Raw genomic sequence first — 1,153,433 nt, 5'->3', positions numbered from 1 at the left:
GTAGATGTGTGTGGTGTGAGTGCATGTGTTGGAGAGAGAGAGAGGTCGCACAGGGATGCGTGCGGGAGACGCTTTGAGAAATGGGAATCCGTGGTCGAGATCCGTCCTCGTGTATGGATCGTCCCGGCTGCAGTCAATAACGTTGACGACCACGACAACTGGACTGGAGGGTCGGCCGTGAGAGAGGGGGTGGACAGCGAATCATCCAGCCTAAGGGAGAGGAGAGGGTGTGGGATGAGATAGGCTCGTCTCCCTCGGAAGGGATGAGGTGGGGGGGGGGGGGGTTAGGAACGGCGACACATGTGGGGGAGGATGGAATCGCCTGGGGTCGGATGTGTTTTGTATGAGGGAGTGTTGGGGGGGGGGGGGGGGGAGGAAGGAATTATATAGGTTGGGAGAGGAGGGTGAGAGGTACACGTTGTGTGAGGGATGGGAGGGTTGAAAGAGGACCCTCTCTGGACGCTTTATAAGGTGGGGGTGCGGATACGTATTGGAGGGGGGGGGGGAGGGGGGGCGGTGGAGGTGGGAGCACGAATATGGATGGTGGGTGGGTTGGACAACATGGCCGACTCTCGCACCCAATAACCTACGGTCCCATTAGCGATACACAGAGAGAGAGAGAGCCGGCTCCCTGTTTCCGGGAAGCGCGGAATTGATTGGCATTTGAAGGAAGCCGATCGGATGGGCTTCGGAATGACTCTGATGTCCATTGCGAGAGTGAGCGGGCGGGTGTGTGGGCGACCCTTAATGTTTCCGCGGCGTCGTCACGTATAGCCGGGACTTTTTTTTTTCATTTTATTTTTCTCTCTTCAATCTCCCCTCGCTTTCTCTCTTTCCCCCCTCTCAATGTCACCCAAAACTCTAGAGGTAGTAGGAATAAAATTGTCACGGAGGCTAAGTATTAATGAAAAGTAAAGAAAACTATATAATTCCGCATAAATATTCCACATACAAGTGCATGAGGAGAATAGGGTTAAGGGGTGAACCGTTGTGTTTTTGAAATAATATTGTGTGTGACAATTTATGCTCCGCTTCTATGCATTTTTGCTAGACGATAGCATACCACGTACCAAGCTAGGTCATTCATTACATATTTATGTGGAATTTCATAGTATTCTTTACTTTTATTGTGCCAAGTAGATTCCATGAATTCACGCCTGAAACAACTAGTCATAGTTTACTATTAAGTTTATAGTTAGTGATAATTAGTTTAGTGTTTGTTAAGTAGTAATATTTAGTTTATGGGGTGCGTCGGCGACTAAGGCCAGTTTGCACTTACTGATTGATATTGGAAAAATAATAATGCCTACAAAAACAAGTCAGGTCATGCAATATGTCTCATTCCTCACTCTAGCAGTACTTAGTAGCAATTAGGTTATGGAGTGCCTCTGCGGCTAGGGCCATTTTGCACATGTTACTGATTGGAATAGGAAAAAAATAATGATACTTACAAAAAAAACAGGTCCAGTCTATCAATTACGAAAAAAATAAAGAGTATGAATTATATTTAATTAAGGAGGTTAGTTAAGCGCCAAAATCTAATGAGTCGAGTGATATGTTCTAGGCCCCTACTCCAATTTTTCTGAACATCAAGTTAGTCGACTATATTTTACCCTGATTTTCTCAATGTGGTTATTCTGTTTTTTCCTTTTTTTTTTCTAAAAATGCTATTTCAAATGAGAAAATACTCAATATTTTGCATACGAGGAGTGTTAACTTTGCTTGATTGAGACCAGCCGAGTATCGTTTAAAACTACTACCATTCATTTGCGTTTCAAACAATGCAAAATACTATTGCAAGTATTACCCATTGTGCACAGAGCTCAATAATTTTTCTCGTCAAATTTATTCCATCTTGCGATCATGAAGAGGAAAATTTAATTTAGCTACGGGAGATTAACTTTAAAATACAAATTTGATGTCGATATGACGTGTGCCAAAGTCAGGATTTTCTTCAGAGGTTACTTTTCATAAAGTATAATGCTTTATGAAAATGCTATATTATGGAGGATAGAGTATTAAATAGTAATTGAAACTTTGCCTACATTCAGCGCTAAAACTTTATCCTGGATCCATGTGTCGACATTTCCATGGCGTTCTCATAACGCAATCATATACAGGTTGAGGTGATTAGAAGAATTTCTATCTTCTAGACATTTTTGGTAAAATCGCGGAAATACTGGGATTTTTATGGACCAGAGTTAGATGAAATTTCCAGCTAAAATGAATTCACTGGGCCAAAATTCGATAATGAAACTCCTATTTTTCTTCTATTTTGAGGACAAATGCATAATTAAAATGATGAAAATCTTAACGCTTTGAACCCGTCATCCTGATTCTTTTCCTTTTTTATTGACACTTCATGGTTTGATAGACCCTAAGCAATGTTTTATTACTGAGCTTAGCATCTCTGCACCGGGGTTCAGAAAAAATTCAAGAACGAGAGATTAAGTTGGGCAAGCTTGTTCATTCACTAACCTATTTGTGCTGCGTTAATACCGTGAAAGCACCTAATTATTTTACAGCCCACAAATGGCAGTATCCATCATCTGCATAGCTTTGGAAAAATCTCAGTCACCACGAATGCCGTTCCCATGTTTTTAAGCGAATGATAAGCCTTTCGTGTGAGGTGTAGAGAGACGTAATTAGGCGATTGCCGCCGCCCGAGGGACGGGTAGCGGTAACGAATGTGCAGCTGCGCAGTAAAGCCATGTAGCAGTCACAACCCGCAATCGTTCTTGGCGAGATATGCTGTGGGGATTCGAAAACAGCTAATCGGTTAATGCGATGCAGATGCTTGATTCCTCGATGGTTTTAAATCACGCCATCTCTCTCTTTTATACGTATGCGGGAGGTTAAGCGAGAGAAACTCCCACTTTCTACGCCACTCCACCTCCTTTTGACTGTAATAGAGGTCGGCAGTTGGGTGCAATTTCAATATTCTTTCACCTTTTCCTCCTCCAATTTTCCCTCGGGAAGGAAGTGGGCATTAAATGCCGAACGATCGTCCGTAATTGGCCGCGCTTTTGTCGTTTTTGTGCCCGGGAGGTTGAGTTTGAGAGCTTTGGGGGGAAACCAACTGCTTGGGGATGGCGTGGAAATGATTGTGGAAGGAAGTGTTGGTCCCCATTCCTCCTTCCTGTTGGAAACGGAATCACGGACGGGACTTAGTCGCGGCCAACTGGCGCGATATCAAAAGAAGAATCTTCGAGACAATCCGCAATTTGGCCTCAGTCACTGCAAGGGATTGCTGCCGAAGGGTATTGTAACATGAAGGCCTGGTTTTATAATGTCGGCCTTAATATGCCGGCGGGGTTAAGTCCTCGCCAGGCAAGCATTGATGGTGAATCATCAGAAAATTAATAAAATACAAATTTAAGTATTCCACTCTCTAACTTTCTCCATTTCTCATATAAAAGCAGAATTTGGCTTCTGTGGCGGCGGGGAAAAGAATTCGCTTGCCAAACAAAAGCCGCGGGTTCGAGTCCCACCTGGATACGTAGCCCCTATCAAGGGCATGGTTGTTCGTAATTTTTATATTTTTGAACACATCTATGTAAAAGGCCAATATGTGACGCAAGTTTTTCCTGGATGTACACAATTACTTATACCAGGTATAAGTAATTTTTAAGTAAGTTTTTCCTGGATTTACACAGTTACTTAAACCAGGTATAAGTAATTGTGTACATCCAGGAAAAACTTATAATTGAATGCCACAAGGTTAACCAAGAATTAGTGAATTTTGTTCAATATGTGACGTTTTCGGTGGTATGGGAATAAATAAATAAAAATATTAAAAATTAAAAATCTCTTGTTGTACCTCACGTTAACTAATGCGAATATCACGTTGATATGTAGTTTAACTAGAGGTTGAGTTTTATAAAGCAAATACCCACCGCCGGATGGTCGACGGGAACTTTTACAAGAGGAAATAGCAACAAAAGTAATTTTCGTGCCAGAAATGAATGCGAAAAGTGATACAAACGAAATTCGATACTTAACATTCGAGTCTGGGAGATGGTGAAATATTTGTTTACGAGTCTCCATAAATGATGTTGGCTTGTAAATAAAAAATTATTGCCGGCCTCGGTGGCGGCGGGGTAACGTCCTTTCCTGCCAAACAAGAGGTCGCGGGTTCGAGTCCCGCCTGGGTAGATTTCACCTGTCCAGAGCATAGTTGTTCGTGTGCGTTTAGTTGTTATATTTGTTGAATACCCCGATGTAAAATGGCCAATATGAGCTGTATTCGGTGGTTTGAGAATAAAAAAAATAATAAAAAAAATAATATCACTTTCAATCCTTGAAGATTTTAAGTTTAAACATCAGAGCGTTAGAAAAATAGAAATACTCGCGGCGATGCTGGAATGTTTTGTATGCACAAGTTCAGGACATCACGCCATCGGATTTATTTTGACTAATCTATGAGTCATCTAAGTCTATACACTAAGCTACAGGTCACCCCTAGCCGATATTTGTCTTTCGTGTGGTCATATCCGCGGCAATGGCCCACAAAAGCTAAAGGTCGCAAAAATAAGTCTAATTCCTCTCTCCCCATTGTTAGCGCTTTATCTCTCTGCCGTCGCAGATAAAGGCTTAACAAAGATAATATCATCGCTTGAGTGAAAGCATAGAAATTGGCTCGTTCAAACAAGCCTTCGGGGTGTAATCATTTGAGTGAGTGCTACAGTTACTTGGTCGTAGGAGTGTTCTACTTATCTCTACTGATACATGGAGTTCGTCTTTCCTTCCTCCTAAAGTCTGTCGTTCGTTTTTTTACTTCAGCAAGAAAAAATACTTTTAGTAAACTTCAAATTTAAGATGTCCATGAAACGGTGCCACACATGGTACACTGTAATCTTGCGTCCATACCATTGGCTATAAAAAATTAATTGGGAAGAGGAAAAAAGTGTTGAGTTGTATTTTTTCATTTTTATGATCATTACTTTTCGGTAAGGTTTCAGGGCACACATTACAGAATAATTTACCCCAAAGCTTTCATCTTAAACTCAAGGAAATAAATTGGCCATCAATTATATTGAGTTATTCTCTGTGTCATAGGGTTTTTAAGCTATCGGTATCCATTACTTACGACCTAGGATAGTTTCACTTCCCGCTGAAGAGTTTAGTTCCTTACCTCTCTGAAAATATCGATGGCGAATTTATGGTAAAAAATTGAAAAGAATATATCGGCTACTCTTGGAAGATCAATTGTTTTGTTTCTTCGACGATGCCCTATTATGATCCGTTTGACTCTGGGTGCGTTAGCATCAGGGTCACATAAGTACTTATTCATGCCTATATGGCCCGAAGAAGAGACGTACAGCCATCTCTATCCTTCTCTCTCTGCTCCACCGACTCCACATGTCGCCTTCAACTACCCATGTATTTGTCTCACGCCACGCAAACGCAGAAAATGAGTGATTGCAAGCTGTTCGTGTAAGGAAAAAGCCGTTATTTCAACTATCTAAAACAGTTCTCATTCTCGACGTAACCGATAGATTTTTATCCTTCAAACGATCAGGCCGTTTCTATCACGGGTTAACAAAGAATGCACTTTCATTTCCAAACAATACACATGTTTCTATTTTCACTGAAGACGAAGGCAGACTCAGCCGTGGAAACGTTGGGAGTGACTACCGAAAACCACACCCGAAAAATTTTCCTTCGTGCTTCTATTTACTTTCAGTCTGGAGAAAAAAATTGAGAGCAATAGAACTTGAATCCACCTCGAATGCACCTGGGGAACTTTTCCTTACCTTTGTGAAAAAAATATTGCCTCGGCATTACAATGATGAATTTATGATCGAAAATTGAAAAGACTGTATGGTCTACTCTTGGAAGCTCAATTACTGCAGACTATTTTGTTTCTTTAACGATGCCCTAGTATGATATGTTTGGCTCTGCGTGCGTTTGCGTCAGGGACACATATCTATTTATTCATACCTATATGGTCCGAGGAAGAGATGTATATCCGTCTCTATCCATCTCTCACTACGCTCCTCTCTCCTCCATCACCACATCGTAGTCCTGCGTGCTATCGACCTAAATCACGGCCTCGGGGCTTCTCTATGCCGCTGACAAATACCTTCCCCCCTTCCGGCCTACTCCCCCGTTCGCACCAGAATGCATTTTAGCATCCCTCCCCCAACTGCCCATCCAATACCATAATATCATACCGCCTCCACCACCCCCACCCCCACCCCGTGTCTCAAACCCACCCCCTTCCCCCTCTAACTTGCCTGCTATATTTCCTTCCCCTCCTCCATTCTCCTCATTCCCATCCCCCCGGCCGATTCCACGACCCTTCTCGTTCATCCAGTTGCCCACCCCCCCTGAGGCTCTAGTAGGGCGGCCTTCCACAAGCTATTGACGCTCCTCACATGATTTTGTTCGGTGGCTCGTTATTCCGGATGCTAGTTCCGAAAGATTTCCTTCACCTCCATTCAATATCTTTTTTGATCTCTCACGCACCCCATGTTCCCTTCATTTTTTTTGGCAGGCGCCACTGGTAAATTTAGGAAAATGGTAAAAAGAAGGAAACAGATGCACTCGGGGGAAAAAGGGAAGAAGAAATATCAATCGTTTCCGGTGTTTCTTTTTCCGTATTGCCTTCATATCAAACCTCAATTACACGCGAAGGCCTTGGCAACTGATATACTTACGGTTATCGCTCCCTTACAGATTTTTATGAGAATTTATTATTTTATTTTTTTTACTAAACCGTTAATCCGGAGTTCGTGCTTTCCTCAAAGAAATCGAATCAATGCAAAATTTACTAACAACGAGTTTCGTAAAGTCCTACATGCTGGTAAATACACAATTACAATTAAGTATTGCAATATCTGTTCACATCAGCTCCTGAAATTTATAATCAGTCAAATCATCACCAAGTGTGAAAGAGCAATCTACTTTGATATTCACATTCACCTCATGTTGATTACGTATCTCATCCATTCAATGACTTCTTTAATTTCAGATGATGTGCTTCACAATTACAGGACCTGAAAACGTCAGAAAGAGACTTTTCTTTCATCTATTCTGGCTCAAAACTGGTGAGTATTCTTGCCATTTGCTCAAATTTACTCATAGAATATTAATTTTTCTCCAATCGTGTAAAAAATCGTTCATCATATAAGTTAATTTTATTATTTTCTATCATCAAACTTTTTAGAGCTATAATTCTGACTTATGATGACCGTAATAAATAAGAATTTCAGCTTTAAATATGAAAAAACATGATGAACGTGCTTGTCGCCTACGAACCTCTACGTTTAAACCTTTTACTTTGCAAACCAATATGGTTAAATTGGAAAAATATCCAATAATTTGGCTTTTTATTCTGTTAATATGTCAGGTGAGATACAGTGGAAATTTTCCAGTATAAATTGACATTTTTTCCGTATTCCACTGGAAAATTTGTTTAACGCACGAAGGAGTTCGAAATTCTCGCATCATTCTCCAGTGAGACACTTGACCGTGTTGTGAAAACGTCGACTTTCGTCGTGCGTTGAATAAAGTTTCTAAATGTAATCTGTAAAGGACATTTTAAATATTTTAACAGAATATTAGCAAATCAAAATTCACGATAATCCGTTTGAGGGAGGTGAATAATTAGATACCCTTCCTTGAATTACTGAATTAATTAGTTTTATAGAATGCGGACGGAACTGATTCCCAAACGGTTGAGAGAGTTGATCTTTCATCACCCTCCATTAAAAGCTTTTGCGTTAGCTTGATCCGGCCATATTTTCATAAAACAACAGGAAAGAATATACGGTTTTGTTGACCCGAAAGTTTTTTTTTGTAAGGGAAAAAGCCGCAGTTATTTCGCCATTCCCAACATTCCGCTTGAAATGACTTTTTTTTCCATGAGAGTCAGAGAGGCAGTATTCATGCGCCTCTCTCTGTGTGTGCTCGGCGCCTTAATGCACTGGGGGAATTTCCATTGAGCGGCGATGAAGAATCTATTTTCTGTTTTTCGAACTTGATGTTCGGGCGGTGTTCCTTGCTCTGCTATTTGTCCCACTTACTAGATACGCTTCCCAGAAAATAAAAAAGAAATAGGACGGAAAAAAATATAATTCCTCCTTCTCCGCGCGGCTCGGTCCTGTCCAAATTAACCGAGACAGAAGAGTCAAAAAACGCCCTTTCCCGTTTAGCTCCATTAAAGCCGAACGAAAAACATGCGAGGGCTCGAAGAGCAAACACAATCAGCTTGCTTTTCAAACCCCGCCATCATTTGATTTTTCCCCTTATTTATATAAAATAGAAGAGGCTCTTCTCCGATGTAGAAGTTGAGTGAATCCATCGCCAACCAACCAAAGTTCTCACTCCACGTTTGGAAGAGGTATTTTGATATTTTTTCCACATTCCCATTCTTACTTTTTTTTAACCTTTCTTTTCATTTTTTGTATTTTTTTGCCAATCAAATCCTTTCGTAATAGTCCTAATAAAAAAAAGAAACGGGATAAAATGAAGTCTTCATTGAAAAAAAGATAGAAGAAAATCTTCCTTTATCTCTCTCTTTCGGTCGGACTCCCAACTCGAGGCCATCTAGCTATATTTTTTTTATCTGCACACAGTCACCCTCGGCTTTTTTTATTATTCCTCCGAATATGCATCCTCCTATTGCCAATCTATCTCTCGAAATCCCACCCTTCTCGGTGGCCTTTATGGTGCATCTATCCCACTAACAGATCATTTCGTTTGCTCCCCTCCTGCAGCACGCCTCCTCCCGGCTAAAATTCTGCTCCCTCAGTATTCCACTAACAACGCCACCCTGTGCCCAGCCCGCTCTTCAAACTCCCTCCAACCCCACCCCCGCACACCCTAAACTAGCCGCGGAGAACCGTCCATCATCCTGGGCATCCCCAGCATTGGCTCCCTCTCTCGTCTATCTACCCACCCCACCCTATTCCTCCCTCACTCACCGCCGCCACCCTCCCTGCATCATCAAAAGGGAGCAGTCATCCAGGCAGACTCACACTCGACCCACGATTCCCCCCCCTCAACCCTCCTACAAATCCATCCCAAAGCACCCTCCTCTCCCCCTTTCCCTATGGAACCTTATGGAAGCACACTACCGAGGTGGAAAGCTTTGAAACAATCGAAAGTATTAGTAGTGATTTGTCCACTATTTTTGCTCTTTGTAAAATTTGTAAAACACTGTACTCATGAAAACATTAGACTCAGTTTTTTTATTATGTGGAATTTTTCAATCATTAAGGTGAAAGAAATACGCCTCTGCTGTAATTTTCCACACTTAAATAAGAGATGTACCTACCGATTTTTCTACGGGTAATTATCGTAATTCTCACGGTTATCCGTTTAAACTTTGGCCGGTCAATTGTTTTATTAATGTGTGAAAAATTGCCAATAAATAGTGTGATTATCAGCGATTAGTAAACTATTTCTGTACTTTGTAAAATCTATGAAACGCTGTACTCATAATAACAATTGACTCAGTTTTTTTCATGTGGAATTTTTCAGTTATCATGATGAAAGAAATATTCCTCTTTCGTAATTTTCCACACTTAAATAAGTCATACACCTAACCACGTTTCAACGGGTTATACCCGTTATACTCATGGTTAACCGTTGAAACCTGGGTCGGTGCATGTTTAAATAAAGAGTGGAAAATTAACAATGAATATTAGGATTCGTGGCGGTTTGTCCACTATTTTTCTACTTTATAAAATCTATGAAACACTGTTCTAAAAAACAACTGAATCAGTTTTTTTTCACGTGGAATTTGGCATGGAATCATCATGAAGAAGAAATACCCATCTTCAGTAATTTTCGGCAGTTGTATAAAACATGCACCTACTTAGTTTTCTATGGGTATTTTACCTCTCGTGGTTGTCCGTTGAAACTTGGGTCGGTGCATGTTTTATTAAAGCATGGAAAATAACGAATGATGCGTATTTATGATTTTCTTCCATCATCATGACTGTATTCATAATACAAATATAAAACATAGAATTTACTTTTATTACGGCATATTTTTGGTTCTTATGACAACGTCAACGTCAATAAGTGAAAAGCAAAATTAAGTGAAAATTTTCTTAATAAATATGCAACCCGACTATTGCCACATCTTTTGAGCCCTTAGTATATTTAGGAATGATAGTTTAATGGTTGAAGCCGGTTATTGTGTTTTTTTAGATGAAGTATGTAAAGTTTCGAATTGTAATGAGTTAACTAGGACTAAATTAAGCATTCATATGCATTATATGAGCTCAATGCCGCGTTGCAAAGCGTAAACCTTGAAATGCATTAGTAGCGATTGGTCCTCTATTTACATGTGATAACGTCATACAATAATATATTCATGATACAAATATATAATATAGGATTTACTAAAGCATAATTTTAGCTTTGTCGATATTGTCGCGCAAATTCCAATGAAAACTTAAGACTCATCTACAAGGAATTTCAATTATGAGGCATTTTAATAAATATATGAAGCAATAGGTGCCTAGATGCTGTTTACATGCTATGATACAGGAACTAGCTATTACGTGATATGTTCAATTTTAGGGTAGGAAATGCATGCTACATATTGGAAAACTTGGGAAAAGCGTTAAGTAACTATATGTCTATTTTTCCTAAATGTGAACGCTAAAATGGATAATATTTCATAATAATTGCTCAAAAATATTCGCAACTTGGACTGAAAAGCTAGTACATCATGGGCAATGCTTGGGCTGTGGCCTGCGCTCGTAGCCGAATTAGTTTGTCAACTAATATTACAGTACATAATTGAAAATTTTGATATCCATACCATTATCCATAAATAAGTGTCCAAATTGTACCAATACAATTAGTGGTGGCAGAGATAAAAATTCAAAAGACTTGGCGAAGGAGAAATGTTTTTATTTCCACTTCATTTTGAGATAATAAATTTAAATATTGGCTTGAAATTGATACGTCTTAAGTGATGAATCGGAAAAAGAGGGAAGCTGTATATATAATGCAAAGTCAAATCAACATTACGGTTTGAAAAACATCCATGATCATTGTTTTCCTCTGCATTCGAAAAGAAAGAAAGAAAAAATGACCGGTAAAATAATGGTTTTATACTGGCGTTGTTCGCGGTGAGGTAAAAATCCTCGCCGTTCTGAGGTTCGAGTCCGGCCTAGGTAGGCGAGCTTAGTTTTTTGCGCTGTGTATTTCTGGTGTTGATTTTTTTAAAGGCCGTAATGTGCTATTTGCGAGGTGGGTAGAAATAAATGAATACAAAAAAGATAAACTTTCTCTTAAATTAAATGGAGCAGGAAAATAACCTTTTTTAACCCTCAATTTTACCTATCGAGAGATTTAAAAACTGTCTTGAATACTTCGAAATCGATTTTAACGATTGATTTGCGGTTTTCTTTCTGTAATTCAAGAAAATGTTAGTAATTGCTCTGGCGAGTAAAGTTATGCCATGATAAGCTGCTGTGTGACCGAGGTCTTAAGTATCTTCCCCACACTCCATTCAGCCCACATGGCCACAATCTTTTCCCCTATCCTCTAACTTTGACATACCCTTTCTCCCAGCCTTTTGATTCCCTTTTCCCCTTCCCAAAACCCCCTCCGTCTCTTGACTCCATGTTCGCTTGCGCTCGTCCGCGACTCAAAAACCCTCCTGCTCGCTTAATCCGCGCTAACGTTTTTCATACCGCCAATACCCAAGGTTCACTGCGCTGCTTCATCCGGCCTAGCGGAGTCCGAGGGGGTGGGGAGATAGGTTTTAGTGGTGGGAAATGGACAGGGTACGGCTTCCGGGGAGGCATTTGGGAAGGGTTTTAAAGCTTTGCGTGAGTGGGGGCAGACCCTGAGTCAACAAGTAAGGCAACTTAGGGGTCCAGGTTGGAACGATTAATCAGACAGTCGATCGGCGAAACAATCGGCCAATTAGATAGTCCCATTTTATTACCTTTCTCCTCACTCCACCCTTAATTCCGCAACCGGCGTGTTCATCGCGGACTTCCACGGATTGCGCTGGTGCCGGGATGTGGTTCGTTTGATCTCATCGCCGGGAAGCGTTGGATTAAACGTGGGGACGGACTAACCGTTGCTTTTTTTCGGAGGGACGGACCCTGTTCTCAATAATTCCTTCCTCGGGAATTTAACAGTGGAATTCATTCCCATCCACTGGGTTTTTAGGTTATTTCTTTCATCTTGAAAGGAGTAAAAGCAGTGAAAACATTTTTGTAAATGCTCCATGTAACCATATGGTATGCAGTCCATGTTAAATATTACTGGAAATGAAATTCGTAGGACATTTTATTCATAACTAAACTACGTTACATAAAATATGTGAGAGCGATGTTATTTCCAGTATTTACGGACCGGTTAATACGTTAAATATAAAGGAACATCCGTGCATTAATTTTGCTGATAACTTACTTTCGGTTACATCCTAATAACAGTCGCGTTTTCAATGTACATAAAAGGAATTGTAACCAATCTCTTTTTTAGAGTTGATGGTTACACCTGGTGATGTTATTTTAGTGTTTTTTTTTACACATTACGCATTGAAGTCAGGCGTATTTTTCGTTGAGACTAATTTAATTGAAGATTTATGAATGTATGAGAGTCGGACCCTGATTCAATAATTCCTTCCGCGGAAATTTTATTGTGGAATTCATTCTCATTAAAAGCGTTTTAAGTTATTTTCATAACATTAACCCATTTCAATAATTGCCTGCCGAATAAAACTCTAAATATATAGAATTATCTATGCATTAAATTTACCGCAAACTTACTTTCGGGAATATCCTTATAATAATCGGACTTTTAATGTAGCTATAATGAATTATAAATGATCTCTCTTTTGGAATTGATGGTTATACCTACTGAGGTTATTTTATTGGTTTTGTGACACATTACGCATTGAAGTTAGGCTAATTTTGAATTTAAACTAATTTGATTGAAGCTTAATGAATCCAAAATTTTGAAGGCCTTACCTCGCGGATTTTTTTCCTGAAAAGTTGAATATGCTTTTGTGTGATATAACAATAACATATCTAATGACTCAATTGAAATGTATTTAACAAAAATTTCCTACTTGTTGATGTATGTTCATTTTTTTAGTAATTCGCGCTAAGTTGGCAATAAGGACTGCTTTTTACTCAAACTAAATATATAAAAGATTGACCGTTAATTTCCGGTTGTTATATTATGATTATGACTGGATTATAAATACTGAATTTTGAGATCTGTAGGAAACATTGCTGAGGTATATTCATTTCAATTTCTGCGTCGAAACCTCTTTGCTCGAATTAAATTTGGGTGAGAGTGATTGAACATACTATGTTATGGATAATCGCCGACAGTAATGATGATCCTTCTTTTTTTATGCCTGAATATGATACCAAATTTTCTCACTTTCATATGTACGCCGCGGTCATGGATTTTACTTCAATTCTAAATAATTCAGGAATATAGTAATACGGTGGGGAAATGTGGAATACATAAAGGGATAATATTTGAGAACGCTTTGAATAATTCAGGGAACTTGAAGTAACAGCTGATAAAACAGGGTTATGTTTTGATCATGAATAGAAAGAGCGTGGTAAACGCTTTGTTGACAATGAGGTGATTTTTTTAAATTTTTGTGTACTCTTTTGATCATTTATTAGTTTTTAGTGTATTTTGGGATCCTTTCTACGAAAAACTTTGTTCACAAACGTTGGCACAGCCAAAGTTAAAGGCGGCTGGAGGCATTAATATCGCATTCTACCAAGGTGTGGACTTGGCGTCACCATCACTCTGCAATATCGCGACGTTTCTTCGTATTTTATTGCCAAAAATACCTTCTTCTCTCCCTTTTCTCACTGCCTTAAACTGTCGCCATTTTCCCGAGGTTTCCATGGAAACAGGTTTAACCCATGCGTCGCCATTCGGGTGGGAAGGGAGGGGGTCCCCCTGCGCCGTTACTACGTGATCTGCTCAATAAAAACGGTGCCCAACTTCTTCGTCCTGCCATACGCTCCCTACATACGAACTTTGGCAGGACCACCACCGTCGTCGCAGACTCTTTCTCCGAGTGCGCCCTCTCCTGGTCGCCTCCTAAACTTAATCTCTCCCTTCCACCTCTTGGCGCCCTCTTTCCCAAACGTACGAAGGAAAGTGTAGCTCCCCTCCGCTCTTTTCCTGGAAATACTTCCTATATTCGCGTCTCTCCTCACATACGAGTGCACATCAGGTTGTCGCCTACCTTTTTTACTCCTTTTTTTCACCTATTTTTAAGGCCTTGTCATACGATGCATTCACCTGTACGAGTTAATGTCTAAATGTATGAGCGTGTGAATGTACACGAAAATGCACCGTGTAACCACCCAATTTTTATTCAACAACGTATTCATGAACAGAGAATAGGACCTGTTCTAATGTGGTTCATGCATTCGTACATATTCCGTTCCACAAAAATCGTTCTCGCAAACAGACATAAACTCGTAGGGGTTAATGTACCGCTTGACCAGGCCTTTGGGCAATGGGTTTCTTAGTGATATCAATTATTTCATCGAAGTTTTATCTTATCATCCTTGTTTCACCCCAAATCGCCCCCTTGTACGGGTTCCATTTCGTTCCCCTGTTGATAATACCTTGTGCCTGCCGCGGGTCAGTTTCTCCAGCTTGATGAATGACCTTCCCGTCTAGGTCGGGTATCATCTTGATATGGTTGGCGGCGACTCGACTACCTTGGCTACCGTTATCAAAAATGTCAGTGGGGATCAAAATAATGTTACTATTTCAACACAAAGTATACAGATTTTAAAATGCGTGCGAGTACTGAATTCATCACGTTTTAATATCCGTTTACGGTTCTGGTCCTTTTCGCTATAAGATATCTTCGCAAAAATGATACGGCTTCGGTGGCGGCAGGGTAATATCCGTGACTGCAAAACCGAGGGGCGCGGGCTGAGTTCCGTCTGGGTAACTTGTCCCAATCCAGCGCATGGGTGTTTTTTTAGTCCATTGTTAATTGTTATAGCCCTCCTCCACGCGATGCAAAGGCCTAGAAGTGCTGCTTTCGGGGTGATAAATATAAATAAATAAATAATATCAAAACTGATACCCGTTGCTTTAGTATTTAGTGGAAAAGTCGATTTTTCGGGAATCACATTCTTGTTAAGCGACCCCGGGAACCTATTCATACCAAATGTTTTCGAAAGATGTGCAAATTTTCTTCCCATTTTCTAGGAACGCATGGCCGGAGGATCGTTTTTCCCCTATGAAAATTGTTCTCCCCTTCTCTCCCTCTCTCTGCTACGTTCCTGGAATTACTTTCTACATTCGCATCTCTTCTTACATACGCGCGCACACCACGCCTAGCTTTTTAAATCCCTTTTTCGCCTTTTTTTAGACATTGAGTTTTCCAGTCTTCAATGATGTAATTAGTGGAATGAAAATAATAATATAATTTTACTAGAAAAATATGTTTTAAAAGGCGTTCGAGTACTGAATTTATCACATTTTTAGCTCTGTTCTCGGCTCCGGTCCTATTTGCCATTTAAATCTCTTCGCACATCGGTGGCGGTGGTGTACAATCGTTTGCTTGCGAAACCAAGGGCCACGGGTTCAAATCCCGCCTGTGTAACCTACCCCGATCCAGGCCATGGGTATGATAGTTTATTGTTATTTGTCATAGCCCCCCCCCCCCAAGCAAATGCCTATAGATATTGTTGTCTGGGTAATGAACATAAATAAATAATACAAAGAAAGACCTGTAAGTTTTAGTGCTTAACGGAAATGTTCATTTTTCGGGCATTATATTCGTATTCAGCGACTCCGGAAACCTATACACGCAGAATTTTATCATGATCTGAGAATATTTTCTTCCCATGTCCCAGAAACACACGGACAGAGGACCAATGTGCATCGCAGGATGGTATTTTCCTCTTCTCTCTCTGCTCTTTTCCTAGAAATACTTCCTTCATTCCAATCTCTTCTTGCATTCGCGGAAATATCAGTCTCTTGCCCCTCTTTTTTTTCACACCCTCCTCCCCCGAGTACTTCCTGCGCCGCATTCGCTCATCCTTAAGTCCAGTTTTCCCTTAGCGTCGCATCTTCGATTTTACACCTGCTTGTGCCACGATATTGAGTTTTCTAACCGTTATTGTGCCCACCGCACGGGTTGGTGATGAAATTATCCAAGGGGACAACAAAGAGTATGTCTTAGTCCGTCCCGTTGAAGATTTATTTCTGGTGCCACATATAGAACATATTATAATAAGTTTTCAAAATTATCCAGATCGCGTTGATGAGTGCTAAGCGATATTCTCAATATTTGTAATAGAGTAATTGCACATAAGAAGAAATTGTAAAAGTTGAAGAGTTATGAATTTTATTATAACCATACATCGGCAATATAAATATGAACCATTGGCGATATTTGAACACTCACTAAAATTAATCATTATTAAAGGCGCGATTTTAAAAGTCATTGGTGATATAAATATGAACCATATTCATATTTATATCACCAATTACTTACACCTTTAATAATGATTAATTTTAGTGAGTGTTCAAATCATATTTTTATCAAGTTTTATCAGAGAAGAGTCTATACTGTTATGGGGAAATCAGTCACATCAAAAAACATAATTAAAAAACCATTTTAGAGAGAAAAATGTGTGCACCTACATTATAAGGTATCTTTGGACGTAATTTTCACCCTTGAGATTATAGAAAATGGCTCTAAATCGCTATGGAGTTGAGGGATTATTCTTTCGGGCACACTGAGTACATTGTTCAGAAGGTATGGTGCAAGAGGTGTGTATTCTAGGTGTCATTAAAATTCCTGCTAGCATATTTCATTCAACAGTGTGGCAATTGATCACAATTACCTGGCTCTATAATTCTGCACTGACTCAACTTACTCAAAATGCGGCTTTTACAGACAAGGGTTTCGTTTATATACCAAAATTTAAATTCATTTTTACCCGCGTTTGCATCCAAGGTTATCCGGGGATATGCACTGTTGTTATTGGATTAAAATAAAGAGAATTAAAAATTAAGCGACTATGCACTAAGAAATATTATCGTACTTGCGATTTCAGTGAAATACGTCCCTGAAAAATAAAACAAATCTAATTTGTTGTCAATTTGAAAAATATCAGTTTGCCTTCCACCAATTTTCCGGTGCCAGAGAAATAGGGTCAGTTTCTTTATTTTTTCTACCGTGAATACTCCAATTATTTTTATTTGGCTTGTTCAAATTTTTTTCTGAAAATTCTAGTGTATCCCAGTTGGTGATGGCTTTTTGCACTGTACGTGGCAGTCATCGGCAGCCATCTCTCGGTCGTCACACAATATTTGACTAATTTTCCTATCTTAAGTTTTTCTTCTGAGAACAATCCTTTGATTTAATTTTAATTTTTGTTTCCAAAATGCAGTTCATTTTCAAATTAACTCCTGAAAATTTACATTTTTGCTTGAAATAGCTGATCTATTCCCTTATTTTAGCAGATATGGAGGATAGTAATAATTGAAACAGGTGTAGTAATTTTCCACACTTTTCTAATTTTCTCGACAGGTTTCAATGCTTACGTATCATTTTCAAGAGAGACAGCTCTTGAAAATGATGCGTAAGCATTGAAACCGGTGTAGAAAGATTACAAAAGTGTGTAAAATTACTGCAACTTTTTCAATTATTACTATACATCGACTTGTAAAAAGTCAAATTGTCGACAATCAGTCAGATATGGAGAGTTTAATGAATCATCAGATTGAAAAATTATAGGTACTTAAACTATACAACATACCTGGTACTTCTAACTTTGCATCCCACTCCTTCGTGGTATAAATTTGTATGCATTACCAGAGAGGAGTATTACTAAACAACTTGATTTTTTTTACGAATAAACATCTATGACAACCATTCAATATTTAAGGAGTAAAACAGCCAGTAAAATCACAAGAAACGTGTTTTCCTGAATGAATTTTAGTTTCCTGCGACGGTATGCCATCCCGAGTTTTGTATCCATCAATCATTGATGGCTTTTCAACGCTAAATGATACATCTCTTTGCGGAAAGAACTTTTTCTTATTTAACTGTCGTTGAATTTGAGGAGTGACGCCATGGATATTTGCTGTTCGCAAATTCGAAGACAGAAATGAGAGGAAAAACATAGAAAATGGAACGGGCGCAAAAGAAATGACGAGAATGCTGAGTAATGCGGTGAGTCGCAGAGGAGGAGAAGGGACTGAGAACTACTGTGCTCTCATAAAGGGAAGTGAGACATGGGACCGAAAAAAAGAAGCCCCCGAATGAGCCAGTGGGTGGAGGGGGGATGGGTAGGGGCGACATTACCACAAAAATGGACGCGCTAAAAGAGAGGAGGGAGAGAAGAAAAAAGCGAAGGAGAGAAGAATTGAAATGAAAGATACTGCACAACGGTCGGGAAGATAGATGCGGAGGAGTAGTAAGTGGGGGCGTGAGGCAGGTGGCAGGGGTGAGCAGTATTTCAATTAAGTATTTTAAAATACGTATTTGAAATAAATTTGTAATTTTTAATTGGTATTTCAAATACACGACCTGAATGTATCTCGTATTTCGTATTTCAGATGCAGATTTTTGGTATTTTCCCTATTGTAAAATAAAATAAAAATTTGTAAAATACTTTTGAAGTAGCTCTGATAACACATTTGTAACATTATACTTCAGAGATTACTTCGTTTTCGTTAGAATCGTTTTCTTCGCCTATCCATAACGTGCAAGTCTGCAGCTATCCATTGCGTGCCAAGCCAGGCTATATGCTTTTCAAAGATCTCTTAGTTTCCATAAATTGTATTTTGTATTTTGAAAGGTATTTGAAATACTAAGTTTGCCTGGATATCAGACAATTACTTATAACACTTATTTTTTATCAGAGCGCGACCTGGGTATAAATGAATTACCATCATCTTCATTAATTCATTGAAACCCGGGTCGCGCTCTGATAAAAAATAAGTGGTGTATGTAATTTTGTGATATATAGGAAAACGTATAATGGAATACCACAAAGTAAAGCAAGAGTTAGTGAATTTTATTTAAAATACTATTTTTTAGTTCGTTTGTCAAATACCCAAGTGACAGGCATTATGTATTTTGCATTAAAATACATTTGGAGGGATATCTTGTATTTCAAATATTTCTCGGCCTGTATTTTTCCCAGCCCTTTTACGTGGTCGTTACTGGGGTGGGATTCTGTTCATTCTCTGTTGGTGGTAATGGACTGAGATGTGTGGGCTGGTGGAAGGAGAGGGAAGCGTGGACGGGAGAACGTTTTGGGGTGAAGGAGAATGATAATACGAAATCAAAAAGCCCTGTAAAAGGGTCGCAAAGCTTCCTCGAGAAGGAAGAGCCCGAGGAGAGAGGGGTGGAAAGGTAGCGAAAAGGATTCGCGCAGCTGTAATACACAAAGGGGAGTACGAAAGTGGGGAGGAGATTCACGGGCATGGAGATGGAATGCTTGAATAGTTTAAAAAGAAGGAAGAGGAGTGGGGACATTACAGGGGGAGAGTTTTGCGCGGTGAGTAGCAGGGTCAACGCTTAGTCATCTCCAAAGACGTTAGGAGTCCTTAACAAATTAAAATTTACAATTACCAAAATGGGTTATTCGGGTAATTCCTTGTCTCGGGCGTGACTTCATAGTATCTACTTCATAATGAAATGTAAAACGCTTTGTGATTCCACATAAAGGGTCGAGTAGTTTAACAAATAAATATATATTTCGAATAAAATACAAAGGAAGGCTGCGCGTTTCGTCAAAAACTGCTAAGGGCGTACAGACAGCGTTACCCAGATGTTAAGCGAATTAGGCTGGGAGCCATTGGAGACTCGGAGCAAACATAATATTAGAGCCACACTATATTTCCAGGTCCGATATAAGCGATAAATTAAGAGAGATGTTTTGCCGAACGGATAGATATGGGATTTCGTTTTTCCCCCGAACCATAAAAGACTTTAATAAACGCTAGTACCAACCTCGTTAGAGTACTTCATTTTTTTTTCTTTTTTTTTTTTAGCTGTAAACGGCTGCTGTCCTAACACCCCCTGCCACTTGCCTTTTAGGCGGCTTGCAGGGTATTATATAGATGTAGATGAACATGGTGAAAAGTGCCACCAGATATTTTGAAAAATAAAAAAATTTCACTTAGAAGTACATCAAACTTTATGTTTCCCCGAATTGTTTGGTTTGGATGAATAATCATCAACATCTGGCGTAAATTATTAGCTATTTTTGAAAAAAGAAGGGGTACAAGTATTAGACATTCATCCAAGAAAAAAATCCCTTAAAATGCTTAAAGATATCGCGGATAAATTGCCTTTTGGTCTCCCAGTAATACCTCTTTTGATTAATTAGCATTGTGAGGACATATTTGCGATGAGATCAAAACTATCGCAACATATTGAAATCATAGTGATAGCGATTAATATTTACACTTAGCCCACCATGGTAATGCGTTTAAAACGGAGCACGAGAATCGGAAAAAATGGTTAAAGATGCCATGGATAAATTGCGTTTTCGGTCTCTAGAAATACCTCTTTTGATTAATTAGCATTGTTGAGGAGAAAAAAAAGGAATCGAGGATTTGTATGCCTATAGAGTCAAAATATGATGGGGTCAAATCCGTCCTTTTGAATCGATTTGAGTGGAGTGGAATGAGAGGGGTTGGGGGTGGGGGGGGGAGAAGAAGGCCTTTCTCTCTTCCTCGTCTTTAATTCCCTCTTATTTTGGGAGCCTCGCCAGATCCCAGCGCCGCTCCCTCATTTCCCTCGATTTCATCGTCCGCATACCCCGTTCCTCGGATCCTCCCACCCCTCCCTCCACCTCCCGCTCCTCTCTCTCTCGGGTTTCATACAAAAGGGACAAAACGATTTCCTTTAATCGACAAAGCTTAGTAACTGCCTGCGCTTAAAGTGGAAGCATTCCTTATCTCTTTTCATGTTACGGAAACGAGGAAATACTTTTTAAACGTACAGGGAAAATTGGCGAAGTATGTTTCTCGATTCGCATTAATTTCCGTGGAATTAAAAAACAAATTATCCTCTGGAATGGCTGGACCTTTCGTGCAAATATTTTCAGCAATTAAGACACCTAAATAGTGTAGTGGTCTGGAAAGCCAAAGGTCTGTCGTTCGATTCATGGCTCTAGGATTTTTTAAAATATGTCAATGAATAATAGTTTCGCTGCCGTTCACGCCTTAGTTTTGAAATGTATCACGTATATCGATATGGAAAGTGATTAGCTTTTGCTGATATTTACACCCCAAGGTATTCACACATTTGAATACAGATTAGTTGATACTTCATCTTCCATGGAAAGAGACAGTTCTGGACAGTTTTTTGTGAGTTGGCAGGAAGGACGAAGAATGAAAGCGTTATCATTTTATCATAGCAACGTTAATGTTTGGCTTACATTACCACTATTTATTATTATTAATATTCTATTTATTAATATTATTATTATTTATTACCACTTCGCATTTACTACTATGTATTATTATTATTTATCTCCACTATACTACCACTATTACCGATAATATTACCACTATTTTTCTGGTACATAACCTCTGCACATTTTGCACATTTTATTACCACGATGGAATTTGGAATTCCCTATGACTACACTTCAATATTAATGTGAGATTTATTTTTAAAATTCGAATGAAATGGTAATTATGGAGCACCCCTATGTAGAGGGATTATCTGGGAAAAATATCAGTGCTATCATCGCGTTTTATATGCAGGTCCTATCTTCATTTCTATAGTGAACTAGTCTACCTTTGGTAAAATTTTCTTGGAAGTAATCCTATTCAATGAAATTTTCGTCTTAGTTATTTTAATGAAATTATTATTTTATAAACCTTATCTTTTATTAGTGACTAATTTTGTGCTTCTTTTCAATCTGAGCATATTTACTCAAGTATGTATTGAATGTATGCTCCTACTATGTATGACACTGAGAAGACATTTCCTCAAGGGAATGATGAAATTTGGGCATGAACTCCATTATATACATCACATCAGAGCATCCTGAAAAAAATTAGGTCAGAAAAAATCCGTTTGTCCTCACGTTTTCGCCGTGTAGGTGCGTGCAATACTTTTAAATCTTATATTCCGATAAGCTGCTCTCGAAAGCATCGGATGAAAACTCGTACCGCCAGTTTGTAAGTAACTTCCCTCTTACTCCTCCGTAAGTGCCTCTTGCACCGAGATTATTACAATGTCGGAAAGGCTCAGGAAACAAAAGCATCAGGAGCACGCCTCTATCGCTGACATCATCCTCGCATTTAACGCTCGACGCGTACCTAATATCCTCTTTTTCGACGAGGGATAATCTTAATGCGAAGCTTGCGGCACGTTTTATATATAAATATTTTTTAAAATTCTGTTTTGATCATTTTTTAATATTTTTTTGAGCAAGAGGAGTAGGAGCCGAGCATACTTCCTTCTTTTTTGTATATATATTCCTCGTCGCCCTGTGACCATCTCAGAGAGGCCCGCGGCTTCGATCGTCGCCCAAGCTAACGCGCGCATTTAAGAGGAGTTTAATTAACGAAGTCCTACAGCGCCTGGAGATAAGGTTAAATTGCCGGCCGAAGAGAGGAAGGAGGGGAGGTGGACTCCGATGATGAAGGAAGGGATGGGAAGGAGGGGAAGGGGGAGAGAGGGGGTTTTTGTAAAGGAAAGGAATAGGAGGGAGAGAGAGGGGGAATTGTCTTACTTAGCTGGGAGGTAGCCTGAGTGTGGAGTGAGGGCAGGGGCGGTTGGCGAAGAGATCTTTTGGGGAAGAGAAGATTTTCCCAGCGGCTATATTCTCGCCGCTGGAAAATAAAAAAAAGGATGTGGATCTCCCTTAGCCTCTTTGTAGTAGCTTCGCATCGCCCGCTCCCCCCTCTCTCTCTCTTTCTCTACATATATATATCCCCCCCTGCCTACTTGCTCCTTCCTATTCCTCACCCTCGCGCTGTGCAACCCTCCCACGCCACCGAACCCCTTATTTCTTTCCCATTCCTCTCTTCTTCTGGCCGATTCATCTTCCCATTCTGTTCCCGTCCACCACCTCCTTCTCTAACCCACCCCACCCCTTCAAACTCACCCTCTGCAACCTCTCTTACATCCCCATCCAAAAAGTTTTCCCCGCGGGTCTCTCTCTCTCTCTCTCTCCAAGCCTCACTCTTTTTCATCCGTGAGAGCCTTCCCTACGTCTCTTATCCAATCCGAAACCCCCTCTACTTCTTCTTTTTTCCCTTCTTCTCTGACGGCCCCCCTTCTTCACCTCCTTCTCCTCCCCCCAGAAATCTTCCCACCGCCACACCCCTCATCTCTTTCTCCTCGTTCCTCATTTTCTCGCTCCGTAACTCGTGCTGAGGATCGGTTAAAGGGATGAGGAGGGGGTGGAGGGACAAGAGAGATAGAAGACATGGAGGCGGAATCAATAGCGTTTCACTTTGAGTACGAATTCGTCGGCTGGTAGGTTATTGGAGCACACGCTTTTCGTCTTCTCGACAATGATTTCCTCGTATTTTTGTGCCCCTCTCGTTTGTCCCCGAGGGATGTTCTCGCTGGGTAGTTGACGTGATCGATTGAGTTGTTCTTCGCCGAAGTTCGTTTTGCACGCCCATTTCTCATTTTAATCATCTCATAGGTGATTTCATCATCATCATCATTGGTCAACAATCTTAAGATCTGTTTGATGCAGCTCTCCTTTTCTCTCTCCTATCCACTAACCTTTTCATAGCTACATATTTCTTCTCTTTTACAATAACCTGTCCCATGTAACTCATTTGGGGCCATCCCTTGCCCTTTTTCCCTTCCACCTTCCCGTCCAGGATTGTTTTCATCTGGCCATCATGTCTCATAATGTGGCCAACTAAGTTGTCCCGTCTTCTGCATAATGTTTTTAGGAGGCTTCTCTTTTCTCTCACTCTTCTTAGCTCTTCCTCGTTACTTAAAGGGTCAATCCATTTTAATTTCATTGTTCTTTGGTAATGCCATCTTTATGGGATATTTTCAGGGCCTTAAAACGTTCGCGGATGCTATAATTTTTATTTGGGGTTTGGTTTAGTAGGTTTGGTTTTAGTTTGAAGTGACCTGAAGACGCTTCCTGCAACGCAGGCGAAACACTCGTATGAGGATGAATCGACGTGGAAGAGAACCCGAAAGGCAAGCTACGTCTCTCTTCTTTTCAGTTGCACCTCATTTTATCCGCTTTAGGCACTCCATTCTCTCTGCTGTGTGAAAGCCTATATCCACCCCACCAAGATATGCCTCCTTTTCCCACCGCAGACATTTGAGAGAGGGATTTTGAAAGGAAAATGCCAGTTGGTTCTCTTTTTCTTCCCCTTTCCATAGTCTCGGATATTTCACGAAACCAGGCGTTGCTTCGTTTCTCATTTCTATTCACCATCTATTTCCCCCCATTTTTTTATGTTCTCATCCCTCCTTTTTGAAAGGCAATATTTTATGACCTGAAACATGTGCGTGCATGTGCTTACTCGTGCAAACCCTTTCACTATGAGTTACGTGCAATATCTCGCTATCGAAAATGATGCCAAATACCGATATATATTTTTAAGGTAATTTGGAATTTGTGCGATGGACCAAAGACATGATGCATGAATATATTGGTGAACAGCGTGAAAGTATGTGGTGACATAAAAGTGGATGTTCGGGACTCCAATTCCGAATAAAAATGCTGAAGAGAGATCTTACTTCTTCTTTGAAGCATTCACGGATCGTTAAAGCTGTTGATGATGTTTTTCGGGCGTGCCCCACGTACTTGTTGGGTTTGTTGCCCAAAGTCTCGTGGCCATTTCTGGTCAATTTTTATGTGGGAATGCTGGTGACTTTTTCCCTCCGAAAAGTGACCAGAAAAAGCCACGAAACATCGGGCAACAAACACAATAAGTACGCGGGGCACATCCTAAAAATATCATCAACGGATCTTACTTCCTCCGCGAAGCAATAACTGAGCCAGTAAGTCACCTCTTGAGCTCTGTGTTAAATCAACGTCATCTCCACTCTGATTGTGGGAGCGAGATTAATTAGTCAAAACCCTGTAAGCTGATCGATTAGTTAATGTAAAATAAAAACGCTTTGTACTTTCCACACTTATTTTAATATTCTTCAACCGGTTTCAACGTGTTCTACGTCATTTTCAAGCTAGAGGCTAAAGGCAGTCTTTCTTGAAAGTGACGTAGAACACGTCGAAACCGGTTGCAGAATATTAAAATAAGCGTGGAAAGTGCAACGTTCCTTTTTTTTATTCCACTTTGTGGAAGTTATGCTTGATATATCAAGCATAACTTCCACAAAGTGGATTCACCCACCATTAACTTGATCGATTAGTATTGATGTTGGATAAATTGCTTAAGTATTCTCTTTTGACGATGAAAATCTGGCCACTAATCCAAAAATCTAACATTCAGTCACTTCGAGAATATTATTATTCTAACCTTGTATTTCTCCTTCAAGACAGACAAATAAAATAGGAATAAGGTTAGTTTCATTTCTTTTCAGCCGAAACTGACGTTAGGCCATAGTTGAAATTGGTTAGATTTAAGCGTGTTACATTTATTCTACATTTGTTCTATCGGCTCTTACGACAAATGGATTGTGATTTTTTGGAATTGCTTTCCAATTTTGATCCTAATTAACAACATGGACGAGAAATACCAGAATATTTTATACAAATTAGCTGCTTGGACAAGCATTACCCGGATTAAATATTTCTATCAAGTAGAGAATAAAAATAAATAAAAATTAAATAAAAAAGCATTCTTTTTCCAAAATCAGTACAGAATGCACAAATGCATTTATTTATGTTTAATTATCCATGTTAGGATACTTTTATGCAATTGTCTCCTAGTAAATTCCTTTGCCATTACTTTCGAGTTAGTGTAAAAATTTGCGATCCCTGTTTGCAGTTCCCGTGCTTAAGGAGAAAGTTTGTGATGAGTGGAATCGCATGGAATCATTTAATTGTAGGGATATTTTTATGTTTTTGTGATTTAAAATACATATTGTTCCTTTACTGATACCAAACTCTGTAATTATTTCGATCAAAAAACTAACATTAAATCATTTAAGAAATGTTTACTTTGTAAACAGCGCGCCCGCCGCGGCGGCGCGTTAACTTTCTTAACATGAGCTAGTCGTGGCGCGCCGGAAGGATAATCACGACTTATTCTATCTATAATGATGAAAAGCTTATTTTTTACCAATTTAATTCAAGCTTTTAATTGTTACTCTTTGGCTCATTTTATACTGTTTTTGGAAATGGCACGTTTTTTAAACTTTTTTTATTCTATATTTGTTCCCATATTCTTGCTCCAGATCTCCTCTATCATGTGACCCATCGCGTCGATGGAGAAACGGTAGGGAAGTTCGTTTACCATGTTTTCGTCCCTTTTTGTGGAATTGAAAGGGAAGAATGGAGCGTAAATGGAGGAGCAGAAAAGGGAAAGAGCAACGTGGAGTGGTGATGGTTGGTCTGCAATGGGTGGGTGTGGGGGAGGCAATACATATAAAAACACCAACTCAAAGGCGGAGAGGCGGATAATCTTGAAGCGAAATCTTGCAGGCGGAGCATTGGATGAGCTCACAGATGTAGTCACTTCGGAGAGGAGGATCTGTGGGGAAGGGAAGAAATGGGAAAACAGATGGAGACTAATGGGGTGAAAGAGACTGAGGACTTAGCAAGTCGCCGCGCGTTGTTGCTACGCGTCTGTCTAATCACGGGTGTGACTGAAGTCGTCAGCATTGCGGTAAACATACGATGGGGTGAGAAGCGAAGGGGCATAAATAATTTTGTTTTTTTAACAGAGTCAGGTACAGAGTTTAGGTAAAGAAAACGAACGGGATCAACTAGATATTTAGTAAAATTGGACACTGTAATATTTCCACTGGGTTTTATTTTGACACTACGCGTTTCGTTGTTACAAACAGCATTATCAAGTGGTGTAAAAATAAAACTCAGGGAAAATATTGCGATGTTCAATTTTACTTATATTAAGAACTGCCACTACATTGTGCCTCACATCATACAAGATTTATAAATATTTATTATTGCATCTGATACTCCACTCGAGTAGTATACGACCACTCCAGTGTAGAACAGAGATCACTCGTATCCCTAGGCCACCGATCTTTTTTACATTTCTACTAGCAATTTCTGCAGACTCAGTTTAGAATAAAAACCACTTGTAATCCTTAGTTTCTCGCCTCCTCATATGTATTCAGACGCTTTTACTTCTTTGAGACTTTGAGCACTTTTTGTATCTTGAGGAGAAGGCTGGGATGCTGGTTAACTTTTATTAGCATTTTTATAGATAATATATTAATATTAATTAATAAAATGTTATCGCATCTTTTTGGAAAACCCTCCATTTTATGGTAGTAATTATAATACTAACCTTGGAAGAGAAGAGAAGCCTCATGAAAATGCTAATGAGAATCATTTTTATGCGGCTTACGGTACAACCTTATAGACCATATGTTGAGACGTGATGGCCTGATGAAGACAATCGTCGAGGGACAAGTCGATGGCGAGAACGGAAAAGGAATACCTCGAATGAAATATATAGAGATTTTAACCTATTTTATTGCACGAAAAAAACTTTCTCACTTAAAAATAAACTTTTGCTTACATAAATTCACTCCTTCTCCACTGGTTAGAGTAGTGGTGGGTCAGTCATCGATTAAAAGCATGCATTGAACGGATGTGAGTTTAATGAACGAATGTAAAAAGTTCTGACATGAATTAAATCGATCCTGACTAGCCTATGAAAATATTCAGCGAAGAAATGAGAATGGAGTACAATTGGCAAAATCCATATTTCTGTTTCAACTCATATCCTGTCAAGTACGGATTTAATCAAATATAAAAATATCAGAAGAATTAAATGACTTACCTGTGTAGTGCCAAAGTTCGATCGGCAAGCCTCCAAATTGCGTTTTCAAGTTGTCGGTCTACCTGCTCCTGCTTTGAGGATCATGTCAGAAATGATAACCCTGCGACCAAGCATTGCCGCCTTCGTCATAACCTCTATAACTGCAGATCATTACGGCTCAATAAAGACATCCGGAAAGTCTCGGACCAATGAGACCTTTCCCGCTTAAAACGGCTGGGACGTCGCACCCCAAAAAACTACAAGAATCGTTGCCACGTTGGACGGCCGCTCGATTTAGCCAGATAAATGCTTCGAAAGCGTGTGGGGATTACCTCCCTCGCTGAAGCGTTGCGCGGGTCCTTAAGCCTGCTTTGGTGATGGTGTTTCCCTCTCTTGTGATAGGACCCACATCTTCGAGAAGGAAAGGGAGGGGCACCGCGCAACTCACGGCGGCGTATGAATCACAAAACTCCCGGCGGACAAATTGGTCGTGGTTTTCGCTCAGTAAATGGAAAGATTACGAGCCCTCCCTCTCCCCTATCTCGTGTCCTCCTCTTCGCCTTCATCCCCCTACGCCCTCACTCCTTCCCTGCGTCGACTACCGGAAATATATGGTCTGAGGGAAGAGGACGGAGTAAGTGGGTGTCGAGATGAAGAGATGTGTTTGTGTGCGCTTCCACTCTTCTCGTTTTCCTTCGCACTCCCTCGCCCCCACGCCCATTTCCTTTCTGTCTCTCCGATGTGCGAGGGACAGCAGTAGCGGGAGAGATTTCAAGTTCAAGAACTGTTATTTTACGTAAAAAATCGTTTCAGGATTCACTTGGTGGATATATCCAACATAAAAACTACAAACGGTAATTTCCACACATTAATACTCAACTAACGGCCATGGTTTCGATATTTTATGTAATTTTAAGGTAAATACAAGGTAAATATTATGTAATTTTAAGATAAATACAAGGTAAATATTATGTCATTTTCAAGGTAAATACTTGGTAACATTTATGCCATTTTCAATGTAAATCCTTGAAGACGGCATAAAATGTGGAAAGCAGGGTCGGTAGTAGAGTATTATAGTAAGGAAATTACCATTGGTATTTTCACTATGGATAAATTTTCTTGGATGGTCTTTAATGCGTGGCCAGTGGAGTAGAGGCAAGTGGAGGAAGATAGATTCAAAAACTTCCCTAGCCCCCTTGTCCATTTCCTTTCTGTCTCTCCGATGCACTAAGGACAGTAGTAGCGGGAGAGATTTCAAATTCAAGAACTATTTATTTACGCATAAAATTTCAGGTTTCAGGTTTCACTCGGTGGAAGTACGATATATCCATGATAAAAACTACAAATGGTAATTTCCACACATTAATACTCAACTACCGACCAAGGTTTCGATATTTCATGTCATTTTAAGGTAAATCCTTGGTAAAATTTCGGTTCTTCTTGGTAAAAATTCCTTGCTAAAAATGTCGAAACCAGGATCGGTATTTGAGCATTAGAGCGAGGAAATTACCATTGGTATTTCGACTTTCCATATTCCGCACATTACCCCTAAACCAAACTCGAGCGTCCAAACGTCGCATATTGCGGCCGTGCCAACGGCAATAGGTCATAGCTCGGATCTAATGTAGGTATAGAGTTATATGTCTGATACCTTTAAAAAGTTGTTTGTTAGCTGTTTAACAGAACAAGCTAACAACAAAATGAAATTTCACTTTCAAGTTTCAGCGATGTTTTAATCATTAGAACAGCAATACCATAAACCACCAAATTTTGCAAGCGAGTTTACTCATAAACTAAGCGTACCTGAACATGAATCTCATTGGTTTTACCACCCTCTACCCCCTCACACGCCACCACATGACATTACACCTAGCAGAAGTATCCCACGCGAAGTAGCCCCCACACCTGCTCGGAACAATTACCGATTGGTCATTTGCGGTATGTGGAAGTACAGATTAGTGGACTTTTTTCGACTATTTCTAACGGTGATAAAATATGCGGAATTCGGACGCGTCCGAGGAGAGAGACCAGCGAGCGACTCCAGGTAATCCCTCGTTCAGATTACGATTGTTCCAGCAATTGTTGGAACTATCGTGCATTCACACAACGATGGTTAAAACCTGTGCTGCCCTCAAGTGCTGAAATCTAAAGTGAACGAGAAATTGGCGGTTAGCAAAGCTGTTGAGGCATATTGGGTCAAGATACAGGGTTTGTCCGGAAAGTAATAGGACTGATTTTCTTCCACCGCGACTGTACTTCGGAGCGTGTTTGCACCGACTGAATTTGGTAGAGGGTGTTTCTAGCTAACGAACGAGCGGCTGGTCAGTTGTCTGTGAGCACATGGAGAGTCAGGACAGACTTTTTTGCGCGACGTGTTTCTGTGAGTGGTGCAAACAGAAAATGCAGCGTTCGTTACAGCAGAGGTACGCGATTGAATTCTGAGTGAAACTCGGTAAAAATGCGACAGAGACGTTTGTTATGATCAAGTAGGCTTACCCTGATGTCGCTATAGCAAGAAGTGGTGCGTTTCGGTGGCACTAGGCCTTTTTGGAGGGCCGGGAAGAGGTCGCTGATGAAGACGGTGCTGGAAGACCTGTGACTTCAGCAAACACCGACATTTTGACTCGTGTGCACAACGTTTTGAACTCAGACCGTCGACTAAGCATTCGTTTAATTGCCCAAATGTTACATTTATCAAAATCTGTGGTTCATGGCATTGTGACGGAGCATTTGAACATGCGCAAGATGTGTGCGCGAAGATGGTCCCAAAAGTGCTCACTGACGACTAGAAATTGCGGCTCACATCGCCTTTCATGTGAACAGCTAATTAACCAATGCCGGCATCCCAACGCTTCCGCAGCCGCCCTACAGCCCAGATGTGCCCCCCCAGACTTTATTTTCGTTTCCTTGTGTAAAATGGCCGATGAAAGGCAAGCATTTTGAGACGACATAGGGGATCCAAGCAGCATGCACCTCTGCTCTCGAGGCTATTTCGGAGAATGTCTTCTGTGACGCCTTCAATGCTTGGAAATCGCGCTGGCAGCGCTGCATTGACGCAGAAGGAGCCTATTTTGAAAATTTTTAAAGAATTGTAACGATTGGCTCAATAATTTTTTTTAAATCGACTCAGTCCTATTACTTTCCGGACAAACCCTGTATATCTGTGTTCAACGTGTATTTAACGAATAATTTTTCTTCCGCCCGTACTCTTCCTTGCTTGTACAAATTCATGAGAAGAAAATAGAGCGATAGGGGCTTCACAAACTTTTCGTCTTTCTCTTGTCCAATGACCAATGGGTAATTGTTCTCTTCTGGTGTCGCAGCGCCTAACCATCGTAAAGTGGCAGCGTACGTAGGAACTACGAGAACTATTGTCCGAACATGCATTCACACAGCTAATTCTGCCAGCTATCGTTAGGGCGATCGCTGGGACAATCGTAATGTGAACGGTGCATTGGGGTTGCAGATTAGCGACACTTCCCAGGGTGTAATTTCAATTCCTTATGCATTTGTAGAAATTCTTTTAGAAAATCGCCTGTGGATCGGTTAAAATGAGACACAAAATAAATACTTTTCCCTTGAGAACTGATACTGTCACCAGTTAATTGCCAGCCAATGGTCTGGTGTTTGCTTGCTTCCGGCTTATTGGATGATGGCATCCATACGCATGTCGCTCTCACGTGAGTGTGATAGGGAGACGCAGTAAATGGTGCGGAAGGGTAAGGAAATAGCGCGGAAGTCGGATACGGGAGGTGTAGACAAGCGAACTGAATGGAATGGATTATGTGAACCCCGGCTGTAACACCGGTGATTTAGACCTCCTTCCCTTCCCTCGTGGGAACAGTGCACCAATCATGTCATTTTACTTCAGTCAAGGTCCCATGCATTCATTTTAAGTGTTTATTGAAGGGAAATATTTATGTCGATGAAATCGTATTAACTGTTCAAAAGCTAATTCAGCGTTTGCGAAACGTATTACATTTCATCTACATACTACCCCTTATTTTCTTATCTTTCTTTTATTACTACTGTATAATAAGTATCGAGGTATTTATGTGAAATTGGCAGAAAGGTTTTCTTGGTTGGGTGCAAGTTATGAAAAAAAGATAGAGAGGCTATACCCATAATAAAAACACAAATGGAAATTTAACACTTAACGATCGACCATGGTTTCGGCACTTGTCATAAATTAAATAGTGTGGAAATTACCATTTGCGTTTTTATCATGGATATAGCAATATTCCACAAAATCAAGCCTGAAACGATTTTATACATTGAGAGGCTATATTTTAAAAATCTCTGGAGATAAAGAGTACCTGATTTAACGTAAAAAAAAACGAGTTGTGCTGAACAACGTCGAAAGGAAGTGTAGTCCAGAGTGGAAATCCCTTTTGAGAGCGCAGATTGAATTGGAGCATAGAGGGTAAAAGGCGAGGCGAAAGTGTTTGCGAGCTTGAAGGGGGTCGAGAAAGGGAACGTGACATTTTCCCCGAGACAGAATGAGGTAAGTGATCAATCCGAGGAGACTGAAGGGGTTTGGTTTCCTGAGGATTCGCGGGCCGAGTGCGAAAGAGGGGAAAGGAGGAGGGAACGCTCCGAATTTCGAAGCCGAGGAACAGGAGAGAGAGTCCTTTGGGAAATGGTTCGAAGCTGCCTTTCACCCTCGGGACGATGGATAACTCGATGGATTCGTAGCGTCGCGACTCTACGGATGAAAGAGTTATCCATCCATGTAAGTTTCCCGAGTTACATATTTCGTAAACGAAAGACAGTGTCTATTTTATTTCAAATATCGTGAGAAAAATGAGTACGCCATTTTGTATACACAACCCATGCAGATGTGAACCAAAATCTTCAAAAATCATAGATAACACAGCCAAGGCATCCGGTCAAAGGAATATTGTGTTTTTTATTCTATAAAAATCATACTACCGCAACACCACCTGCTCAAGTTCAAAGATTTTCGGAGAAAAACGAGATCGCGCTCGTTTTTGGAAAGTGTTAAGCTATTAAGTATGAATTGAGTGTTACAGAGGAATCTGCTCTCAAAGTTTTTTGTATTGAATTGAATAATATAGAGACTCTGTCTGACTCGGAGAAATTTATTTTATCCTCTTAAGTCCCTCAGGAAAACGTTTCTCTTCTATTATAATTTATTTTCATATTGTAACCTACGTACCATACGTTCGTTGTACTTGAAAGTGGAAATAGTGCTTGTATCTAATCTAGCCAACTGAAAAGTAAACGATCCTCAAGTAACAAATGGCAGACAAAAAGTATATGACCTTCCATAGTCACCATAACAGGCCGGAGGCCTTTTTAGAGAGGGTCTGGGAGGGCAGAGCCCCCAGTGAGCAAAATCGAGTAAATTTATGTACAATGGCATATAAATACATAATTGGCAAGCTGCTGGCAACTTTTTGTCTGCCATTTTTTACTTTAGGATCGTTTACTTTTCAGTTGGCTAGATAAGATATAAGCAATATTTCCACTTTCAAAGAGTATTTACGCTAAATTTAAAGTCTCTATCTCATATAAAGCCATTTTGGACTTTTGTCCGGCTTTTTCCCATTTCGGACTACTGTGCGTCGCCGGTTCAGGAAGTGGAATGTGTGTGAATGGCGTTCATGAACAGCAAGGAGCTTCTAAGAGGATCGTTGTGTAAGACTTTAAAGAAAAGGTTAGTGACGAGTTTGATCTGGAGTGTTGCGCTTTACGGTGCATAAACGTGGAAAATTAGGAAGGAGGACGAGAGAAGATTAGAGGCATTCGAGATGTAGGTATGGAGAAGAATGGAGAAGGTGAAATGGACAGAAAGGAGGAGGAACAACGAAGTTCTGGACATGGTGGATGAGGAGAAGCAGCTGTTAGATGAGATACGGAGGAGACGGAAGGTATGGATGGAGGGGATACTTAGCGGGGAAGGGAAGTTGAAAACAGCGTTAGAGGGTAGAATGTTAGGGAAACGAGGAATGAAGAGAATAGGATTTTTAGATATATTGAAAGGGAGTTACAGTGGCCTTAAGGCCTGGCTACACAATACATTAACAGGTACGGGTTAATGTCTAAATGTATGAACGCGACAATGAACGCCAAAATGCACCGTGTAACCACCCAACTTGTGCGAGTGCATGCACAGCAAATAGAACCTGTTCTAATTTTGTTCATACATTCGTAAATGTTCCGTTCCGGTCCACAAAAATCATTCATGCAAACTCGCTAGGCATTAATGCAAAGACATTAACTCGTATGTGTTCCTTTACATTGTATTGAAAAAGTTAGTGTTGGAAGGAAAGGGAGGCTCCCGGATTACTTCTACAGTACACCATGGAAACCTACCTTAATCGGTAGAATACTATAATAAAATGCTGATCATTCCACATAAATACCCTGGACTGCACCCCACTAATTAAAACTTCTATTAGTATATTACTTAGTTTAACTTCAGTCTTCCTTTGCTTGGCCGTATTCTCACCACTTTGATGTATCTACGCTGACATTTTCAACTACACTGAAGGATGAATCTACTGAGCGGCGAGCGGCAGTGGAAAAGAAATCGGACTGGACTTGGAATCATGAGCGGCACTGGGCGGCGCCGCTCACTGTCGCTCGCCGCTCAAACATATCGTACCCACCCTCAATAGATTCACACGCAACTAAATGAGGTCCGATATCAGAGCGGCGCCGCTCACGCCGCTTGCCGCTCGCCGCCCGCCGCTCGCCGCTCGTATCGTACCCGAGGCCTATGGAGAATATAGGCGAGAGTGAACGCATTGCACTGCAGTCTTCCTTGATGTCTAGTATCAGCGTCCATCTTCAGGGCAAATGTCGCGTCGGTTGACTTTTCGTGACAACATTTTCGTCCCCTTTCCTGGAGACGTCCTCAGATCGAGTCGATCTTAGTTCCAATCTCACAGAATTGCAACGCTAAAGGCGCGAAGCATTGGCTGTACCGGTTGGTCAAAACTTAACCCAACCAGCAAGCTCACACAAGGAAATTAAAAAAATGGCGCATGTATGATAGTATATTAAGGTGATCGTGTGAAATAGGATACCTAAAAAAAGGAGAAATTTTGCACAAGTTATAAACAATGGAATAATTTTTATGAATAATGCATTAATATTATTTTGGAAATAGTTTTTCCATTTATTTTCGACTAATCTAGTTGCATTTTGTGTCTTTTTTATTATTGATTTTTATTTTTCTTTTTTTTTTGTGAATTCGACAATCCATATGAATGCGCTGCTGCGAAGCGTCCCGGCCAGTATATATATATACTGGTGACCGGCTGAAGTATTTTCTACTCTTGGCTCTGATTGGCTGGTGACTTCAGTGCACTTTTATACACTGAGGGAAGGTTATATCCGTCTTCCCTGTTGACATTATGACGGTTTTTGTTTATCTCTATTGCATCAGTTATCAACCTCAGGAAGCAGCGCTCGTTTGATTATGGGAACGAAATAGTTGTCAAGAAAAGTCTACCGACGCGACGTACCCCCGGAAGATGGACGCTGAATGAATCTGTCGTCTCCGAGAATGCCAAAACCTTGATATTTTCACTTCACTTCCTAAGAAGGTGAAATGTGTAGGTATGCCTTTTCTTCAATATCAGCCGACTTCACCTGATTTCGACTTTTTCCTGGGATGAATTGGAGCCCTCATCCACCACCAATATGGCTCATATACTATAAAGTAGAGCGTTTTAATAAATGAAACATATGAAATGGCTTACGTTTATATATTTCTACAATATTAACGAATTTATTACGTGTTTTCCAACCCATTTTCCCCCAATTTACTTTTCGCTTCTTCCCATTTTTCGTTCTTTATTAATTATTCATCTCTCCCCTCGAGAATATTCTTATCTATACGCAAGTAAAATGCTTTTTTTTAATCGCTAAAGGCACAAGTAAACATGCCCTGTCAATACGGCGGAGTTAAAGCATCGTATTTGTTTAGGTCTATGAAAGAGGTAGCTCTAAATCGAAATATATTTTGTTACTTAGATCCTAGGGAGTTACAAAAGAAAGATAAAAGGAGAGGTAGTGAGAATATTGGAATGAAATGATCTATCCATCATAATGATTAGCCTGCGGTTATATGAAAACTCATGGACAGTTATTTCTAGTATTTAGAAAATGAATTCGTTTTACAGTTTCTATTGCTGCTTCGAGCTCAATTAATTGATATAATTATGTCCTTGACTTGAATGAGTCGCCTTACTGATCATCTGTAATCACTCCCACCTCAACCAGCAACTGCGTAGGCTGGCGTCAGACCTTATAAACCATGTTGAGGTGGTGAATGTGATTTAGTAATAGTAAAATGTCATTTTATGACATGATCGTGAATGACCCAACGAAATGGAAATCTTTTTTCCGTGACTGTTTCTTTAATAATTACTAGTGAGAAAAATTAAGCTGCTTATATTATGCTAAATAAATGATTATTAATTGTTTATTAATGATTATTAATTACTATTGTTCAAAAATGAAAGACATTTTTGAACAATAGTAAACCCAAATCATCATCCATATTCACGTTGCAATTTTGAAAAAAAAATTTAGCTTTGGTGCCATAGTAATTATTCATTTAATTTTAATCTTTCCTCCGAGAACAAAACAAAAATAGCTCCGAGCTATACTCATGAAAATATCCAGGAAATAATGGTCAACAAATTTAATTTTTTTGTGCTGGCGGAATGCTGACTTTCACGGCAGTTAAAATTTTGGCAAGGCAAAACAACAAACGATTGATGGAATTGACCTCCACGCACATTTTCGATCCAATGTGCCCTAATTTGAGTTCTAAAAGGTTAACTATAACGAATATGATCTCTTGACTATGCTCACTTGTAAAGGAAATGATATTTTTTTTGCTTGCGTTTGAATAAAAATTTGATGAAAAAAAGTCGTGGCGAGTATGAAAATAGAAAATGTTTCACCCCATAGCTGTGAGTCCTGTGGCTCAAAAGTTTCCTCAAATCACGGGAGGTATTAATTAACCTGTAAATCAGCGCTTCAATTCTTCATATTACGTATTCCACGATATCTACTACAACTGACTTTGAAACCATATGGGTGTGGTATGTCAAGTTTTCAAGACCAGCTTCTGGCGCGAGAATAATTAGAATGTCAGGATCATATTGTATTTTTCTGTTTTTTTTAGCGTGCTTGAATGTAGGCGCTGTGTTGCAGCATATTCATGCGGAGATAAATACTACACTGCACAAAAGAGTTCGTACACGTGCGGACAAAATTTCCCCTTTCGGCAAAAAAGCAAACTTACAGGCGTGCGAATTGCAAGACTTTTGTAGGTAAAATCGCTGCAGACAAACCAATTTTTGGATGACATCGTCTATGGCGTACCAAGAGAAAATTCTCATTTCAGGCGTTACGGTCATTACTTGAATTCGCTCTCGGAGAAAGCTAACCCAATGCGAGAGAAAATAATTCTAGAATGAAAGAGGCGAATTGTAACTCTGTAAGAGGCATTCCCTAATTAACTCTGTTGCAATCGCAATTTACGCCGGGGGAAAGGGAGACATTGTAACGGACTTTGGATTGTAATGAGATCCATCATCTTTGGAAATAATATTTTGATACATAAAATGAAAAGACTCTAATCTGTAATGCGTTGATGTCTCCCGTTGTATCACGCACAGAGGAAAACTTACATTCTGCAGATGTCTGTAACATTTAAGCGCCGAGGTATACTTTTCAATCGCAAAGGTTTGCGAATAATTCTCTCTGCAATTCCTATGTTATTTCTTGATTAATAAAATTCCGCCCCGGGGTTCTACGTTTGTTACGTTGCCAGCTCCATTATAGTGAAGTCCTGGAAAATGACGCGTTGTAAAAGTGCCTTTGAAGAAATGTAGGTCGTTCGCAAATCATATCAGGCAGATACAAATAATTTCTTCCTTACAAAAGTCTTTTTGCAGAGTTTTCTGTCAGAATCAGTTGCAGGGTCGTAGAGATGACATTGGAGCGTTGGAAAAGTAACACGTGTATGTACCTTGAATTTTTTCGAAGCTATGATTTCCAGTTAAATTGAATTCCATGAGATTTTCCTCGGTGATATTTGTGATACTCTCGTGGTTAAACCCAATGCTGACTTTGTGAAGCTCGTAACTGTTAATTAATTCCTTTGAATATAATGAGATCTAGTGAAAAAAATATTGATAACATATTTTTTAATTAGAAGAGTGCTCATGTGGACTATAATTTGGGCGGAGAATGACGAGAAAATACGTTATTGATGTTGACAATGATATCCATGGCAATTCTTATCAGTATTGTTTCTTTTCTTACATGACGTGATGTGAGCGCCGAAGGCGCTTTTCCGCTGTCCATGCTTACCACAAAACGCCAGTTTACAATGATAGATTTAGACATGTGTGCATTTGTTCGTGTTATACGTGTTACGTGTTGCTTTGATAACATTATCTAAATATTTGTGACACTGAGAACATTAGCTCTTTAACACATAATAATATTTGCAACGGATAATCTTCAAAAATTATTTTTTCTTTTCATGTGATTTTTAAAATTGAAAGTAGGACCTTTTATCATTAATTTGTCATAAAAATGTTTTTTCTTATAACTTTTTCATTGCATTGACGTTTTATTTTTTGGACATATGTCAATAGTTACACAATTTAAATTTATTTTAATTACATATTTACGTTAACATTTATAATATAATTCTTTTTGTAATCCAGCACATGTGAATTCATGATTGATTCCTTCGTGGGGTCGTACTTATGCGGAATATGCGAAAGAAGTTGAAAAGAAAGAGTGGAATGGTAATTGGGAAAGAAATCTACATCGGTGAATATATAAAGAAATGGGATAGGAGGAGCGAAAGATGTGGGAATGAGATGAAGGTGCTTGCAAAACCAGAACGCGTGCAGAGAGGGTGTGATATAGGAGACAAACTGAAGAAGAGGGATCCCTTACCTAACCACGCCTCAGGGTACAAAGCGGAAAGAAGGGTGCGAGGTAACGTTCAGTGGGTGATAGGGGGGATAAGGGTGTTCGTGGATGGTTGGGAAGAGGCCGGAGAAGTTGGGTGGAGTGTGGCAGTGGTTGTAGGGGTAGGATCGAAACGAGGAAGAATGGAAGGCGAAGGAGTTCAATCTAATCTTCTGGGTCCCGTTGTGATGTGGAGGGAGGGAGAAGCCAGACGTTAATCCCGAGGCTTTGGATGGGCAAATGGGGAGTTGATATGTATACATGCGTGCCCAGGAAACGTGAGAAAATATTGCAAGGGATGATGATGAAACTGCGGGAAGGATGCTGAACTGTCGGCAGGGTGGATTTGGAATTGTGGAGTTGCAGCACGGAATGTTTGATGGAGCACTCAGAAATTTTTGGATACGGCCTTCCCCTCTTATTTTTATGAATTTTTTATTATCATGCTGTATTGTGGCTTTACTTAAATGCTTGCTTGCGCTAGGTGTCGATGAGGGAAGTTTGGTAGCCAAGTGTGTAGTAGGAAGTTTGGCTTCTGACGTGTGAGTTTCGGGCTCAAATCCCGGGTGAAGCACAACCACCGCCACACGTAAGTCCTAGAAGTGCGGGGTGGTACAGAAAACGGAACTGACCCCGGCAATCCTGATTGCGTGAACAATAACGCGCACGCCGCTCAGTCTGAGGTGAGCTCTACGGTGTAGTCTACACCCTCACTTATTCCAGACACCGCTATACTGAAACGCGTTAGAGTGGAATCACTGAGTAAGTTTTTCGTAATGGAAATTCGGTGATATTAGTTAGAAATTTATCATATATATTATATTTTAATTATTTTTGAAGCTTTTCCTGAGGAGGTAGGCATGCATTTCGTTCGGTAATACTATTTTCATGCTAAGTTAGACATTTCTTTAGTCACAGTTATTGGTTTCTTTTTTAATTGCCACCACTCTACATTTGGTTGTATTTCTCGTTTCTTGAAATGGTTCATCCTCTTACATTTGCTTATAACAGTTTTGGTGACAATTGCGCTAAAAGACAATTTTATTCCTTGTATTTAGGCTAAGAAAGTATTAAAATATTTTCGTCAGTAGCAAAATAAAAAAAATCCCATTGCATTGATTTCCTCATTATTTTGCATTACAATCTCCGTTACATCCGTATCTGTATCTCATATCACGCCAAGTGCGTAGTTAAGAATGAGTTACACCTGCATGAAATGAGAAGGGCATGAACAAGTACAGTACAGCAAACGTTATAAAAATACGAGGATTTATCTGTGATTTAACAGCGTTAAGTACTGCCTTTTATCATTCGATGAATGGCAAGTTAGAGGTTGATTACTGAGACGGCTAAATCTCTGCTTTTTGGCGTGTGAAACGCTATGAACTGGAAACAATTTAATGCTGATATTCCTCGCAGAGTAAAATCAAGGAATATCGCATCTTAAGAAGGACCTTCAGGTTAGCGGGCTTCATTTATTACGCAAATTTAAATTCATATTTATATCTATTTAAATTTGAGCGGTTTAAATACAGCTACGGCTACATGTACCTACAATTGTCGTGCAACTTGGAACCTTTTTCCTAAGGTCATATATTTCGGAAGAGCAAGTAAATTAGTTTCAGGCTTGACTTGGTGGAAATACGATATATCCATTATAAAATATTAACATCATCATCACTGGTCAACAATCCTAGGATTGGTTTGACGCAGCTCTCCACTCAGTTCTCCGATCAGCTAATCTTTTCACACCTACGTATTTCTTCTCTTTCACATCCTTCTATACTTGTTTCATATATTTTGTTCGAGGTCTTCCTTTCCCGTTCTTGCCTTCCACTTGTCCCTCGACGATTGTCTTCATCAGGCCATCATGTCTCAAGATGTGGCCTATAAGGAATTTCTGTATTCTTGTTAAGGTTTTCATGAGGCTTCTTTTCTCTCCTACTCTTCTTAGGACCTCTTCGTTACTAACTTGGTCGATCCATTTGATCTTCATAATTCGTCTGTAGCACCACATTTCGAAGGCCTCTATCTTTGCTTTCTCCGCTTCGGTCATTGTCCATGCCACACTTTCGTATAGGAGCTTACTCCAAATGTAGGTTCTTATAAATTGTTTCTGTATATTTAAGTTTCCCGCTGTAAGCAGGGCTTTCTTTTGGTGGAATGCCCTCTTCGCCTGGGCTATTCTGCTGATGATTTATTTCTTGCTTCTCCCGTCACTTGTTATCTTGCTTCCAAAATAACTGCATTCATCCACCTCTATCAGTTTTTGCTTCCCTATTTTAATGTTAGTCTTGACTTCTTCTCTTCTGCTGCATACTAATATCTTGGTTTTCTTCGTGCTTATTTTCAGTTGATATTTACCCATTACCCTACCCAAAAAATATTAACATAAAACAATAATATTCAAACTTTAATTCATAACCTCGCAACCGACCATAGAGGAAGATGTCTTAATTGGCTCGCATCACTTCTTTGGCCAGATCTTGACTCTCATGATCGATTATGCCCCTGGTGCGTTGGTGGGATCCCAATTCCTTTTCAGGTATTATGAGGCGGCCGGAAGACTAGAGAACGGAATCACTAAATTACCTCTGGAGTTATTGCCATGAGGGACACTCGATAACCAGACGGTACCTACCTGATTTCTCCGCCTACTTGGTCCCGAATGTGCGGAAGGTGATCATCTACACGTCGGATTAAGTATTAACGATAATTTATTGAATGAAATAATGAAAAGTACCTACCTATCGTGGAACCATATCACAGTGATTGGGAAATGAAACTGAAATGTACCTACGCATCCGCTTGAATCGACTAATGTCACAATTCCTTGACAACGAGTCATCGGAACGGGCAATGTCAGTGTCTGAGAGAGGTGAATTAAAGCTCGATTTTTCTGAAGAATGTAATTTAAATTTGCTTTTATGCAAAGGCGTACTCAGGATGAAAACTAGGGGGGGGGAGGGCAAGCCATGGTTGTTCAAGTTGTAGGTAAGATGGAAAAATGGAAAAGGTGAATGAAATCAAAATTTTCAGGAAACTGTATCAAGCTCTTTATTAGTTTTTAAAATTATTTGCTTGAAAAAATATCATTATCCTTAAAGAATTTTGCGATTTTTGCTCCTGCCCCTCGCTGGGTACGCCCATGGTTTTATGATTAAGTGCACGACGATTCACGCCACGGTTTTTAAATCTAAAGGCTGCAACGGAAAAATTAATTATAACCTCATATGATTGAGACATGATAAGTCAACCAACGTTCTTCCACCAATGATTGTGTTCTTATTCAGATTTCCCAACACTAACGGTCAATCAAAAGTCACAGAACGCGACGATGGAAAGCGGCAAATTTTGAAACCTTATTGTAAAAAGACCGCCGAAGTTGGCTGAACAAGTTAAAATAGACGTTATCGGGGGAATACAAATAAAAAGCATCATGCAGTTGAAAAGTCAACCAATGGAAACTTTATATACTTCATCTCAAAAGAAGTATTTAGTTTGTGTAACGTAGCAATTAGATTTTGAATTTATATTAAAGTGAAACTACTTGATTTAATTCACACAAAACATGTTGTAATCTACGAACGAGGTATTCACTCACATTAGGAAACCATAAATATGATTTATTCAATTGAAAATAGTTGTTTTGAGACGATCATCTATTCTAATCGGTAGTCTAATTCACGAAAAAGGCAAAAAAATAGTCTAAAGAAATCTCTTTTATCACTTTTTTTCTTCAGCGATCACTGTCCTTTGCTAACTCTGATCATGGACATCCTCGTGATATTCTTCAAAAGACTTGATAGTTTTTTTTATCCACACTTTGAACAAAGTGTTTTTAGAATTACTCCACAAGTAACTTCTGGAAAAACGGAAATGGAAATTTTTACTTTAGTTTACTTCATGGGAAATCCAGCATTTTTAAAAAAACCGTAAAAAGTTAAAGTGGTTTTGAGGTCATAACAGCTCACAATTTGAACGAATCGGATCATTTTAAAGCTGAAGCTGATAGTTTGAGGATATAAGTTATAAAACTCATTGAGAACAACATAATTTAAGTAATCTCACTTCCAGTATGAAGACAGGATAGGATTTAATGCACCGTTCCGCGCGTTGGGTAATTCTCAGTAACGGCGATCGAGAAAATAATTCGAATACAGCGAAAAATGGCATTAAATGGTTTTATTATGACGATAGGAAAAAAATCATAAAGTAAACCAACCATAGCGAACTTTAAAAATTAACAAAAAAAAATTTGACCCCGACGTGATTTGAACACGCAACCTTCTGATCTGGAGTCAGACGCGCTACCGTTGCGCCACGGAGTCCGTTGGGGAGGAGGGGAAAAATAACTGTATATATAGTCGCTCTAACAAAACTTTGACCTGAATTTAATTTGCTATTTATTGCACTGAATTTACTATGCTTTTTTCCCGCAATTAAATTCTCGTGAGAGTTGATATCACTCTCGAACTATCATTTACGGCTATTACTCAATTCTCATAGGTTCACGTTGCCGTTATTTCATATTCTCATGTTTTCATGAAGCCTCTAATTTCAAAAGTGCATGCCAAAGACTTATCACGAAGAACACTAAGCATATGTAAGCTCGGGCAGTCATCCAATCTCAACGATATTATCAACGTCATGGTTTTTTGTACAAAGATTACTTCATACAATAATATGCTAATTGATTTTCTGATCCCTCTAGAGCCAAGAAACCGCAGTGAGACGTACTACAGCTGTGCGTGATGTAGGAAAGACTGATGGAACGAAATATGCCCGCGATTTTGAAAGACTATTTTGACACATCTTGACTACAACCATGTATACTCCACGAGAAAAACTCCATGACTGCTACCTTTGATTTCTTTCCTACTTCATGCTTCATGTTTTTATGCGCAAGACACAAAATCTCTTATACGAAGTATAGCGTGCCTGCAAAATTGAAATAGGTTATTTTTTTCCCGCAATTATTGATTTATGCATTCGCGTCATACCAATATCCAAAAATTATATAACTCCAGTCAGGCACACTGTTAATTGTGTCAAACCATTTTTTGTGAAGACGAGCTATTTTTCAAACTCGTGTAGACTACCATTTCTATACTGTATCATTAAATAATATTGAGGTAAGCTCTCCTTAATTTTTAGTTAAAATGATTGATTTTTAGCAGGGGCGGATCCAGAATTTTTTTCTGGGAGGGGCACAAGCAAGGCCGTATCCAGGATTTTGTTCTGGGTGGGGCACAATTGGATACCTCGTAATACAAAACGAACGCAATGATGATGGGACCGTATAAAAAATCTTGCATATTTTTGAGGGTCTAGGGGGGGCACGTGCCCCCGTGCCCCCCCTGGATCCGCCTATGATTTTTAGCTTTTATCATTAATGTGTTCGCGGTATGTATACGTCTTTGCCTAATTTAAGATATCTTTAACTTATAACGGCAATTTTTTTACAAAAATCATTTACGAACGTCGTACTTTGGGTTGTTTGCGTATTTGAGTGAGATTATCATGTTGAATTTTAGATAGAATAGATTGAAATATATTTGTACTGTTTCTTTCCAGTTATTGCCTTTTTGTTAATTCAGTTTATTGTTAGTTTGTCCCGATCAGTATTTTCCACGGGTACCTAAACAGAAATTAATTACTTTGTCTCCCAATATCTCCGCAGTCATCTCTGTTGTGCATAATAATGTTCACCTTTCCTTCACGAGGTAAATTTGCAGTAACTATCGTTGTGGCTCCAGAAATTTAATTATCCAGTCGTTCGCTCATTACCTCACCCTTCGAGAGGATCGTTATTATAGTAGAAAATCGTCAATGAAAATAATTAAGTAATAGATATTTATATGCTGAAGCAAAAAGTAAGTAACGTAAAATCGGAGAAAAAAGTAAGTATTTCGGAAAAATTTCCAGTGTAATTGATATGAGTAGATGAGCCAAAAGCATATTTCACAATAAAATTGAATAATCTGAATCTTTAAAAAATTAAGCTTCCGTACAGTAATTTGGTAACGTATACAAATCATATCCTTTGCGGAACCATCATTATTGTAATGTTAGATTGAATACCTACTATTGAATAATGGTACCCAATCATATTATATTTTAAACACATATTATATAAATATATTCAAAACAATATGAGAAATAATAGGAAATGGATAGCGAATACATATGTTCTCCCAGCATTAGAGGAGAGTAGGGTATTATGGAATACCATTTACATGTATACATATATCTTGGTTGATAATTGATGAAAATACCTCAAATAATAATCAGCACACTATATAGCTATTAGCGATGAACTGCCTTTGGTTAAGACGATATTAATCTCTTAGATGCTAAAAAAAATAAATGTATATGAAAAAAATTACAAATCGAGTCTAATATGGAATTGTCGGGTAATATGGAATAGGTGGCTTTTTTATTGAAAATTTTACTAAACCTCAAAAAACACTATTTATTTTATACTAATTAAACATAGACGTTTTAGGTATCTTACTGATCTATTTACAAAAGTCACAGACGTAGTCATCTTTTTCTGCGTCTGTGCAGTCAAGATGAGCCCAAAGTGAGCAACTGATGCACCGGATCCAAATCTCTCCTCGTCGATCTTCAGAAAATTTTAAATTACAGAAGATACACTCAGCGTCCGTGTTCTTTGGTTGTTTTGCTGATGGCAAGAAATCCAAATCAGATGACAAATCAGAATGAAACGATACATCGCTGTCAGCACTTTCGTCACCTCCAGTTAGTTTACCTCCAGATGAGTTGTCTAACAAACGTTTCTTCACATGCCGTCTATTAATTATGGGTTTCTTCGGTTGTTTTTTTGAAGTTTTCCGTTTATTAGTTTTTCCTTTATCATTCATCTGGAGCTCTAACTCATTCTTGTATGGGGAGTTGGTAATTATGGAAGAAGATTCCACTTTCTTTCCCCTATTTGATTTCTGCTTTTTGGGAGGTGGTGGTGAAATCTCCATCGGTAGCACAAGATCTTTTAGAGATCTACATTTATGCCTTCGCAACTGTCTTTTTTTTGTTTTTCCATAGTCTAATTCTCATTCATCAGGTCATTTATACGGTTGATTGCGTCTTTTACCTTCACATATTATATGTGCGCTGACATTGTGCTTATGCAAATGCGAATGTTTGTAAAAAGTGAAGTATTTTGCAATAATAGTTACGTGGTTCATGATTAGAGATCTACTATCTTCGAATAACGCCTCGTTGAATGCACGCCCCCAGGTTATTTATTCTTCTATTTATTTTGTGCAGTTATGTATAGAGCAGAAAAATTCTGCCAAGCTTCACTACCATTTGATGAAGGTACTTCCGTGGTATTTAAATTAATGGCATCAATCGAAAATGATGTTACACTTTAAGAAATTTCTTTGGAGCGAGTTTTATTTATTTTTTTCGTTTATCTCTTGCGAAAAAATCTGCGTGGAATCGCATTGCATTCTCAATAGGGTGGTTTCCTATTATTTTTTTATTGCCTAAATCGAAAGATTATTACTCCTGGAGTACGTATTTCACGCTTTTAGATTTTTAAATGACAACATCTATTTATCGCGATTAAATGAAAAGTGAAAAATTTCAAGCGCGCGAAAACGCGACGCGTAAGTAGGAATGATGGGAAAAAGTCCATGCGACGCATTTCTGGTTCCCCCTCCCGCATTGTGAGGTGACCTTGATCGAGGCTCTGAGCGCTGATAGGACGCAGGATGCTAGCGGGTAGCTGAGTACCTTGCTGGCTGGTAGCGCTTGGCTTAAAAAAGGTTTATTAATACCTTATCAAACGAAGAAAACTTTCCGACCTTATCCAGTTTTAATAGGTGATTATTAAGACATGTTTCCCTGAGCTCTGTGCCTCATGCATGCATTGGTAACCTCAGACGATGTATAACTCCTATCCTCTCGTGTAGAAACTAGGTCCCTGTGACGTCACGTGCAGTGGAATCGCATGGGCGCCAATCTGGCCTTTTTCAAATGAGGATAAAAATTGACCGTTGCCATTCGTCTAAACTGGTATTTCAAAAACCAAATAATTTGTGTATTATGAATACACTAATGGTGGGTAACGAATCGCAATCAATGCCTTTCGTTTTCTTTGATGAAGGAAACTACCCTATTTAAGGATTTTTTACATTAAGCCATTAATAATTCCTCCTGATAAAAAGCTTAAGATATCTCCTCGGGGCATTCTTGAGAATCGCTGATTGCTTGAATCTGCCTTGAAAACTTAATTATTACGACGCTGTTGGGCGTTGGACGTTTGTTTTTCAAGCCTATTGACCTACTGATCGTTTATCTCCCTTGCCTGACAGGTCAATTACATTGACTTGAGCCGACTCTCGACTCTATGTCATGAGCATGATCATATTTTTTGAGATGATATCTATTTTTGTTAATCGCTAAAACTAATTAGCCGGTGATTAATGTGGGGCTTGATGTAGTGCTGAAAAAAATTGCTTCACGTAGATGTTAAATAATGTCTGGGGGCGAATAGCAAACCCAATGTTAAATACTCTGATAGTATTATTTAGCTCGGTCAAATTGAAGGAACTCACACGATGAATTGGTGCAATTAGTAAAATATGTTTGTCCATTTTATGCAAAGACATGTATTCTAGCAAATAGAGTGGCAGTCTGCAAACCTGTATTCGTAGAGGAAATTGTACAAATTCTGAATATAGCGGTTCCTGAAATAATGTCTGGGAGTGATTCAGTTTGATTTGTTGTGGGTAGCTTCACCTAATTTGTTTGCGTAATGTTATATTTATTCACTAAAAACGTGCACTTGTTAATGCTCACGAAAACGGCTGGTGGCGATTCGTAGATAATGGTAAAGGCCAATTTGATATTGTTTTTATTTTTAAATTTTTTGGGAGACTGCCAAAAAAATGAAAGTAAAAAAAACTTTGTGTGACAGCTCCTACTCTGTTAAACTTTATTTCGCACTCATGGTACTTCTAGGATACAATGAATTGCCAGTGAAAAGAGTGAAAATACTATAATTATTGAGATGCATTAGCTAAACTGCCTATTTCACAATGGAGATTGAGGTGAGACGAAAATGATCGAATATATAACTTATCACTTGAAACGCGATACCCTTTTTATATATGCCCTTGTAAATAACTGGGGCCCAGGACAAATTTTATGTTCCTTAGGAATATGCCTTGCGTTTCATAATGAACTTGTATACATTTACGAAAACCATTATCTATATGCCTTTGCGCCGAGGGGTGTGATGTTTCATTTTTCAAGGTTAAACCTGCAGTTGTGACCAATGAATCAAGTCAAATGAAATGAATAAAATCCGAAGATTAAAGCGTGGTGGAGTGGAATGTTCCCATATTGAAAAAAAACACTTGCAATTTTTCACGATTTTAAAACTTTCAAAACTGAAGTACAATTTTTAATCGTGGAAATTTTAAAGTATTTCTTTTAATAATAAATGAATAGTTGACATCGGTCAAGTAAATTTGAGAAATAGCGTATCATCACGAATTGTAACTGTGGAAGTCAATTAGATAATTGCATTGAAGTCGTAGACGTATCTTTATTGTGAAATTGCTTAAATCAAACAGGACCTTTCATTGGATTTTCTTTTTCAAAAGTTTTTTCTTTGGAACATAATGAAATGAGGAACTTAATAAATATCCAGTGATGATCTGCAAGGAATATTACGTATACAATGCAGAGGGTGTAAACACATTTCCCAGTAATATGTATGTGTAAATGAGGGCAGAAAGTTCTAAACCGACCTAAGTATCAAATCTTTTGGTAATTTGATAATGACTAGTGAGAATTGAAACCTATATATCGGTTAATAAATTTAATTGTGGAACATGACAGACAAATTGGAAATAAAGAAATAAAAACTTAGTAAGGTTCACTGTTGTTTAATTATGGATACACCTGACGATGTAACCAAGTTACGAAACCCTGGTCGTGCCCATAATTAAACAACAGTGAACCTTACAAAGATTTTATTTCTTTATTTCCAATATGGAGAGGTTTCACAAAATAAAGCCTGAAGTTATCAGTTATATCACAGACAAAATTTAATTCCAGTTATCGGATTCGTTTCCTGTTAACTATGGAAAATAATTACATTCTCAACAGAACAACTTAGTTTTACAACCTCAATTTTAAATTTTAAACGAATTTAGCTTCACTATGAATGCAACCAACTTCTACAAAGTCAAGGCTTGAGTAATTACTTATGTGAAAACAGCTATAACACCACCGTGGCGGAGTTGGCTTGGAATCAATGGCCGGAATTGATTTTAATAGCGACCGATCCCACTCGCAGTCATGTACACATCAACAGATAAATGAGCCACGCATGATAATTGCGAGTGGATATCACCATAGATACATCACTCTGGTATAACGCTGTTATTATTATTAGGGCGTTTTTTGCCGTGCCTTGGGACATAATTTACATTGCTCAACCTGCATGACGATGAAAACAGCACGGATATCATCAATCAAAAGTGCCTCCTTCATATTTTTTCACCCCTTTTTGATCCAAGAACTCCTTTCAACTTTCTGTTTGGAGCGCATGCAGGATTTTGTCTTGTGGTCGCGTTAGAATGAATCCCGTCTTTATGTGTCCTTCTAGATTCTCCGATTTCTCATCCGGCGAAGTTGACTTCCATCTCGTTCTCCCTGCCCTCCATCTTCACGCCCCTTCATCTGCGCCAGCATTAATCCCTCATAGCCCCTTCCCTGTGAGAAGGATGCTTCAAAATTTCCCACTACGAAGATAGCTGACGCCGCTCGTGTGGAGTTTGATTGGTAGCGGCACAAAGAATTCCGTTCACACTCGAGATGAGAAATGGGGGTTGTTCAAATGGTCGTTGTGGAGTCAAAGGTTGTTGCTTTTGAGTACTTCATTGAATAGATTTTAAATGGTCTTTAATAGCAATATTTCATACCTTAACCTCATTTTATCAGAAAAATAATTCACTTTATTCGCTCCACTGGGACAATTCATCATCGGCGATGGTTTTGAACACAATATTCAAACACACTCAGTTGCTAATTTTTAGCAACGCACAAGAAATATGAGTAATTAGTCGCATTAAAATCATTCGTTGACTCTTAATGGATAGATTTTAAACGGTCTCATATATATTTCTGCCCTAATGCTCACAATAGCGGATAAGAAAATTCACCATGTATGTGCCACGGTGACAATTAATCACCGGCGATGACTTTTTCACTTATGACGTATGTTTCAAAACCATGGGCGGTAGTTGACGTGCAGTGTGAATTTTTTTCCTACGCTCTTTTTATCATTCACATCCATGTAGTTAGTTTATTCATTTTCTTCACCGGCTTTGTCTCTTATAACCACACCCTAATCCCATGCTCCATTGTATAGCAAAACTAATATTTCTGGTACAATGCTATTGCAATGTTGCGATCTCCCCATTACTGCACCGAAGGCGCGTTCAGAATCTGTACCGATAAACCAATGCTCACTACAGCCAGCCAGTTTACAATAAAATAGTTATTTTTCGCTTCGTCTGCGTTTTGCGCTGTTTGCGTTAGAGCATTAATAATATTAATAAAATTAAGCGTTAATAATATGATAAAAACATTTTTATTTTTTAATAATGGCATGCCGAATATTATTCATAAACTAATTGAAGCGTTGGCATTGGAAATATAGTAAGTCAGAAAACACCGAAATTTGGCTTTTTCATGGAGAAGGTAAGTAATACATGCACGTACCAATGGCATGGACTAGGTAGAAAGTCAATAGGTGCAATATAACATTTTCTACGATTGACGAAATTTGTACACTAATATAAGCTCCACAATGTTAGCATACCTCCCTCTTTCGTCTCCTGTAAAATTCACATTCGGTGACATACTACCTTTTTCATGTCAACGCTTCAATTCACTTTTTAGAATTTTCATTATTAAATATATTTTTCCATTATTTGCAATTGTCTCTTGTTTTTTTCTGCAAGATTAATATTTTCTTATTTCATTTTATTTTTTCTTTTCTTCTTTTTATTTCAAATGAAATAAACATATTCAGCAAATGAAATTATTAAAACTAGAAGAAGTAGAAAGACATACACTCGTGGAAATGTTACCTGATAAGACAGTACGCATGTAGTTGGAACTGTAGGATAATAGATCCAAATGTCTGTGAGTAATGATTCATAAGTTGCTCCGAGCCTGGACTTAAAATTATTGTGTATTTTGTTTGTGAATCGGTCGACCAGTGGCGTAGCCAGGAATTTCGTTCGGAGGGGGGAGGGATCCAAAACCAGGGGCGAACATTTTTGAAAAACAGGGCACTGTAGAGGGTTTTAAACTAATTTTAACACTTTTCATAATCGAAATAACTTCATCTTTTGAAGAAATGTATTGTAAATTCATGATTTTTCAATATTTTGTTTTCTTTTATGAAGGAAAATAATGGCGTTTTTATATTTCGGGGGGGTCTGGACTACGCCACTGCGATCGACTATGGTGAGTTTATGGGCGGAAAGTAAATCGGATATACGGGTAAATTTTGAAAGACTAAATTGCATGCAGAGGGAAATATTTTGAAAGATTTATAGTTTTTTGCGGATTGATCTACTATAATGGGCAAACGCCTCACGGAGAATGTCGGTCTCATTAAACAAGACTATAGTTTTACTCTGGAACTGTGGGCAAGTGGAGTGACGGGCGAGGAGAGTGAATGTACCGCATGTCTTACTGCTAATTAGGGTTGCAGCATTTGAGATCATTAATTGAACGTTTACTGTCTAAATAGACGCTGAGAAATTAGTGAGAGGTTGCTCTCGGTATTCGTTGTTTGTTCATCACTGGTGTCGTTTGTGATTCGAATCGTCGTCTCCGTGAAAAGTGAACGCATACGCTTTTGACTGTTTTTTTAATATATTTCATTTTCATGTTCAAGCCTGAATGAGTTTTAAGTGAGCGTTGAGTTTGCTCACGTTCGTCTTGAACCTAATGCTTGTATAGGAAATTTTGTCGGACTAATTTGAGCCCCATAGGTATGGGGTGTCTCGACTAGTATTTCCGAGACGTGCAACGTCGAGTATGAAATTCTATACGGCATGGTGTAATATTCTCTTCGTGAGAGTTGAAACCATAGTCGATAATAAACGGAGAAAACGAAGAAAGTGAATTTTATTTTTCTCTCCTCATTGTATCGTTTATCTCTTTTCAATTGATATAATTCCTGTACCACTGTCTCTTATGTAGAATAATTAAGGAATTAGAAGAATAATTATTAGAAGAATTGAAATGAAAATACAAAACCTTGGTAACTTTTCACTGGAAAATTATTTATTGGTACGACGCGTTTCGACGTACTCGTTTCAAGTACTTGAGAATGACGCCTCAGCGTCGAAACGCGTCGTACCAATAAATAATTTTCCAATGAAAACTTACCAAGGTTGTGTATTTTCATTTCAACATGGATTTTTACATAGTAAAAGCCGAATCAATTGAATTAGAAGAATTATTATTATTTACTCATATAATTTACTAATTATTCTTCCCTGTTGGATCTTTGATATCACCTTAACTCCCGAATTGATCCCGACGTATCTATTTAAATAAATTTGTGTTGCTTTTTTGGGATTCCGCAGCTATCACGGTAGAAATGGCAGAGCCTCTCTGACCACCTCCATTTTTCCACTTTGTCCTCAACCCATAAGTCTTTTTCACTCACCCTTGCGCTGTACGTATGCGTAACTTCCCAGTAGTTAAACTTTTTTTTCAATGAGCGTAACCGGTTGTAGTATATGAAAAGGCACAATTTTTTGACTATTGATGTATTCCATATCGAATAACATAATGTGGAGAATAGATTGGCCGTGTGAACATATCATTGATTCTCTGTTGAGGAATTATATAATGCCTGCCCTACTTTCTAATAATCTTAAATAGCTTCCATCAACTCATACCCAATGTCGTTTAATTTGCAAAGAACCAATAAAAGTTCTTATAAAATGGATTAAGTCTGGTCTATCTTGTTGGAAGCGCGTGATATCCATGGCGAATTAAAACAACTTTGTTGTTTTCACAGAACTTTCGCAAGGCTTTTCACCCTCTTAAAGCTAATAATTTGAAAACTTTGATGCCACGGAGAGGTGAAAATCTCTTGGAGGTGAAGAATCGTGTACTGTCATAAAAACAATATAGTTTTTTTTTCAAAGGCGATGTGTTTTATCTCGACCACTTTTATTAGTAGTAATTTTTTGTTGGTCACCTGCCAACCTCCGAGAAGTAACGAGGCATCACATTAAAGTTATTGCCATTTACCATCTCTCTGCGCGCTAATGCACCGTAAAATGGACGTGATGACTACATATGAAATGAAACACACGAATTGAGGGCTCTAGAAGCGAAGGGGTACAAATGCATTTTTTTATAATTTTTTTAGATAATGCAGGTTATGTTTCGTGGGGTACGCAATATTGCCGAGGCAAAGGGATACAAGAGAATCAGTGAATCTATATATATACTTATCAGTGGTTCACTTGTATTCCTACACCACAGCAATATTTATTTCGTACCACAATTTACATGAAATTATCTGCACTCATCTCCAAAATTATATAATTGCACATTTAACCCTTGACATCTAGAATCCTCAATTGACGGCGGTAAATTCATATATATATTACATTGACAGCAGTAAATGTTGTTCGGATGTTGACGGCACAGTTTACGATTGTATGAATACATGCCTTAGTATGAATATTTCGATGAAAACTAACCATGAGTGATTTAAAATAGCTCTAAGTGATACAGAAATTATTTCAATTTCCTCTTTAATAATACTTTTATAAATTATTTGTATACTATTGCACCGATATGTACCCTTAAACCTTTCTAACCCAGAGCTGCTTCTGGGGGAAGGTAAATTTCAACTCTTCTCATTTGAAAAATGTGAAAAATTTCTGCTCATCCATAATTATTGTGGCAGCTACCTATTTCGTCATTATACTTTACTGCACAGAAGAACGCGTAGTTTAAATATTCCTTGAATAGAGCTGAAAATGTACACATATTTGATGCAACTCAAAGCAACATTGGGCTATCATGGGTTGAGGGGATATCGGATTGTTATTGAAATTTAAACGTTGGACGATGAAGTTTTTTTCTTCCATTCTCTCGTTCCATTCCCTCTGTTCGAGTCCCCCCACTGAACCCTCACCCCCAACCCCTTCACTTCAACCATTCTACCCCCTCCTCTTCCCCCCCCCCAACATTCTCCCTCCCCCCACCCGAGTGCTCGCCCTCTCCAGTCGGCATCAATCAACTCGGAGTCTCCGGCAAACGACGCCCCGAGGGATTAATGCGCTACTGCCGATCACACCCTATACAGCGCCTCCTGTCTCCACTCCATCCCCTCATCCTCCTCCTCCATATGTACACACAAGTTCCTCTCTCTCTCTCTCACTACCCTATACGTCCCGAGCCAGCACGATCCATCCCCTCCCTCGAACGTCTGCCGCCACCTAGGCCACATCCCACACACATGCTGGGAAATGAAAAGAGATGATCATAAGTAATTGTGATCACTGCGAAGGAATAGGTACTCGCCGTTACAGATGTAACTTGATACTTCAAAAAAAAGGTAGAACAATATGATAAAATAGTATTTGCATGGTCCACATATTTTTATTACCATATAGGTATTTTTATTTATTTATAAACGAGTTTTTACATTTATTTGAAATCTTTATTAACCCATTTGTTGGCGGCGGGTTCTCGCCTGCTACTTAAGAGGTCGCGGGTTCAAGTCCCGCCTGGGTAGATTTGTTCCAAAGAAGTTTACTTAACCGACCCAGGTTTCGACATTACACTATGTCATTTCAACCTTTGAAAATGACATATTGTAATGCCGAAATCTGGGACGGTCAAGTAAACTTCTGTGGAGCATACAACAGTGCATCTTTTATTATGTTTCCTGTCACCAAGTTCCACTAATTATCGCCATTCAGTCTTAAGTTGATCTGGGTAGGTTTCCCCACTCTAGGGCATGCATGTTGGTGTACATTTAATATTTTGGTTAAAAACCCCGGTGTAAAAAATCGTGCTCTTTTCGGAGGTATGGTAATATGTAAATAAATGTCTTATTTTTAGTTTAGAGGACATGGTTTTTGCTGGAACCTGGGTCGGAAAATCAAAAACTGTGAGCCATACTAACGATTTTCTGCCATTATGAAACCTCTTAAATAGGTCCTATAAAAACCCCATCTATTTTTAAATTATCCAAAACTAAAGTATTTAATACAGAGTGATCACGATCGTTGCCATAATCCTGCGTGTAATTGGATGCTGCCAGGAATTGGCATTACGAGGATACGTCGGTTTAATTGGGTATAGCTATATTGAGTTCAAGGAATCTTCGGTGTAGGTTGATACAATAGGAATCACGAATACGAGGAGTCATCAGCGGAAGAGGATATATCTAAAAATAGCTTGTACAAACAAGGTAATCGCTTCACTGATAACGAAATATACAAGCATCGGTTATAATCAATACCGGAAAGTAATCGTCTAGGCGACCTCTTGCCTCAAGCCAGAACAATTTTCCCTCCCGCCCCATTGACGCCACCTAGCTCACATCACACATACTGGGAAATAAACACGATCTCGCCCCTTCCATAACCCCACTTCATAGTCTCACTCCATCCCTCCCTCCCTCTCTTTACCTTATACCCTTCCCCAATCCCCCTCAGTGCAGCCAAGCACCGCACGGCGCGTTTACGAATACATTACCATCGAACTGTCGTAAATTTCACGTCGCGTCACAATCGTCCGACCACACAACAATGCTGCGGTTCTCAAGGAGGAGGTGGTACCCCCGTTGTTGGGAGGGGGGTGACGAAGAGTGGTTGGCGGTACGCGCAGGAATCCTTCTCCACATATATACACACACACACGACGTCGAAAAGGACTTGGAGTGAGGTTATTTATGCTTTTATTCCATCGATCTGCTTACTTTTTTCCCTCCTGAATATATCCCTCCACGTTCTTTTCATTAATTCAAGTTTTATCGTATTCATCGAGCGTTTTTTTTTCTGTTTGTCGCTGTTTTTTATGTTTGTATCCGTTCGTGCTTGGATGATTATTGTGTGGATATGTCTCCCGTGATCTCACTCGTCTTGGCCGTGCTAGTGGTGCGCTGCCTGAAGTCTCCATCGAGGCGATGTGAATTCGCTCTGCTTACTCTTATCTCGTTGTTACCAATGCTTTGCAATGTGTGTGGCGAGTTCACGACGTGAGTAGTGACGTTTTCTCCGCGCGATGGCGCTTCATAGTCTGCCGTCAATCTTTGTGTTATGATGGTAATTCATGCAGATCGTGATGAAATGGTCTTGATTGAAATTCGTGCTAAGTGCGTTCGCATCTGAACTACCTACCCACGGAGCGATGTAATCATAAGGCTGGGTGTTGATATATGAGAAGTGTGGGAAAAATCTTGGAGCTGGAAAGGCTTTCCACAGCCACACAATGGGGTCTTACACTCGATATCGCATTTCAATAAAATAATTCGGGGATGAATGAGAAAGACAAGTTATGACGAAAGAAATACTCTTCCTCATTCACTCATATTCTTAAAACTCGAAAAACCCAACGGGGTCGACCCAATGGGGTCTTTCAGTCCAAATCCCAATTTTATAAAATAATTCCGCGATGCGCAAGACAAGTTATTACGGAAGAATGTTCTTCCTGATTCACCCATGTTGTCAAAACTCGAGAAAGAAAAAAAAATTCAAAAGTTGCCGCCTTATTGTCACGAGGTAGTGACGTCATTAAAGATATGTTTCATTTAGTCGTTCAGAGAGACCAAACTTTTGACAGACTGTGCTGGATACTTTCACTTAGCGTTGTCGATTGTCACCCCGGAAGGCAGTGTTTGGGGCTCTGTCAAGGCCGTATATTTTGTAGTCTTCATTTTGATCATACGGCGACAAGTTAATAATTAATTTTCATTGCAGTAAGCATAGTAATCAGAGAATTTTTGTATCATGATAATGGCGTATAGGTATTTAGCAGTGCATTTGCAAATAGCAGTGTTTAAGTAGTGTTATATTTTACATATTGTAAGTGTATAGACATATGAATAAGTAAAAGAGTGAAACTAATTTAATTGTCTTCCCGCGGAAAGAGAACAGGTGTAATAAAAATATTCCTATCAGGTACTCCTCACGATCTCCCCGCTTATAAGTTTTCTCACTCCGATTACTGTCTTTTTCGGCGGATTATTTCTTTGCCTCTAGTTTCAAATTCTGTAGCTATCATTGAAAACGTAATGTGAAAATGATTTTGGAACAAGTTTTCAACTTTACCACAGAGTGATAATTTTTCCCTCGTTCCTTTTTTCAACTGCCATATCGCGAAGGACATCAGAAAAATCTGTATACCCGCTGTTAACTAAATACCCGCTGTATGACGAAAAAATTGGTATGAGTGTTCATCAACTAATCAGATGATTTCTTGCAAAAAATACTTATTCCACTTTTATTTATATGAAAAATGTCTAACTAATCGATGTACTCAATACTGACCAATAATTTTACCAACCTAACAAAAACAGCACGCTAATCAAAATCACAAGCAAACTCGCCCCAAAATAGTTGCATTGTTAACTGGCTGGTTGAGGTAAAAATGGTTTTCTGTTATAGCACACGACCGCCTGCGGCGAGCAAAATAATGCGACTCCATCAGATTATTTCTCTGTAAGGAAATAAGGGGGCATCCATTAAATACGTTAGGTGTTTTGAAGGTTTTTTACCCTCCCCTACCCCTTAGTGAGATATCGCGAGATTTGGCTCGAACCCCTCCCTCTAATCTCACGCGAGATTGTTCAAAATGCGTATTTTAAGTGTAACTGCGTTAATCTATGCTTTATTGCGTTGGATGCATTTAAAAAAGAATTTATTTAGTTGATTTTTAGATGTCTTCGAAGCGCAATAAAAGCAATTGAAATAATGAAAGATCATATTCGCCCACTAATGCGAAAATATCAAAATAGACTATTTTGAGTGAAATTATATAAAAAGCACTAGCTTAATTGCCTCCCTGTTATTATTTAAGATTAGTGAATTCAGCCCAGTTTTCTCGCATTTTTCAAAGTTTCTCGAGGAAAAAATGTACGTGATACCTACCCACGTCAGATTGTGTGAGAATCGGCTTGACCCCCTCCCTCCCCTAAACTCCTCACGTAATTAATGGATGCTCCCCTTATTTCAAGCTCATAACTGCACTTATGGCCTAATGTAGGCTAAACTATCCGCTTAAATCTTTTCAATTGCCTCATCTCTTCTACTTTTTTCAAGCATTCTGAGGTTTCCTTTCTAAACTTGATGAAAACAATTCTGCGGGGTAGGAATGAAAAATTACGCGTTACCTCTTCATTTTTATAATAGCCTGGAAATTGAGTGCGGAGGGACGGATGGACGTAGAGATTTTAAAAAAAAATCCTCCTGGCCCTACTTAGTTGCCCGAGTCGAGTGGCCCTGAATTCGTCCCCGAAAAAAGAGAGAGGCTTTACATCGAGGGATCGGACCTCCTTCTTTTTTTTGTAGAGGCGCCACCGTCGTCGTCGACTGCCGAACAATAAAATAAAACGGGCGGACGTTGGTAGATGTGGATAAGGACTCCTCACTTTTCTCCCTCTACTACTGTGACTCTTTCCTTTCCTCACTCGACCGTTCTTCGCTCGAGTCTTGTGACATGAATTATGAATCGACTCTCTCTCTTTCTCCCTTGCCCCATCGTATCTCTATTTTCCGTTCTCCTCCTGCTCTCTCGTTTCGGGGGTGTGCGGGGCCCGATGGGCTGATTTTTTTCTCTCCATCCCTGCCCTTCCTAAAGGGTTTGGGCACCGGAGGTCACCCCCGATGGGTTACGGACTGGGGAAAGGATAGAAAGGAAGAGTATTTGGCTGAGGAGATGGTTGGGAAAGAGATTTTTAAGGGGGCTGAAGACTGAGGCGAAAAGCGTTCCTGCTGACATGACAATTTCTCGTTTTTTTACTTAACCTACACCATGGCGCACTTTAAATTTTAAGGATATTCCTAGGTAACGATCAATTGGTAGTGTAATTATGAGATAGTGCTCATTTTAGCGTCATAATAATAATTAGACTGGTGGTCGCAAGGTGGTCCATTCGTGTTAAGGATTAAGTTCAGGGTGGCAATTTTATCTAGTGATTTTTTAAATAATTTCACTCAAAATTGACTATTGAGACATTTTAGGTTATCTGAGTGAATAGGATTTTTCATTAATCCAATTTTTTTGCGCTTCAAATAAATCTAAAAATGATTCCCCAATGTTTTTCGGCCCCACAGAGGCGATGAAATAGGAGAGATATTTTTCCGAACGCATACGTATCGGAACAAGCTTATTTTTTATAAAATAATGGACTTAAATAAATGCTAAGTAAGACTCGGTATTCACATATCACCAAAGCGCATCTCCTTGTCTTTTCTTTCCACTAGTTCACGGCTGGTGCCCAAACTCCCCGCTCCCCTCCCCCCGGCCACGCGACTATCGAGACATCTTACGGGGTAGTACGTGGATGTAGATGTAATTATGCAGGATGCGTTCCGAAAGTAGTGCAATTATTTTTTAAAAGAAATTTATTAAAATATTTGCTTAATCACTTTAAATTCTTCAAAGTACTACCCTTGGGCTTCTACGTATTTTTTTCCAGCGACTCTGCCATGGCCAATACGCGCCCATGAAGGGCTTTTCGGGAACCTCTCGATCGGTCCTCGTCACTACAGTTTGTGTCTCTTCTAAGGATGAAAAATCGGTTCATTTCCGGTCATCATCGGTTCATCGGTTCAAATCGGCTACCTTAATCTTAGGTAACAGAAAAAGGTCTTCCGGGGCGAATTCAGGACTATACTTAGGGTGTTGGGGCAGCATTTAAACCTTGTGTTTTTCCAGGAACTCGCGGACTCGTTGAGCGTTGTGGCAAGGCGCTTTGTCGAGATTGATTTGCCAAGTAGCGGAGATGTCTTTTCTCGTCCTGATAAACCTCTTTCGGGGTCTTTCCAGCTCGTACATGTAATAATCAGAATTAACTGTCTGTATTGAGGAAAAAATTCCTTATAGACCACTCCTTTTCTGTCTAAAAAGACAATGAGCACTTTTTTTATGTGCTCATTCCTGCCTTTTTTGGGATTTCTCGTTTTTTTTAATTAACCTTCTCCATGGCGAACTTCAAATTTTTAGGATATTCCAAGATCAATTGGTGTAGTACTTGTGAGTAGGACAGAGTAGAGTCCCCGTAAGCCTCACAAATCATTTTGCTTGTCTCTTAAAGAGATTTTTTTCAGTTTTGAACAAAACTTAAACTTTGCTGATTGTCGATTCCATTTTTTTCATGGCATAGGTTACGTGCAGAGGTATACATTAACTGTCCTACTGCTTCCACAGCTTGGAGAACAGTGAAACTAATTTCTTTGTAAAGCTTAGCGTTGACTCCACTTATTCCAAGAGGTAGGATCCCTGGTAGAAATTCCTGGAATTGATGTACTGGTGTTATAGCGCATAATTCCTCATCTTAGCACTCGCTTCACCAAGAGTCGGAACAGCTATTTATCGCAAGTAGTTCAGAAGCGAAAATCTTCCGCTCGCAAATTAGCTCTGATAAGACTAATCCGTTCTTTTAAGCACATCTATAGTCTAGATACTAGGGGACAGAAGAAATGGCTTGACTGGACGAAGAAGGAAGCGAGGGGAAGGCAGAGATGGTGCTCAAGTGAAAGAGAAAGGAAGGGAGTGAGCGGATGGCTACCTTCAATTTTTTTTTCACGGGCGAGCTTGAGAGAGGAGGTGGAAGTTTCAGGGTGGCGGCAACCTCGTTAGGGTAGAATCCTTTCCGAAATGGGGTAAGTTGTGCACGCTGTCAAGGGGAGGAGGAGGAGGAGGATGAAGGTTGAGGTCGTGGGTGTGTGGCAGTGTCTCTCGGAGAAAAAGTTCGTGGAGGAGTGCGAGTGGTGGGACTTCCCTTTATAGAGAGGGTCGCAGGAAAGAGATGCCGGGAATACGGGACAGGAATGACTGAGGAGCTCGAGGGGTCGTCGGTCCTTCAAGAGGGCGTGAGTCGGAGGCGCTAAAGGATAAAAGAGGAGTAAGCAAAGGAGCTGAGGATGCCTTTATCGTTCCAAAGATGTATGTGTCTTGAGGGAGAGGAGAGAGAAAGTAGAGGGTAGTCTTTGGTAGTCTTCGTCGGGGTAGAGGGTTGACCAGAGGGGCGACAAGGCGTTTGAGAGGGACTTCAGGAGTACGTGGGTTGAGTGAAGGATATGAAGCAGTGGTGTCGGCGAATATACTAGGGGTTAGAAGACCTAATCATCAACGAAGATATCGTATTGCCCACAAATTTTATCATAACAGCTTACTACACGTGTTTCGATTGTTACACATTAATCATCAGGTACTAAATATAATCAAATAATAGTATAATAAAATAATAATAAAATGCTAACTAATATAATAATAAAATTTGTGGGAAATACGATATCTTCGTTCCACATTAGATACAAGGCCGGATCCAGGATATTTTTCTGGGGGGGGGGGGGGGGGACGGGGGTGAGCACAAAGGTCTAACACGCAAACGGTCTTCTCATTTATGAGGTTAAAAACGACATGCAACAATTACTGTTCAAAATATTCTCTTAATTTTGATATGAAAGTTATTAGTAAGAAATTAAAGATCGAGGCTCCGTAATGCACAAAACAAAAAGAACGTAATAATAATCGTGTTGAAAATCTTGTATATTTTTAAGTGTCTGGGAAGACACGTGCCTCTATGCCCTCCTTCATCCGCCTATGATTAGATATATTGTTCCACGATGTCTCCCCTCATTAAGTTGACATTGCCAGAGGACCTTTGCGCTGGCACAAAAATTTGGTGGTGGCGGTTTCCAATGGTGATATCTATGGCGGAATGTCGCATATCTGCAAAACACATCTCCTTTCTTTTCACTTGCCATTCATTCAAGCACTTCTTTGCGGAGTGGCGGAAGCTTTAATTTGGAGGAGGCTTCAATGCCGACGGTCTCCAAATCGCGTTCAGTGAATGTCTTACCCGAAACCTCAATTGATTCATTCAGTAAATGTAACGGAGAGATAATTTGGGACGAAAATAATCTTCTTCATTCAGCTCTTCTCTCATTAAATCCTTGTGTTGGCTTTCGCGATGTGGAAGAGATTCAGCGGAGAGGTTCGCGGGATGTACACCGCGTGTGTCCATTTTCGTAGACGACAGTTTCGCCGGCATTGCATCTGGCTTCTTCTGGTCGATGAAGTGACCTGAAGAAACCAGCTGAATCTTTCCCACACTACGAAAGCCAACACAAGGATTTAATGAGAGAAAAGCTGAACGAAGAAAATTATTTTCGTCGCAACTTATCCCTCCGTTACATTTACTGTATGAATCAATTGCGATTTTGGGTAAGACAGAGAATGAACGCGATTTGGAGACCGTCGGCATGAAAGCCACCGCCATCTCTCCGCTGAATATTCTCTGATTAGTTTGACGAAAAACCATGCGTAAGATTTTCCCACTTTTCATGATCTGGTGGCGACATCATTCGTTCGTTGACTCGTTTATTGAAGGAAGAAAACGCCCAGAAAATGATGTAAACAGCTGAGAACCGCACAACGATTATGCGAGGAAGGGATTAGTAGCTGAGAAGTGATAACCCCTTAGGCAGGAGCGCTTAACGTCATCAATATTGGAGCGCTGAGGATGTCGATTTCTCGTCGGGAGAGGCTCGAGAAAAAGGTGATAGATCGAAAAACGGAAAAGTAAAGGTCTCTTTTTATTCAATAACTGTGAAAATCGACAGCTCAAACAAGTGGTTAACGTGCCCTTCGATCTCAATGACGTCTGCGGTTAAAAACGAATGATTTTCTTTTTAATTGGGCGTGGTCGTAGCCGCAAGTGAGCCAATAGGCTAGCTCTTTACGGCTCTGAACAAAGGAAGATTACGTGTTCATTCAGTTATTTATCGCGAGAAATCGCTCCTATCTTTATTGCGGATTCAGTGAAGTTATCAGAGCATCTTAGTAATTTAGCGTATCGTTTTACTGTTGATAACGATCCGTGATTAAGCTGCGACTGTCAGTTATCCAACGGTTTCACATGGAAGTTCTCAAAGCCTCTTCCTTTATCTTTCTGAATTCACGGCAGCTCTTGGAAATGCAATTACCCGCGAACGAGAACTGGCGAGGAAAGGAAAGTGAGGGATTGGTCGGGTCAGGAATCTGTGAGTTGTACGAGGAGCTGGGGAGAATAATTCATCCTTTGGGACTAGTACTATGGGCGCGTTGGCAGCACGGAGAAGTTCATCCTTCCGGGTTTTGTGTCAAGCGGAAAAGTTGAAAAGCGATTTACTGGCGGAAGATTTTCCCACTCCTGAATAAACGACTTACCAAGATTTCAAGTGAATGAAGATGGAATTCTGAATCTTACATCTAAAACTCATTGACCAATAACGTGAGCCATCTTCATAAATGGGAATCAGGGGGTACGATGATTTTCTGAAAGGCTAAGCTTGGATGAGTACAGCGCTATTTCAAGATTTATAATCCTGGTACTGACAGTTTGACGCGAAGCTCAAATTGGCTGCGAGTGATTACTTCCAAAGAAAGGGCGATCCAACAAGTTTTTTTTAAGATTTAAAAGTTAAGGTGGTGTTTAGACCAAATATTGCCTTGATGGATTGTATTCTTTATTGTTCATTTCCAATCGGCAGTATAAATCTTTTAGATGCACAAAGGTTAAGAAAAGACTTCGCTGTTTCACAAAATAAAATATATTTGCGACCGGTTTCGATGCAGCGTATCATCATCTGGCAAAAATATTGACAGTTTGGTAAATGGAGTAATTCAAGCAAGTTTTTATGAAAGGTAGGAGTTGAGAGTTAAACATGTCATTAGCTTCACGTCGGATACGACGGTGTTGTAAAATTTGCTTTACTTGCTGCCAAATGATGATACGCTGTATCGAAACCGGTCGCAAATATATTTTATTTTGTGAAACAGCGAAGTATTTTCTTAACCTTTGTGCATCATGAAGGAGTTTCACCATGTTACGCCAACCACCATCGCATCTATCTTTTAGATTTAAGTTTTTTCCCTGTCCGTGAGATTATAAGTAATTAGGACGGATAACCAATGACTCGGGTTTTTTCCCTCAAAAATATAGACAGTTTGGTAAATGGAGTAATTCAAGCAAGTTTTTATGAAAGGATGGAGTTTAGAGGTAAACATGTCATTAGCTTCACGTCGGATACGACGATCTTGTAAAATTTGCTTCACTTGCTGTCTTTTCCCAACTTTAAGTTCTTATTCTCCGTATCTTATTCCATAAAGACCTCATTTTAGAATGTAAAATCCGTTTTCATCATCCAAATATAATTACGTCGACTATGTTAATGCTAATAATTATTGAAGGCTGTTTTCATGATTGTAACGCAATTTTGATGGTTGGTGCTATTTTTTGCCCTCTTTAACCTCTACATAAGTATATATAATGCTCCCTCGAGAAATCTATATAATATGTATAATTTTTAGGCTGCAACCGGCTGAGGAAGAGGTCCCACATTTAATCCTCATGTAGAAATTAATGAGGATTTTCATAGTGATAAAAAAATGTATGCTAATGAAACTTCAGAAAAACTCCAGACTCCTTTGAAGTTTCATTACAAATGGAATGACATGAAGATTGAGTTTTTTCATATTTTTCAAGCTTATAATTAGACCAAATACGAAATTTAATTGACAACTTGAAAAATAGGTACGCCTTTTCTGCTAAACTAAAATAATATGAACTGCATAAAACTGCATAAAGCAGCATAAACTGCATAAAGTAACATAAACTGCATAAAATAAAATAAATTACTTTGTTCGAAATTCACTAATAAATATTGAATTTTATTTCGGTCCTTTATCTAGTAGTTTTTCACTACAAGCTTCAATGAGCCGGCCCTCTAACCCTCATTGAGTGAAATTTAACCCTTTATAACCCAGACCTGATTCTGAGAGAAATCAAATTTCAAGATTTTTCATTTTGAAAACTTGAAAATTTTATACTCAATGATAATTATCGTGGCAGCTAATCTTTTCATCATTAAAATTTACACTAAAAAAATAATGGGTAGTTAAGATATTTCATGAATAGAGCTGAAAGTTTAAACATTTTTGATGTTGCTTTGAAGCAACATTGGGTTATAAAGGGTTTAATGCCTGTTACCCATACAGATTTTAGTTCCATGCCAACCTTTTCTTATCCTACATGATCAGGGCATGACTTATAAAAAATATTGGGGGGGCCCATATCGGGGGTCTTACCCCGGGAAGAGGTTAAATTCAAAGTGTGTCTCAGCACCGTAACACTATCATAATTCACACCACTTGTTTTCAGTTAACCTGCTTACTACCTTAAAATTATTTGTTTTAACACATTATTGAATGCATTTTAAAAGGTATCTATCGTCAAACATGGGAAAATACCAATATATTTTTGTGATTTTCCCAAAGCATAATATGACTTAATTATTTTCTTGAATTATTGAGGGGGCTCAGCCCCCCCTAACGAATCTTTGAGGGGGCTCGGGCCCCCTCAGGCCCCATGGAGTCGGCGCCACTGTTAACATGATTCCTAGATCACTTCCGTCAATTTTTGTCCACATTTAACTAATTAGGAGAAATTTGAAGGCTTTCACAGTTCGCATTTCATGCTGATTATTGGTCGAGCAAAGATTGCAGTAGAAGCGGAGGGTTTTACGAGTGAGAGGGCGTGAATTTGAGGGCGAACGCAGACATGATTCTCTGGCGGGGAGTCGAGCAGGAAGGGGGAAGTGGTCCTCGGGGAGGGGAAGATGCTTGAGAGCTTGGAATCGTCACCCTTTCAGCGGGAGAGACATCTCGGTAGGGTGTGATAGTGGGAGAGTCGTCGGCGACCGGAGAAACGTGAAAGCAAGCAACCAACTTCCTCCCCCACTTGATAAACGACCGCTGCAAATGTCTCCTCTAATGTGTGGACTCTTCCCGAACATCAGATAAACTTTTCTGGTCCACGATGTTCGGAAGCCCCACCCTTGCGTGCGTTCCTCCCGTCTCCCCCTCCTCTCATTTCCTAACCCATTGAACCATTCTCTCTCTCTCTCTCTCTATATGGAGGTCCTCACTTCAACGCGAACAAAAAATATCGCCACCTTCCCCGCCTCTCGCTCTACACTCACTTTTTCAAAGTTCTCGTTCTGCGATAATATCCCATGCTTTTCGTGCGGAAGTACCAGCTGAATTCTGGCTTCTAGTCTAAATGCGTTTGTTTTTTTTCTTCAGTCATCCTAGTTTACAATTTTATAATTCTTCTATACCCATGTGACATTCAGTCTGAAATATTTAAATAAATAAGATATTGTAGCAGTTTTACACAATTTATTTTTACCGCTTACAACGCGTTTCGGCCCACTGAGCCATCATCTGGTACAACACCACCAAGACCAAGAGGTCTTGTACCAGACGATGGCTCAGTGAGCGGAAACGCGTTGCACGCAGTAAACAATTTTGTGGAAAAGTGCTACGATATTTTATTTATTTCAATATGTCTAACTTCCACCAATTGAAGCCTGAATCAGTTGGACTTATTCAGTCTGATATTTTGGATTGTCATTTTATGTCAGTGTTTTTATGAATGTCATATCAGTGTTCTCATGAATGTCATGTCAGCTTATCGTGCTGAAGCACCTCCTGAATTTTGGCTCCTAGCCTACATGCGTTTGTTTTTATTCCAGTCCAACCCTATTTGCAATTTATTTATTTTTCTATACTCATGTAACATTCAGTCTGAAATTAAGGAAGGTCATTTTTAGTCAGCATCTTTATGAATGTCAGCGTGCGAAAGTACCTTCTGTCTTCTGGCTCCAGGCCTACGAGCGTTTTTCATTCCATTCAACCTAACTTTCAATTTATTAATTTTTCCATACACATGTGACATTCATAGTTATATTTTTAAAAAATATTTTTTGAAGTGAGGAAATTTGCTTCCTTCTTGCTTAAATTCATGTTTTAGTTTAACGAATTCTTTGTCGCTTGAAGGGACGCATCACTCCCGTTCGTTAGGATATATTTTTTATTTATTTACGTAATAATCATTTCAAACTAACGCCAAATTTTTAGAAAATAGTTTTCTTTTTCTTTTTAATGAAGGTAAATTATTCATATTTAAGGTGGGATGGATTCTTGAACCACCCATATGAAGGTTCAAGTAAAATTTATGATTTTTCATTAAATGAAAACACTATGAATGAAAATTTTCACGAATTGTAAGAAGAATAGTTTAATGTACCATCCTTTTCGTATTTGTTTGGGCATGTTGGGATGAAAATACCAGGAATACCATTATTTATTCATGTCTCGTGAGACAGTCTTATACATTTTATCCCATAGTTTGAGGGCTACGATATTTCAGTCAAAATTTGTGAAGACTAAAATAGTTGTTCGATGTTAAACTTGATTCGCGTTACCGTAATTCCACGTATATTCCACGTTTAAATGATATAATACACATAATGCTTAAAAATATATATTATACATGGCAAACAAATTTATGTTATCAGTGATTCCTTTACGGTTCTTTGGAAGAGAATGAATTTCATACCAAATTAGTCCAATTGTATAGAGGATATTTATGGCGTATAGTCTGAGAAAAATATCAATTAAAAGTGAATAATTTTAATACACCATGATGAATATCGACTTTTAATAAAGTTGAGTGCCTTTAAAATTTCTGCTTCTGTAAATATCACAGGAATCACAGGAATATCGTTGGGCTTATCTGTGTCCTACGTTTCCTTTTTCGATGCACAAGCGGTAGCATTTCCCTGGAATGCCAAATGAATTTTAAAAACATTTTAGAATCACGTAACATGACCCGCTCAAGGCCTTTTTAGTGGAAAAGGAGCGCTTTTAGATAAGGAAATACACTCTTTGGCTTTTGAGAAGGGATTCAGCCTTACCTCTTTCTTTTATGTAGTCATTAAACTTCCTTGCGTTCAATTTAGACAGTCCGTTTGCTTAATCAAGTATCGACAGCTAATGGTTTAAATTTTTTTCCACTCACTTAATGGATGAAGTTAGCATTTGAGAAATGGAACCATTTCTCTCTCTTTTCTTTTTTTATCTCGAACCTTGGCTTCCTTTGTTTTCGTGCTGACCACTAAGCTGGCCTATCGGCCGCACCCACTTAAGTCCCTAATCTCAAAATTTATTCTTCCCCTTCCTCGGATACCGGTCGTTGTCACGTCTGAGTTAATATTTTCTCTCTCCGAACAGGACCGGTCGATTTTAAAGTTATCTCGGTTACAATTAATGCCGTCGCCCCTCTGAATTCCGGTGGCTGATTCTAATTATTACTACCCATGGTCTTTAACGATCTCTTTCTTCGATTGCTCGAGTTACACTTAATCTTCGCTCTTGAATCAACTGTTCAGCAATTCGTGGCTCCACCGGCTTTTAACTTAGTTTATTTCTTCTTGTTCCGAATACAATTTAGGAAAATGTGATATAATTCTTATGGTTTTACGAGGCAGAAGGAATAGTTTTGTCCTCATATCACGCCAAAAAAAGGAGACATTACTATCTTCTTATCCTCTTTTTTTCTCTAAAACATCCCAAAAATTGTTAGATTAGCAGATTCTATGGAAATAATTTTAATGAAAGCAGGCAAAGTAATGTTGAATTCTGTAAAAATATTTTTCGTGACATCGATTACTAGATTATGTTTTATATATTTGCTGGAGCATCCTGTGATGTGGTTGTACCTTAAATAGATTATAGTTAGCTATACAATTTAGAGTTTAATATAGTGTTTGTCAATTTTTATTACAGATCACTATTTTTTTATTTTAAAACTAATTTTTACGTAGCTCGGTGATTGATTGGGTGCTACCGTGCCAAAAAATGTCAAAATACTTATACTAAAACGTTGAAGCGCAGTAGTTTTGCCTCATGCGTATTTTTTTAAAATTTTGTGACATTAACCACAATCATACAAACTATGGTTTCCATGGGATAGGTTGTGTGGTAGTCAAATGTATATAATCCATTTTGAATTGTAGTGCATTACAATCGTGCACGTGAAATTGGCGCGCGTACGTGCGGAAGTGCCGACGGAAAATTCTTTGTCGTGTGCATCATTAGATTTTTTTCTATTACCATCACTCCAACGTTAATTATTTCATACGAATCGATCTTATGCATTAAACTCACGTAATTGGATCTAATTAATTTTAGGAAACAACACTCTTGTCAACGCTCTTTCGCCTCATTTCTTTTGTTCCTGTCAATCGAGAGGTGAATCACTCGTTATATTGAGTTTTTCTTCGCTCATTGGAAAGAATTTCAACTCCTAATTTGAGACTTGGCATTTGGCGCTGCGATTATTATCTATTTATAATTTTACTGCAGATATTTCCAATTATTAGAATTATTAAATAACTAATCAGAAAGGTGCAAATGAATATAAAATATACTCCTAACAGTTTGGTTCATACCTCACAGAGCTGTTAGCGTCATGTATTGACAATGCATTATTTCACATTCTTTAAACATGTCAGGGCAATGATTAACTTTTAACTCCTCACTCTTAAGTATGAAGATGATAAGTATTTTCTTGGTTCCATTCACGTTTGAAACCTCTAAGAGGAAAACCACCAATATGATCTGATCGAGCCAGATAGAAAAGCGCAGATAGTACCAATTGATAGAATGATTACATAGCCAACCAAAAAGGTGCACAAAAACATAAAATATATTGAGAAAAGTCAGATTCGTACCTCATAGAGCTGTTTGCATCATGTATGATTTCACATTCTTTGAACATTTGTAGGCAATGGTTAACTTTTGCTCCCCTACTGTTAAGGTGATAAATACTTTGATGGTTCTTTTTTCGTGCCACATCTCTCAATTTGCTGTGATTGAGCCAGTTAAAAAAGATTAGCATTTAATTTTCCACTCTCGTAGATATCAGATACACATAAAGGAGAGAAATTTACTGCAGATAGTACCAATCGTTAGAATTCTTACATAGCCAATCAGAAAGGTGCACGAAAACACAAAATATACTCAGCAAAGTCAGGTTCGTACCTCACAGAGCTGTTTGCACCATGCATTATTTCACATTCTTTAAACATGTCTAGGAAATGATACTCTTTTATCTGCTTACTCCAAAGGTGTGCGGTATTTCGATGGTTCAATTTTCGTGTCAAATCTCCCTCAGAGGAAAACCACCAATTTGCTGTGATGGAGCCAGTTAGAAAGGCCCAGCAGTCAATTTTCCACTCACGTAGATATCAGAAAAGACTAAAAACAATAAGAGCCTTTACGAGGGGGAAACGGGGAAAGGAAGGTTGAGGGCGTGCTAGGGGAATAGATTTCTAAGTAGCTGAGAACATTTCCTGGAAAGACCAAGCCTTTCATGCTCAGGAAAAGAAAGCTTTGTGTTTTGGGAAAAGGGAAAGGTTTTTTTATTAATTCCCAAGTAAAAGGAAGAAGTCGAAAAGAAAAAACAGTGCCGAATGTTAAGGGGTCGGAAATAACGAGCGAGAAGTGTTTTGAATTCGATGGGGAGTAAAAACGGAGACGTTCATGGAACAGGAGTTATGATTTTGGAGGGCAATTTTTGAAGTATGGGGACAGAAGTGATAGAATGTGGATAAAACGTGAGCAAATGGTTGCGAAGAGAAAAATTTATGGACTCAAACTCTTGGAAATCAATCTGCATCATATATAATAGGCGTTAAACACCTAATATGATGTACGCATAGTGTCGCACTCTGTATAAATATTTTAAATATAGAATTTTAATCGCCAGTCCTTCAGTATTTGAGCGAAGGTTGTTTTAAAACTTAGGAAATGGAATGGGACTAATTATTTTTAACACATTGAGCTATTTTTATTATTTTTCCTGGCTAGATGATGTGAGCCTGTCTTCTTTTATCATTCCCATAGAGATGAGACAATTCCTAAGTCGTAGGTAGAATGTTATTCTCCCAGTTCTAATACTATACTCTTAAGTATAAGCAGGAATCGCAATTTTATCATCCTATACCGTTAGTGAATCGCTGCACATATTCATTACCTCTGGTGTTGATGTGAATTGAAATCGTATAAAATATTTATTATGTCAATACTCATCACTTAAGATAGTTAAGAGGGCTTTCGAAAATTTGAGTTTGCATAAAATAAAGCATTGTATGGACAGATAAATTAGATCGACTGATTTGTGAACGAAAAACTTTGCTGTTTCTACAATTTGGAACTTTATTTTCTCGACTAGTTTCGATACACTGTATCATACTCATAGGACTGGCCAAGGACTAGCATAGAACTAACCTAATATGATACAGTGTATCGAAACTAGTCAGGAAAATAGAGTTTCAAATTTTAGAAACAGCAAAGTTTTTCATTCACAAATCAGTAAGATGGATTTCTACAACGTGAAGGCCTCTACTATTCAGTGTATCAAATTAGATCGAGTTCGTCCGTTCAAAAAGTTTTAGTTTTGAAGGTGTATCGAAGGTACCACGAGAATAAGACATGTTGTATTACTTACTTTTAATGCGTCTCTGTTTGCCTAACTATTATAATTTCTGTTTCTTTGAATTTTATACCATATAATTCGTCGACATTTTCGAAGTCAAACTGTTTTAAATCCCTTTGTCCAATTACAATTGATATTTCTCCTCTCGTGAATGCCAAAGAAGTGAGTATAGAAATCTAACTTTATACAAATTAGAGGAAATTTCGGCAACTCTTCATACTTTAGTTGCTGCCGTTGTCGAGTTTAAAGATGAATTACGTGATCGTAATTAGTCTTAAAACTGTTTCTTTCTAAGACGATATCTCATTGTTAAAAAATTTAATCACTGATGGCATAAAAGTTTTTAACTCCCAAAAAACTGCCGATAAACTTTCATTTTTTCCACCTTTCAAAGGTGAATATGCTCTAATACACCTCTTTCTTCTCTTCACGCTTAACCGATTCTCAGACATAGCGGGAGGCTTTACTTCCACTCTATCCGGAACGTGCTGAATTCTAATCCTTTCCGTAGCTTCCGACCCGAATAATTCATCGCTCTAACGGTTCGAGATCCATTAACAAGGGAGAACATGTCTATTGGTTAGACGTGAGACAGTAAGTCGCAGGCGCTGTGAGATCGAGGGGAATTGCTGGGCAGCGAATAAATGTTATCGATCTCCGCGGAGGAGTTTGAATTGAGTAGCGTGACTTCGCCTTTAGAGAGCTGCTGCGAGTTATAACCGAGCCGACCGCCTTCCGAGAACGCCGAGTGACGTTTAAGATGTCTCAGTTTGCGCAAAGGATTCTTGCGTTGCGATATTACAGGCGTCACTACATCACAGATTGGATGTTGAAGACACGGCTTTTTCAGCATTTTTATTTAATTCCTGCACACGAGTGTATCTACATCTGCCTTCGCTAACTTCAAACATACTGTGGGAACTTATACAAGGTGTTTCAGAAATAATCTGCAATGCTTCATGAGGTGGTATGGGAGGCTATTGTGAGCGTTTCTTTGTCCATAAACATGGGCTCGCAACTCCTTAATAAGTGAGCTATTGCAACGCGAACATTTTTTGAGATGCACTTTGCAGATACCATGGTTTTTCCAGAGTACCCAGCCTTTTCGACATTATGTTTAATACTCTGGATTTTTAAGGAAATTCTTGGTGCCGGAAAGCCGGCACTGATTAACAAAAGACATAATAGTCAACTAACATTTTTATCATTTTTTGCCACAAAATCTTATATATGTATATACATTTGTAACCAAAACTAAAATTTTTTTAATAAAATGTAAATAATAACTTGTGATAAAAACATACAGAGTAATATTTCACTTCTAAAAAAAGTTGAGGAAAGTGCGTTCCAGCACTGCTAATTTTGCCATGACGTCACTCAGTTGGACGAAAATGAGTGATTATAATTGCCTGAAAAAATTAATCTCAAAATGGGTGAGATTGCGCAATCGTATTGCTGATACTCACTCAAAGCTCTCGTTTAATTAAGCTCAAATCTTACTGGATGTGATTCACTTGTCTAGTAATTAAGATCAGATATCTTTCAGAGCGACGCGGAGAATGTTACATTAGGAACGCACTTCATTTCAATGATAAAATTAGAGAGCTATTTCGCCAAACGATTAGAGATATGACCTCTCTTCAAATGAGAGTATGAAGAGGAAAAACTGTTTTGACACGTTTACGGAGACAATTTTTTCTAATTTTTGGTTTGACCAGCAGTATTGCTGATCCGAACAAAATTACCATTTTATCTAATGTAAATTGGATGTTCAAGGGGGGCTATACCCCCCTTAGCCCCCCCGCAGATCCGCCACTGCTCAGGGGACTCTGGTTTCATGCATAATTAGACGGAGCACAACTAAATCTCTACGGGTGAGGAAGGCCTCATTTTCACTGCGGTAAAACCGGTCAAATGCACCCTCATTATCATCGCTCCGCGGATGCCTTCGCGTCTATTACACGTGATAAATTGTACTTTTTGATCATCATCATCGGTACTGAGATCCCTAAGATTGGACTAATTTCTCAACTTACCTGTTGGTTCTCCTATCACCCAACCTTGCCAAATTTATGTTAGTCTACACATTTTTCCATGGTTGATTACGTGTTCTATATCGCTCATTCGACGACTGTTTTTATCATACCAACATGTCTCATAATGATGTCAATTAAAACTTCCCTTCTTCTTCTTGAGGTGTTAATAAGATTTCTCTTTGCTCCCATATTTCTTAGAATTCGATCTTTACTCACTCTACCCATCCATTTTATCTTCACTTTATTAATCTTCCTTGGCACCTTATTTTGCTAGCTAGTGTTTTTGCCGATTAATCGAAGCAATGAACTTTGTAATCTAAATTAAATTATTATCTTAATTTTTAAGACCATAATTCATAGGTCGTTTATATTAAACAAATTAAAAGATGCTATGTAGGGCAGTAAGTTTCAAGAAAAAGATAGAAAAAAGTCCCGTAAAGATTGATATGCTAAGTTAAGTAATTGTACAATTTTATAAGTATGGATTACTACTCGTCACTACCCTTTCGTGAATTTATGCATATATATGTGTAGTGGCCGATCGATGCTATTGAGAACGGATGGTTATTTGCTTAAACAAAAAAATAAAGGATGGCAATTTCCCTCCATGAAGCGAGCCTCAAGGGAGAGCTTGAATTACTGTCTCCAATGTCAAAACAAGTTAACTTATCATAATTTTCCCTATAAACTCCATTATGATTCCGTTTATTGATCTCTTTCGAAATCTTTCATCCTTTTCCAATTGAATCTTTAGATGTCCAATACCAAAGAATCATATTCTACCTTTTTTGGCTAGTGTGCGTAAATTAAAATTATGTGTGCGGGTACGTACGCTTTGACTCTTGAGCTTCCCGTTTCTTTACGTATTTCGATTTCCTCGGAAACAGCGAGATGTACATATAAGCATTAGGCCATCTCTATTTATTCGAGATTCCCCATCAAAAAGTTGAAAGGAGATAAGGAAAAATAAAATGAATGGAAACCCAATAATTCCGATGATGAATCTCTCTCCTTGATCTTTCTCTTCCCTTTATCCGTGGACTGCTTTTCGGCTTTTCATCCCGAGTCTGTCCCACGCACTTTTTCATCTTCAATCGAGAAAAGAACGTTTTCTCGCTCGGGGATTTCTCCCGGGGAGTCACTTGGTTAAAAACTTCCTCATTGTAAAAGAATTGGTTGTTTTTTTCTCTCTCTCTCGATGAAATCGAAAACAATTTGCCAATTGCCAATTCCTCCCGTTCCCCCTTATCTTCGGCTTTCTTTCGCTGGATGGGGAAGTTTCCGATCCCAGATGTCTCTCCAATCGTTGCGTATTTATTTTATTCTTCGTTCCTCTCCATCCGGCATTGCCCATCTTTTGTGCTCCTTTTTAAAGTCCCCTCCCTATCGAAGACAAAATCTCTTGTTTCTCCCCCCCCGTCCAATATCTCACAAGCCCTGCTTCCCGACCTGTGTCGCCTCCCATCGGACCACCCGTCGAAGCTTTACTTGAGACCTCTATCCGCTCTTTCTCTCTCTCAATCTTTCGGAACAAGGAAATTAACTTTACAAATACCCACCGAAAGACCTATATCTCATCCCCACCCCTTATATTCCCGTCTCGTTTCCTCCCTCCTCATGCCATTTCTCCTATCCCTAGCCTCTTCTACAAGGTCTCATGACCTCTTTCTATCCATGATAGAATATAAACTACAAATGGTAATTTCTACACCATAATATAAAACTCCACTACCGACCATTGTTTCAATATTTCCACCAAATCAAGCCTGAACCGATTGCATACGCTCTTTCAATCCGTTTACATCGAGGGTTTTCAAACTTTTTTTAAATTCAAAGACCAAAAATCGATTTCACATCGTTCGGAGGGCCACAATGGCCTACATTACTTAACCACCACATCAATAAAATAAAGAAAAATATATAATTTCAAAGTTCAATAATCTTTACCGGCTAAAAAGTTAAATCAATTGCTGCGATTTTTGACATTGTTTATTTTTGACGAGTGTGAAGAAATATATTTTACATTGTGTTGTGCGAGGAAAATATTGTCTTTAGCCTCTAGGGACCGCAAGAAATTAGCCGGCGGGCTGCATGGGGCAGGTTGAAGACCCTTGGTTTGCATCCATTACATTCTCAGTGCCCGTTTACTACCATAGAATCGTCTCTTCTCCCTATTATGTATTAGCCGGGGGTAGCTATTCCACATTATAGCTCCAGCAGAGCTCGACTTTGTCTCATTGCGTGGTAATCACTGTACTCAGTGGACTTTCAATTGTCTCTATTTAACTATGAAATCATTTTTTTGAATCCCGCATGGGTGAAAAAATTACTTTGAGCTAATAACTGCCTCTGAGAAAATAATGACTTGAGCAGATAATTTTCTCAAATGAGTACATCTGATAAAAGGGACATCAACATGCCAATTAAAGCCGGAATCAATTCCGTATTATTCGTAGGTTTGTCGATTGACTTGACAATCAAGGAACGGTGTACAACATGCAATACCTGAAAAGAAAAGTATGGATATAATTTGATTGAAAACGAAGACAAAGTAAAGAGATGGAAATAATACCTGAAGGAGTTATTCAATGAAAGTAAACTCATCAAAAACCATATCGAAGTTTAATGTGAATTAGAAAAGGATGACATGGGAGCCAGCATATTAAAATTGAAAATTGATGCTGCTTTCAAAGAGAGACCCCCGAAAGACTCTAGGAATAGATAATATGTCAGCAGAGCTTATCAAAAAAAGCTGAAGAGAAGACTCAACTGACCAAAGCTTCTGCGAAATATACTCAACAGGAGATATACCTAGGGACCACTTTTAGGGCCATTATCCTAACGACACATGCGTCAGAGGTACTGACGAGAGTCATCAACAGGGGAATAGAACGAAGAACAAAGGATTCTTTAGACTAGGATCCATTCAGATATAGGAAAAGCTAGGGCACATGAGATACAAGTTTGGCCCTTTGACTGCTCATAGAGAAGATAATGGAGAAGAACAAACCGACTTTCCTAGCTCTTGCCGACTTGGAGAAGGCATCTGATTACGTGGAATGGAATTCAATGGTTAGGATTCAGTAAGAAATTAAAGTGCTCGCAATGATCGCAAAATTGTGCATGTATAAAAACCAAGTAGCTGTGATAATTCCGGACTCAACAGCGGAGAAGCAAGAATCTGAACATCACTGACATAAGGGTATGCAATGTCTCCCTCATTTTTAATGCTTGCATCTAAAAAGCCATGAATGAAGTAAAAGATAAGGATTTAATTTAATTTAAGAAAAGATGAGGTGTCAATATTTACCGAGAAAGAGTTAGTATGCTGCGATTTTCTGACAAAGTAGTAGTAATTGCCGAAAAAGAAAGTGATAAGAGAAAAGACTTTGATTAGTAAGAGAAGGATGATGGTAAGATTTAAGCTGGAAATCAAAAAAAATAAGGCTAAAATAGTAGCATGAAGCAAAGGAGAAGAAGCTAGGACAAACATTAAACCAGGAGAACATAAGAGTGACGAGGTGAAAGAGTTTAATTAACTAGGTAACCGAACTTACAGCTGAAAATGGCCTCGGTGACGGCGGGGTAAAGTCCTCGCTTGCCAAAAAGGAAGTCGCGGGTTCGAATCCCACCTGGATAAGGTACCCCTATCCAGGGAATTGTTGTTTGTGTGCGTTAAACTGTTAACATGTTTATGATACCCTTATAAAAGACCGTATTGAGCTGTTTTCGGTGGTATGGAAATAAATATACAAATACGAGTATAGAAGTGAGGAAAAAATTATCAGATGCAGCATATGGAGCATTTATCTACATAGGAATGAGGTATGGACGCTTAGAGGTGCAGAGAAGTCAAGAGTTGAAGCATTCGAAATGTGGTGCTACCGAATAGTGGGGAAGATTAAATGGATCGACGGAGTAAGTAATGAGGAAGTGCTGAGAAGAGTGGGAGAAAAGAGAAATATTCGAAGAAACTTAAGGAGTATGTGGGAAAACTCAGATGGCCGCGTTATGAGGCATGATTCCCCTAATGAAAACGATCGTAGAAGGATAGTCGGAAGGAAAGATGAGTAAGATACGGCCCCAAATGAGTTACAAAGTGCAGGTTATAAAGGATGTAATAGAGAAGAAATACGTCGCTATGAAAAGGTTAGCGGATAGGAGAGAGGAATGGAGAGCTGCGTCAAACCAATCTTAGGATTGTTGACTAATGATGATTGAAAATCATCTTTATGGAGGAGAATGTATGTTAAACATACTATTATTATTATTCTCTGTCCTATAGAAGATTGCCATATCAGTAGAAAAATCGGTTGCAGAGATATTTTTTCGTATGGTCGGGTTGAATCTCAACTCCTGCACGTAAATGAGGTATTTTTTCGTCTTGCAGGGCGAAGAGATTATTATTCATTTAAACTTATTGTCTAGGAAATATTTAGGTGTAGTATTATAATAATTTTTTGTACTTTCTTTTGGGTCTAAGGAGAAAGGGCACAATGGACACTAAGTAAATCTTTTATTATATTCTTTAATTATTTTTGTGGTAATTATGGGTAGGTTTAAGAAGTTGAGATTTCTTGATTTACCTATATTTTATGGTTTATTTTGTTCCTAAAGTTCTGAATTTTTTGTGATAAAATTTTCATGCACTGAGTCACAATTTGAGGGAAAGCTTAGACAAAAAATGCAGATGAAGTTAAATGGGCACACAACGAAATGCCAATGCACCTGAAAAGCAAATTGCGTTCCGCTCAATTTGGCGGTTATCGGTACTGCATTTCCTTTCTGAAAGCCTGCATCCCAATTACAACTTTGTTGGATGTTATTCAGCGCAATTCCGATGTCAATTGGGACGTCTTCCGCGAGAGAGTTCATCAATTACAGAATTACGTTCATTGCATGGGGATTTCCGTTACCAACCAACTCTCAGCATCAGGTACCTGCGTGATTTGTGGCTTGATGAATACAAACTGTTTACTTCACTTCCACATTACACCTGCACCTTTCCCGTCCTCAGGGCCGTTAACCACCGTTTTGATAATCTCTTCGCTACTTAACCATTCGGTTTATCGCTACCGCTCACAACCTCCAAGGCATTTTCTTTGACGCAATTTTTTTCCCCGATTTCCGGCATCATTCCATTCATCTCTCCCTCCTCTCCTCAGCCAGCCTTCCCCTTGCAATTCCATTTTCCGGGCACCGGCTCCTGAAAGATATTCAAGAGATTCAAGATATATCTTCCCTGGGTGGCTGCCTGCTCCGAATTCGTTAGCACTTTCATTTTGAGGAAATATTTTATTATTACCAGGCGAATGGTGGCTGTGAATCTCTCTCGGGCTTCCCACCGGGTTAGAAACTCCATTTTTACCGACGCGTCGGTACGTTTCGATGAAATACTTTTTCATCGTCCTCAGGGCTGATCGATGCCGGGTGTTTAGAGCGCGGACTTACATACAGTCTGGGTCAATTGAGGCTAGTTATGATTGGAGGAGCCGCAGTTAGTTTTTCCCGCCGTTTTATGATGGGATTCCAGGTTTTGCTGGTTGCTGCAGGAGTGGCTGCACAGCCTCTCTCATTTTGTCTGTGCTACCGAAATCCTTATCCCCTCATCCCTCCCGACTAGTGATGTCAAATACCCTTTAATCTTTTAAACTTGGGTAAATACCCAGGCAATTTATTAGGAAATTCTTTTACATGTTCGTATGAATATCGTCAATTTTAACGGACTACAAATGGATGTAAACACTTATGATTGATGGCGTGCATTCAAATAGGGGTGCTACGTATTTAAGTATTCTCAGGGGTGCAAAAGTTATCCATTTAATGTTTTATGACAGTAATATATTTATTTAAAGTTCTATTGCGGTATATCCAAAACTCTAGATTGTTTATTCATTTAGGTTTTTATACTCATTACGTAGTAATACTTGGAGTACTTGCATGGGCCTGGAGTAAGTGCCTTAGATGCTCTACCTTTTGATTATTTTTATGCCTCATGTGCTACCAAGTGCTATTTCCTCCGGTGATTCTTCTTGTCAAATTATCTCTGAATGAATCCGCCGTGATTATTTAATTTTCGCGTTAATGAGTTCCGGACGTTCGGGTCGGCTATCATAATCTATTATTTATAATTAATGGCTTAGCGGTTTATGCTTCCGAGAGTCGCGTGCCATATTATGATATCTTTTTCTCTGCTCTAGTTTTTCGAGTTACTGATTATTTTATTACTTATGCTTATCAGTGGAGTTTGGTTCTCGAAATTTCTGTATAAAATATCCTTAATAGTTCCTTCTAGATATTATTTACGTTCATAATCGTTCTTGGTTTTTTCGTAGATGAAGTGATAGTTTTCGTGATTTTTCTCTGTTTTAATTATTAATTTAACAACGGTAAAAGGTCATCTCTGGGATCTAAAGTATGTATTTAGTTACATTTATGGTACCTATTGGCAGAAAAAAACTTGATTTGTCGCGAAAAGAGTTCTAGCTGATAGAGGCCTTTAAGAGACATAACTGACCAAACCAAAAGCCAAAATTAAAATTCAATTTAAAGTTCCAGTGAAGTTTTAATCGGTGGAACGGCAGTGCTACTTGAAATCACAACTTCGCACCACCAAGCATGCATTGCACCAAGCAGGAATGTCACACGCACAGTCGCCAAACACGCTCGGAACAACCAGCTACTGGTCATTAGCAGAATGCAAACGTACTGATTGGTGGTCCGGTGAATGATGCATTGAAAAATTTTCCACTTAATTTGGAAACGCACGTGTCTGTTTATATGTAGGTGCTCCGTAATTTCGCTGTAATACAGTGCAGGTTAAAACGTCGTATTATGTAACTAAATGCGTCGCGCCATTTAGGAAGAGGAAATATAAGCCATTTGTTAACTAAACAAAGATTCATTTTGTCTGTTTAGCTATTTTATTTTCAATAAAAAAATTCATGGATTATTTTTCAACGTATTTAATTTCTTAAACTTTCTATTATGCACAGGATTCGGCAAACGAGGAGTGGTCCGGTGGCTGAAATGCTTTGATCTTACCGCGAAGGTGTCCACTCTGACGGTTATAACACTAGATTGACCTGAAAATATTCAAGTGGCACAAACAAAGAGGTAAGTAACGTTAGACCATCGTCCTGAAAATATTCTATCCCGATCCTTTTCGTAGAAATATTATTTTTTGTCCTCTCCTCTATTCTCTGAACTCTTTTTATTTCACACGTTTATCGCATTGCACCGCAATTCAATCTGATGTTCCTCGCAACTCATTCCGGTGGCACCTAAAATGCGGAGTATCTCCTCAAACGTCAGTTTGACCTCTTTCGCCCACCATTCCACTTTCCGACGCGGGAAAATAAGTGACTTCTTCCTGCATTCGTTATCTCCCGTCTCGGACCCAACCCTCTACTTACATAACTTCCCCTTAACGTTCTACCGTCTCCTTTGGTTTTCCTCCTGTCCGCCCTATACCAGAAGTTCGTATACATTTTTTTTTGCTGCTGCGAAAGAAGCCACTCCCTGACACATGGTAATTGTAGCGCATGTTTGGTGGTAAAAATGTCCTATGGGCTGCTTTTCATTGCAAATCTTCCTTTTTATTACATTTCTCATTCAGCGTTTGCTAGTAAAAAATATGGGGACAAATTGAAGGATGAGAATACAGGTAGAAGAATGCAATGGAATGTTAGCGTCTCTTAGAGAATTCCAGGAAAATGTAAGCGAAATCTTTCTAATGGGATTACTCCCTGGTAAAATAAAAGATTTGTACATTTTATTGATGTGATTTTGGCATCAATTCTTAAGAATCCCTAAATTCCACATTTCCAAAAAAAGTATTTGTATAATCAACATTCCTAAAATTTTTTTACCGAATCCCTCCACCCACTTATTTATTCATGTAATCCTTTTGCTCTTATAAGTGTTAGTTTTGATAAACTTTTGCCAATCATCTTAGCTTGGGGTCAAATCCGTAATCGGAAGCTCAGTATTCAAATAAGAGCCTTGAGCAAATCTAATCATCCAAGGTGATACTAAACATATGGCTATTTAATGGAAAATTAACCTTTCTATATGAATATTTTTACTTGATTCATGTACGCACAAGATTGAATCAGTCATTAAAATTGTAAAATTTACCAAAGCGTCTGATAGCTCAAAAAAATAAGAGTGCAATTTTATGGACATTATCTTTCTGCTATATGGCGAGTTATTCGAGTGATTGAGGTTTTTTTGTGAAACATCTTTTTGCCTCTTAAAATAGAGACATAAAAATAATCGATACCAACAAATATTCTACCGTTGGTTCGTTGGTGAGAACGCAGGTCAACTTTTATCCACTTTTTAGAATTAACTTTGACTATGATTTCACTATCTCTGACCTTGAACGTCATTGACACAGACTCTTATGTATTAAACTTAATAGATTATGGAAGATGTTCCGTTTTATACACGAATAATACTAACTACTTCCTCCCCAGCTCAAGATCACCTCAAAACACGACTTTTCGGAGAGGAATATTAATCCACAATAAGGGTTATTGTACAACCAAACATACACCCTGAAGTGCTCAATTACCTCATTTAAGTCGTGCTTTCCCGAACAGGATAGTCTATATTAATTGTTAAAACGAATATCCAATGGACATCCTGTACAAGAGGAAAGAGAAAATGAAATAAAAAGCATGCAGCGGGAATATGCATCTGTCAAAAGAAGTTGGGGGAAGAAAGGGACGGGCAGATATTAAAGGTTCTTAATCTTGTAGCGTTGAAGTTTGGGGGAGGGGATCCGCATTGAATTGGGGTTGTGTACGCCAAGGAGCATTTGAGGGCTCTGGCTCTTGGGCGCTGATGTGGAAAACGGAGGGGTGGAAGGTTGCGTCTTATGAGAGACATCGCGACTAATAGTCGGTGAGAAGGGTGGAGCGTAAGGGCAGGGAAGGCGGTGCTGGGGGAATGAGCGATGGGCAGTATAAAAACGGGTTGAGGATGACGAATTACGCCCGTGTGTCACTTGGATTATATAAATGATGTGGCGTTGGTGCGGCCAAACAATAAATCTGCATTCTCTTAGATAGTCAGTGAATTGGATGATATCTAATGTTAATTCGTTTTTTACTGCGTTCCTTCTCGTTTTTGCAATAGCTTATCCCTCTCGGATAAAATGAAACTTCAGTAATTCGTTCAAACGATTCTTGTGTTGGTAATGCGATCTGCGTTGCAAGATTTTGCATGGTGTATTATGCCTGGTAAGCTTGCTTTTTTAAATTCCAGTCCAAATGTCCTTCTTCTTTATATCATTAATGCATGAGCTTCACTAAGCATGCATGGTCGTGAGACAACGGCTGGAAGTGCTTAGATGCTGTAACGTACACCATATAGGTGCCGGAAGTGTGAATAATTTTCAACCATTCATATTTAAAAAAAACTATTTCGTGAAAAATAAGAAATCTGTCGAAGCCGCTCGGGTTCTGCAGAAGCATTTGATTTCTTCGCTGGACAAAAATGGAGATGTTTTTCATTTTCACAATGAGCATAATTGCTATTTGAAGAGTATAAAAAATGTATAAAAATATGTCAAAAGATTGGGTTTCAATCAGGCCCTCTTCACTCGTAAGAAAATCAACTGTACATTTTGAGATTTTTGCAGAGGCATTGATGCCTCCTAGATTTGCAAACTGGCACTAAAATGACTTGGATATATTTTCCACACTCTTCATTTATTTTAGATTCATTTATAATTTTGCCTCTTATACTCAGTAGACTGTCACGATGCTTTACGCAATTTTATCATGTTGTTCTCGATGGGAATGGAATTTAGGAAGAGGAGCAGTTCTAGAGGCATGAAATTCTGATAGCATGGAGTGTTTCATCCTCAGCAGATAGGCTACAGTAGCAGTAATAATGCATAAAATAACAGTATCGCTGCGTCGTTTGTTGAACTATAAATTTTATCGTTTATGATTAACCTCGTGAATGAAACGGAAGCGATTTCCTATCGGAATTAATCCTTCGTGTTTCAAACGCATCTTCTCCTCCTAGCTCCCAGATGCCTTTTAGGCGCAAACCTTACGACGCGTCCCTCAGTCAACTCGGAACGATGAACCCCCAACAAACCTTTCTCGCGTGAGAGCTTCATTTGTGTCGCATTTAATATTCTGGAACTTTTGAAGGCGGCGAGAATTCGCCTCGGAATCAAGTTGAAGGGAGCGAGAAGAGATGGAGGGAAGAATCGTAATGGGACGATGGAGCACACGGTCTTCTTTCGATAGAAAGGAATTGAGGAGCGAGGGTGGAATTGTTGAGGGAGATGGAGGAGCAGAAAATGAAAGAGAGGGATGATTCACCAGTTTCCTTCTCTGAGAAGTTCGGAAATCCTTTTGTGATGAATGGACAGCGGGAGAGAGGAATGGAGAGAAGGGTAGTGATCTTGAAAGGTGAGGGTTGAAAGTGAGACTGGGCAGTATTTCATATTCGAGCATTTAAAATACGTTTTTGAAATACGTTTGTAATTTGTTTTTGGCATTTCAAATACACAACTAGAACGTAGCTTTGATGACACTTTTCTAACATTATGCTCCAGAGATTACTTCCTTCTCGTTGGAATCGTTTCTTCATGTTTGCAGCTATCCATAACGTGCCAAGGCAGGTTATATATTTAAAAGATCTCAATGTTTCCATAGAAATGTATTTTGCATTTTAAAAGGTATTTAAAATATTATTTTGTATTTTGCATTTCAATTACATTTGGAGCGGTATGTTGTATATCAAATACTCATCCGCCTGTATTTTCCCCAGCCTTGATTGGAAGCAGAGGAATGAATAAATGAGAAGATAGGACCACGGTGCCATGAGTGGAGCTGAAACTTTGGGAAACGTATCCTTGTTGAGTTCAGCGTTTTGAGTTTGAATTAATCGTAGCGATATAAGTCGGAATTTTAAGTCCTTGGGATTCGATTAAAAATAAGCTTAACGTCAATATTTGCGGTTGTGGTAGTATATTCATTCTTTAAAGTAATCTTCCAAATCAGGTAGATTTACATGTAGTGCTTAAGAAGCATTCTGGGAGTCTCCCCTTCCTATAAGCACTTGCCTCTTCAGATTAATTCACTATAAGATAATACTCCCTTTCATTCCATCTAAAAATCCTCATCCTTCTTTGAAAATGGAGAAACTACTTAAAAATAGCTAGCTGCTCGACTATGTCCTCAATTTTCTTTTTTTACCGATATCTCTTTCTGCGTGGGATTGCCAAGGTGTTTTTATAACTTTTTCAAACTCGGTACAGCATCGAATTGATAAGTAAGCTTACTAGTTGTACTGCAACCGTGAATTTTGAGTGAGAAAAGACGAAAATAGATATATTCATAAGATTGAAGGCCGTAAGTAATCCATAGCACTTACTGAACGTTCTACGCTGACAATGACAGCAAGCCTAGATATCACGCTCTGACTTGGAAATAATGTCATCTTATCTTTTGCGGCCAATGGGCTTGTTTTACTTAAATATTTGATGGTTCGCCTAGATTCAATATTGTTTTTTTCTTTATTTATTTAATTTCGTAACTTGCTAAGATGGAAGCTTTGGTGGCTGTTGCAGGATTGCATCTTCAGGAATCTGCTGATCTGAAAATATGAAACGCTCTTTTGTGCAGCTCACCAAAGCTTATCTCATTCAAGTCACAGCGAAAAACTCAAGGTCCGAACGTTACTACCAAAGTATATCACATGAAAATATTTGCACTATATTTTCTCATTATCTTCTACATTCACATAATTTTTTAATTTTACCAGGAATCATCATTTACTTTGCTCTAGCTCCCTCTACTAGTAATTATTAGTAGAATATCCTACTCGTCGGGTTATCTAGAGAAGTTAGAACGAATCTAGGCGAAAAGCTTTCCTACATAAAACTTATCCGGGCATAGGTAACTACGTTCCCTATATCGATGGTCAAGTTCTAACAACACGTATCTTAAAATTTGGCCGGTCTGAGTGAATACTACTAATACTGTGGGTAAACTGTTGATGAGCCCTTCAGTCCTGGTGATGAGCTCCGAGATGGAGCTTGAAACGTTGGCCGTTATGAAAGAATTAACCCGGTTGGAATCCCGAGAACAGTTTACCCACATAATTCGCCGGGAAAGCATAAAATCATATTTCACTGCTAATACTGTAAATGAAAAATAACATTTACGAAAAAAAACAACTCTTTGATTGCAAATGTGCGCTTCTTTTTCTGATCTACGTATTTTTGGTTTTTAATTTCAATTAAAACTATATACAATAAAAAAAATAAATCGTTTTTTTTTGCTCTCCTGAAAAGTTGCCATTTTTGAGATACGTCTTGTTAGAACTTAGCCATCGATATGTTGCCTTCATTCTTCCGCTCTATCCTTCTCATCATTTCTAAAATATGGAAAATTTTTCTTTTCAACAGCTCCCAAATGTATGTAAAGTCTATCTTATCAAATATTGAAGCCTTTCCAACCATGCTTTGCCATCCTAACGTTAGATGAAGTATGCTTGTGTCGTCGTCGCTCTGGATAAGGTTTCATAGTCACCTTAGATACTATTGTCTTTGTTTCAGTTTCAACGATAGTCTAAACATTTTGGTGACATTTAGTACTTATTTTATTTCCTGTCCATCAAAGAGTCACCGTTGCTTGGTCCTTAAATTTCTCGTAACATTTATGTGAGGAGCTTCATCGCCAAATGTGGATTCCAACGATTGAAGATCTAAGGTATGGACGAAACAGCTGCAGTTTGAGAGCAATGGCTTCTCTAAACGCCTCAAATTTTGTGAAAGTTATTTCCACACTGTTCGTGACCTATTTAAATTCGATGTCAGCATGAGAATTTTAAAGCGAGAGTAGAGGATTACTATTTGATGGTAAAAAAATATTGGTGAATGTGAATGACAGATCTAGTATCGCAACCTTAGTGATCACCGTGACATCCGTCTCGGAAGAGCAGGTATTCTATTGAATTGGAGTCGTTCCCCTTCTAAAAACCCCTCTGCTCCACTCTTCGGATAAAAGTGGAATGATGACGACCTCTCGTCTTTCTTGAGTTCCGCTTTTGTATGATGAATGTCCTCTCACTTTTACCATTCCCCCCACGACTGTTTGATGCGGATCCATATAACCCTCGGGCCAATGAATGAAACTCATCCCTCTGAAGTGGAATGGCTTTGCCGAGTGGTAATGGGGCTGGGGATGGTATTATGGTCGGAGTCTGTCCCCAGGGGCTTTGCCTGAGATGGGGCGACGGAAGAGGATTGGTTAGGATAGGGGTGAAGCGGGTTTCCTCATGAGGAATAGGCGAGTGTTTGGAACTTAATGGTCATAGTCTTCGAGGGAGACGTTCCTACGTAGGAGCTGGTATGATTTGGAAATTAATGCATAAATTGATACATTTTTTGGATTGATTTAATTATCCGGACGAGAGAATACTGGAGGCATTCGAGATGTGGGTGTGGAGAAGAATGGAGAAGGTGAAGTGGACGGAGAGGAAGAGGAACGAGGAAGTGCTGGGCATGGTGGGTGAGGAGAGGCAGCTTGTAGATGAGATACGGACGAGACAGAAGGTATGGATGGAGCGAGTACTTAGCGGGGAGGGGATGTTGAAAACAGTATTAGAGGGAAGAATGTTAGGTAAGCAAAGGAGAGGAAGGAAAAGACTAGGATTTTTAGATAGAATGAAAGGGGGTATTCCTTACTGTGAATCGAAGACGGAAGTTCTTGAAGGAAGGGGATTTTCTCAGAATGCTTCTCGAGAACTCTATGGAAACTTACCTTAATCTGTAGAATACCATAATAAGTAAATATAAGTACTGAGTAGATCATGGTGGCTCAGTAAGTGAAGCGACTGATCGAAAGATCCCGGTTTCAAGTTCCGGGGTGTGCCTTCGGATACTCACAAACTATAATCCTCGAAGAGTAGGAAAGGAGTTAAATTTTGACTATGAATGAAACTCATCCACCTGAATAGGAATGTCTTTGCCATGAAAGAATGGCCGAGGATGGTATAATGGTCTGAGTCTGTCCCTGAGGTCTTTGCTGGAGACGGATTGACCGGGGTGTGTGAAATTTTATACACCTGTGGCTTACTCTGGGGTGAGCTCTACTCTCACATCTAACCTTCATTCTGGATCACTGTCTGCGTGATAATAATTTTAATTCATGCTGAGAGAGGTAGAAATATTTCAAATGTAAATCTTAACAGTCGTTTTAATGCTTACTCATGCGCAAAGAAGCCAATATTACTGAACATTGTAACGTGTTGAGCCTAAAATATATGTTCATTTAGAATCAATAAATTTCGTTCGTGATGGAAATTTTTCATCATTTATCATGGTACGCAAATAAGTTTTCTATAATTGAACCAATATAAAATTGTACTGTTATTCGATAATCAGTTAATTGTGTTACAATTGGAACTCCGGCGAACGAGTGCAATAGTAGATAGCATGTTAAATGTTGATCGAATATTGAGGGACTATGAAACATGCATGATTTCGCCTATTGCACCTAGAGCACAGAAGAACATTTTCTGAATCTAGTGATAAAGTTCATTTATAAATAAAGTTCTTAGAAAATTAATTAAAAATACAATATGATGAAACTGATAATGTAAAAATTCGATCTTCTGTAGAATACTAATTTGAAATTTATTCCGATTGCTTGATCTTGCGCAAAATGTAAAATAAGCATCTTTTAAATTGCTAATCTTGAATATAATATAGTTTACGGAAAAATATGGTATGAGACGGCAGTCATTCAGATACCCTACAATACCATTGTTATTTGCTTGCATTCTTGCACGCTCTCTCCTCTATCACCACTATCTTATCCCTTATCGCATCTCAATCTATGCGAACTCCCTTTGTTCCTCCGTGACATCGTGATTGTATACCACACACGGAGAAGTACTACATCTCTCACGCCGTGGTATACCGTATGGACTCGAATGTCGTTGGCATGGTCAATGAATTATCCACATAAGTGTCAAAATCACCATTTAAACTAATGAACATTTCGCATTTGGTAACACAAGCGCAATTGATGACATATTAGAATATTCCAGACTAAAAGTAATTGGCTAAATAAATATATTTGTACCTATATAATTAATGGGTTATTTCCCAATTTTCATGTTCGTAGTATAGTTTCCATAGCTTCCTTAAATTTTAATTTAAACTAGAATTTTGAAGCCAGGTCATCCCACAGAAGATTCGTATGAGCGCGTTACAATTAAATTACCACGTATATTCTGTACAGAAATGTTTCCATGGGATAGGAATAACACAATTTGGCGTGTATCACCAAATGACAAGTTTCCGTATCTAGTATTTATAAGTGTAATGCCCATGAAGTACTTAAAAAGATAGTTTTTTGGGCGCAACATATGGCTTCAAAATTTATCGAAATCAAATGCAATCGTTTCTCAAGGGATGGAGCTTGGAAGAGTGAAAGAGAAGAATAAGAAGAAGAAAAGGTATGTGTTCTTTAGCTTCCCCCCTCCCGTGGTTTTCCAGCGTCACTTCGGATTCTGTCTGTCGCTTTTTAACTCGAGGGCTGCGCTGTCAAGACTCCGGTGCGAGAATGAGAAGGGAGTCTACCCGAGCTTTTCCTTTGGGGTGATGGGTACATTTTGAGCGGATGGTGGTCTGGGCTTGTAAGGTGAACGAGGTGAAGTTTGAAAAGGAACACATTGAGGGTGCTGGTGGCGCGCTGGAAGAGGAGATGATCAGGGGACGACTGGTGTCGGTGAATCCAAGCACATTGTGGGGTGGGAATGGATTGATTTTCTCGCCTTTGAAGCGAAGTGTTTTTTCTCTCGTCCACTATGGGTCTATTATTACTCTCACGAATTCCTTCTTCCCAACGGCGGTCCTGTCACCTGCACAAGCTGACTGAGGTTTCTGTCATCTCAAAAAGTTTTTCAAAAATTTCTTCGGGGGTATTATGAATTTGAATAAATCATAGCGACATCGAAGTTCGAATTTAAATTCCTTTGGGCTCGATTAAATATAAGCTTAATGTCAATATTTACGGTTGTGGTAGTATATAAATTGAGCCAAAGTCTTAAGAGAAACACTTATGAATTTATTGAAGAGTAACGCTCTTAATAGCAGTACTTGAAACAAGTCAGAGCATCATTCATGCTATTTACTCATAATTATAAAAAAAACTTTGACACTTCTACTAAGCGTTTTCTCTCTGTTACTGGTTGCTTCCCTGATCACATTATCGTGTTGCCTACCATATAATGGCTGACTGCATACCCTTTAAGTACACATTTAGAAAATGTGAAGCTTCGATATGGAATAATTTTTATCTTGAATTGCTTTCCTTCTCAAGTTACAAAAGCTTAAAAATTGATTACTATCTGGAAGATAACGGAGAAAAATTTATTTGAATTATATAGAATACATTCTATAGATTCCGATTCGGACCAGAAAAGACAAGCAGTATTTTAATGAAACTCCTTGGAGTGAAGTCACGGTAGATAGCTGTTCACATGAAATTTTTCCGTCGGGTCAGTAAATATTTCCGTAAAACATGAGTATTGATACTAATCCATTTACCACCTTCAAATGTTTAGTGGTTCAAGATATTGATGTGAATATAATAGTCTGAGAAATTCAATAGTTGTCCTTGATTCCTAAAACCATTACTTAACATTATAAGTGACTGGCGCGTAGCAAACTATACCTGACGGTTATTGTAACTTCACCAAGGTGCGGGAATTTCTTAGGCGACAAAGAGGAAGATCTTAAAATATGCAGTAGGGGTGATCATCAAACCACTTTTTTCGAAATTCAAAGTTCGACATATGTCAAAATGAATAGAGAAAAAAATTTTGTTCCTGTAGGTTGACATCCTACGGTGGCGCCAGGACCATTTATGTTGAGCGTAGACAACTCGCAACACATACTCTCTTTTTACGTTATTTTGGTGATAAATATCGTGATTTAAATGTTTTTTTCAGCCGATTATGCACCAGTCATGTGTGAAATTGTCGAGGTAAGCAACATAAATTGAACACTCATGTTTTTTCTCAATCACTGGTATTAAAATGCAAAGAAACGTAAAAAAACTTCGAAAATTTATTAATAGCATATATTTTAATTTGGAGTACTCGTATGGGCATGATCGCACTAATATAACCCTACCGTTTATATAGAACAACACTTTTCCCCTCTCCCATCCTAAAGTAGGGGTCTCCTCATCTCCCTTTGGCCCGCATATGAACTAATGCCAACGCACTGCTCAGGGATGTGAAAAGCCCAGATTTTCCCTAATTTGTTTCCATATTCTTGAAACCTTGAATATTAGTTTTATGAGGTTAACGATTGAGTCATCTACTTAGAAAATTTGCGCAACGCTTCATTTCACTCGGTTCTTCTCTATCCAGAACAACAATACCCACGGACGCTTTCCTTTAGAGCATTTATCTTGGAGACTAGGGGGAGGAGAGTTGCCCAAAGTGGTGTTCTAAAGGGTATCTGGATAAGGGGGAGAGATAGGGCGCTTTGGGGAGGAGGAGCAGCGAAGAGGCAAGGGCGGAAGTAGGGAAGAGATTGTGAAGGGCTGTGAGGCTAAGAGGGGAAGGTTATAGGTTTGAGGAGGCCTGTGAGCTAAACGGAGTTGATGGGCCTCGCGCTTTTCCCGTCTGCTGGCGGAAGGCATAATGGCATGGAGTTAAAGCAAGAGAGATATTTGTGTTGGAGAACGTGTTACTTGCGGGCAGGCCTGGAACCTGGGCAGTGGCGTAGCCAGGGGACCCCCCACGATATATAAAAATACAATTATCATCCTTCATTAAAAGAAAACAAAATTTTGATAATTGATGAATTTACCAAATATTTCTTTAGCAAATGAAGTTTTTTCGATTGTGAAAAGTGTTAAAATTAGTTTAAAACCCTCTACTTTGCACCCTATTTTTCCAATTTTTTTTCTACCTGCTTTTAATATTTCTAATTAAATTATTTTTCAATAATTGAGGACCTGAGAAGCCAAGGGGATAAGCGCAATTTTTAAAAAGATAATTGCAGATAATGGTTGGTGAGGTGCACAATATTGCTGTAACAGAGATAATTGTAAATCATTGAATGTATATGTGTATGCTTATCAGTAATTCACTTGTATCCCTTTGCAACAACAGAATTGTGTACCACACCAAGTACCACAGCCGCAGCCATACACAAACCATATGTACTTGTTTCCTAAATAAAAAAAATGCACTTAATCTCCTTGCCTTCTAATGTCTTCAATTATTAATTTATAAATTATTAAACAATAATATTTATTAAACTTCTTAACAGTAAACATACGGTGTGTAATTTCAACTACCGCAATTCTAAAAAAAAAGCTTACGGATGTGCATGTTACTTTTAGTGGAAGAAGGAGTAGGGAGGGAGCAAGGAGGATCAAGGGAAGGGAGGCGGTGAATCGATCTTGGCCCTCCCGACCAAACTCCAAGTTCCGTCCCTGCTTGTGGAAGTAGTAGTTCTGCTCGACCTTGGGCCATTAGTTTCAAGCTAAGGAGACGGTAGATAAAATGAGATTGGTTCGAAATTCTGCAATCTAAGAGAAATGATTTTCATTTCATCATCATCATGAGTCAATAATCCAAAGATTGGTTTGAAACACCTTCTCCCTCATAATTCCACAGGCTAATCTTTTAGCATTAGCATGATTCTTCTGTTTTTAATCTTTCTCATCTGCTCCACGTATCTTATTCCGGGCCACCAATAGCCGTTCTTCTTTTCAACTTCTTTTCACGGTTGGTTTTCATCAGGTCATCATGTTGTAAATCAGGATATCCCGTCGCTTTACCCTAGTTTTCAAGACACCTTTCTCCTACTCTTCTTGGAACTTCCTCATGACTAAAACGTTCCATCTATTAGGTCATCATCATTTTTCTGCAACGAAACATTTCAACTGCTTCCAATCTTTACTCCTCTGCTTCTGTCATAGTTCGTGGCTTAATGACCATAAGAGAAGAATGTGCTAAATCAGGGGTGTTCAACTTTTTTTATTGCAAGGGCCAAAAAACGATTTCACATCGTCCAGAGTGCCACGCCACTTTACCACCACATCAATAAATTTAAAAAATATATATGAAATCGCAGTGCAATAATGTTTATTGGTTTAAATTTTCAATCAATCAATGCGATTTTTGTCATTGTTTATGTTTGACGAGCAACTCGATATTTAGTTCGCGACACATTATTTTCTTTGGCCTCTAGGGGCCGCAAGAAATTAGCCGGCGGGCCGCGGGTTGAAGGCCCCTGCACTAAATGAATTGCTATCGTACCTCAACGCTTATATTTCTAGCTGTCGTCTATTTTGGGAATGCTCTCTTCGCTTGGGCGCTGATTATTTAAACTGATTATTTGCACGAGGTAAGACGGATTCCGTGTGGGTTGGGTTTAATTCCATATTAGGCAAAATGGTCTTCCTCTCCATAGATATGCCCATCTTTATCATGCGATAAATAAAATATCAATCGAAAAAGTATTATCTGCATTGAATTTTCATTTTGCCCCCTCGACCTTATTTCACTGAGGTTGCTACATATCAGTTTATGAACTCCAGAAGGCGCATTCTATATAACATATCTATATTCTACCAGAGGCCACGTTAACAGGTGATTAGAGGGGGATGCTTGGACATTAGCCGTTTACCTAGAAGAGAATACAAACAATAATAAATTTAGGTGTGCTACTTGACAGCTTTGACTATCCCAGTCGTACTTATTCTCTATATACACGGGGAAAATGATTTCCTTTACCCATTCGTTTGGTAAAATACCTCTCTAATATAATCGTTTCTATCTGACATGGAAACGTAGTACAGTTCTAGGAGGAGTTCAGGTTGGGTGGTGGCTCGAGTGTTGGCTTCCCATACCGTGGACTCGTGTTCAAATCCCGACAGAGGCAGATAATTTTCAGAGACTGCCCGATCCCTGCTTGAATGTTGTGTGAAGAACATTTCAAGCGCAACACTATATCCGTCGGATGGGACGTTAAGCCATGGTCCCCTTGGCGCCTTTCCTTAATAGCAGGCTAATGCCGACGCCGGGTTTCTCTCCACCCTTCCTTACCTACCCCTCCCTCATGGCGCAAATGACCTAAGCTGTCAGTCGCCTCCTCCAAATACCATACCATACCACCATTCCATGCAGTTCTAACAATGATGTAGCAATGCAGTAAGATGATTTTCTCCATGTCTCTCTGAAAGATATCTTTTATTGCTGGCTCAAGCAAACTAATCCTAAATGGTTCTTGGTAATTTTACGTGGTAATCGATTCCGATGTTGAATTTCACTCTCACAAATACTTGGAGGAGTGAATACTATCTGAACCTAACGAATGAAATGGTTTGGTGGGAGGGAGGGACGAGATGGAAAGGAGGTGGTGGGGAGATGGCGGGGGGAAGAATTCTGGAAGGGGTTGACGGGGGAGGAGGAAGGTGTCAAGGCATTGGAATGGAATGTGTCCCCGACTCGCTTTTTAAGTGCAAGGAGAGACGAGAGAGGTTTGGTTAGGGAGGGTCGAAAGGTAGAGTGGAGGGCGGAAAGTAGACAGGTGAGTGTAGGCGGCAGGACAAGGGATTTGGACGATGGGAAGGAAATTCGGTGGAGGGTAATCGAGAGTAGAAGACGAGGAAGATACGTGATATTCTCATTGCGTAACATACGATTCGTCTTTTAAAAAATGTTTGGGAATTTATCTTTTATTTATTTATTTTAAGCAAAAAAATAGCACTAAGGCCTTTACATTGGGTTATATAAAAAGCAATAAATTAAGTAAATATGATAGAAACAAGTATAAACGTAATCTCATAGGTAAAAATGATGATTCACACGTACAATACATACAAAGAGGTGCGTATCAGAGTGAAAGTCTTAGCAGTTGGCTGTTGACACTGGCGCGGGAGGCAAATAAGTCAAGAGAAGTATTGGAGAGGGAATCGATGGAGAAGGTAAACGGTAGAAAAGGAATCTATGGGAAATTGGCAGTCAGAATTTGGGATGGTGAAGAGTTTCAGCATTGCGGGTCGTGCGGACTGGATTCTTATCATCATCACTGGTCAACAATCCTAAGATTTGTTTGACGAAGCTCCCCACTCAATTTTCCTATCAGCTAAGATTTTATTACCTACGTATTCCTTCTCTTTCACATCCTTCTTTACTTGTCCCATGTATTTTGTTCGATGTCTTCCTTTTCTGTTCTTGCCATCAACTTGTCCCTCGACGATTGCCTTCATCAGGCCATCATGTCTGAAGGTATGGCCTATTAAGTTCCGCCTTCTTGTCAATGATTTTATGAGGCTTCTCTTCTCTCCTACTCTTCATAGGACTTCCTCATTACTAACTCGATAGAATGACGAGAATCAATTTGATTCTCGTCATTATTATATATCCTGTCTAGTCATAATAAGGTCATTAATTCAAGCAAAAAATTTCAATTATTTCAATAATCCGGTAGATGAAAATAAACTATATGTTTTGACAAAGCAAATATTCTTTGTTGAAGCATTCTCTTAGCAATGAAAATTCAATAAATACATATTGCACAGAATGTGTGAGAACTGAAGGCGGTAAAGATATTGAAACCTCTTAGTTTCCATTTCTGAGATTGATATGGCATTTATGTGGCTCCCAGCAGTCACAAATATTACAGCAGATACTCATTGAGTGAGGATGGTGAACGCATGATGATTTAATATCACTTTTATTCTTTGCTCTCGTTATTCTAGCAATTATGTGATTGCTAGATTAGATCCGAAAGATTAATTCATTAAGAGAAATCGGTATATGGATGTGAAAGATTTATTAGAAAGCGTCGGTAGCAAAGGTGGCAACTAGTGAACAGAAAGCTTTTTCTATTTTACAGTTTGCGAAGACCTATGCAATATGCGTTCCGTATTAAGTTCAGCTGTTATCCTTCAGGTGATAATAACATCCGTGCTTTCTCAACCGGCAGACCTTTTCGAATTAAGAAACAAGATTGAAGTAGCTAACAATTATTCCAAAGCAATTAATGAAGAGCGATCGGAAAGTACACGCATATTGTCTTTACGTGTTCAGTGTGACGAATGGTGCTTGCATTGTACACTTGCAGGCTCTTATGTAAAACTATTGGAGTATCTCCTTCATTTGATGTATGATTCATAGCTGTAATTTTAATGCGATAAATATTAGAAATCAATAAAAACTCGTTATTCATTTTGAAATACCTGGTATTGAGAAAAATTATATTGTTTTTTATAATTTTTATTAAAAATCGGCTCATCAAACCCTTTTTTTACGAAATCATTATGGAAATGACATGGTTTTTGTTCATTCCTTCTCATTTTTTCTCCTTCTCCTATCACGTGCATTAATTCAAGTAAGTCGTGCTCTTTGACGTATTTCTATCTCGAGCATAGTTTTGTTAGCCAATGTTGTCTTTCCTTCTTTTTCTTCCTGGTTTCCTGCTTCAAATTTTCCTCTCGCCGTCATCCATTCTTCTCCTATATTTCAACTGAGGAGATATCGAGAGTTAATAAGGATTAATTAATCACATTCACCCATCCTAACTTTTTCCCTGCAACTTTTCCTTCCAGAAAGACTCAACCTTCGTTTTCTCTGGTTATTTTTGCATGACGCATCTGGGATGTGAGATTTTTTTAAATAGCCTCCTCAGGAAGTGGGTCGGATGAAGTGAAACTAAGGGGAGCGCTCTAATGAACGGCGTAAGCAGTCTATTTCAAATTTAGCCCTCTTAAAAAATGCGCCTAAACTGCCCGTAATTGAGCCTGCGGGAGAGTTTTCCTCACAGATACATTCCCTTTGACTGCCGTAATCAAGGGAATCGGGAGGAGTAAACTGCCATACGGTTCCTTCTTCCGTATGGCGTACCAAATTAATTCTGAGAAAATCAATTGTATTTTTTCTGCTATTCACGGAAAATATTCTCAGCCCTAAGTCCCTGAATTATGCTGAACCATGTGCCTATTTCAAATGATATTAAGAATATACCATATTTGGTCATAAATTTTCAATCCAAACCTCACCATTATTCTGAGTTGTGATTTAGTGCATAACAAATAGTGGTCAGATCTCCAAATACTGGGTTCAAATATTAGTGGCAATAATGACCCCATAAAAAGGACATATTTATATTATTATTATTATCTGAGATTGTAACACAAAACCACAGGATAATCTGATTAAAAGTGACAACACAACTTTTACAACGCATTAAGATTAAAAATTAACAAAAATTCACAAAAGCAGTATTACCAATTTGTTAAAACCAAATAATGAAAATTTAAACAAAATACATCGCTCCATCCTTTTTTATAATTAAATCATACAATTATTGTCAACAAAGATATATTTGAGGAACCGTTTATCACTGAAAGAAATCTCGCCAAGCAGCACAATAAATTTTGCACAATTTTATCTCTCAATACAACATTTCACGCCTTGTGCATGTTCTGACACATTCGTGAAATCTGAATCATGCATTCGGGAAATGCGAAAAAAAATGGTATCCAACGACCAAAAGTGGAACCCGTCCGTGTGCAACGTTTAATGAGGGGAGGAAATTTAAAATGGAAAATAAAAGAAAGAGGTGGAGGAACGGAGCGAGCAGCAGTGTTTCCCTTGCTCGCAAATCCCTCGCGAGGAAGAATGGGGAGCTTTAGCTGCGGAGGGAGGAAGAGATCGGGAGTGATATGAGGAGGAGAAGGTGGTGGTGGTGCAGCGAGAGAAGTCTAATAAGCCTCGCCCGTGTCGGGGAGGCGGAGAATAGCTGGAGGAGTGTGGTGGAGGAGGGATGTAGGGGGGGGGGGGAGGAGGGGATGGCTTTGCGAAAACCGTGCGAGGGAGTCGGAGGGGAAGGAGCGATAACTAATTAAGCGGAGGCAGCCAGCTTTCGTAGCCTAACCCGCCGCTCGCACCCTCCCAGCCCTCTGGATTCCCTCCCACTTTGCTATTCCTCCTCCCGCTACTCTCTGGAGAAAGACCCCTCAAGGCTTTTCTTCCCTCTAACCCCTCCACAATTTCTCAGGCACCCTCTTCGTGATACAATGTGCCTTTGGGGTCTTTCGGGGGGGGAAGGGGTGGAGGAAAAAGGGGGTATCGAGGCGAGAACGGATGGAGCAGCGAGGGTGGCTTTTTAGAAGAAGGAAGCGATGCAGGGTGATGACGTGCGAGTAAAATAGGAGGATGGGCAGGAGACTTGAGTCAAATCCCAATGGACTCGGATTACTACTTGGGTTGGTGTGCGAATCGTCCGTTGATATGTGCGGAAAGAATTGGTTTGCGTGCGCTTCGGGAGGGTGAGGGAGGGAGAGGAGGTGGTAGAGTCGCAGTCGGATGATACCCTGTAGCTTTCCTTCCTTCCCCTCCTGCCTCTCATCCGAGCCTTAATGATAGCTCGTAAGGGAGGCAGATCCGTCTCCTTGGCAATAGTGAGACTAGTAGAATGGCGTCTCTCTTGCCTACATTCGTCCTTCGGTACACGACAGAATGAGATGGGGTTTAACTATGAATTATGGGAGAACTGACTGACGAGTCTGCGATCGGCACTTTGACAAACGATGCGGGATTTGACAAAAGACGCGGATTATGGGTGCAGGCACAAATGTATTTATCGGCCTCGTTAGTGACTTCTCAGTGAGAGTATTCCCTCCAAAATATGACTTTGGAGTTTTGAAACCGGTTGAGTTGCACCAAATTAAGTGTGCGGAATGGAAAAATGTGATAAAAATGTTTAATTAAAAATGATAAAAGGTTTTAAATGTTCAACTCTCAAACAACGTTCTGTGTTTTTTATTTTCTATAGAAAATGATGATAGAGGGTTGGAACTGGTCGAGGCGTAGCAAATTAAGTGTGCTGAAGGAAAAAAGGATTAACTTATTTGATAAACCATGAGAAAATTCCTCAAAGTTTACTTGCATACAATTTAAGGATAAGATTTTCCTGTAGAAAATGACAAGAAAGTGTACCAAATAAAGTCTGCGAAATAGATGAAGTGATTAATTTATTTGATTAACCAAGAGGAAAAATTGCACGAAGTCAGCTCGCATGCAATTTAAGACTTAGATCATCCTCACATAGTGTTCCTTGCAAATTTTAAGGATGGTTCCTGTGCATGGGTAGCAGCGAGGTCTGTCTAAAACGAAGACAGTAAACCGTGGACCCATGGTTTTAGTCAATTTTATGGACTTTCGAATACTTAAATTATTTGGGAAATATGCGATCTTCATCACCATCTTATTACGTTATCCCAGGAATGAATGTAGTTGTCTCAGTTTGGTTTCGTATAATGTGCTAATTGCTCTAAAGGAAAGGCTTAGCGCTTCCGCATAATTTAGTTATAACACCATCGTTTCCACATCAAAACTTCATAATCAGGCTCTAATCAGTGCAGTGGCAAAGACAGAGGTACGTGGAAGTACCGTGATGTTTTGCAACTAATGATGTTAGTGTAAGTAAATGATGTGGAAGCTTTTGCTTTTCGTCAATCACAGTAATTACGGGAATTAAGTCAAATTGAAATGGTCTTGAGGCATCCCTTCAAAATGTAATATTGATTTAATCCTCATGTTTACGGATGAAATAGCATCTCATATTATCTATTTCGTTTGGTGACACTTGGTGGACTGATTTTTTGTGCGTAATATGCGGTAGCAAATGCAGAAATCATTCTTCGAGTCATCATTTTTTTTCAAGGTTTTAGAACCATTGATGCTGAGTATGGATGATTAATGGACAGGGATGATGGATATTAATAGCTTTGATCCCATGAATCATCGCTAAAAGATGACGCCTTGTCAAATGAGTGTTATGCCCCTGATCTTTTACAGCTGAACATATTTTACTGAATTAATGGAAAATATGCCTCCATCAGAATTCCAACCTTCTGTTTTTCAGAAGAATGCTGGTAAATAATCAATAACAAATATTAGTCTCTTGGCCTTTAGAGGTGATTTCAAGGAAACTCCTAACTAGGGGTATACTTTATTTATTGAAAAATATCATCAGATCATTAACGTTAGCTCTTGTCAAGACGAACACATTATGCATGAACATTTGCAAAATTTACTGATTGGAAATTTTCACATTCATTAACGTATTTCTATATTGAATTCGAACCCCAAAAAAATCTACGATAATTTATGCTCTCAAATATGCTAAAAATTACAATTACCTAAGCTGAACACAATTGAATGGTTCATAATATTTTGTTTCTACTAAGTTAAAGTGTCGCAACTTAAATGAGAATTGCGTTCGCTCTTAAAATGATAATGATGTTACATCGATACATTACTTAATCATTTCATACACCACCGAAATCAGCACTGTTCGACGTTTACATCGGGATTGATAACATTTAAGAATCAAGCGTTCACAAACATCTATTCCTTGGATAAGGGTAACTTACCCAGGCGGGGCTCGAACCCGCGACCTTTGGTTTGGCAGGCGAGGAATTTACCCCGCCGCCACCGAGGCCGGCAATGTAGTTTTAAAAATGCAGTCGAACAAATTCCATCAAAGTAAAAATTGATGACCATGGAATGCATTACGCCACTTCAAACTTTGCTAATATTTGAGTCATTGGTAACTATATTCAGTTCCAAATGTTTTGAGTTGAGAACCCGACTGTTGATCGGAAGCCTCATTTCGGTTTCCTCTCCAAATGAAGAGAACAATGATGCTCCGGCGGAATCCTTCTTCTCCTAAGGCATATATTTCCATCAACTTCCTCGACCCTCCTTACATAATATATTCCTTTCGTCTTGCCTTAAAATTATTTTCCGTTTCCTCATCTCTTAACTTCTACCCTTCACGTCTTTTCTAGATTATTTATGACTCTGTTATTTCTGGTACTTGGATTGATCATTACCTTTCTGTCCTATTTTAAAAAGTTATTTCGTAAATATTTTTTGATGAGCCTTATTAGACCAAACTGTCTTACCTTTTTAGCCTTTTATTTTACCTATAGGAAATATTTTTGCTCATTTAGACCCTTTGGCATATGGTTGTAAAGGACACCTCACATGTATGCAGTAACTACCTGTTTCTATCACGGCTTTGCTGGTGACTCCTGACTTACTTATCTCTGTATCTATCAATCTATATCTGCACCATTCCCATATTCTATCTGGTTTTGAACGCTTTATGGTCCCACATTGATAATCTAAATAGCTTATCTCATAAAGGGAACGATATTAATAATTTTACTGCGGGAAGAGAGTTGAAATATGAGGTTTTAGCTATTCTCCTGCTTCATTGCTAGAAGATTAAACCTTTTCTTGGCAAATGCTCCTCCCTTTCTAATTAAAAGAGAACCCGCCTATCATTCATATGTCGCTTAATTCAAAAGTACTGTGAAATTTTTTAATCCTACCATTTAACACAAATATCGCAATGTGGAGGGGTATAAAGAGAAGACTTGATGCAGAAAAATACAAGATCGTTTGGGAGAGAATGTTAATTTAAAGAAATAGGGCATCTGTTTACAATGGAAGGAAAGTACGTTGGTATGGGATCTCCAGGGGAGATCTAGAGGGATGATGGGTGGAGAAAAAGGGTGATGGGAAGGGGGCGAAATAGGGCTTGTACCAGGAGAAAGAGAGGGATCTCATAATTATTCACGTTCTGTACACGAGAGAAGGGGTTTTCTCCTTCTTCTTCTTCTTCTGGGAGGAGAGATCCGAGCAGAATTCAGAGGATTGGTTTCACCACGGTGGATTGGGCTTTAAGGGAAAAGTACGTCAGGGGGGAGGGAAGACATTAAAAGCTTGGAAGACGAGCGGTGGGGAAAGAGACGTCCGGGAAGGGTGTAATGTTGGCGAGTTAGAAGGGGTTGGGTGAGGCAGAGGATGGGGCGGATAGAGAATGGGTTGGAAAGGTGGGAGTATATAGGACTGCTACGGTTTCTTTGGGGGGGGCTGGGTGTTGGCTGGAATATGGTGGAATGACGACGGCAGCGGAGGTTAAAATGGGGCGAGGAAGGAAGAAAGGAGATTTTAAAGAGGTCCCGTTCGCCACTGAGCGACTCAGAAGAAGCACTTGCCATACTTTGTTGAAACTGTTTGGCTTTAATTCGTAAATGATAAATAGGAAAATGAGGGTACTGAAGAGTGCTGAAAATTCAACGTGTTTTTTAAATCGATATCTTTTCCTGCTTAATTATACGACCGTAGTGTCATTTTTGTATAACTGCCTGGGATACGGCACTAATTTGCTAATAACACAAAAGGTAGTCCAGTGAGCTACCTATTTTTTATCTTATCGAGATTCGTATGGTACAACGAACCTAAAATTGTCTTATTATTATTGACTATTTTGCGATAGTTAGACCAGCACTGCCTTAAGAGCCAATCCCAAAATTTGTATATAATCTGAGGTTTCAGGCGAGATGGAGTGGAAACGTGACATAATGAAGAAGCAGGGCAATTTCCACAATTTTAAATTTATTGCTACTACCGGTTTCGCTTTACCTAAAGGTGGCTACTAGCTAGCTTTTATACTAAAGGTAGAACCAATAAATTTAAAATTGTGGAAATTGCTCCTGCTTCCCAAAATTTGTTTTTCAAATAGCCTTTTGAGAAAATATAGCCGTTAATTGTTATCGATGGTCATTCAAGCAGAACTAGGTGGGCATATTTTTCGGAATATTCATTAAAACGGCTCATTTTTCGTTACTCTTCGGTGGTTCAACTAGCAGATGAGGAATGGGATGGATGGGTGGGAGTGTAGAACAATTTCTCAAGCTTCGGAAGGAGTTGGGGGTTGGGATGCAAGGAAGGATATGACGACGCGGCAGCGGGGGTTAAAATGGGACGAAGGAAGAAAAGCGTTTTTTTAAGAACGCGGGGATTCTGTAAGAGACGGAGAAGGAGTATCTTTGTGCGCGAGAGGGGCGAGATGGCTTGGGGTATAAGAAAAGGGTTTGAGAGACTAAGAGAAGGAGAAGAGAAGGCATTTTTGGCGTCGCGAGCAGTCGGTATGGTTGGTGGGAGGAGGAAAAGACCGAGACTGGCAAGGGTGGATGGGTGGAGGAGGTAAGATGAGAGTCAGGGGGGGTTTGGGGGCTTATAATGAAGGGGGGGGGAGAGGGATTCACCGAGGGGGGAGGGAGAGTTTGGCGGTGTTGAAGGGGTGCTTTTGGAATGGAAACCGGCTACGCTTCCCTATGCTAATTAATCATGACGTCAGTAGTGAGGAAGAGATGAGCGAGGTGGTGGTGTGAGGCAATGTGGAGGGTAGTATATAGGGAGACGGTGAGGAGTGAGCTTTATAGGAAGAGATCCCCAAGCCTTGCGTTGGGTAGTGGTGGTGCCTGGCTGGGTGGGGCTGGGGTTTTGAGTTTTAGACGCGAATCCGCATCCGCAGCCTCTTAGCCTCCTCCCACCCTCTCCCCTCCCTTCATCCCCGCCCTCTTCTGTGGTGCTACTCTATAAAACTCATCCCTTCCAATGCTTCATCCCTAAATTCTCTCCGCTCCCTTCTCAACTCCAACCCTCTCCTTAGACAAATCTCGCCCAGACCCTTCGTCGTTTCCTCCTTATCCCTCATCTCCCTTTCTCTTCTGCCTGTCACTGCTTCTCCCTTCATCATCCCCTCACTAATATTCAACGCGTCGAATCTCTCTTCTTGTCTCCCAATGTTTCTCTACATCCCTCCCTTCTCCCTCAGATTTCTATTTTCCGACGCCCTTACTTGTCTTATTATTTTTTTTAATACAGTAGCTCTTTCTGTAATGAGAGGATAATATAATCTCTCGCCTCTCCCGAGGTCGTTTTAACTGAGCCAATTTCTCCTCTCAAATCGCCCTCGATATCTCTTTACCAACACCTTTTAACTTGCCCTCTCGTCTTCGTTCAAATACTCCATGGAGCCTTTGTTTATCGATTCTCTTTATTTTATGATTATTATTTTTGGGTGTGGGTAATAATTAGTGATTAGAGGATATCCTAATAGTGATACCCAAGGTAATTAACGATTCTTTTTTTATGTTGCGAGAAGTTCCTACACTTATCCGCCATCGTCGCAATTTTTGAACTAATTACATAATGGTATCGTGCAAGAAATACATTTTATCGGGAATAACCTGACATAGAATTCTTTGCTAGAATAAATGAGCTTTCCACTCATCCCGCATTGTTTTTTTTAAATCAGGCTGTGTGGGTGTGCTTACACGTGTTTTTGCATTTATCTCCTCCCTCTAAGTCACTTCCCCTGCAGCGGTTTGTAATTTATTTCCTACCGTTTGATCATGATATTTCGCTAATTTCGTTTACTATTTGTATAAATAGCGCAGAAAGCATTTATTTTTGGGGTTGAGAACGTACACATGGGATACGCATTGACGGTAATCAGAAGATGTTTTTGATCTAAAAGATTAATCAAATTTATATCATGTTTGCCACTTTTTTCCACATTCCCCACGCCCAGATTTTTTCTCGCGTTCATATCCGTATCGATATTGTTTCAGCCTTTCGCAGCGAGGGAACTTTGAATGCAATCACTTATCCAACATCGGTTTTAACCGATGTACGTATAGTTACGTAGATAAACGATTAAAACGAATGCGCATACAGTTGAGCTCTCCTCTATTCTTACTACCCGGGCACCTAAGAAAGCAGCAAAACCAGTGGCAGAGAGGAGAGTGAGGTAATTGCGAAAGCATTGAGATGGGTGGGACGTTGGGAATGCGGGACCCAAGGAGAGTTGAAGGGGAGGTTGCGGTGGCTCAATATAATTGCCGGCCCTGAAAAAGATCGTTTGGGGTCGGAGAAATACCTCTCCCATGAGAGACAGGGCCCTTTGGTGAGAGGGGTAGGCTTTTCGCTCAGATGGTGGAGGGAGTCGAGCTGGAAGGACGAAAGAGGGATAGCGTGTCTTGAAAAGGGCGTTAAAGACTCCGAGTGGCGATTGCAAAGGAAATTCCCCATCGTGTTAGGCTATCGCGTTTTCTTGAGTAATGTACAAGATGTACGGTAAACCACCCAGTTATTCGCACTTTAGTGACCTCTATGAGGCACAAAATGAGCTTTAATGAGGCACAAAAACACAGTCATTGAGGTATTAAATTCATTGCGAATAGCTAAGATTCATAAAAATTATGGGTTGTTATTGATAAAAGGGCATCCAAACTAAGTGATGTTATTGACTTACCACAAGGTAACCTCCAATTTCTCCAGAGAAAATGCAGCAAGTGGTGATATGGTCCGCAGTAACGTCTCAAAAGGTGAAAGATGGACGGAACAGCGGACACATGTAAACAGTAGCGGATACAGAAAAAACTCAAGGGGGGCGCAAAAGATACCTTGAGTTACTTTTATCGTAATAAAAAAATCAAGTCAAATGCAAAGTTTACGAAGTTTTGAATCAAAGTCATAATGTAAAAATACAAGATAATTCCATCGTATGGTATAAAAAAGTTTTAATTGTGGTTCTCCAGTGTTTGGCAACACGGGCGGCCCCACAAAGGAGGGGCGCGCGCCCCCTCCGCCCCCCATCTGTATCCGCCACTGCATGTAAAGTAAAACTCGATTGCTCTGCTAAAGAAAGATGCAAAAACGTTGCGATGCCCCTCTGACACTTAATATCCCACGGTTTATTACAAAGAGCCGAGAACTGGAAGAGGGGTGTGAACCATAGCCCTACCTATGTTGTTGAATCAGTTAGAATCTACTAAAGGGATTTCGGTTCGAAAAATTGGAAAAACTGATCATAAGAGGACGGTAGCCTTCGAGACCCCCTGCCACACGCCTTTTAGGCGGCCGGCAGTGTGGCCGGAATGGGGGTGCTTGGGTAGGAAAAGCCACGCCCATTTTGACCAAAACATTGACAATCCAATAAGGGCCAAAGCCTACTATTTGGTGAAATTTTTGGTCATTAATCGTTAATACATAAAAATAAATTATGGAACGTACAATTTAAACCTTTTTTTCTTACTTCATAGGTATTCCTCGCGACGTTATGACTCAAACATCTTTCCCGAGGGAAAAATTATTACCAATCACCACGGTACCGTTCTACAACCAGCTCAGCTGAAATTAAAATTTTACGAGAGTAAACTAGTCGTTTACCTGCAGTTATATTGGTATTTGATTTTATTACAGCCAACGGAAATCTAAAAATTACAGTAATAAAGTATATTTTCAAGGATATCCCCACCATTAAAGTGGCTAACAGACACATAGTTCATAAATTAATAGAAGCATCGCGAATGATGGGAAAAACTGACTACAATCACTGGCAAAATACTAATGATTATGGTATCATTTTTTACTTAATGTAGCTCATTTTCAGAACAAAACGTAGCCACCTCAAAATATTAGTCAGAGACTGATAAACTGTCTCGTAAACTAGTCTAAAAATTGCCAAACCAAGATGGTGGAACTTAGACCACGCTAAAAACTCGGAAACACCGCCTCCGGATATTTACAACCTCCTTGGTTGGATTCCAGGCAGGTTATGAGAGCTTATATTTGCGTGGTGAAATGTTAGTATTGTAAAAGTGACAGGAGGGAGAAGGGGAATAGGAATGTATGTATAATGGGAGACCCAAACGAGGTAGATGGAGGACGTTGTGGTATTGAGATCAAGGGAAAGAAAAGGTTTGGGTTAGGCGCTGCGGGTTGGGAGAGGAGGGCGCTTTCGTGGAGTTGGGAGTAGAGGCCGATAAAGGAAGGAATTCGGGGCGTCAACCGTTGCCGTAATAACCCCAATTATGCAAATGGCGGATCGATTAATCATGTGACGAATAACAAACCCATCGTTTAAACGGAAATCGATACATCGGCGTGAGGATAGCCTCCCCCTCTCACCCAGCCCCCTCCACGCGCCGCCGTTTTGCCTCTTCCGAATCGTTGGACGCTATTTACGACTTTTGAATCGGTCCGCTCACACATCGAGTCTCGCCGTACTAAATCTCGCGCGCATTAGACGCTTAATGTCTCTATCATAATCTACTTTTCGAATTCAACCTTCCGAGTCTTCCCGATCCCTGCTTTGAATGTCATGTGCATGACGGAGTTTCAGGGGGGGTCCTCCCACTTTAAATGGTTATTTGTCTGAAAAAGTACTCAACCTATACATTCAAGTAGAACGAAAAAAATATCAAAAGTTTAAATAAATTTAAGTCTAAGAAAGTACATAAAATGTTGTTTTCAGAGGCTAATTTAAACTAATTTTCAAGGAACACTCAGGGGCTATGGATTACCTCCTGTTTCGTAGTCTCTAAACCCCCGGCAGAATTAATTGCTGCCCCCCACCCAACATAAAACACTAAACTTCCCCCATGATTGTGTGGAGTACATTTCAAGCGCAACACTCCGTCCGTTTCAACGCTTCAACGTTTCGGGCTATCCTCGAAAAATCTTCTCAGTATTGGTAGATGTCGTTTGAAATGAAATTCTTATTTTCGGGGTTGAAAATTACTCAAAAGCTTATTTCTCTTTGAATTCAGAAGGAGGTGGAAGAACTAATGACTTATCATACGTAGATAATAGTTCGGGACTTGGCAGGATTCCGTTGTATTACACTTTACTATATTTTTCGCACTGTTGTAATACGCATCACCAGTGGCGCAGCGAGGGGGGGTTTGGGGGATAATAACCCCCCAGAGCTCAGAGAAAATTTTAAATTGTTTTGATATTACTAATAGAATAGTGTAAGGTTTAATAAAATATCCCTCAGAAAGCCGTAAAAAATCACCATTTTGGACCATTTTATCTTAAAATTCCGAAATTTATCAATCTCGCACCTACTGCTTACCCTGGTGGGTATTCCATACTCCCACACACCCCGGTATTAGATGTACCTAAAACACCCCCAGCCTTAATACCTAGCTGCGCCCCTGGACATCACATTCAGATAATATTCTCAGTCACAACTAAATTATGTTCCGCGGTGGATTGTGAAATACATCATCGTGTTCAGAGGAGCGAGGAATGCATAATTTTGCGGGAACTTTTGGAAACTGTTCTCGTCAATCACTAGTTCTTCATCGTTACACCCTTCGACCAGTCGCTCCTCTTGAACTTCCAATTTCGTCCTCCACACTCATTATTTTCCTCCTCGCCCTCTCAATCTGTTTTGATTCCGCCCGTTTGTTTACTCCTTTATCTCCTAATACCCCCTCGCTCGCACGACCTCATTAACTTCCCCCATTCTTTTTTTTTCCACCATCCTTTCACTCCCTTGTTTTCTCGCGCCGTTACCTCGAGCTGCCAAAAATTCTTCTCGGCCAGCACCGCCGTTATACTGAGGGAGTTCTCTTTCTTTTCTCTCTCCCTCTAACACCCTGTCTCTTTCCCTTCTGCTTCTCGACGGGGGAATTTTCTTCGCGCGCACTTAATGCGCTCGCTGCCCCTGGTTCATGGGTGGTGAGGAAAGCGAGAGCTTTTTCGTCCTTGGCAGTCATTCATCAAGTCGACCAGTAATTGCCACCGCCCCTCCCATTCTTCCCCATCCCAGTCGTTCTATACTATATGCCTCCTTTCCTCTCCCTCCCCTGCGTGGGCTCCTGTTTTCATGGGTGCTGGAAGAGAGATGTTGATAGGATGATGGCCAGAAGCAGATCTCTCTCCCCTGCCGTCCTTCCTCTTTCCCGTTTAAGGAATTATATTCGCGACTGAGTGATTAAAACTAGAACTCATTGCCGAAATATAACTGATAACTTTAGGCTTTACTTTGTGAAACCTCTCCATATTGGAAATAAAGAAATAAAACTTTGTAAGGTTCGCTATTATTTTAATATGGGAACGACCCGGGCTTCGTAACGTGGTTACACCGAGGCTAGTATTTCGTTTATTTTTCGTACGAAATCCATGGAAAGTATTTAGCAAATTAACACTGAGTGCCAGTCGCTAATTTTACAGCCTTTCTACAAAACAGTGGCGTAGCCAGGAATTTGGTCCGGGGGTTGGGGGGGGGGGTCCAAAATCGTGGGGAAAAATAAAAAAAGAGTATTAAGTAGAGGGTTTGAAACTAATTTTAACACTTTCCATTATCGAAAAAAACTTCATTTTTCAAAGAAATCTTTTGTGAATTCATGATTTTTCAATATTTATTTTTCTTTTTTGATGCAAAGTAAGTGTGATTTTATCTTTCGGGGGGATCCGGACCACCCCCAAGCTACGTCACTGCCACAAAAATCAGGCTTTCTTCTATATTATTTCTACTGTATAGATACCTTTTTCTCAACTTATACGCAACAAACTCTACAAATGAGGTACCAAAATGCACAGAGTTTATCAGAGAACATATATTGCTATTGTTTCCTAAAATTGGTTTTTAAATAATTAAAAAAAAACCGGTAAATATTCCTGATGTTTGCGGCGCACAAACTGATACATTTGTTCATTTGCAACAATATTTCGCATTCTTTAAATAACTTTTATCAAAATGCGGCTCATTCCACATTCAAATCTCCTTTTGATACGTAAGTATGAGTCATCATGTGCGTTTAACCAAGGATAGTGTAATTACTTCCAATGTTGTGTTTAAAGAGGTCCTCTGACCTCAATTTGTACATGAACATTCCAATTAAATTTGTACATAAGACCCTGCCTTTTTTCTACATTTTAAAATTAGAAACGCGCCTATCCCTCTGTGGACCTGCATTGAAAAAAGCGGGTGAAGCCCGCTGGTAGCGGGCGCAGCACGCTCGTTTGACTAATTTCATATAATTTTTTCAGACATCAGCAGAAAATTCATATTTATTGCGAAGAGTATTTCAGTAAAAATGAACTTTCGTTTCAATTCAGGAATGAGTTATGAATAAAATAATTGGCTGATTTTTAAATATATCATGTAACTATGAAAAAATACTATTTTTGAAAAATGAAAGAAGTTGAAACAATCCATCTACAGCCATTAAATGCAATATAATTTTTTAATGTGTTCAATATGAACTATTTTATTCAAGGAAATCACGAAAAATGCTATTTCACGTGCAGTATTACGTAATAGGCAATTTTCGGAGATATTAATAAGACATAATATTACGTCCGTGGCACGCAAAGTGTTAATTTCGGAAACTTATGCTTGAGATCATAGGTAGATGAGACGATGTTGGTATTCTGCTGAAATTCAGGGGAGTTTTATGGTATCGTTATCATCAATATGCTCTACGATATACATTCTTAATGGGGAATCTATGGAATTATTAAGTAAACCGCGTTACTAAACCATGACACGTATAGCCAATATATTTTTTCCCTGCTTCTCAATAATTCGAGGAGTTTTATTTATCAAATACTTATGCAGCTTTTACTATGGAGGACATTTTGTCTTATCCCTTGATTACCATGTGGTTGATTGACACGGACTGTTCCGAAGTTTAATCTAAAAACACACATACAAATATTATGGCCTCCGTTGATTTATTAAATTAAGTCTATCATTTATATTTTATTTTTCCTGTTAAGCTGAAGGCACCATCAGATTAATCTGATTACGATCGTATACCGGCCACGGTCGAAATGTGTTCAATTTCCTGTTCAGCTCCGCCCTACACTACTGAGTAAACAAAGGTTTGGGATCCTCTTTGTCGGACCCCGGCCCGAAAACTTTACATCAAGATCCCCGAGTGAGATTTGGCTAGCGGCGTCATATCTCTCGCTTTTTTTTTACCTTGGCGTCTCAATTTAACATCGCTATGCACATTCGTCTACTTGCAGCGTATTGATGGAAGGTTTTCGGATGAGAAAGTACAAGAAAATAAACTAAAATGGTAACCTTCCACACAATTTTATTTACTGAAGTACCGACCCGGTTTCGAGCCTTGATGATGACACTACCTGTCGAAACCGGGTCGGTACTTTAGTAAATAAAATTGTGTGGAAGGTTACCATTATAGTTTATTCTCATGGAAATAAAACATTTCCACCAGATATCGCCGGACACTGTGAATTAAGTACAAGAAAAGTGCTATTTCGCACTCGTCCGACCACACCTTTAATGTGAAGAGAGCATATTCGTCAAAAAATGCTACGGACGTACAGACAGCGTTACTCAGATGTTTAGCGAATTAGGCTGGGAGCCGCTAGAGACTCGGGAGCTCCGCGCTAGGGTTAGATTGCTTGAACAATTCAGAATAGATATCTTTAGGAGCGACACGGAGAAAATCATCTTAGAGCCCCACTATATCCAGGCCCGACAGAATCGACAAATTAAGATATTTTACAGTACGGACAGATGTAGGAATTCGTTTTTTCCCCAAACATAAAGTACTTTGATAAATGCTAGTCGTAATTTTGTTCGAGTATTTAAAAAAAGCAAAGCCTCAGAGAAATAAAAAAGTTATTTAAAACTATTGCCCAGTTTTGAAATATAATAATAGCATCGGCTTAAAGTTAAATTTTTGTTAAAAATTATGTAATATGTATATCCTGGCATGCCGTTTTTTTTTAAATTTCCCCCGACATGCCTATGCCTGGGGGGGGGGGACTCCTTATCACCGCCAGCATCATATTCCTAATTACGCCACTGATGTAGATGGCTGGAGTCCTAACACCCCCTGCCACACGCCTTTTTAGGCGGCTTTCGGGGTAGTATGTAGATGTAAATCCCGCCTACCTACCGAGCACCTTTACTGAAACTACTATATACCCACGTGCTGCGGTCGTCCACATGGACACTGAGGTGACTCAAACCCCTTTGTCGCCACCGCACTCCTTGTGCCATTCTGTGTTTTTCTCGCCGTTTGGTAAGCAGGGACTACCCTCCACCCTTTCCCGTAATCGCATTAACCCACTGGACCACTTCCCCCTCTCCTTCCATTCACCCTATCCTGGCGCATCCCATTCGGGTGCTACACCTCTTGTCTTCCACCCTGGAGTTCCATCCCATGGGTTCCTTTCCTCCCTCTCAGCGAAGGAACATATTCGGATCCCTTTTCATTTTGTCTGTCGAAGAGGTGCCTACCTCTCTTTAACTCTTCCGTCAACCGCGCTAACCCCTCGCGTTCTTCCCTCTCCACATAGTCACCCTACAACCCTTCTCTTACTCTCTTTTAGGGGGCAGACTGCCTTAGTAGAAAGCGTCAAACAGCTCGAAAGTGATTGCAGCGATTGTTTTTCCTATTTTTGTAAAAGTTCAATGAAAAAGGTGCTTATAATAAAAGTGTAGGTTTCATAAAATACCGAAAACATAATTTGATTTAGGTAAAAAACAACGTTCAAATATCAGTGGTAATGTAATGTCAGCAATGTAATGTACGTATGAATTTTCAATAATAATTAAGCCTCCTTTCCATATTTAATAGTAGTAATGGATACTGTTTACATCCGACCAATATTTGTAGCTATCACGTGATACTTTCAGTTTTGGGGTCAAAAATGAAAACATATATTCAATCCAATTCATTTACTGCCGTGGTCCTTTCTTGCCCATGATATATTTCACAATAACACTACAATTCAGGAAAATCAATTAATAGAGGTACAAAAAACCACGGCAGCAAGGCTCAATAAGTGCAAGTACAAAGGGAAAATATGTAATGGTATATGCTGTGAAACTGAATGAAATGTTAGTACATATTCAGTTTATTTTTCCTCGATGTCTACGATGAAACGAACAGTGTGTTTGTTATAATGACTTCACGAATTGATTCTTACCTCAGAAGATTCTGAAAATTTTTAACGCCCTATTGGCAAGGTTAAGTGACAAAATGGGAGGTCGTATTAGGACGCAGCGATATTTTTCACCGAGGTAGCGAGTTCCCTTAAACCAAAACCCCTCCGCATCTCCACTCCCCTTCCTCTCCGAATACATGCAGACAAAGACACCCTTACTTAACGATTGTCTTCAAGCGCTGAGACTCCTTTCCACCCCGTACACTGTCCTCCGTCTCATCCATCCCCTTCCTTGCCCTTTTTGCCTCCCGAGCATTTGCATATTCAAACCTTGAGGCGTGAAATGACCCTCCCGTTCCCTTACATAGACCCCTCGCGTATCTTACCCCGCTACTGCTCCAACCCCTTCTCTTCCTTCGACCTCAAAACCCTTTCCCTTCTACGTTCCCGTCAGGGAGAAGAACCATTTCAAAAGCTTTCGCTCCGCCCGCCGCACAATATCCTCCACCTCCAAACTCCCCCCTCACTTGCGTTAAGCACTTTATTTCCTCTCTCTTCCCAGCCCTCACAGAGCTACACCTTGCTCTCCTCTTAACTCTCAGTTTACGTCCTTGTTGTACCCCCGTGTCGCGAATCCATTCCGCCGTTAAATGCCGTTAGCCAAGGCATAATAATCCAAGTCGTTAAACTCCTTACTTTCTCTTCCTTCTCTCCGTGGCCGCGATTATCTATTCCGACCGTTCAATCTCACCTGTCTGACGAAACTATGGTGGCTAAACTTTACTTCGTAATTTATCGCAATCGTTAAACGTCTTTCCTCTTGCGGAAACTTATGGTGGTGTAGGGTTCGTTCTATTTTGATGATGAAGGCACTTTTACCCAAATATAAAGCGAAAGCTTTCTTGAAAAATGTTCAAGGGGAGATTATCGGAATTATCGACTTCCTATGATAAAGGAACGGAAACAATTACAATTAGTTGTTTTTTACTTTCTCACTTGCTTTATAAGTTATTGAGGGATCCTTTAGTCAGGAAATCAGGTCTGAAAGCCTCCACTATTTGAACTAAGGAGAAAAACTGACGTTATTTTGGCCACGAATGACAGTGATATTATTCATGCGTTTCGTAGTTTTTATGCTATTCTAAGGCTAGGTTATTCTTCAGTAACCATGATATATTGTATGAGATATTCTCTAGCTGGTCTAAATCATTTTTTTATCTATATATACTCGTCAATTTGTCATTGCCACATTTTAAAATAAAACGTTGCTTTTCGCAGATTTTAATGCCTAATCAAATGTTTTTTTTTATCTTGGACATGAGAAAAATGACTGCCTTTTTATAACTATTCTAAGTGTGATTCTAATATTATGTAATCTAAATGAAATGTGATATGATATTCATTATTTTCCATTGATGAACTCGATGAAATTCACGCTAAACTATTTTTCTCAACTAAATCGCGTGCAAAGCGTTGAATGGATTCTTTGGAATTGTATGTATACTAATGCATGTTTTCACTAAATTTTTTCTCACCCCAGGCCATCCCAACCCCCCCCCCCAAAGATTCCAAGTTATACCACTACGCTCATCTATTCTCTTCTCGCTTCATACCCTGGGATTTCTCACACACCATTCCATTTAACTCTTCTAGGTTAATTTCAATCGCTTCTTCAACAATGCGATCCCGGTAACTATTCGCGCTACGTAGAACATTCGTATTTTAAAAAAATAAACAAAATACCGTAAAGTATTTACCTCCAGATTCTACCCCGTAGGGCGATGACAGACTCGGACGTTGAAATGTTGGGAGCAATTAATTAGCCAAAACCAAACCCGGTGGGGAACTCGAGAATTATTCCTTCAGAGTCGAAGTTTACAGAAGCTAAACTTGGCGTAACTTCACGTATTATGAAATAGACTCCAGGGTGCGTTCTGAAAGCAATGCAATTATTAAAAAAGTAATTTATTGAACAGATTTGAACAAACACCCGAGAATAATTCCTTCGAACGCTACGCTGGAAAATTCTAAAATTCTCGACTCCGAAGTCACGCCAAGTTAAGCCAAAGTGTTGTGAAAAAGGCTTAACCTTGTCTCTTTATTCTTCATTCTCATCTCGCTTCGTACCCTAGGCTCTCTTCTCACTCACCATTCCACGCGCACAATCCCATAATGCAGTGCTTGCCTCCCTTTCACCTCCATCCCGACGTCCCCGATCTCCCACATCCTTCTCCGAGGGATGCTCCTCGATTCAACTCTCTTCTTCCCCAGAATTTCTTACCCTCCTCCCTCTCTTCCCTTTCAGTCCTCTCAGACACAATATTAATTAAAGGACAGCGGGGACCCATCTCGGTTCGTTTTGGGAGGATGGAGGAAGTCGTCATCTGCCCCTTTGGACTCTCCTCCTCCTTCGCCCTCTTCTTATCCCTTTTGTCTTCTCGAGAAGGGACTGAAAGAATCTTATCCCTCTCCTCGAGGGAGAGAGGAGACTCAAGAGAAAGTGAGGATGGGGAAATCCTGGTGTGGAAGGAAAGGGCCCATTTCGGAGAGTTGGAAGGATTCGGGAAACTCTTGAGGAAGATGGTGGCCAAATGTTTGGCGTTGTGGCTTCGGACAACGCCGTCCTTGATAGGGCGGGAAGAGAGTGCTGTAAAATACTTGGGTACGAATGACTCCGAGTGAACATCCAAGAGTTGTAAATGCCGGGACATTTTTTACTTACTCAGTAACTATGGCTAGTAATTGAATTGACCATAAAGGGGACGTAACACTCCCTTAATTGTTTCTTACATCTAATGCTAACAACTTGAAAGTTTCAGGTTATATAAAATAGACCCAAATCAATATTTTATCTGATATTTGAAAATTTACCTCAGTAGTTTGAAATTTTAAGCGCAAGAAAGCATTTACTTTATGAGAAAGGAGGATGAGAGAAGGCTGGAGGTGTTCGAGATATGATTGCGGATAACAATGGGTGCTTTCCATTCATTGACACACGTCGACACAAGTCGACTTGCGTCGCGGTTTTCGTGTTCCATTCCGCGTGTGTCGCTGACTGTTGTGGCACAAGTCAACAAACGGTAACGCACAGGAATTGGAGAGTTATAAACAGTTTCCGTGAGTCGACACTAGTCGACGCGTGAGTCGCATGAATGGAAAGCACCCAATGGAGAAGGTGAAGTGATGGAAATGAGGAGGAGCGATGAAGTGCTGGACATGGTAGAAAAGGCGAGACAGCTTCTAAATGAGATACGGAGGAGACAGAAAGTATGAATGGAGCGAGTTCTGAGCGAGAAAAGGATTTTAAAAGCTGTGTTGGAGGGTAGAATATTGGGTAAATGAGGGAAGGTAAGGATAAGAATCGTTTTTTTTATAGATAGAATTAAAGGGAGTAGGCCTTGTTATGAATTGACGTGGGAAATCCATGAAGGGAGGGGAGACTGCAAGAATACTTTTTAAATACTCCATGGAAACCTACTTTAATTGGTAGAATACGTTCATATTGATAATTTCCTAATGACGATAAGGTAATTGCGTACGTTACATTTGTTACCAAAACGTTTTGTACGTGAAGTAGCACTTTGAATCTCCCAAAATTGTATCTCTTATTATTAAATTAGTAAAACTCAGAAGAACTCTGCAAAAATTAATGTCTTTAGCTTCATATCCGCCTGATACCATTTCAGTTTACCTACACATGGATAAATTATTTGACTTGAACGTTTTAATATGTTTCGAATCACTCTCTAACTTGCTAGATTTAAATTCTTGTTCTATAATTTATTTATTTGTGAATAAAAGTTGCTTATTTTAGTGATTTTGAAGTTAATTTTTGAAACAAGAGTTTTACTACCATTTCTATATGCCAAATTTTGTACTATCGTACTTATATCCGTAGCACAAAATTATGTATTAAAATATGTATCTAGCATAACTTCGCAATTAAGTGTAAATTATGATGAATGTCCTCCTTATTTAGGGTAACTTGACAATTAAGTATAAAGTACGTCAAACAGGTTTTTGATAATGGCTGTGTTAATATGCATACATTTTAGTGATGGAGAATGTTTTGCTTCCCAAGATAGATATAAACTATCACTATACAAGGTGATATTTTTACCTTTAGCTTCTATTATAACTCCTACCTGATTTTGAGCAGTTTATCTTAGTCGTGGAAATAGAGTCAATTTTTCAGGGAGCAATTTTGAAGTGCCAAATTAGTTTCTTTCTGCCCCTTGCCATTTTCCGCTGGTAATTACTCTTCATATTGCAACAAGTATGTGTCGTAATCAGTCATTCGGTCTTTCAAGCTTCCGTTGGCATTAGTGATTACTAGTCAGTGATGGAACATGGAAATGTGACCGTGCCGTGGAGCAATCTTCATTCTTGTGTCCTCAAGGTCCTCATTAATTGTGTTTTGATTGCAAGGTTTTCCGTTTCGTAAATTCCCTACGTGAAACGAGTCTTAATATCATCATTGAATTCTTATGTAACCAAGTAACGCCAATACTCTTTTTATTTCAGAAAGTTTTTAAATTGCCTACATTATCATACTTAAAACTTTTCTACTAAAGGTATTATTGTTTGGCAGTTTATTAGGCAATTTATCACGTGGTTTCATCAAGATCCATGCAAGTTAATACGCATTTCTCATCGACAACAATTACATTTCTCTTATTTTTAGAACCCTGCTTCCATTTACAACTGAGAATTGAATTTATTACAAGAGTAAGGTACACACCATTAATTTAAATAGTTATATTTATATCTGCTACCATGATTATTAGGGCTGTTTTATTATTCAATTTTTATAATTATTTTTTTCCAAATGCGGGAGTAGGTGACATCACCATTTTTAAGTTTTTTATTTGTTAACGATTTGGCCGTTAGATAGAAATCGATGAATATATTCTTTTATTCCACTTGTTAAATCTTGTGCATATACTTTGCGATTGTAGATACAGCTGTATACCTTCAGCTTCTAAGCCGATGCCTTCCTTATTGTTTTCTCCAGCAATTTGTGAGACTATGCATTTATAATCAATCGGAATTCGTTCACTCATTGTATGAGATTTGAAAAAGTATTAGTTTAATTTGTCGTAATTATTTGTGGAATCAACTCGAAAAATTATATGAACTATGTATTTTCTTAAACTGAGCTCGATGCTGCAGGTTTTCTCCAGCATGGATGTTACATTCCATGGCTAAGTTATGCTTACGTTACCAGCCTTGGGTCATCCTGCGGGCGTTTGATTATTAAAAGGATAATGCATCGCCCATTCTTGGTCCACAACAAACGGGAACTCTTTCAAAACGGGAGGGTCGACGTGCCTACGGGCGATTTTAAACTGGAGTGCGCCCATATGTCATGTTTCCAACCATGCAAATGAGGATTGAAAATCGGTCGCGTCATGTGTTTGCACGGGTGGTCATTGGCTCCAGAAATACAGGAAGGGGAGGGTTGATACCAATTTTTTTACAATTATTTTTTTTTTCGCATGATTCTTTTTACACCCCCCTCCGTGCATGCGTCATTTATTTTTTACCCTCCTCTGACCATTCGGAAATTTGACACCGGTCTCGCTAAGCGGTTCGTGCGTGGAGGCTGGACAAAAGGAGGCGGAATGGTTCAAGGTGGGAGGGATGGTGCTTGTACATATGCGAATGTAAGACGATACTCCCTCGGGCGCTTTTGAATCCCTACGTGCGCAAGACAACACGCGCCGCACGGCCCGTTCGCTTCCCCCCCAGGGAGGGCTCCCGGTAACGCTACGTCACGCATCTCCACCGTCAACTCTTTTCCCCAGTCGTCCCTCGTCTTTTATTCTGCTCCGTTCCCAATACCACGAACACAGAAACTGCATAGAGAAGGCCCAATTCCATCCCATAGAAGGCTGACTTCTGTTGCCACTTAGGTCGCATTTTCATTGATTTTCAAAAATGTCCGCGGCGCGCTGATGAGTGCAATTCGATCCAATTTTTTTCCAATATTTTACATTATTATGTTTGTCATTGCGAGGAATAGGACTGAAAAGTAATGAATTTGAAAGACCACATTATCATGTGTATAAATTTCGGTTAATAGCCCTAATTACACCTTATTTCCAGTGGTGTTATGGCAAAAGTAGCAGTGCCGGAACGCTTTTTTCTTAACTTTTTTACGAGTGAAATATTATTCTATTTTTTTATATTATTGGTTTTTATTTGCATTTTCTTACTCAAGTTTTGTTTTGGTTAAAAGTTTTGGTTTGGTATACATTAGAAATGTTGAGGAACCATGATTGATAAAAGTGTTATTTGACTACTATGCTTCTTCTTAAACAGTGCCGGAACGACGTTCCGGCGCGTTCTGGCACCATGACAACATTGCTTATTTCCCCGTAAAACTCGGATCATTTTGTCCGTCAGCGACGCAGGTATGGACTTTTGTAAACCCATTTTAATTCGCGGTGGGTGACATAACATTTAGAGAGCGTCTTGTGGATCCTCTTATGTAATATTAGAGACCACGAATATTACAAAAGAGGATCCTCAAGTCGTCTTCTAAATATCTGCGGCGCATTTAAATGGGTTTTCAAAAGTCGCCACTCGCGTCGCTGACCGACACATTGATCCGATTTTCACGGGAAATGGGGTATAATTATGTATAATAATGCCACTCATGGTAGAATAGCACAAATACTAGAAACTGTCGTAATTAACCACTCTTGATATTCAAGAGAGATGGAAAATTACAAAAAATACAGCTGTGAGTTCAAACGCAGGATATATAGAATACGGCTCTGACCAGGTCCATCATCCGCCCTGATGGCAGAGAAGGCTATCGAAACATTGGAAGCAATGCCCATTCTAACCCGGCTGATTTTTTTCGAGAAGAGTTCATCAGCAGGATTTGCCAAGGAAGCACCAAATCCCTCATATTGAATGCGATACAAGCAGCGCTCAGCACTTGGAGACAATCTTAGATGAGGAAATGATAATAAAACCATACGTATAAAACCACTGATTGAAGAAGTTATAATAGGTAGATACTGGAGAACCATTGATTTTAACAATTTATTTATTTTTTATACATTTATTTTATCTAAATTACCCACGAAAACAGCACAGTGATGCCTTTACCGACACCGACATCAAGCCCTTGGGGGTAGCACTTATTTTATCATCGTAGTGTGAATATATTCATGATTTGTACGATTGTGCTGACGGCATTAATGAGAACGGAATATTCCCCCGTCATCCTCCTACCATATCGACAGAGGTAGCCGGCGAAATTAATCGAAATCGTAAGCGAAAAACGTTGCTTACATGCATGAAGAAACAGTCGCAAGACGTAGTCGAGAATTAGCCACTTCACGATTGTAAGGCCCTGCGACATCGGAAGTGGAAGTGGCAAGAGGAATCTTAAAAGCCGCCGATGCGCCTAATTTTATGAATAGTGTCATTTGTTCCAGTTCTATAACTATAAACACAATAACCCGTTTACAGGGCTACTGACTATGTCATGACTCTTGCTACTGTTGGTAATGTTTTTCGGCGTATTTGTTCGGTTTTTGCCCGACGTTTCGTAGTCGTGGCTACTAATTCCCTTCGAAAAAGTGACCAGCAATGCACACGAAACTGCGAAAAACATGACTAACAGCTACAATGACCTTCAAGAGGTTCAACGAAGAAAAAATTGCTACTGTTCATTAAACAGTATACACCGGAGAGCCTCAGAGTTCAGCATTCATGCGCTTGAGTGTGTATTTTATCATCGTAGTGTGAATGTATTCATGATTTGTACGATTGTGCTAACGACAGTAATGATAACGGAATATTCCCCCGTCATCCCCCTACCATATCTCTTCTGCCTCATGCTTCACCGGATGCTCCTATAACCCTTCCCCCTGAAACTGCTGCTCCGCACTGACCAAGAGAGAGAGAGAGTGAGAGAGTCCGAGCAAATGGCTTTAGAATGAGTCGGATCCGGAGGGATAATGGATTCATGGGGTCGTCCCTTTTTAAGTGCCTCTTGATGCCCCGCTCCGACTGGAGAGATGAAAACGCCGCTCTCAAATTCCGGGCAAAATGTTTTTTAAAGGGATCGACGGTTTTTGTTTCTTTCCGTCGCGATGCTCATGTTCCACTCCGGGACAATCACTTTGCCCCCTCATGAAATGTTTATTTGAGCGTAATGGGCTGTTTAGTACTGATTGAATTTTATCGATACCGTTGTTCATCGAAGTGAACGCGTTATTTTATTTGCGTTGAGACTTGCATTTGAGGTGCTCCGAGGGACATCTCTGATATCATAATCACATTTATTCAATTAGGTAACCGAAAGAATTGAACATGCGTCTGTATTTTTCTGTGGTAAATAATTACCAAATGTGAAGTTTTCGAGGTGTATTTGTTTTTATTTCTTTTTGATATTATAATTTTTTTTGTATGAACAGAAATATAACCCTAGAAATGGTTTCGTGCTATATACCCAACGAAAATTTAGATATGTTACAAGCTTATGAGTTTTAATTATGGAGGTAATAGCCATTTAAAGCGAGAACCTTGGAGCCCTTAGCGATTGATGAATTGTGTTCTCGGGAAATTCCATATCCGCTGGAAAATATCTTTCAGCGATTCATGCAAATATCTTCATGGATCCACTGATGCGTAGGTTAATAAATAAGAGGTATTTCTGTTTGCTTGCTGGAGCTATTAAAAATACCATATATATTTAATAAGGACAAGTTATGAATGATCGCGAAAAAATATACATACTAATGAAGTATAGAAGGAAAGTATCCCTTTTTAGGTGTTAGACTATTTTACACGGTTTTTAAACGCTATGGTTTATAAAATATGAGTCCACCCAATGTCCGCAATACGCTTTGAATTGACTTAGAGATATGACTTAAGTGGCTGCCTTCGATGCATGTGTATTTATTCATAGGATTGGCTGCTGCACAGAATACTCAGTGAGTCCGCCGCTGACAGATGCCGTATGCATTATTTATTATTGATGCTATAAAGTCTTGCGGTAGAAAAGGCAGCGATGGCAAAGGCGTCATGTATTGATCAAGAGCCAGCACATGTTTGAATCAAGACAGGTGAAAGGAGGGGAGAAAGAAAAGGTCTGAATATCAAGGGTAATAACGGTACTGAAATAAATAGGCAGTGCTCATCAGAGATCGCCGGCTAGCATACGGGATGATATGCTAAAGGGGATCGGGAGGAAGGAGATGTCAAGGATTAAGCCGGGGAGGGTGGTCGCTCAGAGAAAGGGGAAGGCAGATGAAGATGAATCAGGCAGAATTGGAAGGGCCCTCGCTGGTGTAGGAGACTGCTACTTATAATGTGGAACGAAGTCACATTGACGGGGGTCGTCGGGGGATTATGACGTTTCGGAAGGGAGGTTGGTGCGTGCTCTCCTCCTGGGCCATGCGTTTGTGCTGCATATGATTTGGGGAGGGAAGCCACGCTAGGGTGATGCCTTGTTCAGACTACGATTGTTCCAGTCAAGGGAGCTGCATAAAGGAGGCTCAATTCAATCCCAGAAAAGGCTGATTTCTGTTGCCATTTCGGTCGCATTTTAATCGGTTTTCAAAAATGTCCGCGGGGCTGTGATGAGTGCAATGCGATCCATATTTATCCAATATGTAGCATTATAATTGGTACATATTGTCGTAGTTATAATTTTTCATTGCTAGGAATAGCATTGAATACTAATGAATTTGATGTATCACATCATCATGTGAATTACTTTATGTCAATACCCATAATTGTACCTTATTTCCCCGTGAAACTCGGATCAATTTGCCCGTCAGCGACGCGAGTGGCGACTTTTGTAAACCCTTTTAAATGCGTGGTGGGTGACGACACTTATTGAGGCCGACTTGAGGATCCTATTTTGTGATATTCGTGGTTCCAGCGATCGGCGTAATGATATTAGGAATATGAGACATTTCAATATTTCCACTGGTTTTATTTTAATACGACGGTAGTGGAGTAGCCAGGAATTTCGTTCTGGGGGGTCCCATAATCTAGAGGGGAAATTTTTGAAAAACTGGGTACCATTATCGGGCTTTAAACCAATTTACACATTTCATAATCGAAAAAACTTCATTTATCAACGAAATCTTTTGTAAATTCATGATTTATCATTATTTTGCTTTCCTCTATGAAGCAAAGTATTTTTTTTTATTTCGGAGGGGGGGGGGGGGTTAGGACCCCCCACAAGCCTATCTAACCCAGAGCTGCTTCTGAGAGGAAACATATTTAAAGATTTTTCATTTTGAAAACTTGAAAATTTTGCACTCAATCATAATTATCGTGGCAAATAAATATTTCGACATTAAAATTTACATCACAGAATAATAAATAGTGTAGATATTTCTTAAATAGAGCTGAAATTTTAAACATTTTTGATGTTGCGTAGAAGCAACATTTGGTTATAATGGGTTAAAGACACGTTGAAAACAGTAATATCTTAACACTACTTACCCTAATTGCTTCGCTAACCGTCGATTTCTCGTTCACTTAAGATTTCAGCACAGGTTTCACCGTCGGTAGTGCGAATTCACGCTAGTTCCTACGATCGCTAGCACCATCGCAGTCTGAACGAGGCATGAGCGATGCAGTACAAGACCCCACGATAGGGTTGTGTGGACGGAGGCAATGAAAGGGGCAGGGATGGAAGAGGAACATTAAAGCGTTTGGGTGGAAGGGTTACTCTCGGGGAAGAGTGAGGTGGTAGTGAACGGTTGGCCGGGAAGGATTGAAGGGGAAGAGGTTGAATAGATTAGGAAGAAGAGGAGAGAAAGGACTGCGGTGGGGAGTAGGTGGTTTTTTTGTGCGATGGAAGCTTTGAAAACGGTCTTTCATAAAGGATAGTTGGATAGTTAGTGGAGTGAGACGGGAGGGGAGGTTTTTTACGGAGGGGGGGGATGAGGGAGACTGGGAGGAGGAGTGCAGACGGGCTGCGGGCTGTTTGATGATGCAGTGATATCAGAGGCATGCAGCTGACAGGGTTCACACCGATCGTGAAGATAGGGCGGGGCTTTGGAGAGAGAGTCGGAGGTTTTAGGAAAGGCTCGGTGGTTTCATTGGGCCGCGTGTATGCGTGGTTTGGAAGTGAGATTCCTCATCCACTTTGTCGGGCATCGGTGCCGCCGCCGCTGCGGAGTCATTAAATGGCCCTTACGAGATCACGCATCCGTGTTATTTTGTCCATCGGAAAACCGGTCGTGGGAAAGAAAAGGTCGATTACGCGGTGCGGTGGTCAATCGTTCCCTCCTTGCCGTTGAACGTTACTGTTTCTTTTTTGTCCGCTCGAAATCGCGAAGGCTATAATACCCGTAGGCCGCTGTTGTTAAGTGGGAGAAGTGGGCGCAGGACTTGTTGGTTCCCATCGTCGGACCTTCAGGCCAATTTTATGATAGTGGTTGGGTCAATATTTACTATCATTCAAGGAAATAACGGCGTGCCAGTCTTCATCCGCACCCCGATTGAGGGAAACGATCTTGGTCCCGATGAATTCTCAAATGATATTGGCAGAGGTTAGGAAATTGTTTGTAAGTGGCAGGGAAAAGGAAAATCTGCCTTTTCAAGTCCGCTAATTCTTGGTTTTTGTTACCATCATCTAGAGGGATTATTTCACACCAGTGTCACGATGAGTTATGATTGCATAATCCTCACGATGTATACGACCTATACTCCAAGAATTATATAATCATTAATTAAACGAGGTCAATATGAGAAGAAAAATAAAATCCTATTATGATGAGTTATAGTTTGATAGATATCACATTCAGATTAATACCTATCGCAATGACCTATTGCTGTGGTAAATATTATATTTATCTTTTGCATAATGAACGGAGTAATTAAAGCCGTTGAATAGCGATATTCCAACTCTACTTTCAATGTCAATTTATTTTTCATGCTCTGTATATGACGGCTATGCCTGCAATCATCATTTCCTGAGCAATGGCCGTTGTGAATAGCCAAGTATCGATATTGCGTCAGCTACAGAACGTAGTGTGTCCAAATATCTTCATCGCATCAGATAAGTAACTTCGTTCCAAGTATTTATAATATGTGGACCTAGTTTCTTAAAGTTTCTCCAATATTAATTTTTATCATCACGTTAGAAGTTAATTACTTCGGGACAAATTTTCTTTTCTCTAACTATCTCGTTTGCACCTGTTCTCTATGGGATTGGCCTCACTTAACCGCTTTAGGCACCTAATTGCTTGTGATTTTTTTCTTCGGCGTGTGCAGCTTATGATTTATGATTTCACCGCTCGGTAATGGACTTTGGAAGGACAAGTGAGTGCATGGGCGCCAATCTCAACCGTGTTTTTGAGTGAACGGGGTAGGAGGCAAGAGTGTTTTAAATCCGCTGCAGCCCGGCGTCCGGCTTTTGCATTTTTCCGGAAATAGTCGGATAAGCAGCTTTAGAGTGAATGAGATTCGGGGGGGAGGAGGGGTGGATGAGCTCTCTCATTGCGTGGTGATGGGTAGTTACGCCTTTAATGGCCTCATAAATTTTCGCCGCTTCGTGACGGCAGATTGATGGCTTTTTTTTATCCACGGAATATCGGCCCCCGTGTGTTGGGGAAAATTGAAGGGGGAAGGGAAACAACGGCTGAGAATGACCCCGTTGGTTATTAAGGGTGTCGTGATTTTTAAGTATTTCGTATATATCTATATATATATATAGAAGAGGATGTCTGTTTGTTTGTCCGCTATGCGTTTGCATGCGGCTGCACGCATTGCGACCATAGTTAGTAGGTGGGTGTATTTCATGCTCCAAAACTCCGTAGTACTTCTTTCGGTTGCGTCTCACGTGTCCTTTGCGCCGAATTTCTCATTACTGCTTGTTACGTCACGTCATACAACTTCTGCGGTTGGCCATCCTGCCAGGAAGGCACAAATTTTGACACGCTCAAAGAGAAAACATAAAAATAACCATGAATTCCAAGTTCCAAGTGTGCCACTTTTCTGGGTACTATGCAATATCTTACTTTAAAGCCCCTAGGTCGCAGCACTTACTGATAGTTTCAAGTGTTCCTAGGTACACTACGCCCTAGGTACAACACCCTCCCCTACTTATTAATCTTCACGATACTAACAATATTCCTGGGGTATGAATAGGGTGGTTTCCTATTATTTTTTTATTGCCTATATCGGAAGATTATTACTCCTGGAGTACGTATTTCACGCTTTTAGATTTTTAAATGACGATATCTATTTTTCGCGATTAAATGAAAAGTGAAAATTTTCAAGCGCGCGAAAACGCGACGGGTAAGGAAATCTCTCCGAGTGACGTATTTCTGGTTCCCCCTCCCGCCTTGTGAGGTGACCTTGATCGAGGCTCTGAGCGCTGATAGGACGCAGGATGCTAGCGGGTAGCTGAGTACCTTGCTGGATGGTAGCGCTTGGCTTAAAAAAGGTTAATTAATACCTTATCAAACGAAGAAAACTTTCCGACCTTAGCCAGTTTTAATGTGTGATTATTATGAGATGTTTCCCTGAGCTCTGTGCCTCATGCATGCATTGGTAACCTCAGACGATGTATAACTCCTATCCTCTCGTGTAGAAACTAGGTCCCTGTGACGTCACGTGGAGTGGCATCGCATGGGCGCCAATCTGGCCCTTTTCAAATGAGGATAAAAATGGACCATTGCCATTCGTCTAAACCGGTATTTCTAAAACCAAATAATTTGTATATTATGAATACAGTAATGGTGGGTAACAAATCGCAATCAATGCCTTTCGGTTTCTTTGATGAAGGAAACTACCCTATTTACAAGACGTTTTTGGTTGACACGTGTACGGACACACTTAGTCATTAATATTGTGGAGTGGGGTAAAAATTAAAGCCTGATCCCGCGCCCATTATTCGGAAATCATTTTTCCAGTGTTTCAGCGTGCCAAAAAACCCTGCTACGTGACCATAATATTATATGTTGCTCATGATATTAGTTTTAATTACTTAGTTACCTCAACAAAAAATTGAAACACTTTCTTTGTTAAATTTTGTAAAAACAATATTGTTCATTGTAATTTTGTCACCAGGGCAATGAGGTTATTTGACAGTGCATCACATGTGACTGATGCTGGCATATTTGATGATTCTCTTGACTCATTTAAATGAAATATGTTTACATATTTGCTGTCAATACACTACCTATCGACTTGATGTAAATTGTATATGATATTCTACCTTTATTGCACAATAATTGCAACTTCAAATGTATTACATTTCTTGTAATTTTCCTTACAATTAATATTTGTAAATTGTGTTTACTCCCGTAAAAGAAATATTATTATTATTGCCAAGTTTCCCTCTTCTAAGGGTTCTATCTTTCCCGGTCTGCAAGTACATATATAAGGAGTAGTGTATCGGCCGTATTGGCTTATTTCTCTTTGGATCAGCGTGCCCCGAAGCTATGTTCCTGTCTATTTCTGCTAACGTTTGAGTGTGTATCTTTCCTTTCATTCTTGTGTCCTCGTCCATTTCTTCTGAGTGGTGAGCTGCCCCAGTGCCATCTATTGGTTACTCTTGTGGGCCAAAGCAAAAGGAGTTTTCTGTGCATATACCCCCGCCGAAAATCATGGTAAAACTGAGCGTCCTGGTGGCGCAACTACAAGAGCACTTAGCCGACAACCAGGAGGTTCTGGGTACGAGTCTCCGATAGGCCGCATTTTTACCCTCTGTTTCTGGCTTTATCCATCTACCACAGCACCGTTGTGCTGATCCTTTACCTATTATATGTTTCTATAACTTTCTTTCCTTGCCTGTGAATTTATTTGTATTTTTGCACCTAAGGCGTCGTATGAATGAATAAAGTAGTATTAAGAGTCCTTTTCGAAAGAAGTCCTCATCGAATTTAACAATGGTGAGTAAGGTGGGGAGGGTAGGTTCATTGCGCGAAATAATTTCGCGGTTTTTCCAATTAGAGCCCATCGTTTCGCGGTCGGAATTGTTCACGACGAAATTGTCGGCAGAACCTCGCTATCCGCTGTGAATAGGGAATTAAGGGTGAGAGCGGGAGGGTGGGGGGGAGATATAATGGGAAAATTGTTCCGTATCGGTCGTTCCGAACACACGCAGCTGGAGCCGAAAGTATTTAGCTTTCTGATCCAATTTTATCGGCAAATAAATATTGGCCTTGACTCAATCGACGCGCAACACTTCAGGGAAAATGCTTGCGTCCTCGCTGCATACTATTTTTGGTAACACAATTTTGCATTTTATCCTTGTGATGTATGATGATTTTCTGATAACGCTATTTAAGCCCACGTTCACTGTGAATTAAGTGGGGGCAACTTGACTTATCATGACCCAGACTGATGGGTATAATTTCCACTTATGAAGGGTGACATCGATTTTAAGCGATTCTCGCTAGTTTACATTGATTTTGCTGGACAATTTCCGGAGAAAATTTGAGCTACGCAGTTCAAAATTGTTGCGAACCTGCTGGTAGTCATAGTCCATCGTTATTCCAAATTCCGAAAACTGTATAGCAAAACGTATTCATTTCGGCTGAGCGTAGTATACTCATGATGAATATTCTATTCATGACCAGAGACGTTATGACAAAATTAGCAGTGCCGGAACGCACTTTACTTAACTTTTTTTAGTAGTGAAATATTACTATGTGTATTTTTTTTATCACAAGTTAATATTTACCTTTTATTACAACTTTTTTAAATTATGGTTACAAATGTTTGTTGGAATTTTGAGGCAGCAAAATTGATAAAAGTGTTATTTGACAATTATGTCTTCTGTTAACCATTGCCGGAACGGGGTTCCGGCACCATGACGCCACTGTTCATTACTGCGTAATTCTTTCAGCCCAAAGAAAATAAAATGTTTAAAGCAAGATTTTGACGCCTTAGTTATTTTTATTGGGGTAAGTATTAACTTTTGTGCTAAGTATGTTCAAATTATTGTATTCGAGGTATCCGAATCCTAGTGGAAATGGTGATCGAATTTCCAAACATTTCCTTCATTCCGGCGTCGTATGGTGCCGGCTACGTCAAGGGATGAGCAGCTTAAACTTAGCTGTTATGTGAAACCAGTGAAAGTCTAAAGTAGTGGAGTGGAGGAATCCAAACGCTAGACCTTATCTCATAAAGGCAGTTCCCTTTGTTTAAATCAAAGGTCTAAAAACTGTGGCCCGCGGGCCAAAGTCGGGCCAATACATAATTTAATCCGGCCCGCCAAACAAATCCCTGTGTGTTGGCTTTCAATTCTTAAAATGGCTCGAATAATCTGGGCCCTGATTATAATGACACTTTGAAAACAAAACGACTGTCTTTATTCGCACTAATTTGGTTACAGAAAACTACAGGCAGGAATCTATTTAGTTTACCCTGCTTTTTACCAAGAGATAATTTTTTATTTTTCCAAGTTTATGTTCTAATTTTTGAGTCCCTTAGTCCAGAAGCATAGCTAAAGCTGAAAATGTTCGATGACTGAAGTGCATCTGAAAAGTTTTAAGATAATGAATGTATCGCTATCGTTAAATGTCTATGGACCTAAAATAAAAAAAATTAAAGGGTGCAGTTTGAGAGAGCATCTTTTAAACTTCAAACTAAACTTTTTGAGAAAATCGTTACTGGGTGTGCCACAAAACTGATGCAATTTTTTGGAAGTGTAATTTGTTAGTTATATGTAGTTTCTTCGAGTCGGAAACTTTCAAATTAGTGGGAAAATGTGCAAGTGTATGTCTTTTTTTTCTCAAACATGTAAAGTAGACAGTTGAAACAATCTGGTTTCAAATCGCCGTATGACGTAGGTTAGGTCAATTTTGTACCAACAGTAAGTATGAAAAGTTTGCCGTTGTCAACATTTATATGTGTCTCAAATTTGTAAATTTTAACTCAACTTCTCCTCATATTTACACCTTTTACATTAAGAAACATATTCATTATGGAAAAGCTCTAGTCTATGCACTCTTAAAATTTGCAAATGATTACGAAAAGAGTAAATGATTCGTCTCGACTAAGACAATGCACCATACTACGAGAAAGAGTAAATTTTATTAAGGAAATTATATTTTATCTTTAGGTCTCAATAATCTTTCCTCCTTTGACTCAAGTTTCACTTTTGCAATTTCCACGCGCGTAGCTGAGAGATCTTCCCTTCACCCATCCCATCACAACTTTCTCCGTCGTCGTTATTCTTAGCGTTACGCGCATTCCCTCCGTGAGCTTAGAGTCGTTAAAAATGACGTAACCTTGCAGAGCTTCCACGAAGGCGTTTAGACTTTAGTAGCTACGAGCATGTCATAATGTCTTCGCTCTGTGAGTGAATGTTATGCGCAGCCATTGGAAACGCCGTCGGGAGGTGGGCAGGCTTTTGAAGGATGAGCGGCTCGCAATTGTCGCCCTTAACGACACGAGTAATTAATCCTGCATGTTTATGCGACCAGAGTTGTGACGCCGCTCGCAAATTGGCGGTGGGAAGGAGAGACGTAAAATCTTCCCCTCTTCAAATTCCCTTTCCTCACTGAGGCTGTCTTTCTTGCGGGGAAGAGTTTGACGAGCCTCTCTCAATTCTTGAAGGAAGATTACTCAAGGAAAACTGTACCTTACGCCATTTGTCCCATTGCGTATTTTCAACCTACCTTTCTAACCACATATTCGAAATGGATACATTTGATAAATGAATCAAGCAATAATGATTGCGCTTCTGCTGTTAAGTTTGTTTTTTTCAGAAGGTGGTATGCATCTTAAGAATTTTTTTTATAGATGGATTGAGATAGAATCAAGTTGATCTAAGGTTTCCGTGGTGTTACTCCCTATGAGTAACGGCTTTCGGGCGCTCCTCCGCGTTGAGTGGTCCATAGGTGACGACAGTTTCTCCAGCCATCCTTCTGGCGTCTTCAGGTCAGAAGTAGCGATGCGTAAAATTTGGCTTTGTTATATAGGTACTTTGGGGATAGGAGGTCGGTTATGATGATTGGTTCTCCGGTGGGCTCTGATTGGTCATTGATTTTGAAAACCCTTTTACATTTGCTGGCTAATGTGTAGACGTCTTCTCTGTTTCAGTCCTCAGGATGCTTACTTATCTCTGTTGCTTTTCGGATTAGCCTAGGATAGTAGCGGCTTTCATCCATTCAGATCCATCAAAACCAGAATAAGGGAACATGAACGTGCCACGGAGAAGAAGCAGTTCCGCCTTTCAGCAGTTTCGGAGCACCTGTGGTCGGAACCTGGCCACACTGTGAACTTCGATAAGCTTAAATTCCTGTGTAATGAATCAACGTGTAATGGATCAAATTGTCTACGAAAGCATTTAGACCTTCGATTTTCCGCGGTGAACAGCTCAAAAAGTAGGCGGCAGATCGAAATACGGAAACTTATGGGTCTTTATTCATCAATCGATTTTAAAATAGATATTTTTTTAATTGCTAAACTAGTCCATTATTCCTTAGTGTTAAGTTCGTGCTTCCTATACAGTATATACTGAAAAATATAAATGGGAGAAAAATATTTTGGAAAAATATATCCAACTTTTATAAGATGTTCAGCCCTGTTCCGGCGCAAATAATTCTGATGACGATAGTCTATGGATTTTTCCACATTATGAGGGTGAGCTAGAGGCCTCCGAACATTTTAGTCTGATATATCCCTCACAGTAGACGATTTATTTCGATGTAGAATTTTCCGAAACTTTTGGCACCTTATTTTTTCCAAAAGATGGTATTGAAGAATATTATTTTGATGAGACTTAATTAAATACCTCAGGTGAAGGGAATATGTTTTTAATATGAATTTGAAACAATTTTAAAACTTTGAAAAATCCAGAGAATAATTTCTTGTTTGACCTACATGTGGGGCTTTTAAGTTCATACTCACATTACCTGAAGATGCCTAAACGTGTGAAATCGCTCGTGCTAATAAAAAATCGTCCTACGGATTAAAAATTTATTTGCATTTTCCATTTTAAGATGTTGATAATTTATTGGTAAAGTGGTCAAAATACTTTCCCATGATCTATTGCTACCATCTGCAATTCTCATGAAGTATACCCGCGTTTAAAATTAAATATGTTCATGGCACTAAAGGGAAAATTTTGTCGAGGGAAGAAGATTTTAAGAGAGCCACAAAACGGATTTCCTGGGAGGCCTAAATGAGGAGAGAACATAAGCTTTTGGTGCAAGACCGGAGCTGACAAATTCCGGAGTTTAGAGGAGATAACGAGGTTTTGAAGGTCATAGTCACATTACGTGATGATACCTCAACGTGCGAAACCGTTTGTGCTAATGAAAAAAAGTCACCCTGTAAATTTAAAAAAATATTAGCTTTTTGAATTTTATGTCGTCTATAATTTTTGAGTGAAATGGTTCTGGTCAAAATATTTTCCCCTGATCTATTTCTATTACCTGCTATTGTAATTATTCACACCAGCATTTCAAATTGAATAATTTAAAAGCAGGAAGGGGAAAACTTGTCGGAGGGAAGAAGATTTTAAGAGAGCCACAAAGCGGACTTCCAGCAAAGACTAAAGACTGAGGAGATAGAACAGATTATGGTGCAAAGAACGTAGCTGACGAATTCCGGAGTTTAAAGGAGATGAAAAGGTTTTGAAGTTCATACTCACACTACGTGAAAATGCCTCAACGTGTGAAACCGTTCGTGCCACTGAAAAAATCATCCTAAGAATTTTACACAATGATAAACTTTTCCAATTTTAAGTTGTTGATAATTTTAGGGTATAATGGTCCGCGTCAAAACATTTTCCTCTTATCTATTGCACTGCTTACTATAAAACAATTTCAAATTGAGTAAGTTCGCAGTAGAAAATGGAAAACTTATGAGGAGTACCACGAAACGGACTTCCATAGAAGCCTAAGCAAGGAAAGAACAGAAGCTTTTTGCGGAAGAACGGAGTTAAAAGGAGATGATGAAACTTTGACGTTCATACTAACATTACCTGAAGATACCTCAACTTCTAAAGCCGTCCGTGTTAATGAAAGAGTCGCCCTATGGATATTGCAAAAGGATTAGCTTTTTGAATTTTATAGTTTTGATAATTTTTGGGTAAAAAGCTCCGTTTTAAAACATTTCCTCCATATAAATTCGTACAACCACCTACGATTATCATTAATCATCACTAGCGTTTCCAATTGAATAAGTTCAAAGTATAAAAGGGAAAGCTAACGAGGGAAGATGTTTTTAAGAGGACCACGAAACGGACTTCCAGGGATGCCTAAAGGAGGAGAGAACAGAAGCTTTTTGAGGAAGAACGGAGTTAAAAGGAGATGATGAAATGTTGGCGTTTATACTCGCATTACCTGAAGATACCTCAACTTGTAAAACCGCCTTGTGGATATTGCGAAATGATTAGCTTTTTGAATTTTATGGCGCTGATAATTTTTGGTAAAATGCTCCGTTTGAAAACATTTCCTCCTTATCAACTCGTACCACCACCTACGATTACCATTAATTATACGAGCGTTTCGAATTAAATAAGTTCACAGTAGAAAAGGGAAAACTGACGAGGGAAGATGTTTTTAAGAGGACCACGAAACGGACTTCCAGCGAAGCCTAAATGAGGAGAGAACAGAAGCTTTTGGCGCAGGAGTGGAGCTGACGAATTCCGGAGTTTAAAGGAGATAAGGAGGTGGAGTAGGGTGTGGGACGGAGGAGGGGGGGGATGGAACTCGAGAGAGTTTCATCCTCTCTCGCTGCTGACCCAACTTCTTCACCTTCCTCCCCTCTCCCCCACTCCACCACCCCACTGCGGACATAAGGCTCCAAATTACTCCTCGCCCTGAAACAAGAGTCCCTTTTGCGGAGGTCTTGAGGTCTTCTTACTCCGTTTCACTGCACACTGCATGTAGACCACTCTAAAGGCGGGCGGAGGAGAGGCGGAGGTGGCTCCGGGAGTTTTCTGTGTTTTTAAAGAGAGTTCAAGGCGCTGAAGCTAGAGGGAACTGCGTTTGTAAGAATAGGGGCAGTGGAGAATGGGGGATATGAAAGAGGAGGCATACGGAGTGGTCTCCGCTAGGGCTTAGGGGAGGGATGGGGTCTTAAAAACCAGTCCAAGATTGTTAGTTTGTCTCTGTTTGTGTGCGTGGGTGAGTATACAGGAGCCACAAAACACCATCTTATCACATCTCCTCTCCCCATATCATGCAATTCCTTTTATCCTCGGCAGACCTGAAAGTGTATTTCTCGAAGAAAATTTTTGCCTAATTTTTTTGCAGAAATAGAACTGAAAGATATTAATCCGCTTAAAAAAATTCTATGGTTGCGATTATGACCCTTACATCACCTATGGTGCGTAAAAATAATGCAACAATTACAGGGAAAGGGTTTTATACAAAAAGAAAAAAATGCATACTTACATAGGCCATGTTAATTAGATCAAGTAATATAGTATCAATAAATGCTACTCACCTTGTTTAATGCCACTCATTGCAGAATAACAGTAAAAATGGAATATTTTGTATATGATCACGTTTGTATTTCAAGAGAGAGATGGAAAACAGCCGAGTATGTTCAAGAATGTATAGAATACAATGCAAGCGGCGCTCAGCACTTGGAGACACTTTAAGATGAGGATATGATAAAATACCAGATGTATCATATATGATACACTGGACATGAAGAGGCTATCCAAGGGGGCCTTAGTTCTTCCTTCCACATCTCCCTCGGCTATCTTGCATTTTCACACTTCCGACACGAGGACGTTTAAATCTCACGGGAACACCGGGAAGGACATACACCTATTCCTCAGACCCATCTTGTTCGAAATAGGAACGCAGAGAGCGTCTCTGTCCTTCGAGATTTCTTTGGTGCTCTTGGTGAGGGTAGCCAGCTAGTCGAGGATCCTTGAGGAAAAGTTAGACAAGCTCTCAAGGATACTGGGCTAGGAAAAGGCCGGAAGTGAAGGGAAGGAAACCAGAGGAAGAATTTTGCAGTGGTAAGCCAGGTCTAAAAGACTGCAGTGCAACGGAGTCATGCATAGTTTCAGTTCTTGCACCAGAGGTGTAAGCCATGACCCTAATCAAGAAATCAGACGATGGTTATGTAAAGCCTTGATATGAGGTTAAGAAGTGTTGCGCATCAGCAAATTACACTCTAGTTGAACTTGTTTTCATTACAAAGAGTTTCTTCACTGGAATTTTACTGGATTATTGTCTTGTGTCAAAAAATCTTTCAGTTTAAAATTAAATTTTATTGTTGATAAGATCTCGTAGTTTACACAATTTTTCAAATCATCAGTTTTCCACATGCTTTTTGGTTCTGACAAATGGTTTCTCAGGAATTAATTTATTGATTGTTATTATTATTATTATTGCGTTCGAAAAAGAAAGTTTTGTTAAACAAATGTTTGAATTATAGAATAGTTGAAATTAGTGAAATTTTGTTTCCTAAGGTTACAAAATCAGTGTCTAAAGTTGAATGCTTGCTTGTCTTTCCTCTTTTGCCAAAATTATACTACATGTAGAAAAATGAACAATTTACTCTGTTGATAATGACCAAGGTTCTTAGACTGTAAGAACCTTGGATAATGACTTAATTTAGCCCAGTAAACTGGAAAAGATTTTCTGTTGACATGATATAAGATGCTTTATGTAATCCGCTTGAGTGTGATAATATTCTCAGCAGTATATTCGATTTTTTTTTCACGTGCGTTTGAATGAAATCTGGCTGTGAGGGAATTCGAACTAAGTTACCTTATGTGCAAAATTCGATATTTCTCAAAGGAATAATCATTTCCCCAAAATAACCGGCGTGAATATTAGGGATATCCACGGTCTAATTCCGGTCAAGGCAAATGATTTTTTCCACTTTTCTTTTTCTTTACGTACTTTTCGCTTTCTGCATGCATTTGCGGGTGACTCCGTAAATATACGCTGCTGGCTTTTCCACGATTATTTTCTTGAATAATTATCTAAAAAACTCAATTGGTATGGCTAATAATAGTTTATTTTTATCCCATTTATCTTTCACCGATTTCAATCGCATCACCTTTAAGCGATTAGCTTTGCCCTTGGTCGATGTCTCACTGTCTCCGGTTTTAGTTACCTCATAGCTGGCTAAGGCACGCTTCATTTCTCGCAGCCAATCCCTTTCCGAGGTTAATGACTCTCTTTTTTTTACCTGCACTTGCAGTCGCGCTCTGTCCTCCGAATCGTTCAACGTAGTGATGGCCCGGATTGGCGGAGCTCACGTCACGGCTCATGAGCCCCGTGGAAAGAGAAGATTGCGTTGGAACTTGATATGGCAGAGCTGCTATTGTTTCCAAACGATGCGCTACTCAGATCATCATCATTTCTTTTGCTCCTTTATAGTAATTAGCAGCTGTTTCTCCCAATTCTGTGGCTGCGTCATATAACGGTGTACATCTACATAATATCCCGCAAGCCGCCTAAAAGGCGTGTGGCAGGGGATGTTAGGACACCAGCCGTCTACTCATAAAAAATGAAGTGCTCTAATGAAGTTGGGACTAGCGTTTATTAAAGTCCTTTATGGTTCGGGGGTGTATGCGGAGCCTGAAGTATATCAGTCATTGTGTTTCGCATTTTGGAATCAAACGCATTCTAGTTCTTAGTTTGAAAGTCAATTTTTATGAATGCAATCATTATATTAAAGAGAGGTATACCAGTGTATGCATCTCTTTAATCACCATGAGCCACTACAGCTTTAATAAGAAACATTCTTAATATTATCGATGCCAGTTTACGACAAAGAATACATTTTTAAAACTTTTTTCCACCGGCTGCCGTTCAGAATTCATTTGTGGCTCTAAAATTTTATTGGTGTTGTAGAATATCACGTAGAAACTCTATTTAAATAGATTAAAGAAATCAATTTCATATATCCTCAACGGTTCACGACTTGGATCATATTGGAATCTCGAGTTCATAGTTAAATAGAATAAACTTTGCAACATTTATTCTCTTTTTTTGGCGTATCCTGATTGATTTAAACATTTGAGGGACATGTTTAATTGATAATTCATGGGAGAGCATGTAGAATAATGAAGTTCATTCAATTTATTTCGTCATGGAAACAAAGTTTTGACCACACTTATGTGATAGGTCAAGGTTGATTAATATAATGGTCCATACAAATTGACTTCTCTCTTACTGAGATCTTCAATCTTACGGAGTTACGTTATTCTGGGCCTATAGTGTCGTCAGCGTCTAGTTTTTATAATTTTACTGCGTAAGTACGTAGTGCATTTTCTATCAATGCACTCATGTTTAATCATAGGATGAAATTATGATTAATTTTTCTACTATTCAAGCACTTCGGTTCTAGTCTGTTTAGTGTACCTTGTTAAGTTCAATGACACTCAGTAACATCTTTTAGAGGTTAATTACGTCATAAAATTATTCGTTACCTGTCAGGTATAGAGCGCGAAAAAATAAATAATATCTTTTACGGGTGTCTTTTCATGATAATGCCGCACAGTGTTAGTCGCATTGCTCCACTCGAGTTCTTACACCACGCCCTATATCCGAGTTGTAACCTTTTTGTACAAAGAGTACTCCTTTCTTGTTGTGGGAATATTAATGCATCCCCGTTATTCCCCCTTACCCCTACAGCGGCGCCACATTGCCTTACTTATTACCCCATCAGACATAATTCATATCAACTTTACCGCAAGATGCTTCACCGGAAGAGATTCTCTACATGGACGTCTTTCTCTCTACCAACTCGAGAACTTCGACTACTCCCTGCACAGTCCCTTCACTGCCCTCTCCTCTCAGAAGACCCCGACCTCTTTTACCCCCTCCACAACGCATACACTCAGCTCCCTTCTCTTTCCATTCCTTGGCCCTCAAACCCATCCTCCTCGTAACCCCGAGAGAGTGTAGAAGGTGTTGGGTGGGGGGAGATAGGACTTCTGTAGGGAGGAGGTCTCAGGGATAGACCCTCGGCGTTTCCTACACTGCCCAACCCCAACATCCCACCCCCTCCCTCCCTCTCTCTCTCGTCTTTTCTCTCTTCTCTTCTCGCCGTCGAGTTTATGAACAGTAGCGCGCCAGCCAGTGGTTGCGAGTAATTAAGGAAATAGCGCGCGGGGCGCGGTCGGGAAGGGAGGAGGGGGTGATGTCGGAAGACGGTGGTAGTGGGGAGGAAAAACTCAAGCGGCGGCACTAAAGAGAAAGGGACAGGGAGAATATAGAGAGAGGGCTTCTGGAGGAGCGTTGGGAGGAGACGGGAAGGGTCAGAGGTTGTAGGAAGGGATGGATAGATGGAGGTATGAGGCCACGGAGTCGGAGGAGTGAGATGTTTGGATGGCTCCAAGACAGAGAGAAAGATCATATTCGAGAGATCGTGTGACTCACGAGTTTGTCTGCAATGTGGGTATTATGTTTGTGATGAAAAGGGAATAGTCCACATTCTGTGGAGCTTAATATCAATGTGAGGTTAGGTTCAGGAATTTGAAATTGTGACACTCCATGATATTTCATAATTAAAATTAATTAGAAATGAAAAACTAATTTTGAAAGTGGGAGATTATAAGAAGATAATTAGGAAATACGCGAACAGACTCTTTTCGGCCACACATGAAATTACAGGTTAGTAATGAACTTTTATGTAAGGCAAATATCTTTGATATAAGTTCTATTTTCTCCCTAAAATAACACCGACTGTTTATTGAGCTTTCACTCGGGTTATAAACTCCATCGTCGTCAAAGTTTCGAAGAGCGCGTTGCTCATCGTCTTCAGAGCAGTCTGATTCACGGATCGAACAACAACGGGCCTGCATTCGGCGGTGCATTTGCCCTGGGGTCAAGCTGAATGTGATTGATGGGTTGCGCTCAATGATTAGGTTCCATGATTGTCTGACAATGAGATGGCACCCTTGGTCTCCGTTGAAATTTTATCTTTTTATCAGTCGATTTTTAATTTCTTCTTTCACCACCATTTCCCGAAATCACTGGGTATGGCAGAGCAGTTTCGTATTATTCCATTTGACGGCAGAGTCATTATTGATGGCGTTCTCTGCGACCACCGACTTATCAGGTTGTGCCTTCTAAGGTGACGTTGATGGTCAATCATCCTGGTCCCTCACGTTTCCCCAATATATGCTCGACTATACTCAAACGGGATTCTATACACTCACAGAACCTTGAGACCTTCGAGATCGTTGGCATGAAATAGTCGGGCCGAATCTTTGGTGGTGGAACATGGACGGTTGATGATGGACAAACCAATCGGCTTATAAGGACTTCATCGATTGACTGAATAGGGTAGTTTCCTTCATCAAAGAAAACGATAGGCATTGATTGCGATTCGTTGCCCACCATTAGTGTATTCATAATACACAAATTATTTGGTTTTTGAAATACCGGTTTAGACGAATGGCAAGGGTCAAATTTTATCCTCATTTGAAAAAGGCCAGATTGGCGCCCATGCGATTCCGCTCCGCGTGACGTCACAGGGACCTAGTTTCTACACGAGAGGATAGGAGTTATACATCGTCTGAGGTCTAAGGTCGGAAAGTTTTCTTCGCTTGATAAGGTATTAATAAACCTTTTTTAAGCCATGCGCTACCAGACAGGAAGGTACTCAGCTATCCGCTAGCATCCTGCGTCCTATCAGCGCTCAGAGCCTCGATCAAGGTCGTTTCACAAGGAGAGAGGGGGAACCAGAAATGCGGCGCACGGACTTTCCTACTTACGCGTCGCGTTTTTGCGCGCTTGAAATTTTTCACTTTTCATTTAATCGCGAAAAATAGATATCGTCATTTAAAAATCTAAAAGCGCGAAATACGTACTCCAGGAGTAATAATCTTTCGATTTAGGCAATAAAAAAATAATAGGAAACCACCCTATTTTCAATAGCAGAATCATGTTACTGCTTGGTCACCACTGTATTAGTAGAAGAAATTTGCTCTATAATATATGTTCCAAATAAGGCTCAATTACCATCTTATGAGATAAATAGTACCATTACTATGAGATCTAGGATTCTATAAATTGCTTCTGATATGATACGGCAGGGTAAGGTTATTGGTTGAATGTGGATTTCAGAATTTGTATGCATTTTTTCAGTAAAACTCTATGAATCGACTGCGGAAATGAAAGTGCATTACGTATTACTTTTACTGCGAATGATTTGTCAAATCAAGGGCGTACCCAGGGTCAAAACTAGAGGGGGGAAAGCCGCTGTCGTTCAAATTGTATCACAGAAAGGTTATCAAACCAAAATTTCAATAGAATTCTAACCGCGCTTTATTGGTTTTTAAAATTATTTTATCGGAAAAATATTTTTATTTTTATTAAATTTTTAATACTACTATCACCTTTGTAGAATTTAAAGTTTTTTTTTTTAATTTCGTTTTGAACTAAATTTACTATTGCTTCTAGGGGACTGCTTGCCCCCATGCCCCCGTTTGGTAAGCCCACGTTGAGTTTAATCTCCATTTCCTAGGAAATTAACTGTCAAAGAATTAATTTTCTCCGTAAATGCATCCAAGAGAGATCTTTGCCGGGGGGGCATATAATTCACGATTCTTTTCGAGAATGTGGAGTGGTGTGCGTGTCAAGTGATTTAGTCTCTTCTGAGATGGGAAATTCTTCGGATTTCCAAAGATGAAATCATACAGGAGCCGTGTTTCAATACCAGTTGACGGTTTCCCGTCCCAAAGGACCATTTTCATATAATTAGGATTGAAATTTTTTATTGCATTCCGAAGTCATTCGTGAGTGCAGCATTGGTCTCTAATTATTTATATCTGTTTTGTTCCTGTCCTTTTCTCTCAATAGGGTGGTTTCCTATTATTTTTTTATTGCCTAAATCGAAAGATTATTACTTCTGGAGTACATATATCACGCCTTTAGATTTTTACATGACGATATCTATTTTTCGCGATTAAATGAAAAGTGAAAATTTTCAAGCGCGCGAAAACGCGACGCGTAAGTAGGAATGATGGGAAAAAGTCCATGTGACGTATTTCTGGTTCCCGCTACCGCCCTGTGAGGTGACCTTGAGGCGAGTTGAGCGCTGATACGACGCAGGCTGCTAGCGGGTAGCTGAGTACCCTGCTGGCTGGTAGCGCTTGGCTTAAATAAGGATTATTAATACCTTATCAAATGAAGAAAACTTTCCGACCTTAGCCAGTTTTAATAAGTGATTATTAAGACATGTTTCCCTGAGCTCTGCGCCTCATGCATGCATTGGTAACCTCAGACGATGTATAACTCCTATCTTCTCGTGTAGAAACTAGGTCCCTCTGACGTCACGTGGAGTGGGATCGCATGGGCGCCAATCTTGCCCTTTTCAAATGAGGATAAAAATGGACCATTGCCATTCGTCTAAACCGGTATTTCTAAAACGAAATAATTTGTATATTATGAATACAGTAATGGTAGGTAACGAATCGCAATCAATACCTTTCGTTTTCTTTGATGAAGGAAACTACACTATTGTTACCTCTTTTCATTTCATCTAATTAACGCATCAGATTTATTTTATACCACTTTATTGCTAGAGTTATATGGCTAAAACGTTTTACAAAAAAATGCAAGGCATTATAATTACAACGTTTTCATTCTCAATTCAGAATCAGAATTAGGTCGATTGTCATTCAGTGGATCGAATAAGATATCACTTGAATGATTTCTTTCACGTTTTAATTTAATTTACATGGTAAAATTCCTTGGCATAAAACATTTTTTTTTAATTCTGTTGAAATGCTAACTAATGTTAAACTTACCTAGGCAATAAAAAGTTTGAAGTCTTAAAGAGTTTGCCTTGAAAATGAATTAAACGAAAGCCTAAATTATACATTCACATAATAATGATAACAACATCCGGCGTTAAAGCGCAAATTACTTGATTCGTCGGTCTCTTCCAGCGATCACCATGCGTAGATAGGAGAGTGTGACGTTCGGGTAAGACAGAGAAAGAGAATGGGAGTGGGAACAATCGATAGGTAAGATCGATAGGTAATGCAATTTTAAAAGTGCCCGTTTGGTGGGAGGCGCACAGTGGCTGAAATAGAAAAAAAAAGCTGCACAAAACCCCCAAAATGTTTTTTTTTTTTAGAGAATGGAATCCGAAACGATGCACAGTTGTTGACAGTACATTAGTGTATGTTTGGACTCAAACTGCTCTTCATAGGTTACTTTTTACACAAATTACATGAACTTAAAGTTGAACAAGTTTCGCAAAAAAGGCCCGTATTGAATTTTTTGAAACACACCTTTTTTAGTTTTTCAATGGCAGCAAAAATGTTCAATATTATTAATAGATTTGTAATTGTTGATTCGCATCAGCCTTCACGACTTAGTTGCAGCATTTTTGGCCAATACGGTACAAAATGGCGGACCCTGTTTTTCGTCCAACATGCAATAACGTATTATCAACAACTGTACAAAGGTTTGGATTCCACACTCAAAAAAATCATTTTGGGGGTTTTGTGGAGCTCTTTTCGATTTCAGCCCTCTGTGCGACGGGCCGGTCTCTAGGAGAATGGATTTGCAGCGAAGGTAGAGTTCAATTCGCAGTTTAGTGAAGACGGTGGACGGAGAGCAAGGCGGTAGAAGGAATGGGATAGCAGTCATGTCCGTGAGGGTCCGTGTGTGTGGGGTGGATTGGGGGAGGTCAAAGAGTTGCAGGTTTTCGAGGACTTAGCGGAGAGGAAGCGGGCCCGGCTGGCGAATCCGACCGTGGTCTCGGCGGCAGGATAGGGACGAGTAACACGAGGCGGAGAGGAATGAGGAAGTTGATGATATTGAAGTTCTTGGAAGTCCGTGTTTAATGCGGGGCAGAGCGGCGATGAGCGGCGGAGCTAGCCCAGTGGGTGGGGTGGGCAAGAAGGGGAGGAGGGGGAAGGGAGGGGTGAATTCCGAGGCAAGGAGTTAGAATGAGGGAGAGAGATAGGGATGGTGTTTGTTCAAGGCACTTAAAACTCGATAAACGTCCCCCGCACTACCACGACGACCGCTCATTGGAGTTAGCCCGATTGCGTTCCCTCGCCTAGGGGGAGTGGAAAAAAAAGAGATACCCTTGCAGTGCTGCTGATGTTGTTGGTGTGTCACTGCGGCGATTGAGTTGGTTTAATTTGATAAGAGAATCTTGCGTCTTAGTATTTGAAGTGTGTATCGAACTAATTAGTGCTTAATTTAGGCTAGAACGGTGTTCCGGCACCTCTCAGGGATAATAGGGTCGTGTAAATAATAGTGATTTTGGACATTGCAATATTTTCAACAATGTCCAATTTTACTTATATTAAGAAATTCTGCCACATTGTCCTCACATCATACAAGATATCGTGTAAATAAATTTCATCGTGCTTTTTCATATTTGGTGAACCATTATTCCTCATTGTAATTTCATTTACAAGTTTAAAAAAATGGAAGTTGTCTGGTTGGGTCGGCGTAAGAGGGGATTATATATGAAAATCGTGTGGCTAAATGTGTTCTTATGCGTTCCGGTACAATTTTATGAATTAGGCACTGAGTGGGCTATTAAATAAGCATAAATTCGTGGGACCCTTAGATTTTTGCGAAAGTGATTCATCACAATTTCATCTTCGTTTGAATATTGTAGATGATGCAGATATTCTGAAATAAAAAATTCTAAATCATAGCAAAATTTCGTAGCTAACACAGAAAAGGTAATGATGGAGGAAATTTGCAAACAATATCAAGTCAGGATAATTTTTATTAGCGAATATCATTGAAAGTCAATCTGCCAATAGGATATCTGTATATTTTTAAAATGAAATAAGTCCAATTTTTGGAGGCTTTGTACAACTTTTCACTATAAAGAGAGGAAGAATTTTTTGGAACATATCTATTTTTATTCGCCACTGCTAAGGTAGTCAGCCTGATATTTTTAGAGCCTTTAATAGTTCCCATATGCTCTAGCTGTAACTGTCTGAGGCCATTTTCCCCTCATTGTTAGACCCTCCAAGTAGGACCATTTATTGTTCACAATCTCAAACATTCAATTCTAGTTTTCCAAGTCTGAAACCGATTCTTATCAACAATCCTATTTTTGTTGAGATTTTTATGCATTTTATATGCATGAATTGCAGTTCCACTCAGCTTATTCCCATTTATACCTTGAACAAATTTTCATTTTATCCTATTACATTATTTTTACTTCATCTCTGAGACCGAGAGTTTACTAGAAATGCTTTTTTTGCGTTCATGAAATCCAAAAATAAAGTTCTTTCGCAAGGATACACTCTTTTAATTGGGATGAAAGTGGTTGGAAAAATCTTTTGATAGCAATTAATGGAATGCAATTTTCTGATTCAAAATGACGCGTAAGTGTCTCTTAAATGGAGAGATGTGAAAAGCCTCTTTTGAAGATCATATTGCATGAAATAATATCCACCTTCTTTTATCTGAAAACCGAGAATAATAAAGAACATAGCATATTTCAAGACTTAGTATGAAAGGTTGATGAAACTAGTTAACGCTAACGAGTCGAAAATATAGAAATGACGATAAGTTTCATAATTTTGAGTTACACGAGAATTCACGCCGGGGTAAAATGCTTTTTAAAGGATGCCACCTGCTCTTGAAGGTAGATTGAAAATGTCTGGCATGTGGATAAGGATACAAATTAAAACTGGTGTAGGGGTTTTCTGTGTGGGAGATTTGAGAACAAAGCCCAATGAGGCACTCAAAGGCTTTGGAAGATACGCTAAAGATTTTACATACGTGCGATGAGTATTGAAGAGCTGTGTTTTTAGAAAATGTAAAGCAGCTAAGATGCATGCCTATAAGGAGGGGACTAAAGTCAGCGAGGTAATAAATTAAAGTGGTTCGGTAAAGATGAAAATATCATCGCGGCATAATTAAGGTGAAATTTGTCATTCTCCCTTCTTCGGGGCTATTGAAAGTGAATTGAAAATAAAGGCATTAAGAAGATGAAATCGTTGTGAGGCAATTTGAATTCGATAAATATATTTTTTTTAGAAGTAGGATTACCTACTACTATTACTGGATTTCCTCAACCAAACAACCGACACAGTAGCAAGAGTGGGTATACCTTTCAAAAACTGTGATTGAAACTGAATATGGGAAAAAATAGAATAGCAATTCTAGCCCTCGGAATGGGAAGGCGGTAGTCTCACCTTACAGACCAGCTCCGTCGACCAAAAGGTTATTTTAAGTTTCATTTTAATGAGTGATATTTCAATCCTGCCGCGTGAACATGAGCGTTAAATTTCCATAAGAAAAACTATCCGTGCCAGGTACATTTGCCATAAGAGTTAAGGAACCTGGATAGCGTAGTGGCTTGCGCAGTGGTCCGGAAAGTTAAAGGTCCGTGGTTCGATTCCCTATGCAGGGTGATTTCTTCTCGCGGCAATTTATGTGAATTTCTTGCTCCGTCATGGCCCGTGTCCACCAAAGAGAACTTGTCTCTAAAAACTAATATTTTGATATTGCTTGAAGGAATTGGCTGCTGACTGAAGGATCGCAGGTTAAAAACGCCGTTGAGGGCTTTGGACATCCCCAAAAATTCTCCAAGTGTGAGGCGGCCCAGGGAATGGAACTGCCCACCATGTCTTGGGTGAATGACATCAGTCACACCCTGGCTTAGTCCAGGCTGAGCTTTACCCACACCAAGCCAAATAAACCTTCAGAACCTAGAAGTCTCAAAGTTTTCAGACCTTATTTTTTATCAGTCCCACTACTTTTTTTTCATTGGGCCAGATGGATTTGAAAATTTGATTTTTCCGATCCCCCCTGTACAACCCAGTTTAGATAAAAAATCAGAGATTTAGATCACGTGTGGGAATCATTGCTACATTAGTGGCAAATTTACTTGAGACGACAAAAAAAGAAGTGAAAGAGAAGAGACTATTTTATGTCGGGGTAGGATACTTTGAGTGGAGGGAATGAGTGAGATCGTGGATTGTAGTGGGGGGAGGTGGAGTTGAACGCGGCCTTTATATAGGATAAGGGATTGAGTGACGTGAAAAAGAGGCATTTTGGATGCGAGGCATCTTTTCTGAAGTGGAAGTTTGATCTTTCGTGCCGAGCCTCCCGCGGTCGATGGTTACATAAGTATATGTATATTAGAGGAGAGAGATCTTATCAAAGATTTGGAAGAGGAGGAGAGTCAGATCGTGAAGAATGCGTTGGTAGGACGAGTAGAAAGGAGGAACGAACAGTGGATGAGATGGGGAAATGGAGAACGTTTTCAAAGATGGATAACGGTCAAGTAGGCGCCGCAAAGCTCAATTAGTCGAAAATAAGCGTCAATTAAAAGAGATTATGCCATGTACATAGATGCCAAATTTATATTTTCTACATCTTCAATCGACTGCCACAATAGGGTAATGTAGCTGAGCTTATTTTAATTGCTTGGTTTCAATTTTATTTCTCTTTCATTCTTGCGAAAGGCCGTGAATGATCCTCAATGTTTTAAGCTTCCTTCGTTTTGAGCACCATGGTTTTACTGAAGGTAATTTAACGTTTAAGGGCACTCAACTTCCAAAGCCACGCCGTAATTATTTTTCAAGGTATCGTAAATTCCTCAAAGCATACCTGTAACGTATTTTTTATGTAATTGAATGGATATAACTGATGCCAATTCTACTTATAATAAAATTGAAGTCGTATTTCAATATTAATATAATTAAAATCATGTTTTATAGGATACAGTTATTGATTTAGGCTAACGTTTAAACTTAAGTGGAATTCATACGCAAAGGCATAGTATAATTTTTTTGTACTTGGTCTTGTAACAATTTGGTCTTATATCCTATGAAAAACTATTTTGAAGACCAATAGATTAAAAGTTTATTATTATGTTGTAATTGTATTTATGCTGTAAATTGGTCTAAATTATTGTAATTAATTTTTTATGATATGATAATCCTGTACGCCCTACAGATTTTGGGATAGCGTTGATTGTCTTAATGGAAGGTTAGCCGTGATGAGAGGCTTGTAAGTGCATTGCTTTATCCATCAGAGGGGACCAAGAGCTGTTAGGTTCTTGGTAGCCTCAAATAGAATTGTATCAAAATTTTGTCTTCTCCATTCTTACATATTCTGCGTCTGGTTTTCCCATATTACTTTATGGTGCTTAATGGATCATTTAATGATGAATTTGCGCATATTTGTCGTAAAATACTCAGTACTCGTATTTTAGTCGATATTTGTCGATAAAAATGTAGTCCAAATTCTAGGAGGGCAGCAATTTTATTCACACCAACCACAGGTCCTCATTTGTGGCTATCAAGTATAGTGTTCTTATTGTTAAATACCCAGTGAATTTGATATCGTTCTTCATAAAAGCATCCAAAGTCCACCCACGAGCTGAGTGTAACTGTGAATATCCCTCTGTTATTAGTTATTAGCGATTAAGGAAAATGATCAACAATGGCAGTCTAATTCATCATGTTCTAGTGCGTAATAAATTTTGGCTATTTTTCTATTCTTTCAAAATCCAATAACACATTTTGTCTTGCTGGTCTCAATGAAATAAAAATGCTTGCACACTGATAAAAATAATGGGAGCTTCGTAAGAGGCTTCACTTTTGATTCATTAGGACCGTTTGAAGTCCAGTACGTCCTATTTCTTTTGTTTGGAGCTCTTTTTCCCCACCAACAGTTTTATACCCGCGCTATTCACCGCAAATATTTTCACCAATTCGGCAGCATTGCCTTATATTGCGCCCTCATCCCTTTAATCATCGCTCCAACTCCACCTAAAATTCATTCTCTCAACCCCCTCCCACTCTATTTCTCCCGGCACTATTTGCCGTGAAAGTTAAAGAAAAGGCCCGCGCTTCGTTCCCATCCTTTTATCATTCGGGGGGAAAAAATGATGATTCTTTATTATGCTCGTCGAGAGGGGAGGGGGAACTCGACACAAAACTCTCCGGCCGCGGACCTAATTCGGATTTTAGTGGAGGAATTGTTTGAGACGAGAGAGGAAGAGAAGTTGTGGAGGAATATATATATGGAGAGATGAGTGAGGGACGCCATGGAGGCAGGAAGGGAGTCAGTAGAGGCTGGAGCACTTCTTGAGCTTGCCAAACAAGGAGCTCATCTGAATTTCATCCCTCACAATTCGCGGAAAGGCCCGCGTCTTCCGCTGCCACCTCCTCCCTTCCTTTCCCATCTCCTCGGCTCGACGATGCTTTCCATATGCCTGCCGCCCTTGTATCTCCCCCGCCACGGCCGCTATGCCCTTTCCCCCCAACCAATTCCTCCGTCTTCGGCCCCACCCACCCACTCTCGGCCGCCTTTCTCCAACTCTCTCATCTCTTCAGACCACCTCTGTCTGTAATTTTCTCTCCTGCCTCTCAACCTCACTCCCCCACAGTGTCCTCCGCCAATCCTCTAAACAATCCCGGAGTTCCGTCCGTAATTTCGCGCCGCGTTCCGTCCACTCCGTTATTCTCTGTTATCTGCTCCTTTACTCGGGCACACTTCATCGATGACTAGATTTCTCTGATCTGATGTGCTCTCTATTCACTGTTTTATATCTCATCTTTTGAGCAATAGAGCGTTCCGCATTAAGTTGACGGTATGGGCTCTTATAGAGATTCGTTTACCATGTTAATCTCCATAAATCAGGGTCAATAAAAAAATTAAAGCCAATAGCAGCATGAAAACTACTGTTACGCTATGCACTGTTTAGCAATGAATTCTAACGTAGATAGAGACGCTGCATTCATTGGTGTCAATAGTAATTCAATTAAAGTAATAGCAAAGGCTATACAAGCACACTTCCTTAAATTTCCGTAACAAACATGCATTTTTTTACTTTTAAATTCTTCTCTTATTTTTTATACCATTCATCGATATCAGGGTCTCAATCGACACGCGACTCACCCCTTTCTTTTCTTTTTTTCCACCCCTACCTCTTCGCTCTTCATCGATGCTTAGTTTTCACTGATAGTAGCTTTACAACACGTCTCATGAGCGAATTTTCCACTTATGCTTTCATTTTTTCTCTCCTGGACCTCCCTGTTCTCCGCCAATCCTCAAAAGAAGCCTTTAATTTCATGGCGCGTGACATCCCACCCGTTATTCTCTGTTCTACTCCCTCCCACATCATCATTCTTCATCTAAACTTAATTTTGCTAACGGCTTATAATCTCTTCTTTCGAGATAGATTTTTTTGCGGTCACTCACACCTTAAGTCTTATTTTCCCCTATGTAATCTTGTTTTTATATACTCTTTCTAATAGTCATTAGAAGTGATGTGATAAAATTCCTTTATTCTTTGCTTTCCGCACTTAATTTCTAAGCCTAGTCCCTAGTACTTATTGCAATGATCTCTTTTTTGTCCTCCTGTTTCTCGCCACTCCGGGAGAGAATTTCTGAGTAACTTAATGCGCTTGATTTCAAACCTTGCTCCATCCATTCAGCTCTTTCTCTGTCATCCGCTCTCTCACATCGTTGCTGTAGACATGTACAATGAATTTAATACTAAATACTGTCCTCAGTTATTGGGCTCTTTGCTATTCGTCACTGTCCTGCATTTTCTCTGGTTCTACATTTGATCTTTCCACATCTTTCTACGCTTGTTCTCCTAAATTAACGACTGTAATTATAATATGCATACAGATAATTTTATTTGGAAATTTTGTGACATCACTCAATGGCCTAATATTTCATGCATGCGAAATATTGTTGATGGCTGCGAGAATAAATCTTCTGACAAAGATTACAATCGGAAATGGAGGATTTTAAAATTTCAAATGCGTTAACGATAAATCAGCCTTAGAAGTATGTGATCCATTCAGTATTTAATTAAAACCATAAAGTTATCAACCCCAGGATACTAATTAAGCTGATGTTTGCTCGTTATTAATCCTCTTAACATTTAATAAATATCAATGCTTATTCCAGTGCGTCAGCACGGAACTATTTTGTTAATTCACGGGATAAAAACTAGCTGTCCACGGTGCAACACCCACGTTTGACGTGCCTCATGTCGTAATGACTCCCTTTGATGTTCAATCACAAGTCACTTTTGTGCAATGCTTTTTACGAATACACTGATCATCCAAAAACAACATAATTAAACGAATTTAATTCATCCGAATTGATCTAAATGGAGTATGCTTGTTTATCCGTTCGTTCTGGAAATTCATCACAACCTTTCTTGAAATTCACATTCAGGAATCACAAATGAATTTTAATCCTTGTCCCTCACAGGATATTCATCGGAAAAATTACGGTTATTTTTTCAGAGGCGTTGCGCGGTAGATTTCCTCGAAAAAGAGGCAAATTCACCGGTGGGTAGGCAAGGTAAATAGATCAGTTCGCTGCTGCTTCTTTTTTTTTATCAATACGATTCAATCCAGTATTGATGGAATGAATTTGAGAGGCTTCCTGGGTAGGAGTGGGTAGCATCGCTTCTTCTTTTATCTCCATTTGCTTGGCCAAACAACCTATTGAAACGGTCGAGAGAGAAAGAGATAGAGAGAGAAAGAAAGAAATCTCTCATCCGAAAGATTTATATCTACCCCCCCCTTCCCCCGACATATTTCCCGGCAGATATTTATGAAAGAGCCCGTGGGTGGTTTTTTGGAGAAAAAAAATCAAATAAATTTTGTACCAACCTTTCGTGGGCCTTCCGTTTCCAGCCTTCCCCTCCCTCCCAATAGTCCTCACACCACTGCCTAAATACCCATACCTTCTCTCCCATTCCACCTACACTCCCTCCCCTTAATCTCCTCTACCTTCTCCTTTTTTTATCCCCTCCCCACCCTCACCCGACTCTCCGCTCCAACTAGACCCTAAACCGATTCCAATCTGAAAGCATTCCATCGTTGCCAGACGCGTATCCTGGTAGCTCTTTCAAGAGTTATTTATTTTTTTTGTTCCATCTTTCCCGCTCTCTCAATCCCTCTTTCTCGACTTCATCTCATTCCTTTTAGACCTTTAAGAAAAAAAAATAGGTTTTTCCTCATCGGCAACCTTCTCCGGCTCCTTAAAAGGCGGTATCATTTCCATAACCCGTCTTATTTGTCCAGAAGTGAGTGGACGCCGTGGAATTAATCGCCATTTTCAAACCCATGTGGCTAAACACACGTTCCTTCTCTTCTTTCCTCTCTCGAGTGTACCTCCTTCCCATTACCCGTTTCTCCTTGAGGCTACTCTACGTCCACTCTTCGGTGCTGGCAACGTTATGCGATTTATCGACCCAAATTGAAACAGATGAGGTCGTTTATTTCCCGGCCTTTCCTTTAGTCCGGTTCAAACGTCTCGCAGGTGCTATTGAGTGGTCTTTTTGCGTAGTGATGACTTGCTGATAGGATTCGTATCTTTATCCGTTGTTCGCGAGTGGGCAAAATATCGGAATGAAAATTTCAGTGCCAGTTCTCTCTGCTGAGATTCTACTGCGGCAACGTTGAAGCAATAATTTTATTGTATCTATCGGTATCGGGATATGTGTTCTTTTGGGTCATAAAAAGCCTAAGGAAATTGTGAATAGTCGACTCCAAATAGTTCGATGCAAAGGCTTTTAGGCCGACTTGCTTCAAGGTCTATAAATGTGTCTGCTTATTCAAGCCATTATGCATTCTAGAGCCTCAGAGGGCCTTCCTTTTTACGGTAAAAATTTGTTGCGCAATATTTTTCACTCCTGACTTTACTATGGACTGCAGTTCAGCTTGCTTCTTGGCAATTAATATTGGCATTAAATTAAATCCATATGCGGAAATTATTTACGAAAATAATATGAATCATTTTTTGATCGATTTCCATTGATTGTATTTTGTTAGTAGTCTCCTCATAAAGATTATTATTTTAATTTCATACATTTTTGTTAGTATATAAGTTTATTTATAAAATATTATTTATTATTTTAATAATGTGGTAATTTATTAAGCAGCTAATAACACATTTTAGACTATTCACTCTTGGCGATGGGGTCGCGGGTTCGTGTACCGCCTGGTTGGTTGGTCCCAATCCAACGTATGGGTGTTTGTGATGTGTATTGTTAGTGTTGGAGACTCCGTTGTAAAAGGCTGATATGTGCTGTTTATGGGGATATTGGAAATAAATAAATAAACAAATTATGGCCATTTGAAAATTTTGAATACTAATTGCGAAACATTAACGACTCATGATAACAAAATAAAACACACTCAATGGTATCAAATAGCCTTCTCTTCTACATCGCCATTTGATATGATTTTTTTCAATCCACTTCTGGGAATGGATTTGTATCGAATTACGGTGAAATCGATCCGAGGTACGTGTACGTGTTCCTATTCGGTCGTGATCGATGAGCACACACTTTGGGGAGTCCCGTAACCCTCGGGGCAGAAAGAACTTCGAACATCCTCGATCGTTTTCGGGTGGTCGCCGACTGTGCCAGCGGTTATTCCATTACTGATTGATGGTGATTTAATGCAGAAACCTTCCCGATCCCTCTCTTTTCCTCTCGCGCCGTTGAAGAAGGAGGGTGCTGGGCAATCGAGTGGCACATTGGAGGAGGATTTTTTATTTTATTTCCGACGAAGGGTGGAGTTTACGAGGAATATAGAAACGCTGTCCCGGTGCCCGTAAACAGAAGAGGAGGAATCCTTGCCGCCGATCCATGTATAAACCATCGCCCTGCCCTTTCCATTCCTCCCCCCACGCGAGTGCCGGCTACTTTAATTTTAAAAGCCCTCGGGAGCTGGTCGAGCAAGAGAAGGGGGATCGGTTAGGCCTACTCTACGTATCGTCAAATATCACGAAGGCGGTATTGAATTTTGATATCCCCGCAGACACGATACATTGTGTTATCATCACGATTATCGCAGTTTATCGAGAATCATAGGATTATTTTCGGGTTTATCGTATTTACCGTGATTATAATATTGATTTATATTTATTGCTATGGTAGCTGCACGATATTATTATAATAACACGATGTCCATTCAAGATGTCGTCAATAAGCCTCGATAATTTCTTCCCCAATCATCACGGTTTATCGATGCGTATTGGATAGTTTTTACGTTTATCAAATTTAACTTAATTTTAATGTTAATATATCGTTATCGTTATGGTGGTTTTACTCTATTATTACCGTATTACGATGAAGTCCATTCAAGATAACGTCAATGAGTTTCTTGCAACCATAGTTTCAATTTCTTCCTCCTATTATGTTTGATGGAGCGCTGAATCTGGATCTGAAGTTTGAAAATAAGATTTCGTTAATAAAAATTGTAGGAAATAGTGAGGAGAATCTCATACTAGGCTTTTACGTTCCAAAAAAGTTTGTGAGGTGAATGCGACACTGAATGACCGGAGACGGTCATTCTAGTGTTTAATAGTATTTATCAATATAGTATCAATATAGTAGTATTTATTAATAATATTTATCAATATAATAGTATCAATTGACCGTTTGCGTTTCTCCTTCGTTCAATACTTCATTTTTTTGATTTATGAGACAGAGTTTTATTGACTCTTAATATTTTGAACAAATTATGTGAAAATGAAGTTTTTTTGGAGGGAGCAAATTCAGGTCAAGAGCAATGTCAGCTTTTACCTGCAATGACCGCGAGCCGTCTATCTAAGTAAAGCTACCCCAACACTATTTTGGAAAGACTACATTTTGACTGCACTGATATCCATTTCAACCCAATGTTGCTTTTAAGTAACATCAAAAATGTATACATCTGTAGTTCTATTTAGGTAAGATTTAAACTGCGTGTTCTTTGTGCTGTTAAGTTTAATGGCGAAATATGTAACTGACGCAATAATTATAATTGAGTAGAACATTTTCACATTCTAAGAGCGAGAAGTTTTGAATTTTGATTTTCGAGTAGCTATGTGCTAGAAAGGGTTAAGATATCGCCCCGGCCTGGGATCTGTGGGTGGAATTGCTCGATTTTCGCATCCTCCTGCGGGTGGGAGTGGAGGTAAAGCATTCGGAAAGAAAAGGAAAAGTCTTGTCGATCCCTTCTCCCTCTCTCTCATACAAGGAAGACATTTAGGAATCCGGTAGCAAGGTTTTTGCCCGACTTCTTTTTCTATTTCAGCGAGAGCACGGTAACAGCGGGATGTGAATGGAATGGCCGGTCCCGCAGAGTTTGCTGAAAAAAAAGAGGAGGCTCGGTTTCTGCCAGTTACAGTGTCCCGCTGTGATTAATGCCCTGGCCTCGTGCCTAATTAGTTGTGGTATACGAACGAATACACTGAATTCCAAGCGATAAATACAAGTAGGGTGCTTTGAATTGAGATTTCTTCGACGCTGGGAGTTGCACCTGGATTTCTCTCAGTTTTTACCGATCAAAGGATTCACTTTTGGAACTGAATTTGTGTTTATAGCATTACTCTCACAACAAGTTTTCCTCTCTTTGATCCAAGCTTTGAAATTAGTCTCGAAATTTACAATGTATGATGTGAATTTATGATAGACAAGACATATGTGGTATTATTTTGAGAAATTTCCTTTTCCATTCATAATTGGGCAATTCCATTCGTGACGGAATTACTTTTAGAGAAAACTAGGCATTAGATTATTTGGATAATATTGTAAAATACAAAATAATTGCAAAGCTTCTAACTGAGCATGATCAAAAACATTTATGAAGGTGATGTTCATTTGCAGAATAAAATTAATTATCGAAATGCCTTCTAAATATTCCCAAAATTAACATTTGACGGAATTACTCCTAGGTCAATCTCTTAAATGATTTCAAACATCTTCAAAACTCTGTGAATCGAAGTATACTTTGAAAACTTTTAATTAGGCTCTGAATAATGTTTCAAATACCGATTTCATAAAATTTAATCATTTAGCTGTTGATTTATCGAGATAAAATATTTCCAGCCTAAATTTTAATTTGAGAGAAAAAGTTGACATTTTCATGGAAATATACACACTGAATAAATACGCTGAATTCCAAACGATAAATACAAGTAGGGTGCTTTGAATTGAGTTTTCGTCTTCGCTATGAGTTGCACCTGGATGTCTCTCGGTTTTTATTGGCCTAAGGATTTGCTTTAGGATATGAATTGAGTTTATGGCATTACTTATGCCTCACAAATTTTCATTCCTCTGATGATAGTTCTGAATTTGATGTCGGAATTGCCATGCATGATGTGAGCTTACGATTGGTAAGATATGAACCGTTTAATTTTGAGGAATTACTTTCTCCATTCATAATTACCGCATTAAAAAAACTGTTGAATACAGTTTTAAAGCGCTAAATACATTCACCAAATTACCTATTAACTATGGGAAAATTATGCAAATGCAATTAACGCATTGCAAGCCAAACCCACTGGAAAAAAATAAGTAAAATATGAAGAATTAGGGTGTTTATACCAATAAATCTACAGATAATCTGCTCCCTTGGAATAATCCTCATACAATATCATCTTTAATACATTTTTAAATTGTCAATTGTGATTAAGTTTCAAAAATGAAGAGACCAGTATTTTTCTGTTTCTAAATACCACATCTAATTATCAAGCTACTCGGGGAGAAAAAACCACGACCTCCACCTTTTAACAGATAAGTTGATGACGTCACGAACTCATCCCGAGTGCTTTAACGCTTCTCCGATACTCCTTGTCCTCTCATAGCCATCTTACGTGTTTGATTGTTATAAACACTGTAGCGAACGATTTTTCATCAAGGATTGGATCTAATAGAAGTGGATGACGATAAAAACTCATGAAATTTAGGTGGAAACTTTCCCATTATTTCCATTCCAAACTCACGACTAAAATAGCTGGTTGAGGAAGACTTCTTTTGTAGTAACTTATTTTTTCCGTGCAAATCAAATTATTTCAATAAATATTGATGACGTTTTTCGGGTGCACCCCGCGTACTTATAAGAAAGGAGGTTGAAAGGGGATAGGGTGAAGGAGTTTTCATTTTTAATTTCATATTTTTATATAAATTCAGAGCAGGATCCTAATTGCGACTGATTTTTAAGCCACAGTCCATATGAAGTCCATGAACCCTCCACGAAAAACTATCCTTGCAACCCTCCGAAAAAGTGACCAGCAGTGGCCACAAAACAAACCTAGTAAGTGTGCAAGCACACCCGAAAAACATCATGACTCCGTTGTCTATCATATTAGTAAAAATAACAATATATTTCTTCTTTTTTTAAATGATGATAATAATAATAAAATAATGATACATTTATTTTTGTTTGCATACATTCAAATAAATAAAGTCACAAAATATAAAATATTACAATATATAAAATGTTACAAAATGCAAAATAATATCCGAAAAATATTATATAGTCATATTATAAAATTGTTCACTAAAGTATATCTTCATATGAAATATATATATTCACTATTTTTCCTGTTAATACTGTATTGTAAATAATAAATTGTTTACATTGTATAGTTCCTGATAAGCATTATGATTATCAGCAGGTTCCATGATTGACTCTACCCTTAAAATATACTCATAATGATAACAGTAATAATGATAATTTAGCTTACTGTTCTTGGAAATTGTCCACAAGAAACTATTAAGATACTAAAATACAAAAGAGCTCATAACATGCAAATTACAAAATTTATAATTAGAGCGATATCACCCGCTCTTCGAAGCTTTCCTGTAGCATGCAAGCGGAGACCAAAGCACCTCTCTATTTCACCATCTCTCTCACGAGTGGCGGATCCAGGAATAGGACAAGGGGAGGATGGCAACTTTGGACGTCTGAGGGGTAAATTACCAGCAGAAGTGAGGGTCAGAGGGATATCAAAAGTTAGGAGAATGCCGAGGCTTGTAGCAACACCAAAAGGTTGTCTCATAACTAATTTCCCAAAGAATTAGTTTTTAAAACAAACATTTATGCATTTTTTATAATTTTGGCTCGTAGAAAGTTTCTATAATGCATTAAATTTATATATTCGGAAACTGGAAATATTACCATTTCATCTAGTATAAACTGTATAACCCACACTTAACAGGATAGCCCCCTTAGGCCCTCTCTGGATCCGCTACTGTCCCTCACTTCCCTCGTTCGCTTTTTACATCCTCTTGCACTTTAAAGCACTACAAGTTAGCCCCCTCACTAAATTTCCAAAGAATTGATTTTTAAAACTAACATTTATGTACATTTTTTTAGTAATTAGTAATTTTTTTAGTAATTTTACCTCATATTAAGTTTCTATGATACAGTAGATTTTTATATTCAACAACTGAAAAAATACCACTTCATCTAGTATTAATTGGATCGATCGATGGTAGGTAGGGATAAATTCCCAGTAGTAGCTGGGGTCGCGGATGTATAAAATGTTTTGCGAATTCCAAGGCTTGTAAAAACATTACGAGGCCGTCTCAATTCTAACTTTCTATAAAATTAGTTTATAAAACAAATATTTCGGGACGTTTTTAGTAATTTTACCTCATGGTAAGTCCCTAAAATGGATTACATTTTTACATTCGACAACAGAAAAAATAACCATTAATACTGAAAATTGGAAATATAACCATTTCATCTAGTGTAAATTGGATACCTAAGGAGGGGGGGGGGCTAAAGTCCCCCCCTTGTCCGTCTCTGGATTCGCCACTGTCTCTTACTTCCCTCCTTCGCTTTTCACTTCCTCCCGCACTTCTTTTTATCCATCCCGGGCTCGTCCTTACAAATTGAGGGACCAGCAAAGCAAGTATGTGTACACGGGACCGAGAGGGGCTCGCACATAGCCGCTCCATGACATCCTGCAACACCTCCTCTACCCTCTTTGCCGACTGTGGCGGCCTGCCCCTCTGCACTCCACCTCCCTCCCTCATGCGTGGAATTAATATTTATTGTTCCACTTGCGACGGACCCTCCACGTCTCCCCAGCGCCCTCTTCTACCTATTACCGTCCTTCCTCGACCATTCGCCATCTTCCCTCCGAACTAACTTTGCCGCCAGGGGCCCACACATCCATCCAACGTATACACTTGTTCACGCAAACCCTCGCACGCATGTGTGTGTATATGTATATGCGAGGAGTGGACCAGTCATCCGGACCTTCTATCAATCTTGCATAGGCATCGCTGGCGTGGGACTAACCCATTAATTCAAGAGGAGAAAAGGGATGAGATGTCCTGGGTTCATTTGTTTATTTTTTCTCTCTTTCTCTTTTTTCATCCTTATTTTTCCCCTTTTTCTCGCTCCCTATTTCAATTTTTATTTTTGCCGTAGTCTGGGCGGGTGGTGGGGATTTTCAGGGCAAAGATATGAATGGAATGAGTGAGTTTTGAGGCCTGGATCGAGATACGGATTGCCGGCATGGAAGTTTTTATGAAAGACACTTTTTATTATGAGATTTGTTGGCTTGGGTGGCGGCGGCGTAAAGTCCTCGCCTGCCAAACTGAAGGTCACGGGTTCGAGTCCCGCCCCGGCAGGTAGTTCCTATCCAGTACATGAATTTTCATGTACTTATACTTGTTAAATGTCGGGAAAACCCCGTTATGTATCGGTCAAATAGTGCTGTTTTCGGTGGTGTGGCAATAAATACATTAATAAGGCGGTTGATGGTTCACGACGGCGCGATAAAAAGTGAGCAATTTTCGCATGTGTCATCAAAAAAGATATCCCAATATAGAAAACATACGATGACAATATTATAAGAGAAAATAATTTTTCGGAAAATGTAAATAATTCTATCTTGAAATTAATAGATTTACTCTTTTCCAGCAATTTGACACAACCGTAACGCCATTTCCATATGACTATAATTTGATGTTACTTCGATTTCAGCATTCACTTGCCAACAACTCAAAATGTACTAAGGTAACGGGACTAATTTTTATTTTCATAATGATGATAAATGTATACTGATCAATATCCCAGTTTTGTTTGAAAATGATATAAACATTCTGGCCTGTATCAGTATTTCACGTGCATTATCAGCTCGTTTCGTATGCTTAGAAAAGAATCGCTAATGGCCTTCATAAAGATGTGGACTTACTAATGCAAATTCCTGAAATATGAATCGCACGGAAAGCCTATTTTTTGACCGTTAGTCGATGAAGAATAAAAGGTTAGAGCAAATTTGTACATTTTCATAAAAATGTAGAACATGTCGTCCTTCGGACCAGTGTCGTTAGGACGTTTTGATTTAGAAGGTCCACGACACATTTCGGCTCACAGGGTAATCGTCTTCATGAGTCAAGACATATTTAATAATAGGGTGGTTTCCTATTTTTTTATAGCCTAAATCGAAAGATACTCTTGCAGTACGTATTTCACGCTTTTAAATTTTTAAATGGTGACATCAGTTTATCGCGATTACATGAAGAGTTAAAATGTTCAAGCGCGCGAAAACGCGACGGCTAAGTATGAATGCTAGTAAAAGCCTGTGTGACGTCATTCCGGTTCCAGCTGCCGCTGTGTGGCCACCTTTGTGCGAGGCTTATGAGCGCCGCCTCGATGCAGGCTGCCAGCAGATAGCGCTTGGCTCAAATTGGGATTTTTAATACGCTATCAAAGGAAGGGAACTTTACGACCATAGGCAATTTTAATAAGTGATTATTAAGAGATTTTCCCCTGAGCTCTGTGCCACATGCATGCATTGGTAATCTCAGACAAAGTAAAACTCCTGACTACTCGTATTGTATCTGGGTCCCTGTGAAGTCACGTGGAATGGCATCGAGTGGGCGCCAATCTGGCATTTTTCAACTGAGGTTAAAATTGACCTTTAACATTCGTCTAAACTGGGATTTTTAAAACCAAATAATTTGCATATTATGAATACTCTAATGGTGGGTAACAAATTGCAATCAATGCCTTTCGTTTTCCTTGATGAAAGAAGCTACCCTATTGTGGAAATGTGCATCTGCATTTCATTTAAATACTTCGAACTTCCGCTATATCAAGCCTGAATTGGTGGAACTTACTCCTTAGGACGACTGCTACTCTCTCGGCGAATATCATATGTTAAGAGAGAGTTGAGAGAAGCGCGGGAGGTCCTGAGAACCATAGGATCGGGGGCATAAGACGACGAAGGGGGCGGAGGGGTTGGAAGGAAAGGAATTGGGAGTGGGGAGGAATGAGAAGGTTAATGGGGGTTGTGGAGCGTGGGGTCGAGACTCTTTCCTCGTCCCCAAAGTTCTTGGAATGCCCATTTACCCATTCCCTCTGAACCCCATTCTCTTCGTCCCCCTTAACGAAAACCGCCTTTTAAAACTATTAACTCGACCGAGGGGACTGCATAGTGGAGGTCCAATTCCATTGAATAGAAGGCTGATTTTTGTTACCACTTCGGTCGCATTTTAATCAGTTTTCAAAAATGTCCGCAACATGGTAATGATTACAAAGCGATCCACTATAGTTTTCAATATTTTGCAGTACAGAGTTTGAAATTGCGAGGAATAGCATGGGAAAGTTATGAATTTGATAGACCACATTCATCATGCTCATAAATATCGGTTAATACCAGGGATGGCAAGTAAAACGAAACGAAAATATTTCGTTTCGACCCGGAGGGAAGCGAAAATACGAGGCCTAGGTATAGTTTCGTTCCGGCACGAAATTAAAATCACCAAGGAGTTCAGTTTCGATCTGGGACGAAGTTTTACTTCCGGGAACGAAGCGAAGTTAATCGAAACTCCGTTGCTCATAGTTAAGTTTCAATCCCAGAAGTTGAATGGAGGGGGATAAGAGAAAATTGTTTTGACCCATTTCGTATGACATACGTGTAGAGAGGTTAAAACATTGAGCTTAAAAATCGAATGACCAGTTTGCGTTCACCGTTCTCTTGTAAGTGGGAAAAATATGAGTGCTCTATGCGTCTAAGGGCGAACCTCTACTTCATTCAGCCATACTTCGCACTCGGTGTGTGGATCGAAACTAAACCGTTTGAAGGTGATGCACGTGGTCCCTCCGGTACGAAACATTATCTGCGTTTCGTTTTGTCTCAGAGTTTTAGTTTATTTTCAACCCGAAGTAGTTTTGACTCCGAGTAGAGATGCGTTTTTTTGGGGTGCGTCGACAGCAAGGTCATTTGCACCGCTCATAGTTCCTCTACATCTACATCTACATAATACCCTGCGAGCCACCTCTAGGGTGTTTGGCAGGGGGTGATCAATCACCAGCATGCAGCATGCATTTGGACTCCCACATGCACACCACACCGTCCAAAAAACGTCTCGTATAATAACAAACTATACTACTATATACTGTTAGAAATAGAATATAGAATAGAAATTCAGAAACATGCATTAAGTTTTACATAGGTTAGTAGGCTACAATACAAGTCATGCAATCTATTTACGAGTTCTATTGCTGCCGTTATAATCTCTTATTGATCGTGGAAAAAATGACATTCGGAATCTGTCTGTTCTGCAATCTATCTCTCTTATTTTATTTATATGATCTGATCTTCCGTAGTACGTTGGCGTCCGCAAGATATGGTTAACTTCGTCAGAAAAGACACTGCTCTTGAATTTATCTAAAAGGTTTAGCCTATTTTTCAATCTACGGTCCGACAGAGATTCCCATCCGAGTTCCCTTACATTAAGGAAGCTTATTTGGTTCTATTAAGCGCTTTCAACAAAAAAAGGGTATCCCATTGTATGAGGTAACAAGAGTTGAATTATTCCTGTGCTGACGATATATTGCATTACATTATTAATATTATCCAGATTATTACCCAGAATGGTTCGTATATCTTGGTTTCGAACTAGTTCCCTGCGTTCAAGAGAGTATTTTGCACATTCCTCCAGAACGTGTCTCACGGTAAGGATGCAATCACAGCTATCACAGCGGGGAGGCTGTTTGTCTTCGGTGAAGAGGTATGCATGTGTGAGCGCGGTATGACCAATTCTAAGCCTGGCGACCTCTTCCCTGCGACTACTCCTGGCTGAGGTGGACCAAGCGTACTTTGATGTTTCATTTTTGACTCCGATTTCGTATCGACCGTGAGTTTAGCTTCCCGAGTTTAAATCCATTTCGTTTCGTTTATACATTTCGCTCCTGGGAACTAAACTATTGAAAATTTACTGGTTTTTACTTTCGCTTAGTTTCGATTACCATCCCTCATTAATACCCCTAATTATACCTTATTTCCCCGCGAAATTCGGATCACTTAGTCCGTCAGCGACGCGAGTGGCGACTTTTGTAAACCCATGTAAATGCGCGGCGTGTGACAACACATTTAGGATCTAAGTAACACTTAAAGATCCTCTTTTGTAATATTCGGGAGCTTGACTCTTTCGATCGCTTTTTAATCTCTTTCTCTCTCTCCTCGGTCTATTTATTCAATTCTGTTTTAATGTCCAACTTCTCGTCCTTGGAAGTTTGCATGATTCGGGTTGAGCCTTATCTCTTCTCCGGGGGGGGAGGTGGGGAGGGGGTCGGGCTTCTCTCTGCGGGTCAAGTGTTCGGAAGAAAGGTCTATCAAGGAGACTTTCAAGTGGTCATTCGAATGTCTGTCTCAGTCTTATTTGAATATCTTTGTTTCTTCTTAGTTTCCTCCTCCGGTTCAGTCAGTCGTCTCTTTTTTTCAGATGCAATATTCCCAACTCTCGCTATCGTATTCCTCCTAATGCGTGCCCACTCATATTGTCTTCTACGTTGAAACTTAAGACATTGCTGAACTATGATTGGATCTAAATAATTGGTCTTTGATAAATATTTGGATGGACTATGAAATACATATAAAGAGTAATTTTTAATTTATTATTTAAAAAAATACTGTTTTCGTCTTGCCCCTATATATTAGCCTTTATCGGGGTAAACATCAGCTTGTTAGCTGCACGTATATCCGGACAGATACATCCATTAAGAGCATGGAAAAACGTATTTTGACACTTTTCTCCAGCGGGTTCGGATGTAATGCGTTTGTTGCATTTGCTTAATTTTTCCATTACAAATTGGTAATTTGGTGACTGTATTGAGCGATTTAAAACTTGAATTCGTCAGTTCTTTAATATTGAATTTAATAATTATGGAGAAAGGAAGTAATTTCTGAAAATAATACCATGCATGTCTTATCCTTAATAAGTTCACACCAGTCTTAAGCGTTTTAGATAAATATTTTGAGGTAGTATTAAATGGTATATATTTATATTTTTAAAATTCTCTTTATATCTCACTTTATGCTTTATTTTAACACCTGCTACATGAATGATGAAAATAGGTTAAACCCACGATAATGTAATGTCTATCGCTAAAAGGATTATTGACATATTCCTTTCCCTACAACAGAAGCCAAATGGAACTTAAAAGTCTTTGAAGACATTATAAAAACAATATTTTTAGCGTTGCGTTTCCTTGAATTCTTTTGGCAATGATGAGGTAAGATAGAAAGTTAGGAACTAAGAGCTAAGATAGTGAACTCTGGGTCTGTGGTGAGGCTCCTTGGCAATCGGTGGATTGTGAATGATTTCGTAAAATTATTTCATCTTAATTTGAGATTAATTGGAATTGGTGTCCCCTCGCATTGCACTCGTGATCCCCTAGTTTTCAGCGATTGCGAACCCGTACTCAGAAGAAAGCTATTTTTATTTGAGTTTACGTCTTAAAATGGAGCCAAAATGGAGTGAAACTTTTTTTATTAACGTTCCGTTGCTGTTATCATATTGAAAACCAAGTTTCGGTGATTCTAAAGGTCATCTGTTTTTTTCTACATATGAAGAGATTATTTTCCTTCCCGAGTGTAACCAAGAAACAAAAATTATTTAAATATAGAAAACCACTCACAACGAATTTTTATGACTGTGATAGGGAATGGCGGGTATATGTGTTGGGGTTTCGTAAATAACGTATGTTTTCGATACCGGTGGAACCGTCATAGCATTATAAATGTCTCAATGAGTGAAATAAATGAATGATCCATCCAAGTTGTGTATAGAAACCTAGCTACTTTGCCATTGTCTTTGGTTTACGGCATTTCATTTTCATGTATTCGTTGGAAATGGCGCTGGCTAGACATTTATAGCAATTGAAATCAGTGGGAGCATAGGTGAAGAATATATAAATTTGATGTGGAAATATTGCTTGACGGTATTGACTGGTGACCATTGAATATTTTTATGAAAGCTTACAAACTGTTCCGAGCCCTTCGCAACGGAAATAAAAAATACTTGATGTGGCCACTGCTACGTTGCCAAGTTTGGATCGTTTTACCTAGATAAAGTTACACGACGGTAAACGTCCAATTATCACTACTATTCGAGCCAGAATTCACAGTACGCAAAACCATCTATTTACCTATTGTATCAGACTTTATCATGCCTATTACTTATGTTAAGGTGAATTTTAACCTTTAAAATTTTTTTGTGAACCACCACCGCTGATTATACAAAAACAGTTTCTCTGTGAAAGAAATTTGGCCGTGATCGTACAGCTGCCGTGCTGTTGGAATTAATTCCCCTGGGGTCACGAGATTCAAGCTAATTAATTAATTAAATTTACTTTTGGTTCAGGCACCAGGGTGTATGATCTTTCCTCTTTGGTGTGGAGACCAGCATCACCCCTCCACCTATTCAGTCGTAACTGCACCGCTCTCCATATTTCGCAAAACCCATTCCACAGATTCAATTCGTTTATTCCGAGTGTCCTTCGGCGTTTCTATGGGATTGTTACAAAAAAAAGAAGATTTTTCGGGTTGGACGGCCACGTTACGTAACCGAGTTTTCCGACGCTCGCTTGTTTGATTTGGAATGCGTCGAAAATTGATGGGGAGGTCGAAGTAAATAAAAAAATATAGTCGATGAGCCGCGAGGACTTCCGAAATATCCCATTCGCGCGGCATCTTTTTCTTTCCCTCCTTTGACTAGTCTCTCTTTCTCAGCGCTTTTGATTTCATTCCACCTCATGCACAAGACTCCATTATAGTTTAAATGCCCTCAGGCGTCCATGTTTTCAGTTTCCATTCCCTCAATCTCATAAGCCTCCACGGAAAGTAGCTCTGATTGATGTTTAAGGTAAACTTCTTTACTGTGATTTTTTACATTTGAGAGAGAGAGAGAGAGGAAATTGCTCTCCAGGAGGTGTATTGAGGATTTGCTGTCAAGCAGGTGAAATAGCCTCGGTATCTGTGCCCGAATTCTAGCCTTGGATATTATTTGATAGGAGGCAGTCGAACATCCTACCAATTGCGCAGAAAATCATTCGGGTACTTCCGACGTGTTGTGACGCGGCAGTAAGAGCCCCATTACAATATCTGCATATTATTTTTCTCAATCATATTCCGCTTTAAAGTATCTTTTGCGGTTATATATATAATAAAAATTATTATATTTAATTAAAGTCATAAAGGCTTTTATAATGAAATAGTCTACGATTATTTATTTGCCAGACCTATCAATACATTGAGAGTTTTTACTCGAGAAGGGGTTTTTGCTTAATTGGAGCAAGGGAGACGAGGCATTAATTCTTTTCCAAATTATTTGTTATAGTATCATGATTATAGCTGGGGCGTTTTGTGATCACTCATATACATAGCTAATAAGCTTTTGCCGACTTGTATTCAACAAAACTTACTACGAGTGCGAATAATGCTATTTGTAAATAAACCCGTCGTATTGTAATAAGTATAAAGTAAATTGATATTAGGAAATTGAAATAAGTTCGTTAAAATCAAGCTTATTATTTGGTAAATCAATATGGTAAATATTGTGGAAATGTGTTTCCACAATATTTACCAGATGGTGCTATTTTCTGCTTCAAAGGTGACAAAAATTTCCATTCATTTGTCAATAGATTAACTATCTTCCATAAAACGTTCCATAGTTTGTCTTAGTGTACTATAAGAATGCCATTTACTGTGCTGGTTAAAAAAAAAGAAGTAAGAAAAAAGTGAGAAATTAGTAAGTCGCGATGCAAAATATGCTTTTGGGGAATGCATTATAAACATATTTCTCAATCATAGACGAGTTACATTGAAATTGAAAATAATATTTGGGCATATACAATGTAAATCATTCAATTCTGATAATTAGCGAGTAAATCTTTTTTCCCATCAATTTGAGCAGACCGTTGCAGCATTTTCATGAAACTACCGAGATTTGACTCCTATCACTGCATTCATACTCTGAAAGCTCAAAAAGTAGGCTGATATGGTGCTTGTATTCCATTTATACCTTTATGTTATAACGAAAAACATCTCGGTTATCTGTCTATATGGCATATTTATTTAAGTACTATCAATCAGCATAATCATATTCTCAGATAATTGCTTCCATAATAGCGTGAGGAAAAGTGCGAGTTTTAACATGTAATTTACTGAAATTAGGCTACGAAAAGCCTACTATCTGTTAATGAACCTTAGTTGAAAAAGTATATTTTGAAAGTTTCATGAAATTTACGTACTTTTATTATATTTCCGTATTTTGCACCAGCCTACCTACGTAAGTATTTGTTTAGAAGCGGTTGTAGAGATGGAACCTCCCGAGGTCTTTGCCAGCCATAAAGGTCTTCTTACAAGGGGCACGGAATTGCGTAGGTAAGAACTCCATTAATTTCTAAAATGGCGTGGAATTGCGCAAATGCATGAACGAAATTAGAACAAGGGCTATTTTTCCATCTCGCTTCCACGCATTCTCGCATGTGTTCTGGCAATTCACCGCTTTACACGACGCAATTTTGACTGCGCCTTCCTACACACGTCGGATCGTGCAAGAACGTGCCTCGTGTAAAACGGCCTTAAGACTTGCCTTGTATTCTCCCTCTCTTTATCAATCTCCTTCGTATCATCCATCCTCTCATAACAAAAGGTTTTCCCCCTCCCTCCCTTTCTTACTCCCTCCCTCCACCATCCCCCTCCCTTGAGGATTCTCCGCCCTTCGCCGTTACGCCTCAGCTGAGCTGTAATGGCATCCTAAGGGCATATATTATCTTCCTTGACGTCGCTCACTTGTTTATCGTTTCAAACTCCCTCTCTCGCTCGCCCGACGAAAGCACGCGTTTAACCCCAGCGCCGTGTGAACGCGACCGTCGATAATCGCTTTAATAGTGGCATGATGAAAATTACTCCTTTTTTTATTGCTTCATTGCGCGGCGTTTCGGAAGGGTATTTGTTTTTGAATTGGGTCTTAGTTCCGTCTAGACCATTACCGAAATCTGAGTGCGAAGAAGGGTAGGAGAATGTTAAAGATTTTTCATTTGTTTTCCTCCAGTTGAGCCATGAGATCTCGAAACGAAAAAAAAACTTTAGCTGTCGAAAGAAATTCGGCAGTTAATGTTTTTTTCGTGATAACTGTTGTACTTCTATACTGTAATCCATTTTCTCTGCACTTTTTTCAGGCTAAGTTGATTTTCCCATTGGTACTTCATGGGAACTTGTTTGGAAATTTTTGTCTGAAGAATTGCCACTGTTAGAAGCGAGACAATGTGCTGCTTACGTTTCATTTTGGCCCCCGAAATTTCTCGGTAGCAATGGATTTAAAATCGGACATGAGTAGTGCCATATTATGAATGTTGTATGTGAAAGCATTTAGCTGTTTTTGATGAAAATATGTGATGCATGTCACCTAGGTGTTTGGAGGAACATAATCAATTCATTATCTATGCTTTTGTTTCTTGAAACGATAAAAATCCAATTCAACATAATTTTCCAGGATTTATTAGACGATAAAATTTATTAACCATTACAAGAAGCTTGCTTTGAGGACTGTGCGGGTTGATTTCCAGTCTCTGTTATTTGCCATGCCACGACTCTCGCTAAACCTTAGGTTAGCGCATGGTCATTGCATTTTTTTCATCGTACCAAATTCCCTGCTATGTTTTACTCGAGAGACGCATTTGGTGCTGAAAGACCCATCAAGTAACAGTCCAAAGAGATGACAATACAGGGAGGCGAAATCGGCTTATTAAGTGGAGGTTACATAAACCAGGCTCTCGTTTAAGTGCGTTTATATTATGTACTTTCGTTTCTGTCTTTGCATTGCCTATTTTAATAATATATCGTGGGCATTAATATTTTAATGATAGTTAAATATGTCAATTTAATCATTTTAAGTAGGATTTAACATAACATTCTCAGGCCTGTCGCGAAGTTTCAGAGAATTGCTTTAAGTATCTTTTAGATAACTGAACGCTCTTAATAATTTTCATTTTCAGTTTCAACTAAGCACTAAGAATGAACTGTGTGCGACTGATTGCTTTATTTGGAGTTCCATCTCTAACTTACCATTTCTACATTTCATTACTCAATTTCACCAAAGGGATCAAAGTAATACTTGCCTTGTACGGTTCACCACGGTTGAGTCCACTTCTTCTTGTCTGCTATTGCACGCGATTAATGGTGCTTGATTCTTACGATCATGTCCATATAGAATTCCCACGCCTTACGTGCAAAAGATATTCATCACAAATTTGAACAAAATTTTTCCGTTGAAAACAGATTGTTTTCAGGTTTTATCTTAAGGAAATAGTGAGACAAATGGATAAGACTTTAAATTTTCCTAACTGCATCATAAATTTCGCATTTAATCTTTTTTATAAGTTTCAACGTTTAATGGCGTGAGACTTTGACCTCCAAGAAGAAAATAAGTAAATTGGTGGAACGGCCATTAAAATACTGGGATGACTGCTATCAAACACAGGACTTTGTCACTTTATTAAATGATGAGCTTGGGTTTATGTGTTTTATCAATAGCAAGTTAATTTTGACACATATTTTGCGATGAAAATGGTTATCTACTCGTAAAAGATATTTCAATTACATCTGTAATACGACATTACATCTACATGCGACCGAATTTGGCGTCGCTTCGTGAATGTTTCAGCGGCTCAAAATGCGGAATTGAAAATATCAATTTATTTTCATTTAACAAATTTGATGCTCAGAGACTTGCATTTTGGGGATTTAAATTTTTAAAGTAGCGCAGTATTTTATATATTATACCCCCGAATCAGATCTTTAGGGTCTTTTACACTTGTATTTCCAACTTTATAATAATATTTCTTGCTTTTTACTTACCAAGATGACTTATATAGTGAAATTTAATATTTATAGGTATTTGAAAGACCTAGACGTCTATAAACACCACAATAAAAGTATACTTAATTAGTTTTTCGACAAAACATTTAGTTATTAGGAATGATACGAATGGATCGATTGCCCTTCTTTGTGGAATTAAAAGAGTTTAAGGAGATGAAAAATTTAGGCCATAAAATATGGAATCACATTATTAATTGCCCATGAATGTTTAGGTTGGCATATTAGAAATAAACGGAAGGCATTGAAAGGATTATGTTCCATCATAAAACCTTTCGTGTTCATCTTGACATAGCTGCATGTATTCTTACATTGCTGGAATGCCATCCCGCCTAGAAATGAAAGAGGGATTCAGTTCAGGAACTCGACGGAGCCATACTTAACTCCACAGGTGTGTCACAGCACAAACAGACCCACTCTATTTCGTTCATTATCCGCGAGCAACGCTCGAGAATCACCCCATTAAGATATCGCGGAACTCCCTACTTACCTCCCCGAAGCTTTTTTTTTATCCCCAGTCGCTTCTCGCATCAGCTAACATCGGTGTGGCTCATATTATTAATACGTCTTGGCTTCTGATACTTACATTATTCAACACAGCTTCTCCCTGCTCCAAATTACTCGATACAATTATCAAAGAAATTGCCTTTCATCTCTGTCTCATCATTGCCTCAAGTCTATATGTATAAAAGAGGGTGTCTGTTTGTCTGTCCGCTATGCATTTCCAAACGGCTGCACGGATTGCCACTAAAGTTAGTACATGGCTGCATCTCTTTCTCCCAAAGGCCTTACTGCTACTTTATGTTGTATCCGATACGTCCTTTGCGTCGTTATCTCATTACCGTTCGTTACATCACGTCATAAAAACGTCCGTGGTTGTATATCCTTCCGGATGTACAACCACACTTTACACGCACGAAGGGAAAACGGAAACTCTAAGTATTCTGCACTTAACTATTAGTCATCTAGGTGCAACTCTTTCTGCTGGAGTATGCGTTCATGAGTTCATGCGTTCATGCGGCGAGTTTGCTCTATGCTCGAACGGACACAACATAACGATCAATGCTGTGAAGCAGGGTATAAGCTGATACTTCCAAGTTCCAAGGTTTTCCAATTCTCTGGGTACTATCCTTTCCGAGGAACAAGGGGTGGTCTTCTTATGTATGATAAAATTTAAATGACCACAGGTAAAGGAAATTCAATCTGGCATCGTACTTCCAGATAAATAGCTGTGGGAGAGAGTCAAAAGTCATTTCCATAACCAAAACCAGAGCATAAGAAAGATCAAAGAAGATTGAGGAAGAGCATTCCTTGCATATTCTCCTTATGTTTTCATTTCTTTCACTGCCCAGTATAATTTTATATATACCAAACGATGAATGTCGCCGTGGAAAATCGTTTTACATAACCGGGATTTGAACCCGGATCACCCAATTACCGGTCAGGTGTGTTAGCCATTTACACCACCAATATATTTTCTGAGGGCGAACTTCGGGATGGGTTTTACCGAACGAGGTGTTGACGTTACAAGTCCAAACTATGGTGCATGTGGCCATTAGAATTTTACCTGTCATTAATTCTAGCGCCTTAGTCTCACTTTTCAGTTTTCACTTGTAAAGTGTTATTTTATTAACCTCGGTGAAATGCATAGACCTAGGTATCTATTCTCAACTAACCCCAACGTTGTGAGCCAAAAATGTAACAAATAAGATGAACGTACGAGTATTATTCACTTAATTAAATTTATACCTACGCACTCTTGTACGCTTCAAAATGAAACGTGAATTATTACTTATTACTTGCCCGTTGTAATTTGCACCAGCTACTCAGCGGTAAAAGAAAACTCGTTACACAGAAATTTCAATGGATACGAAAAAAAAACTATTTAATTCATTAAATAGAGCAAATTTGCCAAATTATTCAGATATGCATTACAATAAATGAGCTCTTTATCTTTTGTTAATGATGACCCATTAACAAACCAATTTTGGACATTTATAAAATATATGTACGACAACTCTGAATTTATAAAATTTAATTATGAAAAACCTTCACAAAATTTAACCACACCTCGTTTTGTTTTGATCTTAATTCCTCCAATGGGGAATCTCTACACAAAGGTTGTCCTTGGATCCATTTATCAGATTACACACATGTGTGGCATATACATAAAATAAATAGGTGGTTTATAATTACGGACAGATGACCATACAGGTTGGTTGGTTCTATGGGCACTCTGGTTTCTCCAATCACTGCACTCGCACTCCTTGGGTATCTGGGTTTCCTAATTCCTGGACAGCACTCCCCTTTTTTCCAGGTCAACGCAGGACAATCCTAAAAAAGGCTGCTTCCTTTTCCGGGCTAACTTGCAATACCCCTCCAGGAAATCTCAGAGCACCTCAGGGACACGTCTCTCTCGTAGCGTTACTATTGTCGGAGTCACCTCGGCTTCGCTTCCCTCCGCCTTCTCTCCCTCCCTCTCCTATTGTCGACTGGCACTCCCCCAACTATACTCTTATTATCGTTCGCTTTCGTAACCCAATATGGTGGAGATCCTATTGTTTACTGCCGACCACGTGGCGAGGAGGAAAATGGTGGCATGCGTTGTGTTACACACTTATCTCGATAATCAGCCGACAACAAAAGTACTCTAGATAGCTATCTGTGCATTAGAACATCTATCAATTTTTTGTACAAATCGTCTACATCCGTTTTTTAATCAAAGCCTTGCATCGGTTTACGAATAATATTTCTTCTAGTCGTGCTTATGCTCTGCTTGTGCTCTCTCGTCCGTCACTCCGAGAACTTGAATCGTTATTCATTTTACTCGTTTGATCTTCACTTGCTTCTTCTTCTCCTTATCCACCTTCCTTATCCGCTCCTCAAAGACCCACTTCTCATCGTCTGAAATTTTAAAGACTACAACATTAATATGCACCCCTGCTCCTTCATAGATGTAATTGAGATGGCATTTCATTTCTTGCGGTGATATTCATCCTGTTTCTCACCCTCTGATACATTGAGACGTCCCTCACTTACTTAGAGGGTATAGGTGGAGCAGCTTAGCGGGGTGGTGTAATCCTCCGCCACAGTGCCGGGAAAGACACCTGTAAACAGGGGCCTACGGTACCTGGGGCAAATGGGGCCCAAGATATATGTATAGACAAAACCAATAAGTTTGTTCACTAAATTTCTCGATTGTTCTTGAAAGATATAGGCACCTGCACTTTTCTGTTTCTACCTCCATCTCCTACTTCTCGAGCTATTAACGAAGAAAAATCGACGACCTTAACCATTTCGAAGATAAGTTGATGACTTCACCAACTTATGCCTAGCGGGTCACCGCTTCTCAGCTAATCATAGACCTTGGTGATTGTATTTCGAGTTCATTCCGCGTTGACTCATAATGGAATAAACCCGAAAAACATTCACCATTAACTCACCGCGGAAGCCTCCATAATAATCATAGACCTTGTATAGGCCTAGTATGGTTCATTGTTGTTTCAATCTCGTGAGCGATTCCTTGTCTCGATGGAAGGTTCTCCCATTTTTACGTATGTAATGTGGTTCAATTTTGGATAAAAGTGGGAGAACAACTTATTATGACTCCCCATGAGAAAAATGATGTTCTCATATTCTGATAACTTAACCTGCCTTGTGTAAAAACAAGTGTATTAAATACAGGTAAAATCAATTTTCCTTTACAATTATTTGTTGGTTACACCTTTGACCCGCAGATAAGTGAACCTTTACGCTACGCACCTTAAGCTCTAGAACTTGCACGCTCAAAGGTCCACTGGTCGATAGTATTTCTAACAGCTTTTTTTGGTATTTGCACCAGCTCATTAGTAATTATGTCATAAAGCGATTGACCATAAATGAGATTTTTGGATTAGCTGAGTTTATTTTGAAACAACAATTATTATTCATGGCAATTCATCATTTCTAGGAGCGTGTTGAGGCTATTAATTAAGGCATAGGTGCTGAAAACATGGCCGGTTCTGTTATTTCAATATTTTGAGTACATAATTAGTTACCAGTTGGTTTACGTTTTGTCCCGCGTATATAAAATTAAGTCTGATACCTTTCTGAACGAGTTTTTTTAAGTATTGGGTTAACCATTTTCAGGCAATTTTAAATCTCAAAGTCAAAATAAAAATTTATGTTGTTCACGAAAATAAAAATATATTCCTCAAGCCTATTAAGGGCGAATTGTTTGCTTCATTAAGTGCTTTCGGTCAGTTCAAGGGCCAGAGCCGAAAAGAGCTCTTTGGATGTGGTGCCAGGTGGGCGTTCTGCCAGGTCTTCGACGTTTATGCTCGCCAAGCACTAATCATTGAGGCCGGTGGCTTACCCACGAAGATAAATAATGAATTCGAGTGCTGTACAGACAGCGGGATGATTTGAGTTTATTTACTTTGAAGACGGACGGACAGAAGGTCTGTTGACACTTCAAAGGTGTGATAATTGCTGATTCTCTAAGAATATGATAGGGTCATCAACTTCGTCATGAAAAGAAGTACCACTCTGGGAGCTTCTATCTTTTTAGACGTTCGGAAATTTATACTAACAAATATTCTTTTCACCTCAATATTTCGACTGGCTTTACGGCTGAGTTGCAAACTCGATCATTCAGTGTTTCAACCCCACAGTTGGTGTATATGGATGAGGGTAGAGTTAACAGGGGTGTGAATTTAAAACATTTCAGTATGGGGTCGTCTTTTTCATTTCAGTATAGCAGATCACTTCCATAGGCTACCTAGCATTTTTAGGATATCTTGGATGTTGTGTCTCGGGGTGTGCTAATGGCCGTTTTACGCGGTGCACGGAATTGCGCAATCTAACGTACGTGCGACGGCGCAATCAAAATTGCGTCGTATAAAGCGGTGAATTGCTAGAACACATGCGAGAATGCGTGGATGTGAGACGGCAAAATAGCCCCTGTTCTAATTTCGTTCATGCATTCGCGCAATTCCACGCCATTTTAGAAATGAATGCAGCTCTAACCTGTGCAATTCCGTGCCCCGTGTAAAATGGCCTTAAGACTTCACGCGGGACTTGCACCTGGAACCCTTTAGTCAAACGTTAAGTGTTCTACTCGTTAAGCCTAAACAAGCACCCTACCCCGGGAATACCGTCAGGAAGGAATTTTACATTAACCTCAACTACCTTGGATTCTGGTTTATAATTTTCTTTCCATAAAATCTTTTGAAACAAATACATTTTACGAATTGAATTTTGATGTGTGGGTAATATCGGGTTGGCTTAAATGGAAAATTGCGCTGATTGACTGTTTTAACATTTAGCTAAAATTAAAATTTAGCAATGATGCGGCGTAGCCCTGAGTTAGAGACGGGAAAGGAGCTCTCAGTGTGTGAATTTCACTCAGAGTATAATGTGAGTCAATCGAAGGTGAGTCATCCTTACATATCCAAGCCAAACATTGGGTTGAAACACTAAGTTAGTGCTTTTCTCATAAATTTTCATTAATTTTTAATTCATTTGTTGCATGCATGGAACTGGATCAACAGTTTCCTAATCCTTTTTAAAAACATTTGTGCTAATAGTGCTTAAACTGTAAGCATTGAATGAAATCCTCCTTTTTACATGCGGCAGTTGATGGAAAAGATTTTGAAATCTATTTGTTGAAAGTTTGTATAATATCTTCGAAAGGATATTGCTGGCTATATTTTGATTAATAAGTTTAAAATCTAGAGATAATGATTTCTGCTCCTTATGATACGTTAGTGTATTGGCTTAATTAAGCACTAATGCTGTAGAATTACTTATAGATCGTCGCCCTTGACTACTAGTAATCGGCCATCCTAGAATTATGACCACACTTGACACCTTCATTGAGCAATTTTACAAATCCTTATTATTGTACTTCTAGGGTTATATTTTGTTTAGAAATATTCGTTTCCTCACTATTTTTTATAAAGCAGTAGCAAAATAAGTAACTTTGATGTCAAGCATGAGCGCTTCGCCTAATTCAAGGGTGAATTTTACATACCTCTTTCAAAATTAAGTACTGTTTCTAATAGGAGCGTGTTGGCTGCGACACGATTTTGGGAGCTTAACGGGTGCAAAAGCAGGCCTTATTGTTAGATGAACAATTTAAAACCATTCTCAAGCTCTCGAGGGAAAACGCATTCTCACGAGAAGTACATTTGCTCGCAATGCGATAAGAGCGGGGCACTCATGGACAGGGAATGAAATGCGACTTAGCGAGAAGTGATGAACTTTAGAAAAAAAATTCGCTTTAACTACTCAATCTGAGGTTCGTGGAGTGAATTTATTTGCCGCGTCGCCCACAAAGATTCCGACGATCTTCGAACTTTTTGGAAATTAAGCTGCCCTTGCTTTGCGTCGCACGTCGCCATGTTCATTCCTGTCTTGTCGGCGGATTTCTTTACGTGCCATCCACTCTTTTTGCCAATGATGGGTGCCACGATAATGGGAGACGGACTGTTGGAAAACGATTCACATTTCCGTTTACGGATCGGCCATTAAAGCAGTCTTTTACGACCTCCCTCGCCCATTCGGCGTTCTTGAAAGGAAGAGCAAAGAGTGAGGGAAGAGGCAACATAGGCATAGCGCTCGAATAGCTGGAACTGCGATAGGCATGAAGTAAGACATAGTAGAAGATGACTCCCGTCCCTCCCTCCAACGCCGAGATTCGTCATCTGCTGCTGCACCGGTGCTGAATTCCCATCGAGATAATTTTACCCCTTTATAGTTTACGTATTTAATGAAAAATAAAGGTAGCACTTATTCCATACCAGCGAAGTAGAAGAGACACTATTCATCTATTTATTATTGCCAGTGCAGCAGGAGAAAGACTAATCATTTATATATTTATTCACGTATTTATAACTTGTCAGTATATTAACATAATTTATTGATGAAAAATTTCTCGGGATTCCCACCGGGTGTGGTATTGGGTTAATTCTCCCAACGTTTCAATGGCTGAGTCTGCCATCGTCTTCAGGGGTGTACTCTTAAAAAAACCCTGAAAGAGATGTAGTTTAAGAGTAAACCCCTGAAGACGATGGCAGACTCAGCTATCGAAACGTTGGGAGAATTAACCCAATACCACACCCGGTGGGAATCCCGAGAAATTTTTCATCAATCTGTACGCCGGGAAAACCTAAAATTTTACAACATCATTTTTATTTGACATGTTAATATTTAAAATTTTATTGTTCCCTGGTGGCCTGACGGTGCTTTTACGGGTTTCCCGCCGTCCTTAGGGTGAATGCCGGTTACGATGCCACTCCCGTACCAGTGTTTATCCCCAGTATTGCTAAAGAGGCGTAAGACTAAACATCTCCACGAGGTGTTATGTTATTTTATTGTTGTTACCCTGTTAAAGTTTTATATTTTAACTCGTGGAAATAAATTCTTATACAATTGAAATCTTTCTGGAAGTTATTCTTTAGAGGAAATTCGGAGAGAATATTAAATATAAAGGACTCTAAAACGTGAAATCATACGAATACCATTTCCAATGCCTGATTTTCATTTCCAATGGAGCAATACTGACTGAATGTCACGAATGGGCGGTAGTGTTATTTTTTATTTCAAACTCTTCAGAACGGTCTTTAGCCGCTTTCTCGATCGCAGAGTTTCTAGGTTCCCAAGCGATATTTGAAAGTATATTGTTGATGCATATGCCAATTGGGTGAAAGAAATGTGAACATTGGCGTTGGTAGGAAGTAAGCGCTGAAAAGAGTTGGGATTAACATCGTTTGTATGAGAAAGACGTGCTTCAGTTTTAGGGAAAAGTGGCCGCTTATTGAGGTAGATGTCATCATTTGGGCGAGGTTGAGACTAAAAAGTCCTCTCTTCCACCTAACCCCTTATAAGCGTCATTGCATTCATACATATGTAAATGTAAATATCTACAATGAAAATAATTACTTTCAGTGAAATTTCATGCCGGATTATCAAGATATTACGGATGAAAGGTTAAAATTTCACTTGTACGACGGCTGTCCAGAAAGTAACACAAGTTCCGTCTTGGAGCAGCACTGGGCAGGACTACTGTCTGTAAAAATAAGGAAGACACCTGAGTTTGAGTAGCTCTAGCGTCTAAACGAATAAATGAATTTCAATGAAACAGAAATAATACAAAAGATAATTTATTTTTACGTTGGATCATATACTTCTAAAACTCTTCGGCTCCATAATATTTCTTGTACTTAATTTTTTCTCAAAAATGTACCCGATTTTTGCGCGTAAAATCGAGATCCCCAATTTTAAGCGCTTGATATTGCCTTAATTTTCGTTCCAGTAACTTGCAATTTTTATATATGAAAGCAAATCTAGTATTAACGGTTTTAAGAAAACAAATCGCTCATACCACTGAAATTGATTGGTTTGTTATGAACAACACAAATATCTGCTAACTTCGAAACCAATGTGTCAATTCGATACCTCTGCTGCATAAACGCTCAACAATTGCCCATAGAATCAAATCCGCCCATCTAGATAGCCCTTCTAGTACTAGATGAGCGGATTTGATTCAGTGGGCGATTGTTGAGCGTTTATTCAGTGGAGGTATCGAATTGAAAATTAACTGGTACTGCTGTGTGCCGTAGAATATAAGGAATGCTTGTACGTAGATCACACACGTTAAATGTCAGACAAAAATATTAGCACCGCTATCTTGGTGTCAAAGTGTTTCTACACTCCGTACGCGACCAGCCGGGGGTATCTTCAATCGCGTCGTGCAAATCGAACTTTGTACACGGTCGAGTTTTAAAATGAGCGCTGCAGTTGAAAATCCCGACAGTTTTCAAGTGTGAGTTATAATAAGTTTATTTTATTGGCGAAAAATCACAAACCAATTGGAATTTATCGTAAGGTTTTCCATGTGAAAGGTCAAGGAATAATCATTCAGAAAATTGGCATGCGCGACACAAAACAAGAATCGGGGAAAAGGCAGGAAGAAAGTTTTGTTTCTTCACAGTAACGCTCGTCCACACATGGCAATTTGAACCCCAGAGCTATTGGATGCTTTAGGATTGGAAGTTTTCAATAACCCGCCATACAGCCCGGATTTAGCGCTGAGGGACTACTGGGATTACCACCTGATCCCACCGATGAAGAAGAGGTTGGCGACGCCACGATTTGACTGACAATAAACTGCTAGCTGGAGTGCCCCATTGATAGAGCTCGCAGGCGGCAGATTTCTACTGAGGGACTATTGAAAAGTTTGCATCGCGTCATGTTACAAACCTAAATTAAAATGGCGAACATGGATAAAATAGCCAAACTTCAAAGTGTAAGTATATGATAAAAATTGTTATTTTCGCTATGTTTATTTTTTATTTCAAAACTTCTGTTACTTTCTGGATAGCCTCGTATACGTCGAAATTTTGTGTAAAAAATATTTGGAGGTGGTCGTTCCGGAAATTTTCTACTGTATTTAAGGAGCCACAATTCTCCAAAAGTAAATTTTACTTCTCGTGCTTTATGAGGGCTTTTATGAAAATAATTGTGGAACATTAAACCTTAAAATTCCCTGAAAGTTGACGGAGTACTGCACCACGTTTGCCTAGGAACTCGGGATGTCTCCGAACGACCCGAAATTGGTGATGTTCGGAGTTGAAATGCGAATTGACCGTTCCCTATTCCCCGTGCCCACGACTTTTTATCGCTTCTCTTCGCTATGCGAATGGGAGCCTTTAAAGACTTCGTCTTCCCTTAACGTCTTCATTTTTTCCGTCCTTCGTAGCGTCTTGTGCACACATTTTTCTTTCGCGGGAGCGAGAAATAGAGCAATTATCGCTTTCCGAGAAAAATGCCGGACGCGCCCCAGCGTGACACCCCACACTCCTGTTCCACGCACTCGCATGCTCCTTTCCTTTCTTATTCGATTCAGATTACGATTGTCCCAGCGATCGTGCGAACGATAGTTGGCAGAACTACTTGTGTGAATGCATATCCGGACAATAGTTCACGTAGTTCCGAACGTTGCCACTTTACGATGGTTAAGCGCTGCGACACCGGAAGAGGAAGCGCCATGAAAAGGACGAAAACTTCGTGAAAATTCCATTGCTATATTTTTTCATGGATTTGTCCAAGCAAGGACGAATATGGGCGGAAGAAATATTATTCGTTAAATACACTTGGAACAAAGTAATACCGAGACCCTGCATACCTCAACAGCTTTGCTAACCGTGTATTTCTTGTTCTCTTAAGATGTCAGCACTAGATAGCAGCACAGGTTTTAACCATCGTAGTGTGAATGCACGATAGTACCAACGACCGCTGGAACAATCGTAATCCGAACGAGGCATTACGGATTAGTCGATTCCAAGTGTCTATTCTCGATTCCGCCGATTCTCGGGCAAGGAATCGGAATCTAGAATCGATCGCCTACATTTGATTCCGATTCCAGGAAGGTAAATATTTTGAAAATATACAATAAACCTTGGGGGAAAAAGGCCGCCACACATCTGATCGTAGTGCACTGTACATTATTAAGCTAAAATTATTGCCTGAAACAGCAAAACGCGTTTATTGCTTTATCAAAACTGAGGATATGTCACTGAAATACTTTTCTTAATAAACATACTTCTTTGGGCCTCTTGATTATCTTTTTCATTTGATTTCATTCAATTATTCACATATATTTAATAATAGCAATACTATTGACAAATAAATTTCCCACCTGCTTGTACGAATAAAAATCGATAGAACTGGAATCCAGAATTGGGAATCGATTTGAAAGAATTGGAATCAAAAAAAGTGGAATCAATTCTTAAATTTTAATGACAGCAATGCCAATGACAAATCAATGACCCACCTCTTTGTATGAATAACCATCGATGGAATTGAAATCGAAAATAAGGAATCAATTTGAAATAATCGGAATTGGAATCGAAATCGAAAAAAAGTGGAATCAATTCTTAGAATTTTATGACAGCAATGCTACTGACAAATCAATATCCCACCAATTAGTATGTATGAGAATCGATGGAGTCGAGAATCGAGAGACGGGAATCGATTTGAAAGAATCGGAATCGAAAAAAAGTGCGATCGACTCATCCCTACTTCCTTTTTATTCATTTCCCTCTCTCCGAAGTCTCGGTTACATATTGGAAGTGCCTGTATCTTCATAGCTCAGTGGATGGGAGAAAGCGAGCCAAGGCACGGAGGAGCTTGAAAGCGCTCTCTCAGATTACCCCCCTCCTCCCCCACAACACTGGCAAAAAGGGCCAAAAAACCATTCCCGACTCCCACTATAGGATACTGCTGCTCCGCTTGTGTGCGTGCGGTAGGCGGAGGTCCCGCCGATGGTTTTGCTCGGTCTGAAGGATCCGAAGATAATGGCTTTTTCCGAAGGAGGGCTTGTTTGGTTTTCAGTGGGTGCCAGTCTATCCTTCCTTTTATATATTTTTTTTATAAGTATCAGTCCAAGCTGGGTGACCTGGCGTGCGTCGTCTTCTTCCTCTTCTGTTTTATTTTTCCCATTCCCCATTTCTCTCTTCCCCTCAGCTCACTTTGATTGCCGCCTGAGAGTCGACCGTATCCTGAATTTTATTGCTACCCCCACACTATTGGCCGGTTGAGACATGGAGTTTATTGATGGGCAAAAAAACGAGCAGGGTTCTGCTTGTCTATATGGTTGGTGTAATTACTCGCATTTTCACTCGCACGCAGTAGTCTGTTTCAGCGGTATTTGAGGACTGGGAATGGCTTGATTACTCGAGCATTGCTTTCCTTTAGTGTGATGCGTGTGAGTATTCCTTCCTTGTACCCGACAGTCAAATAGTAGAATCATGAATTGTCATCTGGATCGGGATATATTACAACTGCTTGTCTGAAATTGCTAGGAAATGCTCCAAATATTATCACTTTGGAATTATTCTCCGCTCGGTACACCCACGAATATTAACAAAGAGGATCCTCAAAATTTCCTCAAAATCTGTTTTCAAGGACCGAGCATTTAGATTGGTTCACTAAAGTCGCCATTCGCGTCGCTGACGGATACGTTGATCCGAGTTTCACGGGTAAATAAGGCATAATTAGGGGTCCCAACCGAAATTTACGCACATGATGAAGTAATTTATTAAATTGATAAGTTTTCAATGCTATTCCTCGCAATTGCAAATACTATACTGCAAAATTTTGGAATAAAAAAAGATGATCAAACTGCAATCATCACCCTGTCGCGGACATTTTTTAAAACCGATTAAAATGCGAGCGAAGTGGCAACAGAAATCAGCCTTCTATGGGCGAGAATTGGGCCTCTTCTTTGCAGTCCCCTTGGGTACACCTTAAATGATTTAAAAATTTAAATGGTGCTATTAAAAACTATTGGGAGAGAGAGAGAGTTCAAGCAGTAGGATGCTCTAATTCCATGCCTAAAGATGCATTTTTTCAATGATAAGATTTTGCTACTATTTATATGAAAACACGTATAATTAGTGCGAGTAATGAATTATGGCTGCTGAAATATTTATTAAAATATTTGCACATAAATTTTGACGTAAACTCCCAGGCTGGACATTTTACTCTCCAAATATTCATGTAAGAGATTTATGAATTTCCTGCTCGAACTTTCAAACTAACTGAGATGCAATGTAATCATTATAATGCTGAAATGAACTTATTTCCTCGTATTTTATTTTAGTGTGAGCAACATTATATCTCTACGGTGATGCACTACGAAATTTGGTCCTTTGGTGATATTCTTATTTGGTATAAATCACTGCCATAATTGCACAATAAATTAGTGATTGAATAATGTCCGATTAAAAATATTATATCCTAAATAATTGCTTCAATAACCATAACGTTGTCATTAGTCGACCATTTTCCGGTTTCATGAGGAAAATTGAATATCTTTGGTGCAAATTAATGAATTAAATATTACTGCGGGAAAAGAAGTTGTATCCCTACCGACATGTGTAGCTTTCCTTATATTATTCCTAATATTTCCTTAGCACGACTTTGATGATATATCGGCAGTTAATATTTTATATCCATATTGAATCCAGGCGCATTAATTAATAAATTTATACTTGCTCACCCCATTTTATCCATAATTATATATTCTAAGAGGCGTCGGAGTGTGCTATTTTATTTTCAATTCCCACACCAATAGTTGATGCCGCTTCTTCTACGGTAATTAACATTGTCCTCTTTCGAAATACCTTTATATCTTCCCGCATGTGCCTAAAGTGCTTAAATGTGACTAAGTGGCCATGCCGGCATTCCATTATCTTCTTTTGGCAGCTTGACAAAAACACGTGGATGCATAAAAAAGTCCTAGTTTTTTTCCTCCAAAACTCTTTTTAGATTCCGGCGCGTTTCAAGAAGTGAATTCGCGTCAAAATAACTGAGGAGATGTGTATGATTTTATTATTTTTTCTTGTGTTTCTCCTGAGGAAAGCGTCGATCACGGGGTAGGCATGAATAACCTTCTCGCCTGTAATCTTCCCTTTAGCGATTTTTTCCTGAATCAATATTATGCTTAAGAAACATTTTGCATTAAGCACCGTACTCTCTTGAAGTAAGTTCCTGATTATTTTAGTGGTTATTATTATGGTTCATCAAGATAAACTTCCAAATACTAACAATCTATTGATCTAGAAATATCATTTCAGTTTCACACAAGTGCGGTGAATGAAGATATCTTCATTATATTACGTATAACACGTTTTCCATAGGCGTGTGCATCTTTACATTCAGGGTAAGGAGTTAGTTCCATTACTTAGGCTATTTCACTCTTCGAGGATTTTGATCTATAGTGTCCTAAGGTTACAAACAAATGGGCCATCACGCCACTCGTATACCCTCGTAATGTATATAAATCCGAATATTTTAGCGGAGCTGGGTAGAATTTGTCAACATTATAATAAAAAAGTTCAATTTCCACAAAAGAAAATCTAAACAAATCCAGATGTCAATGAAACCCTGAACATAACGTTACTAAATCGAAAACCAGGTCGGGTTAAAATTTAGTTTATGAAAAATTGCACCTTATCATTTCGCAACGCCTCCCAGAGTGTTTTTTATAAGTGACCCATGTATTCCGACCTGGCTCGCTTTAGCTATGTTTCTTCAACGCTTCAAAGTAGCCGTCGATACATCACAAAAGCTGCTTTTCCACCTGTTCTACGTGTTTGTACTACGTGCCTGTATAAGCTATTAATTGAGATCTTTAAATCCATATTCCTGGTTAATTGAATATTATTGAGACTTAGGCCTCAATGATATCGATATAATTCGTCATTGAGCTTGAGCAGGCTCTATTTCTGGTCATTTTGGGGAAAACCCTTTTTTTCCCGATTATTCAAGTTACTTTTGGCCACATCGCCACCAAATGCCAGCGTATGGTGCTCATCACATTTTTTTCTCTTTTTAATGGTGAAATAGCGGCAAAATCATGGCTTATTTTGAGCCGTAAAATGGTCCTAGCATAACAGTTCGCGGTTGACTCAAACCCTAGACTATTAAGTTATCCGCGAGGCAGCCTGCCAACCGATTCATCTTGCCAGCATGAAAGGTCTTGTTAACTGGCGGACACATCAACCATTCTCTTACTTCTTTTCTCTCTCGGACCCTTTGTTTTCTTTTCTCGATGAGCTCCGCTCCTCTTATCTTCTTGTTTTCCTTTTTAAAATATATTTAGAGCCCTTTCCCTTTTCTCTCTGTCGGTGTTAGTGGCCGGAGCACATTTCACTTGTACATCACCACGCCGTGGCTCATTTTGATTTTCGATTGTAAAAAAATTTAAGATTGATGACAGAAGATCAACAATGGTGGAGAGCATTGGCGGATTTAGGCGGGGGGGGGGGGGCACGAGGCCACGGGCCCTCCTCAAAAATCGGAAATACATATGCGCTGACAGCTAAACCCTGAGCTCTGCGTTCTTTTTCCACCTTACGCCAATTAAAAAAAAATATCTTCTCAGAAGAATGAGAGAAAATCGTTTGAATGGACTAGCATTAATGCATTTTAATGAAGATATTGTGTAAAAAATAAACATTAATAAAGCATCGAACATCTTCAGTTAGAAATATAAAAGAAAAATGTCGTTATTGCCAATACATGTAACTTATTAATATTATCATATTTATAACTGCTATATTAAAATAAAGAGTATATTCCGTGCATTAATTGTTATACGTCACTTTTAATCCCATATATGAGAAGATAATTTGCTTGTCTGTCCCTTGTGCCTCCCCCAAAAATTCCTGGTGGAGAGATGATAATAATCATGTACTAACCCATGCAAAAATTTCGCACTCTCGTACTTCACATATAAATTCATAATATTCTCTAATTCTTATAATGATTTCATAATAGACTTTTACACTTATTCATGACAATTTTATCGCGTTCAACCATGCACAATCACTATGTGCGTTTCGTGTTATTTTCATTTTTCTTTTAATTTTTTCCTGAAAATAGTCCCGATTCATTAAACGCTGCAAGGGCGGATTCAGGATTTTTTCTGCGGGGGCACAAGTGTATGACAGGCAAACGGCCTTCTCATATTAGGGATTAAAAAAAGACGCAACAAATACATTACGAAATATAATTTTATTTAATATAAAGGTTATTAATATGAAAATATTAATATATTACATATATAATAACGACAGTTTTATTTTCCGTTTCCTTTAGAAAGATTATATTTGTTTATTATAAACTCGTGATCAATAGCGGATAAATCAGTACGGCTTATTTTCATCTTAAATTATTTTCGCTTTGTTGCCTTTATGGTTTTTTTAATATCGCCTCATACCATCTCGGTTTGCTACCCTCATTTTTTATTTTACTAAGGATATAACTTTTGATACCTGACTATACGTGTGAAAGACAATCTCTATAAGTACCCTCTACATTTGGCTCCATTGCTGATTATAAAAAAATAAGAAGTACCTAATGATAACAGGACCGTAATAAAAATCTATTCTATATTGTAAGCGTATTGGGGGGGGGGGGGGACGTGCCCCCCGCCCCTAAATCTTTCTATGAAACGATGTCATTCGCTTTATAATATATCATCTGGGATAGATTACTATGGCTAAGCAAGGGTCTACTGTACTCATGTAGTAGTATGCAAAATCGCGGTATCCTACCTGAAATCATGAATCAATTTTCATCTTCGTTTTCAAGGTTATTCGTCCTCCTCCTCCTCCTCGGTGGAGGGAGAAGCAACTGCCCTGCTGCAACACTTGGCCGGAGCGTAGAAGTGTTCGGATGAGGTATTGGAGGAAATTTGAAGGACAGTCACGAAAAAGTGAGTGGGTTTTTGAGTCTTATTTTTCCAGTAAGGATGCAGAGGAGTGATCGGGTGAGTTGAGGGGGGACGGGAGGGAGTTGTTTGAGATGGGATCTCCCGGTGTGAGTGGAGATCTTCGGAATGTTTGTGAATTGGGCGTCACCGGCCAGGAGTCAACCCGGTGCGTGTGCACGTGCGCTAGATGTATGAGGAATGTGGAAAACAGGGGAAGAGGCGAACTGAGACCGCTGGAAGCCATCGGCACTGCTAGGCCGTTTATACTCAATGCTTGTCCATAACAACCTTACTAGACTTAAACTAAGGGTAATTACGGAGTTGAAAAATCTAAATGAGCTTATGTTTTTCCATAACAATTAAAATTATGTAACTCGAGTGAGGATAGTTATTCATTGAGAAATGCTCAAAGTGCTCTTGAAATTAAGGGAAGAAGTTTTGCCCGTTAAGAGCCGTGAAAAATTTTGCCCCGTTCCGATTACGATTGTCCGAGAGATCGTCTTAACGATAGTTGGCCGAACTAGCTGAGTGAATGCATGTTCGGACAACAGTCCATGTAGTTCCTAACGTTGCCACTTTACGATGGTTAGGCGCTGGGAGACCGGAAGGGGAAGCGACAAGAGAAAGACGAAAAGTTCGTGAAAATCCCATTGCTCTATTTTTTTTCATGGATTTGTCCAAGCAAGTAAGAATATGGGCGGAAGAAAAAATAGTCGATAAATACACGTTGAACACGGTAATATCTTAACCTTCCATACCTCATCAGATTCGCTAACCGTCAGGTCCTCCTTCACTTTAGATTTCAGCACTGGAGGGCAGCACAGGTTTTAACCATCGTTGTGTGAATGCACGATGAACGATGTTTTAGGGTAACTACGGAGTTGAAAACTCTGAAAGAGCTTATGTTTTTTCATAGTATGTTAAAATGATGTAACTCGAGTTAGGATAGTTATTCGTTGAGAAATGCTAGAAGTGCTCTTGAAATTGAGGTAAGCAGTTTTGTCCATTAAGAGACGTAAAAAATATCGTAAATCCTCAAAAATCGATTTCTTTGATTGAAGGAATCTTTCCTTAATTGATATAGTTCACAAAAAAAACTTTATGCCAAGTTTGGTTACTTTGAACGGGGCCTTAGTTTTTCCCTTAGTTCATTAAGTATTGAAATCATATTGAGAGAGGTGGAAAACAGGTAACCATTTTCGGGTATTATGTCGCAATCAATCCTCGGAAAGTTTTATTATAAGGTGCCAATTTCAATTACCTTATGTCCATTCGCTCAACCATGCCACGTTATTAAACTCAAAATGGTGTTTTAACGCAGCTTATTGAAGCCATTCCAAGGATTCGCAGAGTTTTTAGTGTAGTAGTAATGGTACCAGGGAATGGTAGATTATATTAGTATTATGTATTTTAGTTACCCTTCAGCACAGAGCCTCTTCAAGAGCCGTGCTGCTTTAGCACTTCTGCTTTCCTGCTTAAGAGTGGTCCTGCCCTGTTACCCGTAAATAGGGAGTTGAAAACTTAAGAAAGAGGGACCGCCATGCCGGGTCTTTAGCCATTAGTTAGAAAAACAGAACTTGAGAATAATGTAAACAAATGAAATCTTCTTAGTGTCATTTGACGAATGGCGAACATTTGAACTAATCATGAGGTAAATTTTAGAGGATTCCCATGATTTGAATTTTTTCCGTGGTGAGATGTTTTCAACCGCGGTTTCATGATTTGAGAAATTTCTAGAATCGCTAAATGAGCTAACTGATTGCTCAGTTAACCTCTGGGAAAGAATATTGCGGTATATATCTCATAAGTAACTGATGACTATATTTTTTTCAAATAATTGTTTCATTTTATGGTACTTTAGGATTATAATTTCACGTTGAATTTTATTTATCTCTAAATTCCCACGGCACCAGAAATACTTTTAAATTGATTTCGAAGCAATAACTGCATATTGGGTCTGCAATTATGCTTAGCAGCAGAAATTAAAAAAAATAAATGAACCTTCTTTTTTGCGTCAGTGATATTTTTATGAATGCATATCCTAATAGTGAAATCTGGTACAGGAATTTCAAATTTTAATCAGCTTTTTTTAAAAATATGAATGGCTGTTTTTCATTCGGCGTAAAATTCACCACATAGAATTTTTAATTCTTCTCTAGATTAAATGAAAAGAAGTGAAAAAAAATTCTTCCTTACATTTCAAAGCTGGATTCCCTCAAGCACTCCGGTAATTCACTCTGCAGCTTTCTCGCGCAAAGATTTTTGCTTTGTGGTGCGATGCTATCGATGCTCGTTTTCTAACAGATTGCTCTGAGGCTCCAAGCAGTTTCGTCGCAGCCGTTGCAATTCCAGCGAACGTAGAGCTTCGAGTGCGGTGTAGTTTTATTGGTGTTCGTATCAAGGGAGGACGAGGAGGGGGGATGGAGTTGCGCCCCAAAGGCGAGTGGAGAGGTGCGGAACTAGTGAGATTCCTCGGGGCTAAAGAGACGTGGAAATGCCGGCTTTGGAGAAAAGAGCTACTACTCTCGTCACCTTTCCGCCAAATAAGGTTTGATTTGACTCCATAAAGGAGTGTATCACCAAGCCGGTGAATTTCACTGATGTGCAGATAGTCGAAATTGACCGGAAACCGCTTCGGAAATATTTCGCTCGACTAATATGACTTACTTTTCCTTTTTATTTTCAGGCATTCTTATTTAGCATACTCTTCGTGCTTCAGTGGACTCCCCGATTTTTTTCTGTTATTAATACGATGTGAACAGTGGCGTAGCCAGTGAGGGCTTCGGACCCCCCACCTCCGAAATGTGAAAACGCAATCATTTTCCTTCATAAAAGAAAAAACAAAATATTGAAAAAAATATGAATTTACAATATATTTCTTCAACAAATGAAGTTATTTCGATTATGAAAAGTGTCAAAATCAGTTTAAAACCCTATACATAGTACCCTGTTTTTAAAAAATTTTCACCCCTGGTTTGGGAACTCCCCCCCCCGCCCCCCGAACGAAATTCACTGGATGTGAATATTCTTAGGGCGGCGGAATAAGGGTGAAAATCAAAAAAATCCTGTTCATTAGTTCATTTTGGTTATTCGATACCCTAGACTATGATTTATTGTCCAATTTTAGTCCCCACTTAATCTTTGAACACGCTCCAGGTTCTGGACGTTACGTTTTTAGGTAGACTGCGAAACTTTTTGGAGGAAACCAGTTTATTCCCTTCCTGGGCATAGGAATATATGCAATGAATATATCCATCCAGTATGCGCTGCATCTATAGGCACTCATTAGAATGTCACATATTATATTGGGGTTTTGCACGAAATGTATTACAAATTATCCAAGTCCAAGTAGATAAAACTGTTCTACGAGTAAATGCCGCAGCTCCCAGCTGCTTTAGCTGTCTCCTGGGATTACAAATTGTGTTTTGCGAAACATCCAGTAGTACGTGGAGCTGTTAAGGTCAGGAATCTTATAGTATATGTGGATAAAAATATATGTATGAACTGAAAATTTAAATGCTGTCTCAAAAAGTATTTATATGTGTGCATGACCTTTTCGTAAATTATGGTAGCCATAAAACAGGTTGGCTAATACGTAAAGTTACTCGAGTATGTACTTAGTTACTATACTGCAGTTTTTTTTCTTTTTTATGGAGTAATAACAAAATTTGTTATTATTAAAAAATGGTGCCTTTAATTGCAGTGGATACTCGCATCGGCATGGCAGCTATTGATAAATGCTGCGTTTACACGTTTAGTTGCCTTTGAGAGGGATACTGCTCTCACTCTGAAAGTAGGCACATGCATGCATTCTGGAGCAGTTCGCACCAAATAGAAAGTTGCGCGGACCGTGGTTCCACAAATGCCGGACTACACGAGAAGAATAGTTCACGGGCCAAATGTCCCGTATGACGCTGGGGCTCAAACAAGTTAAGCCGTTGGCCGGCACATTACAATGGAGCCATGGCGATAAACACGTAAGTAAAATGAGAAGTTGGAGTAGGGACAGTGTTGGTAGAAGTATTGAGAAAAAGTAACTTGGCACAATTACAGTTACTTCGTAAAAAAGTATTCAATTACGAAAACACATTACTGACATAAAAAAGTAATCAGTAAAAATACAGCTACAATTCCTAATAATTCTTGTAAGATTGTCCACTACAGAGAACACCTGGTCACTGTCGAATATCGCAGTAAAAATGTGGAATAACTGAGTCATATAAATTACTAAATTTTCGCAATTTCACTTGCGATACATACAAAAGCAACTGCTGCACAACACAAGGGGTGTCATATTTTGTACCCATCATAAGAAGGCTACAGTATATAAGTGGCTCAACCTAAACAAGCAAATGACGTAGGACGGAGTAAAGCTAACATCGATCTCGAGCAAGTAACGATAACATAGAAAGTAAAGTTTACAATAAGAGTAACTCTTACAATGAAAGTAACGGTTACCATGAATGTAACGCTTACAATGAAAGTAAATGTTCCACTTTCAACGTAAAGAGTACATTACAAATAGTACAACATTTCGCAAAAAGTGATCGTCACAAGTACAAATTACTTCAAAAGTAATCGTTACAAGCAGTCCAATGAATTCTACTCGATTACTTACCTACACTGGAAAAGGGAGAGCTGTTGGATGGGGTAGAGTTATAAAGGGCGCGGTTCTGGGTGGAGTTTTTTTATGGGGGGGGGGGGGGAAGGGTAAAGGCGACGGAAAAGAAAAATGGAGTTATAATGCGCGCGGTTAAGAGTGGAGACGAGAAAAAGTGGGAACCAGGTGTAAGTGAATTAAAGCGTTTAGGAACGAAGGGGGCTGGCAACTGGGAGGGACACGGGCCGCGGCGAAAGGGGGAAGGTTGAAAGGGAATAAATAGAGGCGTGGAGAATTTGGGCCAGTGAAATGTTAAGGAGAAACAGAAAGGAAGCACGTTAAAAACGGAAGGGAAAGAAGATGAAAAGAAAACGACGGAAAAATTTCAGAAAAGAATATAATGACCGAGAGAATTATATTTTGAAAATATCGAGCGATAAAGGGGCTCTGAGATGAAGTTTCGCGCTGAGTTTAAGGGTTTTATGTGAGCTATTTTGGGTTTCTTTCATAGGAAGCATGTGTTTTGGGTAGAAAAACCCTCTGTCGTCAATAAAATCTTCGTGATGTGGGAAAAAAGGGCATGCATTTTCAGCTGTCAAGTTTGCACGATGGCGCAGAGGGTTGAGCGTGACTGATGAGTCATGGGTTTAAATCCTGGGTAATAAGCTATTAGAGAATTCCCAACAGCAATAGCTGAGCGAGGTGGCATTTGAAAACTTACTGGCATCCCGAACGTAGATTTGCGACTTGTACAAGCCTATTGCTTATTTCGGAGATAGCTTTACTGACATCTAAACAAGGCAAAAGTCGGTGGGTGAATTTTAACTGCTCTCGGAGTGAGCGAGTTTAATTCAGTTCGACTTGTACAATGTACAAGCCTGTGGCTTATTGTTGAGAGCTTTACGCTCACCACGAATATTACAAGAGAGGATCCTCAAGTTGGCCTCTAAAATGTATTGCCATCCACTGCGAATTTAAATGTATTTACAAAAGTCGCCACACGTGTCGCTGGCGGACGAATTGATCCAAGTTTCGCGGGGAAATAAGGTATAATCGAGGGTATTAACATAAATTTATTCACATGATGATGCAATCTATCAAATTCATAACTTTTCAATGATATGCACCGCGATTCATGACATTATACTGCAAAATATTGTAAAAAAAGTGGATCGCATTGCACTCATCACCGTGCCGCGGACATTTTTGAAAACCGATTTAAATGCGACCGAAGTGGCAACAGAAATCAGCCTTCTATAGGATGGAATTGGGCCCCCTCGATGCAGTCTCCTTGAACCTCTCGTACCCAAGTCAACCATCGGGTTCAATTTTACATGCTCACTGAGTGAGCGAGACTCATTCAGTGATGATGCTGTTGCTAGTCACCCGCGTTCTAAGCTTTTGACCGGTCAACAGAATACGGGGTTGAGCTTACCAGATGGAAAACCAGAAGGACTTGGAAAGATCGTCAGCCATTGCAGTTAAATCAGCGATCTCCAATTTTTTTCATTCCTACCACCGTATATTAAGACTTTTACGCAGCTCCTTACGGCTTTTTCAAATTGTCAGGTCCTCGTGGGTCGCAAACTCTAATATTCCTCGATGTATTTCTTGAAAATAATATCCATGTGAGCTCATAATTTTAAAGTAACACTCTGAAAACGTCATATTGTTTTTGTGTGAGCAAAATTATTGTTGTCTTGTTTTAGGAATGAGTTTATGAGCGCAGTGACGAAAAATTGCAATCCTTTGATAATTATGCGATGGTGAGTTAAATGAGATATTGCAATATTTCCACAGGGTTTCTTTCAGACCAGAGTTAATCTTATACCACGTCGTGTCACGTATCGTATAAGAGATGCGATGATTGTTTTCTGACTTACAGCTCCCGTCAGTTGCGCGATAGGAGTAGATTGCATCGTATATCAACAGATTATTTCTTGGGGGCAAGATCAATGTAAAGCTGGATTAGGAAATTTTATGTAAGGTCAAAGCATCATAGTTCATATTTACAATGAATGTAAAATGATGAAACACTATTATTGCCGGCCTCGGTGGCGTAGGGGTAACGTTCTCGCCTGCCAAACAAGAGGTCGCGGGTTCGAGTCCCGCCTGGGTAGGTTTCCCCGGTCTAGGGCATGGTCGTTTGTGTACGTTTACTTACATTTGATTTACGTACGTTACATTTGTTGAACACCCCGGTGTAAAATGGCCAATAAGAGCTGTATCCGGTGGTTTGAGAATAAAAAAAAAAAAAAAAAAAAATATTGGTAGATAATTTAGCGGTAAGCAGTTGACAGCATTAACGCTTACGCTAAATTTCTTCGTGTCGGGCGGCAGAGGGTATACGCCCCTGTTGAGTATGAAGTAATAACTTGTTATCCATTGGGCCCAAGAAAGCTGAATATGGAGTGAATTCATGCTTACTTGCTAATTTATTTCGAGAAATGAATCCTAAATGGTCGAAGCGATTAATTTTCTCGGAAGATAAAAGGGTACATAATTTCGAAGGGTAAGCCGAGCCCTGAAGAAAGCGTTTTTATGAAAATTAATTCGCTTAGGGTAATAGGTTGGGATGGAAGAAGAGAGCGACTACTGTTCGCAGGATTTAGGACTCGCGAAGAGGGTTTGAAGTCGGCCTGATGTTCGGTGGTAATCTTGGAGTGCTGGTGAATGGGGTTGGTAATCGCCTGTTGAGACGCGCTCGATTTACTGGAGAGAGGAAAGTGGTTCTTGAGTAGAGGAAGGCTCAACTTCATTGATGAACGGTAGAAGTTCCCTTTTACACATTTTCCTGTAGTCCTCGCCTGCTATGAACATGCCATTGCTTACCGTTGGTTTTTGAATCCAAAACCATCTTTATACATCTATCTATTTATATGAAAGTGCATTTCTTTTCACTTGGCATATTGATTCATAGATTACAAAATTGCGATTCGTACGGTTCTCATATGAGTGATAGATTGGGAAAGGAGGTAAATTAACCATTGTATAGAAAAAATGGCCCATGGTTTCCGGAAAGAGGTCGAAGATTAAATTTATTTTACAATTATTACATTTTATTATCCAAGTTCAAACATGAAGTATAAAAAGTGAAGCCTCACGTTTGATTTTTAAAATACTTTTGTCTGTTATTCAATGAGACTGAAATCATTGGCAAATAAAATATTTCTAGCTGTCTTTCCTAGATATCCCATAATAAATTCGTGGGAAACGGAAGAAGGTTCAATGTAAAAATGGATTTGATAGAGTCGATGACAGTGAGACAAATCAGCTGCTGCATCAGTTACAATCTTTGCGTTAGAAAAGGTATGATGGCTTTTTGATTTCTCTGGCGGTGAGTCTCGAAAAATGATAATTAAATTTCCGTTACACGCAACGCTTGGCCTGCAGAAGAAAATCCAATTATTTAAAAGTTACCATTGCATAAAGAGGGCCGATTGAAACTAATTACGCAACCGAGCATTTCATCACAGAAGTGTGTAATTGCAACTTGCTACATTCTCAAGGCATGACGTATTTCATTCGTCCAGAAAAAGTCATTTTCTTTTTGGAATCTCATAACCAGCTGTAGGAAATGTGTAATTATTTTATCGGCGTAACAATACCCGTTGTAAATTAGATGAAGTGTAGAGATCATAAGCAGATTTTTTTGACGATTCTAAATACCATTCCACATTGTAATTTCATAGAAGCTTACATAAATTGCTTGCAAAAAATGAAAAGGATTAGAAATGTCGAGCTCAGTGGACCCCAAAAAAAGACGATGGTATTCCGAGTGCCTGAATTACTTTTTAGCCTCCTTCTTACTTAGGCATTACCTCAGTGTAGTGTCGGCAGCAAAGAGCCAATATTCTCTTTTCGGCTCCCGCAGAAAGAAAATAGAAGTTTCACATTATTAACTGGGAGTATCTTTAAATTTTAGCGACTATAAATGTGATACCAAAGTCTTCTGATTGCCTTTTTCGGTATTATTTTTTTGATTTCTGATAAACACACGACAAAGACGTGAAATCTATAGCAATAAAAAAATAAATATTGAAGGATATGGCGTAAAATATATTTAACGCTTAAACATGGCTGAATATTGGCATATTATTGACCACAACCAATGCCAAATAATTGGCTTGGCTGCAATCTTCTTTTCCCGGGGAATGAAATTTGATCTCGCTACTTAGTAAAATGAATCACATTTTTCCAACGATCACCAGATTCATCCCCCAAATAAGTTGACAATTGTTTCGAAAAAACTGGAATAATTCAGTCTCCAAATATCACGAAAAATAGTGTTTTTTTCAGCTCGAATGAAAAGGAGCTTTTCTTCCAACGTTTTAAACGTTCCGTTTTTTCCCATTTCTAAGACTTCATGGCAAGGAAGGACCTGATGAGAGGATAGTTTTGTATAAGATTGAAAAGAAAAGGCTACTGAAGAGCCTCATTTGGAATTTAGCGCCATATGGTGCGGAAACTCGTGCGCTAAGGAAAGAGGACGATAAAAGACTGGGAGTGCTCTAATGAAGAGAAAATTGTCGAAGAAGAAAGGGATGAAAAGGTTAAGAAACGTGAAGTTGCTAATTATGGTGGACGAGGAGTGAAAACTTTTGGGGGAGATTCGAAGGAGACAGAGTGTTTGCTTGGAGCGATTACTGAGCGGGGATGTAAGTCAATCCCACACTTGAAATAAGTGCCAAGAAGGGAGAATGTTAGGCAAGTGGGGAGGGAGGAAGAAAATAATAGGTTTTACAGGCAGCATGGAAGCGAAAACCAACAACTTGTTATGAATTGCAGAGGGAAGGTCAATGCTGGAGGAGGAAAGGCCAGGGTGATTAGCTAAAATTACACAATAATACCTACCATAAACGAGACAATATCGTTAATAAAAGTTCATATCTCACGATTAAGTGGGTTGAAAATTACATGTAAACATAAGGTCAGTGTTGAAACATCCACGCTACAGGACACGAACTCCCTTCCTCTCGCTCACAAAGCACAGAATTCATCCCGCCCTCGTCGAGGCCGACTGACAAGCTACCTTTTATTTAGGTTCAATGAAAGGTGAACTATGACTTTAATTACCTATCCAAAAATTGGTCCCTGGGCCCCGTAAGGTGGGAGTAAAGGGATACAAATGGAATTAATAGATGCGCAGACTTTAATTAAGCTACTGACGAATATTTCTCGGGTTTGCAGCGAGGTTAATGCTTTTATACAAGCCGACGTTTCTGGAGACGACTTGTCTCCCATCCTCAAGGCTGTGTTACTTTATGGAAGTCCAATTTCACACTTTAACGTCGGCTTGTATAAAAGCATTAACCTGGCTGCAAACCCGAGAAATATTCGTCAGAAGTATTCACCGGGAAAAATTAAAGTCGTTTAATTAAGCTAGATTATCTACTTCGTCGATACAGCGAAGAGAGAAATGGTAGAGTTAAAGGAATTAGGATAGGATTACGGTTTTTATTGCTCTACGTGGTAAGGAAAACAGCGGGCATGCTAATGGATGGGACATGAAGCTGAAGTGATATGTAGGACTAAGTTCGAGATAGGAAATGAGGAGAAATTCAACATTTTCAAATCATATTTCATATACTTACCTGTTTTAGTACCAGCACAGCTAGCGAAAAAACACTGATTGAGATTCGTTCGACAGCAAAGTAAGGTTGCAGTGGCGTAGCGAGAGGGGTCCATGGGGTCCGAACCCCCCCTATTCATGAAAATACATTTACTTTGCTTCATAAAAGGAAACAAAACATTTGAAAAATCATGAATGTACAAAATATATCCTTGAAAAATGAAGCTTTTTCGATAATTAAAAGTGTTAAGATTAGTTTAAAACCCTAAACTTGGCACCCAGTTTTTAAAAACTTTTCCCTCCTGGTTTTGGACCCCCCAACCCCCAAGCGAAATTCCTAGCTACGCCACTGCAAGCTTGATAGCGAAGTGAAAGTGGAAAATTACAAAATTTATATTGAGTTTTTTATTTTTTCTGTTGATCTCAAATTTTTAAGTCGATTAGTGTATTGGAGAGTAGGTCTTTAAGAAATAAATGAAATACGTTACCCAAAAATTTAAAAGTTAATTTATAAAGACACACTCATCAACGTTAAAATTTGTATTCAATGACGTATTCTCGATAACTTAATGCGGCGCATTTTTTGAAAATTCGCTTTATTTTATTTTATTTATTTTTACATATTTTTTTTACATTTTACGATTTTACGATTTATTTTTACATATTTTTTTAGAGCGCATATTTTTTTATTTGAATTTGATAATACGTCTCGATAACTTAATGCGGCGCATTTTTTGAAAATTCCGCTTATTTTAATTTATTTATTTTTACATTTTATATTATTTTATTTAGAGCACATATATTGAAATTTGAATTTGATAATATGCCTCGATAACTTACCGCCTATTTGGAAATTTCGATGTGTAGCTAATTGAGTGTGTGGAACCTAAGTGAAGAAATAAGTTCAAAGGTATAAAACCGTAGGAATCATGTTGCATGGGTGTACGATACTAAATGCCTAACGTGAGTTACCGGCGTTGAATGTAAGCGGAAGGGAGCGGAGCGTGACCCACTCAATCCTTGCCTCGTCTCGCCGCACGCGCAGAGGGCTTCAAAATCGTCCGCTCTTTATACAAAACCACCCCCACAATCTCACCCGAGTCCATCTGTGCCTCCTCTACACCTCCCTCATCCCACAAAACCCCTCTCCCCCTATTCCTCGCCACCTCTAACGAAAAGGTTCATCTCTGCGCCTCACTTTACCGCTTTTCCTCACTCCGCGGAGGGAGAAAAAAGGTATTTGGGAAGGGAGTAAGAGAGCGCACACTTCGTTCCCTACTTAAAGGCCTCCCTTCCCGAAAAAAAAAAAGCAGCGCCACTCCCTCATCCCACTCTCCCATTTCATTCGCTAAATGCGCCCACCTCCTCTTTTACCCTGCCCATCCCAATCTATGGTTCCCCATCAGTGTCATCCCCACTCCATTAACTCGCTACCCCTATCTCTTAACTGGTGTGGGTCCCCTCTCCCCCTATCTTACCCTTTCCAACGTTATATATCCTCCCTCCTCTCCGCCCTCTCTCTCTCTCTCATGCTATAGCACGCTCCCGCTCTTCGACTGTTTTTCCACCAATCGCCTGCCGCTTCCCCTATCTTCCCCTACCACCGCCTCCTCCCTCGCTGTCGCTTCAACCCGCCTCCCGCCCGGCTGGCCGCCTCTGACTCCGCCGCCACAGCCGGTTCGGAGAGATCGTTCGCAGCAGGCCGGGCCCGCGTTCGTCTCGTTGCCGGATACCGAGGCAGCGTGTTCCCACCACATGTTTGCCGTGTGCGCCTCAAGAGCGCGTGCCCAACGCAGCCATGTGATCGCTTCGAATTTCTGGACTCTTACCCCGCAGTCAAATCGGGGTCTTCTCGTGCCCGTTTTGAACGCGGGATTTGGCCGCTGTGAGTGTGTACATCGGTTGGCGGCGTTTTATCGCCACGACTTCTTGCGATTTGTTTGGATTATGGAGCTCAGTGTGTGATAAGTGAGAAGAAAAATTCGGCCGCTGGCGAAACGACGCATTGTGATTTTGGATTCACTCTCTGTGTTTTGTTTTGCTCGTGTCATTCCGTCGGAGGACTCCATAGGATGTTTTAGTGAACGTTTAACCGAATATATTTGTATCGTAGAGTCAAACGCAGTGTTTAGTGGTCAACGCTGTCTCGATATTCTCAGTGGTGTTTTTATGCGTGTGGATTATTGCAGGAGTTGATCGACTGACGGATTATCTGTGCCCCGAATTTTAGTGTGTGTTGATGTTTTATCTGATTGTTGACAATCGATCGAATTGATTGGTTACGCGGCCGATTTAGGATTGAAAGTTGCTTACTTTTTTTTAGTGTCATTGACCAGAGTTTTCGTTACACGAAAAAAAATTGAGGGATTGAAGACAATTTTCGGCTACTAAATATTTCAGTGGGCTCCTGTGTTCCTGATTGTGCTGAACTCAAAACACAGTGACGACCGTGTGAAATACATCAAAGGCACTTGTCAGGCTCTGCTTTCCAAAGGAATCGATAACTGTAAGGATTAAATGATTCTGCGATACCCACCTCGAGGATTGTTACAGTGAAGAAAATCTTATTTATATTTTTGAGGCTGCGATAAGCCCATCTACCGCAAGGACCGTTTGCACGATAGCCGAGATAGCGGCGACTTAGTAGCGTAATTCCCCAGGAGTAACCTGCGCGAATCGCGGCCGCGAGGGAGAGCGCTTTCGGCCGCATCGGATCCACTCCTCCGCCGCTCAAGGATTACACCAAAGAACGACGAAACGCACCATTTTCCGCTAAACGAGGAATAATGATACTTCAAGAGGGACGATTTTGAACTTTTACAACTCCATGAATTTGGAAATCGAGGAATTTTGTGTCCATTAGTAAAACGAAAGGAAGTGTCTCGTCCAACGTCTCAACCTTTATCAATTACAATATTGTGTCAATAGGCAAATTTTTAGTGCTAATCTGCTTTCCTTTATTTCCCTTGTTCGTACCGCTACTCTTTGGCTGTAACGGCAGCATTACCGACCCTACTGTGTGGTTCTTTGATCCTCTTAGCTGCTTGGAAGTGAGGAATTCTCTTTTTATTTGATCGTTTGTTTTGAACCGCATCTAACCTGTCTATTCATCGTTGATAATCCGTAAGCTACAATTTAGGTTCAAAAATGTTCGAGAGATAAAAAAGATAAGACATTTTCAACGGAAAGAAGCAGTCATCTCATAATGCTAATGTGCTTGATGTGATTATTTTTTCGTGATAGCGTGGTCGTGATAAATATATCTCTGTGATTTTAGAAGAAGATACGCATCATTCCCTTATCGTAACATATTATTTGTCCGCTGAATGTGTTGTTAGGGATACGAGAAAGTTCCTACGGTGTTCAAACTCTTGGGAGGTATAAAAAGAGAAGAAATTAGTGTTGCAATGTGCGAAAAGCTGCATGGATTCTAACAGGTTTTTCTGCAACTCTATAAAAGTTATCCTCGATCGTTCCTTGCGATTCTCGTGGTGTTCGGCTTGTCGGAGAGGGAGTTTACGTAGTTATCGTCAATGGTAATTACGTCGTTGATAGTCCCGCCACTAATGCCTCCATCCCTCGCTCCATATCCATCCCACCCCCTCCTCCTCCTCCTGCGTCGCTAGCGCTCCCGCAACAAACAAGACCGCCCAAACTGCGGCGGGAATTGCGGCAATGACTTAAACGAAGAGGCTGGCGCAGAAATGCAGCTGTTAGAGTGAGCCGTTCAGACCATCAGAGTCCACCCTTTTATTTTCCCTCTCGTGCCACCGAGGTAAACGATCTAAACGCCTCAATCAACTCGAAAATTCCCGCGATAAAGAATTAATAACTTTTGTTTACCTTCCTCCGAAGATATTCATTGGCCCTCCTCCTCAGTGAAGCTGAAGAAGAGAACTTTTTATTGTTTTCACCTTTTCGCTTTATAGTTTATTTGTTTTCCAGCCGCCTGTCTCCAAAGATTTCAGTGAAGAGATTTCAGTTTTTTTTTAAGTGGGAGGAAGAATTCTTTCTTAAGTGTGAAAAGTCGTTGAGGGTGTTTTTGGGAAAGAACGGTTCAAGGGGTCGAGGTAGGAAGAAGTGTTTCCCCGGATTTTGTGAATAAAGTGCTCCGTTAATGGAATGCGACTCGTTAGGAGGGCTCGCCGCCGCCGTGGACGCCGGCGTCGTCGGTTGCCTGGAGACGCCCCATCGACGCCGCCTCCCTGTATTCCACGCCCACACTTCGCACCTCTTCCCTCACGGCAATCATCGTTAATATCGCACCCCTCGGCCGCCTCCCCGCCTCCCACCACCGCTCCCTGCTCCCTGCATTAATATTAATACGAGTTTTGTCCTCTTTCGGGGGACAGGGGAGTAAAAGGAAGAAGAAAAGGGAACGGACGACAGCGGAATAATACCCTTAAAAAAAGACTGAATGGGATATTGAGTCCGACTCGAGTGCAAAGAATATTATTGGCGGAAAACAGTCACAGTGTGCTGGTAAAATATAATTTTTGACGGCATCATTGCTTCAATCCGTAAAACAGGGTAGTTAAAATAACGGATTAATTCAATGTCGGACGTGTTTTGACGGTGCTTCAACATTTCTAAGTGTACTCAAGGTTTAACGAGCGGAGTGTTATTGTGGGCTATTCTGAGTGTGGATTTCGTGAGTTCACGAATTAATGTAAGAAGAAACGGATCTAATCTCAAATTTGAGTGCGATATTATCTTGTCAACTCGCACGATCTTTAATTTTTTAACCGTAATCTCGTGTCTGTCCTTATCGAGCCATCTAGAGGATTACTCGAAGTGAATACAAGCGTGGAAGAATCGAGTGTGGGAGAGAGGAAGGACGTCCTAGTCTTTGTGACAAACTCAAGAAGCGCGGGGGACGAGGAGATTTTTGGCGCCATTGATGAGGAGAGCTGCACGGACCGCATCACGGGTGAGGTCCCCGTGATTTATGTGCGTGCGCGACCTCTCCGGGGGAGGAGAGGAGGACGAGAGGGCGGCGCGAGAGGCGGGAGGCGGAGCGGCAATCGCCGCGGACGGCTCGCTCGCTGCGACGGACTCAGCCAGGATGCATCAGCCGGCCCAGCAGCAGGTCCACGCCCCCGGCTCGGCCAGCCCCCAGGCCACGCAGATCCCCTATCACCCTCACCACCTCCCAATACACCCGCACCACCACCACAACCACCTACCCATGCACCACCACCACCCCGCGGCGGCCAGGCTGCACCACCCTGGCCTCCACCACCATCACCACTTGTTCTACCCGCACCACCACCCCAACAGCGGAGGGAACAACAACAATAGCAACGGCAACGCCAACGGAGGCGCGGGAGGGGTGCCGGACCACTCCACGCCCCCGCTCAACCACGTGCCGCACCTCCATTCACCCGCCGCAATGGTCATCCCATCGATACCCAGCCCTCTGGACAGCGGCAAGAGGAACGGGAATGGCTTCACCGGACTCGGAGGGAGCCTAGGCATCGGGTGCGGCCCCCACGGTGTCGGCAGCCGGAGCAACAGCCCCAGCATGGGCGGAGGCGGCGGGGTGACGGCTGGCGAGGAGGCCCGTGCCCCCGGGGTGGTCAGCGGGGGCAGAATGACCCCTCCCTTTGCGAACGGCAGCGTGGGGGAGGCGTCGAACCACGCCGAAGACTCCGTTACCGCCCCGGAGGACGTACGCCCGGGTTCGACGTCCAGCACGGCGGCCGTAGACGCGCCGCAACCGGCGGCTGTGGTACCCCAGTTTGTCCCACCCATGCACCACCAGCACCAACCCTCCTGCTCGCCTCCGGCTCCGCCCCCGATGTCCTTCCACCGGCACCACCCTCCCGCTCCGCCCCCGGTCCCCTTGGCCCCACCGCCGCCACCGACGCCGCCTCCGTCGCTATCCCCATCGGCGTCGAGGTCTCCTCAACCGCCCCCGCCACCGCCTCCGCCGCCCCCGCCGATACCCCAGCTGCCACCGCCGCGGACGCCTCCGGTGAGCTCGTGGCACAAGCACGTATACGCAAAACCCCCCACCACGCCAACCCCGCACTTCATAGCAGACATTCTGGGGTGGCAATCTGGTAATGGGGTGAAGAAGGAGTCTCACCCAGGGCACCACCATCCGCACCACGTGTTGGAACCCGAAATACCATCCCCAACGAGGACCGCGACTGTGAAGAGGCCAATATCGGCCGCAACCCCCACATCGCACGTCCCCCGGGCGAGGAGTATCTCCCGGGGAGACGATTCTGCGCCTCCGATTGTTGTGGTGCCGCGAGTGAAAAAGGCCAAGACGGAGCCGATTGGTGAGGACTACGAGGAATCCTCCGAGGACTCAAGGAGGAGGAAAGAGGTCGTGGATGAAGACGGAAGCAGAAAAGGTGGTGGTAGCGTCGCCGAAGAGGACGATGATGACTACAACACTTCGGACGGCGAGGGACGGATGGTGGTGGACGTGGGTGAGGACGAGGAAGAGAGTATGGAGCCGCTGAATCTGACCACAAAAGGGAGCAGGGACTCTTCACCAGGGTCCACTGGTAACAGGAGCACGCCGACCCTCTCCACTTCCCCAACGTCCCAGCTTCAGCACCCGTACGCTGCGCACATGTACCATCAACACCCCTTGCTCCATCCCCTGCACCGCATAAGAGTCGGGGCACCACATACTCCCCCGCTGCCCCCTCCGCCCCCACCGCCGTTCAGGGAACCGTCGGTGAACGGGAGCCCTGGGATCGCCGCGCCTAGGAGGCCTCTGGGAACGCCGACGACGCCGCCGGTCAACGGACGGGACGCGACGCCGTCACCGAAGGCGACCATTCCGGGGGTGATCCCATCGCGGCCGCCGGTGGTGGGACACGTAATCAAAGGTAAGCACTAAGGCTACTATATTTTATTTCAATCCTTCTCTTCCTTATCAGTCCATTCCGTCACCATTTAATCCTTTATTGTGTTGTGACAGTGATAACTATTATTCTTTTCGCTACCCCAAGTTTACAGTATGATTCGGATAGTTAATTCGACGCGTGAATCCTTTCATCTGTCAGAATCTCAATCAGTACCTAGTGTGAAATTTTATGTATAAATTCTACACGAGATTGACAGGTTGGAATGTCGCGTCAATGGTGATGACCATGTGGTATAGAAAAAAAATAGGAAGTTATTCAACTGATGCTGATAATATCAGCGTGTGGCGTATTTCTATCCTGTTATGCCACACAGAAAATCCATACCTAGTTTCTTTCCCACGGTCGTGCTTTCTGACTTGGGAGTTGAATATCTGAGACTTTTTTCCGAATATTTAGAATAACCCAATGTATTAAAACCATACTTACTGTTTATGGGTAGATAGTGACAATTTATCATTACATGTTCAATCCAGATTTTGTGAGACTTACAAAATTAAAAATTACTCCTATTTACATAGGCTTATGGTTGTAAAATCCGGTACGGGAATCAAAACAATTGAAGAAGAAAATTTATTGTTTTGCTGCTTTCAAAAATTATTAACGAATTTTATTGACATTATTTGATCCTTAGAAATGTCCCTAATTTTTTAGTTTATTGTTTTTATTTTATGACTTTTTCAGAAATTCATGTGACTTATATTTCACCAAAATGCATGAATTTCTGCGATTTATTTCCTTAATTATATAATAACACCATAGGTGAGTTCTTGGGGAAATGATGTCTGGAATAAAAAAAAATCACCTTACGATTGATTTATGATGTGACTTCCGTAGGTACCGCATGAGACCATCAGATATGAGAGCAAATGAAACCTGATCGAAATCGTTTTTTTTACACAATAAATTGACTTCAAATTAACTGTAAAAATAATATTCATACGACCAATTATGATTATTTTGTGTGTGATGCGTTATCGGCCAAAAACCTTTGCGACTTAAGTTCATTCAGCCATACATGAAATTTCATTGGAATGAAAGTCGAAGGGAATATATTTCTAGAAATTCAGCATTTGTCGTGAATTCCGACGTGGTCAGGTTTTTTTTTTTTGAAAGCTAACAATTGGAAACTTAGCGTCATTATTTCGTATCATAATACTTTGTTATGTATATTTCTTTCTTATTGTATTTCCACTGTGATTTTGATCCAATAACCCACGTTAATATGGTTACAAAATTCGTATAATAGTTGCAGTTAGTTTAGTGAAGAGGCGTGAATTTACCATTTTTAATAAATTTCTTTTTCAGTCTTCAGCACCTCATTGTAATGCATGATATATTCATCTTCACCGTCTAAATCAATGATATCAAATTCTAGATAAACTGAACACCTGATTAATCTGTTGGAATGTCGCGTTAATGGAGGTATGCGGTACTGAGAAAAGATAGGAAGTTTTTCGACGATGATAACAGGAGTCTGTGATGTACGTTAATCGCTCAGTCGGCGGTGAGTGTGAAATATGTCATTATGAAAATCCTTTATTTAGAGGGAAGGATTAACAAGATTTTGTTCTGTGTCTATTTGGTATCGTGATTCGGACGATTTTTTCTTCATCGGAAAGAATAAATGGGAAAGTAATTGTTACAAATACATTTCTGTTTATTTTCTCCGTCTTACTCTGAACATGATAACTAATAACCTTAGTTGTCCTGAATGCTATCTTAAATCATCATCATCATCATCATCATCATCAATGGTCAACAATCCTAGGATTGGTTTGACGCAGCTCTCCACTCAGTTCTCCTATCAGCTAATCTTTTCACTCCTACGTATTTCTTCTCTTTCACATCTCTCTTTACTTGTTCCATATATTTTGTTCGAGGTCTTCCTTTTCCATTCTTGCCTTCCACCTGTCCTTCGACGATTGTCTTCATCACGCCATCATGTCTCAAGATGTGGCCTATAAGGTTGTTCCGTCTTCTTATTAAGGTTTTCATGAGGCTTCTCTTCTCTCCTACCCTTCTTGGGACTTCCTCGTTACTAACTCGGTCGATCCATTTGATTTTCATCATTCTTCTGTAGCACCACATTTCAAAGGCCTCTATCCTAGCTTTCTCCGCTGCGGTCATTGTCCATGCCTCACTTCCGTATAGGAGCATACTCCGCTATCTTAAAGTGTATGATACATTCGCAATATCCTAAGCCCTGATTCGAAGCTTTCAAGAAGAAAAACATACATAGTATTTGTGATATTCTTCTACGCGCAGTTTGGAAGTTAAAATTTATTTCGAAGCCTTGAAAAGTGTATTTTTTCCAAAAATTGTTAATGAAACAGAATTTTAGCTATCGTTAGGTAATAGGCAATTTCATACTGTGGTTCTTTATCAGCGTTGATGTTGCAGTATTTCTTCCTGGCAATCACCCGGATAATTCCTTAGGTTTTCTTTGGTATCTTTCAAAGAGCCATATGCCGCAATGTCTTTTGAGTGTGAGAATAAAAAAATATTTTTCTGCTACTAATCCAGATGATAAAGTAAAATATAGGTACTTTTCTGTTCAGAGTTTTTGAATATTTTGAGCAAAGATTTTGCTCGACAAATGTCGTCGTTTGTTTCGCGATCAGGAATACTTCGTAACTGGCGTTAAGTCTATGCTTTTTTGTAAGTATTCATTTTTATATTCTAATATGGACATTTTGATGTTAAATGTGCTCAGTGTGGCTTCATTAAATGATGGTAACGTTTTGTATTTTCTTAAAAACTTGAAAAAGGGTGAAGCCAAATTAGTGTTGTGGTTTTTGATTATTAGTATGTCCTTTGTGGATGAAACTAATGTAAAGTTCGAAGTTAAAAATCCGTAGGAAAGAAAGTCTATAAAATTTAGGGTAATTGAACTTCCCTCATGGAGATTTGGACGGATTAGGGGTGATATCGCGAGGTGTATACATTTAATTGCATGTATCACATAGCTATTTTCGTTGGTTAAAAAACAGTTTTATTTGAACCATCTTCATTGCAGCTTTGTTCAATTGAAAACTCTTAGTGTCGTAAATAGTATGAAACATTACTCGCTGAGATACTTCTCTTCACTGTTTTTATACGAAAACGAGCGTATTGGGGGATCATGTGTCTTGGTTAAAAATGTTGGAATGTGTGTGTCAGAACGCTAGAATGTACTAATCAAGGAGAATAAACTAAAATGGTAAACTTCCACTCAATTTTATTTACTTAAGTACCGACCCGGTTTCGACACGTAGTGCCATTATCAAGGTCTACAACCACCACCTTGATAATGACACTACGTGCCGAAACCGGGTCGGTACTTAAGTTAATAAAATTGAGTGGAAGTTAACCATTTTAGTTTATTCTCATGGATATAAAACATTTCCACCAGATATCGCCGGACACTGTGAATTATGAAGTAATCGAGATTTTTTCTCTCTATTCTTCGATTCACCCCGAGCTCTCCTCCTTCTCCTGCGACGTTCTTTTCATTTCTCTCGCCGCCCATTTCACTTCGTGGACGTGTTCCCTCTGGGCATCGCAGCGGCTGAGACTGCGCCTCCCCACTGCACATCAATTCTCTTCCTCGCTCACTCGCTAACCCCTCACCAAACCTCAACATTCGACGCTTGAATAGCAACAGTCCCCCCCGACCAACCAACCAACCCTCTTTCGTCTCTTTCCCTAATTTGTTTTTCCCTCCCCTCGTGAACCCTCGCGAGAGGTCCTGTCGGAGAATGGGAGACACTTTTCATCGACCTGTATGTTGCCGTGGTGAGAAAACCCCTTGTTACTTTTCCTTGTCCTCTTTTTTTCCCCAAATTACTCTCCAATCTCCCTCCCTTGCGGTTATATTATGGTTCCTTATCGATGTTTTAATTTTTTCTTTGCTATGACGGGTAGCAATTGTTTTTTTTTTACTAGTATAGCCAATGCGATGTTTTTAATAGTGTGGCCAAATTCTCCCTCACGAGAATATTTTCTCGAGGTTATATGCCTTTCTTATGTGGTCGCGTCTCTTTTTACCGTTTTTAAAGAAAATTCTCCTCCGTGTTACCTCTAAGGTAGGATCAGGCCTGAAATCACAATTTCAAATGGTAATTCGGTGGTATTCGATCGGTGATTCAGTAAAATTAGTATGATGAAAAAAGTCTTCCTCATTAGCCGTTTTCTCCTAACTTGAAAATGAAAAAAATGTAAATGTTGCCGCCCACTTAACATGAGTCAGTGGCGTCATTAATGTTGTGGTTCATTAAGTCGTTCAGAGAAACCCAATATTTGATGGTAAGAATCGCTTATTTGAGTGTTTACGATAGCGAATCCCGTGAGGCTTATTCGAGAGGAAGAGAAGTATCGGAGAGGCGGGCCCGTAGATATTGCGGTGCTTATCGCTGGAGAAGTAGGCGGCGGATCCAATAATAGATAAATACTCTATTTTGATATTATAAAAATACTCTATAATACAAAAATGTTGAACGGGCCAATTCTAAAAATAATTGTGTGTACCTACTCGAAGATGCCTGTAGGGATCCTATTAATTACCTGGGTTAGAAGTCATTTTCTACTACCCTTTCTCTCCTAATTGTGAGATTCTTTGTACGCTAGTAGCTTTATTTATTTCATCCATGTCTTAGTTTTTGTTTCAGGGTAATTTCGTAGCCTTTTTCTCTAGTCGAGTCATTGTATTCTTATCGTTCAAAATGTTTTCTTTTATCTCCTAGATAATTTCACGCCTTCATTGTTGTTACCGTTTCTATCAGCTATTTTGTCTTCTCCATTGAGATTTAAATTACTCTGAAATTTTCGATTTTTATCTTTTTATAGGTTACTTTACTATAGAGCATAAATGTCCCTACTATAAGCTCACGGAATTAACTACGTGTTAATAATGACATACTCATACAAATGCCAGGGTGTCAGTAGATGTGCTTCACTTAAAAATGGCTTTTCAATATGCATAGCTTAGTCGCATTTATTTTTTATTGAAATTTACCGTATTTTATTATTAATTTAACGATTCATATTTGATAACTCATATCTATCGGTATCCCAGTTGACTATCATTCAATTCAACATATTTTCAAGCGTTGCGTCAGCGTCCGATTTCACAAACTGCATGTTTTCTCATATTTCTTTTGTGGAGGGATGCCTCCATTTTGGAACTAGTTAAGAAGTCTACCGTGAACGTAAAAATAAATCAACTTCAAGACGAGGCGAAGCTTATCATGCCCCAACAATCCTGTTGATGTATTTCCTCAACCGAAATTTTATTTACACTAGATAACGTGGTCAGATTCCTATTCTGAAGAAATTCATTAGAAAGTTTATCTGGTAGCCATGAGTTTCACACTTTAGCTTTCACATTATCACAGTGGAAATTGTTTCATTTGTTCCTTTTAGCCTACTTTTTGAAATATATTAAGTTAGCAAAAATGTGGGAGGCCTATAGGAATGAAAGAGATTATAAAGGATTTATCACGTTTCATTTTGCGTGTTTTGCAAACTTGCCTTCCATGGACTAATCTCGGAGCTGAACTTAATTAACCCATCACTATATTTGATTCTTAGTTAGATTAATGATTTAGATACAAAATAGGTCTTAACATTTGGTGTCATCTGGTGTTGATGAATTACTTAACCTTTACCTTCCTTTAGCCTCATCTGGTCGTTTACAGTATCGCCGTTTTCTTCGCTTTTATCAAATTGCAATGTGGTAAATGTGACGAAAGTTAATGAGGAAATGATGGATGAATCGGATAGGAAAAAGAAAAATCGTCAGTCTAGTAGTCCGCGCTAGTATAATTTCTTAGCCATAGAAAGCGAAAGACCTTATATTTTATATCTTTGGGCATAATTTGTTGCCTGATTGCTCCGAATAACGCTCCTGGAGAAATTTATTGAAGCGATTTCGCTGTGAAACAGTAATAATTAGCTATTTATTTGGCAAGGCCTTTTCCGCGGATTGTCGATTTTCGATTAATCATCAGTCTTCCAATTTTATCATTATCATAATGGTAACAGTATTTAAATATGGGAGCAAATCATATTCCCCAAGGCTTTCCTTCTAGCGTAGATATTTCAAATATATATTGGGTAAATATTTTCTATTCGTTATTTCGTCTTCGTACTAGATGTTTATAAACATTTATTGTTTTAGTTTTTGGTGCTAGATGATTCTTGCTTTAATTACCCCGTTTAAGCAATAAATAGCGGCACAGTCTGTGCTGAGATACACCGCGAAGAAATCGGAGAAGCACTTTGTTCCGGCGTTACTGCGGCAGCTGTCTTCACATCTAAAAAGGCTAAGAGGAAAAATGTTGACACTTTAATGTTTACCCTCATATTAGAGTAACTTCCCGAGAGGCCTGAGGGGCAATCATGCCTTGTTTGGCATTCGCCTTATCATTTTAAGTTTGCAGTGGAAACGGATAGTATATATTTTCGGGTGTCGGCAAGCAGCGCTCGAAGTCTTCCTTGCCGTACCAAATCCCTGGCTCTTCGACAAGCGCTTCAGGTGTTATCTCATCTATTCTATGCTGTCATTACGAATATAAGTCAACTTATTCCATGTTTCAATAAATGAAAATTGATGTGAAGTCGGCATAATCTTTGTGATTTTAATGGAAGAAATACTTAACGGTTTGGCTAGTTACGAATTTTAAGCCAAAAATGATATTGTTGCGTATCAATCGCTGCCATCGCCTGACAATGATTTTGCAAAAAATAGGGTAGTATATGCATGAAATTTTTTTTTTTTCAAAATAGAATGAAAAATATGAATACGTTTGACCACTTATTGGCATAGGCTACCATCGTATATATCCGTAACGGTTTGGCTAGTTACGAATTTTAAGCCGAAAATGATATCGTTGCGTATCAATCGATGCCATCGGCTGATAATGATTTTGCGAAAAATAGGGAAGTATATGCATGAATATTTTTCATTTTTTTTCAAAATAGAATGAAAAATATGAATACGTCAGACCACTTAATGACTTAGGCTTTCAATCGTATTTCAGTGGAACCAATGGAATAGATAAATTGTTCTTACTACCGGCATTTTGAATAAGTTTCAATTGTAAAATCTTCTTTTTCTTATTATTTACGCAAAAGAGAGGCAGGTTTTATAGAAATAAGAGAAGTGAGAATATTTTGCAATTATATTAGATTTTTTTAAAGATATATGAATAAATGAATTTTAAATTACTTTAATAATTACTTAGTGATTTAATCAGACAAGTTTTCTGACCTATTGAAAATTTTCTCCTCATTTGGAACCGATGAAACCGAAACAGGTGCCTGAAAAATTGCGGCCTCCTGTGCAGCTGTGAGTTTCGTATGGGCAATACTTTGGGAAGAATGCCATTGGGACAGTCCCTGTTTCACGGCGGAATTTGTAACCAACTCCTTGGCTTCACGTATTTCTGAAATTCTCGCAGAAAGCCATATTTTCTTGGGGCGGAGGAACACAAAGACATCCCTGTTCGCAGGCCGAGAAATCCCGAGCGAGCAAGTGTGTAGTATATTTGTTTGTTCATTTACGCCCTTGGCTGGGTCTCCTCTCTCTCTCTCTCTCCGAAATATCGCACCACATTTGATAACCTACAAGTGTTTCTGTTTTTTCGCCCGGCAGTCCTTTCACTGCACTCAGATTATTAGGGAAAAGGCGAAGTAGAAGCCATAATATTCGCCCGGGCTCGCATGCGAAATTCCATCTCACCGACTCTTGCTTTAACACCTCGTTCTCCAAAACCGTGACTTATATCAGTGAGTGTTTCATGAAGCCGATGCGGGTGAGACAATTATCATTTTTGACCCAAATTTAAATCCTCATCTCGTTCCTAATGGAGGTATTGAGAGAATTTTGTTTTGCTCTCAGATTGGAAACTTTCATTCATCTTTTTCTCACTGATGCGCTTATTGACGTCAACATAGTACGACATTTTGGAGGAATAGCCTTGTCCATTCTTTGAAATACTTTTTATTTCCGAAATATAGATATTCCGAGTATTTTCACTGTAAAAAAATGATTTTTGATGTCAATTTTCTATACTCAATGGAATTACTGAAATAAAAAAAATGAAAATAAAATCAACTCAAAACTAAACTAAAAACCTGATAAAGTTAAAATAACTAAGTCAAAACTAAGCTTAAAACTTGCCAAATTAAACAAAAAACTGACTCAAAAATAAAATAAAAGTCGCTAAAATAAAAAACTGACTCATGTGATCTTACGATAGATTGGAGATGCAGTTGGTATTTGAGTAACACGTTATTTCTTGTCTCGTTTGTCATCCTCTGACGTCAAAGGCTCGGGTTTCAAGTAAATACGCTATCTCTGAGGAGTGTGTTTTTATGCTGCTTGTGCGGGCTATATTGTGAAACGAAAAGAATATTTGGCTTTCTCACTCTTTTTATCGCTTTGTATGTAAGAATCATTGGGTAGAAGCTGCTGATGGATAGTGGATCTAAAATGATGTGATGAATATTGGGTGGTTAAATATTTTTCACTGTCTACCAAACGTTAAAATATAATATTTGGCATATTTATATGTCTTCAAATATCTATTGGTCACATTAATTATGCTTGCTTTTGGCGGGCTTGTCTTGATGAAATTCGATTATTCGTTTTCTCAATAACGAATTTCATAAAAATCAGGGATTGCAAAGCCTCCTGACTTTATTATTTGATTTTCCGACTACATTGTTTTACTACCCGTGTTTAAATAGGAGTTGTTTGTCTCACAATTTAATTTGAAAAAAAAAGCTTCAGCACCTTGCTGTGAATACTTAGAGCGCCATACATTGCGTTATTCTGCCTGTTTTCTAGTGGAGAATGGTTTTACACTTATTTTGAACTAGTGATTGGTTTATTGCTATATTTTTTATGGAAATTATACGGTAGAAATCTACCGTAGTGTGAATATTATTTAAGTTTAACATTTCTAGGAGTGACAGTCTAATAGGGAAATTAGGGATTAGCAGGCAAATGTTTTATTATCCACTGATGATGAAGCCATATAAATATAGTGTGAATAGTGGAAATAAGTTCGAAAACGTTTCCTCTCATCCAAATTCAGCTATGATTGTGGTTTCAATATTTTTATAACATTTGCACATCCACGCTTAGTATATGGAATGGATGTATGCACCAAGGGTAAAATTCTCCATAAAAATCATTTAGTTCAGCCGATTTTTGAAACCGAAAACTGACAGTTACTAGCCTGATGTACTGCCAGTGAAACCAACGAGACATACTCTTCCGTCATGGATTTCTGAATCGGTTTTTCGAGCAAATAGGGCGAATTTCGCATTAGGGGAAGATAATTTTGTACTGTAACTGGAAGCATAGGTACCCGACTTACAGACTGTTTGGCAATTATTATTTGCACATGGTCTAAAATTCACTTTGGACGAGGAGGAGTTTTTGAACTAGCTAGTAGCATGCCTGACCGAACTGGGGCCATATATTGGGCGACCCGGGTTCGAGTTCCAGCTAAGCCAAATTATATTTTTTCGTGGAGAATTTAACTCTAGGTGTAAATAACTCTGTCTCCGAGACTGCGTACAAACCCACTTGTTTCATGCGGAGCTACGGTAAGGATAGTTGTGATTGAGATGTTCCCTTATGTATGTGGACGTAACAGCGGTGTCCGCCTTTTGTTCTTGGCGGCCGGTCGGTCGGTCGGCGTTTCTGGCGGCGGAGATTGGTTTGCGCATCGCCGCGACGGCCTCTCGTATGCGTCGTCGTTCATTTGAAAATTCAACCTCTGGTGCTTTTTGGCATTTATTTGATATTTCTCAATGCTTAAGTCGTTGTTTACTCACTCAAATATACATCTTAACTTATATCTTTGCTAAAGAAGGTGAGAATATTATGCGTTTCATAAATTTTTCGGCTACCTGTGCCAACAGTCAGTGGCGGGTCCAGGATAGAGACAAGGTAGGGCTAAGTGGGGGTTAAAATTCCAGTAGTAGTGGGGTTATGAAAAAGATGACCAATCTATCTATTCTAATTGGATACCCAAGAGGATACCCTTTATCCCCTTATATATCCGCCACTGACAACAGTGTAATCGAGTATTTCGAGGGTTTTAAACATCATGCTGAACGAATTCGATAATATTAGTTGGCCATGGAAATTAGGCGATTAATAGGTAAATGGCTTTTTAGAAATGAGTTGAAGGAGACATTAGGTCCAATAAAGATTGTTCAAGTATAAAGCATTGTGAATATAATTTTTTTTATGAAAGGTGCTCTGATACCAGCATATCTCATTTGATAGAGTTGTATTTAAATTCGATAATTTATTTATAGATTCAAATTATTTTGCCATGTTACTTACCCACAGCTGTAGTATACAATACCTACTATCTATAGCATACAATGAAGAGAGTAGTATTAGCCATTGCGAAATAATAAAATGTGAAATTAGGATGTTTACCGTGTTCTATTGGCAACATGATTAAGCCTGTTTCTTGTCACTTACTGTTACGCAATTGGGCCGCATTGTTCCATATATGTTTTCGGCCATAACCTTTTAAAATATACGACTTTCATCATTTGCACCTTTGTTCCAAACTAATGGCGGATTTTATTTCATTATGAAAAATATTTCGAGAGTGGATCGTCAATGTCCGATGCAGATCAGGCCAAAATCGTGCTTTCCTATTGACCCCAAGGATATGCTGTCTACCACTCGCTTTCACTAATTCTTCGCTACTTCTGCCAATAACGTGACTTTAAGGCTCACATTTTCCGCAGCCATTCCGATGAGCACGATCTTTGGCTCAAGAATCACTCTGACACGGTTAGAACAAGGACTCCCTTCTCGCGTATTTTGATTAATCAGTCGGCATGTTGTGAAAGCTCGGTGGTGAGACCTCGGATTTATTGCTCGTTTTGGGTATAAATTTTCAACCACTCTGTTGAGAGCTGAGCTCTAACCATTGTGAATTATGAAGAATTGAAATGGAAGGATGCTTATGTGAAATCAGTTTGCGAGAACATTTTTTGCAGTCACTTGCAACTTGCGTAATATTCCGGTGGAGTAAATTTCAACGAATGAAGGTATATTCACATAATTATATTAGTCTTAGTATATTCTATGGTACTTCTATTAAGTGAAATTTATCGGCCGAAAGGTATTTAACGAGAAATTTAAGTTTTATGTTGACTGGAAAGGCTTCTGTAACGAGCAATAAGTAGAATCGCCATTCCTATCGTGTTGTCTTGTTTTTTCCGACAGCGAAAATTTTTAATGGTAAAAAAATTTGCTTTGATTTTTTAAGCCAAATTGAGATCTTTATCAAATCGAATTTTTACAATTGACAGGTATTTTCCGGGTTTAATATTTGTAACTTAATTTTTCCTTTATGTTATTAATTAAATGCACCGATAAAAATGGGTGGGTATATTTGAACCGTTAAATAGCTATTCCCCAATTGTATATACTTGATATTCATAATTAACGTATTTTTTTAAATCGTTGACCCCTGGAAACATTTGAAGAAAAGAGTTGGGTTGTCTAACTTTTTACTGCAGTAAACCAATTTTCCTCCAAGTAAAATCTTTGAAAATAATTGAAAACAATTGTGAAGTGGCTGAGTAATTAACATATGATGATTTAAATTTTGATACCTCCCATTTCACTTGTTTTTAGATTTTCTCTGTATAAACTTTTCATTGTGCATCATTGTTAGTGACTTATGCCTTTATTATGCCATATTCATTGCATCATTTCATCATTGATTGCCTTTCAGCACATATTTTATTTACACATTTAGCTATGTTTAATACTCGCACGAGTGTCACTAGGTATTGCTAGAATTAATATTCGACACCTCCTTAGACCGGCACCGTATGACGTAATAGATTATAACGCACATCCATGAAATACACCACGGCACACGCGCCATGTGTTTGAATGTACTTAGTGTCAAAAGCACATTAAATGGTGAGTCGTGTCCATTCATCGAGCGATAAATAGCTAAGAGAATTTTCTGAAGGTAAAATATGTCGTTGATCTAATTCCCATTGTTTGCGAAAGCTGGAGGCCATCCATTTCTGTCTTGGTATCAAATTGAGTGGGCCGAGAGGGGTTATGAATCACTGCTTCCAGCAGTGCGGTCTCCGCGCAGCCAGCCCCAGCGGCGAAAGCCAATGATGTACTCCGCAGATGATCTACGTCACGTCTCCGAGTCGGAATATGGACGCTGGGAAGGAGGAGGCTGTCGTTTGTTATCGTCTTTTTTCGATTACGACGTGTTACTTCAATTAGTCGCTTGAGATTAAGTAGTTTTGGATAAATGAGCTACCAATTTGCCTTATTGACGGGGTTTTCTACTATATTACTACAGCGGTTCCCAGCCTTTTTTTCCTCACGTACCGCCCTCTGTTTGTACATAACTAATATTGTACCACCAAAAATGTAACATGCAAATTTTATTACATAAGTTCACTCCGGGCAAGTGATACTTTATGCGATAAATAACGGTATTAATGGAAACTTTGTTTTAAATACCCTATATAATATGTACACATATTTAGTGGTAAAAAGATACATTGTTATTGGCGTCCTCCATTACCGATATTTTTCTCCCCCAAGGGATATGCGTATCAGCGTTTGGGAACCGCTGTGCTACTATTAAGTGAACAATCGCGGCCGAAAGGGATTTTAACGAGAAATTTAATTTTTATGTTGACAAGAATGATTCATGTAACGGGCAATAAGTGGAATCGCCATTCTATTAAGGCGCTTTCATTTTTTTTATCCGATAATTTTAATGTCATTTAGCATTTATTTTTATGTTTTAGCGGAATTAGGATCTTTAATAGATTGAACATTTCCTCGATTTGATTGAAATTGTTTTTATTAATTTTTTGTAGCTTAAATTTTCCTTTATATTATGATTTTTTTTATCGTTACTCTTCTTTTGTTTCTTCTTTTCCCGATTACGACGAGTGACTTCAATTAGTCGCGCCAGATTAAGTAGTTTTGGATAAATGATCTTTTAATTTGCCTGATTGGCGGGATTTTCTCATTTCGTATACATTTTCCATCGTTTTGTCACGATAATTGTTCACTCAATTGGCATTTTATGGTTGCTATACCCAATATGTGGACCGCTCCCTTTATTAATACTTCTTGGTAGTTTCTTTGATGAAGCGCTCTCCTCCGTCATAAAGAATTTTTCGAACTATATATTACTTCGTTCGAGGAAAGTTTATTTTAATAGTCTTAATTAACGATTCTTTTAGAATTCCAATGGCAACTGAGAAGCGCTAGTTACCAAACAACAAAGATTAACAAACAAATTCCTAAGAGCAAACTCCATGTTGCCTTTCCTTTGGGCGTAAGATTTGAAATTTGCTATTTTTGGATAGTGCAGATTTTTTTGGGGAGAGGTTGGTGGTACAGTGGGTAGGGAACTTGGGCTGGTGATCTGTGGGACTTGGGTTCACAATCGTGTGAAGTCCTCGGATAGACCAACTCAAAATCCTCAAAGTGGGAGTAGGCCCAGGGTAAGGAAATGTTCCCCCATCCTGAATGTATGAAATTCACAAGCCTGAGACCTGTCTTCGAGGACTATTCCGCACTTTGAGGTTTTTGATTTGGAGTGCCCGATGGCTTCACACGGGATATGAACCCAGGTCCCTTCGATCAGCAGCCAAGTGCACTACCCCCTTGGCAACCTTACCAGCCAACTGCTCTTTGTTTATTTTTATCGTTTAGTTACTAGCAATTCTCGTTTCTCTTTGCAATTTTCAAAGAATGGTAAATTTAGACTATTCGGTTATTCCTTCCGAAGCATCGAAGAAATATATAATTAGCTCGAAAAATTCCTTGTAATGGAATAAAGTACTTCACTAAAGGAACTACCACGCAGAAGGCAAGACAAGGATAAAAAGTATGAAGGACTCGGGGTGAGTTATATCCTTACCTTACCAAACCAACTTTCGGGTTGCATCTCGGACATATTTTTAAAGCAGTTTCCCTAAAGTGAGCGATAACCCCTAGGGGACTGCATAGAGGAGGTCCAGTACCATCCCATAGAAGGCTGATTTATGTCTCCTCTTCTATCGCATTTTAGTCGGTTTCCAAAAATATCCGCGGCGCGGTAATGAGTGCAATACGATACACTTCTTTAAATATTTTGCAGTATAATGCTCGCAATTGCATTGAAAAGTTATTAATTTGATAGATCACATCAACATCTATATTAATTTCAGTCAACACCCCTAATTATATCTTATTTCCCCGTGAAACTATGTATATATTTTCCCATCAGCGACACGAATGGATACTTGTGTAAACCCATTTAAATGGGTGGCGGGTGACAACATATTTACTATAAGATATTAAAAAAAACTAACAAACTAACATAAATTTTTAGTAGGGGCCTTGCGCAGAGGTGCAGCTAGGAATTAAGGCTAGGAGGTTGTTTTAGACGCAACTAATACTGGGGGTGAGGGGGGGGGGGTTTGGAATACCCGCCATAGAGTAAGCGGGTGGTGCGGGGGCTTTCCACCAGAAAATCTATATGATAAATGGTTAAAAATGGTGAGTTTACGGCTTTCTGAGTGGCATTTTATTAATCGTTACACTATTCTATTAGTGATATTAATACAATTGAGAAAAATTGATAAAAATTAAAAATTTCCCTGAGCTCTGGGGAGGAAGGTTATCCCTCCAAACCCCCCCTTCGCTGCGCCACTTGTCTTGAGGATCCTCTTTTGTAATATTCGCGGATAAACCCATCGAGTCGTTGAGTGCAATAAAAGAAGGAATTCGGTGAGTGAGGATGGTGGGGGAAGAATCATGTCTGGGCGTCTGGCGTAAAAAGGGAAGAATTGTGTGGGTCCCTTATCAGCCGCAGGAACTCTTCTCCCACCTCTATCCTTGGTGGGCAGGTGGATGTCGTGAGGGATCGGAGTGTGTGTCTGTGTGATAGCTCTCGTCTGGGCCCTCTCGAAGACGATTACGGTCTCTCTCTTCCTCCAACAGAGACAAGAAATCGATAAGACTAAAAGAAAGTCGGAACTAGGTTTAGAAAAAATTATCCCGGCGATACAATGCTGCCGAGTTATCGTTGTTATCTTTCGAATGAATCAGTGATTTATCTAGACTAGAATCCTCTTTCTTAGAGTAATTCTCAACCGTTTGCCTAAGGTTTTGCTCAGGGGTGGATCCAGGATATTTTCTTGGGGGGCGGGGGTTTGCCAAGTCTTCTCATATTTAAGATTAGAACAAAAAACAACGTTTACTGTAGAAAATATTCTCTTTATATTGATATGAGAGTCATTAATATCGAATTTAATGATTCAGGCTCCGTAATACACAAAATAAAACGAACGCAATGACTACTGTATCAAAAATCTTGTCTAGTTTTTAAGCGTCTGGGAGGGACCCGTGCCCCCCATCCCTTAAATCCGCCTATGGTTTTGATTCTTGATAGCTAAGTAGGTATTTATAGCTCCTATTTTGCATCTCAATATTTTAGTTGGTTATGCGTTCAAAATTTTGTTCCGGATTTATTGCTCTTTTTATGTAAATCACGAAGTTATTAGCGTATGCTGTTTTTTCAGTTAGTACCTACTCGTTATGTGGGGTCTGTAAAGATTGTAAATTGCCTTCATAACTCCATTCTTTGGGCGATCGATGAAGACAGAGATTTTGAGAGCTTAAAGGTCAATACGGTCACACCTGAGAACAGGCATTTAAGACTCTTGTCCCGTTTGCAGCCGATCGCATCGTGGTTAGGTACTATTACAATCCGGCAAGTAAGCACGTTAGGTTGCGCAGATTAGAGGCCCGCAATCCTCGATCAATATAAGGTTTCGGATGCTTTTTTTTGTCAATTTTTTTATTTTAAGCAAAAAGTAACACTCGGCTCTCAATTTACAGTAATAGTTTAATATTTCATGTAATTAATATTGCCCCTTTTTTGTTAATCTACACCGCATCGTAAATAGCTCTTTTATAAGGTCTTCATAGCAGAATAATTTAATATAAAACGTAAAAGCTCATAAATACCCATGCCCAAGTGGGAAACAAACCCGGGACCTTCAGCAGGCAAAGACTACTCTGCCGCCAACGAGGCTGGCAATTTTTCCTCCTAAGTATAGAGACTGTTTTCACATTCTCCTCACATTTTTCCTATCGAACCATTTCTTTTTTCAATTTTTCTTCCAGTTCCTTAAAAAATTCCCCTCCCACCATTTTTCCATCTGCCGCTCCAACTCATTCCAATTTCCCTTTCATTTCCCCAGAATGAAAGCTTTCCCACTCACCTGCGAATATCCCAATACTTTATATCCGCCCTCCTCTTTTGTTTTTTTTTTATTCGGGAGTTCATTTCGAATTTAGCTCACCTACCCTCTCTTCCTTTCCGTTCGCTTCTTTTGTGATTCCGTTAAACCTTAAAACGCTCGGGAGGAGCCCATCCCCCCTCCCTCCACGCAAATGGCTTTTATTCGTCCCCTCCGTCTTCTCTCTCTCCCTCTGAGCTGCGTGCGCGACTTGGGGAAGTTTGTTGTGACACACCTATAATGGATTCGCTTTTCGGAAAGACGTTTTCTTTTCCCCGTTATCGAGATGCGGGAAACCCTCAGAACGTTGATTTTGAAGCATATTTATTACCGTTCTGGCTCAAGTGGAAGGTATATCTCATTGGCTTCGCGGATATAAAATGAGTGTTTATTTAATTTCACGTCTGATGAATTTATGCCCTCTTTCCGGGATCGATATATATTTTCTTTAATGCAGTGAGGGAACTTGAGGTTAAAACTTTGAGGATATTAAAAACTATTAGTGAGGTAAAGTGCTCATTGTCTACTTGTAATTATTTTCGTGTTTCTTCACTTTTTTTACGTTTCTGTATCATGAATGCACCCATCGAAATGCTCTGTTTTTTGTTTTTGCGGAGGATTTTTTTCACACCAAGCAGTATAGAAGCATTCGAAAAATGTGAAATGTTTTGATTATTCTTATAAATTTGATTGATCGTACATTTCTATTTTTGGTTTCTTCATATATTGCCTTTGCAAGTAAACGAAAAGTTTTAAAAATTACTTACTATCTTATAAATGTCTTAAATCCGTTTAATATGACAAGAAAGTATTTCCATAGTTTTTATAATGTTGATGAGCTTTGGTTTTCCTAATGGTTGGAGAATGTAGGCATATTGTTTTTACTTTCCTCGAACATACAAAGAATCCATGGTTTTCCTAAATCCACATTTTTCCCAGTTATGAATAAATCCAACGAACTACTCTGTAATTTGTTTTTGCGAAGGATTTTTTTTCAAACCAAGTAGTTTAGATGCATTCGAAAAATGTGGAATGGCTTGATTATTCTTGTGAATTTGGTTTATCATACCTATCTACTTGTGGTTTCTTCACATATTGCTTTTTCCTGTGAACCAAAAGCTTTAAAAATTACTGACTATCTTAAAATTTTCTTAAATTCGTTTAAAATGACAAGAAATGATTGGCGTGGTTTTTCAATTTCAAATTGTTTGATTTTCCTAAAGGTTGGAGAATGTAGGTATATAATTTTTTACTTTCCCCGAACATACAAGAAATCCATGGTTTTCCTATGCTTCATCTTCTTCAGTGAACGAAAAACTGCCAAAATCACAAACTTCGGCTCTCCCACGAGTCCTCTATCCTTTCTTCGCTGAAATTACCAAATTTATTCTTTTTATATGGTCTTCCTAACCCTTCATTTTTCTCGAGGCACACGTATTCCCCTCATCGTGATGGAGGCCTCTTACGGCTCCTGCTTCCTCCCTCTCCTCCATACTTACGGCCCAGTTTATCGTCCCCTCAGAATATTTCCCAATCCCTGTTCTCATTCCTCCCCCACTCTTGATCCACCCTTTCTCTCCTCTACTCTCTCTCTCCCCTCCCATCAAAACCCTTTAGTTAGTACCCATTGGCACCTCCACCTACCTCTCTTCCCCACACCCGCCGTTTTTCGACAGTCAACCATTATATTCCCATTTCCTGCACGCGAAAAAGTCGATATTTGATTGCATTATTTCACCAACTCACTCCCCACTCGCCTTATTAACTGATTTTCTTTACCTCTCTCTAAATATTTATTTCTTTTCATTTGTATCATTTAAGCTCCCTCATTTTTTCCCTCACTAAGTTCGTCACTTCAGTTGATGTTAGATGGCGCAGATTTGAACAGGCTTGAATACATAATGTGTTCTAAAAGTCAGCCTGGAGTCAAGTGGTAGGCTAGTGGGAAGAAATGGTTGGAAATGATATAAAATACAGTGGGAATGAAGATGTTACCGTGTGCCTGATGTGATTTTTCACCCAGATATTGCTATTTTAAAGTATTTATTTTCACCTTCAATCAAATTAAGGAAAATTTTATGCATATTTATTGATTAAAAAGGTAAAAATCTTCTCATACGTATAGTGCGCGCATTGAAATTCAACTATTTGCCTCGTGTAATGAGAACTTGAATCTATGGTCTCAGTTTTTTCAATCACTGCACATAATTCAAGTTGACTATTTGATATGCTGTCGCCTTTTTTACTTCTAAAACGGAGTCCTGAAAAATAAATTTCAATGTTATTTACACAATCTATGGAAAATAAATGGCAAATAAAACCAGATTCATTTTCTGAGGCATCTTGCAAGAAATTATAAGTAACATAACTTTTGCAATAACATACCTTACTGAAACTTTTACAACTATCAGAAATAATCAGGAGTAGCTGTCATGAAGGCACTAAACATATTAGGGTAATGTTTTTCAATAGAATAAAAAAATATCTTTCACCAGCAGTATTTTATCTTGGTATTTACTAATGGCAATGAAGATATTTTGTGACTTCCACAGTTTATTACCATAGAACGATCGGCTTCGGATGTCAAGTTTTCAAGTACAGTCATTCAATAAATTGTTTGACAACCGAAACCGATCGCTATATGTTAATAAACTGAGGAAGTCACAAAGTCACTTCATTTCCATTGTGGAGCCCTTCCACAGCGTCGTAGCTTCTTCCAATTTCGATTTAACTGGTACCTACTAGTTTTTTTGCCGTCTTCAGTATTGTGTCAATTGGTTTCATAACTCCATTCTTCGAGCGATCGCTAACAATTTATGTCAAGATTTAGAGAGCTTAAAGGTCAATATGGAGAGACCATTTTCTTGAGAACAGACATTAATGACGCTTGTCCCATTTGTAGCCGATCGCATAGTGGTTAAACCTGCAATCCGGCAAGTAAGCACCTTAGGTTACGCAGCTAATAAGCTCGACCTCGTGAACTAAAGAATGACGACTTGATGGTTGAGCTATAGACTCACTTGATGGGTTGAAGTTTCGAGACGAGTAGTTAGTTGGTTTTTACGGCAGGCGGGAAGCTGAAAGGAAGAAGGGGATTACGGGATACGACGGCGGTTGAAAATCAATGGATGGGATGGGGGAGGGACAGGCGTGAGAATGCGAAAAGGTAAGACGTCTGAATAAGAGGGTGAAAAGTCCCCCCTCCGCGATTTTTCCAGTAATACTCAGGGTATACCATTTGGGATCAAATAGGACTAACCTTCCCACACTTCCAGCCCGCAATGGGCCCACCAGGCTAGTTCGAAAATACGATTTTCACTATTTTGAGATATTTCAGACTAGAAAGAATATTTTTAATGCGGTTTTCGGCATATGAAAGCTTTTTAGCAGAGCACATGTCCATTTTTTTCAAGAAATTTCAGCGTGAAAATTAGAAATAGCGTTGATTTGAAAATTTGTAACTAGTGTTTTTATAAAATATTTTTGAGAGGGCTACAAAGAAAAAATGTTTTTCGGTGGCATTTTTAAATTCCTTTCGGCTAGTAAATTGGAAAAAAATTAGGTGGTGGAACATTGCGAAAAAATTAGGAAATGAGATTTTGGCCATTTTTTGCCGTTTTTTCTGCCCTGGTCCTACATAACACCCGTTAAATGCCATCTTACTTTGTGGGCCTCTAGCGGGCTGGAAGTGTGAGGAGGTTAGTCCTATTTGACCCCAAATCGTAGGCCCTAAGTACGGAAAAAATCACGGAGGGGGAATTTTCACCATCTTATTCAGCTATGCCCTTTAGACATTAACTCTTAATGGTGTACGGGATGATGTGTCGTGTAACCAAGCCGTAAGGAATAAATAAGGAGCTGGTTGCGCGTAGAGAGTGAATGTCAGAGGTGCGTAATCGGAGATGGCCATTAGAGACGGGGATAGAACCATTGAGTCTTATCCTTTATTGCCACTGAACACCTGATCTTTTTTTATATTCGTTCCCATCGTGCCATCCCCAACTATTCTTCTCTCATCGCTTCCTCTGAGAAATCTCTTCTTTCCTTCCAACTTTCAGTCTCATATTTTCCGATCTTTATTGTAGGGAAAGCTTGCCACTCCAGATGATAAAGTTGAATTTTATTACTTCCTCTCCAATTTAATGGTAACTTTTAATCTTAATTTCAGCTCCGAAACGGAATTTCCATTTTCACATAGTTCCGCCCTGTGGATTAAGTGACACTGAAATTACTTGAGAATTTAATCATAGATAGTATATACCTAGTTATTGTCCATTTATTGTAATTACCCAGGGTTGCTTCTCTCAAAGGTTGCTTCTCTCAAAGATTAAAATAGATAAAAATAATCGTATTCATCGTAATCAGACATAGTTTCCAGCCGTTTTTTTTCGTGTTTGCTATGTGCGGTTCATTATCTTGGGGAATGAAATACGTTAGTCTGGTAGTGAAATGATGGAATATATTTCAAGAATAGTTACGATTGATAGATAGCTCTAGATTTGGGTTAAGTTACAGAGAAATTTTTAGTCTGAGTTTTGTTTTGGTAATTTAGTTTTTTAAAAGAAAATGATAGTGCATGATAGACAGCTTACCATGTTATAAAATCGACATCAACAACAGCTACGAGTCCTCATTTTATCCATTTCTGACTCCCTTGGAGGGAATATCTATTTTCTCAACACATGTTTAATTCTGACTCGTTTCATGCTGATAATCGCATATTTGTATATTTGAACTGAGATAGTCGATATCCAGCGCAAATGCAATTTTATACACATTCTTCAACTCTTTTGCCTAAGAATATATTTTTAATTGAGAAGAAAAGTATGTATAGCGCGTCATTCAGTTTATTCTCGGTAAATTTGGCTTAAAAAAAAACATTTGCTTCAAAACGTCATCGTTGGAATACCGCGACATAATCGCCAATCGATCATTACTTTCTTGCGGCCCAAATTTGGTGGTCGTGAATAAGTGCTGCTTTTAGGGAAATTGATGAGCTTACTTATCAATGCATTGCTCGTAAGGTTCGCACATTGGCTCAGAATTATTAACACCAAATACAGTTAACTCGTTGACGCAATGCAATCAAAATGAAAACCAATTGGTTCGTTTGAAGAAATTCATAGACTTTTTTTTGCCTATGCTGGGTAAATTATCTCCATGAAAAGGGTCATTCTTATCCAATTTGCATAATTAAATTGCTTGCGATGGATGGAGTTAGTCATTTGCCATGCATCAACCCCTATTTACAAATTCCATTGATACTTAGCTTCATGAGATTTGAATAAAGAGGCTGCTTTTAGCTCCTCTCCGAACGAGCCAACATTGGATTTTAAGCCTTAGTATTCACTTAATTCGATGGAACAATATATATTTGGCCTTCCTTACTCACATTAAAATAATATGCATGCGGCAAGAAAACTCCAATAATGTCGAATATTTTCTACCAGGCTTTGGTTATTCTTAATTCCAAGAACCATCTTCTCATCATATTGCTCGTTTAAACCATGTGAATTGTAAATTCATGAATGTTTTGCTCAAAAATTTGAACTGAGCGAAAATTATCACTGCGTAATTCTCTTTATTACTGCTTCGAGGCATTTTCATTAGACCAATTAAAGTACGATAAGAGTTTAAGAGATAACGCATTTATTTCTTGAATTTCGTTTTTCAAAGTGTATACATTTCTAAAATGTACAGGTACGATGGATATATATGTTTTGATTAGTTTATATCCTTCAAGTTGCAATTTGAAGTCCCAAAGTTGTTGATCCTCTTGAGAGAATGAATATTTATGATAATATAAGCGCTTATTTAAGATTTAACACATTTATTTCCTGAATTTCGTTTTTCAAAGTGTCTGATTTTTTTCAATATAAAGTACTAAGGAAATATGCTTCTATGAGGTTATATCCTTCAAGTTACTATTTGAAATCTCAAAGTTGTATATTCTCTTAACACCTTCCACCTCAGTTTATTTTCTGGATATCGTGCTCCTATTCTCTATTTAGTTTTTCTGTGATTCTTTTTAAATGGAATGGTGGATAATAAAATGATATTTTCTAGCATGTATTCAGCGTAGGACTGTGAAAGAAAAACTTATTATTATTTCATATTGTTCACGCACAATAACGTGAAAACATCGAGAACACAGCTATCGCTATTCGTATAAAATTATTTTATTTCTTCCAGTGCATCATGCTTCATGAATTATTAGTTTCTTATACACATAATGGATATTTTAGCATCGTTAAATTTTTAAAATATTTACACTCTTCCCCTTAACCCTTTAAAGACCGAACTGTCTCACCAACAGATTTTTGTTATTTTTTTGCATATCCTATTTATTTAACTACTAATTAAGAGGTTCTCTATTATAAAAGAAAACCCGATTTAAATTTTTAAAATGCTTTTTCAAGCATGTTCCCAAATTTGAACATGTCACAAAATTTTGCAATTGGTTGAAAAATAAGTATAATATACACTTCTACACTTATAATACTAATACTTATAATAATATACACTACTCTTATAATATACATAAAATAAGTAAAATATACACTTCACCAAAAACTAAGTTCAATAGCGTAATATGTATTGATCTTTTGAATAAATGAGCAAATTTATCACTGGAGAGCTAGTGTAGGGGAAAATATCGAATAAACCGCATACTCACTAAGAAGGTGATGAAAATAATCAATTTTGAGAAGGCATAATTAACGACCAATGTGTACACAAGTCACGCGATTCACTTAAAAAAATACTTCCATACCTTATTTACATAACAAAAGCTATAAAAGTAATCACAGATGCTAAATATAATTTTCATGAATTTGGCAGTGAAGCGTAATTAGTACTTAAATTGTAAAAATCTGATTGCGAGATTCACTTGTTATTTCAGCTCAAGGGATTACAAGAATAAGCAGTTATTTACATAAAATCACCTTTTTTAGTCGAAGATCATCGTAATATGTATCATTACATGGCAATTTCCACAGAAATACCATTCAATCTAATTTTTCTGGTTTTTTATTTTTTCTTACCATTTCGTCAAATATGATTGCTGTGGATAGCCGTGGTATTAGCTCCCGTTCCGGAGCAATCAAACTGGAATCGTAATGAAGCATTTCCGAGTTGCGCTCGTCCGCTCTGCCGTGACACCATTTAAGCATCTCGTTAATAAGTTGGTCCATTAAATTACTCGAATTGGAAATTAAAATCCGGGTCACCGCGCCCCGCCACCTTCCAATGTAATTTTGACTGCGCAACGCAAGACCTTTAGCTCGTTCCGGCCTGTATCTGCAGTTGATGTTGGCGGCCGTTTCGCTAAATGCTCTTGCCCGTCCCAATGCGGCGACAGTGGTCGCAGCTGCAAATGTGTGCGCGCGCCCTCTCTGCTGGGATGGATACATCTGCTTACCCACATCTATTTGCATTTGTGATGATGCCGTTGTCGTTGTCCATCGATTCCACTCTTCTTTTTTTTGCCCCACTTTCGTCCGTCCTCTCCTTTGGGAATTAAACACCGATGCCACGAATTCCTTTGTCCACCGCAATGTTTGTTTTTCGTTCGCAATGCCTGCTTCACCGTGTACTGCCACTGCCAACATTCTTTCTTTTTTTCCTTTTCTCCTTATCTTTGAGGTTGTTGAAGTAGATCATATTGTTTTGTATCGGTATCTTTTTGAATATTGTTCGCTACAACGTGTTTCGACGCATTGCGTTTTCCTTAGGTCAATAACTATTTATTATTTGATTGGAAAGTCAGTTGAACAATTTAAAACAATATTTTATTGGCGCAATGATGATACTACCGTGGAAACACGCTGTAGCTAACAAATTTTCACCATTATAAAAGTGGACTGTAAAGTACAGTTTCAGCTACTTTTTTTTTAATTCATCATGTTGTTCGACCCTATTTCTCTTAATGCAGTTGAATTTGAGGTTTAAGTTTAATGCTACATTTTCCCATATTTTTCTGTCTCTCATACGTATTTTGATGGATTTTTTTATGTGTGACACAAAGTATGGGCCCACAGTTCCACAGTTTTGTTGTCTCCGATTCCGTATCCCCTCTTGACATTGGATCTCGGTTCCGGTTCTTAATCGTTTATTAAACATTATGGATAGATCGCGTAAGTGATGAGGAAATTTAAGATGAGAAGGAAGTAAGAGGAAAAACGTTTAAAACCTTAGGAAGAAAATGATATAGTTTAATCGGCCACCACACCATACACGTTGACCTGATGCAAACAATCAACGAAGAACAATTTGAAGGATATAACGGCAAAGAGAGGTTTAAATGGAGTTGTAAATTGTTGAATTGTTGTTAAATATGTTGAAAACCTATCAATAGTTTTTATAGGCAACTATATATACCTCCCAACCTTTTCTTACGAGCAGTAAGTAAGTTCAACAAATGCTATGTTGAACTTTGGCAGTCAGATCTCCACGTCACGCATCAAATTCTTTTTGAATTCAGTTTTTTTTTACGGCTGATGTCTTAAAACCTTCTACCACACGACTATGCAGGCGACTTGCGGGGTAGTACGTAAAAGTTGACGTGTAAAACTACAGCTCTTATCTTCAGCGTGAGGAAACGTCCTGTCAAGTTTGACACCCGTTCTTGTATTTTAATACTTCCATTACAGCATTATTTTTGCTGAAATACCTTAAAGATACTCTCTCCAGCTCTCCCCTTCACCAAGCCACCCACAACCAATACCTTATCCGAGGTAAATTGAATATCCCCCCTCTTTCCTCTTCGTACCCTGTGCTGAGTGTATTGCAAAATACTGCGACCGAAAATTCACCATGCCCCGGGTGCGGGTAATGAAAGAGCAAAAAAGAGAGAGAGAGAGGAAGAGATAGGAGGATGGTAGAGACAATGGTGAATTTTGGAGAGAGTTTTAATGGAATGCGCTGAGAGGGGATGAATAGGTGGGGGAGAGGGCAGGCAGTTTGACGGCCGTGCGGATGGGGTTTGGGTGGCCAATTCGTGCGCGGACTGTGGGACATAACGCGCGGGGGCTCTGATGTGTAGGGGTGAGGAGTGGGAGAGGCAGATGAAGGGACAAAGGGGGAGGAGGAGGAGGAGGAATGATGGGAGGGTGGTGGTTGCGGAGAGTGGGGGAAGCACGGAGATCGGCTTGTTGCATCGGTAGCCTCTCTCGTTAAGCATGCTGATTGCCCGTTAATGATCGAACGTTGTAATTCGAATGCATTAAGCAATGAAATCGCTTTCGGCGGCGACCGCCGCTAAGCACTCTCCCGATTCGAAACGTATTTCCGTGAGGATGCAGTTTGTCCCATCCCACCCTTACCCCTCCTCCCCCCGCTACACCCCCACCCGCTGTAGCATCGACCTTTCCCCCCCCCCCCCCAATATTATACGGAGCTAGTATTGAGAGAGCTAAAGGGAGGGTTATGTGAACGAAGGTAAGGGGTTTTAATCCAGTCAGATGAATTTTAATTTAAGTATTCCGGGTCTAGCCACGGTGATAACTTTACGGAGTCACCAGCAATGGACAAATTGCTTAAAATATTAACTGGCTGAAGCACTCGACCGGAAAACGGGGATCCGGGTTCGTATCGCGGTGAGATGAAGTTTACACGGCAAAATTTTAACCTGGTGTTGGTTTTTATGTTCTAGATGTAATTATTTTGAGCTTATTGATCGAAATATGAGGTTTGAGAACAAAATTTCGTGATCAAAAAATAAAAAATGGCAAAAAAGGCCAAAAATTGTTTAGCTTTTATAGCTTTAATTTATTTAAAAAGAATTTTTAGCTTTTTTTGCTTGTAATTTGGAGTCTATCAACTTTTCAGGAATAAGTATTCAAAGGCTTCTTGGTTGAATAACTTTTAATAATGCCACTTCTATTTTTACATTAAGCGACCCAGGTTTTGATGAATAATCGTCATCAAAAGGCGTTAATTGTGATTCTTTTATCCTATTATTGTAACTTTACCAAAAGGAGGAAGAGATGAATTTTGAAACGGACGCCAGAATAGGGGATAAGGGTGGGTAAAGAGATTAGTTTTTAGAGACTGTTGTCTTGATTTAAATATTTCAAAGCTGTATTAAAATTATATTAAATTAATTTAAAAAGAAATGGTATAAGTAAAACATTTCCAACCAACAAACCATTTAATGCAAAACCACACAGTTAAAAATAAATAAAAAAATATAAGCTATTAAAAATCCCCTTGTAATGGATTGCCTACCGTTTCGCAAACGTATATTCCCATAGGAGATCGTTTTTTTCTCTCTCTATTCCCCACCCCTTTCCAGTGGTGTAGCCAGAGGTATCGGGGGAGGGGGGGTGTTCTAAAACTGGGGGAGAAAATTAAAAAAACAGGCTAGTAAGTAGAGGGTTTTAATCTAAATTTAGCACTTTTTATGATCGTATAAAGTTTATTTTTAAAAAATCTTACGTAAATTCATGAGTTTTCAATATTTGTTTTCTGTAATGAATCAAAGTAATTGTGTTTTTATATTTTGGGGAAAGGGGGCCGGCCATGCCATGCCATGCCATATAGTGAAGTTTATAAGTATTTAGTTCAAAATAAAGTACGTAAAATTTCCCACAAATCTGAAAGGGTTCCGGTAAGAAAGGTATGGGTTTTCAGAGGCGTTGAGGCGGGGACATGAGTGTCGTGCACTTGGTTGATGAGAGGCATCAGTGGGGGATGGGATCCATGAGGGTGATGGGAACACGGGAAAGGCCGATAGAGGGAGGAGGTCGCATCGCTGTCGGGAGGGGCGTGGTGGTGGGGAGAAATTGATACGGGGTGGAAATGACGTCATTTGTGCATAATGGGTTAGTCTGCCATCAACGCTGAATGGAACGGAAAATGTGTTGGGGTGGGGGAAGGGGTGGGGGTGGGGGGTGGGACAATTTGAATGCGCTTCTCTCTTCGGAATAACTTCCGAGAATTAGCGCTCTAATATTTAATCCATTGCGAGTTGGTTTCGATTGGAAGTAGATTGGAAATTAAATTTCAGGAAATTACCTTTTAAAAGGTCGCCCGCTTTTGCGATAAATGACTGTGATGATTTTTTTTTCTGGCCCTTTTCCCCTTTTTCATCCGCGTCCGTGAGAACGTCGCTTCTCATTTAAAAAAGAAGAGTCTTAATTTAACTGGAGGCCGGGATCTCTTGTTTGTGTCATCCATATATAGTCGGACGTTGTCGGAATCCATAACTTCACTTCGACGGACGAATGAATTGCATATTTACCACTCTTGTTGCTGGATCCACTGGCATCCTCGAATACTGATGGACACCACTCTTTTTCGGCGGAAAAACATGAATGCATACGTATGCAATCACCCACTAATTTAAAAATGTTCTTATGAAACGTGAAGTTTCTTCCTTGAAAAATGTTTTTTTAATTTTAAGTTGTTTTTTTCTTTTTAAATTTGCTGAATTAACACGTTCCTTATGTTTAAAATTACGTTATTTATTTAACTGATCTGCGTGCCTTGACGGGGAAATACAAGCATCTTTTAGCCGTCTAATTTGTCGAACCCAACTTATTTTTCAAGTTCTATTACGAATAATTTGGCCAAATCCATAACTACCAGTTTGTGACTCACTGCTTTTTCCCTGCTAATTTTCTGCCCACTGACGAGTGATATGTTGTTTCTATTGACGTTGAAAAAGAATCCTGACGCTCTTTGGCGTCAGGGTCCTTTTTAAACGTTAATAGAATTCTCTTGTGCATGAGTAAATTTAAGATGTTATCATTACAGTTGTAATGTTTGTGCATATTTATATTCTAAACATTACAGTTATAATGTTTATAATATAAATATGTAATGTTTTGTAATGTATCAGCTGTAATGTTTAGAATATAAATATGCACAAAATCACGCTAATTTTTGTTGAATTTTCCAAGAATTCATCGGGACATATTGAATGCACTTCGCTAGATGATTTATCTAATGATTTTTGATGATTTATCTATCTGATGATAACGAACTGCCCTAGAATCCACCGGTGTTTATTGGTTACACTAAGTTAGATAATCCCTTTAAGCAGACTAATTTTCTCCTTTTTTTCCATCGATGTTGAGAAAACGAATCGTCAGTGCGGCTAATATTTTAGAATTTGTGATTATCAACGCCTGTGAGGAGCGAGTATCTCGTTAAATTCATTTTTGGACGGTACACGGAGAGGAAAAGTGGATGAGTAAAGAGTGTCGGTATTTTCCTCCTCGCTCGCACGGGATAGTTTTTGTTTTCGGCCCAAAAACTCACTCATTGGAGGTGAATCGCCCCACGCACCACTTTGCAACGGGCAAAAATGCTTATTCATTATGGAAATGAGCGGCAAGAGAGAGAGAGAGAGAGAAAGAGAGAGGGAAAACGTTTTGATGGAGAAAAACCGTTACGGTCGCATGAAGCCTCCCATTCACCTCCCCCACCACCTATCCCATTAAAAATGCCCTTCGTAATTGACTACCTACCGTTTCGCATACGTATATTCCCGTCGGAGATCGTTTCTCTCTATTTCCCCTACCTCTCTCTCCCTCTCTCTAAGTCCATTACCATACCATTTACGTATTAACCTCTTCGGTTTCCTTTTGCTCGCCATTTAACGTGCACATCCCTCCCTCCTTTATCCTCAGTAGTTTTCTACTCTTCTCCATCCCCCTTCCCTTTCAATCATCCCCTACCCTCTCCTAAGCTCCCTTCTCTTTCGCCGGCCAACTTTCGTGATCTCTACGTAAGATACGCGGATCCAGAAAGAGGGGCGAGCACATCCCAGGGAAGCATACTGTTCAGACGGACCGACACAATCGCACCGAGCGGGCTCTGCTTAAGGGAGTACATTGGGTAGCTCGGCGGGAAGCGTGATAATCTTCATATTGTTAACGTTGCTATAAAATTTATGTTCAAATACTACGGGCCGATTTATAATATATGGTTAACGCAGATCATAGGATGATGCCAGTGGCTAAGTCGCGGGTGAGGGGTTCCGGGTTACAATCCCCTCTTGAGCCAATTTATATATTTTATTTTAAATAATACTTGTGAAAAATTACTGTTTTCAGTCCTAAAATTAAGTTTTCAACATCAAAATCCCAAAATTTTCCCCGGACCCCCTTCGCCCTAGGGTGTTTCCCATACACCCCGGAAGGGACCAGAAGTCTCCGGTAAACTCCCCTCCAAAATCAAAATCCTGGCTACAGTACTGGATAATGTAGCCATTCACTATATCTGGAGGTGATTATTCTTCCTATAACTTCCTATAGCTTCAGTATAAGACCAGACATCAAGTTAAATAGAACTCTCAGCCACCGCCACATTAAATGGAAGGCTGTATCATCTTGTAGTTAGCGCTAACCAGGCAGCATACAAACGGCTGTAAATGTTGTTCAATGAATACCCACGAATTAAAAAGCTATGTACCTTCAAGGAGTCACCCGATAGTGGGCATAAAGAGCGAGAATTTCGCTGAGAAAAAATCCCTTATCCTCAACCGGGATAGGAAAGCCAGAAAAACACCACAGAGAAAGATGATGGCTCGGTAATTAAAGAAGAACAACTGGCGGAAATGCGGGAGGCTCTGGTTCGATTCCCGGTCAAAGAAAATGATTTTTCCTGTATGGAATTTTCTCGCCTCAATACTACTACAAAGTCCCCATGTTTCAGAATGACGGTAAAGTTTTCGAAAGGTTGGTGACGAATAAATGTACTCTTTTACTGACTAGCCTACAGAAATGAAAGAAATGTCAAGGTATGTTTACATGGTACTTTTGCTCGGACTAATTAATTCTAAATGTATGAACGCAAGAATGAACGCCAAAATGCACCGTGTAATCATCTAACTTCTTCAAATGCATGAACATAAAATAGAACCTGTTCTAATGCGATTCATACATTGGTACATGTTCCTTTCCGGTGCACAAAAATCTTTCATACAATCGTTCATTAACTCGTAAGTGTTAGTGTATCGTGTAAACAGGCCCTTATACTTAGTGGTCGAGAAATTCTTTTAAAGAATCTGGGAAAACGTTTCCAAGCTTTTATAAACGAATCGGAAATCCTTATGGTCTGTCTTTTGATGCGGTAGTGAGCCTCTTCATCTCGCACCGCTTGCCATAGGTACTTACTCACTTAGCCCCAGCAGCGCGGTGCGGAGATGCTTCCATGTACGCAAGCATTCGCAACCATCCGAAAAAGGATTACGTGACCGATCGCCTATCTCTCCAATACTTCTCCGTGAATGACCCAAGGGTGAATAGTCCTTATGCAAGGGAGGAGGAGAGGGATTCCACACGATCCGACGGCGCACACCAAGACCCTAGCCGTTTCCCTCCCCCCTGGATTAATGACCCGTGAGTGATCGAGGGGCTTAAGTCCTTATGCATGGTGTACCTCTCTACTTCGCTCACCCCTATCTCTCTCTCTCCATATCTCTCTCGCTCGCACAAGCGTGTGTGTCTGTGTGTGCTATGCTGCAATCGGGATCCCTTTCCCGTGTGGGGCTGCTCAGGGAAGAGCTATAACGGAGGAGTGGAAACTCCGGGATTCTAGTATTAAGTGGCGAGGAGGTGGTTGGGGGGAGAAGGGATAGCACGAGTCGGCTGCCGCGGTAAGGGAGCAGAAGGAACCAGCACGACGGTATCCTCGTTACAAAGACGAGCCGACGCACACATAATTCTGTCTCTGTAATGCGGAGGGCATCGTCTCTTTTATAGAGGCTCCTTGGCTACTTCATTTCTGCCGAGGCAAAGGAATGGAGTCACCGTTTGCTTTTCCCCCGGGAGTAATTTTGAGAGGGGATCTATTGCTATTGAGGAAATGATTGATGGTCGTCGCTAGCATTAAATCGTGACTGTATGAGCCCTCGTGTGGAAATTGTGTTTTTTTTTTTTTTTTAAGTCGCCAAGCCACATGAAAGTTACCCAAACTTGGAGCCGGGAGATAAGTGGACTCAAATAATGAAGTTTTGAAGAACATTTTTAGGGATCTTATATCCTTTTTTGCCTTTTATTATTCTGTAAATGAGGAATGATGCCATTGAGCTTTTGTATTAGTAGTAATATTACCGTTATCCATGCCTCTCAGCTTTAGAAAATGGACAAATAAAAGCCAAATGGACGATTTCGGCTGTATAGGTCACTTTGATCAGTTTTAAGCGGACGAATAATTTTATATCTTTAATTTTGTTTCACTAATCCTTATAATTGTATGAATTCGATTACGATAATTCAGAACTTTAGAACTATCATTACTCTCGCTTAAGTCTGTCATGGATTGTATGCAGTAGAAAGTGTTCATCAATATGTGCCAATTTAACATTGAGTTATTTAGTATTGTGTTTATCAGTGTAATTCATGTCATTGTACAAATCCTGGCATACCCTAGTGCATGCTAATTCATTTGCAGTTCAGTTTCCAGGGCACATCTTATAAGAACAAGTCTCTTTGTGTCTCTGGTGAACTTTGATAAATATTGTACGATGAGAGAATCCGATTGCCATTCAGCCTGATCAAAATTCTGTAGTCGAGGAATATATAGGCATCTGCTTGATGCTGGGGAATCGTATGCGACGCGACGGCTTCACTCAACGTCTTAACCAGCTGTCCTCCGCGATCCTCCTCCCTCCTTACCTCCCTGCCATTTTCTTCTCATGAGAGATCAGGAAACGATTTAAAACTCTGCGCGTGATCTCCCATACACTAAATATTGCCAGCATTTTGCCCTCTTACAGTTAGACCGGTCATCTTCTCTTCGCTAAAATAGAATTTGCGTAACTACCATGTGTTGCTCTAGCCATGTAACACACGTTCATAATCTTTATAAAGCATGTTGAATAAAAAGTCTTATAATTTTCACGTAAGTGATTTTAATAAGGACCAGTTTCGTCGCTGTGCGACATAGTCAGGTGCAAATAAAAGATACGGGGAGAGTATGAGGTGAACTCTGGATTGATAAGAATTTGAAATCAGGTGAACCTGAAATAGTGACATTGGGTAATGTTCTTCCTATGTTATTTCATTATATACTGATCCATTCATTCTAATTCCAATGGAGTACTTCGATTAAAATATAAGGTATATTTTCTGTTAGTTTACGACTGGAGATTATATTTTTGAGGTAATTTTTATTGTTCTAAGGAAATAAGAAATCTAGCAATATATACCAAATAGAATTCGCTCACGAATAATGTATTAGAAATCATATCCGGTCACGATATTTCCCTGTTTAATTGGCATTCTTTGGTCAGAAGAGTCCTTAGCTATTCCTATAGCAGGTTCATAGAATTCCAAAGGTAGTGATTACTTCCTCATGAGAGTTGTAGATGACGTTGTTTGTTGAGGATTTAATTCCTTCGTGAATGAACCATCTTCTTTTGCTTGTAAATATCTGCGCATTCACATGCATATATGTGCGTCCATTGATTCGAAAAGGTGGCTTTTAAATTTTTTTCGCGGGACTTGTATTTTTTTCACATTTTTTTCCTGCGATCTAATTCATGCCGTGTGGCATATTGTAATGAAGCAGCGAGCAATATGCCTACTTGAGAATTCAATTCGTTTAACTCAAATCGTCCGGGGTCTCCTGAAACGTTTACCCTCCCTCCATGGGACGACATCATTCGATGAGACAGCTTTTTCTTATTCCATCCCTCTTCCGCCCCACCGGAGTGTTTTCCGTCTGCATCCTCTCCATTTCTCCTGCTATTGTCACGTCCCACCACAGCCTTCCAGTGTATGTTTCCCCTTAACACGTAAGGGCTCAGAATAAAAAAAGCCCCCCTTTTGCCCACCATTCCATTTTCGCGAGGATAGCATCGAGTATTTGGCAAATGATATTAATTGCTGACATTTCTGTCATTATCGGAATACCTCAAACCAGTGGCGTAACTATGGAGGAGATATATCCCTCCCCCCAAAGCCTCAGAGAAATAAATAAAAATATTTATAACTCTTGGGCAGTTTTTACATTTCATAACTGCATCTACTTTAAGTAATTTTTTTTTGCTAAAATCATGTAAAATATATTTCCAGGCATGTCATTTTTCAAAAATTTTTCCGGACCTCCCCGTTGCCTGGGGGGGAGGATCGCCACCCCAGGTCATCCCGTCCCCTCCCTCCCCCCAAAGCATATTCCTAGTTACGCCACTGCCTCAATCAATCAGTACCTCTCCAAGACTAGATTTTTGATTAGATCTGAATCTTGTTTACTAAAATCATTTCTATACCGGAGATGTTATCTTACTACATTTCTAATCTTTTAATTATTCTTCCCCTATACTTCTGAGCTCTGATGCTTTCATGGTTCTGGAGATATTTCAAACATGTTCATGTATTTTATTATTCTCGAAGCTTGAAGTGTTATTTGATGTAAAATTCTCTTCTTTTTCATTCATTTCCGCAAAAATAAATCACTTAAGAGATGTTACGACCTCGTATTCTTCCCAAAGTTTAGTCTCGTATGTTGCCTTATTCACAATGGAAGCATCAACTCTAGTACTTGTAGTCCATTTCGAAAACTCCCCTTATTCTTTAAATGCCTCGAGAAGGTTAGCGGAATATATACGAGGCCACAGAAACCCCGCTCGTGCTTGACAAATTCCTTCCGGTCGATTGGTGGAATACGGAGACAGGAGTGAGTCGGTTTGCTTCGGCTGGATTTTAAATCAGGAGCCGAAGCGTCTGCGTGGTGTTTACTGGTGTGGTAGATAAAGAGAGAAGGTTGGGTTTAGAGGGTGGTATTTACTTTGGCGGGTTTTGTGTTTGTAAATGTACTGCTTGGGGTCGTTGAGTACGTATCTCCTGCTGAAAGACCCTATTGTAATGTGAATTGCTTAGCGCGGTGTGTTAGAGCTAATATGTAAAAATGAATGACAGAGTAGTTATGCTTGATTGATTTTCTTTGTAAATTTTGAATATTCTTATTACATAATAATGCTTATAGCCACTTCTCTACCATTCCTGCTCCTTTGACTTTTGGGTAGCTTTACTACCGTAATTAATACCTTTTTATATTGATTTTGCTCACTTAACATTCCGAAAATGTATTTTGGAGATTGTTTTATGATTTATTGCTTAATGTTCTCAATCATTCATTAGCAGCTCAGGATATCTAGCCCGAAATTATGTGCGTGTTGATTGTGCTACGTAAAATTTTTAATCGCTAATTTCGGTAAACCGTAAATTCTCTGTTAGTGGCCGCATTAGCACTTAAAAATGTATTTGTGCTAAAAGTAGAAACATTTTTCTTTCGTCAGATCATCAATTGGTGTCAACTACTTGCGCAAAAATCTTAACTGTAATGCTTTAGCTACCTGCAACGCTCCATAGTTTTTTTTAAATAGGTTCAATTGGTTCCCACAAAAGTAAAAAGACATGGATGGTTAAGCAGAAGGTAGAAACTGAATCCGGTCAGTAGTGAAATGAAGTCTGAAGACTCTTAAATAAGAAGGCAAGGCTTCTGCCTGCATTTTCCGAGATCTGACGAGCAGTGCTCCATGCGAGCGCTTAGGTCAGCATCGGGAGAAGGTCGGTTGGAGGGAGATATAGAAAGCGTGGGTTGGATACCACACCGGAGAAGACGAGATTCAGTGGGAAAGCCGAGGATCGTGCAGGCAGGGGTAGGGAAGCGTACGTTCTCCCTCCCCAGAGCGTGATACTCCCGCGGCGGTTTCCGATGCGTAGTGAAACCCTATGTCGGAGTATCTCGGCCGAGTCTTGAGATGGGAGTCACTCCATCCTCGCCCTTTGGCTCTTGAGTGCGAATCTATGCGCGTGGCGGTGGATTGGAAGGAGAAGGAAGCGATGGAGAAGGTGGGTGGTGGAGACTGGAGCCAAGAGTGGGCACTGCAATCAGGGTTGGGCAAAATACCGCCCGAGTTGCATTTGAAATACAAATATCGCTCCAAATGTATTTTAAATACAAAATAACTTTGATTTGGGTTTTGAAAAGCAAACTAAAAAATAGTATTTTATGGTTTGCTTTAGTAATATTAAAAAAACTTAAAAAAATACATTGGTTTGGAAACTAAGAGATCTTTAAAAAAATATAACCTACCTAGGCACAATATTTGCCGGCCTCGGTTGCGGGGGGGTTAAATCCTCGCCTCCTAGACAGGAAGTCGCGGGTTCCATTCCCGCCTGGGTAAGTTACCCCTATCCAGGGGATGGTTGTTTGTGTTCGCTAAATTGTTAACATGTTAATAACCCCGATGTAAAAGGCCGTATGGAGCTGTTTTCGGTAGTATGGAAATAGAGAAAAAGAAATAAATGAATAAAATATGGATGCAAACATGAAGATGGCCAGGCATGGTTGTTCTTGTGCGCTTACTTGTTAAATTTGTTGGATACCCCAATGTAAAATGGCCTATATGAGCTGTAATTGGTGGTTTGAGAATAAAACAAGAATAAAAAATAAAGATTCTAACGAAAATGAAGTAATTTCTGAAGCATAATGTGACATAAGTGTTGTCATGGCCGATTCGAAAGTGTTTTACAAATGTATTTTTTTATTTTATGATGGGAAAAATTCCAAAAACCTGTGTATGGAATAAAAAATACAAGAAGCATTAAGGTCGTGTATTTGAAAGACCCAATACGTATTACAGATGTATTTCGAAAACGTACTTTAAAATACTTGTATTTGAAATACTGTCCAGCCCTGGCTGCAGTGCAGTCCAAGGTGGAGAAGAAATAGGTTTTTTGAATGCGAGGGGTTGAATGGGACCTCGGGCAGGAAAGGGAGAGGAGGAAGGATATTTTCCAGCTAGAGTTCTGGGGAGGGTTGGAAGTAAGTAGGGTGGGGGGAGGTTCCGGTTTTTGGATTGGAGGGATGGAAATTCAATTTGTTCCGCTTGTAAGAAGTTCCGTAAGGATCTCCTCCCTCACAGCACCAATCTCTTTCCCTTCCACCACCTTCTCCATCTTCTCTCAACCTCTCGAGGCTTGCAATGCGTGTTTCTATATAGGTATACGCACATAAGAATTGCATATATATGTGTATAAATTTATTTATTTATTCGCTTATTTTCTTCCTATCCCCTCCTACCTTTCCCTCTTTAAGGGAGAAGAGATTTATACATGCACCGTGTGGGATTGCTTCGATCCGAGCTCTATATATTATCCCTGCCGAGCGAAGCGTCTTCTGTTTTGACTGCCACCGAGGCTCTTAGAGGTGGTCGGATTTCTTAGCTGCTTTCACGTCCCGTAGTGATAACTATTTCTACATGTTTAGCTAGCAAATTAGTCAATATAAGAAACTGAAAAATCAGTGAGTTTTATATTTTTAATTCCCATGCCCTGCGGTGCTAAGCATATTTTGTGGTGATAATTTTAATCCGGCGTTTTCATATAAATTTTTGCAGACATTACTAATCATAAGTGAAATAGTTATTCACAGTATGGATACTAATTTTTCAAACTTTTTCCATTGCAAATTGGTAATACCCATCCGACGGGTTGACCACCGTGAAATATGCTTTGTTACGCGTAGTAGTAAGCCTAAAGAAGTGGAGACAGTTGTATTTTCTTTCATTATCAAGGCATGGCATGTTGGAATATTTGGGTTCATTAATGCGAATCGATGATATTTTCCCACATTTTATTTATTCACTGTATATTACACGATCTATTTAACACGTTCTATAATAAACTCAAGTACAAGCAAATTGATTATTTATTTTATTTTCATCCTGCTTAGAGGGCTGAAGCAAGATTTATTATATTTAGCAAGCACAGTGTTCACAAGTAATTGAATATGGTATACTGGTACATAGCATGTTGAAAATTTCGTGTTCAATTATTAAAAATCATCGTTAAACATTCCAAAAATTTATATGCTGGTCTTGGGGGAATATTAGTAAAAACAGCAGAATTTGCGGATTTCCTTCGTAGCGTACTAAATTTGGAGGGAAAAATACTAATGGCCAATTTTCATGAACTGCCAAGAGAGAATACAGTATGTGAAAGAGAATGTCCAAACTCGTGTAAACATTGGCTTTTGTAAGAGTAGCATTAGTCTTATGCTGTGCCTCCGTCATTGAAAAAGGATAAGGCTCTCTTCCTTTTTCTCACCATCCTCTCGGGGTAAAATAATACGTTTTTGTACGACAGACTGCTTGAAGATTCCCTGTCGAGGCTCGCAAAGGAGACATGCTCCTCACGTCTAGCGTCATCACTCCTAGATTTGCTTTCTTTCTTCTCCCGACGCCTACTCTCTCACAACGCTGAATCTGGCTCTTTTTCCATGCATTAATTCTTTTTCCGAATCAATCCCTCTGATCTCTCGTATATGTTTAAATTTTATTCCTTGAGTTCTCTTTCAAGATTGCTTTACGCACGCAAATTTCCATGTGGCATCACAATCTTAGAATGTCTTTGAATTATTTAAATTTTTGATGCTTCGCTATTGATCGAATGAAACGCATTGAGTTGTTATGCCTTATATCTTATGCCTTACTTTATGCATTTCCCCAATTGATAGATATTACCACGAATCGAATTGAGTTAATTCACTATGTATATTATGCTAAATCTCTCATGAGTCATTGCATGTATTTTTTAAATGATGGGCCATAAAACTTCTCCAATTCATCATATGGAGTCGATTTTGAGTCCCAAGACCTCCCTGATTACGTTCATTCCTTCAAAGATATAATTCACACAAAAAAGAAGGCTCAGAGAGGATTAATGAGGAAAAACTAGGTACTTGAAAATTAAAAGATTCTTTTACAGATCACATTTAAGAGGACTTATACCTCCTGATGGAACGTTCCTTTTTGGTGACGGATTACTCGCTTAAAACATGCTATCATCTTGAAAATACTCTGTAAGCAAGGCCGGATATAGAATTTTTTCTCGGGGGGTAGGGTGTTGGAGGGGGGGGGGGTGTGCCTAACAGGAAAACAATCTGAGATTAAAAACAACATACAACAATGACTATGCGAAATATTCTCTTTATTTTATTTTGAATGTTATTAATGTGAAATTAAATGATTTATGCTGCATTATAAATAAAACAAAACGAACATAATGATTGCTGTATTTAAAATCTTGTCTATTTTTTTGAGCGTCAGGTTGGGGCACATGCTTCTATGCCCCCCCGTACATCCAGAATCCGCCAATGTCTGATACCATCACATCCTTTGGCTATGTAAAGTAGACCGTTATTCACGTTAAGTGACAGTGAATTAATGATACAATATTTTTCATATTAAAAGATGAAGATTTTTAATGATTCACTATGGTGAAAATGCAATAACTGCAATTTACACATGGTGATCTGTAGTCAAGGGTCATCAGTGTTTAACTTCAGCAGGAAGAAGCCCAAACGGCGTTCCGGCACCCCTCAGGGAAAATTGGATAGTATTATAAATGGGCGCTGCTCTGCTGCAAGTAAATTTGATACGGTTTGTCTTCATTTGTGAGTATCTACCGTATATAAATAAAAAAATTTAAGTATGTCATTGTTTTTTTTTTTAGATTTGGTCAAACTTGATTAAAGATTGTAACTTTTTTTTGCAAGTTAAAAAAATCGGAAGTTGTAGGGGGTGGAGGCTTATACATAAAATACAAGTGTGGATAAAATGTGTTGGTATGCTTTCCGATACCTAAAATTGTAGAAATTAAGCAATACGGGTCACTGACAATTGTTTTTTTTTTGGTGAATGCCGGGTTGGCTTATTTTGGTGGACGACAGTTTCGGTCGCATTCCAGCTCCCGTCTTCGGGTCCAAAAGAAAACCGATAAATAAATAAAAAAGAAGAAATATAGCAAGGAAAAATGCACCCGGAACTGTCGTCCGCCTTAATGAGTCAACGCTGAATTTATTCGAAAACAATATCAATTTAATCACCGCGGAAGCCTCCGCATCAATGAGTGTCACTATAGAAATACTCGTGATCTTCAATGCGTGGAAAACTCAAAGCGGTGTTTCAAAACACCGCCTCCCTCTCATTTTGACCTGATCATTGCGACCCTTCTCAACCGCCGCCTTTCGGGACCGAGCGGTGTAATCTCGTGAATGTTTGCTCTGCAGTTTCGTCTCTCACTTACGACCTGCATCCCCACTCTCAACCACGCTCCCCTCTCCCTTTTTTTTTCATTTTTCGTCTGTTTCCTCCGCATGAATAAGTGCGGGGCGGCTTCTTCTCACTCCTCACAGCACACTCGCCTCTGCGAGGAAGGAATTGCGGGGAAGGAGCCGAAGGACTCTGAGGTGGTGGAGTGGAGGAGGAATGGAGGAGTGTGGTGTGAGAGGTCTGGTGTGGAGGAGGGCGCGGGTTGATGGGAGGGAATGGAGTTAAGGGGGCTCACTACCTCAAAGTAAAGTGTCGCATCACACCAGTCACGGTTCCCCATTTGGTAACGTGGTCGCGGTGCACCCGAAATGGGGTCGTTTACTCGGACTAGCGATCGCTATTCACTATAATAATTTTGTAGGTTGAAGGTAAAAATATGTTACGGTGAACAATAATGTCTCCATTCGACTATTCTCTCTTAAGCTCATTATAAGAAAATACCTAAGTTTCCCCACTTTCCATGAGTTGGTCACGTCATTAGAGTTCTGGCTCCTTTTTCTAGTTCAAGTAAATCCTTTAATTTGGGGGTAGAAATCGCTCGCTAGATTGCCGACTAAAATGAACCGCACAGGGACGAGGAGTTTCCCAAGAGTGGCGACCCGATCGACATGAGTTCATGACATCATCAACTTAATGCGTGAAATTTAAGGCTGCCGAGTTTTTGTCGCGAATATATCGGGAAGCAGTCGACGAATGAAACAATATAAAACTATAGATCACGTTATTTTTCAAACTACACAGTAGACAATCAAATTAAACTGGTGAACTAGCCCTTTTTGCAGCATATTGTTAAGCTGGAAAGAATTTGTGCTGCAATTTCGAGGAATTGTTCACTGGACATTATCATTCAGTAAAAATAAACCCAAAACTGAATTGTTTCTCCACTTTGTCTACAAACCTTTCATTTCTGACACAAAACATAAATAATAATAATTATAAATAAAATAGCTGCTGATCAATGATCTTAAACAGTATGCATTAATACTTTTCCTATAATGAGCAATATCTCGTAATGACCTTACAAATTAATTCTTTCCTAGAAAAGTTAGTACACTATTGTCAAGTAAGGAAATCGGAAATCGTGTCGGTTTTCCGGCGACGATTTTCGCTGAGTTAGTGAGCCCCCTCAAAAATACAAATGGAAGAGATTGGTGGCGAAGAAGAGCTGAACGAAGAAGGAAGCTTTCGAGTTGGAGGGTGGGTTTTTAAGGGGTGAGGGGTGTGGGGGTGAGGAGGGTTGAGAGCAGAGGGAGAGGCGTCACCAGGCGTGGCACGCTTTGACTTCACCCGCCCATCCATTCCCTCTTGAAAGGAGCCCTCTCTCTTCCTCCGCATCTCCATGCTTTTTATCTTTTAGTATTTCCATCCCTCCCTTTTTCACACTCTCTCTCTCTCTCTCCACCCTTCTCTCTGCTGTTTTCCTTCTCTTTTTTATCCTTGCTTCCCCCCTTTGAGGAGATAGAGGTGTGGGATGGGTTAGAAACAAAAAAAAGAAGACACACTTCTCTTGCCTCCATCATCTCCCTCAGAGACACCATATTCTTTTCCGCATCGATTTCTCCACGCCAACCATCCTTCATATTCTTTCCTTCATTTTTGCTGCCTTCAAACGTTCTCTTCATTCTGCCTTCTACCCTCACGTACTTTTTATTTTAAGATTGCCCTATTTTTTATTTTGCAACTCCCATTATATTCGGTAAGATTATTTTCTCTTAGGCTGCACCCATCAAATTCTTTCCACATTGCGTTATTTTATTATCCTGTTTGATGTTTATCTCATTTGAATCGTGAGGCATTGCTGAATTTTGCGAGTCTTTACGTCCAGTAATTTTTGCGCCCGTATATTTATTGTTAAGTTCTTCATTACCAATCATTGAAATTTTTTCTCATAATAAATGCATGATCGCTTGAGTATTCATTGTAACGCCTTAAGCACCTTACCCACCGTTTACAGTGATAAACTCTAGTTTATTTTGGTATGGGAAAGTCAAAGAATGAAATTGCAGAGCAATTTTCACTCGTAATTTCACTTAACGTTAACCCTTCCTTCCCGATCAGGTCGAGAATCGATAGTGATAATCGTTAATAAAACCTTATTAATGTGAAACAAAATTATGCGTGCTTTTTGCGATTTCGGTTATCATGTCAACTTTTCTAGTATTTTAAACATTGACATTGTTAGCTAAAAAGTTAACGTTGTATTTTCTCTAATTTTTTAATATACATTTTGTTTTTAAGATTTGTTAACTATCCCTAACATTATTTCTTTTGGTCAATCCATTTTTCTAAACGTTTATGACCCTAAATTTGCTTTCTTAACACCTTGTTCTTATCAAGTGTCATATTTTAGTATTTGTTCCCGATATTGAGTCACTCAATTTCTCCTCGCGTCTTTCGTAATATGCGTCCATCTTTGTGATACGGTTGAATAGCAATTGAAAATGATGAGCCACCCATTTATTCTATTTACGTGTTCACAATTGTACGTTTGAGGCCGATCTTCACTTTTAAAATTTTCATACCCTTTCGATCCACTCCATTATTCATAAACTTATTGTACAGGGAGGTTTAAGTTCCTTTGCTTTTCCACTGCTACTCTCTGCTTGGGTCATTTATCATTGCTGTCTCTCCTCCGTGCCACATTCGTATTAATAAATTCGAGGCTCTTCTTTCCTTCCTACCGTGTCGTCGTCGTCTCCTTAAAAAGCTGTTTTCGTCCTCTTGGTGTGTGCTTTTCTTTCCTCGCCTTGCCACACATCATTCACTCTTGCTTTCGGCGGCCTTCTTTCATCCCAAATCTTTCTGTATCTCCCTTTCTCTCCTTATTCTTCTCTTTGAGCGTTTTTCCTCACGTAATTCATTCTTATTCTCTGACGCCTCAGCACTCTTTCTTCGTCTCCGCCTTTCTACTCGAAATCCTTCATCCGTGGATCGCGCAGACTTAAAATCCTCCCAAAACCCTTCTTTCGACGTGTTCAACTTTTCCTCCCTTTAGCATTTTCCCTCCTATTTTGTTACTTTTTCCCCTTTCGCGGCATTTATCGTAACGCTCAATATTGAATTTATTTTCGTATGCGTGTGTTTTTTTTAGCTTGGATGCCGACGAGTGGTTCCTGTCTCATAATAAACATAATCACAGATAAACAAATTTTGAATGTTCCAAAAATGGTTTGATAGTTTGACCCAGATTTTGACACTATACACAGTGTCATTCTCACATAATTCATTCTTACACAGAGAATGATATAGTATGTCGTGTCAAAGGTGGGTCAGACCATTAAAAAAAATGTGGGACATCACATGTTTCTGTTGTATCTGTGATTAAGTTCCCTGTTACACAGATCCATCAAATATCGCCATCCACCCTTAAGTTACATTCCTGAAGCATATAAATTTTGCACCTTTGCCTTTGGTTGCCACCCTTTGAGTATTGTCTAGATATGATAAGCTCATTTTTCGCATCTTGATTTTCCGGATGGGCTTTAAAATTAACCATGGAGCTGCTTCAGCTTTTCCAGTTTCATAAGTTGTTTTGCTCTGAGCTCTTTGTTGTATTAACTTCTGAGATTTTCTATTTACATATTTAATAGGTGTTTTTACAGTTGTACTTTTTGGTGTACTGGTGCTACTTTCCGTTTTGATAATTTTTCCCACTTCCGTTGTCGAAGGAATACTTTTTATCTTCATCTTCACTTTCTAGTCGTGCATTTGGAAACATTAATTTGAATGGCATACGATACTTTGATATGATTCTCGTTAATCGTATGTCACTTCATGTCGTCATTTGATTACCCCCTTCAGCTCATGGGACGTTCCGGTTCTTTTTAAGGTGATGCGATCATCATCCTCTATAATTTCGTTGGAGTAACAATGATACTGCAGAAAACGATTAAATGGTTGTAGTAGCATCGTTTAGAAGTAGCTTTTTGAAGTTAGCCCTAGCTATTAACTAGTCACCAATTAATCATTTGCCAAAGGTATTCGTTTGCAGACCTCACCTTGACGCCCTTTCGTACCCACAATTCATATCACGCCACTGGTTCTCCTAAAATATTTTCGAGGCCTCCCACGTTATCCACCTTTCACACGTTTTCATCGCGAAACGTGTCTTTACGTACGGGCAAAGAATTCGATCACGGAATACCAGTTGTCCTATTTTTCCGTTTGTGACGGAGAAAACATTTTGTAAAGCTTTTTTTTTTCCTTGGCATGTTTTCGCTGAAGCTGTCTTCCTCTCTAACAAACTCTTTTAAAAGGAAAACGCGACCTATCTTCCGATTCCTCGTCCTCCTCCTTTTTGGGTTGTGTGCACTCATCTTTTTCGGATGAGAGGATGGTAGGGAGTAGTGAGAGAGAGAATTTTTCCTTCGCCGCGAAAATGGTCCATGATTTATAGTGGCAGGTGTCTGGGTAAAAATTGCGGGCGAACCCCTTCTCCTCTTTCCAACCCCGGAAGGCGTATCCTATGTATGTACTCGGAGCGCTGTGGGGGTTCGCCTTCTTCGGGGCTTCTTCTTCTCGTCTTGGAGGAGAGGGGTGAAATGCGGGGGAAAGGAGGGTTAGAGTGCCCTCTGGCGTCGAGACACCCTTCTCACGTCCTCGTGCCGTTGCTCGTTTTTTTTGGAGTATTGTTGTTTGAGCAATAACTGGGCGAAATCGACCGTGTCTTGTTCTGAAATGCATTTTTGATGGAAGTGTAACCTGGTATTGTCAATCTTCGAAAGAAATTAGCGTCCACCAAAGCATCCATAAGCGCAAATTATGAAACAGTTTTGTCTCCAGCAGCTCGATTCTATAAATGTGATACCTGTGCTTCGCGTGCTTCGAACCACAGTGGAGTTCTCACGCCTCTCTCCGTGAAAGACGTTCAAGCGATCCTGCAAGCCTGTGTCGTGAGATGTTTGACGAATTGCAAACTATCACTATAGTTTCTTATGTTGGTAGCTGTGCGGATGCGAGGAACGAATCAGAATCTCCGACACAAAGTTAATTCGGCGGCCAACTGCAACTTCAATTACCATAGAGAAACATATACAATGCCGTGGAATATTCACTCCCAAAGTAAATAATACTTCTTTACTCAATTTTGAGTGAGGTCTTTTCTTTTAAAAGTACCTATTAATGATAAGTTACGGTTGCTTAATTAGTTTATAGCTATTAACTGTATATTACCTCTTTTATATGTTGTCAAGTGCTGCATATCAAAGTCAGTTATCACGTAGCGGGCTCGTAATTGCACAATTAGCTCTAATTTCCTCATAATATGGAGCTAATGCTTACGCGGAATGAGAGCAAGTGTTATTTTATTATTTAATAATGGTTCATTCTCGTATGCGTTTGAGCTGTTCTCATCATTTCAGTACATAATTTTAAATGCGCTGTGGTGCGTATACATATGTGTCTGATTGTGCAAGCACATGCCACTATTCACGATTTATACTGATGAAAATTTTTCCGGCGTGAATACGAGTAGATTATTAACAGTTTCTGCTAGAGGGCGAGATGTTTACATGTTTTAGTATTTCTATTATGTCAACAGAAAAACGAATCATGTTGGTCGTGTTGCTGAACAGCAGCAATAATGCATGCAAGAGATGGAATAGATGATCAATGTTTATCTTAACGTACTAAAGTATGCCCCGGCAAGCCATCTAAACGTCTACGAATTAATCGTGGTGTGAACTCAGTGATCCATCGCCAATCTTGCGTCTTGAAGGGATTGATATCGCGTATCTGCCGTCGAAGTATGTGCATCTATTGCCTCTGTCGACATTGGTGCTCATGCAACAGTAGCGGAGGTATGTAAAGAGCCTCCATTCTCACTAATAAAAACAAATTGAAGGCTTGAACTTACGAAACAAATATTAATTAAATCTGTTAACATTCAATACTGCACAATACTTTTACCGTTGGTTCTACTCCAAATTATTATGAACATTAAGTGTGAGTATTTTACTTGTACATTCTAGAAGATGCACAAATATAAGATAATTGTCAAACCCTCAGCGCAAGGTTTAACTTCCCACCAACTTCAATCGCAATGAAGGCCAATCAATTTAAATAGGACGCGAATGTAAATTTAACTTTACGCATTTCTTTTATTTGTTTTCAACACATATTACTTATGGCAAGTGACAATATGAAATAGCCACCATCGTAATTAATGAATAATGTGCTATTAATTATCAATCACAGCGTAAATTCATAATGAAAAATTAGAGCGCATTGCCGCGACGAAGCTACCACGGGCCCTCTTGGGCGTGAATACTTTCACGGACGCGGCTGTGAGAGTGATGTCACTAAAAAGTTTCAGAATCACTCCAGCGTCAAAGCCGTGAATACATTGACGAAATCCGCTTAAGACGGCCGTATGACATTTACAGAATCGAGCTGCAGGACGGGGGAGGAAACTGCCACGAAAAGTCATCTGACGCGACGTATGCCCGGATAAAGGACGCTAATACTAGACGTCGCGGATGACTACAATCTAATTTAAAACATCGTTTACTTCCTTAAGATGCATAATTATTTTGTGGATACTTTCGCTTCTTCAATCAAAAACTACTGCTGTGTCGTATGAATAACACAATATCTCATTTCCTCAATATTGTGTCGTATTAAATTCTGTGTTGGCCCTGAATTCCTCGATAGTTATAAAAAAGCTTGCGCTTTTGGCTTGTTATGAACAATATTATTTTATTTTCTTTTATACGAAAATAATTATAAAGTATATTAACCAATCCAAATCCCGGCTGTTGCTCTCCTCTTGGAATTTTATTTGTGATATCTATTATGGTATAAATAGGGATTGATTTCATTTCTATTTAAATGATTTTGAACGATTTGTTCTCGAAAAACTGGAGCGGTGAGGACCTCGGAGAAATCCTGACATGCATCATAAAGCATACCGCACGAACACAATCGCTTGCGTGTTTGAAAACAGTGGGAAAAGATAAATGAATCCCAGATGGGAAATTTATTGAAAACTCCTGAAAAATTGAGTGTCAAGGTGGCGGGTTTTTCGCGTCTCGAGAGGCTTTGGAAGGAAAGGGAAAAGGTGGAGAATTCTTTTTTTTCGTTTCTTCGCAGCAAAATACGAGGACGAGAAGGTTAGGTTAAAGGCCTAAGAGAGTGTATCGCGGAGAAGAAGTGAAGGGAAGATTGAGAGAGAGAGAGAAGAAGAGTGAGCAAGCTATATGCACATGCATGAACCTGTGGGGTAATGTATGTTTTAAAGTATCCATTTACCACGTTAACGCCCTCTTCCGCAGCGAAGTGGTGAATGCGATACGCTTTACTTACTCGTGAAGGCGTAACCATGAGGGGAATATTATTTTCCCTATTTTTATCGCGATGCCCTGAGTACACTATTTGAGCATTTGAACGGTTCTCTCTCGCTGTGGAATGTTGAGTCGTGATTAAACGCGATGAGACTCCGCGTGCTCGCGAAGAAGTGGCTGAGTGTATGTACGTACCTTTTAACCGTCGTGCGAATGGATTGATTTTAAGTGAAGTGAAAACTTTTGTTTTATCAAGTGATGCGTTTTCTACGCCTATTGTTTCTTATGTTTCCTGCGTTTACTCTTCTATGATTGGTGCATGGGTAGTTAAGTGCTTAATGCCGATTCGTGATCTGAAAAAAGTATAAAGTAAAAAAAGGTATTTGGTTGCTGGTGTTCACTTCACTTGAAAATTTTCTAACTAGTGAAATTATCCTTTTTGTATTCATCGCACGTCTGTTACTGAATGAACACCCGTATCTTTTAACTTTTATTTTTCATAATGCTTAAAATACGAACGATTCCGATTCACAGGCGTTTTGATAACGCGATGTATTTTCAGCTATTGTTGGTCATGGTTATATTTCTTTACTCTTGTATATTGGTGCATACCAATAACTATTTCTTTGGGCTAAATACCAACTTTTTATAGCATTGATGGTTCTCAACTCTTTAATTTTATCAATTGCCCACTAGTTCAGTCTCCGAGTATTATAACTTTATCATATGTTGTAGCTTCTTCCGTTGTTATTACTAATCTTCTATTATTCTTGATTTGTAACAAATAATTATAATCATCTGATTTACGTTTTCCATCCCACTTTCATGACGAGCACTTAAAATGTACGTATTTTGGAAGGGATTTGCAGTATATCGAAGAATATACGAAAGGAAGAAAAGAAAGGGTATATTCTTAAAACTATCTAATCCGAGGTCATGTGGAAAGTTCTTCGCATGATGCGGTAAAATTTCCGAGGAATATTTATTCTTCAATTATATATTTAATGTTATCAATACATACGGAAAATGAGATCTCTAGGAAGCGTTAAGCATCACGGCCTGCATCTTCTAGCTGGAGAGAGTCAAATTAACTTCTTCCGCTGTGACGACGGGTGATTGCAGTTGCTCCTTCTCTTCGCAGTACCGTTTCGATCGATTTCATTCTCCTTCGATGTCTTAATATTCTCCAACAGAAAGGAAGACTATCGCGTAAAACATAAGGGAAATCACATCCTTAGCTCGGATGCTCAAGCCAAGGACGTGACGGTTTGATATTTCTTGCATTCCATCCCTACTCCCCCGTCATATCGTCCTTCCAATGAGAAAATCATATGTATAACGGTTTCTAATTTTCTTCTTTAGTGACTTCTGAAATTGCTATAAATCTACGGATCGCTATGAGTTATTATAAACGAGTTTGATGGCCTCATTTCATTCTTTCATGGTTATCCATTATTCTTTCACCTTTTTTTTGAAGTACTTACTCAAAAGCGGCGTGTTTTTTTTTTAATTTTCCAGTGGGGATCGAATGATTAAAGTTCAGAGGAAAATATATTCTTTAATAAGATTTGAAAATGATCGTAAGTGATTAATTCTTCATTGGATTCCGCTATTGCTATAAATCTACGATTTCTCTTGAGTTATTACAAAAAAGTGTCGTCATTTTGTTCTTGAATGGTTATTCATTCTTCTTTAATTTATTCGAAGTACCTCCTCGAAAGTGAAGTATGCTCTTTTTTAAGTTTCCATTGGGAAACGAGTATTGAAATTTCTGAGGAAAATATATTCTTCAATATGGTTAGAAATTATCAATAGTGATTATATACATGACATTTCTGGAATTCATAATGTAATATAAGCTGCATGTTCCAGCTCAAATCGTGCGAAATTAACGCCTTTCGTAGTAGCAACCGGGTGATTTCAGTTGCTCTTTTTCTTCGCAGCACGGTTTAGATCGATTTTCTTCTCCTCCGTAGCCTTCATTTTGCCCAGCAGAAGGGAGACACTATTGCGGAGAACATAAGGGAAATCAAATCCTTGGCTCGGATGCTCAGCGAGCCTTAGGATACGATGCCTCGATATTCCTCTTATGCGAAAACCTCCCACTTATTCCCCTCTATGGACCAGTCATCCGATGAGAACATCATAGTCACGGACGTCCGATTTGTCTCCTTATTCCTATCCTTACGTGCTGCCCTCTCGCATGCGAATAAAGGGGCCCCATACTCTCTCGAGCGAATCCACGTCACGACTCATGACTCACTGAATCCTTTATAGAAAAAAATAAAAGAAGAGCGCTCCCTCTCCCTCGCGCGCACACGATATTCGGCCATGACGTCCTCCTCCTCCTCCTGCTACAGTAGCGGACCCATGCGGACGGTCACAAGGGTTACGACTCCGTAATGGGTGGGGGTAGAGCGTGCAGCATCTCGCAAGAGCTGCTGCTGCATCAAGGGGATGGGCGGTGCGGTGCGGTAGGAAGGCGAGGCAAGTGGAGAAGGAGGAGAGGTCCGCTGCCGCCGCCGCCGCTTGGAATTAACATTTTACGTGGGGCGCGGAGCGCATATCCGATCTTCAAAGGGGCGGACTCGGTTGAAGTAGAGGGAAACGAGACTTGAAGAGCAGAGAGGAGGGAACTAGAGAGTGAGTGAGTGGAGACGTAGAGCTCATTATGAACGAGTCATTGTCAAGATCCGAATGAATTGAATCATGTTGCTTCAGTGGTGTAGGCAGGAATTTCGTTTGGGGGGGAGGGTCCAAAACAAGGGGTGAAATTAAAAAAAAACAAGATACCAAGTAATGGGTTTTAAAATAAATTGAACACTTTTCATAATCAAAAAAAGTTCATTTGTTAAAAATATATTTTTTAAATTCATGATTTTTCAATATATTGTCTTCTTTTATGAATTGTGTTTTTATATTTAGGGGGGGGGGGTCCGGACCCCCCGGACCTCCCCCCTGGCTACGCCACTGTGTTGCTTGTTTGAAATGGTTAATAATAAATGAAATGGTTCATTTAGATCATGTAGTACATGTCGATCACGAGGTTTGTCGACATAGTGGTTCATGTCGGTCGTGTTGTTCATGTCGATCATGTAGTATATGTCGACATTTTGGTTCATTTCAATATTGTGGTTCATCTCGATTCAAGCGTCACCTAGCTTTTCCAGGAATTCGGTTTAGAGCCGCAGACAAAAGTTTTTTTGAACAACATTTATTTGATATGAAATATCATAACAGTTTAATACAAGTAAATAAAATTAAAATCAATATTTTTTTCAGCATATAATTTTAAAAACTAATAAAGCGCAGTTATAATCTTCCTAAAGTTTTGGTGTTATTAACCTTTACTGTGCTATAATGTTACAACTAAAATGACCGTAGCATGACCCCCTTAGTTTTGATCCTGGGTACGCCTTTCGGCATGAACGATGTATCTTGACTCGGATCACGGAAATGAATCGGTGAGGAGAAGATCGGTTTCAAGGAGGCGGGGATGGGCGAATCGGAGAGTGGAAGGGAGGCATAGACTGAGGCTTGCGATGCTTGTGGAGAGAGTTAGGGGGTCGAATGGGATCCACAAAGATTATGGGGAAGAGATTCAAGGCGCGGGATGGTGGGTGAAGCAGTGCAAACTGGAATAAAAAACATAAGGATGGAGAGAATGGCAATATCCGCTGACTCATCGAGATACTGCCACTGCAAACAATTAAGAGGCTGAACACGATGTGACGTCGCTTTTATTACGCGAGTGGGTCAGAATTGTTTAAATTGCCGCGAATTTTTGTCCTCATCTTTTTTCACACGCTTAGGAAATTTTTGTGATATTCATGGTTTTATTAGCGTGATAAAAATGGACAATATAAGGCGATCGGAAAAGTTAATATTCAGATGATGTGAATTTTTCGCTGGCCACAATTAAAATACTTCTGAGGAAAAGTAAAAACTGAATGGCTTTTATTTTTGATGAAACTCCCAGGAGTGCGCCTTAGTTTGAGATTCTTTTGGGTGAGCTCTAACGCTGTCCCTACGATCCTTCGATCAGAATCGCTGATTGTAAGTTAGTGAGGGAGTTAATTAATGTGTAAGTCCTAAGGTGATAATTCCACAATTCATGTCGAAATGTGTTCGTTCTCCAATTATCTTTTATTTTTTATTATGACGAAAGAATATCGCTGTGATAGATATTGAAATATAAACAGACCTGTATTTTTCCTCTCGATCCGACGCCAACTTTTGAAGCTGGTCGCCTTGAAAAATCAGCAGCGTTGATCAGATAAGTTGATCGAGTCAGACGCCGAGAAAATCATCTTGGAACCTCACAGTATTTCCAGGTCCGACAGAGGACGAAGAGAGATATTATGTCGAGGGTATAGGTGTGGGAATTTGCTGACTTGCGTTTCTCCGCGTCTCAGCTTCTCCTTGATCTTCTTCATTCTTCGTGTGGTTTTTTGTAACTTGAACTCTTACTAGTGATTCCTTCCCTTCGGTGAAACGTTCTTCCTGATCGAGCAAATGAACCAAAACTATCATGACGTCACCAACTCATGTAAAGTAGGTGTAAACTATGAAGAGAAAAAAACTCCAAAACTCCAAGCTTTCGCAGTATTTTTGTTTAAACTTGTGCGAGGATGACGAACGATTAAGATTATTTTTTCCATTTGAAATTATCATTCTCTCCCATTTACCGAATTAAAAAAAAATGATTTGCGATAATAATGAATTGCAATTTCGATTCGGAGTGGAGGATGCCGTTTTTAAACCAATATAAAGTCAAGTATGATCTCTTAGTTTCCCGGCGAATGTTTTATCGTAGTTGAGCTAGGGCTGTCTGCCGGGCGAAAGTCTCCGTTGATGCCGACGTTTCGAAACCCGAGTCGGTTTTCATAATAAAAAGTCATCGCAATCGACTCCATCATACCTCACAAGCTTTGATACAGCATAGTGTTATGGCGCATAAAAGCTCCTTCTCCTAGAAATAATGGTAGGGGGAAGGGAGGAATGAAATTTCACGATAGAAGAAACAGAAACCCTTTCTCGCAAAAGCTCACGGCCGAAATGGTCCGAGGGGGGGCGCAGGATATTGCCGGCAGTCGAGCAGGAGATGACGGAGAGAGAGGAGAGCCATCGTATCGAGGCAGGAATTCAAGAAGACGGTCGGGGGATAAAGATGGGGATATCTTTCTGGTGGTGTACAAAAAGATGAAGGAAGTTGAAGGGGAAGAAGGCCTTCCCCTTCTTGGATGCGGTAGCAGCCGCCTCTGTGTCTCGACCTGCTTTCCCCCGTAGCGAACCACCGTGAGCCCCCTCTTCGGTGATCCCCAGAAGTCACGTCCGTTGCCTTCCACACGACAGACGACATAAATCGCATTCCACTTGGCGATGGCGGTGGTGGTGCGCGGGGCCCGAAAAGCATGATGGGGCGGCGGTAGGCGTGGGAGAAAGGGGGGAGCTATGAGACCCACATCTGTTCTGTTGGGAAGGACCCGATAAGAAGGAGAAGGGGAACGTTCGTAAGAGACGGAGATGTGATGGTCTTGAGTCGGAGGTGAGTGGGGGGGGACATCCTCAGGATATTACGGCGATGTAATGGCCGAGCGATGTTGTAACGACTTTATAGGTCATTTGCGTCGCAAATGTGGTGGTGCTTGATGAAAAACTGTATGGAGAGGTTTTTGAACCTATTTTTTTTAATCTTGATAAATTCTCTTCAGGAGGGGCGTGAATTATGTGAAATAAATAGCTATGGCATAGGTTTTGTGATATTTTTAAGAATATCTTCGATATTTTCCTTAATCGGTCATCAATTTGATTGGGCCTCGATTGGAAATCATTTTGGCTTTGGGAAGGATTTTAACCTTCGATCGTTAGATGCGTTGCTCGGAGAGGATATTGGTCCTATTGGTCATTATTTTTTTATCAATTTGTAACATATCCCATAAAAAATTAATAGAGAAATGTAGTTCTCCAATCTGATTTTTTTATCTTGAAAACTGCTCTTCAGGATGTGCTTGAATTATGTGAACTGAATAGCTAAAGCATAGGTTTTTTGTTATCTTTAAAGACTACCATGGATATATGATCTTAGGTTTTCCCGGCGTATCAGCTGCAGAAAAGTTTCTTGGGTTTTCCACCGATTGATGTCATCCTCAGGGGATCTTTCGAATCCCCTGAGGATGAACAGCAAGTCGCTGCTTGAAACGTCGGGAGACATGGAAGACATCAACCGGTGGCAACCCGGAGAAAACTTTTTTAACTATCATCGATATTTTCCTTGATCGAAACTCAATTTGATTATGCCTCGATTGGAAACCCATTTTGGCGTTGGGGAGGATTTTTAACTTATTGTTAGATCACGTGAAGAGTAGATGCGTTGCTAGGGGAAAATATTGGTCCCTTTGGTCATAATTTTTCATGAATTTTTAATGCATCCCATAAATATTGCTAGTGCTTCAAGAGAAATTTAGAAGTACAAGACACTCTGTATTCCTTTGTGGGGAAAAGTTTGTTTGTTAACTTTTTGGATCCTGACATTCCTATCCACTTATAACGCCTACCTTAATATTTCTAAATCCGCTCCCGGCTCTTCTTTTGTAAGCTTCGTTAATGAGTCCTCTCATTTATCCCCGCTGAACGGTTCTTACAAAGACATCATTTTTCCCTGCATGATATAGAGTGTAAAAGAAATTTATCTGTGGAGAGGTGTACGACCTGAAGTTGTTGGACGATGAAGTTGAAAGTCTTTTCATGATGTCTGTCAGAAAGAGGGAAATGGAGTTCTTCATTTAAATATCCTTGACCTTAGAGTATGCTTTTTATATCCGTCTATTAACTCTTAAGACATTGAGGGGATAGATTAGTTTGATTGATGATTTCAAGGAGTAAGAAAGTGTGACTGGATTTATATTTCAAGTTGCACGAGTAAAAAGAGACAAGACAGCTTGTTAAATGAAGTCAATAAATCGGAAAAAAATAGAACACAAATTGATTCTAAAGCATGCTCCGATGAATTTTTGGAATAAAATTGGTTGTATGTTTATTTACAAATGACTAAGAAAAAATCAAATCTTTTGCTTACCGCGAATTATGATGTCACTGCATATTCAGAGTTTAATTTGCGGGAGAAATCGTTACTCCCTTTACTTAATTTGGTAATATTTTCCCCACATTAATGTTTACTACACTATAAGGTTTACAGTTGATAAATGTTCATAATGCGTGCTCTGTGGGACATTCCTGATGTAGGAACCTATCGTTTTTCGAAATAACTTTCGAAATTTGTGTGCGATTGTCTTTTCTTTTGTTCTCTGATACCCACCGCTTTTTCCGTAGCCAATTTCGTGGCACCTGGCTACTGCTTCGTTAATGATTCACCGATCGCGGGGAGTCAGTTGCCGATTCAAGTTGAGAATTGCGAAAACAGAATATGTATGTGATGAAAGACGTGAGGATAAGAGGAGAAAAAGGATGGAACGTAAAAAAGGGAAGTGAGACGAAACGAAGTGTGCGTTGAAAGGAAGTAGTGCCTTGGAAATATCCGGGCAAGGGAGGATTTTTCCCTGCCTCTCTCTCTCCCAGGGATGTTGGGAGGGAATGAGGTATGTCCCAGTCGTGATGTCATTTTGGGATAGATGGTGTTTTTTCCCGAAGATTTCTTCCCTGTGTGTGCCGGCTCCTTATCCACCCCGAAAAAATAAAAAAAAGACCCGATTCTCCGCTTCTTGCGACGGGGCAACTGTGGGTTAGGTGAGGGTGGGGTGAGGGTGGGTTGGGATTGTAGAAGTATTCTCTCGCTGGCTTGGATTCCTCTCAGCACTTCCTCCCCCCCTCTCCCCTCGTGTGAGGTGAATTTCATTGCTGAAGGAGCAGCTCTCTCCATCGGGCTTTTATATTTTATTTTTATCTCAGAATCGGAAATCGACGGGATAGCGTCGTTTCAGTCGCTTTCTGGAGATGGCGCTGTTACGATAGCCGCAAGCAAGCAACTGGCGTCTGTATTTTGGAATTTCGAATCACACGCAGGGATGAACTTTTCATGGGCGTATTTCTCTCACGAGAATGGAGCAAGGATGAGAATCATTGTTTGATCTTTTCAAGAATCCGTTTATTTTAATCGCATTTCTTGGTTACCTCCTCCGATCAGAGCTGAAGGAATATATCGGTAAATTCGTGTTAAATAGTTTAAAAATAGGTAAATATTGAGGTCCTTCAGAGGGCTCCAATTTTTAAGCTCAGCGTTGTAATCTATCTTATTTTTATGTCTTTTCATAGGTGTAGTCCATGTTTGTCTTTGGATTTCTCCAAAGTGAATAGTTAGGCTTGAGAGAGATTTTGGGAATGGTCTGTCACACAAAGCTCTTGTGCAGTGTGATCCTTTGTGTGTTGTTCTCATTCATTATTATCATTTTGTCGCATGAAATATTTTTTGCTTAGTTCCTTTATGACATTTTATGCCAAGAGGATTGGGCTGGGATGGTTCCTTTCATGTCGCATCCAAAAAAGCATGCCGAACTCGCGAACGGAGACTTGCCGCATGTTGTAAATTGCAATTGATTTGATTTTGAGAAAAGTAAGAATCTAACTAAAGAAATTCGTTCGCGGCAGCTTTGATCTACCATGTCGCTTGTTAATTCTCGCTCCCTGATTCCCCAAAGGTTTTATGTAAATATTACCCATTTATCTCTCATTGCCATTGGTGAAACTTAAATCGTGATAGCAGAACTTTCTCGGGGCATAAAACTGCTGAGATTCCATCAAAATGTTTTCATCACTTTTTAGACTAAGTTTCTTCATTTTCACGAAAAAACTTGTTTGCTTTCGTAATTTGATTTTGGCATACCCAGTCACTTCCTGAGGTATGATAAACTAACGAACATAAAGTGTTCATGGTTTCACTTCCTGAACTCTTCCGCGTCTTTAAATCTCTTGCTCACCGCGTCAGTCATCATCCGCTATGCTTACTATCGCTCGGCGGCCCTTCTTACAACTCTCCTCCTTCAATCCGTACTTCCTGCTCACTGCATTCATCTCTAGCTTCCATGACGGAAGACTTAGGTCTTTAACATCCACAACAACGACAGCTGGGATTCTACGATCTTTCAATCCTGCTTCACCTCTCTTAATTCTGCTACCAATCTTTTAGTACCAAGAAATCCCATAGCACAGATTTTTTCCCCCGAGCCATAAAGGACTTAAATGAATTATTTTAATAAATGTAAATAAAAAGGACTTTAATTTGACTTTAAGGACTCGCGAGTTCTAATAGTAATTTCGCATTTCCTTTTATGTGTAAAAGACTGGTGTCCTAACACCCCCTGCCAATCGCCTTTTAGGCGGGTTTGCGGGTTAGTAGTAGTATGTAGATGTGACTGACTATCGTCCCAGTCAGCCAATCAGACCCACCTTACCTATCACGTGATCTCTGCTTAAGCCATTGTAATCGTAATTCCGTGTGTAGTTACCAAAAATCGACCTTGTAATATACTTACTCGTAGATTGCCATTCCCACTTTCCGTATCCTCTTGCCTCTTCCCGCCATCATGCATCCCTCCCTTTGCGGAGACACCGCCGCCTTTCTTGCGCGGCAGCGGGCGAGGCCAGCGGTCCGTGCGATTGTTTGCATAGCGAAGGAGGATGAGAGCGGTGCGGCGGCGCCCGCCAGGGGGCAGAAGAGGTCTCGGCCCGCGCGGACGCCGTAGGGATGGGGGGCGAAGCACATAATACAAGGGTCGGGAACGTGCGGAGAAATTACTGGATACAGTAGTCACTCGAGGGAGGAGGGGAGTGAGGGGGGAGACATTTATGTGCTCCTCTCGCGCGCTAAATGTGGTACATAAAAGGGGGTCTTTGGAGGGCATGGGAGACAGGGAGAGAGAGAAAGGGAACGAGTTAAAAGGATCGATGTGCACGGAGCGTATGTGTTATTCGTTTAGCGCCCGTCAACGTGGCGCTACTTACGGTACGGCCATTCAGCGTGGTCGTTAACGAGGTCGCATTACTCTACGTTCGCCAATCGTATTCCGTCTTCTTTTCGTGACGAATTAATCGTTTAAATTCAACTGAACCAGGTGAGATGTGGTAGAACAACGTGATGAATGAATTAAATATATTTAAATGAAAAAAATGAATTGAACATTCATTGAGATGTGGTAGAACAACGTGATGAATGAATTAAATATATTTAAATGAAAAAAATGAATTGAACATTCATTGATTATTCAATTCATTATTTCATTCAATTGAATATTATACATGATGATGTCACTATGCGGTGAAATGCAGTGTAAATAACACTTCTCGTAATTAAGAAGTATGAAAGTTTTATTTACTTCAGTATATGGAGTAGAAATTTATTGCCATGGAATGTATCATATCTCAAGTATAATAAGTTTTCATATGAGACAATGAAGAGGTAAAATTTTCAAATTTGAGATGCAGGCGCCTTGAAAGGTTCATGGTATATAAATCCCCTTTTCAAAAAATACCCGTGGATAGCTAAATTTTAAATGATCAAATTTAATAAAATATCGAGGTAAAATTTTCAAATTCGAGGTAAAGGAAAATATTGAAACTAGTGTTCTGTATATACCATGAATATTTCTAAGTGATTGCGTTAAAAATTTAAACAAGTTATAGGCCGCAAAAAAACGCTTTTTTTCAGCGGGAGTGATGACTTAACTTTCGGAAATGGATTTGGTCCCTCGGATGCTCATTTCTGTGGTTCGGATGCCGCCTGCGGGATGATCATTGCTTCTCCGTGCATCGTTGACTCCCGCGTCAGTGCCAGCCGCACAAGTTACGGCGCGGTTTCATCCACATCGTACTTCGCTCCCTTCACTTCACGCCCCGTTCGTTTCCTCACATGCACATATACTTACTTGTGCTACATGTGTTGGTACACATACGCGCGAATGGCTTTTCTTGCCTCCTGCTTCTCCGCTTTCGCGTCAACCGCTCACAATCTCGGATATCTCGGCGCGTTTACGCTACACCTTTTCCTGGAACTAATGCTTCGAGTCTGTGGCATAGCTTCTCGGATTTTAACAATGCCACTCTCGAGATCCAAAAAAGTAAATTAGAAATAGTTCAAAATAAAAATTTATATTAATAAAAACAGCGTTTTTTTCCCGTGAACTAATAAGAATACTAGTAAATTTTTCTTAAATTAAATTTTTGAATCAAATTTGATGTAAACAAATTTGCTGGTGAAGTCTTCTCGAGAAATCAGCCGGGTCAGGATAAAAATTGCTGCCAACGTTTCGATGGCCTTCTCTGCCATCGTCATCAGGGCGAATGATGGGCCTATTTTCTCTCACTCACTGGCAGCGCCGAATGTATGAACTATACCGGTGAGCAAATCTCACCTCATATTTTCTGTTATCGTTACAGTTAGAAAAAGTTAGCATTAACTGACTTGATGAGGCCTCTAAACTACGCTCTATTTGGTCAATGATTTACTATCTCTGTTGTGAAGTTTATAACAAAAATTAATCGGAGCGATTGCCGCAATTTATGGAAAAAATATCTTGTTAAATATTCCTATTTTAGAGATGGTTCAATTTGCTGTTTTTACTTTACTTTTTTTAGCATTTTTACCGCTTGGAACTCGCCTGAAACCAGAAGAAAAATTGAAATGGTTATGTTCTCCTTTAGTTATGCGCGAATAAAATATTAATTCTCAGTCAATTAAATGGGTGAGAAGCCAAGGGGTACAAGTGATTTCTTTTTTCCTATAAAGAGTTTGATACAGAAATTAGGTAAAGAAAACTAACGAGATCAGCTAGATATTTGGTAGTTCATTTGATTTTTCTCTCAATGTCAGCACATAGTAGAGACTTACTCGTATCCCTTGGCAACCATGTTTTTGTGTCTTTCTTCTAACAATTAAATTTACCTAACTCTGTTGAGAAAAAAATCACTTGCACCCATTGGCGTCTCACATCCTCAATTTACATTGGTTGATTATAAATGTGTGAAAAACCCTAATGTGCTTTTTTGCTTAATTTTACCTCACATTTTGGGGGCCAGAGCCTATATACCACCCCCGTTTCAAAACGACATGGTTGAATAAAACCGTGGTGTCTTTATTTGCAACTCCATGATTTTACCTCCCCGCTGTCTAACTTCATCCAGTGTACGGCTCCGGAGCTTTTAAGTAAATCATAAATTGTGCTCCATAATGCGGCTCGCTTGGAGTGGCCAAGTGGCCTTCCGGGGTCTGCGGAACATTGCCTCCGCCCGTTGAGTCCACGGTATTACTTAGTCTCTCTCAACTCATTTTCTGCTTCTGCCGAGCTTCCCTCTACCGGATATGTAAGGAGAGAGCGACCCCACCGCGGATCTACAGAGCGTGTGTGTGTGTTTACCGTCTCCCGATCTTTGGACTCCACGGCTCCGCTCTCTCATCGAGAAATGTAAGGGTTGTCGTAGGGAAACGGAGGTTGGAACATGGAGATTATGAGGCATAAATAAGAGGTCTAATTGAAATTCTACTGCCAGTGGAGAGACTTTTTGTAAAATTTCCCTCAAAATACGTGAACTTTTCATTGAGTCGAATGGCAAACGTGTAGTTTCAATGTAATTTTTTCTCGTCGGGATCGGTGGTAGCGAGGTAAAGTGCCAAACAAGAGGTCGTGAGTTCGAGTCCTACCTGGTTAGGTGCCTTTATCCAGGGCATGGTAGTTCGTATATGTGTAATTGATTAATTAGTTGAACACCCCGATGTAAAATGGCCAATGCGCTGTATTCGTTTTCATGGGAATAAAAAAAAGAAATAAATATATAAGAGTAAAGTAAGAGTAAGGCCAGACTATCTCTGAAAATACTTCTCATCGCATATCTTTGATTACCTATGTCGAATACTCCTACATCGGTCTTCCTCGGTATTCTTTGCCATCCTAGAATTGTCCCTTCCAACCATTTTTGGCTCAGTAAATGGCCAATAATTTTGTTCTACCTTCATTTTTTTTGCTTTCAATAGGCTATGCTTTTTGTGTCCTTTCCTTACGCTTTTAATACCTCTATAATTGACATTCACTCTTGACAGCTATCTTTGCACCGCCACATATGGCACAGCATCTTGATAGCTCCACGTATTTTTTTCTCCTCTTACCCATCAGCCTATGCCTTTCTGCCGTAGCGAATAACTCTCCACACAAAGGTCTTAGTCAAAAATTTCTCAATTATGCTACTGTTAAATTGGTGCTTTCTTTTAAAATTTGATAAACTCCTTAGAGCGAACTTATGTACGGAATTATCCCTTGGCAAAAAGACCCCTGTGATGCCAGTGATACGTGGAGATCTATTTTTTTGAGTGTGCTTTTTTCTTTGTCTTTCCTCTTTTCCCATAAAAAAAACATGCTCTCTCTACTGTCTCGGATCTAATAATCATCTTACTACCCATCGAAATGATGAATTACCGTTAATACTTTACAGAAAGATTTATAAGGATTTGTTATAGAAAATAGAGTTTTGGGGATGCCACATAACCGAATCCTCAAACAATACATTGTATTTTGAACTAATGGAGCCTTCCTCCGTAAATAGCCATTTTCATCGCGGTATTTGGTAGTTTTTGCAATAGTGGCTTAAAGCAGCTGATCATAATTTTATTTTTGAAATAATAGCCCTCTTATTGATTTAGTTTATGTTTTCGTTGTCAAATTGCTTTGGGAGCGGTTATTTTTTCCTACTCTTTATATCATTAACGATTCCTACCATCCATGAATTGACTAATATGGTAATTAATACGTAAAATTTTAGTTTCATGGGATAGATTTATCTTATCTCTTGACAGCTATTTCAAAATTTCCTCTGCAATGCATGTTATAATTTCATTCCTTATTCTCCGAGGCTGAAATATAGAGCAATTATATCAATCCGCGTTATAATATATATCCGCTATATAATCCGCTTTCTTATAGCAGTTTCAACGTATTCTGTTTCAGGTAAGAAAATTCAGTTCCTGAGGTAACCTGAAGAGCTGAAAGCCTGAAGCCAAGAAAAAACAATTATATTAAGTGGATTAATGTGTTTAAAAATACTGGGAATCATCCAGTTTTGGTCAATTGTTTTTGGAAATATTAATCCTTAATTCTGACATAGCCGTTAAAAAGCATTGTCATAAAAAATTGGACCTTTTTCCTGCTGTCACCTGTTTTGATATGGAGTCATAAAAACTGCGATCAGGGAATAGTTCCACTTCATGAGCTCGCGACGGAGCAGTTGTTCCATGTCAAGGCGGAAGCATTATATGCTCGCCGGCATAAGCTGGGAACCCGGACTGATTTATATCTTGGTCGTTAAGTGTAATCGGGCAGAATGGCCAAGATAGGGCCATAATGGAGAGAGGACGGTTCCTCTCACTGGGAAGATTTTAACCACCCTATCATTTTCTGAGCAGTTGAAATCCTTAAGGAACCAAGCAGCGAAAAAACTGCACAATATACATTTGGCCATTTCGAAAGGGAACATTTATTTTTCCTGGAATAGTCATGTCCACTTGTCATCCTAGCATTACGTTATTGGTGTATTCAGTAAACGACTCCGACGCTATTTGGGGACGTTTGAAAATAGTTATTCTGTTACGATCATAGCATTCAAAAGTATTATTAAAAAAAAAACAAAAAATTATACAATATTCATTAAGTATTTATAAAGTTGTTGGTTGGTAGTGATTTTTTGAGAAAATCAATACTTGATCGAACTTCAATTTGCGAATACCTAGATAGAAAATCCATTTTTTCCAGGAGAAGTTTAGTACAAAAACTCCATCGGCTACGCCACTTTTGATGCCACTAGATAATATTTCACTCGCTAGCACTAAACTATGCTATGCGCGATTTGCGTCATACCCGTTGAGATTGGCACGAAATCCTTCGATTGAAATACGTTGTTTCGCCATGAAGTCGTAATGTACGACTCAATTTTCTAATTAATTCAGAAGGAAGTCATGTTCGTTGGGTTCATTAGTATAAATGGGTCGTATTCCAGTTTATCATTGTCAATTTCATTTATACCTTAACGGATATACTGCAACAAATCGGTGGAATTAGTCCCCTGCCCTGATCAGGAATGAGACGATTTTCGTCTAGTATCACAAGGGAGTGGCATTAGATGTGCGGATCCCAATATTTCAGGTAGTCAATCAGAGATAATGAATGGTGAAGAAAGAACGCAGAATTTTCCGGCGTCTTGTGTCACGGAAGGTTTCTCGGGATTTCCACCGGGTCAGCTTCTCCATCTCGGCCGACGTTTCATGATGCCCTGATGACGATGGACAACTCGTCCATCGGAACGTCGGCCGTGTCACATGGGTGTACCCAGCGAGGGGCAGGAGGGGGTAGCCCCCCCCCAGGAAGCAAAAATCGCCAATGTCTTTAGGGAAAATAATATTTTTCAAGCAAATCATTTTAAAAACTAATAAAGAGCTGTCACAGTTTCCTTAAAATTTTGGTTTCATTCACCTTTCCCATGCTTAAATCTTACCTATAACTTGATCAACCATTACTTGCCCCCCCCCCCCACTCTAGTTTTGATCCTGGGTACGCCCTTGGACCGTGATAGAGAACCTTACTCGGTGGAATACCGAGAAACCTACCACGATAATGAATGGTGCTCGATGAAATAATGAGTGATGCTTGGAATTATAAAGAATCATTTGATGCATTCATACATTACTTTGAAACCTTGCCTTTATTTTACATTTGGTGCGGGGCCTTATTTTCTCCGGTGACCGTGTGCATTTGCTCTTATTCCCGCTTCCGCGTTTAACGTCGAGTTCTCTCGCTCGCATTTTCTTCTCCGCGGCTTCCTACTCCGCGGTGTGCATGAGTGTGTACTCACACGCCATTCATTTAATTACGCTGTTCGCTGCAGTTTCTGGGCCGGTTCGCGCGGATGCATGTAGTACCTCAAGGTCGGCGAGAATGGGGAGACGGGATATCTCTCACTGCTCACAGCCTCCCTCGTCGCTCCATGCATGCCTTCTATCTAATGCTGCCATTCACGAAGTCCCATAGCCTTACTCCGTCTCTCCCTATCCATTACACTGCGACTCTTACGCTTTTGATTTTTTTAAGGATACCTATAATAAGTTAACTAGAAGATTATCTAGTCGGTCTCTAGATGTACTGTCACCTAGGTTGCGTGCTAGGCTAAGATTGCTCGAGCAATTGAAAATGGAAATCTTTTAAGAGCGGCACTGAGAACATCGTATTAGAACCTCTTTACACTTCTAGGTCCGTAGAAACGATAAATCAAGAGAGAAATTTTGCCGAACAAAAAGATATTTTATATTGGCATAGGAATTCGTTCTCTCTTCCCACGGTAAAGGTCTTAAATAAATGCTAGGCGTATTTACGTTAGAGCATTTCCTTTTTATATGTAAACGGCTGGTGCCCTTACACCCCAGCCACACGCCTTTTGTGGCGGCTTACGGGGTAATATGCAGATGTAGATGTGAAATGAGTTTGCAAATTCGCCACTTCTCACGTAGAGGGATCCTTATTTCAGAGGAAAAAAGCTGTAATTATAGATGCTAACCAAGGTTTATATTCGTGACGATATAATCTATCTAAATCTTAACTTTTCAATGCTATTCCTCGCGTGTACAGTTACTATATTTCAAGCGCAGGAAATAAATGGATCGCCCTGCGCCCACAGCCACGCCGCGGGCAATCACGTTATCCGATTAAAAAGCAAGCGCATTGGCAACATAAAAAAATGATGATTTAACGTCACGGACTGGGGCGTCCTCTATGTTTGGGTGTTACTCTGTCCCATAGCCTTCCTCACTCTCTTTCTCCAATAATATCATCGTAGCTCTCAGTCGATAGATAGCACACTCATGCTCGGACATGCCCTGCCTTATTCTGTCTCGCACACGCGCGCATAATTCTCCCGCTGCTCATTTTTCCCCTTCACGGTGCGAATGAAAGGTGGAGAGAAGTGGAGTTGCATCCCTCGACACTCTCGGGGAAAGCTGAGAGCAATTACGCGTCATATGCTGCTGCCTATCTATTACTTATACGTATCTGTTACATTCGCGTTGGCGCTGGCCTCTTTTAATTAAGCGAATTTGAATTGTGGCCGCTTGGTGGATGAGATACGCTCAGTGCTGTTTTTACTTTATGTGCATTATACCCATAGCTAAGACAGATAAACGATTTTAATATTTTGTACGTTTCTATGAGGAAATACTTGGCGCAAGAGGCATGTGCTGTGTTTCTGGTTTATCTCATTATGCCGATGAAATAAACTGAAGATGTAACTAATGCTGATCATTCTGAAAATATATAGAGACATTAAGACTCAAAAGCTGTTTGTGAGTAAAAGTAAAACAGTTGAGCTAAAGTTATACATTGCTATTACCTTTTTGAGCTAATTGAAACGTGTTCACCGTATAAAAACATGTCGATATAAATTTCCTTCCGAAAAATACTAGACACGATTTTTTAAAACAATTTAAACGGTGTTTATCTCTCGCTTAGGTTGGTGTACACTAAGAACTCCAACCCGATAATTTCCCTTGGTGATACGTGTAATTCAGGGTAAGCACTCAGCATATATACCTATTTAATTACTCCATCGACAAAGAAAACAGGGAATTAATTGATTAGAGGCTAATACTTAAATTGATAAACGAAACACTTGAGATTAGCGACGAGAAATACTGCAAGCTGGGTTTTTCAGAAGGACAGGTGTCATTAATGAATGGCAATTTTAAATTTGATAAGTTGAAAATTATACTGTAATAGACATCCAATTGTATAGTTACGTATAATCATTGTCATGGTATCCCCTAATGTAAGAAATAGTGTTACCTACAACTTAGAGATCATAAAACCTACCCACGGCGTTTTCACCCGTGCCGCATCAATAGCCTTCCCCGTAGTGATGATGCACATTAACAGCGATAAGTCTTCGTTCATGCTCAGGATAGCCTTCTCTCGCATCTCCCCGCGTCAAGAGCTCCCTGTCTCGACGCGACAGACACTCGGGGCCACTGGAAACTCTCGTCGCCTCGTCCGCCGGCTGCCGAGCGTTTGAAGGCAGACGCTCCCGCCTCCTTTGCTTTGAAACCGCCCCATGCCCTCCCCCCCTGGCCAGGCATATGCCCGCAAGATTTGTATGCTCTGCTCTTTTATCCCATTCACCTCGTTCTCCCCATCCACCCTCCTCATTCCTCCGTTACCTACCCAATTCGTGTAATAGAACTTTTGACTTAACTAAAGAGTTGAGAATTTGAGAAGAGAGTCTACTCGTTAGTACTTGAATTAGGTGGCTATACTCAAATTGAAAAAAATCATTGTTGAGACGTAAATTTTGAGTTGTTGTTGAGACATAATCCATCTAAAAGTATTCAGTAGCATAAAAGATGAAACTGTCTAACGACAGTTGTGATTTTGGTTACGTGTAAAATTCAGAGGAGTGCACTCAATTGTTTATTAGTCAACTCACTTAAAAGTCTATACTATAATTTCACGTTTTTGAATATTTTTTTTACGCTTTTTCCTATTTTTATGCTCGACTTAAGTGAGGTTAAACATATTTTTTTACTCTGCGCTTTACTGTGCGGGAACATGGACACTTAGGGCGGAGGACGAGAGAAGACTGAAGGCGTTTGAGATGTCAGTGTGGAGAAGAATGGAGAAGGTTAAGTGGACGGAGAGGAAGAGGAACCGACGAAGGGCGAAGAGAGTCATCTTATAGATGAAATACGAAGGAGACAGAAGGTACCTATGGATGGAGCGAGTACTTAGCGCGTAGGGATGTTGTAAAAGGTGATTGAAGGAAAACGAGGGAGAGGAAGGAAGAGTGTAGGATTTTTATGTAGAATGGAAGGGAGTAGGCCTTGTTGTGAATCGGAGAGGGAGGACCATGAGTGTGTGGAAGGCTGCCAGAATACTTCTAAAATACTCCATGCAAACCTTTCTTAATCGGTCGAATACTTTAATGAAAATAATCATGCACTAAATTTTTGATGCATTAACCCTGTAGAATTCCATTTTAAATTAGGAAAAATAACAACTTTGCTTTCCACAACTTTGCCTTTAATCGTCGACTAGTTTCAACACTATCATTTTCAAGACTAGTCTGCTAGTGTAGTTTCGATACTCTAGCTGACGAGTCAGCGACTAGTTTCAGTACCCTATCTGACTAGTCTTGAAAATGATACTGTGTATTGAAACTAGTCGGCGATTACAGGTTTTAGTAGAAGATTAAAAGTTGTAGATAATAATCATTGTCAAAAATTTATCAAGCATGGTTTCAATAGGAATGGATTCTCTTATCCTTACAAGTGCTCAACCTGATTTTTTATCCCTAATATACGTCCTTATCCTTCCCTGTAAGTCAGTCTCGGAACCGCCTAATGCCCTCCCTGAGCATAAACCCGCAAGAGTCCCTGCTCTCCGATCCCATTCACCGCTCTCCCATCCTTCCTTCCCTCTCCTCTCCTCCAACTCCCGTCATTACCACCCTTATTTTTCCCGCTCCGACCTCACCCAGACGCCTACTCGCTTCCTGCCATTCATATGCCGCGGCCAACGCAAGTCGAGTCGTCTTCTCTTTGAGGAAGGGGATTTGAAATGGGGAGTGGAGGGTGGGAAGGAGGAGGTCTGGGGAGATGACGAAAAAAAAGGAGTCACCGACCATCGCCGCAAGAGAGAGAGAAGGCAGTAGTGGCGGCGGCGGCGGAGTCGTCGTTGGCCGCGGTGTGCTCCAGGCTGCGAAAACAAGACGAATGCTCTTTCTCTCTCTTTGCTTCTCTCTCCCCTTATTCGTTCCACCCATCTCGTTCTCATTCGCTCCCTTTCTTCCTCGGTTGCTCGCTTATATGCGCGTGATGGGGCGAAGACGGAATAGGGTAGGAGTTGTTATGTGTGTGTGAGACCGTGAATGGTGGGCTTTAAAATGAATTGCCTTTTCCGTTTGGCGAATGGGAAGAGATGGAGACGGTGGTTGTCGCCTCCTCCTCTTCACTACTTATTACCTCAATATCCTCTTCCTTTGTCTGCGCTTTTTGTGCTAATGCCGCCGTTCAAGCTATCGTATATAAATGCGGACAAAAAGGAGGGCATTGATATGAGTAAGCCCGTCAAAAACCTACTCTCATCGTGATTTTCCATTTTCTCGTCATGAGATAAAAGTGTGTGATCCCCAACCTAAGTCCACCTACGAATACAGATATCTCTTTTCTCCATCGATTCGTCTGAATGAGAAAGAATTGCTATCTTCGAATCACGAAGGAAGTGAACTGCATGAAAACTATGGCGTAGGGCAACTTATGATCTAATATAAATGAAATTCATGATATCATGAAATAGTGTAGGAATTCCTTGAGGTATAATCTAGCTCGGTCTTGATGAGCAACGGCTACTGGAGATAAACTGATGGAAAGGTTGCGCAAAATTAATATTTTTGAGATAGGCGTGCAAGGGATGCATTGTTCGATTGTGGCCATTGAATCCATAGAAATACGCTAGTTGGTGCGAATAAGGACCACACTGTATTCTGATATAACTGAAGGGAGGGCACGGTCACACATGAAGTTACAACTGAATATCCTTTAAAGGCGGTGCAGGTAAATCTGTCCTATATCATGAGAAAGCGCTTCGAGTTGAGAAAATACCCGTTTGTTTTTGAGAAGTTGTGGTCCTTTGTATGTGATCTCAGATGTGAAAGATATTCTATCAACTCTTTTAGCAACCAAATGAAGTAGATTAACGACTAAGTTTGATTATCGTTCAGTACTTTACGGGAAGGGGACTTGAATATTTTCTTATAGTGGTTTTATTATAATTATGAAACAAAATGAGTCTGATGATTCTCGTAAGGTTTCAGGAGTAATTAATGATCCTCCATCTTTTCGGAGAAACAACGGGTTTATAGTTATAATTTAGGTTCTCCCAGTGATCTTACTGACATGACGTGTTCAGGTCTAGGATAAGCGTAAGGTGAAGTCCTTGGACCTGAAGACGCTGCTAAGATCTTTGGAAAGACCGATATTTACTGATATCTGTTCGCTTAGAGTACTAAAAAAATGGAGAATAAAACCCAAAGATTCTAGCGTGATGAAGTGAAATTTTTTTCATATTGAGATATCTCGCCGAAATGTAACGACATTATAAATATTTCCTCAAATCAAGAATACTCACGCAATTATTCTCCATCTTGAAATAAATACTTGCAATTATCCACGATCGTAAAATTTATTACGACCTAGGCTTCAATGTTATTACACCTACTTCAAGGTTGAAAATGATGTTGTCACCATCACGGTGTAGTAAGTCTCATCACCATGAAGACGATGTAACATCTAGTAGCATTGAAACCTAAGTCGTAGTAAATGTTAGACTCGTGGGAAGTTGCAAGTATGTATTTCAATATTATTTTATTTGCTTATTTATCAAGTTGTCCACATGCAGCATATTTACCAGTTTACAGTGGCACAATATAGTGAACATAAGAAGTACTAACGCAATTAAATAAAAAATTAAAAAAATAACAATGCATTGAATGTAATCTTATTGACCTTAAGAGTTTCGATTAGGAGAATAATTGCGTGTTTATTCTAAATTTGGGCAAATCTTTATAATGCCGTTGCATATCGGTGAGATATCTTTCTATCCTACTCTGGCGACGCCCATCGCAGCCTTCCCCTGCCGCCTTTTCCTTCGCACCCACTGTTTTCTAATTCTCCATGCCTCGTTGACTGACTCGCTCCATGGATAGCCCCTCCTCCAGTCCTCCATCCCTCCCTCCCTCGCCGTCACTGTCCTCGTGTCCTCTCTAATGAGGGTTGAGGAAAAAATCAAGGAATCATGACGCCACCTTTATGCATATGCGTTCCGGAGGAAAGAGATTAATGCCTCTTTGTTTTGTTCAAATCCGTATCGTGTTCTCTCTTTCCAGCTTACCTTTTCGGAACAATTAAAATTCAGGATTTCTATTGTTTGCTTATAGACCGACTACACTTGGGATTATTTTCCTCGGACGGCCATATGAACCCTCTTAATGAGTCAAGGTGCAGGGATCAATTTTCCTCTTTATGACCAAGATGAGTGTGCGTTCATAATTTATTGATGAAAGAAACAAGGAAGATCAAAGTATTCTAAGGGCATGATAGTATTCTTGGGATTCACTAGAAGTTTGTATCACTCGGTAATTAAATGATATCTTGTAGAAGGTGAAAAAGCGGCATGATTGTCAATCCAAGCCAGAAAAAGTTAAAACTGGTTCCTAAATTATGAATGCCAATAACACTTAAGTCACGAAAGTGAGGTATCAGTTAGTTTTGATTTCTCATCTACGAGAAAAAATTGGAATTGAGATAATTTATTTTGTTAACTTTCAAACTTTTTGTGAACGTTTTTAATTGTATAAATGCACACTAACCGAGCCGAAACGAAATATTTTTGCTACTATCTCTAATACCACATTTCGAAGGCCTCTACTCTATTATTTGATATTCTTCCAGCTTAGAAACGCCCTCAGAGATCCATTACTCGGGCAAAAAAGGACTACTTGCTAAAATTTGGGAGCATGATGGAATTCAATGAAACCATTTGCACTTTGATTGACCCAATCCACTCGAATACCTCACTTTCGTAACATTCATACATTGGGATTAAATATATAAGTAGTACAAGTCTTAAAAATCCGATTTGCGAAGCAAGTACATAGAATAATGGCATATTGTAGAATACAATATGCTATTTAGAGGAGGCGACCGACAGCTGAGGTTATTTGCGCCATGAAGGAAGGGTGGAGAGAAACTCGGCGTCGGCATTAGCCTGCTCTTAACGAAAGGAGCCAAGGGGACCACGGCTTAACGTTCCATCCGACGGACGGAGTGTTGCGCTTGAAATGTCCTCCACACAAAATTCAAGTAGTGATCGTAGGGCCGCTGAAAATTCTTGCCACCGCCGGGATTGAACCAGAGCCCCCGGGGTGGGAAGCCACCACTCTAGCAACCACAACAACCTAATCCCCAAATAATCGCTCTTGATATGAGTGGGGACTGTAAGTACTCTTCCAGGATCCTAAGACTGTAGCTTTATAATTAGCAGGCGCGAAGTCCACTCAATGTCCGCCTAGGCAGACAAGTTGCCGCTACGTCTCAAGTGATTCAACCCGAAGATCGGTGTGGATAGGTTAGGGCTGAGGTTACCCCTCACCACCGGCATGTATCACACATATTTCGAGGGGTTCGGGGGTTTCAATTCCTTTCCCTGAGCCACCTTGCACTTCGAGGGTTATGTTAGGGCGCGTCTGAAGGCTTCACCTGGGATTTGAACCCGAGATCCTTCGATCAGCAACCACTGAGCTCCCCGCACGTTGCCAGCGAGGGTGCTGAAGAGGCTTAATTACCCCATGTCCCTAAAATCGTTCAGCTTCCCTAAAAATATTGTGTGCGACTAACAAAACACAAAATTAATTAGCATGTGGTAATTTTTATAAAATATTTCCAAGATGTAATACATATTTGAGAAAATATTGCGTGCGACAAAATTAATTATCATGCAAAAATAAATTTTAAATATTTTTGTAATGTTGAATACATGTTTCGACAATATGGCGTGAATTTCTCCATGAAGTGTTCCTTTGAAAGATAATGCTTGACTTTCATAATATTTATCTCCTTCCCTTTTCCCCGCCCTCGTAAAATGAATGTTATGGCTATATTGCCGCCTCTAGGTACAGCGATTTCATGCGGATCTCTCGGCCGTTGGGGCAGTGGTCAGTCCATACGGTCGGTCCAGTCGCAGCAGTTTGAATTAAGGATGATACGGTATGTGTGGAAATGCCTCTCCTCGGTGGTGAAGAGAGGCAAGCGTTTTGCCGGGAACGAGATTCGCGTGTGCATATTGAAGCGAGGCAGGGTTGGGAGGAAGAGGTGGAAATGGAGGAGAGGAATGGGAGAGAGGAAAAGTGCTCTTTGCTGAACTTTGCAGGGATACGGTGGCACGGAGGAGCTGCCCGATCTGACAGCTGTGGCGGCGGCGACCGCTTGCAGCGTCTCATCTCCCAAAGGCGTCTGGTGCTCGTTCACTCTCCTCCATTAGGGTTTTTTAGAGGTCAGTCAGTCGCCAGCGGAGGATTTGCGCTCAGGAAAAGACTTGAGTGGATCGGGCTTCACTTACTTAGCGCCGACCACTGTTGCGACCGTAGTATGCGACGCACAGTACAGGGTTATCCTGGTAGGATATCAACGAGACAATGTTGAACTGTTAAAAATTTCGCGTTCCAGCTAAGACTTGCTAATTTTTATGGGTTTTCCGCGTCCATTACGTTAAAATAGAGCCGGCGTTTAATCTTTCTTGCGAGAGACCTCTCCAGGGCAGGCGGGGAAAGAAACGTTGGAATTCATTAAAAGATAAAGAAGTAGGTAGCCACGAAAACAATATCAGGTAATATAAACATTTTTTGTACACTGTGAACGGAGACAATCGGAAAACTGCAATTTATTAGGAAAATATACGAAAAGGTTCTATGGAATATTTTATTGTTTTTTTCAATGTTCTCTTTTCGAACTTCGCTTAAGATTCGTATGCTTCTTAGGCAATCTCCAAATATTTTGAGATTCTCGATCGCATTGTTTCAAATGCTCTGCAGTGCTTATAGAAGTTATGGACAAAATACAAAAATATTCACAGTTTTTGTTTATTGTATACAGTGATTCTCTTTTTGACGAATGGTCGATACTCCTAGTTAGCCTTGTCGAAATTAATATGGTTGACTTTCATGGTAAAATTTGAAGTTCTTGTAGAAAATATTAACGCGAGAAATTTACATCGTATGTGATTGGTATAAATCCCCATTATAGTAAGAAGACACCCATATCTGTTTTTACCAATGTATGTGCCACGAATGGGAAAAAATTTAATCTCACGATAAAATATGCGGCTTATCCTTCAAAAAGTGACATATTGTATTCGATGCTGACATGTGTAACCCTTGCAATGTAGCAGAATTCTCCATTCCTTTCTAGAATCTAATGGAAATGGATGCAATTATCATCGAGATATTTTCTCTTTCGCAATGGGACACACTTATTCGTTATTGAGTTTTAATGCTGCTTAACCGCACATTTTCCAAGTCACCAAGTGGATAGGACGCTCATGAAGGTAAGAATTCCATTTCCTCATCGACACGCCGTAGATTTTATGGCCGTCTCAATCAAATCCCATTTAAGAGTTAGTCACGGGGATGCAAAAGTATCAGTGATTTCTACATTATGGGGTAGGGGACGGAAAGGAAAACTCCATTTATGCGTCAATATTTATTCCAGTCGTTATCGCTCGGGAGATTCTTTATCGTGCGATAAATGTCTTCTCGATCGTACGAGGTTGCGTTTGAATGAAAACGTTTTTGCCGCTTCAGCAGATATGTAAATCAAAGAAAGCGGGTAAAAGCATCCGAGTTGGTGTGCTGCATGTGCACAGTATACTGTATACGTGCATACCAGCTCCTCGGCCTTGTGGAGTGTTTTTTTTTAGACTCCTTGCGTTCAGAGGCGCATTGATGAACCCACTCACTCGGAGAGAATTAGTTAGAAAAAATTGTTACTTAATTGTCAGCTTTGAAGATAAATACCGCCGTAATGGATGTGTTTTTAAAGTGGAATATATTTAGAAGAGGCGTTTTTTCGAAGTCTCGAATGTGGTATAGCTCGCCGGGCTTCGATTAACATACTTGTATTGGCGATAAACAGCAAAAGATCTTCAAGTGTGCGTGAAACACTTACCTGCTCCATTTAATCGTAATGGGAAAGACAGTATTATGAATTCAGCACTTGTGCCAATAGAATGAGGTATTCAGATTGACAATTGATAAGAATTTATTCACCATTGTGCGACCATGTTTGGTGATTATTCTTGTTTAATAGATAAATGGTCGGCAATTAAAATGGTGAATCATCTTGGCAGCATTAATTTTTTTCAATGCTTACATTAGAACCTCGTTTATCCGGCTCTCCGTTTTATCTGGCTCTCCAATTTATCCGGATCTCTTCTTTATCCGGATCAAAAATCTGGGCCCATACTCCAGGAAAGTTACCTATCGTGTAAGATTACACTTTTCAATGTAAAATCAAACATCAGTCGTAGTTGAAATACTTACAATTAAAGTGAAATTAATATATGCAATTTCAGTAAATGCCTGAAAATTGTGTTCTAAAACAAATATGTGTTTTTGTATTGTGCTGTGATTGTTTGATGACAAAGTGGGACATGAAAATGTAAAGTTCTCGTTTGTTTATGATTAACTGTGTTGTGAGTTGTGCTTATGGTCGATATCATGGTAAATATTTTCATTAAAATTACAGTATTTATTGTTATTGTTGATATTTCTATTTCTTCCGGATTTTCGTGTACATCTGAATCATGTCTGGTCTCATTTAATCCGGATAATTAAGTTTCTACTGTACTATTTTGTTTAGTAATTTACAGAGTGTACATGAAAAATGTTATGTACCCGGAAAATTTCGAGATATCGGTTTACGTTTTCAACGAGTGAAACGAAAGTAATTAAATCTGGTGGAACTGGAGCGATGCGTTGCACCAGTGCAAATTATACCCGCGTCTATGATATTAAAATAGAGCCACGTTTGTTCTATCTTGCGAGAGACCTCTTCAGCGCTGAAGGGGGAAAGAAACAACGTTTCTATTGGATGATGAAAAAGTAGGAAATCACAAAAATATTTGCTGGTAATATGAATTTGTTTTGCATACGGTAAGTAGAGGCATAAATGTAAAATTATAATTTATCAGGAACATCTACCAAAAAGGTTCTATTTAAAACTTCATTTGTTATTTGCACATTTATTTCTCATACTTAGAGCTACGATCCTCCGTAAGCATTAACTCACGGAAACTTATTCCTCTTTTCATCCCTTGACATCGTCTAAGAGCCCCCCTATATTTCGAGGTCCGACAGAAGCGGTAAATTAAGAGAAATATTTTTCTGAACGGATAGATATGGGAATTCGTTTACCCCCGAACCGCAAAAGACTTTAATAAATACTAGTCGTAATTTTGTTTGAGCTTCTTATTTGCAAACGGCTGGTGTCCTAACACCCCCTGCCATACGCCTTATTAGGCGGCTTGCGGGGTAGTTTGTAGATGTAGACAGGAGCACATCGTACTTATTCCCTACTTCAACTTCCACTCCTTTTACTTCTCCGCTTTTTCTTTACGCATGTTCATCACATACTTACGCCTCCTCCAAGGAAACATCTCGTCTCTCTCCTTTCCCCGTTTCAATCCATGCACCGAAATGCATCACGCAGGAATGCAGCTCCCCTCCCCCCCCCAATCCCTATCCCTTGCGTGCGCCCCCTACCACAATCCCCTCCCCTCCTCCTTCCCCAACGTTTTCTCGGAATCCTCATGACCAAGAGTCACGGCGCTCATCAAACTCTCGTTTTAGCGAGTCTCGTCAATTAGCGGAGGTGCGCATTCTAGTCCGGAATTCCTGGGGACGCCATTCACAATTCACAATCGCGGATCGCGGTGGAGTGTGGTGGAGCCGCGATGCTCGCTCGCATGTCGGGAGGGGATGTGTGGGGATGATGATGGCCTCTGGGGATGAAGTTAGTCGGAGAGGGGAGTACCAACCCTGTCCACTTCAATTTATTTTCAGTGAATATCGTGCTTCTATCCTCTGTTTATCTTTTCCGTCGTTCTTTTTTTTTAATAGAATGGTAGGTTACGAAATGATATTTTGTAGTTTGTTATCAACTTAGAACAGTGAAATAAAAGTGATTATTATTTCATATTTTTCACGAACGAATCCTCTTCCCGTAAGAACATCGAGAAGCCATTACTACTCTTATAGAATCATTTTATTCCTTACAATGCATCGTATTTCATGAAATATGAGTTCTTTATGTACATTATGAATCTTTTAAGCTTTGTTAAACTTTCAAACAATTACTATTGTTACCCAAAATAGTGCTAAAATTATGAAGAATTACACTCGTCATTTCAGCGCAAGAACATCATATTAGAGCCCCACTATATTTCCAGGTCCGGCAGAAGCAATAAATTAAGAGAAACATTTTTCTTAACGGATAGATGTGGGAATACGTTTTTCCCCCGAACCATAAAGGACTCAAATAAATGCCAGTCTTAATTTTGTTTGAGTATTTGCTTCGTATGTGTAAACGGCTGTTGTCCTAACATCCCCTGCCACACGCCTTTTTAGGCGGCTTGCGGGTTAGTATGTAGATGTAGAAGGGGTTGAGTGGGTCACCGCGATTGGGATCGGGGGATTGAGTCGGGGCAATGATGTGTTTTCTATTTGCGTTTGCCGCTTGTCAGCCACCTCCCTCCCTCCCTTCCTCAACACGACCATTCTTTCCCGCCGCTGTGCGCCACCCATCCGTGCTCGGAGCCTTCTCCCGTCATGCCGTTAAACCCCACCGAATCCTTCCTCTCCCATTCCGGGAACTATGGCCGGTATTAGTGCTGCGGTCATTATCGAGAAACATGCCTTGCCTCGTCCCCGTGTTTGAGTACCAGCGCATTCTGGACCGAGAGTTGTGTGTATATTTGTGGCGACAGGGATTAACCACGTTTTTCAGCGCGTGCTCGAAGCTATTTATCTCGTTAATTTGAATTCCTCTGGGGTTTAAGTTGTGTTTTGCCATTAAGACCTTGAGTAGGCGATGAATGGAAAGAATTTTATTCACTTATTTGAGTCACTGAATGCTGATTAGTCTGTCTGCGTTTTTCTAAGCCTCTAATAATTGTCAGCGTAGGTCAGCTTCTTATTATGCGATTATTTTTGGATGTGAAGAGGATGTTTATGATACATATGCGTTGCATTCTAGACGAGTCTTTGATTACGACGTTAAAGTTTTAAATAAGGCCTCTGATAGGGATTTCTTCTCGGCAGTTGACTCGACCAAGATGGAAGAATGGCTTAGAAGTAAGAGCGAAATTGACGTTTCCCTTACGGATGATTTTCTAGTATTAAGGACTTGCGTTTAGCATCAGCATTGCCAATAATTAGTGAATCTCTTGTATATTCATATTTTATGCTGTTGTGCTCGATGATATCCAAATTCATCCAGTTCCCTAGATAGCGTTGAAAATATTTTTCTCCTCCCTGTGTGGGCGTAGATCCAAGCGAAATGCATGACGTCTATAGGAATATTAATTAGAAGCAAGGATGAATTCAATCTATGAAGACGCTTCAGTCTCTAGCAACCGGGCGTATTTCGATTTTTTGGGTGACCTATCACTCCTTTAAAACTCGAGTTTCCATCACCAAAATTTCAGAGGTTATAAAACACATCCTTGAAAGCATTTTCGCTTTAGCATAGAACAAACATAAACAAAATCCACAGATTTAAACGTGGTGGAGAGGAATTTTTCCATTTTGAAATACATAAAAACTTGCAGTTTTCCACGATTATGCAATTTATTACGACCTAGGTTTCAATTTTAATATGTCATCTTCAGTATGATGTGATAAAATTGAACCTTAGATCATAATAAATTTAATATCATCATAATCACTGGTCAACAATCTTCAGATTGGTTTGACCACCACCATTCTCAAATTTGACCGGCTTATATACCCGTTGATGGTCCAGCTGCCGGTGTGATGCCAGATGATTGTACGCAAAGTTCGTACGCGGGACAATTTTGACAATACAAGTGTAAAGGGACCAGTGTAACCTTTCCAGTGTGAAGGAGAATTAGAAAGACAGGCTTCTAGTGAGCGCGTGTAAAAGCACTCTTAAATTAAGAACATTAAACCTTGCCGGCAACGGAAGCCGGGAACGGCCCTGATTGGCCCAAAATATGATAATACCAATATTACAATTTTTGATGATTTTTCACAAATTTTTTTTACGCAAATCACCACTAAATTCTCCTATCAGCTAATCTTTTCACACTTACGTATATCTTCTCTTTCACATTCTTCTTTACCCCTTCCAAATGTTTCATTCGAGGTCTTCCTTTTCCGTTTTTGCCGTCTACTTGTCCCTCGACGATTGTCTTTTTTAATAAGCGTGGAAAATTGCAAGTACGTGTTTAAATATTGTGTTTAAGTTGAGTGATGCCTAACCAAAAGAAGGATCGGCCGAGCAAGAGTAATGTGTGCTCTTATACAGCAATGCGTGGCCTTCAATTAAGCACTGCCGGCATTCCTCAGCCTCACCCCGACCGAAGGCCTTAACTTTTCCCTTCCGCAAAACATCTCGTCTGCCTTATTCGCTTCCCTCCCTCGTCTCCTCGCTTGTTATCCCGTCTTGCTCATCTCTACCTAGCCTTACTCTGTTGCCCCCCGGGGGTATGGAGGGCCGAGGGAGGTTGGAAGGGATGTAAAATGCTTGCAGATGGACTTGTTTCCCCGCAGATTCCCTTTCCGTCGTGCGACTTGTCGCGCTCGCAAATCCAGCCATTTGGCGTGCAACAGAAACGAGTACTGTTCGAGCATTAATGGATTTTCTACCCGGCTCCACCCTTTCCTCATCCCGTTCGCCCCACCCCCCGGATCCCTTCTCATTGCATGGTTTCCCCTCCCCCCCTCACAACCCCAAGCTATCCGACACTCTTTTGGAGCCTTCCACTCCTTTACTCGCCTCGCTGCTTCTCTCCGCTTATTGGTCTCGTTTTAATTCGAGACCTATGTCTTGGAATGAGTGAAACCGTTTACTTGTTTTTACCATTGTGATACAGAATTTGCGTGTGTTGAAATTGAACGATGTATCGACTTATTGAACGACTATCTCGACTTTAAAAACGATGCTACATATTACATGAGTTCCATGGTAGCGCTTCCTATAGGCAGATTTTTGAACTTACTGCCCTCGACGGCTATGTTACAGAAACTGTTCGACTCGACTCAACATTTTTAATGCTACTAGAAACACTCGAGTCGAGTTTCAACTACTCGACTTGACTCGAATTTTCGAGTACTCGCACATCCCTTTTTATCATTAGTAACATTATCAAATTTATACAAGCAAATACAGTAAATGATTCTAGTGCAAGGAAATATGTATATTTATCAACCAACTTTACATTCGGAATCATTGATTAAAGCTAAAAAAATATTACATAATAATATTGAATACACGACAAAAGCTAATGACATTTTGTACATCGATGGCTAAGTTCTAACAACACGTATCTCAAAATTTGGCCGGTTTGAGACAGGAATCGAGCAGCTCAAGGGGTAGGTGACGTATCGGAAATGGGATAAAATATGTGTCTCTTAATTCTTCAAGCTCTGTCAAAATTGACATTAAAAAAACAAAAATAGCGAGTGAACTCATTAAAGGGAGGGATGGGGATGTCAGCCATGGAGTTAAAGGGGTGATGAGTTGTGAGGGAAGCGGGGACAGTCAGTGGTCGTGTGGGACCTCAGCCAAGTAATCGAAATTCTCCATCGGAGCTAGTTCAAGCGGAGCGAAGTGGAAGGAGGGAAACCCTGGAATAGGACGTGGCAAAGTGAGCGGGTTAGATACGGTGAGGACAAGGAGGGGTGAATATGCGTGGCATGACCCGAGGAAGTGTGTGGTGCAGATCTAGAGCAGGAGATGATTGAGGTATTGAAAGAAACACTAGGGCAGGGGTAAATGGGTGGAAACTGTGGCCTGAAGTGTCTGTTTAGTAATACCATCATCATTTTCCACCATAAATTGCGTAGCTATACGCAATGGAAGAATGTACATACCTACTGGTCAGTTATCCTGTACTCCTCACTTTGAGAATGTTACGCTGTAACGAAACCACGGTCGGACAAAATAAATGACCGCGTGGGAAAAGCGAAGTTTTTGTTCCTTCTACTCATTCGATAAAGGATTTTCACGAAGCCCACTACAATCACTTATAATCATCCATAGTTAATATTTACGAATGGCTTTTCTTTTCCATTCTTGATTTTTGTCCTATACAACTCATTCGAGGCATTCCTTTGTTGTTCTTCCCAGCCACTTGACTAATTATGCGGCCAATGAGGTTGCCACCGTACCCCGAATATTTTTACAGTTCACTTATTGATATAACATTGGCATTTTCCTCATAAAATTAAAAAAAATTATAATAGTTTGAGTTTTTACCACTTACATGGTAATCATTACTCGCACAAACCATTTCAACATAGGGACGAAAGGTAATAAATAGGATTTTTTCAGTGGCAAATATCATGCATTTGACCCAAAGTTTTTAGCATAGAATTTGATATGTTGATGACCCTAAGTAACCGTTGTTTATTATCATTACGCCCTTGCTGGGGAATTGTAATCTTATTTGCCATTTTACGGACCGATAGCTTTGTTGTAGTTATGTTTTACTTACTGTTGTAAGAAAAGATCAAAATTCGTCATCGCGTAACACTTCTGTGAGAGTGGCTTAACGTTATCATATTAAATATGGTTATAATACAGCTACTTTCATTCTTTTTTCTATTGAATAATTTGATAATACCGTTGTCTATGCAGTATGAATGTGCTATGGGATGAATTTTAGCTTTTGAAGTTTTCCCTACTATACGCCACTCGCAATGGCGAATTTAAGGGAGGGTGCTAAGGTCCCCCCCACCAATTTCGTCGAATCTCACACTAAATAGAATCGAAATTTTTGGAGGTTACCACCATGTGCAAAAGTATTTTGTAATATTTTCCGATATGTTTACCAGCTTTAACGAATTTACATACAAATTAGCTCTAAACTTAGGACCTATTTGACACGATTTTGGTACGTTATTCTGTGGCAGATACAGAGAGATAAGGGGGGATACCCCCTCCCTTGAGTATCAAATTTACACTGGAATGGTAATTTTCTTCGGACCACCATTACTGCTGGGAGGTTAGCCCCCCCCCCCCCCCTTGTCCCTAGCCTGGATCCGCCAATGGCCACACGCTTATTTTCCTCTGGCAGTCTCTTAACGTATGATTTTGGATTTACAGAGCAAGTGTATATAGGATTTAGTTGTTATTAACGTGCCTTAATTTCAGTCCAAAAATGTGGAGTTTTTATCCCTGTTATAACCTTTTTGCTAGTTATTGTTATATTATAAGTTTTTGCTAGCTATTGTTATAACAATGACTTTTGCTATCCACAATGGTCAAAGAAAAAACTTCCACAATCCGGAATTCAATGCAAGTGCATCATGAGGTGATATATTTCAAATTACAGTAAAAATTACTGTTATAATAAATGGAATTCCACATGGTGAGCTCTATTCCCGTTTCATTCGTTTTTGTTCGCTCCTTACCCAAATTTTTCCTCGATTTTTCGCTTTAAATATTGTGTCATCAACCATAGTTTGTTTATTAAACATGCAATTATTATTAGTTCTCACTTCATATGTTTCTCAGAAGGGACACGTTCATCTTTTATGCTTTGAAAGCGTGTGATTTTTCACTCTCATTCTGAGGATATTGATCTAACCTTTTTTTTAAACCGAAGCGAAGTTCGAAGTTAGCATGGTGAAATCTGTATCTTAAATTTATAAAAAGTTTTTTTTTTTTGGTCGGACGAAAAGCAACGGGGCCGTCTTTCAAACGAAGATAATTGGATGGAATTTCTTTCCTAAATGTCTACCTCCTGCGCCATTGTGCTTTTTTTTATCTACGAGCCATAAAATATTCTACTGTTCTCCGTTTTCGTTGATGTGGGAATGATATGCCTGTTATGTTTTCTCCAATTACTTTTGTGTGGATTTCTTGATTTGAGTTTTTGATAAGTCTCCAAATTTCATTTTGTCCCTTTTCCCTAGAAAGCGCTATCGCACTGAAATATATATATGAATGACTGTGCTCAGCGAATCAGTTCTAGAATAGATAAAGAATACGTCACGCGGTAGAGCGGTCTCATATAATTCCGTTTTTATACCTCCCGTGACCCTGTGAACATGCGTTCGTGAAGTCAAACCGTCCCAAATCGGTCGTTGTATCTTAAATGTGATCAGGGGAAGAGGGAATTATATGTTACATGGCAAATCAGATTTAATTAGGTCTTTAAAATCCATTATATTGTCAACCATGTTGCTTCACTGTGCGGTTTTTTATTTTTTGTACTTGGTAGAATGCTTTGTCCGCCGTATCTCCAAAGCATTGCTTTTTAAAAATATCGCAGTAGGTTCTGCAACGAAAGACTGACTTTTTTTGTACAAAGACTGGCTACTTTCCTATGCAGCCTACAAGTCAGCGGGCGCTTGGCGTGACTACGTATTTTTTTTCAATTATGTCATCAATGCAACCTGTTCTGAGCTAAACATTGCGCTGCAATTATGTGAGGTACGTGAAGACACCATATCTGTTTCAGCTGCGCTAGTTTTCCTTTTTCAGACGGAGACTCTACTCAAGGACATATTTATTTACCTGGAATTCCGACGTCCAAAGATTCTCACGGCTTTATTACCCTTCGTGCCTTCAATATGAGATCATTTCCGCAGTGGTTCGCGAGATCGGTTTGGTGAAATAACTTTCCGCCGTAATGAATTCAGAAACACTTCCCAGGGGAATAAATTGCGGCCTGTTTTACGAGAAGTGCTACGAGCGATCAAGCTGTCCCACTATACCGATCATTACGTGCGTCGTCCCTGAGAATAGGTACAGCATGTAAGTCGTTGTCGGGTAACTCCCTGCCGAACTGAGTGCTCGCCAAAAAACGTCATCAGGGATGCGCTTCCGTGGGAAAATGCTCTCCTCGCTTTAACAGCTACCTTTCTTCGACTGGAGATCCGCTGTAATTGAGCTACTAACTTAACCTGAATATAAATGCGTTCGAAGGAACGCCGAGGCGTGTTACTTACGTGGTTGGGGATCGACTTGAATAGAGTGAAGAGTGTGCCACCTAGCCTTCCCTAGCTGATGCAACTGTAGCTGTAAATTTCGCTAGCGATAACATTTTGAAAAACTTAATGGAAGAGGTTGATAAGGTTTAATTTACTGAAAATTGCATTATGCATTTCCATATTAAAATATTTCATTCTAATAAAGGAACTCATCTCTTTCGCTTGATTTGTATTTTTCGTGAACATAATGAAATAACACGTAAAGGTAACTTTTTGCCCAACTATTTGTTTTCGTTTCTTCTTACTATATTAATACTTACGCTGAGATAAATAAGACACTCTCTGGATTATGAAACGTTCGTAGTACAGAGGGTGTGGGAGAGTGTGTAAGTTATGTTATTATCATATCCAAAGGCGGATTTAGGGGGGACGGGGGCACGTGACCTTGCGTGCCCCCAGACGCTCAGAAAAATAGAAAAGATTTTAATTCGGGTATCATTACGTTCGTTTTGTTATGAATGCAACGGAGCCTTAATAATTTAATTTCATACTATTAACATTCATATGAAAATAAAGAGAATATTTCGCACAATAATTGTTGCCTTTTGTTTGTAACCTCAAACGTATGAAGACCGTTTGCCTGTCAGGCCCTCGTGCCCCCCCCCCCAGAAAAAAATCTGGATCCGGCCTTGATCATATCTGTTTCAAATGTACTAGTTTTCCTTTTTAAGACAGCACTAAACTGAAGGGCATATTTATTTACCTGGAACTCCGACGATCAAAGATTCTCACGGCTTCATTATCCATCGTGCCGTCATGGGATCATTGCCGCAGCGAGTCACGAGATCGGTTTGGTGGAATTACTTTCGGCAGTAAAGAATTAAGAAACACTTCCCAGGGGAATGAATGAATTACGACTGTGCTAAATATTTGCCTGTATCTAAGATTTAAAAATTTTATCGGATGTCATTTTTTTGTTCGAGATGCAAGAAAAAGTTGATAAGTGTCTACTTACCCAGAACGTGTCAAGGCGATGTCTTGAATTTTAAACAATTAATTCATTGCTAAAAAAGGTTTTTATCTTGCTGTGATTTATGAAACTTATTATTCGAAGACCGTAAGTCCCATTCCCTTCTTCCGGTCCAACCTACTTCTTCCAATTGTAATAAACAGGCTATTATGTCTCACTAAGTTGTCCCATCTTCTCCATAGGGTTTGTAAAATACTTCTATTTTCGCCCAATCTTCTTAGCACGTCCTCATTGCTTCATCGAAACATTTTATCTTCAAAGTCTTCACAATCTCTCAAACATGTAAATTCCAATTGTGCAGTACTATCTTATCGTACTAAGCCCTTCAGTCATGCCCTTGCCTGGGAAGACGGTAACAGCTATTCGAGGCCACTTTCAATCGAACTTTGCATTTATTTAACTCCTCTGAGTCAGCAGAGAGCAGCAATGTGTATGGGTCACTCCACCCGGGCCGAAAAACGAGCTTTAAGAGGATGCTATGATGGCCAATTGATGATGCCCCATCATCCCATCCACTTAACGCGAATCCCCATCTGGATGGAAAAGCGTGAAAACGGCCCCCATCTCCTTTCTACGCCGCTCAACCCGTCCTCGTCTTGAATGAGTTTCACACGGATCGGGATATCTTCCAATCGCGGAAGCTGTCGTGGATTCGTGAAAAAAGGGGGTGGGAACGGAATCACTTTGGTCGAAGGAGCCGAATGAATCGACTGCGTTTTTTTTATCCTCCCTTACCCCAATGCGCCAGCACATAACCGATGACCGACTTCCCACACGTACAGAAGGAGAGCCGCGTCCTTTCCCCTTATAACCCGCTGTCGTTTCCTCGCATCGCTTGTTCAGAGCGACTATTTATTGCCCTCAACCGCTTCCTCCCCTTCTCTCGTGGAGTCTCATCACCGTTGCGTCCCCTCTCTCTTCTATCCGAGAGCGAGCAGCGGTTATCCGGATCACCTGAAGGAAAAGCGGATGCTCGCGCGCTGTAATGCGTACTTATTCGCGCGCACCTTTCCTCGTTTACGGTCGGGGAGGGAAATGGGGGTCAAGCAAGTCGTCCCCGTCCCTGACTTGTGCTGGATGGAAGGAAGTGCGAGATTGCTCCGTGGGTACCAATGACTTTAACGCCTCATTATGGTATCGCTGCGATGATTTCGCTCCTTTTTGGTGTGGATTACGCACGTTGTTAAATGTTTCAGGACGGATTGGATATCATCATCATCCTCATTGCCTAACACCGTTGTTTACCAGCTTAGAGTAGGCCTGTTAAGCCATGTCCAATACCGTATTTACCCGTTGAAGCCGCTCACCTTTTTTTTCCGAAAATGCCGATGAAAAAATGGGTTTGCGCGGCTTACACGAAGTCTCAAAATTTTAATACAACCCGCGATCCGTTTTCCCTCAAATTCTTATCGTTTATTTCTCCAGAGAAACTAAGAGACCTTTACCAGGAAATGCATTTCTAACATTATTTAACCTTATTAATCATGTAAACGTAAATTTGTCGATTTAGCAACGAATTACGAGTTCCTATGTTAGACCGCTCCCAAAAAGCGTTAGGAAGTTTTTTTCCCTCTCGAGCCGGCCCTAAAATGGGGGTGCGCGGGATACACGAGTAAACACGGTAATATAATTTTCTATTTATAATATGTTAGTAACATTTACTACGCACGACTATAAGATTTGAGGGACAACGGAACGCGGCTTACATTAAAATTTGGACGATTCGTGTAAGCAGCGCACCCCCATTTTTTTCATCGCACAGTTAGATAATATGGTCATTTTCTCAAAGGTTCAGAATGCATTTTATGCCCTCACTCCTCAAAAATTTAAACGCTAAGATCGATCGTTGGCTACACCAGTCGCATCAAATATATTCCAACCGTATAGTCATTGATGAAATTCTATTTATTTTGGATTATTATGGTTTTCCTGGGATGATTTTTCTCCTCTTTGGATTGGATAGTTAAATGCGTCCATATCATCATTATCATCTCTACCACCACTTACCAGCTTTAGAGTAGACCTTTCCAGCGATGTCAATAAAATCATTTTCGGGTCCCAGATGAGATGTGTTATTCATCATTTGTCTTATACACGTAAATAAGTAATATTATCATTTGAAAAAAGTTTTTAGAGGTCATTATTTCCCCTCCCTATGCTCAAAAGTTTTCGTTTGAAACGTTAGGGCCGATCGTTGGCTGCAAGCGTCTCACCGACTATGCACCAGTTGTGAATTAATTGATATATATTGTATAAAATTCGTTTATTTTGGGGCATAATTTCATAAAAAATTGTGTTTTTAATTAGAGTTACTAAAGTCCTGTTTATATCACAGCATATCTATATCTGTGTATATTTTTTAATTTATTGTTTTAACTCGATTTATTATAATATTAATTTAACTCTTATAATTATATTTAGATCATATTTAAAAAATAGAAATAGCATAGAAAGTTAGTGATTTATCTAGGAGAAAGGTTATGGAAGACTAATTAGGAGACATCAAATAGATATACTGCCAATACTGAAAAATTGATAACTAATGACTAATATGTCTTTCTATTTCAACAAAATTGCTTTTCATGTCTCGAGAAAAGATGTGATTTTTTGTGGCTCCAATGCGAATTATCTGGAATCAAAAGTTTTAAATGTTCCACGGGCACATTTTGTGGTGGTAAGTAGTTAGCTTAACAGGTATCCACCAAGGAGATTCCAACGGGCGATTCCTTTCGCGTTTCGTGCCCTGTTTTTCAAATGCGCGAACCGGATATCCAATTTCACTTCGGAAAAAAGGTCGACGGCATAAGTACTTTTTCCCTGCTGTCGACTTCGGTATCGCTCTGAGTCTGCAAGGAAAGGTGAGATCACAGCGGGAAGATATTTATTGTCTTCCTTCATCTCTAACGAGTTCCTCATAACTACCGGGAATGCAATCTGCGGGTGAATTAATTGAATGTTACAAGAACTCTGGGTTGGCTTACCCCGGTAGATCTAGGCTCTAGATTACCTAGGGAATTGGGCGATAAAGATAATATTTCCTAGCTACTTGAGTGGCGCAATTGGAATGATATATGATATGACACAATATATTATAACCATGTGTCATAATAAAATACGTCGGAAACGGATTGTTACCTTGCACGCAAATCACATTTCCATGTCCAGTGAAAAAGCGCTGCGAATGAATAAGATCTCTTTTAAAAATAACCCTAAGTATATCTGTCGCCTTATTTGTATTTTTCATTATAAGAGCTCGGCGACGCAAAGATAAACAATTGCTCCGGAGAAAGGACCATTTCAAAATGCGTTCTCATTACCATATCAAAGGGTGACTCATTTTTATAAACATTGAAACATTGTTATTAGCGAATAGATCTTGGTATGCAACTTTAGATGCTAAGGCTTTTCAAACGTGAGTGAATTCACAGCAAGCAAGTACTATATCCATGATAAGTGAAATCCTTGAGCGTTATTTTAAATCATTTACTGTTGTTTCACAGCCTGTAGATCAACATTGATTAAAACTTTCAAAAAACCTTATGTATAAATTGATAACATTGGCTGATGTTGTACAGAGAATGCTTCACATGGAAAATTGACATTGGAAAATTTATTTTTCAGTTAGGATGTACTCACTTTATTTTTGCCTATCCAGCTTGTTAGCAGTGATCAATACCGAGATTAATTAGCTGCCTCTCATTATGATTATATTGGTCGTCAGTCAATAGGAAGTTTTTTCTTCAACTTGTTGTTAATTCTTTAGGAAGCATGTGTCATCTCAAGTTGTTCCTCCAGAAGTTATATAGAATCAATATGAATTAGTGCTCAATTTGTATTTATTTTTAGTTTTTCATAGCTTTTAACAGGCTCATCTCGTTTTCACATCTTTTCCTCTGCAATTATCGCTACGCTGCCAGAATTATTATTATACCAGGCTTCTTTTTTCCTTGTAGTGAATTCCGTTCAATAAATCCCTCTCTTTTATTTTTCTCATTGCTCTAATGATATTTCTCTACTTTCTTTCCGTTCTTCTTTTTTTTCCCTTTCTTTGCTTAAAATTTCTGCTACTCACAGCATGATCGTCTATCACTTCAGATTACCTGTATTCAATATGGTTGTCGTTAACATACGTTCTAAATATCTTCAATTGAGTGATGCATAAGTTTCATAGCTCGGAGAAATTGGGATAATGCTAATTACCAACTTAAAATATTTTTTTACGTACCAACAGTTTTTCACCTAGTGGTGCTAATTTTTTAAAGCGGTATTCCTTTACTTAGTTTATGACTTATAACTAATAGTAATTATTTATATTAAGTATGAGTATTCGAATATATATACACACTAATTGTGACTAAAATTCTGGTGAGTTTATCCAAACCCGTTATTTCCTACCCAATATAAATGTTGTATTTTTTAAATTTTAAGTTCCATGAAGTCATCCTAGGGTAAAATAATAAGGAATTTGTTTGTCAGCTTGTGGTGACTTTCTATTTTAACAGGAGATAAATAATTACTTTATTACCTTAATACAACGATGACATTTTTGTTTTGTTTACCTGTATAGAAAAAGTTGTTATTAAGCGTAATGGCGATTTTAGGAAATCATATCAGAGAAAAGTACAGGATAAATGCAGAAACGGCTTTTAATACCAGAGTTGAAATGGTATGAAAAAGGAGAGATTTTAATATGAAATAAGTCATGAGAAAAAAATCAGAAAGGGAATACGTCTGGCGTGAAATATTGTTTTAAGCAACATTTGCAATTAATTATCTAGCAAAGAATCAGGAGGAAAAATGTATACAAGTGGAACAAGTTTTTTTTTTAATCTTCAGTTTACATCGTGTCACTTGGATTTCCTTTTACTTATTGGCGTTGTAATGGTGAAAATGTCACAATGCGGCGGATAATCAGTTCCAATGGCCTAGTCTCATATAAGATTTGCCGCGTCCCCGCAGCTCATATATTTCCATCACTGCGAGCTCTCCACGTTCTTGCTCCGGAGCGTTTTACGCGAAGACGGATGGGAGCAGGTGTCTAGGAATGCGGAATGCACAGCATGCTACCTCTACTAGTGGTAGTTGCCCAGCCCATTGTTGGTAAGCGTCGGGAGCGAAGCAAGTGAAATAGGGAGAGGGGAGAGGGGGGATAAGGTGTCGGAGATGGAGCTGCCGTGAGAGGAGGGGAGGGAGATAAAAGAAATGAAATGGATGAGGAAGCCGAGTGTATACCGGTCGAGTTCTCTCCTCGGGTGGTTACAGAGAGGATGACGCACTTTGGTTACGAGGGTGAAGGCTGATCTGTAGCGGAAGCTCCTGGGGAGATGACTCCCTTCAATCAGTCACTCACGAATGTAGGCCCCCGGGGATATGACTGACACTCTTCGGAGTTATTCCGAACGGTAGATTCCGAAATGCTGCAAAGCGATCGGATTCAGTGGTGTTTCATTATTGTGCGAAAAATCCACAGAGGCTAGTCCCGGATTACTTAAACATTTCATTATTGTTCTCATCGATGACTCGCTACGCACTACGAGGACTCATTGAAATAATTCCGAGCGATTTACATTCCGAAGGGTTTATTCCGAAATGTTGCACAGCGATCGGGTTAGAAAGTTTTAAAAATTGTTCACTCAGTACGACGGTTCATAGCGTCTTCGGAATGAAAATTTTCAAATGAAACTGATTCCGATCGCCTGGCTATCCGATTATGACCCAACGTTCGGAATGTAAACCGATTGGAATAATTCCGAGCATTCCAATGTCTAGTAGCATGCCGCCCCCCTGGTTCAAGGTTCAAGTTGAGGGGAAGACATAGGGGAGGCACCAGTCCGTCCCGTTGTTGCTTGATATTTTTGTTAACGCTGTGAGCGCCCTGTAATCGGTGTTCAGAAATGTCCGCAAAGCAGCCACGCATACAGAGCGGTCCATTTATTTCCCCATTTACCATGTACTATTTGCATTCCAAGGCATAGAAAGTGTTGTGAATTTGATGGGTCACATATCCTTGAATACAAACGTATTTAGTTACATTTTGCGGTAAATTTAACTACTACAAAGTACTAACATATAAATTGGTTTTAACCTTTAGGCGTATTTTACACGCTTTGGTATTAACAAAATGATGCAGTACGTGTGCGTAGTAGTGTCTTTTTTTCAAAGAATTAGCCTGAAACATCCGTTTTGTGAGTCTTAAAAATCCCAATTTTCCAAAATCCCGGTACCCCTCTTCGGTTGGGGGAATTCCCCAACCCCCGTTTGTCTCCAACCTCGGTACATACCTAGATCCTCCAATGGTGACAACCCCATGTTAATGGACAAAAGGCTGAAGATTGTCTCCCCTATCATCTCCTGAAGTATTGCAGATTCCTCCTGAAACAACCTGTATATTTATGGTGACGACTGACCTGTGAAAGATCTGGTGAAATGACTCTCACCCTGTTCGTCTATCTCTCTCTTTGTCTTCACGACGAGTTGGTATCTGGCTCCTCTCTCGCGCCACTTTGCTCTCCCGAGATACGATGCGACGTGGCAGATAGGATGGGAAACGGACGGATTGGAGTGCGGAGATAGGGAAAGTGACGGACAGATTGGCTTCCCTCGGTTGCATCCATCGTGCGGGTTTGAAAGCAGACCAAAAGCGATCGGATTAGGCTGATGATAGCACAGATGCATGATGGGAACTAATCTCCGAGGGAAACGAGCCTAGCACTGATATGTATGGCGAAAGTATGGAGAGGATGGAATTATTCGCATCATTCTCATTGGATGTAGTCGTTTATTTCTTCGGAAGAATTAAGACACTTAATCAAATTCGATATCTTTTGCTAAGCTTTAGGTTTAGGTGGTTTTAGTGACAGTTTAGCCGACGAAGAAGAAAGACTATTTAAGTTCATGTAACGTTCGTTGGAATTTCACCTAATCGAAGTGGGGATATAATACAGCAAAGAAAATAATTATCTATTTGCTTAGCTATATGATCATGTGTCATAATAAGATATGTCCGAAACGGATTTATAACAAGCACGCGAATCAGAATTCCATCTCCAATAAAAAAGCGTTGTGAATGTATAAGACACCTCTTTTAAAATTAACCCTCAGTAGATTTGTCGTCACATTTGTATTTGTCAGAGCTCGGGAACGCAACGATAAAGAGTTGCTCCCGAGAAAGGACCTTTTCACAATGCCTTTACATTTGCATATCAAAGGGAAACTCATTACTTTATTCATAATTATCAGCGAGTAAATTATATCTTTGGGTTTAAAATTAGATACTCAGGCTACGTAAAGTTGACTGAATTAACAATAATGAAGTAAGTCAAATGCATATACTAAAATAGAAATGAAAATTGGCATGGTTTCCTGCAGGAATACATTTCATTTCCCTTGCCAAAATGTTGTAAGCAAATAATGTTTAGCATGTGGCAATCATTTTTATCATCGCCGTTAAGCTAGTCATGACGCAGTGGAGTAAGATTAACGATGTAGTGTGAGCTTCTTGGTGGTTGATTCGTGCAACGAGGCGTAAAAACTCATGACTGTTGGTGGCGATTTAACTTGGCGATTAGCATCTTCTCATAGATTATTCATGTAAGCACTCCTTTCGGGAGTGTTTATGTTTCACCTTTTTCTTGCCATATGACCATTCCTATGAAAATCACCGATAGAGTAGTCCATTGCGATAGCATCATGGTGGAACATTAACTTCATCGGATGTCTCAAGCATGACCGAGCAGTACACCTATATCGCTCAAAATGAGAAGTGATATTACATGCTTACGCCTCAAAACTGTGAACGACTGAAAAGAAAATGAGTTGTACATATTCGGAAGCGTCTATGCTGACTTATCCCTGCTAAATATAGCCTTCATTCGCTTATAAACATTATTTTCAGAGTGTAGAGGTTAATCTATTCGTAGCTAATATTATGAAGCATAATGGTCAAATGAAAACAATCGTGGAAGAAAAGGTGGAAGGGAAGAAGGGGAAGGAACGGCCCCGAATGTGTTACATAGGACAGGTAATAAAGGATGTAAAGGAAAAGGAATACGTCGCAATGAAAAGGTTAGCGGATAGGAGAGAGGAATGGAGAGCTGCGTCAAACCAATCTTAGGATTGTTGACTTGCGACGATGATGAATAATTTTGATTAGGATTATAATTTAATTTAAAAAAGAATCATAACACCAGACGACAGAAGTAAACAAAGGTATCAGCATATTGCCATTTGTTGTCCAGTTAATGGCTGATGAATGAAGGTATAAAGGCCTGTTTACACGATACATTAACACGTACGAGTTAATGTACGTTTGCGTGAATGATTTTTGTGGACCGGAACGGAACATGTACGAATGCATGAACCAAATTAGAACAGGTTCTATTTTCTGTGCATGCATTCGCACAAGTTGGGTGGTTACGCGGTGCATTTTGGCGTTAATTCTCGCGTTCATACATTTAGACATTAACCCGTACGTGTTAATGTACCGTGTAAACAGGCCTTAAATCTAGGTTACGAAGACAACTTCAGTTACCATTTTTCTAAAAAACTCAGAGATCGTTTCAGTCAATGGAGCAATGCTGTCATGTGAATTAGGTATAACCTGTGTAACTTGCTACCCTTGTTTTGATCCCTCGATCTGGTTTATCGTGAAAACTGTTTCTTAAGCGGCAGGTTTAGGTCTTTATTAAGGTTACTCATCGGCGCGGCTTACCAGGCAGTACGCAAAAGGTAGGCAGCTGTAACCAGTCAGTGCTACAATGGGTAGTGTTATGAATTTTTCTACCGAGTTCGTGCGCAATTGAATTATGTTTTCAATCTTTCTTTCACGGATTCGTTTTTCTAGATTTGACTTCTGGTCCTTTCGCTGATACCATTTTCCCTACAGATTCGTCGAAATGGTAACCTGTCCTTTCTCTAAAAGCAGAACCTCTATTTACCGAATGATTTTTATTTATTACTCCATACTTTCGTTCTACTAAAGTGGTAATAATTTGAGAAAATTGAAGCCTATAGTTATAGTTCAAACGTTTTAGTTCTTAGTAAGGCCCACTTTAATGTTTCGTAAAGTAGATATAATAGCAATTAACGTTAAGGATAAACTACATTGACCCAGATTTTCATCAGGGGCCTCTCTCTTGCTACCTCCATGAGACCAATTATAGCGATGTTATAGGACAGATCCCCTGCCGTGTAGAAAGGAATGATAATTCCTTTTCCCACGAACCATCAATGAAAGCTGAGATGAATATAGTTTGCTATCGTTACACAACTTTTTTTTCACTTTTCCTCCATACCTGAATCTCATGTAATTTTTTCTAGATCACTCAAGTCGTAACGCCTCTATGATTGAAACACGCGGTAGTACTTTTATTGGCGGTAATCAATCGCTTCTTGGGTAATTTTAATTTCATGCATCGGCGTCACAGTCGGGAGCATAGAGCTTGTCTGAGCGTAGTCGGCTCAATAGAGACCGGCTCTTGATTTTCCTCGGGCAAATATCTGCGATTCATGCGCCGGATGTTAAAAGCCTCCCACTCGCCGAGCGCAGAAGGCTGTGGGTAGTCCGTCCGGGCCGGAGGGGCTTTAGCTGTGGGAAAGAGGGAAATTTGCTAATGTAGGGATAGACTTGAACGCCGCAGAGTCATCTCATCAGCAGCTCGAGTGTCGTCGCGTCGCAAATTTCACAGTAAAATTGACGTTCATTAAGAATTTTCCGAATGTGATAATCGCGAATATTGCAGAATAGGATCCTCAAGTCGGCCTCTAAATGTGTTGTCACCCACCGCGAATTTAAATGGGTTTACTAAAGTCGCCGCTCGCGTCGCTAAAGGACAAATTGATCCGAGTTTCACGGGGAAATAAGATACAATTATAGGTATTAACCGATATTAATACACGCGATGATGTGATCTATTAGATTCAATACTTTTCAATGCTATTCATCGCAAATACAAACGTTATATTGCAAAATATTAGAATGAAGTGGATCGCATTGTACTCATCGCCGCGCCGCGGACATTTTTGAAAGCCGATTAAAATGCGAACGAGGTGGCGACAGAAATTAGCCTTCCAGAGAATGGAATCGGGCCTCCTCTATGCAGTCCCCTCGGAGATAATGCTTCCCTGTCATTTCTAATTTAACGGATTAGCTCAAATCAAGCTTTTCGATTTTTGGGAAGTTTAATTTGGCCTTATCATGAAAGTATGGTGCAGCTTCAGTAATTCATAGGAAGATGGTAGGGATAGGGTGACAGAGATTCTTCAGAGGCTGCCCGATCCCTGCTTGAGTGCCTTGAGGAGGGCACTTCAAGTGCAGTTCTCCGCCCGTCGGATGGGACGTTAAGTGGAAGAAGGAAGGAAGACAGTAGGCAGGTTGACGTTTCAGTTTTGAAGGATCGTTGGTGACTTATGCCTCGTTCAAATTACGATTGCTCCAGCAATCGGTGGAACTATCGTGCATTCACACGACGATGGTTAAAGCCTGTGCTGCCCTCTAGTGCTGACATCGATAGTGAACGAGACATTGACGGTTAGCAAAGTTGTTGAGGTATGCATGGTCAAGATATTACTGTGTTCAACGTGTATTTACCGAATAATTTTTTTTCCTCCCATATCCTTCCTTCTTAGGACAAATCCATGAAAACAAAATAGAGCAAAGAGAGCTTCTTGATATTTTCCTCTTTCACTTCTCGCTTCCGTTTCTGGTCTCCCAGCGCCTAACCATCGTAAAGTGGCAACGTTCGGAACTAAGTGAATTATTTTCAGGACATGCATCCACACGGCTAGTTCGGCCAACTATCGTTCGGACGATTGCTATCGGACTATCGTAATGTGAATGAGGCATACGGTAGCGATGGAGGCGTCCGCGGAAGGGGGGAAGGGAGAGGATTATAGGTAAATATTTCCGTGAGGGTTAAATAGGTAAAAAAAAATCTTTTCATTTACGTTAAAATGAACATCCATAAAGTCAAGCCTAAGATGATAGAGAGGTACAGATCTCTTTATTTTTCAAAATCTATCGCAGTCTATCTATTAGTACAATAAAATTGGTGTTCAAGCCCAATGGAGGAGAGAGAGAGGTGGGCGGGAGTAGTGGCGCAGAGAGGGATAAAAAAATTTTGAGGGATAAAAACCCCCCACAGAATTCAGATATATTTGAAAATTTAATCCATTTTACTTAATAGGATAACTATTACTTATAGAATAGTGTGAGAATTATTACAATAATCCTTAGAAAGCCGTGAAACTCACCATTTTGAACCATTTATCTTAAAAATTTTCTGGGTGAGGGCAGCCGCTCCTCCCGTATTCCATACCACCAGCATTAGTTGCTCCTAAAACCCCCCATAGCCTGGTTAATTAGGTATTAACAAACAACATCAGCGATATCTGTGAATCATGCTTCTATATGATGCTGTCATCGGTTAGGAAACACTGAACTAGTTGATCGTAGGCTTTCCCGGCGTATAGAATTGTGGAAGGTTACACGGGATTTCCACCGGGTGAGGTTCTCCAACTCCATCTCGGCCGACGTTTCGATGGGCGAGTTGTCCATCGTCTTCAGGGCATGTCGAGTCTTGAAAATCGTCCTTCTTATTTATGGATGACGGCGGTATCAACCAAGTGGAAAAAATATTCATACTTCGATGCATTGTATACAATTCGCCAGGACTGAGGAGGTTAAATCTTAGCTGCGCGCCTGGGCGGGAGTAAATTGAGGACACGACAGTGGAGCATGGGGTAAGGCCGGGAATGGAAAAAACACTCCCCGTAAGAGGTGGAATCAAGAGGATGAAGCTAAGAGGTGAGTTCATTGCCTGGCGGGTCCACCACGCTCTCGGAAGATCGTTATGACGAGATAGGGGAGGCTATTTTAGCGGGGAAGGAAAAAAGGGCGGGAGGGATGGCAGAGATAGTTCCTTCCAGACAAATAGGGAGCGATGCCTAATTAGCATCGTGACTGATTGATTGAGCGCAATAATGGCGTTTGTTCGACTCAGGCGAGAGGAAGTGGAGGAGTGGAGAGAGCCGATGATGGTCAGTTATTGGCAGCGTTTTATTCCCGAGCGCTGTCGTGTGGGAATTGGTTCATGTACCTGCCTGCCTTCCGCGCGACTACTTAAGTATGCTCGCGGTGTTGTCGGATGGGAAGCGACTGTTTCGATCCTCTCTCGCGGTCGAACACGAGTCTATTTATTTTAATTAGAGTAGTCAGTCTGGATTCATGTGCGCGATGCTTTTTTGTGGGGTCATAATTGAAAGGTTTCATTTAACTGCGCTCGCCATCTGCGGAAGGCGATTCGCCCTCGGGTGGTTTTGGCGTTAGGTGCGGCTGGGACCGAGTTCTTGATCGCGAATTTACATCGGGAAGTTTTATTTCAGAGCGGAGGATGGTAGTGAATAATGTAAGTGTGGTTGGAACGAGTTTCAGGATGTAGCTATTTGCATGGTGAACTCTCTAATTGCATTTTAAAAGTCTTCCTGTTTGAAAGAAGACGAATTATGGCTATCATTTCCATTGGTAAATATTTGCAATAAATTCGATGGGAGAATAAACTTGATTTTTTTAATGTTCCTTGTTTGTGTAAGGAGTAATTTAAGATGTTGACCAGGATTGCTGGAAAGCCTTCAACCTGATGTATGTTTTGGCAATAAACTCTTTTCGCCCTGCAAAGAAGTTTACAACTAGATATTATTGGAGATTTATATACTGAAAATTGTAAATAAAGTGGATTCATTTCTTCTTGAAAGTACTTTTTTGCATTAAATGATTCTTATAATTATGTATATTATGAATAATTTAGGTTCATTTTTGTGTTAAGCGGGCGAAAAACGTATGGGATAACGTTGAGCAGCAATTTCTCACGATTATTATTTTAAGATTTTTACTTAGTGACAGCATGCACAATTATTTACTGTAATGAATCCGTACAGAATTTTCGGTTTAAACTAGGTTTTTTTCATCCATGACGAATTGGGCATACAATCCTTACGCAATGAAATCCTTACTTTTTATTTCACATGGCCATGCTTTGTTTTGCTTTCTTATGAGTGCAATCAGTAGTTTATGGGATTCAGCAAGCTTAAAATATAATATCATCATCCTAAAAATATTTAGGAGATAATTATTGCTTTTATTAAGGTGAGAGACCTCGTGAAATTTAGTGTGCGAGCGATTTGTAGAAAAGCAAATTATCGCGATGGAATAAAAGGATTCTATTATAGCGCAACACTCATAGCGATACGAAGAGATTAACACACAGAAACAAACCGACGAACAAACAACTAAATAGAAAGCGAATCTAGCGGGCTGATCTTTACAGAAAGTTAAACGTCTTACTTCCTGTGTGTGGGGCATTCCGTGTCGGTCGAGATTGTGTTCTCCGCGCGCTGAGGTGAAGAAAGAAGAGAAAATGTGGTCAAGCAATGGACGCGCTCCTTGACTTTCCGTTTTTTTATTTCTTTTTTCCATTTCGTTGAAATTCGTTGTGATACGAAATTTATAGCCCGTGTTCTCCAGTGAGGTTAGTTGGTCTTATCTCGATTTGTAATGCTTGCTCTACCCCGACACCCCATCACATTTGGCAGATCTGACACCCTCTTCACTGTCGGTCCTATAGGTCTCTTTTTGTATGCTACAAAACGCCTCAACGACTTCGCGTTCCCTATCTCGGGGCAAAATCCTCTTCTTCCCATTTGAGCACCTCTACAGAGCTCGGCTGCCGTATTTATCCTTCCATGCTCCAAACGTCTTACCAGCTCCTCCCATTTTACAGCTGAAATCTTTTTCCGTCACTCCACCTCCCCTTCCTTCGCGAAGAACGCGAGGCATTCGGCATAATTCAACGAGGTATCTTTTTCTCCATCGGCACAAAGGCAAGCACCAATTAGTCCTCGGATAATGTATCTGAGCACTCGGTATTTTTTTTATTATCGAGCCATCTTTTTTATTCACGCGCTTTGCTCGCCTACCCTATCCTCGACTTGAAGGGGCATTTTCACCCGTCGGACAGTAGCGCTGTGATAATCAATGGTTTGACTTCCTATTTTGCACAAGCGCTTGCCTCATCAACCCGTCGTACTTTTTGCCCTCTTCCTTTGCAAATTGCTCATCCAGATTATTTCCCTCTTTTGATCTCAAAATAAATGCAGTGAAATCGCTCATTGTAATGTGTTGCTTGCAGGATGACTTAAGAAATGTTCCCTACCGTGGAATCTTATGCTGGCCCAGGCTTCTGAGAATTTGCTCTCGTAGAATTTTTTTCCCCTCCTATTATAATATTAACATGAATGAGATACCCGTGATTAAGTTTTCACTTTAGCTATTTCTCCGTCCGATAAATAAAAATTAAATAAGGAAACTGTGGACATACACAAAGTTTTTCATTTTCATTTACCATTGCAATATGTTCCACAAAGTCTCGCCGAACACCGTTGAATACGTCTTCTTCGTCCGACTTGTACTGACTTGCGTTGATATTTATTATGCTAATAAAATTCTTATTATATTAACTTATAAAAAACTTTATTTAATTACTCTTTTTTATTTCTAGTGAAAGCAGTAGAGTGCATACAATTCTCTATTTTATTCGTTTTCTCGCGAATATATAGTAGTGCATTATCTGCCTCTTCGTTTAATTAAAATTTAGCTCATCGCTGCACTATAGGTAAATACCATTTACTCGGATTTCTCATTATCCTGCACAAGTAGCTTGGTACAATTGCCTCAGCCTTTGCGCAACTAGGTACGTTAGTGTCTAAATTATTCGCCGAGTCTAATGCAAACATTCGCATCGTCCGTTCCTCTCTCTCCCCTATCGCCTTGCCTCGTGTATATCCCCATCGCATCTCCCCGTCGGCCTTCTCCTTGAATCAATTCAACTACTCCAACCTAATCGTTCTCTCTCTCTCTCCCCCTCGCAATCACGAGAGTGAAACCCCTTTTCCCAGCTATTAAAGGTGCCGAAGAGGCTGAGCTCGCTCGTGGACCGCCGCGCCGGCTAGACTCACAAATCACCTCCCTCGCATTGAATGGATTGAAAGGGGAAGGGAAAGGTAGAGTGGAGTAGAGTGGGCTTAAGGTAGGGTTTGAGAGAGAGAGAAGAGAGTGAGGGATCATGGGGGTGAAGAAGACTGCGGAGAAGTGAAAGATTCGCGAAGAGAGAGAGAGGGAAGGGAACACGGATACCTTTTTCGTGCGATGCCTCCCACCGGGATGAATCCAGATCGATTTCTCCGGCCTCAACTCCTTCTGCAGTCATCCCTCCTAATTCCCTCTCTTCCATCCTCTCGTCTTCTCCAATTACCGTGGAGCATCGGTTTGAATTTCTATTCTCCTTACCTCCTGCTCCCTCTTTCTTCCTCTCTCTCTACCTTGCATAAATACACTACGATGGCTTACAGTCAAAAAGCGATGAAGATATTTCATGGGTAGTCTTACATACGATATTGTCAATAGTGGGGACCCGATTTACTGATACTCTAGATTTATTGTCAAGGAGAGCTTCCTCATCCATCGGACTTGAGTCTCCAATAGTTCTTTCGTAGTAAATGGTAGCAAGTTATGGAATGGCTTATCTAGTGAAATACATAGTTCGAAAGATAACAGAATATTTGGGCAAAGACTTCTTAATTACTTGTTTATGAAAAAATTCAAGCAAAACAAAAACGCTCAGATCTGGCCTTGCCATAATTGTATGTAATATTATGTTCAAATGGCATTTTTTTGACAAAATTTTGTTTCTGTATTAGTGTATAAATTGTCTTATCGAATCGCCTATATCACTTGATCTTTTCTTTTTATGTCTGTTTTAGTAAAAAAAAATGGTCCACTATATATTGGAATATTTGCACAATATGGACGATTATTCTTTTAATATAGAATGATAATATGATGCCGAGTGGCCTCCGAGTTTGTTTCAAATTTTTGTTATAAAAAATTTACATCGGGATTACGAAAGAATTTTTTTTTCAATCTCTCTTTGGCTCTCTCAGTTCCTTGGTTCTTTTCTTCAAGTCGTTTGAATGTCGTTGGTGGAATTTCTGGTGCCGGAATAGTTGTAAATGAAAAAGATTTTGCCTAATCCACCGAAAAAAATGTTGACTGTGCAACACGAAAGTTTCTGATGCTGTAACATCATTGTTACAAGATGTGACTACCTCAAAATGCGTCATGTGGCGTAATTAATTAAGTCATTTCTTGGAAACCTGCAATATCTCTCTCATTCATGATGTAACGGTTTCACCACATCTCACCTGGTCAACCAGATTTATGCCAGTAGACTTCATTCGAGAAGAAGCTGTGCAATGTTCCTGGCCGTTTGATTAACCCTTCTAGCGTGCAAGATGCGGAGTACGCATCCAGTCTGTTTCGCATCTGCAGCGTGACTTTAACCGGAGGAATTTAAATCACCCAGCATGCTTTTGTTTGAGAAAAATTAATGAGTTAGTTTAGATATTATCGTAAAATGTTTTTGCTCTACGATACTTCTCCAAAAACATTCACAAAACAATTCAGGGGATAGGAAAGGCCACTATAACGGCTTGCAGTATCATTTCACATTTATAAAAACTGCAAGTATATATATTTATGAAAGTCATTGAGAAGAATACCCAATGTAAAAGCTTACATTGCGTCATTGACACTTGATGTCTGGATTTGGGTGGACAAAAACATTGCGTTTGTCACGCTCAGGGATGGAATTCTCCATTTAAATTCACGCTGGAGGGGGTCATTGAAAGAGTCTCAAGAGGGTCAGAATGAATTCTAGAGATAGGCGTAATGTGTCCACAAAGTGAACAAGGTACACGCTGTCAGAGCATGTTGCTGTATATGATGTACCTACGCGATGTTTACATTTCCCTTTCAATTATGCCTTACATAAGCTAAATGTACAATACAAGTCAAGATCATCCTTCATTTCACCTTCTTACTGGGGAAAATTGTTCAAAGTCTTTGTACTCGGATTTGTCAATATATAGTTTATTTTGGCCTCGTATCGTTTATCGTATCAATGGAGAGGGTGGGGGTACAGCGATTTGTGTATCTAGTTTGAAAATGTTGTCGCTACAAAAAATTAATACGATTGATCAATAAGCTTTCCATGTGAATTTCCATATGAGTGATTTTAATGCTGTATGTATTTATATTTTGGAATATTTTTTGTAACTTGCATATCCTTCTGGTTTTCGTTCAGCTAAAGCTTTCTTTTAATCATAGCTTTCGGTTAGTATATGCTTAAGAGCTTAAAATTTTTCCGTTTTTGAAGAATAATAATTCAATATAAATACGTAGGTATCTATTTTTATGGAAATAGGACTTTGATGCCCCCATTGAAGCGTGTTTAATACGCTGATAATACTTTCGTGGATCTCGAGGTGATTCGTAGAAATCTCTTTGGTGAGTGGTTTTGCAAAATAAAGGTGCCACAAACTCATTAATTTTTCTGAGTATTTATTACCGCAATTAATTTGCACGTGACTCATTTAAATCTAAATAATACCTCATACGTAGGATATCATTTGATGATCGGGAGTTTTTTTCTCAATCTCTTGACTATCTGTACCTTTATTTTGACCACCCTAAGTTTTGACGCGGATAACTTGAGCGCGAAAAATTCTAACGCTTTATGATTCTACTGTTTCGGAATCCACCAGTTGGTACGCATGCAAATGAAGTCTTTCTTCTGCGGGCAGCTCCGTAATTATTTACGACTTCGCCGAATTCAACGCGCCAATTTAAAGTCAAGAAGACCTTTGAGTCATCATCGTCTATATAAGCTTTTGTTCCAGTTTAAAGCATTTTATCTTCATCTCTCAACTTCCATCCGCTAAAGCTTTTGACGACGCAATCTTATACGCCACCCCAACCCCCGTCTCTCTCCGCCAAACTACCGCGTCTCTCGAGGCAAAATGCTTCTCCCTCATATCGGGTGAATCCTAATTGGCATCGCATTTGGTGTTGTTTTCAGACCTTCGCAGTCGAGGAGGGGAGTAAGGAAGGGTTGACGGAGGGGTAAAGCCTTTAAGGGATAGAGAACACAAAAGGGCAAGCCTGCCTCCAGCTTGGTGGACCCAACGTCCTTTTCTCTCTCTATCCCTCCCCCTCCATCTTAATGGATGCAGATTGTGCTTTTACGATCCACCTCTCTCTCTCTCTCTCTCCCTTCGATTTAAAACCCTCACACCGCACTGCCACCGACTCGGATCGTGCAAGTGAACTGATAGAGCAGAAGGAAAAAGGAGGAGAAGAGAAAAAAAATCGACATTCCCCATGAATGAGAATGGGGAACTCGAAATCCATTCGACTTTCCCGTAGAGAGGCTTTATAACCATATCACAGGATGGTATGGTCAATTATGCATCGTCGGCTCGTTTCTCTTTCTCTCACAATTTTTTTTCGTATATTGCCCGATGTTTCGGAGAGTTGGGATCCGAATACCCCTTACCGGGTTCTCTCCCACGGTAAGGTTCAAAAGCGTGGAGAGAAAGTATTGGGTGCTTGGAAGGGATGGGGGTCGTTAATTTGTGGCGTAAGTTAGAGGGTAGGAGGAGGGCCCGAGGGTGGAATCGAACCCAGACCCTCCATTTATGGGCTTCCCACTCCGATTACTCCTCCTCCTCCTCTCGAATGCTGCTTCTATATCCACTCGTTTCGAGTTTTCCCGATTCCCGCCGCCGACTGCAATACGCGCTGCGAAAAAGTCACGTCTCGGACTCAAATGAGCATGTGTGCTTTATCGACGCTTTTCCATCTGGTCACTCCTATTTAAGGAGTATATACACCACCCTATCCCTCTCCTTCTCTCTCCCTTGCTCCTTTTTCTTTTCATTCCTTTTACCCTCCCCCCCTCAGCTACCTACTCCGCTATTCTCCGCCACCTTTTTCTTCCTCCCACTCCTCTCCGTCTTAGGCCTGTTTTTCTCCTGCTCTCGCTTCGTGTGGAGTGATATTCGCTTACTCCCACCTCCTCTCCATTTCCTCTCTCTCTCTCTCTCTCTCTCGAAAGCTCAGACGCGAAAGAGAAGGAGGAAATAGCATCATCCCACGCCAGCTCAGCGTATCCGGACGTAATGATACCCACAATAATAGTGAGATAATCATTGATACCATACGTGAATCCTAATAAAGTAAACAATAATCGATAATCGGTTGACTTCAGTGGCGTAACTAGGAATATGCTTTGGGGGGGATGAGGGTGGTTAGTAGGGGCAACCCCCCCAGGAAACAAACAGTTTTTGGGAGTTCAGGAAAAATTTTGAAAAATAACATGCCTGAAAATGCATTTTACATCATGTTGGCACTTAAAGTTTAACTTTAAGCAGATGCAGTTATAATATATCAAATCCAGACAAGATTTTTATACAATATTTTGATTTCTCTGACGCTTTGGGGGGAATACATCCCCTCATGTCCTTCATAGTTACGCCACTAGTTGACTTAAAAAAGATAAAAATGGACCGCCATATGTCCGCATAAAATAGCAGTCCCAACGTAGTTTTCCTCCCCTACCCATCTTTACGTATACATATAACTAACATTGCATCCCGAAAAATGTAACGTACACATTTTTTAGATAATTTCATTATGGTTATGTGACGATTTTAGTTATAAATAATTGTGTGAATAGAAACATTGTTTTAAATGCCCCATATGATACATATACATATTTCCTAGTAAAGAGATACATAGTTCATGGCATCCACCACTACCGATTATTTTCGGCGTACCCCCGATAGAAGGCATGGATGGATGCAGGGGATGTTGAAAACAGTGTTAGATGGTAGAATGCTAGGTAAACGAGGGAGAGGCAGGGAAATAATAGGCTTTTTAGATAGAATGAAAAGGAGTAAGTCTTATTGTGAATTGATGAGGGAATAAAATGATGAAAGCGGAGGCTCCTGGAATTCTTCTTATGTGCTTCATGTAAAACATAGCTTAATGGGTGGAACACTTTAATAATGATTCTTTAACTAATAAATTTAAACTTAATAACTCAGATTTAGAAAATTCATGTTACACACCTTTTAGGTAGTTGTTTTGTTTGGTAGTTGTACGTTACAGTGTTATATTCATGCATGCATAACTTTGATTAATTAGATTACCATATACTTGGCTTAAACAACGACGTCAGTTTTTATTACAATATTTGTGTCTGCGAATGCCATTTTTACGAATAATATTTTCATTCATTTCATTCTGTATCTAAAATTTCGGGGTTATCAAAATCAAAAGTGTGGTTTATTTATTCAGGAAAAATTTTGAAAAATAACATGCCTGAAAATGCATTTTACATCATGTTGGCACTTAAAGTTTAACTTTAAGCAGATGCAGTTATAATATATCAAATCCAGACAAGATTTTTATACAATATTTTGATTTCTCTGACGCTTTGGGGGGAATACATCCCCTCATGTCCTTCATAGTTACGCCACTAGTTGACTTAAAAAAGATAAAAATGGACCGCCATATGTCCGCATAAAATAGCAGTCCCAACGTAGTTTTCCTCCCCTACCCATCTTTACGTATACATATAACTAACATTGCATCCCGAAAAATGTAACGTACACATTTTTTAGATAATTTCATTATGGTTATGTGACGATTTTAGTTATAAATAATTGTGTGAATAGAAACATTGTTTTAAATGCCCCATATGATACATATACATATTTCCTAGTAAAGAGATACATAGTTCATGGCATCCACCACTACCGATTATTTTCGGCGTACCCCCGATAGAAGGCATGGATGGATGCAGGGGATGTTGAAAACAGTGTTAGATGGTAGAATGCTAGGTAAACGAGGGAGAGGCAGGGAAATAATAGGCTTTTTAGATAGAATGAAAAGGAGTAAGTCTTATTGTGAATTGATGAGGGAATAAAATGATGAAAGCGGAGGCTCCTGGAATTCTTCTTATGTGCTTCATGTAAAACATAGCTTAATGGGTGGAACACTTTAATAATGATTCTTTAACTAATAAATTTAAACTTAATAACTCAGATTTAGAAAATTCATGTTACACACCTTTTAGGTAGTTGTTTTGTTTGGTAGTTGTACGTTACAGTGTTATATTCATGCATGCATAACTTTGATTAATTAGATTACCATATACTTGGCTTAAACAACGACGTCAGTTTTTATTACAATATTTGTGTCTGCGAATGCCATTTTTACGAATAATATTTTCATTCATTTCATTCTGTATCTAAAATTTCGGGGTTATCAAAATCAAAAGTGTGGTTTATATTAATAGCATGGTGTGTGCACTAAACTGTGTATTATTTTGAAAAGAAGATTTGTGTTGAGAATACCAGTATTCAAATGCTACTCACGATTCAGAATTATGTATCGCGATCCCCTATTTTAACTAATAAGAACTTCCCGATTTTTTTCCAATCCAATTCAAAACCTGACGAATTAACATCAACTGTGACCATATTGTGTAGATGCCGGATATCAATTTGTCGTCAGTTTGAAATGTGCAAGTGTTGCTTATTATCGTTTTTAGACTCGGAATGGCCTGAAAATAGCTATTATCCTGATCTAGAACTCTGTTTTCTTTTTTTCATTTTCTCTGCAGTGAACTTTTATGTCGGTCGTTTTCTTTTATTTCCACTGGATTTTGCCTTCATTATATTTGTCACGCATTTTTTGGTTCGCTTCCGTCCCTCCCTCACTCCAATTTCTCTATCCCTCGCCATCTCCTCACGATGGTAGCACCTTGAAAGGTAAAAGGGCGCCGTGAGCAATCGCTTCAACGCTACTTGTTAAGTCGTTTAGGAGACGACGCCCACACGGCGCGGCGGTGATTCCCGCTACTTCTACTTACCCCTTTTACCCGACTCCAGTTCCTCTCTCCCCCAACCCCTCCTTCCCCATCGCTCCCCCATTCGCTCTTTTTGCCCTGTTCCCGCCGGTAATTCGCTTCTCCTGTTCCCCATATCTCTCTCTCACTCTAAACCACCCGTGCTCTCCTCCTATTCTCTCTTCTATATCTCTCTCTACCTTGGCGCCGTAATTCCCCCATCGCCTTGAGCAGCCCAGGGAGAGAGACTCACCTTTTCCCCACCTACCATCGCCACCCTACTTCCCTCCCTACACAACCTCGGCACTCCGACGAGAGAGAGAAGAAGAGATCCCTTCGAATGATAGTGGGATGTTTCCCCGCTCCGCCGTTACGCGCGCTCTTATAGAGTGGGCCTTTATTCCTCTCCCTACCACTGCCACCTCATTCCATTTGGCGCTCTCTTACCGTCGTAAACTCCCTCCGTCCACCCTCCTTCCGCTCCTCCTCTCCTCTCTCAGTCGGTCAGGTTCTTTTGACGCTTGCCGCGCTTAATCTTGCGCGGGAAGAGCGGAGGTGGAGATTTTCCCGGGCGCGGGAATTCGTTTGTGTGGGTGTTTGGCTGGATGCGAGCGTATTAGGCGCGCCTTTAGGACCGCGGCGGCGCGGCGGGCCCATTTGTGTGCGTATAAAAAAAAATGGGCGGTGCCAGTGGTTGGCTATACAGTGAATATGCCGTATCTACCCCTCTCCCTTTCTCCCTATCTCTCTCACTCCATCGTTTTCCATAACCATACAATGAGATATGGTGGCTCGAGTGAATGTGGTTTTCAATTTTATTAGGAGCTTCCGTATCCACTTCTAAAATTGGAACGCTTCCTAATTTGCGCAGCGGTTAACGACTGTCATAGTTTTCCTTATAGATCAGCCTTCATTTGCATTTGCTCAGGAGGGTGTAGCGAAGAAATCTGTTGGCAATTTCTGCTGCTATCTGAAAGATATCGCTTCAGTTTAAGATCTCATTCTGAAATGATGATGCTGAATGTTTAAAACTGGCTTCACCTTCTGCGCCTGCGTTTGGAAAATTTATTCCCGCGTGAATAGTCTCTTATTACGGGATGTTCACCGCTCAATTTCCAAAATGATCTATCGATATTGTGTCACATTTCCAATGCCTGGTACATGCTAAATAATTCAAGAATGAGAGTATGAAGTGGTTGTAACCCGGGAGTATGTCCTTCACATGGATTAATATTCTGATATGAATTTGTTGTTGTTTTTTTTTTTACTCGCAATTGAATAGCTTCTACCTTGTTAATGAATAAACTAAAAACTTATTTAATTAAAATTCGTATAGTTGAATGCTGATCAATCATAATTAATTCCACACAACTATTGGAAAAATGATTGGGGTGAAATGCTTATGATTCCTTTATATTTCATAGCATGTGGTCAGTTATATAATGCTAAATTATTGGTTTATGTATGATAAAATTATGTTTCACATTGAGAAATCCAGTTTAAGTTCAAATGCCACGGTTGTGCAAAATTTCCAGAAAGGTGTTGCGGGATAGTTGAGATGAAAGTTGCGAAGGGACTATTTCCAGAGAAGTTAGGTTTCCTTCTTGTTTCTCCTTCTCTTTAAGGTTTACCTAGTGAAATTTCTGTTTCAACTTTTGAAACCAGGTAATATGATTGTGCTTCCGTCTTTGTGCTCTTGTTCAAGTACATGGGTTAAATTTTATCTAATGATGCAGTCATTACACATCGCACTTTTGAACTGGAAGTGCCATTCTCGTGCCTAGAGCAAAAATTAGTTCTATTAATGTTTGAGTATTAATGATCAAATATGCTTTAAGCTACATTTCTTTAACGTTAAAGACAATATGTGGGGGTGAGAAGCCAAAAGGTACAGGTGATTTTTTTCTAAACAGTCAGATACAAAAATTGATAGAATAAATATACTAAAACTTGGTGGCTCAGGGGTGTCCGTTCTATGTTGGCATCGAGTGGAAAATCAAATTCACTATTAATTATCTACTTCATCTCGTTTGTTTTTTTTGTCTAATCTCAATACCTAACTCTGTTCAGAAAAAAAACACTTGTTCCCCTTGGCTTTTCCAATGAACCAAAATAGAACAGGTCTATCTTCTGTTCATGCATTCGCACCAGTTAGGTGGCTACACGGTGTATTTTTGTGTTCATTCTCCCGTTCATACATTTAGACATTAACCCGTACGTGTAAATGTATCGTGCAACCAGGCCTTTAGAAGCAACATTGGGTTATAATGGGTTAATGTAACGTGTAACCAGACCTTAAGACTTACAAGTACCTATATTTATTCTCCCTTTTTGTTGTGCGGTCTTTCTGACCCATTGCATTTCATATCTCTCCTTCCATCCCTCTTCAATCTTTTTTTTATTATTCAATCTCGCTCATGAATATTTCGCAGGCGTTAACCCAAGGTTTCTCTTTCTTCTTCTTTTCCAGGTTCGTATTCCTTATTCGCTTCACCCATTGTCTCCGCCATTCTTGACGCCGAAGCCACAGAGAGCCTCTCTCCGTCGGAGCCGTTTTTGTTTCACGCAGGTGAGTGTGTGAGCGAGTGAGTGAGTGAGCCGAAGTTTCGTCACTCGATTCTGTACTCAAAAAAAGAACCGCCGCTCGGGTCGGATGAATAGTCGCGTATATTAAGCCATGACCGGCCGTTAAGTACGATCGCATGCGTGCGTGTGTGCGTGACAGTGCGTGGTTTAATTGTTTCACAACTGCGGCCATTGAATTGAAACCGTAATGGAAGCCCGCACTTTGATGAGAAAACGTCGCAGTTAATTGAATCCGAAGGCATATTTATCTGTTCCGTTTAGTGTAGGATGCCTGTGCCGCGGTGGATTGAATATAGCTTTTTACGATCCCGCGTCATTAAAATCCGATAATAGTCGGGCGATCTGAATTATTTATATGCCGCGCCAAATTTTTTTACGGCCAACCATCGATTGGCATGGGAATATATTATTTCCGATTCTTTTTTTTTGTGTGTCTTTACAACTAAAGGATTTTGTTGGTGGCTTCTCTTTATCAATTCTACAAATTTCATTGCTCAAAATTAAGGTGCCTCCTGCTGCCCGAGAAAATGCAGTGGTACCGGTGTGAAACCATCTCATTTATTGGGATTTATATGCATTCATTCGTTTGAAAATGAGTTGCAAATTCACAGCGAAGCATTTAATTAATTTATTGCTCTATTTTTGTTCCACTTAACTAAAAAAAGATGTGAATCGTCTTTTACCATATTTACGAATTGTACCAACTGTAGTAAAATTTAACATTTATGATGGGCAATCCCATCTCCGCCTTCACGACTTATCAATGGTATAGGGTATCCAAAATGCTTCCTAATGGTTGTTGAATATTCTATTTCCTTAAATGCAATCCTAATCGATAAATTTCTGACAATTAGTTAGTTTTATGTGTAGAAGGAAAAGCATTTACGGACGAATTAATAGATTTATGTCTGATGATGTGTTTTAAGAGCGAGGGAATAGGTTTCTCTCGTTGGAATGGGAGAAGGGCTTTTAAGTCGGTAGCAGGTCTAAATTTCTCTATGATGTGCCATTAATGAAGCTATCTCGGGCATTGATGGCAAATAGTTTCCAACCGCCCGCAATTTTATTACACTTCTAGGTTGTTGTTCGCTTTGCGGAGAGAAATAACTATCCCTTCCCTTTATCATCTGAAACTCTTATCATTGCTCGAATGCGGGCCTTTTTTTCTCGAGGCTAGAGGAAGAGTTAGAAGGTATTTTTTTATACCTTCTGATTTTATAAAAGTATTTGAGTCCTTACGCTATTTACCTCTTGTTAATTGTAATTGAACTCGTATTGATACATATTTGATTTATCTCTCAGGTTTAAAAAATTGATACAAATTTATTTTGTCACAGTCGGTAAATACTGGAAATATTTACATCAGTTACCTACTTACAAAACCTTATTCACCAAAACATTACCATTGAGTGTATGTCATTTTGTTTGAAATTCAATTGGATCAATTATTATATTTAATGGATGTTTTAAAATTGAATATATGTTATAGTGCAAGAAAAAACGCTGTATTTACGAATTGAGCGTCAAAGTATTATATTTGATGGTAATTGAGTATTTTATGTGTAGCTTTTCCTACCGTAATATATTGAGACATTAAATTAGAAGGACATGAGAATTGTGTTTCATGCTAATTGTGGATAACCTACAAAAAGCCGTCTTATATTAGATATGGTCCGATGCCTGACTCCTCGTTATGCATTCTGGTATCCTATTGAGTAATTGACCTCATTTGTGTCTTAAACTGTTGACGATCAATCAACGCCTTAGAATCACTTACGGGTTTTCATCAAGCAGTTTAATGTTTTAATCACTTGATCCATTTACATTTTTTGGTTCAATCACCGGTGAAAGGAGCGTTTTCTCGTCAGTGGTCATACCTCAGCAGGTTCGAAAAAATCCGTAAAAGGTTTTAAAATGCTAATAAAATGCCTCGTTATCTATACTTGTTTTAATCAATTCTGCTCTTCACTTCACAAAGTCGATTTGCTTTCATTACAATTCACTTGCGTGGAGTTAATTTCGAAATACATTAATTTCACATTTACCAGTCCTTTTCTTGATGACGCTTTACGATAAAACTTTCACAACGGTGAAGCTCCTTTCGGACATATTTTGACTTCAAATTTGAAGATTATTTATGGGAATGGATACGTTTGGTGCCTTAATTTTGAGTGTTAATATCCCCGAAAAAATGTTTCCGAAAAGGAAAAATAAAGAATGACGGAATCTACCAAGTAGTGGTGCTTAGTGGCTACTTTAAAGGATTTGACATCGTTGAATTTAAGAGTGTAGAGAATTTCGAAGCCGAAAAATATGTGAAATTTTTACGGAATATTTATTAGATTCAGTTTGTACTTTCGTAATTACTATAACTATATCCGCATTATCCATGTTTCATGTAATTATTTGAAAAATGCTCGGACAGGGAATAGCATTGCTCTGTACAGCGGTAGCCGTTGAATTTTCAGACGGAGCCGTTGAAAGATACTCTGATGGCACTATAGTATAAAAAACCGCTGAAGCCATGTTGCGATATTTTTGAATGCATTCCTTGGAATAATGTTATCCATTGGTCTCGAATGAATTTTACTGGATCAGCGTTCTTAAGCAGGGTACAATATAAATAATGGTCATCATTTGCTTTTGCCTTTCAGTATATTTTTTATTAACATGCAGTGGTGCCTAAGTTATCAGAGGGATTAGAGTCATGCCTTTCGACTACCATGCATAAGACATATATAGAGTGTGTTGTATGTTTTATGGTTCGCGCAGATTGTGCAGAATACGATATAAGCGGCGTTCAGTACTTAGGTCAGGCACTCTTAGATCAGGAAATGATGAAAAACCAGATGTATCATAGGTATATATCACTGAGTCTGAAGAGGCTATTGAGTCTCCTCTATTCAGTCCCCTTGCAACTAACTCCATCTATGATGGACGTCACCGGTGAGGAGACAATGGAAGGAATCACTGAGTCTGAAGAGGTTATTGTATAGGTAATAAATACCTCGTTAATGTATTTTGAGATAACTAAAGCCTTAGAATGAAGTAAAAATCAATTTCTATGTTGCTTTTTAACCTTTTTTTGCAAATACCTGCTTTACTTTATCACTAATAGAATGAAGCATTCTCACTGGCTTCCAACAGTTAAGGCAACCCTAGTTTTTAAGATTAAAAATTGCTCTTCTATACCCGGATATTTGAATTTTGGGCATCTACCCAGCACACACCTTTAAGTGAATCAGCCCAGCCTCATAAAGAAATACCCGATTATTTCTCAACGCCTCGAGCAAATCCGGTTGATGATGGTGAGAAAGCCGATTCGGAGCAGTGAAAGAGCGAGAGAGGTATGGTCGGAGAAGCGGGACATCTGTCACACATTCGGGGATGGAATCGCGGCGAGGGAAGGGGACGATGGTGGAGCAGGATGACGGAGACGCCGGGCATGAGACGCAGCAGCGGCCGCAACAAGCGGCGGCGGCGACCGAGGCATGAAGAGAGTCCACCCGCGAATACATGACCGGAATGCGCGCACGGGAGCCAACCGTCGCCCGCTGTCCACCACGCCCTGTTCGCCACTCCCACCTGCTCCCCTCCCCTCCTCCAACCCACCCCCACCTCCTCCTTTGTTGTCCACCATCTCTGCTTCTCTCCGCTCCTTTTTTTCCACGTGACGCCAGGAATCCAGCGCAAGCCTTGCCCACCGTGACTACCCTTCCCACTTCGTTTTCCCTCGCCCCGACGAAGACCACTGTCCACTTTTGTCTCATCTATCCCTCATCCTCATCTTCTCTTCCCTCCAACGTATAAAAAATGCGGTAAATAAAAATGGGGTAAACACCTGCGGATATACGTTCATTATAGATGGAGTTTGTTACAAGGGGACTGCATAGAGGAACCCTAATTTCACCACTTGTTGCCACTTCGGTTGAATTTGAATCGGTTTTAAAAAATGTCCGCGACGCGTTGATGAGTGCAATGCGATCCACTTTTTTCCAATATTTTGCAGGAAAGTATTTGTAGTTGCGAGGCACAGCATTGACAGGTTATACATTTAATAGATCACAATCATTATGTATATAAATTTCGGTTGACACCACTAAATATACCTTATTTCTCGGTGAAACTCGGATCAATTTGTCCATCAGCGACGCGAGTGGCCACTTTCGTAAACCCATTTAAGTGAGCGGTGGGTGACAACACATTTAGAGACCGACTTGAGGATCCTCTTTTGTCATATTCGCGGTTTTTTACTTCAGCCTAAGGCTTTTAAATTATCTCACCAGAGATATCTCAGAATTTATTACATTCAAATCTACATACTACCCTGAAAGGCGCCCAAAAAGGCTTGTGGCAAGGGGTATAAGTTTAAGTATAACCAACTGTTTACCTATAAAAAGCATATGCTTCGTCAAAATTACGACCGGCATTTATTTTTGGGTCGTTTCATCACAGGATTTTAAAGTAGGCTGCTACGTGCTTAAACTTATGAAAAATTGTGCACTACCATTTTGGGCATTCCAATGAGCTATGAGTAGGTCCATAATATGTACCTAATAATTGAAGAGTTAATTACAGAAAACCCACTACTGACTTTTTTCGATTTTGAAATTTTAATGCATTTTTTTCTGAAATTTTTATTTTAAACACATCGTTGGTACATAAAATACGCATCTTCGACTATTCTGAATGATTTACACTGATCATTAAGCTGATCGCATAAACGCCTAAATTTCAGGAGTAGGTAACATTTTTCTTGATTTCCATAAAATTTACCAATCGTCGGCTATGGGGTTTTCTGAAATAAACGATTCAATTAATACCCTTCCCACTAGATATTTGTCCGGCCCAGATAACCTACTGGATTCCCACATGCCTCCACTTAAGGTACCGTATTCTCTCCCCCCACCCCATATTATTACTCGAAATTACCCAGTTTCTCTTCTCGCCCAGTTCATGTCCCTCCACCGTCTTCAATGATCGCCACCACTTTCTTTTTCCATTGTCTCTTCGCCCACTGCCCAGACTCTTTATTCGGCCAGGCCTCAGGTACAGGCTTAGCTTTCACCACTCCTATTTAGGTGAATGCGAAATTAATTGAAAAAATGACGTGGTGTTTCAGATGGGTTGCCAGTTCAGTTTATCTTTTATTTTTAATTACCTCAACATAATTATTACAGTTGATCCTCGCCTGAATCTTTGACTTCATTAATTAAATAGTCCACTGTTCACTGTGAAAACTCGGCGTTTGATGAAAGTCTCTTTCGCAAGAATCAGCTTCTCTGACCGAAAGATAGACAGGGCAGGTGCGTAGCTAGAAATTTGATTTGGGGGGTTGGAGGGGCATAGAGGGTGATCCTTTCCAGGCAACCGGGGTTCCAGGAAATTTTTTGAAAGATGACACGCCTGGAAATACATCATTATAGCACTTAAAATTTAACTATAAGCAGATACAGTTATAATCAGTCAAAACTAGACAATAGTTTTAAATAATTTTTTTTATTTCTCCGAGGCTTTGGATCTATCCCTTCATCTCCCCCATAGTTACGCCACTGAGTCAGGGAACCTTCTTGGCTCACCAAATCCTAAGTTAGCATTTGCCTGCTCCCTGACGATACACGAGTCTAAAATATTTACTATTTAATCTAATTTATTTTTTCTACAACAACTGCTATATTTTAATACCTGCCCTCTAATATTTTTAATAACTGGTTTAGCGGGAACTTAATTATCCTTATTTCTTGTACATAAGAAATAGAAGGACAAATTCGAAATAAAATATGTTTTCTTATTCTCTTTTAGCTGAAACATAGTTAGCTCTAATTAAATGGTAAATATGCGGCATCGCTTGGAACTGTGTATAGTATCCTCAAAATCATCTGCATTTCCAGTATTATTTTTTCTAATTTTCTTATACTTGCCGGAACACAGATGTATGTCAAATTTTTACGATGAACAGTTTTATTACTTTACATTTTTCAATGGACATAAATTTGATCGGGAGTATCCTTCGGATTCGTCGCAAAAATTATTTAGGCAAAGTGGGTGGAATCTTATGCAACTTTACCGAATAAATTTTCTCTTTTTCACCCACAAGATCCTCCCGTTTATTTTTTTTCTCATTTCTCTCATTTTTTCTCGTGTATTCCTCTCATAAGTCCCCAATTTCGATTATCGTAAATATCTTCAGTGGGCAACTCCTTTAATTGATTTCTGTAAGTTTTTACTTTCAATTGCCTTCAATCAATCAATTTCTTTGTCTGTTCTAAAATTTTTAGAAATTATTGTTTATGGTATATACTATGCTATGATTGAATTTGAGATTTTTCTCAATCGTGTTCCTACAATTTATTCCTATATGCGTTTCAAAATGGTATCCCACTACATTTCGAAGCTCGTGCGCGGCCGACGTAGGAATCTACAGTTTTTTCCTTCTCTTACCCGTCAAGCATTTTCGCAAAAAATGCAAGTGCATCGTTTCATCACGTGAAGCTACATGGAAAATGACTTGTAAAGGAGGAGCAATGTCGCAAATGAAAACTCTCACCACCGTTGGCTATACAACCTTCATAATATTGGATTGATGTCCGTTGCATGGTATCTCGAAGTTTCAGCCTAAGGCTTTAGTCCTCTAGCTTTGGAATTCGCGAATTATTTTTGCAGTGCAAAGACTATTTTTACGCAGCTGAAAGGCTCCGGGTAGATTGACGTTCGTATTTCTCTTGTAGTTTTGCATGAACGCTTACGTCCCCCACTCCCGTGAATACTTTTTATTTTTATCATGAAAATAGTGCAAACTTTATGAGGGAGAGAATTAGCCAATGGTAAAAAAACAAAACAAATGTGCCGAAGATGTGTGGTCTTCGTTTGCTCTTGTTTTCTGCTCTACATTCAATTTCTTAACGTTGCAGTTGGGGATTCACGGTGCTATTATTAATTTCAAATGATAAATTGTTCCATGAGAGTTTTTCTGCCATTGTAGCAAATGTAGGATGTTTTTGGATCCAAAGCTTACGATGAATAAAAAATTTAAACTTTGTTTTTCCACAGAATATATTTATAATTACACGACCATGCTTTCGACGATTCAAGCTTGAGAATGACGCGGAGCGTCGAAACCAAGGTCGTGTAATAATAAATATATTTTGTGGAAAAACAAAGTTTACATTTTTTATTCATCATGAGTAAGTTCCACTCAGTAACGCCTCAAACCATCAACCCAAAGCTTATTCTTGAGCCTATGTATTTGTAACTAGCCAATATCGTCAACAAATGGAAGAATGAGACTTTGAGTCACAAAAATTAAGCTCGTTTTTTTAGACTTTATACCTAACATGACTATTTATATTTTAAGCTAAAGTGAATATAATTTGATCGTTTTTGTAGAGCATTCCCTTGCCCAAGTACGGTGAATGAATTCATTCTCTTGTACTTGTAACATTATAGCTCTTCATTTAATGCATTGGTCATATCATCAGTTATGTTTCTGTATTTTAAGTATTCGAAGAAAGTAAGTAAGGGTAAATACAGATACATTTGCTGGTAGTACATTTGGTGAAATAATCCAATACATTTCGCGTGTACTACAACTAATATGCCTTTCCTAGAAGCAATTGAACTTGGAATGAAGGATATCGGTGAGCTCGAAAAAAGAGATGGAGAGTTGAACGCATTAAAAAATAATATATTTGATACAGAGAAGACGTAAATAGAGTCATTTCGTTTCCAATTAAGAATGAATAACCACAACTGCCTGCAAAGTGGACTTCTACTATTATAATGATGATGCTGGTGGCCACAATTGCCGAGTTTTTACTTAAATTCCACCATTTAGTTTCATTTACCTTTTCTTTGGTTTATTACTGCACCGGTTGGTTTTCGTTATGCTATATGAATTGGCTTTAGAACAGGGAGCGTCCGTCAGTCCGCGTCCCGCCTTTTGTGCGGTCGTGAAAATCTCGACGCCCCTGTTACTTCCATCGTCGTGTCTTTGACTTGCATCCGTGACCGTTTCGCTCAGAGTAGATCTCACCCGCTGCAAGCATTCCACCTCCTCCGCCACCCTCTGCGCTAACCTCCCCATCCCCTCGTTCGCCTCCGCGCCCGCGGGAGGTCAGCCCCGAGGTTGCGATGCTCCTCGGCTTCTCGTCAAGTACCGCTGCTCGCGTGCTGTTTATCGCCAGAGCGAGAGCGTACCATACATAAATGCTGATCCGTCCCTACACGCTCTTGCCACCCTCCCTGCCTTACCATTCCCCCAACCGCACCCCCGCGGGACAATTGTTAGTCCCCGCTGCCGCGCTGATAACATCCTTCCTCCTCACCTTGTACGGGAATATGACGTCGGATCATCCTCCGCCGCTCCTATTCCTCAGCAGGCGTCTCCCTCACCCTCTTTTGTTTTTCTCGCACACACTACGTTGGGAGGTCTCTCGGGAAATGTATGAGTAAAAGAGCGTGCACAGGCTTGTGCGCGTGGGACCGAGATCGAAATCAAAAAATCCTAGATTGGGTGATTGGTTTGATGGGCTTAATTGGGTGGCCAAATGTAGAGAGTTTTTTTATGCACTTAGATTGCGATTGGATATTAATGTGGAAATCTCAGTCATATTTTTTTGGTTTAAAAAGTATCAGGTTAGCGTGTCTACATACTATTTCTATCATAACTTTTATAGTGTAGCGAACGTTTTACTAGTTTTTTGTAAAAATGACGTGAATTTTTCCTTACTGTACCAATATTTTCCGGATGCTCAGGAAAGCATTACCTTTGAAGACGATGTAAAAATGCGATTTATTAGATGCAATTTCCAGGAAATTTAGCTAGAAATTTCGGCCGTCAGTCGATGAATTGCAATTCAGCATCATTATTAGTGAACAATCCTAAGATTGGTTTGACGCAGCTCTCCATTCCTCTCTCCTACCCGCTAACCTTTTCATAGCGACGTATTTCTTCTCTTTTACATCCTTTATAACCTGTCCTATGTAACTCATTCGGAGCCGTCCCGGGCCCCTCATCCCTTCCACCTATCCTTCTACGATTGTTTTCATCAGGCCATCATGTCTCATAATGTTGCCAACTCAGTTGTCCCATCTTCTGCTTAAGGTTTTTAGGAGGCTTCTCTGTTCTCCCACTCTTCTTATCACTTCCTCGTTACTTACGCGGTCGATCCATTTTATCTTTATCATTCTTCGTTAGCACCACATTTCGATTAGAAGAGCATATTTTGAAATTTCCATGGAATGGCGTTTGATACGTTTCTTGCACCGCTCTTGTAAACAAGCGTTCAGTGTGACAGCATATATCAAGCTTCCAGGGGACGAACTGTGGCTTCTTCCCAAGCATTCCCTTAAATACCCTCCCTCCTTGTCTCTGCGGTTCTCATCCCTCCCTTCAAGAGACCCGGTCGCAATCATGAATTCTCTTCCCTTCGCACCACCGCTTTCTTTTATTTTTCTTCTTTACCCGTATCCCTTATCACCTGGCGTTAATCGCAACACTCCTCTTTTATTTCCTCGAGCTTTGCCTTGCAAAAAAGGGGCGCGTGGGAATGTTAATAAGTGGCCCTCGGTCGCTCTTCAAAGCTTGCATCTTCTTCTTCTTCTTGCTTTTCGTGGGAGTTGTTCGCATAGAGAAGAAACGAATGAGATGGGTCGGAAAAGGTTGTGCCCAGGGGGTGTCGGCTCGGTTTCGCACCCCGTCATCTTTGCCTATTCCAGTGCCGGGGAGACGATTGGAGATTTTCATTTCTCGTGAGGAATGCGAAACATTGTAGACAAGTACACCTCGAGGGTATAGCAACTCGTCATTTTCGAAGGGGAGGATAGCGGGGTGGTGGTACGTCCTGTGGACCATTATTGCAGGCATATAACATGTCTCTGTATGCACCAATTTGGTCGTCAAATCCATTAATGTGGTCGGTATGCCTTGAAACTTTTGTTATTTTACTAGAAGTTGCATTACATTTGGTCGCAAGTTAAAGTCAATGCCAATAAAGCGAATTGGAGCGAATTAAGAGCATGAAAATTACCCGGTTGCATTATGGTATCAGAATTTTATGTGAGTAATAACAAGATATTTGTATCATTTATTTTATTATTTATTACTATAGAAGAATTTAATAAGAAGCGGGCTTTAGAGGTCGCCTAACTAGTGTTTTTTTAAGTTATAAATGTGGGAAACTCCCTCAATTATTCCATTTTGATTCGAGAAACTTTATCATCCTATTGCGATGATATAGAATTATGTCTTAAGAGAAAATTTTGTGGTTCTTTCACAACTTTATGCATATCGTCGTAGGAAATGAGATAATTTTGTTGTTCTTTCAAAACTTTATGTATATCGTCGTAGGAGGTCGTCAAAACCCGCGGGAGTCTCTAGGAAATTCTATCTAATTAATAGCTAATGTATGTATCCATTGCATTCAATAAATTTCTGAATATGAAGCCTCGCATTTATTTGGGATTAGGTTGTAACTAATTTTTCAAATTAATTCCGTACTCAAAGTTTAAAAATGCTACATTGGGCAATAATGAATTCTGATCTAGGATATTTTTTTCGCAATTATGTCAATGAATGTATCCTTCGCCATTACCAGAACCTTCTTTCCTCGTGGCCACTATGTATTTGTTATTTGTTTAATCTCCTTTCTGTGAACGTAGTTGTTTGGAATGCTGCCATCTTTGAGTAAATCTATATCTAAGCAACCGTGGGTTCGACGTGCCACTGAGACCTTAATAATAGCTCACTTTCGTATTAATACGCCTCTTAGCAGTATACCTTTTGAGCGTAGCTATCATTGAGTAAGAGCGATCTATGCATGGAAATAATTTTTTCGTAGTGCCGTTTGATCATGAATTGTGGGATAACAGTTTAAAAATCCCCCCGTAAGTAAAGGGCTCCGCTAAATGGCATGTGTATAACCGCCATGATAATTCACTTCAGCCATTAGTGCGCTTGACAGATCGCGTAGCGGCTACACTAATCTCGGCTTCTATAACAAGCGAACCCATGGCAAGGGTCATCAATCCACTGCCACGCGGATTATGCATCGATGTGCTCCTCTAACTGTGCCTAGAATCCATTTGTCACCGTGGGCATACTTGTCTTCATACAACTCGCAACTGTCGAAACGGAGTCAGCTCTTGTGACGTAACTATTCGTGCTTCAGAAATTGTACCATAAGTATGTGCACATGAAATGAGTGAGAATACGTTTCTAAAGGCCTGTTTACACGGTGCATTAACACGTACGGGTTAATGTCTAAATGTATGAACGCGAGAATGAACGCCAAAATGCACCGTGTAACCACCCAACTTGTGCGAATGCATGCACAGAAAATAGAACCTGTTCTAATTTGGTTCATGCATTCGTACATGCTCCGTTCCGGTCCACAAAAATCATTCACGCAAACGTACATTAACTCGTACGTGTTAATGTATCGTGTAAACAGGCCGTAAACATGTGTTCAAAATACAAAACACCGAACTCACTTAACCTAATCCCACCCAGATCCTTTCGTGACAGGAGGCGCATCTGATTCCATGATTTTATACACGACCCGTTTTGACTTGTGCAACTTTGGCTGCTCGCTTAGAGTGTGGATTTTACCCACAAAACTAAGGGCCCAAGAAAAGAAGAGGCGTCAGAATATTGAATAAATATTGTCTTCGAGGGTTCAATTTAATGGTTTCTGCCATCTCCAGATCGTTTTTGGATCTCTTTTAGTGGAGTGAGCTCTAATTTATTTTTTCCTTTGCCATTTTGTAATTTGTTAAGTTAAGAATACATGAGCTTTTTTTGTGTTGTATCAAATTTGGCTCAGTGTATAACTCTATTTTTTCTATTTTTTTCTGAGGTTAATCCGTTTATTATCTTTTATTGTGTTAAGAATTGGGAAGAAATAATATATAGACCTTTCAATAATGGAAATCTTATCTCTTTTGTAATGAATGATGTGCCTGCTAACTGTATAATTAATTGTATTCTTATGGATTTATTCCTGAACAATCGTTGAAGTTAATAGTAATTGTTTTTAACGAAATGTTAATTTAAATCAACAAGGGAAAGTGTTGAAGTTTATAAATAAGCAAAGGGTTGTCAAGGGTAAAAAGTTGTTGATAAGTTACCGGTGCAGATGAATAAATAAGTTGAAAGAGACAACAGCATTGTGTATAATTAAGATGAATAATTGAGTTACATAATAATAATTAATATTTTTCTATCCATCTATTTAATCTGAGTAGCACTAGATTACAATTTGGGTTGTTTCTGAGTCCTGAAACGTAAGCGAAATCGGCTAGGGAGAGGAGCATTCCTGTTTGGAATGGGAAGGGATTATCAGCGAGTTTCGGTAGCGGGGACGAGTTTGAAAGATTGCTTGATTGGTGGTGGGGACGGATGACGCTTGTTTTCGGGGAGAGCGGTCATCCGGGGATGGATTAGTCGAAGAGGAGGAGCCGCCGAGGAGGTGTTTGTCTTTTGAGCGCATTGTTTTATTTCCTTGTTTTCTTTTTTATCCATTCCTTGCGGTAGGAGTGGCCGGGAGCCGTAACTCATCCTTCCATTTCTGGTACCGTCGGGACATTTGTTCCTCTTGTCATCAGATCGGCCGTCTATTTTCGTTCCTTATCCGGATTTGGCTTCGCATGTCTCGCCTCTCGGCATTCACTCCTTCCTTTTTGCCTTTAGGCTCCGCCCCTTTCAACCCAAGCATCCCTCTTCAACTCTCCTTAAGGAGGTAGCCTCGCGACTGCGAGGTTCAGAACGAATACTATGTCACTAAAATAAATGTTTCGATATCATAGTCGAGGTTATAAAGCAAACCTATGATCCACAGATAATTCAGTCCTTATATTTTTAATGCAACGCTTTATTCAGCCATTTGGCCAACCGAGGTGCAAATAACTGACATGATTTAATGACTTAAAGCGCAGTATTAATTTCTTAAAAAATCAAAACTTTATGTGGTACCGTGCCTAAATTTTATTTTTTTGATAATTTTAATGTTTATACGAGCACTTAAATTACTTTTTCGTCGAGATGACGTTTATCCTTGAGGTATTTAACACTTTCCCAATCGAGAATTGCCATGCGAATCCAGTGTAAAATATCGGAATTCTTAAACTAAAAAAATATTTAAAAAAATAGTTATTTGATAATATCATATTTTTGTGTTCTAGGATCAGTGATGTATAGTTATGAGATTATATTTTTTATTTTGCCGCACAAATTTTCAATTTCTCAAAGTGGGCATTTGTTTTGAATTGTTTGGTCGCGATGAGACAGCTTTCAGCCCTCCGCGTCCATATTGTTCCCGAAGCTCGTCTTCCCACCTCTTCCCTTCTCTCTCTCCCCCTTGCCTCGTAAAGATTTATCTTGACGTTTAGGGACTACTCCTCGAACTCTTTCTCTCCCTCTCTCAACTCTCCCGACTTCACAATTTACCATTTTCTCTTTTAAGACTCTTCCGCCTTATCTCCTCATCCTCATTTTCCATTCCTAATACCCTCTCGTTTTCAATATCCGTTTACCATATTCATACGCAGCGCTCGTTATCCTTCGCTCGCATCTCTTTTGGACTCGCCCCTCGGCTGTATGAGCGTATTTTTTTTCGGTAATTATATCCTCCCTTTCCTCTTCCGGCGCACAAAATGTCTCGTCACTTGGCCGTGGGTCACTAATACCCCGTTGTCTCGCAGTTGAATAGTGAGCGAATTCTAACGTGTATTTGGTGGATGTGGAAAATATGTTTTTTTTTTGGAATCTTCAAACCACTTGTTGCTAAAATATTATCAATTTTAAGTAATATTTATCAAAGATTTGCGTGACGGCATATTTTTCCTTGGTATTAGTATAAAATGATGAAGAAGAATGTTTCTTAAAATTGTAAATAAAGAAATAAACCTTTGTAAGGTTCACTATTATTTAATTATGGTCTCGACCCGGCTTTCGTAACTTTGTTACATCGTCAGGTTACGAAACCCGGTTTGCGCCCATAATTAAATGATAGTGAACTTTAGAAAGTTTTATTTCTTTATGTCCAATATGGAGAGGTTTCACAAAGTAAAGCCTGAAGTTATCAGTTATATTTCTTAAAATTACTCTTTAGGCGCTTTTGAAGACTACCACTTCCCTAATTTTGGTTTACTGTCCCTAAAGGCCTGGTTACACGGTACATTAACACATACAAGTTAATGTGCGATTGCGGGAATGATTTTGGTGGACCGGAACGGAACATGTACGAATGCATGAACCAAATTAGAACAGGTTCTATTTTCCGTTCATGCATTCGCACAAGTTGGGTGGTTACACGGTGCATTTTGGCGTTCATTCTCGCGTTCATAAATTTAGACATTAACCCGTACGTGTTAATGTATCGTGTAACCAGGCCTTAAGAGTGTTGCTATGAATTACCTATGCCCTTCTTTTCACAATATAAGCTGAAAGTTTTTTCAATCAAACATTCCACTTAGAGTAATCTTAGGTCTCAATGACACCGGTAAAATTTGGTCTTGATATGCTTAGAGATTTCAATTGTTTTAATTAATGTTTGTAATTAGATTATTTGTCCGAGCATGTGCTGTGAGTGCCCTGAATACAAAATGCTTCGAAACCCTTTTATAGACCGTATTTTCTTTAGACATAACCCACAAAACCAATTAAAATCATTTCTGATGGATGTTCTAAATATATAAACTAACATTTATATATTTTTACGTTTGATAACTATTTGTTGGTAACTCAATAAAATTTTCCTCCTATCCTTTTTTGCCTTTATACGGCTGACGTCATTATATCATTTGCTCGCAGTTCTCGTATGATATTTTTTTCAACAATGAAGACATAATCATACTCGTGAACAGAACTGACACAGGAAAACAATGGCTTCGCCGTATGTGCCTATTTTACGAGTTTATCTAATATGGACGAATGTGAAGGGGAACTTAGGGAGTTTTATTGTCCGCACTATATAAAGTTAACCTTTCGCCTTACCCGTCCTCGAATCGATTGTCTTTTTCTTCCTTACTTTCCTTCTTTTATCTTGAGCCGTCCTTATTACTTCGACGCTCGCCTCTTTCCTCCCTGTCTTTCAAATCACATCTTATTTTGTTCCTGCTCCTGTCCCTCAGCCGATGCTCTGCCGATGGACAATAACTCCCGTAACGCCGTTGCATTTGGATCACGTGTCCTGTATCCGAGAGACTGCCTATGTGTATCATCGCTCGTTTCGTTCGCCGTCTATTCTCTCTTCCACCTCCCTCTTTTTTTTTTACAGTTTCTTACCCCTACCAATCATTCTTCCACCACCAAATATGCCCTATCTCACCAACCCCTCACGGTCTGTCACCGACGTCAGTGCAACCCATCCGGCATGCACCGCGCAAAGCTCTTTTAATTGGGTGTTCATCTCCCCGAGGTTTTCCAGCTGTCGTTATGGAATCCTTTACCCGTGACAATGCAAGGGTGTGATGCCGCTTAGGGTGTGTCAATATCCTGCCATCGGTTCTTTTACTATCACTCAAATTCTAGATCCTGCATACTCTTGACGCTTCAACCATACTCTATCATTCTTCTACTTTGATTTCTTCCGTTTTCTTTCATGGTTTCATAGCAATAACGGTCAAACGTTGTCCTGCCAATTATTTTCTTTGACTAAGTAGGTATATATCTAAAAGAGTAATCGAAAGAGGAAAAATATATGCATAGACCTTCAGAACTGAACGCAATACAAATGGAACGGCTTTGTTTTTGCTAATCACTATTCCATTACTGTTTTGTTTGCGATGTTACTATTTATTACTATTAATGGTTTTCAAGTATTTATATTAAATTTAATATCGGAGAAAAATATGAACATTTTATGCTTAAAACTTGATTTTCAGTCAGAGACGAAGCGTAAATGAAAACATTGAAAGAGTAAAAAACCTTCATAAATGAGGGCTTCTATTTTTAGTGGAGGTAGTCTTAAAGAGGCCAAAAATTAAAACCGCTGCACCGAACCCAATGATTAGCATGTTAGCAATGAAGTGGATTATGTAAAAAAAACCTTTCCCAGGAAAATTACGTAAATGTGATTACTTTTATGGTGATTGGGATACGCATAATAACTTCTAAGGCATCGAAGTAACTCGGTTGATACAACTATGCTTTTTCCTATGACAGATAACAAAATATTTCATTTTTCCTCCACATCAAATATTTTTAGTTGAGGTAGAGGATTTTATTGTTATTTACTAAAGCTCCCCTCTTTTGAATATTACGTTGCTGTGACTTATTCTTTCTTCGCGTCTGCCTAACAGTTATTTACCTTGGCACCCTTAGGGATTAGAATATGTTACGTGCTTTGTTTGCGAATGAGCGTTTTGAAACTTTCCTTCAAAGAAGAATGGACGTAAATAAATATCTCAAGTTTGGCTTCTTTTTCAACGGGATATGTATCAGATTTCCTTCTTTTTCGTGGAATTATTTTGGTTGTCAACAAAGTATACTTTGTTTCCGTGGAGGAGTATAGGAATACCGGATCCAAGCAGTTTGTTACGCGGATGATTTATGATGGAAGAAAAGACAGAAGAGGGGTGAATTCAGAAGAACTTCATCTACAAAATATGGGGGCCAGGGAGGAGTAAAAGAAAGGGAACGAAGGAAAAAGGAAGCGATAATGTCGCCTTCTTGCGGATATCCAAGAGAAACAATTCGTTCATTTGACATTTCTTGTATGAGAAATAACTTTGGAGAAGCAAAATACTTAAGTCTTGGCAGGCTACTACTTTCAATTTATTTATTGAACTCCAAGAAAAACACTACATTATGGTTATATGACATAATGTAACACCAACCGATAAGATTATGCTTAGCGCCGAAAGCTATTGTTGGCCACCATATTATGCCACTTCTTACAATGCAAAACAAGAGAATTACTGAGGGAGTTAATGCTGTGCATAGTGAAAAACGAAAAGAAGCAGAAGAAAAATAAGAAAATATTGACAAATCATAAATTATGTGTTTTTAGGATAGTTTCTGGAGAGATTCTGCAGCATCATCGATACAGTGATTCCTTTTCTTTTGATAGGCCTTATTCATTCATACCAGTTGGTTATATATTTTCCTGCTATGCCAAAACACTATTTGGATGCTTACATTTTTTAACGTATATTTTTCACCCAGCAGAGAAAGTTTGTGACCCTATATTTGTTTTCGTAAAACAAAGACGTTTCATTTGTTTTCAAAATGCATGTTTCATCACTTTCTGCTGATGAGGAAAAAGATGGGAAAAAATGTTATGCAATTAGCTGAATTAAGTTGAAAATTCCCAGGGTTTGACTTGAAGAGGGAGTACATTTGGGGGTTTCATTTTCTGGGGCAACACCGAAGACTGTTTCCCCAAAGTTTGGGGGGGGGGGGGGAGGTTTAACTTCTATACTCCCGTCGTTGCCCCTTATTTTGAGGCTGCATGCAAATCTTAATGTCATACCTACTCAAGGACCGCAAGAGCATAAAACCACGTGTGTGTGGACCTTCGCGTGGTTTGAATATCATAGTTAAATTGAAATTTGACTGCACTTCCTATATTTGTTTTAGGATGGTTGGGAGATCAATACAACTATAGACGGCTGTTGGAGTATATTATATCCTGGAAGAGTAAAAAAATATTTCGTTTCAATAAGTAGTACCAAAAAATGATCCATCAGAGGCCAGAAATCAGTTTAGTGACGAATTCCCATAACTATTCGTTTGGTAAAATATGTCTTACTTTATTTTGTCTTTTGGGCCTTTTTCCGTGTCGCTCAGAAAGAAAAATATATGCTATTAAGCACAAGTAATGTTGACAGCAGCAGAGAAATCAAGAGTGGAAGCATTCGAAATGTGGTGCTACCGAAGAATGATGAAGATAAAATGGATTGACCGTGTGAGTAACCAGGAAGTGCTAAGGAGAGTGGGAGAAAAGAGAAACCTAAAAACCTTATGTAGAAGAAGGGACAACTTAGTTGGACATATTTTGAGGCACGATGGTCTGATGAAGACAATCGTTGAAGGACAAGTGGAAGGGAAAAAGGGCAAGGGACGGCCCCGAATGAGTTATATAGGACAGGTTATAAAGGATGTAAAAGAGAATAAATATGTAGCTATGAAGAGATTAGCGGATAGGAGAGAGAAATGGAGAGCTGCGTCAAACCAATCTCAGGATTGTTGACTAATGATGATGAATCTAGACAGTGGTGTAGACGGGAATTTCGTTCAGCGGGAGTGGGTCCAAACCAGGGGGAAAATGTTTGAAAACAGGGCACTAAGTATGTAGAGGATTTTAAACTAATTTTAACACTCTTCATAATCGAAAAAACTTAATTTTTCAAATAAATATTTCGTAAATTTACGATTTTTCAATATTTCGCTTCCTGTTATGACGAAGCAAACAATTGTGTTTTTATATTTTTCTTACGCCACTGAAACTATGCCTAGCACGTAGCCCCGGAGTTTCCGCAGCTGCACAGGCATAGATGCAGTGAGCATTTACCTTTAGAGCCGTGAAGCATTTTGGGCGTGGGCATTTTAAAGAGCAGGAGAGTCGAAGGCGGAGTTCTATATGTCGCAAGGAAAAGGCGTGATAGGCAGCTAGGGACTTGTGCTCGCCGCCGTCGGTAGCTAGAAAGCTAGTAGAAAAAATAAACATTCATAGGTGTACCTACACTTGGAATGCCTTCGCAGCGTTATTTTTTTTAATGGTCTCCAGCGGTGGGAGGGTGGAGCGCGTGCGTTTTCACATCCATCTCAAGTAATAGGACGTAAAACTGATACGTAATATGCGGAGGTGACGTTAGATCAGCCATTCCCTCACTGTCGTTCGCGGAACCTTCCAAGGCCCCGATGAAATTTAATCTCTATATCTCCATGTTTTTCATTAGGTATTTTTTTGCTAACGTCTCCTCTTCTTACGGCTTATATGTAGGCTTATGCAGTTTTCTATCTCCTTCACGGTTAAGCATGTACTCCAAAGTTGTTTAGAGCGCACGAAGGTAAGGGATATTTATGCATTTGTATTAACGAATCATGGGAACGGATTTTTACCATTCGAGGTATTAATGAATTAATGGCCCATACTTTGCATTTGGCCTGCGAGGTATTTATTGATTAATGGCACTTACCCTTAATGTAGTGCATTTCTGTATCATTGTTTATTTTAGTGAAACGATCAAGTTATGAGTAATGAACCCCATGGGTCCTATCTGCGGTAAAATAGAAAGGTTTAGGAGTCATGAAGACGCGTTATCTTCCACTCGACCGGTCGTGTTTCGTCTAAACTTTTAGGCGAATGACTCGTTTTATACTTAAGATATCATTATGAGATAAGATGCGAAATTTTAGGGGTATGCACGGCAGACCTATATCAGTACTCACCGTTATCTTAAAAAATGGAAATCATTCCTCAAAACCTCACCTGTGCGAAACCAAAACATCACCTGTTTTTCACGTGTGAAAATTAATTTTTTTCCTTCCTTATTAGAATTAGTTTGAGTATTGCAGCTTTGTACTGTCTCCACTAATAACGTCAATTTTTTCTCCATGATAAAAATTATTGAATTCAACGGTGGCTCTTTATTTTCTGCCCCATTTTAAGTTATTGAAAAAGAGAACGTTCAAGTTTTAATGTATGGAGTGGAAGTGCACGTAAATTAAATTATTGATACTATAAACGCGTATTTTCATTATTAGGATTGTTAAACTATCGAAAGCTATAAGTTGACCAGGTCGCGTGATATTGCTAACTATAGTCAAACCATTACCAGAGAAATTATTTCGGAAAAGTTTCCTGGCATTGAATTTCGGGGGGGGGGGGGTCCATTTTTGTAGGTGGCGTACCTATGACTATCTCCCAAACACATGAGGGGGTTTGAACCCCCTACTTCCCCCCCCCTTAAAACGCTTCGGCCTCGGCTCACCTCCGAGTTAGATGGTACGAAGTGATGAATGAGGGAGGCCTAACGCCTTTGCCACTCCTTTGAGCAACTCGCGATGGCTTTTTCGCCTTTTAACTCTGTCGAGGAGAGCGTCAGCTTCTTCACCAAAGCGACGTCTTTTCTTTTGTTGGCCCCCGCCGCGCCATGTGTGGTTTGGAACCGCGACCCCTCTTATCGCTCAAGGGAGGATCGTTTGCTTCGGGTGGGCGGGGTCCCTCGGGCAAAGGTCCTTCTGGAATGGAGCGTCTATATCCCTTTGGCTGGCTCGCTTTGAAGAAATATCTAATGTTTACTCAACCGCTTTCCAACTTATTTTACCGGGTATATATATCGGGTTCAAACCCCCTCATGCGTTTGGGAGATAGTCATAGGTACGCCACCTCCAAATGGACCCCCCCCCCCCCCCCGGAATTCAATGCCAGAAACTTTTCCGAAATAATTTCTCTGGTAATGGTTTGACTATAGTTAGCAATATCACGCGACCAGGTCAACTTATAGCTTTCGATAGTTTAACAATCCTAATAATGAAAATACGCGTTTATAGTATTAATAATTTAATTTACGTGCACTATTTGTTCATATTTCTTTTGTTTGTCACCTTAAATTTTGTAATTAGTGTGTTATATCGAAGTGTGATTATTTATTATTATTTTTTTTGTCGAAAATATTGTATTGTTTCTTTCATGTACTAGGCGAAATGCACTGTTGACATTTGACTGTATATGTATATATATTTATTTACTTTTTCTTTTATTTATCTATCTCAATGTGAAATGTAGAAAGATGTACTTATATTTTCTCATGGGCCCCAGTGCCTACGAAAATAAACGATATTATTATTATTATTATTATTATTATTATTATTATACTCCTGGGCCTCCCGTCTGTTCCTGTTCGAGCCCGTATTGGGGTGCTTCTTTAGCATCTCATCCCCTTGGCGTGTGCCCAAGCTTAGAGCATTTATCAATTTTTTCACACACGCTGGCTTCTAATTTTGTGATAGTAACTGAAATTAAATACATATATCTCCATGTTTCCTGTTAGTCATCTTTTGAACGTAATTTTAAAAAATATGGTTATTTTTAAGGCTTCTCGAGTAATAAATTTAATGGAAGAAAAATTTGCAGTTGAAATACGCATGCGTAAAAAGTATGAAATCAAACATTGTCGTCTTAGTCAGGCAATCAGAGCCATAGCGTGGTTATGGGAAATATATTCTTCCCTTACTTTGTGGAAGAATTTTCCATTCATGATGATGAAAATTCTTGTCTTGCTACATATTTCCTCCATCACGGAATCTCGAATTTTGCTATTTCAGTCTTGGTCCCATGCGCAGCAGCCGACAATCCCTCTTTCATTCATGTTTACTCTTAGGTGTGAGCCACTTTCAGAGCATGCTGGGTACCTCATAGTTTGATTGAGATAAATTTGAAATGTATCTTTGAAAATGGCTCTTTCTTGCTGCTTCTCTGGTTTTGTGTTGCTGATAATTTCTAATCTTCCTGCGCCATTTTTGTTGGTTTTTGCATCTCCATTACGTATTTACTTCAATATTAGTATAGGAAACTGGAAAATTTTATCATCATCATTGGTCAACACTCGTAGGATTGGTTTGACGCAGCTCTCCACTCAGTACTCGTATCAGCTAATCTTTTCACACCTACGCATTTATTCTCTTTCACATCCTTCTTTACTTGTTCCATATACTTTGTCCGAGGTCTTCCTTTTCCGTTCTTGCCTTCCACTTGTCCCTCGACGATTGTCTTCATCAGGCCATCATGTCTAAAGATGTGGCCTACAAGGTCGTTCCGTTTTCTTGTTAAGGTTTTCATGAGGCTGATCTTCTCCTACTCTTCTCAGAACTTCCTCGTTACTAACTCGGTCGATCCATTTGATTTTATATTTAATAAAATAGTGAGACATAGATAAAAAAATACGGTTCTTATCATTCTTCTCGAGTATTAAATTTATTGTAATCTCCGTGTCGTTTATCTTTTCATCCCTCCCAGCCTCCAAGTCGCGAGGTAAGCCCCTTCTAACTATCTCCCATTTCTCTTTGTCTTCCCTCCTCTCACGAGTTCTTCCTATACATACGTCTTCCCGCAACTTAAATTCCCCGCCATTTTAAACCATCTCTCCCTCTCTCCTCGACACCATCATAGTGGCGCATTTATTCCATCACGGGGAAACTTGGTGTCTTCATATCTCCACCGGGCTTCCTTTTTTCCCTCTCGTGTTTAATGGACGGAATTTAAGTCGGTATAGTGCTCATGATCCTCCTGCGGGGGGTGAAGTGAGAGGGAAGGGCTTTGCCTTCTTTGGGACGGGGAAGGGGGTCTGAGGGAGGAAAGGGTGGGGGTGGGGAAACAAGAATATGCGATCTAAAGGCGGAAGAGCGGGGAGTGAGGAACAGGTGGTCGGTTAAAATGTTTCGCCGGCTCTTTCTCCGTTGCTAGAGAGAACTAAGTGCGCGGGATGTGTAGGCGTATGTGATTGGAATTTTTAGAGCCTTGCGCCGGCTTGTTTGCATCTAATTTTCGACGCGCTCTAGCGTTAAATTGCGTTTTTTTCTCTTTTTTTTGATCGTCGGTAATTCCGAGCTTAAAAGGAAAGTTGCATTTTTAGCAGCGGCGGAGGCAGCGTGGCTTTCGGTCAGTGGTTTATTTTTTTGTAACTAAATGTCGATAGCCTTGGGCGTTTGGATGTGCCGTAATCTGTGTATTTGCGTCTCGAGAGGTTTTTTTTACTTGCTATCCATTACCCATTCAAAGGACGTGTTAAGTATACCTTCGCTAATGGATATTTGTGTCCGTCAGTGTGTGGTATGAATAACGTTTCAAGCATTTCGGAAGGCGTAATAATGGCAGGTGCAATTGACCGTAGGGATGCTCATTTATCTAGTTTGTCTCAGGTAAGCGTCAGGAAAATAATATAAGACAAGTCTCAGGCGTTACTTTGTGGAACTGCTTCATCATAGAATAAAATAAAATTACTTTGTTCAATTCCACACTTTATTTTAAGTAGCACGACCCGGGTTTCAGCATCTCATGCTGAAAGCCCGATGACAGCATCAGGTGCAGAAACCCGGGTGGTGCTATTTAAAATAAAGTGCGGAATAGAACAAAGTAATTTTATTTTATTCTATACCAGGAAAATAGTGTATGGTAAGGCTAAGTACTTAATTGAGTAATTGCTCAAATTTCTCAATTTTATTATCCATACATTTTTGTTCTTTCGATTTTTCCACTCCATGGGGATAGCTTGGAATTGTGTCAAATACCTGCTTGATTCCGCCGTGTTCTAGGCATATTTTCGGTGCACATGGGGTGCTACGCGTATTTTATCACATGGACCGTGGTAGCGATATTTGGGATACTAATGGAATAGAATGGTCCTTGTTTCAATCCCGGGTCAAGCCATTGGTATTTTCAAAGAAGAATCCTCCAACTGAGAGATCCCGAAGTAAAATAACTTGTCTACCTAAAAATAATATTACTTAATAATAATTATAAATTTCTTTAATTAATCAACCGAATTTAAGGCTATAGAGTCGTTCCTTACAATTCAGTCGATGAACAGGCACATCCAGAACCCGGTTTGAGAAAACCCACCCAGGCGGGATTCGAACCCCCGATCCCTGGATTACCAGGCGAGAAATTTTCCCCACCCCTACAGGGGCCTGAATGTGTGATATCACACGCCTGTAATCCGGGATGAGCTCTACGCTCACCTATCCAAATAAACCTTCGTCTTGAATCACTGAGTAATTGCCAGTGTTATCACGAGAATACTTTACGTTGATGTTCTTTGTCTCATCGTTGCCTGCAAGTTAAGTTAACGTTTCTTATACTTTTCCTGTTCTTGATAAATAGGAGACGCACAATAGCATCAAAAGTACCTAGACTTGTGGGTATTCGTTGGGGTTACATCTAAGATAGAAGAGGTAATAGCAGCCGTGTGCCATGCGAGAGAGGAATGGCACAGTAAACTTGCCTTCTCTATCACCCTCTGCTTTTTGCTCAATCATCTTGAAAACTTCATCCACTTCTCAATTTTCCCAAATATGGCACTAATTGGTCAGGGACGTCATGGCGCTTGAAAGGCGAAGGTAAGAAGACGGCGAAGGCCGCGAAGGGAAGGGGAAAAAAAAGAGCCGGGGAGATGAAATAATCCATCCACATGCTCTCCACTCAACTGATTCCCTCCGCTCCCTCCTCCCTTCTCGTGCCTCTATAATTCTACATCATCTATCAACGCCTCTCTTCGCATCCGACCATCCTAAGAAACTCGTCCCAGTCTCTCGCAGCTACCCTTCCCATCCAGCCTTCTCCTTCTTCAAACCATCCGGCGAGGAAACTGACGGTCTTTTGGTATGGTGATTGACAGTGACTTATCCTTTTCATGGAGTACTCGGGATCTTATTTTCCTCCTCCACCGCCGCTGCCGCCTTTACTACTTCTTTTTTTGATCCGCAGTCCCGCGTCAAACCAGATACTTAGCCAGCTTCCGACGTTTCATCGCGGTGAAGGACGTGCGTATCCGTTCCGCGGCGTGTTCGCACCGGCGCCGTCGTTTGTTTCATCGGGAATTTTATTTTTTGACGGCCGAAATTGAGATGCGTATTGCCCCTAGATCCTCTGGCATATTATATTGAGTCTCATATATTTAGAGACTCTCGAAGTTGCACCGATTGTAAAAGAACTCTTTTGAATATACCCGGTAGGCTATTTTTTGCGTGATGCTTTTAATTTTGTGAATCATCAGTCGTTCAAAGTTGGCTACACTTAGATAAGTACCTATTAAGTGAGTGGTGAAAAATTAACCTTTCTTGTAGATATTTTCCATTCCTAGTCCATGAGGTCGTCGCCAATAGATATGCGATTGCGCGCAAGATAGCACAAGTGCTTGAATTACTCTGACAGAATTCACTACAGTAGTTTAACCATTAAATATATTTCAAATGATTGATTTTATAGTCTTTTTTGTTAATCACATGGCATAAACGTGGGAAATGACAGATTAATCTATTTTCACTGGCATCTTAGCTGTACAATGTGATGGATTCCAGTTTAATTGATATTTTATCTATAATTAAGGGAACCATAGAATTGATTTCTTGCAGTTATTTTCAATTGTGGATACATGAAGTCGTAGCCACTATATATGGGATTACGCGCACTAAGCAAAGGTACCTGAATTACACTCGCACGATTCAGTGCAGTATTCGCGAGAAATTGGAGACTAAATATCTTTTAAATGATTGATGCTATTGCCTTTTTCGATCATAATATGACCCGGAAGATGATAGGAAATGATTGCCATCCTACACTTCGGCCGGCTTCACTCCACTTTATCCGATTGCGTGGGAAATTTCCTGACGCACAATTTTTAAAAGTAAAACATCTAGGTCGTGAAATTCGTCCCTTTTAATTTTTACGAGAAATTCAATGCTATTCAATGCTACGCTAACCCTATCCAATGCTATGTTTACATGCCCAGCACCCGTTTCCGCGCGCAAAAAATATGACCTCTCGACTAATTACTACGTCTTCGTTCTCCTCTCTATCTCTCTCTAACCAGGAGCGAAGAAAAACTTTCCTCGAGCGGCTAACCGGGCGTCGGAACCTTTTTTGTAACTAATGCTGCAAGACCATTTGAGAAATCACCTCCCGTCCCGGCTCAAAAAGTTCCTTTTGTGCCATCATTCCGGAGAATGAAATGAGTCAATCAAGCGAGATTGGTAGGTAGCCGACGAAAAGAGGGAAAAAGAAGAAGAAGAGGCTTGCCGCTGCTCAAGGAAGGGAACAAAACAAACATAACCGTCAAAGTCGGGACGTTAAATTCATCTCTTACCCCGGGCAAGTTCCTTCTCTCCCTCTCTCTCTCTGTTTCTTCGTCTCTCAATGGAATCTTCTCGCGGTCATAAGTAAAGTCGTTGTCAGAGGCAAGGAGAGGAGTATGGGCAGGGAGAGAGGGTATGGAGGGGTAGAGGGAGCTGATTGTCGGTGTTGTGGGAGGACCGACTTGAGATGGTAGCTGTGGGTAGATGCTAACCCAGGAGGAACTTAGCCACGAACTGAGGGGTGCAGAAGAAATGTGGAGGCTATGAATGAAGAATTCTTATTAGGAAAACTGGATAGGAACGAAAATAAACAGTGCTACAACGAATATTACGAAACGTCGGGAGTATACAACATCCCATGTGAATGCGGCCACGTTTACATTAGGGAAACAGGCCGCACCATAGAAAAAAGACGGACAGAACATGAAAGATGTATATGCCTATTCTACCCACTGAAATCAGCGGTGGAAGAGCATTGCCTAGACCTCAGTCACAGAGTGGATTTCAAAAGCACGAAATTTCTATGCCGCACGGACAATTATTGGGACCGATTTGTCAAAGAAGCGATAGATATCAACTTTACTTACGGACGAAACGTTGGGACTTGTGACCCAAATCTACTCCCGGTGGGAAACCCGAAAACTCTTCCTGATTAGCATACGCCGGGAAAAAACTTAAATTCTGCATAGAAACATAAGTGAAATTTTAACATGCACCTGAAAAATGGAGCATACTTTGGGTGTAAAACCTCTTATTAAAAATCTTTTGATTGAAATAAGAAGCGAATCTTTTACAATACACACATATAGACGCGACGAAGAAGTTATTTGGGATAATTTTCTTCATATTATTCATAATTTGCTAAGAAAAACAAAATGTTTCCACTGTTTTGTGACATGTGTTTGAATATTAAGACAAACATCAGGAGAAACTGTAATGAATTTCTCCATAGGTGACTTCTTTCAATACAAATTATTTGATGGTATATTTTTCCATAATTGCTGCAAAACTTTCGGGTTCTAATGCAGTTGAGACTTCATACAGGTAAACTCATTCCTGGAAGAAAAATGTAATATAAAATTGGTTTTTTATGTGCTATCTCATATCAAATACTGAATGAGGGCAGTAGCCTAATTTCAGAAAAAACGGTACCTGATGACTTTTATCAGGGTTCCACTGAGAGAATTTAACTTATGGAACAACCGTTAATTTTTCTTTGGGAATCCCAGTTTCCTCTTAATTAGGGTCTCGTATGGGAGATAATTTCTACGCGATTGTCTTTCTGAGCCTTTTTTTATTTTATCGCAAATTTTTATTTTTCGCTTCGGGAAGGTCGTGAGGACACTTCGGCGGCATGAATGCACGCGGTGAGCTAAACTATTTTTTTCAGCCTGGATACTCTGTTGGTAGTATGACATGTGACTCCGAGAATTCATAAAGATCACCGTTTGGAATTCACCCTCAAAATCGTGTCTGTTGCTACGATTCGGGTTTTTTCCATCGCCTCGCTACGACCCGCATATCAACGTATTAATTAACTTCATTCCTCTGCCTTACTACTTGAGATCTCCCTCCCTAGGGAAAGTTAGTTCGGAGGAGATTTAAACCCATACGATGGAAAAATCCTGGAAGCCAGCGGCTGTTCCGATACAGACTTTCAGAATTTTTCATAGGTTATTAAACCTTAAAATTGAATACATCATGAAGAAATTCATTTTGTGCAGTCGGAACTGGAAACTGTGACTCCCGATTGCCAAAGATGCAGTAATACTTAAATTCCTCACCTGTTTCGGCTTATTGATTTTTTCGAGGTGAATATTTATCTTTCTACCCGTGTTTTACGGGGAATTCGCATATTTACTAGGCATTCGTATTGCCATGTTAAAATAGTTCTTGGAGTGTAGGTCAATGTATGTTACGATTCGGGGTTTTTCCATCGCCTCGCTACGATACGCCTATCCCGTTTATAACTTATTAATTAACTTCATTCCTTACTACTTGAGGTCTCCCTCCCTGGGAAAAGTTAATTCGGAGGAGATATGAATGCTTCATCTCATGCTATCACCAGGATGATAGCACGAGATGCAGAAACCCGGGTCGTACTATTTAAAATAAAGTGGGGAATAGAACAAAGTACTTTATTCTATGATGAAGCAGTTCCTCTAAGTAACGCCTGAGACCGTGTCTTATAGTCATAAATCCAGTTAATTATTCGGCCGTAAGGATCTCTCTCCTATAAATGAGAGACTTGTAGCAAGGAGGAAGATGGCTGAGTGAAAAGCAGCGGGTAGTGAGTGAGATAAGGGACTAGGACGGCTATTGCTTGTGATGGACGTGGGGGTGGGGTGCGGATAGCACAAGGGGACTACTAGTAATCGGGGGTGGTGGTGTCTCCCCCTGCAGTGGCGGGGGAGAAAAATTAGAGCCGCCGCTCGTCAGGGCTTCTTCTTGACGGAAGACCACGGAACAAAAGTGCCTCACTGCCGACATCCCTTCCCGCCGTCTCCTCGTCATCCAGCGTAAGCCATCCTCTGAGAGAGTCGGCCTCTCTCTCTCTCTCTCGACCGCTTTTGTACGATTTATATCTTTCGCCAGGAATGCGGGCGGACTGCCGAATCAAGAGGTTATTGTCACATTACGAAGATTGATGTCTGGCGTTACTCGCTCCCGTCTTCCCCTCTCACCCTCGCTTCCCTCCACTCCATTGTTAGTCTCTCAAGATTCTTCCCTCCATCTCTTTTTGAGTTACCTCACCACCCCTCCGATCTATTTTTTTTACCTACCCCAGGGATTCTTCATCTAAACCACCCTCGCACTTCGCTTGCTTTCTTCACCCCAACGGGTTCATCGGAACTAGAATTATTATACCATTGCCTCTTCAAAACTTATCTGTTCCTTATGTTTGAAAATATCTTTTCAGTATCTTCTGTGATATAAATTTTGATTTTGTTATTATTTAAGTATTCTACCGATTAAGGCAGTTTTCAAGGAGTATTCAAGAAGTGTCCAGCTTCCCCACTATTTTTTTACCTACCCCACGGATTCTTCATACGAACCATCCAACACTTCGTTCGCTCTCCTCACCTCTTCAACGTTTATCTGTTCAACATATTTGAAAATATCTACTCAGTATTTTCTCTTATGTAAATTTTAAATTGTTAATATCAAAGTTTCCAACCGATTAAGATAAGTTTGCATGGAGTATTTAAGAAGTGTCCTAGCAGTCTCCATCCTCTTTATAGCTTCTCTCTTCAATTGACAATAAGGCAAACTCCCCTTCATTATATCTAAAAATCCTATTCTTTTCCTTCCTCTCTCTCGTTTACCTAACATTCTACCCTCCAACACTGTTATTAACATCTCATATCTCGTCCCCGCCAATTACTCTCTCCATCCATACCTTTCGTCTCTATCGTATCTCATCTAAAAGCTGCCTCTCCTCATCCACTATGTCCAGCACTTCGTAGTTCCTCCTCCTCTCTGTCCACTTCACCATCTCCCCTCTTCTACACACCCGCACCTCAAACGCCTCCAATCTTCTCTCGTCCTCCTTCTTTAGTGTCCGCGCTTCCGCACCGTAAAGCGCTACATTCCATATCCAGACTTTTCACTTATCTTTTCTTTAAACTCTTAACGCCTGTTTATACGGTACATTAACCCGTGTGAGTTAATATCTAAACGTATGAACGTGAGATAGCACCAAAATGTACCGTGTAGCCACCCAACTTGTGCGAATGCATGAACGGAAATTATAACCTGTTCTAATGTGGTTCATGCATTCGTACATGTCCCCTTCCGGTCCACAAAAATCATTCACGCAAGCAGACATTGACTCGTACGTGTTAATGTATCGTGTAAATAGGCCTTTACTTTAATCCTCTCATTAGCCCCTTCCTATCAATGAACGCCTCTTTTGCTAACGCAGTTCTCTTCCTGATTTCTTAAATTTAAAATTTTCAGGTTAGTGTTTGCAAATCTGTTGCATATGTACTATGAAGATTTCAAGATGATAACTTGCGACTAAGTAATCTATGAAGACAAGAGGCGGAGAACGACCGGTCGAGAGCAGGGGCTCAGCTAGGAATTAAGGCCGGGTGGGGGGGGGGGGGGTTCAGGTGCAACTAATACCGGGGTGTGTGGGGGTATGGAATACCCATCAGGATATAACGGTAGGTGCGAGATTAATAAACTGCGGAATTTTAAGATAAATGGTTCAAAATGGTGAGTTTTACGGCTCTTTGAGGGATATTTTATTAATCCTTACCCTAATCTATTATTAATGTCAATCTAATTAAGTAAAATGGATTAAATTTCCCTTAGCTCTGGGGGGGGGGGTTTAATCCCTCAAACCCCCCCCCCCCCCTCGCTGCGCCACTGGTCGAGAGGGGGTAATGCGTCTCCTTAAGCGGGGTGGTTTTTTGAATTCCCCTCCCTCCCCGCCTGTCTCACTCCCTCGCGAGGGATGGTGGTGGCTTTAGCGTGTGCTCCTAACAACCTCTCCCGTCCCTATCAACTTTTATTTCTCGTCCGCGCGGCATCAACCACCATCACCCCCTCCTTGCCCATTCCCCCTCTCCATCGAATCTCCTTCGGGATCGAATCGTGCGTGAGTTGCCTACCCGAAGTCCCTTTGACTCGCAGCGGTTGACCAGGGGGAAGAAAAGTGGAAGCCACAGCACGCCGCATCCACCTCCTCCTCTTCGCCGGCATAACTTTCTATCTCCTCGGGGGGAATGATTTGTTGGCCGGAGAAAATGGAGGTAGCGGCTCGGGTTTTTAGGGGTTGTGAGGCCTTGTGCGTTTAAGGGTCTCGGAGGTAGTGGGGGTTGGATTCTTGCCTTCGCGTCAATCAAAGGGAGCTTCGTCGTCCCTTGTCCTGTCAGTCAGTCCTCTTGGTCGTGACCGCTCAAAGTCCCTTCCTCGTCCCCCAGTGATGCAGTAGAGTGAGTGGGTGAATTTTTGTGTGCTATCCGAGGAGAAGGAACGAGGCAAAAATGGTTCAATAGAGTGTTATTTTGATTTTTTTGCGTCAATCTGATTATGGCCGAGCAAGAAAGGAATTGTCTTGACGTGAACGTATCGCAAACCCTTTTCTTGTTGAATGAAGGGGAGACATTCTGAAAAATAGTGTGGCTGCCGTGAAAAAATTTCTAGGAGGAAATTTGTCGCCATTGCATTTCGTTACGTTGTCGAATGGGTGATTTAAGAAATAATTCTATCAACGTGATTTATGGTGAGGGAATCGTTTTCATGGAACATTCACGATCGTGAAATTGTTTCTCACATTTATGGTTTAAAGCTAAGGCTCAACCCGCATCAGACCATCGGTGAGAAGCTTGCCAAATTTTAATTAAGGTTTATTCCTGCTTTCATCTTTGGCATTAAGGTATTCTTTGATTTGATTGAAGTCAATTTGAAGATGTTAAACATTTCTGATATTTTTACTGTATCATATGGCCTACTCCATACTCCGTTAATAATTTAGGATAATGGGAAAAGATTTGATAATAGATTGATAAATAATTTTCCTTGGGGAATCAGATTTTTAGTTCTAGCTCAACAATTTTGTCACCTGAGTTTCCGTCATTATTCATTTCATGGATGAATACTACGTTAAAAGGTTCTTCCGGTTAATGATTTGACTATTGCCATTATTGTAGGAGGGAAATGAAAACTACCAGCTTACCCCTTGAAATTATAGTGTTAATTTACGTACATTTATTTTTGGAGACTGCATTTGGTCACATATCTGTGAGTGAACTTCAGGGCTGGCTGTATCATTGAGACAGTTTATTCTCGGATGAGATATTTTTTATGCTCGTGCCTTTGGAGTTTTTAGTTTCAAATATATTCAACAATACCTCTTTTTCATGGATATTCATAGTTTAGTTCTGCAGCTTCAGAGGATATAAAGACTTTCCTTTGGAACCTAATTTTTAAAAATACATCTCAATTTCTGTACATATCCTCCAGTGCTTTTCGACGTATTTTTCTTAAATTAGGTTTCCCAAAGCGTTTTCTTTCTTGTAGCGTTTTTTTTTCATGCCCATTTGAATCAATTTATCGTCATCATTATTGAATGTGACTTGCTTGCGGCCGTTTCATTCTAATGGGGACGAGATCCCGAAAATCCCTTTCAAAACAAGTTAGTATTCCACATAGGATCTCAGTGATTGAAAAGAGATGGTGGTCTTTGTATGAGGTCGTCAATGTATCTCGTGCATCCCGGGTGCCATTCGTCTGTCTCGATGTCAAATGTCAGGTTCTACATTCTCGAGCAAATCCGAAATCTCTCTGCTTGATGGGCAGTCTCAAATGCTAAGGGAAGCGCAGATTGCCGGAGCATAAATGTGGAGTGAAAGAGGGTCGTTGTCATTTGAAGGAGTCGGATGAAAAACCTTTATGTTCTAAAATTGGAGTATATTCCCTCGGATTCGATAAACATATGAGGTCTGACGTTTTTTTCACCCGTTAAAAAAAAAGACGAGTGCTTTCATGCGATTTTCCTGTCTCGTCCGTTGCGCCGGAATGACTTGATTTGCATGCTGCTCGTCTCGTCTGTGAGGGAGGATGTCCACCAAAAACGTTTCATCTCAGTTGATAAAATATATGGCCGAAAGATACGCTTAATTTCGTTTCCCATGGTCGCCATTTAATGGCCGTCTTTTCTTTGCAACAAGAAATCATCCTTTCCATTGTTCCGTTGTGGTTTTCATGTAAGGTGGGCATTTTTTTTTGCCAATTGATTTTTCCAACTGACGAAAAATCATCGAAAAATCACATCCTCTAATATTTCTTTTTTAATTTTGAAGTTTGTTTATTAGTCAATTTTTAACTCTACGATGATTTCAAAGCCAATAGGAATCGAGCCCATTAATGAAGACGTTTTGGAAGGAATAGAAGAAAACTCCTGATTGGCTCCATGAGGTCTTGTGCCCCTCGAGAATATAGGTGTATTGTGTCATCTTTCTATTCCGGTATATACACGTAATAACTCTTTATTTTTAGCATTATTATAAGAAATGGAAAAAGCTTTATAGTGAAGAATTTATAAATAGATTTTCTTACCTGACACTTTTCTTTCTTCATAGACGCATAGTTAAATAAAAACGAGATTTCTAATGGAAACTAGCATGAAAATAACGCTATTGTTGTATAAGTCAATGGTACAGATCACGTACTCATGATTACTAAAGGCGACCATAGGAGCAATACAGGGTGGTATCCAAAAGTAGTAGGACTGATTTTTTTTAAATTTATTTATTGAACATTTTGATACATCGACTCAATACTCTTCAAAATAGGCCCCTTGGGCATCCACACACTTCTTGTAGCGAGTCTTCCAGGTCGTGAAGGCCTTCCGGAAGTCGTCCTCCGGGATGCTGTTCAGCGCCCTCGTCGTCGCCGCTTGGACCGCTTCCACCTCTTCAAAACGATGCCCCTTGAGGTGCCTCTTGATCCTGGGGAACAGGGAGAAGTCCTTTGGTGCCTTATGGACAATTCCACGACAGTCAAAAAATGCAATCAACATCGATTTCACTTTCGATTTCGAGATTGACGGATGCCCGGCGCGTTGGTCGTCCTCGACGACCTCCCTGCCCTCCCGAAACAACTTGTGCCACTCAAATGTCGAGGAACGGCTCATGGTATCCTCCGTGTAGGCCTGCGGAAGCATTTTCTTGGTGTCGGTTGCCGAATTTGTAGCAAAACTTGATGACGCACCGCTGCTCTAAATTTTGCTCCATCGCAACCAACGACGAGGCGTCAAAACAGAAGGTCACGAAAACAGTAGTCCACACTCAACTAATGCACACAGGCGAATTCCACACATCAAAATCTGTTCCCAAGACTCCCCCCCACAACATCCGGTATTGCAGACCCCCCTCAATCTTTCTGCCCGTGCGGAAAAAAAACAGTCCTACTTCTTCTGGATACCACCCTGTATACCTAAATATCTTCAGTGTCTCAAGCAGAAAGTTTTCTGGACGGAAATAGGCTAAAAATATATGAATGCCCATTTCTGGATATTCGGCTCTCTAGCCAACTTCATTTCCATGAAATTTCTCGCATCGTGCACCCACAAAGCAATGTTCAAGCGACCGGGGCAGCATTGTATCCCCAATTGCAGTCTCTCATGTAACCATAAGACAAAAGAGAGTCGATTATCCGAAACAGTTGGTGCAGAGGGGTGTTCGGATAATCGATTTTCGAATAATCGAATATCACTGGAAACAACGTCTAGTTCTTTGTTGAGGGTAGGGGAATGGATGGGCCACCAAGAAATAAACACGTTTTTTGTTCTAGAAACACAAAATACTTTTCAATAGCACACAAAAGTACAAATATGATGTGTAGGTAACACATAAAGCAGGGATTGCACATACAGTACATAGAATTTTGACTTGGTGACTTTGCTTTCGTTCGGCTTTCGGTTAACCGACTTTTCGGATGACCGACTTTCGGATAATCGACGCTCTACTGCACTCACTTTTATTCTGCGTCTTTGCTTTTCCGTGTTTACCACCTCTCGGTTCGCACACACTTTCGGATACGCCCGCTTGTCACTCTGTAAACCTTGTCTGATTTCTTCCCCCATCCCTCGTCGTCTGGCTCCCAGCCTACTGATTACGGCCGTCGTCACCCCGTGAACTTAATGTGTTTTCCTCCTAATATGACGGCGACACCTCTTCCCCTTTCTCTTCGTCTCTCTCACCTTTTTCATGCCAACCGTTACTGCTTTAAAATTCCTGTTGTTGTCACTTGCTCTCTCTTAAATTAGGCAATTCTAAGATGATTAATGGCTTCTCCTCCTCTACATTAATTTCAATCCCAACTTCACCTAATAATTTCGTTTATAGCAAAGTGTAAATTTGAGATAGACCAAATAACTAATGTGTTTCGAATTAAGGGACTTGTTTGGATTCATGACATTGGTACTGGACATCCTATTATGAAGTATTATTTACGTTCTCAAATTCACTGCATCATTAGATCTTGAATTAAGGTTTGTATTGCTGTTTCTTCAAATTTTTCGGAGAGGAACTTAGAGAGTTTCCGAAGCTAACCAGCGACGTAAATGAACGATATGTTTACTCACTAAATTAGCTCATTGCTATATTCAAGTGCTATTTGCTATATTCATCCTGCTATATTCAAGTGACTGAATTTATATTTTTTACTATTTCTCCAAAGAAGTTGTAGGTACTACATTTTTTACGTCTGATTGCGAGGCATTTCGATATGTAGTTTTCCCGTTCATAATAATAATTAATTTCTGTGCTTGAATTTGTTGTGCCTTACATCTACGATTTCCAGCTTCCAATTCTTGAGTGTTTAACAGCCACCTTGTGTAATAAATTAACGTGAAATCGTCGAGTAGGATGAATGAAATTTGGCGAAGAGAACCTCTGGTGGTTCCATTGAGTTTTTTTTCTGCCGATACCCGTGTTGATGAGTTGTGCATAATGTAAGAGATTTTGCCACCCATCGAGGGCTTAATAGAAGTCCCTTCCTTCTATGGGAGACCATGCCCTACTTTGGCAGTCTTACGATTGATCTCTCCAGTCTTTCGGGGGCGTGAAATCTCGTTGTATCATTTCGTTTCTGTCTTCCATGGTCTCAGTTCTTACCCGATGAGGACTACTAGACGAACTACCGCAGTGCCAAGGAGTCTTTTTGTTTTATCCCCAGAAAAACCACTTAATCGAGAGCTGAATGTGTTTGCGGGGCGTGGTCGAATGTTCTTTGAGCGCGTATTATTGCGGGCCACACCTCTCTCTCTCCCCCTTTGATGTTTTCGACGAATTCATTCATTTCCATTGCGCTCGGGCGGAGATAAGTGCGTCAGATGTTCGTCGCTGAAAAGAATACCCTCCCTGCACGCGGCGTCCTTTTCATCTCTCCACTCTACTCGCCTTTATTTCATCACATGCCATCCTTCCGAGGAGTAATTTCTAATCTTCTAGCTGTGTTTTCGTTTTCTTTTTTTAAAAGCCGCGGCGTCTTCAGACCACCTAACTATTTCTCACGTGCATCTCTTTCGCGTTCAACGCCTACTCTTTCCACGCGGTTTTGAAGTTGGCTTCTCCTCCTTTCAAAGGAGTCATTAATTCAATAGGATCGGTTCTTTCTTAACTCTCTCACCCAACATCTGGTTCAGGTGTTTAAGCTTGATTCCTCCTACTTTACCCATTGCTGGTCTTACTTTTGACAGTAAGCAGGCACGTTTAGCGTCTTGCAAGTACATGACATGATTGCTACTTACGTATAAATTGTTTCAGGCTTAACTTGGTGGAAGTGCGGTGTATCCATGATAAAAACTACAAGGACCTTGAAAATGGCATAGAAAATCGAAACCATAGTTGGTAGTTGAAATTTTCATCAAAGAGTGGAATTTACCATTTGTAGTTATTATCATGGATTTTTCTTGGATACTTACTACTCTTCCATTTCCATCATTTGTGAATTGTTGAGTGAACCTTTTAGAATAACTTATTTCGTTTTGTATTCATTATTGTAGTATGGAGTGTTTATAATTTCTTCATTTATTTCTCAAGCGATGGGTTATGAAGCGCCACATATGGACACAATGTGAGGAAACATCAGCATGCGATACGGAGAAGACAGGAGGTTTGAATGATATGGGTAGTGAGTGGGGAGTGGTTAAAGATGATCGTAATGGCGGGAAGAATGCTAGTCAAGGGGAGGTGTTGGAAAGGAAGAGAATAGGATTTTTTTGGTAGAATGAAAGGAAATAAGCCTTATTTTGGATTGAAAAGGGAAGTCGAAATCGGGAGGGGGGAAATGCCAGGGTAACACGTAAAATTCTCCATGCACTTCCACGTTAACTGGTAGAATACTTGAAGTATAAAATTTGAAGCTCTGCAGGGTGAAATAAGTAAATTCCTCATCTATGTATGCATCATCTTTTGTATAAAAGGGGATTTCTGTTTGTCTGTCTACTATGCTTGTCCATACGGCGGCACGGAGTGCGTCCAAAATTAGTACTTGTTCCTATCATATTCCCGAATCCTATAGTGCTACTTTTGTCTGCGTCGGACGCGTCCTTTGTGTTGATTTCTCATTAACATAGATACGTCAAGTCATACAACATCAACGGTTGGTAGGTATATCACTTGATACTGTCAAAGAGAAAACATAAATATCCTGCAAATCCCCCATTTTTCTGGCTTCCCATTATCCTTCCCGAGCAACGCCGAGTGGCCTGCTAGTTCTTAATAATCAATTACGATAAATTATAAGGAATGAATGGAATCGTCTTGATATCCTAGTTCATAGTAGTCTTCGAGTCTTTTGACCAATCGCGCAGTTTTCCTTTGTATTTCATTTAGTTCACGGTTTAAGTCTCTGTGTGCCGCATCCCAATTTCGCCACCATATTCCACCCGACCCACCCCCTCACGCCTTTCTTTAGCCTCCACCCCCATCCCCATGCCACCCCATCCCCGCCTCCCGGATTCGCCCACCTTGGCCCCTCTCTCTCCAAATGCCATCAACGTGAAAATGAAGACCATTTGTATCTGCCCACGGACCGCGTCAATCTCCCCTTCTCTTTTTTTCCTTGCATCCCTCGTCCTATCCCTCATTTCGTCCCATTCTTTCCCTCTTTTCTCGGCATCTAGTTCTATGCTGTTCTCTCTATCTCTTCGGATGAAGAGCGAGAGACGTCAAACGGAGAAAGCGAAGTGTACTAAGAGGCATTCTCGATGAGAAACCAGCTTTAAAAAACTCGCTTTATTTTTGAGACATACTGCCGTAACAGTGATATTTCAGCTTTTATTTCCTCCGAAGTTCTTCTTCCATCTACTTGTCTCTTTCACTTTTCTTGATGTTTTTCATGATGATCGTTTACTTTATAGCCTCCTCATTATTATCGTTATCGTTTGTAATAGTCACACACTTGTCCATTAAACTTCTCGATAGTTATGGCAAATACTTCCCTTGAAGTCGATGTAAACCCACATGTCTTTGTTTACCGCTATGGAATCGTTATCGCACATGTATTTATGTTAATAGTCAACCAATAAGCTGGTATGCTCAATATTTTGCCTATGTTTTGATGTTGTTTGACTTAAGCTACCTCTCAATGCATAGTGTTAGTAAGTAAGTGGTATTGCATCCCTGCAGTCATTAGTAAATTTTTATTTTGGTATTTTTAACCATGAAGTAATTGATTATCGTGAATATCCTGCTAAAGTGGTTCATCTCTAACATTTTCTTCCGCTTTTATTTCTCTCAAAATTATTTGTATTTGGTGAAATCATAAGAGAAATGGAGCCATCCCCTCAATGTCTGACGTTTCACCACGTTTATTAGATCAGGAGGAGGATCACTATGACGAGATAAATGTATGGGCGTTAATGGTTCCTGACTAAACTAGAAACTTAACTAAAATAAAGTAAACCTGACTAAACTAAAGAACTAGATGAAGACGTGACTCTGGAACAAAGACTAATGAACCATAATATATTGTTCTCTTGGTATCCCTATGTTGAACGACGAAAGAATGATAGTTCACTGGTGGAAGTAGAAAAACCGAATTGGGAAAAAAGGATCTTAGATACATGCATTTTTATTTCCTGACTTCCAGAAGTGATCCTGGAATTACAAAGATAAGGTTAGTGAACCAATGTAGGTATCTTCCTTTTACACTAAGTAGCCCAATCCTGAAGCTCGAAAGAATGAACAAGAAAAAGCGAACCTAGAAAATAGTAGTTATATACATGTATTTTTCCTATTCTGCAAGAATAAGCGAAGATGAGGAATCTTTTTTCATTCATTCGTTCTTTTTTTGGAATGACCCGGATCAAAATTCAAGGTCGAATAAAATCAGGAGAAATAAGCGTGATGGAGTGGAAATTTTTCTCCAATGAAAGAATCACATACAATTTTCCACGATTATAAACTTTTACTCTCGACCTAGGATTCAGTCTTACTCCACCATCTCTAAGGTACAAAATAGGTCCTATAACTATTATATACCTATACAAACGGTTCCTAGAAGTTTATTTTTGTCTTGAAGATGATGTAGTAATATAAAAAACCTAGGTCGGGAGTAAAAGGGAATAATCGTGGAAAATTGCATGTGTTTCTAAATGTATGTAAGGTAGAATTTTCCTGTGTGAGTGGGGTTTGGGGAGAACGAGGGAAGAAGCTTGGGAGGTGAAGTAAGTGAAGGTGGGGGTTTGGGGTCGCGGACATGGGCGTGGTGCCGTAATGGATGCTGATGTTTGTGGGTTCGCGAAGAGGCGGATGAGACGCGGGTGGGGCGAATAGGAGAGGCCGAGGAGGGTCGAAAAAGGGCTTTCAAGCTGTTTGCGTGGGTGGGGGAGCGAAAAGCGGGCGTTTTCGGACGAGGGAAAAGGGTAGGGAAAGGTGGACGGCATCCAAGAGCATAGGAAGAGGAAAGGAGAAGGTCCTAACTCATTGGAAAGGGAATCAGTTCAAAGGTTTTTGACGCGAATGGCTCCCCTGTTCCTCTCTTCCACTTCCCTCTTCTCGTCATCCTTTCCTCCTCCTTTATCTTCTCTATCCTCCTCTGCTATCTTGTTTTGGCATCTGTCTGATTACTCTCACTTATTCTTACTTCTACCTTGACTCTACTTTCTCACTCTCTTTCAAATTTAGGTCTCTCCTCCTATCACCAGTTCCATCCTCTTTATCTATAACAAAAGTCTGAATGAATAACATTTTTTTGTGTGCCAAAAATGACTAGACTTGGGGTTCTGAATATGAATATCGATTGTTAAGCTCTAACAGCACGCATCTCAAAATTTGGCCGGTTTGAGACAGGTATCTTAAACAAAGTGTGATGACATTAAAAAAATAAAATTCAAGCAAAAAACAGCTGTTTGTTTACAAATGTATGCTTCTTTTTCAGCATATGAATTTTTGGTTTTTAATTTCAGTTTACAATTAAAAATATAAATTGTTGCCTTTGCTCTCCTGAAAAGTTGCTATTTTTGAGATACGTGTTGTTAGAACATAGCTATCGATATGAAGTCAGTTTTTTTCCTTCAGCTCTAGTTTTATAATCCTGGATAGCATAGGAAATTAGGAACTAGGAATTTAGGAACCTGGAATTCGTTGTGGCCCGGAAAGCCTAAGGTTTTTGGTCCGATTCCCAGTCTATGGGAGCAATTTCTCTTTATTACCATATTCCCATTCTACCCACCTCCTATATTCTTTTCTGTCCTCAACTACTCGTTTATACTTTTGTTATCCTGCTCAGCTTTTTTCTATCGTCTCCATCTCTCTCTTTTATTTTACTATTTATTATATTTTCTTTCCTTCTCTCTTAACCTTCTCTACTTTCGTGCCATCATATCCTTCTCTCTCGTCATTGGCTCTACTATTCTCAGCGCACTGACCAACGCACCTGAACTTGCGCCCCGACTCCATTAAAGTATACATGATTTAAAATATAAACAACAATAGTAATTTTGACACTTAAATATAAATTTAACTCCACTGCCGACCCCCAATTCTCAACACTCTTATGTCATTCTTCTTTGAAGTAGACATAGTAGTGTCGAAGTCATGGCCGGTAGTGGAGTTTTATATTGAAGTATGCAAATTACTATTGGTGTTTTATATTTTATATCATAGATACATCACATTTCCACCACGTCAAGCCTGAAAGGATTTCATAAGTCCACAAAGGTAGGCTAAATTGCTGGCTACTCCGCAATCATATCTTCGAATAATGTCCAGTCAATGTATTTATTATTTTTACGTTTCAATGATTATCTGAGATTAACCCGTATACGGGTGCAGCCAGTCAGTTGGGCTCGTTAAAGGTAAGAGTTTTTCTCGCATGTGGTTTATCCTCCAGGTTATCGGCAAACAAAGGAGCTGTGACACAAATCATCAATTAACGTGCGACCCTACATGGAGCGAGTCTCCTTGGTGTTTGCGTGTTATGCGCCTTCAATAAGGGCTGGCTCTCGGGGTTGTGATGGGATTGGGCGAATGTTTTCCACCATTTATCACCCGTCTGCTGTTTTATCACGTCGGCTTCATCTAAGTGGTCTTAAAAATGGACTCTGGGGCATGCATTTGAAAATTTTTCCGGGATCAATTAATGGAGTGTTTTGCGAGGATTTTATCATTACATTTTATATGCAGGAACTCTATTCCTACGAGAGAAAATGTAAAAGATAAAGTCGTGGCAATATTGCCTATAGAAAGACGGTATTAATCTTGTGGAGCTATTTAGTCAATCGTTAGAACTTGTCATTGATTATCGACTTAAGGACAAACATGTGATAAAATACGCGATTTTCTCACTGTTATGAATTAATGATACCTCTCCTCGAGTTTCTGAATGTTTGCGTGTTCTCGCGTAAATCTTGGGTTGAAACGAATCTGACTTGAACATACACTGTGGTAATCTTATCAGCAATGAAGTAAATCGTTCAACACATCGGGATATTTATTCGGATTTCAAAAAATCCCTGTGATATTTACGCTTTACTTAAATGTGTCAGCAAAACCGTAAAAAAATCATGAACGTTCATAAACGTTCTTTCGATTTGTGGATTTTGAAAGTTATTTGGATGTCTACATCTACATAATACCCTGCGAGCCACCTTTAGGGTGCATGGCAGGGGGTGATCAATCACCAGCATGAAATAGGTCCAAAAAACGTTACTTACTATATAATATAATCCTACATCCATGCAAAGGCAAAACCTGTCAGCTACTCATTAAATCAATCTGCCAATAAAACTATAACAAGCATAACATCTAATTGGAAATACCAAGAAACTTCAGAAAATGCATCTAGGGATACATAAGTTAGTAGGCTACACTGCAACTCAATTAATCTATTTGTAAGTTCTAACGCTGCCATTATAGTCAATTATTGATGGTGCAATTCCTCGTGAAATAGGAAAATTTCTTAATTTCAGTTGAAGTCATCATTATCATCTTTTAGTCTACTGTTTATCAGAACCTTAGCTGCCTCTCCTCTAGGTAACTCTGTCTTGTGCCTTCCTCTTCATCCCCCAGTAGCCTATTTCCTCTTTTTAATCATCGCTAGTTTAATTTATTCTTTTACCTCGCTTACTCTATCCTTTTATCATTACCGCCACTACCATTCGAAATATAATTTTGTAGGAAACCAGAAGGGAATCAGAGCAAAATTTATTGGAAGCACTATTTGCATGCATAACTGTTTAAGTTTCGAAGTGATTCTCAGCATTATTATGCTGTTAAACTATTTCCTATATACCAGTTTTTTCTCAGATTTGAGCAGTCCATGGTGTATTGCATATCATGGCTCATGCTTTCCTTGGCTTTGTTAACTATTGCTTTTGTACTGGTATCAAAATCTGTTTCACATTAGTGAAGATTGAACTTCCTACCACTGTTTTATAATTATTTTGAAGTCGTGTGCTCATTACGCGAGTATTTTCTGTGGCGTTAGTTGTAAAGTTAAACGCAATGTCTTCATTGTATCTCGTAATTTCTCCATATAGTGTCTTTAGTAAGTGTCTATCGGTATATGTTTATCCGTTGATTACAAAAGACATTTATTGGTATATTATCATCGGAAATCTATTTATTGCTTGCTAGTTATTTCTGCAATGAGCCGTGACCCATGCGTTTTGCATACGCGGTAATCGTAGGTGGAAAATTCATCGTTCATCTCTGTACTCGGTGTTTGCATTTCAAGTCTACAATGCCACGAAAGTGAGCGATGGTGATAGAAATGAAATTCATCACATTAGGGTGGTTTCCTTTTATTTTTTACTGCATTTGACTGAATGCGTACTCCTGTAGTACGCATTTCACGCTCTTAGATTTTTAAATAACGATATCCTTTTTTTCGCGATTAAATGAAAAGTGAATTTTTTCAAGCGCGCGAAAACGCGACGGCTAAGTATGAATGCTGGGAAAAGCCCGTGTGACGTCATTCTGGTTCCCGCTGTCGCCGTGTGAGGTGACCTTGGGGCGAGGATGTGGGCGCCGCTGCGATGCATGCTGCAATCAGGCAGCAGAGTACCGTGCTAGTAGGTAGCGCTTGGCTTAAATAAGGATTATTAATACCTTATCAAATGAAGGAAACTTTCCGACCATAGGCAGTTTAAATAGGTGATTATTAAGAGATGTTTCCCTGAGCTCTGTGCCTCATGCATGCATTGGTAATCTCAGACGATGTATAACTTCTACCTACTCATATAGAATCTAGGTCCCTGTGACGTCACGTGGTGTGGCATCGCATGGGCGCCAATATGGCCTTTTTCAAATGAGGTTAAAATTGTCAATTAACAATCGTCTAAACTAGGATATCTAAAACCAAATAATTTGTGTATTATAAATACACTAATTGTGGGTAACGAATCGCAATCAATTCCTTTCGTTTTAGTTGATGAAGGAAACTACCCTACTTAATTTTTTTTCGCTTGTGAAACGTTTTCCCCGATGCGGGTCTGTTATCGCCTTGAGCTTCCAAGCCCTTTTCGAACTGCATGACTCAAGTGCATGGAATCATTAAGAGCGTCAGTTTGCTCAGGTTTTCGGAGCTTCGATGAAGCTTGGAAGCCATATTTATATCTTTGAATCCGCCTAAACCTGCTCCCACACCCAAGACTCCACCGCGTGCCAAAGCACAAAGGGATCCAATCCGTTTCGGCTTAACTCCTGTTTCCGGGAAACACCGGGGCACCGCCTTTATGGCGAGCTGTGTGGGAGGAGCGCATTGGTGGGGATAGTGTTTTATCCATGTCGACAAGTGAGATGGAGGTATAAGAGTGTAAGGAGGGGAAGGAAGATAAAAAGAGAGGTTCTAATTAGGCGTAATAACCAGATCTCCGCACGTTGCTGGATTTGAAGCCGGAATAGTTAAAGCTGATAGTCGTTAGTCGGTTAATGCAACGCCGAGCGCGAGCGTTCGACTTCTCCCTTCCCTAATCCCATAACTTTGATCCGGCAATCTCCGCTCGCTACTTAACCGAGTCTGTTCAGCGGTAAGGAAAGGCTCGTGTCTGTGTGCGTTCGGCAAGTGGGATGGGAACTGCGTTGGACAGAGCGGGAAAGAGGAGGCGTTAGCGAGGGTTTGTAGCGCTGTGGGGTAGTTTGACGACGACGGGGGAAAACATTTGACTGTAGAAAGAGGGGGTGAGAGGGAACCAGGGTTGAAAACTGGTGTGGTGGGGTTGGGTTCGACTCGGCTGTGGGTGGGGCGTATACATGGCTGGATAGTATTACAAGTATTTTAATGTACGCATTTGAAATACATTTATGATTCGTATGTGATATTTCAAGTACACGACCTGAATGCGTCTTGTACTTTGTATTTCAAATACAGATTTTTTTGTTTTTTTTTTCATTCTAAAATAAAAAAATGCATTCGTAAAATACTTTTGTGAAGCAGCTTTGATAACACTTCTGTAACATTATGCTTATTTGATAACGTCGTTGTTGTTATAATCGTTTTCTTCATGTTTGCAGCTATCTATAACGTGCCGAGGCAGGTTATTAATATCTATTAGTTTCCATACAATTGTATTTTGTGTTTTAACGGGTATTTAAAATACTATTTTGCTGTTTTTTCAAAAACCAAAGTCAAAGGCATTTTGTATTTTGCATTTCAAATACATTTGGAGCGGTATTTTGTATTAAAAATATAACATAATATTTTTGTTGGGCTTGTTCATAGATAACAAAGTAAATATATACAATAAATAAAAGAGTAAAGTGGAATATAGGTGGTATCCCTTAGATTAACTTGAATAGGGGTAACCATCTCTTAAAGCAGCGGCTGGTGCTGGTTTATGAACATTAATAAAATATAATAGTACAAAAACAATTTTGATATTTAAACGTATGTGTCCTGTACCAGAGCGGAATAGGGAAAAGAAATATCAAGAATTATAAATTATAATAGTGCAAATACACAATAAATCATGAATTTAAAGAAGAAATACTCCTCGGCCTGTATTTTGCCCAGTCCTGCTGATGTGTATACAGGTTTTGCATGGGGTCGTGTGTTTCTAGAGTGTATTTTGGGCCGGGCGAAATTGGGGAAGGGTTGGAAGCAAAAGGGATATGGCGACAGACTCATTAGAAAGGACTTGGTGGTGTTGGTGGGAGGGGGAGGGGTTGGGTGGTCTGCTGCGAGAGCTTCGATTTTCATTGGATTTGCGAAAGGGGAGTTCCAATTAAAAGCCAGAGTTTCGATTGTATGTGTGCGGGGGTGTGAGCGGGGGTTTGGGGTTGGAATTTGGTGGGCGGCAACGCGAGGCAAATGGGGGAGAGGTCTGTAGGTGTCGGTCGGAGTGAGGGAATTAAAAGCGTCGAGTTTTGTCGGAGGGGAGTGTTGAAACGGGGCGGCGGCGTTGGTCGTTGGCGTTTGCAGTGTTTGAGTGGAGATGCTTTGCTGAGAAGGTGTCGAGAGCGGACGTGGTGCTTAGCGGCAATCCAATTTTTATCAACCTCACCTATCGTCTCACGCAATGGCGTAACTATGGGGGGGATGAGGGGGATAGATCCCCCCCAAAGCCTCAGAGAAATTAAAAAAATATTTTAACTTTTGGTAAAATGTAGTGTGCCCTTATATCCAAATAATTTTCATAATTTTCATAAATAAAAGGGTTTTGTTATAGTATGAACGGTTACTTAATAAAATAACTTTAAATAATAATTTATGGGTTTCTATGTGCTTACAAATAAAACAGTGGAAAAGAAAAAGATTTTAGTTTTTCACGGTATGTTAACCAAAGTACCCACATTCTGCCAAAGGTGCGAAAACGCACCATTATTTTCTGGTATTAATAAATTTTTTAGAGCCTCAAAGTTTTCAAAACTCCTTTCCTAGTATCGATTAAGACTAAATATGATGATAAATTTAAAAATTCCTACCGAATATTAGCCTTGGCCGTTAATGGGTTAAACTATTGTCTAGTTTTGATATATAATTACCGCATTTACTCAAAGTGAAATTTTAAGTGCCAAAATGATGTAAAATGTATTTCCAGGCATGTAATTTTTCAAATATTTTCCCGGAACCCCTGTTACTCGGAGGGAGGGCTCTCCCCCAGACCCTCCCATCCCTCCCCCCAAAAAAGAATATTCCTAGTTATTCCACTGGTCTCATGTATCTCTCTCAATGTTGGGAAAAATTATAAACTTTGTTTTCTACAACTTAATCTTTAATCGTTGGATAGGTATGATAATTCGGATGGTTGAGATAGCGATCAACTCGCACAAAGCTATTGGCTTGTGAATTATAAACATTCAAGATAGGGGGCGAAGTCCTTTTCCCATGTCACATGGCATCCTTGGAGGATTTCAGTGATGGGATGTACTTACTTTCGATTCGATTTTTGAAATTAATATTGGATAATTTCCATGTTGCTAGACATAATATTTTTGACGCATGAGTAATCTAATAATCCTCCTAATATAGGCATCGAAATTGATATTCTTATGGCGATTTTTTTCTCATTGCAATTCATGTGCATGATATTCTTACACTTAACAATGTGAACTGTATTTTGGAAGAGACAAGAATTAATATTTTACGAATTTGTAGAAAGTGATTAAGTTAGGGAAGCATAATCTTGAAAAGGTGAATGAGTTTTGTTACCTGGAAAGCCGAATCACCAATTATGGATGATGGAAGTAAGAAATAGTCAGTATAATGGCGCAGGCAAAGAGGGCTTTCTACAAAAGGGAGAATCTTCTTACAGCTGAGGATACAAGCAAAGAAGTAAGTCTCTCTATGGAGGCTAGGCTTGGACGTTGTCAGTGGCGGAGAATCAAGAGTGGAATCAATCGAAATAAGGTGCCACCGAAGAATGGCGAAGATAAAATGGATTGACCGTGTAAGTAACGAGGAAGTGCTATGTGGAGTGGGAGAAAAGAGAAGCCTCCTAAAAACCTTAAGCAGGAGACGGGACAACTTAGTTGGCCACACTTTGAGGCATAATGGCCTGATGTTGTTGAAGGACAGGTGGAAGGGAAGAAGGGAAAGGTACTGCCCCGAATGAGTTACGTAGGACAGGTTATTAAGGATGTAAAAGAGAAGAAATACGTCGCAATGAAAAGGTTAGCGGATAGGAGAGAGGAATTGAGAGCTGCGTCAAACCAATCATAGGATTGTTGACTAATGATGATGATGTAGTTAAGTGAATGGGAACGAAATAACTTTATCTTATAAATTCATCATTTTGAAGTTTCGTGCACGAGTGAGTCGCTGAAAACCAGAGGGCTTCGGTTTGATGGAAGGCGTGTAGCGTCAAAGAGTCGTCGAAGGATTTGAATATGCGCGGAAATTTTCAGCGGAAGGTGCAAAAAGGTGAGGGTGTGGTATCGGAAAAAGGGTGTGAAGCGAAGGTGTTGCTTTTGAGCACGAGAGGGTGTCGAAGAGGGAGGGGGGGATGAAGGGGCTTGGTTGCAGGGGAGTGCTGAAAAGAAGGGAGAGAAGCCGGGTGAGAGTGTTAGGTGGCGCGTGAAGGTGTGCAGAGAGGGCGTCCGAGTGCGGTAAAAGGAAGAAAATGGTGTGTGTGTGTGTGTTTTTTTTTTATTTTGTCGCACGATGCTTGTCGTTCTTACTGCTCGGGAGTGTATATATGTATTTGAATGAGTTAAAAGGGGGGGGTCTCGCTTGGAAGAGGATATGGTAGGTTGGTAAAGCGTACACTGGAGAGCAAGTGTGAGTCAAGAGAGGAGTGGAAGGGGAAGAGGTAATGCACAATAAAAGTGTGTTTAGCATTGATTGTCGGGTTGGCGTCGAAGCACACGCTCTCTCGTTCAGAGAGGCTTGGGTTTGTGAAGGGGTGTGACTTTGCGGAGTGAGTTTTCGCTCCAATCTACTAGTTAGGGAAGGGGTCGGTGGTTCCCCCCTTTTTTTATTCGTAGGAGGCGTTGGAAAAGTTCTTGCTTCAGTTTGTTTTTTTTTTCATTCACGTGTCGTTTTATCCGAGGGCGTGGTGCGTGTGATTGTTTTTTTTTTCTCTTTTTTATCGTGCCGCCTTCAGGGAGGAGCCGATTTAATCCTCAATATTGTTTTGAATTCCCGGAGCGTCGTGCTTGGACTTGCATGCACATAAATTGATACACGGTCTCATGAAAAAAATATAGAGGAATCGGTTTGTAAGCGGTTTCATTTTGAGAAAGAATAAATATTCTTGATAGTATCCAGTGGCACATGTTTTTATAATTTCGAATCTACATACGCAGAATAGTGAATATAACTTGGGTCTAAATGGATAATTTCCATAAAAATAACAGGTGTAATTATATATTGTGCATAATAATATAATTTATAGTAGTGGGATATAGTCTCCGGAAATCATTGGTGTAAATTTTCCTCAATACTCTTATTAATATACATTTCCTGGATTATCAATATCGATGAGATAAATATCTCTATTTTCGCTAACGCCAGTACCCCCGTGAAGTTTGTGTAATTGCTATTAGTTCTTCTGTAATTATGTTGTTGGTTGGTATGTTGATCATCAGAATCTACAATTTATCCCTAAGAAGATCGTAAATATTAGCTGTTTTTTTATTGAAAAACTCTTAAATTCTAACTTAAATATATTATGTAAGGCATTTCAAATTTTCGTAGCTATCTTCAATGTGATATAAATTCGTAATTTATGTTAGAGAAGCAAATTTCTTTATCATGAAGTATTTTCTTCTTAATGTATGCTAATGAAAAAACGCCTTATTTGAGTACCATATCTTATGTGCAGATATGTGGTATGTTGGAATTTTTATCATGACCATTTCGGTAAGTATTAATATTTAAAAGCACGTTGAACCCATTTTATAGGGCTAATTTGACTTAAATTGCTACTTATTGCTTACTTTATACTATTCCCTCTCACAATCAGAATATGATAACGTATCGTAGCTCTATATAGTTTTACACCAGTGGCATGCTAATGGGTTTTTCAACTGGAATGCCTCGTGAATTGCTCGAGGCTTCCGTTATTCGTGATTTAGTTCCTTTCTCAGATAGCGAGAAATCGTATTGAATAGCTAGTCGTGCTCGCGGAGTCAAGTACCAAAAAGACATTAGTTTTTCTCGTCGGAAAATATTTTCTTCCTCTTGTTTCAACGCTTCATGGGAGAGAATATCGCTGTCTTCCACGAACGTGAGTGAGAATAATACTGAATATCCGAGATTGGATGTTTCAATTCATTTTTGTCCTGTCTCTCTCATACACTGCCTGCGTTAAATTTCGGAGTCGTGATTATTCGTAAAGTCTCCAACAGTGTTAGAAAACCAATATTTGCTTTCATCCTTCAGCAATCACGAAGATTTTGTAGCCACGGACTGCAACGAAGTCGTCTCCTCAAACGAATAATTTTGCTGCAAAGTGGGATAGGTCAAAAACGGATATTCAAAGTTTAGGTGTATTAATTTATTGAGAAGGTGTATATTGGCTATATGTGGAACGTTGATAACCTTCGCTTGAAAGAGGCGCACAAATTTTTCCCATTTTTAAATTACCTGCCCAATTGCATTAAAAATGAATTTATTGCATAGGTCGATCCCCCTAGTCCATTACCCGAGGAATAATCCCTGCTTCACTAGATTCCATTGATACAACGACCAGCATCGGCTGGGAAGCCACATGATGACGCGGAAAAATAGCCAAAAAAGGTTTTGATCACCCCTGATGATCATTAAGCCTTTATGAATATTTTGTTGTACTCTGTGATGCTTCTATTTCTCGGTGCGATGGTGCTTTTAGATTTAGGTAAAGGAACTGGTGTTTGCTGCGGGAATATACTCTTTATTGCATCGTGGTGGAATTCCCTTTTTATCTAGCTAATCGGGGAACTTTTATGCATTCCTCAATGTTGATGCTGTCACACATCAACATTCATTCAGTCCCATAAAATGTTCGATCGATTGCGTTCCTAACGAACGGGTGTAAAAAGCTAAGGAAATATATGAAAAAACTAGTAGAAGCATGCGGAGCTCATGATCAATCTCAGATTACTCTACGGCGTAATTTTCAGCTCGTCAGGTGCGCGTTTTTTGGGGCTAATGGTTTCAAAATCCATCCACCATCTGCCCCTTCAACCAAAACCCTTTTCTCAGAGTCCTCGTTTAGGCAATCCCTTTCCACGGCAGCCGCAGAATCAACGTTCCTCTTCCTCCTCTCCCCGTGTGTACATCCACCCCTCCCGTCGTTCCTCCATCCCGTCAGAGCAGCGGCCTTAATTAGCTTTGGGTCTCCCTCCACCTGTCTTTCCCCAAACTACCCCCGCAAACCCCTCGTCTCCGCTCGCGCTTAATACTCTATCGAGTGTGGGTGAAGTGGTGGATGATGGAGGTAAGGTTCGGGCACGGTAGGCGCTTTCGGTGAGCTCGGAGAAGTGAGGAGGCCTTTTAATCAGATTGAGTGGCACGATCTCCAGCGGGGGCATTCGCACTCGCTCGAAGGATCGTAGGGCTGAGTTGAACGCTTCCCGTAGTTAAGGCGACCAACGGCCATTGTGGGTCAAGCTGGAGCCAAGTGAACGATATTTGTGTAAATATCCGTCTTATACATGAGTCTTTATGTGTTCCCGCAAACACCTCAGCTCGTCCAACGTCCGTTTACTATCGAACCTGAATCGCACACACAAATCTATTGCCTCCAAATTAGCTAACTCGTTCATCTACATTTTTCCTTCGAGTACTTTAGACGTCATGGTTGCAGCTGACCCCTTCACCGCCACGCTCTGCTACCATATATCGTGTATATCATAGATTATAAGATAAAATTTAGATATGCCCGCTAGGACCATTCATTTTCTTCCCTTGAGAACGCCTTCTTGGAGGGAGACAGTTGACCGTTTATGGCTCTCATGTACGGCTCAATTTATTAAGTTTTGTAGAAAAATATTTAAAAAATTGGCTCTCTGATCGAATTATTGACCTTTGGGAAAGTAGAAGAAATTTTTTATTCGTGAATTGGATTAAAGGTCACCTCCCGAGATGATTCAATTACGGAATCCCATTATTTGTAAGCCCATACGTTGGATTATTAAACCCTTAGTGTCATTTATTAGGGATATTAGGCCAAAAATAGTTTCTAAGGCATTTAATTAGCATCTTTATGTAAAATCTCTTCAAGGCATTTTTTATCTTGAATAAGTTCAAAAGTTCAAATAAAATATCTCAAAAAATTTAACTGATGATCTTTGGTTGAAAACCCTTTTGTTATAACTTTCAGAACAAGTTACTTGTGTAGATTAATCCAACTTATTCCTGCCAGAATTATTTTGGTGTTTAAGGTGCGGTGACAAACATGGCAAAATATGGAATTAATTCAATATATTCAATTTATGAACCAATTTTTGCATGAATGAGGGCAATATTGATTGGAAGTGCCGCCTGAATTTTATAAAAAAACTAAGTAAAAATTTTGTGTCATAGTTTGAAGTATCTCGTGTATTCATTTATTAGTCACTACTTTAATGTTCTTCCACAATCATCTTTGTTATTTCTCATGCTCTTGTTTTGATTTTAGAAATTACTCTTGGCTGTCTTCCTTAGTTAATCATCAGATTGAGTTTCCTTCATCTGAAGTTGCTTGAATTTTATCACGCTTGTATCGAATATGCAGCGGAGAACTGTGCATGTCCGAATTTTTATCGGAGCCTAAAAAGTTGCCGGAGTTAATTACGGTTTTCTTCAAAGGCGGATAATGTCGCATTTTATAATATATTTGGTCTCTCTTGGATTCCTCGATCTTAAACAATGAAAGAAGTCGGCCGCGCGTGGTGTGCTCAGGAAAGAGGAAATATGGCGCGGAGTCGGTGATAATTCGTCTGGACGCCAAGGCGTGGGAATAAATTAACAAAAAATTAAGTAGGAGGTTTTTCCCGAGGATTCACAACTCTTGACGAGGCTGGTGGAAGAAAATAGGGGGAAGATGGTCACGGATTTTATTATATATATTTTTGTCAGAACAATGGCGTTTCTGAAGCGGTTGAGGAGGAAGTGGAACAACAGGAGAACGGTGGAGAGCATCAAAGCAGCTGATAAAATAATGGCATGAACAATATAATGACAGTTGTTGGGCCTTAATGAGGGGTTCAGGGAGCAGCGTGTGAATTGGTGCTTCTGCCTCATTGTGTTATCTTGGAGGGAACTTCGTCCTTAATGTAATCTATTCATTCAGCTCTAGAAGATCACAAGTTTTCGTGCTGTTCTTTATCGCTTCCTTTTTTTTCCTCTGGGACAAGATGGAATGTGTGCTACAGTAGTCTAGCATAATTTTGAATGACTGATTACGTTGTTGTATTGCATTTTCAGCATTAATTTTTTTCCAAAAAATATTTGAGCTAGAGAATTGAGCATCGATAGTTAGCCTTGAAATTATCAGCATACTTGTCGTTTGGCGACCTCATTACAGAGGGGAGATCTCATTCTGACGTCATAGGCAATTAAATTATTACAATACTATACTAATAGACAGTTTAAGTTTTATTTTTTGTACTTTTTCAATTAAATTTTATGTTTGAGATTTTTCCATTCGAGACATCGAATCACTTCGAACATTAATTATTCAAAATATAACAAGCGTTAATAATTGAAGTATTAATTGTATTATTCTCTGAATAAAAAATAGTACTGAGACGCAAATGTAAAAAGAGCTCTATTGGGATGTGCTCGAACTATTCATAACTCATAGAATAAAATAAGAGTACTTCGTTATATTCCACACTTTATTTTAAATAGCACGACCTAGGTTTCAGCATCTAATGCTATCATCGCGATGATAGCATTAGATGTTGCTGCATTGATACCTGATGATAGCATTAGATGAAACCCGGGTCGTGCTATTTAAAATAAAGTGTGGAATATAACGAAGTACTCTTATTTTATTCTATGATGAAGTAATTCCACAAAGTAACGCCTGAGACCGTGTCTTATTTATATTCATAACTCACCATTCTGCTGACTCGATTCAAATATTTATCGCATTACAAGCGCCTGCCTCTGTCACACGTTACCAATTAAAGGAGCGGTTTGAATTCCCGCCTGCTAAATGCTCACCGCATTATTCTTGGTGGAGTTGGAGGTTAAAACATGAGAGACTTTAGTGCAATTATTTACGCAAAGCTTCAGTAATGCGATCCCACAAACGATTCAGTCGGCTGGCGCGTTTATACATTCTAACAGTTTCTTTTGAAAGGCAGTAAGGGAACACGTGTCGTTCTAGCCTTGATGGAAAAGCCGTGGTGGCTACTTCTAGCTGCGTGCTATAGCAGTAAATGCTGTAGATAAATGCTTCTGTGAATGATAGAGAGGGAGATAAAATATTTCTGTGACAATGAGAGGCAAAGTGCCCATTAGCGGCGTACTTTACTGAGCGAAGAGAAGTACCACGTATTAAAGGAATTTAATATTATTTCATTAACCACATTAATAATATTTTATTGCCGAATGCACATAGTTATATATTTTTTCTTACAATATTGTTTGAAAAGTGGATTTATTCTAGAATTATGAATTGCACTAACATTATTAATACCCGAATAAATATAGTTGTACTAGCTGACCCGACAGACTTCGTCCTGTCAAAAAAATTTGTAATGTGGCAGTGTTTTGTTCCTACCTTTTTTATATTCTTTGCAAAAAATTATCCTGAACAGAACCGTCACCCTGGTATAAATTCGGTGTGAATATAAAATTAAAATACATAATATATTGACTGAGATATTATCGCCATAGCTAAACTAATATTTTAATTACCTGTAATGGAATTTATCATTTTTATTGAGAAATCATAGCCATCTTCACCTTGCCAAAATATAATGGGATATTGCAGTGCATCATATGAGCGGTGTGTTTCCTTTATACGTTGTAATTGATCATTCCGACGATGTAAAACAATATCACGGGATTCAAGGTTTTCTCCAACTACAACGATAGCAACTTCATCAATAGTTGGTGCATTAAAACGTCTTGCATGTTGACCCGCAGGTGTTTTATCAGCTCTGATTACAATTTTGTGATTGTCAGATGGCATCAGATCAAGTGCAGTTTTAAACAATATAATCAATTGATTGTGTTCATGAAAAAAAGTTTGTAATTGTTCTACAATAGGCCTCTTTACTAAATTGTTATATGCACAACGCTGATCTATTTCTTGTTGTGAATTGCCCATAAAATAAATTTGCAGGAATTCATAGTTGCTAGCTGGCACTGGTAACAATGAACCTGCTCTGTGATATATTTGGCCTTGTACGATATCTGTAAATTAAAAAATATATATATTATATTTGTACCAAAAACACTATAAAATAAAATAAATAAGCAATGTGTAGAATAAATTTATGTATTGTCAGTGATCAAACTTAAATAATATTTGTTATTATAAATTATGTATCAGAAAATATTGTTCGCTAAAATAATTATGATTAACTGCTTTAATACATACCTTGAAAGTTGGCATAAAATTTTCCCGAACCACATTTGTTGCCCCAAATGAAGTCATTTGAAAGCAATTGTTATATTGTTGGATATTTTTCAAAAAGTGTATGGAATCTGTTCCTATTCCTGAAACCAATGAGTACAATGGCTCTGGTGGTGGATTCAATGGTATTAATTTCACTTTACCATTTGCGCAACACAATCCATTGGCTTCGTTTTTGTATTTTAATGCTTTACAATGTGAGCAAACCGAGTTCATAGAACCAATAACAACACATTGGTAGTTACTATAGTCAATTGACACATCGTAACTGAAAGCAGCTGGATTCAAATTTGCGCGATTATTAGTTGAAAGTCGTGCTCGCGCTTCACGTGTTTGTGATATCCTAATTCTTTCATGTTCATTTCGGTCGTCACGTTCTTGTGCAGTACGATTAGATCGGTAATTAGCTTGGTTTGTAGCATTTCGTGTTCTTCTACTTATATTGCCTCGTCTTATAGGAGGCATTATTAAAATATTGTGTCACATGCAATAACTTTTTTTCATAGGTAGATAACAAAACACTGCAAACAAAACAAAAGCACACTCAGTAGAGTATAACAGAAAATCCAAGAAAAACAACACCGGCAAAGGCGGCAAATCGACATTGACAGTTGTTTTTTTAATTTGTTTTTTTTAAATCTGATATGACTTGAAGTCAAATCCTTTAAAGCCATACCAATGTTTTATTTTTTTTATCGCCTGCCGAAAGTAAAACAAAAGAAATAATATTGCGAAGCCAACCAAGTTGTTATTATTATATTTTATGACTATTCAATTTGGTCGGGTCCGCGATCACTTTTTTTTAGTTTCGGAACGCGACATTAAATCCTCCAACGACGTATTCTGTGCTCCAACGCACACACGCACACTGTTTTGATAGATATGATTGAATTTGAACTTTGTATAGCGGTAAGAAAGTGCAAATTTACTTTTTGACGTTAGGAACACACCTACATTTCTTAGATAACAGTGAGTGCTTGTAATTTAATATGAACTTTATATAATAGCAATAAAGCTCAAATTGATTCTACGTTTTAGTTAGAAAACGTTTGCATGTGAAAACGAAAAGGGCTGTTTTTAGGGTTTTCCCGGCAATTATTCGATTTTTTCTCGCCGTAAGAACCATCCTTGGACTTCAACGAACATTTTAAAAAAAGAATTGGCCAAATTGGTCCAGGCGTTGTTGAGTTATGCGCTTACCAACACATTTTGCGATTCATTTTTATATATAAGATATTAATTCTTACAATATTGATTGAAACGCGGGTTTATTTTAGAATCATTAGAAGTATTTATTGCCGAATAAATAAGTTTTATGTATTTTTTCTTACAATATTGAGGGAAAGGTAGATTTGTATAAGAAACAACTACATTTACAATGTTTTATTGCTGAATAAATGTAGCTATATATTTTTTCTTATAATATTGATTGAAACGTGGATTTATTTTAGAATTATTAACCTTGGGCATAGTTGTTTGAATAACGGAAATCATATTGAGATCGGAATACCATTACTAAATTGCTCAATGCTTCAATTAGAAGGCTAGTTTGGGTAACTGAGGGTAGAGCTCACCCCAGATTAGGACACAGGCGTATTAATTTAACGCAGTCAGAAAAGAGGAGTGTTTCTTTCCCTGGGACAACTCGTACAGTTAGGATTTCTTTCTATATTATGTTTAAGCTTCATCTGAGATTTTAATCCTTTGATCCTTCGCTGAAGGGGACAGTCCCTATAAAATGCTATTCAGCCACTCAAGAAATCAATTTCTACATTTTGCAGCCGCTTCCAAATTGAGACGTTTATCTACTACGGTCACTCATATTAAATAGCTTATGAAATCTCAGAAATGGTTCATTTGTTGTGGCTGTAATGCTTTCTATCCAAGGAAAGAGTGATTTTTGACAGTTATCGTCATTTTATCGCTAAATAGGATTAGGAACACTCGGCAATGGAATGTACCACAGAGAGGAGCCAGTTACTGTCTCTGGCATAACTCGTACAGTTAGGATTTCTTGCTGGGACATCTATAAGCTTCGCCCGAGATTTGAATCCTTTAGTCAGTAACCAAAGAGAATTGTTCCTTATAAAATAAACTTCAGCCACTAAAGAAATTCTTGCATTTTGCAGCCGCATCCAAATTGAGACGTTTATCTACTGCGGTCATTCATCTCAAATAGCTTATGATATCTCAGAAATGCTACATTTGTTGCGGCCATAATGTTTCCCTTCCGCGGAAACAATGAATGCCGACGTTTATCGTCATTTGATAGCTGAATAGGATTAGGGACACTCGGCAATGCGATATACCACCCGTGAAATATGACTCACGGTGGCCTCAATTACGTCGTGGGCAGTCAGAATCCTCAATTAGGAGCTTATGCCCACGGATTCTTGCACTGGGTAAAGGCAAACGAATTTGGGCACCAAAGGATTTATTATTTTTTTTATTCCTGGGCAGCGGAGAATAATGGATGAGTCACGGCGGAGGGCGAGGAGGGTGGGCGGGGCCGTTGGGACTAGGGAAGGGGGCGCCAAGCAGCGGTTACCTCGGTAACTGACTCTTGATGGAACTTATATATCTCACCACTTCCTTTCTCAGGATCTAGGGAAGCGGGATATAATTCACCGCTGACTATTGTGTCTGCGCCAGTACTGCGTCGCATATTTTCCCAGATTAGTCGTTCTCCTCCTTCCGGTTTAACCGTCGCCGGCTTCAATGCGTCACATTTGTTTGTTTTTCATACAGCACAACGGTTAGAAATGAGAATATTCTCCAAATATTGGTTTTGTTTCAAATGACACTACTCCCTGCCTTCTCTTTTCTACGGATTCGATTGGAGAGATTTTGAAATTTTTCTTTCTTGATCGGTTTAAATAAATTATTATGTACTCTATATTTAATTTTATACTCTAGACTAGAGTTTTTCTTTCACCAGGTTTATCATGGTAAATAACTAATTAATAATATGAATCCTGGATTAAAAAATAGCCACTGCTTATCGATTCAACTAAGAACAGTAAAAATATTTACCTTACAATTCGTTAATAACTTAAGGGTGTTAATTGTTTTATAGGTGGGTAATCAATGTGCCATTATCCACGAACTGTTTAATCAATTAATAAATTACCCTTTACCAATTACTTAATTAATAGAAGAAAATCTGAATATAATGATGAATAAAACGTAGGTACTTAAAACTGCATGCCCTCTCCCTAAGTCTAGCTGTGTTGATGATTGGACCTCAGAGCTGGATATAAGACGCGAAGACTTAAAATGCAAACGAATACATGCTGGTATGGTGCATTTACAGTAGCATAGTGGTTATTCAGGCATCTCTGAAATCACTAACTCTTGATTAACTGTGTGGTATTCCATTTTAAGTTTTCCTGGATATCACGTAATGATGATAATTCATTGAAACCCGGGTCGCGCTCTGTAAAAAAGAAGTGGTATAAGTAATTGTGTGATATCCAGGAAAACTTATCTCTGAAATCGTTTATCATTGGCAAAACATTATTTATTTTACTTCTTTTTGTGAAATATTTGCTTCGTGACCGAAAAATAGTTATAGTACTCCAATAATATTAATAGTTATATACTTTAGATTGGAGTTTTTATGTGAGATTCGCAAGGTTTATCATGGTCAATAATTAATATTTCGATATTAATTTGGGATAGATAAATAGGTTGCTGCTCATCCATTTAACCAAAAGCAGTTAATATATTGAGTATAGTCAATAAATTTCCACAAGAGGTGAATTGGTGTTTACATTATTATAGGTTAATAGAACATTATTTACTTACTTATTGTTTAATCAAGTAGATAAAATGTGAAGTGTGGGGAGGCTATTAAATCTCTTGTTTGTTTGCCAAAAGCATCTTTCATGGAAGAAAATGCTTAAATTTATAATTCATGGACGGGAACAGTAAGAAGAGGGATATATATGTTCAGCTCATTCTGATCTTCTTAAGTGTGATTTGTCTTAAAGAGGGTGGTGATTTCCTCCATACTTTTAAAACTCTCACGTAGCGAAAAGGAGTAAAAGCGATATTTATTATTGTTTTTCCACGAATTAGTGGCGCGAGAAATGGAAACTGTAATTAGTGGGAAACAGAGCTCTAAAATAAAGTGAGTGTTTTATTTATGGCAATGGAACTTAAATTCACGAAGGGTTACTTTAAATTTTTAGAACGTTTCACGGAAAAGCTGTTCTCTCAACTTAGGACGACTTCAAAGCAAATGTTTATGTCAAAAGAAATGCCAGCTGGCATCTCTCTTGGGCTTAGTTTTCTTTGGTACCTCTTCTGGGAAGACAATTTCAGTGACCTCGCATAGGCGCACTTAAGAGGGAGGGGCACGGGGGCACGTGCCCCCCCCCCCAGACGCTTAAAAAATAGACAACATTTTTCATACGGTTATCATTACGTTCGTTTCGTTTTGTGTATTACGGAGCCTTAATTATTTAATTTTTATTAATAACTTTCATGTTAAAATAAAGAGGATATTCATACAGTAATTGTGGTACATTTCTTATTTTTAATCTCAAGCATGAGGTGATCGTTTTCCTGTCAACCCCTTGTGATAACCCCCCCTCCAAAATTCTGGATCCACCCTCGTGGCCTCGTGTTCTCGAAATTGACACTGTTAATTTTTGCACTCGCAGTTTTTGGTGAAACGATGTCAGCTAACTGAACAGGACAAATATGAAGCATATTTGTTGAGTAGGAATCACTTCGTTAAAATAAGAATTAATATATCAACCTAATACCGTTAACCTGTAGGTATTTCAAGTAACTCTTTTCTTTCTGTGCCAAATTATCCTCTAGTTTTACAAGTCGAGAATGCATTATTGCCTACGCATTTAAATTGTCCGTAATTTGTCTTAGCACATAACGACTTGAGAGCCTAATTAGATAGTTACAAATAAAAGCTGCGGTAGAGTTCAAAAATTTAATTTATTTTACGTATTTGTGCATCGGCTACATTAAAATCACGAGTAATTATCGTGAAGATCTGCACTGACACCATTCATATCGATGGAATAAAAGTAAGATACCAGGTACGTATTCAATATTATTTTTTGAAAATATAACTTCGTTACTATTTAATATTTTACGAAGAGAAAGCTTAATTAATTGTCAGACTTGATGGCTAACTCGTGTGTAGTGTCACACAGCTTCACAGCCATGTAAACTGAGCATCTCACCAAGTGTTTAGTTGCCCTGCTGACTATGAGCCACTTCGTCGCTGACATGTTTCCGGCTTCGAATCACAAGAGGAAACGCCGGTGTTATTTCGCCCCCGTGTCTTTGCCGGTGAACGGTAACACGCTGTCTAGCATTACCAAATCGTAGTCATCAGTCTTAAAGGTTGCCTTGATAGGCTAGGGAACTGAGCTTTAAACTCACCCCTATGATCTCGGCCGCATGGCGTTATTCAAAATATTTGTTCATGGTTTCTTTTACGCTTTAAGTATTTGTAATTATTTCATTTAGAAAACGGGTTCTCAATAACTTAACACTGGTAGTGTAGGTTTGAATCAAGGGGGGGGGGGGGCTCAGTGGCAGTCTGGGGAATTCTTCCCAGCCGAAGGGAGGTTCTAGAATTTTGGAATTTTCAAGGCTCAAAGACAGCTGTTTTAGGCTTATTCTTTGACAAAATGAGACACAAATATGCCCTAAGTTTAAAAATTATTTATAATTCGTGATTGTAGGTAAGTTTACCGGAAAATATAACTAAATACTTTTCTGCAAAGTGGTGGTAACGTCCAAAAATATGGATTTTATCTAGTGTATGTGTCCACCAATAGGAGGGGCTATCCTCATTTTACCCCCCTTAGATCCACCACTGTTGCAATGACAAGATTGGTACACGTCAGCCCTATTTATTTCTTCCTATCCCACGCCTGATATTTTACCTCCATGGGCGACTTTTTTCCCTTATCCTTCTTGATCTATCCTAGATACTTGTCCCTTGACCTTCCTTCCTTTGGGGACTTTTCCATCAATTTTTCCTTCCCACGTTACTGCTGTCTGTCATTACGTAGCCAATTCACCGTGTTATTCTTTGGCGTGAAGTGATTTATAGTCTCCTGTTCTTATAAATACATCTTATTTTCTCATTTTATCCTCAGCATCCTCCTCCAGCATAAGGCCTCGAAGCAGTGGCGTAGCTAGGAATTTGGTTCGGGGGGGGGGGTCCAAAATCAGGAGGGAACATTTTTGAAAAACCGGGTACTTAGTAATAGTGGGTTTTAAACTAATTTTATCGCTTTTCATAATCGAAAAAAACTTCATTTGTTAAAAAAAATATTTTGTAAATTCATGACTTTTGTAATATTTTGTTATCTTTTATGGAGTAAAATATTTGTCTTTTTATATTTCGGGGGGAGTCCGAAACCCCCGGATCCCCCCTGACTACGCCACTGCCTCGAAGGCCTTGATTCTTTTCTGATTTTTTTCCAATGGTCCAAGTTTCCGTGGCAAACAGTGCCACTGGCCATAGGAATGTTTTCATGGGTAATGAGCCAGTCAAAATAATTAAGCGGATTTTTCTTCTATTCATTTGCGAATATTAATTAAACATCTTAGCTGTTTGTATTTATAACCTTGCGCGCGTATTGTTTTGCTTTAACTGACTTATTTCCTCATATATTTCAAACGAGGTAGAAAATACATCGGGTGGTAACATGTCACCTTGTTGAATAAAATAAAAGCATTTTACTTCGTGAAACACTGCCTTATCGGAGATATGGTGGGCCAAAGCGCAAGCAGTTGTATGCGTTGTTTAAAACGATTGAGGGCGGACGTACGCAAAATAATGTCACGGCAATTTAAGCAATTTTTTTTACTGCGTGGACTCGGCACACAATGTCAGAGTTAGGTGTAGGTGTTCGGAAAGTAATTCTCTTCGATTCTTGCCTGGTTCCACCTCTTCCCCTCCGCCCACGTCCCAGAGCCATCTGTGTGAAAACAGAGAGCCTACTTCACTGGTAGGAGAGTCTGAGAATATAAAAAAAAATCGTGGTTCCCCCGATCCTCACAAACCATGGCAACGGCCTTCTTCTCGAACGTAACGATGCTGAGGACGGAGATTCTTCCTTCTCCTCGGAGATGGCGCCGTTTTCCGGGAAATTAATTTCACAACTCCTGCTGACTCACCCGCCGGGAGAACTTGATATTCCTTTTCATTCTGGTTCATTTATTATTTTTTTTCACAAATTTTGGTTTGAAGAGTGCCGGCGCACGATGCCCCGACACGAGTTTTAGGTTAGATTAGCGGTCATTGTTTGGACAGATGAGATGAGCTTTTAAAGATAGGACTTTACTCGGCTAATTTTCATCACTCGTTTTCAATCGTGTCACGACGGTACTCTTTTGAAAAAAATAATCGTACCTCTGGACTTAACCCTTCAAAGACCGAACTAAATTACCAACTGATTTTCTATATTTTTTGTATACCCTATTTATTGTACAACAAATTAAGATATATTATGAAAGACAATCCGAACAAAAATTTTTAAATGCGTTTTCAAGCATGCTCCTAAATGGGAACACACCACAATATTTTGCTATTGCTTGAAAAATAAATATACAATCGACCAAAAAACTAAGTTTAACAATGTAATATATATATTGATCTTATGAATAAACGAGCAATTCTTACCGGAGAGCGAGTGTAGGGAAAAATAACCAATGAACCGCATAGTCACTACAGAGGTGATGAAAATAACCTTAAATAAAAATAATAAATTACCTTTAATTTTAAAATGCATTTTCATAACTATGTAGAATTCACAGCAGTCTTCTTTCAAGTTAGGCGATATAACGCGTTCTGTGGTTGGAAACTTTCTTTATCTGGTCAAATTTTATTCACTCTCATTTTTTACTGTATATTCTACCAGAAAAAAATAAAAACAAAGGTCACGTATTATTTAATTCACTTGGAATATTGAATTGCGTCGAAAACCTCTCAATTCCAGTTTTACATCTTTGTGCGCATGTTAGATGCATCGGGAAGAATTTGTTCTCAGCACGGCCATTACTTCCTTACAATCCGCTACGCCCATAGCTCTCACTTTTATGTTGAACCGGCGTGTGGAATGCCAGATGAGTGGGCGTGGCATAATTCACGCCCGTGTTTGTACACGGTTCATGCGATTCTCCGTGCCCTCACTCCTCTGAATGCGCGGATTTAGCTGGGAGGGTCGATAGAGATAAACAAATCTCTCATAAATCATGTCTGAGATAATGCTCGGTAAAAGTTGAGCGAAAAATTTACCGGGTAGCCCAATTCAAGTTTCAAATCACCGGTGGCAGCGCTGAAGGCATTGACATAATTTGCCGACATGGTCGACGCTTCGAGGACATTGTTGTGATGATAAACAAAAACCCAGTACTGTTCCACAAACTTTTATTTGCTGTCATCGGCAACTACGATTTGGCCACCATCTGCGAGAACTTCAAAAGAAACTCAGCAGGACAAACCTGCAACTTCGTCCAATCACGACCTCGCAACAAATACCTCAACATCTGCGGCTGCGCACATTCAAAGCTGTGATACTACCTGCCATAACCTATGCCTCACCTATCTGGTCCGGGCTGGCACTTAAAGGCCCGATCAGAAAATTGGGCAATTCCAGGAAGCAGCGAAGCGGTTCTACGAGACAACATCATCTTCCGAAATAAATGACATTGCTCCACTTGGAATGGCGAGACTTAATCCATGGGATCGCCATTTCAGGCCGATCTCCTCAACAGGAGATGCAGAACACTAGCCACCACATTGGTACTGTTAGCCAAGAGTCCTGGCAGTCAGGACACTGAATAAGGTCACCACTTCATAGTGCTTGAAAAGGCGGAATGGAGAACAAAATAAATGAATCACAACTGCCGCTGTCGATTAGTTTCGACGGCTATAGCGTGATTATCAAGACAAACAGAAGGATTTTTTTTTCACTATGACTATCTTTCACATCGTTCACCAAGTCACGCCAAAATCAGTTGATTGCATTGTGATGATAACATAGGTGTGATAGAATTATTCTTCGAACCAAGGTGAAAATTAAAGTAGGAAATATCCAGGATGATTTTTCTTTGCTTTGAGGAGGTATTTCGATTCCTATGGGCAATGGCAAATAGCATTTAAGATAAACTAATTAAAACATTTTAGCTGAAACACCTTCTACCATCTCACGGTGATTACTCAAAGGGTTTCTAATGACCATGAATGCGTTACTTTGATAAAAAAAAACATTTTTCTTAGCACAGGATAGAAAAGAAAAAGTGTAATTCTTCGGTGACCCCAAGTGTCTTAAACCTACAAACCACCGTCCCAGTAAATGATGAACTGTAGCAATGAATGGCAACTAAAAGTTATTTTACATGAATATGAAAGCATCAAATATATTAATTACGACGTTATGATAGTTTATTACCAAAACTATATTTATAAAAATAAGAAAATAACAAACGATCCCAATTAAATTAAATCGAAACTTGAAGCATGTACGTTGTGGAAGGGCTCCATATTATCAATAACAGGCACTCTGTTACTTCCACAATATATTTTTTTGATCTTTCCAGAATAATAATATCAATATTCCACATAATTAAAAAATATTCAGGATATCCTGGATATTTTCTGTACTTGATAATGGTGTAACAACCGAAACCGGTCAAAAAATGGAATTAAAAAAATATATTGTGGAAGTATTAAAGTGTGTGTTATTGATAATAACAATCCCTATGAATTGTCAACGTGGTTTCCTTAGGTGATTGCTAGCTATCCTTGGAGCTCTACTTCCGACTTCGGCCGATAGTTGTCGTATTGCATGTCTGAATTCTCGAAGAGCGTACCTATCGGCCATAAAACGGAGTCACACCTGTACCGCCGCATAACGGCGAATGATTTTTCTCCGTCAGAGCCTCGCGCTCATTTTACCTCCTATCTACCTCACTGAGCGTATTTCACCCCCGTAACTCTTGAAGGCTTACCGAGAACCGGTTAAGGGAATATTTTACTTCGCATAAATTTCCGTTTTTCTTTTAATGAGTTGGTTGGAATTTTTTAAGCAACTGACATGTTCGGCGAGTGAATTTAATTGCCGTGTCGAACAAATCGAGTTCAACTCAAGTGATTCACTTGATGTGAGCGTTTGCCAATGAAACTTTGTTTTAGTAATTTTAGTTTCCTGGTATGATACATGTCCATATCAAGGTGGCATAAATGGTGATTATGTCATGTCTTTTCGCATCTTTTTGCATTGGTTTATAGCAAAGTGATTCCTTCTGTCGCACTCTCGTTAGTCGTCGCCAATTTCCACTTTGTCGGCCATAGGCTACTGGTGTAAGAAATCAAATTTAATTGCAATTTTAAAATTAGTTGTATGAATTAGTGTTGTTACTTACTCCGAGATAGATATGGTTGCTCATTCTTGCACTTAATGTTTTTGCTCATTTATTTCTATCAATCAAAATACATGCCAACAATAGTTCACAATTTGTATGTTCTTTATCTGAGCGGCATTTATAAGTTTTCGGTGTCTACAATTGGAATAAACCTAGTAAATCGCTTCTTGTTTGCCACCAAGTTGCGACGCAAAGTAATATTCTCAACAATTGAACCCATTCCTTTAGAGAAATTAGGGTTAATGCAATCAAATTTTATACACATAATTGAACTGGTTTAAAATTTGCCGGCTATAGGGAATGTACTGATTAGAGGAATATATCTAAAGGACTCTGTAGCTTATATGAAGATCCTCATTTGATCTTCACCATACATCGCTGTGTCTCGTGTGCAGGTGTGTTTGGTATATGGTTTACATTTAGCCGTAACATTTCAGCAATCTTGTGAGACCATTTGCTGCAAGGCAACAAGATAAATTTAATACTAATTTTGTACATAAATAGGTGATAAGATTATTGAAGAGTTCAGTTCTTTGTTTGCCGTTCTCTAAAATGCATTGTTGACTTAATTATTTTTTTTGTATGCATGGACCCACACTGATTCCATTGTTTCTATAGCTTAAAATTTGCAACACTAAGTTTCTACTTCAAACTTCAGTGGATGACCCAAATTGTCAACTTAATTTCTTTAGTATTATGCCCGTTAAATAAAGAAGGAGGTACGTTTTCACCAAAACAAAATAAATTCTAGATACAAGCTGCTTATTCCTTTCAGTGTCTCGTGTGCAGTTCGCTGAATAGGAATTATGTCAACTAGTCCGACCGAACTCCGCAAATCATGCTCACCATTTCCTGAATCGCACATCGGTTAAATGAAAAAGTAGGTTTATTTTCATGGAACATAATAAATTCTTAATACAAACCGCAAACTCTTCGCAGTGTCTCGTGTGCATTACGCTGTATGGGCATTATGTTAACTAGTCCGACCGAACTCCGCAATTCATTCTCACCCCTACGCAAGGTGCAGTCAACCTCACCTCTTTATATTCCCTCCCACTCATCGCGGCCCTTGTTTCCCTCCCTTCCTCCACTCCGCGCCGGCGGTGTTTATACTCCCAAATCTCTGCCTTCCTCCCTTTTCCTTCCCCTTGACAGGTGGATGCGCCTTTGGCGGAGTAGAAGGCGGAGTTTTCAAGTTGATAGGAAGAAGGGGTGGAGGCAGAGCTGCCACGCGATGGATTTGGAGGCCCGAGAGAGAGTGAGGAAGAAATAAGCGGACGGCTACAACAAGGGAGTGGAAGAGTTCGGGCGTTGATCTCACCCAGCACCGCGCCGCGTCAAAGGAGAAAAATCCCCCCCTCCCTTTCGATCTCACGCCCCGAACTAAAGAGAGCTTATAAAGGCAGCCTCTCTCTCCATCTCTGGCTCACACATCATCACTCTTCTACTTCGCGGGTCGTGTTATAGGGTCCATATCTATTCATTCCGAATGAGGTTTGAATATACTGCCGAGGGTGCTGCTTTGCTCATGGGTGAGACGGGAGAGCGGGAGGAAGATCGTGTATTTGAAATGATACGAAAACCACTGCATCTACACTGCATCTTCACGTGGGTGAAAGTTATTGTTTTAAAGTAGCCATGCCTATACAAGATTTTTTGGCGAATAAATCTATTTGCTGCGACTTTGAGTTGTGGGCATAGCCTAAGAACCGGAAGTAAGGAATATGCTACGTTTCGCTCTTCAAATAAAAAGTATCACGTGGGATCCGAGAATTTAGTGCTAAAGGGTGATGTATTTTTTTCCGTTTCATTTGGACCTAATAGGCTTACGTCATTTCTAATGACAGATATCTTGTGCTTGAAATGAAAAGAGAACTAAAATCCACGACATCGGACACAAGTGCGTAAGATGATCTGCTTTTAAACGATGTTTTCATAAAAATCTCATTGATACGATAACTTACGATGACAAAATTCAATCATTGACACTGTGATCCAACCTGAATGTTGGTTAAAAGAGTGGTAAAGGTAGAGATCCATCCACACTGAACTACAGGATTGTGAATGGCGCACACACGGGGTAGTTAGGCCATTTCCTTTCCGTGTGCCTCAATGTGCAAAAGTTAGGATTGATAGTTCTATCAGGTAGTATGGGAAAATATGGATCTTGGTACTATTTTTTTGGGTGATTTTCATAGAGGTAAATTATGTGCCTTTTCTGGCTCTTTCTGCTACTAAATCCCATCGTCTGTTGAAATATTAACCTAACGTTTCATTTATTTGGTTGAAAATTTTTTCCATCATAGTGGCAGTCCAGTCATCTGATCATGGTCGTTAAGAAATAGATTTCTTTACAGTTCTCCCAATGAGATCAAATGCGTCCTTTATGGATATTAGTGATTATTTACAGCTATCGATTCGCTTCTTTTTACAACACAATCTTATATACTTCATATCTTGTTATTATGAATAAATAAGTGATAAGTAAGAAATATTTGAGTTCCGTTACATTCAAAAGATTAGGGACAAAGGCCAAGGCTTTGGCCTCAACAGGAAGTCCATATCTGTTGAGGAAATTGAATCTTAACGCTTATAATGCGATACTTGAAAGAAGCGATTATGGTTAGTCTCTCCCACCGTCATCTGTCTCCCACTCCAAACTGACGACTAACGCTTGATGAAAAATGAAAAGCAACTCACATGTCTATGTGACCGATGTTGGTGGACCGAGTTGTCACCGGGAAATCTCGAAGTTAGGGCTCCGCCTCCGGCCGCCGGTGTTCCCACTCATTTGGAAGCCCACCTTTCCTCTTCTCCTCCGTCTACTCTTCCATTCTCTCCCAAAGCGCCCTCCGGCTTCGCAGCAGCCGCTGTTGACCTCCCCTCCGGAGCCATTTGATGGCTCGCGTAAGTACCTTTAACCAGCCGTGTAACTCGTTTTCCTTGTATCCCTACCCGGCTCCAGTCACGCTTGTTTGTGTTGCTTGGTCCATTTCACGTCCCGATGGTCGTTTAAGAACGGCGTTCAGTACTTCCGGTCGTTTTGGTCGGAGGCTGCTCGGGTGGATGTATCTTCGCCGTAAATTAGTTTCGAGTCATAACTCCTCTTGCGACTCGACGGCCACCTGTGACTTCATCCACCTCATCCCAGGCTGACTCGAACTCTTTCGTTTTCGTTCTCTGATGGTATCATCTCCTATCAGGCGTGTCATCTAGTATCAATCAAATCAGCCTGGGTTTTCTATTGAACAAATGTATGAATTGTAAAAATTCTCGAGGGACGCCTCTATGTTTCAGTACCTGTGTACATCTGTGTACTGTCCTGGAAGCAGCCTCAATAAGCTTGTAGTGTAAAGTGTTTGTATACCAGCTGTTAGCCTGTGCGAGATAAGAATGTAATTAGAATAAGGTGGGTGTTCTGAGAGATTTGACTATTTAATTTCGATGTAGTATTCGTAAAAGTCCATTGTTGGTCGAGAGAAAAACCAATTTCTGGATCTCTTCGTTTTTAAAACTAACGAAGTTACCATAAAGTTAGTGGAAAAAATGCGGCATGGTAATAAGAAAAAAATGAATACAGCCTTTGCTCTTTGAGAAATAAAAAAAAGTTGTTATACATATTGCTAATAAAAATATTTAAGGTTAGTTTCACCCTTTGCTAATTATTTCTAATGGCATATAACAACTTTAATCGTTGGTAGATTCGGAAACAACCAAATTCACGCAAAAGTGAGACTGCTTAGAATGAGAATTTTAAAGTTAGCCATTTTTATACTAATTTAGATTTTCCCAGCATACAAATACTTCGCGGTATTAATTTTAATAGAATTTAAAGTTTGCAATCCACATGAACAATATGATTTCAAACGCTAATCTTAAAATACAAGTGCTTCTCCCTTTCTTGAGTATTAATTTCGATGGAAAGAAATTTTCTTATCCACATGAACAATATGAAAACAAACGCTATCGTCTTGTGCAGCCAGTCGGATCCACCAGACTCATAACGTGATCTCGGATTATACCACTTCAATCTTGGTTCGAAACGCAGTAGCTCTTCATTAGCAGCTCAAATCACTCTAGTAGGTATTTTCTTACTGTAAAGCTTTACCCCTTCCTTCATTTATATTAAATTCGGAAAATGAGTTGAAAGTCAAGGAATGAAAATTATGTTTTACAGTGGCGTGACAAGGAATATGCTTTGGGGGAGGGGGGTGACGACCCGCCCCAGGAAACGGGCGGTCCGGGAATATTTTTGAAAAAGGACATACCAGGATATACATTTAACATAATTTTGGCACCAAAAATCAACAAACACCAGACGCATTTATGAAATTTCAAAACTGAACAATGGTGTTAAATAACTTTTTTATTTCTTGTAGGTTTTGGGGGGGGATCTATCTCCTCATCCCCGCCATAGTTACGCCCCTGATTTTTTACACCACGCATTTAGTTGGTGATTTTATTCTTCCATGATATTGGAGAAACACGTGACCCGTTCGAATTCACAAGTCTTCAGCCATTGTTTTTTTTCATGGTATTTTGACGGACAGCGCCATCTCCGTGGATGTTTTTTTTACCCAGCAGCACTTCCGGGGGATGCGAGATTATTATGGAAGCGGCTTGTTCAAGCTTAAAATCGCGTAATGGTGTCCTTAATTCGCCTCCCGCGTGACTCACCCGATCGATTCAATTTGTAGAAGTTTTACGTCTTCCACGATCCCTTCCGTTTGCTTAATGGATCGCCATATGGTCCGAACAACTGCCATCGCCCGTCCTCTCCACCTTCGTCTGTCACTTTTTTTATTACATTGTTCGATTTTTATTTTTTTTAAGTTAGGGAGAGGAGGGGACCCCTGGGAAGCAATCACTGAGGTTCGGATGGGAGGCCGCGTGTTGGAGCCTGCTGGCTTGTTGTGAATTAGGCGGAGGCGAACGGGGAAAGAGTGGGAGGACAGCGATGAGGTGGTTGGGACCTACCTACCTTCCTTTCTTTCCTCGGTCCACTTTTTTTTTATTCGTGCGACGTCTCTAAAAAGCGGTCGAGAAGGAAACCCATTATGGGTGGGTGTGCGTGAGGTGTGGGGAAGTCGGCCAAGTCTGGATGGATCCCAAGTTGTTCCTATTTTTTTAATAGGTGGAGGAGATGTTTTTTTGTTGCATGGAAATGGCTCGATACGTATGGATCGGTGTCAATGCTGATGGTGATCCATTTTTTGCACCTCAATCTGATCTAATTTAAGCTCATTATTAGCAATAATCAAACCTTAGTTTCAAAATTATATGATACTTTTCCGTCGTATGCTGGTAATGAATGTTTCTCGGGCGCTACACCGGGTAATCTCCTACATGGCTGCCGACGTTTCGGGGAACATCTACATCTACAAAATACCCTGCGAGCCACCTCTAGTGTGTTTGGCAGGGGGTGATCAAAGACCGTAATGCAGCATGCAGTTGGTCTCCCACATGCACACCGCACGGTCCAAAAAACGTCACGCATACTAACAATTTACACTACCATATGCTGTTAGAAATAATAATAAAATTCAAAAACATGCATTAACTTTTACATAAATTAGTAGGCTACACTACAAGTCATCTAATCTATTTATGAGTTCTAACACTGCCGTTAAAATCTTTTATTGATCGTAGAAAAAAAAAGACATCCAAAACTTCATTCTCAGGAAAGAAATCAGGAGTTCTTGGTATGGCATGATATGGTATTTGGAGGAGGCTACCGACAGCTTAGGTCATTTGCGCCATGAGGGAAGGTACGGAGGGAAGGGTGGAGAGAAACCCGGCGTCGGCATTAGCCTGCTCTTAACGAAAGGCGCCAAGGGGGCCATGGCTTAATGTCCCATCCGACGGACGGAGTGTTGCGCTTGAATGTCCTCCACACAACATTCAAGCAGGGATAGAGCAGTCTGAAAAATCTCCACCACCACCGGGATTTGAACCCGAGCTGACGATATCACTTATTGAAGGATTTATTGGCAGGTAAACTAATCTCTGCATCTAGTTTTATGTGATGTATTATATTTGCATAAAGTTCTTAGGTACGAGTAAGGTTTTAGGCAGAGGTCTGGCATTCATTTCAATCGGATTGATTTCGAGTATAATTTTGCTTAAGAAATTTTATGCCAATAATTAAATATTTGTCCAAAAATCCATAAAGAAAAAGGTCATTCACCTTGACCGGTCCTGCCGATTTCTGGTCGAGTGCGTTAGCTACGCAAGTTACTGAGGAATCGCAGTGAAGTTTTCTCGGGTTTCACACCAGGTCAGGTCCTCCATTTCTCCTTCCAACGTTTCGATGAACAACTCGCTCATCGAAGCGTTGGAAGGAGAAATGGAGGACCTGACCCGGTGTGAAACCCGAGAAAACTTCACTCCAATTGTTCGCCGGGAAAAAAACAAAAATTATATTACCGAGGAATCGTTTTCCTCGGTGGAAATTTGAGGACTACACCTCGAACGCTTTTTTACCCCAACGAACTATACCAGAAGCATCGGTAACTGAACTAGCTGAAGCACTCGAACGGAAATCGGGAGATCAGAGTTCGAATCCCGGTCAAGGTGAATGATTTTTTTCTCTGTGGATTTTTCGCACAATTTGTGCATTGCGTGTGACTCAGTAAAGTTATCACCGAGGTTATTCCCGGTATACTTAAATTAACTATTTTTTAAATATACCAACGAATTAAGTTCGCCATGAAAAAATATTTGACTTAACCGGGATACGAACCCGAATCTTCCGATTGCCGGTCAGGTGTGTTAGCCAGTTACACCACTAAGCCATTTTCTCAGAGCGAACTTCGGGATGGGTTTTATCGAACAAGATGTTGACGTCACAAGTCCACACCGTGGCACATGTGGCGAGGGTCGTGCTTACTAAGCCACTGTCGGGGTGAAAAACTCTTTATTTTGTCGCTGGTCTGTGACGAGGAATTTCAAAGCACTGCAGGAACAAGTGACTTTGTACGCAGTCACGCGCACGGGTGCGAAGTTAAATACACCAACGGATGAAGTTCGCCGTGAAACAATATTCGACTGCGCGTGACTGCGTACAAAGTTACTTGTTCCTGCAATGCTTTAATTATCTTTTGTTACCTGTAAAAGATAGTTAGGTATCGAACGAAGAGATTTCATTTTGTTGGAGACGGGTAAGAGATTGTGGAAAGTGCACAAATGGGTATGGGATGAGCAATTGGGGTGGTGTGGAGAGTTGGCCTTTTCGGATGGTTTAGTGTTTGCGTGCTGCATCCACTTTAGCTGGCGGAGCGGGATATTCTTTTCTCTCCTCGAGCCTTTAGGGTAACTCCGCCCCATTACCTCATTTTTTATGCCCTTGCTTTTTGAATGTCTTCCCCCCCCCCCTCTCCCTCTCTCTCCCCTCTTTCCATTTTTTCGTTCTTCCGCCCCCTCTTAACTTCCCAACACCTCCCCCACCCCTTCATCGATTACGTTATTCAAGCTTTTGTCCTGTGCAACGTGTTCCTCTCACTAACACTGACTATGATTCCACCTCATTAATAGTCGTTACCACAGCCTCAATCCTATTGTGAAGAAGACACAGATAAATATTTTGATAGAGCCCTGAGGAAGAAATGGTGCGTCAAGCAAGTTGTGGTAAGTTTTTCGCGTGTTAAAATGAAAGAGAGTACATCACACCCAAGAGGCTGCACATCGAATATGCGGCAGTAATAAGAGGTCCAGCACAAAAGTATGAAATAGGGGAGCTTAATCAAATGCAGAGGAAAGCTGTACGGTTCGTTAAAAAGTGCCTCGAGCAAACAGAGATCTTTATACAGACTTTAATATTAATTAGACTGGGAGCTGCTTGAGATAAGGGTGGCTACTTGCTTCACTTAATTGTTTACACTATTAAAAACAGGTTTCTGTTAGAGTTACACGAAAAAAAAACTTTTTATGGCCTCAATATATTTCCAAATTTAGCAAATATGTTGTAATAAGTGAAATATTTGGCCGAACAGATAGGAATTATTTTTTCCCTCGAACAATAAACGGCTTCAAAAAATTCTATGTCGAACTGAACTTCAATACTTGAATCACTCTCAACACGCGCCGAAAATCATTTTCCTCATTTTTGTGTTCACTCACTGGTTAACGTTTGGTTAACGGTGAACTGGTTAACGGTAACGTAACACCATCCCCCAAACGTCAATTGAGGCGCATTAGGGTATATAATATAGATGAATATGATCGTATATTACCTCAATAGCGTCATCCCCTCTTTTATTGAAGCATACGGCATCAAAGCGTACAGCCATTGTCAAATATTTGTCCAAAATATTTAAAGTCATGGTATAAAGTAAAATAACATTGTGAATGTTCAATGTACAAGCTAATTTTCATTATTTGCAATACTGAAACCAGATATCTGTTGAAGTGACATGGAAAAAAACCTTTTAGAAGGAAAATAAATTTCCAGGTACAGCAGAAACGATATAGAGCAAGTGCAGAACGGATTGGTATAGGATTTTTTCGCCGAACAATAAACGGGTTCAACATATTATGTGTTGAACAGAACTTAAAAAATTAAATCACTCACAACGCGCGCCGAAATTCATTTCTTTCCTCCTTTTTGCATTCACACACTGGTAAACGGCTGGTGACCAAACACCTTCCCCCCACTCGCCAATTGAGGCGGATTGCTGTATACTGTGTAGATCCATATATTAGATAGATATGTAGATAGCATATTACCTCCATAATCTCATCCCCTCGCCAATTGAAGCACGCGGCATTAATTGTCAAATATTTGTCCTAAGTTTTAAAGGTATAAATTGAAAATAGTAATGGTATTATGAATGCTCAACATACTAAACCATTTTAAAAATACCCCACTTCTGTGTACTGAACTCTCTTAAAATGCTTAAAATAATTAGCCAGTAAATGACGTCATATAATATATCTTTAGAAACGAGCAAAAAAATCTGAGCGAAAGAATGGGGGTAAATTTTTATGCAAATTAAGGAGGAAAAGGATCTGCGGATGCTGTTGTATATATAATTGATCGCATGCGGTTATGCCTCGGGGAGTTTTGGACACGTTAAAATCGTTTCATCCTCAAAAACGTAATTTTTTAAATTCTTTTGCTCCTTCTTGTCTGCCTCATTTTCTCCTCAAATTAAGGCAGTTAAGCTTTTGAGGGAAATCATCTCGATTCAATTTCATTTTAATTGCATTAAAAATTATAAATGCCGTTGCGTGTTTCCACGAGCAACTGCTAACTAATGCTCAAAAAGATTAAAGAGTAAATTAATCGGAGACATTTTTGGTTGCAATTAAGAAACTTTCCCAAGGAAGTACACAATTTAATATTACTTCTAAGGTTTAATACCAGGTTTTCGAGTCAATTTTTTGTCGCAAGTGAATAGGAATGCAGTCAGGGTGCGTTATAACTTAGGTACGTCGTCGATGAAATTTCCCGTCAGTGAAAGTAGACTCTGAAATAGCAACCTGTTTTGAGTCTTGTTAACGTCTCTTATTACTCGGTTGCATGACGTTTTTGGCCTAAAAACGTGAATTTATTTTAGAATTTAAAAAAATTCCTTTGAATAATAATTTTTTCCCATTGAGTTCCCTTAGTAAAATTATATTTTTAGCATTTTTAGTAACTACACATAGTTTTCTGTACACTGCCTCGTTACGATTGGCTCCGTTAGTCTAGCTAAGACTTTTTTGGAACATCGGAGAGGCCTTTTTTCGGAAGATCACCTTAATGGTGTTTACTTAAATACGAAATATATTTGCGGAAATACCTTGATCTTTATCAAGTGATTGGTCTACAAACGAGTTACAGGTGTAGAATAATCTAAAGAATTTTTAGTGTACACCGTCTTGGGAGAAAAATTTGAATCGAGTAAATATTTTTTAGAACCTTAAATGCCGGTGCCGATGTATCAATTACGTATCGCAAGTGTCATGAGTAATTTCCGTAATTGCGTCAACTTGAATACGGTTATATAATCAGTAAATGTGAAAATTTTGCAAATTTTACAACGTTGATGAGGCAGGCATAATGACCAGGAAGCTGCGAAAACGTTTTGAAATCTCCCATCCTGCTGCCAAAGCGACCGCTCCTTTTTAACCCTCTCAGGATTTTCCGCCGCGGTCTTTCCTCTTTTAATATTTTATTCCTCACCGACTTACGGTCTTCCTTCCCTTGCCCTCATCAAAAAAAGATGCCCACTCCCACGCAGCATAACCTTTCCTTTCTCCCACTTTTTCGTCTGAAAACCTTTGCCCTCCAAGATTTACCCTTGAACCTCATTTACCTTGGGAGGGAGAGCTGACGTGCCATTGTTGTTCGGAACAGTTGACACGTAGTTATGGGTGTTATGCTCACTCCATTTTTCCTAACCCGCTTGCTAAGTGAACTTGCGTTTAATGAAGTATTCATAAAACTAGTGCGATGGGGCCATAGATTTTTGTCTATTGAAAGGTTTCCCTAATAACAAAAATGTATAAGTGATAATAGCACATTTATTGAATGAAAATTAGACTTTGTTTTCATTCAATATGAACAAATTCCAAGAAGCAACGCCTCAAACTATCAACTTCATTAGTACATTTACATCTACATACTACCCCGCAAGCCGCCTAAAAGGCGTGTGGCAGGGAGTGTTAGGACATCTGCCATTTGCACAAAAAAAGGAAATTCTGTAAAGAAATTACGACTGGCATTTATTACAGTTCTTTATGGTTCGAGGGATAAAGGAATGCGCATATCTATCCGTTAGGCAAAATATCGCTCTTAATTTTTCGCTTCTGTCGGATCTGGAAATATAGTGGGGCTCTAATATTATGTTCTCCGTATCGCTCTTAAATATATCCATTCTCAATTGTTCAAGCAATCTAAGCCTAGCGCGCAGCCTCCCAGTCTCCTGCGGTTCCCAGCCTAATTCGCCTAACATCTGGGTAACGCTCTCTGTACGCCCGTAGCAGTTTTTGACGAACGTGAAAGTGGAAGCACGAGTACATGGAAGCAAGGTGATTAAAATGGCTTTGTATATTTTTAATCAAGGTTCAGAGAGTTATGAGTGGCTTTTGGTTCTCAGCACATCAGGTTTTTGGGCTGACTCACTACTTTACAAAGTAAATGGGAGTTATGTTAGACATAGCTTCAATCGAATTCAAAATCAATTCAAAATTTTAAAAAAATCTGTGTAATATGGTTAGCTTTTAAAAAATAAATAAAACAAAAGCTATGAGCCAATATTATACATACGAAGCCGTGATTTCTACTAAAGCTGTTGTCCATCCAGCAAAGTTATTAGACAAACCTCTCTCTTTATATTTTCAAAGCCAACCGATGTCATCACTTCAACTTTTTCCCATGAATTAATGTAAACGATACCCTATGTAGCAATCGAACAAGCACCGAAGCATCAGAACAGAAATCGAAGTATCATCATTAGCAGCCCCGAATTACACAAAAACTGTTTATTCAGCCCGCAGCAAACTATGACCACACCACTTTACAGTTGTGAATGTCTGATTAAACGTACGATTACTTAGCAAGCGGGCTAGGAAAATGGGAATAAGCATAACCACTAGTCCAACGTTCCGAAAAACAATGGCACGTCAGCACCATTCCCAAAATACACAAAAAAACGTTTCACCCCAAATCCATGTCAAGTGAACTTATACTGTTTTCGAAATCATGGCTTCTTATCCTCCCTCCTCCGAAGAGTCATGTCGGATGGGACTAATTTTGGCGCGGGTCTCGGCACCATGTTCCACCGCCATGTTTGACTTGTCTTATGCGGGCAGAGTCTCCGCTCGTGAATCCTAATGGGTGATACGCGGAGGTAGCTCCTTGCGCCACGGCGAGGGATGTCCTTCTGTCCGCCGAACAAGTGTCTCTCCGCGCATCTGAAAGTAGCCGTGGTCGTCGCGTCGCACATAACCCTTCCCTCCCCGATTTCATTAGTCCCCGAGTCGGGAGGTGATTGCAGGGATCATTCGGCTGCTCGGACACGCGCGCTCACGGGTCGTGAGGACTCTTATTAGGTCCGCAGGGCCTCGAAATAAAAAAACACGCGCTGTGGGGAATCGGAAAGCGGAGTGGACGGCATCCGTGGTTGTTTGATTACTGATTGAGGAAGTGACGAGGGAGCGCCTCAAAAGAAGCCGCCGACGAAGACCGCGGATGACGCTACCGCCGCCAAAAACATTCTCTCCCGGCTAAAATGGGATCCCGCAAGGCGCCAGCCATGGTAAAATATTTCAAAATTTCGCGGTTGAACGTTAAGGTCCATCCAAATATCACGTAAGATGTTGGTGGTTGCTCTCGGGAAATGCTTCGTAGGTAACATTATCTGCTCGACGTTTCACTCCTCCTACTGGGAGCGTTTTCAAGAGAATGAAAACGCTCTTGAAAACGCTCCCAGTAGGAGTGAAACGTCGAGCAGATAGTCTTACCTACGCAGCATTTCCCGAAAGCTACCACCAACGTTGATAAAAGAATCTGTGAAAATCTTCATACAAAAATATCACGTAATATTTTTTCTACGGAGAGAAGTTCAGGAATTTCTGGCTTTGACCTAGCAAGCAGCACCAACTGACGAAATAAGTGAGACGATATCTGGCTCAGTTTATTAGAATTCTATTGTGAATTTCGAGGTTGAACGTTGAGGTCCGTTCAAGTATAACAAAAGATATTTTCGAGGAGAGTGAAGGCATGAATTTCTGGCTTTGTCCTACCTTGGAGAGCTAACTTATGAAGTGAGCGGGATGGTTGCGGCCTTAGAGTTATAGACAATATAAAGTGAATATTTTTATAAAAAATCAACTGAAGTTTAAATCTATCGTGATGTTCAGGGCCTAAATGATCAATTTTAAGATGCAATCAGACGCGCATATTGAATTTTTCGTTTAATTTCTAAAACGCTTACCTTGCCTCTGTAGGCAAATATTTTTGTTGGTAGTGGAATATAATTTCGTGGAAAATTGTAACATGCTCTTTTCGAATGAAATTTTACAGCGAGATGGAGCACCCGCGCATGTTGTATCTTATGAGCCATGTCATAATACTCTTACTTCGTCCATTCACCGGTTCATTTACCTCTGACCTCTGTGTATGCTTTGAGTTGGCTTCTGATGTCCAAGTGCCGCTAGCAGCTATTCAGATATGCAATGGCTTTAAGATTATACTCTTGAGGCCCAAAATGCAACTGAGAGCGTTTGTAAAAAATCATGATCAGTCCACTAAAATCGTCTGGAACCTAATGTTCTTCCTACTACCTTTTTTTTTCTAGTATGAATTTATACATTCGACTAATTCAAATATTATATCCTGTCGTGAACATATTCATTTTATCACAAATACGGTTTCCAAAAAGTAAAAAAGTGAAGTAATGCCGTAAATGTGTGATGGTTTTGTGGTATTTGCGGAAATGAAAAGGTATTGACTGTTCCCTTGGATTGAGGACATAGTTTTTTTACATAAAATTTCATAATAATATTCACCAAAAGCATTTCAGTGAAAACTGACAATGAATTCTAATTATGCATGTAGTTTGGTCTACATTGGCGGTTTTTATAATTTCCACCTTAACATTCGCATCGTTTAAAACTCTTGCTCTATTGGCGGTAGGTAATATCGTGTTATTCAATTATCTGAGATCCGCATGTATACAGAGTTCATACCTTTTATGCATACATGTCAAATCGATCTAGGATGTTTTGGCCCAACCTAATGTCTTTTCTCTGCTAAAATAAAGAAAGGGTATGGTGAATGAAGAAACAGCCTGGCCTGAATTTATTTTTTCTAAATGCCACGAAACTCATTCCGAACTGCAAATTGAGCAGTGGGGGGGAGGTTATTCCTCTTTCGCGCACGACTTCCACGTGACGTCATCCGCGTTACCGCTCGCGCCTCCCATCCATCAGGGCGTGGCTTCATTCCTCGCTTCGCTTTTGTTTCCCTTTCCACGCGTCTCTCGAAGACGCGAAATATTTTTTTATATGTGTACAATTTTAGATGGCTCGAGAATACGACGATGATGGCCGACGTCGCTAACTGTCCGAGACGGCTCGCACCAAACGCGTGTGCGTGCCGAGACTATGGCAGACTATAAAACGCTTGGCAGAGACACGCCGCTTTCGAAGGAGATAGGTGGTATGTCTGCCGATGAATGTATTAAAAAGAATTGCCCGCGTGATAGTCGTGCGGGAAGAATCTCCGCTGCCGACGCTTGTACTCTCCCATTTATGCTCCTTACACGCAGAGTAATTACCAATTCTGCGGTTGCATTGTGCGCTCTACCTCAGAAATCACGACTTACTCCTCATACGTTGATGGGGTGAAGAAAATATACTTTTAGATGAAGAGAAAAAATGGGGTGCATATCGATGGCTAAGTTCTAACAACACGTGTCTCAAATTCGGCCGGTTTGAGACAGGCATCTTAAACAAATTGTAATAGCACGTAAAAAATAAAATAAAAGCAAAAAACGACTCTTTGTTTGCAAATGAATGCTTCTTTTTCAGTTTTATGAACATTTGGTTTTTAATTGCAGTGTACAAGTAAAAAAAATAATCGTTTTTTTGCTCTCCTGAAAAGTTGCTATTTTTGAGATACGAGTTGTTAGAACTTAGCCATCAATATCCTCATATGGATGTCTATAATAATTTTCACCGACCAGCATGATTGTGCAAACTGGTGACATATTGTGTACGTTACTCCTGAAATGCTATTTATTCTTTCATGTTTCATGAATACTTGCCTTTGACTACCGTAATAGTATCAAAGGTCACATCCATCCTGGTGCATTGCACTATTTTTTATTGACTTCTATCCCTTCATTCATGTGAGGTTCCAGCTCCTTCAATGAGGAAGAACGCCTGAAGAATGCATGGTGAAACGAGGGTCTCATGCTTATTTGGCTGTAAAATTAATATAGAAAACTTGGAAAATGTTGAGGATGATGGTACGAGCATTTTTTATTTCATTTGGTAGAAGCTAGATGGCATTTTTATTACTCATTTTTGCTTAATACCACTAAAATTCAATGAATTGTTTCGAGGCCAGGAACGAAAGCGACTTTTAAAGAGAATTTTTGTCTGCCGTTTGTTCCATAAGCATCGTTTTTTTCGGTGACATCTAACTGAATTAAATTGAATCCAGTAAATACTAAAACGTTTTTGGGCTTCCAGACTTTCCTACTGTTGCAAGGTGTAGACTAATGGCTGCCACAGTGATTTTAGTGACATTAACAAGCTTCTCAGCGATGTTAAAAATCCTCATTAGCATTGATTTTTTGACCCCCAAAAGTCCCCAAAAATTAGAGGCGGTTAGAAACACTGTAATAGATGGAAAATTTGGGGTTACGACAAGTTTTCCTAGGTTTTCAGGGGATTTTCTTGGGTAGCCGTATTCAGTCTTTTTAATGCAAGGGCCAAAAAACGATTTCACATCGTCTGGAGGGCCACAATGCTCCACATCACTTTACCAACACATCAATAAAATAAAGCAAACATGCAATTTGAAAGTGCAATAATCTTTATTAGTTAAAAAGTCCAATCCATCAATACCATTCTTGGCATTGTTTATTTTTGGCGTGTGTATCGATTTTTGTATTTATTTTTGTAGTTGCGTACAATATTTTCTTTAGCCTCTAGGCGCCGCAAAAAAATCAGCCGGTGGGTCGCGGGATGAAGACCTTTGTTCCAGGGGGTCAATTCTATGAACTTCGTGTCGTATCTCGTCTCATTCACCCCACACATTTATATGAATCAGTCAGTCAGTGATTGGATCTGGGTTTCACAGAACAGTGATTCAGTAACCTGAGTCACAAACTTCTGCAGTGTGGCTAGCGGGATATATTTTTTTTCGTAGATTCGCGTCATTTCATACCGCCGCGCCGACCATTATTCAAACTTTTCAGTGGTGTGGGACGCTCGTGAGGGTGGGGCTACGTGCGTGCTGAAGTTGATTCTTCGCTCCATCAAGGGGCGACCACCCCCGGGTAGAGTCCTTTATGTGTGTCCCCCACTGCTCCGCACTCAGCTTCCTCCTTCGCAGTACCACCTACGGCGAGGCGACCAAATGCTGGCCTGCTTATAAAAAAAAAGGAAAAAAAGAAAACGCAATAAAATCTCCCGCCCCTTCTCCCCTATCATGGCTGTTGGCCTTTTCGCCAAGCACGCGATTCGCTTCCTGTCGCCAATGGCTCCGAGTAATCTGCTTTTCGAATGCCCACTCTCCTCCCTTTTATTCTTGCATGTCCTCCTCTCGCGTCGCTCGCGTCTTTTATTTTTCTGAGCGGGTCAGGAAGCTTTTTTATTTCCGTAGTCTCCCTCGAGGCTAAGCTGCATCCGCTCGTAATTATTCTTTTCGTAATTTTAAGCTCCGTTTATTTATCTTCGCTTCTCTTCTGACGAGCGTTGGTTGGAAAAGATGATGGGCGGGAGGACTGCGGTTTATTTCAGGCTCGATCGGTGAAAGGGTTATTTATGTGAAGTTAATATTCCTGATATTTTAGAAAAAGAAATTGCAAGGGAGAAGTCAGCGCAATATGTCAAGGGTTGTAAGTTAAACTTTATACTGTCGTGAATAATGCGGTTGCCAGAGATGTGACCGCTGTCCATCTCAAATATTTTCCTAGATAAACCGTGTAGTCAGAAATAAAATAATGTATCCACTAACTTTAGTAAGAAGCCATGAAATATTTAATGAACTTTCCCTAGGCCCTAATATTAGTACATTTAAAGGTTAAGTTAAAAGGTTAAGTTAAGGTTAATTTTCATCCAGAGGTCCCGAGAGCAAAATGATTGGGGTATCTTTCGGCATAATTTAGACTGTTCATCGCCTACTTCAGAGACAGAGAGAAAGTTTAGGTTGTTAGCAGCAAAGTGTTTTCCCTTCCTTGGTTTAATCAAGAAAAAGCGCTTGGATATCAATGTATTGCAAGAATTCAAATCCAATTGCACTTGAAATGGAAAACTAAAGCCTGCATTGTTTTTTTTTGAAGGATAGGTGTTGAAATGGAGAGAAATTAGGTTCTCAGTTTTTATTGTTATACGCTTAACTTGTGATGAGATTTTTTTGCTAAGATATAAATTTAATTACTTTACAGCGGAAGATTTACATAGCTTTGAAGATTTCTTACTTTTTCGTCTTTTGAATGTTCATTTTCCGTCATCTACGTCATATGATGTTGTCGGGAAATTAAGAAGTTATGAAAGATTTTGCAAACATGATAGATAATTGTGCTTATAAGACGCTCTTGTTTTTATTGTATTCCATGAAAAAAGCTACCCTTACCGTTCGTCCATCTGTAACTCGGCATCTATTCTGCGCCGCAGAGTTTATTGTATTTTTTATGGTCTAAGACGTAAGAGCGTGCTACAAGCCTTCCTTAAAAAGAATATTTATATTCTTTATGGCTAATTCATTAAACGCTTGCACACAAATTCTAGCTAACAAAGCTTGCTCACATATTATCACCATTGGGTATCTTAGTATATTTGTATTGAATTGAAAAAGGCACTATTGAAAATCGGCACTTATGATCTATTTAGATACAAATAACAATAGAATTTCTTACCGAAATTTAAGCACAACCATTTGGAGGTATATCGGCATATGTGGAGATTTTTGGAGACAATTTGATCCGCTTTGGTACTTTCATATCCTAAGCTCTACAGAAATTTAAGGTTTTAGTTCATATTTTGTTGATCATTTCATCGATCGGAATTCGGAGAATGAAAGGTAAGTTGCTGGTACGAATTTTAGCTTTGAAAGTAGCTCACACTGGCAATATTCTCAACGGGAAGTAAGATGTTCAATATCATAATCTCCTTTCGTCTTTAAAGTTCATGGTAATGTATCAGACGCTTGCCTCAATCTGTCATTTTTTCCAAGAGCTCACTTAATTTTTCCATGCAGATGGCATTTTATAGTCTCTTCTAGTTATTGCTGTAACTGCATCGGCTGAGCCGCATTAGACCTTTGGTTCCGGAGTCCGAAATGCATTTTAAAGTACCTATCGTTCTGGCGTCAAGAGAGCGTATTCCCTCTTAAAGGTTTTCCTCGGTTCCGACAAGATTGACCGGAAAAAAAGGACTCGTAAACGTTCAATTATCAATCTATGTCATCCCGCGCCCCGTTGCCTCATCCATATTTCACCATATTCGGCGGGCGTATTAATTCTCCAGCATTTTAAGTGCCACCCCTCTCCCGCCCCACCCTCACTCCTCCGCTTCGCCCACCTCTCCCTTCCCCTTCTCTTCACGGCCTCCTATTCCGAACCCGACAGGACCTCCTTTCAGTTCGCGCTCACTCACGCAAAGTGCTAACCAAAGTGGTTTGGTCGTCATGGCAGAATACCAAATCGCCTCCCGCCGTCAACCGAGTCAGTCATCAATCACGAACAATCAGATTTTATTTTGAATGGATCTTTTCCTGCCTCTCTCTTCTCCCTCTCTCTTTTACCTTCCCTTTCATCTCTTTCTCTTTTGTCTGGTGTACTTATGGAGGTAGGTTCTTGATTGCACGATTCAAAATAAATTTTTTACCTATGCCATTGAAAGGTGTTTTGGTATCATGAACTACAAAAGTAAAGGAAAGTATGGATGCATGGAATTTTGATAATTTAATCCTTATTTGTTTCATAAATTCACTCGTTTTCGTTTTATTTGCACAGATCTTGCTCCTGTTTTCAGGTGACTAAAATTATTAGACCTGAATTACAGCATCAGCTAGTAACACAAGACTTAGTGTGGTGACATGCTTCTTTATAATGATTTTCATAGTATAAAAAATTATATTTAGCTTTTCTTTGTCATGATAACAAGTATATTGTATCATTTATATTTATATTTTCGCTACCGTCAAGTATCGGCATAAAATCATATTAGCATAAATTAGAGTTTTCTAGTGAAATATCCAAAAGATATAGTTCGGAAAGCTTATTCTTTATTTGTGACCGTCAGTCGCGGAGGTACTGATTGAAGAGTGTATTCGTAAAGTTTCTTAAAAACGGCATGTGCTTCGTTCATCGGACAAACCTTAAATCATTTACCTTTCACGTGGGAGTAAGAGAGAGGGATGGAGGACGAAAAAGGGTGGGAGGAATGAGGAGAGAAAGAGAGAGGGAAGAACGGTGTGTTCTCGACCGGAGGATGGGAGGAGGAAGAAGAGGAGGAGAACTTGTGACTGATCCCGCGAGGATAAGTTTGATTTATTAGGGCAGCGAAGCATTTTGCTCTCTCCTTCGTGAAAAGGCAGGGGAGAGGAATGAGAGGTAGAGAGAGAAAAAGGAAAAAAAGAGGCACAACTCACTTTTTCGGTGTTTAACATACTGTCTTTCAGCGTAAAGGACACGACGCCTTAATTAAACCGTCGTATCTCATTTCCTCGGAAGGTGTCCCTCGCGTTGGAAATGCTGCAGAGATCTTATTTATAGGACGGGCTCCCGGGCTTGGCGGCGATTCGCGGTAAAGCGGCACATACGCTAGGTGTTAGATTAGAAATATTAGCTGTGAGGTAAGTAGGTGTCCAGGAGGAGGAAAAAGAAAAAAAAACATTCATCGTTTTGTTTTCATTAATGCCTCCATTTGCATTCCGTGTGTTCATGGATTTCGCAGGGATGTGGAGTGGGGGGGATTTGCCATTTTTTGGTGGACAGAGGGTGGGGGGGGGGGGTGGGGGAGAAAAAAATAGAGGAGTAGGGGGGGGGGTTGAGAGGGGATAAGAATTCCTAATTTGAATTTAAAGTAGTAATTCATCATTGTTTTGTTTCGAAGCCGGGATTAAATGTTGACGTGGCATATAAACGAACGACATTAATTTATATCGAGTTTCTCATTTTGAAAACACTTGGCATGGGGACAATTAAATAGCGGCAATATAACGACCGTCCGTGTGGTCGGTGGTCGGCTTGGGTGGCATTCATCATGGGGTCGTGAAGAAAAAAAATTGCTTTTTTTGATTGCTTTCTGTCAAATCATGCATTATATGAATCGATGGGGAAAAAATTACCGGTATTGAACATTTTCCATTAAATTCTCTCGACTCGTTCCGAATGGAATCCCTCATATCTTAAGTGACTCCGCCCGCGGATAATGAAGCCCGTTAAATTTGTATGTCAATGGTAACGACCTCATCAAAAGATCAGTGTTTTTTTTACCCAAATGATGGTTTTCATTTTTGATGGGGACGATAAAATTTTGAAAATGTAATTGAATTATCGCGATTAATATCCAGTATAAAATGCCGGGATAAATTTTAGTTCAGATCGGTCTCTCGTCCTCAAAAAGTGGTCGTGAGCTGCTCACGATGCAGTATGGAGGTTTTATACGCAATTTTAGGCAACATATTCCAATATTTTGTGGAATTTTGAACAATGAAATGCGATGTAAAGTACATTATATGCTTGTTAAAAACCAGTACTTGTTTATTTTGCTGCCGACGCATTTTAGTAATAATTATTGTTATTTTGCTGTGCCTCTTAAAAATATTTTTACATATGTGATTGCTATTATTCGCTGTGTCCATTCTAAGATCTATTTCTATTCGGGTATTCTTGTTAAATTGATATAATACGGATGCTTGCGGAATACTTAATGAATTTGAGAGGTTGCCGATTAGTTCTCTTTATATTAACTATTATGGGTGTACTCAAAATCAAAGGTATCCTATAATACAAACCATGTGATTTCTCTAATTGGAGATAGGAATTGATCATTCTTTTCGATGATTCACAATTCTGTTTATTGCTCTCTCGGAATATATAATCATTTCGTCCCATTATCATTCCCACTGTTGCCTTTACTGTGCGCTAATTGTGGTTTTCATTCTGAAAATTTGCCAAGTTATTCGTATTGTGTTGGTTTTCGCGGTGCACTACTATTTCCTTTGTAATACTCAACTGGGTATTTCATGTTCTTGTGCATTTTTATTTGTGATTTAAAAAAATTATTTGGACATAAATGATTTTTTTTAATTTTTAGAACACATTTCTGAGTGACCGAATTCTTAACGGCATTTGTTTCTTTCTATTTTAGGTGAGAACACTTACAAGTGTCTAATTTCCTGTGTCTATAAACTTACTGTAAGTACTAACAACTTAATTTCTAGAATTTATTAGCATTATGGAAGTACCAAATTCCTGAATTACACGAAGAGACTAAGACCACCTTCTCTTAAGTTGTAGATTAATTAATTTAATTTATTTGCGGAATTACACTAGAGACGAATGAGATCAGGAATGAATTAATCCCCTCCAAAATATGAAAGGAAATTTGATAAAATTCAATTCATTTAATTCATATTCTCTTCTCACAAGCGTGGAGGAGTTTATGCATTTTGGTAATGAAGAATATTGTTTATGATTTGCTGAATAAAATTAAAATACTAAAGGATAAAGTTATACACAATTTGGACGAGGAAAAAAGACTTTTAAATGAGATTCAGATGAAACAGAGGGTGTAAAAAGTTTAAAAGACTCGTGGGAATGTTAGGTAAACGCTAAATAGGGAATTGGAGAATAGTATTTATGAATGAAATGAAAAGTTGGGTGAGGAAATGAGGAGTTGAAGGGAATAGGTATTATTTATTTATTATCAACTTCCCCGTAAACAGGACATTAGTTTTGCCTTTTATTTCTCTTTTACAGGTACGTTGTCCAACATTAACAAAATACAAAACAGACATCCATGCCCTGGATAGGGATTTATTACCCAGGCGGAATTCGAACTCACGACCTACGGTTTGGCAGGCCAGAACTTTACCCCACCGCCATCTAAGCCGGTAAAATAATTAAATAATTAGAGAATCGAAGGGGGAATTTCAGCTCAGAAGCAGGGATGGGATGATTTTTTGTGAAATGCTCCTCGTAAACCTATCCTAACCGGTAGAAAATATTTTATAACAAATGGGCCTACATTTATAAAAGAATTTTCCAAAAATTGCATTGAAACAGATTCAAAATGATCTTAAGAATTCTATTCTTCCCCTGAAGCTGCCTCGTTTCCGCCCTTATGTCACCTAAGCTGAAGAGAAAAATTCTAGTTGAGAGGAGTTGTAGGTTTATTCGTAAAATATCACAAGTAAGATATCTTAACTTTTCAAAAAGAAAATTAAAACTAGGCTTGTTGAATAACTATTCCAAGAATTTGAATAAAACGGCTTCAAAATGATGGTAAAAAAATCTATTCGCTCACTTTGGCTGCATCGTTTCCGCTCTTATCACACTTAAATTGTAAATAAAATTCAACTTGAGTGGATTTATAAGTTCATTAGTGAAATGCCACAAGTAAACCTATATTAACTCGTGGAATACTTTCAGCAAAAAATGTAATTACTTATGTTGACACCTTGCGTGCTATGGGGGTAATATATGACGCCTCGTGTATGAATCCTCCGATTTTTGTTACGGGCGTAATATTCTATTCGTGTTTTGAAAAATATTTAGTTTGCCATTCAAAAAAAGTGGTTCTTACCTTTAAATAAACAAATGAAAATAATAAAAGCAATTTTATTCTTTAAAATTGTACCAACACTTATTACTCGCATTAAAGGTGGGTTGTTAAGAAATTATACAAAAGTATTGCAAATGGCATACACGGGGGTATAGGTGACCAGTACTATAGTCAGCACATTAAGTGTTAAAAGAACTATTCCAAGAATTAGTATAAAACGGATTCCAATAGATCGTATGAAATTCTATTCGCTCACTTCGGTAGCCTCGTTTCCGTCCTTATCACTTCATTCGGTCGCTTTTAAACGACCGAGCTGGGCGTGTTCGCAAGAGGAGGGTAGGACGGGGTGGGGGGTTTGCGATGGCGTAGTCGATTTGTCCTGCCCTTCGGTGTCCACACCCCTGCGCCACCGCCTCCATCCAAAGACTCTTAATTTACTCCGGAGGGTGGGGAAAACCCTCGAACAGGTGGTCTCGCGGGAGGGCAAGACACATTCATTCACCCCATCCTCTCCTCCTTCCATTCTTCTCCCACCGATCTCATTTCCCTCTCTACGGTCCTGAATATTATGTCCATATTATCTCGCCTGCAACTTTATGCTGCTCATGTTTAGATTACTGTTTTTTTTTTGGATGAATTAATTAAAAATTTGTTTTTCCATAGATTTTTTATTAACACTCGACCATGGTTTAAACCAGGGTTGGCAAGTGAAACGAATCGAAAGTCAAAGCCAGTAAAATTTCAATAGTTTCGTTCCAGGGAGCGGAATGTTGAAACGAAACGGAATGGATTTAAACCCGGGGAGCTAAACTCAGGGTCGAAACGAAATCGGAGTCAAAACTACTTCGGGTCGAAACTAAACTAAAACTCTGGTACGAAACGAAACGTAGATAATGTTTCGTAACGGAGGGACCGCGTGCTTCACCTTCGAACAGTTAAGTATCGACCGACACACCGAGTACGAAGTACGGTTGAATGAAGAAGAGGTTCGGGCTACCAACATCATATGCATGGGACACTCATATTTCTACCACCAACAGGAGAACGGTAAACGCAAACTGGCCATTCGATTTTTAAGCTCAATGTTTTAACCTTAATGTTTTAGCCTCTCTACACGTATGTCAAACGTAATGGGTCGAAACTATTCCCTCTTATCCCCCTCCACTCAACTTCTGGGATCGAAGCTTAACCATGAGAAGCGGAGTTTCCTTTCATTTAGTTTCGTTCCTGGAAGTAAAATTTCGTCTCGAGTTGAAACTAAACTCCTTGGCGATTTTAAATTCGTGCGGGAACGGTAATAAACCTAGGCCTCTTATTTTCGCTTCGTTTATCTCGCCAGCCCTGGTTTCAATGGTGAACGTCATCTTCTGGCATATAGGATGACGTCGAAACCATGGTCGTGAGTCAAAAAAATTCTATGGAAAAAAGCCATGATTTCTATAAGGTATGGTTTCAGCTTAAACCACGGTTTCGACGGTTAACAACACCTTCAGGACCAGAAGATGACTTAAACCGTCGTGTGTTAATAAAAATCTGTGGAGAAACAACCCCATGGTTTCGACCTAAACCATGGTTAATTTCGGTTCAAACCATAGTTTCGGCTTAAACCATGGTTTCGAAGGTTAACGTCATCTTATGGTCTAGAGGTGTGTTAGTACCTGGAGGTGTATTAATAACAATTATGTGGAAAAATAAAACCATAGTTTCGACCTAAGACATGGTTTCGGCTTTAACCGTTGAAACCATCATCGTTTTGTAAATAAAAATTCTTTGGAATAGCAAAGTTTAAATTGACTGATCTAAAATTTTCAGCAAATTCCACGAAGTATCGCCGAAAACCCCCAACTTCTTTTAGGTTATTACTTGTCCTAAATGAAGGGTTTGATTCTTCTCCGGCGAATGGTGGCTGTGAATGTCTCAAGGGCATCCCACCGTGCTAGGCACTCCATTTTTGCCGGCATTTCGATGAAATACTTTTTCATCGTCCTCGGGGCAGTTAGAAAATAGAGCTTTGAATGAATACAGCGATTAATAACAAACATGTCTGTATATATATGTTTTTAGTGACACAAAATAAGCAGCTCTGAGGGCGATGAAAAAGTATTTCATCGAAATGTCGGCATATTGGAGTGCCTATCCAGGTGGGATGCCCGAAAGACATTCATAGTTGTCCTAAATGCATTATTTCCCAAAGCAATGCATAGACAAAGACACTTTTTAAGCAGCCACATGCACAGATACAAAGGTATATTCGCCAAGGATGGTATTCGCCATTAAAAAAATCATTTGGCTCAGCCGGGGTTCGAACCCGGATCACCCGATTCCAGACAGGTATGCTAAGGAGGTATATGTAACTGGAATAGGTCTAGGTAGGCCTATGTCTAGGTATATTGTTGGGTAGGGCCTAGGTCTAGATATGTGTAAGGAGTTATTTGAAGGCATGCTAATTGGGTATATTTAACTGGTAGCATACCTAACTGGCAATATGGAGGTCCGGGTTCGAATCCTGGCTAAGCCAAATATTTTATCATCCTTAGTGTATATATTTTCTTTCCTATTTGAACTTGAACTTTCCGCCTCGTGGACAATTTTTGTAGCTTCTTTGCTGTAGAACTTAAGTTCAGAAAATCGTTGTTGAGGCTGTGGTTTTGTTGGTTGAAGCCCTTATAAGCAGTTATTTACCCTTATAAGCAGTTAAAACAAAGTTTTACATATATTTTCACAGTAGTAATATATTTTCATTCTACATACAAAATAAGTATGCATGCAAAAATCTTTTGCAAAATAGCATGAAATGGATCATTTTTACGGATTGAAATAGTCACAAACTTGGTACCTTACAGTTGAGTGCCTTTAAATGACTTCTACCTTTTTTGCAGAATTTATCATAATAAAATTGCAGCCAGTAGTGGCGATACAACTTAAAGAGTCAATTATCCGCTATGCCTGTTTATATTTTAAGACAATACATTAGTTTAATGCTTGTAATTTTAAATTTATTAAAACTATCCCTGTTTTTCCATACTAATACTCTGCTGTTAGCCACGCCACTTTTGCGCTCTTATCGTCTTTGGAATTACCACTCAGCCTTTAGAAAAATGTGTTGAAAAATGAGTTTGTTTCACCTCTAAAATGACAAGCTTGGAAAGCCGAGAAATCTTCGCATGTGTATTTTAGTGAATATGCAGCACATGATGGTTGATGCTACGTAGTTACGAAATCGGTTATTATGTAATAAAATGCCTGTGGACGTGATTATTTTTATAGAGTCACATCTCGAGGAAATCATTAAAGGTTATATAAAGTGATCGTATCAAAGCATACAACTCTTTATGGTGTGATCAATTGGCAAGACACAATGTGGAGAAATATGACGAAGAAACATGTTGATGTTGATGAGATCTTTAAGGATGATATGATTTAATTTTGAATACTAATAAAAGATGATGGATAGTTGGATAGATAAAAAACTCCAAGTTATGGTAACTGATAACTTTAGGCTTTATTTAGTGAAACCTCTCCATGTTGGAAATAAAGAAATAAAACTTTATAAGGTTCACTATTATTTCAATATGGGCACTACATCACCTGAATATGTAACCACGTTACGAAACCCGGGTCGTGCCCATATTAAAATAATAGTGAACCTTACAAAGTTTTATTTCTTTATTTCCGAGTTATTGGTTGGACCTACAAAGGCCAGAAGTAAGAAAGTTGACGTTTTGTTTGCTTGGATACCCGTAAAGTGATTACGCATCTTTTCAGTAATAAACACCTAATTGACATCCAGTATAATTTATTTGGTAAATATTCAATACTTTTAACATTAAGATTTCTTTTAAGTGGCATTTGTCAACATCTGGTTCATTTTCATCAACGATTTTTTTCTGACTGACCCTACTACGTGTTTCAAACAGACTAGCATGAGTTTTTACCCGTAAATATACAGGTTGCGTATTTAAAATACTCATTATATTTATGAAATAGAAGTCAAAATATCAAGCAACCCAGTTTGGTAATATTTCCAATAATAGGGTGGCAGGACGATATTTTCTTCCAATCGGAAATATAAAAGAGAGATTTTGTGGCGTTCCATTAACACTAAAAAGGAAACGTAAAATTACCAGTTGATGTATTTTACGCCAAATTTTTTTCTCATCCCTCAACTCCAAGTTAGAGATTGGACAGACAACGGCCAGAAGTGAGAAAGATGAAGTTTTGTTTGCTTGGATATCCGTCTAGTGATTACGCATAATTTCAGTCATGAATACTCTATTTCAGTGGTGCGTCCATAATTTTCTTCGCTCACAATCCGTTTTACGATCCTAATGCGTAGTTCTTCTCTGTCCTCACTCCATTTCATGCGTCCTTTCCACCATATATCGTCTCAGACTTCTCCTCGCCCGCCTGCTTCCCTTTTTAGCCGCATTTTAGTCGCCCTTTTGCCTCGGCTACATTTAAATGGCGTTGTCCACATGTATATTCATGCGATGGCTTGCGCGGATAGCAGGACGGGAGTGGAAGAGAGGGAGTGAGCGACCGTCGGGTGGATGGAGTAGTAGTTTTGAACGGAGGCGAGGGTGCTCGCGGAGAAGAGAAGCTAAGTCTTTGGGCGATTGTATCTCGTCCGCTTCCATTCTCACTCCTTTAAGGCTTACTCCGATATCTTTTCTTTATTTCTCTTCCAACTCCTCTGCCCTCCGCTTTCGTCCGCCACCTTTTCTTAAGCTTTGAAGGATGTCCTTTTTTTTCTTTTTGAGAGACTTCCCTCGTTGCTATTCGTGAGCTTGTTTCGAGGTGTCTCGGGGTCAAACGCGAGACGACTCTTGTGTGGAGGAGATGAGGTTGAAATGAGAAGGAGGTTTCTCTGCGTGATTTTATGGCCGTTTTACACGAGGCTTGGGATTGCACAGGTTAGAACTGTATTAATTTCTCTTCGTGGCGTGAAATTGCGCGAATGCACGAACGAAATTAGAACGGGCTATTTTGCCATCTCACGTCCACGCATTCTCGCATGTGTTTTAGCAGTTCACCGCTTTACGCGAAGCAATTTTGACTGCGCCTTCGTACACATGTAAGATTGTTCAAGTCCGTGCCCCGTGTAAAACGGCCTTTAGAGTGCAAATCAAATCTGTTCGACAAATATTATTTCACGACAAATTGTTTGAATGAAAATACGTCATCATCTCGAAATTTTTAGAATATACCGATTAACTATGGACTCTAGCTCTATTTATGGAACTTTCTCCCTTCACTATATTTTTAACCTAATCACAGTGTTTTGTGAAATTGCTTATGGAAGCTTTTATTCTGTTTTAGTCAGCTTTTCCTGTAGCCCTTGTTTTTTATCCTTGTAGTGCTACTGCCTCCACAATTGTTTTCATATGCTCTTTTGTTGTCTTCAGTCTTGGAGTAGAGGGAGCATAGTAGGGGTATTTTTGACATGAAGACCGTATAAACTTGGACTTTATGCATAGGCTATTTTTGGCAGTAATTGAAGGTATACATTCCATATCGTGTACGCTGTGGAGAACATTCCCTAACAACAAAATTTGTCTTGATCAGCCTCTCAGCGAAGTGATATAGCGTGGATGCTCATCGGTAGCTATTTCAGTCCTCACTCCCATCGCAACTCCTCCGCGAAACTACCGGAAGAGGACGAATGGATTAGCGTCTGGTTTACTGAAGGGATTGCTTCCTCCATCTCAACGCCGGATGCTGAGAACTTAGTGGATCTAGTGGCTGGTGGAAGTGCTCATTGAGTCGCGGAATGGATCAAGCGGCTAAGAGTCATGCAATGCTTTCATGTTAACTGCCTCAGGCGTGGAATTGATCGGCGTCTAGATATCTCTGGGTGGGGATTGGAGGCGTCACGAAGGCTTGTGGTTCTAATTTGTTAATTAGCAGCTGTTTTAATGAACGGTCACTTCCCGCGTTGATCATTTAACATGACTATGCACTTAGTTTCTTCTATACATCGGCTATGTTTCTCTCGTATGTACGATGTTTTTAAAGATATTCGTGAATTAAATATTTATAATTAATTTTGGAAATTTTATTTTCAACGACTAATTGACCTCCAGTGTATTTTATTTGATAAATATTCAATATTTTTAGCATTAAGATTGCTTTTTAGTGGCATTTTTCTTCATATGGTTCATTTTCATCGACGATTTTTTCCTGACTTACCCAACTGCGTGTTTCAAACAGGCTAGGGAGCATGAGTTTCACCTGTAAATATACAGATTAAGTATTGAAAATACTTATTATATTAATGAAATAGAAGTCAAAATATCAAGCAACCCAGTTTGGTAATATTTCCAATAGAAGGGTGGCAGGACGATATTTTCTTCCAATCGGAAATATAAAAGAGAGATTTTGTGGCGTTCCATTAACACTAAAAAGGAAACGTAAAATTACCAAGTGATGTATTTTACACCAAAATTTTTTCTCATCCTTCATTTACTTGTAACCACTGCGTACCATGGGTCTACCCAGTGAGGTGCAGGAGAAGGCAGCTGCCCCGCCCCCATAGAAGCAAAAGTCACAAATGTCTTTAAGGAAAATAACATTTTTTCTAGCAAATAATTTTAAAAACTAATAAAGAGCTGTTACAGTTTCCTTAAAATGTTGATTTCGTTCACCTTTTCCATGCTTAAATCTTACCTACAACTTGAGCAACCATGGCTTGCTCCCTCCCCCCTAGTTTTGATCCTGGGTACGCCCTTGCTGCGTACCAATTACCTAACGAGTTGAGGGAGTTTAATTCAATGTTTGTTTATTTTTATTTAATTTGGTAGCAATTTTTTCCAAGCATTCATTCACCCTCCCCTTGTATATTCCTTTATTTTTCTTTTTATTTGCTTGAGTCCCACTGGGCAATAATTTGAAAATTCCTACGATATAGCCCTCTGAAAAAGAATCGTGGGCGTCGTAAATATTTTCCAGCCACTTGCTAACTTGAACGCTTTCTTGTTAGCATAAGCGGCTAGAAGTAGTGCTCTAGCAGTGTGTACATTAAATCCCATAAGGAAGTTGGCGTCTCTTCAAACATACACGACGCGACGGTTTAATTGCCTTGCGAGGATTTGTGAATATCAATGCCTGTTTAAAAATCAATTTTCTCTTGCCTGATCGTTGTTAATTCGCACAGGTCTTCCTTTTTCACAGCTCACTATTTATTTCGCCTCTTGTGTATCTTTAATCTGGAAATATCTCCGTACCATTTTACAGTGCAATTTTTATGATCTTTTAACTTATTTTTCCTTATCTTGTTCTGGATTTGAATGTTGTGAGGTCTCGGCAAATAATTTTCATCATTACAAATCAAGGTACATACATGCACTAGTTCATGCCTACTGTTGATATCCGACTTCGTCCGTGGCTAATGAGAATTTACTCTTTTACTTTGCCATAAACTTGACTAATAGAAACGATTAGTGCCTCTTGAGTTTGGAAGTCACGTGTTATATTTCACATTTTATACCAATAGAATGAAAGACTCAAAGCAGGTACCAAATTATATCCTTCCTCAGAAAATGAGTGCTAACTACCATTAAAAAGTTTTCTTCCTTAACATTCAATGGTATATTTAATTTGTTAATTTAAAAATATAATTTCACATGACAAAAATAGGATGTAAAATCGCGTCACAGAATTTGTTCCACTTCCAGCGGAAGACGCAAAATAATCCCATTTAGCGGAAAGACTAATGATTTTTAAGTAAAATATGACTTCATGGCAGTCTGTATATCTCTTTGATAGAATAAACATATCAGATTTTGAGCCGTGCTGTGATAATATGCTTGTATTGTCTGCTTGATTACACGTAATTGATCATGGTCGTAGACAAATATTTTCTAAGAAATACTGTGTCCTATGAGGTTGAATATGAAATGAAAGATATGAGATATTTCCCATCGTATAAATCACTTTTTAAACATTGATCATTAGTTAGACAATTTTGAGAATCTTTAGATTTTTTTCTTACTTGAATTTGATATTTTTTTTTGGAATTTTGTTGTTGCATCAGCATATTCTTCTCTAATTTTTAAAAATCTGTATGAAAATAATGTGAATATTTTGCCTTTTGCTTATCGCCGTCCCGTTGGACTGTAGAAAAAGTTTTGGAAAAATACAACCGGAATAGTTAGCATTATTATTATTTCCAATGAATTTTGCCGAGTCGATCCAATAATAATCTTTATGCAATATAAGGTTATATTGATGTTTTATTGAATCAGTAGAACAAAAATCATCGGCAAATTTATTGCCAATGGTTAAAATTGTATTTTTTCCAATTATTTTTTTGGTGTGGAGAAATATTTCAAAGATAGATGGTATGGCTTAGTTTGTAACCGAAGTTTAAGGGTCTGTCGGTATATTTTGATATTTATGTCGGTATATTTACTTTATTCTACCCAATAAATCAGATATACGTGTGAGGAAATCTGAAACGATTGGCGATTTGTATTTGCGCACGAAGTCAAGCTGATCGTGTAGTGACGCGAGGGTATAGCACGCGATATCACTGCGGGTTATAATTGTGTCCGCGGGGTGAGTTAGCGCGGCTAACTCAATTCTTTTGTTTTCCCTCGGTTCAAACAATCCACGCCGACGTGCTTACTGCATCCCCCACACTCTCCCTCCCTAACCACTACTTCCTCTGAAAGAATGGAGGGATTTTCCTTTTAACTCGACCGAACGGCCACTCCCTTCGAGGGCTTAGTCACCTTGCTGGAAGGAGTAGGGAAGAAGACCACGACCCGTTTGTGTTTCGTCTCGGCTGGCATTGGTGTTTCACGGATTAGTCGAGCGGGGGTGACTGACGCAGCCTCCCGTCAACCTCGTTGAGAAGAAGCGGGAGGTGCCTACCACCTACCCCTCCTCGTGTCCCTTGTGTGTGGAATCGTCCTTTTTTTTGAGTGGGAGGGAGAAAAATGACTAATGACTAGAGGAGAACTCTCTCGCCTCTCTTCGTGCTCTTTGTTTTCCCTCTCCTCACGCTCGAGAGGTAATACGGTTTCGAAAGGTGGAACGACTATTTTGAGACTAGCTCGTTAGAGATGCTCACACACCTGTGTAATCGCCGTAAATAGTTGCATTGAATTGAGTAAGGGAGGTTGAAGTCGCGATTCAATGAGAAAGGTTGTTTCTTTGTGGTCGCGTAAGGATGCATGTGCTCATGATGGGTATTTATGAGATGTAGGATGAGGTTAACTGGCGGAAGAGTTGTTTAAATATCTAATAGATTCTCTTTCTTGAGCATAGACTTGGCAAAGGTTTCTTTGAATGTCTATACTTTGAAAAATTTTCTCTCTGCCGCACAGAGTATAGGTGAGTTGGCAATGGAAAGGTGTGAGGCCTTGGCTATATAAGCATGACAAGTTATTTAAAACCAAAGAGGTTCATTATTCATCACAAATAAATATTTCATGCATTTAACGCAAAGTTTCGCTATGTTTACCAATATTTTAGTTACTAGTACGTAGAGAATAAAGAGTGAAAGAAAGTCCTTAGTCTTCTGTAATTTGCTCGAGGAAACTATTAGGATACGCCCTGCAAGCTCCTATGCAATTACGATTGAGAAAAGCTGTCTCTATTTTAGTAAACGCATTAGCTAGCTGACTTCGGAAAATTGATGTAGGATAATTTTGGAATGGTAGTTTTCTTTTATGCAAACATTTGTAGGTATGAACTTACCCCGTTAAAACTAAAGCCTTTAAAGTATAATAGAAAATCTCAAAAATTATTTCATTCAATTTGCAAGTGAGATAATTAAATATGTGATTTCATTTGATGGGAAGAGTATCTTAATGCTAACCCTTAAAGCCATCAAAAAATACCTGCGGGTCGAAATTCACCACCTCAAACTTTGAAAAAAATTTAAGAAGCATTTTTAGTTCAGTCAGGAATGAGTTATCATCACGGTAAATACTGCTATAAGTACAAGGGATAACCACCAATTACCCTACCGTTTGTACTACTATAATTTTTTAATGAATTAGTCTACCGCCTCCATAAATATTTCGGATAACCCACTCTTATAATCCCTGAATGGTTATGGTCGAATAAAACTATCACTCCTTCCCACCTTCACCTTCTTCTTTTTTTCCCTTTTCTTGAAATAAAGCCGGAAAGACACTTCCTCATCCTGAACTCCTCGGTTCGAACTACGCATTGCGATTTTCTATCTCCTCTCAATAGGAGCACGACAAGAAGCCGTGCCCCGGAAACGGCCCCCACCCTGCGGTCCCTCCAGGGGGCGCCGAGCCGCGGCTCTGCGGTGCTATTCATCGCACCAGCGCAGCGCCTTAAGGGAAGCTGGCAGAATCGCATGCTAGCGGGAATGGGTCTGGGAGGGTGAGGAAAAGCGCGAGTAGGGATAGAGAGTGGAGTGGGTAGAGCATCGGTCGGGTTGAAGGTGTTTCACAAAGGTAATGAAGGATAACGCCCTATCTGCAGGCTCTGGACGGGCTCCGTGCGCCTTCTTCTTTTCGTTCTTCTCTTTTTTTCCCCTCACTATTCTACCATCTTTCCACCTCCTCCCTCGCGAAGATCCCACTCACGCCTTTGACAGGAAGATCTAGCATTGTTTGGCGCTCCTTCCCTTCATTCCTTGGCCCGCCTTTTCTCCTTGACGAGGTGATGGGCGAGTCGCTTCGCTTTTCTCTCCCCATCTCTTCCTTGTTTAAGCTCGTGAAACTGGACGGGCGTACGTGTAGTATGACTGTTGTTGCATTGGCGTATCCCAGCGTCGAGGATGACACGGCGATTGGATAAGGAACCACTCGCGCCCGTCTTTGAGGGGAGGGAGAAAAGGGGGCAAGGTTTTAGTGATTTGTTCTGGCCCCAACGACTCTCCTTCACAAAGCCCACCCATTTGTCTATTTCTCAGTTCAGACGCTTTGGTCTCCCTCTGAGGAAGATTATGGCCGCCATGAATTATGCATTGTCGCGGACACTGATCGTATAAAGTTCTCCGAGTCTGGCTTTCATGCGGCTAATTATGACTTCCGCCTTCCGGTGTAAATTGTATCTTGATTTTTAATTAGCTTCTCGGGGACAGTGTTAACTATGGTCGTAACTTGAACTTCTAGTCCTTTCAAATATATGCGTGTATCCCATTGAGAATTGACGAAAGAACTTCTATGCATTTTTTCATAGATATTTACCCGTAAATTATTGTGCTGAAGTTGCAATCAGACCGTCTTCTCGATACCCTAAATCTTACTTTTTCTCTGATCGATGCTGCAAATTAGGTGGTCTCGTTAATGGCAGCACTTGTGCTTATTTCTTCCCGTGGAAATCGGAATGATAGCATGGTCATAACTCATGGTATGATAAGTTCTATACCCACGTGGCATATTTGAGGATTTTCCTTCCTCTTTAGCGGTAGAGATTGCTGGCTCTGAATTCATTATCATGTTCGATGAAGCGTGATTATTCTAATCTCACGTCTCGGGCTACAATTACGTCAACGTTTTCTTGCAGCTAAGTGATATCCATGCCCTTCAGGCGATTCAAGGCCAACAAATCATCTTTTGAAGGTGACTTGTTAGCGGCACGACACTGGTTCAATAAATCACGACGATAATTGAAGGATTTTTCTTATTGATTATATCCTCCAATGGGGAGAAAGAGGTATGCGTTTTGCTTTTACGTATCTGCAACAACATTTCGTCTCAATTATAAAACGTTTTCCAGGCCGGCACCATCTTCCATCCCACGCAAGGCGACGCGAGAGAAAAACGTATCCGCTCCTCAATGCGTCCGAACAACGCCCCGTTGCTCATGGATTAAGAAACCGCTGCGGGAACTTGCGCGCGGGTAACACGACGCTTTGAAGACGTGTTACTCAACCTTAGGTGCCCCTCGGGTTGTGGCTCACACCCAATCACGAAGTCGTTTCTTTTTCCCTCTCCTCTGCCAGGCGCTGGCGATCGCCTGGCCGGAGACTTAAACGACTGCATGCGGGTTATAAATCCGCCGCTCCCGCCTTAATCCCACGGCGTGATTGATAGCGTCTGCATATCGAGAGGTCGGACCAGCTCGGGAGATGCTAGAGATCTCGCCACCCTCCTCCTCCCCTCCTGCCTTATTTTCACTCTCCCGCACTCCTCTGGCCGATCTCCACTCCTTCAACCGAGCCTCCTACTATATGCCCTTTAAATCTCTTTCGAGCTCTTCTTACTGCCTTCTGTATATCCTCTTTCATACAAATTTCAAGTATGCTTTTTTGTCGATAATAGGGTAAAAATAATGTTCTAGCGTGATTTTCCATTCACGACCAAGGGTGAGTGAGGCATCGAGACAAAATAACTAGCCTTAGTTACAGTTACTATTTTGAAAATTTATCATCGGCTCGGAGATTTTTAAGAAGCAAGCTGCAGGTACAATTGTATTCATTCTTACCCTGCATAAAAATTCCCTTTGAGGTTGATGCTCAAAATATTTTGCATAGTATTTCAAATTATAATGTTGATGGACGACAGTTAATTTTAACAAATAAGTAATTCTCTAATTAAAATTTGTTGGTTAAGAATTGTTTAATAATGACGTTTAGCCTTACGCGTTTACACGAAGTTTCTAACCAAGACGCTTATTTCGTTTTTTGGAGACAAAGTAGCAATTATTTTCGAGAAACAGTTTATTTATTTATCTCAATTACCCCCGAAAAAAGCACATTGAGGCCTTTACATCGAAAGTTTTAACAATCAACAACAGACGATCACACACAACCATGTCCTGGAAGGGGCAACCTACCCAGGCGGGACTCGAACCCGCGACCTTTGGTATGGTAGGCGAGGACTTACCCACGCCGCAACGGATTTATAGTCAATAGTAAAATTTTTGGAAAGGAAACGATCGCAGGCAAGCAAAACAACTAAGGTGTGATCGCAATATATAACTCAGTCACCTATGCCCAGTCACTCCGCATCTCTGCTTCTTACCACTCCACCCATTCACTTAAATCCCACCCTCTGCTCCTCCAGTCTGCTTTTAAATCTCTGTTCACTGGACTTATCCTCCAACATCCATTCCCTTCATCTTCAGCGTCTCGCATGCGATTGAGTCAATGCGTCCTCGTTCGTATCCTTCTTCCCTGTATGCTATTAAATGGATGCTGAACTGAGGAGGTGATGGAAAAGACCCATAACAAAGCGATTCCGATTGGCTTGTCGCGTCGTGTTAGAATGTTGAGCGAGTGCTCATGAATTGAGATCGGTGTGTGGGGATGGTCGATGTACGGTTGGAGGACTTGACCGTAGGCTTTATCCGTCTGCTGTGTGATGAGACATGATCTCTCTTTGAACTCAATCGAGTCTCGTCTCCTTTTCGCTTCTGAATCCATTACAGTGCCTCACTCTCTTTATTCAACTTCGTCTGGTCTCGCCATCTAGCATACTAAACTGGAGCACTGTGAAGATATTATTATATCATTGCCATGATTCTGCAGTCTCTATGCTGTATATTTCCATTGCATTTTATTTTGTTGCTTTATTTTATACGCATACTCATGTCATCCCTGATTAAATATATTTAACCCTACTTATCTTTCCTTTTTTCCCATTTGTTGTCCTCTTATTAGGTTATTGTATTACTCGATGTCCTTTCTGTCAATTTTGTGGAAATATGTTCTTTGATTGTTTGATCGAAGTGACAGTATTTTAATGTTTTCCATCATCATTGCGTTTTCCTAAAAAAATAATTATTGACCTATTTAACTATGATTCTGTGAGTAAATTTAATCAAATGAGTAAGGTTTTAATTAATTTCTCCGCCTTTATTCTTACCTTCGATTCCCCCAGAACTTAGATGCGATGAATATTTAAGAAATAGTTTTTTTAATGTACCCAAAAGAAATTTCATGTGTTTCTCTAAACATGTGCCAGCTCCACGTACTCTTAGATGAGCACTTTTGGTTTATGCGACAACTGATACCACGCTACATATTTCAGTGGCTCAGTAAGAGATAAGTTAATGAATATATGCGCAAGTGTATCAGCTAATATTGAATGAAACGGTGCAGACGCCAGTGATAAAATGAGAGACATTAGATGGTTTCCTCAATATTGTAAAGTTGATCGATAACAGGAATCCCGATAATTTATACCAATCGTATTGTTGTTGGGCTGACTTATCTAAACTTTTCCTCAAATACTATTTATAAAGTGATTCCGTTATCAAACGGCAGAAAATTTTGCCTCATACTGTTTCAAAGTAATAAAAAACACGTACTTAAACGATGAAAATTATTTTAGCCCGGAGAATGTTCTGCCAGTGTGTTCTCCCATGAGGCACTAAAGCGTGCAAGCCTACATACGAGAGTGTGGCCGTAAAAAGAAAAACTCTCGGGAGGTTGCTGTCACGTTTATCGTTTGTATTTACTGTGACTCGTTAAGTTCTTTCCGTGGCCAAACACGCATTGAAAACTTGCAATATACTTCGATCGCAAACGTCGATTCACTGCTAAGCGTGACAAGCTCTTAGGGCAATATAAGCTCGAGCACGAATCGACGCTTCCATTTACGGCCCGTCGTGAGTATAGCCACTAAGCGTCACTCGGTTATATAGGCCTTTTAAACATTCACTACACCCCGATGTTGAGGAACCAGCCAGATTCCAACCAATTAAGGTCACTTACCTCGTGAGTGAATTTTTTTTCCAACCGAAAACGGAGGTGGGGAAGGAAAAGTATCGGCCGTTCTCAAATTCCAATTTATTCATCATCATCATCTTACTTTACCGACGACCATTTGTTATTCGATTGGAGATGGCTGAGAAAAAAAATGTCTCGCAAAGAGTTCTCTTTCTTTGGTAATGCTTTCCCTAATTTGGCGTCAGTGGTCATTCATGTTACCATCATGAAAGTACGTTTTCCAATTTTTCCTTTCTCTTTTGTAAAAAGGAATGTACTTTTTATGAGCACCAGTTCAAACAAGTGCTAAATGTCGCCTTATGAGTCAAGCTTAGGACATGGTTATCACTGAAAGAATTGGATCAATACATAATGTATGGTCTTTGTAAAAGTTTTCAATCCCCTAATTTTCATGATGCATTGTAATAATTAATCTCTAAGTATATCACTATAACATGGAATTCGTTTCTAGTTTTTTCTGGAAATTTTTTCATTTGCTTAATCGTAAGACGATATTTTTTTCTGGGATGGATATTATTGCTATGCCATCATTCGGAGGAAAATATGAAATAATTTACTGCACCAGAATTTCTGAAAATACGTCTAGATTTATTATGCCACTTATATTTGATAATGATTTGTGTCAGATAATCTAACAGGAGAGACCACGTGCCTTGTTCCGCCTTTTTCAATGCCGTATTTTTGTGACATTCGGAATGCCGAACGCTTCTCGCATTGTAAGCAAGAATTGGTCTCCGAATAGATTTGTGGGAAAAAATAATGTAACACAATGCAACTGTAGGAATAGAGTAGTTTCCTTCATCAAGGAAAACGAAAGGCATTGAAAGCGATTCGTTTCCCAACATTAGTGTATTGATAATGTAAAAATTATTTGATTTTTGAAATCCCAGTGTAGACGAATGTTAATGGTCAATTTTAACGTCATTTGAAAAACACCAGATTGGCGCCCATGCGATGCCACACCACATGACGTCATAGGGACCTAGATTCTATACGAGTAGATAGGAGTTTAAATCGTCTGAGATTACCAATGCATGCATGAGGCACAGAGCTCAGGGAAATATCTCTTAAAAGTCACCTATTAAAACTTCATATTGTCGGAAAGTTTCCTTCGTTTGATAATAATCCTTATTTAAGCCAAGCACTACCTGCTAGCAGGGTACTCTGCTACCTGCTAGCAGCCTGCATCGTAGCGCCGCTCATATCCTCGCCCCATGGTCACCTCACACGGCGGCAGCGGGAACCCAGAATGACGTCACTTGTGATTTTCCCAGCATTCATACTTAGCCGTCGTGTTTTCGCGCGCTTGAAAATGCTCACTTTTCATTTGGTCGCGAAAAATAGATCGTCGTTTAAAAATCTAAAAGCGTGAAATTCGTACTCCAGGAGTTATAATCTTTCGATTTAGGTAATAAAAAAATAATAGGAAACCACCCTATTGGCAAATGTCTGCGAATTAATTTGCTCCTTCTAAGGATCCAATTCAGCATAATGCTATCATTATGTCTGACCCTTTATGATTAACGGTTTCTCGGTTTGGCTATGCTAATTTCCCTGGTAAGCTCTTCCATCACCTTCTTCTGTATCAGCCAGAGCAGAGGCGCGTCCGAATCCTCGCATGACATCTGGTCTGTATATCATTTAAATTTTCATGCGAGCGAGAGTCTGCGAGGAAGAATCACTCCCTTGGCGATATAAGGGCTGCTTATCTCCGCGCCTGATTCACGCATACATTTTCAACCGATGTCCTTTTTTGACGAGCGCGGAACGTTTCAGCGTATATGAACAACGCTCTCTATGCGTCATCGGGAATAAATTTGCGCCCGAGATATATTTTTTTTCCCGCCCGGCTATCGACAGCAGAAGCCGACAGAACATCCATCCACGAAACTTCCTGAATGTCTTTATATACGCTCCGAGTGGTTAATTATTTTTACCTGCCCCCTTCCTGACGCTCCTTTGGCAGTTGGCGGCTTTCTCTCAGCGAGTTGACCTTCTGCCTTTTGCGAAGCCCCGAACCCCAATCGGGTTCTTTCATTCAGTCTGCTCGTCTTAAGACCCTTCAAACACTAGCGTCTCTCGAACAAAGTCGTTATTTCGATTGGGCGTTGAGAGGGGAAGGGCAGAGTGTTGGAGGAGGAGGGATTGTTATTTTTTTTCCCCTCCGAGCTGGTCGTTTAGTGATTCACCTTTCTTCCCTTCCCCCAAATGTTCCACTTCATAACACCCTTCGCAAAATGTTAGCGGGACCGTCCCAACCCCGTTCTCTGATCTCCGCTTGCGAACACTTATTTGGTCTCGCCTTCATCGTAATTAATTCCGTCGAGTCTCTCTCAGTATCTTACTCCGTAATGTCGCTTTTTAACTCAAGTTTTTCGTCAAAAGGGGTGCTCAGCCGACTTACTTAGTACCTTTATAGTCGGCTTTGGCTTTTTCTTCAATTTATGGCGCCAGGTAATTATGGATAGTCATCGCCAAAGTCCTGGAGACGGTTTGAATGGCAAAATGAATGAGATTAAACGCAGACAGTTAATGATCAAATAATTGATATGATCAACTTTATCCAATTCTATCCATTAAACCTTCAGTGAACATCTCCAGTAACCAGTCTCCTAATGTAATTATGTACCAAATTATTTCAGGTGAAGAAACCCATCAATAGCTTTTATAATTTTTTAATTCAAAATATTGCATGCAAATGTGACATTAATCAATGTATCATTTTAAAAGACCTCTTGTATTCAGGCTCAAACAGAATTCAGACCAAAAAACAATGCCATCTTGGTTAAAGGGTACTCAAAATACCAAGCCGTTGTAAAAGTGGTCTGCATTGAATTCTACATGAGGTTGAAATCATAGAGTGAAATAAATACATTACGATGGGAAGATAGAAAGGTAATAAATAGTCTGAACTTAATAGCTCAAGCCACGATATCAATTATTCCAATTGTTTCGTAAAAAATACATACATTTCCTTAGGATATGGGCTTTTAGCTTGGCACTGCCGCAAAGGCTTAGAAGAACGGACAAAACACCTTTCAAGTTTTGCAAGTACGTTAGTTATTTTATTTGTCGAGGATGGTTGTGATGGCGATTGATATAGAAACCTTTTCTTTCCTCTTTCATGCATCGGATTTCTTCTGAGCTCCACCCCATTCTGTTCATGAATAATCACTTAGGCTGGCCCAACCTCTTCCCACCCTTAGTGAAACTGCGTACGATCCTGTTCTTGTGGAGCACCTTCAGTCTGGCTTCGTTTCATATCTTCCTCTCGGGCGAATCTCAAACTCTCTCAACATGTTGATGCCACAACTATAACTCCTTTCTCTGCACATCCACCCATTCTCCTTTTGGCTTTTTCTTTCCTTCATTTTCCGCCTTCGGCTTCCCCCCTCCCTCCAACCCTTTTCAACTTCTCACTCTCCGTGCTTCACAATTCCCGTCTCTTTTATCTGCCCACTGCCGACGCCGCGCCGCGTCTCCGAAGCGGTTCCGTGAATCAATTACAGAAATTGAATGTGGTTATTGATTATTTCGGTCGAACGCGATTTCCAGTTTTTTTTTAAGTGGGCTGGGCTTCTCACAGCTTGTATTCAGGCTCACACAGGACTCATTCAGGCTCTATATATACACTTTTTTAAGTTCAGAACGATTTACACGATAATATCGTCGTGGATGACTCGTTAAAATCCAAAAGTTAAGGTTAATAATATTTGGAATTACTAACAGTTTTCAGCTGCTGTGAATCGCTTGTGTAATGAAGGTGCATTATAAATTTCTACTGCCAATGATACCGCGCTAATACTAATCGAACATAAACATTCATCCCTATTTTTGTGACTCATTTATCGTATGAAATATCTAGGAACTGTTTTATGCAAAGAATGGAACAAACTGATATCGTGGCTTTAGCTCTTTAAGTTCAGAGTGCTTAGTTTCTTTTTCCTATATCATCGTAATTTATTTATTTCACTCTATTATTTAGAATTCATGTGGAATTAAATATAGACCACTTCTGTAATGGCTTGGTATTTTGAATATCCTTTAACCTAGGTGTCATTGATTTTATGACCAAGTTTAGTGGTGCGAGATCTTATTAGGAGTAAGTAATTGGAAGCAATTCTCTCTCAAATACACCACTTCTCCAGTAGACGAAACGCAAATGACCTTTTCTATCATAGATGACAACTCTAATTTCCGAAATGCTTCCGTAAACTTCGTGCTGATTCTTCAAAGGGGCAAAGGAGTCATTAGCGTCAAAAATTTTGAATGTAGGGAACTTCTAATGCTACTTTTCATGAGGTTTTCACGGCCGGGTTACGGTCACGGAAATGGAAGTGTGCGCTTTGCTTTGAAGACTGTAAACATTTTACGCAAAATTCCCTTCAACCTCTCCACAGTTGGTCACTTGAAAGGCTTTTGCAAGTGGAGATATTTCCTACTCCTCCGATCCATGTGTTAAGCGTTCGCGCTTGGCTCCAATACTGTCTGCGGGCGCTTAATTTAAATGGTTTGGCTGGGGCTTTCTCGATTGAAAGTGGCGATGATTTTGGACCTCATAACGTGGCTAATACCTTGTAGTGTAGCAGAAGTGGTTACCATTGTTCAACACTCCAAAACTCGTGGTTCCGACTTCCGCCTCGGGCATGACAATTTTCGTTACCATTGTTTATGCCCAGAGCTGGGCAGTATTTCAAATGCAAGTATTTTAAAATATACAAATAAATTCATGGGTAAGGAACGAAAGGGATAGGAACATGTAATAGAAAAAGTTATTCTACCCTCTAATTTTCTGGCTTTTTTCACCTACCACAGCACCGTTGTCCTCGTCCTTTTTCTATTATATGTTCCCATCCCTTTCTCTCCTCACCTAAGAATTTTTTAATGCTCGTGCTTAAGGCGTCGTGTGAATGAATGAGGTAGAACATTTTAAAATACGTATTTGGAAATACACATAAAATTTATATTTGTTATTTCAAATGCATCTCCTGAATGTATCTTGCATTTTGTATTTCAAATACATATTTTGGTATTTTCCTATTTTAAAATAAAATACATTTGTAAAATACTTTTGAAGTAGCTCTGATAGTACTTTGTAACTAAACGCAGAAATTACTTTGTGTTCGTTAGAATCGTTTACTTCATGTTTGCAACAATCCATAACGTGCACAGGTAAGTTATATTTTTTAAGATCCCTTAATTTCCATACAATTACAATATATTTTGTATTTTTAAGGCATTTAAAGTACTATTTGTAGTTTGTTTTTTCTAAAACCCAAGTCAAGGATATTTTGTATTTTGCATTTCAAATACATCTGGAGCGTTATTTGAATTTGAAATAAATTTGGAGCCATACGTGGATTTAGAGGCACAGAGGAACGTGCCCCCCAGACGTTTAAAAAAATAGACAAGATTTTTGATACTGTCATCATTACGTTCGTATCTTTCGTGCACCACGGAGCCCCAATGATTTAATTTAATATTAATAACTTTCGTATCAAAATAAAGAGAATATTTTCTACAGTAATTGTTATTTATGTGTTGTAATGTCAAATATGAGAAAACCGGTTGGACCCTTGTGCCCCCCAGAAAAAGTCCTGGATCCGCCCTGTTTGGAGCTGGATTTTTTATTTCAAATTCTCCTCGGCCTGTATTTTACCCGCTCCTGGATATGGCTAAGGTTAATTATCAACTTTAATTGCTGAATTATAATCGAGTATTACTCCTACACACAAATGTCATTCTTCTGAATTAAATACTTTTTCTCTCTCTTTTGCCTACTCAGTAATTGTCTCGCAGATCCCTGCAGTTAAAGTAAATAACTGGGTTTTATTGCCTTCAAATTAATTACCCCATCGAACACATCCTTTGGACTCAAAGATAAAGGGTATCGCTATGATTGGTGAGTTATTATTAAGGTTTTCTACGATAATGCGAAGTTGAAGGTAAAGTCGAAAGGTCTCTTTTTGTGCATCGTGCCACTGAAGTTATTAGCATTGGTTGTCCCTCTTCCAAGTTCTTCATCGCCGGAACGTAGCATCTTCTTAGGAATGTAAAATGCGGAGGAGATCAGTGCAATGAGCTTGTAGGGCATGACTGCCAGTTTCTCTTTTTTCTCTCGCTTTGTAGTCTTCCATGAGGTAACGATCTCCTTCCGCCTGAAGCGATCCCTTGTCGTACAGCGCCAAATGCCCTCAACCCTGTTTTTCTGCACCCATGCGGAATTATAGAGGCGCTACAGCTGATTCTCCTTCCCTTCTTGCGAAGCTCAACACATATTCATAGCATTACGTAAATTTTCGTCGATTATTCTTCCCCTTCATTTATTCTCCCTGCAACGTCTGCAGATCTTAGCTATCCCATGTGAATATCTATCTTTTACTATCTCACAATTAGAGAGATGAAAATAAATACAACGTTTTTATCGATATGTATTTATAACTTCGATTTTCATCAAGATATCTTAGTCTCGGGCGCAAATAAGTGAATAAGTGAATAAAATCAAACAAGTGAATTGGTGATGGAGTGGAAGTTTTCCATATTGAAAGTTAGTAAGACCTATGTTTCAATGCTACTACGCCATCTTCAAGGTAGGTACAAATAATTGTCCCTTGAAGATCATGAAATATCTTGTACCTTATAGATGATGTTGTCATATTGAAACCTAAGTCGTAATAAATGTTGATAATCGTCGGAAATTTTAAGTATTTATTTCAACATTAATTAGTTAAGTTCGACGCACCCCGACACCTGGTGCTTGTAAGTAAACGACAGATCTCATCCGACCTTCAGTACGTACGAATATACTTGTTTTTGCATTATTGAATTCTAGTGAAAATCGCCCAAAACCCTTTCATTTTTCCTTCCTAATTTCTTTTTCACTCTCCTCAACCTTTTCATCCTCCGCAGTTTTCCTCCCTAACCCGTTGAGAAACGACGGGTGTCTCAGTTGTGCTGGGCGGTGAGGGGCCGGGAACGAGAGGGCTGTAGCGACTGTGCGTTCCCCCCTTTTACTCCTTAATGACCCATGGGCGAGAGCGAAGCAGTTTATACTTCGACGACGGCGGAGGCGAGAACCGTGCGGAGAGAAAATGCGATCTTCTCTTTTTTTATTGCGGCCGCGGGAGTTTTCGGGAGGGAGGGGGCGGTATTCTGCTAATGGCTTGAGAGGAGAATAGCTGTGATATGGCGGGGAGAGGGGATTCGAGGGGATCTCGCAGTGTTTGCTGGGAAGGGCATTTGGGAGGATCTTTGAGCCAAAGAGAATGCATGGAGGAGTTGGTGCTGTTGAAGCTTGATTCTTGTTGCCATTTTTTTTACGCATTTTTATCGGTTTTCAAAAATGCCTGCAGTGATGCGGTGAGAGCTATACATTTATTCTCATTATTTAATATATTAAAATAAAAATCGACATTAACACATTTCGTACCGGGTTTTATAAATATAGAGGAACGACGTACTTGGGTAGAGGTGTTGAAAATGAAAATATTTGCCAATTTGGGCGAATTGCCTTTCATTTAAACATGGTTAAAAAGCTACTTTTTAAAATACAACTTTATCTCATCAAACATTACGATACGATCATTCATAGTAAGTAACGAACAACTACTGAAAACGTAATACCAAGCATCTATAGTACGTGTTAAAATTATTCAAGTAGACGCGCCGAAATGACCAGAATCTGTTTTGTTCGTCCGGAAAGCTAGAGAAAAAGTAACGAGAATTCTTGTCATCCGTACGCAACGAATTAATATCACATAAAAGTTATGGATTCGATAGATAACATCATCACGAATATAAACCATGGTTTAGTAAAGGTTATTTCTTCATGAATTTAATATCCGAGGAAAATTGCCCATCAGTAACGTAGGTGACGAATTGTGATAGTACATTTGAATACGCGTAATAAATACCAGCTGGAGAATTCTCCATTGAAACATTCGTGCTTCAATCATTTCTGGCGCACGCGCGAGTGTGGTTCCGTCTCTACATTCTTCCCCTCCGCCCTTTCGAATGCGTCAAAAAACTTCTCGTCTCCATTGCTTCGAAAGGAGGAATTCACTAGCACGTGTTGTTCTCCGGTATCGAGTGCTTTCGCAGACTGACGCGGTCGACGCTAATGTTAACGACCTCTTGGTTTCTGCGTAGGTGCTGTTCGCGTGTTAAAATGAATTGCTTTTTTTTATTCATCCTTTTGGATTTCCCGGAATTGGTACGTTGGTGGTGAAGATCTTTTTTCAGCCGCCCTTTTTTGAGATTCCCGTGCATTCTTAAATGGTGTTAAAAATATTTTTGTGTCATTGTGGATATTTTTGACCGTCTTTTTGAATGCCATTATGATTCGTTTATTTTAAGTCTATTTTTTTGTTTGGGATTGAGTTGAGGTTGAAATCTTAAGGCCGATATCCTGTATTGAAAAGTGTTATTTATCTCGGTTCTGTTTTCCATTGAGCCCTTACATTTCAACATTTTCACTGCTTTTATTGAAATACATGTTTTCAGATGATGATTCCATGGAAAATAGTTTGCATATTATAAGCTGAGGTCGGTAAATAAGTAATATTTTTCTTTGTGGTTGCCATTATTTTATGCTGAAAACGGTGGACCGGATAGTTTCAGGGCCCTATCTTCACTCAATTTTTTTTAGCCACTCATGATGGTATCTTGAGTTCATTGAAGTCTGAAGCAGTTACTGCTAAGCATAGTCACTGCTCCTACTCTTGATTAATTGGGAAAGCTAATAAGCCATGCCCGAATTCCCTCTCGAAAATATTCTTTGTCGTCATAAGCGTTTTTTCTTATTTACCTATTAAGAATTGAACTGCAGTGGCGATAATTTTTAAGACTTTCTTCCCCAGTTGCTCCAATGGACATGCCGTAATAAATAAAAATTTGTTTAGTATCTTATTGACAGTTACCTTTAGTAAACACTTTTTTATCTAGGGCACTTTCCTCCCTGCAATACTCAGAAAGTATGGGATAGAATATTGAACGTATATCTATCATCATCAGGCTAACACCCTATGAGCAAAATATTGCATTTAGAAAGAAGAACTAGGTTCAGTTATATGTAAATAAAAACGGAAACACTGATATAGCAGCTACAGTACAAAACAAAAAGAGGAAAAAATGTGAGCAACATTTAAATATTACAGGCATGAAAATGTGAAAAAGGAGGTTTTCGAGTAAATATTTAATTCGGTTACAAAGATTTGGGCACTCGAGAGGATCAGGAAACAAATGCCAGTCTCATTAGGTGTGTAGGAAAGGAAGCGGAAAGAGGTATAAAGGAAGCAATATTTAAATATAACCGCCATTCTCTCCCCGAAAAATTTTAGAAGAAGTATTTCGAGTAATTACTAAGTATATAGTTACGTATAAGTTTATAGTTACAAAGGTTTGGGTATTGATGAGAGTATCAGGAAACAAATGCAAGTCTCGTTAGGTGTGAAGTGGAGCGGTTTAGGGATACTGGGAGACATCCCACAGCACTGAAGAAGTTTTGACGGATTGAAAGAGTATCAGGAGCCGGGTGAGAGGAGAAGCAGTCTAAAGGAGTTCGTAGATTGAGGGAATGGTAGGAGGCAAGAGAGATAGAAGAGGGAGGTAGCCGCACATTCAACCGTACACATATTTTTTTTTTCATTTCGAGAGGAAGAGATGAAGGCACTAATGACAAGTCCCACGCCGCAGCGGCGCTCCCCGAAACTGGGGCGGAAGTCCCCGAGGTTGTCGTTGACGCCGCTTGCCTTTGACTTCGGAACTTCTAACAGGTTTCGGTCTGCTAGTCCCGGCGCGAGAAGGTGCAGATCTCCTCCTTAAGAGTCTTTAAAGCTCGCTTCTTAAGCCCCCGTGCCTTCCCTCGCCGCGGCTCCCCACGCTACAAAACCTCTTCCCTTCCGAGCCTTCAGTAACAAGAGACGATCACGCGAGCGAGATTATGGGAGATTATTACGCGGAGTATCTAGGGAGGGGGGAGGAACCTACTGTGTGGGGGACAGAGAATGGGGAAGAATTGGATGTGGAGCGTAGAATGAATGCTATGGGGTGTGGGATTAGGAACTACGACCTCGCTGTTTTTCGTCGAATCTTAATCTCCTCGTTTTTTTGCGTTATTCGTCCCTTGTCATCGTTTGATGATTTGTTTCGGATTAGTATACAGTGGGCTGGGCATTCGTAAACGGGAATTCTCTCATGAATGAAGTAAATTCCCTAAAAGAAAGTATTTTTGCGTTATAATTGTTCAGTGCTATGTTTGTACATTTGTCAAAAAGATGGGTTTGAAAAAAGATCTCATATTTTCTTCAAAAAATCAATTTTTCTTCCGTTAAAATGTTATAATTGATGGTTGACATCCCCACTCTGAAAAACCTCCACTTTTGTAAAACGCATTGGCCGTTAGCAAAATCGTAAAAAATTATTTGGTAAGTTTGGCCTGTAAAAGCTCTCACTATTTTTCATCCACTAACAAACATCATTTTAAATCAACGTACATGGAAGTAGTCATGCGGGTTATGATGATAAATCTTGTAATTGATAAATTACATTGTCCATTGGTTGGCCTGTGTGAATATCCTTGGTAATTTCCATCTCTAAACACCCACCATGCATGCTGCTGAATCCAGAAGAAATACTTGCGTAAAACTTTTGGTCGAAATACTTGCGTAAGGGAGTGAGTAATCCTTAATGCACCCCTTTTCCACATATTTTGTAATTCTTTTTAAGAATCTTCCATGCCTTCTTTACTGGGAAGATAGATTAGAAAAAGATTAATGGCTGGATTTTTTACATTTATCTCCCATTTTTACTCGCAGCAATACCTTAGCTGAATTATTATCATAATTTACCTTAAGGAGAGGAGGAAGTTTTAGCATTCTGAAAATGCAGTTGATTCATTACCAAAAAGCGACCTATTTTGTCCTTATTGTATCACACCTAAAGAGCTAAAAGGTATGTTAGGATGTATTTTATGTGTGTTTCATTTATTTCAAAATTTCTATAGCTTATAATGTATAATATCGTATGTATCGCTTATAGATACAGTCTACTTCATATTTAGAAAACTAATCACGATCTTCCTTGTGGGAAACTTCCTAATATATCCTTGCAGTATTCAGAATTATCTTCACTCACCTTAGTGTAGAATAGCGTTTTTTACCAAAACATATGTATTTGTTTCTACATTTTTGTTGTGGGCCGAAAATGTGTGAGGAAGCGTAGCTATAATATTCGATAGATACCTATGTGTTATGAAAAACCACCGTCAGATTATAATGTACGTAATTTGCAATTGAAGAGTATAACGACTATTTCAAGCGATGATTGCGATAGAGTATTGCAAAATCATACGGCCGATGTGAAACATAAATTTTTTCCATAATTACTTTTTTAGCGGTTCTTCCTAATGCAGAAATAGATGGGAAAGATCGCGTGAACACTTTGAAATATTTACATCTTCCTATTTTCTTGAAGTCAGCATGTCTCGCTCAAGTTTCTGAGGTCTCTATATTACCTCCGTCGACTCTGTGGAAGACGTGCAGGAATACGCACGTCTTCGGAGAGGAGCAGCTGTCAGCTATTGGACGGGAAGATACTCTTTCATCCGCGCCAGACGCCATTATAATGCGCTTAGCAATGTTTTTGCGCGGAGTGCAATTGAGATGACGCAAAATGGAGAGACATCTCGCCTCCCTGTATTCTCAAAGCTTATCCGCAATTTAATGCCAGACTTCTTTGCTGGGATTCTCCGGCGTGCATTAACTTTGGACCCTAAATGTTCCATCCTTTTCCAAGCTGTTATCTACTTTTCAGTGATTCAATTAGGTACTCTTAAACCTTATCATTTTTTATCATTGTAAATTTAGTCCCCATTATATATGAATTATGTTCGTTTCATATTTGTGTTTGTTTTTAGCCTAAAATATTTGTGTGAAGGGTTTCTTTGGGAAAATTAAGTACGATAGAAGATTGATTGATAACCCAAATGAGGAAATCGTTGGAAAATGGATTTGCGTGATCCATTTGGGAAGGCAAGAAGTGAAACCTGACACTCAATGTTACCTATAAATTTCTCACTGATAGATTTTGTAACCGAAAGTGTTCGAGAAGTAAAAATAGAAGGTAATTCCAAAAATGGGATACCAATAGGACTCGCGAATGAATATTTTTCTATCGATCGAGGTAGATTTGGAAAATAAGGATACAATTGTTTTTTTTTGGGTAATATATTACTATTCTCGAACAAAATATATGAAAGAGGTGAAGAAAGATGTGAAAGAGAATAAATACGTTGGTGTGAAACGATTAGCTGATAGGAGACTAGTGGAGAGCTGTCAAACCAATCTTAAGATGACCTGACCTGTAATGGAGATGAAATTAATCTTATTATATCGAGAGTCCCAACAACCAACAATTGTGCAACCACAAGCACCCAAGTCCTGTATAGAGGTAAATTAACCACCTGGGACTCAAACCCGCGACCTCTCTCGGCTGGCGAGGACGTTACTCCACCACCACCGAGGCAATCTCTTGTGGTGAACTCACAACGTCGGCCTCCTTCTTCATCGTGAAACGGATTTTATTGGTCTGGTTATGGGTCATCATAACGTTTACTAATTGAAAGCAGGCACATATTTATCTCATCGATAATAAGCTCAAGCGAGATGCCTGAGCGTAAGTTGCTTGAGTTTAAATTTTTTTTGTAATTCGCCTTCTTGGGTCGGATGTGGACGGGCTCTCTTTGGGCCCCTGCCGTGCGGGTGATGGAGTCGTCACTTGTCTTCCGTGAACTTCTTTTTTTTTTTTCTCGGGACCTTCTTCTCCTCACGTTCCCCATCACAAGAATCCCTCCGACCACACCACCGCCGCATTGAGAGCTCGCAACTACCTCTTTTCTTCGGCTTAATGAAGGTGAAAAAGTTTAAAGGGAAGAGTCCCGAGCTTCGCATTACCTCGTGAAATGAAACCTGTCCGGGTTTTTGCTCCCTCTCCTCCTCCTCCTCATCCCCGACCCTCGCCTCCTCGATCTCCCATTCCTGATCACCCCGTCCTCTCTTTAAGTCGCCCGACGTTTGAAGCTCCCTCTCCCCCCCTCCCCCTTACGGCTCTCTCATCAATAAGCCATTCGTGCCTTCGGAAGGAGGAAAAGACTTATCACACACACGCACACACAGAAGAGCCTATGGTGTCGGCTCGAAGGAATATAAAAAAATTAATGTAAGCAGTCGGTAGGGAGAAAGAAGTGGGGAGTAGCAGTTGGGAGGATGAGGGTTGGAAAATCGTATGATTCCACATTCAATCGTCACTTGGATCGTAGGCATATAAGCGTCAAAATAGTGCATAGAGTTAAATTGACTTCTGGATTTTTTTTTATTTTTGTGGTTACCATTTTATTGAAGAATTTTGATTCTTTTGTGGTTACTATTGCATATCATATTAATCACAAGAAGACCAAGTTTATGCAGTTTTGTCGCGAGCGAGGAATGTGAGACTAAAGATAAAGGCGGATTACGTCGGCCTCAGTGGCGGCGAGGTAAAATCCTCGCCTGCCAAACAAGAGGTCGAGGGTTCGAGTCCCGCCTAGGTAAGTTTCCCCTGTCCAGGGCATGGTTGTTTGTGTACGTTTAATTGCTTAATTTATTGAATATCCCGATATAAAATGGCCTATGAGAGCTGTATTCGGTGGTTTGGGAATAAAATAAAATAAATGAATAGAATAAAAAACTCTAGCAGGTAGAGCAATTCAGCTATTTAGGCAGCACGTGAGAGAAAATTGGATATAGTAGCTAGGACATCAGGGAGAGAATTGCATTAGCAATGGAGGCGTTTGGGTACAGAAAAGGGCTTGTGAAAGGATAATTATGTTAAAGTTTAAAGAAAAGGTTAGTGAAGAGCCCGATATGGAGTGTAGCGCTTTACGGTGCGGAAACGTGGAAACTAAGGAAGGAGGATGAGAGTAGACTAGAAGCGTTCGATATGTGGGTGTGGCGAAGAATGGAGAAGGTGAAGTGGACGGAGAGGAGGAGGAACGACGAAGTGCTGGACATGGTGGGATAGGAGAGGCAGCTTTTATAAAAGATACGGAGGAGACAGATGGTATGGATGGAGCGAGTGCTTCGGGGGGAGGGGATGTTGAAAATAATGTTAGAGGGTAGAGCGTTTGGTAAACGAGGGAGAGGAAGGAAAAGAATAGGATTTTTAGACAGAACGAAAGGGAATAGGCTTTATTGTGATGTGAGGAAGGAAGTGCTTCATGTAAGGGATACTCCCAGAATTCTTCTTAAGTACTCCATGGAAACCTACCTTAATCGGTTGAATACTTAAATAATAATAATTGCATATCATTTCCTATGTTCGTCCCCTCTTCGTGGAGGTGCCTGTAATCAATGATTGCAAACCTAAGATTAATTCACTGTAGCCTTATTGATCTTATGGCCTTCTTCTGGGGATTTTCCTTCAATTTTTCCATTTACTGTAGTTTAAATTCTAAGACATTGATGAAGGAAGATTGGATCGACCGAATGAGTAATGAGGAAGTGCTACGAAGAGTGGGAGAAAAGAGCCCTCTTAAAACCAAAGAAGAAAACGGGATAAATTAGCCGGCAGGAAATGCCGAGTTTTTGGCTGGACTCCAAGTATAAATTGCATTAACTATTCAGCTCATTCAGTAATCTCAAAGAAATATATACGGCTTACTTAAGAGAAAAATGTTTTGTGGAAAAAAAACCTAAGCGGATAGAACGTATTAGATTCAAGAATAGCTGAGTAGTTTCAAATAAGATACTCATTCACGCTAATATGAATAGAAACATCAACTTATAATCCTAAACTTGAACATTCACATCTCTGCTGATAGGGAAAGGAATAATAAATTTTCATCTCCTGAATGACTTTTGGAATGATATTCTGAATGTTTTGTGGTTACTATTTAATATAATTTCCTATGTTTGACCCCTACTTCTGGAGTTTACTTCTATATTTTTATCATCACCCCTCTCTCTGACTTCGACCCATGGGCGAAGTTTAAAGTTTTATGTTTGTGGGCGGGGGGGATGCCTGCCGGGGGTTTAGGGGCTATGGAACACCCACCAGTAAAACAGGCGGTCTTTCAGAGCCTCTAAGTGTTCCTGGAAATTTTTTTAAAAATTAACATGTGAAAAAAATATTTTAAGAAGCACCAAATACTAAAATTTATTTAAACTTTTGATGTTTTTGTTTTCATAGTACTTTAATGTAATGGTTTCATACTTTATTCGGACAAATTACCATTTCAGTTAGGGGGCCAAGCTCTCCATGGTCCATGATAAAAAATACAAATCGTAATTTCTTCAGTTTAATACAAAACTCAACTACCAATCATGGTCTCGACATGTTCAGTGACATTTTGATGGCATCCTTGAAAATGGCATAACATGTCGAAACCATGGTCGGTAGTTGAGTTTTGTATTAAAGTGTGGACAACACCAGTTGCAGATTTTATCATTGACATCTCGCGCGCCTACGTAAAAGATTTTATACGTCCCTATCGCCCCCGAAAACTCCGCCCGTGCTTCGCTCGTGGCTCCGCGCTTACTAGCCAAGAGTCCGCTGTCGTCGCTTCTCCCGGCTGGGAATGAAAGTTAATGAGTCCCAGCGAGGCAACGGTTAAGCCTTTCGAATCAGCTGATACCACCATTACGGAGGAGTGTTATGCGGAAATTAGATGCACTTAACGGCCTCGGGAAGTCTTAAGGAATTGTTCTACTCTGCCTCCCACTCGAGGTTGACGTAAAAAAACATTCTCTCCCCTCGCATTTCGTCGATCTTGCTCTGTTTAATCTTTTTCTTGTTGCACGTTCCCCCCCCCCCCCCTGCATCCTCAACAGTACCCAGCGATTTTTTATTAACCCTACTGCTTCCCTCCACATATGCGGCTCATTATTATGTTTTTCCTCCATTCGTTTACGTGATTTAATATCGATCTGACTCGAGCATATGGTGCTCAAAAACGTTTTGACGATTGTGAATAACTCGCGTGACTTGTGCAGGCCGGGGTTCATTCGTTTTTTTCCCCCGGTAAAGGTGCAAAAAATGCAAATAATATGCGCACTTCCTTTCTCCGTGTATTGCCTCGGGTTGATCCAGAACCGGTCGTGCATTTTTTTATCCTCGCCGAGAACAGGGGGTGTGAGGGAAACGAGGAAGGGAATTAGTTGTAGGATTGAATAACGGTCGGACGAAATGTTTTTTTTTTCTCTGCACTCCGGCATCACGATCGTTTCGGTGCACTTGAAGGAATTAATAAAAATAAACAAGCCATTTAATGGAAATTGTTTTCGTAACTATATGACGACAGCGCGGATCCGAGTTACGGTTGGGATAAACCATCCCCCACATTGTGCTTGTAAAAGATCTCCAGCCTCATTAAATCACTAGCCTCTCTATTTATTTGACTGCCTCGTTATTGGAAGATGTTCAAGTAAATTAAATCGCGCTTCCCTCCCGGGAAACGTCGGGAGGAAGTACGAAGCCAGGTGGCGCTGCTACGCTGACACCCACTCTAAACGGGAATGGCGAAACATTCGAAAAGCAGCCAACCGACCGTGCTGGCAAGCCAGTCGGAATAATTTAAATGCAACGGTCTTCAAATCAGTTAGTACAACTACTCCGTTCGCAACCATTTTTCTTGTTTATTTCGCTTAATTTTCTATCCATACATATGTATATTTCGTGTCGTAATTTTTTTCAATGCTGTGGTGAACGTGCCTTGACAAATAAGCGCACCACTTTCAAATGACAGGTAGACAGTACCTCTTTCATTTTACCTGTCCCTTAACAGGGCAGAAATCTTTGACGATGGAGTAGCTACTGCAAATGATCGATGTGGTAATTTTTGCAACTCAACTGATTCTTACCATCATCATTTCAATATTCGTTATTTAATGAGATTCCAAAACTTGGCCCTGAGCTAGACGTGAATTTTCGTGTCGTATTCGGCAAAATGTCGGCTTTATGTCAAGGAGCTCGTCGTGGTCAATCGAATTTAAGGAAAAAGCTAAGGTTGTTGATTATATTTACAAAAATATCGCTGATAATGCTTTGGGGCTAATTTATTTACAAATGCAAGCGCGATATGTCAGTGCCGGCTATTCGTTTAGAATCACGGCGTGCTGATGAGGGAAATACTTAAACACTCAGCCTGGTGAGACTCGCTAAATCCGCCACTGTTCAATTATATACTGTCGTCAACGTTTATTTGGCTTACATTTCATTGACGAAGGAACTTGGCGCGATACTGCTTCTATTATTCCCCCATTTTAGAAACTTAGTATCTCAATGTAATTGCTTCGAAAGAAAAAAGATGGCAAAAATATGATAAGATGGCAACTGTGAGAAAAATAACTGAAGTGGACAATGCATGTTAACATGGATATCAAGATTTTACGTCATTTAAGAGGGTTAATGCTAGCTCCTCTGTTCTCAAGTGGAGGATGACTGTACAATGGATATGACTTGAGCTGACGAAGATTATGCACTCGTAATTGCATTGACTATTTCTCTGATACAAAAAAGAAAATTCGGCTGAAAGATAAGAGCTTGCCCACCCTCCCAATCCCTTCGTGATTCAAGTTCTTTAATGTATGGATCTGGTGTTCATGGATCCCGTTCTTTCCTGCGTTTTTATTTCCTGTCAAGTTATCATCCCTTTCATTTTCTCCCTTCCTATTCGTCCATACTTCTGTAACGACATCAATCTCATCGTTTAAGGGAGGATTTATTCGTGGCAGCACTCATTCCTCGGCTCCGTCGTGACATGACCCCTTCTCGCTGCCTCATTCTCTCATTCGAGTCGTATCTTCATCCATTATTCCAGACATTGTTAACTCAATAGCTTCACCCCCTTACTTACCCTCCCCTTATCCCCATTTCATCCCCTATTTTCCACCTCCTCGGCTCCCCTTCTTTCAATTAATTCTTCGCTTTAAACGATAAGAATCTCATCTCGTTTCACCCACTTACTCACTCGCTCCCTACTTCTCTTCGCAATACCCTCTTACCCCTGTCTCAACTTCAGTCTACTTAGATCTTTCTGAATTATTCGCCAACGGGCGGCGTCGGTGTGGTTCATTGTGGTTTAGTTATTATAGATTAGCTCTAATGTATTCTTAGAAATCGGTTCAAAAACTAACTTCCGAGTGTAAACTAAGAGATCAAACGAATTGGATGGAATGCCTGGTTTTCATTCATTCATGGATCGATTAGATCAGATACAAATTAAACTTTTGTGTAAGTAATAGATTCTCACTGAAGGATTGCTTATGAAAATGGGTTCTTTAATGAATTTTTCACAAATATTTCGTTGGTGTAGTTGACATAGATTAGCGATGATGGATTCTTAGAAATCGGTTCAAAAAGTATGACTTCCGCGTGTAATCTGATGAATAAAACGAAACGGATGGTATGCCTGGTTTTTGTTGCTTCGTGTATCGACTTGATTTGATAAAAAATAACCTTTCGTTTAATAATAGATAATCAGGGAAGGATTGTTATAGAAATGGGTTATATTGTGATTTTTTTGCAAACGGCATGTTGGTGTAGCTGGCATAAATTAGCACTGATGGATTCTTAGAAATCGGTTCAAAAACTATTACTTCCGCGTGTAAACTGATAGATCAAAAGACCCGGATGGTATGCCTGGTTTTAGTTGCTTCGTGGATCATTTGATTTGATACAAATCATGCTTTCGTAGAAACCATAGATTCTCAGTGCCAGCGCCATGAGGGCAGGGTAGGGAGGAAAGGGAGGAGAGAAACCCGGCGTCGGCATTAGCCTGCTCTCAACGGAAGGCGCCAATGGCTTCACGTCCCATCCGACGGACGGAGGGTTGAGCATGAATTTTCCTCCACATTGTAATCAAGCAGGGATCGGGCAGCCTCTGAAAATTCCCTGCCTCCGTCAGGATTTGAACCCGAGCCTACAGTATGGGAAGTCAAACTTTCAGTAAAATGTTTTTTCTTCATGAATCCTTAATGTTTCTCTTGGGAATATTATATATTTGTGTCAAGTTGCATATGAGAATAAATTTGTTTTTAATGTTATCAATCTTTAATTAAAAATCGAAGTATTTTAGCAGGTTTTCATGTATTTGAAATGTCGTATGGTCATTCCTTAGTTAAAAGCTGACTTGTGCCAACTCTAGCCACCACACCAACGCTAACCCCTTATTGTAAATGTATAGGAGAGAATGAAAGGAGAATGTGTGAGGTATTGAGAGGGGCGAAGAGAGAAAGTCTTGGTGGCATAAGATGAATGAGTAATGGGTCATTTGGAATGGTCCTCGAAGTGGCATCATTTCTATAACATCTTACCCACCAGCACCGCAAATCGCTCCGTGCCAAATCCTTATGCATATATATCCGAAATGTGTCCTTCGAGCCGTGGAACCGGTTCTCCGTTGAGTGATTGCATCGATCTTGTCAGGGCGCACTGTTAAGGTAGGTGTCGTTTAAGGGGCATTTCGACTTGACTTAAGTGGGCTGGAGACGTGATTTCATCGCGGGGAAAAAGATGTGCAAAACCTGAGCGACGCGACGCTTCGTTTCGAAATGGGAAGTCGAGGGAGGATATACATTCCTCACTGCCGATGGATTGATGAGTCAACCTTAATTTTATGGCCGCTGTTCATCATCTCGAGGAGGCATCATTGATGCCGTAAAATTGCCCTCGACTCCAAAGTATATTATCGTCCTCCCGTGAGTAAATTCTGTCGTCAAGTACGACTTAAGATGCACTTAGACGTTGGTGATCCACAAGTATGTGTGGGATGGATGCATGTCATTAAATTCACGTGATCGCGATGATTGTTGGCATTTTTCTTCGACGCAATAATCCGTAAGAAATAATAAAAGTTCTGTGATGAATTTTATGACTTTATACCGGAGGCTTCAGTCCCTTTTTAATGCATTCACTATATTAATATTTAGGAAATGGACTTTTAAGTTTTCGTGAAAAAGTATTTACTTCTTCAATCCTTAATGTTTCTCGTAGGAATGCTATAAATGGATGGCAAGTTGAATATAACGATATATTTATTATTATCAATCTATAATTAAAAATCGCTGCCTTCCAGTAGGCATTCGGGCATTAAAAATGTAGCATGAAAATTTCTTAGTTGAAAGCTCAAATAAGCCTAACCAGAAGTAATCAAGGCTGTTCGACTTACATACAGTGTCGGGGAAATTCTTCCTTTGTATAATGCTTATTTTCTCGAAAATCGAAATTTCAAGACGTTAGTCTGTTCAGTGGGGGTTATCTCCGCGCTTGTGCTGTATTCAAATCTTTGAAAGTTTTTATGAGTGCCATCTTGGTCTCAAGAGACGATTCCTCTCAACATTTTTATGCATTAAGAAAGGCGTCGCGCACGGCTTTGCGTCATAAACTGCCTCATGCTGCGTTTCTGCGTACATTCAAAGAAGAAAAAAACCCAATGCCTATTTCCAACACCTCCCTCGGCGTAGCAGTGGCGGTGCATGATGTGCAAAGTGATTTTCAGAGCAATATACATTCAAAACTCTTTTCATTCATTAATTCAGGTCATACGTTGTGAAAAAATATATAGTTTTTGCTTGTGATTCGGCATCACCTTTCCAGTAGTTCATGAAAAAGAATTATTTCTGCTAGTTGTATCTAAGTTTGCCATTGTAATTAGATGCATTGCATTTGTTTTATCTTTACCTACATCTGCATAATACCCTGCGAGCCACCTGTAGGGTGCTTGGCTGGGGGTGATCAAACACCAGCATGCAATAGGATTCCCACATGCACGCCACACGGCCCAAAAAACTTTACGCATACTAACAAATTATACTACCATATTCATGGAAAGGCAAACCTTGCCAATAACTCATTAAGGTAATATTTCAATAAGACCAGAACGCACAAAAAAATGCTGTTTGAAATGATAAGAAAAATCAGAAACATGCATTAAGATATACATAAATAAGTAGCCTACACTACAAGTCATCTAATCTACATGTGAGCTCTAACGCTGCCATTATCCATCCAACAATCCCATGCAGTCATGGTTTTTCTCCCTCTACTGAACCTTCAAGAATGGTTTTGACTAACCTTTTACATCGGAGAATATCACCAATCCAGATTTTCCTTCTCTTATTTAGCATCACAATATTTTCGGCAATATACACTGTAATTATAAACCTAATGATAAGGCTGTGTATATTGTCGAAACCTAGGACGGTTAAGGAATCACATCACAATATTTTCGAAAACATACACTACCAATGCCAAGGAAATGGTAACGACAGTGTCATCATCACTGGTCAACAATATTAGGATTGGTTTGACGCAGATTTCCTCTCAGTTCTCCTATCAGCTAATCTTTTTACACCTACGTATTTCTTCTCTTTCACATCCTTCTTTACTTGTTCCATATATTTTGCTCGAGGTCTTCCTTTTCCGTTCTTGCCTTCCACTTGTCCCTCGGCGATTGTCTTCACCAGGCCATCATGCCTCAAGATGTGGCCTGTAAAGTTGTTCCGTCTTCTTGTTAAGGTTTTCATGAGGCTCCTCTTCTCCCCTACTCTTCTTAGGACTTCCTCGTTACTAACTCGGTCGGTTAAGAAATCACATCGCAATATTTTCGACAACATATATTGCCATTACCAAGGTAATTTATTTATTTATTTATTTTATTTATTATCAACTTCCCCGTAAACAGCACATATAGGCCTTTTATAACGAGGGTTTCCAACATTAACAAAGTACAACACAAACATCCATGCCCTGGATACGGATCACCTACCCAGGCGGGATTCGAACCCACGAACCCCTTTGGTTTGGCAGGCGAGGACTTTACCCCACCGAGGCCGGACTGTATAATATCGAAACCTGGGTCGGTTAAGAAACAAAATCGGTGGAAATAAAACAACTGTTTTATCTTTATCCAATGTGTGAGGCTTGGCATCGGCGAGGTGGGAGGAGGAGGAGGTTGCAATCCTCTCGTGACATTCCGTGTCCTGTGGTGGAAAGGGCAGAGGGTGAGAGAGAGAGAGAGCAGTAAAAAGCTTGCCTGCGTCCGTCCGCTCCGCGATCACTTGAGCGAGATTGCTGGCGGATTAAGGCGTGGGTGGGATGGCACGTAACTTTGGTGGCGGCGAGAGGCGTGGCCTTAGGTGTGTGTGTGTGAGTATAAATAGCCACCGCCATGGGAGAGTGTGAGGAAAATTATAAGCGCCGAACGGGGAGAGAGACAGGCGGGCGGCTTTTCACGACAGACAGACAGGAGAGTGAGCAAGGAGACAAGAATGCCATCACTCCCCCCCAAACTTATGAAACGTTGAACCAGTTTGGCGTTCGAAAACCAATGGGATAGCATTCCTTTTTTACGAACGACGTTTCTTCCCGATAATATCGTTCACTCAGACCATAAATTTGCAATAGGGTAGTTTACTTCATCAAAGAAAACAAAAGGCATTGATTGCGATTCGTTACCGACCATTAGTATATTCATAATACAAAAATTGTTTGGTTTTTATAAATCCCAGTTAAGACGAAAGTTATTGGTCAATTTTAACCTCATTTGAAAATTGCGGATTGACGGCTTTGCGATGCCACTCCACGCGACGTCACAGGGGCGCAGATGCTACACGAGTAGTCAGGAGTTTTACATCGTCTGAGATTACCAATGCATGCATGAGTCACCGAGCTCAGGGAAACATCTCTTAATAATCACCAATTAAAATTTTTTTCGTGATCTAAAATCTCGTTTCAGTGCAATAAATTTCTGCTCAGACCTTTCCAATCACTGTTTTCCACTTCCTCATGGTTTTATCACGTTTCCTATCCATTTTTTTCTTTCATCTCGTCGCTAACATTATTTTTGCCCATGAGAGGTTGTGTGAATGAACGCCGTCATTATGTATCCTCACAGACAACTTAAAATTCAGGGAAAGACAGCTTGACAGTCGAAGCATCGCGAGCGTATTTGTGATTTTTCCGGCCTCCTCTTTTTTCTGTGTTTGCGTACTTCGAATTTTCTTCTTTTGGTAGAGTTTATTGACCGCCGGCAGGTTAATGAGGCCTTTGCGGGGCAACTCATTACTGTGTTGATGACTTATGAGGCACGCTCCACGTGTTTCCTTTTGGTTAAAAAAAAAGAAGAAGAATCCGCTAATTTCATTGTCCTCCCACGCCACTCGTGGGAAAACCTCCCGCTGGTCGGCGTAACATATCATTTTATAGGTAAAGCTCTCGCATTTAATTCTTACGTGTCACCTAATATCTGATTTCCTCGTGGAGTTAAATTACTCGTAAATTAATCTTATTCTCCGACAATCTGGATTAACGCTCGGAGATTAATTGCTGCCAGTTTTTCTCTCAGTGTGATATCCATTTCCTAGCTGGAATGTTGCGTGCGGGAATTAATGAGACATGTTGAACTTTTAGTTGGTAATTAGCTATAGAGCACTTGGGAATTCACCTATTTCATTTTGAGTTCCGATACAGTATCGAATCAATGGCAACGGTTACGCTTCAGAAATCAATAACTACATATGTCCTTAGCTGGTAATGTGCTTTCAGCTTTAAGATGCACAAATACTCTTATTTTGATTGAAGCTTCGAATATTTTAATAGTAAAGTTTTGTAAATAATGTCAGATAAATTTATTTTTTTGCTTTTAAACACGATATTTTGTATGTCAACGGCGTAAACTGCGAGAAGTCCCTTTTATTAATATAACTTGAGTGTGAGAATCAGTAGTTGGTCATTTTTCGCTTCAGCTACACTCACGCCTCAGTATAGCGATACCGTTGATTAACAAGGGTTCTTAGAATAAACAACATGATAAAAAACGTCGTGGTAAGTCAGTCAGGGCCATCACGTGACGTTGGATTGTGTCATTTTAATCTTTGGTGTATGCACGCAAGCCGAAAATTTTTTTAATTTGCTTTAGGTACTCGACTTGAGCCTTTTGGTGTCAAGCGGACCAACCGAATTAAAGTATCTAATCAGTGCACGCATGTTGTAACGTGAATTGCATGCAATTTTTTTCTGTTGGCTAGAACTATTTATTTAAACCTAAGCAAAGGAAATATCGAACCGGTCGAAGACGAAAATTTAGATTACAACTTTCGCGGAAATTTCAAGCAGAATACTTTTTGCTTAATGTTCAAGATATTTTCAGAGAGCCTTATTATTATAATAGAAACCATAATTCATGAAGAAAAATTGGGGAGATAGATTGCAGAAACGATAGATTTAAGTTTTTTTTCCGCATACAATAAGGGGCAATGATTCCTGCGATAGTTTATTTCTAGGATATCTTGACTCGGACTAGGTAAATAGCCTGTGAAGTTATTGTTAGTACCTTACTGTAATTGTTAATACTATTTATTTTCATGCATTTCTTGGCATGTCGTAACTCATGCATGAATTACTTTCTACGCTGAATTTTCGTTTTCTATTAATGTCTAATAGTTTTATTTGCATGGTTGCGTGCTGGTGTCCTAAGCACTCTCCTATTTTCTGGTCTGACCGCATGTCGTTGTCATGTCCTGTCTGTTTGGCTTGAGTCCGGCGAACGAGTGCGTTTCTGATGAGGGCTAGGATGAGTTCTGATGCCTGGATCACCACGTGCCACGCATCCTGGTGGTGGCTTGAATGGTGCCTTCCGATGTTGATCAGCGGTTCCCAAACGGCGGTATGGGCCCGACTGGTTCGTCTCGTACCCCTTGACAGTACATGACAAACCAGTCGGGAGTACGCCGAAAATTGTATTGACGGACACCAGGAACAATGTACCTCTTAGCCAGGATATGTATCTATGCATGCTGTCTAGGGCTTCAATTTATTCAATTAACAAAGTTTCAATTTATGCAATTATTTATAACTAAAAGTGTCCCGTGAAATTACGTAATAAAGTGTGCGCGTTACATTTTTGGGTGTGTAATATACACATATAGAGGGGTGCGGAAGGAAAAAAGGGTTGGGATCGCTGATGTAGATGAACCAGTACAAACGTTAACGCCCAGTGACTTAATATTCCCTCCATTCCCTATCCACTGTTGTTCTTTCCTCTTCGGTCCTCTATCTCGAGCTTCGTTTCATTTTTAGTGGCCATGCCCGAGTGTCTTTAAATTTCACATGCGTGAAGCGTTTTTTTTTTATCCCTCCACCCCTTTCGTTTCGTGGCGTTTGTTCTCCTCACGCTCCCCCGCATCAACCCAATCCCCCAAGGGCTGTCATTCACTATCTTATCTCGCGTCGGAGATCTTATGCTCAAGCTTTTTGTTCATTCCTGTCGGTGAAGACGGCGACCACTTTATGCATCCCTCTGGTGACGGGTATTATACGGGCTATTTTGGTCTTATCAATCAATGAACAATTGAAATATTTTTTTCCGATTTTATCCGTATATATATTCGTGTGTCTAAGGTTTATAACGATGAGAATTTATCCTCTTGGACTTTGAGTGGAATTTCGTTTCGCAGTCTTAAGACATTTTTGACGAAAGTGTAGCGTTTCTTATTCCCCTTCTTGCAAATTCCTATTTCTATATCTGCATGCTATTTAGGCTGTACGTTAGGGGAAAACGGATGCAGTAGTAAGGACATTAGGAAGAGAATTGCATTAGCCAAGGAGGCGTTCATGAACAGGAAGAAGCTTCTGAGAGGTTCGCTGTGTAAGAATTTAAAGAAAAGGTTAGTGAACGTGGACGCCTAGGAAGGAGGACGAGAAAATGCTGGAGGCATTTGAGATGTGGGTGTGGCAAAGAATGGAGAAGTTGAAATGGACGGAGAGAAGGAGGAACGACGAAGTGTTGGACATGGTGGGTGAGGAGAGGCAGCTTTTAGATGAGATGCGAAGGAGACAGAAGGTATGGATGGAGCGAGTACTTAGCGGGGTTGGAATGTTGAAATCGGTGTTAGAGGGTAGAATTTTAGGTAAACGAGGGAGGGGAAGGAAAAGAATAGGATTTTTAGATAGAATGAAAGGGAGTAGGCCTTATTGAGAATTTAAGATGGAAGTGGTTGATGAGGAGGGAGGATCCCAGAATTATTCTCAATTACTTACTCCATGGAAACCTACCTTAATCGGTAGAATACTATGTTTATGAGATGCATGACGTGTCGCAAGCCACCCTTTTTCCATTCCTTATTAGCGTCCTGGGTGTTACCCCGTGGCTGTGACCTTAATCCACAGCGGTCTTTGGGAAGTTGCCCAAGTTCTTGACCCCGTTCCAGAGTTCCCCACTCGAAATGTTGTAATCTATTTAGTTAATCGACCTCTTAGGTATCATTTCTTGTTTACGTACACCCATAGAGTTATCTTTGTAGAGCAATTTTATAGTAATTTTACTCAATCTGCATTGTATAACTACCTTAACATTTCTTATTGCTAGTTCGCCATCTCATTTTATTTTATGTCTTCTCTCAGTGCTGCATTCCAGCCCCATTACATGACTGGAATTTTCATACACGAAATTTTATAAATTCCTCAACATTCCATAAATTCCTCAAGCAATTCAATGACCTGCGCTCATTTACTCCATGTGTATGCATGCAATGGCATGCTGAGCAATCAAAGCTTCAAAGAATGAAATTTATCGTATTGAAAGTGTTTATCTCACATTGGTTAATGGATCTATGCTCACCAATCGCATTCATATTGTCTTCCAGCTTGCAATTATTTTTCTGTTTTTTTTTATAAATGCATGGAAACTTGTCAGATAACCGTTTGATTGTTGTTTCTTTGGAGGATATCAGCTACTGAGTCAAGAATAACGATTTGATTTGAAAATGAGGAAATAATAGATCAGGGCGGCGCCAGCGGCCAGGAAACGTAGTGATGTCTTGTTTCCTCCCTTCTTAAGATTGTATGTTGCATTCAAGTTGAACTTCTTTCGTGGAAAATAAACTTCAGGAAATTATTAGGATTTATCGCTCTCATTGATCGGAGATCAAGTTTCATCAATTCCATCGGGAAAGATTAATTTGAAGGAATCGTCTCTTTAGGTTTAGTGATCGAGGCGTACTCTACAGCCACCGTGGCCTTTTAAATTATTGTGACGTGGAAAATGTTGCCTTGCAAGTCCCCTCCCCTAGTTTCTTTTTCTTCGGCTTTTCTTTGCAGTTACTTCCTAGTTATCTCGCCTCCTCATTACTTTCCCACCGTTTCGAATTCCTGCCCTCTCTCAGTCGGCGAACTTGAATGGAGCGTCTGTAAGTATGAATGCACTCGTGCGTATACAAGTCTTTTTAAACTTTCCTTTTATTCTTGTTTTACGTTTTCATTTTATTCTTTTTGGCTTCCTAGTTTCCCAGTTTCCTTCTCTTCTCGCTTGAGGTTTTATGCGATGGTAGGTATCAGATCATAAAAATAAAATGAGAGGAATAGACCGTAGAACTTATAGATTTAGAATGTCGTTTTTTCCGCAATCGACATTAGAGTATAACGGTAGCGTAAGGACTTAGTAATAGGTTAATTAACCGGTAGTGTAGCTTACTAAAAAACATATCCATTAATGTATCGTTCTGAAATTTTCCTAGCATTTCTATCAGCATGTTTTGCATGTTCTAGCTTTATAGGCGGATTGCTATTATAAGTAGGAAATAGATTTTTCCAGTAGCTTATGTGTCATAGGTAGCATACATGTTGCGTAGTAGGTCCAGAAAGTAAATTTTAATTGTTTTGTGCGTGCTGGTGGTGGTTATCTAGCTCCCTAACTCCTTTGTCGGTGCCTTGTAGGATAATATATTGATGTAAATGGGCTGATCTTCTTCATTTCTTGAACCTGATAACCTGTGATTATATCTCATCTTTGCTACATTGGTAGTTGGTGAGGAGCTGATTTATTAGATTTAAAATACATAGATTTGGTGAATAACGAAGTGAGAAATATTTTGAAAAAACCGTTAACGAACGAGATTTGAAGGAAATGGGTCGTGTGCAAGGTATTTCACTTTACAAAATACGCGTGAAATGTCATTATTAGTTTTTATTCTGAGTGATTATCTGTGTTAAGTGAATAGAATTCCGTGAAGAATTTTATGCCATCTTGGGCACAGTCTTTCTCTCTTTACCACGTCTTCTCACGGAATACTATTTACATACAGATTACGAACGAGATTTTGAGGGAAATGAGCCCGAGGCATTTGGTTTTACAAAATACTCGTAGCATGTCATTATTAGTTTTTATTCTAAGTGAATACCTACGTGAAGTGAATGGAATTTCGTGAAGACTTTTAAGCCGTATTGAGCTCCGTCATTCCCCCTTTACCATCTTTTCTCACGGAATGCTCTTTCCATTCGCCTGATACAAATGCAATGTCGAGGCATCGATTTCTTATGTCCTCAACTGCTGACCTCGCTCTCTCATCCTTTTGAATTGGTCGCATTTCGTACGTATTTCCTCTAAGTATCCCTTTCTTTGCCGACCTTGTTTTTCTCCCTTTCTCATCTATCCGAATTTCTGAAAAATGGATTTCTTTCCTCGAGAGGAAGATTTCACTATCTCTTTTCTCCTCCCCATCGGCCTCGCCGCCAACGAGAGAATGAGCGAACAAAAACTAAGGGCGAAGAGCGATAATGGTCCCGCCTGAAAAGAAAGGGAAAAAAAGAGAGGAGCTTTTTGAAAAGTGGAGACAACCCCGCTAGATAGAGGAGGGGTATGAGGAATGAAATGGAAGAAAAGAAGGGTTTCTTTTGCAAATGGAAGGGGAGGAGAGGTATGTTATGCTCGTTGGATGGACTCGAATGTATAGTGGTGGGAAGAGATGACCGTGTTATGTTGTTCTGAAAAAGAAACTAGAGAGAATGGGAAGGAAAAAATGCTTTGGGGAGGATATGCGAAAATAAGCGGCGAAGAGTATCTTCGGGAATATGGGCGGAACAGGCTTGGGAAAAGGCGAAGAAGGAATATATAAAGGGGGATAACAAATATTGAAGGTACATAACAAATATTGAAGGTACCTGTTCTCAAGGGGAGGGAAGGAGAGTGATTATTTGGTGTGGTTTATTTTATAATTCTTCCCAAACACCTTAGCTTCACCATCTCAACGCCTAATTCGTTCAATGGTATCAGGCTCAACTATGTGGAAGTTGACATTCAAAAAAGAAAAGAAGACTTCGTTGACTTCCACTGATTCATTTCCTTGGTACGACATGTTTCGATCCACACTTGATAATGACCTCTATGGATCGAAACAAGTCGTATCGAGGAAATAAACCAGTGAAAGTCAACGAAGTCTTCTTTTCATTTTCGAATCTCAATGCCTCATTTACGTATTGGCTATTTTTACTTATCCTAGGAGACTGAAAAATGTGGGAAAGAGGTTATGTTAGATAACGACGCTGGAATGAAAAGAAAATTAGTTTAGGTTGGATTTTGCGAGATAAAGGAAGAAAGAAAATGATAAGATCGAATGTGAAATATTATGTAGTGATGATAAGTCTCAAGCTATTATTTATTGCGGATTTCACAACCAATGCCTCGAAAAACACCTTTTTTGCATCTTTTTATCTCCGTGGCATTACTGATAATAGAATAAAAAAATAGAATATGTGCTTTAAATTGAGGCATTATTGGAATAATTACGCTCCATTGTATAAGCATATATAAAATACCACCACAACCCCATTATCTATTTAAAAAAAAGTTGGCAGTGCTTGAATTTTTAGAATTTTATGTTTTGGATTACTGCCATGATATATTTTACAATTCTAAGTTCATTTCATCCCCGATCATTTACCGCTAAAAGTGAATCACGTGAAACGTGTTAAATTTTTATTTCAATCTCAAGAATCTGAAGAAATCACCAGCGGAGTTCATTCTAGTCGTTCACAAAAGAATGCAATGGAGGTAGCGGAATTGCCGCGTCTCGAGTAAAATAGCGTAGGAGGAAATTGGGTTTGAAATATTTAAGGCAGGAAATGGGAAAAATGCGTGTGTGAGCATGCAAAGACGGCTTTGGAACCGTGAGCGATGATGCTATCGCGGAATCATTCAAAGGGAGAATGAGAGCGGAAACTGTAATAAAAGTTGATGCTGAGAATGAGGTGTGCATAAAAAAACGATCACTTCTCCGAAGAATATTCAGCGAGAGGAACCTTGAGAGTGGTGAACTTCAATGTTTAGTGAGATTGCGGAAATGCTGCGAAATGAAACGTTTCAGCTTTTACTTTTTTATTGTGTGTACAAAGCATTTTCCCTTACAATTTGTTTTGAAATGGAATACCTGTATTAGTCCATAATGTATTAAGTTATATTTATTTGCAGAAAAAATTCCGTTGAGTTTTTCTAGTATTAAACATTTAACAGCAGAAATGTTAGTATAGCATAACTCGCTTATTACGAATTTAAGGGACCATCGTTCTATTTCGTAATAAACGGGATTTCGTTATGCGCATAATTAAGGATTTTTCCCTATAAATCACAGGATTGGGGGCTAATATTCCGTAAACGTCTTTATTTAAGCAACAGATCTGTAAAATTTAACCATCGTCCCATATATTCCATCGAACGGCTGTTAAGGGATGGATTTTAAAATCAACAGTAGAAGTATGTGATGATGGCCACTCGTGATAACGACTGATGATAAGGTTAGGAACGTTTAAGTAGCGAAGATGGCCGTAATTTCTTTATAAAAGAGGAAATAATTCCCAAAGGGGCCAAAGAATAGTTCGTAATAACGGGTATTTTGTATCATCCGAACTCGTTATACATGCGGAGATGCTAACATTAGCGATCATAGGAAAGTCCCAGGGATTGGGAACTCACCTCGTTATATGCGGAATTTCTTTACATGCGTAGTCGTTATAAGTGAGTCTCACTCCACTTTATTTTTAATGAAATCGGAAATATGTTATCGTTAGCCTTAAAATTAGAAATTTGTATTTGCACTTCATATGAAGGTAGAACACTTACTAATGAAACTTTAACCTGTAACATACTGTGGCGCGTGAAAATTAAATAACCAGAATGTAAGATTTTTAGGAAAAGGAATAATTAAGCAATTAATCCTGGACGGTAAATCTGTCGTAGTGCTTCGCGAAATACTCCACGTACACCTACCGATAAGTACTAAAATAATTATGATTGGCGCTTTTTTTTAAAGTAATCATCTAATGATGAAGAGTAAAATACGATTATTTTGTTGAATGAACCACGTAATCGTCCTGGAATCAACTCAGCCGTCTGTGTTATTTTTTGTCTTTCATAACTGCTCGAGCTTGCCATGCGGCCCTTTTCCTCTCTCGGCGGGCCTCCCCCCTTCCTCCTGCCCTTAATGGCGTTAAAAATAGAAGGAATCGCGTCGTGATGGTAGTCATCATTCATATTCAGTGTCGAGAGAGAATCTGTGAATCATAAAGCGAAGATGAAAACTTCGGAAGAGGAAATATGGGCGCTTGTGGGGGCAGATTTGACAAGTAACTGTGAAACTAGTTACCGCACTCATTCTCCCTCACTTAGACTACTGTAGTCTTGTGCACAATGACTTAACTGAGGAGTTGAATACTAAGCAACAACGTCTGCTGAACTCCATCGTGAGATTCATCTTTAATTTACGGCGAGATGAACACATTACCCCTTATTTTAAAAAGCTGTCCTGGTTTGATCTTAAATCAAAGAGAAAATATAACATGGCTTGTTTTAAGTACAATCTCTTCAAATATGGTAGCCCTGTGTATTTAAAGAATCTTTTTCTTCCTAGTTGTAAACACACTAATGTTGTTACAAGACAAGGACATAGAGAAATTGTAGTGTTGGAGCTCTATTCCCTTCTCGTGTTACCCTATTTTTTTGTCGTAATCGGTAGTTTTGCTCAGTAACTCTGCCGTTTTTTTAGTGAATGCATGAAATTAGAGCTGTTTATTTTTCTTCTCAATTTGTTTTTCTATTATTTGTCTCTACTTATTTATTTTCATGCTTCCATTTTATCATTTTTAAGGAATTGGTTTATTTGATTTAATTTAATTGACATCTTTGGGTTAAAATTTGATTCGTTTTATTTTAACCCATATATTTCTGCAGACGATGAAATGACTTCGTGCATCTCTTCATCGTTATGTGAGAAAATAATTAAAATTTAAGGTAGTTTCAACAGATGTAGTTTTCATGATTTAGCCTATGGACCCAAACGTTATTTGCTCTTATTTATTCAAACAAACTTTTTCTGACCATGGGTGCAAACAGTGAGAAAATATGCACTCAATGGCATTAAATATCATGTGTTCTAAGTGAAAATAATAATGATATTCCACGAGTTATCTAAAAATAAACCGGCATAAGTTACGTCGTCTTATGTTATTATCGAGGCATAATAGCATTATCAAGGCAAGGCTTGAGCATATTATCAAGGCACAAAAGCATAGTAACTTTACAGTGGCATAACTTGCGCCTGTATTATATAAACAGAGGACCGTTTGAAAACTTTACCTCCATTATGAAATTGGTCGATGCCATCGATCAATTCGTTACCTTTTACGTATTCTCTATGAAGCCCTTGTTCGAGATGGTGCAATGCCTTGTTCAGATTACGATTGTTCCAGTAATCGTTGGAACAATCGTGCATTCACTCGACGATGGTTAAAACCTGTGCTGCCCTCTAGTGCTGACATCTAAAGTGATCGAGAAATTGACGGTTAGCAAAGCTGTTGAGGTATGCAGGGTCAAGATATTACTGTGTTCAATGGGTATTTACCGAATAATTTTTCTTCCGCCCGTTTTCTTTCTTGCTTGGACCAATCCATGAAAATAATAGAGCGAAAGGAGCTTCACGAGCTTTTCGTCTTTCTCTTGTCGCTTCCTTTTCCGGTCTCCCAGCGCCTAACCATCGTGAAGTGGCAACGTTCGGAACTACGGTAACTATTGTCAGTACATGCATTCACACGGCTAGTTCGGCCAGCTATCGTTAGGACGATCGCTCGGACAATCGTAATGTGAACGAGGCATAAACTGCATCCAGTCAACTTGGATTCGGGTGGCGTTGAGCACTTCATGCTTCCGATTCCGCTAAACCGGTAAACATACTTGCCGCCAATCGCGGACGGTGGAGGTGTCATAAAAGGAAACAGAAAACGGATGATATCCAGCCCACTTTACAACGTCGTCGATATGGACCGATCAAACACGAGGCCCTCCAGCGGTGGGAAAGATTTTTCCTCAGCGGTCGTCGCCGCATAAATTGAGTGGATGCGCTAAATTTGGATTGGTGGGGAAAATAACGCCCCGCCGCATTCGGAGAGAACTAATATACACAGAAAGGAGAGAGAGGAGGATATTTTCCCCGCTCCTCTTCCTCCTTCCCGCTGTAAGAGGCGCGCGCGACCCATCCAAGTCTGTGTGGTCTGGCTCGAAAGCAATTTTCCCTTTGGCACGCCATTGAATTTTTCAAAAAACGCCACTCGTGTGGCTCGATCTCCGAGGCAGATCTCTCGATGAACGCCTTTGACTCGAGGAAACGTTTCATCCCACTCCTCCTTGGTCGTCGGAGAACCCTTTCAAACAACCTTCAGAACTTAAACTGCCACGCGGTCTTCTCTCGCCACGCCCATTGTTGACTTCTCTCGCCTCTATCCATAGCAAATTCGCTTTTCCAAATCTCTGCATTGGTTCGACAAGGTTATAACTGTAACCGCGATATACTCAAGGAAAATTATTTTGACCTTTTTTTTGTTATTTTAAGAGTGAATCTATGCATTCATGCATGGTATTATTAGATTACTATTCGGTTTGTTTCCTACAAAATGGATGGAAAGTAAGTTTTTATTTTAGGCCATACTATGAAGTGGAGTTTGCCCTCAGATTAAAAATAATGAAGGGACAGTTGGCTTTTGCCCATGATACAATTATTGAACTGCTAAAATTCGAAATTACGTCATGGGTTTGATGGGCATAAGTGTCTGAGTACGACTTACCAACATTTTTAAGCTCAAGGAAATTAAGACAAGTATTCAGTTTAGCCATTCGTTTCGAAACTACGAGAGGTTTTACTGTTTAAATATTTAATTCTATAAACATTGATATTCATTGTTATAATATGCAATTTATTATTGATGCACCTAATTTTTATGCAGCAAAATAATTGTTCAACAACAATTTATTAATCAAAATTTTGTTGTGTGGTTTGGTCAACTTTGAATTAACTGGAAAATTTGCGTGATACTCGGGAGCGCGCAGTGCCGCAGTCATTTTTTCTTACGCATTTCCACCGTGTTTTGTTAGCTCTGTCGTGAGTATTTATACAGATACTTATCGGAAATACATCGCAGTAAAATTCTATCTACCGGACTTGGCAAGAAAAAAATATCTTATTTGAAGAAGAAAATTAAGTCGTAGAAATACCAAGAAGCAAAAACGTTTTTTCAGCATCTCATAAAACGCAGCAATAAACAGTATCGCGTATGCATTTTATTGCATTGAAATTGATTTCTTCGCTTAGTAGATAGAACCGTTCCAAATTGCGTTCCTTGCTTCTTTTATGCAGACATTAAAGGCCTGGTTATTGAAAATGTGAGCCATAAATTATCCGTAGGGAGCACTTAGAGTGAGGTTCCAGTGCCTAAAAGACAATGGCAAAGTTCATGGAAATATTGGCGCAGTACTAAATAAAAGTAGTGCGACAATCAGTGCGCAGTTTTGTAACATTTGAATAAACTGGAAAATTAACGTGAAACTTGGGAGCGCGCAATGTCGTAGTCATTTTTTTCTTGCGCATTTCCACCATGTTTTGTAAGCTGTATCCGTGAATCATGGAAGAAAGCATCTAGGGATGAAAAGTAACATGGATATAATATGATATTGAGAAATAAACAGCGAAAAAGACATCGATACGGCCATGAAACAACTCAACTTGTGCGCTGCAGTTTGGTGTTAGTTTTGCAGAAGAATAATAGAGAGCGTCAAGTACCTACGCGTGAATTTTCACTCTTAACGCCCCAAATTTATGGAAATGATTTTGTGTTAACTCCTTAATTTCAATTTACTGCTAATTTTTTCTATTTACCCATTACAACCCAGCATTATTTCTGTTAATATCAAACTTGAAGATTTGTCATATAGAATATGTGTACATTTTCTGCCCAATCACAATTATCACTGCAGCTCTATATTTGACCATTTCATTTTGCGTTTTAAAATGACCAAGAATTCATATTTACCTTTCCTACCGCTGAGAATATTTACACAGCTGAACTTTTAATCACAGTACACATATTTTTCATTTATATGCCATCATGTGTGATCAGAGCAGTACTGGGTTAAAAAGGATTAATCAGTCTTATATTGTATTCGTTTCAGTACGTTAGGGTTTTACCAAATGCACTGTAATGCCCTTTCGATATCACCCTGGCTGGCCCACTGTAGCTACACTACTGAGATAATCGTGTGCTCCACCCGGTCGAATTGGTTCTAACTCCTCTAACCCACCCACATTCATGCTTAGACCTCCTCCTTACAGCTCGCTCTCTCCTCCCCGTATAGTGTACATCTCCCACGCGCGCCCAAGGGAGTGAAGGCAGAGAGGGGGAGGGGGAAGAGTGTAATGGGAGGAGGCGTTGGGGGGGGGGGGGGAGATGGACGGGGCGGTACGTGGCAAATGGTTTTGCTGCCAGGGGCAGAGGGGGGGGGGGCACGGTATGGAATCGACAAGTGTTCTCGCGTGTCAAGCCTTGCCCGCTTGCGATTCTATTCCGTGGCATCTCCCCCTCCTACTCCAGGCGAAGGCGATTAATGCACGCAGCATCGCCTTCCACACCCCTTCCATCCGCCTCTGCCTCGTCATCTCCTCTTTCTCTCCTCTCCGTTTTCTCTCTCTCCGCGCCCCTCCCGCAGAACGATATTTTTTTTCGTGTCGCGTCGTTTGAAAATAACGCAATCAGTAATGTGAGTAATAAATAGCATCGCGCGTGACTTGGTAGAAATCCTTATATCGTATGAGTTGAAGGAATTGAAACTTTGATGAAAAGTTTCTCGGGATTCCCACCGGGTGTGGTATTGGGTTAATTCTCCAAGCGTTTCAATGGCTGAGTCTGCCATCGTCTTCAGAGGTTTACTATATTTATTTATAATATAATACATTATGTGTAATATATTATAAATAAATAAATACCGTAAAAAAGTACCATTAAGAGAAAACCCCTGAAGAGGATGGCAGACTCAGCCATTGAAACGTTGGGAGAATTAACCTGATACCACACTCGGTGGGAATCCCGAGAAATTTTTCATCAATCTATACGCCGGGAAAACCTAAATTTTTTTTAATTGAAACTTTGTTGTTTCCACGTGAGGTATTATTCTTTCCGACCTTTGGTTTCGTTACAGAGTATCATTATCAAGGTGTCATCTCGATGATGTTACTGCAATAACCAAGACAATGTTTTGCACTGCGTGATCTCCACTGGTTGCATTTGTCTGTAATTCTATTTATTTACTTCTTTTGTTCTATTTATATACCAATGCTGAAAATGTAAAAAGCTGTACATTTATTTTCTCATGGGTCTCAGTGCCCACAAAAATATTAACGAAATTGTTTTTATTATTATTATTAATGTTACTCTGTAAGGAAACTATTGACGGAAAGAATGAAACATCCTGTGGAAACAGCTTTCATTCCCTCAACTCCAAACGCAATCATCTTTTAGGCATGTTTTGCAGTTCTTTTCATCATATGCCACTGTCTCAAATTTGAAATAATTTCAGTGTTTTATCAGATGTAAAACTTTAGGCGAAATATCGGCAAAACTTACGAAAAAGTGTTTTGAATTGCGTAGTCGCGGGACTGATTCCTCAAGAGGACTCATCATTTCCGTTTGACTGGTATTTTTTGTTGACGTATGACGTGATTAAAACTTAACGCTATCATCTTGTAACATTCGAGGAAAATAAATTAGGTACTTTACAATCCTTTACCATCTCAATGTGTATCTCAGGTGTAACATTTTATTTGGGCTAAATTTTGAAATCTTTTTTATGAAGGGAAGTCTTGATTAGGGTCCACTTAATGTATCCTTAAAATTTTAAGGCGATACCTTCACTTTCAAAAAAGTAACAAGTCACGAAATATGACTGATGTAGCGGGGGCGAGGCACCCCCTTAAGCATCCTTGTATTTCGCAAGCAGCCGCGTGTGCGTATCTTCTGCCATGCTCTTCCCATCTCTGCTCATGTGTGCTGTCACCCGTCCCCTTTCTTTCGCCCCTCCCATTCCTCAAACGCCTTCCTCCCTCTGAGAGCTCCGCTTTGGCCGTCTCCTCCGCCACATGTGCTCGTGTCGTCCAGGCTGCGGGGTATGACGAGAGAAGTGTTTCGCCAGCTGCCCATCGGGGATCGGCCCGAAAGGCATTTACTTGACCCCTTCGGGAGTGGAGAAGCCATGTTGAGGGATAGTGGGTGGGTTGAGTCACCTCGTTTCTCCCCCCCAAACCTCCTCACAGTAGAACCCATATCCATCTGAACTGTTTTAGCGCGTGACGCTAACCGGAGAGTATTCTGCGTTTTACTGTTGACCGCCATGTATCCCGAAAGCGATTAAGACGACCCATCACTACCGCACAACCGGTCTTACATGGGTGTACCTAGCGAGGGGTACTCACAGGGGTGTGCCTCCCGCCCTAGAAGCAAAACATCGCAAATGTCTTTAAGGAAAATAATATTTTTCAAGTAAATAATTTTAAAAACTAATAATGAACTGTTAAAGTTTCCTTAAAATGTTGGTTTCATTCACCTTTTCCATGCTTAAATCTTGCCTATAACTTAACAACTATGGCTTGCCCACCCTTAGTTTTGATCCTGGCACTTGCGGTTTTATGGGGTTTTTCTTTATTTTCGCGGCATATCACGTTTTAAACTTACGCTGTGATACGCCGGCAAAAATATTTCGTGAAATATTTATTTTCGCCATTAAAAATATTTTGCTATTTTGTCTTGGCGAATTTCAACATTTTTTGCTCATGCGCGTGACTATGTACAACTTGACTGCACGTGACTATGTATAACTTGCTTCATGTAGGATTTTAAGTTATGATCTTCCACTACAAGGAAGATACAAAGAATAGCCTGTAAAAACCTTTTTGAGGCAAAGGAAAAAATTAATACCTGAGAAAATAAAAACATATTTGAAACAGAAAATCGTCTGCAATGGAGGTAAAGTAAATGCTTGAGGGATGATTGATTTTTTAACGTTACGGCCATTGGAGACGATTTTCTGTTTTACTTTTGAGGCCAAAGAGCTCGCCTTACTTTTTCTAGCAAAATTTTCATTTTATGACCGAGTCAAATGTTGAAAAGGGCCTACTCTTTGCACTATGAAATTTCCAAACAATAGTTGCAGCATTTAGCCTTGATAATGAAGAAGGCAGTGACGAAACCGGTTCGGTTAATAGATATGTGTAGAATATTACAATGAATTTATTTCTCCTATCAGTCATTGATTGATTAGTAGTTCAGTCAGTAGTTTAATTATTCCTATCAACTACCCTGTGTGTGAGTCTATGTGTGATACGTAACCAAATGTTTCAGCTACTCAAAGTAAAGGTAATAATGAATGACATTATCATTTTTATGTATCTACGGCTTTTGCCTGTGAGGAGAATGATTTTTTTGTCAACTTAATTCCACTTCATTATCAATCTCACATCAACTACAGAATCTTTTGGCTTGTATCATGGCAGGAAACACTCTGCACCGGCCATTACATCCTAATAAAGGATACGTTACCGATATATCTTTCATCTATTGTCACCGGACAGCTGAGAGGCGAGTGGATTGGTTCTTAATTTGCTGATTGAATCTCTTCCCCTCCCTCTCATGGTGGTTTGAAGACATTCCCCAATCCCTTCACGAATTTCTTTCGGAGGAGAAAAATAAATTCGAGGCGCTGCTTTATACCGCATGACCCCATCGATTGCTGTCAGGATGGCATTCTTTCTTTTTTTTGTATGCAGTCAATGGAGAGCTTTTTAGCAAAAGTCGATGTCGGGAATATGATGGGCGGAATCGATGATATGGTCGAAGGTTAGGCGCGGCTGCTCGCTTGACGGTTCAAGACATGACACGTGCAGATCTCAAGCCAGCTCTCGGGACTTATCAAGCCAGTTTCCCTCTTCACCCACGCGTAGGCGCAGCAATAGTTTCTTTTTTATTGTTTTTGCTATCCCGCGAAGAAAGAGAGAGAGGGAAAATTCTTACTGAGTGTCTCACGCCCACGTTCAAAGCCATCATGGTCAGGGGAGTGTATTCCTTTATTTTTACGACGGCGGCGAGGTCCAAAAATCTCTTGCCAATCGATTAGCGGAGAGGAAACGATTGACTCTTAAAAACGAAGAACAAGACTTTCATTCAATAGCGAAGCCGTTAAAAGTATCCTCCCTCGGTCGTGTGAGTGTATCATTAATTTTTTATACATATTTTTAACGCTTCGCGAAGCCCACGAGGGTCGTTGTCCTCTTTGAGTTTGATACTCGCCTCGGTTATGGGGGGATATTCAAATTTATCGAACTCCGAGCGATGAGTAGTCGATTATTTTATTAGTTCCTATAAACAGCATAAAAAGTTCCCGAGTTCTGGGATCGCTCTTTATGATGGTCCGAATTGTGTGATAGGCAGAAGTGGGGCAATGGAAAGTTTTTGTTCTGACTCGGGTTATATATCTCTCACTTTTTCTGCTCAGAGTTCCTAAGCCTCATCACGTAGAAATTTCAATTGTACTTTTTCAGGTTAGCTTCTGATTGCGAAGGAGATTCAACATACCCTTCTTGTTTTTCTTTCATGCGTCCATTCTTTACAATGAATTAACAAATGATCTCTAACTGCAGTGTTTAGCCCTGCCATATTGCTCTTTCATGTATTTATAGTAATATATATTTGAATTAGAAATATTAATTGTGTTTGACCTGTACATTTACGCCTAAAATTTATTACTTTACATCTCACATTTCAATTGTTTTTACTGCAGTTTATTCTAGCATGCAAGTATTCTGTGTCCCTTTTCAAATTTATATTTGATTACGGGAAAATATGGACCACTTGGGTTTTATACCTCTCCCTTTTTTTACTGCGAATACCCAAAGCTCATCTCTTAGAAATTGCAATTTTACCTTTCCAGGTTAGCTTCTATTCACCATTTATTGTTCTGCTGATGTGCAATGCATGAATATAAATAATTGGTGCCTTTCTGGTTGAGTAGTGCGTATTCCCGAAGTAATGATTGATGATTTAATCCAACTTATAAAAATCAATTTGGTGAAAGTACTATTTGCGTTTTTGGTGAGAATAAAGGTATTTTGGCCTGAACGATACTTAAGCTTTAGAGTGGTGAGGAGCACTATCGTTTTCCTCCTATCTCTCGCGAATAATGACAGGAGCAGGATAGCGTCACTCCAGCGTTGTCACTTTTAGATGCTGTTAGTTCAGTCCATAGGCGCCGACTCCATGGGGCCTGAGGGGGCTCGAGCCCCCTCAATAATTCGTTTGGGGGGGCGGAGCCCCCCCAATAATTCAAGAAATTAATTAAGTTATATTATGCAGTGGCGCCGACTCCATGGGGCCTGAAGGGTCCCGAGCCCCCTCAAAAATTCGTTATGGGTGTGAGGAAATAATGTGTCAGGCTTGTCGATTTTCCCCGGAGTGTTCAGATATCGAGATGCGAGTTATCAGTGTTCTAATGTTGATCATATGACTCTTCTAAAATGCTTAAAAAAACTTAAAACTCACTACTTATAAAATTTCCCAGGGCAAGATCCCCGGTTAGGGCCCCCCCAATATTTTTTGTAAGTCGGCGCGCCTGTAGTTCACCAATCATTCAATAGTCTACACTCATTTTGTTTTAGCATTAACTATTTCTAAATGATGAAAATTAACTCATATAATAAAAAACTCGTCAAATAATACATCAAAAAGGAAATCACATATGATAAGGATTTCCTAAAGTTTTTTAATATATGCCTTAAGTTCTTTTTGAGACCTAATGTTTTTCTAACCTTCTGCAAAATCAGCAAAAATGCCTCGAAACTTTTAGCATAGTACCTAGAAAATGGGTAGGCATTCAAAGGGTTAATGAGTAATTGCTACTTGCTAAGACATCACAAGTTTTTGCATATAGTCAGTCTGTCACTGGGTTCATTTCGGCAAAACGTGGATTCCTACCTCGTATTATACGATGGCGCAATATTTTATTTCCGCCAAAAACCATTTTAAAAAATCATGATAGACGCTCTCGAACATCGGGAACGACTCGGCTCCACATAAACGTCTCATTAAAAAGTAGAATAATCCAACCTCTGCTCTCCACCGCGTTTATCTGAATCCGCCCCTCGTCTCTGCTCTAGTGAGAAAAAAATAATAATAAGCCCACACTCTCCCTTCTCGAGCGAACTGCTTGCTCTGGAGTCGGAGCCATATTACCCCTCCCCATTTATTCATCCGACCGCTCATTTTTTGTGAGTTTTGTCCTTAAACGCGTGTGTGTGTTCCTCTCTCTCCCACTCCGTTTCATCATCATTGTTGTAGCTGTACCGGTGAACCATGTTCACCAACCAGCCAGTTGACTAGCATTGTGCGCAAGTGTTTGTGTTGTGGTGGTAGCGTTGCGTTTGCGTGAATAGAAACCTAAAACTAATAATTGGGTATAAATTTTATATTTTCTTCATTATAACTATTGATTTTATTTTTCGTAAATTATATACATGTGATTGTCTCTTTTGTATTTGTTTCTGTGTTTGTCTTAGTCAATTTTGTCCGTTCTTTTCGATCGGTTATATACATACATTATTGCGTAGTGCACTTTTCTCGAGATTATTTATTATAGAATTTATTTATTTATTTAATTTTTATTATTATTTTTTTATTTTATATATTTCGTTTCTATTCGGGTTTTGTGACAGGGAGGCAAGGAAGAGAGGGAGAAGAAGATAGGCTTGGTGGCTGAGGTTTGAGTTTTTTCCTCCTTAGAGTGAGGGTGAGAGCAAGGACCGTAGGTTGGGATGATCGTTGTGAAGGGAATGGAGGAGGGACCCGAACGAGGGAGGTGTGGGCTGGTTTTTAGGGAGCGTGGAGGAGAGGAGTTCGGGGACTCATAAATAATTCATCAAGGGATATGATCCTGCTAGTTTGTATCTAAATATCCACTTCACTTCTCCTCTCCCTGCCTCTCCTCCTCTCCTCTCTTCCCATCTTAGCCCATTCTTATTTCCTTCCCCTTCTGCGTTATCTCATTTTGAATTAACGTGAGAAAAAAGAAATAAAACCTCTGTTTACGAACACCTCTCGCAAAGATAAGGTTTAAAATTTCCCTGCGAAAGGAATTATTTTTGTATTAGGATTGTCCCTGTTGCATGCGGACACTCACTCATCTTACAGGTAACATTGCAATTAATTAAGAACAGTAATGGTCCAGGAGAATGTGTCCTTAAGTGAGAGGTATTCTTAGGTTAGAGGGAAGGCGTAAAAATTGGTAGGTTACTCTTATATTTTTGAGACAAGGAAAAGTAATCAAGAAAAGCTAAACATCGTGGGGAGAGGGGTCCGAATAATGCACGAGTATAAGAAATAGAAAAAGATACACACCGTCGGATAAAGGTGCCTTTTGGCTCACTGAGGGGTAGCAAAAGTCAGCGGCTGCCTATGCACTTAATGCATCAGTTAACCTTTCCTAAGATATTTTTCATTTACTTTTCTTCTGTGTACCTTTTTTTGCTGTGTTGACTAATTTCGCTTTCCTATTTCCCGCATTCATTCTTGAGGTCGATTGTTGGGAGAAAGCATTGTAATTTAGGGAATTGAGGAAAAAAAAACTCTGGCAATTGTGTCCGAATATGAGGAAAGGTAGGTATGCCCAAACAGGTTTACGATTCGAGGTTCGATCATAATGCGAAAAAATATCCGCCCTCCGTGAATGGAAAACTGTCGCTAAATGTGTGGCGTCCGTAAGCTCTTTTCTGTGTACATTATTATCTTTGGTCCCTTGGACCACTCAGAACATACAGTAGGTGAGTATTAGCGTATGAGCTCCAGTAAAAAAATATTGCGATGACTTAGGAAAATTTGGTAAGCAAAATATTGTTGGAACTATGAATATCAAAAAAAAAAACAATGGATCACTTTGGTTTTTCTTCCAATATCATTTGATAAAATAATCTCTTCATAAAATTCGTCAAGGTACTACAGTTTTTTATTTATGCCAAAGAAATTCGTGGCACTTAAAACTGCGAAAGACTTAACGATGGTAGAGTTTCGATGAATAGGGATAGTTAAATCGGTGACATCAGGGTTGCTAATGACTGTTATTTTTATAGGATTTTTTATGTTGTGTCAAGATCATTTTGTTATGACAAGATCTTTCTTCTTCATTCCTTCTCTATTACCTCTTCCTTCTTATCTGCTTCCCACGCCTTGTCCGTTCCCATTATCTTTCTCTCAGCTTGTACAGCTCTTTTTGCTTCCCTATATCCTTTCTAACTGGTATCACTCTGGGGTAGTATATTATGTAATTTTCTGATCACGAATCTGAGGCCGTGTTGGTTTCTTACGAATTGAAAATTTGTTTGGAAAACTAGGATCATAATCGAGGTGAGTAGTCTTATGATGTCGAGATTTTGAAGATTACCACAATGTGACGTTGATTCCTATCTGTGAGCAGGAAAAAAAGTCACCGAGAAAGTTGGAAATTTCATTGAAAGGCTTTTTAGTTCTTCACGCCGCGTTTATTTGTATTTTTTTCCAGTTAGTAGCAGGTAGGGTCATTTTCTATTTAGGAAAGTAAGTGTGGAGACAGACTTAATACCGAAATATAGCGAAAAATGCCAAAAGAGCCAACGCTGTACGTCCCATCCGTCGCCCGGAGTTACGTACTTGAAGTAGCGTGGGGGATGTAAACACACGCGAGGAAAAAAATGGGATGCTTATACTTTGTGAGAGATTAAAAAGTCATGTATTTTACGGAATTTAATTTCCCACTTAAGGAAACTGTTCATAGCGTCACTTGGAGGTAATTATTCACTAGGACGGCAGAAAAATCTACTCCGGTGCCGTATAAAAATATTTATTCTATGAACAATCAATATGCACCTAAGTTGCTGCTGTCTGACTTAGCCTTGCTCTTTAATCAAATGATTTTTACATGAAAATGCAGTACCTTCATTTCCTATATTAACATTAAGTGCACTAATCCATTCCTGCCTATAACTTTTTTATATAAGCCTCTTATTTGGTGAGCTTCATGCATCTACGCCGAGTTATGTATACCCTGATATTTTATATCACTACGCAAAGGCACTCATTTACCCATTATTACCCGATGCAGCTTATGAGTAGCATCAAAAATGTATACATTTTCAGCTGTATTCAGGAAAGATTTAGACTACGCGTTATTTTGTGCTGTAAAGTTTAATGGCGAAATATGTAGCTGCCGTAGTGATTGTGATTGATTAGAAAATTTTCATTGAAATTTAATTTCTCTCAGAAGCAGCTTTGGGTTGGACAGGGTTTAAAGCATAGTGTTTCATTTGCCTATATTTGAACCGAGCCCTCGGGATGAGAAGCCAAAAAGTTGAGCCACCATATTATGATGACTCCCTCCTTGAGGTGATCTCTCCCTGAGGACAAGATTATTATTCTCTTTTGCCCTTCACTCTTCTCCTGTCCCTTATCTCTTCCCACGCTCGAACCGAACGGCTGTCTCTTCTTATTATCCACCGTTCTCTCCCTTTTGAATCTATACCCTTCCTTCTCACCCATCCCATCGCTCGAGGAGTGCTCTATCTAGCCGTCATTTCCAACCCATGTTCTTCTCTGCCTCCCCTCCTCTCAAGCCGAAACCCATGTCCCTATTCTCCCTCCCCCTACTCCGAAAGAATGCTGCCGGAATGGGGTTTGATTGGTGTTGAGATATGTAAATAATGGGGCCCTTAATACTGTGTTTTAGTGGGTAGGCGGGAGCTATATATTCTTTCACATTATATCGTTGTTATTTTTTTTCCTTCCTCGCGGGCTAGTTGATGGGAAGGGGGGAGGAGGGGGAGAAAGTTCATAAGAATATTTACGAGCGAACCAGGAAGGGAGTTTATCACGATGTTTTCTCCTGACGTAAAAGAGTTGAATGATTAATTATAGGTTTCGATGTGACGTCGTCGTCGGATAATGTGTTCTTTCGGCGTTTTCGTTTTTCGAATAATTTCGCGTCGGTGTCGTGTCTTCTCACGAGGCGGCACTCTTTTCCGCTGCACATCCTTATCCGAGGGGGGGAAAAAATATATTTTTGTCGGCCATAATTTTCTATTAATTATTTCCGTGCTCATTTCCAGCCAATTATTTTCGCATTCATCTTGATTTTTTTTCCAGAGTCGCGTAATTCTGCTCCATTATATCATCGCGACCGTATTTTATACGCTCTACATTGTTTATCTCACTCGCATTCGCGAAAAGTGCTTTTTTTATTCGTTTGTCCCTTCCCATGTATATTTTTTTATTTTTTTTTTCGGCCCCTCTCCATTCCGGGCGCCCTTTCTGACGTTGCTACCCCTCCTCCATTCTTTCCTCATTCTCCTCCGAGCTGTTCCTCTCCTCGGGCTAAGTGCTTTAAACTCGGCTATCATCTTCCGCGCTCCGAAAGCAACCCATCGCCCGCAAAACGGCCTCCCGCCTGCGTCGCAGCCATGCCCTCTCCTCCTCTAGGTCTTTCTTTCATTTCGCCCACGTCGCCGCCTCAAACTCTCTGCCACGCTTACCAACGGCCGCGCTTCGCACCAGGGACGGGAAGAGAGCTTCATTCCGTTTTGTTTTTTTTTTTTTTTCCCGTTCGCCATTCCTATTTGGAACCATGCTAAACGGAACAGTGGCGCAGCGAGGGGGGGGGGGGGTTAGGGTGCATTCATGAAATTCACTTGTCTCCTTAGGCGTTTTAAAGAATTAATTCCATTTTAGGTATTTTAATTCAAATTTTTGCTGATATTTTATCCCATGGCTTCATTATATCGCCAATAGGGGTCCATATTCATTACCTTTAATTAACATACGTGCCATTGTGCACAATTCTCACTTTAGTCATGAATAGTGCAAATAATTGTTCATAAAAATAAAAAAATGGCATTATGAAGTTTGAAACAATAGGATCAAGCGAATTTTGGCTTGACATAGATAATTCTATCTTACTGTCACAGTCCGTCTGTGGAACAGAAAAACGATTCCCATGTTTGAGATGCCTGCGCTCATTGGTATTCATCGTTTTCATAAGTTTGGGTTTTGATCAGTCTGATTTTGTGAGTTGATTTTGGAAATTCAAAACATTGGTTTTACATGTAACTACCTCAATATTTGGGTAAAAATTAAGTTGCATAAACTTGTATTGTCATTCTCAAACTGTTCTCTCTTATCCTCCATAAATCATATCGGGAGGTTGATTCTCACAAATTCTAGGTGCCCTCCATTTGCTCCTTCTCTGTGATTTTCCACGCACGTTTTATGGGTACATACTTCGCATCCTCAGTCACATTTCGCGACCTTCTGACGCTTGCACGGAGGGTAGTTTGTATATGCAGATGAGTCCACTCAGCCTTGTTGCCACCAGATTCTTCCCGTGCTACCGCGTTTTTCTGCCGTGTCATACCGCCTTCTACATCCATCCACCAGGTGTTTTGATGTTTGTATTCTCTTTCTCCTTCCCCAATACTCAGAAACACCAGATCCTCGATCCTTACTCATATTTTTAGATTTAAGGAAGAATACTAGAATCTTGAAATTTATGCAATTGAATTCTTTGCCGTTTTTAACCTCATTCTTTTTTTTTTGTGGGATCGGGTTGGTGTGGTGGCTAGAGTGTTGGCTTCCCACCCGGCGGGCTCGGGTTCAAATCCCGGCAGTGGCAGAAAATTTTCAGAGACTGCCCGATCCCTGCTTGAATGTTGTGTGGAGGACATTTCAAGCGTAACACTCCGTCCGTCGGATGGGACGCTAAGCCGTGGTCCCCTTGGCGCCTTTCGTTAAGAGTAGGCTAATGCCGACGCCGGGTTTCTCTCCACCCTTCCTTCCATACCCTACCCTCATGGCACAAATGACCTCAGCTGTCCGTCGCCTCTTCCAAATATCATCATCATCATTTATTTTTTTTTACTATTAAAAAAAAATTAACTCAATTACCCGCGAAAACAGTACAATGCGGTAGTTACAAGGGGAGTTTAAACAATCATTAGCAGACGATGACACACACCCATGTTCAGGAAGGGGAAATCTTTCCAGGCGGGACCCGAACCGGCGACCTTTGGTGTGGTATGCGAGGACTTATCCCCGCTGCCATAGAGGCCGCCGATTTCTCTGTTTTCAGTTTTCTTCGTATTTATCCTTCCTAAAGTTAGTTTTCTTTCTTATTTTTCTTCATTCTCACTCGTATGAACATCTTCGGTAAAGATTCTTCAGTTTCCTGCGCTCCACGAATTTTTATATTATAATTGCTTAATCCAATGAGTTGTCTCATTGATGCTAATTATGGCACTCTATTTTAAGGCTGGCATCATTATTGGTTAGCTAATAGTTCAGTGATAAGAATTGTCAATATAATTTTTATATAGTCATTAAATAAGCTTTTGAGTTCGGGGTCTTTTATGCTTTTACTAAATTCTAACTCCTCAACCAATGAAAGAAATCAGAACACTGCATGACTGGATTTTTTTAATTTTGCTGCGTTATATTTTTAAATTTCCTTTCTTTTAAATATTCTCGTAATTCTCGGACATTTCTTTTTCATTGATTAATTTCGTTTAAACATTCAAGATAAAATTATATATCATTCGGCGATATTTCTGCAGTTTTCTCTGGTGCAATAATGCCATGTGCTTAGTAAGACCGTGCACTCGGTGGTGAATTGAATTTTTTTGTGTCATGTCATTTAAGTTTCCGCGCTTGAGTCGCTATGTCAAGGCGTCTGATCCAAGCCATAATGGCTAATAACGCCCGTAACCCCGTCCATTTCAGTGCCATCGTCGCTATTGCTCGCTCGCCATCTCTTTAGTAAACGGGCTGTGTCGTGCAGCCGTGCAGCATCTCTATTCATTTCCCCTCCATCTTTTACGTCTCAATCTCTTATGCGAGGGACGATTTATCAAGTTTGCCTCCTAGATCACCATGATTTCTCAAGGAGATTTTTTTCTATCCTAGTAGTTATCCTGTGCTGCGTAGTAGCATATTTTCAGAGATTTCTTAGATAAGTGAGTTTTTTCTCTAAGATCTAGCTTTTTGTACACCCTTATCCCGTCGTCTCATGCGTATTTATTTCAAGTACTACCAGGGAAATATCATTTTTCCCCAGAAACTTATTCACCCAGTGTATACGATTTGTTCTTTTCGCTATCTCGTATTTTTTATAACGCCGATTTACTCTTTACCTCGGTTGTTTCTGTCTTTACACTCCCGCATTCATTCAGAAGTAGTGTTTTAAATATTGTAATAGGTTATGTAGTTGTACAAAGAATTTTCCTTTCTAGGAACTCTTCCTAATTACGCTTTTGTTTGTAATCTGTCCCATTGAGTGCGTAGACTATCGTATTTCTCTTCTAACATTGACGTAATACACCATCTTTTTAGCATTTTTTTGTGTTCCACCGGTTTTTAAAATAAGCGTAAGGCCAGATGTATATACTTTGAAGTCTATTTCTGCAAAATTGTGAGCGAATTTTTACCCCTTTCCTGCCGTGTCATCCATTCTTTACTCTTCACAAACTCATCTGCGCAGAAGCCGACGCGACGGTTTCACTAAAGCAGTGAGTTCAGAGGAAGTGGCGATGGGGCTACGGTATGAGAGTGATGTTGAAGAGTGGGATACGAGGCAACTGATTTAATCTAGAACCGAATTTGAGAGTCAAGAGAGACGCCTTTGGCGTGTTCTCGGCTCTTTCCCGTCGGCGCTGTGAGTTATTCAACGGATCATTCGATAGTTATTTTTTTTTAATACGGGGTGTATCTTTTTACAACCACCGAAACTCTCGTCGTGAAAAAAAAGAAATCATTAAAGCCTTTGAATGAAGGAGCGTCACAAGGCTTACGTATTTCGCTCCTTTGTATGCGTGGCGTATAGATCTTTAGTTGGCATTAGCTGCTTCGATTTTTTTTAAGTGAGCGAGCAGGAAATATATTAATGGGCAGCATATTAAGCATTTGGGCAGAAACGTGTTTCACATTAGGAATAATCGGATGTGCTGGTGGTTTGTATCTCTTCATCATTATATTTCCTGTGTCGTGAGACTTAGGATAGCAATATTTCCCGCAGGATGAGGGCGCGTACCCGAAGAGGGTGTTAATAAAAAAAAGCTATTAATAACTCATTAAAATTTCCGGGTCACTACCCTTCAAATATAGCTATCAGTTCGTTGAATCCGATATCGTAGTTCTGCCTCACTATTTTTTGCAGCGGATATTCTTTCCTTCTTCGAACGCATGCAGATATTTTTACAGCCATCAAAATCCTCTTGTGAAAAAATAACCTCTTTGAATTCAGGAGCTTCTTGAGGCTGCCCGTCTTGTTCAGAAAAAGATTTTGGAGAATCACGTTGATGAGAAATAAACGGAGTCAACGACTCCGAGGAAAGCGTGCATGATTATAGCCATCAGTGAACAATTTTAATTTATAATTTAAGGGGAGTAGTGTTTAATGCCTTTGATACATGAAGAGAAGTTTTCCTGGCATACGTGAATGATGAATTATTCTCTGGTTAAAAACTCCATTGTAACCAAACTATTGAAGAGCGCGTTGCTTATCGCCTTCAGGGTAGTCTTATACAGGGGCGAAGGCATAAAAGCAACGAATTTTCCCGAGGAAAATTCGTTTTTAACTTTTTTCATTCTTTTCATTTTTTCAATTAATTTCATTCAATTCATTTTTAAATAATAGCCAGATGATGGAAACAATGGTCTAAGAGGAAATGCTGGAAGATATATGAATTATATTAATGGTTTTGGGCACTACGCGTTGGAAGGTGTGTTTACAGTCAATGACAGTTTTTTACTTCCACAAGATTTTTCAAATCGAGCGTACTAACGGTTTTGCTCATATGGAATCATCAAATACACTGCCATGTATCAAACTCAGGTGAACTACAGGTCAGACTATACGTCAAAGGTGGGGATGGCTAGGAAGAAAGATGCACGAGCTTGTAAGGATACTGTGCGGGATCAAGCAGATGGCTTCAGACAGGTTCTGAATAATCGTCAGAACGAAGTCAAGCTGGATGAAAAGTTATTTTGAGTGACGAATCCCACCAATCGAAAATAAACTGGTTGGAAGGGGTCGTTCTGAATTGAACAACCGTAGAAGCAAAGCTGACGTAGAGGTTTCAGAGCCGTCGTTGTGGTCATTAGCGCCTGTCGAAAATAAATAGCCAAATCTATCGCCATTCCGGCATCTCTACCGTTCGGAAATAAGTTGTTAATTCAGGCGTCCATTCAACGTTGAGGTCGGCATCCATCCAGATTCTGCCTAAGTGCTCATGGATATTTGCGGCTTTATAAATTAACATGTCCGCAATTACGCGAGTCGCAATTAGTTCGAAAGCGCAGGCATAAAGTGAGTGGCGAAGCTATGCAAAGTGGTGTTCATCGTCGCATGCATATCCCACTCCTAAATTCCCCACCATCGCGCCCTGCAAACTCACTCTTCTGCTAGCGAGAGGACTCCAAGCGACCGCCATTGGTTCATTCCTATGTCGAGCGACCGGAGTTGGCAATAATTTGTCATGAATAGGATTCCATTCCTCGAGCACTTCTCTTTTCTCTTCCCTTCTCGGCGACGCTGACATGCGTCCTAACATCTCTTTCTCTCTCTCCCTTCCTCCACCGTTATTCTCCATATTGCGCTCACCCCTTAATTCCTCCCTCACTCTATGCACTGAATATCTCCATCACAATTAGCCGATAGCGGTCCCATCTCTCCATTTTTTCTTTTCCCCTTTTACTCTTCCCCTCTACCTCATGGCCTTTCTAGACCCCGATTTCCTCTAATCTAGGAGAGTTAACCTCCGAGTCATTTGGTTCCCTAATATCCATAGTTCCAACTTCTCCGTCCCTTCCAAATGACAAATGCTGTGGACATTTTGGTGCTCCGAACTGCTGTGCCGAAGTGCTGCCATCTGGTACGTGAATTCGTCAGCAGTTGCATCTCAAATTGATTTTGTAGATAGGTTAAAATGGAGAGCTTTGGGGTATGTAATTTTACGGTATTGTTGATATTTTTTCGCAGATTTACTTTGGTATAAATGTTTAACCACGTTAGAAATTCAATCATTAACTTTCCAGAGAGTTTTTTTCTGGTTTCTGCTTGTCGGTTGGTGTCTTTGGCCAATATATAGATAAACATTAAAATAAAATTTTGTTGTAACTATTTTATTAGTGCCTCAGCACCGTTATATTTTCTGTCAAAAAGTGTTAATCACAAATGAAACGAGAAAGATGAACGTGTCGTGATTTACCCGCAAAGGATACTTCCCTGCAATTCTCCTTACTTTAGCGTCTAGGTTAAAAATGTTTGAGTACTCATTGATGCAACCGTTTTTCAAAGACAGAGGCGCGCCATCGATGAAGTATTATTTTGGTGGACGATAGCCTAGCCTGGGATTTCAATCAGCAAATTCCTAGAGTAACCGTTAATGGTTCTATGTTGTCGTAAGAACACGCTCCTTTCACATTTCTTGTCCGTCATGGACGATTTTGATTACGCACTTAATCAACGACCCTCGCCTCCCGCTCCTTCAATCATTCCCCCCCCCCCCACTTCATAAGCCGTTCTTCCAAGTCCATTTTCTTGATCCCCATCGACTACCAGTCTTATGCCTCCTCGTGCCCTCGTGTTGGGTATTTTTAAGAGGGAACTGGAGAGAGAGAGAGAGGAGGGATTAGAGGCATGGGGTTCTGTTTCAGACGTCTATGAATTCGCTCCCTAGCCGCCTTAAGGTGGCTCACCACCTCTGCGAAAGACGTAGCTGTATAACATCACCCTTTCCCATTTCGTAAATTATCTAGGGCTTGGTTTACTTGAAAATTTCAGTTTATTTTATGGGAAGGATATAGTTTGCTGTTTAATAAGAGTCATTTTCCATTTATATTTTCATGCTGAGGAAAAATATACTTAGAAATATTGTATACTCTCAGTTTTACATCACGTATTCATGTTTTTCCGGCTACAAAATAGAAGATTTTACGTACCTAGTACGTAGCTACGAATATTTGTTCGTTATCATCGAATACAAACTTGAAACAAGTAAACAGAGTATATATACCGGCAAATTCTGATGTGTATCACTAGTCTTGAAAATGGTACAGTGTAACCGAAACTAGTCGGCAATAAAGTGTGTGTTTTTTGTAGAAAAGCTAAGAAATTTCCTTCCAAACATTGAATACAAACTGCCTATGAATTTAAGGCTATATTATTTTAAATGCTTAGAGATAGTTTACTGCTGTTTGTGCGTATTTATCGAAAATAAACTCGATTTTTATGATCTACTCACTAACATGTATGAATGAACGCACAATGAATGCATGTGAATGAATACTCATACACATGAATGCGCTTTTGCAAAGAATTTTCCTGCAGCATAGAGGACCAATCTCTGCTTTATTTTTTCCGAGTGTAACGCTTTCCGCCGAGGGATTGGGCCCCCTTCAAACTCCCCCAGATGAATCTTCTCCGGCTCGTGATCGTCATCTTTCAACTCACTCTCCCTCCTCACTTGTGCCGAACACCTTTTCTTTCCCTCTCCTCCGCAGTCCTGACTTCCACTTTTCTTTGAAACACCCGTGCCTTCCCTATCTCTCCCACGCCGCCTCTCTAATGGGAAGCGGTTGGAATCCTTCTTCCCTCCCTTGACTTCCTCACTCCAGCCTTATGTAGTCCCGTCATCCGCCTTGCCCATCCGTCCCCACCCCTTCCTGCTTTTCCACCCAACCCTCTCCCTTTCTCCCCTGTGAGAGCAGCCGTGCTGACTTACCCCCCCAAAGCACCATTTCCCCAGCGTTCAATCCGCAGTAAAAGCATGTAATCTCCCCGTGTAAGTCTCTCTCTCACTCTTTCTCTTTCCGTTCGTTACCACTTGCCCACCCTCTCTCTCCTTCTGTTCTCTGCGGGATGCCGACCGTTTTGCCCTCGCTGTTCAGGGGCGAGCAAGCGCGGCGCTCCTCGCTGAACACCCCATGATTTTTTTATCATCATCGTCCCTTGCATCCCATCCTCTCTCCATCTCATTGCCCAAAATCCTCCTCATTCCCCGCTACTAACACAAGTACTTGTACATTTCTCACTCTCACCCTGCTCTTTCTCTTCTTTCAACTTTCGATAAGTCCGTGTCCCCGTGGACGTGATGGAATGTCGAAGGTTTCCGATGAAGATTAACCGATACCTCGCCCGTGGTGGGTTGTTGGATTGCGGTTGACGATGGAGGCTGGTAAAAGTGGAATATATTGCAGTTTACACGCATTAGTGTAAATATAATCTACCGTTATGAGAAGCATAATGTAATATCTGCTAGGTACTTCAGGAGGTGGATAATATCAAATGCAAATCATAGCGTTTTTCAGTTCAGAAGACTTTCTTTATTCAAATTATCAACGATCATTTAAATTATATTAAGAATAGTTAAGTTATGAGTGTAGTAAGTATTTTTTGGAATTTTTTCTTTGAAAAATAAACAATATGTATTTTATTTTTCTATTTCAGGTGAGGAAGAATGTTTTTCTGGTGTGTTCTTCCTGTACCGGGATGTAAGAGGTATGCTTATTGTTACTTTTTCCTTATCGCTTGCCGGTAAGAATTATTTAACATAAGTGCTGAAATGAAGAAATGAAGTGCTTTTATTCTTTCATGTCTATGGAAGGTACATGATAACGGAAGGAAATAGTGAAACTAATAATAAACAGTGTGTTTTGAACAGGCACTCCTTCTCGCATTCTTTAATCATTAATAATAACAAGAGGATAGATTAGTCATTTTGAAGAGTTTCCAATACTCTCCTTTGGAGATATTTTTACCTCTTATCAAGGCTGAAGAGAACCACTACTTTTTTTGCACGAATATTTTCGTATCCCTACATCCCTAGCTAAAGAGATGTGCTTGATAATTATCGAAAGTGGTGGATTGATGATTGTGCTTGTTGATAGAATACATCAGACTTTTTAAATTCTAAAGTCAGTAAAATAAAATTTTTTATATTATTTGTGTTTAATGTGATATCGAATCTGTGTGACAGAAGTGTCATAATTATCGTGAAAAAACGTTGCAAGGGAATTAATTTTATCGCGTCCATTTATTTTAAATAGGTATATGCTTGATTATGTTTAGTATACCGTAATTTTATCGTTCAAACGAAGTGAAATGGATGGCTCTAACTGTTTTTGCTTTACGTTAGTAATGCATAGTTAAATATCATATTCTGTATAATGATAATTAGTATTTAAGGCATGAACAAATATTTTCAATACGTATTTAGAGACGTATTTCTAAACTAAGGATAAATGAGTTCAAGGTATCTGCTGATAGTAGTTACGTGCACTGAAAAATTCTGTGAAATCCAGTCTTTTCCTAAGCATTCTCCCGCTAACCTCTGAAAGCTTCTCATAACTTGGCGACCCCTCGCTTAATGGAATGGGAGACTAAACGTGTGTAGTTTATTGCAAGTCATAACGATCGAAACCTTCAGGTATCCCTTAAGTCTGAAGTCACGTTTTGCATCATGTGGACATTACGGCGGCAGCCGGGAGAAGCAAGGGAATTCCTCGTGACGCGCCACATTCATCAGTCTCTAGATGTCCACTCGCGGAATCATTTTGCTTCGTCATCACTAGAGGTGCCTAAATTAAATCTATTTACATATGTCCAGGGTTAAACTACTGTGGATAGAACTTTTGATGTGTGGTCTCGCCGCAGAGAGGCTGAAAATTGAGTTGCTTCTCCAATTGGCTGGAAGTTACATTTTTCCTTCTTGCAAAAACGTAATAATGTAAAAGGAAAGGATGCTACTTCCAATCATGCCGTTTGCGATTTGATTTCTCCTAGGTCTTTTAATGTTCTTTGCTTCTTTCCTCATAGTGAAGTGATTTTCTCGTCTGAATGTATCTGCTTCCGTCTGAAGTTATGGAAAATTGCTTTGAAAGGAAAAGATCAAAATAAAAACATTCACTTACTAGACGAATTTTGTTTCTGCCAGTTGTCTTTGCAACCTAAGACATATCATTATGTCTTATGTTGCATTTTCAACTATTAAACAATATTTATATCTAAAAAAAAGCAATTTCAATGTGAGTGCTGGCTGGTAAGGGGTCTTCAAGGTAGCCAATGCTTTTCAGTTACCTAATCTATCCTAAGTAGCAATTTGAGTGAATTGAATGAAAAATTTCCACGTTGAAAGCTTATTTACGCTTAGGTAGGTATTTATATCTGGCTTCTAGAGGTCATGACACAAACGGGTAGAGTAATAGCATAGGCTCTAATACATGCCATCCCTAAATGTCTGTGGATGCAGATTATCGTCAATTTTAGTAGAAATATGAAGTGCTCGAATCTACCTACATTGGATGTACGCATTTTACGGTGAATGACCACATTTTATTTTTTTAGGGAAGCATGTGAACGGAGCTGAGGGGAGGCCGTTAAAACTGTAGGGTGTACCCGTAAAATAAAAAATTCATGACCTCTCCCTGATGCCGGTTCTGTACAGCGGAGCGGCGAGGGGAGGACATGAGCAAGCGTGATGAAAGGTGGGATCGCGCGCCTGCTGAATTTAGCAACGCACGTCAAGGTGGGGATAGTTGGGGGAACAGCGTACATTGGTTTCAAAGATATTTTATTTCTCAGCCTGAGAGTAAAAAGACCGCTATCATACATATGAGTTGCACCAAACCGTTTTTAAAACGCATGCAGTCGTTTCGTATTAATATGGTCGCGAATAGCAGTGTATTCCAAGAAGCTGATTCTACTAACAATACGTAATAATATTATGAAGGAAATATTTTATAAGTAGCTTAACTAAGATCATAAGGCTATTTATGAACAGCAATATCAGCTTTTTTTCTCCTTGGGTGTGCTAGTTCAATAGTAGAATTTTGAAGGTGGCGAATGTAATTAAGATGGCGTGTATGTTGCTTGATCATTATTGATTTCCTCCTCATTTCTTGAGATTTGTAAACATTTACTATTACTCGAGAGTCAGGGACTTTCAATTTTCCAATTTCACTTTGTACTATGCCATTATCTTTTTCCGAAGCAAGTTTTTTTTAGAACAAATGCTGCCTTGACGTATTTTTCAAGAATAATATCCTACCAGCTTCTTTGTTGACAGCTCACGTGATGGAAAAAAGTCGTGTAGTTGAAAATGTATGACTTTATTCTTGTAATGGTATCATATAATTCGTTTGAATATAGCTAATGCTTGTTTCACCTAACACGGAAACAATACGTACTCCGTTACATATGTTCATTTCTTTTTCTGCGATCCCACATATCGTGATTCTGATGTTCGCTGGAATTGCTTGGTTGTTAAAACTTCTCATGGCCTTCTTTATTTATTAGCAAGAGAGGTCGCCTCCTCGTTCAATTTTTCTCCACCTCCTGCTGCTCTTGGCTGAGTGGCGTGAGTAAATTCAGCCGCCTGGAAATCCCTTCTTAACCTGATCAACCAATATTTACATCAAAGTGCAGCGTTCTTACCCGTTATATATGGGTTATCCAGACCCCTTAAGGTTTTTCTCCTCCAAAATAAATGCTATAGTTTCTTTTCAATTCCGAAGAAAATATAAATAGCCCCATTCTCCTCGTCAGAAGATGGTAAATTCTTAATGTCTGTTGTTAATTAATTTTGTTACTAAGTGTTATTAATGAAATCGACCGGAAATTGATTGAGCAAAAAGCATTACTCAATAATGCATTTAAAAAATTAATAGGTAGTATCAATGTGAACGTAATTGGTATTTATTATCAGTCCATGAAAGTCAAGCGACATTTTGTAATACTTTTTTTAGATTTACCTTTACATCAGGGAATAGGCATTTCGGTCGAGTTGTCTGGGACGGTGACGGATGCCATGGGAGTTACGCATGCTGCAAAAATATAAATCAAATTAAATGGTCAAAATTTTGACAGATCACCCCTAAGTAACAACTCTAAAATGCGATCCCACGTGTCATCGAGCACCAACGAGACATCGGAGGGATGACGGTGACTTTATTGTGGACTTCTTGAGACTCACACGCGCTCGGCTCCCCTCACACGGTATTATAAGAGGTGACGGTCGGGGGAGGGATGGCGAAAGGAAGCGATGGAGGCGTGCGAAGATGAGGAGAGAGAGAGAGAGGAGGGGTTTGTGTGAGAAGAGGGAGGGGGAGAAAAGAAAGCAAAGGGTTGATAGTTGATGGAGCAGGGAAGCCCCTTGGGGTCACTCGGGGGGAAAGAAGCCGTGGGGAGATGGGGAAGGGAAGGGAGGTGATGAGGGAGGGGGGAGATGAGTGCCAGGGGTAGTATAGCACGCGAGAGATCAAAGGAAAGTGTGTTATCCTTGTCCAGAGGTGATCTTCGGGAGAGGGAGAAGATTGAAGAAAGTGGTGTTGGTGAGGGGCGTCTTGGTTGGTAATAAAAATGAAGTGGCGGGGGTGGGGTGGTGGCTTGGGAGGCGTGTGATGTGCCGTACGGGGGTGGATGGGATGAGTGTCGAGGCTGGAGGCAGGGAGAAGTGGTGTGGTGAGCGTGAGGGGAGTTCGGTTTTTAAGTAGAGGAAGAAATAGGATAAGAAAAAGAGCGGGAGAGATGTTCAATGTAATGAGAACGCTTGCGTGCCATGTCAGATTTTCCCGGAATGGGCTCACCCACAGTTTTTGTTTTAATGGTCGATTGTGATGAATTTTTGGGAACTTTTTATTTATCAAGTGTTCAATTATTCAAAATAACCGATACAGCCTTTACATATAATACAAGGCTTTTAATCTGAAGCTTTAACAAATCTAGGTATAGTTGATTTGAAATTTATGTGCAACTTCCGTCAATACCTCACTTCAATCATGAATAATACTAAAGATCTTATTGTGAGTTCATAGAGTTCACGTGCAGAGAATAGCGCAACAGAGGCTTGCTTATTCTCATGGAAAATATTCTTCTATTCACTCGTAGTAAGCATGAGGACACTGCAGCCGACAATAGGTGATAAGGAGTGAAAATAGAAAGGGCGTAACAGAATAAATAACAAAGTTGAAAGCAAAGCGTCATATTTCACCGACAAAAAATGGTACAAAAAATTGGCGGAGTAAACTGCCTCGTGCACTGCGCGAGACAAGAGAGGAGAAACTGAAAGCTCCTATTTGCGACTGCAGCTTCCCGATAAATATAAATTTTAAAGAAACTAAAAAAATGAAACGTAAAGTTTCAGGAGAAGGTGGCTTTTCGAAGCTGTTTCTTGATGATCCGATGGGCATTGAGATATCCAATCGGTAGACGAAATGGCATTGAACCAAGTATGAAGTCTGTAAGAAAGTGATCTCTAAGAGAAAGAAAGACAGATTGTAGGTTGGTCTAGAAGTTGATTATTACGAGAGTCGCGGGTGCGAATGTGAAATTAAAAGAATGAGATTTTTTCAGAAGATCGGTACTTTCCAATTAGCGGAGTTCTTACTTGGATCATCTTTTATTTATAGGCTACTGTGAACTTCTTATTATTGATTGGAGCTTTCCCTTCCCGTGGCAGAGTCATCGGCTTTTTTACGTTTTGTAAAAATAATTGTACTATTCTCTTCTGTGATATGTTTCCCCGGGAATCATATCGTTTCAGTAGAATTCGAGTCATTGATAGTATAGAAATTGATCTGGATAGCTTTAAGGTCTGAGCATTTTGGGCCATCGTGAATGACTGGAAAGGGAGATTGCCCTTTCCATGAACCTATCCTCTGACTTTTAAATGATAATTATATTGGTTTATTAGTTGTTCCGAGAATGCGATCCAATTTATAAGCTTTGTTTCTCGTGGCAATATCCTCTTTTGATTTTTCGTGCGCAGGTTATCGATGGAGAAGTTTCTCTGTCACTTGCCCTCCTCGCGAGCGGAACTATTTGTGCTGAATGAAATTGATTGGTTTATTGAGGCTTTCCGGCGTTATTTTGTAGTGATTATTTTTTGACACTCTTGGTAAATGTTACTTCTTTTTTACTTAAAGATCACCACTATCTCGTGGTAATTACTTTGTCAATTTTTTCCCGTTGTTGGTCAATGGAATGCAACGCTTGGCTTCCCTCTGTTATCTATTTAGGCACACTGTTTCTACTTCAACTAGTTATCAATGATGATTTGACATTACTTTTCCGATGTCCTCGCGCAACTATTATACCCTCTGGCTAAAATTGATTACTATGCTTCCTTTGTTCAAAGTGCAGTACGAGAAAAGTAAACAAGAAATTGCTTTCTCTTGCGCAGGTGATGAAATTCCGGCCTCAAAGGACTAACGTAAAAAAGTTCTCATGCCTCAATAGGACGATTAATGAATGGAATATACTCCCTGCAGAACTGTTTCAGCCTTATCCTAGCAACACAAAGATTTTCAAGAAGAGGTGTAAAAAATTTATCTTGGAAAATTAATTTCATCGCAATTTTAAAATTTTCACTGATGTAGTTTCATTTACTAAATTTTAATTACATATTAACTGTTACCACCTGGCAAATAGCCAACTTGTATAATAGTGTAAAAATATAAAATATATTGTTCAAATATGTATTGGTTCCGGGAGCTTTGAGATACATAAAAGCTATTGTTTGGGGAACTTTTATTGCCAATAAACCTGCGCATAAATCCTATGGTTTTCCCCATACTTAAATTCATCCAATATATTAATCATCAAATGATGCTCGTATTCATCGTTACTTTCAGTGAAAATATCTAAATGGTCCTTAGTTTTCAGTAAGAATGTTTTTGAATTGATAACACCATCCTAAGGACACTTTCTGCTGCTCTTATATTATTCCAAATTATATCCATCCATTAGCACTCCCTTGATCCTCCTTCACTGTTTGTCTGCATCAATAGGTCTCTTCTTTTCCCAGCTTCCGTCTTCTTGTCTTCACTCAAGACTTGTCACCATCCGCTATCTTTCTATATCTTAACGCCTCCCTCTCTCTCTCACTCTGACCCCCATTATCCTCCTATCCTTCTCGAGTTTGGGATCGTTGTTTTCCTACCGGATTATATTCCTTCCTCATTCTCGTCGCCGACTCTTATCCTTTTGGACTTGCCGCTTTCAAATTATTTATTCGGCAAGTCCTTTATCGTCAAATGGGGAACCCAAAACTTTCCCCCGACGAAAATTAATAGCCACGACCAATTTTGCGGGAGTTGTATTTTGCTATGTTTTTTTATGGAGCCTATTAGTTGCCTCGTCTCTCCTCTCCGCTTCTCTCTTCTTGTTCGGTCACTTAATTTATATCGCCCCTTTCACGCTCCCTGTTTCTTTTCATTCCTTCTCTTTCTCACCCCTTCGTTTATGACACCATTTTAAGTTATTTTACTCTCGTTTTTTGCTGATTTTTTATCCAATGGTTATAATAATAATAATTTTAACAATAATAATAATATTTATAATAATAATATTTATACTAATAATAATATTTTTATTATTAAAAGTACAATTTTATTACAAGGATATTTGTTTAAAAAATACATTTTATGATTAAATTCAGAACAGAGTTGAACACGACTGCAAAAAAATAGCCAAATTTGTTTACATGAATTTTAATACATTGTATAGGTTCATTGTATAGGAATTGTTTATATTGCTTAGGTCCTACTAAGCATTTTATTTATCAGCAAGTTCCATGATAATCTTTACTCTTTAAGTATAGGAGGCCTCTTATTCTTAACTATATATATATATATAGTTAAGAATAAGAGGCTAATGTAACGTAAATATAAATAACTAATACGCTTAATGGTTTATTGATAATGAATTAATCGTTAATGTCGCAATACGTTTCATTTTATATAGTGTACCTTCAGAATGAATTGCCGAAGCATATATTTCTGCTCAGCGATAACTTCATATTTACGCCTTTGTTTACTTTAATTTACACCGCGCTATTGACGAATTCGTAAACAAATGAAGGAAATTACAACGTTGCCACAACCACCACTCGTGATCCATCTCATTACGAAGGCTCCAATACGACTTCGAGACGAAAAGTTTCAAACACACCAATTACCCTTCGTGTTGGTGAGCACTCGTAATGGACCGCTCGTGATGGTGAGTGAGTGGAATTATTACGAGCGATTCAAACACAACCCCCCTGGCGGGATACGAACCCGCGACCTCTAGGTAGGCAGTCGGAGACGTTACCACGCCACCACCGAAGTCAACAAGGGAGGACAATATTCATTAGCGTTAGTAAATATGCATATAATTTTGCAAAAGGCTCACTTCAATCATGAATAGAACATGGAATTGCTCGTCAAAATAATACAAGTTTGAATTCTGAATTTTGATACAATGGGATCAAGCAAATTTTAGCTTTAAATAGACCATTCTCTTTCACCTTCACACTCCGTCTATGGAACAAGAAAACGATTCGCATTAATTCGAAACTTGAAGCTTGTTCTTGATGGAAGGGCTCCATATTAGCAATTAAAGACTCATCATTACTTCCAAAATGTATTGAAAAATTACAACCGGTCTCGGCTGTTACGCCATTATCAAGTACTCTAATACCTTTGTAAACCGGTGGTATTTTTTAAATAAACTGTTGAAGTAACGAAGTGTCTTTAATTGCTAACGATTCGCATGTTGTAGGTACCTGCGCTATTCGGTATTCATCCTTTTTCACGAGTTTTTATTTCATCCAGTCTGATTTTGCTATTTCTTTTTTATGGATCCTATTAGTTGCCTCGTCTCCTTTCTCTCTTCTTCTTTTGGCTACTTAATTTATATCGCCTCCTTTCACACTCTCCATTCCTTCTCTCGCACACACTTTAGTTCCTTCTCCCCGAGAATCTGTTTAAGTGCCCGCCACTCAAACCGGATCGAAAGTTTTTCGCTTTTTTGACTGGCGGTCTTTTGCTCCGGGGGAATGCATGATATTCAGGGGTGGAATTTCTTGGCACCCTCAAGGGATAGCCATAGGCGTTTGAAATGCCTGATTGTAGGCAAGTCTTTTAATTGGTCAGCGAGAGGATGTTGCGGTCCACTGTTATGTTGCGTGCTTGCGTGAGGACGTGCGTCTCTTTCCCTTTTGGTCCACTTGGTGCATGCATACTTCCTCGAGGCTAATTCCCCGTTGAGATTGGAGGCTGCCCTCTTTTCCTGACTATCCAATCGTTTTAGTTTTTTATTAGTTATTAAACGTTTTATTATTATTAGTTTCCCTCCTCCCTTTCAATGGGTTTATTCAAAGTGTGGACAGAATTTGTAACGGCTAAATGAATTGTAGAATCCTAGCCGAAAAAAATAGAGGCGTAAATTCGTGGTTTTGTCTTTTATGTTAAATTAAAAGTAGCTTAAAATTTATTTAAAATTCTTAGAGCAATAATTTATCGATGCGATCAGTGCAACTAGCTGAGGTGTATTCAGATATGTATAACTAAAGAATGGACCTTCATACCTTCGATCTCGTATGGGTTTCCCGTTATCAGTTAAAAAATTGTTCTCTGTATTTTACAAAGTATTTTACGTGATTTAATCTTGTCATGAACTGAAACTATTCCATATTATGAAATCCAAGGAGTTGGGATGAATCTCATCTTACCAAAAGGAGAAGAAAGTCTACTTTTAAACCTTGCGTAGTGTGGCCGCTGGAGAGTGTTTTGAGGAAGTAATGATTTGGATTCCGAGATGATATGAGATTTTGTACGATTAGAGGTGAACTTTCTATTACATTAAGTAACCACTTGTGTCACCTTTTGTCCACCTTTCAATCATGATGGATGATGAAATATAAAGAAACTTTGCTGATATATCATTGTTATGCAATAATGTTACCTTATCAGCATAGGTTTTCGGCAATTCCTTAATATGGAAGTTAGATATTTTTTAACTTGATTCTGCGTGACACTCATTCAACCATTGTCAAACGAAGGCAATTCTTTGTTCCATTTTACAAATTATTTTTTCAAAAAATGAAAAATGGCATTGAATAATTTTTAACTGCCCCAAATTCTACTTTCGTTTAACCATATTTTCTTCCAGATCTCAGATGGTATAAAATGATTAAATCGCCTGAGTAACGCCGTGAACGGGCAAAACTGGGTCATTAGAATCGAAGAATATGAATTAATTTGGATGAAGTTCCTAATGATAGTGGTTTTCTTAGGCGTGGCTTAATTTTTACCTAAAATATTACTTTCAAAATGAGAGAATCATACGATCCGTAAACGCCATTACGTTAACTGGCCGAATACAAAGAGCGGAGCACTTTCCATCTTGGATCCACTGTAAGCATGATAGATTATTACTTTGGTTGAACTCTTCCCGTGGTACATGTCCCGTAATTGAGTCATTTACGTGCTTGAAGTCGTCACGAAAAGCTTTCAGATGCCAAAGTTCGTGAAGATAATATGCCCGTCTCGAGTGTACCTACAAGGGGATTCGAATTTTTCCTCTCTTTCGCGAAACAATTCATTCCCCCATATATACCATGTCATATTCGTCCACTCACATTCATTGCCTTGGTTTTCGTTTTGTTCTTCCGAAACTCAGCTTTTCTCCCGCTAGGCAGCGAGCGCTTTGCCAACAGCCTCTATCATCCGACTCCGAGCGCCGCCGCCGGCAGCTCATTTACCGCCTGTCCTCCCTTCCCACAACCACCCGCGCGCCAGGGATCTTTAATATCTTGAGCACGGCACCACTTGGCCTTTCCACTCTTTATAATTTCTTTCGCTTTCACTCCAATTTCCAGTGATGTGTGGTCTCTTGCTCACTTCTTTACAACCCCCACGGCCAATGGATGCATGAATGCATGTACTATTAATCCCTTCCTTTGACTTTTGAACCCTCTCCTCCACACTACGATCGTTCTTTATGCCCCTGCCCTTTCTGCTCTTAATGTATTTGTTCCATTTCTACTCCTTTTCTATATACAACTTCAGATTCCCTCGTATCCCGTTGTGGACAACACTATTAAACACTGCCACATGTATTACAATTTTCTCACTTGAGAAAAATCCAAAATCTGATGTCTCAAAATTTATTATTAAAAAAGATCTCTCTAGGCCTAGAGATTTTAAGGTTATAAGCTACGATTACCTCGTATCCCTATGAGGATGCCATTATCTTATGTTACTTTGAAATTTACTAAAATTTTCGCGCGTGGGACAAAATCTGATGTTTCAAAATTTATCATTAAAAAATTCTCTACTGGAGATTTTAAGATGATATCCTAAGTTTTATATATGTATATTGACCAAAATAAAACAAAATAGGATCCGTCGATAGGAACTGATGAGGAATTAATTCGTATCCCGAACATGGCTCCACTAATCCCCCCTCACCTTTGGAACTCTTCATTATTTCTTTCGCTTTCTCTCCGATTTGTAGTCATATGTGTTCTCTTTTCTTTCTTCACTTCAACCCCCCATGGTTTCTGTGTGTATGTATGTAGTAATAACCCCCTCTTTCGGCTTATAGATCTGCACATCCCTACGGTCCTCTCTTCATGTCCTACCCTATCTCTTTGTGTCTTTGTTCGATTATCATCCCACGTGGTTTTCCATCGTCAGATTCCCACTCTTCTTCTGACATTGTCAGGATAATTTTTTGCGTTCTGAAATACGGTAGAGTTAAAAATCTGTAATTGATGAGATATTAAAATTTCTAGAAGATAAAAACGTAAGTTTTCAACGAGTATTTGTTCACGAAAAGAGACACAATATGATAGTTCGAGATGGAAGTGATGGGTGCACTTTATAATGACCTATTAATGAAAATAGGATGGAATCAGGTCCAGATCTGATGTATTTTTACAGTTGAAATAGTATATATACATTTTTTCATTTCAAATTAGTATTTTCACTACTCGTGTTTGAGGTTACCCCAAACGGATTGAAACTATTTGAGACTTCACATAACCAACACTAGCCAGAAAAATACAGATCACGGTTAGGTATACGGACCAGAAGCCTAGTCTTAAACAGCGGGAGGTTCTTTTTATTAATTTATTTATTCTTTTTTTACAGTTCAACCAATCAGCAATATCTCTTGCCCTTTCAACTCTTCGTAATTTTTTTCGCGTGCACTCCGCTTCTCAGTGATATGCGTTCTTCACTGCTACCCCCATGGCATATAAGTGTGTGTATGTGTCTATGTACTATTAACCCCCCCGCTCATCACCCCTATGGTTGTTCCTCTACGCTCTACCCTCACTGTGTGCGTGTATTTGTTCCATTTCCATCCCCCTTTTATACATCCCTCCCCGGTTTACCCTCTTCAGGCTCTCCCTCCCCCGGCCGTACTACCCCGCTGCGGATGCCATTATCTGACATTGCCACGCGAATGGTCCATTAGCTTGTCTGCTATGCGGATGGAGGAATTCTTAAGTGAGTGAGCGCGTATGTCTGCGTGCGTGTGTGTGAGGTCGATGTGTGAGTGTGGCGTTTGATGGGATCTCTTATGGGAGTGTGCATGTGTCGGTAAAAGTGTGAGTGTGTGTGTGAGAGGAATAGGGGAATGGGAGAGATGGAGTGAGAGAGAGAGAGAAATAGATAGAGAGAGAGAGTATCCTTTTAAAGGTTCCGGGCCTTCTGGGCATTGGACCAAAGTGGCGAAGGGGAGGAGTGGGGGGGGGGGGGTTGGAGATGTGGGTTGTATACGTCGAGGTTAGAGGCATCGAGGCAGGATGGTGTGAGGTTTGTGTGAAGTGGGAGAGAGTTAGGTTAAGGAATTCCGGGAAAAAACTTTTTTTATATATATATGTGCTCCTCACACGGCGAGCACCAGGTCGGAAGATTCGAAGAATCTTTTCGTGAAACGTTTATTAAGGTTAAAACCGGGACTTAAAACAGTGAGAGGTTCTTCTCAGAAGTTACAGGACTCGGCTACTGAACCGTATCTCTCAGTCCGATCGGCATTTCTCCCGCCAGTTTCGGTTCCAAGTAGCTCCAATCCTATTTGAGGTGTCCTCGACTATGACAAACATTTCAGATGCTTACTTGGAATGGGACACTATTCTACAATATAATTCTCTATTTACCGTAATTATATAGCTGTGGAGGGTAATATTTCAGCCCATTTTAATCAGTAAAATAATAGTAATCAGGCCCTATTCCTTCAAATTTTCCGCCACTCAATCGTGGCCAACCAGACCTAGTAATTAAGCCTTAAAGTTTAAATTCGTTCTTCGCATTCTCATGTGTCTTACGTGTGTTAAGCATTTTACCTTATCTCGCGAATACTTTCTGAGATTATTTAAAATACAATTTTCATGGTACAATTACAAGAATGAATAATGAGCCTCATGTGAGGCTATATATAGTATGAAAACGAAGATACATAACGAAGGTATCGTATTGTACACAATTTATTTACCGAGTAATACACGTGTTTCGATTGTTATACAATCATCCTCGTCCGTTCGTCTTCTTAAAATTGACCCGACTGATTAAGTCGGAAAAGGGCCAGCTTCCGGTGCGTATATACTGGCCGTTTTACACGGGGCACGTATTTGCATAATCTGACGTGTGTACGAAGGCGCAGTAAAAGTTGCGTCGTGTAAAGCGGTGGATTGCTAGAACACTTGAGAGAATTCGTGGACGTTAGATGGCAAAATAGCCCATGTTCTAATTTCGTTCATGCATTCGCGCAATTCCACGCTATTTTAGAAATTAATGCAGTTCTAACCTACGCAATTCCGTGCCCCGCGTAAAACGGCCTTACCACCTCTTCAGCGGCAAGGAATGTGATCAGAGTGGTCACGCAGGGAAATATGACGATTCAAGTGTAAAAGGACCAGTATAACCTTTCCAGTGTTAGTGATACGCAGTCATGCTCAGGTACTAATACAAACTAACATAGTACAATACGATAAGATATCTTCGTTTATTATTATCATTAGTGATGTTCCCCGACATCTCTTGTCCTCTTTGAACTCATAAGAAAGTTGATTTTCTTAGGAGTTAGTTGCTACTAGTACCTCAGTACAGTGGCGTAACTATGGGGAGGGGGATGAGGGGATGTTTACCCCCCCCCCAAAACATCAGAGAAATCAAAAAATTATTTGAAAATCTTGTCTGGAGTAGATACATATTAACTGCATCTGCTAAAAGTTAAATTTTAAGAGAAAAAATGATGTGAAATGCATTTTCAGGCCTGTTACTTTTCAAAAATTTTTCTGATATCCCAGTTCCCTGGGGGTAGCCCCCACTAACGCCCCACAAACTCCCCTCCCTCCCTCAAAGCCCAACCCCCCCCCCCCCCCCCCCCCCCCAAAGCATATTCCTAGTTACGCCACTGCCTGAGGATGATTGCGTAATAATCGAAACACGTGTAGTACTCGGTTAATGAATTGTGGAAAATACGACATCTTCGCTTATAATTATCATTAGGTATAATGTTCCACTACATGTCTCCTTAGAAAGTTGACTGTATATAAAAAAGATTGAGAAGTAAACTTTCATTTTTACCAAATTATGGTTTGCATGATAAATTCTCGAGTTTTCTGATACACCGTTTCCTCCATGCAGCGCATAATAATAATTCATTCTCTTCGCAAAATGTCAACTCATAATGGTGAGACATTTGATGGTAGAACTCCTAAGCGAGTAATACCGGATGGGTTTGTGGAGAACTCCATTTTGATTATTCACGACCTCTTTAGTCTCTTAAAATTACATCTTCCTTGAATAGCTAACCGGTGTGGATGGTTAAATCGGAATCCATCGCATCTATCGTGATGGAACTTAAGTCAGAGAGGAAAACCTTGGGTGTCAATCGCCGTCGCGTGATGTTTGAGAAAACAGGAGATTTTTTAACATCCGGCATTCCTTCCAAGCTCGAAATAGCTATTATGTTTCTCTCCACCCGACTCTGTTGCCTTCTCTCTCAACCGATTTTGCTTAGTCACACGGAAAATGCGGGAGGCGAATCCCTCCCGCTTTTCTCATTACGGCTAAACACCTAGGGAATCTCTTTCGCAACGGTGTTTTTTTTACGAGCGTGGAATGAATAGCGCGCGACTTTGGAAACGTTTTATGTTATCCTCTCACGTTATCCATGAACCTAACTTCGGCCTTTCTTAATATCGTTTTTACCGAGGGGTCTGGAGGAGGCTCAATTGTTTCCTGGGGGAGGCTCAATTCCATCCTATAGAAGGGTGATTTATACTGCTACTTCGATCGCATTTTAATCGGTTTTCAAAAATGTCCGCGGCAAGGTGATGAGTGCAATGCGATCCAATTTTTTTTCAATATTTTGCAGTATAATGTTTGTAATTACGAGGAATATCATTGAAACTTCATGAATTTGATCATCATTTAGGTTAAAAACGCAAATTTTACCTTATTTCCCTGTGAAACTCGGATCAATTTGTACCTACATCAGCGACGCCGGTGGCGACTTAAGTAAACCCATTTAAATGCGCGGTGGGTGACGACACAATTAGAGGCATTCTTGAGGATGCCCTTTTTTTAATTTTCGTGGTTTTTACGTTGCATTTTCGAGCCTCATACTGTTACTATGGATATTTATTCTACGTAATCAGCAGGTACTGTAATTCTACAGATTTTCATTTCTCCATTGAGTTTACATTTCATGCCATGGTCTAGGAATGGTCTTTGCAATAATTACTTGCATTATTCATAAAAACAAGAAATTTATTTATATATTTCCAGCTTCAAATATGCGGTTTTAAATAATATTTGATATTATTTAGTAGATTAAGTAAAAAACATAAAATCAACTTTACCCGGAGAGATATCGTGGAACAGCATATGAAATGATACATAAAGATGCTGTGCAATCCACTCACGTGATTCACGTCACTGCGGTCTCTCTTAATATCGCTTTTGAAATGTATTTTTGAGCCTCGTATAGTTATTAGGTATCAGTGGCGTCAATATGGGGGATGAGGGTATAGATCCCCCTCCCCCAATGCCCCAGAGAAATTAAAAAAATATTTATAACTATTATATAGTTTTGACTTATAATAACTGCATCTGCTTAAAGCTAAATTTTTAGTACCAAAATTATGTAAATTGTATTTTCAGGCATGTCATTTCTCAAAAATAACTCTCCACAATTCACCATCTTAAATATACATAAGTAGCTGGAATTCATTTACGTAAGTTATACTCGAGAGATTTTTGCTTCATAGATACCTATCAAAAGTAGATTAGAGAGAGATGAATAAGTTAATTCATTTTCTGTTATGCATAAATTTCCATGCCAATATTTAATGCATTTTATTGTGCTCCATTAAATTTTTCATTTCGTGTTTCTTACACCTGTCTTTAAAAGCGTCCCGTAATTGCCGCTATAACTCTGTCTACTATCATACCGACTTGACGTGGTTTATGCCGATCGTACCTCTTAATTCTGCCATTAATGCGCTTTCAAGGTAATCTTCTACCCCAGATTGCTCTGATGGCATGCGGTTGTGGCAAGCATTGCAAAGCGATGATAATAAATTGTTCTCCGTAAGTTGCAAGCGCTATGAAGGCATGGAATGGCTCCAGTCGCCAACGCCACTTACACGGGTTGGCAACTAATGGGTGCTCGTGACGGAGAGATTCCAACCGTTTAGAAAGAGTTTTAATAATCCCCAAGAAGCACAATAATACCATTGAATCCATACTTACACCTTATACTTTACCCTTACAATGATTCTTGGCGTTTATAGGACTCATCGCTCCTACTCTATTGGTTTTATATTTATCTTTTTCTCATGAAGTCGACATAAGTTTTCCGAATATTTATCATATAACGACTCTTATAAGCATTTTCCCCCTACTCTGATTTGAAAATGCCATCTCAGTATTTTCTTTTATGAAAGTTTTTTATGCTAAAGAGTCTTAGAAATGTTAATAAAGACGAACTCTTTACTTTGTGAATATTTCAAGATCTGATCATGAGTTTTGAACGACTGATTCGTTAAGAAAAAGAGAAAATTCAATCTTCAGAGATGGATTGATTCGTTTTATCAGAAATGAATTCTCAGGAGTTTTATGGGAGTTTCATTCTCACGGTTGAGTCCAACTTAATTTGCATTCATTTCGAGCATCATATATTATATGATATTTTTTTTATCGAAACCTATGACACCATGGTTTTATGACGACCAATCTCGTCTCTTGTACGTCTTACCCAAGTTAATAGTTTTAAATAATACACCAAGATGTCGTACTGCCCACTTCATGTTATGTCACAACTCTAATCGACGTATTTCGGTTGGCTTGTAATCATCATCAGTTTAGTACATGATAATGATTGCAAGCCAATCTTCGTCAGTCTTGCAACTGTTTAATCACTTGTGTGGTTTTGGTGATTGAAGCAATTAGCAATTGATCTTAAACACTGCATGTCTCTTCACATTTGGTGTCCATGATTAGGTTCAAATTGTGAAAGATGGAAAGAAAAATACATTTCCTATGACTGTATTCGATATCTGCTGGGAGCAATATCTTATTTCGGGATACGTAAGCTCTCTAAAGGGAGATGGCATTTCAGTCGATTCTGCTTTCACTAATCTGTGGAACGAATCACTGCGTATCTGTCTAGGATCTTTCCCCTGAACCCTTTTTGAGCGCGTTCTTACTTTTATGGGTGCTGATATTTCCTCCGGATAAGACAGAATGGCCATCTTCAGAAAAAAAGTCAAGAAAAAAAAAATAAAAGACACGGAAAAGGATTTGAAAGTACGGAAATGGAGACTAAAAATACATTTTCTCCTTTTAATGTTCGAAGACCTCTTGTCTTCCCTTGTATCAAAAGTTCCAAGAAAAACCTTCCAAAGGGAAAAAAAGATCAGGAACGTCTATTGTCTGAGAATTTGGGCCGATGGGATAAGGGTAGGGGCTGAAAAAGACTTTTTAATATATGGATATAAACAGAAAGATGGTGTTTTATTTTAATGCCTATGGCCTATTGACCTTTCAGAAAGGGTTATCTCAAATTGGAATCAGTTCTCCATTAAATCACAATCTGAAAAAATAATGAAACGGCTAATGCAATCATTTATTGCATATTCTAAGTTTATGCAAGATTCAGTGCATGAAGATTCTCAATTTCGAGATAACGTTTTGTGCATTGAGTTTTGCTCCTATATTTTGAGTAATAATTTTTTAGAATTCCTAAACTGAAAAGAAACGCTAACAATTATAAGTGTTATTTGATCTTGCTGGGTTAAGTATATGTATTATTACCGAAAGATCTTTGCATAAAATTCCGCATAAAATGAAGTTTTCATTTGATTAAAATCGTTTTCTTTCACTGGCAAATGAATGCGTTGGATTCGGTGTAACTTATTACTCCCCATGCTTGGTCTGAGATGGTACATATTTGCTTTCAGAGGCACTTGTAATGACTCCTCGGCAATCGACTCCTCGGTAGAAAATAGACCAATTTTGTTTACTTCTTAATCTTATTAGAACGATGTAAAATGATACTACTTACCTATTTTAGCTGAAATATTAGTGAAAATAAGAATTAAAGGAATTAAAGATTTTGGGAAGGGAATTGTAAAAAAATAAAAAAGACATAAGGAATGGCTTGAAATGACCATAAATTTATCTGAAGTCTTTTGAAGTGAAAACTTAAATCGTTTTTCTCTTGCGTTCAATAATGCCTATATTGAGATGACGTGATCTGATGATGCTAATTAAACAATTCATAACCGGAAAATTATGTTTAGTTGCTTATTATTTTGATGCTCTTATTCACCATATATTTGGTTGTATTTAATGAGGGCAGCTTAGATATTTTCTCCTGTCAGATCACTTTTAAACGTGACCACTTTGTTCTAACCCATCCTTACATGAAGGCAGCGCCGCGATAAATTTGCGAAAAATCAAAATGCTTTATCGAAGAGTTGATAAGCTGTTTGTTCACAAACGAGTCTTTCCAACCCTCGAGTGTCTTTACCAAATTAGCAACGTATAATGCGTTCTTTAACAACGATCATGAAGGCACGTACAAGTTCAATCAGGTAGGTACGAGCTCGTATGTATGGTTTTCATGCGGATATCAAATGAATTCTCTCCCCCGAGCTCACTTCCGCGGAAAAATAACAGCGCAGTTGAGGGACATAAAAACGGTCTCCTAGGATCTCGCTTTATTGTCACCCCGCCTTGTTTGTGAGCGCGAGGCAGACAATGAGGGGGAGGAGGATAGTGGGTTGGAGGGGTGGAGATAGGTGACGCCCAGGGTGCGGGACTCGTATAGCGGCGAAGCCGTAAAAAAGGGGAAAAAATAACAGGAATTGTAGGGAAGGGATTTCGTGGAGGTTTGGGATGGTGATAGTAATAAAATGACGAATGACACGAGGTGAAAACTCGCCATGTCTTTTCTCTTCCTCGCACTCTCGCACACGTTCTCTCTCTTTCTCTATCTCTTCCCTTAAACCTTTCTTATTTCTTCCTCCATTTGCACCGAAACGCTTGCTACTTTTTATGACCACCCACCTTACTTCCTCTCACATATATATATATAGGGGCGACGTCGCTTTACTTCCGCCTTCCGTTTGAAACCCCTTCTCCGAGAGAAAGAGAAGGAAAAAAGAATGAATCCCTGTCTACCTTCCTGCTCATTTTTCCACAAACCATTTTCCACAGTTACTGCTGCCCTCGCAGCAAAACTGGGATCAATTTTTTTTCCCAGACGACTAGAAGCTTTTCTCTTACCACCCCCAAAGTACTTTCCGATAGGATGTGTATGAGTAGGACTCCTGGAGCGGTCGTCGTGTTTTTGGCCGATGCTAAGTTGTGATTCGTGCGAAATTATAAATGATGTTTAATCTATGAGGGAGTAGTGAATGATAGTCCGTTTTCCAAGTAAAGTTTTTGTTTTGTTTAGTTCGAAATTTCAATGCATTTGGAGGAGAAGTCTCCGTGGTCGTTTAAGGGATCACCATCATCACCGGTCAACAATCCTAAGATTGGTTAGACACAGCTCTCCACTCCATTCTCCTATCAGCTAATCTTTTCACACCTAATTATTTTTTTTCTTTCACATCCTTCTTTACCTGCTCCATATATTTGTTCGAGGTCTTCCTTTTCCACACCTGCCTTTTACTGGTGCCTCGATGATTGTCTTTATCAGGCCATCATGCCTCAAGATATGGCCTATAAGATTCCTGCGTCTTCTTATCAAGGTTTTCATGAGGCTTCTTTTCCAGGGACGTCCTCATTACTAACTCGGTCGATCGATTTGATTGCCATCATTCTTCTGTCGCACCACATTTCGAAGACCTCCACCATTGATTCCTACGCTACTGTCATTGTCCACGTTTCACTTCTTCCGTAGAGAGAGTTTTTAGTTAATTTAAAGAGAGAAATTTTGAATCGCACTAATCATGTGTTAATATGATTCGGTTGCTTTTGCACCTCATTAATACCAGCCAGTCTACGAAGGGAATGTATGAACCTAGTATATGTAATAAGTAATATATGTATATATTTTTCTAGGTTATTACATATGCAAACAATATATGTAATAACCTACTATAATGGCGTCATCGCCTTTGACTCCTGACTTTGTAAAAAAAAACCTACAATGAACGTGATTTAGTTGCATTGCACATGAAGTAAAAATGTGTTTAGAAAATAGAAGGTAATGCGAAAATAGATATTATTCTTCGTCAAGACTGATAAAGAGTCGAAGAGCTTCAATACATTGACCACATGAGCAATATATTTGTGATGATAAATATGCATCCATGTTTCTTTTTTTAGTTGATAAGGCTGCTAAAAATATTTTGTTGCACACTAGTGACTGATAATCATTATTTGACGTTGCGGAATTACTTTTTTTAATTTCACCCATGCTTCTCTTGATTGAAAACTTAATAATCCTGTTCCTTTGACCCATCATTTGGACACTGTAACGGTTCTTTAATATAAAAAATTCCCATACTCCTCGTCGAGCGGCATAAACTGTTAATTGGCTGACGAAATAAATGATTTCTTCTTAGTGATTTAAATTACGTGCTAGCTCTGACTTTGAAAAAGGAGGCGATTGGCTGAGAAAGGTATGCATTCAGAAGCTCCGCTCTCTATTCTGCCTTCGCTGCCTACGTTGGAATCCTATTGATGAAAACATCCTTGTATCTTGGCCAATTAATTTTGTAACACAAGCCAATCTGTGTTTTGGTGTTTGCGCCATCACTCATGCCCGCTTGAAGTTCAAAGATAGGGACGAGAGTCCACGAATAATAATGAAGGCTGGGAGAGAGTGAAAAATATTCGCGTGCGGGGAAGATAAAAAAAAAGAATCGCAAGTCAAATGCGGTCTGGTCTCCCTCGGACTGTACCGAAGCTTTTCATGTCCGTCGCAAAAGATCGCGGCGGCAGCACCGTTCAGCTCGTCAATTTCGCATTTCGGGATGAATGCGTCATCGCTGTTGACTCCTGCAAGCGTCCTTTTGAATAGCGCAGGCTAATAATTGGCTTCTCCTCTCATTCCAGTCCGTCTGTCCATTTATCTGCTTTGTGCCGCAGGAGCAGCGGCTACCAGCAGCGCTGGCATTGAATGCATTTGCCTCCCATCTTGAATGTGAGCGCGTGTGTGGACCAATCACGTTTAATCAATTGGAATCGCGCCAAAATAATGAATCGTCATAGACTGCGGTGGTGTAGTGGCGGATAGAAGTGTTCCTGGATGCCTAACTATCTCCATTAGGACGAACAAGTCGATAGCGAAAACGATCAAACGCTTAGGGGGGCACAGATGTGGCTGCAGCGTAGCTTAGCGACGTGTGTTTCGATGTAGCTCCCTCTCCAACGTCAATTTTGCCCTAGCTTCTCGTGTGCGCGTTTATTTTCCGCTTCCCGTTCGTCATAGAAAGAGTCCACTGCGTGACCATCAGTAATAAAACATTTTTATGGATGATTTAGAAATTCGGGATCCGAATAGGGTAGTTTCCTTCATCAAAGAAAACGATAGGCATTGATTGCGATTCGTTACCCACCATTAGTGTATTCATAATACACAAATTATTTGGTTTTTGAAATACAGGTTTAGACGAATGGCAAGGGTCAAATTTTATCCTCATTTGAAAAAGGCCAGATTGGCGCCCATGCGATTCCACTCCGCGTGACGTCACAGGGACCTAGTTTCTACACGAGAGGATAGGAGTTATACGTCGTCTGAGGTTGCCAATGCATGCATGAGGCACAGAGCTCAGGGAAACATGTCTTAATAATCACCTATTAAAACTGGCTAAGGTCGGAAAGTTTTCTTCGTTTGATAAGGTATTAATAAACCTTTTTTAAGCCAAGCGCTACCATTCAGCAAGGTACTCAGCTATCCGCTAGCACCCTGCGTCCTATCAGCGCTCAGAGTCTCGATCAAGGTCACTTCACAAGGAGAGAGGGGGAACCAGAAATGCGTCGCACGGACTTTCCTACTTACGCGTCGCGTTTTTGCGCGCTTGAAATTTTTCACTTTTCATTTAATCGCGAAAAATAGATATCGTCATTTAAAAATCTAAAAGCGCGAAATACGTACTCCAGGAGTAATAATCTTTCGATTTAGGCAATAAAAAAATAATAGGAAACCACCCTATTGAGATTCTCTTTAGTTTTATGCCTCTTAAATTTTAGTAAAAGTTATGTTATACTTGCATACATTTTTGAAGAGTGAGTCGAAAAGTGACAAATTGGAGAACTTTTTCGGTGAATCGTTTTCAATCTCTTGCGCGATAATGTGGAAATTTTATTGATTTTGATTTTTAAGGTTGTTATGAGATATTTATACAATCACGAAAGTTTTGATCTCTAGGGACAAAGAGTGAGCTCTCTGTAGAAAGGAATTCGCTAAATTACATTGGCAAGGAGGGAAATTTTTCCTCATTCGTGCCAGACATTACATCGTTTCCTTATGTGTGTCATTCATAGATTTTTTCGGCTAATAAAACGAAAAAAAGGGATATAATCTCTAAGATTGGTATGTAATAATCTCTATGATAGGTATTCCTGATAAGTTTTAAGCGGCGGGAACTGCCTATTATCTTTTGAAAATAGTTGTAGCATGCTTTCTAAATTTTGCGACGACTCTTAATAAAGTTGATTCCGTTTTTAATTGGAAAAACTATTGCTGAAAAAATTTTATACAGAAAATAAGTAAGGTGCAAAAGATGTATAAGTTGGTTTTGCATACCTAATCATTTTCCAGATAAATTATCAAGAAAGAATACTTAAATCGATAAAAAACATAGTTCCCGGTGTAATTTTGTGGAAATTGTTAACTTTCAGCAATCAGTATTTCAGCACTGTTTTATTTCGACCGGCCTTATTTCACACCTACCGAAATTCTCATAATTTCGTTTTAAAGGTGTGGCTCCAGGTCGGACTAAATAAAAGGGGTGGAAATAAGACTAAGTGATTACATATGTTAAATACTTTATGAATGGCTTGGGCGTTTTTACACTCATCAAATCAGTCATTCGTCCTCCATTTTAGGCTTAGATTGCTTGAACAATTGAGAATAGATATCTTTAGGGGTGACACGGAAGCAATCATCCTAGAACCGCCCTATATTTTGCTTTAAATAGTGTTTGCTTTTGACAGCTGGTGCCGCACGCCTTTCTAGGCGGCTTACGGGGCAGTATCATAAAGTAAGTTTTTACTCCATGGTAGTATGTAGATGCATTCACACCATCGATATTCCTAGCAAAAAAAAGGTGCACTCCGGGAGTGCCGACAGAAGTGAAAACTTGAAATAACATGAGCGTTTTTGAATGTAAGGAATAATTTCTATTGAAGTGCTTTATTATTCAGTAGAAAGTAGAATCATACAGATTATACATAATATGCAGAATATGCATAATTATACATATACGTGCGTAGCGGTGACGGTGTCTCGAGTCCAATGTCTTTTACCCATATACAAAAGTGCTAAACGCGCCATAAGAAGTTTTCAATTCAAAAATATACATTAGTCGGTACTAAGCCAATGAATGTACTGCTTTCGTTTCGTTCTCGCGTGACTTTCCCTCGAATTACGTCCTCTTCTCAATCAAGGCGCGCGGTATTCGATTGAAGAGGACAATCCGGAGGTGTTAAGTGGAGGGAAGTCTCCTAACACGACCAGTGTGGGAAATTAGCGCACGCCACGACGGCAGGATTTCTGGTATTTACGGTCCCCGGGGGGAGGAGGAAGAGATGGTGGTGGTGTGCGTGTCTTTAACGAAAGGCGGGCGGATGTTACATCTCCCAGGAATCGAGCGGGATGATGGATAGAGGATGAGTTGGAGAGGCAATGGCGAGCGACATCCGCTCCTGGCGTTCGTCGTGTCTTCGGGGGCTTTCGCTAATGACCCACCATCACACTTTTATTTCCTATCGGACGGCGCTTTACAAGGACAGCGATCCCGCCCCACCGAGTCGGATGGATCGTCATGAAATTTCCCACCTCATCTCTTCATATTTTTTTTTCGTTCCGCAGAATTCATTTCGTTTCATTTCTAGTGCCGAAAAAAAACATACAGCGTAGCTCTTTCTTACTTCGGTTTTCTGGTCGTTATTCTTTTATCCCTGATTCATACCTATTCCTCATCTCACTGTATGTACCAATTATAAATTATTATATACATGTGGAACTTATTTGGCGTTGAAGACGTCACTTTCAAAGCTACTTATTCGGAAAGTAATCATTCTATAAAATAAATTGCTATTGCTCGTCATCATCATCATAAGTCAAATAATTCTAAAATTTGTTTGGATCAGCTCTCCATTCCGCTCTCCTATCTAGATACCTTTTCATAGCGACGTATTTCCTGCCTTTTACGTCCTCGATAACTCACCCTATGTAATCCATCTATCCTTCTACGAATGTTTTCATCATGGCTCATGATATGTCCCACCTTCTCTTTAGGCCTTGGATCTTAATCGTTCGTGATCATCGATTTCGCGAATATAAGATTTAATATTTCATTACTGCCTGCATTTTTTAGGTGAAACGGACTGAATTTTTATAAGTTGTGGAAAAATCGTAAATAATGCCTCAGGGGGTCGCCATCCGAGACGGAGATTTGAAATAAATCTCTCCCTAAAAATCACATAAAACATTTAAAAACATGATGTTACTGGAATTTTCAGTCGTGAAAACCATTGATCCCTATTAATTAGGTATGAAGTTGGTTTAGATATGGTGATTATCCCTTCTACATTACAAATAAACCATTTGTGCCTTATATATTTTGTTGCAAATGAAATAGTCTTTTTTAAATCCTATGCTTTCCTGTTTCCCTATTTTGATTTAGTCTCCAAAATTCATTATAATTTAGTTTCAGATTTGTGTGCACTAAATTTGCTCTTCGGCGTTGTAGTTTTGTTAGGTGTTGGCAGCTCGGCTCAGCTTTTTGCAGAGAAACAATTTTTTATTCGTCGAAACGCAGATGATTGTTAGAATAAAGAGGTCAAGCTAAAAAAAACTCCGCTTAATTCGAGCAGTATGTCATCATCAGCGACATCTAAATAACATGTCTTCCTGGACCATTCTGCGAAGCCCACCCATCTCACCACCTCAATATATATTGCCCTCATGTAATTTTCTTTTTTACGAGGTAAAAAAATATGAGCCATTTTTTTCTCCCTACCATTGCTAGTGTAATCCTCTACTTTACACTAAGCATGTATTTTATTTGACCATGCAACCATTTTATGCATTGAATTCTAAATTTAAATCCATTATATTGCAAATCCATTACATTAAATTGTTGCGAAATAATTTGGGTTAAATTTTTTTCAAATAGATCGTCTGTGTTTTGCTCATTTTGTTCACTTTCTCAATATTTTGTTATTTCTCAACCATTTGATAAGGAATATTTTTTGTTGTTTCATTAGGTTTGTCTAATATTTAAAGCTTATGATCAACATTCAACGCACCGATAGACCTACAAAGCTGGTCCAAAAGTTGAAATTTAAACTACAACTAATAAAATTAATTTTTACCCACTTGTATTAAATTACCATAATATAAAGGTGCGTTCTAAGCTAATAACGAATATTAGCAACACGTTTTTATTTGGAGGAAACGTGTTGATCATTTACTTGAATTTTATATTATGCACTTTACCATTGGTGTTTCAGCGTACTGATAACAAGCCTTAGCGCGCCATGTTATATTGCTTATGAAATAAAAAAAGAGATCATCATCATTAGTGAACTATCCTATGATTGGTTTGACGCAGCTCTCCATTTCTCTCTCCTATCCGCTAACCCTTTTTTAGCGAAAGGTGAAAAAAGAGATACCAGCTGACAATTATTGGGGTATAACTACATATATTGGAAAAATCACAAAAATCTTTCTGTTCGATAGAAGTTTCTCTTTTAGGATTCTCTAGTTGGACTATGAATTTAAATTCTCGTAACTATGGCCTCACGTATTCTGCGGGGAACGCACTTACCACTTCCCACACGTTCCCTCAATCGGCTGCCCCTCTGCAACTCCTCCCCCTTCGCATATGAGCACGCATCCCGGCACCACTACCGCATCCCATCCGCACTTGCCTCACCATGAGCCGGCGAATTGATTGGCATCATTAATCAAACAGAGAAATCTGGTTCCATCCCATTAAATGCCCTTCCCACTTTCAATTCTCAAACTCGGCTACTCCCTCCTTTGGTGTATGAGGTTTGATTTTTTTTTGACGATGATCATTTTTTTCATCCGCGCCGAGAAAATCGAGGTATTAACTTGTGGTCGGCCGAGTGTTCTCTGCGCCTTCTCCGTTCGTCCCCTTCCCCTCCATCGTCTCCCGAGCCACCGACTTATCGACCAATTAAAAAGGAAACTGCGGGCGAAGATAATGGGCAAATCTTATATATGCGCAATTCTCAGCCACATGACCTTTGATCCATGATATGAGTTATACTTTTTGAAGTTTTTTTCCCTGTAAAATGTCTTAGTATGAGTGGCAGCATGTGATAATCAAATTAAAATTTCAGGAACGGATTTGTAAAAAAAAGTTGTACTCTATGCTAAGCTGACTTTAATTTACTCTTAGTAAATTTATGAGCAATTTGTCAATTTCTTGAAATATTAATATTGCGGATTAATAATTGAATTCGTCTTCTGAGGTTGTACTCATAGTAGCGACGTTTTGGCATAATGCTGCGGATGTAGTTGTTTATATAAATCGGTACTTCTAAATTGATCTTTTGTGATCAATTCAGGAGTATGCTGTATTTTTTGCGCGTTTAAAAATCCATATCATATTTAAGCATATAACTTTTTGATGAGTCTTTGGTAAATAGATGAATATCATTAACAAACTTTGTTTACTCATTGTTGAAGAGTCTTATTAGATTTCAAATGGATTGAAATGGTCTATGCTTTTCGTGATCGTACCAACTTTTATTTTATAATGAACGAAATTTTGGCTCGACTAAGTTTTATCGTAGTTTGTGAAATCATTGCCATTTGGGCCACATAACACGCTATTTTCCTAAGGTAAAATTGGTTTTGATATTCAGTAAAAATTATTTCACTTAATGCTATTTTTGTATGGAGTCTATGGCTGATGGTTGAGGTGGAATATAATAGAAATTGAATACATTAGTAGTGTAGCTATCTAGATAGCATAGCATAGGCTTTTCCTATAATCAACCTTACCTTCACATGCATCGTTAGTAATAAATAGATAATGGAGTATTTTGGTAAACCGAGACAGTACAATTGGAATGAGGCTGTTTTTAATTGGCAGGGGAAGAAATGGATATCTTTCGGAATAATATTTAATTGGGTTGAGCTGGGATGTGTCAAGATTATATAGCTTGATCGGCTTAGGGCATGCTTTATCATTGAATCAGTGTAGTTACGACTGGTAGTTGAAATTATTATTTATTCCAGGTTTTCTTCTACGCCTCTTATTTTTTGATGACTTTTATCTTGGATTACCCCAGGAAGCGGCGAGTTATGCGTCAATTGCATGAAATTCCTTTGGTGAAACGCGCCCCTTTATTTCTTGAAATGCGCAAGTGCTATAAAATTACCATATTATAGGAGCACCTGGCCTGCTCTAATTGTGCAAGATGATATTCGGGTCTCTGAATAATTATAAATGGTGAATGACTCTCTTAACGACACCTCATGACGAAAAAAAAGCGAGACTTCCAACTTCTGCTGTAAATTATAGCAATTATGAGAAATAATTCGCGCACGAAGGGTCATTAACAGCGCTTCTTATATTGAGACCGAAAAAAAAAACTTTTTCCCGTTGCCGATCCCTATGATAAAATGGCTCTGTTTAAAAGCAGTAAATGTTTCGTGGTTACCATAAATATTTTTTCATTATTCTTTAATTGGCGTTGAAAAAAATAGTCCTTGCCAGAGATTGGCCTTCTATTATATCAATTGCCTGCTCTATTGGATTATTGTAGCCAAACGAGGCAGGTTATTCTGACTTGTTATCTTTGTTTTCACACTTTATTTTTTACTTTCCCTTAATTTGGTCCGTACGGCTAATACTAGCCCTTTATGGTAGGCATTTTCATTTGCACCATGTCACGTTTGTCTTAGTCTATAACTTTCAGCTGCACATACATTTTTGTTTAGCATCTAAAATGCTTTAATTTCAATGGAATCTTTACGCTTGGGCGTGAAAATATTTTCTCAGCGTTAAATCATGAGTCCCCATTGCTTGAGGACGAGTGAATGTTTGCTTTCAATTAAGGTATCGTTTATTGGTATTGATTCATTTTTTTAACCGTGCAAATAAAGTCTCGGTAACCTGGTCGATGCGGCTGATTTTTGCTTGTCCTTGTTACAGTCAGAGATTTCGGGTGCCCGTTTACCAATCAACTTAGTGATATTCTTTTATTTCGTCTATCTCAGGTAAATAAATGTGCTGGGTGTAATACAAGTGCTAGGCATTTTTAACGTTAGTATTGCTAATACCCCGCTAATATATATCCGGCGCTTCTGCTATACTGTCTCCTCATCAAAAGTTAAATCCGATTCCCCAAAAGGTGAGGAACGTAAACATATCATCCAACATGTTCTTCGGTTGATCAAATTTCATAAATTAGCTAGGTACCGATTTTTCGAAGAACTTAAATCGAAAACTAAAGCTTGAACGTGGTGGAAGGCCTCCATAAGTGGGGTAATCAGGAATTCCGTTCGGGGAGGGGGGGGTTCAAAACCAGGGGAGAAAATTTTTGAAAAACAGGGTACCAAGTAAAGGGCTCAAAACTAAATTTAACACTTTTCATAATCTAAAAAACTTAATTTGTCAAAGAAATCTTTTGTAAATGCATGAGTTTTCAATATTTTTTTAAATTTATGAAGGAAAGTAAAAGCTTTTTTCATATGTCGGGGGATTTCGGACCCCCCGCACCTCTCCCCTCGCTACGCCAAGGGCTCCATATTAGCAATGATAACACCTCGTAACCTCCACAATTAATTTAGAAAATGACCACCGGTTTCGGCTACCAAGCCATTATATAGTACATAAACACAATGTGTTTATGCTCTTCATAATACTTTACGTGAACAGGATATCGGCATTTGTGTACTTGTACTATAGTACTTGATAATGGCTTGATAGCCGAAACCGGTCGTATTTTTTTAAATAAATTACATGTTTAAAATAAATGCTACGAAGTGATATAATTGCTACGGAAGGACTTGGGGATCAGGTTGGTGTGGTGGCTAGAGTGTTGGCTTCCCACCCGGCGGGCTCGGGTCCAAATCCCAGCAGTGGCAGAGAATTTTCAGAGACTGCCCGATCCCTGCTTGAATGTTGTGTGGAGGACATTTCAAGCGCAACACTCCGTCCGTCGGATGGGACGTTAAGCCGTGGTCCCCTCGGCGCCTTTCGTTAAAAGCAGGCTAACGCCGACTCCAGGTTTCTCTCCACCCTTCCTTCCACACCCTTCCCTCATGGCGCAAATGACCTCAGCTATCGGTCGCATCCTCCAAATACCATACCATACAGAAGGACTTAACTTGAGCCGTTTTTCAAAAGAACTTAAACTGTTACTACCGGATCCTCAATTTTGGTTCGAGTTTTCCTCTTGCTGGCCAGTTCAGCGGGGATCATTTTTATGAATCTCGTTAAGAAAATCGTTTGTTGGATGATAAGAATGCCGATCTTTTTAGCGAGCGCTTTGACAGTGACAAAGGACAAGGCCTCAACTCCCAGTCCATGCGTTTCGCTCTTCCTCTCGTGTGTGATATCGCATGCCCATTCGCTCCGCACCCATGCCTCATCCTCCCGTTTAATTTCGTAGAGTTCAATGTGGGTCGCGTGAGTCACGATAAAATTGAGACGCGCGCGTCGGTCCTCTGCAAAAGGCCCGTCGTCGGAGCTGCTTTATTTCTGCCGACCGACAACTCTGCCGCCGCCCCATCCTCTCCCACTCCGGCAGAGAGGAGGCAAAGAGGGAAGCCGCCACTAACTGATGACTCGCAGCCATATTTTCCCATTTCCCAGCATCACCATCGCCGCGACCCGAAGCCACGCCAGACCCTCCCCCCCTCCCCTCCTCCTCCCTCGCCCACCATTTCCACCACCCGGGCGGGAAGCGGGTTGGGATCGGAAGAAAGTCAATCCTAATCACTTCTCCCTCTCTCTCCGATTTCTCCCCATGTTCTCCGTCACCGAGTAATAGTTGTCGCGAGAAGAGTCTTCTCGCCCAGTGCTGCGTGGATAGTGTTGGTTAGGTGTCATAGTTAATGTACTCGTAGAAGCATTCACGGGTCATTTGTTTATTTTATTTGTTTTATTTATTTCAATTACCCCCGAAAACAGCACAATGTGGCCTCTACATCAGGATTTTCTATCTACAACTTTCAACTATCTAACTATCAACAACAGAGGATCACAGGCACCCATGTCCTGGAAAGGGCAACCCTTCCAGGCGGAACTCGAACCGTGACCTTCGGTATGGTTAGCGAGGACTTATCCCCGCCGCCGCCGAGGCCCACAAATCATAGTTGTTGATGATGTTTTTCGGGTTTTCCTCCTCCTACTTATTGGTATTGTTGACCGACGTTGCTGGTCTCTTTTTATGAGAGAAAGATTAAGTGACGAGCAACGACCGCGAAACGTCTGACAACAAACCTTTTAAGTACGCGGGGCACACCCGAAGAAACATCATCAGCAGTTATTGTATTGTATGTTATGCAGTGCTTGGTATTACGTTGATGCCAATGCATATGCATATCTTTCTATGACTCTGTTTCACCATGTTTATCCAATAATAGTTTAATTTCTGCGGGTTTAATACGAGCATTCTCTAGATTTTATGATTTGTCCGCATTGCGAATTTTAGAAAACAGATGCTTGTGAATGACCGTGTAAGTAGTATATACCGTTTCCAATTTTGTAGAGCTAACTTAACACACGTGTATCGGGAGATTTTAGAACACAAGCCGTTAATTTGCATGCAAGTAGGTACCAAAACAAAATAGGTGGGCGTTGCGTGAGATTTGATTGTCTCAGTTCAACCTTTTATTCATAAAAGTTCTGTATTGCTCGTGAGAAAAATAATTTCATTTTTCTCTTTGTTTACGCCTACATATTACAGAGTAAGCCACCTAGAGAGGCGTTTGGCAGGGAGTGAACCATCAACAGCATCTACCATGCACAACCTAATTCATGAATATTCAAGTTGACTTCCTCGAACGTTCACTAAAATATGCTTCCATGCACTAAAATTCCTTCGTAAAAATATCTCTATTTATTTTATCCTTTCTGTCGCACCTGAAAATATAGAGCAGCTCGAAGATTATGTTCTCCGTGACGCTGTTTCTCAAAAATCTTAAGCCTGGCTCTTAGCCTCCGAATCTCTAGCGTCTCCCAGCCAAATGAGTATAATAGATATAAAGCTAATCTACTTACTAAATATACATACATCTAGTGACTAAAAATTCTCGGAATCATCGGAGAAGTAACGAAGTTCTTTCAGCCTGCTCTCGCGAAATGTATTTTCAGTTGTGATAAGCAAGCGAATGTTGATTTTAAATCGCGCAGATGTGTGCTTTCTTCGAAACATCCTATTAGGGCGATAATAGTCTCCTTCATCCTCACTTCCTGTCTCCTCTGCCCTTTCTCTCTGTCTCGTCGTTTTGGGTACAAGTGTTAAGATAGTTATTTTTTTCTCGTTCCCCTTCCATCCATCTTGTTTCCAAGGGTCAGTCGTGGAGAGGTTAATGCCTAATCTTCTCAACTTCGCTCCGAATGGAGTCGTTTGTCTTCTGCCTCCTATTCAAAATCGTTGCGGGCTCATTTCATTTGCTCTCACAGAATCAAGCTCCCTTGCCACGTGGAAACTGATAATACGGACGAGTTTTTTGTTTTTAATCTACGTAAATTCTCTCCGTTGTGTGTGATTATTTTCTCGATTGGCTGTAATGGTTGAGTTTTTATATCAAATTGAATCTCGCCACAAATTTCAAGTTTTCTATTAATAGTTCTGGATGCTAAAAATAATCGGTTGGACTATCTCAAATTTGGATGCCATTATCAGATCGTATTGAGCTGAGATCGGAATTGGCGTTTCAACCATTTCATATCTATGAATTGGTTGTATGGAGTTGTAAGTTTTTGTATGATCTTAGGCTTTCCTGGCGTATTAGGAGCAGAAAAGTTTCGTGGGTTTTCCACCGGTTGATGTTCTCCATGTCTCCCGACGTTTCGAGCGGCGAACTGCTTTTCATCCTCAGGGGATCTTCTGAATTAATGATTATTTCTCAGGCTCTTGTAATTTTTTGTCGCTATAAATCTTAGGTTTTGGTAACGTTTTACCGCAGTATTCAGTCACTGTAACTTTGCTCAATTTTCTCGTGTTTTTAACTTAACCCATTCCTTTTTTACTACCGAAGTAACAATTTGAATAACACAACTTTTCAATAATCCATAATCTTTTAGTACTTACGTCGCATTCAGTTAACGTAAACAAAATATTATTTAACTCTCATTTGAATTATTTCTCTGGCTGTGCGCGAGATTTTTCAGTGGATCTCTGTTACGTATATCTCTTGCCGGCTAACTTTCGCCTTGTTGAACGCGATTAATATAGCATGTAATCCCATTGCGTTAAATGCTCTCTGAAACAGTTCCTCTCTGCCGCGCTCCCAGTCCCGAGATGCGTGTCTTAGAAGAGCTAATTCGATAATTGACTGAGATAACAAGTTCCTCTCCGCTTGGTCCAGAAGGAGACCTAACTAACTCTCATTTTATCAGTGAATCTGAAAAGTTTCGCGACTAAATGGGGCTACATTGTCCTCTCGCCCGCTTTTTTCACGATAGGATGGGTGTGTTGACTGCCTCGTTTTTTCCATGCGTGTAGTTACCAACTGCTTTTATCCTTCTCATCTCTTAGCCACGTGTTAGTCATCATATGATCCATATTCGTCATTACATGGGCACTTTCAACCTCCATTCCCAATGGAACAGGGGTTCGGAGCGAGCTCAAAGTATGAAGAGAGAGGGTACCTATTTTCAAACTTCTTACACCAATACGGGAAAGTTCCCTTCGCGTAAACTTTGATAGCATTAAATGATGCTTTCCAGTGCTTATGCATAGGCTGCTGGCGGGGGCAACATGAACTATGCACAAGTCGATGGCCGATTTCATAATCTTGAATCCACTTAGTGCTTAATTCACAATGGATATGTAGGAATCGCAGATGAGGGGATTCATTATCTTTGACCATATTCCAATATTGCGCTTAGAAATAAGTTTATTTAACAATGAGATAGAAATCAAAACACTACAATTCCACCAATTTATTTTTATATACAAAACGGGTTTCATCACAGCATGATATAGCCAGGTACATTTTCACTGGTGGTGACTTTTAACAAGTGCTGATTTTCCAGGTGACTTTAAATACCCAAAGTAGGAGTAGGCAGGGAAAATAAAGACGTTTCTCTATGTCTCGTCAATCAATATCCCTCAGGGTTTATGGGAAACTGCCTCTTTGGGTTAGATTCAGAGTAGGGAAGGTAAGCGAGGGTTAGTAATCTATTAACACTAAGGGCCAGTTTCACCAACGAGGATAATTGAATTAACTCGGATAATATTCTCAAAAACCGAGATATTACAACAATCGTGTTTCACCAGATGCATTAACTCGGTTTTGGGCTGTTATCTCGGTTTATACTTTTACTGACGATATTCCGCAGTTCAAAGCTTATTATCCGAGTTAATCTGAGGGCAGATGGCATGGCGCGCATGCAGCTTCATCAGCTCTCGGAAAATACGAATGACAGCGATGAAGAATATCGACATTCTATTCGGAGACCACGTTCATTATGGATAAATGAGCGTGCAGATTATTTTAATATATATGGTGAAGTACATTTATTTACTCATCCCAAAATGGCATATGAAACTGCAAAGGCCGTTCTCGCTCTCATTGAAGAAGACGAATTTTACTAACAAGGGGAAGTGGAGGTTTCCAATGCCGTATATTTTATAGCATTCGGAATGGCGAACACATCTATAAACTGGTGGTGATTCTAATGAATGGGCCTTTGTTTGGCTGTAATTAATTAATTTTCATGCGGTACTTTTAACAAGCCTTATTCAATAATAATTTATAATGCTAAAATAGCGCGGTAACACATAACTCGGGAAGTTGGTGTAGTGGTACCGTCGTCGACTCTCACCCATGGGACCAGGGTTCGATCCTTCGCCGTGGCAACTTTTGCATAGCTTTTTTTTCGTCTTCGTTTTGATCATACGGCGACAAGTATATGAATAATTTTAATTGTAGCAAGCATAGACATGAGGAAAATTTTTTATCATCATAATGGGGTACGTGATCTCCCCTTGTCAAAGAAATTTCACGTTACTTTCTCTTAAACTTGAGCTTTCCCATGCCTATGCTCCCCTTGAGCCAATATTTCCGACAACTCTTGCCAAAATATGTTCGTATTCATAAATGTCATAAGCCTTTCTTTGAATTTTCTTACATATATGTACAAAAACCTTTTATCTCTGTCCTCTTCCTGAATTAATACCTATGTAACAGCATCGTTATCTTCGAAATCGCAATTTTACCAATGTGAGACGTAATTAATTATTGTAGCACAAAATAACCAAGAACTGTGTTTGTTTAAATGTGGGAGTCTCGGTAAATTAAAAATTTTCATTTTTAAATAGCGATGCATTAAACAAGGGGCTTACAAGTTTTTTTACCGCAATATTCTCGCATTCCTTGCTCTTGCTAAACGCGGTTCCCCTATTTGTTTTTTATTTATTTTTTACTACCCGTGCGTGGTATTTCGTAAGGCAAATTAATAAATCCTTACACGAAAACTTAATATTTGAGCTTTTCGAACTCTCATTGTCTATATTAATACTGTTGCTGTTCATTTTATCACTCTGTACTTGATTGTACACTTACCGGCTTATTAAAGCTGATTCCATGTCATACGGTTGCTTACCGTCATTTGTTTTTCCCACGTCAGAGTTATGAAAAACGTATAAGCCAAATCATTTATTCTGATTATCTCGGTTTTTGAAAACTAGGATAAAACATCGTTGGTGAAACACGGACCTCACATTTCTGAGATAATGATTTTAACCGAGTTTTTGAAAACTGAGATAATAGAGAATATTATCCGTGTTGGTGAAACTGGGCCTAAAAGTGCAATAATTATGAAGGTCACTCAGAATGCCCTTTGAAACCCGACGCCTCTTCATGACTTAATGCTCACTCTACTGGCATTCAAGGTCTATGAACCCCTCGGCCGCTTTAACAGATAACATGAAAGCTTTCCCAGTCTTACTTTACTATTTTCTTTAGGAAGGCGCATGCCTTCTTATTTCAGCCAGCTCCCCTCCAGGCCATGTGTTAGCGATCTTCGGAACCACGTGTTCAGTCATTATGAGTACCTACATGCGGACTTATACGCTCGATTCCCAATGGAATGGGGAACACTGGTGTGTGAGCTCGAAATATTCTCGAGCGAGCGTATTCATGAATGAACTCTTTGCACCTCGAAGAGAACGTGTTCTTCGTTGCAGTCGATGACGTGTTGAGCGAGTTGTTGCCGCTCCGGGGGAACTGTTGCCGCTATAAAAGCTGAGGAGAACATTCTCAAGCGAGCTTTGCGGCTTCGGACGTCAGACCAATGGCTCTTAATCGTCGATACCCACCCATAGAAAACTTATTAAAAAGGGACCTTGAGCATAATCGTGATCCTGATTGCATTCAGGTGTCAGTGACATAGTTTCACTCTCATTAGTATACCATTTCATTGCAACTGGGATGGTCTTACTTACTTAATCTTTTGAAGATAGGAAAGCAGTACGTAGAGGACTTTTAACGCGAAACTCTTTGATGTTTGGGCAATAGAGGGATTTGATCATGAATCTTAATCCGTTGTTAATGAACGAGATTGGCTTAAGCAAATGATTCTGGTTCGTTTTGAAATATTTTATTGGCACATGTAAGGTACTTCTTTCCTGTCACATATTAAAGATTGATATTGAGCGAGAATTCGAAGTTCGTCGCAAAATACTTTATTTCCCTACTGTTTGCACAGTTTCTTAGCCCCTAAAATAATTTGGTTCAGTCTTCTAGAATCTCAGTTTATTGTGCTCTTTCTGATTTTAATACATTTTCGCCTTGTATTAACCGATAGCTACTTGTTGAAGATGTTTCCATTGAACATCATGCAAATACTTCTGGCATCAGTAAATGGATGAACGGATGTAATACTTACTTTTTATCCCCTCACAGCACTAAGGTGCGAATCGAGCCTTCTTTAAAAAAAACTCCGCCACCAACAGGCAGTGGCACAGGGGGGGAGGTCCAAACCCAGGGAGAAAATATTTGAAAAACAGGGTACTAAGTTGAGGGTTTTCAACTATTTTTAACACCTATCATAATCGAAAAAACTTCATTATTCGAAGAAATCTTTTGAAAATTCATGATTTTTCAATATTTGGTTTACTTTTGTGATGCAAAGTAATTGTGATTTTATATTTTATATCACTCATAAGCAATTACATTACTACAGAAAACCCTACAATAACGGTGGAATATATATGTTCCACTTGTATAATCGTTTTGGGGCTACCATCATACACTGTTTATACAGGACTGGTGCTCTCAATATATGACAAATAAATTTCTTTCGTTGAATTCAGTGATATTTTTTTCTTATCGTTTGCATTCAATTGTGATATTCCAGTAATGTACATGCACACAATACTAATACCAATGGTAACTAACTTGCTTGTGGAATGTATGTATAGTCAGGTAGCATTTTTACCCTCTGATTTCTGGCTTTTTCCATCTACCAAAGCACCGTTGTCCTCGTCTTTTTTCTATTATATGTCCCTATCCCTTGATTCCTTACCTCTGTTTTTTATTGAATGTTTACGCTTAGGGCGTCGTGTGAATCAATGAAGTAGTATTAAATGTGAAATATGTACATTTGTGGAATAAGATAAATATGAGGATTTATGAGACTTACAAATGCAGGGTATTTCCTATGAGGAGATGGGCGAGTTGAGAGAAAGAACAGAAGGTTGCCGTTGATTCCAGCTCATGCCACTTATGTCCTCCCTCCTTTACCTCTCTCGCCTCGTTTATATGTTCCACTCCCCACTCTCTCGGCCCCACACGCCATCCCAGTCCCTGCAACCATACCACCCGCGCCATAACATCCAGCTCCTCTCTCCGCATCAACGGAATTCCTTTGCGAGGCGTGCGCTATCCTCTTTTTACACCATCCATCGCTTCTCCAACCCCCCCCCCACTACTTCCCCCACACACCCCTTCCACTTCCTCTCCCTCCTCCCCAAACCACCCGCCCTCTGCCTGCCAGCGCATGTGTCCCTAATGGCTTTGGTGATTTGTTCCGCCCGTGAATGCATGGAAAACGATGACTTATTTTGGCTCTCTCTCTCCACTGTCGCATCTCACACTCCAACTCCTTCCCCCCGCCCACCCTACTCATCCTCCGCTCGTTCGTTTTATCGGCATAGTGGGAGGCTTTAAAGTCTCGTATTGCCAGAAGCATTTCGGTGCGCAGTTCGCGGTGGTGTCGCCTGACGGAAATGAGAAGTGTGCGTTGTGCAAGGGAAGAGTACTTCTATAGCAGCGTTGGGAGCAAATAGTTTAGGGGGGTAATTAGGCGTGAATAGAATCGTAATCAAGAGGATGTTTAAGGTAGAGGCGTTACACTGCGTTGCTGGAATCAGGTCTACTCAGAATTTCGTGGTTTTCTGAGAGGGGTGAATTTTCTTTCGGTGGAATTGACATGAATAGATCAATTCTTTTTTACTTGGAGAGGGAAGTATATTTATCTATACCGAGCGCAATATTACTGCCTTCTTACTCGGAAAAGGAAATGGTGGGGTATTAATCGGAGAAAAATATAAGCATTATATTTCTCTCTCCCGCTGTCGCACCTCGCATAACTCCTTTTGCTTACTCCATCCTCCTCCTATCTTCATTGTGAGCGGCTTTAATGTATCGCATTACCAATAGCATTTCACTTCGCATTTCACGGCGGTGTCACTTAGCGGATGCGTCATGTAAGAGAAGAATTAACTATTTGCTGCCAAGTGGGTACATAGTAGAGGAGTAATCAATAGGACCGGGATCAAGATGGTGCTTAGGTAGAGGAATTTCACAGCACTCTGCAAACGAAGGCTTTTAATTGCAGTATGAAAGCTGTAAAAATGAGTGAGAGCGAAATTATTATCAGGGGTTTCATCTTTCATTTTATGCATCATGAACACATTCCTATTTGAATAGAAAATGGTGAGGCATTGAGGAGAGAAAAAACACGAGTAAAGGATTAACGTCATAAATGTTGCCGTGAAATTGCTAAGAAAAATTGCCTAACCTTTGTGGATAATAGTCAAGTTTCCTATTGAAGTTGTATGATTTTATACTAGTTATTATAAGTCATGAAGAATGTAGAAGGTTAAGTGGACGGAGAGGAGGAGGAACGACGAAGTGCTGGACATGGTGAGTGAGGAGAGGCAGCTTTTAGAGGAGATCTGGACGAGACAGAAGGTATGGATGGAGCGAGTACTTAGCGGGTAGGGGATGTTGAAAACAGTATTAGAGAGAGGAATGATAGGTAAACGAGGGAGAGGAAGGAAAAGAATTGGTATTTTAGATGGAATGAAAGGGAGTAGGCCTTATTGTTAATTGAAGAGGGAAATGCATGTTGGAAGGGTAGGCTCCCGCACTCCATGTAGACCTACATTAATCGGTAGAATACCTTAATGATCATAATTAAAAGTCATGCTGAAAAAATCTGACTGGAGCATTAAAACACTGCCTCATACTGCGCCATTGGCGGATGCAGATGGGGGGCTCAGGGAGCGTGCACCCCCTTGCAGGCCCGCCCGTATTGCCAAACATTACAGAAGCACAATTGTAACTTTTTTATATCATAAGATAGCATTGCCTTGTATATGTGTGTTATAAATTTCATTAAACTTTTGATTATTTTAAATTATGATTTCAATCAAACTTGATTATTTTTTATTAGGATAAAAGTAAAGGTAAAGCTCAAGATATCTTTTGCGCCCCCTCCCCTCGAGTTTTTTTCCCGTATTTGCTACTGTACTGCGCAAAGACATACGAAGGTGTGATGACTCCGTAAGCGATGTTTGCTTTTCGGTAATTCAATTCATTTGATTGTGTTAGAGTGCTTAACAGTGAGTACCTCTGATCTTCTCCATCCGCGAGTTCCTCCCATCCTGCCGTTCGCGCAGTCGGGCTGGATGGCACAGGGCCGTAAGGTTTCCTTTTTAATTTTCTCCCTCGCTCGCCACGGTTTTAAAAACGGCCTCTCTTCACGATTTTTTAGCATTTTTTCCCTCCCAACAGTTTTGGCTCGACTTGGTTTTCAGTAGGGAGGTGGCAGTGTACGTTGAGGGGCGTCTGTTTTTTTTTATTTTTGGGTTCGAGGCTGCGGGATTGGAAGGGCGGAAGACAAATTACGACCGGAAATCCACAGATCCGTTCTTATTTAACGCGTTGTTTTATCGATTTTGGAATTCGGGGAGGGAAAATTGCTTTTTAACGCAGAAGTGGTTATTGCGGTCCCGCTGTTGCTTTGGGGCGCGTATCGCATTCGAGAGCGAGAAATAAGCCCTTCGGCATTTATGAATGGATAAAATAATAACACTGCTTTCGTCGTCAATGTTTTCCGTATTTACCAGTCAATTTTCCTCGTTTGGATAAAAACTTAAATAGCGCAATTGGTATCGTAACAAATTCATTTTTTCGGTTGAGTTTGGGACGTTTTATTATTGCATTCCTTAGCATTTTACATTGATTCATATTCTTTAGTAGTGTATTAACTGAGGTTTTTTTCACTGGAAAATGTAACCCTATCAGCCCTCACAGGATGTATTATTCCTTAGAAAACATGGCTTTGAGAAGCTGTAGTTCTTAAATTATAGTGGAATGAATGGTATGAAACCGAAAAAAAAGTCTTATGCGTAACACATCTAATATGGACAAGTTTAGGTAGAGACATTTTTTCCTTAACTTGGTAATTTTTTATTTCATTGCAATTATCCCCGATATATCTTCACGGTGATATTCCTTTCCTTGTCTCAGTATAGCTGGTAATGAAAATTAAGCCGCTTTTGTGATTTTGTAATTTTCTCTTTCAAAAGTCACATTTTAAGAAAATTAAAAGAAAATGAACGAGGATGATAATTAATCTAAAACATTGAAATAGTTGGGAGATCATTAAATTAACTCTTTACCCCGAATAAACAATTATTTCCTTATAAATAATTCAATGTAATTTTTTTTAGACTCACAAGCATGAACTTATTAACATGCTATAGAGTCTCACCTTTCTATGTAAGTAGTGCCAACTTAAATCCCTCGTGTAAATAAACACAAGTTGATCTCTCATCCCTTAGCATTCCATGTGTGTTGTGCCACAGGCCTTAAAGACGAGAGAAGTTTCGGAGTAAAATGAGAGCTTTTTCTTTGAGTGAGTATTGAACATAGGAGAGAACATCGAAGGCGCTGCGATGCATTTCATTTATTTTATACTGGCAGGTGGTTCCATAAAACGTTCGAGTGCTCGCTAAATGCAATTTCTCGGCGCATTCCACATGGCCTGCTCCATTAAAATTCTCCTTTAATAGTGCGTCACGCACTCGCTTACTCGGCCTCGCTAAAGTGAGGCCAGCAGTCGCCTTCATATATGCGCCTTGGGATGAATCCTTAAATTAATGATCCGCACTCGTGTTGGTTTCTATCGCGTCATTTCATCATTCAAAAGATGACGCGAAAGAGTGTTACCCTTTGGTGTGTAGGAATGCAAAGCATTAAATCATTATGGAGTTCCGCAAGCGTATTTTATGACCCCGAATGAATCCGTTGAATTTTTTTCCCCAGCTTCCAATTTTTTTTTCGGTCCACCATGCGTCAGAGTTCGGTATGATTGCTAGCACTCCAATGTTTGTTTTGCAATGCGTGACAGCTATTTTAATGAGGTATCTCTATTGTTTTTATCTCTCGAAATTGAATAAAAAAATATGCGAATCGTTCAATTTGTCCGTGTCAAAAATGAGTTACCGGCACGAAGAGAAATTCTTTTCTAATCCGTAATTCCCTGTGCAAACGGGAATATCGATGCAATAAATGAATATTTAAAAAGGTTCACCTCATGTTTGTTTATTAAGGTGGGCTTGGGACATATTTTATGCCGTTACTTGAGAAAATTTGTCGCAATGTTGAGGCTAGCTCGGAATGACATCCGGTTCAATCTAAAATAAACGACCCAAGATTTCATGAATGTTTTACGCTTTTGAATTATCAAATCAATGTCGACCACATTATGTGTTTTTACGCCGCTTGAAATAATTTCCCATTTCCCTAAGTCATCCAAATGCCTGCGGAATATGAAGTTAATAAAAATTAGAGGAAATGAGTTCTTTAAAAATTAACTGCTGCTGTATAATTGCTTATTTTTTGTCGTGTTTGGTCTTTTTCTTGTAGTTCTCATTTTATGAAGGTTTAAAATTAGCAAATTAAAAAATTGTTGCGTGATTTGTAAATTAAATATTGATAGATCCATTTGGTGTTGCGGCAATAATAGAGTAGATATACTACAGTTCTTAGATAAATTTTTAAAACGTATTTTCAAAATGCATTAAATTAATTTTCAATGATGTTGTGATGAATTTCTAACAAAACCTTAAATTAGAAATAAATGCACTGATAAACTCGTCTAAAAATTTTCAATTTAGTTGTATGAGACGAAAATAATTCCAATACTTTGCGTAACTGGACTATTTGAGCTTCCGATAGCCATCGTATAACGTCATCCGTCACGCAACTGGGGCGTCGAATTTAAGTTGAATCTATTTATTATTTTACGTCGAAAATTTTGGGCCCGTTATCATCCAAAAAGAACGAGAAGCATTGAATTTTGAAAATAGATTACAAGAATGTATATTTATTTTTGCCTCGTTATTAAGATGTTAGATATACCTTTGTTTAAATAAACACAGTCCGTCATGATTTAAGTTCGTTATTATAATTGATGAAAGCCAGCTTGTCGAGTTACTTGAGCTGAAAAATATTGCGCCGTGTACTATACAATTTTGTCATACCGCACGATAGCCGCTCACCTACTTCACTCACCCATTACTTCCATTCCAAGATTACCATTTGGTTTATTGATGGCTAAGTTCTAACAACACTAATCTCAAAATTTGGCCGCCTCGAAAATCCATTTTCTTTATTTGTATTTTCGGAAAGGACGTCGGCCGCCGGTCCATCAGGGGATAAACTTGGGTCGGGATGCTGGGAGTTTCTGAGGTCTTCTCTCTCTTCCGTGGGGGAGAATGAGGGCGGAGTCCAAAGCAAACAGCGAGGGAAGATGACGAAAAGGCTGGAAGGAACCGAGGAAGGCGTAGGAGGAAAGCCAGTAGTTGCAAGAGGAAGAAGAGAGGGTGGATGTAGTTGCAAGGGGAAAAGGGTTTCGCTCTGTTCTTGTCAGTTGATGGACAAGGGGTGAAATGGGGGACTGGCCACTTCTACCCCAGAACCTCCTCCTCTAGTCAGAAAGTGGTGGCTGGGTGCGAGTGGGATACAGCTGATGTGGGCCACAAATACGAGCAATAAGGGTACACCAGAAAAGGAAACGGGAATCTTAGATTATCAGTAGAAATTCGGAGAAAACCATAGGGAAAAAAAGCTGATTTAGAAAAAGTTTTTCTCTTTCCCATCGATATAAAAACTCATCATTCCCCTTTATGTTTAAGGCGTACCTCTTAAGAATGATCTTAAAATAATAAATGTGTTCAGCCTTACAGGAGTGGATTCAGAAAGGTGAAAGATTTATTCGAGTCACCGAAATAAGTACGTCTTAGAATCCTTATCCTCCAAGCCCTGTATTTTTGGTACATTGTAAACATTAGTGCTGCTCACCTCATAATTTTTCCGCTGAGTGTTTACCCACTACTGTACTCCATAGAATTATACTGCCTGCAATACATGCCGTGGGAACTCATGCCTTATTCTAAAGGTTAAACGAAATGCATTGCTTTTCTTAACAAATGCAATGACTGGGATAAATATTTCGCGTCGGTTTTTCTGAATGCATTACAGTAAATTTTACTTACATGCTCATTACAGAAAGGTGTACCCAGTCATACCAAAATGATAGCAAAAAAAGGAAATGCTGTGGAGTAAACTGGGAAAATAATGAGAATATTTTTCTGTGTTGCCACCCTGTACTATAGTGGATATTGCTGGGGAGGGTTAACAGTCGGGTCGGGTCGGAAATGACGGGGGGTCGCCCGTTTGACAGTTGAGGGGGAGAAGGGGTAGTTCGGATGGAGGAGTGACTCTGTTGGTCATTTCTCATCCCTCGAGATACAGTTTGAAACGTTGCGGGCACAAATACGCTGGCTCCCCATCCCACTCTCCCATTCGACTCCTTTAACCTCCCCCACCTCCTTCCCCTCTTCCTCTGTTTAAGGCCTTCACTTATTGCCCTCTTCTTCTCTTTCATGAGTCGGCCCTTGCATCTCTCTCTCTCTTTCTCTGAGAGAGAGAAACGAGTGCAGTTGACCGCTTCTCTCTCTCTTTCTCTGAGAGAGAGTAACGAGTGCAGTTGACCGCTTGACCGGCAGGAAAGAGGGCGGGGAAGATACCAGACTCTCGCGGTCGGGGCACGGGACGTTGGCCAAGAAATGCAATGAGCTCCTCCTTATGTGTGTGGGGGCATAAAAGTACGTCATTTTTCCTCATTGCATCGCTTAATGGCCTGTGAAAGAAAAGGTGGTGCCTCCACATTGCGGGGTCACGAGGGTGGAATTTTGCCTGCACGCTGAGAGGGGTCTCGATTGCTAAATGCAATTCCTTGCTACGTAGAAATCTTTTAAAACACTCTTGTTACCTTTGGATGTCCTCAATGAAATGAGTGGAATGTTGTACTTCCTCATTTCATCTATAGTTAATAGTGCTTATTTTGTATGTGAAACTGTAATTCTTATCGTGTGAACTCGGCCTTACTCGGAGAGTGATGAAAAACAGACTACAGTACAGTGGAACGAATTGACAGGTCTGCAAGCGACGTTACTCTCTATGATTTTTCGCCCACTTAATGTTAGGATTAAAACTACGGCTTAAGAATTATGAGACCTGAATTATTTACCTATTTATCTGATTTCACTGTGTTGCAAGAAAGCAACTAACAGATTAAAACAGTCATTTTACATCCTAGATGAATTACTCCAAAATTTTCAAGCGTAATTTTATTGCCCCCTCCTTAGGGACCTTTAAATTTCGTAAGTAAGAGGCTGGGTATTGTGTTACAGTCTATGTAACTATTTTCAATAGCTTGCCTTGTGGTATCAGGAACTATTCATCTAAAAGAATAAAATTATTCTCTAATTCTTGTCAAATTTTATAAGGGTTCAGTTTCAGAGGATATCCGTTTATCTTTTACAAGCAGTGCATTCAATTTGTCTCTTATGATGATCATGTACGTTTCATAGGTTTCTTTTGCACCGAGGAAAGAGGTATATTTAAACCTACCCCTCATAATATCTCTTAAATATGGTAAATCCATATATTTTGCCCTATTTTTTATCGAATATCGAATATTTTTACCTATTACTAGGAAAAAGTCTTTTCTATTTCATCACCATCCTTATCCCGTCGTCTCATGGAAGTGAGATTGAAATAATTCATGGTTATATAGAACGTACTGTCAATTGATCGGGAGGTGCGCCGACTTGAAATAGACATCTTTAGTGGATAGGTTATTACGGCCATTCCTTTCCTACGGAAATAATCACATTTCTCCGAGGGAAAATGCTTGCAGTGCTCGCTAGCCCGTGAAAATTCTCCTTAATTTCTCCCCATCACCAACAAGTTTGACGCTCATCAAATACATTTACTGCCTACACAAATTTAATTTATAGGTTCCGCATCCTGGGCCGCTTGACGAAAGAAACGCACTCGTCATAGACGGATGCAAGGGACTTCATAGAGGAGACCCTATTCAATCCCATAGAAGGCTGATTTCTATTGCCAATTCGGTCGCATTTTAATCGGTTTTCAAAAATGTCCGCGGTGCTGTGATGAGTGCAATTCGATTCACTTTTTGCAAGTATTGTGCAGTATAATGTTTGTAATTGCGATAACTAGCATTGAAAACTTACAAATTCGATAGATCATATCATCATGTTTTTAGATAGCGGTTAACACCCCTTATTTTACCTATTCCCCGTGAAACTCGGATCAATTTGTCCGTCAGCGACGCGAGTGGGAACTATTGTAAACCCGTATGCATGCGCGGTGGGTGACAACACATTTTTAGGCCGACTTTAGGATCCCCTTCTGTAGTATTCATGGGGAAATCCCCTCCTACCTGCCGAAGGGAACGATTATTACTATTATTATTAAAGTATTCTACCGATTAGGTAGGAGGTTTCCATGGAGTACTTAAGAAGAATTCCGGGAGCCTCCCCTTCCATCATGCACTTCCTCCTTCAATTCACAATAAGGCCTACTATAAGTAATGAAAACGAACAAACTTTGTATTAATCCACCAATTTATTTTCGTGGTACGACAAGTTTCGACGCAACGGTGTCATCCTCAGGTACGCCGCTGCGTCGAAACTAGTCGTACCACGAAAATAAATTGGTGGATTAATACAAAGTTTGTTCGTTTAAATTATTGAAATGAACTTCTACAAAGTTGAGTACGAGACTATAGAGATTATAAGGCCTACTATCTAACATTCTATCTATAAATTCTATTTTTTTCCTTCCTCTCCCTCGTTTACCTAACATTAAACCCTCTAACACGGTTTTCAACATCCTCTCCACGCTGAGTACTCGTTCAATTCATACCTTCTGTCTCTTCCGTATCTCATCTTAAAGCTGCCTCTCCTCACTCACCATTTCTAGCACTTCGTCGTTCGTTTCCTCTCTTTCCATTTCACCCTCTCCATTCTTCTCCATACCCACATCTTTTACATTCTATCTATAAATCCTATTTTTTCCTTCCTCTCCCTCGTTTAACTAACATTCTACCCTCTAAAGGCCGTTTTACGCGGGGCACGGAATTGCGCAGGTTAGAGCTGCATTTATTTCTAAAATGGCGTGGAATTGCGTGAATGCATGAACGAAATTAGAACAGGGGCTATTTTGCTGTCTCGCATCCACGCATCCTCGCATGTGTTCTAGCAATTCACCGCTTTACACGACGCAATTTGGATGGCGCCTTCGCACGTACGTCAGATTGCGCAATTCCGTGTAGGTACCGGGTAAAACGGCCTTAACACAGTTTTCAACACCCCCTCCACGCTGAGTACTCGTTCAATTTACACCTTCTGTCTCTTCCGTATCTCATCTATAAGCTGCCTCTCCTCACCCACCATGCCCACCACTTCGTCATTTCACCTCCTCTCCGACCACTTCAACTTCCCAAAGGAAACAGTTTTCCCTTAAAAGGATCCCGTCCCCATTCCTCCACCTAAGCGAAACCCAACTCCAATGCTTCCCCATTCTCTTTTCACCCCCAAAAACCACCACCGCAGATGACCCTTCTCATTTCCATTTTTCCTTTCCCTTTCGCGCCCCATGGACCCATTCCGAGTCCCTTCTCCTCCCTTCTTAAAGACTTAAAACCTGAACCAGATGTCCTCCCTTCCCCCTCGAGAGAGAGAGTCCATCCTCATTTACCGCAATCTGCCTAAATATCCCGGGAGAAGTTATTGATGGTTTGTGGAAAACGTTTAAACTGCTCTCTAATGATCTGGTTGGAGGTCGAAAGCATTTGCCATGGGATTGTTTTCAACAGGGATGGAAAGGAGGTATTCCGGATGCAGTAGGTATGCAGACGTAATTCTGCGTTAATTCATCACCGAGAATAGCAAGGACTACCGACAGGTTTTATACAAGCCTTTTTTGTGGAGAGTCTTATTTGATAGGCAGTCATTTATATTAGTTTTTCCTTCAAGTTATCGGGATATGTGGTATTTAGTGTTCCCCTCTAAATTATGGCCCCCGTTCTCAAAATGATCCCCTTGGAAGTTTTATCCTTGTGGCGGGGCCTTCCTTGGATTGGCGACGCATTAGCTAGGAGTGTAACGTGAGGAATTTAATACTTCTTTTTCGAATGGCTCGTGATTTTCAGGGGAAATTTCTTCTAATTGTATGACATTAGAGGGTGGACAGATTTCTATCCCCGCCCAAGCTTTCCCCCTATCACTCCGTGTTTAAACCCGAAGTTTTGTTTGGATAAGTTAGGCTAAAGCTTTCCCCTGGCTAATCCGCTTGCGTGTAATTGCACAAATTTAGGCAAGGAGGGCCAGTTGCTTTCCGTGAGCCTTTCCTTAAGAATTTTTGTTAATGTTTAGCCAACAGTTTGTTTGAATAGTTTAGGGTAGAGCTCACCCCTGACTAACTCACATATTAGCGATAGCACAGTTTAGGCTACGAAGGCCAATTCCTTTCCTTGAACCTCCTCGTAAGTTGAAGACTTTTGTGCAAGGGTATCGAAAAAGGCTTCACCTAACGGAATGTACTCGGGATCCATCGATAGTAGCCAAATGCTCCACCCAATACACTACCACGATCCCCCGTTCTCCGTATAAGGGAGCCAAATTCATTTCACTTCAGTCCGACCCACACGCTCTCAGCGGGGACCGACCGGTCCTTACTGCTCTGCCCTGAATGCCATGGTCGTTGCAGGCTCTCATGACCGATGACGATCTGGCCCGGAGAGCGATGAGAGAGATTTGGCGTTGAAAAAGGAGGAGGGGGGGGTGGCGGAAGTCGATGCGGGGGACCGGAAGTCCGGCGCAGCGTCACTCAATCACCATCCTAGCCAGCGTCCAATCTCCCCCAGGATTATCGCCGGCGATGGAAACTGAATGGTGGCGCGGAAGAGGGGGGGAATGGGGGTCACGAGAGGAAGGGGATGAAATAGCCGAGGATCGAAGAGTGGTTGAGTGTTGGGAAGGGGGTGGAAAAGCGGATGAGATTGGAGCAAGTCGAGGCCAATCATGAGTCATTATCCCCTCGATGCCTCTGCCATGCCTCGTATCAGAAAGTGAGCGTTTTTATCTTTATGAAAGAGTAATGGAGTTCACAGTAAACTTTGGTCATTTAAATTATAGCTTCAGTTGTATCGTCGTAAAATAATAGCTAAATTATGTCTGGTATGGTATGTGGAGGAGGCAACCGAGAGCTGAGGTCATTTGCGCCATGATGGAAGGGTATGGGAGGACGGGTGGAGAGAAACCCGGCGTCGGCATAAACCTGCTCTTAACGAAAGGCGCCAAGGGGACCACGGCTTAACGTCCTATCAGACGGACGAATTGTTGCGCTTGTAATATCCTCAACACAACACTCAAGCAGGGATCGGGCAGTCTCTGAAAATTCTATGCCACTGCCGGGATTTGAACCCGAGCCCGCAAGGCTGGAAACCAACACTCTAGCCACCACAATAACCTGATCCTCTAAATTATATTTGTTAGTTAATGTAGACAGTGACAGTTTTAGAGCAAAGAAAAGGAAACTGTATCATTTTTAAAAGATTGTAAGCTTACCCAGCGAAAACTATTGATAAAATCCTCTCGGGTTTGGCACCGGAGTTTTAGTCAGTGTTAGCCCTGATGATGATGAGGGAGTTTCTCTTCGAAACGTTGGCCGTAAACATTACCTGATAATATTTTTTATAGATAAGCTTCCTATTGTTATTCCCAGTTTTCAGAGGAACGTAAAGTATTTTTTTTACTTGACGATATAATAAGACTATACCCAAAAATTCTTTCTGGCAACTAAAACTTCGTAGAGGCTAGAAGTTTCTTTGTAAATATTTCTGCCAATAAATAATACACTAATTTTGTGAAACCTCGTGTACTTTTTCTTTACAAGCTTAAATCCATTATTCGAGTGTAGCGGAATCGATTTAATTCACATGCCTAATTAGTGATAGCATAGATCCTGTGACCTATGCCACTTGGAACATCTAAATAGCCTTTTCTTTTCGATTCTCATAGATTATTAAAATACATTTTTACCGTGCGAATTTTAAAATAATTCATAAAAGATTTTTAAATGAGGAAATATTCGCTGACACTTACTACGAAAACTCACTCCGGTATTGCATTGATTACCTTCTCCCAATATCTCCCGTATCAACCAATTCAACGTCTTCACGAGTGAAAGGGCGAGCTACGAGCGTGCCAGTTATGTTTACTAGAGTTGTTCTATCCCTCTCCTGTTAACTAGTGCTGCTTTATACCTCAGTTCAGGGAAATTTCTTCTTCCTTTTCGAAAATTGAATCATTCCCCTGCGACAACCCTTGTCCAGATTCATAGGAAGAAGGGAAATAAAAGGAATGGAGAAGGCTGATAGGGAGAGGGAAAGATGGAGAGAAATGGATAAAATTCGTCCCCGTCACAACACACGAACGCGAAGGAGGAGGATGAGAAAATTTTCGGAAACATTGAAAGGAAGCCACCCTATACTCCCCTCACCCTCTTCTGCGCTGTCAATGTGACGACGGCCAGGAAGTATGGAAGTGGAAGACGTGGAGTTTTCGGGTGGGAGCGCGAGAGAGGACAGATATCGTCGTCGGCAGAGATGACGGCACAGGGATGGGTTGTGAAGCGGGGAAGGAGACATTGATAATGGATATGTCTGAAGAATAGGCGCCTCCGTGTCCCCACAACCCTCTCCTTCAACCCCCTCACCCTGTCCCTTCTCTCCAACCGTCCCTGTGAGTGTGTCCCGCTGTCGCGCTACTGCCTGCCGCCGGCGCCCCCCTCTTTACAACCTCCTCCTCCATGGGCCCCCACTCAAGTCGGCGGCGTCGGTAGCTGTTGCGACAGTGAGCGCGGGAGCCGAGGGAAGGTTTTTATTGTTCGGCCGAGTGTGCGAGGGTGGGAAGGAGCCTGTTTATGCGTCGAGTGAGGTTGGGAGCTCTCATCGGGGGATGAATGCTAACGAGATTTGAGGAAACGAATCAATTAAAATCGCGGCGACTCGTCATTTCATATGAATGAGTGTATGCGTGTTTTTTTCCCCCCGCTAGCTCAAACTCTGGCGTCGGTATTCTGCCTCGCTGGAGTGTCGCGGGAGATAAATAATATTATGAAGACAGAGAGAGAGAGGGAAAGATTGTGGGAGGTTGGTAGAGTTGGTGTGGGAGAGGAGGAGAGGGGGAAGAAAAAGAGTTGAGGGTGATTTATGTTCCTCCATTGTTCGCGGCCAATCATATAGCTACGTGAGCTCCTTTTCTTATTCCTGCCATATCCGTTTCCCTCCGAGATTCGTTGATGAATGCGGCGATTAAGGTGACTAATTTCCAAAGATGTTTGCTCACGGTGAGAGAGGGAGAAAGGGAAGGGAGGGAGAGGGCCGCCTTTTGCGATGATGAGATTGTCGGGAAATTATCATCGGTGTGAGGTGCAATCAGATTCAACCTCGAGATTTCAATTTATTGATCATTTCGAGTCTTGAGTCTGCCTCTTTCGTTGATTTTCTCTTTTAATAATAGGTACTTCAGTAGTACCTGCGTGGCTGGAAACGGGATATTTTTTATTTATGAGTGTAAGTATTTACGATTCAAACGGTTGTTTAAACTGTGTGGTTAGTTTTGAATTCCTTCTTACCTTTGATAGGAATGAAATTCCTCTTATTGGGTGTAGGGAGCCGAGCGACCTCATTCTTACTGAATGCTTTTATTTCCACCCTATGTTACTCTCGGTAAATGCGTTATTTCAATTTATTTCTGTATTTAATGCCTTAGTAATTTCTCCCTGTGTAAGTGCCTCTCGTAGTTTGATTTAAGAACGTGTTCTCTGCTTGATTAAATCAAAAATATTCTAGAGACAATAATGACCTAAGTTACTCTTTTGATTAGTATTTGAATGGAAAGATTTAGTAAATAGTATAATTCTAACCAATTTCATCATGAATCACAATTACTTTGCATGCTATGTTTTTTGCGTTATTGTCCAATCATGAAATATATTGATATTCATCTAATTTGTAAGCATAATCTTTCATCATTATCATCCCACTTCCGTTAGGTTATATGATACATTAGCCTACTTCGATGAGGAGTGGTAAAGACTATTATACTCAGAATTTCAACTAATTATGCATTAGTATGGGCAATAATTGCTTTTGTTATTGGTTATATAGGGAAAAGACTCCAATGGATGAGTTGTAATTGCTCCATGACCCTGATACCGACCTTTTACTGCTAATATTGTGCACGTATTAATCGCTAAGTCCCTGGAAATGAGGAATTAGTTATTAGCACTCCAAGGCGCACTCATAATTTATTTCAAGAAGCGCTGCGTGTTATGTGAAATATTTCCACAGCCCAACTCTATCGATTCCATTCATTGAGCATCAGCTTAGCGCGCCTTATTCGTATTTTTCGTGTTTTAATTTATTGGTTGCCGGGCTTTCCGCGGCGTCTTCATCTCCACCGAGGCGTATCTTCCTAAATGCCTCTCCGGAGCGTCATTATTGGATATCTCTCCTCGGAGGCCGTTGAATTACAACTGCGCATCATTGATTAAAGACCGTCCGTTATGTAACACGGCGCGGCGTTCCCTCAATCTGCGGCACAAGGCCCGCGCCCAAGGAAATGTGCCGTCGTGAGGTCTCCATCAACGGGCGGAGCATATTTTCAAATGGCTTGTTTAGCGTCATAGCTCCTTGACACGGACCACGCAACCCATTGGATGGATATCATCCTCTCTGCTCGGACACTCCTAATTTATTTTGATGGACCCCCATCTCATCTAGTTCCCGCCCCGCGTCGCCCGCACGGCCCCGGGTTCTTCGTCGGCCTCCTCCTCCTCCGCCGCCAACGCAGCCGAAAGGAACTGGATTGTATGGATTGAATGGATGACTTGTTTTATTTATGCTCTTGGAAACCCATAAGAGCCAAAAAAAGAACATAAATTTAAAAAACATTCCGCGCAGATTACAGTAAGTTATGAAATAAGCTTATCATAAGCACAAGAGTAACTGAATACAAACGTTTGAAGAAATTAATCAGAACAGAGATTCTAAAATTTCAAAGCAATAGTACCAATGTTTTAAATATTAATACTTTTTTTAATAATATTATAATATTTTATTAATAATTTCCTTAAAAAATTCCGGAGTGGAGGGTAATTTTATTGGAGGGGGTAATGGACTCCAAAACTTGGATGCTATAATAGGGAGGGATTTAGGTACTGGTTGGTACGGACTTGGCGTATGTGGAGAAGATTAAGGTTCTGACGGAAACAGTAGTTCTGGGGGTGAATAGGTTGTGGAGGTATTTAGGAATATGAGTTTGAAAAAGAGAGAACAGAAAAGACCCCATGAAATAGTTTCTCTGGGAGCCAAGTGCCAGCCTTGTTCAATGCCACACAACATTGACATTTCATCATTGCTTAGGAGGTGGTGGAGACGAATGGGGCAGAGTAATTGAAAAGCCAGCATACGCGTTGCAGCAAGTAACTTAATCTTCTCATCTCTTCATCTTACAACTGTGTCAGTCGAGGGTAGTGTGAATCCACATCGGAATTGGATGAATGGGTGCAAAAAGTACTATAAGGTTCTTCTCAAAGATAAGGTTCTTAGCCTATCGGTTTTGAGATACAGACAAGTATTAACTAGAGTACAATCCCTTCAGTTGCAACTTTTTTAATAAGTGTATATGGCATGGTATGGTATGGTTTCTGGAGGAGGCGACCGACAGCTGAGGTCATTTGTGCCATGAAGGAAGGGTAGGTAAGGAGGGGTGGAGAGAAACCTGCCTTATTATTGAAATTAGTATGTTCTTAACGAATGGCGCCGAGGGGATCACGGCTTAAAGTCCCATCCGACGGACGGAGTGTTGCACTTGAAATGCCCTCCATATAGCATTCAAGCAGGGATCGGGCAGTCTCTGAAAAATCTCTGCCACCGTCGGGATTTGAACCACCACACCAAACGGATCCCCTTGTATTAGTGAGTCAGAAAAAGTATCGCATATCTTCTCCGAGCGAGCGGTTATGCGTCCTCGTATAAGAAGTGCTCGAGGAAGTGTATAGATCGGTGACGGAGTGGATTTGAGAGAATGGAGGAGGGGGATAGAATTCTCGGGCAGTCTGGGGAGTGGGTCTCCGAAGCACGAGGTTTTTGAGTGGACCGTTTTATCTGGGAGAAGCGTCTTGACAACCGAGGCCGTTTGGGTCATCAGTGATCGGTGGATAGCTTTGCCCGGGGAGGTCCAACAGCTGAGTAGTGTGGTGAAAAAACTGCTGCAGGCAGAGAGTAAATGAGTAAACTTTTTCCCTATACTTCGGTGGCTTTCAAAATTTGACAATATTATGAGGAGACTTTCTAACTGGACCTACGAGGGTGATCTAGAATGGGATATTATAATATTTATCGAAATTTAATTGCTTTGTAGAATATACCATTCTTTGAAAATATTTGAATACCCTCGTGTGCAATTTACTTCACAGTTCAAGCGCCGATACATAAATTTTATGAGCAAAAGGTGCATTATGAGCGGATTTTGGGCCAATGATAATTGTTGTGAGACCGAGAATGGAAAAGCCAGTATACGCATTTCAGCAAGCAACTTCATGTTATCCTGTGTCGCTAGATGATCATGTGAATTCACATAGGAATAGAATGAGAAGATGCAAAAAAAGATAATATTAATAACTAAACCTAAGGTTCTTAGATAAATGACTTTCAACTAGACTTTTACTTCGACGGTTGAGCAGTTGCCTGATGACGGTTGAGCATCTGTCTTGAATACTGACTACATTGAGTACTGACTGCCTTGCATCAATGGGTATTCAAGAATTGAAATAATTTTAAATATATATACCTTCCAATTCTACGCTTTCATTGGTTACTTTATTTATAACATACTCTGTGTATTAAGAATATTTAAAAAAATAAAATTAATGTGTCCAAAGATAAAAGAGAGCTTGATTCTTTTTTGAAAAGGCTATTTTAGTTTTTTTAGATTTCAGCGCAGTTTTAAAGAAAAAAATACACTAAATAATTCATAATAGAACCATAATGCAGTATTAAATTTTATAAACTGTGAAATGTTCACTCTTCATTAAATTTTTCTTAAGAAATTGCTATTTTTTATTAACTTCTATCCGGCTTTTAAGTGCCAGAAAAGCGTCAAAATCCATATCTGGGCATGCAATTTCGTGAAACTTTTACCCGGAGGAGGACCCCCGAATTGCCCTAGGTGAGGGGGGCCCGTCATGAGCCCCAGCGGAGGGCCCCCAATCACCCACACCACCCCTGACTGAGGCTGAGCTTAGGGTGAGCTCTACCCGAACCTATCCATACCAACTTTCGGTTTGAAGCAATGAGCTAGTAGAAGGTTTTTTTTTTAATCATCTGCGATGGTTTTCTTTGAGGTTTTGTGGGAGGGTTTAAGGGTAATGGGTCGCAGAGGATGGAAAACTTGGTGACGGGAACCTTTCCGAGGAGTGAGGATGGGGAACAGTGCTGCCCATTTTGAAGTGCTGCGGCGAACTGTGGAGGTGTCACTTGGAAGACACGGGATGAAAGGCCGTTAAAGATGGCAGGGCGAGGGGGAAAGGAGGGGGTTGGGGCAGGCGTGCGTAGGGCAGGGAAGATGGAAGGGGGAGAACTCTGAGCTAAAGGATGGGAGAAGTGGAGCCTGAGGAAGAGAGAGAGAGATGGGTGTGACAAGTGCTCTGACTGAGAGATAGGAGAAGACCGGAGAGCGAAGGGCGAAGCGGGAAGTTTTAGCGTAGCAAGGCTGACGAGGGCAAAAAAATGGGTCTCATGTTTGGTAGGGCGGAGTAAGAGAGCGGCTTTCAAATCTTGACAATATTATGTGTGGATTTCTAACTGGACCTTATGAGGTGATCTAGAATGGGATATTGGAATATATCTGGAAATTTTGAATTACTTTGTGCAATCTTTTATATGTACTATTCTTTGAAAATGATTTAATATTCTCGTCTGCAATTTACGTTAATGTTTTAAGCGACGGTATAGGATGAGGAAAATGCTCTTTGTAGTTACAAAGATTATAATGTGCTGAAAATTCTGAATGGTATTTGTATTCATGGTATGACCAAATGTACTATTCTTTGAAAATGATTTAGTATTCTCGTCTGCAATTTACGCTACTGTTTTAAGCGTCGGCACAGGATTAGGAAAATGTGATTTGTAGTTACAAAGATTATAATGTGCTGAAAAAATTGAATGGTATTTGTATCTATGATATGGCCATAAAATGTGAGATACCACATCGATTCTCTTCAAGAACAACCAGTGGTGCCGACTCCATGGGGCCTGAGGTGGCCCGAGTCCCCTCAAAAATTCGTTATGGTTGTGAGGAAAAAATGTGTCAGGCTTGTCGATTTTCCCCGGAGTGCCCAAATACCGAGATTCGAGTTATCAGGGTTCTAATATTGATCATATGACTCATCTAAAATGCTTAAAAAACTTAAAACTCACTACTTATAACATTTACTGGGGCAAGGTTTGCCCCCCCCCCCCAATATTTTTAAGTCGGCATCCCTGAGAACAACTGTGGTAATCCGTTACAAAAAGATGGATAAAATGTAAGGAACCACTTTCTCGGAAACCAAATCAGAATATAATTATTTTTTTGCCTTTTTATTGTGCATCAGAATTTATTAAGGTCGTTTTACACGGTACACGGAATTGCGCAATCTGGCGTACGTGCGAAGGCACAATCAAATTTAAATTGCGTCGTGTAAAGCGGTGAACTGCTAGAACACATGCGAGAATGCGTGGATGCGAGACAGCAAAATAGCCCCTGTTCTAATTTCGCTCATGCATTCGCGCAATTCGACGCCATTTTAGAAATAAATCAGCTCTAACCTGCGCAGTTCCGTGCACCGTGTAAAACGGCCTTTAGATAAAGGACGAATGTTGCGTGGGTTGGACATGCATCAATCCTTCGTGATGTGGGGAATTTCCAACTCTGAACTAAAGGATGGGCGAAGTGTAGCTTGAGGAAGAGAGAGAAAAAGCGATTGGTGTGACAAGTGCTCTGACTGGGAGATAGGAGAAGAGGAAGAGCGGAGAGCGAAGGGCTAAGCGGCAGGGTTTTGCGTGGCAAGGCTGAAGGGGGCAAAAAAAAATGGGTCTCATGTTTGGGAGAGGGGAGAGGGCCCTTTGCCTCATAGATGGACGAGATGGCCACGGGTGAAGGGGAAGTGGTGGTAAGAAAGAGTCTTCCTGTTTGAAGAGAGATGAGAGAGGCTTTGGCCATGGAGATGGCATCTTTCGGGCGGAGGGAGGAGGAGGATACGGAGCGTAGACTCCTTCGATGATCGTTTACATTTGGCGGATGAGTCTTAAACGGGGAAGAGGAGTGGAAAGCGAGTAAAGGAGAGGAATGGATGGAAGCCGTGGACTGGTCACACTCAGAGCCGGTCTCATAATGTTTGGTTATCCTTAACCATAAGATGTTACATCCTTTTACTTTAATTGGCGGTGTCTGAAAATTATGGTTAGCTTGAACACTTATTTTATATTAGAAGCTAACCAGAACTTTCAACCAACGTCCGGGAAATTGGAAATCTATATCATATTATAGTTAGCGTTAACCAGACATTTTTAAACTTACCCTCAGTGATTCAACGCAAATGTTGGTTTGAGTAAGTGAGGGTGGAGCTCACCCTAAAGTGAGCCAAGGGCGTGTGAATTTCACATATCCAAGTTAAAATGGACATTGTCTGCGCCACCTCGCACTTCGAGGATGCACAATTGGACGGGTCACATTCACGATCAGTGATTTAACCTTAAGGTTGGTTTGGAAAGTGAGAGTGGAGCTCGCCCCAAAATAAGTCACTGACGTGTTCATTTCGCGCATCCAAGTTAAAGGGGCCTTTGCCGGGGCCACCCCGCACTTCGATGGTTCACTGTTGACGAGAGGTGAGTGGGAGAAAATTGAAAGTAAGAGTTCATCCAGTGTGGATGAGGCTGTTTAGTTACGTCCTGATTTCCCATTCCCGAAACTCTAGCTCAAATCTCAGTGTTTCGATCAATGATCCACCTTGCTGTAGGAAACTAATTAGATATTATTTAGTAAGTGAATTCCATGGTTTTTAATCAAAGGATTTAAGTCTCGATCTAAGTCAATATGAGTAGAGCTAATTATGTATTAATTAGAATTAGCCTCGAGCTTTGTCTTTTAAATGCTTTTGTAATTTAGTGCTGGAAAGGCGGCAAGGAAGAAGTTCATCTCTTCAAAAATGCCCTCATGCCCTATTTCATTGACCTTTGTCTCCATAAAGCCAATTAATCTTCAGGAATGGCTGATTACTGCTCTATTTTTGTCATTTATACACCTACTAGAGAAATATTGGTTGATTTTTGTTGATAATTATTATTATTTTCAAGTATTTTCACATTCAAAAATGCATATACGCATGAGAAAATTTCAATTCCAGTACTATTGCTCGTAAGGTCCAGTACCCGGAGCGATGAATAAGTGACTTATTTCACCAATCGCGAGGCCTCCATTCAGAGAAACTTCCTCAAATCGAGACGGCGGTGAAAAATGTGTAGTCGCTGGATAAGACGGATAGGGGAGTGCGCAAAAAAATGGAATACGGAAGAGACGAATAAAAGGAGGAGATTGAGGAGGATATGTGTGTGAGCTTTATAGGATGGAGAGGGCGATTGGGGGTGGTGGTGAGTAGGCGGGTAGGAGGAGGAGGAGTAGGATGAGGCGTTGGAGACGGCCATGTGTGATGGAGACTGATGGCCGAGGAGCGCGGGAGGATGGGTGCGGGAGGGTGCGGGACAGATCGGAAGCGGAGGGAGTCGGACAAGTGGTGCGGGAGGTGGAAGAGGGGTCAGGCATAGAGATGGATGTTCGGGGGTGTGGGTTGCGAAGGAATACTTTCGTGTCGGTGGTGTGGGGAGGGAGAGATTTTTGTGGCAGGAAAAGTGGAAGAAGGGAGTCGGAGGAAAAATGGGTCCAGGAGGGATGGGTTTAGTCGAGCGAAACGTGGTTGGTAAATAGCGTGGGAGTGGAAATAGAGGAGGTGAAGAGGTGGAGATGGAGTGTTCAGTTCAGTGAGGATGCGGAAAAGTTTGCTGTTCCCAAATGCATGTAATTGACGGGAAGGGTTATAATTGAAGTTATGAATTCCAATGGAGTTTCAGTGCATTCAGCAGAATTTTAATAAACACTATTTTACTTGTGCGTCTTCTCAGATACCAAAGCAATCCATTGAATATCTCCTAATGAGTTGGTACGTTACTTTATTTATAGAAAAGTACCGGTTAATTTACATTCATAAAAGTCAACTGTTTATCCCAAATTCCAGCCAAGTGGGCTACTACTCATTTGGATATAATCAGCCTCGATTGCTGCTTGTCTGTGCTAAATATGTGATTAGGTACTGCTGCAGTTACAACCGATTGTCGTGTGCTGGAAAAGTTGGCATGATATTTGTCTTTATGGAAGTGCTATAAATTCCGATACACCACATCGATTCCCTTCAAGTAAAATTGTGGAAATCCGTTTTAACAAGATGGATAAAATGTAAGGAACCACTTCTTCGGAAATCAAATCAGAATATATTATTTTGGGCACTTTTTACCTTTTTATTATTTATCAGAATTTATCAGAGAAAGAAAAAATGTTTTATGGGTTGGACGTGCATAAATCTCTAGTGTACATACTCTGGGGACCTCTTATTTGCCGAATTTCATTTTCCGTAAATAAGGAATCTCGCCTGAAGGCCACTATTCACGGTGAACGATCATGCGAATAATCATGCTGAATGGCCACGTGATCATTCACAGGATCATGCGAGCAAAATAGAACATGCTCTAATTTTCACTGAATGATCAAGCGCATGACGGTTCATTCGCGAATTTTTCCTTTATACACGGTGAATGATCATGCGCATGATCATGCTGAATGATCGTGCGAATGAAATCATTCGCCGTGTATAGCGGCTTAGAAAGCACAATGGAAATTGTACAACGCTTCCCCACGCTCGCAAGCGAAGGGTAATATGCTTATACACATCGACCGGACCATGGGGGGCTGAGGGGGGAGTCAGGACTATTTTTCCGGACGATCGGCTAAGCATTGGCGAGTATTTGGAGTATCCACTGGAGAGGAGGGAAGAAAAGTGCGGGTAAAAAGCAATGGTGGGGAGGGGAGTTGCAGAGGTTATTCGAGGAAGGGCGTTGGGATGAGTTTGAGGGATGGAGAGGAAGGATCGTAATGGATTTTTTTTTCAGCGGGCGGGGGAGTTAGAATGGAGTTTTTTCCCTTTTTGTCGGACGTCAGAGAGAGTGTGGGGGGGGGGGGGGAGAGGAAGAGGGGAGGGAAAGGGCAAATGTTGGATGGTTTGGATATATATAGAGCTATGCCCCCACTCAGGGGATCTCTTTCTGGGGTGCTCCGGAAGGTTTTAGTGGATGGGAGTAAGGGTATGGGGATAGGAAGTGTTAGAGTTGGGGGGAGCGCCTGGCTATGAATGATATCCATTCTCCTCCTGCCTTTAGACCTTTAGTCCTCGCGGAGTAGTCCCAGGCTGCTTGCCGTATTCCCGTGGTCTTTTCCTCCCAACCAGTCCGAAAATCCCCTGCTCCGCTCGTTTCGGAATCGCTTTTGAAAATGGAGAGCTTTTACTGGAACTTACACTCCCCGGCTCTCCTATTAATGTGCGAGAGCCTCCCTTCGTCTATTATATGCCTCCATTTTTTATTCACCTGTGTACCTAGTAGGTGCACTGGGGGCAAGCAGGTATTTGGCTTCCATGCTTAAGCCTGTCCAGCGACCGTGATTTTTGCTGCATTCACCGCGTTGGGTATTATGTGGAGCTAACTTAGTTCAAAGCGTAGCTCTTCGTCCTACGGAGGGAGCGATAAATTATGCACCTATTATGGTCCCTTTCTCATAACTTTGAGAAGCGTTAAATTGAAACCTTGAAGCGGAGCTTAATAAACGCGGTCTAATGAATACATTTTAATGATGCAACGCAGCAAATTTTGAATGCGCACATTAGTTTTGGATATTAATGCAATTATATTTTTCCTGCCCTAAGTAGCTTGATCCACAGCCTCCCTCATATTTTAACCACGTCACTCTATCGAAGATAAAGAGTGCCATGATGCGAATATTCTTCAATTGATGCATGTATAACTTGCAATGCAATAATTTTGCATAGAATGAATATCAATTTTGGGTGATCTAGTCATGATTTTGCTTATTATTAAAATTTTAAGATAAAATAGATGAACAATATTTTGATAAATATTATTTATCTACTGTCTCATCATTTCTTCTTTGTACTGAAACATCAATAGCGTTATCCGATCAGCATTAAGAAAGCGTGTTTAAGAGGAATGTTCAGCAATCTCTTTCTTTATTTTAGCTCGCCAAAAACTTTCGGAAATATCTTGGCTACGCCTGCAGTTAATTATTTCTCTATCTTAACTTAATTCAAAAAGACTGCTTCACCTTCTTAAGCGTTAATTTTCGGTTCACCAATGGCTATAGGGATATCATGCATAGTTTTTGTCACATAGTTTTTGTCTCTGTTTTTCATTCACTGTCAACTTATTCATTGATGTCCTCGTGCAATACTCACAAAGATGAATAAGATATTTTTCTCTGAAAAAATCCTCCTAGTATCTAGTATAGCATAATTATTTGTAGAATTACTCTGCGAGTAACAGTTAAACTATGTAAATAGCAAGGGAGTGAAACTGTGAAAAAATAAATTTTAGTATAAAGGTTTGCCAAGTGTACAATTTTTTAAAAAGTAGCCGTAATATCCAGTAGAATGTCAGGAGGACGAGTTTCTCATGGGATCACAGATGCAATGAGTACGCAAAAGAAAAATAATGAAATCAAAATACCGAAACCGGTGAATAGCCCCAGCAGCTATTGGGGTGCTATCCTTCGGGCGTTTCACAAAAAACGGTTATATTATGCTTGGCCAGCGTATTGAATCGATGTTTCCCGCGGATGCTTTTTCTGTGCTTTTCCGACCTCCATAATCTTCTCCAGGCGATGGTAAAGGGTTTATTGGCTTCCATGCTCCGGATTAGGAGTACCAGTGGAGTGATGGAGACAGATTGAGGCAACCGTCATTAAGTTCCCGTGATGGATTCGCCGAGGAGTGTCTTTGATGTCAATACGCCTGGATGAGTGCACGTGTGCCGAAGGTTTTGCGCTAGGCGAGGCCATTTGTAACGAAGGAGATTTTGGTAGTGAGCGTTAAATCGAGAGCTATTTGGGCTCGCTCGTGTGACGGATTGACTTCCATGCGTGGAAAAATGTTTCATATATTCTCCGCACCCAAATCACTCGAGTAAGACGCTAGGGACGGGGCCCCTGAGGATATTTTGAGGATCATTTTCTTGCTTCGTACCATCATAAGTTCCTGTACGAGATCTTTTTCGTCAATGCATCATTTCTTGAATAGAGTAGGCAAAAGTTTATTTGTCTTCAATGACTCGAGAAGCTCTGTCCCTAAATGTTTACGCTCAAAATGATTTAGGGTTACCTTGCAGTGGACATGCGAAGCTGTAGTTTTTTATTCCGTTTTTCTCTCCAATCCAGATACTTGCAGCTAATTTAATGTAGGTGAAAGGGATACTATATCTCCAGATATCATTATTATTTTGATGGAGCAGTGAAGAGATGATAATTATATAAATTGCATCCATGCTGTTCGTTTGGAAAATGTGTGCCTAATTAATTTTGTGGTATCGAAGGAGAAGTTTAAGGATTTTAGTATAATCAATTATTAAGCATTTTATTCTACCTTTCATTTTCTTAATCATTAAAATATTTTTTATTCCATTGTTTTACCAAGTAGATATGTAATTTCTTGAAGGCAGCCATAATACACTCAAATGAAACAAAGAATTTTGAGCATCTTCTATAATTAAGGAACAACGGAAGATTTTTGTTGATTTATTCCATAGACATTGATACCGATTCAGATTTCCATGAGAGTATATGCAATCATTGAGAATACCTGCTCGTTTTTAGGTGCCAATTTATTAATGAATCGACTTTTCAAATTATTTGGACATGCGTTTTTTTTTCTGATTGCAGTTGTCTCTGACTCACAAGTAATGGACCATACGGTTGTCTTTCGCCGCTTAAACTTGGCACTCAAGTGTCTATCTTTCTCTTAAATGGGAATCGAATTGCACACGCCTTCCTTGGCTTATTCTGTCAAGTGAAATTTCCTCAAGGGAACCAGTCTCGTGGTGTGTGTGTTCTGTTCCTAAGAACCCATCTCTCTCCTGTGTGTCTATCGGGAAGCATCTCGAGCTCTTTTAAGGCCTCCCCTCCCACCCCGAATTCATGACGGAGAAGGCGTTTTTGGGTCATAAAAGAGTAAAGTGCTGGACTGACGCAGCAGCAGGAGGCCGGCCTGTCGGACGGAGGATGGTGTTGGGTGGGTGTATACATACATCTTATTTTTTATCTCTCTCCCTTCTGCTTTATATTTCCTTTACATTCCCATTACACCCCCTTCCCCCATCTCTTGTCTTCGCGGTAGAGGAACCAGTGGCGGCATCTTCCATTACGCAAGTCACCTCTCGTAAAGCGAACTGCCCGCTGAGTTTATCCATCTCTTCTCCGCCATCATCGTTCGCGTCCATTAATAATGCTGGATATTTCCGGGTTTTTCTCGTCCCTGATCCTTCCACTTAAATTTATCTTTTCACTCTTTACTTCTTTGTTTCGGTCGGTACCCTTTGTATTCAGAGGCCACCCATTTCTGAGTCACCAGGCGTCGTAGTTGGTCCTCTTCATAACCGAGCTTCCGAGATGAGGCTCTTAAAAACTCCCTTACGTTCACAGAGCCTCGAGGCCAGCTTTCTGCTTATATTCCGAATCTTCTTGTCTCGTATCTCCCTCCATTCTGGACCATTTCGAATAAATTTTCTTCGTGTACTGATAAACACGTGTAGAGGGCAATTTTTTCTGGCCGACTTTTCCTGGTCGACGTAGTTGGTCCTCTTCATAACCAAGCGTCTAAAAATCTCATTCCGTGTCCGGCTTTCAGTTCATATTCCGAATTTACTTGTCTAACATCTCCCTTCATTCTGGATTAATTCGAAGAAATTTCTCAAAAATATCATCACCATCATCATTAGTCAACGATCATTAGATTGGTTTGAAGCAGCTCTCCATTCCTCCTTCCTATCAACTAACCTTTTCACAGCGACATATTTCTTCTCTTTTACATCCTATATAACCTGTCCTATGTAACTCATTCCAGACCGTCCTTGCCTTTCTTGCCTTCCACCCGTCCTTCTACGAGTGTTTGCATTGTGATATGTGTCTTATTACTTTTTCGCCACTCCCCATGCTGTCACCCAAATTTATTTTCCAGCCCTTTTCTCGCTGAATTCTACCTAAATACATACACGTTATTTCCCCTTTTCCTTCCCCGTCGGCAGCCTTCAAAACGGAATGGAAATGCAGTTAAGATCGCCCATAGTGGTGCTTCCTTGCGGCTCTTATTTTGCGACCATCCAGTTTCATTTTTGAAGTATCTACTCGTTTCCTGCTTTGGTTGGCTTATCACCACAGGGTGTCATGCGTTGTATCATCGAGACGAGAATCAGGAAAATCGAGGAAAATAATGTGTTTCATGCATATAAACTGTGGTTTAAACCGCTCTTTTATTATTAAGTATGTTTTAATATTTATGCATGGAGCTTGAAATCAAATCATTTTTCTGTTTTGACAAAATTCAAGTTTTTCAATGAATTTCTTTACCATGCATTGACGATATTTATTGACGTTCACTATGAATACAATAAATACGATTAAGCGCTGTTGATAGCATCAGAGATATTATGATTTTAAGAGTTATCAATGAAAGAGACGGTTGAGCTTCCTGAGACGTATTATAAGCTATGACTTATATAATTCAATTAAAAGTGTATTAATAGTACAAAGTGATGTTACTACCGTGAAAGAATCTTTGTAACATTTTATAAGCAATGCAATGGTCAAAAATCGATTTCACATCGTCCACAGAGCCACAGTGGTCCATGTCACTTTACCACCAAATAAATAAAATTATTAAAAAACATATTGCTTCAGAGTGCAATATTCTTTATTGGTTTATAAGTTCGATCAATCAATGCGATTTTTGGTGAGTGTGTCGATCTATATTTTATATTGAGTGGCGCGATACAATATTTTCTTTAGCCAATAGGGGCCGCAAGGATTTAGTCGGCGGGCTGCATGCGCCCCGGAGGCCGCGGGATGAAGACCCTTGGCGTAAACGGTGGTACTCATAGCATGAGAAATTCCGAAGAATATTTGAGACGGAACGGGTAAAAAAAAATTATTATCTTGATCGCTCCAGTTTTATCAATGGCATTGTTTTCTGAGAGGTTTGTTTTTGTTCCTCGTCCATCAACTCTTTGTCCACTCCACTGTGTCCACTCTGGAAATGGAGGGCTAGGCGGCCAATCTTTCTAGCTCTTCGTCGCAGGGGATCTTTTCTTTTCTAACATTTTCCTCCCACTTCTTCGCTCTTAACGCCTCGTCGATCTTCCACTCTTGACCCTCCACTCTCCATCCGGGCACCCAGGCGCCTATGCCATTCCAGACGACTTCTCTCGATTCAACGCATCCTATGTGTCCGCCGCTGTTCCCTATTCGTATTTTTCCCCCGTTCTTTTTTTTCGATGCCTGCTTTTCTCGAAGTCCCCTCCTCCTCTGTCTTTTGGCGTGAATCGTTCCGGGTTATGGCGCTAGACAAAAAGGTTTGATGATACACGGTGAGGAGATAGAAGCCTACTGAATTTTTCTCGTATCTAGTTTACTTAGGCTTAGATTGCTTGAAAAATTGAGAATAGGTACCTTCAGAAGCGACACGGAGAACGCCATCTTAGAGCCAAACTATATTTCCAGGTCTGACAGAAGTGATAAATTAAGAGATATTTTGCAGAACGGATAGATATGGGAATTCATTTTCCCCCGAACCATAAAGGGCTTTAATAAATGCTAGTCGTAATTTTGTTTGAGCATTTGCTTTTTATATATAGACGGCTGGTGTCTTAACACCTCCTGCCACACGCCTTTTTTGGCGGCCTGCGGGGTAGTAAGTAGATGTACCTTTCTATGAGTGTACTGTGCTCAAATCCGGAACGAAATTTTTATATTTTGATTAAATATTAATTATTCGGATATTTGGAGCGAAATATTTATTTTGCAATTAAAATATTGCTTATTTTGTTAATATTTTAGTCCACACAAATTCTTGGTGTGTTGCTTATGCTTAGAATGAGATGGCACGAAAACAATAGGTACGTACATATTTTTCTTCTTTTTTTCTAAATTTTTGACAGAATAAGAAAATGTCAAGAGAGATCGACCAGACCATTCGACTAGATGATGACATGATAGATTACTACTTACTTTTTATTTCTTGTGGTTATTTGCATTCATTGCCGTCTTGCATTTCTTTGGAATCCCTCAAGTTAATTTGGATTCAAATGTTCGCGTTTGAGTGATGAGACTAAGGGAAGCGCGTTTTTTGTTATCATGCGTAGAAATAAATAAACCTTAAATCTAACTTAGTTGAGCCTCAACATCAATATTGCCACTGTTATAGTGAAAGGTTAGTTGATAAATGGTATCTCATCATCAGTTCTCTCATCCTACGCACTAGAAAAGTCAATATAAATAGTCTTGAGATAGATAGTTATGTATGCTTTCATTAAGGCCGTTTAAGGTTCATTAGAGCATTAGGGCTGTTTGGATGAAGGAAAAATTCCCAATTCCCCAAATAAACGTACAAAATAGATGAAAGTCGCATTGATCTTGTGAAAAATTGTCGTTTATTCGCTTTGAAAAATGTTATTCAGACATATTGAATACTTAATGATAGTTCGCGTGTATTTGATAGTGAATGCATTAATGTTTAACATTCCTTACTTTATTTTCAGGTACGCTTGCCTGCAAATTCTGGTGTATGGGTGCTTCAATGTGGGTATCCAAAGTTGTGAGTTTGACCCTCGATATTAGAAATTGTAGTGGTACAAGCGAAGGAGCCCGTTTATGCTCAACGGAGGCGAAATGGGGAGGAGATGATGAAATTATGAAGGATATTGATGTTTTTAAAATCAAAAATGAAAACTTCATGGTTTTACCTTGTTCTGTGACGATGTTAACATATAAGGTTTCTTTAAGGTTTAAGCCTTTCTGAAATGAGCGTTTGGCTTTTTTTCGGGGGCCGAGTAATTAAGGCGACTAATTTGAGAGCATAATGACGGCTTTCCACCGCCTGTGCATTTTGAGCCTCCAAATATTTTCACCTGTACGTTTTTCTTCATTTATATTATTGTTATCCTTCTCAATGTAAATTATTTTGCTTAAATTGTTTAGAGCCTATTAGTAACACTTAGTTACTGCTTGTATTTGAACATTTAGCTGTTCCGTTCTTAAAAAATATTTGTATTTAATTGAAAACATGTCTGTGAATGTTTAGTCTTTGTTACTTTTGAAGGACAATGAGATTTTCAAAATTATTGAGTGTGAACTTCGATGGCAATTGTTGTTATGGTTAATGCATACTTTAGAACACCAACAGAGGAAAAGTCACGGAATCATCCATCTTGCCTGCTTAATTAATTCAAACCAATGTGTATTTTTTCTCAATTAGAGGACGCCTTACTACTCCTAGACTGGTCGTAGTTTATCTTTCCGTTGAGGCATAACTCGTTTAAAATTCGAACTATTAATTTGAAATTCTCTGGTTGCATAAAATAAAAAAGTAGGATAAACCCTTTATAGAAATATCTTGACCTCAATTGTAAAACACTATAACTTGAGATAAAGTAATACTTTATCCACCCTGAACGTTTCCTGATGAAAGCACTGAACTAGTCATACGTAACAGTAAAAGGACCGGTAGATAACTTGAGTGATAGTTACTTACACCCTTTATAGAATTATTTTAACCTCAAATATAAAACATTAACTTGAGATAAAGTAATATTTCATCTATCCTGGACGTTTCATGATGAAAGCTCTGAACGAGTCATACGTAAAAGGAAAAGGACCGGTTGAGCTTGAGTGATAGGTACTTACTATTAGCAGCGGGCTTGAGATCGGATTAATTCACGCACTAGGTTGTACCTGAAGAACGGGGTGAAGGGATTTGTGCCTGGGCAAGAAATCGTTACCTGCTCGAATTTGGGCACAGCATGGGCAAAGAAATACGCACTCGTGGAAGAAATACGCACATCCTCTTCTCATACCCAGTTTAAAAAAAAATGTCGGTGGGTTAACAAACCAGTGAAAGTGTGTTTGGACCCGAGGGAAAGGGAAGTTGCGCGAGGGACAAGTAAGGGATCCGAATAGATTAGCCGCTTAAACGACGGGAAAAAAGTGAAAGGGTCAGCCGATTAGTGAAGGAAAGTGGACAATGGTTGGTTTCCAAGGGAAAGGCTTGGAGGAGAGGCGCAATAAGCAGTTACCGGATGGAGTGAAGAGGACCGAGGAGAGTTCGCGTATGAAATTCGGAGGGGATGAAAAAGGAAGGGTGGAGACAGAAAGAGGGCATGGGAAGCAGAAGAGGGAAACTGGCTCGGTCAAGTGGTTTATTTAAGCGAGCTGAACTGGTACGTTCACTTTCGAACATGTGCGCATTACCCGGCGACCTTAAAGTGAGGGCATTTGGCAGGGAATGTTGGGGTACTCTTCGGAATTAAGGGAGCAATTTAAGAGGATGCATCTCCCCTCTCGATCCGTCGCAGGTACTTTACGTATGTGCCCTACGAATCACTCGTTTAAACGTGAATGCCATTTTGAAATTTTCGCAGTTTATTTATCGAATAATTGTGTAAAATTGTCCCTGCCAATAATGTCATTAAGGTACATTTAATTTAAAATTTGAAAAAAATTATATACAGACAATTTTTGAATATGGCTTAGTCAATGCACCCTGGAACCTCGGAAACGAATGACTCTCTAGGGACAGAGTTGACTGTTTGAATGAATTAATGGTTATAGAGCGAATATCTCGATCTACCATCATTTTTTCACAATTTTCTCTCAAACATTTTTTCTCTCTTATATTTTATTACAAAAAGTGTAATAAAGTTGAATTTAATTTTAATATTTGAGATACATGCCCTTTTTGACAAAAGCTTAATCTATACACCCTGAAAATTTCAAGGTGACAGCATAAATTTCAGACTGGAAATAACGTACAAAAAACACCGAACAAGCAGAATTGATTCCTCATCTTAAGGTAGAAAAAGCAGGTTGGATAAACTGGAGGGATAGTTTTTTTATATCTATAATATGTTTTGCTCTAGAGGCTAGATACCGAATAGCGAGGAAATATAAATAGTAAAATTAAACCGAAAAATTCTCGCTAAAATTTTCCGATCTTGGGGAAACGTATGTGGTAGCTCGCGTGCGGGAAGAAAATCCCCAAAATCCCTTTTATATATACATTTCACAGGCGTAAGGTGATCAGAGTTCAGAGTTCGCTGACGATGTACCAGTGTTCTAGACGTCAATTATATGCCCTTTATGATGTTATCACATTTTATTAGGTTACTATTTTTAAAATTTTAATTCAATAATTGATACAATATCGTCAATTTTATGATATCTCAAAGGTTTGGTTTGTCATTTGGAGTATCCCGCGAAAAAAAATTGAAGACTAAGAATTCAGTGATCTTTAAAGCTTAAAAGTAGTGACTAAATCTATCTTTTTTTGGTTGAGATGAAAACATGAAATATTAGTGGCATGACTATGAGTAAGACCTATTTGTAAATATTTTGTTTAGTTTTCATTTGTATGCCATAAATACCTTCTTTGATGGCACCATTTGAACACTAGATTTTGAAGTGTGAGCAAGGGTTGAACAGCGTAAATTAATTTTAGCCTGTCTAAATAAAGCAGATTCTAGTCGTTTGCTTGCCTAGGGTTTTCTGTGCAATGCATTCCATCCTTTTCCGAGGACGCAGTATTTACAACGTTTGTGAGGCCATTCACCAAACTTTCAAGTCAGAAATATCCACTTAGCAGCGACCACACAATTACTTTTAGGATCTTCGAGAGCTACCTTCCCTCTTTTGCCGATGAAATCCCATCCAATAGAATAGAATAGCAGCGGCTCGCACGTACCCGAGACGTCAGTCGTAAAACCCTCTATGATGCTCAATTTGTGGTCGGAAGTGCCTAGCACAAGCGGGAAAGGCATAGTTAAACTCCGGGAGTGAGTGTAAAGGGACCATTCAAAGGAAATGGAAGGGAAGAGAAGGTCTTAAGAGTGGGAGATATATGAGGCCTTTATGCACGGAACCCTCTTACGCTCCTCAGAGCGTTTGTGCCGAAGTGAGGGGATTGGAGGGTAAACAGCGGCCACGGAGCGGCGCGACGCACAGTGGTCTGAATCGCGAAAAAAAAACGGGGCAAAAATCAGACTTTTGCTGGAATTTCACTCGAAAGAATAAACCAAGGAAGGAGTGCGCAATTCAATTTCCATAGGGGGGGTATATAGGTTCTAGGGTGGCAAGTGTAAGCGGCAAAAGACAACCGAATATTTCTGAGTCAGAGACAACTGCAATTGGCAAATAATATGCATGTCCCAATTGTTTGAATAACTGATTCATTAATTTATCGCTCATTTATTCGCACCTAAAATTTTGAAAATTGAACCTCACTTTGAAAATTGCACCTCATATGATTTTTGTAATTACTAAACAACTGAAAACGGGTAAAAGTAAGGTTTCTGGACTCATTGACTTGCGTTGAAGAGGTGCTTTCTTCAGGTTTCTTGTGCTACTGCTGTATGGAATAAAAAGTAATTATTACATAAGTATTGAATTAGTCTTTGAGTTACATTCAACTCCTTAGTTTTCATGTAATTGCAAAAAATGTGTTGCCATCAAAACGAGGCTAGAAGTCATAACGAGGGCACACAGAATTTGGAAAATTAAATCCTTATATTTCTTTATCTAATAATTTTTGCCATAATTTGAGCCAGCCGAGGTGTCATTTCTCGTAACTAACTGGATTTCACTTCAGTTATAGAGTTTTTTCAGGCTAAATCTCGTAGAATTGTAACATATGAATAAATAATAAATTTCTGGCAATTTTCCTCAAAGAAATGCTGTGAAAAGCCTGTGCAAAGTTTTTACCAACTTACAGCATTCATTCGCTTCTAAATCAAGAAATGGTGCCGAGTGTATATTTTATGTTTTTTTTGTGCTTCTTAAGATACAACGGTATTCACATATTAAGTGTTTTTGTCTACAAGACATGTTTATACTAATTCATATAAAAATTACCCCTGTACTTAAACTAGTACAGCCATGAGAGGTTGTGTAAAAATGCGTATTTGAAAATAAAATGTCCTCAAATTATAGTGCGTGTGTCTTATTTTTTGTGGCCGTCAGTCGATGAAGCAGTTAGAAGAAAAAATGATACAGTGTCCGGCGTGATACGGTTGAAATCTTTGATATTAAGCTTTGTAAAACCACTTTTCTGTTTCCACACACTTTTATTTAAATCGACCATGGTTTCGGCAACTCGTGCCATTATCACGGCCTTATACCATGGTCGGCTTAAATAAAAGTGTGTGGAAACAGAAAAGTGGTTTTACTAAGCTGAGCAGTAAGAAGAGGTTATTTTGAAATATTCATAAAAATAACAATGACTGAACATTCATTGCACCAACTTCCCTTAACCACGCCAGCCTCACACTAGCGCACTGTATCACCCTCTCAGTCCCCTTATGGCCTCATCTCTCCCTGCGCCACTGAATAGAGTTTTGGCACAATCAAAATGACCCTCATAGGGAGATCTCTCCACCCCTCGCTCCCCTACACCTCCTCGTGGTCCTAATCTCGACAACCTTCTCCCCTTTCTCTCCACCGGTTACGTCCCTTTTCTCTTTGCAGTGTTTCAACTCATTGCCCAGACCTCACTCTGAGACCTCTGTTCCAGCATTAATCTGACTCCTTATCCTGGATTAGTGCATGTAAAGAGGGATATAATTTTGATAGTGTATTATTCCTGGCATGATGGGTGAGGAGAGGCAGCTTTTAGATGGGATAAGGAGGAGACAGAGGGTATGGATGGAGGGAGTACTTAGCGGGGAGGGTTTGTTGAAAACGGTGTTAGACGGTAGAATTTTAGGTAAACGAGGGAGGGGAAGGAAGAGAATAGGATTTTTGGGTAGATTGAAAGGGACTAGGCCTTACAATGATTTGAAGAGGGAAGTGCTTGAAGGAAATAGAGGCTCCCAGATTACTTCTTTAGTACTCCATGGAAACCTACCTTAATCGGTAGAATGCTATAATAATGATTATTATTATTCCTGGCCGTATTCGACTCAAGGAGTACATTTTTAAGGAAAAATAAGACCAAAACGTCGTTCACTTGTCTTGAAACTGATGGCCCTGTCTCTGTCAACGAGCAGGCATTTCCTAAAATATCGTTGAGGACATTTTCAACATAATTATACCACCTTCGATGGTTAGTTTTCAGAATTATTACTTAAGTGCCTACTGAATGCTAGTCACCAGGAATCGGGTGTTATTATTTAGGGATGTGCGAGTAGCTCTTTTAGATCTCGAGTCGAGTGTTGAGTCGAGTTGGAAAGTACTCTCGAGTATCGAGGCGGGTATGATTTATTTCTGGACCAGGCAATAAAACAATACATTCTCCAATATAGTCTCATTTTTCCAATCCCATTATGAACTTTCTATTCTATATGCTTGGCTTGATGAAAAAGGGAAAATATGAGGGACATTGACGGTAATCGTGTCAGAATTAGGGGATAAATGAACATTTATGTGACTTAAACAGTTCCATTGGCACATTCAAAATGAATTAACCTTTCATGTCAACAATTTGAGCAATATATTTTTTTAACTCAACTCGACGATCGTAATGCAACTCAAAACACTCTAGTCGAGTACCAACTACTCGACTAGACTCGAATATTCGAGTACTCACACAACCCTACTATTATTAATAAATTTTCAAAACCTTTGTCCATCTTCCATTTCTTTTTTCAAATAACTGTAATTGTAAGTAATATCAAGTGAAATTTTCTCGGGAGTTCTACAGGGTGAGAAACTCAATTTCTACCTGAAGTTCTGGTCTGTGTTTCCATGAGACGGAGCTGGAGTTACTCACCCGGCGGGGGATCCGAAAAATGTTCTCACAAATAAGTCTCAAATAAAATCAGCGGCATTATTATGATAAATCGGCTTCCGATGGTGTTCCTTATGTGTATGCTTTCCATGTCTTGCCTTTGCTTTGGCCTTTGAAGGGCTTTAATCTTTGCCTTCGTTTCGATCATCTCTGTGTATTCCAGTTCTTACGGCAGCATAAAGACTGCTCTCGTTTCATACGTCGGCTTTTCTCACTACCTCTGTGACCGGTTATCTCACTTCAGAGAGGTACCTACCAGATGAAAGAATTTAAACCTTATAGAAATCCTTAAATGAACCGCTCTTACTGCCAGTCTACTTCTTTCTCTTTCCTCTGATGTGGTGATTTGAGGCAAAAACCGTACGCAATGAGGGGGTAAAATTAGTGGATTTTTATTATTATTTCAATCCCTTGAAGTACTTCATTAATTTCTTTGTGGGAATGCGATATATGCATGGAGATTTTGACGATTAGATCATATTTACTGAAAGGAATCAAATGCATTGGATGGTTCTGTGGGGTATATCGTTGAAAAGAAACCATTTATTTATCGAATACTTGTAAGCTCTGTGTCTTTGAAACGCCAGCTTAAGATGCTTGATCAAAAAAGTAATATTTAGAGTATTTTTATAGTGAAAATAGAAGGGATTAATTCTCCATAATAAGACTCCATTAATCGTCTGTTTTTCTTTCCTAGCGGCTTTGAGGAAAAATTAAAAATTCAACACATCAAAGGATTGTGGATTTCAAAGCTCTCAAAATAAAATTCATCTCCTTATTCATGCTTAATTTTAATTAATCTTAGCGACCGATTATTTAATTCATTTCAATTACGAGGTTTGAGTAAATATATTCATGGATAATAACTGGGGTAGAAGATTTTGATTTTCAATATTCTACTATACGGGTTTAGCAGAGGGCGCTGTGATCATAATTTGAGTCACTCACGGATAGTAGCAGCTTTTCATTTAATGAGTAATATTTGAATTGGACTTTTTGGCTAGCTAGTTAAGGTGTTTTTCAGGATACATTTATTGTTGACTGCGTTTGAATTACTTCTCAAATTGGTGAAAAAGTATTTGGTGACAATGATATCAATCCTTTCCGATAAAATCGTAGTTACTCTCAGTCATTGGCTGTTCACGCGTCTAAACTCGTCTTATTTAGCCTGAGAACGTTACAACCCTTGGTTTAGTCATTGAAACTATTTCTGAGGGTATCAACGCAATGAATTTTTTAACTTACCCGAGAACTATCATCAAACCCACAATAGGTCCAGGGAGTCTGGGACAGTTGCAATAGTAACCAATTTGACTCTTTCCGCCTTTCAAGAGGAAATTATGCAAATAAAATTCTTGTCGTCGGAAGCAATTTGGATTTTTGGCGCGTTCTTATCTTACTTTAATGTTTAATCCCTGAAACGAATCTCTGCTCATTAATTGCGTCATTGAGTTTCCCCTTTACGGTCTCAATAATGAAGCATCCCATCCGGATGCCCTTAGGTCGCCATAAATTTCATATATTTTGCATTCGTAATTTCATAGCGCCCATTGTTTACCTCGGTAATTACATGCGACTGCGGAACTCCTTATTTTTCACTTAGTGTTTAAAATGGGGCTCACATTATACATATATATATATATCTCTCTCACTCTCTTTACCGGAGCATTACACGCTTCTCAGCCATATGAAAGTGCCCACGTACTTTGCTAGTCATCTCCCGAAAATCTCTCGGAAATTCTTTGAAGTCAATTTTTTTGTATGCTTTCGTAACTATTCCCATACTCTTGCCGCCCGAGTCCGCCCCACTGAGCGTTTAATTCTTGGATTTTTTTTTCACACCGCGCCCCGTACTTATTTTTAGGCTTTTACGGGAAAAAAATGGTAACCCTTTTTCGCCAAAGGTTTTGCCTCCGTGCAGAATTTCATGCTCACCTGGTTTCATCGCGTATGAATACAGGTCTCCCTTTTTTTTGCATTGTTTTATTTTTATTGAGGTAGGAAGCCTTTTTTAGGTCCCTTATGTGGAGCATGGCCACCCGGTCGAACAATTTCTGTCCTTATTCAGAGCTCGGTCTAAACATTTATCCCGTCAATAAGGGAGCCATGTCTTCGTTCATAATCTTCACGGGTTGATTTCACACCGATGGAGTTAGGATAAAATAAAAAGAATAAGTAATGCTATTCTATTCCACCTAGGCGTTTTTAAACTGCCTCTTGCGTCTTACCTGTGATTATGTGTTGAATTTTATGATAGATTATTTAAACTTCCGAGCTCAAATATCACAAAATGATTAATGGCAACTTTACTCTGAAATAAGCTCTATGATTGCAAATTCTGTAGTTTCATAGAAAAAATTGGTTGCGTGTTTGGAAAATTCAAACTCGTTCCATTCAAGCATTTTATTTGAAATTATAAAGGGGTGTAAAATATTATTTTTAGGTAACTTAATGTAGTCCAACCATAACACCAATCAACAGAGTATTTTATGACGACTTAAGGAGTCACCAGTAATGAAATTACTTTGGGATGCAATTTGTGGGAGAAGAAACTTTTCCTGAGAAAATAAACTGCCAAATTCTAGAAAAAATTCAGCTGTTTCAGCGGAAACGTACAAGTAATCACTGATTGAATTGTATTGAAAATCTGTTGTAACCCTCCTATCCTCCGATTTATTTCATGTGCTTTTAATTTTGTATCGCCATCCTCATCTATTTGCGGTGTTATTGCCATTTTAAACGAGGGTTAACTTAAAATTAAGGTCTCCAATTATTTTTATCATTGAATATGTCATTTATTTACGATGTTGGATGAATCGTTGGGAAGGTCATGGCTTCAGCTATTTTTCGATGCATTCTCCCTGGCGCTCGATTATATTCCTCATCCGCTCGATGAACTTTTAATCCCGTCGTCATACCAGCTTCCATCCGCTTTGTTATGATGGGAATTGATCTCCTCTTACACCTCGTTGTCCGTCGCGAGCTTCATTCATCTAAGGTGTTTCTTCAGGGCGAGACAGGGAAATCACTGGGTGATATAGCCCAAAAAGTCATCTCTTTTCTCTTCTAAATGGCGCACAACTTCTTCCGCAATTTCCACGCGCTGCCTATGGTGGTCTGGTCTTCGGTGAGCTTTTTGGGCACCCACCTGGCAGTGATACTCGTATTTGAGCTGTTGATCAAAGCGCTTAATAATATCTTTGGTAGTGATACTTACCTATTTTCCACATGAGTGATCAAAAATAAAAATGAATTGGTTCTATCGCGGCACAAACATGTTAAATTTGTATTTATATTATTTATTTTCAGGAACGATAGTGGACGTATAAAATCGTTTCAGGCTTAACTTTGTGGAATAATGCTATATCCATGACTACCATTTGTGTTTTAATCATGGAAATGATAGTGGAATTTCTTTTGATGGTGTTGTCACCCTATCCCGAGAAATTCCGTGGTGACTTCCCGCAAAATAATCGTCTCACATCCTCGTGGCATTGTTATGTCAAAATTTCATGATGTGCCTACCCGCAAGCCACTCCCATTGCATTTTTTTCGAGCTGGAATATAAGAGGCGCGTTTGAGAGAAAATTGTGAGAAAACAAATGATTGTAGATCGTGATATTCACTCCAAACCATTTATTCATTCAGTCAACTCTGTCCCTAGAGAGTAATCCGTTTCCGACGATTATCGCCTCATGCGGACAGCCTCCGCGCCGCGCCCACTTTACAGGGATAGGCATCATTCTCTTCCAAATAGGGCCCTGAAGCCGTCATCGGAAATAAATATAGCCATAACTGGGATGTAGGGGAGACTCCACTGTCTTCATAAATCCCCGAGGATTCAATTGACCTCTTCCAACCTACATATTGCGAGAATTTAGGTGGTCTTAGACAATGGTGGTGTTGTTTTTTTTTATGTTTCCCTCATTATAATAATTTTGAACGAGGCTCCCTTCGACGACAGTATTCTCCACATGCCAAACACCCCATATTGGTGTTTAATGCGAGAGTTTAGGTGGTCATAGAAAATGGCGGTGTTGGTTTTTTATTTTTTCATCATTATAATCATTTGAAAAGAGCCTCCTTCGACGATGGCATTCTCCGTATTCCTAACAATTAATGGCCCTCATGAAGTACGCCACCATTCCTTTTTTTCTTCTGCCTCTCCGTGGGCAAATAACACCAATAATCGTGTAAAATATTAATAACGCCCTCTGTAAGACAGCTCGTGTTTTGGAACTGCCTAGCAGAGCGGTGATAAGGGGCGAATTATTATTATGAACAGATTCGGGGATCCTTTTTACGAGCCCCGCCCAATACACGTCGGCGCGACGAAATAAATCCGACGGAAAAGCCCGTGGAAGACGTGGAAGAGGTCCCTTTTGTCATCATCACGGGAGATGTATGGTGGAGGGAAAAGAGGACGAGAAGAAATTTTTTTTTGGAAGAATATGTACGGGAGGAGTGGGGAGCGCTCTCTGAATCGACGGAATGGTCCACGCAATGAACAAAGGAACGGGGCGGGTTTTTCACTTGAGAAATTATTTCGCTCCGTTTCCCCCTCCTTTCGTCCCCATCCGATGTCGCGCAGATCAATCCTTCCCCTTATTTTTTTTAAGGGCGCTTAATTCCGAGCCATTCTCTTTTCGCCCGCCCTAAATATTTTTAGGAGGACCACTGCGACCCATCCACTGCTCCGAGATCGACGACGTGCGCATATTAATCCCGACGCACGAGACATTTCTCTCTCCTCTGGGACTTGGTCGTGTTACCCGCCCACTTTTCGGCCATCATCACGCCGTGGACAACAAAACAGGGGTAGTTGATTTCAATCCTTTTGTCCTCGGCTGGGGTTTTGTTAAAGGTCGAAGCATGAAAGAAATGGAGGGCATTTTGTTAGTTACCCGAGCTCACTCACGTCTATTGAAGATAGTGCGTCTTCCCTTCCTCAATTTTGCCGAATGGAATGGTCTAATGGGACACCCCATCGTTTTTAAAGGCCCCGTTACATAGTACATTAACACGCAAAAGTTAATGAACGTTTGCGTGAATGATTTTGGTGGACCGGAACGGAACATGTACGAATGCATGGACCAAATTAGAACAGGTTCTATTTACTGGCCGTTTTCCAATCGACGTAGTATGCACTCATTCCCTTGTTCCCATTCTCCCTTGCACCCTGCTCCCTTACTAATGCTCTACTGGCGCCATAAAGTGTGAACGGAAGTAACGCGAACTATTGACAGTAACGAAATGTGACGCACGGGGTAGTGTTAGGATATCTGGTGGTTGATTTAAGAATCAATTTCACCTTTATACTTACATTTTTGCATGTGAAGAGCAAGAATTTATAATACCGATATAATATTACGTGAAAGAGCTAACATAATAAACACAAAATTACTTAAAACTCCAGTTCAAGATTTCTGAGTTTTCCATTGCCGCCATTCTCACGTCCACTTCATACGAGGGCACGTGAACGAGCTAGCATCCGCGTTCCCTTGTTCACTTACCCTTCGTTCCCTTGCGCCCTCGCCAATTGGATCCACCCTTGCTGTCGTCACATCACTAAGTTGACGATCGAAAAGTGCACGAAGGGTGATTAATTGCGAATTGGAAAACGACCACTGTTCATGCATTCGCAATAGTTGGGTGGTCACACGGTGTATTTTGGCGTTCATTTTCGCGTTCATAGATGTAGACATTAAGTATCGTATAACCAGGCCTCGATGCCTCGAGAGCTTCATATAAATACTCGTCTGTTTATTCTTTGGTTCATGGATTGATCGGCGTTAAATGTGCCGAAAATCGTTCTAGCCTATGTTAATCAGCTGTACCATGGCCCCCAGACTTATGCTTAAAGGTTATCACGAGGAAAAGGTTCTTCCTATGTTCCATCAACAATCTTAAAAATTTACTACGAATTCAGTTATTTTTCTTCGAGGAAGTAATAATTTAAACGCTGTACAACAAACAAGCCTTCGTCTTATTATCAATTCTTTGCTTTACGGGCCTTCGTTGTTGATTTTTTGAGAAGAAAGACTAGAAGCACCTTTTTAAGCGCCGCACTTCAGCTTTGTGTAACCAGCGAGAAAAGTTTAATTCATCGTAATTTTAGGCGTAAAAAATTAGATGTCAATGCCTGTTGTTAATTATGTTAATCGAATTTCCGCTTTAATGTGTTACCGACTGAGTGCGCAGTCTGAGTTGTGAATTCAACTCATTGATCGGGATCATAATAATGCAGCCTCACCGAGCTAACCTGTTATATACGCGGATTAAGGGTTCACCTTTTAGGTAACAATTGAGAATACCCCTTGGAAGACACCCTTTTAGAGAAACTTCTCTCGTTTTTTCATAAAAAAATATCATTATCCGTCCATAAATATAAAAAATGCTGTTATCCATTCCTGGTAGGGTGCGAAATAGTCCTTCTAATTCACCCTATCCGAATTAAATCCTCCATTGAAGCTGTTCACCCTAAAGTTATGCCCTCAAGTTAAATGGCGAGAGAAATTCATAAGAGCGGAAAAAAGGTGTGCGAAGCCCATTATTCACACCGCACCGTCCTCCGTGGGAGCGATCTGGAGAGTGGGGGACGTCATCAGAGGGGACCGCGCGGGTCGCTCGCAGGGGTTCGAGTGGGGGTTGTGTACGGTGGGTTCATCTCAAGCGGACATATGGGAGTCGTCTCAGGACAGAGGTAAGGGGTGGATCCCATTGTAAGGTATAGGGTCGCGGTTAAGTGTGTGGTTGGGGGGGGGGTTTGAGCGGGTGTCGGAAGTTGGGCCGCACTCCAGTCCAGGGTGCAGATGTCCAGCAAGGCGTGGCGCGCGCAAGGCGGGATCCATTTTTGGTGAGGTAAGGGTGACCGACGGACGACCGCTCCATTTCCACCGAGGGGTTGAGTACTGTCCTAGCGAAAGCTTACAGCATTGAGCAGGGGAAGAATATGTACAGGTAAAATCTATCCTACCGACGAAGAGGGATGACAATATAATCAGGAAACAAGACTAATGAAAGAACAATGAGACTGATTTGGAAATAAAAGGACAATTAGACAAAGTAAAATGGACTGATTTTCCGACCTCTGTGGCGGCGGGGTAAATTCCTCGCCTTCCAAAAGAGTAATCGCGGGTTCAAGAGGTTGCCCCTACCTACGGCGAGGTTGTGCGGTCACCTGTAAACATTATCTTACTGAAAATCCCAGTGTAAAAGGCAAATGTGAGCTGTTTTCGGTGGCATGGGACTAAATAAATGATGAATAAAATAAATAAAAAAACATGCCGCCGCGAGTACACGCACGAAGTGACGACATAGACTCACTTGAGATGGGCGGCAACTTTCGCGTTTTCGTTATATTAAACTTGGCTTGGTACAGAGTGGCTGAATGAGATAGGCGTTCTTCGCTGTGATGTATCTTCCATCGCCTTCATTTGCAGTATTATTTCAATGAATTGCGATTATGAGATAAAGTGAACAATAGGGTGGTTTCCTATTTTTTTAATTGCCTAAATCGAAAGGTTATTACTCCTGGAGTACATATTTCACGGTTTTAGATTTTTTAATGACGATTTTTATTTTTCGCGATTAAATGAAAAATGAAAATTTTCAAGCGCGCGAAAACGCGACGGCTAAGTATGCTAATGCTAATGCTGGGAAAAGCCCTTGTGACGTCATTCTGGTTCAAGCTTCCGCTGTGTGAGGCCACCTTGGTGTGAGGCTATGAGCGCTGATACGATGCAGGCTGCTGCCAGGTAGCAGAGTACCCTGATAGCAGGTAGAGCTTGCCTTAAATAAGGATTATTACTACCCTATCAAACGAAGGAAACTCTCCGACTATAGGCAATTTTAATAGGTGATTAATAAGAAATTTTTCCTTGAGCTCTGTGCCACATGCATGTATTGGTAATCTCAGACGATGTAAAACTCCTGACTCCTCGTAAAGAATCTAGGTCCCTGTGACGTCACGTGGTGACATTGTATGGGCACCAGTCTGGCCTTTTTCAAATGAGGTTAAAATTGACCATTAGCATTCGTTTAAACTGGGATTTCTAAAACCAAAAATATTGTACATCGTGAATACATGTTGGGCAACGAATCGCAATTAATGCCTTTCGTTTTCTTTGATGAAGGAAACTATCCTCTTCCATACAGTTTTTTTTGCATGTGCACTATGTTGCTATTCCGCTAATATTGCGCTCACATTTTCTTCCTTACCCGTAACCCATTCTACGATATTCACATCTCCTACCCTGTGCATCTGAGAGGCACAAACTTTCGCTGACCCAAACAAGGGAGCGTGTCCTAGGGAGGGTATGAAAAAGAAGTACGGAGGATGAAGAGGGATTAAAATCCGATGAGCGAAAGAATGAATTAACGTTTTTTTTCGTCTTAGCTTTCCTTTTTCATAGGTTTTTTAGACTTTACTTTCAAGAGCACACGTGCGTGTGCAAGTTCAACGGAGGTGCGTCGGATGTCGGGTTCTGCGGGGGCTAAAGGCATGGCTCATGAACCACGGGGAGCTTTGATCCCTTTAACAGATCTTTCGGCTCCTAATCTCATATCCTATTCCTTCCCTCTGCCTACTCTGGGTTGCAAATCACAAAGATTCTGTCTCGCGACTCTTTATCAGCTGCCGATAAAATCTTCAAGCGTGCAATCCCTGCAAATCGGTGTGAGATCGTTCGTTTCCATTTATGAACTAGGTAGAGAGTGAGCGCAAATATTATAAAAGAGGAGCCTCAAGATTTCCTCTAATTGTGTTGTCACCCACCGCGCAAATGGGTTTACTAAAGTCGCCACCCTCTCCGATGATGGACAAATTGATCCGAGTTTCACGGGGAAATAAGGTAAAATTATTTCTTTTAATCGGAATTTATGTACATGATCAGTGGCGTAACTAGGAATATGCTTTGGGGGAAAGAGATGGCCGGGGGAGGGAAAATTTTTGAAAAATTACATGCCTGAATTATCATTTTACATCTTTTTGGCACTAAAAATTTAAATTTTAGCAGATGCAGTCATTATATTTCAAAACTAGGCAATATTTTTGAATAACTGTTTATTTCTCTGATGATTTGGGGGGATCTATCCTCTCATTCCCTCCCCTCCATTAGATACGCCACTCTACGTGATGATGTGATCTATCAAATTCATTAAAAATCAATGCTTTTCCTCGCAATGAAAAACATTATAATTGCAAAATATTGGAACAAAGTGAATCGCATGGCGCTCATCACCGCGCAGCGGATATTTAAAAAAACCGATTAAAATGCAACCGAAGTGGCAATAGTAATCACCTTTCTAAGGGGTGGAATTGGGCCTCTTCTATTCCCCTTGAGAGTGTGAGATACGGATCTCCACCGCAATTCATGAGGATTGACATCATATGCACTGTTTAACTATCGAACTTAGAAATTTTATTGGTATCGTCCTACAATTTCTTTATGCGTGTCTCTACACTTCACTAAGTCAATATTCTACCGTAAGTGTGGTCGATCACATCTTACAGCAAAATTTCAGATAATGCTTATACCTTAGCCTCATACCTTAAATACAATTTTATTAATCGAAAAAGTTGGATTAATAATTTTATAAGTAGATTGATAACTAAACTTGACTTTTTGGCTAATAATTTTCAATTAGATCATGGTATTATCATAGCATATAAAATATGCGAGGATATACTCTAGAAAATCCATATTAACCATAATATTTAACAAAAATTTACTAAAAGTAAAGTTTGAAGTTAATGTAAATATATAATACGAATAGCCTCTAGCCGCGTCTTATAAAATTTAACGTTATTATTAATTCCTCATTACCTTTTAAAATAAGTATTTGATATTGATAAAAAATACAGTTTGTTCGAAACCTTAATTCTTTATGATGGAAGACGTAAAAGAGCTCAGAAGAAAGAAAACACGATAAAAACAAATTGGAACGAAAGTGCCTTGGATTATCCAATGAAATTAGTCTGCGATAGATGTAACAGCCTATTTATTGTATTATCGATTAGAGTTAACCTATGAAAAATTGATATTTTCTGTGTTCTCGAGTTGCGAATAACTCTGCAGCGTATTTTCTCTTTGAAATCAATCCTTAGGGTATGAGATAAATCTCTTTTTTCACTAATCTTCTCGACAAAATGTTTCCAAATGGGCGGATTGCCGCTGCATTTGACTCGCTCCGCAACCGTCCCGCCCCAATAAAGCAACCACGAAAGAAGCTACGCTTTAAAACTCTCCGGAGGCGGGGATGTCAACATGCTCGCTTACAAGCTACAACCCTCATCCACGGGCAAGCTTACCCCTCGCGCGGGATACCATGGGTGGATGCAGGGATGGCGGGCGTTGCAAAAACATGTATACCTTGATTGGAAATGTCTCGGGAGTTCGAGTTATTTGTTTTTGTTATATTCCTTGTTGATTTCGCGTTGTTTGACTTGTTTTCTCTCCTTATAATCTGGCTCAATCCAAGTCCCAAATAGTCTTTTGAGACGAGATTTTGACCCTCATCGCCCGCCCTCATTCCATTTCTTAAATAGTTTGTCGTTAAGTTGGTTTTACATTATTCGACGTCAGTTTTATCGATTATATCTTCCTTGCATTTGGATCGCATTTGCTCCTATTATCTCGTGTTACTGCTTAGTGTAGTCAGTCTTTCGTCTCGGTTTAACCAATCGAGATACATTTGAAACCATATTAATTTCCAAGGTCCTCTACAAGAGTCTATACTATGTAATTTACAATATAATTTACGATCCACTTTCAACAGTGCATTTCATTTCTGCGATGTAATTACTTCCCAAATCCAACCTTGCTATTTATTCATGATTAATATAAAAGTTAAACGGAGTTGAGACGTGATGAAAATAATCATCGAGGGACAAGTAGATGGCAAGAACGGGAAAGGAAGACCTCGAATGAAATATACGGAACAGGTAAAAAGGATGTGACAGAGAAGACATAAGTAGGTGTGAAACGATTAGCTGATAGGAGAACTGAGTGGAGAGCTGAGTGAAACCAATCTTAGGATTCTTGGCCAGTATTATTATAGTATTCTACTGATTAAGGTAGGTTTCCGTGGAGTACGAAAGCAGTAATCTGGGAGCCTCCCTTTCCTTCCAGCACTGCCTTCTTCAATTCCCTGTAAGGCCTACTCCCTTTCAATCTATCTAAAATCCTATTATCTTCCTTCCCCTCCCTCGTTTACCTAACATTCTACCCTCTAACACTGTTTTCAACATTCCATCCCCGCTAAGTAGTCACTGATGGTGATGAAACGAAGTAAGACGTGGTGTCATCAATTCAGTCCTGAAAGGTAATAAGTAAAAGAAAATCAGGTAACTGAAATAACTAGCAAGGAAAAGGAAGAAATGGAGGTCTTCAGTAATCAAACTCAGGATTCTGGAACTGCGTATGCCTGTGGCGTAAGTTATGAATCAGTAACACGCCAGGGATAGGGACCGGCCGAGCGGGGACGATGCGTTCTCTAAAATCCCTGTGCCTCTCCCGCCTCTTGCCGCAAACAATGCGATCTACATCGATTTCCCGTCGTACCCCTCGCCTTTCTCTCTGTCGCGGTTCTCTTTCGGGTCCTCTGCTTCTCATCCAGGCAGCAGCAGCGGCGCTGAGAGTAAGCCCGCCTCCTCCACGGGCCATAATCCCTTCTCTTCCCCTAATGACTCACACATCAACTTCACCCCTCCCTCTTTTCCCCCGCCTCCCTTGGGGTGTTTTCTTGATCTCACCAAACCCCCCCCCCTCGAACCCCCAAAGTCATCCCCCCTCCACTTCACAATCCATCCCCTCCTGACACTCCGAGCCTATTTCATTTTCTCCAGCCCCTCCAATCCCACTCAAGTTTGCCTCTCCCCTCCTCTCTCGTTCTCTCTCTCTCTCTCTCGCGATGTCATCCCTGTCCTCTCCAACGCCGTTGGAAGCGGTACTCTAATTTCATTGCAGCGGTGTGATGTTAATTTCGTGGCCGCGGAATGCAGGGTGAATCACGTTTTAGAATGTACCTTGTCGTACAAGCTATCGCTTATTTTGAATTGATTTCCATTGCTTAGAGGTGTACGAGTGAATAGTGATTGCGATTATTCATTATTCTCTATTTTTGACCGACTGCGCATAGTTGCATTTTTTCACCACCTTTCCCACGGATATGTTGAAAGCTTATTAAATTATGAATTATCACCCCAGCTTACAGAAATAAAAGAGCCTTGAAAAGAGCATGAGTTGATAAATGAAAAAAGGCTAAATTATAAAATGCTTATCAATGAACTTCTCATTATTAATGCGCCACCGCGTTACCCCAAAAGCCCTTCCTGCGCTTAAGTGCACGCGACGTCATCAACTCTCCTGCCAAAGGGTTATGGCCTTTGATTTTTCGCCGTGGATAGGTCAAGAAGTAGGCGAAGAATCTAGAAACGGATGGTGTAAGGATGTCTTTTATTTTTAAGCTTAAATCAAAACAGACAATTAAAAAATTAGCATAATAGTCCTCAAATCGCTGAAAAATATTTTCATCACTCGAAAGATGATCTTGTGAAGCCATCTTAGATGCTGGCCACCGTATTAGCCCAACGGCACTTCCTGCACTTGACGTCATTAATTCTGCTGTCAAAGGGTTATGGTAACTAACGTTTCGCTGTGAATAGCTCCAGAAAAGGGCAAAAGAACGGATGATGTAGGGATCTATTTCATTTTTAGCTTAAATCACAATCGAAAATTAAATAACGAATAAAGTAGCGCATATATCGTCGAGAAATATTTTGGTCGCTCAAAAGATGATCGTGTGAAACCATCTTCTATGTTGCCCAAGTGTTACCCCAATGCGCCTACTGCGCTTAAATGCACGTGACGTCATTAACTCTTCTGCCAAAGGGTCATGGTACCTCATTTTTCACCACGGATAGCTCCAGAAGCAGGAAAAAAACGGATAAGGTAGGGATCTCTTTAACTTTTAACTTAAATAACCATCGAAAACTAAACAATTAATAAATTAGCACATATATCGTCGAGAAATATTTTGGTCGCTCAAAAGATGATCGTGTGAAACCATCTTCTATGTTGGCCACCGTGTTACCCCTATGCGCTTACTGCGCTTAAATGCACGTGACGTCATTAACTCTTCTGCCAAAGGGTTATGGTACCTCATTTTTCACCATGGATAGCTCCAGAAGCAGGAAAAAAACGGATAAGGTAGGGATCTCTTTAACTTTTAACTTAAATAACCATCGAAAACTAAACAATTAATAAATTAGCACATATATCGTCGAGAAATATTTTGGTCGCTCAAAAGATGATCGTGTGAAACCATCTTCTATGTTGGCCACCGTGTTACCCCTATGCGCTTACTGCGCTTAAATGCACGTGACGTCATTAACTCTTCTGCCAAAGGGTTATGGTACCTCATTTTTCACCATGGATAGCTCCAGAAGCAGGAAAAGAACGGATAAGGTAGGGATCTCTTTAATTGTTAACTTAAATCACAATTGAAAATTAAATAACGAATAAAGTAGCACAATATCGTCGAGAAATATTTTGATCACTCGAAAGATGATCGTTTGAAACCATCATACAAGTTGGCCACCGTGTTATCCCCTATGCGCTTCCTCCCCAAACCCTTGCCGGGGGATGCGAGAGTGCTAAATTACCCTCCCTCTCCCCCTGATCGCACGAGGAAGGGAGCGTGATGGAGCCGCAGACAATATAAAGGGATGCGGCGTCGCCTCCGTGAAATGAATGATGCTGCCTCGCGTCGCCGAGGTATTTGTCGCACTTATTTGCTCAGGCGCGAACCTCGCGCGGCTTTTGTTAAAAGGGGTCTCCTCTCCTCCTTACTCGCACGGACGGAATGCGCGGTCGCTCCAGTTGTTAAGTCGGTTTGTTCGGTTGACACTCTTCTCGGGGGTTTTCGCTCATTGCCGACTCGTGTGTGTGTGAGTGGATTGTGAGCCGAGGGGCTTTTACTTGGCGCGTCTCGCTGAGGTTAATATGAGCGAGAGGAATCTGCAGCCATTTAAGGGGTCGATGGCCAAGTGGTTGATCGTCCGGACTGTGACGTAGATACACATTGAGTTAAAGAAAGACATTTAAAACCGAAATTTGAGGGAATGGTTATCTAAAGTGTCTTCCTTTCAACCACATCCTCGAAATTTCAGTTAACTATAGGGCTATTTTGAGAACTTATAGCGATGAATTCCAATGCAGCGAAAGTTTATTCAGCGAAGTTTTGAGACACTGAACTTTTTGTATGCATATTCAAAGTACCAAAGTCATTTATGCGACTTTTTACCTTGAGTTGATAAGTTTTAATTGGTTAAATCTGTTTTAGAATGCAAATAGAATCGATGGCTACAGTAATTTAAAAAATGTGCAAATTAATCCTTCATACTAAATTCCTGTTAAGTGGATTTGAGCCGTTTTGAAATCGTGGCTTCAGTATTTTTTATGTTAAAATTCTTCTTTGCTGGAGAAATTTTACTGAAACACATGACTTGTAATGTAATTATTTGGTGACATTTCACCACCTTCACTCTCAGATTTTAAGGAAGTCGGTGTGCGCAATATGTGAGCTGGAGTACTTTGAACTTGGACCGTGTCCAGAGGGAATGTTAAATGGAAATGAGTTTAATTTTAAAAAACAAGGCCTGCCATTTGACATACGTTTATGATATGTGTTTGATAGATAGGCTAACGGAAGGATAAGTTGTAGCAAAGAAAATTATCACATAAAACGATGCCTACTCTTAAAAATATATCTTAGTGAATACAATTTTCTACGTGAAAAAGAGTACGATTTACTCTCATAAAAATCTGCGATAGTGATGAAAAATGAATTTTTTTTCAAAATGTTTATCCGAAGTACTAACTATTGAACAAAAATATTTCGTACACCAAAGGATTAAGTTCGCCATGAAAAAATGTTTGACTCAGCCGTAATTTCATGGCAATCTTCATCATCCTTTGGTGTATTTAACCGTGCGCGTGACGGCGTACAAAGTCACTCGTTTCATGCAGTGCTTTAAAAACGTTTCTGTTGCAGAATTGGAGTCTCTTTGCGTCGTTCATGGTGCGGAGGCGTTGAGATTGGATTGTTGACTAATGTTGAGACTAATTATGCCGACTCCTATTACCGCCACATGCAGCTCCGGGAGTGTCTCGCGTCGGGTTATGCAAGCACCCGTGCGAGCCAAGCCCAGCTCGCCATCCCTCAATAGGACTCCGGAGCCAGTCATCATCATCACAGTCCCCGGCCGCGCCACGCTGAACTGCATTTCGATCGGATCGTCTGCTCTCCCATAGACCCCTACATCATCCAAATCCCCACTTCTTGTCTATACTCCCCCGTTGAAGGATAAACCTCATCTCTTTGATCTTCCCTCCAACCTTCCCGCCTACGTATTCATTCTTCGCAATCCACCCCTGCCTATCTTTTTTCCCCAGGGGCCTTTCTCATCCTAAACCCTCGAAACCTTCCGAAAGGGGTCCCGAAAAACCTTCAAGCGATCCGGTCCCTCTCTGCATCCAACCCAACCCCCTCCTAACGTCCCCCTCCAGAACTCCCCCGCTCTGCGTAACCCCATTAGTAATTATGCCGCTGCTGCCTCCCTTATGCATTGTGTTCCCCCGTTGGACCCCTCTCTCCCCCCCCGAAAACTCTCCACATCCAGCAGCCTTCCTTTCCCATCCATTGCCCGCTCGCTCCACCCAATTTTTTATTCATGCACAAGCCACATGCGCGTGCTGTGCGGGTTTTTTTTGGGCCTGTGTTCGTTTAATTCGGGGTTAAGATTATGGTTATCTTGTTTCATTGTATTGGATCGCGAGCATCGTAGAATGAGGATTTGTTGCAAGAGTATGGCTACAGAGTGCCTTCCGTGACGAGGGGAAAATCGGTAATGTGAGGTAAAAAAGAAACTTATATGCATAAATTAAATATTCAATTGTACAGATGAATTTTTATAGCTGATATAGGCACATGGATAATTTGTAAATTCATTGCTTAACAGTATCTGATAGGAATGATGATGAAGTTACCCAAGTTCACACGGACTTCATTGAAAATTAAAAAGTATGCGAGTTAAATGCTGCGACCTTTTAGGTGGCTATCAATAATTTTAACCCACTGAAACCTTCATATCTAGTATTTGACTAAAAATTCTGCCACCACGAGGTTTCCATGCTTATATATATTTTGGAAGTGTCTAAACCATACGGTGAGTTAAGTATGTTTTTTATCGGCGAGGAAAGGAAAGCGTTTAAGGAAATCAGAAGGAAATTTAAAGTTTCCAGGAGATATTATTTGGGATGAAAATAGGAGGTTAAATACGCTATGAATCTACATAAATTCGATTAGCGGAATGCCGTTTGGAAGTGATTTTGTTTAATTTTATATATTTTTATACGAGACGTTTTGAAAGTCGAGGAACGGTACTGAGTAATGAAAAACTGATTTTGCGGGAGTAATTGACGGATCTACTTCTATTTAAATCAACCAAAAATGAAATGAAACGTAGTCGCACTTTTCTAATATTATTTAATACGTGCGACACGTTTCGGCTTACAGAGCCATCATCTGGTACAAGTCTTGAGTTCTAGATGATGGAGATATGAGCCAAAACGCGCCGTATGCATTAAATTATTGTGGGAAAATTGCAACTGCCTTTTATTTCAATTTTCCAACTTCCTCTATATCTCGCCTGATTCAGTTGAACTTGTAAATGAAGTATTACTTATGCATTAATTTGCGGTAAAACATCTCTGTCTCTCGAGAGGAAGTGCAAAATCTCAGAACCACTGACTCAGTAATATAGTAATACTCTGGAATCTCCTAAAAATTTGAAGTTAACCACCCCTTTCGTACACATTTATTAACCTGTCGTTTACCCGCTACGCTTTCAACAATGGGGAACATGCACAATTTTTTATAACCAGATGAATCGGAAGAACACTATCTAAAATGGATTTGGTAAAAATTTCACAGGTGACCTGTGGTTTTTTACTGAGATATCACTCTTTAAAAATAATTCTTTCTCGGCAGCCTGAAAACACTGCGTCATGGGGCAATGGACGCGTGACGTCACAGAACGATATCGCTAGAGACCATTGTTTATATTTTGACAAGAAAGTAAGTGGATGAATGATGGAACGGCATTTAGAGTAAATTATTGCTTTTGCTTCTTAATTAGTGATTTTCACTAATCTTAATTGATTATTTCATTCAAGCATAACAAGCATAATGGATGCAAACGAGAAAAAAGAGAGAAAGTTTTATAAATCTTATGTCGTGCCCTGTTGCTCAAATACCTCAAATTCCACGCCGAAGAAGGTTTTCATTTATGTCCCGAAAGATTCGAAGAAGAGATTAAAATGGTTGAGAGCCTGCAGAAGAGACGTAAATTCTATCTCAAAATTTTCAACAGCTTTCTGTTGTGAGGATCATTTCAGCGTACGTGCCAGTAAGGTTGCAAATCTTATTTTTGTGAGTTACAAAAGATTTAATTGAGCCAAAGGATGTTATTGCAACGTAATATAAATTGAAAAGTTGCAAACAATCACATCAAAGGAAAAACTTAATAATGAACGGAAAAAGTGTTATTATATTTCAAGAAAAGTATTATTATAAGATTTGTCTACCGTGTTGATGGAGACTTTCGCGGGGTGGTGCAGCATGCGCAGCAAGGTTTTCGGGTTGACCTTGCTGCGCATTTTTCTACCGGTTTAAGTACGTGTGCATGGAGCTTTGATACTTGCATTTTTCAATTCATATGTATAAATAATTGAGCACAGGTTCCAGTGGCAATGAAGCTGACAAACTATGTGAACTTGAAGCTGATTCAGAGGATGACCGGGAGAGTAGTTCAGGTATTTCCTCTCAAGTGCCATCAAGTGTTGGGGTTCAAGTACGCACTAAATTCAGGAGCAAACAAACGCAAATAAAAACATGTGTTTCTGATAGGGCGACATCACCAAAAAAATAAAATATGTAAATACCCAGACACAAGTTTGAAGAGAAGGAAAGTCAGTGAAACTTGTGAGGAGTCGAGCTCTGAGGAGGATGTGAGTGAAGAAGATGAGTACAGTTTTTCTGATAATTCATCTAATGACTCAGAAGCTTAATTTCTTAATGAAAATGACTCAGTTGAAAGAAAGCAAGAAGCAATTGCACGAATAAATTTATTTAATAGAAACCCTAAGCTATACATGGGTGAAAAAACACCTGAAAACTGTTGCTTCATTCTGGGCACTCTTCAGAGAAACACAAATTTACATAATATGTCCATGATCATGCAAAATCTAAAAAAGATTAGACTTAGTGAATGCTTTACTATTCTCTCTGATGACTTTAGCATATCATTCCGCACAGCTAGTAGGGTGTTTCATGATGCAGTTCCAAAAATATCCCAATGTATGAAACAGCTCATTATATGGCCAGCCAAGAAAAAGATATTAGAGTTACTGCCCATACCATTTCGATCAAGGTATAGCCATGTACAATCAATTATTGATTGCTTAGAAGTAGAGATAGAAAAACCATCGGACCCTGTAAAACAAGCTCTAACATGGTCGGAATACAAGTCTGCAAATACTCTGAAGTACTTGGTGTCTAGCTCACCTGATGGATTAATAAATTACATATCTAAGGGCTTTGGAGGTCGGATATCTGATTCACTGCTTGTAGAGCCATGTGATTACTTTAAATACTTGCCTTCTCATTGTGCTGTGATGGCTGATCGGGGTTTCAAACACATTGATAGCTTTCTTGGTACAAAAGGCTGCTCATTAATTCCACCCCCCAGTGTTAAGTCTGAAGTTAAGAGCACCAAAAAGGAAGTAATGGAGACGAAAATATTGCCAGCTTGAGTATTCATGTTGAGCGTGTTATCAGACGCATTAGGGAATTTAAAATGTTAGTTCCTCATGCCTGTACAGATCACAATCTTATTACCTTGATGGATGATGTGATAATTATATCTTGTGGCTTAATTAAACTTCAGGCTCCATTAATAAAGTAGCATACTTGAAAAAATGCCGACAATGGATAGGGAGTGCAAAATAATTTTATTACAAAAATATAACAAGAAGCATATGGGGCCAGTTCTGGGGTAACTAAAAAAAACTAATCATGTTTACAGCTGTTGAAATGAATAGGAAAAATATTTTTCTCCCAAAACCTTGTGGCGGCAGCCACAACATTCATTACAAAATCATGGTCATACTCAATCCATTGACAAGAAATATTCTTTGTCTTCTCAAAATCAGGAGCAGCAACACAAAGTGCAGCTCCTTTTTTCTTTTTTTCAGAGATAGTGTTATATTATGAGACACATTTAGTTTGCTAAATGCCGAATCGTATTTTTGGTGAGTGAAGATGTTGTAATAATTCAGAATTATTAGGCATTAATCATACCTGAAACATGATTGTACATTAGTCTATTATTTCAATGCTTATATTCTAACGACTATGGAGCTGATATAAGAGAACCGCATGATAAGTTTGGTATTAAAATTATGGGCAACTAATAGCTAACCGCTGATGAAGGATAGTTTATTTGATTTCAAAAATAAGTATTTATAAACAGAAAACAATGTTAAAACTTAAAATTTTTCCTATGCATTAAATAGCTTGCTTACCTGCTTGCTTTCACTCCACGCATCTCGGCGGCGACGAAAGAATCACTGTTTTTAAGGAAGGCGGCCACAATAAAGGAGTCAACCATAGGTAAATTGTCTGACTGCGCCTTCTTAAATCCCATTTCAGTCATTTTGTCAATCAGTTTTCTTTTCACCTCATTCCTCCAACAATCCCCCTCTTTTTCCATCAACAACTCCCTAACGACATTAAAGATCTGTATTCATTGAAAAACAGCAGTATTTAGACATCGAATTTTACGGAGAACTGAGGCCACTGAGACTGAATATTGTTCGGTGACGTCAAGCCAATGAGAAAGCGTTCCGGGTCACGTGACTTTCGTCGATTTTTTTTAGAATTTCATTAGCATTTTACAGCATTTGTGATTGACGTAGACAACTTTGGCTTATATATTCGGATTGGTGAGAAAATTCTCTATAAGATAGGCTACAATAACGGGAGAAACAAAGTTCATGCATGTTCCCCATTCAACCGACCTTCCCATCCCACTCTGAATAGCCCATTATTAATTACGCCCAGCCGTCTCTTCAGCATTCTGTCCGTTATTTTTCTACCCTACCGCGGCTTCCATCACCTCCCTTCGTTTTCGGTCATCACAACCTTTTTTATTCATGCGCACACGGTATAGATATGCACATATCGCGGGGTTTTCGGGTCCTTTCCCTTCCGTTTACGCGAATATAAGATTTCGCTAACGTCGTAATGGTTTTATCGGTTGTGTGACCAATCACTATGCAAATTGCGCAGATGCCGCGGGACGGGGATCGTCAACGCTCGGCGGTTATATTTCGGAACCGCTGATCATTTACGCTCTTCCCTCTCTCTGTTTCCCCGCGAAATACGTCGGACAGAATGAGTGACAGGCATCTGCTTGAACTCGCATGACAGATTTCATTATTATTTTTATTAATTTTATCTTTTGACGTAATCACTTTGTCATTTGTGGAATTAATGAGTGCCGAGGGGGACGGGAGATAAATTTTTTTTCGGCTCGATTTTTTTCCACGAATCCCCTGGGAGACGGATAATTACAAAATAAAAACCGTATGATGAGCTGTGGCTAAATTTGATAGCATGCCTTCCAGCAATGTCCTCCTTGAAGGGTATGGAGAAGAATTGTGGTGGGCCATCATTTAATTTTTATCGGTAAGCTAGTGAAATGTAGGTGCAGATGAGGTATTTGTCTTCGATTTCCGCTCATTCAAGAGCCTTTTGGTGGATTATGGAATCTTTTTCTTATTAATTATAGCAATTTATAGTTCCTAAGATAAAAAACCATTAAATTTTTTGAAAACCCATGAAACAATCATAATTTTGTCGCATAAATAAGTAATGATTTCAGCTCTTAATAGCAGGACTGCCAAGGTATAGCCAATTGTCTCCAATGAGATTATATCTGCGTTTGACCACTGACTCAGGAGTATAGTAGAAAATGATAACTCAATGAAAAGAGCTTAGATGTTAGGACATATTCTGAAAAAGTGAATTCATTGTATCTTTCTTATTGTAGTAATTCTTATGGTTTCCTTAAAAAAAATACTTTAAGCGAAGTACAAAAGAGAATCTGCTCTTTGTGATGCAGGTTTTATAACGAATTATTCAAATCAGCCATAAAAATGAATAAGGCATTTTTTATCGATTGGAAATTTATTTTTGTCTGGTAATGAATTTGAGGTAATGTTCACATAATTAATGTCTGATCAGGCAAGGTTCCTAGCATGATTATCGGCGAAGCAGGTAATAGTTATGAATTCTGCTGGTTTTTCCGGGTATTCTTCCGCGTTTATCCATTTGTAGGACGATATTTCGCCAACGTTCCAGTTGGCTTCCTCAGGTCCACTGAAGTTGACTCCACTCAGGTTGACTTCAGTGGACCTGAGGAAGCCAACTGGAACGTTGGCGAAATATCGTCCTACAAATGGATAAACGCGGAAGAATACCCGGAAAAACCAGCAGAATTCATCATAATCTCCGCGGAAGCCTACTTGGAAACTTTAGGTAATAGTTATTCTAAATTCGTGAAAAGGATTCGTGCAATTTTTAAATCAGAAACACAATCAGCAAACAGCTATTTAAGTTTGAAAATGATAAATAATCTTTCTTTCAATATTTATCGCAAGGAAAACTTATAAATTAATACTATATGTATGCAGCATAAAATTCCGTTTTTTTAAATTGGTGAGAATCTTTATTCTAAATGCTTTGTCATCCATAAAATTGTAGTTTGAGAATATAAGTTTTTCTTTCCTTTCCTCCCATGATTGCTTTTTGTATATTTTGTATTGCTATGAGCTATTTTATTGTGAAAGAAAAGCGAAAGGGATTTGACACGTCACAAGCAATAAAACTGTCTAATATGATGATTTAAAATAGATGGCGAGTCAGTCCATGACTTTTCATGTGTACCTCTGAAGAGGAAAAATTAAAATGCATACCCTCTTCATTTTATTCACATTTATTGAGTGAAATGGCCAGGCGTTTGATATTTAATTGTAAAATGCACGCTCATCTCCGAGGTTATTTCACCGGAAGTCAATGCGAATGCGCACGGGTATTATTTCTAAGGGAAACGTCCAGATTTAATTGACTCATTAAATAAAATTGAAATTGTTTGCTTTTAATAGACGGGAATCCGGTGTCAGGCGTATATATCATTCTTGTCCCCTACGGCCTGGGAGATTAAAAAATAAAAGTTTTGTTTTCAGCCGACATATCCGCGTCACGCTGTGTGCAATTAAAAACGACGCTTTTCGCTGAACGAACCGAAAAAAGATGTAAAAGAAATAAGGTATGGAAGAGAGGGAGAGAGTGAGAGAGAGAGAGAGAGAGAGAGAGGAAGAGAGAGATAAAAAAAGCGAAACTTAATAACTGTCAAAAAAAAGCGGGGCTTTGAAAAGCTTCCGCGATTGTTGCGGTGCCTCTTTTTTTGGTATTAATAGAAAACATAAATGATTTCTTTGCAAATATGTTCATCGCTGTAAATGAATCATTCGTCCATTTTGCGATTAGTTTTCTTTTTAACTACGATATAATTGATCGAATGCAAAAATGCCGTCGGCATTTTTTTTTTGCCTTTTGCGTTCGCTGGCCGTGTGCGCGCGATGAATTATTTCGCACCCGAGATAGTTGCTGAGGCGTGGAGGTGTTTCACATCCTGTGTGACACCAATGCGCTCGTTGTGTGTTGTGGAAATGCGAAATGATTTTCGCGAGGGTTTTGTCATGTATTTTTGCGCAAGCGAGGGGTGTGAAACTTTGGAATGAAGTCTGTTACAGCTTCCTAAGGGCCCTTTGAATCACCCCTTGGGTTCTTTTGGCGCGTAGATAATGTAATTTTTTTTTTAACTTAATCTCCTACTGATATTTTGATGTTGCTAAATTGTGTTCTGAAAATGCACTACAATGAGTATAAAATGTTACTATAATCACTAGTATTTCGCCCGTGATTGTTATTGGATTTTTCCCATCATTCGCGATTCTTCTATTAATGTATAAACAATGTGTCTGCTACTACTTACTAGTGGGAATATCCTTGAAAATATGATTTACTACTGTAATTGTTAGATTTCCGTTGGCTATTACAAAATTAAATACTAGTATAAGTGCAGTTAAAAGACTAGTTTACACTCGTAAATTTTATTTTCTGCTGAGCTGGTTGAAGAACGTAACCGTGGTGATTGATAACCATTTTTACCTGGGAAATGATGTTTGAGTCATAACTTCGCGAAACCTACCAAAGAAGTAAGAAAAAAAGGTTTACATTCTGCATTCCATAGGTTATTTTAATGTATTAACGAGTTATGACCAAAAATTTTACCAAATAGAAAGCATTGACCCTTATGGGATTATCAATGTTTTGGTCAAAGGTGGCGAGGTTTGTCATTCCGGCCACACTTCGCTCCACGCTCGAAACCAGTGTTGCCCCCTCCAGATATTTACAACCTTCTTGAACACACCCAATCTCGCCCCCCGCGCGCTTGCGAGCATCGGCGTTACCTTGCTTCTCTGCCACCCTCCTTCAGGCGTCGCTTCGTGGCAGTACCTTATATTCATGCCAGTACGACCAATCTCATAAGGACCCCTTTCTCGACCAATTCTCGACCAGTCACATAACTCCTGCCCCGGTTGATACCGCCGTCGTCCGTATATAAGGAGGACTATTTTCAAGATTATATCACACCTCTCCTGAATTATATCCTGGAAGTTGAAGAGAGGAAATCACTTCGGGTTGCCCTTTGTCTAGGATGGATACCACATAATGATGCCCTATGGCCGTTAGCGCGGATGGAGCCGCTGGAGGAGACTCTTCGCTCCCAGATACAAAATTTTTCCAGGAAGTCGAGGAATCAAAGTTTCCGGATACTGAGACGGATAGCAAAATTCCCTGTCCGGCCCTGGGACAAATACAGAAGACCCTGCGCCGGAACCGGTCAAACCGAAGATCTTCCTCCGAAGGAACAAAAGAACGCCGTCCCGTAACGGGATTTACGGCCTCAACACAGGAGGTTTTTTACAGGGAATAAGTCCATTGGAAATGTGGAACTCTAAGCAAATCATAATCTGAAGAGCCCAGGAGTGCTGAGCAGATTAATACCAATATAAAATTGGTGTGAAGTACCACGCGTCTCTCTCTCTTATAACACACCAGTATTACACGGCGGTCTACGTTGGGTTTTGCCGGTTGCCTTCACGTCTCGGACGAATTACGGCCCAATAGCCATTACGGAGGAAAAGAGTTTTTTATTTTTGCCACATCTGCTACATGCTCACAAACACTGTATAAATAATAACAAATCAGGACATGTCCTGAAGAGTAAAGTATTCCTATAACGGGGACCTTACTGTATATATGTAATATAATATTCTACTTCACTGTGTAAATATCCATGTAAAACTTGCAGTATGGAAATAAACCTTATTTTGACTTTACCTTTGACAAGATTCGACATGCCCTGATGACGATGGACAACTCGTTCATCGAAACGTCGGTCGAGATGCAGTTGGAGAACTTGACCCGGTGGAAATCCCGAGTAACTTTCCACCCTCCTTCAGTCATACAGATACAGTTCTGACAGGGGTGTGGTGGTTGGGGGGGGGGAACAGGGGAAGGGGAAGTGTAATGCGAGTTCACGTGGGGGGAATCAAAGGGAGGCGGGAAGCACATGGATTCGGTGGGAGTAGAATCGTGTGAGGGAGCTTGGGGCTCTGAATGATGCGGTGCGTGGAGGCTTAAGTCCCGAGTAAGTGGGGTGGAGCCCGCTATTTTATACGGGGGTGGGGAATAATTGAAGGATCGGAGGGTTTAATGCGGAATATGGTAACGGGAGCAGTGCATATGGATGCGACTGGATGAGCCTCATGCCGGTGTTTCTCCAACGAGAGCGTGAGGCTTACGTGCAGTAATAATAATGAAAATTAATAATAGGGTGGTTTTCTATTATTTTTTATTACCTAAATCGAAGGATTATTACTCCTGGAGTACGTATTTAACGCTTCTATTTAAATGACGATATCTATTTTTCGCGACTAAATGAAAAGTGAAAATTTTCAAGCGCGCGAAAACGCGACGGCTAAGTATGAGTGCTGGGTAAACCCCGTGTAACGTCGTTCTGGTTCCCGTTGCCGCTAGTGAGGTGACCTTGAGGCGAGGCTTTGAGCGCTGATACGACGCAGAATGCTAGCAGGTAGCAGAGTACCCTGCTAGCAGGTAGCGCTTAGCTTAAATAAGGATTATTAATACCTTATCAAACGCAGGAAAATTTCCGACCATAGGCAATTTTAATAGGTTATTATTAAGGCATGTTTCCCTGAGCTCTGTGCCTCATGCATGCATTGGTAATCTCAGACGATGTAAAACTCGTATCTACTCGTATAGAAACTTGGTCCCTGTGACGTCACGTGGAATGGCATCGCATGGGCGCCAATCTGGCCTTTTTCAAATGCAGTTAAAATTGACCATTCCCATTCGTCTGAACCGGTATTTCTAAAACCAAATCATTATATTATGAAGACACTAATGGTGGGTAACGAGTCGCAATCAGTGCCTTTCGTTTTCTTTGATGAAGGAAGCTACCCTATTGTAATAATAATAAGAGTAGTTACCGTAAAAATGGTAATAATCCTTGTGTAAGCTTTCGCGGTGTGGTGAGGATTCAGCGTGGAGGTTTTCGGGGTTACTACCGCGTAGATTCATCTCTGCAGACGACAGTTTCGCCGGCATTGCAGCAGGCTTCTTCAGGTCAATGAACTATCGTCTGCAGAGATGAATATACGCGGTAGTAACCTCCACGCTGAAAATAGTAATAATGTCGTCATTTTTAAAAAGAATTTAGAACTATGAAGTCCTTGCTCACAATTACGTTGATGAATCCGCACTTAAAATCAAGCCCTAGACGTGAGGCAATGCACCCAGGCGGGATTCAAACCCGCGACCCCTGAATTAGTAGGGGAGGACTTTACCCCACTGCCACCGTGGCCGGCAAAGCTGTTAGATCTTGCATTCGTGCTCATGCAGATTTGAAGGATTGTTAATAATAGAAGGTCTTCGTCTTAGTATTTACAGTGAATTGATGATGAAGCGTGAGAATTATTTTCCATTTTCACCCGAAAGTCGTGATAAGAATACGGAATTAATTACATTATGAGCGTACGATGTCATTTTGATCAATGAATACGGTCTTATATCTTAGGTCAGCGTGTAACAAATTCTACAATTTTGGCGATTTATTTCTCCAAATCCATTTCAAAATTTTCCTCATGGGGTATCACTGAAGAAGGTGAGACATCACATACAGAAATCGAGACGGGATAATGTCGGAAAAACTGAGTGGAAACATCGTTTCCTTGGTGTATGGCATTGGAAACGCAATAATACCTCTTTTATTGACCGAGAAAGGATGGCGAAGAGCGTGAGGGATGGAGTAAAATTGAATGCTTGAGGAGGAATCCGCGTGTGTTGGTAGCCGAAGAAATTGCGTAAGTGCCGTGAGCGAGGCGTAAGTAAGGGGGAAGCGGCCTGAGAGACGGGAGGCGTCAGCAGCTATTAATCCCTGCGCTCAATTGTCTTCATGCATCGCACTACATTCGCTTCGATCCTCCTCTCTGACGCGACTCTTCTTCTTATGGAGCGAGAATTCACTTGACGCGTTCAAACGAAAGAACAAAAAAACAAAAAAAATATACAAATATGGAACGTGACGAAGGTTGCGGGGCTTGTTGGCGAACAGGGGATGACTGTATGCAGATATAAGCGGGACCGAGGTTAAAGTTTAAAAGCTCTGAAAAATACGGAGAGGGAGGGATAGGTTTCTGCTACCTCACCCCTCGGTAACCTCCACAATTCCCTCCGTTAATCCCTCCATCCCTTCCACGGGTCCAGGCCCTATGCTCACATCGGTACAGCCGCGACACATTTGTAAAACCTCCCCTTCCAACCAACGAGGGACGCGCGAGATAAACCCTCAGTGCATTCTTTTATATGAGTATAACCTTCAAGCTCATTGTTTTCACTCGTTCCCTCAAGTCAAAGCATCACGCTCTCGGTACGTGGAGCCAAGTGCGAAGACGTCAGCTATTTCTTTTACATTCTCTTTACCCTTCTTGTTTGGCTTCTGTTGCACCGGTTTAGCGTCCTGGCGTCTCATTGTCTCTCTCACCCCGGGGTGATGCATTTTCGCGCTCTACACTGTGAGGTTTTATGCATTAGTGGATTTGGTGAGTCTGGATTTCTGAGCTTTTGATTTGGTGTAAATGGCTAGAGAAACGCTTCAATCCTGAGTTAGATAAAGCAATAATTAAATGGGTTTTCCTGGATATCACACAATTACCTACTAATATCACTTATAAGTAGGTATAAGTAATTGTGTGATATCCAGGAAAACTTATAATGGAATACCACAAAGTAAATCAAGAGTTAGTGAATAATTAAATACTTCGAATAGTTAAAGAAGGATTTAAATAGAAGAAATACGCAAGGGTGAAAAGATTTTCTGAGTCAAGAATTAAGTGGAGAGTTACGTCAAACCAATCTTAGGGTTGTCGACCAGTGATGATGATCTAGCTGCCGCAATCTCTTACAAAAAGTCAGTGGTTAATTGGACTAGTATTCGTAAGCCCTTTCTTTACGAAAATTGAGGTCTTGAATGTTAAATGGTTTCATTGTGTAAGGAAAATCTTTCATGAACGTTATTGTTTTACGGTATTTGTCCGAATGAAGAGATATTTCATCTTTATAGTATTATCTTACCTTTAACAACTTCATAAAGAGGAACAATTACTCAATTTGGTGACGAGGATAACCCAAACACGAGGCTCCAATATTTTCAAAAATCTCTTTATTGCTTCACAAATGGTAAAATATGTTCTCTGGATTTATGGCATTTAAATTTTCGGAAAATTATTGCGTATTTAGAATTTTTTTTCGTGAGAAATGTGCAGCCCATGAAACGAGGAAAATAGGTGGGTATTTCATGCTTTCAAAGCGTTAATATGGTGATCGAATTTCCGCTTTGTTGCAGTATTTGCTTTGATCTATCCAATTTTCCTCGCCTACGTTGTCATTGAGCCATTACGTTTTACTATAATTCATTCCTGTCATTTTATAGCGACATCAATGGTAATTCTAAACATGCATTATGGTTTTTTTTTAGAAAATTACTGGAGTGATAATCTTCTGTTCTTATTAAAGGCATTTCTCATTCGATATTTCAGGTGTATTTCACAAAATAAGCCGCGAAATAGTATAATGGGAGAAAAAATATACAGGAGTATAATTGTAGGAATAAATGAATGGGTTGCTTGAAATAAAAGAAACAGGTTTTTTTTTGTGAGACAAAGGCGGCCTCTCGGCTAATCTACAATGTTTGCGGAAGGGCATTGGAATGTTTGCTGGGACACCAATAAGGTTGCTTACGCGCGCGCACACTGACGCATTTACTGACTAGTTTATACGCCGACTAACCCAACTGAACGCTGCTTGGTATGAACAATAAACAATCGCGGAAGCATTGGCTCCAGTGGAATGAATTAAAATCAGTTTCACCCGTAATTGTCCTCTCTGCGTCAAATCCTCGCCGGTTGAACGTCCGCAAGTACAGCAGGTAATTAGCTTCCATTCATACGCTGAGACCGCTAGCTTTGTTGCCAACATCCGATGTGAAGAGCGGTCACATCGTGCGTGACTATATTCGTGTCGATTCAGATCCCGATGTGTATTGTCCGAATCTAGGCGGGATTTTTCCCGAAGCTTACAATCGTCATAAATTACTCGATCAACGAATATCGCATAAAATCATATTATGATTTTTACGAAATTAACCTCTCGAAGATACCTTGAAGTAATGTTTCTTGCAAATTCTAAATGTTTATTGTTGGAAGTGTCTCCACTGACATTTTGATCAATAATCATCAATGAATTAGTAATCACGTCGGGGTCAATAAATGTTTGCTGAGGTCGGTGGCGGCGGGCTAGAGACCTCGCCGGTCAAGCTGAAGGGCGTGGGTTCGAGTCGCGCCTGGGTAGATTACTCCTATCCAGGGCATGGATGTCGGTTATCGTCTATCGTCGTTATGTTCTATCCCATCGATGTAAAAGACTAGTGCTGTTTTCGGGGTTAAGAAAATAAATAAATAATCCAGGTCTGTCCGTCCTTTGTATCGTATAAATGTCAGTGTGAAATTATCGCTCAATTCTATTCTCAATCGACTTTTCCTATCCTAACTTTGTAATCCTTCGAGAAATACTGACACTGTCATCCATTTTCATTTTCCTGGTATGATAAACCTTCGGTTTCTAATGTATATCCACTTGTTGAATTTATCCTCCATTTTTCTTGCAGAAAAACCTGATTGAGTAGTACCATCTGCTCCGTTGAGAATTTTTTTTCACTTAAATCTCTCCATTTCAGAACTGAAAATATTATTCCCACCGGTCTTTGATTGATAAGGACACGCCTAACATACTCACTACAATACAAGCTGATAGCAAGGGTAAAACGATTAATTTGTCACGTAAAAACACCAGTCGACCAGGAGCAATAGGTCCTCTTAAGGGAAGCTACACTCCCTGGAAGTGCCGAGATGGACCTGGGAATGAAGGTTGTGTTTGATTTGGCGGGGATGGGAGGGTTAGGGTGTAATACAAGATAGGAATGGATGGCATCTCAATATGTCGCCCTCTCTCTCTTCGCTTGCACATTGTGGTATGTGTCGCACGGGGCTGGATGTAGAATGAGAGAGGGGTGGAGGATCACAAGAATGGATGAGAATAGACGGGGTCGGGCCGTTGTGGGGGTGAAATAGTGTTGGTGCTTCTGAACCAAAGTGCACGGAGTTATGACTGGAGGGCGAAACTTGCGCGTGGAGATTGGGTGAGTGGCAGTGGGTAAATAATATGCGCCTTTATGTACTATGAAAGGCAGTTGCGTAGCGTAAGCTTGTCACCCCGGAGAATACAACAAATATGCCGCGTACCCATGAGTGCTTGGCATTTATAGATGGATGATTTCATTTTACAGCTTTAGAGCGATGAACATTTCTAGCTGCAGATAGATTTCTTATCTCAAAATTAGAGATCTCAAACTAGTAATCAAAATTAATATGAAAATATTAGTTTGAATTTTTATAATATTGAGTAATTGAAGTAATATCAAAATTAATTTCTGCGGAAAAAACTTCCCTTAGATCGCGTTAGTACACACACAGCTTAACCTCTCCGTGGCACTATGTACCCTATTCAGGTTCCTTTTATTCCTATGGCAATTTTGCGGTTAGTTTTTCCTGTAGGTACCAATTTAAATGAATCTTGTCACTGCTCACGCTGCAGGTTTGATATCAATTGAGGGGATGAGAGGCCAAGGGGTACAAGTGATTATTTTCTCAACAGTGTTAGGTGAAGTTAATCGTTAGAAGAAATACACAAAATTGGTTGCCAAGGGGTACGAGTGAGTTTCTGTTCTGTGCTGACATCGAGTGGAAAATCGAATGCACAACTAGTCATCTAATTGATCTCGTTTGTTTTCTCCATCTAATATTTCTGTACCTAACAATGCATAGAAAAAAGATATCATTTGTACTCCGTGGCTTCTCACCCACTCACATGAGGTATATGAAATCGGTAATGAAGGATAAGAAAAAGGGCTAATGAAAAGAAAAGATTAGAAAAAGGGATTAGGTGACAGGGGAATTGAGTGAGAAGCTGCGTTAACCAATCTTAATAAGGATTGCTGACCACTTATGATGATGAAAACTGTGATCGGTTATCATTAGCATCATTATTAAGACTGCCAAGAATTGGAATGTGAAAATGGTTTTGTCCACTCAAAACATTTTTATCAGCGTAGATTATGAAAAAGAAGGAGTTTACGGATGATAGCATGGATAAAAAGGAAATAAAACTTATTGATCATCGAAATTGACTATTAACACCTTTATTAAGACTACCGAGAATTATTATGTGACCATAGTTTTATTCACACACTTTTTTATCGTCTAATAATGTGAGAAATAAGTATTTTCCTAAAAAAAGAGCATATTGGGGATTTTTATTGGTTTCACTCCTCGAATAGTAGTGCCCCCCTGAGTGACCGTCCGCTACATCTGCGCTACGCCACTGATGGAAGGTGCTGGCAGCAATGGTCACTCCGCAACGGAGCAGGGAAGGCGGGTGCGGAGGAGAGGGACGCGGCGCGAAGTGCCGCTCGGGCGATGTGTGGGGGAGTTGGACGCGACCGCAGCAGCGGCATGACGTCAATGTGAGCCCGCTAGGCCCTGCTCATTTGGGCGTCGCGTTTATATACATGTGCACACATATGAGCATATCTCGCTCTCGGTCCGTGCCTCAATTCCGCTGCCACACATTCCAACCCCCCTCCAACGCTGTTACCTCCCTCCTTCCCTCTCATCTCATACTACTGGTAATAAAAGTGCCACGTCGTCGCAGTATCCCTATCCCCCATCCCTCCAAATCCAAAGCGCTTCCACCAAAAATTGCTTCTCACCGACACCAACGCGTCACGGTCTCTTTTATGAAGCTATTTTGCCATCTCTTCCATTTCGCATCACGATCATTTGCGACTCGCCGATATTCGTCCCGTCTCCGAGTCCTCCACAAAGCATGTTTGCTCATGATTTTCCGCTTCCACGAAATGATCCTCTCCTTTCTATCTCCCTGTCTCTCTCCACACCCTTTTCCAGGGTTTCGTTGAGCCTTTTAAAGCTCTCGCTCGCGTTTCAGGTTATCGTGGTTGCAATTCATGAACCCTGTTTCGCATGGAGACTTACCATTGTTTTAACTCGACGCGTGTGATTCGAAAATCGTTTGACTCTCCGTACTCTTTATTTGAGGGGCAGTTTTGAACGTTAAAAATGGATAATGTATAGGGTATCTTCTAGGAATCTGTGGTAAAATGCTGAAATTAATTTACGATTGTTTAGTTAATTACATAACTTCTTCGGATTTTATGTAATTAATTAGAATTTAATTTAATTTAACTTCCTCCTATTGATTTATTGTTTTCATCTTATTTAATGTCATCCATGACTTTGGATCAAAAATCTACCATTGCAATAAATGCGAGATATTCTTTTCTTTTTTCCGTTTTTCCCTCACGTTCAATCAATACTTTTTAAGAATTTTACTTAAATGAAGTATCAGTTTTTATGGTTGCTACTTAATAAAAATCGCTTGAGTAGAAGAAATCCAAGACGGACCATCAAATGTTATTTATCTGGATCAAATGAATTTTTTATCTCAAAGTTTCAATCATTTAGTAGGAGGTAAGTATTTTACTGAGTATGTTTTCGGAAAAATGAATTGTAATGAAATTCATTTCTCCACGCGAATAATCTGAGACCTTGATAATTTTAGTCATAATTCTATTCAAGAATAAGGTGGGCGTAGGCTATTAGAGCTGAATATGCTTTGATCTGAGACCGTTATTCTTTATAATCAAACCTGGTTGAATTATAAAGGATAAAAATTGATTAAAAAGAATAAGCGCATTGAAATTACCCCGTGTTTTTTTAAAGATTTACACAAGTACATTCGTTTTTCGCTTCAATCCATCGAAAGAATTTTTTTTAGTTTTTATGTCACCTTATAGAACACTGCTCTAATTTGAAATTCATTAAATGCAGTTTACCCAAGCTTTTGTGAGCTTTTCCTGTGGTTATTTTCATATACGGTTAATGACTGCAGGCAGTCTAAATTTTTTTTTATCCCTTTTCGGTTGCTTCAATCAATACGAGTTTTCCCCCCTCTTTTATCGAAAATTTATATCGCGAAGCGTCGCCGTTCATATTTCCCGTAGTTTTGTCGCGCTTTCAAAAAAACAAAAAAGATACGTATATATATATAAACGAACCGCCTGCATACAGTAATCTCTCCTCTTCAGAAATCGATATCCTTTGCGAATTTCCATCGTAAATCCATGTGCGAGACAAGGTATTCACCCTGATTCATTTCCCAAATTGCCCGAACTTGCATCTCGCACTAAACAAAGGCTTTTAATCTAATTAGCTTTCGGATCAGCCGCTCGCGTTTCTCGCCTCAATTTTTTCCCTGTGGTCTCTCTCTCCTCCCACCCCCTCATTCCTCCTACTCCTCCCCCATTGAGCAGGCCTCGCGCGCCCTAATTTCAAAGTGGGGAATGCCTTTTAATTTCCTTCCTCTTCATTTTAATACACACGACGGTGATATACATTAATGGAGAAGTTTTATCCAGCTCTGGTTCCTTTTTTTTCTTTAAATCTCATTCAATTGCTCTCCCATTCACTTTCCTGTAAAGCCTTGTCCTGGTAGCTATTGGAAAATTAATATAAATTAAGTGATCTTTTCAAGAGAGCTCGAGCAATGAGGTATATATATATCCCTTCCCACCTTTCCATTTGAGGTTATAAATTTATATTCGAGTTGAATGCACACGTTCTAGGCTTTTCTAACGGGTATGCATTCGCCAGAGTCGTTTTTCACATCAAAGGCAAAGAGGAAATGCTGTCTTAACGTTTTACAAAGTCAGCGAGTTGGGTTTGGGTAAACTTTCTTTATGATTGGCATTGGAGTATGAACTGCATAGCTTTGCCTTTTTTTTTTAGATCAAACAAGTCCTCACTTAAAACGACCCAAATACTTTATTTGAAATAAAATTTCCTTTATTTCCCGCCTATCGTTGCACTGATAGAAAGTGTGTGCGCAAAAATACTGCCATCCCCTTTTACCACATATGAATAGTATTATAGTATGAGCATTACCCCGAAACAGGTAATCAGCTCGGTCTACTTATCTACCACTCCGCATTTTGTTTCAATTTCATATCATTTCCTAGCGTGTACATTTGTTTCCTGATATCTTAAGTTTTTAACTTACATTAGGAATTTTACAATCAAATAGTTTGTCAAATGTAGAAGTTGATTTAAGTGCCAAATCAAAAGGCAAATTACATTTTTTTAAATATCCGTATGCATATAATTGACTCAAGTATGTGTAAGGTTTAGAATACGGCCCTATGTCACAGAAATCCTCGTGAGAAAACAACCTAAAAATTAATTGTGTGAAGACAGACGTTTTGAAATTGATACTATTTCATCTGGAGAGAAGCGGTGAGAAAATCTATTCCGGTTTCCCTATCGTCGCTTATCTAGGCTGCACTCCTTGCAATTGTTAGCTCAAAGCTCGTGTATCTGTCGTCATCGGAATGTTGAGGCAGAGTTTTATTGAAATTCCGTCGCAAAAGGCTTTTGGCTCCAATGGTGTTTTTGGAGGTGTTGCTGTAGCGAAAGTGGAGAATGGGCGATAATGGCATTTGAGGAAAAGGTAAACAGTGAGGGAAATTGTCGCCTGCATTGGAATTCAGGTATTCGCCTCCGCTTCATTTGCAATTGGCGTTGATGATAATATTCAGCGCGGTACGTGAGTTGTGGTTATTTGGCAGTCCTTAAGGAAATGCTGCTTATAGAGTTGCATCACTTCCCTCGTGATTTTACCTCTTGTGTCTATAGATTGGGGGCGTTATAACTTTTGATGGCATTTCTAAAATTTTAATTGCTTACATCGAATGTGGGAATAGCTAAAATCGATTCATAGATATACACATGCATGTGAGTTACAGTTATACGTCTCCATTTCAAGGGAGAAATCTTTTATTGCGCTTAAAATATCCTTTGATTTCAAAATTTAACGACATTATTTAATATTTTCCACAATTTTACCGAAAAAATTGCTCCGTTTGATTACTTTCTGCTGCTAAACCTCACAACTTTCTTTTTAGCATCAAAGTATGCTAGAACGAAATATTATAAAAATAAATTTGTAAGATCTAGGTATTTATAGGCAGTAAATGCCAGTGAAGAATGTTGGTGGCCATAAAATAATATGTAAGCATAAATAGCACTCATTTATCCGCACATGAGTAAATTTGTTTGGCGTTAGACCTATCGACGTGTCGGTGTATTAAAAAAAATATTGATTCCCGATATATCGATGTTTTTTTTTTGTGTATATTACTGCTCATCCCTGGTTCAAGGGCTAGAGTTGGAGGTCGCTTAGACCACCGAGTGGAGAGCGGGAGAGAAGGACATAGGAATGATTCCGCAGTGGTCCGATTCCAAAGTAATGGGACGGCGCGACGATCGATTGCCCAATCAGGACGTTTATTAGGGAATAATTGCGTCACCCTGGTCGTTCATGATTGGTCGGTTTTTGGTTGGGCGGATAAGGGGAGGTGGAGGAGGAGAAGCATACGTTTGTGTAGAACAACGTTGCGTTGGTGTACGGAGGAAAAAAAAGTCCATTTCTCGGAAATCCAAAGCGCAAACCACCCTGAATGTGATTGCGCTAGGCTCTTATTGATGACAGGGAATTTGACATGTGGACCGTAATAGTTGGCAGGATGAGTCGTCTATGACCCTCTTTTGTTTTGAATTCATGTTTCAGCATTTTTATGTTTCCAGGGTCAATAATTTACTAGGATTATAGTTTAGACGATAACAAGAAATTTATCACTACATTCGATACATGGTGCGATTATATTATCGTTCAGAGGGTATATTGGATTTTGCTTCAAGAAAAACTGCTCCTTTTCCAATCCATATCTCATAAAAGAAAGGACCGGTGTACAATAATTATGGTAATAAGACTCCAATGCTGATCACATTAATAAAAGGAAGAAACTTGAGACGACAGGAATTATTTTAGACCGGTACTATGTGAATGGCTTTATTACACGACTCCTCGCAATAATTCCTATCGATAGGGAGAATCTCGTTGTTATGTAATTATTTCACATTGCTACAAGTAGGCTATTGCCAGGTGGTAGCATGTAACCTTTCCCACGAATCAACCGCGGTGTGTGCCAGGGGACTTTGAGTAACCAGTCTTAAAAAAAGGAAGATTAATTAGTGAAGGTAACATTTGAAAGATGCAGTCTTAGAATGTTATCTGCCTGGAACCAATAATATATATTGCTTATTGTAGCAGTTGAAGATCAACATGAAGATCGCTACACATGTAGGTTTTTTCTATGCATTTCTTAAAAACATTTTCGCCACACTCCGGCGCGTTTCACAAATTTAAAAGGATTTGGATTTGAAAAATAAATTTAATGCGTTGTGGTTGTTTTTCGTGTATCACTTTCTGAGGGAAGATTCGTAACACTCTGCATTCTCAGCTACATTTCACCAAATCCAACCGGCTTTTACTTATTTTAAAACAAATCGGATAAAAAAAAATTTTTTTTGCGTTGTGGCTATTTTTTCATGCTTCACTGAGATAAGTTTTCACACTTGGTAACGTTTTTGCAGCGCAGTGATGCTTTCTTCTTTGCGAGCGTGAGAAAACAGGGAGCTGACGATTGATTAATCAGTTATTGATTAATCGTTGATAATCTTGTGCATTCGTCAATTTGGAGGATAGTATGATTTGTAGATAGACACTACGTGCTGTGTAGCAAAAAAAAATTTTTTCCTTCAATTCCTCCCCTAATGGCACATATCTGATCCCTCTTTTCGTTTTGTTTATTTTATAATTTCTGCTTCATGGCATCTCGAGTCTATTAATATCATAATTAAGGTGTTATGCATGAATTCAATTCACTTTCATTCGAGTAAGAAGGAAATAATTTCAATGATCTCAAGAGAGCCAATAGCCATTTAGGTTGTATTTAAAATTTTTGATGTAAACTAAATTTCTTATAACGTCGAAAATATTCACACGAACATGGTAATATGGCCGAATAGTAATTTTTGACAGCTTTTTTTTTCGTTCAATTTCCCTATAATTTCATACATATTTACAGTTATTGAGGTACATTTTCCGGAGAAGAAAAATACCGGAGGATCGAGGAAAACAGATTGCGAGACACCCTTTAAGCGATCACGGTCCAAGAGACTGTTGGATTATCGGGGACACGGAAAGAAATCAATAAGAGCGAGGAATGAGGGAGGGTGGGCTGCGAAAAATATTTTGTCATTTGTAGTTGATGAAGGCAAAATCGGGAAACGGTGAGAGGGAATTAAAATCAAGCGCGCGATCGGATGTATTTCATCGAGTTAGTGTGACTGACGACTTGTGCCAGCTAGTGAGGTTTTGAAATGTATGGATGGAGATAAAATGTATTTTTTCTTATTTGAACACTGCTGTTAGTGCGGCTGAGGAAGACTTTGGCGTTATTGAATAGTGTGTCCACGAATATTACAAAAGATGATCCTCAAGTCCACCTCTAAATGTGTCGTCACCCACCGCGCATTATATGGATTTTCAAAAGTCACCACTCGCGTCGCTGACGGACAAAGTGATCCGAGTTTCTCGGGGAAATAAGGTATGAAGAGTTTTAACCGAAATTTACCTACATGATCATGTCATCTATCAAATTCGTAACACTTCAATACTAATCTCCGAAATTACAAATATTATAATGCAAAGTATTGGAAAAAAGTGGACAGCCATCAATATGATGGAATTGGGCCTCCTCTATGCAGTCACCTAGGGTGTATCTATCGCTAGTGAGCTCATGCGATATGCCCTCTTCTCTTATAATAAATCATAAAATTACATCAGTTCAAGGAGAAATTCGTTTTAGAGTTTGTTTAGTGGGCTTGACTCCTGTATAATTCTAATTCTATTTTTTTGTTTCGTGAAAATAAATTACGTCAGCATTGGATCATGAATTTAATTAGAAAAATAAATCCATTCCTTCAAAAATATTTTCCGTCCGTGAAATTTTACAGCCAAAACTCCTTCCTGGTCAGCTATAGCTTAGGGTGCCCTGCGTTTAACGTTATTGACTAGGACAATTCTATCCTGCGGGGTAAATTAATAGTTAATAGATTACGATTAGTGCTTGATGATGGGATGAATTAGGTTCAGGGCAGTCGGCAATGTAATGTATGTTGATAATTAATGCGGTTAAGCAGCGTTTGAGTGAATGTCAGTGCGGGAGAGTTATCCCTTGCGAAGTCTTTTCCTCGTGATCAAATATTCGGGTCGTCCGCGCGCGCGTGTGATTGCACGCGCGTGCATTATCCGAGTGAGGGAGTGCGTTCGTGCGGACAGCGATCGTCGTGCATTTGCGCATTTCGAGGCGTGCGTGCGTGTGTCTCCGGATGTCGCCAAGCGCACTTCTTTTTTTTTAACGCGCGGAATAGGTTGGTTGGTCCTTAATTAATCGATTGTTGTGTACCGTTGCCGGGGACCGCGTCCGGATAATTCTCTGTCCTCTCCCCCAGCGGGTAGAAACATTTATTCGTTTTTTTTATCCCACCAAACCCCTTTTCTTCCCCGCATTTTCCATTAGATTTGTCCTTGTCGATAATAATGGTGCGCTTCCATACGGCATTCCACTGAAGCTCCTCCCCTCCGCTGGAAGTGAACCAATGGCGAGAGGGAGAGAGAGGGGAAAAATTATACCTTCTGCAAAAAATAATAATCCATTTCGCATTCACAATCGACGGCTAATATTGGGCGGAGTGATTGAGGCTGGCGTATCTTTTAAATTGGTTTCATTTTTAATTGCCTGCTCATTAAATCATTTTAAATTCGCCGCACGGCTATTAACTGACTTCTTTGTTTTCGATTTACAAATCATAAAAAAATATATATTTTTCGTAAAACATCGCATTTTTCGTGGAAAAGGTCCTGGGACAATGTTGCATGTATCGCAATGCACGTTCTGCTCTTAAATGACATGAAAATGTCGTCAAAAATAAATTAGCATGATAAATTCGTGTTTCATCTGACTAAAGGCTGAATTTTCGTGTATGTTAACCTTTTATAACACATACATTTGTAGGTACACCCGTTAAATGCTCTGCGTCTGCTCTTAAATATTCTCTTAATTAAATTAAAAAAGAAGAACTCTGTGCTTTCACATTAATATTTATTCACGACCATGGTTTCAACGTTAGACATCATCATCAAAACAATCAATTTTAATATTCTCTTATTAATATGAATTTGTCTTAAGCGACTAATATTTCTTCTTTAGGTAATATTCCATGTGTAGCGTAATAGCTGAAACAAGTACCTATTCATGGCAATCACTTGAATCCGATATCCCATCTCTGTCGTTCAGCGTCTATTCAAAAGAGACTCATTAAAATGGAACGTTACTGATTGAAAGGTGTATATTTCAGTATGTAGGCTTCTGTTTGTCACCATAGAAATTCTTGACTAGAAACTTTCTCTGGGAGTCAACATCGGGTAATATGCACTGATTTATTTTGTCACAGGGTATAAAAGTCTTATCGAGGAATGAAACCAGAATAAAAGCCTTGAATAATAATATTTGCCTTTTGGTCTCTCGTAACGATCTCCTGGGCGCCATTAATTACAAGAATATCCTTCCGTAATCTTGTTCGCTCTCTCGACACTTCTCCATGGTCATCCCTTCCGAATCATTAAAAACAAGTTACGTCAGGTTTTACCACCCCGTCGGCGGCGCAAACAGCAGCCGACAATTTCCTCTCTCTCTCAAGAGAGCCTCGATATAGTATACCCTTCTCCTTATAGTCTCCCACCACCAAAATCCATTAATGGCTCCCGGCTGTCGTGTCCTTCGCCGACGCTCCAACTTTTACGCGCGCACTCTTGAATTATTTCTCGGGGAGGGCCGTGGTCAAGAGCTTTGAGCCGTTAAGTGCGTGGCTGATGCGAGGATAGTGAGGTGGGGTCCATTTTATTACGCACCTCATCGGTTTGGGAAACTGGTAGCCCCAATATAAGCGTTTACTGGGAGAGGAGTGTGAGGAGTGGGAAGATGATTTTAAGTGGTTGGCGCGCCGTGGAGGACTAACTAAGCGTCGACGTAAATAAGTTGCTGGATATGGCACTGTCCGTCGAGTAAAAAAAAATATTAACTGAAAGATTCTCGATGCTTTTAGACCCATAACCTGGAAAATAAGGATTTCAGTTTTCAGCAGTAGGTTTTTAGGAGTTTCATAGTTATCTCCATATTGTTTTTGTGATGTTATTCATTACGGCAGGCGACTAGGTTTTTTGAAACTGAAACAATTGTTTCTGAAAGCAAAATACTGGAAAAAATCGAATAAATCGGAAATGCTAAGAATTTCTACTTGCTGGTCTCCCGTTTGTTTTACCTTTGCGCATAAATGCACACATCATCCTCCTACCAATATTAACGTTTGATCACTGTTTTCTATGTGTAGCAGCTGCAACCTTTAACCATGTAAGGGCATATGAAGTTCTTAAAAACCTAACGTGGTTTGTACATACATGCGTCGTGATGATTATTTTTAGTGCTAGGTAATTGTATTTAGATCCTGAGGTGCATGTTTGAACCGTTAGTGATGCATGGCACTTGCAACAAAATAATATTAGCATGCCGCTTTCTTCTGCGGAGCTTCTTGAACGCAGTTACTTTCGTGTTCCCTGAGTCACAGTTATAAAGGAATCATTAACGTAGTATTGGTGGATGGGACCACTATCAATTGGGATTCATTGACCCCTAACCACTATAATTCGACAGTTCTTTTGCGGCCCTTCTAATGCTTTTATTAACTTATTACCCATGATGGAAACGTTTCCAAGCTATTTATTTCCCTTTCACCATGCCAACCAAAGAGAGCAGCCAGGCACGTACATAAATTCATCTACGAGCATTTATTTTTCTGGCCATCGTTATTTTTAATGTTATTTTCCACTTCGCCGAGAATGCTCATTGGACGAAAGGTCATATATCAGTGCTAACTGCTCCCTGATGTGGTCACACAGCGTCCATAAATACGTATATCTTTATCATGATATCGACATTAGTATATGGCTTGACCACTCGTGTTGAGTAAGTGCTAAGAATTCACTAAAATGAGAAAATGGACGCAATCATCTACCATTGAAACGCATGGCGTTAGACTCTTTGCTGTCAGTAGTTCATTCCCATATTTTGGTTCAATGGTATCAGACTCAACTATGTGGAAGTTGATGTTCACAAATGGAAAGAAGACTTCGTTGACTATCACCGACTTATTTTCTTCGTACGACATTTCTAGATCCATAGAGGTCATTTTCAAGTACCATGTAGTCAAAGAAGTCTCCTTCTCATTTGCCCATATGTTGGATTCCTGTACGGCTGACAGGATGAATTTCGCAGGAATTTAACGATCTAGTTTCCCCGCGAGGCAAGCGCGGCAATCCATGCCCATCGCGTAATTCAAATGGTGTACCGCATTTGTGGCCGTAACGGCTCACCGCTCAACGGAGGCTGTTTCAAACTCTTGAAATCACCAATCGTACCTTCAGTATGACCTGTAAACATATGATAACACTTTTTATTTCTGTGAAATTTTCTCGTGAGAACACGGAAAGAATATGAATTCGCTCGTTGCGTTCCAGGAGCTTGTACCGCGAGTGGAACCGAGCTCATTCTGTAACCGATGTTGCCCTTGTGTCGGCCAATTTTATGCTAATTATCATCTTGCGTCCCTCTCCAAGCAGTCTTTCTCGTCGCCAAATGGGCATTTGGAATTACGTATTGGATTTTTAGCGGCCGCTTCAGAAGGTTTTGTTGGAGAGGAGAGAAACCTCATCCCTTATATACTCCATTAGTGGCTGTTCTTTCTGTTCCCCACTCCACGCTGAGGCGGCGTCCTTAAGTTATTCCAGAATCCTTTCGTTGGATAAAAAAAGTAATAAAAAACAAGACCTCCTTCAGATGTCTGTGTGTTTCTCTTCGGCCTTCTCCTATTCCATTTTAAGCGTCCTTGTCCATCTCCTTCCTTTTTCTCCTCTAAGCCTGAATCACACGATCCTTGGCCATATTCATATCCAAGAATGGTAGTGAGCATTCTAGCAAGTGTAGGATAGCCAATTTCTTATGGTTAAGAGTTAGTATACTAGAAATCGTGCATCTTCCTATCGTGCTAACTTAATTTGATACTTCCACTGCACAAACGCTCAGCAATCGCCCACCGAATAAAATCCTCTCATCTAGTACTACTACGGTCAGTAGATGAGCGGATTTGATTCGGTGGGCGATTTTTGAGTGTTTTTTCTGTGGATGTATCGTCATTCTTGGTATTGGTGACGTCCTAGATTTCATACTTGCTCCCAGCGGACCCAAGAAGCCGTCGATAAATCGATTTTGCTATTTGTAGTGTTTCATCGCGATAATCAATTGTTCATACTTAAGATATTCATGAAATGTGATTTTTTTATTCTGATTTCGAACCAAGCAATCCCTAAGCAATTTTGATTTCATAAAATTTCCATCCAGTTCCGTAAAAATCATAGGTTTCCATGGTAACTAAGTAAAAAACCGAAATAAATCTGAAAGCCTCAAGTGCCCTGTGATTCAACCAAGAGCGTTTTTTAGCAATCCAAATTTCGTCCTGAAATTCATTCACTCACCATTGGTTTGGTGAATACCTGAGGATTGTGTGATGCAGGATCTTCTTTACTCTCATTCGGTCCTTTTTTCTCTTCCTCCTCCCATCCTTCCACGTGGATCGAAGCTTTTAAGGAGAGGAAATAAGGACGCCGAATGGCTGCTCGAAGCTATTTTCTTTCTCCTCCTTCCTCCTCCATCCCTATTGGGTCGTAAATGCACTCACGCTATAACATGTCAAACGGACACCCTATCCAGTTAAACGAGCCTCTTGCAAAAGTTCGTTAAGCTGTTGACTGGATCGTTAAAGGTGGGAACTTTTTTTCTCTCTCGCTCTCTCCTGGGCTAATTAAAGGGAAGGATCTCTGGGATGGCGGGCGTGCTATAGGGAAAAGGCTAGTGGAGGGGAGACCATGAGAAGGCGGTGGAGAGAGCGGAGGCGGGTGATGGAGTCTTTGAGCAAAGAGGTAGGCCGGTAGGGAGGCCTTATTTTGACAATCGAGGAAGGTTGTATGCGCAAGGAATGGGGTGCGAGAATGTGCTGGGTCGTAAAGAAAAGGGCCAATGACGAAGAAACGGTGCGAGAAGTGGAATCATGGGAAAAAAAGAGCGATGGAGTGGGGGTAGCAGTTTATTTGGATCCGATGATGGTGGACGCGCAAGTGTGGTGACGGAAGGATATCCATTCGGACGAAAGGATCTGAGAGATTGAAACGGTATTAAGGTCTAGAATAAGTGTGATTGAAAATGAGTCCGATCGCAGTTGAATATTACCATTCAGATCTAGACAATGCATTTTTTTCTGTTCTTATAATCCTAACGAGCAGTGGCGTAACTAGGAATATGCTTGGGGGGTGGGGGAAGAGGGGGGGTTAGTGATGGCCACCCCCCTCCCAAAAAAACGGGGAGTGCAGGAAAAAAAGTTTGAAAAATAACATGCCTGAAAATGCATGTTACATCATTTTGGCATTTAAAACTTAACTTTAAGCAGATGCAGCTATTATGCATCAAATACAGACAAGATTTTTAAATATTTTTTAAATTTATCTAACGCTTGGGGGGGGGGATGCATCCCCTCATCCCCCTCCCCCCCCAAAGTTACGCCGCTGATAATGAGTGTCCCATTGATTTTGTCTTTCAGTATCAGTTAATAAGTTTAGAGAACCTTATTATTTTCCTCCATTGAAGAAAATCGCTAGCCTTTGTGTTTTAAAGTGCTTGATTAATATCCCAACAGACTTCTTATTTGAGCACTCAGTTTATTTATGCATTTTATTAAACAACCTTCTCAGGTGTCTCATCAAAATGATCACTCAGCTTATTTCACTGTGTTGTAGTGTTCATTCAAATCCTATAAATTAGCATACTTTCACAGATTTTCTACGTGTTCTTTTGTTTTCAGATTATCTACCTTCGAACACCGTAACTATAAATACTACCTACGGTAGTTTCATGCTCTGCTGTGGTAGATAGTCTATCGCCACTCAAAGGTTTTAGACGATAGCGTTTATTTTAACATGATTTCATTAATTACCATTCCTTATGAGTTGCATCTTTAAATATAATTTACTTACTTATCATTTTGGCGTTCTATTCAAAGCGTTAAAAATATTTATTTCATGAATTGGAAGGGAAGACATTTTTTGTGGTATATGCTACTTGAGCTCACAATGCCAATTTTATCTTCATTATTGGCTTTTTTTGCTGCTCTATTTTATGAATGCATGTATTATTTTTATTTTATTTTGAAATCAGGATTCTTTCCCAAAACAAAGGAATTCCACTAACGAGTGTGGATCACCTTATATAGCTCTCCTTTGGTTGACGAACTTCAGTCTTTGTCTTCGATGGCCACTTTATCCATTCTCTTGCTTCCGTCTTGTTTTCCCTTCTTCCTGTTGTGGTCCTCTTTCAATCCAGTGTCTTCACCAGTTTCTTTTTGAGTTTTGCGACTTATCTGCTTTCAGTAGTTCTTGACGAAAATGGATGAGGGTCCAACCGTTATACATTCAGAATGAAATTCTCAGATTCGACTTAATCTCTCTTAAGTGGCGTGTTTGTATTTTAATCATAACAATATTTATGAATTTAATGCTCTTAAATGCTTAGAGAGTTGTGAATGCGTTGCTTTTTTCCATTCACATGAATTTGATGCTAGTTATGTAGCCCTTAGTGGGCACAGCGGGAAGTTAATCTCAATCCGAAACACTTGATGTCATTAGATTTATGCATGGCTGAGAAATTGATTTTCCTCGGTCAGATTTAACAATCAAAAAGATAAAATAAAGACCAGAATTCTTGGTATATTCAACATATCTTGATTGAGGAGTTCCAGCACATGCGAGGATATTTTGAGTATGCCGTTTAGTTAGAAAGGGGCCAAAACGTATGGCTTATTACAATTTTTTCATCCTGCAAATCATATCAGTTTCTTCGACAAAAATACAATTCAGTCATATATATACGGAATTTAAGACTTGTTCCATAGATACATAGTAAAAAAATCCTAAATTTGATGCACGTTATCCCTTAATCACTCCATTTCATAAACTAGTTTATTCAGTTCCCTGATGTTATTTTTTCTTATGTCCTTCTCTATCTCTCCCAAGTTTATATCTCTGAGTAATCCTCTGGGGCCGTTCCCTTCAATTTTCTCCTCCATAATATTCCTCAAGTAATTATTGCGACTTATTAAAAAGACATGCTAGAAAGAATATAAATGAATTTATGGCGGGGATAAAAAAATATATATTTAAACGGAGATTCGGATTCATTGATGCGAATATGTTATCATAGTTTTTACGCACTTTCCATCTTCTTTATTCATTGCTAATCTTTTATTTAAATGGAAAGTAAAAATATTTTCGAAAGCAAGAAAGAGCTCTCACTGATTCTGCCGATGTAATCACTTAATATTTTACCTTAAATATTTATATTTATGACTATGCTCCTGAACAGCAAAACTCCACTTCATTGTCGTAGGTTTTGTACCTTAATATACTCAACCTAAGCATATACCTAAGCAAGTTTATAAATATTAAAGTTATAATTTATTTGTACATCTAAACGACATACAGTGGGCTAGAATCGAAAAATAGCTTGCCAAAACTTCAAAAACGACTTTAATGAGCTAGGAAGTTGAAACTTCGCATACATATTCTCAAATAAATTGTGCATTACGTGACTGATTATTTATTTCCTGTGCTTTCACGTTGACAATATATGTGAGGTCAAAGTTGAACAAATTTAGCGAAAAACGACCACCCTAGATTTTTTCTGAAAATAGGGTAGTGTCCTTCATCAAAAAAAAAACGAAAGGCATTGATTGCGATTCGTTACCCACCATTAGTGTATTCATAATACAAAAATTATTTCGTTTTAGAAATACCGGTTTAGACGAATGGCAATGGTCCATTTTTATCCTAATTTGAAAACGGCCAGATTGGCGCCCACGCGATGCCACTCCACGTGACGTCACAGGGACCTAGTTTCTATACGAGTACATAGGAGTTATACATCGTCTGACATTACCAATGCATGCATGAGGCGCAGAGCTCAGGGAAACATGTCTTAATAATCACTTATTAAAACTGGCTAAGGTCGGAAAGTTTTCTTCGTTTGATAAGGTATTAATAATCCTTATTTAAGGCAAGCGCTACCAGATAGCACGGTACTCAGCTACCCGCTAGCAGCCTGCGTCGTATCAGCGCTCAAGCCTCCCTCAATGTCACCTCACAGGGCGGCAGCGGGAACGAGAAATACGTCACACGGAGAGATTTCCCGGCATTCATACTTACCCGTCGCGTTTTCGCGCGCTTGAAAATTTTCACTTTTCATTTAATCGCGAAAAATAGATATCGACATTTAAAAATCTAAATGCGTGAAATACGTACTCCAGGAGTAATAATCTTTCGATTCAGGCAACAAAAAAATAATGGGAAACCACCCTATTGTCAACTTTATCCTCGTGCAGTGGTTTCATAAATAGTTTTATCGACAAAACGTTTATACCATCTTAATTAACACTTCTTTTTCTTCCAATTGAAGGGTTTCCTAATATTTTGTTTCATCAATAACCATAGATATATAACAAAATGGCGGAGCCTGTTTTCAGCCCATTTTTTTACCGTCGCGACGGTAGTATCAATGAGTAGTATTTTAAGGCTTCTCCCGTTCTGAATCGCTCATGTTTTTTTAACAGAGAATCAAATTACCTTTTTCTCTAAAAACCAGTCTGATGCACCTTGCACATTAATGGTCTGCTGGAAACGGGACTTAATCTGATGAATTTATTACCAAAGAGCCATCCGAAATGAAGAATTGAACTGAAATATTCATATTAATTTTTTTTACGGTCATTCCTGCAATGACCTCCTATTTTCACGGCAACCGCAAAATTCGCCTCTTCCATGAATTCCGGCGATCGTAATTGTTTATTAGTTATTTAGTGGAAAAATGGAATTATCTTTAGCATTTCAATGGTATTTGATTCCCTCATGGGGTAAAAGTTTTCGGTGTGATTTTTGTCCGAGTTCGATGGCTTGCTTCCCGGGCAAACACACAACAGTCACCGGCAGTGTGGTTGATTTCAATAAAATGCCGCCTTTTAACTAGTCCGCTGCGTTATATAAATATAACAGTGATATTTTCCCTTTTGGCAATTAATTACAATGACCAATCCGTCATTTGATGTCCTGTTTATAAAGCGGAGAAAACGCATTTTTCAGATGTTTAATTTTTTCGTAATTTGTCAGAATGGCTGCGGCGGTCGTTTTTATTTCGGCTTTTAAATGCATCCAGCATCACTTGTGGTTCTCTCTGAAAAATCAATGAGGTCATTTTTTTTTTCAATTGTATTTAACAGTGTACGCGAGCTCACCCTTTTCCAAACCCCATCACGGTACGCAATTTGCATTACAAATTTAACCGTGCTTGATATTGTATCGATATAATTTATGTTCCGTAATTGGTATCCCGCCTCATTAGGTGATAAATATGTATTTAAATGTAATGCGACGAAATATTTTTTACCCCCTATATTTTCGCCCTTTATGAATGCCAAATTGTTTGCGTAAACTATTTATCTTATTATTACCGGACCTTTAAATATTTATTTTAAACCGTGGAATCGTCAAATATTTGTATTCCATATCAAATGAATCGCGATGAACGAATTCCGATGCGACCTTTTTGATTTAATACGGGGATTATGCCACAAGCTAATAACTTGTCGTGATTTGTATTCATTGGGCATTTCCAGCTTTTTTGCATGCAGAGGCGATTAAAGTATGCGAACTGATTCGAAGTGCACACTGTCCAGAGGAAATGAAATCAGTGGAAAGGATCATCCTCTGCCGAAAAATGAGCACGGAGAATATTTTCCATGCTTAAATATTCTGTGCACCCAATCACGACCATGATTTTGCAGACTTTTTTTACTCAGCCATCAGTCTCGTCCTGGCAGATAAATATGTTGTCTATGCGTTGACGGGTGGTAAAACAGGTGTCCTGGTCCATTCGAATCCAAAATATTCGCAAAGAATTAAAAATTACCTCGATACTGGCTAATCTCAAATCTGCTCTGGAAAAATTCAACTCTCATTCAATAGATTTAACCAGGGCCGGCCTTAGGGCGGGGCGACCACCCCGGGCCCCGCGTTCGTGAAAAAAAATTAAAATATAAGATAGTTTTGAAAACGTAATTTCAACTATTACTGTATTTTAAGTCCGTGCTAGATAAAAAATAATATTATGGAAAAGAAATAATAATGCATTAATTTTTATTGTGCAATTGCGTTTGTCACATACTTAGCCAGAGAGTGGTAGGGATTCAAAATGCTCGAGTTTGTAGATTGGGTATAGAGATTGATATTTTAAGTGAAGGGCCCCGCACTGAAGGTTCGCCCCTAGCCCCGCACCTGCTAGGGCCGGCCCTGGATTTGACAATGCGCTCTTGCAAAACCTCTGGAACTAACTATCGCTGAACTTAAACCTAAACACCACCTACCCGAATGTGACTTTAACCCTTCCCTTATTCCCATCCCTTAACCCCACTTTCTGCTTTTAAAATACCATGACTCTTAATCGCAAAAATGTGGCGTAAATTTTGCTCCTGAAACCAAATTCCAGCGAAACTCCCAAGCAGGAGGTAACTGCGACATTCAGAACAAAGTGATATATACGAGTACTTGGACTTGGATGGGTGGTAATTTGTGCAATCTTGTTTATTGGTAAAGATAAATTTTAGTTAAATTTTAAAATTTAGCTCTATTTTTCCCAGTTATTGATATGCATTAGTTATCAGACACTCGTTGTAGAATTAAAACAATCATGTGAGTCATTTGGCGGATGCATTTTCCAAAATTTTCAGCTTTGTTTAGTTCTTCAAATCTTTAGTCTTGATTTCGTTCGTGTTTCTCTGTGTAAAAACTATATTTTTTAGAGAAAAATATTAGAAGCATTGACCCATTTTATCCAGAAACTTAAGGGTGGCTATCATTGAAAGAAATACATTTACTGCTAGCGGACGCAAAAGTGTGGTAACGAAAGGATATCCATTTGGACGAAAGGATCTGAGAGACTGAAACGTTATTAAGGTTAAGAATGTGTGTGATTGAACGATTCGATCGTTAATGGGATAAATCCATTCATATCTAACCAATGCATTTCTTCTGTTCTTTTTATCCTTATGGTTATCCTATTAATTTTTTTCACTGCCATTTAATAAGTTTACGGTACCTACTTGTCTCCCTCCACCGCAGAAATTCGACTATTCTTGTGTTTCATAGTGCTTGATTTACTCCCTTACAGACTATTTGGACGAGCGTTCAGTTTATTTATTCAAAAAAATTTTAACCAATCTTCCCAGGTCTCATCGAAATGATTCACAATCTCGGCAATTCAGCCACCTTGTCTCCTTTCTGGATCCGGCGATGCTTCCCCCTATTCTCCCTCTGGTGACTTTTTCCATAAATATTTCCTTCCATTTTGTTTCCCACGTAACTGCTGTGTCTCATTGCATGGTCATTCTACCGTGACATACTTTATTGAATTGTGTTAATCATAATGTCCTTTCTTCTTATATAATTCTTTATACGTCGGAATCGCTGAGCGAGAGTGATATGTGATACTTACTTATTTATCTCAATTACCCCCGAAAAGAGCACAATGAGGCCTTTACATCGAGTATTTTAACAATCAACAGCAGACGATCAAACACATCTATTTCCTGTAAGGGGCAACCTATCCAGGCGGGACTCGAACCCGCGACCTTCGGTGTGGTAGGCGAGGCATTATCCCCGCCGCCACCGAACCCAACGAAAAATACGCCTTCAGGATGCATTCAACATAGGCCTCCGCGTGGTAGCAGCGGACTCTAACAACTAGTCCAAATCGGTTGATACTTCGTACCGTGCGTCACAACGTATCGCATCGCAATGGAAAACATTCATATAAAAATTATAATAATGCTCTCCCAATTTCTCTCTCCTTCCTAGATCCCAGCAGTGGAGGCTCGTCGCCCGTCAGCTTAGCCGCCTCGACCAAGAGCTCCTCGACGCTTACCCCGCCCGTCGTGCCCGCCACAGCCGCCGCCGCCAAAGCCGTCCCCGCCACCACCGCCGCCTCGCAGACGAACACTCCGCCGGCCACGACGCCCTCCAAGCCCGCCAAGAGGAAGAAGGAGTCTTCCACGTCGTCTACGTCGTCCACCAAGTCCGATCCGGGAGGAGGAGGGACCGGGGCGGCAGCGGCGACGGCGACAGCGGCAGGCGGCGGTGCGGCGTCGGGCGGTGCGGCGGCGAGCGCGGCCGCGTCTTCCGCCACGTCGACGGCCGGCAGCGGAGGCGAGGGAGGAGACGGCGGCAATTCGTCGGACGGCGAGCAGAAGAAGAAGAAGAAAGCGCGGACGACATTCACGGGGCGGCAGATCTTCGAGCTGGAGAAGCAGTTCGAGGTGAAGAAGTACCTTTCATCGAGCGAAAGGGCGGAGATGGCGAAGCTGCTCAACGTCACGGAAACACAGGTGAGTGGAGGAGTTTTTCCCGCATTGCATCCATTCGTCTTTTTAGTGAACATCAGGGAATGTTAAACGATTTTAATTTTTCCTGGTGAATACTTCTGACGAATATTTCTCGGGTTTGCAGCCAGGTATACGAGCCTAAAAGCATTAACCTCGCTGCAAACCCGAGAAATATTCATCAGGGAATGTGTTTATGCTTCCCAAATTTGTTTCTAACGACAGGGAAGAAGATTTCCAAGGAGGCTCCCGCGAAGATTATGACGATAGGCATCGATTCTTCCGGGTTACCTTCCGCGTTTATCCATGTTTCACGGAATGTGAGAGCTTTTATTGCAGTCAAATCCTAATCAGTATTTATTATTATTAAATATGAAACCCTGATGCAAGGGCGTATCCAGGTTCAAAACTAGGGGGAGGGGACAAGCCATGGTTGTTCAAGTTGTAGGTAAGATTTAAGCATGGAAAAGGTGAATGAAAACAACATTTTACGGAAACTGTAACAGCTCTTTATTAGTTTTTCAAATTATTTGCTTGAAAATGTATAACTTTACTTAAAGGCATTTGCGATTCTTGCTTCTAGGGGACGGGGGGCAGCTGACCCCTCCTGCCACTCGCTGCGTACGCCCATGTGTGTTTATGCTTCCCAAATTTGTTTCTAACGACAGTGAAGAAGATTTCCAAGTAGGCTTCCGCGGAGATTACGACGATAGGCAGCGATTCTTCCGGGTTACCTTCCGCGTTTATAATTTTTTCACGACGTTTGCGAGTTTTCATTGCAGTCAAAGCCTAATTAGTAATTATTATTAAATATGAAACCTAGATGCGGCGTCGATATATGCGCACCTGGGAGCTTAAAGGCCGTTTTACACGGGGCACGGAATAGCGCAGGCGAGAACTGCATTAATTTCTAAAATGGCGTGGAATTGCCCAAATCCATGAACGAAATCAGAACAGGGGCTATTTTGCCATCTCACGTCCACGCATTCTCGCATGTGTTCTAGCAATTCACCGCTTTGCACGAGGCAATTTTGTCTGCGCCTTCGTACACACGTCAGAATGTACAGGTACGTGCCCCGTGTACGGCCTTAACGAAGTCACTAAGACGGGGCACATTGATGCAGACGAGAAAATCCCTTTCATGACTCAAAAATCTATTGACTCGTATGCTAGAAGGATGAATGTAAAGATGCTGCGTAGAGAGGAGGACTTTTTTCACTTAATTTGCACTGATGGGAGAGAAGCATTATTTTGGGAGTGGGTGGGCTGTGGGAAAGTTCCTTGATGGGTTTTGCAGTGCCAATGGGGAATTTGTCCAGCAAAATGGATGAACGTGGAAGGAAACCCGGAAAAATCGCTGCCTATTGCCAATGGATAAACAGTGAAGACGAATTTGCTGCGTAAGGACAACAGGGTCATATATAGTCAACATTTCAGTGATACTATTTTCCACATCGGAATGGTATAACAGAGTAAAGCCTGAATTTATTAGTAATATTTCTCACAACAGTGTATTGCCGCTATACTTATACGGTATTTTTATGCGTATCTCGAAGAAATAATTTAATATCTGAGCACCAAAATATGCTAGATACCCTTGAGGACTGTTTTAAGCGCACATGTGGCGTCGGCTAACCGTCATAATGGTTATAAATTGTTTTTTAGCGCTTCAACACAGAATTCCCTGGAAATGTGAACCTTATTGATCAAACAGGAGTTATAATTACATATGATCAAGTTAAGTCGAAAAATATTAGCTTAAATTTGGAAAAAGTAACTTCTCATTAGTACAAGATGCAAATGTTAAATCTTTTTTAAGTTTTAAATTTTATCTGATAAAAAATTGGTGTTGCGTCCATTTATAGCACATGGTTGCAGTCACAGTATATGTAGTTGCGGGGTTTTAAGGGTGTAATGGAAACTGTGTAAAATTTCTAATCTTGCTGCGTGAACGGCGGTGAAATTTTCATGAATTGCCATTAGAAAAAAATTCCCCTGTACTGGGAATTGAACCACGGACCTTTGACTTCCCGGGCGAATGCACAAACCACTACACTATCCATCCAAGTTTCCAAGAAAAGTTATCGAGAAAAAATCCGTAGGTTCATCTTAATTTCATTATGTTCGTTTTGATTTTGTTTGATTAAATTTGATTATGTTGACATGCCTCAATAATCATGTTTTTGTAAAAATTATGAAATCGACTTATTTGTTTTTACGAGCCGTTGCTGAAGCCAACATTATTGGGGTGGAAATAAGCGGAAATATCACTTTAGTGTGTAGGTAACATAGTACAGGGAATTTTATGAGGGGTGAAAATGAAATCCGTGCCGATTTATTGGATTCCTTTGTCTTTGAGTTCCACCGATTCTTCATCTGGTTTGGACTTCATCTTGACTTGGCTTGGCTGGAGCACGTACCAAATCGATATTCGCAATGCGTGCAATATCCTTAACAGACGCTGTCGTTGTTTGCAAGATCATGGGAAACTGGGGCACGCTCGTGAGCAACGTAAGACGTAGCTTTGAGATTGAGATCTTAATATTCTCGTCGTAATTACCAACTGCTGAATCCCATCGAGGATAGGGCGACCGCGAAGTGAGTTACTTAGCGCTGTAAGACGTTCAAGGCAACTTTCTTCACCTCATCACATCGTTTTCATCTTTGTCATCATTTTAATACATGATTGAGTTCAGGGAATATCTAAAAATACTATTTTTGGACTATGGGTTTAAGGAGCATTAAATATTATTAACCATTTTGTTAACAAATTTTTCACATTCGTTGTACACTAACTCAAATTGAGCAATGAAAGTGAATATGAATTCAATTTTTCAGAGGAAGGATACTGTAGTACAAGTTACAATTTGTGTTATCTATTTTCGTAACTATACCTTACTTTTGAAAATGTATGCAACTTTATGAAAACTACTAAAAATAGGGATGTTGCTAACGTCATAATGAGTTATTTCTTGTCCAATGGGCTTTCGAATTTTCTTACGCTTATCAGTCTCGCCATAAAAAATTGACTCTTTTGTTTCCTCTTTTTATTCTTCTATTGTTGAGAAGAGTCATAGTTAAGATGCATAGCATTTTTCGTCATGTTATTTCTTCGTATTCATCACTCTCCAAGCATGCGGCAATATCATTATACCAATCCACTGCAAACCATTACAACATTCATCGTCCTGTTAGTAGATAATTCATTGAATTTTGTTTACCCATTACATTATTCCTGGTAAATTTTCAAGCCATTACCTTCGTCGCCCTGAAGGGCACTAAATCTTAATCCTTAAAAAATGTTAAAACAGACAGATTCAGGTGAGAAATCGTTAAAATTGTTCATGCTAAAAAGACGTAAATGCACTTTTACACGGATTTAAATGCATAACATTTGTAAAAGCTCTCCAATTCATCGTTTTGCATCTAATGTGAGGTTAGTGAGCTGAAATGCGTTGGACGTACGAAAATAATCTGTAGAATTACATTTATAACTTTTAAAAAGGCGAATTATGATGATAGTGCGAATAAAAACGGATATGTAATTCATAAGTGATCTCGTTTATTAATTATGAATATACTGGAATAAATATTTGGCCCGTCTAGCTTTTTAATCACTTATTTAGGTGTAGTTTTCTTACTTGGCGTGTTCATTGCTCTCAGTGTATTAAATTACATGTATTAAAGCTATTCTATTCATCGTATTGCACTTAATGTAGGCTTAGTGAGTTGAAACGCTTTGGACGTATGGAAATAATCGGTGGGATTTGATATATAGCTTTAAAAAAGTTAAATATTACGATGGTAATACAAATAAAAACAGATATATACCTTAAAGTGGTCTCGTTATTAAGTACGAATATACTGGAATAAATATTTGGCCCGTTTAGCTTTTTAATCACTTATTTAGGTGTAGTTTCCTTGCTTGGAGCTGTCATTGCTCTTTATCTATTCAGCCTCCGATCTTGGTAAAGGGGTATTGATCATGGGCCTCGTCCTATCCTCTTTGCTCCTTGACGCAGTTAGTGGCTTCAGACCTCGGTATCGCGTGGTGGTTTTTGAAGGAACGAGTTGAACCGTATTCGTCCCCATTGAATATCCAATCGGTCGGTCGCTTCCCCTCCGAAATTCATTGGCTCTCAACCCATTCCCTTTCTCTCTTGCACACGTCAATGCCCCACACATGACTCTCATGACTCCACGCCATAGGAAATTAATTTATGCGATCATTAGCGCTCATTCGATGAAAATTTCCGTTTCATAAATGAAAACTGCGTGCGTGGAATGTGCCACGGAGGATAACGTGCCTCATGCTCCGTCGAATTCGATCGTTTTATTTTTATTTTCGCCCGCGAAACTTTTTTTTTACTGCACAGCAATGTGCCCCAAACATTGAGGTTATATTATTTACACCAAAGCTAACATAAAAAACAACACGCGTAAAAATACCTGTTTTGATGTAAATACTTCGTACTAATGTGTGAAGCCATCGTTATTTTTTGCATATTAAATCGAATAAATAATAAAAAAACATATTATCGTGGAAATAGATGTATAGATTTTGAGTAGATCTTTTATCAAGTTGTAAATGAAATTAGAACTTGAATTAGACTATTTTTGCCGAAAATTTAAGACTTGCTGTGCTCAGCATATTTTACTTTCATGCGTTCACTCATTAAGGACCCATGTGTTTTGGGTTTTTCAATGTTATTTATAAATTCGGGTTGATTTGGAACTTTTCTTTAAAAATCGGAATAGTGCTGATAAAAATGAAGTTGCCATGAGTGATAAAAATTTTAGGGACCAGTATTATTTTGGCTTCTTTTCATTCCAAACATGCCATGCTTTGGGCATGGTATGAACTTTTGCGACAACTTTATCATGACTGGTGATAAAAAACAATTGCCTTTTAACATGGAATTCTTGTATTTTTATCGTTTAAGGTGAGGTAGTATAATATTAGCGACAGTTTTAACCAGAATTTCCTCGATGCAACTCTGATATTTAAATTTTATTTCGTATGAAATATGCTATTCCATCTATTGATCGATGTAATTAAATTATAAATTACTTACACTTACTTACAACTTTTTAGCGATGAAATCCTCTCTTATGAACGATATGTATAAATGACTTATTTAATTATGCCAAATGCGTCCGCGAGTTACTTAAATATATTGTTGATTAAATAACCAGATTTTGCTTACAATTTCGATTTAAGATAATCACGGAAATCCGTTATTTTCCAGGCATTCTACTAGCCTATAAAGATTTATTGATAGGAAAAATCGTTTTTAATCATCCTTCTCTCCGTCCTTTTGGGTAGGCCAGCCCATAATTATTGATTTTTTCCCGCCTAGAATGATCGCATATGCGAAGTACAGCTCCTCTCTCTACACTGCGAAAGAGCTGCCTAATAAATTTTCACGGCATCACATCATAGCCTTTGATTTCCTTCCCGTCTCCGGGAAAGTGCTCGCCGAAAAGTGAAGAGGGATTGGAATTGCCCAGCGCGGCTCCTCGTAAACGCTTCCTGATTCTTTTACTCCCGTTTACGCCTCCTGAACTTTCCGGCTACCTCTCTCGACCCTTAGTATTTCTTTGCCTGCCTTTCATAGCCGTGGACCTTATTCGGGTTTTCCACACTAGGCACGGGTTGCCGTGGTGCATGCAATGAATCAGTGACGTCGTTTTAACTGAAGGAAGTTTTCGATGGGATTTCTCTTCACTAATTTTTTTCACGGAATATTAACGAATATTCCACCTGAATGGTAATGTACAGTCGTCACATTGTGTTTCAGCAGTTACATATAGTTACAAAGATCTCTTCCAAGCCTTAGAATTGAAAAATCCAGTTGAAAAAATGAAATTCCAGTTGTGAATGAAGCGATATAAAGTAGTAAATGGTCTATTCATTCTGTGTATCTCATAATGGAAGAGCTACTTTTCGTTAATTGCGGTACATTGTTCCTCCTCAACTTTTGGGCCATGTTAATTTTTTAAATAACCATAAAATACTGTTGGGACCTGAAAGTAAATAGGTGATTTTTACTAGGTATGGACGAAGATAGATTCTTATATCTTTCCGTCATATTCAGATGCAATGGACCCAGGTGGACTCAAGGCTATGTTTGCAAAACTGTGGTGAAGAAAAGACGTGAATTGAAACTTCAATTCGTGACTCTTCAATAAGTAATTACCGTTTCTCAAATAGGCTGACATGCATTTACACTCATTAGCCTTCCAGCATATCAAGTTCCATTTCCAGACGGCTGGGTCGTTAATAAAGATACAACTTGTTGCCATTCCTAGGCTTATACCGGCTCTCTACATCATTTCCCATTGATCGAATTGCACGCTCATTATGAGAGAGTTATTAAGTCCACCGTGGTGCAAATCTCCAATGTTGGTTACCTTCCATCAAGCAGGCAGCCGACTAACTCACAAGAAACATCTAATCAAGGTTAAACGAGGAGAAAAGGGCGTTGAAGAGGTGTGGGAGGGATATTTCCACCACCTCTTCTGCATCCTTGAAAAAAAAATCACCCCACCGATCGCGTCATTGTAGTAGACCCTTGCTTGGTGATGAGAATAGTCTCTCTCCAATTCCATTCCACCCCGACTGCTGCTCCCACTTCTTCACTTTCCCCCAGTCCAAGTTCGTTCCGTTTCCTTCAGCACAGTGGCATCCACATGCGGGCAGGGGGCAGAAAATCCGTTGTATCATCTTCTGTTCATCCACCTCTCACAGCCCATCCTCCGAAACTCTACCAACCAGCCTCATCCACCCCCCAGGAAACTTCCTTCCATCCTTCCCGTCCCTTAAAAGCTTAGGAAATGGCTTCTCCCTCAGTCAGTTGGGGATTCTTTTTGATGGGTCATCCCTACCACTCGCAACCACCTACGGCGGAGATGTCTTCTCTCCCAATCCTCCCTCCCTCCCCTACTCCTCAAGTCCTATTTCCTTCCTCTTACCACCCACTCATTCCCTTGTCTCCCCTCCTCATGTTCTCTGCCAGCCCATGTCTCCTCCCGATATCCTCCCGCCGCCACCGGCTTAAAGTTCATGTCTCCACGATTTCCCTACCCCTCATCGGTTTCCTCTGATTTTGTGCTTCGTTTCCGGACGGGAATCTCTTCCCATGGCTGGAATATTTCTTCACCCTTTTATTCTCCGATAATGCGAATGAATGTTAGGAAGAAAATGAGTAATGATTTTACACTGTATTTGCCATAGGATTTCTTTTTACCGTGACGATATGACGGAAAATTTTATGAGCATTTATTTTTACAAAATAAGAGAAATTAATATAATAATACATTTGTAATTATTGTTTGATATTTAATTATTCTATGTATTTTTTAGTATCCTGAGGATGGCATCAAATTTTGACTGGTGGTAGTCTTGATTGAATTCGCTAGTTTTAACTTGGCTCCACCCGTTATCCTCGAACGCCTTGGTTCTTCACCAACAAGTATCCTGGTTACTTGCCGCGTAATCTCCATATGAAGAATTAAAGAAATTACTATGATGGCAATTTGGTCGTAATTCTTGAAGTCAGTCACATGTAAAAATTAGGGATGATAAGTGTATATGCCGTTGGATTTCTTTTTTCCGAGACGATATCACTTGCAATTTACGTAAAAGGGCATTATATATGCATAATGTCCATTGATAGCAATTATAATTTATATATTTACATATAGTAATAATAATTTATAAATGCATTTATATTTTTAATGAGAGAAATCATTGTACCAGTATACACTTTTTAGTATCCTTAGGATGGAATAAAATTTCACTGGTGGTAGCCTTGATTGAATTCCCCAGTTTAAACTTGTGTCCTATCCACGAACCTTGATTAAGATTTCGGGAATCTCTGCGAGGACCACGACTCTTGAAGCTTCCGAAAATGCCTGGAGTGTGGAGTCCTTAGTCATCTATCCCTGTGCAGAGAGTCTCATCTACCTCTTCTTTCCACTTCCTTACAGATCTCTTCCCCCCTCCCCTCGCCCCTCAGCAATCGGAAGGTAGCAAGGGGAGGAACATTTGATCGATCCGAGTGGGGTCGCATACTGGACCTCGGAATTCTTCCATTCTTCCCTCTCTTCCCCCTACTCCTCTGCCTACATTCAAGACCCTCTCTACCGCCCCTAATCTTAACCCTCCTTCTACTGTCATTCCCCCATTCCCGAGCTCCTGTTCTTCCAATCCGCTCCTTTTCCCCCTCCTGGTTTTTTCGTCTTTTTCCTTTCCCCCGTGGCCCCGTCTTTGATGCTCTCACCCCCTGCCACTCCTCTCTCCTCCTCGTACTATTCCTCTCCAAGTCTTCCTTATCTTCTTCTGGACTCCTCCAATTCTCTGCATATTTCCTCCGTTCTTTCAATGGCGGTGACTCCCAAAAGGGATTTGATGGAAGATTTTTTCGAGTAGAGAGAAGAATTTCTGGTTTTATTTCCTTTTTTTTTTTGATGCTTTGATTGGCTAAGGAAAATTCCGTGGTCGTAATTTCGACCCGGTTTTTATTATTTTGCTTGCGTGTGCACGGTGGGGGATTTTATTTTATTGTTTTTTTTTTTCTCTCGATCAGCCTTCTTTATGGAGTATTCGATTTCATGGTCGTTTTATACCGACTGGTGTTGCATTTCCATAACATATGTGTCAGTTAATTTGCGATTGTGACTTTAAACGTTGCTTAATATCCTTCATAAGTAGATATTTAGGTTATTTTTCGTGGTCTGGTCTTGAAATTATCTACAAGTTGTATTCATAGCATTCACGAAGCTATTTGTGAATGTTTGTCTCATTAATTGGTTCATTTACTTTTAAAACGTTCCAAATTCACGAAATATTTTCTCACTAATTACCTTCAAAATTCGCTGAGAAGTTGGCATAGATGACGGAATCCATCGGTAAGTTTTAGTTTTTCTAGCCGGTGGCCATTAATTCCTGGGCTTATATTGGCTCTGGCTTGGAATTGGCTATAAAATCATTATGCTGTTATTTTCAACCGTTATAATCAATAATACGCCACTCGATAGCTCGATATTTTTTACTATCCTTTTCGATTTTTAACATTCTTCCCAATCGTACTGCTGTTAGATTCTATTTTAACCTTCCTACTTCAGTTTATCTAGTGTTTCCCATTCATACGGCTGTATTAAGCTTTTCATACGTGCTTTTGTTTTTCATACACCTTATTTCTTTGAAATTTCTCTGATACGGGAGACACTACTGATGGCTTTGAAATACGACATCCTTTGTTGAGGAATAACTGATCATTATCAGTGGGAACAGATTTAGGGAACTGCTGTCTTCATGTTAATGATGGCTTGAAATATTTTGCATTCAGAGCATCGCGTGTAGACGCATTTTCCGGCTATTCACTTATTTCTGCGATGGACTTCAATGTGCTTGACGTGGCTAAAAAAATGGACGTGAAATGATTCGCGCGCACCTGTGAATGCGCGATAAATCTCCGGGAGATGTCCGATGCGGTGAACCGCCCCAAATGTCCAAGGCGAACGGGTGCCACCCGATGCCATAAAAGTTCTTAATGTCAACCGCCATGCGACGATCGCAGATAACTGTCGGTGGGGATCCTGTTTTTCTTTTTTTCGATGGAATACTATTTGTGGAATTCCAGCAGTAATTTATCTCACCAAACAATGACACAATTATTCATTTCGATTTCTAGCTCCGCTCGAGACGGTTCCTAGCATATTAATGACATTTTCAGTAAAACTAATTTTGATAGATGCAAAAAAATTAACATCAATTGATCAATCGTTTACTTGCATTTTATCATTATACTAACATTATGACTATTAAATGTTTGCAGTCTCATTTTAACACGGAAAGCCTGTGTTTTATGTTGGTATATCCACATTCTTCAGGCTGTTATTATCGCGGATTGTGTCGTTTGGCGTGCGTTTATGTCGTGCATAAAATGGGAGATTTCGAAGAGGTACACCATCGTGAATCTTCACCTCAATTATATCTCATCTTAATTCCCACAATTTTTAGTCCAAACGAATCCGTGCTACCTTTGTTTCGGTAAAGATGTTGGCATTGGATCTCTACGACTTCAAAAGTGACCTGGGGACAGCCCATCAAATTCATTTCCTTTTCGATATCTAACTAAATTAATATAGTATGCTCGATGAACATACTCATTTAGGCGTAGGCTATAATTAAGCATGCTATACTCCGCAAGTAGCATTGCTTATATAGGGAAAACACCTAGTATGTTAAGTGAAACGCATTTGTTCAGAAGAAGCTAATCTCTGATAATGCCTCGCAGAGTTCAGAACTACGATCAATCCTCGTAATCAAGTAATTGTTGAAAGGGAAGCGAAATGAAACTCCTTCATTGACCGGCCTCTCGACTCGGTTGACCTCCATTCGATTCATCATCTGAATCGTCAATATCTCTCCGTCATTGCCGCCACCAGTGCAGAGAGAGGAGCGCGCATTCAGCGTGCATTCGGAGAGAGGATGATGGGGCGGATAAAGAGTGGACTGTATCTCGTGGAGTCGGCCATTATCCGGCGAAATTGGCGCCGTCAGCGCCGCCACGCCTACCGCGCCCTCTCGCTTTCAACCAGTCCGCTAACCCTTTGGTCTCTCTTCCTCGATTCAGCCTTCGCTTCAATGTCTATTATGGTATTTGCAGTGTGTCCTGCACGAATCGAGAGCCGAACGGAAAGGTAAACTTGATGCAAACGGCAGATTGTGTGTGGTTGTACATTAAAAAAGTTGACCAACGATTACTTAAGGCACGTGTATAACAGAAGAGGATTCTCAAGTCGGCCTCTAAATGCTTAATGTAAATGTTCAATGTAAAATGAAAATAAACCCGCCGCGCATTTAAATGAGTTTATAAAAGCCGCCACCTGTGTCGCTGATGGGCAAAGTGATCCAAGTTTCACTGGGAAATAAGGTATAATTATGGGTGTTATCCGAAATTTATATACATGATGATGTCATCTAAAGAATCCTTAACTTTTCAATGCCATTCCTCGCAATTGAAAACATAATAATGTAAAATATTGTAAAAAAAAGTGGATCGCATTGCACTCATCACCGCGCCGCGGATATTTTTGAAAACCGATTAAAATGTAACCGAAGTGGCAACAGAAATCTAGAATGGAATTGGGCCTCCTCTATGCAGTCCCCTTGATTTTCGGCAACCAGGGAAGTTATGCCCGTAAAGGTTTTATGTTTAGATCGTAGATTGGATCAGATATTACAGCCAGTAGAAGATTCGATGTCGTGATTCATACAAGGACTGCGCCATGATTGAAGGAATGTTTCACTGATTCACTGTTTGACTGATCATGCTTGTATTTTCTTTTATAACAAGTGTGGTGCGACAGTAAATCCATATAACTGTCGGAAAGAAGGGGGATAATAATAATTTATGCCTTTATTCGGGCGAGGTTGAGACAGTGAGAGAAAGTAACCTCCTCCACCTTTGATTTCAATGGATGTATAGGATTCGTTACAACCTGTAGAAGAATAATTAAGTACATCAAATAACTGAATCTTCCAAAACTTTAAGATGCACCAAAAGATAAAGAATTACCTCATAATAACCAGGTTCTTGCCTTCTCTAGGGAACCCTAATGAATGCATCACAAACCAACGAGCGAACTTCCTTTTTATATCTTGTATGATGTAAGGCACGATGTGGTGGAAGTTCGTAATATTATTAAAATGATGCATTGCAATATTTCCACTTATAGTTTTATTCATACACAACGCGTGTCGTCGTTACAAACGACAAACACTTGATAATGTCGTTTTTAAACGACGAAACGCGTTGTGTAAGAATAAAGCTATAAGTGGAAATATTGCAATGTATCATTTTAATAATATTCCTTTTTATAGTTTCTTATGGTATCATACAGCTGATGGCATAGTTCTGACTGTGAATTAGAAAACTAAAACTAACACCCCAACCGGGAGGATGAGTGGGAGCGTAACAAAGTTTTCTTCTTTAATTTTTCCATAATGGAAAGATTTCACGTAGCCTGATGTTCTCAGTTGTATAACCCTATGAGACTATCCTCATGTGCGAATGCAGTTCTGTCGCAACCGCCTCAAACCGACCACTTCACCGTCACTATCATCAACTGTCCGTTTCTCTCCCCTCGATTCCTTTTCGACCATTCGCAGTCTCATCCCTCCCACTCACTCTCCAACTGAAAACTTCGCCATTAGTCATTTCCCGGCGCTCCTATCCTCTTTCGTCTCGCATTCCGCAAATTCTCTCCCACCCCTTCTCCTCCGCGACTCAATTTTTTCCAAATCACCCCTCTTGTCCCCCTCATCCCCTCGGATTCACCTTTCGCGTCCTGTCCTTTGTTCTCTCTCTCTCTCTCTCTTGTCCATTAGCCCGTCTGATCTGCGTCTTCTCATACCGGCATATGAATTTCTATCTTCGCTATGCACTTGTTTTCCTTCAAGCGTGTTCATTTCCCGTTTTTGCCAATCTGGTTGAATTGTTCTCCGTTTTCAAATATCTGTTTTTTTTATTATTTCCGCGTAATACTTCCCAAAATCCTCGTACCTTTTTTTTCTCAAGTTTTATCACTGCTTCATCGCTGCGATTCTCATAGGAATCTGTTTCATTTGCGTGTTGAAACGCTGAAAATATCGAAGAAATTTCCGCAAATATTTGAAGGACTTCAATTGCAGTTCATGACGTTTTCACAACCTTTTTCACATGCAGATTCAATAAACAAATTTCTGAAAAAATGTGGTAGGTCTAATTATGTTTCATTCGTGCTAAATTACTTCAAATTCTTGGGGCTTATGTTTCGAAAAAATATTTCTCCTAAAGAGTGGAAAAACCGCCGCTTAATTTATAAGACTCTTATTAAGAAAAACATTTAGCTAGTTCTTTACGGACTGTATTTCCTCACCATGTGGGACGCGCTCCCAACATTACTTTTTTCCACCCGCAATAAAATTTCTATCATATTTCAAATCTATGATTCACTTCTTTTGATGAAGTTTCTTAAAACTTCGATTTCTACTGCTTCGATTTTTTCTCCTTGAAAATTTCACTCTGTCGGCTAAATCCTGCGTTTAATGTGTCTTTCGATTAACGCTGCGGGGTAGCCAAGATAGCACAGCTAATTGAAGTTCTATCGTTTACGAAAGCCTTGAAAGACCAGAAATAGTTTGAACGCAACTCGTTACCCTTCTCTTTTTCCATTTTATTAATTGAAAGTAGCATCCTTTTTTCGAAAGTATTCAACTTCAAATAGTCAAAAGAATAGTCGGATTGTTTCATGACCTGCGGACCCAAATTCTTTCAGTATCAATGCTTCTAGTGGGAATAAAATAATTTCTTGGCCAAAACTTATGTAATTGCAGTAGCGGATACAGAAAAAAATCAACGGGGAGGGAAAACTTTTTCTTGATCTACATTTAATTTTATCGTAACAAAAATTATCAAGTCACATGTAAAGTTTAACAAAGTTTTATCTAAACTGATTATACACGTAATAATGGCAGAACCATCTTACGTTAAATAAGTTATATAAAAACGTTAAAATTGTGGTTCTGCTATGATCGCCAATGCGGGCCGCCCCGCGCGCCCCTCGCGCCCCCGATGTGTATCCGCCACTGTGTTATTGGTCGATTAGAGCAGGAGCAGTTTGTTATTTTGCTCTCCATTATATCAATGTCGATGGGAGGCATTTTGGTTTTTCTGCCTCTCAACTGTCCCTTATCATTGCTGGAAATCTTCTCAATCTGTCTTTAAAAACATCTTCGATATGCACTGCGACATATTCGGTGTATTTTCCTTACATCCTTAAACATTTTGAATTCATGTCGACCTTTATGTGCATGTTTCCTTTGTGGGAGATTTTGAAAGAGAATAAGTACCGATGACAAGGCGCAGTTCCTTAAGACTGATATTTCGGAGCCTGAATCGTGCGTTATTTTTTGCTGTCAGTGCATTCTCATAAGTGATGAATGGAATTCCGTCGTCGAATTTATGCCGCTACGTGGTCAGATCTGAAACCTTTCGAATTTCTTCTTTTGCGAGAACGCGGTGGAGTAGTGGTCCAATAAGTTTTGAAAATAATTTCCTTTCTCTCACAAAGATCACGTAAGGTGCGGTCTCCTAAGCCACGTATTCGCCGTCATATCTTACCATTTTATGTCTTTCCCGAGACAGATGGATGGCTCGCCACTTAACGAACGGAATGGCATGGAGATGAAAGCTTTCCATGACAAAATAGGCAATCTTCTCTTTTCATTTACCAGCTTCCGGATGAGAGAGCATCCTTGAGAAATCCCAAGTGGTTTCCGCGATTCTTTTTTCTCGTCAATGGGGTTCTATCATCGGATATCTTCCGAGATTGATGGAAACCGGATTCATTAGCCCAAGAGTCATAACTTGACCTGTCTATTTGGTTCGCAGAATGCGATTCGTCCTATGTTTATAGCCCGTTTTCTCCAGGAGTAGTTGTGTTCCAATTTCTCTTCCTTCACGGCGCCTCCTCAGGTAGATGTAGCGTAATTTCTTTTCTTCCAACCCGGGCAAGTGGTCGTAGCTTTGATGGTCGTCTCCGTCGCACAGTCACACGGTGTGATTTGTTGATTTGGTTTCAAAGGATATTGTGGCAGAAAGTCATCTATTACTGCATCCGCATTGCCTCTGAAAGAGACACCGGCAGATGAGTTGGCGGAACGAGGAAAAATGCTTCAGTTTAAGCGGTACTTCTTCTCCAGCCGCATGATTTCTAATTTTGAGATCTCTCACCAATTTCTATTTTGCCATGAATTCACCACAGAAAGATATTTTATCCCGAGGGATAAAAACTTCGATGAAAAAAAAATTCTTAAAGGTTCTCTCGAATTTTTTAACATCCGGCAATTTTCAAGTTTTCTTAGAGTCAGATCATAAATTTATGACTTAAATATATAATTTTGAAGAGGTATACATTCGATTGTGCAGTGAATTAATTTCCCAACGATCCAGTATATTTTAAGGCAAAGTTTTACACCAAAAACTTATCTACTCAGGTCTCAGACTACTCATAATATGCATTAATGTGTGGACTTTGAAACCTTGTGCTGAATTCCCGATAGCCTGAAGTTCCTGATAATAACTGGGAGAAATATTTAAAAAATATTTCTTTCCGATTTTGAAATCCGATTTTTATCGATGTGCTTTCCGTTGGCAATATGGACCTCCTATATTGTTATTTTAACAAGTTAGATGTACTTGATCATTTTTTCCTCCACTTCTCTAACACTCAAGGATTAGGTATAAGTATGCAAATCATGAATAGGGATTTGAGAGATAAAGTAAATGTTTTTACTGTTTAAGAACAGGCTCTGATTTCGTAGTCTCACCCGTGAATGGCATTGTCACTGTTATCAGCCTTAATGTTTGTGAATGATCATAGAGTGCCTTCTTTGTCTACTTTCACTTCTTCTTGAGTTATCTTTTGCAAAATTGGTCATGAGAGAGGTCTACATAGAAGAGAATTACCTTGTCGAAAATATACCATGAGTTTTCCAAATCTCTCTTGAGTGGATTATGTTATTCTGGACAGTTTCATATGTACCAAACCTTTCCTGATCATATTATCTTACGATTAGGGTAAATAATAGAAGAAAAGAGTAGAATATGTACAATTTCGCGCAATAAATTACAGCTCTGTCTGGTATCGATTCTTCCATCTTGGTGTCATTTTAGAGGGTATGTGATGTGTTAAATTGTGCGCAATAATGTATGCTTTTCACAATGATATCTCCACATCACAAGTATCGCCAGAATCTATTCAACTTATAAAGACATCAATCTGATGTACTTCATGTTTTCTCCTCCGCTATTCTATTATTCAAGCATTGCTTAAAATCGTGAACTGGACCGTGAGAAATAAGGTAGACTTTTTATAGTTTTTTCATCTCTTATAAATAACTGTGTAATTATAATTAACAGTAGCGGGCGCAATTTGTTGTAAATCCTTTATCGTAGGAGTTGAAGGAATAAAAACTTAGCTTTTTCCACATGTTGGTTAATTATGACCGAAACCGTGGCGAAACAATGGACTGTAATGATTAATCACCGTGTGGAATAATCCAAGTTTTTATTTCTTCAACTCATATAATGATTATTAATTAAGGCAGCTTATATTACCCTTATGGAGCAGGCATTATTATAAATTAGAATCATTTTCATTGCATCAGGGATATCGACTTCGCATTCTGTCTCCATGTCCATCTGATCTCAGAAGGCGATGAACGTTGGGATGTGGGCCAATCCTTTGGCCCACCCACCTTAGAGCCACCTCGGCGCTTATCTCCATTCCGTCTATCGCTCCTTCTCAGTCTCTCCATTTACTACTTCCTCCTCCAAGCGTCGGTCGTCCCTGCCTGCCTGCCCTCTTGCCGCTTAGACCTCTCCGCCTCTCCCCCTTTTCCTTATAAATCCCATCCTGAAAGCAAGAGCCCTGTTCCACAGATTTGGAGCCATTAGCGTCGGCGCTCCTTTGTTACCTCTCCCCGCTTTGCATCCGATGGAGGCCTTTCCACCCACCCACGCCAAAGCCCCGCTCCACATCACTCCCTTCATGCCAATACCTATTTCCCGGGCATCCACTTCACTCCGCATTCTTATTATCCTCCTTCATCCTCTCCTCGCTCGGGTCAAGCTGGCTCCGATAGCAGTTATATTCGCCCCTTTAACTACACCCACTCATAATGTGAGTATGCAAGCGTGTTTTGTTTCATTAAGGGGAAATTCTGTGAATTACTGATAGAATTAAGGCAAGGGTAGCTGTCCCTTCTAGCTTTGCTTACTAGAAAATCAACCTCTTAATGTGCCTTAGTGAAAGTGTATAAATTTACCACTTTAATTGTTTTTTAGTGTCAGTTGAAGTTTCAGTCGAAGTCGAAGGAAATTTTACCGATGGGCAGTTACATTTTTACATATCGAATGATAAGTTCTAACGACACGTATCTCAAAATTTGGCCGGTCTGAGTTAACATTGCTAATACTGTTAATAAAAAATAAAATTCAAGCAAAAAACAACTATTTGTTTGCAAATGTATGCTTCTTTTTCAGTTTTATGTGGCTATGACACTCCCCTTCACTCGGCAATCTTCTTCTCCTTCATCTCTTCACTCACGTCAACTTCTTCTTCCATTGCTCTCCTCTGCTGGCTTCTGTAGCAGTTATATTCGCCCCCTTAACTACACCCACTCATAATGCAAGCGTGTCTTGTTTGATTAAGGGGAAATTCTGAAAATTAGTGATAAAATTTAGACAAGGGTAGCTTTCTCTTCTGGTTTTACTGACTTGAAAATAAATCTGTTCCAGTGCCTTAGAAATAAAAGTGTTTAAGTTTTTTGTGCTTATTTCAAGTGTTTCTTTTTTGTCAGCAGTTGAAATTTTCTAGAGAATTTTTGTTCTCAGTAGGATCCTCAGGCTTTTTGAAGCTTATAGAATTAAACAGATTTAGTAAATATTTTTAATTTAGCCACAAATTTTTGCCGATGGGCAGTTACATTTTTACATATGTTATTTTCCGTAGTTCCATGTCCGTGCTTACCCAAGCTATGACACTTCCCTTCACTCGGCATTCCATTTCTTCTCCTTCATTCCCTCCTCACTCGGGTCAAGCTTCTTCTATTGCTCTCCCCCACGGGTTCTCTGGTTATGATAGGAGTTATATTCGTCCCTTTCACTGCACCCACTCATAATGTACGTGCGCTAGCGTCTTATGCTTGATTAAGGGGGAATTCTGTGAATCAGTGATGAAATTAAAACTAGGGTAGCAGTCTCTTCTGGTTTTACCCACTTTAAAATAAACCTGATTCAGTTCCTTGGTAATGAAATTGTTTAATTGGAAATAAAGGAGTTAAACTTTGTCAGGCTCACTTTTATATTAATATGGGAACTATAGTGCTCATATTCATATTATAGTGAACCTGATTATATAGTACCCATATTAATATAACAGTGAACCTGGCAAAGTTTTACTCCTTCATTTCCAGTATGGTGAGGTTTTACAAAGTCAAGCCTGAAGTTATCAGTTATAGAAAGTGTTTAAATTTACCATATTTAGTGTTTTAATTTAGTGTCAGTCGAAGTTGAATCTTTGATGAGAACATCTGTGCTCAGTAGGATACTCAACTTTTAAAAACGTAAAAAACTTTAAAACTTCGCTAAAAATTCGTATTTCAGCCAGAAAATTTTACCGAAGGGCAGTTATTATTAGCAGTTAGATGGGAAGTTAGTTTTTACGTGTGTTATTTGCCTTAGTTTCATATCCGTATATGTCCGGAATAATGGCAAAAAAGTGAGTAAATACTTTGTGAAAATGACTTATTAGCATATGAACGGCTTTCGCAATCCTAAAATGGTGATTTTTTAGCTTTCCGTTTCTTACTTAGTAAATTCCTTTATTGAATTAAACATCTTACAATTCTTTATAGCACTTCACGAACTTGGGATTTATTTTAAAGCGGCAACGAGTAATTGCAAAGCTTGTTCTTGAATTAACACAAAATGAAACGGGGATATACGTGTATATATTTCTACCTATTTTAATAATCGTCGATTAACTTGTTTTCCAAGCCTGAATTTTACCACTCCAGTCCTCTCTCCTCTCTGAAGCAGTTGAGTTGTTTAGGGTAGCCGGTGAGTTCCCACAAAGTATTGTTTGCCTAATATAAGTTAGTCATTAAAACTGGTCGGTTTTTGTGCTCGTTTTCCCGTCTGATGGAGCCATTATCATGTTTTATACATGCCAATATCGTCAAAACCGAGCTCTTAAATGCCCCCTCTGCATAATATTCCTCTTAACTGCTTCGGATCGATTAGCCGAGTCGAGCGATTTGATGTTTTCGGAAGGTTTTTGGGAAGGATGATGGAAGGAAGTGGAACTTTTCGGGGTTAATTTTTTTCATGGAGGGAGAATGGTGATCCATCGCCCTTTCTTTCCCCCGACTCACCCCACGGCCTCTTCACTACTAGAATGGGAGTGAAGGGAAAGGCGAAAGACGAGTCCCGCCCCCTTCACTGCCATTAAAAAAAGAGGAGAGCTCGCCCCAACCCCAAGGTGCCCCATTAAGTGGTCCCTTAAGGGTCTTCCCTCTCTCCCCCTCCCCCACCTAGCTATCCATCCTCCTCCTCCAGTACTTTTCCTTCGCCCACCTCCGACTTTACGCGCTCTCCCCTCCTCGTTAAGATCTTCCTCGCGAGTGTGGAGAGAGGAAGAGGAGATGGGGAGCAGAAAGCCATGGGCGACTGCTCTCATCATCACATCTTCCACGGCTTGCTTCCTCCCCAACTCGCTTCACTCCCTCTCTCTCCCTCTCTCCCTCTCTATCTATCTATCTATCAAACAACATTTCCTTCCCTATCCTCAGGGGCTATTCCAATCTCACTCATTCGCGTTTAGCCAGAGGACGCGTCCTTCCCTTCCAACGGTCTGATATCCTGTAGTTCAACTTGTTTCAAAATGATACATTAAAAAGTAAACTTTAGCAGTGAAAGGCACTTCGTTACTTCCACAATTTATTTCACAATTACTACCGGTTTCAGCTGTTACGCCGTTATCAAGTACATAAATACCGAAAATTACGGTAAGGACAGGTTTATATATGCTATGGTGGTATTTAGAGGGGGGGGTTCAGAGCTGGGATTGGTTATGCCGGGAGTGGAAAAGGGTTTGGGGAAATGAAGTTTTTTATCATCCGGGTTGTGGGGGTGGGGGTTTTTGGAAGAATGATGTGTAATAAGTAAACTTTGCAGTATTCCACACAGTATTCATTTGAAGAATCAACCGGTTTCGACCTTTTCAGGGTCATAATCTTGAGAAAAAAATCTGAAAAGGTCGAAACCAGGTGAGTCTTTGAAGAAATACTGTGTGCAATACTGCAAAGTTTACTTTTTATTCTGACATGTCTCGATTCCACAAAGCAACCTCGCAAATCATTAATTAAATTAGGATAATTAATATAGGATATAAATGTATTGAAACTTGAGGACTCGCTGTGCCTTGGAGCATTCAAACAATGATCTATGAAGGAAAATATCAACATCAGCTATCTCATTTAACACAGGAATAGGGCAAAATACTTGCACAAAAAATAGTTTAGTGCAACAATATAGACAGGTTTACACAGGTGATTAATGAATATCTTCGCGTGTACGAAATTTTGATTTTGCTTTAATATTTAAATATATTTAATGTAAATTATATATTTTTGGAGGAGAGACGCAGAATTGACTACTATTGTAGCTACCTCTCGTTCCCGAGGTTCCATCTAGATTTGTATTATTGCTGGTCACAAAGTTCTTGCCGTTCTTGCCATTTTACTTGAAATTTAAATTTAAAAATTTGTAACTCACCACGGACTCAAACCTATGGATGCTTGTGAAACGAATGGTTGACATTAAAAATATATATGTTGTGCTTCAATGCTAAAAATTGCTATGAGGTTTGCGGGGAGAAAAATTATAACAATAGCTATGGTGCCTTATTCAGCTACTACAAGAATTATTTGTAAATTAATATATCAATTGAAATATTTATTCTATATTTTATATCAATATATCAATTGAAATATTTATTCTTTATTTTTATTTTATGGCTATTCTTCGATTATTGCAAGTAAAGTTAGGAGATCAATATGTACTCCTTTTTAATCAAAATCATCATGTTTTTGGAAATATTTAATTAAAAGCAAGTTTGATGATTCATCCAGCTTTTAGCACAAAATATTTGAAGCGAGATCAAACTACTTACTACTTTTTCTACCCATTATATCGGTGGTCAAATATCAGGGCCTGTTTAAGCGGCGAGCACGGTATGCGGCCGCGTAGGGCGCCAAGCAAAACGGAGAGGATTGTGGGAACGGCTAAACGCTCAGTCCAGTACTCAGTATTAATCAAACAAGGGGATTAAAGGTTGCGGGTTTATTTTCACCAAAATTTTATCGTAGAAGTAAGGGTATATCGTAATAAATTTAAACCGATAGTTGAGTCTCGACCCTTATTCCTAAAGTATTTGTGTTTATTTTAAAATGTATCGAGAAAGAGAGAGAGAGAATCCCCACTACTTCTCAGGTTATTTTGGAGGGTAGGGGGGGTGAAATATTGTTCGCTTACACTAGAAAAAATTGTATAGAACCGGCCCTGTCAACGATCACCATGGATTTAGTTCCGGCTTTCAATGTGGTGGTGAAACCGAAATCGGAATACCCGAAACTACCCATTCCTAATTTTAAGATACGTCCTGAAGCCGTTTATCTCTGGCAGTTCAACAGCTCTTCGCTCAACCGCCGCGCCGTCTTCTCTCTCTCTCTCTCTCTCCGTCGTGTCCTATCTTCCTTTTTGTTCCCTTCTTCGTCTTCCTCTGCTGCGCTGCCTTCACATTAAGCTCCTCCACTCAAACTTTCTCCCTCCACGTCCCCTCATCACATAGTTTCTCCTCTCTCTCTGCTGAGGGATATCTTTTTGGAGGACTCGAGGATGGTGAAAGTTGAAGAAGCCGTGTTTTCCTTCCCTTAGAGACATCTTAGGTAGATGTTTGACTCCAATTCATTGCTATAAATGTAAAAAGTTCGAATTTAAAATTCATCACTGCGTGCACGCTTCATTTCAAACGATAATGATCTCACAAATGCGTTAAATGGTATTTGGGATCAATTCCATTTACGAAGTTTAGTCCATTATCAAATCATAGTACACTGCTAGTATTCCTGCGCCTCTTTATATGTCCTACGCATAACTGGCGTAATCTTCGTTCAGTATCATGTAATATTCCTGCGTTAATGAGAACTCATGTAATTATAATAACAAAATCTCAGTATGACAACTGGTGTAACCTGACTAGCTTAACTTTAGGACATAAATTCGATGTTTAAAATAATTTTTCAGTGTTTTCACTCAAATTTACAAATCAATACCATTATTCAGTCATGAAATAATTAAAGGGAAAAGTTTTACCCCGTTGTCACTCTGAAGGGGATGTGGTTTTGTAGCTACCTTAAGAATGAATAGCTATTGACGTATTTTTTTGGGCGAAAAAGAAAATACTCATCTTGGGTGTGAATATGTAGATGCTAAGCTGAGAGTATAATAATATTTAAGGCACTTGGGGAACTTGATTCTTTCCTGTCAGACTTTCTGGGAAAGTCGGAGTGTTTAGGAGACTATCATGTCTCACACATTTTGGAGAGTATATTGTGGATAAGAAACCATTCTCATAGAGATAACTTAACAGGTAGCTTAGGTGCATAGGGTCAATATCTAAAAGTTCTTTATAAAGATTAAAACATTAAAATACTATTGCAATTATATTTGCAGATGAGTAGTAACAACCGACCCACAGTACGCGAAGCCCCTCTTTCATTTTGCATAACGTTGAAAAGCAATAATTTTCGTTGACACTTTAAACGCTGGAGTGGAGCGAGGTGATGTGAAAAAACATCTGATCTGATAGAAAACAGCAAGATGATGAAAATCATAGGATGAAATTGAATGCATTTTCCACTGCTTCCGTGAGTGATGGCTTTTATGGCGTGCTATTATTATCGTTGATTCCTCTGTTTCTCAGTATATCAATTTCAAGCGGCTTTATGGAGATTCATAAAAGTTTTTCAATTTAATATATTTTTTTAAAGATAATAAGTCAAAGTGTAGCACGATTTTTTATTCGCTCGGAAATAGATGAATCCCACTCCAGCAAGCCCCCTTTTTTTGTCAAAAGTCAAGCTAGAGAGCAAAAGGATAAGCACTTTCGCAATTAACCTACAATCGTAAAAGGCCTCGGGTTAGTTGTTTGCGCACATACTGTTTTTTTTCTTTCGCCCTTTGTGAGAGTCTCTACAGGTAATATAATTTTGATATACCGGAGTTTTATTGATACCGTAAAATCTGTAGGTCGATTGGAAAGATAAAAGTGAGTATTTATCCCCATAATTGCTTTGGAATAGATCCACCCAATCCGTAGGTACTTATTACACATCTAATTATAAACCGTTTTCATTTTAACAAGAATATACTGCACCAAAATATGGGTAGTCGTGATATTTTTATTTTGACTATGGTTATGATTTTTAATCCGCCTTTTATCTGACTTCTATCAAGGGCTCCTCATTGAAAAATAGGAGTTGTTATTTTAATTTATCTTCTCATGCGTAGTAGAGGAATCTTTAGCACATTTTGAAGTCAACATGTAATGAGATTGTAATTTTAAACGTGATTTATTGTGTGTTGTCCTTATTGTTTTGAAAAAATTAATGCATTTGTGACTATGAATAGGATAAAAACTGGCATTTATAAAATACTGTTTTTAAAATCAGTAAATTAGGGAGAGATGTCTTGAAACTGGTTAAGGAAAGGCACCATACCCTGTGGTACTCTCGACTCTTTTACATGATAAGAAATCCGTTGACTACCCTTAAATAAAGCTCTACGTTTCGTAGAAAAAATTCTTGTCGCTAAATTTATTACTACCATCAGCTTTGCCAATCACTCTCAAGTGTATATCGGTACATTATACTTTCATACCTTACTCATCTACTTTGTGGAGTATCTTTTCAAAAAATTATTTTCTAATTTTATTTATTATTAAAATTGAATGCAGGAGCTCTTGCGTTTCGTTTGGGCATCCAAGTATGCTTTTTATAGATTGGTAGTTCACCTGCTTTAGTTATTGATTATCTCCTTTACAAAATCTATGTTAAATGTTTCGTTGAATTGTGTATGCGAAATGTTTTATTTGTAACTCATCTACTACTTACGTGCTCTTGATTCCTCTACCACAGATGGGAAGATAAATAAATATAACCACCGCATATTTTGCTATGATGAATCATTGAAAGACGCTGCAAAGAAAGGCAGAGTAAAAAGCATAGCTAGAGTAAAAATAAAAAATAACATGACATCGCATATTTTGGTGCTGTATATTCTTGCTAGATGATACAACTTTTTTATTATATACGTTTAGTCAACCAACACTAATAATTGCGATTAACTTAATGCATCAATAATTTCTCGTTTTTTATTGGCTAAAGTCCTTCCAATTTCCTCTAGTCTGATTGAAACCGTTGAAATCTGACTGTTACTTTTTTTCACCGAAGTTCAGGGAACATAGCGTCGAATCCTGGCGTCCTGAGAGCAGGTCGGGGTGGGGGAGGAGGTGGGGGAGTGGAAGTGAATCAATAACCCTGATTGGTTTGGATAGCATTCGGTTCAATGGCTTCCGCTCTCCGTATCTTCCACCTCGGGCCCCGTCCCTACAATCCCCTTCTGCACCGCTCCTTCCTTCTAAAACGTCCTCATGTTCATTCCCCTCCTCCCCCAAACCCCCCTCTCTCTCTCTCTCGCCATCCGGTTCCCAATTGATCAACTCTTCCATTCCCATCAACCCTTTCAAGTGTCCCACCAAACGACCCCCTCCGTCGCCTCCCCTCCCTCTGCTTAACCCTATTCCTCCCCCACACCCTTTAGCTGCTCTCCAGGATCGCCCCTCTCTCCTCCTCCCCCTACAATACCGTCAGCAAAAGCCTTCTCTCTCCCCCTTGCCCGCAACCCCGACAGAGCAAACAACCCTTCACACCATTCCGCGCCCGAATCCATCTTGAAGGAAAAAGGGTATGTTCGATCGGGCTCCTAATCGATCTGAAGTTTCGAGTTTTTGTTAGTAGTCTTCTTAGCCTTGTTCAAACACGCTTTTCAAATCATTTGCGCCGACCTCTTTTCCGTTCCGGCCGCCTATTAATCATGACATGTGTTCAGGAATTTTGCCGCTCCGTCAATCAAGGATTTTGTAAATGATGCGCAACTATCAAAAGTTATTTGGACACCTAATTCTAAAGGAATTACTCATTTTAGCATTTAAATATAATGTGTTGTTTCGGGAGTGACTTCATGGAATTTATTTGTAACATTGCAACTGTAAGAAAAACTTCTTTTTCCACTTATAACTATACATTGCCTAACTTCAGGGCAACTTGGGTTTTGAAGGGGATTTGAGTGATATTTTGAAATAAATATCTGTAGAATGAGGAAGTTATCCTTTTTATTTAAATATTTAAATTCAAATGAGGTGATAACCATTTTGAGAAAGCCATTAATTTGAATCAGCTAATCTATGGATTTTTTGCAAGTACAAAGTCAATTCGAAAGCCTTGGCTAGTTCTGTTATCAACTAAGGCCATGTTATCATGATGATTCGAGTCATTATTCTGGGTATCACTAAATATTCTGCCCACATGATATTTCGTGTGCCAAACGAAGAATTTACGGCATCGTTTGATAGGCTAGTAAGTGCTTAGTTTATATTTTTAAAATAAAATTCTATGTCACATACCTCATCCTCTGAAAATGACTCACTTAATGTATCTTTCTCGTTTAAATCAATTTTTTTGCTACAATTATAAAATATAAAGTTATTTTAAAACTTTTTCCTTACATGGTGCATTAATTTCCCACATAAAAAATATAAATATTATTGTTGATGAATTTTCTAACTATTCTCTACTTCATTTAATTTCAAGTAGCCGCGTTATTCGTTGGCCATTTGTCTAGAGATGAAAATTATCCTTTTATTTGAATTATCGCACCTCTTAAAAAGACCTGTGGTAACGTATATATATTAATCGAATTTTATGAATTTCAATGCATGCTATCAGTTAAAACTCATACAATTAAATCTTATGAGTATATTAGCAAAAACGAGAAAAATAAACGTATGTATTACCTTGAAAGCCCAATTAACTGATCGGAAAAGCTTTTTCGCTTGTAATAACTGCATTTTCCACGTTTCAACGCTTCCGGGTGATGCAGTTATTTATGTGAGCTTATTGCTCCAGTAATTGTAATAATAAGAGACTTACAATATCGTGGTGCCTTTTAATGAATAAAATGCGAATCGTGTGGGATTTATTTTCCGTTTAGCAGCGTTTGTGGACTTTGTGATTGTGCATGCGTCGGCTACGTTTTCTCCATTGTTAAATTAAGTCATTTCCTCAGAATAGCATCATTACTCATTTGCTGTATTACGAAATGAGTAATATTTATGGGTATTTTCTCTTAGAAGTTTTATTGCGACGATGCACTGTAAACAATATGTTTATGATTAACATTGTTCTGATTTAATTTCTCTCTTCTCATATCCATATCACAATACTACTGGACTTAAGTCTAAATTTAGCTTATAAAGTACTTTTTTATTTACGTGACTGTATTTTTGCTGCATATCTTTAGTTTAAATATGCAATTAATACTTTATCTTTGGAATGAAGTCAGGTATTTTGTTGGGTTCTCTAAAGTAGACTGCACCCATTATTATTCAACACACTTCCTCCTCTAGGTCTCTCTCCAAGTCCAACTGCTGACATTCTGGGTTTAAAAAATCTCCTTTGTCAGTGGGCCCCTCCATCCTGACATATTTGGCACTTTCTGACAGAATAACAAGACATTTTAGTTATATTGCGTAAAAAAGGCAAGACAGTTGATAGGTGCATCGTTGTTCACTGAGAAAATAAATTGCGGAGCGAATACGAGATATGTAGCCTTTCTGTCACCAATAACTTCATTTCCATTGATTGCGGAAGAAATGACCCCCCGCTTACCATCAGCTATTCATTGCTGAAATAGGTACAGGGTATTTAGTGCTTCCCACTCCCATTTAACTTTTCCTCGTCCACGTTTGAACTCACAATGGAACACGAAGTCTAAATTTGTCTGGACACAAAAAAACATTCATCATTCGTTCTAATCGAATATAATTCCCACGCAGCACTTTTCAACTCAACATTTCTTCCTCTTTTAGCAACATTTCCATGCCACCTCTCTTGCAACCTCGCTGTAACCCGTGTTTCATTTGTCCACCACGACACCCCATCCCCCAACACATGCAGCCTTGCACTGCTTTCCTACCCACAACACCTCCTTCCCTCCCTCTCACACTCCATTATGTTTCCCATACATTCCTCCCACTCCCCACCGTCGCCTCCTTCATCCTCGCCCGCAAAAAAATATTTAAAAAAAAGATACGACACAGCAATATTCCCAACCTACTCCCGTGGCTGCCCCTCCACCCCTACAGTTTACTCCCTGTCCAACCGGCACACACCCATCTACCGAACGATTCATCCTCAATCCGTCCGTCCTTTCCCCCATCCTCCCCGCTCCATACACACAACGTGTGCGATGTGTTTCCAATTCCGGGCGCATCAAACCCTGCAGGCCTTGCGGAATAGACAACAAGCGATGCCGGGGTGGCAAGAGGGAGGGAGGAGGCTGGCTTTGGCGGTGGTGGTGATGGTGAGAGAGAGAGAGAGAAGAGGGTGTGTGGGATTTTGGGATGGGAGATGGGTGGTCGGGAGGTGCAGGGGGCGAGGTGCAATTAGCGGAGAGCTGAGCGCAGTGCGAGGAAAAAGGGATGGAGAGGTTTTAGAGGGGGTGCACAGGGGAAGCGTTCAGAGGGAGAGAGAGAGAGAGAGTTTTGGGGAGGTTTTGTGAGCCTCGATTACATGCTGGGCGAAAGGGTGGTGGCAGTGAGAGAGCGAGAGAGATGAAGAGAGGTCGGTAGAGTGCAGCAGTTCCCTTATTGGGTATGAATTGGTGCGATATACGACCGGAGGGGGAATGAGGTGGCTAGGATTTGGGAACGAGCGGGAGAGTTTGATGGAGGCCCCGGGTCTATTGGAGAGGGAAGTTTTGGTGGAGGCCCCGGGTCGGGTGAGGGAAATTTTGGTGGATGCTCTGGGTGTGGAGGCCGGGGATCGAGGAGGGGAATGCGAATTGTGGAAGAGGAATTGCAATTCAGTTGTTGGGGAAGGGATATTCCGGGGAAATGAGGATATAGCCGGATAAAAGGGTTCCCTTGCCCCTCCCCGCCAGAGTTGGGGACAGAGTTAGCAATGAGAAAAGGGTTGGAGGGACTGGGAGCCGCGGTCAGGGATGAGGAAAGGGTGAATGGTGGCATAATGGAAACCGGATGTTCCTCGCATCGCATGTTTTAGGCGCCGAGCTGTGAGGCCTTCGCTAGGTGTTTGCTGTAGAATGGCTTAAGATTGTCAAAATAAGTGAGAATTGCCGCTTCATATCAGAGTGGAATGGATAATATCCTTTAAGTCAAGAGACGTAATATGATTTTGTATCAGACCTTGAATGACCTTAAGAGTCCATGCTTAATAGCCCTATGAAAATGCTTTGGAACATGCCTCTTTGTCGATAGCACTTTAACTGTTTCTGTTGTTGATTTATTTAGATGATACATTCATATTCTAATTTAGGTATACTCAATAGTTTTAATGGCGTAGTTTATTGACCTCAAATATACAACTCGGACTCAAATGCAAGTTAAATTTTCTAGGAGTAAAAGACTGCCCATAAACCTTAGGCGATTTTTGTATAGCCGAGGCCATATTTGTCCTGCAATTAAATCTTTATAGACCAGATTTATTTAGTGAGATAATGATATTTGTATTTACATAGCGCAAACTACCAAACATTTTCTGGACGTTTGTTGCGAAAATTTATTTAATCGGTTGGCCTGAAAAAAATATGAACAGCAATGTCCCTTGATGCGTCAGTATTCGGTGTCGGCCATAATACCCAGCACAACAGATTTGAAACAATCTTTTTTGGATGATGCCTCTAGAGTATCAGAAGTTCAGGCGTATTTGGTATTAGTATAACTGTAATAATGGTAACAAATTAGTCCCACGAGACTGTGAAGAATATTAAATAACCAATTCGTTGTATATTAATACAGAATTAGCTTCCGAAGAGACACAACTAGAAAAAATGTGTGGAGAAAGAATTATTCTTTATTTTGTTTGACAAGATAGGTCATTTGTTTCCCTGTCTCATGATAACGGGACGTTGGTATAAATGATTATCCCCCGAAATAGGACTAATTCTGTGCGTGGTGTAATCGACAAACACTAAGATGGACTCACAAGCTCAGGTATATATCGATGAAGGGAAAGAGAGCCGGGTTGGAACGAGGACAGAAGGGAGGCCAACAATTCCATTCTGACAGAGGGGGGGGGGGTGGGATGTCCACCAAATCAAGAGGGGTACGGTTACCGCCATCAGCGGTGCCGTTGGATGAGAGGGGAATGGGAGGTCATTGCAGGCGGGCTTGGATGGCGAAGAGTAGAAGGGTTGGTGTGTGTGCGCGCGTGGGGGTTTTTCGGGATGAAGTGGATGGGATATGCAAGCGATGTGTTCGGGATGGTGTTGGTCGAAATTGGGAATAGTGGTGGGTGAGAGAGGGGAGGGTATATATTGGGAGCTTTTAAAGCGTCGGTTGTCGAAATTTCACGCGGCCTCGTCGGTCTCTCTCTTTCGCTCATGTGTGTGTGTTTTTTTTATTCTTTCGGCATTCTTTTTTTTTTTTCTCTCGAGCTCGAAAAGGTTATTTCGGCGTATGTTGGTGACACGATGAGTTATAATGACTACGTACGCACGGTCGTTTTTCGAAAGCGCGGTATTGCGCTGCTCTCGTGTGTGTGTTTTGCGTTTTCTTTTTTTTCATTCCTCTTTTTTTTCTTCCCTCTATCTCATTCCGCAGACTTCTATTTCTCCCTCCACCCCATCCCTCGCGCATACTCAAAAACTTCCACCCACTCGATATAAAAGGAAACGGTATGTTTTTAGTTAGATGAACCTTTTTCGTATGGTCATTCGCGTCCCTCTTTTTTTGTGCGTCATTTTTTCATTTGTCCATGCTCGTTCGGAGCCTATGAAAATTGTGCGAATCAAACGCTTATCCCGAGCATCGTTTGTGCGTGAGGGGCAGGCAGTTTTTGTTTGTTGGGTTAATATGTTTTTCCATTAGAATTTCAAGAGTTAGGTGGTGATTTTGTAGTGCGTGAACTCTATACAAGGTAAGATATATTTAACAGACGACCATATTTGACGCATGATGGATTCCGAATTACACTAAAGGATTTGGAATTGAAAAAAATTGGAATGAATTTCATTTAGTATGATTTTTACAAAGAAAACACTTCGGTTGCCAAAACGCTAGTAAATATTACAGTGGGGTATGACGAAAAAATGGCTTTTCTGCAAAAGCATTTCATTATATTTATTTAGCACTTTGTATTCACTCACATTTAGCTCTTTTTGCCAGTAACGGATATAGAAAAACAACTCAAGGGGGGCGCAAAAGATATTGTGAGCTACCTTTAGTTTTATGGTAATGAAAAATAAACAAGTTACGTTCAAAGTTTAAGAAAGTTTTATTTTAACTTATTACACATTTAGTAGACAATGCTTATGATATAAAAAGGTTAAATTTGTGGTTCTGAAATGTTCGACAATCCAGGTGGCCCTGCAAGGGGTCGCGCGCCCCATGCGCCCCCCATATGTAGTCGCCACTGCTTTGTGTAATGATCAGTGCTTACAATTACATGGTGGGTAAAATATGTGAATGAGCTTTGTAACAGTGGTAAAATAATGCATAATAATTTTTAAGAATTTAAAATTTCTTGAAAAAGCAAAGACACCACTCAGGGGTCAGCCAATTATTATGGAGTTTTTCTAGCTTAAAAAAGTCACTGATTTGAGCTGTTATGTCTTGCGCAGCCGTTCCTTTGAAAGAGCGTCGATGATAGAAATATTTTTCTAAATTTTTGGTGAATATGAATTCTTTTTGCCTATGATGTGTGCTGTCATACTATACTACCATAAAATCCCTCTCTTTATGCTACGAAATTCAATTTATAATTAAACTGTAATATTTTAGTCACATATACCCATATGCTTGTAGCCTACTTGGATCTCATGATATTTCATTGAATCATTATTAATTGTTTTCAAGGAGAAATCTCGAAGCATTACTTCACTCCTATGGTTTCCGTAAACAAAGCACTCGGTGACTAGGTCCTCCTCTCGCTCGTGGTTCATCATATGGATCCGTACTCATATGGATTAAGGAAATCCATTTCTTTTCGCCGTGGTATTCTGTGTCATCATTGATTACTGGGCTTGACTTCTCTCGCGTCACGAATGCCGGGACAAGAAAATTCGTATTCATAATAGGGCTTCCGAACTCGGATTTTAATCAGATGTTGACCTATATAGCAGCACTCGATGAGGTGATTCAATTGAAGCCTTTCTTTGGATCATCCGAAATGATCAAACGGCCAGAAGATTACAAGGGTTTAAACAGAAGAATGAAAACGGACAATATCATATTTTCTCCCGCGTATTAATCTTGCACGTGTTTCAAAATTGGATAGGCACGAGGTGGGATATCAACTGATCTCGGTTTTAATTTGGTTTCAGCTAGACGCGATTATTACTGTCCAGGTAATCCCTCAACCAGTTAACGGTGCCCGCTTTTGAATATTTAAAACGGAAGTGTCGGTTTATGTTTTCACAAAAAAATTAATAGCCGTGGAAAATAAGCGAAACAAATGCTCAAGATTAGTATAAAATTTGTCCGTTTATTAATTCCATTGGATTAAAAAACAATATGCGCGCTCGCAGGGAAAGTGGTTGCTGTATAATAACAATTACTTCTCTAATGATTGCTGCATCTTTTCCCATCACTTCCACCAGCAGCGCGCTCCCCCGCGCAGGATAAGCTTTATTTTGTTTTGTTTTTTAATTTAATGCTTTTCAAAGCCCACCTTCCCACTCCTCACCCTTCTCGCCCACTCCATCACCTGCCGCTGTTCAGAATTTATTAATTTTTCCTCATCAACGCAACATTAATGTGCAGCCCGTCATCAAGGACGCGCAAGATGTTTTTTTTAATATCATCTCATCGAGGGATTAGTCCATCCCACAGTTGCAACCCCCATTCCACCTGCTCCATTTACGCTGTTCTCACTTCGTCATCCCCGGTTGGCCTCTCTACCCTATTATATAGTTGAAGGGTCTTCAATTCGCTGCCCCCGGGCCGCATGAGGGCCCGCCGACTACTTTCTTGCGACCCCTAGAGGCTAATAAAAATATCGTAACGCGCCAAACAATACAAAGTATATATTGAAACACTCGTCAAAATAAACAAAGTCAAAATCGCATTGATTGATTGAACTTTTTAACCAATAAAGATCATTGTACTTAAAAATTTACCTTTTTTATTTTATTAATGTGATGTTAAAGTGGCGTGGAGCATTGTAGCTATCTGGACGATGTAAGATCGATTTTGGGCCCTTGCGATAATAAAGATTGAACACCCCTGACATAGTTCTTTCCTTCAGACATCCTTGTCCTCTCAGCCATGCTCAGCTGGCTCCCTTAAGTCCCGCGCACAAAAACTTAATTTGAATCAACTTGACTACATATGACGTTGACCAATAATTTAAAATATCCACCAATCTCGGCTGAGACAGTGCATTAATCGTGTGATCGATCTGAGAGAACTTTTGGTAGTTTGTATGTCTCTCCACTAAAAGTATGTAGTCCTTGATGGACATTTATTAAAATAAAGTTTGATTTTGCTTGATAGTGACTGCTTCAAACGGAATTATGCCGCTCTTAGTTCTGAACCAGTAAACACTTTTTCCAGGGATATAAAGGCATTTGGGGGAGGCAATTGACTGCTTAGGTCATCTGCACTATAGGAGGTGCTCGAGAGAATATCCGCGTCGGCAATAGTTTTTTTTTAAATAAAGAAATAAAACTTTGTAAGGTTCACTGTTATTTAATTATGGGCACGCCCCGGGTTTCGTAACTTGGTTACATCGTCAGGTACCCGGGCCGTGCCCATAATTAAATAATAGTTAACCTTACAAGGTTTTATTTCTTTATTTCCAGTATGAAGAGGTTTCACAAAGTAAAGGTTGAAGTTATCAGTTAATAGTTTTTTGTTTACGAAAGGCTCGAAAGGGATCGGTTTAACGTCGTATCCGACGAAACTGAAAACACACCTGATAATAATAGCTAGTAAACTGAAGATCACTTAGCGAAGACTTTCAGAAACCTTTGATGAATCACTACCGCTACCAGGATATGAACCCGGGACCACTCCCGGGAACTCTTCTCAGGTTTTCGACTCCTTGGCAGCACTTAAGTTGGAAAGGAAAGCACAAAAAGAAAGCTACGCGATTCGCCAAAAACTGCTGCGGGCGTACAGAAAACGTTACACAGATCTTAAACGAATTAAATTAGGAGACGCTATGGACTCGGAGGCTACGCGCTAAGCTTAAATTGCTTGAGAAATTGAGAAAAGATATCATTGAGAGCGACGCGGAGAACATCATGTTTCCCGGTCTGACAGAAACGATAAAATAAGAGAGATATTTTGCCTAAAGGATAGGTGAGGAATTTGTTTTTTCCCCGCACGATAAAAGACTTCAATAAAATGCTAGACGTAATTTCGTCAAGGTATTACCCCTTTTTTATGTGTAAACGGCTGGTGTCCTGACAAACCCCGCCACACACCTATTGAGGTGGCTTTCGGGGTAGTATGTAGATGTATAATTTTAGCTGTTGCGGATGCGGCTTTACGTTCTTTGCCACACCTATTATTTGCTCACTTTGCAACCACAATGCTCTCTTTCCCTTCAGTCCAACACCTCTTCATGTCGCGTACCCTTCTCGCTACCTTCACGGGGAAAGAGAATGAGAACATGCTCAATTTTTGATTGCAGTTAAATAATTCAAAATTGCGAATCATTTTGCTACCCCATTCTCCTCGTTATTTCCCTTTATATCTTCTCTGCCCATATTTTTCATTCTCTCCCTCCTCGCAACCAACCATTCGCAACCGCGGGCAGCTCTTGTCGCCCGTATAAACAGGATGAGAGGCTGTGGGGATTGGTGGGGGGTTGGAAGGAAAAGAGGGATGGGTAATAGGGTGGTGTGAGGGGGCGTGGGCGTTGAATGAAGCCGGGGAGGGGAGGGTGGGTTTTTAGGGTGAGAGAGGCGAATGAAGAAATAAAATAAATGAATGGTGAAACGCGAAACATCAATTAATTAACGCGCCCGCTTCGGTTTTTTTTTATTAATGCCGAAAAGCGTTCGAAACCCCTAAATAATGAGCGGCGTGGCGTATTATAAAATAAAGTGAATGAAAAGAATTAAACTCTAGCATTGGCCTCCAAATTTTAATTTAATTTATATCTTCCTTTAACAATATTAACGCTCGCGGCAATTCGAGTGCAGGAGTTACATCAAAAAGGGAAGGGAAAAGAGACACTGAGGCTGGTGATGAAGTAGGCTCCCCCTCCGTGTTAACGAAGCAAGAGTGTAAAGTGCTAAATGGTCTATTTTTGAGGGTGTGAGAGTGAGGATTTTCAAAAGGAGCGAAAACTTAACATTCCATCGAGTGAATAAAACTAAAGTTTTCGATTTTTTTTCAAATGTCACAGCCTGTTTTAAACACTGTATGAAATGTCATCATGCAAAAACCAAAGTTTTCGTTTTTTTAATGACACCTTGTTAATAATTGTTTGAAATGAACAGTAAAGTAATGCCATCGTAAAACGCTGAGTTGAAATAATCAATTAATGATCTTTATTGTGCTGCATTATTATTTATTTCTGTACTGCCGAAAACTGCAAAATCGGCCTTTTAAATTAGGGTTTTTAACTCAGCAGTTAAACGTACACGAACATCTTTACACTGGATAGGGGATAATTACCCAGACGGGACTCGAACCCGGACCTCTTGTGATTCCGGCATAGACTTTACCCCTCCGCTACTGAGGTCGGCGTATAATATCGTGTTTTCAAAATGTATACTGCTCATGAAAGTTCGTTGTAAAACCACTTACCTATTTATTTGAATGTAAGACTGAGCGATGGAATAACAAGCTGAAAACTTATCCCGTTACAGTAACCGAAGTAACTCTTAGCAGCCACTTTATCCTGATATTCCAGTCAACTGCCACCATGATCAAGTGCTAAAAGGCATAAATAGCATAATATACCTTCGGGTGTAAATTAAGTAATCTGTGGAGATTGAATGAGAAAAATGACACCAATTATGTTCTGCTTTCAATTATGTACTAAAACATATCCTTTTAAGACATGATAGGCATCATCCCTAAGATCAAGCTGTCAGTGTGATATTTTAGGCTTGCAGATAGGCCTTCGATTAGGGATTTTGCCTGAGCATTTATCTTTCACTTGGGAGTCAGGAAAGGACTCTAGTTTAAAATACTAAAACTTATGTTTTTCATAAAAAATAGAATCTTGAATAGTAAAAAAGACAGACGCTTGATCAAGGCAAACTTTATGCTGCAGATGAATGATTGTACCATGATGAGCTACTTGATAATAATCGCAAAGATATAAATTGAAAAATCCGTTTTGGTCTTTGAACGTGCTTGGGAGCTCGTCTGAAGAAATTATGGCCGTGATTCATGCAGCAAATTCGAATTTCACTTGAAATTTTGATTAATAGTTACATATTTTTATAAATCATTTGAAGATGGCACTAGCTGTTAACGCAGTCGTTAGCGGCACCACCTCGCTATCCATTCCTATTCTGGCGATTTCTCCAGTATATCAACCATTTCACTCGACTCCCCGAGAGGAGGTAAATAAATACTTATTAATAGATCGGCGGAGGAGGCAAATCTCGTCGCCTCCTCTCGGAATGGGTTCGGGGCGTCAAATGCAGCTACCCACCGCTGTGTATCGCGAGCGCGGAGTGGTAGCATTTGACGCGTGTTTGTGCCCACACGGTGGGGTAGTATGTGAGCGGTGTGCAGTCGAGATGGCGCTCGTGCTTATTGGCTGGAGTGTAAGAGAGGGTGGGGGAGGGATGGAATAGGACGTGTCCCGGGGCAGTGCTATCAGCGTACGCGTTCTCTCTCTCTCTCTTGCGTTGATTGGAATTCGCACGGGGTAGATGGCGCGAAGGGAGTGTATGGGAGGTTTGTGTGATCGATGGGACTTTCCCCTCCCCCCCCCCCAGTCAAGCACAACGTGCATGGTCGGCGACGAGCTCACTTTCCGAATTGTTCCTGTGATAGGGGCTCATGTACGAGCTAACTGCCGGGAACGAATGATCTGGGTCCAGAATGGCAGTGGTTGGTAGATTATTCCAGGGGTGAATACCGGATACCGAGATCACTTGGTGATTAACTTTAAAAGACAACCTTTTGCTAACATTTTTTTACTCAGTGCTATCACCTTTTACTCTGTGGTGTTTTTAATCTGATGAAAGTACTTATCGATTATTTTTCGTTCGATTTCAAATTTTACTAGAATGGTGAGCCTTTTCGATTCCTTAGGGAAGACTAAACGCCTATGATACGTCTAAGCAGGTCACTGCACAATTCTTGTCTAAAGAAGTTGGAAAACATCAATTAAAAGGCAACCTTTTCCTAAAACTTTTATCTTTTTACTTTTAGTGGTTGGCTATTGAGGGGGTGTCTACCAGATACCGAGATATCTTGGTACTTAACATTAAAAGAAAACCTTTTGCTAACATTTTTTAGCCTACGCATTCCGGCATATTAGTAGATAAATCTATGCTTAATGTTGTATTCTTTCCTAGATGAAAAACGGGTTCTCAGTTGATACCTTAGATAATAGAAGAATCTTATCATAAAATTTGCAAGAATCATATTAATTTTAACTAATGATTTTTCTGTTTAATTGTTAAGTTTGTTGGTATCCAATAATTGTTATTTGGAGTGCATCGTGTAAGAAGGAGCTTTTTTCTAATAAGCCCTTTCATTAACTTCGGCATAAGATACTGTTTGGTATCTGTGTTTATTTCAATTAAACTAATAACAGTATTTCATGATAACCACATATTTTAGCCACATTCTATTTTACTCCACTCTAAACTAGAGTGCATAGACTTTACGAACGGTTTCTCTTATGGGGATTTTTATCCGAGCTAAATGCCAGAAGTAAAGGTCATTATAAGCCGACTAGTTAATACCAAGATCATTCGATAATTATCCGTCTTGAGTTTGATATTTTCCAGCTACTTTATACAAGCTTTATGCAGTGACCTGCTTAAATGTAACACAGGTGTTGAGTATTTTGAAGACTTCCCTAAGGAACTAAAACAGCTCTCCATTTTATGCCTATTGAAATTTGAAATCAAACGAGAAAAAAATAGAGGATTTTATCAAAACTTATTTTTAAATAAGGAATAAATATACGATGCTTAGAGTATTGGTTGCTGCATCTTATATCGTATTATTTATAATTTATCAGCCTTTGATGACCATTAATCCATAGCACTCCATTGAAAAAGTGATTTTGTACCCAGTCACGCGCACTGATGCAAAGTTATGTACACCAAATAGCATATCTGACCGACGATCGGGAGATCCGGGTTTGAATCCCCGCTAAGCTAGTGGATTTTTTTCACGGCGAACTTGATCCTTGGTGCATTGATCATGTTAGAAGAGCGCTGTTGCAGTCATGTTATGGCTATGCTACTGATACCAAAGCGATTCCATTGTGCGACTCATCGCCCCATGATAAATGCTTGTTTGTGTCGCATGTGTTTTCCTCATATTCTCCCTGTTTCAACTCCTCATGCATGGTTGACGCCGTGCGCCCTTTCCGAACGGCCTTCGGTCACCCTGATGGGGTCTCTTGTACGAGCTAAATGACAGGATGGGGAGAATGATGTCGTTCCCGAGGGGCATTCATTGGTTGCTGGGTTATTAAGGGGTGGCAATTGGTTATCGAGATCACTCGAGGCATAAGTGATTGGCGGTAATTAACTTTTGGCGAGAACCGTCTGCTGAAAATGTTAACTTTACGAGTTATTAATGCGTAGTGCAGAATCATATATGCATGTAGTGTTGTTCATAGATATGGCAGAGGGTAATGTTGGTGTGGTAGGTAGATTGTTGACTTTCCACCCAATGGACTCGGGTTTAAATCCTGGAGGTGGCAGAGAATTTTTAGGTCCCTTGTTTGAGTGCTGTGTGGATGTCAGCGCAACACTGTCTGTCGTATGGGACGTTAAGACGTGGTCCCCTTAGGGCCTTCTGTTAAGAGCAGGATAATGACAACGCCGGGCATCTCTCCATCCTTCCTATCGTAACCTTCCTTCACGGCGAAAATGACTTCAGCTTTGTGTCGCCTTCTTCAAATACCATACCAGATGTGGCAGTGACATATCTTTACACAAAAATATTTTTTATCTAATCTTTTTGATAATAAATCATGACCGAGGCAAACATTGTCTTATCATTAAAATATGTTAAAAGTAATATTATAAACATTTATTTAATATTAAGTTTTCCATTTTGTTTAATAATACCTTACATGTGGTGTACATATCTTGATTGAACTCATCGGGATGAAATCTTATTTTCCACTTACAACTCAGATGCTTGCATGATACGACAAGTTAGTTCATGGTAATAGATTGTTAGACCTTATTGATTTTCTTTCCCGATGTCACCTGGCCACGTTACACAATTTACGCGATTGAATCACATGAATATCAGTATACTCTTCTATGTTTGCAAATTAGCACCAAGGAAAGCTATCCACCATTGAACTAGAAAATCAAAATGTTTCTCGGTTTCTTTCGGCTAGGAATTGTGGTATTAGCTCAGGCGTGAATTGCAGTAGTATCCTGCGAAAGAGCATATAAGGTGGCTGAGAGCTGTACTTCTTTAAAAAAATAATTATCTGCTGATTCGATTACTGATCTAAATCTTGAAAAGGAGCGAGAGACTGATACAAGGTTACTAAGTGATTCACCAAAGCCTCTTCGCTCTCATTTGAAACTCGGCGAGCCGCATCAGGCTGTTCATAGTTTGCATAGCATCGATGTGCAAAGCCCCAAGACACAATACTCTGCCCCTTGTGCTGCTTTGCATTAAACATGGCACAAGCGTAAAAGTCAAGCGTCCTCCTAACTGGATAATTCTCTTCTAAAATTGCCTTAACTTGCGCCCACGTATGAGTAAGGTCTCGCTCCATTAACTTTGACCTCGCGTCACCGGTTATTCTCGCCTTCACAAATTTTATAAATCTATCAGAGGGGTCTCCAATTTACTAGGCCACGAGGGCCACGTTTCGCATCGCCCCGCGGGCCGGACAGCAAATTTGCCGATGGCTGAAGTATTCGATACCAACGTCTCCTGAAGAATCCGGTGGCGTATTTCTTATTTACGAACAGTTGAAGACTGACGTGCAGTACAGCGCTGCAATGCTCCTAGAGGCGTCTCACAAAGTTAAACGAGCGAGAATCGCGCGCTACTTGAACCGAGTGCGCGGGCCGTATTTTGGATACCCCTGGTCTATCATGCTGAGAGGGATTTACTAATTCGAATACTACATCCACCTATTCCACATACTCCCGTAATTTACTTTTATTTCCATCAAAGGGTCGACTAAAAATTTTCATCGCAAACTAATCAAATCGCTCAGTGCAAAGGACGAGGAAGTGTCGAGTAAAAGGCCAAAAAAATTCGTGGAAAGGAAATGTGAGGATCAATGATATAATGGCTGATGGGGAGGGCTGTTGTTATTGTGGAGCGACGTAATGTAAACGTCGCCGCAAATCGTTCAGGGGATACGGTCCTCTCTCTCCACGGAGCGGCGGAAATCGGGAAGGGTGGGGAAACGCGGGCCATCGTCCCCGCGCTAAAAGGGGAATCGCTCAAATTTGTGTGCTCGTTGGATATATCCAACCAACCAACCAGAGCCCCTCTTTTCCCAACCGGAGCGTCAGCAAACGGCCGCGTGTGTGACTGCGTATGTCAGGCCTGTGGGGAGGCGTCGGACGAGTTTGTGTGTGCGTGTCGTATGAATTGCAGGCGTGCGTATCAATCACGCTTACACACGTCGATGACGCCGACGCCGCGTGGGCGTTAGCGCCTATGGCTTTTGATTCCCCGCTCCGCCGGCAGAGGGAACCACTGCGGGGCTAGAGGGCGTGCGCGTCGCGTGTTATTAATCGCTCCGGCGACTGCATTATTTTGACCGATTGAGAGGTGATTAAAGGCGGGGTTATTAGCGTCGGGCCAATGGAGCTGGGAAGAGGCTGTGAGCATTTTGCGTCGCGTTTTCCCGTGGATGGCCAACCCTGAGCCATGCGGTAGTTTAAGTGCGTCGTGCACTGGATTACGCTAGCAATTGAGCATTTTTCTCGTGGCGAGCATCATCATCTGTTCCAGTGATTGTGGTGCAGCACTGTATTATTTCGTCGTGTAATTAATATCACGCTTCATCTGTATCCAGGAACTGCTTAGTTAAAGGATTCACAAATACAATGCTCGGTGATAATAGGAAGGACCCATTGGATCTGAATTAAATTTTTCGATTTTAATGATCATTAAAATATTAAACAGCTTGTAAGACCAGATTCCATTATTTTTTTAATATATTACGTCTCTTCTAGGAGTTCACATTAATATATAATTTTTTACGAATGCCCCTGCGTAATAAATATTATTATACTTGACATGGTCGCAATAGATGTAGTAGTGCCAATTATGGCATTATTCTGATCCAGAGGTTTTCACAAGGAGAAACATAATTTGTTACAAACAAATTCTATCGCTTTTTTGTGGAGAGCCTTTCGTCATGATAGAATTCTGATGTATGAAGCCAGTTTGAGTTTTCCAACTGTGTAATGCATCGATATTTTATTTTTCCTAATGTGTAAGCTTTAACGAATTTTTACGCGGCGTGATTATTCGTTAATTATATCTGTGATAGCCATGAGGTAGCAAGAAAAACATTTTTAGAGGAGTTCACTAGCAGAGGGGGTACATTTCGGAGGGAGGTTCATTTGGAGAATACATAAGACCATGTCACCCAAGCATTTCGGGAGGTTTTAAGCCGTTGATTCAATGCTCTCCCCCCAATCGTTACGACTAGTCCGTGAACGCATTAGATGCATCATTGCTGTAATTGCTATTATATATTTCATTTGGATTCATTTCGTTAAGTACTTGTGTCCTGTAAGGCATAGATGAAGTGAGATGTTTAGAGGTAATCGCTGGTTAATGCTTGGAGGCCTATGGGTTGGATCAAAGGTTTTTGACCCGTTAACATCGAGATATACGCCGCTGTTCAAGCATCCACGGGATATCCATTACTAGCGTGTATGGCTTACTACGTCAGCAATACGCCTCTTCCAAGATTATTCGAGTGATTAAATTATTTAGCGAATTACTTCTTTCTACTTTTTAACAATCTGTGTTTCGTAAGCATTATTTATTTTCTATAAATACGTTGTTCAAATTGAGGACCCTAGAAGCCAAGGGGTTAAGTGAATTCTTTTTATAAGTAGAGATAATGGTTGATTGGGTACATAATACTGTAGTGGCAAAGTGATACAAGTGAATCACTGGTAATCAAATACATACAAATTCAGTGATTAACATGTATTTCTTTGTTACAACAATATTGTGTACCCCAACAACTATTTTTGCAATTATCTCAAAATTAATTACACTTATACCCCTTGGCTTCTAATTTACTCAATTTCTATATTTATTGTTCATCTCAATTAAAAGGGATTGCTCACATATTTAATAAGTAGGTTACGTCATGTTGAATATATTTTTGAATTGTAATATTGACACCAAAGATTTTTGTGACAAATTCATCGCGTCAATTCCGCTTCACATCTGACTATGTAATGCCTCCCAAATGAATGAATGTACATGTCCCAATTATTCCGGCGTGCTATCGGTGACGGCAGAGACAAAAGGCGATCATCAGCGCAGCGGACGGGTCAAGTCTTATTTGGGGGGGCATCCGTGCCTAGCATTTAATGATGGTAATGGACAGTTGATCAATACGCCGCTGTTTAGTTGGCTACGTAATGCGTCACCGGCCGTATCCTATTCCAGAATTAAATGGATTTTGACGGGAGAGTTATCGATATTCCTGGCAAATGCCGCGTGGCCGTATCTCATTGCATCGCTTCCTCATGCACGTATAGCGCGTATGAATAATTCAAAGCACGAGTGGGCAAGACGAGGGCCGCGCGCGCGTTATTGAAACAATGTTTTTGGGCGTGCACTGCCGATTTGAAAATTACTTCCTTCTCTCCCCCTAACCCCCCCCCCTCACTCCCTTGTCACTCACACGGCCAGTGATACAATCGATGCAAAACGTCAGCTTAATAAAGACCCGGGGAAAATTACATCCTCTGAGAGCGATTTGGAAATTGATATAATTAAATTTTCCCGGAGAGCGAGACGAGGAAGGGAATGGATATTTTTTTTTTAAATCTGGTCAAAAACAATTGCAACTTTGCTCACCTCTGTAAGCCAATTCGGATGAATTCCATAGTGCGGACATCAAAGGGAATATATATTTTTTTTAGTGCTCAAGGCCGTCCTCGGGTATATATGGAAAAAGGGGGGGGACCAGAAAGAGTCAGGAGCAGAGTGAGGGGCAATGGTAGCAAGAAGAGAGGACCCCTTCATGTGTGTAGCGGTCATATATAGGTAGACGATAGGGAAAAAAAACACGGAAGCCGTTCGTTTTTGTTTTTTTTTTTTTAGCGGGGAGAAAAATAACAATGAAACGAATGAGGTGCGGGAGATGACGTGTATGAGAAAGAGAGAGAGAAAAGTTTCAGATGATGCGTTTTTATTCGCTCACTTTTTTTTCCACCACCGCGAGGTATATTTTCCGAAAACTGCGACTGGATATAAAGGCGGGATAAAATTGGTCGCGAGAGAGAGAGAGGGATGGGAAGGATCGCCCTGCGCCTCCCTTGTGCCATTCTTTTGACGCATTAAATTGTTATCAGATTGCGAATTTGTCACAAACGCAATCAAGTCTTCCGTCGCTCTCACCAGCTCAGAGTCCTTTCTCCCTTCTCTCTCTCCCGCCTCGGGTGCCTGAACCTCTGCTATCCCATATTCCCCTCCCTTTAGTCCTCCTCATAATCTTTTGTTTCGGTTGTTTTTTTTCTAACTCTACTCCCTTCCTTTTTTTAAGTCCTCAGACCGCACAAGCCTAATCCCACCCCTCTTCCCACCGCCTAACCCCCCTTTTCCTATTCTTCCTCTACTCCCCCACCCTCCCTTCCATTTCTCCTGCACCCAAATCCGAGAACACCATATATTTTATCTTCCGTTCTTCCTTTCTCTTCTCTTCATTACCTCGCCCTTTCTTCTACCCTCAAGTTTAGCGATCGCCCGAACACCCTTTATTTTTTTCAGTCTGGTATTTCTTTCCAATTTCCATCTTTCCCTTCTACCTAGTTTTCGACTAATTGCCCTCTCAAATACAAAGTTCTCTATTACTTCTCCTAATTGTTGCTAAACTCATTAGTTTTGGCCATTCTCGAATTACTAGGGAGCATGGTTTTGTGGGAAATGATAACTTATGGTTATTTGATTTAGTATTTTAGGTCGGATTAAGTCGGTTATTGTGTCTAGGTACAAGAATTTGCATGTTTTTTCATCTTAGTCATATAGTAATGGAAAATAGTGTAGCTTATCGAGTGAAATTACCTGTCTCTTGCAACTCCTCTGTAACGCAAGATACGTAACGAACGTATTCCTTAGCAAAAATTGTCCACTTTTTCAACGCGCCGATTAACTGCCATTTCAGCTAATATGTTTGTTTTATTTTTCTCGCTTCATCATGAAAATCTATCATAATTGCAAGAAAGATCCTGGAATATTAAAATGTAAATAAAATGAATGTAAAACATGATTAATAATTATGGATTCTAACCAGAATATGCTGAAGTTTCTCAGTATTCCTACGGTAACTGGGTGTTCCTCGACAGAGTCCTTCATATAACCTGCCGTTACCCATTCATTCATAAGGAAACTTAATGACATGTTCTGTTGTTTTTGTATAAACTATGCCATAATATGATATGTTGCACTTGTCCAAATGATATAAGTTTTAATTGTTTAGTTACTTCAACATGAAATTGCAAAGCTTTCTTTGTGAAATTTTGTTGAAAACAATAATGTTTACAATAATCTTATCATCAGGGCAATGAGGTTATTCAACCATGCATTAGATGAAATAGATATTGTTACATTTTACGACTCTTTTGATTCGTTTAAGCAAAATATGTGAGCATCTTCGCTGTCTTTATATAATCTATGTGATACCTAGCCAATTACATGTGAACTTTGACAGGTAAATAAAAACAAAATTTATCATTTTGTTAAATAATAATAGTCATCTCATTAACATGATTAAAAGAATTATCCTCTTATGTATGTACCCATACTAAAATGTAGTTTTTATTTCAAATGCTTCCTTGTAACTTTTTAAATGCATTACTTTTCTTTTACTATCTTTACAATTAATATAGTAAATTGGGTTTACTGCCGTGAAATAAATATTTTTACTCCCCCTTATCGTACCATGTGACCTCTTGCTCCCGCTGAGCCTTCTTTTTTGCTGCTGTTGCCCTCACATCCATTCCTACGTCCCGCACCAGCCTCTCAGGCTCCCTCCTCCCGACTCAATTAATTATTTGCCGGAACTTCCGCGGCTGCGTATACTACCCCAGCCTCACTCAACCGCTCGCTTCTCGCCCACTCCTCATAATAGGCTAGTTTCCTTTATCAAGGAAAACGAAAGGCATTGATTGCGATTCGTTACCCACCATTTGTGTATACATTCACAGTTTTACAAATCCCAGTTTAGACGAATGTTAATGGTCAATTTTAACTTCGTATTGAAAAGGCCAGATTAGCGCCCATGCGATGCCACTCCAAGTGACGTCACTGGGACCTAGATGCTATACGGGTAGTCAGGAGTTTTACATCGCCTGAGATTACCAATGCATGCATGAGGCACAGAGCTCAGGGAAACATCTCTTAATAATTCCCTTTTAAAATTGCCTATGATCGGAAAGTTTCCCTCGTATGAAAGGGTATTAATAATCCTTATATTATAAGCCAATCGCTACGTGCTAGCAGCCTGCATCGTAGCGGCGCTCCTAGCCTCGCACCAAGGTGGCCTCACTTTCCCAGCATTCATAATTAGCTGTCGCGTTTTCGCGCGCTTAAAAATTTTCACTTCTCATTTAATCGCGAAAAATAGGTATCGTCATTTAAAAATTTAAAAGTGTGAAATACGTACTCCTGGAGTAATTATCTTTACATTTAGGTAATTTAAAAAAATAGGCAAGCACCCTTTCTCTCTATCACCCTTTCTTCCTTCTTATTCATTCCTGCTCCTTTTCAATGATTCTCCATATCTCACAGGTCCTTCATCGGAATACAAACTAGGTTAGTTTACATAAATTGCGACTCATTTTCACATCGATCCGCTGCCGGTTTTCAAAATTATCTCGCCTCAAACTCGAAGCTAATATTAACGAAGCTGCTCAATTATTTGAAATTTTTGTTGCCTCTTTTACAGAAATTTTAGATTTTTTGCGCCCTTCAATGTAACCTTGCTACCACTAGGTACTAATGGATCATGTTACTCTTGCCTTCGGCGCACACCCTCGGTTGGCAGAACTTCTTCAATTTTTATGCTATACGTTTTATTCAACGATAACCTTATGTAATCAGTGTGACCTTATTAAGCATACTGAAAGATGAGTGGAAAAAATAATATCTAAAATCCCCACCCGGAATCAGCTCTCCTAATTTAGGAATTCATCTGGAAATAGTTCTTGATTCGTCTAGATTTATTCATCACGCTACTAAGTTGCTTCACAAAATTTTCTCCCTAGTACCAGCACGTATCATTGCCTATTTAACTATTTTTTCCCCGATCCATATGTAATACAATGGAAACGAAACCCTAGGGCGGGTTCGCGGGGATACACTCCTGGGGCAGGGACTGTAAGCGCTAGCTTTTCTCCTCTGCACCCAGAAGGGGAAGGACGGGAAGGAACAAGGAAGGAGGCGCCGCCGCGATGAGAGCCCGGCGACGCCTCCGGGGAGGGGATAGGGAAGGAAGGGAGGGGACGAGGAATCCCGCACCGTCACAAAGGCGGGCGGGCCCGACTTACAGCGAAACCAAGCGAGACGCAATTAATATGCTACCAATCCTAGTGGATTTTCCTATGAGGAAGAAAAATCCATCCATATGTAATACACTAGTTCTATGGTATCAGCGGCCACCGTTCATGGACCATCCCTGAATTTTTTCAATGTCCCTCTCGTGCTTTTCCCTCACTACGCCGTCTACTACTTGACTTTTCGAGCAAGCTTTCCTCTTCTCATCCCATGGAACGATCCCAATGATTTTTCATACCTTACCTTTCCTCCAGCTAAGCTCAACTCGATAATCATCCATGACTCTCTTCCATCGAACCCTGTCAAAGCATACAAGCTCGGCGATCAAAGTGCCTTGAAAACATTATAGCCGCATCTCCTTACTTACGTTAGTCTCCTTAGTTACGATCCCACAAAGAGAAATTTCTTTAATCGTGTCTACCACCTCGATAATGTTATGCAAGTCAATGAGTAATTCTACGTCGAGCGCACCAAAGCTGTTGACATCCCCTCCATCCTGGAGAGGATATATTTATGTGGAAGTGACGGAGTAATTACCTCCATCAAGGGCGAATATTCGTGTATTCACCGGTTACCCAGGTTGCAATCATTTTTCATCATCATAAACACCATGTAGGCCTTTACTTATTGAGAACATCTCAGCAATCACGTCCTTCTTTATTGAGTATTCTTCATAGAAGAGCAAGTGGAAGGGAATAAGGGAAAGGGACGGCCCCGAATGAGTTACATGGGACAGGTTATGAAGAATGTAAAAGATAAGAAATGCGTCGCTATGAAAAGGCTAGTGGATAGGAGAGAGGAATGGAGAGCTGCGCCATATTAATCTTAGCATTGAAGACTTATTATGATGAAAAATAAAAGTTCATTGAATCATTAGGCATATCGAAGTTGGAAACCCATTTTAAGCTAAGACTAATTAATCAAATGGTTACCTACACTTTGCTTTGCATCACCAATTGATATTTACACGTATACTTTCTTCTTTCAATTATTCTTCTCTTTTCTTAACTCCCTCTTCCGTTTTCTTCGCTTATTCCTCCCTTTCTCTCTCTTTCCCTTTTCCCACGTTTCCGCTCCCTCATGCGGTGTTTTCTCATCCCTATATTTTTACCTACCCCGTCCCATCTTTCTTTAACTGATTATATAGCTACCTACAGTTTGCTGCGTATTACCAATTACTATTTATACTAATACTTCCTTCTTTCACTTGCATTAGCCTTCTCTTCTTCTCTTAGCTCCCTCTTCCGTTTCCTTCCCTACCTCCTTCCTTTCTCTCTCTTTCCCTCTTCCCACGTTTCCGCTCCTTCATGCGGTATTTCCCCATCCCTCTCTCCCTGCACCTCCCACCACCCAATCCCCCATCTTCCCCACCCACTCCCTCACATCTCATGGGATGGGGGAGGAGATGTCGAGAACTCTCGTTTTTATTCCGGCTTCGGAAGGGCGAGCGTCATTTGAAAAAGCGGGGGGGACTCGTCAAATGTCGACGTTATTCACCGCAGCAGGCGCGCCCTGCGCAATTCGGCCCTCGCATTTTTTTTTCTCGCGCGCGCGCTTCGTATTTCTTCTTTTTTTTTATATTCCCCGTAAAAAAAATGAATGCCGCAACGCTTGTATTTTTCTCTCACCCCATTCGCGAGTGCGTCGAGGAGTAGGAGGAGGGGGAGACTGAGGGGGAAGGGTGGAGGGGGTAGGTAGGTTTGATATGGGAGCGAAGGGGTGTGGAGACTGCAAGGGTTGGAGATTTGAAGAGTGGTTTGGGGGAATGGTGCGGGTGGCTGATAGAGGTTATAAAGAGGGGGAGGGGAAGGGCAAAGCGCGTTAGGCCACAGAGTGAGTGGCTTGTGATTTCGGATCGCGAATAGCGACTCGGTCGAGGCGAAAAAAAACACACACAAACGGAAAATAAAAAAAGAGGGACACTCCAGTCCTCGGAGCGTACATGCGCCCTCGCGTACCGACGTCCGGTCTAGTTAGCGCGTGTTGGAGGGAGAAGGTTCACTGGTGCTATTATTTTTTTCCTGATTATTTTTCCTCTCCGCTAATGTTTTTCGGCGGAAATAACTCCTCAACGTGCACAGTGAACACTCTCTCTCTCCCTCGCGGGGGAGTGCGTGATCATGTGCCGCTGTATCCCACCCCGCAGAAGTGTTTGCAATAAATGCCGAGTCCGGGAGGAGAGATCTCTACGCTGTGGGTATCACAGCTCAAAATGGAGTGTAAAAAGATGAGGAATAACCATTTTAGAGTATTCCTGGGGTATTCGTGAACCGTTGAGTGGTATATAGCTACTGAGAATGAAGAATTGAATACAAATAATGACTTACTTTCGCTGAGTGGTATTCATGCAGAAAATTATCTCATCATTAGCTCTCATTATCTATTCGTTGTGAAGGACATCTATCCCACTGTCTTTGACACTTTGCCACCAAAACAAATACCCACTCGTCCAAAGTTAGGGTTCAGGTTAGATATGCCTTTCAAAGAATCAGGCAAAGTAAAAATATGGTGATGCTCAATTATTAAATTATTGCATATTTTTGAAATATTGGCATTTTTTCGCATTAAATTCAGTTTCGAATGTATTTTATCATGGAATTAAAACTAGTAAATAATTCAATGGAGCAGATATGAATCGACGCGTAGTTCTACTAAAAACAAAATGATACTGAGAACTGGTGTTATGGAAACAATATGATGTCTGAAGACTACATCAGTTGGTAGCCAAATTGAATTTAGCGGATTGTTGATTTATTTCAACAGCATTCAGCTACAGCAAATGATCAGATGAAAACCTTATGCAATAACGGGCCGCTCTGATAGTAATTTCCTGCTGCGATCCTCAATGTTCATAAATGGAAAGGGAAGGTAGTGTTTACGAAGTATATGATCTTTCTTGTTTTCTACGAGACTCTTGATCTTTAAATGCTCTCCGGCTCCTTTGAAATTCCAATTTTCGTTTCAAAATTCAACTGATTTAATTATTTCACCCGTTATGTTTTCCGCAAACAAGTGGGATCAGAAAGACAGAATAATGTTGTGGTAATTGGTGCCAGTGGGACGCTTGTATGCATCCAGAATCAGTTTTTTGGGCATCTGAGTAAATCAGCCAGGTGCAGGCGGTTTTAAAAATAAATATGTAAACCACGAAAATGTACCATGGAAATGTTACACGAATTTTCAAAGGAGAGTTGGCAGCAGAAAAAGTTGAGACTTTTTTTTATGAAAGACTGAGGCTATGTCAAAGCGGAGTTCTCATGGTAAAGTAAATTCCATTTATTTGTAAGCTTTGAAACAAGCCAATTCACCCTTATAACCATTTTTCGTATTCGTGTAAGTTAGCTAACACGTTTGCATAGCTGGAGTCATATTAAATTTCAAATTTATTTGAATTAATTACTACGCTTTACTTAACATAATTTTCTGTTATCGTTTTTAAATAAAATTTAAGCTTGAATCGTTAGGTTTTTCTTATTGCTTACTACGCTTGACAACGCAGTAAAACGTCAAGAATCATAGAAAGTGGGAAGAACTGTTTCTGTGATGTTTTCCCGACTATGAATTTAATTATTCACAACCGTTTTCAATGTACTACTTACCCTTTCTTTTGCACTGATGGGTGTAGGTTTTCTGCATTTTTTTCCGTAGAGTATGAGATTATAGTGCCATGGCATGCTTAATGTTGCCAGTGACAAATAACTTCACTGTGAATCATTGATTAGATAGGTATAAATATTCAATCCTCCTGTCGTCACTGCAATTTTTATGCCTTTTTTGGATTAGTTTTTTTTTCGTTTTAGTTAAGCTCGCAATATTGCTTATTATCGTATCATTTTGATTCGCTTTGAATTAAATCCAAGCGTAATGGAAAGGTCAATTTCCTAAAGCCCAGCGCGGAGCTTTCAAGCCCCTGCAAACTGATGAAGAGTTAATGAATACCGCTCCTGGGTGGCAATTTTTTATGGCGCCAACGCTACCCATTGCAGAGTGTTTTTGCACAGTATGGCGCCACCCAATACTCGCTCCTATGCCTCGGTATCCTCTCCGCAATACATCAAACCCAATTTAAAGACCGCATGGAAAATTAAGCGAGAAATCAATTGTCGATTAATGGATTCCATTTAAAGCATAATTATGGCTTCAAACATTGCCCGCAAGTTTTCGCAGTGGACTTAAAGGTCATTCCCGAAATGAATTTGGTAATTATTTCGTTCGGCGAAGCTGAACGGCTCCCCAATAATAATTTTATTTAATTACCGGGACGATAAATTAGCGATTCTTAACGCGCACTTTCCGACAGTCTGATTATATCCGCTTCCATAATTTCCGCAGGACGCCGGGGGGACCTACCGAGCAGAACGCGAGATGCATGGAGTCTTTCCCATATTCAACTGAATTATAGCAGTTTATTCGTTCAAGTCGGCAAAAGACGACGAAAGAGTTTAAACTTGTAAAAGTCGATTAATATTATGCACAGGAAAGGATTGTCTTTTTAAAGAGTTTTATGAAATTTACATGAATTCGTTTGGTTTACTAAATCTCTATCCTTATAAACTTATTAAAATTGCGTTGTTAGGCTGATTCATTGCTTAAATTCGATAACAAAAACGTATCACTACGGTATTCCCACGAAAAATTGCTAATAAACTTTTATGATGAACATCTAAACATCATACCATATTATCTTGTATTTCCTGGAAAGAAAGATAAACATGGCTTTTAAGACTTCATAGTTTTAATCAAATTTATGTTGAATCAAACCTAATGAAAATAATTTCCGTAAAATATTCAGTAAGGATAAACCATTATCTTGTAAGGCCAAGTGATATTTACCAATCTGTGAAACGTTTTTCATAGTAATCCTTAGTATGGGTGTAGGATTTTGTTCTTGAAAATTCCGTTGAATCGTCTTTTATATGAGAGTATCTCATATATCTGTTATCGAAGTGCACTACGCACAATGGATTAAGTTTTCTATGAGAAATAACTTTGATGATAGTGATGATTAATGAACGACGTGATTTATTTTGCGCCATTTATTGTTTTCAGTCCAGGCAAGGGATGCGAGATTTTTTAATTGAGCTTAGATAAATGCCTTTATCTCGCATATTTTTGCCAAATCCGAGAAATCGCTTTTTTATTGAGTTTCTTACTAATTAAAAATACGCATTTGAATTGAGGACCCGAGAAGCCGTGTAAAACAAGTTCAATTTTTATAATTTTTTATAAATGCAGGTAATGGTTAGTGCGGTAGGTACACAATATTGTTGTGTCAAATGGATACATATGAATCACTGATAAGTATTTACATATAGATTCACTGATCAATTGTTTTCCGTTGATATAACAATATTGTGTACCCCACCAGCCATTATCTGCACCTATCCCGAGCATTATAAAAATTGAACTTGTATCCTTTGGATTATAGTCTCCTCATTTCTCTTCGAGATGAAGTTTGTTTCTTTTGGAAAAATTCATTTTAATCAGTGGTTATGTTTTTATTTTATTAACTGACACTCCCAGTGATACTAAATTTTTATCGTTGCATAGTAGAAAGTTGACATAATGGAGTTCCATATATCACCCTGTTGCAAGACGTGTGGTTACATGCAAATGCTGCTATTTATCCCTCTAGGTGTAGGACAAAGCGCTCTTTTTCGGTGTTTTGTTTTTGGATGGAGTGCCAGAGGGTAAACGCGTGTCCATGAAGTTGTTTTGAGGGTTTAATTCTCTTCCAAGGAAAAATAAGTTTGTTTTCATGTCGTCGTCGGTGTATCATGTGAAGCTGCCTTCACCAACAGCATTGCCTCCGGAGGAAGTGTAGATCCGATTCGGAGTTCAAAGCACTTACCAATAGCATCGAAAAACTCTGCAATAGCAATTTTATGTGACAGGGAAAAGTGGATAAAGAAGTGTCTCTTTTCCTGTTTGAAAGTGTCGGAAATGTGAAAATGTAAGACATCAATTGACGAAAAGAGTGCGACTCGCGGATATATTCAATGGGAAATGATGTTATGAAGTCTGGAATCAATGGTTTGTGGTATCTGGGCTGAGATCGAGATGTTTTTTTTCCGGAATATTAATCTTTAGCTTCTACATTGAACTAGATTATTTTACTCAGTCCCATTTATCTAGTTAGGGAGTGATAAAATGTGATAATGAGTAAAATATTTTAAGACGATGTGGTTTACTTATCAATCATGTTACTCCGCTATGAGTCTCGTGAGACAGATTTTTTGCATATCGGCCTAAATCATAAGTCAAATTTGTGTCATTTGATTTTGATAGCAACCACTTTACAAAGACTGGCGTTTAATTTCAGTTACAAAATATTAGAATTAAATAATGTACTTACTTTCACACACAAGCAGGAGACGTCCTTCAGTGTTTCAACAAAAAGCCAACTAAAACTCGAGGGTCTTTCCATTCTTTATCGTGGGATAGCAAATCGGCACTGGTTGTTTAACCTTGCATCTTTACAGCTGTTTGAAGTCGGTATTACCTTTACCTAATGCATTACAGTACCTCAAGGGCAAAACGTTTCGGAATATTGTTAACCTTTCATATAATGTTAGTATTAATATTAATTGTATTTTTGGTGTAGTAATTCCGTAGAAATAGATTGATTCTGGAGAATTATTTTTTTATCAAGAGTATGAGATCCTATTATGCTAATTATGTCTTAGTTTCGAAGTCATTGTGATGATCTTAAACGCTATTGGTTCATAAATGATTGTTTCAACAATAATTTGCTATTTATTTTGAATGATGACGTAACAATAGGAGCTTGAAGTTTTGGATTGAGTTCTTCTAACTAAACTTGCTGGCGGCATGAGCTCTTTATTTTATCAAAAGGTTTTCCATGAGAGAAACTTTTTGCTCTTGAGTTTACTAAAGTGAAAAAAACATGCTATCAAAAATAAGATAAGACCAAATAAGTTCAACAGATTCAGGCCTCAATTGGTGGAAGTTAGACATATTTCATTAAAAAATAGATCGTAGCACTTTTCCACAATTTTTTTACTGCGAACAACAACAATTTTGTGGTCGGGTGTCTTGTACCAGATGATGGCTCATTGTCAGTGAGCCGAAACGCGTTGTACGCAGTAAAAAATATTGTGTGAAAGTGCTACAACCTTTTATATATTTAAATAAAGATAACACCGATTAAGTTTGAATCCAGGTGTTTTAATTTGTTTCGATGAGAAAAGGACTGGGTACGAATCCACCGTAGTATTATACATTGCTGCGAACTGGTATTTTATTGTGTATATTTATATATTCGGTAATCATTGAAAATGTACATGAAACAAGATTTATTTATCACGCATCATTACCGACGATAAAATTCCACTTCGGGGATTACGAAGGCAATTAATCGGTAGAGAAAAAGGGAATAATTTCTTCGAGAAATTAATATATATCGGGGAACATTAGGGATTCGTAATTGTTAATTAATTTCGGTCCTCTTCATTAAGCGCATATTACGCCCTTCACCCGATTTCCATCTGGGTATGGTATTGAAAATTTGCTGCCTTTTTTTGCTTTACCCGCAAACCTACCTTTTTAACTATCCACGCTTTTCTGCCATAGTCCCGCATCACTTGAAATACGCTATTCCATATTCTTTTCCTGTGAAACTGGGATTTGGTGCAGAAAAAAATATGGAGTTTAAATTAGATTACACAATTTTTAAAAAATATGCCGAGATTCTGTTAAGGGAAAAAACCTAGGCGCCGGATTTTCATGCCTATTTTAGTATATAATTGAAAACTTAGCATTATTCCTACTGCATATTAATTCCCTCTCTGAATATCTATTCAGTCACATGAACCAATGAAAGAGCAAGAACTTCCGGGTCAACATTTCGTCTATCACATATGTGTGCTCTATGCCTTTGAATATCTTTCATGAGGACTCATTTTGCAACGGGGCACAGAAAGGAGGAACTACTCATTCACTAGATGGAACTACTCATAATATTTTAGGAAGATTTTCTCGCGCCGCCCTCGCTAATAGTTCTTTGCTGAAATAAAAGCTTTCAACAGCTGATATTACTAGTGATAGCCATCTCCTGATATTAAGTATCATGAAATATGGGTGAAATGAAATGCCGGAAAAGGAGGCTAAGCACCTTATACGTAATCCATATGCATACCGCAACGAGTAAAAATATTTAGACTAGCTTGATTGTTTTAGGATGTCAAACTGTTCTGTTTTCAGGTCGCTGGCGTAATTATTTCTCGAACTCGTGTGCGATGATGTGAAGGCCAATCCTAAACCCATCCATCTACAGTTTTGTATCCACGTATTACATTTTTTTCGCTATTATATTTACCGAGATTTTAAAGCGTGAGTAACGGAATTCTATCTCAAATTCACGTGCGATGATGTGTCATCCCTGCATTATGATGATCACCACCAATGAGTCACCAAAGAAAATATCCATGCGAGCTCCCTCTTGTGTATTTCCCCACCATTTCGTCAGTACTCCCCGCGTAAACAACCCCTCATATTCGCGGCGACCATTTCACACTTCTTCGCCCATCCCACAGAATGCCTCCTCTCATCCCCGTTCTCTTCGCCCATTCTCCCCGAGCGCTTTTTCACCCCGTCTGTCAAAGCGATTTCTGCCCGAACACGCTATTTCCAGACTCGCATATATACAGTGGAGTGCGCTCAACCTCCGTCACCTCGCCCTTCTCCCCCCCACCTCCTCCCCTATCCCTATCGCATTATTTTTTTCCACGCCGCCCTTCCATACGTGAAATCCTATGAGTGTAAATACGTGGATGGGGTTCATTCATTTTCAGTCTCCCGCGGTCCTTTATTCCGAGTACTGGGTAAGTAATTTTCGTTCCGCTGGTTACTAGAAGGCTTGATTTTAGCATTTATTTTTTCCAAGGATTGCTAGTGAAACGAAACGAAAATGTTTCGTCTCGATCCGGAGGAAACGAAAATACGAGGCATAGGTTTAGTTTCGTTCCCGCACGAAATTAAAATCGGCAAGGAGTTAAGTTTCGACCCGGGACGAAACTTTACTCCCGGGAATGAAAGTAAATTAATCGAAACTCTGCTGCTCATAGTTAAGTTTCGATCCCAGAAGTTGAGTGGAGGGGTGGATTAGAGGGAATAGTTTTGACCCATTACGTTTGGCATACGTGTGGAGAGGTTAAAACATTGAGCTTAAAAATCGAATCGCCAGTTTGCGTTCACCGTTCTCCTTTTAATATCTTGTATGATGTTAGGCACGCTATGGTGTAAGTTCTTAATATCAGTAAAATTAGACATGGTGTCTTAATATAACTCAGTGGAAATATTGCAATGGCTAATTTTACTCCTTTTATTTATGGTAAAAATACGAGTGCCCCATGCATCTAATGGTGGTAGGCCGAGCTTCTACTTCATTCAACCATATTTCGTACTCGGTGTGTGGGCCGAAGGCGGAGCACGTTGTCTCTCCGGCGCGAAAAGTTATGCATATGCACTTCGTTTCGTTTCAAAATTTCGCTCCCGGGAACGATACTATTGAAATTTTACTGGTTTTGACTTTCGTTTAGTTTCGATTGCCTTCCCTGATTTTTTCCAGCTCGAAATCGTGCGTATTTCTCTTACTGAAATGTCGTGAAATACAAGATTGAGGTACTTTTGGTTAAATACGTTAGAAATAAATACTGTTAGCGTCTTCGATTTGAGCTGTGTTATTCCATTATCCAAGTGATTACTGTGGATTTATTGAAAAATTCATTTCGTTGAGAATATTAGCGTACACGATGGTTGGTATAAAAGATAATTCAGAACAGCAATAAAACATTAATAATTGCAGACTGAAAAATATAAATTCAAAAAATTATTTTAGTACTACTAGTTGGGTTTGCGATCTTATTGGCTTCATGTTCACCATAAATTACCGATCTTTTTTATATTCCTGCATTTTCGTGTTTTTTACTTCCCATCTATCCTGAACGGTAAAACTTTTTCTGTGATGTTACCAGCCGATTTAGCACCGAAATAACTTTTTCATCATTATTCTAAAATTGTTATTTTACACCTGCTTGGTGATTGCTTAAATGAAGACATTCTCTCAATTCGTATCGTGAAAAAATAATGAAAATATTATTCACTATCCCCTTCTCATTTTCAGCAGCTAACTCATATTTTTTGTAATCTGAGAGGGCTGCACGCCTTTTTTAGTAAGTCCCAGTGCGCTACATGCATTTTCCCTAACGTCAACGTCCCACTCAAGTGCCACCTCGACACATTTGGAATGCTCTCACATGTTTCATACCGCAAGTGATCGGCACAAAGACGTCGAAGCGAAAATGTTTGAAAGTGCCTTGCGGGTGCGGGTCTTATTGCCAGGCGGCTTGCATGCTCTCTTAAGCTCGTTCATTGCCTTCCCAACTCATCCACTCGACTCTTGCCCGCCTTCTTCCTCTCGTACGGACGTGACGACGACGCTTCAATAAATAATTTACAGCTTACCAAACGGGAGTCCCCGCACTCCTTCCAATACCCGCAACTTTACTGTAACCCCTCGATATTTCCAGACATGAAAGGGCCCTTTCGGTTTCGAGGTGTGCGTCTGTGTTTATTTTCATGTTCCCGATCCTCCGCTTTTTTTCTCGCATGGGACTCTCCGCATGGGTTATACCCATGCTCGTGAAATCTTCGAGGGAAAAGGTTCTCTTATGGAATTTATTTTATTTTTTCCCCTTCGCTCCCATTTTTAAAATTTTTTTTCGTGCTCACGCTTAGCGCTAATGCGGCGAAGGTTCCCAAAAGGTTATTTCACGTATAGTCTTTTCGTTCGCCAAACTCTTTTCAGTCAATTACACAGTGTTATCCTACACGTGGATTCGGTTTTTTTAAAGTATTTTTTATCGCCGTGGAAAAGTGGTAACCACCTTGCATTGAGTGAGACTTGGGTAACCGAGGGTAATTTCTCGACTCGGCTTCCAATTCGCCATTTCCGCCGAGTTTGAGTTTTTTAGGGTAATGTTTTCGCGTCGAGCGCGACATATTCCTGTGGTATTTATGGGAATTGTGATGTCGAAGAGTGTCGATGGATGGCGAGTTAAATTTTACTGCGACACGATGAGGCTGTAACGGATTAGAGTGAGCGAGCATGATTATACAACTACGCACAAAGCTCAGCAGAAAATGTTAGTATTAAATATCGAAGCTCGTGATTCGCCAGCGTTCCGGAACCCAATTAAAATTTTATTGAGTTCGTGAAATGGTGTTAATCATGGCTACCGTATATCACGGAGCTCAAGCATCAAAGAGCTTTCTGCGCATGCGTCCCAACGCCTCGGATTCCAGCGGAGTATGTTTTAATTTTGATATTAATACACACGTTCGGAATAATATCACGGGACTTTAATTAGCTGAGCTCGAAATGAAAGAGGCAGTCTCTACCAATCTTACTTAAAAACGTTTAATTGACTTCTTAAGTGGAAATATTTTATGCTAATTAGCGCAATTAATTAAGATACATTCCCATCCGTTGGATTCGAATTGGGAGTTTATTTTTCCATCCCTTAGCAAGCATTAATGTTTATTGCACATTCTTTTCTGAAGGGTTTTGGGAGAGAGGAAGCGGGGAAAAAAACTGAGCGTCGCGTGGCGCGCTGACGGTAGGTATAACGTGAGGTGCACGAGTAATTCCTGCCGTTGAGACCGACTGGAACCGAGTTTTGAACTGTGCTTATACACACACGAAGACCTCGGCTCGAGCTTTTTATTTCTCTAAGCCCCTTTGCCATTTTACGCGACCATACCGAATGCTCCTTGCTTTAAATACTCTTCTCTCTTTCCACATCCCTTGAACATTTCTTCCTTTCTTCTTTCGTCGCCTCTCACCTCATGGTTTTTTTTCAACCCTTTTCCACCTCGGCCGCCACCGCGTGAGGCATAATGGAAAACGGGATCTCTCGAAAACAAATTGTGGAAAAATATGGAAGGCAGAAAGGGTGACTGAGAAAGAAAATTACTCCTCTCTGGGGGGAGGTCTCTTCACACCTTTTTACCACCCTTCCCTTCAAATTCAACTCCCTCTAAGTCCCCTCTCCCCTGCTGCCTAGCAGTGGCAGCGGTAGTGGCCCAAGTCGTTTATAGATCTTTTTACCTCACTCCATCTCCTCTTATTTTTTTCATGCTGACACCCTGTAGTGGCCTGCCTCTCTTTTCTCCCTCTCTGATTCAATGATACGTTCGGTATATTTGCACAAAACTGTATTTTAATTAGTTTATATATATATGAAATGAATGTGATATTATTCACGGTACAAATTGAATATTTTCAAAAGAATTTTGTTTCTAAAATAGTATATTAATTTTCTTGTTTTTATTGTATTACTTTAAAAAATGGTCCGCTAAAATACTGGTATATTTACACGATGAGGATTAATATTCACTCGTAAATTTATAGAATGCTCATATGAGGCTGAGTGGCCTCCGAGTATGTGACAAAATTTTGTTCAATATTCTGTGTTGGGATCAAGAAAAAAAATGTTTTCTCTCTCCCCCGCTGCCTGGCAGTACAAATGGTAGTGGCCCGAGTCGTTTATATATATCTTTTTACCTCGCAAAGGGTCTCCTCATTCCCTCCACTCTTTTTTTTCACGCTGACACCCTGTAGTGGCCTACCCCTCTTTCCTCTTGCTCTCTCTCCCTCTCTCTCCGCTTGGAACGCCTCACACTCTCCGCTTCCCATCCAACACTTTTCCAGCGCTCGCTGCTTCCACACCTCTCTCGCGCGCACGGTGGCACCAACACAAAAACGTGCACAGCCCCACTCCCTTTTTCCAAAAGAGGAAAAGGAGTTAGAGCGGAAGATTTTCGGCGGTTACGTCGGGGATTTTCGCCTTCTCTTTTTTTTCATAAATAAAATAAAAGTTGAAGGATATAAATGAATAAGTAAATAATAAAAATGTGATAGATAAGAGGGCTGGGGAAGGAGTTGGTTGGAAGGAGTGCTGTGTTATTTTTTTCACCGTGAAGAGTAAGGGGTGGGATGTAGTGGAGAGGGAGGGGTGCAGTTTTTGAGGAAAGGCGAGAAAGTAAGATGAGTGCGTTGGAGTTGTTACTTGCTTTACTTACTTTTGTATATTCAAATGTGTACTTGAGTGTTTTCACCTCTTAAATTTTTATTTGCATTCGGCTAACTTGTTTACACTTTCAGTGTTAAAAACGATACCCTCGGTTTATTTTTCGTGTATTTTTGTGAAGTTGACTATGTTCAATGACATAAAACCCTTTTTGATACTGTTTGCTTCCTTCTGCATCAATACCGGTACGATGAAAGACGAACTATACCCATGAGTTTACTAGTTCAAATCATTCAGCACGAGCTGGTACGTTAGCATGAAATTTATCTGCCTGATAAACCTTAGGCTAAACCTTAATCTTGGGTTTTGAGGAATTGAAGCTTTACCAATAATGTAGATGACGAAGGGCCAATCAAACAGATAGTTAAATCCGTTGTGATTTTATGACATTTTCATGCTTAACGTGCTTTTGGCATATTTGGACACCGTTATGGTTTGAGAAAAATAGCCTGGTCGACGAGTAGATGAAAGAAGAAATAAGTTGCGAAGCACTCATGCATACTTATGCTGGAAGTGATTCAATAAGTTCATATTTTTATTCCTATCTATATTCTCGAACCATATGCTGTTAGAGGTCATACTTTATGCTCTGCTCCTTCGGTGGCTCTCTTCAGCATCCCTATCTCCATCTAAATACATGCCTCCTAACGGTGAAACCTTATGTGTTTACGCTGCAATCTACGTTCTTCACGGTGCATATTTTAAAGCTACAAAGATTGAAGGAAGTTAGTCGAATCATTGAATGGGTGAAAGAACCAGTATGTTTCGTTGTGCTCATCCGTAAGAAGTTTGCAGCGATTCAATGAGTCAATACTTTTATTCCAATGAATACATCCTTAAACCGTATTTACTAGCTGTTAATATTTCATGCCGATCTGCTCCCAGCTAGTAATTCATACCTCTCTAATTTCGTTCTTTCTTTGGGGTTTCGCTTTTATATACATTTTTTCCAACGGACCCTCGCCCTACCTTCCTCCCTTCCTGCATCTGCTGCGGCGCCACTCAAGTTCTCCTACTCTTCCATCCCCAATCTTTTGCCTCCACGAAAACGCTCTCTTTTTTCCTCCCTCGTGAAAAATGGAATTGAAAGCGAGCGAGGCGTTAAGACGTGGCGGCCGGGGGAGGAGGAGGTGAGGGGGGAGTTTTCGGCGGGGTCCCCTGAAGAGAAGGCGAAGGCGTGAAGCCGAGAGAAGAGACAGGCTCTCGTAATTCCACGCTTCCCTTAACTCCCTCCTTCAGACCCTTACCTCACCACCACCCCTTCCTTCCCCTTGTACCCTCATTTCTTTCCTCCTAAACCCCTTGGTCTTTGCGCGCGCGCGCGGCCCTTTTTGTTCACCTTGGCCGCAAACGTTGAACTTAACACCGAGCTCACGCATCCCTCCCTCGACACAAAAGGCTGAAGTCTTCATCATCATTAAACCCTTCACGTTTCCACGTGTCGAAGAGGTTGCAGTGGGTAAGGTTGGATTCGAGTTTGGTGGCAAGGAGAGAGATTAGTCGGGTTGTGTGGGAATGGCTGGGTGTAGTTGAGATATTTCGACGGTGCGAAAAGAAGTGTGTGATCAAGACTTATCCTCGTCACTTTTTACCATTTTTCCTCCGTCAGCTTTTTTTTCGGGAGAGTAGTGCATCAAAAATTTCTTTGAGATCATATATTTTCTATAAATATATTTTATGTGCACGTGTTCTTTCAAGAATAAATTTCTTTGACGCTAATTCTCAAAGGTTAATTTTAGCGCAGTAAATATTCTAAATCCTTCCGCTGTAAAAGCATTTAAAAAATCACCACCATTAATATTTGGAGAAAAATTCTCTGGTCAAAAGTGTGTTTCAATACAAAAAAAAAGTAGTTTTTTAGGTGATTATTACGAAAAATATCCTAGATATAAAATATATTATTTTTAATAAAAAAGTGAAAAAATATTATATGTTCATCGATGAAAAAATGATAAGTATTTCAGTTAATTGCCCAGTGCGCTGATATGTAAATAGATATTTCGTTTTTATAGCCCAGATTTAAGGAGAAATGTTATCCAAACGTGCTTTGGAAATTAAGTGAGAATTAGACTATTTAGTGAGAGACATTTGACTAATTTATCGCACCTTCTTCCATTATGTCCCTGCCAACATTTTATTTTACTCTTGTTCTGCTCACTTCTTTGTTACCACGGCTCTCTCTTCCCCTTACTTTTCCCCTCCACAGTTGCGAGGATCCATTATGGCTCGGTGTGTTCCAGCGTGTTTGCCCGCCCTCTTCTCTCCCCTAACTCAGAGCGAATAAAATGGTAAATAGGGATCTTGGAGAGGGGTTTTGAGGCAGGGTCACATTTTGCACGGAAGAAAGTAATGCGAAAAAGGCTCATGGGAAGCGTAGCATTCCCAATTAACAAGCATAGGTGTGCAGTGGCGGGTCCAGGATAGGAACGATTGTAGGGTAAACTACCCAGTTATTGGCACTTTAAGGACCTTGACGAAAAAATTAACTCTTGTGACCGCTGTATCACAGTTACAGTTTATTTATAACTTGCCATAGATCTGATAGACATGTTGTTTTAGAATGATTGTTCAAAAAAGCGCAAAAATCCCTGTTATTAGCACTCTTTATCCAGTTATTGGCACACTGTTTTCCAGTTATTGGCACACCAGATTTTCATGCACTGCTTAGCAAATTAAAAAAAAAATCATTATACATTAAAGAAATATAGCCTTTTTCAGCTACTGAATCGATCATTATCTTACCTGTAAGTATATTAATACACTGAGAGGTGGTAAAATATCATTAAATGGAAATCCAATGATGTATCTTTAAAATGTTACGTTTTAATGATTTTACGCTCAAAACAATTTATTTTTGGACTGAAACAGTAAAACTTTACATGTTTAAGATGCATTTAGATTAATTTTTGTTTTGTCTCTTCAAAATATCTATAGATCACTTTTGTAAGTGCTGTCCTCTGGAAACTCTTAGCATTCATGAAAAATGAAATCTGTGAAAATTGAATCTACCATTGGATTGTAACATACCAAAAGCGTGTTAAATAGACTCTAAATTCAGAGATAATTTGTATTTCAATTAAATACACCAAAGGATGAAGTTCGCAATGAAAAAATATTTGACTTAGCCGGGATTCGAACCCGGATCTCCCGATTGCCGGTTAGGTGTGTTAGCCAGTTACACTATCAAGCCATTTTTTCCGGTTGAACTTCGGGATGGGTTTTGTAACTGGCTCACGAAACCCATCCCGAAATTTCATTGACCAGATAAGGAATGGAACCTATAAGTAATGATGCAAAATGTTTTCATGCTGAATTAGCAATTTTGATCGAAAATAATCTTTTTAATGTTTAATACCCATACTGTATTGTATATTTTAATGCATAGTAATATGGTTTTATGATAAAAATCCTTATTTAATGTGGAGGAAAGGTAACATTAAATGCAGATAAATATTTTATATATTTTTTTTTCCTTTTCTTGACCTTTTTTGTTGTTGAGGTATTGCCACACCTAGGTTACCATTAATTTTGATGTTAAATAAATATTTTAGGTTATTGAATATTTCACCATAGTATGCGAAAGGAAAAAGTTCACTGAGAATCTGGTAAAACTTAGCAATTGGTAGTCATTTTTTGCTTCTTTTGTCGCTTCCGATGTTACCCGAGGCATAGAAAATGGCGTTTTGCCTTTCAAGTCAATGGCCATCTTTGCGGTGCTATGGATATTAATTCCAATGGAAATATCGCCTTAATTTTTATTGATTTGATAAATAGATTGAATTAACTTGTGTGAGCATTAAAATAGTAACGAAGGTATACAGTCTGTGGTGTTTTTCTACAATTTTGTTGGTCCTCGATTACGTAACTTTAATAAATTATCTTTTACCATAGTTTCCTTTCGTGTATAACGTATCGAATGAATTATGTGATTTTTTTACCTTCATTTTTTATATTAATATTCTTGAATTCCTACGTGTTTAATAGATTTAGCGGAGTTAGCTATTAACGCGAAGGGTAATAATTGGCCGACGAGCAAATATCTACTCTATTTCAACTCTCCGATTAGCCTCTGTTGCCTCGGGGAGACGTTAAATGGAGGCCTCACTTGAAAATCAAAACAAAAGAACCTCGTCATTGAAACATCGTAGGTTTATGACTGGTAAAAAAGAACTCCACATTCATTTTGAAAGAGATTATTCGCCGTTAAGCTCTCTCGTTTAGGTGATAACTTGATTTTTTCTGTTCGTAGTAAGTATTTATTACGTGAATAATCGCGCAGTAATTTCGACACTATGTGGTTTGTGCGCATGAGGGAAATATATTTAGAGCGAGGATTAAAAAGGTGGAATGAAAAAAAGGTTGGAGTTCCACACTCGTCGCAGCACTTTCCTTTTAACCCCATTCCCTGTCTTTTTTTCGCTCGCTCCATCTTTCTCCCTCTTTCCAGTTAAATCGCTCGGCACTTGTTTCATGAGCCGCCGCATTTGACCAAGGTGCGAGAAACTTTTTCACCTCCGTCCCATTCTACATCCACGCCCTCGTCGTTCACGGCTTCATTTTAGTTTCTCTTGGGTGTGAAAGGTGGCGTTGGTCGGTTACCTTCTCCACCCTACCTCCCCTCCCTTCCCATCATGCATTCGTCCCTCTCCCCTCTTCCACGTATTTGACGAGGAGGGAAATGAATAGTAAAAAAAAAAATGTGCAAGAGAGGTGCAAACAGTTGAAGGGCGTCGAAGCGCGAGGGAGGTAGAGCCTGACAAAAACCAACGTGGGTATCCTTGCATGGGTGTGTGGAGGAGGTGTGAAGGCAGAATTGCCCTGGGGTGCGGTTGTCTTACAGTCCTGCTCCCGCACTGCCTGCATTAATCTTTTCAAATTTTCGTGCCGACGTTAATTTAAACTGGTGATACGAAGCGAACCGTTGACAGATTTGAAAAAGACGGAGGATGAAAATAGTCGCAGCGAAGGTTAGGCAGGCCTAACATTAGCTTCGTATTATTGAAAATCTCAGCATTATTTCATTTTTTGATTTTTTGTCGTGAAGGTGTATTCCCCTTTTTGAACCAACCTTCGTCAATTCCCTATTAACTAAAACGAAACCGCGTTACGTTGTCATTCCCAGTTTTTACCTCCACGCCCATGTTCTACATCCACGCTCTCGCCATTTACGGCTTCATTTTAATCTCTATCGAGCGTGAAAGGTGTCATTGCCAAATTTTCGTGATAATTTGCAACCTGCCTGTATTATGTACTTTTAAAACAAAAAATTTTATCCACCCTTCATATTACGGTGCATTGAAATCACCTTGTGGAGCAAAGTCCAATTTCATTTCTATAACAATGAACGCATGGCTAGGAGGTAGATACTATTAGCGCATATCATATGCGAATGTCTGATAATATTTTTCCTCGTTCCTCGCTCAATGTTTGCTTTGATTTTCCAAGAATGGGTTCCCTTTCGGGGGTAATCTCCTTTTAATGTGTGGACGCTATTCTCGCTTTGGAAGAAATCACGTCGCTATACGCTTAATTACACTATAAGTTCGTATTCTCGCGGTGAGAGTGTGTGTGTATATAGTACGTGTAGAAGTAATTAATCGTGGCCGATGTCTCGTCACGGTCTGCGGAGCCTTCAGTCCTCGGAAACGTCAAAAGCGTCGTGCTGGTGAGACCTATCGACTCTCGCTTGTTCATTGAGGCGGTGAGATGACGACCGGAGGAGGGATCGTTCGATCCGAGGGCGAGGTGTGGGCGGGATTGAAAGGGAGCCAAAGGGGTTGAAAGAGAGGAATGGGGGGAGAGGGAGGGTTAAATGTAAAGCAAGTGTGCTGAGGTTACGAGAATTCGAAGGATATCCGAGTTAGGTATGGGTTAGGTCGAGAATGAAAAGACATTGTAACGTTTTAAAAATATCCACTGCTAACTTAACAAATAATTTCAGTACAATTCAAAAACAAGCTCTATATTTTGAAACTTGGGAACAAAAAACAACATCAAAAAGCCACCATTACTATCACAATCCCATTTATATTATCCGTACTACCACTCATTGAACCACCGCCATAAAGTGCACCAGTGTGGATCTTGAGTTCTGCCGTATCTCTTCCTCCCGTTCTCTTCTCCTCTCGTAGGGGCGCCTCCTTTTCTCTGCGTTCTCTCCCTCTCCCTGCCGATCTTGAATTCTGCCGTATTTCTTCCTCCGCTCTCTCAATACACCGCTACTTTAGTCTTTCTCCCGATCTTTCTTTATAACACGTCTACCTCCTCCTTCTCTCCATACACGATTCCCCTTTTCCGTTCACAACAATCTCCCCCTCCCTCACTACCATTGTTAGTTTTAAATTATTTACAAACAACATGTTGGCTTGTTTACATTATGTTACAACATGCAATAATAATGATAACGGGTTAGGAATGACGTTATGGTTGGCTAGATATTAGCTTGGTGATTATGCAATAGTGTTTTCTATGAACTTTACATTAAAGCAATTGTGTTGAGGTTTGGAGAATTAGAGGAATATCTGAGAGATGTGAAAATGCAACCCGTACATTAGACAGATGCTATGCTAAGGTCTTTTCCGAGTATTCGCACGAGTATTTCCAATTCTAGGACATCATTATAGATTCCCATTGTGCTTGCCTATGAAGGGGTTGAAAAAGAGGAGGGTGATAGGCCGTGGAGGGTTAAAAGTAATGCAAGTGTGTTGAGGCTGGAAGAATTACAGGGATTTTTTAAAAGATTTTTTCCACGCCTCTTAATCACTCAGGACGCTGTGAGGACGACCATTGGGAAGTTGATGGAAGAGAAGACGATTATGGAGGAGATTGATAAATAAGTTTTCAAGGAAATTTAATATACTCCTTCACCGCCATTACTTGTGCCATAGTTTTCTCTCATTAGTCTGCATAATTTTCACCTTGTCTTAACCTTATTTACACCTCTTTCCTGCTCTTATAGTCATCTTTTCCATCCTCCCCTCTTTCCACCTCCCTTATCCTTTGAAATCAGCCCTCTTCTCTTACAGAACATAAAGTACATAAAGGAACCCTTTAACTCCACAATCGTCCCTATTCCGTCATAACTGCTGTGCTTTCTTTCCCTCTCCACTGGTCAGGAGATTTATCATGTCACTCGTTAAGAACTTGTCGTTTCGCCATTAGTCATGAAACCGATTAAATTTAATGAGTCGTTACTCTCAAATGCCTTATTTAGAACAGCGTGTTTATGTTTGGATTATTTTAATGTGCTGCAAGGAATTTTGGTTTTCATTTAATGAGAGTTGCTAGCGTGTCAAGAATGAGGAAATTATTTTTTTCTGCAAAATGGGGCAAAAACTTTCATATATCTTTATTTCTCACTTTCATGCACTTCTATTCATCAACAGTAACTCTCTAAATTTAGTTTATTCCCTAAAGTGACAGGAAATTACCACATCCTAAACAAAAACACCGCATAAAAATCGTGAAGAGAGTTTTAGACTGATGGAAATCTTAGTGAGACGGTCTTCAGAAGACGGATTTTCAGGTATTTCTTGTAGAATTTGCAGCAGTTATATTCAGGAAACGGCAAAATATTGTCCAAAAGAAATGATACGATGCGGCATTAGCCTTAAAAAATCAGGAGTCTTACAATATCTGTTTTTGCTTTCCTGCACATGAAATAAAAATTCTTCCCACTAATGCAAGACTGAAACTCTTTTGAACCTTGATAGGATTTCTCAATCGAAGAGCAAAAGGTATCAAATCATTTTGCGTTAAAACCTTCACCATTAGTTTATTTGTGGAATTATTTGTTAGTGTGGCTCTACTCTCCGCCATCTTTTTAGCCAATCACTATTTCCGTTTCCTTCCACTTCTGATCCGAAGGGAGTTTCAGAGATGCCGGCTTACAAAAATATTGGGGGGCCCAAACCGGGGATCTTGCCCCGGGAAATTTTATAAGTAGTAAGTTTTAAGTTTTTTAAGCATTTTAGAAGAGTCATATGATCAACATTAGAACCCTGATACCTCGAATCTCAATATCTGGACACTCCGGGGAAAATTAACAAGCCTGACACATTTTTTCCTCACACCCATAACGAATTTTTGAGAGGGCTCGGGCCCCCTCAAGCCCCATGGTGTCGGCGCCACTAGTGAGTTTACACTCTGATTTTATGATTAAAAACTTTTGGGCTATGTCGTCCTGTCAATTCTTGGATGACCCCAACGTCTCCTGACCGATGCTGGTCGCTTTTTCAAGGGGTCACACAAGAATTGACGCGGCGAAATAGCCCTAAAGTTTTTAATCATAATGACGTGCACCCGCGAAAGTTTTAACGAAGTATTACTCTGATTTTATTTTTCCCAGTCTTATTTCTGATTTCTTATTTCCAACGCCAGAGTTATTCCCTGAAGTCACTTGATTAATAACTCATTCCAACCATTTCATTCCCACAGTTCTTCACTAGGAAGCTCACCTTTTTCGGAGACAAAAACCATCACGTCCTACGCCCCTTCCTTGAGGTTCACAAGATCGTGTCCTTACGAGGTTCGGAAGTGGCGTGATGGCGCCATGTAATTTTAAGCCCTCCACTTCCTTTTTCGGCCTCTTGGACGTGAGAAGTCGTCACGCCTTCCTACCCTTAGCTATTCTAACCTTTCTTTCACCCCTCAAGTCATTTCGTCTCCACTGTTGGAAGCAAAGAGGTCATTCCTTGGCAGGCCCTACCTCGAGTCTTCATTTTTTTATACTGCCCTTCGTATCTCCTTAAACCTTTTCCTGCTACGACGACGGAGGCCCACCGCGTATCCCCCATGCCGAAAACCCTACCTTCCTCGTACCCATACCACTCTCGCTTCCTCTACTCCAGGCCTCAATTATGAGCGTTTAATTCACGCCAGAAGGGCATTGACTCTAACGTACTTTCCACCAGCCGTTTACCTTTACACCTTTTCCCTCCCTCTTAATTCTCTTCTCCTTCCACTTTCCTTCCTTTTTCGTTTGCCTTCCATTTTCTCTTCGCCTCTTATACCTAGCAGCACTTACCTTTTTTTTAGTTTCTCCTCTTCCCCCTCATTTATTCCCTTAAACGCCCACCCAATTTTCTTTCATTTTTTTCGCTCCTCTCGGTTTTAACGACCCGAAAATTTCAGCTTCACTCGTTTTAGCATGGCCACTTGTAGGTTTTGGATCCCTAGTTCGGAAGTTTTATGAAGCGCCGAAACCTTTCCTTTTCTTTTTGCGAATTTCTCCCTGAGAATAGTTCAGACCACGATATGCCCTCAGTATTTTCATGTGGCCATGTCATTCTGAATACTTTTTTGGCCGTTTTATATGCAATACTCAAAGAAGTATTTTCAAACATTATTCGCCGAAATGAAAACTTGTCTTCACGCGGAACAAATTTTATTTCCTGGCCCTTAATTAGTATACCTATTTTCAAATCAAGAAAATATTGTTCTATTAGTACAACAGCTGCATAAATATATTAATGCATGGCTATGATTAGGGAGGATAATCTTCTACTGAGAGTGCTTTTTTCCAGACGAATTCAGAAAGAGAGCTCATATTCATTTGTTTTATTTTTTTATTTTTTATAAATTCTTATAAATATGTTGGCGATTTCCTTAATAATGGGTGTGAATACCAAAAACCTGACTGATAATAGGCATTATCAACAATTTAGGCATTTATTTGTAAGGATAAAGAGATTCAGAAACAGAAAATAATTTAAAATCTCTTTTTTTTGCGAAAAAAGTCATTTTTTGCAAAATAATCTGCGTATTGAAGACTTATAGTGCATAACTGTAATCGTAAGGCTTGAGTTATTTCATCCGTCGTTCTTAAAACGGTACCATCTTTCGCATTGAGCTTCTTATTCTCTCATTATCATGATAGCTCTGCCTTCATTGCAATTTTTAAGGCTCATTTCACCCTTTTAGACGGGTACCATGCATTTTAATGGTCTATCCCTCTCCATCTTTAATTCACTCCCCCCTCCCCTCACTTAACCCCATCTCATTCCCGAAAACCCCATCATCTTTCCCCCAAAACCTTAACTGATGACACTGACGTCATGGATACGCGGTCACCGCGTAAATAACCCGAGTCGGCGATGCCTTCGCTCCTCCAAACAATGCTCGTATTCAAGTGGGTCCCGATTACCCGAGACTCTTTCAGACAACACTTCTTTTCTTTCGACTTTCTGCCCAACTTCGTGCATTTTATCAACTTCATCCTCTACGGATATCATTTTGTTTCCTTTTTTTGCAACGCGTTCACGCCTCTTAGGTGCACTCTTTTGTCCCGTGTATCTTTCCATTTATTCTGACTCTTTTACTCTCTTTGATGACCACGAAAATTTTAACTCTTTTTAGTACTAATCCTCTCACCGACTGTTTCTTTTTCATCTTAGTGCAATACCTGTTCCTCTTTATTTGCTGATAACGTCAACGAAAGTGCAGAAAAGTTTCTCGGGTTTTCTACCGGTTGATGTTTTCCTTGTATCCCGACGTTTCGAGCAGCGACTTGCTGTCATCCTCAGGGGGATTCGATTCGGAAGATAGCACCTGATACGCCGGGAAAATCTAAGATCATACAACATCAATGAAACGTTGCATTAGTACTAATGTGAGGAAGTATCCTGGTTTACATTAATTTTTTTAAGTTGCCATTAAGAATAGAAACTCAATGGAATCTCTGATGTAAGTTTTCGTGACGTTCAGGTACGCAGTGGGGTAGATTTCCGGGTTCCGTCCACGTTTTCATTTTGACGGCAACGTTTCACCTACTGTGCTGTAAACAATAAACAAAATAGGGAATATTCGCCTACGAGAAAATTTGAAATATCATAATCTTCGTAGAAATTTACTTTCATCATTCATTTATCAAATCCTTCTCGCCTGTTTTATACCATACACTAAGTATATAATGTAAATATACATTTACTCTATGCTTATACTATCGGATTGATGGAAATCTTTTTGTCATTTGATATTTTCCTGACGAAAAAAGAAAAATACTACTTGTTCATGCATAAAGAACTTGAAAGTGAAGTAAACATTTACTACCCTTAGAATTAAGAATTACTATGATATTCTAAGTGGTGCCATTTCACAAAAAAATACGAAGGGCAATCAAAATTTGAATAAAAAATCCACGAGGAAAAGAATCGATAAAATTGGCTATCGATTTCCATACTTTTATTTCGGATCACGACAATTTCATCGTTGATAATTGATTCCAGAATAAATTAAATCCAATTTTCTCCACCTCCTTCGGAATCGCGCTTTAGCGCAGCTGGTGCACAAACTCCTCCCTTCGCGATAAACACTCCCCACCAGTCAAGTCAGTTAGCACTTTTCTCCTCACCACCCTTACTCTCCGACCAGAATCAGCGCGTTACAAAAACTTAAAAGCGGAGAGGAAATGAGAATGCAAAGAAAAAAAAAGTGGACGCCGAGATGAAAAAGAGAATGGCTAGCGTGATTGAGAGGGAAGTTTTCCGAGCCCTCCCACCGATCTTATCTCCTTCTCCGAGTGCCGTATCTACCCCACCACGCTGTCACTCCATCTCCGACCCCTCTATTTAACATCGCAGGATGCCTCACACTCACGACACCTCTTATGTTGGGGAAGGAGTATTTTTTTTAAACTTATAATCGGTAACTCTCGACGCCATATGTTCATGCGTCCAGCCTTGCATTTCGACATCAACCCTTTCTAACCCAGAGCTGTTTCTGGGAGAAATCAAATTTCAAGATTTTTCATTCTGAAAACTTGAAAATCTTACACTCAACGATAATTATCCTGGCAGCTAAATATTTCGTCATTAAAATTTACACTACAGAATAATATTTAGTTTAGATATCTCCTAAATAGAGCTGAAAGTTTTAACATTATTAATGTTGCTTAGAAGCAACATAGGGTTATAAAGGGTTAAGTTAGGCTTGTTTGAGATTTAGTTGCTGTTTTTGAATACAATGCGAAAGTTCGGGGGAGGAAAAATCGTTCGCCTAGGCCGAGATTCGAACTCGGCTCTCCCATATTTTCTAGGTGTTACACCACTACAACTAACAATGCATCTTCTTATTCTACGGAAAATCCGGGTTCCAATCACGGCTCTGTAAAGGTTCGCCGCCGGCTAGTCCGCGATTAAACTCCTTGAATAAACTTTTCAATTATTCTATGATCAGACTTGGATCAGAGTGAATTAAAGAAAGATAGATAGTGTGATAGTAAATGCAGCGCTTGCAAGTTTTCACCTGTTATTGATATTATGATCACAACTGGTTTCCTCTGATATTTAACTGTTTGAGGTTACTCTACTCTTCACTTCTTGAAATTTATCTGAAGACATTTAAGTCGGTTGTGACCATCATGTAAATAACAATGCAAAATTACTTTGTCTGTTGAATTCTAAGTTGTGAGACTTTTAGCAATTCCTGATACAATTTTTGTTTATTAAATCCTTTTGAGCCATCTTCGCCCTTATGTTGACAAAAATGCATAATGTTTCACTCGAGGTAATGGAGATGCTTGACTTAAATAGTTCTACGATTCTCAGTTAGTCTGCATATTTATTCCTTCAGTTAAAATTTGGAGCTGAATGAAATCTTAAAACTCAAAGTGCTGGATTATAAAGGGAGAAGTGAGGATCATAAAAGAAGGCCGACTGTTTATTTTTTTAGACCGAAAAAAACAAAGTACGATCTGGTGGCGTGATTGAGAGGGTCGTTCCCATCCCCACCGCTCCCTCCTACCTCGCTGCATTTCCTTCGCCGCTCCTCAACGTCTTTTTTTAACTTACCCCTTCCCCTCTTGCTCCCCACGACTCCTCGCCCCCTTCGCCCTCCTCTCCACAGATCCTCCGCCGCCTCTGCTCTTGCCGCCGCACCGCCCCCACTAATTACCATTTCTTTGGCGTCGTCAGTCCTTCATTCATCGGGTATTCAAATCGGGTGTCAACCCGAAGCAGGAGAGGGCGACACGAGTGTGCTGCCACCTATTACCCCCCCCCTACGAACCCCCACTCAACATGTCTCCTCCCTTCACACCAAGGAACGCATTCCACCATTCACTTGTTATGTGTCTCCCCTCCCCGCTTTTTCAACACATTTCTCAGTTGCCCTGAACCACCTCCTTATCCTCCCGAATCTATGTAGGCCCCTTCCCAATAATCCCAACCTCTCAAAAAAAATATAAATACACTCCTTACCCCCTCTCATTCCCATCTGCTCGTTACTTTTTTAAAACTGCATCGGTAGATATTCCCCCTCGTTTTTTTCGTGCCGTTCATTTATTTTTTTCACGTTTCTTGTGCCTGGTGGTAGTAGTGTGTCGGTTTATTTTTTTCACTACTCTCTCGGGCGCACCGCAAGGGAGATGAGTGCTTGGGGATGAAAAAGATTTTTTAACGAATCCGAAAATTCCCAACCGTCATCTCTTGCCATCTCTTTCTTTCTCTTATCTCATTCCCCTCCAGGTTCTCCTCGAGCCGTGTTCACGCTTGTTAGTTTCACATTTCTGTCGCGCGAATCCGCGTGAGGCGACGACGGCGACACCGGTTGGCAGGGAAATGAATTCGCACCCTCCCATCCATCACGGAATGACGCTTCTTCGTCTTCTTTTTTTTTAATATCGCGTAATTTCCGAGTATCGGAATGTATTTTTATCTCCTGTTTGGGATTATGATTCTGCTTAGATTCGATGAGAGGAAAAATTCTGAAGTGCTGTTCCTGTAATTGAAAACTCTGCTCTTTGAGTTTCATCAATGGGTGAGGGTACGGAATAAAGTCCGTAATGGTCTGCTTTGAAAATAATTAAAGGTATTGGGGTACAGATTGTTGTGAGCCGATTGATATCGAAAGCGTCGAAGCGTGAGTTGATATCTCCACTTTCTGATTCGATCAAATTAATATAAGGGGCAGTTTGTCGACAGATGTTTCACTCCAGTAATTTTTATCACGATGTTATTAATCGTGCTGATAAGGTAATTGTTAGCTTCATGTACGTCGATCCATAAGATTTTCTTTTGAATTAGTTGTGCCAGGTTTTTTCACCTAAAAACTGCTTTACTTTGAGAATGATGAAGCATTTCTTTTCTACCGCATCGTTGTAATTCTTTATGAACATTTAAACGTCGCATGTACTGTCATTTCATTTTCACTTATGTTTAAAAGGTCCTTTTAAAATGCAGTCGCTCAAGTAAATTTATAACGAAGTACTTCAAAGTGTATCTAATTATCAGAAGATTATATTCAAACAGCTGTAGTAATATTCCACACATTTTTTAGTTTTCTCGTTCGTTTTCAATGCTTACACATCATTATCAAGAGCTGTCTAATAATGTTTAAGCATTGAAACCAGTCGAGAAAATAAAAAAATGTGGTAAATGACTACAACTGTTTGCATTATTACTATCCATGAACTTCAACAAAGTCAACTCGTCGAAAATCAATTTGAGAGGGTTATATTTTTTACTACTATAAATTTTACACTGTATAAAATTTCTAAAGCTACTATATTTCTTTCTTTCAGGTAATTGAATTTTTGCAGAGCTGTTACAGTGTATAACTTGGTGAGCCTGAAGTTTTTAAAAATAGTTTAGTTTTTTAATGCCTCATAGATATTTTATTCATTCCCTGCAAAGTCCCCTGTGTTCGAATATGTACACATCATGTTGTTGATTCAAGATAAAACGTTGGGGTTAACACGGTAAAAATACCCAATATGCATGACCTTTTTCTGTGGTGCTTAAATTACTCTGTGATAATTTATAATAAATATTTGAGTACAGATTTACTTTAAATTTAATTATTTTCAGCAGGTACACAATTTTATACATACTTATATATTTCTAGAAATAAGTACAATATTAGAAAATCAGCGTGTAAACAACCCTTAATTAGGTAGCGCAATTCTGTCAAGCGTTGTTTTAAATGTCATACGCAAAATAGTTTAGGCACGAAAAATTTATCGGAAAAGGGATATTATTTCTGTTATAATTTACAACTGCTGTTATAGATACGGTTTATCACTATGCTCTGAATTATTAAAGTATACCTAAGCTTTCTTGCTCAATCAAAAATTATTTATCCTTCGTTGTTTGCATATTTTTAATATTACGACCCCAATTCTGTTTGTCAATGTTTATCTCTAAAATCTACTAAAATCTACTAAACACTATATCACCTGTTTGGGATACACTTTATCGCAATACATTATACTAGTACATAGGCTATAACCAATTCTTATTCTTAGCTGCCACTTATTCTTCGCGTTTCATATACCTTAGTTCACTGATTCTGGGGATAATGAAATCCAAATCTGACTTCTGAAGCCTCTAATATGTTAGTAGCAAAACTAAAAGTAATCCTACAGCATTGTGGAAATTAATTTTGGATAAGATTCACGATAACAAAGATGCCTCTCAGTGACAAAGTAAACTCCTATTTCCAACAAAAATAAAATTCGCATCATAGTTTTTTTGTTTCATTGTCGGTGAATAATCACTCATTCAAATTCTTTTCACTCAAAACGCGAGTGAATAGTGTTATCTTCCTGAGTTTGAAAATGCACCCCCACACAGGAATCGGAACTCAAGCTCTCTCGCCGTAAGTAATTACCTTGTTAACGAGAAATCGCCCCAGATTGTCGCGATAACTGCTGGAAGTGAGAATGAGGGAGGTGGAGTCATTGTAGCAGGAAGCACCCACCCATCGGGCCGCATAAGTAATTAAGGACGAGTTTTTGGAGTCGGAAGGAAGTGTGTGGTTAGAGCCCTCGTTTAGACCTCCTCGTCCTAAGACCTTTTAAGGGGTACCGGCGCGCCCGGATGGCCTCCAGAGCATGCGAGGTGATTAAAATGAGGTCTTTCGGTATTACGCAGGAAACGGGGAAAATTAGGGGCATGCGGGTGTAATGATCGGAGGGCGACATTACTAGCCTCCTTTTTGGGTCTTTTCCATTTAACTTAGCCTTTCACATCCCTTTACTATCATCAGCAGTGATTCTTGAAGTTTTTACTCTAGTAGATATTTCGGTATGGGAAGTGCATGAGGGAAAAATGTTTAGAGATATAATTTTCCCTACGTGTTACGTTTTTAGCTTACAGCCGATTATAAAGCTTTATTCTCTCTGTAAATTGATTTTATTTACGAAAAAAAGAAAATATTTTTAGATTTAGTAGTAAACTCATTTCACTATTTCACTTCTATTCAAGTGAATCTAGCAAGTTTTATTCTTTATGTTTTCAAGCAGCAACATAACTAGACTCTTTTTTGGGCCTTTCCCATTTAACATAGCCTTTCATGTCCCTTTTCTAGGGTCACACTCATCAGCAGTGATTTGTGATTTCCCCATCGTGAATTTTTTACTCTTGTGGATTTTCCGGTATCGGAAATGCATGGGAGAACATGCTCGCTTCGTGATGTAATTTTACCTGCGCGTCACATTCATGAGCTTGCAACCGATTTTAAGGATTTATTCTCTTTCTAAAATTATTTAACTCATTGAAAATAAAAGAATTAACCTTTGTTATGTTCAGTGCTATATTCAGTGCACTATTTCACTACTATTCGAATGAAACTAGAAAAGTTTTAATCCTTATCTTTTCAAGCAACGACATGTTATGTATGCAGTTGATTAAACTCCTGTAGTTGAACTTGACCCTTTTTCAAATATCCATGTGGTTTTAGAGTAATAAAAAAGAAGATATTATAGGAGTTATCCACCTGTGCATTGTCAGTAAAAGGAGCATCAATTCCTCAGGGTAATTTTTACTAAATCAATGGATTAAAATCCTACTTCATGAAATAGACCAGAAACCTATGGAATACTTCTCCTTGCTTTACTGACCGCTAAATGGAAATGTCGGTCGGGTATTTTGGCTTTTAAATATCCAAATGGCTAAGTTTATTTCCGAAGCTGTCCTCCAACCACTCAGTAACAAAAAAGAAAATATAATAGTAATAATCCTTCAGCGCTGTGCAATTAGATGCATCAATTTATTAGGGTAAATTTGAATAAGTCATAGGTGTAAAATCTTGCTTCTAGGCCTAAAAACCACGGAATACCTCTTCTTAATTTACTAACTACTGAACTGCAATTCCAGGTGGGTATGAATACTCCCAAATAGCTAAGTTTAATCCCAAAACTGTCCTTCTACCTTTTAAGGAGTAAGAAATAAGAACATATTATGCTAGTAGATATTCAACAGCGCAGTGTCAGTATAAAATGCATCAATTTATCATGGTAATTCTGACCAAATCAGGGATGTAAAATCCTGTTTCTAGGCCTGTAACGCATGGAATACCTCTCCTTACATTACTGACCCCTGAATGTGAATTCGGGTGGGTATGAATATTCCCGAATGGCTGAGCTTAACCCCAAAACTGTCTACTGACCACTTAGCCATTTAATCCCTTTCCTAAATCTCCCTGGAATGAAAATAAAAACCTTTCCACTCGGGTTCCTTTGGTACCTGTTCCTGGCAGTCATTTTGTCACCGTGATAACGACCTCTGGCGTCCAAACAACTTCTCCCGCATCGCCGTTTCCAGCATCCGAGATATCTTCGGAACGTGTGGCAATGATAGGCTTATGCGACGGGCGGGTCCCCTCATCGTCAATTTCGGGGTCCAACTGGACCGCTAAGCCAATCGGGTTTTAGGCCTACGGGACAGTTCTTCCCACGGTGACGCTGGTGCGATTGACCGTAATTAATCCGGGAATCGTGTAACTTGGAAACCTCTTGCTTAACAGCCGTTGGGTCATTTGGGAATGGGGTAACAGAATAGGAGAAACATCTGGAAAGGTCTGAGGTTCACGAGATTCCTGACGCACATGGTCCAGCATTGATAACATATGATGGGATTCATAATTAAAGCTCAATTGCGATAAAACGAGGATTAGCGTGCTATTGGTTTGATTACATAAAAAAATAAAAGTATGGCAGAAAAAACATAAGTGCCTATATATTTTTTTCTTTTCAGAACGGATCGTGAATCTTTGAAACATTAATTATGTGTTGATCATTGAACCGGTGATAGCGAGGTAAAATATAAATATGGCAAAAAATATTCTTAGATTTCTCTTAACTCATTAACTTTTCCTAAACAGGTTTCTTCTTTCCGTGAGTGGTAACGTTTTGGTAGTCATTCGATCGGATCTATCGTAGAAAAAATCTCAATTGGAATTCTCCGTGAAAGATAAGCAGAGTTAACTGCTTCGTGAGATAGCATTAACTGCTCAAGTTCACCAGATCGTGATTGATCCAACTACCTTGGGGGCTTAAATGTCAAGGAAATATTACCTTGAACAGTTTCCGACACCCAATCAAATATTTCTTGGAAATTTAGGAAAGTGATTGAGTGGCATAAGGAATGTTGAATAGCTGTTTTAGAAAGGAGTCTCTTTTGGCTGACTGATAAAATGTGGAGATAAAATTTCCGCATTCAGTTTACTAGAGGGAGAGACCTTGGAGAGTTTCATTATTATAAGGCGTCAATCAAGTACTACTTAAATGCACTTCATTGGTTTCTTACAAAATTTCGAAATGTTTCAAAAGTTTTTTTACATTCAAACTCGCAATATTATTAACTGAATTAGCAGATGAATCTACAATCTATCCTTATGCGCCTACATAATAGGTCAAATTTAATCTTGAGGGTGTTTATCTGGGAGCGAGATTTCTCTATGTTCACCATTCTATAATTTAATTAAATTTCCTTGGAAAAACTATCCTGAAAAAGCACAAAAGTATACGAGGATTGATTAAGCTCCTGAAACGTATGCAGCACACCATGAACTATACATCTATAGAACAAAGACACTGATATGGATAATCTACTATATCAAAGTTTTACAAAACCTTTACCACCTGAGGTAGGCTGAGCGTCTATGGTCTTGCTTTATAATGTCTGGTTAGCGTTACCCTGAACATGATTAAGCCGTAATCTAAACTTGAGTATATTTGAGAGCTACAATCTAGCAAAGTAGTTTAATAGCGTTTAGTAAAAATAATGAAGTAACATGGAAGCAATCATAAATTGTCTTTAAGACACTGAAAATTTTTAACTAGACATTATGAAAGCGCCCTTAAGTGCTTTGTACTGAAGTAATCAGTAACAATGGCGTTACGTTAAGAGGAACCTTGAAAATGCTACGCTGTAACGAAAACATGGTCGGACAAAATATATCACCATGTTGAAAAAGAAAAGTTTTTATACCTTCAACGCCTACAATAAAGGATTTCCGCCAAGATACGCCCGCTACTATTAATGATGTAATCAGTAAGTTTTCTTTGTTACTTGGATCTTGCTAATTTCCGCAAAGCAAAGCCTGGTACGCTTTAACACATGAATACAAGTTGAGTTTTCGGCGATGGGGAGTGGTCAGGTACATTGGATGCGCACGTACTTAATTTTAATGGTAATAGCTTGTAAGGATCGTTCACCTCGCGCCGCGTGTGCCGAGACGTGACGCCCGGCGCTATGCAGGCGCTGCATCGGAAGAGTGCAGTAAAAGACCTTCGGAACTCCATAAAGGGAATTCCACTGCACTTTTCGAGGCAAGGAGAGAGAGAGTGAGTGATAGATAAGGTCCCCTCGCTATGCGGATGGATCCGCACAGCTCCTTCAAAAAAAATCAACACTTTAGACACCACTCAACGCAACAAAGGGACCCTTTGAAGAGAGACCTTATCGCTTTCCTTCTCTTTTCGTGACTCATTACTATGCTCGAGAGTGATACTATTGCCTCTCTCTCTCCTCCGGTTGCGGCTATTTTTGAGTATCCTCCGCTTCCGGTTTCCCCTTCAACATTTGCGTCTGAACAGGAATATTAAGGCGCGAGCCCTATTCGCGGAGAGTGCGTGGGGATATTGAATGCTCCGCGCATCGCTCGTGTAATCGCTTTTATCTTTGTCGGTGTTATTGCCCGGACGGACAGTCTTAATGAACTACGAGGTTAACTCGTGTGATGCGTCGCTTCCGCTCCGAGGATGTGCTCTTTGACGGGCGAGCCGTCAAGTTTGCTTTCGCTGAAGATGACTGGTTGCAGTTTCTGAAGGCATTAAAGCCCTGGAAGAGAGTGGAGCATCAATGGGTGGCTTTGTTTCAACATTTATCGAGCAAAAATTAAACTAGATCTCTAGTCATATATTCAGTGGGGCGAAATATGATTCATTTATAAAGCTCATTCACGGGATGGTATCTCATTTATGTGATTCCTATCGCACTGCTAATCGCTTAATAGTCCAAACTCGTAGACTGCTCAATCGTGCTTGTGTGATTGCCATTCATTCGCTGTTTGATTGAACTCATTTTCTGTCGAAAATAATGTGGATGAAGAGGCGCAAGGTGATTTTGGATGAATATTCATGAGATGGATCTACTGATTTACGGACCTTTGACTTACGGCTGAAGAAATATAATTCAAAATGCCGTATAATCATTTGGTATACGTTGATTATGTTATAAAATTCAACGCCATATCTTATTTATTTACTACTTCTTAGTTGCCAACCTCTTTACATAAGTAGATTCTATTCAACAGTGGGTTAGGAAAACGAATACTTTATTTAAAAGGGGATCTTTGCCTTTATCTTTAGGTTTATCATTGGGAACGAAATCTCAGTGTGATGACATTATTATCACTTAGCTAGGCACAGTTTAATTTCATTGTAATTTTCAATTGAACTTATCGTGCTAAAATTAAATATAACTCACCTATTAGGACTCAATATATATTATGGAAACATTTATCCAGTTATTTATTTAATTCCAGAGTGTTTTTGCATTATGTTCCCCTTTTTTTAATTTTCTCTATCTCAGGAATCTGATTTAAATTTAAATGCTATCACTTATAATTGATTTTTAAACCATAACAGATGCGTTATGTGTATAACTTTATGTCCTCAAGTTCTCTAGGGGACAATGTGATGCCCTTCTTTTATTCAATTTAATGTTGCGATTTAATCATTCGCATATGATAGATATCTCTCTTTCGATAGTGGTCCTAAGCTATAAAAAAATTGATATCTTGCCAAAACTCATATTCTATTCATGTCTTGCTCGAGTGAGTGATCCGCAAGCAATTTTTTATTTTCCGAGAAATTACCAATCGGTGATTTTATTTTCTTTCTTAATTTATTCCATGAAAACAGATTCCCCGTACTTTGATCCGCCCCTCCACGGGTTAGGTGAAAAAATGAACCAAATACCTCTTTTTTTCTGAATGATCTAATTAGTCGCGGAGAGAAAGAGATGGGGGGAGGGGTGGATCGAAAAACAAGTAGCAAATAGCTACTGGAAGCTGATAACGGGGGGAGGGAAGAGAGTAGGGATAGGTTAGGAGTGGGAGGGTGGAGTACGGTAGGGAAAATAGCGGCGACCAATTTATATGGAAATTCTGAAGTCAAGAGCCGAAGAGTCCTGAACACGGTAAAAGGAAAGGTGGAGGTAAAAAAAATAAATGAAGGAAAGAAAATAAAAAAATAAAAAAGGAACGTAAAACAAAGACGCAACGTTGATAGCGGCGCGGCGAACGGGATCCTTTCAATTTGAGATATCCGATATGCGCGGAGGTTCATAAGACTCTAACCTGGAGTTTAAGTCTTCTGGCTGAAGGGGTGAGCGGGGAAGGGTGAGGAAGGTTGAGAGGAAACGACTTGAGGAAGAAAATCGGGGAAGAAATTAGGTCGATGAAGAGGATGAGACTCCTGCTGAGGGTAGATTATTTCTTTCATCCTTTCCTCTCGAGTGGAGGGATGTTTTTAAGGGGGAATATTATCAAGTTTTTTCTCTGAAAATTGAGGAAAAAATACACGAGGCTCACTGAATATGCCTTGATGTTGGTTAATATTACGGAAATCGTCAATGAGTGGGTTTATCGCTGAATTGTTTTTTTTTCCTCCCCGTTAGTTCTTTTTAACTATTGATTTTTGCATTTCCATTTAAACTGCTACCGCACAAACGCTGACTCAGGTAGCTTGAGACGTTTCCTCATCGATTACCGTTTCTTCTCCGTTCCCTAAGTATTCAGTGGGTCAGTAATTCTTCGATTGGCCAACACATTCTGCGCTGTCAAAAGTTTATTTTTTATTAACAGGTCCTGAATCGCCTTTTTGATAGGAATATAATTTATTTTCATTTATGATTGCCTACGAAGCGTAAAAGGAATCACCATAGCTATTCTCGCAATTTAATTCCACGCAGTAGTTAGTCAAACAGTTTAAATTTAGTTTAACTTTTTTACGTACTTGATAAAGCTGCAGCATCCAAAACCGGTCGGAATTTAAAAAAATATATTTTCAATGTAACAGTGTCTTTTATTGCTAAAATTAGTTTATTAATATTCTCACATATTTGTTCCCACTATCTAGGCAAATTAAAGCTCAGAGCGTTTGAGAAAGGGTTTCTAAGTTCCAATGAAAATGCCTCAATTCAGAAATTCTATTAAAGACATATACGTTTTGTTTCTGCCAAATGGCTTATTATGACATAAATAAATCCCTTTGACATGTATATTTTTCGCAATTCCACTATATTCGCTCTTTTTTCCTCATTGCTTTATCTGAAGTAATTGCCCATTAAATACTCCATGAAACTCAATTGTTTTCATTCTTCCCTTCTTATTTTTGTTACATCTGTCAAATCCAGGAAACTAGAAATTTAAAATGCGTGCCACGATGCTCACTCATCTCGAGGACTCATCACGGATGTTTCTTGAAAAAACCGTTGCTTATACATGGTCTTCCACTTATTATTTCAACCTCTCGCTGCGAGGTAAAAAGAGTGATTTTAGCATATTGATTACTTCCGGGAACTTAACGAGAAAAGCTCAACTCCTACCTCTCCGCCGTCCCAATAAATCATGCGGCCTGATGTATATTCGTTCACTGCGGTTACCTCTCTCTTAATAAGAAGCCCCGCTTCGAACGGCTTGAAGGATTTCGCTCGGCGAAAAAGGATTTGACGATATATTTTCTCACTCCGCTCCCCATCTACATATATATATATTCTCTTTCTTCTGGATGGCTTTTGAAAATGCCGGCTAAGCCAAGCCGACCAGAAATAAACTTCGTAACTCAGAAGGGAGGAAAAGGAGATTCATGAAGCGGAGGTTACATCACAAGCGTTTCCACGAGCAAGTCCTTTGCACACTTTTCTCTCCTCGCGCTAAATCCTCCCTCGACTCTTGATGAGTGGATGTTACTTCTTAGGCTTCGAAGACACATGGGCGGGTGACTAAATCTCTCGTTTTATTTCCGCATCTGCCCTCCGCAAGTGTGCGAAAAATGCCAGGAGCTCTCTTAAACGCCCCCGATTTCCCAGTAAATTCTCGTTTCTGTATTCTCCCCTCCGGCATAGTTTAAGAGTTCGCATCATCTCACCTCGACCGGTCTCGTCTTTACTTGTTTAACCTGGCCCATATGAGGAGCCCTCATTCTCTGAGCAAGGGCTCTTTTACAAATGAGAATTTCTGTCATTACTTGAGCTCATAATATAGTTCAACATTGTTACATAGGTATATAGAGTTTAACATATGCTTGATGTTCTATTAAGGTTGAAATTACTCACGTGTTGTTATTCAGGTAATGTATCAAACCAATGTTGATGGCTTGAGCTGGTCAAGTCCTTTCACTGCGTACTGTCGAAAACAACACTGTTCAGGAAGGCAAATTAATCTGACAATTATCCATGAAAGCTAGTGAAAAAATTAGTAGCTAAAAGCAAAGTTAAAACAAAAGTATTGAGAGTAAGTTAAATTACATAATGTGTAGCCAATTAGGTAAATAAGTTGATAAAAAGACGTATTTAAACTTTTATTTTAAATAATAAAGTAATTTTAAAATGGATTAAAAGAAGCAGTTGCAAAATATAAGGTCTTTTGATATTAATTTTACTGCAGAAGATAAGCATGATCATCTCGTGAAATTCGAGTGATACAAAAATCAATTTTGAATAAAATCGGATATAGAGTTTTAATCGTCAAGGACGAAGAAATCGACCTATGTAAAAGACTTTTCTGTAAGACTGGTAGAATTGGAAAGACATGATCACGATCATCAAGATAGCATATCAATCAGTTGATATTTCTTAAAAATTTTAGAGAAGTGGAGTGGTTGCAAGCGGTTATCCTAAGACATTAATTTGCGCGGATTTGTATATTTTTACTAATAGCGATTCAAGCATTTATTCTAGCTATTTTTTTCCTCCACTTGAATTTTTATTTTTTTGCATTTCGAGTATTTTTTTATCGAATAAAAAATTTTGTTGCATAAACTATTTTGGGTCGCTCCAAATCTCTCTGTCTTCCTCTTCTTCTCCTCTGCAAACCTCAACTTAATCGATCTTAACTTAATCTCTGTGTTGCTGGGGGCAGATCGTGGAATAGTATTTCTACCGAATTAAAAAATCTTAAAAAAAATACTGAACTCCATTCAGATTTAAAATCCAGTTCAGTATTTTTTTAAAGATTTTTTATACATATTTAACCAAGAAGGTTCTTGGTTCTATAAGTGTAGAAAACTTCATTGAAGGGTTGTTGTTGTTCATGATAATTTAACTTCTTTGAGAATCAATGTGTATCGAGCTGAAATATATATGCAAGAATTTATATTCAATTCTATTTTATGCTATTCTGACCTTTATGTAATGGCTTGTTATTATATGTCTGCATGATGCTAGTTGTGCAGTGATTTCATCACCTTCAAGAAGCAAGGCGAAGGTTATGGCATTATGACAAAGTTCTGAGTTTGCCTCGCGCATGACATAAAACGTATGACGGAATAGTTGGGTCATCAAACTGAGAATTTGGTCGGTAAACACGAGTACTGTGCACTGCTGTCTCCAGAACCATTTTATCTGAAAGTGTCCTTCTCTCGTGACCTTTTGGCGCATTTCCTCATGTATCGGAAAAAGGCACTATTGCATTCGGTTTGTCTGTGTATATTTGCCTGTCCTTACTTTTACGTGAATTTACGGAACACCATGCAATCTTACAAAATATCACAATCAACCTTGACAATTGCACAAGTTGCCGAAACCATGGTCGGTGAAAATAAAAGATTGTGGAAACAGACAAGTTGTTTTAATAAGCTGAATATCAATGTCACATGATTTCGATGGTGGTTCTGGATTCGGTACGGAATGCCATTTTCAAAAACATATGATGATCAGAGATACGTGAAAATAGCATTTTCATTTAAATTTTACATCCCTTTCAATTACAGTTTACAGCATTTAGTAGCATCTATATTTTCTTGATTTTCATCATGTAGCACTAGTAGTTGACGAAAAAGTGTGATTAAACATAAGTTATTTGAAAATACGGAATAGTTTAAATAATTATGGGGTACAACAATAATAAAAATTAAGGAATAAGACATAAAGTAAATAATTAAAATTGATATTAGTAGCCTGAATATCATTTACGCTAGTTGAACATCAACATTGAACCAGTTTCAAAACTCTCTTCATTCAACCGGTTGCGCCTGTCAGTCACAACTAGATTGTACTGGCTGAAAAAACTCTCTGCAAACCTCTGTCCAGATTCTGTGGAGTTCAGCATCACCAAACGCAGTTTTTCCTACAGGCAGATGGTAAGACATATTTGCTTAACATAGCAGAAGCTACCTGGGTTCCCTCTCAACCTCTCTAGTAGCTTCCGATGAAAATACATGTAACCATCTTTGAAGCGGTAAGGGCCAACGTCCAGTGGCGCAACGAGGGGCAGGCTCGGCACTAAATTTATGAATTTTGCCATCGAAAAGGAAAATCAGCGGTCTTAATGTCATAAAAGTCCAGTAATCGCGCCTATGTCGCATTTATTCACGTGTATCGCATCAATATCGTATTTATCGTATACGCGATTTTCACGTATCACTGATGATAATGCCTACGTCTCGAATCCACGACCTTAGTCCGTGGCTTTGTTTAATTTGACATGATGAATTTTTTTGCGATTTTCACGAATTTTGATTTTTTATTAAGTTTATATAGAAATATATGCGCTATAAATATTCCATTTATTTTACAGCATTGCAAAAAAACTGATTCCTTTGAAATAATTGCGTTCGAAAAATATTATTTCTAGTTTTCTTTACTCTCAGCAGTACAATGCAGTGATTGCTGTGAATAAAAACGTAGTTTTAGATTCAGAGTTTCCTTCGCAATTCACTTTTTTCGGTTAATTATAGCATTATACTTATCGCAGCTTAATAAACTAATTGCAGTTTGATATGCTAATCGTAGTAAAAAAAACTGATCTATACGAGAGAAAATGAGCCACATGTCACTCACTGAAGTGGGTACTGATGTTTTTCTTCTGTGTCGCTTCCTTCCCTTCCCCAACGTTCTAACGTTCTTGGCCGCTTCAACTACTACCACTACTTACTTCTCACCTTGGTGGCGTGTTTAGAGCCGTCCGTGGATCGCCTTCCCGCTTCCGCACCTCTGAAACGGAAAAAGGAAGCTCAGTCAGGGAGAGAGAGAGTGGGGGAGGAGGGGTGGCGTCTCGGAGAGTCGGTGGGTGGGGTTGGAGGGGGTATATGTGGGAGGGGTGATAAGGAGTTTCTTGGGGGTGAGGGGCGTTGGTAGAGGAAGGTGTCATGCGGAAACAGAAGTGGGTTAATGCTCGTTTGAGGCGCCTCTTGGATTACTTTTTTTTCCTTTCCTTTTAACATTGTCGCCTTTTCCGAGGGAAAAAGTAATGCTGGGAATTATAGGATTTCCCGCGAGCGAGCTCCGAGAGAAATAATTTGGAGGCTCGAGCGAATGCGTGGTAACTTAATGAGCCCTCGACGTTTTATTTCCTCCAGCCTTGCCGTTTTACTTCGCAATTCGTTGTGGCTTCTGTGACATGAGATAAAACACATTTTTTTCTCAAAAAAATGAGGATTCTATAACATTAAAAAAAAATGCTTTTTTGGATTAAAAGAGCTGTGAAGTATCAAAGAATAATATTTTTTGCTTTGTTTATCATATTCTGGATATCATACCTCCCATCTAAAGCATTATATGTCAAAGATATCTTTTGCGCCTCTTCCTTGATGGCACGTAAATTTGTCATGAAGTAGCAAAACATACCACTATTTTATTCAGTTTACTATAAAATAATTTATCCTATTTGCCAGTGTTTACATTGTTTAAATGGATATCTTGTTGTTAAGAGAGCTCGTTTATGTTTAAACTATTTAGTCGCCCACACATGAGGCCACTTGCCGTCAAACAAAGTCAGAGATACTTCCCTATTTATTGTAAAGAAAGTATCAGTGTTGCTTTACAATTATCTTGAAAAAATATCGAGATATGAATTATTTCCGGTTCGTAGCGTGTTGTATGTTGCACTATTTTTTTAAATTTGCGTGAAATGACACATTTAATTCACGTGTATGATATTAGATCTAGTTACATAGCATAGAAAACCAAAATTCGGCATGCGTCGCTCAAAATTTTTAAGTTGAACTACTAATTAACTCATGTTACCGTATTTGTGGACAGGAAAACCAAAACACGAGTTTAAAAAAAGTAAAATATACATCCAAAATCGATTTTTCGATTTAATATCTTGGCAATTATCTGCGTGGAGAAGAAATGATTTACTCAATCAGTCGAATCGACCTTTTTGGAACTCGAACATTTTCATGTGTTGCGGGGTTGAAATTTTGGTGCTTCCCTGCTTCCAGGCAAAAAATCAGCTCCAAGAAAATGCGTGAAAGGTATCCACGACTTTTGACGCTTCGAATGGGCGGCTTTCATGAATGTGAGGGAGAATTTTTTCGCGTGAGGAGGCCATGGAAGTAGTCCTTCACGCAGACAACCTCCCCCTCTCGCACGAGACACATTTTCCCGCAGGAGTGCTAGGTTGAGTTAATCCCATTGTGCTGCTACAGCGACACAGACCGCCACAGGCAATTAATGGGAGAGTTTAAACTGGGCTTCGAAGCAGGTGGACTGGTATAAGAGAAAGAGGGAGAGAAGATGAAGGAAGTAGGATAAAGAGGGAATCCTTGGGGAGGGAGCTACTCAGAGAAGTTCTAAATAACGATCTAAGGAATGGTCAAAGTGATTCATTAGGCCGGTGATACCAACGGTTGTTTCCTCCCATTTATTAATTCTTTTTGTCTCGTATTTATAATGGGAATAATTACCGAGAGAACCTCTTGATCGTACAGCCAAGTGGAATGTAATGAATGGAACGCATATTTTTAAAAGACAAACAATTGCTTGCTTCTGATCGTCAGATGGAGAGTGAATTGGAGAGATATTTATACCTTACATTAAATGGATAAATTTGCGTGGTTTATCATGGATTTTGTGGTATAGTTTCACATGATAAGCTCCATTTTCATTTGAATTCGCAGTATACGAGTAATTATAATTCTGTCCAATGGGTATGTTAATAATGGTTTTAGGTACCAATAGCTACTCATAATCACTGTCACTGTTCGCGGATATCATCAAATGCCAAGGAAAAACACCAATAGATCGTTTGAAATAAAACTAACTTTTTTGCTAAATTATTCTAAATATTTTTATTGCTTTTTCCTTGATAACGTAACTTTTTAATAATTTATGTTCGTGGTGAATGAAATTAATTCGGGATGAATTTACTTTTAAACCAAAAAAGTAAGTAACAATAGGCATTTATGTAATTTTCATAAATTTTGACCAAGATATTGAACACCTCTTACAACTGAAAAACTTACATATTATTTACCAAGTCGTGGAAAGTCCTTCGCGACCTTCTAGGCGTGAAATATTATCTCATTAATACATACAATTTGTGAATTGAGCATTAAGTCGGATCATATTTGTCGGAATATTTTTATCTCAAGTACCTTCCGAAACGGATAAGTGATTCAGAGCGGCAGATTTTATCGCCGCCACGTAACCGGGCGGATATTTTCCCTTTGTAAGTCGTTTCAAGAGCAAGCGCTGACATTAGCCATCCTCTTTGGCCGCTTTCCTTGCCCGAGAGAAGCGCGCTCGCTAACATTTATCAGCTGCGGATATCTCGTTATCCAATTAGCCCTTATAATCCACCTGCATCTCGAAAATTCTCTCTCGCCCTTCGCCTCTTTTCGCTCCGCCCACACCCGAATCCTTTTCCCGCCCTACTCCGCACCACCCTTCTATCGCCGACTCTGCGTCCGCGCCTCCGGCACGGCACATTAAGCAGATGCGGAGTAGGACTTCGGGAGACGAGGGGGGAGATGCCGCGGCGATCTAGCGGCCCCGTGGGGGTCTTTATGGCCATGGGAAAATTGCCATAAGTCCATATGGTCTCTAATTAATAAAATAATATATAATATAATTTTCTTCCACTCATATTCAAATACATTACATCGAAAAACCCTTTAATAATTGTGGAATGTATAGGTATCCCTTTGCGGAATAGTTTTGGGGCTACCGTGATACACTGTTTAAATCATGAATGGTGCTAACATGCATGAAAAATAAATTTATTTCGTTTAATTCAGTGATTTGTTTTCTTACCGATTACATTCGATTGTGAATTTCCAGTAATTTACACATGGATAACTAACTTTCTTACATAACGCATAAGAATTACATACATACAAATACCTTTAATTGAAAACGTTTTATACCACCTTTCTTAGCAGAAACTCTACTTCCTCATACTACATAAGCCATTTTTTAACTGCGGATGTAAAACCCCATCTTTTCTCCTTCTTTGCCACATTTTTTGCCAACATAATACATAATTTTGGCCCCAAGTATTGGTATGACTGTCTATAAAATTCGGTAGTCGGCCTGGGTATATTAAAGTTTCTCCAAGATCTGATGAAATTAGTTTGTGGTCTGGCCTTTTCACCGCTACGGTTATAGAAAACTCTAAGGACTTTATAAATGAATAGATGCCTTAATGGGAGGATATTTAATTTTCTGGCCAGAGGGAATGAGTGGCTTTTCCTATACGATCGCGTTATAACCCTGATAACCCTTTTTTGCGCCACTATCAATCATGTAATTAAATGATTGAACATTTTTAAATGTTATTTATTTGAAGCAATAGTTAAATATTTTGTAAAATGTTCTGGAAATCGGTACCGGGTCAGGAACTGCATAACAGCCGGCGTTTCGATGTCCTACTCAGCCAACTTCTTCAGGGCTGTGAGTATCGAGCGAGACATCGAAACGTCGGCAGTTATGCAGTTCCTGACCCGGTGGAGATCCCGAGAACATTTTACGAAGTCTATTCGCCGGGAAAGCACTACATCTTTCTTCAATACTTACATAATAGTTACTTTGTTTATTTTTGTGGTATACATTTGTGTCATTTGCTGGTGGCTCAATTCTGGTCTCATAACCTGTTAGGTCACCTAATGATCCCTCTCCTCTGCTTTGACTAGTTTATACAATTAAAATTTTGGGAGTAAATAAATAATTTATTTATTACTATTATAAGCTACCATAGTAGATCCTTCATTCTTCCCAAGAGCGCATAAATGGTTGAAAACGTATCATAAAAGCATGAATGATACCAGTATGTTAAATGATTTTTAGTTGTATTCAGGTAGTAACAAAGGGTACCGGGTAAAGCTTTCAAACGCCTCCAGAATAAATCGAAGTGTGAGGTGGCTCAAGGAAGGGTACGGACCCCTCTTCCCAGAATGTATGCAACTTTTACGCCTAGTGCTATCTGGGGTGGGATCTACCCTCACCTATCCAAACCAACCTCCAGGTTGAATCACAGAATGAATGATTGGTAATATCATGCTACTTACTATACTTAATGGCGTGGAAAATTATTTATTTTATTTTTAATTATATATGTATCATTAAAAATAGTATATACGAGGGTGGTTTGAAAAGTTCTCGGAATCACCACGAGTTTTCGGCGCTAGTGGAACGAACTTTTCCCGTGATATCCATAGGACTGTTCGTTGTAAACACATGCCACGTCAATGCTCGTGGAAAAGAACTGCTGCTTCATAGCCAACTGTTGCCAAGAGGACAAAAGAATTTAAATTTGGTCGGGGGAGCTTAGATGATGGTCCGTGCAAAGGTCGGCCAAGAAGTGTCACTACTCCAGAAATCCTTGCAAAAGTGCCCAAAATGGTAATGGAGGATCGCCGATTGAAAGTGGGTGAAATTGCTCTTGCTTGCCAGATGTCATATAAAAGGGATTATTATATTTTAACGGAAAAATTAGAAATGAATAAATTATCTGCAAGATGAGTGCCGCGACTCTTGAAGCTGGGTCAAAAACGCATGAGAATGGACATATCGGAACAATGTTTGACCCGTTTTAGGGAAAACGAACAAGTTTTTTTTGCTCCATTACTATTCCCCAGAGACAAAAAAACAACCAAAGCTGTGGAGATATGATGATTATCCACCACCAAAGAAAGCAAATACAATTCTTTCGACTGGAAAGGTAATGGCATCAGTGTTCTTGGATGTGAAGGGGATTGTGTATATATTGTCTCCCCACAAGGCAAAATATTACTAGACAATACTATGCTAACCTCTTGGACTGATTTCAACAAAATAAACTCGAAAAAAGGCCAGGTTTAGCAAGGAAGAATGTCATCTTTCATCAATGAAATGCGCACCTGCACACATGTGCTGTCGCCATGGCAAAATAGCACGAACTATGGTATTAATTGTTGCCACTTCCATTTTATTCACCTGATGTGCCTCCGTCGGACTTCCATCTCTTCCTAAAATTGAAATTTTTTGATGGTGGACCTGGTGGATAAAATGATTTACTTCAAATGAAGAACTGATAGCTGGAGTTCACAACTATTTTGCAGGCCTAGAGAAATCTTATTTTCTAGATGGGATCAAGGCACTAGAATATCGTTGGACGAAATGTAGTAATCTACAAGGAGACTATATCGAAAAATAAAATAAGTTGCAGTGATGTAAGAACATTTTTTCTATTCCATTCCGAGAACTTTTCAAATCACCCTCGTACATTACTAATAATTACTCATTAACATTATTTTCAATCTATCACCATAAAGAATGATTTCAAGTTATGTAATCAATAGAATTCATGGTGGTCTTGTGAGGAGATCATTCGTCTGCCCACAGAAGGATTTCAAAATCGACTCGCTCATCTATATAACTATTGCCACCATCTCCATTCTCGTAATTTTTATTTTGGAGGCATGTCAATGGTACTTACTGGACGGTCGCGCTTTCGGGTGGCACTATGCTGAAGTTACGCAGTGATTCATATATTTTTTACCGCCTGTTAGTGGTTCTGCTTTGGACTTGGAGTGGAGAGGGACTTGTGTATCTGGCCTTTGGTCAAAATAATAAAAAAATGCTGGTAGACGATATGCGGATAGGAAGCAAGGCTCACTCCGACGGTATGGCGCACTCTCTTGCAGGCCCCGGAAAATGCCAGATGGCCAGATTCATTCTTCCCTTCAACTTGCCCCCATTCCCACGTTACTACATCTATTGCCAGCCCGTCCCTACGGTTTAACTGTGAAGAAAACGTTAAATAAATCGTTTTATTTTCTCTGCTGAACCCTCATATTTTCCTTATTTTTTTCATTGCCCTCTGCATCACTATCTCCTTGCTCTAGCGAGCTGTCGGCTTTTCCAGTTCGTTTATTGCGATCCCACGAATCAACTTCTCTCGGAGTTCCGTGGACGAAGGGGGGCAATGAGGGCTTTAACAAATTCGATTCTGGCTTTAATCATTATTTTATCTATGTACATATTATAGCAATCGAAATTATCATTACCGATGAGTTAGTGGTACCCAATTGTCTTCAACCAATATCAATCATAATCACCTTGAGTTGGCTGAGTTTTTTTCTCGTAAGTTCATCATAATATTCCTCCATGCTTCAAATTTTACCCACCTGCAATAATGAATTAAGGTAAAATATATACTATGAAACTCTTTACTAATTAATCATGGATTCAAATGCCTCTACGTATATTCATTTGTGGTTAATTGTAATATTTCTATTGTCTTTCATTAGCCACTGGGAGTTAAGTGAAACTAAGCAGGTTGTATTAGGTAAATTTCAATGCGACAACAGAATACAGGTAACATCTTTCCCTTTACGATTAAAAAATTTCTTTATTCTGATTGCTTCGAAAGATGTTGTGTACAAGCGCAAAGCTTATTTTTTGCCTATATTTCTCTCCTACATGCGAAGATTTTCTTAGTAATAACAAATTTTATGCGTAAAAATGATAAGCCGTCTAAAGAGTATCCTGTAGGTGAATGCTGTATCATGAATGGATAAGTAAATCTGAGCTATAGTACACGTTTAGACTGAGTGCATCGCATCGTAACGTTACTCATAGGTGGAATGGATAGAGGAAGCAGTGTTCCTTCTCATGGTCTTGTTAACCTTCGTGATTCTCCACCGAGAAACCTTTTGGAAGAGAGGAAAATGTATACGTTGGATAAATATGCAGTTATAACCCCGGAATTAACTTCAATAGTAAGAGGAAAGATATGGAAGATGGAAAAGGAACAATGAAGCTTGCAAAATTTCGGCTAGAGCGCTCGAAATAGAAGAGGCTCTCTCTCTCTCGCCTTGAAATAATGTCCGCCTTTCCTCGTAAATAAAATCAAATGGTACGCTTCCCGAGGGATTTCACCAGTTCGCAATCCCCTCACTCCCACTGCTCCCCAAGTAAGTCGCCTCCCATGATCGCCCCCCTCGTCCTACCTCAGTCTTTCAGGCCCTCCTCGAAAAAGCTGCCCGTGAGGAAACCATTCCAAACCTTTCACCGCCTCTCCCCGTCGTCGTATTTATTACGGTATTTTCATCGCCGCGGATCGGAGTAATTGGGACACGGATGAAGTCTTACATCATCCGTGTATAACGCTCCAACACGCGCGAGTGTTTGAGGAAATTTCTGTCGTCCTTTTCCTCCTCCAGCCGCTCTCGAGCACCGGCGAGTCGGGCGGCGGCGACCGCGGTCGGTCGAGGTACATTTGCAATGATTCATGTCAACAGCCCTCGCCTATTACTATCGTTTTATGGCTGAGTGTGTTAAAGGCAAAAGGGATTGGGAGGAGAGGAAATGGTGACGGAGTGAGGTGGGGAGAACGCTTGTCCGCATCATCCAATATCGAATCCCTAATCCTCTCTGCCTTCCTGAAGGTAGAAAGCAATGAAAACACCTTTCCGATTTGAAAAATTAAATATTTTACGCATTTTTTTTCAAGTTTTTCTTAGCCCTGATGATATTTGTTGTTTGAGGACCTCATCGTCCATTATTTATGATAAATTTAAGTGAAAATCGTTTAGTTTTTTAATCAACCACGAGTTTTCACGAGTGCTGAGGCCGAAAGTACTCAATGAACTCTTCTTATTAGTGCTATTTTATGCTTAGTTACAGTGAAAATTATATCTGTATCCACCAAAAATGATATCAATAACCAACATATTTCGCCGAGCGACAAAGGAGGGGAGAAAGAATGAATAAATAATTGGAAGTGATTAAATAATAATATATTGCCTCTGTTTATGGAAATTTCTTAAGTAATGCATGTTTTCGAATCATCTGCACGTAAATGTAGGTGTGTACATTTTAGGGTATGCATATTTCTTCTTTGCTTGTTTGCCATTATTACATCAAACTAGAATCTATCTCATTTTCTCCTCCAAACAGGGATATATTAATGGAATGAAAATACCCTTTCGCTTGCCGTGTTATATTTCAACGAGTAATTTGTCATAAGATAGTTTATGAAACGGTGTCTAAGGATATTTTAATTTTATTCTCACATTGCCATTCTCTTGGATAGGTAGTAGATATAATGGGAAATCCATATTAATTCCGTTTGAGTGGGTCCATAAAGTAAAACTTGATTAAAAATGTACTATGTTTACACCTCAAGTATAAATTAGCGCTATATCTCCCCAGGTGACTGCGTAGTACTAAAAGCAGAAAGGTAAACGTTTAAAATCCCGACTTCAGTGTTATTAAGAGAAATGGAAAAAAGCTAGCATATGGGTAAAATGTATATGTTTGGATTTTATTGAAACTTGATACTTTTCTGGATCCTTTGAAAGCTAATGGAAATAAATTTTAAAATATAAAGGGATAGCAATGAAGCCTATCCTATCGTTGTAGTCAGCCCCTTAGACCCATCACCTGGTCTCGGAATAACACCATTTAAATCTTACTGCCGTGCGTCGTAGCCGATAATCGGTCTCGTTCACTCTGACGCTTGGACCAGTGCTCAAACGCAAGGATTCATTCACAACTGCGTATATTCTTCCGGTCTTCGTAATGAGACCCATCAGGTGACCTCTTCTCCGAGGTCCCACACCCGTGGCATCCGCTCTGTGAAATGTCTCTCCGCTCATCAGATATATTTCTTTCACTGCGTCCCTTTCATCGCCGCTCCTCAACCCATCCCACTCCTTCCCCTCACCTCTCCACGCAGGTTTTCTCATATCGTCACGCGAATCGCAGATTCGCACAAGAAAACCGTTATTTCTCTGGAATATTTCCCTTCATCTTTCCGCCCTGTCTTTTTGTTTTATTTCTGTTATACTAGCAGGCCAACCGGTGTTGCTCGGGAGGGTTAGTACCCTGAGAAGTAGATGTTTTCTCATACGTTCGACTTAACTTCATTTTTGGATCTACATATTACCTGTCGAATTAGTGTGAGCAACTTTCAGTGGTACTAAAATGTGCATCAGTTCTGGCCAAATATATTTTCTGTGCTGTGTCAATTCGCCTTTTTTTGACAGCGAGAGACATTAACCATGGTTAATTCCACAGAATTTTAAATTATGTTTTAAACGATTATCTGTTCTAACAAGCCGCGATTTTCTATCGCCAGGAGGATTTATGAGTATAATAGATTGGTCTTTTTCCATTTTCTGGCAAAGGTTTCCTGTAATTAGCCAAGAATATAGGTTTAAAGGTAATTCTGGTAATTTTATATGTGGCGTAATCTTACTCTACAAAATACTCATTGGCGGAGAAAATAACACTGACAATGCTCACGAGGGTTGAGTCGAAAAATTATGCATGCATAAATACTGGTGTGGAACAAACTAGAAATTAGCATTTAAAAGTAGAAATTAGCTACAGTACACTATTAATTAATTCCCATTCGCGTAAGAAGCTATGACATCAACTCTTTGACTCAAACCCGTGATTCATTATTCCATTAGATAGGTGTGACGCAGTTACTCTTAAAACACGGTTATTTCCTTCCTCGCCATTGCTCAGCCTTTATTCCATTACTCCGAGGGCTCTGATGACGTGCTCGCGCTTTATTGTTGCCGACGCGGCGGCGGTGCCAAATATTCTGGCGGTCTCGCCACCTGTTTTTCTGTTTTGACGAGCCGCAGTGCTCTATCAGCAAGAATATTTATGAGTCTGATAGCTCAGTTGGCTTCTTTGTTTCAAAATTCTGAGGATTTTGGTGGGTGGGGGTAGAAAATAAAATAAATATGTTGAATAAATTTTCTCAACAAGTGTTTAACACTGAAAATTGATTAATGATATTCCTTTAGTGTGAGTAAACGTATCTCAGTCCTGGAAAGAAAACGGGACGGTGTGAGCATTCAAAAAGGATGTAGTAGCAATGAAAATACTTTACAAACTGTTGCTGCTTAGTTATAAGGGATAAAATATGTCACTTCAGTTGTTCATTCTCGTAAAGAGTCTTCTTAAGTTATTCATTCATGCATGAATTAGATGTTACGAACAATTTCCATTTTATGTTGTGGGTAGCTATTGATACGGTTACGAGAGAATCAAAGTAAGCGTTATCTCTAAGCCAGAATAAATGCACCAACGCAGCCTGCCTTGTTTCCTCGTATAGTCCTGAATCTACCTGAAACCGACTTGAAACTAAATCCTGAGACGATTGATGAATCTGTTATTGAGAAATAAGTCGTGTGGAATACATATACAATTATTCGCATTTTATATTTCATTGATTTTAACTTTGTTGGATTGTAAGTTTCTCCATTCAACTGTGATAAATTTTGTTTTCATAGGTATTTTAAAACAAATGCACCGATGACACAACACTTTATTTTTCAATACTAATTGTAAGCACGAAAGCTCAGTTAGGCGCCTTATATCGTAGAAAATTAGGTGCTCCAGCTCTCGGTAGACTAGATATTAGAATTATGCATATATTAGATTATACGAATAATTTCCATTTGATGCTGCGGATAGCTATTGATACGGTAACGAGAGGAAGAAAGTAAGCGTTATCTCAATGCCAGAATAAATTCACCAATTGTTTCCTTGTTTAGTGGTTCTATCTTCTACACTTAATTCCGAGGTGAATAATGGACCCATTTTTTCATTCTACATGCAGATTTAAGTCTTATGGAGATTATATAAAATTGAATTTTATAATTCTCTGATTATAACTTCGTTGGATTGTAACATTGTAAATCCACTAAATCTAAATGTAATCTAAATTTTCATGTTCTATATTTTATTTTCATAGGTATTCGGATGAAAATACAACGTTGATACAACATTTTATTTTTTAATACCAAGCACGAAAGCGCAGTTAACCTCCTTATCTCGTAGAAAATTAGTAGCTACTGCTCTCTGTAGATTAGACAAGGAAACGAGGAAATAAGCGTGCAATCAAAGACCGGCGCGGCGTCATGGGTGTCGAAAAAGGTGGAGCGAGATAGGAAAACAATTTCTAGTGTTGAGGAAAAAAGTAAGGTTTCGGAGATGTGTTGGCGTGCAGCCAATGCCGCCAAAGACTGGGGAGGAGGCAGGCGGGGCCCAAAGGCATTCCAAGACAGGAGCAGAGGGGGGAGGAAAGGGAGGCAGTTTTTTCTTTTCCCCCGCGGTCACACGCTGTTGCACCGTGGCGTGTCCGAATGGATATAAGAATGCGTGTTTGCATGCATGTTGAGATCGCATTCTTCTCTCTTTCTCTCTCTCGTTTTGGTCTTATTTCCTCGCATTTTTGTGCAGGATTTTTTAAATTCAGCGGCGTCGGTAAATGTCGCGATCCCCACCTTGAGTTCGTATCCCACCCTTTTCCTTCATATTTTTGCAGGCTCTAATTATCTTTTCTCTCTTCTGAAGTTTACTATGAGGTTAGTTTGGTACGCTTGAGGGGAGAAATTTTTGGTTAATTTCTTGGGCCGCACATCAACTAGGCTTCCTGCCTCGACAATGCCATTTTCCTATTACCAAAACCTTACGTTGGTTGTTATGAGAAATTTATGTTGTTAAGTTGAATGTAAAGCTAGGAAAAAATTGATTTTAGGTTATTAATTACTGCTAATTCAGCTACATTTATGTTCGTGATATTTGGATATACAGTCACACATTGTCTGATTTTTTTTGGGGAGCATCAATTTTTATTAAAGCTGGCCGGTGAGCTGAATAGTCTATCAGGAGGCAGAAAAGACAACTTATGTGAGCGGGAGTCTTTTTTTATTCAACACCTCTTTATAATTATTGAAGCGTAAAATAGCTGTTAGAATTATCGATGGCATGTACCAGTTTGCATGAGCAAATTAGGCTTAAAATGCATTTTACTACTCAAATGGCGTGATTTGGTTTATCTGTAAATTAGAAAATAATATTATTTCAAATGACGATGCTGTTAACTTTTCCACATAAATCTGAGAAAATTAATATAAAAGATCAATAAAGAGATGGCGTGTAGAGATGGCGTGATGCGGGAGGCGTCTTCGGCCTTGGAAGGGGTTGGTAAGGTGTAAATGGACTTGGATGGAAGACGAGGGAGGAGGAGGGGTTGCGGAGATGTGGCAGGGAACCCGACTGGATATAGACGACGCCCGACTCGCGGTGGCACAAGGAGAGCGTGAAGGCATCGCATTCCGCGGAGCTAGCACGCGCGTGCCGGTCAACCGAGGCATGGGACGTGACAAATGGGCGGGAGGGGCGTGGCGAGGCACGAGAAATGGTTTGGGGGTGGGGGAGAGAGTGTGCGACCTTCCCCTTTCCACCCCCACCCCTTCCTCTTATCAAAAGGTAGCTGTGCGGTTCAAGGACTAAACCGGTCATCCGCTTATTGGTTGTTAACGGTGCACCGATCCCTATTGGTCCACGCTTTTTCCTGGGTTGACGGCTGAATGCGGCAACGTGCGATCTTTCCTGTTGTCTCTCTGGGTTTTTCAAAGGACCAGAAGGCTACTAGAAATTAATGTTTGTAATCTATTGCGGAGATTTAAAAAAAATAATTGAAGTATTTTGGATTCTAATCTACAGTGACCCGCTTGCGATGATTTCTTGGCAAAAATCTTCCCCCTCTTGAATCCTTATCTGACCTACTAATCGCTAAAACCTAGGGAATATTTACCAGGTTGGCTTTTAGCAGTGATAAAGAAAGGGACTTTCTTGAGCTGAACAAGGATTGAGACACTTCTTCCTTCATGAAATTTTCAACTGCTACAGTTGATTATGATTTACAAATTGATATCTTGTCCCATAATAAAGAAAAGTTCAAGGCTAATTTTTTGTATAGTTATCGCGAATGCCTTCTTCAACGCGTATTTTGAAGATGCAAGGCACTTCAAGGAAAAAATCCATGCAATACAAATATTGAGAAAAATGTCTTGGCCTTAAATTTAAAAATCAAATTAGAGGTAATGAGGCGCCAGAAATACGTAAACTCTATATGAGTTGTAGATTGGTGGAAAGGAATATTAGCAATAAATACATATCAATCACGAAAATATGAATTGCATTGTTTGATATAATGAAATAGACCAGAAAAGTAATTAATAGAGTGTTTTATATTATATTTCAGCTGGAACATTTGAGAGTGAATTTAATCCCATGGAATTCGCTTTAAATCAATGAGTTGCTTAACCCCATCCACTTCAATTTTTTTTCTGAATACCGTGCTCCTCTACTATATGAATATGTCTGTGGTTCTTTTTAAATGTAATGGTAGCAAATGAAATAACATTTCGTAGTTTGTAATCAACCTGGAACTGTGAAATAAAATAAGGTTATTATTTCATATTGTTCACCAACGAATCCTCTTCCCGTAAGGACCTCGAGAACACCGGCATCGCTACTCGTATAAAATCATTTTATTCCTTCCGATGCATAATATTTCATTAAATATTACTTCTTAATGTATACTATGGATGTTTTTTAACATTGTTAATTTTTCAAAATATCTATTCGTTGCCATAAATAGTCCTAAATTGCTAAAGTCTGATGACGAGCTACACTCGTCAATGTGCGATTTGGCATAGGAAGTTCATGACGAGATAGACTCGTCATTTCAGCGCAAGGGGTTATAGACCACCAAACTACTAGCATTATACTTCCAGGTCCAACGGATACAGTAAATAAGAAAGATACATAGGGGAACGGATGGGTATTGGAATCCATTTCTTTTGCGAACTATAAAGAACTTGAATGAATATTAGATCAAACTCATGAAGTTATAACCTTCATAATATGCGCCTAAAATATTTTTAGTGTAGGTTAATGTCTTGTGCTATATCGCCTCCGGCCGCACACCAATGTAGGCAACCTCTTGCGTAATGTATAGATGTAATTTTACTCTCTTTTCACTCCCATCTACCCCCGTCATCTATTACTATTCATGCGTAATTGTCCCCCAAGTTCAACTATCCACTAGCACCTACCTCGACACATCGTTTTGTAAAGTGTACTTCATTATTCAACAACAATGAGGCAGTCAAGAGCGGAGGAGTGGCAACACGGGAAAGGAGGAAGGAAGAGGAAGAGCGAATTTCCTGGTTCATCCGCGGAGGGACGCTTTAAAGGAACAGCGCCCGGCGCAAAACGTTCCCCGTGCGGTCCGGTCCATTTTAGCCTCTCTCTCTCTCCCATGAATTCTCTACAATGGACCACTCTCCCCCGATTTTCCTCCTCTTGCTCGCCGTTTTATTCCCGCCATCGCAATCCCCTCCCACCCCCGAGGCCTCTTTGCCTCGCTGAAACTTCTCAGCCATCCCCATGAGAGCGGCTGTTGACGGCGCGATCCGCTGGAGCAATTAGGCGCACAAACTCGGCGCGGAAATCGTTGCATTTCCTCCGGAGAGGGAGAAGAGAGAGAGAGAGGATGGCAGCAAATTATACACCACATGGTTGATGGAGACCGGTTCCTGGGGCAATTTAACATGTTAAGAGCATGGACTAGTCCAACAGATATTGAGAGAAATGTCTTCGGAAAATGAATAAAAATAAGGTAAACCCTGTCACAAGGTAATGGACACCAGGTGCGTTTACTGCGCCACTCCTGGTTTCCAGCAGGTGTATGGAACCATAATGCTTGAGTTCAACCCCTGAACTTTGAAACGGAATTTGAACAGACGATTGTCTTTTACCTTAAATCCTCTTCTCCTGGTTAGAAGGCCGAATACTAAAACAATCTTTCTTAAAACCAATTTTATGGCTATAATAGATGTGTGATCCCTGTGATACCCACGGTTTCCAGCGAATGAGAAAATATCCGGTTTGATCGCCTAGTACTTAAAAAATCTTTCCTAAAATAATTTTTATTGCAATTAGAGCATGCATAATGACCTGACGGGAAGCAGAATACTATAGTCTGAGATTATCCGTAAAAAGGTAAATTTCCCAAGATTTGAAATTAAATTTACTTTTAAGAAAACACAGAATAAAAAATTAAACCTAAAAATCCATCTTTTACGCTATTTAAAATTTTTACGGTACTTCACTCTATTTTTGTGCTTTTGTGATCCTTCCCTTGGCTCCACATAATTATACGTTGGCGCGAATTTAAGTTGGCCCAGAAAAAGGGATACGTGTGATATGGAGAGAATTGACTCATCACTCAGTGATATAACCCGGAGGTTGGTTTCGATAGGTGAGGTTAGAGCTCACTCCTGACTTAGTCACAGATGTGTGATTTCCACGCATGTAGTATAGGAGGGCTAATTCCTTTTCCTAGGTCACCTCGAGCTTCAAACATTTTTTTTGGAGGTACCCGAAGGTTTCACTCGAGATTTGAACTAGGAACCCTTCGATGAGTAGCCTGACGGTTAGATGCGTTTGGGCACCAGAAATAGTCTTATATGAAGTCATTGCGACTAATAGTTGTTCATAAATTAAATATAAATTTATGGCATTGATCCATTTGCCTGAAAAAGTCTGCTATACAGCTACTTGGATCCGTCGCACATTAAATATAATCTAGACACATTTTCCATATTTGCAAACGCTTTTCTTCTTGAGAAAATCTAAGGAAGAAGTTCAAAACGTAGGCCATAACCCCTTTCGAAAATAAAGTATTTAAAGTTATTCATTTTATTTCATAATTTTTAATATCTTTTGAATAAATTGCCATAAATTCATCTAACTAATGATATGATCCAATTTTATACATTTAGATTCCATTAACAAAACCATTCCAGTTTTGGCCAATGTCCTCCGCGTAGTTCCCATGTGTTTCTCCATGTGTTCTTCTCTGCAAAGACTATTCGCCATGCTTTTACAAAATAGTAGAGTAAAAAATGTTCGTGTCTGTAAAATTATTTCTAAGTGGTATCATAGAGTAAGTATATTACTCTATGGTGGTATTCTTATTTGCATTATCATGGTACACAATTATGAGGTAGGTCCTATCATCCATGAACTTTTGAAAGCAATGGATTTATTGTGTATATTTGCGGCTAAATTTCAAGGTTTTAAAGAATTAAACGTTATTTTATGACAAATCTTAGAATTATTTGAGTTGGATGAAGCATAAATAATTTATTTATGCTCGGGCCCGAAAAGTTTTACTCGACATTGATCAAATATATAATTTTAAGTACAGTTACCATAAAATGACTTAAGTACATCCTAATCTCTGTCTTTCCATGACCACCGATGACTGAGAATTTTTTAATCCAAGTATTCTATGTAATAATACATAATTCAAACTGTAACTCAATTTTGAACTGTATCTTTTATTTACCTCAATGTGTGCCTATTTAACCATTCATTTAACTCGTGCATAAAAATGGATTACCGTAATATTTTTAATGTGAAAGCCTTATAGCAATGATAGCATTTCTCTAAAATCAGTACCTTAATCACATTATTGAAATGAAAAGTTTTCTGTATTAACCGTTGAACATTGGAAATATAAGTAGCAAGGTATTAATTTTGCAATATGAGGCATTAATCCTCAATCACCGATAAATATAAAAAAGAACACGCTCGGTGCATCAAAGGTTACGGCAATGAACTTCATGTCTTTCACGCACGACTACTCCACTAAATGCGAGTAATTAAAAGCTGCATAAAAATTAATTGCCCACTTGGCGGCTCGTAATACTTTCATCCACGATGGTAATGTGTGTAATTATCTCAAGGTCTAGGTACTACCGCCGCGTTGGAAGGGATCGATTTCCCCAACGGATTCAATCCCCGGCAGATACGCGTACAATATATTTCCATCTCGTTACCTCGATCCCTCTCGCTCAGTAACCCCGTCGAGTCTGCGTAAAAGGCCGTGGTGGTGTGGACCGAAACGTTCACTCTCTCTTCCTCCCTTCGCTTCCTTTCTCAATCCCATTAGCAGAACCATCTCCAACCCTCGGCCGCTGAGGTCGGTCGGTTTTCTCTCTATCTGCTCCCTCGGGCACGGGGTAGATGCTGGGTGGGCGCGGATGGGTTCGGTAAACGTTTGGAAATGGGATGGATGGGAACAGTGCGGAAGTCGAAGAGTCTTGCGAGTGTGGGAGTAAGATTGGACCGTTGGGCATGGGGTGGTTGTGTAGTGGATAGGTGAGTACAGAGCTTAATTTCTAAAATTTTAGGTTGCAGAACGAATACCAACACATTTTATTCACATCATTTTCAAATATAAGCCCCTCACTCTAAAATTTCCGATTTGTTTCATAAACTTGTAATAAAAGTTACAACGAGGAATCATGTTTTACCACATGTAAATAATGAACGATGAAATTTTGTGACACGACCGAATTTTCCTGAAGAGGTGCCGGAACGCCGTACCGGCCGAAATTTAGCTCTGAGTGAGTACATTTACACGGGGATAGCGGTTGTGTGTGAGGTTTTTGGGGGATTTTCCCCCTCAAAAATTCCCATCCTCTCATCATTCGATGGAAATCAAAGCCTCTTTCTGCCCCAAAACCGTATTAATTTTATAATAACCGGTTTTTTGTAATCCGAATAAAAACCATTGGGTTTATGTTAGGGGCGGACTGGTTACCCTCGGGTCCCAGTGACGATGTGGTCAAAGAGTCCAAACAGGCACAACCCCCCTGCAATCTTAAATTAGCAAGTGAACATATTTCGGCAAAGAATTTTGTTGGCCAGTTCGCCTCTGGTAGTGTATACTCACGTAAAACTCACCATGCAAAGAAATTTAAAATACCTGTATATTTACCTGACATAGGAAACTTCCTGGGTAATGCACTAAATTCTTAAGTACTATGGGTAATCAAAACTTACCCAATAATCCTTAGCCTTAATGGAATGAACTACTACATGTAGTAATGCAAGGAAGAGGGTGGGTTTGAATGTGTGAGTCTTTCCTTAGCTGCAAACTTCATTCATGAATAATATTCGTTAATTTGTAATAAGGAGGAAAAAATTTTTTCAAATGTATATGCAGAGTATTATTAATAGTACAGCCCGAAAATACTGCAAAATGAGTACATATTTGCGCTTATTCTATCGTGAATTGCTTCATATTGAGTATTTACCCAAGTTAGGGGTATATTTCCACTTTTGAATGTCGCACTCGCTGGTTGTGTAGAATAGCTCGTGTAACTGAGTATGTGGTGGTTGTTTTCAACGAAGTATGCGTGAGGGTGAAGTACTACATGCGCGGGTGTTTGGGAAATGGCAGTGCCTTTCAAAAGCCCTAGATGCCTTCCTGTCTCTCGATCGAAGCCAACCGCAGTCGTGGGCGAACAGCAGCTCTCTCCATTTGCCGGGAGAACTCATCCGCTGACCTTCTCTTCCCTCGCCGCCCCGTCGACACCGGCAACAACTCATCCAATTCCCTTCCTTTCGACCCCAACCTCACTTTTCCATCGAAAGGGGAGAAGCCGGAGAAATCAAACCAGCGATGTGCCCGGGGGAAAACGACCTCTCCCTTCCCATCACAGCTGTGCAAATTACACTGTGGGGCTTTGCGTTAGCACTTCATACCAAATGAGAGGTACTGTCACTTTCAAACGTTTTGTAACAAATTTTGTGGCGCCACTTCTGTTTCTCAAAGAAATTTAGTTTCTCTTACTCCCTTTCTTGTCTTTGGCTACGCACCGCAAATATTTCGAATGTAAAAATCCATAACCATTAAAATATAGCCATTTATAACAAAAGGATACGTTAACTCTTGCCAAATTCCTAGCATTTTATGACACATTACCATTGATTAAAGTATATAAAGAAATTGAAGCAAATTTACGACGGTTAGAAGCATATAAATAAATAAAAGAGCGTGAATGAAGTGAAAAAAATACGAGGAATTTATCTCACACTGGGGACCCGATCCCACAGACTTCACTATTCAAACAGCAAACGTTCTCCCCTAGGACACTGTAAAGTGAGAACCGGTGCAAGTAGGTAGTAAATGCACACGAAATAATAATTAAAGCAACCATAAATCGAAACAATGAGAAATTTGGAATAATGAAGTAACTTCTCCCATAAAGAGCTTGTATCTCAGCGCACAAACCAAATATTTGCAGTTTGTAGCCAAAGACAACAAAAGGAGTAAGGGAAACCAAATTTTCTTGAGAAGCATAAATGATGCTACAAACTTTACCCTAAAACTTTTGAAAGTGTCCGTAGATGAGATGCTCTGACGTGATTCAGCCCGCAATCAAAATCAAAAATAGTTGAGCCTCGTAGAATTCTGAATAGCTGTGGTTATAGATAATTCTGAATTCAGAAAACGCTTAGTTCACGTCATTAAAGTCCTAAATTAAAGTATCCATATTTGGACAGAGTCATCGATACGTTGTAAGGCTCACCGAAGAATTATTCATTCTGAATAATGAAGAATCGATTGCGACATTCCGCTTGAAAATTGCTATACCACTGCCTCAGGCTAGTATTGAAAAAACGTATTAATTTTTTTAAAATGTATAAATTTCGATGCTGTAAAGCAAGACAGTACCGTGTTGTTTAATCATATTATTTTTTTAGCCTTAGTTCACGCCCTCTCAACCGTAGTATGTTATCTAGTTATTAACATACTACTTGTCGGCAGGTCTCGGTGGCGGTGGGGTAAAGTCCTAGCCTGTCGGACCGTAGGTCGTGGGTTCGAATCCCGCCTGGGTAGGGGTCCCTATCCAGGGTAAGGATGTTTGTGTGGTGATTTGTTGATCCTCCGTTGTGAAGGCCTTCTTGTGCTGTTTACGGGGTAGTTGGAAATAAATAATTTAATTGTACCAAAGTAATAACATATATTACTGAATAGATGTCCGTTAACCGTTCTAACATACTGTTAGTTACTTTCTTGCCGAAAATTTTGTGTCGAAAGTTTTACCTTAAGTGAATATTATTTATTTCCGAAAAATGTTGTGCGTGCCAGGAACTAAATTAAACGCAAAGCGAGTTATGTGAAATGAAGTTCTTTGAATAACTTGGATTATTGGAAACTGCACTCCTAAGAGTATTATTCAGATATTATGCACAAATACAGGGATGGGGGAATATTAGGTGGTCTTTTTTGCTACGTACTACTAAAAGTGATAAAAATATTTTGTTTCGGAGCAAAAACTTTTGAACATTGTGATTAGTCGCCTGCAATTTCTCAATACTTTTTCAAAATTTTGTAGAGCATCTACATAATTGAACGATTTAAAAGTTTTTGTTTTCATTTCCGATGTTTTTTATGACGTCGTTTAAAGAAATGCTGGATAATCTATTGCCCTCAGGGGAGATATTTTTCTTTCCCTTCTGACAAGTTCTTATCTAGACCTTTCATATTAAATACTGTTCCTCTGAAGAATACCCCCACATTTTCATTAATGTCACCCACTGAGAGAAGTAGGAGATAGAAGAGTTAATTTTTTGTGATGAGGATAACATCGTGTGGGTGTCGTTCCTACTTTTTTTCTCCATCTTCTTTTTTCTGTATTTATTGCGCACGCAAGTCGATTCATTCCGCTCTTTTTATTTCCTGAGCCGGGCAGACTATTTTGGTATTTTGTTTACCCCAGTGTCGTCCGTTGCCTGCTTCAATGGGTGATTGATGCATAATTTGGGGAGATGGAGCGATTCTCAGCGTGCTGTCCTTAATCGCGTCGTTTCTGAGATATATGAAGCGTAACAAAATTTGCGAGGAAGAGACACTTTAGCTACTCTTACCCTATCTGCCGTGTATTTCATTATTTTTTTAGCGCATTCAAGGTTTATCTCGCTCCGTTCCTCTTACTGTCCGGAATAAAGGTTTTTCAACTTTACGTATTACACTCATATCGTTCTGCCTTTCTTTTCATCGTTTTTTTAGTTTTTTGGAGTACGTTTGGTTTAGTACATTTCAGTATTAGTTTCAATGAGATCGATATTTTTTACTTTTTCATGGTTTTGATAAATTTCAAATCAGTCCAAATACATGTTACGGCCCTTTAGAATTATCTCGAAATGATGTTCTTCTTTGGCATCAATAAGGATTTTTTTTCTATCCAAATCCTGAAATGGAAATGTAAGGTTTTACACGCATATGCCTTACCATGAAATCATATGTTCCTAGATAATACACAGCTTCTCATTAAAATGAATCCGATTCATTTCATTTCATTGCATTGACTAGAGATTTTGTTTTCAAATGATCTATTTACTATAGTGTCATGTCGTAGAAAAATGGAGACTGCTTATACACCATGAGTTATGTTACTTATTTGCCTAATTAAAATTTGATAGGAAATTGTAATCACTTGGTATCAATGTTTAACGTACATTTTCTCTTTTAATTTCAGGTATGGAATAATTCGACATCGTATACGTACTTCGTTCGGAGAAATGCTTATTGACGGCTTGCAGTGAGAACCTAATAATGTGGTATGTTAAAACTCGTGCAGAGTTTCTTTTTGCTTCTTGGAATCTACGTAGTACCTCAATTTCGGTTAATAATTTTCTTTATGAATCCCCTGTCGTGTACTGCTAATTGCGTGTGCTATTTAAAGCGCTATACCTTCGCCAGCTACTCCGCAGACGAAACTATTCAGGCCTTAACGATCACATTTCTGAAAATAACGATGATCGGAATTCATGTAAATCTGAGTGAGCAATTCACAAGGTATTTAGCCCATCTAGGTCAATGCTTGTGTATCCACGTTTTTCGGGCAATGTGTCGTCGTTTTCAGCTGATTATGAGGTTTTGTGACAAATTCAGGCCACTCGTAATGAAGATTTGGATGCCAGCCACTGGAAGTTTTTATAGTGTGTTGCCGTAAATGGTAGTTTTTCGAATACCCACCTGCCATTTAACCAAAAAATAATTTATTCTTGGTATTGATTATACTTGCCCATTTATATTACTTTTCTTTCAATGTGATCCCGTTTTCTCCATTATGCTTCTCAAAGAATATTTTACTCTAACCGTTTTTTTTTCAAAGATCCTATGTGTCATAGAATTTTTCCACCGTTCGTTATAATCATATAAAAATATGAGGCAAGGCGACTAAATAGAGGGCAGAATTTTCTTTCGTAAAAATTCTTTGAAGAGAATGAGATAGCATAGGAAAATGTTTTCTGCAAAAAGAAATTCTATTTTGCGTTAAAATTATATCAAATTTTTTAAAGCCGAATGAATTCAGTTTGGAATGTCTTACTGAGTAGATAGTGAGATTCTACAGTTCCTTAGCGACTAATGTAAATATATGGATATAAATTTACATGGCGTTTAAATCGAATAGCTAATATTAAGCGCTTATTTTTTTAATCTTTGCATTTTTTGCCATAGGTAGCAAGAATCCAAATGGCAATCTAGTCAGGTTTTTTATTTCTCGTTCGGAATCTCGTCTTCATGTTGAATTGTAAGTTCTTATGAGAATAGTCAAGTTTCTAACTCATAAGAAATTATTAGGCATTTCAATTATTACCCGTGCGGTAAACATATTCCCACAAAACATAATCATTTGCTTTCATAGGTTTTTAATGTGTGTAGAAATGAGCTATTTAAATCGATTCACGTAAACTAGCTTTTTTATATCATCATTAGCACACACAGCTGCAAAATTCCCGGTAATACATTATAGATAAAAAAAATTAATATGTCTCGAATAACTATCCCCCACCGTTATATTCATGAGCCAGCGGTGATTCATTTCGCGAGATCGTGACCACGGCTTGTAGTAGCTCGTGTTATAGTGAAATGCCCTGTATTTGTGCCATGCCGTTTTTCCCGACTGCCTGAAGCAGTCGACATTTTATTCCCCGTGAAAATGTTGACTGTGGCCCCTCTTTGCTTTTCTTGCGCCAGCATCCAGCAAGAAGATCTGCCGGTTCGTGATTCCAAAGCGGGAACCATAATTGATACCACGGCGCGCTCATAGAGACGGTGATCTCGCAGCTTAATTAACCCGCAATCATCAGCCATCTCACCGGCGACATTCACTTCTCCGTCCACGTGAATAGTACACACTACTTCTTTCCGCTAACCGCTGCCGTCTCTCGGAGAGAGCTCCCGAAAGGTATCCACTTGTCTCGTCCCGAATGACTTGACCTGTTCATGTGTGTGTATTTTTTTGTTTATTTCTTCCAGCTGCGATATTGTCTCTCTCACGCTCTCTTTCGGAACACGGCTGACTCCCATCTCAAAGGTCTCGTCGTCCAAGCGTCCGAGTTTTACGCTCGTGAGGGAACCAATTTGCGAGTGCGTGACCGTGCTGCTACATCCCCCATTCTTATTATTCTCTAACTGTCTCGACTTACCATCGTCTCGGGTGCCCCTTTACGTCGCATCAACTTTGTGTAATAGCGTAGTTTCGTTCATCAAAGAAAACGATAGATATTGATTGCGATTCGTTACCCACCATTAGTGTATTCATAATATAAAAATTATTTGGTTTTAGAAATACCGGTTTAGACGAATGGCAATGGTCAATTTTATCCTCATTTGAAAAAGTCCAGATTGGCACCCATGCGATGCCACTCCACGTGACGTCACAGGGACCTAGTTTCTATACGAGTACATAGGAGTTTTACATCGTCTGAGATTACTTATGCATGCATGCGGCACAGAGCTCAGGGAAACATATCTTAATATTCACCTATTAAAATTGGCTAAGGTTGGAAAGTTTCCTTTGTTGGAAAGGGTATTAATAATCCTTATTTAATCCAAGTGCTACCTACTAGCAGCCTGCATCGTAGCGGCGCTCATGGCCTCTCGCCAAGGTGGCCTCGCACAGCGGCAGCCGGAACCACAATGACGTCACACGGGCTTTTCCCAGCATTCATACTTAGCCGTCGTGTTTTCGGAAAATCTTTGATAAACAGGGTACTACTACATAGAGGGTTTTAAACTAATTTTAATACTTTTCATAATCAAAAAAACTTCATTTTTCAAAGAAGTCTTTTGTAAATTCATGATGTATTAATATTTAGTTTTCTTTTAAGAAGCAAAGTAATTGCGTTTTTATATTTCGGGCGGGGGGGGGGGGGTCCGGACCCCCCAGACTTCCCCCCTGGCTACGCCACGGCTGCGAGTGCCTATGAATATCTGAGGTATCCTGGTTTTCCGTCAAAAGAAACTCAATCACTGCCCGTTGTTTGGAACGCACCTCCATTATAGATTTGTGATTTTTTCATTTCCTTCTTCACACCCTGCTTTCCTCTTCCGATTCCCATTCATAGCTATGACGCAGTGATGGAGCAGGAGCACTTTGAGGGCTTCATCCCTCCTCCGAAATTATTTCCCTTTGGGCGACTACCCGCCATACATCCGCTAAAGGAGATTACTAACTCAGTGGTAACAATCCTCTGACTCTTAATTTGTCGGTTTAGGTACACTTAAGTTATGTCTGCCATTGAATCGCGTTGAAAAAAAACAACTCAATCTAATTTTCAAGAGGGCATGGTTAATTGATTAATACACGGAAAGATTCAGAGCACAAAACGGTGGTATGAAAATCGCAGTAACGTCAGCATTGTCTTTGGGTCGATGGTATATCACAGGTGCATGATTAGACTGACTAGCGATATTGAATTGAAGCATGCATCGAAGCGATGTTTTAGATAACGTGTTGTAAAAGCAGCATTCCATTTTTTTACATTTTGGCTGTCAATCATTACTAGTAAATTATTTTTTGCTGCTATTTATGAATGAAAAAGTCTTCTTATTCTGTTTCCTTGATCATTAATTTTGTCTTACCGCGAGCAAAGGGGATATGGTATCTACTTAATAAAAAAGTCGATATCTTTTCTGATATTAGCTATCGGTAGATAGTTGCTATCCGATGTGACCATAATTCGGGTCCTGTTTTTTTATTAATTAACGGATTTCAAATATTTATTCCAACTTTATTGGATATTTAGCCTTATCAGTATATTTTGTGTTGAGCTAAGGATTCATTGGTGATAGCAATGTTTCCTCTATGAAATGATAACCGCCACTGCTGTCTACTAGTATATTGGAAATTTCTGCGTGTAGTTTTATAACGTACAGAGTGGTTTCTACAATTTTTTTCTTCTAGAAACGTGCCCATATGCACCGCAGGAAGGACCTCAAAGTTCTTTGTAATCACTTCAGACATTTATCTCTCACCAAATCACTGCCGCAGATACTTTTTTGTTTTTTTTTCAGACGCGTACGTATCGGAGTTTCCCTGACGCCGGGCATCGCTTTCCTCTTGTCCAGTCTAGCCCCATTCAAGCCTCGTGCAACATTCTCCCCGTAGGTACACATCAAACCCACCACTCCCTGACTATCTTCCTATGTATCTAACTATCGATCGATCTTTCCCGTCTCTATCTCTCGAGAACCCTCTTCGCGATCGCAACCTGTTTTGCCACGTGAAGTCCCCACCTCGTAAGCAGGAGTGCCGTAATATGTGGAATGTGTGGTGCGATAAAAACAAGAGGAATGATCTATTCATGGTAGGGGATTAGTGGACCCTATTAGGGTACTAGAGGTGGTAAAGGTTATTTAGACCCCGTAAGGGGGATGGGTGTGCTCTGAGCAATATAAATCCGACGTCACAAGGGAATTTTTTTCGCCCATAATCTCTTCGTTCAACACGGTGTTTGGTCTTTTCATCCAGCGTGAAATGCGTAGATAACTGCTCATAATCGTGGGTATCGTTAATTACTGCTTCACAGCTTGTTATACCTTCGGTCTCTCTTCTATCTCATTTCATTTCCATCAAACGTGTTCAGGTACTTGTAGAGGTATCTTGCTCTCGTTTTTTTTATTCTGTTCGGGTGACGCGACATGTATGTTGGAGTAACGCATTCAGCCACTTAACACTTCTCATATGTTTGAAAAATATGCGCCTGAAATGAAAGCATAGAATGAAATACATTTAAAAACACGCAGTATTCAAAGCCTGCCCGATAAAGTGGGAGGTGGAGTGAAATATTTAATCCTTAAGTACTCGACTCTTCGAATTATTTAATCAATCAACTCAACCATTATTTTTCCTCAAATGCCAAGTTTGATATCGAAGCGCTCAGGTTGGAGATGAGCAAGCGTTCTGCTGTATAATTCGCACGCTCTTAAGTCGTCGGAGTCTATGGAATAGCATTGAGAGAGCGCTGATAGTTACAGTCAAGCTATGAGCGAAATTGACCTTTCAAACTTACTTTTCCTTTCTGCTAAGCCAGCTATGTTTGTCCCGTGAAGCACCTTATTAAATACATCTATACATATTATTGAGGGCTCCCCGTAAGATGGAGCATAATATATTCTAAGGCTGAACTATGGTACAATATAAATCGTTTTATATTTTTAAAAAATTATGAAATGTATTCAACTCAAGGTCGGCGTTTCGATAGGTTTGTCTTCTTTAGGGCTGAGGAGAAGGATATATTTATAAAACTGGCAAAATAAACTATCGAGTGTTTTTAACGCAAATTATGCTATATTTATATATTCAAGTACATTATTATGTACATGTTTATAAGATACTGAACGTCTACATTGTGTTCAAAGTTTCATTGGCAGATTTTTCTCAAGTTTATAACCTATCAGCTCTGAAGAAGTCAATAAATATTTTTCAAAACGTCTCCCGGGAGTTTAATGAACACCATTTTGATAAACTCAAAAGAAAATACAAAGATGATTGTTATCCTGAGTGGTCAAGATAAACATCAAAAAGAGAAGGTGCAACGTTGGGCTAAACGCGAAGTAAAACCAAGCGTGACGTCAGCTTAGGGCGTAGTGTGGGTATGAACAGGAAGAGTGCCGGAAAGTTGTGGATGTGTAAAGGGGAGACGCAGAGGCCGAGTGTCGAACGATGTGTGGCAGTTGAGAGATGGGAGCGTGAGGGAATCCCAGCAGCGACCGAGCATACGGTCATTTGAAACCTCCACTCCAGCTTACCGCTTTTACCCTCTTAACGTTCTATTCCGTGCTCAAATTCCCCGCCATCCCTACAGCCTTAATTCCCTCTATATGTTGGTGATTCAGGTGGAGGAACACCTCCGCTGTATGGATACACTTATCTTATATCACCTAAAACAACTCCGAATGGAATCGAAGAGCAATGAACGCCTAATGCTCCTAGTGTATATTCTAGCTTCCTTTTTTACGTCTATCTTGCTGATGGGGTGAATATCTCTCGGGTGTCGCACCAAGTTAGATTTATTATGTCTTCTTATGATTTGACACTATCCCGGCGAATGGAATGAATACTATTTTCTCGGGTAAGAAAATGTAAGAGCGCCGACGTTTCAGGCTCCTTCTCGTCGCCTATTCTCAGGGCTACTGAGCGCGAAAACCAGAGAAAATTTTATTCATACAATGTCTTCGCTTAACCCTTTGCACTCGAAATTAAACAGCTCGTATACCTGTGGTCGACTCGAACTTTAACTTTAAAATACCTTGCATGGAAAATCGTACAGGTCGAGTGTTACTTGACTTGCGAGTTGGTAGTGAGCTAGGCAATGTCGAATATCCGAGCGGAAAAAGTTAACGTTACGATGAGGGACTCACTCATTGTTATCCAGCACCCAGGAATCTTAATTGAACTTCGAAAGCTTGGGAGAATATCGCCCAATGTGAATTCCGAGACACATGTTATTTGGTAGGTTAGCGCTGCACATTAAATTTCTTCGGTTTCATTCCTATAAATTCCTTTGGCCATCTGTCTTGCATACGATTCCGGATGTATACCTTAGATTTCACTCATGCAATCCGCAGAAGCCCGTTATCTCATACGTTTACTCTCTTAAATCCGATATTGCCCGATAACTGTCTCGTCCATCTACGTGTTTTATTGTTTCAGAGAAAGGTCCATTTCTACCTTTATGAACTTGTTTTGCAGCTTTCCATTTGCACTTATTTATTGCTGCTCCAGTCATGGGAAATATGGGAGGGTGTCGTAAATATAAACCTGAAGTGTTACGGTGAATACTTTCTCCATCTAATGTGCGCCTATAGTTTCACTCTCCTAGTACCTAATTGGTTTGTTACTGACTGAGTGAGCCATGAATCCTTGGCTAGGCTTTCGCGAGCAGGAATGTTGATTGCTGTTGCGCCTTATTTTCCCGTTAAATTGTGTGTCTGTCTACATTTTAAGACAATCGCTTGTATCGATTCAATTATGAGTGCACATACACTTATTGAGTGTTTATGTTCATTTCATTTTTAATGCACTTCTTTCCATACCAAAATGGTGATTCCAGTATGTAGATCATCGTGCAATAACGCTGAAAATTATACCTTGATCGCTGATAAAAGTAATAAAGGGGCTGCAAATAGTCCTTCGGAAGGTAGGTTGGCACTCACGGAGTAATCTTGACCAATTTAATTTATAAATTAATTCAGTTTCTAATATATCCGCATAGAAGAAAAAGATAAAATTTCTGTAATTGGGTACCGATGAAAATACCGTAAAAATTAGATTCGCCACCTTAGAATATAAAATTGAATAAGTGACGAGTTTAAAGCCTGAATATGATGATGAGTTACGCTATCCAAAGTAGTAAACACCTTCCTTGTAGTCTCAAAATCATTTAATGAAGTTTCTAATTACCTCTTTGCGCATGAATTAACTGAAGCAGCAATGCGCCCATACAGTGACGTAACTATGGGGGGGGGTGAGGAGGGGGCATAGATTCCACCCCCCCCCCCAAAGCCACAGAGAAATAAAAAAAATATTTAAAACTATTTTCTAGTTTCAACATATTATAACTACATCAGCTTAAAGATAAAATTTTAGTGTCAAAATGATGTAAAATGTATTCCAGGCATGTCAGTTTACAAAAATTTTCCAGGACCCCGTTGCCTGGGAAGGGGGGTTCGCCACCCCAGGCCATCCCATCCCCCCTCAAAGCATATCGATGGCTAAGTTCTAACAACCCGTATCTCAAAATTTGACTGGTCTGAGTTGATACTGCTACTACTGTTTATAAAACATAAAATTCAAGCAAAAAACAACTCTTTGTTTGCAAATGTATGATTCTTTTTCAGTTTTATGTATTTTTGGTTTTTAATTTCAATTAAAATTATTATTATTATTATTATTATTATAGTATTCTACCGATTAAGGTAGGTTTTCATGGAGTATTCAAGAAGTGAGCTGGGAGCCTCCCTTTCCTTCCAGCACTACCTTCTTTTATTCACTGTAAGGCCTACTCTCTTTCAATTTATCTAAAAATCCTATTCTTTTCCTTCCCCTCCCTCGTTTCCCTAACATTCTACCCTCTAACACCATTTTCAACATTCCCTCACCACTAAGCACTAACTCCATCCATACCTTCTGTCTCCTCCGTATCTCATCTAAAAGCTGCCTCTCCTCGATATAATTAAAAAAATAAATCGTTTTTTTTTTGCTCTCCTGAAAAGTTGCTATTTTTGATATACGAGTTGTTAGAACTTGGCCATCGATATTTCTAGTTAACGCCACGGCGCCCATACATGTTGCACGTGTTAACTCCGACCAGAGTGCGAGGTACACCTCCCAGTTGTCTTGGGTGTATAGGAGTCGATGCAGGTAAACGGTCTTCCTTTTCCTCCCTCTCTCACTATCGACCATTCCGCCCAAGAGCAATCCCCTTAAACCATTCAACCCGAAACGAAGCTTTCTCGATCGCACTGCAGGTGCTTCCCTCCGCCCATTAGAGTCGGACCGGCCCGTTGGCTCTCACTCGCTCTTTGATTTTCGATTGCTTTTCGTTTCAATCGCGTGGGAATCTATCCAGCAAATGAATTAGGAGAAAGGGAATAAAAGCAACAGAGGCCCGCACTTGTGATGTCTTCTGTCAACTGTTTACTACGCCTTGTACATTTATCGTGCATCATGCGTTGATAAATGACCCAGCCAGTATATCGATGGCTAAATTCTAACAACACGTATCTCAAATTCGGCCGGTTTTAGACGGGTATCTTAAACAAAGGGTAATAACATGGAAAAATAATAAAATAAAAGCAAAAAACAACTCTTTGTTTGCTAATGAATTTTTCTTTTTCAGTTTTATGAACTTTTGGTTTCTAATTTCATTGTACAAGTAAAAAAAAATAATCGTATTTTTGCTCTCCTGAAAAGTTGCTATTTTGATATAGGTGTTGTTAGAACTTAGCCATCGATATAGAAAATTTTTGGTTTCCATGGATACGGTCTCTTTTAAAGTCATCGTTTGCAATGGGGAATAGCGCATTGGCATTGGATCTCATTTCTATGGAGAGGGTGCCAATCCATGGGGTCCAAGTACATTCTACGTACTACGTTATCACTTATGCTAACTAGAGATGTGGTATACGGTAAAATAGCTCCTAATTTCGCTGTGAGAATTGACCTTATGGAAAAGATTGTTTTGGTGTTTAAATAATACTTTCACTAAGTGATTCGAGCGGAAAAATTGTTTCGCATCGGGGAGCTTTCACCCCAGATGAAGAAGCTACAGGGTGAATTTCATGCATTAAGGGTAAGGAGGGATGAGTTTGGTTGGGTCGCTTAGCGCTTCGACGGTTTTTGTTTGGTATGTCGGAAGACTTCACACGAGACAGGAAGCCGGGACGCTTCAATCAGTAATCTGTCACTTTACCCGCTGGGCTACCACGCTCCCCGGAAAATACACGGAATGCAATGTAATTAATTATTTGGAGCTTGAAACTTCTTTTCAAAGTCGTTATAAAAGTTGAAAAATTCCTGAGTTTTCCAAAAATAAATAAATACAGCCAACACAATATTTGAATCGACAAAACTAACATGATATTTTGATATTGTAAAAAAAAACAATTTGTTTTACAATATCAAAATATCATGTTGGCTTTGTCGATTCAAACATTGTGTTGGCTGTATTTATTTATTTTTGGAAAACTCAGGGTGGTTTCTTAGGTAATGAAGATCAAATGATTTGGATACAGGAGGTTTAATTAAGTGCACGAAGACAGATAATATTTTTTTTCTATTTTCTCGAAGAATGAATTCAGAATGAGTGGCTATGAATTATACCATAGCATCATTATGCCGTCGTATGTGAAGCGGGAAGTGGAGAGAGATAAGGGTATTGGATATGATCGCAATGTCGCAATATCTAATAAACCTTCTCCAATGCGATTTTATCCTTCCAAAACCTTTTTCCTTTAATTCCAAATATATAAACTAGCTTAGCAAACATGTATTGAAGCTCCTTTAATGTTTTTTATTCAATCTCCTTTCGCTTCTTGTCATTTCATTGCCAACTTTTCACACAAAAAGGATGAGAGTGCAAAAAAGTAAATTACTTTCTCAATTGCTATGAACTACCGTTTTATTGAGTACTTGGTCAATTATAATCTAATCCTGACACCATCTGTGGTAATCGTTATCATATGGAAGGCGATAATATTTTTTCTCAAGCAATTAAAATTTGGATGGTGTGAGTACCCGGTGTAACTCGTTACCCGGTCCTCTTTTGCATGTTCCCACTGTAGAATAGGTTTTATTTGTTCTAATATGTGCCCGTCTTCTAGCTTTGCCCACCCATGATTTATTCCCTACCATTTACTACCGCACGGAATGAGGCAAGCTGGCGCTAGAGCGTATGGCAACGGCTATTAGGACACCAGAACACGGGGTTATGCCGACCATTAAGGGAAATTTGTGATTTGGCCCTCGCCCCAACGCTCTCGTCTCTTCCCAAATGGCGCCGCTCTGGATTGCTGACGTGGCAGCTTAGACGAGGATGGCTTATGACTTGAGTACACTTGATGATTATGTTCTTCAGGTATGATTAAACTAAAGTCGTGCGCGCCATATGATTAATGGCTGAAATCTAGGTTTAAGAAAATTCGAATCGTAATTAAAAGTCATTGCTTTTGGTAGATGGTGATGATAATTGCGAATAGCGGTTTAGGTAGGTACCCCTGAAGGGATATTGAACACATATTTGTATTTCAACCTCCTTGACCTGCTTAAACTATGCAAGAACTTACCAGACAACTTGTGACCTCTAAAAAATTGTTCGGTGTTATTCATAGAGACACTATAGACTACTTAGAGAGGCATGATATTTCTAGAAGGCCTTATTTTTTGCTAAATATTATTTTGTTATTAGGTTGAGGTTGGTTTTATTTATTTTCCTGTTAGTATCTACTTTGATACAAAGCTGCTTTTATTTGTGTTGAAGATCATACGTCCTAATTAAGAATTTGAAAGTATAAATATGAAAGATTTTTAAGATAAAACTGCTACCATTTTCCCCATCGTTGCCTTGGTTTGTGCAATCTTAGGGCTAAATTGACTTCGCGTAATATCTTTAAGTTCGTCGGTGATCGTCTTCAGTCTTGATGATGAGCATTGCGTGAAAACTGGTCAGGTCTTCAATGAGTTTGCCCTTAAAACAAGGCCAACTTTTGTCCCAACAATTGCCGTTCTTTAATAGTTCAAGCTTGAATGTATGACAATGTTGGTGTAGCCATACCAAGACCCTGATGAAGGGTGCAGAGTGGTAAATTGAGAGAATTTTCTTTTCTGACCTCCAGAGGGAAGTCGCAAATCCATACTATAACATAGTGCAGGAATAAAAGGTGTTGGATATATAGTTATATTTTTTCCTTAGAAATATCTGGTAATATCATTACTTATTTTGTTAGAACCTCAGTTCAAGTAGGCTTATCTCACAATACTCTCATATGATCTTGGGAAATGGTTCGGCACTTGAAACCCTTAGATATCCCTGTGAATAGTATGCTCTCATATCGCATCGTTTTGCAGAATTATCCCTCTCTCCTGGTAATGGGAATTGGCTGCGCAGATTGATCTTCCAGATTCTTGAGAACGGCCGATTCCGGCGAATCAACACCTCCCTCGAGAGAAAAGACTTTCCAGGGAACTGTGGAATAAAAAAGGAACGCGTGGCGAAGCAAACGACTCGCAGTGCGCTATCAGCTGTGCGATCGGGACCGAAAGGAATTTATGTGTCCGCTTTAACGGTGGGATGTGTCGGAACGCCACGGCTGTGCTTTACCTCTCAAGTGGCTTTATTCTCACCTGTCAGGCCGGCCGTAGTTGGAGGATAAAAAAACCAGCTCCTGTTCTCTTTCTCCATCTTCTCTTCTTGCCACTGGGGAAAAAAAGAGTCTTGTTCGGATTCCTAAATCCCGTTCCCGTGTGATCGGATTATTATACGTAGCTCTTTGGATGACGAAAAAATTTGTTTAGATAGGTGATTGCACTTTTGGTGTACGTGTTCTGCCCAGTCATTTTTTGATTTCTTTTAACAAGTATTCGCGAGGTACTTATTTTAATGGTGATACATGAACCTGCACAGTGGAAGTGCTCGTTAAATTCGACCCCGTATTGACTATCCCCCACCTGATTCCCAGGTTTTGGTAACAATTTCTTTCAATTTGCATTATTTCTCCACCGTACTAGCTCTGGTTTTGTATTGTAATTCAAATGGATCAGGTTTTTATTGGTTATCACTGAATTCACCGTACTTTATTGCGTACATTTTAACTTCATGACTATTTTATTTGTTTTCAAGGATACTTTTGTTGGAAAATATTATACAGGAATGAGAATTATTTCATTATTGATTTTTTGATTTTATTTTAATGCATTATGCTTCTTTAGATGCGAAAGGAAAGATTACTTTGGCAAAGAGTATCGACAAATTGATCATTTTATATTAGCTCGATTCTTTTCCTCCTCATAACATCGCGAAATTCGCTCGAAAGTTCGGGTAAAGCCGCACGCGAGGGAGCAAAAGTGAGCTCATGGCAGGTATACCACCAGAACTAGAAAGACCTTGCGCATGAAAGAAATAATAGACTACGTCCAACCGAGCGTCAGAGTTGGCACTGCTCAGTTCAGAGGAACAGTTCGGATTACCGCGATAAATCTCTCTGAAAGGATGCGAACGAATGAGCCCAATCTCTGGCCCTTTCCCGGCCGCCTCTCCGCCACTTATTCTGTCCAGCATCTCGACGTGCTTGACCCCTTCATCCTTTCCCCATTTCCCCGTTCTCTCCTCTCTCCCCCCTCTTTTTATCCCTCATGTCCCACTCTCTCCTCCACCCCGCCCGACTTACAATCGCCCTCACTATTTTCACCGCCGTGAACCCACCTTATCGAGTTCAGCAGCGCCCGAGGCCATGAAAACTCGATTTAATGAACTATGAGAGAGCGAGGTAAGGGCCCGGAAGGTTGGTTTGAAGGGATAGTCCGCGTGTGCGTGTGTTTGTGTGTGTTGTTCCTCTTCGGTGTGAGCCCCACGGCTCTTTGTCCACACCCCTCACCGCACCCCCTCCCCCCTCAACCCTTAGTCACATATTGCCCTCCCACACTCTCTCAACTCTTTCCCCTGCAGCCGAGTAAACCCTTTTCCTCACCGTTCACTACCTCAGGGCGCCTTTGTTTTTATTTTCTACTAGCAGGCCAACCGACATTGCTCGGGAAGGATAGCGCGCAGAGAAGTGGGGTACTTGGAACTTGGAATTCATTGTCTCATTGCAGGATTTATTGGTAGGAGGATTAGTAATTAAGTGTAGAATCCTTTGAGTTTCCCTTCGAGAGTGCCAAGAGGTGTGCCTATCCGGCAGGATGCCCAACCGCAGAAGTTGCATGACGTAACGCAACAAACTGTAATGAAGAAAACGACGCAAAGTACGCGTTGGACACAATCAATGGTACCATTATAATCTTTGAAAGTATGAGATGCACGTACGTACCAACTTTGGTTGCAATCCATACAGCCGTATGGAAATGCATTGCGGACATATAAACATACTACCTCTTTTATTTACATAGATATCCCCCTCCCTCTTCCTCTTTATTTTATTTATTCTTTTCCTTTTTCTTTCGGTGCGGACCAGTTCGTGCCTCCATTGCGGCTCTCTCCTGATCTTTTTCCCCCATCAACGTCTTTATCGTCTACCCGAATCTCTTCCGCAATGTTGACGCAAAAAATAATAAACAACGAATCAGTGGTGCCCCTGTTTTACAACTGGGCATAAGCCTGGTTCACCGCAAAATAAAAATGTTGCGGGCTGACCTTATCGATCTTAAAAATGCTATAAATCGATCCTTCATTAAGTGCAGATGATCGCTAGGGAATAATTATGGTGGGTATATTTTGGTGGATGTAGTACTTCAATGAGTTGGATTTAAAATACCGTCTCTCAAGCATATCTTTAGTAAAAATGTGGTCGAGATAGGATACCAAGAGGAAGTGGCAGTGATGAATTATTTCAGCAATAGTCATATGTAGCATATTTTCGTATTATCAACAGTATTTCATTAAGAATACTCGCGTTAGGTTGTTCAAAAATTGAATTCAGAAATAATTACCTCCCTCTATGGTTCGTTATTCACATATACCTAAATCTCTTTTCATTCGAAAATTTCTGGGGAATAAAATTTCTGGGGATGGACCACTCTCGCTTTAAATTAGTTCGTTGCTTATGTACCGATACACCATGTTAGAGAGACGTCCCCTCCAGTCATTGGCATTCGCTAATTAAATCGTGCTTTCTTCGTCATTTTCACCGTCATGCCTTTGCGTTTATCAAATATGACAGTCCATGGGAAGCAATTAAATTTCTGCGAAATGGCCGACGGAGATTCTGGTTTCGATAGATTTATATCGAGAAATGAATGGACTGCTCCGTCAATCAAACTGTGAAACGTTCGATCTCGTTATTTGGGCTGGCTTATTATTCTCCGGTTGCTTTATTTATTTGTTGCCATGTTTTTTTTTGTTGTTTGTTTATCGTTACAATCAATAATGCTGAGCGAGGTATAATTGAAGAAATCTTCGTGGAAATTTTAAGCCTTAATCAACTCTGCGAGTTGTCTGCTCTCATTATAGGTTTATGTATCGAAATTTACTCTTTTTCCCTGCGTAATCAGTCTTTTTTCCTGCCGCACTTTCTCATTTGAAAATCCCTTATTATTTGCGCCATGATCTTTTTCGTACCGCTCTAATTCTTGTGGTTCTTGTTCACCTCTATGTTTTGAGTTTTAAAATTATAACAAGTCTCTGCCGTCACAAATATTTTGAGAAGCTTCTCTGATGAGTGATCAGCTATGAATATTACTTGCATATTCTTCTTTTACGTTAGAGGATCAGTAACGTAGCCAAGGAGAGTCCCAAAGAGACATAATCCCTCATATCGAAATCCCTCCCCGAAATCTTTTCAATTTTCCCAAAAATAATGTGGGCGAGCGGTTTAACGGAACCCTCGTTAGCGTATTAGCTTCTGCGTAAAAATATTACTTTAGTATGTGCGTAAATATTTCTACAATTTTGCTTAAACTTGTCAATAAAATGGTCTGTTGTCGAATTAAATGTTCTCTTTCTCGGCATTTAAAAAGAACACTTGACACTTGTATTGGAAAGCCTTTTTTATCCCCCTCCCCCGGAAATCAATATTATATCACTACGTGCCTGTTGGGAACTATGAAAAAAAAAAGAATTTTATGTGAGACATGGAGTATTTGTCATTCCATGACTTTCTCTTGGTGTTCTCTATAATTCTAGAAATATAATTTGCATATCAGTCCTGATGTCTTGTCTCTACCATGTATGTATACCCCGTCTCTCCCATCGCTGCAGTTTCCGGGAACCTCCTTTCCGATCTCTTTCCATCGAAGGCCGCCTTTATATTTTTTCGTGGAAACCGCAAATCCCCGCCCGCACACAAAGGCATCGTTTCGGCCGGAGAGAGGATAACACCGTCCGTGTAACACCACCCCTACTAAGCCACCAGAGACCTGATTCCGGCTGCAGCACGTGCAAGCTGGCGAATAAAAGATTCGTTGGGAAATGTCCGAGTCCCCTGGCCGCTCGCCTCCATCCCAACTCAGCCATGCTCACCAAAGCATTCCACAAGGCATGGTACTCGCTCTAGCCCATCGGCATTCTCCAACCCGTGCACCGGAAGTGATCAGTTGGTCCACTTCCGTGCTCCTCCTCCTCTGTCATTCTGGGTGTGCGCAGAGGCACTCTTTATATCACCATGTATCGTTTTATGGGTTCGTGTATAGATTGACCCGGAGTGCAGCGTTTTACGCTGGACAATAAAGATGGAAGGTGTGAAAAAAACTGGAGGACTTAGAGATGTGGGCATGGAGAACAGTAGCGGATAAAGAAATAACTCAAGGGGGGGCGCAAATTATATCTTGAGCTACCGTTACTTGTCGTAATGGCAAATAATTAAGCCACATGCAATGTTTAAGATCTTTTTACTAAAACTTATAATACGCATGTACAAGACATTGCCATCTTATGATTTTAGGTTAAAATAGTGGTTCTGCAATGTTAGGCAATGCGGACGGTCCTGAAAGGGGGGGGCGCCCCCTGCGCCCTCATATGTATCCGTCTCTGATCTACATCTACATCTACATAATACCCCGCAAGCCGCCTAAAAGGCGTGTGGCAGGGGGTGTTAGGACACCAGCCGTTTACAGCTAAAAAAAAACGTGTTCAAACGAAGTTGGGACTAGCGTTTATTAAAGTCCTTTATGGTTCGGGGGAAAAACGAATTCGCATATCTATCCGTTCGGCAAAACATCTCTCTTAATTTATCACTTCTATCGGACCTGGAAATATAGTGTGGCTCTAATATTATGTTCTCTGTGTCGCTCTTAAAGATATCCATTCTCAATTGTTCAAGCAATCTAAGCCTAGCGCGCAGCCTCCGAGTCTCCAACGGCTCCCAGCCTAATTCGCTTAACATCTGGGTAACACTGTCTGTACGCCCGTAGCAGTTTTTGACGAAACGCGCAGCCTTCCTTTGAGTTTTATTCAGTTCGCGGATTAAGTCTGATGAAGAAGAACGGAGAAAGTGAAGTGTACGGAGATGAGGGGGGACGACGAAGTGCTGGGCTTGTGGAAAGGCAGCTTCTACTTGAGATACGGGGGAGACAGAAAGTTTGGATGGAGCGGGTACTGAGCGGGGAGGGGATGTTGAAAACAAATTTAGAGAGATGAATGTTAGATAAACAAGGAAGAGAAAGAAAGAGAATAGGATTTTTAGATAGAATGGATGGGAGCAGGCTTTATTATGAATTGAAGAGGTAAGCCCATGTAGGGTGGAAGTACTATCAGAATACTTGCTAAATTCTCCATGCAAGCCTACTTTAATAATATAGAATGACAGAGGTGAGGCAATAAGTTCAATCTCATTCTTATCCACTTTTATGCCTGCTTTGCTTGATGACCACTGGACGATCTGTACAATACTCCCTTACTTTCTTTCAAGAGCAAATCATTTATAGATTTATTTTTTATATTAACTTATATATTTACTTTTCGTTCCCGTTGACCTGACAGTCGCCGTAAACGTCCGTTCAATTTAGCCATCTACTCAGCTCCGTCCCAATTTGATCAATTAAAATGTTGTTCCTCTCAGTGAAGGACTTCAATTTTTCATTACCTCGTAGCGTTGAGATGTGAAAATATGGCTCGTCAGTATTCACTACTTGAGTTACGTTCAATCAATGATGGTGTATGGCAGCTAATAATAATTTTTATTTTTTGCTCGTTTATTGGATATTTCAGCAGTTAAAAGTAAACTTCCAAGTTTTCTGTGGCTGCTACGGAGGTTGAAGCCACATTATTTTTAAAACAGGTTTAAAGAGTCGCAGGAATGACAAATTCATGGCACAGATTTCTCATCTCTGGTTATGCTTTGGGGTCTCAACCTCGTCATTTGACTCCTCTGCTAAGAGTGAATTTTACGTTTTTCTATTCTTAATCCTTTCTTTTTATTCGTTACCGATGACCCGACAACGTCCCCTCTAAAGTTGCCGTAAGCGTCTGTTCGATTCAGCTATCTACTCTGCTCCGTCCCAATCTCACGGATCAAATTTCATTCGAGACGCTCAAAGCTAGCTCTTCCCTGTCCGAGTTCTTTTCCGTCAATTGAACTTTCTAAAATCTCCTACTTCCAAATGTATCAGAGACTCCCATATTTTAATGATTTCTTCATAATCCGTTTCCAAAAATTGGGAAAAGATTTTATCACTTCAACCTGATGAGAAAGGAATTTAAAATAGGAAGGGATAAACATTTTATTACAAAAATCACTGTCCTAAATTTTTATTTTTTTTAAATTCAATTTTATTTCGTAGAATAATTTTTGCCCTTGAATAATTTCCCTCAATAATAATTCATTTCAAAAATTATAAAATTGTTTCACCATGAAAATTACAAATTTGGTTGTACTTTGTAGCGTTTTATGTTTACATATATGGCAATACTTGTGCAATTATTTGATAGGTCACATTGTTATAGGAAAATCCACACTTTTTCATTCCTTTGTTTATTTCTCCGACCGGTTTGAATAAAAGAGAACAACGTTTTGTACCAATATGTTTTTTTCTATATGAGTTCTTTACCACTTGAGATACATTTTAAACTTTATATCAGGTGGCAAAGCGACAATTTTAAAATTAAGTCAAACGCAGAACGCATCTAGAAAACCAAATTTAAAATTACATCACCAAAAACTAATTTCGTGACTATTTTGTGTAAATATTAAAATAAACTGTATTATCGGAAGTGGCACTTCATTTACATTATGTTATTGCTTTTCATATTTTCATAATAAGTTTTTATAGCTTATCTCAAGAAATATTTTACCTCGGAGTTTACCGTTATGAGGAGTTAAAAGTGAAACTTAAAAGTAGCAAGTAACTTTCAATTCCGAACAGAAATTCAATTTCGTAACTTTTTCGGAGTACAGTGCGTAAAAATTAGGATTATGGGTATATTTGACACTAATGTTAGGGGGGCTGACCCATTGGGCTTACGCCCGATTCTATAAAAACGCCAAATTATCTAATTTTGGGCAAGACCGAATGTGTTTGGAAACACGCTCTCCAAAATGGTTTCTCCAACGAACTGAGCACTTTATAAGCCTGTGACTTTGTGCGAAAATTCAGTTCGCTGATTTTTTATTAAACAACTTGCCATTGCTTTAGGCATTCTCGGCGAAGTGACAGTAGTTGCTCCGAGGCATTGGCAGGGACGTGAGCGCTTTCAAAAGAAAAAGGTTTTTCCCTCCCGAACTTCCCATCTCTGAGTCAACGCGTTTGCACACACCTACGTGGCGATTGTCCAATTGCCTGTCTCATAACAGTATGTCGGAGCCGTGGAGCGGAAGAAGCTTCGTCCTGAAGGCATTCAGCGTGCTCGCAAATGCTCCGAGGGACTGCGGGGTGTGGGGAGAGCCTCCCTCAATTCCCTCGAGAGCGTCAGATGGAGGCGAAAACGCCCTTCGGAAACTCCGACCAACTCTCCGCCCACGAAATTGCTGCTTCTCCAACTACGGCCACAGCGCACTCCTCCGCCTCCTCCGTCCAACTCAAGGCAATCGCCCCTCTGGCCCTTCCGACGATTCACTAAGGGTATGGTATTCCATTAATTATCCTATCTCCACCCAAATTCTATGCATGTATTATGAACTCTCAATGGTGATTATCTATGTCGAGTTTCATAAGTGACATCAAGTGTAATACCTGCCTACAGAACTTCCCTGAAGGAGAGGGTTGTCGAAATATAGGATTCTAATACTACGCATTTATTATGAAGTCTCTTGGGGTGGTATTCCATTAATTATCCTATCTCCACCCAAATTCTATGCATTATTATGAGATCTCAATGGTGATTATCTATGTCGAGTTTCATAAGTGATATCTAGTGTAATACCAGCCTGCACAACTTCCTTGGAGGAGAGGGTGGTCGAAATATAGGATTCTAATACTACGCATTTATTATGAAGTCTCATGGGTAATGGTATTCCATTAATTCTCCTATCTCCATCCAAATTCTACGCATCTATTATGAACTCTCAATGGTGATTATCTACCTTAAGTTTCATAAGTGCTATCTAGTGTGATACCTAGCCACGCAACTTCCATGTGTGAGAGGGGTGATAAAAATATCGAATCCTAATGCTATGCATTTATTATTAGGTCTCAGTAGTGATTAGATTAGTCGGGTTTTAAGTCTGATACCTAGAGGCATATCTACATTGAAGGAGGAAAGCTGGAGGTTTGGGCTCTCCTAGAATGATCACTACACTCCTATAGAAACTCATTCATTAAAACTGTAGCAGGGTTTAATAAAATTAACCAATACCCTATAGAGAGATAAAAAATTAAACATGGTACTGAATGAGAACATTGTGATTCTCTCGATCCATTTTCGATGTGGGATGATCAGTGTACTCCAGGAGCTATTAATTCCAAAACAGTATTGGTCCACCTGGTAGGACTCTGGGATTATGGTGTAATGTACATTTTTTGGGCAGCTAGAGCTATTATTTCGAAAACATTTGTACATAGATGCCAGTAGAGCATTATCTTCTCATGGAGAAAAACCGAAGTTATGGTTTTGATATATTTTAACTATACATAAAATGAGAATTATCTCAAGACTTTGCTGAATGGATTAGTATTAGCATATTTTTTTCTCTTTGAATACGGATATTAAAGATCCTATTAAGTGGTACTATATCTAGTGCCGACCTTTATAGTGGCGGAGTATAATTCCTCGCCTCCTAAACCTAAGGTCGCTGGGTCGAGGGCAATTTTTGTTCGCATTTTCATATGATAATTATTAAGTAAATGGCGTCTGCTATTTGGTATAAATATGTTATGCTTATTATTAATAGCTGAAGGTGGCTGCGCTTTCGCTATTCAAATGCATGGCTTCCATTTCACGCATCAGCATTCCAATGTATTACTAAGCCCCACCCCTCATTGATGTAATGGAGTTTCCCAAGGAGTAAAAGTAGTCGCCAGCAGTGCTCTTCTTTTTTTTCTCATCTGGGTCCTCTTGGGGTTGGCCGCACTGCGTCATTCTTCTCCGGGGAATTTCGCAGGCCTTCTTCTTTCCTCTCTCTCCCAAATCGTCCCACTCCTTTTTCGCATTTCGCCCTTCCCCCCCAAACGCCCACCTTGACACTCCGTACGTGTCCCGAGCGCCCAGCTGTCTGTCCTTGCTTTAGGAACTCCCTCTTGGGCCCCCCTTTCCCCGGGGGAAGCGATTCTCCTTCGCAAAAGCCAGGCAGTCCTCCCTTACCCTCTTATTACGTCCAGCGGACATGGGTGGTGTGTCAAGTGTTCCCGTGATGTCTTAGCGAAGAGGGTGGCGGGAATGAACGGCGTTATTTCCGCGGACGTGTAAATTCTAGCGTACTGTAGCAAGCCGGTTTGGCGACTCGTGGGCGCGTTTGCGATGATATCTCCTTAATTGTCGTGAGGTGTGGTTCAGACGCTCAGAAATATATTGAATGGCTTTGCTTTCAGGCCATTCAGTGATTGCTGTTTTATTATTCACTACACACCGTGATTAAATAAAAATAATCTAACAAATTATATACGATTTTAATTTCTCCTGGTGAATACTACTGACGAATTCTTCTCGGGTACTCAACCAGGTCAATTCTCTCACATAAGACGACGTTACGGAAGATGGCTTGTATCCCATATTCAAGGCCGTGATACTCACTCTTTGCTTTAGTTAGTTTTTTTATTCTTTATGTACCCCAATAAGGACCAGGAAAGCTCTAAACCCTGTATTCATTAACTTTGTCTACATTTATAGGCAAGGGGAGTTGAAATACGTAAGATTCTCCTATATAAGAGTCCATAGTGTCTATTGAGCTATCTAGTTCATACAATAATTATTTCAAGGATTATTCCGAAACGTCGGCTCATACGACAGAATTAACCTGGTTGAGAACCCGAGATGAATTCTTTCATTAAAGAAATTACTTTTTTAATAAACCCAACGTTATGAAGTTTAGATTAACGTATTTAAACAGAAAATACGCACGTTGAACAATCTCACGTGAAATTAGAGGGAGAGAGTTTCGAGCCAAATCTCACTCACCCGGGGGAGGGGGTGGTCCAAAAAATCGCCAAAATCACCTCACGGAGTTAATGGACTCAGCCTAAGTAGTTGCCGTAGTAGTTAGAATTTCCTTTATTCGTCATATGATGCATGTCGATTCATGAAAATGTACAAATGAAGCATATACCGACAGTCTTCTGTAATTTTTCTGATGAAGTATCCACGGGTTCTCTTCCGGGTAAGTGAGACAGCGGCTGCTATAATATTGACTCCCAAATCTGGTGTATTCTTCATAGATTGTCACTCTACGCCCTGAGGTTGATGTCATAGTCAGGCGTTAAGAATTTGGCAATCACCATCTCTCTTACCCGGTGGAAAAATCGTGAAGACTTCATCAGGATCATGCACTTGGAAACTACTAAACCCTGCATTCAGTAACTTTGTCTACAATTATAGGCAAGGAGAGTTGAAATGCGATATATATTTCTCTATAAGAGTTCATAGTGTCCATTGAGCTATTTAGTTAATAAGTTCAATAATTATTTTAAAATTTGTGAGCACGGATTAGAGTTTATTTGAGCTTAACTTTGATTAATAAATCGGTTAGTTTTTTTTTATTCTTTATTTACCAATAGAGAACTAATGAGTAATTTATGCTTATCGTATCGCACCATAGGAACCTATTATTGCGAAATTCAATTGAAATGTGTGTATTCCATAAATTTATCTAACGATTAATGCATCTATCATGCATGTCATTTAATTGGTAGACTATGAAAGGATAAGTATAGCATTATGCTAAATGTTATATTACAAGTTTTATAAAGGCCACTCCTAATCTTATTCTGGGGAAGCTCTTTTTGTAGCATGAATGCCAAAGGAATGCCGTAATGTGATACCTAAAGCTTAGTCTCCGATCACCTCTGCTGGATAAAATATTTGATAATCCTCTGAAATATCTCTGAAACGTCAAAAATGTTACCTAAACTGGCACCATCAGTTGGTCTTTCCGGCACTTACTATAATCTTTTCCACATCGACGATTCCTTGCAACCTCACGCCTACCTTTCTATGTTTGGGCATCAACCTTCAAAAGTTAGTTGACCTTTACATATGCCCTAATATACTAAGGTGGAATTGATGATAACGTTAATATTTTCCGGTATTTATTTGTCGTAGCTCACCTTCCTGTCACACTCTTTCTCACCATTACTTAAGATACATGCTTTATATTCATCTTCATCCTACAGCCAAATAAAGAACTATTAGCTCCTTCCGTCGCTACAGATGGATCAGTTCTACTTTCTTTCTTCAACTCACTTGTCTTCTTAGCTTATTTTTATCTTTGATCCACCCAAGCATTGTCAGTATCGAAACTATTGCATTGCAAGCGACTTCCTGTTACACCACATCGCTTAATCAACAGGTATTTGATCGTTGCACAACCTAATTTTATTAAATTTATGTGGTTCAGATATGTCCTTTTGGTGGAAGTTAAACTTAAGAATAATCATGGGAACCATAAACAGAAATGAAAATAAATATATGGCATATGACACTCGAATTTTACTTCTCGCAAGCATAGACAGCATTTCTGACGTAGCTCTTGGTTCCCAATTATTCTTTCCATGCGCCCAGTCTCATTTCTCATACCAGTCTCATTTCTCCGCTGCCACATCCTCCTCTTCCTCACAGCTCTTTAATCTTCTTCTCTCTTTCGGCTCGAAGTTCCACGAACGCGGCGGAGATAGCGATCGCGGCAGCCCGCGAGACCTCGCGCGTGAGCAGCGAAGAGTTTGAAGTCGAGCGCGAGGACGAGAGAGAGGAAGGAATGAAAAACAAGAGAAGATCGGAATTGAAAAAAGTGTGTGTGCCTCCGTCGTCGTCCATCCTTGAAGATGGGGAACGGACTAGTTTGGGAAACCAACGGAAAAGGAGGAGAAGGAATGGGAAGTGATCGATGAACTCGATATGATGGAATGACGATCGCTACACGCTACGGTCAGGATTAGCTGTAGACAAACCGGGACGTCCCAACATGGTCGAATAACATGTATTTAAACCCTGCTATTGCAGTCGGATTTTTCGTCTCGAACAAAAAGTGAAGTAGACCAATGTAGCAGCCGTATTAAATATATAAATAAAGGTAAATATTTATATACCTATTATTACGGGCCTATACACTAAGTATTAACACTTAAATGCTATAATTACATTCATTTAGGCTGCTTCAAATTTATTCGTCATTATCAAATTTTACAACGTGAATAATTGAAAAGAAGGATGATAAAAAAATAGCTTCGTAGTGTTTTTATTCCCAAGGTGCTACTTTATGTTATATTGCCCGGAAGATATAGTTTCCAGGTACCCTAGGATGATGGTCGGCACTATGAGGGTTTCAGGATGAGATTCTGTCATCGTAGAAAAAGGTTCTTGAGGCTAAACCGAGAATCCTTGCAGATACTTCATTACATGCTTTTATTTCGGATTTGAAAATTTAAGTAGAAGATACACAAATTTTAGGGTAATGCAATTGAAGTGCTGAAATTTTTTACATGGACCCAGTATTTAAAATAAAAACTTCAATCCGATTCAAATTACACGAACTGAGAAGAAATGTTAAATTTACTTGCATTTAAATCAAATGCAAGGGTTGAGGTTCTTCCTCTGAGTAAAAATTCATACGAGAAATCTCAAGGTGGCTCGCGGTAACCAAAAGCTGAAGCCAAAAAAGAACCCTAACTTCAGGACTATGGGTAATGGAAAAAAAGAATATTGCGTGGAATGTATACTTAAATAGGTTATATCAATATATGGATACTTTTTTGTGAGTATTGAATTTAATCGATGAATAATTCCCATTTTAAGTAAAAATTAGAACAAGCGCTATCTTTATGGTCAGTCAATCACACCCAATACGAGATCTCGGTTTTACCTTTTCGATCTTGGCTCCATGCGCTGTCTAAAAATATATTTCTTTTAAACTTGACACTTATCGGTGAGATTTAAATTTAATTGATGCATAATTCCCAATCGAAGCAAACATTCAAAATTAAAACAAGTGTAATCTTCGTGGTCAGCCAATCACATCAAATTCGTGTTGCCGATATTGGCTCCATGCGCATCATCCCCCTTGTTTTATACCTCCACTGATGATGTTTTCCAATATGGCGGGATGCGCAATTTCTCGGATCCGCCTGGGAAGAGCTTATCGTCATTCCATTGTATCGAGTCCAGTGGGAGTGATCAGGGAAGAGTAGAGGTGAGACGGGGAGGGGATTGTGGAGGAAGGGAAGGCGACAACGGCGACGACACACAACCGGCTGTGACCTTTGGGACGCCCCATCACTGTCCGCCTCGGAGCCGAGGGGAAGGAGGCAAAGCAAAGCGAAGGGGGGACGTCAAACTCACTTGCGCCCGCCATTAGGTCGTCTTCTGTCTTCGGCCTCTCGTCGTCCAGCATCGTGAAGAGATCCTATCTCCACTCACTCGCCTTCTCTCTCGCTTTATTTCTTTTTTTTCCACTTCTCCACTTCACTCTCTCTTTCTCTCTCGTCCCTATTCTGCGGCACATATACCATGCTGTCTCCTCACAGCTCTTTCTTCTCTTCCTTCTATCATACCCTTATCCAAGCCGCTTCGGATATAATCTGCAGCCATCAGCTCCTTAAAGCGTCGTCAATGTTTATTCGTTCGCTCGTCTATTTATCAATAGGTAAGCGGATTGTTCGTATTATCATCAAGTATTCATAGTCTCTGAAGGCTCGTATCTACTTTTTAAATTCGTGTCGGGTAATATTCCACGCAATGCTATCGCTGTTTTAGTATTCCTGGATTTGATAGTTTATCATCTTTTCGTAAAAATTTCTATTGATCTACATTATTTCTTTAGACACTGAATTGATTTTTAACCGCCTGGAACATTACTCTGTGTGATTTTTTTTCTTATCTTGCTTACAGTTGTAATAAATGAGAAAATTTTATATTGTCTGTTTGACATCCATCAAATAAAACTCTGCTTTTTAAGCGGTTAAAATTATTTTAAGTCATAGTTTGCAAAGAATACATGTTAGATATTTAGTTCTACGAGACTAGAATATTTTCTAGTTATTTATGTGACCCATAAGATGGATAAACCTGATAGTTTTCCTGCATTAGAAATGGAGAACCTACCAAATAAAGAACTACGTAATTTACTTATGCTGTATATCCACTTCCATGAATTATAATTTTTCAGTTTTCTGTAACTTTAAGCTCTATAATTATTCATTTCGTGCGGCTACGTATCATGTGTTACAGCTCAAATTTAAATTGTACAGATGGCTTAAAATAAATGAATTTTCTTCACTCACTCTTCACCATAAGAGAGTGGAAAGATCGGGCTTAGATAGGTCCGGCGGTAAAAGTGCACAACTCACCGTGTGATGCGTGTCGCCTTCGGACACTTAAAGTGGTGGGCGTGGAGAATAACAAAAGGGGACAAAAGTATCGAAGACGAGAGATTAGCGATCTCGGTCGGGTCCGTGGCGAATGGCCACACGAGGGACGCTGTATAAATGGAGTCATACGACTAGGCTGGGAACAAAGAGACGGTTCCAGAGTGAGAAGGAGCGATAGAAATAGACGAGCGCGATCCTCTCAAGCAATACTGGAGAGTGAGATAGCGTCGCGACATGACGAAATACAAGGGCGAATAGTTTGCGATTGTTTTGATGCGTAGAGCGATGAGGCAATGTCTCCAGATTGAGGTGTCAGTGGAGGGAAAGGTGGGTGTGAAAATCGCTGACTGCGGACGTGATAGAGGGGAAAAAATCGGTTGGAAACAGACTTAATGGCGAAAAGGAAAGGACGTATTGCTGTATTGAGATGGCATGAGGGAGAGGAATTGGAGGTGACAATAACAAAGTCGGAGGAGAAAAACGGAAGGGAGACACATAGGAGGGAAACGAGAGTGAGAGAAAAACAGAAATAGTTGCATAACATTTATATAAATTTTATGTATGTTTAATATCAACGTTACGTAAATTATTAAATATTATAGCATTTGTGTAAACTCTTGCATTACACTTTAACTAAAATAGTCCTTGAATGCGTGCTTTTCTGCCATGAGATGCATTTTACCACGTCATTATGAAGTCACTTCCTTGTTCTGTTTTTAAGTCCGTCAGGGAAATATCTTGCAACTCAAATTTAGCCATATTTCCGATTAGCTATCCACTTGAAAATTTCAGTAAAGATCAGAAGCAGACGACAATGCATTCTTACTAAAGTTCTAGATCTTCAGAGGCAGCATGAGTCAAAATGTCTGACAGTTTTCATTTTAAATCAGCTATAGCGTCACTTTGAAGGATTTAAATCTTTTTATATTTCCAAGATCTTCTATGACGCAATGAATAACGCGTTGGGCTATGTATAAGATTTCTGGCTCTAATGCTGACACTGCGGCCTCTGCTTTCCTTATATTTTAAAATGTGTTTCAGAGTTTGCCCTTGCGCCTCTCCCGTCGTTTTAGACTCTACTCTTCCGCATTTTTTAATGCAGGTTTTTTTGCAGCGTTACACCTCTAATATTAAAACTGTAATATAAAAACTTCGTTTTTATTTCAAATAAAAAATATTGCATGAATAATTCTAATTTTACTAACCAAATATTAGAGGTGAACATCATTTCGCTCATTCACTTGGTGATTCATCCCGAACGTTCAATTGGATAGTTCAGATTAGATCTAACCTCTGGTTGATAGTGAAGTTTACACATTCAGGGGACGTAGGCCATTACCCGAACCTGATCCACCACGTACTTTGAGTAGTTTTTGGAGACGACCGAATATTTGTCGCGGGATATGGTGTAGTGGATTGAGTTTTGGCTTCCAATCCCGTGGACTCGGGTTCTTATTCCGGTGGAGGCAGAGGTATTTCAGAGGTTGTCTGATCCCGGCGGAGACGAAATGCACGCACGATTCCTGCTTGAAGCCTTTAAGGAAGGCCCTTGAAGCACATTACTCCTCCCGTTGAATGGTCGATGAACCGTGGTCCCCTTGTCGCATTTCGTGAAGAACAGGCTAACGTCGACGCCGTGTTTCTCTCATATCAATATTAAAGTTCCAAATTCCTCTTATGTAATTTTCCTACTATTGTGAGTGGATTTTTTCTCACTTTACCCACCCTATTTTTTCCACCCTACTCCCAAGGTAAGGTGAGGTAACTGAACGGGGAAAGGGGGGATTACTGTAAGCCCCATCCAGTCAACTTAAAATAAAAAAGTATCCATCCTTACTATCCTACCTTTCCCTCACGTCAGGGGTGCAGCTAGGAATTAAGTCTCGGGGGGTTTAGGTGCAACTAATACCAGGGTGTGTGGGGGTATGGTATACCCACCAGGATAAGCGGTAGGTGTGAGATTAATAACTTGCGGAATTTTAAGATAAATGGTTCAAATTTGTGAGTTTTACGGCTTTCTGCGGGATATTTTATTTATCCGTACACTATTCTATTAGTAATATCAATCCAATTAAGTAAAATGGATTAAACTTAAAAATTTCTCTGAGCTCTGGGGGGGGTTTTATCCCCCAAAAGCCCCCCTCGCTGCGCCACTGCCTCACGTCACATAAAAGCTGTCGGTCACCTACTCCAAATACCGTACCTTATCATCCGTTATTAGCGTAAAAACTTTTTTTTTATAATTTCAGGGATGGATATGGTAACGGAACGTGCCCGAATTACCATGAGGTGTCAGCGGTGACCAATGTTTAACTGCCCCCTTGCCCTTCAGTTATTCCGGCTCTCTTTGTTCCTCCTCACGTGCTGCTTTTCCTTCCATTATATATCCCAACTCACCCCATGCACGCAAACACACGCGCACACTCGTTCCGTTCCCATTGTACCGTCAATCCTATCTTCTTATCCTCTAAGTCATACTCGCCGTCTCTCTCTCTCTTTGCCGCTGTCCTTTCTTCAAGCCGAATGGGCAACTTGCCCGTTCACCGATCGGAAAGGTTTAAGACCTCTCTCTCCTTGTTCTTCCATTCCCCGCACTCCTTCCTCACACAATACGTCGACCTCCTCCCCTTTCTCTTACGGTTTGTCTTTTCATACTCGAGAGCGTTTCGAAATTCCTGCTCCGTCGCTGTCCGTCCGCTTTTTTGAAATTGTCCTCGCGCCGTGATCCTCTCTTTTTTTTCTCCTTCTCGTCTCCACACACAGATTGTCTCCCCGTATCTCTATTTCCCCGTCTCGGTTGAGTAGCAGATGTCTCATGGAATTTGGGCACGATCTCCTCGGCCTTGTCACAATATATATTTCTTTTTCTCCTCAAAAAATCGAGAGAAGAAGTGGATACCATTCTTGGAGATAAATCAGTCGTTTACGATTCCTCGTTATATATGTTTTTTTTGTTTTGCTTGGATTGGGTGGATGATCGTGTACGTATGTAGCCCACTCCCTAATGCATGTGGCTTGTCTTTCCGGGGTATTGTGTTTTATCATGGCTCCGTGACGTGTGCTTAGTATAACATGTATTTTTCGATGACCGCAATGCTTATTAAAAATTGAATCCGTTTTCGAATGCTCTGCGAAGTACAGAAAAAGTCACCATTCCGATTTTGACTCGTACGATTTGTTCTGTGATAAATGGTTGGTTCAATAATTAGTATTTTCTTCATCTTTACTATTCCCTCTGAAAATTCCTGTGATTTCACAGGAGATAATTTTCTTGCATCACCGAAACATACTTTAAAAGGATAGAAATATAGAGAAGTTATTTTTAGTCTTATGGTGTCTTGGTTTTGTTTCAATATCGCGAAGATAGCTGTAACGTTGTGCTAAAAAAAATGAATCACTTCGCCAAATATCAATTCGGTTTGAGTCAGTAAAAGCAGGAAACAATTGTAATATTAGTCCACTCTTTATTAAAAGAGGCAGTAGTATATCAAAAGATAGTGGAAAAAATTAAATAATATGTAAAAAAAATCTTTTTTTCAAAAACAGTATACAATTCAGTAATAAGATTTTCATTCCTTGGAGATTAAAGCATGTGTGCTCATAAAGTTTATTGGAAATGATCGTTGAAGTGCCTGATGGATGTGGAAGGATTGGCCCGCGATATCAATATCTATACCAAATCAGCACCCGCGCCTTACGTAGCCTTACTCTCTGAGTGATGAAAGCTAATTTTTTACTTTCTATTGGATTTTATACTGCTGTGGAAAAAGCATGTTTTTATAATTTTATTTTGATTTTTGACATTTTAGTGTTGAATTATGTAACCGTGAAACAAGAGCTTTTGAATAAATTTCAGCCAAAAATATGTAGCTAAATCCATACATTAAGAAAATTTAAAATTATTTTTCCAAATGGAAAAATAGGTAGTTGTTTAATTAGAGGAAAATGGAAAAAAAATCAAATACATGCTTCTTGAATATTGTATTATAATCAAAAGAAAGGAAGTGTGCAAAAATTCAATCCGATGGGAGGCGGGTCGAAAATCAATTACAAGATTCCATCGATGAGACAGACGAGAAAGTCTAGAAAAAGTGTGTAAAATAGAGATGAACCCTAGGAATGTAAAGCATAGCGGTGACTTTTAGCTAACCCGAGACAATCGTTGGCTCGAATCGGCTTCCTATGAACCTATTTAAAATGGATGAACCGAAAAGTTACGAGACTGAATAAATCGTGAGTTTTCTAACATTCTCTTCTGTCCTGTTTGAACAATCGACGGAAGGCTATCTATCTCGGAGACACGTCATCGGATGCCCCAAGGCCTTCTAGGAATTCTCGTGGCATCCCGATTGTTAACTTGATCACACAATGTGCATCCCGCCTGTCTCGACCTTTTCCAGTATTCTCTGTTCTCTTTTCCTACTTCTGCCCTTATCCAAGCGCATAATGTGAACTTTCCAAACCCTTTTCCAGACGCAAAGTGAAAAACCTCATACATCCCTATCGTCTGACAGAGATAGTATTTTTTCTTATCTAACTCATTGCTTAGATAGTTGAATGTTACGTAAGTGAGTGACTAGTGATTAGGAATTAAATTTCTTGCTAGTGCATATTCCGTATTTCAATTGATACTTTAAAAATTTCAAAAAGCAGTTCTGATAATTTCGCCTGCTAACTGTCATTTTGTTCTTAAAGAGCTGTTTGGCTGAAGTATTTAATCTTTTGTGATTCCATTGAAGAAAATGTAGTCTTCATTTTGATCAGTGGCTACTGTCCTAAACATTTCTTGGAAAAAATTTTAAATTTTGACTTACTGGCCCGAGACGCTAACTACTTTTTGACTTGTTATTCCTGTGGCATATTTGTTTTTTATATGTTAAAATCAGTTTAACTTATAAATTGATGTCGAAATGTATGGTAAGGTATGGAGGAAGCGACCGGCAGCTTAGTTCATTTGCGCCATGAGGGAAGGGTAATTAAGGAAGGGTGGAGAGAAACCCGGCGTCGACATTATTATGCTTCAAGATTGAACTACGTGCGATGAAATTTCAAGCTACATAATCTCATACACTGAAAAAATCGATAAAGGGTAAACTAATTAGCCCTTTCTAACCTAGAGCTGCCAACGGGAGAAATTAAATTTCAAGAATTTTGTTTTGAAAATTGTGGAAATTTTCTACTCATTCATAATTATTGTGGTAGCTACATATTTCACCATTAAACTTTACGACACAAAAGAACACATGGTTTAAATTTTTTCCTTATAGAGTTGAAATTGTACATATATTTGATGCTACTTAGAAGTAGCATTTGGTTATATTGGGTTAAGAGGATCAGTCACGGAGATACGGTGGACTCGAACCCGCGACCTTTTTGTTTAGCAGGCGAGGACTTTATCCCGCCGCCACTAAGCCCGGCATATCTTACTCTTCCCTGCAAAATGAGAACCAAGGCCCCTATCTCTTTCTCTCTCTTCCGTGCCTCTTGCCGCTTTGAGTTGAAGCCAAGGAGGTTTTTCCTCCCGCACATCTCCCCATCTCCACTCCCGAAACTTTTCTTGTCGCTCCGTACTTGGCTTAGCCGATCAAGAGGGACTCTGGAATTTCCGACGACACGTTTGTGGCTGCCCACCGCGTCACGCGCTCTCCACCCCCTCCCTCCGGTCACCGTTGCACCGCCTGCTCTTCTGTCTTCCCGCACTTCACATTTTTTGCGTTTAATTATCCTGGCCTTCACAATCCCATCTTTGTGATCTTACCAGTTGCACTCATTATTTGAATTGACACCTGATTCTGTACTAAAACAAATAGATGTGTTCATCTCCTGTATTTATGCATCATCTTGTACTAATAGTGAAGCGAGAAAGGGGGAATAGGTGGAGCAAAATAGATTAATTTAATATAATTACAAATGAGTTCACGCAGTCCATGTTATGAGAATTAAATACCAGATAGGTTATTTATTTTTTCCTAAATTTACTACGAAATCCTTGTCGAACATTCTTGGGATTATTTCAATCAATTATATCTTTTAATATTTGTCTTCTCACGTTCATAAATCTGGTGGATAAAGACCTTTCGTTTCCCTGCTAAAGGCATCATTTAACTATTACAGTAATAATTTTTAATTTATAATAAGTGGACATCAGGTTTTATATCGCTTGCAAAAATGTCACTCTGAAGTATTTATGTGGGGCAAAATTGACTTCATCACGCAATAAATGAGTTGAGGATTTGAAAAAATTCAGTGTACTAGGCTTTGAATTTCAATTTTTTTAATACCTATACATTTGGCTTTGAGGGAAGTGTTTTTGCATTCATCTAGTTGCGCTCCTCCGCGATAACACGAGCTTACCTTTGCATTCTCCCATCAAGGACGTCGACCGCTGCCCAAATTCCTCATACCATGCGATGCTCGAACTGACAATGGGCCATTCCGGCCAGTGTGTGATTCACCCCATTATTTCAAACTGCCCCGTGGAGAATGAAAGACCACTTGTGAATGCAATTTGACCGGAGGATAACGCTTAAAAGCGGCGCTGCCTACGTGCTATGCATTTCAAATGCTCGCGTTCGCCCTCTATCGTCGAGGAACTCCGATTGAACGCTGGGCCGCAGAGGTGAGCCGACTCTTTAGGTGGTACCTATCGTTGGTGAATTAGAGTGCACAGTCTGACTGGGTGTTGACGGTGGCGCGCCGGCCTGTCAGGTAAAGAGGAACGTTAAGAGGTCCGTGGGGCTTCATATATAAGTCCACCATAGATCAATGCTCGCGCCGATGAGGAATACCCACTCACCCTTTCTTAACATCATTTTAACTCTTTACGTTTCGACGTATTTCACCCATTTCTGCGTTTATTCGTTCGTTTTGCCCACTTGCTCTCCGGGTAATTCTCCTCCGTCCCGCGTGCATTCCTTTTTTGAAGAGTTTGCTTTGCCTTCGATCCTTTGGGAGAGTTCGATTCGCTGGAACCGGCGAGTTCAAGAGCTGCAGTTATTCGCCCCGAGTCCCGGCTGGTATCTCGAGAGTTCTTGATAGTGCCCGCTATGATGGGATCCGAGCATGGCGGAGGTAAACAATGTTTGTGACATGAGTGCGTGGACATTTGGGCTTGAGATTGGAATGCGGGCAGAGATACTTTTGGGCCTGAGCACAATTTAACAGCTCACTCTCGTGTTTAACTCATTTAAATATCATTTCTAACGTTCAATTCTCAAAATTGAGTTCTTCAAAACAATTTCGCGGATATTTTATGAATTTTACCTTGAGCGTATTTGCTTTCTCGTAGCTAAAATTTCTTTCGACTGTGAATGTAAATACTCTATACCATAATTTTTATAATACAATTTATACTTTTCTGAAATTAAATATAATGTTAACTGATGAATACAATCATTGTGAACGGTGCGGCCCTCCGATGGCCTCCGCTCATCCAAAGTGGCCCTGGAACCCAAGCAATCACCCACCTCTCTTTAGCATTGAAATATTGTTAGGGATGTGCAAGTAGTGCTTTTCAATCTCAAGTTGAGTATCGAAACGAGTCGAGTCAAGTTTTATCATTTCTGGTTCTGGCAATATGATAATTATGATATTGCCAGATTCAGGAATATGTTGTCGCATATATATTAAAATATATATGCGACAACATATTCTCATTTTCAAATCCCTTAGTTAATTTTCTTTTCTGAATGCTTTGCTTGATGTAAAAAGGAAAAGATAATGAGGAATGCTCATGGTTATTGTGTTAGTATTAGGAAATGAATGAAAATTAAAGTGCCTTGTAAAGTCCCGTAAGCACTTGTGGAATGAATTAACCTCTAGTAATGTGTGGTCAAGTTAATTAATATATACGTATCCAAACTGCCAGAAACAGCCCTGAGGAAAAGCATTTGCACCATTGCAATAATGCTTCATGATAGCGCTTCCTGTCAGCAGATTTCTGAACTTACTGGCCTCGGCAACACTGTAACCCAAACTACTCGACTAGACTTGACATTCGTATTGCTACTCGAATCACTCGAGTCGAGTGCCAACTACTCGACTCGACTCGAATTTTCGAATACTCGCACATCCCTAAATATTGTACGAAGTATTGCTACCTTTGAAATTTACTTTTTATCCGTGACTAGTTCTCATAATTATTTTCCCTTATTGTTTTTTGTGATTGTATAAGACAACAGAGTGTGTAGTCTAATACACATGATAAAGGCTTGATATTTCATCGTACTAAGTTCGATCATGCCGTATAATTTGACCTACATCAATACAGCAGATTAAATAACTGAGGATTATGTTGATATAATCGGCTGGAGTTCATCATTGATGGTTGAAGTATTTCTCTTGACGATTTGCGCAATAATTTTGCCAAGTCGCTGGAAAATAAGGAAGTGCTAATGGGAGGGATGACATGAAGTTCAAGATGGTTTATTCGGAGATTTTAACGCCCGCTAGTTTCATTCGCATTTTTATCGCTCATCTTTTCGCAAACTCTCCTTTCCATTACAGAGGGGCTTTTTGAATTTTCGCGCGGAGTCCGAGAAACTCAAAGATAAGGAATTCCCTTCACACGCTCAGCCACACACGTCTTCGAGGGTCTCTGCCAAAATACCGCGGCGGAAGTCATTCGCTATCTGTTTGTCGATCCAACCTCTCCATTTCCGTGTTTTTTAGCGTCGGCTCTCGGAATTTGTCTTTGAATGATATTATTCTCTCATTCCTTGTTTTTTTCCTGGCTTCAACACCGCGTCAGGCAAAATTTTGAATATGAGCATGTACTCACATTTATTCGTTTCTTTGGTTTTTCTAAGCATTATTTTATATCCTTAGTCGCAAGAAAAACCTCCTTTTCAATTTTTTTGTGAAACTGATATAAAAAAATACGTAAAATTTATATTTTTATAAAACGAGAGTGGAGAGTCAATCGATTTACCACACTTTTTCAATGATTTTGCTTGTACGGAAATAAATTCTAGGCGTGTCTTTCCGATGGACTAGTATGTAATCGTTTTTTGTGAAATGGCACTCTGCATCCATAGAGATTGTGGCTTTGGCCAATTTTACTCATATTGCACAGCTTTCCTTCGAATACGTTCGTTTTCTGAGCCAATACGGGTATATATAGTTAGTGTCAATGCAACATTCTTAATAAATGATAACGAATCTTAATGCTAATATCGGTCATGTTATGCAATATAAATTTGCAAACTTTTGCTAACAATTTTGTTTTTCATCGATCCTCGTTGGTTGCATTAAATCACTGCTAGATTATTTTCATTTTACGATATCTTCCGGAGGCGCAAAACGTAAGCCTGCTCCTCTATGCCAACATGAATGTCTGTCCTGCGATTTTATTCCATTTAGTAATTACCTTAACTATACAACTAAATTCTTTGAAAACATAAAATGAGTGTAACGAGGAAGAATAGAGTTTATTGTTTTGCTGGTCGAGTTCTCTCGTAATCTCGATGAAAACCTATTATGCTTTTTTATTCAAGGGAACTTTATAGTCACTGTGGTGGAAAATGCACTGGGAATCATCACATTTTTCCGTTAATTGTGAAGGAGCTGCTAGTCTCGATACTGACGTATTATCATGCCAGCTTATCTACCATCGCACGTTCCCTGTTCAAGCATCTACTTTGTCTGTGGCCTTTGTTTAGCTCTTGCATTGCACGCCTGCACTTTATTTATTCTTCTTTTTCTTCCTATCTCTTATTGAGGCGGTGTCTCTTGTTTTCTTTTGCCCACAGAATAAGTTATTTCCTTTAAACTCAGTGATGATTGACTGTGTACTTGCACTAGGTGTTCAGGTTAATTTGTATTACAATTTGATTGAATACCATCTATCCGGATGGAAAATATTGAAGTAATGCTTACTCTTTGCTGCTATGAAAAAAATGTATTTAAAAATATTCATGGTTAAGTTCATTATGTAATCTCAAGCCACAAGTTGTTCATTACCTTACTAATCATAACGGAGTACCTTATTAAATTTGAAGCGTATTGTGTTAGAATTTAAATTGTTCCTCTTCCCAGTGACGCCATTACCCTTACAATATGGAAGGGATCGTAATCACAATATGTACGCTCTCGGATAAATCGCTCTGTAATCCTCGAAAAGCCATCACAAAGTGCTGATGCTAAACCGTCAAAAACCTGCCTGAACTCAGCAGTACTGTGTCGCATTAAGTCGTATTAATTGCTTTAACCTAAGTTAATAAAATGAGCATACTTGCAGGATTTTCCTTGTGCATGTTTTGATAAAAGTTATAATTTGGTGGTGCTATTGCTATTTGTATTTGTGATACTTTGCTCCGTATATTTTATTATTGAAATCTGGAATCTTGCCAAATCCTTAAAATGTGTTTTTTTTTGTGCTTCAAGTTGGAATATCCCAGAACGAATAAATCATCTATCTACCCATGCTTTCCTTTGCCAATGTCACCTGGGCTTTTATCTTCCCCCTCCTAAAAAAACCCGCCACTCTTCATCCTCCTCTCCGCTCTACGTCCCAAATCCAACCCCTCCCCTCCTCTCCCCTCCTCCCCCTCCCCCACCCTCCTACCCCTCAGCTCCATCCCCGCCCTTGTGTCGCACTTAGCGGGAACAGTCGCGGATTTTCCGTCACATAACTCAAGTCGGAAGTCTCCCCCGACCCACACTCCCTCCCTCTGCTGTTTTCCCTTCTCTCCTTCCTTGTGTCGCAGCATTCTCTTCTCCCTCTGCCCGTAACCCTTGGCCGTCACATGCCGCGCTAAAAGGACGGGGTGAAAAGATAAAAATAAAATAAAACGGGACCGGAGGAGGAGAGGGAGGGGTTTTTTTCGTCGAGGAAGAGTTTAAAGGTGGATGGAGTTCTTTAAGGTGGTCGGGCGGACATATTTAGATGAAAGCGGTGGGAAGCGATAAAGCATAGGGAACGTGTGAGACGCCGTTTTGGGGAGAATAAGCGGCGGAGATGGAGATTAAAGATATAGGGACGGTGTAATAATGGAAGGAGCTCGACGGCGTGTTTTCGCGGGAAGTGTAAGGAGATTCAGTCGAGGGGAATAATGAGGTGGATAACTTATTCTTGTTCCCAGTTGCTATTCTCCCATCAAGTAGCACTATTCCGTAATTCAAGATGCTTTTATTTGGTCTATTGCCTGTTGTGAGAATCCGAAATTTATTTGAATAAAAAAAAGCAGCGGAAAATCATCACCAAAGCGTTTTCGCTCTGAATTTTCCATGCTGTCTTTCGTTGCTGGGGCTTGGAGCCAATTCTTTGACGCTCTCGAATGAATTAAATCTTGCAAGAAGGTTGCTTAGGATCCATTTTGCACGGACTTGTTTGCCCTAGGAGGAGTTTTAATTATTTCATATTACTATTTAATGGGAGCAGTGAAGGTAGGATTATTCCACGGTTCATAGAATCTTTCATTCGCCGAAATACACCTAGGCTTACTGCCAGCCCTATCACTTGCTCATGACACTCGTAAGTGTCATTGCAAATTTTTATCCAAGCCTTCATGTAAGAATATAGGTAGTTTCCTTTTGTATATTGGATGCATGCGATGATATGCTTTTCTTGGGATTTATTTATTGGGATTAGCAGTCATTGATAATTTCTTTCTCGTGTATTTTTTATCCTTAAACTACAATATCTGCACTTAACCTTACTTACACATCCGTTGTTCAGGCTAACTCACAATCCTTACTCATTATGAATGGAATCAAATAGTCATTGAGGTTAAACCTTACGTTAAGCAACAAGAGCCCATTTATTTTCATATTTTTGGTGTCTCATTTCCTCGATTATACTTGTGAGACGCATCCAGTATGTCCTTACGCAACATAATTATAGTTCAAACTATGGCCTCCTGTATAGGCATGGCATTAATTTTCCATCACCTATGTCCGTGTAGTTTTACTCACTCATACAGTGGCTACTGAATATTGTTGCCTTTTTGTGAGTTGAACAGATGACACAAGGGGCAACTTTGCTTAAAATAAGCCTGAGGGGGCCTTAGAGCAATGGGGGAAAATTAAAAAGGCTAGGGTAAAGTCCTAGCAGTTTATCCCTCTAGCGGGGAAAAATTGTTCGGCAGAGTCCGCATAGCTCCTGGGAGTGCACGATCTATCCTCACCCCTCCGTCTTTACCCTCACCACTGTTTTATTCGTCCGTATCCTTTGTGGAGTTACAAAAGGATTTTTAGGACTTTATTCCACCCCCACCCCCCTCACCACCCCTTTCCCTTTTCCTCTGTGAAGCTTCCGTTTTGATTCACGGTCTATTTTCTGTGTCGTCTCACCGAGACACATTTGTATAGCGTTTTATGCGGAAGGGGTGTCTCCCCCTCTGGATCTCTTTTGTTCTTCGGGCGGCAGGAAGAGAACGATTGTTAGGAACTTTTAGGACGCTTTTATAATTAGCTCGGGAGTATATTTAGCGGAGTTTTCCGTGGGGGGGAATGCTTGTAAATAAAAATGGGTGTATTATCCTGACAAGCACTTTTACAAGCTTCGCGTTTGTCTTTCCGAAAGTGAAAAGAAACGAATAAAACCCTCCTCCCGGAGTAGAAATTCCACGGCGGGATCAAGGGGTAAAAATGTTAATGGACGGGGATAGACTTCGAGATAGCTCAGCGTTATTTCATTGGATATGCGAAAAGAGGTGTTCGCGAGGAGAGACAGATGTAATTTGATGATGCAATTTTTTTCCAAATAGCTGACTGGCTTGACGTGCCAGCTTTCTAGGCTTGAGGAAATTCTCAATTCTGTGATGTATGCCAAAACTTTTATTGGACCAAGACGGCTTTTTTATTGTTGCTCCTATGCCTTTTAGCTTCGAAGTAAAAGTTAAATGAAACGAAAGGGTTGTCACGTCTTGTTTTAGCCGTCTTTGATTTGGCGGACGTAATAAAAATTTTCAATTTTTCCTTTTTCCTTGATGAAATGTTTCGCAAAGAAGCCTAAATTAGTTTATAGTTCATCGTAATAAATTTTGCACCAAATATTTTATACTGACAAGCATATTTGCATTATCGTGGACTAATATCGTTAGCTTTGCGTTAAAATTAGTTTTATCAAGAGTAATAAGAATTTTGCAAGGTTTTTGTTTGTTAGAATTCTTACTTTGACGATAGAGTAAATATTTTCTTTTTTCATTTTCATTTCTCGCTCTTCACCAGTTACAATTATTTTATTTATAATATTTATTAATTTTTAATGCAACCGTTAAGAATTTCACGAATATTTTTCTTTATTTACTGATCACCTTCATGTTTTAAACCGTAATTAATCCGTATTTACTTTTTTAAATATATTTTTATTTAAGAATTAGGCAAATAGCCATATACCCTCGGTCAGATTTAAAAAAATTACTTTTCGTTTTGTTCATTGTATCTTCCCATGACAAGGGAGCTTAAGGTTAGATATTAAATAAATAAAATAAATAAAGTAAAAATAAATTAAAAAAACACATATTAAATTCTATAAATACTTCACTTAATATTTTTGGGCATGTTCCAGTATTGAACCGCGTTTTTTGCATGGCCAGTCTATTCATTTTTAAGATCGGAAATCAGTATAAAAAAGAAATGTAAGAGATAATCATCTTACCCAGATGCTTCCTCGCATCAACCAGCATATGAACATAGAATATATACATAGAGGATTGCGAAGGGGTTGGATGACAAGGAGGAGATGCAAGGAAAGATCGTATTTTTGTTCTTTTAATGAAAAATAATTTGTGAAAATACATAAAGATAATCTATATCTCCCAATGAGAAGTTGTTACATGAAGTTATTTTATGAAATTAAGGGCCCTAAACTCTTTAAACTTACAATTGTCCCTCTATCCCTGATCAATTGGAAAAAAAAGTAGTAAGAGCTAATTTTGGAGTACTAGATTTTGAAGCGTAAAAATATTTCTATTTTGTTACATACAGACTATGCATTGTTAAAAATTTCAGAAAGTGTTTCATCGCAAAGTGAATGAGCACGTCATCTGTCTAGACTAGTTGCAGGAATAAACCATGTGTGTGGATCGTAGTCACACCATTATGATCAGTGAGGGGCAATGGAAGCAGAAGTGGCAATCTCAAGGGAGACTCAGTCGGTGAGGAAGCGGTGGGAGAGGAGGAAGAGAAATTGTACCCGGGGGTTCGGAAGGGGAGACAGGTGGCAGAGGGGGGGGGGACTGTGGGGGGTGGGAAGTAGGGGGGGTAGGCTCATAGTCGGCGTCGGGGAGGGCCATTCTTCTCACCACCTAATCCATTTGCTGCCGCCTCTGTTTGCGATGTGAGAGAGAAAGACCTTCTCCCTCTCCAGGGCCGACGAGTTGGCTGCTTGAAGACGTCAGGAAGACGAGAGAGGATGGGGCGAAGAGGGAACCACTGGAGTCGGTATTTGAATATGCGTGTGTGAGGGATATATGGAGGTAGCAAATTGCCACGGCTACCTATCTACCTACTCGTGAGGGGATGTTATTCCAGAAGTGGTCCTTGCCTATTTATCCATGCCCAATGAAATTCCAGGGTGTGACGTTTTCAAAACTTGTCTCCGAAACAGCAAATGGGTTCAGAATCAGCGGAAAATTAAGGTTAAATATTTCTATAAAAATCTTATAAAAAATAAGCAAACAAAAATGATAAACGCGAGACCCTTCATGAGGGTTCGTAAATTTTACCATATTTTTCACTTGAAATAATAATCTTGGCATAACTGTGTGTCTTTTGTAAAATACTATACTACAGGCTAGTTCATATTATGCAAACACCAAACCCGATTCCGGACTCTGTGTGCTTCAAGGCCTAAGACTATCATTGCTCAAGACAATTATTCTAAGCTAAATATACTTCACCGTAGTCCATCATCAAAATTTTTCTCAGTAGCCAGATCGCAGTGGCAACTATATTTTATCACTGACAGGATGATGAGCTTTCCGCATCAAATCCAATCCGCAAATCTACTAGATTTATCGCTTGTATTTTTTTATCAATTCGGCATAGGTTTTGAGACTACACTCAGCTTAAACCATTATGTTTTCTTGCTATATTTTGCAGACTAATTATTGTTCAAAAGGAGCGTGGAAATGCCTCCATCCAAGAGAAGCGATCGGATTTCGGAATCCTTGTTAACCGATCCCCGGAATCTTCTAATGGATCCGGTGGAGTTGGCATCCCCACGGCACCGCTAAGGCGAGCGTAGGAAGAGGCAGAACAGGTGGATGGGAAGGAAGCGAAAATGGCGGATGGGAGTGGAGAGGTGTCGGGTGAGGCATCCTAAAAGGGCGCCTCGCAGGGGGATGAAGGGAGAGGTACTCCCGTGATTGCGTTCGCGCGATGAGGTGAGGAGGTGCTGCCGTGTTGAGGGACTTTGCGAGCTGTAGGCTCCGGGTTAAGGGGATGGGCTTCGCGTTAAATGGAGGAGGCAGTATACTCAGGCGCCATGGCGCTGCGGTGTGATGGGGGATGGGAAGGAGAGTCAAATGCCTCCCGGAAATGGAGGCGGAATGGTAAGGTAGCTTATGCCTCATTCACATTACGATGGTTCCAGCCGTCGTCGGAACTATCGTGCATTCACACAACGATGGTTAAAACCTGTGCTGCACCCTAGTGCTGACATGAAAAGTGCATGGGAAATTGACGGTTAGCAAAGCTGTTGAGGTATGCATGGACAAGATATTACTGTGTTCAACGTGTATTTACCGAATAATTTTTCTTCCGCCCATATTCTTCCTTCCTAGGACAAATCCATGATAAAAATAGAGCTTCACGAGCTTTTCGCCTTTCTCTTGTCGCTTCCGTTTCCGGTCTCTCAGCGCCTAACTATCGTAAAGTGGCAACGTTCGGAACTACGTCAACTATAGTCAGAACTTGCATTCACACGACTAGTTCGGTCAACTATCGTTAGGACGACGGCTCGGACGATCGTAATGTGAATGAGGCATTAGAGTAGTGATCGCAGGCTTTCCCAGCGTATTGTATCGTGGAAGGTTACACGGGATTTCCACCGGGTCAGGTTCTCCATCACGGCCGACGTTTCGATGAACGAGTGGTCCATCGTCATTAGGACAAGATGAATTTTCCCATTGTCATTTTTCCCAGTGATGGAGAACCTGACCTAATGGAAATTCGGACTAACCTTTAAGTTGTAAGTAAGGAGTATGCTTAGAGTGGCATCACCTAACCCTCAGCCTGGACGATGTATCGAGATATTAACAAAGTAATGATAACAAAAATAAAAATGTATCTCCCAATAAAAATATCACAATATTCATCGCGACATAAATATCACGATGGATATCGTGATTTTTTATCGGTAGCGTGATATTCATCGGACGCAATAAAGATTGTACGATATTCATCGTGATTTTTCTCAGTAGTTAGAGCGCAGTTATTTTATCAGGGTCGTATTATTGGAGATATCGTCCTATTTTCAGCCGTCTCAATTGCAAATTATCGAAATGTAATATTTAAGATAGTCCAATGTTGAATTTATACAACAGAAAAATTCGCGAATGAACCGTCATGCGCATGGTCATTCAGTAAAATTGGAATATCGTGATCTTTGGTTGCCATCTGATGGAAAATCTCCGCTCGATACAATATCATGATTGTCATCTGGTTAATCTTCTATTTTGCGATCTGGTTTGTGGTGTTATTTGTTGGGGAGGACATTTTCATGAGGTGATATAATTTACACATTATTATGTCGTGAGATTCTCCTCAGGGTCGTATTATTGGAGATATTGTCCCATTTTCAGCCGTCTCAATCGCAAATTATTGAAATGTAATATTTATGATAGTCCAATATTGAATTTTGAATATACTTACCCCTATATTTGGGGCCGCTTTTCAAGGTTAATGATAAGACGAATGAAATTATTCGCCTTGTATGACGGAAAAATTCGCGAATGAACCGTCATGCGCATGATCATTCAATGAAAATTATAACATGTTCTATTTTGCTCGCAATATCCTGTGAATGATTTCATGGTCATTCGCTTGATCATTCTCCGTGTATCGCGGCCTTAACAAATCGGGCGTATCCTAGGAATCGGGCGGGTCTAGGAAAGAGGACAAAGAGATGAATTGGCCACCGATGGGCACAATTAGTTATTCAATGTTTTTGAAAATACTATGTGAAAGAGATTGCTATTCTCTTGCCTCGTGTTTTTTATGGCAGTCTCTCTATCTCTTCTCCGTATTTTCCATCTCTTTAGTCCCTCTTTTATCATCGGTTGCTCTTCTTTTCTCTTCCCCTCCTCCCTTCCCCCTCTGGTCCCTTCCAGCTTCCTCTCCCCGGAGATTTATGTCTGGCCTTTTGAAAACGTTCGCCTTTATTGATTATGAACGTCTTTCTTGGCCTCTCTTGCGGAGAGTCGAGAAAAAAAGGTTGGTTGCGCTGCAATGCGTTTATCACTTTTCCTTCCTCCACCCACTCTAGTCGCATTGAGCCGTATAGTCAAGGAAAATAAGTGCTAATGCGCCTAGCAGAGAGCATTCATGGGTCCCTTGAAGCAATAAGGTTAAAAGTTCATCCTTAGGTGGTGGGAGGGAGTGAGATTTACGGGCTGGCGGTGGCGCTCGTAATCAAGGCATTGGGAGAATGTTCGCTCGCTCCGCGGGGAGAGAGACAAGCCCTTAATGGAGACAAGGCCTCGCGAGATGGACGCAATTAGCGGCTGCACGAATTGAATCTATGCGCATCAGCGCCACGCCCCGGGTTTTACGAGAGGCTTAAATTCTCGTCGAAAATGCCGCGGAGGGTGAATTTCAGCGAGAGGTCTTGTTAACCATGCCAAAGTCTAACGGAAAAAAATCGGAAGAATCGAGCGTGATGGAGTGGAATTTTTCCGTATTGAAAAAGACGATTTCAATTTTCTGCTATTATAAACTTTTATTCCAATATATATTTCGATGTTACTACATTATCTTCTTTCTAAAAAATGCATTTTGTATTTTGAATACGAGTTGCATCGAAAATTTTGCAGTAACATTGAAACCTGGGTCGGAATAAAAGTTTATAATCGTGGAAAATTGCGAGTGTTTATTTCAGTGTTTAACGGAATAGTTTTTATGATGCCAGACATTTTATGCCATGAAAAAGATTTTTGTGATTTTAAGGTAATGATATTTATATCAATGCTTTCAAATCATTCAACTATCAAAGTTCTTTACTTAATATTTAAAATTATAAATTATTATAGTAAAATAGCTAACTTCCTTAAATTAATAATTGTAATTGTCATTGAAACGTGAATCTTGCTAAATCGGTTTGTATTGTTATGTGGAAATTGATTATTGACTAATAACTTATTTTTCATTCATCTTCATTGACACATGTTCCCTTCAATTTTCAATATTTTTCCATATAGTGGCATTATCGTAAATATTTCCATTATTTTTATATGTTTTTCAGCAGTTTGCAAAAATTATACAAATAAGAATCTTTGCTTTCTTTCACGAATGAAAATACGATGCTTTTTTCATTCCTAATGTAATCAAAATAATTTAATTTCGCTCTGAGTAGATGTCTTCGCTACTATAGCTAATTCGGGAAAATTTATTTGGCGACTAGATTTTTGTTGAATAGATACATATTGCATTCGATTGGAGAAACTATGGATAGAGAAGGCAAATACTCCGATCGCCATTTAACTTCATATTGCATTAAGCCTACTGTTGCGAATTTCCGCTCAGTTAATTTTCATTTCATAAAAGCAGATGCCGTGGATTTTTTATTTTTTTAAACATTATATACCACTGTATGCCTGATTGAGTCTGATTTCAAGTCCTCGCGTCAAACTGCTCGCTCTTATTTTTAGCGCGCATCACGCGAAACCCCGACGTGATATTTCCAGCTCGAAGAACGACCGGATATCGCCACCATCCTTTCATTTAACCCGTCGTCCGGTAGCCACGTTCGAGGAATCAAGCTTAAATAATCATCTCTCGAATGTTGTAGTGGTGGTGGCAGTCGCAGCAGCAGCGCGGTATTCGAAAGACTGCGAGAGATCGCGGCGGTAAAGTAATTACACTTGTCACTCCAAGGAGGAGCGGAGTTGAGTTTAGGAGGGGGAGTGGGGGACCGAGTGTTGAATTGTGAAGAGTAGGAGAGGGGGGTTTGCAAGGCAGTACGGGGTTTTGCTTTCCTCCCCGACCGTGCTGCCTCCGTGTGGGCGTAATGAGAAAGATATATAGAGGAGGTTGGGGCAAATTTCTCTGGGTCGGTCTGGGCAGCGGAAGGGCAGGGGACTCGCCCTTCGGAGTCGGGGAATGGGTCGCATGTCAGAAGAGTAATGTAGGTATCGCTGCGGAAAAAGAGTTGGCTCTGCCAGGTCTGGCGCGCGCACGAGAGAGAGAGAGAGTTGGAGAAGAATATGTGTGCTTCAGTTGGAGGGAGAGAGGGTCTACTGCAAAGTTTTGAGCTGCCACGGAGAATGGCTCGAGCACAAAGAGCAAGTGTGAGGGAGTGATGTTATGAAATGTGAGATGGGTTGGGTCGAAATTGGGGTGACACACGGAAGTGCACGGCACTATTAATAGGTCTTGTTGGCTTTTGGTACATTTTATTTCCCATTTTTCTTCGTTCAAATTCAGTGGAGTATAACTTGCGGTAGCATCCGAAATTCTTCGTAGAAATATTGCAAATACGTATTTTCTTTTATTATGATCCAAACCGCGGCTATAGAATTTATTTGTAAAATCCTGAATGTAGGGTAACATTAGATATCTATTTGAGACTCGGAAAAATTCATAATTTAAGCTTTAAAATTCTTTATGAATTAAGATATATACCCAAAATACGATAAAGTTCAAATTTCTGGGAAAGACTTATCTTACTTTGCTGAAAATAGTGATTACTCTTATATTAAATATTATATACATAATGAGATTAATCATTATTTTCAGTAAATTCCAAATTCCCAATAATGGCCGAGAAAACGTTTTTAAATGACGTAAGAAATTAATTTCATTCCTACGCCTGGTTTTATACTTCACCGGATTCTTGATTGTATCTAACCTTAAATATGGGCAGTTTCTACCTTCTCCCAGCAATTCTTTGGCTCTGAACTTCTTCCTTTTATCTTTCATACTTTAACTTTATGAACCCTATTGTTCTATTTTAAACGGTAACATCCCTTGGTTGAAAATGTAAACACTATTTCAAAAAATCTTTCAATGACTTGGGTTTGTGGTTGCGATTTTTATGTGGATGAAGGCAATAAAATAGATGTTAAATAACTTGGTAACGCGTTCAACTCTAGTGATATAAGATTAAAGATAATCGAGGAGAAAAATAGAGAGGTAAAGATGCGGAAAAAGCGATGAAAAGAAATTACCAAGTGGGAGGCGTTAACGACTGTTTTTTTTTTGTAGTTTTGGAATCTGGCTCGCATGCACTTCAAAATGACCCTGTTTATCAATTAGTAAATATTTTTTCAGTCTGTTAATTAATATTAAATTGTAAAAAGTGAAATAAGTATTAGTTTCATAATCCCTGATTTTATATACCACTACACTTCATCTGACCCTAAAGTTCGGGACTCTCCACCTGCTTCCAGTGACATTTCTGCTCTTATTCAGCTTCATTTGAGCTTCTTCATTTCACATCGTTCTTATAAAGTAATTTTTTCCTCATTTTTCAAACGAGAACATAAAAATCATTACAAAAACTTCAGGATGAATATTTTTGAGAGTGAAATAGTGTGTGAAGGGAAGGGAAAAAATAGGATATATGTTTTATGCGGTTCGAGGTTAAGAGTAGAGGTTAATTAACATGTTAACGCGTTCTAATTTTGTGTTTCAATTTTAAATGAAATAGAAAAGGAGAGAGCGAAGATGAGGGGTAGAAAAAAAGGGATGGAAAGAAAATATCGCCCTTCAAAATCAATCTTCGCATTAAATGGCAAATTGTTCACGCTAACCTGTTAATTAAAATTAAATTAGAAAAGGTGCTATAGGTCATAATCCCTGCTTTATAATCATTTTCATAATCCCTGCTATTATACTACTCAGCACTTCCTCCTCAGCATCTGGCCATAAATTTCGGGAGTCACTACCGGCTTCCAGTGACTTTTCTATTCTTATTCTCCTTCATTTTAGCTTCTTCATTTCACATCGTGCTTTATAATAACTTTTTCTTAACTTCTCAACCCTGTGAACATAAGAATCATGCTGAAAACATCAGTTCAAACATTTTTGAGAGTGAAACGAATGAGCAAAAAAAACTAGGACGTAATTATTATGCGGTTCGAGGTTAAGAGTAGAGGTTAAATAAGATGTTAAGGTGTTCTACTTTTGTGTTTCAAGTTTAAAGGAAAAATAGAAAAGGAATAAGCGAGGATGAGGGGTAGAAAAAAAGGGATGGAAAGAAAATAAAAGGTTGAAAGAGAGGCGTTTCGGAATGGCTGTTGAGTGGTAAAAGGAGTTGGGTGGCGGGCAAGAGTCGGCTAGTCGCGGCGGGCGGGGTTGGATAGGAGGGAGGTGGGATGGGGTCTCTCACAAGCTCCTAATCGCATTCATCTGCGGAAGGGGGAGAGATGGACGTTGGCCATTTATCATTGGACGCAACGAGCCACGAGAGCGTGTATTTTAAATCCCAGGTCATGTTTTTTCTTCTTGCCAGTCCGTCGGCAGTAATATTAAGCCTCCGCCGGTGTCGCTAATGAAATTATTTGTATCGCTGGACCAAGAACGGTAGTCGTGTGCTTCCCCATCTCGACCCATATCCCTTCGCGAGGATGTAATTAACGGTCGCATAGCTGCAGGCAGAAGCTAGCCGTTCGGAGATAAATCCGTTCTCCACTTAAGCCTTCTGGAATGCTCAGGTGGACTGCCTGAGGTGCTGAGAAAGTATTAAAACCTTATTGTGAAGAAAAACATGTTTGATAAGTTTTTCGTAATAAGCTGCATTTTCGCTTTCTTTTGTGAGGTAACAATATATTCTTGCGGTAAATACGTATTCTTTAACATTTTAAAAATTTCGGCGAGGCGATATTTCCTTAGTGTGTATAATCAAAGCAATCCTACTCATTGCCACATGTGTGACTATATCCCACGCCCTTGTTTAATATGCTCTGCGCAGTTCAGTCTTTGGTAAACTGACTGGGTAGTCCTTCCAATTTTTGAAAAGTCACTCACGAGGTTTCGGCTGCATCATGAGTGTCATTGTAACTCGTAATATGCTCTCAATTTTGCGTCATGATTTTTAGAATATTTATAAGTTCAGTTCTGGAAAATATAGCTGAGGAGTGATGAGAAACTCCTAGTCTTTTTGTCTGGCTTATGTAATAGGAACTACGGATTATACTTTACTAGAAGTGAATGTTAGACAATATTAAAGATTAGATAAATGAACTACGTTTTCGAACTACTATTTTATGGACGGAATAAGAACTGTTCCTGCGCTAGGCATCACATCGGGGAATTAAATTTTTATGTAGCAAATCTCAGTCCCTAAACCCTTTGTTCTATCCCTGGTTCTAATCCTAATTCAGAGGTTGTTCGAGGCTAAATCAGTGAAGTGAACTGGCATTGCGTCCGATGTCTCAGGTGTGACATTAGAAAACATTTTCCGTCCGTTGGCAATGGCGCCAGTGCAGTGGGAAATATCAACGCCGACGTGTATATTTAAGCAAGTGCTTCTTTCGTGATAATGGTCGGAGGTAAGGAGGCAATTTAATGGTGCGCATCGGTCCCACCCTAATTCTGCGTCAACGGGAGCACGGTCGGATTGGAAAAGGTCTTTTGGAAGTGGTACAATAATAGCCGCCGGGGAGCTTGTAAACAAGTCGCGTTTGCAGGTGAGTGGAGAAAAGATTTAGGTGGAGCTCGGAGGGAAATAGAAGGGTTTTGGAGCGCGGAAGTCGGAGAAACGAAGGAGGGAAGAAAGATGAGTGGACGGAGAGGAAGAATAGATTAATAGGGTGATGCGTGATGGGTCTCGAGGAAAGATGTGTACAGATGAAATCGTGAAAATGGGACGGGGGTAGGGAAAAAAATGGAAAATTTCCATAGCGAAGAAAGGTGGTGGTGTGAGGACAGAGATAGGGTGATGAGTTGCCCGTGCTGAATGAAGCTGTCAGCGAAGTTTTCTTTGGTGGTGAAATGTCAGGGAAATCTTAGGGTTACGTCTTCGAATTTCACCGTGGGTAATCTTTTTTGTTTGATATTCGGTCCTTAACCCTTTGAGTGCGGATGGCATAGCATTGATGCCCAGCGTAGGTCCTGCCAACGGGCGGGTGGCATCACATTGATGCCACGCCGGCCTATGTCCTTCAATCGCTCCCAACGCTCCTCCGCTCTGTTCTCTCTATTCTCGTGATGGTTTCCCGCACACGCACTGTATTACGCTACCTGGATATGCCTTCCGTTTTTGAAAAATAGTTTATATTTTTTTTGTACATTTTTTTACATTTATGGAGTACTTTTTAATTTGTAAGATTTTCCGCCATAAAAAAAAAATTAAATGCGATATTTTCTTTACTCATCTGAATGTTTTTACTAAATGTTGCCACATTTGAAGGTTATTATTCTCGTTTTAGTAATATTAAAATTTTTTTAAACAATATTTAGTCATAATCTTCCTTCCATCTCATCGACGAAAAATATTTTCGTATTTCAAAATACGGTCACCATACACACGCTAAACACAGTTGAATAATCTGCTGCTGTTTTTATTATCGTTTAAACTTATTATTTACATAATGCCGTTATAACTCATAACATTCTTCCATAATATATTTGCAACTCATTTTCTGAACGAATCTTTCTCCCCTATTTGATTATATTGGCTACGGAAAAAGAAATAGATTTTTACGACTTATTCTCATTTATTTCGTATGAGTTTGCTAAAGTGGGAATTATTGCGACCACCAATTCGTTAATCACGGGAAATGATGAAGGTTCTAGGAAATAGAATATGGGGGAAACCTATATTTTTAATTTTATTCCTATTTTCGAACCCCAAGGACCGTTTATGTATCAGCCTGTGGTGAACTAGACTAAGAATATCTCCTCGCAATAAAACTACCTCTGCCACAATTTACTCAAGTGTATAGATGGAACACTGCATTGGGTCTTCTCCGCCAAGGTTCTTTTTAACTTTGAAGCAATTTACATACTTTACTTCGACCAAATAGAGCTATTATAATCAAAAAAGTAATTCAGTAAAATTTCTATGCGCAAAGAAACAATTATTCTTGGATTATTATACGTTGCCGTTTAATCTGGAACATACACGTTTAGATATTTCTTGTACGACGGTTCTAAACGCTTACATCTCTTTCGGACTGCAAAAGAGCAACCTCGTCAGTCTTGTGTATTTCGTAGATGTAATGTATTTTATTGTAGTATATTTTATAGGTGTTGACTGAAGTTTACGTTGAGGATGCAAGTATGTGGGAGCTGGAGGAAATACTCTCGTCTCAAAGGCTTTGGTCCATACTGCCAATGCATCTCAACATGCAGTTCCTCAAGGATAACCGATCATAAAAATCTTACTCGTGGGGAATGGGAGACATTTTTGGTCTGATATACCTAATGTATGATTTTATGAAGTATTGTCAGATGGCCATCCATTCCAGATTATCAGAAAAGGTAGAAAATATCTTCGATTTTTCTTGCCTTCACAGCAATTTTTCCCGAAACCGATTTCAACTAATTTTCCGTTGCATGCATTTTGGCAGGAACCATGGAGTAGATGATTCGATACCAAGAGACCCCTTGCATAAAATTCGACACCTTTTGAATTTTTTACTCAAAGAATGATACCAATTTAAAATCCGGGTAAAGAACTCTGCTTCATGAGTCCATGTTGCTTTGGCGTCACAAACACGGCATAACATTATATATATGCTTTCTGAGCCTAATGCAGATGCAAGATGCTATAATTTACACTGGGGCGAAGGATCCTGATGTTGGAGGCAGGGGACATGCAAACAAAGTCGTGCGAAAATTAATCGATAGATATCTTCTCTGTGGGCCCAGTTTATACAGTCGCGTAGCCACGATTATTAAATGGGGGGTTTTTTGCCGGAGATTTTGGGGCCCTTCCGGAGGGTGCGGGGGCCATTTTAACCGTTTTTGGCGTCTCAACGTGGGTTGCAACCTAAAAACCCCTCCCGTGGCTACCCAACTGACTTTGTACATGGAAAATTATAATAATCTGTTCAAGGACTAAAAAGTGGAGAATCAGTATACCTCTGATGATGTATGATGTACAGAAGAAGTTCCAGGGTTGTGTTTGAACCGTTTTTTCAAAGAATTTCACAATTGTTAATTAATTTTTGCTGCATTCAAGCAAAAGAAAATGTCAAAAAGATAAAAAAAACTTTCATATGTTTGCACGCAAATCTAAGTTACAAGTAAATTTAGAAATGTGAAAATTAAAATTAGAAAACTTATTTACCCGAAATTTGATGCAAGGATAGTGGATGACATCTGAAAAAATATTTATCTTATTTTATAATTCAATTCCGCCATCATTTCAAAAATTATTTCAAGCTTCCTAGTTGCTACATAAATATATGTTGTCCGTCGTTCCTAATTTTTGTGTAACGGGTTGCATAAATATCCGGAGTATTTATCACTTGGGTGCGGATGGCATCACTGTGATGCCATAAACAAATTGTTTAATAAATAGTCAAATGAATATAAAAATCCTTTTTTTATTGAAATTGTTTTCATATTTTCGAAAAATAAAGTAAATGCAGTGAGAAAAAATTCTCCGCCAATGTGAAAGAACACTGAGAAAATGTTACGCAATGAAAGGGTTAAACTACATAAATGTTCTCTTATGAACTCTACGAATTATTTTTTTAATCAGTGAAAGAATTAAGAGTTGCATATGACGAATCAGCAGGGCAGAAAATCTGGTTTGAAAACTAATTTTCTTCAAGAGATGGCGAAAGCGGTCGAGGAGATACCTCGCATAGTATTTTTATATTTATTGAGTTCAAAACCAAATAATTGGAGAAAATACCAATTTAAATAATTTTCCATGGTTAAATAAAAATATAACCCAAACCACGATTTAAAAATTCCATAAAATAGAATCTGAGTCTATTAATCGTAATAATAATATAGTGCCTCCTCTGCAGTTTGAAAACCTCTTCCACAGTAGAATTGTGCTTGATCTTTGCTCCGTTATTTTTGATCGAAGTTTATGGAAGGAATAACTTCCATTATTTTTTCACGTTTGTTTACCAAAAGCAACCCATCAAGTCTTTCTTATCATATGCTCACATTTTCCCTGTAAACACTTCGGCGATGACGTGTTTGATGCCTGTCCCTTGTCATAAACCCCGTTTCCCACATCTTCGTCACTACCATTCACTGTCCTGAGAATGTACCACGTCAGGTTCGTGTGATATGCGGGGGCGAAGGAATTATGTTCCCTCTCCAACAGTCTGACTCCAACCTCCGCCAGTCGCTCTCTTAATCCTTTGCGACTAAATGAGGAGTCAGGAGGCACTTGGTGAGGAAGTGTGCAAGTTGTTTTATACGCGCGCTGTGCTCGCGGAGCTCTTTCGCTTGAATGTGAGATTTAAGTTGTTTTATTTTGGACTCTTGGAAGTGATCCGAGAAGAATTCTAAGTATTTGGTACGAAAGCGGTAGCGGTAATATGATCGGTATTGGCATTGGTGTATATTACTTGAGGGAAGCGATCGGCAGCCAAGGTCATTTGCGCCACTGGGTTGGGTAAGGAATTAAGGGTTGACAGAAACTCGGCGTCGGCATTAGCCTGCTCTTAACGAAATGCGCCAAGGGGACCACGGTGTAACGTTTAGGCAATTTTTTCTTCCAAGGACCTCTTTGTTCTTTTCAAATTATAATTTTTTCTTCTCTCCCTCCTTTAAGCTCTTTTTTAAATGGCTTACCTCTCAACAATCCCCCCTCTCCTCTCTCAACTACTTCTTGGCAACATTCCATCAGTATTCATAAACATAAGTCATCAAATTAAACATAAATATTAAATCAAAAACAGCATTCATCATAAGCATGATTATCAAACGGTTCAACATCCCATCAGACGGATGGAGTGCTGTATTTGAAGTGCCCTCCACTGAGCACTAAAGTAGAGATCGGGCAGTCTAAGAACAATCTCCGCCACCGCCGGAAATTGAACCCGCTCCTACTGGGTTGGAAGGCAGCGCTCAAGCAACCAGACCAACCCTAACCCTATGATGGATTTTTTCATGTGAAAAATTGTTCATATCGGATATCAGTCTACTAATTTATTTCCATTTATGTTGCAGTTATGTGTTTTGTCAATTTTAATATATTTTATTAAAATACGTTATTCTATTGCATCAGTGGTATCATTGGTTTTTGGTGTGACTTTAGACTCGCCAAACCTCGTCATAACCAAGTCCTTTAGCAAGAACACTCCGTTATTCTCTTGGATTCTTGTAGCATTCTCTTCGTAGGCGTCACTTGCTTATGAGTATGAAATTCCTTCAGAAAACATCGCAATATACCAAGTCAAATATGTTCTTTGGCTTGCTTTTAGTTTTTGAGAGTATTTTTTGACAGGATCCGTTACTAATTTAGGTAGATATATCCGGAATGAATATAATTCCTTCATTATAGCCTAACAAAATCAGTTAATTGTGCGAGAAAAATGTGTGCGCGTACTTTTTCGTTTATGATAAAATATACTGACGTTAATAGCCTCAAAATCTCCCTAAAAAAATGTACTTGTCCCTAGCCCTTCTTCTCACACGTTCAAAATAATCCCGAGTGCCATGTGATCATTTATAATTTCACCTAAATGGAAAAAGTGTGTAATCCGATACCTTGGATAGGGGAGGGGGGTAGGCGACAGTGAGGCACTGGACCTGGAGACAAGCAGCTGCAGTGGCATGGGTGAGTGTCATCTTGGCCCATGTTGTCTGTCACCCTGGTGGGAGGTCGTCTAAGAAACAAGATATACGCCTGTTGCCTACGAAACCCAAAGATTGTTTCTAATTGAGTGGGAGCATTACTTTACATTTGCGGACAACTTCCAGGTCACTCTTTCGTTTCGTGAGATAAACTATTAATTTTTCAACTGATTTATTTATTGTTTGATGATAATTTACCTCGTACATTACTTAAAACCAGAGGAAAAATAGTTGCTTCCTTGCTCTAAGTGATGGATTAATAAACAGTGCACTCATCATAGATTATGTTATTTACTATTTTTTTTAAATACATTCTTGGGATTGGCCTCTCACTTTGTTTTTTAGTTGCTGAGATCGAAAATTAGTTACCTCTTGCATTACTTACAACCAGAGGAAAAATTATTTCTTCCTTGTTTTTAGCGATGGGTTGCTAAGCAGCATAATCATCGTAGATTCTATGCTTTTCATTTTTATGCTGTCCTGGATTTGGCCTCACTTTGGTTTTACATTAGATGATGAAAACGAAAATGTATATACAATTTTGTAATATTATTTCACTTCATTTTTCCAACATTTAAAATGGTGTGACTCTAATAAGTCGCACATTTGTATTTTGGGCATTTATCGCATGGGTCCGCATATTATTCTTGTCGCACTGAGTAGACTAGTTTTATTTCCTTTGTTTCCCTTTATAAGATTCACTATGTTTTAAAGCCAGCTTTTTCCTGCGAGATACCCTGCAACAGCATATTAAATGATTCAATATTGTATTGCCCACTTAATTTTATTTCATAACTCTATTACATGTGTTTCGATTGGCTTGTAAACATCGTCGGTACCTGGTAATAATCATCATTAGGTAAGCAAGCCAATCGACTATCGTATAAAATAAAATTAATTGGGTCGTATCATCAGGCATCTTTGTGAATCATTTTTCAGTGTTTTTTTTCAGAATTCCAGTCTAAAAATACTATGGAACGCAGAAGCAACAAACTTAAATTTTCCATCCAGCCATCCTTGCTCGTCTCATTAGATATCCATCGAAACAATTACAATTGCATCTTGATTTCAAAGCTGCGCAGCTCTTCTGCTTAAGCTGGCGTTTCACTTTGAAAGCTGAGGCTAAAAGTCCGCTAAATGAGCCGATGGCAATTAGGAAACCGGCTTAAATTGAGGTTAATTTGGCCTCGGTTCTTTCGGAGAGTTTCAATTGCTTGGCTGCAGCAAGTAGCAGCATTCGTTTGTCTTTCAAGTAGGACTTCATCCTCACCACCATTATCGTCATTAATCCGCTACTTTTCCTGGCGATCTCTTTGGCAATTTGGCCGACTCTTTTTTTTGGGGGGGGTTTTCAGATCGTCCACCCTTCACGTAACCCTTTCACTGCACCGGCAACTGCCAAGTGGAAACCATAGGTACTCTCCGCGGCCAGCTCTCCTCCTTGCCGCACGGACAGAGGCGATGAAAAATTGCGAGGACGTTAAAACCCGAAATCTATTCTGCGCGCAAGGGTTCGCAGCTCACTCCTTTGACTCTACCTCTCTCTCTCGGATATATGTATAACTCTATTCGCCACCGGAGACATTCCCGCCTCCTCCGTGGATATTTCCCGTCGAGATTTGTTTCTCGCGCTCGCAGAACCGTATTTCATCCGTAATCCCTTATTTTCCGGCTTTGCCAAAGCGTCGCCTTTATTGCGAGATTCCTCGCCGTCCTTTATACGGGTTCGCCGGTGAAGGGCGCCCAAGCACCGGCGCTCTTTAATTGATATTGGATATGGAAATCATTTCGACGTTTATGGCTTGACGAGCTGTTTTTGCTCGCTCTCAAAATATTTATCCGGCCGACTGTTAGTGGAAAAGCCGTCCCCTGCCTTCCTTTGGTTATAATTCTCATTTTATGGGATATTTACGGCTTTTAAATCGCTCTTACGGAATAACGTAAGTCTCCGCATGAGTTTTTGCATCACATTTCACATTGAGATGAAAGGGAGACGATGAAGAAACCACCAGTTTGTACCTAAGCTTCAACATTACTTTTAACGAGTGATTTTCATTGATAGACTGTTGCGTTGAATTATCTTTTTCGTAAAGCCGCGGTTAATATTGGTGTCTTAATCTAATTGTCTAAAGCATTGAGTCTTGGCTATTCCAAGTTTGCTTTATCGTATTTGCTTCGGTAGCAGTCTATTATCGTCTATTTTTTAACGTTAGTTGATTTTTTTATTTTGCATTAAATCCAAAACAGTCCAAAAGACCTTTTATATCGGATTTTTGAACAAAAGGTTAAATAATAAAGTGTAACAAGAAACAACAACTACAAAAAGCACAAATTAAATACACTCAGATATCACGTAATACTTCACTTGTAAGAAAGCCACATCCGCTCATTTGTAATCTAGGAAGGGCGGAGAAAGAAAATAGGGATTTAAAGAGGAAGTTTCCGGATGGCGGTTGTAAATGATGAGATTGATGATGTTATATCAACAGTAGGAGCTCTGATGGAATTGTAGGTAAGAGGTAGCCGGTAGGTAAGGGATCATTAAAGTCCGGCTGTTTTCATGTTTTTTTTCGATTCTCCCTTGTCTGTCGGCATATTCTAGGTACAAAACTATTCTGCGTTTAGAGTTGTATCCTTGGTTATTTAAATTGAATATTATTGAAAGTGATCCCCGTTGAGTTAAATTAGTATTGGATATGCGCTGCTAGTTGTGCCGAGGCACTCATTACTTAACCCATTATTTAACCTAAAGATAACTCACTGAACGCGGTCGTCCCTTTCAATGCCCTTCCAAGCGGAGCGTGCCAATCCCGCAATAAAGCACGAAAATGTATCCCCGCCTTGTATCTTTTCCCTTTGGCCGCCACATGGCCTGGGATTTAGGGGCGAACATTGCTTTGAGATTGTGTTACCATAGCAGCCGACTCAGCCCAACCAACTTGGCAGCCGGCGTTAGGAGACGCACCAACGTCTCGCGGCTCCTCTCCTTTCTTTTGATGACTTCCACTCCCCATCGACGACTCTCGCTTCTATTTTATGTTTCAACTTGTCCAAATATAATTTCTGGCCCTCCTCACACGTTTTCGAAATTGAGGAATCTTGTATTCAAATGTATATTTCCGTTCTCCGTCAGCTTGAAAGTTACTTAAGCAGGCCAAATTTTTAACAGCATTTCATTCATTTATGCGTCATTTATAATTTTTTCGTATTTAATTTTGATATATGCGTTGATAAATAGATGGATTTCTCAGTCTCTTATTGGCGATATCTCATTCTTCTATACCGGTTACTTTTCGTCACCTGCAATGATAATTACTTATGACAGACTAATTTGAAGATAAATTGGCAGTAGGCTTTTGACAAAATTGCTAATGGTGTAGCTTAAGTGACAACATGAATAATATATCACCGATCATTTAATATTAATATCCTGCCATAACAACGATTTTTTCCAATCATTCACGTTATAATTTTTTACTTCAGTTTACCTTTGCATACCCTTAATTTTCTCTGGGTGCCTGTACGATTGAAGTGGTGATTTTTAATAATTTTTTTCCATAAAAGGATATGAAAACTTACATGTAGCCATACTTTTCCTATTCAGATAACTAAAATCACAGCATAAATCAATTAACTTTACAGGCAGTCGTGCGATCCGGGTTCGAATCCCGGCTAAGGCAAATGATTATTTCAAGGAAAATTTCATTCTCGTTGGCTATTGCAAATATCTAAAGAGAAAAGCAGGCATTGCGAGATTTTTTCCAGTCTGGATCCTATGAAGAATTTTAAATATCCAGCTCATTTTTTTATCAAGTTTTAAAAGCCAAGTTTCCGAAAGGGTGAATTATTTTTAACTTTGAGTAATATTCCCATTCAAGCAGTCTGCCACATGACGAAGGAATCTGTAACTGGATTCATGCGCACGGTCCGTCGACGTCTTGAGCCGCTATCCGGTTAAACGCGGTGGCAACGCGTGCTTATCCTGTTATAAAAATCATCTTGGCTCCGTCCGTGAAAGCGCGTAAATTAGTCTGCCCCGGAATAAAACGAAGGCTCCGCGACCCCCGTCTTCTCTTCTTCTTCTTCGTCTCCGTTCCGAAGGGGCGAAAATTGGAAGCAAGAGACCCGTCGGAACATATAGCAGCGAGGTGGATGAGAGTGGGGCAGAATGGAGTGAGGTACTCCTCGACTTACGAACGGGATACGTTCCGAATACCTACTTGGTCGGCTCTCGGATTGGTCGTGAGTCGGAAATGGCTTGCAAAAATATCATCCACATATCAATAGCTTGCCTAAAACGTTGTTGTGCCGACTTAGCTAGATTCACTTCGTAACATATAGGTCATTTTTACGCACGATAGGTACCTAAATCTAAATTTAGGAAAAAACTAGTACTTGTAAATGAAGCAAAATTGCTGAAAAAACTGATGAGAATAATATTTTGATGGGAAAAAAATCGTCGTAATAAGTGCGCGATTGTTTCAGAATTTTTTAATGAAATTTTAGGGATATGGTAAAACTTATTATTCAATGAAGAAGTCCTAAGAAGTGCAGAATATAAGAGAAGCCTGATGAAAACCTTGATAAAAAGACGGACCAACCTTATAAGCCATATCTTGAGACATAATAGCCTGATGAAGACAATCGCCTCGGGACAAGTAGGTAGCAAGAACGGAGAAGGAAGACCTCGAACAAAATATATGGAAGAGATAAAGGAGGATGTGAAAGAGACGAAATACGTAGGTGTGAAATGATTAGCTGATGGGTGAATGAAGTGGAGAGCTGCGTCAAACAAATCTCAGGATTGTTGACCAGTGATGATGAATTGTGGTCGTAAGTGGGGAGTATCTGTATAAGGAAGGGAGAGAGAATCATTACATTACCACGAGCTCACCTTGGTCCTCGAAAGCGTCAGATCCGCAGGGTTAACTCCGTCGACTCTAGTTTTAACGTAGCGGAGATGCGCTTCCTCTCCTCACCTCGTCTCCCACGAAGGGCACCTTGTGTGTGTAACCTCCCCTTTTCCTCTGGCGAGCATCACACTCTCCTCGCGATCTTCTGGATCTATCTCTTTCCATGAATTTTGCTGCGAAGTTTAAGGCAGTAGAGGTCGTGAGTGGAAACTTTTACATCGGTATACGCTGTTCTTTTTCTGAGAAGAAGGCATACAGTCTTTAGTAAACCGATGCCTAGCTTATGAGCTGTTCAAGTCATGTAGTAATAAATATACGTAAATGTTCTCACTTATTAATTATATCAATCCAAATGTTGGTTTTGGTTCACTTCGTAATAAGCCTCTGGCGTGCGAATATCACACGTTTAGTTTAGGCGGCCGTTCCTTTCCCTGGGCTACCTCGCTTTTCTAGGATTTATTTTGAGGGTTTCCAAAGGTCTGACAAGGGATTTAACCGCGAAACCTTTTAACCAGCAGAAAACGCTCCAACCAAGTATATACAACTGGTCCTACCATACCTGGTATTTTGGACTACCTAAAATCTAATTATGTAATGAAAAATATAAATAAAATTTCAAATAGCCGAAATAACCATGAATTCAACGTTCTGTCGTGTCTATCGTAAACGATACTCACTCTACCGATGCCTAGATCCACAGACGGTAAATATCCTCTTTGAGTACCCTATCTTTTGGGTGTTTATCACGCTCACATCACTATGTGTTGCCTATAGATGAACCAGGGTGGAGACGGTTGTATACTATGCCAAGTACCACCTTGGGTTTTTTATCATCAGCGTAGTAAATATCCAGTGTGAATGCCGTAACTTATGAATATTTGCTGGGCCTACACTATCCCTAAGTGTGTTATCCAGTGGCGTATATTTACGGAGTGTCCATAAAGAACGCTTCAAAGTAAGAAAACTTAACAAGGGAAAATTCATTTGCCTTTACCGGAATTCGAAGCCGGAACTCAACCTGGCGCGGATGATCCGGGTTTGAATCTGTCAAAAAAATGATGTAAAGTGCCCCGTGGACACCTCGCACTTCTAGTGGCCTATAAATTCAACTGATTTAGGTGTGAAATTGTGGAAGTTCGACCTATTGAAATGAAAGGTATATGCGCTTTTGCAGTTATTTAATGCGTTCGACGCGTTTCGGCTCACGGAGTCATTATCTACCACTGGCAGTGGGATATCCACGATTTTCGTTCGAGGGGTGCCCAAAAGTAGGGTTGAAATTTTTGAAAAACAGGGCACTGAGTAGAGGGCTTTAAAATAATTTTAACATTTTTCAAAATCGAAAAAACTTCATTTGTCAAAGAAATATTTTATAAATTTATGAGTTTTCAGTATTTTGCTTTCTTTTATGAAGGAAGAAAATTGTGTTTTTTTATATTTCGGGGGGGCGATGGAGGGGAGGGGTCCGAATCCCCCGGACCTCCCCCCTCGCTACGCCACTGACCTCTGGTATCGTAAATAATTGTGGAAAGTGCAAATACTCTTTATTCCATTGAGTGACCTATGGCGGTTCGCACTCTGTCGTTATCCTTGCTCCAAGGCGTCGGCCCTTAACATAGAAAATCCTTATTTTCCCTCTCCCGCCCCGCTTTCCCCCTTCATCCTGCTTGAGCGATCCCCACTTTTTATATTTCTTTCCCTCCACACCCCTTCTTCTTCCTCTTTCGCTCCTCCGTTCCCTCCACCGCCAGCTCTTGCTTATTTTCGTCCCAGTTCATTTAGTACACGGACGTGTCCCATTGATCATTCCCAGCTGCCTTGTAAGTTCGTCGGATGTCTCATCTTCTCTAATTATTTGGCAATTAAAACTCCTTTAATTTTACCAGCCAAGGTATGGCTATAAATAAAGACCGCTTGTCATTATGGCTATTTACTGAGTGCGACACATTCTTCTGGCATCAATTTGGCAGTGGTCGGTAAGATATCCGATGGTTATTATGTTTATTGAAGGCTTGCGGATAGTCTGAGTGAACGGTGTGAAAAAATGAATTTCAAATACATCTGACGATCGCGTCTTATTGTTGGACATACACATCGTTTATTATTCAGCCGTCTGTTTGAGCAACAAATTTAGTTTTTATGTATAATTTAACCAACTTTAAAGTTGGTATTTTCATTTAGATACTTAAACCTCTTTACCATTGTGTAAAGACTAATTAGATTTCAATCGGGAAGTCAGTGTGACGGTTCATCATAATTGGAAATGACGTTAATCAGCGCAAGGAATCAGGTGATGTGACACTAGGGACTAGATTACTAATTTTAACACCAAATAGTATCGGATCCAGGAATGATGAGTGAAATCATTCTCCTCTTTGACGACGGAAAAAGTAGGGATATTATTTTGTTAATCTGTTTTACTACATGGCCTCGGCTTGAAAACTCTATGTACATGGAGTTACTGAACGCTTAACGAGAAGCTATTGCCTAAAGTGTTCTCCTCTCAACTCATTCATTCATTCCGGGTAGTTAGTATATTAAATCTTAGACCTAGAAACATTCAAAGCCGTAAAGATTTCGCCTAATTTTTGCTCACACCAGCCGTAGATTCATCAAATTAACGAATAAGCTTAAGTTCTTTTTTCCTCAAGTTGTCACGCTCCTCACTCGCCCTTTATTTTTCTTGGTAAAGGCGATGATGATTAATCTCGTCTACTCTCCCAGTTAAAACAGCTGGGAGGATTTTTTTTTGCTGGTGTCGGGAGAGCTTTTTAGTCGTCAAGAACCCCCTTCCCCTCTCTTCTCCCCTCTTCCCTGTGTATACTTCCTTTCTCCCATCAAGGAATGGCTGGCTGCGTCTTCTCAAGGCACCTTGAAGTCACCCGCCTTCACATCCCATTAAGACTGCGACGCCTCCTGGCGGAAGGAAGTCGAGATGGAGAGTACGGGAGAGGTGGGTTGAAAGAGCTCGGTCTAAAATGGGGAGCGTAAAAAAGTAAGCCTGGTTGTTAGGAAGAGTTCTCTGGGAGGCAGATCGGCATGGAGGAGTAATTAAGTACTTATTTGTGATGAAGTTATGTGTTGGCGCGTGAAAAGTGGTGTAGATTAAAGAACGGTTATCTTTGTGTTTTATTTAAACTCCAACGACGAATGATTTATCCATGGTGGCATCCGTAAGCTCTTGCTAAAACGTTGGAGATTCATTTTTTGTTTAATTGGACGGTTAAGTTATCGGGCATAATCGAATGCTTTGTGTAGTCGTTCATTTTTCTCGTCCGAGTGTTAAACAAATTATAGCTCAAAAATATGAAAATAGTAGAAATGTTAATCCATGGTAATTATGATTTTTGGTGCCTCTATAAATGAAAGTTTCTCTGAACAGAGTAATTTTTAATTAGTGTGTTTTCTATTTAGCGCTGTTTAGATGACTCTTGAACAAAAAAGATTTTCTGCATTTCCCAAGCATTTAAGTTTCCCGTATTTAAGTTTTTCGAGTAACCATATTAGTATCTTTACTCTTCCAAGCGTCATACTCACATATTTCATCGATGTAAGTTGATTTTATGCATCAATTATGAATTATTTATTCTAATGAAGTGTGGCTAGGTAGGTCTTAGAAATATTTCAATTCTGTGTCTATGGTGTAGTTTAACATAATTTAAATCAAAGGAAATAATTTTGCTCTATTTAACTCACGAGTTAATGAGAAATACGGCGGAAGTAATTGCGCTTTGCCTAATTTCGGACAAACTAATGATGCCGTCAATGTTGCAAATTTCCCCTTGAACTGAGCCATTATTAGTTACCTTCGGAGGAAAGTAGGTTTGCTTGAATTCTTTCACAGTCTCTCTGCATCAGATCAGCCTCTGATGAGGTGATGAAGCAAGTCGTATCGATTGCGTAACAGAGGACCCCACCATTTTCCAAAATTGAAAAATTAACAGAGATTCCGACATCCTCGTTGACTGATGAGCTCTTCGAGATGGCCCAAGGGATATACTGCTCTACATTTGAGCATTTTGTCTTTCTTCCGTTTGATTAATCGCTTCATTTTCCTCGTCTCCACTCCCTTACACTGGCTCATTTCATCTGAAACGATTCTCTCCGCCCGGGCATGAAAATTGGCAAATACCTACATTCGTTCGCCCTCAATAGGCGAACCTCTTAGACGGCGCGGACCAAATTTGGCTCCTCGTCGTCTTCTCGTGTTGGCACTTGACAGTGAACAAGAAATAAAATGTCGCCGTTTCGAGAAAATGTAGCTTTCAATCCGTGTTGATATTTGTTGCGTAACTGACAGCATAGCCAACTGTTTCTCATGAAGCATCATGTAGTGAATTTATTTTAACAAAGATATATTTTGAGGGAGTATATCGCTTTTCCCTTATGCAAACCAATGCTGCTTTATGATAAAAATGGTACTTTAATGTATTTCTTCTGCTATAACGTCCGAGAAAAAAGGATATTGGAGGGTTTCGAAAATTTTCATTTTATATTTTTTGTCACGTTTTTACATTTACCGCTCCCTAAGCTGTTATTTTAGGGTATTTCATGGTTTTAGTGATAATCTATCTTCGGTAGATTTGTAACCTTTGTAATCTGATTATATGTCGTTAATATTGCAAAATATATTTTTCTGTGAGGTGAGGAATGGTTGGGATATTTCCTTTTAATCTATCACTATTGAAATACTACGAGAAAATATTGTTCTGTAGTAGTATATTGTTTATTCTGGGGCTAGTGTCGTTCCGTGGACTTCTTGGTGATAAAATACATGGACTCGCTGTCATTTTCTTTGTTTTAATTTATAGAATATGGAATTTTCTTGATGCCAAAATCAAGATGGCAACCACAACGGCTGCCCAAATACTAAAATTCCTTTATTTTGTGCAACACTCCCAAAATCAATATCAAATTATAAGTTTAAGTTCAAGTTAAGTTGTCAAATGTTTAAGTTCAACAAAAGGCTTTTGAATACTCGGATAATTCGTCATTTCATTAGATTGTGTTGTTTTGTTTCCCTAACACTTGCCCTTGGACTAGCATTCAAAATGCAGAAAATGCGAATAACCGAGAAGAGTGATAATGATGCGGAACACTTGAAAGGATCTCAGAAGGAGGGAAATGAGCGTGATAATCGCGCGGCCTTGTGACCGACTCTCCACAGAGGAAGAGAGATGGCTGGATGAGGAAGAAGAAAAAAAATAATGGAACGGCGAAGAGCGGAACGCTGAAAGCATCAGCTAGAGGATGACGGAAACTGGGACTTTGGGAGGGCTGGAGAAAAAATACTGATGCGGCAATTGGAGAAGGACTTTGGGAGCTTGTCACCGTGTAAAGGGTCGAAGGAGGGAGGGAGAAAGGGCGTAAGTGGCCGAGAGCGGTGCGACTTGCTATGGGGGTTGTGGGAGAAAAAGAGAAGGGGGCGTGGCGGAGATATGTGTGGCAGGCAGGATGGGACTTGAGAGTGCGGAGAGAGGCAGTTAAGGGGCAGATGAGGTTTCCAAGGAGACGGGGGGGGGGGGGGGAGAATGAAGAGAAAAGTTGGGACGACTATGGGGAGGAAATATATCCGGCCAAGCAAACGAACAAGGTCTCTTAACATTCAAAAAGGGTAGGTGTCAAGACTTTTACGACATTGGGTGATGCATAGGTAATTGCGGGGGAGCGTGGTGCCCTAATTCGTATAGTGGCTGCTGGTGGATGGGTCCCCGGTTCGAATCTCGGATGAAGCATTCGGAAACCAGCAAACTAAAATTTGTGAAGGTGCCTCATCATCATCAAAAGTCAAAAATCCTTAGATTTGCTCGACACAGCTCTCCATTTCACTATCCTATCCGCTAACCTGTTCGTCGTAGCAGGGAAAGTTATCGTTCCCCCTTCTCTGAACCTATGGAATTCACACGCATTTCACTAAGCCTGGATTGGGCTATACCCACACCTCAACCCAATCAAAAAGTCTGAGCAGGCATGTCAAGTGCAAAAGATTCTCGGGCTTTCCATCGGGTAATTGGTTCCATGTCTCCCAACGTTTCGAAGGACGACTTACTCTTCATCCTCAGGGGATCTTTTGAATGATTTATTCAAAAGATCCCCCTGAATATGAGTATTAAGTCGTTCTTCGAAGCGTCGGGAAACAAGGAGCCTATTACCCGGGGGAAAACCCGAAAATCGTTCTTCCAAATCTAGGAGAAAATCGTTCTTCCAAATGTTGGGAGACGAAGAGCCAATTAGTTGGTCGAAAACCTAATATTACTTCCTCTACGGAATGAGTAAATTAAAGCAATTCACGACTGGGACGTGTGCTTGATAATAGAGTTATACTTAAGAGGACAGTCTAGTTATATACGATTAAGCATTCGGCACAAGGTCCTCCAGTGTGCTGTTTTAGGTGGGAATAGTGGGGGATCGAGTTTTTGTGGGAGGACGAGAAGAGGCAGAAGGGACCAAGAGAAGTCGGCTACGGGAGTGACTGATGAGGAGACGTTTTCTTAGGGCGGCGTTCTGGAGGATAAGGCGACTTTGACGAGTTACGGGGTGCCGTGGGATGCGGGTATGGGATGAGTGGTGAAGGGGAACGTTACGGAGTTGAAGAGAGAGAGTGAGAGGGAGGCTTCTGATGAGAACGGGACGAGGGATGAACAGTTTGCGACCAAGTTCGGGGAAGAATAATAGGCGGCGTTTCCAGATTCGGGAGAGCAGTGTTTTCAAAAACGGTTATGGAGGGCAATAAGTAGGGAAAATTGTGAGGAAAGGAGGCTGAACTCTACAGCAAGTGTATAAATAAAGTTCCTTACATTTTGTACATTTACCTACCTTTTACCTAAAGCTCCTTACCTTTTGTATATCGATGGCTAAGTTCTAACGACACGTATCTCAAATATTGCAGCTTTTCAGGAGAGCAAGAAAACTTAATTTTTTTTACTTTTACACTGAAATTAAAGATCAAAAGTTCATAAAACTGAAAAAGAAGCATTCATTTGCAAATAAAGAGTTGTTTTTTTGCTTGTATTTCACTTTTTTAATGTTATTACTCTTTGTCTAAGATACCTGTCTCAAACCGGCCGCATTTGAGATACGTGTTATTAGAACTTATCCCTCGATATATCTTTGCTTGTAATTAATATGAAGTAATAAACATTGCATTAATTATTTACATATATATAAATAAATTATTTGTATTGACTTAGCAGAACCATGACGATCTATTTATTATTGTAAGAAAATAAGAAATTTGATTTTACACACGTTGTATATAATTGTTCAGTAGGTTTTTAGATGCTATGTTACAATATTAGGTTCATATTTACAAAAAAAGTATTTCTCAAATTAATATGGAAATAAAATAACTTTTAAAAATTATTATTAGTATTATTAATGTGGCTATTATTTTTACGGTTATGTTAAACTCTGTTCTGAATTTAATCATAAAATGTTGTATTTAAACAAATATCCTTACAATAAACTTGTACTTGTATTATTATTATTATAACTATTATTATTATTTTATTCCTCTCGTGCTCTGACTCGGATATTCTTCATCAGGAAAAATTTAAATCGTTAATTATTATTGATTTGTTTATGATGATAAAAATATAAGTAAATAGTTATCAGCCACTTCGTGGTAAAAGCGAGGTCCATAAAAAGTCCGTTCCATGTGACTCTGGAGGAATGCTAGCCGTGTGTTTTGAATATGAATTATTGAATGAAATATTGCCTTAAAAATTGTTTCGAATCAAAGCCTTCTTTGTCAGTTCTTTGTATTTAGCATAAAAGTAATTTTTATTAAAAACTACTAACGGCTTCAATTCAAGCAATGCCATTCTGCGTCTGATAGCCACACTACAATTATAAATGTGCTACAATTTATAACCTCGTCATCATTAATATGATTTAGAATGTGAAATTATTTCCCATATCGCGTGATATTTTTCCATGCTTCGAGAACATTCTGCTTTTTTTTTTGGGCGCCGTTTCACAGCAAGAGGCAGTCTGAGAGATGCTACATTCTGATTTCTTGCATATTCCTACACAGCTTAACAGAGGGTCTTTGCCGTTTATCCCCCTATGCGTCACTTCTATAGCCACGGAAAGCTAATAAAAGCAGTGAGACTAGTCCGATAGATGAGCTTCCGTATGGATGATAAATCGCTCCGGAATTTGTCACCCGATCGCGGCTGTAATGGGAAGTGTATCACTGTAAGCTACGCGTCTGTAGCCAAGGCGAAAAAGAGCTCATTACACAGTTCACGGAGAGACACCTGGAAACGAGATCCACGCGAGCGGGTTCTTTGATTTATAGCGGAGTGTGGGGAAGAAAGTAAGAAACAGAGATAAAACAGTGCGAGTTCCACATTAGAGAGGGATGCAAGGAATGTGAATATCTCATCCAAATTTACTAGGCACGTTTTTAAGTAAGTACCGTTTTGAAATATAAAAATATACTTTTTATATTAAATAAAGTATACTTTATGTTAAAAAACTTTATATTATATAAAAATATACTTTTTGGATTAATTTTATTTGTACATAAAAGCCCAATCTTTTGACTACCTTTCCACATAATTTCCATTAATATTAAGGCAATTACCGTGTCGAACAACAAGCTTTCGTATATCTTCGTCATAAAAAATTGCCGCCTGAGTTAACTACTCCGCAAGCCGTCTTGTTGGGCGTATGGCGGAAGGTATCAGATCACCAGCCGCATGCGTATAAGAGAATACAAAAAAAATGAAGATGGCCACTTGTAGGTGCGCGTTGCGGGTGACCTGCCTGCCTGAGTTCAGTTAGATCCTTTAATTATAAGGGTCGTTAATTGCTCGAAGGACGAATGTATTACGACACGTGCCTATTTGGAAAATATCTCTCTCATTACAAGCTTTTTCTCAACTTTCCTCCTCTCTCTGTTTCATCGATGGAATCTTATGTTTGATTTTTAACCCAACTCCTATTGTCATACTTCCAGGGGCGGATCCGGGATTTTTTATAGGGGGGGGAACAAGGGGTCTTCTCATATTTGATATTAAAAATAAAATACACAATTTATGTAGACAATGTTCTCTTTATTTTGATATGAAAGTAATTAATATTAAATTAAATGAGTGAGGCTCCGTAATGAACAAAATAAAACAAACGTAATGATAAGCGTATCAAAAATTTTCTCTATTTTTTGAGCGTCTCGGGGGGGGGGACGTGCCCCCGTACTCCCCCCCCCCCCCCATAAATCCACCTATGAATACTTCCATAGATAAATAAATAAATATAGCATGGCACTCCTTAGTCATCTGTCAGGCTCTTCAACACTCATTTTTAATATCTACGCTCTTATCCCTTTCTCACCCAGTGCTGCTTCGGGGAGAAATTAAATTTCCAGACTTCTTATTTTAAAAATGTGAAAATTTTCTAATCAATCATAATTTTTGTGGTAGCCACACATTTCGCCATTAAACCTTATAGGACAAAAGAACACATTCTGTAAATCTTTCCCGAATAGAGCTTAAAATGTATACATTGTTGATGTTACTTAGAAGCAACATTGGGTTCTAATGGTTTAATGGCTTAAGCAATCTATGCCTGGTTTATTATTATGTTTTATATAAGGGATTGAACGAACTACGGCCGTTAAACAGTTGAAAGAAAATTAATTAGAAAGTAATTCTTCAAAGAGTACGGCCTTGGGGAATTATGTTTTATATTTTTTCAATGCTTATAATAATGGTTTTTCAGAAAAGTATTCTTTTTTCATGTTTGTAACTATCCATAACGTGCCAAGGCAGGTTATATTTTTTTTAAGATCTCTTCTTTTCCATAAGTATGTATTTTGTCATTTAAAAGGTATTTAAAATACAAGTTTTTAGTTTGCTTTTCAAATATCCATGTCAAAGGTATTTTGTATTTTGAATTTCATGTTTGCAACTATCCATAACGTGCCAATGCATGTTATATTTTTTTTAGATCTCTCATCTTCCATAAAAATGTCTTTTGTAATTTAAAAGGTGTAAGGGTTGCGGGTTCTTGCCCTTGGTGTCGGGAAGCGAATAATCACACACAAGTATTTGAAGTTTTAACCCAAAGTTTATTTCCCTTTGAAATCCCAGTTTCCAAATCAATTCAATGAACATACATAAAGTAATTTGTGCGTCTAGAATAGCCAAAATTTAAAACATTACCAAAAGTCTCGGGAAGGAGAGGAGCTGCTGGTGATGGCACGGGTGGATAGCGAGGCGCTTAGGTCGCACGGGCCATACGGCCCGTGCTTCGACTCCAACTGTGAGTTACTGAGTGAGTTCCTGAGTGCGTCCGTGTTGAGTACCAATTGCATCTACACCGTGCCATTATATAGGTAAGAGGAACCAGGATGTTTTCGTCCAAGAGGAAGGGGAAAGGAAGGGGAAGAGGAAGGTTAGGCGTTCTTGAAAGTGAAAAGGTGCAAATCCCAAGGCATAGTTTGTCACAGCTGGCTATTCTGAGACGTCACACAACAACATATTTATGCACATTTTGGAAATGGAAATCTTCCATTTCCGGATCACTACAAAGGTATTTAGAATACTCGTTATTCGAGGAAGAGGGTGAAGAGGAAGGATATAGAACGAGAAGAGGTGAATGCGGCTGAATATATTTTTGTCGCGGGAGGTGGCAGGTTCGAAGGCAGGAAGAGATGGGATCAGAAGGCGTTCTGGATACATCCGTGGGAGGGGAGGGAAACCTTGTAAGACTGTGAAAAAGCATCTGTGAGATGGAGAGACATAAGAGTGAGGGTGAGAGGTAGGGAGAGCACCGGCTTCGGCCTTTCTGAGGCCCCCCTGAGGTCTGGTTTGCGTCAAGTGCCCCCACTATTTTTCGGCCTCTTTATACCTCCATCTCCTCAGTTTTTCTTCCCCTTCCGCGCCTCAAAAGCTCCTCAGAGCCTTCGCCATTCCCTCGGCCCCGTGACCAAAGCTAGGCTGTATTTCACAAAAACAAATATTTTAAAATACGCATTTGAAATACACTAATGATTTGTATTTGGTATTTAAAATACGCGACGTGAAAAGTATCTTGTATTTTTTATTTCAAATACAGATTTTTTTTTCCCATTCTAAAATAAAAAATACATTTGTAAAATACTCACGAAGTAGCTCTGGTAACACTTCTGTAACATTATGCTTCAGAGATGACTTCGTTTGCGATAGAATCGTTTTCTTCATGTTTGCAACTACCCATGTTGTGCCAAGGCGGTTTATATTTTTTATGATCTCTTAGTTTCCACAAAAATTATTATTGTATTTGAAAAGGTATTTAAAATATTATTTTGTAGTTTGTTTTTTCAAATGCTAAAGTCAAAGGTATTTTGTATTTTGCATTTCAAATGCACATTGGCCTGTATTTTGCCCAGCCCTGCCTGTTAACACTCAGCCTCCTTGACTTCCCCTCAACTCTTGCCAGGAGTAACTCGCCCTCATCTTTTCACTAAGTTTCCCCCTTCCTCCCACAACCAACCCCTCTTCCTCTCCATCAGTTTCTTGGGCTCTTCCCTTTCTTCTTCTGCCGACCTTTCAAGCCTACCCCTTCCCACTCCCCTTCCTCATTCTCCACTCCATCTAACTTGCCTACCTTCTTCGTAAAGTATCTTTTTTTCCCCTCTGCTGCTACGCCCACTCAAGCACTCTTCCTTTCCGCATCTTCCTTAGCAACCCCCCCTCCCCACCCTCGTCCCTTCCGAAATGGCTCTCTTATGCTATCCATATATCTCTTGGCGTTCCGTTGCCGCTTCTCTGGTTTCAACATCGCCCCTGACTCTTAACATGTTTGTTTCTCTCCCCTACTCTTCCTTCCTCCCATCATATTCATGGGAAGCTCATTTCCTCTGTCCTTCCCCATTCATTGCCTAATCGTTCTGAATTTCAATCGTGCACGTACCCTTTTAAACACAATACACATGGTTCGATTGCATTTGATGGCCTTTCATTGCAAGCAATTTATTCATGAGGGGGTTACTTTGGTAAATTTCATTGCTAGACAGATGTGCTACTGGAATTTATTTTTATCCTGCAGTACTTTGTGCGCTCAAAATACCTTCTTTTATTGTTCCAAATTTATTATCCTTCCAAGTACAATCCATCGAGGGGCCATGGACCTTCAAATATGCTTAGTTTGCAGATTTTACCTCTATATGATCAGTTATTTTTGTGTTTACACCTATCGATACACTACAATGAAATTCTATTTAAGCAAGTATTATTCATAAGGATCAAGTTTTCGTCAATCCATAGTCCCTCATTGCCGCTTCTTTGGTTTCCTCAACGTCGCTGACTCTTAGCATGTTTGTTTCTCTCCCCTACTCTTCATTCCTCATATCATATTCATGGGAAGCTCATTTTTTCTATCCTTCCTCATTCATTTCCTGGTCGTTTTGCTTTTCAATTGTCCATACTTTTAAAAACTATACGTATAGTTCGATTGAAATTTGATAGCCTTTCGGTGCAAGCATTTGTTTTCGTAGGGGTTTGTTAGGGAAATCGCATAGCTAGAATTAAGTGCTGCTGGATATTATTTTTATCTTCCAGTACATGGTACACTTAAAGAACCGTCTCTTATCGTTCCATATTCATTGTATTACGTATTCAATTCATTCGTTCAACTAAATATGATTTTCATCTCTTACCATGATGTATAGTCAGTCCATTCTTGTGTCTACAATTTTTGGTGCACTATTATGAAAATCAATTTAAGCAAATGTTAGGTTTTAGGATCAAATGTTCGTAATTTATAGTCTCTCATTCCTGTTCTAACAATCAATTAAGTACGGTTTTCCTTGCTCTCGGCTCGTTTAATGAGTGAATGAGTTGATTCAGAAATTTTGTCGCTCTTTGTCCACAAATTAAATTTTACAGTTATACTTAGCTGCAATTTTAGCCGTCCGTGGAGTAAGAATTTAATTACGTTGATATAATGTTAGGGTTCCACCTTGAAGTGGTTGCCTTTAGGCAATTTAAAATATATTTCAGATAATTGAAGTATATTCCTAATGAAAAATATGATTTTTTCATCGTCTAATAGATATTAATTCGCCTCATTTCTTTTGGGCCGATACAACTTCAAGAGATATTTTATGAGCAAATAATAATGTACCTTTTCTTTGATTACTTTTTCATTTATACTCTTCAAATTTTTATCTCCCGAGTATGATACATATATTATGCCTCCATTAAGTTTTAAAAATTACATCAAGTATCAAAATAAAAAATCAAATTCTCGAATATCAAATTATCAAGTTTGAATTGCTTCTACGGTCAAGCATTTCAATCCAAGACATTTATTCCACAAAAACGCAAAAAATAACTTCTTACACACAAAAAAAGTTTTGTTGTCATAATTGTGTACAATTATTTTCATGCCTTTCCCTTACTTTAGATGTACTTATTGCTTTTCTTGTGCTTCCTTTATTTTCTATTGCCATTTTCCTCTTCGTTTTGATATTAAATCTAACCCTTGCAATTTCCTTGCCTTCCTGAGTCCATTTATTCTCCCAGAAAATTTCAACCATGTCATTTCTTTCCCTCTAATCTTTCAATCGATTTTCTTCTCGCTTGTGAGTTCTTCATTTCATCGAGTTTCATTATTTTGGTACCTTGGCTTCACAATCTTTTCCGCGTGAAAAAAGGGGAACTATAAAGGTGACCCCTTTGACCTTGATCTAATGCCATTATTTCTTTCAGATTATATCCATCAAAGACATTCTCAGCCATTCTGGTAACCTTTTAGAGCTCATATTTCTTTTCCTCATCTCTTCTTAACAGCCACCAAACAAAGCTTGCCGCCTCGCCTCCTTCAACTGTTTGCAGCCTTTTTCGTCTCCTTTTGTTTAGCCTATATTTCTATTTTCCCTTTGTCGAATTATTCTCTTTTCCTTTGGTGCGATAGAAACCCGAGTCGAATTCACGTTTCCGTTGCGTCATATGAGACACACGATATATCACGAATATATTGCCGCCTACCCTTTTTCTTCTTATTATTAATTCCTTTTGTTTTATTTTGAACTGTGCCAACTTTCCTTTGCACGCCTTAAGAGAATGCATTGCTACCTTTAGCTTGTTGTTTTTTTTCGTGAATAATGCCCTGTTATAACTGAAGTTATCGTCTTGAAATACTTGCTGTGTGGTGTAGGGTAGATCTTTGTCAACATTTCCCTGTGTATCAAATTTACAAACGCTAGAGCTGAGGAAATGCGGAGTTAAGCATATCAAGTTTGAGTCTGAGAAAAACGTCAATAACCGTTTCTTTTTTTTTTCTCTGTAGTTTTTAGTATAATTGAATGATTTGTAAACGAGTACCAGGTTACGAAAAAGCACTGGTCAAGAGGGCCATAATGCGTCCTCCATGGCATGGGCGCAGCTACTAATTTAGGCTAGGGGGGGTTTCAGGCGTAACTAATGGGGGTTTGGGGGTATGGCATACCTGCCAGGGTAAGAGGGTGGTGCGAGGGCCCTCCCCCGGAAAAAAAATCATATAAATGGTTCAAAATGGTGAGTTTTTCGGCATTCTTAGGGAGATTTTATTAATCCTTACTCTATTCTATAAGTAATATTAATCCAATTGGATAAAATAGATTAAACCTAAAAAAATTGTCTGAGCTCTTTATCGCCCAAAACACCCCTCGCTGCGCCACAGCTCCAGGGTTCCTATTTTCGAAGAGATTTGGTCAGTTTGATGCGTTAGCTTTCTATATCTGATTCCCGGGTTCAAATTTCAGGTGAAACGGTTATACTTAACGTGTTATTTTATTTTACACTGCAAAATATATCGATTTAATTATATTTTCCAGCATAATTTCTTTCATTCATATGACAGTGGTGGTTTTTAAGTGGATTGTAGATTTCTATTTAATTTTTTTGGGTGACATTTTATTGTTTTAATATCTTTTGACTAAGGTGTTGAAGAGCTTGCAGAAATTAAAGTTGATATTTCATCCAAGTCATTATTTATCATCACGGCACGACTAACCCCTACGTCGGATACTATTGCAGGCATTGCGCCTTATCCTTATATAGCCTACCAATCGAGTATGATAATTAACCATCTTCTAAGTGCATTGATGAGCCTGGTTCTGGCGTTCCTTTGCTTCATTGAAGAGACAGTTCAGTCGATCTTTCCTCGCGAGGTTACGTCTATCCCTCTCTCTCGCGGCTGATTCTGACGGTAAAGTCAACTCAAAGATCTTAAGGCAATCTATGGTTTCCGCCGCGTTTAACGACCTGTTGGCGTTTGAAATATGAACTTATTAGTTGTGCCAGGATACGTTCTATCTGCCTCCAGACTCAAGACGTTAATTATGCTCTCATCATGAAGGATAGCTGGCTTTTTGTCCAATGATTTACCTATCCAGCAGTTATTACCTTTTTTTTCATGGCTGTGAAAAAAATGTCTCAGCCGATGCCTGAATGCGATCAATAAATGAGGTAATTACAGCAGTGTTCGATTTCCACACTTTCCTTTGAAGTTGTTTTCTTTCTGTGCGCTCATTACCTTTCATACCGCGCAGGGTCGACGCACATCATTCTATAACTACCGTTGTGTCCTTCTTATACTTGCCGTCTCATATTGCTATGAGACGATTAAATTCACGCACCAATGATTATTTTGGGCACAGTGAGTAATATCGACGTTAATGAGGTAGAATGACTTTTCAAGCACCAACTTAACGGAGTACAAGAATACTTAATCGATGTTAACCAGCAGCTAGCACCAAAGACAAGCCAGTATCCAGCTTGAAGACGTCAATTATGCTCTCATCGTGAAGGAAAGCTGGTTTTTAGTCCAATTATATACCTGACCTGCAGTTATTGTCTACTTTTTCTCCATGACGGTAAAAGATTGTCTCTACATTTGCCTGCATTGCCTACATTTGCCTATTCAGGAATTGATTTGGGCGTAGTCAGTAAGATGGACATTTTTAAGGTAGCACGACTCTTCAAGAACCATCTTTAAGGAGTATAGAAATACCTAATAGATGTTAATCTTCAGAAATCATCAATGAAAAGCCAAAATCTGGCATTCAGATTTCAAAACTTCAGTTTTTCTGCAGGCTAAGATTTTACGCTCTCCGTTTCGTCTTTTTTTTCATTCATCCGGGGCGTTGGCCTTATCTTCTCTCATTTGCTTTTTTCTTTCCATTGCGCGAAGGTATTCACGTTCCACCTGACGCTTGCGTGTGCGTCTGTCGACGCAATGGAAATCACCGGACGTGTCCTGACCACTTTGGGGGCAAGACTTTAATATGGCGCCCACCTTTCCTTACATTCTGATCCGGACTTTTTCTCCGTTGCGATTTGCTTTATTTCTCAACTCCCTCTCCTCGTTTATTTCCTTTAATTGTCCAAAACCGAGTGCCACTCCCCTTTTCCCGTACATTTAAAACCGTGCCCGCGAGTCAAAGAAATGAGTCTTGCGAAAGAATCTTCTCGTCCGTGTTCCCCGAATGCTGTTCGGTTTTTAATTGAACGGATCACGCAGGCAGCTGAGTTGCGGAAGAGGGAAGAGTGAGGAGAAAATTGCTTCCGTCCCCTGGAATCTTCGAAGCTGGCAAATCATTCTCTCTTTTACCTCAACCTAACTCTTTCTCTTTTTTCCGAAATTTTCTTCTGCTCATCCCGAGACGGATTCCTGCACTTGCATGGAAGTAATATAGTAGGCTCGAGGAAGAGAATGAAAAATGCGTCGTTCATTTGTTTATGCTTGCGTTTTTAACGAGTTGGAGTGGTCGACAGATTGCATTTGATTTTCGAATTGCGCGATGTGATAATGACCGCCTTCCGGTGGAGGGTAACCAGATTGAAGTCCTTCCTCATTCTCTCGCATCTTTAAATGCCAATTCTAGCCGCTGCATCTCAAATATTACGTTTCTCACGGATACAATTCAGTATATTTACTTCACGTAACAAAAATTAGAAAGAATTATATTTCCTGCGTCATATATTTTGAAATTGTTTATGTCAAGGAATCTCTCTGACCTTAATAGTAATTCCTAATAGTTTCTAGTTTCGGGTATATTTTTTCTGAATTCATTCAAACATGTATAGTGTTTAATTATATTTCAATTAGGATTTTTGATTTCATGAAATAATTGTGACTAAAATAATATTAGGTTAGGAGAAACATCAACTTTGCTTTCTACAACTTAACTTTCAATCATTGATTAGCTTCAATAAATTGTATCATTTTCAAGACTAGTCTTGAATCTAGTCAGTGTTATGAAACATGTCGACGGTGAAAAGTTAAGTTGTAGGAAGCAAAGTTCTTATTTTTCCCAACTTAAAATAGAATTCTACAAGGTTAAGGCCCCAACCATTGCGTGCATCAAAAATAATATTCCACCTAGTGAAACAAGTTAATCGTTTATTTCCTAGGCAAATTTGAAACGGATATTTTATCTGACTGTTTGATAAATATTATTAATAACATTCCAAATCGCGTTTTTTCACTTTCTGATAGTTAATAAATGAATTCCAACCAAATTATTTCCGATTAAATCGCTTATAACAACTTTCCTCCCTGCATTTAAATGCAATTGAAAATTCTCGCTTTTGACGGAAAATTCCTTAGTGGAAGCATCTCTTAAATTTGTGGGAATAAAAAGTGAACTTTAAGTCGATGGATCTCGTTTATTATATTAAAATTCTCAGGACATAAAGTTTACATCCACTTGTATTCATTTGATTATGTCTCGAATGGAAAATGTTTACCTCTGAGAAAATCCTGGAGTGAAATCTTAGAATTTGAAATGCAGCCAAATATTGACAAGGCTGTGTACAATATACGGCGTGTTTTCAGGCTTATTTTGGCGGAAGTCTGACATATTGATGAAGCCAACGCATTTCCCACAAAAAAGGTTTAATGACACTACCAGTCCAACACAGTTGGTATCATCATCAGTAGGACGTAATAACATAGTGCAGTAATAATCTAATTTATACTAAGTATCGCAATGATCAATTGACAATGTTGACTGCCAAGTTCCGGGTACGCCTGACAATGGGATGAACTACCATATCGAATCCGTTTGTGTTATTTATCTCTTTTTGAGTAAAATTGCCGGTCTCATTTATATCCATTGCATATCCTAAAAATTTAAATACAGTATCTTAGCTTTGATTTGGATTGGATTGTTGCGGTGGCTGTGTTTCCCATCCTGGGGTTCGGTTTCAGATCCCAGCGGCGGCGGAGATTATTCCGAGTCAGAGACCAATCCCTGCTTGAGTGCTTCGCGGAGGGCTATTCAAGTACACCACTCCGTCCGTTGTATAGGACGTAAAGCTGTCGTCTCCTTGGCGCCTATCGTTAATCGGTTTCCCTCCGCAATTTTTTCTCTACCCTTTAGATATGGCGGAAACGACATTAGCTATCGGTCGCCTCCTCCCAATTCCGTACAGCTTAGCTTTTAAAAATGACAGCTGCTGAGGCAGGCGAGATATCGTGGAATGACATCCTGGTTAATGAATGAAAGGGATGACAATTTTCTACCAATTTAGTTTTAAAATCACGACAAATTTCGACCATCAGGTCATTTTCAAGTACAATAGGAAGTCATTCTCAAGTATAGTAAGTAATTTCTTATTGTACTCAGGGGTAAATTCTTATTACCTCCTTAATTACGATCTTATTGCACTTGAAGATGACCTGAAGGTCGAAACACGTCGTGATTTGTTAAATAAATTTGTGAACAATTGCCATCTCTGTTATTTATTTATTTTAAATTAGGCAAAGCGTTACAAAGAGGGAGAGTCTCTAGTATAAGGAGAGTGATGCGTCCACTTAAATTGCGTCTTAAGTCTAAGTCAAGGGTCAGTGCATAAATTCCGTCTCCGGACTCTTCATCCCCACCCTCCACCAGTTACCTCTTATTAACGCCTTCATCTACCCACCCCTCTTTCTATGGTCCCCAAACACACGGCAGTGATTCCGCCATTAAACTTTCAGGCCCCGGTCGTTAGCGATAAGTGCAAGGTTATCCCATTAATGTGGGAGATCTTTATAGCGTTTAAATGACTATCGGAACGGTTTTCCGCGTTATATTCTGGCCTCCTCGCTGTGCTCATCCGCGAAGGTTACCTTAGTATTCCTTTTTTGTGTTATTTATTCCCCGCCCATAAAATGGTGGCTGTATGATGGTTTTATGGCGTGCATTCTCCGTTTAAATTACGTTTTGATCGAGCGTTCATGAGGTAGTTGTGAGCAGTTATTATTGGAGCCAGCCGACGCGGTCAAGGAATTTTTTTTTCCTCGCGCTACATTGTTAAACGATGGGCAACGAGCCCTGTTAGGCGGTAAGGGTGTAGGCAAACACTTTAATTTGATATTCCGCGATTTTATGAGATCGCTAACCTTCGTGCACCCTCAATTGCGGGTCTACCTTGTACGCATAAAAAATTTGCTCAGGCATTGAAAGATTCCTCTATGGTGGCTCAGGATTTGTCACCGTTTAATTAGCGTCATGATATCTAGTGAACAAGTTTGACACGAAATTATCACTGATTCCGTGATCATTCGCACGTCATCAACATAAAAACCGGCTATGAATGAATTATTTTGAATTTTGCCGTTTGGAGTGAGCCATCGTTATTTTTCAGTAATCTAATTATTTAAGCCGATGCACGAGTTTAGATGCCCTTTTTCCAATGTATGTATTTTTGAGACTTTTATGGCAAAGAAAATTTTAATAAAATTACAAATATATTTTATAATATTATTATGGCAGTAATGTTTTGGGGACTAATTGACTTTCATAACCCCGGTGTTAGTTCTTCCGATATTGCATGAACAATAAGGAGATTTTGATGGAGTGTTCGGAATTTTTAAGCTTCGTGACTTATTAAGTCTAGGAAACAATGATTTTCTTTGAGATATTTGAAAGTTGAACAGAAAGTTGTTGTTCTGGAAGATAATTTTTTGTGTAGAATTTACTGAAATCGGTTATTCTCTACATATCTAAAATAAGTGGATTATATCGATCAAGCAACTATCCATAATCAGTGATTTTATCTTCGTATCCATTCATTTGCATGATTCCTTGTTTGCAAGTTTTCCTTAGCTCGTAATTTCATTCGCGAGAAAATAGGGCATTTTTATTTTATTTTTTAAATATTTTATTCCCAAACCACCGAATACAGCTCATATTGGCCATTTTAGATCGGGGTATTCAACAATTGTAACAACCAAATTTACACGGACCACCATGCCCTGGAAAGGGGAAAATTACCCTGGCGGGACTCGAACCCGCGACCTCTTCCTTGGCAGGCGAGGACTTTACCCCGGCGCCACGGAGGCCGGCAAGAATTTAGGATATCTAGGATAATATTATTCGGACTCGGCATCTAGGATAACATTATTCGAGAAAAGTTTCTCAAATGCCACAAACCTTTGATATCGGAAATAGGCATGCGGCAGAACAGACCGACAAAGGACGATACGACGGTCACGAATGATGAGTCTCCGTGCTTCTTTTGCTCACTCCATGGATCCAGCTTACAATCCTCTCCCTTGCGTCTTAGCCCGCACCGCCTTCGGCTGGGTCCATTTTCTTTGATGGCAGGCCCTTTGCGCCATCGCGCGGACGTCAAAGGAAACAGGCGGTCGGTGGCTGCAGGAGGAGAGGAGGTAAAGGCGAGACTGTTGGCTGAGGGAGTGATGACGGCCTGGAACGCCTCGTCAGCAGCTTCCTCGCCTCAAATGCCCGCAGTAAAAAGGAACGAGAGAGTGGTTGGATGTCTTGCTTCCGCGGTGCTGTAGGGAATGTCTGAACCTGAAGGAGACAGATAGGAGCGAATAGTGAAGTGTAAACTGGAAAGAGGGAGTATTGGTAGTAAAATTTGATTGTTCGCTCATGCTCCTTTTAAAATAATTCTTTTACAGTTTTTCACTAAAATGTGTCCTAAATTGGCGACCGGGAAAGGGAGGACAGAATGAGGAAAAAGCCTGATGATCTCCATCGTTGGATGAAACCGGTCGTCTATTTCAGATAATATTTTGTGAAAATGTGTATCGTTCAATGTTCTTTTTTATTCATTAATTAGTTTTCACGGATTTTAATGAAATAATTACATTTATTTTCTCATTATATCTGGGGCTATAGTTCTGAATCCCTGGTCACGTGCAAGTTTCACTAATGTTGATGATATTTCGGCTAAACTTGTTCCTACGTATTTGGACGCCATCTGATTGAGCATTGAGCAGGTGTACTGTCCAGTAATGTAAGCTTTTAAGTGATAGTAGCTATGTATTGGAAACGAACAATATAATTTTAAATAAGAACACCGCATGGTGTTTCATATTTATAAATGTTGATGTTTTGAAATCATAAAAATAAGAAAGTATGCCAGTATTATCACATTGGTATAAAGTACAACAATAGCTTCAAGCGGCGGGCGGTAGACAACTGGAACGCTAAAAATGATCATAAATTTTTGGAACCTGATTTTTCCATCAAGTGGAATTAGAAAATTTATTCTATGGCTATATTAGGCATCTGTATGCGTGGAAAGGCTCTTTTATGAAAAGAAAGAAGCTAGAAAAGGTAGCCGTCTGAATGAGCGACAATTATTAATGCCTCACCGCAAACATCGAACATGGTGCTTTGATTTGTATTCAGAGTGAACATGTGAGATGGTAATTTTTTCATGGGTAAGTAATGGTCATGATTTCGAAGATACAGTACTGGCAAAAATATTTTTGAGCATCTTGTGTTTTAGAAGATATTTTTGTTTGGTGGAAAATTAATTTTTAGGTGAGCAATAAATATGTGACTAACGAGTGAAGGGATAAATTGACGAGTGAAAAACATCATGTCATAATAACATGCATAACTTAATAATATCGTAACATGAATTACCTGACAAAAAAAATTTAAGTATATCATTGCTTCTCGTCAGAGGGAGCGATTAATTAAAGATCGCTAATATATTTCGTTACATATTTAAGGCCTTGTCAGTTTACACTAAAGATAGGTCAGTTTCTTATTTTTTATCACTTTAGTTTTTAGTTAATTTAGTTTAAAGGTTCTTAAACTGATCGGATAAATCAATCAAATTGCCAAAAAACGTGACTGTCTTTGCTAGAAAAATGAATCAATCCAGCCAACATGTTCCGCTGCAACGATTCATGTGCCAAAATTGTGTTTTGCAATGAATCTTTTGCGAAATTTATTTCACTGGGGATCAGATCCGCGAATATGGAAAGAAAATTTTCTTCCTTGGACGGTGTATCAATAGAATTCATTTGGATGGAAAAGAAAAAGGCCATTTCTGAATTGCTATTGCGTATTATTGATGCAATAGTTGTTTTTCGAACCAAGTATCTAAAATATGTCAATTTGTTTGTTTTTCTTACGCTAGCGTGACTCGTTTCCCGGGAAATAGAAAGGCAAAAGAAGTTGATTGGCTCTTTTCCGTCATCCCGGAAGTCATTCGCTTTCATTTCTTTTGCCCTAATGACGTAATTGACGAGTGCTTCGGTCCCATGGTGATCGTAGTTGGAAGAAGAAAATCTGGAAGAATGGGAATTCGTGCAAAAACTTTCACATTAAAATTCCTGCATTATCGGTCTTCCGTGTTCAAATGTAATGAAGTAAGGTCTTGGCTATTTTTGTGTGATACACTTCCTTTTTCTGTTTCTTATTGGCTAATGCTGAGTGAGTAATGGCATACTTTTTGTGTTTCGTAGATGTTTTCCTGTCATCGTTTCCTATCCAATGAACATATTTTAAATTCGCAAAAAAACGTTAGCGGTACGATCTTCCTTTCTCTAGCACCGGTTACGCAAAATAGCAAAAATTACGTACGATAGTGTAGTAAGAATTATCCTGTATTTTGCACTTTAAATAAAGCAATAAATCATTAAGTAGTATGTCAGTGTGTCGGTGTTTTTTGTTCTCGATTAATGTTAGTGTTAATTAATCAAGTTTAAATGACAAAATATGAACTACACCTCTAAATAAATAGAGCTAAAAAGGAATGTAATGGAGTGGTAAGTTGAAACGAATGTCATTCGAGTTAGTCTCATAATTGCATAGTCATAGTTTTTGCGAAACTGAGAATAGTAGGTAGGTGCGGAAACTAAATATGGGGAGAACAGATTTTTCATTTCCTGGTTGAATGACGCATACATTTTACAAATTATTTAACCGTTGCATAAAATGCGAAAAATATAATGGCAATGAATATCTTTCCTTCCTCAATGTTTATTCTGTATTATAAACTACTGTATTTGGTGAAATCATATATTTAGATATGTTTCGTTATCGTATACCATTTCCCAAATATTGCCCACCACTTCCCTATGGTCTCATGGCATTATGACTGAAAAAGCATTTGATATGCAAATGTTTTAGGCATATGAATGTGATATTTTATATATTTTATTTATTTCCATTATCCTATAAACAGCACATTTAATGCCTTTAAAATGGGTAATTAACAATTAACAATGAATGACATTCACACACGCCCATGCCCTGGATAAGGTTAACTTACCCAGGTGGGACTCGAACCCACGACCTTCGGTTTGGCAGTCGAGGACAAAGTATCTTCTCAGTTTAAGTGACTCGTGAAGACAAAAGCGAACGCTTTCAACTCCGAAATCGTTTTTCGCGGAAGCTGCGTGAGTATTAGTGCGCAGCAATTAATATAATGTGAATCACGGCTCTACAAATGAAGCTTTTAATTGAAAAAAATCAGCTCCCCTTCCCATGCTTACCTATTGCCCTCCCCCTTCCCCAATCTCCCACCAGGTCGCACGGTATTACCCAATGCACGGGGCGATCGCGCTGCCCGCCATTCCGCAGTCCCGTCACGATTCATCCATGGTTCCGCCGTCTTTTCAGCCGGTCCGATTGTAATGCCTATCCCTCCCTCTTCCCACTGCCTTGCGGACATTCCCTAACCGGCGATTGACGTGGAGGGAAAGAGGTTTGGGTATGTCCAACCGTGCCGATGAATGTTCTCCGTCTCACCCTTTTCCCAAACCGACTTGTCCCTCAACAAAGAGAAGCGACCGCTTCCTCATCTCCACGTGGAATCGGGACCGCAAAGGCGGAATGATGCTATCCTTCCCTTTTAGCTTTTACCGGTAACTTTCTTTTGCAGCCGGCCTTCTCTCCCTTCCCCTTCCCCCTGAGACACGCTCTGGAAACAGCACAGCGCCAATTATACTCCTCCGCCGCTAATTACTATTCGGATTGATTTATAGCCTTCTGAGTTGATATCTTCCGATTCTGGATCCTCCGTCCTCCTCCTTACGCCCAGCTCTGATTCAATCTCAGCGAGATTCCATGATGCGTATATATATGTGTATATATATTTCCTCTTCCTTAAGCGAGTGAGACAAAAGGGCCTATAGCCTGCACATCTGTGTGTGTGTCAGTGAATGTATTTATAGGTTTTTTTTTAATCGTTTTAACTCGCCATTTCGGTAGTCGCTTTTATGAAAAGGAGCGGCTTGAGGAGAAGAATCTCTTTCTCCTCTCATTCCTGCTAATTCACCCGGGGACATCCGTGATTGTTTAGCTTTTTTGCATTTTTCACCGCGGTCCTTTTTTTCCCCTCTTTGATACTTCTTTTTGTAGTTTCCAGCGATGAAGTCGAACGTATTCGTTTAATTGGTGATTTGTCTGGTATTTTTTCCTGCTTTGCGTGCAAGCGTTTTGTGACTCGGCTCCCAATTAGTGAGTTCGACTGGTAGGGTTTGTACTCTCATATCTGCGTGCCGGATGATCGTGCACTTCCGGGCGTGAAATTTTTAATGGCGAAAGGGAAAACATTTCAAGTGCCAAGCGGAGTAAATCAAAATTTTTGGTTGCTGAGGAAAACCATTTTGCCGGGCCCCATTTTTTGACTATGTTTAGTCTCGCTTTGAGAATTTTTATGAAATATAAGTTGTCAGATCGATCTATCCTTGTGAATAAACTACGTCAATGTTTTCCAAAAATAATGGTCAATCGCTTTATCTTATCAGGATTTTAGTGGGATACAATTTTTTCTAGAAATTATTAGCTTCTCATAAATTTTGTCATATATTCATTATGAAAGGAATGTTCTATTTGTTAAATTTTATAACTCTACATGTTTATGTATAATTATATTATTGTATTACATTTATTCATGTACTTATTTATGAAATTTCATTAATTTCATATGCAAACAAAGCATATTACGCCTTTTGGAATTAGGCATAGGCTTCTCAGGCTTATTATGCCTTGTCCGTCCAAATGTTTTCGACTGCCAATTTTTTTGGTTCACAAAACCGTCGTCCCCTTCCAATCAATTTACATTTATTTAAATTTAAGTTAAAAATTTCAATCAATCTACTTACTGTACCATGCATGAGGATCAAGTTTTTTTGTGGCCATATTATCGAAGTTTATGCCCAATTAAGTCTACATCCGATTAACTGTGTGATTATTGAAACTACGTAGTTTAGGAGTATTGGAAACCGAGAATAAGAATCCTTTATTTTTAATATCCCTGGCATATGAAGCATAAGCCCGACTTCTATTCTGATAAATAGCGCATCAGATAGCCAAAGTACCTCATAGCAATAGATTCAATGCGGAACTATGATTATTTTCGTGCAAGAAAGCAAATATATTATTATTTCACTGGAAAAAAGTCAATACTCCTCTATTATCTTTAAGTACGTTTTGAAACCGGTCAAGTGGACCAGGTTTACCATTTATCATGAAGTTATAGTCATCATTATCATGATATCCATGTTTTGAAGAAACATGTAGCTATTTTTTATTTCAAACTTCTTCCCCCCACGGCAGGTTGAGTATACCTACTTGAAATGGAAACTTGTTTTTACTGCCAGGACCAAAAGAACAACACCAACGGCACAGTATCAGGCCCAAGTTTGCTTTAACACTGAGGCATCACTAATGAAACCGCATTTAATTTGTATACAGGGGGAATACTTTCAATACGAATATTTCTGCTTTCATCACGTATTCTGTGATTTGCAGCCTTTTTATTTTGCTTCCAAGTAGCTTTAGTAAGCAAGCTTCCTCTAAAGGCATCGTTACTTTCTTTTTACTTGGGCAGAATCCAAATTTGAAGGAACGAGAAGGCGCAGAGTTTTCACCTTCAGTTAGCAGGCTGGAGATGGATATTGGTTGGAGCCTCCGAGATGTGATCAATTCACTGGGTTACAATATTTCCTTATTCCCACTGGGAAAATATTCGCTCAATCGTAGTCCGTCTTGGATTGCTAATAAGATGTGCGATGCAAAATAACGTAATGGTAACTTTGCGAAACATTATTTTTTTAACTTATTATTGTAAAAAAATCTTAAAATATTAGAGGCATTTGCACATTCCCTCACATCGTATCTAATGAGGGAGGAAAAATGGACCTTCATTAAATGGATTGGTCTTAAAAACGGCTCGTATTTGGAATCTGCCCTCGATTTTCAAATTTGGATTATTCGAGTCACCTTGAGGCAGATGCTCAGAATCTAGCTTTATTGTATCTTTAATATTTGAGGAATACCTTTACAAGTGCAATGGAATTTTATTAATTATACTTTAAAATTTGGTGTTCTCTTAATCACGAATTCATACTGAAACCAAAAAAACAATCATTGGAAAATTATCGTACTTTTAGTCTTCCTAGTCATCATTTTTTTCGGCAGAAAACAAATTTCTTGAAATATCATTCAGTAACCCTAACACTGTTAATTCGATATGAAGAAGATATGGGAGTGAGGCGCATTCGTCTGCAGATACAGGCTGAATATAAGGCTTTGCTGTCATGAAATGGAATAGTATGTTAAATAATGTGTCATACTTGCCGCAGAAGAAAACTTTTAATGTTTTTCCAATCACAAATTGATTCGAATATTTAGTCATCTTCACTGGAAACTAAACTTTCATCTTCTCTTTCCTTGGAATTTCTTATTCATAACGTGTTATCCATAAGTTTCAATGTTCTCTGTATCCTAATTTGTTGTGAATCTCCTTGCAAACGCCGTAGTTGTAAGCAATGGACTAAATAGTTATATTTTCATTGACATTAATAAATAAATCGTAAGGAATATAATCGGTGAAGGATTTCAGAAATAAAATGGTAGCCAATTTGAAAAGTGTAACTTAATAGACTTTAGAATAGAAGTAGATTGTAACTTAATTTTTAAACACTTTTCGTATTTCACGTACCTGTATAAATACCGATTTCAGCTGATAGTTTCCCTGGCAGGACTATTTTATACCATTTGATTCGGGAAAGTAAGGACAAATTCATCATACCTACTTTGTAGTTCCTCGTGATCATTAGTTCAAGTATAAATTATTTTGAAAATGTACTAACGATATTCTCTGAGATTCTTTAGATTAATGTCAACGAACCAATGATATAATCCGTAGACATAGCCTCACGTTTTAATATTACCTGGAGTTATTCCTTTTAATTATGTATTTTAATACGATCAAAGTGCTCATTATTTTCCATTTATTCAGTAAAAAATCCATTTATGCTTTCACTTAGTATAAATCTTATAATTTCATATTCTTTCAATATGGCTATTGGTTACGCGGAATGTCTTGTTGCAAACATCACATGTTAGCTGAAATTTTCTCAATTGCTAGATTTGAAGGTTTTAATGTATCACATGCACTGATGTTTCTCTTTTTGCTCTTTTCAGGTACGATATCTGCGTGATCTCATCTGGATTAATCCACCTTCCTTAACCACGTGAGTTAATTACGTACCCATCTTTTATAGCGAAATCATTTCATACAAAGTGGTCCGCCCTTCTTTGGGTACATCGCAGGAATTCGTGGAAATAAGTAAAAATGCGTAGAAATTATGGATTCCTCTCTCGGATTTTGAGCTAATGTCAATCCTTGCCTCACTAAAAGTCCCGCAAAAGCATATATATATAAATCATTCGAGCATTTTACGAATTCTGTTAACTTGAAAATCTTGTAATCTGGAAAAAAAATCCATTAATGTGATGTTGGAATGAATGGATTCTTTTGATCCTGTTCGTTTTTCCTTTTTTTAAAGAAGAATTTCCCTTTGCTCCACACACAAGGAGTTTCTTCTTTTTAGATGGAAGAGATACCGTATCGCGGATGATGAACCGATGTTTTTTCTTCTTTTCTTCGGATTTAAAAAAAATATAAAAAAAATCCTGATGGAATCGATTGGCGGTTCCAGGAGAAGTAGTATCGAAGGAAAAATTGGAAACGGAATCTTCTCTCACGTACGTGATTCCAAAAATCGTTAAAGTAGTCTAAAACGAAGAGAAAAAAAGTGATTTTTGTGAGTTTGTATAATTTTTCGCTCATCGAGAGGCAGACCGGGATCGATCCTATTGACATAAAAAAAGCTGTTTGTGTTACATCTCCGCAAATCTTCATTCCGTGCCATCTCAATATTCCCTTTTAAGGTAAATTATACATTTATACATTCTCGAAGACTTTTGTGGCGGGACGAAGCACCGATAAATTTTCTGCAATCAACTCTAAGAGCAGGCGAGATCAAAAGATATGGAGATAACGAGGAAGTTTCCATGCGTTAGTGGCTGTTAATATTCGATAAACCATTGGTATTTACTAGCCAGAATACATCTATTGTTGATATAATTATTTTTTTCGATCAGTTTCAACTTATTTGCATTGTATTTTGCTCCTTCAAGAAGCATAGAGCGCTAATGATAATGATTCTCAGGCTGAAACCCTTATTAGCCTTTGCTTTTGAAGCATCTGCATAGAATATTAGCTTTTTGTAGTAATAAAATATCCTCAGATGCCAAATATTTGAAAAGTACGCTTCGCTTGCCTTCTCACTACTTTACTTGGAATTATATTAATGATTAACGTTACAATGGGCTAAATTTATTCTAGTCGTTTTTTTATGGTAATTTCAATGGAAACATTAATTCTAGCCATTTTACTCGAGAACTTAAGTACCCATTCATCATACCTATTCTGTAGTTCCTCCAGATTTTAAGATCAAATGTAAATTATTTTCCAAATGTCCCTACTGGCGATATTCTGTGAGACTCGTATCAACAATTCCAATGCTTCTAACTGATCCGATCCCTGAAGTTATATATTTACTCACCTCATTACTTATCAATAATGAGATTTATATCAAGCGAATCAATACCCATCTCCTTGCTTAAGATTGTTTTGAAAATCGCAAAATAATGCTCATATTTCGACATTTCCAACTGGTGCCATTCCCTTCTCGGCATTGAGCAGATGATTTACGGGGCCCTTTTCCATTTCATATAATTAAAAGAATTCTCGGAACTTCCTCTGGTTTCAGGATTGACGGAATAATCCTAATATTCTTTTCGGCGATGATCATAAATTACCTTTCTCGTCGGAAAATAAAATCCGCTCTCTCGTATACATTTGTGTGTGTTTTTTTTCAAGATTTTTTTAAAGAGGAGAATAAAAATATTAATCAGGGGAAGTTTGTTTTACTACCATTATCATCCCTTATTAGGGTTAACTTTGTGTTTGTATAAGAGACTGCGAGTAATAAAAATTCTTCAAAGTTCCTCCTTTGCAAAAACCGTCCCACTTATTTTTATATTCCTGCCTCGCACACACACTCTCCTTCCCACTCATTCTCTCCCGAAAATTTCTTTTCGAATTATTTCCTTATTTGTCGTCTCTTTCTCCTTGCGGCTCCCTAGCGTTCATCCCCCGCACCCCACCCCCACCGCACTGCTTTCATTCTTTCTCGTGACATAATTCATCCGCCCCTTTCGAGAATCCAACTCTTTTTCCTGATGTCCAAGCGTTCCTTTAAAATCTCCCCCCGCGGCCCCTATCCTCTCCTACGTATATTCTCAAGTCCATTCACTCTCTCCTTTCATCTTGTCCATCCAATGGACGCCCAAAAGCCAGGATAAAATTCGAAAATTCCTCGAATGTATTAAGTGAAGTAAAGATGGCGTAAAAGCGTCCATCGATGGAAATTGTGTAATGCGTGTTGTGTTTATTACATTCTTCATCTAACACGTAGCTTAACTAATACCACGGCTGATAGAAATGTTCCAAGTTTATATTTTCCTTAGTAAAATCTTATTGCAATCAAATATGAGACAAAATTGATCACGTTAGGCTTTTTAGGTAGTTCAAAACAACGTAAGTACATTCTTCGTTAAAACTTTCGCGGGTGCTCGTCATTATGATTAGAAACTTTTGGGCTATGTCGCCGCGTCAATTCTTGGGTGGCCCCAACGTGGCCAATTGTGACTCACAATCCCTTGACAAACCGACCAGCATCGGTCGGGAAACGTTGGGGCCATCCAAGAATTGACGCGGCGACATAGCCCAAAAGTTTTTAATCATAATAACGTAAGTACAGTAAGACGTTATTGAAAGGTTTTCCCCAGAAAAGATTTCTTTGGTTTTTTGCGTCCTATTACTTTTTGTGCATATATTCTTCAAAAGGAATTAAAGGCAACTGAAAGCTATACTTATACGTCAAACATCAACCCCTTAAAAATAAACTAGAAATTATGGAGCTTTACACTTTCGGCAGGGTAATGGATAAAAGTTTAATTTAAAAACTGAGGTCCTTAGGTTACTTTTACACGCCTGGTTTTTGGAAAAGCAATTAAGAGAAGAGTTGGGAGAAAAGGCCGTTCCGTTTTTTAAAGATGTACTAGCGAACATCCTTACCAGGGTCTTGCGGTATCCTTACCAAGGATTCAACAACAACATTACCAGGTTCGGGCGGCAGAGGATGCTCTTTGTGTGTTCTAAAGTGAGAGGTGTCCGCAAACAGAGGATTCATGGTACTTTTAATTGGAACCTTTGTGAACCTGGATCACAATTTACTTTTTTCTCTTAGGATGATCGGATTTTGGGTCGGACTTGGATCCCACGGACTGTAGTGTAGAGTAGACTGGGATTTAATTTTTAATCCCTTCTCGTCTTTCGCGTACCTATATAAATACCGATTTCATCTGATAGTTTCCATGGCAGGGCTAATTCTTGCCTACGGATCGTATTCGGATGATGATTCGGGTAATCCGGGTTCGTTTCCCGGTCAAGGTGAATTATATTTTCTCAATGGAATTTTCGCACACAATATACAGATTATCTTTCTCATATTGGCGTGGAGAACCAAGTGTGACAAACTTCTGACGTATTTGTCGTGGCTCGCTTAAATTAAGAAGCAATAAACAATTTTTTCTAATAAGTCTTTCATCCATAGCAACGACGTATGATATGATGTCTGTCGCAAAGAAGACGTTTTTTGTCAGCGGGAGATTTTCTGTTTTGTAATCGATTCGTTTTTAAAACTAATAAATGGCCAATAGTGTAACTCCCTCTGCTGTCACTAGGCAACTGAGGAGTAATAAACGTGGACTTTCATCATTAATGAGATAAAATGTGATGCGTAATTTTCTTGACAAAGTCAATAAAGCTACCATAATATTTTACGCTCTCTTTACAAAATTATGAGATTAGGACACTTTTATTCAGTTAGTGGTCCGCTTAAGGTAAGAAGTAATAAATATTAGTTATCCATATCAACGATGTTATATGTTAAGGATTAGTTATATCCATAGCAACGATGAATGATATATATGATGATAGGTCTCTCGAGATAGGTCTGCAGTGCAATTGTACTAGCTATTATTCATTCCACTTATCGTCATTTATATCCTCGGCTATTATTTTCCTCCTCGATCAGTTGATCCTAGTCATCCTCCATAGCCGGAGCATTTCATAAAAGCCATAGAGGAGTATACGAAATATGGTGCCACATGAATAAAAACGAGACCGTCCACCGTTGTAAGGGTCTCCGAGCTGGGAGCATCGGTGCGTTCACCGGAGCGTCCTAAAGCCTTCGCCTCTCCGCTTAAGACTATTGTAAAAATCATGGGTGGGAGTTGGAAGGGGTCAAGTATTAGTGAGCTCACGTCCATCCAACCACGCAGCCTATTGGAAGCTCCTGGCGACTCCGTCCTCGGTTAAGGCAGACATTAATATTTCATGACGCCTGGGTAGACTTCCCCGGATCGGCCATCCCTCCGCCAGATATGTCAATATAGCGAGGAGAAGGATACGTTCCGTCAGCCTTATCTCTCCCAGTGTGTGAGGCGAGTGTGTGCGCGTATAATAGTCCAGAATTTCGGGTCGACCACTGCGGGGATGGAGGCACTGCTGGGTACGGAGACGGGTGGGTTGGGAAACGAAGGGGTTTTTATAAGGAGGTCGTGGAAGTGCGTGGGCCGTTGAGTGGTTAGTAAGGGGAGACATGGCGACTGGCCCAGTGGCCCGAGGCAATTTGGAAGCGAAGGGGCGCATAAAGATTTTCGGCCGCCGGCAGTCCTCGATATCCGAGGCATATACGAACTCTGCGTCATGGGGTGCTAATCCAACGGCGAGGACGTCTCTCCAATGATGAATTGTGAATCGTTAAGGAGCCTTTCTCTTTATTGAATATAAATCTGATTTATTTGAATGGCACCAATTTATGGAATAGTTTCATGATTGGAAATGTAATTTTATGACAATACTATTGCTACAGCTCATTACTCTTTGGCTATCCCAATTCAAGTGAGCTCTCAGGGGAATGAAAAATTGAATCAGGTATAATGTGGTTTTTATGGGATGGAAATATCGTTTCCGGTTAAGATGAAGCTAATTATTGCCTGTATGTTTCGGGAATTATTTTTTTTTTACATTTTTAGGTGATCGTTATTTTTAGTCGTATATTTTAATTGATTCCTTCCGAATGTAGAGTAGAACTAAAATGAATAAATGAAATGTTTAGAAATCCATTGATGGGTATATGATAAAGTTCCACTCTGTTTGAGCTTGAAATTTATCACATCGGTTTTTCCTAAGATTTCACTCTTTTATATCGTCATTAAATTAAATTCAAATGGTGTAATTGCTTTTTTGCAGTTTTTCTTGCTTAAGCCAATGATTTATTGATATAAATGCCTAAAATTTCAAATTTAACATAACTGATCTAAGCAAATAAGCTATATATGTTATTCTCATTTGCTTATTTCTCCTGGTACTTTGTTTCCATGAATCATATTTTTACTGGATTATTTTCTACTATATAAAATCCTTATAAATGTTTAAAAGTAAATGTTTTGGTAACCTGCATTAAATGCTTCAAATAAATCAACTTAATCAACTTTCATGTCTTGGTGATTCTCACAGGAAATCTGAATTACGTACACAATATTTTTGGGAAAATCGCCCAAGTTGTTTGACTATCGGATTCAAATGTGTTTGGTTGTGGAGGAAAAACTTGCGTAACAAAAGTCTATCCGTTTCCCATAAAAACACTCATCCCTCATGGATTATTCGTGAAAGCATACAACGAGAAGAAGAAAGCCCGGGGGTGTGCATGGTGGCGATATGAGAGGATACCAGCGTGTAACGACCAATGCCAATGCATTTCCACCTGTATTCTTTTCCATCGGCTCGTGGAAGTTAATTTTTTTTCCGGCATCTTTTATTTGCCCGAGCCGTTCGGCGGATTCCTCTCTTCGAATCGATCTTTCGGGGGTTAGTTTCAGATGGGGACGGCGGATAAGAGGATGGGTGGGTGGCCGAATGAGGGAGTTATGGGCGCCACCGGAACTGAAGCGGTCCCGCGGAACGCTACGCGTGTGACACGGTTCATAGAAGAGTGGCCACGACCACAGCCAGTGGACGCAGAGGGAAACGACTACCCCACCACTGCCCACTCGCTCGGCTTTAGGCGGATGTCATTTCTTTTTGCCCTTCTCCTCCCTTCTCTCTGCCACCCCTGCCTCGCCTCTCGTTACTTTTTCTCCCCGGGGTAGACTAACGGATGGGGGGAGAGGGAAATAAGAATTTTGTGGAAAAAGTAGGTTGCCATCAAACAAGGTTGCTTACGATATGTCGGCCTCGGTGGCGGGGTAGAGTCCTGGGTAGGTTTCCCCTATCCAAGGCATTGTACGTGTAATTGTTAAAATATTAAAAACCCTAATGTAAAGGGCGAAAATGTGCTTTTTTTCGGTGGCTTGGGAATAAATAAAAATAAATTCAAATATTACCCAAATAGATTGATCCTTTCCAAGTTAATCATCGGGTTTTACCTTATAGTGTCCATGTTACTTCAATCTTTCCCCGCCTGTAAAAGACCATATTGTACGTATCACAAATCGTGCTATGTATTGTATGATAGTATATCTGGAAATTTTAAATGTCTAATTTTAGTCTTGTTGTGGCCAATGAGGTGTCAGGCAGTCAAAGACGATCATTTAGCCTTTTAGTGCGTAAAGAATTTCTCCGAATCTTTTATTGTCGCGTAAAAAATATCAACGTGAGCGAAAGAAATCGACTGTGGAAAAAAGCTGCTTGTTGAGTGGAGAGAATTTATGAAAATTGTCCCCTTTTTATAATTTTCGGGAAATAAACAAGAAAGTAAATTGAATGAACTGATGTGTTCACTTGTCGAATAAAAACGTACACCTCTTTGGTTAAAATTGCGCCCCGTGGCGGTTTTTTTTCGATAATACATATCGAAGGTAATGAAATTTTTGGCGATTGAGTGTAAAGGCATATAGTCTAATGTGTAGATAGCGGAGTTAAGGGAAGGTAGAATGGAGAGAAGAAGTGGGAAGTGCGGATCAGAGAAAGAGTTGAAACAAAACAAAAAAGAGACAGACCGGAGTGGATGCGAGAGTTGACGAGTAAATTTGAAAAAAAAAGAAAACAAAAGATGAAAGAAAATAAGCAAACGAGCGAACAAACGCACACACTTTCAAAAAAATACTAAGAGAGGAAAAAGATGAGAGAAAGAGATACTGGGGGTGCCCCAGGACGTTGGACGCGTCGAGTCGGAAGTTTATGCGATGGCTCGTGAGGGTTTTATGTGAGGCGGAGAGAGAGGGAGACGAACCCCCTCATCCCCCGCCATCACCCCCTCTCCCCTCAAAGGGGACGGGATGCGTAAGAGGAAAGCAGCAGCAAGCGGTGATACAAGAGGGTGAAAAAAAGAGGAAAAACACAGGTAGTAGGCAGTGAGAGAAATGTGTGTCCTTTTTTTTGTGTGTTTTTGTACCTGTGCGAACGCGGAAAGTGAAGCTCGAGAAGGAGTAATTGTGACCTGCGAGAATTTCTGCCTGACCCTCCCTTCCAGAAAAGAGTTCAAAGGAATAGATAGGTGGGTGACCCTCCTCCCCCTACCTCCATACCCCATTACCCTGTATCCTTTTTAAAAGTGGGGGGGGGGGGGGAGAGGTCCGGTCAGGGTGCTAGAGATGCGCAGGATTTTCACGGGCGATGACACATATCGACGTGAGCTGCTTTCTCTGACCAAATTAAACGTCCTCCTCCGTTAGTCACACTCGGCGGGGTTCCTCTCGAGCATGCGTAATAATCTCTCTTGTCGCTCCAAACAGACTGCTAAAGGAATACCCAGTGAACCCACACACGTCGGAGTCGCGGACTCATCTTTTCCTTTTGCTGCGCACCATGCCAACAGAGCGCCTCTCGGAGTGCCTTCTTTGTCTTGTTTGCTTGCCTTAATTTCATTTGATCCCAGAGGTGACGGAGTGGCACTAATTTTTACTCGAGTAATTTACTTACACTTGATTCACGACCTAGTACTCAAGCTGTGGACTGAAAATTTAACTGAGTAATTATTTCTCTACTAATGGCTACCTAGCTTCATACGAGTGCGTTTCTTAATAGTACGTCTTTTTTTTCAATACCTCACTATAGAAAGGGAGGCATATGTAACAAGTGGGAAAATTTTGCATATTTTGTCCTTATTTGCTATCTGCAAGTTTTTTTGTGTATTTTTGATTGTGTGGATTAACACCTGTATCTCTTCCTGGGGTGATCTCTACCCTTTCCTATCGACACTTCCGCGTTAAGTGATTGGGTGAAAGACGTAAAGCCACCCTTATCCAAAGCAATATCATCTTTCTCCTCTAACAAAAACATCGATTATGAAGCCATTGGCACGATTCATTTCTTCCTGTAGTTACCACTCTTGCTTTCCACCATTCTATGATCCTTTGTACCTTTTGTTTATTCTCTTAACACTTTGAGACCGAGCGTCATCTATAGATGACGCGCCGGACTCCGCCCAGATCCGAGCGTCATTTATAGATGACGGCAGACTTCGCTCGGCAGAGACAACGTTGAAAGATCCGTTCTTATAATAAAATTTAACATTTATAAGTCTAAATGACGAAAAATAATTTCGAATCACGGCAAAGTTAAAATTTTTACCTTCGGGCTGAAAGTGTTAATCTCATGAAAATTCCCTCTCGCCCTCGACACCCGGGAGAAATGAATACATCGCCGCGATAGATCAATCAACCCATACTTGTGTACACTTCACAGGATTTAAAAATAACATTTTCATGAAAAGATATCCGTGGGGGGGAACCAAGGAGCCGCCTCCATCTTTGTTTCTCTTACAACCGAGACCACAGGGGGGGGGGGGGAAGAAAAAATTTTTGGAAGGAGATGAGCCAACCTAAGGCCGAAACCCTATTAATCCCTTTAAGGAGCTGAGAAAAACGTTCTCTCAAGGCAAAACCACACTCTCTATAAAGGCATAGGGACAGCGACGCATCAAACGCGCAATGATTACTCATCTTCAGCGCGGGACGTCGAAAAATATGACAAGGGGGGGGGGCGCACACTCGTGCATATATGCATAGCAAAGAGAGAAAGGGGTTGGGGATATTAAATTGAAATCCCACCGCCACCTGGCATGTGGTCCTTCCATCTCTCTTCCTGAGTCCGATCGTCTGCCTGTCCTCTCCGACCGAATGTTCATTTCATCGTGGCTTCCTCCGCCGTCTCCCCTAGATCCCCGGGAGGCCTCAATCTCGCTCTGCGGAATGTTATGCGCGAAGCAATCTCCTTAAACGTCCGCCGAGGTCCGTCCGACAGTGTTCGCCGCGCCCACCCACGAAGGTCTCCGAATACGTCCTGTCCACTTCTACTCCCCGGGACCTTCTAATGGCGTCGTTTTGCTGAATCCCCACTCCTATTCACTAATATCGTTTGTAAAGTATCATCTCGGAGGAATAGGATCATAAGCTTTCCCGGCGAACTATCAGCAAGAATTCTTTTCGGGTTATCCAGCGGATCAGATTAGCCATGGCCGAAGTTTCGATGCGAGGGTCGAATATCGAATCAGAAAGTGCGGAAACGAAAATCATATTCTCTATGGCCGACGTTTCCATTCGATACTCGGCTAGCGCATCGAAATGTCGGTCTTGGGAAACATGAGCCGGGGGAGAACCCGGAAAGAATTCTAGCATGTAATCTGGTGTTATCCCGGTGTATTTCGCGTTTTCATCTCTCGGGTAATATTTTCCATGGCCGGCGTTTCGCTTGGATACTCGACTCGCGCGTCGAAACGTTAGACGAGGAAAACTTAACCCGGTCCGGGGAGAAGACCCGGTAAGCCAGGAGAGGTCCGAGAATAATTTCTGCACATCATCAAGGGTACTCCCGACGTATTTCGGATTTTCATTTAGCTAATAATTTCATGTATTCCAAAGTTTCGGTACTTGAATCTGGTTCTCTCCCTTGGGCTAGTGAGGATTATTCTTTTTCACAACTTTACTTGCCTTTCATTCGAATCTTGGAATTCGTTTAGTCCGCATCAACTCTGAGACATTTTCGCGTGCTCTTGCCGAACGCCAACTCCTCTTCACTAAAATCTCTTATTAAGTACAGCGTGTTGTTCTCCAAGCGTATTTTGTGTACGGACGCCGAACATGCTCCATGAATCCTGAATTGCTCCATGTATTAATAAAAAAAACGTTCCTTCGCTCAATATTATCACTAAAAAACTGACATATTTGATGATAGTTTTCCAAAATGCTAAATCGTATGAAAAATTAACGTTTTCACATTTCACATTTTTGTCGTGTAACGATTCTTACACTGTTTCCAATTGAATATTGTGAGATGATTGGTCATTACATAAATTGTGTATGATGTGACAGTGATTAGCCAGTTGCAAGGCTTTCATAATACGCACTGTATGAATTGATTTTGTCATAATTTATATGAGGTAATTTCCAGTCGAATGCTACTATTTTGTATTTTCATACTCACCTCTTTAGACTACCCCTCCATTAGCTTTTGAGTAAAAATTTGTCGAAGCGAAAAAGTTTTATTGTAAGACTTGTTCCGGAGCTATTTAAAATGGGTTGATGTCTTCACCAATGTTTTTCAAAATGGAAGCAGTTCCGACGATGGAGAAGCAGAAATTTTTACGAGTTTTTACGCTGCTCAAAAACTGACTCGTCGGAGTTAAATTATAGCCACTGCATCGCACAGGCGAATGCCATCACCCGCAACGTCTGTAATTCATTGGCGCTCAAGGCTTGAACCCTTCGGTCCTCTCTCATCCCCCGTTTGTCTTCACTATATCAACATTTCATTCCTTGAATACGTTGGGAAACTTTCTTTTTTGCGCCGAGTTAGTGACCATTTACCGCGCATACGGTGAGTTTCGTGCCGAGAGGATATATCGAGGGTACTGTGCGGTATCGTATTAATTATTTGGAGGCCGGCATCGCGATTTTCCGTTTACTTTTTGGGTTGCACGTTGCATCTGCCTTGTGCACTCCCGTCGCGTCTCGCTTTTTGTCGAAAAAAAACTAAACAAAATTGAGCTCTTCAATCTCGGGAAAAAGGGGGATGGGCACGATAGTTTTCAGTGGATATGTGGAAGCAATCTAATGGGAGACGTGTATAGCGGACGGGAATAATTCCTTCTCTCCGCTCCAATTGTAGTCTTCTTATTTTCGAAGCACAACTCGTGCTGTCCGTTCCCGTAATTCAATATCCGCAATTCTGTGGATTTAATTTTAGTTTCCTTTGTTGGCGCACCGTTTGCTCAGGATCCGTTAGTTTCTAAATGCTCCGGTTTCGTCTTCATTTTATTTGCCCCGCGCTTTGACGTCACAGTCCGTTTATGTTAACCTCATTTTCGCGATTCACGGTAATAGCTCTCGACTGTTTCCTTCTTGATTTTTCCTTCTATATCAATTAACCCTTTTTTGCCATCGTTGTTCCACCGGTTGGCATCACTTTTAACTTAATCTCGCGGATAATAAGGGAAGCGTCGTTCCAGTCGTAGAAGGCTTTTTTTATTTGTAGTGACTCCCGCAATTTAGACTTTTATTCCTTTTTATCCGTGGAACTTTATGTATCCTAACTTGCTAATTTTTACTCGTGTAAGCAAACTCGTGTCATTCGGATTTGCTGAAACAGCAACTTAATTGATATGTTGTGTAAATGGTTTCTGATTATATCTTATAAAAGTACCTTAGTTTTCGAGGTGCCGTTTTGACTCCCCGTAATTATAGTCTTCTGCCCAAAATCCATTATCCGTTGGACTAGGTTTCCAGCTATTAATCTAAACACTAGATAATGTTATTAATTGATTTTACATGCTCAGTGAATTTTCCTTTATTAAGCTCCTTAAACCCTAATGAATTAAAGGGATAACCTAAGTCACATGTTCATCCCCAGAAGTTTAACCTGGAAAGAAAAATGGTAAACTTGAGGACAGAATGAGGGAGTACATAATGGATTGACGAATACTTATCATTCTTAGTCACTACCAACTTGCTGCTATAAGAGAAAAACTTTAGGTTTTAAGATGCCAAATATTTCTGCTTTCATATTAATAGTAGGTCTTTATTTGGATCCGTGCAGATCCATTTTTAAGATTATTCCATCGTTAAGGAGTCTCATGTATGGAAACATTTCCAAAACTGAAAAAAATTCATTTTACTTCCCTGCTAGAGATATTGAGGCCTGAAGTTTGGTGAATACAAAATCTCGTGTAAACGGATCCAGTCGTTTCGCAATTGTTGCTTCGTTCAGGATAGTTTACTTGGATAGACATACGGCTGACTCACTTTAGCAGCTTTAGCCGTTAGCAACGATGCAGAAAACGACATATCGAGCAATTGTGACGTTTTTGCATTAAAGCATATTTTTATTTTTAGAGCAAGATTGTAATCTTAATGTACTCCATGCATGTGTACTTAATGTACTGTACATATGTACTGTACAACATCAATCTTAAACTTACATTATTAGTTGAGTATTAAGATGTGACATCATTTTTTTTTGCAAAATCACCGTCATGTGATTGCTTGAGTAGCTCCAATAGCGTTTGTTTTTCATTCATTGTTTACCGTGAAGGGATACTTTGGTGTTGGGTAGATCTTCGGCTTGAATCTGATGACCATTAAGAATCACCTTAATTTAATAAAATCCGAAGATTGAAGCGTGATGGAGTGAACTTTTTCCGTACTGAAATAAATACATGCAATTTTACACGATTATAAAATTTATTATGATAGGTTTCAATGTTTCTTCATTATCTTCCATGTGATGAGAACTATTTGGTGACATTAAAGAAATGAAGTAGTACTGTTGAAATCTAGATGGTAATAAATTTTATAATCATAAAAATTGCTAAAATTTATTTCAATACTCCGTTTTTGCTCCATGAAAGCAAATATATTGCATCCGTTTTATCATTATTTATCGAATGTAAAGTGGTAAAATGTTAGATTAAATAGTTTGGTGAAATGTTAGCAAATTCGGTAAAATGTTATCAAACCCATCATCATGGGATAGCTTAACTATCTCCAAGGGAGTTTTCATTTATCTATTTCGTAGTATGAAGGTAGTAAGTTCTATCATCAATTATCGTAAGAAAAGTGGTACAATTTTTATGCAAACATCATAGAGTTTCTTGAGTAGCTACAAGAATGTTTTCATTTATCACCATCTGAAGTACGTTTTTTTATTATTTATTGAATGAAAAGTGGTACAATTTTTTATGCAAACATCATAGAGTTGCTTGAGTAGCTCCAAGAATGTTTTCATTTATCATAAATTTGTAGTACGTTTTTTTATAATTTATCGAATGAAAATTTGTACAATTTTCGATGCAAGCACGCCATCATGGGATTGCTTTAGTAGCTCAAAGAATGTTTTCATTTATCATCATACGTGGTACGTTTTTTATTATTTATCGAATGAAAAGTGGTACAATTTTTTATGCGAGCACGCCATAATGGGATTGCTTCAGTAGTTCCAAGACAGTTTTCATTTATGTATTTTGTAGCACGAAGGGAGACGTTGGAATTGAGGGGATCTTCGGCTGGAATCTGGTAGCTATTAACCGTCGCCGAGGCTCCCCCAATTGCCTCGATGAGAGCTCCCCAGTTCTCCGCCGCCCATTAAATTCATTTGGCCCGCCGTTCTCACTCCATTCATCGGAAGACCTTCGTCATTGGAGGTGTGCCAATCCCCGGACGGATATTTCTCCTAATCCACGTAATACCCCTCCCAAATACCCGCGAGACTTTTCAGAAAAGCTTCATTATCGGCGTTTGTTTTCGCGCGGCTTCGATTTATTTTTTTGTCCCTCTCACTATTTTTTTACTCCATTCGTTTTCCAGTGAGATTTGACTCTTTCCTTGGGTCAGCAATAATTTTCTTAAGGCTGTTTTACACGGGACTCGGACTTGCGAAGGTTTGAGCTGCATTTATTTCTAAAATGGCGTGGAATTGCTCGAATTCATGAACGAAATTAGAACAGGGGCTATTTTGCCGTCTCGCATCCACGCATTCTCGCATGTATTCTAGCAATTCACCGCTTTACACGACGCAATTTTGATTGCGCCTTCGCACGTACGTCAGATTGCGCAATTCCGTGTACCGTGTGAAACGGCCTTTAGAGCGAGGAGAGGTTGGGCAAAATTGGTGGGTCGTTATGCATTGCGATTCCGTCTTTTTTATTTTCAATTTATCTCTCCTTCGTCGATTCATTTAGGCATTTTTGGGACCGTGTGCGCATGTACTCAAGTACATAATAAAGGGGGGCTGGAGATGACGCTTTTTCTCCCATTCCCGTCGGGAGTATCTCAGCCAGGACGACTGCTCGTAAAAATGCGAAGCCGTTGGCGTAACAGGGCCAGGCTGAAAGAGAGGGGGAAATATTGCGGGTGGGATGGTCTGAATTTTCGTCCGCAAGCCCTATTGAGTTGCGCTCATATCGCGGCCAAAAAGAAGCCTTAGAGACGTGCTCGGTTTATATAACATCCGAAGGCCTTTTCTTTTTTTTATTCTCTTCTCTCTTCCTCCTCCGTCCGGAGGATACTAGCAGAGTCTATCCCCACTCCTCCCTCCCAGCCACCCGCGCACGAATGGACCATATCCTTTGTTGACTTTGAAGTTTCCATCTCGCCACGCCACCGCGAATATATTTGGTCAAAGACTGGAACACTTCCAACTCGATTCGCCGTGTCAATCAAAAAAAGGGGTCCGTTCCCTCTTTTTTAATATTATTTCCCTCTTTTCTCTGTCTCCCTCTCTCTCTTCAACTGCCTCACTGCGGGGGAGAATAAAAAAAATATCATAATAATACGTACACGGCGTCCCATTTTGGATGAGATCCCAAAAACGGATTTCGGAAGTAACCAAGCTTCCCCCCGCTCGGTATTCTTCATACATGCTCCCTCCCTACCTCTTTCTCCCATCCCCCTTGGGCACCCCATCCCCTCTTCTATTTACCCTTTCAGGGCCTCCCCCACCGCCTCCGTGAAGGAACCCCTTACTCGCTCCTCCACAGTCCTCTTCTCCCCCCCAGCCGACAGCGTTAATCTCCCCCTACTTTTCGTTCAATACGTATCAACCTCCATTACCCTCACTCAACTGCGCGCGACGCCATATTTCTACTTCCTTCCCCCTCCCTTCTCTCTCTCAGATTGGGTCCGCCATTACAATTCCTGCTCCCCACACCGCATCCCCGCTTGCAGAGCAATGGTTCCTCATCCCCCTTGAAGGTTCTCATTCCCGCCCTCCCTACTTCGGTCCCTTTTTGCCTTCTGTTTGTCACCAGCGCTCCGCGCCGTGTTCATCCGGCATCTCTCTACTCTTCGTTTTTAGCGCTCGGGCGGCGCGCGTTTATCCGCCGATGCGCTTCGCAGACGACGTCGGCGGCGCACGAGTTTTCAAGCACGTTTTTCGAGAGACTCGAATCATCATCTTTATATATTGGGGGGATGGCTTTGTGGAATTTTTCCCTTCACTTCCTTTTCGTTTACTTTTGTTCCCCGCTAACATCACCGCTAACACAGCAATGCGTTCTGTGGTCGCATCGAGGAGATTGCTGCCAGAAATGAAGAAATGGATAATTTGTGGATCAATTTAACGTGAGCTCCTTCAACTGTACCTACTCGTACGAGTGGTGATCAAAGAAATCGAGATTTTCTTCTGGTATCTTTGAAATTGCTTTCTGATAATGTTTCAATTTGTATGAGATTTCGTGGTGGCGATTGCATTGACGTAAAAATACTAATTCCATCTGTAAAATTAGTGTCGCTTACATGAAAAAGTAATATAAAGTGGTTCATAAAATAAAATTTGCAGTTAAAAATTTAAATTTAGTACCACATGCTAATAATTTAATGGTTATTATCAAGTAAAATACTATAACTTTAGTTTTAACACGACAGTTTCGTTAATGTGGTGATTTAACTCGCAGACAAAGTGTGAACTGAATACTTCATTCATAAAATTACCGGCTCAACGTTAAACCTTATTTAAATTTTAACGTCAATGAATTTCATCTAGAGAAAGTAACATTTTTTTAAACCATGTATCCAAATAGAACCGTTTGTTTTGAGTCTCAGCGTCACAGTGGAACTACCTCAAGATTAATCTCGCCCGAAGCTTCCTGCTCTTTATTCTCTCCATGATCATCATTCCCTTTTCCCGCAATATTGCCGTAACGTCGCCTCCACAACTCCCTCTACCCGAAGCCCACTTACGCCTCCTCGCACGTCAACCTCCCCCCCACCCCCGCACCTCCTCCCCCGCCTCGGCAAGATGGCGTCTACGCGGTGGCGGCGTTGTAATCGTCACAGCGTTGCGGTAATTGACGCGATGCGAGGGGAAGAGGAGGGATGGGGAGGGTGTTATGGATGAGGCCGAGCCATTTCAGGATGTCAAGTATCCATCCTCGCTGCGCTGCCGCTTGAATGGAACGGCACGGACGGTGGAAAAACATGAGCTTTTGGTCAGACGCTCGTAATTTTCTCCGCTCTCGGACTATGCGAGCTAATTCACAATGGTTTCCTTTCGGGAGCGCGAGAATGATTGGATAGATTTCTAAACTGAGCTTACGGGCCCTTTGAACTGGTTTTTATTCTACAGTGTGGAGACGTATTTTCCTCCGAGGGTAATATTGAATCAGACTTAAATCTTTAATGACCCAAGAGAGAGGTGTTATAAATGTGGATGCTGCTCGTGCTAACGCTAAATTGATGGAGAGCATTTTAATGAATTGTATACATGAAATAAAGGCCACAATTTCCACGTTTGAGTTTATTCTTTTTCTATGCTATCTTCGTTACCTTAATTCATCACTTTGGTCCAGGCAAATTTATATGTCAATGCGAGCTAATTTTAACTCGTGCTAACATAGTGGTAACCCTCATGGTAAATACAATTGTTATTATTTCTCGATTCATTAATGATAAAAACGGATTTCCAATTTTAGTATTGATCTTTTTAACTAGTATCTTCATTGCTAAATAGAGAGTGAAACCAAGGGGCAGGAAGAAAAACTCACGACGTTGATACATCAGTGATGTGGAGGTGAATTTAAAGGATGTATATAATAGGTTGGGGAAAAAGAAATCCACTATTTTTTTGTAGTGATCGATATCTTGAAAAGTATATGGCATATAATTACACATTTATGCTCGTTGTCAAGGAGACAGTTCACACTAAATAATTTTCTTTTGCTGTTTTCGAATATATATATATACGTTATAGTAACTCATCTACGCACATAACGATGATTGCTGTGAGTAATTTTTGTGTTCTCATACGTTAAATACAAAATATAAGCAATATTCGAGGCTAGACGGGAGAGTTCCCTTCTCGGGAAATGCAAAAAAAAATTCTATTTTCATTTCCGTCGATTTGCCAAAAATGAAAAATCTCGATCCCGATAAATGGGATCCCACAAAGAGATTGGCGAATCAGAATAACTTGCATCACCGGCCACTTCACACTCTCTCCTCTTTACCGTCTCTCGGCACGAAGGGGTCGAAATCCCTTTTTCCCGTTCCAATGCGAACTTCCTCCCTGTACGCCCCCGCCTCTGTCCGACCGCGGCAGTTATTATTCACCCGATCCCCCCCCCCCTTCACTCCAAAAGGGGAGAGAGAAATTGTCCAATTCTGTCATTTCTCCCCATTCCCACCGCTTATTCCTGTCTTCACCTTCCTCTCCGTCCGCCCCGAAACCGCGGCAACTGCCCCCTCTCCCTTTCGCCGTTTCATCTAATAACCCGCTCTCCCCTTCACGCACCTATATGTCTGCGTATGTTTTCCATCGTCTCTTGCCTCGTTTACCCTTTGATGTTGCCCCGGCAATCGGATTTGCCCCGTGGAACTCAACAGTCCGACCCCCCCGCCGATGCCGGCTCATCTTCCCATGCCCCTACTTTCTATGTCCCCGGGTGGATTGCGTTATTGCAAATACAGATTCTCCGACTTGCTGAGTGTATCTTCCAGAAAATACAGTCTATCGCTATGAGGACCTCATAGTATGAGGTACTTGCTTTGGTAATGTATCAAAATGTATTACTTCTTAATTTAGCTATGTTGCTCTTAATGTTTCGTTGTGGGAGTTTCTGTTGCATTAGTTTACGAAAAATGACCTTTGTTCATGTAACATTGTCAACATTTGCCTTTTTGTTTTGAGTGCCTGTAGGATTAAGAAGAGCCACTCTGTTGCCTGAATTTGGTTCAGAAGCTAAAAAATTCCATTGACTTGTTAGATAGGGTACTATCCTAATTGTAGAATGAAACGAATTTTAATGCATTTTTTTCCTCTAAATTATTTTTCTTCCTTCTTTTCGACGTGACCTTAATATTTGTTGTTTAATTTCGCAGAAATTTTTTGCTGTGGGAGTTTCTGTTGGAGTAGTTTACGAAAAATGACATAACATTGCCAATATTTGTCTATAAGTCGAAGATAAAATTATGCCCTCCGTATTTTCTCGTGCGTACAAATTATATTCAGTGATGCCTCTCTACACAGCCAACTCTATTTAGCAGTCACCCATGTGAACGGTACTTATTCCTAAAACATGAGAGATTAAACAATATCCTAAATAAACTTTTAGCAAAGCATTGATATGGAACACGATGGAATCCTACGAAAATCTTCAAAGTTATATTGAAAATATTTTAAGCAAAAGGAAGTGCATAAAATAAAACAAAGTTCTTTAGCCTGTTTTTTAATTAAACATATTTGTTAGACGAATATTGAGATCATTGTTTTCTGAAAATAAGATAATATCTCATTTTAAATGCTCATTAGTATTTTATGATATACCCCGAAATCCCTCATCAAGCAGCTGCTCCACTGAACGGTAATTTTGTAGCCAACAGTTGCCGCTTTAAACACTTTAAACAGGTTTTACTCTATTTGAGATACAGTAAAATGTTGAAACGCTGACAAAGGTCTAATCTATACCGCCATATAATTCCAAGATGATAGTTTTAAAAGAGTACTTTTTCGACTAAGAAGATCAAATATGAATAGTGAAGTGATAGGTTATGCGTCCGTTTAATGCGGCGTTGTCATATTGGACTATTTCTCATTTTTACGCTGTGGTGCTCGAATGCATCCACTGTGCTTCTACTTGTCACTCAAACACACGCTCGCCTGATGGACGCGGTCGTTTGCAGTGGGTTGGAAAAAGAGAAAAAGGGACGGTAGAGCGAGTGGACTTAACGTGGTTCCAAGTCCTTCCATCCTCCTGCGCTCCCTCCGCTGAGCAGCACCATCGATTCAGAGGGCAGCAGACCGCAACACACGGAGTCCTCCGTCCCTTGGGAGCTGTCGTATGCGGGGGGAGTCAGTTGTCCCCGGCTAGGATCGGCCTCCCCGGATAAGGGTCGCAGGGTGCGTTTATTTTTTCCTCTCTCTGGGTCCTTGGGAGAGCACACAAAAGGGGTGGGCGGTATGAATTGTTATGGGGTATTCTGAGGGAACAAAAAGGGTGTGATAGGACAGGGTAAGGGGACAAGGTTCAGCTCTTCCGTGGAGTGGGTAAGGCGCTTGGAGCAATGATTTTTACCGGGTTGTAATTGAGTCGTTTTCTCTGGCTCCATATCGCCGTTTTATTCAAGCGTGAACTCCCATGAGTTTTTTTGGCCGACTTATTTTCTCTCGATTTTATTGCTCAGCAGCAACATTTTAAAAAATCAAAGGAAAGACGCTCGAATCGTCAAAAACTACTGCGGGCATACAGAAAGCGTTACCTATTTGTTTAGCGAATTAGGCTGGCTGCCGCCAGAGACTCGGAGGCTGCGCGCTAGGCTTAGATTGCATGAGCAATAGAGAATAGATATCTTTAAGAGCGATACAGAAAACGTCGTATCAGGGACCTACTACATTTCCAGGTCCGACAGAAGCTATAAACTAAGAGAGATATTTTTTCCGATCGGATAGGAATGGGAGTATATTTTTCCCCCGAAACATGAAGGACTTTAATAAATGCTACGCCATTTTTTTATCACTTGCTTTTCATATGTGTCCTAACAACCCCTGCCACGCGCCTTTTTAGGCTGCTTGCGGAGTAGTGTTTAGATGCAAATGAACATCCATTCACAAATATTTTAATTGTGAACTGTGTAAAATGCAAAAGAAAGTAAGGCGTTTTATCATGAACTGTAATGGACCAACAGAGGGCGTTACGCTGGTTCTATACGAATTAGGCTGGGAGCCGCTAGTGGCCTAGTGACTGCATGCTAGTCTTAAACTGCATGGGTAATTAAATTCGGATATTTAAGATCGATATGAAGTCCAAGAAATCAGAAAATGCGAGGCCGACGTCTGTACACCGTGGTGGTGCAACAATGCTGAAATCGAGGCCCATGAACGAGTAAACATCTTAACTGTAATAGAGAAAGCATTGTCTTCATAGTTTTTGTGCACCATTTACAGTTAATATATTAGTGATTCCGCAAATGTTTGAAAAACTTGATTTAATTTGACGTAGGACTAAATGCACTGGACCATTTCGAGGAAGGCATGAAGAATATGTTGCCAGTAAGTACGGTGATGAAGGAGAGTCCAGGTTGTATGCCAGCTCTTGGATTTAGTGTGGATTGAAAAGATTTTGCTCTCGCCAATTTATCCTGGAAATGAATTTGCAGGCCCTTTTTCTATTCAGACCAGCTGGTAGCGCGCGATAAAAAAAATATTTCAAAGGTTTGATATGCATGCTCAAGAGAAAAAGGCAATGTGCACCAAGTGGCGTGACGACAAAAAAAGCATTTTTACCGGAGCATGCTTTGACATTTTGGGTCGCTAGAAGTCCGCGAGTAAATGCCATCGAAAAAAAAATTCACCTTCCAAAGTGGTGGTTGCATGGAATAGCTCTTAATTTACCTTTGCTGAAAGAAAGCCTAATTTTTCGAAAGGACTTTTTCCTTGCGTATTTCCACGGAGTAATGTGCGTCATTTTTTTATTTCCTGTGCCCATAATTTGCAAAAAAAATATTGTTAAGAGACAATTATTACGTATCAAATTTGGAATGCGTTTGTCTTTTGTAGCAGAGTTCATGAGATTTCTCAGGATTTTTTAAGTGCTTAATTTATCGTCTAATAATAAAAGAGTTTGAATTTTTCTCGACAATCGTCGGATGGAAGATGAAATTCAGCTTGGTAGAGGCAGGAACAGCTAAGAATCTGGTAGAATATGTTTCTGTTTTCTTATTGTCTCCCTTGTGGAAGAATAAGTTCTCTATCCTCAATTGTTTGAAATCTTTGAATTAGGGGGATATACTTGCATATTAATTCATTTTGCGATAGTGAATTAATTCTTTGGAAATTTGCAATATAGCCATGGTCATCCCCAACTTTTTTGAAAGTCCTATCCATTTATTATAAATTCTATTTTTGTAGTTGTTATGTAAATGTTTTCGGTAAAATATTAGTATGACAATTGGTAAATAACACTATGGGCCGGTATTATAATGCCTGATTTGCGCTAAACATGTGATCATAAAGCTTTGTAATTGGCCTGGCGGTGGCTGACATTTCTGGCTAGCTTCTGAATAAGATCAGACTTCCAGCTAGTCAGAACTTTCAGCAACCACCAATAGGATGGTTTCCAATTATTTTTTTACTACCTAAATCGAAAGATTATTACTCCTAGAGTACGTATTTCACACTTTTAGATTTTTAAATGACGATATCTATTTTTCGCGATTAAATGAAATGTGAAAATTTTTAAGCGCGCGAAAACGCGACGGCTAAGTATGAATGCTGGGAAAAGCCCGTGTGACGTCATTCTGGTTCCCGCTGCCGTCGTGTGATGTGACCTTGGGGCGAGAATATGTGCGCCGCGGCGATGCAGGCTGCTAGCAGGTAGTTGAGTACCCTACTAGCAGGTAGCGCTGGGCTTAAATAAGGATCATGAATACATTATCAAACGAAGGAAACTTTCCGACGAAAGGCAGTTTTAATAGGTGATTATTAAAAAATGTTTCCCTGAGCTCAGTGCCTCATGCATGCATTGGTAATCTCAGACGATGTAAAACTCCTATGCACTCGTGCAGAATCTACCCTGTGACGTCACGTGGAGTGGCATCGCATGGGCGTCAATCTGGCCTTCTTCAAATGCGGTTAAAATTGACCATTGCCATTCGTCTAAACTGAGATTTCTGAAACCAAATATTTTGCATATTATGAATACACTAGTGGTGGGTAACGAATCGCAATCAATGCCTTTCGTTTTATTTTATGTAGGAAACCACCCTAATAAAGCGAAAGGCTGTATCTTCTTATGGTTAGCGCTAACCAAATATTATAAAACCGGCTCTAATTATATATAGTAGTGTGTACAGTTGTACTGAGAAAGTGGCGTGAATGTCGGTTTCATTCACAAAGATCACGTCTTGAGTAACCTCGTTTCCTCCCGCAATATATTAAATATAAAAACAGGCTTGACATTTCCAATCCATCCCTCTTCAATTTGCGTTATTCGCGCCTGCCAAAAACATCCACCTACTCCAAAAATATTTGACATGTCCTCCGAGGCGCAAATGACCTCTGCTGTTCCTCTGAATGACTAAACCTCAAAACCGCCCAACTCCCAAAACGCAAGGAGATTACTTCATTCACTCTCTCTCAGCGACAGCAAAATCCAACCTTTCCCTTGGCCAGCTCCCTCTCATTAGCAGAAGCGGTCCAAGATGGACCACTTCCACCTCTCCCTTTCTTCAAGTGTGCTCACCTTAAAACTATCCACGCTCCGCATACCCTTACAAGCCTTCGTGCCTTCTCCCCAAAAATAACAGCGACGGTGAAACGTCAAGCTGTTCCCGCGCCGGGTATCATACTCAACCCGGCCCGAAAAAAACCAGCGCCCAGCAAGCAAGCACCTCCACCAAAAACAGTCATCCTCCTCTTGCTGTTTTAATATCCTGCTCGTCTCTCTTTTTTTTATTTTCCTGGGGGGAGATCTTCTTTGCTTCCCTCGCTTGGCTGTCCTCCCCTCCTCTTCTCGGGAAAACCTTCAGTCCGTGGTGTTCTTTTTCATTTTTATTTTTAATGCCCCATACTATCTGCGTGGTCCGACGAATCGGCCCTGAGGGGTTGAGGATCGATCATGCTTCAAACCTCCGGAGAGAGGGAGAGAGAGGGTGCACAACGTCAATGGAAAAATATTGCTTCAAGCCTCGGGACACTTTTCCGAGCGTTGAAAACAATTACTTCGAATCATGACCGGGAGTGTTTTTCCGGCAATCCAATTATGAGATTACTCGCATTTTTTTAGCCGCCTGAGAAAGACACGTGTGCAAATTCTAGCAGTCGAGCGGTCGAGGCTTAGAAAAACCGAGATTTGAAGCGTCAGTGCGATTATTAATTTGTGAAGATATTCTGAAGTGTTCAGGCATTCCCATTTCAGATATTTAAGTGGATTTTATCCAGAGTGATAATTGCAATACGGATGTTGTTGCTGGCGTTCTCTTCTTATTGATGATACCGTTAAATTTGGTTTATTTATGTTTGTGGCACCAGGATTTATTATTTGTTTATATGGAAGAAATGCCGTGAAAACCGCTATAATTTTTATAAATGAATGCTTAAATGTAAGTCAGTTTCGGGCATACATTATTTCACTTTCAGTGCTAGGTAAAATATAATCATTAGCGAAAGGCATTGGGGTGGTAATAGCTAAGTTAAACTTATTATAATATAAGTTAATATATTTTATTTGGCCGGTGGCGATGTCAATTTTGTTTGACCTTGATACGAGTGCTTCTGGATACATTTTAGTTGTCTGTTGGCCACAGTTACTGCGCGGGTCATTACGATATCAATTCTGCTGCCGCATGCCTCATTCCGTCTCTTATTATTCGCCTTTTTACCCGCTATCCATGCCCACGGAGTTATTCTTCCCATTAGTGCTGGTTAATGCTCACCGGTGGCGCTGCCATTTCTTTGATGGCCACCATCCTTCTCCTCTTCATCTCTCATTTATTTCCCTGCCGGAGCAGCGCTTCCCTCCGTCTTCACTCTCCGGCCCGCGGCAATTTCACATGGAACGAGAGAGACCCTCCCCGCCACTCCTCCGCGGGCAGATGTTCTTGCCGGGAGAAAAATCATCCCCGCGTCCTGTTTTTATTTCTTCCCTCGTCTTTATTTTTCCACTTTCCCGACCCTCCCCTCTTTTTTGGCCGAGTCCATAAGTGCCCCAGCCTGGTACCGGAGCGGGTACCAGGGGCGGAGAATCAAGTGCGCGGTCAGATTTTTCCGGAGGTCCTCGTTTTGTTTTCCGGTGAAGGATGGAGATGGGTGTGAACACACGCATCGTTACGGAATTGGGATCATTCCGGTCATCCTCGATTTTGACTCCCTCTTATTTATTCCCGGAGTTATTTTTTCCTGGAGTAATGGCGTGTTTGCCGCACATATAGCCATCGGTTCAAGCTGTCACGGTGTTCCATCATTCTACTCATTAATTCTCAATTTCTCACCCAGCACCTATGATATTAATAGAGTAATTAATACACTTACTTATCAAGGGGGTACCCAGGATCAAAACTAGGGGGCGGCAATCCATGGTTGTTCAAGTCGAAACATGGCATGGAAAAGGTGAATGAAACCAACATTATAAGAAAATTATAACAGCGCTTTACTTGTTTTTTGCTTTAAAAAATTATTTTAGTTACATTCCTTATACTAATATCATTTTTCGTAGGTTAGAAGAAAATTTGTTGAAAACTTTCGTTTCAACCCATTTCTGATTTTCCTTAAACATTTTTGCAATTTTTGCTTGTAGGGGGGGGGGGCAGCTGCCTTCTCCTGCCCCTCGCTGGTATGCCCATGTTATTTATCATGATTGATGATACTTATGTAATAATTAATGTACTAGCAGTGGAATATTAACTATTCAATGTAGTGCCAGACATTCCATGATTTGTTCTTCATGCATAGTTTTCGTGGTGTCATTTGGCTATAATGACAACGCTGTGAATATTTTCGTAGGCTTTTCCCGTTTCCTCCATCGCAACGAAACGACTCTCTCGACGTCGTCCTTTCTCTGTTTGGGATCTCTGACCCTTCTTGTTCTCCCTGATATGGCTCTCTGTTTTCTGGAAATTGGTCTTCTGTTGAGATAAGCGAAAATTTTTGGGTCTCTTTACTGCAGACCGTATTATTTGGAGACGAAGTGAGAATTTTCGGACAAAAGAGGTTAGTATTTTTTCCTTTTTTATTGGAAAAAGTAATTCCTTGACAAGAATACGTCAGCATGATTAATGAGTTCCTTGATGATAGTAATTTTGGGTGATGGAGACTTTTTAGAATCCCATTGGGAGGTCAGACTTGGACATTATTGCGAGGAGATTCCAAGGAATTTTTTAATGTCTTTTATTTTTTATTATTTTCAGCAAACTTTGATGGTTCAAAGGCCGTCAAATTGCTAATTCCCATGCCATTTTACATTGAGCCATGATATTAAATTTTTATTTACTATACAATAATATTTTTCTCTGCTCTCTGCTGTATCATATAAATTGGTCTTTGATTCCATCGATGGAACAGCATGCTTTCGGAATGCTGTTATGTCACGAGATCGGTGTTCCATTAGGTATGCACGTAATAGGTGCATTTTAAACTCTCGCAAACTAATGTAACCTGTGTAAATGAAAATTGAAAGTATAGTATTGACATTATTGTATTATATTTTTTAATCTAAAAATATGTTTATCAAATAAGCCGACGAAAATCATGAAAATATTAAGTGGCGCAGTCAAAATAATTAGCCATTTTACCCAGACTCTGCGAAATGAGCTCAATGTCCATCCCTACAAAACAGCGTTCGATCTGTTGTGTCAATACAGAAGAGTGTTGTCATACCTTTGTAACATGTTTTCTAGAAATGAGCTGTCTTCGCAGTTTAGTGATAATGATGTATGAACAATTTAATAAGCGGAGAAGTTTTTGTGAAAACTATTCTCATGGATAAATATTTTCAGGTTTCAACTACCTCTCTCCCTGGAAGTAAAAATAACGGGATAAAACTTTTAATAATTATAATTTGTTGTATGGAGTAATAATAAATTTATTTATTAAAAAATATAATAATACAATTACTTAACAACAACAAATTATTAAATACAAATAATTTGTTGTATGGAGTAATAATAACGTTATTACTACTCCATACAACAAGTTATTGTTAAATTATAAAATAATAATAAATTGTTTTATGGAGTAATAATAACTTTATTATTAGTAAACGCAACAACACATCACATCCTTTTACATAACACACCCTTTTAATTCGAGCTATGAGATTTAATGCGCATTTACGGTACAATGCTATTTTTTCATCGAAGACAACTCCAATCCCACCACAATTCTTTTTCGCCTTCTTTCTTCGCACTTTCCTCTCTCAGCGTTCGCCTTCCGTTATTCCCCTGACCCTCTTCCAGATTCCACTCTCCCTTTCCGCGTTCCCTTAATGCGGCTTCTGCCTCCCTTCCCCTCAAACCCCCCCCTCTTGCTCCACGCCCGTCTCTCCCCCGAAACGTAAATTGGTTCCCCTCCATTGTATTTTCCCAGATGGTGTAGTCTTCCGGGTGCGCGGTGGGTGGGGCGGGAGGGGTGGGCGGGGCAGAACCCCCAGGGTGCGTCCCTTTCCCTCTGGAGGATTTGATAGAGAGAGAGAGGGAGGAATATGTGGAAAAAGATATCATCCTCCCAACATACACCACCTCCGCTTCCATATTTTTTCTCCTCCTTCTCCCTTACGCCCCTTCGGAAGATCCATTTTTCGGCTATGCGGTAAAAAGAGTTTCCGTGGAGAAGGGATTCCGGGAATCGTTGAGCGTGGAATATGATGATGAGCGCATAGGATGGACGATCAAAAAGATGAATAGGGTGGCGTCTCGCGGGCAAAGTTCCTCCGGCTCATCCTCACGTTGTTATGCGGTCAGCAGATTCAACCATTGTATAAGGTCGATTGTTTCTGTAAGCTAGCAGGAATGGTTTAATGTTGACGGATGTTATTGAGATGTCACTACCTAAAAATCAAATTAGCTGTTAGGATAATGGGGATAATGGGGCTTGAATTATTTTCATGTACTTACCTGCATTTATATCCTTACGTTCATGCTCTTTCTTCGCTCATTTTACGATTAGTTCACACATATTTTTTACCCACACTGAAAATGGTGACACGCTTTTGTATGTACCTTGAGGATTGTTATTAGTAAATATATTTTCCAATAGCATTAAAATTATATTGGAAAACGTTTTTGGATAAAGAAGTTAACGTGAGCTTTTTTTCATAAACTGCTTCTATATTTCGTAAAAATGTCTTAATTATTACGTATATTCACGTATATATACGTGAGCGATAGAAATATCTCTCTTAACTGTATTGCTGTCGTTAAGAAAATAAGAGATGCAAATTTTTGCTGCTTTTAAGAAATTATCCCGCGACTATACAATCTCGGGACCCATAGCTTGTAGCACGTTTATAACAAGTTATGGAAGGCCAAAAAAGGCAATCAGTTGAGGGTAATGATAGGTAATTATCGTTGGGTTTGCTAAATGTTTTTGCTTCCTTGAAATAACTGTGACATGAGTTGTTCATGAAAATCGTGAGGAATATAGGCTTTGTTCGTGGTTTCCACGTGCATGAAATAAGATTGATTTTTGGTATATGAAACACTTGAATCTCATGGCAATTCTGCCATTTCGATTCTGCGATTTCCATTACCTTCCCTTTCTCACACCAGCCTTCGCTTCAGCGAGATTTAATCGGTGAAAAGGAAGGTTCCCATCATATTTAAGAAGAGGGAGAATGATTCAATCCGCGAATTCTTTTGTGCCACATCGAGAGCGTATTGCTGTGTACACAGGTGTCTTGCAGGAAATCTGGAAGAAAGAGGCAAAAGGGATAAATGGATAGAATGATGAAAACGTTTGATGCTGAGATGGAGGTGCTTGGTCGTAACGGAGAGAATGACTGCATACAGGAGAGATGAAACGGAGAGAATGACTGCATACAGGAGGCCAAATTCCATACCATAGAAGACTGATTTCTGTTGCCACTTCGCTCGAATTTTAATAGGCTTTCGAAAATGTCCGCGGAGCGGTCATGAGTGCAATGCACTTTTCTCGATGTCATTGCGAGGGATAGCATTGGAACGCAATTAATTTGCTAGATCACGTATTCATGTACATAAATTTCGGTTAGTACCCCTTATTATACCTGATTTCCCTCTGAAACTCGGATCTATCCGTCAGCGACGCGAATGGCGGCTTTTGTAAACCTGGTGGGTGAGACACTTATAGAGGCGGACTTGAAGAACTCTTTTGTAATATTCGTGGACTAAAGATTCCGTCTTCCCCTTTAAGCATGCTCTCGCCCTCTTTTATTTTCATCCCTAAGCAATTCCGCCCGCGCCAAGCCCTCCGGTTACAAGCCTACCAAAAACCCAAAAAAACCTTCCCCCCCTCCAACCTTCATCTCCCCAAATGCGTAACCCGCAACCCTGTATACCCTTCTCCCGGCCAATGCAACCACCCCCCTCCCCAACCACCCAAAAAACGTGCCGCCTACTTCGTTTTAATCCCGCTGTCAGAACGGGCTAAGGGAGACCGGTTGGAAAAGGGCTTTTCTGCGCGTTTGGCAACGGAGTTTCATGGGTCTCTCTCTCAAGGGTGTGGGAGAACGTCGGAGGGATATGGGCGGAGGAGGCTTACGGAAGGGGGTTGGATGTGGGCCGGAAAAGATTGGGAGGAGTTAGGTGAGATGGGGTGAGGAAGTATTGTGGGCATGCGAGGGGAAATAAATGGAAGATTAAGGGAGTGATGGACGATTTACGAAAGGTGTGTACTCTGCTATTTTTGTTTAACATTTATACGGGTTAGATCGTTAACGCCACCCTTGTGTAGGCTTCCTCGAGACTTTGGAAACAAAGGTACAAATATTTGAAAGTAAGAGCTATGAGTATTATTGTCACTCCTTGACCTCAATTAAATCCTTGCAAACAACAAGAGTGAGGTTCGCCGTGAAAAATATTGGTGTTTAGCACTTTGCACCAGTGGGCATGACTGCGTACAAAGTCACCTTTTTCATGCACTGCTTTTAAATCCTTGCAATTCGTTACTGACCTCGGGGATCGGGTTGGTGTTGTGGCTTGAATGTTGGCATCCCACTCCGCGGGCTCGGGTTCAAATCCCGGCGGTGGTGGAGAATTTTTATAGACTGCCCGATCCCTGCTTGAATGCAGTGTGGAGGACATCTCAAGCACAACACACCGTCCGTCGGATGGGACGTTAGCCTTGGTCCATTTGGCGCCGTACTTTAAGAGCAGGCTAATGCCAACGCTGGGTTTTTCTCCACCCTTCCTTACCCTCATGGCGCAAATGACCTTAGCTCTCGGTCGCCTCCTCCAAATACCATACGATACCGTAACTGACCTTTCCTGAGCCATCAATTCAATTTGTCTCGTTGTACCATCATTGTATCCATTTTAGGCACAATAGCTCACTCAAAACGTATGCTAAATACACTAATGGAATATTAATGGTCCAGTGCAGTATCAGAGATGCCACGATTAGCTCTTCATCTGAATTTTCCATACTGTTCTTGGAGTCATTTGGTTCTAACGACAACGCTGTCATTAGAGCCAAATCACTCCACGATTGGTACGAACATTTATTCGGGTTAAATCCTTTACTTCATTCTCGTGTAGGCTTCCTCGGGATGATTATTATGAAGGGTCGTCGCTTTCGTTGCGTTAACATTTACTTCGAATGTTTTCACTGATTTTTGACGGATTTTCAGACGGCTTCTTCACGTCAATGAAGACTTCTTTTTCAATCCGTATTGCTAAGGCGTTTCATCGATTACACTTGCCGAACTTTTGGTATTTACTTCCACTTTTGCATATTACTCTGCTAGCTACTCAGAATCACCTCAATAGAGCGTTGGGAGGTGTTAGGACGCCGGACGTTAAACTTTAAGAGAATACTGGTAAATTATGGTGCGCACTATGAGAAATTTCATTTCCTGGTTTCGATTTATTATTTTTATGTAAACCCTTTATTTTCTCATAAGTGAACAAAATCATACACCTATCTATTCGACCACGAATTCGCACCAGGAAATTAGGTACGATTTTTAGATGATTTCCTCCGTGTCACCGTAAAATGTATCTGTTTTTATTTTCCTTTGAGATGGATTGAACTGAAAAGGTGGAGAACAGCACGTGGTCTTGTGCACTAATAGAAAAAAAAATGTTTGAGTTACAAAAATTATTCATAGGTGCATCGAAAATACTATAAATATTATAGATGGGTTTACTCTAATCACAAGCCTGAAGATAGAAATGGGAAGAGAAATAAGAAATAAAGGGATAAATGGAGACAAAGGATTGTAAGGATTGTTGATAGAAAAAACAAAAGACTGAAGAAAAGGGAAGGTTAAAGAAGGGCTGGGAGTATGACGAGTGGCTAAGAGTGGTGTCCCGGGTGAAAAAAGATAAATTTTGTGAAGATTCCGAGTAAAAATAGGAATTCAATATTATGTTTATTTGTTCTCGCGGCTCAAAATAACCTTAACTCCAACTCCTGCTCGTATTAAGTAGAATTTTTCTGCGTAAGATTCCTTTTTTTTGCTTTCAAGAGGATGGAAAAATATTCTCGTGGCACCCCGGCAGCCAAAGAATGTAATTAGATGCGGACAGAGATACAAACTCGCAAGCGCCTCCTGGGTTTTTTGAATGTTTTCCGAGACTTCAGATGAAGGGCCTGGCGTTCTACCTCCCCCCCCTCTCTTCCCACTCCCCCACTTCTTTCATCCCCATCAACTCCTGGCTTCCGAACTCGCTCCCCTCCGTAAATTGAGCTAAAGTCTTTACCCGCCCTGGAGGGCAAAGGAATTTATGCAAATATTGTATTCCGGAGAATGATGCTCTAATATTTTTTTGATTCTCGGGAAGGCTGTTTTCCTCGCAGAACAGCGTTCATAAGTGGTGTTTAATGGGTGGAAGTTTCGTGTGAGATCCTTTAAAGCGTGTTTGAATGATGCAATGGCACTGTTTTCTTTTTCATTTCCATTCTATAAATGAACCAGTGACACCTTTATTACAATGCACAAAATACTTGGTTAACTTTATTTTTCTAATGCCTACTTTAAACTAATATTTTGAGGTACCTTTGACGTGTGACATTAATATGTCACTATTAAATTTGAATCCCAATAATTAAAGCATAAACAAATGTATAAAATATGGAAAAATTCATAATTATCAGTTAAGTTAGTTCATCCCCAGCTCTTTTCCATCAATCAAATCGTATTTAATGGCCATCTACGTTTTTTATCCATATTTCCCTTATTTCAATTATAATTGGGAATGAATTTTTATTTAAATTCGTAAAAGGCTATGGTAAAAGGGAATGAATATCAAATACCCCATGCATAAATGTTGATTTCGCTACTTAAAGCTATAAAGATTAATTTTATATTGTGTTTGGTAGTCCATCATAGTTAAAAATAAGTTTCTATGAGCTTTTGTAATGTATGAGTAGCAAATAAACAAGTAAACCCGAAAACTATAAGTGGGGATATGGTCACCATTGTGCTGCTTATAATGGAGATGATGATATCGCGTTTAAAAATCTGTAGTTGTCAATAATTATTTTTGATGTGCTTTCGTTATGTGTAAAAAAATAAAAAAATCATGGATAGTCTGCTGGAAACTATATTTTCACAACTAAAATGGAAGATTGCAACTTTAAGTGAGGTTAAAAGGGAGTGGGAAGTATCAGGCTTTAGCTGTTTATGATGTAGGTCAAAGCATACACGTATTGCCAGTTTTTCATAAATGGAAATGATTGATATAATATTTGTTTTACGTTTCCTAAGGCCGTTTTACACGGGGCACGGAATTGCGCAGGTTAGAACTCCATCAATTTCTAAAAATGGCGTGGAATTGCGCGAATGCATGAACGAAATTAGAACAGGGGTTATTTCACCATCTCACGTCCACGCATTCTCGCATGTGTTCTAGCAATTCACCGCTTTACACGTCGCAATTTTGACTGCGCCTTCGCACACACGTCAGATTGTGCAAGTACGTGCCCCGTGTAAAACGGCCTTCACAGGAAACCCAGCTTGTGGCCAATTTAAGCACGTTGGTGGAGCGCGCCTTAGAGAAAATAGGACCACGAAACGGTTTCCCGCCGTCAAAAAAAGATGTACGTACTATCCCCTGACGTAAGGCTCAAACGTCCATTCTTCAAGTGGCGCGCAGTGAGCGAGTATGCGGAGCCGCTCAAGCGAGGAGGATCAAGGGTATGGGGAGGAATTGATCCGCAAGGGATGCTCCTCTGAGATGGCAGATGATGATGATGACTACGCTCGGGAGCTGGGGGGGTTGGAAGGGAAGGCAGGCGTATAGGGGAGTACTGAGTCAAACGGCTCGGTCTCCTTATGGGGGGGTGAGCTGCGAGAGATTGAGTGGTACTCGGAGGAAGGGGGAAGCTTTGAGCTCAGGGGGTGGGTGGCGGAGAAGCCAGCGAAATGAAAGGTTGTCTCTGGAGATGTGTGCGGGGGGTTGGGGGGGTAGTGTTGTCTGCGAATTGGGAGAATGGTGGAGAACCCAAGGGGTGGGCACCGGATAGGTTGAGGTGCAACCCCTGCCTTTTCCCTCTTTTCCGGTACCACTATTGCTTCACCATCCCTCTCCCCTTTACCTCCTGCCCCATCGCCAGCCACCGAAGCACCAAGCCCTCTTCCGATCCGGACGTGCACCAGTCGCCCGCGCCGCTGCACGTGTCTGTAAGTGACAGCACCGTCGGGCAACGCTCCCACCCTCATTCGCAATGGAGCCCTCGGCCCCACCCACAAGTATTTTTTTCCGAAGCAGAAAACCTTCTGAGTTCATGTGTGTACATACACGGGGTGTTCGGTATTCTTTGATTTTTCACGATATTCCAAGTTATTCTGGCCAAACTTTAGATATTTTAGGTTTTCACTGAAATCATCACTTTTATCTTCTACAGAATGTTTTAATAATAAATCACTAAAAAAACTAGTACTTTAATAAGTGCATCAGTGACCCTAATAATCGATTATTATGGTTTCGTTAAAAATGATATTTTGATGAGAATCCATGCAATCATTTCAAAGTTAACAGTTGGAAAGAGGAATTTTTGGGCGTTGAATATTATGTATAGCATTATTTTGCCATGATATGTAATTCTCCTGGACCGGGATAGAAACCACGGAATGTGGGGATATCGGGGAAAATGTTTCATTTGAATTAAAGAACCTGGATATTGTCTTCGCAGTGGCTCATGAAGTCTTTGTTCTGATTGCCGGTTCAGGGTATTTTTTCCATGACAGTTGCAGTAATGTTAACCAACGATCACGGAGCAGGTTTGAAATTAATTACAGCATGTCTCGAATGCAAATGAAATTAGAAAATAAATATATATCTTGATAAGAAAACGGAACAACTATACACACCATATCTCGATACATGATGGCCTGATGAAGGTAACCGTCGAGGGACAAGTGGATGGCAAGAACGGAAAAGGATGACCTCGACAAAATATATTGAGCAAGTAAAGAAGGATGTGAAAAGGTGAAATACGTTGGTGAAAAAAGATAAGCTGATAGAAAAATTGAGTGGAGAGTTGTGTCAAACCAATTTTTATGATTTTTGACCAATGATGATGATAAATATACGTACTATAAGGAGTTTGTGTATCAAGAAGTAAGCTGGGAGTATAAATTTAGTGTTTAGATTCATTTATTACAAATAGTTATTTGGATGTTGTCCAACTGTGTGGCTATAAGAATGTTCTCGGTGTTTCTTCAAGACTGAATTTTGCTTATCTTTCATAAATCGAAAGAAAATTCCATATATTTTACAAGTTTTCCATCCAAATATATATTTATTTATTGTCGAACCACCGAATAAAGTGCTATTAGGCATTTATATCGGGTTTTTCGAATTATTTAACGATTATTCGTTTATGAACATCCATTCCCTGGATAGGGGCAACCTACACAGACGGGACTAGAACCCGTGACCTTCGGTTTGGCAGGCGAGGACTTTGCCATGCCAAGAAGAGGATACAGGAATATCTCTTTCCTGTCGAAACTCGTACTTTGCTTTCCCAGTCTCTCTTTTCATGCTCATGGGTGGGTTTTGACGAGGGGAAAGAGAAGAAACACATCCTCGTACGTCGAATTTTCCTCCGAGCATCCCATTTTCTATCTTCTGTCGCGCTCCTTCCCCTCGTCACCATGCTATCTACCCCCGACGCGACGCAGTCTTCGCCTCCGTTCAATCTGCCGTATCCCTTCAAGTACCATTCTCCTTTGACGCAAAAAAAATCTCCGTCTGTGAATATTTATTTCCCATTCGCTTCTCTTCGTTTTAAGCATGCTTCGGATATGTAGCCTAAAGGTTTCTCCGTTTAAGTACCGAAATATAGTCAAAAGTCCTCTTTTTTCTAGCTCGTGGGGTCCTTACACGATGTGTAGCGGTCAGGAAATTTCTACGACAATTTATTTTGGAAGTTCTTGCGGAATCAGTCCATCCCTTCTTACTGAAGCTAATGTATCTTTTGGCTAAAATTATATGTTTTTCATATTTTGAATGGGTATTCCACCTCTTATGCAGGTGTTTACGTCGGTTTTACGTTGGGAAAGTTGGTTTGGTTACTATTTTCGGAGGGAGCCGAGGCCAAATTTTTATTTTTTCAGGCAGAGGGATTTTTATTTTCAAGTATTTTTTCTGTATTTTTAATTGCTTTTTCGTATGATCATAATGTTTCAATCAGGTTTTCAAGCCTCTCCATAGCTTTCATTTCATGTGGAATGCAGTAAATTCGCGAATTGAATAAAATCCATATTGCAACCGTTTCAAGTCGCTTTTTTTCTCACATTTTTAGCATTTAAACGGATATATCTCAGGATGTCGGTTTCGTCTTAATAATTGATTTATATTTTAGTCTACAAAAGCAATTAACGGTAAAAAAGAACTGGACTTTTCTCGTCTCGATTATCGGGTAAGCTTTTTATACTGCGCTCACTCCTTCTCTTGTGTATGCAAATACTTTGTGAGGCCCCAACTACTTTGGTTTTCAAGATCTCGGAGTTAGAATTATTTCAAGTATTGAGTTAGACCATTCAATTGACGCAATGATATTTGAAAGCGTTTTCCTTTCAAGTCAGACAGAAAACTTTCCTGTACACATTCCAGGATAAGAAGATTACACTGTACATGAACACGTTGTACATCTGGCACTGACAATTTAATGTCGACCATGATGAGCCATGATCCATTTCCATTGGCCTCATTTATGGCCTCATCATCAGGTATCGTCATTAGAGTCAAAACCATGGTCGGTATTAATTTTTTTTTGAAAGAACAAAGTGTATTTTCTTGTACCGAGGATTCACAAGTTTAGCCGGAAACTTTACCCAATATTTCTTTTTATTTTTTGTTCTTTTCTCTCTGAAATAATAACTCACTTCATACGTGCACAATGAAATGACTGTTTCCTATTTCTTCCTAATCCTCCTCTGACCTTTGTATTAGCACGCCTTATTGTCTTCAATATGGGGTAAGCATCAGACTGCCGCTGAAGCATCCCTACCCCATTGTAATTTCTCCCCTGTCTGCGACACTTATCACAGACGTCCAATGCCCTAATGGACGCCGTCCTCCCCCTCATCCAACTTCCTTCAATTCTTTACCCCCTCATCCTCTTTACAATGTCCTCCCCGAGCACGTCTTTCCATGGCTCGTGTACACCATCGCGATCATATTAGATCTCTGACAACACGTGGAGTCTGACGTAAACGCTTTTGGACCTCCATTATGTGAGCCCATATTAAGTGCTTCCTCCGGTTGTAGGGATTGCCGGTACGGAGGTAATATCATCACATGTGTTTAGCGATATGACAAATAAACCAGATGTTAACCGAGTTGCTGTGATCTCCAGTTGCTATAATTGAGGTGAAAGCACATTGGAGAAGATGCTGATCCTCTATTTCATGTTGTTTTTTTTTTTTTTAAATCGATTGGATTTTATTACTCTTCAAAAAATTCTTTTGGATTTAGTCTTCAGTATTTGAATATCTATTTAATGTAATTCATGGCCATGAACATCCATTGAGATTTTCCGAATGATTTTTCTGATATTTATAGGCTATCTATGTTTGTGTATTCACGAAAATTCTGTCTCATTTTGATTTTAAGGTTGTCTAATTCCTCATTTCATTGAAAATATTTAAAATATCTCACTCAATATCATGTATTTTTGAGGCTCATTTGACGAACGTTATTCAGCTATTAATGAGCAATGTTTCAAAGAACAATTCTATTTAATGTTAATGATGATAGAATCTAAAAGAAACATATAATACTTTTTGAATGTAACCAAGATATTTACAATTTTAAAATCTAGCGTAAAATTAGATAAATTTTGTCCTTTTGAACTTCATATATTTAAATTATAATCATGTAAAATTTATCTTAATTCTAATTCAAACCATTTTTGTGCTAAAAATATCCTTTTGTATCACCGGCTTGCTTTGGCCTCCCAGAATAACACTTAGCCTTTCAGTTCCTTAACTCTTCGGGACCTTTTTAAAAATTAATAACTCTCACTCCGTGCGGCGTAATGCATGACTCCCCACTCACTTCTATTGTTTCCAGCTCCATTCAATAGTTCATTGTCTCAATTCGCTGCATTTGGAAACAGCATTATCGTTTCAATTCATCTGGAACAGAAAGAATGGGGGTATGTGTGGTCCTAATACTTACCATTTTCATATTTTCACTTCTCATTAATGCCAGGAATAATGATTGACTGCGGAGAGGACGCGAAATTGTATGGCAGAGGCGAGCGCGCGCAATAAGTCATATGTTAAATAGTGTTGCCTCACTATCCAACAGCAGGCCGTTTATCATTTTCATGAGGCGCGTCCGACAACTTGGAAAAATTGTCATGCGGCTCATCATCCGAAAAACGGCAAGGGAGCCAGGCGGTTGTCGCGGTACCGTGGGGGCGGGGAAGAGTTGCGTCATGCCGTCATACACCTTCCATTCTGACGGCATTCCTTCCACGTGCAATTTATGCGAAAATGCTATCTGCCTCGTTCGTCCCTCCAATCTGGCCACGTGGCCAAGAAAATGGCGAGGAGTCGTCCCGCGAGAAACACGGTTGTCTTTTTGTAGTCTGGTTGGGGTGGGGAAAAATATTGGAGGTATTATTTGGGAAGGGGGTAAGGATATAACATCCCTTATTCTTCCCGGCATTCCTCCTCCTTTTCTTTCGATCCGTCGAAATAAACAAAAGGGAGTGAAGATGGGGATCCGAAGAGATTCCCCCCGTGACACCACCGTGAATTATTGCCGAGCGAGGGAGCAGCTTTTCTTCCCTGGTATGTCTTTTTAAGATTTCGGGCCGACGCGGGCTGAAGGAGTCGAGTCACGGATGTCTCTCCCTCACCCCCTCCCTACACTCCCCCTACCCTCGATGTTTTTGAGTCCTTGAGGGGTGGGGTGACTACCGAGTCACTCGGACATATACGTAGCTTCAAGTGTGAAACGGTGATCATTTTATGCCTTTCTAGGAAAATGAACTATCCGCGAGGTTGAATTCCCGAGAATATTCGGCATATTTTATTGGTAGATGGCTTTACAAATATTTAATTTCTAGCTTCTTTAATCATGCTAAATACCCGATTCACAGTGATGTAGATATTATTTATTATTATAGTATTCTACCGATTTAAGTAGGTTTCCATGGAGTACTAAAAAAGTAATATTTCCTTCCAACACTGCCTTCTTCAATTCACCGAAAGGTTTACTGTTTAAGGTAGGTTTCCATGGAGTACTTGAGAAGAATTCTAGGATTCTCCCTTTCCTTCCAGCACTGCCTTCTTCAGTTCACCGTAAGGCCTACTCCCTTTCAATCTATCTTATAATCCTATTCTCTTCCTTCCCCTCGTTTAACCAACATTCTACTCTCTAACACTGTTTTCAACATCCCCTTCCTGCTAAGTACTCGCTCTATCCAAACCTTCTGTCTTCCGTATCTCATCAAAAAGCTGACTCTCCTCACCCACCATGACCAGCACTACGTCGTTCCTCCTCCTCTCCGTCAACTTCACCTTCTCCATTCTTCGCAACACCCACATCTCGAATGCCTCCAATCTTCTCTCGTCATCCTTCCATAGTGTCCGTGTTTCCGTGCCGTAGTGAGCTACACTCCAGATCAAAGATGAAGATATAGATATTGGTAATGTTTTTTCGGGTGTGCCCCGCGTACTTATTCGGTTTGTAGCCCGAAGTTTTGTGGCCTTTGATGGCCACTTTTTCTAAGGGAATTCCCTAAGAAAAAGATTTCCCTTTATCGAACTCCTTAAGAAAAAGTGACCAGCAATGGTCATGAAACGTCAGACGGCATACCAAATGAGTACACAGGGCACACCCGAAAAAACATCATCAACAGCTGCAATGACTCGTGTGAGATTCAATGAAGAAAAAAAAAGATTTAGACATACATTAATTGTGTTCAAAATTGAAAAACAATATATTCAATACAGGTTAATCACCGTAATAGATGGAGTGAGTTCAAAAAGCTTAAATGTCAATGTAATACATTACGGTATGGATGCCAAATTCATAGCAGAATCATTCTATCGCCTTCTTACAATAACTATGCATTATCGCGACGCAACATTCAAGCATCAGTTCCACTGAACGTCCGTTATCAATTTTTGAAAGATTTTTCTGATATTATTAGGTTATATTTGGTTGTATATTCTCGAAATTTTTATTTCAATTTAATTTTTAGGCAGTCTTGTTCCATATATCATGGAAAATACACACATGCTCTTCATTCATCTGAAGTACGGAAAAAAATTCTGAAGCATACATACCTCATTTTGTTCCTGAATACGTCACAATACACAATATTTTTGAATCAACACGTTGTGGTCTTTTTTACTAATTAGACGTCTCTATGATGAGAAAAGAAAATGTAAATTTTTCGTTTATTCCACACATTTTTTACAGGCAAAAACTTATTATTTCCTCTTTCTCTCCGTTTCTTGGCAATTTTTTCTGGCACTCATATCCTACGCATCACTTTCTTATCTTAAGGGTTTCCAACCTCTGGTTTGATTGGTTTATGACATTTATAAAAAAGTACTCACTGCCTCCTTAAAATACATTAAGCTCATCCGTGTCGGGCCAGCTGAGAATTTGAAGAATCTGAGCTTTTCCCGGTGAGTAGCGTGGATGTAGTAGCGCTTGGAACCTGGCATTAAATAGGACGAGGAAGGAGGAAAAATCCCGGACCAATCAGAGACCACCTAGGTGAAGGAGGAGGGTATAAATATCGAAACACCGCGATATCGGCATCATCAGCCCTGAGGATGTTGGGAAAGTCTCCCAACGAAACGTCGGCCTACACCATGCAGACCCTGACCCGGTTGGAAACCCGAGAAGCTTTCATCCAGCTGAGAATTTGGTTGGAGCTCTTTTTGGATTTGGCTGCTCATTTGCGAGAGGGACAATTTATCAAAATAAAATCGTAGCCGCGGAAGTTCGTTTGATCACGACTTTAGGTCCGCTATTCGCTTGAGTACGTGTTCAAACGTAACGGCGGAAAGGTATCTGAGGAATAATTGGGTGGATCAGTGGGCTTAAAGCGGTAACTGAACCTCGATGACACCTGTGTCTACCACGTGGAATTTCTCGAGTGACCAGCCCATCTTCGGCAAGTATGCATTTTTGAGTATCCGCACATTCGTCATTCACCATTTCGGCTTTTCATAGTGCGGCGTAATCTCTGCGTCCCGGCGTCCTTGCGCCTTCATATTTATTGCCATATGTGCACGTGAGAAGGCTGGCGTTTTTTTTTCGTTATGCCCGCGCAGGGAGGGTGTCTGCGGTGCTGCATTCCAGCAGGGTCCGTCCGCGCACCGGGTTGCTTGCTTTCAAGTCTGCAGGAGTCTCTCCCGTCTGCTTTCTCTCGGGGGTACGTGAGTATTTGAGCCGGTTGGCCGCTGCATGCCCATGCAGAGATCCGGCTCAAAAATAGCCGTGGACTTCAATGTACGTCCCTGTCCCGTAAGTACACGTTCGGACAACGTTGGTACAGACGCTCGTGGAGGAAAATTGTTAAGTAAACACGTTCACAGAACGCGTAAAAGTTAAGAAGACGCATCACTCCCCCTCTTTAGGTCATATTCTACCTATTTTGGTGACCTTTTACTTATTTTAAGTTGGGTTATTATTATTGTTATAGTGTTCTACCGATTAAGGTAGGTTTCCAAAGAGTACTAAAGAAGTGAGCTGGGAGCCTCCCTTTCCTTCCTGCACTGCCTTCTTCAGTTCACTGTAAGGCCTACTCCCTTTCAATCTATCTAAAAATTCTCTTCTCTTCCTTCCCCTCCCTCGTTTCCCTAACATTCTACCCTTTAACATCGTTTTCAACATCCCCTCACCGCTCAGTACTCGCTTCATCCAAACCTTCTGTCTCCTCCCTATCTCATCGAAAAGTCAATTAATTGGCTTATGAAGACAAACTACAATATAATACTGTCCATATTCTTAAGGAACCTACTTTCAGATAGCTCTCAAGCTCCATCTGCCTTGTGCTATGTATATAGCTGATAATTACTTTGATATAATATGCATCGTCTAGTCGTTGATTCAAAATGCTCCCTGTTGCCAAAAAAATTTGAAATCTATGAAAACGAAAAAATTTGAAATCTATGAAAAAATACATGCAAAGAAGTCCAACAAAATCATTTTCTAGTTTTCTAACTCATGTAACTCCCTTCGGGTGCACTTGCTGGTTGTCGAATAGGCTTTGTATCAACGGAATTACCTATGTTTCATCCTTCATAATGATAAAATAAGTTGGAAGCTGAGAGGAAACCTTTTTCGAGAAAAAATGGTAGGACCCAGAGATCCTGTGATAGACTTTGCCTATACTTTACCAATATATTCCACGGGTTCTACAGTTTAACTCAAGCTGGGATTGCCATTTTGCTGAGAAAATACCACCCCAGCTTGGATCTGAACCTGGACCCTTTCCATGTCATGCCTATACATTATAGCCGTCATTTTACTCTGATCTACAGTCTACAATCTTACCTACGGAGCGCGAGTGGACCACTTAAGATCAGTTTTTTCCTCGTCCAATCGTTTTTCATGGTTTGTCCATAAAGCTTGCTTAACTCTCGCGCCAAAGATGCTATCTCATTTAAGGGTCTTTCTGTTCAATCTACTTCTGACCCTTTCTTAACTCCCTCCATCCTTTTTTTCCCAGCACGACCCTATCCGTTCCGAAGGCGTCTGCTCGTGCAAGACCTCTTACCCCCTCTTGATTTATCCGTATTTTCAACCCTTGAACGGGCCTTATATTTTCATTCTCTTTCCTCGGGAGTCTTTTCACACACAGTCAGTGTTGTTGGCTTATTAACGTACCATGGCTTCCACAATCAGCCTAAATGAGAGTGTTATATGATATTCATTAGAAGGTACTACCACAAGGAAACCTTTTCAGAGGTATAGATGAACGATGGTCAAGAAAAAACTTTTATTAGTTCCATTTGAGTATGAGTTAAGTTAAGCAGTTCAGATTTTTTAATTATTTCCTTCAGAAAGACATTTTTCGCAATTTTTTAATTAAAATGAAAGGTAAACAATTAGTTGTTTGATACAGTTCAACTCATTTAATTATTTCCTTCAAAGTGACAGTTCATGCAATTTTTTAATTGAAATTACATGAAAACATTAAGCATAGCAATAAAATCCAGCTCTTTAAAATCCCCACTGTGGTAAAAATTCACTGCTCTCCGCATTTTTTGCATCTCGACACTGGATTCTAGGACCCCCTTAAAGGTGATGATTATTATATTAGTCATAAATACCCACCTATTTATACGTTTGGGTATTTCCCCGGTAATAATTACGCTGGTATTCCCTGTGAGCAATAAAGTCATGTGTATTTTGCACCAATGCACGGTACATTCAATTCCATATTTTTTAACTCTGGAAATTTTTTATGCGTACCTATAGCTGTTACTTAGTGTATGCGTATACGTCAGTTGATGTCAATTAGTTAATTTTCAAATACTCAAGTTCGTAATAAGTTCTATAGGCGTTTCCAAGATACGTTCCGCCACTTATATTATAAGGCTCAACAATTTTAAGACTATTCATGCCGAATTCGTTCTCCTATTATATTTTTTTCGATGTGGAGTCAAAGAAAATTGTCTCGTGCTTTCATGATTTCTGGAAGCCTTATAGAGGTTTTAAGCCATTAATAACGATGATGAATGGGAGCGAATGATTTGAAAACGTGTTTTCAAATCATTCGCTCCCATTTTATGTGAAATGTTATTTTCAGATAGACTTCGCATAGCCCTTAATATTGATTTTTTCCTAAGCATTATATCCTGATTCTCTGCAACGTACTTCTTTATTTTTCCTCAGCTCTACCTTCCTCGCCTGAGCTCTTATACAAACACGAGAAGAAGGCTCATATTTTTATTAATATCCACACAAACCCACCTCGCAGTTCATGGCTCTTGCCGAATCGAGATCTTCGTGGCCTGATCCTCGCTTCCGGATTCCTTAATAGGGCGGAAAAATAAACTTAAAGTCCGTGGGCGGGATTATAGGGATTTTCAGAGGGAGCAGGTCATGCGTGAAAAAGGTAAGAAGGGTAACGTGGGGGTCAATTGTAGACGAGATACATCCGAGGGTCGGCGTTGTTGGCGGTTCCGATGCGAGGAGATAAAGCGTTCCTTCGTGTGAGATGGAAGAGAATTGGAATCGATTAGTTTCCGGAGGATCAACACGCGACGCCATGTTCTCAGACACGATTCTCGCGTCTTAATGTCGTTTCCATGACTTTAAGACTTTTCTTTCCGTTTGCCCTTTTCCTCCGGCCCTTAAACCTCGCCGCCAACACCTCACCACGTTCCTCTTTCCCTTCTGGAGTTTTCCGCGCTGATAAAAGTGCGTTTTTCTGTTCTATATAAGCCGTTTGGCTGATAACGGATTTTATCCCCCTTGAAACAATTTTTTTCGCTTGCCTCCAGAAAGGTAAACTACGTGCTCAGAACAGTTTTCTGTCGGATTCATACATTTTAGCCGTGTGTTACGACCAGTACTTCGAAAACATTTCTCGATTGCTCATATTATATATATTTTTTGCGTGTGTATTATAGCTGAAACGCATCCGAATATATTACATAGCTTAAATGAAAATTTCACATTTATAAAGGTGGGTAAACTCTTCTCGGGATTTCCACCGGGTTAATTTTTCCATAATAGCCAACGTTTCAAGCTCCAACTCGGGGCTCATCCTAAGGGTTAATTTTTTCTTGTTGTTTCTAAAAACAAAATATAGCCCTGAGGATGAGCCCCGAGTGGAAGCTTGGAACGTTGGCTTTAATGGAAAAATTAACCCGGTGGGAATTCTGTGAAGAGTTTAACCACATCATTCGCCGGGAAAGCATCAAATCATATTTCATTCATAAAGCTGTTAAACTGTTCCTCAAGATGTGCCTTTTTGACTCTCTGCTGAAAACTAAACAGCATATTTTCTCCCTGATCAGTATTTCGCGGAATACCTTTCGTTTTAAATGTCTTGCATTTAGAGCTAATAATGTCCGACAAGTCACTTCGTAGATTATTTCTCGATGGAGTTTAGATTCTTCTTCTTCGTTTTTTTGACAGCCTTTTGTCATCTTTGGTCTCCATCACAATCTGCCTTTATTTCTCTCTCACAATGGCCGTCTTTCTCCATCCTCTTACCCTCAAAATAATCACGTCTGATTCCAGGTCTACATCAAGGTGTTTAGAATATCCTTTCGGGAAATTTTCATCTCCTTCCTGTAACCTTTCCTTCAATTAATCCATTTTCTTGCATGCACTTCGAGCCTAGCGCTGCCTCCTGCCTTTTTCGTTTTGGTACGTGTCGCACCACGTGGGGTAAAATCAGACCTCTTGCCGTGCCTCTCGGGACCGGTGTTGCTTTTCCTGCTGTTATATGTCTCCCTCTTCCTTCTTTCACCTCTATTTGGAGCCTTGTCCTTGGAATGGCTTTAAAGGTGCGAAAGTTCCCAGGTACTAACGGTCATTAAGCTCGCTATCGGAATCCATCAACGCCAAAGCATGTGCGAGATTAGTATCTCGGCAGCTATTTACAAAAATCAGCCTCGTTTCTGGGGATTTTGAAATTTCTAGGATTATTTACGCCTTTGCCTTGCTTATCTCTCAGGGTGTATTTTGCCAAGGACCCATTGCTTTTACGACACATCGGCGTTACGTGTCTTTTGACGCATGATTTTAATCGGATCAAACCTAAACCTCTGGTTTTGTCAGGATTTTATGACTGTGAAACATTGCATGCAAATAATTATCTAACTCAAAATTTACCATTGAAGCTTCCATCGCATAATAATCCTCAGTCAGTTTTTCTGTCAATGTGTCAATGATTGAGATTTTATCTACTTGAGGGTCTATTCGTGATGTACGCCGCTATCTAGTCTGCTGGTATCCCCTGAATAACTGTACAATATTGTTTATATGTTGCGTATTTTGATAATTGGGTGAGTAGAAAAAATATGATTATATAACTTTTTGACATTCATTCAATGGTAATCATTGGTCACTACATGTAAGGAGATGAAATTTCATCAACATAATAATCCTTAAATGGAAGAGAGTTACTGATTAACACTCTAATATACTCAATCTTTTATTCATTTAACTCAAAAGAATTGTGCATGAACAGTCATAGTGTTCATTTCAGAGGTCATTTTTATATGAATTTAATATTCTGTGCCCAGCCTTAGCACTATGCAGTAGCTAGTCTGGAGGTGAATGTGATCACTGTCGCCTGCCACAGTTTTTTCTCGATCGAAATTGGATTATTATCCCGATTTTTTGGTGTAATAACTCCAAATTATATTTGTGTAGTGTCAATAAATTACAAGAGAGAAAGGTCTGCATCACAAAAGGGCTTTTAGCAATCGCGGGGGCAATAACTCATCATGAGACCGCAAAGAGCATGGCAAGGTTATAATTTATGTGAAGGTCACTGACGCAGTAGTGGGTGGACGAAGAAAGTGATTTATTTACCGAGATAATAATTCAAAATGTGATGGTCTACTTTTTTAAAACTTTTATCAAAATGATATCGTGGACCTAAGCGAACCGAGATCTCGCGGAAAAGCTTGTTCTTTCTGAACTCTAGCGTTTGAGAAGTGGAATAAATCGTTCACTCTCTTAAGACTAGATTGTAATTGAACTTTTCATTTGTCAGCCTAATTTCTGTCAACTGCTATTTTTATTTTGCTAGTCTCTGTTAGTACATTATGGAAAATAGGATTTTTTTTATCAACACCGCATCGTAGATTGCTCCTATCTTTTTAAAACTCTCTTTTTAGTGCCGTAAATCTAGAATATTTCGATATAATCTTCACGTGTGAAATAGTTGCACTATAAAAATGTAGTTTTTATCCCTTTTGTGCTCACTTTGTCTCCTGTATTTTGCCTTGTGGATTATAATTTTGTTTTAGCTGCATAACACCCAGAAGTACTCTGCCCAAACATCTTTCTCTGTTCCAAGTCCTAGATTGCAATTCCTCTAAATACGTGGTTCCCTTGTTCATGGTCACCATTGCCTCACCCCGAAATGTTTCTATATGATTGACCGCCGCTGTGACTCTCACCATGGGAGCGACCTTTCCTCTACTCAATAATCATCGCTAAGTAACGCACAATTATTTGCCTATTGTATGCCTAAATTTTCATATGAATGGAAAAAGTAACATTCCCACAAAGCTCTCTTCGAATATTTATGACTCTATAATACTTTTTATCTTTTATCTAACTACGAATATCGTTCACTTTTCTTACTATTTATTTTTCTTTACTTCCGTATGAAGCATATTTTAGCCCTAAATTTGCTTATTGCTTTACCCATTATACAATAATCATAAGGCCTTTTAATGTCTTTTTACTTGATGTTTATCTCCGACATTGTTGCCACTCTTGAGTAAATTTTCAGAAAACTGTTAACTCCTTATTGGTAATGTATGTACTTTACCTATATGCTTCTTACCATACTGCCATGCTCGAAACTTCAGGGGACTGAAGTATTTTGTCTTCAAACCCACACTTCAAGAAATATACGTGCTAATTAATTATATTGAGCTCTTAATTACACATAAGTATGTATAAAGGTTTACTTCAGAAATTATAGAGACTTTATGATGCACGTGAAATTAAACTTAGAAATTGTGGACCATCCAAAAGGATGCGCCCTCTTGCAAAATACTCCCCTCCTCCGTACACTTGTCCGACAAAGCCCTGGGAAATGTCCTTAAATCCCCCTGAAGGAGGAGAGCACGGTGGCTGGAAGTTCTGAGGCGGTCCATTTTCCGCCCGGCCACAAAACCGCCTAGTCCCTTCATTCTGTCTTAGTCTTTCCCCAAACCTTAAGCATACCTGGCCACCTCCTCTCTCTCTCTCTCTGTCCTACCCGAGCAGCACACAGATCCCAACCCCTTTCGCCCTCTTTCCGTCCTGCCCTCCCGGGCCAGAGTCCGTCCCCCTTGCGACTGCATTCCCCGTCTCTCGGCGGCAACGGAGTTCGCCAAAACAATTCTTCCCCCGGAGCGCGAGAAAAGCGAGCATCGGTACGCGCCCTCTCTCATCCCTTTGACTTGGGAACACGTCCAGGTGTGACCCAGGAGAAGATGCAAAGGGTGAGGGAAGGGGTTGTCGGGAGCTGAATCGAGATCCGTGAGGGATGGAAGGGTTGAGGGGAGAGGGGTTATAAAGGTCGAGAGCGTTGGTTTGAAGTGGGCGTTCCCCCGCCCACCCACCTCGTGCCTTTAAGAGGTTCTTATCTCCCTCCCGCCGGCCACCATTGTCTCAGCTCTCTCCTTCAACGTTTCATCCCTTTGGATTGCATAGCTTTTAAGGAGAGGAAGTTTTATTTACTCTCGCAACCTACCTTTGGATACAAAATTACCCATACATCAGGCGCACGATTGTTATAAAATTATATGCAAAAAAAGCGAAACGAGTTACAATCGAACGTGAAGTTATTCATGGACAATTGTTATTTGAATTGAAAGTCGGTTTATTCCTTTTGTAGTATAAAACAGAAAATGCCCATTATAACTTAAATTTTCCGGAACATAAAATAATTATTCTTTTTTCACCAGGGATGAATTTGCACCCAATCGCGTGGCTAATTAGAAAGCTACTTGATCAACACAGTGCTCATATGATCGACTTTAAGTGCTTTTTTCGGCCTTGTTATGTTCACTTGTGATGCTTAGTGAGCACACGTGTTTCAAGTACTCCAGTTTTCGTTGAACATTAGTAGTGAACCTTACGAAGTGTAGTTCTTGATTGTAGATTGAAGATGTAGTTCTTGATCCTGGCGGAAAGTCTTTCCCTGAATTAATCAGCATCATCCTAGCAAGGTTGAGGGCGGTTCATTACTCAAAGTATTCAATTTGTTGACTCAAATAGAAAAAGTTAACCTTTTTTGTCTTTCTTTGTATTTTTTTTTGCGCAGGAAGAATGAAGCAAAAAGAGAAAAAGAAGCGTCAATGAAAGTATACACCATCAGCTGATTTGATCCGTCGCGCCGGCCATTGCTTTAGCTACGATGAGCACATTCCACCTAAAATCTTTTGATTTTTCCCGCATCTTCATCACGAAGATATTCACGATGTTTTGTAGAATTTACGATAATTTATGAGATTTTCATCACGTAGAGAGCTCTTTGCTTTCTCCCTGTAATTTACTCCTTGGATTTAAAGGAGAAAAAAACATTGATGCCTACCTATCGTTTCTTTTGGAATGAATATATTTGAAAACGGCGTTCTTTGATCGATATAATTTCCGATTATTTGTGGTCATTTCCTGCATAAACTTTGAATCTCCATTGCGCTTTTGATTTAGTATCATTGACGCATGCCTGTTCACATCATACCTAATGTCAATAGATATGATCTACGATATTGAGCAACATTACGAGATGGTGAAAAGGAAAATCGTTATTCCCACATCAGTATCTCACGTCCCGTCGACCTTCTCAATTAGGTACTCGAGCGGAATATGTATGGAACGTAGACTCGCCCGGCGCTTAAGTCACCCGCAGGGATTCTCATTAAACAGCATTAGGTCAGCGGACCTCACGCGTTTAACGCAAACGGTCTATTCCCCTCCCTCGAGATAAGTGGAAAAAGGTGTAGCGAGATTTATGATGCACGACGCCCGTGGAGGGCAGTTTGACAAAACGTATTTCCCCCCACCCTCTCACCATTTCTCCACCCTCCCCCTTCTTCCCCTTCGACTCCACCCTCTTCTTCCGTCCATTCCCAACATTCTATTCCCTCATTATCCTCCCAGGTTCCTTCCTCTCGAGCCTTCCAACCTCTTACACCCCTCTTCACCATCCGTCCCCCGCCCTCTCCCCTTCCTTAACCTTCATCTATCTTCATTGTCGCCCCCCTCGAGTCCCACTTACGTGGCGTTCATCCCATTCCTCCCTCATCCACCCCTTCCCCTATCCGAAAAACAAATCGCTCCTAAAAAGAACCACCTACAAGGTTTTTCGGTATCCAAGCGTTTTAGCATTACAGTGGCGCAGAAAAGTTTAGAAAAACACATTCAAATAGGTTTTGGCCCGAGGACTTAAATTACTAAGGCTCGATCGGGGAAAGCATTGATTAAAATCTTTTTATTACTTACTGCGCACGATAAAATAGCTACCAGTGCAGAAGTACGAAGGAGGATGCTTTTAGTAGCCTTGACTTAGTAATGCAGACAAAACTTTTCAGGGCTACATATATTTTTTTCCTGAAAATGTTTTGTGCCATTTAGTTGAAAATAAAGCGTAGAATTTGACTTGATCGTAAGGCATATCTCGTAAAATGTTGAAGTTCTTCGAGGAACGATGTATTATGAATCATTATCGTAAAGTAACTGAATAAATTATACTGTAACTATTTAGATATTACTATTTAATATTATTGTTATTATTATTTATTATTTACTATTTATGAGTCCCACTTAAATGGCGTTCATCTCATTCCTCCTTCATCCATCAGGACCGCTCCTAATAAGTTCCACCTTCTAGGTTTTTCGATATCCACGCGTTTTAGCATCTCATTTTCGTAGCCAGACAGGAGAGGAAAGTTAAGGAAAACATATTCAAATGGTTTGTGGTCTGAGGAGTAAATGGTTTGAGGCGCGATGATGAAAAACCATTGATGAAAATGATTTTATTGCCTATTGCAGACGAATATACGTCTACCTATCAGTGCAAAACTACGGAGAAGGATACTTGAAGTAACTTTGTTTTAATATTCCAGACAAAGTTTTGCGGGGCTAAACATATTATTCCCTAAAAATATTAAGTGTCCTTTATTTGAAAATAAATCGTAATATTTGACTTGATCGTGGAACATTGTGGAACACCTCGTGGAACATAGAAGTTTTATGAGGATAGGAGTGTTCCGGCGAATGATGTATTTTGAATCATTATCATGAAGTAACTAAAAAAAGTATTCTGTAACTATTTATTCAACTCCTATATATCATTAATCTTCATTTATCTTCATTTTCGCATCTCAAATCTCACTTCCATGGCGTTCACCCACTCTGCCGTTGACCCCCTTCTCCCAAACGAATTGCTCCTAAAAGAACCACCTACATGGGTTTTCGTTACCCACGCGTTTCAACATTAAAGCGTCGTAGCCGGGGAGGAAAAGAGTATGAGAAAAACACACAAATAATGGGTTATGTATAAAGAGTTTTTCAGGCGTAATCTGAAGGAATTCTATCGTATTGGTAAATTATAAGTTACTAATGCTTCACTAATGCCTTAACCTATCATTCACTGCAATACACGTTTCAATACAATTTTTATCACCAGAAGATGACAAAATGTGAAAAAACTAGTCGTGAAAGACTCATAAAACTAAATTTGCGGAAATTTTCCAGTAATTTATAATTAACATAAATGCATTGTGGTTCATGGGCTTGAAGTTAAGGCTCGATAGAGGTAAACCTGTGGATAGAATTAATCTTAATTTCGTCACGGAAATGTTAAATGCCATTCGGAGAAAAGCTATGGAGAAGTAAGCTTAAAGTAGCCTTGAACGCAAGGCTTGTATTTGGACAACCAACATTTAACTTTGCAGGACTAAATTAACTTCTCCCCGAAAAAAAATCTGTCATTTTTTTTAATACATTAGCAGTTTTTGGTTCATAGAGGTTCTTATCATTTTACAAAAATGAAAGGTAATTTTCGTAAAGCATTAGTAAGTTGTTAAATCACTTTTACGAAAACCAGCTGGAACAACAGTCATATACCTCACATCTATCCGATATCCATCACCTCGAGTGCATATTTAATATCATCAAACTAATTCAAAGTGAAAGTTATCGCAGATCATATGTCTATAATGATGTCTCTGGTATCTCATTGCTGCGGTTTGCATATCGTAGGTACCAATTTTCATGCTAGGAACATTTGATGAACTACGACGGGTGTATTTGATCGCCGCACCACTTCTCACGTATCCGAAGTACAGCTATACTGCCAGACGCACTTAATACTCTACTGTATCCAGCCCCTCCACTGTCTCATAGCTTGCTCATAGTCGGGAGAGTAAGAGGAGGCGAAAGGATCTGGGATGTGCGGAACAAAGAAGGAAACAATCCAGGCGTGGGGAAGGACCCCAACCCCCTTATCCCTCTGTAATTAATCCTCCGTCCCACCTCCCCCGCCTTCTCCCTGGCAAACACATGCCCCCGAGGATCGGGGAAGGAAGGAGGAGGCGAGAGGGGGATGGAATGGGGGGGGGGAAGCGGTTAGGTTTTCAGATTCGGGTGACGGGCGTACGGAGTTTTTGGTGCGAAGTGGAGTGGGGGATGGGGTTTGGGTCGGCAAAACTATTCCGGGAGTGAGAGAAAGAGAGAAGGAGAGAGAGAGAGGGGGAGGCTATCATTTTGCTCCATCCGCCCCCCTCGGCCCTCTCACCCATCCCACTCGTTTGTGGCTGTTTACTCGTGAGGTCCCGTCTCTTTTTCCCTCCCCGCCACACGCCTTCTTCTTCTTCTCCCGCCGAGGGTGTCCCTCATCGCCCCCCCGAGAACATCACACGTGGTCGAGGTCAGACTTCGAGGAAATTGCTGGACCCTCGTGAGGATGATCTCGGGATCGTGCAGCAATTTATCACAGAATTTTTGCTATCCAGGAGTAATGATAATGTGGTCCTCCGCCAATTAGTAAATAGAATTGTTTTATGTGTAATATTTCAAATCCTGCCGCGTGAATGGCGGTGAAATATTCATGAATTGGCATTAAAAAACTTTCCCTGGACCGGGAATCGAACCACGGGCTTTCCGGGCCCATACGCAGACCACTACACTATCCAGATTCCTAATATCCCATGGCAATTGTACCAAGGCTCATGGTACTAGATATTGTGCCCTTGCGGTCCTTCAAGGATGGCAACGCGAGGGAGAAAGGACTTCCAAGAAGCCACAACCGATTGAGAGCCTCAAACCTTGTTTTGGTTCATTCACTAGGTGAAGTTTGCTGTGGAAAAATAGTTTGGCTTAGCAGGTGTACGAACCCGAATATCTCGATATTCAATCGGGTACGCTAACCAGTTTCTCATCCAAGACTTTTTAGTTATTTTTTTCACGGCGAATTTCACTCTTAGTTTATCTTTTCACACGTGCGTGATACGACGCACAAAACACCTAAAACACACTTTTATTTAAAAGGCTTTGAATGCATACTTACTCATTGATTTGTTGTGCTTTTGCATATTTTATTATTTGCATTTTCTTCGAGTATCACGTTTTTAATTCTGCCGGTGAGTCTTTAAGAAATATTTTTCTGGTACTTTTAAGTGCTAAGTTAAATTTTTCGTGAAAGTTTTCTCTCATTTGCTTGATTCCAGACATGTTTAGCTTATCAGCGAAAATGTATACCCTACGTTTTAGTATCCACTAGATACTCATACCGTACTAGCCAGCGTCATTGCCGCCTTGCCAAGCTATCCCTCGGACTCACACAACCTCTCCATCTATCTTCCTTTCGTATTTGTTTGCAAGTCCTGTCAGTGGTGTTCTCCTGCCGGTAAGAGCCGCGCTATGCTCTCTCTTACTCTCGGAGCGGTTGCGGCAGATGAGGCATTAGTATCGTTCACTCGGTGGGGATGCGGCCGGGGGTATTTTGCGAGGGGGGATGAGGGTTGTGATGGCGGCCGGAAACTCTGCCGTCTCCGGTGTAGGATGACTAACGCCCCAAGAAGCTGTTCCCTCAGATTACCCCCTCCACAAGGGAAGTGTAAGCAGTGTGTTGCGTCTACGAGCTAACAGCGTCACCTTCTTCAACTGCTACAACGATTGCGATATCTGCCGAAGCAAGTGGGATATTCGAAAGTGAGACAGCAAAGAATTCGGATCTTGTGCGCAATCGAGTTGTTTTCGTAGTAAGGCCAATGGATTCCCGTCTTGAGATTTCAGCGTCGAACGTGTAAAACTGAGACGGCTTTCAGTAATGAATTTTTCGTCGTGTAAGTACGTCTTTTATGATAAGCAGAAAGGTTTTCCTCTCAAATTGATTTCGAAGAAGGTATTAGTTGCATGTATTTAGATTTCAGCTCATATTTTTCAAGCTTAATTATACCTACCTATTTAAAAGGATCCCAAATTTAAATTCCTTAACAATATAGTTTTTACTGGCTAATTTATGTTGGCTAAAATTACAACGGAAATTATTATTACTCGATCTATTTTGTTGGTCGCATCGAGTGGCATGTTCAAATAAATTCATGTGACCACTCTTTTTGTGCCATTTTGATTTTTATTCAACAATACTCCAGCTATATTATTGATAAAAATAAATATTTATGGAACATTTTCAATCATCTACATGCACTGATGCCCTTTGTTTCAGTTCAGCTTTGTTGAAGTTTTCAGTCACCGCTGATTGAAGCAATTCGGTGAGCTACGCAGGGAAAGCTCTGTATAAAGCAATGTACGTGAGAGAAAAATGGAAAGAGAGGACAAATTTCCAATACCAAAGATATAGAAGCGAAAAATTTCCTCAGATGCTTTTTTAGGGAAGGTTTGGGAAAGAAGAAGGTCGCAGGAGATGTATAAAAACGGAGAAAAGCTCTCGCGATACCCTCACACTCGAGGAGTTCCACGTTGCGGAGATGTGGAGGGAGGAAAGGAAGGCTGAGATGGAATGTTGGTGGGCGATAAGAGGAAGGAGGGACTATTCAAAGGCTAAGTGGGTGGAGAGAAAGGATGTAGAAGGGAGAAGTATGGAATCAATCGGTTTTCCAAGTCCCGCTGAAGAGCTGAGGATGTAATAGAGACAGGATTCAATGGCCGCAATGGTGTGGCAAGATGATTTTTCTCATGTTCTTCTTCCCATTGTTTGCTCTATTTCCGTCTCCATATCTGCATCTCGTTTCCTCGAAAGTAAACTTTACATTATTTATCTGTTAATCTCTCTATAAATGGACGCTGACTCGAGTCAAGCCGGAAGAAATAATCTCCACTATATGATAGCATGGTGCGCCCTGTTCCAACGAAAATTATTTTTGGAGAATTAACTTCCTAATTCGGCAACGCCAAAGATATATGAATGATCCGAATAAATGTAGAGGATGATATTTTCATTGAACCATACGTCCTGATATGGCTCTGGTATGTCCACATCGAATTAGGTATGCATATTCATTTAGTGTAAAAATAAATAGATCTTGTTTAATTATCCTAATTTATAATCTTGGGATGGACTTTTTTCCTTTTTTCTAAGTTCTTCCTTTCCTCAGATTTTTGAATACTTTATTCAACTCGATATCCCTGTTTAACGTCATTCAATATGATTCAGGATGTTCTTTTTCCTTGGATGTATGACTGTGATACGCATGGATAATAATATATGATGTAATTCTTTCCCGGCAAGTAATTTGCGTGAAGTCTTCTCAGGTTATTTTCCGGTTTGATTCGTTGCATATCAACAACGTTGGGTTATTTCCATCGGGGTGATTATCATCGTAATAAGGAATGATATTCACCCTGAAATCATTGCAACAAATCAATATTTATAGAAGAGGATCTGTTTGTTTGGCCGCTATGCGTCTCCATATGGCTGCACGGATTGCGACCAAAGTTATTACACTGTAGCATATCATGCTTCCAAACCCTGTTGAGCTACTTTCGGTTGCGTCCGTTGCGTCTTTACGTCGTTTTCCCGTTAACGTTTGTTACGTCACGTCATAAAACTTCTGCGGTTGGATATCCAGCCGGGTAGGCACACCTCTTTACACGCTCAATGAGGGAGACAAAACAATCTTCTATATTTATGAAGTCCGAGTTCCTAATTTCCCACTTCTCTGGATACTATCCATCTTGAGCAACGCCGGGTGGCCAGCTGGTGAATAATATTCACCCCGTTGACGATGGACGAGTCGTCAGTCGTCAGAGTTTAAACGTTGGTGATATGCAACGATTTAAACCGGTGGGAATCCCAAGAAAAATTCATGTGAAGTACTTAATAATGTCTATTCTCAAATATTATTCTCTATTCTATGTAAATGTCTTTTTCAAGTATTTTTTTAATTTATCACATATGCCATTCGATGTCTTTTACATTATTATTCCATCGAGGTTGCTTGGAATTCGCAGTTACGGAATGTTTCTTTTCTTACGAGAGAGTGCCTTAGGTATCTTGATCCGGCAGCCGCAGTTCATGTGATGGAGAAGAGTAATCGTAATTGGGAGGCAAAAGTTCTCCTCTTCTCGAATTGTGTGAAAGTGATCCTTGGAAGTGACTGGTTTTGATACGGCCGACGTAATGGTGCCGGATCGTATTCTATCGTAACGTCAGGCTTTCCCTTTATCTAAGCACAGTTTCTCATTCTTTCTTTTCCTCTGTAAAGTGATCCATTGGTGAAATGTGCGATATTTCGAGAATTTCCGAGAAGTATCTAATGACAGGTTCACTTTGTTGTCTACTAAAACTATATTATGCGTAGGATATGGTGGTTTCGGTAATTTTCATTTTACGGAGCAGATATTGGGCTAAAAATATTCATTTCAATTATTTTCAGTAGGAGAATTCGATCGACTTCCATTTTCTCCAATTTAATAGGGTCAGGATTCTTGATGTAAAATAACTTAATGGTACTAATTATAAATCTCTATCCTTCAAGCAAAATCTTTAGCTCAGGTCTGAGCAATTATGGCTTTTTTCTGGGCTTGCTGAAGTGTAGAAGAAGTCACGATTGCTCACTATGCACTCGTCAGTGTCGTTTGATTTATGAATACCACTATTCACGTTGCTGTTTAGCATAGCCCGTCCGCGATGAGTCATGCTTGCTTCATTCTGAAAAAAAAAACTGTTTTTACCTCGACGTGGGATCATTTCTTAGAGGGAGATGCGGAATGAAATAGGAAAAGAAAGAGATTGCAACGAAGGCTCCGTGTGTTGGGTGCTTTATTCGACGTAATATTTTGTTACTGCAGTGGAAAAACTCTTCGTAGACCGTCATTTTGGGTGACATATGGTTTGCCTTTCCAGATGGCAGGTTTTCTTCTTTTCTTGCCTTCCTAAGTCTCTTTTCTTCCTGACTTCATTCTTTCCTTCTTCATTTTCCTCCCTAAATGAACTTTTACATGACAGGAGTGGAAAATTATCGCAATTTTTTTTCTTGATTTTTTCACGACTCTCCGACCACCTGCATGCATTCGCTGTTAGAAAAGTATCGTGCTCAAGTTATAATTTTCTTAGCAGAGAAGCATTGCATTTCACTACGTCAGAAAATTATTTCTCCGACGATATTGTTGGTTGCTTGCGGTAATTTAAATTTATTTTCTCTTATTTTCGTTATTTCTTTGCGCATGCATGATAAATAATGTTATAAATAGTCTTAGTTCTACCTATAACTTGGGTAAATCAATAATCGTGGTTTCCATACACTTCTCTTGAATGTACTTATGTATTCTATGATATGTATGTACCTCGAAGGCTTTATTTCAAAATTAATTTCAATTTGTTACTAATTGAGTCAGATAACAGAGCTCAGCTCGAATAGTAAAAAGAACTATCGTAGGCATTAACCCTATATTTTTGTCGCTAGTCAAAGGGAATTGATACAATTTAGGAATTAATGCATAATTATGGTGCCGTTCGCTACCATAAGACAAAATATCCGGTAATAGTAGCTACAATTTTTAAATGCCCTCATGCTTTCATCGATATTCACTAAATTTGAATTTATGTCTTGGACGTCTAATCACTTATTCATGCCTTAAGAGTACTTCTTTCCACTTTTACGATCAATTAGTATGGTTTCGGACTACAATATTTTTCCATTTTCATATCCTGGTTATTATCAACCATTTATATATTATATGGAGGAGGCGACCGACAGCTAAGGCTATTTGCGTCATTAGGAAAGGTTGGGGAAGGAAAGCAGGAGAGAAACTCAGCATAGGCATTAGCCTGCTCTTAATGAAAGACGTCAAGTGGAACACGGTTTTACGTCCCATCCGTCGGACAAAGTGCTGTGCTTCAGATGCCCTCCATAAAGGCCTCAATCCTTCATGGATTCATGAGGATTCGTTCATTCCGCAATCGCCGGGATTTGAAGCCGGACCCAATAGATGGGCACCAAGAACTCTGGCCATATCAAACGCGATCCCCTATTATATCCTTCTTCCTTTCATAGCCCTTTCAAATCGTCTCACATCCTATATTTTTCCCTTCTTCCACTCCGCAACTAAGCTAAGTTAAACGAAAGTGAAAGAATTCCTTGTTTATTGAACCCTCTTAGTTTTCCAAGGTGTTTTTTCGGTGATGTAAGCAGGAGAGAAAGGACGGATAGCAATCCGGAGTGTGGTTCGATGATTCTCTTCCACTCCCCATCTTCTCGTTCCCTGGCGACCGCGTCCATTTATTTACCAGAAATCCTTTTCTACTTCTACTCTTGCAGCCTCCTTACAACGACGCAGCGCTCCCGATCAATACGACTTATTTCTCGCTAAATTTCTTGTTTAAAGCCCATGCTACTATCTTGAAGCTTTCATGAGTATGGAGTAGACTATTCTCAGCTGAATCTTTTACCTGAGTAGGTATCTATGTAAGTTTAAGTTTCCAAACCACATGTAAAATTCTTATACTTATTAAAAATAATAATACTTATATTGTCTGCAATTATATCAGGTGCCCCCAATTACGATAATTTTAATATATTTGCGCAGAACATTGGAAAACAACCATTCCCAGGTGGTACTCGAACCCGCGACCATCGGTTTGGCTGGCAGAACTTAACTCCGCCGCTTCTGATACCGGCAAAATTGATACTCCTTCTTAAGTGCTTAATATTGATGAGCAGGAAACTATTGACCAACTTTTACTGCATACATTCTTAAAATTTCAAGGCGATGACGTAAATTTAAAACGGGTAATTCTTCACAAAATATTCAAAATGTTTGAGGAGATCTTAAGATGATTGTTTTAAGACAATTTTTCAAGACATAAGTTATCAGAAGATTTTTTTGAAATAATAATCTGGCAATTAGTCAGCGCATATGGTCTCAACTCCTTGCTTTAGGCTTCGCTTATATCTTCAATTCGTTCCCTCATACACCGCAACAGCTAAACTCATTCATAATCATTAGACCTCTGTGCTCCGTAAACTTGAAAGCGCACATCTTACCATTCCGTTGTTTTTCTTACCGAGGGATACCGCGATATCATGATTCTCCACCCAGCTTTTATACTTCATTTTTCCCATTTCGGTGGAACGGCATTGCCTCTTTATTTCCATCTTTATTCCGCGCGCCGTGCAATTCCACCGAGGTTATTCCTCTGAGGACGTCCTTTTAGTCGTTTCTAAAGCACACCACGAAATGTTTGGCTTATCTTTTGCCCTTTGCGGCTTCTCCGAGGCAAAGCGACGCAGGGTTAGAGCCCCAGGGGGAAAGGGGAAACACGCAGGAAGAGAGAAAGAGGGGGGATGTGAATGTGTAGGGTGGAGGAGTTCTCCTTCCAGCCAACTCTCTTTCTTCAGTCTCGCCCTCTTTCACTTTCCTTATCCTCTCCTTGAAATCTCTGCGGTAAGCGTCCCTGCCGAACAGTACAGTACCTCTTGTACTAGGTTTATAAACGCATGAGTACAGTAGGTACTTTGTTGTAATTTGACTGCATTTAATTTCAAGAGTAACGTGGCAATGTATTCATCTGCAAATGTTTATTGCACGACAAGGTGTTAGATAGATGATGGGACTTTCTAGTCCCAATCTCTCCCAATGAAGCTGCATTATTAGTACAACAAGACCAGTGCCGTTTCTATAAATTCCACTTCCTTCCACCGTCTGACTGACTGACTGATTCTTGCAAATGTTTGTGGTGCACGAGACGAGATACGAAAAAAATCAGGGAATCGACCCCCTCTGAAATCGTCTGAAATCCTAATATTTTCGGAACACCGATTGTTTTGTCTATTACACTGTTTCCAACTGATTATATACCTCTACGTTTTAGGGAATTTGGGGTGAACGAGACGAAATACGACAAAAAGTCATGGAATAGGCCCCCTCTAAAATCGTCTGAAAACCCAGGGAAATTTGTGGAGGTATCAATGAGCAACAGAAAAGAGTGTTACCTCATCTTGCTTAACAATAAGAGTTGTGCAGTGTTGCGTTTATTTTTATGCATAGGGAGGAGGAGGATGGGATTTAAGGATAAAATGAACGAGTATTTACGAGTACTTAATGGAAATCGATGAGGAATATCATTTGGGGATGGTAGACATTCAGTGACTCTGCAAATGATGCACTCAAATCTACCTTAACAGCCATAAGATTACCTTTAAAAGCTATTTCTTCCGTGAGCATAAAGGTATAATATGTAACACACGAACGTTTATGTAGAGTTTTTTTCCCTCGACCGGGTCCATAGAGTAGGAGCAAACTTGAACTTGCGCTCTCAGTATTAAGAAAAAGGATCATTCCTGTCGGATACCACTTTTTGCGTTTTAAGCTTTCCGCCGAGGTAGAAAACCCCTTTATTTTTTTCTCTTCTCTCCGTTCCTCCAATTCTTCTCTTTTTTCAGGTCATCTTCCCAGCCCTGGACCCCACTGAGCCCAGCTCAGTCTTCCACAGTTTTTTCCTGCAGACCCTCATTTCTTTTTTTATTCTTTGCATCTCTTACCTGCTCCCTCTGCTCACATTTATTTTTCTCTATTTCCCACCACCAGGAAACAATAGGAAGATGATGTTTGAATGGCTTTTTTTTCGTTCTGCGTACTTTGCGGCTCTAAGAAAAATCATTTTTTTGCGAGCGCGCGTGAATCCTCTTTTTTTATAAGAGCAACGACTTCCTTCTTTTTTCATTCCAGGTAAATTGGAAGAGTTTTTTTTTCATGGGAGAGGAATTTATTATTTCCTGGTTCTCGCTAAATTCCCTCTGTTCAAAAAATTTGCATTTCTAAATGACTCCGTTTTTTGTGCGATTTGAAGAATTATGTTTCCCCTCTTGAGTAATTGCCAATCCAGATGCTGATGCTAAAACGTTTCTTTTCTCTGCCTTAGCAATTCAAATGACCTCTTCCATCATCTTCTCTTCGTTGGTTTTCCTTAGATAAGTTGGTAATATTTTGCTTTACTGTCATGGAAAAAATCGTTTCAAAGAATATTTCGAAGTTCATTGACGGTGAAAACTTCCGTTAATATTATGTCTCCCGGATAAGATGTTCACTTGTTTCATCGCTACCCGAGATCATGCGTACCTCCAATTTTTCCCGTTCATCTATAAATTTCCACAGCTAATTTGTGAATGCATGGCTTTTATGGTACATTATTCTTTCAATATATTCGAAACTTGGAGTAAAAAATAACTAGATGACTAATTTTCCACATTTTATACCTAATACCATTATCTTCCTCAAAAAAGGAATGTGGTTCAATTGAACGATGAATTTTTCGAATGTTACCAGTTTACTAAAACAAAATACCGCTCAGGTTATTCATAGTTCTTAGTGTAATTTATGTAACACTAGTTTATCTTAGTAGGCATTTACGAATGCTCCCGCCTATATATTTTCATTGAATATACATTGCAGCGTATCGAAAGAGTTCATAATTGTTATCTACATTGAGACCGATTTAATGAAAATATTTTCTTAGATCGAGAGAGCATTAGATTTACTTTCTCCTAAATGTTTTTACGCCCTTATATTTGTTGTTGATTTTCCATTTTATTTCGACAAAATGGATGTATTCACTTTCGTTGTGGACAAAAATATTGTCTTATTAAATTATTGGTTACCTGGTGAGAGCGTTGGACGTAGGCAGTCGACCGAGCACAGCTCCCAAATCGACGCTGACAATTAGCTGTCACGTGGGCGATATCATTCTAATTGTAAGAATCTCGCGCGTGGTTAGATGGGAGGGATGTAGATGTTATCACAGGATTAATAAGTGAAAGTGGAGGGCATTCAGAAATTTGTGATGGAATTTAATGGGATGGGAAATTGAGATAATCAATTTGCACTCATTCTTGCAACCGATGATTGCTCAACACACCTCGTATCCGCTGTAATTGATCGTCGCGATTTCAACGGCTTAATTTTGAAGCCGGGAGAAGGAGATTCTGTTTAGAATTCACTCCCCAGATTTATTTTATCAACTGGTCTCATAAATATTCTAACTTTCATTTCTTCCGCCGTGAGAGCTATCTCACCTTCAACTTTTTCAACCGTGTCCGCAATGGATACGGAAAAAATATAAATGAAATAAAAATTTTGAGACCGCGAGCGGTAATGACTATCACATCAGACCTCCGGAAACAGATTCACGTCTAATCGAGGAATATTAACTTTCGTCAGCGATAAGCTCAATAGGGAGATTTCTAAGGTTGTTGATTTTTGTCTGTTTGTTTCATTCCCAATTCATTCACTTTTCTTGGGAAAAAGGGAAATCATTTTTGTGGGTTATTAAATTATTTCGAGATTTTTGCATATTGGATAGTTCGAGTTACACTCACAGTAACCATAATTTGCTGGGGTGAAAATTTTCATTTCCTTAGTAGCTCACCTTCCCTTCGAGTGGACGGGCATTAGTTAGAAATTCTGTCTACTGACCTAATATTATTGCATCTTATCTAATTCATAGCCAGCCATTCTGAATGTGAAATGAAATACTCCATGCATAGTTTAGATTATCTCCCCACCTCAGAAACGCATGTATCTAAGTACACATGCATAAATGTAATCAGCCACAAAATTATTAAATTCGAGATAATTGGTATTTTTATTAACTTGTTCATTCACGAATTGGCTGAGTAATCCTATAATCAGTATTCATAATTTTTTTCTCATTATCATTTAAATCCACCATTTTAAATTGAATTTATGCTACTGAACCATGAATTAATTGCTTCATATGCTAGCAGTATTTTAAAATATCATACTAAACGCGAAACTTAATTTTATACCATATTTATCGACTATCGTATTTAACTAGACTCAGAAGTCATCGATTTCGATAGTAATGGTTGTATCTTTAAATGGAATTTTTAAACATCATTAAACTTTGTTTAAATAGCTTAAAAATTTATTTTTTTTGTGAAATATATTCATTATTTGCTTGTTGAAAACGTAAAAATCGTTGAGAGTGAGGATTTATGAAATTATTTTTCTTATCAAGTTATAAAGGGCCGTTCTAAATGCTATCTCAAACTCAGGCAGTCAGATTTCTCAGTATAGGTTCCTAAATTATTTATTGCTCTAGTACAGATTTACGGCTGATATCCTAACACCTGCTAAATGTATTTTTATGCGGATTTCGGAGTAGTATATTCATATAGATAAAAACATTGACTCAAAAACCATTAACAGAGTTAGATTTTGTTATTATACTCGCACAATATCTCCGTCACCCAGCGAATACTCGAAGTAATTTTTTTATGAAATCCCGTATTTCTCCCGATAGTTGTTTACATTTAGGATAATTGAAACCACCATTTAGCGAATGTGCCTGGAACCATTTATGGAGTGGTAAGCCTTTTTCTTATGTGCCCCCACCTGGGTATTTAACCCCCATCCAATAGCTGCACAAGCCTTTCCCCATCCCCTTTGAGGCCGCCACGAATCCTGTCGTCTTCCCACGAGTGAAGCTGCCAAGGCGTGACAGCGTCCGAGCGAGGAAGCTCTCAGTCCCCCTGCTCTCCTTGTCGCCTCCCGGCCAGATGACGAGTAGGGTGCTCGGGTTGACGGGGCTCCATTGAAAGGGGTTAGCGAGGGATGGCCTATGCGGTGTCTTTGCCGGTCGCATGTTGAGAGGATGCTAATGGAACCTGCCTGGTCATACCCTTTCCCGGTTTATGCTTGCAAAGAAAGTTGCATGTGATTATGCGCTATTAATTCTCTTCAACCACGATAGAATAACAACTCTCTTGTGGTACATATCACTCAGTGATTCAACCGGAACTTTGGTGTAGATAGATGTGGCTAGAGCTCAACCAAGACTAATCCGAAGGAGCTCGAAGTTTACACATTCAGCATATCGCGACAGTCTTTTTCTCTGATTCGCTTCCACTTCGGGAATTTCTGTTTTATTAATATTATTGGAGAAATATATAATAAATTCCGAAGAATGATAAAGAAAGCCTTTTGCTACGTATTTACAACTTTCTAATCCAAAGATTCTTCTGGGAGAAATAAATAGTCAAAACTTCTCATTAAAAAAATGTGAAAATTTTTCACTCAATCATGATTATTTTGGCAGCTACACATTTCACTATTAAACTCTAGAGCACAAAAGATCACGTAGTTTAAATCTTTCCTGAATAGAGCTTACTATGTGTACATTTTTGTGTTACTTAGAAGAAGCATTGGTTTATAGTGGGTTAATCATGGTGATAGAAGCAATTAATATCACTGATTGTCAGATGCCGATAAACATTAACTGAGAGGATGCATACTCCCTCCATTTATTGTGGCAGAGTATTTTCCGATTAGTATATAATTAACCTTGAATAAAAACAGGTGCCAAAAATGCTCTGTAAAAGGGGACCAAAAATATCAATCCAACGAAACATCTTCAAATCACAAAATAAAATGCGGTGGAACAAAGAGATATGGTAATATCAGAGACTTATCTACAGGTTCATTATTTCCCTGAGCGTCCAAATTTTCTTAAAGAAATTCATATGTTCTCGATTTTTTTCTATTTTCCAGATATAAAGTTCATGAAAAACTTAAACGAACATTTCAACGCTTCTTTTATTTTATTGAGTTTTTATTCATATTTACGATTGGCAAATTATAATAAAAAATAGAGGCCCAAGTCTTCAGTTGCTTATTTGGGGGATGATCTCCTGCTCCACCAACAATAAAAATCATAAATAAAATAATAAATTTTTAATAAAAATCATATCCCGTGTCCAAACTCAATTCCATTTCTTTTCTTGAAAAAATATTAGGTATATCTGTACCATGTACGGTAAAAACTTTTCTTATTGTTGGTGATGGCTTAACTCCAAAATATTCTCTTTAAGTAAAGAAACCATTAAAAAAACTGAGATATCCTAATATAAATTTCTTCCTTCATATGTCCCATTGCTCAGACTAAAGAAAATGGAAAATCTACATTCACCTTGGTTTGCTGTGTCAGTGGGAGTTTTTAATCTAATATATTCCAAGAAAATGTTTATCTGTGGCCTTCTATTGGATGAATTTTAACATGGAGCGTTACGGATGCCATACTATGAAAGAAGAATAACAACACGCACAGAAATCCTTGTTGTCTTTTCCGTTCTAATGGCTGCTTACACTTTTTAGTGATCTACTACTTCTGTTCTGGTTCGTGGCTGAGTTGACAGAAGGGCGCTAATGGAACTTCCCCTCAAATCCCGCGACTAACTCTACTCCCTAACCTGTCAATCCGCGTCGAGGCCAACAGCTCTTGTGCCTACCGCGTTACCGAAGGACTCCGCCCGCTTATGATGTACGACCGGCGAATTGGTGAGCGTGACAATATTCTTAGCCGCTCCGCATTCACGCGTTAAGTAGCGCACATGTGGGATCAGTTCAGAGATTATATCACTCATTTTCTCCTTCTTTAGCTGTAAAACAAACAACTCTGAGAATTTCACTCAATAGGTTGCATTCCCGTACCTACTTCTGTCCCTCAATCTTCTGTGCGCCAAGGAGATAATTATTGTGTTCGATTGCCTTGCTATTGTATTAGGGTGTGACTGGCTTTATTGCGTGGGATAATGAGTAACTCCATATTTATTACTTCAGCAGGAGGTTAGACATTGTTGGAAGACGGAAGGATATGAATGCGACAACAGTGTATCGGGTCCATTGTTTTGTTTTGATTGAAATTCCCGTACTGTTGCATGATCTAATGCGATTAATTTACCCACTCTTTACATACATAGCCAAGAGTTTTATTTTGGAGAAACCTAAATATCACAATTCCTACTAAAAAGTGACCCAAAAAAAATTGAAACAAATCATTAATTACTAAATAGGATTTTTTTGCTCCTGCAACTCGCCAGTTGTCATCCCTCAAGAATTCATCCCTTTTGTAATCTAATAATTCCATAGAATATTCTCAATCAAGAGACACTTGTTTCCTTGCATCTTGGTGACTGATCATCAGTGAGGTTGTCAAAGTTAGACCCTTTTAACGGACTTTTTTTTTCCTTTCAGTCATTCAGTCAAGGTCAGCATAATTTGATATTCTTTAAGGTATCTTATTAATATTTTACGCCTATAATTGAATTTAAGTTTCGTGTAGTCATCCTCTCTTCAACTGATATTACGCGCCCACATCATGGCAGTTAAAAACATGACCTTTTTTGCATAATATTAACTTTCTCCCAACCTTTTATTCAATGGAAAATAATCGTGGACCTGCCAGCGATAAACCTGGGGAGTCTTTGGCATACTCTTTTACTCGAATTCCTCCTTCATTGCTCTCCTATTGAGATCCCAGCCACCTTCCTTCTGTTGCAGTAGCGGATACAAAACAAACTCAAAGGGGGGGACGCAAAAGATATCTTGAATTACTTTTACTTTTATCGTAATAAAAAATAATCATGTCACATGAAAATTTTAAGAAAGTCTTCATTGAAGTGGTTACACGCATTTAAAAGACAATTCCACCTTATGATATAAAATAGTCGCAATTGTGGTTCTGCAATGTTTGGCAATGGGGGCGGACCCGCAAGGGAGGGGCGCGCGCCCCCCATATGTATCCGCCACTGTTCTGTTGTCATACCACATGTCTATGAAGATCTTCTTCTGGCTTCACGCCCACCATTTGTATCTTATATTTATACCCCTCTCTCTATCCTTTCTTCATTCTCTCCACTCTCCTTCTCCCGTCCCATTTGAACCATTGCTTTCCGCTCGGCAGCCTCCTTCAATTCCCTTCGCTCGCGCCACTTCTCTCCCTTTTCCTCCCGCTGCTCTACTCCCGCAACCTGTCCTGCATACAAAAACTCCCCGTGTCACTTCCCTCGGGAGGCTGTATGGTACGCTTATGTCACACACTATTTTAAAGCTCTGGAGATAAGAGCTCTTCAGTGCCTCCGTTGTCGCACTTCCACAACAGGATGATGTCGCCGAGAAGCCATCGAATACTTAATTTCAATTAGAATTCTAATGGATTGAGAGAATAGTAAGGGCTTTGAGAGAAGTATTGCTGATTGTTAAGAAGAAGGTAGACTGTTTTATGAAAAAAACTAACTATATCTTTAGTTCCATCTTCCCCATTAATGTTGAAAGCAAAATTGATGTGGGTATCTATTATTGAATTCTACATTTTTACGTCACATCCTTAAGGATATTCATACCCCTTTTAGCTGCGCTCTTTCCTTGGATATTGTCACACTTCAGACCAGATAAACGCGAGGTTTCTTGTTTAAAATAGAAAAAGTAGTCATATTTTAAGGAATAGGGAAGTTTCCAGTTTTAGAGTGATGGTAAAGGTAAAAGAAAATTCAAAATTTTATCGCGAATTTTTGCGTGGGAAAAATTAGGTTGATTATTACATCCAGGTTCATTAATCTATGATTTCTCGGATGGTATCTAAAATACTGTCTTAAAAAAAAGGGTTATGAATTTTCCATGGAAATATTTACAAAATGCTACTCTCAGATCCATCTTCAAGATAATCTGGCATATTCAAATTTTTATTTTTGAATCCAATACAATGGAGCTATAACAAGGATTGTAACGAATTAGTTATGTTATAGCTCCTGCAAAAATTAATTCAAAATACACACCTAATTAAATTTATTTAAATGACTATATTCAACCTAATGTAATGAGGGAAAACTCCATTTTATTATTTATTGTTAGTATATGTACATAAATCTTCTATAGGTAACTGACTTTCACTATTTATTGCCGTATTAATGCAATAGTTAATGTTAATAGTTTAATGAATGAAACTAATATATGCTCTTTCTACTTGCAGGTAAGGGCAGATAAGCGAAATAACACAACGCACATGATTCTCGTGCCAGGTAACTTTATTTCTTTACTGGTTGTTTTTTTAAATTTATTTGGCCGCTATCTGCACTGTAAAAGAACCAATCAGATTTTTTTGATGATTTCTTCATTTTTATTGTTAATGTGGTTTCACTTTTACCGTGCAACTTTTCCCACCTATTTTTAAAATCTAATAATATGATTAAATCTTTCATAGCATGCCATTTCACTCAAAACAATGGCATATCAAGTTTTTGATAAAATCTCACTTTGCCTTCCACAGTTCATTTCTAATACAATTAATACATGATTTATGTCCTAATTCCCTCCTTGTGATTCATGGGCGTATATTCGAAAGTCAATAAAGTTGATGTCGTCAAAAATTTTGGCTTATTGCTCGGTATGGTGCAGCCTATTACACCCCGAGGTGTGTCATTATAAGTTAATACTTCAATCATGGTCTTTGAGGGTAGGATTTTATGTGACAGTATCTCCCGTTTTGAGAAATGAATGTATATATTTCCTTAATATTACAACAGTCAAAGGCATTTTGCCAACTTTTAAATCCGTTTGTCTAATATTAAGTGGATAAACCCGCTTCTTTATAGTCGGTCGTGCTAGCAGCAATGGATGTCGTTAGAAGGATTTTGTTTTCGATCGTCGTTTGTCATCTATAATGTCTCCTGCGTCGTAAAGATACCACCCCTAAATCAAGATGGTTACGTATTTATCATATGTTTATTGTTGTCGCAGCGGTTTCGCCTAACCCTAGGATTTTTTAGAATGTGAAATAAGTTATATGAGTGCGTGAGAAGTCAAGGGGTACAAATGATTTCTGCTTTTTTAAACAGAGTTAGGCACAGAAATTAGCTATAGAAAACAAACGAGATCAATTAGATACTTAGTAGTGCATTTAACTTCCACTCGATGTCTTCACAGTACATAAACTCACTTGTATCCCTTAGCAGCCATGTTTTTGTGTATTTATTTTAACAATTAACTTTACCTAACTCCATTGAAAAAAAATACACTTGTACCCCTAGGCTTCTCACTCCCTCATATATTTTAAATTTGGTGAAGATCAACGAAAATTGGCGTTTAAATGAAAGTATAATGTTACCGGATTTTACATTGATAAGGATTTTTCGTAAAACCCTCTGATTCCCCGAATGAAACCCCTTCATTTGGCTCGGCACGATTCGTGTACACGTAACAAGGAAGGAGTTTAACTCTAGCAAATTTCCCTCTGACACAACGCAGCTGGCGAGACCAGAGGAGGATCACATTCTAAAAGGAGATGAGACGACGCCACCTTAACATAACCTGATATTTCTCTCCTGCTCGAAGTAACTGCCTTCGCGGTTGGCGTCGTCGTAAAGCGGGATACCCTTCTGTATCGCCCCGTACATACATCTCGCGAGGTTAGCGTTGAAACCGTCGGGGTTTATTATTATTTTTATCTCTCAAGAGAGCCAGAGAGAGAGATCTTCTTCGCTTCCGTCTGGTGCTCTTTCCTCTCTTCCCGGGCAAGAAGACAACCGAGCATGTGACATATTGGAAGTGACTGCCGCTCCGGGAGCTCTTGTGGACAGGCATGCGGAATTATCACGCGTCGCTTCGTTCTGGCGCGAGACACGTTTGTACGAGGTCTGCTCGTGCGCGGGCGGTCCCTCACACTCAAAGGTAGCCGAAGGAAGGCGAGCGGGGAATTCAAGGAGGAGATGTTGCCTTTTGGGAGGGAAGCGGCGGTGAACATTTTTGTCGAGTCGAGGGAAGAGGAGGCCGAGAGAAAATGTGGATTCATCTCGCTCGCAATTCGATAGGTCAGTTCGTGACCACCTGGTGCCTTGTGTATCCTCTATATTTGTTTCGCGAGCTGAAGCTTTCGTGTGGCAGCCAGGGGATGTATGTAAAAAGGCGGAACGTTGAATTTTCGTGTTTTCTTGTTTCATATGCTCCAGGGTTGAATGAAGAGTTTATAGATTGATGGTTTTCTGATACATCTCCGATCCTATTTTAGATTCTTTCTCCATTGCCCTTCAGTTTTCTGTAAGTTGACAGAGGAAGAAGTCCTTTGTAAGCCATTATTCAGTATTGAATAAATGCCGATTAAAATTTTCATTGGTACTCGTAGTTAATAATTTTAGCTTTTAGCGTGCTGTTCTTTAAAGTTTTAAAGGTTCCGATATCAATACAATGTTTGAAAAATGTTACGTTTAATTGAATGGTACCGTAGTCTACGATATTTTCTCTGATTATTCATTTTTTTAAGATATATAATGCTTCTCTTCCTTTTAATGGTGATTTTTGCTGTTTTACTTCATCATCCGGACGTTTTCCATTCATGGCTGAGTTTCTGCGCTTTGGGCATTTTTCTGAAGGAGTTAATAGCCTCGGGAATGGAATTTCTCCTGCATCACTTTAAATGTCCAGTGATAAAATGTTTAAAATGTCGCTACAATCATCAATGTTTTCATTAGGTTGAACCAGAAAATTACAGGTACTAATTCCCACCTCTTGCACGGAAGAGAAACCGTAGAATCTAAAAATGAATCCATAGTTTATACATGCATATTTTCCCAATTTATCTTCGATCGATTCGTTGATTCGATTAGTAGCTTAGACTATCTCTAGGTTGCCTCCTTAGTTATAATGAAGTGGAAACAGGAAGAAATGTTAAGAAGCTATTCTAAAATTTTGAATATAAGTTTACTCCGCGTTTAGTTCTGCCTCCGTCTCCAAAAATACGCGCCGATACTAATTAAATCATCACTCCACTACTGTCTCTCGTAAAATTCCGAATATTGACTCAAATTAGGTAACTTCGCTGAAGCGGTCAGCTAATGAAGATTTATACGATGAAACCTAGATTTTCCCACGATCAAACTAACAGACAGGATCTCAAGGTTTGTTTGTTAGACACTTCGCGCCTGAAATAACCCCGGGAATCATCCGTTTTTGTCAGAAGAAGAGAGAGAAGGGCGGCAGAGAATCAGGCAAAGGCTTCCGGGAAAGCTCTCCCTTTTTTGAGCGCTGCGGCTTCATCAAAAGTCTTTGGCCATAAAGTAATCAGTGTCGAATGCGGACAGTATCTTCGGTCGATAGAGGCTTTTCGAGTCCTGTGGAGAGAGAGAAAGGTTGGGGTGCTGTGGGGGAGCTCAAAGGAATCGAACTGATAAGGGGAAGAGTCAAAGCAGGGGACAGGAGGGGAAGAGAAAACCTCCGAAGAAATCAAGGTTAGCAGCTTTCAAAATGTGGTTTTAGATAAAAATATTGAAATAAAAATTGGTAGCTTAACTGATTAAAGCACTCGACCCGAAATTGGGGGATACGGGTTCGAATCCCGGTCAAGGCGAATTATTTTTTTCTATGTGCATTTTTCGCACGATTTGTGCATTGTGGGTGTGTCCGTAAAGTTAACATAGCTAGTTACGGTACACTCAAACTTAATAGATCGAGTAATGCGGAAATATACAAGGAGATTAGGAGGTGAAACTCGGATCAATTTGTGCATCAGCGTCGCGAGTAGCGGCTTCTGTAAACCAATTTAAATGCGCGGTGGGCGACAACATATGTAGAGGACGACTTGAGGATCCCCTTGTAATATTCATGAGTTTTACTTTGGTACAACGCATTGCAACCGCTGGGTTATCAACCGGTACATACCCTGATCAGTGTGTGTGACTGATGACAAGGGCGGATCCAGGATTTTTTCTGGGGTGGGGGGCATAAGGGTCTGACAGGTAAATGGTCATCTCATATTTGGGATTAAAAACTACATATAGCAATTATTATGTGAAATATACTCTTTATTGTAATATAATAGTTATTTATATGCAAATATTTATAACTTTTATGCTAAAATGTAATATTTATTAATATTTGTTTTAAAAATATCGTCTATTTTTTAAGCGTCTGGAGGGGGGGAAAATGCCCCCCCTAAATCCGCTTATAACTGATGATGAACCAGCGGTTGAAACGCATGATCTGTGGGGAGATAATGGAATAGAACTCCAGGGGAAACTGATAGCAGGGGATAGTAGGGGAAGGTATATCTGCCCCGGGCGAGGACTCGACCGGCGGACGGATCGTCATCCCGCATTCCTCCGCCAGGACTCCCCGAAAACCCCACTTATTCGGCGGGGAACGAGTCCTTGTCTATCGGACAACCTCCTCCCCGCCTCTATCCTCGCTATGCTGTGCCTTTTCTGCTCCCTCTCCGATCTCAGAGTACCCCTCGCCCCAACCTCCGTCCACCCACCCCTTTCTCTTGCGTGTCCATCGCTCCAACCCCTTCCCTTTTGCTCCCCAAAGTCTCTCCACTTATTATTGGAGACCTTTTCGCATGGGGTGACCCTAAATGAAATCCTCCGGCCATATCCCTGCGTGTGTTTGTGCATGAATATATTCTCGGAACCGGGAAAGGTAGGCGATGTTATGGAATGGAAAAGGCGCTGTTACGTAATCCGGAGCCGGATATCCTTATGGGAATTTTTCGACGAAATGATCGATTTGCGACGGCGTTGCCAAAGCGTGCAAACTTGAGTCAAAGGGGATCGAATAGCTTTGAAATGAGTCAAATTTTTATTACGATTGGTGGAAACTTTAAACACCAGTTTGAAGTTGATTGGAAGCACCAGTCTTCACGAATTGAGTGATTGAAGCAATATTTATGCTTTTTATGATTTGAGTATTAACCATCGAAAAAGCTGGCAATGATGGCATAATTAGTTACGCTTGCCATTCTGATTTCATTCACAGTGTCATGCGACGTAAAATATGGTTTTCCATGCATTAACATTTGAATAAAACGTACTTAGTTTATTGTCATACGCAGATTTGTTGATTATTATTATTTTCATAGGATTAGGAAATAGGTTTCATTAGCCAATTTTTCAGCCCTCCATTGCGAATTCCTCATGGTGCTGGTGAAAGTTAAGCCACAGATTACGAGTTTTCACCATATGTAGAAACTTCGTACAGAATTCCATCCTGTCATTATTCTGTTACTCCGCCGGTAACGACACGGACTGTGGATTCGAGATCGGAAAGATTATACTCGCCTTAGCTCAATTTATTCCACTCTCCTGTCAAGATGTATGTCATCTACACAGGTGAGTGTTGCATAAATGTATTTTTAGATACTATCTAAAGGGGAAACGTGCGATTCTGTTGTAGGTCATGTCCAAGATGATATTTTAATTATAGGGTGCGTTTTCTGTCTGTCAGTTTTGCTGCTATATCATTATTTCCTGTAAAACCATCTTCCAAATTTTATGAACTTCGTAACGGCAATCCCAATTTTGTAACGCTATCTTCTCTCAAAAATGTATGAAGTTTGTGATATTGAAAACTTAAAAAATAATTTTCGAGACATTTATGGAAATGTTTGTGATATTATCCGCTAGTATGTCATCGTTATGAACAGGGTTGATTTTTATTGCCCACGCGAATCAAATCTCACAATGCGGCATCAGATTAAACATTTTTCAAATGCAGTGGAATATTTTTGGATTCCTATTTATTGCGTATTTAATTTTTTTTTTGTTTTAACTTTAGAAAATATAAGCCTACATTCTTCATTAATTTTGACGGTGACTTTTATATTAATAATTAAATTATTTTTATAGGTTACCACCCCCATTATTTATTGTAAGATTTTTTGTTATTCTTGGTAGACACGGCTGGAATACCTTAGAATTTATATTTCATTGTTAAAATTTTCAATGCGTGATTATATGTTGCTTACGCTATAGTGTTAATATATCTAAATTCCGGATGCACGAAAAAAATAAAATTATTACGCATCGTTTATTATTAGAGCTTTAAATTATTATTGTAATGCTTTGTTTATCATTGTAATTTATTGTTATTTTTGTCTTTCTGAGCGTAAGTTATTTACTTGAGGAATCAATGGCATGTATCTCTTTAATTTATGATCCCCTTGAATTCCTTGTATTCCCATGAGACCTTGTGAACATAATAATCAAAAGTAAAATGATTGCAATAAGTGATAAATAATTACGAAGACATTATCCTAGAAAAGGTGATTTACTGGAACAACTGCTCCTCTTATCACTTGGGTATGGAATTCAATGCTTTTTAGCATCGCAAGATATATTTTCCTCGGTACTACCTGGTATGACCACTTCCAATTTTGAATGCTCACAGTTAAGTATTTCTAATGTAAAATATTAAGTAACCATTGAGTAAAACGTTGTATCTTTGAAGCAATTTTAAGGTATGCCTCTTGGAAGTTCCTTGGCGTGAATGAGTTGTTTCAGTCTAAAAATGACCACCATTTCCTTTCAACGTCTCGCGAGGCCAGTTTGCACTTGCGTTGAGATATTTTAGCCGGGGAAAAAGACGAATGCGCTTTTAATATACGCCAGTTTTCATTCCTCGGGACGCTTCCGTGAGTTATCCTTCTTTTACTTCATCCGACTCTAAATTCTTTCCACCAAGAAGTTTCTTATTTCTCACAAGACCCTCACGGAGCAATAACTGCTTTAAAGGTTGATGCATGAGGGGTAAAAGTATTGAGCGAGCATCCTTTGATGTGGAGATGTGAAGACCGTAAGGCTTTTGAAGCCTGCGATGAGTTATTACCTTTGAGGCTGAGGGATGTAAGGGAGAAGAGAAGTTTTCCTAGACCTTTGAGCCAAAAAGATAGTGGCACTTTGGATAGGAAAGATATCTTTTTCTGGCCCGATTTTCGTGTGCACTGATTTCACAAAAATTTAGGCTACGAAATAATCTTCGCTTATTCAACGGTAATCAGGATTATCTTTATTATTTGAATACTTCCTTTCGTTCCAATTTTATGGGAGTGTTATGAGTTCAATGTCACCTGACTTACGTCTGGAATATTTTGCTCTATCTTGCTATAGAGTAGCTGTTACTAAAGATCATTATTAATCCTCTACCATATGCAAATCGACTTTGTTTATTTGTGATAAGTTAACACAATTATGAGTATTATGAGTATTTATATCAAAAATATCAGGCTAATACTTTAGTTCCGGCAGTTCTATAGATTCTGAGAAATAGCTCCAGTGCCATATTATGAATTTGCAAATTTTTGCATGATAGTAGATGTGCTGTACACTTTCGCACAGAGTGGGCATTTCTGAGGATTTGTCTGCTATCTATTGTTAAAATGTGGCCATACCATGAATGATAATCATTATTGCTCATGAAATGACACCTGCATCCAGTACCCAGAATATCTTCTACCTTTTAACTTCACACCCTAATATCAAAACAATTATTATATTTTTCATACCGAAATAGCGCTCTGTAAAACACCTATCGCGATTAGTGTATTAATGAAGGGCATGCCGAGTATACCCGACTTTAAAATCAGGATATTTGTCAAATGAAAAAAATTTCAATCCACACAAAGATGTAGGTAATGACTGGAATAAGTATACTTTCTTTGATTGTTAACAGTAATTTATGTAAAATATAAAATTAAATTATATACATTCCATTTTAAGAATCTGGTTTTCATTTTTTTCTCAGGAATTATGCATTGAATGGAGGTCTTCTGCTTGAAGAAGTATATTCTTTGGCGTGTATGCATCGTATTTGCTGAAAAAATATCGCCCGTTACCTGAAAAATTCCGTAGCTGTTACGGTTTTTGACCACAAAGCAGATTTTGATGGAATGAATGGAGAAAAATGATTGGTCTGAGGTACATGGGTACAAAAAAACTTTCTTTTGCATTTATGATAGGAAGAAAGCCATGTGTTCCGCCTCGAGTATCAAAATGGTGATGCCTGTCTAAAAGGAGTCAGCCAAGAAGAATAAATGTATACAATTGGCTTGCATCGATCCTCCTTTCTTCGTCTTCATTCGCCTTGAAAGACAGCCTTCCTCCCGCGATACAAAGGAAGAAAATGAAATAGTGAGCCGGCAGAGAAATAGCGTCAGTGTTTTGGGGATGGAAATTCTGGCAGGAGATATTTCCTGAAACAAATTCGTGGAAAGCCGTGATAGGCAGCGATAGAGCTGAATAAAAATGTACGTCATGGATTTCGGTTGCTTTGGGTAGCTTTTATGAGTGAATTCCTGAGTAAGCCCATTCGGTTGAACCGCAGGAGAAGATGGTAATTTTTTAGGAAAAAAGGCAATAGGGTGGTATCCAATTTTTTCATTGCTTAAATCATAAGATTATTACTCTTGGAGTACGTATTTCACGCTTTTAGATTGTTAAACGACGATATCTATTTTTTGCGATTAAATGAAAAGTGAAAATTTTCAAGCGCATGAAAACGCGACGGCTAAGTATGAATGCCGGGAAAAGCCCGTGTGGCGCCATTCTGGTTTCAGCTGCCGCCGTGTGAGGCCACCTTGGTGCGAGGCTATGAGCACCGATAAGATGCAGGCTGCTAGCAGGTAGCAGAGTACCCAGCTAGCAGGTAGCGCTTGGCTTAAATAAGGATTATTAATACCTTTATTATTTAATTAATAATTTCTCTTCTGAAAATTTGGTGCGTTTTAACGCTTCGCATCCTTCCAAAAATTCATTTTATAGGTACCTCAAAATTTCAAGAGTTACGTTTGAAAAATTAGGTAAATACTAAATTGTTTATTTAAATGCCAGTCCCGCGGAATTTCGGTGGAATCTGACCAAAGACCTTTTGCCCTCCGGGCCTATCCCATGCCATTACGATATACAAGTTTCTTGATTCTGTCACCGATTTTACCGAAGCTCAAGGCAACACTCGCTTGATTCAAGTGGCTGAGATAAGCTTCATAAATTAGTTTATTCATTTTTTTATACCTTTTAGGTTCCACACTGAAAATATAGTCAATACCGATCACATTTTCAGGAATATAGGATACTTGCGATCAATTGGTGAAACAATGGTCGATAGTAATTAATGTATTTACGTATTATTCCTAAGCGAATCTTATAAATTTATTTCCAGTTTAAATAGCATTTATCAAATCAAGTCTATAAATCATATTTTACATTACGCACTCCGTTAGAATAGCACCGACTACTAATAGGCTAAAGGTGCGTTATGGGACATATGGGGGCATTATGGTGGGACATGTTGGGTTTTCGCCGTCAACCTCATCTTCGAGGATTAACCGCGGGAAACATGTAGTGCTCTAGGATGAGAGAAGGTTCGAGAAGGGGCAGTGAGAAAGACTCGCAAGGTTAAGTGCGTGAGGGAAAAAAGGCCTCGGTCCAATTCGACTCACTCACATGGTGCTCCAAAACGTTCTTGTCGGTATGGAGAGAAATTATGCTCGAAATGTGCTCCCACCTCTGCTCACTACACCAGCGACAACAAAGAGGAGATGTACAGGGGTTGGTTGGAAGTTGGGAAGGCTGGACGAAAGAGGGTGGAGGTAGAGACGCAATCAACCCTTTCTAACACAGAACTGCTTCGGGAAGTAATTAAATTTCAAGACTTTTCATTTGAAAAAAGCGAAAATTTTCGACTCTATCATAATTAATATGGGAGCTATATATTTCGCCATTGACCTTCACTGCATAGAAGAATATGTAGTTCAAATGTTTCCTGAATATAGCTGCGACGGTATACATTTTTGATGTTACTTCCAGGCAACATTTCTACATCTACATCTACATAATACGCCGCAAGCCGCCTAAAAGGCGTGTGGCAGGGGGTATTAGGACACCAGCCGTTTACAGCAAAAAAAATGAAGTGCTCTAACGAAGTTGGGACTAGTGTTTATTAAAGTCCTTTGTGGTTCCGGGTACGAATTCCCAGATATTTCCGTTTGGCAAAACATCTCTCTTAATTTATCGCTTCTATCGGACCTGGAAATACAGTATGGGTCTAATATTATGTTATCTGTGTCGCTCTTAAAGATATCCATTCTCAAAATTATCAAATTATCTCACATTGGATTATAATGGGTGAACGAGACGAATCGTTGTCACTTAACCTGTCTCTAATTAAGCTTGAATCGGAGAGAATTGGAGAGACACTTTATATACTGTCATCTTTACTGTTTTTGCAACTGTCAATAAATTAAAAGCTTAGCGTGGCCATACAATCTCTGTTAGCGACCGTGCATTGTGCTCGGCTGAATGATTTTGCCAGCCAGTGGTGTAACTAGCAATATGCTTTGGGGGGGATAGGGGCCCTGGGGGACGACACACCCCCACAGGAAACGGGAGGTCCGTAAAAATTTGTGAAAAATGATATGCCTGCAAATACATTTTACACCATTTTGGCACTTAAAAATTAACTTTATGTAGATGCAGTTATTATAAGTCAAAACTAGACTAGATTTTTGAATATTTTTTTTACTTCTCTGAGGATTTATGGGGGATCTATCCCCATTATTGCCTCCATAGTTACGCCACTGGTGCCAACATTAGTTTCAGCGACTATAAAAGGTACCTACCTACGTACCGAGTGATGGAAAAAGTGATGGAATTTCCATCCCTCGAGCCAAGTTACAAATTTTCCGTTATGCACAGATAATAATTTTGTATCGGAGAAAACACTGGCGTTAAATTTGCAAATTTGTGATGAAGGGAAATTTTGATGTTTACATTAGTACCTATATACCTACCCTGAAATTTTCAAGCTTACAGTATAGTTCTAAACCTAGTAGTACGTCACGAGAAGATACCGGTCGAGAGGAAGTGATGCGTCCTCTTAACCTCTCTCTCCAAAACCGCTTTCCCATATCCAAAACTCGCATGCTCGCGCATGCACTCTCTATCTCTCTGACGCCAACCACACCGCGCCGAGCTGTCCCCTTCGCAATGCCCGGCTTATCCTGTCACGCAGGCTATACGCTTGACACCACTCCCAGAACACCTCTTCTCCTCGCAACCCTCGTCTTCCCTGCCCCTCGAGACATCCGGGCTGGATTATTCACTTCTCTCTCTCTCTCTTTCTCTTCCTTCTCTTCCTTGCCTCTTACATTAACTCCTTCTTTCTCCGAAGAAATTGCTTATCATTAACAAGTTGCGTACGGATCACTAGAATCTTTATTTTTCCTGAGCCATGTGTTAAGGCCTGTTTACAAGTTACATTTACACGTACGAGTTAATTTCTTTGTTGCATGAATGATTTGTGTGGTCCGGAACGGATCATGTACGAATGTATGATCCAAATTAGAATAGGTTCCATTTTCTGTGCATGCATTCGCTCAAGTTGGGTGGTTACACAGTGCATTTTGGCGTTCATTATCGCGGTCATACATTTAGACATTAACCCGTACGTGTTAATGTACCGTGTAAACAGGCCTTTAAGAACCGATAATAAGAATTCATATTTTTACTGTTGACTCCTATTATTTTGCCAATTTCATTTAATATTTTATGTTTTATTCGTATAAACGGGCAACTATCATTCATATAAATGTACATAAATTGTTCACTTTTATAATGTCTGTATATATTTTTTGATTAAATTTTCATGTTTACGAAGTTCATACTTTCACGCATTGGCATCACACCAAAGAAGATTTGGCACCAGCATTATATTTGAGTAAGTGCAAAAAATTCCATTAAAAATTGCTAAAACATAAGAAACAATGGCACTTCAAAGTGAAAAGTGCATATAAAATTGCCCGGGTTAAAACAAATGCCGGAACAGAGGGGAGCGAGGGTTATAAACACTACCGCACGCAACGCGTAAAGGCAAAATGTCAAATTTTGATTTAATAGACTCGTTCATCAATCTTATTTTATTGTCGTGTGATACCATTTGGGCCTGAGTGAAAAATATCAATATTTTGACGATTCCATTCCGTGGCTTTGATTTCTTGGTGATGATGATGTCACGTTTGCGCACGAAGTGGACGACTGAATCCTTGGACTTTGTCAGTTAATTCACTCAAAAACCTACTGTTAAATTATTTGAAGATTATCAAATGTTAGCTGTAAGAAGAAATAGGCGTAAAAGGCTTTAACCAATAATTTTGTTAATATGTATAATAAATTTCATGTTGAAGACTGAAATCGGTCTAAGATAACAATGAATTGTTACTGATCATTCGCATGTGTATCTTATGACTGGATTGAGGAATGGTTTGTAAAAAGTTCTGGAGTTGAGGCTGGTAAAATTTTAGGAATTCATAGCCCGTTTTGATTTTTTAGCTTAGATGCACTCATTATCACAGTATTTGGGGCTTATGTACTAATTTATTTTATATAACACAGAGACAAACATTTGATTTCTGTATGCTACATACTATGTATTATATTTGCATTTTTCGCTTGAAAATAACGGGTAATACAGAGCAGAGGCGTAGCCATGGTTGGTATCCGGGTTACAACCATCCGTTGAGCGTTCAAAAGAGGACCCATGGACACCTCTTTGCCCTGTGGTGTTTTCCCGGAAGGGCCCCGAACTCTCCGGTAACCTCCCCCATTTCAAAATCCTGACTACGCTACTGATACAGAGTGTAATGTATAGTAATAGTTACACAGTATATTTCTGCGCAATAGGAGCTATTTTTCCCTGTGACAATAAACGCTATTTCTTTCCTATTCTTCTATGCTCCCTCCCGACAATCCCTATGAGTGAAATCCGCACCGGAAAGCTCTTAGTCCTTTCTCTCTTTATCCTCCTCTCCCTTCTCCCTTGGCCGCACTCTCTCTTCCTCTTCGCCCTATCCTTCCTCCTCCTCCTCCTTCTCTCTGCCTCCGGGCTCTTCTTGCGGAAATGAAACTGCCGTCCCCGAGACGTGACGTCATACGCAGCCTATTTCCTCGCCCTTAGACGCTTCCATTTCACGGCAATCTGTCCGCGTGGCTTTCACTCTCAGGGCCGGGAATCCAGTGGAGGCGCTCCTTGATTCTCGTAGTTATTCTCTCCTTTCCTCTCTGAGGACCCATCCTGTTTCGCGTGTTCCGTCGATAGTCTATTATAATCCATTCAACAGGTCTTGATCATGAGATTGTTTTGCGGGTGTATATATCTGTGATTCAGTATTTCCACGATTATCTCCTCCGCATAAATTTCGTGCCGGAGAATCTGGCTCATTTATTTAGGTCATTTTACCCCAACTGTACCACGTCATGATTCGTAATAAAAAGTAATTTGTGAGTAGAATGGAGACAATGAGTCTGCTACATAATGTGTTTGTTTTTTGGTGAATTTTAATTGTATGACTGCTTTGTTCGAATTACTGAATTTATTTTCTCGAAACTTGCAAGAATAAATTCTTAGCTGTGTTAATGTTGAATATTTTTAAGGAATAAGTTTTCAGTTTTAAATCGATTTTTAACTGAAAAAACGTCAAATTTACAGAAAGTGTTCTTGAATATGTGTATTATTTTCCCACATAGTCTCCGGATAACTCAGTACACTTCGTATACCGATAAATAAGGCATTAAAATTCCAATTCTTAAACTCTTCCTCCATATCCTTCGTCCAGTTGGTGGCTGCTTGTTTCCTCGTAACTTGTTAAACGTTCTCCGCCTAAGCCTTTCTTCATTTTGGTGAACATATGAAAGTCTGGTGGGGCTACTTCGGGAGAACTAGGAGGATGGGTCAGATAATCTTCACAAAATTGATCCCAAGTTCTTAATTTGATTAACGAACGTGCGGTTTCAGGCCGTACGTTTTCTTCAAGTCACTGTCAATTCCATCATTAATTCAGTGGCATAGCGAGTGGGGAGGACCGGAAACCCCCCCCCCAAATATAAAAATACAATTTCTTTCCTTCATAAGAGAAAACAAAATACCGAAAAATCATGAATTTACAAAAGATTTCTTTGAAAAATTAATTTTTTTCGATTATATAAAGTGTTAAAATTAGTTAAATACTTGGTGACTTTTTTTTTTTAATTTTCACCCTGGTTTTGGACCCCTCCACCCCCCTCCCGAACGAAATTCCTGGCTACCTTACTGCCTCAAGTGAATGTTTTCCCGCCTTTAAATTCACGAACCCATTTCCAAACCACTGACTTACTTACATTACTCACTTCTGATGAATTACAACCGATTTGAAACCACGGGCATGAATAAATTGAATCACTCCGCATACAGCAACGTGAGAACGCGACGTCGAAACTACATTTCAATTACGCGTTGTGACCGTGTTTAAAACACCACTGCTGTCCTTCAAATCTCATTGTATTCAAGGGGTTCCACTCTATTGTATAATTAAAACCAAATTTGGATAAAAGTTACCATAGAAGCATACAGAACAAAACGGAAATTATATTCTGGATTATCCCATTATCATCTTTTAAGTGTTCTACCGGTTGCGGCAGGTTTACTTGGAGTGTTTTTTTGCGAGTTCGCTGAGCTGGCCCAGATTGGACCTGCCTCTTCAGTTCGGGACTAGGCCTACTCCCATCAATTCAGTCAATTACACTTTCATTAAGACATATAAGGTTGATGGGAAATTTTTCACCACCAACTCCGCGTGAGATCGTTGCGAATGTGTTGGAATCGGCTCAAGAACGTGACGACGCGGTAGAGAGACAGAGTTAAGGGATGGATGGCGGTTGTCTGAAATTTGAGACTTAGTTTATTTTTACGACCCGCGGCCGTAGAGAGAGAGAGAGATAAAGAGAGGAAGAGAGTAAAAGTAGAAGGAGGGGTGGGGGGTGGCGACTGCTTTGGGTATGCGTGGGGCTAACGGGGTGGAAGATTGGATATATATTTGTGAACGTATATGTGTGAGAAGAAAAATAGATGGAAATGAGAACGGTGCGGGATGTCTGAGAGTCGCAGTGCCCGAGATGATAAAAATCCCATAACCGCCCGCTCCGCCGTGATATAGCCGAGAAGCGCGTGCGTTGAATAGTTCTCTTCCGGCTCCCGCTAAACTTCCATCCCCCGCCTTTCATTTCCCCACCCCACCACCTATAACCCCTCCTTCGCCCTACCCCTTTGAATTTTTTGCCAAATCTCTCTCCTCTTGCCTCCCCCTAGCGGTCTGATGGGGAATGCGAAGATGGATCTTTTTATTGCTCGCTCGCTCGCACACTCTTCCACAGTATATAGTAGAGCTCTCTTTTTTTACTCGCCAAGCACTCCTGGTCATCTTAAAAACCCCTCTTTTCGGTGTACATATTCGACGCCTACACTATACGTGAAGGCCGTTTAACGCGGGGCACGTCATTGCGCAGGTTAGCATGTTGAAATTGAGAGAATGCGAGCTTGGAATTAATGCAGGAGCTATTTTTCCGTCTCGCACCCAAGCATTCTCGCATGTGTTCCAGCAATTTACTGCTTTACACGAAGTAATGTTGATTGCGCCTTCACACACGTCAGATTACGCAATGATGTGCCCCGTGTAAAACGGCCTTTATACACTTATTTCTAAAACTAAGCTTTTACGCTCTTTTCAAATCTGTTAATGTAACCTCGACGCTATCTGCATCACTGTCCACCTCATGGATCGCTGAAGTTTTAGTTCCCATATCCCTTTGATCAACGAGGATTTATCTTTATTGCGTTCTCTATATTGTTTTACATTTTTTGGGCCACAATTTGATTGTAGATGAGGCTGTTAGGAGAAACTATGATGTGAATCTAAATATATTTATCTTACATATATTCTCTATTATGTCGCCAAAAATCAATGCACCACTGCATTATAGAGCCGTATATAGTGTGCTTCATAATACATGGTGGAGGTCACAGTTATTCTTCCCTTGAACGCCACCCTTTTAAAATTTGTAAACCAACAGAGCGTGTTTTTCTGCACCAATGCGTCTTTCATTTTTATTGTTTTGTTAAAATTTATATTTGATTACCTGAGCTGAGCCTCTTTTGGTTTTTCTGTGCACAACTCATCAAGAAACGAAAATTACTCTGTTTATTTTCATGTGCGTATGCTTCTTCTTGCGAGTAACACATTTCTGTCTTTTTTTATTTTCATTCACATTGGAAACGAATCATGCTAGTCGACCTCTAAGATGGAGATAAAAACTATGTCTCGGTGTCTTTTAGGCAGAGTAGATTATTATAGACCTAAGACGAGCCTCTATTCATCTGCTAATTCTGCTTTCTCAAAATATATCTGCCATCTCTTATGTTCTGTATGTGGAAAATTACTTCAATTTTCAGTCTCCTTAGTCGATTATCACTGCTGTCACCGCGAAATCGCCCTTTTTACGAATAGACTAGAATGAAGAATCGTGAGGCTAGATTGTAGCATTTATTTCGTCTCTCCTCGTGGAGCCAGAGGGCTGCTTAAGTATCGGTTATTACACGAGCCATCATCCTCGCAAATACGGCATATGTTTCGCAAGGCGGGATTCCAGTTTCCGTCCATTATTCTTGCGGAGGGATAAAAGGAAGGTTTTGTATCTCTCTCTTTTGGATGCTGAATCTGGCGCGACCCCGATAATTGAGTGGACCGCTGTTTCTCATATTTTGCGCATCACAGGAGGAGGAGTGGAGGATAAGCAGAGTGAGGGATAAAGGGCCAAAAATAATGAACTTGTCGCATTGGAGTGCCCTTCCGAGCCAATTGGGCATCGTCGTGGAGCACTCGTTTCTCCTGCCCCGGAGAGTGAAGAGAAATGGCATTCATTTGTTCCTGCCCCTTTCCTCTCTTGAGTGGAGACACTGAGTGGGGAGGGGGTAGGAACGTTTGCGTAATGAGTCAGCGGGAAGACTTCCAAGGCGGCGTAAGAATGGCCAAGGGGAGGTTCCCAAATGCGATTTCCTCCACCACGATGGTGAGCTCATGCACAATTGCAGCGCAAGTTTCAGAGTCGTGAATTGTATGTGATTCCGTACAGCTCTATTTTATTGATGCAAGACTCTGTCAGTTCTACGCACAAAAAATATTTAATGAAGTGAAGTAAGCTCTTAGATATCACCAACATATTATCTCATATCCTCATCCCATCAACACAACTATTCTATCAATTTCTCACTAATTGTAAGTTTCAGAGTCGTGAATTGTATGTGATTCCGTACAGCTCTATTTTATTGATGCAAGACTCTGTCAGTTCTACGCACAAAAAATATTTAATGAAGTGAAGTTAGCTCTTAGATATCATCAGCATATTATCTCATAACCTCACCCCAGTAACACAACAATACCATCAATTTTTCACCATAAATAATTCCCAAATGCGATATCCTTCACCAAGATAATGGACTCATGCACAATTGCAGAGCTAAGTTTGAGTCGTGAATTGTATGTGATTCCATACAGCTCTATTTTATCAATGCCAGATTGTGTCAGTCCTACGAACAAAAAAAGATTCAATGAAGCGAAGTTAGTTCTTAAATATCATCAACATATTATCTCATAGCCTCACCCCAGTAACGCAAGAATATTATCATTTCTCACTAAGTTTCAGAGTCATGATTGTATTTGACTCCTTACAGCTCGATTTCATTGTTGCGGGAGTCTGTCAGTTTTCCGCAAATAAAAATTTAATGAAGTGAATTATTTCCTAAATATCATCAACATACTATCTCGTAACCTCTCCCCAGTAACACAATATGACTGTCAATTTCCAACAAAAAAGAGTTAATTTTTCCCGGGTCATCATTAGATGACCTGAAAGTGATGCGAACTGCGCAATATCCGATCGAAATAAAATATTTTCTTTTGGAATATTGCGTAAATTAGTTAGCCTTCCACCACTCTGAAAAAATACTATGTTTATACATGCAGCATTATTACAGATTAACTGAAATTCATCTTCACCGCGTGAAATCTATGTTTGGTGTAAATTGTAAAATAACATTTACCTTCCATACTATCCGAATGCTTGATAGATATTCTTGTAGACTGGGTAATACTTGTTCGGGAAATTCAGTCAACTTTTTCTGCTGCACGCTTTTCCACCATTCCCTCAACTAACAGTATTCTTTCAAAATTCCGTTACCTTTTTAATTATCCTGTAACTACTTTTTCGGGTTTTTCAGGTTATTTAATTTTCAAATTGCCAGTATTGGCGGTTATATTCCCACAAATGCTGGCACTTTTCCTTTGTTTCTCATTGAGACATCCCTTTCAGAGAAACATAGGGGCTCAGATTGCTCTTTCATGCAGATACATTTATACAAAACATTCTTTATTAGAAATTTGAAGAAAAAGTGTTACTAAAATTACCATAAGCTCTTTAGTTTTTTTTTTTAGTTTTGGAAACGCATATAGAAAGTAGGCAGATTTTAAAAAATGGGTATAGCAAGGTAAAATCGATAAAAAATTTCTCACCAAATCCTAATTATTCTACCAATCGAAATGATAAATGTACAGTTAGAGACTTTTAGTTAACTGCGTAGGTGACGCAGGAATAAATAAAGACATCAGGGTACCCAATTTTAATTGAATTTTTCACCTATCATATGAAACTATGAAATAGTTGGTGCATTGAAAACTTTTACCACGGTATCCAATATATTTTTTATCTAACAGATTTGTTTCCTTTAGACAGTTTCCTTAGTTACACGTAGCATATTGATATTTAGTTACACGTGGAGGTGGCACAGCAATAGTTATAGCTTTCAAGAATCCCAATTTAACACCCCCATCCCAGAAATGTTTGCGAGATATGTTCGTAAGCATAACTCCTCACCACAAATTTACTTGATCGCGAAACCCTCCCACGATTTCTTTTCTGGCTAGCGGTCTGGTGCGACCCACCTATGCGGTACATTAGTTTTCGCATGAATGAGAGATCATGAATCTGCAGCGGCAAAGGCTCTTGCGTGAGTCGGGGAGGTGTCCCGACCCACGCCTGCGGATGTGTGGATGTGGGTGTGTGAGGAACGGCACCACGTGCGTCGGGGCCATTGGCGGCGGAGGTAAAAGGAGAAAGGGCGAGAGGCGTGAGGTGTTTTCATGGCTTCATCCCATCCAGCGGAGAAGAAGAAGAACAGAGGCCATACTCCCGGCTGAATTACGGTGTCAAGAAAGTGACGGGGGTTGGGCCAAGGAATGCAAAGTCACCGGGAGAAGTGAAAGGATTCCGCTTAAAAGATTTCGGTGGTTAACACGCATGGACATGCTAGTAAATTATATATTTTCATGTTCAGAAAAGCTCGACTCTTACGCAATGATTTTTCCGGGTTTCCTTTCGCGTTGATGAATTTTCCTGGACAATGTTTCGCCAAAATTCCAGTTGGCGTCCTCAGGTCCACTCCGATGCAATCCCACATTGTTTGACGCATCGCAGGCCCGTTTCGGCTGTCTGGGTGAATCAAGTTCACTACTACCAGCCATTTTACATTAACAATTATTATTCTGTGCATATTTTTGTAAAGCACTGCAGAAACAAGTGACTCTGTACGCAGTGACGCGTACGGATGCAATGATAAATACACCAAAGAATGAAGTTCGCTATGAAAAAATATTTGACTTTGCCGGGATTCGAACCCGGATCTCCCGATTACCAGTCAGGTGTTTTAGCCAGTTACACCACCATACCGAAGTTCACTCTGAGAAAATGGCTTGTTGGTGTAACTGGATAACACATCTGACCGGCAATCGGGAGATCCGGATTCGAATGCCGGCTAAGTCAAATATGTTTTCATGGCGAACTTCATCCCATATGTTTGTGTTGTGAGTGTAGTGTGTTGTTTGTGCTAGCAGAAACTTAAGTGCTACATTGCCCACATTTGAAGACATTGAAATCTGAACAGAATATTCTATTTTTTGCAGTCATTATAATTTGTCCATAAATAATTTTATCGTTATTTTGTTCCTTTGCAAGTAGCAACTTTTTGCATTTTGATTTTGATTTTTTTTACTATTCTTTTGATTCTTTTTACAGTTTTCTTCAATGTATATTTTTTTATTTGTCTTCTATATATGCACCGTGTTCAGCGCCTTCTATATTGGGGTGTGCTCTGATTGGTGGAATTTCTTGAAGACCCTTTTCCACGCACTGGCAAGCGGGTAGCTGTCCTCACGGTTGAAGTTTTTCGGCGTTTCTTCTGTTTTAAATTGTTTTTTAAACAGGGTGTATATGTAGGAACTTCCGTATCGGCACTTTAGCGTATCAGATAAAGCCAACTGGGACGTTGGCGAAATACTGTCCAAAGAAATGGATAAACGTGGAAGGGAACCCGGTAGAATCACTGTCGATAGTCAAAATCTCCGCGGAAGCCTACATGGAAGCACGACTCTTTTTTACTCTGCGTTGATAAAGTTTTATCTCTGGTCTACTCTTCTTTCTGTCAAGAATCCCCGTAAAATTTGTCAGATCAATTACCGGGTTTATAATTTGTCCAAGCCTGCCTATTCTGTTGTCTTTATGTGGGCCTCTCGTGGTTGGCTGGAGCGGTTTTCCTCTTGTCGTGACCAATTAACGGATATCACCGCCCTAACTAGCTTTAAAGATGTGAAAGTTGGATAACGTAGCGATTGCTAATTGAATGAGCTAATTGCTCCGTGATTAGGCAAAACATTGACGGAAGAAGGTAAGAGACGGGATTTTCAAAGGTTTCATCCAGATAGATTGACTGGAATAGGGAAGAGGAAATATATGCGCCATTCACTTAATTAAGCTTCTCATTATTTTACTATTACCTTTTTATTCTTCCCCATTATTTATATGACAAATACGATTAAACCATCGATTATGCTACAAAAATTAAGTTTTTTATAATATTGTTGCAGTGGACGATTGATGGAGTAAGTATTCATAAATACGTCACTACCTGAATTTACCGAAGCTCTTTAAATTCTAAAAGAATAAAAAATAGTATTCTTAGTGCCATGAAAACAATGATGAGCATACCAATTTTTGAGCTAATACATATTACAATTCACTCTCATGAAATTGCTTTCGTAGTAATCGTAAGAAGGGTAATACCATGTACTACTAGTTACCAACGTGGCTTGTTCCGGTATACTGAAATTAGTCAAGAGCGAACACTTTTATGTGTTTTAAGTTCGGGCTCTGCACTCCGGCTGTGGCACAGTGCGCACAATTTGGACTGGTAGTCGCATCATATGCTCAGCAGTCTATGCCATCTTGTCCGGTATAGTCCTCAAATTTCCACAGAGGAGAATGACGCCTCAGTAACTTAACTGGCTATAGCACTCGACCGGAGACCGTGAGATCCGGTTTTGAATTCCAGTCAAGGTGAACGATTTTTTTTCTCTGTGGATTTTTCGCACAATTGGTGCGTTGCGGTGTACTCTGTAAAGATATCACCGCGGCTAGTCCCGGTACGCTTAAATTTTTATTGCAGCATGATAAATTTCAAACTGTTATATTTCCTGGCATTCCTCCATTCATTTCTAGGAATTCCCAAAGCTCGGTTCCGATCATATTTAATGTTTTGCATGAAGTGGTTCGCATAGTTGCTTAGATACATTTATGTATGTAGTATAACTATTAAAATATGCTCAATATGGTGAAAAGTGCTTGAAGTTATTTGCGTCTAGCAGGAAGCGTAATAATTTCCAGGTGGTTTAAACTGATTGGGGGCGATGTGAACTACAAGAGAGTGGCAGTAAGGCAGTCAAAGGATGGCGTGGTTGATGGGGTTCGCGCTCGAAGCGGAAAGAGAGGTATCCGGAGGTGAGGTCTGAGATGAGGTAAGGGGTAAGAGAGTTGAAGCTGCAAAGGAGGGCGTTGGATGAGGAGAGAGAGAGAGAGGAGGGAAGATATAGCTCCGGCGTGAGTGCTTTTGGCGCGGCTGATAACATTCACGTGGATGGATTGGAAGGCAGGGATGATTTCGAGTCCTGGATGGAGGCACAGGGTTGGAGACATTTTTATGGGGCGAAATATTTCAGCGGAGCGTTTTCTTTACGGCCGCGCTACCCACTTTACTTTCGTGTTTACATAAACCCTCAAAGCGTAATTGTTTCGCCGCCGCTGCGTGGAGAATTTGTGTCCCTCGCGCGCGCTGCCAAAGCCCGCCGCGCGCTCACACGGGCGGTAGAAATTTGCGCAATTCCCCGTTTGACTCATGTGCGTGCGCTTTTGAAAAAAGTTATTCATAGCTCTCAACTCCAACTGCGCTGTCACATCCGAGTCTAAATACGAATCTTAAAACGGTCCTTAAAGGAGGTGACAGGAAAAAAATGTACCCATCAGTCGCTGACTCAGGGCTATTAATTATTCGGTTAGAGTTTTGCTCCTCTTTACAATGCGTTGTACATTCGTGATACACCCGTCTTTTCTAATGATCATATATATTCTTTCTATCTTTAGTGGTGGCCTGATAACTTAGCTGGGGCATCACTTTGTGGGTTATTTTCATTGAATGGCTGGATTTGATTCCCCTTAGAAAATGGCACTAAATGAAAAATGAACCGAACTGTATGACGGATGGCACTGTGCCATTGATCGTATAGTTTAGTTTATTTTATTCAAAATAGAAGATATCAGCCTAAAACAAGTTACTTAATTTATTATTCGAAATCTGTTAGTGATTGATCGAAATTGATCCATTTTTAATGGCAAAAGCTAAATTTTACCCAAATGCATTCCTAGTCTTTCTGCCCTCTTTGGTGATTGAGGGATCTCAGTACAAACTACATTGCCATTTTCTTTATCGGTATTTATTGAATGGACTAAGTATTTGGTAATTGGGTAAACCACGAGCTCTAAAAGTTACTGTTCTCATCAGAAAATCTCATAAAAATCACGTTGTTCATTCCTGTGACTCATGAATTTGTAACCGGGTCGATTACTTGACAAATTTCACTTGAAAACCTCTCTTCTTAAGTTTTCCACAGAATTAATATTTTTCTTCTAAAGTTGTAAAAAGTCTCCTGATATTTTACATTCTTAACCATACTGTATTCCAAAAGAAGCAATACATCAGAATCATGTTGTATCGTTTGTGTCTTGTAGAGTTTCCTTCCTCGAATCTTAAGGTATCAGTCCACGTAAATCTTTATCTCCAATTTCATGCTACGAATGCATTTGATTCCCAGAATGGCAGCGCTTGAGCTTCCCCGCAATGCTTCAGTTATTCAATGCGTCCATGCACGAAAATGGCCTCCTCCGCCGTTCTTAGCCTCCCGCCTCGAAATTGCATCCTCCAGAGGTCAAGCGGGGAGAAGAGGGATATAGCCGAAGCTTGCGCAAACGTTGGTTGGAAAAATAAAGGGAGAGAAGAAAATAGCGGAGAAATCTTAGGTTTTTCATCTCACGAGTGCAGGAAATGAAACCGAACATAAGGATTGGATTATTTCCCTTATTCTAGACACGTGTATACGCTCTTTGACGGAGCTCTAAGGTCAGCGTGAAGCCCGATGTCCTCTTTATCTCAAGCTGAGATGTCGTTGGGCATTTGGTCTTCCGAGTCGAGGCGCGACTGTGAGAACAAGGGTTTGAAGATGGAGTCGGGGATCACATTTGGCCGCGAGGGTGACCTAGAGGGCGCCAATGAGATTGCGAAGTAGCCAGGCTCGCGTTGGTGGCTGGAAATGATCCATTTCTTTATTTGCATTCTGGCTTTCGCCGACGTTTTTATCCGCAATTGCTGTATTTTCTCTCCTTCAAATGCCTTCATTTTATATCCCCTGATATCGATACACATCAGGTATCTTTGTCACTCCACGCCCACAAAGCTGGATATGAGCTCCTGGACTGAGCGTCCAATTTCTCATCACACAAGAGTTGACAGAAAACATAAACTGGACTACAATATTTTATTTAATATTACGTGCTACCCAGTGGCGCCGACTCCTTGGGGCCTGAGGGGGCTCGAGCCCCCTCAAAGATTCGTTCGGGGGGGCTGAGCCCCCTCAATAATTCAAGAAAATAATTAAGTTATATTATGCTTTGTGAAATCGCAAAAATATATTGGTATTTTCCCATGTTTGACGATAGATATCTTTTAAAATATATTCAATAAAAAAAAATATGTGTTAAAACAAATAATTTTAAGGTAGTAAGCAGGTTAACTGAAAACAAGTGGTGTGAATTATGATAGTGTTACGGTGCTGCGACACACTTTGAATTTAACCTCTTCCCGGGGTAAGACCCCGATATGGGCCCTCCCAATATTTTTTATAAGTCGGCGCCCCTGGTGCTACCCTCTCTGTTTTACCCTGACTGAGGTTTTTCACGTCAGAAAACCTACAAATCATTTTTTCTGATTTATTTTCCGTCGTAAATAATAACATATTTTTTTATTTTAACGCAAAACATTTTTTGGGTGAGTAGAGGAAAACCTTGTGGTTGTTGTCTACAAAATATTTATATTCTATGTAGATATTACCTCATAGATATGTGGCAAAAATTGGAGTGTTTAAACGTCACCAAGAATACGAAACATTTTCTCTGATTATTTTTCCTGCATGAATTCAACTGCGTCTGAATTACACCCTTCTTTGGCAGGCGTTCTTTCAATTGAAAGGCTTTTAATGCTGAATCTGAAATCTTCTCTCCCTCATGTGACCTCCCCCTTGTCATTGAGCTCCTCTAAACTTAAATATAGAATTTAAGTTTTTTTCTTGTTTTAGCACTTATTACAAGACCACTAAATCGGTTTAAAACATGAAAAGTACTAAGCTACGTACATCATATTGAAACAAATATGAATTTAGGTAAAACGCTTCACCGCAGAAGATGATTCTCTGTACAACAAATGTATTATAAGAGAAACTATTTTACCCTTTAATGCACACAGGTACTTACATCATGAGTGAAATTTTCCGTGAAAAGGTCTTTTGGCATAGCCAGGATCCCATTATGTATACATACATAACTGACCGGCAATTTCGAGATCCTATATAAGCCAAATAACTTATTCATAGCAAATATCGTTCTTGGTTTAAGGATATGTTTATTTGTCTAAATCCCAGGTAAGCATCGCAAAGTATTAGTAACACGTTCACAGCTATCTCGTGAGCTTTATTTTCGCGAGTGCCCGGGTGTGCGCCGGGTCCCAACCGCATTCTTTTGTTTTTTTGTCTCATTCCGAGAGACAGATTTCCACTCTCCGTCTTTAACTCCCCTCCTACGCGCGGTTGTGTGCCCCTGGAATTGATGCAACCCGCCAATCCAGAGTAAAAACCCCTTCGAAGGCCGTGACCCGCCTCGCTCCGTCCGTGAAGCTGTGGAATAAGCTGCTGGCACACGTCCAAAGGATCCACGTACGAATTGAAATTCACGACGCGCCGCGGATGAAGATGGTGGCTCTCTTCAGAGGGAAAAAATAAGAGTTGTCTGCCGTCGGTAAGCTGCGGGAAAAACTGCTCCATTGCCCGCGGAGGGGCTTGTTAAAATCAACGTGCCAGGTTCGTAATCCTAACGCACTGCCATCCCCGAGATAAGTGAGCAAGGGTTTCAGAATATCGCAATACGTAGGGTGATTCGTATTTTAAATCAAATTGACACTCATAAACATCTTCTAGGGTGAGGTGGTTAGTATAAATTAATCACTACTTTAATATTATGTTTGCGGACATTTGGTTTGCACACTTTTAATCAATCAATTAGTTTAATACAAAGGGTCAAAACGCTTATGAAAATTAATAGCGTGTTTAAATACTGTTGACTTGCCTCCGAATTTTAGTCCTTTAGTTTATGCTCTTTTTTTTCTAAGAAAGTATAGAAAATACTTCCTCCTATTTTAATGCGTAACACATGTTTTGTTTTTTTTTGTCATATTATCATAAAATGTTAATAATCTGAGGTAAATGATGCAGACCGCATCATTACTTCCTAAGACACAAATCTTGTAAGTTTCATCAATAACATTCCCTATAGTACCACTTAAATTGAAAAAATTTATATGCATATTCAGGAATACACCAACATCGACTTCAGTAACCCTGTTCCTTCTCCTTGATTTCGATTTCTGCCTATATACGAGGAGAAAACCTATATCTTATATAAACACGCATATAAAATGCCTTAGTATATGCTCTAGAAGTAAGCGAGTTTATCATTATAACTCACATTTAAACTGCTTTTCCTCGATATTTCTGAGATTTTCTATCGAATTTCCGATTCAATCTTTGCATTTACGCCCATATACCTCGTTTCATCGGCTCTTAAGATTTTCTCGGGTGTGTTCCAAGGCAAGATATAAGTCGTAAAAGTGGAACAGGCAGAGCATTGTTTCATCCTATGCTCTATAGAAGTAAGCAAATTTATCATTATAACTCACATTTAAAATGCTTTCCTAGATATTTATGAGATTTTCTATCGAATTTTCGATTTAATCGTTGCTTTATCGGCCAAATTCTTGGTTTCACCGGCTCTCAAGATTTTCTCAAATGTGTTCCAAGGCAAGATACAAGAAGTAAAAGGAGAACAGGTAGGGAGCATTGTTTCGTCCTTTTGCCGAAGAAGAATGGACTTCGATCGAAGGGATCTCCTTGCGTATCCTTATCCCCGTTTCTTCCTCCTCCTACTCCTCCCCTCGGGAAACATGACGGCATCTTATCATAACATAGCTGCGCTGCTTTCCATTCTTTTTTTCCTAAAAAAAAATATATGATCAAAGAGTTTCACCACATCAAAGGGAGTCAACAATGTCAGCGAAAAGATACGTTTCCTCTGACGCGGGGGATACGTGGAGGTAAAAAAAAATGGCGTCGGTTTGGGGGAAAAGAAAGGGACTGCGGAAATAATGGATGCAAAAAGGGTGTGTAGGAACAAGAGAGGTGGCTCAGGCCGACCGTGGCGGAAAAATAAACGAAGGGGTACAAATAGCTCTCGTGAAGGCAGGCGTCTTCCAAGGTGGCGAGGGAATGGGTTCCCACCTTTCGGGGCTGTGCCGACGATCAACTGGGAGACTCCTCGAATACAGTCAGAGTCGATCCATTTCCCATTTTTACCCCTAGTCTCTCAGACCGCTCCGAGGTTTTTGCCTTTGCCGAAGCTCCATTCCCAGAGATTCTTCCTTCACCCATGGAGAACATCCAGCTTTCCTCAGCCATATTATTTCCAGCTTCCATCAATCTCGTATCGTTGCTGTTTCGATGTCTCGATGGCGATGTTTATTTTCAATACTTATTTATGCATGGATTTATTTGATTCTTCGCCGCCTTTTGAATGATAGTTGGTATTTAGCCTGATTTTTTTTGCCTGAGGTTCCTGTAGATGAAAAAGTCGATATTGTATATCAGTCTTGAATTTTATCAATCTCGCTGTGCTGTCAAAGCGGTATTTTATTTATTATGATTATTTACCGCTCAGTTATTTTTATTTTTATTTCTCAAAGGAGTGCTATGTAACTCCTTGCATCAGTCCAATTTTTTAGCGATGGATATTCTGTAAAATTATATTTCTCTTGAAATATGAATCTAGTCCTTAATGAACCCCATTAAAACAATGAATCCCAATGAATACCATTATAACATTACCAGTTGATAAAAAAGTTCAGCTATTCTATTTAGCGGAAAAAATCTTTGCTGGTACGAACATTTGCCAAAAATATCTAATGATGTAAGTATAAGAAAATGATTGAGGAAGTACATTTTTTCAGTTAAATTTACTCACTATTCTGATTCAATCCACTACGTATGACTGTATCTATTTAATGCTTATTATGTGAGAAGATGAAAGCTACAATTAATAAAAAAGCTGGTTAAGTATTTAAAATGAATTATGCAGTACGAAAATTGTCAATAAAGCATTAAGCTTAAGAGATTTAAAAGTGAAAATACAACTTAAGAAAATTTATGTAACATACATATTATATTGCACTTTTGTTTTTTTAGTGGCTATGTTACAATATTTATTTTATATTTTTCACGGAAGAAATCTGCAAAAAATCGAACATATTATGGAAACACTTGAAGAACCATCTATTAATTTATTCATTCGGTTCTGCCGTCTAATATTATTAATAAACATTAGATTTAAGTAATTTTTACTTATTTTTTTAAAATTGTGAGGAAAGCCGTAAAGTTGTCAATATTTATTGTACAATTTCTATCACTTCATTTTTTCCGAAGTTATCTCCCTCCCATATGTTTTTGCTACTAATCTCTATCAATTCAAATACTTCTCGTACATCATTCTATTAACTCGATACAAATAGTATGTTATTTTCCAGCTCCATAAGTTCCTCTACTCTATCTTCTATCCACTTTTACCGCTTTTTGACCCACGCCGGTACCTTACTCTATTTGTTCATCCGATCGACTCAAGTTCCTATTCATTTCTCATCCGCCCGCATTTTCCTTCTCCAAGCGTCGCTTTTATCTTACTTACTGCCTGTCTCTCTCTCAGACCTCCGCAGAGTGTTCGGCGTGCCTCATCAAATCGCAAACCCCCGACCGACATCCCTCCTTTCCGATCTCCAAGCCGAGCTTCTCCCGCGCAAAACTCCCTCGCTAGTGCCCCCTATAAATATTGGAAGAGGTATTTCTTTCGTTCGCTCTCTCATCTTTCCTTTATACGAGAAGGAGAACTATTTACACCCGCGTCGACTGCCCAATTCTTATAGATACCCGAGCGTAATCCCCATATCTCATTCTCTATACTTTTATCTCCCTTTCAACGTTTCCCCCTCTCTCTTCCACGCTTCCGCTGCCCGCATCCCTTCCTCTTACTTCCACTGTCACATCTCACCCCACCGCTTACATCGCCCGGACAAAACTCGCAGTCTGTGAGGATCAACGAAATGGGACACTCTGTCGAAAATAAGGTCATTTATCTTGTCTGCAGCTTTTAAGTTCACTCTTTTTAATCTGCTCTTATTATATTCCTGCTTTTCTTTTCCTTTTGCCGGTTGCCTTTCCCTAGGATCGTTTTGACTACATATTTTTATACTCCATCGTATTTTAACTTCACTAAATGATGTTTTCTTAGTTTTTTCTCGTCGTAAAAATTCCTTTACATTTTTAGTAGGTGTATTTTCTGATAGTTGATCAGCCTTCTTGTGTTATCTAGTAACAGTTTTGCTTTTTAATTATCTGAGTACATTTACTCTGATTTTACCGGTGCTTAATCCATCCTCATTTCTGTCTTATTGAAGATAAAATGATTCGAGAATGACAAAAAAAAAATTTATGATGTTTTTTTTTCACGTCGTAATAAGGCGGTTTTCTACTGTCCTCAGTATCTCCCTCATAACCATTAAGTTACCTGTTCGTTAGCGAAGGATTAGCTCGTGTTTTTATTCGTAGTATTTCAAATAAAAATATGCAGTTTAATTTCTCTTCCCTATGCACAGCATTTACTCACCTCTAAACCACTTTCTTGATATTTTATTGGAGTTCGAACTCACTATTGTTATCAGAACATTATTCAAAGGTAATTTCAAGTTGCTCAAATTGTTGAATTAATCTCTTTCTCCCTCAGTTTTTAAATATAATATTAGTTTTTACCGTTTCAAATGCTGTAAAATTTCTTTCGTCTTGTTAATCATCCCCTTTTATGGCGTAATCGTATTTGTATTTTCTACTGTTTTTCCCCACTTAAGTTCTATTACCAGCACAATATCTTGAACGTAAGTCCATCTATTCCTGCTTTCAATCATCAGTCCCCTGCTATCTTTTCTTTAAATAGAACTGCCTCCTCTTTTTCTCCCCCTGCGCTCGCTATTAATCCCTACCCTCGGCCGAAACTCGCTTCCTTAATCGCATTGGATGCTTTGCTTGACTGTTTGTGTTTTTTAACCGTTGTGTATTCGTTAAAGGTCACGAGGCGACCCCCAGGGCGAAGGGCGAAGGAGCCTTTGTGTGTGGGATGGAAGGGGTGGAGGAAAAAGCAAGAAAAAACAATCGAAGGGGGTGATCCGTGCATTTCTCTCCACTGCGATCTGTTTTCTCTCCTATTCCTAACATTCCTTATCCATTACACTCATTAATAGAATTCTATTCCTCTATTTATATTATTTTGAGCTACAGGTACGTAACATTATTTTCGAAAATTTATCCACTGGTAAGGAAAAATTACTTGGGAAAACGATTGCATCGACAGTTTAAAATATCAAATCAGCAAAAAAAACCAACAGGAACTCGTCAATTTTTTTGTCACATCGGACAATTTTATCAGGAATTGGTAGACAAACATGGCGATTATTCGGACTAACTTTGCGCTAAAAGAGTTTGCTTCTTCTTACGGGGCTGTAAATGATCGTTACAAATAAATTTTATTCTGCTGAAAAATCATATTCAACTCTCTGCAGCATGTTAAGTAGCCTTTTTTTCCCTCTCTATTTTATTTGAAGGACTCCTCTTTGCCAACTTACTTATAATTATTCTCTTGTTTAAAACTGAACGTCTCGAAATTTTAAGATCATATAAAAAACTTTGGAAGTAAACACAGGAACCCATACGATAGCTCAAATAATTAATATATATTTTGAAAGAGAACGTAAATGCACAAATATCTATTCTCTAAAGTAAACATTAATTCGGAAAGAACATCGGGGATTTTTAATGAAAAAAACGTCGTTTTTCCTTCAAGATTACATCGATATTTTGTTCAATTTGCAATAATTAAATAATAGGATACGATTGGAATGCATTGGTTACGAATAATCATTCGAATAACCATTTGAATGATCATTCACCGTGTAAAAGGCGCCGGTCCCGGTGGCGGCGGGGTAAAGTCCTCGCCTGCCAAACATGAGGTCGCGGTTATGAAAGTATACCGGGACTAGCCACGGTGATAACTTTTTACGGAGTCACCCGCAATGCACAATTTTTTCGCACTATTTGTGCATTGCGGGTGACTCCGTAAAAAGTTATCACCGTGGCTAGTCCCGGTATACTTTCATAAGTCCAGAGCGAACACCTCTAGTGTTCAAAGTTCGGGCTTTGCTCTCCGGCTGTGGCGCCATGCGCACGACCTGGACTGCTAGTCGCATCATATGCTCAGCAGTCCATACCACCTTGTCCGGTATAGTCCACAAATTTCCACAGGGGAGAATGACGCCTCGGTAGCTTAACTGGCTAAAGCACTCGGCCGGAAATCGAGGGATCCGGGTTCGAATCCCGGTCAAGGCGAATGATTTTTCCTGTGGATTTTTCGCACTTTTTCGCGTTTCCCTTATCCAGGGCATGGTTGTTCGAGTACGTTTCATTGTTGACTTTGTTGAATACCACGATTTAAAATGGCCTATGAGAGCTGTATTCGGATGTTTTGGAATATAAAAAACAGCCTTAAAGAATATGCATTGATATTGCTGATGTGAGTGTTGGATTGAGGGCATGTCGCAAAAGCCGTAAAATAATCATCACAAATCATAAATCGTATGAAATATGTGAAGGGAAGAAGAATATAAATAGAAAGAAGGCGTAATAATGGGACTAGAAAATGAAAAAGAGGGCTTACCATTCTAGACCATTTGCTGTGATGAGACTACTCGTAGGGGACTGTGTCCAACGATCATATCCTTCATGACGGTAGTGTAGCATACATTATGTTTTTGACGAAATTTTATCTTTTATTTTCATCCAGCTTGCCACCCACGAATTTTCCGAGGTTTTCAGATAAATAATTAAGCCCGTTTTAATGCGTTGGTCGTAAACCTCACCCAAATTGGATGATGAAATTAAGGGTTTTGGAATTTTTTATTTATTATTCAAAGTCATGAAAGATTTAATTTTTGTCAGTTGGATTTTTGTGTGGCTATGCCGTAAGCCCATTTCCCTGCAAAATTATTTCATTTATAAATAATCAGTTGATTGACAAATTACGGAACAATTGACGTGGAGAGCCGAGCTTGTATTCGTTAAATTTTGCCACTCCTGTAAAATAAAACTTTTTCACTCCCTGGCGTAATGCAGACAAATATTTGCGCATTTTTATGGTAGTGTGAACAATATCATGCTTTAAAGCTAATTTGCGGGTTCATCTTGGAACATTGAAGATGGGATTAAAACATTTTATTCCTTTTCCTCGAATTTATAAAGAGATGTATCGCTACTTACATTTTTATTGATTCCTTTCGGAATTATGTCTCCTAAAGTACATACAATTTATACCTTCGGTTATATGGCATGGTATGTTAATGTGCTATAAATTAAAGAAGTAGCGAAAGATGTTATCGTACTGTTATGTATTTTAACCTTACCTTCTCGAATTATTTTCATTCATTATGCCTGTATGAAGTTTGACAAGGAATTTTTTTCTCTGACTTTGATTTGATAAAGCTTCCTTCATGCTAATTCATTTTTTATAGAGTGCTAATAGTCACACACCTTTCAAACTTCACTGACTTGCTTACGTGGTCATGTAGTAACCTAGATTAGTCAGTGAACCACTTATTATTTTAGGCTGGTGGCTTCACAAGTGAGAAGAAAATACTTTCTCCCCTCAATGCGCCCTCTTACAGGTTCTAAGTAAGTACCTTTTCTCAGTCTTTTAATTTTGCATTGCAGAAGCAATAATTCGAAAGGAAATAATCTCGGCCTCATCAGTATCCGTCAAAACTAATAGTCATGTCCAAAAGACTCTAGGGATATTCTTTTACTGGCATGGAAAAAGTTATTATGAATTCTCTCGGTATGCATTAGCTGAGTGATAGTGAAAATACTTTATGCGTCAAGTACCGCTTGGATTATTTAAATTTAGCTTCTCTTTCATCTCCTTATTATCTTAAACCGGCATCCTAGTTTTACTTCTCTTCATTATAACCTTCAACACCAGGTCATGCACACTATATTTTTAACGTTCACTATCTTTCTTACATTGCTTATTTACTTTCGAAGCCATGTGGTAACCTAGATTAGTCTGTAAGCCTCTTATTACTTTAGATGGGTGGCTTCCCTAGTGGGAAGATTATACTTTCTCCCCTCAATGCACCCTCTAACAGGTTCTTAGTACCTTTTTTCAGTCTTTTTATTTTGCATTACAGAAGCAATAATTCGAGAGGAAATAAAATCGGCCTCAGGAGTACCCGTGAACAGTGCTTTTTATATCTTTCGCCACTTTTCTCGTGCCTCTTGAAGCTTTATCACCAGTCTTCTCTCCTCCGTCCCTGCTTGCCTTACCCCACCTTCCTCTCCCACCCATAAAAACTGGCCCAATACCCCTCACCTCACCCGGATACCCCTGGCTCGACGTTTTCCATCTTTAATCTCCCGATTGATCCGTCCCGGTTCTTGCCAAGTGAGGAGGTCTACCTCCCTCTCGCTTCTCCTACCAACGGAGTCTCAATTCTCACGGGAATATCTCCTCCTCTCCGCTACCAAAGGCCAACGACTGAGTGATCGTGAGAGGCCAATATGAAGTGTGCGGGGTGGAGGGTGTTCCAATGCGAATCTTCATCCCTTTCCCTTTTTTATGTATTTTTTTCAACCTCTCCCCCCTTCCATCATGTTTCCCTCAACGCGTCTCTCTCCACCCCTTGATGGCCCTGGTCTTTTATAGCCCTTTCCCTCTCGTACTATGTGGAAAGCGAAATTCCCTCCCGGTTTTTTTTTATTATTTTAATTTTCTTTATTACTATATGTGCCCTTCCCCCCACTGCTTGGATCAGGGATCAAATTTTGATGGGAGGGGAGGAGTGTAGAGGTTGATGATAATCGAATGGATTTTCATTTTTCGCTCTATTACGTCCAATTAGCATTATGATGTGAGGGGAAAGATTGTAAATCGAATGGGTTTTTGAAAATAATTCCTTCCTCCACCTCGGATCGGTTTAACGATTTTAAAATATCTTTTTTTTTCGGAAACTGTGGCAGGCAGCAGTTGATAACGAGATTATATTCGACTCATTATTCGGTTATTTCTAATTTCCATTAGCGTATCGGTTTCAATCACATTTCGTCAAATACCTTATAGGGTTTTGGATCGGATCATTTTATCCAATCATTTAATTTTTTGGCCAACTGCATTTTAATCGTCGGGTGAAAAAGTATCCCTCCCAATCCATTGTTTTTCGTAATTATCTCTGATTTCATACTTAATGAGCAGATGGCTCATGTAAAGTTTCGTCGTCATTATCATACCGGGCATGCAGTGGGTTTTTTACCGTTTTCTTCAGCATCTCTTACGAATTTATTACCGGGTTATCTATTTTGTGATCATAAATTTAAATTATTCTGCTCTATTAATAGTTTAAAATCAATCAAAGCCAAGCTCCGTGAAATTTTTCGAATTCAAATATCTTTCTTTCCATAAAAATATTTTACGCTAAAAATTTTTTTGGGCTCTTATAATTTTCTACTCCAGTAACATTGGTTATCGTTCCTACCTTTTATTCTCGTTTTCACTGACTTTCTTTTTTGCTTATTTTATCATAATAAATATTCCGTCACTCGTTGATGAGGCTGAAATGTATGTGTACATTTTCACCCTACTCCCAATTTCTCTTTCATTGCTCTACTCGCAATATAATCTATCTGGCCTCAAATATTTCTCGTGACGAAGATTACCTCCATTTTAGCTTATTTTCTTGCCCGTTCAATGGTTTCCGGCTAAACTTTGTGGAAGTTGAAGTGCACAAATGGCAAAACGGGTTCGTTTTCTTCCATGGATTTATTAATTTTTTTTGATACAACATGTTTCAACCTCAAGAGGTGCTTTAAAATGACCTCTTTAGGTTGAAACATGTTGCGCCAAAAAAATAAATCCGTGGAAGAAAACGAAGTCGTTTTGTCACTTGTGTTATTTTTGGTCTTTGATTCTTAATTCTCAAGTTATTTTAACAAAATAATGGCGGTTAAGTAATAATTATAAAACTCCCGCCCTTATCTCTCTACCTATATTCTCTCTCTCGATCACCTTTTACCACTTTTCGACCCATGTTTCCTCGTCATAATTTAGAAATGTATTCCATTTTTTTATTGCAACAAAATGAGTCCATTTTACTTATTAATAATCCATGGTCGCTGATGGAATATAAACTTGAATTAGTTGGCCAAATAGTAAAAACAAATAATTGTCTTGTTGCGTCAAAACTGTTACTTTAACAATAACGCATTTTTCACGTTAACCAGTTTGAACCTATTTTCACTATTTTTTTATTTAAATTTCTTCAATTTCCGCGTCCTGGTCATCAAATGTAACAAATCCTCGAGTCGTGTTTGAATTTCGACTTGTATTGCCAATTTTAGCTGCTCAAGGTTCTCGTTATTGATTCACCAATTTCTTTCGACACTTTCACCAAAAATGACTTCATTAGGTTGCCGTTGTCGCCAACCTAATATCTTCCGCCAGATTCCCTCTCATTTTCCAATCCCCTACTGCTTTGGGAGAGTTTTTTTCGCCTGAGATAATCTTTAGCTTTTTCTTCGATTCCTTCATTCGAGTTAAGTCTTTAAAAATGTCGCAAAATGCTGCTAAGTAGGGGTCTGATATCTTTTATAGAGCCAATTTAGCAGAGTAGCAATTTCATTCAATGAGACATTACCTAACTGGTTCTTTGGAATTCCTCTTGAAACAAGTTAGTTTACCTTCATTCTTGAAACAAGGTAACTTGATTCTACCACTCTTGAATTCTTCTGCTGCTCTTAAATACAACCCAATGCAGTACACACTGCAAAAATGCTATTTTCGTTTTTGTGGTTTATTTTATGTAAGAGGAACAATACAAACATTTTCTTACGTGAAAAGTTTGGAAACATATTTCCATATAGTATACGTAACTGCAATATTCAGTTTCTTTTCTACTTCTCAGAAATTGAAATGTACCTTTCGGCCATTTAAAAAATCAAAGAATGGGGAAAATTCAATTTTAAAAACTATTTGTAATGCGAAGATGCCATCATCTCCGTACAAAATATATAATTAAATGTACAAATCAAATATTTTACCCGTGACAAGATGAAGAAGACGACCGCTTCGCCCTTCTCACAGTTTTTGCGTGTTCTCCTTCACTCTTCCAACCGTATAAGCTAACCTTATATGTTTAAGCAACGTTTAATAATTAAAACGATTTATGAAACGACCCTATAGAGCTTCGGCAGAATTTAATACAAATGCTCAAACTTCAGCGTTCTACCTTTTTTGCGCCGATTGTAGGCATATAACACAAACCTGTCTTATTTCGCGTATTATTTGCAGATAAGGGGTAAATATCACAAATGAATTTTATTAAAATAAGACGTTGCAATATTTCCACTGAGTTTTACCACACAACGCGTTTCGTCGTTACAAGCAGCATTATCAAGTGTGACGAGTCTTAAAGAGTTCCTACTTATATGTATATATATATATATCTTGGTGCTTGAAGGGAGGGGTCGAAAAAACGCGTTTTGCAATAATAAATCTCAGTGGAAATATTGCAATGTCTTATTTTAATAATGTTAAGAACTTCCACCACATCGTGCCCAACATCATACAAGAGAATCACAAATGAACATTACAAAGTGCATTTGTTGTATTCCCCATTTCCATTCTCCGCCAAACTAGCATTGCGGCAGAGGACAGATCTCGTGTGGTCAGGGTACCCCCATCCAGTGGAAGGAAAAATAAAAGCCTTCGCGGGGGTCGGGGAGGGTAATGGGGTGAGAGCGAGTCGGATATTGCCCTGGAGGAGGTTTTCGAGAGGTCAGAAGGAAAAAAAAGAAAGAAATGATAAAGATGAGAAGAGAGGGGACGGAGCTATCAAGGAGAGGACGCTCTAGTCTCTGCCGGAGAAGCTATCGGGGGCACTCTCTCACCAGCAGATCGATCTCTCCCGTAGAAAACTATTCTTGGAAACAAATTCTGGCGGGATGGGCTCTGCCGTTTGGAAAAGGAAGCCATTTCCTTTCGGTGCCGCCCACAACTCGCTCTCTCTCTCTCTCCTCTCCTTGCGGTTTTTACTCTTTCCCGAATTTTCCCATGCGTCATCTCATTCTCCGGTATCTCGTGCGTCTTCTTCCGATTCCGCACCCGACCACAAAACAAGTGCCAAGTTCTCACTAGGCCGGCGATGGCAGGCGGATACGGCGAGCGCAAACTATCACGAAACGGCGGTATAACGTGCAGCTTCCTATTCGCTCAATCAGTGTTTCAAATCGTAGGTTGATATTGATGTCATTAGATAGAACACAACCAGACCATGCCGGTTAACAGTTTTCCCTCTGATTTTTTTATTTCCTTAATTGCATAGGCGTATCTAGGGGGGATCACGGAGACACGCGCCCCACCCCTAGATCCTTAAAAGATATGCAAGATACGGTCCCATTTAATTAATAACATTTAATACGGTCCCATTATTATTGCGTTCGTTTTGTATTACGAGATTCTTTGTGCCCCCCCCCACCCCCGGAAAGAAATCCTGGATCCGCTCCTGCTTAATAGGATATCTTCTTACGAGATCACTGCCTATTGGAAGAACCGATCGTCTTATTTTAATTTTAAATTAATAATCCAACCACCGTGAACTTTTATAAATAAATATATCTTTCTTTAGACGAGAATATATTTTCCGCCACCAGTTTCTTGTGTTTTCAATTTTTCTCCTCCATAAACATTAGTTGGAAGTATAGATATTTTCTTCTTGGGAAACGATAGGAATCAAGAATCATGTCGTTTAAATTAATATGTATGTTTACAGTAAGGTATTAAGGTAGCCATCTGAGTAGAAATACAAGTAATAAACATTGATGGTACCTCTGCGGCTCCTGAAGTATAGGTATATAACCTCTTTGCGCACGAGCTAAGGGTCTCATCGTCCTCTTACCCTATTTCTTCCAGTACAGCCAAACTTCTCTCCTTCGCTCTCTTTCTCGTTTGACAGACGTTGGAGGAAATCGATCCCTCTCCCGGGAAGCAAGTGCCGACTGGAGAGGCAGGACATTTCGACGGAAAAAGCGATCGGTTTTTCTTCTCTCCCCACCGCTCCCTCCACACTGCGGGAAAATGGTGAAGTAGGAGGGATAGGGGGAGGGGGTGGGAAAAGATAAGAGCGAGAAAGAGAAAGCTGAAAGTGAAATATAATCTGTAGCTCTCTCGCCCTATGAAAATTTTATGTCAACCGAGTATAAAAAATATCAGATTGATCTCAATTAACAGTTTTTCCTCTGAATGCTTTCTTTCCTTAATTGGATATCTTCTTACGAGATCACTGCCTATTGGAAGACCTGATGATGGCTCTTAGATTCCAAATGGGACGCCAGAGCAGCTCAAAAGTGGTAGGCTGCGTGACGACATCTCCTTTTGGCGTGAAGTTAAATTTCGAGATCTTGGTTATAGGCGATGCAATGTAATCTTGGCTTAAGGGTTACGAAATATCAAGATCTGACGACGTCTCAATGAGTGGAGTGCAGTAAAACCTCGCCAAAGGGCCTAAACAGTTTATTCAGAGGTCACCCCTGTCAACAGCTATTTTTTCCGGAGCGGAATGATTGAATCAAAATCTGAAAAATATTCTTTTTCAATACTTGATAATGAACACATTGAAAATTCCATAGATTCTTACGGAAAACTTTCATAATGCACAGAAAAAATTGTAATGAAAAGGTAACGCAACCATTCAAAACAAAGTTAATTAACCGATTTCTGAAAAAATTAAATTCCATTTTTATCTAAAAATATATTCAATGATCGCTAAAAAATAAGATTTAAACATAATTTTAAAATACTCATTACTATCATTTGATTCACTCCGAATCCCTCTATTTAGCGACAACACTTCCTAACTGTCATTCATCCCCTAGAACCAGCAGTGGCCGCTTAAGAGAGGTTTTACTGTTTTTTTTGTTGTTTTGTAATTGTTTGTACTTGGAGTTCTTTTACTACTCTTAAAAGATTATAAAAACAGTATAAAATCGTTTCTGGCTTGATTTGGTAGATAGTAATGATGAAAGACCACAAATGGTTATTTCCACACCTTTTAATTCCAAAACTCAATTGCAGACCATGGTTTTTTCCCTGAAAATGGCACAATGTGTTGAAAACATAGCCGGTTGTTGAGTTTTGGAATAAAAAAGTCTGGAAATTAACACTTGTGTTCTTTCATCATGGTTATACAATAGACTGCCAATTCCAATGAATTACCAAAATCCTGTTCAATTAATTACCTAAATCATTTCAATTATTAGACCTTATATGGTGATCGTAACCTATCCTTAGATTTATGTAAATGGTAAGTGCATATCCATTTTAGTTTCTTTGATGTAAAAGATTTGTACGTGATTGAGGACTTAAAACGCGCAAACACCCGAAGAGTGAGTCCGCAAACTTGATCGATGAACCGATGAGGTCGCATCAATGCGGAAAAAGGAGGAAGGGAAAAAAAATTATCCTTGCGTGAATGGTGAGGAAGAGGAAAGAACAAGGAACAAAGAGAGAAGAGTGTGGAAACGGGAGGGAGTAGTATGATATGGTGTTTAGGTTGAATGGACTGTAGGAATAAGGGAGCTTGTGTATATATATATATTTGTGTGGGCGTGCGCGGATGGGGGATGGGCGATAAAGGTCTGTAGGTTGGAGTGTGGGGTTGGGAGAGCGAGTTGATTGATTGGGCTCGTGAGGTTGTGTTTGGTTTGAGGGGGAGGAGAGGGAGGGTGGATTGGGAGGAGGTGGTGGAGGAAAGGAAAAGGAAAGGTGGGGGGAGGGGAGTTTTTTCTTCCGCTGGGTGTGTGGGTGGGAAGGTCTTGGACTGAAAGGATCTTGATAGGAAATACGCCCCGAGAAAGTCAATGCTCGAGAAGGAAGGGTTTTTGGATGGTTTAAGGGCGGAAAAAGGTTGGATATGGGAATGCTAAGAGGAGAGAATTGGAAGGATATTTTACCCTCCCGGGCGGAGATTTATGGAGATGATTTCAAATGGGCGACTTAAAGGGAGCGGAAGGGAAAATGAATGGCTACGCGATATGCATAATCGGTAGGAAATGTGAAGATTTCGCAATTGGCCGAGAGTTTTACAATGTACTTTTTTTTCACTATGACTCGAATTTTATCATTTTCATCACCAGTCCATTTGCTTGAATAATTCCCTCAAGAAAATTGATGAAAGCATATTTTGTGTGTGATGCTTCATATAACACGCATGCGGTTTTAATGGGAATTTTCAAAACGATTAATTCTTTTTCAATTTCCAAGCTGACAGTATAAATATTTTATCTTGAAAAATGCTAAGAATCATCTCGTTATCGCCAGTTTTACTTCCAATTTGTTTTGCATGTTTTTGCTTGATTTGATCACAGCGATTTCAGCCGTCTTGAGTCTTAAATTTATCTTTCACGTTAAATTTCCGAAGTTACCAGGTTTCATATATGTATTCAAAAACCATTTTCATAATTCTATGTGTACAGTAATTAAATTTTTAGCATCCGCATTGAAGGCATAGGTTCATTTTCACAGTTGGCCATATTTGTAACACATTCTTCATATATCTGTACAGTTATTGCTATAAAACCGACATTTTTGGAATTGTTCCCTCAAAATATATTTTTCCCTGCAAGCATCTATATATTCTGAAGCCATTTGTGTTAAGCAATTAGAGGGAAGTAAGAGTTCGTTCCGTCACAAAGCTACGTCCGTCGTACATGCGCATTCATCTACGTCTACATCTACAATACACCCTGCGAGCCACCTCTAGGGTGTTTGACAGGGGGTGATCAAAGACCAGCATGCAGCGTGCAATTGGACTCCCACATCCACACCGCACGGTCCAAAAAACGTCACGCAAATTAACAAATTATGTCACCAAATACTGTTAGAAATGATAATAAAATTTAGAAGCATGCATTATGTTATACATAAGTTAGTAGGATACACTAAAAGTCATCTAATCTATTTGTGAGTTCCAACGCTGCCGTTATGATCTCTTGTTGATCGTGGTAAAAAGACATTCTGAATATGTGAGTTCTTCAGTTTATATCTCTATTTTATATAGTCTAATCTTCTGGAGCATGTCGGCGTTCGTTAGATATTGCTAATTTCGTCAGAGAAGACGCTGCTCTTGAATTTATCTAAAAGGTTTAGTCTATTTTTCAATCTACGGTCTAACAGAGATTCCCATCCAAGTTTATTTAAGAGTCCAGTGGCACTAACAAGATTATCGTAACGACTTCTCACGTACCTGGCAGCCCTTCTTTGCACGCGTTCTAACTCTGTTATTAAGCCTTTTCATGTGGGTCTCAAACAATGGCAGCGTATTCTAAATGTGGTCTAACGAGGGAAAAGTAGCTAATTTCTCTCACATTGTCGTCGCACTTTCCTAATATTCTTTTAACAAAACCCATTTTAAGGTTAGCTTGACCTGTTATTCACCGAGTATGCTTATTCCACGATAGGTCATAATTGAGTCTAACTAACGCATTGTAATTTCCACCTGGCATGTATGAAAATGTTCTCGTAGAAAGTCGATAGCACTCCTGGAAACTGTACGGTGGTCTATGAGCCGAGTGTCGATCGACGCAAATGTGTTCCATTTCCCTCTCTGCCTCAATGTTTCCCCCGATAACGATTTCAGGAGCCTCTCTCTCCGTCACCCAAGGCAAGACGAGAGAAGGGAGAAAGGCCCCTTTAAAAGGCTTCGCAACATTGGTGAATCCCTCCGAGGAAGAGTGCTGCCTTTTACGAGATGCGACGGGAGGTGAACTCGCTGTGAGAGACCGGAAACTCTACTAGCTTTGTGCTGCCGCTGCTGCTGTTGTTGTTGTAAGGGGTCCCACACCCTTTGCGTGAGCAACCGGCCCTGCTCTATGGGGAGCGGCGAGAAATTGAACAGGGGCGAAAAAGGGGAGGTGCGGGAAGGGGTGAGGGGGTGGAGGGGAATGGATGGATGTTGATGTTGTAAATGGAGATGGATGGAAAAGGAATGAGATAAGCGCGCAGTGAGGCAGTAAGCATTTTATTCCTCGTAAACGGTGGAATGACCTTGCGAAAAAGGTGCCCGTAAGGGGTTGGGTGTTCCATTTGGAGTTTAGCGTAAGTGAACGGAATCTCGGGGAAGAAATCGTCATTGTTGTTGGTTTAGTGGGTACTGCGCTTAAGTCATCGATTTAGTGACGATAGTTTTTCCGTGATGGAGTACGGAAAGAGAAGGTTTACTGACTCAGCTGTATTTCAGCTCGAGACGCAACGTACCTATCTAGCAAGTGGTAATACTAACTAAACGGTTCTATGAGTGTAATTTGCTACTAAATTCACTATTTGAGGATTTTAATTGAAAACGAATGTCCGGGATGGTTTTGGTATGCGTTACGTATCCTTATTTCGCAATTTTAGACGGATGATGGGACTAATTTTAACAATGTATTATGCTCAATTGGTAGTTAAACATTACTTAAAGGAAGGTTTATAATTGCTCGTCATGACACGGCTGTAAATTTTTATAAACTACGTAAGAATCGTCTAATTTGATAATTTTTGACATGATTTTCATCAAATCGTGCTATTCATTGCTTCATATGAACTTAACCGCGATTATTTTTTTTCAAGATTCTCGCTTCTCGGAAATGTTCGAGTTACCGAATCTAAAAAGCTCATTATTGAAAATACCCCAGTTGATTTTCATTAATACAGAATGCTAAATCTGCAGGAATACTTGAGATTCATTGGGGGTATTTTCATCGAGTGGAGATATGAAACGTTTCTCTCAACGGCGTATTGAGCACGAGAAACTATTGGGGGCGGAGAAGGGAGGAATGAAATCAAATGGTGAATTAAGAGTCTAAAGAGTGAGGAAGAGGGAGATAAGGGGGGAGGGATGGGTTTGTTCTTGAGCGGTGGGACCACCCCGGCGACGGTGTGGCCAATTAAGCCGTCGAAGTCCGTGACCTCCCCAGGGCACGCGGCGGCCCCCACCACGGACTAATATCCACCGCAGAGTCCTTGCGGTTTCCCCGCGCGCCGCCCGCACCAAATCATCCTCTCCCCCTCTGAATCCCCTCCTTTGAAAATACTCTTCCCTTAATTTTTGTTTTAGTCTAACTCCTATAAATTATCGATGAAGGAACAAAACTGTATGCACACAATACAGGGTGATCGTAAGAAAATGATGCGGTTTCGGCAAATCTTAGGAATAGAGTAGGGAAATTTCTAGATTTCCCCTTGCGGTTTTTTTTTCTTGTGGGGGTTCATCAAAAGCTTTGTTTATGTACAAAGGAAAATACTTCATCTAAACCACTTAATGACTAGGATTAATGAATCAATGGAATCAGGATTAATGAATCAACCATCAACGGAGAAGTGTTAACTTATGATCGGACAGAAGTTGAGTATCGTTTGGACATTCATCAAGCTACTTAGGTCGCACGTATTGAATTTATTGATTAAGAAAAAAGCCTTTTTGCTAAGATAAATTCGAAAAATAAGTAACATACTATGTAAGTGATTTTGTTTTCATTGTAACAATTTTCAAAATCGTACCGTTCTTTTATGAAAAACCTGTAAAATGATGAATTAAAAGTTCTTGGTTAATTGGAAGTGACTTTTAATTTCTTTATATGATAGAATTCCTCGACATTAAGCCTGAAGTAACTTTCAGTATGAATTGACGCATGGATATGATATTTTTTCTATGGAATTTGTAAAGAAATTTGGTATTATTGATACTGATCTTGTTATACTGATTTTTACTGATTACTGTTACTGATCTGACGACATATTTTAACCGTATTTTTAATTTTCTTGCCGATTTACTGACGAGTAAAATATTCTGAGAGTACATCAGTACATCACCTCGTTTCCCCTTTGAGTTTTGCATGTTAAATAATATTAAGAGACCATCACTATGCAATATTTCATGCCTATTTTCTTTCCGTAAATTTGAAAATGTATCTTATATTTCAGTTGTATGCTGTTCTTGCTACGACATTACTATTCAAAAGTGTCATCATCGAAAATGGCAGTACCATATTTCTTGTTTACCAAGTGCTATTATACATTGATGCATTGTCAAATTTATGGAATAAACAGCCATAAAACATTTCGTGTTGACGCTATTTTAATATTTTTAGCATGCAAAAGCCACAGATAACTTATGATCTTTCTCTTCTAATATATTTGCTCTTTTACTTTCCAGGTAAGGAGAAAAATGGGTCCGATCCTTCATGCGGTAAGCCAGTTCTTAGTAACATGCTTAGAAATTTCGTCAATATGCGCATTAATATGGTTTAATAATATGGTTTCGTCTGAACGAATATGCGATTTTGTTACTTTTGTAGCTCAACTCTTCGAAATCTTGCTCAATACTTGAGTACCATGGTGTAATGAAACATTATTTCTCACTTTGTTTCACGCATATACCCGGCATTCTCTTTGTTTTCACACGCTGGGTATATTTCTTGTGTTTTTTTTTTAGTTTTCTTGCCACACAGATTGTAGGTGAAAAATCCCTGGTCTAAATATATGATAAATTCACTTAAATTATCATCTTTCACGACTCATATGTTGTATTTGTGACCAATACGATACAATACGGCGGACCCTGTTTTCAGTCCAATTTTTGTGTTTAAGTTTACCTATTCCTGTAGCCACAAAATCAACCCAAAAAGGTTTTTGGTCAACATCGCCTTCCGCATCGGTCCTGCATCAGCTCCGGTGTTACGTTGAGCCTTTGCAAATCTTTTCTACACTTCAACTTCCCCCGTAGTCTTAGGCTCCCCAATGGAGGTTTGACTCGTGGAATATTTTCTGCCACTATACTCAGTGTGTATAATATGATGCCTTTTTCCGATTTCAGTCCACTATACGACGCGTCACGCGAGAGAAAACTGTTATTCATTATTTTCCTACCTATTGCAGTCGGAGTACCGGTGGCTACTACAATTATCTCAGCACTTCACAGGTGTATTTCATCTTTCTCCTGACTTTTTTTAATGATTCTTATTGTTCTTGCAAGTGCCTCCTCTACCCGAAATCTGTTTCATCCTCCATTTCCTTAGCTTCAAATATTTTTATTTGTACTGGTTTACATTAGATACAGTGTGATGCACTCTTAATAAATACATTTTGGTTGAAAATAAATAATGGTTTCTGTTCAAATTTTGGCTGTGCCATGGCTATTCGAAGATTCTTGGATTTCTTATCAAACTTACTTATAATAATGAGTGTTTTATTTTTTCTAAAGTTTCTGGCTAGTGAAAAAAATGGCCTTAATACGTTGACACAGATTTTATGTTAATTTTAGGTTGGCTAAAATATCTAAATGGCTATGTTGAGGATTAGTGGGGGATCTTTGCTGGAGAATCTATTTTGATGACGTGATAAAGTGCAAACCGGAATATATTAGAATTAGACTGAGCTCTTATTTTCCACACATCCACTTGCGTTGACTCTTTTCCATGTCTCAGCAATAAGTCGTAGTGTTTTCGTCTATCACATGCTCGTATTATTTAGGTATTCAAGAGTTCTGATTCAATTCGGCAGTTGTTATCCATCCAACATATTCCACCAATGGAGTGAATAGAACGGAAGTCTATTTTTTTTCCTCGGATAAGTAAATTCATTTCGTGACTTTATCACCATTTCCATTTTCTCGCTCGCTAGCTCTTTATTCTGTGGGAGAAAATCCTCCTCTTATACTAACGTGGGTTTTTTTTCTAATATTTGGCTTACGTAAATCAATAGTCTTAATAAGATGATACAGACTTTATGTTTGTTTTAGGTTGGCTAAAATATCTAAATGGCTATGTTAAGGATTAGTGGTGAATCTTTTCAGGAGAATTCGTTTTGATGACGCAATAAGGAGTCAACCGGAAGATGTAAGATGGAACTGTTATTTTCCACACATCGACTTGTTTTGACTCTTCCCACGTCTCAGCCATAAGTCGCAGCGTTTTTGTTCATCAGATTCTCGTATTATTGAGGTATTCAAGAGGCCTGATTCAATTCGGCAGCCGTTATCCCTCCAACCTATTCCAGCAATGGAGCGACGAGAACGGAAGTCTATTTTTCCTCGGATAAATAAGTTCATTTCGTGACTTTATCACCGTTTCCATTTCCTCGCTCTCCATTCCGTATTCTCACCCCCCGCGGTGCTGGTGTTGTCCCGCACACCCCACCACGCCCACTTTTCCCACCCTTCCCTTTGTCCTACTCCTCCATTTGGCGGTCATCCACCCTCTCTCTCCACCCGTGTGTGTGTTATCCGCCCTCCCTTCGAGAGTCAGGGCCGCCTCCGAGGGTGGGCGATTTGCGCAACAGACTCATCTCCATGGCAACGTCTGGAGAGAGAGAGGGCCGGGGCGAATGGACTGCGTCGTTGTTCGAGAGGGGCCAAGAGTTCACTGGGGAGAAAAGCCGGGGGATGAAGACAAAGCGAGCGACCGAGTTAGGGGGGAGAAATAGACTGGGGGTGGATGAAAACAGAAGCGGGGATGACGGCGGCTGGCTGGTAATTCTGAAGAAAAAAACACTCTGACGTCTACGGCCCTCTTTCAGGGGACATTCGCGAGGTGTATTCCACAAATTTCGATCAAACTTAGTAATACGATGATTGTACTTGATGATACAAGCACAGATGAGAAATTTCCTCTGCCACAATGTCCATTAAGTGGAGGTATTAGAACCTCAGAGGGATCACTCTGAAGTGTACGATCCTATAACAAGGGGCACTCGCGAGGTTTACAACACAAATTTCGATCAAACTTGATAAGGTGATTGTGTTTGGTGGTTAAAGTACAAATGTGAAATTTCCCGTACCACCATTAAGTGGAGGTAAAAGAACCTCAAGTGGATCACTCTGACGTCTACGGCGCTCTTACAGGGGACACTTGCGAGTTGTACTCCGCAGATTTCGATCGAACTAGGTAGGATGACTGTTTTTGGTGATAAAAGCACACATGTGAAATTTTCCCTGCCAAAATGCCTAATTAGTGGAGTTGTAGGATTCCAATTTTTTCCTCAGTCCCCATTCACTAATGATTAGCATAGAGAAACGTGACTTGTTTTGTAAAGACCAATTGGTAATGTGTCTCTTCAATCACAGCGCAAATTCCGCATCAATTGTGAAATTTATGTTTGTTGACAAACGATAGTTTTATGCATCTCGAAATGCAAAGATATATTCCTTTCTTCTCGTTAATTCAAATATACTTATTTTATCTACTCTCAATTGATGATCATCCTCAGTGGATTTGCTCCTTTTTAAGTCGCTGTCAAGAGACTCTTGTTTAGTTTTCATCCCCATTGCAACGCCAAGTTAGGTGTGAGCAAGATTTTTTCTTCGATTGATGAATGAGTTGGCTTCAGGAAGTACTAATATGTCAGGAAAGATGTGGCTTAAGATGAGATGATACATTGTCTTTCCAATAGCGTCATCTTTTCTCAGCTATCGGAAAAACGTTTTCCTCTGTCTAAATGACCATCTATTCAAACGTAGAGGTCGATTGAAAAAAAATTAACATTAAAAGGTCATCTTACATGAAAATAATGTTCTGTGCCTGAAATTTTCGGTTTTAATGGAAATGATAGAGGTTTTTTTTATGGAGGAGTTGTTTTTTAATTAGGAGACAGTTTTTTATTTCCATGCGCCCTTAAAATAATCGAATCCCTCTAAATGAACTAGCCGCAATAAATCCGACCCTTTCAATGTCGTAACGGTGATATAATATAAAAAATAAAAATATGAACGCTCGAGGATGAATATGAATAAGCAAGAAATTCAAGATAAAAATTCTGAAATCCATCACCAATGGGAAATTTCTCGCGTATATAAAATAATTTTATTATTTGTCGAAATAAAAAATTCGTGTCACTTCAGTCCACCATATAGTCGGAGTAGTTATTATTATGTAGCAAATAGGAGAGCTGGCTTCAATAATATAATGGCCTCTGACATAAGGATGAATAACGCAATATAAAGGAGACAAAGGGTGGAGTGGTTCAAGGCAACACTCTGGCAGAAGGGACTGCAAAGAAGAAAAGTAATGGGTGTCGTGGGAAATGTAGGAGATCGATGTCAGACAAGGAGAAAGATGAAAAAGAACAGTCTTGGTGGCGGAGATTTGTGTTGGAATAAGAATTTCTTTCTATTTCGCCAGAAATTTCTCCTTTGAATGCTTTACTTCTACTTACATTACCCCTTACGTTGTTCATCCGCTTTGGAAATCCAAAATCCCATTGCTCTCTATCAGGAGTGATTAACCTCTCCTTTCCCCCACTTAGTTTAGGTACTCTGTGAATTGCACTTAACCTCTTATCGTACATGCGCGTTGATTTATTGCATTTATAGGACTAATGCATTGACAGGTAAGAGAAATACAGTTGTAAACAAAAATATTTATGACTTTTAATGTTTATTTTTATATTTATTTCGCTGCTGAAAAATTCACTGATTTTCAATAATTTGCTAAAACAAATTAATGCATGAAATATACTTATTAAATACTAATTACGATTTAATCAAAAATGAAATCTCAGCGAGTTTTTTCTTACCAGTACCTTGACCTACATACCGACCAATACCTTGAATACGTTCCTACCTGATAATTTATCAGGAGAGAAAATGTACGTATGTTTCCGCGACAAAGAAATACTGAAGCAAAACTATAATAAATGTGAGGGCAAATATTCTACGTGTAGTTACGCATAGAATATCTTGACATGGGTGGGATGATGGGATACATTTTTATTAGGGAATTACTCCTCCGGTAACAGTCACAAACGTTCTTCTCAGAGCCATATCGCATTTGCACTACCTTATCATCTCATACGCGATCGACGTCGGTGGGTGTGTATTATAAAACGGAGGCGGCTGCGTCCCCAGGACAATGAAAGCCGCCGACCAGGGCTTATTCGCGTCTCGCTCGGGTTTTTCGCCTTTCCTAATCGACCCTTCGCCTGTTCCACGAGGGGAGCGAGCGCCCTTTTTATCCCACTCTCTCCCCTTTGCCTCATTCCGAAATGGAAAGGGCTTTCTTTCTTTCCTCTTCTTGCGAGTGAAAATCTTTCCACTTAGGGCTCCGTCCTTAATCGCCCTATCCCTTCTCTTAGCTTCGTGTCCTCTCTTCCCTCCTAAGGGCTGGTTCTTCTACTCTCCCAGTTCCCCATGACCTTCACTTTTTTCCTCTCAGGTCCTTCTCGACTTTGTGTTCCCTCTGCCCGTGCTCTTTTATGCCCTCTATAGTCCCAGAACTAGCGCTTGCGTTCCCAGAGGAAAAAAGTACACCCTATTTCTTCGTCCGCCCTGACGTCACTCTTCCTGTAAGTAGGGTGTTAGCTCGTCAGATTCATAATGCCGCAAAGCATAAGATAATTGGGCCTGCTCCCTTTTTTTTGTCTTTTGCTTTCCTCAATTGGGCTGATGTTGTGGTAGATTAACTGGATTTTCATCCTCTATATCCGTGTTTGTGTCCCGTTGGTGTTCTAAATAGTTTGCTTAAATTAATTTTTTATTCCTTTCAAGTAGCTCTTTTCTAAGTAATTTATGAGTGGTATTTCTTATTCCCATTTTATCACAGCGCAGCGGTTTCTTAATAGTATGGGTTAAGATATTTAATTTGTATCTATCTAATTTTATAATTGTGTGAGGACAATATGGGGAACATTATTGAAGTAGTCTTGCCGACAGACCTATAAATTTTAATGGCGGCAACTAATGATAGATGGAAAAGGTAATCACACCGCAAAATCACGGCATATATGCGTTGTAATTTTGTGAAATACTACAACTATAATTCACTATCTGTCATTGCTAAAATATGCATTCGGAAGAAGCTATAACTACTGCGGTGCCAAAAAAATATGAATAAAGGTGAAAAATAACAAATAATGCACTATGAAAATAAGCTTATCGCTTGGTGTGCCCAGAAGATGGAGTGCTGAATCGCTTCCAAAACCAGCCTGCGAATAGTGACAGCTCGACGTGTTTTCACCCCGAAGACCAAGATAGTGCAGTTATGAAGTTAAACCCAGGTAGCCTGCCTTTTAGGAATAATAAATACCTACATCACTTTTAATTCTGTTCATAAATTTAGTGAACGAGTGTGACGAGGATGGAGAGAGCAAGGAGGAAGATGGATAGGAGGCAGGAGCCAGAAGGATGGGGGAGTTGTAGAAGAGTCAGTCCATGGAAAGAAAAGCGGAGGCAAGTGCAAAAAGATAAAAGTACGGCGGCCCATGTAAAGACCCGAAAACGAGGATGAGGCTTCTCATTGGCTCGTTTCCCTGAGGAGTGAATGGAGAGGGCGTCAGGAGAGGGGGAAGATGAGGTCCGGTGAGGTTTTCTAGAACAAGGCAAAATAACTGCAAGATTTGGAGGATACTAAGCTGGAAGCCAACTAAAATTGTGACCAACATTGTTTTTTGCCAATGATTTTCATCAAAACTGTGATTCCGAAAATTTGCTGAACTGTTCGAAAAAGGTTTTGTTTTGCTCCTTGAACAATTTTTGGTGAAAATATAGAGGGAAATGTTTGTTCATTTTTCAACCAAGCATTTCTTTAAGCCTCTTTACTTCCATGTATTGATATTATATTACTCATCCCCACGCAATTGAACGCTTTTTTCAGGATTCATGGTTAGCTTTTCGCCTATCTTTTTTAATATAGCGAGCAATGAAATTTCGTCAAAGGGTATATTCCTCTTTCTTCATCTTTTTAGCTTTTTTCGCGTCCTCTGAAGTCTAAAGGTAATTAGCTACTCATCTAGTAGTTCCCGCGTAATGACTGGTGAAAAAGTTCTCCTAATCTGACTGAAAAATGCGGAAATGACGTGAATAGAGTGAAAAATCGTCATGTTATCGAGTTAATCTATGTTGTTAGCCAATTTATTTTCTGCATTCGATAACAGTGGCCTTAACTTATACATATTAAGTCATACTAAGTCATTAAACTTAGTCAAATTAAAGCAAATATGTTGTGAGTTCTTCAACGAAAGCCGTGAGTAGAGCTGTCACCTAAATATCAGCAAAACTTGGTTGAATCAACGAGAAGTAACTCGCCGTGAATGAGGCGTTGATAAAACACAACGATAACCATAATCCGTTTATTTACCTCTCTCAGAATACATATAAATGGTAATCCTGGGATCTTGCCTCTTGACGAATTTCCCTATTATTCGCTTTACCGCTGGTACGCATGAACAAGTGGACCTGAAGCGTAAATATTGGACTCTCTCGGAATTTAATAGCGTGGGAGGATTACCCAGGAATGTTCACCTCCGGACGGGATGAAAGACGCCAAGGCCAGAGTCAGCGAAATGGTTCGAGCAAATGTTAAAGGGACAGTTTAAAGCATCTGGAGAGAGAGAAGCATTTTACTTGCAAGCGAGTCTCTTTCTCGGAGGGACGGGATCAAGATGAGACTTGGGCGGGTTGGGACCCGGAATGAGACATCATGCGGGGAAGGATTGGGTGCCGCTCCCACTTATGCCGAGAGTGAATCTCCCTTACGAGACTCCCTGCTGAATAACTCGGGGGAGGCGTTGTTTTGCTTCCACCCACCTCCTCCAGCGACGAGTCGGCCAGACAGGATTTTTCCACTGAACGATTTACTCCAGTGAACGGTTGTACCATTTGACATGGGTCTCGAGCTGCGAGTTACGAATTGTTTTGTAGAATAGAACGTAATCATACACCATGCATCAGATTCATAATTCAGATTCATTCGTCAGGAATACTGCGGTCGTATTGTCGTTTTATAGTAGACGTAAAGGGTCCCGTAGTATTGTCGACGAACAGGAAAATTAAGCTTAATTTAATTTTCTTGTTAAATTTGGAACAGGAAAATCAAATGCAATTTAAACTATGAATAAATGACTTCTGGCATTCATTCTGCGTAATTTCCGTCAATTATAAAAATAATTTTCTCGGAAATTTTAATGCAAAAACTTGCAAATCCATCATTTGCCTCTTCTGTAAGAGGCTGAACAATGATATAAAGAAATCCTTAATTGCAATAAATATGTGGAGTTGGATATAAATTAATGCCAAATGAATCATCAATTTACTATACGCATCATCGGTGACACTCGCAAGTTTAAGCAATGTAATTTTTTGGCTGAAAAAAACCTCAACGATATTAATAGATTAGATATTAATCATAATTTTAGATAATTTATTATTCCAATCCACAGTTAATAATTTACCTCTATTTCGGTTGATAAGATGGTTGATATAGGCATCAACCAGTTTCAAGGGCTGTACAAATGCCTATCTCGGGCTGAGAAGATGATCCCTCGCGGCCAGTGCACCACGAGCAGCTCGTGTAATTGAATGGTGGTCGTGAATGGATTCCTCAGAGTGAACGATTTGAAACAGAGCGAAGGAATTGATGGATATCATTGCCCTGTTAAGCGGATGGAGACAGTGGTGCGATACCCCCTCAGAAGTTGCTTGTGTTCGTGTTCTTCTCGCGTGATGATCTCGGAGTCTTCACGATTGTCTCGTTCTATCCCATCTGAAAGGCAGATGTACGGACGCAGACCGCGTGATCACTATCGGGATTTTGAATGTGATTTATGAAAATCCTGAGCTCGATATTCAGTTGTATCCGTGGCGTAAAAGACGTGAATGTTTACAGGCCGACGGTGTGTACAAACTTCTTGGGGTCGTTTTCAATATCAAGTGGTCTTGTGACCTTTTAAGGTTAACTCGGAGCGTTGAATATTTTAATGAAACTGAGGTTAAATTAGCATTTTATTTTTTTGGATGTCTCATGTTTGTCGTTCTCTTTGTGTGGCTATTTCAGTCAAAACCCAAGCAAATACCGGCATCTTTTGTCCCGGAGAATGTAGAGAGAATTAAGACTTAATGTTTTCCTCAGCTGTCACATGAGCACAAATATTCGACGAATGGTTATTGCAATTTGATTAAGTAAATAAGTGGCCGAATACTTGGAGTGTTAATTGACTCAGTAATAAAGTGGTAGAACTTACTCATCATTCCAATTTTTTGAGATCAATTTTACGTGATTTTATATACTTTGTTCTCTCCATTAGTTTATGCTGCCTGTAATATCACCAACACGCTTACTTCTCTCGCAGTGTGAGTAACCAAAGCGAATCTATGCAGAGTAAATGATAGAAAACGACCGTCGATTTGATTCAATTACAAAAAACGTTGACATGATCCTAAATTCAGCATTTTGGATAGCTTGACCAGTTTGTAAATATAGTAACCTCTGTTTTTTTTTATTCTCCACCTTTTAACTATCTATACCTGTTATTTATTTAAGTTATATAATTTGATGAACAACTTATGCACTTGTTTTACCATTTTATATCTTGTAAAGTAGTATTTTAAATGTATTACAAGCAATTTCATATCACTGATAAGTTTTCTCTGGTGAGTCTTCTCTTTTACGCCGGGTGAGTTAATTGTAGGCCAGCGTTTCGATGGCTGCCTCTGTAACGTCGGCGTACAATCAAATCACCCGGTGGAAAACCCGATAAAACTTAACCATCATTACACGCCGGAAAGAACAAGATCATAATTTCAATACACAGCTTCTCTTCTTGCAGGCTATTGATGCACATACCCACTTTAATTGTGAGATCGGCGGGCACATATTATAGAATCCATGCGCTCGAAGCAACAATCCCATCTTCAGTGTAATTATATATGGAGGAGGATTGACACGGATTCTTCGCGAAGTTGTCTTATTCCGCCTCTTTCTTTTCTCCGTTCCACTCGATCCGGGACCCACCGGGTGGCGTGACGCCCCCAGCCCGCTCTGACGCCCATCAAGTCACACCCACGCTCTTCCTCTTTCTCCATTCCTTTCGATTGCTGCCTCGCCTCCTTACGCAAATGTTCTCCACCCACCCTCGTTCACCGTGCCAACTGGCCACCTTCTTCTTATCTACCCCTCGATCCTTTTCTTTGCCATACATCTCCTCTTTTTTGCCTCAAATTTTATACATATTAATCATCTGCCGCCTACTAAGCTTTTACAACCCGTTCACTCGATTCAGACCAACTGGACTTTGCGTCCTCAAGTTTTTTGCATAATATATTCATTGAAGATACAATCGATTTGCGCCCAGAAGGAAGATTAATTTCTCACATTTGTGATGATCGCACTTTTCCTCGATTCCCGAACCCGTTTGATGATGATTACCTTAGGATTGATATTGCGGTAATTGCTCTTGCATGCGGCAGTCCCTCGAAGAGCATTTAAATATGGAAAATATCAACTTGAGAGATTGACGGATGAATTATCTCATTCTTTCATGTTTTAAAAATCCTCTCCAAATTGCAGAAATTTTGAAAACAATTGAAAAAGTAGGTAATCAACCCTAAATTCAGGCGGAAACTGCCCTCTATTGAATTTATATATTTTTATCGAATTATGGATACATAGCTAGGTAATTTTTTTCAATGCATCTTAATTGATATGCAATTTTTTGGCTTTGAAGATAAATATCACCATCGCATTATTACAATCACGAACAAAGAGTCAAATAAATTTTTTAATTTTTCATTTTGGTTTGAGTGGCTTAACGGGTTCATTACTTATAGATAACCTTAGTTCGCTACAGATTTTCTAAATATTTTTCTACATATTTTATGATACACTTGTTTTTTTCGCAGTTATCGCCCGATATTGACTCAATCCAATTTTGTTTTGCTTTCGCTGATCGCCTTTTCACTCCAATCATCCCACATGTCCATCTTTTATGCCCAGCCTCCAATTGCTCCGAGAGACTCCGCCACAGAATTCTTTCGCTACGGCCTCGGAAGAGACCACACCGCATGAGGTTCCGCCCCGGCCCTCCCACAATTCCCCACTCCTCCCTTCGCTCGAGAAAGCGCTTTCCGCAAGTCACGCCCCCATCCCACTTGCCCGCTCTCCCAACCAGAGTTCGCAACCCCACCCTTGACCCCCCTCCTTAATCCACCGCTCAATTCCTCGACCACCCCCGCACCGAGTATTCCTCCCCCGCGCCCACCCACGTCTCTCATGACCATGTCGCCAGCGTCGAGGCCGAATCATCCCTCCGCGCCGCCGCTGGCCGCCTCATGTCCGTCTGTCGACCCTCGCTGCGACTTCTCGCGTCATTCCTCTCCTTTCCGAACATCATCCACCCTCACTCATTGCTCTCGTTTATTTGTCGTGCCTCCCTCTTCATTCATTCGAGTTCCCTCGACGTACTCCTTGCACAAACTCACTGCGTATCCGTCTATTTTATGTACACTACGGGGGTTGCAAGTTATCAACTAAGAATGCGGTTTATAAACCTAATTTCGCTCATGAATTGCGCATCATCACGCTTCACTTTGTGGAATCACATGGGAACATCGCCGGCCTCGGTGGCGGCGGGGTAAAGTCCTCGCCTGCCAAACCGAATGTCGCAGGTTCGAGTCTAGGGTGCCTAGGTTGCCCCTACCGAGGGCTTGGGTGTTCGTGTACGTTTAATAATATGAAAAATCCCAGTGTAATGCCCAAATAGTGCTGTTAGCAGTGGTGTGATAGTAAATATATATGAGGGGCCCCAGAAGCCAAGGGGTTCAAGTGATTCTTATTCAATGCAGACTTAGATACAGATATTAATCGAAGAAAAATACATAAACTCGTGGCCAAGGGATACGGCAGAGTCTCTGTTCTGTGTTGACATCGAATGGATTATCAAATGCACTGCTAAGTACCTAGTTGATCTCGTTTGTTTTCTTTGGCTAATCTCTATACCTAACTCTGTTTAGATAAAATAAGCTCTTATAAAATTTTTTTTTTAAAAACCAGCCTTTATATTTAGATTACAGGGGATGAGCAACGTTTATATATGACACAAAGCAAAAAAACTCAGTGACCCCGAAAAACCAAAAGTGACGTATTAAAAAAGTCAATATATTTATTAAATTTTCAGTGAATGGTAAGCCCCCTATGTTTCAAAATGCCACCCCTATGCTTTTAAATGCCTACTATGTGGATATGCCTAAAGTGGATAACTTTTACTGTGGTCGCAAAACACGAAAATCGACCATTTGGAACTTCTTAGATCAAAAACATGTTTTGGGGGGCTATAGGTTGACTGGGGGGTGGTTAAAGGAGAGAAAAAGTTATATTTTCATGTATTGTCATCGGAAATGAAGAAGTGTGCAAAATTTCAGCGTTTTTGCTTCACAGGAAGTGAGTCAAATTTGAGTTACAAGATTTGTACCAGACAAACAGACAAACAAACAGACAGGTTGGTGAGTTGATATAAAGGCTGGAAAAATGACTTGCACCCGTTGGCTTCTCAACCCCTCATATATAAACGTTTGGAAATATGGCCTGGATTGAACAAGTACCAGTCACGCCCACGGATGTGAAGTTCAAGTACAAGTGCACTCTGTGTCACCAGAGACGGTGCTCGTGCCTTCTAACCCACTGTCGGAGAAATAAACCCTACTTCGTCGCTACTCCCTGAGTACTTCACGAAACAAGTGACTTTGTTCGCAGTCACGCGCACGGCTGCAAATTTGTATACACTGTGGATGAAATTTTCCATGAATAAATTATTTGGCCCAGCCGGACTTCGAACCCGGATATACTTGATATGTCAACACCTTGTTAGAACGCAGGTTTCCGCGGCGATGGTTTGATCTCTGCATTTCTTCAGGGTTTTCTTCCGCGTCAGCTTGTTTGTAGACACTGTAGTAACTGTAGAAACTTTTGTCTACAAACATGCTGACGCGGAAGAAAACCATGAAGAAATGCAGAGATCACGTCAACACCTTGTTCGGTAAATCCAGTCTGAGATTCAAATCGAAATAAAATGGCTTGGTGGAGTAATAATTTTATTACTCCATACACAAATTACATGACAATAACAAATTTGAGTAATTTTAGGTAGCCGCGAAGGATAACCTGTTTGAGGCTACCATCCAAAATAATAATATTTATGCTTTACATATAGTGTAGCTATTTTTGTGTTACCTTGATAATCTATACAACCAAAGCTTAAGTGCGTACATGAAGAAAACAACTAAAGTACTATTTATAATTCATTTACAACAATATTTGTTCTACACTTTCTTTAGTGAAAGCCAAGAATGTACATTTTGCAAAAACTTTTTTAAAGACTTTGAAATAAAACATAACTGGGGTAACAAATTAAAAACTTTTGGTCCTACGTACAAAAAACTTCTTTTAAACACAGTCAAATTTGGTTGTGGTAAGGGCACATTTATTTTAACCTAACCGGTTATAGTAACCTGACCGGTTATCTGTAGATCCGGGATTGGTTTCCACCCAAGCTAAATGATTATCATTCATCGTGAATTTCATCCTTGGCGTACTTTATTTCATAGTAACTTCACTTTGTAATGGTCCACAGAAATATTATCACCCGGATACGGATTTGAACGAAATGCATTCTTGGGAAAATTACAAAGAGAAGTTGTGTAAAAATCCGATTTTACTCATTTTTGCATATATCTTCAATTTTGCCACTTTTTTATAAAATATAGACGTAATTTCTCTTCTCTTTTGCTAACCTCTCCTCTTTCTTATTCTCTTTTTCTTCCTTGTGCCCTATTTTCTTATCCAACCGCTCGCATTCCTTCCCTTAACCCAATCTCCCTCCGTGCCAAACTATTCCCCTCCTCTCAAGTCATCAAAACTTAGATTCAGCCAAATTCTACTGGTGTAGGGTTGCCATGTATTCGAAATCATTTCTTTTAAAATCCAGCTAGATCCAATCCAATAATATCCAAGCATGATGGAGTGGAATTTTCAGAGCTTAGTATAATCATCGTGTCATGTTTTTTAATGCCATTTCAAGGTTTCAGTGAAAGGTACCATAGTGTATCAGTTCTGGATTGAAACTCATTACAATACTTGTCCAAAGTGATATGTTACATGAAATTGCAGTGACTGGAGTGTTACCTGTAATCTGCAGATTGTAGTGAATGGTTGAGGCCTTAACTTTGTAGAAATCATTTATAAGGTTAAGAAAAATAAAAACTTTGCTTTGTTACAAACACGCTTGTATTGTCGTCAATTAGTCTCGATACACTGTACCATTCTTGTCTTACTAGTCTTGAGAATGATGAAAATATAACTGTATTTGTAGAAAAACAAAGTTGTTATTTTTCCGAACCTTAATCTGAAGATTGTTGTTGTTCCACCTTATTAGAATATATCTTTAAAAATATAGCGTGCAGGATAAATAAGCCGATAGCTAGGTTGTTTTCTATCGTCTAACAGGTTATCTTTGGGACCATAGCGTATAGTTAAGGTGCCAAATTATACTCCGATGCTATCTTTTAAATTCACGGAGTGACGTCATTTGCCATTTTTATTCTATTGGTCGTTTTCATTTCTGTCATTTTATCCCTAGATTAAGTTATTGAAGTGTCCAGTAGCCTTCTTTTCATCTAATCGCCGATTAGCTGACTGTTTATTATATGATTAATGTTCGTTCGGGCGCGGAATCAAATTTACCGGCGGTTCATACCATACGCGGCCCCTTGATAATTGTTTCGAGGATTCAAAGTCCGATCCGCCGTGCTTAATGATAATCAAAATCAATTACGGCCTTCAGAAAAAAAACAACTAATGAAAGTTCAATTCACGTACGTATATTTATATATAATTACATGCAGTTTTTATTTTTATATGATCTCCAGGAGAATCGGCTCACGTATGCTCGCCCAAAATTTATGTATATTGAGTAATTAACTTATAAATAATAATTAATTTTTGCATACTTTCGCCCGCATATAGTCAAGAGATTAGTTGCATGCAAAAACACCCCTTTAATAATTACGTCAGTAGCGGATATTATTAAATAATCCATTGAAACTGATTGAATGAATTTAATGGAGCTGAATCTTTTATTGGATAAAATAAAATATGAACGATGACAGCGATCATCTAATATATATTCATCAAATGATAACGTCAGCGGTGGAGTTAATTCTTGCGTGGCGTTATATTTTCAATCCCATCGGTGGTTAAAATTTATTTATGGTTTTGATTTATATGTATGATTGATGTGATAATATTTGCAAATAATGATTGCGTTTGTCGTGCTTTTGGGCTTCCTCGTCCAGCTCGACATTTTTCTTTCGGCCCGTCCAATATTGCACACTTAAAAGTTTTGATTGCAAAGAATGTAAGCGCCATATTTTCGTCCATTTATGCTTCGATTTTAAATATTCATACGCAAAGGATAATTCGATTGATGACCGTTTCCAAATAATATCCGCAAACTTTGAATTTTAAAACAAATTATGACCGTATTGGTACTGGTTTACTCCTATTTTATTTCAAATTAATATACATTTTTTACCGGGTATTTGATTGATGTGGTAAAATATTGGACAGAGATACGCACATATAGATCATGTTTGTGTCCCAGATGTAGAGGAAATTTTTATCATGCGATCCTGTTTAGCACTGGAAGTCGATGTGGAATTATTTTATGTTTTTCATCCTTCAAAGACCTTTTTTTATTTTCATTCTTATGTGTTATAGAAAGAATAATAATAGGAAAGCAAACCCTTTTTTTCCTTATTTCTAACTCTCGTTCCTATTGCGATATTAATCACTATCAGTATCGTTTATATTATTGGTTATGACATTCAGCTGTTTCTCCACGGAACATACGTATTATACACGTGGTAAAATTGTGACCAATATTTCCTGTGACTGCAATGGTAGCTCTCTCTCTACGTTGAATATTTCTCTTTGCACTACAATGTATGCCTTTTTACGCCTATTGCTATTCAAATTTCCCTTCTACCTTTTTCAGTTCACTTTGAAAACACTCTCTCCAAATGACGCAGCAATCGGTCTAGAGCTGAAGAAAATGTCAGTCCTTACCAGTCGTTACCTGGGATTGCTCGGTAGACGAATAAGATCTATGTACTTATAAGCCCCAATCGCGTATTATATTCACGTATGCCTAATCATAAACCTAAATCCCTCCGTAATATTTGCAGGATACATTTCGCAGCCTCTCTTTCAAAATTTTCTTGATAATCATTTGGAAATTCCGGGTGTGGTGGCTCTACCGGTAAGCTTTGGAAAGTCAAGAAATTTTCTTAAATAAGAAAAACGAAAACAGCAGAAAATATCACAAATATACACGGAGAATTCTACACTTAACGAATGACGCCCTGAAATTAAGCCTCATTCACGACATATTACGCGGCAAGTTTTAATTTTCTTTTCCCACACTATCAAATAGTGGCATCGTTTTTGTCCTAATCATACCATTCATCTATTCCACTAGATCATTTGAGCAACTAAAATGAGAATTTAAATCATAATATTTTCACTCATTTCATATTTGATTAACTCGCACGGTGAATAAACATACTAAGGCATGCCTCTTTAGTCTAAAGAGAAGAAATTAAGCCTCATTCACGGTATATTACGCGGCAAGTTTTAATTTTCTTTTCCCACACTATCAAATAGTGGCATCGTTTTTGTCCTAATCATTCCCTTCATCTATTCCACTAGATCATTTGAGCGACTAAAATGAATATTTAAATCATAATATATTCACCCATTTCATATTTGATTCACCCACACGGTGAATAATCACATAAAGACTTGCGGTAAACGCATGTAAAAATAGTTTTTACTGCAGAAACCATGGGAGAATTATAGATTACTGTCTCGAATGTGGCCGACACTCCGTATCTCCGTTTTCTCTGCATTATTCCGGAAAGCTTTGCGGAGGAATTGCCACTTTTTTCATCCTGCAAGCACACCATACAGAAGCCATTCATTTGTATTTCGCCGCCAAGACGTGGACATGGGCTCTACTACTCCATTTCAGTCGTGCGCTTTTCCCACCTCTTTTTTTTTTTTGGTCGCCGGCGAACAAATAACCCCATTTGGTAGTCCATATATACCGGCAATTTAAAGGGCGACTTCTCTTTCCTCCAGTGAAACCTTTTTCCACTCCTATCCCTTGCGTCTCAACCTCTTTCCGGCCCTCATTTTTTTACGAGTATGGATCCGCTCGCTCCACGAAGCCTCTTGAAAAGGACCCGAAACCGAGGGTATCCCATCCGCCATTTCATCCTCATCCTGTCTTCTCTAAATCTCCATCTTTTCCATGCCGAGAGAGAGAGTCTCGTATCGATCATGCTCGTATCCATGGTCGGTATTGGCAAATCGTTCCAGCTGCCAGAAACTGGGCCGATTCCATCAGGAATCAGCCAAAATAATATTTCTCTCTTTGCTTCTCTTTTCGTTGTTTTTTTTTTTTTTGCTTTGAGTGAAATCTCATGTATGAGCATTTGATTTTATTTGGCCGGGTTTATTTTGAATTAGTACGCGTATACGGAATTCTGCACTTCTTGCAAAAAAAACTAACGGAAAAAATGGACTGCCATCAGTTTTTGGTAATTGCTACTCAGTGCTTATAATCATTACGTTAATCATTATACTCTTCTCATGGTACGCTCTTGTCACGTGATCTAGGCTGCATCCGTTCGCGTAGCAAAGGTTGAATATGAGATTTCAATAATGTTAGGTGTGCGGCCTACCTGTATAGTGTCCACGGCCGCTTTAACAAGGGCTGTAGCTGAAATACTGATCCATTCAATATATTTCAAGAAAACAGTGCTTGTTTTGAGAGGCGTGAGAGATGTAAAGTAAAGGTACTTGGTATGATACTTATTATCACTTGTATTACCTATCTGTATCTGTCAAGTATCATACTAACTGTGCAATGAAATTCATCATGTTATAAATTCGATGAAACTTTTTTATTCTGGTGTTTTGTGAATTTGTATCTGTTGCGATTAATAGTTTGGGATTTCAGTGAAATTACTCTTTCTTTAAAAAATACGGCATTAACGTTATTACGTTCGAAAATTTTTATCATTTGTGATTTACTGGAATACAGTTTAGTTTCTTAAGAATGTGTGGCATTCTTGTGCCGCATGAAGCGTAAACCAAACGATTGGTTTATGCGCGAATGATAGCAATTAAATTTTTGCTAATGGTATTTATATCAACTTTCTGATCAGTGTTTTATGAACCCGTGTTCAGGTTGATTGGTTAACTCTTAGCTAATTGCGGAAATTAAGTTCATAATGTGATTCAAAGATATCTCAATCTCTGCACTGAGTTAAGGAGTTGACTTTCACGCCTTATCTTCTTTTCTCTACTATTACGACTAGCACTCTATCATGATTGTTTCTCTGAATTGTGTCATACAATGTATCGTCTCCATTTCAGGGCATTAGAATTTTAGACTCATGATTTTATTTAGTGTCGGAACTTTTAATTACCAAAAATTGGCGTGCAGTCTTCCCACCACAATGAGTGCAGTTGCCATGAATGCTAATACAGTACGACTCCCTCATGGTCCATCGCTGAGATTGTTTCCAAAAACTGCTTGAAAAAAATAGACAGCACTCTCACTGATTCCCTCCCTTGAGTAATCTGTCATCTGGCTTTCTCTTCTTCTTCCCGACTCATTGTGCATACCTTCGGTCCATTATTGTATCCCGTTTCGTAGAATACCTTTCTTTCGGCCTCATTCTAGTATCAGTGTATTTAAGATCGGTGTCTTAGAAGCGAAGTCCCTGAAATTCCGATTCTACTCGGGGAAAATGTCCCTATCCATTTCAGTGCATTTCAATTTTTTCTTGACGACGCAACCACAAATCTCAAAGACAACTCCATGCATCTCCGCCAAAAATATTCCAGATTGTTGAAGGAGAATTACGATCTTAGATTCCATCACCTGCTATTGTAAGCCTTATCCCTTTGTTCAAACTCACGTGGCTTCGCTTCCCATTATTGTATCCCGTTTCATAAAATACCTTCGTATCACTCATCAACTCTCGTCCCACTCATTATCTTCCGTCACCTCGTGTCGGTGGTGGGGGGCGGCGGGAGTAAGGGGGGTAAAGGCCACCGCTCGCCGTATCCCATCACGAAAGAATACACGAAAATGCTATTCCGTCGTGCTCTTCCATTACCATTCGTCCGGCTCAGCGCTCACTCCCATTCTCCTCTTTGACCCGGCACCTTTTTAACGCGATGACGCAGTGAAATACGCTCCCTTTGTTTTCCTCGCGTCACGTTCTTCAGTTTTTATTTTAAGTCCTCCCTACTCTGCGCCACCCCCCACCACTCACTCACACCCTTTCCTACCGGGGCGGAATGAGTTGAATGGAATCGGGTTGGTGTGGTGGCTAGAGTGTTGGCTTCCCACCGCGCGGTCTCGGGTTCGAATCCCGGGTGTGACAGGGAATTTTCATGGGCTGTACGATCCGTGGTTGGATGTTGTGTTGAGGACATTTCAAGCGCAACACTCAGTCCGTCGTATGGGACGTCAAGCCGTGGTCCCCTCGGCGCCATTCGTTAAGAGCAGGCTAATTCCGACGCCGGGTTTCTCTCCACCCTTCCTTACCTACCCTTCTCTCAAGGCGCAAATGACCTCAGCTGTCGGTCACTTCCTCCAAATATTATACCATACTATTGAGTGGATTGTGATTTAGCCATAACCATATTGCCCATACCCCTACTACTCGCGTTATTGTTATTCCCAAGTGGACTCGTCCGTCGCTCCGTCACCGACTGATTCATTCGTAAGAGTACATTAAGCATTTTTATGTATGATTGGTTTTTTTAGCTCTATAAATATATCATTCAATATATATATGAGCACGGACGCCATAAATTCCAGCCCATATATAAGTCTCAGCCCTTATTCCTAAAGAATTCCAATTTATTTTAAAATTTATCCAGGGATAATCCCTGCTACCTCTCCGGTTATTTTTTTGAGGAAAGGGGCGGAATTTTATTCGCTTACCCTAGAAAATGCAAAGAATCGGCCCTGCCACCCCGTTAGACAAGGATCTTCCACCCGCGGCCTCCGGGGCCGCATGCGACCCGCCAGCTGATTTCCTGCGGCCTCTAAAGGCTAATAAAAACATAGTATAGCAACTACAAAAATAAAACCATATCTAGCAACACTCGTCAAAAATAAACAATGTCAAAAAACGCATTGTTTCATTGAAATTTTTAACCAATAAATATTATAATCTTTATTGGTTAAAAGTTTAACCAATAAAGTGTATAATATATATTTGTCGATTCGATTCGTCGATTTATTGTATGTACTAAAAGAATTCATGTATTCATTGATTTCATGATAGTAGTGCAATGCATGTCCATTTATAAACAATAATTTCTCAATAGGTCAAATTGGTTAAACATTTGACTTGTTGATTATTTATTATTATATTATAATCTTTATTGGTTTTTTTGGATAAATTTTTAACCAATAACGATTATAACCTTTATTGGTTAAAAATTTTCAATTATTGCACTTTGAAATAATATATTTTTTTTAATTTTAATTATATGGACTTATGGTGACGTGGACGCCCTCCGGACGATGTTAAATTGACCCCCGCCGTAAGATCTTTCATCTTCCACGTCCCTTCGCGCCTCCTTGTTAGTCTCGTCTGTTTCCCTTGCGATCTTCTCGTGGGTGCCGCCGCAACCTTTTTTTATTGATAACGATTTCTCAAAGAAGAAAGCCTTCTCCTTCCCCTCCGAGTGTGCCGACGCCGCGTCGCTTCTCTGTCGGATCTCGTTTTGACTCGTCTTCCCCATTCTTTGCCTCTGTATCCAATTCAATCTCCTCTACACGCCTTGAAATAGATAAAGCAGTAATACTTTCTCCGCATTCTGCCTTTATGGCTCTACGGGCGTCGAAGAAACGGCTTTTTCTTTCATGTTCCGACTCGACATAAATTTTTTGATTCAAGCAGGCTCTTTTCACCAGAAGGAAATACATTCCTTTCCATTGTATGTCCTATGATTAGATATGTTTGCCACGGAGACATGCTTATTTGGTATGCTAAATCATACCAATCGGCTGAAATACACTGCATCCGTATTAATGCTGTACCCCATAAATCGACCCAATTGTCGAGTTGCGGGAGGTGGTAGGGCACCGGCCGTTAACCTGAAAGCTGGATTTGGGTAAGATACATGATATGATGATGGCTTCATTTTTATTTAAATTTTTTGCTGTCCGCGAGAAAAGAAATGTTTCTGTATCTATCCGTTCGGAAATTCTTCTCATTTATTTAGAGTTGATGACTGGAAGGTAAACTACATATTATTTTAAAGTATGATTATATTACTTAGATTTGAAAATTTTCGAGTAATTGATGACTAATGTATATGATGACCCTCCACATGAGTATGATATTAATTTCAGAGCGCTAGTGAATTCGTCGGCATCAGAAAATTTGCTCCAAGATCGTAATTGCCTAGCAACCATTACATTTATGACGACAAATCATCTTCCCCTTATCCTCGTGTGTTTACGTTTTCGTTGATTGTTATGTTACCATTCCTGGGCATAATTTTCTTATCAATGCGATGTAAAATGTGACATGTTGATGTTGAGATTACCTTTGGCCCTTCTGTGATAACCAGAGCGCATCAAGTTCCATCTGCGGAATCTTCAAGGACTTCAATTCCAAATGTTAGCCTCGTAAACGTGGTGATATGTGGGTAGAAAATCGAAAGTAATTCGTACTTTCGTCCAGTGGTGCTTAATTGATATGAAGGAGACCCAAGGGACTCACTAGTCCACCCCAAAATTAGAAAATTTTATCGTTTAAGCTACTGATTTATACTACTGATTTGATAAGAGCAAATTAGTACTTCATTTACTAGAACTAAGAATTATTTTTTTACTTTAAATTCATTTCAAACAGAAATATCATGGGTGTTTTAATTAAAAATAAATGAATATAACCTTACATAAGCCTTGACCCCTTCTTCTCTCCATAGACTTAATCAATTCACGCTATTCGTAATGTTTTTTGACACCTGAGGACCACACTTACCTAACAAGTGAAACTACAACCTCAATCCCTTGCCAACTACTGCGTCTTATTCAGAAAAGGATGTTGCTTTTTTGGGCAATTACCGATGCATTGTGACAGTTAGGAGCACATTTATCATCTTTGTTGGATTCATCGTTATTTACCATGATTCAATCCTTCCCCAAAGAAGGCAATGAAAGCTTTTCCCATATCCTCACTTCCCTAAGTCGTTCTTTGAAAAATCCATCTGTGAGGAGCATCCCAAGCGAAATGGTAAAAAAAGAACTAAAAAAACATTCGTATTTAATTCAGGATAATCATATACTCCTCTCTGGAGACCGTGAGTGCTTCTGTTTTCTCCCTCCTATGGTTCTTCTCCCTCAGGAAAAAAATGTTTTTTTTTCATTCTCTTTCCAGCCCTTCCTCCACACATTCGCTCTCCAACGTTGAAACAAGGGTTGGTTTTTATTATCACGTATCCTGTCTGACGATTACGAATTTATTTTGCCCTATTTCTTTCTCGTTGTCTGCGTTCCTCCGCTTCCAGTGGACTGCGTGTTGGATTCCCCCATCTCCCTTGTTCGCGGGCCGCTAAAAGGCTAAATAAATCCCCTGGATCCCGCAGAAGGACCGTCATTATGGAAGTAAGGGAGCCCTCTCTTCCGTAAACCGTATATATTTTTTTTTGCTTCGAAAAAAGTTTTCCCTCCCCAGTAGTCATTCCTTCCTCGGCTACAATAAATAAATACGCCTCGCTGTATCATCTCAGCCAGACAAAAACTCTCAAGCTCGGTATTAGATAATTTTGAGTTTGAAACACTCGCTACTTCTTCGGGAAATTTATCTTACCCTCAATCATATTAACACGTAAGCGGGAAATATTTCACACATTTGGGTTTCCAGCATTTCTTTTTATTTCTAGGAGAATTGCAAGAAATCATCAACTCACCCAAATTCATGCATTTATCGGAGTTTCCTTTTTCTTTCACTTTTTGATTCGATACTTTCTTCTCAAACTTGCGGATCATTCTGCATTTAAAATTCATATTTGGTTGATTTATCGTTCTTTGTATGTTATTGTAATGTGCAATAAGGATCTTTGTTACGTGATTCAAAGTCCAATGAAGTTTTTATTTTCATGTTTAACATCATTGAATTTATTTTCACTGAATTTCAACTAATTCATCTGGTCAATAGGTTTAACAGAAGGGGAATGAACTCAAATTACCTGAGAAACCCAAAAATCGACTTTGGAAAAAATGAAAACTTCCTTGCAGAAGTACAATTTTTCTCTCTGCCGCAATGGTTAAAGATCATACCCTATACTTTGGTCATTATAATTCTTGTCCTTTGTAGGTACTCGATACCAGTGTTTAAAGCATTAAAGCGTTGACAGAATCCGGCAACTCGTCTTTTCTCTAATTCAGACGATTAGTAAGACATCTGTGATCTCATAACACCGCGCAAATACAACACCTAGAGCGGAGTCGACGAATTTCAATCACAGAGAGAAAAAAATTCCTTAATGTGTAAGTTGCATAAGAGGCAGGAGGTTGGATCTTAGATTGCGCAGGGGTCTATTAGCATTTAATTCTGTTATGCATGTCTACGGATGGGGATGCCGAAATAATTTTGAAAATAGGTGGCTTGTGCTAATTAATGATGAGCAAAACACTATAAATTCAATGTATTACAATCAATCGCCAGTTGGCCCTCGTTCTAGCAAGTCCTTGAATACGCAGCGCAGAGGCTCACTTACTCTAATGGCTAATTAACATAAATACTTGATTGTGTATTTTCTTGATTGCAACGAGTCATTGTGTAAATTTTGAATTTTATTTTTAACGTTTACGCATGATATTAGAAGAATTTTTCATTCGCATCTTGGTACCAAGAACATATTTCCTAGTTTGACCGCTCTGAACCATGCAAATTTCCCCAAACTGGGAACATTCTTTCAATCACAAAATTAGGAACCCAGTAGCCACCCTGATTCCATCTCTCGTTTTCCGGTCCTCCCTTTCCGCATCTCCCCCCCCCCCCCCCCAACCCTATGCTGCCTCCCCAACCCACTCTCGCTTAACTATTCCCGTTCCCCCCTCCTCCTCCCCACAGCTTCACTGCATCGCCCCCTCCCAGCAGAGAGGCTTTTTGCTCGCTCGCTTGCTTGATTTTTACCTCCCCCCACCATGCACCACTACTACAACTGCGCCGCCCTGCCGATTTATGACCTCCGGCCGGAAGGGCAAATTATACGCCGAATCGTGGAGGGCAATTAAAAATAAACAGCCCTCGCTGCTGAAGGGGTTTACTTTATTTTTATTTTTTTATTTTGGGAAGGAGTTTTTTGGGAAAATGGGATGTGCGGTGGAAAAATGAGTGGTTGGGTATATGAAACAATGGAGTAGAGGGTTGTGAGTTTTTTTTTGGGGCACAGAGGGTTAGGAAGCTGAGTTGAGTGGCTGGAATAGAGATATTGGAGATGTTAGCGGGAATAAGTGTGCGCTTTGGAGCGTGTTTATAGCGAGCGATGGACCACTTTCATCCTTTGAGTTCCACCGTGTGTGGGAATATTTTTTGGAGCTGCACAATAATTATAAAGAAGCTGTAGTACTGTCCACTAATTCTCTTTCCAATATCTGTTCAGCACACAATGCATCCTCATCGTCAGACCAGATGGTTACGCCTTAAGCTTGGAAATGCATGTTGTCTCAACAAATCATTTATGTGATAGACAGCACTAGAAAAATTTGTGTCATTTTAAGCACACGATAAGTATGTTCCCTAATGAAGGGAAGAATGATCTTAGAGAACTTGTGTTCCATTTTTAATAAAGGAATCCTATTTGCTTAGCGCAGGCTAGTAATAGGTAGGACTAAATTCTAAAGTCTGTGACGCGCGTTATCTTCGTTAACTGATATAAATGATAAATCACTTGGGCACAAAATATCGCCTAAAATGTTTGGGGCATATCTAAATGCCAAATCATGCTTCTAATTACTCGTATCAAACCAATGTTAACCAATAGTATTAGTATCTATGGATCAATTTTTTAATACTCATGATGTCATCATGATCCCATCTGATGCATTAATAATTAATGAATTAATAAGGCTGTAATGGTATTGTTATAAGTTTAATTATAGTTAATTAATCTTTAAAGGACTTTTAGGTGAGTGTAGCGGTAAAGAAAAAATAGCTTAGTGATCGCTTGAAAGTTATCGATGTAAAGAATAAGCTTCTGAAAGTTTGTCGATATTATTTCAAGAACGAGAGTAAAAAATAAATACACCATGATTCATGTGCGGGCTTTCAAACGGTGAGCTTTCTAAATTGTTAATGATTCAGATCTTTCCTCGAGCCACGGTTCCGAATCAATAGAGCCAGTAGTGTTCTCTTCCTTAGGTTTGGATGAAAATTCTTCGACAGGAGGGTATAGACTAGCGTTGTGGGCACATGAACGGCGGATATTCGTGAAGTCGGAGCGATTTGGGGATTTCGGAGAGATGGCTGTCACTCAATTGAATGTGACCGCAAGGTATAATAACCACGGTCCCAGGACGCTAGAAAGGGTTCACGATAAGAGAGTGAAAAATAAACTTTATAAGAAATGTACAGTGGTGATGGAAAGATTTTAAAAGCTTGCATACACGCATTTAAAACCGATGAAGACAAATTGCATGGATATAAAAAAAGGAAGAGACCTTACGAACGCTTACAGCAATCTTTAGAAGAAGAATTCAATTCCTTAATTAGTTGAAAGAATTAATATATTCGCACGTTTTGGAAGGAGTAGTGAAAAACGATTGGGATAAAAATTCCCTGAGTTATTGAATGGAGGAGTAAGAGGCCAAGGGGTAAAAACGATTTTATTCCAGAAAAAAGGCTAAGCACAGAATTTAGGTACAGAAAACAAACTTGATCACCTAGATATTTAGTAGTGCATTTTATTTTCCCCTCGATGTCAGCACAGGACGAAGACTCACTCGTACCCCTTATCCTCCAAGTTTTTGGATATTTCTTCTTTCAATTTCTTTACCTAACCCTGTTTAGAAAAAAAACACTTGTACCCCTTTTCTCTCACCCCGCAAATATTTTCTCCCTCTCTGTGTATACGAAACATTCTCTCTCGCTTCTCATGATAGAAAATTCCCACTTTTTTCCTTCCTCCGCACGGCTCTTGACCCTTGGCGCTCCATACCTTCCCCACTCTCCTGGCCCTCACTCTCCTTCCTCATCAAGCGAGTCCCTGATTCATCCAACCCCACTGGTCCCTTTATCCTATCCCCCCCCCTTCCCATAATGGCCGCCCCCGTACCCTCCCCCACTCCCCACCGGTACGCCATCAAGCTCTGATTCACATCGTCCGTGGATCCCCCATAGCGCCCGACCCGATCCCATGGACCCACTCCCCGTGCAGAGATGAGGGCTCTGATAAAAGTAAACGAATTTATTGCCCTCCGACGACGATCATCAAAACAGCCGTTAAAATTGCCAAGTGTTTAGCGCGGCAATGAAAAGGAACGCACCTCTGACCAAAATCCATGCTCAGGGTAATAAAATTACCTTCCTTCGGGAACTTCAGGCGGGCACCAATGACTATCAGATATTCAGGGGGATCATTTCTCTCTTGGGGATCATTTCTCTCCAGCGCTTAATTTTTAACAAAGAATTTGATATGCTTGAAAAAACTTATTTGCAGAGAGAGCATGAGCTGTGAAAGTCTCCTTGTACTTCATTTTCTAACTTAAAAAGTTTGCTTTAAATCCTAGCGTCCTCACTAATCGTTTTAACGTCTTAAACTCGCATTCTTATTTATATAAGCTGCTGCAGTGTAAGCTCCCACACTCAAATTTTCTCTACATTTCGACTAGGTTCTTATTATGAATGTAGAAAATCAAGCCATAAAAATATTGGGAGGACCCTCCCAATATTTTTATGGCTTGATTTTCTACATTCTTACATACTGGTCTTTCTTTCCGTGGGTTAATATTATGTATCAATGTTTCTATGACCTCGTATATGGATTCCTATCAGGTGCTCTAGGATTCTATTTTTATATCAATAAGATGAGGACAGAGGCTTGTGAAATGTGAAGGCATGACGACTTTATTGAACAATATGAAATTTTCTCTAGGGAAATTGATGCTTGTGCCCGGAAATATTATCTGGAAGTGCTTAATTCATCTTTAAGAGAGATTTTAAAATTCAACTTTTAAATAAAATTAACTCCTATTGCATTTCTCACGTTCTTATTACCCTTATTTTCCGCAATCTACCATGTTTTCAGCACCCAATTTCATGCGATGTGGGTGTTTATAGGGTTTTTCGGCGCCCTGAAAATCTTATAAGCCACCGAAACGCGTGCATTTGTTAAAAGTTTGTGTGTGGTAGCGTGCAAATGTTCTTCTTTCTCCCTATATTTGAAGTACATCATTCAGGTGGCCCTAATTAGTAGCAACTAGTTATTAGCGTGTATTTTAATGAAGTGCCTCCTTACTCTCCAAATAATCTAGCCAGTCGCATTCTCTCACGCAGTCATTCTGATCCCCTTCCCTCTCTTTATTCCAACCCCCTTAATCTCCACCCCTCATATCCCTGCTCCCTTTCCCCCTCTCCCCATCCTCCCTCCATTTAGCCATTGTATTATTCAGCCTCGCATGACTCGACCCCAGACCACTGTCCCTCTTTATTTATTCATATCCCGTGGTCGTGGATGCGAGTTCTCTCACATGATACCTACTTGTGTTCGTGTGTGTGTGTGTGTCCAGCCAACCTGTCCGTCCCATCCCCAATGTCCTGTTTCCTCGCCGTGTTGCCTCTTCCCCTCTGGGTCCCAATGAGCCCCCGGTGTTCCACCACCCTCTTCTTTCCCTCCTTCTGTCCTCCTCGTCGTGCACCCACCTATTCCCCCTCCCCATTTTTTCTAAGAGCTGGCCCCTTTCCTCTGGTCGGATTCGAGGGATTGGCGTAATATTATAATAATTAATATAGACTTGGAGTATAGGTCAGGGAACGAAACGCAAAAATGTTTGCCGATGTTTCCATATTTTCTTATATCTTCATCAGGGCTTATTTATACTTTGTTTACCGATGTGAACTTGAGAATGGAAAATAAGTTGTTTTCCGAAGCGTCGGCAAACGCGAAAGCCGTAGGTGGATTAGGGGGGGGGATAGGGGCACGTGTCCTCCTCTCTCTCCCGAGGCGCTTAAATAATAGACAAGATTTTTTTACACGGTTATCATTACGTTGGTTTTATGTTGAGCACTACGGAGCCTCAATCATTTGTTTTGATGATAATAACTTTCGTATCAAAATAAAGAGAATATTTTATACACGCAGAATAGCAGTTTACTCTTTTCGCCAACCATTTCAAATACTTAGCAATCAAGTGGCAATGAAACACGATTCACTACATGAAAACAACGCACGAATCTCTACTACCTATTATATTACGAAGGTATCCGTGATCTAAGGTGTTCTACAATTCTATTTTTCTGTAACCAGGACCGTTCCATGGTAGAACCAATGAGGATACTGCTGATGATGTTGAAGGGTCTTCTAACTTTATGTTGATAAGAATTTATAGAATCAACTGCTTATAACCATGCTGGGATTATATTAATTAGAGACTACGGAGTTGATCAAATAGTTATAATATACTGCTGACGATTTTGAACTAAGGCTCTGCTGAGGGGAGCCAAAAATAACGAGTTCACCAAATAAGTAAATGATAACTATGAGTACTACTCATGATTTTGAAGACATTTGATGAAACAACGAGAGCGAATGAGATTCTGACCGTTGTATCCGTTGAGGGTTTACCTCAGGTGCTAATTGTAAATAGAAACTTACCACCAAATTTCCACAAAACATTTTATTCGCACGACTGATTTCAGTATACTTTGCACGATCACTAGTTCATTTTCCTCGAAACAGGCTGTTAAAACACTTGTGGTGTGCTAAAACGACATCTTCAAAAAAGTTCACCTGACGATAATACGAAATTTATTTAAGTTGGTTGTGTTTATTAAGATTGTTTTTTGAAAATTACTACTTCACAAGCTTCGGAATTGCAAGCGTCGTTTTGGTAGAGTGCATTGCCACGGGGATTTTTTAGTATTTTTGGTTTATTTTAAATAAGAGGAACAATATAAAAATTTCCTTAGATAAAAAGTGTAGAAATATTTTTACATATGCCATAGGTAACTTCAATTTTCATGTAATACGATTCTTAACCTCGTAAATTGAAATCTACCTTTCGGCCATTTTAAAAATCAAGGAATGGGTCCAATTTAATTTTTTAAATTTATTTGTAATGCTAAGATGTCGTTTTTTCTATAAAAATAGAATGAAATGCACCAATTTAATATTTTGCCCGGGACTTGATGAAGACGACCGTATCGCCGTCTGCATAGTTTTTCGCGTGTTATTCTTCATTCTTACGACCGTGGAAGCTAAACGTTTACGTTTAAACAATGTTAAATAAACCATTAAAATAAACAATGTTAAATGAACCATTGTTGTATTCGAATAAACGATGAGTAGAATGGTATATAATACGACCTTTTGGAGCTTCGGCAGAATGTTGTAGAAATGCTTAAAGTTCAACATTCTACCTTTCTTGCGCCGATAGTAATAATATTTAATGCACAATGTTAAAATTCCACCAAAGATTACGCCTGAATCAACTCTATTTAATCGGGTGCTAATGACGGTCTCTAACGATGGGAGACTGATGGGATGGTAGAATGGGAATCGTTCGAGTCCGCTGTCTGTGGGGTGGGCGGGGCACTTGTTTTTGAAACGGTCGGCCACTGCGACTGTGAGGAGGATGGGAGGGATGACGGCAAAGGGAAGAACAGTTCGTGCATTATTCCGCGCGCACCGCCCCAGCACGCTCACACACCCGCTTCGGATATATATGTATTTATCTATACGAGTATCCACCCACCCTCGGCGCTCGCCAATGCACGTAGCGGGGGAGGGCAGCAGACACGAGAGTTGACCGGCTGGAGGAGTGCGGAGTCATCGGCGTGGCCCGGCGGCGGACTCGAAGAGAAATGGTGGTCGTCGGAGGCTAGGAGGGGGGTCCAAGGATATGATCCGGGGCGGGAACCCTTTGAAAGTCGGGGATACGATTTGTCTTTCGTTATTCGAAACGGCTTGCATTGGTTCAGCGGTGCCTGAAGAAGCCGTTCTTGAAGTCATTTGGAGAATACAATATTCGTCCAATTTTTTGCGACCAGTGTTTTTCTCCGTATTTTTTATATGATATCCATTTTTATTTCGCTTTTGGAGTAATTTGCGTTCGTCAATCGATGTATTAGGTTTTGAAGTCTATCTGTGGATATAATGATTAGTTACTTTGTAGTAAATATAAATTTTCTACATTGGTTTCGCGACGCCTGAAGAAGCCGTGCTCGAAGCCATTCTGTGAATACAATATTCGTACAGTTATTTTGGAGACTAGATTTTCAACCTCATTATTGATAGAATTTCCATTTTTCTTTCGCTATTGCAGTGGTTTGCGTGTTATTATTGACGTATAAGGTAAGCATTGAAGTTTTTTTATGGATATTAATATTATTTCTTTTGTTGTGAATTGAAAATTTCTGCAATCGTCAAGTTCATTGCACTATTGCTGTCCTTCTCTCCAAATAATTCACCGTAGGATATGCGGATTATTGTAACATTATCCTATGTTAAACCTTGCTTTAATTTTTCCCTTCAATTAACAGTGGATTAGTTATCGGCATTTGGATCTCCAGCTCTGTCTCTAGAGCTTAACATCCATGAGCAAAAGAGTCAGCAATTGGCCGTTTACGCCAAAATGTTAGGTAACGGTTTATTATGAATGCTGAGCACCGTATTGCAGTACATGAAACACAAGGAATTCGGAAAAAATTATGTTTTAGCTTGAAGAATTAATAGTGAACTTGCAAGCCGTATCGGAAATGCAGTCTGTCCAAGCATTTTCCAATACTTCTACTGTGCATGCCATCAGCTAAATTCCGAGCAACAAAAGAAACTTGCACATCCCTTTCCCGTTATGTTTTCCATAGTATAAAGATAAATTTAGTTTATTGATTGAAGCTATATAAGATTTAAGCATTTTTATCCATGTAATTTAGTGTACTTCGCTTGAAATCCATCGAACGATTACTGTGTGCGTTCGTAAGGTCTCTTCTTATCTTTTTTTATACCCTAGCAATTTCTCTTCATTGGTTTGAAAAGGCGTAGATGCAAGCTTTTAATTTTTTTTCCATCGCCACTGTTGATGCTTTATGAAGTTTATGTAGAACACAAATTAACCTTGCTAAATATTCATAGAACTATATTTTATAATTTGAGATGCAAGGAATCAAAAAGAACTCGGCTTTTGTGCACTGTTAATCGCAGCTGAATTTTATCATGCAGAAATCAAATATTTTTCAACGCAACCCCTTCTCTTTTGCATCGCTATACATGGTTTTTTCCAAAGCCCACGAAATGCTTTTGAGCTTCAAAAGAAGACGCAGGAAAAAGAAACAAATTTCAATTTAGACTATGACCGAGGCTTACGCCATCTCATGTGATTTAGTGGAAGAAGGCATCCGTGCTTCCAAGAAGTGCATTATGCCTGGAAGGGTGGTGGTGGTGTATCGGAAATTCTTCGCTTTGGTTTATCACCGGCGCGAGCATCGGAATAACTTTTCAATTTGGCCGGCTGCGCGGTTTGTCATGCGGAGCTTCGACGACTGCTTATCCTTCGGACCATCGCTCCGTTTATTCTCTCCCCGTTCTCCTCCCTCGTCTCGAATTTCATTCACTCCCGCGACACTCATCTTCATCTGCCATTCCTCGTCTTTCCTTCAATCTCCCCACAGATGTACAGCCGTCCTCACCCACCCGTCCCTTCACGCTCACAAGTCCCACATTCCTCTCATATCCCATTCATGGCCGACATTAGAATTTCACTCCGACTCCGTGATCTCCGTCTTCGACCGTTGTCAGTGCCGTTTCCACGGTTCCGGCTGCTTTATGCGCTGCCTCGCTCCATGAATTCTCCATACGCCGCCGTCACGCAGGGGTATTCCCTAATTTATAACCGTGCGCGTCCAGTTGGATGAGTCACTTATTTGTCATCATTACTCGTCATCATATCGGAGAGATGAAGGATTATCTTATTTTTTTACTCCGATCCATGCGATACGCGAAGGATGCTCACAGCTTGGGTAGGCAAATTTTGGAAGATGCGGTCGTTGCCCTCACACATGGCGATGATTGATTACGCATCATCAAAACTTATGATAAATAGGAGTATGGAATTAATGATAGATACTCTTCTTTATTCACGTAAAATGATACTATTAAGTCCCGCTTGCTCCATGTTAAGCCCATGCATTACAACAGGCAAATTTAAAGCCCTTAATCTAATTGTAAGCTTAAGTGGTTGGTAGAGGACCCCTCAGCCCTAGAAGGAGCTGAGCTCACTCAATTTTTGGCCTATGTGTGTAAATTTCACGCCCATATGAAGAACAGGGATTCATTCTTTCTTCTTTCTACTTGCCGCACTGACCTAGTATTCCGGAAATTGCGTCGCAAGATTTTATACTCGGTATTTACACTCTTCTTCCTGAGTCTTACTCTTCAAAATTATACATGCGTGTGTGGACACGTTTACTGGCTGAAAGGTCGACATTTCGATGGCACTCAGGTGAGATCTGATGTAAAGTATGAAAATACAATCTTCCTTACGCAATGATGTGATCCTGACCAGTACAATAGTAATATAGTCAAATTTCCTCCTTAGCTTTCTCCAAAGATCGATCTCTCTGTTACGAGAATGGAGAATTGGGGCGTTTTACTATTAAAAACTGCACCGCGTTTTTCCTCCATCGCTTTGTTTAACCGTTAGGATATTGTAAATATGCAAGCAAAGACCTGGGATAATCACCTGAATGCATTTCCTCCAATTCTACTTCCAGATCATATGTGGCATGAATCAGAACATAGGAGCTGGTTTCTGATTAGGTGTTAGGCCTAATTTTCAATGGAAATAGCGTGAAGAAAAGGCAATGGTAATGAATGCCGGATCTTGAAAGTAAACACTTTGATTTTCGCGTAATCAACTATCAGAAAAAATATTAAAATCACGAAAACCCAGTCCTATTATGCAATATCGAGTTCGCTGCAACACAAATCCGTAGTTTCCCAGCAGATAGATGGCTGGATTCACGAAATACGGGTTCGTTTTTTTCTCGAAGCTAGTTTGGCTCTGAATGATACGAAACAATAAATTCATTGACAGTTAATGTGCCAATTGATTTAATGAAGCTTTTGATTTTCGATAAACTTGCCATCCTTGTAATGTTGGAGTTGTGTCGGACGCCGCTTGAGCATCACATCGCAGGTTCGAGTTCCGCTGGTTCCTTTGTCTTGGGAATAGAAATTTTGTTTCATAAAATAATTAATCACTCCTCATGCATAATTTTTCTCTTCCAGTTTTAGCCACTTTTTGCGATTTAAAACGGAAAAAGCTACTGAACGTTGAGCTGAGAGCTTAAAAAATTAACCGAGAGAATCGTCCCAGTTTTAGATCTTAGTGACGTGCGTAAATCATCGATGTTATCAAGGAAGTAATTTTAAAACTTTCCCTCGCACTTGTGATTTACTGTAATCTTCCCTAAGAGACGTTGAAACAAACACAAACAATTTTCCGCTGTTATAAACTTTTACTTGCGACCTAGGTTTCGATTTTACTACATCATCTTCAAGTTAAAAAAAGAGTTCCTTCAATAGTTCCAAAAAAATGTTATAATCGTGGGAAATTGCGTGTTTCTTTCAATATGGAAAAACTCCACTTCATCACGCTTAGTTCTTCTGAATTTATTCTCTAAGAGAATTTCCACCTTCTCCAGAGGCAAGGCTAGTCGATTTCCTGTTGGCTACCTCCACTCCTTGGCCCATTTAGTGCGTGCCGGAGGATCGGAACGACGTCGAACCATCTATTTGCTGGAAAAGAAATAGGAAAGCGTTGGAATCTCGGATTCCGCGGTCTTAAATATCTCAAGAAGCCCCATCGGATTGATCCGGCCCAAGATTCTCTCTCTCTCTCTCTCTCCCTCACTTTTTTTCCCACTACGATATTCCTGACTCGTTTTCCCATCACTATCCCCCCCTCATACCCTTCGCATCCTTCATCCCAGATGCCTGCCTACCGGAGGATCCTTCCCGGTGATATATAAAGACCTCGCCTTGGGAAAACATTTTAAGTGTCTAGCGCTCACCCATACATGTATGCATATGGGCACCCTCTAAGAGGGAACGGACGGGGACTGGAGAATGGCGTCTATTCCAATCGGGCGAGGAGGCAAGTAACCAGGCGATTTGCGAGGGAGACGACAACCCTTGCGCATTTCGCTTTTCACACGCGGTCTTGCGTTCCGTCAGCGCGTGCGACGTGAAGTCTCGACTCCGTGAGCGTGTTTGTCGTTGAGCACGCATGGGCGTACCCAGCGGGGAGCAGAAGGGGGCAGCTCCCCCCCGAAGAAGCGAAAATGATAAGCGAAATAAATATAATAATAAAAATAATCACGAAAGTTTTGACCCATTTTGTTTTAAGAAAAGGATAAATTTAAGACAGGTTTCTAAAATAAAAATCATTATTTATCCAAGCAAATAATAATAAAAACTAATGAGACATTGTTATGATTTTCGTAAAATGTTTGTTTCATTCACCTTTTCTGTGTTAAAATGCTACAACTTGAACTACCACGGTTTGCCCCCCCCCCCCCCCCTAGTTTTGATCCTGGGAGACGCCCTCGTGAGCACGCCCAAGAAGGTACAAGAAAAGGCCCCAGTCCGTCCCTTAGAAGCTTGAATTACCCTACCGCTTGTAATGATAATGCAAGACGCGTTTTTTTGGTAGTTTAAAGAGTGGGATTTTATGTAAAAATGAAACTGTTACAAAAAATTTACTGTTTTTTTATGTTTTAATATGGCACTTGCTTAAAAAGAAGTGGAATATTACTCTGTGTGTTTTTTATCGCAAGTTATTATTTGCATATTATGTCATTTTTTGTTTTGATTAAAAATGTATATCTTAGAAATTTTGAGCCAGAAAAATTGATGATAGTGTTCTTTGACTATTACGTCTTTTCTTTGCCAGTGCCGGAACGGCGCGGCGTTGCGGCGCCATGACACCACTGCATAGCGATCCAGAAACATCGACGATCTCCCACCTCGGGAGCTTATTAATCTGCTTTCAAAAATGTCCGCATCGCAGCTATGGGGGAAGAGCGATCCATTTATGATCATTATTTACAATTTGAGTGTTTTTGAAATCGAAAAAAAAACAAGTGAAAAAACGTTATGAAAATTTGAAATTGAAAAGTTATGAATTCGATAGCTTATATGAATCATCATGATAAATATTTATCATCATTTAAATAAATTTTTATTAACAGCTCTAATTAAAGCTTATTTTCCCGTATAATTCAGACCTCTTTACCGCCAGCGACGGGAGTGGCGACTGAACCGTTTACAGTCTGATGTTCCCATTTGGGAACAGATATATAAAAATTCATGGAAATTTTATTTCGTATATGTGATTAATTTTATAGCTTTTGTTTTGTAAATAAAGTATGGAAGTATTTTTTTTAAGTGAATCGCATGACTTGCGCATACATTGGTCGTTAATTATACCCAAGGGTGGTCTCGCCAGGTCGGTTGGTCGGCAATCGCCGAGGGCCCCGAGCTCAGGGGGCCCCCACAACTCCCGTGTCTGTCGTGAAGCGTATACGGAAGGTGTAATAAAAAAACTCAGATTACTTTAACAAAATTAATTTTTACGTGTATGAAATTCTACGTTTTAATTAGTTGCTTTATTCAAAACATATGCAGTGTAAAAAGATTATATAAAAAATAAAATTAAATAAAGGTGTCAGAAGGTTAAAGAGAACCTAGCCTTTTTTGAAAGGGTTATTTTAGAGTTATTTTTTATATATCAGTGCACATTTCAAGGAAATGATTTACTATATAGATGATAGAACCATACTACATTATTGACCTTTTTGCTGTGAAATTCTCTCTTTTCATAGCATTTTTCCTACAAAATTGGTATTTTTGTGAACTTTTATCAAGTTTTTAAGAGCCAGATAAACGTCAAATCCATTTACGGGGAGAGCCCCGAATCCCCCGGTAAAGGGGCCCATGTCAGGGCCCCCTATCATCCCAGACCGCCTCTGATTTTACCTTTTCAAAATTGCTTATTTTTATCATCTCTGTAGTGAGTATGAGGTTTATTCGTCATTTTCCCTAGACTCTCCCTCCAGTAAAAAACGTTCATTCATTCAATAGATCAATATATATTACGTTGTTAGACTTAGTTTTTTTGGTCAAGAGTATATTTATTTTTCAAGCAATAGCAGAATTTTGTGGCGTGGTCTCATTTGGGAGCATGCTTGAAAATGAATGTAAACATTTTTTCGTTTTTATTTCATAATATCTCTCAATTAATTGTAAAATAAATAGGGTATGCAAAAATAATCAAAATCAGTTGGTAACATAGTTTAGTCTTTGAAGAGTTAAGTAAACTCATTCAAATGCGCCGCTTGTGACAGCGCATCAGGTGTCCGACCGGAGAATCCTCTATGGTAATAACCGTGGGTGTTTCTTCGGCCTTTATACCGGGCGCACATACGGAGAGAGAGAGAGAGAGATAAGGGTGCGGGGTGGCGTGTTACTCGATTGGCAGTTATGGAAGAGGATTGGAATTTGAATTCGGTCGCGTGTTGGGAATGGACGAATCGAGGAGATGAATGCGGAATGGGGACTTGCACTTTGAGTGCTCGAGTGTGCGTGTGTGGGTAGTATGCTGGCGTATTTATATAAAGGATTCGAAAAAGAAGAGTGCTTGGCATACTTATGAAGTGCGGAGGTTGTGATTCGACGGGGGAGGAGCGTGCGTGAGAGCACGAATGGGTATATTTGAGTGCACGGAGAGTGCAACGGGTGGTGCACGGTGCACGGAGGGTATTTTATTGGGTGTATTAAACGGAAACGAAAAGATGATAATGAGAAATATTAGAGCCTTATGAGGCGTTTAGGGACACTCAAAAGCTCAGCCATAAATACAACAGCTTAGGAGCAACGTGTTATATTTACCTGAGCTTTACTTGAGTCGTGAAAATCCTGAGACAGCTTTTATTCAATGGATTAGTTCAGGGGCGTAGTCAGGAATTTCGTTCGGGGGGGGGGTCCAAAACGAGGGGGGAAATTATTTGAAAAATGGGGTACTAAGTAATGGGTTTTAAACTAATTTTAACACTTATCATAATCGAAAAAACTTAATTTGTTAAAGAAATATTTGGTTAATTCATGATTTTGTAATATTTTATTTTCTTTCGTGAAGAAAAATTATTAAGTTTTTATATTTCGGGGGTGGGGGGGGGGTCCGGACCCCCTGGCTACGCCACTGGATTAGTTGGTGATTGGACACATGTCCATGAAACCTGAGTTTTGCAAATAAGGGAACATTTTCCTTTTCATTAGTTATCGATAATTTTCACTAAAATAATGTGAGGGTATTTATCGATAGTTTAATCATAACACCCTGGAAATTAAAATTATATAGCGTATTAGAATAGAAAGAATTGGAATGATTTTTAATGGAACTTCAAAATTGTGGTTATCTTTGTTAATAAATAACGAGTTGAGGAAGATAACTATTACCTATGAAAGGTAAAAATAATTTTCTACTATTTTCTACTAAAACTTATTGGATCCCAATTATTGGGGCCCGAGCCCCCTCAAAAATTCTTTATGGGTGCGAGGAAAAAATGTGTCAGGCTTGTCGATTTTCCCCGGAGTGTCCAGATATCGAGATTCGAGTTATCAGGATTCTAATCTTGATCACTCTTCTGAATTGCTTAAAAAACTTAAAACTCACCACTTACAAAATTTCCCGGGGCAAGATCCCTGGTTTGGGCCCCCCAATATATTTTGTAAGTCAGCATCCCTGGCTGTAACGGAAGTAATTATCTTCCTTATAGAATATTTTACTCTCAAAAGTAAAAATTGCACCATATCGAAATAATAACTGAGGGCGATAAAATTAGAGCGTGTCTTCGTCCATGTTAAATTACAGGCAGCCATGAAAACACTTGAAACAAAGAGCTCGAATATGCTCCACGAATGAGTTTGGATTTGTAAATATGTTAGCCAAGGCAACTCAATGAACGTTTTAGGTCCATTACCCTAAACTTTCCAGCCTTGATTGATAGAGTCGGAATTCTTTATAACCAAAGAAACTGACCTCTGTTTACAAGCTTCTCTCTCTTTATATTTTCTAGTGGTCCTCCTTTCATTCTAGCACTCATCGCAATCACTTCCACCCTAACAAAAGGTTTCTGCGTGTTCCTTTCCATCCCGCCTCCGACGAGACAGTTATCGTCCGCGGGGAAGATTCACGAGTCCGTGAAATCCTGTTGGGCACTGTCCAAAATCCGTCTCTCTTTATTTTCTTCCCATCCCACTGCCTTCACCCCTCGCTCCTTTGATAGCGGCACCGCTCGCCTCTCTTAGCCACCGTGGTGCGCCGCGAAAATCTTTTTGGCTCCAAAAAAAAAACCGTTGCCGAAAATCCGGGATGGGTGTCGCCAATCTTTCGGCGCGGTTATTTCGGATCCAGCGGTGGCCTCCTGATTTTTATTTTGGCATCGATTGCTTTGTTCTTTCGCTTCCGCTCCACCTGGATTCGTCGTTTTCCTTCCCATTCTTCCAGCAACGGATGAAGTTCTGGGGGGAACAAGTGCGCAGAAATGTGGAAGAGAAGACATAATACCGAATGAATATTTAATAGATGATCTTGATGAAAATGATCGACTCTTAAGAACCAATGAGCTCCTTAGTAGGTAGCTTGATCAAGTAACTCTTCTTGGAGAGATTACGTAATGACAGGGAAAATATGAAACAGCATGTCTTTGTAAGTAAAGGTCCCAACGTATTGGTTAAATCTTTAGTACCACTAAGCTTCTTAGTAGCATGTTAAAGTGATTCATTTAGGGAATAGTAAACATTAATACACACTGAATATTTTTGAAGTCCTTTTAAGTATGGAATAAATACATGCGGAATCTTTTCGGCTTAAGAACCAAAAAACCGTTGCCGAAAATCGGGATGGGTGTCGCGGCGCGGTTATTTCGGATCCAGCGGTAGCCTCCTGATTTTTATTTTGGCATCGATTGCTTTGTTCTTTCTCTTCCGTTCCACCTGGATTCGTCGTTTTCCTCCCCATTCTTCCAGTAACGGATCAAGTTCGGTGGGAAGAAGTGCGCAGAAATGTGAAATATAAGATAATACTACTGAATGGAGTTTTAAGAGATGGTCTTGACGAATTGATTAACGCTTAAGAACCAATGGGCTCCTTAGTAGTTTGATTGAGCAAATCTTCCTGGAAAGGTTACATAATAACAGGAAAAATATATACACAATGTCTATGTAAAGAAAGGTCTTAACGTATTAGTGAAATATTGAGTACCACTAAGCTACATGGTAGCATGTGTAAGTGATTCTTTTTTTAAATAAAGAGCATAATTACATACTGAATCTTTTCGGAATCCTATTTAAACATAGAATAAATACATGCGGAATCATTTGGCCTCTGAACTAAAAAACCGTTGCGGAAAATCCGGGTCGCTAATCTTTCAACGAGGTTTTTTTCGGATACAGCAGTGGCCCCCTGATTTTTATTTTGTCATCGATGGCTTTCTTCTGTATAAATTATATTATTGTATTGTGGGTTGATTGTTAAAATTGTATTATGGGTGGATTGATTATCCCCTTTCTTTTTTTTGCTATTGCCCGTCTTGTTCTCCTCGGTGAGCTCTTCTCGGGTTTTCCACCGATTAATCCGCCCCAGAGCCGGCCTTAGGGTGGGGCGACCGGGGCGACTGCCCCGGGCCCCGCGCTTTGGGGGGCCCCGCGTTCGTGAAAAAAAATCAAAATATACGATAGTTTCAAAACGCAATTTCAACTATTACTGTATTGCTAAGTCCGTGCTAGACAAAAAATAATACTATGAAAAAGGAATAATAATGCAGTAATTTAAAGTAATAAGCGCGCTTTTTATGTTTATTTTACGTTATAATTTTATGAATAAATATAATTATAAATTTTATTTGTATTATACTATTTTGAACTCAACTGCGTGATGGTATCACAACTGCGTAATTACGAAGTCTGAATTTGGGAGGGGAACACATACTTAGCCAGAGAGTGGTAGGGATTCAAAATGCTCGAGTTTGTAGATGGGGTATAGAGTTTAATATTTTAAGTGAAGGGCCCCGCACTGAAGGTTCGCCCCTAGCCCCACACCTGCTAGCGCCGTCCCTGATCCGCCCCATTTGTCATCACGTTTCGATTGCCTGCTCGTCCATCGTCTTCTCGGGATCAAAACGCTTTGAAATCCGACATAAATGTTCTGATTGATCCGAGTGAACGACCCCATTGATAGGGCAAGGTACAAGGGAGAAGGAAGTGCTTCAAGTCTAGCGGATTGAATGACCTAAAGATGGCGATTCTTCTATCACGCTCCCTTGCCTCCGTCCAACTATTCCTCGATCACCTTTCCCCCTTCTCTCTCTCAAACATCTTGAATCTTCCTCTATTGCGGGTTACCACCTCCGTTCCACGTCGATTCTTTTTTCCTGACGAAAAACTTGCCAAGGAACATTCCGTCAATGGGCTGTTACGCGGTGTTGGAAGAAGTAGGCAAGCCTTTTCGACGATCTCGCGTCGTTTCTTCGGGAGTGAGGAAATGGGTTTAGTTCGTGTAGAAACGAACGTTTCGTTTCCTAAGGGAGGATGAGGGAGGCTTAAGACGCGGCAGGAAATCTCAATCGCTACTCCTTCTGCTCCCCAACCCACTCCGCCAACACCCGGAGAAGGATTCTTCACGTTCCTCCTTTTGTTTTAGTCATTTGAGCTTCCCCCGAAGAAATTTCCCGCCGTGGCCGCTGGTTCTGTCGCATTTCCTGCGCCATTGCCGTCTTCCTTTTACTGTGCATTGCCTCGGAGGAAGTCGATTGTAATTACAGCAGAGCGAGTCTTGAGTTTTATGCCATTCGCGGAGTTTTGTCGGTCTAAAATAGCTGCCACTTTATTCGTTTTCTTTATAAATGCGTTTTGACGGCGGTCTGGAGTGATAATAGGTGTGTTGCTTTTCATTGAAGGCCTTATTTAGCTCTTACCAAAATGTTTAGTTGGTTTATTGCCTGAGCCCATCAATTAACTGTTTAGAATGAGAATGAAATACTCGGAGCGTCTCTAGTAGTCGTAAACCGCGAGAAAAATGAAGTCCCTGATTTCACGGAACGATTTAACTCGTTCAGAGACAGCAGCTCAGCTTTTAAATCCAGCTCATCCCACGAGTCCTTCTCTCGTGAGTCGAACGGCAGCTCCACTCAAATTAACATCGCCTCTGGGCGGAGCGCATTCCTTGAAAATGTTTTTTTTTACTGAAATACTTGTTTTACACGATAAGAGGATATTGATGTGCAATTTTTCCGCTTTGTAGCATAGTAAACTATCCCATGCCTTATTTGAAATATTAAAGCCTGAATCACACGATCGTTTTCTTTCGTTGCGAAAAGTGATCACTGGAGCGATCGCTTTTCGCGATGGGAAAAGTGATGGCTCGAGTGATCATTTTTCTGAATCACACGGTCCCTTTCGCCGTCGCCTTTCGCATCACTTTCGATATCACAGCCAGCTGTCATAGGACCCGCATCACGAAAATATATAGCGTATTTTTTTATCTATGTCGTACCCACGATTGTCAAATGTTGCGCTGCAATTGCTGCGTACGGGCATGCGTTCTGATTGGCTGATATGGGGTTTTAGTGACGGTTTCAGCGACGGAAAAAGCGACCAGTCGAGTGATAAAAAAGTGATGGGAATCCTCATCATTAGAGTGATCGAGAAAAACAATTGCCGGCGACGATCATTTGCGAGTGATCACTCTAGTGATCGCGATAGTGATCACTAGGAAATGACGGATAAAATGATCGTGTGATTCAGGCTTTAGGTACGTCATATGTTGAAATTTTATACCAATACGCTGGATTTCTAACCGTTCCCGACTTTGATTGTGGTCTTCACGGTAGCTGACACGCAATTGGGATCTTTTACACCTGGTTAGATGGTGCGAAAATCGCAAAGGTTATTAGCAGATTGGTACGGGAGGTAGTAGTCATCATCTTAAGCATTTGTGGTAGGTAGAGAAATGAAGAGTTATTAAATCCACGCGACCTTTCCTGTTCAACGATCATTGTACTTTAATGAGCCTCTCCGATCAGGAATCCCACCCAGTTCCTCTGGATGAGATATAAGTTTCAAAGCCCCGACTGTTATGCACAATTTATGAATCCCTGCTTTTCGCCGAGTCACCGCGTGAATGAGGAGCGAGTCCGCTCCGCCGCCCAGGTGGTCGCCCTACGTCTTCAGAGCGCAGATGTCTTCACGTTCCTCGACGTGTTTTATTTTTTAGAGACCCAATTAAACCTGCCTCGAAGGAAAATGAGGATTAGGCTGATAATAATCACCCAATGCTCCTCGCCAAATCATCGCCATTAGTGATGAACCTACTTGAATCTTCCATAATAGGCCTAGAATCTGAGTGGAATAAGATAAATATATGTTCCCATGGAGCTAATACTTGAAAATATAATGTCGCATGAAAAGGTTATTTTTAGCGATCTTACTTAGTAATGATAAAGACACTCGTCGGAATAAATTTTCTTTGAATTCGAGTATTTCAAGATACATGTTTTATTTTCGTTATCGTATCATGTCCACATATTAGTTTATGAGTTGGATTTTCATTGGTTCTTAAAAATGTCTATGTTATTCAGCAAAGTATTTACCTTCTTTTTTAATTAATCAATTTTTCCAGAAATTTTTGTTACTTCAAACTGCCTGTGTGATTCCACTATATGATTCTTTTATTCGTATCTAATTTAAGGCGAGAGAATATGGCTTGCATATCTGTTTATAATCAGAATGAAAGACTCGGAGCATCTCTAGAAGTCGTAAACCGCGAGAAAAATGAACTCCCTGATTTCACGGAACGATTTAACTCGTTCAGAGACAGCTGCTCAGCTTTTAAATCCAGCTCATCCCACGAGTCCTTCTCTCGTGAGTCGAACGGCAGCTCCACTCAAATTAACATCGCCTCTGGGCGGAGCGCATTCCTTGAAAATAAAAGCAAAGGTGCAGCCGCCGACACATCACCGCCGGTAGGTGGAGTGAAGGGGCATTTCCAAGTCTCGTAGGGCAATAAGGAAGGAGAGACCGACTTGCCTGCCGCTTGTCCATCGTGAGGCGATCCAGCGAAGGTAGGCGGGCGGTCGTCTTTACGTCCGTGACTGCGCACATTTGAGCGTCTTCAGTCGTTCCTATCTCGTATCCTCTTCGAGTCATGAAGTGTGCGCCGCTCATCTCCTCACGATTGCTAATCATATCTTCCTCGGCCGGCGCTCCCTGACATATGATCGTAATTATCAAAGGCGTGCGCCCGTCTTTGTCCTCTGTGATTTCTTCATAGCGGGTGTCCAGATTCATTTTTTTTACTACCTCTTGCCATTGGAGTCGATATTTTTTGGTGAAGGATATTATAGCTCGATTTTACGTCTATTCGTTTCTTCTGCTTAAATGAACATTTTTTGTATTGTATCTCATCCAGGTTGATAGTTTATCAATCTGTAGTAATTAAATCATATTATTATTGGGGCTCATACATTTACTTTATTTCCATCGTCAGTCCTTAATTCGAAAATTTCATTTAATAAATTGGTGAAGTAGTGTTATAAAATTCGCTAATGACTTTGAGATGTTTGAGAGACCTTGAGATCGTCATTCTTGTATAATTATACCAATACTGTTTTTTTTTAGAATTTGAAATTATTATAGTTTTCCGGGTGACCTAAATTATTTCAATTCAAATCTATCTTATCAACCCATGGTGTACATATTCAGTGGAAATATTTACTACTATTTTCATTTGGATCCAATAATTACAAGTGCTGACCATTTTCAGTTACTCTGAATATATTGAATACTTGAGGTATGATTTGATGTCTTTAAGGTTCCTGTGGTCCTCCATTTTTTCTTCAATCATTTTTTTTTATCTTTTAAACCCAATACCGCCATATTTTTTTCTTTTCCTCAAAACACCGAACTTTGACATTTTTAATCCAAGGTTATCGATTTTTGGCATTTTTTGGATCATTTTCGCCTTCTGGTTGCATTTTTACAAATGACCTCTTTCCGAATGAACGAAGCATGATGATATTAGAAGTATAGTGGCTATTTTTATTTACATAGAATAATATTGGTCGCTTTTGTTCTTGCATTATCTTGGCTAATTTAACTTCGGAGAAGTCGATTGCATGAATACACCGCTAAAATTATAAATGTGGGGCTGTGAAGCTGTACGAATTTAGTTGATCCCAATAACAATTAATAAACAACGGAAAACGAGCTTCGCTAATTGAGCGGATCCTTACATTTGACGATATAAATCCCTTATCCATGCACTTTCCTCGTACCCTAGAGGAAACCTTAACCTCCACACATCCTGTTTTCTATACCCTGGAAGAATGTAGTTCATAGAAGTAGTACCATTTCCCCATCAGCCACCGCTCCCACCACTAATACACGCCGTACAATACCATTACTCCATGGCTGTGTTATGGATTTTAAGAAGACACACGGAAAGGATATGGAATAACGGCCAGATCCTGGAAAGGCTGCCTTGTGTGGATTGGCGTGATGGCGGAAGATTTTGGAAACGACATGAAGAAAAATTGCAAGGACTTGAGGAGGACGTCGTGGATAGAATCGGGCGACCAAAATCCAGCAATTTAGCTTTCGACGCTATGGTTCTCATCTTAGAGTGCCAATACTCTCAGAGAAAAACAGATAACATTCCAGTTCCTTACTAAGAGCAAGTTTAAATCTTATAAATGTTATGATTAATAAATATGGGAGAATGACTTCGGTCCTCTATGTATCTTGTGTGGTGGAGTGTTGCTGCATTCTATAAATTTTTCGATTTTGTTCACGTGTATTTTTTTCTGTAGCTATATTGCTATCCTCTTCATATATTAAGATCCTTCTCTTATATTTTTACACTTTCAATTCAATCACAGATTATTTTACATTTTCTACCTTGCTTTACATGCTTGAGGAAAGTACAGGTACAGCTACGATATATTTCTTTAGGTAATGATATGAAAAAATTCAGTTTACACTTTGGAAAAAATTTATGGCAGGAGATGTCAGAATGGAAATCTCAATAGCTAAAATACGAACATAGTTTCTTAGCACTCATTAAAAAGTACAAGGTCATGTGAATTTTTTTTGGACATGTGTGTTGTATGGATGATAATCGAAGTTATTCTTGTTATTTCTTGTAGTCACTTAAGCAACTTGGTGATAAGTATTGGATATATGGCAGATTCGGCTTGAGGGGAGCGAGTTCATATGCATTAGCGACTAGAAGTAGCCGGCGGTGACCACCTACAAAACAACTGAGTACGAAAAGCCGATCCAACAGCGCAGCCGAGTCGATCATCTTAACTCTTTATCGGTTTATTGACTCATTGGCCCAACCTCCTTGGCCTTTCTGTTTGATGATAACTCATAGCTAGTCTCTCAAATTGAGTAAATCCGGTTTTCAACCTCTTCAGCACTCGCATATATCAAGAAAGCGTGGTTTTTACTTTCATCAAGAAAAGCCTCTCACTTTTAGGCTCATTTACTTCGATTGAAAGGATAAGTTGTACCTATAATTTTGAAGTTGAGCTGATAACTAACCTGATTGACATAACCTCCTACCAGAAGGAGAAATTGATTTTTAGGATTATGAAACATTTATGCGAAACTCAAAATCGAAGTTGATCGCTTGCACATTGTAAAATGTTCATGATTATCCTTACTGCCAAAAGGTTAATTACTTTTCCTAGTTTTAATGATATAGTATAACTCACTTTATATCTCCCTTTATCTTTTCGAATGCTCCTCTTTTTTTAAATTCTATGTAAAAGACAGATCAGTGCTTATCTGTTCACAGTATTTTGTGACTTTTGTTTACGTCCCACCATTCACAATTTGCGCTAGTTAGGCAAATATTCTGGTAATATGCATTCGCTCACATTTTTCAGCATTAGCACCAATAATTCCTTTATAAAACCCTAGTAAATTAAGAGATATGCTGTTTATACCGTATTTTCAACTCTCGACAGTGTGTTAGCAGTGCTGGAACACATATCCCTTAACTTTTTTTACAAGTGAAATATTACTCTGTGTGATTTTTTTATGATAAGTTATTATTTGCATTTGATTAAAAAATTTGTTTTGGTTACGAGTGACTATATTTTAAATTTTTAAGGCAGCAAAATTGTTAAAGTGCTATTAAAAGTGTTATTTGACTATTATATCTTTTGTTAAACAGCGCCGGAACGCTGTTCCGGCACCATGACACCGCTGTGTGTCAGGTACATTAGAATTGAGCGTGTGGATAACCTAAGAGCTAATTTGAGCTGAGTCCCCATTTTTGAAGTATGTTTATTAAACCTCAGTGCAATAAAAACAGTTGCCCAGCCTACAGGCTATTCTGGCTTCTTTTAATTGTTTACCCCAACTTTGACCATCGTGAGTAACTTTTTCTTCGTCGTAAATCGATGCATTGCGTTCGCATCCAATTGCCACACTTGAGATCCATCTTTAATGTCCGTTTCTCTCTGTCACGTTCCATTTATCATCTCCCGAACTATATCTCCAAGAGTCATCCCTTTCCCGATTAAAACCGTCGTCAGAGTCCCATAAACAGCCCTCTCGAGTCATTCCCGTCCTCCTTCATCCACCCTCGCTTCGGGGTTAAGTGGCCATCCCTGAGTGTTTGAACCTTCCTCGTTCCCTTTCTCTCTTCCCATCTCCTCCCAAATGGTCCAATACTTCCCTGCATCCCCTCGTCTCAACTTCTTTTACTCCCGCTATCCCCGTCGACGACCTCTTTGCCGAGACGGCGGGCGATCTTGAACGTTCCGGGGTCGAATGAATGAAGAACCACGACACCGATATAACCCAAGTCCATCTTGCTTTCGGTCCACGGGAAATTTTGCCAAACCTGCCCCATCATGTTGGCTACGGAACTGCAATTCATTTATTATTTTGAGTACGAATATTACAAAAGAGGATCCTCAAGTCGGCCTTTAAAAGAGTTGTAACCTACCGCGCGTTTAAATAGGTTTACAAAAGTAGCCATTCGCGTCGCTGACGGACAAAATTGATCCCAGTTTAATGGGGAAATAAGGTATAATTTAGGGGGTGTCAGCCGAAATTAATACACATGATGATGTGATATATGTATCATATGCATTACTTTTCAATGCTATTCCTAGCAATGTCGAACATTATACTGAAAACTATTGGAAAAAAATGGGTCGCATTGCACTCATCACCGTGTAGTGGACATTTTTGAAAGCCGATTCAAATACGACCGAAGTAGAAACAGAAATCAGCCTTCTATGGAATGGAATTGGGCCTTCTCTATGAAGTCCCTTGATTTAGAGGTTAAAATTCTCGGCGCAATTATCTAGGCGCTACTATATTTCATTATCATTATCCACTTGGGCTCTTCTAAAAATGTGCAATTTTTAGAGAGAAAATATTCCATTCGTTATTAGCATTAAATGGTAACTGAATATATATATAGACAGAGTTTATATATATTGATTTTATTTTCATACTCATCCCATTTCTTTTGTCCAACATTTGTGACCAAGGCTGTGAACTGAGAATACGATTCTATTAGGGTAAAATTATTGTTTATTTATTTATGAGGAAAATAAAAGTTTTCAAACTCCACGGTGCAGACTAGTAAATGGTAGACGCATATTTTTTGCTAGAAGTTTGTAGAGTTGTGGAAGGTAAGTACTTGGCTAAAAATGTATGATTTTAGGATGTCAACTTGATCCTATTGCATCCGTTTGTTCGTACTTTAACCTTAGTGGGCCAAAAATTAATTAATTTGTGCACATTAAGTATCACATTTGCGATAAGTAACGTAATTAATCATATTTGGCCTCCTAAAGTGAAATTTCAAAAGAACGGTTGAGTATGATAGGGTGAAGAGGAAATCCTAAAATCCCAAAATTACCTACCCTTACACACATTACCTTACACACCCAGTACATAAATTTTTATAGATGTTCTGGTTATATAGGCACGAAAGTCGAGAAGTGCTCAATAAAATTTCTGTCTTTTTTCTTCTTCTATTCAGATACTTAATCTTAACTAACTCATCTTACTTATCTCGGATATCTAGTGGCTAATTGCCTCTTTTATTCTGGTTAAGATAAAATACTTAATCACTGCCATTCAAATTTTTAAAAATAATTCTACTTCTTTCCAGAAAAGTTCCTTTAAAGGATAAAAAATGCAAATGCAGATAAGTGATGTGTTAAATAGTTATGATGATAGTGTTACGTATATTGCCATTTCATGATTTACTTCAATGAATACATTTACAATGACTCATTGATTACCCATGCGGAGCTAAGTTGTTTAGTCAGTGATGATGGGATTTTGGTGGGAATTAAAAGTCAAATAATTCAGGCAAAAATGTACTTATAAATGCCCTTTGTGAAAGAGCCTCTTCTCTCATTTCACTTAGTTAAAATTCAATATTCCTTCCTCCCATCCGTGTCGTTAATTTAATCCTTTGAAAACGTCATAATCTCCCACAGCTGCTATCCTTGTAGTGACTCTTGCGCTCATCCACTGTGCAGGATGAAGCACGGGAAGTAAAAAAAAAGTATTTTAATACCCTCGGCAACGAGGCGGAATATTTACACTCGGGAGGAGATCCAACTTTTATCGTGCTCGCCCATATCCGCGAGTGTTTTGTTTTCCTTTTTCTCCCCCATTTATGCCTCTCGAGACGTTTGGCTGAGAATTTCTCTCTCCGGAAGCAAGCGCACACGCACACGTAGATGAAAGCCGCACGCTCATTTTTTTTATACGATTAAATGCTCAAAAATATGCGTGGCGTGTCCTTAAGCGTTCGTTCCCTCCATCTCGGAGAGTCAGTCATAGCTGACCAAGTGATATGTGCTTAACGTCCTTTAAAAAGCGGTTCGAGACATTTGCCTGGGCATTTCTCCCTCCAGAAGCAAGCGCTCATATGCTCACTTTGATGCCAGCCGCTCGCGCATTTTTTCATGCATTTTAATGCTCAAGAACATGCGTGGCGTGTCATTTAGCGTTCGTTCCCGTGCGAGAGCAGGATCTTGATCCTCCAAAAATAAACCTAGCCCTCCTACTTTCCCCATACCCTCGCCACACCGCCTCCATCTCAGAGAGGGAGTCATAACTGACCAAATGAAACGTGGTTTACGTCCTTTCAAAAGCGGTCATTTCAATGGAATTACTGCCCGTTGGGCTGACCGACCCTTTTTCCCCTCCGGCTCCGCACCGCGTCCTGCGCCCTCTACCGTGGTATAGCAGCATCCTTTCACTCCTCTCTTACACCCTCTTGTTTCGTCCCCTCTCTGATCTTTATCTCTCTATTCCTCTCGACTACCTTTCATCCCCTCCCCGTCCGTCCCCGCCTCGTCACCGAACCCCCATTGCCTTTTAACCCCTTTGGGTCCCAGCCGAGTCCTTTCCACCCATCCCCATGCTCCATGCCTCTTACCTTGTTCCCTTTGGTCTCCGGAACTTCCCAATCTAGACCCCTAAAGGGCTATCAACTCCCGCACTTTACTCCACACCATTTTCCCTACCACCCCCTTCGCCCTCCCTCCGTATAACCGCCCCCTCTTCCCTGGTCCAGCCTGCCCAACCCTTCCTGCCTGCCCACCCCAATGAGTCCGTTCGCCCCTCTCACTCACTCGTGGCTCCGTGCACGAATGGATAACGGTCCCTTTCCGGTCATGAGTTGGTATCGCCGAGAAATCGTCTCAATTCATTCGGTTTTTGCTGGAGTAGTTTAATGTGGAAAGTTTTTTTTATGTAAAAGCTATGGAAATATGTCTGTCTATTCAGTAAGTGAAGCATTTTTGCACATTTTTTATCAAATTACGTTTAACGGAATTTAATTTTAAGCAATAAATTTTAAAATGTAGCGGTATACCGTAAACATTCACGATCAAGGCGTGATTATGACTCGTGTCATGTCATGGAGTTTATATCATACTATGGTATTTGAAATTTATATTTAATTTATAAAATCGTATCCGGCTCGACTTTGTGGAAGTTCTTTATATCCATGATAAAAAGAAGAACACAATGGTAATTTCCACACTTTTAATGTCACAACTCAGCAACCGACCATGGTTTCAACACAACCTTGAAAATGACACTTACGTGTTGAAACCATGGTCGGTTGCTGAGTTGTGACATTAAAAGTGTGGAAATTATCAATGTGTTCTTCTTTTTATCATAGTTTATATTCAATACCACCAAGTACGTTTAACATGACATTAGCTTATATGCGATACGGCGGAGTTGAACGCATCAATTTTGTTTCCTAAACCTGATGTAGAATCGGTATGTTATAATGTATTTTCACTCAGGTAAAACGCTAAAAATGAGTATTCTTTGTATACTTTGCTGGTTAAACTAAGAGGTGAGAATTGAAATAATTTAGCTAAGAGTATGTTTGTTGTTTACGCCCAGGGAAAGCATTATAGTTTTTCTTTTCTGGAAATAAAGCATAAACTTTGTAGGTAAGTCAAGATCAAGTTTTATGGAAGAGATATGAAAAGGCATCAATTCATGTTTATTCGGACGCAATCTCAAGGTAATCTCTTATGCTGTCGCTCGCTTGCTTCAATTCTGGCGCTGCGGCAGTTATCCAACCAATTAACCACCATTTTCTTCTACTTCCCTATCCATATTCCCTTTCTTTATCTCTCTTCTTCCCTCCATTGCTTTCGTGATGTGATTCGCGTGCGTTTTGCCCGAAGCGTACGGCGCCGCGATCCCCTTTTAACCCCGCCCATTGTAGCCCCAAATTCCACCCATTAACTTTACCCCACTTCCTCACCCCCAATTCACACTCTGCGCTATCTCTCCGTCTCTCAATCGTCCTGACACTATTCTTTAGGCCTCTATTAGCCGAGGCAACCAGACACGCCACCGAGCTTTCCACCAGTGGAACTGGTCAGTCGTGGGGCATAGAATAAAATGAGTCCTATTATCCGTGGCAACCGGACGCGCCACCAGGCTTTCCACCGAAACCAGTCGACAGAGCCCCGCAACCGCACCTTCCACTTATGGTTGCTCATCAACGTTCCAGGGCATTGAAGTATATCGACGGCTAAGTTCTATCTCAAATTAGGTCGGTTTGAGACGGGTATCTTAAACAAAGTGTAATAACATTGAAAAAATATAATACAAGCAAAAATCAACTCTTTGTTCGTAAATGAATGCTTTTTTCACTGTTATGAACTTATTTTTTTTAATTTCATTTTATAAGTAAAAAAATATTCTTTTTTGCTCTCCTGAAAAGTTGCTATTTTTGAGATACGTGTTGTCAGAACATAGCCATCGATATGTAGCCTACTAGCCGAGGCGACCAGACGCGCCACCGGTGACTGAATGCTGCATGCGGGCGCATCATACTGCCCTGACCAAGACGCTCCAGACAGACGTACAATCTCAGTTCATAGTCCAAACTAGTGGTGAGTTGTTCGGTCTTGAAAAAACTTGCACAAAGATCATCGTATACGGTATAGTGTGTAATAAAGCCCTTTGGTAAGTCTAGACATCAACATAGGATGCTTCCAAAACCTTCTAACACTTCGCCTTCTCTTCTTTATGAGAAGAGCTAGCCATAGTACGTCCCTTCAACACAACACCGTTTTAACTACTGTTGTGTGCTGGGTAATTTTTAGAACAGATACTGGTGACGGCACCGGTAACCTGGGCGGAGTAAACCCGAGCAACCAGACTCTCCACCGGTGGATCGTCCGGTGGATTGCCCAGGTTGCCTCGGCTAATAGAGGCTTTAGACTCCGATTGTTTGTCTCCTTTATAACATTTGCAAGCTATTCCGTAAGCTATTTCTCTCAACATTCGAAGTCACGTGAAATAAATAGACTCAATGCCTTTATCCCAAGGCATTTTTGCATAGGTTAGAGTGAAACCCACCCTAAACTAACAGGCGTCTGAATTTCTTATATTTAGGTTAGGGGAGCCAGTTCATTTCATTTAGCCTCTTCAAGGACTTTTTGTGAAAAAAAATTAGCCTCCTCAAGGAATGATGATTTTCGATGTCCTCTCGCGGTATTTGAACGCGGGTCTTTTCGATCAGTGGGTATGTGATCTGCCCACTATTTCGCCATGCTCCGGAAAATATTTGATCATGTATGCAGAATGTTCACCGTATTGAAGAATGTGAATTCAATAACTTTTCCATATATTTCCGGCCATTCTTAAATTTTCATCGGTTTTCCACTGAATCTCTGTCCGAATTCATCGCGTATAAGATGAGAGAGATTTTAATTTGAACGGTCAGAAAAATTTAGGGTTTTTAAAATATTTTTGGATAGCCCTAATAAGCAATAGTAATGGATCAGGTAAATGCAGAGAACATTTTCTGAGTGAATATAAGTTGTTTGCATCAATTTTCAGCGGCGGTTTCATTAAATTTATGCTTTAATGATTACAAAAATTGAATTTAATGCATTTTGATTTATGTTGCTCAAGTTTTAGGAAACATAGCTTACATTCATTAAGCCATTTGAAAGAGAAATAAGAAAAATCTAGTCTTCACATTTCCAACGAGTGCTCCTGAAAACGGTAGTTATTATGCTTTATGAACTTACCTTCTACCTTCCACAAAACCTTGCATTTATCTTTGAATCTTCTTGATTTATATCATTGACTCTTCTGAATATTGAATCTTCTGTAGAAAGCGCCTATACCACTTTAGTCCTAAATATAATAAAAATTTTCCTTCCGACTTGGAATTCCATAGCCCCGAAGAAGAATTGGAAATTAGCCCAAAACGAAGCCCAAGTTGAAACTTCAGGAAAACTTATGACCCTATAACTTTTCTAAGCTGTGTTGACGGAAAAAGTTAAACATCCACTGAAGTATTGAAATAAACATCAAGGAAGTGTATACGTTACATCACTCTTCACTTCAGAGGGTTCGGAGCATTTTGGGATAGTTGCGATGATTTCAAGCGGAATGGTTGAAGGAAAGAAAATGCACTCGTGTCATATCTCTGTTTAACGGAGCGGAATTCCACGCTAATTCCATGAAATAGGGATTAAGACTTCACAAAATCTTGGCAAGAATTCCTATTCCTAGTCTTCAACTCTATAATTCTTATTTTACGAACGCAAGAGGATAGATACGAAATTTATCTTGCCAGTGGTCAAGAATTCACGGAATTACAATCAATACGTTCAAATGACTGTTCGACAAATCATTCGATAATCTTCAAGATATGCGGGCCTAAATATGAAATCATTGGTTCATATGTTGGAATTTATTCTTTGAAAAAATTAATAACATGGTAATTTTTCTTGTAAAGTATTCTTGTTTGTTACCTTTACCGATATCCAGGAGGCATTTTGACGAAGATATTAATCAAGAAAATGAACAAAAAATCACTATTTAATAAATATAAATACTTTGCATTTAAAATCAGTATAATGTTATCTCTATAGCGTTAAAGTGGTTAAAAAGCAAATATATTGACGACTTTTATGAGTGGTAAATCAGTGAACGACTATAGTCTCCATCAAATCTGTGTAAAATTATAACTGATACGTCATCAGATCTTGTGAGATGTACTGGCATTTTCCAGTACTCTTCAAAGAAAAATAAGACTTTAAAATAGCCAATTCTTTCAAAATTAATAACTTTTCCAGTCGTATGTGTACTTACAGCTTATTCTTAGGTATATGGTCAAAATTTTAACAAACTCGACGATCAGTAAGGTCAAGTTTGCGTCGTATACATACTTACAGCTTATTCTTCGGAAAATGGTCAACATTAAACACGCTCAACGATCAGTCAGTTCAGGTGTCATGCGTCAAGAGCGACAGTCGTCGCCAAATTCCATCCGCAGATATATTTCCTGGATGCGGTGGATTGGTGACGCGTCAAACTCACGCGAGTTGACGCCGGCCAAATCCATCGTCTCGTTTTTTTTCAACGAGGGAAACGGATAAGGGACTTGAGAGTCACCTTGGGAGTTTGGGCCTCTCCCAGAGAACGAAGGCATGGGAAGGCTTTTGGGCCAAACTTGGTGGGACGGTCATGGAAAGGGGAAATTTGCCGACGTTTCTCGTTGAAATCTGCTCCACGTGTTGCTCTATGAACGGCGGCTTTTCCATTTCTATGACGTTGTTAAGAATTGAGTCGCAACATAGGATCCATAGCTCCTTGAGGCCGCTACTCTTATAAGCAAAGGAATTTGTTGCCCCCATGAATAACGAGATAGATTAAATTCTTTAACCGAATACTGACATCTCTGAACTACGTACCGTTCAATACGGTTCTATTATTCTACCATTTTGAATCCCATTGCATCATAAGTGTTTATACCTCTTTTCACCCATTTGCTCATTTTCTTAGGAATAGGTTTGTGTTGGGTGCTTCAACGGCATTATTAACTTCTGCTCTGTCTTAGATTCCACACAGTATGTTACACAGTTACTTGCTACAGCTAGTTCCTTTCTCCAAAGTAGTTACTTAATCAAATCCCAGCTACACGACATCGCATGCAGTTTTTATGTGAGTTCCAGCTCTTCTAGTCACTGCTGTGGAAACAAGAATTAAATAATCCTGTTCTCTTCATAAGGCTATGATGGTTTCCTGAGGATCGGTTTGAGGAGATATGATCATATCTCACGGGTCCGAGTTCAAGTCCTGGCAATGGTGAAATTTTTTAGAGACTGCTCGATCACTACATGATTTTTAGTGGAATACTAATTAATAATAAAATACTATAGTATAATACTATAGCTATTGAAGTACTGCACTCAGTCAGTCATATAGGACGTTAAGCCCCGGTCCCCTTGGCGCATTTTTCCGACGCTTGGTTTCCCTCACCTTTCCTTCCCTGCCCCTCTTTACGACGTAAATGGCCACCTCATCCAAATACCTGCCCACTTATTATGTTCTACCCAGTCGGGAGAGTTAGCGGTATAGATGAAATGCTCCATTCCACATTAAATCAATGACCACCAAAGTAGGCAAAAAAATATGAAGTCGTATCAAATCATAAGGAAGTAATGAAGACCTGGGAAATGTAAATTATGTACCATATAAGAACTATATAAGTACCGATTTAATATTCCAGAGTGGTAAAAAAAGTATAATATGACTTTAGGAAGAAATTCATTTACCTCCACGCACTGCTGCAGTGGTGCACGCTGCATAAATTTTACCCAAAGAAAAAATTATATTGTTCCTTGCCATCCTGCTGACTGACCCCACCGCTGAGTGAATAGAATAATAATTTTCTATTCGTAACATTCGTTCAAAATTACATCGAAAAATCACATCGGTACCACATCGATAGTTCTTTTAAAGTATCTCATTTACAGTTCCCCTGCCCTATTTACTGTCATATGAATGCTTGACTTTTTAACGCTAAGTTTTATTCCCACGACATTTTATTTTAATTGTAGGTATTGCATGATTCGGATCTAATGGATAAATTTGTTGAATAAGCTACTTTTCCTGTACTTCACGTATAAGTATGAATAGCACACATTACTGGCCTCTGAGTCGGGGAGGAAGGAGGATGGGGAGGGTGAGTCCGTGGTGGTGGCTTTCCGGATGCAGTGCAGACGACTGGTGTTCCTCTCTCTCTCAACTACCTCTTCTCTCACTCCCGAGTGCTCCCAATTGGGAGGGTAGGGGATCGATTCCAGGCGCGTCGGGTAAAAGGGAAGTCCGTCTATGGCTGACACTCGGTCGCGAATATTGCCATGCGATACAGGGCGGTGGAGGTCTGTTGGAATCAGGCTAGAGGGTTGTTTTGTCGGGAAAAGTGTTGCGAAGAGGAACTCGTCATTCTGTCTACTGCGGAGTGAGGTCATTCAGCAGGATGGCTAGGAAAAAAATAACATTTTCTCCTTGTGTAAAATCTACTCAAGCAACAGATAATATCCATACAATATCCATTTAATGTTATTAAATAACCTCCTTAATATCCATAAGATATCAAGTATATTTGTATAACCTTGTATGTATATCCAGAATATGTCCAAAGTTCCCACTTTAAGATGTTCAATAAATATCCATTGCTAGCATCCATTTAAATTATTGCACAGTTACTTGGATATCTATAAAATATGCATGGAGTACCAAAAACTGCTGCTTCACAAATTCTAACTTCGCTTTCAAACTATGAATTCGCGGATTCCACTCGATTCCTTAAGGACAATACTCACAAGACTCTCTAATCAAACGTTTAAAGTGTTCAACAAACTTCCGTCACCAGGCAACCAGGCCGTCAACGCTGGTCTATACGGCTCGCACTTCCGTTTCGAGAATGCCACTAGTTAGCGCTATAATCACGCCATTCGGTGAAAATATTATATGAATATTCCCTGGATTATTTTTCATGGATATTATTGCCGAATATCCATAAAATATCCAGGGAATGTGACAGGTTGGATGTAACGACATTTGAATATTTTCAACCTTTTTTGGATATCCATGCAACATTTTCTGCTACTTGGGATATATTGCGCGCATCAGCACAGGGAGATAATTACATTTCTTCCTAACATCACGTTAAGCTTTGGTTTCTCCCTTTGGCAAATTATATCAATACTTACTCGTGCAGTTTCTTTATAGCATCTCTCTTACAGTTCCCACGCCTTAACTACTTTAATATGGGATGTTATTATTTTTAGAAATGCTTGTTGAGTAATAAAGTGAACAAGGAAAGTGTCTGTGAGGATATGATCACCTTTGAAGTGTTATTTATATATGACGTACGTTATCAATGAAGATTAATGATGTCTCAAATAGGCAATAAACTCGTTTCATAGATCGCTTTCAAGTATCTCTTGACTTAAACCCTGGAATTTCAAGCATTTTCATTGAAATATTTCCCTTTGCGATATTGTAGTGACCTTATTGTAGCCTATTCTAGGACTCAAACTGCTGCTTTTAGTATGAAAACTTACCCTTCAATGAATTTCTTCTTCATTCAATTGCAACTGCACGCATAAATCTTGCAATTTTTTTATTTATAATATTTTTCAGGTCGCATTTTAATTCTACTCATATCAATATCAGAATTTCACAGTTTTCATATATCATTTTCTAACTAGGTAAAAAAACTTTAATAAAAGGATACATTAATCTTCACTTTAAAATAGATTGCTTTTTCCGACTCTTTACGGTTTTTTATTAGCAATGTTTTTGTTGATGAAATTTTACATGGCCAGTTTCTCGCATTGTATATTTTATATTTTGATATCGAAGAAGTAGAAATATCAGTCCTTCTGTTCGGTACTCATTTCATTTGCATCCTTCATTTCATCCTTCCTTCCCTTGCGGGAGATTTTTCTCCAGAAATATTCCGCAATATGAAAAGAATTGAGGTCACGTTAGAGTAAAAGAATCGTGCCGGTTTTCAAATAGGTACCTGACGCGGTGCTTAAATCCCCTTAAACATCTGATACATGTTTCTGACCGCGCTGAAACGTCAAAGGGTAAGTGGGGCCTGCTTTGATTCAGTGCTCTCATAAAATGGTTCTGCCGTGGCCTCCCCCAGCCCTTTCATGCGACTGTTTGAAGCGCCGTTATTCACGGTGCAATTGAGCCGCGGTTACATTTGCTCAAAGAGCACCCAGATGAGTCATTCCCGCCCGCTCACTCATAGAATGAATGGATTGGGGTAGATTGCCTCGATGGGTTTCTCCTAAATTAAACGAAAGAGCTTGGGTGCCGCGTAAGAGTTTATTGAATGATAGCCTTTGGCGGTGAATGGTAACCTGGACTTTACGAGGCTAAAATGGCTCTCTAGTAATTTGTCGCAGATCTTTAGGGTTTGATATTGACCTCCAGCTCACTCGTAAAATCTCGATGGGCAAGGACAGTTTTAACGCACGACTTTCTCATCAAGTTGAACTTACATTTTCTACGATTACTTACTTTTTCGTCATTACATTTCTTTCGAAATAGTTCCATTAGGTATAAAATTATATGTTCACAAAAACATTTCACTGACAAAACTTTCCAGAGGCATTGGCAAGTTGATGAGTAAAAATAACTAATATCATGTCTAATGCTGTCTAAAAAATATTTTTCATGTCAAAGAACTAATTTATATGTACTCAACGTTCGGTAATCCAATAAAGAATGGCTATCCGCTATTTTTATTCATTATACTTCTAAGCAAAAACCGTCAATGAAGGAGGTCATCGTTTAGACTAAGCATTCTTCGTTTTATACGACACTATTTTATAATTTTTATACCTTTTTTCCTTCCCAATGCTCAATTGCCTAGTAAAGACCAACCCTCACCAATCTTAATGATCACAATCATTACCTATGACATCCTTTTGATAATTTACCATTTTTTATACTTTAAAGTATAATTCAAATTTCTCATGAACAATGCAAGACGTTTAGCCTTTATCTTTTTCCTTGCTTAGTTAGTTAGTTAGTATGCTTTTCACCTTAAGAAATGTGCTTATTGTATGGAGCTCTTTCTCACCCTCATGTGTCGGTATTATTAATTCTCGAAAGCGACAGCCCGTCTTGGTGGCAATTTTCATCGCAAATTTTCGTGCCTACTTTAAGGTATTTATTTTTAAACACTTGGTCAATGTTTCGCACCATATGGCATTATTCACCCATTCAGGCTTTTAATCGCTGATTTGAAACAAAAGTTTTTTTTTAAATGGGATGTTTCATGGTGATCGCACTGGAGATGGGAGCTAAATCTAACCTTATTGCCTTTTTCCAGTATTCAATCATGAATTCCCAGTACCAAAGCTATACCTAGAAAAAAAGAGGTTGCCTTCAAATATCGGCTATCTAGACTGCTCAAGCCTCCTTCCATTTGAACAAACATCCCATACGCTCTTGAGGAATTCATGAAATCGTTTTCATATCTCCGAATCGAAGAGGGCAAAACGGATTTTTCTTCCAGCGCGTCGTCGCTTCAACCCAATCCCTTTCAAAGCTCCCTCGCTGCCTCAACCTCCCCCCCCCCCCCACCCCCTTTGCCCCAAGAAACGCGATATTCCTTTCTTCCAATTCCTCTCTTTCACTTTTCCAATCTCTCTTTTGGAGGCTGCCAATCGCTCTTTCCCTACCCGTCTTTGCCAGGCACCCGCAAATCTCCTCCCACATATCATTTCTCTCATGCCCTCACTTTTTGCTTCCATTTTATTCTCCTTCGTCTAAAGGCCGTTTTACAAATATTTTTCCTTGAAAAATGGCAAGAATCATCTCGTTATCGCCATTTTTACTTCCAATTTGTTTTGCATGTTTTTACCTTATTTGATCACAACGATTTCAGCCGTCTTGAATCTTAAATTTCCAAGTTTTTCGTAAAATGCTCTTACTCTTTGAAAGTTCATGGTTGCAACGGATGCTATTTTACAGTGCACTTTTCGACCATAATCATGAACTTCTTCCATTAGCTGCTTTCTCATACCTTTTCTTCTATAATCAGAGTGCACCCAAAGCAAGTCAGTGTAATTTGAGCCATAGATAACAATTTATCTTTCATATTAAATTTCTGAAGTTACCAGGTTTCATGTACGTATTTTCAAAACCATTGTCACAATTCTTTGTGTCCAGTTATTAACTTTTTATCATCAGCCTTGAAGGCATAGATTTATTTTCACAGTTGACCATTTATTCTTCATGTATCTGTACATTTATTACTATAAATCCGACTGCTTTGGAAATTTTCCCTCTGAATATATTTTTTCCTGTAAGCATCTTTATATCCTGAAGCCATTTGTGTTGAGCAATTAGAGAGAAGTAAAGGCCATTTTACACGGGGCACGGAATTGCGCAGGTTAGAACTGCATTAATTTCTAAGAATGGCGGGGAATTGCGCGAATGCATAAACGAAATTAGAACGGGAAATTTTCTCATCTCACGTCCACGCGTTCTCGCATGTGTTCTAGCAATTCACCGCTTTATACGACGCAATTTTGTCTGCGCGTTCCTACACACTTCAGATTGTGCAAGTACGTGCCCCGTGTAACACGGCGTAAACAGGTTGCCAGTTGAACGTTTTACTCTTCGAACGTATTAGTTTTGAGATAGTGCAGCTATTGTTCATCCTTAAGTAGTGCCTAAGGCGTGAATTTTTTTACCGTTCTCTTTTTCTTCTTTTGTTTTGCTATTAGGTATCCATCTTTCTACTACTTTCTTTTCTACTATTTCATAACACATCTTTCTACTATTTTATAACATATTCACCTTTATTTCCGTTGTTGCATGCACCCCCAGAGCCCTTTGGCCTTTTATCTACGGCCCTGCTTCTGGTCATGCCTGCCTTTGGGGGGCGGTGGGCTGTTATCAACATCATGATGAAGAGCAGAGCCCTTTGGCCTTTTATCTACGCAAGAGGAGGATGTGTGCGCAGTCCTCTCCAGAGAGAGGAAGCGGCCGGGCTGGATCCCTCCGGCGTCTCGACGAGCTGGAGTAATTAGAGGGGACCTGTATTTTACTCTCAATAAATACCCTCACTAGTATCCAGCGGGAATTTTATTCATATTTTCCCCGATTCTCGACCACACCCGCGAGTCAGGAGGCAGCCACTCGACTCTTGCGACTCGCGATTGTCGTTACGTCCCGGCGAAGGCGTCGGGATGCGACATTAAAACTGGTGTTAGGTGTGTGGGGTATTTCGAGAATCGTCGTCGTGGCCGCAGTGTGGAGACCTGAGAAGGCCACCGAAGAGCCTCACTGAGAAGCAGAGGACATCAGGCGCTGAGAGGGGAGGCTCTACCGACTAGTCGCCGCCACCCCTGAGATTTCGGCATCACCTCATCGCAGCGGTTCGTCTAGAGAGGAAGCTGCGCTGAGAGAGAGTACAAAGGAGAAGTCGGCTTTACTGTAAGTAAGCCACCCTGATTCCTTTCCTCTGCCCTTTGTATCGCCCTTACTAAGTTTGTCTGCTAATTGTCATAATGTCCGTCACAACGATGACTAGCTCAGAAGGCCTTGATAGCCGCGGAACGTTCTGCAGTATTTCGGAAGCCATAAAGATTGTTAATAAGCCATTCGACGGGAACAAGAAAGAACTCCGGGAGTTTTTAGAAAACGTGGACGTTGTGTTCGAGTTAGTAAATCCGATCGATCATGACAAATTATTAAAGTTCGTGAAGGCTCGGATAACGGGGGATGCTCGTTCAAAAATTCTCGTCAGAGATCACGCTCACACGTGGCCCCAAGTGAGAGCTATTTTAGAAGAAAACTATGCTACAAGACGTACCCTAGACTATTACGCATGCGCAATGTTTAACTCCAAGCAAGGTCCGACGGAGAGCATTGCAAGTTGGGGTAATCGCATAGATTCTATGCAAACGGAATTGAGGGAAGCGGCCAGACGAGTATCTCAAGAGGAAGAGATCGCCGGCGCTTTAGCCTTAGTTAACCATCTCGCGAAAGCTTGCTTTGTTCAAGGGCTGGCTAATGAGCGCATACAAACAATTGTGAGGAGTAAGGGAGAAGTTATACTATTGCCTGCTGCGGTAGAAGTCGCCCTAGAAGAGGAGAGTGCCATATTGTCACTGAAAGAAAGAGGGAATATGAAAGGATATTTTAAATGTGAAAATTGCGGCAAGCCTGGGCATTCAGCGCAAAAATGCTACCTTAAAGGGAAGGTAAACATGAAAGAGAAGGAGATAAAAAAGGTAGAAAGTGTGAAATGTTTTAACTGCGGGCGATTAGGCCATTTTTCAAGAGACTGTCGCAGACCAAGAGCCAAATCCTCCGAAAATGGATCGCCACAGCCGCGTCAAATTATGGATGATAACTCGCGGTCGCTGAATGGGAAAGGAGATAAGAGCTTTCGTCTGTCGGAAGTAAGAAAATTGTCGAAAGGGCCGAGTCGCTGTGACGTAGCCGATACGATAACCTTCCAGAGTCGAGAGAGCAAACGAGGCATCTTGCGTCTTCTAATTGATACCGGTGCAGATGTGAGTATTATTAAAATGGAGTCCTTGAAGGGGGAAACCAGGTGTTGGCCGGAGGACTACTTGCTATTAAGAGGCATTACTGATAAGCCCATCAAGACAAAAGGGAAAGCGGCCATATTATTGGAGGCGAAAGGGAAGGAGATGCAACATGGTTTTCATTTGATAGAGGGAGCCGATGTTCGTCTTGAAGTAGATGGAATTCTCGGTAGGGACTTCCTGAATGATCTTGGCGCAGTGATTTATTGTACACAAAAAAGGGTCTACATGAGAGGCCTACTCATGGACTTTGACTCAAAAGAATCCATGGAAGACGTAACTAAGGAGATTAGAAAAATATCTATACCCTCCCGTAGTGAAGTGCGAGTAAAAATTCCTACTGCATCCACGGGGGTGGGAGTGATAAACAAGAAAGAGATAAAAGAGGGTGTCTTCTTAGCATCAGCTTTGACGGAGGGGAAGATGGGAGAGTGCATTGGAAGCATTTTGAATATCAGCGATGAGGAACAAGAGGTAGAGATTTCCCCTGTTGAGTTGGAATCTGTGGATGGAGAGTGCATTGGAAGCATTTTGAATATCAGCGATGAGGAACAAGAGGTAGAGATTTCCCCTGTTGAGTTGGAATCTGTGGATACTGATATGAAAGAAATTCAATGCAATGTTGAAAATAATTTGTCAAGGAAAGAAGTTTTACGGAGTTGCTTAAGGCAAGAGCATCTGTGTGATCTAGAAAAGAGAGTGATCACTGAATTGTGCGAAGAATTCGCAGATTTGTTTTATTTGCCTGGAGACAAGTTATCGCACACTAAGACGTTGAGTCACGAGATTCCCACTCCCAATTTAAGAGGAGCCATTAATACTCGACCCTACCGACTCCCTGAATCTCAAAAGGAAGAGGTAAAAAGGCAGATGGAGAAAATGCTAGAAGAGGGGATAATTGTTCCCAGTAAAAGTGCATGGAACTCCCCAATACTCGTTATACCGAAGAAAGCTGACGTTACGGGAGATAAAAAGTGGAGAATAGTGGTGGATTTCAGAAAATTAAATGAAGAATCGGTGGGCGATGCCTATCCATTGCCAAATATTACAGACATTTTGGATCAATTGGGAAAGGCACGATATTTTAGCACATTAGATTTGGCAAGTGGGTTCTACCAAATCCCGTTGGATCGGAAGGACCAATTTAAAACGGCGTTTAGTGCCTTAGGAGCTCACTATGAGTTTCAAAGAGTGCCGATGGGTCTTAAAGGAGCTCCTTCTACTTTTCAGCGCCTTATGAATACGGTATTGAGCGGTTTACAAGGGTTACACTGTTATGTTTACCTTGATGATATAGTTGTGCATGGAGATAGCCTAGTTACGCACAATCAGCGCTTGAGAGAAGTGTTCCAAAGGCTAAGGGAACACAACTTGAAATTGCAGCCGGAAAAATGTGAGTTTCTTCGCAAGGAAGTGAACTACTTGGGGCATGTGATTTCAGAGACGGGGGTCAAACCAAATCCCTCGACTGTGGAGAAGGTGAAAAATTTCCCCAGGCCGGATAAAGTAAAAAGGCTGAAGGAATTTCTTGGATTGGCGGGGTATTATCGCCGCTTCATACCGGGGTTTGGACTGATAGCTAAACCTCTACATGATTTATTGAAAAAGGATGCAGAGTATGAATGGAAGGACGAGCAAGAAGATGCTTTTAAAAAACTGAAAAATCTTTTGATTACGGAGCCAGTTCTTCAATACCCAGATTTTTCACGCCCATTCATTCTCACGACCGACGCGAGCAATTACGCGTTGGGGGCTATATTATCTCAAGGCATCATTGGGCAGGATCCGCCCGTGGCTTATGCAAGCCGTACGCTCGGTAAAGCTGAGGTAAATTACTCCGCGACGGAGAAGGAAATGCTAGCCATCGTATGGGGAGTTAAGTACTTCCGTCCTTATCTTTACGGCAAAAGATTCACCGTAGTCACAGATCATAAGCCGCTGACTTGGGTATTCAATGTAAAGGACCCGAGCTCTCGGTTGATGAAATGGAGAATCAAATTGGCGGAATACGATTTCGATGTGGTATACAAGAAGGGATCGGAGAATGCTAATGCTGACGCGTTAAGTAGAATTTACTCTTTGGATGCTGAAGAGAAGACGGATGGTGTTGCCAATCCATGCGAGGAAAGAAAAAGAGAAATATTGAAGCAATATCATGACTCACCTCTCGGGGGACACACAGGAATATTGCAAAAGGACCCCTCAGTTCCCTCGTACACGTATGACGACTACGTGAAGGAATTGCGGGATAGGATGCAAAGTAGTCACATGAGGGCCCGAGAAGTCTTACTAAAAGCAAAACAAAGAAGTAAGGAAATTTACGACAGGACTACTCACTTGGAGATATTTAAAGTGGGCGATAGGGTCCTGTTGCATGACGAAGCCGTTAGAAGGGGGCGTTCAAAGAAATTATCTTCTCAGTGGATCGGTCCGTATGATGTCACAGGGGTGGACGGAGTGAATGTTACGATAAGGAGGAGAAGGGGGTCGGAGGTGAAAGTCCATGCCAACCGGCTAAAGATATTCTTCTAATCTTCCGCAGGATCCTAAAAATGGAGAGGGGAGCCTGCATCTTCCTCTGTTTGAGTCTCGCGACCATCGGAAAGGGGGAAGACCACAGAATAGAAGAGTACAAACAATCACCTGGGCTGTATTACGATTCACAAGGAGAGGCGGAAATGTATAGTAGTGAATGGAAATTAGTCACCTACGTAAATGTCACTCAACTGGAAGGAAACTTGGCCGTAGTAAATACTTATGCTTCGTTAACTGAAGACTTCTGCAGGAAATATCAGAATGCTTCGTGGATTCATCTGACTGGGTGCCGAACTACGTTTCATGGACTGAGAAATGATTTGAATAGAATTTATAAACTAAAGGACATAATGGAGCAGTTAACTTCCCGTTCGAGATCTCCTGATAGGCGAAGAAGAGGCCTTTTTAATTTTATAGGGGAAGTAAGTAAAGTTCTTTTTGGGACCCTGGATGACGCAGATGCATTGTACTATACAGGGCAAATAGGTAACCTGGAAGCTGAAAATAAGGACCTTCTAACTATTGTGAAGAAACAAGTAACTCTCATGAAATCCACTATTTCAGCTGTCAATCAGTCATTAATAGACGTCGAGGGAAATGAGAAAATACTTTCTGAAGGATTGAGAAGGTTAGAAAATTATATTGATAAAACAACGGGAGAACTGATTGATCATACAAAGTATATTATTTTGGTCTTATCAGGGAACGAACATGTCCAACAGTTAAGTCAAGCCATCGGAGAACTCTCCTATCAGTATACTGTTGTGATAGACTCACTAATAAACGCGCAAAAGGGAGTGCTGCAGCCACAAATTATTAGCCCAGAAGAAATAATGACTATGTTTGACAAGCACAAGGCAGACATTCCTAAAGACCTAACCCTACCTTTCCCTCAAGGTGTGGCTTACCGAAGTAAACTTCTCAAAATGCTAGAGCTGGATGTATTTCTATCTAATCACGTATTGGGATATGTTATTTCAATTCCCTTGAGTAACTTAGTAAGATTTAATGTGTACCATGTAATACCATTACCTATTAAGATTAACGGCACGTCAATGAAGTTTATTTTTATCCAGCCGGAGAGAGAGTATCTGCTGCTAGATAAAAGTGGGAGATATGTAACAAAACTTTCCAGAGAAGATTTTGCTGATTGTAAATTGGTGAGTGCAAATGCACGATTGTGTAAGCAAACATGCCCACTAAGACTTGTGCACGTGCTTGATGATTGTGAAACTCAGTTGCTTCTATCAGCTTCCTCAATACCATTAAATTGTGATCGAAGAATTGTGTCGTTAGAAAAAACATTCTGGACTCGTTTAGGATCGAGGGAGTGGTTATTTGTTTCTCCAGGACCTGAAAAGGTCACCGTGCTATGTAAGGGTGATGACCCTTACGACGTTACCATAAGTGGCACAGGAAAATTAATGTTTAATGACTATTGCAAAGGTTATAGCACTGGTGCTATTCTCCAGGGTGATATAAACCTTAAATATAATAATTCCAAGGATGATGTAATACCTCCTTTTTCATTGACCTTTGATTGCTGTTTATCAGAGGAGGATTTAGTATCTTTTGCGAGATTAAAATTAAACTTGCCGTTTTCGCCTTTGATTCGGCATTTGGATGACTTAAAATATGCTAGTGTAAAGGTCTCGGAGGTGGAGCAATTAATTGAAAAGGAGAGTTGGGACCAAGCTCACATCTATGAGCACAAGAAAATTTCTACATTTACTTATGTATCTTTGATTCTCATATTACTTGTAATGATTTATTGTTGTTGTTGTAAATGTTGTTTAAAAAGGTTGATCCCGTATTCAGATGACAGGGGACGCCGTGAATGTAAAGATTTATGTATAATCTTTAAGCCAAAAATTGTTAGTAAGGTGCATACATCTACAGAACAAATGCATCAAAGTCCACCATCTGATACGGTAAATCTACCGATGGTACCCCTTCCGGGTTCAAGCCAGCAATTAGTATCGAGAACGGGTGGTAGCAATACGCCACAATCGGGAAAACGTTAGTGCTTTAACTGTGTGTATTTTTTTTCACTTTTGTATCAGTGACTCCAGCATTCATTTTTTTTTTGTGTGTAACATGTATGTATATCTGCTTGGCATGTGTGCAGTTTGTCGAGAGAATCGTGTGGAAGATTCTCTCTGGTAAAAGGGGGAGGTGTTGCATGCACCCCCAGAGCCCTTTGGCCTTTTATCTACGGCCCTGCTTCTGGTCATGCCTGCCTTTGGGGGGCGGTGGGCTGTTATCAACATCATGATGAAGAGCAGAGCCCTTTGGCCTTTTATCTACGCAAGAGGAGGATGTGTGCGCAGTCCTCTCCAGAGAGAGGAAGCGGCCGGGCTGGATCCCTCCGGCGTCTCGACGAGCTGGAGTAATTAGAGGGGACCTGTATTTTACTCTCAATAAATACCCTCACTAGTATCCAGCGGGAATTTTATTCATATTTTCCCCGATTCTCGACCACACCCGCGAGTCAGGAGGCAGCCACTCGACTCTTGCGACTCGCGATTGTCGTTACGTCCCGGCGAAGGCGTCGGGATGCGACACCGTGTTTATGCGTTTTCTACATAGGTTTCTCTACTTTTCTTTTTTTTTACTTTCTCACTGTACTTTTCACATTTGCATTGCGGAAGAGATTCTTAAATTTACCTACGGCCATATTGATTCGTAAAACAACTTTTTTGCCCAACTCTTCGTACTGAAAACGGACTTAGGTCTAAGTGCTAGACTTCTGCCCTGGTACCCTTTTCAAAGTATTAAAAAACCTCACCTCGGCATGTTTAGTTAAAACTTTAATTGTGATGTACTTCTGCAAATTATAACTTTTAATACAAGTAAATTTATGATGTTTCTGGATAAATATTAGCCAAAAAATAATATTTCTCAAATTATTATCTCGATGACGATACGTGTATGTAGATTATTTTTGCAGGGGATACAGGCGTTGTTGAAATTATAGTTGGCAAGTGTGTTGAATTAAACATGCTATAAAGCTGCGTTGTATGTATAGGTACGTCAGCAGGTCTTATAAAAAATATTGTAATCAAATCCCGTTTTATTGCATTAATTTGTTAGAAAAACATTAAATATACCATATTACTGTGTCTTCTGATAATTATTTTTACTCAATCACTGACAAGATACATACATATTGGCCAACTTATGACTTTAATAATTTCGTACCGTTGAGTATAAAGCACAAGTGTCACCCCAGTTATATTTATTTTGGAAATTTATTATTGGAATTATACTCTGCTTTAACGCATATTACATTTGTTAATTTTAAAAAGGAAATGGAGGGTCAGAAAAAGATGTAAAAATACCAATTAATGGTGTACAATTTCCGTAACAAAAACGAGTTTAATATTTGATTAACGCGTGGAAGGAATGGATTTCGCGAATTTTATCTCATCGCAACATTTTAAAAATACCGATCTACGATCAAAACTTGATATTTTATTCAACACCAATTTTCAAAGCGCTGACTCGTCGTATTTAGAGACTCCTCGACAGCAAAATGTCTGTTTGCGTAATTAATTTCCATAGGATCGAAATTTCATTGGCCTTATGTTCAAATAAAACAAGTCGAAGGAAAAAACAAAACGAGAACATTATCCTATGCAGCCATCCATGCTTATCTTATTCCTCGTCGAGGTGAAACAAATGAATGCGGTTTCCAGCGAAGCGGAAATGGTCATCGAAATTTAAAATTTTTCGCCTTTCGTGTAAAAACTCATGATGAGCGACACCTACTGCGGCGCGAAGGTGTAAAAAAATATGTTCTTCCATGTGTGCCTATTTTTTTAGGGGAAATCTGCATGTTGAGTTGGGTGATTCATTCTCCACTGCCTCTCCATCGTTGGTTAGTATTAAAACACTGATTTTCCTTTGCACGAGAATTTAGTTAAGTAACATTTTGTCCACATAAAAGTTTATGAAAAAATCTATTTTTTTTGTAATAGAGAGAACTTTGAAAAAAAAGAATGATTGACTATGATGCGAAGAAGGAGATAGCAGAGGAAATCTAATTTTTGAAATTCAATGAAAATGGCGATTCCCTGGATATCACATCACCAAGTGAAGAATAGAAATTATTTAAGATTTTTAAAAACTAGAGGGATTTTTATTTTTTATTTTTAAAGGTTAAAGGTGTTATTGTTTATTTTATTATTCCAATTTACTAGCATGTATAGGCTATAAATTGAAGTTATTATTTGTATCTTTCAAAACATACATTCGTGTTTTAAAGTTTGTTTCGTAGTTATTGAGCTATAACTGTGTGTAATGTATTGTAGATAACTTTTACCTCGTGATTTTAGTGATTCTTATACATGTTTATTTATTATTTCAGGTACTTCCATCCTGTTATGTTTTCATGTACTTGCTTCATGATTGCTGGAATTCGTAAGTAGTATTTAATTGTTAGAGAAACCCCTCTGGTCATGGCTACAAGGTTTCATGAAGGTAAATGAAACTTATCAGTACAATCAGTATTTTTTCATAGCTGACTGCTATGAATATTATGTTTAAATAATATAAATTTTTATATAAAATTAATGATTAAATTCTTGCCAAAATGTTACTCATTCGTGAAAATTCCACGATTGAGAATGCTTCCACTGACAGAAAATTTCCCATATCATGTTGCTTAGGTATCCATTCACACCGATCTGTGAGGAGTGTTGCATAACTTTGAACTTATATTATGCCTCCGTAACTTGAAATGTTAATTATTTTCGGCTATTTGTTGTTTTATCTAGAGATCCAAAAAATTTGGGGATTCGACAACCATCAGTTTCTTTTATTTTTTATCGATAAGAATAAATAAAATATTTATGGTTTATGGGATAGAGCGCTTGCCTGCTAAACGTGATCCATTGTTCAAATCCGAGGTGAAACCTTCCGACCCCCTAATAGAGTACGAAGAGGCGACGCCAAGTAACTGGCTCCCATTCCCTAAATTTTGGTATTCACGCATCACTGGCTTAGTCCGACGCGAGCTCTACCTTAACCTATCCAAACCAGTCTTGTGGTTGAATAGCTATTTTACTGAGACATAAAAATTTGCCAATTGAGGTTGTTGCTCTCCAATTTCCATGCCATTGTACAACTCTATTGATTGTTTTGGGTAGCATATATAGAATTAATTTTTCATTCAGTTATTACTTATACGAATTTCTTCCTTGTACTAACGAGTACGGGCCTAGCGAGTGTTTTTCATTAGACTCGGGTTCAAAACCCGACGATGGCAGAGAATTTTCAGAGACTAACCGTCTCTGATTGAATGTTTTTGAAGGAAATTTCCAGCGCAACACTGAGTCCGTTGGATGGGACGTTAAACCGTGGTCCCCATGGCGCCTTTCTTTAAGAGCAGAAATGCCGACGCCGGGTTTTTCTCCATATTCCTTCCATAGTCTTCCCTCATGACGCATTAAACTTAGCTTTCGGTCGTTTCCTCCAAATAACATACCCAATAATGCTTAGCCTTTAGTTCTCAGCATCATTTTGCAAAACCAGGTCCGGATCGTTTCCTGATTTTCCTTTGATTCTCCTTCTCAGTAAAACAGTTTCAAACAATTAAAATAGTAGTCCTATTTCAACCTCTCCTCTCCCCGAGAATTTCCCCTTTACACCATGCATATTCTCTCGCAGTCTTGATAAAAAAAATCTCGCTGCGCCTCTCCCCAATAAATCCTTCTGCCTCCCCATTTCACAGCTCTCTTTCCTGATTTTCCACCTTCTCGTCTCTTCCCCTCTCGCTCCTTATGAACCCCTTGCCGTGCACCTCCGAGCCTCTTCCTTTGATCCCGGCAGCCACCTCAACGCCTCTCTTTACTCCGCTCCCATTTTGTCCCGCCAGTCCGCTTCCTTGAAACCCTTTTACCCATTCTTTATTCCTCACCCTCCAACCAGTGGTGTAGCCAGGAATATCGTTCGGGGGGGTGTCCAAAACCAGGGGTGAAGATTTTTAAAAAAGAGGGTACTAAGTAGAGGGTTTTGCATTAATTTTAATTCTTTTAATAATCGAAAAAACTTCATTTGTTTGAGAAATATTTTGAAAATTCTTGGTTTTTCAATATTTTGTTTTCCCTTATGACGTAAAATGATTGTTTTTATATTTCGGGAGGGGTCCGGACCCCCCGGACCCCTCCCCTGGCCACGCCTCTGCCTCCAACTATCCCCATTCGTGTATTACTGGGGTAACTTTGTCCCAGAGACGTAAAAAAATATTCATAGTTCCTTATTTTTCCATTTGTATGGAGTTATCGACTTAGCTCTTGCATCAGTTTATAGGTAGCAGAATTGGATTCACTCCTGAATTAGTTTGGGTGTTAGTTCCATAGGATAAAATGAGTTTTTATTTTTAAACCAAATGAAAATGGCAATTAAATTGGGAGTGTAATACTACCTTTTTTCTTGACCTTAGCAAATGACAATTTTTGCGTTGAAATTGATAGGAGTGTGAGGTCACCATGACACATAATTAATAGATAAAATTTCGTCTGGCATATGAATATCTTCTTTAATAGTAGATATATAACATACGGTATCTCCCCCCACTATTTTGAAGATATAAATATCTATTGGAATTAGAATTTTTGTTAATTTCAAATAGTACCTGAGGATGATTGTATAACAATCTAAACGCATGTAGTACTCGGTTAAAAATTGTGGGCAATATGATATCTTCGTTTATTATTTTCATTAGTTATGTTCCACGACATCTCCCCTAAGAAAGTTGACTTTAGTCGACATAAGCATTAAAAGTAGTCTTAGCATGTCGAATTTCAGGAGGATATGTGGTGGAAATATCTTCTCCATCAATGGTCAAGGAATACTATTTTTTTAACTTGATTCCCTCGAATTTCCATCTCAACCGTCCGAAAAACACCCGTTTCGGGTCCCAAGTAGCCGTACTCTGTGCACCAATATTCACGACCGCACCCGTTTCTTCCCCGGTAATTTCTCGTGCGTCGTCCCTGCCTGAAGTGAGATTCCTTGTGATGAGATGCGAAATGGATACGGTTGAATCGCTAGTGGGATGGCTGGCTGGGTAGGTCGGTCGCGTTCGGCCGGGAGGTCGAAAAGATTGCCCTCGCCGCCCTGTCTTCCCCCACTCGCCATCCCCCAGAATTCCTAACGCTGGCTCCCCCTCCCTGAATCTTTCCTCATCCCTCGTCACCGTCGCCAGCGACTGGAGAGGAGGACATAATTGGAATTTATTTGAGTGGGGAAAGGAGGGAGGAGTGTAGGAGGAGCTTGGTTTCAATGATTCCTCAAACCCTTGAGCCTTGTTCAAAATGACTTAACTTTACGTAACCATGGAGTAGGAAACCCAAAAGAAGCTTCTGTTGGTTCACAACAATTTCAAATGGTGTAACTTAACGTAAAATAGTCATTAGTTGATTATGATAACACAATAATAATATAGCTTTATTTCACGCATACACAATTACAGTATACCTTTCCTTGTCCCTTCCTGTTACCTGTCTCAGGATAAACTTCACTCCAAATTTTTTGCTTGGATTTATTTTGAAACTATCAGTAATAGGTAACATAGTTTTCTCTACCATGAGACAAGCCACTGTAAATTCTCTAAAGTTTATTTCACTATTGATCCCGTTTTGTGCTGCTATTGCAAGGGTGTATAGTTAATTTTTTCTATTTCATAATAATTAATGTTTCGCCAAGTTAAGTAGTTATGAACAGGGTTTCGAGGCTCCATCCTTGACGTGCCTTTGGAGTACAACACCTATAAGGAGCTTCTGTTGGTTCACAACAACTTGAAATTGCCTAACTTGACCTATAATAATCATAAGTTAAGATTAATTCAAATTTATTGTGAGACTATCAGTAACGAGTGAGATAGTTTTGTGTACCGAGAGACATAAGGGTACTGAAAATCCTCCAAAATTGATTTCACGATTGAAACTTGTTCGTGCTGCTATTGGAGGTATGTATCATTAACTGAAGACCCTAGGAGCCAAGGGTTACAGGTGCAATTTTTATGATTTTGGAGATAAGTGCACGTATTGGTTAGTGGAGTATATAATATTCCTATGACAAAGGGATTTAAGTGAATCACTGATAAGTATATACACATAGATTCAGTGATTCACCTGAATCCCTTTGATAAAACAATATTGTGTACTCCACTACCCATTAATTCTACTTATCCCTAAAATTATACAAATTCTATTATACGACATGGATTTTAGGGTCCTCAATGGTTCTAGTTCGTGATAAGTGAAGTTACTCCAAGTTACGTTGTTGTGTTAGGTCCTTTGAGGCTCCACCCTTGCCATTCTTTCATTACTTCCACCCTCTTCGCTGCCTGTCTACCTCTTTCCTCCTTCTCTTCCCTCCGTCCTCCCTAATATTCCAATATTCCTCGTAGCGTGTACGCAGTGTCAAAGGGTACATCTGACTCCCCCTTATCCATCGGATTTTTCAAGCCGACTCGCGTAAATCAAGCGCCTTTGCGAAGAGTTTCTCTCTTGTCTCGAGACCGTAAATGATGGGGGAATGGATCAAGGAAAAAGGGTGCCTACTGCCGCGCTGTGTTTTGAAGCGAACATTCAGGTCCTTTTCGGTCCAAACAGATCTTTTTTTCTTTCCCTGAAGATTTGAGTTCTTTGCCTCCAATTCCTGTGAATTCATTCGGTAATCGCGTTTGCTAAATTGAATACGGTCGGAGAAGATTTTCTCGGTGACCAGTGATGACCTCGGATTTCCCAACTTCCGCTGCATCTTTCGAGAATAAATTTCAGAGTGAAAATGCCAATGTTTTGAAAGTTTGACTTGTGATTACAATTACGAATCTTGTTCTAAAATCGCTGTTATTTTAAAAGATATAATAATTGGTGCTAGGGTATTTGTCGATAGCTTATTGATTTGCTCTGCATCCATTTTTTCCTAAAAGGCTTGAGTTGTACTGTGGTACAGGTGATGTATCGATTCTTATGTCAGTAACGTATTTGTGAGACATTTTATATTCTCATAATCATATTCCAAATAAAATTCCAAGTCACATAATGGTTCCTAATTACTCTTCTACTGACGATGTTCATTATGGCTCTCCCATGTTTTGCTACCATTCCTCACCTACCTTTCTCTCTTAGTTTTTTGCGCTCTCATATTATTTTTATTCTTGTACTTTTTTATACTTTTACTCACCTACGATGCGTTCTGGTTTTATTGTTGCAGGGTTAATAGTGTGTTTAAAGAGGCAAAGATGGTAGTCGAACGGTCTTCAGGGTGTCTTTTTCATCACTTTAGCCCGGTAAACAAAGGGATGCGGTAAAAAAATCAATTTATTCGGGTCACCCAAATTTTTTTGCTTTGAGGATAGCTTGACGTTGTCAGCAATCGAGCAAATCGCGGTCCAGGGACCCTCGAGGACGCTCGGCTGTCGCAGAACCCGTCCAAAATACGTCCCAGCTCCGTCCCCTGCCTCGTCTCGTTAGTCACGTTGCAAAACCCTCGTCCTGGGCTCCATTCTGCCCAGCCGTGGACCGACTCCTTTCGCCCGCCGAAATGCGGCGGTCTCCGTTAATCGGAAACCGATGAGAAGTCCAGGGAGAGTCAGTCCCTCTTGAGCGAGAGGAGGCCTTACCCTGCTCCGTTCCCTTATCCAGGGCCTCTGATTCCCCTTGTTGAACCCTCCGTTACACCCTAAACCTCCCTTTTTCTCTCTCCCCATTTCCCTTACACCATTCCCACCCCCACGAGTAGCTTATCTATCCAACTCGCTCCTCTATTCACGGATCTCTTTCTTTCTCCACGTCCTCCCCTCCACGATTTCATTCCAACGCTCTAATTTGTCAGATATTTTGCCCATCGCTGTTTTATTTAACACAATGGAATGCTCTCTTTGGATTTCCCGTCCAACCGAAAGCGCCGTTTGGATTTCGTTCCTATCCCTCCGCCCTACTGATGTCATTAGCTTTCCTGCTCGCGCAGTCGTACTTGCTCCGGAGGGGGTTGGATCAAGTAAGATTGCGCTCAAATCTCGAATATTTTCACTCCGAAATTCAAGTTTTTTCGTCTCTTCCAATTCCTCACTAAGTGGTACTAACACGAAGTTGTAACTGCGGACCTTTGAACCACAGTACTTGAGAGTGTATGATCTTTAAGAATTCCGGATTACGAAGTTTCATATTTTCTTTGTTTTTAAGATGCAAAGCTCTAAAAATCTAGGTTCCTGTCTTAAATTACTGAATTAAGTATTCTATCATGTTATGAAATATTTTGGCGGCTAACATTACCAAAAGTGAATTCATATTTTTTCCGAGTAACATTGCCTCTCATGTTTATTAGTATAATTTTATCTTTTGCTCGCAAGCCTGATTTACTTGGTTTAATTCAGTTTCAATTTATTTTCTCTCAGAATTTTCCCCAAATTAAAATATTTCCATAGATAAATAGCTAAGTGCCTTTGCAACTATTTACCACAGTTTATTTCCAAGTGTCGCAAATTTTCTCCTCATATTCCTTTTCACACATCCATCTGTCCGTATTTCCTCGCCTCTCTCTCTCTAACTTCCGTTATTCCATCCTACACTTAACCCTTATCCCATCACTCACCACCCTTAATCTCGACCTGCCCTTCCCGCCCTCAACGGGCGCTCTTTCATCCCCCGAAGCCTTAATTCGTCCACTCCTCGCCGAAACCGACGCTTTTGGCCCACTCTGTCGATTATCTAAAGGTCATCCACGCCCTCGACCTTTGCCCATTGTTAGCCATTAATTGACGCCCGGGAAAAAGGGTCTTTTCGGTTGGGAACTCAGAAGCTGCCTCTTGTGTTCTTTCTTTGCATTCTCCACACTCTTTCTCTTCCCCAATAGTTAGTCCTCCGTCACTTACTAAATGATCCCACCTTCTCCCCTCCTCTCCATTCTATGATTTTGATTAACTCAACCTCTCCCTCAATTCTTGCCAGCTTATAAAATAGATCATGCGCTGAGAGCTGAAGGAAGGCACTTAGAAGCTTTGCAAATGTCATGGAGCCATGTAGCCATGTAAATTGGTAATTAAAACGGAAAGTACCTACTCGAAAATAATTGATCACAGTTCTCAACTCCACTTCTACGCCTTTTTAAAATATTTGAAATCAATTGAGTACGCAAATTTCATCCAGTCTTTCTCATGAGTACTAGAACATTCAGTTGAGGGAAGTAATTCAAAAATTGAAAATATGAGTTACAATAGTTTACTGCGTTATTTTCTAATTTGAGTAAATTTGTTCATAGCTTCTAGGTGATAGTTTCAAATATGGATTTTATCCATCGTTAATATGATATTAAAGTAACATAGTATTAAATTGATTATGCTAATCTAAGTTTACATACTATCATATCTCGCTCCACTTTCCTTCACTGAGGTGCATTCTTCGTTATCTATGGTCGTAGCATATTTTTTTGTTATTCGTATTGTTGAGCCTTTAGAGCGGAAAGTTATTCACTCTTTTTTGTTTAAGTGCATAATGAGAGCTCTGAGATATTGGCCAACGTGATGCGTATGTTATTAACTAATTTAATTTTCTCAATAGTGCTCTTACTGTTGAGTGAAAGCTAGAGTATTTCAGGAATCTGAATAGTAACAACAGCGTGCAGTAATATAATCTCGTAAACCTAAGGATAAATCATAATTGACATCGATCTTTGAGGAAGCTATGTTCCCCTGCAGTTTTCATTAGAAATTAAAAAATGCAGCCTAAATTATTTTTAATGAATGTCAAGTTTTGATTTAATTTTTTTTTAATTTTTAGAATTAGGTTTTTAGATTTAGAATTTCAAAATTACTTTATTGGGAAATAAGTTGGTTTTCTTCTCTTCTCTGTTTATCTTCATCTTCTATCTCTCCCTTTCATCTTTTTTTCTTACGGCAAGCATACTATCCTTCAATGTATCTCTCTGACGCCATTATGTGTGAAGTAATCAATTAGCTGCGTAACTTCGATAGCACAAGCTTCTTATTGATGCATCACTCTGGCCATTAACTAATGACCCTCCTTCCGGAATATAAGTCATCCCAAATTCGGCGTACTAAATTTGACAGTATTTTGGCCTTTTACATTCCGAAAAAAAATGAATTTGCGAATTTAATTTTGTCTAAAACTTTGCATTAAGTTGTCATTTTCCCATTCTTTTAGAATGTAACTACTGCCACGTATAACCCTCAATATTGCCCTCATTCTACTCTCCCTTTGATGTTTCTAAGCTGCCTTAGTGGCTTTACGCTCTCGACCCATATTATTTAAGGCTCAATTTTTCTCTTGAATCCACCGCACGCAAACCAGTTCTTTGAAGCTGAAGTATACTTGACAATTGCTCTAATCTTTCAGACCTTCTCTCGTGCTTTTTATTGGAAGCCGTAATTGTTTCCGCGCGAACCGATGTCGCAGCTTTTCCGCTCTCTGCTTTTATTTGATGTTAGCTCACTCCTCTAATACTTTTTTCGGTCAGATTTATTTTATTCCACTCTTATTCACCCCTCATTAGTCCCCATCCATTTTAATGACCCGAAGTTGGAGTACATCGTGCATTTTAGAGATCTGTCACACAGGCAATGAACTTACTAGTGTGCCCAGCGAAAGGTAAGGATTCCTTTTTTCTCTTAAATTTTAGGCCTATTGGTGACTGTACTACGAGGAACCGAGGTTTTCCAGTTTTCATGTAGCTTATTCCCGTATTTAATCACCTTTCTTTCTTTTCAAAAGAGCATTTTTGTCCCCATGTAGCTAATTGCTACAAAATTACTTACCTTTAGTTATCTTTAGCTCAAGAATAGTCACAGACTAAATATTATAATAATAGTTAGTGATATTTATAATCGTCAATCTGGTAAACTAAATCAATGACGTCTTACATTAAATGGTGATGTTAGCGTCTTTTCGTTGTGATAAATCGTCTCTATTGTGAAGACAGAGAAGGAAACTATCGAAATCTCGAAATGTTGTTATTAAGCTCTCATCCTCAAGAAATATTTGCCGTAGATAGAGTGGTTTGTGGCATTGATTATCAGTTAAGTGAAAAATAGTGAAGACCTGCTTGAATTATAAAAGTGAGAAATGCGCAAATAATTTTATTACAACATGAAATATGCTACAGGTTCTTTATATCATAACTGCTCTAAAATATCATACTCATCTGAAGTTTTTCTAATGAGTTTTTCCACTAAATCTGCCGAATCATTAGAAATCTAAATAATAAATTGTTTGAATCGAATTATAATGGGGAAAATACTTTTGATCGATTTACAAAGGGCAATACGTAGATTTTGGAAGAGAATGCGTCTCAAAAAAGCGGTTCTCGTTGAGGGACCAAAGAGATCAGGTGTGGGTAACGGGAGTGAAGAGGAAGCAGGGGCGGAGAGAAGTGTCCCTTACCTCACGAGGCGACGACAGAGTCGGGGAAAATTTTCTCGTCACGTCCTCGGCTCACCAACACTCTGCAGGGATAACGCCCCCTTCCCTTCCCAACCAACCCGTCTCCATCCTTTTCCTCGTCCTTATTTACCCTGCAGCCGCCCTCCACACCCTGACCCCTGCACCACCTATCCGCCGCTTTTCTTTCCACCGACAGCAACGTCTTACGGTTAGTCTGGGAACCATTTTCCACTACCTCCCTCCATCTCCCGAACGAAAGCTTCACCTTCTCCGCGTTACATAGGGGTGTGAGAAAAAGACGGGGGGAGGGGTTCCTATGTTTCTCCACTAACTCTCCGCGTCCGTCTTCCTCCGCAACTTCTCCTATCACACCCTTTTCCTTCTGAGCACGTTCCATACACCACCCAGGGCCGTTAATTTCATCCCCCCGTTGTCGGGTGGCATTCCCGACTCGGCCAGGCGGCGGCTTGCCTTTCCTGCCACCGCTGCACCCGGGCGGGGGAATAGGGTTTGTGTGTGTAACTGGAGGATAGAGAGATAGCTCGTAGGAAATGCCTGGGCCTGGTTGTACGTGGGGATTAAAAAGTGCGGTGCGTGCATGAAAGTCTGTCAGAGGAGTTAAACCGCGTGCTCCAAATGCGACGGGATTTTGCACGTTAGTCTCTCTGCTTCCCGTAAGAGGGGGGATGCATCTGTGTGTCGGCTTCCTCAGCCATCTTGCTTTCCTTAATCTCGGTGGGATTTTCGTCGGTTCAAAAGCGTCGCTTCCGCTCGCGACTGCCGAGCATTGATATGAATCGTTCCGACGTGCGGATGTTTGTTCTTGGATCTTTGTTTCCTGACGACTTTGTCCCTAGACTTTTCTATGAGCTGAGCCACCAAGCCATTAGTGTGATCTTAAGTTTTGAAGACATTGTTAAAATCACAGGTACTTACTGCTTTGTTAATTTGAGCTGATAGCTAATTTTTGAAGCACCGAGGTTATTACCTGAAATGCTTTCGATGTGGTGAAGACGTGTAGCGGCAGATTTTAATGGGCTGTATGCACATGCTCCTTGTTAATAATTGCGTTCAACTGTTTCACCTCATATTCCTAGGGCTTCAACTATTTTATAAACTTTAATTTTTGATACTTGGTGAATTTTTGATACCTTCGATGGATAAAGTTTGCTCAAAGAACAGCTGATAATAGAGCTATCCGTTCGTGGTGTATTGCTCCTCAATCAAATTGGAAAAATGGTCATTAAAATCATTTCAGAATATGGTGTAAAGGAATAAATTTTACCTTTACGGCAATTTTTGGTGTTGGCCATTTAATTCGCTATGAGAAATACCTACCCTATTCGTAAATGGTATCTTCCGTAAATTTATCTCTAGCAATAGAGCTAATTTTTGCTAGACTTTTGTCGTTACAACCCGTACAAAATTTCGTGCGTAGGTTTCCGCGGCGTTGTTCACGATGACTGCTAATTTTCGGGTTCTCCAGCCGCGTCTGTCGTTTATGGTTGACAAAACACAAAATATCAACACAAAACACAAAATATCAACAGGGACAACGGCTACCCAATCAGCAACGTTTGGAAGAGAGTTCTGACTAATCAGCGCACAGGAGGAGATCGGCCAGTGCTATATAAGATGGCAAAAAATGAAAACTTCTCACCTTCGACCTGAAGACGGAAGCACGATGGCTCCCGAAACTGTTGTCAACCATAAACGACAGACGCGGCTGGAGAACCCGAAAATTAGCAGTCACCGTACTAAACTTCCTTTTTTGAGGAAAGCCTTCAGATCATCTACATTTTTTTTATATCATTTAGTGTGGAATAAGAGAGAGTAACTAAAGTGATATTTGTTATATTTTTCTTGACTGCAAAGAGCATTTTTTTTAAATAGAAACAGTTTTGACATATTCCACAAATATGTCATGGAATTCACCGTGCGCCAGCAGGTCACAATGGAACTCAGCGGCCTTGGCTGGAGTTTGTTGGGGATAAGACGTGGATGTAAACTTCGTGTTCATGTGAAAAAAGTGTTAAGACCCCATTCCCTTAACCTCACCGACTTCCATAACACCGGAGCAGTTAAGGTGAAAGGAGGAGGGGGTAGGGCGTTAGTGGGTGCACCAGAGAACAGTCTAAGGGAGTTGCATTCTGGGCGGAGACGATAATTTGAATGTTCAATACAGGAAGGAGGAGATATCTTGTGTAGTCAGAGGGAGATATCAAGTTGATACCTGGCAAAGTTGATATCCAGAAAGCCATAGTCCATTAAAAAAGGTTTATTCCCAGCATAGGTATATTGCATTGTGATGATTTAAATTCTAAATTCCTACGAAAATATTATTTCCCTTGACTGGGAGATTTGTTAATAAACTTTTGCTAGTTTTATTAATTTTATTTTTGAACAGGGTCATCATTCTCGTGCATTGCTTTGACTTTTAACTAGTGATTTTTTCATGCATTGGATGTGTACACTTCTTAAATACTTATCTCAATAATTATCTATCAGTCGGCCATATTTATTCCATTGAGTACATTTGTTAACCAGAAATAAATTTTTATGAAACTTTTCCAAAATATTGTCTCTGATTGTGATCAAGGCTGGCACGGACGAAAGTATTGAACTAGTATGCGTGTCGGTATTAATAGTATGCACGGATCAAGTCAAAGGGACGCAGTATGGAATTTCAATCAGGCATACCAGGACTGATGCTGTATAAAATTAATGGAGGACTTAAGTTGCCTCACATTTTAATGATTTGACTGAAAAACAGATGATTAGAATTTCAATTAAAAATATCGAAATTGAAGGATGCACAGGAATACTCTATTTTTACACCTAATATCTTCATATCACTCCACTCTCTTTGACCATCTCCAACATGCTCGATTTCATGATCCAACTAAACATTTAGCATGTAAAATGTAAATTATTTGTGAATAATACTCATTCCAATAATACCAATTCATCCTACGACATTTTCCGACTTCTCTCAAACACCTGAAATCCTGCTCTCAAGAATTGGTCATCAATACTTTTCCAAATGGAGAAACATGTTGAGTGAAACTGGATTGGGCAATTAAATACGAATAAAATTATAAAACCTGTTGTACTGTCCACTGGTTTAATAATAATAACAACGCGTATCAACGCTCATCGTCATAATCAGGTCAAGTAGAAATAACAAACAAGGCTACTTTTTACTTTTTTACTTTCAAACCACCGGATACAGCTCTTATTGGCCATTTTATACCGGGGTATTCAACAAGTGTAACAACAAACGTACAATAACAACCATGCCCTGGACCCGGGGAAACCTACCCAGGCGGGACTCGAACCCGCGACCTCTTGTTTGGCAGGCGAGGACGTTACCCCGCCGCCACCGAAGCCGGCTATTGATTATTTATAGTGTATTTATAAAAATTAGTTTATTTCTATTTTATATGATGATGAGCGTTGAAGTACGTTGTCATTATTAATAAACCTGTGGATAGTATAATAAGTTTTATCATTTTATCCAGCATACTGCTCCAACATATTTTGCCAAACACCGTTAAAATTATTTTTATACTTGATTGCATAACTGGGGATCGGGTTGGTGTTGTGGTTAGAGTGTTGACTTCCCACCCCGTGGGCTCGGGTTCAAATCCCGGCGGTGGCAGAGAATTTTCAGAGACTTCCCGGTCCCTACTTGAATGTATGGAGGACATTTCAAGCGTAACACTTCGTCCGTCGGATGGGACGTAAAGCCGTGGTCCCCTTGGCGCCTTTCGTTAAGAGCAGGCTAATGCCGACGCCGGGTTTCTCTCCACCCTTACTTACCTACCCTTTCCTCCGGCCTCGATGGCGCCGGAGTAAAGTCCCCGGCTGCTATCCTAGAGGTCGCGGGCTCGAATCCCAACTGGGTGGATTGATCACCATCCAAGGCATGGATGTTTGTGATTGTCAATCAAGTTAATTGTAAGAGAGGACAACTCTGTCCTAAATTCGCTTGAAAAAATAAGACGAAATTATTATTATTATTATTCCTTCATGGCGCAAATGACCTAAGCTGTCGGTCGCTTCCTTCAAAATACCATACCTATACCATTGCATAGTTTCATCAGAATTCGCCTCAAGAAGAAAACGTATTTCTTGCTCTTTTTACAGAACACCTAAACATGTAAATGTGTAGCATATATATGACATAAATTTCATATGTAGGCTGTAGTGAATGGCCTTTACACATCACTCGGAGGCCACGCTCCATGTGTTCCTCACATGCCTTCCTGCTTACCTGTCCTTAATGGCGCAAATTATCCCAGTCATCGGGGCTCCGTTCCCGGTTAACTTCCTCCGCTACTTCCCCATGGAGACTCCTTCAGTATATCCCCCGCCGCATCTTAGATCCTCTCCCACTTGGCATTCTGCAGGAGCCTTACATCTCCGCTAATCCCCTTTCTCTCTCTCTCACACACAAGCCCAAGAAATTCGGCCCTAATCAGGGAGATAGAGAGGAGACGGTAGGGTTTTCTCGGAGCGAGGAGATGTTCTGGGAGGCCTGGATGTCCGGAAACACTGCTAGGCTGTTGCGGTCGCACGTAGAAATGAAGGATATCCCTTCATGTCAGACCTCCGTTATCCTGTTTCTCATTGTCTGTTTGGCTAATAGCTGTTTACCGGTGTTCTTCATCTCACCGGTTTTTTTATATTTTCTTCTTGGTTCACGCCTATCTGAAAGTATTCCGTTGATAAAGTAGTGTGTTGGCTCAGTCACGCAGTAGCTGTAGTTCTTATATTCTGGAATTAAATACATTTACATAAATCCCCACAAGCCGCCTAAAAGGCGTGAAGCAGGGGGTGTTACATTCAAGCTATCTGAAATTATAATTTTGATAATAAATGAAAGAGGTTTTACAGGTTCCACTTGTTCTTTCCTAACGTTTTAGTCTTCTGGAGGGAGCAAGGACTTTTTAGTATGATGTTGTTTTGATGATGAACTAAAATGGGTAGGTACTGTTGATTCTCATTTCAGATATAATGTTTTTCATATATTCTACAGTTCATACGTTATAAATTTGGGGTAAAAATTTGGAAAGATTCACTTATCAAACCGTCTTTCAAATTATTAAAAAAATCTTTTGTCAGGGAAATAATAGGTTTGGCCTTTACAACTGAAGGGGGAAGTAGCTCCGCTGATAAAATTATATTTTTCATTTTAAATAACTGAATTCCATTTCAACTATTCTAAACTGTCATCAATTTTTTCTTGCTGTCGCATTTAATTAAAATAAGAATTCACAGAACAAAACATCAAGGAGAAAAGTTTTGTTTTAAATGTGGCGTTTTAAAAACGTGACGTCTGTTGTTTTTCAATGACCCAATGTTAGTGCAGTGAATTCAGTTCCGATGGCGATAATTAAAATTGCCCATTAAAAGAAAAAACCTGCGGACGAGGAAAAAGGTCATCTCCTGATAATTTGTACATTTTTCATAAATCACTCCGCAAACAAAAAAAAGCGTTTTCTTGCTAACTGGTTTTTTCCGCGGAATATGTGTATTTTAAATGAGTCGATTCCATCAAAAATTTAATCGTGATTAAAAGGTGACTTAATTTGGTCAATTTTGCTCCCAATGTTTTCTTTAATTTGCGGAATTCTCGTTTTCGCATTGACAATAATAATAAAAAAAGAGATACACGCGAAGAGGCGGCAGGGCTTTTGGAAAAGGTCGTCCGATCGGATGATAGCGAAAAAAATTGAGGTTTTTGTGGATTTTGTGACTCCCTTTTTTTGTTTTATCCGAAGGACGTATCTGTTCCATATTATTAATACATGCATTTTTCCCTTTACGGTTTTTTTATTCGTCCTCCTCTCCCCATCCTACTCCCTTTCCTCCTCCTCCTACTCAACGGTCGTAATTGGTTTTAAAAAAAAACTCCCGACGCGAATTACCATTCGCCCGCGATTGTCCTTTTTTTTGCCAGGGTGGAAGGAGAGAGAGAGAGAGGGCTCAGTAAATATTTTTGATGGACTGAACTGTCGCGGGAGGGAACCAATCAATCAGCGATTTAATTTTTTTATATAAATAAAGAGAGAATACACACCGTGATTCGAAGCGAAACTCATTTATTTCGGGGGGACCCGGGCTGTCGACCTCTCTCTCTCTCTCTCTCTCTCTCTCTCTCTCTCTCTCTCTCTCTCTCCGACCGAGGAGGTAAAGGGAAGGGAAAAGGATTTGTCCGAAAAAATAACAGCATGTGATTTTTATTCTACGGACAAATCGCGTAATTCACTCTCGCCCTCCCTCAAATCAAGCAGAATTCCCATTGTATGTCTCTCCCTTTGCTTTTTTTCTCTCGTGGCAGTGTTATTTTTTATCTCTCTATCTAGCTGCGTTTGAAAAAAAAATCCGCGCATTTCCGATGCGCTTTGCGAGAATTTATTTGCTTTGCCATCCAAATCCACTCTGCCTCTATAACCACTCCCTTTGTTTCTTTGGCGTAACAAAACCTGTATCTCCCTCCCTCCCTTCCCGTCCCCAACTGATGTGCACTTCTGAATCCCGAATTCGTGGTCATAGCGTGCGTCTAATGAGGTGGCTGCTTTCCCGTGCACCCGATCGCAAGATTAAGTGCTTTGTCGTGTCGACTTGCGGGTAGAACGTTTCTCTCCGTACATAGGTATTTGCAGCTTGATGTACTGTATGATGCGTTTATTCCTCGATTGCTGGAGTTAAAACACGCGTTGCTCCCTAAAAAACTGGCTTTGTTTTGTACTTTTTTCGAGGCACGTTAATCGTTAAAAACTGACGCTATCATCTTGATAGTATTAGGATATATAGCGTCAATATTCTAGTAATAAAGTCTATATTCTAAATATGAACGTTTTAGATCCAATAAGTTTCGGGTACATGCATAGGGTACTCGGTATCTGATGCGTACTCTGGTATAAGTTTCAAATGTTAGGTATGGTGTGGTATTTGACGGAGGCGACCGACAGCTGAGGTCATTTGCGCCATGAGGGAAGCTTAGGTAAGAAAGATAGAATAATGGCATATTGCAGAATATAATATGGTATTTAGAGGAGGCGACCGACAGCTGAGGTTATTTGCCCCATGAGGGAAGGATATGGAATGAAGGGTGGAGAGAAATCCGGCGTTGGCATTAGCCTGCTCTTAACGAAAGGCGCCAAGGGTATCACGGCTTTACGTCCCATTCGACGGACGGGGTGTTGCGCTTAAAATGTCATCCGCACAACATTCAAGCAGGGATTCGGGCAGTCTCTGAAAATTCTCTGCCACCGCCGGAATTTGAACCCGAGCCCACAGGGTGGGAAGCCAAAACTCTAGCCACCACACCAACCCCATCCCCTCAAATTTTTGTTACACCCGATAAACTATAAGGGTAATAATGCTGAAGATGGAGTACATTATAAATACGAGTAATGTACAGTAATCAAAGTAAAATCTTTGGCCTCGCAGACTACCTTTGTTGAAAAATGGAGCGAGGATCAAACACATCGTTTTTGACATGCAGGTAACTTATCCATTCTTTGATTGTAACATATGTTTTTGGTTTTTCAAATGTAATTTCTCTTCTTGTACAACCAAATTTTTTCGTATCATTTTTAGGAGATGATTTTTAATGTTGCAGATTAAGCAATAAAATTGACCATCACTTTAACCTGGAGAATTTCTGAAAAATTTGATATGTGATTTACTATAAGTAGAGTTCTGCTCATACAACACTTCATTCCAATATTTTCTTCAGTAATTTAAGGTGTACTTTTTACATTGTGTAGTAACTTATTCATATTATTTGTCTATTTCTACCCTTAAAGCGAAATTGACAAACCTTTCAAACTATGCGAGCGTTCCTCCATCATCATTTTTATTCGCCTCATTTTTGAGAGGCGTTTAATAAATATTTTATTGGATATTTATCATCTGGGAATATTTGCCAATATAATGCTTAAAATACCATTATTTACCAAGCTACGCTCATTTTGCACGTTCATTTAATTTTTCATGCTAACATCACAATTAATGAAACTTCATTCGATGGTATATCACGTTACTTCTCGCAGTAATTGGCGGAGCCTTTAAATGCATTTTTACCCGTAATTTATGTCCGATTGCGCGCGGATTTATAAATTCGTTCGATGATGAAATCATAATTATTTGCTTCATTTCAGCGCGATATTTTAATAGCTGGACCAATTTTGCCTTGCCTCCGATGTACAATCGGATTACTCACATTTTGTGATTTATTAACTAATGACGCCGGCAATATATTTCACGTTCCAGATGAGTGACTCATTTTCTAAGGTTTATCCGCGATATGAAAAAATAAATTCATTAACGTCGAGCGAGCCCAATCGAGTGCAATTAGAATGCACACAGCGTCATACTTTATTTAAAGGCTTTTAATGCCGAAAAGCGCTGTTTAACAGAGGGTGGAGAGAAATCGGAAGAAGGGGACATTTTTTTCTTTTCCATGACATGATTCTCCCTTCTTTTGGGATCATTTGATCTCTCGTCATTTTAAATATATTAGTGATCATAGGTTTTTCCCACATGGAATTTTAGCATTCATGTAGCAGAAGATAAATGGGCGTATTTGGTATGATAATTTAAGAAATTAAGGATTAGCAAAATGGTATTTTGCAAATTTTATGATGGCTACTGTTCGGATTCGTATTACGAAAAGCAAATTTTCGGATGTACCTACCTAATTTCTGCGGTGACAAAATTATGTAAAAATAAAACCCTCATAATATAATTACATTGTTATAAAAAATAATGCATTGAAAATGTGGTAAGTGATACCGACTTGAAATATTTTTAAATGGCCGCATCAAGGTGAATATTTTTCAAAATTGGCATTCGTTATTTGATTTATTGAATGGAAATCAAATGAAATCACTTTAAATAATATATCCTTAGCCCTATGTTGCCAACTTTCATAGTTGATGTTCTTTTAGTGGTCGCTATCTTACATTTTCTTATATGTGAGCTCGTAACTAGTACTTATATGGCTTCAGGTTGTGAAGATTCTACAAACTGAACGATTTCACTGAATATTTTGGCTTCACGAGAATGTAATAAGGTATAATTCCATTGCTCTTCAGATCCTTTAAACGACCTTCGTCGCCTTCACATTTGGGAGAGTGAATTTTTCAGTGTAAACCACCGCTTTTCTTATTTAATAATCGGTCTCGGTTATCGTATCAATTTACTTCGCATGCAATTCATATCGTGGAGTATTTTTATACCTCTTGCCTTGCCTCCATATATGCATACATATGGTGAAAATGTCTACATACTCGCACGGAATGAATTTCTTGAGTGAATTGAATGATTATGCTGTATCTTTTGGCTTTTTGCGCATTTAATTGTCAAGTTCACAATGTGGCAGTAAATGTCCCACGTGCTTTCCACCGGATTAGGCATTCCATTTCTTCTGACGTTTAGATGAAATATCTCATCGTCCTGAGGGCTGGCGGATGAGTATTTCATAGAAAAGTCGGCAGTAATGTATTGCCTAACCCGGTAAAAATCCCGAGAGACATTTACAGCACCATTCCCTGGGAAGGAATCAAATCCTTCAAGTTCCTAATTTTCATCACTTTCAGACCCAAATTTGAAGGTGACCAAGGTTGTTTCATGTTTCATGTTTTGGGTCAGAAAAGCAATGGGATTTATATATAAATATATTCTCGAGAAGGGAAATTATCAAATCCTTCAATTTCGTAATTTTTATCACTTTCAAAAATCGATAATTTAGTAATCAGCCACATTTTCATAACTTTTCAAGTTTTAGTTTGGTGTGATTCGACATAAAAGCCTCATACACAATGCTTGGAGCAGGAGAAGGATTTTGGATTAACTAGATGCCGACCCTAATCCTTTTGGAGACCTTTCTTTTACCCGTCGTAAAAAAACCGCCTTCAACAAGGGTGCCAGTGCTATTTCGTTTCTGCGTTAGTAGACTGAATGGAAGGAGAAAGATGTCACCAAGGTGTGGAGTTGTTTTCTCATCGTATAAAGACTTCTTAAGAAGGGGAGGGGAAGATTTCTTTGCTGGGCGGCGAAGGAAAGGAATGGAGACGTTAAGAGTGAAGTGTGTGAAAGAAGGTTGGCCCCGAGGGTTGAGGCGGTGGCGTAGCCATATAGGCTTTTCATGACGGGATCCCCGGTTGCCTAGCAACGGCAGTCCCTGCTCCTCTTTGGATTTCCCCCACCACCCATTCTGAGCCGCCGCCATACCCTCGACTCTCAAAGCCGCCTCCTTCTCCTCTTCTCCCTCCTTCCTTTTGACTCTCTCACTCTCTCTTCACTTTGCCGCTATCGCTGAAGATCACAACTTTAGTCAATGCCCTCAAATCGGATTTTAGCGTATTTTACGAGCAGTAACGGCATCATTCTATTCTCGCTCCCGAAGTGAATAAAATGTATCATTGAAAGTTCTTTTTTACACCGGCGTATATAAATACGTAAGGATTATTCCGAGTATTTTTGTAGAAATAGTTTCTGACGTAAACGAATTTTTTATCTCTATAAAGTGAAGATGTACAAAAAAATGTTCTATACCCTCCGACGAACTCATCTGAACATCTTTGCTTTTGTCGGAGAAATATTCCAGATTCGGGAAAAGTTTATTGCTCTTTGAATGTGCAGAATATCTTTCCATGCTAATTTCAGTGACTTGAGTTACTCAATATAATAAAGACTTTTATGATTATTTAGAATTTTTTTAAAACTAATATAAAGCTTACACTGCGGAAATAAGAAGTTAATTAAAGCGAGGGACCGATTTCAAAAGGATCGCATTCACTTCAATCCCCTCTTTCGAAACATCTGCCCGCGATTGCGAATATCCAAAATAACACTGAAATATATCTCCGCTTCACACAGAGGCCACGCGCGGGATACTAATTTCAAATCGCACGTTGAGGATGCCACTTTTACGCACATTCCCCTAGTAACCTGACTCACAGGTGGAGACTGCTCCGCGACAACCATCACCTTATGCAAAAAAAATATCAATGATGCCGGTTACGCAGCACCGTTGCGTGCCAAATGGACAGAAAAGTTTTAATTGCTGCTCTTCTGCATGAAAGAAGTTACTACAATTGCAGTCGCTTCATTTTCAATACGATTAGCCACCCAGCTTTGACGTCACGCCCTGAGATCAAATTGGATTTCAATTGATATAACGCTTACGCTGCGAAAATAAGAAGTGAATAATAAAGTGAGGGGACAATTTCAATAGGATCACATTCACTTCAATCTCCTCTGTTGAAACATCTGCCTGCGATTGCGAATATCCAAAATAACACTGAAATATATCTCCGCTTCACACAGACGCCACGCTTGCGATACTAATTTCAAATCGTGGGGTAAGGTCGCCACTTTTACGCACATTCTCCAAGTAACCCGACTCACGTGCAGAGACTGCGCGACGGTAACCATCACCTTATGCAAAAAAAATATCAATGATCCCGGTTACGCAACACCGATGCGGGCCGCATCGACAGACGTATTCGGTTTCGCGGAGGAATGCTCGCCGTGAAAGAGGGAATAAATAGGAAGAGGGAGGGTTTTGGAAGAACATAAACAGAAATATCATATCTGTGAAATCTCTTCCGCAAAGGGGTCTCCTCTTTCCCCCATTCCCTCCTCCTCCCCTCCCCTCACCCTATCTATCTATTAGGGCACACATTGGAAAGGAAGTCTACCCATACGTGCTATCAGACCTCAAAGAAGCATCATTTCGATGTGTTTCCTCCTCCTCGCAAGATGGGAAAGGATGATGTTTCCTCTGCCTACGCTTGACGAGTCTGCGAAATCCACTTCCCCCACAAAAAGCACGCATATTCCTCCTCCCCCCCCTCAGCCATCTTTTCTTTCCTCCTCTTTCTTCGCTTCTTCTTCTTCTTGCCCTTTTCATATTCCCCCTTCCCTATTTCCTCTCTCTACAACCGTACCCATCATCGCTCCTCTCTTTCCCGAAGTCTTCAATTTCCGCCGGTGCTCCCATGTGGGGAGGAGCTGAGCAAACAAGAATTGACTCGCACACAACCGCGCGAGCCCCTCCCGCCGCATATACTACATACGCGCCGACGGGAAAAAGAAAAACTTCCGATCTCTTTCTCTTATTCCTTCAAACCGAGTCGGGAATGGCGGAGAAAAACAACGCATCTGCTCCTCGAATGAAAGGCATGAAGAATAATAATGATTCTTTCCGCGTGAATAAGGAAATATTTGTGTCGTGTTATATTTAGGAATATACAGGGATTTATAACTTAATAGTACATATTAGACACTCGCATGCATCTGGAATTTATTCATTTCACAATAAATACAGCCATAAATGTAAACCCCTTAAAATCATCCGTCAAAGGAAAGTAATTGGGGGAGTTCAGAAGTGAATTTGTCGATTAAGGATGTGTCTTGTACAAAATAAATCAGGATATTCTTTCAAAGAAAATCTCTTATTCAGTAGAAGTATTCTCGTCAATGCTTTCTTTACCACTCAAATATTATTAAAAATAATTCCAAACCTCATAAAATCATTGATTTCATCATTTTAGGCAAATGGTTTCTTTGAGCTATTATCTCGATTAGACTAAAATAAGAATTTCGATAAGGCTGAACTAAATTACCAATAGGAATGTAGAGACCATTGTATTCGTTATTTATTCGCAAATCGTTTCTAAATACCTCATATCTGCTATATGCCTTCCTTACCACTGGATATTTTTTAATTTAATAATGTTCAGTGTATACTTGAGAATGACCTAACGGTCGAAACGGGTCGCACGTTACTGAATAAATATGTGAAAAAGTGCTATCTCTTTATTATTAACACAAGTAAAGGTGCCCTTCAACTTAAACTCGCTTGCTTCACTTACTTTTAGATACTTATGAACTAAGATATTCAGTCCCTCCTGGAGATATGATCTTTACGGTGCGAAAACGTGGACACTTTGGAAGGAGGACGAGAGTAGAATGGAGGCGTTCGAGATGAGGGTACGGCGAAGAATGGAGAAGGTGAAGTAGACAAAGAAGAAGAGGAACGACGAAGAAACATGGTGGATTGAGCGAGTACTAAGTGGGGAGGGAATGTTGAAAGCAGAGTTTGAGGGTAGAATGTTAGCTAAAGAAGGGATAGTAAGGAAGAGGATATAATTTATAGATAGAATAAAATAGAGTCGGCCTTACTGTGCTTTGAAGAGGGAAGTACATGAAGGAAGTACTTCTTAATGCCATGGAAACCTACCTTAACATGTAGAATACTTACATGAATGAAAACAGTCCCTCATCCTCATTACCTTTACCTTATGAAATTACCAGAAAATTACCTAATTAACTTTATTGACAGTAACGCAATATGTTATCCTCATGTCACTGTCGTTATTTAGAGATTGCTTTTCTTTGCTAGCTCTCGTTCAAAACAGTTTTTAAGCTTGAGTAATGTTTCTTGTATTGAGAGTGCAATGACTTCCGTCTCGCCTTGATTGAGCTGGCATAAATTGTGGTGAAATATATGTTCACTCGGAAATACGAATGATCTTCCCTCTTTTCAAAAAATAAATGAATTGCCTTTATTATTAGTGCCTACACAATCAACTCCATTCGCCTCCCGATCTCTGCGAGAGATATTCTTTTATCTTTAATTGGAGATTTCTTGACCTGCGATGGAGCGGGGAGGGAAAATGCTATTAAGAGTCGGAACAAATGGGGTTGCTGAAGGGAAGTGTGCGATGGAAGAGGAAAATGGAAGGGAATGAAAGGATGGAGATGGGAGAGGGGTCGGAGGAAAGGTTTTTTTCTGGCGGCAGACTCAAATATGGGGTAGGGAGGGGGAAGCTAGTGGATTGGGGGAGTAAATAGCGGGGAAAGTGGTTAAGTTGGGAAATGTGGCCGTTCGGAGGCGTCAAAAAATCCCTTTCACCACATCGCATTGGTATCTTACTACGTTGGAACGGAGGTTTGGAAGTGCGAGGGTGAATTAGGAGGAAGTATGAGGAGGTATGTAAGGTCTCCACTCACATAGTTTATATGCTGTTACATTTGAGGGTAAGCCTGCATCATTAGTCACCTCTAGAGGTACCATTGACTTTTTATATTTATTTATTGCCAAGGTCAAAGAATCTTTTCATTGATACCTGCTTACAATATGGTTGTATTCTACCGTTATATAAAATTAGTTTAATATTATGATTAAATTTACAACACTAAAGTAAATATTTATTCATAAAATATAAGAGTAGCCATCATTAGCTTAGCTACGAGAGTGCGTGGCGTCCGATATATCGGACGTTCAAGTTTCATGTGTTGATAACACATTTTAAAAAATAGTCAAGAAAAACGTGATCTAATAAAAAACATCAATATTTAGAACAAAAATGAGAAAGAAGTTATCAATATATTAAGCAAAATATTTCAATAAAAATTATTTACTCACCCCGTGCGGGTGACTGAAAACTCTTTCAATGCCATTCCTCACATAAACGCTTCTTAACACGATAAAGTCAATGATGGAACTAAAACATTAGCGCAGCGGTGAAGACAGATTTCCCTTTGAACGTAATATAGCATCACTATGTAGTGCATGTCAACTGGAGCCCAGAAAAAATATATGCGCGTGCGATATATCAGACGCTATGCACTAATAGGTTTAATCACTTGCCGCAATCAGCTTCACTACAGTTACCATTTTTAATTTTTTAAGTTTTGAAGTTAGTACAATGAGACTGTGCAATATTTCCACTGGATTTTATTTCAACACGACGCGTTTACTCTCTGAAAAATCTACGACTTTTACTGGTTTATAAAGCGTAACACTTCGAAGTAAAATTATTAGTTTATTTCAATGAAATAATAAAATTAATGCCTCTGAGCTCATTATTTTTACAAAAATATTCATAATACATTATCATTTGAATTAGGTGGAGTATCTACGAGTACATTCCACCTCACCGTAAGAGTTTTCGCTAAAAATGTGTTGTTTTAGGATGTAGTTGACAAAAAATCCTGCGATGAAATCCGCAAAGGCAATGGAATTTGTGGAAACCAACTCCGATTTGCTTCGCCATCTCCACGACGGAAAAGCCGGCAAGTCACACCCAACTGGTCACGAATACTTCTTGATTGTCGTCGTAGAAATGCAGAAGTGACCACGACCATTTTGAGAGAGGCAAAGGACGACGCGACAAAGATCCGGCTTCGGGGAACTCGATAGAAGCTTTGTAGTGGTGGTAGGTGTTGGTATAAAAGAAGGAGGGACCAGTTCGGTGCGTTTCGAAGGCGGGAAAGTGAGGAGGTTTAAGGATTGGAATGGATCGTGGCGCGCGAAGGATTTGGAGGAAAGAGAGAAAGATAAGAGGGGGTGGTATGTGTGTGTGAAGAGGAAAAAAAAGGTGGGGTCGCTGGAAAAGGGGGTTTGCTATGCTTTCTCGCCCTCTTCAAACAGCCTTCACCTTTATAAATCTATATACCCTCACACTCTCCACCGTCTCTCTCTAACTCCGACTCCCTCCCTCTCTCTATATATCTTCAAATCCTTCCCGAAAATATACGTCTAACCTATCTCCCGACCCTGGGGCCACACCATGGCCTTTCCTTTTTTCCGTATTCCGCAAACGCCTTCAATCATTTCCCAATAAAAAGAACTTATCAATGGTCTCACTCATTCAATTGTTTTCACTCACTCGCCGCTTTTCTTTTATTTTCCAGTACCGTGTCTTTTTCTTCTCATTTTTGCCTTCTCGCCTTATTAGCCTACTCGTTCTCTTCGTATCATCCTCTTCTTTCCCAGTTTCTTTAACTTCCCGTTCATTTATCTCCAGTGCCGAAAGTGAGCGGGTTTTTTTGTTCAATCGATTACTGCTATGCTTGGAGATTAATATCACAAAATTTACTACTCTCTTGACTATGAATCTCGCATACGATACCGGTGATTTCCCCGTGTTAATTTCCTGCGTGTTTTCTCCATGTTTATCTCCCTGGTAAAAATTAGTAGTGTGTAATAGTTTTTACGAATTTTATTCTTCCAATCAGTTTGATTTGTTTAAAAGGCTTAAATTTCCGTCTGTAACATTTATCCAACCAAAATACCAGAATTTTCGTCTGGAATTCACACGAATCTTGAAATACTGTTTGTATGTTTTTTTTATCTGAGGATATCTTAGGAATAGCCAAGATTATTATTTTTCCTTCTTTCCATTGATTCGATATATCATCCAGCCGCCATGGAGTTGAATGCTAGTTGAATACTAGAATGAGGTGTTTGCTAATATTTTTTATAAGTTTTCCGTTTTGTTTTTATCTTTACTTGAGTTAGAATTATGAATTGTTAGCTTCCAATCCTACAGTTTTTCGTCTTCGTTTTAAAATTATAAGTAACTGGAGTTAATTTTGTTCCCGTCACGGTTAGCTGCACATTCTTATCATTACTTTTCTGATTCATATCAAATATTATTTTTTCAAACAATCATTAAAACTAAGGTGTTTTGTTGATTTTTAACTTACTGTGCGTAGTACTTTTTTGCTGTGCTCAGTCCATTGAGTCAAATTAGAAATGAATAGTTTGATTTCTCTTTAACACTTAGCACTTTACATCACTTGGCGTGCAATATCATTATTCAAAGCCCTACTTTCTTCACGATTTTTTACACTCACGTTCAATTTAACATATTTTAGTGTAAACCGGTATTTTTTCGTAGGTGCAAGTAGAAATTGACCGTGGGATTTAATTTGCAAAAACGAATGCTCCGATAAACGTCAGTGATAATGAAATTCGCCATCTGAAACCCTTAAGTCGTCCTCGTGCAGATTTATGGAGTAGTTTTTATTTGAAAACGTGATATCACACGAGAGCGATAGTTAATTGGAGATTTATTTACCTAATTGGGTTGCTATTCAATAATCGAAAGTTTCACTTCAGATAAGAACAGGGCTCATCAAGAAGAAATAATCGTCAAGATAAGAAAACAGGAGAGTTTAAATCAAGGGAAAGAGCCTTGAGTAGTTATTCCAAAAACTTCCATTATCTCGGAATCGAAAAATCCCGTCACTGTTTTCTCAAGCAATTTAAGCCGTTTAAAATTCCCCCCCCCCCCCCCCCCCCCCGCACTCATCGCCTTTTTTTTGCCAACCTAACCTCGGCTCGAATACCAATTCGGCTCATTGTTCCTCGAAATTTTCGAATTTTTCAGCCATTCCCCTCGTTTCGGCTCGCCTTGGATCGGAGAATTTTTTGCGGAAGGGAGGAGAAGGTGGAGGAGGAAAAGGTTTTCTTGGTGTATCGCCAAATTACGTTAATTATCCGGTTTTTACGCGAGCGGACCGGAGTCTACCTGCCTTGCTCGAAATTCTCGCTCCCTTTAATTTACCAACTGCTCTCGTTTTCTCCCCTTGTCAGTTACTATCCCTCTCCGGTTCTTATATCTCCTTCTCTCTATCCGCCACTATCCATCTTATTCCCCAGCCTCTCACCCCATAGCGCACCCTCTCTTATTCCCTCTCGCTTATTGGATCCCATTGATGGAAGAGGGTTTTGGAGATTGGCCCCAAAACGACCCCCCCGGTCTTCCTCCTCTCTCACCCCTTGTATCCCCAAAGCATCCCCTTCCCATTTCCCCCCACCCACGGCCACCGGAAGGGTAGGAATGGATCCCTCGAGCAGGAAAACATGCGATGGAATCACAGCGAGTTACTTTTTTTTACGTCGGATCCGGCAAAGTTCAACTCATCGGAAATCTCTCCCGTGGCCGACTGTAATCTCTGTGTGTTTCAATGTGGAGGATCCCGAACATTTTCCTACAATGAGCTAAGCACTCTTCTGCTCAGGTTATGATTTATTTATTGCGTACTTCAAATACAAAATGAGCTTATGCTAGCTGAGCTCACTAGAAATAAATTGTCGGATGGTTAGCATAATATTCTGTGGTTTTCTTTTTCAGGATCACTAGGTCAATAGCTCTGACCAGTATACTTTAACTACCAAATTGATGCATATGCATTATTATACAAACACATAGATACATAAAATTTACTATCACTCTAGTTTTATTTAAGAGAGGGAAGATTCATTTCTTGTTCACATAATTTTTAGCCAAGAATGGCCTAGTGACCCAGTCAGTGTTTAGTGAAATATTATTTTTAAGTAACGACAGGCTTTGGCAATTCTTATCCCAATTTATAGAAGGGATTTCAAGGTATAAATATTATTTTAAGACGTTATGTAATATCGGTGGGTGAACAGTTTACTTTCGTAGTCAAGTATCCAACCGAAAATATTTTTTTTTATTATACGTTCCTTCAGTGAGGGAACTCTATGCGAGGGTTAAAAATTATTTTTCGCTTTTCCAGTTTGGTATTACGATTAAATTTGACATTTAAAGTAATAGAAACTTTCCTCTGGTGGCTTGATTGCTCTCAAAGAAATATAGTGATAGTGAATTGATTCACGAAAAGCGCGTGACTTATAGAAACGCATCTCAATGAGTACATCAAACTATTCGGAACTCAACTTCGATTCGAAACTGATTTTTCATCTGTGCAGAACAACTCCGCAAAAATATTAAGCGCAAATTGGTGCTAAAAAGGATTGTTCCGGATCGAGAATTTCCCAGAGAAACTGGTGTTTTGTAGGTCTTTCTTGTAAACCGATTTCGAACTGCTCAGTGTGGTTATTTCTACGAGGTCATTAACTCACTCCCTCTCCCGCCTAAGACTCATAACGTTTATATCCTCCTTGAGTGAATTTCGTTCCCTGCCCAGGAGAAACGGGATCGACAATTTGTTTAGCCGTCATCAGCAGAAAAATGTTCGCCCCGTTTTCCTTTCCCGCCTACGATCTCTCGCCGGCGAATTCCAAACATCTTCTCGTCCGCAGTCGGAAATGAGCGAGCCGCGATGAAAGAAGGCCCTCTCATTTTGCGTCTCCGCTTCGAAGGCTGTGCTTTGCTTTCCAGTTCCCACTCCCACTCCAGCGGCTTTTCCAAAGAGAATGGGGGGATTTGGAAGTTGAATCTCTCACGAGCGAAAAAAGGTTTTGATCGGAGTGTTGCTAAATTGAGGTTCGATCGAGGAAAAAATTGAGTGTCTAATTAAAAATTATATATTCTTTCAAAAGAAAATTGCCATTATATATTAAATTAAAAGGAAATAGTTTCTATCTATTCTAAATTTGATCTTGACTTTTTTTTATATTTATTATTATGGTCCTAAAACCTCCCCATTAGTGAAAGTGGGTTTTGATCGACGTGTTACTAAATGGAAGTTCGGTCGAGGAAAATATTGAGCGTCTACTTAAAACACATTTTATTTATAATTAAATTTGTCATTAAATTGTAAATTAAATTAAAATTACTTCTCTTTTTTCTAAAATTCATCTTCACATGCGTGACTAACTTTCCTAACTATTTGTAGCTGTGGTCATAAACTCTCCCCGTGGTGAGAGTGGGTTCTGAACGAAGTGTTATCAAACGGAGGTTTGATGGAGAGAAACATTGAGTTTCTATTTTAAAATTATGACAATCACATTCTTTCAAAATAAAATTATCATTATCATTATATTATACCTATATGAAATTAAAATAATAGCTATTTCATCAATATTGTGAATTTAACGCTAATTGTAAGTATTTTTCAAATAATCCTCTCATAGAGTGCCATCTTGTCTAGTGGTAGAGCGCTTGGCTGCTGTGCGAGAGCTTCCGGTTTCGATTTTTGGTTAAGCCGTCGCACACCCCACTTGAAAAATATTCGAGATGTGATTTGGTTCACGAAAGTGTGGTGAGCTCATAGGAGGATCTAGGGGGGTGCACGGGGGCACGTGCCCCCCCCCCCCCACCCAGAACCTTAAAAAAATATGGAAGATTTTAATAAAATCCCATTATCATTGCGTTCGTTTTGTATGACGAGGTATCCTTGAGCCCCCCCCCGTTACAAAATCCTGGACACGGCCTTGCTAATCCTGGACACGGCCGCCCCCCCCCAGGAAACAAATCCTGGATCCGCCCTGGGTGAGCTCTAACATCAACTATTGAAGTCACCCACACAGAGTTCATGATAACTTTCTATGAACCCCCACAATCTTATCTACCAATACTTTGTGTACTACGCTCGATGGCTGTGCGGTAAACGAGCAGTCATCAGTCACCGAAAGCTATCAACGAGGATTGCGTGCAAATCTCTTTTTGTTGTGAAGGCGATATAATGGCTCATCTTGCTATAGGATCTGTTGATGTCATACATTTAGCCTTGCCAATGACGTATGCACCTGTTGCGAACGACTGGAACGCCAACGCCTCATGACTTTTTGATTAGGGTAGTGTACTATTGCAGGATTGAATTATGCATTTGTTCGAAATAAATACTAAGCTTGAAAAAAGCGAATAAAAAACCTAACTTTACTTGGCGGAACGAAACAATGGAGTTGAAATCTCAAGGGATTTTGTTGGTTAAAATTGACTTAACTTGGTGTAGCGCAGGATAGCCGTTAGTCATGAAAAGGTTAAATTCATCGTTAATTGAACCAGTGCCGAGGAAAGTAGTTCTGTCAATCGAAATAATGTAAAACTAATGTAAATCCTTGGATGGAAGGCTTCCGTAGAGAGCTATGGATTGATTGAATTTTCCGGGTTCTCTTCCGCGTACGTACGTTAATTTGTGATGATTCTTTTATCATAGCCATGCCGAAGTGAATCGTAAATCCTTCAAAATGGACGGCGCCATTGATAAGCGGTGTCTGCTGTGGTTGAATAAATATGTCCTCAACTTGTCTGGTTCATAGGAAGTAAAGTTACGTCAAGTTAATTTACTGAGAACGGGGCATTAGGAAGACAAGAGTGTACGCTCACGACATCAGCCCCTCGCTCTTGATTTGAAAACAATAAAAAAAATTAAATCTGGCGACCGGCCGGATCAATCCGTCTCTCTTCGTCCACCAAGCGGTGGAAGCCAAACCTCTTCGTTTTCCTCCTCAACCTCTGCCTGCCTCTTGGGGATGTTATTTCTATGCGCGCGCCGGCGACGTCGAATCCGGAGTAAAAGCTTCTCGCTCGGTCGATTGGATTATCGGCTCTCCCCCTCCCCGTCTTATCGTCCCCCCTCACACTATCTCCTCCAACCTTCCCTTACATTTCCTCGTTTTTTCGAGACGCATTTACCTCACTCTGTTGTTTTCTTCCTGTCTCTTCCTTCTCCCTCTCCCCCCCAACATTCCCGCCGCATCCTACTCAACTCTGGCTTTCTCTCGGAAACTCTCATCCCGATACCGAAAACGAGAAAGGCTCTCCTTCGTCCCTGGCAGGAAGGTTGGGAGAGAGAGAGAGAGAAAGAAGTCTTTTCGATTCAGCGATTTCTTCAGGCGCTCCCTATCCAAGTTTTCAATCCCCATCCCTCTCTCGTGTGTATATGTGCCCCAATAAGGTTTCCGCCCACCGCCTCCTCCTTCCAGAGCGCCACTTGTCCCGTTTCGCTTCCCCTCGTATCTTTTCTCCGATTTCTCGTGTATATCCGAAGTCTCTCCTCCCGATTCCCCCACTCGCCATTCCCATATCCCAGTCAAGGGTCAACCGTTGCTGTGGTCGGATAAGCGAGATCGATTCGAGCAGGAAAGTGTTCCACCGAAACGAAATGCTGGTTCTCCTCGCGTTGATTTCCACGAATGACGACTCATCTTTCCACTAATGAAATGGGTACTATGATTGAGGTTCATTTTGGGTTCGTAATCTGTTGTGAAATTCAGTTCGCACGTCCCTTGGTCCGCGTTAAAGTTAAAATCTCGGGTCGAATTAGAGCTAAAGGTTTGAAAACGTATACTTCTTATCCCTCAATCAGTAATTTACAGCTTGGAAAGGTAGAAAATGACGACATTAAGAGATGGAATGGGTACAAAGTTATTGAATCGCAAGCCAATAAAATTAAAAACTTTAGGTAGCTTAGTAATCAGGTGCGAAGAATCGAATTTCGGGGAATTCTTTCGCGAGTCCATTGTTATCGTCTAAGAAATTTGGGTATCAAATGCTAATAATTGATTTCTTACAACAAAAATTCAGATATGCGTTAGAAAGAGTGATTAACACAGAGTAGGTATCTCTAACAAAGAAGACGCCAAGGTTAGATATCTTGTTGCTGTTTTTATTCCCTAAATCCGATAATTTTTATGGCTTCCCACATCATTTAATTATTATTTCTTATATTCCTCTTGACTTCCGTTTGGGTCAGGCTTACTCAATATTGATGTTCACATTCATTCAAATCACTCTCGAATGCCAGATTTCCATTTGGACAAAAATGTACTGCGTCCGTATTATAGATTACTTTCCTATGAGTATTATGAAACTAGTCCGTATTTAATTTAGCCTTTTTTGCAGTACAACTTTCTTTCAGAAAAAAAATATTTGGTGTAATGGTTGATTTTTTACTGAATCCGCAAAAACATTTGATTCTATCGTATCCGACAGAATCAAAATCATCTGAGCGGGATAAAGTACTGGTGCTCCTGTAACCTTTTATGGACGATGAAAAATCGCAATTTTATTGAAGTTTTCTGCCGGCAAATTTTCATGTCCGGCTAGGATTTCATGATAAACATCTCAAATGTTGGAAGCCACACAGAAGTAAAGTCGGAACCCATGTCGTTGGGAAGGTGAAGTTATGGCATGTGTCAGTAGAGAATCCTGAGTGTGCATAACAGTGCTCATATTGTGAAACTGCCTACTTTTGCCCATGAGAGAATGTTTTGATGTGGCAGAAAAAAAGAAGCCCTAAGCCAGTAATTAGTCTCTCAAAGTGTGTAGCTCTGGAGCCACGTTGTCGTGGCTTCAGAGCTACACACTTTGCCTTCTAAGAGGCGAAGATCTAGCCTCCTTTGTGGTAGTGGAGGTTGAGATAAAATAAAAAGAATGAGTTAGGTAAAGGAAGGTGGTAAATTAAGGTGGTAGAGTTTACAGAGAGGAAAAAAAGGGCTGGGGCAGGTAAACGATCCTGAAAGGGTCTCTTCCGTCTCTTGCCTTTAGTTGAAGGGAGGGCGGGATTAGAGGTAGGGGAAGGGCTGGGAGACATTTCCTCAAAGTGTCTTTAATAAGTGATGGGGAGAATGGGAGTGGGGGAGGAGGAGAGAATGGAAAGTGAGGGGTTGCAGGAAATTGTGTTTGCCGTGAGGTTCGGAATAATTGTGGGGATCGAGAACTGATACGAGAGGGGGTCGTCGGCTCTGGGGAAGTGAGGAAAAGGTTTTAGCGTGCTATCCAGTGGCGCAGCGAGGGGGGGTCCGGACCCCTTCCCCCCCCCCAAAAATATTTGATTACGTTGCTGCATAAAAGAAAAAAAATAATATTGAAAAATCATGAATTTACCAAAGATTTATTTGAACAATGAAGTTTTTTCGATTATGAAAAGTGTTAAATTATTTTAAAACCCTCTACTTACAATAGTTCCCTGTTTTTTAATAAATTCCACCCCTGGTTTTGGATCCCATCCGAACGAAATTCCTAGCTACGCCACTGGTGCTATCCTATCCTTTTGGTTACTTTTCTTTACCTCCTCACTTCCACGGCTGGACCAACTTATGAGGTGATCGATTGCGTAAGTTTTGTATGTCGTTTAGAACATAGTAGTAACAAACTTAGAGAATAATATTTCGGCAAACGAAAAGAGGGAGAAGGAAGCCATCTTCGGTATGGGCCTAAATTTAAACGTAAGCGTTCATGGGTTCTCAGCTAAGCGTCCCATTTGATGAATATTCTTGAATTTGATTTTTCAATACGCTTGGTTCAATAAGCGATTGTCATTTTGCATAAACTGATATCTCTATCCTTCAATCGATGGCCGTCAATATCAAGGGCCAATCACTAATAGGTTTGGTGGTGCAATCAGGGATTTTTTGTTAGCGTATCATGTTCACTTTAGGAAGGTTTATTGTTCTGTATTCGACCAAAGAATTTCAATATTTGAGCTCATAAATACAAATTAGGTTTGTAAATTGTAATTTGAAATACATTTTTGAATAAAACTCGTATAAGGGCTCAAAAATCAACTTCAACTCTTAGAAAAGGCTAAAAAGGACACAGAGAATTCATTAATTGTATACCAATCTAAATTTTGCGTTAAATTCTCAAGTTCTGCTACTAATGGTTCCGATAACATGTCAGAAAATTTCATTTGGACCAAAGAAATAACTCGAAGTAATTTGAATACTACAATCTATTAATAATTGCTTTGAGCACTAATATGATACATGAAGAGTATTATTTCATGTAAAATGATAATATGAACACTAAACAACGCTTAAAAAAAGGCCAGTTAACTCATAAATTGAATTCATATTTGCACCGATATTTGGGTTTATTATCCCGGACGCCAAAGATTTGACTCTAGTTCCAATCTAGGAGAGTAAGCTAGCACGTAGGCCTAAAAAAAAACACGCTAACTTACACCGCCCCAAAATCTTTCCATTCCTCTCTCCAGAAGATTTCGCTAACGATAGGAGGAAAAGCGTGTTGGGAGAAGAGGAAGGAGAGGAAAAAAGGAGAATAAGCTCTTAGGGCGGTGGATGATTCGCCGTGAGAAGCGAGGAACGAAAGAGGTTAGCTGGATATAAGCGAGAGCAGTAGGTGGAGGCACGCGGGGCTGCGAAAAGCTTTGCGCGCTTATATATATGTTTTTTTTCTCTCCGCTTCCTCCCCCGTTGCGGTTTCCGAGGCGAACCTCCAGAGGAGGAGGCGAGATAGAAAGGGGAGGGGTCGCGGAAAAGAAGTGCGCTCGTATCAGTGTGGGTTTCTTTTTTTTTTTTGGGAGACCCTTGAAGGGGGAAACTGGAGAGATGAAATATTTATTCGCGAGTACCCACCCGTTTTATTTCCAGCAGAAAACCGAGAACGGAAAGATGAGGCGAGAGAGGAGGAGCCAAGGGGGCAGTGAGATGTACTGTTCGAAGGATGGAAGGATAAAAGAGTGTGGTATTTAACCCAAGCAAAGGCCTTTCTCCTCTCCTGCCGTAATCGTCCTGCATACTTCCAGCCATATCTCCACCATTTTATACGCACCCTCATCAGCCCATCAAGTCCATCCATAAACTGATCGAAGGCCTCCGATGGAGTGCATTTACCGGGACGGTAATTTAAAGTTGTAGAAAGAGTTTCCAATTGCAGAAAGATCCCTTGGTTTATATAAATATTCAAGTATACAAGAATTGCCATGAGAAAAAATTCCCCTGGACCGGGAATGGATCCACGGATCTTTGGCTTTCCGGGCCAATGCGCAGACTACTGAGCTATCCAGTGCAATCCATGGCAATTTCTCATGGCAATTCTTGTATATTTCACCGTCGTTCACACGGCAGGGTTAGAAGTATTACACATATTTAAGTATCTCGTGACGTGGATGGTTATTCGGGATTTCCACCGGGTCTGGTTCTCTATCACGGCAAACGTGTCGATGAATGAGTCGTCCATCGAAACGTCGGTTGTGATGGAGAACCTACTCGGTGGAAATCCCAAACAACCTTCCACGATACAATGCGCCGGGAAAGACTGCGACCAAGTATATAGTGGTTTCCTGGCGCTAAATTTTCATGAGATATCGAGATTTCTACCACTTAAGTTTCTCCATGTCCATCAACATTTCAACACACTACTCGTGCTTTGTGTGTTGGAACGTTGGTAAATATGGATAACCACATGCGGAGGAAATACTGGGGAGATTTGTTTTTATAAAAATTACTTTTAATCTCATCCACTTATAGCTCAATTAAAGTTCCCATATTTCCCTAAGCCAAAATTTGGAAGGGACGCACAGCTTACAAATTTGTCTCCATCAGGATGGTATGAAAATATTCTTGTACCCTTCTTTCTTAGGTTAAAAATTTTTCGCCTTGCTAGTACTCGTAAGTCTTCTTTACATTATCAAATGTCATCACCATAATTACTGTTGTATCGAATGAGATTTAAAACGTTGATTTTCGTTGCCCATCACACCTGGTTGAAATCTCGAGATCCATTTATCTCATACCGTCAAAAGTATGCATTGCTTAGATATTTTACTATATGGAAGTGGATTATTGAGATAAATATAATAATATCATCAAAAAAAATATTGTTCAATAAGCTTGGAGTAAAGTACACTCATCAAGATGGAAACGTGGTATTCATCTCCCCTGCCATCTTGGTAGCGTCGTAGGAAGATGTTTGTAGTAATAGTAAAATCGACCTTCGGAAACCCTTTTACCCATTTTTTGGAGAAAAGTCGAGAAGAATAGATATTGGAGCCGTGTGGAAAAAAATATGTTGAGAAGGGCATTGGCGAAAGGTGCGTTGGCCCTTTTTTATATGGGAAAAGGAGTGAAAGGACGCTCGAAAAAGATTGAATAAATTCGCGACGAGGGAACGGCCTGGAAGAGGAGGAGTGGAGGAGGCAGAGCAAAAAGAGCGAACGTTGGAGAAAGAGAGAGAGAGAGATAGAGTTGAAAAGGTTCCGGATAAATGAACCAGTCAGCCATCTTAATTGGAATTACTAATGGCTTCCAAGCCGGGCTCACCGTGCTCCCTCTTTTCTGCTCCAAGCTCAGCGGAGGATAAGAGGGATGCTGAACCGTGGAGTAGGAGGGTTGGATGCGAGAGGAGAAGGAAAGCGGAAAAACAGAATCGGAGGAAAAGCGAGGAATATAGGAGGAAAACGAAACGGCAGAAAGCAGGTCGGAGGTTGTGCGGTTTCAGAGAGAGAGAAAGAGAATGGGAGAAAAGACATTCAAGGAATCGGAATGAGTTGTTAAAAGGAGGTTTACATCACGGCTGTCTAAGCCAAGTCAACTGGTAAAATCCTACTTCTTTGTTTGCGTCGTTTCATACGTTAGTATGGAGCCCCTATACTTTAGAATCTCAGGTGAGCCCTTCGGACACATTTGACATAGTGAAAAGTACTTATCTATTCCCATACTTATTCATTATGACCGAGACCCAGGTTTCGGCGCATCATTTTCATGATGGAATTATTTGCCAAAACCTGGTTCGGTTGGAATAGATAAGTGTGGAATTAGACAAATACTTTTCATTATGTTAAATATCAAAGATTTCCGCCGAATTGTGCCGGAAACTTTATCTTTTATCCTTAGGAAATACCCTAAAAATATTTTGGAAGTACGAGGTGGCTCAGGGAAATGAACTTGTTCCCGTATCCTGATTGATATTCTCACGCCTGTGACTTAGTCTCAGGAGAGCTTTACCTACACCTATCGAAACCAATCTTAGGATTGAACTTAGAGGTAGTGATTTTATTTCATTCTCACAAATTGTTGGGCTTTCTGGGCTGTTTAAAACTTCGTTAAGACTCAGAAAAACTATTAAAATGCATTTGTATCATGAATGAGTTTTCTACCTTTGGCAATGAATGAAGTATCGAAACGAAAGAATGAGTAGATAGATTTCATTTAGGTGAATACTGTTGCATGTCAAAACTAGAAATTTAATCAGCAATCTAATATCCTCTTTCCAAAATACCCTGATTATTTTATCCAGCTTTCATAAAACAATTGTCTTTCGCTCGTAAAGTAAACTTTGTGCTTCCCTTTACAATCATTCATTGCCGCCTGAAATCAGTATTATTGTAATATTTTTCAAGTTAAATTTCCTTTTCGAATGCATGTGACTGACTAACGGCAGGATTTGAGTGACAAATGATGACAGATAAAGTAATTTCGCCCTGTAGGTGGCCCGAGTGCGGAAAACGTGGAAATCCAAATATTTAACGGTGGAGGTCTTTTAAGGGTATGGAAGGTTGCGGGTCGTTTCATTGAACCGCCGGGAGATGGCATTTGCGTTACATAATGTATCTCTTTCCCCTCTTGTCCCACGGTCCCCCCTCTCCCACTTTCCTCTCCATCAGGCCACCCCCGTATTCTTCCCTCTCCCATCTTCCTTTCCCCAATTTGGTGCGACACACTGTGAAACATCAAGAGTGAGCGAGAGGCGTAGAGGGAGAGCAAAAGAGAGGTGGAGAGGGATGCTTTGAAAATGAAAAGGGAGGAAGGTGGACTTGAAAGGGTAATGGGTTGGAGACACGACGGTTTTAAAGGTTGAGTCGAAATTCAATGGGAATTAAAACGCTTTCTGACGTGGAGCAGAGGCGTAGGAGGAGGAGGAGGTGATGTTATCGCATATACACGGGATGTTTAGAGGGAGGGGAAGGGCAGGTTTTCGAGGGTTTCGGAGATTTGGAGTGGTGAGGAGCTGAAGGAAGGTTGCACTGAGCCGTGGAGGGGATGGAGGGGATGGTTGATGGGGTTTTTGCAGCTAAAGGGAAGCGTTGGTGGAACGAGATTAAGTCTATGAGAATTAAAAAAATAAAAGAATGAAAAAAATAAGGAAGGGACCGTTGAATCGTCAGGGTGGAGGTAGCGAAAAATTTCTCCATTTCAAACACCACACCCTCGAGTTTCTCATCATCCGCGTGGGGATAAAATAGGAGAGAGAAGGGCTCGGAGAAGCGGAGAAAGACGGTTGCTTGATCCCCAGTGGTAGTGCCACCGCCCTTAACCTCTTCATTTCTCTCTTTTTTCTGCTTCTCTTTCTTCCTTTGCGCCTGTCTCGTGCGCTATATAGAGTATGGGTAGGAATTAATTCGGCATCCGGATTTGCGTTCCGTTTTCCAAAAAGGGACCGAGTGGCGAGGTATAAAATCGTGGCTCGGAGGAAATCGAGAAATAGTTTTTTGGAAGGCTCGAAAAAGGTGAATCAGGATTGCTCTTAAATGCCGTCAGTGGTGAGCTTAGGATTCGATTTTTGCTCGAGTGAGTGACTATGTAAGTTAATGCTTGTTTTCGTCGTTCCAAGTGATCTTTCAAATGACTGGGTTGAATGATAGTCCATAATTTCAGCGAAGGGCGAGGATTTTGAGGATATTCAAGTTTTTGCGGCACGCTACCTTTTATATGTAAAGGCTATGGTTTATGGATAGCAACAATGTTGCTAATAAAAAAATGGATTTTTCATGAATCCCCTCGGGAAGATCCCCTTTCGGAATTCGGAAGATCCCCTGAAGATGATCAGCAAGTCGCTGCTCGTAATGTCGGGAGACATGGACAACATCAACCGGTGGAAAACCCGAGAAACTTTTCTGCTCATGATTCATTATATTCAAGGTTTTCATCCATCTGATTATGGGATATAAAAAGGGAAGTTAATCAATAATATTGAAATTGTTAAATTGTTCATTAATAGCGTAATTACATGTTTAAAGGCAAGCTTTGCTGGGATAGCGAGATAAACGTTGCCTTGCGCTCAAGAAGCGTTGTAAATTGCACAAAACCCAAGGTTTGGCAACTTTGGAGCATTATCGACGCCTCAATAAATAAAATAACTTCATGTGACGTCGGTGTCTACGATGAGCATTTTTCAATTATAAAGTTATTCCTTCCCGCTTTCATAATAATTACTCGAATTTACTTGATATAAAACTACTGGATAGTCTAGTATTGCTGTATTTTTTCTAGGAAAGAATTAATAAATAATTTCATGCATATTTATTCTTTTAATAATTAGAGGAGTTATTTTCTCAATATTTTTCTTCCACTGAGTAACACGTTTTCTAGAGCTTACCTTCACGTAGATGTATTCTATACACCAATTTGTCACCATCATCGATATAAAATACCAAATTACGCTGTTGCGGTCTTGCAGAAAATTATTTTTCCCATAACACTTATTAGGCATGATTATCTCACATTCCCAAGGAATTTTCTACTTCAAAACCTCTCCTACATTTCATACCAACGAATAAGCAGTGTTTGTGAGGACTTAATCTTTTTTCCCGACTGCATTCCAAATAATAATCGTTTTAAAATTGTTCATTCATGAATTCTGCAAACACATCTCTAATGGACTCCTGCGGAAATTGAAGCTGCCGACTCTGCCTTTTTTGTGGTACTTAAACTTCCTCTGAATATTATTTTTTATCCGGAATCGCTACGTTCTGCGCACTTTTTACTCCACCAAGGATGCTAATAACCTCACATCTCTTGTCGCTTCCCACCGCCAGACTTCATTAAGCGCGCGAGAGAGAGAGCGCACGGAATAAATGCAAAAAAAAGGGAACAAGTGAAGCTATTTGCGAAAATCCAGGAACTCATTGTTCCCCAGCCGCCATCCACGATAACGGAAGATCCCAAAATCCTCTCCCATCTTTTGAATATTCCCCTCAATCGGAACGGAAGAAGAGGTTCCCTCCCGAAACCAACCCCTCCGTCTCCTCTTCTCATTCCTCCTCCCAGCGCAAGCCTTCCCGCCCCCCTGGATCCCTCCCTCGGTCGTATTCATCCATCTATTTTCCGTGCACCCCCGCATTTCCTTTGCGCGCTGCGCCGCAAGTCATTTGTTTGGTAGCAACCTCCCGCCGCTTGCGACGTCGTCAACAACTCTCGGGTCGATCTGGCGATGAGAGGCACGGAGGGAAGGGCAAAGGTAAGCAGTCATGAGGGAATTTTATTCCCGCTTCGCTTTTCGTTCCTCTCGCTAATCTAATGATCCAAAATGATCCCTGGTTGAGGCTATGATGCTGCATTGTGATAGCAATGGGTGAAGGTAGTGATGTGGATCTGATGAATATGTTTAAAATGTACGCGTTCGGCCAGGTACATTCCCAATCTGAGAACATTTCGTAGAGTTTATCGTTTGGCATTTCTTTTAGATTTAGATGATACACCGATCACATAAGGAATTTGAATACTCAGACCTGAAGTTGTCTTAAAAATTATTTTTACTATAAATTAATCAGATGTGAAATCTTCGTATATTGGCTCCTTAGAATTAGAATTGCAGAATTGTGTATAAATAAGAGTATTAATCCTTAACCTGAGAATGAGTTACGTGTAAGTGGCGACTTTGCATTTCTAGTAGCGCAGACATTTCATGGCAACCTTTTTTGTTGTTATAGCCATAAAAATATGTTTTCATTTGTTTCTATTTTCTCCGTCTATGCGGGTATCTCACAAGTGGGGGAGGTGCTTTGAGTCGGAGGAGGCGAGCGATGATGATGGATGACCGAGTCGAAAGTGTTTAAAAAATTGTGAGGAGTACGTAATACATCCTGGAGAATTGGCGAAGGGATTTGGGGGCGCGAAGAGGATAATAAGGCCTCGAAGTTCTGAAGTGGCTTTCTCAACTTCCTCCTCGCGCTCATACCTTCTCTAACATTCTAGATACTATTCCTTGCTTCCGGGAAATCGATCATAAGTTTTGTTATGGTTTTGATCGTGTCCAGCGTACAACGGTATTCCAATTTGCAATTCCGATGGATTCATGATTTTACATCACCTTCATTCATTGAAAGATTTGATTCAGTTTCATTGACATAGTTTTACTTTGGTTAGTAAACATCTTTTTCATAAAATTAAGAGGTTGGTCATAAATTTTGAAATAAAAAATCTCTCGTGAAACATAAAGGTGTAACGAGGCTGTTTTGGAAAATCAATTAGTTGAATGAAGAAAGTAGAGTTTTGGAGGCAATTATTAATCTTTTTTTATTACTAACTGACCGGTTTCATTTTTTCAAATATTTCTAACTTTGCCGGGGCTAACAGATTGTTCTCGATCGTGGAACCGAGGTAGGTTTATTTATTTTTTTCATTCTTCAGGCATTTATTCATCATGGCCCAATAGTTAAATTCAGCATCACCTGCATCATACCGCGGCAAAAATCTCACAGTCGTGTTCTCCATCCCCTCGCGGCTGAGGAAGTGATCGTTCGATTAATATCAACTCGATGGTCGCCTAAAAAATGCGCTTCATGTCGAAATGATGAAAAAATTAGACTTGAAAGCAAAGAAACAATTGATCACCACAACCGCAAAGCCAGCCTCCCTCTCTCTCCTAACCTGAGAACATTGAAACAAAAAAATAATAATAGTTCTTTGCGGGGATCGAAAAAGAAGAAACACTCCGGAGTAGATTTTGATTGATGGATGTTTCTTATTTCATTGTGTATGCGATCAGGTGGTGGAGAGTCGGAGACTTAGAGTGGAGTGATTGATACAAGTAGGTAGCCGGGGCAAGTCGTGCGCGATTGAGGGGGATGAGATCTTTCCGAGAGAGAGAGAAAGATGGAGAGAATTTAAAGAGGGAATATTTTTCATCCGGGGTAGAAAAGGCGTGGGTAGATGCGGTGCTGTGTATGCGTGCCGGAGGTTAGCGGGAGTTGGTTTTTGGTGAGGCAGGTTTGTTTGCCAGGGCGTGACCCCTTCCCGACCGGTAGGGGTGAGGGGGGCCTCCCGGTAATAAATTAAATAAGTGGATAGTAATCTCGAGATGTTGAGGCCGCTCGGGAAGCTGATAACTCAAGGGAGATGGTTTTTTCATCCCCCCCATTCTCTCTCGCCACTCTTTTTTCATTCCTCCGGACTGTACTCACATCTCTTCCGTCCGTCTTTCGCAGCCGTAAACATTCATATCCCTCGCTCAATTTTCATCGTATAGGCTCCTTTTCAATTCCACCTCTCCCTCATTTCTCATACGTTGCCATTGGTCGTCGCTAATTGTTGTCTGAGTGACAAGTGTGAAAGAATGGAGCGCTCCCAGTATCGTTTTGCATGTTTGTTGGGCTTCATCGAGTATCTGATCATTGTCTCAAAGCGCGTGGATTTTTTAACCGTTCTCAAATCTTTTCCGTCCGTCTTTCGCAGACGTAAACATGCTTATCTCTCCCTCAATTTTCATCGAATACGCTTCTTCTCAAGACCGTCTCTCCGTCACTTTTGCATGCTTGTTAGACTTCGTCGAGTATTCGATCGAAGTCTCAAAGCCTGTGTTTTTTCCACAGATATTAATAAGTTGGACTTTGCTAGCATTGCATCAAATTTACGGTGGAAAATAAGTTATCACATAATGATCGCGTCGAATTTTATTGGAAAACCGGCCGTGAAACAGAGTTAGAACTCCCTATTATATAACTAACAGCTCCTATATCGAAGAATTCATTTTGGTTGCAATGCGAGTAGCTTTCAATTGCGCTGTTCTTTACAGTTTTTGAGCGTTTACTTACTTTATTACTCTTAAGTTTCTTTAGAGATACCTAACGATAAGTATCTCCTTAGAAATGGTATCTTTGAGGCAGTTGGTATAGGTTCTTGAAATAGTAACAGTGCTTATACCAAACACCCCAATCAAGGTTTTATCAAGAGGTATTTTGTTGTGCTGTGAACCAATATCATTAAATATGCTTTGGTTACACCCATATAACTTTGGTGAAGCATCATATGAGGGTATAGTTAAGAATAAATGTGAAAAAGAGTGCTCTGAGTTAGCATTTATAGTAATAGTCAAATTGTATATTTCCTGGCATATAAGGTACCTGAAAATATAGTTTTTTTTAACAAATGCTGCATCTTACTTGATTCCCAAAATACATGCCAGCGTGGTCGATTTCTGAGGCGGACTCGCTCTCTTATCAAATATGTTCCCCGTTTACATGACCTTAAAGAACGGAAGCATTTTCTTAACTTTTTTGAGGTATTTTGTTCCCCTATTTACAAAGGCGGAATTTGGGGGGCACCCCCCCCCCCCCAGAGTCTTAATGAATAGGCAAGATTTTTAATACTGTTATCTTTACGTTCATTTTATTTTGTATATTACGGAGCCTCAATCACTTAATTTAACATTAATAACTTTCATATCAAAATTAATAGAATATTTTATGCAGTAAATTTTGTATTTTATTTTAATCCTAAATATGAGAAGACCTAACAGACCCTTGTGAAAAGAATGGTGAATCCGCACCACCTATTTAGGTACACCCACTCGTTCCCATGGATTGGCACTGGGATTCATTTTCGTCGGAGTGATTGATAGTCGACTGGTGGGTGAAAATGAATCTATAAATAGCATTAAGTGTGGGCGTCCTAACGGAAACCCGAAAAAGATATCTTTCCGAAGTTTTAATACTTTTCCAGAGAATGTTTTCTCTCATTATCCCTTCCCTTTGCATCTTCATAATCCACGGAGTAGATATATTCCTGAAGCTTTCTTCTCAGGGCTTCTATTCTAGTGGCTGTCTGCGTTCATACCGTCCCCTTTCAGCTTCTTTCGTCATATTTGTCCGTCCAGTTTCTTAGACAGCGAAGCTTATCATTGACATCCCGGCATGGAAGCAAGCAGCAGAACATGCAGTTCTAAATAGATCGAAAGTATGGATGTAGTATCGGAACAAGGCAAGTTGGCTATCGGCGTGGATAGCGACGATCGGCATTTCATCAGTCAGCGTACATGCATGAGGCCTATCAATCAGCTTACCACGCGAGCGATCCATCAAGGTAAATCATCCCTTCACTCTGGACTGGCCGTTCGAGCCGAGTGAAGGAGTGCCCGTAGATCTCCTGCTTAGAGTGCTAAGGACTATACCGCTCGCTATTTAGGGAGAGCTTCAAAGGGAATGATATCACCATGAATTTCTTTCGTAACGTTTCGAGCCTACCGCGCGAGAGGAGTTGAAATCTACACGAATTGCTATGAGAAAAAATTCCTCTGACCATCAGACATTAAAACGAAAATCGAACCACGGACCTTTGACATTCCGGGCCACTTTGCAGACCATTATGCTAATTGTATATACATTAAGTTTCTAGCAATTCAGTCTGTCTGCATTTAGTGCAGTAGCACTTTAGGGTCTATCTAAGTTGTAGCAAGTGCTAAATGGATAGGAATTGATGCATTCGACGCATAATCTCCACACGCACATTTTATACTTAGTCCCAGAACTGTGTCCCGACATTGCATAAAGTTGCGGGGAAAAAACGTTCATAAACGGACCAAAAACAGCCTGCTCACATAACGGGAGACAAACGGTGGCTGGCCACAATTAATTCCTGTCTTCCCACTGCAGTGGTTCTCCTTTGCAAAACTCGAGCAACCAGCAACAAGTGTAACACTATGACAGACAAAATCGCCACAAGGATAAACGACAAGGCAAAGACCGGCAGCGCCTCAGAGTAAACCTGGCTGTGGAGCAGGCAGGTTGGCATTGCTGGTCCAGGTTTTTTAATGCTTAAGGCAATTTTACCGAGGCTCATGATACTAGGTATTAGGGCTAGAGGCCTAATGTTCGTAGTTCTATTTCCGGTCTAGGAGAACTATTTATCATCCATGTTAAAAAAAAGAAATTCTTGCATCAACCGTTTTCAATGTCTCAATATCGGACTCGAAAAGTCGTATCCTGCTTTCGCATCTAGGCAATACATACAAGAACGCGCGTTATAGCTGTGTGGTAACCAAAATTCGAGGCTAAAATTGAAACTCCAAAGTCGTGCGAAGTGAATACTTATGTATAGAGTTTATCAAACTCCTGATGCCTTTCCTTCTTTGTGAGTGTTCATTTTAATTGAGAATAAAAGTTTTGGTCTATATAAACTTGAAAGCAAAATATATCGTCATAGTAAGCCAATTAGACCCATCAGATGCATCGCGTGATGTAGACTTAACCTATTTCAATTTTCGCTCCATGCGCAGAAGCCGATGTATTGATGCACGCTATTCCTCTGTGCTTCGTAATCGTGGTTATACCTACTCTTCCATCAGGGGCAGTCCTTATTGTCGTCCGACCTTTTTCCTTTACATTCTTGACTCTCCTCTCTTCCATCATATTTGCGCCTCCCCCATTCACTCCCATCCATCTCCACCTTCTCCATCCACTCTTCTTCCCTTTTCTTCAAGCTCTTCTCAATTTGCTCTTTTTTCGGAACGCCGCGTAAGAGATTTTCCCCCGACCCATCTCTTTCCTTTCATCTTTCGACGCCGTGGAGCTTCGTACATCTTTTGATGGAAGCGAGCGACCTCTACTCCCATTCTGCAAGACGGACAAGTTCTCCTTTCTCTCTTTCGCTCTCGCTTCTCTTTTCCCTTTCCTCCTCTCTCTGTCTCTCTCTCTCTTGGACTTTATCGACCGACATCAAAATGCTTTCATCGTCTTGTCGACATGACTTCGTGGAAAATTTTCATCTCAACGACGATTTTCTTTTTTTTAATCGTTCATTTTTTGAATGAGAATCCTCGAATTTTGGCGTTGTGTTTAACTGCTGTTAATTCTATCGCAACTAATGCATTACGACGATAAATCTATTTATAAATCGGCTATTAGGGAATTTGGTGAGACGCATTCCAAATGGGTTGGTTAAGGGTCGTGAACCGGCGCCTTTATTGTTTGGGCTCGACCTCAGTAGGATTATAAAAGAGCCCTTGACGAGTACCCCAAAAATTAGGAAGACCCCTCAATTCACCCCTCTGGAATGCGGTTTCACAAAATTCCCTTCGCCTAAAAATTTAAGTAGCTGAGCAAGAGGGGCGATCTATTTTTGACGATTTTTCGTAAACTCTTCGTAAAGTTAAGTAAACGTTTCCAACATGATTTATTATCTTATTTTCTTAATTCTGCTTTTGTAAATGTCACTGCAATACTTTAATTTAATTAGATTAGCTGTTAAGCAGCGCTTGTATCGAGTCATTTGTTTATTTGATGTAATGAATCATTTTTCTCGTGTTTGTGCGACTGAAATCATTTTGGTATATCAGCTGGAAAATGAATTATCTATCGACCCTGAACCTCTATATTTATCATTCAATTAAATATTCCCAATTCCACCCCGGTGTTTATTCAATTTCATAGCTATGAAGTGCTATTTCGTCTCGATCATTTTCTTCCAATTACCCGACGTTTTATTGGTATTTATTTCTATTTTTCTTATTTTTTTCATTGATGGCCTGAAGATACAATTTTTTTATGCCGAGTAAAGCAAATATTTGCAGAATGATTTCTCATTCAGATAACAAAGTACTTGTCACATTTATAAAAGCCGAGTGGTGTTTTCATATTGGTAAATCCCATTTTGGTCTCTCACAAGTGTCAGCACTATAAAAATTTCCGCTCTTGTCTCATATATGTCATAAGTATATATGCCACTCTATAAATAAGTCTTGCTGAGCGGTAAGGATCATTTTTCACGTAACATCAAGCTAAGCTAAAAAGAGACCATAATTAGGAGAGGGACCAAAAAATATCCATACCAAAATATTATTATAATTTTTCCTGGCCCCAAGGACGGCAATTAATAGTAAAAAGAGCATAAGGCAGGATTAGAGTAAATGTTGGTTAGAGATCGCCGATCTCTAATTCAAAGACCAATGCTGAGAATGCTCAGTTTGTTTCGTAGGTAAAATCCCTCATCCTCCTTAAAAAATTTGATTTCTCAGAATAGCATGTGTTTTCTTTTCCTTTAATTAGGAATTAAATACAAGGAGGTATTATATGATTTTACAGGTATATATATTTGTTGTCATGTTATTATTTCCTCCTGTTTCTTTGTACTTGGGTTATAAATAACGCAAAGGAAGGTAATTTTTGTGCACAGTTTTCCATTTAATGGTTCGAAAAATCTTTTTATATGGATATTTGAATCATTTTCATACAATTCAGAGTAGAATTTAAAAAAAAAACATGTCCGTTGCCATCACCAATGGTGAAAGAGTCAATAAGTTTAGATTATTCGGGTCAAACAAGCACTCTTCCGTGTACATGTGTCGCTAAATCACTGCGGTCGGGAAGTATTCATTCGTGTAATAATTGGCAGGGTGGAAAAGACATAGAAATATTTAGTGCGCACGAAGAATTTCATTCGATGTAGTCGGCATGTTCACCGCGCGTGAAAACGCAAAACAAGGAAAACAAAGGAAGAATGATTTTTTTAATATGAAATACGAAAAAATAATATATGATATGAAATAAAGAAGGTATATGCTGTTAATAGTATGACTACGTAAATATTGATGTCCAAATGCATAAATTTTTTCTCACACGTACCCTCTGTTTTTTATCTCGCCCTATTTGATTTCCATTTTCTTCCATTTTATATAGCGTTTAAACGCTCATTCGCAGTGCGCGTTTGGCTTTTTTCTCATATTCGCGCAACATCCCTCGGTCGTCGAAGTGAGTTCTTTCATCAAAATTCCTGCTAAACCGTCCAGTTTACGAGTTTTGGCTGAATGAGAAATGTCTTTTTTAACCCCTCCATCACAATGAGAATACGAACTAAAAAGATGTCTCGCGAGATGGCTGCCGTGCTCATTTCAGCACTGGGAGGTTGCGGTTTGGTTTCTTTGGTCCCCTCTGAGCCTTTTTATTATATTAATCATTCGCTTATGCGATTTCCATATGCTTCTGTCTTCCAGAGAGATGCCTTATGTGATCCGGTGTTCAGAATCAATTGGAGTAAACCATCTGGGGATTGGTCATTTAGTCACGCTCTACTTAGTCAACAAAGCTTTTCTTTGACTCCATTAACTTATTCGTGACGATTGCGGTAGGAAAGTTTTTTTCAAAGCTGGTGACTTGACTTGTTTATCTTACCTGGGTTCGGTGAAGCCAGATGGCCATCCCCCTAACCCAGGACTCTAATCGGAGTTTCATGGCTTAACAAAGGGGTGACACGTAGGCCGGTAAAATGTCTGGCTCTCACAATCATTCATTTTTCAGGTCATATCTGGATCATCCGGTAAATAGCAAACAAGACTTTCGGGCAACATGGTTTGTTTCCGTCGCCGGAAAACCCCATTTTTGGCCATACGGGAGTAAAGGGCATTAATGAATCAATAAATGTATAAATAAATATGTGAATATATAAATACAAAAAAATATTATAGGACGCCAAGTTCATCGCCGTCACCGATATATGTATAAGTCTCGTATATGTAAGAGGATTACCTCAGTGGTACACTTGCCATTTTGGGGCTGGAAGCTGAGAGCTGAAGATCCTCATAGCCAGTTTCTATTCCGTCTTATAATTATTTTTGTTGGCAGACTTTATACTAAAAAAACCGATAAAATTGGATATATACATTCATCTACATCAACATACTACCCCGCAAGTCGCTTAAAAAGGCGTGTGGAAGGAGATGTTAGGGCACCAGGCGTTTACATGCAAAAAGCAAATGCTCATACAAAATTATGACTAGCATTTATTAAAGTTCTTTATGGTTCGGGAGAAAAGTATTGAACTTCTTTCCCATCGGATGAGCATGTTTTTATTCCTTTGGGCTCCATTTATGCCGATATAATGTAAAATGCATCAGTATCTTCATGGTTATCTTTATAGGTACCTCCTTTAAAAAAATAAAATTTAGGCAATGAAAATGAGGGTAGCAGTTGTGGGAGATTTTTGCTCCAGAGAGGTTACTTTAGATCCACCGGAATCGTTTTCTCCGCGAAAATAAATCAGAAATATATAAAAACTAAACATCTCTTAATGTCGCCAGCAATTTTTTCTCAATTGAAATTATACAAATTATGTTTTCGTAAATTTATTTGACTTTACTGATTTTTTGTCAGACATTTTCCCTCTACTCCATCTGAGCAGGTTTTAATCCAACTCAATTATTACATTGAAATGCTGAGAGTGCAACTGTTGCGTCACCTAGACTATTGTCGGAATATAATTCTTAAGCAACTAAGCCACTTTCAGCTTACTCGTAACGTTGGAATTCCAACCTCTGACAGCCACCATTATTTAATGGAACGCCTATCGCTATTAACAGAAGTTTAATGAAAGGTCAGAGGCACACATATCCACGCGGAGAGCCTGGGAAAAACATGAATAGCCATTAACCCACTCTTATGGGCACTCTCTGCCTCCGGGCTTTCCCAAGCAAAAGCTCATTCGCCCTCAATGAAATTACTACCGCGATCACTAACTTTCATTTGCCACAGCTGTTGCTTGCTGTAAATTGAAGCAAATACGCTATACTCAGGTCGTATTGATGCTGTTTACACTGTGATTTGGCCTGGAGAAACTTTAAACTTTTGTCACCTAAATCTATTTGAATGTGTACTGATCTATTAATTTTAGCACTTCACTGCTTTGATTTCTTTCTTTGGAGATTGGTATTCATTATTTGTTCATTAAAATTCCTATAGTATGTTCTTGCAAATTTTACTGAAGCAAAGAGTGAGTCGACTCTTTATCGAAGAAATAGATCCGTTTAGTAGCTTTACAAAATTAACTTTTTTCTTTCGATATTTTAGGTATCTTCCAGAGCCATCACCATAGTTCTGAGTTCGAACCATCCTCCTATGAACTGTAAAAATCGGGTGGTTTACATGTATTTTGAGGAAATTTGTTTAACTCTTTTAAAAACTTTTCTCCTTTACCTATGCCTTCATTCTTTCATGGAGGGTTTTCATCGCCTCTAAAAGAAGAGATATGAAAAGTTAGATTTCTCCAGAAAAAAGAGACTTTGATAAACGTATTGCATTGTTTGTCCTTCTTTAGTGAGTAAATTAATTTGATAGTGTAGAGGATACGAGAGAAGTGAACTTTATCACACGAATCATTCCGTTAACCGCAGCTATTAACTTCCAGAAACTCACCGCTACGCAGCCTTTCAGTTAATCGCGGATAAATACGTAGATGTTGTCGGATTTTAGGCAGAGATAATCGGCCTGGCCGCCGTCAGTCTGGGGACTAGGAATTATTGAATCAAAATCATTTCCGAGTGTAGCTATCGTAACATAAATTAGCCAAGAAGCGGTGGTGAATCTTTTTATGTTTATTGGAGTAATATTACTTTTACTTTCGGCACTCCTAGACCTTACCAGAAAGTAGTCTCTGTAGCATAAAATGCTGGCGCCGGCAATTAAATTTCAAGTAAATTCATGTAGCTACGGATTCACTTGGAATTTGTGCACAAGAAAGAGAATTTACTGGTTCGTCAGTCATTTTTACGAGACTTTGCAAATGATAATGCTGTCAAATATTCTCTTGGAAACTTAAACTCACCCTTTGTTTTTGCTTGGGTTTTTCTGACTGAGGAGGAAGCATGTTACGCTGTTAAGAAATTGGGGATTGATTCGGGCTGATGCTTTATTTTATCGCGCATGACAAATGTTTTCGCTACTTTTGCCAACATCCTTCAAAACAAAAGAAATTCTTTAATATATCAATTTTCCTTATACTGTCCCCTTTCACTGTCAACTATACATATCGATTTTTATACCTATTACTTGCAATTCCAGAAAAACCTCGCATGAATTCAAGAGTTTTTGTCCTCGTGTATATGAATAAATTATTTTGTGGTATAAATACGAATAAACGAACCAATTGATTTACCTTTTAATTTATTTATGTATAAAATCAGAGGACCTAAGCGTGACGAAGTGGAATTTTTCCGTATTGAAAGAAACACATGCAATTTACCACAAATACAAACTTTTACTCCTGACCTAGGTTTCGATGTTACTACATCATCTTCAAGGTACAAAGTAGTTTTAATCATGTTGGTTTTTTTGCATAGTTTCTTTCAATAGTTTCATTAATGGCATCACTCAGTTCAGAGAATCCAACGTGTTAATTAAATAGAGTTCGCTCACTCGCTATGCAAACATTTCAGACAGTGGAAATGGTGGTTCACGTTTTTTAACATTTTTTGTGTTAAAGCCTTCCATCATTTAATTCTATTACCTTCGTTGTTTTAACCTGCTCTCTCTCCCCTCGATTTACTCTTTCGTACTTGTAGCTACGCATCACTTCCTTCCTAGTAAGACCGTTTCAATTCCAAGAGAAACGTTTGAAGAATTTCAATTTCCGATTCTGGAAAAATCCCACCAACGTGATGAAGGCGTCTCATTTTTTTCCAAAAAGGAGAATACTGCACGTGTGCGCAATGGGAATTGTACAGGAAAATTTCCTCGGCACGAAGGAGGAAAGTAAAAACATTTTTCCATCATTTCTTTATTCCTGCATTTTTTTCTTTAAATCCGTTATCACACAGCCGAACCGGCTACCTCTCTTTTTTCTCATCCTTCTTATTTTGATCTCGAATTTTGAAAAAGAAATTCGGCCGAAAAAAAAAGATGAAGTTGCCGAGAGAACTAATGAGCTTGACTCCGGAGCAGCGGTGCAGTTATGTAGGCGACGGAGAGGAAATGGAGCAGCTGTAGTGTGGAGCATGAGTAGGAGAGTGAGGTGGGGATGATATTAGGAGAGTAGGAATGCATGGCGACGTGGGAGAGAGTAATAAGACGAACCGACTGAAGCAGGAAGTCTTTCTCTCTATCCACCCCGCCTTCTCCCGCCAAGAATATGCCCCAAGGGTTTAAACTTCTCGCCCTTTCAATGACTTTCGCAGACGAGAAAGGCAATCCATTAAGTTGATTCCCTCATGGTTCCCGCCTCTGCCGATGGCTCTGAATCTTCAAGATACTCCTCCCCCTCTCCCATCTCTCCCTCCCCTCCTCTCCCCCCACCCCACCTCACCCCCTCCTCCTGCCTCGTTCGTCACCCATCCCGAGCACACACTCTCAATTTTCTTCCCCTTCGCAGCCGTGTCGCTCCTCGCTCTTTCTAGCGAGGCGCCCTTCTCTTCCCTCCCACGCGATGCTAAAACTCCCTGGAAAGCCAACCCATCGCCTCGTTCCTCATTGTCATCCCTCTTCCTCCCGACAGGATTCCCCGCGAGCTGTTCTGTTCCGCTGTTATCTTTTCAGTTACTCCTCTCGGCCGAACCAGTTCACTCCATGAATATGTTTCTCCCTTTTTATCACAGATAAATCCTAGCATGCCTGGTTATACGTGAGATCAATGCCGTTAAGGATGTGAGAGTGAGGAAATTACTTCCATTGTATGTCTTTTCTCCTTCTTGTCTCGCCAATTGAGACTTGAGCTTTTAATCTTCGTACCTTCACCTGATTGACACCATAGAAACTATTGCTATGAAAATGAATTTAAATATGAATCGAGAGTTATGTTTCTTCGAAGTATCATTATCCTCGTCGTGATTTCTACCATTTTCGTTGCACCGTAGCGTATGAGTATTTTTGTTTATTATACCTTAAGTGGAACTTTGGTTTTCACCTTCAATGCCTAGTTCGCTATTGATATTCCGCATCCACAACAGGATTCCATAAATCCGCCAACTTTATTGCCCCTCTGCAATATTTTCAGTTATTATTTGCGCTCGAATCAATTCACCACATGTATTTCTAACTTATCATCCCTGATAAATACTCCCATTTATCACAATCCATTAAATAGTGGAATACTGGCAATCTTGTCTCAGTAATTAGGCTTGAGTTTTTATTGTATAATAATCCGATCACCTTAACAGTTATTGCGAAAATATATTTCAAAATGAATTGATTTCTCTATATCTTCCAAATCTCATATTTTACCTCCCCTTCTAAATCTAATTTTATCTATTATATTCTTTACATCGTTTAATATGAGAAAATTCTATTTTTATAATTTTACCTTTACTTGGACCCAGGTTCTTACATAGTAAGCAATTTAGTCTCTCGTTCCTCGTAGTCTCAATCCGCTTTCTCGACAGGCCTTCCCACTTGCGTGTGATTCAAATCCGCTTTGTGTTTTGAGTTACTTGTTTCGCCCGAACATGTTCGTTCTCTTTGCCTTTTGTTTTTTGTCCTAGATAAATCCTCCCTCTCATGTCTGACTGCGCGTGAGTAGATGGGAGTGAGAATGAAGATAGCTTGCTTTGCTTCTGGTCTTCCTCAAAGTGTTGCGTTTATTAATGCATCATTTATGATTACCACCATAGAGAAACCATTTGAAAATGACGTCTGGTGTTGAATTGGAGGCTTTGCTCATTTTAAATCTATTTTTATCTGCCGCATAATCAGTCGCATTATTACGTCTTTGGTGACATTGGAGTGTATGAGCTATTATTTTCCATGAGTAATATCTTTAATGAATGTTTAGTTCTCACTTTGGATGAGTAAATATTTATCGTTCCTTGCTGCCATCCGGATTCCTTTTTTTGTCCACATATATGGCATTTCATCCTATGTGAATGAAGTAAGGTACTTATTCATTCATTCTCCATTTTTTTACCTTGATATAATTTATCATGAAGGTGCGTTTATAATTACTCGCATCCTGGCAAAAACCAAAGAAATAAATATAAAGTTATTGTTATTTATTCCACGTTTACATAGAACTAAGTAGTTATGCATCCTAACCGATCAGGGAGCTCCACAACCACATAAACTATTGATGAAATAATCGCAATTATTGCATATTTAAGTACCAATAATTAATTGTATGGTTCATTTTAAGGCCCGTGTGAGGGAGAAGGCATTGAAAGCTAGCAGGTTTTTCCAATGTGATTTATTTGTTAAAATATTTCGTTTGATGCTGAAGGCAATCGTGTAACATACCGAAGAATACGTAACAGCCAGATCGCGTGGGAGCAAATAAATCAGACTTTCTCGAGATAAAATTTTAAGCTGAAAATTTGTCTTCAATTTGACGTCAAAGTTTGCAGGACAAAGGATCACGGTCTTTTTTTTTTATGAAAACGGTCCCTTTTTACGCGAACATTTTCTGATTAATTATGAGGAAATAAGTTCAAATCCTTAGGGACGGACGGGTGTCTCTTGCTTCAATTGTTCTGACTCGTCTCTCATTGAAAATGATCCTCCGGTATAGAGAAACTTTAAATCCAGAAACACATTCTCTTGTAGATAAAAATAACTTTCGGACTATTTATCCTCGTATGTGGCATTTTCCTTCCGTATTCATTCCATTTTTATTTATGATAAATTAAAACTATTACAATTATCTCTCATGCGTTTTAGAAATCTACTCATTCAATTCCATATTTTGTGATTCGCAACTTTTAATATTATTCCCTTCATTAATCATGCATTTTTATCGTGAAAAATAAATTTTATCCCTTCTTCTCCCTGCCTCGTATTTGATTCTAGCGACTTTCCATTCTCGGGCGTAGAAAAATAACTTTCGGGCTAATTATCCCCGTATCTTGCCTTTTTCTTTCGTATTAGAAATATTTTTTACTCACTTCCATAATATGTCAATTGCAACTTCACATATCATCACAAACTCTTCATTCACACACCTTCAACGTCACATACCTTCATTCACATACCCTTCATCAGTCAACCATTTTTTTCATGAATGCTAATTGCTAATACTATTATTATTACTGCTATTGCTATATATTGCTAATTCCTCTTCCCTACAAGTATTTAATTCGTTCCATTTTTTGCATCTCTTTCGTTCTCACGGGCTTCAACGTTTTCCCAAGACGATATTCTCCTCAAAATCATGGCTACAGTTTTATTCCCTCTTTTGTACTCCACATCATTTGACGTTGAACCGATTATTCTCTGCCATTCATTCAGATCTGATGTTTACTCTTCTGCCTCTTCTCGGTCCCCCTATAACAACCCAATGAACTTCTTCCCTCTTTGATAAAGCATTAAAGTTAAATGAGAGTTTCATGTTCCCATCCCCCGCCCACATCTCTCCACCCCCCCCCCCCACCCCTGCTTCCCCCTCCATCTCTGAACGCCTTCGCTCCACCCTTCATATTTTTGTTTCATTTCAAAATTGCTCTCGAAAAATTGTGGGAGGGAAAACTCTTGGGGGCAACATTTTTCCAAAGTTTTTCTCCACGAACTTGGCTTTCCCTAAGTGTCCTCATCTCACCTCCTTAGTCGTTGTTATTCTCAGACTCGTTCTTTCACGTTAGTCACCACGCTGAGTTACCAACTGCGCGGAAATATCTATCTTTTGAGAGCGCTGCTCACTTTTAGGTTCTCATAAATGGTAATGCATTTCGGGTGGCTACTAGCCTATTTATCACATAGAAGCGATTAATTTTTGTTCCATTTTCTCCTCTTGACTTGAACTTTTATAAATCGGTGGAAAATGGTCACATATTTTACTTGATTAAGTACCTTATATTTCACTTCGCCAAAATTTTGCTATCGTTCGAGTATCAATCACTTATCTATCTCCAAATTTGTGAGTAAAGCAAAGTTGTATGTTAATTTTTTTACAATTACCAATGGAATAACCATTCTTTAAATAAAATTAAATTTACTCGGAAATTAGCACGTTTTTTTATTTCATTTTCTTGTCTTCAAGTTATTTTATCGGCCATTTAATTATCCTGGGTCTTGTCTAAGTCCATGATTCTAGGATATTACCCCTTCAGTACAACAACAAAAAATGAACACGTATACCAACATCCCATAAGGCGACATTATAAAATTTATGCAGCAAATTATTACTAATGTCAACAATAGCATAATGAGATGAGAAATTTTTATCAAAAATGTATGGTAATACAAATTATTTTCACGTTAAAATTTAGTGCATACAGTTTTCAAAGTTGTGGTGGGGTAAAGTCCTTGCCTGCCCCACAATAGGTCGTGAATTCGAGAACCGCTATGGCAGGTTACCCTTATCCAGGGCATGGATGTGCGTGTACGTTTAATTGTTAAGTTAAAAATCCCGACTTAAGTGGTAATAGTGCTGTTTTCGCTGGTATAGAAATAAAATATGAACTAAAAATAAAGTTTTGGATGTATTCAGGAATTAGATAATACGAAAGATGGAAGTGTTGAAACAAAATCTAAGATTTTGCCTTCATCAGCAGCAGGATTGTTGCCGAGAATTTTACCTTCGCTTTTTGTTAACAGCTACTTTCCGTATCCAAGCGAGGAGAGAGTTAAAATCCTTCCGGAGAGAAAATATCTCGGCGGCGAAGGAAGGCAGGCGTCGTTCTGCCTGGGACGGGTGAAGATGCTCTTGACTGATATCGGTGTGGATGGGGAGGAAGGAAACGAGGTTAAATCAACTCTTACCCCCGAGCCATTGGCAATTTCAGTTGAATCCACTCACCACGTTCTCAACAACGGAGATTGATCGCTTCATTTTCCCGTAGATAACGCTCGATATCAAACTTCGCATTGTATTTATGACGGTCTGAATCTTATCCCTGCGTGTCGAGAAGTCTGGAAAATACGTTTCTAGTCGCCGTAAGTAATTCTGCAATCCTTCCCAAGTTGAAATTTTAAGCAGTCCAACCTCCTCTTGATGGTATTATATTTCTGATGCGCTTTACCACAGTATTTTAGTCATCTTTTGAAGGTATTTACCTTCCTCCAATTTATTTGTTCGTGCCATCATGTTAGTGAATTAGAACTCCCTCAGAATTGCGTGCAATAATGCGTAATATCGTCATATTTACTACTTTTTGTCACCACTTCACATAAAGTAATATATAAGAATGTTTGAAGCTTTTCCTTTAAAACTTGCCCTTCCATTTAATTTATTCCAGTTTGCTGGTATTAAAGAAAAAAGATCGCTGAAAGCTATTATGATTTCACCGCTATGTTTTCAAATGAAATATTAGTTTCCCCGGGCGGTTTTAGTCGCAAAGTGCCCACGAATAATTTGATGCTGTTCATCTCAATCGTGATACACGTTTTCTTTCTCTCCTATCGTGATGAATTACTCCTTCCTCGAGCAACGGGGAACATTTATGCGAAGTAAGAGTTGAAAATCCTCATTGGAAATATCTCCAGGAGGCAAGCGTCATAAAACAAGCCTTAGCAGTCATCTTGGATGGGGAATTCCCTTTCGAGACCAACAATCGGCAGATTTATTCATGGTCGATCAATCAGTAAATTCAATTTGGGGATCAATCCGTCTGTCCGTTACCTGATCCAAGTCCTCCGACACCTCAAAACCCATTCCGTAACCACCGACCTGCTCCCCGGGAAGCTACCACCCTCCCAATTCCGCTCATTCCGCTCCGTTGGAAGTAAACTTTCCCTCCCCCTATCCTTATCTCTTGATACCATCTTACCAACCACCCCTTTATATCCCACCATGAATTTCCTTCGAGCCAGCTCTCCCAAGGAAACATTTCCAACCAGCATATCTCTTCTTCCTCCGGCGAGTTTAGCGTCATACCCTATCATCCGCTCAACGGTTTGTCCCGAGGAACTCAACATCATTTCCACAAAAGATCCAGTGCTCATTTTTTCTGCTTCATATTATCAAGCTTAAAATCACAATTGTCGAACGTCTACCCACTATCTATGTACTCCAGGCCATGGGCGTACCCAGCGGGGGGAAGCTGCCCCCCCCCCCCCATGAAGCCAAAGGAAATGTACTTAGTTCAAAACGAAAATTTTGAAGAAGTTTTCTTTAAATCCAAGAAAAGTGATATTGATATAAGACATGTAATTAAAATAAACACATTAATTTTTCGAGCAAATAATTTTTAAAACTAAAAACTCGGTGTCATAATTCTCTTGAAATTTTAGTTGGCTTAACCTTTTCCGTGTTTCAACTTGAACGACCACGGCTTGCCCCCCTCTAGTTTTCATCCTGGGTACGCCCTTGCTCTAAGCAACTGTTTTTTTTGGCATCAGTGGCGAATATATCTTTGAGGGATGGCCTAGATCAACGGGTTAGGTTATTCTAATAAAAATACCCCAATTTTTTTCAAAAATATAAAATTAAATTTTAAATTATCAAAGATGTAAAATCAAAACCATTAGGAAGTATGAAAGTTATAGTAGATGTACTGAAAAGTAGTGTCATGAAGAATAAGTACTAGGCTGAATTAAGTCCCGAATTTTCCGACCTCTTGCTATTTGTTTGCCATACCATTTTATCATACTAATGAAACCATCGTCTGGAATAGAAAGCAATCGTTTAACGCAGATCTGTCTGAGTGGAAAAAATCTCAGATTTGAATCTCTTCCATCCTAGACGGGCCTAAGATAGAGTTAAGGGCTATTTAATTCACTGGCATTTTGTTTAAAAATTTCTTACATTGGATTTCATCAATACCTATGGTGAAAAAAATTATTTTTACATTGACATTTAGTGCATGAAGTTTAGAATTGCATAAACTGACTGTTCTTCCTTCACGTGTTGGTCATATTATTTTATTGAAATTGTCTCGATAAAGCCCCTACCTCATAGAAGGCATCGTCATGAATAGAAAACAATATTTAAACGCAGAAATTTCTGAGTGGAACACATCTCAGATTTGACTTTCACGCCATCCTCTCAGGGCTTAAGAAAGGGTTAAGAGCTTTTTAATTCACTGGTATTTTGTCAAAAAATTCTTTTATTACATTTCGTAAATACCTATAGTGATAAATTTAATTTTCACATGCAGTTTTGAAATGTATCAACCGACTGAAATTCCTTCATGTGTTTGTCATATTATATTATTTAAATTGTCTTGATAAATCCCCTGACCCTTGGAAGCAATCATCTAGAATATAAACAATCATTTAACGTAGATATTTCTGAGTTTAACACATCTCAGATTTGACTCATTCCCATTCCTCGATAGCTACTCGCTAGGACCAATTTATTAAAAAAAAAAAGAAGCCTCGAATAACGCCGGCCTAAGCTCCCGGTTCTATACAGAGGGAGGGGGAGAGAGAACTCCAGCTTCACCACCCGCAAGCTTCCATTTAACGTGCCCCGAACAGCCAAGCGGCGCCCCCTCCCCCCCTGCCATGCACCCCACCCCACCCCATCATATCTACCCCTCCTCCTTCCCCCACCCCCTCCTGGCGTCTTAGCCGCATCCCCTCTTTCCGCATCCATCTCCTCCATATTCCTTCCACTCCATCTTCCCTCGGGGAATTATTAATGGTGCCGCGTAGAATGCCGCGACAGGAGTATTCGCGTTCGGCGGAAGAAGGAACAGAGACGGAGGAGTGAGAACTGGGGAGAGGAGGAGGAGATGGTAAAAGTATATTCGGTGGTGCGAGAGATGGAGGCATGCGATAGCGAGGAGGCGCTCCTCGAGGGAGGATAAAAAGGAGGCTGTGGATTGTGAGAGAAGTATATATACTTGAGGATGGATGAATGGATTGAGTTCCTTTTGTGCGGAGAGGGAAATCGTGGCTCTTCATTTCATCTGTTTTCTTGAAAACGCCGGGCAGATATTATTTGAAGTGATTTCGTTAAGTCATACCGCCGTTGGAGAAATAGTCACGGAATATATTTACATCTTCCTTAAGCCGCATATTCTACCCTGGATATCCTTTAACAATTCACATTTTAAATACATTGAAATAATTACCTAGTGATAGATCTTTAAATGGTTTCTTTTATCGTGAGTGAAAAGAAAAACTTAGTTATAGTCAACTCATTTAAATAAATTGGTGGAACATAACAAAGTTTTTTCATTTCATTTACGATAAAATGGACTTCCACGAGGTGGACGATACGATGAAGTGACGATAGAAATCGTTTCTTAATTAATATAAAAAATATTTTATTAAAGGTTACTTTACGTGCTAAATTGCCAATTATTTAGATACTACATATTTTTTAAAAAGAAGTGGCTATTTCTTTTCCTTTACTGCGAGGATGTTTCCTTTTATAGAGTTAAGTTACTGCCATCAATTTTCACTACTAAAAATTATATCAGTTACGGGAGATGGATGTATATGTGATAGCGCGAGGGCCTTCGAAGGAGGATGAAAGGAGGCTGTGGATTGTAAAAGGAGGAGAGAAAGATATACTTGAGAATGGATGAATAGATTAAGATCCATTAGGGCGGATAGGGAAATCGTGTCACTTCATTTCGTGTTTTAGGTTAAGAGCGACAAGGTGGTATTATTTGGAGTGATTTCATTTTGGGTTAAAGTCACGGATTACCGTTTTAATAATCTCCCTTCATTTTTAATTATCTTCCATAATCCGCCGCGTTTCCGACGGATATTATTTGAAACATTTGGGTGGATTGACAAAAGAAATGATGGATCTTAAAGAATTGTATAAAAATGAGTTTATTCACAAAATTTTATGTTGCGCGTTAATGTGATTAATTAGCTAGATCCAGCTGATGTATTGTGGTTAGTAGCCATTTCAGTCCATTTATTGCGTGGATCTTTTCCCTTACGAATTCCTTTCATCAAGTTTTACTGTGCGAATGCGGGCAAATCCTCTCTTACTTGAGAGGTAAAAGTGTATTTGGTGCGGGAGGCAGAAGGAAATTCGAGATAGCGAGATGGCGTTCGAGGGAGGATAAAGGAGGATAGGTATTGTAAAAGGGGGAGAACGAGTTAGTCTCGCGGTCGGATGAGTTGAGATCCTTTTTCGTCGAGAAGGGAAATCGTAGCTCTTCACTTCGTCTGTTTGAATGAAAACGGCTGGTCGGTGTTATTTGGAGTGATTTTGTAAAGTTTCGCTGTTTTCCGTGCTTCAGATAATAGTCACGGGATACTATACCACGTCTCCGTTTGATATTGTTTTAGCAATTTAAAATTTGAATTCATCGAAACAATGAAAGACTTTTCTTAAAATAGTGACTATTATACCTATCAAAGATTTATCCCATCACAAATAGATATTTTCCGTGCTGATCTGATTTATTGGCTGGATTGAGCAGATACTTGGCAGTAAGTGGTCGTTTATTCTGTGTATTGAGTGAATGTTATCCCTTTTCTTCTCTGCAAGCAATTTTTATTGTGCTCAGATTGAAAAATAGCCTTACTCTTTTTAAAAAAATACAATATTTATATCATTGCTCTAAAATTTTTGTCATTTTCATGGTTCTCAGTTCTCGTAGTGCTTTTTTTGCCTATTTTTTATAAAAATGGCATTAAAAATATTAAGTTGCCATCAGTGTCGTCATATCAAAATTTGCAGTGCCGGAACGCACTTTCCTTAACTTTCTTTAGAAATGAAATATTACTCTGTGTGTTTTTTATTAGTAGTTAATAATTACATTTTTATTTGTTTTGGTTACGAATGTATATGTTATGTATTTTGAGACAGCAAAATTGATAAAATTGTTATTTGACTATTAGGTCTTTTTTAACCAGTACCGGAACCGCGTACCGGCTCCATGACACCAATGGTTGTCATGAAATCTCTTAAAGGCTTTTATCTCCCTCTGAAATCCCTTTCTGTTCCATTTGTGCGGGTTCATTTATGTTTTGGTGGTTTGAACAGCAAAATAGTCTGAAAAATATGGAGTGGGGTGAATCAAATTGTAAGAGGATACGACCCCTTAAATACCAACTTAAGCTGCTGGAATACTATAAATAACACATACATTACGGTTGTTTAACCCGTAATAAAGGTGGATTATACATTAAACGTCGGCTCCCGCCCCTTCGTGACTGCTGGGTTGCGAGCGACGGCGGAACCAATCGTTGCTGCCGGCAATTCCGCTTAAGAGGTCTATCGTGTGGAATGGAAGAGAGAAATCCAGGGGGAAACACGCCAACAAATTATAGATTTTTTACTGCCCATCTTCAATGCCCGTGGCAACTATATGGAACCATGGAGAGCCACGAAATGCTCTTCTTCCCCGCTCCAAGCAATTTATAACTTGGAGTGGCATACCTTATTATGATAATACCACGCTAATAAATGGTACATTCCGTCAATCATAGAACAAACCAGTTGTTTGGTCTCCTGTGCAGTTTATTACACTGGTGATTGTGTTGATGTCGGTCAACGGAGGAAACTCCTTTATACTGGTTAAGTCCATGAGAAATTTGAACTTTTCTGAACAAATGATTATCCTGAATTGTGTTACCTCATTTTTTGTTACAAATACCAAAAGAATTCTTTTGGAGTTTTCAGCTCCAAATACGTTAGTCGCTAATATTTACGCCAGTTAAGTCAAGCTAACTTTTTGTGAAAAAGGTTGTCTTCTTCTTTTTCCTCTGGAAAATTTTTGACGTTGCAGCCAAATTTCCAACAGCCACGGTTTTCAGCTGTTTCTTTTATTTCACCATGTAATGCAAATATTTTTTTTACGTTAATATTTTTAGTTAGAAAGCTCTTGGTCATCCTCAGGGTTTTTTACGTTGAACTTTTGTTCCAAATTAGCTCTGATGAAGTTGCCGATCCGAAAGTTAAGTGCCCGATAACCTTCACCATTAATGTTTGAATTATATCCTTTTGTGCTATTTCCAAGCATAAAAAGCTGAGCTTACAAGAATGGAACGGTATGGTGTTTGGAAGAGGCGACAGACAGCTTGGGTCATTTGCGCCAATAGGGAAGGGTAGGTAAGGAAGGGTGGAGAGAAACCGGGCGTGGCATGAGCCTGCTCTTAACGAAAGACACCAAGGGGACCACGGCGACCACGAAGTGTTGCGCTTGAAATGTCCTCCACATAGCATTCAAGTAGGGATCAGGCAGTCTCTGAAAATTCTCTACCACCGCCGGGATTTGGACTCAGCCCCTTGGGGTGGGAAGCCAGCACTCTAGCCACCACACCAACCCGATCCCCCAAGCTTACAAAAATACATCTAGTAATAATATTCATGAATACGGCTGCACAAACGTGAGGTAGTGAAAGAAATGGGCAGTTTTGTGGATGGTTTTCGAGGAAAGGAAGAGATAAATGTTCAAAAAGAGGCTAATACCAGGTCTTTTTGTTTTCCATCCTGTGGGGAAGTGTTTTCTTGAGAGGGTGTACGTGTGGAAAGAATGGGCGGGGTCGTTAAAGTGGTCTGGGAATCTACTGGGTAAAATGTTGGCGGAGGGAAAAAAGAAAATAAAGAGCTCGGAGCAACGAAATGGAAGATGGGGGAAAGGATTGCGAGAGGGGCTGCGGGAGAAGCGTTTGGGGTTAGGATGGAAAGGAAGTGGGTGGGAAACCAAGGAGACCAAGATGAATGAAGCACCTCGGATGAGACTATGAGTGGAGTGTCCGATTTTGGAAGCCTTCGAAAATCGTATTTACAAAATTTATCCTTTGTCATCCCTCTCGGTTGATTTCAGTCGGTTTTATTTATTTATTTTATTTCTTGATTGAAATATTTACAGTATATTCCGTTTAATGGGTCCACCGGTTACTTGGGGCAGCCGCTTAATTGGGGCAGATCTTGAAGAACAGAATCCAATAGAGGAATATCCCAGAGTATTCTCCGCTTAATTGGGACAGCACGCCGCTTTATTGGGCCATGAGTCGGCGACATAGACTCTATACTCGCGACGAAAATAATTTTTTTTTTCAGAATACTATTTTTTTCCTCCTTTGATTTACTCTTATTTTTCACAAATGTCCTATTTTGAAATCTCTTGTTGTTATACTATCCGCAAGAGGATAAGATTTTTCTTTAAAAGGACTTAGTAAAAGACATTCGTTCAGCGTCGCCCGAGGCTGTGAAAATATTTTAAACTAAATTGTTATAATTCTTAATAATGATGATAAATTAACTAAAATCGCTCTTATTAATCAAATTAATAATTTAATAAACTTATGGCGCATTATAAACATTCTTTAGTCTTCTTTCTATCATTTCAACGTTTTTTATGCCCATATACAGGATAGTTCGCCAAATTGGGGCAGCCGCTTAATTGGGGAAAAGTGCACAAGTCCTGATATGTCCCAATTAACCGGAATATACTGTATTTATTTGTTTATTGATTTATTTATTTATTCCTGTACCATTAAAAAAGCAACATTGGCCTTTATCATGGGGATTTTCACCTTAACAATGAAATTTACACGAACATCCATAGGGGTAACCTACCGAGGAGGGGCTCGAACCCGCGACCACTGTGTGGTTGGCAAGAACTTTAACCTGCCGTCACCGAGGCCGGAGGGATAGTAATCATGACGGTAAAACACTCAGTTTTGCCACAGCGAATAAGACAAAAAAAGCTATGGTTCATCCAAGCCTTCGAACGAACTGGCAGTGAAATACCATAGCGCGGTAAAGATAAGCAAATGAAAGGGAGTAACACTAGTACAAGCAGCTACGATTTATGCAAGCTTTCAAAAGAGCTGACAGTGACATGCATGTGCCGGGATTCTAGCCCGAGCCCCCGAGATGGGAGGCAAACATTCTAGCCTTTCACCAACCCAAAACCCCTCGATGCATGAAGAAAGTTTAAAACATTAGTGTCAATTTCATCGTCATCATCGTTGTCACATTATCCGAAATGATTTTCCTCACACCACGAACACATTATGGTGGTTCCCCTAAACGGTGACACAGTGAATGAATATCCTCCCGCAATCTGCGCTCGTGAAGCCAACTTTTCTTCCCTTCCCCACGAACTGAATGGGAGAGAATACGAGAATGGGTGTGGTGTTCCTCTTAAAGAGTGGGAGAAGCGTGGGGAAGTGGATGAGGGGATTTGGCGTCGTAATGGGTGTACGGATTTAAGGAACTTAGCGCCGACGGAAAAGGAGGAAGAGGAAGGAGCAGATGGGGATATTGAGCACATCATCTTGTTGTTTTGTTAGGGGGAGGGAGGATGGGAGGCGAAGAATCCGTGGTAGGAGGGTTTTGGGAAATCGTTTGGTAAAGATATCGGAGCGGCATGGGTCGGCTTGGATATATGGAGAGAGGCTTTATTCGTGTGAGGGGTTGGGGACGAAGATTAGTCCGCTTCTGGGATTGTTTTGTGAAGGTGAACGAGAGTGATTACATCTTCTCCGTTATTCGCTAGAAATGGTTAGTGGTACCTACTTTCATGCCTCCATTTTATGCGGAAGTTTATATTAAGGGCCACAATGCGCGAGCGTAGGGTCGTAAAATTCTTTTTGCAGGATCAAATGGGTCTATCATTTCGATGACGTTCTCCTTGCGGTTAAATGCCGCCGACCTTTTGGAAGAGCTTTTGAGCTCTGCTATCTTTGGATCACGTGCTCTCGAAATAAATAGCCTTTTCCCGAGCGCTTCCGAGCTTAGCTTCGTATTGGTTGTTTTCAATATGTAAATTGTATCAAGCGGTGAAGGCTCTTTCCCCGTTTATATTGCTTCAGTAGGAGCACTGGGCTGAAAATACCACGTGTTTCCCAGGATTTTGACCTTAATAGAAAACAATGAAGGGCCGACGGAAATTTTATTCGAAATATAAGAAAATTCAATTTCCGGAAAATTTTCGAGGACGTCATCTGCCTATCTTATTCAACCTTGTGATCAAAAATATTCATCTGAATTTAATGCACGTTTACGTGAGTGGCAGAAGTAGTACATATGAAATGCGGTACTTGATCTTTTTTTCGAATTAATTACTTAATAAAATCAAGGTGAAGAATTGAAGTTTTTTACTAAATAACAAGCTATCTACCTCTTAATTACGCTTGATACATCCATCCGTTCCTTTACATATTTTTTTGGCAACGGTTAACCTTACTGTTTGAAAAAATATTTCATTTTAGTCATCCTTAAAAAATGGGCTATTAATAGTAATCCCTGAAAGTATTAACAATAATGAAATTTATGGTCTTCAAGTTAACATCAGTTATGGTAAAAGTAATAATATGTGTAATTGGGCTTCATTAAAATTACAACGTCAATTTAAATAAATAAAATAATCATAATTACAAATTTATGTGTGAAAAAGTAATCATAAAGATTATAAGTAAGATTACAATTACTTTTAATTTTGCCCCTGTGCATGATGCAGTTAGCATTTTGTCACCTCTCCAGATAAAAGGTTTCATTGAAAGGCAGTTTTAGTTATATTAAAATTACCATTAAATTGACCATACTTTGACGTCAGGATCTCAAATATTTTAGAGACTGACATTTCTTAAAATTGAGAACCGTTGAAGCTAAGTCTTGAAAATTTTGAAGCTCCTTCATAACAAACCCTCACTGAATGAAAGTCTTTATGTGGAAAGGTGACAAAATTATACACCTCGAAAACTTATCGTGGCTACGATTGATCTATTCCCTAAGTGCACTGCTGTTTTCGGCGACTTCTGCTTCTTCCGAATGCTTTCTCAAGCTGTGTTACCCCGTTCATTTTCGCTTGGCCAAATGTAAATTTGTGCCTACCAATATTCATGAATGAAGAAAATTCCCTTCTTTCTGATCCTATTGAAGTTGCTGCGAAGGCTTCCATGGAGTTGCGTAATGAGTGGCGGCATCTTCTGGGTTTTCCAACCGTGTTTCTGGTTATAGTGACATTAGTTTCGCCTCCATTCCAGTAGGCGTCTTCAGGTCGAAACGAAACGTTGGAATTCAGGCAAAACTGTTTTCACTATGAACAACGAACAAGGTTGGAAACCCCAGAAGTTGCTGTCATTCACAGGACCCTATTCCCTTTGAACTGAAAATTCTCAAAAGCCACAACCACGAATATTAGGATAATAATTAATAGAGGATCCTCAAGCCAGCCTCTAAATGTTTCGTCAACCATCGCGTATTTAAACGAATTTACAAAAGTCGCCACTCGCGTCGCTGACAGACAAATTGATCTGAGTTTCATGGGGAAATAGGGTATAATCAGCAGTTTTAACGGAAATTTATATACATGATGATGTGATTTATCAAATTCATAACTTTCCAATTCTATTCCTCGCATTACAAACATTATGCTGCAAAATATTTGGAAAAAAAATGGATCGCATTGCACTCATCACTGCGCCGCGGAAATTTTTGAAAACCGATTAAAATTCAACCGAAGTGGCAACAGGAATCGCTCTTCTACGGGGCGAAATCGGCCTTCCTCTATATAGTCCCCTTGGCCACAACATTGACCATACTTTAACTCAATCTCAAATATTTTAGAGACTGGGATTCCTTAAAATTGAGAATCGACGGAGCTGAGACACGAAAATTCAAATATTTCCTCCATAACAAGCCCTCACTTAATGAAACCCATCATCTGGAGAGGTGACAAAATTATGCATCTCCAAAAGTTATCGTGGATACTATAGATCTACTCCCGAAGTGCGCTGCTGTTTCTTCTGCTTCTCCCAAACGCTTTCCCTGTTCCACCGTTCTCAGTTTGGCGTGTTCGCCGCTGGGCGTGGCGTCCTCTCTCTCTCTCTCCGTAAGTGCTTGAGGTTCTCCGATCGCGTGCAAACGCCGACGCTCCATTTCTCCTTCCACTCCTTCACCCCTCGCCTCCTCCCGCTCGCCGGTACAAGATGGATTCGGAGTTACCTTTCGAGCCCCTTGTTTGTCATAAAATGAAATCGAATTAAATCTGAATGTTCTGAGACCAGTCGCCGTTTCACTAGCCATTTTGGAGTGACTGCCCTCACGAATTCATTTTCATCCATGAAAATTTATCATCTGATTTATTTTGATTATATTTATTAGTTTTAATCGAAAAACTGGTATAATGCCGGTGACATAGCCAGCTGATGTCCCCAGCAGGCGCTTTTATAATTTAGTTAACCTATATAAATTATACCTATAATTTCAAATGAGGCTTTCTCGTGAAAATCATTATTTCTTACAAATATAATTAAGATTTAAAAATTCTAGAGCTATTATTATTTATAATATTCATAGGAATACTTCGATATTTATTTTTAACTTAATTTAATCACAAGTCTATCGCCATTTAAGTTCTCTAGAGAGTTAACTCCTTACCGCTGCATATATTCGTTTTTCCCATCTCTTCCGATCACCCTGAATACATCGTAATCACCGAATGACGGATTAACATAAATTCCTAATTCATTAATTGTAGTTTACTCTAATTATAGTAGATAACATAGCCAAATCATCGAGACCGCATGGTGTCTTTCGTTAATCGTTTACGATGGCCGAGAGAGATAATTTTATTTTTAGCAACGCTCGCAATATTACTCTGATAGTATTGTTTCTCATGTTATCTAAAGTGGCCACGAATTACATAGCGAAAATCTAGCTATATAAAATCCTCAGATGGATTTCTCCATGCTGGTATATGTTTCGTTGGAAGACATAACAATTCTCAAGAACTAACGATAAACGGTATATTCGACAGTCCGGAACCGGGATACTTGTGGGTTAATGCAAAATAAATTCGGGAAAATAAGTCTCTTGGAACCCTCTCGAGAATGAAGAGAAAGCTTTCTCGTTTATTAGTATTTTAGCAAATCGTTTTGGGATATTATAGTTGAGTATTAAATTCAAACCGCACTCCTTTCCCTCTTCCCGCACGTTTTTCTTTAAGTGCTCACGCCTCGATTTGTTATCAATTCATCCCCGAACCAATTGCACTAAGTATCATGCGCTCCTGCCTCGCCCCCTGCTCAATCGCCCGCCCAGTTCGTGCCGTTCTCGAGTTAATGTTCGAACGCCTCTCTCAGCCACTTTTTCGACCCGCACCACCTGACCTCACCCTGCCACTCGCGAAAACTTAACGCCATAAATTAACGATATGTTAACCCACTTAGCGTGAGATTTTAGAACACTAAGGCTATATGCATCGTTGATAGAAACAATTAGCGCGAAACGTGGGTTAAGTAACGTAAAAAATAGCGCAAGGCTTGATCAATCAAATAAAGTTGGCGTGGAATTTCTTGAGATCGCAGTGCCGAAGTAATATCTTCCATAATCCTTTAATTCAGTGTTTAATTAACTAAAATACTGAATCGTATAAGATGACATCCACTCACGAAAAAGAGCAGGAACATTAATAGAGGGACTGAGATGTTACCTTTGGAGAAGGCATCAAGACCTTAAGACCAGCTCCATTCTATTTTAATGCAATGGGTGCGCAGTAGCGGATACAGAAAAATCTCGAAGGGCGCAAAAGATATCTTGAGTTACCTTTACTTTCATCCTGATAAAAAATAATCAAGTAACATGCAGAGTTTAATAAAATTTTAGTTAAATTTATTACACACGTATACAAGACAATGCCATCCTATGCTATAAAAAAGTTATAATTGTGGTTCTGCAATGTTTGGCAATACGGACGGGCCCCCAAGGAGGGGGCCGCGCGTCCGTTGCGCCCCCATCTGTATCCTCCGATGTGAGTGCGGCGGTTCGATTTCAAATCTTATTGCTAAAAGAGTGACGGGTGGCATCCAATACTGGTTAACGTTTTTTTAACGCACCAGAGTTAATTTGTCGTTAAGTTTTTAATTTAATTTTTCACTGTTTTTCTTTCAATGTACCGGGATTTCCATCGCATGCGCTCAGTGGGCAACCGCTTTCGTGTTTTTCCCCTCACCCCCTCCTCCTTTCTTCCTCACCATTTCCAACGCTTTCATTTCCTCCGCCTTCCCAGAAAACAAGCCGAACGACATAACAAAGGAGTGTTCGGCGTGCGGTTTGGAGTTTAGAGGGTGAAAGAGGGAAGCAGTGGCAAGCGGCTCCTAACATTTCCATCGCATGACACTTCGCACCGGAAAATTTCTCCAACGGAATCGTCTCGTCACCGCTCCCCCTCCCCCCCGGCGATTTCGGTGTTCTCTCTCTCATTGTCAGTAGCAACCCCCTTGACGCATTTCCCATCAATTTATCTTCTTCGCAGTCTATCACTATGTCTAGGCCTGTATTCATAATTCCAGATATCCTGTCCCTAAAACTAACATGCGACTATCATTGTCACTAACTCAATTTACCAGTTATACCTCTTACACAGGTACATACCAGTATATGGTTCCAATAATGCATTTAATTGAGTAATTTTCTTCGAAAAAATTTCATGCATACAACCTGAATTTCATTCCGTGCGTATCATAAGGTGCGTTTACACTATGTAACATGTTATATAAAACATGTTACATCTAACATCTTTTACGAAAAAGTTACAAATCCGTGTTATACAACAAAATAGCGTGTTGTACAAGTTTTTGGTTTCCGGCTCCGTGTGGGAAACTAAAAACTTGTTGTATAACACGATATTTTGTTTTATAACACAATGTTACTTGTAACTTATTTCATATAACAAGTTACAGAGTGTAAACGCATCTATATGTAGACGGCTTTACATGATGTATTACTTACATATTATTTTGTAGGTATGAATCTCCTGTCTGGTGAACTGAAGAGTAAGGGGTCCCATGGTGGCTTAAATCAGATAATGGTATACTTTTACTAAGTGATAGGCTTTCTGTAACAGGAGTAATCCTTAAATTGTATGACGCATAATATCAGCTCACAGTACATTAAAAATGAGAGTGGCGACTCAGAAGCAAAATTTTCGCTATGTTCTCGATTTATGCAATGAAGCGTGGGTGAGAAAATTCCTTCCTATGAGTGTTCAGACGTACCTTGACTTAATTGTGTAAACACAAACTCTCTCACTGCTCGATTGCCTCGTCTAAAATAAATGCCGAGCTGTCCGAGCAAATACTTTTGTTATTCATAGGGTATGAATTGCCATTGATGTAAAAACACCTTGTTGGATTTCCTGCTTCACCCACCGCACCTTTTATACGACTTTCCACTCTCCAAGGATCGCTGTAGGTTCACGAGAGTAGCCGAGTTTTGGAGGTAATTCATCGGAGCGCATTTGAGAAGAATGACTTTATGTAGCAGTTTGTTGTGGGTAGAGCCATCAGGATAGGAATCATTGAAGTGGAAGCATTGATGGAGAACTTTAGTGCAGCGACGAAATAGTCAATGAAGCTACTCACTGCTAGTTAAGAGGGCAAGAAAATTGTTCGAAAATTAATCAATAAATTCGGAATTAATCTCAAAATGGGTGAGATTGCGCAATCGTATTTTTGATACTCGCTCAAAGCTCAATTAAGCTTAAAGATTGTTTCAGACAATTATAATCGCACCTTTTCCCCCAACCAGTGGCATAACTAGGAATATGCTTAGGGGGGATGTGGGGGCTTTGGGGAGGGATGAAGGGGGTTAGTAGGGGCTAGCCCCCCATGAATGGGAAAGTTCAGGAAATTTTGAAAAATAAAATAGGTACCTGAAAATGCATTTTACAACATTTTAAAATTTAAATTAAATCAGAGGCATTTATTATATATCCAATCCAGACAAGATTTTTAGATAATTTTTTGATTTCTCTGAGGCTTTTGGCGGGGGATAAATGACTTCATCCCCCCATAGTTACGCCACTGCGTCCAACCATCATTATTTAGTGCCCTTAAAAATCCATAGTATTAATTAAATGTCGAAAAGGCTGGATACCGAAGAAAACCCGTTTTCATAGTAACTGCAAGTAGCATTCAAAAATGTTTGCGTTGCCATAGCTCAGTAACTAAGGAGTTACGATCATTTTTATGCACAAATAATGTTTAAAATTTCTCCCCTACCACCTCTTGAAGTATTGCTGATTCCTCCTGAATCTTCCTGTATAGTAAGCATGTTTGGGATCTCCCAATTTTTTTATTTCCCTTTCATTTTTTTAATAACCCCAAATTTTTTTTATTCTCCACCCATTTTTATCCCTTTTTCCCGAATTTTTTTAGCTTGCTCCGTACATCTTTCTGTGGGCCTCATTGAAGTAATTGATCAAGATCATGAATGGAATACCGACAGCAATGTTTGAGCGATATCTTAATTAGTACCTAGCGAGCAATTGTGTGGGAACCAAATGAGTTTCAGTTTTATTGAACCCATTTTTTATATTTCAAATCCTTGGGGAAGAAAACTGTGGGTGAGAAATAGAATACTTAAAGTCATTTAGGGGTGTCCCCTGATCTCGCATTTCCCCAAATATTGCCACTCGCCGATATGTAGTACTGAGCATGTTTGGAATCTCATAAATGTTTCCATCCCACCATCAATTTTTTTATTTGCCCACAAAATTTTTATTCTCCCCCTTAATGTTGATCCCCTCCATCCGAATTTTTTCAACTTGCGCCATGCAACCTCCTGTTTGTCTCCTTGAAGTAATTTACCAAGATAAGAAATGAAATACGGACGGCAATGTTAGAACGGTACCATAATTAGTACCTAGTGAGCAAGTAACAAGGTAGTGAGCTGAAAACATGTGAAGGAGAACTGCAGTGAACTCAATCATCGGGTTGATGGCTCCCTTCCCTTTTCCGTTCTCCGAATCGCTGCTCGCGTGTCGTCGCCTCGCCAGAGAGGGGAAACGCGAACGGCCGAGGCGAGGGAATTGAGAGAGCATTAAGGTGTCAACCAAAAATGTTTTTTTTTCCCTTTACTAATCGTTTCGAGCCTTTTTTCTCCTCACTTTATACCGCGTTGGGAAACGATCTCAAACGTTATTACGGCTGCCTTGGCGTTTCATTTGCAGCGAGCGCGGTGGAGTGCCCCATTTGACGAGCGAGAATGTTTTTCGAATGCTTCTCCGGTCCGCGTTACGGTCAGTCGATGTTTTATTCGCGCCGTTTGTCTCGTTTATTTTGTCGTGTTGAGCGAAATGCTTGGAATTAAATCTTCTGGCTAGCACGCAAAGTCTCCTCGGGAAATTCATGGTGAGAAATGTTTGGTTGGGATTGAATTTTATACGGTAACGAAATTTACAATTTCGACCTTTCACCATCTGTTCGTGTTGTCTTTTTTTGTTGCTTAGGTCGTCCAAGGATAATCATAAGTTGATTTTATCACCGAATTACGGTCGGAAACCATCAAACTCACCTCTCTAATGCGGTGTTTGAAGAGAGTAGTGGATAGGATCGATAGCCAGCTAAAGTACCAATTGAAAATTTCATGGAATGCATTTTATTTTGAGTGAACTTTTTATCTTCAATTTTTCAACTCTTACACTATATTTTCCACATCTCTTCTCAGCGCTTTTTAATAAATTTGAGAGTTTAATTTCAACTATCCAGCTTCAATAATCCCATCATTACGTTGCATAAAATATGAATTCGATAGCCTTAAGCCTCTTGGGTACATTTCATTGAAAATGTACATTTTTATCATTATCAGAAACTAGCTTTTCAAAAATGATAAAAATGTCAAATTTTACTTCATTAGGCGCTATCATAGGTTCTAAATACGTTAATCGAAGTACGATACGCAACTTGAGTCTTGTATCTCACACAACTAGATGAAGCCCTCTAGTATCTCTCCCATATGATGTGAAATGAAGCCAGTTATGCCTACTGGCAATCACAGCAGCTATCACACTGGCGGAGTAACACAAATTTGTAATCGGTGCATTAACACAGGGGCGGATCCAGACTTTCTTTCTGGGGGGGTAGAAGCAAGGCCGTATCCAAATTTTGTTCTGAGGGGGGGGGGGGCACAAGGATACCCCGTAATACAAAACAAACGCAATGATAACGGGACAGTATTAAAAATCTTGCATATTTTTTTAAGGGTCTGGGGGGGCACGTGCCCCCGTGCCCTCCCCCTAGATCCGCTTATGTATTAACAGTAGAGTCCTAGCTCCAATTTTCATGGTTTATCACATCAGGTTTCAAGAATATATGTGATGTTCTGGTTTATTTTTTCCCCACTGCCTTACTAGCGTAAGTAAAGCTGCGGTGTGAAACCTATGATCACACCTCTCTTGCAACACAAGCCAGTAACAGGAAAACCTCAACAGCGAGCAGTTTCTACCTGTGGAAAGGCCTATATCAATCATACCGGGTAGGTGGGGAGTCCTTTAGATCGAGATTTTTCACAATAACTTCGACGGCACATGAAAGTGGTGCACGATGGGAAACGCATTGGCTACGGCTTAGATCTTGGATTTCATTCAAGCTCGAACAGTGGTAATGACGATCGGATAGCCACATTAGTAGTAGAGGTTGGCAACAATGGGCATCGGGAGACAGGGGAGGGTTTCCCAGGGCAGTGGCTCTCGAGGGAATGAATGATCAAGGGATGAGGGATTGCAATTGAGCATGGCGAGGATATTCTGACGGGGGATGCAGAGACCAAATAGGGTGAAAAGGCAGAAGGGGGTTGGTACTCTGCAGAGCAAAGCCAAAGGAATCCAAGTGGGAATTCTACACTATTGGCACCCGACTAAAAGTAAAACGTTTACTTGATGAGTACGTGCGTAAAATAACCATTCCGCAGTGATAAAGATATGCTTATTTCTTTTGAATTGGTATACCATTAGAGGTTGCTGTAAGTCTTGATTCATCTTATGTTACATTTCCGAGACCATCGTTGAATCATTCGCGGTATTAGGAAATATTCAAGAGAACATATTTTATCCGCCCAAGAATCTTGTTGAGTCCATGATAAGCGCACTGCGGCAGATGGGCTTTTGCCAGTGGCGGAGCCAGGAATTTCGTTCCGGGGGGGTCCAAAACTAGAGCGGAAAATTTAAAAAAAACAGGGTACTCAGTAGATGGTTTTAAACAAATTTTAACACTTTTTATAATCGAAAAGCTTCATTTGTTCATGATTTTTCAATATTTTATTTTCTTTTTATGAAGATTTATAATTGTGTTTATATATTTCGTGGGGGGTCCGGACCCCCGGAGCCTCCCCCTGGCTATGTCACTGGCTTTTGCGCATGCGCCGGTCATGTGTGAGTATACCGTGAGACTCCTAAGCTTCCTACTACAAACGCCATGCTCCCAAGCCCCCCAAAAATTGTAATACATCGAAGCGAAGCTTGAAAATTTGGGTATAATGCCCAATTTGTCCCTGCCTTCTCGAAAACATGAAGTGGGTAATTAATTATGGGCACAATTGTTTTTGGAATCATTTTAGCTAATTTCAGCCTCTAAGATTACCTTGAAGCTTCGCCACTGGTTTTTTAATATTTTTCCGGGCACATTGAGAGCCTACTCAATTTTTTTGGAAACTTTGGAAACTCAATTTTCTGTTGGGGCCAATTAATCCAGCTAAACACTAGGCATGAACGAAATGTAAAAATATCTCTGTATCATCACAGAATATTATGGTATGAAACGTATCGCATAAAATAAAATGCACACAGATTCAGAGGGATATTATAAGATGTGCTGGGTAAAAATAATTTATCGCTCACTTCAAATAAACGTGAATATTAAATCACTTGTTTAGTACTTTATTCTGTCGGTTAATTTGGATTTATAAATATAGAACTACTCCCGGTGTGTGTTTCAAGCATTCCACTTCCTTTATAAAAGCCGCCAAGCATCGCGATTGTTTTTATCATCATCTTGAGCCATTATTTTATTGATCCCAGTAGTAGTAAATCAAAGAAACTTCTAAATACTTGTCAATGTGAAGAAATTTTTTGCAATATATTTTAGCAATATTTTCGGCAAGTCAAGCATTTGAACATTTGAATTAATTTTATTTTCTAAATTCATTATCAATTTTCTAAGCGACTTGATTTTTATTTTAGCTTTCAAATGAGAACAATCAAATGAGTGAGATTTATAATTTACTAGTTGCCGTCTTATTTTCCAAAACTTGCAGATTATAAGGATATATTTCTAAGATAAAAATCGTTTTCGAATTTCCAAGCCTTCATCTGCAGCAGTCGTCAATGAATTCTGTTTCAGCCTAATAATACCTCAAAACGACGCTAATGGAAAAGGAAAGATGATAAATCGGTGGGTGAAAAAAAATCCACAGTCGCCGGTCCTCGGGGGCTAGATGACTGTCGAAGCCTTAATCACTGTTGCCATATCCGTCCCAAACACTTTGGAGGCGGGCTATTTTGAGTCAGACTTCACAAAAATAATCTCCCACACATCTTCAGCAGGGTAAAAAAGAGGTAGAAAGATCAACTTTGTTACCGTTTAAAGTCTGACGTCATAACTCACGTCATTTCAACGCCACATCTTTCCCTCTCAACCTTTAATGAGATCTGCCCAACGGGGATCGCGTATCTTCCACTCTCAAACACGGGCTGTTAACTCCGTCACTCCTCCACGCGTTGAAAACCTCTCGATTTCGGCCAGCATTTTCTTTTTCCGTGCTTACTGCCCGGTATTTTAAGTGTGAAGAGATTGTATTTTTTATATCCTGGTTGATGTTCATCAAATTGTACTATATTTGCTAATGATCATAAGTATCATAGAGTTTAGGTCAAAATGATGCAAAACTTTTATGCCGACGTTTCGGTTTTTTTATTAAAATCTTCAGGGTTTTAAATGAAAAACATGAATGAATGAATTTTTTTTCTTTTTTTATTATATTATTGTAAAAAATATTGTTTGTGACCTTTAATTTAGTTAATGTATCAATATTGTACACTTGTTTTTCATTTAAAGCCCTGAAGATGGTTTGTAAATAAACCGAGACGTCGCGTCGGCGTAAAAGTTTTGCATCGTTTTGACCTAAACTCCATTATCATTTAAAAAAGAGGTTAATTCAAGGAGAAAAAATCTAACCAGTTTCGGTGTTTGTTTTTGCAGTGACAATTGATGTGGCATTTTGGACAGAAGCTTGGAGAGATTTAAGGGTTGTTAATCACGTGATTTTTGTTCTCTTACTGACTTGGTGTGTAAGCATATCATAAGTAAATTGTAAATTAATTTGATTTTAAGTCTTGCAATTTTAAGAGCCGTTAGTTTACAATAACTCTAGCGTTGTAACAAGTGCTTTAGCAATTTAAGGATCCGGGTTCGAATCCCAGTGAAGGTTAATGATGTTAACCAGAGTTTCCTCTGTACGCGCTGATATATTTTACGATGATTTCGTAAATTTTACACGAGCAAAATGTCACCAAAAAAAATACGATACGTGGCCGGCAGAGAAGGAGCGTTGCGTATCCTTAAGCATCTTCAAAGTAAAATCAACACCGAAATTTCGTCACAGCCACTAAATGAGTAATGCTAAAAATGGATAGGAACAACGGAACGAATCAAAAACTTGCGAGGTGAGATTCCGATGGGACGAGATTGATGGAGAGGAATGAGCATTGGAAAATAAACGTAGCAGGAATTCATCACGGGAATTTGCGAATGAAAAGGGGAACAGAGGCCTGCGTTTAAGTCTCTCGCCATTGGCGAGATGTTTGGAGAGAAGGTACTTGGCATGGGGTGAGTGATACTTCGGTGGCGTGTATGGCTGATCGTGGGGGAGAGGGGAAGGATGATTAATCGTCGAGGAGAGGATACTTTTGGACCGGGGAGAGGGTAAAAGAGAGAGAAATCGGATGGGAGAAGTAAGGAGAAATTAATGAATCTCTGAAGCTAAAGGGAGGGGATATAAGGGTGGTGTTGCAGAGTTCGTGGGTCAGATGATGCATTTTGGGATCCCGTAAGAGAGTGTTGATCGCCGGAAGAATAGAATAAGTCACTGAAGACGAGGGAGGATAATTTTAGTGGACAATAGGGTAGTTTCCTTCATCAAATAAAACGAAAGGCATTGATTGCGATTCGTTACCCACCATTAGTGTATTCATAATATACAAATTATTTGGTTTTAGAAATACCAGTTTAGACGAATGGCAATGGTCAATTTTATCCTCATTTGAAAAAGGCCAAATTGGCGCCCATGCGATGCCACTCCATGTGACGTCACAGGGACCTAGTTTCTATACGAGTAGATAGGAGTTTTACACCGTCTGCAATTACCAATGCATGCATGAGGCATAGAGCTCAGGGAAACATCTCTTAATAATCACTTATTAAAACTGCCTATGGTCGGAAAGTTTCCTTCGTTTGATAAGCCATTAATAATTCTTATTTAAGTCAAGCATTACCTGCTAGCAGGGTATTCTGCTACCTGATAGCATCCTGCATCGTATCAGCGCTCAAAGCCTCGCCCCAAGGTCACCTTACTTGCGGCAGCAGGAACCAGAACGACGTCACACGGAGTTTTCCCAGCATTCATACTTAGCCGTCGCGTTTTCGCGCGCTTGAAAATTTTCACTTTTCATTTAATCGCGAAAAATAGATATCGTCATTTAAAAATCTAAAAGCGTGAAATACGTACTCCAGGAGTAATAATCTTTCGATTAAGCAATAAAAAAATAAAAGGAAACCACCCTATTATCTCGTACTTTTCTCTTTGCTCGCGGTAATCAACTCTCTCAGCTTGTGTGACTCATTCAGAGGAAGTGATCCTGAATGTATCAAGTGATTTCTCTCGGGAATTTTTTTCATTTCGTCTGCGTTATGGGGTAGTTTTCATTCTTTTGGGTGGTGAATTATTAGCGTCAAGGTTCAGAGGGCACGAAGTAATCTGATAGCATAGAAAAATGGTGTTGTGCCGTAACCTATATGAATGCAACACACGTTACCCTTAAATTTAATAGGTATTTTAATGATCTAATCTTCCAATGAAAAGTTGGACTTCAGCCGCCCATCTTATTCGACATTTTCTTACGGACTACAAAACTACCTCTCTACTTTCCTCCTGCGTCAAATTTTATCTACTTGACAGTAATTTATTTCCCTTAAAACCAAATATGGTCGAAGACACATGTGATTACATTCCTTCTTGTTACGTCTGAAAATGTTCAGCAGTGGATTTTTGTGGCTGAATGACTTTGAGTATTTCTGTCTTTTCTCCTCATTTCAAGATCTATATTTGATTTTTATCTCGGACTTCGTGCGTTTCCTCTAGTTGAATAATCATTTTCCCAAAAAAATTCTTGGCTCAGAACATACACGCTATTCAAAATTAAGAATCAAACGACTTGTCCTCATTTTCATTCACCTCGCAATTTCTTTTGCAGCCAGCTTCGTATTTCTCGTATCAGAACCCCATAACCTGAAGACTGAGCTTAGAGTGAATAAGGTTGCGTTGAATCGCCAAAAGGATTAAATGTACAATATAAATCTTCCACTTTTTTTGATGAAATGTTTACAACTTCCTTTTAAGGCTTACTTGAAATCATTTTCGATGCGGGTCCATCTCTTGGTTAAAAAGTTTTTCCCCTCAGAATTCAAAGCTGAGTCGTGTGCCAAAATCCCCCCATACTCCTCCGCCATTTCGTTTACTCATTTTGTTTACATCTCGCTTGCTGACGCAGAACGTACGTACTTAAAAAGTGGAAGATGAATGCGGACGGTGAGAACAAAAGCGCCCCCCAGATATGGGCATCCATCCCTTGTCTTTCCATGATAAATGATTCGATACGGAAATTTTTATCAGTTCTAGCTTTTGATGTAACCCACCCCGTGATATCGAGCTCGATAAGCGTTTATTTATTGCCAATCCTGACAAATTCAACGAAGTGTAGGTTGTCGGTTTTTTTCTTTCTTCAATTAGTTGGCAGTATAAAATTCCAACAAAGAAAAGGTAAAGATACTGATACTGTCAAAGATAAGAGGCTAAAAATGAAAAATCTATGTACTACTCATGGGACAAAATTAGCCATCAAGTAAAATAACAGTTATTAATGTCCATATATTAATAAAAGTTCCTTTAGCTCAGAACTAGTTCGGAATGATGGGAGAGGCTGCGATGGTTTCCTGCAACAGGGAGAAAAATTTGGACATAAAATACATACCGGCAGGGAAGCCATGTACTATAAGTAGTAGAAATGATTATTCGATGTGAGTGTGTGATAGGAACACTGAGTGACCGCTTGAAATTCATGACGCCTATGTTATTAGACTGAGTTTAATATGGCTGGTAGTTTTATATTAATTGATGATGAAGCCTATTACTCCGACATATTTGTGTCTGAGTTATTTACACCTCTAGCCTACCTGTGAGGTGTTATCACTGTTTCTGAAGGCGCACTGTCAACTTTTATGGCGTAGCTAGGGAGGAGGACTTGGGTGTTTCCCACATTCATACACAAGAAGTTTTTTTTATTTAGGTAAACACCAAGTTTCTTATCAAAAATCGTTGTCATTTCGTTTTATCGTTGGTATAAAATATATCTTCATTCAATTTAAATTATTTTATTTTGTTCTGAACGAAAGATTTTACAAATAAGCCTCCTTTTTGAGGCGCCGTGAAAATGGTGAAATAACCATTTCAATCTCCGTATTCCACTGATGGATGGTTTTGACGTTGAGTTAATAGTCTCCCTGTGATATGAAATTGGTCTTAAGTTCATAAAGAGTATCTTAAGTAGTTTGTAGGGCTCTTCGACATATTCCTTTGATTTTGGACAGTGCTTTTTTCTATTTCGTTTTAGGAATTATAATATCAATGCGATTCTGCGGATAGGTAAATATTATGAATCTCTTAAGTACTCTTGGAGGTGTTAAGGCCGTTTTACACGGTACACGGAATTGCGCAATCTGACATACGTGCGAAGGCGCAATCACAATTGCGTCGTGTAAAGCGGTGAATTGCTAGAACACATGCGAGAATGCGTGGATGCGAGACGGCAAAATAGCACCTGTTCTTATCTTGTTCATGCATTCGCGCAATTCCACGCCATTTTAGAAATTAATGCAGCTCTAACCTGCGCATTTCCGTGCCACGCGTAAAACGGCCTTTATGCTTGTTCAACTTACCTCACCACAATCGGTTACTGAGCCGAGCAAAGCAATTTAACATCATGTTTTGCGATATTTTCTCGCGTCTTCGCTGTTTTTTTTTTTTGAGCGAGTAGATGAGTCTGAAAGATAAAATAAACGCCAAAAAATCAATTCCGGTGCAGATACTTACTCATAATAATCATGTCAAATATACGAGGATGGATCTAGAATTTTTCTGGGGAGGGTACACAGGGTCTGACAGGCAAGCGGTCCTCTCATATTTGTGATTAAAAACAACATGAAACAATTACTGTACGAAATATTCTCTTTATTATAATACGAAAGTTGGTTATAATAAATTAAATGATTGAGGTTCCTTAATACCCTAAACAAAACGAACGTAACCGTATTAAAAATCTTGTCTATTTTTTAAGCGCCTGGGGGGACAAGTTCCCCTGTACCCCCAAAATCCGCCTATGGTAATATAGCAAATTGCGGTCAGAGCTGACTGCCCATACTCAAAAAAATTAAGAGCTTAGTTTTCTTGCGTCTCATTTATTAAATTTTCGTATTTTTCTCTCACTATACGACGCTATTTCCGTCTCCATCTTTTTCCCGTGCTTTCCATCTCAAATCCCACTCGCTTCTGTCGCCTGCTCCGCTGACATTCAAACCTCGGAAATAACTACGGCAAACACGCCCAATCCCTCCTTTTTTTAATGGGAGGAAACATCACTTTCCAACGGTTCGTCCCCTTGTGTCCCCACGACGAGTCATGAGCCACCTCTCCCCTCCCCCTCCCTTCCTCATCTTCCCCCCTCCACAGCTATTACAGCTCCCCCTCTCCCTTTTCTCTCCCTCTCCCGTCGTCTATTTATTGCGTTGTTTTGGCGCCGATCCAGACGCCAGCAAGTGGTCCGTACCTCACACGATGGACCAGGAAGAGTGGGAAACTGAGGGAAGGGATCTCTGTCTGTATGACTGCAAGAACTGCGTTAACATCGATGCGGTAGTTATTTATGAGAGCTAAGATAAGAGAAGAGCCTTATGTTCGGGAATAAAATAAAATAATTAACACATTTACATGAAGTTAATATACGTCTTTTATGCTATTACCCATTTGCTTTCCTTTGCTGTAAAATTTTCTTTTTTTAATTTCTGCTAACTGCTATAATGAATTGGCAAAAGAATTTCCTTTTACAAGTAAATTGTGAGTTGGTAATCTAAAAATTTCGTATTTAAATGGATTTATTTGTGCCCTTCATCGTTTCTACATAATTCTACTTATTTATAGGATTGAGTGAGTCAATCAGATATCAATTGGTATTTTTACCGAACTGTTTCCAAAATTGAAATAGCATTGCGTCTATTGCACTCTCTAGTTTTATATCATTGTGATTTTGTATTGGTTCCTTTATCCTTCAATTTTCTAGCACGTTACTGAATTACTTATTTTTAACTGCTCAATGAGGGATAATAGTGGTTCTAATTTTTGACACTTTCAGCATATGTAATTCATTGAGTAATTAAAGACTGAGGTAATGATTTAGAAGTAGAAAGGATAATACTATGTGATGACATAATAGTACTTCGTTTAAAGTATTTTGTGCAAATTGGAATTTAATTCTTGAAATAAGACGGAGCAATATAAGCTTCTATGATTCGTAGGAAATTAATAATCAAATTTTTGTGCAAATTTATCTCATTCATTCCATGGTAATTATTTTTCCTTTGTTTCTTTTTAGGTCAAAATCTGGTTCCAAAATCGGAGAACAAAGTGGAAGAAACAGGACAACATAAGCAATGCAGAGGCCGCGGAGCATAAGAACCAGTCGACGGTGAAAGGAGAGAAGGGCGAGAAGAAATCGTCGGAGAAGGCCAGCGGGGACAAGAAGGCTACGTCCGGCACGCCGAATAACGCCGCCGTCCAAGCGGCCGCCAAAGCTCTCGTCATTCCAAAGGGAACAACAGCCTCCTCCGCCTCGACGGCGACCTCAGCAGCAGCATCGGGCGACACCTCCGTCGCCCCCGTGGCGGGAGGACCCCTGACGCCCAAGTCCGGAGACTCATCCGACTCGAGCGCGAATCCGCCGGCGACCTCAACGCCCGTCCCCGGGACACCGCAGTCCCCCTCCGTCGTCATAGTCCCGCTCACCAAGTCCCAGATCCTCAACAGCGTCAATCCCCCGACCAAAAACGGCAACAACAACACCATCGGGTATTCCGCGGGCGAGGTCAAATCCCAGGCCGGCTCCCCCCCTCCCGCCTCGGGCGAAGTCGCGGGAGACGAGGCGATCGCCCCGGGCCCCAGCGAGTCGGAGAGCGAGGACCACTCGAGGATGTCCGCTCTCACACCGGAGGGCTCCCAGCACTCGGACGCGTTCGAAGCGGAAAAGTCATCGGTGGCGGCGACGGGACCTGCGACTCCGGGCATCGCGTCGACGGTCGCGCCTTCCCCGACGAGTTGTACCCCGGTAGCCTCCAACGGCAAAGCGACGAGGCCCCTGCCGTCTCCCTCGCCCCTGGACGATAGGGGGAGCAGGGTGACCACGCCGCTGCCCCCGACGTCTCCCGGGGGGGGCAAGGTGGCGAAGCTGGCCGTCGCCCCCAAGACGGAGGAGAAGGCGGGGAGCGTCGGTGGGGGAGCCGCAGCCGCAGCCGGAGGCGTCGGTGTCGTGGGTGCGGACTTGACGGTGGCAGTGGGTGCGGCGGCGATAAGCTCGGCGGCCACGGGCACGGCTGAAAGCGATTCCCCCCAAGAGGGTGGGGGCGGTGGGGAGGGGGTTGAAGCGTGTCCGCCGCCGGCCTCCGCAGCCGCGACGGTTTTAGCAGCCGCACCCGTGTCGCCCTCGAGCAGCTAACGAGTGGTTCGTCGGCGTCGGACCAACTTATGTAGTGGTGGCGTCTAGAAAAACCATTACGGAAGGATTTCAATTTTTTCATCCTTTCGAGGAATATGTGTTTGCTGTTCCCTTGTACATTTCGGTCGGGTTTTGGGCACTGGTTCGCTCGTTTGCTCTCTTTCTCTCTTTCTTTATCTTCGATGGACCGATATGGCTCTTTGCAGTTGCAACACAGAAGTCCCCCAGATGGATGTCTTAGGACTAAAGTGTGTGATTCAAGTGGAAGCTGGGGAGTTCTGTTAGTTATATTGCAACTCTTTATAGGCTATTTGAGGCCTTGTTCGTCACATAGAAACGCATGACTGATGTAACCCAGGAGCATAAATATGTTCACTCTGTCCCTCGTTCTTCTCTACGCTCATTGACTGAATACTGGGTTCAGCAAGTCCATGCGATTTAGACTTGTTGTGGACGATTTGTAAATGTAAACATGACAAGAACATGGAAGTGATCATGTGTGATAGCGTGTGGTGGTGTCTCGTATGTATAAATATATACATGTATAAATAAAACTTTTTCAAGTAGTCAATTAACCATAGACTAATTCTCATATAGCTTTGGATGACTATTTTTACTATGACAAGAATCTCATTCACAAGCTGCAGAAGATTTAACATATATTCAGTGCTAGTGGAAATCCTTTTATTCCAAGAGGTGCATAAGTGAAAAAATGCCAGGCATTTTAATCCAAAACATTAAATGTGGTTTCGTATTATGAGTAACAGCACGATTTTCGGGTCTAGAGTCAGAACTTGAGTGCATTCATCACTAGAAACTGTTTGAACATTGTTTGAGTTTAATTTTTCCTCCAGAAATGATGGACAAAGAAGCCCATGGAGCAAAGAGCATTCTAATAAGGGAAAGTGCAGTTTTAAGAAAAACCTCTTTGCTCTTCCATGCTTAACCTTACTAAGGAATGGAAACTTTGAGGTTACACCTAGAAGTTCAGCTGTCCATCTAAAAAGCACTAACGAAACCTCAAACTCACAAATGATGAAAGCCCGAGAACTCCTATGAATCTCTCACTCTGTCTTTATTTGTCAAATTCCTTGAATAACTGGTTTAAAAATCTTAATCTCATCTGTCATTTCTCATTATATTACAAAATGCCTTTTTGTAAATAAAAATAAATGACAACGATCTTGTCCATGTTTTATCATTCCTCATTATTTCTCAAACCTATTGAACAACTATTTATGGCATAAGATTGAAGGTTTATAAATTGAAATATCTATCTCATTAATGATTTCCTTTTTTTTCAAATTTAAATTATAATATACTTCCTGTAAATATGGAAATTCTGAGTGTCTTATCTCAATGCATGCAGAAAGTACATTTTTTCTGTTCAAAGAATAAGTGACGTGGCGACACATAGAATTTTTAAAAAATCATTTTAAAGAAGTTAGTAATATGAATCTTGAATTTAAATGGCTTGAGGGAGATAAGTTTAAGTTACAGACCATCCATAAAAATTTCAAAATTCCCAGACTTTGTGTCAAAAATCCACTGAAAATCAATTTAGTCATCATTTTTATTTCATTTTAATCCTGCTGCACTCTTCTGCTACACTGGGCAGGTAATTCATGGAATAAGGTAAGGCTTCAAAGGTAAGTCAGTTCCCGCAATCCAGAGCGGATACAGAAAAAACTCAAGGGGGGCGCAAACACATCTTGAGCTACGTTTACTTATGCCGTAATGAAAAACAACTTACAATAAGTCACATGCAAAGTTTAAGAAAGTTTTATTTAAACTGATATGATACGCATATACAAGACAATGTCATTTTATGATATGAAAAAGTTACAATTGTGTTTCTGCAATGTTATGCAAGGCAGGCGGCCCCGCAAGGGGGGCGCGCGCCCCCATATGTATACGCCTCAGCCGCAGTCACAACAATTAATGCCATCCATTTGATCTTTTCCCAATGATGAGACAGAAAGAATTATCTTTCCCCGGAATAGTACCCTTAATTGGCAATGAAATGTTGAAACATTATATTTACATATCTTATTTACGTAGGTACCGAAAAATATCATCTTCCCTCCTGGACCACAGGACATTCTGCGACACTTCAATTTAATGGAATCCCTGCTGAAACCAAAGCATCCTGAATTATCGCATGAAAAAGACTACATTTTAATCAAATCCCCTCAATCTCTTAAACTGAACTTTCCTCAATTCTTAATTCGAATGCACTATAAAATTTCCGCGATTTCCGCTTTACAATTATAGTTAAATATTTTCCCATAACGTGGCGCCCAAGACGTAAAAACATTTGCGGCAAGGCGGTGTATTTGTTTTGAGGGTACATGTTTGATTGCTTTGAGACTGAAGTTATTAAATCCTTCCATTTATTCCTCTATTGAGGGTGCACTTGTTAAAATAATGTAAATCTCTTTGTTTCGTGCGCTTCAGTGCCAAATTTTACGCCAAGGAGTTTCAGGGAGGTTGTTTTCTCCAATATACTTCTCGGATTGGCGTTGGAGGTGATTGTGTTTCATCCCGATGAAGTAAGTTCAACCATTCAATTATACTTTTAAGTTTTAATGAGAGCCATAAACTGTAAATATTTACTAGCAGCCGTATAATTGAAATCCATTAGCTACTCGGGTTTCAAAAGCCGTCTTTATTTACTTTAGCGAGATTATTTTGCACGCGTGCGGAGATATATGCGCGGTAGATGGTTAACGTATTTCTTCTTTTACATCCTTAATAAGCTGTTCTCTGAAACTCATTCAGTGCCTTCCCTTACCCGTCTTCGCTTTCACCTGTTATTCTACGATTGTTCTCATCAGGTCATGATGTCTAATAATATGGCCAACTAAAGTCTTCTTCTTAATGTTTTTAGAAGACTTCTATTTCTCCTACTCTTCTTAGCACCACATTTCGAATGCTTCCACTCTTGACTACTCTGCTGCTGTCAACATCCAAGCCTCGCTTCCCTAGAGAAACATGCTCCATCTGTAGCATCTGATGAATTTCTTCCTTACTTCTATGCTACTACTCTCAGCTGTGGGAAGATTCTTACGTTTGTAGAAAGCCCTCTTCGCCTGCGCTATTCTACTGACTATTTCTTTCTTGCTTCATCCATCATTTGTTTCGTTTTACAATTTGGCTTCGTAGGTAACAAAACTTTCACCTCCTCAAGCTCTTGTTTTCCTAGTTTGTCCTAACCTCCTCTCTTTTGCTGCATAGTAGTATCTTCTTTTTGTTGATATCTGGCCATTGCCCTTCCCATATTTGAATCCCCAGCTGCAGGAAGGCATCATGTCCAAGTTGAAAGATTTTTGGGCAGTTTTAGGAAAAACTCTGTTCAGCTCTATTAAAATATTTTACTTACTTTATTAGTATACAAGATCCAAATGCCCAGTCATATAAAACAAAAATATTTTAAAAATTATATATGTTGTGCGTATGAGTTTCCTAGATTTGTTTTCTCTCCTGTAAATTTAGCCAAATTGGACATGATGCCTTTCTACAGTTAGCTGTTCATTTTTCAAAGTTTTCTTCTCATCATTCTTTGTCTCTGCTATACTTAACTGCTATGTCATCAGAAAATTGCAGCAAACCAATTCTTTCTCTGCGGATATTGATACTCAAAGCTTACTCTTTGGTTTCATGGATGGCTTTCTCAATGTAAACATTAAAAATTTCGGGGGACAGTGCACATCATTGTCTCACTCCTTTTCTTATTTTTGCATCTGCACCGTGGGGGTCCACATTTTATCACAGATGCTTGTTTTTTAAATAAACTGAGCATAATTCTACAATAGTTGTGGGGTACTCATATTTTTTTCAGAATTCTAAGCATTGAATTCCATTCCACGGCATCAAAGGCCTTCTCCAAGTCAACAAATGTCAGGAATGTCAGTTGTTCTTCTCCATCCTCTTCACCATGAGTAGTCTTAGAGCTAAAATTGCTTCTCTTGTGCAATTCCTTTTCCTAAATCTGAATTGGTTGTCATCCAGGAATTCTTGTACTCGTTATCTATTCTCCTTTATTTGATTCTCGTCATTATCTTCGATGCATGTGTCTTCAGGCTGATGGTCTGGAATTCTTCACTCTCCTCTGCTGTATTCTTTTTGGGAATAGGAATGATGATGTTCTTTCCTAAGTCACCAGGTGTATCTCCTGTTGAGTACATATTGCAGGTGGCTTTGTACAGTTGACTTCATTCTCACCTGCATTTTTGATAAGCTCTACTGGAGTCTCATCTATTCTTGTGGCCTTAATCTGTTGCAGGTCTCTTATTGCTGTGTCAAATTCCAATCTTAAAATGCCAGCTACCATTTCATCCTTTTAATTTTCCTCCTCGATAATTTTGTAGCTAAGTTTGCTTCCATTCCTCCTGGTATTTTTTCAATCTCTTCACTTTGTCCTTGGTTTCAATCAAAATATTTCCAGACTTGTCCCCATGGGGGGGCTGCATAGAGGAGGCCCAATTCCATCCCATAGAAGGCTGAATTCTATTGCCACTTTGGTTGCATTTTAATGTGTTTTCAAAAACGTCCACAGAACGGTGAGGAGTGCAATGCAATCCATTTTTTTTTCTAATATTTTGCAGATTAATGTTTGTCTTTGGGATGAATATAGCATTTAAAAGTAATGAAATGGATAGATCACATCATCATATGCATAAATTTTGATTGATACCCCTAATTATACCTTTTTTTTCCAGTGAAACTCAGATCAATTTGTCCATCAGCGACATGAGTGGCAACTTCTGTAAACCATTTAAATGTGGAGTGGGTGAAAACACATTTAGAGGCCAATATTTGTGCTAGTCCTTTATTCTATTACATCTGGTACTCTGTTCCTTGGAATGGTTCCTAACAATACTTAAGGCCACTTCTATTTTCCCTTGTAAGAGGTTCACATCCTCACTTAGGTTCATCATCCACACTTCTCTTGCTTTCCTTTGCTTTGCGACAAATCTCATTCCTTAGTCTCTAGTAGCAAGCCTGTCCTTCCTCAGTTTTTGCATGCGTATACTTTCTACTTTCTCCATTCTTCAATGAGGTCTAGGGCAGGAGTGGATACAGAAAATATTCAAGGGGGGGTGTGAAAAAGATATCTTGTGCTGCCTTTACTTTTATCGTAATGCAAAATAATCAAGTTACATGCAAAGTTTAAGAAATTTTTATTTACACTGATTATACACATTTACTAGACAATGCAATCTAACTATATAAAAGAGTTACAATTGTGGATCTGCAATGTTAGGCAATGCTGGCGGCCCCGCAAGGAGGGCAAATTTTCTTCTACCTTGAACTCCTCTAGCGGCCTCAGACTCCTGAAGTCCATTTTTGATATATGATAGCTATTCTCCACTGATTTCTTAGTCTAATCTAATCCTATCTTGGTCTCCACTACTTCTTGAAATGCATGTTAATTTTTTGGCTCCTGTAATTCCTCTATTTGTCTGATCGCCTGATGTTCTTCACTGATTTCTTGAATTCCAGATGGGATTTCATCATTACTATTTTATGGTCACTGTCGATATCCGTTCCCAGGTGGATTATGCAGGCCTGGTCACCTCTGTTTCACTAAAATATAGTCTTTTTTATTAAAATCTTCTCATGTCACCTGGCATTTTCCATGTATATCTTCTTTGCATGTGATTCTTGAACAATGTGTTGGCAAACACTAATTTGTTTTCTGTGCAGAATTAATTCTAGGAGCCTTTCTCCTCTTTCATTTTGACTACCCAATCCATATTTTCCTGTTATTCTGCCATCCTGGCTATCACAGACGTTAGCATTGTAATCACCTAAAGCAATAAGGTTTTCCTCACCCCTTAGTACTTCCTTGATCTCTTCCACTATATCTTCTCAGAAAGGAGACATCATCAGTCTGATAAAAGCACAACTTCAGTGTCCCTTGTAGTGGTCTTTTTGCTAATGGCACTTAGTTGACTTGACATGGTGACAAAAATTGGAAGGATGAACTAGGGGCCCGAATTTGAGGACCTATTTTTTCATTGCGTCAAGACTGCCTCAACCATGATGTTTTAGAGTTTGAGCTTATACTATTGAAATTGTCTCTCAAAATTGACTGAAATTTGCTTAGCACTGATCAGCAATATCTTTTGGAAATTTTCAATGCTGTGTTTGTAGGAATTTACTACAAAAATTTAGCAAATAAAAACTCCATGAAAAGTGGCTCATTCCCGCTGGCTTACAGTGCCAATAGGCTGCAGTGGCTCTATTTTTCCACCATATATCCAAACACCAATTCAAGAGATCTAATAACTTTCATTTATAATATTTATATGTCCATTTGGTTTTTAGTAAAGCATGATCATTTCTTACATGACTGTGCTGCAAAATTGTGGAGGCTCATCAACTGGTTGAGATTCCAACCGGAAGAACTGAAATATCCAGTCATATATCCAGTTATGTATTTAAAGTAACTGATTTTTCAGTCGCCCTGACAATGTACTGCTGGCTATAATAGGTGATTAGCAGGAGATATTGAGATGGGATGGGTGGCAAAAATATTAGAGACATGCGAGAACATGTGTGTGGGGAACATATTGACAATTTTTTTATTGCCAAATTTTAACGTCGACGCAGAGGACTTCACTCTGACAATTACCTGCTGGTGATAAATTGGGGAGAAACTTGGTACTTTTGGTTACATCTGACCTGACCGCTGAGGAAATTCAAAAACTGTTTTAGCAAGGTTGAACTTTGAAGTTAGATATTCCTAGCGTTACCCATGCAGTTGAAAGATTCATGAAAGAGATCACCCAAACTTTATTGACAGCAGCAAAAGACGAGGAACGACACCAACTTATGAAATACAGAAAACACTGGAAAGCAGAGCGAAAATGCCGACCTTCAAAACCAAGTCTCTGTTCTTGCTGTAACAGTGGTGCAGCAAGGGGGGGTTTTGGGGGATAACACCCCCACCAGAGCTCAGAGAATTTTTAAGTTTAATCCATTTTACTTAATGGATAAGTATTACTTACAGAATAGTGTTAGGATTAATCGAATATCCCTCAAAAAGCTGTAAAACTCGCCATTTTAAACCATTAATCTTATAATTTTCCAGAGGAGGGCCCCCCTGCAACTCCCACTTACCCTTGCAGGTATGCAATTCCCCCACACCCTAAGTATTAGTTTCACCTAAATCCCCCCCCTAGCCTTAATTCTTAGCTGTGCCCCTGGGCTGTAATGCTGACTGCAGCGGTTGAGTAAGTTTTAAATGAATCTTCCAGGCTTACATGATAAATAAATAGGAAATTACTTTCACATGCCAAGAGTAATCATTCATTTGGATAAGCTTATTTTATTCAATTCAACCAATAGCTACTACGGCATGTATTTTAATCTTTGTGTGGTCCTTCTTCTAATTAAACACGCAAAGTTGTATTAAACATACACAAACAAACAAGGTTTATTGGCACATGTACAATTGAAATGCATTACTGAAAAAGCTTACATTACAAATCCATCATCACTCACTCTAGTGGCCAACTTAAAAAGATCTATCACCAAGTCACAGCATGGTCGCCAACCTTGAGGATTTGGGCCTTGAAGTTCTACAACAAGTTGAAGATCTACAACAACATGAGTATTTGATTATTTTTCATGTATAATATAAAATAATAGATAGTATAGAATATAAACATTTTAACCTAGATGAAGTATAAAGATAAAATATTTTAACCTGATAAAGGCAATGCTTTCCTCAACTTTATTTACCAATGGATGGGTGGGTTGGGCAGCTCAAAGTGAGGATATCTCCATGCGGTGAGCTCTGATAACTATTTTTGTGTTCACTCGCTCATTAGAGAGGAAATTGTTAAAATAGGATGAATTCTATACAATCAGGGAGTTCTCATTCTCTATTTTGGTTTTGATTACAATATTTAACATTCTTCCCAAATAAGTAATTCTTTCTTGATTGTTCCTCTATAGACGCTGCTGAAACATCAAATAGTAGTTACACTAACAACGAAAGACACACTCACTGTGTATTTTGGTGCATTCAGGGCATGGAAGCGAGGAGAGGGGGAGCGTGGAGTGGGATGGGAGGGGCTTGCTGCTCCTCTACCCACCACGCGTGGTGGGTAGAGGAGCAGCACCTACGTGGCCACGTTACTTGGGCTTAGAATATTTTCTTCATGAACACGAGCTCAAATTTGGCATTTTGTGGCTTATTGGTGGCAGATACATCAAAATGCACAAAATTTCCTAAGAAAATGGTAACTTGGCAATGTATATAGGGAATTAACATAAAATATTTATAATAATATAAGGTTACTCAGGATTTCCACCGGGTCAGGTCCTCCATCACACCCTTTTATAAAATATTAAGTTTTTCAATTTGTGACCCTCCCCCATACATGGCCGATGACCAAGGGTCATGGGTTCACCTAGAGGTCTCAAATTTTTTAGGCCTTATATTTGATCAGTTCTACCACTTTTTTCATAGCCACTTTGGGCCATATAGATTTGAAAAATTAGATTTTGCCAATCTGCCCTTTTGTGCACCAAATGCATACGTCATGAAATCATTACTAAAAGTGAAATTTTCATTTGTCTCTCCCCATTATCCTTCCTATTTGAACAGTTATTTCCAATATTACAGATAACCTATTGTGATACGATTTATAAAATGAAAAGACAAAATACCAGTCATCTACCCTTCATTAACCCATTATTCCCCAGAGTGTACACAGAGCTTTTAACTTCAGTTTTTTTATATTTTCCAGTTTATTATGGCCTAATTAAGATGAATTTTCATAAAAAATTATTATACTCATCATTTTACATGATTTGCATAATGTTGAGTTTACGCAATGCTGGGAAAACTCCAGTAAATAAAAATAAAAAACATCTTTTCAAACTTAGGTTGCATCTTTTATTTTTCATCATTACTTCTGATGAAATGTTCGAAAACGTACTGCGTAATGTAAACATTGCACTTTAGACACACACAAATTGTCTGTGATTTGCACAGTAAACATCTTCAGCGGAAGTTATCAGTATTTCTTTGGATGGAATTCCCTATTCTGTCTTGATGGACATGCTGGGGTGTGTCATTTTTCCTAGGGCATGCTGCATGCAGGCACCAATTTCCATACCAAATGTCATCAACCTTTGTATTGGAAAGTAATTCTTGCTTTGTAAAATTCTTATGATCCCAGACCGGAAGTTTAACTGAGGAATTGATTCGTCCATGGCCATGGTGTAAAATGGCCATGCATTCACCATTGCACTCACTAGAGAGCCCATTTATGAATAGAGGCCTCCACCACTTTTTTCCCCTAATCTGGATACAATAACATTCAACAGAATTATTGTGTAAATCTACCCCTCCAATTCACTGATTTTAACTGTTGATTACTTTAGTTGCAGAAACAGTTCCCTTTTCTTCAGATTCCGGATGTACCTTTACGTCCTACTATGGGTTCAATATTCCAGTAGTTTGAAGTAACAGTGACGACAGAAGTAATATGCCATTAAACTAAGAGAAAATTTTGTGACTTTTCAAACAAACAGCCAAAACCCCCTTAAGGTTTTTTGCCAGATCCCTCATTTGCAAGTTCCCATTTCATTTTCTCTTACTCTTCTCACTCTTCCGATTGCAAAATTGCCATTATTACTTTAGGTACCAATACCACTTAGAGTTACCAATAGACTATTACTGGTGAATAAATTATCAAAATACATTGCATGATTTTTTGGAGACTTACAAAAATTCAACAAATTTAAAGCTACCCTTTCTGCTGTCTGGCTAGACTGGTTTGGCCCCTCTATATGGCAAAAACTGGATAGCCTGTAGATGATACTAGACTCCACGATTTAATATCAAAATCCAATTAATTATCAAATCTAATTGGTTTCCCACGGATGAGCATTGTAGCTGAGTGCCACCTAAAATATGGAGGTATTTGCTCATCAATGGACAATTTGTTAGAAAAGTTCCAAACTGAATAGAATTTTGGTTAAGCAATTGAAATAAGGCCTTAATTTCAAACTTGTAGTACTTTTGTGTAGTTGAGAATCGTCAGACAGGTGTAGATATTTTTTTTGATTTCATCACATCTACTCTACGTAATACATTGCCTCATCACTGGCACAGGCATAATCTCTTAGTTCGTCCAGTTCAACTTGGTGCTTGATTATGTATGGTACTGTGACAGTATTGGTATCCCAATAATTTTTTTAGAATCTGCCACAATAAGAGTAAACATATGACTATTTTTCTCCTTACCATACTTATTTGAATAATTAAAATTATTTCTAGTAATTCTTCACTGATAAATTAGTGAAAGATCTCAATTGGTGAATGGCCTCCATATTGAGTAATGAGTGCTCCTACAGTAGACTCTCGTTAATACGAACAACGTTTTTACGAAGTTCTCGTTATTACGAAGCAAACCGTTGGTCCCGTCGAAAAGGCCTATCCAAGCTACAGTAAAAGAAACGTTATTACGGAATTTTCGTTTTTACGAAATTACGAACCTAAGTCCCGGTCCCGGCGGTTACAATATGAACTTTATTACGAAGTTGCCCGCACAAGTCACGGCATTTAGGTGGATATTCACTACACTTAAGTTTCAATAATTGCGCCACGTTTAAGTTATTCTCGTTTACTGTGCCTAAGAGCGTCAATTGTGGTTCTTTATTCAGTTTACATGCAACATCATATAATTAGCTTCATTCCTGTGTAGTCAGGGTGCCCTACTCATAACAGTTCGTAAATAGGATGTACAGTCAGTCCTCTTCCTATACACATTCGATTTACGAATTTTCAGAGAAACAAGCATTCAAAATTTTCAAATTTCAAGTTTGGCGCCTTTCGATTTGACCGATATTACGCGGTGTGGCGCTGGGAAACTCTCACTGTGATCATGATCTGAATAAGGTATCGAAGGTATCAATGAAAATGGTGTGAATGTAGGAACTGTTCAAAGTTTCGCCCGTTCGTCACCGCGGGGAGCTATTTTTTCGGCTCCGAATGCATCGCGGGCCCCGCTAGATCAGTTCGCCACAAGCGTGAGTAAGCGCATACGTGTAATGCAGTGTTGCATCCCGCAGGATAACCGTACTCTGCGATAAATTACATACAGTCCGGCTGGCGAGGGTTGTCCGATTACGGCACAATAGGATTGGTGGATAATCCTGCGGCAGCACGGTTTAAAGCCAATCGCTGTCCCCCAAACGCACCTCACACTCGCCTAGTCATACAACGTTGTCAAATGCATAAACGAACACCGAAATAAGCCTGATCCACCAAAATAAGCCCATTCTTCGAATCACAAGAACAAGTAATTCCTCAAGTTATTCCTCTATGTCCTTCACGCTCGTCGTCCATTCCAGTTCTTTTCTTCATGGAACACTTTGTCAGCGTTTCCCTTTCTTACCTGGCCCCCTCACACCCTACCCAGACCTAGACCATTTTGTCTGTTTTTGGACAACTCTCGGTGGCCGGACTGTAATTTTATCAACCTAGGAACAAGGTCTTGAGACGCATCTAGTTTGAATATCGGAGTTCATGTATTCGGGAAGGAATCAACCCTCGATTGCGTCATGGCGCAGTCTTCTGTTGAAAAACTGAAACGAATTATCCTGTTTATATATGTTTCCGCGTAATTTAGTCGCGTTTATAATACACTATTCCTTACGACGATCCCTATAAGAAACGTTCTTACGAACTTCGTTATTACGAACCTCCATTTTTCGGTCCCGTGAACTTCGTAATAACGAGAGTCTACTGTATTGCTTTTTTCTCACATACTTTTAGGGCTTGAATTGAGTTTTCTTTATTTTTTCCCATTTCAGTGAACCCATTTGCTTTTTGCATATTTTTTCTGGGTATGCACATTTATTGGATGATTGTTCTTTAGCTTCTACTGGAGTATACTGTGACTTGCCTTGTTGTGCATTTAGTGTATTTCAAAAGCCCCAGAAATGTCCTAAGGCAGGGGAATACTGCCGTCATTTATGACTATCTCCTCGATACATAATTTCTTCCTTAGTGAGTTCACTAACTTCTGGGGGGAGTACCACCACATCGACTTCATCACTTCCCTAACAAAGTTTTTCCAATGCATCCGCTATTTCATCAGCCATGACGTACCTCCTGAAATCATCCATATCTGAAATACTGTAATCTTCATTGCAGTTTCCAAGTTTACAAAACATTATACCCCGCCTCTCTTGTCAATTAACATTCTTCAGATACCTTCTTGGCGCTTCTTGCAAATTAAAATTCTGAGGCACAGAAATGAGGTGAAATTTTTCTCACTTTTTCATCTGGATTAATTTTCTTACAACAAGCCAATCAAAAATATTGCAGTAATATGAATATAATTACTGGAAGAGTGATTAAGAAGTTTTTTAAAGGACTATTTTACTAATACCTACTCAAATGAAGCTAGATTCTCAGCCTTACACCACCTAAGCAGTAGAAGAAAGAATGGCAAGGAGCAACTAGAGGAACACTCATCTTCTGTCATAACCCTGCTTCAACTTATATGTTTCTCAACCTCTCATTCTAGCATCTCTAACATTGAAAGCTTAATTTAATGTATATCTAGTAACACTTGCAGGGAATGACCTTGCCCTATACCGGTTCTACATGAGCATGCTAGAGTGCGACTATTCTAAGAAGTAAAGTGTTCAGTCTAACATTCATACAGATGACCATATGGAATACCAAGTGCCATTCACCCCTTAATTTCTTTACTCATGACTTGTGAGTACCAAAAATGCTGCTAAAATGCCACCAGAAGACTACATTTTCCATGATAAAAGCAACATTGACGAGCTGCATTATGCTTAGAAAAAAGCCCCATCGTCTACCAGATAATTCCCATTGTTGCGTAAACTCAAACATTATTTACAACAGCCGGCTTTATAACAGTAATGATGAAAGATCATGACAGAAATAAACATGATGAATAACGAAGCTTAAGACTAAGAGAAAACATTACTGATAGAAAGATTCCTCCAGAAATCTTAGTGAAACATCATTTACAATTTGTATTGCTTCACTGCTTTAAAAAAGGAAAATTTTGAATAAAAAATAATAATAATTTTAATGAAAATTTTGACGAAAATAACATAAGGGGGCATCCATTAATTGCATGACGCATTTAGGGGGGGAGGTGGTCAAGCTGAGGGAGAGAGATGGGGTTCTGGCTAATGGCACGTAATTTTTTCCGCAAGAAACAGTGTAAAACGTGATTTTACACCACAATCTTAGTAATCTTAAATACATACTACCAGAGAGGAGATACTACTCTTAACTCAGTGGCAAAGCCAGGAATTTCATTCGGGGGATTGGGGGGGTCCAAAACCAGGGGGGAAAATTTTTGAAAAACGGGGCAAAAAAAAAAAATGGGTTTTAAACTAATTTTAACACTTTTCATGATCGAAAAAACTTCATTTGTTAAAGAAACATTATGTAAATTCCTGATTTTTCAATATTTTGTTTTCTTTTATGAAGGACAATAATTGTGTTTTTATATTTCAGGGGGATTCCGGACCCTCCCCCCCTGGCTACGCCACTGTCTTAACTAATCTTAAATAAAAATTATTTTAAAAAATAAATCCGATGCAATGAAGCATAGATTAATGTATTTACACTGAATGTACACATTTTGAATGATCTCACATGAAATTAGAGGTAGGGTCGAGCTAAATCTTGCTATATCTCTCCAAGGAGGGTCCAAAAATCACCAAAATCAAATCCCCTCACGTTATTAATTGACCCCCTAATAAGAACTAGATATGCATCAAAAAGTCAGTAAGCCAAAGAAAAAAATATCCTGAAGCAAAGGTTTGTTCTAAGAATTACAATTCAATAAGGCTGCATAAACACAAAGCTGGGAATTAATGGGTTAAGACTTGGGCAAGATTCCCCCGATGATTGTTCAATCTCTAGGGAAGAGTCACACTATGTGCCAGTTGTATTTTGCCTTTTTTATTTTCCACGGCTGAAATTCTGCTACGTAACTTCGCATCCAGATCCGATGTCTTCTGCGACTTTGGATCCAATGTATCCGATGAAGGGCAATATCCACAGATATTTGGATCCGAGGTATCAGATCCGACCATCCCTAACATAAATATATACATAAATAAGTTGCAAAAATTTGCTATTGTTGAAAATTACGAAACCCCGAACTATATACAATAAGCTATAGACCTCACAGCATTATGCACCTAATTATTTACTCTAAATTGTTAAATTTTTAGGTCGAATTGGCATTTATTTTGCTCATTTTTGCTAGCAGGTTCCTTAAGTGTAGGATAAAAAAGCTGATTGTACATTTGGGGTCACATAAAAATATACTCTTCCTAGCATTCCAGCTAATGGATTTTTACATGCTATTTCTTTTCTTTAAACAGTTTGATAACCAGCAAAGTAAGTATTAAGTTACATCACAGCCAGGCGCACAGCTGCGAATTAAGGCTAGGGGGTATTTTAGGAGCAACTAATATTGGGGGTATTGAATGCAGGAGGTGCGGGTGCCCACCCCATAACATTTTTGAGATACATAAATAGTTCAAAAAGGTGAGTTTTGCACATTTCTGTGGGATATTTTATTAATCCTTATTCTATTCTATAGGTAATATTTATCCAATTAAGTGAAATGGATTATATTTTAACATTTCTCTGAGTTATGGGGGGTTTATCCCCCAAAACCCTCTCCTCGCTGCACCACTGATCACAGCTATCTGCCATTGTAAGGGTATTAAGGAAGGATTGTGAGATATATTATTTTAGTCCTCCCGAGTGTTGCTATATTTCTGCTAAACTGTGAAAACATGTATGAAAAAAAATCATTTCATGGATGCAAGTAGATACATTTCTGTAGAGAACTTCTTGCTTCAAGAGAAAATGGTAGTAAAACATGTATAGTAGTTTTAGGAGTAACAAAGGAAAAGATACAAGTACAATGCTTTGAGCAAAAATTTATGGAATTTAATTTAAGTATACCAAGACTAGCCATGCTGATAACTTTACGGAGTCACCGGCAATGCACAGTGTGAAAAAATTCCACAGAGAAAAAATCATTCACCTTGACCGGGATTAGAACCCAGACCTTCCGATTGCCGGTTAAGGGCTTTAACCACTCAAGCCTACCTATACCTATAAGTTTTGAGGGGGTTTAAGGCCTTTAACGTGGGCCGGGAAGAGGTTCATGCCCAATAAGGCAAGAATAAGGTAATCAAAAGTGAAATCAGAGCTCAATATCTTTTTCGACAGCAAAGGAGTGGCCCGTAAGGAATTTGTTCTTCAAGGACAGACAGTTAAAGCTGCCTATAACATGGATGGGCTGGAAAGACTCCAATAAAGGGTCATCAGGATGATAAAGGACATCTCCACTACTTGGCCAATCCATCTCAACAATGCATTTTGCCACAACGCAAGATGAACACAGTAACTATCAGTAAGTCAAATTAGTACCTAATTTAAGGTTATCAAATTTGGTAGTATACTGAAAAATGATGGATGTCTGAACATCTGCATGGGTATCAACATTCATGAATCCTCATGTTAATTAACGACAGATCAAGATAAAGAATCAAAAGATAAAAGTTACTCTTTACTCATGAAACTTGTATCAACTCCTACTAAATTTGTGATGATTCAAAAGTCTTAACTGTTGTAAATTGGGCACAGTAAGTTTTTTTTATTGAAGTAACATTTCATTTAATAGGATTCATGTTTTGAATAAGTGATTTATGCAACAATGTAATTATTCCAAGGTAATGCAAAGGAGAGGAAGTTGGGTATTACAGCGTTTTTCTTGTGTGATGTACATAATAAGTCAATGGTTATAGTCGTGGATTTTTCTTTCTGATTCTGTACTTTTCAAAGTATAAAACTAACTTCAGTCTCCGTTGATTTACCTATTTACCAGTGATCTGCGGAAAAACATTGAAGTTATAAATACCTTACTGGACAGGGACATGAAAAGTTGTTGATGTAAGTCACTACCCTTGTCCAATCAGCAATCTTCTTCGTTCCTTAGCCAGGGTTCCCATTCCAACTAAAATAGGGTAGTTTCCTTCATCAAAGACAACAGAAGGCATCGATTGCGAATTGTTACCCTCCATTAGTGTATTCATAATATACAAATTATTTCGTTTCAGAAACCCCAGTTTAGACGAATGGCAATGGTCAATTTTATCCTCATTTGAAAAAGGCCAGATTGGCGCCCATGCAATGCCACTCCACGTGATGTCAGAGGGACCTAGTTTCTATAGGAGTAGATAGGAGTTTTACATCGTCTGAGATTACCAATGCATGCATGAGGCACAGAGCTCAGGGAAACATCTCTTAATATTCACCTAGTAAAACTACCTATGGCCGGAAAATTTCCTTCGTTTGATACGGTATTAATAATCCTTATTTAAGCCAAGCGCTACCAGCTAGCAGGGTACTTTGCTACCTGCTAGCATCCTGCATCTTATCAGCACTCAAAGCCTCGCCCCAAAGTCACCTCACTTGGCAGCAGTGGGAACCAGAACGACGTCACAGCATTCATACTTAGCCATCGCATTTTCGCGCGCTTGAAAATTTTCACTTTTCATTTAATTGCGAAAAATAGATATCGTCATTTAAATATCTAAAAGCGTGAAATACGTACTCAGGAGTAATAATCTTTCGATTTAGGCAATAAAATATAATAGTTAACCACCCTATTCATGGTTTTTTCCATGTTTTCACTGTCTAAATGTCTTCAAATTTACAATCCTTTGATGAGCTATTTTAGTCAGAAATACTGATCACGTAATAATCATCAGTAGCAGGTCAACTATAAATTTAACAAACGCGACAGACGACGAGTTTGCAAACACAGCAATGATAGTGCTATCTTTTATGACGTCACCTATCGTTAGCAAAATTCAGGGCCAGCTAAAGGTTGTGACTGGGGAAATGGAGGGAGTAGGGTGGCAGGGAAGCGAAGTGTCTGATTTTTTGCCAGGGTTAATGAACACTTTGGTTACCAGTCTTCCAATCACAGGTTTAAGATCAATGTGTCGTAATGAGACATGGACCAATAACTGCGATTCGAATATACATGTGCAGATAGATGTGTAGACTGTGTCTGCAAGTGACTGACCTAGAAACATGATCGACAAATCGATTTTTCTTTTGATCTGTCAATCATAGCTTTACAAGTTACAGAGATTAGTGAGGTTTTAAGAAGAAATTCACAGCTTTTTCCACAGCAGACAAAATTGTCCATTTAAAGGTTTTCACGGTTAAGTGGGAGCTTAGCTTAGCCCGTTAGCTTACCACGAATCAAACTAGGTGGTAGACTAAGTATGTGATGGAAATCTGATCATCTGCAAGGGCAGCAGCATTAATGGATCCTTACGTTAATTTAAAATAATATATATGTGGCTTTGAATCCATTTTCTTGATTCATGAATTAAATTAATATTTTTGGACTGAGTAAAAGAATTTTTCAAAAATGAAAATATAAAAAATTAAACATCTTCAATAATTACACAAATTTGTTAGACATACCTTTATTGGCATTGTCAATAATTTAGTAACATTTTGAACAAAGAAATCTCAACTCAAGATCATTCATACACAAACTGAAAATCACATACTTCTTTGTTACTACTGAAGTGCTAAGTACAGAAGGACATCCACTTCAGCAAAAACATATTAAAGTGGCTAGATTCAACAACCCAGCCACTTCTAAGCAACAATTAATTTACAACAATACATTACTCTTGGTGACTACAGTATGTATGAATTATCTATACAGGTGGTCTGCCTGGATGTTTGCAGCAATTTCGGATTCCCATTTATCACCATTGTCTAACAACTTTTCCTTATTATACAGGAGTTCTTCATGAGTTTCTGTTGAGAATTCAAAGTTGGGGCCCTGAGAAAACAAGAGGCAATTATTAATTATATTGCAATAGAAGAAAAAGCTTCTCTCTCTACAGAGTGAAAATGTGCACCTATGGCTATAAGTTGTCTCCCACTACAACTTCATGATTAAGTAGATACATTAAAATATTGGTGCAGACTTATAATAGAAATGAATAGGCAACCCAAATGTACAAATCTTGTGCCATAATAACTGTGAAAAGATACAATTTCGGATAAACATCAATTATAACCAGTTTGCATTACAACAAGTGATTTTACAGGGATCTTCAGCCCTCACTAAAATGGAGATTTACTGCATTCTTCATCAATAAAGTGGAAATTTCGAAAACTTGGCAGATTCATCCAACTGCAAGGTCTTAAAAATTAGAATGAAATCCAGCTCATCTATGGAGGACCAAACAAAGAGTAATTATCAACAAAGGTTGAATATCCCTTAATTGAAAGCCAAAACACAAACTATATTCTCCTAGCAAGCATAAAAGAAAAACAAATAAATTATTACCTCCACAATGGCATCAACTGGGCATGCCTCTTGACAAAATCCACAGTAGATGCACTTAGTCATGTCGATGTCATACCGGGTAGTTCGTCTGCTTCCATCAGCTCGTTCTTCTGCCTCAATGGTAATTGCCTATAAAGTAGTAACCACAATAAATTGAAACAAAGCCGGTAAAATAAAAAAATCAGAGAATCATGCAACAACTGAGAACTTCTTTTCGTCGACAGCACTAACAATATAGGTACATATATTCAGTTATTATTAAAAATTAATACCTTTTTCCTCTGAATATAGTCCTCCCCCCTAATGTTGAGGTTTTAGTTTCGGGAAAAAATTAAAAAAATGGGTTTGAATATGGTCCCCCCTTAACTTTTATCACGGGCATTTTTGAAAAAAAAAGAGGAGGGACTATATTCAGACAAATACCGTAATTGCCAAATATAATTAAGGTAGTAATATATGATACAAGGAGAACCTAGTGATTACTTCAGCTTCAATATCAACACTAGAAATTTGGGATGCATAGAAAATAGTCCATTGAATGCCAACAAAAGCATTTTCATCTTTAAAAGGAAAGGACAACTCCTAAGTGACATGGGACTCAAACCTCCCCTCCTCTCTCAACAGAATTTAAAACAGTAAGATGCTTCAACCACTGATCATATTTTTCCACTCAACCTTCATCTCTTATATTCAACCGATCTAGCAACGGCTGTCCGACCTCCTCCCCTTTCCCTTCTCCACCATTAACATACATCCACTTAGTCTTAAAGTAACAAGTCTTGACTTCCATAAATCTATAATTGCATAATTAGCCACCTCATCTGAAGCAGTCTAATTGAAACACAAGAGCATGAATGTAAAATGTTTGACGTACTTATACTTCTACTTCCATAGACCTCTCCCATGCCCCGCAAGGGAAATTGGCCCACTTCCAGCATCAACTAAATTATGACTTGCCTTCTTCGTCATGCATCTCTTACGTAATCGAGGGAATTCCTGAATTTAAAAAGACCTCCATTGGCATCACTTAAACCTTGCACTGATGTGAAGCTTTAATGCTTCACGAATGCAAGAGAGGATGACTTGGCGATCAAAATTCACACGTGCATATTTCCATTTTTGGTGCCCAGACAATGCATGAGTTACAGATTCTGTCAGATTTGGTTCCAAAGAGTGTATGACTAATTGTTTTTTCGAGCCTGTGTAAGAGTAAAATTCAAACCAGGTAGCCTTAGCATGGTCCCATTAGCCTTGAAAAGGATCCACAACAGGTTGTGTGTGAGGGTATGCATAGTGTTCAATTGAGAGGCTTATGCTTACTTTCCAAAATTAATCATCTTGATGATTGAGGTATTTACCACCATAAGAACTAACATATATTATGCCCCGTTCACATTACCATCTTTCTTAACCAGCGTAAGATGACGTCAGAACCAACGCGTGTTCACACTCAACCATGGTTAGACCCTGGCGACATCTGATGAGTGGTAGAGTAATTCCAAGTGAAAAATGAATTGACAAGAGCGAATAACTTGTTGGAAGGAAATATAGAATGTGCAGGGAAAAGTTCTTGTGTTAATTGCAATGATATTGATGATGAATTTAAACATATGTGCATATTATGAGCGGCTTATGAATTAAAAATTGCATTCCAGCGTCGACAATCATTGTTCCTTGCTACGTAGAAGGTAATTCAAATGTGTTCGTCCAACTAATCATTTCATCCATAGTGTGGCTTGCATTCTTCTACTGCTCTATTTAATACGAATGAAAGCGAATATTACTGATAATTAGGTTGATATCAACAACATATACTACTACTTGCCCTTGATTCGGATGTGTCGACAAATCATTGATGTAGGTGAAGAAAATCGAGGACCTAATCTTGAGACTTGAGCCTCAATTTGAGACACTTGTGATTTGGGATGGAGATACACTTTTCGCTGCATTACATTCTTAGCTATTATTGTTTTCTGACTTTGACAAAGGACATGATCCAATCTGATGCTATACCGTAAATTAAAACTCTATTACCTCTTCTTCAAATGTGGACGAATAACTTGCAGAAATGTGACGATTGTTGAACTTTAACTTATGAAATAAGAGAGAGAACGTGGTAATTTTTGCGATATGTGGTATCACCTGACGTTTCTAAATTTATTTTCTATCGTTACATCTGACTAGCCGTTAGCCTAATACTTTATGTTGATATGGGAAGAACTTTTGTTCAAGGATGAACATAAGTGATCTTTTTCAAACTGGGACAAAGAACTCTTACCAAAACATTAAAATCATTGTGACCTTCGGATTTTTATTATGGTAGTTTCGCACATTTTACTTAATTCTAGCATAATATTAATATAGATTATTCAATCTGTCCGTAACAATACAATACGAGCTAATAGCTAATTCACTACGAACTATAAAGTATATCGCATAACTTAAATCAGGTTTAAAATCTCATACTATGCAACACATTACGGAATGAATCAATAGCACTTTCCTTTGAATTAATTCTGACGAATATAATTCAACAATAACGGCCGTCTCCTCTTCGAAACTTTATTTTCTGTTTTCTTTCCTCCTATCCCACTTCGTTGCTGCTTCGCCTTCTTCTTTTTCTAACCAGCTTTTAACCAACTTGCGTTCACACACGCATGAACTACCGCCAACCATGGTCGGAAAACGGTGGTCAGAATCCCAACCACGGTTAACGGGAACTTGCGTTCACACCTCGTTTTGTAACCATGGTCGGGGCTAACCGGCGTAAAAAGGACGTAGTGTGAACGGGGCATTATGGTCTCGTCATGAACCACTGTCACCAATTTATTAAATAAGTGTTGACAGACAAGTTTGGCTATTATTTTTTGACACTAAAGAGATGTGTTGCTGATGAAATTCATGATGCCAGGGACTATTATTATGTAATGAATCTGAATATTGTAAAGCCTTAAGTTGTCAGGGGAAACCATTCACCACGAAAGTAGAGGCATACCAACTTCTAATGCTGTATGTTCCATGAAAACACCCATCCTTACAGTTAAACTTTAATTCAATGGCTCAGGAGTGATTTAAATGGAAATTTTAAATCAACCAGTAGAAAGCACTGACTGACCCTATTTATACCCTGAAATGAAGATGTAACTGAAGAGGCAAGGCTTTCAAGTTATAGACAGTCTCAAACATTATTTTCAGCAGTAAAATTTTCTACGTAAGATGTTTGTACATAGGTACAAAAATGCCTCAATGACCAAGGTATTCATGTCAAAAAGTAACAATAAGTGTGAGTAACTTGAACCAATGAAATTCTTTTTCATATGCCCTAATATTTTATTTAGTGACAGCATAGAGGTTCCAAAAAACTGCCCAGATTTAATTCAGTATTTTTCATGGTTTCCACATAAATTAAATTTTAATTCTGTCACTTGATAAATTGTGGCCCAGAATTTAAGTTTTCTGATCAAGTTAAATGTTTGTCTTGGTAACCATAATCATAAAATGCATTATATTTTAATTTCACAATTTATCTTATCTTTTCAGCAACTGATGCGCCTACTTATGTTAACACAAAATTACATCTGCATACGTATGACATGTGTGTGTCTCTTTTGCATACCTGTGTCTGACCCTCTGTAGTGGCACAAAATGAATGAAAATCAAAAATTGTACCACAAGTGGGCACCCAATCGAATAAATGGGTAACATCCAATACAGAGCTAAAAAATTTGTCAAACCAAGACGTATATTAAAAGAAAACTTACTTCTTGTTACTTGCATTCATTTTTCATACCACACAGCTACAAATATAAATTAATCTGCTTCAAACGATAGATCTTTTAATAGTAGGTAGTTTTTTTGCTACTTGAAGAGACCAGAAGTGGATGCTACTCATACAAAAAAACTCCCAGGAATGAAAGAGGTGTTGAAGTATTGAATGTATGCTTGGCAAAATAGACACAAGTACTTTATGGGTCTTCTAAGGACCAAATCCTAATGTCAGAGGCCCGAGTTGATAAGCATAGCTATTTCCCTTGAAGAAGCACGTTCAACTAGAGGGCAGGCTCTCATCAAAATAGAACAAAACCTTGCAGGGCCTTCTGCAAGCACTTAGGGAAATCACCTGTGCACACGTTGTATGGAGAACATTTTAAAATTACCTATCTGAAAATGTGCTAAAAGAGATGCAGAAAATTCGATTTGGGGAATATCAAATTTCTGGCTTCATAGTGAGGATTAAATTATGAGGTAGCAGCATCAACTGCACTCAAAATATTCACTGCCTCCTGACTTTCGATATGTTTTGAGTTTACTGAATACATCTTTCACAACAATAACCTTGATCTGGGATTATACTAATGCTTTTAATGAAAGGGATTAAGATGAAAGCAAAATTCAACCAGTCGAGGCAATTGAAATCACATTCGTAGGATTACAAAAAGTTAATTGGTTTGTGCCCCGTCGAAAGAGACTGGAACTACAAGAAATAGTGATGAGAATATTCAGATTTTGAGGCGCAAGAAACTGTATGACTACGAGCATTCACCTGGGCTGGACAAATAGCTTCACACAATTTGCAAGCAATGCAGCGTTCCTCGCCAGATGGATATCGCCTCAAGGCATGTTCTCCACGAAATCTTGGACTGAGGGGTCCTTTCTCGAATGGGTAGTTGATGGTAGCAGGCTCCTTGAAGAGATGACCCAACACGACACCGGCACCTAATTTCAAATAATATTTATATTATAGAGAACGAAATCCTGTATTCAAATGCATTTTAATGCCATTGACTAGCTAGAAAAGAAGGATATTGTGAATATTCGGTAGCGGCTTACCGCGGAATAGCTCCGTCCAGAAAATAGTTTGAGCTGCTCTGTCTGTAATATCCTTCATGTTCATACTTGGCTCCGGTTTGCTCACATACTTATACGTATTCCTGGTCTGACAAACAGACGTTATTCCCAATGATTTCCTAATTAATGGGGCACCTACAGACAAATTGATTGAGCGGAGGAAATTCCATTAAATAGAGTATGATACATGCTAATTATTTGAATTATAACCAGATTAAATTTTATGAAAGTTCCAATGGGGAAATATTTCCCTTTTAACGATAAGTTATTGAATTATTTACTATCTTACCCGTATTCCGCAGGGAAAATAACTTTAAGGTTGCCATGTTTTTGCGGAAACAGGATGTACGAACCAAATTGCTGAGCTAGTTTTCAGCTGATATATAATAGGTACTCTCGACGATTGCAATTATATCAGATTTACTTAGTTTATAATTAAATGGTTATCTTTAATGTTTGAAATTTTATTTTACCTCTACAATATTTTAAAGTCTTGCAATTGGAATACGTAGTAAAATGTCAGCAGACGAGCTCGAGTACAACCCGTTTTATCGGCTGCTCCAAGTAAGAAAACATAACTTTACCGTATCTATGTGATTTTTCGTGATTGTATTAGTAATTGAACTCCCAAATACTTTATTCTATCCATTTTAGGAAAGATTTCGAAGCAAATATGAGAAAGCCCTGTCGAATCGGTGGACTATATGTATTCCCTCCTCATTAGCATTGAGAGGAGTTGACATAACGGAAACGTTTGTTGGTCGGCATTGATGTTTTTGGGTTTAATTAATTAGTTTTCATCTGTATACGTGTATATCTGATGTATTTTTTTATTTTCACAGACTGTCATTTGATCAGGTCCTCTGATCACTCAAAGTGAGTTATCTTATGAAATGTTACTTTACCGATTTGGAACAATTTCTCTGTTAATGCTATCAAAAAAACCATGGATATCTGTAACTATTCTATCTTCTATAGTTCTAGAGTTTAATAATTGAATGATCTACTTTATTTAAGGCTCTACAAGAGTACAGGCAAAAATGCAACGTATACATACGAAATGGAAAGCGAAAATATTAAGCTACTATCTGCGCCGGTACCCATGCCAGAAAGCTACCAGGCTAAAATTCTTGAGAAGGAAACAGTGTATAACAAAGTGAGTATGCTCATCATAATCTTGCTACCTTTTCAATTGTTTTTTTCTTTTAATTTGTGTTCATGTGTGTTGTTGTTGATTCCATATGGCTACGAAGTAGCTATTGGAATCCGATCTGCACTTCGAACAGTGGTTAAACTGCACAATCTAGGTTTTTGATGCATGATATTGCACTAGTTTACACAGGAATTCAATTTTTAATACATTACACATTTTTAATTCATGGTTATAGTTAACAACATCTCCCTAAAGCTATATTTTACGATTGAGCTTTGACTGGTATTATGACATAAATATTGATGCATTTTGTAAAATGTATATTTCTGGGGATAAAGTATTGATAAAGGAAAATTTTCACAGGAATTTGAGAACTACTCTTTGGTTGTCATTGACAAGCCGCTAAGCCCAGAATTCAGAGCCAAATCATCTGATGAGGACTCATTGATGATGCAAAAGGACGTAACTTCGTTGGATGAGTAAGTTTTTAATTTTTCTTCAACATTTTTGACTCCTTACTTCTGAAGCTATTCATTTTTCCACACCCATAACATCCTTTGCTGTCTGTTCTACCCATTTCTTCCTCATCTGCAAAGTTTTGTTTTCTTTAGAGGACAGGATGGTTTAAGCGCAACTAACACACACAGCCTCATTCCCAAATATGAGGATACTATACATTTATGCTAGGATGAAACCTATCTGAATGCAGAGATAAAGTATGACGAATCCAGGTCGTAATGACTGGTAAGTAGGTTGCGGCTGCGTCACATATGATGGGTGCACCATGGGTCCATGGAAAACGATCGCTGCTCTGTCAGTCAAGATTCATGAGAACTTCATGAAAATAATATGACAGTGTACATCCCACATAGCATCAAACACATCAGAGATATCTCATGTGACCGTATGATCTCAAAAGCATGTAGGCATCTCAGATACATATTTTGAGTGGTCACCTATGTGCCCACGGGCGTACCCAGCGAGGGGACTTTAGATATCCACTGTCACAATGCAGAATGTTCGAGTTGATTCCTCTGCGGAACTTTCACACATTATGTATTTGCACTTCAGGTGACTGCATATAAGTATGCCCCTGACTATTTTTCATAACTTCCTTGCATTAGTTATTTTATTAACGTATCTGCATGTCTAAATTTTAGCCATGAGTCTGTGGTGTTATGTGCATGCTGCCTTGTGACTTTTTATGTCTGGCAGCATAAACCATTTTGTCCTCTCGAGCCAGCAAAACTATACTTGGAAGAAAATGCCTAAGTAGTTTCAAAAATAGAGCACCTGGTGTGAATTTGGAAGATGCGGGCTTGAATCCTGGTCAATGCAAAAATTATTCCTTTTGTGTAAATTTCACGCATTACATGGACTTGCAGGTTACTGTAAATTAATGTGAATGGCTTGTACATATACTTTTATTTCCTTGAATAAAACCAATTATTCACAAGATAGTGCTAATATTACCTTGGCCTCACTGGTCACGTATTGTCTGCCTATTTTCTTACTCTCAATCTACACTGCAGAAGGTATGAAGATAGTGTTAATCAGTGGAAAATGCTTTCCAAGTAATGTCAGTCATAACCCTTGGTCATCAAAAAATACAGCCATTATAACCACTGGATTTAAATGTCCAATGATTGTCCCTCACAGTTAAAATTAATAGGAACGCATTTAAAACACCATGCCCATTCAGGCACTCCGGGCACCAAGTGGAGCTATATTGCCATGCCGTATGGGCATACTTGGGGTAAGGTTAATATTTTTTAGAAACTTTTAATTTTCCAAATCTACTGTTATATTTTCCTTAGTTTTTCTTGTGTTTCATCCTTGCTGGCCAGTGGTCACTCCACCCTTCCCCTTAACTAAACTGAAGACGGCCCTATTACTTTCGTGCTCCTTGTATGAAAAATTTGAATAAAATAAAAATGATTACTTATGTATGTATGTATTATCAATTTGAACCACGTTAAATTCTTTCGGTCAATATATAAATGGAGCAATTTGTGCTGCAGAATATTTTGGACAACTTTCTATTCTACTATAATACGTTTTCTTTATTTAGATATGTCTATCACTATGAAGTCATCAATTTATAATCTTCATTTTTTTCAGAGCTATGCAGTTCTTTGTTAGTTTCCTTCAACCTCATGGTGAAAGTTGGGTGTCATCTCTCAATAATTCTGTGGAGTGCTTGATTCCAACCATGACTCTTAGTGCTACCATGGAAGAAATCTGTGCTCTAGTCCATGAAACAGTTGCAGCTCAGTGGAATATTCTCCTTCGTCCTCATTCACTCAAGAGACAAAGGGATGCCCGCTTTCAAGGTCTGCTGTCATCTGCCATCGAAATGTAAGCTCATTTTTCTTCATATGTGCCGTATTGTATCTACAGCTTGTCAGATTTTTGTATGAAATTGGTTCTGATTATAGGGCATCATTGTACCATGTGTTTGCTAGATTTTTTTAAGCAACATCATCATCATGAGGAAATCAATGAATATTTTTGGTGCCAAGTATTTTCATAAAATTGCATACCTTTTACAGATAAATTATTAAGCTAAAAAAAATGTTTATTTTTATTTATGATTTAGCACATTGTCCTCAGTTATCAGTTAAAAAGTTGGAATGATTGTAATGGCCATTCACAGTATTTTTTTCTACTAAACGATGCCTATGGTCATGTTATGCATTTGATTCTCTTGAATAAAGTCATTACGGTAAAGCATTTTGAATGAGGTAATTTTTACAAGTTAATGTATAGAAACTTAAAACTGTAAATAGCGTAAAGACTGTCCTTCCTTTTGAAGTGTAATTTGGCAGATTTGAGTTAGATATTTGTTTTGTAGTTGAATTGAGTTATTATGTTCTGAATTATGGTTGTATTTATTCATCAGGAAATGTTATTTTTTTAGAATTACCTTAGTCTCCAATTTTCACTGAAAAAAGTTAACTTTATCATATCTCATAAATGTATAAGAAAAAAATTAAGAAAATCCATACTATTATGCTTAAGGTTTTGGAGATGTCACTTGGGAAAATGTTTTTTGGCAAATCTTTGATTTTCAATGAAATGCTCACATCCTTCCATTGTTTCAAGAATAATTATTTTTACCTTGCAGATACATAGTCAGCCATCTGCATGATTATATATTTCCTTTAATGGTTACCTCCCTTGCTGAAAAGGATAAAGTAGTTTATGCAAAAGCCAAGGAATTCTATGACTTAGGAGTCACTGCTGATCAATTTGGAGCTCCTGAGGATTTTGCTGTCCCATTACCTGCTGCAGTAAGTAATTGAGGATGCATTGATCACAAAGTATTTACCCTTTCAGGAATGAGTTAGCTGGTATGCTTTTCATTGATACAATGACGTATGACCTAGTGCAATGTACAGTGTACAATGTATTCAGTAGATCCCTGTTTTTTTCATTTCTAGATTTGGTTTTTTCTCAGTTTTTTTGGACCCCATCAGTCATGAATCCTTTTCCTTCTAACCTAATTTTACACTAATAGGCTCAGTATTACAAGGTATATCTCATTAGAGCAGTATGTAACCATTTAACTTGGAATAAACATGGTCACCCATTTCACTGTTGACGGCCAAAATATAACCCAGAAAATTAGTGTACAATTGTTATATCGCCAGCCACTAAACATTTTAGCATCACGAATATGAGCATGTAACTGCACTGATTAAATCGCTAGGCACAGCTCAACTGAATAACTACTGTGCTTGTGGGGTTGGATGTTTATGGAAGATAAGAGGCCAACATAGCTTCATGTGGGGAGAAGCCTCAGCGACAATCACACATCAGTGACAGTGGGGAGAGTTCATCTAGGCTGGGCTAATTAACTCCATTCCAGGGTGGTAAACACTGGCACCAGAGCTGAGCCTTGAGCTATCTTACCATAACTAATGTGTCTTCAAGGAGTATTGTTGGTCGCCTACAAGTCGAAACACAAGATGAGCCATGTCTGTGTTATGAATAGTCTGAGCGTCACCTTATTATCAACCTTGTATGCTGCTGACTCTAAGCCTAGTTCCCAGCGTGACTGCTATTGCATTGCATTCAAATCCAGGCCATGATGCCCATCCCATCACTTGGAAATTACTTTTGTTTTCAACTTCTTGTAGAAAAATTCTCAGATTAAAATTGTTGATCGTCAATCACGAATTCATAAGCATTCATTCATCACTGTATACATCCATGGTGTTACGAGAGTGTTGTCTGAAGTACAGAAAATGCATCTAAATGCACAGAAAATTCATGCACCGAAAATTGATAGCCTTCATTTGCAATTGATTTATGATATCGCAGTGTTTTGTTGTTCTTTTTCTTTAATCCACATTCACAAACCAGAAGGTGGAGAAGCTTCTAGCCAATTTGATGACTGCGGAGAGTGATGGTGGGGGTAAAGGGTGGAATTCACTCAAGAGTTATGCTGGGTTTGCATGGGGTAGACTGGTCAGAAAGTGGGCTGTTGGGAAAGAGTCTTTGTGACATCAGTTTGCACCTTCCTTGCACATCACTTATCTTTGCCATCTATTGATTTTTTTCCATCTTCTGTCTGCTCTGCTCTTGTGTGAATTCAGGTTGTGTCATTCATGAAACTGCGGTAGAATCATTCAGGGAATTAAGTGTTCAGACCAGTGAACCAAAATTAAAATAAAACAGGAGTGACATCTTCATATACAGATTTCAGGTGTTTTTGCACGAGATTGTCTAGTCATGTGTGGCTTTTAGAGACAAGCGAAATATTTTGTTTCATTGCTTAATTTGCAAGATTATGTACACATATGCAAAGGCAAATGCAGATCTTTCTCATCAGTCTAATAGCAATATGAAATAAAAGTGGTAATCAAAGGTGAATATGGGAATTGAGGTGCTTTATGATGACCTTCGGATATGATGTGAGCCTGGTATAGAAAGCAATTTTCTGAGGATTATGAGCACTTGTTAAAACGAGCTTCCACTTTATACAAATGCTTTATTTATAATAACATGAAATGAACTGTACTCTTCGCTGAGCTAAATTGAAGGAATCTGTTCATTACAATAAATAATACCTTATAATTGATATTGAAGTTCAGTTGCAGTCGGTTTTTCTAATTGTTATTGGAATAGACTAAGCAATGAAATTTTATTTCAGTTTTTATTATTTGAAAAAGTTACTTTACTCTAGTTTGAAGTAATTTTTGTGCCTAAATGATTATTCTGTGGATCATAAAGAATTTTTTGATGTTCCCTGCAGCTTTCTATGTTTATGTAGCTTAACACTAGAACCGCTGAACTTTCCAACCCCACCAAAACCGTGGGATGGGACTTTTTTGTCCCATTTTGACAAAATACGTTGATTCTGTCATGTTTAAGTATAATTGACGGTTTTTTTGTGGTTTGTGCGAACAAAACACGTGTTTAGGTAATGTTTAAAATGTTTTATTAAGTATAACTAGGAATAAAGTAAACTTATTTGAAGCGTGTTGGTTGCAAGCTCAGACCTGCAGACGCACCGGGCAGAGCTGATGCGGCCGGCGCTGCATGAGTAGGCAGCCGGCACAGTGCACAAATTATTCCCTTCTGTGCTTCTAACTGGCAGAATAACGGTATCTGTGCATCTATCCCCTTCGTAATAAACTGTTATTGTTCTAAATACAAAATAAGTGTACAAAAAAAAACTGAAATTGTATGTTTTCCCCATATGGGACAAAAAAGTCCCATCCTGCGGTTCTAGGTAAATCGGTTTTTCTTGTGAACCAAAGATCGTACAATAATTTCAATATAACCACTTGAAAGAGCATAAAAATTGAGTGAAAGTCAGTAAATTTTAAAGGGATGAAACCTCTAGTACATGAATGGCAAGCATTTGCAAAGGGCGATGGGACAAAAAAGTCCCGTCCGCGGTTCTAGTGTTCAGCAGCTGTAGGTCAAGGATAGTTTTGAATGGAGAATTTTCCCCAAAACAAATACAAGGGAACAAGTGGTTCATTGAGGTGTTTTAACAATTTAAAAGCAAACATCTCTTAAGTGATGAATTGAGTATGCTCCCAGGTAGAGACCTTCCAGGCGGAAATAAATACAATAAAAGTATTAAAAAATACAAACTTTTCAAGATGTTAACTTTGTAAGTCTTTGTTTTGTTATGTGTATTGCCTATGCCCAAGGAAATGCCCCCCCCTCTCTTAGAACAGGGGTCTTTAACCTTTTTTAATGCAAGGGCCAAAAATCAGTCTAACATCGTCCAGATAGCTGCAATGCTCCACATCACTTTACCACCACATCAATAAAATATTAAAAAAACATAATTTGAAAGTGCATTAATCTTTATTGGTTAAAAAGTTCAATAAATCAATGCGATTTTTGGCATTGTTTATTTTATGAGTGTGTCATTATTTGGTTCCTAATTCAATATTGGCTATAGCCTCTAGGGGTCGTAAGAAATTTGCCGGCAGGCCACGTGCGGTCCGGGGGCCGTTGGATGAAGTCCCTTGTCTAAGAATAAGAGATTGCGAAGGATGTAGTATAGTAATGCTAAGTGCTAATTTACAAAATGCGCTTTTATAAACTAGTTTAAGATGTGAATTTATGATCTGAAGAACCAAAATCTCCAATAATTTTGGGGTGCAATGGTAACATTTTTATCAGACTTACTGTTTGTGTGACTTTTTATTATTATTATTATTTAGGTATGGCCAAAATGCATGTATTTTTTCTGCATAAGGAAAGCTACCATTTATAGTTTAGTTTCCTGTATTTTTCATTGTATCCTTGATAATTTTTTTGGTGGTTGCGAGTGTTGTCTTTTTTATGTTATTGACAGCTGATAATGAATGTGATAGATTTTTTTATCTGGTATGATAACATTCATCTTTATTAAGAATTACAAATAACTCCATTTGGGCAAAAAATTATTTTTTTCAATTTTATTTCTACATAAATGGAGAAAATTTATTGCACAGTAAAATTATTGAAATATTTTATTCGTTACCTTATTTCTAAAGTGTTTATTCTGTTTATATCACTTCAAATGCTCCATATTTTCGGAAAAAATTGCAATTGATGAAATCTCAGGAAAATTGCTTTATGTATCTTTTTCCTCTTTGATTCAACTAAGTTTCCTTTGATTTTCTCAGTGGCATGTATAATATCCTCATCCTAACTGATCATCCTATTAACTTGTCACATACTTTCTATTTCATTAAAAGTTCTCTAGTATAATGTTATTCTTAAAAGCAATTTTCATTATCGTAAGAATTTTTGTGGATCTTTCATGGGATCATTCTTAAATAAACTTTTTGTGGTGGTATTTACTTCGTGGAAATTGTTTTTATGAAGGGACCAGGAAGCCTTTTCAATTAACTTCAGGAAAAATATAAAATATACTTTACGGATGACTCCAATAATTTTTCCCTTAACTTTGGTCCTATGAAATGCATAGCCTATTTCCAAGCATCCTTCTAACTTTGAGGAACTACAATTTTACTCCCAGACAACTAGATTTTTCCCAGAGTCATGTAGGATTTCATCATTACATACCTAATTGCTGTAAATTGCGTGGCTCTGATCATGAAATCACCTTTATTTGGTGGTAAAGTTTTGAAAATATGTATTAAAAGGCCTCTATAGGTCATTATAGCATCGGCATAGCCCATGTTAAAAAATAATAGGGGTAGGAGCAACTGGACCTTTTTTTGCATGGGTTCATGTTGAAAACAACTCATTTTAGCTCGGTTATGGTTTGCTTGCCTTGTAAATGTCTAACAGTGTGTGATGTGTAACCTTAATAGAGGAAACACATTGCTGTTGTTGTTTTGGATGCTGTTTGGAAGCTCTTACAGATGGGATGAGTCTGTTTTTGTGGTTAATGCTTGACGTAGTTCTAATTTAATTCATACTTATTATGTAGGGTATTGCATGATAACGCTCTGTTTGTGTTGCATGACCATTAATAGGTTGTTGAGCTTGCTTCCATTGATCGCTTGACCAGCCCTGCGGAAAAATTGACCTGTCTTAGAACAACAATGGACTTGATAATGGCAGAAATTAAAGGAGCTATCGTTGATGCTCATAGTGTCTTATCATGTAAGTCTATTTCTTTGTTTTATGCACTTTCAATATCTTCTAACATTTCAAAATAGCATGAATGCCATTGGTTCTTTGGGAGCTAGAATGGGATGCCTAATTATTGTGCCCTAAGTGCTAATTCAAGATTTTGCACAAGCATTCTCTTTCTGTTTAAATTATTTCTGTTCATTTTAATTTTCTTAAATTGATATTAAAGAGAATGTTAGAATCATCAAGCAAAATTATCCACAATGTTGTGAAATGTGCAATTCATAATCAGTGAGGAGCATTCATATCACCTCCATGCATAATGATATTATTCTGATTTGCATTTTTGATTGAAATGCATGATTTAAAAAATCAATGCATATAATATTTAAGGTTTTATCTTCGGGTGATAATTAGTTAATGCTCATCGTCAAACTGATCATCAGCCACTGCCTTGAAGGTTTTAATAGCACAGTGCATGATTATATTTTATTATTATTTGTAATTGGTAGAGAGGAGGTTAAGAATATTGTGGTACATGCAAGTTAAAAGAAATATAAGAGCTGAATTTTGTTTCAGTTCTCTGCTTCAGCTGCCATTATACTCATTCCATAGTTATTCTTTTAAGTGGAATTATAGAAAAATATTTGTGTAGAATATATACTGAGCTTTATTTTTAAATGGGTTTTTGTTGGCATGTATATATATAATTCCCCTTATCATTTCTACAATTTGCATTTCTTCACATTAAGTGATATTTACATGATATAATTGGTTTGGACTAAGTTTTTTTTTCTTGTTTAATAGACTTACTACTTGATTTGAATTTATTTGCAGCTGGAAATGAGTCCTGGACTCCACCAATTCAGCCTGGCTCCTGTGATCTAATACCTCTAATAATGTATGTATTGGTGCAGGCAAAGCCTCTTCACTTGGCATCTAACTTTTTTTATATGGAGAACCTTCAGTGGACTTTGGAGCCTAATAATGTACTAAGGTTAGCTGCTTATAGACTTTATTTTTTAGAACTACATATTACTACTGGGGATTGAGTTGGTGTAGGGGCAAGAGTATTGGCTTCCCTCTCTGTGGGTCTGGGTTAAAATCGTAGTGATGCAGAGATATTTCAGTGATTACCTGAGTGCAATGAGGAGGGCACTTCATGTACAGCCTTCTATCTATCAGATGGTACTTAAAGTTGTGGTACCAATGGCATCTTTTGTTGAAAGCAGACTAATATAGATGCTAGTTTTTACCCTCTCTTACTCATCAGTCCCTATTGCAACAAAGATAATATATCCTTTTATGAAACAAGCTGCTATTTATTTCTCTGTAAAAGCTATACCAGCTTTTATTACTATTTTAACTGTAATATGGAATTCATTTTTTATTCATGATGAATTTATTTGTAATGAATGATTGTTGCTGTTTCAGCCACAGCTTGGCAGCTTTCAAGAATGCAGCACGAGAGCTTTTATCAACAAATGCTAGTGAACTTCTGCCCAAAAGTAAAAAAATAATTAGAGAGCTGAGCTTAGAAGATCTAATTAAGGTATGGTTTATGTGTTGGTCCTCAAATGATACTATGGTCTGTCCTGTAGCCTTCCAGTCAGTAATTCATCATTTTTGGATTCTGACAGTTAAAGTTTCATATTCATGTTCTTTTTGTCCATATTTTTTTTTAACCACGAAAGTCCTTTATAGAAGCACACTTTTATCTTACTCCAGAATTTTGATGAAATTTAGGTGTAGGTATGCTTGTATGAATCAATATGAATTTTGCAGGTGACTGGTGTTGTTGATGGTAGATTTACCCGTGATGGAGACAGAAAGGAAGTTCCTGAAGAGGAGAGAGGAGCTTTTTCTCCTCTCGATCGCCAGTTAGAGCATTTAACGAGTATGATTGAAGCCTCAACTAGAGAACTTGATGCAGAGGAAATGCAAACTCATGAGTTACCTTCACCTACAAACAGCAATTCTGAGTGAGTAATTGGAAGTAAAAACCCATGTTTGTGTTGGAGTAATGTGTATCCGTTAAAAATGAGTGGTGGATAAATCTAATTTCCTGTCATACCTCATCGGTTACCATCTATATTTTAGATGCAGTAACTTTTATAACTCAAACCTCTGACTTGGATCTATACTTACTGTTGCAAAAAGAAGATAGGTAATGCATTTGCCTTCCCTTTGTGCTGAGATCAGGTGTTACTCCTTGGTGGGTTTAGTCGCAGCAAAGTTGTTAAAAGTAGTTGATTATCTTATAGGAACATGATTCCTCATTATGACTTGTTTTGTAATTAAATCTCATTGCTCTGGAGTCCCTGCTGGTTTTTTTTTCCTTTAAAGTTAACCTTTGAGCCAAGAAATTTTAAGTGTAAGGCAACGTATCAAAGTTGCTGGTCATATTTTATGTGGGGTTTTGGCCTTGATCTCAGGAAGGGAAAAATTACGCACAAATATTGAAAGTCTTTGCCTAAAGTTATTTCTCTTTGAACTCACAAAAAATAAATTCAATGAACAAATATAAAGTAATGAGTTTGCATCCAGAAGAGCCAAAATTTCAGATATTACAAATGTCTCAAGAAGGAGAGGAGCCACTGGTGATGACATAGGTGGATAGCGAGGTGCTTTGGTAGCACAGGCCGTACGGCCTGCAATTCGACTCCCATTTATGGCTACATTGTGACTGCCCTGTTAGTGAATGGCTATAAAGTAACTAATTGTCGATAACTGGCCTATGAGAAACTTGTGAACTGCTTTGACTGACTGACCACTGACGACTGACTAGACTCATAGCATCTCCACCATGCCATTATATTGGAAAAGTGAAACTAGGATGTTTTTGACAAAGGGGGAAGGGGAAGGTTAGCTGTTCTGGAAAGTGAAAGGTACAGTTCCAGTTTGACATAGCTGGCTATTCTGAGATGTCGCACAACAACATATTTTTGCATATTTTGTGAAATGGAATTCTTAGATTAACTCTGTCAGCTTAATTCTGGGCTAATTGCTAAATCAAAGGCTTCAAAAATTTCCTTGTGTGTCAGTCTGTCACTTTCTACATTCCCTTAAGAAAATAGGTGCCGCTTTGTGGAAACAGTTATTAGTCCTAATAGGTGTTGTTTAGTAAAAACAAATACTGAACATAGTATGCTCTGAATTGAGAAAGAGTGCCTTGGTGTGAAATTAGGTACCTATATTTATTCAAGTCTGGTTCTTATTGCTTTAAGGCCGAATTCCAATCCAAGTACATACAAAGTTCACCCAAAGTTTGAAAACGTGACATCACTTCTGGGAAATGGCAAAATTTATGTGTCTGGTATACTTCAAAGTTGATAAGAATTTAGCCTAACATTATAATGCTCACCAAATTTTATAGCTGCTTGTTAGTGCATGTATATTTCTACCAACATGTGCTTTGCATTGACATTTCTCGTTGATTTCAGGGGTCTGATTGCTGTATTTCAAAATAATTTTGGAACCTGTTTAAGTAAGCAAGATGAAGACTGAATTATATTCTTGTCTAATGATATATGTGAGGGACACCTCAATATCAGGGGTAATTAGTTGAACATACCATAGTTCATATTTTTGCATTTATTATTTTGAGGAAGAACTTCTTTCTTGCACAGCCCAAGTATTCCTGATGAAGCTAAGTTACAATTCCTTGTTAAATAATCCGTCCATAGTAATTTTTAAACTTAGTAAAAAGTTTTAAAATTTTTCTTGATTGGCATAGGAATCGAAAGTTGGTTCAGTATTGTTATTCTGTCATGATCAGAACTCATGTTTAGTCAAGATATTATTCTACTGAGCAGCTCAACACTACTATCATTGAGGTATATCCCTACCTAAGCTTCTAAGCTTCTGTTTAATGTTTACCTAATGATAAAAAGTCACATGAATTATCATGGTTCTCATGAGCAAAAACTTTCCTTAAATTTTCTAACTGAAATATGTTCTTCAAATTGATCCATAGTTTCACATAAGAGAGTGGATTAAAATATACTAGTACAAAGTACAGTGGAACCTCGTTAAAGCGAGTACGGGCTATAGCGACACCCCCGCTATAACGAGAGATAGCCGATGCACCGTCAATTGACCCTATAATGAGCGTGTTAAAAAATTCGTTTTTACGAGACCCTTTCGGCGTTGGCTCTCGCCATAGCGAGGGTTTCACCGCCGGAAGACTTTCATCAAGACTCCTTAACCTCTGTAATTGCTAGCGATCTGTTAGAAATGAAGTTAATGGAGTGCTCAGTCTTAAATTTATGTGGTAAACTGTCGTTCGATAAATATAATGATTGACGAAACAATGCTTTGCACGATTTTTATTCAGTGCGGTGCTTATAAATTGTTTGAATAGTCAGTCATTATTTGAGTAAGGAAATTTAGTGATGCAAAAAAACATCCCCTTTCGTCTGGATTTATGCTTACGTTTATCGGATAGATGTTTATCTGTCGCCGCACCACTCCTGTTCCTGTATATCTGTTCGCAACAGGTATATTGGCTATTATTTGCTCCACCTCCGGTAAAGCGACAATTCGCTATAGCGAGTGTTTATTAGTGTACCGTGGGGTGTCGTTATATCGAGGTTGCACTGTACATATTTTGATCAACATTTGGAATGAGAGTGGGTAGTTGATTTTTATTTTAAAAATGTCAATCATACTTTGTACATTGATGCTCACTTTTTGAGACTACCTTTTAGTGTACTTGTAGATGATCACTGACATTTGCACTGATATTTTTATACTTATTGTAATATTGAAATGTACAAAATGTGGTTATTCTTGTCATCATGTATATTTACCAGGGATTGCAATTCATTGCGTAGTGAATGTGAAGTACATATATATTTATTAAAATTTTCAAGATATTTGAAGGGTCTGCATAATAAAGTCACGAAAAAAAGGATACCAACTGTTACATATTTTCTTGATTATCTTCTGAATTTTTTTAGTTTCTTCTCAATTGTCGTATGTGATTTTTAAGTTTCTGCAAAACAATGGAGATGCAATCATCTGAGGCTACAAAATGGGAACATATATTTTCTTTACATTAAGCTGCATTTTAAGCAATTATTATGCATCTTCCTCATTATATGTTGTTTTATGACCCTAATCCTTTGCACTATACTGTTGAGATAGCTAAATGTGACAAAAATCTGGTTCTACTCTGTGTTTGTTGTTTGTAAATGTTTTATGTCACTTGTGCTGATATGGCCACAATAGAATTCATTGAGCCACTTTTTCACCATTGGAGTAGATGGTACAGAGTTTCCATAATATTTATGTAGTACTCCCTTAGTTTCGGTGATAGTGTTTTTTGCAAACATTTTTTAATTAGCCCACGAAATTCACAAGTTAGTCTGCTTCCAATGGCTGTCAAATGCTAACCAAATGTTGGAACCAGCTCTAAATTTCACACTTTTTTACTTATAGATGGCAACTAATGGGGGTATTGTTGACCTCCATGGGAAATTCATAAAGTCAAGGACTTATCAAACAACCCTCACACCTTCATTATATTAACAGGTATTCTATAGAATGAGACCAACTGGTATTAACACCAGCAAGAGCAGCTATTAAGGCTATGAAGCCGACACAAAAACTATTCAACTCCATTGCTAGGGTCAAGAAATGGTGTGTGAAAGACAGACTGTAGTTGTGTGCTGCTGGTTGCATAATTTCAGGGTATTTCTATCATTTTCTATCGCAGTAATCTCAAAAGCTAGTGCTCATGATACAGTTAGGCAAAAACATTTTTCCCTTGAAATTCCATTTGCTGTCACACTAAGAAGTTTGAATGCCATCTGGAGGTGACAGTTACCTTGGGATAATGGAATGTTGTTAATCCATTTTTCTTAATTGCTTTCCGGTGTAGATCAACATGATTAGTTAATGTGCAAATTGAATCATTGAAGACATACTAATTATAGTCCATATTCAATGCATGGCGGTGATTTAAAACACGTAGAAACAAATCAAAGTATTTAATAAAATGAGAATTTTTATTAATACTTTGTTGGCTGGATTCCGTAAAAATTTACACATTTTCCAGCCATTACATCATCAGTACTGGGCAGACATGTGGTTACTAAAGTAGCACCTTCTCCTCTCAAAATCATAATCCTAATTATGTATCAGATGATTTGTCTTTGTTAATGGATACATATTTTTGCCTAATTGTTTGTCACATTGCCTGAGTACACATTCAACAACAGGGGACAAAATAGATAACTTCCTTTTGTATTATGAGATAATCTTCAAACACCCTCACGTCTCAGCAGTTTCATCAGTGTTTATTATAACTACAACAGTTGGTTCCGCTGAGTCTTCTTCTGGAGTTTCTAGAATAAGATTTGATCTTTGAGTTGTTGCTTCTGTTGAAGTTGAACTTAACTGGATTTCACTACCGTCTGTGGAAATCAATCTGTATAACTGTCCACCACCAGCCATTACCATGCCAGAAGGCAAGTAAACAGTCTGATAAGAAGGATTTGGTTGTGATACTTGGTTAATTACACTACTTCCCATTGCCGTATTTAAATGAATAACCTGAAAATAAAAATTGATAATAATACATCATAAAATTCACTTCATTGAGGTATGATTCATGAAGTCCAATGGATATAAATGCTTAAGAAATTTTTTAAATCGCTTACAGTGCAACAATAAAAGAATTAACGTTGAACACCAACCAATTGAGATTGAAATTATTCCTCTGATATGTAGTAAAAGATAAATACATATTTATAGCCATAAAGTTGATAAGGACACATTGTACATATAAAAAAAGATGAACAAATTGAAAACGTAGTATGCACTCATGTGCATAGTATCAAAACTGAATATTTTCAATTTTTTTTTATTTTTCCTCAATTCTCAACTAAACATATTAATATTTCTCTGAATTAACATTAGTGCAGAATATGCAACCTTCCCTTACGTGACTGGCTCACTGATGAATATAATGATTAATTTGCTGATTTTAATTTTTCTTTAAACACAGCAGACTCCCAATTATCCGGCTGTAGTTTATCGGTTGCAGATCATCCGTGTATGATTTCAGGGTCCTTCGAACTTTTCTGCAATCTTTATAAAAAATAACATCGGACGCAAAAGCACAAAGATATTTGCATTTTTTAAATACAATGCTACACCGGGCTAATTATTTCCACTAAAATCCTCTCCTTAAAGAGGAATTATTTTATCTACTTGCTGACAAGGAATGTTTCACGTTTACTTGGATGTCTGCTCTATCATTGCAGATGACAATCAGCGGCGGAAAAAAAACTCTTGATTAATTTAAGAAGATTCTTCAACGGTAAATCATTCGTGGTATCAGAGAAATGTTGACTACGATCTTTAATTGTACATTTCGTATCGCAAATGCGCAATTATTGTCGTGGTCTCGCATGCAGTTGAATACGGCCCAAGGGAATCGGAGATTTCGTCGCACTTTGGAATGTTTATGCCATTACCGATCAAGGCCAAACTGGAAAGGAAGAGAATAGTAGAAGTGGAAGTAGAGATAGCATGAGTCATAGCCAGACTCTCGCCTGCGCAGACAATTTGTCATACGTCCCAGTTTACTATAGCCACTACTGCACGATGGTGTAATTGCACGCCCTTTGCCTTCATGGAAGTTCCCTGCTCTTTTCCAAAGCATCGCAGTGTGGGATTGGGCTCGGTGATGAAAGATGCGTGTCCCACATCAGTTGTATCCCGGGCAACTTGTGTGACATGCAACAACTCGGCACAGTGCCTGTCACAGTAGTTTCCGACTTTGTGCAGTGGTTTCGAAGCATTCGTGCAAACCACTTTTCTGACCCCGTGACCTCGCAGCCATGGATGCATGGCTTTCAGAAACCAGGTATTACTTGTAGCAGTAGGAATAGGGCAATCACATTATCACCGCGAAAAAGATCTCAGTCGGGGAGAGAAAGCTCTTAACAATTCTGGAAAGCTACCTTAAGTTATAGTCAATGTGGGTAAGTAGTAATTGATTGTTTGATTTAGGTAAATTATGAAAATGACAGGAAATCAAAGTAAAGTTTGGTTAATCCATGTTTTCCGATTATTCGTGCCGGCTCTCCCCATCATTAGCTCAGATAATCAGGAGTGTACTGGACCTTCCATTCCACAATTGTAGTGGGCAGAATAAATGTAGTCTAAAAATAAAACACTAGAACTGCACAATTAATAAATACTGAAATAATTACATGTGAGTAGTGTAGTAAAATATATCGACTCAAAACTAAATTGAGTTGCAGTTCAATGGTCATTACCAAGACATGAATTTCACTTACAGAACTAGAAGTGGTAGGCAATGCTTGGCCCTCAACAGTGCCAACAACAATAGTGGCTGTATGATTTTGTGCACCATTTGTATTAATTTCTTCAACAGTTGCAGAATCGCAGGTTTCCATTTCCTCCCCTTCCGATACTTTTGCTTTTGTGGATTTCAATTTCTTCTTTGGCTCATCTAATTTTACAGGGATGTTCTGAAAATTTAAATCATCTATTCAACATACAATGTTAAAAACTTTCAAATTGTGATTATTATGCACATTTTTAGATTTATTCATTTCATGCCCATTGAAATCCTTGTTTCTCAGAGCTTATTAGTATCCCCACCATTTTCCCCACACCACACCAACAATCCACATCTCAAAAACCTCCCTGAAGTACATACTCATCACATTTTCTTTCTTGTAAGTTGAGCAAGTTTAATTCGCATGAAAGTCTACTTTGAAACAATCACTCTGAAATCTATCACTTCTGATTATACCCTAGCTTACACGTTTTTAGAGAGATTTTTGAAACATTAGAAAAGGAGGTACATACTCGTTAATGGTGGTACATAATTGTCCTACAATGGTACATTTCATTCAACTTTTTATGCAGTTAGAAAATAGACATGCTTGTAGTATGTAAAATGTAATACATAGTAAGACATTTGCTTTTCAAATTTTTAAATGCAACCCTCTTGTTAAGAAGTATATGAGTTATTCAGGCAAGGTGGCAGTATATAAAAGTACATACTAACATCTTTCCCTTCGGAAGTATCATAATGGAGAGATAGGAAGAAATTAAAGACACTAACCTTACTGTAGTAAGAATGCTCAGGAGTCAAAATTCGATTGATTCGCCTCTGGCGTGCATGATATTGTTCTAATATTAACTTCTTCTTTTTCTCTTCTTCTTTAGCCTGCGAAAAAAAATGTATGTTTAAGACCCGCAGCGATCAGCGACAGCGCAGCGATGCTGAAAGATAGCAAATTTTATTTCACCTGCAGTTCTTCCAAAGTGATTTTCCGTCCAACTTTGGCTGAAAAAGACTTCAAATATTCCTCAGTAACTCGCTGGCCTTTCCTGACCCAATCATCATCATTAGACTCCAGTTCAGATGAATTCTCTCCTTCTTGTTCAATTTTCACCTCCGCAGATTTCTTAGAGGCATTTTGTTTTTTTCGTGTCAGGTTTGTAGCAAGCTTGTGTTTTCGAAATGAAAAATCTGGCATATGATGAACGGCTCTAACATGCTTGCTCATATTCCCTTGTGTGTTGCATGCATACATGCAGAAAGGACAAGCAAAAGGTCGCTCATTAGTGTGGATGATTCGATGTCGCAGCAAATGATGCTTAGTTTGAAACACCTGGAAGAGATAATAGCAGACAATTTAGAAAATCAATGAAGGAGACCAATGAGGAAGGGTAATTCCTAGTTTTCCATGAGAGATTCAGATGGGGTTTGGGACAATTATCTTTTAGTTGGAACAGAATATTTAATGCAGATATTATAGCCCTTGTCCACAGGCCATGTCATACAAAATGCACTCCAAAAAAAACTATCAAAATAAACCTCAAGAGTTACAAAACCTGTGCATGGACCTGAACATGGAAGTGACTTCAGTATTACAAATATCTGAAGTGATCAGTCATTTTCTTATATATTTGCAGAAAATTTTACCATTGCTATCAAGGTAATCTTCAGAATTTCACTGGTTAGTGACCTCATGTCTTGTACTCAAAAATCTAAAAATGGCATGGACATGGCCTTCATAGTTAACTTGAAATAAAATTCGAGGAATCAAGCGAGATGGAGTGGAATTGATTCATAATGAAACTTGACTTGCAATTTTCCACAAAAATAAATTTAATTCGACTCGAGTTTCGATGTTACTACATCATTTTCAAGGTACAAATGGTGGTATGTGCAGTTAATTTATGCATATATAGGAGGCGGGAGTGGGAGAACTGAGGGTAGAGAGAGGAGAAATGGGATGGAAAATCCTAAAGGAGGTGGCTGGAATGGGTAGAAGTGGAAAGCGTGGGGGGGAGGAAGGGGAGAGTGGAAAAACCAGACGAGGTAAAAAGGTTGGAAATTAAAGGGTTTTTTCAGGGTTAACAAACTTTGGACATAGAAATGAAAGCATTTAGGTAAATACACGTGGCGGTCTTCTTATCTTCGGGTATTGTTTCCGAGAGCCATCGGTGAATGGTGTGGACGTTTCCTGACCCGGGAGACGACGGCCATATATTTACATGTGAGATTTTGCTAGCCAGGAGAACGAAAGCCGTATATACGTTTTCTAGCTCTCCCCCTTTTAAGATGGTCGCGGGTTTACGACGTCGTTGTTTCGGGACCCAACCCTGCAGGATTTAGGATTTACCCTCGGAATCTGGGAGCAGGTACCCAGGCCCCTCATCCTTTATAAACCCTCTTAGGGGTACGGGACAGTGGTCATTCAATTGTCTATCCAGTCAGGTTTCGAAATAAATATTTGTTCATTTCTCTAGAAAAATAAACTAAGAATTGAATTATTTGTCTTTTATTTTTATTTATTTTTATTTTATTCTCAAACCACCGGATACAGCTCTTATTGGCCATTTTACACCGGGGTGTTCAACAAATGTAACAAGTAAACGTACACAAACGACCATGCCCTGGACCGGGGAAACCTACCCAGGCGGGACTCGAACCCGCGACCTCTTGTTTGGCAGGCGAGAACGTTACCCCTACGCCACCGAGGCGGGCATTTACAATTTTTATACAAAATTCTACGATAAATATTAACTTAATCTCGAGTTATGTATAAACATCAACATGGAAATTGTTGCTGCATTAAATGCGTTAATAATGGCCTTAGAACTTCGTTTAAAATTTGACAATGTTCAGATAAAAATGAGGAATTCAATTCAACGTCTGCAATTTACGTGAAAGCAACAATTATCCATTTGCTAAATACATATAAGCAATACATAAGTTGACCGCGAACCAATGCCGCAGGTATGGTCGTAAACCCGGAAAGGAGGGAGACAATTACTCTCGGAGTCCCACATAATGCAAAGTTCCTGCGTGGAGGGGTCGAAAAAGGTTCAGGGAGACCCTTCTTAACAATTGCCCTCCAAAAATGCTCCATACCACGAGAAAGAAGAGTCTCTTGGGGCTCAGTACAGCAGTCATGCTAAGACGAAAACTCCACCGTCTCGAAAGGGTTAACAAAGTTTTTATCCCAACTCAAACTCACCTTACTACATTTATCACAAGGAAAACTGCGAGGTGCATGCACACTATTAATGTGCACTGTTAGACGAGCTGGGCAAGCAAATGATGAAGGACAGAGTTTGCACTGGAATGGGCGTTCACCAGTGTGTGCTCGCATGTGCTCCAAAAATGCACTCCTTTGCTTCACGTGCGCATTGCACACTGGGCACACATGATTATCAAACTCTCCCCTGTGAACCATTCGAATATGTACCCGTAAATTGTTGGCTCGAAAAGTCTGGAACCCACACTACAAAAAGAGAAAGAAAAAAGAATGAGAATTCACGCATGAAAAAAATGAAGCTCCTACTCAGTGGCGCCGACTCCATGGGGCCCGAGCCCCCCCAAAAATTCGTTACAGATGTGAGGAAAAAATGTGTCAGGCTTGTCGATTCTCCCCTGAGTGTCCAGATATCCATGCTGACAATGCTCAGATAAAAATGAGGGGGGCCCAAGAAAATGTAATCTATGTGAGGGATTTTATGTAATGGGAACATTTAAGAACATAATTCTCACACTACTTTGTTCACAATTTCCTTAAATATGTCTATGCATTGTTAAATTCTAGTAGTTCAGCAAGGAGTAAGGGTTGAATTCGAGTCATCAGGGTTCTAATGTTGATCACATGGCTCTTCTAAAATGCTTAGAAAACTTAAAATTCACTACTTACAAAATTTACTGGGGCAAGGTCCCCGGTTTGGGCCCCCCCAATATTTTTTGTAAGTCGGCACCCCTGCTCCTACTTTAATGCTACAATTAGGGTAGAATAAAATCACATGGATCGTCAAGGCCACCAATATTTCACATTCATAGTATTTTATACCAATTTTTTTGTTCCTTAAAATCATTTTTTACAATTCTTTAAACCAATTAAAAAAAAGTATTCATGTACATATTTGGAAAATAACAGACCAAGAAGAAATTTATACAAAATGACAAGTTATTGCAACACCTTATATCATCAATTAAAATCTACAACAGGATAAACTGCAGAAAAAGGAAGAGAAAAAATAATCTACTAACCTCTTCACAAACATATTTATCCTTTCTTTCATGAATACTTTTCACATGCTCCCTCAGGGTAGAATCTTTAGCAAAAGCTTTTCCACAGTATTCACAAACATGATTACGTTCTCCAGTATGAACAGTCATGTGACGTGTCTTATCAATTTTTGTGTAGGCCCGATAGTCACATAATTCACATGGGAAGTCACGCTGACCTCGATGACGTTTTATGTGGACATCTGAAAAATGAATCATCATGTTCCCATTCCAACTACTTCAAAAGGGTTAAGGAGTATTGTCAACAAGGAAAAGAAAAGAAAATGAAGAGGTGTTTCAAGCTTTCCTGTTGGGTTATGCTCTTGATGGTATCGTGGGTAACTTCCAGGTCAGTTGATCAGGGAAGTTAACCAAGAGACCTTCATGAGAATGAAGAGATATATCAAAGAAGAATATCCAACAAGGAAATATTGGTTGAAATATATACCTATTTTTTCCAAGACCGGTTCATTAACCAGAGCATGGAGAGCTGACCACCACACTAATAAGTGCTATGTATTCATAAACCATTTTAGCATGAAATATAAGTGGGTAAAAAAATTAAACAAGACCTAAAATTCCAAGGGCAAGGTAGGCAAGCCAACTTAACGGCTAATTAAGCCACAAGCTACTCATCATTGCAACAATATTGGAATAAAATGGTGGACAGAATAGACCAACACATTCAAAGTGAGATTTATTAGACAGAAAGTGAGACAATAGGGTGCCATGCAACCTGTTCACAATTGATAACAAGATTTCCTATTAGCTTGATGAATTGATTTCTACAACGGAGATTACCTCTTTGCACTCTGAAGTTATATATTTCTAACTTTGGAAGAATGTAGGATATTGGCCCAAGAAAATGTAATCTATGTGAGGGGTTTTATGTAATGGGAACATTTAAGAACATAATTCTCACACTACTTTGTTCACAATTTCCTTAAATATGTCTATGCATTGTTAAATTCTAGTAGTTCAGCAATCACTAATATCTAACCCTAGTAAAATCAACTGATTTGGGCGTTACTTGGTGGAACGATGTAATATTCATGGTGAAACAAAACACAGTACTATTCCACAAAAATAAAAGTTTGTGGAATAGTACTGTGTTTTGTTTCACCATGAATCTAACCCTAGAATAGGAAACAGTAGAAATAATAAATTAAATGCTATATGTATCAGTTATTTTTAGGATTTTCAAACAGGAAAATTTATATCCACACCACTGCCTTGAGTACTTTTTAATTGTTTCATTAAATTTCAGTGCTTCAGTATCTATCACAATTGTGATTCTAGGGACACTGACAGAGGGTAAAAGGTGGATAGAGTACTTATTTTAAGTAGCTTTAGACAGCAAAAATTGTGGCAACAGGATAAATGATCAAAATATGTTGTACTTAATTCATTACCAGACTAGTTTTTAATAATTATATGGTAAAATACATCCAGTGTAAGCTTTCCAATACACTATAATCTCTACTTCCAGATAGCAAATTGGAACATTTATTGGATATACAGATTGATAACAAATGTAGATACTTACTGAGCCCAGATGAGTGTGGGAAAGCTTTACCACACTCTGGACAAGCATATGGCTTAAAACCAGAGTGTTTTCTCCTGTGTATCTCTAATTGTGAGGGGCGATTTGTTTCAAAATTACAATCCTGCATGGGAGAAAGAAAATATTTTAGACACAAGGTGACATAGTAGTACACATAGGTACACAACTAGCCAATAAAGAAATCATACTTTGCAAAATAGCTTTCCATGTCTGCCTTGCTTGGACGGTCTCCCACGACGCTTAGGAGGTCTGGAATCTTCATCTGGAAATATCACATGGAAAAAATAAGGGTTAAATCCAGAGGCCTAGCCAGGAATTTCGTTCAGGAGGGGTCCAAAACCAGAGGGAAATTTTTTGAAAAACAGTGCATAATGGGTTTAAAACTAAATTTTAACACTTTTCATTATTGAAAAAACTTCATTTGTTAAACAAATATTTTGTAAATTCGTGACTATTATATATTTTGTTTTCTTTTATGAAGAAAAATTGTGTTTTTATTTTTCAGGGGGGGGGGTCTAGACCCCTCACTAACTACACCACTGGCTAAATCCTTATCCAGGTAATGGCACTCATAAATGAGCTAAGGGCCGTATTCTTAGTCGACCCTACATATCCGTCCCTACATAACAAAAGGCCCCTACATGCGTTTCTCAGTCGACCCTACATAAGTGGTGGGGGGTAATTCTGTCGTCAAGTTCTCTGAAATGACGTAGCTGATGGCGCAGCGCCAATTTTCCACTCTGGTGGCGTACTGGGAACTAACTATGAAACTAAGAAAAGACGTCCGATAATTTTCGGGCGTATTGTTAGGGTAACGGCTCAAGGTAAATAAACAATAGTGTCGTCCGCCAGGTCGTGTCGGTACCTTAATTATCGCTACAAATACTCTCATATCGAGCCAAATGTAGAACCTTATTGTCTTTAAATTACTTCAAAAGCGGTCTGTACAAGATAGTAATAAGTACGGAGCAAATATGAGCATTGACGTGGAAACTTACGTTGCATCATCAAGGTTCGTCATTCGCTTTCACCTTCCGTAGTTAAGTTTATTATGTGGCAAATAGTGGCATGAAAATACGTTTTCTATGGTTATACGTAAACGATGTATTAGTTTCCCAAAAGTATACCAAGTGCCAAACGTGAAAAATATTATTATATATTCGTAGAAACAAGGTGATGTATACTGCTATATTGTTCTCATTAGTTCAGTCAATTTTATAATTTATTTAACTTGGTGGTTATAAAGTGGTAGCATTATTACATTTCCGCTGTGTTACTGTACATTTTAAAATGGTTTGTGTGAGCTCGTCTCCCTCAATATCCATTGTAACGTAGATTCTTTAATCGAAGTGATCAGCACACGATATTTGGCCGCCATGTTTTTGTAGGGTGTAGGGCTGGTTCGGGTACCCTACATCAAGTAGGGCCCGTTTAGTTCCAAAAGCGGCCATATGTAGGGCTTGATGTGGCGCATGTAGGGCGAGATCGGTTTATGTTGGGGCTGATGACGTATCCAGGGTCGGTTGACCCTACAGGGTCGACTAAGAATACGGCCCTTAATTTTTAAGCAAACTTACACCATTTCATATAGTTTAACATTTCATGTAAACTATGGCCAGGGATTCATGGGAGGAGACTGCATTGGATTCCCAGATCCATGAGAAAACTGGGCAAACTAGCAATCAAAGTGAAGGTAGAGAAAATGATGGTGATTCAAACCTAGAGAGAAACCCTCTGAAGAGAAATTTACTTCCCTCAAAGTATTCACCCAAACATCAGACAATATCCATCGGATATCTAAATAAGGTTGATTTATCCAAAACACGTTGTTATTACACGGTGGATATTTTGACAATACTACCGTATTTGTAACATCCATGATGAGTTGTAAAAATAACATTACATGGATATCCAAGTTGTAATATCCGTGTCATTACAAAATTGTTATTCCAAACGGTATCCATAGGTAGCGTATGTTCTGTATAGAATTGAATAGCACAAATGTTTTGTATGTATTTCTGGGGATTACCAAAATCCTTAATGAGCACACCCATTATCTACTCATTAGATGTTGTGAAGATGTCTATGAGATGATGTAATATGGACCTGTAATATCCACTGTTGGACGTTTATCCGATGTTGTTTGGCGGGTCCTTTGGATATTTGACAGATATTCATACAATTTTTAATTGGATTAACATGGATATTGTACGGTTGTCACATGCTTAACACTGACAATGTTGCCTGGATGTTGTTGGGATATTGATCACCGCTTGGGCAATAACTTATGGTGATACAACAATGACAAAATACTAAAAAAAATACTGCAAATTCAAGATTCATTAGAGAAAGCTTTCAATAAAACATCGCAACTTACAGAGGTAATTGATATTTCTTAACATTGATAGGTACTACAGCAATTAATAGATGCAGATGAAATTTCCATCAGTGAATCTTCATGGCATAATACTGAATGGAACTCTTGTTTCACTACCTCAGAATGTGAATCACGATTAAAAAGGTGCACAAAAATAAAAATAAAAGCATTTGGGCCAAATGGAGACATTTTTTAGGCTAGGACAAGGTTGCTGTGTTACTCTTACAATCAACATTAGCTCGCCCCATAACATGAGAAATGGAATCAGAACTTAATCATTCCATTGAGTGGAATTAATACTTGTAACATAAAATCACCAAATTAAATAAAAAGAGATCAGGCAGGCACATTTGAGTAGCTACGTACCATCTGTAGTAGTATCTTTGTCATCCACTGCTCCAGATTTAGATTCACTATTTTCTGTGATATCCTCACATTCCTCAGATTCACTTTTCTTTCCTTCTTGAGGTGATGGATCATCAACATCTTGCTCTGCATCACTATCTAAACTTTCTAAGTTAATTACATAATCTGATAGACGTGCAACTTTTCTAAACTTCCGAGCCTCTTTGTCTGAGGTGGCTGAATGACCTTCTTGCATCCTCTTCTCATCCACACTTTCATCTTCCACCAAAGTGACTTCAACCAAACTTGAAGCCAAACCATATCGCCTAGATTTTTTTCGAGACAAAATAGGTTCCTGGATAGCAACAACACGACTACCAGGTACGATCTGATCACTTAATAAAAGTTTTTTTATGGTAACATTGGTTTCTTTGGGAGCACAAACAGAACCCTCTTCATTCTTAACAGCAACTTCTTCCTTATGAATAATGTCTTCCTCCTCAACAATGTCTTCTGCCTTTAAGAGAGTCTCAGATCCATCTGAAAATGCACCAAACAAAGTATATTACCGACTTTTTCATTGAATATAAGTGCAAGAATAAGATTATGTGGATCCAAAAAATTGAGAAATTACCCTAACAACACTCACTAATAACTGACTCATATATAATGCTAATATAATCTAACTGAAAGTGGATGAGGTGATAGTTAACAGTTAGCAAGGGATTTCAATGGAAATGTGTACTCAATATTACACTTTCTTGTTGCTGTAGAAGCATGAAAGTGCTCTCATCACCTTAAAAGCAGTTCCCAAGAGAGCATACCGAGCAGTCAATAAGCCTCCATGCTCACCAACAATATCAGTACCTAGTATGTATTAATTTTCTACGAAAAATACTAAATATAATGACCAATTAAGAAAAATTATGGATTGGGAGGGTTAAAACCCATAGTATATCAAAACTTGTATTCAGCAATGTAGCCTTATGCGTACCACCTGGCGCAGAGAAATCGAAGAACTCAAAATAGCCTGAAAAAGTTGTTGAATGTTTGGAAATTTTATCTTAAATTCTTATCTCTGTAGCGTTGGAAATTTAACTCAGCAACAATTTTCAATAATTACTCCCACCAAACTTTGTCCTTTCTGTTTAAAACTTTAATTAAGTCAAATCCAAATTTTTCCCACAGTGTGGTGAAATGTCTCCACTACAATGTTGAAATGTTTTCTTCAATCCATCTCATGAGTTACAGAGGGACTTTTGGTGAAGTATTTCACTTGATACACTTCAAAAGTCGCCAACAAGTAGTCACACACTGAAAGTTCTGGCCATTGCTTATAATGATTCCTAAAATGATTTGATGTCATTATTTATGCCATTCATTGCTGTTTAAATTTTAGATGACCCCATCCTATTAAAAGGAGATACATTTCAAATGATTACAGCGTGACAGAAATTAGTAAGCACCCATCCCCCAACAATAACACTTTGCAATTCGCCCTGTAACTATTTTAATAAGAAAAGAATCTTGGTGAATCTGATGATATTTGCTCAAAATTCAATGTTTCCTAAAATTATAGAAAGTCTGTTAGGCATTTTATACACATGTCTATTCATAAACTCACACTTATACTGATAGAAAATAAGGAAATTGAGTTATGACTGCCAAATTCCAGGTTCTCCAGCTGCATTTGTTGTTTGTGATTGACAGTAGTTTTGAAAGCCATCCTGTTTCATCTTTAGGTTGAAGGTGAGAAGTCTTGAATTTTTGCTGTCTAATTTAGCACTGGCCTTCTTTCTGCTGAGTGCTGATTGGTCAGCGATGGGATGGACTACATAAGGAGGCAAAAAATCAAGACTTCTCGCCTTCGACGTGGAGATGAAAGCAAGATGACTTCCGAAACTGCTGTCAATCACAAACGACAAATATGGCAATCTGAATGAGTATCACCACAGAAACCGAAGCAAGAAGGAAATTGAGTGCATATTGGGATCTTGCAGTGCTTTTGTCCAAAATCGATTTGAGTATTGTGTTTATTGGGCCCACAAGTAGAAGAGCCTCCACAAGAAAATAATCTCTTAACATTCAAGCCAATGATATAATTAAGTGACGCATTTTGATTAAATTCGGACTTGGAAGTCTTTTAACTCCATGAGATTCTGTTTCAGACGCTGAATCTATAAACTCTCCAGCTTTATTACCCAGCAAGCCTGTAGGGGTTGAAAACGAAATTTGGGAAATGAAGTCTCGATTGATGAGCTAAATAAATCCCTAGGGGACTGCATAATGTTGGAAAGGGAAAGGAAACCTCACGAAGTCATTTGAATGCTGAGAGGTATTGTTTTTCCTTCTTTTTCCCATGCTTCCCAGTTACTAATCTGCAGAGGCTGCTAATGGTCCAGTTCCCTTCCCTGGGCTTCAGATATATATCAAGAATTTTTGCCGGGAATGTCCTAATAATGCAACCCATGCGACCGTATGCAAACATTCCGTCCCACTAAGCCACCGCATTTTCCATGTATCTTCTCCACATCAGCGCCTATGGTTACATCAACAATCCTCCATCTACATGGCTGTATCGATCGTTGGCTATGTCTGCAATCTACATTCATGAGCAATCTAAACTGCCGATACAGCCGTAAAAAAATTAGTAGAAACTAGGACACTTATGTCTAGGAGGTTTTAAGGTTTATTTAAGAAATTGTAACACCAGAAATCAAAATGAAACCGTTCGTTCAGGGAGGGCCCTGAAAGGAATCGACTTTTCCCGACAGCACTTCGTCTATAAATAAAGAAGTGTCATATTTAATGCCCTCAAATTAGGTTCTAATATTTAAAAGAGCTAGTTAACGTAAAATGAGACGGGCCAAATCGAGAACTACAATTCCTTCCCATCTTCGATCATACCACACACTTTTTCGGTTAGGTACACGGATTATGAGCATTCGAAAATGATACCCAAGCATATTTACGATAAAAAATTTTCGAGTTATGAAAAACATTCATATCATCTTATGAGAAATTTTACTTACCGACGATCTTGTCATCTTTGGCTGGAGATGGTTTTAACTGTTCTTGAATTTTGCTAAGAGCAGCTTGCTTCAAATCATCAGGCAAATCTTTTAACTTTTTCAACAATAGCTCAACCTGATAGTAAATATTAGAAAAAAATGTGACATAAACATTGTCCACAGCGAGGTTCTCATACTCAATAATAACTCTTCAATCTAACTGAAGGACGCACACCTATGGTATTCCTTCCAGTGCATAATTTTAGAGTGCATGCATCTAATTTAAAGGTAAATCTTACCTCATCAAGTACTTCGGCTTTTTCGTTCGATTCCATGATAAGTTATGAAATTATTAACGTACAAATACAGCGAAATGGCTGACATGGATTACGCACCACGATGCTCATTTGTTGACACATGTTGTGCAATCCTCGAGGGCGGTAAATTTTCAGTTTTCAGAGGTGAGTGTTATGCAATGAAATGTAGTCTGTTCGGGTATGGGTATTTAGCTCGGGGAAAGTAAATTATCAGTCCTTTGTAGATTATGAGTATAAGTTCGTTTTACATTGAGTGAAGACATGAGAGACAGGTTGTGCCATGTGGCGTTCTATTCATATAATCTTTGTTCTATTCTTTCCTCTGGGTCAATGTGGATTGATGCATTTAATTCTGTACCAACCTTCTGTCCGACGACTTTCACCCATTAATGTAATATTTATACGTTTAAAATGACGCCTTGATTTATTTAGTGTACATTTGTCTTTGTCATTCATTCATAAGGCCTTGAAGGCTATGAATTTATGTGCGAAAACATCGAAAGATATTCCCGTTTAGTTGTTATCGATGTTTCACTAAATCTTAGGAAACTTTAGTGTCCATTCGCAAGAGTCATTGCAACATTCCCTTTAGTAAGCCTCTTATTAGCTATCTCCCCAACCTCGCACTATTTCATCTTAAATTTAACTAGGTATCTCTGCATATATTAGTTAAAACGTTGAAAATAACTGGTGGAAAATAGAATGTATCGTTTCGACAGGCATTTATTACCATTATTACGTCGGGGCGAGGTTTACAAGGACTGGTTACACGATTTGTTAACTTTTAATGTTCATTTTAATGAACGGTTATAATTCAATACATGAAAGCATATGTATCGAGTTAGAACATGCTCTATTTTTTGTTCTTGCATGTGTTTGTTCATTCATCAAATCATACTCAGGGCCGGATTTACCATAAGGCAAAATAGGCACTTACCTATGGGGGCGTCGCAGTCCTAGGGACGCCTTCTGTTAGGAAACCGTCAATGATCTGTACTGGAGGCACCTTGAATGGCACCGCCGTCAGCAGGCTGATTATGTGGGTTCTGTCTACCTGCAGGTGCCCTCTTTCCTAGGGCTTCAAATGTGCTAAGTTAGGATTATAACAGTATACATGCCAAGATAAATATTGAGAAATGAGCAGAGACATTTAGAAATAATATAATGTTTATGTCCCATGCCCTTCCACTTAGCCCTTCGTTATGCCGCTCAAGGCTCTTTCGTCCCAACAAGTGTAAGAGGGGAGGGGAGGCGAGCGAGCAGATCTGTACTGTGCACGCTATTGTTGCGGTAGCTGCATTTGCTTACATTGATGTAACATCAAAGTGCCCCACCCCCTTGCCTGTGCTGTGTGTGAGTTCGAGCTTGCACTGTACGTGTTGTTTTGTTGTGATGTGATCTGCAAGTACATAAGTGTTTTAAACTGTGGGCAGCAAGAAGTTGTCTGGTTACCAAAACTGTGTCCGAAAAACTGAAGAGGATAAGAAAGGCGAGGTTACGCTATCAAAATGTCGTAAAATAAATGAGATGTTTAGTGCGTGTGTGAATACTACACCTCCTACGACAAATTCGGATGACAATTCTTGCTCTGCGGTTCATGACATTGACTGCGATGGTGTTAAGCAACTCAAGGTAAGCTGTTGTACACGATTTACTTTAAGCGAAGAAGTCCTTTCCCAACAGGCAATTCCTTGATACACTGTTGCACTAGGTGACATACATCAGTCTGGTCTCAAAATCATACTGTGCCTGCAGAGAATATTTGAAGTTACTCTTTTTAAATTTACGATGCTTGAGGTGCTCTAATTAATATAGGAATTTCCCTCTCAGCTCCAACAGGCCAAAATTGATGAAAAAGAGATATTCAAGGCCAATCTTACGATAACGGAAGTATTCGGCGAATAATCGGGGTTGCAAGCTCAAAGAACGGCCTTGAAAGAACGCCCTTAGCTCTCTATGCACCATGCTCACCCCATTCTCTACATTTGGCTGGAACTCATGCCTCTGAATCTTGTTCAGAATCTGTAAGGTATTTTTTAACAGTTCAAGAACTGTACAACTTTTTTACTACTTCGATATACTGATGGGAAATTTTAAAGAACTTTATTGCACGCATACTAAAAAGCCTGTCAGTGACTCGGTGGTCAGCATGATATGACCCTTGTCAAGCTCTGAGAGGAGGCTGGTGTGGTGGCTCTTGAGACTATACACAAAGACAGAAATCAAAAGGCGTACACTCAAAGTGAAGCCAAAGGTGTCTTAAGCAATATCCCACAATTAGAAACTGCTTTCCTAGTTGTTATCTGAAGTATCATTCTAAAAAGATTAAATACTGTCAGCCAGAAGCTCCAAAAAGTTAGCACTAATTTGGGCACTGTGGTAGAATGTTACTCCTTATTAGCGAAATTCGTGCAAAGTTTAAGATATAATTTCGATGTCTATGAGAAAGAAGCCAAAGAATTTAGCGGTATTGCTGCGACCTATTCTGCTGTTGCTATTCAATATTCCTACGACCTAAAGACCAGAACGAAAGGCTAGGAATGATGAGACAAAGCAAGGAGAGCCTGTACCGTAGGAGAGCATGTACCTTCAGAGGGCACAGAAATTTTTTGCGTCAATGTAATTTGTGCAATTCTGGATGTACTAAGTGCTGAACTTAAGAGGCAAAGTGAGGCTTACCAAGTCCTCCATAAGAGATTTTATTTTCTAGAAAATCTGTTAGACATAGATGTACCAATGATAAAAAAATTCCCTGACGATCTATCAGAAATGTATGTGGATGACTCAGAAAGTGCACTAGCTGATGAGTAAGTCAGCCTCTGAGCTTAGCATATGTACATATATATGTATATGCTAAGCTCAGAGGCTGACTATACGTATATATAGTCAGGCTGCATTTTTACCCTCTGATTTCTGGCTTTTTCCATCTAAAACAGCACCGTTTTCCTCATCCTTTTTCTATTATATGTTCCGATACCTTACTTTCCTCGCCTCTGAATTTATTTGAATGTTTGCGCTAAAGGCATTGTGTGAATGAATGAATGAAGTAGTAGTTGAGCTGTATTTGTATTTTAAGGCTTTGTTCAATTTGAAATGTCCTTCGTACCGCTGCTCTTCATGCATTTTATAATTAGTGTGTGTTCTACTATTTTTTATACTATATGTACATATTTCATGCTACCACAGTTCATTCCGTTACAGCAGTACATAATGTTTTTATTTTTGAAGTTACTCTTCTTTTTTGTTGTGTGAATTAAGGCTAGACATTATTTTTGGAAAGGGTATTCATTAAGTGTTTTAGTTGCGTAATAGTTAAACTGTTTCATGTAGTTTTACTCTAAGCCGTTTTAAAAAATTGAATTGTCTATCTTTTCCTTGCATAAAAATTAAAGCATTAACTTATGCCATCAGCCATATATCTGTTTATTACTCCTTTTTTCTGAACCTTGCCTCATGCATGTGGCTATGCCTTAGCATAAAAATTGGGGAGGGGGGGGGGGGCCTCGAGCAAGAAGGGTCGCTCAATGGAGAGATGCCTATAGCGTAACTTTTGGTAAATCCGGCCCTGATCATATGTACTTGTGACATGTAACTAGGTCCTGGGAGAAACCCCATTTGTACTCCTGGCTTCTCTTTCTATTAAGCTCCTAGCTATTTTGTCATTGTGTACCGTGCATCTTAATGTGTGTGTATTATCATTGCACAGTGGGCTGAAATCGAAAAAAGCTGGCCAAAAATCGCTGTAGTCTGAAGTATTGCTAAATGAATGAAACTTTTTGCGAATTGGGTATTGTATGGACACAATATAACTTATTTTGGATGATTTAGTCCAGAACATTGTTTAGGAGGGCGATAAAATTTAAAAATAGGGGGAAGTTATGCGGGAACCATATTTACAAGCGGCAAGTCCAAATTTTGATATAGGAATATCAAGGGAAATTCAGAATTTCTTCCATTTTCAACTATGTTTAAGCTATTTAGTTGCTTCTCATAAGGTAATCAATGATTGAAAATTGCTATTGAGTCTTTTAAACCTGAAATTTTGGTCATTGAAGGGTAATAATTAAAATTAATACGATTGACAAATATTTTTGTTGCAAATTTCTGAAAACAAAGGTGTGCCGCATTAAATTCTATTCTGAGTTAGAGGATAAAGACTCCTCATATTCTAAAATATATTTGCTTTTTATCAGGGAGATTTTTCACCTCCTCTGGTAAGTTTTTTACTTTACGGAACAGAACAAGAAATGGAAGGATCTGACGTAATCAGAAGCCAATGGAAAAGGTCATAGTTTGTGGCAATTCTAGAAATTTTCCTGGTGTCTTTAACGCGAATTCCATGGGAAATGCTACACTTGATCCTTCAGAGAAGTAGAACTTCTCAGTTTTATTTTTTTCTATGTTTAGACCTCTCACTTGCACTATCGAAATGTAGTGACGGTCTTCCATGAGGAGTGCTTTCAGTTAAGCCTAAAACAATGATAAAGTACGAAATAATTACAATTCACGGACTAAGGCAACAAGGAATGAGATACTCGTGCAGTTGTATATGCGTGTAGTACATATTATCATTTATCCGTAAACATTAGCATTCACCTGGAGACGAACATGGGAGATATTTTAACACAGCGTCAGGAATTGTTTTTGGCTGTTTTAACCAAATATGATTCAACTTCAGAAATCTATAATTAACTCTGGTGCACGCATCCTACTTTCGAAAGTATTGAAGAAAAAACACTTTTTGAATGAAGGCCGCAAGCAAAGGTTTTAATTTCTCATCTCCTTCCAAAAAAAGTTTTTTGGAGTAAAAACTACAGTAGATACTAACGATTTCTTCTGCTTGATGGTCCCCCTTCTATTTGCCAATATCACACTATGTAAATCTTGGCGAGTCACTAATGCTGTATCCATAACTGGGGAACTAAACTGTGAATGTCCTCCGACACATACTTCAACAAGGCGTACTGAAGGGAGACTGATGTTGAGCACTCGGCTAGAAATGAGCGTGCCAATCGCGTAGACGGCATATTTTGGGGAAACCCAATTTGTAAAATGGAAACACTTGCACGTGTTCATAGTAAAAGAACAAGTCTGGGTGCATAGAGTTAGCCGCCGAGGACAAAGGGCTTGGAGAACGTGCGAACCATTAGTTTTTTTACCATCCGCACGCGGCCCCTGCGGAAAGACCCAGGGGTATAATCGTAAGAAGAGGGCACAAATCATAAATAAAAGCAAATAACAAGTAGTTGAGTACAATCCACTCACAATTAAGGGAAAATTCTGTCTCACAAACGGACTACGACGCATGTCATCCAAAGTTCCCGAGTGCCTACGCCTTGTATTGCGGGTCATGGGGCGCAACAACCGCCCGACATCATTTTGCTTTACCACGAAGAAATCGGAGGGGAGCAAGATTTTTCTTTTCCGTCTAATAATATAGACTTCAGTCTAACTCTTGGTGTAAATATCTTAGGAGCGGCAAGCGGCGGTAACTACTTTTGTTCTAGCATTAGGTAAAAAATTAACGTAAAACAGTGATATTTTTAACAATTCATAAAGTTAATAATAAACATTTGAGGAAAACAAAAGTTTGCTCTTAATTAACTAAAAGAGTGGTACTATCAATAAATATACTCAAAAATTCGGAATTATTAACTGTATTCCATTACATGGGGAACAAACGTTGAAATTTTACGTATAAATCGCGCACTCACGATTTCATAGATTTTTATTGATTTTTGGTGAGCTATAAAAATTAAACAAAAAATTTTGACAGGAAATTAAATTCAGTTTTACATGCCCTGGACCTTTTAAATGATGATATTGCATTCCCGGTTCGAAATGAAAAAGTCGATCTATTGATTTTTGGCCAGCTTTTTTTCAATTTCAGCCCACTGTGCATTGGTACTCATTTTCAACCATCATCTGTTACAATAATCTTTCGTCATTATTGAATCAGCCAATTACCTATCATGCATATTCTCTTCACTTTGGAACATTTCGTTAGAAAAATCCTTTATTTGCTGCCTTTCCTATAACCTGAATTTATCTCAATAGAGGACCTGTGCAATCTATTTGAAAGTAGTCTCAAGTGAATTTTCTAAGCATGGACAGATGAAGAGCTGCATTCTATGATAACCTGACAAGGCAAGAATGACATCGGTCGGAATTATTCTCTTTGCTGGTGCAAGTCATGACTTGATTCTCAATGATTTGGCTCCAATAAAACCATTTGCATTTTTCATTTTATCTCATATTTGTGTCGTATCCATCTTTCTTGATCCAATGAGATCAGAGTCAAATTCAAAATTCAGTAAAATAATCTCATAGATGGAAAGGAAAGGTAAATGGCACAAATAAAAAAATCTTCCTCATTGAGCGACTCATAAGTTTGAAATTAAAAAATGCAGAAGTTGTTACCCACTTGCCTCTTGTCATGAGATGGTGATGTCATTTCAGTTTCGAGTTCTTGTTCATTCACTTGTTTAGAGAGAACCTTTCATCGAGGGAACAAATTACCCTCAAGAGTGTAAAGAATTAAGTATTAACCGTAAAATGCCCTTGCACAACACCAAGAAATGTCAGAGATGCAGCAATTCCTCATTAATTCCTCTGGTGGTGTAGTAGTGTGCTTTCGCAATTGCCTATTCTGCTCTCACTTATTCATATCCTTTCTGTAAATATTTAATAATGTAACTTCAAATATGTAACTAATAATATTACACTGTGAATTGACTTTTGATATCACGCCTTGATAGTTCTGTCATCATGAAGAGATTCACATAAAACTTGAGTGCACTAGACCATTGAATGATTGTGAAACCTTCATGCAATACCTAATCAATACTCATTTATCAAATTTTCCAGTCATACTCCAATCTATCGATATGAGTGAAGTTAACTTAAAAATGCAATTAAATGAAGTTCTCACTGCTAAGCTGTCATTGAGTGCGTCCACTAGGCTGCTGATGGTAGGTCAACCACTAGATATAGAGATTAGCTGTGAGATAAGTGAGGTCACTTGTTGAATAAGCAGTTTTGGAAAAAAGGGGTGGCTAATGAGAGGGTATTGGTCTATCCTTGGGTAAGGTAGGCCATTTTAATGATAGGGAAACCTGTGAAGAAGCCTTGATTTGGTCATGGAAGGCCACCAAAAATTAGGTCTCCCAGCTCCTAGAGGAGTGGACAGCAGCTCTCCTTCATGTGAGTGAATTAGGTATCATATCGCAAGATCCCTTATGCACACGACTGCTACTCTCCCTCTAAGATGCACAGGGTGGTCAGAAATTCACTGATAATCTACCATGGATGTTATAGAGTAAGTTATTCTTAACAACAAATTACTTAAAAAGCTTTTGCTCAGTTGCACCACTTCTGAGCTATTTGTGATTAAAGTCAGCCAATCAAGAGTGCAGCGTGGGGGAATACAAACGTCCTCAGAGAGGCGGTGCTGACGAACTGAAAACAGCTTCGAAGCGCCTGCCAGACAAAGCAAAAAGATTGAATTTTACCCAATAAGAACCAATTCGAACATCGAGCACCATTCTAACCAACAATCTTCAGACTGGTAGTCTTGTTTCTTCAACTCATGATATGCACAAAGTGCTAGTGGCAAGAAGTGAGACTCCCAGACCAAAGTTTATTGATTCTAATGACCCTTGATGTTCGAATTGTTGTTGAGAGTAAAATGCAATCTTTTTGCTTTGTCTAGCTGGTGCTTCGAAACCACTTTCAGTTTGACAGCACCACATCTCTGAGGATGTTTTTATTAGCCCGCACTCCACTCTAATTGGCTAACTTCAATCGCTAATAGCTTGGAAATGGTGCAACTGAGAAAAATTTTTAAAAAGTAACTTGTAATTAGGAATTACATACTTAATTTATAACGTCCATGATAGCGTATCATTGGATTTCTGACCACTTTGCATAAAGCAGGTGATGAAGGACTTAAAGCTGAAGAATTATACTTATGGGTGTTGAAAGATTAGCCAATAAGAGAATAGAGTGGAAAGATGCATCGAACCACTGTCATTATTGATGACTGTTGATGATTATAAATGAAGTTCTGGTTTAGGAGTCAGTATTTTTCATAATGAGTAGAAGTTAATATCATTGATGGGAAGAACGCCTATGAAATTTGCATCATGCTCTCCTGGCTAATGTCAGTATGCCATACATGGATGAGAGAGTTGAACACCTCCTATTTCATCATTGCTGTTCATTACCCAAGCAGCAGGCATTATCCATCGGATATCTAAATAAGGTATATATTTCGAAAACACGTTATTACACGGTGGATATTTTGACAATGTTAAATAGATATCCTACTTGTAGCATCTACGACGAGTTGTGAAAACAACGTTATTTACATAGATATTCGAGTTGTAATTTATCGATGTCATAAAAAAATTGTTATTCTAAATGGTATCCAAAGGTAGCATATGTTCGGTATGGAATTGAAGAGCACAAATGTTTTATTTGTGTCTGGAGATTACCAAAATCCAATATAAGCAACCCATAATCTTCTCATTAGATGTTGTGGAGGAGATGTTGTAATGTGGACCTATAATATCAACTATTGGACATCCCTGCAACGTTGTTTGGTGGGTCATTTGGATATTTGACAGATGTTCAGGCAACGTTAAATGGATTAACATGGATATTGCACTGATGTCATATTTTAACTCCGGCAGTGTTGTATTGATCTTGTTGGGATATTGATTGCAGATTGGGTACCTTATACTGCAGACCAATTCATTACCTCAGTACCAGAAGCTAGCAGGTATCATTTCATACTGCCCCTTATAACTCTTAGTCTTCTACTGCTCAGAATTGTGTTCCTCCATCTTGTCCTTCCTCTTGGGTACCTTCAATTTCTCTGTGGTTGCTGCATTAACTTTCCAAGAATGTAGCTCCTCCTTCCTATAGATTTTAAATTAAGGTTGAGTGTGATTCTGCCTAGTTCCCCTAATTGAATTGTAAGTATACATAATTATAAAAATACAATAAAATTTAACCCACTCATTTGCATTGGTTCTTATCTCCTAATTGTAATTAGCTAATCATTTTCATCTTATTTAGAATCATGTACTACGTAAAATATTTAGTGGATTAATTCCATCTTCAAAGAAAATGTTCCAAACGTTTAACTTGTATGTAAAATTAGCAGATTCTTGTTGTTTTTCAATTGATTTTTTGAATCAGTCATTCATTGTCAATTTTTGTTGGCTGTTATAATCTCTTAAGTATTTTTATTTTCCATTATTGAATTTTACCTAATTTTACTGTTTCAAATTACCAAAAGTTGCTGAGTATCCTTAAGGCCCTTCCACATGAAGCTTTTTAGTGTGCATTATGATTTAATTGCTGGGAAATAGTAAAAATTTCATTGTGTGAAGTGATAAATTGTGAAAAGAAATGCACTATTGCATGTGTGCAAACTGAAGAAATACCCCTTCATCTCATTTTTCCTCTGCAGTATGGAATGCTGGATTGAATGCTTGCATAAAAGAATGGATTAAAATACCTCATATAGATTGTCCCACATTATCTGGGCGATTTTTTTCTTTTAAAACAATCCCTCTCAAAAAGAAGTTACATTAAACAAGTAACTTTGTATGTATGCAGTCATATGCCTAGATTCAAATATATACATACATATATCAAGGATGAAATTCACACTCTAGGAGGACAGCTTGGTAGTGGTAACTGGTAGAATATCCTGTGTTTTTGAAATTGGGCTTACACTTAGATGATATCGCAGATTAAGCCAAATATGGATACTATTTTGGAAGTTCAGTGAGTACCTAACTGCAAGCAAGAGAGGGAGCCCTTTAAGCAAGTGATAACTCACTGAAAGAGCTCACTTCCGTAGTACATTTCGGTTACATCATTATTGTTGCCTTAAGCAATGAATAACTCATTGTAGAATCCATTTGAAGATCCAACAGTGCTGTGAATGTGGCTATTTTCATTTGGAAATGAAGAATAACCTCTCTTATTGGCAATTCATAGATCTTAGGTTGAATACTGGCTGATCAGAATGTTTTCTGTTTTCATTTTGTTTTTCACTTCTAGTAAAACAGTATTTTCTTTTGGTTGAGGAAATCATACCACTATGTAACAATATTAGTGACTAACTAGTAAAAGTTCTGGAAACATCATGACTGTGTGTGAACAACATAGGGAGATGTTGAAAATCAAAACAAGCAGTCAATAAAATGTTCGAAGTACTTATTGTTAGCAGGATCAACTACCAATGGTGTCTCCTTTTTCATTTTATGAAATAATGCTATCTGCTCTGCAGCATATTAATACTTGCAGACTTGAAAAACTACCTGGTCAGTATTTGGTGTTCAGTTGGAATTTAGTATGCTCAGGATATATAAATATGTATTACTCTATGTGCTTCATTGGATTCGGTAAGACTGGTTTTTCCAAGTTAGATTGCTGTGTATATTGTGTATTTATCTGGAGTTCCTTGTACAATTTAAATTAACTGACTTACTTCATTGTAATTCCAACCTGGTTTTTAAATGAGTCAGTCTTATACCAATGACAAATTGAAATTTACGTAGGTTTTCTTACATATGGGGAAACATCTCATGAAGAAATTTTCTCAAAAATTTAAATATATTTAGTTTTCCAGTTATACAGTTTAAATTTTAATGTGTAAATTCTCTTTTAATGACTTTCTTTAATGAGTGAATGAAATACTAAATTTTATGTCCAGGATTGAATGTTAAACTAAAGTTAATAAAATATTTACTCTTATGAAATAAGTATAACATTATATCAATTAAACGTTCTTGACAAGTGTTTTGGTTATACAATGTTAGGTATGAGTTCTTGCACCTTTGAAATTCATCAAATTTTTATTTTCTAAATTTTTATGTCTTAGTAACTTTTGGTGATGATTTTTGCCATAAATTACCAGCAAGGTATGAATCAATTTCGCTTATCCCCAAAAAATCATTATAAATGAGACCAATACTTGAAAATGTTATCCATGCATGAACTCTGAGCGACATTTATTAACATGATAGTTTCTTCCACTAATTTTTGCAGACTAGTACATTAATTAATGATGCAGTTGTTTCTTATTTCTGGGAAACATGAAGATTTTCATTCTCATCGACTGGATTAATGGGACTAATACCTGAAAATAAGAAACAGAGTATTACTCATTTGCTATTAAGTAAGCCAGCCATTATTATTAAACAAATTCTGAGGTTCTCATTCAAATAGAAGTGAGCTATTATTATGATTACTGAAAGCTGTTTCTTGACAGATGCCTCTAGATAGCAGTCAGTAAATTATGCTACATTGAGAATGTAAGCATCTGTGAAACAACAGGGAAGCTTCTCATTTAATTAAAGCATTGAAATGATTTGAGCCAAAATCTCCTGCACATAAACAATACCACCACCTACATGAAGCAGTTGATTTAAAAGCTGCGTATTTTAAAGTTTGGGAGTTAAATAGTAATTGAGAACAAGAAAAAATTCGAGACCTACATTTTTTTATAGTGAGCATCTACTTTCAAATGCATAAGTTTATTAAAAAACCAAAGTCCACCACCATGTTACCAACTTATACTAAAACTGCCACCAAAAATAAAGCAATTGACAAATGTGCATGGAATGACTTGCCAGGTGTAATAGATTATCATATTCCTCATCCATTGAGAAGGATTGAAAGTCAAACTAGGGTATGAGTTTGCATATGTTTGACTCTGGAAATCTGGAACAGAATAGGAGCAACTTGTTTCTTTGTAAAATAAGCTTTGAGACTCCATTTTTGTCAGCAAAATGTGGTAAAGTGGATCTTTTTCCTGGATCTTGTCCACCATGGAAGTAGCCATCATCTCCCCCTGAACCTACAATGTCCCCAGTAATACAGCTGTCATAGCCACATCGTTTCACATTGCTGGGGAACTCATGCTGTTGATGTTGAAGAGACCTTTTTCCTGGATTATCTCCACCATTGAAGTAGTTATCATCTCCCCCTGAACCTGGGATGTATCCATTAGCACAGCTATCATCCCATACATTGGCACATCGTTTCAGATTACTGGGAAACTCTTGCTGTTGATGATGAAGGGATCTTTTTCCTGGATTATCTCCACCATTGAAGTAGTTATCATCTCCCCCCGAACCTGGGATGTCTCCATTAGCACAGTTGTCGTCCCATACATTGGCACATCGTTTCAGATTACTGGGAAACTCTTGCAGTTGGTGTTGAAGGGATCTTTTTCCTGGTGTATCTCCACCATTGAAGTAGCCATCATCTCCCCCTGAACCTGGGATGTCTCCATTAGCGCAGCTGTCATCCCATACATTGGCACATCGTTTCAGATTACTGGGAAACTCTTGCGGTTGGTGTTGAAGGGATCTTTTTCCTGGTGTATCTCCACCATTGAAGTAGTTATCATCTCCCCCTGAACCTGGGATGTCTCCATTAGCGCAGCTGTCATCCCATACGTTGGCACATCGTTTCAGATTACTGGGAAACTCTTGCAGTTGGTGTTGAAGGGATCTTTTTCCTGGTGTATCTCCACCATTGAAGTAGCCATCATCTCCCCCTGAACCTGGGATGTCTCCATTAGCGCAGCTGTCATCCCATACATTGGCACATCGTTTCAGATTACTGGGAAACTCTTGCGGTTGATGTTGAAGGGATCTTTTTCCTGGATTATCTCCACCATTGAAGTAGCCATCATCTCCCCCTGAACCTGGGATGTCTCCATTAGCGCAGCTGTCATCCCATACATTGGCACATCGTTTCAGATTACTGGGAAACTCTTGCGGTTGATGTTGAAGGGATCTCTTTCCTGGTGTATCTCCACCATTGAAGTAGTTATCATCTCCCCCTGAACCTGGGATGTCTCCATTAGCGCAGCTGTCATCCCATACGTTGGCACATCGTTTCAGATTACTGGGAAACTCTTGCGGTTGATGTTGAAGGGATCTTTTTCCTGGATTATCTCCACCATTGAAGTAGCCATCATCTCCCCCTGAACCTGGGATGTCTCCATTAGCGCAGCTGTCATCCCATACATTGGCACATCGTTTCAGATTACTGGGAAACTCTTGCGGTTGATGTTGAAGGGATCTCTTTCCTGGTGTATCTCCACCATTGAAGTAGTTATCATCTCCCCCTGAACCTGGGATATCTCCATCAGCACAGCTATCATCCCATAGATTGGCACACCTTTTTGAACTTGTGGAGAACCACTGCTGTGTTGATGCCGGATTTTGTACTCTAGCCGCTGTATTGGCTATTAGACGTGAGTGATGGACTAATGGATAGAATGCTGGGAAGTTTACTGCATCACTTTTTATATTATTTCTGCTTCTTGCTGCATTGAATCTGCAAAGTTATTCATTAGAATATGTGCTATTAAAGCTGAACCAGTGTAAATGATTGATTGTTATAACTTAGTACTATAAACTGTTGCATTGCTTTTATTGATATCATTACTATTGTGTGTATGTATGTATAGTAGAGTGGTCCTTATTTTTCGAATTTCTTTTGGAACACTCCCTCATTTTATGCCAACTGGTGTAAAAATATATCCTGCAAATTATTTTTGCAATTGGATAATGGGATGAAGTGTCGCATCGCACTCAAAAGTTGAGAATTTTTGGCTGTTTTTCGGATGTGAATGGCAATAAGAAGGTGCAGGAATTTTTCAACTGATTTTCTGTGGTAACCAACGATACATTGGACAATTGACATGGGGCACCTAAAATATTTTCCAATTGTGATCAATGGTTCCCGAGATAAGGCCCCAAGAGTGAGCACTTGTCACCCCAGGCAAACATTTTGGGTGGCACGTGGGTTGCATACGCTAAATATATGTTGATCATTCTTACTCATCGTAAAATCATAAAATTCTTTAGATAAACTTTAAACTTCGTCATTATAACCTTGAATGCTATATTTATCTCTGTTTATTGTTAAAACGTTAAGGTTTATCCTTCCTGTGATGGACCGTGAGCTATGTGACATTAGTTGAGTTGTGTATCATATATGCTTCATTCCTACTGAAATCAATATGGTATGAGGTTCATAAGGAAAAATCTCAGTTATTTAAAATTTAGCTGCAGATAATGTCTCTTATACGTTGTGTAGTAGTCTGCATGAAGTTATCATTTATGGGCGCAAATACACAGTTTTCCATTAAACAGAAGAAAAACAAAATGAGAAAATTGGATTAAAATAAAAAAATCATTATTTAGCAGATTAAAGAAAAATGAAAAGATTTATAATCTGATACTCCACTCACTCTTTTCCCTTGCCTTCTATGTTGTTATTTGTGTACATATTTTTCCTCTGTGTCCAAATCATTTTTTCACTTATTTATGTCTACCCTGAAAAGCTAGACGTATTATGATGATCTTGAGTCAATTTTCTGCACCATCTTTCTTCAGAGTAAGATCTTCTCACATATTCATCTTTCAGATGGTCCTTCCTGACTTGCTTGTTCTTCTTCCAATGCTTGTGTTGCATTTTAGACGTCAGTTGCTTAAAACTGTTCCCGACATACTTGTTATACTAACTTATCTCTAATAGTCTAAAATTTTTCATATGTACATATATTCCTCAAAGGCTATTACATTTTCTTCATTACTCTCAATTAATTCATTTTATACATTTTTCTAATCATTTCTTGTCTTCCTACCTCATTCAAGACCATAGGATTATGTATGCATGATTTTGAAATCAACTGATTTTAGTGTGACTTGGTGAAATGATGAGATACTCAAGATGAAAAAAAAACCAGTACTGTTCCACAAACTTATTTATACTGTCAAGTATTTTCAACGGCTATAGCATCATTATGAAGACAACTGTTCATCTTGATAGTGACTCTATAGCTGTTGAAACTAGTCAACGGCAAAAATAAGTTTGTGGAACAGTACTGTGTTTTTGTTTCTCCATGAATTAGTCATTTTAGTCGCCTTGAAGGTCATGGCAGTCAGTTATAGTAATATTCTTGTTCAACTGCCTGGCTAATACAGAGACATTGATATATACACCCTGGAATTATATGCCTGAGAATAAGAAGTATATATCTTTGAAATACATCATGTCTGGAATGAGAGTGCATATTGGATATGCCAATGATGATTTGAGGAAAATTATTTCTGATTTTGCTCTTTGGATGGTAATTAATTTTTTTTTTAAATTCATCTTGGTTATCTGTCGGAAAGGATCTATATCGGTAATCTGAATGGATTTAAAAAATGAAATATTTACGGCATTTGACTGACAGATGTATATATCATAGTGTTTCATGGATGAGTGTCTCATTGCTAATGTGCATCATCTACTTAAGCCTTACACTTATGTAGGTTTACTAATCTCCAATTGTTTTAGATTATAATTACATTTGCTAACTATCACGATTAAAATTTGAAAAAAAATGTATCCTATATGGATATTGCCCAGTTTTTTTCTTTCAAGACATTTATAAATGAGTAAAATTCTGTTGCTGTCTAAATCTCTGGGTCTTTGGAGCTAATTTGTGAAACTATTTACTTGCATGTGCTTACATGCCCTAGGTATTCAGTGTCTCCTCCAGTCTCTCTTGCAGATTGGGGATTAATGATGTCTGGCGAAATGGAGCATACCAGCCAGGTATGCATTGAAATCCAGAAATTCCATGGAACCAGGAAAATGTTTACTCTTTCATCAGGGCTTTATTTCCGTTCATGACAATTTCTCTATTAAGTGGCAGTCAAAGATTATTACAGGATATTTTCCTCGAAAGCTTTGCTTTGAACCAGCGCATGGTTATGGCATGGTAAAATTTAGTATTACCTTCAGTATGGATTTATTATCAATATGGAGTCTTGAGCATGGCTGAACTTCTTGCTGCAAAAATAACAACTTGTTTGGGCAAAATGACTCGCTTTTCCATGACATTTCACGATTATTTGTTCTATTTGATTCATAGACAGCATGTGACATCTCTAATTTAAAGCATAAGGGGTCATTTGAATCCGTGTAAGCAGTAGCATAACTAGGAATATGCTTTGGGGGGTGAGGGGGATCTGGAGGGCTCCCCTCCCCCCAAGGCAACAAGGAGTCCAGGAAAATTTTTGAAAAATAACATGCTTGGAAATGCATTTTACATCATTTTGGCACTAAAAATTTAACTTTAAGCAGATGCAGTTATTAGGTATATGTCAAAAGTAGACAATAGTTTTAAATATTATTTTGCATTTCTCTGAGGCTTAGGGGGGGATCTATCCCTTCTCCCCCTCCCCAAAGTTCACTGATTGGTCCCATATAGGTCGGTCGCTGTACGTTGCTACAATTGCCCTCAAACGCCAGACGAATCCTACAGTCGACACACAGGTCTAGCTGGCAGACTGCGTATGCAAAAATGCAAAGTTGATACACTTTTGCCCAACAGGAATGTTGATTGTTACGGAGGCTTCTGCGGTGATTAAATGGATGATTGTTTTCCGGGTTAATTCCTCATCGACTCATTTTTTTGGCGGATGACAGTTTCGAGCGCGTTCCAGCTCCCATCTTCGGGTCCAATGGCATTTGACCATGACGATGGGCCCTAAACTGTCGTCCACCAAAAAATGAGTCGACGCGGCATTAGCCCGAAACACAATCAGGAATATTTATTTTTTCAGCAAGAAATTAAACTGTGTTCTTCAATCCATATTAATCAGAAATGTAGATTGTAGGTAACTTGAAATTTTACCGCGCGAAAAGAGTACATTAGTGACTTCGGTGAGGTGTTCCAAATAGTCAATAAATGGATGTCTCGACTTATACCTTCACGCTTAAGGTTTTATTTTTTGTCGAAAACTGATGCGTCATGCGCGCCGTGATCGTGTTTTCACCTTCAGGCTTTTCATAATGAGAGCATTACTGTGCGTATTACAAAACATTGACATGTGAGACATCAAGATACCATGAAATTCCTTGGTGGCGGTGTGGTTTCGTCCTCGCTCAACTTTTGTATTGTTAATGAATGTTTCGATGGGATTGGTTTGCCTCATGTAATGAATATCTATCTATTTCCGTTGAATTCAGACGACGACCGTTGGGAACAACTTGATGAGTTGGAATCGTTATTTACTCATCAGAATTCCATTGTTTTGTGTATTTCTCTAAACGCTCGCCAGGAAAGATACTCCTGGATAAATGATGATGCACTATTATTAAACGAAAGATTTTCTATGGGCCATTTCCATTTTATGTGATTTTCGTTAGAAATAGAGTCACGCCGGGTTAACGCCTGCTCTTAAAACTGTAACTGATTCGTGGCTACAGGTTATGCATATTCATTTATTCTTAGTTTACAAGGGTCTGAACGCTAACAAAATAGGATATTTAGACCTTGATCATTTCATTTAATGATTTGGATTAATTAACTTTGGCTCGAGAAACTTCCAACTGTTGCGTGAATACCTTTCGTGATTTTAGTTACGAATTGTCATGCTGTTGATGGTGGAATTTTAAATGAAATCTATGGAATTTAATTAGGAATGGAGGAGCCAAGATTAAAACTTTGGTTGCACGCATGACCGTAGCGAGCGGGGGAAGGCCTGGAGTTTCAAATCCCGCCCCCTTCCGAAAAGTTTGAGGTGCACTGTAATAGATGTAACCCCACCGATTGAAGCCCTCCCTAACTGTACTCTCTTCTATCCACGTAATCCCCTCCCTCCGAAAATTTACCCGTGGTTAGTAGGAGTCAAAAGTTGAGTCATTCGACCTAAGTTTGCCATGGTCCAAACGCAGTCGAAATGTCGCCTTAAGTCATTGATCAAGTATTTCAAGATTTTGATGAATTAATTTCAGTTTGATGACGTTTCGACTCATGCATGCTTTATCAAAACCTCACGTTCTCTAATTTTATGTAATTCATGCATTTTTCGGTTTAGGAAGTGATCCTTCAAGCATGCGACTCCACCTCGGGTATTTGTCAGCGTTTCCTTCTGCTTTCTCAGTTCCTCGTTCGCCTGCGGCAGGAAAGCGACTCCTGTCCATCGACTCCTCACTATCCGCGTCCGCCGCTTGTCTCAGAGGCATGGTTGCGGGCTGCCTCTTTCTTCGACGGCGCCTACCGGGCGAATTGAAAGATCCCAGGTGGCGAGCTTCTGCTAGTGCCGAGAGTACGTCTTCGTTATCACAACTGTGCGACAATCCGGCGTTGAAGTAGCATCCTCTCTTCCTGTTAGAAAGAAAGAGGAAAAATAGATAAATTGTGCCTTATGATGGAAAAAAACGTGTTACATCGAGGAAATCGGTTTTCCTTCATCAGTTTTGTTAAGAAAACCCTTGGTACCGAGACGAATTTATTTATCAATTGTCATCACCTCAAACATTGTTCTGTTGGCGTGGGCAATTATTACTGGCATCTATTAGATTTTTTAATTCTCAGAGAGTGTGCTAGGTGTGTAGAGCACTAGGTAATGGAATTTTTGGTGACAATTTTTTGGGAATGAGAAACTGGTTAAAATATAGAGTAATGGGAGTTGTTACCAAAAGGGAAGTCATGTATATTCTTTTGGCCACAGATTAATTTGAGTAATTTATTCTAAGCTTTTCCTGATTGTAGCATAGTTCAAATGTGGTTTTAAACCGTTGGTTAGTTTCCATCATGTTTTACAGTTGTATGATTTTACTTATCTTCTCCACTGTCCTTGGTCAGAAAGTGAAACAAATTATTATTTAAGGCGTATAAATTTCCTCGTAAACGCCTGAAAACAAAGTACAGTCTATGAAATGTTACGTAAATTTTTTAGATATTATGTGGCTACAGAATCTGTATGTTCTGGTCCTCTCGAGTTTCAGAAAAGGGGACGCTGTGCTCGTTATGATTTTGAGTGTCGTTATTACGAAAGATTGTAGGGGTGACATAAGCTACTTGAAAAAAATCATCCCACTAGATGTCATCATACTTAGCTTAGTTGACGTAGATATCGTACTTTTTATTGTGCACATATGCCACCGTGATAAAGGTACTGGATGAGATAAGATAATGCGACTACTTGTCGACGCGGAGTATTGTATCTTACCCGCTTCTTTTGGTTATTCCTTGGAATCGACAAAAATATGTATCAACGACTTGTGTGCATAATTTTATTTTCAAAATCACTGTTGAAAGTTGGGGGTAGTTTCAATGCGTGAAAAATCTGAGTTGATTAATAAGCATTGTGAATTTAATTTTAATTACCTGTTTTAAGTATCGCCAAAATTAGGCTTAATGGAGTTACAAAGGAGGATAAAATCTTTGTGTTAAATGGCAAAATTTTTTTGATCTACTTTGTTTCAAACATCAAATTTTTAAACGTGATGTAACTTTCTGTGCGTATTCCGTTTTTACATGATCGTGAGCGTCTGTGGACTTTTTACGATAATATTTGTGATCACTTTCTTTTTCATATAGATGGCTGGCGGTTGAAGAATATACGAGAAGATCATCATTGACCTCCCTGCATTTTCATCGGATGGATTTTTTTCACTCGGTTTCTTGGTATGTACCGTAATCACCATCATTTTGTTTATCCTCTATAGTGATCTGGAAGAACGACAGCTCTGGTGTGTATCCTGGAGCGTAGACTACCAACGCATCATACCTGTCGAGAGCAAATGCATAAGCTTTCAGGAAAACCCGGCGCTGGGCTTCATTCTATAACTAACTGTACTCAACACTTGTTTGATATAGCAGGTGTAAATGTTTATAAAAATATTGCATTGAATTCTTAGTGACGGGATAGATTTCGTGCTATGTTTTTAGTAGTGAGACGAAGAAACTAATGCCTCTATGAGCTCCACTCAATGTATAAATGACCTTACCGGTGTTATGAAAATGAATACATGTAAAATTTTAAATGGGTAGACGAAGTAAATTTAATATGCCGTACTTGCCATTACATTTACAATTGAAATCTTGTTCAATAAATTTCTCTCTATCTCTCTTGTTCATGCTCAGCATTTATCTCCTTCCCAGGGAATTAAGTGTGCTGACGATTATTAAAGCGTCATAATTTCCCAGTGCCATTTATGAATATTGACCCCTTTAATTCATCGGACTTACCCCATGAGATTGCATTTTATTTAATCGGTGCTTATATTTATGTATTCATATTTTTCCCTTTAATATACGTGCATAATTTCAATTTTTTAATGGGTTTATTTCGCTTTCTCGCCATTTTAATGAGCGCCCGAAATTAAAAGAAAACAAGCTAATTTGGTTTTAGCATAATGTAGGCTCTCGCGAATTATGTCATTTTTAGTTTTTTTTTAATCTAACTTATCTGTGGATTTTTGTTCCTTTTTATCAAGATTTTACTGCTCGAGCGAGTAATCACTAGCATTCTATTTCGTTCGCGTCGTTTTCCCGTATCTGCCTGAGTTATCAATCCTCTAGAAGCTTAATACCACGAATAAATCATTAGTGTATCCCATTTCCAAGAGGTATTTTTTATCTTGACTCTTGGTTGTTTTTTGGTGGGAAATAGAAATTACTTCCGTCCATATTAAAGACACCTGCGTTGCGTAGAATATTTCGTCTAAGAGTGTGGATATCTACTGATTGCTCTCAAATTCTAGAATGATCATTCATACACAATCTTTTTTACATTTTTTGGGCAATGGTGGATACAATGCGTTTCATAGGGGTCCAGTATCTTCAGTCTCACTTTTACCAACATGGTCTGTGACCGAGTTGAGTGAAACGCCCATGTCTGATTATTATATCCTTTTCATTTATTCCGGGTTGACATCATCGCCCTTTTCGCTGGACGTAAAAAGTGTCTAAATTGTCGCGTATATAAAAGGATCTATGTCTTTTCAGTACATTTGTTCTTATTTTGATTCTTTCGATATGGCGTATTTTATTTTGTATGGGATGGGCACCTGTCAAATTTTTGTGCTGTATATGACTTTGATTTCTTACGATTGTTATTCCTGGAAATATTCATTGATTGATAGACTATGGCTCTTATGTCTTATTCAATTTCGAGCAATCGTTGGATTTGGGGTTAAGTAATATTTCTCTGTCACTTGTGCTCAAACTGAAATCGGAGATCTCGTCACGGTCGCCGCTTTCTCATCTTCATCCATCTCGCACCTTTGCAATCCACAGAGATGAATCATTCCTCTCTGCATGAAGTTTCCCGTTGCGTTCAATTCCAACGTTGAATGATTTCACCCATTTGATCCCGACAACAGTGCCGGGATAGCGTCGACCTCACTCGCGAGAAGCGTGACGTACGACCCGCGTGCGTGTCCGTGCGCGTGACGGGCACCGAGTCATAAATAAAGAGCGCTTTCTTGCGATGTCGGTATCTTCTCGGCATGGGAAATGAGAGAGTGGCCGCGTGCGAGTGAATTAGGACCGTGGAGGGTGCGTGGATGGGGTGGAATGCCCGTGGAACTTGAAGTGGCCATTCGAGAGTTCGGAGATGGGGAAGAAGAACTGGATGGTGATGCCGACGTAGAGTGAAATATCGACCGCGTTGGACCTTAGGAGTTGAGCCCCTAAATGATTCTGTGAGGCAAGAATAGGCCAATGATGAAAAATATGTATGTAATTTTTTTAGTTTCTTAACGTAAACTTATGTTCCCGTGGGAAGACACTGGTCACTGCGTAAATGAATAATAAGACTTTAACTCAGATCGATTGACACTTCGTTTAAAGAACATCTCATAAGAAGGTATTGTTGCGGAAAACATGGATAAATATGCTTGGTTGCCAACCAACGTGGACAAAGCATCAGCGGTAAAGACGTAAAAATAGAACAGAGCTGAAAATTACATATACTTAACAACAAAAGTACCCTCGTTTTTGAGTTCACTAACCTGCATCAACCCAAAGGTTGGTATAGGAAGGTTATGGTAAATCTCATACCTCACTAAGCCGCAGGTCTGTGAAATTCAGTCATGCGGGGTAAGGAGAGCAGTTCCTATATCTGGGTGGTGTGACTGACTACCGATTAGTGTCAAGCGCACTTCCCCTGGGCCATTTCGCACTTACAATTAGAGGCTAGTTGTACGGACTGTTGAAAGGCTTGGATTCGATTCCAGAACCCTATAGCCATTAAAAAAAAAGATTTATCCATCGTACTACTGTGCTCTTTGTTTTTTTATCAAGTATTAAATGTCCAAAATTTATTTGCAACAATTTTCAATCAATTAAATCAAGTCTCCCCGCAATCCGTAGGTTAGCATTTTAGAGCTATAAGGTTTTAATAATTCCGAAATTTTTATTAATTGAATAGTAATGGGTAGAATGTATTGCCGAAAGGAATATATTAGATGAAAAAATCGCGTGAAAATGTTGGGATTAGTGTTCAGTGCGGCGAAAAAAATAGGCCATGTGGCCCGCTGCCATGGAAAGACCGATATTTCAACCCCTGGCATAAACCATAATCACGCCCTGTAATGGACTGACCCTTTAAGTGTCAGTTTAATGAAGTCTAGTTAGCGTTAACCGGAACATGATACTGCCAAATCCTTAACTTGAGAATGTTTCAAAGTTAGAGTAAAGTAAAGTAGTTAAGAATGAAGTTTAGTAAAAAATTGCCATAGTTACCATAAGTGAAAGACATAGTCAACTCTGTCTTTTCTTGTTTGGAAAAAACTAACTCAAATATTATAAAACCGGCCTCAAGTAGCGAGAGTTAAAGTAATTCGGGTTACATGCGTGAGGATTTTCAATTATTTTGTAAATGATGTTTTTGTTAACATCGTTGGGGCTTCAGTTATATCCTCAGCCTCGGTGGACTGCATATACTTTATTGTGTGAGAATGTCAGTTTGAGGTCCTCTTTCCATTTGTCTGATGGCAATTAAATGCTTAATTTCCGTGCGTCTCTCATGAAAGGTTGGTTAGTGAAATTATTTTCGAGTGGAGGCTAAATAACTGAATTTTCACCCCGGATATCCGCGTACTGTTCCTGACCTTGACGGAGATTTTTCAGTGTACCTAATCCTTTGATGTCTCCGCCTGTCGAATAAGGTGAGCTTAGACCCTCGGTTGTCAGCCGCGATCTGTGAAGAAGTGTCTCATTTGAATCCAGGGTTTCTCTTTACACTGTCCACAAACCGCAAATAATTCTTCTGTTTTCGTTCTCCTCACCCGTCTCGAGTTATCTTCAGAAGTGGGATTACGGTTCGAACCAAGGGGGCACCAGTTTGTCCCGCCGGGCTTTATTTATTTTTTATTTATTTTTATTTTATTTTCGAACCACCGGATACAGCTCTTATTGGCCATTTTACACCGGGGTGTTCAACAAATGTAACATGTAAACGTACACAAACGACCATGCCCCGGACCGGGGAAACCTACCCAGGCGGGATTCGAACCCGCGACCTCTTGTTTGGCAGGCGAGAACGTTACCCCGCCGCCACCGAGGCCGGCGCCAGTTCGTCATTCAACGTTCCACTCCTCTTACTGGGGGCTTTATCAAGGAAATGAGAGCAACGTTCTCGTCTCGATATTATACAGGGTCCGTTGTCACATTGTTTTCCCGATTTGAATTTTGTGCGGAAGACGATAGCCCCTTGGCGTTTGAATGGGCCGGGAACCCTTTCCATATCCGGCTGAGGCTGGATAAAAGAAGCTGTGCAAATGTTAAAAAAAAAATAGGTTTTATCATCTCGAATATAAATTTCTTCATCTCGAATATGCATTTCTTCATCTCGAATATGCAATTCTTCATCTTGAATATACATGTCTGTTAACACCCATAGTCATAGTTAATTTTCCCGTGACATTCGGATTCGAACGTCTGAATGGTGACCTTTTTAAACCCATTGAAAGTCACGGAGGGTGTTAGCACATTTAATGATCGTTGGTCTAATATTCGCGGTTCGGAAACGTATCCTATAACACTCTATTGTAATATTCGTGGTGTAAAAATAGTGCCCTTCTTCGCACATCTTCATTCTTTCACGTTTTGCGAAAATGAAGGATCTAAGTTTATCTATTACTGTCTACTCCTTAAATATTTTTTGCCACATCGTAGAAAAGAGCACCGCCTAACCGGGGAGCAGAATTGGAATTCCATTTCATAGATATCGATAGGAATTACGATAGAGAAAGAATCAAAATTGAATCCCAGTTCATGTGTATCAAATAACAGTGCTAAGTGATATAGTGGGAGAAGAAAGGACAAATTTGAAGACTGCTTTCGGATGAAGCCCCGGCGTGGCGTGTTATATCTCAAACCGTGGAGTGTGTTATGTTGTGCTGTCTAACTTTGAGAGTGTAATATGATGTCTCGCAGAAACTTAGGATTGGCTTATCATTTCCATCGCGCGGTACGCCTCAAGCTTCTTGAGAACATGAGGTTACGATTAGGAAGAGTGTAAAGGCTGGAAATGGGGTGTTTAAAGATGTGTATTTTTAATTAGCTTCTTGGATTTTTCATTATATTATTTAGTAGTGTGCGAAAATGAATGCAATTGTTAGTACTCAATTCAGTGTTACGTGAGTTGATTTGAACAATGATATCTTAAATTAGGTTTTCCCGCAAAGATCGGGATCCCGAAAGAAAGGACAAAGTTTGAAACATAAAAAATATTCAATGATACTGGAAATTGTAAAATAACTTGGTATTTTCAATTTGAAATTTTCATTCGCCTTTTAAAATAATCTTTTAGACGGATACTGGTTAAATTTAAATACATGGTTCCAGGGGCGCTGCTAAGAATTAAGGCCGGGGGGGTTAAGGTGCAACTAATACCGAGGTGTGTGGGGGTATGGAATACCCACCAGGATAAGCGGTAGATGTGAGATTAATAAATTGCGGAATTTTAAGATAAATGGTTCAAAATGGTGAGTTTTACGGATTTCTGAGGGAAAGTTTATTAATCTTTACACTATTCTATTAGTAATATCGATCCAATCAAGTAAAATGGATTAAACTTAAAAATTTCTTTGAGCTCTTGGGGGGGAGGGGTTATCCTCCAAAACCACCCTCGCTTAGCCGCTGCATGGTTCTGAAACTCACTTGATATCGAGTGCTAACAAAGGAAAGTAAGAAAGTAACCCATGAATTTACTTTCATTTCAAATTTACTTACACAAGGTAACACACAAAGCAAGTTCATCTGTCACGGTGTGACCTTGTGGGGTATCACCCGGAAAAATAGTAAATCTCTGTGATCCATGTTATCTGTTTCACTTATGTTTGTGGAAAGGTATCCAATGAAAGCTGAAGACATATCTGTTTCTGTTTTTATCACTTAAGTTTCTCAGAGGTATATTCGTACCTAAATTACTAAGATGAGATATGTTTCTTTGTATATACACCTGTAAGGTCTTTAAAATGCCGTACACAAGCCATATGTAGTATTTTTTAGTCTGTGGGGTATAAATATTAATTATTTTTGAGTCATAACTTTTTCCTCAGTTTTGGCTGTTTGCAGATAGTATTTGTCCATGCTCTTGAATTAGATTACTAAATAGCAGTATTGGTTTCCTCGATGTCGAAAAACGCACGCAGTTTTCTAGTGGCAGTTTCGATATTTTTGCCGTAATTGTCTAACTTATACAAAGTCGTTAACCTTTTCAAGGGGTTACCTGTCGTCGTCAAGGGTAATCCATATCGATAAAATGGAAGGTGGGATCCGGTAACCTTTTTATCCGACGAATTTTGTGAAATCAATGAATACTAATGGAAGACTTTGTTAAAACAATGTTTTCATTAGATTGTCAACTCGCCTCTTGAGTATTATATTCTTGGTGAAACTATTCGGAATGAACTAAAATGTTGGCGATACGTTTGGGAAGTGTAACCTAGACAAGCTAAATAAAGTGAGAGATTTGTATCGCCGCACTTCATATTGCTCTCGATCTTTTAAAGTATATTCACTACGGCGATCTTTTGCTGAGATTATTAGTCAAATGAAGTGCAGACGTGGGACAAGGTTCCCGCGGATGTTTATCCCAGACGGTCATTCGCATTGCCTTTGACGGGCCTGGCCTAAAAAGTATTCCCGGTTGTTAGCCATCATATTTATGCACGTGTTCTATTTAAACGGAAATACGAAGGGGGGATTCCCTTCCATTAATTACTCAATGCGAAGCCACAATTTAATTTTCAATTGTCTGTGAGCCAGCTTTGCATCAATTATTTAGCCATTAAAATATAGTCCTTCGGGGTATTTTGATAAAGTGCCCTGTCATTAGTGTCAATCCTTTTAACGACTCATCGTGAAATGCTGTTAGAACTAAAGTTTAAATGGTGGGGATTATGGAATAGATTTTATGCTTTGCAATTGGACACTGATACCTCTGACAATTTATGACTCGCAAAAGGAAAGTAATTATACTTTTTTTTCGTGTCAAAACCATCTTCAGCGAATTTTAATACCTCACCACCGGTGTTGCATTTATACAATATATACTTATGGTATAGATTTGTGGTACTTTAAGTATATTTTTTAACCTTTAAGAAGAAATGCAAAATAAAAGTATACTTTTGTTTCGTGTCAAATCTATCTTCTATGCATTTCAATGCCTTACTGATAATGTTACATTTTTATAAATGAAATAAATAGAGAAAGATACTTACTGCATTGGTTCCAGTCGTTGGTCCATGTCACTTAGTAGCCTTCCAAGAAGTATGGTGGAGCGTAGAGCCTGTAAATCCTTTAACCGGGGATAGTCCTGCAATTCCTTGTAGTTGCTGCATTGAAAGCATAGAGAGAGTAGTGAAGAAGTGTCGTTTCTTATTTTGCTCCTTATCAATCCGTTACTCACCAATGTTGCACTCTAATTTTTCTTATCTTCTTGTCGACAATCCCATTGTATTCCTGCTAAAGCGGGTTTGGTAACGTAAATTCTGCTCAAACCAAGTAAATAATAATTAGATAAGTTCATAATTATTCTGGAAATAAATCAAAACAAAATAAAATCATAATTAATGAAAACATAACAAAAATAAATATACCGAGTTGGAAAAAAATGAAACAATCAAAATAAATGAAAATAATCGATAAAGAAAACCAAAACTTGCCACCCATAAAATTACCCATTTAAAATTTATGAGTTCTAGGTACAATACATGGAGTGTGAAAATATGTCTGGCTGATGATACCCATTTACCATTTTTATTATGCACTACGGTATGAAAATAGGCTGCAACAGGGCTCCTATGTTCAAAATAAGTGTTCAGACTGTATTCAATAATTTGTAATCATTTTTCAAAACTTGAAATTCTTTGGAAATCATTTTATAACTGGGTCCGTTTAAAACGCTCAAGCATTAATACTGACGAGCTTTCCTCGTTACTGGGTTTAAGTTTTCTATGCAAGTTATTTAGCTAAAATCTAGAATCTAGAGAGTGATATTAAGTGTGCAGTATTATTACCAATATTTTAGCTAAATAATTTGTAAATCGTTTTACTACCCTACACTATATATTTTAAAAAAGTCTTTAGTCCTAAAAATACGCCGTGTTTTCGAGAACAATGAGTAAAAAGCCATTAATTTTTCCGGCTTGCGTCATTTAGTTTTTGAAAGGGAGAATAGAAAGACTTAAATGGAAGAGCTGGTGTTTCCGCCGAGATTTGTCAATGGAGGTAAAACCTTGACCACAAACCGCTTTATCTGAACCGAATTGCCTCTAGCTCTGCATTTTTGTATTTCTTTTGCACAGATGTCTGTTCGGGTGCTTCGGTTTTACCTTCGGCGAAATGCAAGAGTGATTTTTTCCGTGAAATTAGCGAAGGGTGCACTTGACGCCCGGCTTGTGCTTGAGTCTTGTTTTGGATGTGTCTAGAAAACCTGCGTTTGACGTCGACGTCGATATACGCCCTTCATGGCACTTAATTTGAATGGGGCCCGAGTATACATACAGGAAACGCTGCTTCTATCTCCATCGGTGAGGCAAAGAGCGAAAACGTTTTCTCTGAATGAATTTCCAACTATTTTGATGGGTGCAATATGAAAGGAAACAGTTTAAATATAAATGTACTACTATTCCTCCTTTTCGAGAATGCTTTTATGAAAATGATGAGGATATTCGCTTAGTTTTAATCATATAATTAGTATCACAAACATATAATTTGATAAATTAATTACTGGTGGACAAATTCTATTTTCGTCTTTTTACAATATAATGAGACGATTAGTTTTATTCGTGTATCATTGAGAGGAAATTCCGAAATTATATAGTGTGTCGGAACCAGCCATCTCATTAAACTATAACAGAAAAGTGGAATAACGTGAGTTTTTCATCACTATAATGGAATGGTGCAACCATGTTGACCTCGGTACCTACATTAATATGTGTGAAATAAAATTACCTATTTTCATATACCTAGGTATTTATTTAATCCTAGGGTTCGTTTTCGATTTTTTGGGTTTCCGCATAGTTTAAACCTTGTTTTGTGAATGATCGCCTATTTGATACTGTTGAAATGGGTTTAATATTCAAGATAAGTGTAATTTATTTACGTGCCTTTCAGAAAATATGTCTGTGGTGTCATCTTTCATTGCTGTTGCGAATGTAGCCACTGTTCCGATGACCAGGAACCAGGCCACACACCCCGTCGGTGTCATCCCACGGCGTAGGTAATGGTGTCCAAGGTGCTGCAAGACAAATATCACATGTAAATAAGGAGGTGAGAAGTGGTACAAGTTATTTTCATTCTAAACAGAGTTAGGTGCAGAAATTGATAAAAGAAATATATAAAGACTTGGCGGCTAAGAGATACGATTGAGTCTCTGTTCTGTGCTTACATGGGGTGAAAAATCAAATGCGCTACTTAATATGTAGTTGATCTCATTTTTTTTCTTTACGTAATTTCTGTTCGTAACTCAGTTTAGAAAAAGAAATCGCTTGTACCCCTTCGCTTCTCAGCCCCTCAAATAATAGATCATGAATACATTAGAGTATAAGTGTATAGGGGCTGTTATAATGTGGCAAACTACCGATGTTAGTCCCATGTTCTCACACGATTTTACTTATTAACTGAGTATTCTGTGAATAAAATACGAATGCACGTCGAGACGTACATTTAGTGCTTACTTTTAAAAACGAGTATCATATCGATTCATCAGGACTTACAAAATGTTTTAGTTGATTTTTTACCGGGTGACTGTAATCGATTTTTTATGATCTTTGGTGAAAAAATATGTGGCAAAGAAATAGGATTGCCAGTTTTTCTTCTTGCTACATCTCTGTTTTTTCCATCAGATGTTGCTCAAAGTTTGTTTTACACTCTTCTTAAATTGACTTTTACAGTGCTACGAAGAAAATAAGGAATTCACCATTTTTGAATCCAAATGGTCCACCAACCTTTATCTATATTTTGGATGTTAGATTTAGTGTGAATTTCAGGCCACATCGTAACATGGTCGTTCATTCAAAGGAAACGACTCTATTGTGTGGTAAGGAGCGATTGATTATTATACACATAATCAAGTTTTAAATTTGAAATTTGTTATAGTTGTTTTTGCATTGTGTAAGAAGCGAGTTTTGTAAGCTCTGTCGTACATATCTTGAGTATGAGGCTCTAAGCCTCATGTAAATGTGACTGTGAAAGGAACAAAATTATTAGAAAGTTCGGTTTTTCGAGTAAATTGGACGACAGTTAATGCAAGCACGATCAGAAATTAAAATTATATCAGTAAAGTTAGTTTGTCCTTTAATTGGGCACTATTTGTAAACCGAGCTTTTATTTATGATTCCAAATGATAGGTAAAACAGAATTTTTGAAGCCTTATAAACATTGCTTGGGTCGTGCGAAAAATCCAAAGAAAAAAATCATTCGCCTTGACCGGATTTCGAAACCGTATCCCCCGATTTGCTTTCTAGTGCTTTAGCCAGAAGCTGCCGAGGCATTATTCTCCCCTGTGGAAATGTAGCTCTCGACCCGAAATCAGGGGAACGGGGTTCGAATCCCGGTCAAGGCGAATGATTTTCTTCTCGGTGGATCTTTCGCACAATTTAAGCTTTGTGGGTGACTCCGTAAAGATATCACCGCGGCTATTCCAGGTACACTTAAATCGCTTGGGTCATTTTAGAGCACAATTAGATTTAATTTCGCGAAATAATCAAAGGAGGAAGTGAAGGACAACTTATGGAATACCTATTCTCACTAGCACTGGATTTAATGTACCACATTTTTATGAAATGAATGTTTAGATATTTAAAAATATTTTAATCCTTCAGATTGTAATTTCATAATAATAATTTTCAAATGATACTCTCGAGGAAAAAAAATAGGCGACTTAGAGGTGATCCTGGCTCTGAGTTTTAGCCACCGTATTTCAACAAAGTAATATCTTTTGTATATTTTTCATTTTTATAGCTCCTCTTCTTACCTTTCAAAATATGGTAGTTTCTATTAATAGACAAGTCAACCACGGTTTGGAAAAGCTTTTAAGCTACTTCGAGACCGTTTCTCGAAGTAAAACCACTTAAGCCAATGGATTACTTATTCGGTTAGGAAATACTTTGTGTTTTATGAATATTTTACTTAATCCTTGAAAATAATTCTTTGTCTATCAAGTGGAATTTGTATCTAATTTTTCAAATGGAATGACAAATTCTTAATGATTTGGAAGACTTAGAATTTTAGCATCAAAAATTACTGTTGAGAATGAACATACCTTAAGAGGCAATATCTTTAAAGCCTATTTTTCCAGAAAGTAGGAAGATCAGTTAGAACCTTGTAAAATAAGGCGACGAACTGAGAATATTATAAAACCCTGTAGGAATTTATATGATGACCGAAGTACTCACCGCAGTACTTACATCGATACAGTAAATATCATCTTGACGTCACTACTTTTGATTTCGTGTTCGGCCGAATCATGGAATCTGTACTTTTTGTTTATTTTGACGGTGAATTTATCTTCTGGCATGCTTAGGATAGTATTTTTTTAAGAGTAATTTACCGGTTAAGGTAGATGTTCATTAAAGTTGTTCCATTCCTCTGCTCATCCTTGTATACTGGTTATTATCTTCTCCCTCGATCTCGCTGTTCATTTCCGTACGTCTCTTCTTCCCATCCTGTAAACCTATTCTCCTTCCCCTACCTCACCTGTCCAATGTCCTTCCTACCTATTACTGACTTCAGCATTAGCCGGTCTCTCAGAATCTCTTCCAGCCACTTGCTCCGTTTTCTTCCTATCTCGTCCACGAGTTGCCTCGCCTTAAACGACCGTATTTGAGCTCCTCCTGGTTTGTTTCTCTCTCAGTCCATCTCACGTTTTCCGTTCTGCTACACAACCATACCTTGAATATTTGAAACTATTATCCCTCTCAGAATTATCCTCGCTCTCGCTTCATGCAACAGCAAGCTACATTTAAACCTGCGTAACAGAGTGTGATGAGTGAGCCAAGCTAGAATTTTTGGAAAGATAAGTGCATGGTAATTATATTTTGAATGACCTCATCCCGTGTTCCATCTCCTTTCCTTTGCTTCCTGTGCTGGTACCTCCAACCCATTATATTATCATAGTGGTACCTCCAAACCCTGTTTATTCCCTTCTTTGCGATTTTGTTCGACCTTACCCGTCGAATTGCTTACTGCTCACCATTTCTCTTTCTTTTTATTAACTCCCTCTCTTCCGCATGTCACTATGTCAGCAGTTAAAATGATCAAATTGCTCTCTGGAATATTGTGTGTGTATACGCTTAAGTTGTCCGAGTTTCTTGAATGTATCTGTGGTATCCTACGTGTTTTCGCTGTAACAATGTCGTCACAATTCCACGAAGTAAACTCGCTGGCAATTGATTTTACTATTGCAATAATATTACCTTATGTAATTAGTTGTTGCAGGCGTGACTTTATGGAGTGTAGAGTGGATGAAAGCTTCTAGGGTTTTCAACCGGGTTAGGGTCTGCATGGTGTAGGCCATCGTTTCGTTGAGAGACTTTCCCAGCATCCTCAGGGTTGATGATGCCGATGTCGCCAATCATCAGCCCTGAGGATGTTGGGAAAGTCTTTCAACGAAACGTCGGCCTACAACATAAAGACCCTGACCCGGTTGAAAACTCGAGAAGCTTTTATCCAATTTATTCAACGCGAAAAGCTCAGATTCTTTCTTGGTGTCAACTTAACATAATGAAAAGTATAGAAAAAATTGTAATTCCGCATAAATTTTTGATGTATGACCTAGGTTCCGACGTGGCACGTCAGACGATGACGTCAGACACCAGACGATGACGTCAGACACCAGACGATGACGTCAGCCACCAGACGATGACGGTCAACGTCGAAACCTAGGTGTCACTTTAAAAATGTATGTGGAATTACAAAGTTTTCTTTACTTTTCAAAATATTACCTTAGGTCGTTGTCATCGGTTCCCTCTTCCTACGAAACTCCTCCTCTGCTATAGCAATTCTCTTCCTCATTTCTGTACTGCTGTGGCCATTTTCCACTTGGATATTACCTAACTCCTTGGGTTTATAAGATGAATGAAAATTACTCTCCCTCAAATTGTTCATATCAGGGCGTAAGTAATAATAATTATAATAATAAAATATAATAACGAATAAACTAAAATTTACTAATTGGTGTGATTACTAACAAATCGGTGTGGTTCAATTGGATTTTTACCGTATTAACTGAAGAATCAGTTACTAATTTCATCGTTGATTTGTCATATAAGAAGAAGTATTTGCCTCTTTATTCAGTAGTTGTTATTTTATGTTGACATTCTTGTTACTGGGGTTGGTTTTATCGTAAATTGACTTTTTGGCGGTCATTCATAGACTTCTATGAATAATTATAATTAAGTACAGTATCTATCCGTAAACTATCAGAAATTTTTGCATCCAACTTGAAAATTTTTATTCAATACGCATAATAATTCATAAAATTTAGCCTTGTGATACTGACTTTTTCGTTATCATTACGATTTATGTATGACGGCGATACTTGTTAGTACAAGATATGTCTATATTCTCCATATTATTCTGAAGAGGAAACTGGTATTGTTGCAATTTAAATAACCATTTAAAATCCGTTTTCCTACATATATATCTTATGGAGCTTTATTGAATTAGATCCGTTCTCAATCTGTGAGTTAAGAAATTTCTTTTCATTTTGTGGTCTGAAGAACTTCATTATTTAAATTTACTTATAAAATAGACTGTTCAACGCTTTTATGAATGCTATTTTAGCATGAAAATGGGAACTAATTAGTGTAAACTATGAAAATCACAAGTGTGAGGTGAGAAATACTTAAGATTTGAGGGAAGTATATTTTCCTTGAGTGATGCCCTATGACACTACCTTTACTCACCAAAGTACTCGCAAGGAATTACTCTATTTTCACGTCATGGTAAAATATGTACCCGTCAAAACAGGCATTTTCCCGTTAAATTTTTCGCTTATAAAGTGAATCTCATCTTTACTCCGCGCATCTGAACATGCCATTTAATCTTATCAAAATTACCCACAAAAGAAATCCACTCGCATATTATAAATATCTGTGGCAGAGCCGTGGAGAAGCGAGGATTTGTCATGCGTCAGATGAAAAAGAGAGAAAATTTCGCACTGTCACACCTTGAATATGCGGCGAATATATGGGATCCGGTGCAGAAAGATTTAATCCGTGAACTCAATGAAATACATAGGAAAGCTGCGAGATTCGTCAAAAACTACTACGCGTGCACAGAAAGCGTGAAACAGATGTTAAACGAATTAGACTGGTAGTCGCTAGCAGGGGCGCAGCAGGAATTAAGGCTAGGGTGGGTTTCAGGCGCAACTAATACTGCGGGGTCTGGGGGTGTGGTATACCCACCAGGGTAAGCGGGAGGTGCGGGGGCCCTCCGCCAGAAAAAAATTAAGGTAAATGATGAAAAATGTTGAGTTTTACGGCCTTCTGAGGGATATTTTGTTAATCCTCACACTATTCCATAAGCAGTATTAATCCAATTAAGTAAAATAGATTTAACTTTAAAAAATTTCTGAGTTCTGTGGGGGAGGTTTATTCCCCAAAACCCCCCTCGCTGCGCCACTGGTCGCTAGAGACTGGGAGGCTGTGCTTTAGGCTTACATTGCTTGAGCAATTGAGAATAGATAATTCAGAGCGACACGGAGAACAGCATTATATAACCCCACTAGCCCAGGTCCGACGGAAACGGCAAAGTAAGAGGGATATTTTACCAAACGGATAGGTATGGGAATTCATTTTCCCTCGAACAACGAAAGACTAATAAATGAAGCCTTGGGTTAGAGGAAATTTTTACTGGTTTATGCGTGGAACTCTTCGTTCTAACCTCCAATCAGCCTCAAATAAAGAGCGAGTACACCACTGTTCGGGGCTGAGCACGATTATTTCCATTGTGAAGTGCATTTCATGACGTAACATCTCCGATACAAGAGCTCGTGAGATTGAATAGCAATCGCATGAAATTGTGTCAGCAGAATGGTATACATATATGCTACCTACAAACATCTTATGAGCAACGGTACTTGTCGAGCAACATTATTGATTTTCGGAAGAAAGCTGGACTCTATGAAGCAACATAACTAGGCCATTGCCGGCAGAAACAATCTCGTTGAGTTCAATTTTTATATTATGAATTTTAAATGTCCAATGTGTTAAAATGAACTTTTGCTTGACGTTGAATGACTTCAGGAAGGTGCACCCAAAACATTCGAACCATACCACGATCAAAAGTATGCTCGAATCTCCATGCAGTGCCAAAATATCGCGATTGTTTTCATTGTATAATCGATGAATGTATTATTTAAGATCATGGATTCTCTAAATTGCCTTTATCATCGAAAAATTGTCTCATGATAAGCAGTGGAATTCTATTGTTTTATTTTATTGCATTATTTATTGTATATTTGTATTTTGCAATTTATGAATAAGTAGAGTAAATATTATTATTATTTTCTTGAACTGACTTCTAATGCTTATGATTATTGATATCAGAGGCCCTTTGCTAATTCATTGTTCAGTTTCTGTCAGGATAATTTTTTCATTAGAAAAAATGGGTACCTAGGAGGATAATAGCAGTTGAAAATTTTCTCCTGTTCAGGTTTGTCCGTGCAAATTTTGGTTGGAAACGGATATAGTTATTCGCGTTTTACTATATGTAATTTGAGATTCAATTTTTTCGAATTAATTTTTATTATTATGATTTCTTTGTAAGCCAGATTAATTTCTTAATAAAAAAACGACAGAAAATTTCCCTTTCAATTTAACGCAATGCAGAAAGCGGTCCTAATTTTTATGTTTATACGGTATTTTATTATAAAGAGGCGACCGAAAGCTGAGGTCATTTGTGAGGTGGGGTGAGGGGTGGGTAAGTAAGAAAAGGTGGAGAGAAACCTGGTGTCGGCATTTGCCTGCTCTGCCATGGGTACGGCGGTTTTACGTCCCATCCGACGGACGGAGTGCTGTGATGGAAATTCCATCCACAATCATTCAAGTCGTGATCGTGATTCAAGTCTCTGAGACTCCTCCACATCCCCCGGGTTTTGAACCCAGGCCCACGTGGTGGAAAGCCGACTCTAGACATCATACTATACCGATCCCTCAAATTTTCTCATTCTTCCATAGGTACTAATTGAACTTTTTATAATGGTATAACATTCCATCACCTCCTACAAATTTTGTTAATTTTAAACTCAAAGCAAGCATGTTTTTAGTGCTAATTTTGTTGCTAAAATAACCTACCCAGCTAATCTCGTCGAAGAAAAGTTTGCTTCCGTCAATATCCGGCCGGATGCTGCCCCTCCAAACTTATCTCCTTTGGTACAAAATTATTTCACTCAAAAATTTCATATTATTTCTTATATGTAGCGAGAGTTAAGAAATTATTTTTATTACTTTCGCTGAGAGCAAAAGTTTACGGGGAAGCGGAAGTTGCTCACTAAGTGAAAATCACGGAGACTCCAAACTTCGTGATTTAAAATCTTATATAGATATTATTTTGGATTGGTTTTTGACGTCAAAAGATGAATGTAGAGAATTTATGGTGTGAAATTATGTATTATAAAAGAATTAAAACCTGTACGCATAACCATTCTAATAATAATTTAAATTCCGCTATAAATAATTGCTTATTGTTTTAAGGCTAAGGAAGTGGGATTCCCGTTAGAAATCCTGATTTATCTGGAATAGTTATTACCTTTGTTAGAACGCTTAAATTTGGAATAAAATTTATTAATTTATTAGCCGCACAATACGGGGTGACTGCCAAGAAATCACTTTTTCATTCTTAACACATATTTTTATCAACAAAACACTTACTTTTTGTGGATAGCACTATTCAAGTTTGTTACATGTAAAAACTTTGTGAAGAATTTGCGAAAATATAACCTTAAAACTTCTGTGAAAAGTTGCACTACCCCTGTGTCTTACACCTTTAAATGCCTACTTATTAGCGTTGAAAATTAATTTCTTTTTCGCCGTATAGATGCCATGTATGGGAAAATTCAGATGATGGTTTGAAGCAGATACCGTCTTGTCTTTCGTAGAGCCCAGAATGGACGCCACCTGTGGAGGAGATTTTTCGACGGGAATCTATTGTTGGGTATACCTAATGTGGAATGGTGCTCTTTGTATAGCCCTTTTTCTGTTAAGCTAGAAACCTTATTACGACCTTCCGATTCGGCTTGCTCCTCTCTTTCTACTTCGATTTCCCCAGTAATCCTAGCTATTCCGATTGTCCGAAAATTACTGCCACAATGAAAATCTCACCCTATTTTCTTCAAATCCGAGAAGATTTGGTGAAATGGCGAAAAAGGGCTATGATAAATTTTGGTATCACTGAGACATCACAATGGGGTCGTATCAGATTTGGTATATTCTAATTCTACATTGATACATTTAATCTCTGATTTCATTTTATTTATTTAGGACTATCAATGTATTTAGGTGCAGAAAAAATATATACTTCGGCTTATTTCCCTTTTTCTCCAGGATGGAATGTTTCCGGTGAGGATAAAGATCTTAAATATTTACATCCGTCTTCCATGAATCAGTAAAAACTCTCATCGCGAGTAATTCTGTAGTGCTTTTATCCATTCAATAATGAAACACCATTGATTTTTGTGCGTGGTTATTCATAAAATTTCTTTAATGTCTTGGTCTAAACGAATGGCTCGTAGTTTCTCGTACGAATAGGGTTGGTGTAGGTTAGAGTGATGGCTACTAATTCCGAGGGTTTGAGTTCGAATCCCGGCTGTGGAGGAGGCTTATGAGAGATATCTTTCCCCTGCGATGACGTTCATGGAATAGGAGGTCAAGCCGTGGTCTCCTTGGCATCTTTCGTTATGAGAAGGCCAGCGACGACAAGGGATTTCTCTCCACCACTCTTTCCCTACCCTCGATAATACTATCGGACGTATATTATTCCCGTTATTCTCTCACGAATTCCGCGTTATACCTACAGGTCAGAATTTTTTCTCGGCGGAAGTTACTTTTTATTGCCCAGATGAAAACATAGTTTCTGAACTTCTTCGTTTTGGAATAATTTCCCGAAATGTATATTCCTTATCCAATTTATTCTTGAAATTATTTACTTCTACATAATAACCAGCATATATAGAATAAAGATCGATCGAAATCTGGAAGTATTTGTTCATGCTAGCATAGCTTTTTTTATTAAAAGTTAGTGATGAAATTATCACGGAATTTCTTCGTCGATATGGGAAAAGTTACATTAAACCCAGCCAAAAGTACAAAAAAAATTGGCTTTAGTTTCCTGTAACCCTCACTGATTGAAACCTTTCTACTTTTGCGTGATAAGGAAAGTTAACATAAGCTACTACGGGACTTGTATGGGTCTAGGGATTAGGTAATAATTTGGAGGAAAACGGCCGTAGTAGCTAAGAAACTAGGAAGAGAATTCGCTAGCAAAGGAGGTACTTTGTCGGAAGAGGGGGATTGGTAATGAGAAACTAGAGTAAAAGTGTTATAATAGTGTATGTATGGAGTGTCCTTGTGAGTTATGTGGAAGCGAGAGCAATGCACAAGGAGGAAAACGAATTTTGATTATTTCACGAATTTGGATTCACTTGGAACTTTCGTCGAGGTTGGAAGAACTTTTTCCTTTTGGTCAAAACCAAAGTATATGCATCCGCATCCCGAAGAGAACGTACTAGCGAAAGAGTCTTTCTATGAAGAGGAGCCTGTTGCACGATACGAGGGCAAGGAGATCGCAAGAAAATATTTCTCCCGAAAATTTTTATTCGCGATAAACTTTTTCTTTTTGAGAACTTTTCCCTTCCGGTCCAGTCAAAATATATAGTTCAAATCAATAATAATTCACCTGCATCATAGCAATGTCCGGTCAAATCTGTCGCATCCTTACCTGACGAGAGATCCTCACCCGATCGCTACCAAACCAAACGAAAATTAATGAAAAATTAACTGTAGTCTCGTCGCGATCTCCACTTAATTGAAGCCATTTTACTTATGCTACCAAGGAAGGTTAACAATACTTTTTATGAAACTTGCAGGATTTGGTTGAGCTTCTGGAGGAAAGGTAGCGAAGGCGTATAGAACGCGCTAGCGAAAGACTTTCTTTCTAGGAAGAGGGGATTGTTGCACGATGAGAGGGCAATACGGTTGTAGAGAAATATTTCGCTCGCAAATTTGCTTTCGCGGGAAACTTTTTTTTAGAACTTTTCCCTTCCGGTCATATAATGGTTTATTTATAACTCACTGAGTTACATAGGACAGGTCATAAAGGATGTAAAAGAGAAGAAATGCGTCACTATGAAAAGGTTAGCGAATAAGAGAGAGGAATGGAGAGCTACGTCATATCAATCTTAGGATAGTTGACTAATAATGACGATGCAAATTTGCATTCGCGAGGAATTTTTTTTTAGACCTTTTCCCTTCCGGTCAAATTAAAATATATTCACCCGTATTACAGTAACGTCCGGTCTAATCTGCCGCATCCTTACCTGACGAGAGATCCTCACCCGATTTCTACCAAATCACACCAAAATTAATGAAAAATTAACTGTAGTCTCGTCGCGTACTCAAACTGGATTGAACCCATAGAAGCCACTTCTGGGTACCAAGGAAGGTCAAAATTACTTATTAAGAGAATTGCAGGATTTGGGTAAGATTCAGGGAGAAAACGGCTATGGTAGCAAAGAATTTAAGTAGAGAACTCGCTAGACGCTCTTTCTCCAAAGAGGGGCCTGTTGCACTATACGAGGACAATACGGATATAGGAAAATATTTCGTCCGCAAAATTTACATTCGCGAGAAACTTTTTCTTTTCGAGAACTTTTCCCTTCCGGTCTTAAAAGCGAAATAAATTCAATGTACACGCGTATCACAGCACCAAATCCGCCGCATCCTTACCTGACGAGAGATCCTCACCCGACCGCCAAAAAATGTCACGGGGAAGCGGTGCTTGTTGCGGAAGGTGGTGGAGTGCGGCAAGGCGGCTACGCAAAGTGCGGAGAGGGCGGACTGTGACAGGCCGTCCGCGACGATCTAGACGACTGACTACGGGCGCCAAAGCACCGAGGTTGCTCTTATAAGAGGCGCCTACGGCCCCCGGACCCCCCCTCCTCCCACTCTACCCCACCCCTCTCCTTCTCCCCCACACCCCCACGCGGGGTAGGGTCCCTCTCCGCGGTCTGCTGTCGGGAGGAGGGGGACATGCGCGGATATTAACGTTGTGCGTGCGAGTATCCTGGAGTGGGGGAGGGATGGGGGTGTGGGAACGGGGAAGTGTGGGCGGCAGAGTTTTGCGAAAAGAGGTGAAGTCATTGTGGGTTGATTGTGATCATTGAAGAACCGAAAATGGATCCGATTTAAAGAGGTTCTGCTATTGGGAATGGGGTCCATACTTTTTTCCACTCGCTCACTTTCCTCGTTTCCGCAGCGCTAGTCCTACGGTTTTGATACTCAAATCATAATTGAATGGTTTGGAAGCCAAGGGGTGCCAGTGATTTATTTCTCAACGGAGTTATGTAAAGTTAATCGTTAGAATAAATACACAGAAACCTGATTGCCAAGGGAAACGAGTGAGTCTCTGTTCTCTCCTGACATCTCTACTTGCACTACTAAGTATCTAATTGATCTCGTTTGTTTTCTATACCTAATTTCTGTACCTAACTCTGTATAGAAAAGAGAAATCACTTGTACTCCTTGGCTTCCAACCCGCTCAATTCAGATCGATTGTTTTCGAGTTCTCATTGTGGAAATTCATGGTATTGAGATACAGACAGTTGAGGTAATTTTCGACACCATTAGTGGTGTAATAAAGTGGAAAATTATCACAACAGTTTGTATCTTATTACAAATCATGGTTTTCGTTATAAAATTATGATCACCGCTGTACAAAAATCATAATATCGTGGTGACGGTAATTATGTCATCTTTGTTAGGGATGCTGGCCCCGATTAGGAAGGTACGTGTTATTTTTATGATATCAGGAAGTCGGTAATAATAATTGTAATAATATGCCGTTGTTGAGGATTTATAGAGATATGTCTGACAGCAGTTTCCAAAATAATAACTACTGTGTTACCCCATTTGCTGTAAAACTTAATTTCGATATTTATATTTATTACTGCAATTAGTTACGCTGATTTTTTTTATTTTCGTCTTAGATCAGTCTCTCAGTTTTTCAACACGAGGCTTGATTTGAGTTGGTGGTGAGGGTAGAGCTCATCCCGGACTAAGCTACGGGCGTGTGAATTTCAAATTTTCAGGGTAGTAGGGCAAGTTACTTTTCCTGACATACCTCATACTTCGAGAATTTTTTGCTGAGTATCCAAAGGCGTCGACTGAGATGTGAACCCAAGAAAAATTTCAGTAGCCAAATGCTCTTCTTAGAATGCTACAACGTTCCATGGTCCTCATAGCTCATTGTAAATACCCAATATTAATTATGTGCGATGGTATCGTGGTCGGTAAAGTGCTGGCCTGCCGACAGAAGGTTACCGGGTGAAGACCCCCCTGAGTAAAACTTATGACTGAGATAATATAAAAAACTAAGATTGTGATACCCGAATCATGACGGTAATTAGCGCCATCTTTGTTCAGAAATCCAACCCCGGTTGTACGATATCTGTTCCCTTATTTAGGCAAATTCGGCAATAAAAACATTACTCTAATCATATAGCTTTGTTGGAATAATATAGGGACATTTGGTGTCAATGGCCGCTTAAGCAATCACTTTTTATTTATACTCCTATTCGTGGCATTTAATTTCTATATTTCTGTTTACTACGGCTGATTCGAGCATCAATATTCTTCCGGTTATGAGGTCACCCAGGGAAAGGAACTGCGTCACCCTACCGCGAATGTGCGAAATTCACACGTCTGCGGCTAAGTCTATGGCGAGCTCTACCCTCATCTATCCCAACCAAACTTAGGTTTGAATCATTGAGTGAGCTACTAGAAGGAATGAATGATCAGGTATGACCTCGGGTTCATCGCCGAACAAGTCGATGTAGGTGGATGAGTAGGAAACGCGGTGCGAAGAAAAAGTACGCAAAAGAAAAAACGAAATTCATTGCAACTGTTTGGATTCGCACAGCCGAGTATTTTGGGTGAATGGTCGGTTCTCCCGTACACTTCGATTCGGGAAACAAACGCAATTTTGAAAAGTCATTTCATTTCGAAAATGTACTTTGGGATGTGTTTTTTTCCTCGCAATTAAAACATCGACTCGGGCGTTAACATCCCGTTGTGCTTGCCGAAAATGTGGATGAGATATGATTATAGGGGACGAGCGAGTATTGAAGTGGCCCGGGTCAACGTGTGATGTGCCACTCGAACGTTTCCAGAAATGAGCTTGTTGTGCATCCATCAGCGGAGAGCCATTTATAGGCTCATTTACCGATGATAACCATGCGGATATTGAGTGCGAAAGTTTAGGAAAACATTTTCCTACGCTATGGGATGGCAATATCATGGATTAGATTGAATTGCAGCTTAAACGCTGTGAATGTAGTCTGAAATAATATTTTCCTTCTGTAAGAGTGGGCCTAAGGAAGCAAAGGCGGATTTAGGGGGGTGGGGCACGGGGACACGTGCCCCCCGGACGCTTAAAAAATAGACAAGATTTTTAATTCGGTTATCATTACGTTAGCTTTTTTTGTATGTGTCGAAATTATATGGTTTTCCTAGCTTTCCGGGTGTTTATCAATCACGGATTGGCTGAATCCCATGGAATTCTCATCTGGGATACGAATGATGTGGATCATTTTAAGCCAATTATATATTATTCTCAATTAAGATTCCCTTTGTTAAGACTGCAAAAGTTCGAAAAAGTAAGGGATTTTCTGAGAATTTCCGTTTCATATTTTGCTCAACTTAATTTTTGGGGATTTATGAGTATGGTGTTATCATGATATTATTTTATTATATAACTAACTGGTCAGATCCTCACAGGAAAAACCCTCGTCCCAAATCAAGGCTGCCCCTTTCCCCCACCCCCTCCCCCTATTTCAGTCCGTGTTTAACCCCCACCCCCGCTCTTTCAACCAGTCCTTTTCCTTTCCAATAGATGTCCTCACAGTCACTTGTGTACTTTGTGTATAAATGTATGATGCATGCAAGATCAGTCACCTGACGATGTAACCAAGTTACGAAACCCGGGTCGTGCCCATAATTAAATAACAGTGAACCTTACAAAGTGTTAATTCCTTACTTCCAATTATTTTATTATGACACGATTTCGCTTTATTAAATTTTTGATTGGCCATCGGATTATCGGCGCCTTTCTTAAATGTGTTTGGAATATCCAATCGGTAACGGGTCATGGTTTAGAATAATTTAAATAGGTACTTTAAATTCATCGACAAGTTTATTTCCGTCTAAAATGTTCGTTCATAAACGTCAATGATTAAGACCACGATGCTCAGTTTCATCAGATCTCATGTCTTGTGTTACGTTTGCTCTTCCAGCGGGCTGCAGCTAACGTGTGAGAATGCGGACAAAGGGTTTGTTCCTGGAGCAGACGAGAGAGACGCGAATAACCCATACACTCTGCGAAATTAGGAAAGAGGCATGAGTTTCATCTCGGATTATACAGGCATCGTCAATCAGCGAAGGACTACGGAAAAATGCCACTGGGTAATACCCGAGTATTTGAAGTCGGAGGTCTTCATGATGCACTAAAATTTTTATGGATCCCAAGTTTACACTCAAAAGTTGAAATCCAATCTACTTCGACACTTGGTTTATGCAGGGTTTTAAAACTTGTAAGCGAGCCTAACGTCTCTTGGGCAAGCTTCTGAGTTTTATGAGCGTTACTAATGGCAAACGCAAGAGTTGAGGCTATGGATTATCTCGGATAATGTCCAACATTTTAACTATAGTTCTGATCTGGCAATGCCATCTCGCTCGGACTAGTAACATTTTTGAAACATTTTACTGCTTGATTTCAGTTTCTCATTTTACCAACCTTCCGATATTTCGGCATTGACCGTCCACGGGGAGCTATTCTTCGCTCTATGTCACTCCTTCCCTTAACTCCTTTTTCTTTGCATTGACGCGATGTCTTTGTCATTTCTTGAAATAGTTCAATTGGAATAGTTTCATCTCAATTCATGACTTTGGAAACTGTAATACAATTGTTACTGTGAATATATAAATGCTTTTGAAGGATAATATTTGTCTTTTGCTATAAAAGATAGCCACTGAATGAGGAAATGTTAATTTCTCACAAACACTAAAGCAATCCAAGTTTTCTTTTTACCCTTAATTGAAAGATGAAAATGGTGGTCAAAATTTTCATTCATTCCTACTTTCCTGACTCCCAGGTCTTAGTGCTGCGTAAAGATATTTCTTTGCTGCAACATTCCGAATAAAATTTACTGAGGGAGGCTAGATGCAGTGGAAAGATATGGGTTTGTTGGGGAGATATTGAGACATTTGGTGTCAATGGCCACTCAAACAATCATTTTTTATTTATACATATTGGTTGAAGAAACAAGATAGCATTTTTCCATTAGCTTTACTTTGATACTACGCGTTTTAACCGCTAGGTCATCATCAGGCACATATGTGTATGATGATCAAGCGGTATGCGCCTGATGACCTAACGGAACGTACACGCTGACCTAGCGATGACATACCAGACATGAAGACCTAGCGGTTGGAACTCGTAGTACCAGAGTAAAACTTGTGGGAAAAGTGACATGTTGTTTTTTTCTACCAAGTCGTAACACTAATGTCCCGAACTTGAAGTTGAAAATCACCAGAGGGAAATGAGATCCACACGCTCTAGAAGTCGACATGACGGACGCTGGAGAAATAAGCTGACATGAGAGGAAGCGGTGGCGAAAATTTAGTGAGGTAAGTAGCTTGAAGAAAAACTTTCACGGACGTTGGACTAAGTAACACGTTTTGCGGGCGGAAGAGAAGAAATGGTGCGTTTTCGAGCGTGCTAGCGGCTACTCAGGTAAACTGAGATTTTAGAAGGGAAATTGGGGGCTAAAATAATGTAGGAAAATGGCCATGAGGAAGGAATGAAATTCTCGTCTTTGATGCGGAAATGTGAGTGTAAGGAAGGGAAGATGATATTGGTGCGGAGGATATGAGGAATGGGAAAGATACTTTTGAAGGGAATGTGATCTCAAGCACTGCGTATTCTGCTTCGTCTTCTTCCTTTCAAACCGAGGGTTCATATGGACTTTGATGGATTCATTTGATTTGGCTGGTGATAAGATTGGGTGTCGCATCACAAAATTCAACCCTTTAATTTCACGCAAAGTTTCCCATGCTCGCAAAGTTTTTGTTTCCTTTCGTTAAATTGTAGTGTTGTATTAACGGTTCCTGTGGAGGGAATTCATGAAGCTGCTTTTTGATCACGTAATTGAACATATTTATTTCGTTTCCTTTACTCATGATTATTTAAATTGTTTCAATGTATCTACATCAAGAGGGAAGTTTTCCTCGGAACCAAAAATTGTAGAGAAGGTTCATTTATTTATTCAGATAGGAATTAATTTCTTCGAATCATGTTCATGTTGAAGTTAGATACCGTGAATTCATTTGAGAGAAAGCACCAAATACAACTTTAGCAGCTTATTGTTGGAGATGAGAGTAGTTGGAGATAAATGAGCAAATAATGCATATGAACGACATAAACATGTGTAATCAACGATAGTTGTATCAAATGTGCTGAATGATTATTAAACAACAAGGTATTAGAGCAAGTGTTCGCGGTCAAAGAGGAGTTACTTTGGGTCACGCATCAGGCGAAAAGATTTTACGAAGAAATATGTCTTTGAACGTATTCTTTCTATTTTAATTTGATCTCTTCACATTATGATATCGCATGACTGCCTTGCAAGCCGTTTTAGATTTTGTCTTTTTGCGCTCAAATATTTATCAACTTTTTGTAATTTAAAACATATCTATCAGTTCATACGATCATAACACAGTAAAACGTAATGAAAATAAAAAACTAAGTTTTTATTACGACTAGGTTCCATGTTATCCAAGGGAATCATAAATATGCCACAAATTCTCAAGTTTCTCATTCTGGAAACACATTTCGACATTCGGAATTAATTTCATATAGCAATATTTCAGGGATTTTTTTTAATGTACCGACCCAGGCTCCATTTTATTTTCAGTCATTATCAAGGTCATGACAATAACTTGTTCATAATTGAAAACTTTCTCAGGAGCATTGCCAAGTGAAATTATTTTCAATTATCGGATTCGTAAATGACTGTTGACAAAATATATTGATTAACACGTCTGCAATAGAATTAAACTAATGCATAACGCATGAAAGAAGGGATAATATAGAAGAGGAAGGTAAGGTATAATCTGAAGAGGAAAGCACCACCCTTGGTCCTTCCATCTCTCCGACGTCTTTCCATGCACGCGCAAAACAAAGGCGCACTCACACAGTTACGGCCACGCTCATACGCGTGCAAACAAAAGAAGGTAGGGAGGAAGGTTGAAACGGCCGGCAACCAGTGGACGAGGTTGGTTCTTCGCGGGAAAACTGGGATGGCCGGACTAAAGTGTACTTGGGCGTGGAGGGGCCGTTACGATTCTCATGCGGAGGGATTTCCTGGGAAGGGTGGCGAAGGGTAAGGTCTAGGGACTGCTCGTCCTGGGATGTGTTTATCCAACTAACCTATGACCTCTGCCCCTCTCCGACGACCATTCTCGGCCTCTAGTTAGCACGGGGTGTGTTCCCCTCCACTGAACGGAATTTGCAAGCCTTCCATAAACATTCGTGTAAATACGCAATAAGAATTAGAATTCATTCCTCACTGTGTGTCGTGAATTCACGAAAATTTCCTGGCCTGCATGTATACATGGAATCAGGAAGAATCTGAAATACTCAAGGAGGTGGTAGGGGAGACAGTTTTAAGCATTTTCTGTCCATAAACATGGGGTCGCACTCTTCTTTGTTACTGAGCTACGGGAACGCAAAATATTTATGGATGCAGTTAACATGAAAACAGTTTTTCTTGGGTTCAAAGCCTTTTCGACTTTTTATGTTGCACTCTGGATTTTTAAGAAAATCGAATAATTAAGGTTGGACGAAATTGTGAAATTATAGTTGAGTGGGTGAGAAGTCAAAGGATACAAGTGATTTCTGTTTTCTAAACAGAGTTAGGTACAGAAATCAGGTAAAGAAAACATAGGAGATCAATTGGATATTTAGCAGTGCATTTTATATTCCAATCGATATCAGTACAGAACAGAGACTCACTTGTATGCCTTGGTAATCATGTTTTTGAGTATTTCTTTTAAAAAGTAACTGTACCTAACTCTGTTTAGAAAAAAATCACTTGTACCCCTTTGATTCTCACCCCCTCAATTGCCTGAAACAATCTTTGAGCTTGATTAAACGAGGGCTTTGAACGACTCTCATAAATTACATTGTGCAATCTCACCCATTAAGGAATTGATATTTCAGTCAATTATAATCGTTCATTTTAGTCCAACCTTAGTTATTTAATGTCCTTTGATTTAAGTATTAAATCAAATGTAAGAAAGACTGGATACCCAAGAAAAACCGTTTCCATGGTAACTGCAAAGTTCATACAAAAAGGTTGGCGTTGCCATGGCTCAGTAACTAAGGAACTGCGACCCCATGTTTATGGACAAAATATGCTTAAAATTGACTCCTCTGCCATCTCCTGAAGTATTGCTGATTCTACCTGAAACAACCTGTATCATAATCTCCATTTGAGTATTCCACAAACTTATAGTATCACTCATTACGATGTTTGTTCAGAAAACAACTGGAATTTTAGTATTTAAATTTTTTTTATTTGTCTACATTTATGTTGTCGCCTTTAAAATATTCCCCATTAGTTATTCATTAGATTAGATATTTTTAGTCATATCTTTCATTTATTCCAATTTTCCATTGGTTGTTGATTATGTGATTATATTGATGTGGGGGAATTTTTTCCACTGATATGATATTTCCCCATCTTTAATTATGTTTATGAAGACGTGAGTAAACAAAATAATTTTTCGTAATTTGTGATAGATATTAACTCAGGAAAACAAAAGTATTATACGTATTTTCTGCGATCAATTAAATTAAACTTTTTCTATATCTAACTTTCAGGTTTATGGTAGGTTTTTCATGATTACGTTACAAATCAGCTCTGCAATTGCTACCGCAATACTCCGTAATATCCCATAAAAATAACCAGTACCGTCGTACTGGTTATTCTTTATGGGATATTTCCCATCGTTAACCGAAATATTACCAATTTTAAATAGGAAATTATTTACAGGGATCATACTTTCCGCAAGGTATTTTGCAAAATCAACGGTGGAATTAATGTTTCATATTTTTTATCTTCTCCACGAGTAAGGCTTCCCTAGAGACGTGGTTGTGGGAACTTAGTGAACTGAAGCTCTTTTCAGCTTCATAAAATCGCATTATAAAGTTTCGATGGAAACGATGAGCCCGATCCTATGACCTTTTCACGGTGTGAAACCCATACAATCTTTCTCTCCATAATGTAATTTATCAATTATTTTACCTTCATTGAAGCAGCAGTGTACTGCAATGTTCATGTCGAAGGCTGAGTAAAAATATTTCATGCCAGAAAAAATATCTTCGGGCCATTTTAAAAAGTTAAAGTATTTTACGAAAATTCATTTTTTGAATGTTCTCATTGCTTTTTGGTATTCTTGAGCCGATGGATGGACTCTGGATCAACTTCAATTGAGCGCGAGGGATCAGAAAAAAATCTTCTTATCACTTCATGTAGCATTTGGTATCAAATGAAAGTTAATTAATATTTTTATGGGTACTTGCAATGCGTCTCTGAATTACGAGAACAGAGCCACCATGTCTTTAAAGGTGGGACGTTGGAGTGATTACAATTTACTCATTGAGACTGTATTCAGAGCCAAGTTTCTAATTTATATAAATTGCTAAATAGACTCTTATGCGGTGGGTTCTAATACCTGAGGATTACGTAAACAGATGCAAACGACTCTGGGTCTCCGCATCGGGTGCGCTGCCCAAGGGGAAAGAAAATTTTCTTTGTGGGCGAGATGGAATTGGGTAGAATATGGAAGTTATTATTTTTTTATAAAGATTCTTTCGTATGCAGTGCGGTGTAAAGTCATAGAATTGCGTGAATAGATACGTGAGTGTTTCAATCAGCGTGAGTATTGTTCTGGTGGTACGAAATATATTCCTTTCTCCTTTGCTTATAGGTGACATAGCACTTGGAAATATTTTATATTTTAGTACATAGTTACCTATGTAATGTGCCAAAATATTTGCAAGCAGTTATAAATATTCTAAATTATTCAATGCATACCATTGCCTATTTGTAAAATTAGCAAATTATCATCCTCTTACGGTGGAATAATGTAATTTGGGTATTTGAGAACTATTTGAATTGCGTGGAAAAAAATTATGAAATATTTTCACTGTCGCAATTCGCCTTGTCATGTTTTTATATTTTCATGGTCATATTCTCCCTGTTCGAAGAGAATATTCTGACCAAAGTGACTATTTAGGAGAGCTTCCTGTCCAACCTTTAAAAGTTCAATTTATGGTGCCTGATTGCTTCCTTTTCAATTTTCAAAAACGTCCACAGCGACGATGATTGCAGAGCGATCATTCTTTTCCCAATTTTTACAGTAGAGTGTATTTAATTGCAAAGACTGATATTATAAATTTTTGCATTCCACGAATCATACCATCACGGGTACTAATTTCGGTTAACACCCCTAATTATGATTTTTAGCCCCGTGAAATTCGTATCGGTCTACCGTCGATTGGCGGCTTTGGTTAACCAATTTTAATGCGCGCAGGGAGGCGGCATGTTAAGTATCCAACTAGATTGTAATATAATATTCCTCGAATATGGTGTTCGTTATTCTGATATCGAAAAATCAGTACCCGTTAACCATTTCAATGGGTTGAAAATCCGATAAAAATTACTAAAATTTTTATCCCTCAGGATTGCAAGGAGTGGTATTAAAAAGCTGTGTGTCCGATGGGTCATATCATCACGAATACTAATTTCGGTTAGCAGCCCTAATTATGATTCATAGCACCGCGAAATTCGCATCGGTTCACCGTCAGCGTGGCTACTTCAGTAAACCCATTTCAGTGCGTGTAGGGAGGCGGCATATTTAATATCGAAATATTAACCCTTGCTAACCCAGAGCTGCTTTTGGGAGAAATTAAATTTCAAGGCTTTTCATTTTGAAAAAGTGAAAATGTTTTGCTCATTCATAATTATTGTGGAAACTGCATGTTTCACCATTAAATTATAGAGCACAAAAGACCATTTAGTGTAAATATTTCTTGAATTGAGCTGGAATGGTATAAATTTTTGATGTTGGAAATAAAAAAAATAAAACTTTGTAAGGTTCACTTGTGTACTTAAATAGATACGACCCGGGTTTCGTAACTTAGTTGCATCTTCAGGTTCCTGAAGATGACCTGAAGATGTAACTACGTTACGAAACCCGGGTCGTGCCTATTTAAATACACAAGTAAACCTTACAAAGTTTTATTCTTTTATTTCCAATACGGAGAGGTTTCACATAGTCAAGCCTGAATTTATCAGTTATATTTTTTATGTTACTTAGAAACAACATTGGGAAATAATGGGTTAATAATATCCGACTACTAATAATTTCAAGTCAAGATACTGAGCCAGCGTGGGTGCTGCGCTCGAAGAGTGGGAAAAAATCTGTTTTATAGGTGAGAAATATCCATCCCTCTTATATTCTCCTCCCTCCTTCCTTTTTTAACCCTTGCCCTTTCCACGCCCGTGTAATATGCCTCCCCTCTCTTTCCATTAGACACCCCCATCTCTCGTTTTCCGCCTCGCTTCCTCGCCGCTCGTCTCAGCCAGTCCAGCTTGGACCGGGAAACCCTTCAATTGTTTTGCGCCAGGCCCTGGTTTTCCCGCGAGTTCCAAAATCCCCCGCAGCGAGGCTCCCTCTCGAAAACTTTTCATTCTTCACCCTACCCTCGATATAGTCATACGTTACCTTTATTCTTATTCCATCCCTCCCCTACGACTCCGTTTTCTCCCTCTCTGTGTGCATATATTTACCCTCGCCTGAAATCTTGCCCTCTCCTCCTCCATATGTTCCCTACCCTATCCTTGACCTCCTCCATGCCAACGCTTCGTATGTCCTTCTCTTATTTCCCGTCCAGCCTTTCCATTGAGGGTTTATGAATGGTTTTTTTGACGTCACCAGTCCCCACCGTTTCCCGCCTTTCTTTCATTCATGTTGTTTGTCCCCTTTAAAGGAGATTGGTCCGAGGAACGATGCATATTAGTTTTGATTAAAATTTCAAAGTTTTCTCTTCTAATTGTATCTCATCGACTGGCTTAAAAAAAATAGGCTTTCCTTGCTAAATTTTCCAGAAATTGTACTTAAAAGCTCACACTTTTACTCAGGTCCTTGCGGCAACAGTGGTCAAGGCATAAAAATTTATTATAACGCATATATATATTCCAGAAATTTTATTTGAAGTTTCACATTTCCACTCAGGTCCTTACGGAAACTGTGGTCTAACCATAGGAAAAATGATGATTTTTGCTTTAACTGATCTTATGTTCGTCATTCCATAAGAATACTGAACTTAAAAACAAATAAAACTAAAAAAATAAAACATAAAACTAAGGCCCTTCACTAGAGATATTACCAAATTAATGCTGCATTTGGAGTTAACTCACGTTGTTTAAATGAAAATTACCTGAATGAGTGTTATCTTAAATTACAAGGATTAAATTATACACGTTTTTACTACCCTAATTTGGCTGTATGACCGCGATGGATGACGCTAATAATGGCAACACATTTTTCAAATAAAATGCGCGTAATATATTTGTTTTCAATCGTTCAATCGCGAACCTGTGTCCTTAATTTGTATGTTGTTACGAGTATATCTTCCTTCATCATTATTCTGTTTGCTCTCTGAAGAATGCTTCAACGTTGTCGCTCATGCTTACTTTCTAATTTTTAGGAGAGAAATAGTGTGGCGATGTTGTGAAATGGCGATAATATAGTGGAATGAAGCTTGCTTCTGCCTTTCTCACAATATTATTCTAACTCTTACTTTTTCCTCGTCTCACCATCGACCAAAATTGTTGTTAATATCCGCTGCCTCAGCCGTGACTTAATCTCCATCCCACATGAGGTGTTTAATTTGTCCCTGAAGGGAAGGAAAGTATGGTTCCATTTCGACGTCATGTCAATTAAATGTGATAATATGAAGCCTAAGGCAGCACCTCAATTTTCATCTTCCTCCGCTCTCCATTGGTTCTTCCTGTGTTTTCCTTTTCCTTGTCCAGTGTTATAAATTCACTTGTTCAAATTAGTTCCGTGGCTTCAAGCTTGAGTTCTGGCAGCGGTCTGTGGATGTTACGAAATATGTTGGCCGTTTTGAAATTCTCTGAAAAGTTAATAACCTTATTACCGTTTTGGAATATATGGGAACCTTATAGTTGGACATGAATTGGTGTGAGGCTCTGTAACATTTCGGTGTCTAAGGCTTTTGAGCTGTCAGTCTTTGGAAACTTAGGTGAAAGGTTTTAATTTCACTTTTTGTGTACCTACCAACTTCAAAAAGAAGGAAATTTCGTTAATGTCTTCTTCGAGTTCGATTTATGAGCATCCTATTTTTCTTGCGAAGTTGGCACTTAACTTTGCCAAAAACTCCGAGGCTCTTCGTCATATTCCCCCTGTATATGTACTCATTTTCCTCGTCGCTTTTATGATTAAATAGTTATCAAGAACGTTTCTCGTGGTATTTAATTTGTTCCCCATGCATCGCTATTGTAAGAACGGCAACCGAATGGAAAGTATGAGGCTGAGACCATTTATTATTGTCTTATGTCCTTTTCAAACGCGGATTGTTTACATAAACAGATACTACGCCCCATTGTGACGTTTACCATCGAGGCATTGACCCCTGCATCATCCGTCGCACCACTGACGTCACACTTTGTCTTTTCACGTGAGAAAACAAGTCATGAAACGTGGAGACAGTTGTTTCAGTCTGTGCGCAGCGTGATCCATATTTACAAATTAATCTTTGAGCTTGATTGGTATCGATTAGCGATTAGATTGACCACTTACTTCACGAATGCATGTTTGAATGAATGAACTTCTCTCAAGGTGAATGTGTTATCAAAACTTTCATGCTGTTTATGGATTCTATATTTTTCAATTTTCTTCACACAAATAACGCATCTGGCTTTCAGTGCTCGCATAGTCTTAAGAAAAATAGGAATGCTTGACTTAGAGGTATTCTTCTTTTAAGTTAGAGTAATGCATTTGTATCTCCAAAGTGTGTAGGTCGATCATCATGTATCACCCCTCTCATTCCTTGCGTGCTATACTTGTACCATTGTGGTTCATTGAAGAGTAGTTAACGAAAAAAATATTAATGTTAGGTTTGAGTTTTTCTGCTGAATGAGTTACAATAAATCTTCACAAGTTCTTCTGATGTTGAGAAGATCCTTTTTAGTATACGTTTCCACCTCAAGGTCATCCTCGTATTAGCTGAGTGAGCTGACTCATTTCACCATGGTGTCCCATGAGTTGAAAGTCGGAACGTCGGCCATCATGGGTACTCTTTCTCAGTGGAGAACCTGGATATACTATTTTTGCATGAGAAAAAGTTCGTGGAATATGCATAAATTTTGAGTGCTCTTTACGTACTGACAAGGATAAGGAATGATTGTGAGGGCACAGTTATTTTGGAGTGTTTGGTAGGTGAAGGACACCTAAGAATGTAATAGCGGAAAATGCAGTGGCAATAGTAAACACAACTGTAATTACTGGGCTCTCTTTTCATTAACACGGACTGTATCAGATGTCCGTGGAGTTCGCGGTTTGATCGTAAATACTTCTAGTCGAATTTTTCTCTGTTAATGTTTTCTTAAATTTTCTTCTGCCATTCCCTCTTTTACACACATTGGGTTATCACGTCCCCTTTGCTACTATTGTAGTAATTCTGGCCTATTTGGATATTTTACAGTAAATATAAACAAAGAACGATCTATGGCAGGGGTCTCCAACCTTTTTAATGCAATGGCCAAAATTCGATTTCACATCGGTCAGATGGCCTCAATGCTCCACGTCACTACTAGCACATCGATAAAATTAAAAAATATGTACAATATATTGCATTGTAATTTCAAAGTGCAATAATCTGTATTGGTTAATAATTTCACTCAATCAATGCGATTTTGACATTGTATATGTTTGACAAGTGTGTCGATATTTGGCGCGATGTACAATATTTTCTTTAGCCTCCAGGGGCCGCTAGAAATTAGCGGGCGGGCCGCGGGTTAAATACCCCTTATCTATGGTATATCTCTGTGTGGTGGTTTAGGATCAATAGATCTGATAGATGTGTTCTTGTATAACGTTGTAATGAATTTTTTAAACACAATTTTCTTTAACAAATAAGGCCAAATGAACTGGCTTGGGATAAAGAGAAATTGAGGGCTGAATTGTGCCTATGTTTGGGTTGTAGCAATTTGAATGATTTAATACTATTTCTCAGTCCAATCTTCCTCGAAGTGTACCTTGCCTGACTCTATCCCGTCATTATATCCATATATCCACACTCAAGAACTTTCACTCATTCGGTCTGGTAGATATACGTTCTGAACATTATTCTCCCTTATTTCGCGCTGCCGCTATTCTTCCTGTTACTTGCATAACAGATGCTCTTTCTTTTCGTATCAAATATGATCAATGCGTGGGCGTATTTTGCTGGCGGGCATTGGCCCGGCTTCCGCGATATTGTAATCCTTATTTACCATCGGGGATTTCCTACACCTTTATATCGATTTTTTTCCTTGTTACCGCTTCCTGTCTTGATTGATGACATAACCTAAAATCATACAGAGATATAAATTCTTGGGAATAGGAAATTGGCAATTGCGATCTTTCGGTCTTCAATGTTGGTTTTCATTCTCTTTCTTCGAACAATATATTTTCCTCCCCATTTCTTTCATGTAGGCGTCAAATATGTCTTACTGACCTTTTATGGCATTTTTTTCTCGAAATATCATTCTAAGCTATCAAAAATATTTATTTAATTAAATCACTCTATCTCATTTTTCTGGCAATTACTTTACGCGCCCATTTGCTTATTTGGGCTTTGATGAGAGAAATGTTGGTTCTTCACGTGTTATTAATCTCAGCTTTAATACGATTTACGTTTTGCGGGCCTTTCCTGGTATCCTCGCCATCTAGTTAGTGCCCTTAACGCGTTTTGTGATGGCTTCTAAAAATTTAAAACAGCAAAGTATAAGTTAGCCTTCCTGGAAAACATTTCTCGTTGCTTTTCGTCATTTAAATTAGTCATCATCTTTCTCCAGGATGTTTAATTATACACTGCCCAATTTTATGTTTTGAATTTCTGAAAGTAGTGTTGTGTTTATGCCGATAAATTTATCTCACAGAGAAATCTTTACAATTAATAGAAAATAGTCTCACATACACGTAGGTGAAGCTTTTGCAACCTGTATGGATGTCCTTAGTTGATCATCAATTGAATTACGTATGATTTAACTATTATTTTGTTTAATATGTATGGTAATTCATTGTTTCCCTGGAGTTTTAATCTATTTGCATGAATTTATTTCCCTATCCGTTTGAAATTCATTTGTTTGAAAATTTCGTATTACATTTTATCAGAATATTTATTCTTTTTATCTGAAAATCAATTATTTCTTTGCTGAACTGAAAACATGAGTATATCGACTTACACAGTAAAGCCAGACTCAAATATTTAAAGTGTATTCATTGGTGGAGCTCATTTAGGGTCGTAACTAATAATGAAAATCCAGTTTTCTCATTCGCTTAAACTCAATAGCAAGGGAAAGATTAAAAAAAACGTTTCAGGATATAAAGGTATGTCTATATGGGATCATGGATTCCGTTTCCACTTCACCATTTAGCTTGCTGATTCTTCATGAAATTTACTATATCATGCTAACATGTGCTAACGAAGAGAAAATGATATAAGCGGGTATAATTGAACAGGAACTTATTGCGGTAGTTTTGGCTACGTAACATTCTTCCATTAACCTAATTTCTGTTGATTATCCAAAAAGAATCACCCAAGAAAAATCCTCTGGGATCTCTCGGTTCATAGCAAAAAATCTTTGACTTTACTGAAAGAATTTTAAATGCCTTTTTTTATTGATATATGCTTCGAATGATTATTGATAGTATGCTAAAGACAAAAATGAATTGACACAGAATATAACTTAGTCAAAGTATTTTCATTTAATTTTCTAACTTTCTGGACGCATTCTAATCCATGTTTTAGTAGCTTGCATATATTTGCAATAGATACGACATTAAATCGTTTATGCCTTTAAACGTATTGTGGTGATGTGCCTACGATTTATTTTATCGTAGCTCGTTTGCATGCCGCGCCGTAGATAAATAGTTATCCAATTGAAATTTTATTTATCGAAGCATAAGACAATCGATAAATTACGGATATTTCCCTATTATTTCCGCCGAACTGGAATTTTACTCAGCCGTCTTAGGATCTTATTGAGATATCGATCTTTAATGGTCAATGGATTAGCAGTTAAGTTTTTAATATCGAATGATGTTCAATTTCTTGCGTCTAAATTTTCGCTTTCAGCTATTGGAATACACCCATTATCTGAGTTAATGAACGGTAGTTGAGTCACTGTGTAGTTTAAAAACTCCCTTAACTAAACAATTCCTTATTCCTCATCATTTGATGAAATATTTAAGCATTTTTGTTGGAATTCTGTGGTGAATTTGAATTTTTTCGTCTCTGTCTTATCACCATTCTATGAATATTAGGAGAAAGTAATTATTCTTAGTTTATGGCGTGCCAATTAATTCTTCCTATTGTTATTTTTACTATTACATTATACATATAATTGATTGAGTTGCAAGTAGCTACTACACCAACTTCTAGAATAGCACGTGTAACCTGGCTTATTTTGTCGGATTTTTTGTTTTTTTTTCTTTTCCTTGTTTCTTGAAATAATGTTCTCCATCTACGAGAGTTACCTTAGAAGCAGAAAACTCACACCACCGGCGTTTCCTCAGAGGCTCTTTCGAGAGAACATTCCTAATCTTCCTTTGTACACGGCTAGCCGTAGGAAGCTCCAATTTAGCACTACATTGTTCCTGTTACACGTTTCTAGGAGATTAATTAAATAACTATTTAAAGAAGACTAACTTCGAAACTTCAAGTATCGACATTCATGTTTTGGCTGAAACGACAATGCTTTACTCTTCTTGAAGTTGTTTGTATTACTTAAAGGAATCGTGTTTTTCTTTTATGGAAAGAACATATTAGTTAGAAAATAGTGTGTGCCTAAGATACTTGAAAAAATAGGCAGGGAATAGTTAAAACCGTACCTTGTTTATATAGTCAATAGTTTCCCATGGGAAAGCTGTAGCTTCTGTGGACATAGGATACAAGTGGTTACCTATTAATTTCTAACTGTTTCACTCTTATGTATTAAAACGACGTATGCGTGTGGTACTACTATTGCTGGTGCTTCTTTAATGACTCTGGTTGAATGTTGTCCCACTCGCTCTTTCATTTTATGAATCTAAACTTGTCACCACTTTCTCGCTTTAAAAAGTTCTGGGGGGCCTACATCGATAAGGAGACCGATCGAAAGTTTCCTCGTAGAATAATATACATGACCGAATTTGGAGGGATGCGGTACATCGGTACAGCTCGTGGTACGTTTCTTAATGTCTCTGAAACCAATGGTTTGTTACATTTAGGGGTAAATAAATAGCTTTGCAAAAGCTCTGAATCAGTCTGTGGTGGGAATCTCTTCGGATACCTACTCTTTGGGTAAAACGCAATTGATAGCATGGCGACGGATTCTTCAGAGGTATAAATTTCGGGTCTCAGAAAAATGTCTTCTTCATCGGGATTCATCCTTTCCTCATCCCACCTCCCCCTCATCCTCTCCATCTCTAACCCATTCGTCTCCCTCTATTGATTTCGGTGTCATGTTGCGAGACAAATGAAACGTATAAAAACACTCCATTCGCGGAAAAGGGTGGTGAGAGGGGCAGAGATGGGTTTGCTGGCACTGCGGCCGAAGGGAGAGGAAAGGGGACATAAAATTGGCGTGAGACAACAAAGGGAGGGATGGAGGGAATGGGTATGAGTCGGAAGGGCTGTGAGCACACACGGCAATACTGCCGCGGGCCGTGTAATCGTTCTTCCCTTACCTTTCACCCTTCTCCACCATCATTTACCCTCTCCTCTTCCCCCTTATCCCGAGAAGAACACATACCAACACGCCCACTACCCAGACGGGGTACTTACCGGTCAGGGAAACGCCAGGAGAATGAAAATCGACGCTAGAAATCAAGGATGTTCGGCCCCTTGCTCACACACCGATTTTGGACGGCCGGTAAAATATCGGCCGTCCACATTGAAATTGCAAACAATTGAAGGGGATGGGAGCTTGCAAACTGACCGACCACGCGCCGGTATCGGTAAAAAGTCGGCGCCGGCATAACAACCATGCAAGTAATCGTTTGACCGGCGTATGTTGAAAGCAGCCCTCCACCGATAAAATATCGGTCGTCCACATTCCAGTAGTAAAAAATTGAAGGGCATGGGAGCTTGCACCCTGACCGACCACGCACCGGTAAAAATCACGTATGGCAAGTGAAACGAAACGAAAATATTTCGTTTCGCCCCAATGGGAAACGAAAATACGAGGCCTAGGTCCAGTTTTGTTCCCGCATGAAATTAAAATCATCAAGGAGTTTTGTTTCGACCCGGGACGAAACTAAATTAATCGAAATTCCACTGCTCATAGTTAGGTTTCGATCCCAGAAGTTGAGTGGAGGGGAATAAGAGGGAATAGTTTCGACCCATTACGTTTGATATACGTGTAGAGAGGTTAAAACATTGAGCTTGAAAGTCTAATAGCCAGTTTGCGTTCAACATTCCCCTGTTAGCGGTGTGTGTGTAAAATATGAGTGCCCCATGCATCTAATGGCGGAAGGCCGAACCTCTACTTCATTCAACCGCACTTCGTACTCAGTGTGTGGGTCGAAAGTTATCTGCTCGAAGGTGAAGCACGTGGTCTCTCCGGTGCGAAGTATTGTTTCTGAGTTTCGTTCCGTTCCAGAGCTTTAGTTTAGTTTCGATCCGAAGTTGTTTTGACTCCGATTTCGTTTCGTCCGTGAGTTTAGCCCCCAGGTTTAAAAACCATTTCGTTTCGTTTCTATATTTCGCTCCCGGGAACGCCCCTGGTAAAAAGCCAGGTAGCAGCCGGCCGTTGCCACTGTGGATAACCCGGGTCCACCGGGTGGGAAGCCAACACTGTAGCCACCACACCAACCTGATCCCCGGTAACCCTTTAACAAACATCCTCAAATCAAGAGGTGGTTCAGGGAAAGGAGGCGGTACCCCTTCCCCAATGGGTTACATTCACATTTCTGTGCTTTATTGGGGGTTGAGCTCTATCCTTACATATAGATACCATTCTTCAGGTTTTATCCTTGAGTATTTGAGTTCTTATTTTCGCCTATTTACTTGCTGTTTGTGGGCGTAATCTACATGAGTGTGCTATGATGCTCTACGATCACTGCCAGGCTGCAGTCCATTAGTGCCGATTGTCGTAAATTATGATTCAAGTTTTTTATTCGGTACCACCTGGACGCTTTTTTTTACCTTTATTTTTTTGGTTGCTTGGAAATGAATACCGTAATAATGTCCCGCACATGGTAGCGAAGATAGCGGTTGGTTATTTTAGTAAATAGATGGGCTGTATTTCTTTTGTGTCGATTCCCAATAAATTTCAACTCATATTTTCCGCCAGTTGTGTTATGTTTATCATATAAGTGACCTTCTTTAGGAACGCAGTGATAGCGGTGGGAGATGCCTACAAGAATGGCCCTCAGTCGTTTTCTGAGTATGCTTCTTCGTGCAGTACGCAAGAGTGTAACTGATGTTATCGTCGTCCATGACATCGTTTCCTAATACATATTCGAGACGTTCTGCTGCAACCACCTCCATTCGCGATGCGATTCCACCGGCTCGCTTCACTTCGCGCTGTCTCTTCCGCTGTCAAAAATCCTGCCTTTTTCCTTCCCTTTCAATTTCCGTCGCTCCACTTCGCTTGCAACCCGATCCCCTTGGCTCCACTCATTCGTGGCGAGAGAGG

General features: G+C 39.5%; 5 protein-coding genes, 1 long non-coding RNA gene and 1 other non-coding gene across 9 annotated transcripts; 3 read left to right on the top strand and 4 right to left on the bottom strand.

Annotated features, from left to right (window-relative positions):
- Nucleotides 1-43,109: 43,109 nt before the first annotated feature.
- On the bottom strand, nt 43,110-43,181 carry Trnaw-cca. Its single transcript has one exon. It is a non-coding gene; the product is annotated as a tRNA-Trp (tRNA).
- A 152,892-nt stretch (nt 43,182-196,073) lies between these two features.
- LOC124155829 (trithorax group protein osa-like) lies at nt 196,074-1,042,326 on the top strand. Its single transcript, XM_046529960.1, has 3 exons — nt 196,074-201,250; nt 585,705-586,231; nt 1,040,022-1,042,326. The coding sequence occupies exons 1-3, from the start codon at nt 199,348-199,350 to the stop codon at nt 1,041,135-1,041,137; spliced, it is 3,546 nt and encodes a 1,181-aa protein (XP_046385916.1). The 5' UTR covers nt 196,074-199,347; the 3' UTR covers nt 1,041,138-1,042,326.
- LOC124155830 lies at nt 950,186-954,417 on the top strand. The gene is made up of 2 exons (XR_006864235.1): nt 950,186-950,498; nt 954,162-954,417. It is a non-coding gene; the product is annotated as an uncharacterized LOC124155830 (long non-coding RNA).
- Nucleotides 1,042,327-1,043,519: 1,193 nt separating the features above from the next.
- On the top strand, nt 1,043,520-1,077,543 carry LOC124155827. 3 transcript variants are annotated; one of them, XM_046529957.1, is made up of 12 exons: nt 1,043,520-1,043,689; nt 1,056,420-1,056,598; nt 1,065,262-1,065,295; nt 1,065,437-1,065,575; nt 1,065,936-1,066,051; nt 1,067,694-1,067,930; nt 1,068,700-1,068,865; nt 1,073,531-1,073,660; nt 1,074,468-1,074,627; nt 1,075,065-1,075,182; nt 1,075,416-1,075,612; nt 1,077,074-1,077,543. In XM_046529957.1, exons 2-12 carry the CDS (start codon nt 1,056,580-1,056,582, stop codon nt 1,077,135-1,077,137), a joined length of 1,380 nt encoding a protein of 459 aa, XP_046385913.1. In that variant the 5' UTR covers nt 1,043,520-1,043,689; nt 1,056,420-1,056,579; the 3' UTR covers nt 1,077,138-1,077,543. The 3 variants fall into 3 exon arrangements, with proteins under 3 accessions (XP_046385913.1, XP_046385912.1, XP_046385911.1); XM_046529956.1 differs by having other exon boundaries at nt 1,056,415-1,056,598; XM_046529955.1 differs by lacking the exons at nt 1,043,520-1,043,689; nt 1,056,420-1,056,598 and adding exons at nt 1,064,915-1,064,983; nt 1,065,074-1,065,179.
- LOC124155828 (NADH dehydrogenase [ubiquinone] iron-sulfur protein 8, mitochondrial) lies at nt 1,058,675-1,064,800 on the bottom strand. The gene is made up of 5 exons (XM_046529959.1): nt 1,064,709-1,064,800; nt 1,064,402-1,064,554; nt 1,064,115-1,064,287; nt 1,059,572-1,059,700; nt 1,058,675-1,059,058 (listed from the first exon to the last, which is right to left on the bottom strand). The coding sequence occupies exons 1-5, from the start codon at nt 1,064,743-1,064,745 to the stop codon at nt 1,058,927-1,058,929; spliced, it is 624 nt and encodes a 207-aa protein (XP_046385915.1). The 5' UTR covers nt 1,064,746-1,064,800; the 3' UTR covers nt 1,058,675-1,058,926.
- A 706-nt stretch (nt 1,077,544-1,078,249) lies between the features above and the next one.
- LOC124155825 (zinc finger protein 37-like) lies at nt 1,078,250-1,093,929 on the bottom strand. The gene is made up of 11 exons (XM_046529953.1): nt 1,093,822-1,093,929; nt 1,093,544-1,093,658; nt 1,090,533-1,091,051; nt 1,087,978-1,088,051; nt 1,087,772-1,087,892; nt 1,086,208-1,086,428; nt 1,085,168-1,085,434; nt 1,082,927-1,083,292; nt 1,082,740-1,082,844; nt 1,081,943-1,082,137; nt 1,078,250-1,080,188 (listed from the first exon to the last, which is right to left on the bottom strand). Exons 1-11 carry the CDS (start codon nt 1,093,855-1,093,857, stop codon nt 1,079,907-1,079,909), a joined length of 2,301 nt encoding a protein of 766 aa, XP_046385909.1. The 5' UTR covers nt 1,093,858-1,093,929; the 3' UTR covers nt 1,078,250-1,079,906.
- A 10,839-nt stretch (nt 1,093,930-1,104,768) lies between these two features.
- On the bottom strand, nt 1,104,769-1,132,139 carry LOC124155826. Its single transcript, XM_046529954.1, has 4 exons — nt 1,132,121-1,132,139; nt 1,122,289-1,122,419; nt 1,105,491-1,107,210; nt 1,104,769-1,104,997 (listed from the first exon to the last, which is right to left on the bottom strand). Exons 2-3 carry the CDS (start codon nt 1,122,387-1,122,389, stop codon nt 1,105,545-1,105,547), a joined length of 1,767 nt encoding a protein of 588 aa, XP_046385910.1. The 5' UTR covers nt 1,122,390-1,122,419; nt 1,132,121-1,132,139; the 3' UTR covers nt 1,104,769-1,104,997; nt 1,105,491-1,105,544.
- Nucleotides 1,132,140-1,153,433: the final 21,294 nt, after the last annotated feature.

This window comes from Ischnura elegans, chromosome 3 (assembly GCF_921293095.1).
Source record: "Ischnura elegans chromosome 3, ioIscEleg1.1, whole genome shotgun sequence".
NCBI classification, from domain to species: Eukaryota; Metazoa; Arthropoda; class Insecta; order Odonata; family Coenagrionidae; genus Ischnura; species Ischnura elegans.
The sequence above is the reverse complement of the archived record's forward strand: the minus strand, read 5'-3'. Positions and strand labels throughout refer to the sequence as shown.

What these genes read in the sequence shown, in the direction of transcription:
- LOC124155828 (XM_046529959.1), bottom strand. Translation starts at nt 1,064,745, where the DNA reads ATGGCAACCTTAAAGTTATTTTCCCTGCGGAATACGG. An exon ending in AAGCTATTTGTCCAGCCCAG is followed by an intron (nt 1,059,701 to 1,064,114) that starts GTGAATGCTCGT and finishes ACTACTTTATAG; the next exon opens with GCAATTACCATTGAGGCAGA. An exon ending in CAGTTGATGCCATTGTGGAG is followed by an intron (nt 1,059,059 to 1,059,571) that starts GTAATAATTTAT and finishes TTGTTTTCTCAG; the next exon opens with GGCCCCAACTTTGAATTCTC.
- LOC124155826 (XM_046529954.1), bottom strand. Translation starts at nt 1,122,389, where the DNA reads ATGACACCGACGGGGTGTGTGGCCTGGTTCCTGGTCATCGGAACAGTG. An exon ending in ACAGACATATTTTCTGAAAG is followed by an intron (nt 1,107,211 to 1,122,288) that starts GCACGTAAATAA and finishes ATAACTTTGCAG; the next exon opens with ATTCAATGCAGCAAGAAGCA.
- LOC124155825 (XM_046529953.1), bottom strand. Translation starts at nt 1,093,857, where the DNA reads ATGGAATCGAACGAAAAAGCCGAAGTACTTGATGAG. An exon ending in CCCACACTCATCTGGGCTCA is followed by an intron (nt 1,086,429 to 1,087,771) that starts GTAAGTATCTAC and finishes TTCATTTTTCAG; the next exon opens with ATGTCCACATAAAACGTCAT. An exon ending in ATAAATATGTTTGTGAAGAG is followed by an intron (nt 1,085,435 to 1,086,207) that starts GTTAGTAGATTA and finishes CTCTTTTTGTAG; the next exon opens with TGTGGGTTCCAGACTTTTCG.
- LOC124155829 (XM_046529960.1), top strand. Translation starts at nt 199,348, where the DNA reads ATGTGCGTGCGCGACCTCTCCGGGGGAGGAGAGGAGGACGAGAGGGCG. An exon ending in GGTGGGACACGTAATCAAAG is followed by an intron (nt 201,251 to 585,704) that starts GTAAGCACTAAG and finishes TCTCCTTCCTAG; the next exon opens with ATCCCAGCAGTGGAGGCTCG. An exon ending in TCAACGTCACGGAAACACAG is followed by an intron (nt 586,232 to 1,040,021) that starts GTGAGTGGAGGA and finishes GTTTCTTTTTAG; the next exon opens with GTCAAAATCTGGTTCCAAAA.
- LOC124155827 (XM_046529955.1), top strand. Translation starts at nt 1,064,936, where the DNA reads ATGTCAGCAGACGAGCTCGAGTACAACCCGTTTTATCGGCTGCTCCAA. An exon ending in CGTTTTATCGGCTGCTCCAA is followed by an intron (nt 1,064,984 to 1,065,073) that starts GTAAGAAAACAT and finishes TATCCATTTTAG; the next exon opens with GAAAGATTTCGAAGCAAATA. An exon ending in CTGTCCCATTACCTGCTGCA is followed by an intron (nt 1,068,866 to 1,073,530) that starts GTAAGTAATTGA and finishes GACCATTAATAG; the next exon opens with GTTGTTGAGCTTGCTTCCAT.